The following is a 1,153,433-nucleotide window of genomic DNA, read 5'->3' as shown; positions in this document are numbered from 1 at the left end:
CTCGGGAAATACAGTTGTGTGGACTCTTGGCAACTAACTGTTCACACTGGACTTGGGGTCTGTGAAGACTGGGGGACCCTCCTGTAGCAATGACTGCTGGTGTCTATGATGTTAATGAGGATTGCTAAGGGTATCCATCTCACGTTTTGCCCATAAGAAGAGTACTCTGGCTCTGATCTGATCCCAGTTAGAGAGACAATATGGCAGAGGCAGGATGCCTCACTGCCCTCTTTATTGACTATCCTGAGCTTCTGTGCTCCACAAGCATTTCACTGTTCCCTTGGCACTCTCCAGTACAATTCCTCAGATATTCCAGCCAAAATGTAGTTGTTTAATCATTGTTTTGGCACATTTTGGGGTGCCAAAGGTACCCAAAGCCAGGCAATTTAGTTGTTTATCTTGCTGATGTCACTCCATGGATCACTTTTAAATGAAGAATGTATCTCTTACTTCTGTTTTCAAAAAGACAGTATGGAGTATGTGGTTTATAGTTCTGACATGTCAGAAAGAAAAAAAAAAAGAACAAAATCAAAAATCCAAGAAAACAGGATATATATAAAGACACATATACATAAATATATACTTTTCTATATATTCACACAAATACATAAATTTAAAACTATGAAGTTACAAAGTATAACATGTACAATGGAGCTGAAGTTTATGAGCTGTGGAAAAATAATAAAGGGCTCACAGTTTAGACTGAATGAGTCAAAACTTTTCTAGGGAGGCACTCAGCGATGATCTTGAAATGTGAATTTTCTATTTTGAGAAACTTCCTAAGTATAAATACATGCGCTCTGGTTGTGTGAAATCAAGAGTTTTCCATTATTCATTTTTCTTCAGATAGTTTACACAAGATGAAAAATCATAAAAGTATTTAACTTACTTCTAGGAAAAAACACATATGAAAAACTCTACTTTTTTTTTTTTAATCAGGTCCAAAATAAATCTGTTTCATACTTGGTCATATTTGACAGTAGTGATCTGCATTTTTCGCCTCTGGTCCTTGCTTACATTATGCATAACACTTGTCTTCTACAAGGTTCCATGGAAGTACTTTGGTCAGTCCTCTCAAAAGCATGTTGAGAAGGAACCTCATTCACTTTATGAGGTTGAGATATTGTCTGAAATTATCTTCAGAGAAAGAAAAGTAATATTTTGGATGCATGGGTTCAGTACTCTGTCCAGATTTCAGACTTATCATTCAAAGACAATGGTCTTTTATATCTTGCCAGATTCCTTGAAAAAAATTGGGAGAACCTATCCGGCCTGATCTTTTATTTAGACTGTGGAATCTTATGAGTAGTATACTGAGCATTTTAGACATGTTTCATTATTTGGCATTTCCTCACCCCAGTTGAAAGCTTAATCCAGATATGATATTTATTTCCCTTTTTTGTACCAGCAACAGTATTATATTTGTTTTTGATGCTCAAGGAAAATTTGTTAATTAAGATGGTTCTAATGCTATAGAAAGAGCTGGAAATTTAATGTCTCCAAGGAATGTTATTGTGTTGTATGAACTCACTAGCCAAACTTGAACATCTTACATCCATATTTTGAAAACACTTAAAGCATCTATTAGCTTCTTCTGGATTTTGCTCCTGGAGAACATAAAGAAGAAAACTTTGTCTGTAAATACTATGCAATAATCTTAACTGTATTTATTTCTCTAATGTCTTGGCACCCTGAACATGGAAGTGAGTTTACAACACACTGCACTGTGCTCCCGCAGTGAAGCATGAGTTTGAATCAAACAGAATAGTGGTGATGATTCTTATTTTGGTTCTTCTCACTAGGGTAAGATCTCCTTTAGCTTTAGAATCATGTTTCCTTCATACACCTGCACTTAGGAAACGTTCTCAGTGAATAGCACAAATATAGTGTTCAATAAATGTTGAATGAATGAATTAAATACACTGAAAGAGATTGTGGCCTCAGTTAAAGTCATTATATCTAAAACACATGATTGAATTCCAAATGGCCACACTACTTGGTTGTCAGAATAAAAAAATAATAAATTATCTGCTGATTCCAGACACATTCAATAGAAGAGCATTTAAAAGGAAGCACTGGAGTGTTTAATCTATGAACACAATTTTTGGGTTGTAGAATTATTAACCAAAGATATCATGCATGTTTCTGTTTTCCTAAGTAGAATAATGAAACATATTAAATAAACATATGCCATTTTAATGGCTCAGAACTCAACTACAAATGCTAATTAATATGCTAGAATAGGGATTAGCAGAACATATTTGTAACATGCCAAACGGTAAATAATTTAATTTTTTAGGACCATATGGTCTCTGTCACAATTACTTAACTCTGATGCCATAGCACAAAAGCCAACAGGGTGAAAAGCAACAACAGGGTGAAAAATAGGCATAGCAGTGTTTCAATAAAACTTTATTTACAAAAATAGATGCCAGACCAGATTTGCTCCATAAATTCTCATCTCTGGTTCCATAATATAATAATGATATCATTGTGTATTACTGAGATTCAAAGTAAGCCTTGCACCGCCTCTAAATGTCCAATGCCTGGCTTTCAGCATCTGTGGTCCTAAATTTTCTGTTTACAGCCTTGTTGTTATTTTTGTGCTTACAGCTTACTAGTATTACAAATATATCCATATATTTCTACAAATATATTTATTTCTATGCACAATTTTATGTGAATATTATTAAATACTTATTACAGTAATAATCACAGGTACAAAAATATATTTTAGATTTAAAAATTCAAGTTATATGATTATCAAGAAAATAGCTTACTCCTTTACGCCAGAGCAAAAGGGGTTCCCAGTGCCTCAATAAGTTTAATTTAGGGAAAAGTAGCTCCTATCATACTCAATAACTGCTCCTTTCCACTCAAAATCTAGTTTAGCTATCACAGTGTTCTCACACATAAATCAGAATGACATGACAAAATGGTTAATCTATTTGCCAATAGCCAATCATCAAGCAATGGGTAAATTCAAAAATGGTGATCTCATATGGTCATCAGAGTCAAATTAATGGAAGCATATGATGAATATCATTTATAAAATCACATCAACAATTCTCAATTTAATTATTTACATGATTTTCAACTAAAATAATGCTGGTAAATGTCAGTTTGATCAAACATTTAAAACTAGTTGGTGGATCTCTGTATATATTTACATAACTACATTTCGTATTCATTAAGTACAAATACTTAATTTTATTTTTAAGTTCATTAAAATGAGGGCTGTCTACTTTGATGCATACATTACTTTTATATCGTAGCTATGTTCTAATATGATTTTAAACCTTCCTTTTTTCTAGCATATTTTTGGGTTTATATTGACATAAAGGCATTTAATTTTTAAAATTTCTAGTGAGAATCTTTGGTTTCATGCATGTTATAGATTTGGAGAGATCCCTGCATATTATGTACTGCATTCACTTTCATTTGAATATACTATATTGGCTTAAATAGAAAAAGGACAAAAAAGTATTTGTCTCAGCTAACACAATGATGAATTTACTGATATTCCTTTCTGTCCATTTTCTCAGATTCCAATATGATTGGACAGCATAATTCACAGGGTTTCAGGTTAAATGTTTACAACGCATTTGGATGACAAATCTGGATGGGTATAGGGAAGACCGTCAGGCCTGAACATGGAAACGTATATGGCACATTGAAATGGGCAGTGATTTTGATGCATGTCCACAGTTCACTCCAGCAGCCAGTAGTTCTAGGCAACTGTGTACATTCATACATTTCCATTAAGCCAAATGTTATTCCTGGAACTTCAAAATTAGAGCACTTCACTCTCTGGAAAGATATCCAAAAATGTATCTGATTAAAAACAGCTGCAGCTGCACCCATTGAGCCAGAAAGCTGAACTGGACTCAGGGCAGCCTCTTGTCACAACTCCTGCTGTGGTTATTCATGAGTTAGAAACACAGTCATTTTGGAGACATAGGTAGCAGAGGTGAGTGAAGAAGGGTGCTGACTTTGAAATTTTTCACTGTTGTAACATTTTCTCTCATGATTAGTGCAACACTTACTTTTTTAATTTAGAAAAAGTGTATAGTTCAATAGTGCATAGGTTTCGAGAATTTAGTATTTACAGGTTTCTGCAATTTGTACTATTCCTTTTATCCTTTCCCAACAGCAGTTCCTAACCCTATCATATCATTTAGATAAAGCGTACATTGTGATATTTTACTTTCCTGAAGATACCCACACATAATATAACTTATCTATATATATAATTAAGACAATAATAACAACAAAAATAAAGCTTGCACTGTCATAAAAAATAGGTGGAAAATATTTCATAATATGTACCCTAATATGTAAATTTCAGGCACAACCCTCCAGAAAAATTAAGAAAGGCTTATGCCTATATGTGGAAGTACATAAGTACAACCATATTAAATGTAGAATATTAAGGCTTATTGCATTGGCAACTCAAATATCACAGGCAGCACTAATCTTAGTAAAGTTCTGAACAAAATAACCTAAAAAGCATATCCTAATTTCAGTTAGTAGCTGCATACCTAGACTTATGATGTATTAAACTCAAACAAAATCTTTCTGTAAGTAGAAAATCAGTTAGGTTCTCTGCTGAGATAATTGTAAGTAGTTCGTTTTATTTTACAGTATATAATTTAATGTATTTTAAGTTTATTCTGTGGTTCTAAATGAAGTTCTGACAGGGCATTTAAAATTTTGGTGAGCTGTGGAATACATTTCCTTTGTATAAAACTTTCTGGGCTTTACAAAATATCCCACTTTTTTGCTCCTGCCTCTGACTCCATGGCAGTATATTTTCCAATTATTGCACAAATAATGTGACCAATGTATCACCACTAATTTTCAAAACAACTTTTATGGATGGTACCCTCTACACTAAGAAACACAATATAAGTAGATTTCATAGTGAGTCAACTGGTCTGCTGACAGTCTAAATTAAAATTGAAACCAATTATAAAATAGTTTCCCCAAATAACTGAAAATTTCACCTGAAATGCTTTTCTCACCTTGCTGGAAGTTTTCCTCTCATTCTTTTTTTTTAGGAAAGCTTCTATTCATTCTTTAAGAATAAGTTGAGAAGACACTTCATCTTGTCAGCTTTTCCCAATGCTTTAAACCAGGGCCCGTGCCCTTCATCGAGGTTATCTGAATAGCTTTCACAGTTATCCTATGTACCTTTTAATGAAATAATGGTTTCCAAACCTTTCTCTTCAAATTAGCTGTAGGCAACCCGTGAAGTCAGAAAAGTCTCCATAAGTTAGTGGATGTTTGACTGAAGTCGGGACTAATTGTTATTTAGTTTTCAGAAAGAGTTTAGCCATTTATCAGTATTTTTCCCATTTAACTAAAAGTTTTATTGTTTTTTATTTATTTATTTATTTTACTTTGTTTGGAGCAACTGGTAAGCTGTTACTCCAATTCTTATCGCCTGATACATTCATTAGCGGTCTTCTGACTTTTAAAGTATTAATATATTCTTTGACAAATTGCATGGTTAAGTAAAAAGACAAGTTCAACTTAGAAAGGACCATATATATGGATATTTCTAAATCTGTGTATATACTTTTTGTAAAAATATATGAGAATATACATAAATAATTGATTACATATAACACATATATGAGTGAATATTTTTTCCAGCCCAGCAACTAAAAGTTACTTTGCCTTTTGATACCAGTAAAATTATATATTTATTCATTCTTCACTCTGTTTTAGAAGCTATAAATACAGATAGTGATAAAAAAATGAAAAACCTTACCCTCGTGGATTTTATGTTCTAACAGGATGATGTTCGTGAAAATGTTATTGCATTGCACAATTGTACATAAATGCATTTTTATCATTTTCACTACTCATATTGATCTGATTTAAGAGGAATAGGAATATTTTCTTGGTGTGAGGAAAGGGAAAGCTGAGTGACATGTTAATTGCCTAAATTAAAATAAGTGCTGTAAAATTGTTTTCAAAATGTGGAACTCACATTAATTGTCCTGATCATCTTGCCTATTTGCTTACGATTGCAATACCTCTTATTGAAAAAAATTTCTTTAAATGATTATTAGCCCAGCATTTGTTTGAACATTGGCAAAACACTGATACTTAAGAAGATAATTTTTTCTGAATATATTAAAATTGGGCTTGAATAAACTGTGCATTATAGTTTTAAACCCAGTAGCTGTACTCACCTCCACTATTCCCAACTGGCATTTTATCCATGACCTACAGCTTTCAACTCACAGGCTTAGTTCCTCAAAAAACTGAAACTGCTTATTTCCCTCTTGAATTATACGGAGGAGTCATTTAGAAGAGTCTTTACCAAATGGAGAAAATTGCTGTTGCTTCTACCTATCTAGCTAGCCTCTATTGTTTATCCTTCTTGTTATCACCCCAAGATTTTTGCCAAGGGTCACATTTCTCTTCCACATTAAACCTTTTGGTGTGGGTAGTATTGACTCAACTCACAAGACTGATGAGTAACACATGGCACATTTCTAACCAATCAAAATGCCGGTTTAGGTTCACAGCACAAGCCTGAATACCTAGTTGCAAATATGTGATATTTGATAGAATTACTAGAGAATAGTTAGAGGTTACCAGTAGAAGAAAATTTATCAATGCCCAGATCCAATAAAGGAAAAGGCAGAGTTAGGATCCGGAAAGAGAAATACTGATTAGGAACAATAACGCATGCTCGGCTGCAACTATCCTTGGAGCTCTACATTTCTGGAATTTTGTTACATGTTTCTAGAACTAGCATCATTAGTCATTCACAATACTTGAATCTTTTTATTCCACTATAAATCTTATCTGGCTTAAAAAATGTCTTGTTGTGTCTTGTTGTTACTATAAGACAGAAGAGCAGACAGGAATAAGCATTTGGCCAAGCTTAGGTCACATGTCCACAATGTAGCTGCCAGGAAAAGGAAAAATGAAATGTATTCCTACCACTTTTTTCTGCATGAAAAGGCAGGACTTTCTTACCAATATCTGGGAAACATTTCTAAATAGATGTTTAGTCAAATGCTGGATAGACCAGAGTCCCCTACAAATTATCTGAAACACAACTGTAGATACTTACAAGTCCTACCTAACCTAACATTACACATTTTCTCTTTATCATTGTAAAAAATAATCTTGCAATGATTTTAAAAATTACTGCGAGCCTCTAACTTATACCACAGTTTCAGATTATGTATTAACCATGTTCTCTTTGGAATAATTTTCTTTAGGAATTAAGAGAAAGACTGGGAGAAAAGGCTCAAGAAATCAATAAGAAATAAGTAAGATACCAGTATCTTAGTGCAAGTTTAAAATCATGAGATGGGATCATAGCACTATGCATAACTGTAAAGTGAAATGATTGAACCCCAGTAATTTTTATGGCATATTTCAGAATCATAGATTACTTATGCTTACATAAATTATAAATTATGAAAATGTGTGTATCACATTGTTTTCTGATCTAAATAAAACTTACCACTGCTCTCAGGCAGCTGTAAATATGCCATTACATTTTGTAAGTTTAATTAAATTCAAAATAAGAGCAAAATCACCTGCAGAAGCATCCAATTTAAAACTAGAATGTGTCATTGTTGTGTAAAGAATTTCCTATTTTAAAGGTACTAAACTGACTATACAGCAGCCACTTTATATGACTGCTTGAGCTTCACATTTAGTTAAATTTAAATATTTCATAAAATATAGACATAATTAAAAAGTAAAAAAAAAAATAGATATGGGCCTGGATGTGGTGAAAAGGGAATATTTTTACACTGCTGGTGGGAATTTAAATTTTTAAAACCACTATGAAAAACAGCATGAAGATTTCTTAAAGAACTAAAAGTAGAACTGCCATTCACTCCAGCAATCCCACTACTGGGTATGTACCTGATATGGTTTGGTTCTGTGTCCCCACCCAAATTTCATCTCAAATTGCAATCTCCACCTGTTGAAGGAGATGCTTTCCCCCCATGCTTTTCTCATGATAGTGAGTGAATTCTCATGAGACCTGATGGTTTTATAAAATGTTTCCTGCACTTGCACCCACATTCTGTTTCCTGCCACCATGTAATATGTGCCTGTTTCCTCTTCCAAAATGATTGTAAGTTTCCTGAGTCCTACCCAGCCATGCGGAACTGTGAGTTAATTACATCTCTTTTCTTTATAAATTACCCATTCTTGGGCAGTTCTTTATACAGTGTGAGAATGGACAAATATAGTCCCCAAATGAAAATAAGTCATTTTATGAAAAATACACATGCATATGTATGTTTATAACAACACAATTCACAGTTGCAAAGATGTGAAACTAACCTAGGTGCCCATCAACCAATGAGTGGATAAAGAAAATGGGGTATATATACACCATGGAATAAAAAAGGAACAAAATTATGTCTTTTGCAGCAATTGGGATGGAGCTGGAGGCCATTATTCTAAGTGAAGTAACTCAGGAATTGAAAACCAAATATAGTTTGTTCTCACTTATAAATGGGAGCTAAGCTATGAGGATGTGCACGGACTTTGTGGACTCAAGGGGAAAACTGGGAAGGGGTTGAACGACAAAAGACTACATATTGGGTGTACGCTGCTTGGGTGATGGGTGCACTGAAATCTCAGAAATCACTGCTGAGGAACTTACACACATAATCAAAAACTACCTGTACCCTTAAAACTACTGAAATGAAGACAAACATTTTTTAAATGAGATTTAAAAACTACATATTTTGTAAAAGGGTATATGTCCTTCAAACATGTAAGTTTTCAAGTGATAAGGAAACATGAGTCAATCATAAGATAATGCGTAGTGTATAGTGATTAATATGAAAGTGAAATGAAAATATTTTACATTGTCAATTCTTAGATACACAATTTTTTACTTAAAAATTTCTGAAATCAGGATGCGGCTTACAAAAGATAAAAAGATTTTCCCATATTTTACTCAAATTATGTGTTTATTTTGCTATTGAGTTGTTTGACTCCTTTATATATTCTGGTTATTAATTCCCTGTTAGTTGAATAGTTTGCAAACATTTTTTCCCATTCTATAGGTTGTCTCAACTTTGTTAACTGTTTCTTTAGATGTGCAGAAACATTTTAGCTTGATTTGATCCCATTTGTCCATTTTTGTTTTGCTTGCCTGTGCCTTTAAGGTCTTACCCAAGAAATCTTTGCCCAAACCAATGTCTTAAAATGTCAATGTTCTTATATATTCTGGTTATTAATTCTTCATTAGTTGAATAGTTTGCAAATATCTTCTGCCATTCTGTAGGTTGTTGTAACTATTAATTTTTTCCTTTGTTGTGCAGAAACATTTTAGCTTGATTTAATCCCATTTGTCTATTTTTTGCTTTGGTTGCCTGTGCTTTTGAGGTCCTACTCAAGAAATCTTTGTCCAGGCCAATATCCTGAAGCATTTCCCTAATATTTTCTTCTAGCAGTTACATAGATTAAGTTCTTGCATTTAAGTTTTTAATCCATTTAATATTTAACTAAGATGTTATATGGTGAAAAGGGGGTCTCGTTTCATTCTTCTGCATTACAGAGATCCAGTTTTCCCAACAGCATTTTTTAAAGAGGCTGTTTATTCCTCAGTGTAAATTCTCAGTACTTTAGTCAAAAATGTGCTCATTTTAAGTTTGTGGATTTATTTCTGAGTTCTCTATTCTGTTCCATTGGTCTATTTGTCTGTTTTTATGCTAGTACCATGCTGCAATGATTATTACAGCTTTGCTATTTGAAGTCAAGTAATGGGATGTGTCTAGCTTTTTTCTTTTTGCCTATAATTACTTTGGTTGTTCTGGGTATTTTGTGGTTCTACATACATTTTATAATTGTTTTTTCTATTTATGTGAAGAATGTCATAGGTTAAGGATTGCATTGAATCTGTTGATCACCTTCAGTAGTATGAGCATTTTAACCATATTGATTCTTCCAATCCATAAACATGAGATTTCTTTCCGTTTTCTGTGTATTCTTCAACTTATTTCATCACAGTGTTTCAGAATTTTCATTGTAGACATCTTTCATGAAGAGAAGACCTATCAATGACCAAAAGGTATGCGAAAAAATTCTCAACAAAACTAAACATCAGAGAAATTGAAATCAAAAATACAATGAGATATCATCTGTATTAGTCTGTTCTCACACTGCTATAAAGACATATCTTCTCTACTAAAAGTACAAAAATTAGCCAGGTGTGGTTGTGCGTGTCTGTAATTCCAGATACTCAGGAGGCTGAGGCATAGCTTGAACCTGAGAGGAGAAGGCTGCAGTGAGCCAAGATTGTGCCAATGAACTCCAGCCTGGGTGACAGAGTGAAACTCCATCTCAGGGAGGAAAAAAAAGAAAAAAAAGAAAAAAGAAAAAAGACATACCTGAGACTGGATAATTTCTAAAGAAAGATGTAAGATGTTTAATCACCTAATGGTTCTTCAGGCTATACCAGCTTCTGTTTCTGGGGAAGCCTCAGGAAACTTACAATCATGGCAGACTATGAAGGGGAAGCAAGTACATATTCACATGGATGGCAGGAGAGAGAGAGAGAGAGAGAGCAAAGCAGGAGGTGCTATGCACTTTCAAACAACCAGATCTCATGACAATTTTGTCACAAGATAGCACTAGAGGAAGTCTGCCCCCATGATTCAATCACCTCCCACCAGGTCCTTCTTCCGACACTGGGAATTACAATTCAGTATTAGATTTGGGTGGGGATACAGAGCCAAACCATATGAGATTTGGGTGGGGATACAGAGCCAAACCATATGAGATTTGGGTGGGGATACAGAGCCAAACCATATCATCATAAGAGAAAAGAGACACTCACACACTGTTGGTGGGAATGTAAATTAGTATAGCCACTATGAAAAACAGCATAAAGATCCCTCTAAAAATTAAAAATAGAACTTCCATATGATCCAGCAATCCTACTGATGGATACGTAACCAAAATAAAGAAGTTCAGTATATCAGTAAGCTATCTGCACTTTTATGTTTGTTGCAGCACTATTTACAACAGCAAATATGGAATCAATCTTAGTGAACATCAATGGATAAAGAAAATGTTGTATATATACACATTTTAATGTTATTCAGCCATAAAAGAAGTGACATAATGTCAATGGAGCAACATGGATACAATTGGAAGTCAGTAACTTAAGCAAAATGAGCCAGGCACAGAAAGACAATTATTATCCATTCTCACTCATATGTGGAAGATAAAAACTGATTCTCCTTGAGGCAGAGGGTAGAATGATGGTTATCAGTGGATCAAAGGGGTAGTTTGGAGAAGAGAAAGAAGATGGGTTGGTTACTGGGTATGAAAATACAGTTAGATAGTGGGAAAAAGATCTATCATTTAGTAGCACAATAGGAAGACTATAGTGAATAATAATTTGTTATATATTTCAAAATAATTAAAGAAGTTGATTTGAAATGTACCCAACACAAAGAAATGATAAATATTTGAGGTAATTGATATTTCAATTACCCTAATTTATTCCACATTGTATGCTTGTATTTGGATATCACATATACCCATAAATATGTACAACTATTATGTACCTCTAAAAATTAAAAATAAAAATTATGAAAAGTTTTTATGTATCATTTCTTTTAATTCTGAAAACCTGCAGGTGAGTTAATATCTTAGTTAAAATGCTGATTTTAGGACAAATAATTCACAAAAGGATATACAGAAGATTTTGTTTTGAAAGAACAAATGAGCTAGCTCCTCATAACCAAAATGTGTGTGATGAATAAAAATTTAATAGGTTTTTTATTGCCAGAAGCCTGCAGTTTTCACAAGTCAATGCAAACCTCTATCAGGCAATACAAAACATTATGATGCAAGAAGTAACTTATACCTAGAGCAGTAACTAGGCAAGACAAATTTTCTGGGAAATCATTACGAAAAAAAACAGTTAATTCACCCATGATTATGCTGAGGATATTTTTGCCCTGACATCCCTAATTAAGGCCTGAACACCTGCTACCTTTTCCTTGATATTTTGCTGTGAATCCCAAGACCAATAAAATCATTTCATCTCAGGAACATGACTGAGTGAATACAGTGATTAAAAACAGATCTCACTCTTAACTGCATAGAAAAATTGTCTGAAATTTACGAAAATGATTCTTATTTTTATGCCAAAGATATAAAAATGCATATTTCCAAATTAATTGTATTTTTACCTGAATAAAAATATGTGTGTTTTGCTCTAACAAATGTTATGCTTAAACACTAACAGTCTGTAAACAGGACATATAAAAGACATCAAAGTTAATTAGATGGAATAAGTGAACACCTTGTTATTATTTGTGCATTGATCAAAGCTCGCCAAATATTTACTGTTGTGGACAATTAGTTCTCAATTGATTACTATCTAAACTATCATGTTTACCTCAAGCAGACAATAAAATGCTATTATATATTTAGGAAGCAAGATGGTTTATACAATTTGCTTGGTTTATTTTCCTCCATCAGCATCATTTGAGAATTTTCCATGCAGGGTGGAATGATCAGGGGCATATGAATGGCAGTATCACCGCCCTTATTATTGCAAACCAGGATAAGGTAGACTTGCCTATGGCATAAATATATTACACTGATTATGATATTGTTAGGACAACAATGTTTGTCTTATTACATGAAAGTATACCGATAATAATGGTGGAATCTTTACAAAATGTAAAGGAGATCAAATTTGCCTCTAATGCTATAATCCCATTTGTTTTCTTTTCTCTCCAGTGGTAAGAATTATCCTTGAATTTGATGTACATATTTTTGTACTTTTTAGAAAGCTACTACTACATATATAACAGAATCCATAAACACTGTTATAAACATAATTCTTAATGATTTGAAACTTGATGCAATTAGTTTCATATTGCTATATCAATTGGCCAATTCTTGATTCTGAAATCTTCTTCCTCATATTATCAGTAGAATTTCTCATGGTTGATCATTATATTTACTAGAAATTTTTATTGGCCTTCTAAGACACCTCTCTTTCATACTTTTGGGTATTATAGTTGTGCTTTTTATTTATTTTTTGGAGATCTATTTTTTCCTTTTCATCACTGGCCACTTTTCGTCAGGTTCCATTGCTTCTCAATCTTTTTAGCTTTGGAATGAGCAGTATTCAGTACTCTCAGTACTTGGCCCTTCTTTCTCTTTACTCATTGAATTAGTGTTCTCCAAACTTAACAGGTTTAAAATGAAAGTGTGAGCTGTCTCCTAGGCCTCGGCCACCCACAGCAGTCTTCCTCTTATCAGTAATGTCACACGATCTTTCTGAGTATTCTAGACAAAAGCTCTCATTTTTATAACCCACAACCTATGCCCACATTCTTCAAAAATATAATACTATTGCTTTTATATCATTAATATATCAGGAATCTATTATTGAATCTGCTTTACTTCCTCTATGTTGGATACTATCAATTTGTCATTGGTGCCATGCTTATATGCAAGACCTTGTGATGGGAATTGTAGGTTACTCAGAGATAAGTACACAATAATTGAAGACATCAAGCATAATATGTTCTCTAATTGTTACAGTGCAAAAAATGTACCTTAATTCCATGAGTTTGGATTAAGATTAAATAAAGTAAGGATCAAGAGTTTTTACAGGAGGGAAAACTTCTAACATGAAGCTCATCTGTGAGCAAATCAAAACTATAGAATATATTATGATTTATAGTATAAACTGTTAATCATACTGTAGTTATATAGTCATGGTCTGGAACCTGGGCCTTAAATTTCCCAGCTATTTGACCATGTCAAAGTTAATTCATTTCTCCAGTCTTTGTGTCCTAACCTTTAACATGTTATTAACAACTGAGAAGCTTGAGATAATTAAAGTAAAACACCTAGCTAGCGCTTTGCACATAGCAGGTGATCAATGTATATTAACAGCCATGCTTTGTACATAGTGCTTCTCTTCTCAACCACTTGCTCATATCTATCTGTATTTCATAACTCATAAGCACATCAGCCTCCAATGCCCATTATTTTTCTTCCCTGTATGTTTGTAACTTAAACATGCCCTTCTAGATCCAGTGAAAATTTGCCATATTTCGGGAGATTTTAATTTCCTCCATATCATTACTTTCTTCTCAAGTCCACTTCAACATACTTGATTGCCCTTGTGTCTTAAGCTTCCTGCCATGTTATTTTTCAGTTTTACCTTCTAATTCTTTTACAGACAGTTTTACTCTTCAATGGGAATGTATGTTTCTTAAGGTTAAATTCTATTACTTCATTAGCAGTTTCTTTCTTCAGATACAAAATTCTTAACATATTATAGAAAGCACTTGATAAAAGGCTTGATCAAATATCTATATTCAGAGGCTGAAAGTTTACATTAGGGAATATATAACAAATAAGTTATTATCATTTATATTATGATAACTCTGAAATTACACATTTCTACCAGATCACAGCTACGACATCCTTTCCTTTACTGCCGTGTGCAATCTGGGTAAGTTTAAACTATTTGTATATGCTGATGTCATATGTATAAAAAATGGTTTAATGGGGTATATTAGGCCAAGACAGTACTGATTTGAAACACATTAATTTCTAAGAAAATATAAGGACTGCCATATTTCATTTGTGGCAGAGCAACCTGGATCACATTGGAAGTGAAGAGAGGTAAAATTAATTTCTGTTAGTCGTAACTACTAGTTAAATGATTTTATCTGTTTGTTGAAACCATTATTGAATTTGGTTAGAACTAACAGGTATGTTATGATGAAATGCTTCTAACATCCTACTAAAATAAGTTAAGAGAAAAGGATGGGAAAGTTTGAAGGCAATTTGAAACCCAGGTTAAATAACCTTATCTAGTGACACTTTCCCCTGTTGTCTCCCTCATCTCTTAAGCATACACTTGCTCATGTCTGTCTTCATGTGTTTGTTCCTAATCCTTAAATAGTAAGTATACTGCCAGTTTTGACCCTTTTCTAATTCTTACAATGCTGAATTTAATAATTTTATAATTGAACAATACATGGTTCTGCATGCCATCATGGGAATAGCTGCCATTTAGTGGACATTTGTCATGTAGTACAAGGTTTCTGTTTTGAAAAAAAGTTTTACCACTAGCATTTTTTTCATGCAAATAACTATTTTCATTTTGGAGGAAAAAACTGTGTTGAGAGTACACTTCATATGCCATGGAAGAGACAGTTTCTAACATGATGATGCTAAAGCCTTTCAAGGCAAGGCTACCTCTCTCCATCTCCATTCCAACTTCCAATGGTGTCCAACACAGAAGCATTAAATTCAGTGCTCTGGGTTGTATCTGTGACCTGCATTCCAGAATTTATTTCATCATTCATTTATTTCTCAAATATGGAGTACTTCTGTGAACTATGTATTGAGGATTAAAAGAACTATGAGAAAATTTATTTCACCTCATACCTTACTATCTTTTGGGAAGATATATACCAATACTACAGTACATTTAATTATAATACACAGTCTATCTAAACCTTGAAAAAACACATTGAACCTCCATGCAAAATGGATGTTATATACACAGTATGATTACATGGGGAAAAAAGATGGCAGATAATATTAATAATAAATTGTTAATACTATGTGAAACCTTTATACCACTTCTGATTTTACAACACTTTCTTAAAACACAAACCTCAAGGTAGTCTATTGATAAATAAGAAAATTGAAACCTTATTGGGGAAATGGATTATGGGAAACATCCATAAGTGAATCTACTAACATTTTTCCTTATTTGATAACTAAAATAAAACAAACACAATGAACACATCATATTGACTGAAGAGAATAATTATATATCCTAAATGTGTACAGCTCCAGCGACCATTTGAAGGAGTCTCTTGAGAGACCTGAGACCAGCTACTCCTGAATATCTGACTCACATAATCAGTGAAAGATAATAAGTGATTTATTGCTGTTTAAGGCAAAAAGTTTTAGGATGATTTGTTATTCAGTGGTAGATAAATACCAGAGTTATAAAGATATTCTCCACTGTATACTATGAGTTTTAAAGTATTGTCCCTTATGTCTAAATGTATGACCTGTAACAAATTAATTTCTGTTTATGAGGAAATATAGAGGTTCAAATTCGTTATTAATCACACAAACCTGTAGTTAAAAAGAAAAGTCATTTTCTCCAATGAATTGTCTTGATAATTCTGTTGAAAAATACTTGACCATGTATGTCTGTCAATTTTACACTCTCTTTTCTGTGCACTTGATGTACATGTCTATCCTTACTCTGCCTCACACTGTCTTGACCATAGAAAGTTTAAAAATCTGGTGACATAATTTCTCCAAATTCGTTTTTATTTTTCAAGGTTATTTTGACAGTCAGTTATATATCTTTTGCTTCCTCATACAAATTTAAAAAATAGTGTATCACTTTCTTCAATAACTCAGTGCAATTTTTATAGAGATAATTTTATAAAGATATATTTTTCCATTACTGAATGAATTACATAATTTATGCTAAAGTCCATTAATTATCTGTACACACAATTTATTCTTTCACTACAATTTACTACATACCTATCAGAGTGCCTATCCCACAGTAAGTGTTCCAAATATTTGTGAATAAGCATAGAGAGTCTGCCTAATAATTATTTTATTATAGGATGTTTTCTTTCTAAAGGTTAAGCTTGCAAGTGAGCCTTATGTTGGATATATATTGTCTTTTAGGTATTGTTTTTCACTTGAAGTTTTCCCACTAAATATTGAAGTATTGGCTTATGTTTGTACTTTTTTTAATTCTGGAAAAACATATGCCCCAATATACATCAGTTACATATTATGCACGTTTTACAAACATAATTTATACATTTTCTAAAGATAATATGTACATCCTAGTTAATGAATAACATAATAGAAAACATTTAAGTTAGCCTATCACGTTCTTAAAACTTTAGTACAACATTTTTTAAAATGTGTTTTATGGCACATAAATTCTTCAGGATAATCAGTGAACAGAAGGCTTCATTTTTAAGTGTGAAATTGTTAATATTACATGCTCTATTCTCTTTTGCTTATTTAAGGCTCTAAGATGTTCTGTCGTAAATAAGCCTTTTTATTAGTGTTTAAAACAGGATTTTTCAAACTAATTTGACCATTGAACCTCTTCTAAGAGAACATCTATTAATATAACACAGTAATAATGTTTTTAATAAATCTGTAGATCCAAGGGTGGTTCATGGACCAGGAGCATAAGCACAAGTTGGGAACTTTTGATAAATTCAGACTTGCAGATGCCACCCAGATCTAGTGAATCTGAATCTGCAAATTGGCAAGATTTACGTAGGTTAAATTTTAGAATCACTGCTTTAGTACACAATTTTGAAAATTACTATTTAATATCTTGCTTCCAAATATTTATTATTGGAAATAACTGTTAATTTAACTTTAGTTTCTATAAATATTAAATATTATTATGGGGTAGTTGACATCTAGTCTTTCTGTTTCTGAGTGCTCCAACATATGGGTTCTGCCACAGTAGGATTTAGGTAAACAATGTAGGTAATTACATTTTGGTCTTAAACTGCTTGTTACAGAACATGAGAAAAAAATTAGTTAGCTTCTTTGGTCTCCTAAATCTCCATGAACATATTAAATATTGCTCCTTTGACTTTAAAGTGAAACTTGCATTTTTAATGCCTATATTATTTTTGAGTGGCTTTATTTTCAAATCAAGTGTAAAAGTTTTATAACACTTATACATTTTTTAATTGTCCTTTTCCCCTGCAGAACAGCTAAAACAAAGGGGAAGCTAATGTCACAGCATGACTTTTGGATATGAATCACTAGTAACAACCCCTGAAGGACACCATATGGTTAGAAAAATTTCTTATCAAATGTATTTCATTTTCCTTTACAACTACGTGGTCATAGTACTACTTTCTTTTTCTCCATCTCCATAAAAATATTTCATTTGTTAAAGTAGGATATTGATAATTTTTTTATACTCCAATCTCTGGTAAAGATTCCTTCTTGTGGCAACATTTCTATGTTTGGTCAATGTGCTGTAATTTGAGTCTTATTCTCTGAGTTGAAAATCAGAAACGCATATTCTCAGTTTCCTTGAAGGTGGAGTGGAAGCGTGTGACCCAGTTCTATCAATCAGAGGTACCAGTGTGAGGCTTTTACGTGAGGAAACAATGTGAGAAAGCAGATGTCTCAAGAAATTTATTTTTTCAGTGAGGACAGTATCAAGGACAGCCAGTGTTGGGAGTAGAACAGCAGAGATTTTAGTGTCCAGTGCCCCTTGTCAGCAGTGTGAGCTAATGTGTCCACACACTGTGTATGTGGGGTCTTTGCAGAAACACCACTGGGTTGTAACTAGACTTTTTAAATTTTTTTTTTTGGACTACATAGTCTCAAAGTCCCAATCTTTTTGCCTTTCATTGAGAGATCTTGTGAGCTACCTAATATTTTAAAACAAATTCCTGTCTTAAACTAGTTGCAAATAATTTTCTTGTTTACAAGCAAGAACCCCGACTTACATGATACAAATAGTTTTAATATTATAAAAATCAGTCAATTATCTTTCAAAAAGATGTATGCTATAGAGCTCTTGTCATTCATGAAAGCCTAAAATAATGATAGAGCAGTACGTATTTCAAAAAATGTGTATATGGGTTGATTTATATACACCTGACTAGATTATAGAAACTTTTTAAAGATTGTCTTTCCAACAAGATGATCATGGTATGTAATGGATAAAAATGTATCTGCTAAGGTGCATTATTCCACAAAGCCTTTCTTTTTTATCATTATTCTATTATAACACAGACAGCGATAAAAAGAGACTGGCATAATAAGGAAATCTATAGAGCTTTGTATCTAATAGTTCACTTCAAATTGATGCCTATACAGCAGTTATTTAAGCTATGGCAATTTCAGTGAATTGATGTAATTTAGCACCCATATTGACTGATTGTTTTGAAGGAAAAAAAAAAATCCACTGTCACTGACAAATGACTCTCATGCCTGCTATCATCCTGCAGAACAATTCAAAATATGTATGTGCAATTATGATTCAGCTGGGCAGTGTCCCACTGAGGTAGTGAAATTTTAAGTTTAAAGTTTGAAAACAAATGGGGATTAGTTTAGCCTTGTTATATATGTCTAAGCTTAAGCACAGAGAATTTACAGGATAAAAAATTATTTGATGGCTACAGCCAGATAGACAATTCAAGAAAAGGAAAGACAGCTGTGCTGAGTGTATTCTGTTGGCTCTTTCAGAGCCAACAGTGTTTTTTCTTCTCTACCTTCCCCACTGTGTCCCAGGAGTGTAATATGTATGGTTCCCTCACACTCTGAATTTGAAGCACCTGCAGGAGCCATGAACATGCAGGGAAAGAGAGATACAGATATTTATTTCCCTGGTTCCTTCCACTCGGGGTTTTGTGTTGGTAGAGGATGGGTTCTTCTACTGAAGGCCACAGATCCTCTCAGAGAGTCCCTATCTACAGCCAGTAATTTCTGGAAGGCTCTGGTAACGGCTCCTCCTGATTCCTTCAGGCCTAAGAATGATAGCTACTTCCTACTACTCGTAACCCAAGAGCATTTCACATATCTTGTTAATTATCTTTAACTTTGACTATGCTTGTGCTCATAGGCTTTTCATTACACTCTATACAATCACTTCTTTTGAGCATACATCTGTTTCTTTTCTGGGATTCCATCTTACACATTAATTAACACCGTTAGTGACTTGAGGAAGAGATTTTCAGTATGGATATCTGATACGGGGTTGTTCATGTATTTGACAAATCGATCCATATCCTCTCATCAGGAGAAATAGAGCACTGATATTCTTTGGCATGGGGTGGTATCATGATTATGAGATTATCACTGAGGGTGGCATATGGAAAGTAGTAGAAGTATGGAAAAAATTCCTGAGAGGTGAAGAGTCTGTGGCATTGTGTCATTACAGAGACAATAATTATTAAAAAGCAATTATGGGCCGGGCACGGTGGATCAAGCCTGTAATCCCAGCACTTTGGGAGGCCGAGGTGGGCAGATCACGAGGTCAGGAGATCGAGACCATGGTGAAACCCCGTCTCTACTAAAAATACAAAAAATTAGCCGGGCGTGGTGGCAGGCACCTGTAGTCCCAGCTACTCAGGAGGCTGAGGCAGGAGAATGGCGTGAACCCGGGAGGCAGAGCTTGCAGTGAGCCGAGATTGTGCCACTGCACTGCAGCCTGGGCGACAGAGCGAGACTCCGTCTCAAAAAAAAAAAAAAAAAAAAAAGCAATTATGGCATAAGTTGCTACTTCTGACAACAGTAGAGAGTGTACATAGAGTAAAGGGCAGAGTAAAAGCTTAACTGCTCAAACTTATGGTGAAGAGAAAATGTAGAAAGCCCCTTAGGAGTTTTAATGTTTGAGGATCTTACCTAGGGACTCTATATTTGATACCATGATGCACTCACCTGGGATTTAATGTGTTGTCTTTAGCGTTTGAAGTTGCATTAATATTCCACTCTTATCCCAACAACCAGAGGAATAGGCTTGAATAGAAAAAAAATATTAGACTGCTAAAAACTGAGCTGTAGTATAATCTAGGAGAAGTTGCCCCAGAAGAATGCTATGCTTTTCAATGGGATTTAGTATAGGACTCAAACATATAAACATGATGAAGTCACCACTGCAGTTAAAATGCATGTGTCCAGGAATTTAAAGAATTGAGTGAAAATCTGATGACTGATTTGTACAATAGAAAACTGGCCTTCTTCCACTCTCTACAGTGTCAGCTGGCCCAGGAAAAGTGACCAGATTATAATTCTACTTAATAACTCACTTAAGAAAGCTTTGCATGTTATTCCTATAATATTTGTTTTAGTAAATTTTGAGTTCTTGGTGCTCGATGTAGAAAAGTTTTTTATTGTTGTGGTGGTGGTGGTAACATATGCATAACATAAAATTCACTAATTTAACAATTTAAAACATACAGTTGAGTGGCATTAAATATATTCACATTTTTGTGCAACCATCACTGCCATCTATCTCCTTTTTTTGTTAATTTTCTCAAACTGAAACTCTACTTATTAAACATTAACTCCTCATTCTCCCTTCTCCCCAGCTCCTGGCAACCACCGTTTTATTATCTGCTTCTATGGGTTTGACCTCTCTAGATATTCCATATAAGTGAAATCATACAGTATCTGTCCTTTTGCGTTTGGCTTATTTCACTTAGCATAATGTCTTCAAGGTTTAGCCAGGTTGTAGCATGTATCATAATTTCATTATTTTCTAAGGCTAAATAACATTCCATTACATGTATATATTATATTTTGTTTATCCATTCATCTGTAAATGGGCACTTGGTTTGCTTCCACCTTTTGGCTGTGGTGGTTAGCACTGCTGTGAACATGAATGTCCAAATATATGTTTGAATCCCTAATTTCAATTCTTATGGATATATAGCCAGAGGCAAAATTGGGGAATCCTAGGTAATGCTGTGTGTAATTTTTTGGGGAACCAGCACATTGTTTTTCCACAGCAGCTGCACCATTTTATCTTCCCATCCCACAATTCACAAGGTTAATGTTCCCTGCTAATGCTTTGACGAGGGATCATTGTCATGGTCATAAGGGGCTCCTCAGGAGGCTATGAAAAGAGAAAGAGGAGAGAGAAACTGTAGTGACTGAGTTATTGCTTTAGTCATGTGCAAAAAATTGGGTTGCTGCCAGACAATAGGGGCAGGGTAAGCAATACCCAGAAACAAGCGTATTTACTGAGGTGCTCTTTTGTAATTTCATGTCGAAATTTACTAGCCAATTGAAAAGTATGGTGACCAAATGAAGATGACCACAAAATACAAAAATCTGTGTTATACTTCCAAATAAATATTATATCTATTCAAAGTGATTGAAGTTGGGTCAAGGTAACATGGAACGGATGAATCGTGCAAAGAAGAAACTATCTTATTTATTTAAAATGTATGATGGGATACAGAAATGACAACTAATATAGATGTTGCTTTAATAACTGATTATTTATCACCACCCCTTTATCTACTGTGAAGAACATATGTGTGGATACTGAGGTTTCCCCAGGTGTGGATCCGACTTAACTGACATTACTTGTGAAAACATAATAATGGAATTGTGTGTTTCATTTTGGAGACATTTTACATCTAGACTAAAAATATAAATAGAGATCTTTGGAGGGAGAATGGCTATAATCTTAGGAATATTCTTTTTTTAATTTTTATTTTTAAGTTCTGGGGTACATTTGCAGGATGTGCAGGTTTGTTACATAGGTAAATGTACGTAATGGTTTCTTATTGCATATCCACAGAAAGCTGAACTTTATGCTTCATCATCAGGGCAAGTTGGCCCCTGCTTTGAAAAAATGACTCAGGGGCTCTGAGCTTTGAAATATTTTCCCCAGAATATTCTAAGTCCCCTCTGTCCCACCTCTATTATTTATGGATAATAACCCTCCTATTATTTATTTATTGATAACTATATGCTGGGATACCAAAAAAAAAAAAATGTGCCAGGAATGGCTGGGACCAGTATTGTTCTCCAGACATTCTGTCTTAAACTCCAGACCAGGACTAAAGTGCATATATATGGAATTTCAGGACTCGTACCTATGTGGTTGTCTCTGGTCTCTATGACTGAGTCCTGGTTCCACAGATGCTTCCTGGTGAGAAGATTCCTCCTATTGGTGGGTGCAGCATTGTCTGGAATCACATGATATTGGGCTGCCAGAGTTGTGCTGACTCCTTGACTTGGGGCAATGTTCCCTCATAGTATCAGCCACAGTATTCCATAAAGTTTCTGGGACATAAATAGTCCACTTCTGACCCATGGGCTTGAGCTACATTATGAGGGCCTATGTGTTGGTTCTTGCTTATCTGAGTTCTGAACAGAGTGCTGCCTCTGATCTACAGTACCCAAGGGTGGTAGGAATCCCAATGACCGTTTTCTGCACTGCGCACATGCAATCATTCATACTGGGTCTCAGAGCAATCATCTCACCCCTTTTTCAGGTCCCATGCAGGTAGCAACCAATACTCTAGGAGTGGCGCATCTCTTTCCTTTCAGGGCTTTCAAGGTCATATTCCTGCAACATTAACAGTTAATTAACATTAACCTGTTATTCTCATTATTTCAGCAAACAGGAATGTAGTAGGAGAGCAGGGTGATAATAAGGAGGTCAACAAAAAACATGTGAGCAAAAGAATCTATATCATAATTAAGTTCAAGGGAAGGTACCATGCCTGGACGTGCACATAGGCCAGATTTATGTTTCTGTCCACCCAAACATCTCAGTGGAGTAAAGAATAATAAGGCAGCATTACTGCAAACATGTCTCGCCTCCTGCCACAAGGCAGCTTTTCTCCTATCTCAGAGTTGAACAAATGTACAATCGGGTTTTACACCGAGACATTCAGTTCCCAGGGGCAAGCAGGAGACAATGGCCTTCCTCCATCTCAACTGCAAGAGGCTTTCCTCTTTTACTAATCCACCTCAGCACAGACCCTTTACGGGTGTCAGGCTGGGGGACAGTCAGGTCTTTCTCATACCACGAGGCCATATTTCAGACTATCACATGGGGAGAAACCTTGGACAATACCCCGCTTACAAGGGCAGAGGTCCCTGCTGCTCTCCACAGTGCATTGTGCCCCTGGTTTATTGAGACTAGAGAATGGCCATGACTTTTACCAAGTATACTGCTTGTAAACATTTTGTTAACAAGGCACGTCCTGCACAGCCCTAGATCCCTTAAACCTTGATTTTATACAACACATGTTTTTGTGAGCACCAGGTTGGATCAAAGTGGCTGGGGCAAAGCTACAAATTAACAACATCTCAGCAAAGCAATAGTTTAAAGTACAGGTCTTTTTCAAAATGGAGTCTCTTATGTCTTTCCTTTCTACATAGACACAGTGACAGTCTGATCTCTCTTTCTTTTCCCTACAAATATGATGGTGACTTCCTGATACTGATAGGTCTGGGCATTTTATCATTACTTGTTTAAGTCTGCCCACATCTTTTCATGAAATTCCTTTATTATGTTAAACTGTCTTCTTTCATATGCTCTTTCCTATAGGAATACAAATTGAAAGAATGAAGTACTACTGAAATTTAAAACATTTCAAGCAATTGTAATATCCATCACCTCTACTAGCCTTTGCTAATAATCTCTGTACCTCATCTTCTCTTGACCAAAAATCTTCTACCTTTGCTTATGCTAAATTTATCTGGCCTATGTAGTCCTCACCTTGTAGTTACCTGCTACCTACAGTACTTAGTTGAGTCTCTCAGATGAATTCCTCACTTGATTATAGATTTTATACTATGTTCAATTCATTTCCATCTATGTTCCTAAACCCAGATAAGGTTGAAATCTATGTTGTGAATCATCTTTCTTTGCTTTCCAGATTTCCACATTACAGTTGATGCTATCCTGTGATAATATCTATAACTTGTTACTATCTAAAATTGGAATATTACCCATATTTCTTATATTCAAGAAATCCATACAACCACATAATAATTTTGGCTTTTAATATTTGTGTCCCAGTGCATTGTGATTAATAAATAAATGATTGGGAACTTATTATTTATAAACAATAAATAATAGGAGTGGGACACCAAGACACGTAACATTCTGAGGAAAGAACTTCAAAGCTCAGAGTCCCTGAGGCCTTCTTTTAGATCAGACAGCAACATGCCCAGATGATTATACGTAAAATTCAACTTTCTGAAGATATACAAAAGGAAAAATACAATATCATTAATTAAATATTTGTGTCTCAGCAGATTGTTATTGACAAATAAATAATAGAAGCAGAGATAACAGTATTGCATAAGCTATTTTACTATGTGATTTAACATTTTCGAAGCAAAATTTATCATTTCTGCCACCATCCAACAAAAACAATCAATAACTTATCTTTCATATCTTAATGTCAACACCTTACCTGAATTGTTGAGCATTCTCTGTCTAAATCATCAACAAGTCAGGTTATTTCCGCTGTGAAAATATTTCTTATTCCGATCTCCTATGTCCACCATTACCAATCTCATCCAAGGCCACATCAACTACCACTTAGACTAATAAACTTAGTTTCTAATTAATGTCCTTGGTATTATTCTTGCCCACTCAGGGTATTCTTCACACTAGAGTAAGAGTAGTATATTAAGGGAAAAAAAATCAGATTGTCTTTCTTTCAGATGGAAATAGTCCAAAGTCCCATCAAGATCAGTTGTGAATCAGTAACTGCGTCTTTCTCTAATCTGAAATCATGCAACTTTTCTCTTTGCTCATTTTGGTCTAGCCTTACTAGCCTGAAATCAGTCTTACAATTTTTGAAACAAGACAAACTCATTTATCCCAAAATCCTCAGTCTGAGACACCTGCCTTTAGCCCTTTATGACTCGCTCCTTCATTTCTCACATGTGAGTTTCAAGTAACACCTCAACAGAGTGGCCTTCCCTAACCAAACTGCCTAAACTATGAGCAGTTTCTTCATCAGCAGGATCATTTGTCTGCTTATTTGTTTCTGAGCATTTATTATCTCTGAAAGTTGTATTATTTATTGAACTTTTTATGTTCTGTCTTATCCCCCAACCTCTGTAGTGGAAAGAATAAGATTTTTGGAGTTATAAAAATTTGGGCTATAATCCCAGTTCTGCCACATGTCAACCGTGAATTCTTGCTAAAAGTCTTAAATTTTATGAATTTTTATTCGCTTAAATTCTTCTGGGAATTTAGGAAAGAAAAAGAAAAGCATTTGAGATTTGCTATAAAAAGTGCGTTAACACAGAGTACAAGGTCACTAAAGAGTGACAAATAATGGAGAACTGGGAAATTTTTTTTGCAACCAGGAAAGGATAGAGGAAGAATATTTATGGGCAAAACTAGTGCAAAGAATAAAAATATGGAGATGTAAGAAGATATGCTTTGATTGAGGAGCTGGAAACAGCGTTTGGGGTAATGAAAGATGATAGTTGAGAGTGTAGATCTGGAGCTTTTGCCACTCATAAGAAGCCATCAAAGCACGTCGTAAGACCTTAATAAAGGTTATCATCAGTTATTATGACCAGAATGTGGGAAATAGTTAATTTGGTAGTGGCAGATGAGTCTTTGAACAGGAAATATATTATTTCCATTTTACAGATAAAGAAACTGAAGGTCACAAAGTTATAACTATAATGTAGGCCTTAAATTGATTTAATTTGTAATCTACTGATGGACTTTCACTGTATTTTTAATTTTGCTAAAGTAAAATGAAGCTGCAAAGAATATTCCTGTTTACATAAATTTCTGTATCTAGAAATATATCTTTAGAAAAGATGGCCATAAGTTCAACTATTAGGTAAGGTGGTATGTGCAGTTTTTATTTTGATTTTAACTTAAATTGAATTTAACTTAATTATCCTCCAGGAAGGTCTCATAGACACTTACTGATCCAGAATTTAAAGGGCCTTATCCACTACACTCTAAGTAACACTGGATGTTTTATTTCTCTTTCTAATTATGAGAAATAATATTACATTATCAGATCATATCATTTGTACTTTTTGCTCTTGGAAAATTAATTTTTATTCATTTTGAGAGTTCTTTATATATTTTAATATTATCTTTTTATAAGTTATATTTAAAGTATTTTTCTTGTCTACTCTTTTTAAATTGTGAAATTCTACATAATTCTTACTTGTGCAGAAGTTTAACCTTTTTATTTTTATATGGTCTAATCTATTGATCTTTCATAATTCTCTGTTTTATGTTCTCTTAGGCAGTCAATTCCAACAGTAAGTTTAATTACTTTGTTTTCAAACTATTGCTATATGCTATAACACATATACCAAAAGTACATTAAAAGAAAATTTTATTTAATAAAGAATGAAAGGTATATTTAATTAGATAAAATCTGTCAGAGAAAATTATTGCTCAATAACTTTAAAGGCATTAGATGTCAAGTAATTGATAAACCAGTCACAAGCCTCAGTCTAATATCCAAGTTAAATATCACTGATATCTCCCAATATATCTTCTCTCCAGTTGTGAATGTGGCTTAGTATCCTCCTAAGTCCAGTCCTCTAGGCACCACACCAAGTCAATTAGACAATCATCCGTGTTGATAACTATCTGACCTGGCTGATGTCTACAGCATTTTTAATTCCTAGAAAACCATTATGCCATTAATATGTATTGAAGTTCCCATGTGTATATAACTATTCAGCAAATGTTTAATAGAGATAATTGTGATGGATAATTTATAAATGTATAAATTATAAGGTATTTATATATGGATAATATATACGTGTGTGTCTGTGTTTGTGTATATATGTATATACATGTGTATGTGTGTGTGTATATATATACATATATATGTATATATATACACACATACACATATATATATATATATATATATATGTAATCACAGTTAATATAAGTTTGTGAAGAAATTCTTAAACGATAAGCTTTCCATGATGCCTACAAAGTGGCCAGACCTATGCTAGGCACATTGGGAGAAGTAAAAAATATGCAACGTAATTTCTCTTCTTAAGTATTATCTGAATTTTGGGGACAAAGCAAGAAATCTCATACTGTTTCCACTCTACAGTTCAGGACATGAAAGGTCACGTAAACAATTAAGGTAGAAAGGAGTAATAACTTTATTTCCATTTTTCAAAATAGCATTAGTAATAGCATTAGTGGGGGCCTCCACAACTGCCATCCTATGGACCTTTTCAAAGAAAACATCATAAGATGGTGACCATGTTTTGGCCCAAATAATTTACTCAAATTTCATTTACATCATTATTTGTGGAATCACTTATTTAATACCTGAAATACAGAAATACCATCTGCTTAAACTTTGTCAATTTAGGATTTTGAAGTCTTTCTAATCATGGTATCTTCAATGTCTAGAAAATGTCCACACCTCTCTTAAGCAGATCTGCATATTGATAATGTGGGCTTTGCAAAGTAATATCACTTATGAGTTTCCTAAAAGATTCTAAAATGTTTAGGATCACTCAAACCTGATGGAAGAAAAGTGCTTCTATCTTCTCATTTTTGGGCAGACAACCAAATGTGTTGCTAGGCTGGGTGGTAAATTCAGGGGAATTAATCACTATTGACTGAAACAAAGGTCATGGGTGTTTTAGCTGAATAGCAGGAAAATGATTCTGTAGCATAAAAGCCAAGAACACAGTGCTATCACTCAATAGCATAACAGCTGCAGATGATATCTAAGTTTTAATAGCAGAACCGAAGAATTGGCTAGGTTGGTGAAACTTGCAACTCTTCTAACAACATTTTCCTCTTTGCTGGAATCTGAGACATCTGTGCCCGAGAAAATCACAACTATTTCTTACATATGGATTCACCTTATTTTCAGAGAATATTTTTTTCCAATGCATGTTTAATAGATATACATAAAATAAACATATGAAAACGTGTTGGGCTACACTATAAATACTATTAAAATTGTTCTGCCCTAAATAATTCCAGAAAGTTTTTTCAGTGTTTCTAAATGTATGTTTATCTGTGGTGGGAGACATGGGACTACGTTCTCAGTTAACCATTGCACAAGATACACAATTTTCCCCTTATTCTTTGATTAATATTAGTCTCAACTGGCCTCTTACTTGTGTTGCCAAATAAATACAGAGACAGATAATAACATGATAATGTAAGTGCTTCCCCCCCCCCCAAAGTTTTATTTTCATTTTTTGTTTGTTTTGTTTTGCTTTTAAGAGGCAGAGTCTTTCTTTGTTGCCCAGGCTGGCATACAGTGGCATGATCATAGCTCATTGCATTCTGGAACTCTTGTGCTCAAGCGATCTTCCTGCCTCAGCATCCCAAGTAGCTGGGACTACAGGCATGCTCCTCCATGCCAAACTTTTTTTTTTCATTTATTTTCATTTTTCTTTTTTAGAGATGGGGAGTGTCGCTATATTACCCAGACTGGTTTCGAAATCCTGGCCTGAAGCAATCCTTCCACCTCAGTCTCTTGAGTAGCTGGTATTACAGCCATGAGCCACCATGTTTGGCCAGTTTCTGATTTTTAAAATTTTGATTCACAGTCTTGCTAATGCCAAATAGCCTGATTCATTTTTTCCCCTGGAGGAAGTAATTCATCTTCCACTACTGAACAGGCCAGAGTTAGGAGGTGTTGGTTGCTAATTCTTCCGAGTGTTCCATCTGGAGAAATCTCTTCTTTTTGTTAAAAATGAAAACAAATCACTAAACCATTGGGCCAAGTTTTGGCTTTCAATACTTTATCACTTATTTTCTTTTATGAACTCTATTATAGCCCGTCTTTTGCTAATTACTGCAATATTATCTTATGAAAAATGTGTGTTTATTATTAACCCTAATTGTTTTATGGGTGTCTTCACCAATATTTCTATCTGCCTTGGGAACTATTATGCACAAGATGTGACAATTCAGATGGCATTACGGGATAATGAATCCTCTAGGCTCTGAAATGAGGCTTCATGAGTTTGGACAGAATAAAATCATTTTTCTCTTTACTTTCATACTATGAAGATTAGAGAAAGAAATTTCCTTCCAGACTCAAGTCTCTTTAGTATTATCCAGATGGTATGATCAAGATCATCTCAGAGCCTAATACCTTTCAAATTCATTTTGTTCTCACTCCAAATCATGGTTAGCAGCATGAAATAAGATGATATTTATACGTAAACCTCAAATTCACTTCCTTTGCTAAAGCTTGAGGATACAAGCCAAAAGAAGATACTCTGGTTACTGCTAAAATAAAGAGATGAAAAATCTGCTTCCATATCACCGTCCAGACTTGTTATTTTCCTCCTTCTTCGTCAAAGAGAAATCACAATACATGTTAAGACCTACTGAGTTTCTACCCCAATCAGGAAGCTATTTTTAATCATTCTGGATCCTAGCAGAAGTTATGAGATTTTATAGCTTTGTCTCTGGAAACATACATGTAGACTGAAATCTCAGCTTCTATTACCAGCTATGTGACCTGCGAAGTTACATAATCTGTCTTAGCTCACTTCCTTCACCTGAAGAGTAAGGGTATTTGGAGTCTTTCTGAAAATTCGTTATGAACGTTTTATGTAAAATTACACAAGGCAATGCATGTCCATGCTAAATAAATATTGGCTGTCGACAGCTATCATCATCTTCAAGTTATGTGTATATCACTTATCATCTCTACCAATTTTTTGGCCTCTCTAGTCCTGTTATACATATATTCATGTATAAACTCTTCAAATACTTTGTAAGTTCCTTTACAGCAATGATTAGATTCTTACATTTATTTGTTATATGATCAGAATATAGGAACAGAAAATGTATTAGTTTCCTGTTGCTGATGTAACAAATTACCACAAACTTAGTGGCTTAAAACAACACATTTTTATTTTTCTACAGTATGTGGGGACAGAAGTCCAAAGTGCATCTTGCTGGGCTAAAACTAAGGTGTCAACAGGGTTCTACTTTCTTTAAGGCACTAGGTGAAAATCTGCTTTTTTATCCTTTTCCATGTCTAGAGCTGTATCTCTTGCATTCCTTGCTCCATGATTGGATCATGGGGGCGGACTTCCCCTTTGCGGTTCTCCTGATAGTGAGTGAGTTCTCACAAGATCTGGTTGTTTAAAAGTGTGTAGCACCTCCTCCTTCTCTCTCTTTCTCCTATTCTGGCCACACAAGACATGCCTGCTTCCTCTTCACCTTCCACCATGATTATAAGTTTCCTGAGGCATCCCCAGCCATGCTTCCTGTATAAACTGTGAGTAAATTAAACCTCTTTTCTTTATAAATTAGTCTCAGGTAGTTCTTTATAGAAATGTGAGAACTGACTAATACAGTGGCCCAAAGAAAGCCTATTTCTTTAATCACCCATTAAATATTTATTCATTCAGTACCATCATATTGAACAACTATTATGTGCCTGACATGTAAGAGATATTTTAGACTGAGATATTTTATTGAACAAAATGACATAAATTAGAAAGTTATATCTAGCAACAAAGAAATCATAATAAATATTTAAATTTCATAATATATTAGAGGGTCCTAGTGTTAAAGAAAAAATTAGGGTAGAACATATAAGGGAAAATAATGAATTTAGACCTTAAATATTATAGTTAGGAAAAGTATTTTTGAAAAGATTACATTTAAGAAAACAACTCAAGGACTCGTACTACAAAATTATGCAAATATTCATGTAAAGACTGATTCATGAAGATAGAAGAGCTGATGGCAAAGCCCTAAAATATAGAAGACATGGTCAGACATGCAATAGGAAGGCTATTCCGTGGCTTTTGAAATGTATCTATTTGGTTATTTAACTTTCTCCCCAACCCCATCACATAATTATAGGAAAAGTGCAGGACCTCCTTTCCACCTAGTCCACAAAGACATTAAGGACAAATGGAGTACCTAATGGGGTGTTTTGGCAATTTGTATCAAGAGCCTTAAAATAATTACTAAGAAAGAGGTATGAGTCTACTTATAGAAATCCATGCTAAGGGAGCAAAATGAGATTATTTAAAATTATTGCAGAATTATTACTCCAAATGTTATTTAAATAGTGAAACATTAGAAAAGATAAAATATCCTTTAATGAGGAATGATTAAAAATAAGATATATCCAACAATAGAATATTCCACAGCTATAAAAAATGTGTTTTCAGTGTGCACACATAGATATAACAGAGTGGTATAATAGATATTGGAGACTCCAAAAAGTGGGAGCTAGGAGAGGAGTGAGGGATGAGAAATTATCTATTGTGTGCACTGTACACTATTCAGGTCATGGATACACTAAAAGCCCAGAATTTACCACTAACAATACATCTACGTAACAAACTGCACTTGTTGCCCCCTAAATATAATATTTTTAAGCATGTTTTCAAAGAGGATTTAAAGAAATGGACAAATGGTCATAAACAAATATATCAGTAATTGTATATATAAACAACACTTATATAGATACAAATATAATTAGGCATGTTTATTTGTATATGTTATATATAGTTACGTAAAGATGTGTACATATACATATCTTTACATGTATACATACACATATGTATACATCTCCATACACATGCACGTGAACACACACAAAATTCACACAAACATAATTATCTCTGTCTTCAGAAAATAATAGATATATATTAATATAAAAATAATGTTTTCCAGGCCGGGTGAAGTGGCTCACGCCTGTAATCCCAGCACTTTGGGAGGCCGAGACAGGTGGATCACGAGGTCAGGAGATCGAGACCATCCTGGCTAACACAGTGAAACCCCGGCTCTACTAAACATACAAAAAAATTAGCCGGGTGTGGTGGTGGGCGCCTGTAGTCCCAGCTACTCGGGAGGCTGAGGCAGGAGAATGGCATGGACCCAGGAGGCAGAGCTTACAGTGAACCAAGATTGCGCCACTGCACTCCAGCCTGGGCAACAGAGCGGGACTCCGTCTCAAAAATAAAAAATAAAAAAATTAAAAAAAAATAATGTTTTCCTTGGATAGATAATTGTAGATGGCTTTAGATTTTATACTTCTCTATATTTTCTAAAATGAGTATGAACTACAGTCTAAAGAGAAACAATTTTAAACATACAAGAATCTCATTGTTATAGCAATAGGTCTTTTTTCATTTTTTTTCTGATTTCAAATCTGTTCTGTCATGTAATTAAATCACAGCAAAAAGTATGCTTCATCACAGTGTAACAACTGGTGATCTCCAGGTACAATTCTCAACTGTTTGATGGAAAACATCTCCTTTGATCTCAAAAATATACTTCTAAAGTGATATTAACCTATAAAAAGAATGATGTGTAGATTTTTACTTAGTCTTGTTTAAAGAAGCAATGTTCAAGAAAAATTATTAATGAGAAGTAAAAATATATGTGAGTGTGTTGGGGTTTTATTTACAGAGATGTTAGATGTCAGCATTTCCTGGACTGGCATGTATTGTGCAGGGGAATTTTGATATTTTTATGCTTTAAAATAAGGATAGGAGAAAAAATATGAAATAGAATGAATATGTCTTTAAAATTTAGCAGAAGAACAAACATGAATTTCAAATATACATTTCTATTCTGCCTAAGCTTCATAGATTAATCACTGAAAAAATTCTGCCTTGATCTTTGTTCTTGCATTATGTCTACCTGTATTTAACTTTAGCTAATTGGCATATTGCTGGTGTTAATTTTTACACCAGCATTAAAAGCATTAAGGAGCCAGCCAAATACAGATGGACTTCCACAAAGTGGATAAAAGTTCATTTATTTTTTATCCAAGATTAATGAAGTGAAATAAGGTATTTGTTATATTAGTATATGGATCATCTAAAGTACTGCATGTACCCATAGAAAAGAAAAATGTTTAAGGGTACACATGCACTTCTAAGGTATCAGGAGAGCTGGACTTTAGGTCTTACTGAAAAATTATCTCATTTGTAACCTTGGTAAGCCTCTGCCTCTCCCTGGGCCTTGGTTTCTTTATCTGTTAAGAGGGAGGACAAATACCTATGATTCATTCATTTCCCAAGATATTGTAAGTCTCACACTTAGTCAAGGATTTTTGGATGCCATTCATGTTCTCAGCCACAGGAATGAACTGCCCTCAGAAAACACACCAGACTTACCACCATCAGTACCACCATACTACCACTACTACCACTAGCACCTTTATAAATAACACATGATGGCCAGGCGCGGTGGCTCACAGCTTTAATCCAGCACTTTGGGAGGCCAAGGTGGGCGGATCACGAGGTCAAGAGATCGAGACCATCCTGGCCAACATGGTGAAACCCTGTCTCTATTAAAAACACAAAAAAAATTAGCCGGGCGTGGTGGCAGGCGCCTGTAATCCCAGCTACTTGGGAGGCTGAGGTAGGAGAATCGCTTGAACCTGGGAGGTGGAGGTTGCAGTGAGCCGAGATCGCGCCACTGCACTCCAGCCTGGGCAAAAAAAGCGAAACTCCATCTCTAAATAAATAAATAAATATAAAAACACACATGAAGAGAAGGTGACATTATACTTGAGGGATGCTTTTAATCTCAGAGGTTAAAGTCTTTAGAAGATTTCTACAAGGGGACTGATTTGAACTTTTTCCAAAGATTCAATGCAGTATTTATCCATTGTTTATGTGAAAAAAGTGTAAAGCTCAGAAAAATCAAGGTAGTTTTCAGAGGTAAAGAATTAAGAATGGTGATATTGGGAGTTGGGATTTTAGCTTGGTTCATTCTGTCTGATATTGCCACCCTGAAAGCTTGGATATAAATGTGGATAATTGAGTCCCTATTTTCTTTCTTTCTCTTTTGCCTTCAAAAGATTACCAAAGCAAAAATTTCAGGAAATTTATTTACTAATAGTCATAATTATATTTTTCAATTGTAAATCACTTCCAAAAAAGGTATTGATTTGACAGACGTAGGGATATAAGAAATATCTTGATGGCAAAAAGTGTCCTACACATCATAGGCCTGTAACAGTGAAAGAATTGGATTTTGCAGGGATAGTGATCTTAGCAAGACTGAGAAACACAAGCTGTAGAGAAGATTCCCACTCTTTCAGCACATTCTTTCAGCTCTTACCATGTGCCTTACATTATAAGCAAGAGAAAGGGGGATATTTAATAACAGCACAGTAATATTTACTGTAGACTAATCTAACTCAAGCAAGGCTCCATGCTTAGATGTTTTATTTATCAATTCCTTTACAGTGCCCGATCACTTTAGCCATAACTACTGTGGAATAAATTTGGAAAATTTAAATAAATGGTTTATTATTTCCCTGACAACTAGGGATCTTTTTTTCATCATGCTCATACTATCATCTCTTTCTTTCTCATGTTTATTCTCTTTTGGTTTTGCTTGTTTCTTTATTTACATTTTCTTTTTTTTTTTTTTTTGAGACAGGGTCTCACTCTATCAACCCTGGCTGAAGTGTGGTGGTGTGCTCACGGCTCAGTGCGGCCTGACCTCCTGGGCTCCAGCAATTCTCCCACCTCAGTCTCCTGAGTAACTGGGACTACAGGCATGCAACACCACACCTGTCTATTTTTGTGTAGATAGAGTTTTGTCCTATTGCCCAGGCAGGGGTCAAACTGCTAGGCTCAAGCAATCTGCCCACTTTAGCCTCCCAAAATGCTGGCATTCTAGGCATGAGCCACTGTGCCCAATCAATTTATGTTTTCATGTAAATATTATAACCAATTATACTTTAAAGCTGATATCTATACTATTTGCATTATAGACTTCAGAGAAATTATAGTCTTTCTTTTAAAAATTTCATTTCAAGGAAAATGCCATTTGTTTACTTACATGGCTTTGTTTCAGATGCTTTCAAAAAGTGCTTTTCTTTTTCGTTTTTATTTTTCCTTTTTGCCATTTTAATTCTAGTCAATAAGGAAAGTTAAGAGGAAGAACACCAGATTTTAGGAAAACTCTAAACATGCTCAAGTTTTACCCTCCAACTATCCAAGTTATCTGTCAAATGTCATGTCATTACATCTTAGTGGAGATAACATCTTTGACAATGGAAAGGCCAAACAAAACTGTTTTGCTTTTTTTTTTTTCACTCTTGAAAGTAAAGGACAAATACAAAGAGACTGCCTAATGTACTTTTCTATATAGGGTGATGACTTTAAAGAGGTTAAATAAAAGAGGTCAATTAACATAGAAAAAGAGATCCTAAACACAAATGGAAAAACAATATTCTTGTGTTTGTGTAATCAAGGGATTACATATTTAATAAACCTTGAGGCACCCTGTTTATAATGTGAACACTAGAAAATATTACAATTATAATGCCAATTTCTAGAAGCTGTAGCAAAACAAAAGCACTGAGATCATTTAAGAACTTGTAAATTGGTTTAAACTTTTAAACATCAACTAAATAGTATATAGCAATAATTTTAAAGGCATTTATATATTGTGCCTTGTAATCACATGCCATTTTTGGGGTGCTGTGTTTCTAAGTCTATCATAAAACCAAACATAAAAATGTTTGGTTTCCCTAAGATAGTCATTGATGCATCATCTATTAGTTAAAAGAAGAGAAAATGACTGGAGATAACTTAAGTGTCCAACAATATTGAAATGGCACATCAATGGGAGTTATTATTTCCTTGTCCTTAAATGTATATAATTATGATGAAAACTAAAGATAATGATAGTGGGAAACATTTGACATAAAATGATAATGTAATTTTAAATGTATTCAATGACTATAATAACCTATTTATGTTTGTGCAAATTTTTGCTCAATTTGAAAAATGACATAAATATTAACTATGGCTTTGTTATGGAAATCAAATATAATAATATAAATAAAATGCTCAGAACAGTGTCAGATTCATACGCTATTGCAACTATTGTTGGAAAATAAAATAAGTCAATTTGACTTTTGTAATTATAGTCTTCGTTTTTTAAATTTAATGGCTTCTTCAGAGTACGTTTAGGTGATGTTTAGAAGTCTCTATTCTATCTCCACTAATCAGGTAGCCTGTTTTAGTGAGATTCAATTCTTAGCTTTTATTCTTCTCATAAAAATATTTTTTGATAAGAATGCTTTTATATAATCAGCCATCATAAAACATCTTTTTATAATTCTAATAAAGTTTCAGTTGTTTACCTTGTAAACCCTCCAAAAAGTATTTTGCAGGGAAGTTCACTTAGGCAGATGCAACAATATTTAATGGCAGGTAACGCTTATTTTATGATCCATCAGAATCCTATTTTAATTGCAAGGACACAAGACCAAATCTAAAACCTAGGCCGAGACCATAGCCTGAGGGTACAGGCTACTAATGAGATCTTATGAGATTTTTATTACAGCACAGGTGCCTATAGAATCTTCTTAAATAATCCACATAAACAGAATTTCATACATTTCTCCAATTAAAAATATTTCTAATTGTTTATAGTGATTAGCAAATGTTCTAGTGAAGATCATATGGCCACATTGAGGCATTTTTAGTACACCATACTGGAACAGTGTGTAAGTCATTAGAGAACTTCAAATGTTAACCACCATTAAAGTATAGATTAGAACAGTGGTCCCAAACCCTGTTGGCACCAGTGACTGGTTTCAAGGAAGACAATTTTTCTAGGGACAGAGATGCGAGAATGGTTTTAAGAGGAAACTTTTCTACCTCCGATCATCAGGCATTAGTTAGATTCTCATAAGGAGCACTCAGCCTAGATCCCTCACATGCACAGTTCTCAACAGGGTTTGCCCTCCTATGAGAATTTAATGCCACCATTGATGTAATAGGAGGCGGAGCTCAGGTGGTAACTCTTGCTCACCTGCCTCTCACCTCGTGCTGCGTAGCCTGTACTGGTCATGGCCTGGGGTTCAGAAACCCCTGGATTAAAAGACACATGCACACATGCACACATGCACACCCTCACATGAAAACACCCATGTATTATACTGTTTCTATTAAAGTATTATAAAGAAAATTAGAGATAATTGTGATCATTCTTACTATTCCCAATAAATATTTTACATGCGAATGTACAATAAATGGTTGATTATACAACTAAATCCTAGTTGGGGATGTAGAAAGGTGTTTGACATAAAAGGAAGTAAATAAATTGGTAACTTTTATATAGAGAGAGTGTTAGAGAGAATGCTGTTTAGGTGCTAACTTTCTGCTAAAATTTAGTTTCTTAATATACCACTTAATCTAAAAAAAGGTAAAACAGATGTTTCCTAGAGGAATTTTTCGCTAAAACTCTCCTAAATTTCAGCTTTACATGAAACTGCAGTAACTAATTGGAACTAAAATAGATTGATCAGTATAAATTCATGACGGAGAACCATTTTGGGCTATTTTAGATACAAGATTGCTAAGATACGGTACAAGAGACAACTAGTGTAATGAAAGTAATATAAGAATTGGAAGATCCAAAGGATGGCATAAAATTAGCACTAGAAAAAGTTGGAGAAGATCTGCATGACATCACCTTATATTATTACAATTTAATATAAAACAACCTAAGGTATTCATCTTTATATAAAGTACGTTTCTGTTTATTGCTAATTCTATAGTGTGGGATCAATTATTCTTATAATTATTTCTAGTGTTTTATATAATATTAGGATAATTATCTTTTTCTGTATCAAGAAAAAATAGATATATTTTAGCTCACTCCTCACAGAGCATTGCTACATCACTCTTGTCCTCTTTGACTCTACCCATTATTACACCACCTTTCAAACAAGGATCAGAACAGTAACCCTCAACAGGCTTTTCCAGAGAGATTGATTTCAGTCATTGTGGTTTGTTCTAGAACTGCGCAAAAACTTACCTTCTCCATTCTGCCTCTTTGAGGTCCAGTCACCTCACCTATTATCTGTGGGGTAGGGGGAAAGGAATGGGTACTTTCAGATGTCAGTGTCTATGTGATGCTTCAGATTAAACAAGTTTCTGAGACCCACTCCTCCATTCCCCATCTAACAGTATTCTAGTTTTAGGTTTATTTAAATAAGTTGGGTAAAATGGAGGGATTGGGGGTATTTTTCTCCTTTAAGTACTTAATCTTTCAGTTATTAAAAATCATCAAACATAGGCAACTCTTTATCATGGGAAATAGAAACTTCTGCCTCTCTGAGGATGTTTTTTTTCTCATGTATGACTTCTTCTTTGAAGGAATCTGCTTATTCTTAACGGTAACAATGTAGGGTTGTGTTAAACACATAGGCTTTAGAACTTGGAATTTCTTGAGACCTTGAAAGAGCTAGGACTTCCTTTTTTTCAGTCTTGGATCATCTGTCAATTTGTGATAATAATCATATTTTTGTGGGATTGTCATTAGGATTAAATGAAATGACATGCATGGACTTCTCAGCATATGGATTTTATATTAAAGTTTTACTATAATTTTATTTAACTAAATTAAAAACATGTGTAGTAAACAACTTTAATTTTCCAGGGCATAATTATATGTTAAGAAACATATCTGTCGTTTATTTACTACAGAATCCTTTTATGTAACTGTAGCCTTTAACAGTGATAAAGCTAGGTTAACATCAATGCCATCTTGTATATACAAGATACAGATAAATTCTCTGGTGATATTTAAACCTTAAAGATGTAGTAGTCAAATGTAAAACAATTTATCATTTGGCTTAGCTTATTTTCAGTAGGAAGTACTTACTTATGCAAAACAAAATTAATGAAAAATAAAATTGACTTCGGTAAAAATAAATGATATTACCCAGATTTATGCAGAGAAAAAAAGCTAATTAAATGAATGACTTTCTAAATAACACTTAGCGTCAATAAAATGAAAAGAATCAAAGTAGTAACTTCTATTTCATGTCTATTTTAAATTAACATTAAAATTTTAGGCTGGGTGCAGTGGCTCACGCCTGTAATCCCAGCACTTTGGAAGGCCGAGGCTGGCAGATCACGAGGCCAGGAGATCGAAACACGGTGAAACCCCATCTCTACTAAAGATAACAAAAAATTAGCCAGTCGTGGTGGCACGCGCCTGTAGTCCCAGCTACTGGGGAGGGTGAGGCAGGAGAATTGCTTGAATCCGGGAGATGGAGGTTGCAGTGAGCCAAGATCACGCCACTGCACTCCAGCCTGGGTGACAGAGTGAGACTCCGTCTCAAGAAAAAAAAAAAAAAATTAACTTTAATTTTTATACTTTCAATACAGAGATATTAAAATTCTTTTATTAAAATAAATAGAGAAAGAATATTTCTAGTATCTTTGAATCCTAAATTCAAATAATGATATTGGAATCCTAATTTTAAGTGAAATTATGGAATGCATGCTGTTGCAACTGTTATGGATTGATTTGTTCCCTCCCACCCAAATTAATATGTTAAAGTTCTAACTTCTAGTAATTTAGGATATGAACTTATTTGGAAATAGAATCAGATATAATTAGTTATGATGAGCTCATTCTAGAGTAGGATGGGCTCCTAATCTTATATGAGTAGAGTCCTTACAAAAGGCAGAGTTTGGACACAGATTCTGATACAGGAGAATGCCATGTGAAGATCATAGTTATGATACCGTCATTCAATAAACTATCCGAAGCCAGAAAAGAGCCCTGAAACGCATCTTTCCCTCCTTCAGAGAAAGCACAGCCCTTTTGAAACATTGATCTTGAATTTCTAATCTCTAGAACTGCAAGACAGCAAATTTCTGTTGTTTAATTCACTCAATTTGTGGTCCAGGAATACCTTGGAGCTGTTCAGGGTTCAGTTCCAGATCACTAAAATAAATAAAATATTGCAATAAAAGGAGTCACACAAATGTCTTGGTTTTCCGGTGTATATAAGCATTCTGTTTACACTATACTGTAGTCTATTAAATGTGTGATAGGATTAGGTCTAAAAAACAATATGCATACATACAAAAGTGAGCACACGCTGTTGAAAAAAATGGCACTGACAGGCTTGCTCCATACAAGGTTGCCACAAAACTTTAATTTCTGAAAATTGAAGTATTTGTGAAGTGCAACGAAGCAAAGTGCAAGAAAATGAGGTATGCCTGTACTTTGTAAAGGCAGCCTTAGCAAACAATACAGCATCTCAGTACCTCATTAGCATTCTCACCTCAATACAATTTCATAACTCATAGGATGTTTCTCTGCTTAACAACTCTGAAAAATGTGAAGTTTCACTCATTTTCCATTTCAAATATATTGTGTAGTTATGAAGGTAATAATTTTTGATTCAAACCCCATTTTCTCCTAAGCTAAATGATTCAAAACAGCTTTACAAGGCAAGTATAATGCAAAACAGGATAATCAGAGACAACTGAAGTGATGATTAAAGAGAAGGGGATCAGTCAATGGAGCTCATAGTTTTCTTCCTTGGGAGAGGCAAGTGAATAGTTTGGGATCCACCAGGAACTCACTTCACAGTTTTTTGGAAGCTAAAGTAAAATGGGTAAAATTGACATAAAATATAATGTGTTTGTTTTTCATTTTCTGACCAACAAATATGTTTAACTAAGGTAAACTGGTAAGTAGCAAAGCTAAAATTGGATTGGATCCTGGTCAGGGATTGAGAATACAGCACATGGCTTTATGATCATTATCTTCTCTCATGTGTACTGGCTGGTTTGCAATTTCACAGTCACAGCTCCCTATCATTGTTATACAGCTTTGGTGATTGAGAATTGCAACAACATATATTAGCACTTCTTGTATGCCAAGATCTTAATGCTACTCTATATGGTTATGTAGACTGTTTAGCAGCAACACTAGGAGCCCCATATGCTTCATATTTATCACAAATTTGTGTACATATTTTGCTATTTTTCTGACACACGATAGAAAATACTTTGAGTAGATGAGTCATTTCCATTAAAACAATGCAGATGCATAAACTCAGACCTGCTTTTTGAGTTTACATATATATTTTATACAGCAACCTTTGTTGAAGAAATAAATTCACATTTTTACAGTTGAAGAAATTAAGGCTCAGAAAGACTGCAAGTTACCCAAAGTAATAGAGCTTGCCATTGACTAATTCGGGAACTGAAACTGTCTTACTCTATGTAGTATTGCTATAAAGGAATACCCAAGGGTGGGTAATTTATTAAAAAGAGAGATTTATTTGATGCATGGTTCTGAAGGCTGTACAAGAAGAATGGCACCAGCATCTGCTTCTGGTAGGGTTTCAGGCTGCTTTCACTCATGACCAAAGACAAAGGGGAGCCCGCATATGCAAAGATCACATGATAAGAGAGGAGGCAAAAGAGAGGAGAGGGAGGTGACAGGCTCCTTTTACCAGCTAGCTCTTGTGGCAATTAAAACAAGTGACAACTCTCTCTTCTCCTTCAGAGAGGGCATTAAGCTATTCTTGAGAAATCAACCCCCTTGACCTAACCATCTTCCATTACGTCTCATCTCCAACGCTGAAGAACAAATTTCAACATGAGGTTGGAGGAACAAACATCCAAACTATAACAAGCCCCATTCTACTATTGAAGTATACACACACACACACACACACACACACACACACACTCATGCAATGTGTGTTTGCGTATACATATATATGTTCACTTTTTAATCTTTACCTTTATAGTGAAAAGTTTTGGCCACATACAAAGTAAGCAGAATACTATACTGAATATCCATGAAGCTATCACCTGATTTTATAGCCTTAATCAATCTACCAGTAGTGCTCACTTATATTTGTAACAACATCCCATTCTCCCTACTTGATTATGGTTTAAATGCTATTCTACATTAAGAAGATAAACATAGAGTCATTCATAATTTAGTGTGAATAAATTTCTGTATTTTATTTGGGTTATACCTGGGAGACTATACTAAGGCATTTGGTGCCCTGGGGAATGGAGAGAAGCCCCAGCAATCTTGGCTGGTGGTGCCTGTTACACGGGTGACACAGCACCTCTACAACAGGGCAAATATCTTGCGGGAGACATGAGTTGTTTCATGTAGTTTATTCTGAAGAAGTCATATTCTCAATAGAGATCAATGTGAAAATACATGTTACTTTTATGTGTACAACGTGATTTTACATCCCTGATCTTCAAATGTGGTTCATTCCATAGGGATCCTGATGAAAAGAAACATTATGGCTGTCAAGTAGCTAGAAAGGCCACTTTTATTTTTTAATTCAAGACCAACCTGATGGAAAAAAAATTACTTCAAATGTCTTTTTGTTATGAGTATAGAATTTCCAATGTTCATTTTTGACTGTTACTTCATTTTTGCATTCATAACTATTTTCACATAAAGTCGGCTGTCTCCTGAACAATTGAGAACTCATTATATACCAAGTGCTTCTGTTAACACACTGTGTACATCCAAAAACTAGAAAATGTACCTACTCTGATAAATTATACCCAACTTGTGTACAGATTAAAAATCTGTTTCATAAACTGTTTTACTTGGATAACGAGTATACTCTTCTTGGGATTTCAAGAGTAATACATTTATATATCAGTGGCCATTCTTACATAGTGATAACACTGACAATTTTGTGATAAATCATATTAATGAGACACAGTATATTCCTTAAAATATTATATTTAAACTTATAATTATTTTAATTATAAAATAATACAATATTTATACCATGGATATACATACATTAGCATAACTGAGCCCTGGTAATGATTCAGAAACTACACTCTGTTCTTCAGCTTTTACCTTCTAAACCATAGCTCACACAATGCTTTTGTTTCACATGGCATTTCCTATATTTGCCTTTCTTTGATCCCCTTCCATATTTGCATTATTGTGTCATATATAATGTACATTGGGTGACTCAGAACAGGGTATTGTTTGTAAAAGGAATTGGGGAATTTATGTTATTAAAAGCCATTTATGTCTAGTGTTCCATTATTGGAACGCTAAGCACGTGGGAGTTATTTATATCCTACTGCTCAAGGTCATTGCCAAGGTCTGAGTTTTCAAATTCAAATGTCAGGCATAAATGGGTTAATAAAAAGCGAGTGCCACAAACATATGAAAATGCCCCTCTCCTTAAAGCCTACTTTTCTAATATTAAACTCCTCTCACACTTGCTCAGCCATTCAGGTTATCTTGAGGAATGGGCTATAGACATTCCCTAACGTATGGATATACATCACTTTAAGAGAGCATGCACTTATCAATAACTTGCAGCCCTATGCACCACTGCTACTACTGTGGTTTGTGGTGCTATTTATCCACACACAAGTCCATTAAACTTGATGCCTGGGATAAGAAAAAAGTAAAACTGTATCCCTAGTTGAACATACAATCACCTTAAAAATCTTTTCTCTGGAAATAGAAGTTTAGTAATTTCTTTCCTCATAATAAAATGTTTATTGGTTTTCACAGAGTATTCACCAGAAACACAAATAAATAATTGATAAATGTTGGTACAGGATCTGATAAAAAATAAGATCATTCATGATAAGTGCAGCTATAGGACAAATGGCTCAATTTTGAAGGTTGCTTTCACACATATGTGATTTTTTCTCCCATCAAAGTACAAACTGGAAGATTCCATATCTGTTTTACAGGGGTTCTGAGGGTTTGATTGAGCTCAGCAGTGAAGACAGGATGCATTTAAATAAAGATCTATCAATCAATCCTGTCACCATGGGCTAAGCGTAAAACCTTTCTGATTCACCTGCCAAGTGTTGTTAGGAGGAACTGACTTAGATAACATGTGTCAGCCTTCCAGCACAAAGTTTCAGCTAACATCTTTTGTAGTGCTGGCAGAAGAAACAATGATATTCTTTCTATGATAATGTCACTCCATGGGTACAATCCTGAAAGCTATGACCCTACACCCATGCACACAGATGATTGTATTGCTGGTGGAAAGATAATTCAAGATCCTCAAAAATCCTTAACTGAAACTTTAATAGTGAAAAAGAGATGCAAATATTATGTGTGTTGAGTAGTAGATAAAATCTATCTTCCAAAAAACTAAGTAAATAAAAATAGCAAGAATTAAATAACTCAAAAAGGGAAACACAGATTAAAAGGAGAGAGAAAACATTGCCAAGAGTTTTCCAGTTTCTGGCTTTTCCATAACCCAAAGTCTGTTGTCTTTGGGCTCATAAAGATATTCGGGTGCCTTCTTAATAAGTTTGCTGCCTAGAACATGGTAAGTACATTTTATATATATATATATATATATATATATATATATATATATACACACACATATACATATATATATACATATACATATATATACACATACATATATATATAAAGTATATATATAAAGTATAAAGTATGTATTTTATATATATACATATATATATCAATACAACTACTACCTTGTTTCACAAATGCTTTGTCAAACCATTTGCTGTATAAAATAAAAGCACATAAAACACAAGTATGTAAATATAAAGTTAATAATGTTAATAATTAAAAGAACAATACACTAAGATTTAGCCAGTTTTTGTTAAAAACAAAAGAAGCAATTATTTTAAAAAATCTATTACACATATAAAAATTAATAAAAATATTGTGTACTGAAAGAGAACAAAGCTATGAAAAAGAAAATACTCTTAATGAAAAAGCACTAGGGGTTAAAATAGGAGACAGTATTTCCCATCAGTGCAAATGATTCTAACAATATAAGATTTTCAATGTGGACATTAGCAGAGTTCATTTAAATTCAGAGACTATCACATGTCCATTCACATTCAAGATGGAAAAAAATCTCTGAGGTCAATCACATAGTTCATTCAATAAGCTACTGGAGCTCTATTTTATTTTTAGTATACCTGTTGTCTTTTTAATTGTCGGATACTATAAACCAACACATACAAAATGGTTGTGATAAAACATAATCAGCACATATCAGAGCTCAGAAATGGAAGAACATTTGCTTTTATCCATCAGAATCTTTAAAGCTTGTTGATTAACAAATATACTAGAACTTAAAACGTCTAACACTGTTTCCCTCATTGATGCCCATCTTTAGAGAAAGAAGCAATCCTTTCACCTGGGATTTCAAAAATGATTAGATGTAAATGCACTGTTTTCTAAACAAAGTCCTTTTCAGCAAATTGCATTGAGAAGCAAATGTATGCATATCTCTTGCATTTATAATACTTTCTTTGAAATCTTCAGGAAACCCATTTTATCATTCCTGGAGTATGAAAATCAAAATAAGATCCTTGGCAAATGTTTTCTTTAGTAGTGACTTTCCAAAAATTATCATTATTATTCTCTGTCAAAATAGCTCATCAAAAAATTTCCCCCGAGGAGCTTTCCTTGATTCAGTGAGTTAGGGATAATAAATTGTCCTTCCTTCTTCTGATGAGAGGAAATAAGCATGGATTTTGGAGTCCTCTCAAATCTCAGCTTCTTTGCTTATTTCTGTGTAATGTTGACAGATCACTTTGTGTATTCAGTCATACTCTAAACATTGCTCGAACATCTTTGTAATCTAAGGTTAAAAACCATCTATATATCTTCAGAGATAAATGTCCATTCTGCATTGTTTTATTTGTTTCTAAGAATCAAAGGCTAGAAATCAAAATGACACAGGCAAATAGTGGAGCTTCTCAGAGAATTCTGAGCGCCCTATACACCACATGAATATTGCACAGCTCTCTGTTTCTCATAAGGGACATAAAAGCTAAGAATGCTTGGATAATCTCTGAAGTCCCTTTCTTCAGAGATCTGGGAATTTATTAGAAAACCATGAGTAATAGGTATTTTTTTACTTCTGTTCACAAAAGAATCCCAGATACCTAGAATAGTGCCTAACACACAATTTGTGTTCTATTAATCCTTAAACAAAATACCTTTAGTAAGTGGGGAAAAAAACTAAACTAAAAACTGAAAATCTCTGTTACCAGTTATAAGAAACTATAAGGCTTGTTGTCTGGACTAGAAAATATGCTCAAGGAGTTAAATACTTTCATACAAACACTTAGGTATCTATGTGCCAAAATCAACTGGTAATAAAACCATTGTTTTGTGTGTGTGTGTGTGTTTTCTTTTTCATATAAATTTTAGGAGTACAAGTGCAATTTTGTTACATGGATATATTGTGCAGATGAAATCTGGGCTTTTAGTATAACCATCACCTCTATGTGATGAGAGATAGGCATCCAATTTCATTCTTCTGCATGTGGCAATCCAATTTTCCCAGCACCGATTATTGAAAAGGGTGTTTTTTCCCTAGCCATTGTTTACCTCTAGAGACAGCATCCCCTGCCATGTTTAGTCATCTGTAAGCTTAAGTAATCATTAGTAATGCTTATAAATGTAAGTCTAGATTAACCATTGTTAAGCACAAAAGATAATTATTAATAGTGAATTGATAACAAGCAATATAAACCCAGATACTCTTAATGAAAAGAGATTCAAAAACCTTCTGTGTCTTCAGAAAGAGGTACTATCTCAAGATACATTGTTAGGATAACTGTGGAGAGAACTGCATTGCTTTTCAGATACAATTAGATTAGCCTCCAGTATAAACACTCTTCATATTTGCTCATTTTAAGCTTAGGTAATCATTTGGAAGGTTCTTTAAAAATAATGAATCAAATTTACATAGTAGTTTTAACTTGTTAATAAAATTACAAGTTTTATCCTGTCTTGTTTGCAAACTTATTACCAGAGATGTGGTTTTATTTGATTAAAAAAAATAACTTCCAAAATTCAGTGCAACTACCCTATCAGATAAACTTTTATTTCACTTATGAAAGAAATATTTTCTGGGCATTTCCATGTACAAAATCTGGTCCCAAGATTATAATATATAATACATGAAAATACTCATCTTCTTATTTACTCATGCAAAAGGGTGTGTAGCTAGTGTACCTAAAACAACATGCAGATCATAAAGGTATTTGATAATAGAATGAACCTAAGACAGAAAGAATACTTGTACCCTTCCTACCAGAGGACAGTCAGGCATTCTGCTTTTCAGTTGTTAAAATTACACTGAATTTAGGTTTAAAATAATAATAACTGAGGATTTTCTGAACAAACCAAAATGTGTGAATATAGCATGTAATGATGACGTGCTCTGTTGCAGATATTTGGCACAGCAGATTACGTAAGAACACAGAACATATTTACAATACGGTTCAATAGACTTTTCAGTGATATTCTGCATGAGAAGAGTCCATGGAGGCATCCATTACCCACTTGTGATAATTGATCATTTGAATTGTGGTTACAGCAACTAAATAACTAAATTCTTAATTTTGGGTTCATTTTTAATAGACATTATTTAAGACTTTGTATATTTACAGAAATAATGCAAATATATTTCAGAGTTCCCACATACATCATGTACCAATTTTCCCTATGATTAATATCTTACATTAGTATGGTATATTTGTTACAATTAATGAACTGGTATTGGTATATTGTTATTACCTAATAATATATATACTTGGCTTTACTTATTATCCTTTTTTTATTCTTTATTCATATATACTTGGTTTTACTTAATATCCTTTTTTTATTCCAGATTCCATCCAGGATACATATTACATTTAGTCATTATGTCTCCTTAGGCTACTCTTGATTATGATAGTCTAAGCGATAATTTTATGTGCGATTTGACAGAGTCACAAGGTACCCCAATATTTGGCTTAACAATATTTATGGGTATGTCTGTGAAGGTGTCTCTAGATAACAAAGACAACTGAATTAGTAGGCTTGGTAAAGCAGATTGCCCCCCCACATGAGGGTAGGCCTCATTTAATCTGTTGAGGACTTGAATGCAATAAAATTCTGAGAAAGAAAAAGTTATCTTCCTCTGCTTGATCCTTATATTCTTTCAAGAATACACACTATCAAAATGATTTACCACTGTTGATGTTGACCTTGATCAGCCTAGCTGAGGTAGTTTTTGTCACAATTCTATATGGTAAAGTTACATCATTTTTTCTTTCCATGTTGTACTCTGAAAATAAATCACTCTATGCATCCTGTGTTTAAGGAGGTGAAGATATGCTCAGACTCCCTGAAGATAGAATACTTTTCACAAAAAAAACTCAAGTAAGATTACATTTTTCTAACGGTGATGATATGAGCAGGAAACAGGGAAATACTGAGAAGAGGGCGATTCTCTAGCAAAGACCCCACCCTCAAGCCGGGATATACACGGTCCTAAATGAGAACAGGCATTTCTGTATTCGCTCCCAAAAACTTGCCTTTTAACCCACCACATCCCCTATGTTGCCCATATATAAACCTTGAACCCCAAGCTCCAGGGCCGACCAGTAGACGAGCAGACCAGCAGATGAGCGACGGTGGAATGACACGGCAAAGAAAGAAAGAAGAGGAGGGATGTCTAGACGCCAAGGGGAGCTCAGTTAACTTGGGCGGTCAGACAAGAGTCCGACCACGGGGCAGCCCGACTCCAGAGGAAGACCACCTTCCCACTCCATCCGCTCTTCCCGATCTCCATCATTCTCACTGAGAGCCACAACCACCACTCAATAACACCTTTCACTCATCCTTCGAGCCTTCGCGTGATCCAATTTATTCAGGGCACTGGGCAAGATCTCAGGATACAGAAAGCTGTCACACTGTCCCGCTGCTCTTGCGATAAGGTAGAGGGTCCATTGAGCTGATTAATACACAAGACGTCTGCAGACGGCAAAGCTGAAACAGCTTGGTAACACTGGGGTTGTAGGCACCCACCCCTAGACACTACCGCGTGACCAAAAGCCCTAAGCACTCACCCGGGCCTCTGCACTTGCCCATCTGCATGCTCCCTGTAAGGGTTGGAGCTGTGGGGCCACGAAACAGATGAGTCACACCCCTTTCGCATGTCCTGTGAGGGGAATCAGGGAACTGTCTCGTTTCAGCAATACAATATTTAATGCAGTACGAGTTACATACATACTATACTGTTTTTGCCTTCTATATTAACATTTCTAAAACAAATACTGCTTAGATACTATTTTCCGATACCTTTTAGTAATATCCTTGCATTTTTTTCCACTGCTCTTTGACTTTCAATAATATTGCCAGAAGTGGAAACCCTTTACTAAGATGTCTACATTAAGGTCATAATTTTTTGCATATTTTAAAAAGTTAAACGTAGCAGGTAATAATTTGAAACATACCCAACATCCAAAAGCTTTTGTTGAGATTTCATTTCTTTGATATTTTAGCTATAATAGAGGACAATTAAAGTATCCAAAACTTGGCTATAAAGGTGAAAGATCTTGGTTTCAATGTCTAAATCTGTTGGATGAAAATTTCTAAGCACTATTTCTTTTCTACACATGAAGGATTCTAAGCCTTATTAGTTTGACCACAATTGAATTTTATCTTTGAAAATGAAATGCAGTACTTTCTTTTTAAGAAAATTTAATTGGTAAGATTTAATCATTGCTTTCAGCTGAATAACTGATTTCTGTCTTAGTTTATATAAAACTATCAAAATATAAAAAACGAAAACTTTGAAATTATTTTTAAATCATACAATAGAATAGACATAATACTCAACTTTCCCTTCCCCACTCTAAAGCTTCAAATTATAGTAGAAAAATCATTATTTCTGTTGTTCTATTTTCAATGCGTATTTCTTCCTTATTAATATTCTAGCTAATAACTTTAGTCGGTGTCAAAGAAAGAATCCCTACAAATAAGTTCCAGAAAGCTGAAAGGAGCAGGGGGAAACTAAGAAATATTACAAAGGTTCTAATTTTTGGACATAAGTTTTCAAGATATCTACTAATTAGTGAAGAGTCACAACAAATCTATATTAACTGGCTTGTTACAGATTGCACGGAAAATCATGATAATTTTAATTTGGAATATGAAGCTCTGCTCTTTGTGTCTTCACATATAAAATATCTTCCAGTTTATCAGACAAAACAAGGAATATTTGACTTAGTAGAATTTAGGTTGCCAGATGTGATTCACTCTACTAGGGGAAAATGAAACGATATATCTTTTGAGTTCAGATGTCAATCAATGAAAAAACAATTCCTATAAATAAATTGTTTCTTGTTATTTCTCTTATTTTTCTGCCTGCTTCGGGATGAGACTGTCACAAAGGTATTTTAGAAGAGCTATCTGATACAGGTCCATGTCTAAGATGCACAAGATGATCTGTCAAAAACCAGTTCTCTACCACTGAAGTTTTATGAAAAACGGGAAAATAAATTTCTTTAAAACTCAATGGGGAAAACAAACTTTTGTGTGCTTTAGGTTTTTTGGAAATACATACAAATACCCTGACACCACTGCTCATATACTATTTCCTAGGGCCTTTTAGTAATATTCTTGGATTTTGTTTCACTGTTATGATTTTTATTAATATATAATATATATAATCTCTAGATTACTACTAATAGTGAATACAATATAAAACTATGAAAATAGTTATTATACGATTTTATTTAGGGAATAATGACAAAGAAATATTTACATGTTCAGTACAGACACTTTCTTTTTGAATACTTTTGATTCACAGTTGTTTTAATCCACAGATGCCAAAGACATAGATATGGACAGCCAACTCTGTGTGGGTCTGTGTGTATGTGTGTGCGTGTGTGTGTGTGTGTAGAGAGAGACAGAGAGAGAGGTGGATGTGTGTGTGTATTTTTTAATTTGCCAAACGGGTTATATTTATATCGCCAAATAACCCTAAAGGATATACTATTTTTGATCATTAAGAAAATGAACAAATTTAACATTTGTTATATGTTTGCTATTTCTAAGGTACTCTTCTATGTGTGCTACATTTTTAAATCAAATCTCACAACTACCCTATGAGACAGGTTATTATTTCTAATTTAAATATAAGAAAAGACATGCAAAGGTACACAATAAGCCATGCAAAATCAGAGAGTTTATATTAAACTAGAATTTGACCAAGGCAGACAAACTCCCGATTTGACTCTTTTCATCTTTGTATTGCCTTATTTCACAATATAAAATTAAGTTACACTTGGCCTAAGGCTGCCTTCTTACCTTGACTTCCTACGTAGCAAATTGCAAGCTAACATAGTACGTAAACAAACTGAAACCTAAGAAGTATAAAAAACACCTGAGTTTTAGTAAATCACAAGCAGCCATGTTTCAGCCACTTGCAGGTAGATAGCCAATTCATCACACCAGCCCAAATAAGGAAGATATATAAATCAGATGATTTCTCAACTTTGTTTCTGTCTTTGTTCTATAAAAGTTCACTGACTGCTCACATTGCTAGGCCGGGCCCTGTGAACTTCCTCTGGTTCAGGGTACTCCCCAGTTCATGCATTGTTTTTTACTCAAATAGCCTCTGCTAAATTTGATTTGTCAACAGTTTATTTTTAATAACAAATAGAAAAAAATAAATGATTTACTTTGGACAGTTAGTAATATTTTTGTCACATCATTGTGAGCTGTGAAAGACATGCAGTCTTGAGAATTTGGCACTGCCGCTACATTTACACACTATGATAGAGAGGACTTGAATCACTCTATGGTTTCTGCCTAGGTTATATTATGTTGGGGAATTTAAACATAGGAAATATTTCAGTCAGGATAAAATCAAGATAATTTTAGTAGCAACCAATTTAAGGTATCTGAAACAAACTAGTAATCTCTTGTAAAGATATTCCGTTTTTCATCGAAGGAAGTACAGAAAAGAACTCACGAAAAACAAGAAATTGGAGACTATTAAATTTAAGATTCTTTTTTTCAGCCTTTGCTTCTCTCTAAAAATCAATATCAATTATCTTTCTTTCACTCCTTTGGCCTGCAGTCTTCTGTGACCTATGTGGTAGAAACATGACCCTTCAGAGCTCCTATATTTACATGCACAGTGAGACTGACTCAACTAATCTCTGTCCTAATTCCAGTCTCTTCAAAGAGAGAACATGATTGTCCCAGATTTCATCTAGAGAACATAACTTATCTTAGGAGAGCAAAACATGTAGTTTCTTCCAATGGATAGGAGGCTTCAGACCCAGGAATAGCCTATATTTCAGTTTAAGTCCGAAGGCAGAAAAACAACAACAACAACAACAACGTACCAGATCAAAGACAGTCAGGTAGGAGAAATTTAATCTTATTCAGAGGAGGATCAGCATTTTGTTGTATTCAGCCCAACTGATTGGATGGTGCCCATCTACTCACATTGTGAAGGACAACCTGCTTTACTCGGTCTATTGATTTAAATTTCAAACTCATCCAAAAACACCTACACATAAACACCCAGAGTAATTCTGACAAAACATTTGGGCACCTTGTGGCACAGTCACAGAATAAGTTCTCAGGAAACTTACAATTATGGCAGAAGGGTGAGGGGGAAATAAACATGTCTTCACATAGTGGCAGGAGAGGGGAGAAGAGGACGTGAACACGCTTTTTAAAAAGCGGGATTAGGGGGATGGGTCTAAGCCATTGAAACCACCCCCATGATTCAATCACCTCCAACCAGGCTCCTCCTCCAACAATGAAAATTACAATTTTACATAAGATTTGGGTGGGGACACAGAACCAAACAATATAACTGTTCAATGTCTTTTTGTTTCAACTTGAACAGCTAACTTTATATCTTGTGTAAGAAAGATCTCGTGATGATGAACTTTCCCACTGGTTGTCTGGGAAAGCCTTATCTCTCCTTCTTTATAAAAGGATAATGTTGCTAGCTACAGAAGTTTTGGCTGCCATTTTTCTTTTCTGTCAGTGCTTTGAATATATTACCTCACTCCCGACTGGCAAGGTTTCTGCTGAGAAATCCAATGATAATCCATAGACATTCCCTTTTATATGATTCACTTTCTTCTCTTGATAATTTTTATAATTATTTGTTTTTGACTTTTGAAAATTTAATTATGTTGTATTTCAGTGTGGTTCTCTTTAGATCCAAATTCCTGGAGATTTTTTGGCTTCATAAATCTGAATGTCCATTTTCCTTCTTAGATTTGAAATGTTATTTCAAATTATTTCTTTAAATAAGCTTTCTGCCCTTTTCCCTTGTTTTTTTCTCCTTCTTGGTTTCCCATAAAGCATATATTGTTTTATTTGATGATTCCACTCAGATCCTATAAGCTTTCTTCAGTCTTTTTATTTTTTTCTCTTTATTCCTCTAATTGAATAATTTTAAATGACCTATCTTTGAGTCCATTGATTCTTTCTTCTTGAAGATCTCTATTTCATTTTTCGGTTCAGTAATTGTACTCCTTAGTTCCAGGATTTCTGTTTGATTTCTATTTGGTTAATCATTATTGTTTGTATTTCTCGGTCACACTTCTCATTTTGTTCATGCATCGTTTTCCTGATTTCATTTTGTATCTGTGTTCTTTTGTTCCTCATTAAGCTTTTTTCTAGATGGTTATTTTGAATTCTATAACAATCAGTTTGTGAATCTCCATTTGTTTAACATCAGTTACTGGAGCTTTATTAGGTTTCCTTGGTGGTGTCATGCTTTCTGATTCTTCATGATTCACATGCCTTTGCATTGACATCTGTGCATTTGAATAAGCAGTCATGTTTTCCAGGCTTCACCAACTAGTTTTGCTAAGGAAAGACCTTAATCAGTCAGCCTTATCAGAGATTCTGGGGGTTGACTGGCAGTATCTATGGGTAAGCCTAGTGGAATTATTTGTAGGAATTCCTACTGCAAGTGTGGGCCTACTGCCACGATCTGCGGATGGATAGGTCTGCTGTCAGGGATCCATATGTGGACCAGGCTGCTGGTTCATAGACAGGTAGGGAGAAGGTGAGGCTGGGAGTGTATCTATGGTTGGACAGGGTTGGTTTCAGGGTCTGTGAGTGGGTGGAGCTGCTTCTGGATCCACAGGCAACAGGCCTGCTACAGCTAGTACAGCTGGTTAAGGCTCCTGCTGTGTCTGTGGGAAGGTGGGGGCTCCTGTTGTCTTTTGTTTTGATCAACACAGCAGAATTTGTCTAATCTGTGGAGTGATAAGCAATATGGAATTGAAGTATGCGTTAAATTTGATTTTAACCATCATAGCAGTTGTTCATGGCCAAAATACATTTGGATTTGTTGTACCCATGTAGGCTGTATCCCCATTCTTTTCCAGTTATTACATATTTTAGTGTCATCCTTATGTGTAAGTTTAACAATAACCTTATGTTTTCAATTGTCCCTCTTGCATAACCCTTCAAAGATTTCTTAATACAGTTGAATAATAAACTCTTACACTATTTTTCTTTTCTCTAAGTAATAATTTAGATAAAGATAGGTTGCTTAACAACCTTCTCACTCTCCACCTGTTATCAAATTCCACTGCCACATATTTGAGATTTTTATTACAGTAACATGTCCTTTTTCTGACTAACATATATTTATTGGGTAAAATACTGCATAACAAACTATACAAACTCAGTTACTTAAAGGAACAATAACTTATTCTATGTCACACAGTTGTATAATGGCTGGAGTAACTACCGATACAGGCTAGGTTTGGTTGGGTGACTCTGCTTCTAGCTGCATATTTAGCTATAAGTTTCATTCAGATCTGCTCAGGATGTGTTTATTGTAGGTTTCAGATTGAAGGGTAATGACTATCTGAGAAACAGTTACTTTCTCATGGATATAGTAGAGTTGCAAAAGACAAGCCCAATAGCACAAGCACATTTTAAGTCTCTGCTCACCTCACATCTGTTAATGCTCCATTGACTACAAAACATGCATGATCAACCTAACTGTTAAAACAACCTTTCCAAAGAGGAGGAGAGGGACAGTGAACATTTTGAAAAATAAATGAATATACTAAAATGCCCAAGTCTAGACATGTGGATTTACTCTCGGTGAAAGCAGTGGGAAATTTAATTTCTTTTCTTAACATACCAAAAATCTGTCATTAGCTCTATTCACAGTAATTCTATACTAGATCTCATCAGTACATTTCACAATTTTTTGACCTGCCAACATTAGCTGTATGTTACACAAATGTCAACATTGTCCCCATTAGACGAGAGTTCATTTCAAAGGTTTGAGATTTCATTGTTACATTTTATGTGCTAAGATTTTTAAAGGAAATATGTGAATCGATATTTGTACTTTTTACCTCTTTTCTCTTTATAACATCAAGCTTCCTCTTATCTTATCAAAAATCTTAATCATATCTCTTAGAATCTATGCAATTCTTGTGCCAAGCACATCTTATTTAACTTAGTTTATATTATATAAATTTTTATCATTTTATTTAGTATACTTTATAATTCTGATATGTACATTTTAAGTAAAAAAATAAAAATGTATTGATTGAAAATGATTACTTCAAGATCCTAGCCCCTGCATGTATCAAAATTATGACTGTGGAACAATTATTTCAAGTTTTAACCCTTGTTATATTATCTAAAGTTTCTTATCTGCTTATGTTGACTGTTGCTCTAATACATTCCACATGTAGTAACACTTCAGTTTGGGAAGAATAATTTATTTAAAAAATGCTTTAAGTCCACTGACAAAGTGAATTAAAGATTCAGAAATGGACCTTGAAACTAATAAACCCTTTTATTTAGTGAATCACTATCATGACCAGAATGAGGATATTTAAAGACTATAATTTCACCCAGAGGAACCTAAGATTACCTGAGTATGAAGTTTAAAAAGTGAGGAAGATTCTATTACAAAATCTACAACTGTAAATCTCAATCCATATAATAAAATATAATGTAATGATTTAACACTTACTATATTTTAAAAACATTTATATTTAGGCTGATTTATTAAAGAACTATTTTGATTTTTTTAGAAATAATACCTTGTAAACACTTCTATTTAAATTTACAGTTTATAAAATTGTATATGTATAAAGTTACTTTATGCAGTTTTAACTTGAATTTGGAGAAAAAGGACACTCAATGAATGCTTTCCTTATGAATAATTTCAACCTGTGATTGAAACACTATTGAAGGGCAGGCTTCATGTTTGAATAACTCTCCATGTTGAATCAATCAGCCTAACTCCAATCTTACCTAACACAATGCTCCTAGGCAGAGGGATAAATGAAACTTACAGCTGATTTGCATTTAAAAAATGAGTAGATTATTTACATGTTTATTTGCTTGTCCATCAGTAATGAATCTGTCTATAACACATAAACTCCTTAATCCAATGACAGGATTTCCCAGGGGAATTATTGCGAGTAAATAATTGGGCAATAGATAATACATGCAAAGAAGCATTTTGAAGGTACTAGGAATTACCTAAATGTATGAAGGGTTCAGAGAGCTAAGGATTAGAAGAAGTTGGCTGGAGTTTCACAACTGCAAATTAAGTGTCAGCCAGAAAACAGCACGTCACAGAAGCCCTGTGAGTGAATCTATTAAAAGGATACTACTTTGCACAGACAAGTTAATGGGCCAAACTTGTATTTCTCACACTATGAGCAAAAGAGTAGGCACTGCCTTAGGAGCTAATGTCCTTAACTGCAGGACCTAAAGTAATTGGTTATAATTACAGTAATGATAATGATAGACAGTTGGATGTTTATATCAATGAACTATGTTAAAAAATTTCATGATCCTGATTTAATTCTGCAAGTATTCTTATAAAGAGGATAACTTTATAAATTTTATTTTACATATAAGGAAACTGATATGAAAAGAGATTAAGTACCATCATTAATTTACTCGTACCAAATGGACTTTTCCTTTTCATTGAAATTAAATTATAATTTTCTTTTTAATTTATCTCATTTGCTACTCAAAAGTAACTACTGTAAAGTCTAGAAACTGTAACTCTAAAAAGACATCTAGTATGAAAATTATTAAATTTAGGGGATTTTTAAAATTGTTAAATTTATTAGCATAGCCATTATTTTAAAATATATGTCTAAATTTACACTTAAATGTATTAAAACAAAGATAATACATACTCAGAAATTATAAATTTCCTAATTATATTACTAAGTTTAATATAATCAGTACAATTGAAATAACTTTATTGTATATACAAGGTGAAAATACAGCTCTCTTCCAGTGTACAATGTTCAGTAATATCATATTAGTAGGTTAAAATAGGCCATTGTGAAAATTTACAAATTTATAAAATAGTAAATTGGTAAATGTTACAAGTTAGAGCTTGATTCTATTGATTGTGTCTACTGACAGGAAAAGTATAAAGTGTAAATTAAACTAAAAGTGCACTGCCGCTATTACATAGGGATAACACAAAAACTGAGGAAATAGTCTTCTAGCATTCAATATTTCATGTAATTCAGTAAAACTCATTTGTATCTGTGATGAACAAATAAAGATTTTGCATGTCTTTCTTGTTTCCTTTTCATTTTGTACATTAATACAACTGAAAAGTTCAGTCAATAAATGTCAAAATTATGTTTGTTTTTTAATTATAACCATAGTTTGGTTATAATATAAAAGGGTAGAAAAATTAACAAAGGCATTATGGAAAAATTGATTTGTTATAGGAAATTTAAAACAAATAATATTTTACATTTATTATTATTTGTAAATCATTTCTCTCCACAAAATTTTCCTTTTTGTTGGAAAATTTCTTTCTAAGCCAGACTTTGTTCGACTAACAAAAATGTTCACCAGCCATAAGATGAAATTCTACTGCATCCAAAATCTCAGCAGAAAGAAGACTTGCCTTCCCAATAATCTTAGCCAAAGTCCTAAGATTAATTCTATTGGCCTGGTTTGGGTCAGGATCAATCACTGAAAATGTGATTGCTGCTGTGGAAATGGAGGTCAGATTGGCCAATTCTGGGTTACATTCAGTACCCTCTAGAGTCCAAGTTTGAATTCAGTTTCATCAAAGCCAGAGGGTATTTATTACCATTAAACAAGCCTTGCAAGAGATACTTAAGGGAGCAATAAACACATAAACAACAGAACAATGCCTGCTAGCATAGAAACATGTATACATAATTATACAACCCACAGACCTTATAAAGCAAATACAATCAAGACTACAAAGCAACCAGCTAGCAATACCACACCAGGATTAAAACCTAACATATCAATATTAACCTTTAATGTAAATGTTCTAAACATTTCACTTAAAAGGCACAGAGAGGCAAGTTGGATAAAATAACAAGACCCAACCTTTTGCAATCTTCAGGAGACCCATCTCACATATAACAACACCCATAGGCTCAAGGCAAAGAGAGCAAGAAAATCTATCACACAGACAGAAGACAAAATGGGGTACAGGTGGCTATTCTTATATCAGAGAATGCAGACTTTTAACCAATAACAGCAAAAACATCCAAAGAAGGGCATTATATGATGAAAAAGGGTTCAAGTCAACAAGAAGGCCTTAACTGTCCCAAATATATGTTCAGCCAACACTGGAATACACAAATTCATTATACAAGTACTTCTAGACCTACAAAAAGACTTAGACAGCCACACAATAATAGTGGATGACTTCAATACCCCACTGGCATGATTAGATAGACCACTGAAGAAGAAAACTAACCAAGAAATTCTGGACTGAAATCTGACATTTTACCAGTTGGATGTAATAGATATCTATGGGATAGTTCACCCAACAGCCACAGAATACACATTCCTCTCATTTGCACATAAAGCATACTTTAAGATTGACCACATGCTTGGAAATAAAGCAAGCCTCGATAAATTCAAAACTATAAAAAGTGTATCAAGCATATTTTCAGACCACAGTGGAATTAAATTAGAAATCAATACCACGAGATATCCTTCAAGAGAATATCTCAAAAACATGCAATTATATGGAAACTAATCAATTTATTTCTGAATGACTTTTGGGTAAACAATGAAATTACGGCAGAAATAAAAATATTCTTTGATATAAGAGACAACAAACCAAACCTTGTGGATGAAGCAAAAGGAGTATTAACAAGAAATTTATAGCACCGAACACCTACATCAAGAAGTTAGAAATATCTCAAATTAAAAATTAATATTGTACCTAGAGTAACTAGCAAAACAAGAACAAACTAAACCAAAAGCTAGCAGAAGACAAGAAATAACTACAATCCTCGCAGAACTAAAACAAAATTGAGACCCACAAATCCATAAAAAGGTGAACAAAATGAAAATTTGTTTTTTTCCAAAGGATAAACATGATAGACCACGAGTGAAACTAACATAGAAAAAAAGAGAGATCTAAATATGCATAATCAGAAATGAAAAAGATGACATTACAACTCATCCCATAGGAATACAAAATATACTTAGACGTTACTATGAACACCTGTATGCCAAGAAACTAGAAAATCTAGAGGAAATGGATAAATTCTTGAAAACACACAACCTCCTAAGATTGAATCAGGAAGAAACTGAAATCCTGAAAAGACCAATAATGAATCCCACAATTGAATCAGAATTTAAAAACCTACTAACCGAAGAAAGCCCAGACCAGATAGATTCATAGCTAAATTATACCAGTCGTACAAACGATAGCTTGTACCAATCCTACTGAAACTATTCTGAAATTGAGAACGAGGGTCACCTCCCTAATTCATTCTGCAAAATCAGCATCATTCTGACATTAAAATCTAGTAATGACAAAGTGAAAAAATGAAAACTACTGGCCAATATCCCTGATGAACAAGGATGAAAAACTGCTTAAGAAAATGCGAGCAAACCAGATTTAGGAGCACATCAAGAAGTTAATTCACTATGATCAAGTGAGTTTTATTCCTGGGAGGCAAGTTTTGTTCAATATATACAAATCAATCAATGTAATTCACAATATAAACACAATTAAAAACAAAAATCATATGATCATCTCAATAGATGTAGATAAAGCTTTCAATAATATCCCAAATCCCTTCATGATAAAAACCCTCCACAGATTAAGCATTCAAGGAACATACCTCAAAATAATGAAATCCATCTATGACACACCCGTAACCAACATAGTAGTGAATAGGTAAAAGCTGGAGGATTCCCCTTAAGAACATAAGACAAGGATCCCCATTTTCACCACTCCTATTCAATATAGTACTACAAGTCATACCCAGGTCAATCAGACAAAAGAAATAAGAGGCCTCCAAATAGGAAAATAAGACAAATTATCTCTTTTCACTGATTACATTATTCTCTAGAAAAGAAAAAATAACACTTAAAGATTTTGCCAATAGGCTCCTAGAACTTAAAACAAACTTTAGTAAAGTTTTAGGATACATAATCAATGTACAAACATCAGTAATATTTTTATACACCAATAATATTCAAGCTGAAAGCCAAATCAACAACACAATGCCATTTATACATCATCCACAAAAAATAAAATACCTGGGAACACATCTAACCAAGAAAGTTAAAGATCTCTATAATAACTATAAAACAATGCTGAAAGAAATCATATATGATATAAACAAATAAAAAAAATTCCATACTTATGGGATAGAATAATCAATATTGTTAAAATGGCCATACTGTCCAAAGTAATCTACAGATAATATGCAATTCCCATCAAACTACCAATGTAATTTTTCACAGAATTAGAAAAAAACTATTTAAAATGTATCTAGAACCATGAAAAAGTCTGAATAGCCAAAGCAATCTTAAGCAACAGGAACAAAGCCAGAGGCATCACATTACCCAACTACAAGTTATAATATACGGCTACAGTAAACGAAGCAGCATGGTACTGGTACAAAAACAGACACATAGACCAAGGAAACAGAACAGAGAACCCAGAAATAAAGCTACACACTTACATACATCTGATTTTCAACAAAATTGACAAAAATAATTCAGAAAGTACTCTCTATTCAGTAAATGATATTGTAATAATTGGCTATTCATACGAAGATGAATGAAGCTGGACCCCTATCTCTCATCATACACAAAATTAACTCAAATTAATAAAAGACTTAAATGGACCCACCATCATGTCCCACACCTACAATTTCAGACCCCAACCAGGGACTTGCATTTGAAGTAAGGGGAGCAGTATTCTTGGGGCCAATGGGAAAAGTGTTAAAAAGACTTGTATAGCTAGAAAATGTTTACACAAGCCTCATGATAATCACGAAGAAAAATCTACAGTAGATACATGAAAGATAAAGGGAAAAGATTTAAAAAATCACTACCAAAGTAAATCAAACCACAACAAAGATAGCAAGAGATGGACAAGAAAACTACAAAATAAACAGAAAGTAATTAACAAAATAGCAATAGCAATTTTTTACCTACAAATAATTACTTGAAATGTAATGGAATAAATTCCCCAATTAAATGACATAGGGTGGCTAAATGAAAAACAACAACAACTAAAGAATATACTGTCCACTAGAGACTCAGTTTAGATTTTAAAGACAATCATAGGCTGAAAGTAAAGAATTGGAGAAAGTTATTTGATGCAAATAATGACCAAAACAGACCAGGGGCGAAAAGCTGACTCTAAATCGAAAACTATCATAAAAACAAAGAAGGTCACTGTATAAAGATAAATAGGGTAATTCAACACGAAGACATAGCAATTATAAATATATAAGCACCCAACATAAAAGCATTTAAACATATAAGGCAAGCACTGACACTTCAGAAGAGAAAAGCACACAGCAATACAATAACAACAAGATATTTCAAAGTCTCTCTTCTAAATATGTTTTGTTTCCTACTCCTTTTATTCTTCAGTCAGTGGATATGGAGGCCTACTGGTCAAGCTAGGAACATTTCCACTAAGAAACACAGTGGTGATTCTACCAAATTCTAGGTACAAGCTTTTATAGGGTGGCTCATTTTTTAAAATTGCTTTATGCTCTCTCCAAGCTCATTAAACTTCAGTAATTATTAGTTCCTCTTGTTCCTTTCTATCGAAATGTGGTAACAACTTCTTGATGTTGCCAGACCCTGGGGGCTTCATATTACTTGTTAGATATCTTAGCTGCTGCAAATAACTCTTCATTAAATTCTCTTTGGCTAAAATATTTAAGTGTGCTCTCTATTTTCTATCAGCATTGTGACTGCTGCAGACTATGCATACAACATTCTCCTAAACATCATCTTTCTTTATACTAAGGTTCTTTCCTTTGGCCAAGACTAATAGGATACTATCTACCTGCATTAAAGTTTCCCAGAAAAAGGTAATTTAAATTTTTTATAGATAAAATTTTATTCCAATAATTACTCCCAATTACATGTTTTAATTAAACAGGAATCAAAGTAATATTATTTAAAAACGATAGTTAAGCAGAGATTCTTATGATAATAGATAATAGAACTACTACAGATTAGTGTATCTTATTATTTCTCTGAGGGACTTATTCTTCTCACCATCTTTCCTTATACACTTTTGTTAAACATAAGAAATTTCGAGGGGGAGGAGCCAAGATGGCTGAATAGGAACAGCTGCGGTCTACAGCTCCCAGCGTGAGTGACGCAGAAGACGGGTGATTTCTGCATTTCCATCTGAGGTACCAGGTTCATCTCAATAGGCAGTGCCAGACGGTGGGCGCAGGTCAGTGGGTGTGTGCACCATGCATGAGCCGAAGTAGGGCGAGGCATTGACTCACTGGGGAAGCGCAAGGGGCCAGGAAGTTCCCTTTCCTAGTCAAAGAAAGTGGTGACAGACGGCACCTGGAGAATCGGGTCACACCCACCCGAACACTGCGCTTTTCCGACAGGCTTAAAAAATGGCGCATCAGGACATTATATCCCGCACTTGGCTCGGACGGTCCTACACCCACAGAGTCTTGCTGATTGCTAGCACAGCAGTCTGAGATCAAACTGCAAGGCGGCAGTGAGGCTGGGGGAGGAGCGCCCGCCATTGCCCAGGCTTGCTTAGGTAAACAAAGCAGCCCGGAAGCGTGAACTGGGTGGAGCCCACCACAGCTCAAGGAGGCCTGCCTGCCTCTGTAGGCTCCACCTCTGGGGGAAGAGCACAGACAAACAAAAAGACAGCAGTAACCTATGCAGACTTAAATGTCCCTGTCTGACAGCTTTGAAGAGAGCAGTGGTTCTCCCAGCACGCAGCTGGAGATCTGAGAACGGGCAGACTGCCTCCTCAAGTGGGTCCCTGATGCCTGAACCCCGAGCAGCCTAACTGGGAGGCAACCCCCAGCAGGGGCAGACTGACACCTCACAGGGCCGGGTACTCCAACAGACCTGCAGCTGAGGGTCCTGTCTGTTAGAAGGAAAACTAACAAACAGAAAGGACATCCACACCAAAAACCCATCTGTACATCACCATCATCAAAGACCAAAAGTAGATAAAACCACAAAGATGGGGAAAAAACAGAACAGAAAAACTGGAAACTCTAAAAAGCAGAGCGACTCTCCTCCTTCAAAGAAACACAGTTCCTCACCAGCAACGGAACAAGGCTGGATGGAGAATGACTTTGACGAGCTGAGAGAAGAAGGCTTCAGACGATCAAATTACTCCGAGCTGTGGGAGGACATTCAAACCAAAGGCAAAGAAGTTGAAAACTTTGAAAAACATTTAGAAGAATATATAACTAGAATAACCAATACAGAGAAGTGCTTAAAGGAGCTGATGGAGCTGAAAACCAAGGCTTGAGAACTACATGAAGAATGCAGAAGCCTCAGGAGCCGATGCGATCAACTGGAAGAAAGGGTATCAGCGATGGAAGATGAAATGAATGAAATGAAGTGAGAAGGGAAGTTTAGAGAAAAAAGAAAAAAAAAGAAATGAGCAAAGCCTCCAAGAAATATAGGACTATGTGAAAAGACCAAATCTACGTCTGATCGGTGTATCTGAAAGTGACAGGGAGAATGGAACCAAGCTGGAAAACACTCTGCAGGATATTATCTAGGAGAACTTCCCTAATCTAGCAAGGCAGGCCAACATTCAGATTCAGGAAATACAGAGAACACCACAAAGATACTCCTCGAGAAGAGCAACACCAAGACACATAATTGTCAGATTCACCAAAGTTGAAATGAAGGAAAAAATGTTAAGCGCAGCCAGAGAGAAACGTCGGGTTACCCTCAAAGGGAAGCCCATCAGACCAACAGCAGATCTCTTGGCAGAAACTCTACAAGCCAGAAGAGAGTGGGGGCCAATATTCAATACTCTTAAAGAAAAGAATTTTCAACCCAGAATTTCATATCCAGCCAAACTAAGCTTCACATGTGAAGGAGAAATAAAATACTTTACAGACAAGCAAATGCTGAGAGATTTTGTCACCACCAGGCCTGCACTAAAAGACAACCTGAAGGAAGCGCTAAACATGGAAAGGAACAACCGGTACCAGCCACTGAAAAATCATGCCAAAATGTAAAGACCATCGACACTAGGAAGAAACTGCCTCAACTAACGAGTAAAATAACAAGCTAACATCATAATGACACGATGAAATTCACACATAACAATATTAACTTTATATGTAAATGGGCTAAATGCTCCAATTAAAAGACACAGACTGGCAAATTGGATAAAGAGTCAAGACCTATCAGTGTGCTGTATTCAGGAAACCCATCTCATGTGCAGAGACACACACAGGCTCAAAATAAAAGGATGGAGGAAGATCTACCAAGCAAATAGAAAACAAAAAAATGCAGGGGTTGCAATCCGAGTCTCTGATAAAACAGACTTTAAACAAAGATCAAAAGAGACAAAGAAGGCCATTACTTAATGGTAAAGGGATCAATTCAACAAGAAGAGCTAACTATCCTAAATATATATGCACCCAATACAGGAGCATCCAGATTCATAAAGCAAGTCCTGAGTGACCTACAAAGAGACTTAGACTCCCACACATTAATAATGGGAGACGTTTACAACCCACTGTCAACATTAGACAGATCAACGAGACAGAAAGTCAACAAGGATACCCAGGAATTGAACTCAGCTCTGCACCAAGCAGACCTAATAGACATCTACAGAACTCTCCACCCCAAATCAACAGAATATACATTTTTTTCAGCACCACACCACACCTATTCCAAAATTGACCACATACTTGGAAGTGAAGCTCTCCTCAGCAAATGTAAAAGAACAGAATTTATAACAAACTATCTCTCAGACCACAATGCAATCAACCTAGAACTCAGGATTAAGAATCTCACTCAAAGCCGCTCAACTACATGGAAACTGAACAACCTGCTCCTGAATGACTACTGGGTACATAACGAAATGAAGGCAGAAATAAAGATGTTCTTTGAAACCAACGAGAACAAAGACACAACATACCAGAATCTCTGTGATGCATTCAAAGCGGTGTGTAGAGGGAAATTTATAGCACTAAATGCCCACAAGAGAAAGCAGGAAAGATCCAAAATCAACACCCTAACATAACAATTAAAAGAACTAGAAAAGCAAGAACAAACACATTCAAAAGCTAGCAGAAGGCAAGAAATAACTAAAATCAGAGCAGAACTGAAGGAAATAGAGACACAAAAAACCCTTCAAAAAATTAACAAATCCAGGAGCTGGTTTTTTGAAAGGATCAACAAAACTGATAGACCGCTAGCAAGACTAACAAAGAAAAAAAGAGAGAAGAATCAAATAGATGCAATAAAAAATGATAAAGGGGATATCACCACCGATCCCACAGAAATACCAAATACAATCAGAGAATACTGCAAACACCTCTATGCAAATAAACTAGAAAATCTAGAAGAAATGGATAAATTCCTCGACACGTACACTCTCCCAAGACTAAACTAGAAAGAAGTTGAATCTCTGAATAGGCCAATAACAGGAGCTAAGATTGTGGCAAAAATCAACAGCTTACCAACCAAAAGGGTCCAGGACCAGATGGATTCACAGCCGAATTCTACCAGAGGTACAAGGAGGAACTGGTACCATTCCTCCTGAAACTATTCCAATCAACAGAAGAAGAGTGAATCCTCCCTAACTCATTTTATGAGGCCAGCATCATCCTGATACCAAAGCCGGGCAGAGACACAACCAAAAAAGAGAATTTTAGACCAATATCCTTGATGAACATTGATGCAAAAATCCTCAATAAAATACTGGCAAACCGAATCCAGCAGCACACCAAAAAGCTTATCCACCACGATCAAGTAGGCTTCACACCTGGGATGCAAGGCTGGTTCAATATATGCAAATCAATAAATGTAATCTAGCATATACACAGAACCAAAGACAAAAACCACATGATTATCTCAATAGATGCAGAAAAGGCCTTTGACAAAATTCAACAACCTTCATGCTAAAAACTCTCAATAATTTAGGTATTGATTGGACGTATCTCAAAATAATAAGAGCTATCTATGACAAACCCACAGCCAATATCATACTGAATGGGCAAAAACTGGAAGCATTCCCTTTGAAAACTGGCACAAGACAGGGATGCCCTCTCTTACCACTCCTATTCAACATAGTGTTGGAACTTCTGGCCAGGGCAATTAGGAAGGAGAAGGAAATAAAGTGTATTCAATTAGGAAAAGAGGAAGTCAAATTGTCTCTGTTTGCTGATGACATGATTGTATATCTAGAAAACCCCATTGTCTCAGCCCAAAATCTCCTGAAGCTGATAAGCAACTTCAGCAAAGTCTCAGGATACAAAATCAATGTACAAAAATCACAAGCATTCTTATACACCAACAACAGACAAACAGAGAGCCAAATCATGAGTGAACTCCCATTCACAATTGCTTCAAAGAGAATAAAATACCTTGGAATCCAACTTACAAGGGATGTGCAGGACATCTTCAAGGAGAACTACAAACCACTGCTCCATGAAATAAAAGAGGATACAAACAAATGGAAGAACATTCCATGCTCATGGGTAGGAAGAATCAATATTGTGAAAATGGCCATACTGACCAAGGTAATTTACAGATTCAATGCCATCCCCATCAAGCTACCAATGACTTTCTTCACAGAATTGGAAAAAACTACTTTAAAGTTCATATGGAACCAAAAAAGAGCCTGCATTGCCAAGTCAATCCTAAGCCAAAAGAACAAAGCTGGAGTCATCACACTACCTGACTTCAAACTATACTGCAAGGCTACAGTAACCAGAACAGCATGGTACTGGTACCAAAACAGAGATATAGATCAATGGAACAGAACAGAGCCCTCAGAAGTAACGCCGCATATCTACAACTATCTGATCTTTGACAAACCTGAGAAAAACAAGCAATGGGGAAAGGATTCCCTATTTAATAAATGGTGCTGGGAAAACTGGCTAGCCATATGTAGAAAGCTGAAACTGGATCCCTTCCTTACACCTTATACAAAAATCAATTCAAGATGGATTAAAGACTTAAACGTTAGACCTAAAACCATAAAAACCCTAGAAGAAAACCTAGGCATTACCATTCAGAACATAGGCATGGGCAAGGACTTCATGTCTAAAACACCAAAAGCAATGGCAACAAAAGCCAAAATTGACAAATGGGATCTAATTAAACTAAAGAGCTTCTGCACAGCAAAAGAAACTACCATCAGAGTGAACAGGCAACCTACAAAATGGGAGAACATTTTCCCAACCTACTCATCTGACAAAGGGCTAATATCTATAATCTACGATGAACTCAAACAAATTTACAAGAAAAAAACAAACAACCCCATCAAAAAGTGGGCAAAGGACATGAACAGACACTTCTCAAAAGAAGACATTTATGCAGCCAAAAAACACATGAAGAAATGCTCACCATCACTGGCCATCAGAGAAATGCAAATCAAAACCACAATGAGATATCATCTCACACCAGTTAGAATGGCGATCATTAAGAAGTCAGGAAGCGACAGGTGCTGGAGAGGATGTGGAGAAATAGGAACACTTTTACACTGTTGGTGGGACTGTAAACTAGTTCAACCATTGTGGAAGTCAGTGTGGCGATTCCTTAGGGATCTAGAACTAGAAATACCATTTGACCCAGTCATCCCATTACTGGGTATATACCCAAAGGACTATAAATCATGCTGCTATAAAGACACACGCACACGTATGTTTATTGCAGCATTATTCACAATAGCAAAGACTTGGAACCAACCCAAATGTCCAACAATGATAGACTGGATTAAGAAAATGTGGCACATATACACCATGGAATACTATGCAGCCATAAAAAATGATGAGTTCATGTCCTTTGTAGGGACATGAATGAAATTGGAAATCATTCTCAGTAAACTATCTCAAGAACAAAAAAACAAACACTGCATATTCTCACTCATAAATATAAGTTGAACAATGAGAACACATGGACACAGGAAGGGGAACATCACACTCTGGGGACTGTTGTGGGGTGGGGGGAGGGGGGAGAGATAGCATTGGCAGATATACCTAATGCTAGATGACGAGTTAGTGGGTGCAGCGCACCAGCATGGCACATATATAGTTATGTAACTAACCTGCACATTGTGCACATGTACCCTAAAACTTAAAGTATGATAATAATAAATAAATGTAAAAAATAAAAATAATAAAATAAGAAATTTCATAATCATTTTTTGTGGTTTAGTGAAGAGTAAATTTAGAAGGAATTTTTGAGATTAACCAAGTCTAGTTCCCTCATCTGACCATCTAGGAAACTGAGGAAGGCCAAAATAGAGAAATGACTTGTCCAGGATCCCACAGCTCATGCCAGAAAATCCAGATTGAATCTCTGACTCTCAATGTATCTGTGACATATTAATTCTGGAAAAGACACATTACTTCTTAGATGAAAATTGTACAACTAAAAAGGTACTTATCCCTAATATTTAAAAAATGAATATACATGCAGTTATAATGTACAAAATCTATGTAGAAACTTATAGATATGCAGATATAGATAGAACCAGGGACTAAATGGTCTATTTATCATGTAGGGGAGCCTTTGATTAGAAGATGGGACCTATGAGAAGGAATAACAGTTCTCCCAATCATTTCATTAAATACTTTGTAATACTTCTCCACATCACAGAAACTACAAGTAACCCCTCTCTGACAAGGTCAACAAGTGCTTTCACTCAGTGTTTGAATTAGGTGCAGTATGAAGGAATAAAACAACTGTGAATGGCCGAAAACTTACTAAAATTAATTATTGTTCTGATTAAGATAGAATTGCAGTGGGATTGACCTCCCAGAGATCCTGCCTAGTCTGACTTGAGAGGCTTTTTCAGAGAAAAATAACTTTGACCAATTAGACTAACAGAATCCTTGACATCTGCCATATCAGCAAACTGCCTATGGGCACAAGTATAGGTAAAAACAGACAGAGAGCTTGAAGAAAATGTCAGAGATTGCAGAAAAAGTGACCTGGCAGGAAGCTTGCATTAACGATAGACCGATTTTGATGAAAGCAAGTTGGGTAAGAAAACAAAAACAAAACATGCAAAGCATGTCTTTACATTTTACAACTTTGCTCTATTTATGAAGCAATTATATTTGTTTCTAAAAACAACTTCAGATTGAGACTATCAATTTTGCTACAGTTAAAGGTAAAGCCTGGCACACCTGTAATCCTATCTCCTCAGGAGGCTGAGGTGGGTGGATTGCTTGAGATAGGATTTGGAGGCTGTAGTGAGCTATGATTGTATACCCATTCCAGCCTGGGTGATAGAGTGAGATACCCTCTGTGATGGTTAATATTGAGTGTCAACTTGATTAAATTGAAGGATGCAAAGTATTGTTCCTGAGTGTGTCTGTCAGGGTGTTGCCAAAGGAGATTAACATTTGAGTCAGTGGACTGAGAGAGTCAGACCCACCCTCAGTCTGGGTGGGCACCATTTAATCAGCTGCCAGCATAAAAGCAGGCATGGAAAGAGCAGATGTGCTAACTTTTCTGGCCTCCATCCTTCTTCTGTGTTGGATGCTTCCTGCCCTGGAACATTAGACTGCAAGTTCTTAAGCTCCTGGACTCTTGTACCTACACGATGGTTTGCCAGGGGCTCTTGAGCCTTCGGCGACAGACTGAAGGCTGCACTGTTGGCTTCGTTACTTTTGAGGTTTTGGGACTCAGACTGGCTACCTTGCTCCTCAGCTTGCAGATGACTTATTATGGGACCTTACCTTGTGATCATGTGAGTCAATTATCCTAATAAACTTCTCTTCATATATACATATATTCTATTAGTTTTCTCCCTCTAGAGAACCCTAATACACCCTCTCTAATAATAATCATAATAAAAGGTGAAATAAAGAGTAACTGGTATTAAATTTGACAAATTTGTCTATCACAACAGACTCTATCTCACTTTTACAATGGGTGTTATAAAGGTGATATGAGCCTGGTACAAAAACAGGACAGAAGGGAGCTGCTCAAGAAAGGTATTCAAGGAATGATTACATGAATGGAAGATTAATCACACACACACCACACACTAACATCAAAACACTACCAGTCATAGAGGTATCTTTCTGTAAAGATCCAGAAGAGTCCCCAGGACTTTGGAATTGTCTTACTGACACTCTAAAGTGTATAACTAACTGATGGGATAAAAGATTAATTTGTCATTTTCTCCCTAGTCCTGTCTCTCTCACACTCCTTCCACAATCATATGTCATTATACCAGTTTTACTATCACTGCTTATTTAGTTTCTTTTAGAATGCTGTTGACTAAAGTAGAAGAAGTCAACTTTAGTTTTTGTAGCATGCAGTCATTTCACTTTACTTTCTGATGTGATGTAAGTTTCAACTATTTGCAAACTGACCTGTGACTTCTGATGCAGAAGACATTCGTGCAAGACAGGTGAGCAATCATTTTAGATGTATTGAAAAACACTTTTTTGAAAATCTGTTAGACACGAGAAAAAAACTGAACTTGTCATCTTGTGTATTACTAAGTGCTATAGATTTACCTGCATGTGTGCTTCTTTCAATTGTATTTTTATTTTACAATAAATACTACCACTTTGTGAGATTTTAAAAAGTTATTGAAGAGGAAAGTATAGTAGAAAAATATCCTCTAATAAATATGGCTTTTGAAAGCAGACTTTGAAATAGTGCAAATATTCATTTATACCATACAGTCTACTCTAATTCATCTTTAAACTTTTCCCATAATGCTGTGCAGTTATGACTTTTGACTTGAACTTCACATGCATTTGCTATGCATTAATTAATTTTAAACACTATTTAATAATAAACTATTTGCATTTGAACTCTGTAAGGATCATAAAATGAATGTTTACTGATTAGTGTATGCCACGTTAATATATAAGGCTTAATATACTTTCATATATCTTACATTTATATTTTACAACAAAATATAGGCAAGTACATTCAATAGCAATTTAATCATTATTCTAAGCAATATAGACTCATAGTTGCTTCATTGTAGAAAAAAATTAATAAAATTTAAAATGTGATGAAGAGCATTTCTTCATGTGTCTTTTGGCTGCATAAATGTGTTCTTTTGAGAAGTGTCTGTTCATATCCTTCGCCCACTTTTTGATGGGGTTGTTTTTTCTTATAAATTTGTTTGAGTTCATTATAGATTCTGGATATTAGCCCTTTGTCAGATGAGTAGATTGCAAAAACTCTCTCCCATTCTGTAGGCTGCCTATTCACTCTTATGGTAGTTTCTTTTGCTCATCATCACTGGCCATCAGAGAAATGCAAATCAAAACCACAATGAGATACCATCTCACACCAGTTAGTAGGGTGATCATTAAAAAGTCAGGAAACAACAGGTGCTGGAGAGGATGTGGAGAAATAGGAACACTTTTACACTGTTGGTGGGACTGTAGACTAGTTCAACCACTGTGGAAGTCAGTGTGGCGATTCCTCAGGGATCTAGAACTAGAAATACCATTTGACCCAGCCATCCCATTACCGGGTATATACCCAAAGGATTATAAATCATGCTGCTATAAAGACACATGCACACATATGTTTACTGTGGCACTATTCACAATAGCAAAGACTTGGAACCAACCCAAATGTCCAACAATGATAGACTGGATTAAGAAAATGTGGCACATACACACTATGGAATACTATGCAGCCATAAAAATGATGAGTTCATGTCCTTTGTAGGGACATGGATGAAGCTAGAAACCATCATTCTCAGCAAACTATCGCAAGGACAAAAAACCAAACACTGCATGTTCTCACTCATAGGTGGAAATTGAACAATGAGAACACACGGACACAGGAAGGGGAACATCACACACCGGGGTCTGTCGTGGGGTGGGGGGAGGGGGGAGGGATGGCATTAGGAGATATACCTAATGTTAAATGACGAGTTACTGGGTGCAGCACACCAACATGGCACATGTATACATATCTAACTAACCTGCACGTTGTGTACATGTACCCTAAAACTTAAAGTATAATAAAAAAAATTTTAAATGTAATATGTGATTACAATATACAGATCATAAGTAAACATGCAAAGGATAGATGTCTTCATGTTACATGAATGGACTGCTATGGTTAGAATTAAAATTTCCAGTGACAACTTCTAAAATAAATTGAGATACCTCTGTGCCTCAAACATTTATGAATTAAAGGAAGAGACGTTTTAGGGAACTCCAGTTAGTATTTCAAAGTTAGTTATCATGTAAACATACACCCAAACTGCGTAGGTATCTTATATAAATACACATACACACATGTATACATATATATGTATACAGAGATTAACAAAGTAGATAAAAAGCAAATATACGAATTATATAATGTGGCATTTTAAATAAATATATAATGAAGAATAAGATACTCTAAGTTTCGAACAAATTATTGCTATGAAGTGTCTTTTCTCCACCAGTCAGGTAGATTATTATGTGACACTATTTTTTGTGGGATTATTGCCAATATCCTGGTTACAATTCTTGCTTTACTTTTAAAACTTACTGGATCTGAATCTGTTATTTGTTTTTCCTATTAATACATAATTCAGTTCCTCAACTTCATTATCCATAAAATTCAGAATAATAGTTGTGCCTATATCACAGAGTACCATCATAATTACGTGGGATGATACATGTAAAGTGCTTTCAGTAATAGCTGGCAGATGACTAACAAATCAACATTTGCTTTTTATAGACACACAAATCCAGACTCTTAAAGGCTGAGTATACTATTTACACTATCAAACTATTTAACTATGAAATGTATTTACAAAAAACTGGATGTGCAATATTCAAGGTCCCCTGGGTATGTAGAATTAATTTTAAAAATGAAATGCAGTATATTTACAAATTTGTACATATATAATGGAATGGATGCTGCATGAAGCACTCTACATGTTTATATCCATGGTCTAGACTAGAGAAGCAATGGATTTCCAAAAAGAAATAATTTTATATTTAAGGAATAAAGTAAAATGAGATTAGATATAATCTGAATGTTGAAACTTGGTTAGAAATTAGAAAGTTTAAAAGAAGAAAAATAGACACTTGAGGCAAGAGGACAAACATTACAATGGCATGCATGGCATTTTATTCATTCATTCACTTATTCACCAAATATTTATTGATGATTTTCAATGTAACGGTCATTATTTGAGCATCAAAAATTAAATTTCAATGGAAGAAAGGAGACAGACAAAAACAAACATACACACAAATGTATAATATGTAACATGTTGAAGAATCCTGCAGAGAAACAGGAAGCCAGAAAGTAGCAAATAGAGCAAATAAAGTGTGATGAGGTGGGATATTATTTTGTATTGGGTAGTTAAGTGATCTCACTGAGAGGTAATATTTGACTGGAAGACAGAAGGGAGTGAAAGAGTAACAGCATAACTGGGGAAAGTATATTACAACAAAAAGAAAATATATTTTCAAAATATTTGGTCAAGTATGTGCTTGTTCTGTTTGAGGAAACTCAAGGAGTAAAGTTGCAGAAGTTGACCAAAAGAACTGTATTAAGAGAGGTCAGAAAGACAGTGTTAGGTTAGGCCATTAGGGTTGTGGTATCTATTGAAAAGAATTTGGAAGTGAGTTGAGAAGCAACAGAAATACTTTAATAATAGTCAAATTGTACTTGCATTGTTTATTGACTCTTGGTATCTATTCTTATCCCTTCTAAATTTACCTTTATCGTATAGGCTAGAAGGCTAAAAACTACATTTACCAGATTTCCTTGTATTTAGGGGTCTGGGTTTGAGTTCCACAAGTGAGATGGACTCTCATATTTGGAAAGCAAAAATAAAGCAGTGACCACCTTCCTAAAAATTCTTTCTCTCTTTTTGCCTATTAAAAAGACTGTGGTTTCCCTGATAAATATGCTACTTAATAGTCTATGGAATTGGAGGAAACTAACCTTCACAGATGAAAATATATAAATGATTTTTAATGAGTTTGAAAATTGTGATGAATGTATTATTAGTGGAGTATTGGCTAAAGGTGGCTGATATTATAAAGAGACAAAATAGTTACTTGAATAATTTATTTGTGAACACTTGGAATAAAGTTTCTGCAAAATGCAAACTATAGATGGCATATTTAAAATTACATCACAGAAGCCAATGAGCATTAGAATTGGAGCATGGGATGGATGATGCTATGGATAGTTGTTTCTGGCAGAATTGGAATTATAAAACAATAAAAATAATACAGTTTTCAAAATCATATAGTTACATAGAAATTGAATAACCTGTTCCTGACCAACTTTTGGGTAAATAATAAAATTAAGGCAGAAATCAGGAAGTTCTTTAAAACTAATGAAAGAAAGGATACAATACACGAGAATCTCTGGGACACAGCTAAGGCAGTGTTCAGACGGAAATTTAAAGCACTAACTGCCTACATCAAAAAGGTAGAAAGATCTCAGTTTAACCTAAACAACCTCACATCACAACAAAAAGAACTAGACAACCAAGAGCAAACAAATCCTAAAGCTAGCAGAAGACAAGAAATAACAAAAATCAGAGCTTAATTAAAGGAGATTGAGATATGAAAAGCCATTCAAAAGATCAAAGAATTCAAGAACTGGTTTTTGAAAAAAAAATAATAAAATAGATCACGAGCTAGAATAATAAAGAAGAAAAGAGAAGATTCAAATAACAATCAGAAATGACAAGGGGGATATTATCATTGATCACAAAGAAATACAAATACCCATTAGAGAATATCAGGAACACCTCAATGCACATACACTAGAAAATCTAGAAGAAATGCATAATTCCTGGACAAATGTTCCCTCCCAAGACTAAGCCAGGAAAAATTTGAAACTCTGAGCAGACCAATAATGAGCTCTGAAATTGAGGCAGTAATAAATAGCTTACCAATCAAAAAAAGCCCAGGACTCGGTGGATTGACAGCTGAATTCTGCTAGATGCATAAAGAAGAGCTGGTACTATTCCAACTGAAACTATTCCAAAAGTTTGAGGAGGAGGGATTCTATCCTAACTCATCTATGAGGCCAGCATCATACTGATAACAAAACCTGGTAGAGGTACAAAAACAAACAACAACAACAAAAAAAAAAAAAAAAAAAGGAAAATTCAGGCCATTATCCTTGATGAATATTGATGCAAAAATCCTTAACAAAATACGGGCACACTGAATTCAGCAGCTCATCAAAAAGCTTATCCACCACAATCAAATAGGCATTTTACCTGGGATGTAAGGTTGGTTCAACCTACACAAATTAATAATAAATGCAATTCATTACATAAACAAAACTAAAGACGAAAACCACATAATTATCTCAAAAGGTTCAGAAACAAATTTTGATAAAATCTGACACCCTTTAATATTAAAAACTGTCAGTAAAGCATATATTGAAGGAAAATACCTGAAAATGCCATCTGTGACAAACCCCCAGTCAACACCATATTGAACGGGCAAAAGCTGGAAGCATTTCCCTTGAAAACCAGAACAAGGCAAGGAAGCCCTCTCTCACTACTCCTATTCAACATAGTATTGGAAATCCTGGCCAGGGAAATCAGGCCATAGAAAAAAAGAAAGGGCATCTAAATAGGAAGAGAGGAAGTCACACTATTCCTGTTTGCAAACAATATGATCCTATATCTAGAAATCCCCATAGTCTCAGCCAAAAGCTCCTTAAGTTCTTATCAAGAACTCCAGCAAACTCTGAAGGATACAAAATCAATGTGCAAAAATGACTAATATTACTATACACCAACAACAGTCATTCTCAATATACATTTTATTACCCAATCTGCTCCTGACATTAAATAAAACTCCAAAAATTAAATTCCGGCCCTAAAACCCCACAAAAGGACTTAATTAACCTCACCTTCAAGGTGTACAATAATAGAGTAGAGGCAGCCAAATAGCAACATATTTCTGAGTTGCAATTCCTTGCCTCCAGTGTGAGACAAACCCCAGCCACATCTCCAGCACACAAGAACTTCCAAACGCCTAAACCGCAGTGACCAGGTGTTCCTCCAGGACCGCCTCCCCCAGGAGTTTGCTACAAGTGCCAGAAATCTGGCCACCAGGCCAAGGAATGCCCGCAGCCCAGGATTCCTCCTAAGCCACGTCCCATCTGTGTGGGACGCCCCTGGAAATCGGACTGTTCAACTCACCTGGCAGCCACTCCCAGAGCCCCTGGAACTCTGGCCCAAGGCTCTCTGACTCCTTCCCAGATCTTCTCAGCCTAGCAGCTGAAGACTGACGCTGCCCAATCACCTTGGAAGCCCTGTAGACCATCACGGATGCCGAGCTTTAGGTAACTCTCACAGTGGAGGGTAAGTCCGTCCCCTTCTTAATCAATACGGAGGCTACCCACTCCGTATTACCTTCTTTTCAAGGGCCTGTTTCCCTTGTCTCCATAACTGTTGTGGGTATTGACAGTCAGGCTTCTAAACCTCTTAAAACTCCCCAACTCTGGTGCCAACTTAGACAATACTCTTTTAAGCACTCATTTTTAGTTATCCCCACCTGCCCAGTTCCCTTATTAGGCTGAGACACTTTAACTAAATTATCCGCTTCCCTGACTATTCCTGGACTACAGCTACATCTCATTGACACCCTTCTTCCCAATCCAAAGCCTCCTTTGCGTCCTCCTCTTGTATCCCCCCACCTTAACCCATGAGTATAGGATACCTCTACTCCCTCCTTGGCGACCGATCATGCACCCCTTACCATCTCATTAAAACCTAATCACCCTTACCCCGCTCAATGCCAATATCCCATCCCACAGCATGCTTTAGAATTATTAAAGCCTGTTATCACTTGCCTGCTACAGCATGGCCTTTTAAAGCCTATAAACTCTCCTTACAATTCCCTCATTTTACCTGTCCTAGAACCGGACAAGCCTTACAGGTTAGTTCAGGATCTGTGCCTTATCAACCAAATTGTTCTGCCTATCCACCCCGTGGTGCCAAACCCATATAGTCTCCTATCCTCAATACCTCCCTCCACAACCCATTATTCTGTTCTGGATCTCAAACATGCTTTCTTTACTATTCCTTTGCACCCTTCATCCCAACCTCTCTTCGCTTTCACTTGGACTGACCCTGACACCCATCAGGCTCAGCAAATTACCTGGGCCGTATTCCCGCAAGGCTTCACAGACAGCCCCCATTACTTCAGTCAAGCCCAAATTTCTTCCTCATGTTACCTATCTCAGCGTAATTCTCACAAAAACACACGTGCTCTCCCTGCTGATCCTGTTCAGCTGATCTCTCAAACCCCAACACCTATAAAACAACAACTCCTTTCCTTCCTAGGCATGGTTGGATACTTTTGACTTCAGATACCTGGTTTTGCCATCCTAACAAAACCATTATATAAACTCACAAAAGGAAACCTAGCTGAACCCATAGATCCTAAATCATTTCCCCATTCCTCTTTCTGTTCCTTGAAGACAGCTTTAGAGACTGCCCCCAACCTAGCTCTCCCTAACTCATCCCAACCCTTTTCATTACCCACAGCCGAAGTGCAGGGCTGTGCAGTCGGAATTCTTACACAAGAACCGGGACCGCGCCCTGTAGCCTTTCTATCCAAACAACTTGACCTTACTGTTTTGCCTAGCCCTCAAGTCTGCATGTGGCGGCCGTCGCCACCCTAATACTTTTAGAGGTCCTTAAAATCACAAATTATGCTCAACTCACTCTCTACAGTTCTCATAACTTCCAAAATCTATTTTCTTCCTCACACCTGACACATATACTTTCTGCTCCCCGGCTCCTTCAGCTGTACTCACTCTTTGTTGAGTCTCCCACAATTACCATTGTTCCTGGCCTGAACTTCAATCCGGCCTCCCACATTATTCCTGATACCACACCTGACCCCCATGACTGCATCTCTCTGATCCACCTGACATTCACCTCATTTCCCCATATTTCCTTCTTTCTTGTTCCTCCCCCTGATCACACTTGGTTTATTGATGGCAGTTCCACCAGGCCTAATCGCCGCTCACCAGCAAAGGCAGGCTATGCAATAGTGTCTTCCACATCTGTTATTGAGGCTACTGCTCTGCCCCCCTCCACTACCTCTCAGCAAGCCGAACTAGTTGCCTTAACTCAGGCCCTCACTCTTGCAAAAGGACTACACGTCAATATTTATACTGACTCTAAATATGCCTTCCATATTCTGCACCACCGTGCAGTCATATGGGCTGAAAGAGGTTTCCTCACTACACAAGTGTCCTCCATCATTAATGCCTCTTTAATAAAAACTCTACTCAAGGCCACTTTACTTCCAAAGGAAGCTGGGGTCATTCACCGTAAGGGGCATCAAAAGGCATCAGATCCCATTGCTGTAGGCAACGCTTATGCTGATAAGGTTGCTAGACAAGCAGCTAGCATTCCAACTTGTGTCCCTCAAGGCCAGTTTTTCTCCTTCACATCGGTCACTCCCACCTACTCCCCCGCTGAAACTTCCACCTATCAATCTCTTCCCACACAAGGCAAATGGTTCTTAGACCAAGGAAAATATCTCCTTCCAGCCTCACAGGCCCATTCTATTCTGTTGTCATTTCATAACCTCTTCCATGCAGGTTACAAGCCGCTAGCCCACCTCTTAGAACCTCTCATTTCCTTTCCATCACGGAAATCTATCCTCAAGAAAATCACTTCTCAGTGTTCCATCTGCTATTCTACTACCCCTCAGGGATTATTCAGGCCTCCTCCCTTTCCTATACATCAAGCTCGGGGATTTGTCCCTGCCCAGGACTGGCAAATTGACTTTACTCACATGCCCCGAGTCAGAAAACCAAAATATCTCTTAGTCTGGGTAGACACTTTCACTGGATGGGTAGAGGCCTTTCCTACAGGGTCTGAGAAGGCCATCGCCGTCATTTCTTCCCTTCTGTCAGACATAATTCCTCAGTTTGGCCTTCCCACCCCTATACAGTCTGATAACGGACCAGCCTTTATTAGTCAAATCAGCCAAGCATTTTTTCAGGCTCTTGGTATTCAGTGAAACCTTTATATCCCTTAAAGTCCTCAGTCTTCAGGAGAGGTAGAACGGACTAAAGATCTTTTAAAAACACACCTCACCAAGCTCAACCACCAACTTAAAAAGGACTAGACAATACTTTTACCACTTTCCCTTCTCAGAATTCAGGCCTGTCCTCAGAATGCTACAGGGTACAGCCCATTTAAGATCCTGTATGGATGCTCCTTTTATTAGGCCCAGTCTCATTCCAGACACCAGACCAACTTGGACTGTGTCCCAAAAAACTTGTCATCCCTATCTTTTGTCTAGTCACACTCCTATTCACCATTGTCAACTACTCATACATGCCCTGCTCTTGTTTACACTTCCAGTTTACACTGTTTCTCCAAACCATCACAGCTGATATCTCCTGGTGCTATCCCCAAACTGCCACTCTTAACTCTTAAATAAATAATCTTTGCTGGCAGGACTATGCTGAATCTCCTTAGGCACTCTCTAATTAGATATCCTGGGTCCTCCCAATTCTTAGGCCTTTAATACCTGTTTTTCTCCTTTTCTTATTCCGTTTAGTTTTTCAATTCATACAAAACCATATCCAGGCCATCACCAATAATTCTACACGACAAATGTTTCTTCTATCAACCCCACAATATCACCCCTTACCACAAAATCTTCCTTCAGCTTAATCTCTCCCACTCTAGGCTCCCATGCCACCCCTAATCCCACTCGAAGCATCCCTGAGAAACATCGCCCATTATCTCTCCATACCACCCCCCGAAATTTTCGCCGTCCCAACACTTTACCACTATTTCGTTTTATTTTTCTTATTAATATAAGAAGACAGGAATGTCAGGCCTGTGAGCCCAAGCTAAGCCATCATATCCCCTGTGCCCTGCATGTACACATCCAGATGGCCGGTTCCTGCCTTAACCTTTGACATTCCACCCCAAAAGAAGTGAAAAATGGCCTGTTCCTGCCTTAACTGATGACATTATCTTGTGAAATTCCTTCTCCTGGCTCATCCTGGCTCAAAAGCTCCCCTACTGAGCACCTTGTGACCCCCACTCCTGCCCGCCAGAGAACAACCCCCCCTTTGACTGTAATTTTCCTTTATCTACCAAATCCTATAAAACGGCCCCACCCTTATCTCCCTTTGCTGACTCTCTTTTCGGACTCAGCCCGCCTGCACCCATGTGAAATAAACAGTTTTATTGCTCACACAAAGCCCATTTGGTGGTCTCTTCACACGGACGCAAGTGAATGTTCAGCGATCCAAAGGAGACCCTGCCAAGTACAAGGTTGAGGAGTTAGATTTAAGTTAGCCCAATAATGCAGAAGACTGATTAAAAAAAAAAAAACCTATAGTGACAGCAGAAACATACATTTGAGGACAGAATTAAGAAATGTTGTGAAGATTATCTTGATGAAGCTTAATGATGGCAAATAATGGGGAAAGAAGTGTATGAGGCCAAGGATGAGTATGAAATCCCTTATTAGTGTGAAATAGAAAGTAATCCAAGATTGCAACTGGAGGGTAATTGTTCAATTGTCTCTTCCATAACACTTGAGATTTTTATTCAGCAATTTAATTTTAAATAATTATTTTCCAAGCTTAGGCAAGGGCAGACAATCAAGGAATGCTTAGACAAGTTGTCAAATATGATTTTGTGGAAAAACGTGGCATAGAAGTGACATATGTTTTAGGTTATAATATTCCTATTCATTTAGGAAGAACAATCAGGGTAATAACAGCATCCAAGTATAGATATATGTAGAACAGACTAGAAAATACCAACTCCCTTATTAACAGAACCAATTCTTTCACATTCCAAAGGCCAGTGTTGAGTATCTACAAAGAAAAGATATCAGTTTGCTAACATCTCAGTCTCTACCCACCCTCAAATTTGAACTTCTTCCAAGAAGGATTCTGCTATAATACAACACAGAAGAAATTACATTTCAAGCATGACTTGTAAAATGAATCTCAAAGGGAAATAAAATATAACAAAGCCCCTTTTTAGTTTGATTACAACTAGAAGGTGAAACAAGTGTCAAACATTAACAAATTAAATATTTGATTCTCCTTTGTTATGAAATTAATCATAGGGCAAGGTCAGCCAAATGCCCTTTGTGTTTGTACTAAATCTTTTTAGAGAAACAAGCAGGTAAGGAAGACATTGTCAGATCTCGGGTAAACAGGAAACAGTAATTATGGGTTGATTGCCCCATCAAAGGAAGCAAAATGAAAATAAGTTTATTACATCCAAAGAACAAAATATAGCTTGCACCACAAACTTTAGTTACACACTGTGACTTGCAGGGGTTTCATGCAGATGAGTATCATCTCTTCTGAGTTGGCAGAGTTTCTAGAAATAGTATCTCATTATAAGAAATAGGTCTTGGTTAGGAAACAAACATCCAGATTTATCCCGTCAACAGTTATGTCAATTGTAAATCACATAATGGGTGTGCAGACTGTCATGTGATAATGAGTAGAGAAGCAAAATAGCAAGAGTGGATAATATTTCAGTCATGGAACTCAGCAGAAATTGGAGATTTTGTCCCATTTCTATTACTTACTGCTGTGTGACATTGAGTTTGACCAGGTTTTATGCTGCCACAAACCTTAGATTCTCTAAATATAAATTAGAAATAAAATTCCTAGAAAAATTACATAAAGTAATATATCCTAAAGACTTACCACAGTGGTTAGAGCTTGTAATGAAGAATCAACAAAATGTAGCTGTCAGTGATGATGGAATACCGATTGTAGTTGTTTTGAGGTTTTTTCTTGTTAGAATTCCCTAGACTTATACACATTTATTATAGTCATTTGGCTTCCTGTAGAACTTACAATAAGAAGGAGACAATTTGACTTACAAAATTACTTACAGATTACTTTGCAAAATTACTCAATACACCACTAAAGCAAATAAAATGCAATAAAAATTTGATTTAGAAAATAGTTTTACAAAAATTGTATAAGCTCAAAATTTAATTCTATATGTATATTTTAAAATCCATTATTTATTTTTCTTACATAGCATTGCAATAATCCTTGCATCAAATACAGAATGGATAAATTTTGAATGAAATGACACAGGGTATGGGGATTAAGAAGTACAAGGGAGTGGTTTGATTTAATTAAGGGGTCAGGGAAAGTCTCACTGATGGGGTGACAATTGAGTATACAGACATAAATAAATCGAAGAAAAACCTTCTGGTAGGAGGAACTGCAAGCGCAAATGCTCGAAGGAAAAGCAACTTGAAGCAATCAACAAGGATCAAGAAGGCCAATGTTACTCGAGCCCCATGAGCCAAATAGAGTGATACAATGCCATGTGATGAGTTTAAACTTCAGAATTAGAACACGTAAAAGCAAATAAATTACATGCTTTCATTTTTAATTTTTCTTTAGTTATTATATCCCTATTAAATATTTCAGTTATTATCTTAATACAGAAATATATTACTTCAGAAGAGTACTTTTTGATGTTGAAATTAAAGTCACTTTTAGAATATTTTCTTATGCTTAACATTCACAAAATAGCAACTTTTCTACTGAATTCCTACCTAGCTGTACTTTCTTATCTTCCTTGTAGATGCAGAAGGGCCTGAGGCCAACACTGTGATTTAGTTAATAAATGGTCTGAGTTCAGTTTTTCTGCTATCTTCTGCATTAGCTAGTACACTACGAATTACCATCTTTTAATTTCAATAGGTTTTTGGGAAGCAAGTGGTATTTGGAAATAAGGATAAGTTATTTAGTAGTGATTTCTGAGATTCTGGTGCACCCATCACACGATCCTTGTACACTATACTCAATGTGTACTCTTTTATCCTTCACCCCCACTTCACCCTTCCTCCTGAGTACACAAAGTCCATTGTATAATTCTTATACCTTTGCATCCTCATAGCTTAGCTCCCACTTGTAAGTGAGAAGATAAAATACTTGTTCATTTGGTTTTCATTCCTGAGTTAATTAATTTATTTTTTTAATTTTAATTTTTAAAATTTATAACTAATTTATTTAGAATAATGGTCTCCAACTCCATCCAGGTTGCTGTAAATGACATTATTTCATTTCTTTTTATGGTTGAGTAGTATTCTGTGGTATATTCATATACCATATTTTCTTTATCCACTCATTGATTGATGGGCATTTGGGCTGACCCATATTTTTGCAATTGTGAATTGTGCCACTATAAACATGTGTGTAAATATCTTTTTCATATACTGACTTATTTTCCTCTGGGTAAATACCCAGTAGTAACACTGCTGGATCAAATGGTAGATTTATTTTTAGTTCTTTAAGGAATCGCCATACTGTTTTCCATAGTGGCTGTATGAGTTTACATCCTCACCAGCAGTGTAAAAGTGTTCCCTTTCATCACATCCATGCCAACATCTACCATTTTGGGATTTTTAAATTATGGACATTTTTTTGCAGGAGTATGGTGGTATCACATTATGGTTTTGATTTGCATTTCTCTGATAATTAGTCATATTGATAATTTTTTGTATTTTTTGTTCATTTGTATATCTTATTTTGAGAATTGTCTATTCATGTCCTTAGCCCACTTTTTGATGGAATTATTTGTTTTTTTCTTGTTGACTTCTTTGAGTTCCTTGTAGATTCTGGATTAGTCCTTTGTTGGATACATAGTTTGCAAAGATTTTCTCCCACTCTGTGGGTTGTCTGTTTACTCTGCTGATTATTTCTTTTGCTGTGCAAAAGCTTTTTAGTTTAGTTAAGTTTCATCTATTTCTCTGTTTTTTGTTGCATTTGCTTTCGGGTTCTTGGTCATGAAGTCTTTGCCTAAGCCAATATCTAAAAGGATTTTTCTGACGTTATCATCTAGAATTTTTATGATTTCAGCTCTTCGATTTAAGTCTTTGATCCAGCTTGAGTTGATTTTTGTATAAAGTGACAGATGAGGATACAGTTTCATTCTTCTACATGTGGCTTGCCAATTATCCCAGCACCACTTGGGCAGCTTTTATGCTCAGAATGAAAGAAGAAATAAGCCATTAAGTTACCATGCTGGGGATCCCCAAGATCACCTCCAGATTTGATGATTTACTAGGGGCCCTACAGGATTCAGCATATAGTCTTATTCGTGGTTGATTTATTATAGTGAAAGAATACAAAGCAATATCAGGGAAAGAAAAAGTGCAAGGCAACCAAGCATAATCTTACAAGAGCCGTAAGAGTCCTCCTTCAGTGTCGTCACACAGGATGCACTACTCACTTAATTCCTCCAGCAATGAGTTATGAAAACACAAGATTTTGTGTCTTCTATAATTTCTTTCAGCAGTGTTTTGTAGTTTTTCTTCTAACAGTCTTTCATCTCCTTGTTTACGTGTATTCCCAAATATTTTATTTTTGAGTTGTCTTGTCTACCAATGAAGCTCATTCGAGACTCAGTGCTCAGGATTTATATTCGGGATCCCTTACAAATAACCCTCTGCTTAGCAGGCAGCAAAATTCCAGACTCCTAAAAGGAAAGCAGATATTCAGCAAAAGCCATGTTGTTTTGCATAAACTTTTTAGGCAGACTGAGCCACTCTGATCTGTAAGGACACTGTGGGAATTCTCCTGAAATTTAAGTTTCCAGATGCCAATCAATGGCCAGCCTTTAAAGCAGGCCTAAGGTTAACTGCTGTGCTAATTCTTATGTGTGGTTGTCAATCTGAAAATCTGATGACAACCTGGCAAGATATTTAAAAGTTAGGCCACGAGTGGTGAGAAAAGCAACTGTACTATAACACTGGCTGAAAAACTGCCAGTTTTGCAGGTGATATAACTTCTTTAATAGGTAGCTCTAAGTATCTTGCTTCTGGCTTCTTCAGAGCACATTCGGATAACTAGAGAGAGTTCATATAAAGAGAGAATCAGTACATTGTCCAACCTAAGAGAGTAATACTTACAGAAGTAGCACAGGGTAGTGGCTCTTAAATTTTATAATACTTAGGTTTGGATAAACAGTATTATATAAATGCAAAGTCCTGAGCTCTAGCACCAGAAATACACTTTGGTAACTTCAGGATGTGTCCTAAGGATGTATATTGTTTTTGTAACTCTAATCTCACGTTAGTCTGATTCGGTATGTTGCTAACTCAACACTGGCTTCCTCATTAGGAGTACTGGCTCTACTTTCACATGATCTTGGGCAAATCACTGAAACTCTTGAACGAACATGTTCATAATCTTGTTAAGCTGTACAATTACTTAAAAGTAACAACTACATATGCTTGTTTCAATCTTTATATCATTCTTTTTAGGATGTTATGGCTCCTTTCTTTTTGAAGTTGTATTCAGTATGAATCACTTTATGTTCACCTTTAAGTAGTGATTCTCTTGAGTACTTGCTGGTGATTTGGAGGAGATAAATAAAACTCCAGCACTCATGAATTCTTAAAATGCTAGATATTTTCCGAGTGGCTTGCTGAAGGTCACAAGGCTAATACCTCTGAAAGTGGCAGCGCCATGGCCCGAGCCTAAGGCCTTGCTATTCTAGTTTCAGAGTGATGCCTACCTCACTGTCATGACAGAGAAGTATTGAAGCTAGTGAGAAAGTGGGTTGTTAATTAAATTATTCAACCAATATTTGTTGAACAACTAATTTGTGTCAGAACGCTGTGGACATGGCAATGAACAAAACACAGCTCCTGCTCTTATGGAGCACAATACATTTTAGAGATGAGAGTTTTTGTAAATAAATACACAACTATACATATGTATCTCTGTGTGTGTATACATATGTATATAATGTCAGGTAGGTATTACTATAAAGACAAATAAAGCAAGTTAAGTGTATAAGTTAAGTATATAACAAATGGTGACAGTGGGGTGCAGGAGTTAGTGGTGCTCTTTTGCATAGAGCTATTCTCACAAAATATAAAGTGTTACCTGAGTACAGAGTAGAAAGAGTGAAATAAATAAACATTCAGAGTAAGAAGTTTTAAGAAAGATAGAATATTAAAAGCAAAGGTCCTAAGGCAGAGAATTCCAAGCAAATTCAAGAAACAGAAGAGAGGCCAGTATAAGCAGAAGGAGCCATAAAAAGAATGGAATCAGGCGAGGCCCCAGAAAGGTGGGCAGGTCTAAGAGGGCTTAGTAGGCCAAGGCAAAAATCTTTTGTATTAAAACATTTAATCAATTTCAGTCAAATTCTCAGTGAGATGGGAAGGCACTGGAAGTTTTAACAAGAACAGTATCATGACCTGACTTGGAATTTAAAAGAGTTATTATGGGTACTGGCCCGTAAATACCTTGAAAAGTCAGGATTGTTAAGTGCAGTTTTAACATAGCAGGTTACTTGAGTAGTTCAAGAAGTGTAAAGCTTTTTATTTTAGGAGATTGATGGGATTTCTAAATTCTAAACATTCAAATGAAATTTCATTTTTAAAAATGTTCATTCACATGAGGAAGAAGTCTATTTACATGTGTTCCTTTAAAAAAGGGTGCAGGGATAGACAAAGATTTCAAAGGCTTTATAACCTCAAAGTAGTAACAAAAAAATTAAAAGAAAAGTTAATGCTTTAATTTCCCAAATAAGAAAATAAAATATCAATTCAAAATTCATGAATGGGAGTTGAATTTTTTCTACCATAAAATATAAATTATAGCTATTTTGATTATGGCTTTATTAATATTTTAAATATCCCAGTTATTATTGCATAGAAGTCTTCATAAGAATTTAGAATCTAGGAAAGTCAAGAGATGATCTGAAATATGTACTTTTATATTTGTATATAAACATCAAATTGAACCTGAAACTTCAGAACAGTGCTCACATGCTTACTTAGTTAAAAAATAATCTTTCTTTTTATTGCAATTATGGACTAAGATCTGTCTCATTAAAATTTATATCCCTTAGTTATGAAAAATATATATATTATCATTTTCTCTCCAATATCACTCACTAAGTAGGAAAAAAGTTGTAGAACAGAGCAAAATTTTATAATAATTCTTAAAATACAAGTAATCAAAATTATAGTTTGTATTAGACTTTGTTATTTACAACACAGACAGAAATAAGTGTGTATAAATAATTATGTGATCAAACAAATAAATAAGTGAAGATTCATTTGATGCCACAGGTGTAGGTATTTTACAAGGTTAATCACAATATCTTCAATTCATTCACCTTATGCAATGTGAGTACAACACATAATTATATAAGGTAAATTTTTTGCAAATAATAGTAGGAGTTATGAACATTTACAGAATATTCTTAATGCATGAAAGCTTGTATATTATATATATATTCATAGATGTCTTTTACACATATGTAAATGTGATCATTTTGTGTATAAGGACACATAAAATATGTGCATTTATGTGTAAACAATGATTTATAGTCATAGGTGGATGAATATTACATTCTTGTGCAAAATTTCACATTTATAATTATGTTTCCATTCTCGTGTGTATGCATGTATACATACATGTTACATAACCACATATATAGCAATAGCTAATATTTATTGAAGGTTTACTATGATCCAAGTGTTCTACTCAAATTATCTTGTCTAATATTCAAGTAGATGCCTGCTATAATTACTAAATAGGCATTTTATTATTCTCAATTTAAAAATTACCAAACTGAGACAATATAATGGTTAAATAAGGTGTTTAAGGTTGTGTAGTTGATGAGTAGTTGAGCTGAAAATCCCCAAGAAGTCTGATTCCAATGCCTTTGCTTATAATCATTATGTTTTACCACTTCTGGTGTGTATATGTATCTCCTACATGTTTGGATCTAAGTATGCATGTAAGTCACTATTGGATAAGCTGACTTGAGGAATCTTGCTGAGGAGTTTATTTCAAGATGGCAAATAGAGACCCATGCTCAGGAAGATTTCCAAGGCCCTCTGATAGAAGCTACTACCACACATAGCATCCTTTTGTCCAAAGAAGGTACTTAAGACAACTTTAAAGCAAGGGTATTAGTAAGCTACATTATTTATGCATACTTAGGAAACAACTGGAGATGTTATATGATATGGAATAGAGATAAATAAGAACTCAGTTGGTTACCTAGTTGTAATGGACATTATATAACACACACTAGACCTCAGGTTAAAGCCAGGAGACCTTGGTGGGTTACACCATGAAAGAGGCAGTGTTGTGTTCTTAAAATTATTGAAATACACTGGACTACCATTAACTGAAATTTCAAATAAAGCACACAAACAGGCAAAATTTTAAAGCATTGTTGGTTTTATATAAACAAAGTACTGTGTTTACTATAAGCAGACATTGGTTTCAAATGTATCATCCTTTTTAAAAAATAGATCATATCCAAAAATATCTGAGGTTAATTCCAATCAGAAGAACATTCCCTTTATTGTTATTGGAGGAAAATGAAATATTTTACTTTCCTTAACATTGTATCTAAGTTATTATCTCTATAATAATACACTACAATAATACACTACAGTAATACTCTATAATAATACAATAATTTTTTTAGTAGTCAGATATGTAAGTCATTTGACATATTTCCTTCATTTGCATCCAACTAAAAAATACTTTAGTTATTATCAGGATAATGTGTAAAATTCCTCTAGCTCTGTGTGTGTTTACTAATCTCTTTGAGCATCCAATAAATAGCCGCAAATGTAACTCCCCAACCGCAAGCACATGTGAGGCAGGTTGGGTATCTGAATCAAATGGCAGCTTTGGTAGCTGGGGAAAGCCTGCATTGATATATGAGGCAACAGTAAGTACATTGGGGCTTCAAACACCAATAGGGAGTTATCTAGTGCTTTTTAGAATAATTGTTTATTTAATTTTGGCAGTAGTTTAAACAGAAATAAAACCCCAGTAAACAAACAACATATTTGACACAGGTGTGTACATTTTGATGGATTATAAGGCTAATATGTACATATGGATATATGTATACATACCTGACAGGGATGTACAGATACAGGCACACACATTTGACTAGTGTATGTGCCAACACATATGAATGCACACATTCAAATGCCATAAGTCACAAATGAAAGTAGAAACAGTTACATGCCTATAAGAATGTACACAATGGGACTATAATGAGAAATATACACTCCCAAAAGAAGGCACATGTTAGTATAAATATGTTACAGCTAATTAATGAAATGTCAAAGAATAAATCAAATGCTTTCTAAAGTATGTGAAATTTATTTAGGAACTCAAGCACTGAAAAGCCTTGAAATTTTTCTCCCCCCAAAATGTAATAATCAAAGAGGAATGACAGGCAGTAAGCATAATATTGTGATGTAAAAATATCTGTCCTAAGTCTTCATTCAAAGGAATACTCTGTGTCTCCAAAACAAGAGTTAATAGATTTCTACCATTATTCAGATTTCCCAAAACTACAATAAATTCTTTGTCTCCTTATTCTGTGCATTCAAGTTAATCTGAAAATGCATAATGAACTTCTCAATTTATGATGAGAAGGCTAAATTCTGAGAAGATAAATTTTTTCAATGTTTCTAGAATTTATTGTCATAAACTATTTCACATTCCTAGACATAGCTGTTCTCAAATTTTGTTCATTCAAATAAGACAAAGTAATGAAGCCACACCCTGCACTACAATGTGAAAAACCTAAAAACCAAACAAAAAAGCAAAACAAAAAATACTCTTTCTTTCATAACCTTGCCATCTTTTAAATATTATCTTGGCCAATGTTTTCTAAAGCATCTACATAGTCCTTGTATTATATGACAGATCTCAAATCAAGTTAAATATTTTATCTCATATTAACAAGAGTCTCTAGCAAAATTTATTTCAGGGATTATGAATAAATATTAAGGGATTGCTGATCTATTATCTACTGCTCCATTTATCAAAATTTCTTCTACACTTTTGTCACTGTTTCTCAAAAGGAACATGTCCTCTGGCTCTAGGTATAGAGTCTAGAGAACACTTGTTTATGCTAGAAATGTGACATCCATGTAACATGGGATCTGGGTAACACAGATGTACTGGTGTATAGATGCAGATGGCTGTTCCAATAAAGGACATGAATGGCAGCTTTGGAGAGTTTCTGCCTAAACATTCCTGTAATGTGGGGGACCAAGACTGAAAAAACTCTTTAAAAAGATTATCTGAAATTTATAGAACAGATTCTTGTTATCTTGAATTTACTGCTGCTTTAATGAGGGATAAGAGGAGAACCTAGTCAGAAGTATAACTCCTAGATTCAGTTCTATTTTATCCTATGAGCAGGACCAAACTGCCAAATATATTTCACTAGACTTATGTGTTAAACTGTCCTTGTGTTGCTATGCAGAAGCACGTGAGACTGGGCAATTTATAAAGAAAAGAGGTTTAATTTGGCTCATGGTTTTACAGGTTGTGCAGGCACGGCACCAATATCTGCTTGAGTATACCAAAGATGATTATCTTTGATCAAAACTACATATCACACCCCAATGTGTAAACCGTATAATATATGAGATAAAAGAGAAGACATTGGTATTAAATTTGGTGGAGGAAGAGTTTGGAGAGTCCAGGGCTATATTCTTTACCTCCTTCACCTCCTTGGGTGAGGTAGAATGAGGGGTAGACATAAAACAAACTAAATTCCCTGATTTCCTTTCAAGGACCTGTAGAGTTAAGCATCTCACTTCAATACAGTGAAAAACTGAAATCAGAGACAAATAAGCCTAGAAATATTTGCTCTTAAAGAATCAAGTATTGTTAGGAGCTGACAAGAGATCTTTGGAAGCTAGAAGAAACTGAATCAAGAGATGCGATATTTTACATTTCTCACTTAATCTGGAAACTCTAAGTATTAGCTATAAAACTGGTTCTCCTTCTCTTGCTCTTTGTCTCTAGCTGTGCTATGAAAAATAGATAATAAATGACACTACCTATTAAGTTTTTACATTTTAAAAAGCTATTTAGTAATAGCTTTCCAATACTTCAAGTCACTAAACATTTTGCCATGTCCTTATAGAAAGCTGCTATTACAAATTTTAAGGTCACCTATTGGTTATAGCTTTTATGAATATTTAACATTCTTTCATAAACAAGGTTTTAGCTCACTCTTACAGATTCCTATTTCTTAACCTGAAAGTCATTTTGAGACTGTTTAGGTGGGACATAACCTGCCAGTTACACTATTTTAAATATCTTCACATGCTGTAGTAGATCCATTTTGTAAAACCAAGGATTTGTCCATGCTCTTTGTATTTCTAAAATGTGTCTACTCGTAAAAGATGAATATATAGAAAAACTCACTGCTTCATTTAATCCATTAACTTGAACTCACAAGTTCAAGTTACTGCTGAAACCATCAATCAAGTATTTATTCAAATGCCAATTTCCTTAAATGGCTTCCTGGGAGCCATTTTCAGAATGATCACCAGTGCATTTATTTGATTAGTCTTGGTCATATCAAGACTCCAATTTTTAGTGTTCATTAAAGCCACTTAATGATTTTTTTTAAATATGTTGATGGTCAAAAATTATGAATGTAAGTTTATTGGTTCTATATGAATGTTTGTCTTTCATCAAATGGTCCTTTACTTAAAATTATTTTTTAAACATAGCATGTTATCTTTTTGTATTGGTTTTCTAGAACCCTTACCCCTAGCCAATATTATATTTCACTTATACAAAAGATCATGTTAACCATTTCTAACAAGTCAACAATTTTCATCACTTGGCATAATCTTATGATATATACATAAGAAGATTTTCTATAGAATTCTAAATACTCTAATTGAGACATTTATATAGATTTTTTCTACTAAATATTAGCAGTAATGAATTATTTAGGCAAATAAATTATCTAATGACTTTTCTTAATATTCTATGAGTTTAGTCCAAGATATTAAGAATAGAAATAAAATCCACAATAAACAATACACTCAAACTAGCACAAAATCCAGACCTGAGGAAAGTGAATGTAAATGGTTGATGTAAACCATTTATGGGATGGTTGCAAGTTTAATTCTAGCAATGCTGAAGATCCCCAGCATTTCATAATACTCAAAGTGATTTCAACAGCTGTATTATAGAAGGACTAGAAAACAGAATGAAATCGAAATGGTAACTGTTATATAACATTTGGGTCCAAAACAGACCAATTTATAATTGGCAAGTTATTGAAAAAGCCTATATAGTCTTTATGAAATTATGACTTTGTATATCCATTCCAAGTAGATTGTCATTGAAGCATCATAATTGTTAACTTTTAGGAAAAACTGACAACTTTTTAAAGATACATATATTTTTAAAAATTACATGATTGTACCCCGAGATTATGATCTGAAAGAGTATGAATGAACTAGCAACTGAATGAATTTAACTCAGCTTCTGGTTTTATTATCAATCTACTTATTATTTATTATAGCTTTTTCTCTATTTCTTGTTTTTAAAAGCTGTTCAACTGTTTTCTGTCAGTAAACGTGTGAGATCAAGGATGCATGTGGAATTTCTTTTCAAAATGTTGATAAAAAATAGAAGCGTCAAAATAAATATAATTTAATAAATTTAAGTCTAGATCTCTAACATAATTCAGCAATTAATTTATAGCAACAAATTATAAAAAATAAAAATGTAAAACAAGACAAAATTTTAATACCTAAATCTCATATATTTCTAGTTATGAAAATGCCAAAAATATTGTGTTTAAAAATATAAAATATTTTAGTAACTATTATGAGAAGAATCTAGACAAGCGTTTCAACTCGGATTCATCTAAACAAAAGGATCAGGAATGTTTTACAGAAAAATGATAAAAGGGGATTTTGTCTAACACACGATAGGGATAATTGAAGTTCAGAAATAATGAATTGCTTTTTTAAAATTTTGTGTGTGGGGCGTTCTTAATATTTTCACATTTCTCATCTCTCCAAATCTTCTACTTATCTGTTTTGTTTTTTAAGAAATGTGTGCAAGCTTTGTCTAGTTGTGTATTTTGCCAGGGCAGTGGGCGGGGGGTGTCGCACAGGGGAAAGGCACTTCTCTTGCTCTCGAACTTTTGGGCGCTTCATACAAATAAACGAAGCCAAGTTATAAGCCTAATGCCAAGCACAGTATCTGGAAGATTCCAGGTGCATAAATGTGACTTGCTCTAGCTTTACATCTCCTGCTAGAAAAAGAATCTGCTCTAATGGATCTAGGGAATACGTTCTGACATAATCAAAATTGAAAACAGCTCACGGCAGTGGGGTTGTTTGGGTAGTTTTATTTGTGCTTCATTCAACAGGTCCTGTAAATGTACAAATTGAGAATAGACTAGCAAATTTAAATTGAAGGGATGAAGGGGAACAAAAAGTGCCATCACTTTAATATATATGAAGGCCACAATGGAGAAAGAATCAGAAATCTGAGATACCCACAAGGTCAAATATTCAGAGTGGCTTTTAATCAATATTAAAATACTCAGTTACTACAAACGAGTCAAATTCTACTGGAAATTCCTCCTCCATGATAAGGAAAATATTCTTAATATAAAAGAATTAGAAAAACATTGAATTCTAAATTTGTTTAGACATTAAGATTATTAAAAAATGACAATCATTTCTACGGCTTCAGGTACATCAATAATGGAAACCACAAGTAATTTAAAAAATGGTAATCAATCTATCTAGCAAAAACCTCAATATCCTATAAGATATAACATCAATCCAGCAAACTAAGATACAATATTGTGTTCATTAGGAAATCTCACATTATGTATTAACTTCAGTATTTTTCAAAAAGGTTGACTGCTTTTAGTCTAAAAGCATACCAGATGTTCATTATTTGAACACACATTTTATTATGAACCATATGTAATTCAGAATCTCAATGAAGTTTGAGTTATAGTACTTGATAACTGTCAAATACAACATAGGCAGATATTGTGTGAAAAATTTCCTGAATCTATTCTTTACCCTGAAATCCTTCTGTTGTAGCACATCTCATGAAACCACAATCTTGAAAAAGAAATTTACAGATATGCTGTAGGGTGGGTTCTTTCATTAATGTAATCATAGATGATTATGAGGATAAAATCCTTCGATCTTCCAAACAAACATCTTTTATTGAATATGAATATTAAAGAAAATAATTGATGGTTGTATTTCAGCACCAACCTTGTCTAACATCTCAATCTTACTGTGATAAGGGGTATTACAATTTAAAAATACCTTTGAATTTCCTTTCTCTGTGTTCCTCAAACACTACGGAAACTTAGCAAAATAGTATTCATAAAATGGGTTCTACTCAGGAAGAAAACAAGTGATAAGTCTAATATGATCATAACTTGCTAGTATCATCTCTTAACTATTTCATCAAGTTAAGTAGCTACTATTGAAGCAAACTTTCACTTAGAACGCAAAGGGGATGTCAATTCTCTGTGGAATTTTCTCTCTCTGCCTCACTCACTTTGCAAATATCACCCAGCCTGCCTTTGCGAAAAATAACGAACCCCCAAAAAAGCTCAGAGGATTTTACATGTGAAAATCAAGAAATTGCCCCTTTTCCTACATGATGAAAAAAAGGTAGCATTGTAATAGCTAAAAATAGAACATGGCCCCAGAATTTGCCCCAGAAATTACCCCCAGAAACAACAGCATACAACCCAGGGAAGAAACTTTTGTGCCCACAAGTGACAAAACAGGGTGAGAGTGGAAACCTTAGCATTACCAGAAGGCTAAAATGGCATTGCATATGCTCAGATACTAAATTGTCATTGGAAATAAAGCCCAAAATAGTAGGCTAGATTCCACATACTAAACCTAATCAAGGCAACTGTCTGCAAAAATAGAAGACTTTAGTACTAGAAGTTTCCTAACACAATAACTCACATTTCTGGGATTCCAGAGAAACTTACTCTTAATACCAAAAACCAGGAAAATTTCAATTTGAATAAGAAAAGACAAACAAGTAATGCCAATAATAAGAGGAATCAGAAGTTAAAATTTCCTGACAAAGATTTTAACTGTCATAAAAATGTTTCAAACATCAATTAAAAATCACCTTGAAATAATAAAATTATTAATTCTCAGAGGTTGATTATAAAAAAGTTATAAAGAATATGTCATACAAAAAACAAGATTAAAAATTACATGATCATGTAATATGACAAAATTCAATACACACATGATTATAGTGTATACATATATGTGTGTGAGTATATATATGATATATATAATATATCATATGGGATATATTATTATATGTACTCACATTAGAAAACTAAGCATAGAGAAGAACTTCTTCCACTTGATAAAGAATAGCTGCAAAGAACCCTAGAGCTTACATCATATACAGTTTTGAAAGACAGAATGCTTTGTTCGTTCAATCAGGAACAAGGCAAAAGTGTCCAAGCCTCCATTCCAATTGTCATTCCGTTTTTCAGGTCAACTTTCTCTCTAAAGTTATCTGCTTATTCAAAAATGTACAAACAGTAGACAAAACATAAAGGTAAAACTTATTTGCTTCACCTTCCCATGAATTAAAACAGAAAACAATATTGTAATGAATACATGCAGAGGCACAGGATAGTAGAGTTTTCTAGCCTTAAATATAAGGGAATCGTAAGTGTTCAGGTTATGACTTTCATTTCAAGACTGTAATTTACTTCTCTATCTTAAATATAATGTTACTGTATTTTTCTGTGTCTACAAATTTCAAAACTATGTAATGGATAAAATACAAATTCATTAGGACACTTTCATAAAACTTTACTTCCAGAGAATGCAGGCGTGCCCCCTAGTATTAAAGAAGGTATAGAGAAAGTGGCATACATTCTTAATGTTAATGTCTAAAAAAAAATCTAGATTATCCTGCAATGCAATACACTTCGAACCTTGCACTGAAGAATTTAATACATGATTCCATATATTCAATAATTGGACTAGTTACATAACTAGTTTTCTTAGTAGGTTGCTGGTTTTCTTAGGTTAGTTGATTCATTTTGGACCATAGAAACTATTTTACCACAAGTTTTAATGCATGATTTTCATGGACATGGTGCTATCATGAAGAGGTGTTTCTGAAAATGGAGGACTTCCATTAAGGATGTACATCTGTAAAGAGAACACGAGCTCTGGAAACAGAAAACTGAGGTGTGGTTTAAAAATCCACTTACTTCTTCCTGAATAAATTAAAAACCTGCTTTAAAAAATAAGTTTTAACACTCACCACTGCTATTCAACAGAATACCGCAAGTTCTAGCCAGCACATTAAGCTAAAAAATGAAATAAAATGGTTACTGATTGAACAGGAACAAATAAAAAGTGTACCTATCTGTGGAGGGATAACTGACTGTGTAGAAAGTCTCAATAAATCAACAAAAGCATTCTAGAATTGATAAGTGAGTTCAATAAAGATGTAGGATAAAAGATAAACATACACATATAAGTCATATTCCTAGATAAAAGCACTAAATATATGGTCACCAAGTTATTTATTGTAAAAATATAGTATCATGTATATATTCCAAAAATAATGTACAGTGAAATAACTAGTTGTTGATCTAACAATTACTTGGACTTGTGTGCTGAATACTGCATAATGCTGATGAAAGTATCTAAATAAATAGAAAAATATACAGTGTTATAGAATGGAAGACTCGACATTATAAAGACATGAATTCTCCCTAAATTAGCCTATAGGTTTAATGCAATTTCTGTCAAAATTTCCACAGATATTTTGTAGACATATAAACATTTATTTTAGGGCCAGGTGTAGTCGATCATGCCGGTAATACCACCACTTTGGGAGGTCAAGGCAAAAGAATTGCTTGAAATTAGGATTTTGAGACTAGCTTAGACAATGTAGTGAGACCCTGTCTCTACATTTTTTTTTAAGTTAACTGGGTTTCGGGGAGCATGCCTTTAGTTCCAGCTACTCAGGAGGCCAAGGCAGGAGGATTGCTGGAGCCTAGGAGTTTGAGGCTACAGTGAGCTATGATTTCACCCCTGCGCTCTAGCCTGGGCAACAGAGCAAGATACTGATTCTATTAAAAACAAACAAGAAAAAAGAAACAAACAAAAACCTTACTGTAAAATTCATAGTAAATGAGAGAGGCTCTAGAATATCCAAAATAATTTTCAAACATGAAGTGAGAAGAATAACTTCCTAATGTTAAAGCTAATTACGTGGATAATTAAACTAAGACTGCGTGGACTGCATGCTGCCTGAGACATACGCACAGCTGTGGAACAGAATAAAGAACTCAGATATAGAGCTACACAAATATAATCAATTAATTTGTACTGAAGGAACAAAAATAATTCAATAGAGGGGTGATAGTCTGGTCAATAAACTGTGTTAGAACACAGGCAAAAACAAACGAAAAAATTACCATAAATCTCATACCTTATACTAAAATTAACTCAAAATGGAGCCTAGACTTAACTAGAAAACATAGAACTGTAAAACTTCTACCACAAATAAGGAAAGTAGGAAAAAAATGTTCAGGACCTAGAAGTCGACAGTTCCCAGACTTAAACAAAAACACAACTTACACAAGTTTGATAAATTAAATCACATTGAAAATAAAGTTATGCTTTACAAAAAGACCATATTAAGAAAATTAAAAGACAAATTATAGACTGATAAAATATTTACAAATTATGTATCTGAAAACATTGTGTATCTAGAATATATGAAGAATTCTAGAAATCAACATTAACAGTAAATAATCCAATTAGAAAATGATCAAAAGACATGAACAGGTATTTCCTAGAAAATAATATACAGATACAAATGAACACATGAAAAGATGTTCAATGTATTTAACTATTCAAGAAATGCAACTTAAAACCATAATGAGATGTACTATAAAACCATCTGACTGGCTATAATAAAAAATAATGATGAAACATGTTAATGAGAATGCAGAGAAATGGTCGAAATGTAAAATCATTAATTCAGCTTTGAAATTACTGTGGTATTCCCTTTTAAAACCAAACATAGACTTATGTCCCAGAAATTTTGTTCTTGGATATATTATAAACATAACATGAGAGACCAATGGCCTTGAGAAGCAAAAGAGTTAATGCCTCAAGATTACTTTACTTTAACTGACTCTTTCCCCAAACAAATGCCCACAAGTTCAAGCGTCTGGCTCTTAAAAACTTCTATTATTAAGAAATACTGCGTTGCTCACTAAAAAAAGCCTTTAAGACCCAGTAAAAGAACTAACCTGCTTAGGACATGACAAAGTTGGCGCATGTGCCTGTAAACATTTAGCACAGGTTTAATCCTAAGTCTTTATTTAAAAAATAGTTTCCAGCTATAAGAAAATTTAAAACTCTCATATACGTATATTGCTAGTAATAAGAACTTGCTTGCTGCTTCCCTGTGTATTACCCTTGCTCCTTCAAATGATAAAAGGTTTTGTTGCTACCTTGGTTCATCAGAAAACTTCAGCACAAGTATATTATATGAATCACTATCACTCTGTCTCACAAAGAAACTCAGAAAGTAAAAATAAAAGTGAGAACTTCCACTAATAAGTGAAATTCTCAAAAGAGGGAATAAGGAAGGATACCACCACTTCTCCTGCTGCCCTCCTCCCCCAACCCCTGCCTAGTTTATAAGACAGGAGGAAAGGAAGAAAGAAAAAGTTTAAAAGAAACAGAAGTAAGATAAATAGCCAGACAGCCTGCTGCCACCATCCAGCCCTGGTAGTTACAATAATAATAATAATAATAATAATAATAATAATAATAATAATAATATCAACACCTGACCTAAACTACTTGTGTTATCTGTAAATTCCAGACATTGTATGAAGAAGCATGGCAAAACTTTCTGTTCTGTTAGCTGATGCATGTAGCCCCCAGTCATGTTCCCTGTGCTGGCTCGATCTATCACGACCCTTTCACGTGGACCCGTTAGAGTTGTAAGCCCTTAAAAGGGCCAAGAATTTCTTTTTCAGGGAGCATGACTCTTAAGGTGCAAGTCTGTCGACACTCCTGACCGAATAAAGCCTCTTCCTTTTTTAATCTGGTGTCTGAGGATTTTTCTCTGCAGCTTGTCCTGCTACAATATGTCATAAAAACTAATTTTCATACAGAATCTTATACAAAATGTTTCTAGAAACCTTGTTAATAATAATAGAAACCTGGAAACTACTCAAGTGTTTCAAAAAACAAATAAACAAATGTGATATATTTATACCACAGAATACCACTCTGCAATAAAAAAAGAACAAACTATTGATGCATACAACTAGATGAACAGCAAGGAAGTTAGGCAGAGTGAAAAAATAATCCTAAAGGAAAACGTTGGATGATTCCATCTGTACACTTTTTGAGGAATAAGATAAATAAACAAGGGAGAATGAAATGGTGAGTCCCAGGAATTAGGATTAATGAGGAGGATTGGGTAGATATGGGTATAAAGAGATAGCAAAAGAAAGATTTTGGTGATGGTACCATTAAGTATTTTAAATTTGGTAATCATGGAGAATAAGTTTTCAGTCTTTCATCATTATGTTAGCTGTGGACTATTAATTTATAGCTTTAATTATATTTAGTTTCCTTCTATGTCTAGTTTGTTGAGGCTTATCATTTGTTTTGTTTTCTATAATTAAAAGGTGTTGAATATTGTAAAATAATATACATTAATTGAGACAGTCATGTACTTTTTTGTCCTTCAGTCTGTTGATGTGATGTATTACATTGATTGATTTTTGTATGTTGAACTATCCTGACATTGCAGGACTAAATCCCACTTGGTCATGGTGTATAATCCATTTCATTATTATTATTTTTATTTGTTTATTTTTTGAGACAGAGTCTCCAGCCTGCACTACAGGCTGGAGTGCAGTGGCATGATCTCGGCTCACTGCAACCTCTGCTGCCTGGGTTCAAGTAATTCTTCTGCCTCAGCCTCCCGACTAGCTAGGATTACAGGTGCCTGACACCGTACCAGGCTAATTTTTATATTTTTAGTAGAGATGGGGTTTCACCATCTGGGCCAGGCTGGTCTTGAAATCCTGACCTCATGATCCACCTACCTTGGCCTCTCAAAAGTGCTGGGATTACAGGCATGAGCCACTGCGTCTGGCCTATTATTTTTCAACATAAAAGTTTACCACTATGAATTTCCCTCTTGGTTCTGTTTTTGCTGAATCCCATAAAATTTTGTATGTCGTATTTTTGTTATTTCCTTCAGGATATTTTTTAATTCCACTTGTCATTTGTTCTTGGCCTATTGATTGTCTAAGTATGCATTCTTTAATATATACTTATTTGTGAATTTTAAAATTTTATGTTTTATATATATATGTAATATGTGTGTATGTATATATATATTTTTTTAATTTTTAAAATTTTTGTTTGAAACTGGGCCTCACTCACTCTGTCATCCAGGCTGGAGTCTGGTGGCATGATCATGACTTACTGCAGCCTTGAACTCTTGGGTTCAAGTGATCCTCCTGTCTTAGTCTCCTGAGTAGCAGAGATGACAGGCATGTGCCACAATACTCAGCTACTAAAAAAAAATTGTAGTGATAGGGTCCTACTACATTGCCCAGGCTGGTCTCAAACTCCTGGGCGCATACAATCTTCCTGCTTTGGCCTCCCAAAGTGTTGGGATTACAGGCGTGAGCCACTGTGCTCAGCCTTATTTGTGACTTTTTGACTAAATTTGTTAACAGATGAATAAAACTAGAAAACAATAGCTGAACGTGTTCAACTACTGTTTTCTAGTTTTATTCAACTGTTGTAGGAAAAGATACTTGATATAATCTCAGTATTTTAAAATGTGTTAAGGCAGTGTGCTGCCAACACTTGATCCATTCTGGAGAATGTCACAGGTACACTTGAGAAGAACATGCATCCTACTATCATCTGGGGGAGGTGCACTGTATATGTCTATTAGGGCCAATTGATTAATAGTGTTTTTAAGTTCTGTGTTTCACTATTGATTTTCTATCTGATTATTACATTCATTTTTGAAAGGTTGGCATATAGTCTCCTACTATTATTGTGTTACTGTCTGTTTCTCCTTTCAATTCTGTCAGTGTTTGCTTTATATAATTGAGGACTGATGTCAGGTACATATACACTTATAATGGCTACATCTTCATGGTGATTTGTCTCTTCTATATTCATACAGTATCCTTCCTTGTCTCTTGTGACAGATTTTGACTTATCATCTAATTTTCGAACATAAGCATTGCATCCTCTGCTATCATTGATTAATATTTGCATGAAATATCATTTTAGATCCTTTCACTTTCAGCATTTGTGTCTTTACACTTAAAATGTGTCTCTTTTAGAGAGTGCATAGGTGGATATTATATTTTTATGCATTGAGCCAGTCTATGGCTTTTGATTGGGAAGTTTAAATTATTTAAATTTAATGCAATTACTGCTAAAGAGCCTATTATTATCATTTTGTTAATTGTTATCAGTACATCCTAGCAATTTTTCCCACTTTTACCATTCCTCTGCCTTCTTTTTTGTTATATTAAGTTCTTTTTAATTTTTTTTGCAATGATATGTGTTGGTTCCTTTCTCATTTCCTTTTGTTTAATACTATCTCCCTAATTGACCTAATTGACATTTATAGACAAGTCTGCCTCAAGTAACAGAGTATGCATAGCTTTATGTGTATTTGAAACATTTGTGGAGACAAGTTTATATTCTGAGCAATAAAACATCTCAATAAATTTAAAAGACATGAAATCCTATAATGTCTTCTATAATATTATCCTCTGATGTCATATCACAATGCAAACTAGAAAGAAATCTGCTAAAAAATCTATAAAATCCCAAAATATTTCTAAATTAAATCACACAGTTCTAAATGGTATTAAGAATAATGTATTTAGAAAATATTGTGAACCATGTAAAAAATGTTTAAGTATAAAAATTTGTGGAATGCAGTTGCTTGTCACAGTCTGAATGGTTTTTGATTTTTAGTATTGAATGCTTAAATTAAAAAAAGAAACTAAAATTAATTATCTATGTTTCATCATTAGGAAAGTAGAAAAGTAAAAAAAAAATAGGTAAGCCAAAAATATGTGGAAAATAAGCATAGAGATTAATGAAACAGAAAACAGAAAAAGCCAATAGAATAATAAACATAGAATATAACTAAAATATGGATAAAATCAATAAAACATTACCCAGGTTAATTATAAAAAAGAATGAAAAAGCAGAAAAAATTGCCAACATAATAAATGAAAGATAAAAACTCCCTACAAATTCTACAGATATTAAAGTAAGACAATATTATGAACACCCTTACACCAAGACATTTGACAACTTAGATAATATAAAAATATTCTTTAAAAGACAATAATAAAAATAAAACCTAGATTTCAGGCACAATAAATAACTTGAATAATCCTATATTTATTAAATTTGTAGTAAATTAAACGTATTACAATTTGAATTTATAATAAAAATCCTTACTATATAGAAATATAGAAGTACATATGGTTTCACTATCTTATTCTACCATATGTTTCAGGAATAAATTTTAACAAATCCACACAAAGTTCACAATTTCCATTTGTCTCTATTTAAGGGATTTTATTTTGCAACTACAATTTCATAGTTGTGGCATCATTTACTTTATTTTTTCCTTTACTACTCTAAACATAATATAGTTTCTTGGAAGTCTTTGCCTGCTTAATCATCTGGGCTCACTGAGAATCAATACCTGTTTACTGTATTTTTTTTTTCATTTTCTGAGTATATGTCACAAGTTTTGTTTGTATGCATCATGTATTTTTTTTTGAAAACTGAACATTTATAATGTAGAAACTATGTGTTCTGATTTTCATTACTTAGGATTTTTTGTTTGTATGTTGTATTTTGTTTTCTTTGCTTATTATGTAGTAACTAGACTAGATTCAAACTGAAGACTCATCCACCCTTGCAATGTATAGATGTTGATCTCACCATATTTTACAACTTTTTTTAACATTTACTTATTATGGATACATAATAGTTGTATATATTTGTGGAGTATAAATGATATTTTACTAGAAGCATACAATGTGTAATGATCAAGTTAGGATAACTGAGACATTCATAACTTCAAGCATTTAATACTTCTTTGTGTTAGAACATTCCAATTCCATTGTTTTAGTTATTTTACAATAAATTGTTAACTATAATCTCCCTAGTGTGCTGCTACCTAAAACTGGATCTTATTCCTTTTATCTAACTGTATTTTTTACCCATTAAACAGCCCTCTTTATAATACCCTCCCCCCACCCTTCCCAGCCTCTAGTAAGCATCATTCTTCTATTTCCATGAATTCATTTTTTTTCAGTTCCCACATACGAGTTAGAACAGGTGATATTTGTCTTTCTGGGCCTGGTTTATTTCACTTAACATAATGTCCTCCAGTTGCATTCATGTTATTGCAAATGACAGGGTTTCGTTCCTTTTTATATCTGAATAATAGCCCATTATTTACTGATACCACATTTTCTTTATCAATTCATCTGTTCATGGACACAACTTAATATCATATCTCGGCTATTGTGAATGAATAGTGCCACAGTAAACACTGGAGTAGAGAAATCTCTCGAATGTACTGATTTTCTTTTTCTTGGATATCCAGCAGTGGGTCTGCTTTATCATATGATAATTTTATTTTTAGTTTTTTGAGGAATCTTCATACTGTTCTCCATAGTGGATCTAGTAATTTACATTCCCAAATACAGTTCTTTTTTGTTCTTAATTATTATAGCTTTGTTTCTTCCAATTAACTGTCCCTGTGAGATTGAATGATTAGCATGGAGGCTGAGCTCAAACACTGTAAGTTCATAAGACTATTACCCTATTCCTCTGCAGGATGGTTGGGGGACACACTTAGTGTTCAGTTGTTTCTCAAATTTCTCTTCACTTTCACTTTCATATGGACACTCAGATCTCATCATAAGTTTATTTTCCTAGTAATCAGAAATATAAGGTGAGCTTATCTATCTTTTAAATACTTCTCTCATTTTTCAGAAATTCTCCATTAAGTTTTTGGCTGGTCTTGCTCTTATGGAAATACGACTTCAGGGTAATATTCATTTTCTGTAGGGTTTGCAACTTTTATTTACCATGTCATAGATTTTCATCCTCTAAGCCTCTGCCTCAAATCATGTGCCATTTGGCAAAAAAACTTTCGGGCCAACCACGTAGGTCATGCTCTTTGATAACAGTATGTTCAGAAAAGAGAATATAATACTGTAGGCTGGCTACAGAGTTTTTAAAACTAGTTTTTTTTTTTTTGTTTTTTTTTTTTTGAGACGGAGTCTTGCTCTGTTGCCCAGGCTGGAGTGCAGTGGCATGATCTTGGCTCACGCAAGCTCCGCCTCCCAGGTTCACGCCATTCTCCTGCCTCAGCCTCCCAAGTAGCTGGGACTACAGGCGCCCGCCACCACGCCTGGCTAATTATTTTTTTTTAATTTTAGTAGGGAGGGGGTTTCACTGTGTTAGCCAGGATGGTCTTGATCTCCTCCCTCGTGATCCGCCCGCCTCAGCCTCCAAAAGTGCTGGGATTACAGGCGTGGGCTACCGTGCCCGGTCTGAGATATAGACCAATGGAACAGAACAGAGCCCTCAGAAATAACGCCGCATATCTACAACTACCTGATCTTTGACAAACCTGACAAAAACAACAAATGGGGAAAGGATTCCCTATTTAATAAAGAGTGCTGGGAAAACTGGCTAGCCATATGTAGAAAGCTGAAACGGATCCCTTCCTTACACCTTATACAAAAATTAATTTAAGGTGGATTGAAGACTTAAATGTTAGACCTAAAACCATAAAAACTCTAGAAGAAAACCTAGGCAATACCATTCAGGACATAGGCATGGGCAAGGACTTCTTGACTAAAACACCGAAAGCAATGGCAACAAAAGCCAAAATTGACAAATGGTATCTAATTAAACTAAAGAGCTTCTGCACAGCAAAACAAACTACCATCAGAGTGAACAGGCAACCTACAGAATGGGAGAAAATTTTTGCAATCTACTCATCTGACAAAGGGCTAATATCCAGAATCTACAATGAACTCAAAGAAATCTACAAGAAAAAACAACCCCATCAAAGAGTGGGTGAAGGATATGAACAAACACTTCTCAAAAGAAGACATTTATGCAGCCAAAAGACACATGAAAAAATGCTCATCATCACTGGCCATCAGAGAAATGCAAATCAAAACCACAATGAGATACCATCTCATACCAGTTAGAATGACAATCATTGAAAAGTCAGGAAACAACAGGTGCTGGAGAGGATGTGGAGAAATAGGAACACTTTTACATTGTTGGTGGGACAGTAAACTAGTTCAACCATTGTGGAAGTCAGCGTGGTGATTCCTCAGGGATCTAGAACCAGAAATGCCATTTGACCCAGCCATCCCATTACTGGGTATATACCCAAAGGATTATAAAACATGCTGCTATAAAGACACATGCACATGTGTGTTTATTGTGGCACTATTCACAATACCAAAGACTTGGAACCAAGCCAAATGTCCAACAATGACAGACTGGATTAAGAAAATGTGGCACATATAAAGGACCCCTGTCTGTCCACAAGCCAGAATGCTGGCTGTGAGCCACCAAGATGACACTCAAGTTGATCCCCAGAGAGTAATAGAGCTTTTGCTGTATTATCTGAACAAGATGCCAGACCAAGGAAAGGGGAGGGGAGGTCTAATCAGTGGCAGCTCAGCAGGCTGGGCTATTGAAAAAAAAAATGTAGCACATATACACCATGGAATACTATGCAGCCATAAAAAAGATGAGTTCATGTCCTTCGTAGGGACATGAATGAAGCTGGAAACCGTCATTCTCAGCAAACTATCTCAAGGACAAAAAACCAAACACTGCATGTTCTCTCTCATAGGTGGGAACTGAACAGTGAGAACACATGGACACAGGAAGGGGAACATCACACACCCGGGCCTGTTGTGGGGTGGGGGGATTGGGGACGGATAGCATTAGGAGATACACCGAATGTTAAATGATGAATTAAGGGGTGCAGGACACCAACATGGCACATGTATACATATGTAACAAACCTGCACATTGTGCACATGTACCCTAAAACTTAAAGTATAATAATAAAAAAAAAAAACACAGGAGAACTTGCACTAATTAGAGTTCTCTGAAAAACTTCAATTCCACATATTGGATTCATCACAAAGTAATATTAATTTTATTGTCTAGAAAGCTCATGGTGATAATGATGATGCTGAACTTTGCTTCTGAGCTGATTGTTCTCACATCCATTTTACATTTGGTTAAAAAGTTAAGATTTCTATATCATTTAAAAATTTCCCCAGATAATCATTTGCTTCCTATGGCATTTGGTTTATTAATCAAGCCGACTTAGAAAATGCCAGACAGTACTAATACTTTGAATAATGAAACACATTATTCAGAAAATTTAATATGTGTGCATTGTTTGAAATTGCGTTCTTACAAAAAGCCACAACAAAAATGTTTTAAGTTAATAGTATGTGCAATATCTTGTGCTATAAGTTTTATAATATACATAGTTGTACAAAACATAGTCCCTGCAGTCTTGAACTTATGTTCCACACACACAGAACAAAGGGATTCTACTGCCAAGAGAAATGCTTTGTTTTATCTCAATCTGTAACTACATGCGATTTAAAATGTTTAAGTTGTTAAATATAAGACTGCATCTCCCTCTTTTCTGGCTTCTGAAATTTTAACATGGAGTTAAAGTTAAATTTACTTGTACAAAATTACTTATAAACTTTAATCGTATGACTAGAATGTAAAATACAAATGAGTAATCTATTACAATACCAAACTAATAAAAAGTCTATTATAAACAAAGAATAGAGAATATAAATTCTTGCATTTTTTACATCTTCATCTTTAGCAGTTTTTTATGAATAGGTGCTTTTCCAACTATTCCCTTCACTTGTTTGCCTCCCAGATACCTACTATGATTGTTTGGGACAATTATGTCCTATTTCTTATTAAGAAAACTCTTCTAATAATATTTTATTTTTAATAGCTCCCTCTTTTGCTAAATCTTTACTTCATTTTATCCCCCAAACCAGGGGTATCCAACTTAGATGATGTTTCATAGGGGATATGCAAAGCAAGCTATTATACACAGATAAAGAATATATCCAAGTTGCTATAAATGCTTACTTATAGAAAAGAATAATAAATTAAGCTTGCTGATAATTAGCATATCAATTGATGCTTATTCTCTTTTTCAGCAAGACATATCATGTTTCAAGGATGGTCATGTGAGAGTTCACAAAGTTTGAGACCCTTTGAAATATGCATATTCCCTACTAAAATAATTACGATGAATCTTACCTAGATTAAACAAAGAACGAAATATAAATGTGTCTTAAAATGTTACTCTGATTTTCTGTAATCAATAATTGAAGATAATATTTATAATGGAAGCACAATAACTAAATTACATTGCTAACATGTTTTATCATTACTTTTATGAACTTATCTTCAGTCACCTGTCAAGATAAGAGAGTTGAATTCGAACTGACAAGCAAGCAAAATGACAATTATTAAAATGTGTATATTATGTAATAATTGATGCTATTTGTATCTTTTAAAAGTTATGTTAAAATACATATAATTGTTGTTATTTTTCAGAGATTATTATTATTTTTCAGAGACAAATCTCTGGCCTAGACTGGAGTGCAAAGGCACAATCACAGCTCACTGCAGCCTCAACTTCCTGGGCTCAAGCGGTCCTTCTGTTTCAGCCTGCTGAGTAGCTAGGAGTACAGGCTCATACCACCAAGCCAAGCTGATTTGTTTTTTTTAAAGATGGGGTCTCACTATGTTGCCCAGGCTGGTCTTGAATGCCTGGCCTTAAGTGGTTCTCCCAGCTCAACCTCCCAAAGGGCTAGGGTTACAGGTATGAGTCACTGTGCCTGCCCTCAATATGTATATATATTATATACATGATTTTTTATATATAACATGTACACACATATATATATACCACATTATATATATAAAACATTATATAATAAATGTGTATATGTATATATATGATGTGTGTGTGTGTGTGTGTGTATGTGTGTATATATATATGTATGTATGTATATACTGGTCTGATCTGCCCAAATATTTTTGCTTATTGGCTTTCAACATAATAGTGTATTTATATTGGTTAATATTTACTAAGTGCGTACTACATGCTACAGATGTTTATTTCATTTTCATGAAAAATCTCATTTTAACTTCATCACTGTCTTATAGGGTAAATAATATTGCTTACAGGTTTCAAATGAACTGACTTATAGAAAGACAAAGGGAGGTGGTGATTTGCTGTTGTTTTTCTGTTAGATGCCTCTCTAGGGCATATGCTGAAATAGGTTACACTGCATCCTCTCTGGGGTTTAACCCCAATAAAAAGCTGTTTTTAAGAAAATGAAATGATGACTACATAAGGAACTTTCTCAAGGCCATGGATTTATTACTGGCAAGCTCCAACTCAAGTCTGCCTTCCTCTAAAAATTGTGATCTTTCTAAGATTGAAGATCTTTGTGGCACTGGAGATTAGGTTTCCAAATACTGTAAAACAAAGCCCTGGTCTTTGGATGCTGCTGAGGGGGATCTAAGGGAATTGAACTAGATGTGCACTGATCAAAGAACATAGAAAGTCCTTGTTTTGGGAATGCCTGTTAGAAGTGTGTCTCTCGTGATTCTTCGCAGACCTACCAGTCAAGGACAATAAACTCTTCTTAATGGATATGCTTTGGAATATAAAAATGGGAGAGAGGCAGGAGAAGGAGGAAGAAGGGAGACTGGAAGAGGGTGCGGAGACAGATGAAAAGAGGAACAAATGAAATGTATCAAACAGCTTTTTTCTATTTAAAAAAATAATAATAACAGCATCTTCAGGACCAGCCTGGCCAACATGGCCAAACTCCGTCTCTACTAAAAATACAAAAATTAGCCTGGCGTGGTGGCGGGTTCCTCTAATCCTAGCTATATGGGAGGCTGAGGCAGAAGAATCACTTGAACTGGGGAGGCAGAGGTCACAGTGAGCCGAGATTGTGCCACTGCACTACAATACAGCCTGGGCAACAGAGCAAGACTCTGTCAAAACAAAACAAAACAAAACAAAAGGCACTTTTCTCTCTCTCTCTCTCTCTCTCATAAGTTGTATGTTTGTGTTTCTCCAAAATTTATATGTTGAAACCTCAACACCCAATGGGGTGGTATTAGGAGGTGGTGTCTTTGGGAGGTAATTAGGTAATGTGGGTAGATTTTCATGATGGTATCTGTGTCCTAGTAAAAGCTTGCATCCTCTCTCTAATATGTAAGAATACATTGCAGACAGCTGTCTGCAAACCAGCAAGAGTGCTCTCACCAAACAACAGATTTACCTGGGTCTAGATGTTGGATTCCCTAGCCTCTAGAATGATTAAAAATAATAGTTCATTTACTATTTAAGCTACCTAGTCTATCTAGTCTATGGTATCTTGTAATAGCGGCAGAAGCAGAAACTAAGTTACTATCTCCCTCTCTCCCACTCACATTTAAAAATAATTCATTTAAAAAATCAAGTTGTTTTAAAACTAACACATATCAATCAATCTTGATACAAACATGAATGTTTTGTCACTTTATAAAGAGACACTCCCATATATAAGAACCCTGAGTATCTGTGTAGAGGTGGCTTATATACTTATTCATAATTATCATATTTAAACCAGTATAGTTCTTGAAAACATAGGCTTTACATTCTGCTTCAATTTGAAGCAAAGAGTGTCTTTGCTGAACAAACGAAAATTTCATCTTATGTTCCTTCTTTCACACATTAGATTAAGCAATATATTATAACTTGGAAATAACAGATATAGATGTATTTAGATATAGTGCATGATTGGTAGAGGGACTACTTTTTATATTAAAGGAAGCAAAAAGCAAAAGTGTGAAGTTCGAGAATTGAACAAAAGAGTACTATGAAAGGCTAGGCACAGGTCTTCAAAACATTTATATTATCTTGATGAGTTAAAAATTTATCCTGATTAGAAAAAAAAAGGAAATTCAAATCTTATTACAATGAATGTTATTTTAGTTTTAATTTTTATTTTGCAGTTTTGCAGTTTATTATGCAGTTTGACCAGAAAACCATATACAATTTCAGCTGCTTCCGTATGCAGCTTTCCCATTTAATTATACAGAAGACCTAGGGAGGAGCACAGCTGGGTCTGTAAATTATGAAATGGAATGAGTCACAAATGCATCTTTATTAAAATGATTACACATCCTCTCTCTTACATGCAAATATCCACCAATACCACCAGAATAATCAGTTTATTTCTATTCTTTTTGAAGACAATCTGCCATCTGCCACAATGTGATAATTTAGCAACAAAAGCATGCATGATAACACCAAAACTATATAGATAAGTAAATCTTTCTAATTACTTACCTCTTTGCATGAGAAAGAACCTACAATCCATGATGGAAATGATTGCTATACTGGTGTCTTGCCAAATGATCAGCAAAACTTCATTGTAGTAGGGAAAGAAAAGGCTTTGATCTAGAATTCAGTCCCAAATTTACCAAACACTAGCTGTAAAAATTAGTTTAACTTAATAAACATACAGGTTTTTAAACTTTTGTATTATAAAGGATAGTAAAATTAAGTACTAATAACAAAAACTGAGATTGCCAATGGTAAAATTGGACATTAAAACAAACAAACAAAAAACAAATCCAACTACTAACTTTTACATTCTAACACCCAAAACACAAAAAGTTACAATATCAAAATAAATGAGCATTTTTTAAATAAATATAAATTGAAAAAGTCTCTATTTTGTCCTTGTTTTCTCATTCTTACAGGTTATTTTTCTGTATCTTTAGACTGTTGAAATCATTATCACAAACTATTTGGAGGTTGGTTCTTGAGAACACAAACAACATTTCTTAGTCTCTTTCTTCTTGGTGAAAATGAAGATAATGATGTGTTTGTAACACATCTGAGAAATACAGAGTAGGTACAAAACAAATGTGTGTTAGTTTATAAACCATTTCTTCGGATAACATAATATAGTGAAACGATTGAAAAGTCAGCCCACTGGAGGTTCAAATTCCTTTACCACTTTCGAACTACATCAACATGGCAAAGTTACTTTATTTCACTGATGCTCTGATATTTTTTCTGTACAGCAGATATACCAGTTCCCATTTTAAGATGTTGAAAGTAGATAAAATAAAAATATACAAAAAATTCTAACAAAATATATTGCCCATAGTAGATGCTTAATTAAATTTTCTTTGACCCATTCCACTTCTTTTCCCAGCCTTTCTCCTCTTCAAAATTTCTATATTTTAACATTAAATTTTGAGTCCTATAACAGTGGAAACAACAATATATATATATTTTTAATTTTGCAATTTCTGTTATCAACATGTTGACTAAAACACAACTATCAGATCATCAGAACAGACCATGTAACCTACCATTTGGAAATGTTTTATGATTGTACATGCACATTTTTTTGTTTTCACTGTAAACATTCCATTTGGAAATTACATGTTGAATTAAATTTGTACTAAGAAGGGCATGTACCAAGGAGGCCTGTAACTGAAAATAGCATCTTATTTAAAAACAACAACTACGACAACAACAAAAATACCTTTAAATGGGCTACATCATTTCTTGTGTTTCTGTTTTTTTTTTTTTTTTTTTTTTTACAGTGACTTAATTGTCTGGTATTTAAAAAAGAAGAAAAAAGTAAGTAAAGACAATAGAGGGTTTAGGTTTTGAAGCGATTCATTTCAAGTCCTGTTTGAGTTTGTATGTAAGCCCACTGTCTATGTTATTTTGGTACTATATTGCAAAACAGGCTCATTAAATTAAGCCTTTTAAGTTGTGTTCTGTAATACTCTTAAAAAACACAGCAAAATGAAAACAGATGAATAACTGGGGAACAGAAACTCTGTCAACTAGAAAGACCTATGATAGAACAATGTCTAGGCCCTTTATTCATTTAATTAAGAGAGATGAGGCTAAAAGCTGAAATTAAACATTTATTCCCCATAATATTCTCAAGGGTAAAAATATTGCAATTAAGTTCTAGGTTGCTTATAAACAAATACATTTTGGGACAATTTATCTGTGATATGGCCACCATTTGTTTCACATATGAAACAAATTCATTCACTCAAAATGATGCTTTAGTACAACTTGGCTGTTCAGAAATCTTCAGATATTGGAAGAAAATGGATAGAAACAGAAGTCACGAAAGGAAAATAAGATTCTGAATCAATACAATAAATATGAGGCCATTTGGTGAAGCCAATAATAAGAGTTTAGACTAGAAAATAGTACATGAGGGTCTCCATACTGATTCTCCATTAACTAACCAGGTTACTCCAGGCAAGCTACCCTCCCATTTTTCTCATATCTGCAAACAAATTATTAATTTTTTGAGATATGCATTCCTTCTGAATTTACATATATGTAGTACTATATGATAAATATTATTAACCATCTTGGTAAGAGCTAAAGGGAATACCCGTACAATGATTTATATAGCCTACATTTTCAGATTTCTTATAATCTAAAGCCAAAAAAAATAAATTTTGGGGAGTAGTTAACATTCTCATTCTAAGAAGTTACAGCACTTCTTAGCGGATATAACGGTCTAGATCCACATTTTCATGAGGATCGACTATAATCTTTAAACGTATTGTAAGATATCACTGGAGGAGAACCGCAACGAGTGACAAAAGGAGTGCAAGTGGTTACAGACCGAAGCATTGGAGGAAGAGCACAGTGCAAGGCATATTTGGGCCTTACCATATAATAAAGCACCTATTTCACTAAAATAGTTTATAAATATTCTATCTTTACCCACTTGGCTTTACATACCAAATACATACATACAAGCATAAATTGTGGGTTTGGTTAAAATCACCACAATAAAGCTAACTTTGCAATAAACTGAGAGTATTAGTCCGTTCTCACACTGCTATGAAGAAAAACCGGAGACTGCGTAATTTATAAAGGAAAGAGTCTTGACTCACAGTTTCACATTACTGAGGAGGAGTCAGGAAACTTACAGTCATGGCAGAAGGCAAAGGAGAAGCAAGCAGTTCCCGACAGGGTGGCAGGAAGAAATGAGTGAAAGCAGGGAAAATGCACAATGCTTATAAAACCACCAGATCTCATGAGAACTCACTCACTATCGCGAGAACAGCATGGAGGAAAACATCCCTTTGATCCAATTACCTCCACCTGGTCCCACCCTTGACACATGTGGATTATGGAGATTACAATTGGAGGTGAGATTTGGGTGGGAAAACAGAGCAAAACCCGTATCAGTTATCAAAACCATATCACTATTCTTTTGCTTTCACAATGCATACAAACGACACACTTATACTATACTGTAGTATGTTAAGTGTGTGATAGCATTTTGTCTAAAAATGTATATACCCTAATTTTAAAAGACTTTATTGCTAGGAAATGCTAATGATCATCTGAGCCTTCAGTCAGCAATAATTTTTTGCTAGTGGAGGATTTTGCCTCAATGTTGCTAGCTACAAACTGATCAGAGTGGTGGTTGCTTAAGATTAGGGTGGCTGTGGCAATTTCTTAAAATAAGACAACAGTGAATTGACTCTGCATTGATTCTTCCTTTCATGAAAAATTTATCTGTAGTATGTAATGATGTTTGGTAGCATTTTATCCACAGTAGAACTTTAAAAATTGGGGTCAATCCTCTCAAATCCTGCCAGTGTTTTATAAACTAGAATATTTATGTAATATTCTAAACTGTTTGTTGTTATTTCAACAATGTTCACGGCATTGTCACCAAAAGGAGATTCCATTTCAAGAGACCATTTTCTTTGCTCACCCATAAAATTCAATGCCTTGTCTGTTCAAGTTTTATCTGGAGTGCAGCGATTCAGTCATGTCTTCAGGTTCCGCTTCTCATTCTATTCTTCTTACTATTTCTAACACATATGCATTTCCTCCCTCCGCTGACGTCTTGAACCCCTCAAAGTTACTCATGAATATTGGAATCAATTTCTTCCAAAAACCTGTTATCATTAATATTTTCACCTTCCCCCATGACCCATGAATGTTCTTAATGACATCTAGAATGATACATCGTTTCCAGAAGTGTTAATTACACTTTGCCTGGCTTCATCAGTGGAATCACTATTTATGATGGCTATAGAATTATGAAATACATTCTTAAATAGTAAGACTTGAAGATGAAAATTACTATTTGATTCAGAATGCAAAACAGATGTTGTGTCAGCAGCCAGGAAAAGGACATTAATCTCCTTGTGCATCTTCATCAGAGCTTTTAGGCAATGAAGTACAGGGTCAATAAGCATTAATACTGTGAAAGGGCTCTTTTTTTCTGAGAAGTAGGTCTCCAGGCCGGGCGCAGTGGCTCAAGTCTGTAATCCCAGCACTTTGGGAGGCCGAGGCGGGCGGATCACGAGGTCAGGAGATCGAGACCATCCTGGCTAACATGGTGAAACCCCGTCTCTACCAAAAATACAAAAAAATTAGCCGGGCGTGGTGGCTGACGCCTGTAGTCCCAGCTATTCGGGAGACTGAGGCAGGAGAATGGCGTGAACCCGGGAGGTGGAGTTTGCAGTGAGCCGAGATGGCGCCACTGCACTCCAGCCTGGGCCACAGAGCGAGGCTCCGTCTCAAAGAAAAAAAAAAAAAGAAAAGAAGCAGGTCTCCACAGTGGAGTTAAAATATTCAGTAAACCACGCTGTAAAAAGAAGTACTGTCTTCCAGGCATTGTTATTTCATTTACAGAGCTAAGCAGAATGCACTTAGCACACTGATAAAAAAATATTTAAAAAGAAAGTCATATGATCATTTCAAAAGTTGAAGAAAAATCACTAGTAAGTTGAAGAGAAGAGACTTAACTCCAGGATCGTTGGTCTTAATTATGTGCCTCCAGACAGTTGGAAGAACAATTTATATTAGACAAGATCTGGTATGGGAATGTGTATGCATTGTCCACATTGAACGGTGAGTAATTAATGGTCTAGTACGAAAAACACAATATCCCTTGCAATAAATATTGTTTTAAATATGTCTGAGTAAATTAATAAAAACCTGGGATAAATTGAAATGTTCTTAAAAGGCCCATACTGGCCGGGCATGGTGGCTGATGCCTGTAATCCCAGAACTTTGGGAGGCCGAGGTTGGTGGATCACCTGAGGTCAGGAGTTTGAGACCAGCCTGGCCAATAAGCTAAAACCCCATCTCTACTAAAAATACAAATAATTAGCCAGGCGTGGTGGCGGGTACCTGCAATCCTAGCTACTCTGGAGGCTGAGGCAGGAGAATCCCTTGAACCCAGGAGGCGGAGTTTGCAGTGAGCCGAGATCATGCCATTGCCATTGCACTCCAGCCTGGGCAACAAGAGCCAGACTACAAAAAAAAAAAAAAAAAAAAAAAAAAAGAGAGAGAGAAAAACAAAAGCCCCATAGTGAGATTGAAAACAAAGAACAAAGATAAGGGTGATGGGAAAAAGGTTGCATTAACTGTAACCAAAGTATCTATTACTAACATGATTCTTCCCACCCCATACAGATATAGTTCTTCCTTTTGAATTTTTAAATATTGGAATCTAATATGTTGAGACTTTTTAAAGCATAATGGATTTGGTTAGTAATGAGTTTCTCATATGTACTCGAAGCAAAGAACAAGAGAAAATAGTAATATACAGTGGGAGAACTTTCTTTAAAATCATTGGGTGATTCTAATGTCTAGTAATATATAATGATATTGTGGCCCCTTTCCACACATATCTAAAAGGAAATAAAATCCCACAAAAGTTTAATTAACACTTCTGTGGCTTTTTGAAGTCTTTAGATGAAAGGTACTAACAGAGTATGAAGTATTATAATTAATATCCTAAAATAGACATTTTGATTTGTTTTTCAATAGTTAAGTAGATATTCAAGATTTGCAAGTATATAATACTGCACATCAGGTGGGTTGATTACTATCAGGCATGAAGAGCTAGTTTGACTAAAATTGGTCAATTGACTCAGAATTTATTTACTAATGCCTTTTATAAAAAATTGTGAAAATCTCAAAATATCTTTTTATGCTTAGGGACAAATAAAATGCTATTTAATGAGTCTGTCTCGGCATTCTAATTGATTTATATTGAAATAACAAAAATAAAAGTGAATGAGGAAGGGGTATGCTGGTTGTTTTGAATCAGAGTGTACTCTCCACAAATAAGAAAAAATAAAACAGTGGTTAGAATATAGACATTATTAAATAATTTTTTCAATGATCCTGGATAGTTATGTGAAGGCAATGCTTCATCAGTGTAAAGATTTTGTAAAAGATAATACTTATATTTCAACAAAAACTATTGGAAACTTTTAGTGAGCACTCTACTAGATACTGAAAGGGATACACATATTTAAATGAAACTGCACTATTTTACATTGGAAAAGGAGGATAATTTACAACCTAAAGACTATGGCTATTTTTATCTAACAGTAGCTGTACAAACTTAATGGTATATCATTATATTTTTGCATCATAATTTTAAAATCTCCCCAAAATATAAAACTAATACATGATATATCTCTTTTAAAAAAGAGAACATTAAAAACAAACATTTCTCTATCAAAGAAAGGTCATTGACTTTATTCCTAATATAGACAAAAGGGACATATTTGAGGATTAGTTCATCATTCACAGAATTTGGAGCCAGATAGCTTGTATTTGAATTGGAATTTAAGCTTCAACACTTGGTTCGTTTTGTAATGTTCAGCAAGATACTTTTTCTTCATGCTTTTGTGATCTCGTTTATAAAACATAATAATAGAACATACTTCATGAGTTATTATGAGTATTAAATGGGTTCATTCATGAAAGGTGATTAGAATAGTACTTTTTGCTTTGTAAGTTCCTGGCAAAAGATTATTTTAATTAATAACTAGTTATTATTATTGAGTTTTGAAAATAATAAAAATGTATTTTCTGTGCTCTTCTGAAAATACCCAAGCAGTCAGACAACACTTTAAAGATATTTGAACAACAAAGAGAAATAGTGGGAATGCTCATAAAATAAGAATTCAACTTTAAGACCATATGATTTAGTTCATAAACATCATAAGGAAATGCAGGCTGCATAATGTAAAATTCATGGAGAGTTATGCTCAGGTTGTCACAATAGCATGGTAATAGTTCCTGGGCAATTAAATTTTGTGATTGAGGGGGAGCATTCCCTATGAATATGGATTTCTACTGAAGTTGCTTTGCAAGAGGATGTTTTTTAACATTGATTCACTGTGTTTTGTATATTCCAAGCAAAGAGAACAAAATGACTTGAGGTCCCTAAGCATGAAAGGCATGGACTTATGGTCTGGTATGAATGAGGAAGAGGGTAATTGGGATTGAAATTGGAAAATTACAGGCTAGAAGCATGGCTTTTTGCCAGACTTGATCTGATAGTTGCTGAGGAGCTGCTGGTGGTTTCCAGATTGAGGAATTATGTGTTATAGATTGTGATTTAGAGAGTAGACAGCCAGCAATATGGATAAAGTGACTGGAGTGAAGTAAGAGCCCAGGAGAAAGGAGAGAAGGTCAGATGGAGGTGCCGGCACCAGGCCAAATGATTCATGATCAAGAACTGATCTGAGACTAAAAATTAGAATGGACATGAAAAGTATAAATTCAAGAGACATATTCAATGGTTTGAATAAGTAAATAATTCCTCCTTCAAAGAAGTCCTAATTCTTCTTAATTCTTCCAAGACATACAAAAAAGTCTATAACTGCTTATATCTTATAAAGTGTAGAAAAGAGAATGCTTGATAATTATAAGTTTATGAAACCTGGGTATACATCTTTGTAAATATTATTGCTCTGCCCTCAGCCCCCTACCTGAATTCTGCCCAAACACAGAAGGGGATTTGTCTTCCAATCCTCAAGTGGGGTAAAGGATGAGGGGTAGGCTGTTTCTGGTGGGAAACCCATGAAAATGTGAGGCTTCCCTTTATATTGGCCCTTCCGGTTGTTTTTGTTTGTCTCTCTGTTTTGTTGTTAGTGTTTTTTTTGTTTTGTTTTGTTTTTGACAGAGTCTCACTCATTCTGTCATCCAGGCTGGAGGGCAGTGGCAAAATCTCAGCTCACTGCAACCTCTGCATCTCTGTTCAAGTGAGTCTCCTGCCTCAGCCCCCCAAGTAGTCTTATATGGCAAGACACCAGCCAAAAGTCCTAACATTTTTTTGAAGTGAAGATTTAGAATTCATTGTGCTAGAGTATATTCATACAAAGCATTTATTTATTCTTTACTGTTGCTAAATAATGTCCTAGTAGCCTGGTAATAGCTGAAACACCTTCCCAGTATGTTATTGGAGTGGCAAACCTGTCATTTAGAAGGAACACCCTGGCCAACTGTCAGATCACCTTGGAAATGTTGAAGCCTTCCAGCCCAAGAAATGAAGATGCTGATCTTTATTGTGTATTATGTGTGATAATAATAAATAAGTAGCCTGATATGATTTGTCGTCCTGTTTTGCACATATTTAATGGCCGAGGTGAAACCAGATCTGCAACTTTTAAGGTTTGTAAACACGAGACTTCTATTTTCTGAAACAAATTATTTATTCCCTTTCCTCACCTGTTCTTTTTGCAATGCCAAAATCTTCGCTGACTGTTCACAATGGAGCTAATTTTTTTTGTCTGGTTTTTAGAAACCTAATTGACGGCCCACAGATAATGGACTAAAAAGTGGTGTATGAAATGAAAACTATTGAGCAGGAAACACTCTGCCTTTTGACTGTAACCATATTTGATACATGGTCTCTCTTCAATTTAAGTGTATTATCTTTACATTGTCCTGATAGAGCAAACATTATTTATAACAACAAGGATAAATATTCTCCTTCTGAGCTACTTCTTTTAAGTGTTAAATATCACAAAGCTAGGGCTAAAATATTTAATAAAATCTTCCAAATTTCATAGAGAACAGATGTTTCAAACATAAGTCTGTTACAATGTGTCAGGCTGAAGGGTGTCCCCCCACCAAATCCATATGTTGATGTTCGAACTTCAGTAGCTCAGAAGGTAACTGTATTCGGATACAAGGTCTTTAAAGAGATACTTAAGATTAAGCAGTTATGATGGTAGGCCTTAATCCAATATTACTGTTGTGTTTATGAGAGATGAGGACACAGATACACAGAAAGAAGATCATGTAAGGACAGAAGGATAAGATACAAACCAAGGAGAGTGGCCTCAGAGGACACCAACCTAATTGATACCTTAATCTTGGACTTCTAGCTTCCAGAACTGTGAGAAAATATGATTCTGTGGTTTAAGCCACCCAGTCTGTGATACTCTGCTATAGAAACGAGTAGACTAATACACAGTGCATGGATGCACACAGAGAGCACTTCCTATTTGCCTCTAAAGAGAGGTCTTAGGTTGAGACTGAAAAATAAAATGAGACCATATATTGTTATACCAAAAATGCATCAGATTTTTAGTAGAGATTAATATATCTTATGTTTTTCTAAATGTTAGCCCTAGAAATAAGTTGCAAATAACTGAAATCATATTCACATCGACAGGGCTTAGTTACTGACCTTTTAATTCTGGACATTTTAACTTTTCTTTTTTTAACTCAATTGTTGCTTTGTTTTGTTTTGTTTTGTTTTTGTGAGTGGGAGTCTCACTCTGTCACCCAGGCTGGATTGCAGTGGCACAGTCTTGGCTCACTGCAACCTCTGCCTCCCAGGCTCAAGCGATCCTCCCACTGCAGCCTCCTGGGTAGATGGGACCACAGGCGTGCGCCACCACGCTCAGCTAATTTTTTGTATTTTTGACAGAAATGTGGTTTTGCCATGTTGCCCAGGCTCATCTTGAACTCCTGATCTCAGGAGACCTGCCCACCTCAGTCTCGCAAAGTGCCAGGATTACAGGCATGAGCCACCATGCCCAGCTGATTGTTGCTTTTTTTTTTTGCAGTCGGAAGTAGAGGTAAAATAGACTGGTTTGCTATCTTTGATATTTCTCTCATTCTATTTCACATACATGATACACAGAGGAAAAAATTGGAGGTTTAGATAATTATATATGTAAATATCAATTCTGCCACTTGTTAGTGCATAAACTTTGGAAAGCAGTTTAAATTATATGAGCTTCAGTTTCTTTCACAGCATAATATTCTTTAAGTGTAATATTCATGGTAGGAGCCTATCACTCTCTCAAAGATCAAATAGCTAATCAGAATTATTCATTCTTATTCTGTAGTTTAACAGGCACAGAGTTTAAGTTTGAAATGATGAAAGCATTCTGTAAATGGATGTCGGTAATGCTTGCACAATGAAGTGAATATACTAAATACTACAGAACCGTACACGTAAAAATGGTTAAAATGATAGATTTAGGTTTTGTATATTTGCAATAATAAAATAATGTTTTAAAATTATGTGTAGTAGATACCTTTGTCCTACATAACTCAGACATAAACACTTGCAACTATTTCCATATAATTATTAAGTTCTAAACATCACTGTGCTCTGCTATCTTTAGTGGGTAGAAGAACTGGTAAATGAATATAAAGATGATACTGACTTAGATACCTGGTTGACTACTGTTAATAAAGCAAATACCATTTTGTTTTTTAAAAAGATGCATATACACTAAAGCATATATGCATATATACTCATTTAAACAGTTCTTCCAAAAGTTACCAAAGACCTCCATGTTTTAAATACATCATTGGCCCACCCCTTAATTGTCTGTCAGCAAGCCTCACCTTTGTTACCCACCTTTTCCATGAACCATTTTTCTTGTAGGCTTCTAAGACTGGCTCTTCTGATCTCTTGCTTCTCTGACTCTTCCTCCTCCTCTTGGCCTTAAAATACAGCAAATCCTGAAAGTTCTGCCCTGGGCCATTGCATCCCTCTGATCTATAAGCTTGCTTTCAGAGCTGTCTCATCCACATATAGAATCTCTACTACCCATCTATACACAGAATTCTTACAGATTGATATCTCACCCCCAAGACCTTTTCTCTGTGTCAAAGACCCTCATATTCTATTGCCTTTTCGGCTTCTACTCTTGCTGAGCTCCTTCTCAGGCTTCAGGTCTCTGCTCAGTTGTTACCTCCTCAGTGGTAGCGACTTTAACTACCAAATCTATATAAGTTTCCTCTCATATTCTGTGCCTTAAACTAATTAGCCTTCCCTTCAAATTACATTAGAATATTTAAGATTTCTCTGTTTACTTTGTTCTTAAATTTTTATTAAAAAAGATAGTTACCTTGTCCATATCTACCTTGTAATTATCTCATTATTAACCTGAGTGCCTAGTGTCTAGACTATAGAAGACATTTAGAAAACATTAAGAAAGGCTTTATCAAATGAATGAACAATTTACAGAAATTATTTCCTAATGAGAAACATGCTGGCTTGATAATAATTGCATTATTTTTAAGTAAGAGGTTTTTAAGATAGATAAACTAATAAAGAACATATACCAGAAAAAGAAAAATAAATCTGGCTTGAAAAGATGTTTTCTAGGGTTTCTTTAATATGATACATGATCTAACAAAGTTATATGATGAAATTAAAACTGATAGTTTTAAAATATTTTTATAGAGAAATATTTTGAAATATAAAATTTCGTGGTAACATTTTAGAATCCAACTATATGCAGTCAATTTAAGTAATTACAGAAAAAGTGAGTATTAGAAGCCATTATTTTTCTCTAACTTTTAAAAAATTATTTCTGTATTAAAAATCATATCTCTCTAATCTGCATTCCTTCCCTATTTCCATTCTCTAAACACAAGAAACCTTGGAAATTAAAACAAAGCCTTAGCTGGAACACATTAGTGTGAACTGGCCCAAGTGTTTCTGTTTTTTTTCTGAGCTAGCCTGTGAATATTGATTTTAAATGTTAAGGTTATGTCTGTTTAAATCTTTATTTTAAAATGCATACCCTAGTTGCTTTCAAGGCAGGTGACCAGGATAACACTCTCTGAGAAATATTATATGAACTCACTTTATTTCATGTCGATATGGCTCATTTAAGGACTTGTTGATTTTGGAGTCCACAAATTAAAGGCCCTACTAATTGAAATAACCACAGAACTGAAATTCATCTTTGTCCTATTAAGTAGGATAGTACTGAATTTCAGATAAAAGTTTCATTTAATCTTAGATGCACATAAAGGTAACTCTGAGAACGTTTAAAAATACTGGCAATTGATGCCAAACCCCAAAGAACCTGATTTTTCGGGAATGGTATTGAGCTCAGATATCAAAAGTTTATGCAAGGTTCCCACATGATTCTGAAGTGCACCCAGGGTTGAAAAATAAGAAGTTATATAAACAAAAGCTGAATATGCATATTAAAAGACAATGTTTAATACTAGGAAAGATTATTGGCTTATATATCAATCATATGGTATGTATTTGAACATAATCTTAATGGTATATTTTCTTTAAGTTACTTATAAATTTATATATGTATCAAACAATTACATAACAAGGATCATTAATAGAAAAGGGAATCATATAACTAGACTCGATGATACAAAACAGAAAATGCTTGTATTAGTCCATTTTCATACTGCTATGAAGAAATATCTGAGACTGCATAATTTGTAAAGAAAAGGAGGTTTAAGGGACTCACAGCTCCACATGACTGGGGAGGCCTCACTGTCACAGCAGAAGGTAAAGGAGGAGCAAAGTCACATCTTGCATGGTGGCGGGCAAGAGAGCATGTGCGGGGGAACTGCCCTTTGTAAAACCATCATAACTCATGAGATTTATTCACTATCATGAGAACAGCACAGGAAAAATTCACCCCCATGACTCAGTTACTTCCCAATGGGTCCCTCCTACAACACCTGGGGATTATTGGAGCTATAATTCGAGACGAGATTTGGGTGGGGACACAGCCAACCATATCACTGCTTTTCAACTTTCTCCAAGTTACTATGGAGACTTTAAAAACTGGGTGAGTATTATCTTTCATATTTCTTCTAATCTCTCAATCAATTTGAAATCCTTCTTAGTTCCACTAAAATAATTTTATAAAGTGAACTGTCAAAGAAATGCATTACATGATTTCACTTTTTAAAGCAATAAAAATGCACCTTGCTGTTTACTATTGCATCTGGAAGCTTAGAGTCAGTTTAATAGGCTGGAAATAACAGTTGAGTTGGATTAACATGATTAGACACATAGGGAAGATTGAAAATAAAAAATAATTTTAGGCAGAGTTATACATTCACCTTCAGAGTATTAACTGTGATGCCTATAAAAAACAAAGGGGCATTGAATTTTTTACATGAAAACAGTATAGTCCATACACAATATTTTGAAATGTGTGATGCTAAGTATATTTTGAACCGAAAGTCACATTTATCTTACTTTCTTTTTGTGTTAGCATAAGGATTTCAATCATAATATTGATAGACAGATTGACGTACTTATAGACAGATTGATAGACAGATTGACAAGGCTTATTCTGAAGTAGAAAATATCCCTCTTAGAAAGCTGCCAAATTTCTGTTAAACAACAGCCTAACTTATCTTAATGAAACTCTTCCCTTATCAATCTGTGTTCTCTTAGTTAGATGATCCAGAACCTCACTCACATTCTGCATGCATTGTAATGTTTTTATCTCTAATCAAACTTCGATATTTCTTGTTTTCCATTTTCTCTGAGTCTTTCTGGGAGACAGGAGTTAAATTGATGTGCTTGTAAATGATAATGTTAATCCTAACTATTTTCACATAAAAGATAAAATTTCCACATTTTCATATCTAACAACTTGTTTGCTCTTTTCAAGCAACTGTAAATCTGGCATGATGACAGAATTTTACATAGGAAAAACCACAACTCAGTGTTTTCCCAGGAGTAAATTCTGATTTAGGCAGCAAGGCAGAATATAGTAAGGTAAACAATCTCTTGTGCTCTTCTCTCCCACCCAGCTCCAACAATTAGAAATATTTAGAAATGCTGATCAAATATAACCACAGATATAATTCTAAGCTAAAATGAAAGTGAAATTCTAGGTGAAGAGAAACATAAAGCCACAGGGGAAAAACTCCTGAGTATGGGGACAATTTCGATGGCTCATTAACATCCATTCAGGGATAGAAGTTGTGGCCTTAGGGCTACAGAGGACTGACTTAGTGGCTTAGTTCCTGGGACTAAGTCTCCTGCATAACCAGAGACAGTAAGAGATGATCTCTGTTTAGAGATAGTAAGAGATGATCCCTGTTTATAGCCCTGTTTAATATGTGTGAAGGATAAATATCTTAAAATACCCTCTACTATCTCCTTTTTCTGAATCCCCTCATTTAAACAGCCAGTTTCTCGAGTACTGAAATGATGACACAGGTCTTTCCCAGTCCCTGACAGTATATTTATTTTAAGATGAGGTTGTCTTTTGTTATACTAGGATAACTGTTTAATAAATCTCACATTTTGTGAGTTTTCAAGAAACTAAAAACTGTTGGAGTAGAAGTAGCTATGATTGTCACTAGGCATGTATTAAAAATTGGACAGACATGCTTTTACATATTGATTTTGTATCACTAAGTCGTCTAAGAGCGTAAGCATCTGAAAACACTGGGGTGGAGGGGTAGTAAAACATGGCAAGAAGAGAGATATACTGAAATGGGTAACACAGACACCTTGGTTGTTTTTCATGTTCAGTTTGTTACCTTCGTAAAACATACCCCTAATTATTTGTGTATTTTAATTAATAAACATAGAAATACACATATAACCATTTCTTTATTTTTTCAACCTTATATAACTAGCACATAGCTTTGTTTCTGACACAGAAGTATTCAAAAGATTGTTTTCTCAATAAATGATTTAACACACTATATATGTATGTGTATATATATTATTTCCCTTTATGGCAATGAAAGAAAGTTACAAGCTATTGTACTGTCAGAGAAACATAAAAAGCAATATATCAAATTATTCTTTCTGTGGATATCATCTTGGCTGAACCTTCTCTTTTCTCTCACAGGAGTCCAGAAAGTCACAGATTACTGGGTCAGGAGTGAATGCAGCCAGCTGGCAGGGAGCAGTTTAAACATGTTCTTTACTTTGCATATATCTGTGGTATAATGCGGAGGGAAATGGTTGGTGTAATAAGGGTCAGGCATGGCTTGGACAGAACCAAAGCTTATGCGGCTTTGAACTGCAGATGTTAAATTCTCAGATCAGGCATGGTGCCACCACAGTGGTTACTGTATTTTTGTCCAAGGAACACACGTTCTCTTTATTCAAATTTTGGCTGTACACCAAAACAGATCAAAAAGTATAACAGTCATAAGGAATATTTTGCCTTAATTAATTTATCATATTTCAGCACACATTTTAAGAAGTAATGTATCACCACACTTAGATGCTGAAAACAAATCATGCATTATTCAGTCTAAGCTTACCAGTCAAAAAAGCAGGCTCTGAAAATACATTAAACAATACGGTGTAAGTAAATATTCATTTTATACTGCTTGGTACACTTGTTTTGAATCTACAGGTCACTGTAAACACTGAGGTTCACTAGAATCAAATGCCTCCTGATGATGTAGGCATGCTGTAAACCCTCTACATTTTAATCTATGCTGGATCTTACAGTTTATTCCCTTTCCTTTTGATTTGCCTTCCTCTCCTCACAACCAGTCAACAGATACTTCCAAGCTGCTTTGTTATTAATATTAAAGTAAAATGCAAACTCTTACCAAAAAGATCCTATACAACCAGACGGCAAATACTTCTCTAACATGACTTCTTCCTATTTGTATCTACTGACCATATTCTGACCACATTTTCGTTTTTTTAGACATGTTTCTCTTTCTCAAACATGGCAATTTAAATCACAGCTCTGAGACTCTGTTCCTGCTATCTAGAATACACTTTTTGCAGTAATTCACACAGCTATCATCCAATTAGTATCCATGTCTCAGTCCAAGTCTCACCTTCTTGATGGCATATACCTGATCATTCTTGTTTGCTGCCTTCCAGCCTATATGATACCATCTATCGTATTTCCTCAGTTGATGTCCTTTATAAAACTCAACAATATTATGCATTTTCAAATTTTTTTTGTTTCTTTGTTTTTGTACACCTTCCCTCTCTTTAGTTTGTCATTTATTTTAGGGCAGGTACTGGTTTTGATATGTTACCTCTATTTCTTTCAACAGTGACTAGCAGATGGAAATATTAAATAAATTTTTAAAAAGAAGCAAATTACACCATAGGAAATATACTGATGTTCTTTTAAATGACATGCCAAGAATTATTCTGGAATATTTCAATGTTTTTATAGCATTTTGAGTTAAATAAATTTAAAACCAAGATATAGCATTCTTAAAGAGTACACAACTAAGGAATGTAAAAACATCATGTAATTATAACGGAGAGAGGTGAGTCATGAATTCTTTAAACTATAGTTTTTGCCTTTTGTGATCTGACCACAGCATTTCTTCCTGGCTTTATGGCTGAGGTTTATGGGCCTCGCACATAAATTCCAGAAGCTTCTTTGGACTCAAACATTCACTGTCCTAAAAAAGACCAGAAACTCTTGAAAGGTACAAGGGAACTGTTATCACAGACTCCTCTCACATATAACTTTCTTTAGCTCTGGACTGGCTTAACACTCCTATTCTTTTATTTTACAATATATGCCGATTTTTCTGTGCCCACAGATTCTGTGCCCACAGATTCAAATTTCACAGAGAAATTAGAATCCTAAAAATGTGCCTTCAATATGTATTTAAATCTTACACTATATTTATTCTATAACTTCTCTTTCAAACTTATGTATTTGTGATTTTTCATTGTGTGTGTGTGTATATATATTTACACTTATATGTATAGGTTTCACGAATTTCAAATTATGTATATGGTATCTAGGTAAATAAACAAAAATAAATTTCTGCATTTATTTTCCCACTGGAAGACATTAAATTACTTTCAAATGTTTTTTAATTTCAAACATTGCTATAATTGATATTCTTATGCTGTAGTCCAGACATACATGAAAAAGTGCAAATACTACTTTTTAAAATTTTGTTCTCAAAAGTGATTGTATCAATTTAGAGTGTATGTGCACATCTGTTCCCTAGTTCTAGCATCAAACATTTTCATTTTCTAAGTTTGTTTACTACATTTGCCAAACTTGTCAATTGTTTTTTATTAATATTTTCCATATATTCTGTTGAAGTTGAACATGTTTTTTTTCTTTTTACCTTCCACTTAAGAATGGAATTACTGAACTATGACTATGGCCAGATTCACTAGACACAGCAAATAATTTGTAAAAGTAATTTATCTAGTATCAGTGCACTGACTTTATAGATTAATTGAAGTAGAATCGATATCTTTATAAAATTTAACATCCATCAACATGAATTTACAGATTTCATATTTACTCGGGTCTTGTTTACTACTCCTTCAATACTGTTATGTTATTTATAAATTTTGAAATTATTTAATATTTTTCTCGGTAAATATCACGTATTTTATAATTCCTTTTATTGTTCTCTTGGGTTTAGCAATAACATTTTTAATTTGGTCCTTGCTGCTGTATTTTAATTTCTTTGAATTTTGTTTGATTCTTTTTGAATTTTAGTAATTTAGAATGAAAAAATTGCTTTTCTTTCTTTTAGAAATAAATATAAAATATTTAAAGACATTAGGGTTTTATTAGAGTTTAATTTAATTCATAACTTTAACTTATTTCTGAGAAATATAAGAAAGTAGAAATACTTTAATTTACCTATCCCCTTTTATCTTCTCTATGATGACTGTCTACTTTAACTGTTTAATAAAGTATAGTGTACATGTAAAAAAGAGCATGTCACATAGGTTTGCAGATTGAGGACGGTATTCAAACTGGATACATGTATAACTGACACTATCCACAAACCAGAATTCCCCTTCTTGCTCTTACAAAAATGGTAGTATAAATAGTCACAGAGAAGACCAGAAACATTATAAACAGGATGCCACAGAAAGATTTAAATGACAGTTTAAGGAGTTTGTTATTTAATCAGTAATTATTGAGACACTTTTAGAGTTTTCTAATTTAATCATCACTTTTGACCTGAGAGTGAGGCAAGGAGCTGACAATTCAGAAGCTGTGTTGGAGTGTATGAGAGAGGTGTGTCTTAAGGGCCCAAACTGAGGTCATAGAGCAAATTACAAGAGGAAACATCCAGCAAAGTTATTACAGTGCTGCAATTTACAGGGTTCCACAATTGATATAACGTTAGTGTAAATGAGAGGGCACATGGGTGAGGAAGATGAGCTAGAAAAATCATGATTACAATAAAAAACTGTGGAATCAAGACAATAAGGTGGGCTGAAAATTTAGGATGCAGGTGTTATATTCATGTGCAGGTAACCAGCTTTCAAATAGAAATACATCTGGGATTCAGAAATAAGGTAGGTTGCTAGGTACAGAATTAATAAATGTGTTATAAAAAGCATAGTAGAAGCTATGTGTATGAATGTGGTCACTCAAGTAGAAGGTGCCAAAAAAAAAAAATAAAACAGAATAAAGGAATGTTATGAAATTCACAAGTCATATAAAAAGAGTATGATGAGGAGCCTGTGGATGAGTATATGGAAGCATAAGTGGATTATCAGTGAGATAGCCCAGATGAAAAGGAAAAGAAGAATTTCCACGAGGCAATTGTGTCCACAGTATGAGAAACTATAGAGTATTTCAGAAAAAAAATAAGTGAGAAAATAAGTCATTTAATTTGGTGTCATAAGTTAGACTTCTTTTTTCCCTGCCTTTTCTATCAATAAATTGTGTTTGATCACTTTCTTTCCTTGCCACAGCCCAGAAACAGAGTCAGCCTTTAGTTATAGTTTACTTCCCTCATGTCAACACTGTAAAATGTTTTATAAATTATATATTATAAAAACAAATTATTTTGTTAGGCAACATTTACTTAATTTTGAATGTAGAACAACTATTTTTCTGTGCACTAGAGTTATAATGATAAAAAGACAATTCTCTCACTTTATACTTAAGTTGTTATTACTATTATTATTATTATTCTGAATTTCGAGATTGAATCTTGCTCTGCTACCCAGGCTGGAATGCAGTGGCACGATCTCGGCTCACTGCAACCTCTGCCTTCCGGGTTCAAGTGATTCTTCTACGTCACCCTCCCAAGTAGCTCAAACTCCTGACCTAAGGTGATCCACCTGCCTGGGCTTTTACACTTAAATTGTATGTGGAAAGACACAAAATTACATATAAATATTTAGGGAAAGGCTGAGCACACTGACTCATGCCTGTAATCCCAGCACTTTGGGAAGCTGAGATGGGTGGATCACTTGATGTCAGGATTTTGAGACCAGCCTGGCTACCATGGCGAAACCCCATCTCCACTAAAAATACAAAAATTAACTGGGTGTGGTGGTGGCCACCTGTAGACCCAGCTACTTGGGAGGCCGAAGCAGGAGAATTATTTGAACCTGGGAAGCGGAGGTTGCAGTGAGCTGGGATCACGCCACTGCACTTCAGCCTGGGCAACAGAGTGAGACCCTGTCATAAATAAATAAATAAACAAATAAATATTCAGATATAATTTTAGATAACCTTAAGTGCTGTAAAGGAAATAAAGTTGTAAAAAGACTAGAATGTGGTAGATTTAATTGATGTACTTTTTCATCTTTCTCTGAAACCATCTCTTTCAGAATATATGATTGAAAGTATTTTTATTTTCCATGAAGAGGTGCTGTATATTTTTCCTTCGATTGTTCCTGAATTTGGCCACTAAACTTTTGTTGGCAAGTAAGATATAATCAGAGTAATGTAAGCAAACACTTTTAAATGTGCTTATGCTTAGATTTGTCTATACCACTTCTGCATCATCATAAAAAGACATGCCTGAGGAATAAAGTTGGAGGATACATACTACCCAATTTCAAATGATACTATGAATCTACCATAGATAAGTTAGCATGATATTGATGAAGATATAGACACATAGATCAGTGGAGCAAAATAGCCCAGAAATATATCCACAGATATACACCCAGCTGACCTTTGATAAAGAAGCAAAGACAATCCAAGGAAGAAAGAATAATCTTTTCAACAAATGATGTTCGAACAATTTGGCCATTCATAGTCAAAAAATTGAACCTGGAAACAGACTTTACAGCTTTTGCACAGATTGACTCAAAATAGATCATAGGCCTAAGTAGCAAATGTAAAACTACAAAATATGAAAAAAAACGAAAGAGAAACTGTATGGCCTTGTATTTGATAATGGGTTTTTAGATACAACACTAAAACATAATCCATGAAAGAAAAGCTTAAGTTAGACTTAGTTTTCATAGCTGGCAAATATCAAAGTATGCCCTCAGCCTACAGACAAAATGAACTCCCTGTAGCTAACTGAGGTGATCAAAATTAAAAAAGAAACTGGTGGCCACGGCTGGGTGAGAGACTGATCATGTACTCATGTTGTAGAAATACCATAGGACCTTTTTTTCTACAATCTGGCCAAACTAGTCTTTGTTGTGCAAGCCAAATTAAGCTGTGACCAAAAGCCGCCCCATCACGCGCTCTTTCAAACAGAGATGTTGAAAGAAACATCTTACAGAGACTTCTGGTTTCGCTGTTGGTAACCAACCACTCAGAACTTAGCTAACCCAGCCAATCGGAGTTCAGCTAATGAGAACTCGTCTGTGCAGACCAGTTAGAACTAAGCAAGTTTCAATCTTTCATTGGCATAAAGGAGAACTCCCGCATGGGGAGTATATGGGAACTATGTTTGAATCTCACATTTTCCATTGTACAGCTGAGATTCAACCTTCCTAAAAACTCTTTATATAAAATAAACGTTCCTCTTTTCTCTATTTATAAAAATGCTAATTCCTGAGATGCTGATTTTCTTTATTCTTGAGACAGAGTCTTGCTTTGTCACCCAGGCTGGAGTGCGGTGGCCCCATCTCGGTTCACTGCAACCTCCACCTTCCAGGCTCAAGCAATTCTTTTGCCTCAGCCTCCAGAGTAGGTAGGAATACAGGCAAGCACCACCATGCCCAGATTATTTTTGTATTTTTGGCAGAGATGGGGTTTCACCATGTTGGCCAGGCTGGTCTCGAACTCCTGGCCTCAAGTGATCCACCTGCCTTGGCCTCCCAAAGTGCTGGGATTATAGCTGTGAGCCACCGTGCCCAGCCCCCTCAGATGCTGATTATTTCTTCTGTGTATTCTTGTTTTATATTTTGGGAGACAGCAGAGAGGAGTTGGTGGGAGATGTACTTTGGAAGGAGAAAGCTGGCAGTTAAATATTGACTTTTCTTGCTTACTCGGGTATATATAATTTGGGCAACTCACTAACCTCTCTATAACTCTAAATCCCACTTGTGTAAAATGAGGACAGTGAATTGTTATGAAAATTAAATTAGGAAGCACTTGTGAAACACTTAGTAACTGATACTTAGTAAACATATAAATATTTGAAAAGTGAAAACAAATATGACTTCTAGTTTTCTTTACTTACTGTTAACATATCACAAAAAAATCAAGGTAAGCAATGAGGAATGCTTGTGCCCTGACAGAAATAATAGATTTCAATAGGAATAGCAAATGTGTCCTCAAAGCAATGAAGTCAACAGCTGCCAGGTTTTCATTATTTAAATTGTTCAGTGCCTCAGTGAACTTGGTGTAAATTAGCTAAGAGATCTTGGGACTGGAATATTACAAAAAGATTAAGTCAAGGTGATTTCTGGAATTTAGATAATGCCCACATTGTGATAGATTTGATCCTATTGCTAAAAGAATCATCTACTTGCATTAATTCTTGCATTAAAGTCACGAAAACACATATTAAGAGAACAAAATTTGAAGATGTTAAACCAACAGAAGACTTACGAAGGCCAAGGGATTTTATTAATTAGAGTTGTTATTTTATTTGTTTTCAGTCAAATAAGTAACTTAGAGTTGTTATTTTATTTGTTTTCAGTCAAATAAGTGAACTAAAAATGCAAAATCCTGATGAATTTATAGGATGTTCATAGATTATATCATAAAGCCTACCTGGTTTTATAAATATAATTTCAAAAACAAGACCTTAAATTCATAAATAAATAGGTCTAGAAAAAACACAAACATGAGGTACGACCATGAGGGTGAGGGCACAAAGATGACAGCAGAGGAGAGCAGAAGGTTGCACTGATAACAAGGTCATATTATTGAAAATATATTTGTTAGCTAAGCAATAATTTTAATTGCAACCTTCCTTGCAGCCAAGTCCAAAGTAAAACATTCCCTGCTCTACAAGTCTTATTACCAAAGAATAAAAAGGATACCTAAGATATAAGATGAGTAAAACTATTTCAAGAAATAAATTCTAAAATAAAATTCTCTCAAACCAAGATCATAATTCAATTCAAGAAAATCAATCCTTCTAGGGGTCAATATAATGTAGTCCAAACTCATGGTTCTTTTTAGACCAAAGACAAAGTTATCATATTTTAACAGTTCTACTGCCAAGTCACACACAGTAGGTTGAACAAGCACAAGCTTTCCTCATACCTCAGTGAGAGCAATCTATTTCATTCTTTCTTATCCAGAATAGAGAATGGGAAAACATACAAGCAAAAGGAAGTTCTATAGTTTTTGATATGAGGGACTGGAACATTTTCCTCACCATTGTATCTTAAACAGCTAGCAGTGTCTGACACATAATAGATATTTAATAAATATTTTCATAAAAATAAACCAATGATAAACGTGACTAAAAATTCAATGTTGATTAATATTGGGCTAAACTGAGAGAGGAAGCACAGACTTTGAATAATACCTAAATTCTCCACTAATTCATCTTATAATTAAACAGTGAGAGATTGAGGCGAGTGGTGTGAAGCGATAAAAGCTAAATATCAGGATACTCAATGTTCACCACGATTCCTTATGGCATCTCTCCTGCTTGGAGAGACAACTGGGCACTGTGGCAGGTGAGATCCAGAAGATAAAGTATATCTTACTCTCCAAACATGTAGTTGTAAACAGATCCAGATAATCTTGGTTTACTACAAGCATACTGGCCTCTAGGTTATAATAAGGGAGCATAAGATTTTCCCAAGATTAGATAATTTTGGTGACACATTTATCAGGAGTTTAAGTCAGTAACAGGCTGATTAAAAGACCTTAAGGGGCATAGCAGTAAGGCCAGGACTTGCAACAGGTTTGTAGTTGGCAAAACAGAAGCAAGATCGCCTAATTCTAGGAGAAACCTCCATATGCAAAAGGTTGTTATTTTGACTGTTAATAATACATCACTCCTCATACAGCTTGGGACTAATAACAATGCACACATGTGTTTTAACCTAATAATCAGAATTAGGAAAACCATGTTTTGTGATCTCCAAACTAGTTTGCAATCACCTTAGAAGTAACAAGATTGGTTTGTGGAAGAAAATGTTAGATTACCTCCTTTTTGTTCTCTTTCTCCTGTTCCTCTTCCTTTTCTTTCGTCACTCCCTTCCTTCTCTCTCTCTTTTCTTTCTTTCTTTTTTTCTTTCTTTCTTTCTGTGTTTCTCTTTCTTTCTCTCTCTCTCTCAGTGTCTCTGTGTGTGTGTATATATATGTATGTGTGTGCAATTTATTTTTCTTTACTATTGGGGGACATATAATGTAATATTATAGCAATAACCACAATAAAATACTAATAATACCCCTCAGTATTTGAATATTTACAATATTATAAGAACTTGATATATATTAAATAATTCCATCCTCACAACAGCCATATGAAGTAGATGCTATTACCCACCTCTTCATTTAATATTAACAGTGATACATATTGATAAAATAACTTAACTAAATTCACAAAGCTAGAAAGTGGCTGAAGCTTGATTTAAATCAAGGCAATCTAACTCCAGAGTTGGTGCCTTTGATCACTACAGGATATAGGTACATAGTTAATAATTTAAAATTTATGAACATATTTGGGGATGTATGCTTAACATTTAATAGAATGAGTGATTAAACTGTTGAAAACCATTTGGATTATTAGAGGGATTTGATGTATAAGACTACTCATCTCAGGAAGCTAATGAAGCAAAGAAATAGTGTTATTTCGTTGTTGAAAGAACAAAGCTAGGATTGAGGTGCTATCATATATGACTCAGTTTTTGTATAAGCATTTACTAAGCACATGCATTCTGGTATATATGCTAAGATTAATACTTGATATACATAACACACATGCACAGATCATCTCTACTTACCACTTTATTATTTTTTAAGGAGATGAAAGTCAGTAATTTTTCTTACACACACACACACACACACACACACACACACACACACACATTAAAATCAAAATTTACTTTAACACCCAGATTTCTTGATGCAACACCTGGTCCTGTCAATGGTAATGTATTGTGATTAAGATTTAGAGAATTGATCTTGAATAACATATGTGTAAGGAGCCAATTTAGTTTTAAAATTTTGCAGATACAGCTTAGCATAACATCTGGTTAATGTCCTATTTAAAATGAAATTTATTTTAATAGATTAACATTATATAGGTCTCCTATGGGAAAAACAATAGACAAATTTCCTTTTTCTCAAATGTAATAATTGTACGCAATACAGATTTTTGTAGACGAGATCACTGTTATTAAAGTAGTGTGTGTATATATATGCTACTTTTATGGACACATACTGAATATCTAAAATAATGAATATTTTCTTACTATACTTTTTATTAATTGTTTTTCTTCAAGAGACCATTTTTGTTGTTGTTGTTGTTGTTGTTATGTGTTTGGGGATGAGGAGATTTGCTCTACCTCCTTTTTCAATAACCGACTTTAGGTGAGACTGACCATAGCCTTCTATATAGCAGTTGTCCAGCTTAGTAATTTTTAAATTAGTTGATCTCATCTTCTCTGAGAATTCTCCAATTTTCTCAGTACTTACTTTGTGATTGTGGTTGAGTAATTTGAAATAGCTTGTGTCTGGTTAATTGGGGAAAATAAAGATAACTCTTATGTCTCTCTCACATTTTTTTAACTGGATGGTGGGAGTTTATGGATAGACTTAAGATGGATATATAATATAATATAATATAATATAATATAATATAATATAATATAATATAAAAATGGGTGAATTTCTCTCTGGATAAGATCTGTGATTTTTATGATGTTCTCACAAGAATTGAAGATTAGGAAGAAAAATAAGAATCTTAATGTATTATTTTAGGCCTACATTAAATTTCTCAGAAGTCGTTTTGGTAGTGATTAATATTCTCAAAGTCAGAACTAAGGTGTTACAGAATCTAAAACACTCATTGGGTGACCTCAGTTAACTAATTTGTAAAATAGTTACTTTGAATTAGATTAAAGCTTAAGGATCCTTCTAGTGTGAGTATCTGGATTTATTTCAAGGTAACAAATATTTCCATCTCATTTGCAGAAACAGATAAAATATTCTAATATTTAGATTTATCAAACAATTGTCTATTTTTACTTTCTACAGTAATATATGTTAACAATTTAAACACTAATACCTATTTGAAGATGGTTTATGGCACAGTAGTGTGCAATTCCATTTGTTTTTTTTTTTAATTTATTATTATTATACTTTAAGTTTTAGGGTACATGTGCACAATGTGCAGGTTAGTTACATATGTATACATGTGCCATGCTGGTGCGCTGCACCCACTAACTCACCATCTAGCATTAGGTATATCTCCCAGTGCTATCCCTCCCCCCTCCCCCCACCTAATAACAGTCACCAGAGTGTGATGTTCCCCTTCCTGTGTCCATCTGTTCTCATTGTTCAATTCCCATCTATGAGTGAGAATATGCGGTGTTTGTTTTTTTGTTCTTGAGATAGTTTACTGAGAATGATGGTTTCCAATTTCATCCATGTCCATACAAAGGACATGAACTCATCATTTTTTATGGCCTCATAGAATTCCGTGGTGTATATGTGCCACATTTTCTTAATCCAGTCTATCATTGTTGGACATTTGGGTTGGTTCCAAGTCTTTGCTATTGTGAATAATGCTGCAATCAACATAAGCGTGCATGTGTCTTTATAGCAGCATGATTTATAGTCCTTTGGGTATATACACAGTAATGGGATGGCTGGGTCAAATGGTATTTCTAGTTCTAGATCCCTGAGGAATCGCCACACTGACTTCCACAATGGTTGAACTAGTTTACAGTCCCACCAACAGTGTAAAAGTGTTCCTATTTCTCCACATCGTCTCCAGCACCTGTTGTTTCCTGACTTTTTAATGATTGCCATTCTAACTGGTGTGAGATGGTATCTCATTGTGGTTTTGACTTGCATTTCTCTGATGGCCAGTGATGGTGAGCATTTTTTCCTGTGTTTTTGGCTGCATAAATATCTTCTTTTGAGAAGTGTCTGTTCGTGTCCTTCACCCACTTTTTGATGGGATTGTTTGTTTTTTTCTTGTAAATTTGTTTGAGTTCATTGTAGATTCTTGATATTAGTCCTTTGTCAGATGAGTAGGTTGTGAAAATTTTCTCCCATTTTGTAGGTTGCCTGTTCACTCTGATGGTAGTTTCTTTTGCTGTGCAGAAGCTCTTTAGTTTAATCAGATCCCATTTGTCAATTTTGTCTTTTGCTGCCATTGCTTTTTGTGTTTTAGACATGAAGTCCTTGCCCATGCCTATGTCCTGAATGGTAATGCCTAGGTTTTCTTCTAGGGTTTTTATGGTTTTAGGTCTAACGTTTAAGTCTTTAATCCATCTTGAATTGATTTTTGTATAAGATGTAAGGAAGGGATCCAGTTTCAGCTTTCTACATACGGCTAGCCAGTTTTCCCAGCACCATTTATTTAAATAGGGAATCCTTTCCCCACTGCTTGTTTTTGTCAGGTTTGTCAAAGATCAGATAGTTGTAGATATGTGGCGTTATTTCTGAGGGCTCTGTTCTGTTCTATTGATCTATATCTCTGTTTTGGTACCAGTACCATGCTGTTTTGGTTACTGTAGCCTTGTAGTATAGTTTGAAGTCAGGTAGTGTGATGCCTCCAGCTTTGTTCTTTTGGCTGAGGATTGACTTGGCGATGCGGGCTCTTTTTTGGTTCCATGTGAACTTTAAAGTAGTTTTTTCCAATTCTGTGAAGAAAGTCATTGGTAGCTTGATGGGGATGGCATTGAATCTATAAATTACCTTGGGCAGTATGGCCATTTTCACAATATTGACTCTTCCTACCCATAAGCACGGAATGTTCTTCCATTTGTTTGTATCCTCTTTTATTTCATTGAGCAGTGGTTTGTAGTTCTCCTTGAAGAGGTCCTTCACATCCTTTGTAAATTGGATTCCAAGGTATTTTATTCTCTTTGAAGCAATTATGAATGCGAGTTCACTCATGATTTGGCTCTCTGTTTGTCTGTTGTTGGTGTATAAGAATGCTTGTGATTTTTGTACATTGATTTTGTATCCTGAGACTTTGCTGAAGTTGCTTATCAGCTTCAGGAGATTTTGGGCTAAGACAATGGGGTTTTCTAGATATATAATCATGTCGTCTGCAAACAGGGACAATTTGACTTCCTCTTTTCCGAATTGAATACCCTTTATTTCCTTCTCCTGCCTAATTGCCCTGGCCAGAACTTCCAACACTATGTTGAATAGGAGTGGTGAGAGAGGGCATCCCTGTCTTGTGCCCATTTTCAAAGGGAATGCTTCCAGTTTTTGCCCATTCAGTATGATATTGGCTGTGGGTTTGTCATAGATAGCTCTTATTATTTTGAAATATGTCCCATCAATACCTAATTTATTGAGAGTTTTTAGCATGAAGGGTTGTTGAATTTTGTCAAAGGCCTTTTCTGCATCTATTGAGAGAATCATGTGGTTTTTGTGTTTGGTTCTCTGTATATGCTGGATTACATTTATTGATTTGTGTATATTGAACCAGCCTTGCATCCCAGGGATGAAGCCCACTTGATCATCGTGGATAAGCTTTTTGATGTGCTGCTGGATTCGATTTGCCAGTATTTTATTGAGGATTTTTGCAACAATGTTAATCAAGGATATTGGTCTAAAATTCTCTTTTTTGGTTGTGTCTCTGCCCGGCTTTGGTATCAGGATGATGCTGGCCTCATAAAATGAGTTAGGGAGGATTCCCTCTTTTTCTATTGATTGGAATAGTTTCAGAAGGAATGGTACCAGTTCCTCTTTGTACCTCTGGTAGAATTCGGCTGTGAATCCATCTGGTCCTGGACTCTTTTGTTTGTTAAGCTATTGATTATTGCTACAATTTCAGCTCCTGTTATTGGTCTATTCAGAGATTCAACTTCTTCCTGGTTTAGTCTTGGGAGAGTGTATGTGTCCAGGAATTTATCCATTTCTTCTAGATTTTCTAGTTTATTTGCGTAGAGGTGTTTTTAGTAGTCTCTGATGGTAGTTGGTATTTCTGTGGGATCTGTGGTGATATCCTCTTTATCATTTTTTATTGTGTCTATTTGATTCTTCTCTCTTTTTTTCTTTATTAGTCTTGCTAGCGGTCTATCAATTTTGTTGATCCTCTCAAAAAACCAGCTCCTGGATTCATTAATTTCTTGAAGGGTTTTTTGTGTCTCTATTTCCTTCAGTTCTGCTCTGATTTTAGTTATTTCTTGCCTTCTGCTACCTTTTGAATGTGTTTGCTCTTGCTTTTCTAGTTCTTTTAATTGTGATGTCAGGGTGTCAACTTTGGATCTTTCCTGCTTTCTCTTGTGGTCATTTAGTGCTATAAATTTCCCTCTACACACTGCTTTGAATGCGTCCCAGAGATTCTGGTATATTGTGTCTTTGTTCTCGTTGGTTTCAAAGAACATCTTTATTTCTGCCTTCATTTTGTTATGTACCCAGTAGTCGTTTAGGAGCAGGTTGTTCAGTTTCCATGTAGTTGAGCGGTTTTGAGTGAGATTCTTAATCCCGAATTCTAGTTTGATTGCACTGTGGTCTGAGAGATAGTTTGTTATAATTTCTGTTCTTTTACATTTGCTGAGGAGAGCTTTACTTCCAACTATGTCGTCAATTTTGGAATAGGTGTGGTGTGGTGCTGAAAAAATGTATATTCTGTTGATTTGGGGTGGAGAGTTCTGTAGATGTCTATTAGGTCTGCTTGGTGCAGAGCTGAGTTCAATTCCTGGGTATCCTTGTTGACTTTCTGTCTCGTTGATCTTTCTAATGTTGACAGTGGGGTGTTAAAGTCTCCCATTATTAATGTGTGGGAGTCTAAGTCTCTTTGTAGGTCACTCAGGACTTGCTTTATGAATCTGGGTGCTCCTGTATTGGGTGCATATATATTTAGGATAGTTACCTCTTCTTGTTGAATTGATCCCTTTACCATTAAGTAATGGCCTTCTTTGTCTCTTTTGATCTTTGTTGGTTTAAAGTCTGTGTTATCAGAGACTAGGATTGCAACCCCTGCCTTTCTTTGTTTTCCATTTGCTTGGTAGATCTTCCTCCATCCTTTTATTTTGATCCTATGTGTGTCTCTGCATGTGAGATGGGTTTCCTGAATACAGCACACTGATGGGTCCTGACTCTTTATCCAATTTGCCAGTCTGTGTCTTTTAATTGGAGCATTTAGTCAATTTACATTTAAAGTTAATATTGTTATGTGTGAATTTGATCCTGTCATTATGATATTAGCTGGTTATTTTGCTCGTTAGTTGATGCAGTTTCTTCCTAGTCTCGATGGTCTTTACATTTTGGCATGATTTTGCAGCGGCTGGTACCGGTTGTTCCTTTCCATGTTTAGTGCTTCCTTCAGGAGCTCTTTTAGGGCAGGCCTGGTGGTGACAAAATCTCTCAGCATTTGCTTGTCTCTAAAGTGTTTTATTTCTCCTTCACTTATGAAGCTTAGTTTGGCTGGATATGAAATTCTGGGTTGAAAATTCTTTTCTTTAAGAATGTTGAATATTGGCCCCCACTCTCTTCTGGCTTGTAGAGTTTCTGCCGAAAGATCAGCTGTTAGTCTGATGGGCTTCCTTTTGAGGGTAACCCGACCTTTATCTCTGGCTGCCCTTAACATTTTCTCCTTCATTTCAACTTTGATGAATCTGACAATTATGTGTCTTGGAGTTGCTCTTCTCAAGGAGTATCTTTGTGGTGTTCTCTGTATTTCCTGAATCTGAATGTTGGCCTGCCTTGCTAGATTGGGGAAGCTCTCCTGGATAATATCCTGCAGAGTGTTTTCCAACTTGGTTCCATTCTCCCAGTCACTTTCAGGTACACCAATCAGACGCAGATTTGGTCTTTTCACATAGTCCCATATTTCTTGGAGGCTTTGCTCGTTTCTTTTTATTCTTTTTTCTCTAAACTTCCCTTCTCACTTCATTTCATTCATTTCATTTTCCATCACTGATACCCTTTCTTCCAGTTGATCGCATCGGCTCCTGACACTTCTGCATTCTTCACGTAGTTCTCAAGACTTGGTTTTCAGCTCCATCAGCTCCTTTAAGCACTTCTCTGTATTGGTTATTCTAGTTGTACATTCTTTTAAATTTTTTTCAAAGTTTTCAACTTCTTTGCCTTTGGTTTGAATGTCCTCCTATAGCTCGGAGTAATTTGATCGTCTGAAGCCTTCTTCTCTCAGCTCGTCAAAATCATTCTCCATCCAGTTTTGTTCCTTTGCTGGTGAGGAACTGCATTCCTTTGAAGGAGGAGAGGCGCTCTGCTTTTTAGAGTTTCCAGTTTTTCTGCTCTGTTTTTTCCCCATCTTTGTGGTTTTATCTACTTTTGGTCTTTGATGATGGTGATGTACAGATGGGTTTTTGGTGTGGATGTTCTTTCTGTTTGTTAGTTTTCCTTCTAACAGACAGGACCCTCAGCTGCAGGTCTGTTGGAGTACCCGGCCGTGTGAGGTGTCAGTCTGTCCCTGCTGGGGGGTGCCTCCTTGTTAGGGTGCTCGGGGGTCAGGGGTCAGGGACCCACTTGAGGAGGCAGTCTGCCCGTTCTCAGATCTCCAGCTGCATGCTGGGAGAACCACTGCTCTCTTCAAAGCTGTCAGACAGGGACATTTAAGTCTGCAGAGGTTACTGCTTTCTTTCTGTTTATCTGTGCCCTGCCCCCAGACGTGGAGCCTACAGAGGCAGGCAGGCAGGCCTCCTTGAGCTGTGGTGGGCTCCACCCAGTTGCAGCTTCCCGGCTGCTTTGTTTACCTAAGCAAGCCTGGGCAATGGCGGGTGCCCCTCCCCCAGCCTCACTGCCGCCTTGCAGTTTGATCTCAGACTGCTGTGCTAGCAATCAGCGAGACTCCGTGGGCATAGGACCCTCCGAGCCAGGTGCGGGATATAATCTCGTGGTGCGCCGTTTTTTAAGCCCGTCGGAAAAGCGCAGTGTTCGGGTGGGAGTGACCTGGTTTTCCAGTTGCCCTCTGTCACCCATTTCTTTGACTAGGAAAGGGAACTCCCTGACCCCTTGCGCTTCCCGAGTGAGGCAATGCCTCACCCTGCTTAGGCTCGGGCATGGTGCGTGCATCCACTGACCTGCACCCACTGTCTGGCACTCCCTAGTGAGATGAACCCGGTACCTCAGATGGAAATGCAGAAATCACCCATCTTCTGCGTCGCTCACACTGGGAGCTGTAGACCGGAGCTGTTCCTATTCGGCCATCTTGGCTCCTCCCCCCATTCAAGTAATCGCAATTCCGTTTGTTAACAGTGTTATGATTAATATCCCGATGACTTGTAGATATTTTCAATAAATTATTCAGCATATATATATTCAGCATGTATAAGATAAATATATACACACATACATATGTAATATGTTTATGTATGTGTATATGAAAAATAACCGTCCTAATATATTTATAATTACAAATTATAAAATAGGTACTTTATAAATCTTAGTACCTATGACTTTTTTCCCAAAATTGATATTCATACTGTAGTCTTAGGTTTTGCTTTCATCCAGATGTTTTTGAAAATCTGAAGGAGTTCACTCACCCATTTTGTAAGTTGTTGGAGCATGAAAGTATTATTTCTTATAATTATCAAATCTTCTTGATGTACTTTCTTTGTGGGCTTAGATATTCTGGAGAAGCTGTGAATGTGAGTCAACAAACATGGCAAGTATTTTGTGCCACCTCCTCAAAATTTTGTGTAGGGTGCACAGCATAGTGCCAAATAATTAAAACTTGCAGCAGAAAGCTGATGCTTTAATTTTCATTTTTGCACGAAGTAAATGTTTTAGAACACTTTTATGCCCTTCATTTATTGGGTAATAATCTCCTAAAATATAAAGAGCAACTTAGGTGCTTAAAAGTTTGAAATTATAGTACAAGTTCAAAGGCCAAAAACTCATAGGCAGGAGCTGATGTTACATTCTTTTAATATTATTATTGATTTTAATTGACATAACAATTGTATGTATTTGTGGGGTACACAGAACATTTTCATACATGCAATGTATAAGGTTCAGATCAGAGTAATTAGCATATCAATCATCTCAAACATTTATCATTTATTTGCTGAGGACATTCAATACCCTCTCTTCTCACTATTTGAAAATATATAGTATGGTATATATAAGCACCACAGAACACTGGGATTTTCCTCTCGTTTAGCTGTAATTTTGTATTCTTTAAAAAATATCTCCCTATCCTCCCATTCCCCCACTTCCCAGCCTCTAGTAATCTCTGGTCTCATGTTTACACAATAAGATCAACTTTTTTAGCTTACACATATGAGTGAGAACATGTTGTTTTTAACTTTCTGTTTCTGGCTTATTTCGTTTAACGTAATGTCTTCCAGGATAACTCATGCTCCTGTGAATGACAAGATTTTATTCTTTTTGTGGTTGAGCAGCATTCCATTGTGCATACATAACACATTTTCTTTATTCATTCTTCTGCTGTTGGACACATAGTTTGATTCCATCTATTGGCTATGGTGAATAGTGTTGCAATAAACATGGGGGTTTCTATATTTGGGTGTTTGTCCCCCTAAAACTCGTGTTCAAATTTTATCTCAAGGCTTGAGGTAGGGCCTAATGGGAAGCATTTTGGGGAAGCATAATCTATTCCTTTATGAATACATTAACGCCCTCCCTGGTGACGCTGGGGATGGGATAAGTGAGTTCTTGCTCTACTAGATCCTGTGAGAGCTGGTTGTTAAAAAGGGCCTCCCTCCCCCAACCGCACTATTGCTTCCTCTCTCTCCGTGGGATCTCTGCACTTTCTGGCTCTCCTTTCCTTTCTGCCATGAGTGGAAGCAGTCTGAATCCCTCACCAGAAGCAGATGCTTCCTGGCTTATTTCACCTGCAATGCTTCTTATACTACAGCCAGCAGAACCGTCAGCTAAATCAACCTCTTTTATTTACAAATTACTCAGCCTCACATATTTCTTAATAGCCATACTAAATGAACTAAGAAAGAGGTGCAGATATCTCTTTGATTTTCTTTCCTTTGGATAAATACCCAGTAATGGGATTGCTGGATCGTATGACAAACACATAACGAATATTATCCTGAAGGAGGACAAGCTGAAAAGTTTTCCTGTAAGAACTAAAACAGGACAAGGATGTCCATTCCCACATTCTTATTGAACATAGTACTAGAAGTCCGTGAAAGAGCCATCAGGCAAGAGAAAGAAACTGGAAAGGAGGAAGTAAAATTGTCCCTGTTTGACATGATTTTATTATAATATATACGGAAAAAAACAAAAGACTCTACCAAAAAACTCAGAACTGATAAATGGATTCAGTAAAACTGCAGAATACAAATTTGACATACAAAAATTAGAAGTGTTTCAATACATGAATAACAAACTAGCTGAAAAATATCAAGTAAGCAATCCCACTTACAGTACCTACAAAAAAAATAAAATAAAAATACATTTACCCAAAGATATGAAAGATCTTACAAGGAAAACTATAAAGCACTAATGAAAATATTTTAAGCTATGGTCTTGAAGCAGAATTTCTTCTCTGGTGAAACCTTAGTTTTGCACTTTTTTTTTTTTTTAAACTAATGGGATTTAGTCACACATACGATTAAGAATAATCTTTACTTGAAGTATACATATATGAAAATACCATGTTGTATACTATAACCATTTACATTTTAATTTATCAATTACAAATATAAAAATGAATAAAAAGATAAAATTATTGTAGATATTAACCATATAAACAAAATATCTTTGCCAACAACTAGAATAGTGTTTGGTTGAATAACTGGTACTATCATCTAGCTAAATTACACATAAAAATAACAATCGCACTTGGATTAAGTTTATAGAAGCTTAACAGTAAAGAAAATAAATATGTAGACAGGAAAAAATAATTTATAGCTCATATCCATGATATACTTATTTAAATTAGAAAGTTCCCAGAAGGAAAGTCATTTTCAAAGTTCACACATCTGTATGATCCTTTTGTTCAATATCTCCTTCCCTGTCTTGGTAATTATATTAGGACTTTCCAATAACCCCTGTGGTACCCTTGCCTATAGAGTCATTTATAGTTCTAATGAGTACCTGAATCCTTCACCATATAACCAAAAGTTATAAATGAGCCTGAAAATGTCTGAGGAGTCTATTCACATGGAACATTATTCATAAAACAGAACAAAGGAGCATTGGCATCATAAAAGATAGACATCAGAAACAGTTCACAATCTTCATTCAGAAAAAAAAAAAACTTCTCTAAGAATAATTTATTTCTCTTTGGTATAAATTTTACTGACTTTATAAGAGCAATAACAATTATGTTATCTTAGAAAAATTATCTGAAATTAGAAATAAAGCAAGTGTTTACTGGTCCTGAGTGCAGTGCTGAGCTCATTTTTTTAATTGACTGGTCTATTTTACAACTTTAAAGTGGCATAGGTTAATATATAAATTTTAATCTAACAGAAATACTATGCTAGTTAACTTTGTGCATCAACTTTTAAATCATTAGACTTGGAGTTAAGCACATTGTCTTGTGTAATGTGGATGGGTTTCATCCATTCAGTTGAAGCTTTCAATAGAACACAGACTGATGTTCTCTGTGAAAGAAAACATTTTGTCAGAAGACTGCCATCGTGTTCAAACTGCAATTCTTTCCTAGGTCTTCAGCCTGCCTCCCTACACTGCAGGTTTGGGGTTCACCAAGCCTCCACAATGTGTAAGCCAATTTCTTAAAATGAAGATACACACACACACGCACATTATATATATATATATACACACACGTATATATGTGTGTGTATATATATATATACACACACATATATATGTATATATGTGTATATATATACATATATACGTATATATGTGTGTGTATATATATACATATATATATACTTCCTGTTGGTTCTGTTTCTCTAAAAATTTCTAACTCACAGAGATACCAATTAATTTGGATAATTTTTCCAGTAGAATGAAACCCAAAAGTATAGCTTCATATTTGTAAAAGATCAGATTTGTGTCTGACCTGAAAACTTAATCTAACATTACTTTATTAAATTGTGTATATAATACTTGCAAAAACGTGGATAAATCTTGAACACATTATGTTAAGTGAAATCAGCGATATACAGAAGACTATTATCACATGATTCCATTTACATGATTTGCCAGAAAGGCAGAAGTATAGGGACAGAAGCAAGACCTGTGATTGCCAAAGTTTGGGAGTGATAGAAGTGGACTGACTACAAAGACATGAGGAAATCTAAGGAAATGCATATAAACCCCTGACTTTCCATTTCTGACAATAATATTTTATTAGTTACTATGACAAAATGTTGTACTTTATTATAGTGTTCTAAGGTGGCCACAATAGCTAGTGGAAATGGCCTCACACCCTTGTATACTTTATGATAATTAATTTGAATGCTCTTGGAATATAGTGAAAATTAGCTGACTTAAATGTTTTTAAGGCAAATATCACCAGCTTATAGATATGCAGAATATCATTTGAAACCCTGGGTAAGGACTGGTCTTATAAATATCCCATTTGGCTTGCTAGTGTATTATGACAGGTTACAGTCACCTAACATAACTGTGAAGAAGATATAAATAAAGCACAATGTACTTGTTTGTATATTTCTGTATAATGTAGACGTATGTATATTATGTATTCTGTACAGTGGCCTCCAGTGGATTTATGAAGTTAACAAAGTTTGTCCTTGAGAATTTAACATCTACCTCACACCCATCTGCTTTCTAAGACTGTCTAACCCAACAGGCTCCATTTGTGATTTCTGTAGTTTGGGAATTAAAAAATATGTATTATAATTCATATTGCAATAATTTATTCCTCTCATGAAATAGTAAGTACCTTTAATCAAAATCTTTTCAAGGGCTAAGAAAGCTATTAATTGTCCCAGGCCTGACCTGCTTGAGCCTTTGGGTAGTATGTGGCACTGCTGAAAAACCTCCTCTTTGTCAAAATTGCTTTCTATGGGCAGTTACTGCAGAAAACTTTGTTCGTCATTTATTGTGTTCTACTTATCTGAATGTTTATTTCTTGTTTTTGTTTTGTTTTTCCTATTTATCTGCCTTCTTTTGTGGCTCTTCTTACACTACTCTATAAAAAATCACAAGGATTCTTCAACAGCTGAGGTACTGGATTAACTACAGCTTCTTAGGTCATTTGTATTCACCTCTCTGCCCTTGGCTAGACACCAACTTATTTTAGTGACTTAAATATGTTCCAATTACATGTGCTTCTTAAAACTCACATTTAACTTCTATAAATAGATCAATGAAACAGAATAGAGAGTCTAGAGGTAAATTCACACATAGTTGTACTTTTTTTTTTTTTTTTAAGAGGCTGATCAATAGAAATACACATGGAGAACAAATGGTTCAGTAAGTAGTGCTGGAAAGATTGGATATCAAAATGAAAAAAAGAGTGAGCCTATATGTTTGCATCATGAACAAAAATTAATTCAGAGTGGATTACCAAGCTAAATGTTTAACCTAAAATTATAGTACTTCTAAAAGAATGTATACCAGAAACGATTTATTTTTACCTTGGGAGACACAAAGATTACCTACATATGATAGCAAATGCACAATTCCAAAAGAACAAACTGAAAGAGTATGCATCAGATTAAAAACTTTGGTTCTTCAAAAGACACTGACAACAGAAAGGAAATATAAACCAAAGGTCAGAAAAAAATTACTGCAAAGTAGATACCTAACAAAAGATTTTTATCTAGCATATATACAGAAATCTCAATAGTCAACAGTAAAAATGCAAATAACCTAACTTTTTAAAAAGTGGGCAAATGTTTGGACAGAGAATTCACCAAAGAAGTTATATAAATGGTCAGTAAGCACACACACAACACTGTTCAACCTCATTAGTCATCAGGTAACTATGAATTAAACCACAATTAAATATTACTATATACCTGTCAGAAGGAGTACAATTCAAAAAGATAACCATACTAAGTGCTGATGAGGATATAGAGAAACTGGGAAACTAGTACTCAGATAACAGGAATGTAAAATGGTCCAACCACTTTGGGAAACAGTAATTTCACAACTAGGTATTTACCCAAGTGAAAAAGAAACATATGTCTATACAAAGACGTATAAATTAATGATTATAGAATCTTTCTTTCTTTCTTTCTTTCTTTCTTTCTTTCTTTCTTTCTTTCTTTCTTTCTTTCTTTCTGTCTTTCTCTCTCTCTTTCTCTTTCTCTCTCTCTCTTTCTCCTTCCTTCCTCCCTCCCTCCCTCCCTCCCTCCCTCCCTCCCTTCCTTCCTTCCTTCCTTCCTTCCTTCCTTCCTCCCTCCTTCCCTTTCTTTCATTCTTTCTTTCTTTTGAGCTGGAGTTTCACTCTTGTTGCCCAGTCTGGAGTGCAATAATGTGATCTCTGCTCACTGCAACCTCCGCCTCCAAGGTTTAAGTGATTCTGTTGCCTCAGCCTCCTGAGTAGCTGGGATTACCCACCACCACGCCCACCTAATTTTTGTATTTTTAGTAGAGATAGGGTTTCACCATGTTGGTCATGCTGGTCTCGAACTCCTAACCTCAGGTGATCCACCCACCTCAGCTTCCCAAAATCCTGGGATTACAGGCATGAGCCACCGCACCCAGCTGAAGGTTTGTTTCTAATAGTCCCAAACTGAAAACAACTAAAATGTCCATCAGCTTATTATTATATAAACAAGTTGTGTGATATTCCTGCAAAGGAAGAGTGTTTAGCAATTATTATTGATTCTAAATACATAAATGTATATTCTATATATATATATATATATATATATTCTAAATATATAGACCCTTTAAATATATTTCCTTCAAAGAACATTATACATTCTCCAAAAAAGCCTGACTAAACAAAATCATAAGTCGTAGATTCATCTGTGTGAAGTTCCCTCACAATATATACCATTAATTTCAAATTTATTTACTATTAATTAACTATAGTTGGTAAATATACTTCCTTCATTACATTCATCCTCCTTCATTCAATTTTTCAACAGATCTTTGTTAAAAAGCTATTAAATGGAAAGCATTTTATAAGTTGCCTGCTATTTAAGCAGACAGACTTGGTTTACTCTGTCCTTTTCTTTATTTCTATACAACTTCATTTAGTATAATTCTCTATTTAGCTAGAAAAGAGACACCAAATACAATCCAAAATATGATAAAAGCCCTGATTTTTGGAGTCCCACGTCATGTAGGCTTCTTGAATATTTTTGTATTCACCAATATTCCTATGAATATGTTCTGTGCTTATTAGTACACCAAAATATATTTTTAACATTGCACTTCAAGTCTCAGAAACTTCACATTTATTGGAATTTATTGTCAGAGGAACTACCTTGATCCAAATGGTGTCCCTGTTCTTAGATGGATGATCTGTTTGCTTCAAAAAAAAATTTATTTTCTTCAACAATTTTTGGGACTGATTATGCCATAGTATATTAAAAATTCAACACCAGCCAGGCGCGGTGGCTCACGCCTGTAATCCTAGCACTTTGGGAGGCTGAGGCGGGTGGATCACCTGAGGTCAGGAGTTCGAGACCAGCCTGACCAATATGGAGAACCCCATCTCTACTAAAAATACAAAATTAGCCGGGCATGGTGGTTCATGCCTTCAATCCCAGCTACTCGGGAGGCTGAGGCGGGAGAACCATTTGAACCTGGGAGGCGGAGGTTGCAGCGAGCCGAGATTGTGCCATTGCACTCCAGCCTGGGCAACAAAAGCGAAACTCTGTCTCAAAAAAAAAAAAAAAAAAAAGAGAGAGAGAAGTAAATTCAACACCAAAGATGTTGTGTACCAACCAATCACGAAACAGTTGACTTTTGTATTGAATTTTCACAGCAACGAAGTTAAACTTAGAATATGTCAGGATCACAACTACATTGATTTTTTTATGTGCCTTACTCTAGGTAGTAACCATTTACAATAAAGCCACTTTTGTTTTTTGTTCATTGACTGTGCCCATGCTTCTTCTGCCAAGAAGGCTTTAACCTACAGTGTCACTGCATTCTCCATTCTCAATCAGGAATATTTACTTGGGTAGCTCTCACTCATTCTCCAAATTTCAGCTAAAATTCTATTTTTCCAAAGATATAGTTCTCTTATTATCTTGACATAATTTTGGCATTGGAATTATGTTTCTTATAATTTCTAATGTTTATGTTTTATAATGTTTATCTTTTAATTTTAATGCTATGTTTTTATAATTAGTTGTAAAAACAATTTTTATATTTAAATAAATATGATTATTTATAAAACATAATTTTTATATTTAAAATAATTATTTATGACACAATTTTTATAATTATTTAGACAGATAATTATATTGTTCTTCTGTATTAGTCTGTTTTCATGCTGCTGATAAAGACATACCCAAGACTGGGAAGAAAAAGAGGTTTAATGGACTTAGAGTTCCACATGGATGGGGAGACTTCACAATCATAGTGGAAGGCAAGGAGGAGCAAGTGATGTCCTACATGGATGACAGCTGGCAAAGAGAGCTCGTGCAGGGAAACTCCTTCTTATAAAAATATCAGATCTTGTGAGACTTATTTACTATCATGAGAACTGCACAGGAAAGACCTGTCCCCATGATTCAGTTACCTCCCACTTGGTCCCTCCAACAACGTGTGAGAATTCAAGAAAAGATTTGGGTGGGGAAACAGCCAAACCATATCATCTTCCAAGTATTTTAACTAAGTGTGTTATTAAAATGTAATAGCAAGTTCTGTGAAAACAGTCAACAGCCAAGGACCAATGCTAGCGTTATGCATAAGGAGGGTCAGAAGATTCTCTCTTCAGAGAGTTATTGACAATTTAATTTTCAGATCATGGTTATTTTAGGAGGATTCAAGGGAGTGGGTCAGGATGACTCAAGTAATGTCTATTTATCAACTGCTACAGAAGAAGTTCAATATTTTAAGCACCTCAATGCTATACTGGCACATACAGTTAAATTTCAGTGCTCCTTATCACAGTTTTGGTATGTCTCTTCACCTGTTTTATTGTTTATTGCCCATCTCTCTCACTAGATAATATGCTCCATCACAATATAATCTGCTTTTGTTTTAAAAAACATTAATCCAGTTAGAGATGACTAACGAAAAAGTAAATTACTCTGCTGCTGATGCCAAGTACTCTACTGTTCACACTTCTAGGAAAAAGAATATATGAGATTCTGAATCCTGTTCCAGTCACCCAGAAATATCATTTTCCAATTTGTATTTGAAAAGCATCCGTTTTTATAAGTAGGGACATTCTGCCTAGTTGAGCACTTGGGAGAGCCTGAATCCACTACTTAATAGACTAAAGAATGCTTCTTTTGGAGCCATTATAGCCCATCACCATAATTGACCTGACAGACAATGGCTGCACTTCATTCTGTCAGGCACAGGAATTGACGGTTTATTAATACTAAGAACAACCATGCTGAGGAGCTAGGGAATAAAATACATGACAAAATTTTATAGCTGTCAGGATTACTAAGTGACGAATATTTCCAACAGGCATTTTTATCTAGTTGAATATGATTGAGTGTAATGGTCCTCTATATTTGAGTGAACCCTTTCACCCTTGGAAGCCTGGATGGAGATAACTTTTTGAGTGACTCTGCTAAAGTACAATAGCTACACTAAATGTTTGTTGCAAAAATCCTTTCAATTATTCTTGTTGTTTAACAACAACAACAAAAATCTCTAAGTCAGTAGGTAACTACAATACCAAATATTAAGTTTTCAAATTCCTCATTATTCAAAAAGATATTTTATTTAGATTCTTTTTTCCTCAGTACGTTCTTCTGGTATGTTGCTCAAAGTAAGTTATTGTTTATTCATTGGATTTAAATTTGGAGTCAGATTATATAAGATTTAACAATCAAAATAGAATCCAAAACTCTCTAAAATATCTGGGGCCTCAGAAATGTTGGGCACCTCATTGAGATGGTCAAAGAACTTTTGAATCTATGCTAGTATTCAACATCTTACATGATTAATCATTTATTATATACCCATTTTTTAAAAAGCACATATTGGGTCTTTATCGTATGCAAGTCATATTTCAAGCAGTTTACAAATATCATTATTTTACAACAGCACTACAAAGTAAGTATTCAAATTTTTACTATATTCATGGGGTTAATGGAGGCTAAGTAAGGTATCTAGTAAGTCATAACACAACTATAGCCCAGGTCTTATTGTCCCCCAAATCCATCCTTATTTCTCTCTACTCTCTCATTTCTTTTTATTATTATTGTTATACTTTAAGATCTTGGGGTACATGTGCCGAACGTCCAGGTTTGTTACATAGGTATACACGTACTATGGTGGTTTGCTGCACCCACCAACCTATCACCTACATTAGATATTTCTCCTATGCTATCCCTCCCCTAGCCTCCCACCCCCCGACAAGCCCCACTGTGTGATGTTCCCCTCCCTGTGTCCATGTGTTCACCTTGTTCAAATCCCGCTTCTGAGTGAGAGCATAAGGTGTTTGGTTTTCTGTTCTTGTGATAGTTTGCCGAGAACGATGGTTTCCAACTTCATCCATGTCCCTGCGTAGGATATGAACTCATCCTTTTAATTTCAGGCTCTAACATTACCTGACCTAGGATGCCTGCTCCATTCTATTTAATACTGCTACTTGCCCTTCTCTCCTCTCTTATGGCATCTAGCTATCCTTACATCTTTTTTTTTTCCGCGCTGTCACCCAGACTGGAATGCAGTGGTGCGATTCGGCTCACTGCAAGCTCCGCCTCCCGGGTTCACGCCATTCTCCTGCCTCAGCCTCCTGAGTAGCTGGGACCACAGGCGACCGACACCACGCTTGGCTAATTTTTTGTATTTATTAGTAGAGACGGGCTTCACTGTGCTAGCCAGGATGGTCTCGATCTCCTGACCTCGTGATCCGCCCACCTCGGCCTCCCAAAGTGCTGGGATTACAGGGTGAGCCACTGCGTCCGGCCCTAGCTATCCTTATCTTATTACACTTCCTTTTTTTCTGTAACACTTAACTTTCTAATATATCATAGAAATAAGTTTTGTTTTCATCTGTTTGGTTATGAATCATTGCCTATCCATCCACTTGAATATAAGATAGCTCAAGTAAGAGATCCTGGCTTTTTTATTCACTAACATATCATTAAACCTACAACAGTGTCTAGCACATAAAAGGCACTTTATAAATATTTAGTTGAATGAACTGATATATTTAGTTGATTGTTACACTGTAGCATGCCATAGAAGACAACTGTAAGGTTTGGAAACATTGTCTCAAAAATAGTTGTCAAAACATAAGCAATGAGTTAGTACTAAATAGACATTAAATATAAAAATAATTATAATTATTAAAATGTATGGTTTCATATACTACTAAAATTAGAGTGCTATCAAATTAGTTCATATCTAGTTAACTTATTTTTGAAATGTGTAACTCTTCTCAATTAATTTTCAATATGTATTTGAATTAACAAAATGACTCAAGTACACAAATATCTACCAATTACCTATTTTAATTTGATTAATATACAAATTATGACCATTAAAAATGAACATACATGCTGAAGCCAAGACAGGAGGATCGTTTGAGGACAGGAGTTAGAGACCAGCCTAGACAACATAGCAAGATTCCATCTCTAAAATATATATATATGCATCCTATAGGCCAAGAATTTTCTTTCCATTTTTGGATATGATACACAAACCTGCAGTCACTTCTCATTTTAACTAAAATTGGTATTGGATTAGAGTCAGTACAGTAAGGTTTTAGAATATGTTTAAATTAATAGCATTTTACCTAATTAGAGAGTGGTGGAAGGTTGTTTGATTCTGCAAGAAACTAACTCATTGCTTGTGCTATTGGATCAAAAAAGTTCATTGAAAAAAATTATATCAAGTGCCAAAAGGAATTTTAAATACATATATATTTTTTCAAAAGTGTCCTTCCTAAAAAGTAGAAAATTGGTCAAAACCCCCATAAGAATAATAACAAAAATTGGTCTAATAATTATAAATTCACTTTAAACAATTACATGAATCACTTTCATTTGCCTTTCCAATCATCATTATTGAAATGGATAGAATTAAATGTATTAGAAAAAGGTCCAGGATAAATGTAAGAAGACAATATTTTCTTTATTTATTGAATTTACAAATACCGACACATTTTAAGGAGTATCTATCACAAGATATTCAAGCGTTATGATTTTCAATCTTTGAAACAATTATATGGCAAATATTTTTTATTATAACAATTTTGAACTGGAGGAAAGTGAGCCTTTGCAAGCTCACGTCGTTTGAATGGCCTGAGTCAAATACTGTTATGTGGCAGATCCAGGACTAATAGGCTAATACCAAATCTTTACCTAAATTACAGATCTGGTGTGATGATTAAATAAGATGATAAATACAAAATAACTAACTAAACATTAATTAAATATGCTAAATGAGAATCATTGACTTCTCTTATTTTCACATTTTATATTGTGTTTTGGACTTAGAATATCCCAAATAACTGAAAAAAAAGTTTTTCTCCATTCTTTGTAAGGAAAAAATATGTGTAAACATCAACAATGTCTATTACATAAACGTTACACTTTTATTTTCAACTACAGCTCAGCTTAAACAGTAAGATTTAAAGAAATTTCTGATAAGTGCAGCAAACCACCATGGCACATGTATATCTATGTAACAAACCTGCACATTCAGCACATGTATCCCAGAACGTAAAGTAAAATAAAATAAAACAAAAAAGGGGGAAAAAAACAGAATAACACAAAGCAAAAAATTATAGTAAAATACACATAAAATAAAGTTTACTATCTTAACCATAAAAAAAGAAATTTCAGAGAAGGAAAGTCTACCAACCAAGACTTATTTATTTGAATGAGGGTATATGTACATATGACCAAGTACAAATTTCTTCAGTATATACATTTTAAAAAGGGGGTATGAAATCTGGCTTAAGACCACTAAATTCTGAATTTCACACTACTTAAAGAGACTAATAAATTGAAACACATGTTTTAAGAAATAAATGAACATTATGGATTTAATATACCACATGTATTGATTGGACAAGAAAATACCAAAATGTATAAATTATACCATTATCCTAAAAGTAGATTTTTGGTTTTTTGTTTGTTTTTGTTTCATATCTTTAAATATTTTTTCTTTTGTTTCCTTTTTCATTATTTTTACTGGACAAACAGTAATTGTGTATGTTTATGGGGCAGAATGCGATTTCTTAATCTTAGTATACATTATAGAAAGTTATAATCAAGCTAACACATCGATCCTCTTATTAACATAATTGTTTTTGTAGATCACTAAGACTTCTTTCTCTAATCTAATAAACTTGTATCCTTCGATCTTATAGAAACAGATTTTAAGGAAGAGTAAAGAAACATGAGTAATGGCTCTGGTTCTGTGTCCAGGTATTTGGCCCGAAAGAGATATTTGTTCTCGCTTATGTGAATTCTCACTTATAAAGTGGGAGTAATAATGCCATTCCATTTGTTTGACAGACAATGCTTGTATTTGAGAAACAAGTTAGACTCTGTAAGTATAACACAATTGACAAACCTAAAACATATTCTAACCAAGGTAGGAATTTTTTTAATTAATTAAACTGTTAAAAACATATGATACAGTGAATGGAAACCTAAATTGTGCTTATACAGGGGAACATAATAATATTTTCAGTAATTATAATGAGCTACTGGAAAACACAACAAAACTGATGAATCTCAGAAATATTATACTGAATGAAATAATGTAGGCCCAAAAGACATTATATTTAATGGGCTCATTCATATGAATATTCTAGAACAGGGAACACTAAGCCATGGTGATAGAATCAGAAAAATGGGTGACTCTGGGATGATGGAAATGTTTTATAACCTAGTTGTTTTAGTGTTTATTTGGATTTAGACATTTGTCAAATCTTACAAAGTTGTACTCTCACAATCTGCATTTTTTACATATAAGACATATTTGAATAATTTTTAATTAAATATGTAAGTCACTGAAAAAATAGGGGAAGGGAATATAAATAAAATTAGAAACAAGATATGAACTATAGCAGAACAATTGGTTTTCATGCACTTGAATACTTAAAATTTACTTTTTCAGTGGTTAAAAATGAATTTAATACTAAATATAATTTCCTTCTAGGCTCTGAACACAAACTTGCTCTATATCAAACAAGTTCTTTCAGCTGAGTAGCCCATGGTCTGTTTCTGAACATAGAACTTAAAACACGCATAATTCACAATAAAATTGTCTCTAGCTTATCATGCACTCTGCAAAGCCTGACAGCAATCTCTGTATTCTTTCATGCCTAAGAGACTGACACACAACAAATTGCTCTTTTTGCCCTTGGAATAATCTTGTTCAGTTTAGAGCTGTGATTTTGGTTTCAGTACAAATAGTTCTTTATAATTATATCTCTGTTTATTGGCTTTATTGCTTCCCAACAGACTTCTGAAAGGTCTGCTTGATTTCCTCTGGCATGCTTCATCTGCCACTACTATTATCCTACAGTTAGAGAGGTTACATGCTTTGAAGCTATAGTTGTCAAAAGAGAGTCAAAATGTTTATCCAGCCAGTCTTTTGTTACATTAATTTTATCTTCTGCAGCCCCTACAGCAGTTAGCTTGTTCCTGTATTATGACCTGTAATTCACAACCAGATAATAAGCAAACTTCTTCAAACTGAAATTGTTTTATTGAGCATAAATAATCAAACATTTTAAAAATTTAGTCTGGGTCAATTTCGTAGAGTAGACATTGCAACATCCTAGAAAGTTCATTACTTCACTTCTTTTAGTCATTCTGTACTCATTCATCCATTTCTTTACTAGTTTTGTCAATCATCAATTCAGCTACTTGTCAAGCTTTCCATTAACCCTTCATCTTCCACTTATTTACATAACTCCAATGCATTATCTATGCATCTGTAAAATTGTATATCCCTGTGCTTACTGATTCAGCCATCATCCAGCATTTGTCTAGCCAGTCATCCATCTAACCCATCTATCCACCCACTCAGCCAACATTATTAAGGCTGATTAAGAGTTAGGCATCAATTTATAGCAGACACTTGAGAAAGAAGAGGGAGCGACATTAAGCTTATCTCAGACAAGAGGGTAGAGAAGCTTGATTTCTTTTAGTTATATATATTTTTTAAAAAATAAAATGAATTTCAAATAATTGTTTCAATGTTCATCAGTTCATATCTATTTACTTAAATGAATACTAAAAGCAATGTGGCCACAAGAAAAAAAAAAGGTAATCTGGGAAATTCGAGGAAGATACATAGTTAGGCTCCAAATCAAACGTTTCATTGCAGAATAATCAGAAAATTTGAACGTTAGAATATTTTTTGTATCCTCACATGAATTTTGGTGCACAGCCAGAACTGAGAACCACTGGCTTCAGAAAAATCCTACAATACAGTTTTCATTTAGTAGAATGTTTCCATGGCATACTCATGAAGAACACATAAATATTTTAAGTAGACATTGCAGAATTCAAATCTTATATTTTGCAAAACTAGACAAAAACTTAGTATAAAACAAAATATTCAAAGTGTGAATAATTAAAAATAATATCACACGTGTCAGTGAAGTGAGAAATAGTGCATTTTATAACTGACATCTATCAAAGAAAACAAAAAGCTTAGATTTCTTTATACATTATTCTTCTTATGGTTTTATAAAGAATTCTTCTCCTCTTCTATTGTCTAGGAGGCAATACTATTGAAGATATATTTCTGGATCCTCTTCTCACAACTTCTCATTAGGTAAGGAAGGGAGTTTTTGTGAGTAGGTGGATTGAGAGCCTAAAATCCATTGGCCTTTATCTTTTCATCAGAATTACAGTATTAAATCTCTCTGTTTTTTAGAGATTCCTCTTTATTCCCCTTTTTCCCCAGCCTCCTCTTCTCTGTATAATAAATGAACATTCTTCCCCTCCATAAAACAAGAATAACTGATTGAGAATCAAAAGTCTTCTAGAGGCAATTCTGGAGCCCATTTCTCTGTTCTGGTTTCAAGTTTTCATGAGTATTAGGCTACAGTGTGCTTTGTACCTAGTCTGATAACGGTCTTGGAAACCCATTTCTTGTATGCAGATATGTATTTAGGATGCAAAACAAAAAATGAAGACAGACACACAATACAGGACTTTCATGAACTAACAATTTTACCACTGATAAATCTGGAAAGGAGGCCAGGGAAGGATTTATGGAGAGCTTCTTATGCTATGCTAAAGAGATTGGTCTTAAACCTGTAAGTATTGGGAAGACATGAAGGATTAGAGGGGAAGAAAGGGAATATTTGCATTTTGGATGGATAACTACTCAGTCTACAGTATGGAAGACAAGAAAGAGGAGAAGACCAAAGCAGGGGAACCTGTGTGACAGACTCCTGCAATGATTCAGAAGAGGTGAGAAGGTCTGGAAAAGTAGAGTGGTTATGGGAAAGAAGAATATTTGAAATTAAATATTTATTTTAACTTTGTATCACCATAAATAGACATGCAACTATTATTGAAATATCTGATTCTGGATTCCAGAATTGTGAAAGTATGATCATCTGCTCCATTGCTTTGGAATTTTCCTATTATTAAAACAGCAGGAAGGATCACAGAAAGATGAGGAAGAGATGCATATTGACATCTGAATATGTTTCTAAATCTTTGAAACTGGCAAATGGGAGTCTATACATAGAAATATGCTTCTTGCCAGTGGCATCTGGCAATTCTGCTAAAATATGTTTCCCAGGTTGCAAAGGACTTAAGATTTCACTGAAGAGTTTTAAAAGAAAAATTCTTTCCTTGCTGCTTTTAATATCACTGCTCCCAAGTAAGAAATCTGCATAGATGCAGTTATGGTCAGATAAATCTCATTAAATTTGTTGTATCCATATTAAATTTTGATTAAAGTCAGAAAGCTAGCACCAATGATGATTAGTAAAGTTTAAGATCCTTAGCCTGTCATGCAAAAATCCCCAACATCTGTCAAGTTCTGCCAGGTCACCACTGATAACTTGCAGTATTTGTCAAATCCAAGCTCTCCATTTTCTCTCATGTCTCTGGGCATTTCTTCACGCCATTGACTCTGCCTCAGTTACCACTCCCCAATTCTCACACCTAGATGACCCCTTCTCCTCTTTCTAAACTTACTTTAAGCTTTAATTTTTTATTCAAAATATAATTTATACTCCCCAACAATTTCAACTCCTTTATGCTATTCTCATAAGCTATAATAAGTTTTCCAACTGGGTACTTTTCTCATTTTTATTAAGGTTTTACACATTTTAATATATACATAATCAGCAAATAACCATATCAAGTTTGCTTATGATAGGCCCCCAAAAGAAACCAAATATTATAGCAAAAGCTCCTTATGTATGTAATCAAAATTAGAGCATTTCCGTTTGTTATTCCCAGAAAAAAATGTTAGCAGTTGAAAAGAAAAATGTAACTTTCACACTTCTTTCTCTAGACAAAACTTAAAAGTTGCAGTTAAGTTAAAGAATTGCATTTAGTCCTTGCTCTCAATAACTATTTGTTCTTTAACATAAATAGACCCGCACAAATTTTTAGACAAATATTTCAGTGATAATCTCACTTTTAAAAAGTTTTAAAGAAAAGTTTTTGATAACCTAATGCTTATAGAGAATATGAGCTGAGTCCTCTCATGAATGGCCTTGAAAAACTTTGCCTCTAAAACATTTAAATAAACAAAACAAAAGTTTTATCTCAAATGAAATAAGTGAATTACTCTTTCTTAGCTTATAAGGAGAGCTATATAGCTAAAGGAAAGAAATTAACCTGTGATATAGTTTGACATATCTCAGAGATTAAAAAGTACAAGGTCCAGAGTTAAGAAGGTGCAACATGTATCACGAAAAAGAAAATAGTTTTAGACTTTGAAAAGTGGTCTGAAAATTTGTTGACAAATGACCTTTTTGAAAAATGCATGGAAATTCACTGGGAGTGGAGAAGGTGAATCTCAAATATATAGCTTAATAAATTGTCTTGCAAATGAGTAGAAAAAAATAGTTTTTTAATGTAAATACCCATATACTCTCATTGAGCCTCTCAAATTACATTGAAGTGCATATATTTATCAAACTCTTTATAGACAAGGACATTGATGCCCACCCAGTTTTAGAGATTTGACTATCTCATTTTTTAAATAATCAAATGAGATAAAGTGGGACCCAGATCATCTGACTTCCAAAAGATACCAAGTTACATTTCCCCAAAAGGCAATAATTGACAAAATATTCAGAAGATGATACATAAAATATTTAGAAGAAGATGTTATATTTTTGTAATACATTCAAAATAGAATGCTTGAGAAGATACCATGAAGTTATAAAATAATTTTTCTTCAAGGTTTTTTTTTTTTTCTGTTCTTTTCAATAAGGATCAGACTTAGCCCTTGGGTAGTATGTTGTTATGGTGGCATATGGATTGCTTGGTTGAATGCAGGAAGAGCTGATATCAGAAACTGTTTAACAATATATAAAATACCAATTTTACACATCAACAATGTATCCATGACTACATTTGAATATTTGCAACTTCTGCACATTTTAATACTTATAGTTGTTAATGTGGGTGAAAAAGGTTGATAGAGATATGCAGATCGTAAAGTGGCAGATTACAAAGGAGAGATCATGAAATTTAGAAGAAAAAGAACAAGGCATTGGTAGTTGTATTTTAAGAAGGGCTTTGTCTTTCAAAGGCTGGCAGAGTGACATAAATTCAGGAAATTGACATGATCACCATAACTTTCTTAAGTACACCACCCCTCTATTTCTACCTTTCTCATCTGCCTTTAATTTTATGGTTAGCCATGATGTGATTTCTTTCCTCTACTGAAAACACAAACACTCCTGTGCGTGGAAAGCAGGTACACCATTCATTTAAATTCTCTTTCACAAGGGTGTTAGAGAAATCGAGCATAGACTAAAGAGTAGGTACGTGAAGATGAAAGACAGATGAAAGAAGAGAAACAAACAAACAAAAAACATAGAAGAAAGAATATGGGGAGGGGGAAGGAGGAGAAGAAAAAGATGAAGACTGCAGGGATAATACATGCTCACTTTATTCAGTGACATGAACCTATATTATCTGTGAGTATCTGTAAAATCAGTTTTCACCAGAAAAGACAGAAGAATTTTCCAAAACTCAGAACTAGGTAAGGAGAAAATGGCTTGATTGTGATATAGCATTCTCCAAAACACTGCCATTTACTTACAGGCAAAGGCTATAAATGTACTACTGGGCTCTATATCTTGCGAGTGGCTGAATTATAGGCCCTTTCAGGATCCTTCCAATTTAGAGATTCTGAGTTCATGGAAACTTCTGAGATAAAAAATATATTGAGATATTGGTTCCTCTTTGACTCAGTACTTTTATGACATAAGAAGTCTTTCTTCAAGTAGATCTCTTCTGTCGCATTCTAGGAAAAAAACTACAGGTGTTGGCCAATTGTGCAAGAATTCTAGAAAGTATAATTGCAGATTCTTCTTCTTTCGTGACTTTTAAATTTGCTTTGATAAGGTACATATTTTTTGAAGAGTTTTTTTCTTTACTTTTGAAAAAAATTATGCTCTACTAAAAATTGTTTGTTTTAGTATTTATTTCATTACATTCAGAGGTACACAGCTTCTTGTCCTATTTTACTAGGTTAAAAAATATTCATGTGCCTTAAGAATAGTTATGCAAATAAATGAATTAAATAGAATAATTTCACAAATATGGTTTTAAAATGTATCGTTATGTAACACTTAAAATACTTTCAGACAAAGTATGTTAGTCAGAAGAGAAAAATAACATGTTCTTGTTTTCTGAAATTGCAGTTGGCACCACTAGTAAGGTAAAGCAGATAGAAAGGAAAACTAAAAAAAATTGTTTAATGAGTGAATTTGCTGTATGTTTTTTCACTGCCATTTCTTTTGATTTTGTTGGTAATAATACTCAATATTTAATACACAGATCAGCACTGTAATTTATCTATATTTTCATTCGTTATAAGTGGTTTTCTGTGTTTGTGCTAAGTACCTGGGCCATACTTCCATAATGCTTAAGGATATTTTTAAATGCCACACATACTAAATTACTTGTATCAAAATATCACATGTATGCCATAAATATGTGAAATTATTATGTATTTATGCAGTCGTATTTATTTAAATCTGAAAAAAATCCTCTAAGATAGACTAGACCTTCCTAATGTTGGCCATTTAGTTTGCTTGGGATATTTAAATGATGCTCAACAGTTTAACTTAATTTAATGCTCAAAAGTTTAATTCAATTTAAAGTTAGAATTTATGTCCTAATAGAAAAATATTTTTAAATTGATCTCTGTATTCCCTAGGCTATAAATATGGCACAGGCAATTTTGCCAATCATGTGTTTTCCTCTACAAGACTGGTAACAGCTCCACTGGTGCTGTACATATTTCACTTAAGGATGTTTTCTAACCCTAAACATGAAATGTTAGCGTGTGTGCTCCTTCTCAAAGGAATGCCAGCCATCAGTGGATCAGTGTGTGGAGGGTAATATTGGCAGGGGAAGCCGGCACTGTAGCATTCAACTTGCCTTCACAGGCGCAATGAAACATATTCTATGGTGAACCTAAACTTACATAGCTTTGGCCTGATTAACACCATGAAAGTCCCACTTGTGTTCCAACCTCTAATAGTTCTTCACTTTTGAACCATATTTCCCCAGAATTTTTACAAATAAAACTAATATGATTAACTGCCATTCATAGGCAATGTGAGCAAAGCCTGGTGGAGATGCTTTCCAGGAGATGAAGACTGGATGTAAATATATACAAATATATAGCTACAGCACATGCAATGATACAAAAGTGTTAGGTCTTGAGAACTGACTCATTCATTTTAAAAGGTAAATATAATTCTCCATTGAAAGAAAACATTCTGAGACTGTTTTCTAGCTCAGTGAGCAAGAATGCCATGATCCATTTGCAAGGTCTTTAACAGGTACAAAGGCGGGTAGGACATAAATATATTTATATATATGTATGTATATTTATATTTTATATTTTTATAAATATATTTTATATTTTTACATTTTCAACATGTTTCTCATCACAGATGACACTAGCAATGTCAAGATATGTCGTAACATTTGATTTTCGAAATTTGAATTGGTGATAAAATTTCAATAACATTTCATAGCATAAAAGTCAAAAAAGTACATATTCAAAGAAGACCTTTAACCAAATTTGTACTAACACAATTATCTGTTCCAAATTTCAAACCAATAGAAAGAGTAGGAGCTAAAGAAAAAGGTAGAAACAAAATAAGCACATTTTATTCCCTAGAGATAGCTGTGGAATATTGTTCCTTCCACTGGAGAAAGCTACTTGGAATGGCAGATGGGAGGGTGAGGATCAATCTACAAAGCAATGTTTCTTAACAATCTTGGGGTTACAGATTCTTTAAAATTTGACAAATTACACAGCTCTTCCTACAGGAAATGAAAAGATATACTTGTGATACAGTTGTGAAATTTTATGAACAAAAGTGTCAGTGGAGATTAAAAGATTCCATTGACTCCAGATAAAGAACTTTTGCTTGTGAAACTATTCTGCAGGACAACTAGAAGAATTACTTATTGGTGCTTAAGAGATACGATGTATTCAGTAAATATGTGTGGAATGAATAGGTCAATGAATAGATAAGCTATGAGATTTAGATTGAAACTTTTTGATTTTATATAAATCTCTAAAACACTCTGGAAGTTTTAATCTGTAAAATATGTCAACAGGACAATGCTATCTTAAAATCTTTTGAATAGCTCATTGTTACTATTTCTGATTATTTAGAAAACTAATAAGATTTGTAAAGGAATATTTGTCTGCTTAAAATTTTGGTTGGAATGTATTCTGATGAGAATTTGTTATTCATCTATTCTTTTATGTGGTTAGTGATGAAAAATAACAACTGGCTTTGAGTTTTTAACATGGCACCAAGATACCAAGGGAGGCATTTTGCCATGTCCAAACAAATGTCTTTGATAAATCTGTTTTCTAGCCAGTAAAATATACTCCAAATCCTTACAATAGGTTTTTAAAATAGATAATGTTAACCATAAGTGTGTGTGTGTGTGTGTGTGTGTGTGTGTGAGAGAGAGAGAGAGAGAGAAAGAGACTGAGTGAGAGAAAGAGACAGAGAGACAAAGAGAAAGACAGAGAGGTGGGGATCTGGATAAATGGCATATCTCTTCAACTCCATTTAGACTGTATCACATAAGCGTCATATTTTTACATAAAAAATGGGGTCAGTTACAAATGGACATTATGCATATTTTCCATATTGTCAAATATTTGTTTGCAACACTGTATTTTTTGAAGATATATAGTTTTAACATATTTTCAAAGGTGCAAGTCTGTACTTGAGTTTATACTTTATAAATCCATATATTAAGAAGAAAAGTAGAAATATACATTAGAAAAAATGTGAAATGAAGTTGAAAGACCAAGTTTAGAATAAAACTCTGTCATGGAGCAACCCTATGACTTAGGGAACTCTTTTGACATCTGTGGACTTTGTTTTTCTCTTTTATGAGATAGAGACAAAGCTGCATGCCCTATATGCCTCACAGGATTATTCCAAAACACAATGATAACAGGAAAAGAGAAGTGTTTTTTGTTTTTTTTTTTAAATTATACTTTAAGTTTTAGGGTACATGTGTTTTGACAACCTCAAAGCTTGTTCAAAATACAAGATGTTATATAAGAAAATACTCCCCAAAGACCTTTCAAACCTTTTCTTCAAGGTACTTATCTGTTAGGGCTGAAACTCACTTAACTGGAGACAAAATGAAACTTCTAACAAATGAATAAAATAAAAAATGATTGTGCTCATTAAAAACTAGTGGAATATGTTGATGTTTTAAGTGTAAATTAATTTTTTAAAGATGCACAAAATTTTACATTAAATTACACAAGGGTCTTAAAATCAAGGGACAATCTCTTGGCATCATTTTCTTTTAGAAGGCTCAAAGCATTTGGAAAATAAACTGAAACTGTTGATTTTCTTTCTGAGAAATGTCTGTGGTCATGTCTCCAGTCTTGATAGCAGATAACAATGGAACAGCAATTCAAACAGGCCTGAAATGTCTTCTAAATATTTGGAGAGAATTATCATAGAACCAGCATTGGAAACATGTGCCCCATTGTTGCCTGACACCTACACTCCAAATGATTGTGTCTTGTTCTATCACTATAGACATCAGAATGACAGAATGAACCTTTTAACCCAATGACACAAGTATATGCTATAAGAAAAATTATTAATATGATAACTGTGATTAGAGCTATCAATGTCCAGGACCCTTGCTAAAGACACTTTGAGCAATGGTGTTCCTCCAAGTCAATTAAACTTTGAACAACATGTAATAAGTGAACAACAAGAAAAAAAAATTAAAAATGTGTATTTCTGGGGACTACCAAGAATGTTTTGTGGCCATTAGTAATAATTTAGATACTATGGGCTGTAATATTTACCTACCTGTAAATATTGGTCCAACCACTTTTCTGCTTAATTTATAGGACTTCTGGGTCAGAATCAAGAAAGAAAATATAGAAAACAATTGTTTGAGCAAGCATTAAAAACATTTCTTCAATGGTCTCTTGCCCAGAAATTTCTTGAGAGCAAAGATCTCACTTTACTCACAGTTCTAACTGAAGCATCAGAACAGTTAATGCCACATATTAGAACTTTAAAAATTCTTCCCAAATAAATCTAAGAATAAATTGTTGCAAAACAAATACCATCTAATTCAGATAATATAAGTCACAGTACTTGTAAAACAAACAGTTAAATTATATCCTACACAACTAAACCAAAATATGGATAAGGCATTGAAGCGACCAGAAGGGATAAACTTTGGAACAAGAAAGTGGATCAATAATATTATGTGTGGGCACTGACAAAGAGGTCATGAATATCAGAAGACAGAGCAAAATAGAATGTTAAAAATCTAAAGCAAAGAATAATAAATGATGTGAGAAGCAATTTACAGAACACAGTAATAAAGAGGGTCAAATGATCAGATAGCCAGCAATCAGGGATACTGTGGAACTGTGGAATTACGAATTTAAGGAAAGGAGGAGAAAGCATATAAGGCAGAAAGGAGCAGCGAAGACAGTGATGCACTTTTTTTTCTTTTTTTTTTTTTTTTTGAGACGGAGTCTCACTCTGTTGCCCAGGCTGGAGTGCAGTGGTGTGATCTAGGCTAATTGCAACTTCCACCTCCCGGGTTCAAGCGATACTCCTACCTCAGCCTCCCAAGTAGCTGGAATTACAGGAGCCCACCACCATGCTTAGCTAATTTTAAAAAAAAATTTTAGTAGAGATGGGGTTTCACCATGTTTGCCAGGCTGGTCTCGAAATCTTGACCTCAGGTAATCCACCAGCTTCAGCCTCCTAAAGTTCTGGGATTACAGGAGTGAGCCACTGCACCTGGCGACACCTTTTTATGGTTGCACTGTCATTGCTGTGAATTGTCTCATAAGAGTGAGTAGTAATCAAATAGACTGTGGAATGTATATCCTTATGTTTGAATCCCAGTTCATTTATAATCTACATGAGCCTGGAAGTTTAATTAACCTCTCTGAGCTCAATCTCTCTTGTTTTAAAATTGGTATTAGTAGCTATATCATTATGGTGTTTTAAGGAGTGAACATATTAGTCTACACAACGAATGTACCAATAGGTTTTACACATAGTTATATTATAGATGCTGTCATTTGACTACTATTTTTATTTTTTATTTTTTTAATTTTATTATTATTATACTTTAAGTTTTAGGGTACGTGTGCACAATGTGCAGGTTAGTTACATATGTATACATGTGCCATGCTGGTGTGCTACACCCATTAACTCGTCATTTAGCATTGGGTATATCTCCTAATGCTATCCCTCCCCCGTCCCCCCACCCTACAACAGTCCCCAGAGTGTGATGTTCCCCTTCCTGTGTCCATGTGTTCTCATTGTTCAATTCCCACCTATGAGTGAGAAAATGCGGTGTTTGGTTTTTTGTCCTTGTGATAGTTTACTAAGAATGATGATTTCCGATTTCATCCATGTCCCTACAAAGGACATGAACTCATCATTTTTTATGGCTGCATAGTATTCCATGGTGTATATGTGCCACATTTTCTTAATCCAGTCTATCATTGTTGGACATTTGGGTTGGTTCCAAGTCTTTGCTATTGTGAATAGTGCCACAATAAACATATGTGTGCATGTGTCTTTATAGCAGCATGATTTATAGTCCTTTGGGTATACACCCAGTAATGGGATGGCTGGGTCAAATGGTATTTCTAGTTCTAGATCCCTGAGGAATCGCCACACTGACTTCCACAATGGTTGAACTAGTTTTTAAAGATGTAACTGAATTTGTTCATTTGGGTCCTCAGTCAATGTAGTGCCAAATAGGATTAGATGTACAAGAGATTTTTTAAAGAAAATACTTGTGAAGAGAAAGAAGGAACAGAAGTAGGCACTAAGTGACTTAAGCTGAAGATCAGCTATGATGTTTGTGAAAGAGGGAAGGAAGGTGAATGAAGGAAGAAAGGGAGGGATGGAGGAAGGGAGAGGGAAGAAAGGAGATATGGGTAAAAAAGTCCTATGCCACAGTTACGATAAACTGTTGGACAGGCCAATGAGATTTCTCCAAGAAAAAGTTGCCAGTTAGGAAAGTCTGGTCTTAGGCCAGAAGGACTCATCTTATACTCCTTTTGTGCTCAGACATTGGCTGGAAGCAGCCCAAAGAAAGTGTGACATTAGCAGAATGTCATAGCTGAAGGCTGTCAGTCAGTTTTTCTCCTCACGAAATGTCCTGCTGAGTGTAAATGTGAGAGTGCATTCCTTGGCTTCTACAGTTCATCTCTGGCACTGCACAGATCCATGTATGTTCAGAGAGCTGCTTGTCCATAGTTCCCATGAAACTATCTTCTTCAGAAAAAACTTAAGACATGAGGAAAGAAGATGAATTACAGCACTAGTACTTGATATTAATCTTGGCGCTATGAAAAATAACCTTTATTTCCTTCCTCCATTATCTATTCCAAATAATTCTCAGCATCAGCTATCCCCGTGGCAGAGCTTTCTGGCTTATCTGGTACTATAGAGCAAATTTTCATTCCTAAGTTAACTGAGACTTGCTACTCTTCTCAGGAGGTGACTGCTGCAAGTCTCTTTTCATAGTCACAATGAGCAAGGAAATGCCTAGAGAGGCCCAAATGGATCCCCTTGGTTCTACACATATCTCTGCTTGTCCCCATCATATAAATGTCTTAGCCTGTAATTAGTGTCAACCACCCTTGAGAAGATAGTAACTCTCCTTCTCACCTGATGATCACTGGATGTCACTAATTCAAAGTTCCTTTGTTGCTGCCATACCATGTAGCCCAATGGAAGCTTTACTGTATCCTCTTATAGGAGTGTTCTCCCTTTGGGGGCCAGCACATCTAAATATGTAAACAAAACCACCTCTATAATATGTAGGGTCCATTGCAAGATTGAAATGTGGGGTCCCTTGTTTAAGAAAAATGAGCCATTAAACAAACTAATATATAAAGCATTTTTTTCTCCCACATCCTCTCTCAACATGCTATAAAGGTTGCTTTATTGTGCTTAATTTGCTATTTAATGTGGTTCTACTTATGGAAAAAATAAAACTTAAATAATTAGCATTACCATTCATATTTATTTGGTGCAGTGCCAGTTTCAAACGTAATGTAAGAGCTCATAATTTGTATACAAAATCACTGCAATTACACAATTCCTGTTTTTGTAGCTTGCATATGTATATACAATTTGTTCCCAGAAGAGTGGAAGCACTGCACAAAACCAATTTCACTTTTTATTTCACTTCTTGATACCTGCATGTTCTACCAGAATGTTTTTTCATTTACAAGAAAGAAGCAATAAAAACAGGAGCTATGGTTTGCCTTATCTTTCCTTTGCCTTCTTTTATACTTTTAACTTTAAAGGTTTGATTAATACAGGAAAGTAACACGCATAAGAAAGGATACAACGGGATTCCTTAAGGAGGGGACATGCATGCTTCATTATCCCATAGGCCTTCACTTACCCAACATAAATAAGTTCAACGATATAATCATGAAGAATTTTAAGGCTGGGTGTGGTGGCTCGCGCCTGTAATCCCAGTACTTTGGGGGCTGAGGTGGGCCGATCACAAGGTCAGGAGTTCGAGACCAGCCTGGCCAACATGGTGAAACACCGTCTCCACTAAAAATACAAAAAAATACCTGGGCGTGGTAGTGGGCACCTGTAATCCTAGCTACTAGGGAGGCTGAGGCAGGAGAATTGCTTGAACCCAGGAGGCGGAGGTTGCAGTGAGTTGAGATTGCACAATTCCAGCCCAGGTGACAGTGTGAAACTCCATCTCAAAAAAAAAAATAAATAATAATAATAATAATTTTAAGAGGTTGAAAGCAGAACATTTTATCAAATGTGGGTCCCTTTGCAAATGCACAAGTTCAATGTCCAGGAACTCAACCCTCCCTGCAGAGCTTGGACCACTTGAAGTGGTCCAAGAAAAGAAGAAGTGATACAGAGATTGGAAACTGGCTCAGTCACTGACTGGCAGGGAAGGAGGACCCAGTAAAGTGAGATCTGATGGGCACATCTCCAAGGCTGTTATACTGAGACACAGGAAAGATAAGTCAATTACACGATATTACACAACCTGATGATAAACAAATAAATATTTTCTCAGGAATATTTAACGCTAGTCTTCAGCTCATTTTTGCATATGAATGTAAATAGGCAAATTAGCATATATAAGAAAGTAAGCAGTGAAAGTAAAGAAAATAGGAAGTAGCATTTATAATTTATTTTATTTAGAAGTGATAATTTTAAAACTCTATTGTTATTTTACATTCAAAGAAATTCAGATCAGGAAATTATTATATTGATCCAAAAATTGAAATTTCTATTCAAGAAGTTTCCTGCTGAATATTTATTTGCCATTTTGGGTAAATATTGCTTTCTGGTTTGTTGGTAGTTACAATTAGTGGCCCTGAATGCTTGGACACTGACTCTACTTCCACATTAGTCTTCCCACTCAACTCTTGGAAAGAGATGTGTTTTCTTGACACAGAATTTGGCTTAAGGTTCAGAGGATTCCTGAAAGAGCCCTATCAAGTGTGGATAAAGTCACTGATAGTCATGTGTCCCTACCATCAGGTCTACTGGAAGATATTGTGAGATATGCTGAATAAATTTATAATCGCTTTGGTCAATTCTTCCATTTAGTTCTCTATCCTTGTACAGATAAGCCAAGGGCTTAATCTAATCTTACGAAGAACATATTGAGTCGTAGTTCTTCCTCTACTCAACTCGGTGTGAGATGACTTAAAAGTCATACTAAAGATGCTCTGTGAGATCATTTTCAAAAGCAGAGGATACATGTGATACTCTTGGTCAGATATTCTTGAATACTGCTTTGATAAGTTTTGCTACCTACTGCATGACATATTTGTTCATTAATATAACATGTTTATTAAAAGCCTAGACATTAGTGATATGAGGCTAAGAAATCAGATAAGTTATCTTCCCTCAAGAAACATAATTTGAGCAGCCACTGTTTTCTTCTTTCCCAACAACTATTCCCTTCAGATGAGTAAGCGAAGTTCTTATAATTCAGAGACATATAATCTAGTTCTGGCCAATGAGATACAACAGAAACTCTATAGAGAACATTAGTGAACAGAATCTTCTCCTTGACAAAAGAAAGAAACATAAAAGACATTTGATTTCTCACTTCCTCCCTGCATTTGACAAAACTGTGTAAAGACAGTGCCTAGAGCTGTACTGGGCATATTGCAACAAGGAAGAGGTAAGGCTGAGAACAAATCAATTCACTGACAATGGCATAATGAAAAATAGAAAAAAACAAACAAACAAAAAACCACGAAAGCCTAGATCAAAATGAAAAATGGAACAGGAGGGGAAGAAATCTGTTAGAGTCTCAAGATGTTATGTGTGTTTGCTCACTAAGAGATTAGCATTTGTGAAGAAGGCCAAATAAACATAATTTTATGTATTTATTTATTTGAAACAGAGTCTCACTCTGTTACCCGGGCTGGAGTGCAGTGGCACGATCTCATGACAACCTCCACCTCCTGGGTTCAAGCCATCCTCCCACCTCAGCCTCCCAAGTAGCTGGGACTACAGGCAGGTGCCACCAAGCCCAGATAATTTGTGTATTTTTTGTAGAGGCAAGGTCTTGCCATGTTGCCCAAGCAGGTCTTAAGCTTCTGGGCTCAAGCAATCTACCCAACTCAGCCTCCCAAAGTGTTGGGATTACAGACATGAGCTACCATGACTGTCCTTTATACATATATTTAATACAAATTTCACAGCCAGAAAAGGTTATTGAATACTCATTGATATTACAGGTGAATCATATGAGATAATCACAAAATCCCAATTTTTCTGGGCAATTTTAATTTCAAACATACTGATATAAGAACTTCACTGTTATCTGCATTTAAACTTCAAAGGTCACAGATCCTGATTCTTCACTATAGGGAAATATAAACACTAAATAAAAATAGTTTGCTACAGTCATGTAAAAAATGGTGAGTGAATAAAATAGGAGGCTCTATTGAGGAAGTTCATTCATTATTTGAAATGTTATTATTCGGCAATACTTTGAGGCGTCTTGACTCTCCCATTGATTCTACAATGAGTACACAGTGATGTAATCATATATGATATTAGAAGGTTTTAAACCCTATCACCTAAGTATAGTTTATTGTGTTTGAGGCTTTGTTACAAAGATGCCATAATTCTTAAATCACTGTCCAATGCTGAAAGCAACTCTAATTATCGATGTAAACAGATTTTCAATGATTCACCATTGCATAGTTCTAATATTGAATAGGACATTCTCCAGAGAAATCTCTGTTGTAATCCATCTACATTTCCACATCTATTCAATCAGAAATTTAATTAAGGAGTCTGGGGATCATAAAAGGAAACCACAGCTGAGACTCTTCTGGATGAAATAATTCAACTCCTGCCCAAAGATGCAGGAATTCTTGTTTCTTACAAACTAGTAAATGCTTTCCCTTTCCATAAATAGGACTCCTGTTTTCCTTGATATGTTTAGTAAAAGTGAAGCACCAAAGACAATGCCTAGGAAGACCAAACATCAGCATTGCGTCTCTCTGGTGGATTGCTGGCATTTGAAAGGGAAGCCCCAAATTGGAGGATTTTTACTTCTACTTTAATATCAGCTCTTCCCTTTCTGTCAAAAAAAGAGAACTAAGAGATATGACTCAAAAGTTATTCAATAAAATGAGATTCTAGATCCAGGCTCTCTGTCATTTTGCATTAATTTTATCTCTGGGATAATTCCTGGCTTAAAGGACTATTATATCTGAGTTACCCATGTTAGCACAAGAACAAATACTGTCATCTTTCTTTAACTGTGCAAATTTGATTTTCATCACCTACTTGCTCTATCAATCTGCTGCCCTAGACTCATTGAACCAGGATAGTGGTGCAGAAGAAGAGAATGAATTCCAGTGTTTTCAAACCATCTCTGATATTTTTCTTTCAAGCGTAGAAATGCTCATTAGGAAATGGGAGTTAACAAATATATGTAGGCATATATATGATTCCTCATCTCCCAACCATAACTTGTACACTCAGAAAATTGGATACTGTAATGTCTTAAATGTAAAACAGGCTTACCTAATTATTTTGTGGGCCAATACTTATAAATGATTTTTATATGAAATATGAAAAGTCTAATTTAATGTTTTCCATTGAGTTTGTTAAATGTAAAGTTTATTTTTAAATGCCAATTGAGATATTAAAGTTTAATTGTTAAATTCTAACTATAGAGTCATCTAAAAAAACCTGGCCAGTACTCCTCAAAAATGTCATCACAAATAAGAAAAATTTGAGATACTATTACAGCCAATAGGTGCCTTAGGTTATATGATTTAAAAAAATGTAATAAGGTATCCTGAAGTAGATCCTGGAACAGAAAAGTCATATTTGATAAACATTTTAAAATGTTGAACAAAGTATGGACTTTAGTTAATAATGATGTATCAATATGGATTTATTAACTGTGATTAAAGAATCATACAAATGTAAGGTGTCAATAATAAAGGAAACTAGCTGTGGAGTGTATGAAAACTCTCAGTGCTATTGTCTCAAATTTGTCTAACCAGAAATAATTATAAAATAAAATTTAACAAAACTACAAAAAACTCCCACCCAGACTAGGCAAAAGCGAAGCCAGATTTTTTTGTTGGTGTAAGGTGAAGGGCACTAAAAATGATTTATTTTATTATTTACAACTTCCTTTAATGATGAATTTTACAAAGTAATTCAAAAAATTTGAAAATATCACTCAATGATTCATTCAGAATGGAATACAATACCTGGACTTTTGTTTCAACATTAAATAATGATAGGCAGCTAGATTTCTTGAGCATTGTGTCACATTTAAAACTTTTGGTTCTATTTTTCTGCATTATCCCTCATTGTCACTTGCCAACTGTATATTCAAAGTGTTTCTGCAAAGCATACTCCAGACTAGGTTTTTTCATATTGCTGCTTTTAATCTTCAGTTTGCTGGTGAACAGATCTTATCTCAGCATTTGATAAGGAAAGAGACACAATAAAATAAAAATATCTACATTCTGAATAAAGGCCTGTCTTTTTATAAAATGTGGATTTAAACCCAACCAATATTTTGTCTGTTCCTTTGAGTTTTTCACATTGTTTTCTGTAAAGTTCTTTAGTCATAATCTTCAAACACCAGAGGCATTAATATAGATGGATTTTAAAGGATTTAAATATTTCTAGGTTACTGTGTCTAAATTCAGTTTACTGAATTGCCTGTTAACAGTTACAGACTTTTCCCCTTAAAAATACTATAATAAAGAAGTTATAGCACTTCTTCACAGACTTATTTATTTCAAATAGGGATCCATCTTATCGTTTGAAATTATTTCTTTTTTGTCTTTATCATATTAAAATAACATTTTCTTTCATAAAATAATAGTGATGATAATGACAATACTACTTGCTGATCCTTTTAGTATGCCACCACAGCAAACTTTTAAAAATGACAATATCAGGTCAGTTCAGAGGGATTTATAAATTTTATCTTCTATAAATTATATATTTGGCCTCATTTATTTCCATTACAACAAAAGATTTGGATTATATGTCTTCATAATTTTACCTACTGCACCATATTTAGGAGTTACTAACCATAACTACTTGAATTGATGAATGAAATTTACCTCCAAATTTCTTAGAAGTGAAAGAATAACTTTCTTTCTTCAGGAATATTGAACTCTAAATCTACTCATTAAATAAATCAATGGGTACCTAGAGCAAATGATTCCGTTATAATGAACCTATTGCAGTACATTTTAATATTATGCAGCACTAATATGTAAGGCATGTATGCATTAATAAATAAAAATGCAGAGGTGATAAATACTCCAAGTTTTTAATGAAGGCGACATATAAGTTATTATTAAATCAAGAGTGTAAAAAATACAGGGAAACCCAGATTTTTTTTTCCTAAATGCCATGCTAATTGCAATGTTCTCGCATGAAAGATTGAAGGAGTTGTAAAGGGTTTAATTTTTGTGGAGTGTGATAGCAATCTATAAATAAGTGAATAAATGGAACATAATTTTAAATTAGAAATTTAACTTAGTTTTATATGTATATTTTACATTTCACATCTTGAGGGTGTTATCTGTTAAGAAAGCATAAATTCTTGGTATTTTAAAAATTTTAAGTATTTTATCAGTTCTTGGTAGTAAAACTATCATATCGTCAGAATAAAAACCCCCAAAAAGCTCTTCTCTAAAAACAAAACTGGCAGAATCTAAACAGAATAAGTGAGTTGAGTTTTTACTTTCTAGCCTTAACTGGATGAAAACAATATTGGTGCTATCTATGATCAGAAAATAATTCATGCATTCATTAATTCACTCAGATATTCTACTGGTCCTCACTATAAGCCACATATTGCATTAGGACCTAGATATAGAAATATAAATATTAGGGCCATCTGCACTTACAGATCTTACATGCTAGGGTAGGGTGTGGTACAAACTGGGATAAACAATTTAAGCCATTTAGTTTTAAATGCGTGCATGTGTGTGTGTATACAAAGAAAACATATACACTAATTAAATATTGAATTATAAGTACTGCTCTTATTATTACTTTGTTATATGAGAACATCAAGTTGTATACAAACATAAGGGTTATAATCCTCTTTTCAAAAACCAAAAAAACTATACATAAATGTCTATACATATGTTTATTGGGATACATATAATTTCATTAAAAATGAAGAAAAACATACTAGTTTGTTAAGTATCATAAGATTACATAAGCTTCTGAAAAATAAAATTCTGTCTGTAATTATAATTTGAAATTAGATGTAAAAGATTGAACAAGCATATGTTTAAGGACTAGAATGCCAAATGTGCAAATAAAAATCTCCACTTAATTAATTTAGATGATTATGAGTAATTTTCTTCACATATTTATGTTCTTATTCTAATAGAGCTTAATATAGCAACAGAGTTGCAATATATATATATATATCTACAGATTTCAGAATTAAATTTAAATATTAAAACAACTAAAAACACAATACATATGTCAATGTAAAATGATATTAAAGATGCTGTTGGTAAAACATAAAAAAAGAAATAAATACAGAAGAGGTGAGATTTGAATAGGTATTTTTATTGTTGTTGCTATTTGCATTTTGCACCTTCTCCCCCAGTTAAACTGAAAGCTCACATTGATTTTTCTTTGGGTTTCTAATATGAGAGACAGTGCCCCACTTGTAGTTTGTGCTTAGCAAATACTTGCTGAACAATGAGTCCTATGCTAAGAAAGAACCTGGAAATGTACAGTCTCAGAGTGACAGTGTGTTTTATTACTTCCCTTGACAACAACTGAAAAATATACAACCTCTGCTATCTTAATCTACATACAACTTCTTGAAAATATAAATGAAAACATCTTGTCTTAAATGCAATGAAATGGTATTAAGACATATTCATTTCCCTGACGTGTTGAGCACTCCTAAAAACCCATAGGGGATTGTAAAAATCCATTGCCATGTAATAAATGACCCAGGGAATTGTATTATTTAGGGACATACTCTATGATGGTGGTCACATTTCTTCCATGTTAACTGAACTAGCAGCCTGTTATGTTTAAGAACTATCATTTCCTTCATTTTTTTTCTTTTTTAATTCTTAGGGGTATTCTCAGTGAACAGGAAAAGTCAGGCATTCAAAAAGAGTTATTGGATGAATGAATTAAATACATTATGGAATGGTTGTAACCTCAGCTAGAGGGTCATATATCTCAAATGGCAAATATAGTAAAAAAATTCATATCACTGGCTACTCAAGGTAAAATGTACTAGTTTGTCTCCTTAATACAGATGCATTCAAAGTATTACCATTAAACAGAAATATTAAAAGATTTGTCTACAAATATATTATTTTAGGGATGGAGCTATCAAATGTGTTGTACATATCTCAGTAAACGGAATTTTAATTTTTCTCTTGACATTAAGATCTCTGTTAGAAAAGTGAATTAATGTAGATTATAATGACAATACTTTTGCTCTTCTTTTAAATAACCTTAAATGTATAAAATGCATATAAATCTTTTCATGAAGATTTTTATTTTATTTTATTTTTATGTACAGTTTTGACATCACAAAATATCTTAAAATTGTATATTCAGGAATAATATTTTTTACAATGATTTATTCCAGATAAAATAATTAGTTACATTACTCTCTAAATGAATAATCTTATCTGTTGATGTCAGTGAATAAGGAGTTCCCAGTACCTCACTATGTTTAACTGATATATGAAAGCTGCCTTGATGCAATTCTGATGAGCCGTTAGGGTTCAACACCACTTTATTTATCACAAAATCTTTATTCATAAATTAGGGTTACAAAATTGATTAGATGAATTGTCTACCAGTCACCATTAAGCATCTGCTTAGTTTACTAGCAATTATTCCATTTGGTAACCTTAACAAGCAAAGAAATAGTATTAATTCTGGGTATATCTTCCATAAATATCATGTGGGAAATAGCTATTTCTAGCCAATCATTTGAGTAACATTCATATAAAATTACAAATCATATAATTGGATCTTTTAAATGTCATATTGATTGCCTCTTTATTAAGTTTGCATGTATTATCTGTTCATTGTGTTGTTATTAAATTGCCACCATTTGCTTTGATGACTACGTGTCCTTATTATCACAGCTATATCCCAATATAATTTTTTGGCTCTATACTTTTCTAGTCCACTCTTAAGATCATATTTATGAGTAAATATCAAAACCTTATATTTAAAATTGGCAGTGTGTTTAGTGTGTTTAGTATTCATTTACTTCTTACATTTGGAAGGAATCTTGTATACTACATTGTCCAATCACTGTCATATAAAGAAAATGTAATGAAAATAAAGTTTAAAATAATTACAGTCAAGATCTACTGTTATTTTATTCTACTGGAGAAAACTTTCTGGATATCGAACACTCTAGGTTGACTAACAAATTTGAATTTGCTGTGAAAAATAGTACTTGATGTTATTTATCTCTAGATCCATCTTTTTCCCACTATAACTGCAATCTTCTTGGCAATAGAATCTGCTATCTACTTCTGTCACTGTTATATTATCTTTACCACAGTGCTCTGCCCTGGTGGGGAATAAATAAATAAATAAATAAATAAATAAATAAATAAATAAATCTATGAAACACCATTTACTACAGATGATAATTTTGTGAAAGACACATTTCTTTCTTCATCAAACATTTATTAAGTTCTTCTATGTTCCAGGAAGTGGGGCCATGGAGATAATGGGGAAAATTCTCCTGCAGGAGCTCATGATCCAGTGGAGGAGGCTGACATAAAGATCTTAAGCTCTGAAAGAAGCATAAGATATGTTTAAGTGTCCAACTAGTATATGCTTTAGCTGAGAGTTTGTGTGAAGATATCTGCCAGATTAAACAAATAGACTGAGGAGAGGAGAGAATAAGTGCCCAATTCCTGTAATAAGCTCAGTGTGGATTTACATGAGGGACTGGTGAGAGGGATAAGGGAAGACTGGAGAGGTAGACTACTGGGAGATACACAGGAGAGTCTTTATGCCAGATGAAAGCAAATTTTTGAAAGTATTAAGTGGAAATAACCTCATTATGTACACCTATAAAAGACCAGTACTCTACATTCTGAATTCAGTTATGTATCCAGCATTGCCGTTTTGGAGGGATATAGCAGTTAATTTATGCATAGTGTTTATATAGAGATAATAGAATTATTCTGCTTATGGTTGTTTCCTTTCGAAGAGATTCTAATAGATTGATTGCAAATATGGACCTGAATCTTTCCCTCTGTATCTATGCCCCTTTTAGTGAAATTTGCAAACCATCCTAAGAAGTGGAGTTTATTTCTCCACACTTCAAATTAGAGCTGGCCCTGTGACTCGTGTTGGCCAATAGAAAGCTGCAGAAATAATTGTGTACCAGCTCAAGTCCAGGCTCCAGAGGCCTTGTGCACCTCTACCTTCATTCCTGGACCCCACATCCTTCCCAGTAGCACCACCATCACTAGGAGAACATGTACCAGATAGCATGCTGGATGATGGAACCACATGGAGCAGAGTCAAGTTATCCAAGCTAAAAGCATCTGAGACCAAGTTATCTCTCATTTTCCTGCCAACTAACCACACACTCCTGAATAAGCCCGAGTTCAAGCATGTGTAGCCCAGATAACATCTGTCTTGAAGACGCATAGACTTGTGAGCAAATACAAATGCTTATTGTTGCATGCTCAATATTTTTGTGTTTTTGAGTTTTTGCGCAATGTCGAATGCACATTTTGATAAGGGGTAACATACATAGGCAGTATACAGTATTTTAATACATTATTTTATCTGATGGTCATATGTACTCTGCAAGGCAAATATTTTAACCTGAGTTTTGTAGATGATAAATGTGAGGATTGAACAGTTGATTTTATTTCTCCATTGCCACAAAGATGCTAAGTTGAAAAGCTGAGGTTTAAGTTCTGACTAATTATTGCTAAAGCCCAGGCTCTTCTCCATCAACTATGTCTTTTAAAATTCTCCTTTTTGAGAAAAGATAATAAAGCCAAGTTCTTTAAGTCTACAGTGTAAGTGAAGAAATGACTTGACTCTCAATAAACAAAGCATGTTTATACAATGATTTAATCATAAATGAGTTTTCATTTCCAGAAGACTGCAGTTTTCACCAGATGATTCAGCCCCCTAGGCAGGTAATTAAATAATCATTCTTTAAAAAACATAATTGTTCTTAGAAGGGAAGCTATGAAAAATAGTATGTTGTGAAATCATTAGGAAAGGTTAGTAATTTCATCAGAATTACTGCTATTGGTATTCTCACCGAGAACTACCCAATTACCAAAGATAGTGATCTCTGAGATTCAAAACAGATTTCTCTTCTCTCAACTTAAGGAAAACAACAAAGATTTTTTGCTTTTTTTTCTTATATTATTATTTTCTTTAAAAGTGACAGGGCATCGCTGTGTCACCCAAGTTGGAGTACGGTGGCTTGATCATAGCTCACTGTAGCATCGAATGCCTAGGCTCAAGCAATCCTCCCACCTCAGCCTCTAGAGTACCTAGGAGTACAGACACACATCACCATGCCTATCTTTTTTAAAAAATTTTGTTGAGATGGGGTCTTGCTCTGTTGCTCAAACTCCTGGCCTCAAGCTGTGCTCCTGCCTCAGGCTCTCAATGTGCTATGATTACAGGCATGAGGCACTGCACCTGGCCATTTCTTTTTTAAAAATCAAAATTATAATTTCCTTTTCTTTGGCCCAGAATACAAAAACATGGTACATATTTTCACATTCACAGGAAAAAGAAATGCTAGCTGTGTAAGACATACAATGTGATATTTAAACGATAATCTTACGTTTAATCCTGCCAGTTGGAAAACAGGGTATAGCAAGAAAATAAGATTTAACTTGCTACAGGAATGCATTCACACTTGGTTTCTTATTTTTGCATTAATTGAAGCTTGCCAAATATTTACTGCTGTAAACAACTACATCTTTATTTCTAGTTAAAATATAATGTTATAGGTCAAATTAGCTGTTACAAAAACTAATTCAATGGTTTAGAAGAAGTTTCCTATCATCTTTGTGGTTTATCTTTTATTTCCCAAGAATCATTTAAAAAATTTTATTTTTTTTCCCACCAGCATAGTTTTAAAGCATATTCTGGGGAAATATGTTCCAATCCATAATGTTTATTATTTCAATCCAGAATGTTAAGCCTATGGATAACAGTTTTGCATTTTGTATTTATTGGGGATTTGTTGGGATAGAAGAGTTGTTTGTTCAATTCCATAAATATGACATAATAAAAAGTTATTTCAAGGTGGCAAAAGCGAGTACATGCATATGTTTGTGTATCTGTGTATATTTCTTAACAAATCCTTCATTATTTTCCTCCATGATATACTTTCTCTCTCAACTATAGCTAGACAAAATTCACTTCACATATAGTTTTATTTTCTATTATTTCAATAGCCATATTTTCCCCCAAATCTCGGTATTGTTTTCTATAGGACCTAGTCATATTTTTTTCACTCTAGAAATGTGTCATATTCATTATTCTTCTGTTTTGAATGTTATTACTTCATTTGTGTCTTTGAGCTTCCTAAATATCATTTTGAAATCTTGTTAACTTGGTCCATAAAACTGATTTTCCTTGCAGTAAATCTATGTCTGATTTATTTTAGTTTTTAATATTTATTTATTTTTGAGATGGAGTTTCACTCTTGTCACCAAGGCTGGAGTGCAGTGGCACAACTTCGGCTCACTGCAACCTCCACCTCCCAGATTCAAGCTAGTCTCCTGCCTTAGCCTCCCTAGTACCTAGGATTACAGGCACCTGCCACCATGCCTGGCTAATTTATTTACTGTCATTTTTAAAGTAAGAATATATATATATATATATATATATATATATATATGAAAATGGTTTAAAGTCTTACTTTGTGAGGAAGTTTTAGTTTGATCCCTTAGTTTTCTGTTTGATCCCTTAATTCTTATGTCTCTCTTCCACTATGCTTACTTATACCTGTTGAGTGAGAATGTGTTACAGCAGCTTGATCCTGAGTTTCTATAGTCAAAATACATATCTTACATTAGAGTTTTAGGGCTCTTTTTATGGGAGATAGTGTGACTATCAGATATTCATTCAACAAGATAGTAGCTCATCTCAGATACAAATTAAATGCTGAAAATTTATCAAATGCGTGAGTTGTTACCAGGCATGAAATTTGGGAGTATTGGGGATTATTTTATAAGTAGCAAAGTCTCAACATAGTCTTCATTTTAACCTATGAACTTGGCTCCAGTTGTATGTTGTCTAAGCATTTTTTGTTCTTATAGTTATCCAAATCTGAATTCCAGTCTGCCCCTGATTGTGGTAAAGTTTAGTAAAGAGCAATCTTCTACTTTAAATCTTTCCTGCTTCTGATACAAGAAAATGTTTACTTTTTTAAGCCAAGTATCTTTTTTGTCATATGTGCTTTGTTTTGTTTTTCTTTGTTAATGCAGTATTACATCACCAGGATCATATTGATCTCTAAGAGTATTGAGTCCACTATTAACTTCTGAATATTATTTAATACATGATATACACTTGCAAAATAGTTGTCTTGTTCCTCTTTATAACCTCAGATGTTTTTCTAAATATTTTGAAACAGTCCTATCAAATTATAAAATTTTCTTCCTTTATCAGATCAAAGGTAGTTTTCATTAAATTAAAGTAATTCTAAAATTATGTGGATCAGAAGTTAGTGACCACCCAGTCTGTAGCTTCTCAAGTTTGATTCTTTAGGTATTCTTAGAGAATATAACTTGGTTATTCCAATTAAATATTTAATATTTTAGTTATATTATCATATTAGGTCCTATTTTTAAAAACTCTGACTTTTAATTGTCTAGCATAATAATATCAATTCCATGGGCATCCTTTTCAAAAACACTGACTCTTCTCCAAATTTTATTTTCACATTAGAAGCACTGTATTTGACAAGTGCATAAAATCCAACAGAATTTCTCAACTTTTTTGTGAAAGATAACATCCTGGAAGACGTAAGTGTTAAACAGAGATGAGTAAAACATAACTCTGGTCCTTCATCATCTTATTTCATATAAAGGTTCTAAAATAAGTAGTCCATAAATTATAATACAAGAAAATACTATATACAGGTTTTATTAGTGTCTTAGTAAGATTAATTATTTTAAGGATATTCTCAAGAAAGGTATTCTTACCCCAAAACCTATATTTATATGATTAAAATAAGAATATAGAATACATTGTTGGAATGAGAATGAGTTCTGCAGTTATACATGCCTGACCTGAAAACTTGGCTCTATCATTTACTAGCACGTGATCTGACCATTCAAGCACAGGAGTCCTAATCATTAAAAGGAAAATAATAATAGTACCTGGCCCATAGAATTGATAAGAGTACTGAGATAATGGAAGTAATGCACTTAGAAAGTGTTTTGGAAAAAATAAGGACGTGGTCAATAAGGATCAGCTGACATTAATCATAATTATGAGTATAATTTTCAACAATTTTCTTATTCTGTTTGCATTTCCTCACTTGTAATGACTAGCCTAGAATACCTAATTTTTTTTCCTTCACTGTACATTTTCAAGTTGAACATGACCTTCAAGTTCCAGACCCAAATTCTTCTCCTTTTGAAACTTTTTACAGAACACCCCCATAATTGAACTCTCTTCAATTCCATAGTCATATTTGTTTGCAGTTTGATATTCTGCTTTTTAAAATTTAGTATTCTAAAATTGTTTTAAAAAATCAGAGTCCTTAAGGAAGCTGTATGTTGAATAATGTCAAAAATTATGTTCATCCCAATGCCAGATACATTTTTTTCCTCATAGAATATACTTTTTAAAAAGTATAAATTTAAAAAAAAGTAAAAATTTAAATTTTAGCTTCAGTAGCTTCTCTCATCGTGAGAGACAAGACCACAAGTAAAGCAGCACACTCCAAACAGATATCCAGAAAGAAGGCATTGAGAGTGGACAGAGTGGGAATACAGACGCTGGGTTGAAAGGGGAGGAAGCTGAGAACCCTGCACAGGGATGCTGAACACTAGGACTTTTTCCTGGCCCTAAGCAGCTCCTAGAGAAGAAGTGAGTGAAATAAGCATGGAGTGGGCCACTCTTGTCATGAACCTCCGGGATCCTCACTGTGGGAGAACCCACAACACCCATGGATAACTGAGCTGACAGGCAGAACTCCTCTGAGAGTGGGCAGAGACAGAATGTCAACTTGTATGTAGCCGAGAAGGTTTGGAATGGAAATGGCTGCACTGGAGCACAGCCATAGGCACCCATCCCTCAAAGCTGCCCATTCTCTTTAGGTGGTTCTAGCCTTTGTTGGCTGCTGAATCTGGAGAGAACAGAGCTCTCTTGCCCAGGGGATAGGGCCAGTCTGATCTGAGTGCCAGCCATTAACAGGTTTCAAACCTGGCCACACTCAGGTGCAGTGCAGCCTCAATTTGCCAGCAGCCACTAGCATAGATCTTTCATCAGCAGATCCCGAGTAACCATCAAAGCACTTTTGCAGAGGAACCACTGCCGACATGCACCCCCGACAAGCAAATACCTGCCCACAGCCTTCCCCTTCCGGTGTACACTCACCTGCAGTCTTCCTCTGCCAGCGCACACTAGCCCATAACTTCCCCCCACCACCCAACAAGCACATACACACTAACGGAACCTTTACTACCCCACAGGTGCACACATGAGCAGGGGCCTACTGCCACCACACCAGAGTACTTTTGCTGCAAGTCTCTGTCAGAGTGTTGTTGTCAGCAGACTGGGAACACCTTGGCCCCTTCAGTGCAGTGAATACTTAACCTTGAGAAGCCAGAGAATAAGGCCACAAGCCTGGTCCTGGGATCCCAGGATTAGAGCTTGTAGCCCAGGAGCGCTGAGCTGAGCTGTGCCCCACAGAAAGCATCAAGAAACCAAGCCAATTGATTAAACCCAACTTATGCCAGTATCAAAGAATATAAAAGCAAAAAGCCCCACCTGAAATACAGAAACTTCAAAAATTAAAGAAAAATCACCCACACAGATAAGAAAAAAATAGCAGAATTCTGGAAACTTCTAAAAGTAAGAGTGGCTTTTTGCCTCTAAACAATCATACCAGCCCCCCAGCAATGGTTCTTAACCAGACTAAAATGGCTGAAATTGCAGACATAGAATTTAAAATATGGATGGAAAGAAGGCTCATCAACATACAGGAAAAATTCGAGGAACACAGTAAAACAGACCAAGAGTTGAAAGACAACATAGCGATTTTAAGAAAGAACCAAATTGAACCTCTTGAAGTGAAAAATTTACTACAGGAATTTCAGAATACAACTGGAAAAATTAACAACAAAATAGACCAAGCCAAGAATAGAATCTCAGATCTCAAAGCCGACTCCTTTGAATCAACATGTGCAGACAAATATACATATATATGTTAAAAAAAAAAAAGCAACCAAGAGGTGAACAAAACTTCTGAGAAATATGGGATTATGTAAAGAGAGAAAACGTATGACTCACTGCCCTTCCTGAAAGAGATGGAGAGAGAACAAACAACTTGGAAAATATATTTATGGATATTTTCCATGAAAATTTTCCCAACCTAGCCTGAGAAGTTGACATGCAAATTTAGAAAATTCAGAGAACCCCTTAGGGATACAACAAAGATGACCATCTCCAAGATACATTGTCATCAGATTCTCCAAATTCAATGCAAAAATAAAAATCATTGTGGAAGTCAGTGTGGTGATTCCTCAGGGATCTAGAACTAGAAATACCATTTGACCCAGCCATCCCATTACTGGGTATGTACCCAAAGGATTATAAATCATGCTGCTATAAAGACACATGCACACGTATGTTTATTGCGGCACTATTCACACACAATAGCAAAGACTTGGAACCAACCCAAATGTCCATCAATGATAGACTGGATCAAGAAAATGTGGCACATATATACCATGGAATACTATGCAGCTATAAAAAAGGATGAGTTCATGTCTTTTGTAGGGACATGGATGAAGCTGGAAACCATCATTCTCAGCAAACTATGGCAAGGACAAAAAACCAAACACTGCATGTTCTCACTCATAGGTGGGAATTGAACAATGAGAACACCCAGACACAGGAAGGGGAACATCACACACTAGGGCCTGTTTTAGGATGGTGGGAGGGGGGAGGGATAGCATTTGGAGATATACCTAATGTTAAATGATGAGTTACTGGGTGCAGCACACCAACATGGCACAAGTATACATATGTAACTAACCTGCACATTGTGCACATGTACCCTGAAACTTAAAGTATAATTTAAAAAAAGTCTTAGAAGCAGCTAGAGAAGGGGGAAGTCATGTACAAATGAAACCTCATCAGACTAACAGTAGAACTTTCAGCACAAACCTTACAAGACAGAAGAGATTAGGGGACTATTTTCAGCACCCTTAAAAAAAAGAAATTCCAGCCAAGAATTTCATATGCAGCAAAACTAAGCTTCATAAGCAAAAAAGAAATAACATGTCTTTCAGACAAATGTTAAAGGAATTCGTTACCACCAGACCTGCATTACAAAAGGTCCTTTAGGGAGTCCTAAACGTGGAAATGAAAGAAGGATATCTGCCCATACAAAAACATACTTAGGTATATAGCCCACTGACACTATGAAGTAATTGTACAATCAAGTATACATAACACTCAGGCAACAGCAAAATGACAAGCTCAAGTTCTCACATATCAGTATTAACCTTGAACTTAAGTAGGCTAAATACCCATCTTAAAAGACACAGAGTAGCAGTTTGGGTAAAGAAGCAAGGTCCAACTGTATCCTGTTTTCAAGAGATCTATCTCACATGCAGTGATATGCATAGGTTCAAAATAAAGGGATGGAGAAAGATCTATTAAACATGCAATAAACCTGCATATATATCTCCTTAACATAAAAGTTTAGAAAGAAAAAATAAATTAGCTTAATACCCACAATCAAACCTGAATGTATATGATAGTATAATACATAAGCTGTACACATACCCACTTACAGAAAATTTTCAAAATCCATATTTCTTTCATATCCATATCTATGCCATCATATTCCTTAGTGTTTTACTGAATTTGAGTCTAGTAAAATAAATTAGTCCTTTTTATTAATTGAGTATTTGGTTGAAATACTGAAGTGAAGCAAAATCTCAAAAAAATTTTGTTTGGTTGGAGCAGTGAGGGGCTCCACTGAAGTGAAGCAAAATCTCAAAAAAAAAAAAAAAAAAAAGAGGAAATTGTATTTAAGCCACTTGAAGAAAAATTACAAGCCAAATAGTTTCTTAACATTTAGCATGCTATTGAGTGACAATTAAATTAGTTGTTCCTACACATATATGAATGTAAAAGTTATAGTAGGAAGAAACTCCCATTACTTACCGTTTGCTCAAGGGATAACATGGTTTGAGATGGAAAAATTGAACAATCCTCAGAGAGGACAGGCCTAATTTGAATATTTATTTCATGATCAGGCCAAGTTTATATTGATTGAAGATCTGATTCCTCATTAGAAACAGTTTGGTATAATAAATATCATTCCTTTTTTTTTTTAACAACTGTTATATGTCATTTGTTGTGGAACAATTTTTGGATGTGGCTAACTTGAAAAACGGAACAACTGAGTTGTGTTGTCTTTATTACTGGTTGGATGATTTTAGCTTGATATTTGTTCGAATCATTCTTGAACCTAAGCATAGTTAGCAGAGAGTTTTAACATAAACTGTTTGGAATTTTCTATTAAACAAAATAATTTAAGGAATTTGGATAGGAAAGGTTGAAGGCAGTTTGACATTAAAATCAAGAGGCACCTTAAGTAGCATAACACTTCACTAGTATTCATCAACTAAAGCACAGGCTTGCTCATACCTATATGCGTGACTTTGTTCATGAACTTAAATTAGGTATGCTGTCAGTTTGTCTTTCTTTTTCTAGATCCTATCAAACTGAAAAATAGTATTACAGTAAGTGTACCAAGTGATCAGGCTTGTTGTGAGGGGAACAGCGGTTGCCGATGAGAAACATGTCATGCTATACAAATTTTCTCTTTTGAAAGTCAGTCATAACAATGTAACCTTTCTGCATTTGAACGAGTATTTTACTTTTTCAGGCAACATTAAGTACCTATCCACACCATTATAGAAGATGATCTCTTATATGATGATACTTGAAGCAACCCACTCTCAAGAAAACCTCTCTGCATCTCTACCCTGGCCTCTGAATGCACCAAAAATGTCACCATTAAAGTTTGTTTCAGTTATTCATTTATATCAAGCATTCATTGAGTATTTCATGAACCACATATAAAGAAATAAAGTAAAATACTTGACATGAAAGACCTCATTGTCTAATGGAAAATGGATATAAATGATGCAATACACTAAATTATATTAAATTGTATATATCACTATTTAAACTAGAGCATATTAAGTGAGATAAGCCTGGCACAGAAAGATAAATACAGCATAATCTCACTCATATGTGGAATTTTAAAAAATTGATGTCATAAAGTAGATAGTAGAATAGTGTTTACCAGAGGCCCGGAAGCATAGGTAGGAGGAAGAGAGAGAAAAGGTTGATCAACAGGTTCAAAGCCACAGTTAAATAGGAGGAATAAGTCCTATTGTTTCATTGCATAGTGTGGCGACTTTAGTTAACAATAAGATATATATTTCAGAATAGCTAGAAAAGAGGATTTTGAATGTTTCTTACACAAAGGAATGATAAAAGTTTATGGTAATAGATATGCTAATTACCCTAATTTAATCATCACCCATTGTAAACATGTATTTTAACATCACACTGTATCTGATAAATATAACAATAATTATGTGTGAATTAAAAATAAAATATAACTTAAAAAGCTTATAAAAAAAGCATATTGGACCTTCACATAAAATACATATTTTCTGAGGAAAAATACTGGACAATATTTGGAAGACATAAGTACTTAATGGGTAATAGAATATCATTACATTTAGATCATGATCAGTTTTATAAAGCATGTTTTTCTAAGTCTACTAAGATTTATTGAGATATAAATCATGTGTTTTACAATTTATCATTTCAAAACACAAAATTCAACATTTTTATATTCATGTAGTTGTGTAGCAATAAGGATAAACTAATTTAAAAACATTTTCATAACCCTCTAAAGAAAGCTCACATCCTGAGGACAAGGTAGTAGTCCAGCTGTTTAAAAAAATTTTCGCAACACTTTGGTACTAGTATATCAAAAGAAAGGGATAAATTAACAGATAAAATGTATCATGTATTCAACACACCACAGAAAGATAATGAACAGCTCATGGTAACAGAGAATGGAAATCAAGATATGAAATGTGAAGGCCTCTTTAGTAACCTTTCATCATCCCTCATGGGTGGATGGGAAATGTCCAAGCACAGGATTCAAGTCAGAGAGACTGAACATCAAGGAAATAAAACAGGTGTCTGTTTTGACAAGGTCAGGGACCGGCTTGAAAAAATCCTTAGTTCATAGGGTGGAAACATCTGTGTGGGTGCCTGTGAAGATTTTCATTTCCACGAATCTTTGGAAACTTCTGAATCTAGATATGGAACAACCCTCCCTATTAAGTAGTAGCAACCGTCTTCTCTATGATGGAAGAAAATGTGGAGGTCTGTCTCCCACAAAGCAGTATCTGCTCTCTTCAGGACTTACTTCTCTTCTTCTCTGATTTAGCAGGCCTGTAACTAGGGCTACTCATAGCATAACCTAACAAGACACATGCTAGGCATGATGTCATGGAGGAAAATTGTATAATATTCCTAAGGAGTTGCAAGACCTAACCAGCATGTATAACACTTTACATTCCACCACTACTCAACAGTATAGATCATCATGTATGTACACACAAATCTTCATTATCAGTCAGTCTAGGATGAGTTGTGTTATGCTAATAACAAATGACTCTGTAATCTCAGAATCTAATTGACTTACGTACTTACACTGGTTTCTTTCTCACTCATGCTGCATCCACCTAGGAGGAGCTACTACTCTACTCCCTAAATTCTACTGTGGGACTCAGTCTGATGGAGCAAGCCAAATCTGTGACAACGGTGTCTTCATAGAGAAAACAGAGTCAGTATGCACTGACTCTTGAAGCCTCTTTGTGAAAGGGCACATGTTATTTCTCCTCACATTTCATTGCCAAAGCAAGGCTTACAACCAAGTTTGCCATCAGTAGGGCAAGTAAGTATTTTAGAATAAGCAGGGAACATTTTAAACACTAATACAATCTTCCACATCTAACTATTTATTTTTAATGGCTGAAAAGTATCCCATAGTATGAATATACTCTAATTTATTTAATTATTTTCCTGTTGATGAATATTTCAGTTGTCTCCGGTGTTTCACCATTACAAAATATCAGGGCTGAATGTGTATCAATAGCTACATTACACTTATCAACATATTATTTTTAACATTACCATTTAATAAATACAAAGTATAGATTTTTTTCAGATCTGCCGGTCTTGTGGTCATGCTATGTAGCCTTTTTGTTACATTTTTTATTTTTCATATTTTTGTAAATAGCTTCATTATTTCAAAAATACCTGACAAAAGCTTTTCTAGAATATTCATCATTTCAGTGGTGAGTCAGGGTACAGAGCCACCTTTATCTTTGGTCATTGGAAAATAAACATTTCTATGTGTAGCAAGGGCTATCCTACCATGGAGAAAGGAGGTCTTCCATGCTCTGCCACTGCTGTGCTCCACACCATTTTACGTCTTTTCTCCTTCCAGACCCAGTTTCCACAAGAAATAAATTCTTTATAAGCTTTGTTACTACATTTTGTCTAATAGCTGAGTTCTGATCAACTCTGGGATATCTCCTTTTCTTCCATGTCCATCCTAAATACTAACTCAGAGCTGATGCTTCTTTTTTGAATGGAATAATGTCATTTATTCCAACTCACAGAACAAAATATAAAATCTGTGTAACACGTGTATCAATACAGAGATTAGTTATACATATTTTTAAGCCGACATATTTACTTGTGACTCTGTTTAAATTTGATTAACAATAATTGTCTAAGCAATCTGATGTAATCACAGCTAGCATATAGGATGAAATCACAGTTTACATATTCAAAATTAAACATAATGTTTTATGATCTTTTATAAAGAATACAGTTTTAAAAGTTTTCAATCATTCTCAAGAGTAATGATGCAATAAGAACTGAAAGTTTGTATGCTAGAAAGAGACCTTAAATTGAAGACAATAGTTAGTCCATGATTACTGAGGATGAGGGATTATTAGATGGGTATTCCTTCTGGACATAGGTAGAGGAACTGGTCATATATATGAGTTGAAAAGCTTTTTCTCCTATCATAGGAGAAATAGACAGGTGTATAGGTTTAGATGCTGGCAGGTTTGAAGATTTGATGGAGATCAATTAAAGGTTTTCAGAACGAATGGGCTAAGAATGGTAGAATGTTATGTTTAAGAATTACAGTTCTGACATCAGGCACTGAAAATTCACACTTGGGCTTTAATATGTAGGAATTGTTTGATCCTCAGCAAGGTACATCAACTCATGGTGCATCAATAATTTTTAGCTGTAAAATGAGTATAACAATAGAATGTAGGTCAAACATTAATAACAAAGATTAAATGAAATAATACGGGTAAATTAATTAATACAACCACTGGCATAACTGAAATGTATAGGTTAGCTACAATAATAATATTCATCTATAGAATCAGAGGTGAAGTCAACTGCTATAATTGCTGAGGTGAGCGTTCAGGTGTTTGATCAAGTTGAAAAAGGTTTGAAATTGCTAGTGGTTTTCTGAGAGGGAATAGGTGGTAGTGGGGAAAATCTGTGTCAGTAGGAGAAATATTTTATTACTGACATTGTTTAGACTCGTGAGAGAATACTAATAATAACAAAAGACTGACATTTAGCTGGCTTGATTTTTTATTTAAAATTATCTTTAAACACTGCACCAACTTATGGCCTGCAACTAGAAGAGACTGCCCCCACAATACCGATCCACTCCACTCACTAGAAATAGCCATCATGGGAAGTTAGAGATAAAATAGACAATAGAGCAATATGTTTTTCAGGAAGTGTTTAAAGTTACCTGATTTTTAGTTATAAATTAATAATGAGTCAAACTACCCTCCAAAAATGATCACTTTCCTGATTTGAGGCATTGAAGAATACATAATTGGCTTCCCCTTGAGCAGAGTTTCAGCAGACAAATGAAGATTTAGAAAACTTTGGATCATAAGGAAGATAGTGCAGAATGATGAAACATTGAGTCTAACCCAAATTAAGAAGAAAATATATCAAGATGTGGTTGATATGTAATGAAACAGAAAAAGATATTTGAAAACGATGAGATGGAAAATAGCCACATCCACTTCCTAATTGGTCCGAGAATTGTAGGGAGGTGTCTAGAGCATGTAGTTGCACAGAGCAAAGCCACAAAGCCCCAAAGCCCAAAGAGGGCAGCTTCTCTCAGAATGGAAGTAGGGATTGTCAGACCATAGCACTTCAAGAGTGAGAAAACACCAAGGAAGAGAGGAGATGGGCCATTAATTACCCATAAAGAGAATTAAGCAAATAGGGGCCCAAAGATGGCAAATGTAGTAGTGTATTATGGTGAGTTAAAGTAGGGGGATCCAAAGACACACAGCTACACAATTTCTTCTGCTTCCCACCAAAATGGGATGATCTCATAATTTCAATACCGCAAGGAAAAATAAAGTGTCAAAGTCACAGTACATTAAATCAGTAACATAAATTTTGAAAATATTTTACTATTTCTATGTAAAATAACTCATTTTTATAAATATAGACATTGAAAATACATATAAACAATTTTATAGAGATATTTGCCACTACCAACAAGCTTTAATTTTGTATACACAGTTTCAGAATAAAGGCAAATAATTCTGCTGTGAGTTTTTTTAATCTTCCTCTGCTTCATGTGTATTAAAAGAAAATGCACACACATATATGTATACGTATTGTTTGCAGGGTTCTGATATATCTCTTTTTATTTTATCTTTTGATCAAATAATATGGTGCAAGATTGGCAAGACCATTTGTTTTAATGTGGTTTTTACGTTCAGGATCAAATGCACAGACAGGGGCCACCACTACCAATGAGACTTTTTAGTTCCATAAAAATAATGGACTTAATCAGTAGAGAAGATTGAGAAATAGGACAGACATTGAAGAAGTCAGATATTCCATTTTCATATTTATAGTGGGGAAAAACAGCTGACTTCTTTGCTTGAAAAAAATTGAATAAAATTGCTCATAATCTGATAATGTGTTGTGTGTGGGGGGGTGTATCAACAATTGTTCAGTTGCTCTATAATTTCAGTCTTGGAGTATCATAAAAGAGCATTTCAAGTAATGGAAAAAAATAATCAATTCACTAAAAATGTCTCAACTTAGTTCTTTGGTCAGTGATAAATTAATCTGATAATAGAGTTTCAAGGTCAAAATCATCTTCCTGTCCACATAAACTTATCATTCAGCTCATTTGAATGCCATATCTATCATCAATTTCATTTTAGTGTCCTCTAATTGATTTTATAAAGATATTTTTAAGTATTTTCTCATCTGGAAGTGATATTTATTTGCTTGGTTTTCAAGAATGGCTATATTTTAAACATATAGAATACTTTTTTTAGTTGTTCAGAATGCAGAATTTAAAAAACATAACTAAATGTCTGGCTAACAGAGCACTATATAGTGACTTACATTTTAGGGATGCAGGATTAAGAGTAATATTTTTCCATTCTAAAGGAGGAATTACTTTAATCTTCTTGTTGATGAAACAGAACACAAAGTAAGAGTAAACCCACTGAATTTGGGACCAAAAAAGACCTTTGAAATTTTGACTCTTGCAACTGTTAGCTGTATCATATTTAACAAATTTATCCAACTCTCTGAACTGCAGTGTCCAGCATTGTCCTCTCAAATGGGACAATAATACCTGCCAAAATATGTTTAAACATCAAAGAAATTATTCATCAAAATGAGAAATAAGATCTGATATGTATTTACTGTTTGTTATGGGCCAGGCATTTTGCTAAGCACATCAGATGCATAATATTATTAAATATTCTCAGCAATCTTAGTAAGAAGTTGGTATTATGATCTTAGCTTTACAGAAAAATAAACAAAATCAGGAATGTTGAGTAACTTGACAACACTAAGAAAGCTAGTATATGACAGATCTAAGAGTTAAACTCACATTTATACGATGCAAAACCCTATGCTTTTATGCACTACATTATATGGCGTTTAGAGTTTGTACATGGTAGACCCTCTATAAATATTTTCCAAGATAAAAATATCACTATCTCCACTTATCTTCACTGAAAATTTAAGTGCCATAAAAATATCAAAGAAGCTGGATCTCACAAACCCTGAACAACAGAAGTATATATTAGACCCCAAAAGAAATGTATTAATTCATTTTATCATTCATCCATATATTCAGCAACTTTATTGGAAGCCCATTTCACAATGTGCATTGCTATCAGTGCTAGCCATAGAGAAGTGACCAAGAATGAATGCATTCCTAACCTCTGGGAGCTTACAGCCCAATGAGAAAGATACATATTAAGCATGTGATCAAAATCCAGGTGTAGAACAAAAAAAGTGGGGGGACTACAGGAATAAAATCATAATTGCCCTGTGGAAGAGATGTTTTTAGTCGATATCTAAAAGATGTGTAAGAATCAACTGGTGGATGAAGTAAGTGAATTCCTATAATCATATTAGACATTGGGTGGTAATAGAATGAATGTGACTAGTAAGAGGAGGAAAAGGAGCAGTGGTATATCAAAAAAGATTTGCATATGTCAAAGATATGGATTGTAGAGGAAATGACTCTCTGTATAATATTTTATAATATTTTATGCCAGTGTGGCAGACAGACATCTTTTTATGAGCAATGTTATGTACATCTATTCAAATACGTTGCCATCTTTAAATAAGTTCCTGGGCAATAATTAACACACATTCTAATGAATTAGCTAGGTCACACTGAAAAAAAAAGAATAATCTTTATTAGTTTTCTTAGCGGCAAGCATTGGGAATATATCAGAATTTACTTTTCAATTTACTATTTTTCACAGCTACATCTTGAATTCTACATTTGGTATTGATATACAGTATCCCCCTTATCTGTGGGGGATACATTCCAAGACCCCCAGTGAATGCCTGAAGCCTTTGATAGTGCCTAATCTTTTACACACTATGAATACACCTATGACAAAGTTTAATTTGTAAATTAGACACATTAAAATATTAACAACAATAATTGGTAGTAAAATAGAACAATTATAACAATACAGTGTAATGAAAGGTATGTGAATGTGGTCTCTCTCTGAAGCTATCTTATTATACTGTATGTATTGTTCTTCTGGTGTTGATATGAGATGATAAAATCCCTACATAATGGGATAAAGTGAGGTGAAAAATGTAGGCAATATAATCATATTGGCTACTACTGAACTTGAATGTAAGCACTGCAATATCACAACAGTCAGTCTGAAAAAGGGTGATACAAGTCTCAGACAGAAAGAAGTGGGATGGTGCGAGATTTCATCATGCTCCACTACTCAGAATGACTTGCAATTAAAAACTTATGAATTGTTTGTATCTGGCATTTTTCATTTGCATTTTTTGGACCACAATTAACTGTGGGTAACTGAAACTGCAGAGAGTAAAATTGCAGATAAGGGGAAGACTCCTGTAGTATGTGGAGGTTAGAAAGTTCAGGTGAAAAAAGAGATTTAGGATGCAGAAAGATTAGTGAGGCTATTTGCATGAAGAACAATTTTAAATGTATGGTAAAGCATTATGAACATTAATGTATTTATAAGTAAGTGTCAGTATTATACATTTCCCTTTTCCTTTTGCTTTTCTATATTTCACATGCCCTTTTTTATAAGCATATGTTGAGCTTAATAAAATGGAAACTCCCTAAATAATCAGTTTGGTGTATGTTGGCTTGCATTTCTTGCAATTCATTGAATAAAAATGAAAGCACTGGAAAGTGTGAGGCTAGGAAATAACTATTTTAAACGGACTAATTTAAATATTCAGGTGGTATTTGCTTTTCTGTGCCTAGCTCATTTCACTTAACGCAATAACCTCCAGATTCACCAATGTTGTTGAAAATGACAGAAATCCATTCTTTTTATTGCTAGATAGTATTCCATTCTTTAAATTTACCACATTTCCTTTTTTTCTTTTTAAAAAAGGTATTTTAGATTCAGGAAGAACATGTGAAATTTTGTTACATATATATATTGTAGAATTCTGGAGTTTGGGCTTCTATTGAACTCATCCCTCACATAGTGAACATAGTACCCAACAGACAAGTTATTCAACCCTTTCCTCCTTCCTCCCTCCCCCATTTTGGAGCCCCCAGTGTCTGTTGTTCCCGTCTTTATGCCTGTGTGTATCTATTGTTTAGCTGTCACTTATAGGTGAGAATGTGTGGTTATATACTATGTTTTCTTTATCCATTCATCCAGTGATGGATGCTTTAGTTTGATCTCATATCTTGGCTAATGTGAATAGTGTTGCGATAACTATCAAAGTTATCCCTTTAATATACCAATTTTCTTGCCTTTGGATAAATTCCCAGTAGTGGAGTTGCTGGATATTCTCATTCATGTCCAGAAGCTTAAAAAGTTGTCTCATGTAGGTTAAGAGTAGAACGATAACTACCAGAGTCTGCAAAGAGGTGGGCAGGGGGTATTAAGAGAGATTGGCTAATGGGTACAAACACAGTTAGACTGAGGGAATAAGTCCTAGTGTTCAGTAGCATAGCACAGTGACTATATTAACAATATATTGCATATTTCAAAATAGCTTGAAGAGATTTGAAATGTTCTCAATGCAATTAAATAATAAATATTCTAGATGATGGCTATCTTAAATACTCTTATATGGCCATTACACATTGTATGCAAGTATCAAAACATCACATGTACACCATAAATAAGTGCAATTATTATGTATCTTTTTTTTTTAAATCCAGATGAGGTAATAGGAAATAATGTCTGGTAATAATTATAACCATTATCAACAGCAACGTCATTGCTATCATAGCCAAAACCACAATTTATTGAGCATTTAATTCATACTTAAGACTGTGCTAGTTGCTATATTTTTTACGCCTAATCCATAAACAACAACACTCTAGAATCTATATTATTACTATTTACCTTCCACACATGAGCAATCCCATTTTCAGATAGGTTATACCACTCCTCAAATTATATGACTAATAATTATCTATAATAAGTCTGATCAGTCTGACTCCAAAGGTTGAGGTCACAATTGTTAATTGTTAATCATAATTAATTCCTTGTCATATACCAGGATAGATAGTGAGATATCAGGTGGCACGGGAAGTTCAAGAAGAAGTAATGAATAAGTTTGGTATGGTTGAATAAGTTTTGCTTGGTAATGTCAATACCCCAGGGCTATGATCTAGGGGATTAGGCTTTACAAATTTAGCCCTGAGAAATTAGGCAAGTTCAGTTCCAGTTTGAAAAGTAAGGACAGCAGAAGTCAAGGCCAGAGGCAGACTTTGAAACAGAGATTAAGGAATACTGTTCCAATGAAATGGGACATGCAGAACGAGGCAAATGTTAACAGAAGTGGCAAGACCACTACTGTGTCCCACAGTACTTCTCTGAGAAAAAAGAAAATCATATTACTGTACCAATGATTTTACAACACTAGAAAAATTTATTTCAATATGTAAAATCAAGAACTTTCCTAGTTAAATTCCAGATCTTAGTGGTTAGTAGTTATATAAAAGGTGAAAATATATTATTTAAAGAGTTTGAGGCTGGACATGGTGGCTTATGCCTGTAATCTTAGCACTTTGGGAAGCTGAGGCAGGAGAGTCACTTGAGGCCAGTAGTTTGAGACCAGCCTGGACAACATAGCAAACCCTGTCTCTACAAAAATAAAAACAAAATATTAGTTGGGTATGATGGTATGCTCCTGCAGTGCTAGCTACTCAGGATGTTGTGGCAGGAGGATTGCTTGAGCCGGGAGTTTGGGGCTGCAGTGAGCTATGATCAAGTCACTGCACTCCAGCCTGGGTGACAGAGTGATACCTTGTCTCTAAAATAATAACAGTAATAATAAAATAAAACATTGCTATCAAATACTTATTGCATGGGACCATTTAGACGCTTCATCTTATTTAGTCCACACTACAAGAAAATGAGATGTCTTATTTTCGTTATCTATGAAGATGCAAGCTGTGCAAGCTTAAAGACCTTGCCATATTTCAAATTAAGGCCCCAAAGCCTGCATTGTGTTATACATATTGTTTCTCCATAACCACATGCTTAGCCACATTATTTATTTTCCTAAAAGAGAAAAGGAGGCAAAACTCATGATGGGAGGTTACTTGTCTTTCTACCTATTTTAGAGACATTCAGTGGCTACTCATTGAGGAGCTGGACCATTTAAGACAAAAGCAGAGTAAGCAGCTTTTGATCTTATTCTTACATAATGAATGATGTTTGTTCTTCCAAATTCATATTGGATTTCTCTGTCTCACATTATATATAGAGAAGGATGCTGTGGAAAATACAAGGGATTTGATTGAGATAGACGTGAATTCCAACACCACCATTTATTTGTGATATTAAGTTAGGCAGCTGCCATTGGCAGAGTGTCAAAATCTCTTTAAGATCCTAATTTTAATTATTTTGGATATATATCCAGAAGTAAGATTGCTGGATCATATAGTAATTATATTTTTACTTAATTTTGATATAATTTTCTATAGCAACTGCACCATTTTGTGTTCCCACCAACAGTGTACAAGGGTTCTAATTTTCCACATTCTTGCCAATGCTTGTGAACTTATAAAACAGTATATTGGCATAAAAGCAGACATATACAGTAATGGAAGAAACTGGAGAGCTCAGAAATGAAGTCCCATGTATAAAGTCAACTGATCCTTGACAAGGGTGTCAGAAATGCACAATGGGGAATGAATAATCTGTAACAAATGGGTTTGAGAAAAGTGGACATCCACATGCAAAAGAATGAAATTAAACCTTTATCTTATACCATATACCATACACAAAACCAACTCAACATATAAAGAATTAAATATAAGTCCTGAAGCTGTAAATTGCCAAGACTAAAACATAGGAGAAAAGCTTTCTGTTATTGATCTTGGCAATTATTCCTTGAATATGACACCAAAAGTACATGCAACAAAAAGAAAAATAGACAAATGGGACTACATCAAACTGAAAATCTCTGCAGAGCAAAGGAAATAGAGTGAAAAGGTAGACTAGTGATATGGCTTGGTTCAGTGTCCCCATCCAAATCCCATCTTGTTGCTCCCAAAATTTACACATGTTGAGGGAAGGACCTGGTGGGAGATGACTGAATCATGGCAGCAGGTCTTTCCCATGCCGTTCTTATGATAGTGGAGGAGTCTCATGAGATCTAGTGGTTTTAAAAATGAAAGTTTCTCCACACAAACTCTCTCTTTGCCTGCTGCCATCCACATAAGATGTGACTTTCTCCTCCTTGCCTTCTGCCATGACTGTGAGGCCTCCCCAGCCATGTGGAACTATAAGTCCAATAAACCTCGTTACTTTGTAAATTGCCTACTCTTGGGTATGTCTTTATCAGCAGTTTGAAAATGCACTAATATAGTAAATTTGTACCACAAGAGTGGGGCACCGCTGAAAAGATACCCAATAATGTGGAAGCGACTTTGGAAGTGGGTAACAGGCAGAAGTTGGAACAGTTTGTAGGGCTCAGAAAAAGACAGAAAAACAGGGACAGTTTGGAACTCCCTAGAGACCTGTTGAATGGCTTTAACCAAAATGGTGATAATTATATGGGCAATGATATCCAGGCTGAGGTGGTCTCAGACGGAGGTGAGGAACTTGTTGGGAACTGGAGCAAAGGTGACTCTTGTTATGTTTTAGCAAAGAGACTGGTGGCATTTTGCCCCTGCCCTAGAGATGTGTGGAACTTTGAACTTGAGAGAGATGATTTAGGCTATCTGGTGAAGAAATTTCTAAGCAGCAAAGCATTCTAGAGGTGACTTGGGTGCTGTGAAAGACATTCAGTTTGAAAAGGGAAGGAGAGCATTAAAGTTTGGACAGTTTGCAGTCTGAAAATGAGATAGAAAAGAAAATCCCATTTTCTGAGGAGAAATTCAAGTGTGCTGCAGAAATCTGCACAAGTAACGAGGAGCTGAATGTAAATCCTCAAGATAATGGGGAAAATGTCTCCAGGACATGTCAGAGGTCTTCAGGGCAGTCCCTCCCATTACAGGCCCAGAGGTCTAGGAGGAAAAAGTGGTTTTGTGGGCCTGGCCCAGGGTTCCCCTGCTGTGTGCAGCACAGAGACTTGGTCTCCGCTTCCCACCTGCTCCAGCAGTGGCTGAAAGGGGCCAAGGTACAGCTCGGGCCACGGCTTCAGAGAGTGCAAGCCCCAAGCCTTGGCAGCTTCCATGTGGCCTGCCAGTGCACAGAAGTCAGGAATTGAGGTCTGGGAACCTTCGTCTAGACTTTCGAAGACATATGTAAATGCCTGGATGCCCAGGCAAAAGATTGCTATAGGGGTGGGTTTTTCTTTTTTTTGTTTTGTTTTGTTTTGTGTTCTTGTTTTTGAGGGTTTTTTTTTCATACTTTAAGTTCTAGGGCATATGTGCACAACGTGCAGGTTTGTTACATATGTATACATGTGCCATGTTGGTGTGCTGCACACATTAGCTCGTCATGTACATTAGGTATATCTCCTAATGCTATCGCTCCCCTCTCCCTCCACCCCACAACAGGCCCTGGTGTGTGATGTTCCCCTTCCTGTGTCCATGTATTCTCATTGTTCAATTCCCACCCATGAGTGAGAACACACGGTGTTTGGTTTTTTGTCCTTGCGATAGTCTGCTGAGAATGATGGTTTCCAGCTTCATCCATGTTCCTACAAAGGACAGGAACTCATCTTTTTTTATGGCTGCATAGTATTCCGTGGTGTATACATGTCACATTTTCTTAATCCAGTCCATCATTGATGGACATTTGGGTTGGTTCCAAGTCTTTCCTATTGTGAATAGTGTCACAATAAACATACGTGTGCATATGTCTTTATAGCAGCATGATTTATAATCATTTGGGTATATACGGTATTTATATACCATGGCTGGGTCAAATGGTATTTCTAGTTCTAAATCCTTGAGGAATTGCCACAGTCTTCCACAATGGTTGAACTAGTTTACAGCCCACCAACTGTTTAAAAGTGTTCCTATTTCTCCACATCCTCTCCAGCACCTGTTGTTTCCTGACTTTTTAATGATCACCATTCTAACTGGTGTGAGATGGTATCTCACTGTGGTTTTAATTTGCATTTCTCTGATGGCCAGTGATGATGAGCATTTTTTCATGTGTCTTTTGGCTGCATAAATGTCTTCTTTTGAGAAGTGTCTGTTCATATCCTTCGCTCACTTTTTGATGGGGTTGTTTTTTTCTTGTAAATTTGTTTGAGTTCTTTGTAGATTCTGGATATTAGCCCTTTGTCAGATGAGTAGATTGCAAAAAATTTTTCCATTCTGTAGGTTGCCTGTTCACTCTGATGGTAGTTTCTTTTGCTGTGCAGAAGCTCTTTAGTTTAATTAGATCGTTTGTCAATTTTGGCTTTTGTTGCCATTGCTTTTGGTGTTTTAGACATGAAGGCTTTTGTTGCCATTGCTTTTGGTGTTTTAGACATGAAGTCCTCGCCTATGCCTATGTCCTGAATGGTATTGCCTAGGTTTTCTTCTAGGGTTTTTATGGTTTTAGGTCTAACATGTAAGTCTTTAATCCATCTTGAATTAATATTTGTATAAGGTGTAAGGAAGGGGTCCAGTTTCAGCTTTCTACATATGGCTAGCTAGTTTTCACACCATCTATTAAATAGGGAATCCTTTCCCCATTTCTTGTTTTTGTCAGGTTTGTCAAAGATCAGATGGTTGTAGATGTGTGGTATTATTACTGAGGGCTCTGTTCTGTTCCATTGGTCTATATGTCTGTTTTGGTACCAGTATCATGCTGTTTTGGTTACTGTAGCCTTGCAGTATAGTTTGAAGTCAGGTAGTGTGATGCTACCAGCTTTGTTCTTTTGGCTTAGGATTGACTTGGCAATGTGGGCTTTTTTTCGGTTTTTCATAGATAACCTCTGCTAGGGCAGTGTAGAAGGAAAATGTGGAGTGGGATCACCCACACAGAGTCCCTACTGGGGTACCACCTAGTGGAGCTGTGAGAAGAGGGCTGCCATCCTGCAGACCCCAGAATGGTAGACCCACTGTCAGCTTGCACCATGCAACTGGAAAACCACAGACATTCAATGCAAGCCCATGAGGGTGGCCAGGAGGGAGGCTGTACCCTGCAAAGCCACAGCGGCAGAGCTGCCCAAGACTATGGTAACCCACCTCTTGCATCAGCATGACCTGGATGTGAGACATGGAATCAAAGGAGATCATTTTGGAGCTTTAAGATTTGACTGCCCTGCTGGATTTTGGAATTGCATGGAGCCTGTAGCTCCTTTGTTTTGGCCCATTTCTCCCATTTGGAATGGCTGTATTTACCCAATGCCTGTGTTTTCATTGTATCTAGAGAGTAACTAACTTGCTTTTGATTTTACAGGTTCATAGGTGGAAGGGACTTGCCTTGCCTTGTCTTGGATGTGACTTTGGACTGTGGAATTTTGAGTTCAATCTGAAACTATTTAAGACTTAAAAGGGGCCTGTTGGGAAGGCAAAATTGGTTTTGAAGTGTGAAAATATCAGATATGGAAGGGGCCAGTGGAGGAATGATATAGTTTGGCTCTCCGTCCCCACCCAAATCTCATTTTGCAGCTCCCATAATTCCCACATGTTGTGGGAAGGACCTGATGGGAGATGACTGAATCATGAAGGCGGGTCCTTCCCATGCTGTTCTTGTGATAGTGAATGAGTCTCATGAGATCTGATCATTTCAAATTGAGAGATTCTCATTACAAGCTCTCTCTTTGCCTGCTGCCATCCATGTGAGATGTGACTTGTTCCTCCTTGCCTTCCACCATGATTGTGAGGCTTTCCCAGTCATGTGAACTGTAAGTCCAATAAACCTCTTTCTTTTGTAAATTGCCCAGTCTCAGGTATATCCTTATCAGCAGCATGAAAATGGACTAATACACCTACAGAATGAGAGAAGATATTTGCAAACCGTATACCTACGGGGTTAATATCCAAAATATATATGAAACTCCAACTCAACAGTAAAAATAAAAAAGTTGAAAATCAAGATATAATCCAATTAAAAAATGAATACAGGACTCAAATACATATTTATTAAGAAAAATATGCAAATGCTCAACAGGTATATGAGATTATGCTCAACATCCTTAATTATCAGTGAAATGCAAATAAAAACTACATTAGATATCATTTCATAACCTGTTAGGACAAATTTATTTTTGAGTTTATCTAACTCAGCTGAAATATTTAAAGAGTCATCTGAATATTAAACAATGAGATAATCAAATATTTATTATTCATGATTCAATTCTCCTCTCCTAGTTTCATTGATTTGTTTTTAAGCTAAACCCATCAGCTTGTGTGCATGACAATTTCCAGTATGCCTTTTAGGAGATGCACAAGAAGTGAAATTCTCTTAACACCAAAAACTCTAACACCTTCTTTTGTGGCAGAGTGTATGGACCAGCCTTTCACTTTATGTAAATCTGTTATTGATTCACCATGAAAGAGGAGAGCTTAGTATTTGCTGATTCATAGAAAATATCCCATAGTTTCCCTAGGAAGCCTAGGAGGTCTCATTAGCTTTTCTTTTGGACTGTGGAATGATTTTTCCTCAGGTGGATGGCAAATAAAAGAAAAGGATGCATGTGAATAATGGTGGGTAACAAATTAAGCGAAGGCATTTTAAAAAACTTGAGAGGACAACATTATGCGGGAAAAAATAGTCTGGTAATACTGTCCTCTGTAGTTGAGAGACAGCACTGGAAACTTTTGAGTAAGAAATATGCTTTACTAACAAGTCACCAGTGTTTCCTTCCTTCCCTTCCTTCCCTCTCTTCCGTCCTTCCTTCCTTCATTCTTCCTTCATTCCTTCATTCTTCTTTCTTTCCTAATTAATTAATATTTGTAGAGACTATGTTGCCCTGGCTGATCTCAAACTCCTGGGCTCAAGTGATCCTCTTGCCTGGGCCTTTCAAAGTGCTGGGATTACAGACATGTGCCATTGCACCCAGGCAAGCCACTAGTGATTTTTAGGAAATGTCATAAACCTTCAAGATCATGGAATAATAGGGTTTGGATCTGAGTTCTCATCTAAATCTTATGTTGAATTGTAATTCCCAAGGTTAGAGAGGGGTGATTGGACCAAGGGAGTGGATTTCTCTTCAACAATTTAGTAGCATCATGTTGGTACTGTCCTTGCAGTAGTGAATGAGTTCTTGGGAGAACTGGTTGTTTAATTTAAAGCACTCCCTCATCCTGGTCTCTTCTGTTCCTGCTTTCGCCATGTGATGTGCCTGCTCACACTTCAAGTTCCTTCATGATTATAAGTTTCCTGAGATCTCCCCAGAAACCAAGTAGATTCTGCTATGCTTCCTGAACAGCCTGAAGAACCAAAAGCCAATTAAAACTCTTTTCATTGTGAATTAATGAATCTCAGGTATTTATTTAGAGCAATGCAAGAAAGGACTAATCTAGGGAGTATAAATTCTTATTTTGTCTTTTATGTTTGTGCCTGTGAGGAAACTGAGCCTCAGATGGATCAGAGAGTAATGAATACAGGAGTTATCACTCTTCCTTGTTAAATTAATCAAAAAAATGCCAGTGATAATGACAGATTTCTGTTTTATATGACTCATTCATTGTCCCCTTCTGGTTCTTCAATTCCCTTTCCACAATTTTTTTTTTCTGTTTTTATAATATCATTTATTTACCAGACATGCAAGTAAATCAAGAAATATTTGGCTTGAATTTTAACTTTATCATATGAACCATTGTTTCCTTTCTGTTTAAAATGAAGATAATAACTACCTTACAAGTTTGAATGAATCATAGAAGATAATGGATATAATCATATCTATCATGATTTCTAGTACAATAAAGATACAGCACAAATTTCTTCTTTCTTTTCCTCTTTTCTGTGTTGTAGTCTCTTGCAATTTATAACTTAAGTAACATCAGTTAACCACTTTTAGCAAGAATTTTCTAAATTTCCTTATGAGTATTAAATGGATGCATACTACTTTGAAAAGAGTATGAGGAATTAGTGAACTATCATAATAAATATCATCATGATGATAAATAACTTTTATATTTTGAATTATTTATTTATTTATTTTGCTCAGACCATTCTCCGTAACAAAGCTAACATCTTTTATAAAATAATACGTAAATTTGGTTTTCGGAGCACTACCTCATTTTATCATTTTACCATTCATTCTAGTGGGTATTTCTGCCCTAAAAGTAGATGTCACATGAAAATGAAGAGAAACTTCATCCAAGACATAGACTAGTAACTGACAGAAACAAGAAGTGAAGCCAAGTGGATCTCACTCTTAAACCTATGTGTTTAACCACTGATATTTTTAAAAACCTGATAATGATTATACTACACCTCACAAGGGTGCTGTGAGGATTCTCAATGTTTAAGGTTGGTTATGACTCTTAATAGTCTGAGTTACTCAGTAAAAATTTAATCTTACTGAGTTTCAGGTTCTCAGTTGTAAATTCTAGATGATTTTACATTTGCATATTAGCTTAAACAGGATTATTATAAAGATGAAAGTTATCATATGTCTTTAGAAATTTTAATACCTCTATAGAAGGCAAGCTACTTTTACTCCTGATTGATAACTCTGCATCAATCCTATGTTTAGGAAATTTTACGTTTGCTGCTGAAGCACCACTCTATTCGTAATTGATGATAGGAAGAGAGTTAAAAGAAAATAAAAAAGTCTGTTCGACTGAGACATAACTCTAGTTTTGATTCATGACATTTCAAATAGATCTTGAAGAGTACAGGGGAGAAATTTCATGTAACAATGCAGTGCTTCCCTCAAAGACACACTAGCTATATTTAGAGAGATTAGGAGATAATTAAATGAAAATAGTAGCTACCCTAAAAACAGTATCATGAAAGCTTGTGTAGTCTGTCCACAATGATTTTTGGCCTATTTTTCCTATTAGAATTAAATGCATGGAGAATGTGTAAAGCTCAGCCACATGAAATACAATTAATGTTTGTGTGTACTGCAGTCATCTCTTTGGGGAACACTGTTCATAATCAAAATACATGGATTAAGGTGCCTTTTTTTTCGTTGCTGACTACAGTGAATTCTCATTTTTTAATGCTATAGTGTTGGTTTGATAACAGTATTAGCGAACTATGTTGTTGTTGTTGTTTTTCCCAGACTGTATTAATTCTCATGTTGAACATCTTGCATAATGTGGCTAAAATTCCTCTCTTTAAGAAAGGGTTTTCTATTTCTACGAACATATAAGAGCTGCTAATACTACAACAAGGAGGAAGAAATTTCTCTTCAAATGTCGTTTTGGTAGTATAGAGCTTAATGTAGAGCTTAACATATACTATTTCTAACTGAAATAATCATTCACATGTTAACTCTTTATAATTGAAATTCTCATAATTTTGTATGGATCAATAAATTATTGGTATCATTTTTTCATGCCATCTCATGGTATAATAATATTAGTATGTAAGAATTATAATGTGGTTTATTATTCCTCTGCAGCTTGCAATTCACCTTCAGATGCAGTCAGAATCTCCACAGCACCCTTGTAAATTGTAGTATAATTATTATCATTTATTTTAAAAAACAGAAAATGATCAATTTTAAGTGTAAAGTCACCTAACTATTGCCCCTCAACTAGTTATTATGTGATTACAGAAAATAATAGAGTTTAATGTATGCTGGTAGAGTTTTAGAAGGCTTGGAGGGGGCTGTGTCTATTAATAGATTATAAGAGTAGCAAGCAGAAATTTTTAGATGGGAAAAGAATACATGTGAAAGCCAAAGGTAAGTTGTTGTCTAGAGAATATACCAGTCTAACTGTAACAGAGGATTCTCATAAAGCATAGAGAAATAGTGGTGACATAATGACATTTAATCTTGATTGAATCAGTTGGGAATGCCTGAATACAGATTTTGAGCTTTAGTAATTAGAACAACTAAAAATAGGTAAGGGCTGTGCGACTGGCACTAGAATAGACAATTGATGTAAAAATATCTCATTTAGTCTTTTCAGTATGGGGTAGTTAAAATTATTTGGATTATTATTGACATATCAATTAGTGAGACCATTGGCAACTTGAAAATAGAAATATTACCTATTAAAATTGTGAATTGGTTAAGGAGATCTATAGGCAGAATGCTATTAGCCTACTGTAGAAACATGCAGAAAACTATTTAGTTTGAAAGCATAATTTCCAAAAAAGAGAAATATATGTATGTAAAGATAGATAGAGATAGATAGATGATAAATGTAGATAATGTCAGGACAATCTAAGTAGTTCAGTCAGCAAAAGAAATGTGTGAAAGGCAAAGACCAAATCTGGAGCACTGACAGTAAATTGTGGGCACAGGGTGTGACTATAAAATACTTGTTAATATCTTTTGATAATTTATGTTGTCACTTCTCAGATGTTCTCTTCTAGACAAAAAGTACTTCTATAAATTTCATAGCACAGAATAAATAATGTGGATGCCTCAGATTTGTGGCTGGCTCAAAGCCTTGCCTAATAGACAAATGATACTTTGTTACATAAGAAGTCCACAACATTTTTAAGAGAACTGCCTCAGTTTGGACTAAAATAGTAATACAATTGAAATTCTGCGACCTCAAATTTCCATAGATAAGAAATAGGTTGAGAAAACTACTCAACTGAAAACACAGACCACATCTCATGGACAAAGAAGGATGCCACAGAAAGCGTGGTCCCAAACACAAAAGACAAAATCAAGAGCCACGCAGAACAATAAAATAAGGAACAATTCCCCAAAAGGCTCTAATTAGAGAATACTCACTGCTCCTGGAGTCAGCCTAGTTGGTAATGTATGCCTGACTGGTTTTCAGAATGGTCTCAGATATATGATTGCCCTTTGCCTTACGTTCCTCCTCTAACCTTTTGAAGGGGAGTGCTTAGGGTGGCTACCCTGTTCGTGTTTCAGCATTGCTTGTTATGTCTTTTTCAGATAGATAGCTTGTCATCCCAATTTGCAGGTTTTTAGACTAAGAGCAGAATCAAACCCCATCCACTTTTGGAACTGTAAAGCAGATTACAAGATCTTGGGGTTGAAGCATGATCCCATGATGGGATGAAACTCCCAAGGAAAAGAGTAAGCATATTTTGTAAATGGAGAAAATATATATATATTTTTTTCAGATGGTGAATTTTGGCACACTATTTTTTAGATGTTTCTTAGGATGCATATGCCACTCAACCCATTAAGAGATTATATCATATTCTTGATTAGTCCCAATGCAAGTACCGGGATGTTTCAGTTGAAATTGTTGGATTTATTCACCCCTTCCATTCCTCTCCATGAGGAACCCTAGCTGCTTCTAGTCGGCCATCTTTTCACTCATTTATAAGTGGGATCTAAATGATGAGAACACGTAGAAACATAGAGGGGATTAACACACAGTGGAGCCTTTTGGGAAGGAGGGAGATAATTAGAAAAAAATAACCAATGGGCACTAGGCTTAATAACGGGGTGATGAAATAAACCCCTTGACACAAGTTTACCTATGCAACAAACCTGCACTTGTACCACTGAACATAAAAGTTAAATACATACATACACACACACACACACACACACACACACACACACACACACATATATGTTAGTTCTGTGTCTAACCTTTGAAAGACTTGAACTTTTTGGGTGTATGCTGTTATAACTCAGAGTATATAGAAAGGGTTGAACATGAGTCAATGTAGAGAACTGAAGTTCCCAAGCCAAAAATAAGCACCTGTTGGCAGATATATGATGAGAACTTACCTTGCACTCTCAGCCCTGCTGAATACTGTCACATAATGATTCTGACTGATGTGACTTGGAACAAAAGAACAATCAGCTGAGCTCAGTCAACACATGAGACATAATACATTATTGTTGATCTAAGTCTTTATATTTAGGTTGTTTTCTTATATGACAATAGATAACCAAAATGATTTGTTTAAAAACTCATTTAAATGTAAAAAATACAAACAAATGTATTTTATCTCTCAGACAATAGAGGTTTCCTTTTTGTTTTTTAAATGTCCACTGGTAAAAATCCCTTACCTATCAGACAATAAACAATAATAATACTTTATTTAACTTTACAATTTCTATTAGAAAAATTTCAGTTATGAATATGAAGTATATCTCTGCAAGTACAAATTATCATATCTTTTGGTTCTTTGTCTAATCCTATGCTAGCAATGAATGAAAAGGGTACAAAATTTAGTTTGAGTGGACATAACATTTTAATTTCAGGAATAACTAGCCAATGGCAAATGCAAGTATCCTTTTACTTACGTTCGGAACCTGGTCTTAATCAAACAATAGAGACGTAAGTCCTAACCTCTGTCTCTAACATTAGGTTCTGCTTGTCAGTTTCATAACATTTCCTTAAAGAAGGGCTTATTTTTAATTAAGAAGCTACCATGCTATGTCTTTGATCAATTACAGAGCCATCCCGAGGCTGGCAAATCATAGCAGTCAATTGGATACTGGTGTCTCTTTCATGATCTATACAAATGTTTATTCAATCATTGGTAATATTTTAAATAATGTTTAAGGAGTAATATAATTTTTATTAAAAAACATACTTCTATAAAATGCTAAAGAAAATAATAGTAGTTAATAGTATCATCTTCAAATTCTAGCAAAACAATTGTGGTACAAAAACATACAACATATTAATATATACTACATAGGCTAATGTTTAGCTATGAGTGACAAAAAGAAATAAGTAGGTGTGGCTTTAAAATACTTATTCATCTATCAGGTGCAATTTGGTAGCATCTCAGAGGCTGGAATAGGATTCTACTCAGTCAGAGAGTCGGGTTCTTTCTATTTTTGTTAATCTATTGTACATGGATTCTATTTCTAAATTTACCACATGATCCACTTCCAATATTATGCTCACAATTCACCAGGGGAAAGAACAAAAGACAGAAGAAAAAAAATGTCCTGGCCCTTTGAAGAAATTTCCTAGAGTTTGCAAATGTCAATTACATTTTATATTGTACTGGACATAAGTTAGTCATAGAATCACACCTAAGTGTTGGAATTTGGGATATATAGATCTTATTAATGATATTCATGTTCTTATTACTAAGAAGAAAGGGGAAAATGTATATTTGGAAATAAATATAGATTAATTGAGTGATTATTTTAAATGATTTATTAGTTAATTTGTTTTGAGGATTCTGCTTACATACTACATGGATACTGCCTTTTAAAAAGTTCTGGCATTTTCTTAAATCCAACCAGAGATAAGACACATTCTTCACTATGTAAAATATTTAACTACATGGTTATTATACATTTTAATATAACTATGAGCAAAATAAAATCATTCAATCATTCACATGTAAAAATGAGCCTTTGGTTATTAGGTAGATAGATACATACATACATACATGCATACCTACATACATGATAAATAGAAAGATATTCTCAAGACTCTTGGAAGATGCTCTTCTTGGAGTAAGACTCTGGAATGTGGAAGGAGCACCTTTTGCAGTAGCTCAGGTACAAATCACAAAGGCATAGGAAACTTTATGGACAATAGTGAATGGTCTATTGTTTCCAGAAATTTGGCTTTGAGTAAAAAGATATCTAAGCACAGTGGCATGTAACTTAGCAGAAGGTATTCTCTCCATGCAGAGACCTTTCTCTATGTCAAAAGGTATTTTAGCATTCCACAAACAAAAGTAGTCTAAAATATATTTTAAAGAACATATCCAACTAGCCCTACTAAATGCATTTAATTTAATAGGTTATTTTAGGGTGGTTTCATACTATTCTTCTTGCTTGTTCTAGGAAGAAAAGCTCTCATATTAGTTTTTGTTACCATTTCACACACTTCTACATTTTCTAGTTTTTAAATGAAAAGAAATCCTTCTCCCCCTCCTCTCCTTTCCTTTTCACCAAACCATACATAGTTTCATGGTCCTTACAGAGCTAAAGCCAGCTAGGTGTAGGTTTTTTGACTATGGCAGAATTCTTATGGGAACTGTCTCACAGAATTTTTTGCCTGATTTATTCGTCTATTTGTAGACAAGGTCTTGCTCTGTTGCCCAGGCTGGAGTGCAGTGTCACAGCAGCCTCAAACTCTTGGACTCTATGGATCCTCCCATCTTATCCTCCCAAGTAGCTAGTATTGTAGGCGAGTGCCACCAAGCCGAGCTAATTTATTTTTATTTTTGCTATGGTGGCCAGACAGTTCTTGAACTCCTGGCCTCCAGTGATCCTCCCATCTTGGCTTCCCAAAGCACTGGGATTACAGATGTGAGCCAACTAACTTGGTCATTGCCAGATTTGAAGACCTTGAAGCTTATTTCTTTAGTCCTAATCCATTTTCCTTGCCTTTTTCTATTTCTCACATTATCATAGCATTCTTGAGTTATGTGTGCTTCCTACCTTTCTTTTCCCACTAATGCATGCAGTCTCCAACAGTCATTATTTGAATATCTGATCCATGATATCCCTTAACCTGTGTCCTTAGTACATCCTCATCATGTTTTACAATCTGCAACTGCCAGACAACAATCAACAAGATAAGGCAACCCATTTCTAAATTTGGCTTCTGGCAGAAAATAATAATAATAATAACAAGGCTTGGCATTTGGAAAACCGTTTTCTTTGGAAAACCAAAGTCTAAAACAATTAAGAGTTGCCACCATATAGGATTTTTATCTAGTTAAGTTCTTCAAGTTTTTATTTAGGCAACTCTTCTGATTAATCCTGATATGTGACAAATAATTCCAAACACATAGTGCCTTAAAACATGTGTTTATTATGTCTAGTATTTTGCTTGGGGTAGGGGGTTGGGGAATTCAGGCTGGGCTGTGCTGGATGAGTTTAACTATTACATGGTGTTGATTAAAGTTGCCTGATTGAATTCAGCTGGAAAATGGTGTAGCTGGGAAGATCCTAGGTGGCTGTATTCACACAGTTGTTGCCTTTGCAGGGATGGCCGGAAGACTTGGCTAATCTGTATTTCTTCATCAGAGTGTTTACACATGCTGTTTTCAGGGTAGGCAGACTTCTTAAAGAATAGGTCAGTCCTTCCACAGAGGGCTCATAGAGATGGAAAATTGAAGTTGCCGGTTTTTAAACGTCTGGCCTCTAAACACACAACCCTTCTTCGTCAGCATTTTATTGATAAAAGCAGTTTATAGAATTTACCTAGACTAATGGGAGGAATAATAAAATTCAATTCCCAATAATAAAAGTATCAAAGAATACACAGTATTTCTAATCTAACAAAAAAATTTTATTGGATCCCAAAGTAGTGGGAGCAGCACAGTCATGAAGCTGATTGGTAGAGGGTATTAAAGAAATCATTATTTGCATGAGCTTTGGTGCGGCGGGTGCAGTTAATATTGAATAAAGTTTCCAAGTGTTAAGGGTCATTTTCATTTTCCACAATAACAAGCGTTACAATCCATGCAGTTGTTCTAAATGATGAAGATAGTTGGTCATGTCTAGGGCTTCCCTAAAGCAAAATACTCAAGGAAGTTTAGACCATAGGGTTCTGCTGACCTTGCTAGCATTATCCAATACTGTAAGAATGCTTTGCCTTAGACATTCTAAACTTGTGGAAATCCCACGAACTCACTGACGAAGTGTACTTTCTCACACCTCTATGACTATGCATAACTCTCAACATGTGTCTTCAGCGATATCACGTCAATATTTTTAAATGAAGATTAAAAGTCACTTCCCTTTTTGATTTTCATTCTGGTTTAGTTTTCATTTTCCTGAGCTCCAATATACCATCATAAATACTTACATTACTTTATCATAATATACTGAAATTGATGTTACCGTTTCAGTTTCTTCTATCAAGCTCTAAGTACTATACGCCAACAGAGATTAAGAGTCAATTGATTTCCTTTCTTAGCACAGCACTTACTATGATATAGGTACTCAACGAATGTTTGTTGAATGAATAAGTGATTGGACAAATGAAGTATATTTACTTTTTAAAATATTTTCAACTACTAAATACCTGTTTTCATCTAATCATTTACTGTCTTCTCCCAAACAACAGGTAGCTTGCTCTCAGCTACTTCGTTTTACCTACCCCGGCTTCATGTGCACTCCCATCTCTATACTCTGCTCCCATTTTCACCACACCACCATTTAAAACACAATGCAAATCCCGCTATAAATCCAGGTTCACACAGGAGACACCAGACCTGGTTTCTAGTAACACAACTTCCTCCCTCAGTTTCTCAAGACTAGGAACTATAGTGGCTTCCTACTGTTTATCATTCCTGGATTTTCTCTTCATCTTTGTTTGGCTCCTCAACTATTCCATAACAAATTTTTAAAATTAAATTCTTTATCATTTTAAACACTTAGAGATCATTCAATTATCCTGTTTGCACCCAAATATAGCCTCAAAAATGAGAGAATTTGTTGACATGAGTTGGGGGGGAGTAGCAAAACTTTTGAGGACAGAATTTTTTTTTCTTTGTGATGTACTGTCACGTGAAAATTACATGTTACTTTGAGAGCTAACATGATTCCACATGATAGGCTCGATTCATTTCAATCATATTGGCCACAATCATTACTAGTAATCTGTGGAAAAATGTAAATCTTAGCAAATGGACTTGACTATAATGAATGGACAATGTGGTTATAATTGGATATACATAATCAGTAGAATAGCTTTTTATGTCAGTTTGATATGAAGTTTCAGCTACAGAGCTAGTATTAGCTCATAAATCTAGAAGCTTAGTTTCATTGTGTTAAATGGAACTTAATCACCATAATTTAAATGTTATTTTCTATGTTTATACCTATATTTGACATACCTGGCCCATGTTTAACATACAGTGTATTCATTTTAAAACAAAAAAACTTTATTCATTAGAAATTGGGAAAAAAAGACATTTCTTCTTTAACAAATGTTTGTTACTAAAGAGTCACCTTGCTTCAAAATTTGTAACTGAATTATTCTCAAGTATTGGAAGCTAGAAAATAGAAATGATAGCTTCATGAGAATTTCAACTACCAATAATACCAATAATAATTACCACGTAAAATATTTATTAAAATTCTGTAAGCAGCTAAATCATTTTTTTCAAAGTCAGACTTGTGAAATACAATGGATGGGAATGTATATATAAAATATATACTTCATTAAACTTGTGCTTATTCTGAATATAACATGTTTAATGTCTCTAATTTCCTAGTAATGATTAAAATGTAATTTTTGATTCTACACAACACTTCTATCATGGTCCTCATGTATGTATCTACATACATGCCCAAATAATGACTTTTTGGTCAACAATGGGCCTCATATACCTGAGTCGCCCCATAAAATTATAGTGGAGTTGCAAAATTCCTATTGCCTAGTAACGTTTTTCGATGATCCTGATCCTGTGTAGGCCTAGATTAATGTGTGTGCTGATGTCTTAGTTTTTAATGAAAAGTTTAAAATGTAAACACATAATAATAATAATAAATAGAAAACACAGTAGGCAGCTAAATAAAGAAAATATTTTTGTATAGTTGTAGAATGTGTTTGTATTTTAAGCTAAGTTTTATTATAAAGGGTCAAATAATTAAAATGTTTACAAAACTTAAAAGTTATAGTTAAATAGGGGTAATTTGTTTCTCAAGAAAGAAAAATATTTTAAAATATATTTAGTGTAGCCTAAGTGTATAAGTTTTAATAAATTTACTATAGGGTATAGTAATGCCCTAGGCCTTCACATTCACTCATCACTCACTCACTGACTCACCCAGAGCAACTTCGGGTCCTGCAAGTTCTATTCACAGTAAGTGCTCTATAAAGGTGTACAATTTTTTTTCTTTTATACCCATTTTTTTCTGTACCTTTTCTATGTTTAGATATACACATATTTAACCATTGGGTTACAAACGTCTATAGTATTGAGTACAGAAGATGCCGTACAGGTTTGTACCCTAGGAGCAATAGGCTATACCATAGAGCTTAGGTGTGTGGTAGTCTTACATCTCCGAGATTTTTGGAAGTACACTCTACAGTGTTCATACAATGATTAAATCACCTACTGATACATTTCTCAGAGTGTATCCCTGTTGTTAGGCAACACATGACTGTATATGTATATATGTGTTCATGTTGTTTTTATAAAAGTATATATATATGCATCGATACCTGTGTATATATATTTATACATGTATGGTTTTGAACTTGTTTTTCTAAAAAGTATTTCTCCTTGGAAACTTAAACTTCTTCTAAGATGGCTGACTAGAAGCAGCTAGAGTGTGCTGCTCTCATGGACAGAAGAAAGAGTGGCCAGTAAACACCAGCTCTTCAACTGGAAAATCCGGGTGGACATATCAGGATACATCAAGGAAGCAGTTTGACTCATGGAGAACAGAGAAGAGCAAGATAGAACAACCACCCACCCGGAAGTGGTGCAGAAACAAGAGGCTCCCCACTATGGGGAAATGGTGAGTGAGTGAGAGTCCCCAAGGACCCACACTTCTGCCATGGACCTTTGCAACCCGGAGCCCAGATGATCTCCTGTGACCCCACTCACCCACTGGAGCCTCCAGACTCACACAGAGAGCTAGGGAGTCTGGGCAGAGCCACCACTCAGGCAAATGCAGAGTCCTGGGGGCTTTGTTTCCCTGGGCACCCTGGCACCAGCAGCTGCAGCTCTGTCAGTGGAGGAAGCCAGGCTCCCTTGCATGCCCCCAAGAAAGGGTCTGAATCCACAGGGCTGAGCAGCAGATAGACTGCAGGCCTTGCCTCCATGGCACTGTGGTGAACAAGTCTCACTGGCATAGGACCCTAGCACAGCCACCCCAACCTACCCTGAGCTCTCAGGCTGGGAGCAGCTCTTCACTTTCCTGAGATGGAGCCCAGATGTAGCAGGCTGGTCTGCCATTTTTGCGGCTCTGCAGCCCCAGCTTCTGCTGCCCTCAGGCTCAGGAGGAAGTGCAGCGATTACGGACTAATGCAGGCTTCCAGCATAGAGCAACTGCCTTACAAAAAAAGTGGCCAGACTGTTTTCTACGTGGGTCCCTACCACTGCTAATCCTCCCTGAGCAGGGACTCACCATCTGGGATCCCAACCCCACCTGGAGTCTCAGGTCAGTTTCAGCCCTGCAGTTCCCCGGGTCAGAGCTCACAGAGGGAGCAAGCAGCCCTGACATTTCTGCTGCTCCAAAGCCCCTGCTACCACTTCCCTCAGGCTCAGCAGACTCAGGAGGGAGCAAAGTGATTAAGAACTAATGTGGATCTCTAGCACAGTGCAGCTCCCCTATGAGAAAGAAGTCAGACTATTTCCCACATGGGTCCCTGTCCCTGCTGTTCCTCACTGGGCAGGGCCTCTCGACCTGGGCCCCCAGAACAACCACCCTGCCCCTGTCTGAACACTTTAGTCTGTAGTGACTCTGCCTTTCTCTGGGGAGGAAATTCCAGCAACAACCCACACAGCCCCTCTGCCATTGCAGCTGCCGTGGTACCTCCCTTACTGCCCTAGGTTGGGGAAGAAACAAATGGCCTGGTCACTAAGCTGGCACCTCCAGCACACTGCAACCACCACGTAGAGAGAAGCCAGTCCCTTTTTTTCTGTAAGACCACACCCCACAATCTTCACCAGGCAGAACCCCACCCTGTTGGGACAGCAGAGCAACACGCTCTATCACCAGCTGAGCATTCCCTCTGGTGCACCTCTGTGATTCCCTGCGGAGTGGCTCCCAGAGGCAATGGATAACCCCTCTGCCACTGTCACTGCAGCAATTCTGGGGAAGGAACAAAGAGCCTGAGGGCTTTACTCATGCTTCCAGCAAGCCTCAGTAACCCCATAGTCCCTCTTTCCTTGTGAGCCCCCAGCCATGCCCTCTTCAAGAAGCAGAGCCCTGGCTCAGGCCAGCAGCATAGCTTTCCCATCTGATGGTTGAACATCCTCATTAGTAGTGCTGCATTTCTCTGAGAAGGAGCTCCCAGAGTCAATCAAAAGCCCCTTTGCCCCTGCCACTGCAATGGTACTGCCCTTGATGCACTCAGAGAACTGGGGAAGCAGCAAAGACCATGAGTGCTTTACCCACATCTCTAGCAAGCCACAGCTGCCCTCAGGAGAGGAGGCAATTCTGTCACTAGCACGAGCCCTCTGCCCTGCCCTGCTTGTCACCAGGCGGGGCCCCCTGGCTTGGGCCCACAACGTAGCCAATCACACTGATGGATAGTCGCTCTGCTTTTCTCTGGGGTGGATCCCTAAGAGACAAGGGAAAGGCTCTTGGCCATAGCTACTGCTAAAGTTCCTTCCCTTGCTGTCTCCACACTACGGAGGGAACATAAAACCTGAGCAAGCCCAAGGGCTGCAGTGTGCAGCCTGGGAGTGCCAAGCCAAGATCTGCAGCCAGCTCTTCAGTGAGAGAGGAGCACATGCTTTCAGAGCACTGAGAGAGAGCACAGCTCCTACAGAGGAGCCTGGTGATGAAAAGCCTACCAACTGGCCATTATGCTTAAGCACCATCTACTGGATCATAGCTCAAACTTCCACACCAAAAGTACTTTGCTAATCATAGCCCCCCTTGAAATCAAGGACAATAATTCTGCTACAAATAAAGAACTTGCATGAAGCCATGACCTTCTACAAACATCCAGAAAAGAAATAAACTGACTGTACTCAAATTACCCCACAGTTAAAGGAATATCGGCCCATACAGATGAGAAAGAACTAGTGCAAAACTCTGGCAACTCAAAAAGCCAGAGTGTCTTCTTTCTGCCAAACAATCACACAAGTTCCACAGCAAAGGTTATTAACTAGGTTTAAATGGCTAAAATTACAGACATGGAATTCAGAATATGGGTAGAAACAAAGATCAGCAAAATTCAGGAGAAAGTCAAGACCCAATCCAAGGAATCTAAGGATGACAATAAAATGATACAAGAGATAAAAGGTGAAATGGCCAATTTAAGAATGAACCAAATACATCTGATAGATCTGAAAAACCCACTTCAAGAATGTCATAATACAATTGCAAATACTAACAGCAGAATAGACCAAGCTAAGGAAAGAATCTCAGAGCTCAAAGAATGGTTCTCTAAACTATCTCAGTCAGATAAAAACAAAGAAAAAGGATAAAAAGAATGAATCAAACCTCAGAGAAATATGGGATTATGTAAAGAGACCAAATCAATGACTCACTGGCATTCCAGAAAGAGAGGGAAAGCAAACAAGCAACTTGGAAAACATATTTGAGAATATTGTCCATGAAAATTTCCCCAACATCACTAGAGAGGCCAATATTGAAATTCAGGAAATGTAGAGAACTCCTGCAAGATACTATACAAAACAGCCATCCCCAAGACACATAATCATTGGATTCTCCAAGGTGGACATGAAAGAAGAAATGTTACAGGGAGGTAGAAAGAAGGGACAGGTCACCTCCAAAGGGGAACCCATCAGGCTAACAGCAGACCCTTCAGCAGAGACCCTATAAGCCAGGAGAGATTGGGGGCCTATATTCAGCATTCTTAAAGAAAGAAATTCTAACCCAGAATTTCACATCCAACCAAACTAATCTTCATAAAAAAAAGTAGAAATAAGATCCTTTTCAGACAAGCAAATTCTAAGGGAATTCACCACCACTAGAGCTGCCTTAAAACAGATACTTAAGGGAGTGCTAAATGTGGAACAGAAAGACTAATACCTACCACCACAAATCACACAAGTATAGTGACCATTGACACTATAAAGCAAGCACACAATCAAGTCTCTGTAATAACCAGTTAATAACATGATGACAGGATCAAATCAACACATATTAATGTTAACCTTGAATGTAAATGGGGTAAATGTCCCAACAAAAAGACGCAGACTGGCAAGTTAGATAAAGAAGCAAGACCCAACTAACTTATGCTGTCTTCAAGAGACCCATCTCACATGCAATGACTCCTAATTAATTTAAAGAGATGGATAAAAACAGAAAAAAAAAGAGATTGTTATTCTAATTTCAGACAAAACAGACTTTAAACCAACAACGATCAAAAAAGACAAAGACGGGAATTACATAATGGTAAAGGGTTAAATTCCACAAGAAGACATAACTATCCTAAATATATATGTGCCCAACATAGGAGCACCCAGATTCATAAAGCAAGTTTAGACCTATGAAGAGACTTAGACAACCACACAATAATAGTGGGAGACTTCAACACCCAACTCACAGTATTAGACAGATCAATGAGGCAGAAAACTAACAAACGTATTCAGAACCTGAACTCAACACTTGAACAAATGGGCCTAACGGATGTCTACATAAATCTCCACCCAAAACCAACAGAATATACAGTCTCCTCATCACCTCATAACATATATTCTAAAATTGAACCAAAAATTGGCCATAAAACAGTCCTTTGCAAAGTCAAAAAAAACAAAATCTTAGAAAACACACTCTTGGACCACACTGTAATAAAAATATAAATGAATATTTTTAAAAATCACCAAAATGATACAATTATATGTAAATTAATCAACCAGTATCTGAATAACGTTTTGGTAAATACTGAAATTAAGGCCAAGATCAACAAATTCTTTGAAACTAATGAGAACAAAGATACAGCATACCAGAATGTCTGGGACACAGCTAAGCATTTGATGCTATTTCTATCATACTACCAACGACATTCTTCACAGAATTAGTAAAAAAAAATACTTTAAAATACATATGGAACCAAAAATAAAGAAACAAATGGCCAAGACAATCCTAAGCAAATAGAACAAACCTGAAGATATCATGTTACCTGACTTCAAACTATACTATAAGACTGCAGTAACCAAAACAGCATGTTACTGGGAAAAAAAAAAAAAAAAAGACACTTAGAATGATGGAACAAAATAGAGAGGGCAGAAATGATGCCATACATGCACAACCATCTGACAAATGTCAAGAAAACAAGCAAATCACTGAGGCAAATGGAACAATAACAAGCAATGGGGAAAGGACTCCCTATTCAATAAATGGTACTGGGATAACTGGCTAGCCACAGGCAGAAGATTGAAACTGGAATTCTTCTTTACACCATATAGAAAAATCAAGATGGATTAAAGAGTTAAACGTGGCTGGGCACGGTGGCTCACGCCTGTAATCCCAGCACTTTGGGAGGCTGAGGAGGGTGGATCATGAGGTCAGGAGGTCGAGACCAGCCTGGCCAACATAGTGAAACCCCATCTCTACTAAAAGTACAAAAAAATTAGCCAGGCATGGTGGTGCACGCCTGTAGTCCCAGCTACTCAGGAGGCTGAGGCAGGAGAATTGCTTGAACCCAGGAGGCGGAGGTTGCAGTGAGCCAAGATCAGGTCACTGCACTACAGCCTGTGGGACAGAGCAAGACTCCATCTCCAAAAAAAGAAAAAAGGAAAAAAAGAAAAAAAAGAAAAAAAGAGTTAAACATAAAACATAACACTATAAAAATCCTGGAAAATAATGTAGGATATACCCTTCTGGATATAGGCCCTGGCAAAATTTTAATGGCAAAGATGCAAAAAGCAACTGTGCCAAAAACAAAAATAGATAAGTAGAACCTAAACTAAAGAGCTTCTGCACAGCAAAAACAAAACAAAACACCAGAAACCAAAAATCAACAACTGTCAAAAGAGTAAAACAACAAACTACAGAATGGGAAAAAATATTTGCAAACTATACATCTGACAAAGATCTAATATCCAGAATCTATAAGGAACTTAAACAAATTAACAAACAAAAACCAAACAATCCCATTAAAAAGTGGGCAAAGGACATGAACAGACACTTTTAAAAAGAAGACATACATGCGACCAACAAACATGTGACTGAAAGCTCAATATCACTGATAATTAGAGAAATGCAAATCAAAACCCATAATGATATATCATTTCACACCAGTAAGAATGGCTATTATTTAAAAGTCAAAAAATAACAAATGCTGGTGGCGGGTTAAAAAAAGAGAATGCTTTTACATTGCTGGCACAAATATAAATGAGTTCAGCCCCTGTGGAAAGCAGAATGGTGATTTCGCAAATAATTTAAAACAGAATTATCATTTGACCCAGAGATCTTGTTATTTGGTACATATGCAAAGGAATATAAAACATTCTCCCATAGGTGGAGGTACGCATATATGTTCATTGCAGCACAATTCACAATAGCAAAGACATTAAATCAACCTAAATGCCCATCAATGGTAGACAGCAAAAGAAAATGTGGTACATATACATCTTGGAATTCTATGTTCTATGCAGCCATAAAAAGAATGAGATTATGTTCTTTGCAGTAACATGAAAGGAGCTGGAGTCCGTTATCCTAAGTGAACTAATGCAAGAACAAAAAACTAAATACTCATGTTCTCACCTATAAATGTCAGCTAAACTTTGAGAACACATGAACGCAAAGAAACAAACAACAGATACCAGGCCCTAGTTGAGGGTGGAAAGTGGGAGGAGGAAAAGAATCAAAAAATTTTCTATCAGGTACTGTGCTTATTACCTGTGTGACAAAATAATCTGTATACCAAACCCTTGAGACATGCAATTCACCTATATAACAAGCCTGCACATGTACCCTGAGCCTAAAATAAAAGTTTAAAAAAATGCAAAAACGATGTCACCTTGTAATGAGCTTTTTTAATTGAAAAAATACTTTAACAAAAATTGAAATTTAACAGCTTAATTGATATATTTTGTTCATGACTGTTTGTTCTTTATCAATTTATTAATTTATATAAATACTATTTTATGATTGCACTATTCTTTAATTAACTAATAACTACATTCAGACCTTAACATGTGCCAGAAAATGAGTATGTAAATTTAAAATAGAGAGAGAGAGACACTGATTTTAAGGGGTTCAGAGACAAGGAAACAGATATTTTGTTGGATTTTTTGTTTATTTTATATTTTATATTGTCATATTATCTTAATAACGAACATTTTGGAATCTGCACATCATCCATCATTAAATCATTGTATTAAACTATGCTTGTATTGTTGATGACTTATTAATATTTTATTTCTCTATATTACATATAGATGTGTAATATAAATACAAAATAATTATGTATTGAATGTTTTCCACATGATATACAGTGTATAGTAAAGCTTTAGGTGTATAGTAAAGCTCTACTTTACATAGAGTAGTACACACATATATATGTATATATACATATACTAGCATTATGTAATACTAGTAATATATACTAATACTAGTATATATAGTATTTTTAATTTATTATATTTTAATACAATATTTATGTGAATGCTATTTTTTGTTTAACAATGAATTCTAGAAATAGGATAGCTGGAACAAAAGCTGATCATTTTAGAGCTCATGACATTTGAAAAGGGACTTAAGAGATATGAGCAAGGAGACAATGGAGAGAGCTGGATGAAAAGCACTCTAGGTAGAGGCAATCTCAAAAGCCCTAAAGCATAGGCAGGCCTGCCAAGTTACAAAAATCATGGCTAGCCGATGTGGCAGGGACAGAGCAGTAAGGAAGAAGGATAAAAAGGAATGCAAAATGAGAGGTAGCTGAAGGTAAATCATGTAGTTAGCATTTAAATCACTTTAAGGACTTTGTCTTAATTTTAGAGAGAAGGGACCTTATTAGAAGGTTTCAAGCAGAGGAAGGAAACAATCTCAATTATATTTTAACAGAATTCCTCGGATATTTGGATGACTGTATATTGCGTGGTTAGGGAGTAGCAGAGGAATGAGTTAGTGAGCTAGAAAGCTATTACAATAATTTAAGTAAAAGATGATCATGGCTTGGACACTGGTCAAAGAAAGGTGGAATAATTGTTTGATAGTTCTAGATTCTAGATGTATGTATAAGCAATTGTCAAAACAAATTGTGACAATTGGCAAAGGGATATGAGAGAAAAAGAGGCATCAAGAATGACTCCAAGATTTTTCATATAAATGGGAAAAATGAAATTGTTGTTCACTGTAATCATAAAGAATTCTTGCTCCAAATTTTCCTTATGCTGCCCATGACCAAGAGAGATTTTCTATACTTTAAATCACCAAGTCCAACTTCAAGTTCAAATTAGGAATATTGAAAGTCAACAATCATCTGAGAACTAGTATTTGAGGAAAATGCATGTATAAAACAGATACTTATTTAACTCATCTATTCAGCTGAATTCTTGCAACAGAAGAAATGTAGATTATAAATAAGTCTTTGTAAATGTTTATTCCTTGAGATGTTAATAAGTAACATGCATGAAACAGCAAAAACAGCAGCAGTATTGACAGCATAGGGATTTGGTAGACTATTTGGAATCGCCGATTAAAGAAATATAAACAAAGATATTTACTACAGGACTCTTAAGAGCCTTTAATATATAAATATGCCCTGTGAATTTCCAAGAAAGACACATAATATGTAACATTTCTCAAATGTATTTGATCATAGAATACAATTAAACCTCTTGGAAACACTAAAACTTCTTGGAAATATTTTTGGAGAACAGGTATCAAACAGAAAATTAGAAAAAAATAGGAAATCATGAAAAGTTTGGGATATAAAATGGAACAAAATCAAAAAGATAAATGCATGAACCACCACATCAGCCTTTTTCCTGACTTAGAAATGTATACATAAAAGAAATCTTACAATGTAATAAAATAATCTTTCTTAGTTCTAGTTTAAATGATTCATTATTATTAAAAAGACTAAAATTACATACTATTGCTACTATCCTGTGAAATACTAGATTTTGAAATATATACATTTTAATAACAAATACATACAAAAATAAATAATGAATAAATAAAGAAAAAAGTACATTTTGATAATATTTCCAAGATATAAAACCAGAAGGATTAGCCCTCGATAGAACAGGAATGCAATTTGACCCTCAGTTTGAATTTAATGAATTCAATGAACATACAGCTTCTATGCAGTTAATGTATCTGCATAGAAAATGTTGTTCACACTTTCAAAGAGATGCCCTAAGTTAAAAATTAAGCATCATGTAACGTTGAACAAAAGAGGATTTTCCAAATAAAATCCCAAGTGATGAAACATAAAACAATGTTAAGATGTAGAAGTTAATGTGCCAGGCACTCTATGTAGGATCTTCATTTTCACACTTTCTAGGATTAGTATATGATTGTTATGACAGTTTGATGAATGATGGTGATTATTGTTCTTTTTTTTTTCTTTTTTTTTTGAGGCAGAGTCTCACTCTGTCACCCAGGCTGGAGTGTGGTGGTACGATCTTGGCTCACTGCAACCTCCGCCTCCTGGGTTCAAGTGATTCTCCTGCCTCAGCCTCCTGAGTAGCTGGGACTACAGGTGCACCCCACCACACCCGGCTACTTTTTTGTATGTTTAATAGAGATGGGGTTTCATGTTATTGGCCAGGCTGGTCTCGAACTCCTGACCTTGTGATCCACCCACCTTGGCTTCCCAAAGTGTTGGAATTACAGGCGTGAGCTGCCCCGCCCAGCCGATTATTGTTCTTATAGTAACTGAATTTCTCTTTCTTTGGAGGAAATATACATTGGTGTTTTTCTTGGGACTGCTGTCAGAGTAAAGGGAAAAGGAAGAGGATGGGTGAGGAAAAGAAAAGGAAGAAAATGGAATGGAGAATAAAGTTTTTTCTAGCTATGTTAAACTCAGGCATATAACAGCGGGGATGTTGTTTTTCACATGTGTTTGTATGGTCTTCCTTTGTGTTGCCATAGCACTGGGCTGTTTAGGACCACTGATAGTTTTTACCAACTAATAGAATAATCACATGCATCTCTTTACTTCATTCTCCAGAGGGCTCCCTGATTACAAAGATATTCGAATCCATCTCTGTATCACCAACACCTACCCTGGTACCCCTTAGTCCTAACACTAACCTTATATATTGATTCAAAAACATCAACAAAAGATGTAACCATGTATTATATATCAGGAACTATGACAGGCATTGATGATACAACATTGACCAATATCAGAGGCATGAGAGCCTGTCCTCGTGGCACGTACGGATTGAGGAAAGACTCTAAAGAACCATAAAAAAACCCACATACTACGTATGCAAGAAACGCTACCAAGAAAATTTGTAAAAGGACATCTTTGACAGTCTGCTGTGGTCACATAAGACATCACTAAGAAGTATGCTGTTCCACTATTTAGGCAGTACTTGCCTTCCATTAGTATTTTTAATGTGACAAATTACAGTGATCCCAGACCCAAGCTCTATAATGAGTGATCATGCTGAACCCTAAAGCCTTTTCTCAGAGTACAAGTGAAGAGAGTAAGATCATTTAGGGCAAATTTTTCTCCACGTTGAGTGGTGACTTATAAGAAAGGAAAAGTCAGTGATAAAATTATTACATTTTAGAAATGGTCAATGAAAGGTAGCATAAATGGCAAACAAAGCATTAAAATAATTCTAATTGATTCATATACTTTGAAAACTTCCCAAGGGAGGGAGAAGTCCTCCTGTTACTGTCAGTTCATCTTTACTAGAATCTGCCTAAGGCAGGAGAGACATGTTTTCAAAGATATTTTCTGCCTTTCATATCCTGGGTGATATTCATGACCCAATGCAGTCTTCAAACCAGATGTTTACTCTGGGACTCATCAAATCTCTCTATGAATAATACAGGAGGATTTTGTGACACTAGCTTTGTGAAGTTCTTCAATTTTAGAAACCAGTACTTTAAAAGTTGCTCAAACCCAGATTTCAATTCTCCTGAAATTTCTCTTTTTTTCTATATTGTTTATTACTCCCCTTTTCTTCTGGGGCTGTATTTCTGATATTTGGATCGTATTCACTTTTAAAGCATTTAATAATGTACTTACCAATTATTTACTGAGCATTTACTATATGCTAAGTACTTTTTATGTTTTTGACAGAGTCTCTCTCTGTCACCCAGGTTGGAGTGCAGTGGTACGATCTCTGCTCACTGCAACTTCAACCCCACTGGTTCAAGCAGTTCCCCCACCTCAGCCTCCCAAGTAGCTGGGATTACAGGAGCATGCCACCATGTCCGGCTATTTTTTTTTTTTTTTTTTTTTTGGTACTTTTAGTAAAGACAGGGTTTCACTATGTTGGGCAGACTGCTCTCAAACTCCTGACTTCAAGCAATTCACCTGCCTCAGCCTCCCAAAGTGCTGGGATTACAGGCGTGAGTCACTGCGCCCAACCGCTAAGCATTCTTTTAGGCACTGAAAATACACTTTTGAGAAAAACAGATTATATTCCTGCTCAAATGGAGCTTATATTCTGACAATAAAAAGTTTATGCAGACATCAAATATTAATATTTTTAAGGACTAAGTTACTGTTTATTATTTATAAGTTTTTAAAATTTGAAGTGAAAGCTAAGATGGACACAAGCATAGAAACAGGAAGTAATTTTTAATGGAACAAAGCCAATTTACTTGTGATAGTCTTATACTATCAAAAACTTCAAAAATCTTTTTTTCACATCCCTTATGAAAAAGTGCTGAAGTGACATACTAAAAGAGAAATGCTTGATGTCAACAAAACCCTGTGTCAACAATGCTATCATTAATAATTTAAATTATGTAATTATTTTACATGTAGACATTATATTTATAGAAAGCTTATATTAAGAAATCTTGGCCAGGTGTGATGTCTCACACCTGTAATCTCACCATTTTAGGAGGCTGAGGCAGGAGGATCTCTTGAGGCCAAGAGTTCGAGACCAGCCTGGGTAATGTAGTGAGATCCTGTCTGTACAAAAAAATTAGCTGGACATGGTGGCACACACCTGTAGTCCCAGCTACTCAGGAGGCTGAGGCCAGAGGATCACTTTAGCCCAGGAGTTCAAGGCTGCAATAAATTATGATTGCACCACTGCACTCCAGCCTAGGTTACAAAGCAAGATCCTATGAGTGAGAACATGCAGTGTTTGGTTTTTTGTCCTTGCGATAGTTTGCTGAGAATGATGGTTTCCAGTTTCATCCATGTCCCTACAAAGGACATGAACTTATCATTTTTTATGGCTATGTAGTATTCCATGGTGTATATGTGCCACATTTTCTTAATCCAGTCTATCATTGTTGGACATTTGGGTTGGTGGGAATTGAGCAATGAGAACACTTGGACACAGGAAGGGGAACATCACACACCGGGTCCTGTTGTGGGGTGGGGGGAGCGGGGAGGGATAGCATTAGGAGATATACCTAATGTAAATGATGAGTTAATGGGTGCAGCACACCAACATGGCACATGTATACATATGTAACAAACCTGCACGTTGTGCACATGTACCCTAGAACTTAAAGTATAATAAATATATATATTTATATATATATAAACAAAGCAAGATCCTGTCTCTAGAAAAAAAAAGGTATCTTTACATTTCAAATTGAATATTGTGTAAAGCACAACCTTAAGAGATTATTTCCTGCTCCGTAAGTCATCTTTATTCTGCTCTTAGTACAGCAGGTAATTTTGCAAACAATCTTTTGTTCATCTTTTTGCCAACTACTCTAAAAATATTGCTATCACCTAAAAGAGTATGAAACATTTATTGGGAAACAATCACTATAACTCTCCATAGTATTATCTTATTTCTTTAAAAATGAAAAACAAGTATATTTTCAACATTCAACAGTAGTTAGGTCAGATCTATTGTGCGGGTAGAACAGTTAAATTTGGAAATTTCCTCACTTTCCTGCTTGCTACCTAAAATAATTCTTTTATGCCTCTTTACGCACTTTAACTCTGGCATTTCTACTAAGGAAACATTTTGAGAACAGAATCTTCTGCTTACCCCAACTGTCTCTACTGGATTGCGTGTGGGTTGCCAAAATGTAAAATTAAAACAGAAACTATTTTGGTACTCTTTGAAAGCAATCTGTGAATGACCAAGAGTACAGGAAACCAATGCAATTCTAATATGATACAGAGGATTCACTGGAGAATGGAAAAAAGATCCAGAGTCTAGGGAAAACATCCTGAATTTCAGAAGAGAAATAAGAATAACTCAAAACTTACAGATTACATATTGTGTACCCTTTATGGCCCTGTACCATAAAGATAGCTAACTGAACCACACTCACTCACTACCCCAAAACAACAACAAAACTCTGTAAAGCATATTCTATTTTCAGCATATTCTATTTTCGTTTTTTTAAGGTGCAGAAAGTGAAATCAAAATCAAATAATTTACATGAGGTCACTCAGCAGTGTTTTTGCTGGGCTGAGATTTAAAATAAAGACTTTCTGGCTCCAAGAGGAGCCAGTGGTTTTTACTTTTTTACATTAATGGTATGGATAATAGTAATGTCAATATCTTAAAGTTTAAAGTTAGAATGATTCCTATAGAAAGTTGGCACTGGAAGGTTATAATTACGTTTTGATCATCCTACATATGAAAACATCAAACTGCAAGCACAATATTTTATGCAATACATTTTTGGTTTTGATTTATTGTTTTTTTAAATTTTTAATTGTAACATTAAAGTTTACTGAATAATTGGCATATTGCATGATTCATTTTATATATCCTTAGCCTCTGTCTACACTACTCCTAAGTAAAATTCATGGTTGAGAACATCTTCTGGATGTCTAGTAGTTAGGTAAAATTTTCCTGAACTTCCTTCTATATTCCTCTATAGGCTGAGAAGTAGTCTTATGTAGCTTAATTTCCTTGCTTGGAGGTAACTTTTTTATCGTGTTTCCAAAAGTTTATTTTTCTAGTTGAGCTCTAAGTAACTTAAAAGTAATTTTTCAAGGACATAATTTAATATTAATATTTTGAAAACTGTTCCTGCTTAATTATAGATTTGAATCTTCATTATTATTATTATTGACATTTTATTCTGTAGAGTGGTTTTGTGTTCACAGTAAAATTAAGTGGAAAGTGCAGTATTCCTATATATCCACATCCTTTACACTTGCACAGCTTCCCCCACTAGTGACATCCTTGCATTAGAGTGGTATATTTGTTATAATCTGCAAACCTACATTGACATACAATAACTCAAAGTCTATAATTTACACTAGGATTCACACTAGGTGTTGTACATTCTATGAGTTTTGACAAATGTATAATGACATGTATCTATTAATAGAGTATCACATGGAACAGTTGTTTCATTGACTGTAAAATTCCTCTGTGTTCTGCCTGTTCATCCCTCCCTCTCCTCAAATCTCTGGGAACCACCAATTTTACTGTCTCCATATTTTTGCCTTTTATGAATGTTATATGGTTAGAATTATATAGTATGCATATTTTTCAGATTATTTTCTTTCACTTAGTAACATGCTTTTAAGGTTACTCCTTGTTTTTTAATTGCTTAATAGCTCATGTGCTTTTAGCACTGAATAATATTCCATTCTGTGAATATACTCCAGTTTATTTATTCACAGACTAAAGAGCATCTTGGATGCTTCCAAGTTTGGGCAAATAAGACTAAAGCTGTTATAAACATCTGCGTACAGGTTTTGTGTGGACATATTCTTTCCGATTTATTTGAGTCTGGATCTTTCTTCCATTCTCCAAGGAGCAGATTACCAGATCATATGTTAAGATGATGTTTAATTTTGTAAGATACTGCAAAACTGTCTTCCAAAGTGGTTGTACCATCTTGCATCCTTATCAGTAATAAATGAAGAGTTCCTGTTATCTTATATTTGTACTAGCATTTGGTATTGTTATTGTTATTTTGGCCCTTTTAATTGGTGTTTAGTAATATCTAGTTGTTTTAATTTCCCTAATGACATATGATATTGAGTATCTTTTCATATGCCTTATATTTTAGTTAAACATTTTCCATTAGATATTTCTTCATTTACTCTAGATTTTTATCAAGAATACCAAAAATAAGTAGGTTAGAATTTGACCTACTTTTTTATATTCTAGATGGAATTTACATTCAAATGCACTTTTATCTCTTATACGCTTCCACTACCATGTGCTTGTTTTCCTTTCAATCGTTTATTCCTTTTACTTGTCTGTATCTTTTACGTATTTTACCTCTTCTAACAAGGCTTTCATCTCCAAAGCTTTGAATGTTCTAACACACTTTTCCCAAGGCATCGTTACTTATTTTTCACTTCTTTTTGTTTTTCTTACCATATTCTCTTTTAGAGGAATTAAAGTAAAAATAACTTTAAGATAAACTCAAGTATACATCTTAAGGGTGAAAAATAATTTAAGTGTCTGTATTTGCAAATTACATGATTGCTTATGTACAAAATCCTAAGGCATCTACAAAAAAACTAGTAAATAAGTAAATTTAGTAAGAGCATACAAGGAGAGTGTTCAATAATCTATTGAATTTGTTTTTATTATAAGCAAACTATTAGAAAATGAAATTTTAAAACGTGTAATTATACCATCGAAATGAAATTCAAGGGAGTAAATTTAATAGTTAGTGCACTAATGTAGTAATGTTATCTACATTAACAACTTCAAAATGTTGCTAATGAAAATTAAAGAATACCAAAATAATTGGATTAATGATGCATCCTGCTTATAGATTGGAAGACTCAATATTTTTATACCAAAAATTTGCCTAATAAGCACATAAACACAAACACACATGCACACATACCAATCTCATTTAAAATCACATTGTTATTTTTAGTAGAACTTGACAACCTGGCTCCAAAATTTAAATAGAAATACAAATGAATTAGCTTGAATTTCTGAAGAAATCATGAGAAAGAGACACTCGGAAATTGGAATGCATACTCTCTGATTTTAAGACTATTCTAAAGTTTCAACTATCAAGAAGACATGATCCTCGTATTAGGATGAATAGATGGAGAGATTAAGGAAGAGTACACAGAGCCCAGAAATAAATATACACATAAAAAGCAAATTAATGTTTGAAAACATGCCAAAATAATTAAATACGTATCAAAATATACCATTGAGAAAATAAACATGCAATTTGTAGGCTCAGAAAAAAAATATTCTCAATGTGTGTGAAGATATGTAGTTGCATGTATACACATATATATTTGCATATGTATACATATGTGTAAGAGTGACAGAGAGAAACAAGGAATTGGTATAGACAACATATAAAGAATTTCTCTAACTTAATAAGTGAAATATAACTAATAGAAATATGGTCAAATAATTGAACACTTTATAAAGGAAGATGTATGAATGATGATAAAATTATTAAATGTACTCAACATCAGTAGTCATCAGTGACTTGAAAATTAAAGCTATAATGCCAGTAGTAGAAGGGCTCACATTTAAAATATTGACCACATCAAATTTTAGTCTGCAGGGGAGGTAATAAGAACTCTCTCATGTGGTTGATAGGTGGGCATGTAAAATATTGCAGCCACTAAAAAATTCATGGAAGTTTCTTGGAAAACTAAACACGTAACTTCATATTCACCCATGCTCGGAAGAATACATATGTCTGCCAAAAGAATTCCACAAAAATTTTCACAGAAGCTTTATTCATGATAGCTGACAATTTAAAAAAGTTCAAATATTCATCAACAGAATGCAATACAAAGCAAAACAAAAACGAAGTGTGATATATTTGTAAAATAAATATTACTTACCAATAAAAAAGAACAAACTATTGATACATGAAACAATATTAAGGAAAGTCAAAAACATTACTTCAAGTGAAAGAAATCTTTAGAATATGCTAAATTAATCATTGATTAAAATTGTTATAACAGATGCTAAATCTTGCTGGTCTTGAGAGAGGTAAGAACTCATTGGCAAGGGCCAAAGAAGATACTTTTTCTTGGGGTGATGATGATGTTCAATATTTTGATAGTTATACATGTGTACTCATTTTTCAAAACTGATCAAATAGCATACTTAATATTTGTTCATTTCACTAATTTTACCTCCACCAATAAAAATAAATATATAAGTATATAAAAGTGTTCATTGCTATACAAACTGAAGTGTTTAGAAGTGAGGTATACTGAGGCTATAACTAGGGTTGAAATGCATCCAAAATATGAAGATAGAATAAGTCCATCCACAAATATCACAGATGAATGAATAGAGAAATGGCTAGAAGGATAGTTATATGTTAAATCAAATATAGCAAAGTATTTATTGTAGATTATATGTGGTGTATGCATGGTTCTTTCAAATATCCTCTATGTCTAAAGGTTTTTATTATAAATTTTTATGGAAAACAGGGTGATAAGTATGTTAAAATAAAGGATATAACTCTTTGAAAGCATTCAGTAATCCACACAGTTGGTTTCTAGAAAGTCCTTACAGTATCAGTTTTGATAATGCTGTGAATGTTTTACCCACCAGTATTGATTTGAATCAGTATCTGAAAGGCAAGAAAATTGTCCTTCATGCTAATAATTGTTAATTGTGCTAATAAAGGAGACTATCAGTGTCCCTTTGGGTACAAAAAATTCTAATAAATCTGGTTTTATGAAAATAGAAACACTTGACACATTGTTCTGAATAACAAGGCCCTTCATTTTGCATTTTACAATAATGATGACAAAAATGTCCAAGGACATATGATCTTTCCTATTTAGAGGAAAGACTGTAATATATAACACTTGAAAGTATTTTAGAAATTATCTTTACATAACACTCTTTTTGTTTAAACCTGACTTCCAGGATGGTTTTCTCATTCAAGGGAAATAATTCAGATATTTAGTCTGTATTTTCAGTGGATTATTTATTCTCATCTACAAAGAGAAGATAAAACCAGCTCCATTATACCTTTAGAATTATACAAATATACAATATAAGACTTAGAAAATCTTCAATATTGTCTAGATCATTGCTTGTCACATTCTTTTCTGTGGAACCCTAAATGCGTATAAAGAAGCCTCAGAGTTTGACCGAGGAAACCCAGCCCCCATTACAATTAGAGAAAATTGTCTTTAATCTGTTTTTTTATCTGTTTATTTCAATCTTTAGAAAATAAAGCTATTCTATCTCAACCAATAGTCAACTAAAGAATCCCCAAAGCCCACCTATGACTTATACAAGCCCTTCCCACCTCCCCTTGGATATGTTCTGCCTTTTTGTGCCATATCAATGTATACCTTTCATGTACTGGTTTCTGTCTTTGCCTAGAACTCCTGTCTTCCTAAAATGTATTAAAAGAACTGTAACCCATTTGCCCTGGGCATGCTTTCTCTGGTCCATGGTCATTCACACTTGCTCAGAATAAACCTCTTTGAAATATTTTACAGAGTTTGAATTTTCTGTTAACAATTAGGTTCATTGGGGCCGGACTCGGTGGCTCATACCTGTAATCCCAGTACTTTGGGAGGTTGAGGCAGGAGGATCACCTGAGGTCAGGAGTTTGAGATCAGCCAACATGGCAAAACCCAATCTCTACTAAAAATACAAAAATTAGCTGGGTGTGGTAGTGGGCGCCTGCAATCCCAGCTACTCAGGAGACTGGGGCATGAGAATTGCTTGAACCTGGGAGGTGGAAGTTGCAGTGAGCCAAGATAGTGCCACTGCACTCCAGATTGGGTGACAGAGAGAGACTCTGTCTCAAAATAAATAATTTTTTTAAAAGACACACACAATCAGGTTCATTTATAGCTTCATGGACAGCAGTCAATCTACAGTTCACATAACAAGCAGCTTCAAGAGACAATTACATAGCACAAGGAAGAAAGTAGCAGGTAACTCTTGTCTCTCATGCCTTTCTGAGCCTGATGATGTAGGAGCCCTTTAGAAGGCTCATATTCCTCAGATATAAAGTATACTTTCTTTCTCAAACTAAAGGCATTGCCTACATTTGTCTTGCTAAATAATGTCAGTTTTGTGTTTGTTTGTTTGTTTGCTCAAGGAAGAAAATGTGCCTAAATATAATGGAGAAAACCTAGAGCACTAACTTGCAAGTAATAGTTACTCAGTAAATGTTAGCTGGGCTTGATGGATATATTAGAGTAAAAGTCCTAGGTCACTGCTTTAGAACCAGGAATTAATCAGTGATAGAGACAATTTGGCCCAATAAGAAAAAAATATTATGAAGGGTCCATTCTAGGACATATGCCACATAGACTGCTTTTCTGTCTATAGCTAGGATGGTTGCCAAATCTCGTATTTTAAGCACTGTTCATTAGGATGGATTATTAGCTTTCTAGGACTGCCATTACAAAATACCACAACAAAAACTGTGGTTTAAGCAACAAACATTTCTCATATTACTGTTGTAGAGGCTAGAAGCTCAAGATCAAGGAGTCAGCAGGATTGGTTATTTCTGACGGTTGTGAGGAAGGATCTGTTTTATGCTTCTCCTTTAGCCTATGGTGGTTTGAAGAAAATCTTTGGGATTTCTTGGCTTACAGAAGTATCACCTTGATCTCTACTTTCATCTTCACAGGACTCTGTCCCAATGTGTGTGTGTGTGTGTGTGTGTGTGTGTGTGTGTGTGTGTGTGTGTCTGTACAAATTTCCACTTTTATAAGAGCACTGGTCATATTGGGCAAAGGTTTTGCCTTAATGAGCTCATCTCAACTAATCATACCTGCAACAACCATGTTTCTTAATAAGGTCATATTCTGGGGCTTAGGGCTTCACATGGAATTTTGAGGCCACATTATTCAACCTATAACATATGGACTGAAATATTCAACACAGGACATTCTATATAAAAATTCTCTCTTCATGTACTGTTGCATTTGAAAAACATATCAACTCCCAAGATCACTTTTTTCCTGAGCCTTTGGATTTTCTCAGGTCTCGAAAAAAATGCCTACTTTTTGGATGAGTTTTCTTTTGAGACTTCATTTTTTTTATGATAGCCTTGAGTCTGATCTCTGTGTTTATGAGATAACTTAATGGACACAGTTGATTCCTGAGAAATTCCACATAGGTAAAATGAGAGTGTTTCACTAAGTATAATAAGGAATATTTACTTTCACAAAGTGGGACAAGTTTAATATCAACTCTGCTAAATGGGTGAGCTAAGAAGAATTTTTAAAGTGCTATCACATAATGCATATAGATAAAATTTAACTCACACTATTCACCCAGGCAGCAAAAACATTTTTCTTAACAAATTTAGATTAAAGAATGGAAAGTACATTGAACATTTGTGTTGTACAAACTTTCTTTCTGACATTTGATATCAGTAGGATCATAGTAAAGAACTGAGGGACACCAGACATAAGTGTGTTGCAGATACTCTAGATAATTTCCATTGAATATGGATGTCAGTAGCCCTATACTCAGGAGCTGTTATATGGCCTATCTGTATGCCATCATTCTTTCTTTTTTTTGTATAATATCATGAACCTCAATGGGTCTCTAAAAATAGCTATAATGTATAGGACAACGCTGGTTTAATTGAAGATATGAGCAGTTGCTTTACAATATATCCATTACATCTTTAGCCACAATTTTTAATGACTATATTGGAATTGCTATCCCATTCCTTTTATAATATTAACAGGTGCAATCATAAGAATAAGAATTATAATCATTCTATAAAATTAAGATATTACAATTATTACCATTATATAGATAAGGAAACTTAGGCAGAAAGAATTTATGTCAGTTTCTCGAGTACACATGCTTAGTGAGTGACAAAGCCAGAACTTGAAATCCTCAACCAATTCAGGCTTAACGACTAAATTAAGTCATTTTCTTCCTACACCAAAAGTTAATTCCTTTAATTTCATTTAATTTTGAGATAATAATTCCACTAAAGTATAACTCTTCCTTCATATTTTAACCATGGACAATTAGAGGCACTCATCATTCATTCAACAGAGGATTATTGAACAGGTACTCTGTACCAGCAACTATGCCAAACCTGGAGCTTTATCTGTGAATGAGCCAGACAGAAGATCATCTGTCAGGTAGCTGAATTTGGGCTCAATGGGGATGGGAGCAATAAACAAGAAAATAAACAAAAATAAAATAAACAATAAATAAAGAAATTAGTTTCAGTGCTAAAAAGCAAATAAAAGACAACATGACATAAAATATCATCTGTCAGGTAGCTGAATTTGGGCTAAAAGGGGATGGGAGCAATAAACAAGAAAGTAAACAAAAATAAATAATAAATAAAATAAGCAATAAATAAATTAATTAAATAAGTTTCAGTGCTAAAAAGCAAATAAAAGACAACATGACATAAAATACCAAAGAAAAGGGGCTGCATTTAATATAGTGGCAAAAATGTTCCTGAGAAGGTGATATCTGAGTGGAGACTTTGGTTATAAAACTTGGGTTATGAGAGAAATCTAGAGGACAACTGCTCAGGCAGTAAAAAAAAGACAAAGAAGTAATTTATTTGCCTGGTGTTTGCAACAAATGTTGAAGAATTTTGCAATCCATCCAAATCTTAGGATAAATTTCTGAAGATTTTGTATAATTGAAGACATAGGTTAGTTCTGTTTCTTCTTCAAATGCCATGAGACAGTTCTTAAAAAGGCATAAATGGAAGGTCACAAGCTTGTGGTTCCTCATCAATTAGAATATTAGACTTGCTGGGCTCTAGGACTCCAGAGGCCAAACTCTCCTTGAAAAACAATTAAGATGATTTCTAAAGTAATCAATATAGAATGTGATCTTTCTTATTTAAAATATTTTAGGGTTTTTTTCCTGCTTATAAACTAATGTGTTATCATATATAATTATACAATCTCTCTATAGATATATAAATATATAAAATAATTTTATTTTAGATTAACTTATGTCTGTACTTTCAATCTTCCTTTATAATTTGCATATTTTTAGCATTATTATTTACAGATTTCTTCCTTTTATGGAATATCAGCTTCATAAGTACAGAGATAATTATCTATTTTGTTCAGTGATATAAAGTCAAGAAAAATGCCCTAGAAGCTGCTCCCACACTAGCTCTCCCTAACTCATCCTAACCCTTTTCATTACACATAGGCAAAGTACAGGACTGTGCAGTCAGAATTCTTATGCAAGAGCCGGGACTGCGCCCTGTAGCCTTTCTGTCCAAACAACTTGAACTTACTGTTTTAGCCTAGCCCTCATGTCTATGTGCGGTGACTGCCGCTGCTTTACTACTTTTAGAGGCCCTCAAAATCACAAACGGTGCTCAACTCAGTCTCTATAGTTCTCATAACTTCCTAAATCTATTTTCTTCTTCACACTTGACACATACACTTTCTGCCCCCCGGCTCCTTCAGCTATACTCACCCTTTGTTGAGTCTCCCACAATTACCATTGTTCCTGGCCCAGACTTCAATCTGGCCTCCCACATTATTCCTGATACTACATCTGACTCCCATGACTGTATCTCTCTGATCCACCTGACATTCACTCCTTTTCCCCATATTCCCTTCTTTCCTGTTCCTCACCCTGATCACACTTGTTTTATTGATCTCAGTTCCACCAGGCCTAATTGACACTCACCAGCAAAGGCAGGCTATGCTATAGTATATTCCACATCTATCATTGAGGCTACCACTCTGCCCCCCTCCACTACCTCTCAGCAAGCTGAACTCATTGCCTTAATTCGGGCCCTCACTCTTGCAAAGGGACTACACATCAATATTTATACAGACTGTAAATGTGCCTTCCATATCCCTGCACCACCATGCTGTTATATGGGGAGAAAGAGATTTCCTCACTACGCAAGGGTCCTCCATCATTAATGCCCCTTTAATAAAAACTCTTCTCAAGGCCGCTTTACTTCCAAAGGAAGTTGGAGTCATTCACTGCAAGGGCCATCAAAAGGCATCAGATCCCATCACTCAGGGCAACGCTTATGCTGATAAGGTAGCTAAAAAAAGCAGTTAGCTTTCCAACTTCTGTCCCTCATGGCCATTTTTTCTCCTTCTCATCTGTCACTCCCACCTACTCTCCCACTGAAACTTCCACCTATCAATCTCTTCCCACACAAGGCAAATCATTCTTAGACCAAGGAAAATATCTCCTTCCAGCCTCACAGGCTCATTCTATTCTGTCATCATTTCATAACCTCTTCCATGTAGGTTACAAGCGGCTAGCCTGTCTCTTAGAACATCTCATTCCCTTTCCATCATGGAAACCTGTCCTCAAGGAAATCACTTCTCAGTGTTCCATCTGCTATTCTACTACTCTTCAGGGATTGTTCAGGCCCCCTCCCTTCCCAATACATCAAGCTTGGGGATTTGCTCCTGCCCAGGACTGGCAAATTGACTTTACTCACATGCCCCGAGTCAGGAAACTAAAATACCTCTTGGTCTGGGGTAGCCACTTTCACTGTATGGGTAGAAGCCTTTCCCACAGGGTCTGAGAAGGCCACCGCGGTCATTTCTTCCTTTCTGCCAGATATAATTCCTTAATTTGACCTTCCCACCTCTATACAGTCTGATAATGGGCCAGCCTTTATTAGCCAAATTGCCCAAGCAGTTTCTCAGGCTCTTGGTATTCAGTGGAAACTTCATACCCCTTACCGTCCTCAATCTTCAGGAAGGGTAGACTGGACTAATGGTCTTTTAAAGACACACCTCACCAAGCTCAGCCTCCAACTTAAAAAGGACTGGACAATACTTTTACCACTATCCCTTCTCAGAATTAGAGTTTGTCCTTGAGATGCCACAGGGTACAGTCCATTTGAACTTTTATATGGACGTACTTTCTTGCTCGGCCCCAACCTCATCACAGACACCAGCCCTCTAGGCAACTATCTTCCAGTACTCCAGCAGGCTAGACAGGAAATTTGCCAGGCTGCTAATCTCCTCTTGCCTACTCCAGATTCCCAGCCTTATGAAAACACCCTACTGGATGGTCAGTTCTTAAGAATCTGACCCCTCAAACTCTACAACCTCAGTGGATTAGACCCCACTTAATCATCTATAGCACCCCAATGGCTGTTTGTCTTCAGAACCCCCCCCCCCCCACCCGCCGCCATTATGTTCATTGTTCCAGAGTAAAGCTGTGCCTGTCAGCCAGCCAGCCTGATTTCTCCTCTTCCTCCTGGAAGTTGCAAGTACTCTCTCCTACTTCCCTTAAACTCACTTGCATTCTTAAAGGATAATAGTAACCCTTATAAGCCTAATAGATCCTTTCGTTTTCGTTAGGTTTCTTCTTCCTTACCCTACTGTTTACAACAGGGCTTTATGCAGTCATCCTCACTACTTGGACTGTGCCCCAAATACTTGTCATCCCTACTATCTTCTGTCTAGTCATACTCCTTTTTACCATTCTCATCTACTTATAAATGCCCTGCCCCTGTTTACACTGCTAGTTTACGCTTTTCCTCCAAACCATCATAGCGGATATCTCCTGGTACTATCCCCAATCCGACACTGTTGACTCCTTCTTGGAGTGGATAGATGATCTTTGCTGACAGTGTACCTTCCAATAGTTTCACCCTGATGAAGTCCTATTCTTTACTTTTATACTCACTCTTATTCTCGACCCTCTACCTCTCCCCAGCTATCTCCACCACACTATCAATCTCATGCACTCTCTCCTAGCTGTTTCTAATCCTTCTTTAACAAACAATTGCTGGCTTTGCATTTCTCTTTCCTCCAAAATTGACAAGGCCTCGACTTACTCACTGCTGCGAAAGGAAGACTGTATATTTTTAAATGAAGAGTGTTGTTTTTACCTAAATCAATCTGGCCTGATATATGACAACATAAAAAAACTCAAGGATAGAGCCCAAAAATTTGCCAACCAATCAAATAATTATGCTGAACCCCTTGGGCACTCTCTAATTGGATATCCTGGGTCCTCCCATTCTTAGTCCTTTAATACCTGTTTTTCTCCTTCTCTTATTCAGACATTGTGTCTTCCATTTAGTTTCTCAATTCTTACAAAACCACATCCAGGCCATCACCAATCATTCTATAGGACAAATGCTCCCTCTAACAACCCCACAATATCAATCCCTACCCCAAAGTCTTTCTTTAATCTCTCCCACTGTAGGTTCCCACACTGCCCCTAATCCCGCTCAAAGCAGCCCTGAGAAACATCGTCCATTATCTCTCCATGCCACCCCCCAAAAATTTTTGCTGCCGCAACACACTTCACCACTATTTTGTTTTATTTTTCTTATTATTATAAGAAGACAGGTATGTCAGGCCTCTGAGCCCAAGCTAAGCCATCATTTCCCCTGTGACCTGCAGTATACATCCAGATGACCTGAAGCAACTGAAGATCCACAAAAGAAGTGAAAATAGCCAGTTCCTGCCTTAAGTGATGACATTCCACCATTGTGATTTGTTCCTGCCCCACCCTAACTGATCAATTAACTTTTTGACAATACACCCTCCCCATCCTTGAGAAGGTACTTTGTAATATCCTGCCCCCCCTCCCCGCCCTTAAGAAGGTACTTTGTAATATTCTCCCCCACCCTTAAGAAGATACTTTGTAATATTCTCCCCACCCTTGAGAATGTACTGTGTAAGGTCTACATCCTGCCCACAAAAAATTGCTCCTAACTCCACTGCCTATCCCAAACCTATAAGAACTAATGATAATCCCACCACCCTTTGCTGACTTTCTTTTTGGACTCAGCCCGCTTGCACCCAGGTGATTAAAAAGCTTTATTGCTCACACAAAGCCTGTTTGGTTGTCTCTTCACACAGATGTGCGTGACAGTTCCCATGACACCCTCTCTGGGTTTGATTAATTTGCTGGAGCAGTTCTTAGAACTCAGAGCAGTTGATAGAAGCAGTTCATCTTAACTCAAGTGTTAAGAAACACTTAAACATTTACCCATTTATTTTAAAGGATATTGCAAAGAATACAGATGAAGAGATGCATAGGGCAAGGTGTGGGGGAAGAGACATAGAGCTTCCATGCCCTCCCTGGGTGTACCACCCTCCAGGAATCTCCACGTGTTCAGCTATCTGGAAGCTCACTAAATCCTTCCTCCTGGGTTTTTATGAAAGCTTCGTGACATCAGTATTACTTCTCCCATAGGGTGTGACTCTCTCATGGGAAAATCTTAAGACCCACAATCAGAAAGGAAGGGAAACAAAAGAATCAAAGGAAGGCAGGAGAAAGTCAAGGAGCTTCCCATGAGGCCTAACACATACAACATTATAACAAAAGACTGTATCAAGGGCTGAGGGAGTTATAAGCCACGAATCATGGACAAAAACCAATATATATTATAACACCGCAATGTGCTAAATCATTAACTTTTACTTCAGCTTGGAAACAGAAACTGAAACCTAAAATTCAACCCCTGCCTTTTGGCATATTAATTTCGCTTTCCTATTTTTTGGTTTACAAGGGTGATATCAATAAATATTTTTAATAGAGTTTTCACTATACTTTACCCCCAGAATAAACATTAAACCCAGAAACAAACATTATTATATTTCTAGATACCCTTCAATGACTTATTTTGAAAAGGAAAAAGGATTCTTAATTGAGAATGTATTTTTGAAACTCCTTGCTATATTACAAATTATGCGAAGGTTTATTTACCATGATTGTGGTCAGCCTTATTTTTAGCAAGAAATATTTTAAAATTTAAAATATTTTTATAGAATCTTACTGATTCATCAAGCAAAATAAAAAAGGTATAATTGAGTGTAACCTGATTTATGAACATATATAGGAATATTATTAATAAAAGATTTTGTACATGCTTATCTCAATTGATGGTCAAATCTCAATTTTCCAAAATGACTTGAAAAAGAGCTAGCATATATTGAAGCTTACCTGAGACCAGCCCTAGGAACAGATTTTATAGCAGTTAGATATTTTACATAGATGATTCCAATTAGTCCCCAAAATATCTGGTTAAGAAAGTATAAAAACTTGAATTTTGTAAGAGAAAAGATTGAAAATCAAAGAAAATGAACAAATTACCCATAACTACAAAGTGAGAAATATGGGCTGCAAATCAAGTTGACTCAAAATTACTAATCCCGCAAATCTTTTTGTGCTGTGAGAGGTGAGAAAAGGGCCAGCAGAGATGGAACAGAACTTTGGGTAAATAAAATTTTTGATTAAGTGCATCTCTGACTTTAAATGTTTATTTTTCTATCAACTTAAAATATTTTTAAGCATTTAAAAATTATTTTGTATTTTTAAATTTATTTTGGAGTTGGGGTCTTGCTATGTTGCCCAGGCTAGAGTATAGTGACTATTGACATGCATGTTCACAGAACACTATAGCCTTAAACTCCTGGCCTCAAGCAGTCCTGCCTCAGGCTTCCCAGTAACTGGGACTACAGGTGTGCACCACTGTGACTAGTTTTAAAAATATTTTAGAAATATCTGTGGCTCTGTTTCTGACTCAATAAGGTTCACAAAGTAAATCATTATAATGAATATATTTGTTTGATGGCTGGAAATTTTGCAGAGGCTAAGTGATCATTTGAGATTAGCAACTCTCATGTGTCAGCATGAAAAAACACCACATATACCTTTTTAAAAATTATTCTACTCTGCTTTTATGTTTAAACTACTTTGAGTCAAACAAAGCAACACCCTCTCTTAAAAGACTGCCAGAAACTATCATGAGCAATCTTAATAATTTCAAGCTAAATAGATCTTCTTTATATCAGCTTCTTTGTTCCAATACCACAAGACAAAAAGGTGATGGGTAAAATCATGGTTTTACTGTGTAGTGGCTAAAAGTGTACATTATGGAGCCACATTTTCTGAATTTTCATACTAGATCATTTCTTTAATAGCAACATATTTTAGATAATTTAATATACCTCTCGGTTTTCCTATCTTTAAAATGGAGATAACAATAGTACCCATATCTTCATTTTTTGGTGAGGATTACCTGAATTAGAAAAGACTTAAGTTGGAAACCTACTTGGGTTTATTGACTCAGAAAACGTCTGCCAATTTATTTCTGTAAGTATAGACAAAAGTCTCAAGTTTCTGACTCTGCAGGTCTCCATCTGCAAAATGGGAATGTTTGATGGAATCCTCTTTTAGAGCAGTGAGAAGATTCTCTCTCAAACTAAAAAAAACTTTCAATTGCAATTTATTAAATCTATATGTATATATAAGTACTTATACAAATATATACATATTTATTCATATTTAATAAAAATATCTCCAAGAATTCACTTCTATGTGGTTCTTTAAGAATGTTAAAAAGAGAATGATTTAAACATGAGGTATCTTAGCATTGGAGACAGGCATTCATATCAGAAGGAAACTCACTGTATTGTTCCATTCTCTTGCTTCTAATAAAGACATACCTGAGACTGGGTAGTTTATAAAGGAAAGAGGTTTAATTGACTCACAGTTTAGCATGACTGGTAGGCCTCAGGAAATTTACAGCCATGGCAGAAGGAGAAGCAAACACATCCTTCTTCACACGGCGGTGGCAAGGAGAAATATGCATGCCCAGCAAAGGGGGAAGCCCTTGATAAAACCATCAGATCATGTGAGAACTCACTATCAAAAGAACAGGATGGGGGAAAACAACCCCATGATTCAGTTATCTCTATTATTCCCTCCCATGACACGTGGGGATTATGGAAACTACAATTCAAGATGGTATTTGGGTGGGGACACAACCCAACCATATTTTTCTGCCACTGGCTCCTCCAAAATCTCATGCCCTCACAATTCAAAATGCAATCATGCCCTTCCAACAGTCCCCAAAAGTCTTAACTCATTCTAGCATTAACTCAAAAGTCCAAGTCCAAAGTCTCATTTGAGACAAGGCAAGTCACTTCCACTTATGAGCCTGTAAAATCAAAAGCACATTAGTTACTTCCTAGATACAATGGCAGTACAGGCATTGGGTAAATACATCCATTGCAAATAGAAGAAATTGTCCAAATCAAAGGGGCTACAAGCCTCATGCAAGTCCAAAATCCAGTAGAGCAGTTATTAAACCTTAAAGTTCCAAAATGATCTCCTTCGACTTTATGTCTCACATTCATGTCATGCTGATGCCAGAGGTTGACTCCTACAGCCTTGGGCACTTCCAACCTTGTGGCTTTGCAGGGTACAGCCCCCCTTCCTGGCTGCTTTCACAGGCTGGCACTGTCTGTGGCTTTTACAGGTACAAGGTGCAAGCTGTTGGTGGATCTACCATTCTGGTGTTTGGAGGACAGTGGCCCTCTTCTCACAGATCTACTAGGCAGTGCCCCAGTGGGGACTCTGTGTGGAGGCTCCAACCCCATATTTCCCTTCTGAGTTGCACTAGCAGAGATTCTTCTGGAGGGTTCTACCCCTGCAGCACAACTTTGCCTGGACATCCAGATGTTTCCATACATCCTCTGAAATCTAGGCATAGATTCCCCAACCTCAATTCTTGACTTCTGTGTACCCACAGGCCCAACACCACACGGAAGCTGCAGAGGCTTTGGGCTTGCACCCTTTGAAGAACGGCCTGAGCTGTACCTTGGCCCCTTTTAGCCATGGCTGGAGCAGAAGCAGCTGGGATGCAGAGCACCAAGTCCTGAGGCTGCACAGAGCAAAGGGGGCCCTGGGGTGCTCAGAAAACAAGTTTTCCCTCCTAGCCTCTGGGCCTGTGATGGGAGGGGCTGCCTCGAGGTCTCTGACATGCTCCGGAGACATTTTGTCTATTGTGTTGGTGATTAACATTTGGCTCCTCATTACTTATGCAATTTCTGCAGTGGGCTTAAATTTCTCCCCAGAAAATGGGTTTTTCTTTTCTATCACATTGAAAGCCTGCAAATTTTCTACACTTTAATGCTCTGCTTCCTCTTGGACACTTTGCTGCTTAGAAATTTCTTCCGTCAGATGCCCCAAATCATCTCTTTGAAGTTCAAAGTTCCACAGATCTCTAGGGCAGGGGCAAAATGCCATCAGTCTCTTTGTGTAGCAAGAGCGATGTTTACTCCAATTCCCAAGAAGTACCTCATCTCCATGAGACCACCTCAGCCTGGACTTTATTGTCCATATTACTATCAGCATTTTGGTCAAAGCTATTCGACAAGTCTCTAGGAAGTACCACACTTTCCCAGATCTTTCTGTCTTCTGAGCCCTCCAAGTCTCTAGGAAGTTCCAAGCTTTCCACGTTTTCCTGTTTTCTTCTGAGTCCTACAGATGGTTCCAACCTCTGCCTATTACCCAGTTCCAATGTCGCTTCCACATTTTCAGGTATCTTTACAGCAGCACCCCACTCTTTGTGGTATCAATTTATGATGTTTGTTCTCACCTTGCAAATAAAGACACACCTGAGACTGGGTAATTTAAAAAGGAAAGAGGTTTAATTAACTCACAGTTCAGCTTGGATTGGAGGCATCAGGAAACTTACAATCATGGCAGAAGGGGAAGCAAACACATCCATTGATGAGAATGAACTCTACCAGGAGAACAGGATGGGTGAATCCACCCCCAGGATTCAATTATCTCCACCTGGTCCCTCCCACATCCCATGGAGATTATAGGAACTACAGTTCAAGACGAGATTTGCATTGAGACACAGTCAAACCATATCACTCACTGAGACTGTGAAAACTGACATAATTATCAAATTAACTTCTCTAATAAGAAAAGAAGCTGGTATTTTTATGAATGCTGGGGATGGTGAGACATGCATTTTAAATCATTTTATTTTATATCAGCCAGAATATAAGACCTAGCTAAGTCTGTTTTTGCCTATTCAGGAAAGTCAGTTCTCAAATAAGTATAGCTCAGCATTATTTTTCTCTCTCTATATAAAAAATGAATACTTACTATTAAAAAAACTGGCCGCAATGACCCCCTTGTGAAATATCTGTGCCAGAATAGAAAATTTCATTCCCTAAAGATGTGAATGCAGGCTATCCACTGTGGGAAGTCGCTTGTTGTAGTGCAGCAGATATTATTCAGAAAGTGTCCATGAGCAGGCACATTTGGGGAAAACTGCATCAGGCAAAATTAAATAGATGTCTTTACAGAAAGGCTTATCAGAGCCATGGACAAATGCATGGAAACTTTAATAGTGTGCCCTCCATTTATGGGAATACAAAGCAACTCACAGATGAAATCATACCATAGAAAATGAGTGTTAAAAAATTTCATAAGATATAATTTGGAATTTGCCCAATGTGAATTGAAGTTCTACTTTTGTCTTTTATAACCTTGGGGAAATTACTTATCATTCTAAGCCTCCATTTTCTCATCCATAATAAGAGATATAAATATGTATCTTGCATTTATCATTATTTTTACATCTCTTATGCAAAGAATTAAATAATAAAGGTATTTTTAGCATTCAGAATTGACTTACAGAAGATATTTTATCAACTTTACTAAACACTGCACCTGAATATATACGCTAAGATGAACTTATTTAATTTGACCAAAGTTCTCGCCTCTTACTGTGTTTCTTGACTTTTCTCAGTGTCTGCCTCAAAGCGATTCTTGCCTTTTTCACTACTTCCTTATTACTTCGCTGCAAATGACTCATGAATCCACATCTAGAACTATACCTACTCTCTTGGTCTAACTTCACATTTCTAGCAACCTCCTCAATATTTCTTCCTGGTATGTTTAACTTCTTTAAATCATTTAAACATTTTTATTTGTTCTATATATCACAACCTTCTATATAGTGAGGTTACCTTGAATATATCATAATTCCCTTGATATTTATTTATTCACTTAAAAATATTTTCTGAGAACTGTAAGTTAAAAAAAAAACTACCATAAAGTAAACTCAGTTAAATGGGTTAAAAAGATATGAAACAAATGGCATATCCATGTGAAAGACACAGAAGATGGGAGTGGCTTCAAGATGGCTGACTTGAGGCTTCCGTTCTCCTCTCCTCATCAAAGAAGAACCAAAATAGTAAGAAGAGAATCATGCTTTGAATAGACCATCTAAGGAAAACACTGAAATTCAACAGAGAAGTGACTGGAAACACCTCCAGCAAAAAAAAAAGGGAGAAGTAAGTTAAGTCGCCTGCACAGCCAGTACTGGCCTTAAGCCCAGTTTGGCTCCCTAATGTACAGAAACGGTAAGTGAGTGAAACACGGTGTAGTACAGCCACTATAGACAACACTGTGAAGATTTCTCAAAAAGCGAAAAGTAGAACTATCCCATGATACAGTAACCTCTATACTGGAAATTTATCCAAGGAAAAGTCATCAGTATGTCAAAAAAGATAACCTTCACTTCCATGTTTATTGCAGCACTACTCACAGGAGCAAAGATATGAAACCAACCTAAGTGTCTATCAACAAATGAATGGATGATAAAAATGTAGTATACATACACAGTGTAATACTATCTGGCCAAAATAATAAAATTATATCATTTGCAGCAGCATAGATAAAACTGAAGGGCATTATGTTAAGTGAAATAAGCCAGGCACAGACTGGCAAATATCGCATGTACTCATTTGTAAGAGAACTAGAATAGTTAATCTCATTGAGGAAGAGGGTATAATGATTGATACCAGAGGATAGGAATGAGGTGTGAGGGGCAGATAAAAAGAAGTTGGTTAATAAGTACCAACATACAGTTAAATAGAATAAATATGTTCTAATGTTCTGTAGCCGAGTAGGGTGACTATGATTAACAATTATTATATGTTTCAAAATAGCTAGAAGATAGGGCTTGAAATGTTCCCAGCAAATAGAAAGGATAAATACTTGAGTTGATAGACACTGCAAATACCCTGATTTGATCATTACACAGTCTACGCATGTATCAAAATATCACATGTACCCTATACATATGTACAAATATCATGTCTCAATTAAAAACTAAATATAAATATAAAGTAAAAGGTAAATCACAGCATACTTCTTTAAAAAAAGAATGAAAGGCAGGCACAGCAGAATTGTGAAGACATGGAAAGCACCAAATTGATGTAAACCAATTAAAATCAGTAATAAGTACTTAAATTATTAAAATTAAAAGTCATTAATATTATTTAATAATGTTATTTAATTATAAATATAATATACTAATAAAATGCTATAGATGAATCAGCAGAGTGACTTAACACGGTCTGACCATTAGTTTGAACTACTTCCATTATTTTCCTTCACTAAGATTTTCTACATGCAACAAACAGATAATCATTCAAAATATTTATATCGAATTCTGATCTCATCTAAGTGCAGTGTGAGTCACCCCTTTCAAAAATGAAATTCAGGTATGGTAATGACTTGCAATGACCTTCCATAATTTAAAAAAACTATTTTATTCACCTTTTTATTGCTAACCCATATAAGAATGCCTGGCATAATAAAGGTTCAATAAATCATTCATATGTAGCTTTTAAGGAGGATTATACATTTAGGTTAACATCATAGAATAATTTAAAAGCATTATGATAGCTGTGTTTATTTTGCCTTTATATTGGTCAGAACTTTTGCTGGCAAATGACAGAATTCAAGTTTAAATTGACTTAAAGAAATAAAAATATCACTGGCCCATGTAACTACAAATTTATGGGCTAATTTATTTGAAAGAAGTACTGGTTTAAAGGATTAAAATTATGCACTTAGAATACAATCTCTTTCTCTTGACTACTCTTTTATATGTTGGTTTTATTCTTAGGAAAGCTCTAACTACAAAATAGCAGTGTTTGTCTCTGTTAGTTCTAGCTTTTTACCCTACCATCTTTTTGTTCAGTTAAATGAGAACATTTCCACCTGAATACTTTGAGCAGAACTGCTAGACTTAACTCTGTCTTAATTAAGATCACATGTTAATACTTGAACAAACAACTTTGATTCTATTAGACTAAGCCTAGACTACTATAATTTGGAACATTTTTCTTACATTTTTCTTAAAGATATACCTGGGTGCTTTAATGAGAACAATGATAAATGTTGAGGAGAATTACATGCATCTTTAACTTGCTAGGTAAAGTAAAATTCCTCTGTGTTGCTTGCACTAATATATCACAGTAGTAAATTAATTTGTGAAAATTGTTGAATACATTTTTATGAGTATATTTGGTTAAACAGCCTTATAAAAAATATACATTTTATTTATAGAATTCTTAATTTTCCACAAAAGACAAAAAAACCCTGAAGCTTGTTAAAATTTGAGAATATCTAGAAAATCAGAAATATATAACAACCATATTATAGATTATAAAATATCTGTTCATAAATGCTGTGGAGTAAAATAAAGCACATATTATTGACTCAGTAAGCAAAGACATGTAATCTGCCTCTCTAGATTTTTCTGCGGGAGGAATATGAGTTTATATTAGAGAGTTGACAACTAATGCAGTGTAGACTGAACAGGGAATTGAATTACAGTCACTAAAAGGATTAAATCAGTTCATTATCTCTGATAAGCTGAGATAAGGATATTGGGCTTTAGGTTTAGCAAGTTACATTTATTAAGTATTTATTATGTATCAAGCACCCTGCTCACCCATGTCATGCTCACAACAACTCCGTGTGATAACTATCATCATCAGTCCCACATTACAGCTGAAAATCTATCCGTAAGACAAGTTCAGGAATACATGTCAGATAATATAAAGATAATTACACAGATGAATATGTGTTTCTTCCGTTTGCTTCCAGGATTATGACTAGAGTATCCCTTTACTGCTTCCTTCATTGTACCCTTGAATCAGACATGTTTCCTTGCTTTCAGGAAAACGTGGTGTAAATGTTAAATGGTGGTATAAATATCACTTACATATGGTGTAAATATCAGTAACCTGATTCTCTGCAGAACATTTTGACAGCTTATTTTATTTCCACATTTAAAACTTGCCTAGGACAACATTTAAAGTTGGGAAAAATTTGTATTTGAGGCCAAACTTTTTTTTTTCCTTTTAGAATGTGTTGTACCTGACTTACTAAAATAATAATTTATGTATTCGTCAACCAAGACCTTATCTGTGTTGAACCCAAATAATTAGACTTTTATAGGATTTTTGTTTTGTTTTAAAATTTTTACGTTTTTTTTTTCCTTGTGGGCTGACTTTCCAGCAAAGTAGATCTAAACTATTTTCGAAGCAGTAGCTTTAGGAAATTAAATCATGTTAAAATGATTCACTACTTATGCATAGATGTCAAACAGGTTTCAAATCTGAGTCAAACATAATTGAGACTGCCTGTCTGAATTGCTGTACTGAAATTAAATCCAAGGTCTTGGAGAACCCCAGTGCCATGACTGAAGAGAGATGTCTTCCATAGGAATGTAGGAATCACAAGTGGAACTATAAAATCGAAGATCTGTCATAACTGATTTGTATAGCACATAATGAATCAATACAAGTTTAGAGCTTGTCATACCATATGGAAAAAATAACTTTTTGGTATTAATCCACAGATATATTATCTGCAAATGTGTTTTGTTTTATAATATTTGTCAGTGTAAACTTGTTTTCAATGAAAGAATAGAAAGATGCAGAGATAAGAATTTGACTTTGTTTGGCACTATTACAGAGAAATTCTAGAGTTGATTTTTATCTTAGGAAAATTTTGATTTTTATTTATTGCTTTTAAATAGACTGTATTTTTAGAGCAGTTTTAGATTATTCACACTAAAATTGAGTAGAAGATATAGGTATTTCCCAAATACTCCCTGCCACCACATATGCACAGCTTTGCCAACTATCAACATAGTGGTACCAGAGTGGTACCATTGTTACAATCTATGAAAATACATTTATATATAATTTTCGGCCAATGCCCATAGTTTGCACTAGGATTCACTCTTGGTGGTGTATCTATCATTAAGGTGCCCTAAAAATCTTCTGTGGTTCAAATGTTCCTTTCTCCCTCTTCCTTAACCTCTGGAAAACACTGATCCTTTTAATATCTATAGTTTTGTCAGTAGCTGGAATAATACAGAATATATCCTTTCAAATTGTCTTATTTCACTTAGTAATATGCATTTATGGTCTCTTTTCAACTTATTTGGGTAACAAGTAAGGCATGCTATTGCTGGATCATATGGTCAGGAATATTATTTTTAAAAAAGAACTTTCTCAATCTAAGAATATATCTGATAAAAACAGAGATTGTAACATAATAAAATAAGGCTATTATATAATTTTCAGTAATTTGCTTTTCAGGATATATTAGAGAGTAGTGCACACAGGTTGTTTTCTAGCTTAGATTTCTACTAGCAAAAGAGTATATCCACTTCGCAGATGCAGTAAGTGTACACAGCTGACCTTCATTTGTTTCCTATTCCAGACATTTTAGCAGCCCATAGTCAATAACTGAGTATGATAAAGTAAAATTTCCAACCTCCTTATCTGAAGATGTGGCCAAACCTGTGGTGCAAGTAAAGCTCAAGAATTGCCAATGGGATAAGACACTAGCTGAGGTCCCATATTGCTTAAATCTGCTCCTTGCCCTCTCCTGCTTCCCTCATCCCCTTTCTTTTGACAGTGCCCCTTCATGAAATCCCTTATACTAAAATCACTGACTAAATACCTGCTTCTAAAGAAATTGACCAAACATATGGAAAATTTTTAAAAATTGAATTAATATTAAAGGATGAGCTGGGCATGGTGGCTCACACCTGTAATCCCAGCACTTTGGGAGGCCAAGGTGGGTGGATCACCTGAGATCAGGACTTTGAGACCAGCCTGGCACAAAGGTGAAACCCTGTCTCTACCAAAAATACAAAATTAGCCGGATGTGGGGGCCACATGCGTGTAATCCCAGCTACTTGGGAGGCTGAGGCAGGAGAATGGCTTGAACCTCGGAGGTGGAGGTTGCAGTGAACCAAAATCGCTTCACTGTACTCCAGCCTGGGTAACAAGAGTAAAATACCCCCTTAAACAATAAAAATGAAAATAGAAAATAATAATAATATTTAAGGATACTGTATTTTAAATTAGGCATCGTGGAATTTGGGGGAAATTCACTTAACACAAACAATATATGCCAAGTAGTAAAGATAGTTATGAAACTATAATCTGGAAGCGTTGCAAATGATGGTTTTCAGTGTCATTTTATGAATCAACAAGCATATATACAAAAGGTTAGCAAGAATTATAAAGACTTTTACACATTAAAATGACTCTGGCAAAAAGAGCTTTGGAGAATACTGAAGCAAAAGAGTAAGAAATAGACTTGGATCGAGATAATTGAACTAGGAAACGCTCTGCCTGTAATGATTCAGTGACTCTTATAAAAATTTTATTCTGGCATGAAGACCATTAGTGACCCAGTCCTTTCCCACCTCTTTGGCTTCCGCTTCTGTTACTCTAATTTAAAATAAATAAGCCTCTAAGCCTAGTTCATACAGCCTATGCACTAGGCATAGAGGCTTATTTATTTTATGTACCCTTGACACGCAATCTTCATTTGTGTGTTTCTGTGCCTTATTTGTTACAAACTGCTTCATCCACTGAGAATGCCTCACCATTTTCTCTACAGGAGATAAAAAGATTAAAAATAATGAATAGAACCTCAGGGATCTGTGAGACAATATCAAAAGTTCTCACATATATGTAATTGGAGTGCCAGAAGGAGAGATCAGAGAGACTGGAAAATAATAACATATGTTTGAAGACATCGCAGCTCAAAATTTCCCCAATATGGAGAAAGGTAGATGTTTATACATTCTAAAAGACCAGAAATTATGAGAAGGATAATACATGCCATAGTCAAACTGCTGAAAATAAGACAGTAAGAATATTTTGAAATCCAACCAAGAAAAGATGACATGTTATACAGGGGAAACAAATCCAATGAATGTTCAATGCTTATTAGAAAATATGGATACCAGAAGACTGTGTTCCAATAATGGAATGCTAAGCATAATTATTAAGAAATAAAGACATTGAGTGTGACATAAAAATCTGAGTAAATATAAAATACTATTTTCCATCTTAATTTCTTTAAAAATACATTTGAATTTTGAAGTAAAGCGAAAATTACACTGTAAAATTGTAAGGAATATAATTATTACATATGCTACATATAAAAATTATAACATAACATGGTATGACTGTAACTAGGCCTATATACAGGCAAAGTTCCAAATTTTATATGAAATAATAGAACATTCATTATAAATAAGCTGCAAATATTAATAAAATATATGTTCCCAGAGAAACCAGTAAATAATTCTCCAAAACTTGTAGCTAAATACTCCATGTACAAATTATATTAAATTCTAGAAATTATTTGAATAATCTAAGGTTCAAAAAAAGGACAATTTTAAAGGGTAAAAAAGAAAACCAGTAATAAAATGGTAAATCTTAATCTAATCATATAAATGTAGTTCTTCTGAGAAACAGAACCAAATAGAATATACATGTATTTGCATCTACTTATAGATTTCTATACTTATATAATGATGTTAATAGATAAAGATAAAGTAATTTATTTTAAAATATTGGTCATGCAATTATGGGGGCTGGCAAGTACAAAATCCGTTGGGTAGGCCCATGGGCTGGAAACTGGTAAAAGTTGAGATGCTTTTTTTTTTTTTGACACAGAGTCTCACTCTGTTGCCTAGGCTGGAGTGCAGTGGCACGATCTCGGCTCACTGCAACCTCTGCCTCCCGGGTTCAAGCGATTCTCCTGCCTCAGCCTCCTGAGTAGCTGGGACTACAGATGTGCACCAACACACTGGGCTATTTTTTGTATTTTTAGTAGAGACGGAGTTTCACCGTGTTGGTCAGGCTGGTCTCGAACTCCTCACCTTGTGATCTGCCTGCCTCGACCTCCCAAGAGATGCCATTTTAAGGCAGAATTTCTTCTCAACAAAATTTCAGTTTTTATTCTTAAGGACTTCAACTGATTGAATGAGCCTCACCATAATTTCAACCCTAAACTCTTTCTTAAGTCAAATCATAGTTGGTGTTAAACACATCTAAAAATACCTTCACTGCAACACTTAGATTAGTGTTTAATTAAATAACTGGGTGCCATAACTTAGCCAAATGATTACATAAATTAATCATCACAACTGAGTACAGTAAATATCATTGGACAGAACATTCCACCTAAAGATAGAGTTTGTCAACATAAGTTTAAAAGAAAAGCAAAGGTCAACCTCAATGCTATCTAAAAGATGTGTAATATAACAATAGTAATATTGTCATTTGAAAATATGTGCTTGAAAATGTTTTACAATGCAAAGGTCAATAATCAAATGATAGAGTGGCACATTAATATCAGATAATATAGACTTTGAGAAAAAATATATTACTAAAGAAAAAGATGGCCATTTCTCAAAAATTGAAAAGATCAATTAATCACAGTGACAAAAAAAGCAAAAAACTGCTTGGTCTAATAAAAGAGCTTCAAGAAATATGAAGCAAAAATGTGGAATTCATATGGAGAGAAAATTTACCAATAATAGAATTTTACACTGTTTCACTACAATTGTTAAAATAATCTGATGAAATACTAGTAAAGCCAGCTACCTTGACCTACATGATAATCATACAGCTCTATATTTACCCAGCAACACCAGAGTACATATTATTTTGAAATGTAAACAGTATGTTTACATATACATTATATAGTGGTCCTTAAAAAATATATTAAATGTAAAATCTTTGAAATCACGCAGAGTATATTCTCTCATCTCAAAAGATTTAAATTAAAATTTGCAAACATATGTAGAGAGCCTCCCTGTATTTGATAAACAACAAATTTCAAAATAAATCATGAATCAACTAATTAATTACAAATAAAATTATAGATTTTACACTGAAAACAATGAATATAAAATATATCAAAATCTGTGGAATGCAGTGAAAGCAATGATTTGAGGAAATGTATAGCTTTAAATGCTTGTGTTGGAACAGACAGATACACAATAAACTAAAATTCTGCATTTAGATTTTAAAAACAATATCAAAATATGCCAAATGTAAGCATTAGGAAAAAAATAACAAAGATAAAACAGAAATTAATAAAGTAAAAAACAGTAAAAATATTAGCAAAGTCCAAAAATTGGTACTGTGAAAAAAATCAACAGTATTGATAAACACCTTGCTAGATTAGAGGAGAAGAAATTAAAAAGTGAAAAATAAAACAGACTACTGATATCAAGAGGTATAAAGAGGAATCATCATTACAGATAGTATGGAAAATAAAACAATCATAAGGAAATAATAGTTACAACTTAAAACCAATAAATTTGACAACTTAAATGGAGAAAAATCCTTAAAAAGTACGACTTACTGAATCAGACACAAGATGAAACAGAAAAAATTGTCCTTACATCTATTTAAAATTTGAATCAATTATGAAAACATTCCTATAAAAAAACCTAAAGGTCAGATAGTTTTATTAGGAAATTCTATTAAACAAGAAAGAAACAGAACAAATCTTAAAAAGTATCTTTCTGAAAATATGAGAAGAAAATAGGTTTAGCTATTACTAAAAACATAAATTAAACAAAGTAAGATAAAATTTAAAATTTCCAGTTTCAGCTTTCTACATATGGCTAGCCCTTACACCTTATACAAAAATCAATTCAAGATGGATTAAAGACTTAAATGTTAGGCCTAAAACCATAAAAACCCTAGAAGAAAACCTAGGCATTACCATTCAGGACATAGGCATGGGCAAGGACTTCATGTCTAAAACACCAAAAGCAATGGCAACAAAAGACAAAATTGACAAATGGGATCGAATTAAACTAAAGAGCTTCCGCACAGCAAAAGAAACTACCATCAGAGTGAACAGGCAACCTACAAAATGGGAGAAAATTTTCGCAACCTACTCTTCTGACAAAAGGCTAATATCCAGAATCTACAATGAACTCAAACAAATTTACAAGAAAAATCAAACAACCCCATCAAAAAGTGGGCGAAGGACATGAACAGACACTTCTCAAAAGAAGACATTTATGCAGCCAAAAAACACATGAAAAAATGCTCATCATCACTGGCCATCAGAGAAATGCAAATCAAAACCACAATGAGATACCATCTTACACCAGTTAGAATGGCAATCATTAAAAAGTCAGGAAACAACAGGTGCTGGAGAGGATGTGGAGAAATAGGAACACTTTTACACTGTTGGTGTGACTGTAAACTAGTTCAACCATTGCGGAAGTCAGTGTGGCGATTCCTCAGGGATCTAGAACTGGAAATACCATTTGACCCAGCCATCCCATTACTGGGTATATACCCAAAGGACTATAAATCATGCTGCTATAAAGACACATGCACACGTATGTTTATTGTGGCATTATTCACAATAGCAAAGACTTGGAACCAACCCAAATGTCCAACGATGATAGACTGGATTAAGAAAATGTGGCACATATACACCATGGAATACTATGCAGCCATAAAAAATGATGAGTTCATGTCCTTTGTAGGGACATGGATGAAATTGGAAACCATCATTCTCAGTAAACTATCGCAAGAACAAAAAACCAAACACCGCATATTCTCACTCATAGGTGGGAATTGAACAATGAATCACATGGACACAGGAAGGGGAATATCACACTCTGGGGACTGTTGTGGGGTGTGGGGAGGGGGGAGGGATAGCATTGGGCGATATACCTAATGCTAGATGATGAGTTAGTGGGTGCAGCACACCAGCATGGCACATGTATACATATGTAACTAACCTGCATAATGTGCACATGTACCCTAAAACTTAAAGTATAATAATAATAAAAATAATAATAATCATAAAAAATAAAATAAAATAAAATTACAAAAAAAAATTTTAAAATTTCCCTCATGAACACAGAAACAAAAGGTTGTAAGTATATTAGCAAACTGATTGCACCACTACATAAGAATATTTCATTGCAAAATTTTCTTTATTTCAAGAATGCAAAGTTTCTATAACATTCAGAAATCAATCATGGTGATTCACCATACTAACAGAATTTTTAAAAATCAGATGCTCGATAAATGCAGAAAACATTTTATAATGATCAAAATCTATTTATAATACAAGTTATTTGTCAACTAGATATATAAGAAAATGTTCTTAAACAGATAATGCAAAAATATGACAAGCCTATATCTAGTCATAGTTAATTTTGTTCCACTGTGGGAGTTAAATATTGCAGCCCAGAATTGTTCTAGGAGTTTTCTTTTTTGCAATAAAGCAAAAAAAAAAAAAGATTAAAATATAAAAATCAGGAAGGACAATGCAAAAATATCTAAATTTGCAGATGCCAAAATTAAAATCTTCTGGAATTCACAAAATACTAATAGAGCTTTTGAGTGAATTATTAAGGTGACAGATGTAAGATAAATATACGAAAATAAATAGCAATTTGTACATTAAAACACAAAATTTGGAAAACTAACTTAAAAATATAATACGGTACTTTTAAAACTGTTAACATGGAATAAATTCATCATTACATGCAAGACCTTCACATTGAAAAACACTGCTTAGAAGAAACCAAATAACATGGAAATAGAATGAGAAACATGCCATTTTTTCTGGATTATGAGGTTCACTAGTTTTAATTTATCTATGGATTCAATGCAATCCCAATCACAATCCAAGACTGCTTTTTATAAAAATGGACAACTCTTAAAACAAATATAAAAATTTAAAGGATCTAGAGTATTCAAAGTAATCTTCGTATTTTTATTTTATAATATATTTCATTCTATCACAGTATGAATGATACCTCACAGTTATAAGTCATTAGTTGGCTATGTCTTTATTTGGGAAATGCTTCTTTTCTCTATTAAACTGTAATTCCCAGAGGGAGGGGATCTAGCCTATTTAGCTTCCCCACTGTATCTTCATTGCTGGGACCAGGGTATGACATAATTGTAACCAATAATTTTTTAAATTCATACGTAATGTTGTACATATTTATGGGTTACATATGAGTATTTGTTGCATAAGCATGTGTGTAATGAGCAAGTCAGAGTATTTGAGGTTTCCATCACCTTGAGTGTTTATCATTTCTATGAGTTGGAAACATTTCAAGTCCCCTCTTATAGCTACTTAGAAACATTTAATATATTGTTGCCAACTGTAATCACCCTACTGTGGTCCCAGCCGTTAGATGACACAAGTTCTAATGTTTGTATTTTTTTCAAATTAGCAATTCTCTCTTCATGCCTTCTCCCACTCACCACCTTTCCCAACCTCTGGTATTTTTTATTCTATTTTTTTTATATCTCCATGAGATCAACTTTTTTAGATCCTACCTAGAAGTGAAAACATTGCAATATTTGTTTTTGTGCCTGGCTATTTTCACTTCATATAATGACCTCCAGTTCCATATATGTTGCTCAGAATGGCTTGATTTCAGTTTTTATGGTTAAATAGGATTCCATTGTGTATATATACCACATGTTCTTTGTCTAGTTGTCTGATGATGAACGCTTAAGTTAATTACATATCTTTCCTATTGTGAATAGTGCTGAAACAAACATGCAATGAAGGTAACTATTTGAAATACTGATTCCTTCCTTCCTTCCTCCCTCCCTCTTTCCTTCTCCCTCCCTCTTTCTTTCTCTTTTTTCTTTTCTTTCTCTTTCTTTCTTTCTCTTCTTTCCTTCATTAGTTCTTTCTTCTTTCTTTCTCTCTATCCTTCCTTCCTTCCTTTCTTCTTCCTTTTGTTCTTTCTCTTTCTCTCTTTTTCTTTCTTTCACAAACAACTAGCAATGAGATTGCTAGATTGTATAATAGTTCAATTTTTAGTTTTTGAGGAATCTCCATGCGTTCTCCGTAGTGACTATACTAAGTTACATTACCACCAACAATGTATGAGTATTTCCTTTTCTCTGCATCCATGTCAGTGTCTGTTATTTTTCATCTTTTCAATAATAACCATTGTGATAGAGAAAGATGTTATCTCACTGTGGTTTTGTTTTGTTTTATGATGATTGACTATGTTGAACAGTTTTTCATATACTCGTTATCCTCTTTGTATGTCTGTTTATGATAAATGTCTATTCATGTCCTTTGCCCACTTTTTACTTTTTAATGAGATTTTTAAAAAATTGTTGTTGAGTTTCTTATAAATTATGAATATTAGTTTTATGTTGGATTAGTAGTTGGCAAATATTTTCTTCCCTGCAACAGGTTGTCTCTTCACTCTTTTGGTTTTGTTCTTTGCTGAGCAGATGCTTTTTGGTTTAATACAGTCCCATTTGACATCTTTTTCATATATTCATTAGCCTTTGTATGTCTGTTTCTGAGAAATTTCTATTCATGTCCTTTGCCCATTTTTTTTTACTTTTTAATGAGATTTTTAAAAATTACTGTTGAGTTAATTGAGTTCCTTATAAATTATGAATATTAGTTTTGTATTGGACTAATAGTTTGCAAATATTTTCTTCCATGCAACAGGTTGCATCTTCACTTTTTTGTTGTGGTCTTTGCTGGGCAGACGCTTTTTGGTTTAATACAGTCCCAACTGACATTTTTTCATATACTCGTTAGCCTTTGTATGTCTTCATCTGAGAAATGTCTATTCATGTGCTTTTGGCATCTTGGTCATTAATTCTTTGCTTAGACCAATTTCCTGAAGTGTTTTCCCTATATTTTCTTCTAAAAAATTTTATTGACTCAGGTCTCACGTTTAAGTCCAATCCATCTCTATTAGGCCATTCTCACACTGCTATAAAGAAGTAGCTGAGACTAGGTAATTTATAAAGAAAAGAGGTTCGATTGGCTCACAGTTCTGCAGTTTGTACAGGAAGCATGATGCTGGCATCTACTGGGCTGGTAAGGAGGCCTCAGGAAACTTACAATCATGGTGAAAGCTGAAGGGGGAGGAGGCACATCACATGGCAAGAGCAGGAGCAAGAGGAGGAAGGAAGGTGCCACACACTTCTAAATGACCAGATCTCATGAGAACTCACTCACTTTCATGAGTTCAGTACCAAAGGGATGGTAGTAAACCATTCATGAGAAATCTGCTCCCATGACTTAATAACCTCCCACTAGGCTCCAACTCCAACCCTGGGGACTACAATTCAAGATGAGATTTGTGTAGAGACACAATCATCACTGAAGGGGAAGGAAAAGCAAGCACATTTTTCACATGGTGGAAGGAGAGAGAGAGAGAGCGAGAGGGAAGTACCACATGCTTTCAAACAACCAGATCTCACGAGAACCCACTCTCTATCACGAGAACAGCAAGAGGAAAGTCCTCCCTTATGACTCAATCACCTCCCACAAGGTTCCTCCTCCAAAACATGGGGATTACAATTCAATATGAGATTTGGGTGGGGACACTGAGCTAAACAATATAATCCACTTTTGTTGATTTTGTCAAAGATTAGTTGACTGTAGTTAAGTGGCTTTATTTCTGTGTTCTCTGCTCCACTGATGTATTTGTCTACTATAATACCAGTACCATGCTGTTTTGGTCATGGTATACTTTGAAGTCAGGCAGTGTGATGCCTCCAGCTTTGTTATTTTTGCTTAAGATTGCTTTGGCTATTTTGGCTCTTTTTTAGTTCCATATAAATTTTAGGATTGTTTTTTCTAATTCTGTGTAAAATGACATTGATATTTTGATATCAATTGCATTAAATCTGTAGGTTGCTTTGTTGTGTATGGTCATTTTAACGATATTAGTTTTTGGTTTGTTTTTTGAGAGAAGGTCTCACTCTGTCACTTAGGATAGAGTGCAGTGTCATTATCATGACTCACTGCATCTTTGATCTCCTGGGGTCAAGAGATCCTCTCAACCAACCTCCTGAGTAACTAGGACTACAGGTATGCACCACCACACCTGTCTCATTTTTTAACTTTATTTTTTGTAAAGATGGAATCTCAGTATGTTGCCCAGGCTGGTTGTGAATTTTTGGCTAAAGCAATCCTCCTTCCTTAGCCTCCCAAAGTTTGGTATTACAGGCATGGGCCACTGTGCCCAACATTATAAATTTTTAAATCCATGAGCATAGTAAGTCTTTTCTTTTGTTTGAGCCTCTTCAATTCCTTTCATCAGTACTTTGCAGTTTTCCTTGTAGAGATTTTTCACCTTCTTGGTTAAATTTATTCCTAGGTATTTTATTTTGCTTGTAGATTAATGTAAATTGGATTGCCTTCTTGATTTCTTTATTGGTTAATTCATTGTTGGTATATAGAAATGCAGCTAACTGTTGTATACTGGTTTTGTATCCTACAACTTTACTGAATTTATTAATCGTATCTACGAGTTTTGTGGGGATATTTATAGATTTTCTAGATATAAGATCATATCATCAGCAAATTGGGCTAATGTGACTTCCTATTTTCCAGTTTTCATCCCTTTTTTTTTTTCTCTTGCCTGATTGCTCTGGATGTTCAGTACTTTGTTGAATAGAAGTGGTGAAAGTGGACATCTGTGTCTTGGTTCAATTTTTAGAGGAAAGTCTTCCAGCGTCTTTCCATCAAGTCCATTCAGTATATGTTTTGCTGTCTGTTTGTCATATGGGGCCTTTGTTATGTTAATGTACATTTCTTCTTTGCCTAGTTTGTTGAGAGTTGTTATCTTGAAGAGATGTTGAATTTTATCAAATGCTTTCTCTGCATCTGTTTGTTCTTCACTCTACTGATGTAATGTATCATGTTTATTGATATGTATGTTGATGGAATCCTTGCATATCTGGGATAAATCCTACTTAATCAGGGGATATTACTTTTTTTTCTCTTGTTTTTATTCTTATTATTATACTGTGAGTTCTGGGATACAGGTGCAGAACATGCAGGTTTGTTTGTTACATAGGTATACACTTGTCATGGTGGTTTCCTGCACCCATCAACCCATCATCTACATTAGGTATTTCTCCTAATGCTATCCCTCCCCAGCCTCCCAACCCCTCAACAGGCTCCTGTGTGTGATGTTCCCCTCCCTGTGTCCATGTGTTCTCATGGTTCAACTCCCACTTATGAGTGAGAACATGCGGTGTTTGGTTTACTGTTCCTGTGTTAGCTTGCTGAGAATGATGATTTCCAGCTTCATCCATGTCTCTGCAAAGGACATGAGCTCATCTTTTTTTTATGGCTGCATAGTATTCCATGGTGTATATGTGCCACGTATTCTTTATCCAGTCTAGCATTGATGGGCATTTGGGTTGGTTCCAAGTCTTTGCTGTTGTGAACAGTATTGCAATAAACGTACTTGTCCATGTGTCTTTTTAGTAGAATGATTTATAATCATTTGGGTATATACCCAGTAATGGGATTGCTGGGTCAAATGGTATTTCTGGTTCTAGACCCTTGAGGAATTGTCACACTGTCTTCCACAATGGTTGAACTAGTTTACACTCCCACTAACAATGTAAAGCATTCCTAGTTCTCCACATCCTCTTCAGCATCTGTTTTTTTCTGACTTTTTAATGATCGCCATTCTAATTGGCGTGAGATACTACCTCACTGTGGTTTTGATTTGCATTTGTCTAATGACCAGCTTTCTTTCATATGTTTGTGGCCACATAAATGTCTTCTTTTCAGAAGTGTCTGTTCATATCCTTCACCCAATTTTTGATAGGGTTGTGTTTTTTTCTTGTAAATTTATTTAAGTTCCTTGTAGATTCTGGATATTAGCCCTTTGTCAGATGGATAGATTGCAAAAATCTTCTCCCATTCTGTAGGTTGCCTGTTCACTCTGATGAGTCTCTTTGGCTGTACAGAAGCTCTTTAATTTAATTAGATCCCATTTGTCAATTTTGGCTTTTGTTGCCATTACTTTTGGTGTTTTAGTCATGAAGTCTTTGTCCATGCCTATGTCCTGAATGGTATTGCCTAGGTTTTCTTCTAAGGATTTTATGGTTTTAGGTATTATGTTTAAGTCTTTAACCCATCTTGAGTTGATTTTTGTATAAGGTGTAAGCAAGGGATCCAGTTTCAGTTTTCTGCATTTGGCTATCCAGTTTTCCCAACACCATTTATTAAATAGAGAATCCTTTCCCCATTACTTGTTTTTGTCAGGTTTGTCTAAGATCAGATGGTTGTAGATCTGTGGCATTATTTCTGAGGCCTCTGTTCTGTTCCATTGGTCTATACATCTGTTTTGATACCAGTACCATGCTGTTTTGGTTACCGTAGCCTTGTAGTATAGTTTGCAGTTAGGTAGCGTGATGCCTCCAGCTTTGTTCTTTTTGCTTAGGATTGTCTTGGCTATACAGGTTCTTTTGGTTCCATATGAAATTTAAAGTAGTTTTTTTTCTAATTCTGTGAAGAAAGTCAATGGTAGCTTGATGGGGTAAGCATTGAATCTATATATTACTTTGGGCAGTATGGCCATTTTCATGATATTGCACTAAATACCCACAGGAGAAAGTGGGAAATATCTAAAATCAACACCCCAACATCACAATTAAAAGAACTAGAAAAGCGAGAGCAAACAAATTCAAAAGCTAGCAGAAGACAAGAAATAACTAAGATCAGAGCAGACTGAAGGAGATAGAGACACAAAAAACCCTTCAAAAAATCAATGAATCCAGAAGCTGGTTTTTTGAGAGGATCAACAAAATTGATAGACCACTAGCAAGACTAATAAAGAAGAAAAGAGAGAAGAATCAAAAAGAGACAATAAATTATGATAAAGGGGATATCACCACTGATCTCACAGAAATACAAACTACCATCAGAGAATACTATAAACACCTCTACACAAATCAACTAGAAATTCGAGAAGAAATGGATAAATTCTTGGACATATACACCCGCCCAGACTAAACCAGGAAGAAGTTGAATCCCTGAATAGACCAATAATAAGTTCTGAAATCAAGGCAGTAATTAATAGCCTACCAACCAAAAAAAGCCCAGGACGAGACAGATTCACCAGAGGTACAAAGAGGAGCTGCTACCATACCTTCTGAAACTATTGCAAATATTAGAAAAAGAGTGACTCCCCCTAACTCATTCTATGAGGCCAGCATCATCCTAATACAAAAACCTGGGAGAGACACAACAAAAAAAGAAAATTTCAGACTAGTATCCCTGATGAACATACCTGAGAAAATCCTCAGTAAAAATACTGGCAAATCAAATCCAGCAGCACATCAAAAGGCTTATTCACCACAATCAAGTTGGCTTCATCCCTGAGATGCAAGGCTGGTTCAACATAAGCAAATCAATAACCTTAATCCATCACATAAACAGAACCAATGACAAAAACCACATAATTATCTCAATAGATGCAGAAGAGGCCTTTGATAAAATTCAACACCCCTTCATGCAAAAAACTCTCTATAAACTTGGTACTGATGGAACATATCTTAAAATAAGAAGAGCTATTTTTGACAAACTCACAGCCAATGTCTTACTGAATGGTCAAAAGCTAGAATCATTCCCTTTGAAAACCAGCACAAGACAAGGATGCCCTCTCTCACCACTCCTATTCAACATAGTATTGGATGTTCTGGCCGGAGCAATCAGGAAAGATAAAGAAATAAAGCGTATTCAAATAGGAAGAGAGGAAGTCAAATTGTCTCTGTTTGCAGATGACATGATCATATTTTATTGAGGATTTTTGCATCTATGTTCTTCAGGAATATTTCCTGGTAATTTTTTCTTTGCTGTTGTTGCATCCTTCTCTGCTTTTGGTGTCAGAGTAAAATGGCCTTGCAGAATGAATTACAGAAAATTTTTTACTCTTCAACTTTTTAAAATGCTTTAAGGAGAATTGGCGTTAGTTCTGGGGTCCCAGGGTGGTGTACACTGGCAACAGTGTTAGCAGATTTGAATGTTTTGAAGATTTCAACAGTGAAGCCATTCAGTCCTAAACTTTTATTTCTTGAGAGCCTTTTTTATTGCTCATTATTTGTTACCGGTCTGTTCTATACCTTCTGAATCAATCTTGGTAGAGTGTATGTGTTCAGGAATTTATCCATTTTTTTTTTTAGGTTTGTTAGTTTGTTGGTATAGAGTTGTTCATAATAGTCTCTAATGATCTTTTGTATTTAATGGCTTCTTTTCATTTCTAATATTGTTTATTTGGGATTTCCCTTTTTCTTTGGTTAATGTAGTAAGTGGTTTATTGATTTTGTTTATGTTTTCAAGAAAACCCCAGTTTTTCTTTTGTTAATACTTTACATTATTTTTTGACTTTATTTCATTTAGCTCTGCTGTGATCTTCATTTTTTTTCTTTTAATACTTTGGTATTCTCTTTGTTTTTGCTTTTATACTTTCTTAAAGTCCATGATTAAATTGTTTATTTGAAACCCTTCTACTTTTATGATGTAGGTACTTACTGCTATCACCTTCCCTCTTAGCACTGCTTTTGCTGAATCTCACATATTTTAGTATGCTGCATTTTAATTTTCATTTGTTTCAAAGAATATTTTTATTTTCTTCTTAATTATCATATTGATATGATGCTCATTCAGGAACATGTTGTTTAATTTTCATGTGTTTGTGTATTTTCTGAGTTTTCTCTCGCCATTGGTTTCTAGTTGTATTCCACTGTGGTTGCAAAAGATACTTGATATAATTTATAATTTCTAAAAAATTTGTTGAGACTTCAGTTTTAGCCTTAGATATATACTGAAGAATATTCTATTTGCTTATGAGAAAAAATGTATTTTCTGTAGATATTGAGTTAAATATTCTGTACAAGTCTATTAGGTCCATTGAGTCAAATATGCAGTTTAAATCCAATGTTTTCTTATTAATTTTCTGTCTACATGATTTGCTTAATGCTAACAGTGGGGTGTTGAATACCCTACTATTATTGTATTGAAGCTCACATATTTTTTATTGTAAAGATGAGAATATGCAGCACAATTCTAAACTGCAATATTTAACACCTACAGTGCAACAAAATTCAATATAATATTAGATGTAGGTTTATACATCTGGTTGCTCTGTTGTTGGATACATACATGTTTAGAATTGTTATAACCTCTTGCTGAATTGTTTCTTCTATCATTACAAAATTACCTTCTTTGTCTCTTTTTAGAGTGTTTGACTTAAAGTGTGTTTTGTCCAGTACAAGTATAGCTACTTCTGATCACTATTGGTTTCTATTTGCATGAACTATTGCTTTTCTTTCTTTCACTTTCAGCCTTTATTTGTCCTTACAAGTGAGATGAGTTTACTGTAGGCAGCATATAGTTGAATTATGTAGTTTTATCCATTTGGCCTATTTATATCTTTTAAGTGGAAAGTTTAATTCACTATATTTAAGGTTACTATTAATATATGGGGGTTTACTCCTGTCATTTTATTAATTGATTTCTGCTCTTTTGTATATCCTTTGCTCTTTTCTTTCTCTCTTATTGTGTATCATTTTAGTGTTGTGGTTTACTGTATTGTTAACTTTTGAGTCTTGTCTTTGTGTGTTCCCTCTACCTGTGGTTCTTATCTTTTCAAATGTTTCATCGTGGTAGATCTTGTTCTCTCACTTCTGGACGTAGAACTTTCTTAAGCATTTATTTTAGGGTCAGTCTAGCAGCAATAATTTTTCTCAGCTTTTGTCTGTCTTGGAAAGACTTTATTTACACTTCATTTACAAAAGATAACTTACATGGGTATAGCTGGCAGTGTTTGTTGTTGTTGTTTGTTTCTTTCTTCTAGCACTTTGAATATAACATCCTATTTTCTCCTGGCGTATAAGGTTTCTGCTGATAAATTCTGTTAGTTTGATGGGGATTTCTTTATAAGTGACTAGCCATTTGCTTTTGTCCTTTTTATATTTCTCTCTTTGTCTTTTACCTTTGACATCTTAATTAAAAAGTGTCATGGAAAAGACCTTTTTGCATTGCATTTGCTTGAAAATGTCTGAGCTTCATGTAGCTGAACATCTAAATCTTTTGCTAAACTTCGAAAATTCCTCTATTATTTCATTAAATAGATGGTTTTGAATCATTTTACTTTCTCTCGGCCTTTTGGGACTCAGAAAACTCAAATATTTGGTCACCTTGTCTGTACTATATGTCACATAGGATTTGCTTATTTTTTCCCCCTCATTTTTGTCTGTCTGAATTGTTTCAAAACCCCTGTCTTCAAGTTCTGAGATTATTTCTTGTGCTTGATCTACTCTATAATTGGAGGTTTCACGTATATATTTTTAATTTTATTCAATGACTTGTTTTGTTTCAGAATTTCTCTTTAGTTCTTTATTATTAAATCTCTCCCATTGGTACAGTTGTCATATATATCCTGAATTGTCCTCTTGAATTCTTTGTAGTATTTTTCAGTATTCTCTTGTATCTCACTGATCTTTAAAGTCAATATTTTGAATTATTTTTTCTAGGATTTTATAAATTTCTTTCTGATTGGGATCTACTTCTGAAGAATTTTGTGTTCTGGAGATGACAAATTTGATTTTTCGTGTTTTCTTGTCCTTACATTGATATCTGTGCACCTGTTGTAACAGTTGCTTCTTCCAATTTATGAATTTGATGTTGTAGGGAAAAACTTTTTCCTCAAGTTGAATATATGCAGTTGGTTGATTAGGGCACTTCACTTTGATTGTGTGTGTGTGCAGTAATGTAGTCTCAGTATAATTTCTCCAGCTGTAAACAGCATCCTTGGTGACTGAAATTTCCTTGATGGCTTATGGCATCATCATTAATGAAGGCTGTGGTGAAGTTTTACTGGGAACTGGGACACAAGGTGAGTCAGTAACTGAACTACCGTGGTGGCAGCAGTGGGGTGAATGTGCCTGCCCTTGGGGTCCCAGGGTGGTGTACACTGGCAACAGTGTTAGCAGATTCAGACAGGTTAATTATTGTGCCTCCAGCTGATTCTTGGTAGTACATTGGTGGGCCCTCCAGGTGGCTGAGTTCTCAAGCTTCTGGGCAACAGAAGGGGTTTGGGTTTTGGCAGTAGTAGTGACAGGTAACTCTCTGGGTCCTGAGAGGTGCACATTCATGTTGGTAGTGTCTATGATGGGCTGGGCAAGGTAGTCTCCAGGCCCAGGCCCAAATTGTACATCTAGGTAGGTGCCAGATGTGGTTATAGCAGCAGTGTCAGTTGGCCCAGCCTCAGGTCCCTGAAATGAGTTCTTATATGCCAACTCCAAAGGTATTGCCACATCTTAGCAATCTCCAGCCCTTGGTATCAATTTTCTGTCTTAATCAACTCTTGCACTGCTATAAAGAAATACCTGAGAATGTGTAGCTTGTTAAAAAAAAAAAAAACCACGAGGTTTAGGGCTGGGCACAGTGGCTCACGCCTGTAATCCCAGCATTTTGGGAGGCTGAGGTGGGCGGATCACGAGGTCAAGATTTCGAGATCACCCTGGCCAACATGGTGAAACCCCATCTCTACTGAAAAATACAAAAATTAGCTGGGCGTGGTGGCACAAGCCTGTAGTCCTAGCTACTTGGGAGGCTAAGGCAGGAGAATCGCTTGAACATGGGAGGCAGAGGTTGCAGTGAGCTGAGATCGTGCCACTGAACTCCAACTTGGCGACAGAGCAATACTCTGTCTGTCAAAAAAAAAAAAAAAAAAAGAGAAAAGAGGTTTCGCCCAAAAAATAGTACATCTAGGTAGGTGCCAGATGTGGTTGTAGCAGCAGTGTCAGTTAGCCCAGCCTCAGGTCCCTGAAATGAGTTTTATATGCCAACTCCAAAGGTGTTGCCACATCTTAGCAACCTCCAGTCCTTGGTACCAATTTTCTGTATTAGTCAACTCTTGCACTGCTATAAAGAAACACTTCAGACTGTGTAGCTTGTAAAATAAAGAAGTTTAGTTGGCTTGTGGTTCTGCAAGCCACACAGTAAGCATGATGGCTTATGAGGAGCCTTCAGGAAACTTACAATCATGGCAGAAGGCAAAGGGAGAGTCAGTAGCTGGAGTAGAAGGAAGAATGAAAGGGTGGGTGTCACACACTTTTAAATAACCTGATCTCATGAGACCTCTATCATGAGAAAAACACTGGGGGGATGGTGTTAAACCATTAGAAACAACCCCCATAATCCAATCACCTCCCACCAAGCCCCACCTCCATCATTGAAAGTTACATTCAACATGAGATTTTGGGCGGACACGAATTCAAACTATATCAGCATTGTTGCATTCAGTGGCAGGAACCGTATGCAAGCAAACAAAGAACGTGTGCTTTGCTCATGTTTCAGCCCTGGCATCAGGAGCTCATGTGTGGTTCATGCTTTAGCATTGGCAGTGACAGCTGATACTTCACTTGCCCTCTGGCCCTGGCAGCAGTAGCCTGTATTTTGCTCATACTTCATCCCGGTCAGCAGTAGCTAGCCATGATAGTGTCTGCAATTAAGGCATATCAGTGGGAATCAAGGGAGATGGAGATGCAGGCATTGTTGTAACCCGTGGTGGGGAGCAGTCAGTTGGCGATTGGGCTCTCAAAATGGCAACATGCTATAATTGCTTAGGACTTGGAAATTGTGGGGAACCCAGCATTAGCTCCTTCTCTGGAGCAGAACTGTCATGCCGTCTCTAGGCAACTCTTTATGTTTCAGGGCCCATGAAGGTTGAGGGGATCTCAGGTGCCTCTGATTGCAGGAGTCCACTGTGAAAATGTGGACCACTGGGATTCTCTCACTTAACCTTTCTTCACATTGTGAAATTTCTCAGGCTCTCAGCAGATTCCAGCTATGCAGGCTCCTCACTTCCCTCTCCTTTCTTGATTTTGATATTTCCTGGCACTTCTCTGCTGAATACCAGTGTTCTTTCCTGGATGATTTATTCAAAATGTTCAAAGCAAGCTTGAAAACAGAAATGTTAGAGGGATTGCAGCAGCTAAATATACAAATAACTACAATGCTGCAATAATTAATATGAGGTGAAAAAATAAATGAATTAATGAAACAGAAAAAAGCAAATAAACAGGCATACTTAAATAGTTGTCTTTTTTTTAAATCAAAGCAGTTAAGATATTTCATAAGGAAAGTAAGTCTTTTCAACAAATGTTGCTGGAATAACTGAACATCCCTCCACATAGGAAATTAAACAAACATCAAAAATTTTTGACAGATACTGCATACAATGCACAAAATTATTTAGATGGTTCATGAGTCTAAATATAAAAGATAATTGTATAAAGTTTGTAGTGGAAAACATTGGAAAATATTTTCATGACTAGTAGGTAGGCAAAATATTTGCAAAACATGTATCACAAAGTATTAATATCCAGGATGTATAAAAGTGTCTATAAACTTTTATAATTAAGTCATATAGAGAAAACCCAATACAATGGGCAAAAATTGAACTAACAAATTATAATAAATCTAAATGGTTATTATTCAAATAAAAAAGTATTCAACATTATTAGACATCAGGGATTGCACATTAAATTATCATGTTACGCAATTTTATACCCTATTATGGCCTTTAACAAACTCATAATAACAAATAGTTGAGAGAATATGAAACAACAGCAATTCTTATACATTGCTATTGGAAAGATAAATGTACATAGTTTGAGAATTAGCCTAGTAGTTCATTACAAAACTAAACATACATTTTTCCTATGACCCAGCAAATCCGCTAGCAGGTATTTAATTAACATAAATGAAAATGTATGGTTAAGTGAAAACTTGTACAAAAATGTTGATAGTAGCTTTACTCATAATAGTCACAAAGCAAAAATAATGTTGTCAATCAACAAGAGAATTGATATGTGAACAGTGATATGTATTTACAGTGGAATTTTACTGAGCAATTAAAAGGAGCTCATTATACATGCAACAACAAAAATAAACTTCAAAAATATATGCTAAGTGCAATCACAAACAAAATGTACATATTGTGTATTTGCATTTCCATTAGGTAATACTAATTCATAGCAGAAAAATAATCACACACAAAAAAATGAAAATGGTTAGCCTTACTGACTGAGGATGGAGACTGACTAAGTAGGGACAAGAGAGAACTATTTAGGATGATACAACATTCTTACTTTGATAATAGTTTGAGTTCAGTGTATGTAATTGTCAAACCCTGTCAATAGAAATGTTAATTTCTTCAATCCAACTTAAGTAAATTTGGTCTTAAAAAAAGACTACAAAACATAGTGAATTCTAATTAGTGACGTGTTTCAAGAGAATATACTAATATCTCAATTTTTCTTTCCAATATACTTATATTTGATGGATGCATAAAGAGATGAGATAAATTGTTTACTAAAATGTTAATTATAAATCTAAGTGATGAGTATAATCATAAAATACATGTGGTCACATATATACAATTATAATCGTATATTAACTTCCATATATGTTTGAATGTTTTTAAAAAATGTTGGAAAAAAAAGAATACCAGAGACAGACTGGAAATCAGCCTGTTCCTTTATTGTAAATAATATATTTGTCACTGCATATGTTTCTGAGGACATGTAGTATGGAATGTTGTAAGAGAAAATTAAGAATAAGATAAATAGTATTACCTAAGAAGTGACTTTTTAAATGTACTCTTAAATCAATAAAGAATTCACTTCAATTGAAATATTTTGAATTTAAGTTCCAAAGCCTCACACTTCTATGAGCTGTTTCTAAGGCACTTGAATGGGTCTTAGCAATTATTGACATAGTCATATATTTTTGTAAAATTTTTAAATAGGTGATATAATTGTCTTACTTCAGGCTGTTATAACACATATACCATATACTTGATGGCTTAGACAGCAAGCATTTATTTCTCATAATTTTAGAGGCTAGAAGTCCAAAATAAAACTTATAGCAGATTCAATATTTGGGGAAGGTCTTTCTGGTTTTCTAATGGCTGTCTTCTTACTGTATTTTCACATGGCAGACAGCAGAGAAGAAGCAAGCTCTCTCCTGTCTCGACTTATAATAATATGAATCCCATCAAGAAGCTCCATGATCACAGTCTAATTATCTTCCAAAGGCCCCATCTCCAGATATCATCAAAATGGACTTTAGAGTTGCAACATATGAATTTTGGAAAGACACATTCAGTCCATAGTAATAACTGTTTCAGACAGATGACTCTTTTTACACTGACTGATGTTTTCTGTTAAATGTCTTGTGCATGGTGGTTTAGGAACGAACATTTAATTTGAGTCTGAGAAATAATTATATGGCTAACACTTCTACCCATATATAACTAAGTTATTGATTGCTCCTCCCGTGTATTAATGGTTTCTCAGAACAGCATTGCCAACCATCCACTGTGTCAGGTTATCCACTTTGGGACACAAGGTTGCAGGAAAGAAGGTTTATAGAAAATAAACATCAGTGCCCAATGCTGCAAGGACTAAGATAGTAAAACAAAAACAAAGCAGCTTTCAGAAACCAGGAGGCAGAAGTCAGCTTGCTGAAACTTATTCTTAGTAAGTACAACTCGTTCATAAAAGAAACTTGGTAGAGAATTTCCAACATTAATAACAATCCAATCATTTACACAGCATTTCTAAAAACTAGTCATGTATGTGATAGCTTTCTTATGCATCAACAACAAAATCTAGCAAATATTGGTTCATCATGCCAGAGAAAAATATACTTCTTTTTCTTCTCTCTGAAGAAAAAGCATTAAAAATCAGTGTAACTTATTGAGCATGCATCAGTAATGAAGATAATTAATAAAACATTGTTATTTTCCTAAATGTTTCTATGCTTGTAGTATTTGCCAAGATTTGCCATTGGTAATTTGTAGAGATGTATTTCTTATTCCAAATTAAGATACCTAAATTTATATTAACAGTTGTATTGATATAACACTCTCAAATTTTAAAAGCATCAGTATTTACAAATTCCAGATTAGATCTTGTGCTAAGTCAAATATTTTCCTAGCATTTCATCTGAAATTCTAATAACCTGTTTCTCATGCTGTTACTTACTAGATCCTGTCTGATTTTGAATCCTTCTAATCTAAGTAATTACTGTATTCTAGGATGCATTAAGTAGACATTCAAAAATAGAGAGCCCTGTCTATGATATAACCCAAAGAATATTTAATAAGTGAACATTTTTAAACTTTTCTAAAAAAGGGAACATTAATGTTTCTACATTTTTTTCCTCTTTCAGGTGGCCTCAGGGTAACTGGACAATGCCTGGTTGATGGTGGAGACTAATTTAAGAGTTTGAATAATTATGTTTTGGCATTTCTATATGTTTTCTTGGGAGAGGAAAGCAGCCATTGCTGGCCTTAAATGGCTTAGGCAATGGGAAGGGCTTGTAGCTTTGGTATTTATTGTGTTTAGGGGTTAGGATTGGGTAAGAGTTTCTCTTGCCTACTGCCTGAGTTTACATGGTTTGACCTTCCCTGCTGGTGCCAAGGAAAGCACGTTCAATATTTCTTTTTGGATTTCCTATATATGAGGCAAGAGGAAAAGAATAAAGTGTAGGGTGTGAAACGTGCCATTGATCTAACATCAAAAATGGAGTCACTTTATTGCATCATATTTAGAAGCATTAATCTAAATTGAGGAGGACATTTCCATAGTAAACAGAATAGCACAGAAGTATCATTTCTTTTGTGTTTGTGAAGGGTCATATATAAAAAAAGAAAGAAGGAAAAAAGGGAAAAATTTGGTGAGAGAGTAGAAACAAGATAATGTACATAAACCTGCCGCTTAAAATTTCCAAAGTTAATTCTGAACAACAGCCCACGAGAATATTTCCTTGTTCCTACATATTGACGATCTTATACTTGAGAGTTTTCTATTTTTCTGGAGCCTCCTTTTAAGGACAATTGTGGTTATATTGTTAACACTCAGATAATACAAAATAATCTGCCTATTTTTAGGTCACCTGATTAGAATCTTTAATTCCACCAGCAATTTTAATTTTCCTTTAGTATGTAACATGACATGTTCAGAAGTTTTGAGAATTAGGATGTGAGTATATTTGGGGGATCATTATCTGCCTACCACAAGTGTACATGGAGTGACAGGGTCTGGCCATTATGCTCAAGGTAAGATTCCTGTGGGGCAATTTTTAGGCTAGAGCTTGCCATTAGTATGACTGAAAGTTTCTCTGTGTTGCACAGCACTGTGAGGATTGTTCTTCCTGATCTTTCTTTCTCCCTGACTTCTTTCACTGTCGTCAGATTATCATTGTTGTTTGAAAGCTTTTCCTGTTTATACCGCTTCCTCCTCTATCTTTCACAGGTGTTACCTTTTAATAAATCTCCTGTAAATCTAAATCTGTTTTAGTGTCTCCTTCACGGAGGACTCAGATTGACACAATGAATCTTTGAAAGATATTAAGCCAACGAGAGATAATTCATTGTTTCCAATCTGGAGAAGGATATTAATTATTGGTTTAGGTAATACTTAATAAATTCACTTACTTAAACTTACCAATTAATACACATTTGATAATTCACCACATCACATCAGAAACATGATGAGTGAATACCATTCACATTAAAATATTTGCAAAAACTTAATCAGACTTGATAAAATTGAGAAGTACTAACTGATTGATCATACTGAATAACAAACAGAATCAATTCATATCAATGACACACAATGGTAGAAAAATAAATCTATTTTCTCTAAAATGTCATCCTTATTACTAGAAGCAGTAGGTTAACTATGAGACACATTCTTATAGGCAATAAGACCTGACTAATCTGTTTTGTTTCTTCCACCTTAGATTAAGGAGACTCAAGAAATAGTAATTCAAGCTAAAATAAATTTATGTTCAAGAAACATCGAGGGCTTCTACGAAATAATGGATTTTAAATAAGAAATTTAATTTTATGAAACTCTTAGAATTGGCTAGTCCATGTGAAAATTTCAAGTCATATCCTGTGATAAGATCTGACTGTGATTATTCCGGTTTAAGGAGCAGAGCTGTGGGTCTGCTATCTCTGCCTAACTAGAAAGCCATTTATAGTAAGTGGCACCCTGGATAAGACTCTATTTAAATAGTATGTACGTGCACCTGGGAGTTGAGAAGTGCAAGAACAATGGCTGCACTTGCAGAGCATTTTTCCCTAGTGACTTGCTGCCTTTCCAGTGCGTAGGAGTCTGAACATCATTAATGGAGCAAGGTCAGGTAGGTTATAGATGTCTTTACACACAAAAGTGACTTGGCAATTAAAAAAAAATTAAAGCTCTTGAACTGGTCAGTTCAATTGATGAAATCTTTTATTTTGGACCCCCTAAAAATGTTTTGGCTTAAATTCATCTATTGAAATGCTGTTTTCTTGCCACAGACATATCACACTTTATTTAAAAGTCAGCTTATGACCATGTCTAGAATATAACAACTACGCTATAAAATGTGAAAAAAAAGTATCTATGACAATAAAATTAATGTTTCTCTCAGGTTAAAATAGAGCAATACAAAAAGCCCGCGTAAGAAAATTAGAAATGTTTATGTTGTTAAGAATCTACTGGCATTACTATTTTCATTATTACTTGTACAATTACTGCTATTAACAACTTCAAAGTGCATCAATCAAATTTTAAACAATTAACTAAATGTTCACAATCACCTTCCGGAATCCAAGTTATTTTAATGGTACAAGTAAACCTTTACCTCTATCAATGGTTCATTTCACTAATCTCATTAAATGTTTTTCAGTTTGTTAACTGTGCTTCAGTTCTTATCTCCATGAGCAGAATACCACTAACTGGCTCATGTGAGAGCTAAATAAGTTACAACTCTGGCAGGCAAAGAGCAACTTCTTAATCAAAGATTATTAAGATTTATTGTTATTACTATTGTAGTTGAAGATGAGAAACAGGTGCATATAATTGGAAGGAAATGATTGTTATTATTATTCTGGATCTCTAACAGAGGTATGTGGATTTAAAACAATACTTCAATACTTAGTTTAAAAATTTTAAAATAAGACAAATATTTCTAAATAGCATAAATTATGCTCCAGCTACAGAAATTATCTATTTTTTCTGGGAACTTTCTTTAGAAACTTGTGAAGAGTGGTAATTGAGAGATTTTTATTTTCTTTAATGATTAAGATGTTAAAGGCTATGGAAATATACTCAGGGTGTGATGTATAATTTATTTTATAGCTGCTTATATTTTTAAAACTAAATTTTATATAAGTTTGTATAGTAACATAAAATACCTCTTTTCTGTACACTTATTCAACAATTCTATTCCCAGATATAGAATTTACATGTAATATCCAAGAATATCAAAATCATACTATAACTATCCTATAAAAGAGAATAAATAACTTACTAAACTTAAGCTATGTAGTTTTAATTGAGCTGATTAATTTTTCCTTGTAAACACTTGTCTTCAGAATATGTGAAGGAGCTTTATAGCCATACTATAAAACTATTTTCATTTATCAAAAAGTATTTATACTGATTTCTTTACGTGTGTCTTTGACTTTTCTTTGGGGATTTTTTTTAAATGTTAAAACATGAACCAAGTTTCTCTCTTGCCACAAAACAGAACGTTTAATTAGAACAATTTTTATAAATTAGTAACATTGATTATAGAAATATGCATAAAAGTTACTTGAGAACATAGAGTATGTTAGATATTAAGAAATTATTGGGACGTCCAGTTCAAAAATGTTGGCCAAAAAGGATTCATCACCCACCCTAACGGGAAATCAGAAGCAAACATACCGTGGTGAGATTATCACCAGTCGTGTTGCAGAACTCAAACATGACCATGGGAGAGTTTCCTGACCACACAGAAGTGAAAAATCTCCAAGCAAATGATAAGAAAATTGGACTTTTATATCCACGATGTCCCTGTCCCCAGTATGTGCAGCACCAAGGACCTGGAAAAATTTCCCCTGACTCTTAGTTTCTACACTAAATAAAAAGAGAGATTGAGGTGGACAAGTAACTTCCCCACCATTTTGAGTTCCCTGGCAGCAGACCTATCCTTGTCTTCACTCAAGGGAAGCATTTGGAGTGCCTACAGAGATAAATATCCTTGAGGACATCCAGAGACAAAAGGGAAAGGAAGACCACCATCCCCAGCCCTGGAAACTCTGCTCTAACTTGGTGAAAGGAGATGCCAAAGCAGCACCACACTGTAGAAGGTGTGTTCCACAGGTCCCCTGGCCACAAACCCCTAGCCAGCCCTCCCACACTACTGTGATATCCTCTTTGAGACATCTCCAACTGGGACAGATAACACTCTGATTTTTTTTTTTTTTCTAGAACTGAGGCACAGCTCAGCCTAAAGCATCATCAAATGCCAATGAGGAGGCAGTGATCTTATAGAAAAAAGTAACCAACAGGTAAATAAAAAAGAATCTCCAAGCAAACATTAAAAAAAAGCCAGATAGAGAAGACTAGACTAAATAAATAATGCAAACACTTTCAATGCAAAGACTAGATGTACATTCACAAGAAACAATGCAAACAGAAAACCATGACTTCCTTAAACTGACAAAACTAGAAACAGTAACTGACCCTAACAAGATGGCAATATGTTATTAGCTCCCTGATGAAGAATTCAAAATAACAGTTTTAAGGAAACTCAGTGACCTTGAAGATAACACAGAGAAGCAACTCAGAAATTAATAATCACAGAAATTAATGAATCGATTGAAATAATAAAAACAAACAAACAGGAATCTTGAAATAAATAGATTTGACAAACTGAAAAATGCATTAGAGACAACAGCAGACTGGATAAAGCAGAGGAAATAATTAATGACCTAAAAGACAGGCTATTTGAAAATGTAATCAGAGAAGGAAAAAGAAAAAAGAATGAAAAGAAACAAAGATTATCTATAATATATAAAAAATTACCTCAATAGATGAAATCTAAAAATTATTGTTGTTTAAAAGTGAGTAGAACAAGAGTAAGGAAGAAATATAAAGCTTATTCAAACAAATAACCACAGAAAATAATCAAAAACTCGAGAAAGAGATAAATATGTAGGTACAGGAAGGTCAGAAAACACATGACAGTTTCAACCTCAATAAAACCAACATAAGACGCAATGATCAAACTCTGAAAGGCCAGTGGCAAAGACAGGACCCTAAAAGCAGCAGGGGAAAATAAGCGAATAACATGTAAAGGAGCTCTACTTTATTTGGCAAGAGACTTCTAAATAGAAAATATACAGGTCAGAAGAGAATGGAATAACATTTTTAAAGTACTGAAAGGAAAAAAAATGCCATCCAAGCATGCTGTTTTTAGCAGAGCTATTCTTCAAATATGGAGATAGAAACTATTTCCCAGACCAAAAATTAAAAAAAACAAACTGAGAGAATTCACTAACACCAGCTCTGTCTCATAAGAAATTCTGAGTGAATTTCTTCAATCTGATGAAAAAGAACCACTAGCATGCAAAAACAAAACATATGGTATAAAATCCATTGGTAAAATATACACAGAAAACCCAGAATACTCTAACACTGTAATTGTGGTGTGCAATCCACTCATAATCGTAGTATGAAGTTTAAAAGACAAATCTATGAAAAAAAATACCGACAACAACCCGAGAAGCAATACACAATATAAAAATGTGTAAATTGAGACAACAAAAAGTCAAAACATGGTGGAGGGGATGGAGTTAAATTGTAGAGGTTTCTTTTTCTTTTATTCTATTGTCATTTGTTTATATTTTCTTTGTGATCTAAGAGAAGTTATAATCTATCTCTTTAAAATAACAAGTTATATCTAAAAGATTTTTTGCAAGACTCATCGTAACCCCATACAAAAATATAATAGATTCACTAAAAATAAAAAATGTAATGAAATAAAACATACTACCATAAAAATTACTTAGGCAAATGTAAGACTGAAAAAAAGGAAGAAAGAGAGAAGCTATGAAACATTCAGATAAGTGGCAACAAAACAGCAGTAATGTTTTTCCTCATCAATAATAACACTGAATATAACTGTACTCAATTATTCAATTAAAAGAGATAAAGTGGCTGAAAGGATTAAGAAACAAGACCCAACTATATAGTGCCTATGAGAAGCTGACATCTCCCATAAAGACACACAGAAAAAGGAAGTGAAGGTACAGAAAAAGATATTCCGTATAAATAGAGACCAGAAAAATCAGAAGTAGCTATATTTATATCAGATAAAATAGACTACAAATAAAATACCAAAAATAGAGACGAAGAATGTCACTACATAAAAATAAAGCAGTCAATTTATCATGAGAATATAACAATAATAAATATCTATGCACACAACACTGGAGCTCCCAAGTATATAAAGCAAGCATTAATAGTTAATGGAATAGATAAACCATAATATAATAATAGCATGGATATTTAAAAAAAACTTCCATAAACCTGGAATGAATAATGAAATCAAAGCACGAATAAAAAGTCTTCTATCAAAGAAAAGCCCAGGACACAATGGCTTCACTGCTAAAATCTGCCAAATATTTTTTAAAAACTATTATTAATTCTATTGACATTACTGGAAAAAAATTAAAGAAGAAGAAACACTTTAAAATGCATTCTATGAGGTTAGCATTACCCTGATGCCAAAACCAGATAGTGATGCAACAAAAAAAGAAAACTGCAGATGAATATCAATGATAAATATACATGCAGAAATTCTCAACAAAATAATAGCAAATGAAATTCAATAGCACATTAAAAATATCATTCGCTGTGATCAAGTGTGATTCATTCCAGGAGTATAAGGATTGTTCAACATACACAAATCAATAAACATGACAAATCACATTAACAGGTTTAAGAACAAAAAACATATAATTATTTCAATAGAAGCTGTGAAAACATTGGATAAAATTCAACATCCCTTTGTGACTAAAAAATTTTTTTCGACAAACTAGTGTAATAGAAGGAAATACCTCATAATAATAAAGACCGTATATGACAAAGCCATGGCTAATATCGTACTGAACAGGAAAAAAAAATTTGAAATCCTTTCCTCCAAGATCTGGAACAAGACAATGATGTTCACTTTTATCACACTTCTGCAACATACTACTGGAAGTCCTGGCCAGAACAATTAAGCAAGAGAAAGAAAGGGCATTCAAATTGGAAGGAAAGAAGCCAAATTAGCCCTTTTTGAAAATGACATGATCTTATACCTAGAAAAACTTAAAGACTCCATAAAAAACACACAAACAAATAAAATCTGTCGGCACTGATAAACAAATTTCATTAATTTGAAGAATATAAAAGCAACATACAAAAATCAGTAGCATTTAGATATGTCAACAGTGAACAATTTGAAAAAGGAATCAAGTAAGTAATCTCATATACAGTAGCTATAAAGAATATAAAATGCCTAGGAATCAATTTAACCAAAGAAATGAAAGATGTATATAAGCAAAACTATAAAACACTGATGAGAGAAATTGAAAAGAATACCAAAAAAGAAAATATATTACAGGCTTGTGAATTGAAATAATTAATATTGTTAAAGTGACAATTCTGCCAAATTAAATTTACAGATTCTATGCAATTTCTGTCAAAATATCAATGACAATTTTTGCAGAAGTAGAAAAATAAATTCTAAAATGTATGTGGAACGACAAAAGACTAGATAGCCAAAACAATTCTGAGCAAAAAGAACAAATCTGAACACATCAAACTAAGTGATTTTAAAATATACTACAAAGCTACAGTAACCAAATTACATGGTACTGTCATAAAGACAGACACATACGCCAATGGAAATTAATGGAGAACACAGAAATAAATCCACACAGTTATAGTAAACTCACTTTTGGCACAGGTTCCAAGGATATATAGTGGGGAAAAGATAGCCTCTTCAATAAGTGTTCTTGGGAAAACTGGGTAACCAGTTGCAGAAGAATGAAATTAGACCTCTGTCTCTTACCATAGGCAAAACAATCAAATGAAATTGAATTAAATAAATAAAGACCTGAAACTACAAAATTCCTAGAATACAACATTGGGGAAATAATGTAGGACATTATTCTGGGCAAAGATCTTTTGAGTGTGACTTCAAAACACAAGTAACTAAAGAAAAAATAGACAAATTGGGATTACATCAAGATAAAAAACTTCCACACAACAAAGGAAATAATCAACAAAATTAAGAGACAACATGCAAAATGGGAGAAAATATTTGCAAACTACCAATCTGATTCATCTAGGATTAATAACCAGAATATATAGGGAGCTCAAATACTCAATAGTAATAAAACAGTAATAACAGTAATAATCTTGCCCCCAAGTCCTGAGAGAATTGCTATAATTTAGGGCCATATTAGTAGGGAATGTGGAATACTATGAAGCAACCTGACTAATGTTACCTAGTGCTATTCTCTTCTCAAAATAATCCTACTTGAGACAGATCTGTCACTTACAGAGCACAGTAAAGCATGTTCAAAACAATAAGCAGAGTTTCATATGATATGAATAACTATCCAAGCCACCCTACAGTGAGCCATGCTGCATTTTCACTAATCCATGGACTATGGCTTATGGTCTGACTGTTTAGTAGGTCCAGGGGCAAGCCTCAGACTGGCTATAAATCAAGCCACTCCATTGGGATGAGGCATTTAGATAAAAAATGGTTTCTGCTCCTGATAAGCTTTTTGTTACCCTGTGAATACTTACCAGAAAAAAGCCCCTACACTGATGAAAAGGAACAAAACCAAAGAACAGAACACTCTTGTCAGTAAAATGCAGAAACTGAATTGTTTTCCATCCCAGATCAAGCATATGTGCAACTAATTAATTCCTAGATCAGCAAGAGGAAGTCTCCTAAGGATTCAGACACCACCGAGACTGGGCCTACACACATGATTGCCATTGCCATTAGAAAATGCTGAAACAGGATGAAAAATTGTCTCACCTGTCAGACCTTGGCTAATGCTAAAAATACTGCCTAGGATCTGATACTTCCAGCAAAGAGCCCAGGACATTCTTGGACTACAGATCATGTTTGGTCTATTATTTCCCCCAGGTGTTGCTGTTTACCTGACCCCACCAGATGCAGTTCCATGGGAGACACAAAAAACTGCAGAGCTGAAACCTCTTTATTTCATCTTGCTTATACTCTGGCTTTAAATACATAAAGGTTTGATTGCAAATTTTGATTTTGTTCTTTGTCTTAACTGCCCACTTCGACATCTTGTGGCTCCACTGTTCCCCAGAAAGATGATAAGAATAATTTTCATCAGAAAATGTAGTCCCTGTTAATGTTACTTCTCCTAAAAATAATGCTTTGGGACAATTTGAATCCACATGGCCTCAAGACAGGCTATTCTGAAACAGCTTACATGTAAGATCAGAAACTATGAAACTGCTAGAAGAAAACATCAGAGAAATGCTGCAAGACATTTGTCTGGCAAAACATTTTTTGAATAAGACCTGAAAAACATAGGGAACAAAAGCAAAAATGGAAACGAAATTGCATCAAGCTAAACAGCTTCTGCACAGAAAATCAACAAACTAGAAAAAGAACCTATTGAATGAGAAAAAATATTGCAAACTATTCATCTGACAAGGGATTAATAAGGAATATATAAGGAACTGAAACTACTCAATAGTAAAAAATAAAAGCACAAAAATCTAATTACAATATGTGTAAATAATCTGAAAAGACTTTTCTCAAAAGCAGATATACAAATGGCTACCAGGTATATGAAAGAATCAATGTCACTAAACATCAGAGAAAAGCAAATCATAACCACAATGAGATATGACCTTACCCCAGTTAAAACTGCTTTTATCAAAAAGAATGGAAATAACAAGTGAGAATTTGGAGAAAGGAAAACCTTTGTACTATGGTGGGTTATGTAAATTAGTATAACCACTATGGACAACTGTACGGAGGTTCTTCATAAACCTAAAAACAGAACTACCATATGATTTGGCAATCCAACTGCCTGGTATATACCTAACATAAATTAAATCAGTATATTGAATAGATACCTGCACTTCTATGTTTATTGCAGCACTATTTAAAATAGCCAAAATATGGAGTCAACCTTAGGGTTCATCAATGGATGAATGGATAATGAAAATGGAGTATACAATGGAATATTACTCAGCCTCAAAGTAACAATGAAACCCTGTTATTTGCTGAAACATGTAGAAACTGGATTTCATTAAGTGAAAAAAGCCAAGGGCAGACATGTTCTCACTCTTATGAAGAAGCTAAAAAAGTAGATCTCTTGAAGATAGACAGCATAATAGTGGTTGCCAGAGGCCAGGAAAGGTAGGGGGAAAGAAGAGAAGACAGGTTGATTAATGGGTACAAACATACAGTTTCATAGATGAAATAAAACCTAGTGCTTGATGAAACAATAGGGTAACTGTAGTTAACAATAATATATTGTAAGTATCAAGATAGTTAGAAGATAATAATTTAAATGTTTCTAATTTAAGAACAGGCAAAGATTTAAGGTGTACTATGATGGAGAATGTAAATTACAAATTATGCTGATTTGATCTTTATAATTGTATAATGTTGTTATATACAATTATAATGATTTGATCTCTACAAATTATATAAATGTATCAAATTATCACATGTACCCAACAAATTGTGCATCTATTATTCATCAATACAAATTAAAATAGTAAATTAATGACTTCAGTACAAATTGCAGGCATACCTTGCTTTATTATGCTTCACTTTATTGAGCTTCACTTGTATAGGTACTTTTTACAAATCCACTTGGTTATTCTAACAATATTTCAAATTTTTTATTATTATTATAATACCTGTTATGGTGATCTTTAATTAGTGATCTTTGTTACTATTGTAATTGCTTTAAGGCACCATGAACCATGACTTTATAAGATCGTGAAGTTAATTGGTAGACTAAATTGCATGTGTTCTGTCTGCTCCACCAGCCAGCCATTTCCCTAACTCTCTTCCTCTCCTTGGCCCTTCCTATTCCCTGAGAAACAACAATATTAAAATTAGGTCAGTTTATAATGCTATGATGGCCCCTACTTGTTCAAGTGAAAGAAAGAATTGAATGTCTCTCACTTTATATCAAAAGCTAGAAATAATTAAGTTTAGTAAGGAAGGTGTATCTAAAGCCAAAATAGGCTGAAAGCTAGGCCTCTTACACCAAACATTTAGCCAAGGTGTGAATGTAGAATAAAAAGTTATTGAAGGGAATTAAAAGTGTTACTTCAGTGAACATGCAAATAATCAGAAACCGCTTATTACTAACATGTTGAAAGTTCCAGTGGTTCAAATAGAATATCAAATCATACCCAGCATTACCTTAAGCCAAAGCCTATTCCAGAGCAAGGCCATAATTCTCTTCATTTCTGTGAAGGCTGAGAGAGGTGAATAAGTTGCAAAAGGAAAATTTGAATGTGGCAGAACTTGGTTCATGAGGTTTAAGAAAAGAAGCTGTCTCTATAACATAAAAGTGCAAGGTGAAGTAGCAAGTTCTGATATAGAAGCTACAGTAAGTTACCCAAGAACTCTAGCTAATGGATGGAGGTTGCTGCATGGAACAATAGATATTTAATGTAGACAAAACAGCTTTCTATTGGTAGAAGAGTCCATCTGGGACATGCATTTTGAGAGAAGCAATGTCCATGTCTGGCTTTAAAGCTTCAAAGCTTCAAAGGACAAGGTGACTCTCTTTTTAGGGGCTAAATGCAGCTGGTGACATTAAATTGAAGCCAGTACTCATTTGCCACTCCAAAAAAGTCCATAGCCCTTATGAATTACGCTAAATGTACTCTGTTTGTGCCCTATATATGGAAAATCAAAGCCTGAATGACAGCACCTCTTTTCTAGTATGATTTACTGAATACTTTAGGCCCACTGTGGAGACCTACTGCTCAAAAATATATATTATTTTCAAAATATTACTGTTCATTAACAATGCAACTGGGTACCAAAGAACTCTGATAGAAATGTTCAAGGATATTAATGTTGTTTTTATGCCTGCTAACCCAACATCCATTCTGCAGCCCACGTATCAAGGAGTCATTTTGACTTTCAATTCTTATTATAATACATTCCATAACGCTACAACTACGTTAGATAGTGATTCCTTTGATGGATTTGGGTGAGTCCATTGAAAACCTTGAGAAAAAACATCATCATTCTAGATGCCTTTAAGAACATATTTGATTCATGGGAGTAGGTAAAAATGTTAATATTAACAACAGTTTGAAAGAAAATTGATTTTAAACCTCATGGATGAATTTGAGGGATTCAAGACTTCAGTGGAGGAAGTCACCACAAATGTGGTGGAAATAGCAAGAGAATTAAAATTAGAAGTTGAGCCTGAAGATATAAGCAATAGAATGTCATGACCAAACTTAAACAAATAAGGATGAGCACAAAATGTAGTTTCTTGATATGAACTCTTCCCCTGGTGAAGATGCTGTGAATATTGTTGAAATGAGAACAAATGGTTTAGAATATTACGTAAACTTAGTTGACAAAGCAGCAGCAAGTTTTGAGATGATTGACTCCAATTTTGAAATAAGTTCTACTGTGGGTAAAATGCTATCAGACAGCATCACATGCTACAGCGAATTATTTTTGGGAAATGAAGAGTTAGTGCAGCAAACTTCATTGTTGTCTTATTTTAAGAAATTGCCACAGCCACCCTAAACTTCAGCAACCACCACCAAGATCAGTCTACATCCAGCTACACTGAGGCAAGACCCACCACTAGCAAGATACTTCTAATTTGCTGTAGGGTAAGATGATTACTAATATTTTTTAGCAATAAACAATTTTTAATTATGGCATGTACCTTGTTTTTTTCAGACATAATGCTATTGAACTCTTCATAAACTGGAGTATAGTATAAACATAATTTTTATATAATCTGGAAATATAAAAAAATATGATTCACTTTATTGTGATATTTGCGTTATTGTTGTGGTCTTGAATCATGCCTACCATATCTCTCAGGCATGCACATACTATAAAAAAGATTATCCCAGTGGCTCAAGCCTCATTTTTTTATTTTTATTTTTGAGACAGGGTCTCTTTTACTAAGGCTGGAGTGCAGTGGTGTGATCGTGGCTCACTGCATACTCAACCTCTTGGGCTCAGGCCATCCTCCTACCTCAGTCTCCCAAGTAGCTAGGACTACAGAAGCACATCACCACTAATGGCTAATCATTTTTAGTCTTTGTAGAGATGGGATCTTGGTATGTTACTCAGGCTGGCCTCAAACTCATGAGCTTAAGTAATCTCCTGATTTAGCCTTCCAAAATACTGGAATTACAGGTGTGAGCCACAGTACCTGGCCTTGAGCCACATTCTTTAAGCATACAACCCCATCCCAATGGTACATACAAACCCTATATTCTGAGTTGTTTTTCTCTGCAACTCATTATTTTCTCTACAGTTACCCTAAACTCTTTGTTCTCTTGAACCTGAATCCACTTCATCTCTCAGATAGTAAATCCACATTAAAGCAGGATTGTCTTTCCAAATATTTGTGATCTCTCTTCTGTTTCTATGTACCCAGACAGAGAATGAAGAGTATAGGTTAAGAGTTTTATTTCTGTATGATATTGACTGTGGGTTTGTTATAAATAGCTCTTATTATTTTTAGATACATCCCATCAATACCTAATTTATTGAGAGTTTTTAGCACGAAGGGCTGTTGAATTTTGTCGAAGGCCTTTTCTGCATCTATTGAGATAATCATGTGGTTTTTGTCTTTGGTTCTGTTTATTGATTTGTGTATGTTGAACAGGCCTTGCATCCCAGGGATGAAGCCCACTTGATCATGGTGGATAAGCTTTTTGATATGCTGCTGGATTCGGTTTGCCAGTATATTATTGAGGATTTTTGCATTGATGTTCATCAGGGATATTGGTCTAAAATTCTCTTTTTTTGTTGGGTCTCTACCAGGCTTTGGTATCAGGATGATGCTGGCCTCATAAAATGAGTTAGGGAGGATTCCCTCTTTTTCTATTGATTGCAATAGTTTCAGAAGATATGGTACCAGTTCCTCCTTGTACCTCTGGTAGAAGTCCGCTGTGAATCCATCTGGTCCTGGGCTTTTTTTGCTTGGTAAGCTATTAATTATTGCCTCAATTTCAGAGCCTGTTATTGGTCTATTAAGAGATTCAACTTCCTCCTGGTTTAGTCTTGGGAGGGTGTATGTGTCCAGGAATTTATCCATTTCGTCTAGATATTCTAGTTTATTTGTATAGAGGTGTTTATAGTATTCTCCGATGGTAGTTTGTATTTCTGGGGGATAGGTGGTGATATCCCCTTTATCATTTTTTACTGTGTCTATTTGATTCTTCTCTCCTTTCTTATTTATTAATCTTGCTAGTAGTCTATCAAATTTGTTGATCTTTAAAAAAACCAGCTCCTGGTTTCACTGATGTTATGAAGGTTTTTTTGTGTCTCTACATCAGAATGAACAAGCAACCTACAGAATGGGAGAAAATTTTTGCAATCTACTCATCTGACAAAGAGCTCATATCCAGAATCTGCAAAGAATTCAAACAAATTTACAAGAAAAAAAAAAAAAACCCATCAAAAAGTAGGCAAAGGATATGAACAGACACTTCTCAAAAGAAGACATTTATGCAGCCAAAAGACACATGAAAAAATGCTCATCATCACTGGCCATCAGAGAAATGCAAATCAAAACCACAGTGAGATATCATCTCACACTACTTAGAATGACGATCATTAAAGAGTCAGGAAACAGGAGGAGGCAGCCAAGATGGCCGAATAGGAACAGCTCTAGTCTACAGCTCCCAGCGTGAGCGACGCAGAAGATGAGTGACTTCTGCATTTCCATCTGAGGTAACGGGTTCATCTCACTAGGGAGTGCCAGACAGTGGGTGCAGGACAGTGGGTGCAGCACGCTGTGCATGAGCCAAAGCAGGGTGAGGCATTGCCTCACTGGGGAAGCACAAGAGGTCAGGGAGTTCCCTTTCCTAGTCAAAGAAAGGGGTGACAGATGGCACCTGGAAAATTGGGTCACTCCCACCCAAATACTGCGCTTTTCCGACGGGCTTAAAAAACGGCACACCAGGAGATTATATCCTGCACTTGGCTCGGACGGTCCTACACACACGGAGTCTCGCAGATTGCTAGCACAGCAGTCTGAGATCAAACTGCAAGGCGGAAGTGAGGCTGGGGGAGGGGCACCCACCATTGCCCAGGCTTGCTTAGGTAAACAAAGCAGCCAGGAAGCTTGAACTGGGTGGAGCCCACCACAGCTCAAGGAGGCCTGCCTGCCTCTGTAGGCTCCACCTTTAGGGGCAGGGCACAGAGAAACAAAAAGACAGCAGTAACCTCTGCAGACTTAAATGTCCCTGTCTGACAGCTTTGAAGAGAGCAGTGGTTCTCCCAGCACGCAGCTGGAGATCTGAGAATGGGCAGACTGCCTCCTCAAGTGGGTCCCTGACCCCTGACCCCTGAGCAGCCTAACTGGGAGGCACCCCCCAGTAGGGGCAGACTGACACCTCATGTGGCTGGGTACTCCTCTGAGACAAAACTTCCAGAGGACAGATCAGACAGCAGCATTTGTGGTTCACGAAAATCCGCTGTTCTGCAGCCGCTGCTGCTGATACCCAGGCAAACAGAGTCTGGAGTGGACCTCTAGCAAACTCCAACAGACCTGCAGCTGAGGGTCCTGTCTGTTAGAAAGAAAACTAACAAACACAAAGGACGTCCACACCAAAAACCCATCTGTACATCACCAACACCAAAGACCAAAAGTAGATAAAGCCACAAAGATGGGGAAAAAACAGAGCAGAAAAACTGGAAACTCTAAAAAGCAGAGCACCTCTCCTCCTCCAAGGGAATACAGTTCCTCACCAGCAATGGAATAAAGGTGACGGAGAATGACTTTGACGAGTTGAGAGAAGAAGGCTTCAGATGATCAAAGTACTCTGAGCTATGGGAGGAAATTCAAACCAAAGGCAAAGAAGTTAAAAACTTTGAAAAAAATTTAGACGAATGTATAACTAGAATAACCAACACAGAGAAGTGCTTAAAGGAGCTGATGGAGCTGAAAGCCAAGGCTCAAGAAGAATGCAGAAGGCTCAGGAGCCGATGCGATCAACTGGAAGAAAGGGTATCAGTGATGGAACATGAAATGAATGAAATGAAGCGAGAAGGGAAGTTTAGAGAAAAAAGAATAAAAAGAAATGAGCAAAGCCTCCAAGAAATATGGGACTATGTGAAAAGACCAAATCTGCGTCTGATTGGTGTACCTGAAAGTGACGGGGAGAATGGAACCAAGTTGGAAAACACTCTGTAGGATATTATCCAGGAGAACTTCTCCAGTCTAGCAAGGCAGGCCAACATTCACATTCAGGAAATACAGACAACACCACAAAGATACTCCTAGAGAGAGCAACTCCAAGACACATAATTGTCAGATTCACCGAAGTTGAAATGAAGGAGAAAATGTTAAGGGCAGCCAGAGATAAATGTCGGGTTACCCTCAAAGGGAAGCCCATCAGACTAACAGCTGATCTTTCGGCAGAAACTCTACAAGCCAGAAGAGAGTGGGGGCCGATATTCAACATTCTTAAAGAAAAGAATTTTCAACCCAGAATTTCATATCCAGCCAAACTAAGCTTCATAAGTGAAGGGGAAATAAAATCCTTTACAGACAAGCAAATGCTGAGAGATCCTGTCACCACCAGGCCTGCCCTAAAAGAGCTCCTGAAGGAAGCACTAAACATGGAAAGGAACAACTGGTACCAGCCACTGCAAAATCATGCCAAAATGTAAAGACCATTGAGACTAGGAAGAAACTGCATCAACTAACGAGCAAAATAACCAGCTAACATCATAACGACAGGATCAAATTCACACATAACAATATTAACTTTAAATGTAAATGGACTAAATGCTCCAATTAAAAGACACAGACTGGCAAATTGGATAAAGAGTCAAGACCCATCAGTGTGCTGTATTCAGGAAACCCATCTCACATGCAGAGACACACATAGGATCAAAGTAAAAGGATGGAGGAAGATCTACCAAGCAAATGGAAAACAAAGAAAGGCAGGGGTTGCAATCCTAGTCTCTGATAACACAGACTTCAACCAACAAAGATCAAAAGAGACAAAGAAGGCCATTACTTAATGGTAAAGGGATCAATTCAACAAGAAGAGCTAACTATCCTAAATATATATGCACCCAATACAGGAGCACCCAGATTCATAAAGCAAGTCCTGAGTGACCTACAAAGAGACTTAGACTCCCACACGTTAATAATGGGAGACTTTAACACCCCACTGTCAACATTAGACAGATCAACAAGACAGAAAGTTCACAAGGATACCCAGGAATTGAACTCAGCTCTGCACCAAGCGGACCTACTAGACATCTACAGAACTCTCCACCCCAAATCAACAGAATATACATTTTTTTTCAGCACCACACTACACCTATTCCAAAATTGACCACATAGTTGGAAGTAAAGCACTCCTCAGCAAATGTAAAAAACAGAAATTATAACAAACTGTCTCTCAGACCACAGTGCAATCCAACTAAAACTCAGGATTAAGAAACTCGCTCAAAACTGCTCAACTACATGGAAACCGAACAACCTGCTCCTGAATGACTACTGGGTACATAACGAAATGAAGACAGAAATAAAGATGTTCTTTGAAAGCAACAAGAACAAAGACACAACATACCAGAATCTCTGGGACACATTCAAAGTAGTGTGTAGAGGGAAATGTATAGCACTAAATGCCCACAAGAGAAAGCAGGAAGGATCCAAAATTGACACCCTAACATCACAATTAAAAGAACTGGAAAAGCAAAAGCAAACACATGCAAAAGGTAGCAGAAGGCAAGAAATAACTAAAATCAGAACAGAACTGAAGGAAATAGAGACACAAAAAACCCTTCAAAAAATTTACGAATCCAGGAGCTGGTTTTTTGAAAGGATCAGCAAAATTGATAGACCACTAGCAAGACTAATAAAGAAGAAAAGAGAGAAGAATCTAATAGATGCAATAAAAAAATGATAAAGGGGATATCACCACTGATCCCACAGAAATACAATCTACCATCAGAGAATACTACAAACACCTCTATGCAAATAAACTAGAAAATCTAGAAGAAATGGATAAATTCCTCGACACATACACCCTAACAAGACCAAACCAGGAAGAAGTTGAATCTCTGAATAGACCAATAACAGGATCTGAAATTGTGGCAATAATCAATAGCTTACCAAACAAAAGAGTCCAGGACCAGACGGATTCACAGCCCAATTCTACCAGAGGTACAAGGAGGAACTTGTACCATTCCTTCTGAAACTATTCCAACCAACAGAAAAAGAGGGAATCCTCCCTAACTCATTTTATGAGGCCAGCATCATTCTGATACCAAAGCCTGGCAGAGACACAACAAAAAAAGAGAATTTTAAACCAATATCCTTGATGAACATTGATGCAAAAATCCTCAATAAAATACTGGCAAACTGAATCCAGCAGCACATCAAAAAGCTTATCCACCATGATCAAGTGGGCTTCAACCCTGGGATGCAAGGCTGGTTCAATATATGCAAATCAATAAATGTAATCCAGCATATAAACAGAACCAAAGACAAAAACCACATGATTATCTCAATAGATGCAGAAAAGGCCTTTGACAAAATTCAACAACACTTCATGCTAAAAACTCTCAATAAATTAGGTATTGATGGGACGTATCTCAAAATAATAAGAGCTATCTATGACAAACCCACAGCCAATATCATACTGAATGGGCAAAAACTGGAAGCATTCCCTTTGAAAACTGGCACAAGACAGGGATGCCCTCTCTTACCACTCCTATTCAACATAGTGTTGGAACTTCTGGCCAGGGCAATTAGGAAGGAGAAGGAAATAAAAGATATTCAATTAGGAAAAGAGGAAGTCAATTTGTCCCTATTTGCAGATGACATGATTGCATATCTAGAAAACCCCATTGTCTCAGCCCAAAATCTCCTTAAGCTGATGAGCAACTTCAGCAAAGTCTCAGGATACAAAATTAATGTACAAAAATCACAAGCATTCTTATACACCAATAACAGACAAACAGAGAACCAAATCATGAGTGACCTCCCATTCACAATTGCTTCAAAGAGAATAAAATACCTAGGAATCCAACTTACAAGGGATGTGAAGGACCTCTTCAAGAAGAACTACAAACCACTGCTCAATGAAATAAAAGAGGATACAAAGAAATGGAAGAACATTCCATGCTCATGGGTAGGAAGAATCAATGTCGTGAAAATGGCCATACTGCCCAAGGTAATTTATAGATTCAATGCCATCCCCATCAAGCTACCAATGACTTTCTTCACAGAATTGGAAACAACTACTTTAAAGTTCATATGCAACCAAAAAAGAGCCCGCATCGCCAAGTCAATCCTAAGCCAAAAGAACAAAGCTGGAGGCATCACGCTACCTGACTTCAAACTATACTACAAGGCTACAGTAACCAAAACGGCATAGTACTGGTACCAAAACAGAGATACAGATCAATGGAACAGAACAGAGCCCTCAGAAATAATGCTGCATATCTACAACTATCTGATCTTTGACAAACCTGAGAAAAACAAGCAATGGGGAAAGGATTCCCTATTTAATAAATGGTGCTGGGAAAACTGGCTAGCCATATGTAGAAAGCTGAAACTGGATCCCTTCCTTACACCTTATACAAAAATTAATTCAAGATGGATTAAAGACTTAAATGTTAGACCTAAAACCATAAAAACCCTAGAAGAAAACCTAGGCATTACCATTCAGGACATAGGCATGGGCAAGGACTTCATATCTAAAACACCAAAAACAATGGCAACAAAAGCCAAAATAGACAAATGGGATCTAATTAAACTAAAGAGCTTATGCACAGCAAAAGAAACTACCATCAGAGTGAACAGGCAACCTACAAAATGGGAGAATATTTTTTGCAATCTACTCATCTGACAAAGGGCTAATATCCAGAATCTACAATGAACTCAAACAAATTTACAAGAAAAAAACAAACAACCCCATCAAAAAGTGGGCAAAGGACATGAACAGACACCTCTCAAAAGAAGACATTTATGCAGCCAAAAAACACATGAAAAAACGCTCCCCATCACTGGCCATCAGAGAAATGCAAATCAAAACCACAATGAGATATCATCTCACACCAGTTAGAATGGCAATCATTAAAAAGTCAGGAAACAACTGGTGCTGGAGAGGATGTGCAGAAATAGGAACACTTTTACACTGTTGGTGTGACTGTAAACTAGTTCAACCATTGTGGAAGTCAGTGTGGCGATTCCTCAGGGATTTAGAACTAGAAATGCCATTTGTCCCAGCCATCCCATTACTGGGTATATACGCAAAGGACTATAAATCATGCTGCTATAAAGACACATGCACACATATGTTTATTGCAGCACTATTCGCAATAACAAAGACTTGGAACCAACCCAAAAGTCCAACAATGATAGACTGGATTAAGAAAATGTGGCACATATACACCATGGAATACTATGCAGCCATAAAAAATGATGAGTTCATGTCCTTTGTAGGGACATGGATGAAATTGGAAATCATCATTCTCAGTAAACTATCACAAGAACAAAAAACCAAACTCTGCATGTTCTCACTCATAGGTGGGTATTGAACAATGAGAACAGATGGACACAGGAAGGGGAACATCACACTCTGGGGACTGTTGTGGGGTCAGGGGAGGGGGCAGGGATAGCATTAGGAGATATACGTAATGCTAAATGACGAGTTAATGGGTGCAGCACACCAGCATGGCACATGTATACATATGTAAGTAACCTGCACATTGTGCACCTGTACTCTAAAAGTATAAAAAAATAAAATAAAATAAAATAAATAAAAAAAATAAAAAGAAAGGAAACAACAGGTGCTGGAGAGGATGTGGAGAAATAGGAACACTTTTACACTGTTGGTGGGACTGTAAGCTAGTTCAACCATTGTGGAAGTCAGTGTGGCAATTCCTCAGGGATCTAGAACTAGAAATACCATATGACCCAGCCATCCCATTACTAGGTATGTACACAAAGGAATATAAATCATGCTGCTATAAAGACACATGCACACCTATGTTTATTGTGGCACTACTCACAATAGCAAAGACTTGGAACCAAGCCAAATGTCCAACAATGATAGACTGGATTAAGAAAATGTGGCACATATACACCATGGAATACTATGCGGCCATAAAAAATGATGAGTTCATGTCCTTCGTAGGGACATGGATGAAGCCGGAAACCATCATTCTTAACAAACTATTGCAAAGACTAAAAACCAAACACCGCATGCTCTCACTCATGTGGGAACTGAACAATGAGACCACTTGGATACAGGAAGGGGAACATCACACCCTGGGGCCTGTTGTGGGGTTGGGGGAGTGGGGAGGGATAGCATTAGGAGATATACCTAATGTAAATGACGAGTTAATGGGTGCAGCACAGCAACATGGCACATGTATACATATGTAACAAACCTGCACGTTGTGCACATGTACCCTAGAACTTAAGGTATGATAAAATATATATATATATATATATAAAGAGTTTTATTTCTGGTATCAGAAAGGCATGAGTTTAAATCTTAACAAATTGCAAACCAAAATCATGATGAAGATGATCATGTTCATGATAATGATCATGATGTCAAAAAAAGTAGTAGAAAATCCCACTAAGGGGAAAGGGAAATGTTGAAAAGCAACAATACATGAGATAGCAAGAAGTGATTGAAGTCAACATATTTTAAAATTCTTACGATGTTGTGAAGAAAGGTAGAAATACAGACAAATTTTAGATATTAAATATTACCATTAAAATTTAAGAGTATCACTAATATAAAATTATAATCTATAACTTTCAAAGCATTAATGACATAATAAAAATAACATCTATATGGCTGGGCATGGTGGCTCATGCCTGTAATCCCAGCATTTTGGGCAGCTGAGGAGAGCAGATCACCTGAGGTCAAGAATTTGAGACCAGCCTGTCCAACATGGTGAAACCTCGTTTTTACTAAAAATACAAAAATTAGCCGGGTGTGGTGGCGGTCACCTATAATTCCAGCTACTCAGGAAGCTGAGGCAGGAGAATGGCTGGAACCCGGGAGGCGGCAGAGGTTGCAGTGAGCCAAGACCATGCCATTGCACTCCAGCTTGGGCGACAGAGCAAGATTCTATCTCAATTAAAAAAAAAAATCAGCAGACTGTACATTTAATATTGGTGCACTTTATGTATGTTATGCCTCATTTTTTGTTTCAAATGAAGTAGAAAATGAGAACAGAAATGGTACCAAATAACCAAAGAATCTTGGATTAACTTTTGTGTTTCATCGTTATAACTGTACTTATTTTCACCAATATTTTACTTTATGGATATATGTTCATTCCATACCATCCAGAAGTCAGTCTGGTCAGCCATGCATCTCTTATGTGCACTTGACTTTGCTTCTGGGCTTCCTCTCTTGATAATGGACACTTTTTTTTACACTACTGGGTAAACTCTTCTTTCCAGATTATAATTTTGGATGGTATCTATTTTTCAATTATTATCTAAAATATTGTTTCCCCTTTCATGTTTTCAATTAATATTATGGAGATGTTCAGGGCTGAAATAATTTTACACATCATCTTAAATGAGATCTAATCCTCTTACATTAGAGTCTGTAAAATAAAATCTTGGCTTATATTTTTCCATGAGCTTTAGACATTAGATTCCAGGAGAACTGAAAACTGGAAGACAAATTATCTCAAGTGCTTGCAATGCATGAGAATGTTAACAGAATACTCATTTTTTCAAAATGCCATTTAGTTTGTCTAAGAATACAATGTGTGTCCTTTGTTTCTGAGCCTATATTCTGTTAGGAGTATATTAAGCTTTCTAGACTATTCACTTTTAATGATAAAGGAAACAAAATAAATAAAATTATCTTCTGCAGTCCATTTAGTGTTCTCATCCAGAAGTTTGAACATTACTGTATTATCGTTCTGAAGAAAAAAAAATTGTCCTAGCAAAAGTTTGCAAAGTATCCTAAATAAAGAAAGAGGACTTTGGAAAATCATAACAGAACAAAGAATAAAGACTGCAACTTTGGAACCCTAAAGACATACTGCATAAACAAAGTCCAATTGTCTGCTAACTGTTCTGTTAAACTGAAGTTTAATCTGACTCTTTCCAATTATCTGATCAAAAGATGTTTAACTTTTTAACCTCATTTTGCTTAACAACAAAGTGAGTAATTATAGGACTATGGTGAGGGTCCAATACAAGAACTGGAAAGCACTCAGTGCACTAATTCTTGCAAAAAAAATGGCTTAATAAATAGTAAATAAGCACAACATCACACACAGTATCAATAACAAGAAACAGGACAGAGGATATACAGAAAGGCAGGATACTTATGATTTTGTCTCCCCTGAATTGTTTGCTGAATTACTATTTTATTCAGAACTCAATTATGAATCTCCATCTTTTGTAAAGTTCTCATTAAGTGCACTAGACAGAGACAATCTTTGCTCTGTAAGAACTCATCTCTTCTGTATACTTCCTACGAATTTTGCAGTATATTGATTTTTAAGCATTTTCCATATTGTCCTATACTTATTTATACATGTCTTTGTTTTTACTAATAGATACTAAATTCCAGGAGAATTGAAAACTTTTAAAAATTATGTTTGATCTCTAACACTTTAGCGCATAATGTAATACATATAATGGCCAGAAGGGTAGTGTTTTTTATTTAATCTTCTTATAACTTTATTTGAATTAAAGAGAAAATGTTCTTAAGCAAGATAATTACCAAGAAAATGCCATTGGATCAGACTAGTATATGACTTTGGACCTGGAATATATTAAGAGTCAAATTGGAGTTCCACTCAATTCTACCTGATGTAAAACATCAACAACAACAACAACAACAAACTTAGAACAATTATGGAATCACTGGTTAAAAAAATAAGGATAATGTTAAGTTCGCTTAAGAGATGTGATGTATTTCTCATATACTGTGGCCCATTTGTGCACCGCATACCCCACGTCAACTGAGCCACCTGTATAAGTGTTGGCACTGTACAACCATGCCTTGACCAAGTCGTAAATAATCTTTACCAAGGACACATATTTTTAAAGCCTAGGGCTGCCTTCATTTCAGAAACTTTCATTATCTCTACATCTCAAAATCTTTTTCTTTTATGAACTGTGATCTGCCACATGAATTAAAATTAAAAGTAACATTTGTAAAGCGATTTGCAGTTTGTAGATTTAATGCATACAATTTTGCCCAATTATTTTACTAGATTTTCACTTTGATTGAAATATGTATTATTTATTACCATTGTTCCTATCTAGTAAGAAAGAAAATAAAACACAGACATAATTAAAAATACAAAACAAACAAAAAACAACAACAAAACATCAACAATAACAAAACTTGCCCAACATCACAAAAGTAGTAGTCTTAATTTAAGAGCATACAGTCTTTTAGGGCCAAATTTTATTCTTCTTTTTAAATACCAGTTATTCTCACCTATATTTCCATGGCAACTTTTACATATGGCATAGCAATTAGGATGTTATGTTTTGTCTTATTGTTGAATCATTCTTATGTTGAATGCACATGCATATCTCTAATTTATAAAGAGCATGAGGAAGGGCATATGTTGTTTCTATAACAGTTGGCTGAATTAAAACAGTTGACTTCATTTTATGAGATCATTTTCATGTTCATCATAATTTAGTTTAGGATTCATATGGTAAACCTTTTGAGGTTGTAAGAACAAAGATCATTTACAAGACACAGACTGCAAGGCAATAAAGCTTGGACAAGAAAAAGTTTAAAAATAATTAGATATGAAATCTAGGAACTTATGGCCAAAGGAATAAAAACACTGGGATTGAAATTTAGAAAAGAGAGACCATGGTGTGCTGAAATACTTGAACCCATGAAGATTAAGTTGGATTAAAAGGTGATTATAAAACAATAGAGAAGACATTTTGCTTTGATTCAGGAAAGATGAAAAAAATTGTGTGGATTTTTGGACAGAAAAAAACTGTTTTCTCTGATGATTAATGATCAAAGAAGACACATTATGGGTATTGTCTTATATTAATTATAGAGAAACATAATTGTGGAGATGCCTCAACATCTTCCAGAGAAGTGCGACAATATGATAGAATTGATCAGCACACTTTATATTACTAGGATATCAGGAATTATCATTATTTTTTGTCCACTTATTTTAACTCTTCTATTTTTTCAAAATTTGTTTTCACTATTAGATTCATCTCCATTTGAATCTAAACATATTTAACTTCTTCCCATTATGAAAAATAAAAGCAAAACAAAGCATAAAGCTTTAACATCTTTGCTTGGATGTCACTCAGTGGGCCACAATTTGGAACATACTTCTCTACTTCATATTCCTAAACTTCTTTTCTCCAGTGTTAATTTATTTTAGGTAAACTTTTCCAAAAAACAACCAATTGCCTTAACTAGAAATTTGAACATCATCTGTGTATAATCCCTCTCCCCACAAAACTTTTGAACCCACCAATAACCAAGTGCTCTTTCTTTCATCTGCCAAGTACTTATCAAATCTCTCAGCTTTTATTCCTATTGACTGATTGTATATTTGTACTAGCTTAATAATTTCCTACTTGAAGTACTGATATAATTTAATTGATACAGTTCATTCAGATTTTCTCTCTGCAATCAATTTCCCACATTGCTAGTAGAGTAATATTTTTAAGTGCCTATCTTATTTTTATTTTACCCTACTCTTGTCTCCATGATTTTACCCATTTAATTTTTCTTCACCTGGAATACAAATCTATACTTACTTCTCCCATTTGTTAAGCTAACTTGTATTTGTAAGTCTCATTTTAAATACAATTTCTTCAGAAAACAAACTCTAGGTTCTTGGCCCCGTTAACAATACTCATCAATTCTTTAATCTCTGTTGTTTTGTCAAGACTGTCTAGATAATGCGACAATCAGTATCATAAAATCTCAGTGTCTGTAAAAGCATATTTCTCACCCATATCACATATTCATTGTGGCTTGAGGGGCCTATGGGAGAGCTCTCATTCAGATGACCACTCAAAGACCCAAGGTGATACAGACTATCCCTTTTAAGATGTAAAATCTGTAAAAAAAAAAAAAAAAAGCCCCCTAGATCAACTTGACACAAAAAGGAAGAGCCTGTAGAAACCTTAAAGCTTATCACTGCCTAAGAAGGCATGTGCAACACTTCTTATTTTTTATTTCCTTCCCCAGAGCCAGTCACATAATGGGCCCAACTCCAAAGTACCTAGTCAGTGTAGTCTTCCAAGTGCCAGGATAGGAGAAGAGCTAAATATTATTGAGTACTTGTAATCTATATGTTCCCTGTATTATATTGTAAGCTACACAAAGGAAGGAACTTGGTCTATTTTATTCACTGCTATACCTGGTACAGTGCCTTGTATCATAAGAGGTTAAACCATAAGCACATATTAAATGAATAAAATAATATCATATTTCAGTTGACAGCATTGCTCATTGGTTCCAAGTACCAAACCTATCACTTACTGAGGGATTTTAACCAAATGAACATGTCACCTATGAAACAGAGGTCATATGGTACCTACCCATCAGAATCTTTACAATGATATTGTGCTTAAAAATATCTTAATTTTTATAGGATTATGTGTGTTTGCCATTATTAATATTTTATTTTTAACTGAAACTCAAATTACTAGTCTATATATAAATAAATATTTAAAATATAAACTTATCAAGTAATCATTACACATATTATCATTGCTAGTTGCCATTTTGAAACAATAATTTACATGGAATATTAGAACTAGTGCAAGCTTAACATTCTTATGTACAGATTAGGAGACTACAGCCAAAATAAGTGAACTAGTATCCCAAAGATTACACTACAAGTTAATGGCAATGCCCAAACATATACCTAAATCCCTTCTCTCTTTAATTTTTGTTTAATATAATCTATATGGAAACTCACAAATCTAAACAATTTTAATGCAGATAAATTATTTAAGCAGGCAAGGAAATGCACCAAGAAAAATGATAAAATGTTGATAGAAAATTATAACAATTTAGTCAATAATTCTATGACATAAAAATTGAAATTTATGATCACTTAGAACTCAAATATTCATCCTACCTGGACTTTCACTCAAGAGCATTAAGACTCATGCAATCATCTTGCAAATAAATTTGTGTGTACAATGTTTTAAATAACCTTTCAAAATTCCAGCTCTCCTAAAAAATTGTTTCATCATGTCCTTTGTTTTCTTTATGAAATAGTTTTATTATAGTTGAAACAGGAAAATAGACATCCAGGGTCCCATGACAAACATTCCCTTGCTTTATACAAAACTTAAAATGAAAATGTTATTATCAACTATTGATCTTCATTAATGGTTTTGTATCTTGTACAGAATAAAATGACACTCAATAACTTTCAAGTTTTAGAATAGACAAAGCATACTAATGAAGAGACAGACAGATCAGTGAAAATTGCTTTGATTATTTCATTGGAATGATGATTTATATACTCTATATAATATTCTAATCAATGCTTTTCAAGAGAAGTGGCACCCAATTTGTTTTATTAGGAGCAATTGTATAAAAAGGAAGAATAGATGGCATTTTCATCATCATTTTTATTCTACTTTTATGTTACACCACATGGTCAACCCAGAAATAAGTATGTCTTAAGTATAATCTAGATGCTCAAATTTGTACTTTAGAAATTTATAAAATATTAGATCTGTAATATGACTATATTTTAACAGAAAAAAAAAACTGACTGAACCTAATTTACAGTTATGTCACCAGATTTAATTTGTTAATTTCTTCTCAATCAAAAATCACTTATGATAAATTTTTATGGTAATATCTAAGATTACCACAAAAAATCGGTTTTAAAAAGTAAATAAAATTGAAGAACTGCAGTTTCGCTGAAGATATCTTTAGTTCATTATTTTTTAACATGCAAAGAAATTAAGATTGAAGGCAGATGTTACAAATAAAAATCAACTTTTTTTTTTTTGAGACAGAGTCTTTGTTGCCCAGCCTGGAGTGCAGTGGCATGATCTCAGCTCATGCAACTTCCACCTTCTGAGTTCAAGCAATTCTCCTGCCTCAGCCTCCCAAGTAGCTGGGATTACAGGTGCATGCCACCAGAACCAGCTATTTTTTGTATTTTTAGTAGAGACGGGATTTTACCATGTTGGCCAGGCTGGTCTCAAATTCTTGACCTCAAATGATCTGCCCGCCTCAGCCTCCCAAAGTGCTGGGATTACAGGCATGAACCACTGTGCCCTGCCTGAAAATCAACTTTTAATCTTGGTCTTTTATCAAGGCTCCCTGGGTACATGGTTTGGTAAATTTGATCCAACTGTCATATTACCTTATAATGTAACTTTACAGAAGCCCAGTGAGATAATTTTATAATTTTTATTAATGTGCTTAAAACTTTTTTAAAAACGAAATAAGTGGCAAAATATGCTAATTAAATAAAATCCCCAAGGTAATATTTGCATACTGGTATTATAGGAAGGCAGAAAAGTCCACTAAACATCCCTGAACAAAAAAAAAAATCTGTAAAACAATTTTGGGGAGGAGATTTTCATGAAGAGGAAGTAGTATGTGCCAGAGATGAGGGAAGGACTAAATTTTATATGCATTAGGAGACAAAAGATGGCCAGTGGGACCAAACTCAGAAACAAGTAGAAGTGTCAGGAGGTGAGAACTGACAGGCAAGTGTCACATCATTTACGGTCTTGTAGACTAAAGTAAGAAATAGGATTATATTTTAAGTGCAATTGGAAGCCATTGTAAGGTTTTTAAAATGCCCATGATGGCCGGGCATGGTGGCTCACGCCTGTAATCCCAGCACTTTGGGAGGCCGAGGCGGCCGGATCACGAGGTCAGAAGATCAAGACCATCCTGGCTAACACGGTGAAACCCCATCTCTACTGAAAAATAGAAAAAATTACCCGGACATGGTGGTGGGCGCCTGTAGTCCCAGCTACTCAGGTGGCTGAGGCAGGAGAATGGTGTGAACCCAGGCGGCGGAGCTTGCAGTGAGCCGAGATTGCGCCACTGCACTCCAGTCTGGGCAACAGAGTGAGACTCCGTCTCAAAAAAAAAAAAAAAAAAAAAAATGCCCATGACATGAACAATTTAGATCATTAGACTGCTCTGTGGAAGAAGATTAATTCTAAAAACTTGAATTGTGTTTTTATAAATATTATATATGTAAATTTAACAATTGTATATTTCTATAAACAAACATGATCACACAACAGAAATTTTTGAGATAAAGTGTTAACTAGATCTTACTCCATTCTACTTAAATTACATGTGTTAGTTTTATTAAGGGCCTACCAGAATACCTCTACAGAAGGGGGTCACATATCCTCTACACAACCTGTAGATAACAGAAAGTTGAATGCATTGTTTACATGGAGAACGCCACCTTGGTCTGGCTCCGATCGTGTCTCAGAGGTAGAAAGGTGAGATTTGAATTTATTGAGAATTTGAAGTTTAGTTGAAGGCAGGCCTTTCAATATAAGGGTTTGTGGTGTGAGCTGTGGGGGTGTGCTGTGGGGCAGGGCTATATTTGGACGCATAAGAATAAAGACATAACAATGCCACAACATTCTAGGCAAAGATCAGAAAAAACAAACTTGTAATTGCACAAGTTGAGTTAATTATGTGAGAAGCAGCACACACGACATGAGGAACCATGGGGTTTCTCAATAAGAGGATGTTAGAAATGATTTATTACAGGGTTTGGGCTGGTATTAGGTTATTTGTGGAAGGATTTGAGGAAGAGGAGCTTTGTTCTGGATTGGAGGATTTCAGGTAGTGAGGGTAATTATGCAACTGAGTATTTCAATAATCTTATATAGGAAGAGAGCATAGACTGAAATTAAAATTGTAATTGATAAAGAAATGGCAGCTATTCAGTTTAGCTGAGAGAGGGAAATATATCATCATATCTTGTGGTTTGAATAATGTTCATGTTTTTGTTTCTTTTCAGACATGTTCCAAGTTGGTCTTGTTTTGTCTTAATCTATCGTGGTGACAGAATGGTCTTGTCTGAAAATGATGTTCTGCACAGATGTTTATGTTCAGTAGGAAAACAGCAAGTTCTATCTGATATTACCAGGAGAGATTCTAGATATCAGAGGCTGTTTTTCAATTGCTTAAGACTGATGGAAATATCGAAGTATAGGTTTTAAGGTTTTGGATTCAGAAAAGTCTTATGGCACACACAGTCTGTTAAGGCTCTCTATTGAAGAATTGGTGACTCTTTTGAGAAATCAGCATAATTAGCAATCAAGACACCTGGATAAGAATCTCCAAGAATTGAAAATTATGACAACAAGACAGAAGAATACAAAAATCATCTCAATTAATACACTAAGCTGTAGGAGAAAGGAGTACCTAGTTTTATTTTTAGTGTTCATGATAGATACTTTTGGTTTCTAATGAACAAGCAATACATACAAAATATAGAAGTAAATGCCACTAAATGCAAAGCAAAGGGAGAGTTTGAGTGGAAGCTTAGCCACTTATCCTTTTGAGGTTTGGAGAGGTAAGAATGCCGTTTTTTCTGCAAGTTACAGAGAAATTTAAAATGACCATGGTCAAATGGAATGCCTCCCCTAAGAAAAAACAAAGATACACTAAAGAGGTATATATGAGACATATGTCAAGAGTCTCAGAAGAGTTGTTCAAAGCCAGTTGGAGGCTGTATTATCCATCCCAGAGAATAGCATAATGCAAAATCCCCAGAGGGCATGTGTAGAATTGATAAGTAAGAGGAGTTTCCAAATAATCTAATTAAAGTGCTTTTTGTAAATATGAGAGGAAGGGGAGAGAGAGAAAGAGGAAGAGAGGGAGAGAGAGAGCGAGAGAGAGAGCGAGAGAGAGAGAGCGAGAGAGAGAGTGAGAGACTAAATGTATGTGAATATTGGCCACACAGAACTTACCAGCGTTAGGTCGTAGCACTAAAGTAGTTAGACAGTGCCTTCTTGTCTTATTTTGCTTGTACTCTGCCCACTCCCTACTAACTCTGAAAGAGACAGAAAAACATAAAGTCTAGAAAAGAGAAAGTGAAAGAAACGAGGTGATGGCCTGATGAAGTAACAGTTTATCCCCCATACCCTGCTGCCATCTTTGCAATAGTTCTAAATTGGGAGGTCAATCTTCTGCTAGGCAAAAAGGAACAACTTTAAATTGAATGAAATATTAAAGTGTTAATGATAGATATTTTCTAATATTTAACATCCATGATGAATTGTTAAAATACATGGAAATGACTAGACAAAATAAGGAACTTTCCTGAGGATAAGAGAACAGAGATCTCACAGAGATATGAAGAGTGGTTAGCACAGTAATGAGCAGAATAAATAGGCATTTACTATTCTCTTGTCTATAATCTACTACTTCGAAAAAGACAATGGGACAAGTTAGTGTGTATGTATTTGTTCAAAACCACACTTTAGGAGGACTGGTCAATTATTGTTAACAAGAATATGCATTGAAAGTTGGATTTTTTGTGGGGAAGTAGAGGAAGATTAGCGAGGTAGACAGGAATTAGTATCAATCAAAACTCAACACTCCAGAGGCAACCATAACAAGGTATAAGCCCCGTTTATTTGAAGTCTACATCAAATGGTTTATTAATTAGAAATGGCTGATAGAAATGATTTTTTTTCCACTGGTAAAAATAGTGGTATTTGAAAAATATATATTTACTAAAAATATAGAAAGGCATTTCTGCCTTATATGTACAGGATATAAAAATCTAGGAAAGTCAGATTTTATACTCCTAAGAAAGATTTTCTAAGCTTAGGTTCTATTAAGTAATCTTTCCACTTGCTAATTCAGATGCTACTTGGATGCCTGACTGCAGGTAGGTGACTAATTGATGTTGGAAGCAAGCCCCCCAAAATCTGGCCATAAACTGGCCCCAAAACTGGCCATAAACAAAATATCTGCAGCACTGTAACATGTTCATAATGGCCCTAACGCCCACGCTGGAAGGTAGTGGGTTTGCGGGAATGAGGGCAAGGAACAACTGGCCTGCCCAGGGCAAAAAACTGCTTAAAGTCATTCTTAAGCCACAAACAATAGCATGAGCGATCTATGTCTTAAGAGTGTGTTCCTGCTGCAGTTAACCACCCCAACCTATTCCTTTAATTCGGCCCAACCCTTCGTTTCCTATAAGGGATACTTTTAGTTAATTTTATATCTATAGAAACAATGCTAATTACTGGTTTGCTGTTAATAAATATGTGGGCAAATCTCTGTTCGGGGCTCTCAGCTCTGAAGGCTGTGAGACCCCTGATTTCCCACTTCACACTTCTATATTTCTGGGTGTGTGTCTTTAATTCCTCTAGTGCCACTGGGTTAGGGTCTCCCTAACTGAGCTGGTTTCGGCAAATTGAATCCTGCCTCTAGACTATTATTGCATTTGTTTCTGGTAAATGTTTTACACAAGGTGCTGATGGAATGCATAAAAGGGCAGAGAGGTGGAGCTTCACCAAGTTTACAGAAGAGGAAACATTGTTTTATGCTTCCATTTTTAAACATTTATTCCTGTTTGTTTTGTTTTAATAAATGACTGAATTTGTAGCAGAATTTGGCCATAGATTTGGTTTCAAAATAAACTGGTAGAAGGTTGTGGGGAAAAGACTTATAGTATTTACTTACTTCTAACTGTAGAAAGCTAACAATATTTATTAAATAATCCAATATCTGCACAAGACCAGTTTAAGTTTGTTTGTTTTTACAAAAGAAAAAAACTCTCATTTATTCTACTGGGATGAATTGGTCTTGTTATGAGGCTAGAGAAAAGATCTTTTCAACTTTTGAAACTCAAGAACATTGAACCTGTGTTGTTCCCCCTAGTTAAATTTCCTTGATGGCTGGATTTTCTTTCCAGATTTAAATAAGAGCCAAATTGCTCACTAATACTTAAAGCCCATCACAATTTGGCTCAACTTGTCCCACAAAAAGCACAGTTTAAATATGCATTTTTTTCCTTATACTTTAATTCAATAATTTCCTGTTGAATATATACCATCTGCCAGATTCAGAACTAGTTTTATCAGCAATTGCCCAACCCTTGAAGACCCTGAAAAGCTGATGGCCAGAATTAGCTTCATGGCTATAGGAATAAAGTGCTTTAGGCATTTGGGTGAATGGTTGACTAACTCTGGAGGATTCTGGGACAATTTTTTCCCCAACTTTATCATGCTTCTTTATACATCTCTGAATTCACTCATGCTGTTGCTTTTCTGTCGAATATCCTCCCTCCTGTCTGCTCTAACTTTCTGGCGAAAGTCTTCTCATTTTTAAGGATTTTGTTCAGATGTCTCATCTATAAAATCTTCCTGATACCATTTTTCTCTTCTTCTGGCAGAACTTGCTATTCCATCCAGTGTAGTATCATCACTTTATTCACAAATCTATTATACACAGAGTAAATTACATAGACAATCCATGTGTGCATGGTTGTCCCTGCAAATAGATGGTGAATCCTTTGATATCTAGAAGAATGCCTGGCATGTAAAAGATGGTTTAAGGTTAGTAAAATCCTTGATACATATTTTTAAGAAATTTCAGTTTCTGGCCAACTGCAGTGGCTCACACCTGTAATCCCAGCACTTTGGGAGGCTGAGGTGGGAGGATCATTTAGCTCAGGAGTTCTAGACCAACCATGGCAATCCATATCAAATTTTTTTTTAATAAAAAGACATTTCAGTTTCTGAGTGTTCCCATCAAGACCCAATCAGTGTTACGGCTCTAGTAAATGCTGGTGTAAGCCCATCTCTAGGTGATAATATTGTGTCATTCTATTTTGTGTTCACAGGCTACCTATCAAATGCAATCACTCCACAAATGAATACTAAACACACAAGGAGACACTAGAAGATCAAGTAGAAACAATCTATCTAAATTATTTATCACAACTCTATATAGTGTTCTATTTATCACATCTCTATATAGTGTTCTATTTACCACAACTCTATATAGTGTTCTATTATCACAACTCTAAGTGTTCTATTGATGACTTTTATTTTTATAATAATATTGAATCAAGCCCTAGCCAGTACTGAAAGTCAGTAAATAACAAGACACAACAATATCTATTGTACTCATTTAATGCATGACAAAGCTAAGACCCAGAGAAAATAAGTGATTTTATAATCCTAATTATAAATGTTTGGATTTGAAGTAGAGTGTACCTTTTAGTCTTAAAGTACTTTCTTATTTCTATTGTAGCATCCTATTTCTTATTCTATTGTAGCATTATATTTCTATAGTCGTGGTCTGAATAACTAAATTATTACTCTCATATCCTAATGAGAAGAAAGCATGTTACCACAGTAAACTTTGGAATTCACAAACTTAACTCTCATGATTTCTAATATATTAGACATTTCAGTCTTTTAAATTAATTTCTCAAATTTTTATCTTTAATTTGTGATTTACAGAGGCCTATAGTAAATAGCATGAGTAACAGCTTGCAGTCAAGGCCAGAGTTTATTCCCAATATGGTAGTATGTTCTATTTATTTTTTCTCTATTTATCATTAAACCCAGAATAACAAAAATATTTCTTTTGCAAGAGATGGCCATGTCAGAAAAGATATTGCGCAACTGTTTCAATAAGCAACCAGGCAATATGAAAATTGCTTACAGAATAAGAAAAAAATATATAGTTATAGTTAAAAAGTTAATTTGTGGTATGGATCTATGGTATCACATTAGAGACTTTTGGTGGATTTTTAACACAGGAAAATGTATACAGCTGTGTAAAAACATTCTCTATTTATGATTGTGTGGGTTTAAAAGGCCTTAGACATATAGTTTATGAATGCTAATTAGCTCTTTTTTAATTGCAAAAAGAAAAAAGGCAAAAGCTAAGGATATTCAATAGAGGTTTGCTTCAGAAATTTATTTAAGAAAAAATATTCATGGAAAAAAGTGTAGAGAGAGATAGGCTTTGAGCTTTGTATTCATTTATTAAAATGTTGTCAAATTATTCTTTATATTACAGGAAATGTATAGATCATAATAAGTAATACACACACACACACAGACACACACAAATACATACAAGAGACCTAACTTGTATCCTGTGAGTCCAAAACTTCCTTAACACTGTATACGTCCCTTTTTGAAACACACATCACATGTAGAGCTATTTAGCCTCTTGGTTCAGCAAAGCCAGGAACCACGTGAATATTTATTACTATGAAATCTTCAGGACTTGACACAGTGCAAGCCATAACATAGATGCTCAAAATTTTTTTAATATATTAGAGAGGTACAAATACATATATAAAATAAAATTACAATTTTATGTGATACATGTTATGACAGAGAGATATAGGACTCAATTTAAGTGTCCAACAACAAATAAATAGATAAGAAAAATAGTATTCCATTGTATGTATACAAAAGAGAATATTATTCAGCCATAAAGGAGAAGGCAATCCTGTCATTTGCAAAGGCGTGGATTAACCTGTAGAACATACGTTATGTGAAATCAGCCAGATACAGAAAGACAAATACCACACGATTTTACTCATATATGGAATCCAAAAAGGTTTATCTCAGAGCAGTAGAGGTAGAATATTGGCTACTAGAATCTGGGAATGTTAAGGAAGGGAGAGAAAGTTGAAGAAGTTGATCAACCTACATGTACAAAGTTATGGTTAGCTAGGAGGAATAAGTTCTGGTGTTCTACTGCACAGTAAGGTCACTATGGTTAACGATAATACATTATCTTTTAGGCTTCAAAGTAACCTAAAAGAGAAGGTTTTAAATGTTCTCACTACAGAAAAATGATAAATATTTGAGATAATGGATTTGCTAATTACTGCAATTTGATCATTAAATGGTGTTCACACGTATGGAAACATCACCTTTACCCCCACAAATATGTACAATTATTATGTGTCAATTAAAAAGAAAACTAAAAAATTACAAAATGTCTTACTCTTTATGTAAAGTTTAGTAATAAAGAAAGCTGAATTATTCACAATTTGAACATTATTAAATCTATTAATTCATTAATTCAATCACTTATTTTATTTTAAAAACAATTATTGCTTGATGCACAGTGCTAAGGTATTTGGAAATTTATACAAAAATGCAACATGGGTATAAACAAATAAAATTTTGTCTATTTTATGTGTTTTCAACCACTGAAGAAACTTGTTTTCACTGAGTTAGAGAATGCATGCTAGCTGGAAATCTATATTTATTTATTGTTACTGAAATGTTTCTACAAATGGGTATTAAAGTACATTTGTTTTAGTGATTGCTTCTAAATGCAAATACATGCAATGGGAAATATAAACAGTATCTTTTAAACAACCTATGCTCCACTTAAAGTCAACTTACACATCACAGTTTATCCATTTTTTATTTTCATTTTTGACACGGTGTTGCCTGCAAATTTGGGGGAGCGCTCTCCTTCCCTCGTTTCATTATACTTATAAATTTATGTTGGAAGAGGGGAGCCATCTGTGATTTAAATGTGCTTATGTCCCCAGCAGAATACAAGGCATTAAAAAAAGAAAAAGAAAAATCCTTTATTAGTGCCTCTGAATAAAATTGTCAGGATAATTTATATTCTAAACTTGAAAGAAAATTTTCTAGTTGTTTATTTCCCCTTATCTGCCATTTTCTTTAAACTCAACCTATTTGATCACTTTAACTAACTCACCTTACTATCCAATTCATCAGATTACCTGGATCAGGTGAATTTTCTATGCTTATTAATTCTTATTAATTAAAAATAGCACACATTCTTTTAAAAGCTTTTGTTTCTAAAACATACAATTGTAATGACATACACCTCAGAAATAGTCACCACAATGCTGGCTTATTGTTTCAGAATACTTCATTTTCTCCATTTTTATTTTATCAACTAAAACTAGGTATCTTTGTTTTGTTCTGGCTCTCATTGAAATTTTCTGTCAACTTCTGATGATTTTTACAGACAAAATGTGCTTTCTCTCACATCCCCTCCATCCACCTGTATCACCATCAGAGTTTTACCTTCTATATACAAAGATCGTAGTACCAAATAAACATTCAAGAAAACAAATATTTTCTTCTTTTATATAAGCCTACTTTTACCCCTTAAAGGCTGACACAAAACTATATTAAAATGATACTGTAGGCAAATCTTTTGAATTTCAGTAGTCTCATGGATGGCATATATAGCTTAGATTAATCATTTTCAAGTTTACTTGATTGAAATATTTGTCTGGAGAATACTAAAAAAAAATTCTTTAGCCTCATCGAATAATTATTGAACAAGAAATTTCTGGCTTTGAGTCTGAAGCAACAGCTTGTTTCAACAAATCTCTGTACAATCTTGTCTAGGAAACACTTCATAACATATTCAACGAGTGCCTTTCTGGTATTTCAGATATACTGATAGAAAATTGTGGAGCTTTTATTTGGGTTAGCTCCATAGAATTCATTTTCAAGTTGGAAAGGATCTTAGAGGTAGGTAATCTAAGTTTCTTATTTAATCCTCTTAAATAGGTTTGCTGAAGTTAGCTGACCCTTTTTCATTTCCTCTTGAAAATATTCACAACAGGGTAGTTGTGATGCAAATATAACAAAAACAAACAAACAAACAAAAAAACACTTAAAATTTTTTAAGACTCCGATGAGTTTGGGACTTCAGGAAAAATCAAGGCAGCACCAGTTCCTACCAACCACCATTCCATTTCTTCACTTGAACAGCATTAGTTACAGTCCAGATGGGGGAATTCTTATCTTGGAAGAAGTTCCTAATTGTCATTTGTCTTAGACCAGTGTAAACAAACAAGCCAGTCACAACCTTGCTAAACCTATAAGCTTTTAGAATCCAATATTCTGGCAAGAATATGCCTTGATAGTAGCTCTCAGCCCATAAGACAGAGAGAGAGAGAGAGAGAGAGAGAGAGAGTGTGTGTGTGTGTGTGTGTGTGTGTGTGTGTGTGTGTGTGTGTTTATATATGGCGGGGAAAAACAAACAACAACCTTACATTCCAAAGTTTCATACTGGTTACTGGGTTCATTGCCACTACTTCATGGATGTTTAGTTTACAACTATTTTGTCTGCTCTCTCTGGAAGCCATAGGCAAAGCTTAGTTTATAATTATTGGGGAATAACTGCTGAATTTTTAGCTGTTTTGAGTTGATTGACACCACTGTACAACAACTCATTGTGAAAAAACTAATTTACTATCTTGTGAAAAGTATACATTGAAAATTCTGTTCATACTGCATTTATTGAGTATGATCAAAAGCAATAGATAGTCTTTAATTATGTTAAATTATGACTGCTGTTATTAATTGTCAAAATATCGAGTATATGTTACTTTCATAGTGATATATGCCTTTTGCAATTTCATTTGGTTATTTTATTACAAATGTGTAAGATTTATTAATTTAAGAGATTGTATGTAATATTTCATTATTTCCGTGTTTACATAAATTTTGAAAGATTGCATGATTTCTTTGCAGTAATCTATCATGCGCTGTGGAAGTAGTTTGAAGAACATATTATGAGTTTTCTTAGAATGTAGAATGGTTGTAGCCCATCCAACTTAAAAAAATGATTACATACTTTGCAATCAGAAGTAAACATGGCATGTTTTTCTAATTCCAACTTTAAAAACTAAAGAAAAAACCCTCTTATTCACTTAGTAACAGTTCAAGCCTGTATCTAGCTTAAATACCGGGGTCAGTGGAACTTGTTCTATTTATAAACAGAATAATTAGACACAAATCTAAAATAATTTTTTGACGGACATTTAACTTTAATTATACTGATTTTTTCCTTTTGATCAAAATGACTTTTGATCCTTAATCTTCACATTTGTCATTAGATTATTTGTAGTATATTCAGATTTTTTCTGTACAATTATTGTTCATATATTAAATGACAATTTCTCACAGTTCCATAATCAATCAAGTTTCTTCTCTATTAGAACTCATTTCCTCCAAATTCAATAATCATTTGCTTAGGAAATAGTCGTTTGACCTTATCAAAATACACGGTGCACATAGGTAATGTATATTCTCATAGTACTGAACATAGGCTAATTTTATCAAAACAGTTTACAAAAATTAATCTATGAAAACCAATCCTACACACAATGGATGTTTACAGATTCTAGTTTCAGTGAAACATATTTAAATTAGTTATCTTACTACACATTTCAATAGAACATAATGGAAAAGTTATGTGTATGGATATACCAGTCCCATGAGGCACTCACATTAGCTTCGCAACACATCTCCTGGGTGAGTGCTAATTTTTTTTAACAAACCATGTTAACATTTCTCACACTACATAACTATTATCTTAAAGTAAAAGTGCTCATTCAATAATAGAGGATTACATACTTGGGTGTTTCCGAAAATAAGTCTACTGTGAAGCAATCAGCTGTTAATAAGAAAGTCACAATTCTGTGTCCTGATTTTGTTTTGAATGAAAAGACTTTATGGAATATAATGACAAAAACTGCAGTAGAAGTATCTCTATACTCAGTGGGGCAAAGGCAATTGTGGCCATATTCCAAGAGGATATTTTCAGAGCAAACTCTCAGTTTTATCTGAAGAAAAGCCCTAGAGTACTGAGTCAGCCTCAAGGTTCGTAAGGTTATGGAAAAATATGAATACTGAAGTTCTCAGACTCAAAATTTGCACAAAATTTTTTTAAAAGAAGTATTTGCATTGTGTATTTCAGTGGAGTGAATAAGATAGATGCCATATTAACAAAACCAAACAGTACTGTCATTTGATATTAATGGCTGGATGATGAACTCCTTGCAAAACTGTAAATAGTGCCTAATGGAGATCTTACACTGACCCAGGTGTTATGATGTAAAATAATGGCTTGTCACGGATTTTGTTGACTTCTAGATATTCAGAAAGATTAGAAAAGAAGCACAGCAAAATGAAAATAGTGGACACTCTGGAGTCATTAAAATTTGGGTTTATATTCTGAGTCACAATAAGATGTTACTTGCCTCCCAGAAATTAATTTCCTTTTGTTGGCTCAATTTTGTAAGATGTTACATTGACAAGAATGAGACCACATTTTATGACTATTTTGAAGTTTAAGTGAGATAATATATTTAAATCACCTAACATAGTGTCTAGCTCATGACCGCCCATTCATTCCATCCTTGTATATAATAGGCAATTTGCCAGGCACATCTCTAGGCATAGGTAGGACATTGATTATCAAAGCTAACTTGCTGGCTCCATGGAGTGTTTATACTGGAGGCAAAGATAGACAGCAGAAAAATACATAGTGAAATATATGAGTGATGGACACTTCAAATAAAAGCAAAAGAAATAAAGAGAAAGCACTAAAAGGTAGTGAGGAGATGAGCATTATATATGTTTAGGCAAAAAAGCCTCCAGGAAGAGTCTATGGAAAGAGACTGTGCTGGACAGGTTTGAGGGTCAACAAACCTGGAAAAGACTGGGCAAGGGGAAGACCATATAGAACCACTGCACCTAAAAATTTTAGATTTTTTTTAAAAATAGGTTGTCTAGAAGGGAGTTAAGTATTGAAATCAGATAATTTGATTCATATATTGAACTAATATTATAATTACTGTGTGGAAATAGACTTTAGAGCTAAGAGCAGCAGCAGGAAGAGTAATTAGCTGTCCAATTAGTAGTAGTCAAGGTGAGAGAGAAACATAAATTAGATAGAGTGTTAGCAATGGGTGTGATGAGATGGATTCAATGATGTGATATATTTTGAAACTGTAGTTGATAAATGTGCTAATGCAATCATGATGGGGTGTGAAAGAATTAAAAGGATTAAAGATGACTTTAAAGTTTGCAGCAGCTATCATTTTTGAGTATTTACTGTATGCTAGAATATAAACTCTAAGAGGTAGTTGTAATTATTTTTATCATCCTCATTAGAGAGGTAAGTCTCTAGAGCCAGTGCACTTAAACTCTGTAATACAGTGCCTCAGCAGAACTAACATTACTGCCCAGTAAGTTGATCTTTTAAATATATGACAAAAATAGTGACAAGACATTTTGATTTCATGTGATACTTACATGTGGCAACTTTATAAAACTTAAGGTTTAGAGAAAGGACTATGAATATTCTTAACCATTTAATCTGCTCTCTCCTAAAGGATAATCAGAATGTTTACATGGGTTAAAAAATTAAGTAATATTATAATTATGTATATTTCTTCTAATTGAAAATTTGAGCCAAGATGAAATTGAAGACTTTCTATTGACTATGTCTAATAATTTTAAAATGCAGATGTGATTGTGACTTACTAATTTTGTTTCAAATGACTGATAAGTTATTCTTACTATTAATTAGCCTATGACCTCAGAATTGGTGTTACACACATCTTATCACATACATTAGATTAAAAACATCAGATCATAAGTGCAATTACAAAAAGTACCCATTATCCAACAATGCATTACTATTTCTTTTATTAATTCTTATTAATTCAAATACTTTAAAGTAATTCGATTATTTTTACTTTTAAAAGAATTGATATTCTGAAATAAAAAACTTCTAATAATAAAATATACTATTTATTGTGCACTCACCAAAATCAAGTACAAAATTAAATAACTGGCATACGTTATTCACATATGTCAATTTTTATATCACAACTTCTTCTCCAACAACTCTACAAAATAGACATTGCTTACATTAATTTGCTACAGGAACTATAAAGATTAGAAGGTTAAGTAATAGGTAAATGCCCAAGCTGAGAATCATTTCTCCACTTTCTGGAATTCCAAGGCCCATGCTGTTAACCCATAAGCTCTGACAATTCCCATATCATCCCCTTGGAGGCTGTAAGAAGTTCATGAGTAAGTACAGAACCTGATGGATGTTTCTAATACTTTCATATTACTTGAAATCTAATAGCCTTGTTTCTATACGTATATCTTTTAATATATATGCATAGTATATGCATATAAATGTATACATACACATATATTATTATATTTTAATATACCCAAATTTGATTATCTTGTGAAACTCAGGCTGTTGATGCCTTAGTCAGGATGTTCTAACAATGTGTTAGTATTCTGTGTTACTCTGAGCAAGTACTACAAATTACCTGGAGCCTAGTTGCTCTCATGCACAATATTTCTTCGACTAAAGTGCAGCTCTCTAAATACAGACATAACTTGAAATAGAGAAGAATGTGCTTTTTCAGTTGGTTAATTTCTCAACAGTTTGGCTAGGCCTCAACTTGATTTCCAGTAAATCCAGAGAAAGGCCAGGGAGGTCCTGCAACAATGTCTTGTAAAAAGTAGCCCTGCCATCCCAGGGCCTTTCTCTACACTCTTGGATAATGAGCACTTCATTTCTGTTTCCAGTTCAAGGAATAAGCAATTATGCAGAACTGGCGGCAGGCAAGAATACAGGTTCCTTTGCAGAGCTTTTAACTTGCAAGATCTCTCATGCCACATTAGGTATTTAGAATGCAGTATCTTAAGTCTATCGATTGATCTTCATAATAATCATAAATTTGGAGATTCTGATCCTCACTTAACATATGAGAGAAATGAGTCTCTAAGCAAGGTCTAAATCTTGCCCCCGCCACCCCCTAGGGTGACCTTGAAAGTTCTTTTTTTCTCTAACTCTCAGTTTTCCCATGGATAAAAAGAAAATAACAATATTATCAACCTCGGATTTTTTTTAATGAGGATTACATAATATGACAGATACAAATCTTAAACTGGAATTTCACAAGTGGCAAACTCTCACAAAATGCTAGGTTTTGCTCTTCAGTAAATCACCCTGATGCCACAATGTTAATAAGTCATAAAATTAGATTTTATTTTTTTTCTCTCTTTTATTACTATACTTTAAGTTTTAGGGTACATGTGCACATTGTGCAGGTTAGTTACATATGTATACATGTGCCACACTGGTGCGCTGCACCCACTAACTCGTCATCTAGCATTAGGTATATCTCCCAATGCTATCCCTCCCCCCTCCTCCCACCCCACCACAGTCCCCAGAGTGTGATATTCCCCTTCCTGTGTCCATGTGATCTCATTGTTCAATTCCCACCTATAAGTGAGAATATGCGGTGTTTGGTTTTTTGTTCTTGCGATAGTTTACTGAGAATGATGATTTCCAATTTCATCCATGTCCCTACAAAGGACATGAATTCATCATTTTTTATGGCTGCATAGTATTCCATGGTGTATATGTGCCACATTTTCTTAATCCAGTCTATCCTTGTTGGACATTTGGGTTGGTTCCAAGTCTTTGCTATTGTGAATAGTGCTGCTATAAACATACGTGTGCATGTGTCTTTATAGCAGCATGATTTACAGTCCTTTGGGTATATACCCAGTAATGGGATGGCTAGGTCAAATGGCATTTCTAGTTCTAGATCCCCGAGGAATCGCCACACTGACTTCCACAATGGTTGAACTAGTTAGAGTCCCACCAACAGTGTAAAAGTGTTCCTATTTCTCCACATCCTCTCCAGCACCTGTTGTTTCCTGACTTTTTAATGATTGCCATTCTAACTGGTGTGAGATGGTATCTCATTGTGATTTTGATTTGCATTTCTCTGATGGCCAGTGATGATGAGCATTTTTTCATGTGTTTTTTGGCTGCATAAATGTCTTCTTTTGAGAAGTGTCTCTTCATGTCCTTTGCCCACTTTTTGATGGGGTTGTTTGTTTTTTTCTTGTAAATTTGTTAGAGTTCATTGTAGATTCTGGATATTAGCCCTTTGTCAGATAAGTAGGTTGCAAAAATTTTCTCCCATTTTGTAGGTTGCCTGTTCACTCTGATGGTAGTTTCTTTTGCTGTACAGAAGCTCTTTAGTTTAATTCGATCCCATTTGTCAATTTTGTCTTTTGTTGCCATTGCTTTTGGTGTTTTAGACATGAAGTCCTTGCCCATGCCTATGTCCTGAATGGTATTGCCTAGGTTTTCTTCTAGGGTTTTTATGGTTTTAGGTCTAACGTTTAAGTCTCTAATCCATGTTGAATTGATTTTTGTATAAGGTGTAAGGAAGGGATCCAGTTTCAGCTTTCTACATATGGCTAGCCAGTTTTCCCAGCACCATTTATTAAATAGGGAATCCTTTCCCCATTGCTTGTTTTTCTCAGGTTTGTCAAAGATCAGATAGTTGTAGATATGCGGCATTATTTCTGAGGGCTCTGTTCTGTTCCATTGATCTATATCTCTGTTTTGGTACCAGTACCATGCTGTTTTGGTTACTGTAGCCTTGTAGTATAGTTGGAAGTCAGGTAGCGTGATGCCTCCAGCTTTGTTCTTTTGGCTTAGGATTGATTTGGCGATGCGTGCTGTTTTTTGGTTCCGTATGAACTTTAAAGTAGTTTTTTCCAATTCTGTGAAGAAAGGCATTGGTAGCTTGATGGGGATGGCATTGAATCTATAAATTACCTTGGGCAGTATGGCCATTTTCACAATATTGATTCTTCCTACCCATGAGCATGGAATGTTGTTCCATTTCAAACTATCTCTCAGACCACAGTGCAATCAAACTAGAACTCAGGATTAAGAATCTCACTCAAAACCACTCAACTACATGGAAACTGAACAACCTGCTCCTGAATGACTACTGGGTACATAACAAAATGAAGGCAGAAATAAAGATGTTCTTTGAAACCGACGAGAACAAAGACACAACATACCAGAATCTCTGGGACTCATTCAAAGAAGTGTGTAGAGGGAAATTTATAGCACTAAATGCCCACAAGAGAAAGCAGGAAAGATCCAAAATTGACACCCTAACATCACAATTAAATGAACTAGAAAAGCAAGAGCAAACACATTCAAAAGCTAGTAGAAGGCAAGAAATAACTAAAATCAGAGCAGAACTGAAGGAAATAGAGACACAAAAAACCCTTCAAAAAATTAATGAATCCAGGAGTTGGTTTTTTGAAAGGATCAACAAAATAGATAGACCACTAGCAAGACTAATAAAGAAAAAAAGAGAGAAGAATCAAATAGATGCAATAAAAAATGATAAAGGGGATATCACCTCCGATCCCACAGAAATACAAACTACCATCAGAGAATACTACAAACACCTCTATGCAAATAAACTTGAAAATTTAGAAGAAATGGATAAATTCCTCGACACATACACTCTCCCAAGACTAAACCAGGAAGAAGTTGAATCTCTGAATAGACCAATAACAGGATCTGAAATTGTGGCAATAATCAATAGCTTACCAACCAAAAAGAGTCCAGGACCAGATGGATTCACAGCCGAATTCTACCAGAGGTACAAGGAGGAACTGGTACCCTTCCTTCTGAAACTATTCCAATCAATAGAAAAAGAGGGAATCCTCCCTAACTCATTTTATGAGGCCAGCATCATTCTGATACCAAAGCCTGGCAGAGGCACAACAAAAAAAGAGAATTTTAAACCAATATCCTTGATGAACATTGATGCAAAAATCCTCAATAAAATACTGGCAAAATGAATCCAGCAGCACATCAAAAAGCTTGTCCACCATGATCAAGTGGGCTTCATCCCTGGGATGCAAGGCTGGTTCAATATATGCAAATCAATAAATGTAATCCAGCATATAAACAGAGCCAAAGACAAAAACCACATGATTATCTCAATAGATGCAGAAAAGGCCTTTGACAAAATTCAACAACACTTCATGCTAAAAACTCTCAATAAATTAGGTATTGATGGGACATATTTCAAAATAATAAGAGCTATCTAGGACAAACCCACAGCCAATATCATACTGAATGGGCAAAAACTGGAAGCATTCCCTTTGAAAACTGGCACAAGACAGGGATGCCCTCTCTCACCACACCTATTCAACATAGTGTTGGAAGTTCTGGCCAGGGCAATTAGGCAGGAGAAGGAAATAAAGGGTATTCAATTAGGAAAAGAGGAAGTCAAATTGTCCCTGTTTGCAGACGACATGATTGTATATCTAGAAAACCCCATTGTCTCAGCCCAAAATCTCCTGAAGCTGATAAGCAACTTCAGCAAAGTCTCAGGATACAAAATCAATGTACAAAAATCACAAGCATTCTTATACACCAACAACAGACAAACAGAGAGCCAAATCATAAGTGAACTCGCATTCATAATTGCTTCAAAGAGAATAAAATACCTAGGAATCCAACTTACAAGGGATGTGAAGGACCTCTTCAAGGAGAACTACAAACCACTGCTCAATGAAATAAAATTAGATTTTAAATATAGATCGTCTTATTCTATATCTAAAGCTTATATTCCCTCTATACTAGAGCTGCTTCACAAATAACATGCTTTGTTTACTTTTAGTCTTACAATCATTATTTTATATAGGAGCAATATTTTATTGTTATAGGGATTAAGAGACATTTTACTATGCCTTGACATTGTAAATTGTACTATATTAGGTACTTGCTAGGTCACTGGATGGAGTCAAGCTGCCAAAGTTATATCTTGCTTCTATTCTGGGCAAGTAATGCCACAGTTTAACCTATGTTTAGACTTCCTAATTTACAGAATGGGAACAACGATCTCAAAGCCTTCTTTTCAGAATTAAATGAATTTGTTTGTGTATATGAATCCTTATATGTATATATAATGGATGTATATATATGCATGTATATGTGTTTGTTAAAATATAAAATCCATGCCATGTTTCACATTTGGAATCTAACCTCACTTCCCTGGAAATATAATCTAGGAAAAAAATCAAGTTTTTAATATACATTGTACACTTCCTTTCAGTAATGTGTTTATCCCGTTCTTTTCTTGCTTTGTTTTTGAATATGTTTGGGTAGTGTATGATTGTTGATTTCTTTCAAGACCTTACTAAGAGCTAGGCTTTTTGTTGAACATTAATGAGCTATATAAATAAACATTCCTATGATTGATGAATTATACAAATTCAAAGAATGATGTTAAAATTCAAGAGCACATATCTTTAGTATTTTTTAATAAAACTTTTGACAGTGGTGTTAACTATTTAAACATGGCTGGAATTTCATATTCTAAATAAAATATGCCTTTTGGTGACTTATAAATTTTAGACTAACAGTTTACTGCTTGCTTTCCCATGAATTTTTCTGTGTAATATTATTATTGACATATTGCAGATATATCTATACCAAGGTGTGTAACAAATAATATAAGATAAATTGCTCTTAAATGATTGCTTAGAAACTAAATCTTACACATCTCTACGTTGATCTAGCACTGTTTAACTATGTCAGAGTTGGTTACATATTTATATTACTGTTATTTGTGAATGCTTTTAATTGCTTTCATCTCTACAAATCTACAATAAAGCTCTAAACAATGATTTCAGCTTAAATTGATTAAATCTTCTAATCATGTAGAACTAGGTTGAGTTTGTATCTCATGATTTTTAGTTACAACTATGGACAGTGTTTCCTGGTTAGATTATAAAGCCTTTGGGAGAAGGTGTCAACTCTTGACCTCAAGTGATCCGCTCCCCTTGGCTTCCCAAAGTGTTGGGTTTACAGGTGTGAGCCACCGCACCCAGCCTATACCATATCATTTTGTGTGTGTTTTGCTGTTTGTAAAATCAGGGTGACATTAGTTTCTCAAGTAACCAATATCAAGTTCAAAACAAAACAAGAAGAACAACAATAAAAAAACAGATTTCATTCCTGTGTTATTATTTAGAATATAACCTTTGCAATGAATCCAATCATTTCATCCTGCTTTGGGCTCTCATTTATGGATGTTCTGCCTTGCATGTGTCTGCTAAATTTTCAGGAAGTTTCTGAGAAATTCCTCCAATCTTTACTGCTTACACTTCATTGGCAAGAACTTGATACTTGACCAAACCTATCAGCAAGGGGTGTTGGGAAATGTAGTCTTTATTCTGCTATGCTGTGTTCCCATGCATTAATTTCAGCTTTTATTATTCTTAGAGAAAATACTGAATATTTTTCTACATCTAGTGGTTTTCTCCACAGTAGCATCAATAATAATATTCATAGTAATTGAATAGAATCAGTAATTATAAACACAATTAACTTATACTTGTCATAAATTCATTTTTGTGAAGTCAGAAGCAATTTCTCTTTACTGACTCATTAACACCTTCTCTTCCCTTTCTCACCCTACACTTAAATATTCTTTCTATGCAGCAATAGTCCCAAGAGGAGCAGTGAAGCTAGTGTAGGTTTAGGTTTTTGTATAATTTGACATTGAAGAAAGCTATTTTACTATGTTGAGTTCATTTGCTTAATAAATATGATGACATGTATTATTGTTCAACAAATATTCACTTATTTGCCCTTCCTTTGTGAGTAGAGTTTTACTTCCCCAATTCACTTATGTTGGCTTTGGTCATGTAACATGCTACGGCCAAGAGAATGTTAGAGGAACTGACAGTAACAGGTAACAGGGGCTGGAAATGTGATTAGCTTTGGTGTCCCAATCTGCCATGAGAAGAACATGGCTTAGCTGCTTTTGGCCTGGTCAAGAGCATAAGATACATTGAGAAAATCTGAATTCAACCCACAGCCTGAAAGAGAACCATAGTCTGTCTCAATCACACCTCAACTAATCCAAAGATCCACGAGATAAAAGTAAATGTGTATTGTAAGCCCCTGAGAATTTTATGTTCACTTGTTGTATAGCAAAATACGATGGACACCACTATTAATTTATCTCATTCAATTTAATAAATTTCTTTTTTTCTATTAATACTGTCATTTAACAGACACCAAGCAATTCTATCCTTGGGACACATTTCATCAAAGTCCTCCTATCTGGATGAGATGTTTCTGCTTGGGCTTTTTCTTCTAGATTAATCCATATCAAATTAGGATTTAACTGGCAAGGCTGTAACACACATTGAAATGCTGAAGAACTTTCAATCAAAACGATACCACAAGGCAATTTCAGTAAGATTACTTTTGTCATTTAATGTGCTGAAGATCCAAGAAGGAATATAGCCATATAAATCTTCAAGGAAACTTTACATTTCCTTGATTTAATTGAGGTTAAGACCTAGATTTCTGGTCAGCTGCAAATCTGCAGGGCAGCTTTGCTGTTGGTGAGATGGTATTGGTCTATCCAAAAGTACTTCAACCACTACTTCCATACAAACATATGTGCATATGCCAAATAAAATTTCTGTTACCCTGCTTTGTTTGAAACTAACTGATTTCTTTTCTTCAATCTTTATGTAGTTGATATATGAGCGTAGGTTAGTTAATTCTGAAGAGCTATGAACACAAAATAACTAATAGTACCTCCTTTTAATTTTCCTGTGTTGATATCAATCTTCTTCATGGAATTAAATTACTATAGCATTATTAATAATTGCTTTTTTCTGAAGTTTTTTTCCAATGCCAACGCAAAATAATCCTAGAGACATGGTTGCTTGCAAATTGTGCAGATTGATTTCTAAGTATGAATTAAGCATATATTGATTGCCTATCAATGCATTGGATTTACCTGTAATTTAATGAAACTGAAAGATTTTAAGCTTTATAAAACTGAAAACAACAAACAAAATTGCATCATTTAATCTAGAGTTTGAAAAATACTTCAGAACTATAAACTGCCAATTTTTTTCAGAAATATGTAATTCACTGATTATTTCTTCTTCCTGCAAGGACAGATATTTATTTCAAAACTTGTTTATGTACTTAAAAAATTGCTAAAATCTCATTTTGTCTAATATAATATTTTTCTAATGTTAAATCTTACCTCTGGAACAAACGTTTTACTCCAGGAAGGCAAGTTTTTTTAGTTTCAGGAAAACAACTAAATTTGTTAAACATCAGAGGAAAACTAAGAACATTTTTTTCACCTTTTAAATTCCCACTGCATACTATTTTATCTAAAAATATTTCATAAAATATAAATTAATAAATACCAATTTGGAAACTCTTGATAATTTCATTCCTTATACTTCATAACTCATTACCTCATTTTGTCTACTTTGGTACAATTAAAAGTATGAAGATCTAGCTAAGGCCCAGTGCCTTGCTGGGTTTGAAAGCTGCAAACGAGAACAAGAAAACGTCTCTACTCTCCACTTCTTCACAATGCAAAAAACTGCTTTTAAGTGATGCAAGTTGATTAGTACTTTATTCTACCTAAAGCGTTTGGATTTGCCTCTGACAAGTACTGAATAAAGAAACAATATTGAGCCAGTAATAGTCAAAAGATACGTTTAGCTTTGTTTGTAATAAGCCATTATTTTTAAAGAAAGCTATTATATTCATATATTTTTATCGTATTTTTTCAAAGGATGATTCAAATAAAGTTGGGAGCAAGAAAATTAAAGTGTTTAAGACAGTTAATTCTGAGATTAGACACATGGGAAATTTTCATTTCTTCTTTGAACTAGTTTTTGGTTCCTCAATCTTAAAAACAAAAATTTCAGTGGAAAACATATTATTAAATTGGACATTCAGATAATGGATTATTAACATAGAAACATAAATATAAAAATACCAGTATGAGTAGAAATGATGAGATTTTAAATGAAGGAGGTGCACCTTCATGTAAAGTGTACTTTAAACGTAGGCTGGAGGAGACCTAGCTTACCAGCCCACTTCTGTATTACACAAAAAGGAGGATAAGGAGGAGAGGAAGGAGGAGAAAGAGGCCACAGACACCTTTTATAAATGAATCTTCTTTCTCACAGTGAATTGCAGGTTATTCTTCATGAATGTAGAGATAGTTTTGACTTGAAATTTTTGGGGTTTTTCTTGTTATTGTCAGAAAAAGTACATTATTACAAAGTCTGAATGACACAAGTGTGGTAACTACAAATTATTTTCTAGATTTTTGCAAAGATAATTATAAACTGGTAAACTACCATTCAACCCAGCAATCCTACTACTGGGTGTATACCCAGAGGAAAATAAATTGTTCTACCAAAAACACACATGTACTCATAGGTTCATTGCTGCACTATCTACAAAAGCAAAGACACGGAATCAACCTGGATGTCCATCAACACTGGACTGGATAAAGAAAATGTGGTATATATACACCATGGAATACAATGTAACCATAAAAAAAATCATATCCTTTGCAGCAACATGGATGCAGCTGGAGGTCATTGTCCTAAGCAAATTAATGCAGGAATGGAAAAACAAATACTGCATGCTCTCACTTGTAAGTGGGAGCTACACATTGAGTATACATGGACATAAAGATGAGAACAATAGAGATCAGGGACTACTAGAGGTGAAGAAGGTAAAGAGGAGGTAAGAGTTGAAAAACTACCTATGGGGTACTGTGCTCACTACATGGGTTAACAGGATCATTGGTACTCCAAACCTCAGTGACACACAATTTACCCATGTAAAAAACTGCACATGTACCCCCCCAAAACTAAAATAGTGTTGAAAAAACAAGAAAAGTTGATATTTAGAAAGTTTAAAGCTCAGTGTTGAGAGGAAGCAATCTATTCTTTTAATCCCTGTAAGTACCTATGGCCAGCAGTGGAGAGAGGAGGGTACTTATCAGGAAGCTGAATGCTTGCAGAAATCCTTAGATCTGGGAGTCTCTCACACTCTCCAAACTGACAAATCCCAAGACCAGTAAATGGCTTACTGCTCATCCTGAAAATGAATTTTCTTCAAAATCCTAAGTCACTGTGGTCTTAGAATAAAACTATGGCACCTCAAACATAAAGAGATCTTTCTGAGTGTGTATGGGTGGGGGAACACAATTACACAAGCAATATTTATATGAATTTCTCCAAGTATTACAAGTTAAGAAAGTGCATGGTTTGATACTAGCATTATTTATTTTGACAACATGAATTATTTTTAGTACTGTATTTTACTTATATAATATGCTCATGGAGAACACAGTACATTTTATAAACAGATTTTCCTACTCTTTTGAGCCTCGTAATACCATAAATATTCCCATTTTTAATAATTACTTGACTTATTCCAGTGAAAGTAAACATACTGACTATTACTGACTGGCATTACAGAACCATAGGAAGGGTATTGAGTCACAGCATTTACAGTTGCTGGAAAAAGAAAGTAATCTCAGAAAGAAAAAGAGCTAGAGAGGTTGTCCCAAAATTCTATTTGCCCATATTTCTGGCTTATTCCAGATAAATGCCTCCATAAAAGTGACGTTTGAAGAGATATACATAAAATTGCAAATAACCCATGTGACTATTCAAGGAAACAATATTCCAGTCATATAAATTGCTCAGAAAGAAGAATGGACTCTGCCTAATTTGAATTTCAGAAAGGTTTGTGTGACTATTCAGAAAAGGAGTGGTACAGAGTGAAATCAAGGGACAGATGTGAAATCATTCATTGTGAAGTAGAGTCTTTGGATGACTTTGAACATAATTTAATTTAAATTGTATGCATCTGGGTGAAGTTTAAAATATTTACTAAAAAAGATCAAATGGTGAAGCAGGAAGATTTTTAGGAGTTTATTTCCGTATTCCAGGCCATAAATGAAGGTTTAGTCTGAGGAGGTAATATGGAAAGCAATGATAATTGGTTGTATTCATAAGTTTTGAACTTCTAGTATATGAACACAGTTTGAGAATATGATATAGCAGACTAAGGTGCCTTCAAATCCCAAATCTCCTTTCTCTTTAACACTGATTAATTCTAAAGTTCCATACTGGGAGGTGTTCAACAAAAGTTAATTTATGAATGGTGTTTCTGTTGTAGAAGTAAGTATCCAGAAATCTAAATCCTTGCTTATGTTACTAGTTCTATAACCATCTCCTATGTGGATTGTTTTCTTGATAATCCTAAATTTGAAAAAGAAACAAGTCACAAATGAATCCACTATCGCCAATCTTTTTTTAAATATTATAATTTAATGTACCTTGCATGACTCAGTCTCTTTCAGGAGTATACGTGAAAGTTAAAATACCTAAGTATCAATGTGACACAATCATAAGGATTAAAAAAGCCCACATATTGCTTATTTTAAAATCTATAAAGATACTGCTAGCAAAGTAGTAATTTCTTTATTAAAAACTAAAAATGCCTTTGTATTTACACATTTTATAATTTAATGTAGCACATAGACAAATCCTGTAATTCCTTAAGGTAATTAAAATAATTTTAACCCTGTACATTTCTATGATTTATAATGTATAATTATCTTAAAGATGTAAAGGAATTTAAATAACCTTATTTATTTCCTTATTCCTTATTATTTTGGATAAATCATTTAGAATACATGTAATCATTCCAAAGTGCTTTAACTATTGAAATATTTCCAAATCAGTGAATAAATGTAGTGATAAGATGAACTTTATAGAGTTGTTATAAGTATTAGATATGATAATAAATATAAAGCTTTTAAAACAGTGTGTGGTACAAAATAAGGATTTAATAGATATATTTTAAATATATTAGGTATTTTGCATTTATATAAAATGTCTTTTGTCATTGTGTCAGAATGACCTCACCAACTTTTAAAACTCTTTCCACAGAAGATAGTATAATTTAATGGGAATAATACGACTACAATGTAAAAATCAAAATAATAATAAGTCTTAGGAGTATGATTTCCTTTAGCCTGCTCTATGACCAGCTTTTCCATATCAGAAAAAGGAGGATAATCAACCTGAATTACTTTCCTACCTCCTTAAATTGCTTTAAGGCTTATATGAGTGATCACATAGTAAAGTACGTATGCAAGCTGTTGATTCTGCTTTCATATGTTTCCACTTAAGTTATATACTTTGTTGTGGGAAGTCAGGGACCCTGAACAGAAGGATCGTTTGAAGCCATGGCAGAAGAACATAAATTGTGAAGATTTCATGGATATTTATTTGTTCCCCAAATTAATACTTTTATAATTTCTTACGCCTGTCTTTACTGCAGTCTCTGAACGTAAATTGTGAAGATTTCATGGACACTTACCACTTCCCCAATCAATAATCTTGTGATTTCCTTTGCCTGTCTTTAATCTCTTAATCCCATCATCTTAGTAAGCTGAGGATGAATGTCGCCTTAGGACCCTGTGATGATTGTGTTAACTGCACAAATTGTTTAACCAATATGAAATCTGGGCACCTTGAAAAAAGAACAGGATAACAGCGATGTTCAGGGAACAAGGGAGATAACCTTAAAGTCTGGCTGCCCGTGAGCTGGGCAGAACAGAGACATATTTCTCTTCTTTCAAAAGCAAATAGGAGAAATATCGCTGTATTCTTTTTCTCAGCATGGAACATCCCTGAGAAAGAGAATGCTTTCCCAGGGGGAGCCCTCTGAAATGGCCACTTTGGGAATGTCCGTCTTTTATGGTTGTAGATAAGGGATGAAATAAGCCCCGGTCTCCTGTAGCGCTCCCAGGCTTATTAGGACGAGGAAATTCCTGCCTAATAAATTTTGGTCAGACCAGTTGTCTGTTCTCAAACCGTGTCTCCTGATAAAATGTTATCAATGACAATGCATGCCCCAAACTTCATTAGCAATTTTAATTTCACCCCGGTCCTGTGATCTCGCTCTGCCTCCATTTGCCTTGTGATATTTTATTACCTTGTGAAGCATGTGATCTCTGTGACCCACACCCTATTCGTACACTCCCTCCCCTTTTGAAAATCAGTAATACAAGCTTGCTGGTTTTGCGGCTTGAGGGGCATCATGGAACCTACCGACATGTGATGTCACCCCCGGACACCCAACTTTAAAATTTCTCTCTTTTGGACTCTTTCCCTTTATTTCTCAGACCAGCCAACACTTAGGGAAAATAGAAAAGGACGCACGTGACATATCGGGGGTGGTTTCCCCTGATATTGCTTGCTAATTGGAGTAAACATCTATGGATACTGGAAATTTACTAATTAATAAAAATTAAAGTGCAATGGTAGTAGTTGTTGTTTCTTCTTAGTTCTGGAATTCTAAGGTTTATTACTGAGTTTGTCTATGATAAAAAATCTAGTAATTCAAAACTTCTTATACATATCATATTACTAGAGAACAAGAAAACTTTGGGAATTTAGTGATTCTATGATAACTCTAAGCAATTTAGCCTTTTTACATCTAGAAACCTGAGCTTCTCTCTCCTAAATTCTCTGTACGGCATGGCCTCTGGTTCAATACCTGTATACTTAAAAACTTAAAAACAGCCTATTTAAATATTAAAAATAAATATATTATTTGAATATATTTTGTTTATTATTATTAATGATTATTATTTTAGCAACAATACAAAGAAAAATGAGCTCTTCAAAAATTGCTTACACTATGGGCCCCATATATTTCCTTGTTTGTAGCTTTTGTTCAAATCAACTTTAGTACATAACCCAGAATACTTCATGACAATTATCATAACACAGATTCAAGAAAATGACCAAATTATTTTCTTGGGTGAATTCTTTCTATCAAAACTCATGTTCACAAAAGAGGTTTCTAATATTTGTGCCCATAGTCATCTTGTGAAATTGCATTTTCATAGCAAAGGCTTTCTAGGTCATATAACTTCTGACAAATGATTGCTTTGCTTTCTCCTATCATAAGCCACTGAGGTACTTATGGCACTACGTAACTGATAACATTTGAACACAAGCTTTTGATACTGCTCTGTCTATAGCATAGAAAATATAATATTCATGATTTAGATGAGATTATGACTAAAGAAATTTCACAATATTTTCTTGACATTTTAAGATTCATATTCCTGTAAAACTTAGAACTATGCCAGTAATGATTACTGTTTATCTAAGTAGTAGGAAATGATCTGTTAATAGAAAATCTGATACCTTGCAATTTGAAAGGGGCCTAATAACTGAGTGATAAGAATAGAATGAGTTGATTCCAAAGTTGGGTCCATGAAACCCTGTGAGAGTTTCAATTAGTTTGTTTTGCCTCTGTGATAAATGAATAAACAAATGTACATGTCTTCTGATATTTTTATGGCATATGAAAATATATGCATATACTAACTTTAGTATTTTATGAATTTATTATAAATATATTTCTAGAAAAAAAGCAGATGATTGGGCAATTTTCAACTTCAATGTATGCAATAAATCCTAAAGGCAGAAGTTGAGCCCTGGACTGGATGTCTTCTACTTATCTTTTCAGATAAAGCTTCTACCATTTTCTGCTCTGCTTGGTGCCTAGGGTGGATGCTGACTAGGGTGGATGACTAATCCCTTGCAGGCTTCTCGTTCTGTTTGCTTTGACCCATGGAGAGAAGTGACAGTAGCTAGAACTAAGTGAAAATAACAAGGCCAGTTTATTTATTCCCATAGCCTCCTCCCCTGTTGGATCTCCTTAGGAAGCTGCACTTCTGTGCTCAAAGACTACAATCCTTCTACTCACAGATCTAAATGTCCAGGCAGATAACTGCTTCCTCCTTTACCCATAGGAGCTGTAATGGTATCTACCTCATGCTGATACTGGCCCTGATGCAGTGAATAGCCCTTGTGGTTTCCCTTTCTCCTTCACACACCTTTGAAAATAGTTTTTTTTTTCTTTTATACCAACTCTCTGTGAATTGCCTAATTGGGGTGTGTAATTTATTTTCTGCCATGACTGTGATTGATATAACCCATTTCCAGGTTTTGTTATTTCTTTAAACCCAAACAGAATTCACTGGTTTTTCTTTTTTGAGACACTGCTCTTTTCCCTATATTATCCTGTCTTGATGGATCTCAGTAATAGCTATAGATATCATTCTCAATGATATCTATAGATACCATTCTCAATTATATATATATATATGTGTGTATATATATACACACACACACGAGAGAGAGAGAGAGAGGAAGAGATGATTGTCTCTCTCTCTCTTCAATTAGCAGAGCAGCTGTTAGTGGATTATATAATGTACATTTGCAAATATGATTCCTTACCCAGAAATGTCCTTTTCCTCTCTGTCTGCCAGGAAAACTGCTATTATTCCTCCAAATCTCAGATAATATGAAACCTCTTCCACTATACCTTCCTGAAAGTACTCTTCCATTCCAGGTTCAAATAATTACTCCATCCTTCCTAAGACATATGTTCTTGTTTCTTGTTTTACTTTAATCACTTTGTTATGGTTTATTTATATGTTAATTTATCCAAACTCAGATTGCTCCATGAAAGTAGAAATATGTCTTATTCATTTACCTACTCCAAAAGATTAGTATAGGACTTGATTCAGAGCAAGTGCTCAATAGATGTTTGTTAATCAGATTAGTATAAATGTAATGCCTGATAATTACTTCCATTTCCATCCATGTTGCTGCAAATGACCAAATTTCATTCTTTTTTAGGCTTAATAATATTCCTTTGTGCATATATACCACATTTTCTTTATTCATTCATCTCTTAATGGGCATTTAGTTTTATTCCATATTTTAGATATTGTGATACAGTGCTGCAATATGCATGTGAGTGCAGATGTCTTTTCCATATTGGTGTGTTGTTTTCTTGACATATCTGGAGCTGTCAGGGTATAGAGAGCACTCGCTGTGCTGTCCTGTACTGCTTACCCATGGCCGGCAGTGGAGAAAGTAGGGTACTTATCAGGAAGTTGAGTGTGGTCAGAAATATTGGGATCTGAGATTCCCTCACACTCAGTAAACTGAAAACACCCAAGGCCTGTAAATGGCTTACCGACTATTCTGAAAATGTTTCTTCAGCACCCTATGCCACTATGGTCTTAATATAAAACTATGGCATCTCAAACATAAAGGCATCTTTCTGAGTGTATGTGTTGTAGGGGGTGGGGGTTGGGAGCACAATTATGCAAGCAATACTTTGGTGGGGGGTTTTATTGTTCTTTGCTTTTTACGTGAATTTCTGTAAATATTGCAAGTTTAAAAAGTGCATAGTTTGATACTAGTGTCATTTATTTTAACAAAATAAATTCTTTTTTAGTACCAAATTTTGACAGGCTTTATATATATAATATGCTCATGGAGAACATAGTATGTTATAAAAACAGATTAAACAGATTTTTTTTACTCTTTTGAGCCTCATAATACCATAAATATTTCCATTTTTTAAATAATTACTTGACTAGTTCCAGTGAAAATCAGTACACTGATTATAATTCACTGGCATTACAGAGCCATAGACTGGTTACAAATGCCCAGATTACCTCTTACACAATGAGGTGCATCATTCCCCAGTGACGTCTTTTCTCTCAGTTTACACCCAGGACTAGATATTTTAGTACTAGCTTCTAAAACAGTTAGTACTTCATTTTTGTATTCAGATAATTTAAACTGAAAATGACAGACAGGCTTTCTACAAAATCCTTACCCTAGGGTCATGACCTAGGCATAAGTAGTGCTTTGAAACAACAAAACAAAACAACAACAAAAAACCACCTTCGACATACAAACACATTTTTAGTAAAATACTGTAGTATCTGAAACAGAGACTATTTTCTCAAAGTATATTTCTTATTGTGATATATATGGTTTAAAATATTTTTTTTCTAGCCACAGATAGACAGCAGTAGCAGTCATATTTAAAATGATATTTATTGGCCATGTTTTCATTCTAGAAATACTCACTTATTAGTCCAATCAATTCTGAAGATGCTTATTGAAGATGATTTTAGTAAATAGGATGGGACTTCCAGACTCTGTTTTCTAATACGAAACAACTTTACTTTATAAGTGGAAATACATTTTAATAATTATTTTTTCTTCTATCTCTTACATTTTCTTTTTTGAAAAAGTAGGCAAATTTGCACATAAACACCTGTTGTTATACTCTTCTTTCCAATGCCATCTCTTACTCATATTTCTTATCACCTTAATTTCCCATGAAGATGCAGTTAGGAGTAAGAAATTCTGGTTAATATTCAGAATTTTTTTCAGTAATAATTCTCAGGCTTCAAAGAACAGCTACCTCTTCTATGCTTCAGAACACAAACAAAAAGTATGTATAAATGATCTCAGATTCATCCTCTGCAATATATATTTAAAATTATAAAGAAAAGATGCTTCTCTTTGGTTTAGGAGAAAGGCTACTCATAAAAGACTAAAGCAAAATCCTAGCCTGTGTCTTTCCAGTATTTATTCCTGGCAGTCAAATGATCTTTCTATAGATGATCTCAGACCCATCATAAGCAACATATACTTAAAATTAGAAAGAAAGCATGCTTCTCTTGGGTCTATAAAAAAGGTTTCAGATAAAAGACTAAAATAGACTCAAAGGATGCATAATTTTCCAGTACAGTATTTATTTCTGACAAATAGAATCATTATGCAAAATTATGAAACCTATTATTCCAAAAATTGATGTGCCTAATGAATGTCAAAATTGGAGCAATTAGCATATTGATATTTTTTACAAATTCAACAATTATTTGAATTTTGCCATTAAGTTGATCACATTTGCACCCACATTGGAAGAAATGTGAGATTAAACTCATTATTCAATATTACACTATTTGAAATAAAACACCAATTGTAAATTCAATACAATGTTCCTGATGATAATTTAATCACAGAAATTAATAAATCCATCTATGTTTTACCCTTCATCTTCAGTGTCCACGTTATACAGAAACTCATTTACATGGTATTTCTTCAGGTTTGAGATTTACACAAGCAGTTGTTTTACAAGGTATTTGATTTTAGTTACAAAAGAAATGCAGATGGTGAAACAGATTGCTGTCATATTCTCCCTTGTTTATTTACACTTTTGCTATTGTAACTTCCATCTGAAACTTTCTACCAAGAACTGAGTAGATAATATGAAAATAGTTTGATCACAATGATGTCTTCATCCTCGTGTTATTCTGCTATGTAACATGCATCCCCACCTCCATGCTTTTGTCTCTGCTAAATTTCTCTATCTAGAACATCCTTCCCACATCTTTCACCTCTTCAGCACAAGTATAACCATCATTAGGAACTCCATTGGTGGAGACTTATATTAATCACAGGTCAATAAAACGGTGTATAACTGAATTTAGTATTTGTCTTCTATTTCTCTATCATCTTATCTTTTCAGGAATCAATACTATAACATTTGGTTGAATTATCAAAACTACATTTATTGAGCCCAGCTATTGTATCAATTATTTATTTATTTCATGCTCACTGCTCTTAGCCCCACCTAAGCCCATTAAATGCTGTAAACAAAGACTTGAATAGAACAAATCCTACTGTAAATAAAAATAAAATATGTGAAAGGAATCTAGCAGAGTGGCTGATATATAGTAGATTTAGTAAATGAAATAGTGCATTTATGATAAATGCTTTGTGATGCTCCAAGTTTAATTACAAGTGTCCAGAACTTTTTATAGAAACATCTTGTATTTTATTTGTTGCAGTAATTCAGAAGTGCAACAAATAAATTCAGAGGTAGCTGTGGAGTGATATTTGTCAGCCAATGATACATTATCATTTGAAAGCATGATTAACAGATGTCACTTAATGCCTCTCCTAATCATAATTTCTTTTTTTATTATTATTTTTAATTTTTGTGGGTACATGGAGGTTGCATATATTTATGGAGTACATAATGTGTTTTCACATATCTCCTTCAAGTTACAAACAATCCCATTATACTCTTTAAGTTATTTTAAAATGCACAATCAAGTTATTATTGACTATTGTTACCCTATTGCATCATCAAATAGTAGCTCTTATTCATTTTTTTCTATTTTTTGTACCCATTAACCATCCTCATCTCCCCCCAGCCCCCAGATCAAACAATGGACAAAAGATCTGAATAATCATTTCTCAAAAGAAGTCATAATTTCTTTTGATAACATCAACCCACAGGTCTTGACTCACTTCCCAGCTCATTCATTTAGGTGTGGAAAACTCACCAAATGAGGAGTCAATTGAAACATGGAGCCTGTTGATAAAAAGGAATCTGGATGATGGAGTTAGGTTATTTAGAACAATGAAGCCAAAAATAAAAAGGACAACCTATCTGAGCCATAGACAGTAAAAATATGTAAAAACAAAACCCAAAACACTTAATACGCTGAGAAAGTACTATGAAAAATAATAGCAGTGAGAAGCAGAAAGGAAAGAACTCCCTGTTCATATAAGGTCAAGAAACTAGCTTGAATTCTGATGGCTTTCCAACAGGAAAAAAAAAGTTAACTATATTTTATATTCTATTCCTTAATTCTTATGATATATAATCATTGTCTATAGTAAATATTCTCTTCTTAATTTATGAAAATTTCAATATTTATTTCCCTTGACACCAAAATTTTGAAAAAGCAACCTGAAAAGATAACCGAAATGTTACTTATGTGGACAGATATTAAAGAAGAGATACGCAAAATTAGCATTTCCAGGTAAATTCTTGTTTTTAATCTATTAATTTCAACTAGTTCATAGGTAAAGGTCAGAAAGTAATCACATTATTAAGCATAATGTGCAATTTCAAAAAATATAATGACAATATTTTAAGGTTTACAAGTCGGTGACACTGTTCAAAGCAAGTAAAATCAAAATATTTTATGATTTAGCCTTTATTATGTACTAGGCTCTGTGCCTGAGGAAGAAGACAATTGCCTTCCCTTTTATGATCTCGGCAGGTTACTGGGGCAGGCACAGAGATAATTAACTAAGATGATGCTGTGATTGTACTGATAGAGATGTATGCAGAGTATTAGGGGGTAACAAAGCAGATATGACATTCCACACTTTAAAGAAACAAAACTGTTACTTTTCTCCTACAACAATGAGTAAAAGATGTATTTCAGGAACATCTGTGCTTATAAACTTCAGATAAACGAGAAGCCTGTACTTACTTGTACAGTGTACATCCCTGTTATACACTATCTCTAGCTAAAACCCCCACAAATATTGATTATAATCAGTTTCTTACATTTCATTCTAAATTATTATTTTTTTCAATCCCCTGGCAAGATGACAATACTCGTAAAATCAAATTTTTCTATATTTGGAGATTGCAACACTGCAGCTGAACACATCTGGAAAACAACACTGATGAGCTGCACTTTAAATCTATGATCACTAACCTCAAATGTGCTTTTATGCTGCCCAGTGACCATGCAGTAAGTGCCATTTCTGCCTTCTCTCCTATTCTCCTAGATGACTATTTCTAATTTCTCCTCTTTTCCGAAACTCCCAGAAACAACCCCCATCCATCATTCTCAGCTGATGACCTTTCTCTCTAACTAGTTGAGAAAATCAAAGCATTTTGAAGGTAAACTCTACAAAGTCTAGCCTATTTGCAGTGCACTCTTCCAATTCCAAAATTCCCAATTTCTCTTCCTGATTTGTTTTTAGCCCTGACACGAGTCACCATCTGACACACTAGTTAGATAAAAAAACAAACAAACAAAAAACAAAACAAAAAAAAACACACAAGGATGATTTTAGTCTTGATCACTTTTCTACCTCCTTTGCCTAAAGCAGTTTCAGACTTATGGTAATTGTACCTAAATATAGAATAATTGAGGGAGGTGAGTAGTGCTTTACCAAGTGTGGCCTAAGGATCCTTAAGGGCTAGGTGAGGGCACCATGAACTGAGGAGGCAGCTGAGCAGATCATACTCTGACTTCCAAACTCGCCTCAATCAGAGCAGATCCACAGCTATTAACTTTCCTCTCAAGGTATCTAACTTGAGTGACTCTCCCAGTATAACTTAACGTGGACAGTGTTTCTCAATTTGGAGGTTACAGAAACTTTCCAGATGATCTCAATAAAAAGTGTAGACCTCCCTGACTGCAATTTCCAAGAAAATCTAGTTTAAAAGTGCTCAAGTGGGGCTCATAAAAGTACATTCTAGGAAACTGTGTTTTAGATTTTTTTTCCATCTATAGATTTTGAGAAATACTGTCTTCAAATACTTAAGATGTCAATCTGGATATGGTGGTGTGCACTTGCAATCCCAGCTATATGGGAGGCTCAGGAAGGTGAATCCCTTGAGCTCAGGAGTTTGAAGTTAGTCCGAGCAACATAGAGAGATCTCATCTCCAAATTTAAACAAAACAATAAGCTATTTTCTCTGGTTTCCAACTCCAATATTTCATATATTTATTGAGAGCTACTGTCTTCCCAAGATCAAAAAAGCATGGTCAGGACAATATTATCACCTGTATTGTTGTTTTATTTTCATGTTCTTTTCAAACATTTGCCCCTGTGCTCAGAGTTTAGAATCTTGTCAACATTTGGGGTAAATGCTGAATATTTTAGGTAACTGCAAAGGAAAATAAATGATTGATGACCAAAATGAATGCTTGCAAATAATGAAATTTGCCACCATCCTTGACTCAGCTGGTCAATATACATTGTTTATGGTTCCAAAACATTTTCCTGGACTTCATTTATCAAAAGCAACGAAAAAAGTGAAGACTTTGTGGCAGTCTTAATATCCTGATAGAGTAAAAGCATTTATATCTCCATTTTTATTAGCATTAAGCATATCTCATATCTGCAATATCATATATCACTGGGATATCATCCTTCATAGCTGGACATGCAAACCAGTTTGGGGAACAATAACATGAACAGATTAGAGCATGTGTTGTCTTCAAAAGGCTAAAAAAAAGGGGCAAAATTATCAATAAGTTAACTTCCCTTTGATGCCAAGGTGTACTGGAAAAATTAACCTCTAAATGTAGTGACCTCAAATTCAAATGGATGGTTTGACAAAGGATTGATTACATCTTATATAGGCAGCAATGAAAATGAAAAGTTTTATAGTCATATAAAATGTAAATCCCATTCATTTGTGCATTCACTGAGTCATCATTACTGAAATAGTAAATATCACAGCAAAGTTGACTAAGCTCCAATGGACATGGAGCTAGAATAAATTAAGTCTTCAGAGAAGTTTTTTAAAGAGAAATCACTGGAGGAGAGTGGTAGAGCTTTCTCTCACTTTAACTGTGAGTATATTATTTGTCTCAAGAAAGTTTCAGAGGATGGCTCCAGACAAGGATACAGATTTTGATTGATAAAAGTGTCCAGCTCTATAACAAAGAATAATTTGTAAAAGTTTCAATATATTTCAAAAGACTATGATAAATTTGCAAACCGTAAAAAATAAAAAAACAAAGTTTCATCAGAAGCAGGGAAGAAGGCTTTTAGATACTTCTACTCATCTCTACATAGTATTCAAAAGCTTCCAGCTAATTCTGTGATATCTCCCGAAGTTCAGTGCCCATTTTCATTTATTTTATGCCTGTTTTCACATATCAAATGTTTATTAAACTTTAAATGTATTAGTATGTAAAGCTCACAACAGTAATGTTGGCATCACAGCTTAACAATGTCCTTATGGTAGCTTAGTATCTTTGCTATACATACTGAGCCTATTTTTTTTGTGCATGCCTACTTCTATGTAAGAAAGCCAGTCTTTATTCATGCTACCACAGGCTTCTTATAGTCCTTTTCTTGTGATTTACACACCTGCCTTCATTTTCTCTCTGTTCCCCATCATGCCCTTTACATACACGTGCGTGCACGTGCACACACGCACACACACACTTCTAACTTACATATCCCAAGGGACAGTCACTCTAGAGTCCTCGGGATGATGGTCTCTATGGCTGTCTCAGTGCTATTCCCTACACCACTCCAAATGAGTTTGGAGATGAATCAGAGAACTCTGTCGACTTTTACCCAGACCTTTCAGCTCTTAAAAATTAATAAGACTAAAAAAAGTAATAAGACTAGGCCAGTGTTCCTTTGTCCACAGGCAATACCAAAGTCCCTATGTCAAGGTCAGGGTTCAAGGGGGAGATAGGAAAGAATTGCATTTCTTGGGCTTCTTGGATGCCAGTACATGGTTGACTGTGATCCCCCCATCCCCTGGCACCAGGAAGAGGTGAAAACAGATACTACTCTCCAGTGTTACATCTGAAGCTACCACAACCTGGACTCTTACTGAGACCAGATATGAATTAATTCAACTGGGCCCCTACAAACCCCCATTGTTATGGCCCCTAATACTGAATAAATGACTGCATTGGATGCCTTGCATATGTGCAGTTCTGCTTGCCTTTACCCCCATGTCCTGAGGAAATTGCTTTAATTTAGGGTAATTTTGGTAGGGTATGTAGAGTACCAAGAAGCAATCTGAATAACGGTGTCTAGCGCTACCGTCTACTCAAAGTAATCCAACCTCAGATAGACCCATCCCTTACAGAGCACAGTAAAGATGTTCAACATAATAGGCAGAGCTTCATATGGTATGAATGACTACCCAGGCCATCCAGCAGTGAGCCATATTACATTTTCATTGACTTATGGACTATGGCTAATGGTCTGGTTGTTTAGTTCTTCCAATGGCAAGCCTTGTACTGGCTTATAAACCAAGTCCTCCCCGTCCTGATGGAGATGAGGCACTTAGATAAAAATACGGCTCTGCTTCTGATAAGCTTCTGGTTATGCATGTGAATACTTACCAGAAGGAGAACAAAATTGAAGAACAGAACACTCTTGTCAGCTAAATGTGAAGACTGAATTGTCTTCCATTCCAGATCAAGCATATGTGCAACTAATTAATTCTTAGATTCACAGGATGAATTCTCCTAGAGATTCAGACATTATCTTAGACTGGGCCTACACATGTGGATTGCCATCGCCATTAGAAAACGCTGAAACAGGAAAAAGCGTCTCACCTGCAAGACCCTGACCAGTGCTAAATACACTGCCTAGGACCAGATCCTCCCAGGAAAGAGCCCAGGGCATTCTTGACGTACAGATTATGTTGAGTCCATCATTTCCTCCATGTGTTCCTCTTTACCTGACCTTACCAGATGTCATTCCATGAGAAATATGGAAAACTGTAGAGCTGAGGCCTCTTTTTGCATCTTGCTTATACAGTTACTGTAAACTAATAAAGGTTTAATTGCTACATTTGATTTGATTCATTATTCTAATTGACCACTTTGATATCTTGTTGCTCTGCAGTTCCCTGAAAAGATGCTAATAATAATTTTCAGCAGAAATCTAGTCCCTGTTAAAAATGCAATATGACTTCTAAAAATGAAGTCTTGAGACAGTTTGAATCCACATAGCCCACGCCACCCAGAAATAACGTACATGTAAGACCTGAAACTATAAACTACTAGAAGAAAACATTGGAAAAATGCTTCAGAACATTAATCTGAAAAAGGTTTTTTGAATAAGACCTCAAAAACATAGACAACACAAGCAAAAATAGACAAATGGAATTATATCAAGCTAAAACGCTTCTACACAGCAAAGGAAGAAATCAACAACATAAAGAGACAACCTACTGAATGGGAGAAAATATTCATCTGACAAAGGATTAATAACCAGGATTTATAAGGAACTGAAACAACTCAATAGCCAAAAAAAAAAAAAAAAAAAAGCACAGTAATCTGATTTGAAAATTACAAGTGAACTGAATTGATATTTCTTAAAAGAAGAAGTATTAATGACTGACAGGTATACAAAAGTGCTCAAAATCACTAATTATCAGGAAAATCCTAGTCAAATTTACAATGAAATATCATCTCATCCCAGATTAAATGGCTATTATCAAAAAGACAGAAAATAACAGAAGCTGTGAAGAATTCAGAGAAAGGTGAATGCTAGTACACTGTTGGTAGGAATGTAAATTAATACAGCTATCTTGGAAAACAATATGGTAGTTTCTCAAAAAAAAAAAAAAACTAAAAGTAAAACTATCATGTAATCCAGCAATTTCACTTCTGGGTATGTATTTCAAAAAAAAGAAAAATAATATATCGAAGAGGTATCTGCACTTCCATGTTTATTGCAGCACTACTTACAATAGCTAAAGTATAGAATCAACCTAAGTGTCCATCAGCAGATCCACAAATGTTTTAAAAGTATATATATATACACACACATACAGATATATATATATTATACAGAGAGATACAGAGATATAGATATATCTATCTATATATAAATATAGATATCTCTCTATATATCTATATCTATATATATCTATATATTATATATAGATATATAGAATATTATTCAGCCATAAAAAGAATAAAATCCTGTCATTTGCTGAAACGTGGATGTAACTGGAGAACATCATGTTAAGTAAAATAAGCCAAGCACAGAAAGACAAGTATGCCATCCTCTCACTTTCATGTGAGAGTTAAAAAAAGTGTATCTCATGGAGGTAGTAAGTAAAATGGTGGTTACTAGAGGCTGAATGGGGACAAAGAGAGGTTGGTTAGTGAGTACAAAAATATAGTCAGATGGAAAAAATAATTTTGAATTTTGGATAGCATGGTAAGGAAACTATAAGTACAAAGAATTTATTATATATCTTTAAAAATGTAGATGAGAAAATCTGAAATATTCCCAACAAAAAGAAATGATAAATATATGAGATGAAAAATATCCAAATTACCCTGATTTGATCATTATACATTGTATGCATGTATCAAAATATCACACGTACCCCCATAAATATCTGCAAAAGTTATGTATTGATAAAAATTTAAAAAAAGAAAGAGTTCTAGTTGGGATGATGAAAATGTAAATTTGAGAATACCTTAGAGATTTTTCAAGTCACACGATATGCTGCCCTAGTCCTGCATTTAGCATATCCTTAAATGGAAGAATCAAGGGACTTCAGCTGAATATTAAAAAAAAATCAACAAACAATAAAAAAAAACTTTTTATATGCCAGATCTTATCTATTTCCTGTAATACATATCAGTTTCCTTTGATTTACAATATGCTTGGTCTCAAGAGACAGTAATTGTTTAGTAACAGAGAAACAAAGCATTTGGGGGTAAACAGAGAAGGGGTAAATTAGTTTTGTTTTGGCAGAATGAGATGGCTTCAGTGAAGAACGTAGCATTTGAAGGATAAAGATGGGTTTTTGGAGGTGGAAATACAAGTGAGAATAACACTGTGGCAGGGAATAACAGGAGGGTTATAGGTATTAGAAATACAGTTTGTATCAATGTAGAGGTTTGGTGTTGCTGAAACTTTAAGTACTTGAATAGAATTGATAGATGATAGATCTAGAAAAGTAGACTGTGTTGTTTGTAAAATGTTCAAAATGTTACTTCAGTATGTTAGGGCTTTTTAATAAAGACAGTGTAGAAAAACTAGTACTTTTTGAGGAATACATGGTCTTCAAAAATAGTTATGTTCAGCAGATTAATCTTATGGGGTTGGACTAAAGTAAGGAAATAATTCAGATTAGTTTCAAAGAGAATAAAATACCTAGGAATCTAACTTACAAGGGATGTGAAGGATCTCTTTGAGGAGAATTACAAACCACTGCTCAACAAAATAAAAGAGGACACAAACAAATAGAAGAACATTCTATGCTCATGGATAGGAAGTACAATATTGTGAAAACTGCCATACTGCCCAAGGTAATTTATAGATTCAATGCCATCCCCATCAAGCTACCAATGACTTTATTCACAGAATTGGAAAAAACTACTTCAAAGTTCATATGGAACCAAAAAAGCCCGCATTGCCAAGACAATCCTCAGCCAAAAGAACAAAGTTGGAGGCATTACACTACCTGACTTCAAACTATACTACAAGGCTACAGTAACCAAAACAGAAAGGTACTTGTACCAAAACAGAGATAAAGACCAACAGAACATAATACAGCCCTTGGAAATAATATCACACCCATCTGATTTTTGACAAACCTGAGAAAAACAAGCAATGGGGAAAGGATTCCCTATTTAATAAATTGTGCTGGGAAAATTGGCTAGTCATATGTAGAAAGCTGAAACTGGATCCCTTCCTTACACCTTATACAAAAATTAATTCAAGATGGATTAAAGACTTAACTGTTAGAACTAAAACCATAAAAACCCTAGAAGAAAACCTAGGCAATACCATTCAGGACATAGGCATTGGCAAGGACTTCATGACTAAAACACCAAAAGCAATGGCAATGAAAGCCAAAATTGACAAATGGGATCTAATTAAACTAAAAAGCTTCTGCACAGCAAAAGAAACTACCATCAGAGTGAACAGGCAACCTACAGAATGGGAGAACATTTTTGGAATCTACCCATCTGACAAAGGGCCAATATCCAGAATCTATAAAGAACTTAAACAAATTTACAAGAAAAAATCAAACCCATCAACAAGTGGGCAAAGGATATGAACAGACACTTCTCAAAAGAAGACATTTATGCAGCCAACAGACACATGAAAAAATGCTCACCATCACTGGCCATCAGAGAAATGCAAATCAAAACCACAATGAGATACCATCTCACACCAGTTAGAATGGCAATCATTAAAAAGTCAGGAAACAGCAGGTGCTGGAGAAGATGTGGAGAAATAGGGACGCTTTTACACAGTTGGTGGGACTGTAAACTAGTTCAACCATTGTGGAAGACAGTGTGGCAATTCCTCAAGGATCTAGGACTAGAAATACCATTTGACCTAGCCATCCTATTACTGGGCATATACCCAGAGGATTATAAATCATGCTGCTATAAAGACACATGCACATGTATGTTTATTGTGGCACTATTCACAATAGCAAAGACTTGGAACCAAGCCAAATGTCCAACAATGATAGACTGGATTAAGAAAATGTGGCACATATACACCATGGAATACTATGCAGCCATAAAAAAGATGAGTTCATGTCCTTTGTAGGGACATAGAAGAAGCTGGAAACCATCATTCTGAGCTATCTATCGCCAAGAACAGAAAACCAAACACCACATGTTCTCACTCATAGGTGGGAATTGAACAATGAGAACACTTGGACAGAGGGTGGGGAACATGACACACCAGGGCCTGTCGTGGGGTGGAGGGAGGGAGGAGGGATAGCATTAGGAGATATACCTAATGTTAAATGACGAGTTAATGGGTGCAGCACACCAACATGGCACATGTATACATATGTAACAAACATGCACTTTGTGCACATGTACCCTAGAATTTAAAGTATACTAAAAAAAGAAAATCAGAATCACAAAATCACCCATATCTACAGAATCAATATCTGCATTTTAACAAGATCCCTAGTTTATTAATTTGCACAGTAAAGTTTGAAAAGTACTGCTCAAGAAACCTCATGAGAATTCATATATTTATCTGTCTCTTTGAAGGCCGGCATAAAGAAGGTGCTCAATAAGTATTGATTAAATCAATGAATAAATGAATTTTACCCTTAAAAAAGTCTTTTACACTTTCCTTTAACTGGTTAAGACTGGTTGGACTAGGTCAGAATAGTATAAGTCAAAAGTGTATTCTGCACTACATTTTTTGTAATTTGAGGAAATTTCTTAACATGAAGGATAGACTGTGAGGATAAGAAACTATGACAGGAAATGAGGTAAGTGTATCCAAAAAATGGATTGATCTTGAGTACTGTTGATTTTGATGTGGGACATGTTCTCAGATGGCAAAATGAGAGCAAAATTCTAAAGTACAGCATTTCAAATCAGCCTCATCCTTTCACAGTCATTCCCATATTATTCCTCTGTAAAAAGTTTAAATTTCAAAACTTATAAGCACTTGAGCTGAGAAAGTTATAAAAATATATGTTCAAAAAATAAATTCATGTCGAAAACTCTAAGCTCAAAAGCAGCTAACCTGCAGAAGCAAATTTTGATCTGTGCTTCAGGAGGCATTTATTGTTTTACATGTTCAAAGCTGAACCTAATTATCTTATAAATAACCATGCAAGCAATCGTCAACTTAGGCCATTAGAGTGTTTGAAACTGATCAAACTGAAGTGAAAAAACATACTCATTGGCTTATTTTGCAAAGGTTAAAACTTTCCATTTTTATTTCAATTAGTGAGTTTTCAGTGTTTGTAAAATGTGTTACATCTATCAGTGCTGTTAATTTCGTCATGCTGATGATTTGCATTTAATTTTTATGAAGACTTTGCAAGTTGTGATGTGGATCAGACTAGGTATTATATACTTATTGTTGACTCAGCAATATGAATAAATTGTCTTGTCTCAGAGGTAGGGTCTCCATTTGGGCTGAAAAATAGTCCTATTTGACACTAACACACTGTTACACTAGGGCTTTTAAAAATATTTTACTACAACTAATAAGAAGTGCTATCCTTCACAATTATTGACATATTTATAAAAATTTGTGTAGTGGGGAAAAATAGCTGAAGAATGAATTACTAATGCCAAAAATTTTCAGATGTTATTTGAAACATTTATAATTACATTTTGCTTGGTGTTCATATCATCTAGAATAACAAAATTGCTTTGAAAAGGAATAAAACAGAATAAAGAACAAAAATGTAGGTTTGCACAAAACATTAAAGAAAATACAAAGATAAAAGTAGAACTAACAAAGAAAAGCAAACTATTTTTTTCTAAGTAATAGATGAAAGAGAATCATTGAGAGAGAATTCAATTTTTTGAGAACAGAAATGGCAACCTGTCTGTACTAGGTCAGGATGTTGTAAATTGAAAGTGTAGTCTGCACTACATCTTTTATAGTTTGGAGAGATTCCTTACACAACTGGGTCTTCGGTTTCCTCCTAAGATGAAAAATAAAATCTGTGCCATGAAACTCTTATTTATTTTATCCTATAGGAGTGAAAAGAGGAAACATGTAAAATCAGTATATAAAATTTCAATAAAGTTTTACACTGTTAATTTCAACAACAGAGCTGTGGGAAAATATGGCAAAATAATCTTATAGATCACTTGATTTGTGCTCAGCTTCCTTCAAATTGCTCATGATCTTAACATTTTGACAACATTGAAAAGCATAACTTAAGAGGGGAAATTGTAATTATCATTTATTCCATCTCTGTTATTACACAACATAGAAAATTATGCTCAAATGTATGCAATGGTTGCCCACAGTTGCACAACTAATTGGTATGAAAACTTTAATGGTTGATATTATGTGTCAATTTGACTATGTCTTTGGCAGCACAGATATTTGGTTAAATATTCTGGGTGTTTCTGTGAGGGTGTTTTTGTATAAGTTTAATGTTTAAACTGGTAGATTGGGTAAAGCAGATGGCCCTCCCTAACGTAGTTGAGCCTTACCAAGTAGTCAAAGGCCTAGAATAAAAAAAAAGGAAGTAAGGGGAATTTCTTCTACCCACGGTCTGCAAACTAGGACATACAAATTTTTTCTGCCTTTGGATTCACACAGAAATATTGGTTCTTCCTGAGTTTCCAGACTTCAAATTGGAACTATATCATTGGCTCTCCTTATTATCTCACCTTGCAGATTTTGGGACTTGTCAGTTTCCTTAATTGCATAAATCAATTTTTATAATAAGTATCTCTTTCTTTTTCTTCTCTCTCTCTCTCTCTCCATGCACACACATACACACACATCAATATATATACACAAACATACATACATGTATACATACAGTTAAGCTGAAAAGGTAAACTTATATACACTACAAAAAACTTCCCTCCTTTATTCCATGCTCTGGGACGTCTCTATGTGTCTTAGCTTATTAAAGATTAAAGGCTCTGAAAAATCTGTAAGAATTAAGTCTTTTTGATGAAATTTAAACAAAAATTTTACAAGTCAACTTAACCATTGACTCACTTATTTCTAGAATATTATCACCTTTTAGTAATGTATAAATTAATGTTTTCCTTAACAATAGGAACATGCTCTGAGAAATGTGCCCTCAGGCAATATCATCATTGTGTATACATCATACAGTGTGCTTACACAAACCTAGGTGATATAGCCTACTGTATACCTAGGCTCTAATATGTAGGCTGTTGCTCCTAGGTTACAAACTTATACAACTTATTACTGTACTAAATACTGTAGGCATTTGCAATACATATCGGTAAGTATTTGTGTGTCTAATCACAGAAATAGTAGAGTTAAAAAGAGTATAAAAATATGAAACAGTATATCTGTATAAGGTAGCTCCATTATAATCCTGTGGGATCACCATTGTAGATGTGGTCCTTAATTTAACAAAATGTCATTATGCTGTGCATGACTGTACTATAAATCATACTACTCCATGTGTGTTTTGAGAGACTGCAGCAAACCCATCACCTGGAAGCTAGTTAGAAATGTATGTCTTAGGTTCCATTGCAGGTCTACTCTATCAGAATCTTCATTTTAATAAGATCTCCAGTTGAGAAACATGGCTGATTCACTACATGTCTTCTTAAATACTAACTACTGTTTGTGTTAGCCTTGTTTTTCTTTGCTAAGCACCACCTATTGTGCTAGATGACTTCTGTAGCTTTTAATCTGCCCCCAAGGCTGTAGTCTCTGTATTCTCTTACTTTAGGACGTATAAATGCAAAGAAGGAATTTATACTCAGAATTTAAACTATTTTGTACTCCTCGAGGAAAAAGGAGATGTAGCTTCTTTACTTTTTCAACATACACAATCTCTAAACACATCTAAATACTTCTGTCACTTCAAGCACTGAAATTTTTGTAATCAAATGGCTTGAATATAAAATCTTATTTCTGTAGTTCTTACCTTATCTTCATGGAGTAACAATGTAAAAAGTAGTGTTTTTATTTACTTCATTTATTTAGTGAAGGTGGTAGAGAAGATATTTCACTTCGGGATATAGCATGGCAGAGATGTTCATGCCCAGTGCCTGCTGGGAGCTGCTGCATCTCTACCTTGAGGGGTTGAATAGGGCCTTTTCAGCAATATTTGCATGGTATAATTTGAGAACTTCTCATGGCTGCACCTTGACCTCCCGGAAATATGGTATACTATTTTATATACTCTTTAAAAAGTCTTTTGCTGTTTAAACTAGTGATATGGTTTGACTGTGTCCCCACCCAAATCTCATCTTGAATTGTACCTCCCATAATCCCCGTGTGTCAATAGAGGGACCTGGTGGGAGGTAATTGAATCATGAGGGTAAGTTTTTCCAATGCTGTTCTTTTGACAGAGAATGAGTCTCACGAGATCTGATGGTTTTATAAAGGGCAGTTTGCCTGCACATGCTCTTGCTTGCTGCCATGTAAGATGTGCCTTTGCTCTCCCTCTGCCTTCCACCATGATTGTGAGGCCTCCCCAGCCACATGGAACTGTGAGTCAATTAAACCTCTTTTTATTGATAAAATTCCCAGTCTCGTGTATTTCTTCATAGTAATGTGAAAATAGAATGATACAATTAGTTAGTGTGGGATCTTTTTGTTTGCCAATGTGACACATATTTTTCCTAAATATTTTGAAAGTCAGTTAAAATTTTTCTTTAAGTGACGTATATAAGAGTTTCTATACATTAAAATTTGGATGAGAACAGTGTTAGGCAAACAATAGAAGACATATAGGTAATTATGAATTAATCGATATTATTACTAGATTACAGAAATATTTTATTTTGAGCTGTATCAGCAAAACAGTGGAGAAGAAAGCCCTAAACTTACTTTCTCCCATAAATACACTGATGCAACAACAAATTATGAACAAATTCCCTTTGTGAGAAATCCAGAAAAGGATTGAAAGGAAAAAACCTGCACCCCAGGAAAACACAAAACCAGACTTATTAAAGCCAGTAGAATGACTCAGGACACCTTCTATCCAGAATCCCTGCCATTGACATAGTACCATATAATTGAGAAGAGACTTTTAAGCTCCCAGGTTCCTAAGGGATGGAAAGAGCTGACCCATGTGTCCAGAACCTCAACTCTTCTGCATGAGCTCCCCAGACTGCTGGCTTCTGACTTGTCAGTCTTAGAACAATAACTTGATCAGCACAATAAAATTGCCTTGGAGAGAACAAAGACAATGTTTTGGGTTGGTAGTCACCATAACTACTTCTGACTACTCAGCAGAGGAAATATTTCAGCAACCATCTTCTCCCTTGAAAGACAAAGAGAGTTTCTGCATTTACAAGCCCTCAGCTTTTCTAAGGACCACCCAAAGAACTAATTTCTGTACTGCTTGTCTCAAAGTGCTGATGACACTTGGAATAATCTAATCATTTGGAGGCTAATGAGAACAGGAACACAGACTTTAGCTTACAATTGACAGCCCCTCTGCCCAGACCAATACAGAGTATGCAGATTTAAGAAAAAACAAAAAACCAGGAAAAACTAGCTCCCAGCTTCTCTCTAAAGAGTAAAAGTGATGAATGGAGCATCCATTGGCCCAACTTTTGTAGCAGCCACAGAACTAGCTTCAGTATTACTTTCACTAGTGCAGTGAAAGGATTTGGCACTCTTTAGATATCTAGGTGGGGTGCAAAAAGACAAAGTACATTGGACTAGGATGAAGGGTTGAGAGGCCTATAAAGTCTCTGGCCAAGCTGATTGGTCTTTTCCTTTACAAAACCAGTCTCTAAAGATTGGGAGAGGAGGATGTTTTAGCTAATATTCAAACATCAGCACAGAGAGTAAAGGAAGAAGAAGAAATAGGCAAATATGCTCCAAGCAAAGGAATAAGATAAAGGTTCAGAAACTTATCTTAATGAAATGGATACAATTTATTTATTTGAAAATGATTCAAAATAAACATCATGAAGATGCTCACTAAGGTCTCGGAAACTACATATAAACAGAGTCCGAATTTAATGAAAGAGATAAAAAGTAGTATAAAAGTACCAAAAGAAATGCAACTGAAGATCAAAATAATTCAACTGAAAATTCACTAGAAATGTTCAGCAACAAACTAGCTCAAGTAGAAAAAAAAATCAGTAACTCAAAGATATGTCACTAAAAACAATAAGAGGAGCAAAAATAGAAATAGAGTGAAAAAAAGCTTAAAAGAATTAAAGAACATCATAAAGTAGATCAATCTATGCATAATGGAATTTATAGTAGGAGATAAGAGAAAGGACTAGAAAACATATACAAGGAAATAATAAACAAACATTTTCCAAATCTGGTGGAGGAAATGGAAATCCAGATGCTAGAAGCCTGAAGGGCACAAAATAAAATAAGCCTAAAGGAATCCCCACTGAGACACATTATAATCAAATTGTCAAAAATCAAAGAAAGAGAGATAATTTTGAAACCCATAACAGAAAAACAACTTGCCACATATGAGAAAAGTCTTATTATATTATTAGTGAATTTATAAAAGAAACCTTACAGGCCACAGGGAGTATATTCAAGACGCTGAAAACATATATTTTTTAAAACTGCCAACCAACTTACCAATTATAATATATATAGCAAAACTGTTCTTCAAAAATGAAGAGATAAAGTCTCTTAAAAAATAAAGAATGATTTAAAAGTAATTTTATAAGGCCAGCATTTCCTTGATACTAAAGCCAGGCAAAAATATTCCAAGAAAATAATACTGCAGTTCAATACTCCTCATTAATATAGATGCAAAAATCTTCAGCAAAATACTAGCAAATTGAATCGAACAGCAGATTTTAAGGATTATGTACAATTACCAAGTGTGATTAAATCCTTGGGCCCAAAGGTGGTTCAACTTCTAAAAATCAATCAATGAATGCATTACGCTAGCAGAAAGAAAGTTAAAACTTGTATTATTATCTCAATAGAAGAAGCATTTGACAAAATTTAACAACATTTCATGATAAAAAAAAACTCTCAACAAGCTATGTATAGAAGGAAACTGCTTTAAAAGAAGAGCCATATATAAAAATCTCACAGCTAACATCATAGTGTATGGTGAAAACCTGAATGCTTGTCTTCCAATATTAGGAGTAAAGCAAGGATTCTCACTCTTCCCACCTCTATTAAACGTAACATGGAAGTTTTAGCTAGAGCAGTTAGGCAAGAAAAATAAACAATAAAAGGCAAATTGCAAAAGAAGAAGTAAAGTGCTTGCAGAAGACTTGATCTTACATATAGAAAACACTAAAAACTCCATTAAAAAGCAGATGTAACAAACAAATACAGCACATTTTTAGAGTATCAAATAAACATGCAAAAATCAATTGCATTTCTATACACTAGCAACTATCTGAAAAGGGAATTTAAAAAATCCCATTTACAATAAAGCAAAAAAGAATTCAATACATAGAAATAAATTTAGCTAAGGAGATGAAATACTTGTGCATTGAAAACTACCAAACATTGATGAAGGTGATTAAATAACACAAAAACAAATTAAAAAATCTTTGTTCATAGATTGGAAAGAGTAACATTGTTAAACATGTCCACGTTCCCCAAGGTCATCTACAAATTCCTTGCAATTTCTATAAAAACATTAATGCCTTTTTAAAAAGGAAATAGAAAAACCAATTCTAAACTCATATGCAACCACAAAAAAAAAAAAAAAAACCCAAATAATCAAATCATTCTTGAGAAAGAAGAACAGAGCTGGAGGCATCGGACTTACTAATATAAAAAAAATCTTAAAATCCATAGTGTTTACAACAGTCTAGTACTAGAGTGAGGACATATAGACTAATAGAACAGTATAGAGAGCCATTCATATACTTTCCGTTGTTCTTCTACAAGGATACCAAGAACACACAATAGGAGAAGGAAACTCTTTCCAACAAGTAGTCCTATGAAAACTGGATATCCACATTCAAATGTATGAAACTGAACAGAAAAATAAACTCAAAATGGATCAAAGACTTACACCTTAGACATAAAACTATAAAACTCCTTGAAGAAAAATATGGAAAATGCTTTCTGACATTGTGTTTTAATATAGGAGCTTTAAGATGAAGAACATCCCTTAAATGATTAAGAGCGACACAAGATGGAAATAAAGATTTTATCACTTATAGGTCTTAGAGAGTACATAGCATGCCCGAAGGCCAGACACATGGAGCTCAGGGAGCTCAGGCAGGAAGGAAGCATAGACTTGGGGCACTTGCCTTCATTAAGGTCCATAGGCGTCAGAGGAGCGGTGTGGCAATTGCATGGTTTATAGCAAGAAGGCATAAAATTTGAAACAAAGAACATGAAAAACCTTTACTGCAAGGAGGTTTATCTTCAAATCAGGCTGACCCTATGACTGGGTGTGTGGGTTTGGAGAGAGGGAGCAATCTGCCCTTTACTAGAGGAATTAATACTGGAACTCATTATCTAAGCTAGATAGCCAAACACAAACGACATTGAGGCAATATATTTGCCAGAATTTTCAACCCATATTGGTTTTTTCAATGATTTCATGAACATGATACCAAAGACACAGGCAAAAAAAGCAAAGTATACAAGTGAGACTGCATCAAGCTAAAAAGCTGCTGCATATCAAGAAAAAAATAAAAAGCATGAAGAAGTGACCTACAGAATGGGAAAAAATATTCGCAGAACATATCTGCTTACGGGTTAATTTCTAAAACACGTAAAAAAATTCCTACAACTCTATTGCATACTAACTAATAACCAAATTTTAAAATATGGGTAAAGGAATTAAATAGACTTTTTTTCATAGAAGACGTACAAATGATCAACAGGTATATAAAAATATACTCAACATCAATAATCATGAGAGAAATGCAAATCAAAACTGCAGTGAGAAAGCACTTTACATTGTCAGAATAGCTAATAATTTTTTTTAAAGACAAGTGTTGGCAAAGATTTTGGAACCCTTACACACTGTTGATAGAAATGCAAAATGATGCATCCACTATGAAAAACAATATTGATGATCCTCAAATTACTAAAAATAGAACAATCCTACTTCTTGGGATTTATTTAAAATAATTACAAACAGAATCTCAAACAGATATTAGCATTACTGTGTTCACTTTAGCACTATTTCTATTAACCAATGTATGGAAAGAATCTAAATGTCTGTTAACTGGTAAGTGGATTAAAAAATGTGTGTACACGTACAATGGAAGAGTGTTCAGCCTTTAAAAAGAAGAAATTTTGCAATATGCAGGAGCATGGCTGCACCTTGAGGTCATATGTTAAGTGAAGTAAATCAGTCACAGAAACACAAATACTGTACAAGTCTACCTATATTAGGTATTGAAAATATTCAAATACATAGAATCAAAGACTGGATGGTGTTTGCCAGGGTCTGGATAGAAAAGAAAAATGAGGAGTAGCTATTTAATGAGTGTAGAGTGTCCATCATTAAATACGCGATACAATACTTTATTATACACTTAAAAGTTTGTTAAAGGGTAGATCTTATGAATTCTTACCAAAATTATAATAAATAATGTTTTGAGAATAACATTGACTTTTCCTTCAAAAAATTCCTACAAGGTTATCAAGATCCACAACAAATAAAAAATGTGTTTGGCAAGGTGTCTTAGTCTCCAAATTTTTCCCCATCATGATGCCTTTATATTCTGTAATAGCAAAGTAAAAAGTCTGGCATAATAAGTGACTGAGAGAAATAGCTTTCTCTCTGATGGTATATTTCCAATTTGCTGCCTGGGCAGTAGTTAATACAGCCATGACATTTAGTGAGTTAATGTAATTTAATGCCCAAGTGGCCTATTTGCTTCTCAAGAGATAGAGAGAACAAAATATTTTCCCATTTAAATGACTCTAAAGCTTGCTTATCACCTAGCAAAGCTGTTCGTACAGAGTGCATGTGAAACTTCAGATCAGCAACGCCTTATCCATGTTGAGATACCTCAACTTTAAGTTTCAGAGTTTGAGAACAAATAGGCTTAGTAGGTGTGGGTCTATATCTGAAACTTCAGAACATAAATCCATAGGATGCCACATGGTTGTCAGTATCGCCAGGTGGACAATTGTATGTGCTGGAGGGAAAGATGACTACGCTGAATGCAGGCTGTATGATTTTTTGAATCATTGTCTTTTTTTTCTACTTTTATTTTAGGTTCATAGTGAACATGTGGAGGTTTCCTACATGAGTAAATTGCATGTCTTTGGGGTTTGATGTGCAAATACTTTCCTCACACAGGTAGTGCGCACAGTACCCAGTAGATAGTTTTTTGACTCTCACTCTTCTCTCACCTTCCCCACTCAAGTAGGCCGTGGTGTCCATGTGTACTCAGTGTTCAGCCCCACTTACTAGTAAGAACACGTTTGGTATTTTGTTTTGTGTTCCTATGTTAATTTGCTTAGGTTAATGGCCTCCAGCTGCATCCATGATGCCACGAAGGACATTACTTCAGTTTTTTATGGCTTCATATACTCCAGGGTGTACATGTACCATATTTTCTTTATCGAGTCCAACATTGATGAGTAGGTTGACGCCATGTCTTTGCTATTGTGAATAGTGCTGCGATGAACTTAAAGTGCATGTGGGTTTTTTTTGTCTATTTGCTTGTTTTTGGTAGAATGTTTTATAGTCTTTCAAGCATATGCCCAGTAATGAGATTGCTGGGTTGGATGGTAGTTCTGTTTTTAGCTCTTTCAGAAATCTCCTAACTTCTTTTCCCACAGTAGCTTCACTAATCTGAATCCCCACCCGCAGTGTATAAATGTTCTTTTTTTCCCCACAAACTGGCCAACATCTTTTTTCGTACTTTTTAATAATAGCCATTCTGACTGATGTGAGATGGTATCTCAAGGTGGTTTTGATTTGTATTTCTCTTATGATTACTGATGTTGAGCAATTTTTCATATTCTTGTTGGCCACTTGTATATATTCTTTTGAGAAGGGTCTGTTTATGTCCTTTGACTATTTTTAAATAGGGTTGTTTTTTTCTTGTTGATTTGTCTATGTTCCTTATATATTCTGAATATTAGATCTTTGTCAGAGGCATAGTTTGCAAATATTTTCTCCCATTCTGTAGGTTGTCTGTTTACTCTGTTGACAGTTTCTTTCGCAGTGCAGAATCTTTTTAGTTTAATTAGATGCCACTTGTCCATTTTTGGTTTTGTTGTAATTGCTTTTGGAGGTTTTGCCGTGAAATCTTTGCCAAAGCCTGTGTCCAGAATGGTATTCCTAGGTTTTCTTCTAGGGTTTTTACAGTTTTATGTATTATATTTCAGCCATTAATCCATCTTGAGTTGATTTTTGCATATGGTAAAATGAAGGTGTCCAGATGCAACCTTCTGCATATGGCTAGCCAGTTATCCCAGCACCATGTATTGAATAGAGAATTCTTTTCCCATTGCATTTTATTAATGACTTTGTTGAAGATTATATAATTGTAGGCATGTGGGATTATTTCTGAGCTCTCTGTTTTGTATCTTGGTTTATGTGTCTGCTTTTTTACCAGTACAATGCTGTTTTAGTTACTGTAGCCTTACAGTTTGAAGTCATGCAGTGTGATGCCTCTGGCTTTTTTTTTTTTTAAATAGGATTTGGTTTAGCTATTTGAGCTCTTTTTTGGTTCTATATACATTTTAGAATAGCTTTTTCTAATTTTAAAAATTAAAAATTCCATTGCTTATTTGATAGGATAACAGGGGATCTGTAAATTATTTTGAGCAGTATGGCCATTTTAACATTGATTCTTTGTATTCATGAACATGAAATGTTTTTTCATTTGTTCTTGTTGTCTTTGATTTTTTTCAGGAGTGCTTTCTAATTTTCATTGTAGAGCTTTTTCTCCTCACTATTAGCTGTATTCTTAGGTAGTTTATTTCTTTTTGTGGCTATTACAAATGGAATTGCATTCTTAATTTGGCTCTCAGCTTGGATGTTATTGGCACTACTGGCTTTTGTACATTGAATTTGTATCCTGAAATTTTACTAAAATTTTTAAAAAATCAATTCCAGGAGACTTTGAGGAGAGACTATGGGATTTTCTAGTTATAGAATCATATTGCATGCCATAAGAGATAGTTTGACTTCCTCTCTTCCTATTTGGTTACCTTTATTTATTTCTCTTGCCTGATTGCTCTGGCTACAACTTCCACAGTACTATGTTGAATACGAGTGGTAAGAGTGAGCATCCTTATCTTCTTCCTGTTCTCAAGTCTCCTGATTAATCTCTCTTCTATTATTTTCTTGGATGTACAACTATTTTTTGATAGGAGGATCCTAATTGACATAGTAGTTGGCTCTGGGAGGTAATCTAAATAATAAATTTTAAAAATAGAAACCTGGGGTTGGGTTGATCATATTATTGATGAGGTCATTTGTATCTTTCCTACTAGATGAATTGAGTCCCTGATAAACCACAATTTGTGGTGGCACTATGATTACACACATTTTCCCTGGGCATGGATAAAAAAGTGGTGTGAGTAGAGGTCAAGGATCTGGGAAATGAGGAAATGGACATTAAGAGAAAAGTAGCATTGGGTGTGGCTTCTATTAAAAAAATAGAAAATGTGCACAACACAGAAGATAAATAAAATATTTACTATCCAACTCAAGACACAAGAGGAAAATAAAAACTTCTGTATAGGAGGTTTTTAAAAGTCTCCTATTTTCTACAGGTACAGAGAAGATATATCTTGGTAGTCCAAAGGCCTTAATATAAAGGTGTTAGGATTGCAGAACCAATTAAGTGCTCACAATTTATAGTTATCTTATAAAAATACAGTAAAGGTGAGGAAAGAGTTGGCTACTGAGAAATAAAATGGGGCTTTGAGAAATACATGGCTGAAAATATGGCTTCCAAAACCCACATATTTTATTAACAGAGACATATTTCTGTTCATCTCTCATTACCACGAAATCCTTAAGGAGGTCTATATCTTGCACGGCTCAGACCAGAAATGGAAGAAGTTGTCTAAGAAGACCAAATTATTCAATAGAATAGGGCATTGACTTAAATATGTAGACAATATATGGCATAGCCTCTCCTGTGGCTACAAACACATATGCACAACTGAAGAAGTGGATGTAGGAGTAGCCATTGCCACTATTCACTTAAGAAATGTTGCTACTTGTTCTCATAAGATGAGCTACTTGAGTTTAGGAGACTCACTACTCTAGAGATAAATCCTTCCACTACAAAAGATAGTCTTGGTCATGTGACATTTCTCATACATGCTGCTAACCCAAGTTACAGAAAAGGCAGCCATTCTACTGGCCTGAGTGATTGGTATTGGCTGCAAAATAGAAAATAAAATCCTTTTAGACTAAAAAGACTATCTAGAAACCAGAAGATCTAGTGGGTGTTTTTTTTTCTGAGTGTGTGTTACTGCCTTGTATCTACGGCTTCCTACCATCTAAAATGCCAGTGAAAGCAATATTTCTCATATTCCTAAACAAGTTTAAACAGATATTTTAAATGTATGTATACAAACTCATTAAAATTGATTAAACATGCATGTATAAAATTACTTAAAACCTATGAAGTATGTAAGATAAATTTTTAAAAGTAAAACCTGTTAGCCCAACCAAAGAAAAGCAAAAAATAAAAATTGCGTTTTTTCCCTATTCTAAGTGTGAATCTATTCTTCACACTATAGTAACAGCAATGCTTTAACAACTAAAATCATATTATGGCATATTCCAGCTCACTCTGTCTGAAATTCCTCCAAGACCAGGTATGATCAGATGACAGCCTCTTACTCTGACTTCATATCCTATCACTTTTCCTCTTTCACCTTCTGGTCCAGCCACACTTTTCTTCTTGCAATTTCTTGAATATCTCCAGCTCATTCCCAATACAGGAGCTTAGTCTAAATGACCTTTCCCAGTTCTTTGCATGACATGTTCTTTAACCTAATTTACGTAATGTTTAAATGTCAATTGTGAAACATATGACTTAACTATTTAAATTATAAGCACTATCTTCATCATACTCTCTCCTATATTGCTGACTTATTTACTTTATAGTATCTATCACTCTGAAGTATTACAGTTATTTATGTGTTCTCTTTTTTATTTCTTACCTTCCTCATCAAAATCTAAGCTCTGTGAAATCAAGAAATTTTTCATGTTGACTTCTGTATCTCCGACAGCTAAACCTGGCAATTAGTGTTATTGTTTTCTTGATAGGCATTTGAAAACTTTAAGACTTTTCTCAGTTATGCATTTCTTTGGTCAAAGCATTAAATCTTCTCTGAACCTACATTCTTCTTGAAATTGAGAAAAACTATCTTCTTTTGATATCTATGTTGATACACTGACAGGGAATGAATAATAAACGTTTCACTTTATGTTTCTCAGCTATCTCAATGCCACTCATAAATACGCTGCCTTTTAATTAAACTATAACATTCAAAGATGTAGACTATTTATCCAATTTACTTCTCTTAGTAAGCAGGATTATTTTCACCATGGGTACCCAGGTATTAGGTGCTGGTGCTCCTTAGGGCAAGTGCTATTGTTATAAAGTTTTTAATTACTGTTAAAATTGAGAGTGAACATTGTTGAAAATAGAGTTATTCTGTTCTCCCCAGTCCATCTCAAATCTGTAAATTTATAAATGTATAATCTGAATTAAATAAATTTGTTAGGAAACAACATTTTATGATTCACAGAGAACAGTTAATATTCTATTGTTTTGGGTATTTGGTGATTAAAAAAATTAGCAATGAGAATCAAGGCTAAAACAACTGCATACTTAATCACCTGCTGAGACAAATTACAATCTTATCTTAGGTAACAATGATAATGATTGCATTAGTATAGCCAAGTAAATAGAATTGATTAGAATATGCGGTAAAGTCAAACTTATTTTGTGATATATGCAATTTGTAATCAGTGAAAACTGAAATTATATTTGATTATAGTTAAGAAAGGAGTTAGATATTTTGAAAAGGGCAAGAAATACTTTTAAGTTTATAAATCAGAGCTTGAATCCTGGTAGCCTCATTTTCTAACCATGATAGTGGTTAGGAGGGACACTGAAGGTTATCTGAGATAATATTGCAAGAGAGTTGAGCATAAATTTTGACACAATAAATAGTAAAGTATGAGGCCTTTTAAAAAGGGAAATGCTATTTTTAGATTATTTGACATTGGTGATGATTAATCTTCCCAGAATCTGCATGTAAAATATTGTTTAAAATAATGGCAGTGGAAATTTTCCCTTTCTAGTTTTCTTACTAGAAATGTTTTATGGTAACCTTATCATCAGGAAAAGACAAACACATAGAAAAAAAAGACAAAGACAAAGATAGCCTTTTGTATATGTCATAAATGCTTGGCTTCAGAGTAATTGCTTTAAGATAGGCTTATTGTGCCTGTGAGTTAAAACCTAAGCTATTACACATGGTCCTAAGGAAAATCATGATATTTGCTATGATGGTTAATTATGTGTGTCAAGTTGACTGGGCCACACTGTACCCAGACAATTGGCCAAACATTACTCTGGGTGTTTTCATGAGGGTGTTTTGGATGAGATTAATATCGAAATCTGTAGACTGAGCAAAGCAGATTGACCTCTGTGTTAGGCTGTTCTTGCAGTGCTATAACGAAATACCTAAGATTAAGTAATTTGTAATTCGTAAAGAAAAGAGATTTAATTGGCTCATGGTTCTGCAGGCTGTACAGGAAGCATGGCATTGTCATCTGCTTGGCTTCTGCTGAGGGCCTCAGGAGGCTTACAATCACAGCAAAATATTAAGGGGATGCAGGCATCTCACATGGCAAGAGCAGGAGCAAGAGATAGGGGAGGTGCCACACTTTACAATAACCTGATCTTATGAGAACTCACTCACTATCATTAGGACAGCACCAATCTGTGAGGAATCCACCCTCATGACCCAAATATCTCCCACCAGGCCCCATCTCCAACACTGGGGATTGCATTTTAACATGAGAGTTGGATGAGGACAAATATCCAAACTATATAACCCTCTCTAATGTGGATGGGCCTCATCTGATCAGTTGAAGGTCTGAATAGAACATAAGGGTTGACCTTACCCTGAATAAGAAAATTCTTCCTGCCTGATGGTATTTGGCTGGGACATTGGCATTTTCCTACCATCGAACGCAAACTGAAGCAATGACTCTTCCTGGGTCTTGTGCTTCCAAGATCTTTCGACTGAAACAGCACCAACAGCTCTCATAGTTCTTAGGTCTTTGGATGCAAACTGGAGCTAAATTACCAGCTCTGCTTGGTCTCCAGCTTGCTGACTAACACTGCAGATTTTGAGACTTGCCAACCTCCACGATCATGTGAACCAATTCCTTATAATCAGTCGTTTTTAATATATATGTATGTATGGTAAATACATTTGCCTACTTAGAAAATGAAATAATTGACACTTTGGCTTTCTAAGACTTGAGATCATCCTCATTGTTTTGCAATTAATAATAGCTGTAATAAGCCTACTGAAGATGTCTATCATGTATGTCTAATGTACAAGTTGACATACATGATTTCCTTCAATTTCCATGATAATTTTATTAGAAGGTTGTTAACTACCTGCATGGTAAAAATTAGGGGGCTGTTCAATAACCAGTGTTAGGGTATTGTGTCAGTAAGAAGGTGGATCCATATTTAGTCTGTCTTATTTGAGAAAAAAAAAATGTTTTTAGTACGCTATGCTTTTTTTCATGCTTTCTTGATTCTTAATAGTAATTTAGATGCAATCACAACTAATTAATCCATTTGTCTTTGGAATGAGGCCTTGTCAATTCTCTTTGCATGCTCCTGTGCACTTCTAGGAACACAGGTATTTCTCTCTAACCACATAGATCCAAGCAAGGAATTGACCATTCATTGCCTTCAGAAATACAAATATAATTGATTTGTCCTGTTCTATTACTTTTTTTTTTTTTTTTTTTGAGATGGAGTCTTGCTTTCGGCTCACTGGAACCTCAGCCGCCTCCCAAGTTCAAGCGATTCTCCTGCCTCAGCCTCCCGAGTAGCTGGGATTACAGGCACATGCCACCACACCCAGCTAATTTTTTGTATTTTTAGTAGAGATGGGGTTTCACCATGTTAGCTAGGATGGCCTCCATCTCCTGACCTCGTGATCTGCCTGCTTCTGCCTCCCAAAGTGCTAGGTTTATAGGCCTGAGCCACTGTGTTCTGCCCACTCTTTATTTTTTAATCTGAAACTTCTCTCCTATGTGACATAATATTCTTTGCCATAAAAATTTATTCAGTTGAGATCTATTTTCTATATTTTTTGTATTTTATGTCATGTGTTCTCATATTGAGTGCCACCCACAACAATTTTGATTTTAATACCATCAAAGAAAGTTAAGTCATGATTCTTTAAGATTTCTTCAATTATTCCTTGTCAAGTCAGGATGATAAGTCACTGTCAATGCTTTCAGTTGTAAAAATCAAGAGTATTATACTTTAGTTCAAGCAAAATTGAATTTTTTTCTGCCCTTTGTTTTATAAATGCCATTTTCAATTTTAAGAATACCCTGCAGCAAACATAAATCAGTGTTTTCCCCTTTTGAATAGTTTTCTTTCTTTTTTAATTTTTATTTCACCATTTTATTTACATTGAAAAAACAACCCTCTCTGAGACACTGTTTTGCCATAGAATACACTTATCATGAAATGAAATAATCATCTCTGATGTTTATGGTTTTAAAAGCAGTTTTACAAAATTTTTACTTACAATTCTTTCATACTCATTTATACATTCAGTAAACATTTATTGGGAACATAAGAAGTCTTTCCTTAAGTATCTCAAGCTAGTAGGAAAGACAAAGAGGTGAAAAGGGTAATTAAGAATCTAGTGTGATGAGTGCTATTAACCCTGAGACTGTAGTGGCCCATATGTGTGGTTTCTTACCCAGTTAAGAGTGGGACAAATGTAAGACAATTCATGGGAGATATTACATCTGAATTGAAACTTGAAATGTGCCCATGCAGTACCTAAAGACAGATTCAGGGATAAATCCATTGGTAAAGTCATGGCGACAAGAAGATATTCAGACTAGAAGGGTAATTAAAAATACAGCTTCTATAGCTGGAAAGCACAGGTACATAAGCATTCAGTGGCTTCTTTGGAGTTGTACAACCTTGCCCCAGTTATTTACCTCTCTATAATGCAGTCCTCTCATCTATAAAATGGACACAATAATAGTATGCACTCCCGAGGATTTCTATAAGTATTTAATGTATCAGTATATGGAAAATAGAAATGGCCTGGCACATAGTAAGGGCTCAGTAATGGTCATTATTATGTCTGGAGTAAGAGGATGTGTACAGTAGTTGAAAACATGAGGCTCCAAACAGTACAGATGTTGTCCCCTTTGCACACATAAATTTGAGACTTAAAAAGTGATTTCTAATATTAGACAAACTTTTTCTTTTTAAATTATTTATTATTTATTTCAGTTAAATTTTGGATTTCTATTTTGTTCAAATGTAACAAAATAAACTTATTTTGAAACATAATTTTCTAATAGATAACTACTAGCCAAGTAGTACTATCATTGCAAAGAGTCACTTACAAATGCAATGCATGTCATCTTTCTAAAACTGTTTGGCAATGAAATCCAGAGCTGTTCAGCTTTGGCTCAGCTCACTCACTCTAGCAGTTATAGGCTCCTTTACACAGTTTTGAGCATTATTAAAAATGTTATGCTAGCTGAACACTCCAGAAATCGTACCACTTACATATGAGAATTTCCAAGTAAAAGTCTTCATAGACAGGACTCAACTTCATAATAAACACACTTCCATTTAAAAATGAATGCTTCCCTCCACGTGGGATTTCAATACAACCTAGAAATGCTCCCCTTTGTTTTAGGTTTGTCACTAGTAGAAGATCACTTTTAAATTAGAATAGTTATCATTTTATGCTTTACAAATTTATCTAATCTTGCTCTGTTTCCCATACATAACATAATTTAATTTGGTGATAAATTTTTGACTCTCAAAATACTTGAAATCAAACTGAATACATTTAAATATTAGAGCATCAGTTTCTTAAATCAATGTAAATCTGTGGAAAAAAACATTAATGCTAGGTTTTCAAGAATGTCTCAAAATTACTAGACTGGTGCTAGCCATAATGAAGACTATGAATTAAAAATACAATTAGTTATTGTTCTTCAGTATAATGTAGAGGGTTTTCAAGTCTTCTTCTTTTGTGGTAGCTCTAAAATTTTTCATTCTATAGTTCAGAGAGAAATGAATGAATGTAGTTCAGAGAGAAATCAATAAATGTGAATACTCAATGCTGAAATGCCTAACAAACTAATCTATCAGCAAAGTTGCACAAGAGGGAAATCACATGTGGGCACAAGGCAGCTATCCCAATTAGTCTCTACAAATGCACTGTTATGTCAGTCCCATCTAAGATGACTCTATCTCAGAGTGCATCAACGCATGCTGGAAATGCTTGGGATTGAATCTCTCAGTTACAACTGCATTTATATTACTATTTGTTTAATTATTTATGTAATGTCCATGTATTTTAACTAGACATGTCCATGTATTTAAGACATGTCCATGTATTTAACCTCATGGAGTTAGCATGAGGTCAGCAGTCAGATTTATCTACTCATATGTTTAATAGGTGCCTGACTCATAATAGGATTACAATAAGCATTTTTGTGAGGACAAATAGATGAATGGATGAATGACTTCACTCAGCCACTCTTCAACAGTTCTCAATCCCCTCTTCTTCAAGGTATAAGAACATATTCATCATCTGAGTTTTTTTGCTCAGCTTCCCTTATGTCTTTCAAAGTACCCTGCAAAATCAACTATCTACAAATTCTACCATTTGCTTCCATTTACCTCAACTTTTCTTTTTGTTCTCTGTGCATCTTTTCTTACTATTCTTGCTAAAGATTCCTAAATTATATGAGAGACAGGTAAAATAACTGGAACATAATGTATTCCAGAATGTATTATAAAGATAAATATTTCAGAAGGGTTTTCTGTTATTTCACAAGATAAGTATGCTATGGTTTGGAAAATTTCCTGACAGTTGTAGATGAAGGCTGCAGCCCAAGAGATGGGCTTTGGATCATAATAATCCTTATCTACCACTGAAAATTCATTCATTAAGTTTGGATCCTTTAATACTGTTGTAAGTACAAAGTGTATACATCACCTCACCTTGAAAGGCAAACCAAATGAATTGCTAGGCATTTGGTGAACCCACATGAATTCTTCATTGTTCATTGAAAACAAAGGGCACAGATGTTTTAAGTGCACGCACAGAATGGGATTTTAGAACATAAAAATGAAAGAGACAGAGCCATTATTCAAAAACACTATTGTCCCAGGTAATACCAAAGCTAAAGAGTGCCTCTGAAAAACACGAGTAGTTGGCTGGGGTAGGTAATGGTCACTGTTTCTCTCTCAGGTTTTTTCTTTTATGCTAGAAGCTGAAACATCTAGCCCTGTCAAAGATGTCATCAATGCTTCTATGAATAAATTCATACTCTTTAGAGGGAAATGAATACAATTCATTTATATATATATTCATATATATGTATTCATATATATGAATATATATATTCACATATATATTCATATATACATTCACATATATATTCATATATATACATATATATTCATATATATTCACATATATATTCATATATATACATATATATTCATATATATTCACATATATATTCATATATATTCACATATATATTCATATATACATACATATTCACATATATTCACATACATATTCACATATATACATACATATTCACATATATTCACATATATTCACATATATATTCACATATATACATATATATTCACATATATACATATATATTCACATATATACATATATATTCACATATATATTCACATATATATTCACATATATATTCACATATATATTCACATATATATATATATATATTCACATATATATTTATATATATATTCACATATATATTTATATATATATTCACATATATATTTACATATATATTCACATATATATTTACATATATATTCACATATATATTTACATATATATTCACATATATATTTACATATATATTCACATATATATTTACATATATATTCACATATATATTTACATATATATTCACATATATATTTACATATATATTCACATATATATTTACATATATATTCACATATATATTTACATATATATTCACATATATATTTACATATATATTCACATATATATTTACATATATATTCACATATATATTTACATATATATTCACATATATATTTACATATATATTCACATATATATTTACATATATATTCACATATATATTTACATATATATTCACATATATATTTACATATATATTCACATATATATTTACATATATATTCACATATATATTTACATATATATTCACATATATATTTACATATATATTCACATATATATTTACATATATATTCACATATATATTTACATATATATTCACATATATATTTACATATATATTCACATATATATTTACATATATATTCACATATATATTTACATATATATTCACATATATATTTACATATATATTCACATATATATTTACATATATATTCACATATATATTTACATATATATTCACATATATATTTACATATATATTCACATATATATTTACATATATATTCACATATATATTTACATATATATTCACATATATATTTACATATATATTCACATATATATTTACATATATATTCACATATATATTTACATATATATTCACATATATATTTACATATATATTCACATATATATTTACATATATATTCACATATATATTTACATATATATTCACATATATATTTACATATATATTCACATATATATTTACATATATATTCACATATATATTTACATATATATTCACATATATATTTACATATATATTCACATATATATTTACATATATATTCACATATATATTTACATATATATTCACATATATATTTATATATATATTCACATATATATTTATATATATATTCACATATATATTTATATATATATTCACATATATATTTATATATATATTCACATATATATTTATATATATATTCACATATATATTTATATATATATTCACATATATATTTATATATATATTCACATATATATTTATATATATATTCACATATATATTTATATATATATTCACATATATATTTATATATATATTCACATATATATTTATATATATATTCACATATATATTTATATATATATTCACATATATATTTATATATATATTCACATATATATATGAAGCACCTAAATATATTTAAAATAGGCAATTTCTGTGCTTGAAAATGAGAAAAAATATGCCAAAACTTACAAGACATAAAGTTGCCTTTTGTTCTCACTCTACATTAAGATCATGCTTAGTCTTAGGATTTATGTAGCTACTTATGTCAGAAGACAGTTTATTATTTTTCTTTGAATGATTTCATGCAAGTTTTGCCACAATATTAGAATTTTTTTTTCAACACAAGGCTTCTGTGGCTAATGCTAGACAACCAGCCTCATATTTTTTCTTCTTTTCCTGAACTAGACAGGGCAATCCATCCTCAATGAAGGCGCATACTTGGGTTGGAAGTTAATGGGTTTTGGTTTTCTGAGATATTTATCTGGGCAACTGCTTTCATTTTATTATTAGTGTAAAACAAATTATGGGAGTATTGGATGGCATGTTTGTTGTTACCTCTACACTTTCAGAAGCTTTTTCTTAGTTCATTTCTTGGTATTAATTATATTACTATTTACAGACAAACCATTGCATCATTTGTTAAGCTGACACATTTTTCTAAATTTCTCTAGCAATATTTCTGTCATTTTTGGGTATGGTTTTACCATGGGAATGGAAATGCAACTGGCTTGACAGAATGACCAATATTTTGGGCCATAACACACAGCCTAATGCGAACATTTCTTTTTACTTTTATACAGTGAGACACAGAGAAAGAGAAGGAAAGAAAGAAAGGAAAGAGGAGGGAAGGGGATGGGAGGGGAAGGGATGGAAGGGGAGGGAAGAAGAAAGGAGGGAAGGGAAGGGAAGGGGAGGGAAGGGGAGGGGAGGGGAGGGGAGGGAAGGGAAGAGAAGGGAAGGGAAGGAAAATTTTTCTTTAGATCCTTTAAATTCTCCTGAGGCTTTTTTTGATAATATGAATGGCATTAGCTTGAGCAGTCCACTATTGTTTAAAATGTATTCTGTCCTAATTCCATTCCTTATGATTAACGACACTAAATACTGAAAGAGATATTTAGAATCAAACCTTCAAACTAGTTCTTGGCTAATTTCTGAATGTAACGGCCAAGAAAAATTCATGAAGTAAAAGTTTTGAGTGAGATGAGGGAGTTTGCTGTATGAGTATTCAAGAGCAGGCTTTACAGGCAGAGTAAAGCACCTGGAAGGACGCTGCTCATGCCTCATATGTTCAAAGAAAATCAAAGAATATTATACCACTGGAGGACAATAAAAGAAGAGCAAAATTTTGGAGCGATCAGCAATATAAAGTCTTATCGACCACTGAAATGGCATTGACAATGCATCTATTCCATTCTCTGAGCATTTAAAGTCCTTGTTGACCACATCTCTTAATTTAAGTGGTAGGTCTAATGATTTTCCTCCACCCATCCTATCTCAAAGGTGAGAAGAAGGACACATAGGTGACTCAATAATGATGCAGATTTTAGGTGATACAAGTTATCTCCTACTTGTAGTTCATCCACTTGTCTCTCCTGTGGCTAATACACTGGGGTTACGTGGCTGAATTAGTCTGCTCTCATACTGCTACGAAGAAATACCTAAGACTGGGTAATTTGTGAAGAAAATAGGTTATTTGACTCACAGTTCCACATGGCTGGGGGGCCTTAGGACATTTACAATCATGCCAGAAGGCACTTCTTCAAGGGGCGGCAGGAGAGAGAATGAGTGCCAGCAGGGAAAATGTGAGATGCTTATAAAACTATCTAATTTCTGAGGGCTCTGTTCTGTTCCATTGATCTATATCTCTGTTTTGGTACCAGTACCATGCTGTTTTGGTTACTGTAGCCTTGTAGTATAGTTTGAAGTCAGGTAGTGTGATGCCTCCAGCTTTGTTCTTTTGGCTTAGGATTGCCTTGGCGATGCAGGCTCTTTTTTGGTTCCATATGAACTTTAAAGTAGTTTTTTCCAATTCTGTGAAGAAAGTCATTGGTAGCTTGATGGGGATGGCATTGAATCTGTAAATTACCTTGGGCAGTATGGCCATTTTCACGATATTGATTCTTCTTACCCATGAGCATGGAATGTTCGTCCATTTGTTTGTATCCTCTTTCATTTCCTTGATCAGTGGTTTGTAGTTCTCCTTGAAGAGTTCCTTCACGTCCCTTGTAAGTTGGATTCCTAGGTATTTTATTCTCTTTGAAGCAATTGTGAATGGGAGTTCACTCAGGATTTGGCTCTCTGTTTGTCTGTTGTTGGTGTATAAGAATGCTTGTGATTTTTGTACATTGATTTTGTATCCTGAGACTTTGCTGAAGTTGCTTATCAACTTAAGGAGATTTTGGGCTGAGACAATGGGGTTTTCTAGATATACAATCATATATCTACAACTATCGGATCTTTGACAAACCTGAGAAAAACAAGCAATGGGGAAAGGATTCCCTATTTAATAAATGGTGCTGGGAAAACTGGCTAGCCATATGTAGAAAGCTGAAACTGGATCCCTTCCTTACACCTTATACAAAAATTAATTCAAGATGGATTAAAGACTTACATGTTAGACCTAAAACCATAAAAACCCTAGAAGAAAACCTAGGCATTACCATTCAGGACATAGGCATGGGCAAGGACTTCATGTCCAAAACACCAAAAGCAATGGCAACAAAAGACAAAATTGACAAATGGGATCTAATTAAACTAAAGAGCTTCTGCACAGCAAAAGAAACTACCATCAGAGTGAACAGGCAACCTACAAAATGGGAGAACATTTTCGCAACCTACTCATCTGACAAAGGGCTAATATCCAGAATCTACAATCAACTCTAACAAATTTACAAGAAAAAAACAAACAACCCCATCAACAAGTGGGCAAAGGACATGAACAGACATTTCTCAAAAGAAGACATTTATGCAGCCAAAAAACACATGAAAAAATGCTCACCATCACTGGCCATCAGAGAAATGCAAATCAAAACCACAATGAGTTATCATCTCACACCAGTTAGAATGGCAATCATTAAAAAGTCAGGAAACAACAGGTGCTGGAGAGGATGTGGAGAAATAGGGACACTTTTACACTGTTGGTGGGACTGTAAACTAGTTCAACCATTGTGGAAGTCAGTGTGGCGATTCCTCAGGGATCTAGAACTAGAAATGCCATTTGACCCAGCCATCCCATTACTGGGTATATACCCAAAGGACTATAAATCATGCTGCTGTAAAGACACATGCACACGTATGTTTATTGCGGCATTATTTACAATAGCAAAGACTTGGAACTAACCTAACTGTCCAACAATGATAGACTGGATTAAGAAAATGTGGCACATATACACCATGGAATACTATGCAGCCATAAAAAATGATGAGTTCATGTCCTCTGTAGGGACATGGATGAAATTGGAAATCATCATTCTCAGTAAATTATCATAAGAACAAAAAACCAAACACCGCATATTCTCACTCATAGGTGGGAATTGAACAATGAGATCACATGGACACAGGAAGGGGAATATCACACTCTGTGAACTGTGGTGGGGTGGGGGAGCGGGGAGGGATAGTATTGGGAGATATACCTAATGCTAGATAATGAGTTAGTGAGTGCAGCGCACCAGCATGGCACATGTATACATATGTAACTAACCTGCACAATGTGCACATGTACCTTAAAACTTAAAGTATAATAAAAACAACAACAACAACAACAACAAAAACTATCTAATTTCATGAGAACTCACTATCAGGAGAACAGCATACGGGCAACCACCCCCAGGATTCATTTACCTCCACACAGTCCCACCCTTGACACATGGGGATTATTACAATCCAAAGTGATATTTGGGTGGGGACACAGAGCCAAACCATATCAGTGGCTGTACTTAAAAAGAATAATTTTTCAGTAGTAATTACATGTATTTTCGTGATCAAAATGAAACAATTATTAGATTGTCTTGTGACATTTGCTCAGATGAAAGGAGTAATAAATAAATAGAAGTGAAAATAATGAGACAAAGGAAACTCAGAGCAAACCTTCAATTAGAGTGGGTGTTTCTTCATTTCAGGAACAGAGATCTTCCAATACATTAAGCATCTGCCTTCCTAATTTTGACCCTAATGTCCTGTCTCTGAATTCAGTGGTCTTTCAGTGATTTATCACATAATGATTTCTTAAAATCAGTATGTGTTGGATGCTATCTTAGGCACTGGCACTATAAAAAATGAATCAGACATAATCTCAAAAAAAACTCACGTTTACTCACGTGTAAGTGCACATTGTAGCAACATTGGGACAATGACATTTTTAATCTTTTTCTATAGCTGCTCTCATTCTATTTTCTGAATTTGATAAAGAAAAAGCATGTTGTTATTGTTTTGTTCCAAGATGGCAGATAAGAGGCTTTTAGCATGCCTCAGCCACTTGGAAATAGCAAGATGGTGCACAGAGATCAACTCTGTGGGGTTTAATTCAAGAAGGAAAATAGGAGTCTACCAAAATTGTGAAGGATATTCCAGATTCCAGGGAGGAAAACATGAGCAAACAGCCCCTGTGACAGTATTTGGTTGATAAAAGTGAGTGAAGCCCCAGTACATAAGAGCACAAGGATTCTGCTCATAAAAATTTGAACGTAGTGGCACTACAAAAGGATTACACTAGCTCTCCAGCAAAGGTCTCTAACAAAAATGGAAACTCAGAGATGACAGATAAGGGATTCAAAGCATGGATTGTAAGGAAGCTCCACAGGATCCAACACAAGGTTGAAAATCAACACAAAGAAACTTCCAAAGTAATCCGGAAAATGAAGAGATAAACATCTTATTTTTCTCTGATTTATTCTCTTTTTTCATTTCAATACGTTTTGGAGTACAGGTGATTTTTGGTTACATGGATGTGTTCTTTAGTAGTGATTTCTGAGATTTTGGTGTATCCATAACTAAACATATTCTTGGACTATAATGGAATAAATAGGAATTAATACCAATAAGATATCTCAAAATTACACAAATACATGAAGATTAAACAACTTGACCTGAATGACTTTGGGGTAGACAACAAAATTAAGGTAGAAATAAAAAAATCTTTGACACAAAAGAAAACAGAAACACAACATACCAAAATCTAAAAGAGGCAGCAAAAGCAGTCTTATGAGAAAAGTTTATAGCACTAAATGCCTACCTCAAAACTTTAGAATGATCTCAGACTAATGGGAAACTAAATTAACTACGGGAACTAAAAAAACAAGAACAAACTAACCCCAAAGCTAGCAGAAGAAAAAAAATAATAACAAACATCATAGCAGAACTGGATTTTGAATAAAATTTCCATGGAGGTGACAGTAAGGGAAAATGGCAAGTAGGAGGTAAGACTAACTACAGCTCCCACTTGGACAAACAGAATAGTGCGTGGAGACCCACATCATGAACTTTTGCTCCAAAAAATTCTGCAGGAACATACCAGGAAAGCTGAGAAAATCCACAGACCCTTTGAAGGAGGTGTATTACCACAACCTTTGTGGGACAGCCAAGGAACTGTGAGTCAGCTAGCTTTCTTGGCTCAGAAGCTTATAGCCTGGGGCACATTCTCAGCCCTGCTCACCTGCTGCCTGAGAATAAACTTGGTGATATTGTGGGGTCATGGTGGAAGGGAGACCAGACTTTTGGGCTATGGAATGCATGAGAGCAGGGTGATACCTGTGGCTGCTGGCTTTCCACCACTTCCCTGGTGATCTGTGTGACACAGAAGAGGCAGCCATAATCTCCGTGGAAACATAATTCCGTTGGCCTGGGAACAAAACCCCATACCACACAGCAGCTCCAACAAGCCCCACCCAAGGTGAGTCTGAGCTCAGACACACCTAACCCTGCCCCCAACTGATGGTCTTTCTCTGTCTACCCTGGTAGCTGAAGACAGACGACATAATTTCAGGAGGTCTGTAGCCCCACCCACCATCTGATTGTCTGGAGATCAAACCTCAGTTCCTTAGAATGGAAACCAAGGCCCTTAGTAACAGCTCCATTCAGCCTGTCTGTCTCTTACACTGTGACTTAAGTTAGTCTAAATTCCATAAATACACTATCATCAATTTGTTTCCAATAGCATTTACTGACTACCTACGATATGCCCCTGTGTTTAATTATAGAAAGACAAAACAAATAAGATAATACCCCTGCTTTCAATGAACTACAACCTAATGGAAATGGAGTTGTTAGGGAGTAGTAAAGATGGTCGTAGAAACATAAGCACACAATATCAAAATATCACATGTGGAAAGCCTGGATAAATATTTGTATATTTTACCAGCTCAGAGTAGACAAATGGTGTTAGTCCTACCTAGAGCCATAGAAAAGGCACGGTTTAATTGACAACACCTGGTCTGAATCTTTGACAGTTATTAGATTAAGTATATGATATGAACAAAGGCATGGAAGTATGGGATGTTTCCATATTCTTTAATATTTCGGTATTTTTGAAAGAATTGCTTCAATTTCCTGGGGAGTCTCTGAAAATCTACTTATATTTCCAAATGCAGGTCAAATATTCCTCCTTCTGTGATATCTGAACTCAAAATAAACAAATAATAGAACATTAACCAAATAGAATGCCTTACTTGGAGGTTTATTGCTTATTAGAATAAGAAATCTAGAATATATAAAGGAAAAGTCAGGCCTATATAACTATTAAAATTTTACATATTCATTTGGCAAAAAACAAATATAGTAAATAGATAAATAATAAGCCTGGAAAAATTTATATTCTTATTGATAGAAAAAGGGTTATTTGCAATGATACAAAAAGAACACCAATATTAAGAAGAGAAAACAGATGGCTCAATTGAAAAGTGGGAAAAGAATATGGGAAGATTATTCAAAGAAAAGTTCAACATCCAAAAGCCACATTAAAAGTAGATGGGAATATGACAGTTAAAATGAAAACAGGTAAAATACTTTATTAATTCTGGTAAAATCAAAAGAACCTTAAATTGTGATTACTGTTAGAGATGGAGATAAAATAATACTCTCATACATTATAGAAATATTTGAAAATATAACAGCTAATAATAATTTAAAAAAACAGAAAATAAGCCAAAATAGAATAATTTTAGTTTAGGTCAGAGGCTGTTAAAATTTGATTAGCTGAAAAGAGAAATAATTCAAACCTTATTTTTAAATATACAATTTGATGTATATCTCATGTATCTGGTCCCTTTAAACTTTAAATATAAATGTGATAGAAAATTTAATTCTGGCTATTATGAAATATGTAGATAAGAAAAAACGTGATATATAAATCAACTAGTAAAGAACATTCTGAAATATGAAAAATAACAATATAATAATGCTATCATCAGAATTTCAAAGAACGCATATGCTAGGTTTTCTTCCATATTGTGGACATCAAATAGACGTATATTTAAAGAAATATTCATTCACATATGCAAATATACACACACACAAACACACATACACACACTCTTTAACTAAAAAAAAGCAAGCTGTATCAGATTAAAAATATATGAAATACAATCAGATAAATTTTAATTATGTGACTGCCGTAATTTTGAGAAACAAAAAAATTGGAGAAATAGCAGAACTAATAATTGATGTTCTATTGTTGTGACCGTGTGCATTTTCAGAAGGAAGCGATTTTTCTAGGGAATACTATTATAAAAAATAGGTAAATATAATACTGTTTTTTATGGTAATTTGTATTTGTTTTTCAATTATCTTTACACTTCTGGTCATAAACTAGACTACAAACAGGTACTCTTAATAAACATGTGATAACAATCAGATTGGTGACTTTTCAAGCAAATGCTTGAGAAGTCACATAAGTGTAAAAATAGAGTTATAAATAGCCCTTAGTTCTGAAAAATATAATGTGGATGTGGATACCCCAGAAAGGACCACTGTATAAAATAGGTAATACTGGAAAGTCTTCAGTCAAGCACTGGACTTTTACTCAAGCCGCAACCCAAATATCAAGACAATTTTTTTTTTTTAGCTTTGGATATAAGGGGAAGTTAGCTTATGCTACTCTTCTGGTTGATTTCATTGTGTACAATATTTCTTCAAATATTTTTCAGCGTTGCATTTTCAATGAACCACTAGTTTAATACTGGCTTTGTGAAAAAAAGGAATAATTGTACATCACATAAATGTATTGATTAGATGATATCTTGACTTTCAAAAATTATAATATAAGAACATGTATTTCTTTAATAGAATAATTCCCTTTTGAGCAAGTTAAGCATAGCAACCATATGGGAAATTCAATTATGAACGTAGGGAAACTAAACCTCATTTCCCGTAAGTGCCTTATCTAGATGGTTCTGAGATGCACATTTGTTAAGTTCAGCTCTACATGTCCTGCTGTAATAGCTATTTGAGCAGATGACGTTGCTCCATACATTTATTGTTACCTTTAAATTGTCATTTTTATGAGTAATTACTGCGTTCCAGATATATTGTTCTAGGTGTGGTGATGCAGTAATGGACAAAACTGATAAACATACTCTGATGAAGATTTGATTCTAGTAGTGAGAAACATAATAGACATGTAGACTAACTTTCAATGGTAACAAGTGCCACTGAATATACGCAAATATAACTGTGAATTAATGGAGGGTTTCTGAAAGGAGATGGAGAAAATGTAGGCTCTATCAGATGACCAGAGCTCCAGGAAGACTTCTACATGCCCTAATACAGTCTTGAGCTAAGATATAGAACACAGAGAAGTCATCCATGTGAAAACCTAGAAGAAGAAGATCAGTACTGATAAGAGCAAATAGGGAAAAATTCACTGAGATGAGAGAGTGTTGGGCATGTTTGAATAAAAAGATAAAAGGTCAGTGTGACTTGGCTCTGGGGACAGGATGATATAATTTCTCACTGTACAAAATGTATAAAAATATTTTTTGAAGAACACATTTTTATATAATCAAGAGATAATCATTGGTAGCATTTTGACATGTTAACTTTCAGCTTCTGCCTTGGTATCTTATTTGTTAGAGATTTAGGGAGTCCAAGTGTCATTTTTTACATGGACATATTACATAGTGCTAAAGACTGGGTGTTTGGTATAGCCAACATCTGAATAGTGCACAGTGTAGCCATTAAGTAATTCCTCATCCCTCACCCTTCTCCCCTGCTTCCACTCTTCTGAGTTTCCACTTTCTATTATTCCATTCTCTATGACCATGTGTACCTGTTTTTTAGTTCCAACTTATAAAATTAAACATGTAGTGTTTTTGTTTTTGAGTTATTACACTTAAGATAATGGCCTCCAGTATTATCCACATTGCTACAAAATACATATTTTTAATGGCTGAATAGTGTTCTATTGTATATATCTACCACATTTTTAAATCTAATTATCTTTTAATGGACACAGATTCCATATCTTTGCTGTTGTGAATAGTGCTATTAGTGGGATTGCTGGATTGAATAGTAGTTCTACTTTAGTTATTTGAGAAATCTCTATACTGTTTTCCATAGAGGTTGTAATAATGCATATTCCCACCAATAGTGTGTAAGTGTTTTCTCTGCATTCTCGCCCACATCTGTTATTTGTTGAATTTTTAATATTAGCCATTCTGAGTGACATAAGATGGTATCTCATTATCACACTGTGGCTTCAATCTGCATTTCTCTGATGATTTATGATGTTGAGATTTCTTTTCACATGTTTAATGGCCATTTATTTGTCTTCTTTTGTAAAATGTCTGTTCATGTCCTTTGCCCACTTTTTAATAGGGTTATTTATTTTTTGTTGTTGAGTTGTTTGAAATCCTTGTAGTTCCTGGTATTATTCCTTTGTTGGATGCAGTTTGCAAATATTTTCTCCCATTCTACATATATGTGTTCACTCTGTTGTTTATTTTTTTGGCTGTGAAGAAGAATTTTAGTTTAAGTCCCATTTGTCTATTTTTGTTCTTGTTTCATTTGTTTTTGAGATCTTATTAATAAATTCTTTGCTTAGGGCATTCAGAATCATTTTTTTCTAGGTTTTCCTCTAGTATTTTTACAGTTTCAGGTCCTATATTTAAGTCTTTAATCAATCTTGAGTTCATTTTCATGTGTGGTAAGAGATAGGAGTCCAGTTTTATTCTGCATCTGGCTATCCAATATTTCAGCAGCATTTATTGAGTAAGATGTCTTTCCTCAGTGTATGTTTTTGTTGACTTTGTCAAAGATTCGTTGGCTGTAGATATATGGTTTTATCTTTGTGTTCTCTATTGTGTTCCCTTATAAAACTGAATGCCTTTAATAGCACCCAAGTCACATCTTGAATGCTTTGCTGCTTAGAAATTTCTTCCACCAGATACCCTAAATCAATTCTCTAAAGCTCAAAGTTTCACAAATATCTAGGGCGGGAACAAAGTGCCACCAGTCTCTTTGCTAAACCATAACAAGGGTTATTTTTGCTCCTGCTCCCAACAAATTCCTCATCTCCATCTGAGACCACCTCAGCCTGGACCTCATTGTTCATATCACTATCAGCATTTTCATCAAAGCCATGCAACAAGTATCTAGAAAGTTCCAAACTTTCCCACATTTTTCTGTCTTCTTATGAGCCCTCCAAACTGTTCCAGTCTCTGCCTGTTACCCGTCTCCAAAGTTGCTTCCACATTTTCTGGTATCCTTTCAGCAACACCCCACTCCTGGTACCAATGTACTGTGTTAGTCCAGTTTAACTCTGCTGATAAAGACATACCCAAGACTGAGCAATTTATAAAAGAAAGAGGTTTAATGGACTTACAGTTCCACATGGCTGAGAGGCCTCATAATCATGGTGGAAGGCAAGGAGGAGCAAGGCATATCTTATAGGCAGGAGGCAAAGAAAGAGCTTTGCAGGGAAACTCCTATTTTTAAAACCATCAGATCTTGTGAGACTCATTTAGTATTACAAGAACAGTGCAGGAAAGACCCACACCCATAATTCAGTCACCTCCTATTGGGTTCCTCCCATGACACATGGGAATTGTGGGAGTCACAATTCAAATGAGATTTGAGTGGGGGCACAGGCAAACCGTATCACATAGTCTGTAATATAATCACATGGAAACATGGCAAGGATGAATAGAAAGTGTGTGGTTCTGTAAGTGAGCATGTGGCCATGCCAAAGAAAGTTGAAGTTTTGTTAATAACATTCTAATTATCAATATATCTTTTATATATAAACACATACATCTGTATAAATGTGTGAATATCTGTGCATATGTATGTATTTACATTTTTCTATCCATCTATTCATCTACCTATGCCTATCTGTACATTCATTCATTACAAGGAGAGTGTATATACTATGTCATATATATTTATACTAAATATATAAAACATAATATTTCAATAAGCATTTTTTATGAGTTTTATATTAGTGCTTTGACAAAGTAGCACAAATGTAATGGCTTAAAATAATGTAAGTTTATTATAGAAAATTTATTGAAATCAGAAATCTAAAATGAGTCTTACAGAATTCAAATTAAGGTGTCAGCAGGGCTGCATTGCTTCTGGAGCCTTCTGAGGAAAATCTATTTTCTTGCCATTTCTAGGTTTAGAGGGCATCTGCATTACTCTGCTTATAGCCCCATCTTACATTTTCAAAACTAGCAATGTACCACTGTTAACTTTCTCTCTCTCTGTCTCTCTCTGACCTCTGCTTCTGTAATCATATCTCAACTGACTCTGACCCTCCTGCCTCTGTCTTATATGAACACTTGTGATTATATTGAACTTATCCAGATAACTCAGGTAATACATGTCTACATTATGTTTAGAATTGTGCATTTTATTCTGATAGTAATAGAAATCCATTATGGTATTTAAGCTAATTACTTTCAAAATATGTACTTTTTATTAATATATCTCTGCACGCCGCATTTAAATGTAGTTTACCACTTTGACAATGTGTCTATCGTGATAACTTGAAGTTCTATACATAGAGAGGATAATTCTCCTATAAATTTATCCTTAAAAAGCAACACATACGCAATTTTAAAAAATATTATTGACATTTATATGAATCCGTCTTCCTTCAGATGTTAATTTTAATCATGAAATTTAGGACAAATAAAAATGTATGACAACAAAAAGTTCTTAATAATATGATACATTAAAATGCCTAATTATACCACCATTACAGGTATTTTTCGAGAATAAAGTATGTGGGGTTGATATGTGCAGCAAACCACCATGACACATGTTTACTTAAGTAACAAACCTACCTGTCCTGCACATGTATCCTGGAACTTACAATAATAGAAATTTTTTAAAAAACTAAATAAATAGAGATCTGGAAAATTTCATGAATCAGAATTACAAAAGAAAATCAGATTGCAATACTAAACATGTTTGTGTGTGAATTCATATTCTGAGTACATTTATGTTGGGGCATATACATATAAACTTATATATGCCTTTCTCTCTCTCTCAAAAAAAATGTATAGGAGATATGTACATATATCTCATTCTCTCCTTGCATTGTGTTTAGCGATATTTGACCTCCAGTGGACTAGCCTACTGTTAAGATTGTTTCCAGAATTTGTTAGAATCATTAACTAACCTTCCAAATGTAGGTATAATCGCATAGTCAAAGTAAATTGAACATTAAGGCAATCATCCAGAAAACACAGACAAATGATAAGAGCAGATGAAATATTTCGGACACTAAATGTTGATTACCTGAAGTACCTCATTCTGTAACTAGCAATTTTAGAATTGACTGACAAGAAGTAATTTTGAGAGTACCCATGTATCCTTGGAAAATCAGAATAACTGAGTTTGGGCCTCACTTACTTGGTATCTGTGGAAAATCTTTTCCCTCCCTGGCCCTCCATCTTTTTATCTGTGTAGTAAGAGGTTGCATCTGCTGTTTTTCGTACTTTTCTAAAATACTATGAGCCTCACACTAAGGAAAGGACTTTTTGATACTACAGTACATATCCACAGAGAGCAACTGTCCTCAGAATATACACCACCTCCACCACTACCACTATTTAAAGCAACTTAAATTCAAGGAAACAAAACACTACATTACAGGAGCTACTTTTCTCCCAGGAATCAAGCTTTATTCCCTAAAATATTTCTAACAGAGAACTCATTTTTATCCTCCTATTGATGGCACACAGTATTTTATGCAAGTTTTACATATGGGGAATAATGAGACCCAGAAATATTAAGCCACTTGTAAGAATCCACACCAACTGGGAGATGGTCAAGTTGAGATTTGAAGTTGGTTCTTCATGACTACAATAGACTGAAAGTTTAGATCATCTGGAAGGATAACTGAGTTCTTATGACATCCATCTCCACTCAACCTTGAAAATCATCACAAGCAAAAGGTGTCAGGACACACACTTATTAATACTCAGAACTATTTTTTCCAACTATACAAAAATGTATTAACAGTGCCGATTTGCCAGGCCAGGTGACAGAAGAAACACCTTCATCCATATTAGCTAGAAGACAAAAATTTCCTGCATAGGTGTAGATAGTTCCAAAGTATTAAGTACCATGAGTTGGCCTCAATGCAGGACTTTACAGGGGGTGTTGAATCAACCAAACTAGGAAACATAACCAGGGGGACATAACTCGCCCACTCCTTCAGAATATTTATTCTGCATTTGCCTTCTATTATATTGTCTTCTACTTAATTCAAGAGAAAGAGGGCATTTAATTTTAGCCAAATAAAAATTATACTGCACACTAGTCAACTCTTAGGCATTCCTAATCCAGTTATGTTATTTATTAATTCTCACACAAGTATTAGTCATTTTTGCTCTCATGATCTAGAAAAACAAGGAGAAATTATAAATGGATGGCTTATAATAACAGCTCAATGTCTCTCTTGATCGTTCTTATAGCATAATTCCATAATTCTGCTCCTTTTTTATGTCTCATCCTTATTTTCTTCTCTCTTAATTCATGTTTTCCTGTAAACCGTGCAATCAATTACACTCTAAAGCCAAATTCTGTATTACTTATATTATGAAGTTCAGGAGAATTATATTCTGTCTATTTAAAAGGAATGTTTCAAGGGAATCATTGCATGTTTATCCTTGACTTTTAAATGTTCATTTATCATACTTTTTTTCTTTAATTTTATTTTGCCTGCTAGTCATTTCAAATTTAGTCAATAAGACAGATTGAGGAAATGAGCATCTGCCATTATTGAAGCTCTAAACAAAGTTTAAATAATTTTGTTCTGCAACTGTCCCCATCGTTTATCAAATATCACTCACTGTGACATGATATGCCATTTATCCTAATGACTGTAACAGTGTTACAAGTAGAAATGCCAAACAATTTTTTTTTCTCTTTTAGCTTTGAATTAAATGCATAACTACCAAAAAAAGACAATGCCTAAATGTAACCTTTCACATTTGGTATGGCAATTTTAAAACTTAAATGAATGCAAAGAAGCAATTACAAAAAACAAAATGTAGATACACGTTAAGAACTGTTCACTCTTGGGAATGATCAAAGAAATGTTTATTAAAATAACCTTGAGGTTCTATTTTTGCACTAGGAAAATTTTAGGAAAAAATATCAATGTATGCATTACTAACAAAGTTTCAGTAAAATTGAATTATAAATTCAGTTGACTCATAAGTTATCATTTGAAACTGGTATAAACTTTTGAAAGTAGTAAAGTAAAAAGTCACTGTACTTTAGTCATAAAGACATACATGTGTAAATACATTGTGATCCAACCCCAGAAATTTATTGTGGATTTTAACTCAACAGACACAACATGCTATGTTGTAAGAAGATACTAATTAATGAATCATCTATTACTAAAAATAAAAAACACATAAGACTGGATATAACTGAAAGGCAAAATTATGTTGAAGAGTTATATTAATATCATTAACATTTACATAGCTATTAAATGTATATTTATGATTAAAATGAAGTATGGATAAGGGAAGATTTTGCAGTTACATAAAATAATAAAATATGATTATATTTCTATAATTATTATATGTTCATACATACAGGTTTTCTCAAAGCAAATACCTAGTGGGAACCTAAGAAAGTTTAAGGAGTTATTGATAAAAAAGTTTTTGTTCAGGCTGGACATGTTGGCTCACGCCTGTAATCCTAGCACTTTGGGAGGCCAAGGCTGGCAGATCACCTGAGGTCAGGAGTTCGAGACCAGCCTGAGCATCATGGTGAAACCCTGTCTCTACTAAAAATACAAAAAAAAAAAAAAAATAGCTGGGTGTGGTGGCACATGCCTGTAGTCCCAGCTACTCGGGAGGCTGAGGCAGGAGAATCATTTGAACCCGGGAGGCAGAGGTTGCAGTGAGCCAAGATCAAGCCACTGCACTCCAGCCTGGGTGACAGAGAATTTGGTAAGGAAGTTGGGGAAGGACTGTGTTCCTCATCTATATTTTCACTCCTAAATATGAGTGATGGCCTTAATTCCTAAAACTCTTGAGCCCAACTCAAAACTATTTAAGAATTCAGCAGGTGGCTTAAATGAAACTTTTGCATATTTTAATTTTTCTCCATCTCTCCCCATTAGGGTAACCAATAATCTCAATTGGCCTGAAAATTTTCTCCTTTAAGCATTGAAAATCCCAAATATCAGAAACATTCAGTCCCAGATAAATCAGAATAAATAGGCCCCTCTATTTTTATTTTTTTTTAATCTTGTTGGAATTCCACCTCTTCCTTTGTTTTGCAAGATTCCCTAACCCTTCCTAAACAGTAATCAATCTCCATCTGCAAATATCTTTGTCTCAGTCTTTTCCCATGTATTACTATTAAAGCAGAGGTAGGGTTTGTCTCATGCTGTATTTGTGGACCCCTGGGATCGGAGTAGAGTGCTAGTGGAGCTGGTAGAGTTTGAATAATAAGAGTCACATTTTGGGGAAAAAAAAAATTATACAGGGCCCTTAACTTTAGCTGTATCTGTTTTGTTCCATTGATTGTCTAAAACAAAATAGCACCTATATCACAAGCATTTATTATTTCCTAAAATGTTTCCTGATCACCCACAAGCATATAGGAGAAAATAAGATTTTCTTATTCAAGAAATTTTTATTTTATTTTTGCTAAATTCATGTATTGGCCTTCTAAGAAAGCACCCTAGCCCTGTCTCTGCTGATTTGTTTCACAAACCTTTCATTCATTTGCAAATAGAGATAAGTCAAACTTGATATTCTAAGGCCAAGGCTAGCTGAATGATTCTTTTAAAACCTCTAATCATAAAACTGCATCATTTCACCTTTGTAGACAATCTTAACTACTTGAATTAGCTGAATATCTTAGGATAAATAAATGTTTCAAACATCATCAATATGAATTCCTTGCTAATCAGGTATACAGCACCCTTAAACTAATTTCAAGACTAAATATTTTCTCTTTCTCCTCCCTTCCTCCCTTCCTTCCTTCCTGCTTGCCTTTTCTTTTTTCCCTTCCTTCCCTCCTTCTCCTCTTTCTTCCCTCCCTCCCTTTCTTCCTCTCCTTTTCCTTTCCTTTCCCTTTTCCTTTCCTTTCCCCCTTCCTTTCCTTTCCCCTTTCCTTTGTTTTTCTTCTTTCTTGGCTGCCTGCCTTCCTTCCTTCTTTCCTCCCTCCCTCTCTTTCTCCTTTCCTCCATCTCTTCCTCCCTCCTTCCCTCTTTGTTCCTTCCTTCCTCCCTCCCTCCCTCTTCTTTCCTTCTTTCTTTCCTTCTTTCTTTCCTTCCTCCCTCCCTCCCTCTTCTTTCCTTCTTTCTTTCCTTCCTTCTTTCCTTCCTTCTTTCCTTCCTTCTTTCCTTCCTTCCTTCCTTCTTTCCTTCCTTCTTTCCTTCCTTCCTTTCTTCCTTCCTTCTTTCTTTCCTTCCTTCCTTCTTTCTTTCCTTCCTTCCTTCCTTCTTTCCTTCCTTCTTTCCTTCCTTCCTTTTTTCCTTCCTTCTTTCTTTCCTTCCTTCCTTGTTTCTTTCTTTCCTTCTTTCCTTCCTTCCTTTTTTCCTTCTTTCTTTCCTTCCTTCCTTCTTTCTTTCCTTCCTTCTTTCTTTTCTTCCTTCCATCTTTCCGTCCTTCCTTCCTTTCTTTCTCTCTTCCTTTCGTCACATCTAAAACTTCACCTGACACTTCATGATATATATGAATCAGAGTAGGGGTTAAGAGAAGAGATATGGGAAAGAGTGATTTATGCTATCAATGAAGTCACATAGACGTAATAAATTACCTGTCCTTCTAAAAGCCAACCTTTCAAAGATCAGAAATTCACCATGCTTTCCTGAGCCACTCAGATTACATTTCATGAATAAACTATATTTCATGTGGTTCATGAAAATAGGAATTCTGCACTTTAAGAGAACATACACTTATAACTCTCAGCCCTATATATCAATTCTATTATGATATGCTCTGATGCCATTTGTCTATATAAAATACCATGAAACATAATGTACAAATAAGAAAAAGTAAACTGAATCCCTTCTAGAAAACAGAATCATTTTCCTCTTCCTCTTTGAAATAGAAGTTTTAAATTTTCTGCCCCAGTCATTAATTTTTTATTGGTTTTCTTAAAATGTTCACCATCATTACAAAGAAATAACTGAAAACACAAATATAGGTTCTTATTAATAAGATGTGAATCACTCCTGTAAATTCATCTATTTGATGAATGGCTCACCTTGCAGGAAATGTATACCTATAAATTATGTTTAGTTTTCTCTTCTTTCTTTCTTGTAGCCAATTCAATACCTAAATGAAATATTCCTATCGGCTCATATTTTGGGGAAATAAAAATAAAGAACTCCTCCTCAAAATATGCTTTTTTTTTTTTTTTTAAAGAGACTGAATATCACTCTGTTACCCAGCCTGGAGTGCAGTGGTGCCATCATAGTTCACTGTAGTTTCAAACTTTTGGGATTAAGGAATCCTCCTTCCTCACCAGCCTTCTGAGTAGGTGCTCAGCTATTTTTATTTTTTATTTGTAGAGACAGGGTCTCACTGTGTTGCTCAGGCTGGTTTCAGACTATTGAACTTAAGTGATCCTCCTGCCTTAGCATCCCACAGTGCTGGGATTACAGGCATGAGCCACCACATTCAGCTCAAATATCCTTTTTACATTATATATATATATATACACACACACATACACACACATATATGTATATGGTATATATGTATATATATATATATACCATATATGTGTGTATATATGTATATATATATGTATGTATATATATATGGTATGTATGTATATACATATATATGTATGTATATATACATGGTATATTTGTGTATACATATATTACATATATATATATGGTGGAGATGAGAGGAGAACTAGAATCCATGGAAAATAACTGAGATTGTAATTGTCTCTGATTGTGATTAGCTTCCAATAGCAATGACTGCTGTTTTTCTTGGGTTTTTCTAATCTAGTCCCAGTTCTTCTTTTTCCCACTTCTAATCTGCAAATATACAGGAAAAGTGGTCCTAGAAAATGTAGTTTTAGCATACGAAGATATATAACACCACTGAGACATTTGTTTATTAGAAATTTATGATGGATAAAATCAATACTATCAATAAAGTCAGAAAAAAAATCAATGAGTTGTGGTTAATCATTTCTGGCCTATGTTGTGGACTAACTCTGGAAATGCTTTTCACGCAAGGAATTTCTTTATTCATAAATAGTGGAGGAAACTGGAAAGAGATCTAGTTATATATTGAACATCAGAGTATATGAGTAACTATGTTAGAAGATTTACACATATTTTCATTTGTAAACATTCCAAAACACGTGGAATTAGTTATTATTATTACAATTTTAAATATGTGGACACTGAGGCTTACAGTAATCTATGTATTTTGTTTCACTTTCATGTACAGAAATTGGTGTTATATGCATAATTGCAATGTTAGTAAACACAAGACTTAAACATTTGAAATTTATACCACTAGTTGTCTAAAACCATCTAGCCCCAAAATACAATAATAGCAATAAAAATTGTTGTAACCATAGCCCATTATGTAATTTAATGACCTTTTATAGAGCCATCATATCATTAAGCCCTAGGGGCTGCTGGCTCTTATCTTCTGACAAAATTATACTCAAATTACGGAGTTAGACACATCTAAATTTGTGACCTGTTTCTAGCATACACAACTGTATGACTTTGGGCAATTTTCTTTAACCTCTTGAAAGCTCTATTTGTTTTACTATAAAACAGAGAATATCAGAATACCTAACACACAAGTTTGCTCTGAGAATTCAATGAGAACATAATGACCTGACTATGTTTAGTAAATATTAAAATATTAAACTAATAAATTCCAACTTTTATAATTATAAAGAGAAAAATTAATGTATGTACAAAAATATATGCATCTATAAAATGAAATATAAATATATAATATGATGTGGTGTTATACATATAAATTATATATATATATATATATATATATATATATATATACATTTTCTTTAACCTTGACTTGAAAATGGATAAGGAATAAAATTAACGCTGGATGTAGTCATCACACGGGTCTAGTTTTTGGAGATAACAACCCCTTTATCCTCTGTACACTGAATTGTTTTCTAGTTTATCCATCTTACTGAGTATGTCCTTTTATAAATTTCCTCAAACTCTTATTGGGAAGATTCAGTTTAAATTTTTAGTAAGAATGCATTTCATATGATATTATTATATCTTAGATCATTTGTAACTTCCAGTGAGTTTGAAATATTACTCTGAAATCAAAACACTAGCTGCCTCCATATCTCTCTAAACCACATAAATTCTGATGAATTACTCTGCGTAGAGCCAAGACCAATTTACTGAATATTACTTAGCTGCTTTTAATCATACTTCAACTTGCTTTCTAAATATGATCTTCGCAGCTTAGGCATATCAAAATTCATGCAATACTGTCAAGAGCTTCTCTTTGAGAAAGTTCAACTAAACCCATAAGAGATCCTTGATGATCTACTAGTGGTGATGAGAATTGCTTTTCATTAAAGTTAATATTAGACAATATCTAGCAAGATTTGCAAGATTGACTTCATTCCCTATCATAAAAAGAAATTTTTGCCTAATGTTTTCTAGTAAGTTGTGTAAAGCGGCTTTTTGTCTTTTAATGATGCAGCGTGATGGAAAAACCTAGAAATCAAATTTTATGACTGAGCTCCACAAAACCATTATACCTAATAGAATACTGATAGCAGCAAGTAGAAATATGGAGAAACAGTTAGGAATATTCCCAGGATACCTGAAAAGTTAAGTAGCATTACATTTAAATTTCAGCAAAACACACAGGCAATTCTCTTAAGAGTTGCTGTCACCTAATTTCAAGTTGTTCCTAGCCAAGGAAATAAAAATGCTACCATATGACATGTAATAAGAAGCTCTTGGGAAAAGAAGTCAAAAGAGCACCAAATGACTCTTTTCAAATGACTCTGTTCAAAAGAATAGTCAAATCTATGTTCAATTCTGTTACTTTTGCATTTTGGAAATTATTCTATTTGATTCCTATGTATTTACTGTTGTCACTGACTGATATCAACCAGAATGTATACTTTCCTATAATAACCACAAATGCCATCACGTCAAAGAAAGTGTGGTTTTTGTATTTTATTGAGGAATTTAGATACTGCTGTGATAGGTATAATTTTGTAATTAATAAGTCATATGTAGCATTACAGATACAAATAATATAAAATCAACATTTTATATTCTGCTATTCCTGCAGATATTCTTACTCCTAACAATGCTTTTTTTTATTTTTCTCTTTCTCTCTGTTTCCCATTTTTCTAGCTATGTTTGTGAGTCTTAACTTTTATTGAATGACTCATAGAATATAGTCATCTAATCAACAATCTCTTTTATTCTTACCTTGCCTTTGATAATATATGCTTACATTACTGTATTAATGTTAATTTTACTATGAATAAATTACTTAACACAATCTCACAAAAAAGATTGCAAAATTTAAAGGTGGAAAAATGTTATCTAGTACCTAAAAAGGTAAAAATCGTAAGACTTGACATACAGTAAAAAATTATAAGACGTAAAAGAATCAGAAAAACATGAGGCATAATGAGTAAAAAATAAGTCAATAGAACCAAGGACATGATAAATCATAGATTTAATAGAAAATAATACTGGAACAAGTGATATAATCAATATATTCAAGAAGGTAGAAAAAAGCGTAAGTGTGACAAAGAGAAATATAAAATTTGCTATATTTTTGAATGCTATGCTCTGAATGTTTGTTCCCCCAAAATTCATAAGTTGAAGCCTTAATTCCAAATGTGACCAAGTTAGGAGGTGGCATCTTTCAGACGTGATTCAGTCATGGAGGCAGAGCCCTCATGAATGGAATTAGGACCCTTTTAAAAGAGGCCCAAGCCCCTCTCTTCTACAATGGGAGAGCACAGCTAGAAGGAGCCAATTATAAATAAGAAAATAAATCTTCACCAGACACTACATTTGTCAGCTTCTTAACCTTGGACTTCCCAACTTCCAGAACCATGAGAAATAAATTTTTGTTGTTTATAAAGCACTCAGTTTGTGGTATTTTGTTATAGAAGCCCAAATGAACTAAGACAGAAAGTGAAAAACAAAACAAAACAAAAAACTCCAATTGAAGTATTATAGGCAAAAAATAGAATGCATGTGTTAAACAAATTTGTGGAATACTCAAAATGACAACAGATTAGATATACTGTAGAATAAAATATCTTTAATGAACTTTATGAAACAGCAACAAGTGATATAAAGAGCCATAAGATTAAAAAACAAACAAACAATATTGTCTTAAGTTATAGGATAATTTTAAGCAACCTAATAAACATGGAATTTGAATCTTCAAAATAGGGAAGAGAGATAGGAGACAGAAAAAAAAACATTTAAAAAGTATTGGTTGAAAATTTTTCAAACTTGATAAAACTATAAATTCACAGATTATATAAGCTAAAATAACCTACCATGTTCATAAAAATGATAAAAACTATATCTAAGAACAACTTAGTTAAATAAATTGAAGCCAGTCATGCTTTAAAAATATCTTTAAAACAGCTACAATGAATGATTTATTATGTGCAGAGAAACAAAGATAATAATGACAGATTTATTGAAGAAAATACATGCCAAAAAGGAATGGATTAATATCATTAAATTGCTCAAAGAGTCAACTTAGACTTTTAACCAAAGGAAATTTTATTTCAAACCCAATGATTCAATTAATGGGTTTTTCAGACATGCAAAAGATTTAAAAAAAATCATCACCAGAACTAGACTTTAAAAAATAATATAGTCTTTTAGGCAGAAGGGAATTTATACAAGATAGAAACTTGGATCTATGTAAATAAATGAAGAGTACTGGAAATTGTTATTTCAGTAAATGTAATTCTTGTACTATTTAAGTCTCTTTAACAGACAATCATTAGAGGCAAAAATAATAATAATACAGTGTGAGGTTTATTAAGACATACAGAATTCGAAAATATAACAACGATAATAAAAACTAGCAGAAGAAAATGACTATCCTTGTACTCTACGTGAAATGGTTTAATATTATAGAATAAAAACTATGATGAAGATTTTCATTAGAAACGCTAAGGTAAACATTAGCAAAACAAAGGAATATAGCTAGTAGGCTAATAAAGAAGATAAAATATAAGAATGCTCAAATATTCAAAATAAAGCAAAAAAAAATTGAACAAACCAGAAATGGGACAAATAGAAAACAAGAAAATACATTTAAACCAGGCTTTATACATAATTGAATTAAATGTAACTATTCTATATCCCCAACTAAAAATCATAAATTGAGAGCTTATTTAAAAAACAAAATCTAATGATATGTTGCAGATAAGAAACCTGATTAAAAGAGAAAGTAAGGATTTAAAAATAAAATGATGGGAAATAGCATACCATGCCAACACTAAGCAAAAAAGCTAGAGTAATTATATCAATATCAGAAGAAGTAGATGGCAGAGGAAGGAATTATACCAAGGTCAAAGAGAGTTGTTACACATTACTAAAGACTTTGATAGTTCAAGGACACAGCATTTCTACATAACGGAGCTTTACAAAACATGAATAAAAAACTTAAAAAAGTGAAAAACTTATGGAACTAAATCAAAGAATAGACAATTATAAGACTAGACAATAGAATTTTCTGTCTTTCAATACTTTCAAGAAGTACTGAGCTTAAAAAACTTAAGTAAAAAACTGACAGAGCTGAAAAACCTGCAGAATGAAAAACAAATAGATAATTTTAAGAATAGACAATAGAATACTTGTAAGTATTCTGTTAATAGTTTTGAGAGATTTCAGTGCTTCTACAAATTGATAAAAAGGTAGACAGCGAATCAAAATGGATATAAAATATTGAAAAATCTGTCAACAATGTGATATAATTGACATTTATAGAACACCACCCTCAAAATGGGAGAATACTCATTTTTATCAAGTTAACATAAACTTTTAATAAGATAGACAATATTCTGGACCACAAAATAAGTAAAATAAATTTAAACCGATTTGACTAATGCAAAGTATATTTTGTGACCATGATAAAATTAAATTAAAAAAGTAATAGAAATGTATTTGAAAAATACCAACACATTGTAACTAAGCAATACACTTCTAATAAACCATGGAGTAATAGAAGGAGAATATTTGGAATTATTTTACAATAAATGGAAATTTTAAAAAATACATATAAAATTTGTTTGATTCAGCAAAATAATGAAAATGGAAAAATTTAAGGCATTCAATAACTATTACCTGTATTATAAAAGAAGAAATTTATCGACTTAATAACCTAAGCTTCTTTATTAAGAAACCAGAAGAATAGCAGTTGAAATCCAAAGCTACTAGAATAAAATAACTGATAAAGATGAGGTAAGAAAGCAATAAAATAGAAGACAGTAATAGAAGACACTTTATGACAGCAAAAGCTTTTTCTTTGAAAAATTAATAAAATGTATTATTCTCTATCCACCAGACTCATCAGAGAAAAAAAAGTTAGAAAAGAAAAAATTCCAATATCAAGATGGAGAGAGAGGACTAGAAGGATCTACAGTGAGTCTTCTTTCTCCATCTTGTGAGGAGATGTATATATACTAAGTAAATTACTTATGTATGCTAATTTATTCAATCGTTGGATAATTTATCTAATTTATTAGATAAATTGTGTCCAACAATTGTATCCAACAATTAGATAAATTCTTTAGTAGACATATATAATGACCAAATTAGGTCTATCCCTGGATGGAAAGATTGTTTTAACACAAAAACATAACCAAAATAATTTATTTCATTAACTAACAAAAAATTTTTAAAAACCTGCATGATTGCCTCAGTATATACAGAAAAGGAATTTGACAAATTTAACATCTGTTGTTCATAAAAATTACCAGAAAATAAGGAATAGATGAGAATATCATGAGGCTTGTACAGGGCATATAGTTAAAAACTCTACAACTTACATCAAACTAAATAGTGAAAAACTAAATGCTTTTTCCCTTAAGATTAGAAGGTAAAAATGTCTGCCATAACCTTGCAACTTATTTTCACATTGTAGTGCGTTTTCTAGTTATTATTATAAGGCAAATACAAGAAATAAAAGTTCTACAAATTGGAAATAAAGAGGTAACATGCTTTATTCCTGAGGTTTTGGTCATCTTTGTAAAAAATGTGATAAAGTCTACAAAACTCAAAATATCACGAGGTTACCAAGTTTGACTTATACAAGGCAAATATATAAATGTTAATTGCAAGTATATAACAATTAAATAAATATATAACATATAACATTCAACATAACAGAACTACAAGTTTTAAAAAGGAGACTAAAAATTAGCATGCGTAGTATGAGAATTTTCTTGGAAAAGCACGTTTAGATCTTATATGTATAGAATGTTTTTTTAAATTTATTTTTATAATTATTATTTTTTATTATACTTTTAAGTTTTAGGGAACATGTGCACATCATGCAGGTTTGTTACATATGTATACATGTGCTATGTTGGTGTGCTGCACCCAGTAACTCGTCATTTAGCATTAGGTATATCTCCTAATGCTATCCCTCCCCACTCCCCCGACCCCACAACAGGCCCCAGTGTGTGCTGTTCCCCTTCCTGTGTCCATGTGTTCTCACTGTTCAATTCCCACCTATGAGTGAGAACATGCGGTGTTTGTTTTTTTGTCCTTGCTATAGTTTGCTGAGAATGATGGTTTCCAGCTTCATCCATGACCCTACAAAGGACATGAACTCATCCTTCTTTATGGCTGCATAGTATTCCATGGTGTATATGTGCCACATTTTCTTAATCCAGTCTATCATTGATGGACATTTGGCTTGGTTCCAAGTCTTTGCTATTGTGAATAGTGCCACAATAAACATACGTGTGCATGCGTCTTTATAGCAGTATGTTTTATAATCCTTTGGGTATATACCCAGCAATGGGATGGCTGGGTCAAATGGTATTTCTAGTTCCAGATCCCTGAGGAAAAGCCACACCGACTTTCACGTGGTTGAACAAGTTTACAGTCCCACCAACAGTGTAAAAGTGTTCCTATTTCTCCACATCCTCTCCAGCACCTGTTGTTTCCTGACTTTTTAATGATTGCCATTCTAACTGGTGTGAGATGATAACTCATTGTGGTTTTGATTTGCATTTCTCTGATGGCCGGTGATGGTGAGCATTTTTTCATGTGTCTTTTGGCTGCATAAATGTCTTCTTTTGAGAAGTGTCTGTTCATATCATTTGCCCACTTGTTGATGGGGTTGTTTGTTTTTTTCTTGTAAATTTGTTTGAGTTCATTGTAGATTCTGGATATTAGCCCTTTGTCAGATGAGTAGGTTGCAAAAATTTTCTCCCATTCTGTAGGTTGCCTGTTCACTCTGATGGTAGTTTCTTTTGCTGTGCAGAAGCTCTTTAGTTTAATTAGATCCCATTTGTCTATTTTGGCTTTTGTTGCCATTGCTTTTGGTGTTTTACACATGAAGTCCTTGCCCATGCCTATGTCCTGAATGGTATTGCCCAGGTTTTCTTCTAGGGTTTTTATGGTTTTAGGTCTAACATTTAAGTCTTTAATCCATATTGAATTGATTGTTGTATAAGGTGTAAGGAAGGGATCCAGTTTCAGCTTTCTACGTATGGCTAGCCAGTTTTCCCAGCACCATTTATTAAATAGGGAATCCTTTCTCCATTGCTTGTTTTTGTCAGGTTTGTCAAAGATCAGATAGTTGCAGATATGCAGCATTATTTCTGAGGGCTCTGTTCTGTTCCATTGGTCTATATCTCTGTTTTGGTACCAGTACCATGCTGTTTTGGTTACTGAAGCCTTGCAGTATAGTTTGAAGTCAGGTAGTGTGATGCCTCCAGCTTTGTTCTTTTTGCTTATGATTGACTTGTCAATGCAGGCTGTTTTTTGGTTCCATATGAACTTTAAAGTAGTTTTTTCCAATTCTGTGAAGAAAGTCATTGGTAGCTTGATGGGGATGGCATTGAATCTATAAATTACCTTGGGCAGTATGGCCATTTTCACGATATTGATTCCTCCTACCCATGAGCATGGAATGTTCTTCCATTTGTTTGTATCCTCTTTTATTTCATTGAGCAGTGGTTTGTAGTTCTCCTTGAAGAGTTCCTTCACGTCCCTTGTAAGTTGGATTCCTAGGTATTTTATTCTCTTTGAAGCAATTGTGCATGGGAGTTCACTCATGATTTGGCTTTCTGTTTGTCTGTTATTGGTGTATAAGAATGCTTGTGATTTTTGCACATTGATTTTGTATTCTGAGACTTTGCTGAAGTTGCCTATGTATAGAATGTTATACATCACAATGACTTCTGGGTGAGATGAGTTATAAGCACTTTAAAAAGTATTTTGTTCTTTATGGTTTCTCATCAATAAATGTATAATTTTTGTAGTAACAAAAAAGAAATATTTAAATTTAACATTTTATTGCATTTGTATAACAGTAAATTTTTATTGCATTTTTATAACAGTAATGAAACATCCAGAAATCTTAATTTTAATAACGTCTAAGTATAGTTCTTCCAAATGTGAAATACTTTGAAATATATGTGACAATAAGTGTATGTTTTCTGTAAATGGTAATCTATAGAACATTCCCAGAAAACATTTTTTAAAACTAAATAATATGTTCTTATATCAGGTGACTATATGTTGTTAATATGTCAATTTTCTCAAATTTATTCATAGTTCAAGTCCCTGCAGATTATGTTTTAGTAATTTTTCAGTCAATTATAAAATTTATGCTGAAGTTCTAAAGACCTAAAATAAAACAATCTTTAGAAAAGAAGACATGTAGGGTTTACATTACCTGTTTGCAAAATTTTTGATAAAGCAAATAGTGATAGCATTTCTGATATAAGAATTTTAACAATCTTTGCACCTGTGGTATAGAGACTGAATTCTGAGCAGCCAAAGAGGACTTCAGCATTATGTGAAAGAGGAATCCAGGCCAGACAAAACCAGAATCTTTTTCTTGATAACACTGTAAAATGGAGATTTAGAGACCTACTGAATAGATTTTACACACACACACACACACACATATTGATGTATAGAATATACACCACTACCCATAACTTTTAATCCACTTGAATACTTCCCGAAAGATCACACATGACCTAAATTATGGTTAAATTGAAATAAACTTCTAATTTTAAGTTGAAAACTAACTGTGATAGAGTCAGTTTCCTAGCACTGGCTGAATCTAAGCATGAACTGTCTCTTGGAAACTGGACTGCTCATGTGTGTTTTGGAAGAAAGTAGGCTGGGCTACATTCTATAGTGCAAATATCTGGTACATAATAGGCATTCAATAAATACTATCTATGAAAACCATATTTAGAGCTCAATGTTAAGAACTTTTTGTAAACATGTGACTTGCATATTTGCAGTTTATTCTCTACAATCCACCTGTAACTCTCTAGGCTCCTAATTTTGTACTTTACATGTGTATTTGTCTTTTTTACTGAATATATTTCTTTTAAATAGCCTCAGGCCGGGCGCGGTGGCTCATGCCTGTAATCCCAGCACTTTGGGAGAGCAAGGGAGGATCACCTGAGGTTGGGAGTTCAAGACCAGCCTGACCAACATGAAGAAACCCATTCTCTACCAAAAATACAAAGTTAGCCAGGCGTGGTGGCACATGCCTGTAATTCAAGCTTCTCGGGAGGCTGAGGCAAGAGAATCCTTTGAGCCCAGGAGGCAGAGGTTATGGTGAGCAGAGATCCTACCATTGCACTCAAGCATGGGCAACAAGAGCAAAACTCCATCTAAAAAAAAAAAAAGTCTCAAATTCTTTAGGATATGAAATAAAAGTATGCAAAATACACACACATACACTAAAAATATAGTTAGCCAATAGCCTGATATTACATTTTTTGATTATTTTTTAAAATTCTAAGAATCTTAGACTACCATGTAGAAACCCAGAAATAAATGTAAACATGAAAAAATGGGTCTTAATGGAAGGAGACAAGAGTACCATCCCCAAACTCATTACACATTCACTCCAAGAAGATGAGGTTTCCATTTAAACTAACGAAAAAGTAGATCTAAACAAAATAAAGATGGGAACAACCTTGGAGGCTAAATTATTACAGCCTCCACTTAAGGCCACAGTGAACAATATAACATCAAAAGTCAGACAAATTATTGTTTGTCAGAAATGTATTTAGCTACAAGTAACAACATATCTAAGTAACAGCTGCTTAAACAAATGTAGATGCATTTTTCTCATTAGGAATATTTGCCATTGTTTATTCGAATGTCGTATGGTGTCAGAAGAAATACAGCCTGCAACTTTATTTTTTCCCCGCCATCCTTAGTGAACTGGCATTTGTCTTCCTTTTATCCTTTAATAGTCACAAGATGGCTGCTGAATCTCCAGATTTTCACATGAGGGTTACAGGTACCAGCGATGGCTCTTCCCTTTTATCAGGAAAACAAAACTTTTCAAGACTGCAACCCACTCTTACTAACAGATTTCCAGTTAGATATCATTGTTCAGAACTTAGTCACATGGCCAACCCTAAATCAAGAAACATAGTTGTTGAGATTGGATTTAACAATCCTTTTCCATTACATAGGGAGGCCACAAGAAAGGGAAATGTATTTTGTGCAGGATCCCAACAGTGTAGACCATAATGATACTTATTCTACAGAGTAACTGTGACAATTACATGAGAATGTGTGTCATTATCTGTCAAAAACCCAGTGTTATTTGATTATTAGTGCCATGATATCAGTTATGGCTGCTTATCAACTTAATCTATTATATTATATTGAAGGTAGGCGCTACATTTAATTCGTATATTCATATCGAATACCTCTCATTATTTTGGACAATAAAAATGTAACCAATATTTTGGCAATTGTAGCTTTTACACACAAGCCTTTTCTGTTTTTCTTTTCTTTATTTTTTTTCAGTCTTCTAACTTGTATGACCTCAACTATATATCAATCATTAACATTCATTGTAAACTTCATAATTAGACTGTAAGTTTTCTAAGCCTTAGCACTGTGGTTATTCTGGCCTCAATTAACTCTTCAAATTACTAGTATTCTGGCTATCTCTTAATAAATAAACAAACATAAATTTAATAAGCCAAAAGAGTTGGTCAAGCATGTCAAAAAATCTGGCAACATTTATCCTTGACATCCTTAAGGAAATGATCAATTTGCTGAACTATATTCCCCAACTTTACATCTGCTTTATATTTTTCTTGATGTATCCAAACAAAGTCTTTAGCTTCTTTATGGCCTAATAAAGAGCCCGCCTGACTTCTTAAGCTTTTTTCTTTTTTTTAAATGGGTTATTTCTATGCACTTTCTCTGATCATTTAAAAAAAAACATTTTTTTAATGTGCCACAGAGGGTAAGTAATTAATTACAAGGAACTTGACATCTTTTTGGATATCAGCAGGTAACTAAGAGCTACAACCTCTTTAGTATTTCTAACAAAGAATAAATCAAGGTAAAGGATATTATCAAAGTTACAACCTTTCTGCAATCAAATGCAGAAAATAAAAGGGCTTTGTGAAGAGACAGAACTGGAAAAATAGGTCAAGTTACAATATAACCATACATAATAGAGCCCTTTCAAGAATTCTGAAAGCCTTATCCATTGCATCAATGCCTACAGAGACCTTTATTTCTCATCAGAAAATTAGTAAAAATGGTTAGAAAAGGCCCTTTCATTTTTGATCTGTAAACTCTATTAATATGTTAACAATAAGCACATACATATTTCTTCATTGGTTGTCTGGCAGAGAGTAGGCACTCAATAAAAATTATTAAATGTATTAGTAAAATTTAAATGTGAAAATGTCTAACTAAAATCTGATAAACAAAACCCTACTACTGGAGGATTAAGTGACTATTTTTCCATGCTTTGGATTATGAACACCCAGACAATATTTCAAAGGCTTTCGACACCTTTACATGTAAACTTTTCCATTTCTGGGAATTCTGACAAACATATTTGGTGATACTACTTTATTTATATCCAGAGAACACACCCTATTTATTTTTTCTACTCTAAGCTTAGATAATCACCAATAAACATTATAAACCTATAAAAGACTCTGGTACAAACAAAAGACAATAAATGCTAACTAGTTAACTGACCGCAAATAAAAAGGCAGAAACTGAATCCAAAGAGGCTCAAAATCTTGTCTTACCAAGGTGATCTTCAGGTCTATCAATTCAGAATAAGTATTTAGGAAAGCACATGGGATTTTAGATAATGACTGGATTAGAGCTTATCACTGTAGAGATTGAACCTCAAACTCCAGCTTCTTCATGAAATGCTTAGAAAGCATTTCCCATCCCATTTGATCTTGCTAGAATTTTTTCTCATCAGATAATTGAAGAGTTTAATCAACCTGTTTTTAACATCATTTAGTCCCATGATATCTGATCTATCAAAAATAAAGAAAACAAAAAAGTTAAAAACTAAGAAGGAAACTTCTAGGAGGCTGTTACTTTTATTCTTCCTCAAAGAGGTCCAACAGTTTTAGCAACACTTTTTCTCCCTAAGCTTCACTAAGGTATGCTATACAATTGCAATTGTACGTATTTATGGTGTACAGCATGATATTTTGATATATTTGATGATATTTTGATACATGGCAAAATAATCAAATGAAAGCAATATATCAATCACCTCATATACTTATCATTTGTTTGTGGTAAGAAAATTTAAGGTCTAATGACATCAATTTTCAAGTAGTATGAAAATCGTGGTACAGTTTTTTTCTCACTGACTGCTACCGTGTCGTAATTAGATGAGTAATGGTTAGAAAGTTATACACAATGAATATATCCAACATAAGCAATTTGAGTCCTGGAAAGAGGGGAAAGTGATTATGAAGATGAAAAACATTGCAAGAAATATTTGTCAAAAACTTTCAGAATCTGATATAAGACAGGAATCCACAAAATAAAGAAACCTAATGCAAATTGTAAACAAAAATAAATCCACATTAAAACACAACACTATGATATATTAATGAGCATAAGGACAAAGAAAAAAATGTCAAAAGTAGTGATAAAATAAGTGGATAATACATTTATAAGAGCAATGAGTAGAGTTACAGATGACTTTACAACGTAATCGGTTGAGTCCAATAGATAATGCCATGATACTTTTAAAGTGCTTAAAAAACAAAACTGCTAGCCTAGAATTTAACATTTAATGAAAATGTACACCAAGAACAAAATACAGTTTTAGAAATGTTAAAACAAAAATAGAGGTTTTGCAACCAGCAAACCTGCACCAAGGGAACTACTAAAGGATATTTCTCCAGCAGAGGGTTGTAATTTCAAAGGAAATTTCAGAGATACAGAAAATAATATAACATCAATGAAAGGCTAAATATATGGGAAAATCTAAATGACTATTGACTATATATAATATAAATAGTAATATCTACTAGGGTTTAAATACTATAGATATAAATTACATGAAAAATAGCATAGATGTTAGAAAGTAGGTAAAAATATTTTTCTTGTGCAGGAAGAAGAGAATAATATCACTCAACATTAGAGTTTCATAAGATAAAGATACAAGTTTGAACCTTTGTGTAACTACCAGACAAAATAGTAAATAAGTACTTAACTTTGAAAGAAATACAGTGAAAATGTATTATGTCCTTTAAGTGGTCCATCAAAAAAGATGGAAAAAGGTATATCAGTAATTAAATTTAGTTGTCACCTAAATGTTCCAATTACAAATAAAGAATGTTAAATGCATAAAAAATGCTATATTGATTAAAAGGGACACAGCTGGTTGAAATATAAGGATGGAGAAATGCCGAAATGGAAATAAAAAAATAATATAGCAGGTAGGCACAGTGGCATATACCTGTAATCCCAGCGTTTTGGTAGGCCGAACCAGATGGACCACACCAGCTTTGCCAACATGCTGAAACCCCGTCTCTACTAAAAATACAAAAATTAACTGGGCATGGTGGTGCGTGCCTATCATCCCCGCTACCTGCAAAGCTGAGGCAGGAGAATTGAACCTGGGAGGCAGAGGTTGCAGTGAGCCAAGATCATGTCACTGCACTTCAACCTAGGTGACAGACAGTCTCTAATAATTATATAGCATGCAAATATGCACACACACACACACACACACACACACAATTTAATAGAGGATAAAATAGACCTTTGTATAAAAATCATTACTAGAAATAGATTATTTTACAATGTTTATAATGTTTAATTTCCCAGGAAAAGATAGCAATTCAAAATGAGTATCCCTAAATTTGTATATATAAATGGATGTAAAGTGGCAGATTTTTATATTCAGGAGAAAAGGATGCTAAGTCAGATCTGTATGCCATCCCTATACTTCTACAAATAATGCTTTTCTGGCTGTGCATCTAACTTTTGTCTATTTGTTTCTTGTCTGAGTAATAGGGACAATAAACATAATCTATTCAGGATCCCACAGTGATTAAACACAACATGTGAAAGCATCTAACACTACATACAATACAGAATAAAAATAAATATTTCACAGTATAAAATAGATTTTAAAAACTAGAGACATAAGTGGTATTTTTGATGGTAGATACTGGAGGAGGAAAGCATTTGTTAGGACTCTGGTTAGGACAGAATGCTGGAAGCTGGGCTGTTGTCTTGCCTTTGCCATTGACCTGCCTGGTTGGAATACAATGCTGCACTGGGTCAGCACATCTGCTCAAGAAGTCTCAGGCTTCCCAACTGTAAAGTAGTGCTAAAATGTGTGAATCATTACCTTTTATTAATGCCTCTTTCCTGCTATCTGCAACTGAAGATGTTATAAAGATAAAGTGAGGCCATCCCAGAATACAAAGATATGTTTTGTTTTTCCTTAGGAGAATACATTATTTTCTGTGATGTCAGCCCATGATTCCCCAGGCTGGCCTGTATGTGAGGCTGGCCTTATATTTCCACCATATTGTGGAAATTCCATAATCGGCTCTTTGAAAATTAACTGTTTTTCCTCTGGAGCTGGAATAACGTTCTACTGACAGATAATTTTTTTTACTACTAAAATTGACTTTTTGAGTTGATTTTATTTGTTTCTCTATAATAAAGGGAGAAGATAGCCGCCTGTCAGGACCCCTATCACTAGATAATTTTTATTATTTTTGAAAGTCTGGATTTACTTCACTCAATGTTATGTATTTTTGGGTTATATTTAAGTATTTTCTTAGGACAATGCTACTTACAAGATTTCTAAAAACTTCTTGAATTTAAACATAGCTTTTTACATTCAAATATCAGTGAAGCACACCTCTTTTGAAAGAATAGAAGATGGTCAGAATAATTGGAAAATATGTATCTATAACCTTCAGTAGTTTCCTTGTTTTTTTTATTGAATATCATTACAGTGCTGCATCACTGAAATTAATTCTAGCATTCTTTGCACTTTAATTAAAAATGCTATTCATATTAGTATACGGTGACTATTACTTTCTACTGGAAAATAGTGGACTGAACAAAGAAATTCTAATCCTTATGCAAATTCTAATCTTTGCATAAAAATACATTTATACTTATTTTAATAATTTAAATGAAGACTGTAAGATTATTTAAATCTTAAAAACAATAATGCTAAACAACTAATGCATCTGTGTGCATGTGATCTTTTGTGAGATTATTCTTCAAAGTCAGTTACATCTGGAGCAGTCAAAGCTGAATAATTACTAAGTCCAGGAAGCTACAGGGTATGAAAGTAACTGCCAAACCCTCAGACATCTTGAAATAGCTTCAATAACATAATGAATATAATTTACATTCTGTAACTTATTAATAAAATTACCAAGAAATTAGCCTCTGGTATTCTCAAATATATGAAGCAAATTCAATTTTGGCATTATAAGCCAGAAAATGCTTTCAAAATGCTTCCTGGCTACATCAAAAAACATCTTTTTCTTATTTGTGAAAAAAATATTGTGTATCCCCACAGATAAAATAATATAAATAAAACCATATGGTAAACATCTCTACTGGAAGTTTCTGAAGGAGGTTTATTCACCGTTTTTCTTACACTTCCCTCAGCTCATGAACATTTTATCCTCAATTCTATATCTGCACAGTGTTAATAAAAATGTTATTAATTTATTGGAACACACATAGAACAAATGTTCAATTGTTTAAATTATTATCTGTCATCTCTGAAGCAGTTAGATATTTAAGATCATGAAAAAATATACTTCCTGCATATATGGCAGTAAATCAAACTTATTTTAATCACACACAGTTTGGCAATTGAGTAAAAATTATGTATTCCTTCTTGTAAATATATGTGCTTCCTATTCTTGGAAAAAATTAACATGCAATAAACACAGGTAAATCACCACAACATAAATCTATACACCACTTACCTGAAATAGGTTAGAATTCCCTGGCCTTCTAAGATCCAACCATGATCTCAAATTTAATAACCTTTTATATAAAGAGACATCTATTTGTTTCTTTTAGCAGAAGGCTAGTCATCCAATTTATCCAAAAGAGGTAGCATACTATTCTATGTTGTTTTTTCCAGAATGTAACCATGAGTTGGAGATTGGCTATAGGATGCTATTAGACACTGAATCCAGAAACAGTGTGAAAACAGGATCAAACAAGAAGAAGTTGAGTTTTGAAACAGACTAAACTAAGCCTTCAAAAACCACGAAGGGATTTCTGGAGTGAATATTGCCTGTTAGAGTTGTCCTGAGACAGGCTGAAATGGCAAGGCTTTACACCCCTGCCTCTCTAAATCGCTGTCTGCAAGCTCCCCTGAGAAGTACATGGCATTGAGGGAAGTGATTATCTCCTGAATAGAATGACCCTGGGGAGCACACACTTATATACTGTCTGCATACTTATCTCTCCACCCTTGGACAGCAACTACTTTCTTGAACATGGATATGGTCAGCATAAGAAAGTCTACTCAAATCCACTTTTCTCTATATATTTGAATATCTGACCCTCTAGGGTTTTTGGTCCTCTTCCTGAGAGAAAACATGAAAATGAAAGGTTATAAAAAGGTGACTAGAGTTTTTCTCAGTGCTTCAATTGACACACAGATTTCCCTCTTGTATTCTTCATTTCAGATGCCCCTTTGTCAGCAAACACCTTTTGAAGTTCTTTATCCCCAAGGTATTTAAAGCCCTGTCTACCATACACTTCTCAAGCTGGCATGATTGTACCTCTTCATTTACAGTCATGAATGAATAGAAAGGTATAAAGAGACAGCAATGGGAATCATTTGAGTCTCATACATGCATTCCTTTTTGCCCCTACTATGAAATTGCAGCCCTGCTTCCTTCTGATTATTAAAATCTATTACCTTTACTAAGCAGTAGTTTCTTGTCTTGCTTGCTAATCCATTGATGCAAAATGTCCAACCAGGAGCCATAGATTATAATCCAGATTAACACATAGCCTCTAGCAAAATCTTTCTTTGATTAGGGAATGGCATTTCTAGTATTACACAACCAGAGTTGCAGGGATGGGAGTACAATGATCCCAAACGGTTCACAGGAAATTATGGAGTGTGGGGCATTACTACAAACACCTGGTGGTTCCAGAATCCATATATTTTCTGAACTGGGGAGACAGCACCCTATATCTTTCCTTCAATGTGTATATGCATCCTATGCAGTGTCAACCCATCCTTAAAAAGTACTGCCTCTGATATGGTGGTTGAGCTTTGACTTAACAGGTTGTTACAATGTTTTATCAGGTCAAGTGGTTTTGGTTGACATGTGATGTGACCAACAAATCTCATGATCATGATCATGGGCTGTCTCACAGACCCCCTTTGCTGTAAAATGCCTCCTTGGTCTGGAGCAATATTATATCAGATCTCATGCTAGTGGATCAAAGACTAAATAAATCTTCAGATAGTGGTGCTACCTAGAAGCCCATGAGAAAGAAAGTTATAGTCATATATCGAATATGTGTCTATTCCTGAGAAAAAAAAAACTCTGGATTTATGAGAACTATTAAGAGACCCATATAATCAACTTGACACTAAGTGGCTGATTAGTCATATCAAAGAGAAGTTCTATATCAAAGGCTCAGCACTGGTGTCTACTAGCCAGCAGTTTTTAGACATGTGGAAGCAGCAGTAACTAAATTAGACTTGATAATGGGAATTCATGCTTTTAGGCTCATGTATCTCTTCAATCTCCACCATTTTGGTCAGTTGGTTCAGTTTCCTATTATGCTATTACTGGAGTGGCCATGGGCACTGTGGCTGATACCACCAGGACAGATCATTCTATCTATTTGGGTATTTAGTGCCTCTATCACAGCAGATGCTCTGTTATGGGCATTCATATAGGATACAAAGAGTTTTATACTTTGTGCCCAAGCCCATATATCTATCTGTATGCCTATTTCCTTAACCTACTTATTTATAATCTTCAAATATTTTTGTTTAGCCCTCTGACTAGCCAAGAAGTCATTTTCCATGAATATGAGTGAGCATATATTCTAAATTTGGGTAAGCTTCTCTTTTCACACAAGGTTGAAAGACACATGCAATGTTTGAACTTCTGCCCAATGGAAAGAATTTTCCTTTCCACTGTCTTTCAAGGTCACCTTTAGTGTGGATATGTGTTTTTCAGTTTGCACTCATGTATGGAATTGACTTATCTATAAAATCAGTTCAGGCTTATTTCCACCAGGGGGATGCTTGAGATTACCTATAAGTTGTAAGTATAGATTGAGGAATGAACATTGGTAGGAGTGGTAAGTCCCATGGGGGTCCGGGTTACCTGCTCATATAGTTTGCTGAAACCCTCTGGTCATGTGTGTGCACACAATCTCAGGTATAATGCCTCCTTTTTACAATAGTTAGTAGCTCAGCCACAAAAGTTTATGAGTGGTTCTGGCCAAATAGCCATTTGGTGTTTCAGGAGTTAAGTCTCTGCCAGCACTTTATAGCATAACAGGAACTGTTTTGCCAAAAAAAAAAAAAAAAAAAAAAAAAAAAAAAAGTATTATTCTTCTCACTCCAGATGGCATGGCTTTGTCTAGAACCGCACGGGTCAGCATTATAATTTTCTCATGGGCACTTACCACAAACTCCACATGGAATATATTGAATCATATGTCATATGCCAGCTTGTATGGCATAACATTTAGGACTACTTGCATCACAGTCTGGAACTACTGAATATTATTTTATTTTTCCAGGCCACACCCAAAGTTGGAAGCCTTTTATTTCACCCAGTATAGGGGCCAGAGTAATATCCAAATATGTGGAATATATTTTCCACAAAACCTAAAAAACTCTAACAAGCATTGTGCTTTCTTCTTTGTAGTAAAAGGTGTAAAATACTAAAATACAAATAACACAAAAATGTCTGTCATTTATATGGGATGTTCTGACATGCCTTTGACCTTTTGGGGCTCTTAAATATATCAGTATGGTTCTCTCCTACACACTTCAGTACTTGAGTCATAACAAGACCTTCAGCTTGTTAGCTATATCTTGCTCATCAGGCCAGATTAACATAATATTATCAATGCAATAAGTATACGTGTTATTTTTCAGAATACCCACACTGTTTAGACTTTTTCAAAGTATACTACAAAGGAAGGTAGGAGAGTTATCATGGCCAAGAGGGAAAATACTTTTGTCTTTTCTATGAAAGCGCACACTCATTCTGTTCCTCATTATTGATTAGGGTAGAAAATGATGAGTTTGCCATATTAATGGCCACATCATATATACTTGAAGTCACAGTAATCTGTCCTAGCCATGTTATTATAAGGCTGCTGCAATCAAAGCTGCTATTTGGGTGAACTTGAAGTGATCTGCATTCATCTTTTAGTAGTACTCTGTTTTCTATAGAAGCAGACTCAGGAATTAAGTGGGGACCGCCATAGTTATATATTTAAGAGTAATACCAACTCTGTCATGCTCTGAGAGAGAAAATATTGCATTTGATTTGTTATCTTGGTTAGAGGAAGTAGTTTCAGAGCCTTTTATTTGCCCTTCCCTGCTATGATAGGTCTTTTCCAAAAGAAAAAGAGAGCAATGTTTGAGTTGCACCACCTACCAAATATGTCAAAACCAATTGTACATTTACGGATGACCAAATATGTCAAAACCAATTGTACATTTATGGATGAGGAAAATGGCCAATAGGTGGGTTTACAAACCAAGTAAACCCTTTACAAAGCATACCTTGTCTAGGATTCCATTTATTATGTGAATCTCACATGACTCCACTTTCAGAGAGATATCATGTTGACACTTTGAGTTTCTGAGTTTCAAATGCAACTCAGTCCTCACGTCCAAGATTACTTACAATGTCTAACTATTCCCTCTTCCCCTTTGTGCAATTAGCAGATAAATTATCCTAAATTCCTTAGAGAAATAACTGAGGAATTCATTATAATGTATACTTAGTCTAACAAGTTTCTATCTCCTGGGGACATAGACATATTTCCATCATTGATCTTGGGTCCAATACTTACTCAGGATTGAGCTGGTTATTTAGACCCAAGATCCAATGACTACATTAAGATCATTCTTATTGAGTTAACTACTATCAAGCTATTGGTTATTAATACTTGATTATTTTTTTACTGGCACAATAAGATGAATACACTTAATACTACCAATCTATTTTCCCCTCAGGATGCTGTGTCCATTATATTTCTCTGTAATTCTCTGTGGTCCACGACCTCCTGACTCACACTCTCACCTTCCTGGGAATTGTAATAATTGTATTCACCTGAAGTGTGTGATTAAGTGATGCCCCCTGCCCCCTGTTGAGAGGAAGCTTGATTCTATTACTTCCATTGCTCTCAGTGAGCCAGATTATCTAAGACTTTTGTAGGCTAAAAATTAGTCTACCCATTAGTCTTGACCTACAGAAGAGAAACATCACTGAATTCCTAGTGATGCTTGTGCCTTCTCACCAACATATTAAATGGTTTTGGTAAATAATGTATAACCTACGACTCGTCATGGAATACAACATCTATTAGTTCTTCCAGAACATGCATAGTATATTTATTCTAATATAAGTAACTCCATTAGCTTTCCGCTCCACTAATGGATATTCCAAAATTTCATCGTTTCTCAGTATAAGTCACTTGTTCCATTCTAGAAGTGATCCTAATAATAGATTCATACCATTTTCTAGGTTTCTTGCCAGAGTCTAGGGAATCTTGGGACAGTGCAACCAAATCAATAATCTTCCTATCTAATGTTATGTTCCAACTCCCTTGATCAAGCATTTTGATAATATATTATCATGTGTATTACACTGGCTTTTTTGAGGTACAAATTTTAACTTTCCTATCAGAACCAGCCCACTCCATGCCAGGGCCTAATGCTACATAACATTATTTATTGACCTGACTTGTGACCAGGAATGGAGAGGGTATGGGTTCAGTTATTTATTTGGGGAAGAAAAGCTTCTGTATTGTTAACTAACAAGGAAAATGTGCTGGCTTTCACTAGAGAAGAATGAAGACTTTTGTAGGCTAAAAACTCAAGGAGTCAAAATTTTCAGGGCTATTCTCTATATCTCTATGTCATATTCAATAGCCTAGCATTTCCCCAAGAGGGACATAAGCTTGGAATATTAAAGCTGACTTTGTTGGGCATTTAATTTTATTTCATGTTTATTTTTTCAGAATACAAATTCCTGTGTTTGATTTTTGGCCTTCTCTACTTTTTCTCTGCAGGAGATTAGGTTTCTTCATATGCAGCTAAATGATGCTCTTTTTTACACCTGGCTTTCAATTGCCTGTTTATTGCCCTCATATGTTTCATATCTTCTGTAGAGCATCATTGGTGCTTGGCAGTAGCCACTTAATCAGTTAATTTATTGCTATTTTTGTTTATATAACTCTTCAATGCCTGAAGTATTACATTTACTTGTGCATTTTCTCCTACTGGGATAATTTCAATTCATCACCACATTATTTTAACAATTTGACTTCAACTTTGAACTACCTACCACCAGGGGTATGTTCCTTAATGCCATGCTAGTGGTGAATGATTCTACTCTCAAATTTCATCTTGAACTACTTCCTGTACCAACTCTTTTAGGTTTAGAAAGGAGGAGTAGTGTAAGTTATCTATTAGGGACCAATACTTGAGAACGAAATTAAGATAAAATCAAAAAATGGCCAGGCATCTTTAACATCACATCTTGATTACCAAACGTGGGCTGCCTTGAGAAGAGCATTGCCTTGGCTAGAGTGGCCCTCTACAAATGAGAACAGTTTTCAAAATACTGATAGCTAATCTTCCCTGCAGGCAGATATGAGCAGGACATTTCTGTATCTTCCCAGCTCATAGAAATTTGTTTAAGTGGAAGCATTTTAAAAACAAAAAATACATATTTACTTTTACTAAAATGATTAAAAAATTTGGAGATGTGTCTAGTTTAATATCTTATTAAATAGTGCTAACTTTTGTTAAAAATAAAATAACTTGGTCAAACCTTGAGCAGAATGTGTTGCAGATATAATTATGAAAGAAAAAATCTGTCTTTCTTGCCATGACCTTTGAGCTCTGGTATTGATGGGAGGAAATATGTACTAAAAAGGAAATCAAATAAACGAACAGTTAACATACATTTTGATAATTATAAATGCTGTATACAAACTAGAGGAATTTGAAATGTCTTTGAAAGGGTTTAGTAGATCAAATGGTCAAGAAATGTGTTATTTTAGATGAGAAAGTGTTAGCCATGCAAAATTAGAGCAGAGGCTATTCCAGAAGGAAAAAAAAAAAAAAAAACAGGAACAGAGGAACTGAGGTGGGATAAGTCTGGAGGCATTTTAGTACCAGAAAGTGAGCAATGTGATAGAATACAGTGACCCTGGGAGTACATAACTCAAAATGAGGCTACAGATGGAGGCAGCTGCCAGATCATAGAAAGTGTCACATAACATAAATGTCTACTGTCTTAAAAATCTGAGCTAGGTAACTCAAAACAATGAATCCTTTAGCAGTGGGAGTAGTACAAAACGAAGCTAAGAGACTATAAAAAGGTGTATATATAGAGAGAGCTGGTAACCACAGGAAGGTGAATGTGTAAACATCATTGAGAATAAAACATACCGTGAAAGAGAAGGCATGTAATATAAGGGGGTGATGGCTTCAGCAGTGAGTCCTTAAATCTACTCTGTGCCCTGAAATAACAGTGGTGCCAATTCTGGTTATATGCATTTTTATCGGATAAATATTGGCTTTCCTGATGTAATGTAAATGAATATGTAGACATGTACAGATCTAGTCCAGGTGGGAAAACTTCAACATTTAGAAGGCCAGTGCAGTAGGGGGTCAGGAAAAAAAATAAAACTTGATAATACAGATACAAATAAAACTGGGAGAATGTGTATTATCATGAGATGAAAGAGGAAGAAAAGTTAAACTTTAAATAAAAAGTAAAATTATAAATATTTAAGGCATTCCAACAAGATGTGGAAAAAAGACTACAATCATCCAGGGATGGCTTCTGCAGAAGAAGAGATAAAAATGTGATGAAAAATATTAAAGGAGGTGATTTATACCATAGACAGAAAGCTAAACAGCTTTGGATTTTAATTAGCAAGAAGGGATCACAGATTATTAAAATTTGGTGACAAGAATTTTTAAATATGCATCCTAAAATTAATTTGTTGTCTAGTATATGAACCAAGTCAGTGGAAGAGAGAGTTTTAAGTATTTAATGGTCATGAACTCTGTGCTAGGCAATTTGTACAGCATAGGGGTTAAGAGCACAGAATATAAAACCAGACATCCCGTCTTCAAAGCCTAAATCTCTGAATTAGCCACTGTGTGATCCCGGGCATTTTAAATATTCTCTCAATTTCCTTACTATAAACTGGAGATAAGAGTAATGCTTACCCAAAGTAAGAGGCTTCCCACCATGGAATCATGCAATCTTGGCTGCAGGAAAACTACTTGACCCTCCCAACCTCTGAAACTGAAATAGAAAGCTGCGAGGAGATGGTGGGACAGAACTTCCCCAGGGAGGGAGCTTGTAATGGGCCGTACATCCATTCTGAGACCAGACCAAAGCAGGTAAAGCAAAACATCATTTTCAAACCTAACCATTAGCAAACTACATGCTGTCCTGGGATCCAGTGGCACTGGGATAGGGGCAATATGAAAAGTTGTGCTGTCAATTGTTGAGATAGAAGAACAAGTTTGGAATGAGCTAGGAGCATTCTGTAGCCAGGGCTACGAAGCAAGAGAGGCAGGGGCAACACTGGCCAGTGCCAGGAAGCAAGTGCTGCTGGGATTTGAGATGAGGATGTGAGTTGCTGCTGGGACTTGGTTTTGAGCTGGGCGGAGGCTCCTGTAGCCTGATTGGATGTAGAAGTTAAGTGCAGGCTACGATCACCAGACCAGAGGCTGAAATATAAAGAAAAAATATGTTCCCCACCCATATCTCAGTCTGTGGCAAAGGTGAATGGTCCCACCTTCTCCAGTAATAGGGCTTCTTCATGGCTGCTACTGCCCTCACCTGAGCCCTCTGCTGGGGCCTGAGAATCACCCATCTCCTGTCCACTGGGGCTGGAACCTACTCTTATCATTCGGGTGCCTGAGGCCTAGTCCACCCAGAGTGGCTTCGCCCTTCCCTCCAAAACAGAGCACATAGCCTGGGGTCCTGGGAATTGCCCAACCAAATCCATAATCATAGGCACATAAGCACTCCTCTGAGGGGCCTGAGGTTAAACCTAAACACTTGGCTGCTGCACCTCAGCTGGCAACTACTTGTAAGTAGCAACTGCAGGCCTAAACACATTCCCACCCAGCTCATAGCAGTCATTGCAAATATCAATATACAACATTTGAAACCTATAGAATCATCCCACCACTGCTACTGCCATCACCCATGCCACACTGGGTGCAGAAGGGCATGAGAACCCACTGGCCCAGTAGATCTACCACTTTCACTACAAGCATCCAAGAAAGCCACCAGGAGGCCAAAGAATCAGCCGACTACTAACAGCCAATACCAGTGCCAGTGTATATCGTCCTGTGGTACAAAGATAGGCATACACAGCTGACCTCTGCCACAGCTGAGGCGTGAAGACTGGCCTACCTGACATCCCCATCCCCAGCACAACTTTAAAACAGCCTCCACTGTTAACCAGACCCTAGCACACTGAGAAATTCATAGAGACCACTAATGCTATTTACAGCCAATAAAATGATACAGAGATTACACTATTGCACACACACAGAATCAGAGTCAAGTACCCCACCTAACCATCAGCACAGATAAATCTTCAAAGAAAAGTCTTCTTTTGAGAAGTATCTGATCATGTTCTTTGCCCACTTTTTGATGAGGTTGTTTTTGTTTTTTTCATATAAATTTGTTTAAGTTCCTTGTAAATTCTGGATATTAGACCAAACACTGCGTGTTCTCATGCATAAGTGGGAGGTGAACAATGAGAACACATAAACATAGGGAGGGAAACAACACACACTGGAGCCTGTCGGGCGGTAAGGGGAGGGAGAGCATCAGTACAAATAGCTAATGCGTGTGGGGCTTGATACTTCGGTAACTGGTTGATAGGTGAAGCAAACCACCATGGCACATCATGTTTACCTATGTAACAAACCTGCACATTCTTAAAAAAAAAAAAAAGAGAGAGAGAGAGAGAAAAAGAATGAAAAAGAAAAAGTCTTTCCCTATGAGGGAAAATTCAAAAATAAAAAGAAATGACTATTACATCAGATGTGAAGATATCAATGTGAAGGAGGAGAAAACATTAAGAAGCAGAAAATTATGACACTTTCGAAGAAATAAAATAATTCTCCAGCAATAGATCTTAAACAAAAACACATTTTCAAAATTCAGGATAAAGAGTTCAAAATATTTATTTTTAAAAACTCGGTGACATACAAGATAATTATGAGGAAAAATACAGAAAAATAGAAAATTAACTTAGGATATGACTGAGAAATCTAATAAAAAGACAGGTAGTTTAAAAAACAACCAGAGGACAAGGTGTGGTGGCTCACACCTGTAATCCCAGCACTTTGGGAGATGAAGGCAGGCAGATCACTTGAGCTCATGAGTTCGAGACCAGCCTGGCCTACATGGTGAAAACCCTCTCTACTAAAAATATAAAAATTAGCTGGGTGTGATGGTGCACACCTGTAATCTCAGCTAATCGGGGAGTTGAGACATGAGAATCTCTTGAACCTGTGAGGTAGAGGGTGTAGTGAGCTGAGATGGTGCCTCTGCACTCCAGCCTGCACGACAGAGCAAGACTGTCAAAAGAAAAAAAAAAAAAGAAAAGAGATTCTGATGAAATAACTCCAAGAACAGTTTTTATATTTTATTTTCACATTGAAAATCAGTTGGATTTGCGTCAGCCTCAAAAAGTATGTTTATGTAAAATTTAATGAGTACTGGCAGTGAGTTGTACTTTTTTTTTCTAAATGGGAACAGGCTTAAAATCTTCAACGATAGGCTGGATTAGATAGAAAAACAAATCTCAGAACTTGAAGACAGGTATTCTGAAATAATTCATTCAGATAAAAATAAAGAGGCCTGGCGCGATGGCTCACGTCTGTAATCCCAGCACTTTGGGAGGCCGAGGGGTGCGGATCACCTGAGATCAGGAGTTCAAGACCAGCCTGGCCAACGTGGTGAAACCTCATCTCTACTAAAAAGACAAAAATTAGCCAGTTATGGCGGCAGGTGCCTGTACTCCTAGCTACTCAGGAAGCTGAGGCAGGAAATCTGGAGGTGGAGGTTTCAGTAAGCCAAGGTTGCACCCTGGCACTCCAGCCTGGGCAACAAGAGTGAAACTCCTTCTAAAAAAAAAAAAAAGAAAGAAAGAAAAAGAAAGAAATAAAAAAGAATAAGCAAAACCTTTGTGACATTTGAGATAACATAAAGTGACCAAATTTATCAATTATTGGTATCCTCAAGGAAATGGAAACAAAGAAGTGATTAGAAAACCTATTCAGTGAAATAATAGATGAGAACTTCCCAAGTCTAGCAAGAGATTTAGACATTCATACACAGAAGGCTCAACGACCCCAAGATAGATACAATGCAAAAATGTCTTCTGCAGAGCACATTATAGTAAGATTGTGTAAAGTCAAAGATAAACAGCGAATCCTAAAAAGATTGTGTAAAGTCAAAGATAAAGAGCGAATCCTAAAATCAACAAAAGAAAGGTGCCTAATTACCTATAAAAGAAATCTTATCAGTCTAACAGCAAATTTCTCAGCAGAAACCTCACAGTCCATAAGAGAATGGGATAATATATTCAAAGTCCTAAAATAAAGGAACCATCCCCAATGTATACTATATCCAACGAAATTCTTCTCATAAACGAAGAAAAAATAAAATAATTCCCAGATGATGAAATGTTGAGGGAATTCATTACCACTAGACTGGCCCTAAAAGAAATGTTCGAGAGAGTCCTAAACTTAGCAGCAAAAAGATGACATTTATCATCATGAAAACAAGTGAACAAACTACACTACAAAAGCAATCGCACAAATGAGGAATAGAAGCTACTCAAATGATACCACTACAGGAATACACCAAACCACAATCATGAAACATTAGAAAAAAAGGATGGGAATAAAGAATACACAAAACAAACAAAACAATTAATAATATAACAGAAACAAAGTCTTACATATCAATAATAATCTTGAATGTAAACAAATTAAATTATGGACTTAAAAGATATGGAATGGCAAAATGGATTAAAAAAATGCTCCAACTATATGCTACTTACAAACAAAACAAAACAAAACAAAACAAAAAACCCTCACTTTACCAGTGAAGATACATATAGAGTGAAAGAAAGGGATGGAAAAAGATATTGCATGAAAATGGAAACCAAAAGTGAGCAGGAGTAGCTATGCTTGTATTAGATATACAGATTTTAACTTAAGAATAGCAAAAAAGTAGTCATTATGTAATGATATTGAAATCAACTAGTGGAGTATTTCACCATCCCATTTTCAGCCTTAGACAGATCATATAGTCTGTAAATTAATAAAAAAATTGGATATAAACTGGACTTTAGATTAAATGGATCTAAGAAACATTATGAAACATTCTATCTAAAAACCATACGCATTCATACATATGCTAGTCCATATTATAGCCCATATGCCTAATACATTGGCTATCCTGGAGAATGTTTCATGTTCTGATTTAAAGAATGTATATGAACATGAAACATTCTCCAGCATAGCCCATATGTTTGGCCACCAAACAACTCTAAGAGGATTTTTTAAAATTAAAATTTAATCAAGTATCTTCTCAGTCTATAAAAAAAGAAAACTAAAAATTAATACTAGTAAAAACTTTGGAAACCATATATATATGATTTATATATATATAGTTATATATATGTTTTTATATATATATATATCATACAACATGCTCCTGAATGGCCATTGTGTCAATGAAAAAACTGATATGAAAATAAAAAAATTATTTGAAACAAATGACAATGAAAACACAACATACAAAAACATGTAGGATAAAGCAAAAACAGTGCTAAGAGGGATGTTTATAGGAATAAATGCTTACACAAAAAGGGGAAAGTTTAGAAATTAACAATCCAACAAAATGTCTCAAAAGACTAGAAAAGCAAGAGCAAACTTATCACAAAATTAACAAAAGAAATAGTAAAGATCTGAGCATAGATATATAAAATATAAAGTAAATTCAAGACAAAAGATTAATAAAATAAAAAGCTGGTTTTTCAAAAAGATTAAACAAACTGATAAAGCACTCACTAGACTTAGCAAGCCAATGAGATCCGAATAAAATCCAAAATGAAAAACGAGACATTACAACTGATACCTCAGAAATGCAAAAGATTATGAGAGACTATTATTAACAATTATACAACTGGAAAATCTAGAAGACATGGATCCATTCCTGGAACCATACAACTTACCAAGATTAGATGAAGAATAAATAGAAAATATGAAAAAAACCAGTAATGACTAGTGAGTTGAAAGAACAATAAAAAGTCTCACAACAAAGAAAAGCCTAGGACCAGATGAATTCACAAATTATATCAAAAATACAACTAAGAATTAATAACAAGCCTCCTGAAACTATTTTCAAAAATAAAAGAGAAGGGAATTCTCCCTAACTTATTTGACAAAGTCAGCATTATCCTAGATACCAACCCAGATAAGGACATAACAAAAATGAAAATTACAGGCCAATATCCCTGATCAACAGAAACGCAAAAATCCTAAACAAACTATTAGCAAAGCAAATCAAATGGCACATCAGAAGATAATACATAATGATCAGGTAGGATTTGTACCATGGACTCAAGAAGAGTTCAACATATACAATCAATAATATGATATATCACATAAACAGAATAAAGAAAAAATATTATTATCTCAATAGATGCAGAAAAACCATTTGATACAATTCAGGCTCATGAAATAGAAAGAATGACATAATAAAAAGGACAATGTTGTTCAAAACAATCTAAGGATTCAATTTAATCTTTATCAAAATACCAATGTCATTTTTCACAGAATTAGATAAACCTATTCTAAAATTCATAGGGAACCAAAAAAGATCTTGAATGGCCAAATAAATCCTGAGCAAAAGAACAAAGCTGCTTAATTGTTTGAGGGTTTTTAATATCAACAGATGTTGAAATTTATCAAAAGGCTTTTCTGCATCTATCAAGATAATTATGTGTTGTTTTTAATTCTGTTTATATAATAATCACATTTATTGATTTGTATAAGTAGAAACAACCTTGCATTCCAGGGATAAAGCCAACGTGATTATGGTGGATGAGTTTTTTTAAGGGCATTGAAGGAACATACTTCAAAATAATAAGATACATCTATGAAAAACTCACAGCTAACATCATACAGAATGGGCAAAAGCTAGAAGCATTCCTCTTGAAAAATGGAACAAGATGAGGATGCCTTCTATCACCACTCCTATTCAACACAGTACTAGAAGTCCTGGCCAGAGCAATCAGACAAGAGAAAGAAATAAAAGGCATCCAAATTGGAAGAGAGAAAGTCAAACTCTCCTTGTTTGCATATGACATTATCCTATATTTAGAACACCCCATAGTCTGCCTAAAATCTCCTTGATCTGATAAATGGCTAGAGAAAAGTTTCATTAAACAAAATAAAAATATAAAAATCAGCAGCATTCCTATACACCAACAATGTCTAAGCTCAAAGCCAAATCAGGAACACAATGCCATTGACAATTTCCACAAAAAGTAAAAAAGTATCTGGGAATATAGCTAACCAATGAGGTAAAATATCTCTACAAGGAGAATTAAAAACACTGCTCAAGGAAATCAGAGATGACAAAAATGGATGGAAAGTTATACCACACTCATGGATAGGAAGAATTAATATTGTTAAAACAAAGCTGGAGGCATCACATTATCTGACTGCAAATTATATTACAAGGATACAGTAACCAAAACAGCATGTTAATGGTACACAAACAGACACATAGATCTATGGAACAGAATAGAGAGCCCAGAAATCTGGGATAACTGGCTGGCTATATGCAGAAGATTGAAGCTGGACTCCTTCCTTGCAACATATACAAAAGTCAACTCAAGATGTATTAATGACTGAAATGTAAGTAATAAAACTATAAAAAATGCTGCAAGAAAACCTAGGAAATACCATTCTGGACACAGGACTTGGTAAAGGTTTTATGACAAAGATGCCAAAAGTAAGTGTAACAAAAACAAAAATTAAGAAGTAGAATTCATTTAAACTAAAGAGCTTCTGCACTGCAAAAAAAAAACCAAAAAAAAACAACAAAAAAACTATCATCAGAGGACACAAACAAATGGAAGAAGATTCCATGCTCATGGGTAGGAAGAATCAATATCATGAAAATGGCCATACTGCCCAAGGTAATTCATAGATTCAATGCCATCCTCATCAAGCTACCAGTGACTTTCTTCACAGAATTGGAAAAAACTACTTTAAAGTTCATATGGAACCAAAAAAGAGCCTGCACGGACAAGTCAATCATAAGCAAAAAGAACAAAGCTGGAGGCATCACACTACCTGACTTCAAACTATACTACAAGGCTACAGTAACCAAAACAGCATGGTACTGGTACAAAAATAGAGATATAGACCAATGGAACAGAACAGAGCCCTCAGAAATAATGCCACATGTCTACAACCATCTGATCTTTGACAAACCAGACAAAAACAAGCAATGGGGAAAGAATTCCCTATTTAATAAGTGGTGCTGGAAAACTGGCTAGCCATATGTAGAAAGCTGAAACTGGATCCCTTCCTAACACCGTATACAACAATTAATTCAATATGTATTAAAGACTTAAATGTTAGACCTAAAACCATTAAAAACCCTAGAAGTAAACATAGGTAGTACCATTCAGGACATAGGCATGGGCAAGGACTTCATGTCTAAAACACCAAAAGCAATGGCAACAAAAGCCAAAATAGACAAATGGGATCTAATTAAACTAAAGAGCTTCTGCACAGCAAAAGAAACTACCATCAGAGTGAACAGGCAACCTACAGAATGGGAGAAAATTTTCGCAATCTACTCATCTGACAAAGGGCTAATATCCAGAATCTACAATGAACTCAAACAAATTTACAAGAAAAAAACAACCCCATCAACAAGTGGGCAAAGGATATGAACAGACACTTCTCAAAAGAAGACATTTATGCAGCCAACAGACACATGAAAAAATGCTCATCATCATTGGCCATCAGAGAAATGCAAATCAAAACCACAATGAGATACCATCTCACACCAGTTAGAATGGCGATCATTAAAAAGTCAGGAAACGACAGGTACTGGAGAGGATGTGGAGAAATAGGAACACTTTTACACTGTTGGTGGGACTGTGAACTAGTTCAACCATTGTGGAAGTCAATGTGGCAATTCCTCAGGGATCTAGAACTAGAAATACCATTTGACCCATTTGACCCAGCCATCCCATTACTGGGTATACACCCAAAGAATTATAAATCATGCTGCTATAAAGACACATGCACATGTGTGTTTATTGCAGCACTATTCACAATAGCAAAGACTTGGAACCAAGCCAAATGTCCAACAATGATAGACTGGATTAAGAAAATGTGGCACATATACACCATGGAATACTATGCGGCCATAAAAAATGATGAGTTCATGTCCTTTGTAGGGACATGGATGAAGCTGGAAACCATCACTCTCAGCAAAGTATTGCAAGGACAAAAAACCAAACACCACATGTTCTCACTCATAGGTGGGAATTGAACAATGAGAACACGTGGACACAGGAAGGGGAACATCACACACCGGGGCCTGTTGTGGGGTGGTGGGAGTGGAAGGGATAGCATTTGGAGATATACCTAATGTTAAATGACGAGTTACTGGGTGCAGCACACCAACATGGCACATGTGTACATATGTAACTAACCTGCACGTTGTGCACATGTACCCTAAAACTTAAAGTATAATAAAAAACCAAAAACAGAGGAATCATATATCCTGCAGAATAGAAGAAAATGTTTGCAAACTATGCATCTGACAGAGATCTAATATCCAGAATCTACAAGGAGCTTAAACAAATTTACAAGCAAAGAACAATCTTATTTAAAAAAAGGGCAAAACCCATGAACAAACACTTTAAAAAAACACATATATGTGGCCAACAAGTATATGAAAAATATTTTACATCACTAATCATTAGAGAAATGCAAATCAAAACCACAATTAGGTACAATTTCACACTGGTCAGAATGGCTATTATTATTAAAAAGTCAAAAATAACAGATGCTGGTGAGGTTACACAGAAAAGGGAATGCTTATACATTGTTGGTGTGAGTATAAATTAGTTCAACCATTATGGAAAGCAGTATGACAGTTCCTCAAATAGCTATAAGCATTACAACTCAGCAATCCCATCACTGACTATATACCCAGAAGAATATAAATTACCATAACGATACATGCACATGAATATTCATTGTAGCACTATTCACAATAACAAGACATGAAATCATCCTAAATGCCCTTCAATGATAGACTGGATTTTAAAAAATGGTACCTCTACACCATGGAGTACTACACAGCCATAAAAAAGAGCTAGATCATGTCCTTTGCAGCAACATGAATGGAGCTGGAGGCCATTACAAGCAAACACAAGAACACAAGGACAAACACAAGCAAACACAAAAACACAAGAACACAAGAACACAATGGAGGCCATTACAAGCAAACACAAGAACAGAAAGCCAAACGTTACATGTTCTCACTTATGAATGGTAGCTAAACAATGACAACATATGCACACAAAGAGGAGAACAAGAGACATCAGGGCATACTTGAGGATGGAGGGTGGAAGGAGCAGAGATTTTTAAAAAATACCTATTAGATATTGTGCTTATGTGCTTATTACCTGAGTGACAAAATAATATGTACACCAAACCTACATGGTATGCAGTTTACCTATATAACAGCCCTGCACATGTATCCCTGAACTTCAAATAAAATTATAATAAAAATAGAAGTAAGAAAATAAAAATAAATTACACACACATAAAAAAGAACAAAGCTGGAGGCATCACATTACCTGACTTCAAAACATAATGCAAGACTATCGTTACCATAACAGAATGGCATGGGTGCAAAAATAGAAACATAGACTGATAGAACAGAATACAGAACCAAAAAATAAAGCCACAGCCAAATGATCTTCTACAAAGCTGACAAGAACTTACTTTAGAAAATGAACTCCTTCTTTAATAAATGGTGCCAGGAAAATTGGATAGCCATATGCAGCAGAATGAGACTGAAACCCTGTCACTTGACTGAAACTCTGTCACTCACCATATATAAAAATCAACCCCAAATGGATTAAATACTTAAATGTAGGACTTAAAATTTAAAATACTGGAAGAAAACCTAGGGAAGTCTCTCTTGGATATTGATATGGGCAATTAACTTATGACTAAAACTTCAAAAGACAGGTAACAAAAACAAAAACAGACAAATGGGACTGAAACTGAAAAGCTACTGTAGACCAAAGAAATAATCAACAGTAAACAGAAAACCTGTTGAATGGGAGAACATAACTGCAAACTATATATGCAACAGGGGACTAATATCCAGAATATATAAGGAGCTCAAACAACTCAACAGGATTAAAAAAATAAAGATCCCATTAAAAAGTGGCCAAGGGACATGAATAGACATTTCTCAAAAGATGACATACAACAGCCACCAGGTATATAAAAAATGTTCAACATCAGCAATCATAAGAGACATGCAAATGAAAACCACAGAGATATCATTTTCCTCCATCAGAATGACTTTAGTTAAAGAGACCAAAAGTAACAGATGTTGATTATAATGCAGAGAAAGGGAACTTACACACACTGTTGTTGGGAAAGTAGGGTATTACAGCCACTAGAGAAAACAGTATGGAGATTTCTCAAAAAACAAAACATAGAATTACTAACAGATCCAGGAGCCCAACACTAGGTATCTTCCCCAAGGAAAAGAAATCAACATATCACAGGGATACCTTCACTTGCGTGTTTGTTGCAGCACTATTCACAAGAGCAAAGATATGAAATCAGCCTAAGTGTTCATCAATGAATAAATAGATTAAAAAATGTAGTATATATACACAGTGGAATACTAGTCTGCCGTAAAATAGTGGAATAATTTCACTTGCGGCAACATGGATGGAACTGAAGCCCACTATCTTAAGTGAAATAATTCAGGCATAAAAAAATAAATATTGAATGTTCTCACTTGTATGTGGGAGCCAAATATTTTGAACATGTGGAGGTAGAGAATGGAAACAGATAACAGAGACTTGGAAGGATGAGTCTTGGGGAGAGGGCAGGATAAAGATAAGTGGATTAAAGGGCACAAACACACAGAAAGATAGAAAAAAATGAGTTTAATGTTTGATAGCTGTGATGGTTGGTACTGAGTATCAACTTGATTGGATTGAAGGGTGCAAAGTATCGATCCTGGGCGTGTCTGTAAGGGTGTTGTCAAAGGAGATTAACATTTGGGTCAGTGGACTGGAAAAGCAGACCTACCCTTAATCTGGGTGGGCACAATCGAATCAGCTGCCAGTGCAGCCAGAATAAAAAGCAGGCAGAAGAATGTGAAAAGATTAGACTGGTTTAGCCTCCCAGCCTACATCTTTCTCCCATGCGGGATGCTTCCTGTGCTCAAACATTTGACTCCATGTCCTTCAGCTTTGACACTTGGACTGGCTTTCTTGCTCCTCAGCTTTTGGGACCTTGTGATTGTGTCAGTTAATACTTCTCAATAAACTTAACATAGATATACTATTATTTCTGTCCCTCTAGAGAACCCTGACTAACACAATAGCAGTGTAGGATAACTATACTTAACAAAAATATATTGTACCTCATGATGGACATCCTAAATCTCCTTACTTAGTATGTGCTATATACATGTTACAAAAATTTTCTCGTATCCAATAAATTTGTACAAATAAAAAGCAAGTAATACTCATCCCATAGAGGTATTGTGAGATTTAAATGTGCTCCCTAAACACTTCACAGTTGATATAATTTCTACATTATATAATCTTCACAGTAAGTATATGAAATGAGGAATATAATATTGTTGGCATTATACTGATGAAGGAAAAAAGGCTCAGGAAAGTGACTTTTGAAAGGTGTATTACTGGCTTATCATAGAGCAAATATTTAAATCTAAGTCTTATAAAACTTAAGTCTCTCAAGTCTGTCTTGCAGTCTAAGGGAGAAGGACAGGAATTTCTGCAAGCCATACTAATACAGTATGCAATATCATTGATATTCACACATTCACATATTTTTTCATATGAGGAAAGCTATGAAGAAATACTTAAAAAAAGCAGTTCCAAAGATAACAAAACCAAAATTTCCAAGCAATTGCTATGTGCACAGCTGTATTAGAGTCTTCATGAAGATAATGCAAGCCGATAAGAACAATGTGGTTCACACTGATTCAAAGTCAAAGCAAAACTTGGATGGAGAGGAAAATTGTTCTAATAACATTGCTGTGATTTTACTGCAATCTATAGTTTGTCTCACAGTCCTTCAAATTTAGAAATAAAATATTTCTATCACTTTACGAGTATTTTGGTGGAGGCAGAATTGCTCAGGCCTGTAATCCCAGATCTTTGAGATGCTGAGATGGGAGGATCACTTGAGGCCAGGAGTTTAAGACCAGCCTGGACAACATAGCAAAACCCGGTCTCTACAAAAAGTTGAAACAAGTAAAATTAACCATGGCTGGTGTTGTACCTGTAATCCTAGCTACTCAAGAGGCTGAGGTGGGAGAATCACTTGAGCCCAGAAGTTTGACACTGCAATGAGCGATAATTATGCCACTGCACTCCAGCCTGGCGACAGAGTGAGAGCCTGTCTTTGAATGAATAAATCAATGAATGAATAGGATTGGTTCTGGCTTTCAGAGTCAACTGCACTTGACCAAGGCCTGGAAACACATGAAAAGTATCCTAATTCTCAAGGAGTATTTCTCTAAGACAGTAAGTATATTTTAGTATGCAAAACTGTTGCTTCAGAGTTAAACAAAAATAAGTGAGAGAAAATGCTGGTGTTATATTATCTTCCAGCAATTCCCATTTTTTAAGAAAAAGAAATTACTGTCAAGCGTTACTGAAAATTTGCATAACTAGATAGAATGCTTACATTTTTGTCTTTATATTTTATGTACCAAAGAGTTTTCAGAAAACCTCTCTTATTTTGAGAGTTGCTGAGCCATAAGAAATAGAGAAATCCTTGCTTTGTTTGGGTTTCAACCTCAGACAATAAAGAACTTGTAGGAAACTCTGTGTTGACTCTGGGTCTCAGTGCCCTCGTTTCCAAGCAAGAGGGACCATGCATGCAGACTGCCTCTCTGAAAGGACAGTTTGAAGATCACTTAAGAATAATTTCCTTTATTAATTCAACGAGATATGAAACCTAAATTATCATTAATAAATAGCAGAGGAGATGCCACTTTAGTGAAAAGGGAAGTCAAAGCAAAAACAAAAAAGCTTACTGCAGTAATTTTTCTTTCACAAAAGGTTAATGATTTTTTTGCTAAATGTAAAAACCACTTAAACAATTCTAATATGATTTAAAAATTAAGAACCTGGCATTCAAATCTTTCTAAGAGACTGGCTATTACCGGCCGGGCAACAAAAAAAAATGTGGCAGACATTGACATACATTTATGCTTCATCAATTATTATTAAAATCAAACACACATACACAAATACATACATTATATTTTTACCACGGCCACAGAAAGTAAAGAGTTATTCAAGCCTAAACATTTGAATGTTAAGAGCATTGTGTATGAGGAGAAATACTTATAAGGGACTGAAATCTGCCAAATACTAGGCAACACTTGTGGTACTTAAAATCTTTTACTTCATTTTTCATATATAGAAATGCAATAAGTTCTGTGGCGAGAGACTCAAAATCAGACTCTTTCCTTTAGCACGATATTATTTGAATTTCTGGTGGATATAAACCGTAATTTAACATACCACATTGGAAAAAGCATATTTTAATCTGAAATGTCTGTCAACTGTTTTTAGATCTTAACTAAATAATAATTTCCTAGAGGGACCACATTTCTAACAGTGGCCAGAAAAAAAAAATCATTAGGTATATAAATATCATATCAAAATTTTTGAAGACTTGTTTTAGATTGCATATAAATAATTATTTTTAGCATTTTCTTTAAATTAAATAGATTTCATAATATGAACATATTTTTTCAAACTACTTTCCTATTTTATCAGTTCTCTTATTTGAAAAATATTTTTAAAACACAAATGACATGTTTAAATCCTTATTTAAAGAACTGCTTGGCCAGGCGCGGTGGCTCACACCTGGAATCCCAGCATTTTGGGAGGCCGAGGCAGGCAGATTACGAGGTCAGGAGATCAAGACCATCCAGGCTAACATGATGAAACTCGTTTCTACTAAAAACACAAAAAATTAGCCAGGTGTGGTGGCACGTGCCTGTAGTCCCAGCTATTCGGGAGGCTGAGGCAGGGGAATCTCTTGAACCAGGAGGCAGAGGTTGCAGTGAGCCGAGATCGTGCCACTGCACTCCAGCCTGGGCAACAGAGCAAGACTCTGTCTCAAAAAACAAACAAAAAAAACCAACAAAAAAAATAAAACTGCTTATAGATGTGGAGCAAGATGGCAAAAATAGAAGGCCCCACTGATCATCTCTTCACCACTCATAAAAACCCACAAATTTAACAACAATCTACAAAGAAGAAACACCTCCATGAGAAACAAAAATCAGGTGAACCCTCATAGTATCTGGTTTTAACAAAGTGTCACTGAAAGAGGAAATGAAAAGATTAAAAACACTAGTCTTTAACTGGCTACTAAGCCCATGGAGTACCCATTCTTTTATTCCTTTACTTTCTTAATAAACTTGCTTTCACTTTAAAAAAAAAAATAGTGTTTAATTGCCAATGCCATCCCCCAGTCACCCCCATCATGGTGTGAAGAGCATCTGTGTGCTGGGGGAAGGAGAACATAGCAATTATGAGACATTGAACTCAATGCTGTCCTGTTAGCAGGAAAAAAATAAAAACAAACAAACAAACAAAAAACAAACAGAACAAACTCACATGAGGCTCACCCAAAGAAGGAGCATTTAAACCAGCTACAGCCAAAGGCGAATTGCAGAAACCAGAAGTATGAACTTGAGTTCCTGCAAACCTCCCTACCAAGGGCCAATCTGCTTTGGGTCTGGGTCTCTAAGTAAACTTCAAAGACAATCTAGGCCATAAGGACTGCAAATCTTAGTGGAGTCCACGGTTGAATGGGGCCGAGAAAAAATATACTGGAAGGAGGTGGGGAGTGGGGTGCATGTGACTCACTGAGACATCAGCTGGGGAAGCTAAGAAAGTGCTGGCATCACCCCTCTCCTAACCCCAGGTGGCACAGATTGTGGCTCCAAAAGAGACACCTTCTTTCTGCTTGAAGAGAGGAAAGGGAAGAGTATGGAGGACTTTGTATTGCATCTTGGATATGAGCTCAGCCACAGGAGGATAGGGTACTGGTCAGAGTTGTGAGGCCTTATTCCAGACTGTAGCTCCCAGGCAACATTCCTAGACATACTCTGGGACAGAAGAGAACCCACTGCCTTCAATGCCTTCAAAGAAAAGACCCACTCTCCTAGCAGCTTTCATTACCTACTACCTGAAGAACGCTTGAGACCTGAATAACCCAAACTGATACCTGAGTACTATGTTGAGGGCCTTGTGTAAGCCTATGTAACTTGTTGGCTCAAGTGTGACTCCACACATTAACAGTATGGTGGCTATGGGGTAAAATTCCTTCTGCTTGAGAAAAGCAGAGGGAAAAGTAAAGGGGACATTGTCTTGTCTTCACTTTGGGTACTTTAGGTTGTCCACAGGGTGGGGTAGAGCACCAAGCGGGCCCTTGGAGTCATTGGTTTTGGGACTTGAGTCTTGCGTAGAAACTCTAGACTTGCCTACCACATTGAGGGGTGAGATTTAGGCTAGGCAGCATTCATCACAAGCTGACTTAACAGACCTTGGGCCATGAAAGAAGATCAGTGGTAGTCTGTCAGAATTCCATGTGGGCCTGTGGTGGTGGTGGTTATGGAGTGAGGCTCCTCTGCCTTTGGGAAATGGAGGAAAGATTGAGAAGGACTCCATCTTGTGATTTAAATGCTAGTTCAGCTGCAGTACAACAAAACATCAGGGGTAATTTTAAGGATTTTTACTCTAGTCCCTAGTTCCTGGATGGCACTTCAGGACCCATGCAGGGGTGAGGGATCTCATCACCCTGAAGTGAAGGAAACAGCCTGGCTAGATTTGCCAGCTGCTGATTCTAGAGCCCAGGGAGCTTGAGTGAACATAGGCAGTAGCCAGGGAATGGTTATAGCAGGCCTTGGGCAAGACCCAGGGCTGTGCTGGCTTCAGGCCTGACCCAATGCTGTCATAGTGGTGGTGGTCACAGGAATGCTTGTGTCACTCCACCCCCAGATTTAGGTGACTCATAACAGAGAGAGAGACTGTTTTGAGGGGATAAAGTAAGAGAAGAGAGTAAGAGTCTCCACTCGGTAATCCAGAGAATTCAGCTCGATTTTGTCCAAGACCATCAAGGAGATACCTCTAAGAGTCTGCAAGAACTGCAGCATTACTGAGCTTTCTAAAGCAGATACAGCTTAGATAACAACCCCCAAATCCTTTCAAATATCTGGAAAGCCTTCCCAAGAAGAACAGGTACAAACAAGCTCAGAAAATAAAGACTACCATAAATACTAAAATATTCAATGCCCAGACACCAAAGAACATCAAGTAGCATCAGCACCATCCAGGAAAACATGACCTCACCAAATGAACTAAATAAGAAACAAGGGATAAATCCTGCAGAAACAGTTATGTATCCTTCCAGACAGAGAACTCAAAATAGCTGTGTTGAGGAAACACACACAGAAAATTAAGATAACACAGAGAAGAAAATCACAATTATATCAGATAAATTTGACAAAGAAATTGAAATGAAAAGTATCAAACAGGCATACTGGAGCTGAAAAAATGCAATTGGCAAATTGAAGAATGCATCAGAGTCCTTTAACAGAATTAATAAAGCAGAAGAAAGAATTAGTGGACTTGGACACAGGCTATTAGAAAATATACAGCTAAAGGAGACAAAACATAAAAGAATAGAAAACAATGAAGCACACCGGTAGGATCTAGAAAATAGCCTCCAAAAGACAAATCTGAGTTGTTGGCCTTAAAGAGGAGGTAGAGAAAAAGTTGAGGTAGAAATTTTATTCGAAAAGATGATAATGGATAACTTTCTAAACTTAGTGAAAGCTATCAATAACCAAGTACAAGAAGGTTACAGAACACCAAGCAGAGTTAACCTGGAGAAGACTACTTCAAGGCATTTAATAATAAAACTCTCAAAGGTCAAGAATAAAGAAAAGATTCTAAAAGCGGCAAGAGAAAAGAAACAAATAACATACAATGGAGCTTCAATACATCTGGCAGCAGACTTTTCAGTGGAAACCTTACAGGCCAGGAGACAGTGGTATGACATACTTAAGATGCCGAAGGAAAAAACTTTTACCCTAGAATAGCATATCTGGACAAAATATCCTTCAAACATGGAGAAAAAAAGACTTTACCAGACAAACAAAAGCTGAGGGATTTCATAAACACCAGACCTGTCCTACAAGATATGCTAAAAGAGAGTACTTCAGTGAGAAAGAAAAGATGTTAATGAGCAATAAGTAATCACACCAAAGGTACAAAACTCACTGGTAATAGTAAGTACACAGAAAAACACAGAATATTATAATACTATAACTGTAGTGTGTAAACTACTCTTATCCTAAGTAAAAAGAGTAATCAATGGACCATCAAAAATAGTAACTACAACAACTTTACAAGATATACGCAATACAATAATACATAAATAGAAACAACAAGAAGTAAAAAAGTGAGAGGGTGAAGTTAAGGTGTACAATTTTCTTAGTTTTGTTTTTGTTTATTTGTTTATGCAGTGTTAAGTTTTTATTGGGTGAAAATAATGGGTTATTTTGCAAATAATAGTACTTGCAAGCCTCATGGTAACTTCAAACCAAAAAACATACACTTTATAAACAAAAATTTAAAAAGCAAGTAACTAAATTATATCACAGGGTAAAATTACCTTCACTATGGGAAGATAGGAAAAAAAAAAGAGGAGAACACCACAAAACAACAAGAAAACAAGTAACAAAATGGCAGGAGTAAGTCCTTACTTATTAATAACAACATTGAATGTAAGTGGACTAAACTCTCCAATCAAAAGACAGAGTGGCTAAACAAATAAACAAAAGAAGACCCATTGATCTGTCACCTGCAAGAAACACCCTTCACTTCTAAAACACACAGAGACTAAAAATAAAGGGATGGAAAAAGATACTTCATGACACTGGAAACAAACAAACAAACAAAAGCAAGAGTCACTATACTTAGACAAAAGACAAAGACTATAAGACGAGATAAAGAAGGTCACTATATAATGATAAAGGGGTCAATTTAGCAAGAAAATATAACAATTTTATATACAAAACGTTAAAAATCAGGAAAAATTAAAATAATTCCATTTGCAATAGCCACACATAAAATTAAATAACTATGAATAAACCAAAGAAGTGGAAGATCTCTATAATAAAATTATAAAACACTGATGAAAAAATTAAAGAGGACACCAAATAACGTAAACATACTCTATGGGCGTGGATAGGAAGAATCAATATTGTTAAAATGTTCATATTACCCAAAGAAATCTACAGATACAATTTAATCCGTAAATACATTCCAATGACATTCTTTACAAAAATAGTAAACAAAATCCTAAAATTTATATGGAACCACAGAAAACACAGAATAGTCAAAGATATCCTAAGCAAGAAGAACAGAACTAGAGGAATCACATTACCTGACTTCAAATTATACTTCAGAGCTACAGTAACCAAAACAATATGGTACTGGCATAAAAACAGATACAATGCAACAGAATAGAGAACCCGGAAACAAATCTACATACCTATACTAAACTCATTTTCAACAAAGGTGCCAGAAACATATGCTTGGAAAATAAGTCTCTTCAATAAATGGTGCTGGGAAAATGGGATATTCATATGCAGAAGAATGACGAAACTAGACCCCTATCTCTCACCATATACAAAAATCAAATCAAAATTTATTAGAGACTTTAATCTAAGACCTCAGGCTGTGAAGCCACTACAAGAAAACATTGGGAAAAATCTCCAGGACATTGGTCTGGGCAAAAGTTTCTTGAGCAATACTCTACAAGCACAGGCAACCAAAGAAAAAATGGGCAAATGGGATTTCATCAAGTTAAAAAGCTTCTGCACAGCCAAGGAAAACAATCAATGAAGTGAAGAGGCAACCCACATGATGGGAGGAAATATGTGCAAGCTAAACATGTAACAAGGGATTAATAACCAGAATATATAAGGACCTTAAACCACTCTATAAGAAAAAAATTAATAATCCGATTAAAATGGACTAAAGGTTTGAATAGACATTTCTCAAAAGAAGACATACAAATGGCAAAAAGGCATATCAAAAGGTACCCAACATCGCTGATCATCACAGAAATCAGGCAAATCAAAACTATAATGAGATACCATCACATACCAGTTAAAATGGCTTATATCCAAAAGACAAGCAAAATAGAACCCTCATGCCCTGTTGGGGGGAAGGTTAATTCTTACAAACACTATGGAGAACAGTTTGGTAGTCCCTCTAAAAACTAAAAATATAGCTACCATATGATCCAGCAATTCCACAGCAGGGTATATACACAAAAGAAAGAAAATCAGTATAGTGAAAAAAATATCTGTACTCTCCTACTTTTTGCAGCACTGTTTACAATAGCTGAGATTTGGAAGCAATGTAAGTGTCCATAAACAGATAAATGAATTTAAAAAATGTGGTACATATACACAAGGGAATACTATTCAGATTAAAAAAAAAAAAACAATGAGATGCTGTTATTTGAAACAACATTCATGGAACTGGAGATCATTAGGTTAAGTGAAATAAGCCAGGCACAGAAAGACAAGCATCACATGCTCTTACTTATTTGTGGGATCTAAATATCAAAATAATTGAACTCATGAGAATAGAGAGTAGAAGAATGGTTATCAGAGGCTGGGAAGTGTAGTAGGGGGATTCGGGGGAGGTGAGAATGGTTAATGGATACAAAAAAATAGAATGACTAAGACATGCTACTTGATTGCACAACAGTGACTACAGTCAATAATAACTTAATTGTACACTTTAAAATAACTAAAATTGTGCTGTACAACATCATTCAGGACATAGGCACAGGCAAAGATTTTATAATGAACTCAACGAAAGCAATTGCAACAAAAGCAAAAATTGACAAATGGGATCCAATTAAACTAAAGAGCTTTTGCACAGCAAAAGAAACTATCATCAGAGCCAACAGAAAACCTACAATGGGAGAAAATTTTTGCAATCTATCCATCTGACAAAGGTCTAATATTTAGAGTGTACAAGGAACTTAAACAAATTTACAAGAAAAAAACAACCCCAATAAATAGTGGGCTAAAAACATGAACAGATACTTCTCAAAAGAAGACACTCATGCAGCCAATAAATATATGAAAACAAGTTCAACGCACTGATCATTACAGAAATGCAAATAAAAACTACAGTGAGATACCATATCATGCCAGTCAGAATGGCAATTATTAAAAAGTCAGGAAACAACTGATGCTGGGGAGGTTATGAAGAAAAGGAACACTTTTACACTGTTGGTGGGAATGTAAATCAGTTCAACCACTGTGGAAGATAGAGTGGCAATTCTTCAAATATCTAGAAGCAGAAATACCATTTGGCCCAGGAATCTCGCTACTTGGTATACACTCAAAGGATTATAAATCATTCTATTATAAAAATACATGCACACATAAGCTCATTGTAGCACCATTTACAATAGCAAAGATGTGGAATCAATGCAAATTCTCATCAATGATAGAATGCCCATCAATGATAAAGAAAATGTGACATATATACTCATGAAATACTATGCAGTCGTGAAAAGCAATAAGATCATGTTTTTTTTTTTTTTGCAGTGACGTGAATGGAGCTGGACGCCAGTATCCTCAGCAAACTAATGCAGGAGCAGAACACCAAACAATGCATTCAGTCACATGTAAGTGCAAACTGAGCAGTGAGAAGATATGGCCACAGCTGTGGGTAACAACACACATTGGGTCCTGTTGGGGAGGTTTGGGGTAGAGAGAGCATCAGGTACAACAGCTAATGCATGCTGGGCTTCATACTGAGGTGATGGGTTGATCTGTGCAGCAAACCACCATAGCACACGTTTACCTATGTAACAAACCTGCACATCCTGCACATGTACCCTGGAACTTAAAATAAAAGTTGAAGAATAAAAAGTGATAACTAAAAGAGTTTAATTGGATTGTTTGTAACAGAAAGAATAAATAATTGAGGGAATGGATACCCAGTTCTTCATGATGTGATTATTTGACATTCCATGCTTATTTCAAAATATCTCAGGTATCCCACAAATCTATATACCTACTATGAACCCACAAGAATTTAAAATTTAAAAAATAAGAGAATAAGAACTGCTTATATATTATTTTTCTGTTCTTCAGAAAACTGATAAAATTAATTGCTATCTTTATTTCTTGAATAGACATTGCTCTCTTTGCATCTACAGTGAATCATTCCTAAAACATTTTGCAAACCCAGACATCCTCTAAAAAATGCAAAACATTCTACTAGACTGTTAGCCAAATTGATATCACTCTGGATATAACATTTTAAATTTTACTAACATTACATGTGGCTATGTATACCAATTTATCTAATTTATATGACTTCCTTAAAAATGAGTTATTATTATCCAAATCAAGCGGTATCTATTTTTTTCTCCCCTGATTTTGTTGTATAATGGATGACAGTGAGTTACATTTCTTTGGTTTGATGATTAACACTTAGTGGTTTAAAGATGCCCCTCATTTAATATACCACAGAGGATTTTATTAAATGTCACCAGGACAAGTAGTAGGGCAGTTAATAGGAAAAGTCATTTATCGTAGAGAACCCTTTCAAAACATAGATAAATAAACATAGACACAGTTATCTATTTTATATATATAGATACATAGGGATATATTTTAGTGATCTACAGAAGATATATGTATCTATAGATATATAACATTTTAACTTTTAATACACACAGGTGCATTTATTTTACACTTATTTGGTTTGATTTAGACAAAAGATATTTCAAGTAAGTGTACTAATTGATATTTTATATCACAATAAATATACCTTTGAGTTCTTAAATGAATGAATAATTTAACATATTAAGAAAAAATCTGCCTGTACAACAGAAAAGCACAACATTACTAATCATCAGCGAAATGCAACTCAAAACTACAGTGAGTTATCTCTTATCCCAGTTAGAATGGCTATTATCACAAAGACAAACAATAATAAATGTTGGTAAGGATGTGGCAAAAAGGAAACTCTTATACGCTGTCAGTGAGAATGTAAATTAGTACAGCCATTATGAAAAATAGTATGAAGGTTTCTCAGAGAACTAAAGATAGAACTACTATATGATCCAGCAATCCTACTACTAGGCATTTATCTAAAGGAGAGAAAACCAGTTTATCAGAGGGATATCTGCTCCCCCATCTTTATTATAGCACTAGTCTCAATAGCCAAGATATGGAATCAAACTAAATGTTCATCAATGAATATACGGATTTTTTAAACTGTGGTCTATATACACGATAAAATACTATTTAGACCACAATAATATAATTCTATCATTTGTAGAAACATGAATGAAACTGGAAGTCATGGTAAGCGAAATAAGCCAGGCACAGATAGAAAAATGTTGCATGTTCTCACTCATATGTGTCAGACAAAAATGTTGACATTATGGGGGTAGAAAGCAGAATGGTGGTTGTTTGAGGGTTTAAAGGATTTGGGATGGGATAGGCATGGAGAGAAGCTGGTTAATGGGTACGAACATACAGTTAGAAGGAAGAAATAAGTTCTAGTATTTGATAACCGATTATGGTGAATATAGTTCACAGTGATTTATTTTATATTTCAAAATAGCTAGAAGATTTAAAATGATCCAAACACAAACAGTATTTAAGATGATGAATATTATAAATACCCCAATTTGATAATTGCACAGTGTATAATTGTATCAAAATATTACATATATGCTATAAATATGTATACATATTATGGATTTGTACAAAAATCCACACAGAATCTATACAAAATCAAGTAAAATAATAAGTCAAATAATAAAACAAAATAGTCATATTTCTACAGAAATAAATGTATACTTTCATGATTTTAAAATTATAAAATTGTCTTTTTTACAACTCAACAAAATTATTTTAGCATCTTATTTTTTCGTATTATAGTAGAATTTTCTTTTCACAATAAAATTTTCACAAAAATATTATATTTACATTAATTACATAATTACAATAAAAAAAACAAGTAGCATACGCATTTTTGAAAACAACCAACCTAGTCCATTGGTGCAAAAGTGCAGGGATAGAGTAGCCCTGCTAGCATTAGTGGCTCAGTGACCATAATCACTAGGTAACTAGCTTTATATATATAAAGAACTAATTAACTAAAATAATTAATATTTAAATGAATACTAATGTGGAGTGAAGTTGAATAAGTGTTTCTATTATAAAAATGACACCAGTAAGATGACAGAACAAGATGCCTGATACCCTCCACTCCCAATAGAGACACAAACTCAACATTAATACAAGGCCAATTTTCTTTATACAAAATCCAGAAGCCAGTTAAGAAGCTTATGTACCTCAGGTGAACGTAAAATCAGCAACATCAGGCTGGGTGTGGTGGCTCATGCCTGTAAGTCTAGCACTTTGGGAGACCAAGGCAGGCAGATTGCTTGAGCCCAGGAGTTCAAGATCAGCCTGGGCAACATGGCAAAAACCCATCTCTACAAAGAAAAAAAAAAGCAAAAAAAAAAAAAAAAAATAGCTGAGCATGGTGGTGTGTGCCTGCAGTCCCAGCTACTTGGGAGGCTGAGGTGGGAGGATCACCTGAGCTTGGGGATGTCCAGGCTACAGGCAGCCGAGATCACACCACTGCATTCCAGGCTGAATGACAAAGTGAGACCCTGTCTCAAAAAGCAAGCAAACGAACAAAAAAATTAGCAACATCAAAGCCTGTAAAAAATGTGTGATAATCACTTATCATAGTCCCTCCCTCCAACTAAGTGTATCGCAATTAGAGGAAAATTCCTAGCCCATGCCTTTTTCCCAGGAAGGAAAAGAGAAGACTAACATATATTTCCAACATTAAGACTTTTTGAAGCATTTCCCAATAAAATGATTTTTGTCTTGCCTGAATCTAAGCATTAACAGTAAGGGTATCAGGTTGATGGCCACTGAGAACAAAGGCCACAGTGTGGAGCACTCACTTTCCATAGTCCTTCTCCCTGGCTCAGCATGAAACAAGTAGGAGATAACCCCCAACTCCTAACTTCTTCCTGGGAAAGGAAAGGGTTGGTCAAATAATATTCAACATGGGTACCGAGGTTACACAATAGGTAATAGATAGTTTCTTCAACAAATAATGTTGGGATAACTAGATATTCACATGCAAAGGAATATAATTAGACCTATGTCTTATACCATGCACAAAAATAAACTCAAAATGAATTAAAGACTTTAATGAAAGACCTGCCTGATTTGAAAAAGAACTTGAAGAAATATTTCTCTAAAATAAGACATACAAATTGCCAACATGTATATAAAATATTCTTGAAACACTAATCATTAGCAAAATGCAAATCAAAACTGCAATGAAATATCGCCTTGCATCTGTTAAGATGAACATTATTTAAAAAAAATATTTCTCCATTGCAATTAGGCCCAGGCACTATGGGTCAACAGCACCTCACCAACAGAGATGGTGCCAGAAGAGGCCCTCAAAAATAATAAGTGGCCATCAGAGTTAACATCCAGGTCTGTTCTACCAGTGGGAGGCTGACATACTGTGGGTAGGCACCTGAAAGGGCAAATTCCAGATGAGACTTCGAATTTGTAATTAAACAATGGGTTCTTCTTTCCCATTGCACAGGCAAAGCCAATTCACTGAGACCGTGGTGTTGCAGTAAAGAAAGAACTTAATTGCTGCAAGGCCATTCCACGTGGGAGATTGAGTTTTCCTGCAAATCAGTCTCCTCCCAACTTTGTAAATATTAAAATGTTAGTGACGTATTATAAAATAAAAATGTTATGTTAATATAATATATACATGGTAGAAATACGATGCTTAATCCTGATTTTATAACACATACTAGAGTTTTGCCTCTCATAATACATACAGAAATAATCATACATATATTAGTTTCGGGTACATATCCTTTCATTTCTCCTGGAAGGTTTTGTCCTCCTCAAGCTCCCTCTTCAACTGGAAGAGTTTAGCTTTTATTATATTATCTGATAGAATTTCAAGTAAGGTTCACGTAAGATTACCTTTAAAGAAGAAAACTTATTTTTATATTTTTGAATGATGGAAACTTACTGTATTCTGGTCTTTTTTTTTTTTTTTAACAGATGAGTGATATAAAGTCCAGAGAGGCTTAGAACTCATTCAAAGTCCCTTAGTTGACAAATTGAGGTTGAACCTCAACTCAGAATCTTCAACTTTTCAAATGTTTTCTATATATGTGATTTCACTTTTTCTGTTGAAACAAAGTTGAACAAAACATTTGGAAAAGTATTTATTGTGACTGTGACCCTAATGTGTAACAGGGGTTATAAGAGGCAGTCAGAATGATAAGTGAGATCTGTACCCGGTCCTCAAAAAGTTCCTACCAACATAGTCCAATGGAATTTTCTTAGTGTTTCCAAACACATGTGATATGCAAAATTACTTACAACACAATATGAAATATTTATCCATATAGTTTCTGAAATATATATAAAGTGATCTCAGAATAAATAATCATTTCTTCCATAAAAGAAATATTCATGGAATTCTTTGAAAAAGAAAGGTGACATTTGAGTAGTACACAGATATTTAACAGGAAGATTAGGGAAGAAGGCCATTCTGTGCAAAAGAAACATAAATATATGAAGGTGAAGAAAGCTCATAACACAGTGGTGAGAATACACACAGGGTACAAGAAGTGGCTGAAGATCAGGTTAGTTAGGTAAGCTGGGAACAAACTGTGATAGGAGGAGCATGCCACTGTGAAGATGTTGAACATTCTTCTGTAAGGTAATAGCATTGTTTGCTTGTTAGTTTTCTTGTGTTTTACTCTGATAAGGATCAACTTATGGAAATAAAGATGCAGGACTTTAGAGAAGCTCCAGTGCAAATAGCTGCTATAACTAAAGATTAATCTTGAGCAACTTGAGCTTAGTTTTCAGAGTAACATAGAAGTAATGCAGATTGCTGGGCACTATTAGTAAATTCAGTGCTTTAGGATTTATGCCCACAACTGTTGATTTCTTCTTAGAACCCCAGGTGTTTTCCGTGGATATAGAAGTCTGAGATTCTCTGTTTAGAGGAGTGGTTTTCAAATATCACTATGCCTAAGGATTGTCTGGAAGATATTGGATGACCTCATTCACAAAGAGTGTGATTCTGTACATCTGAAGGGATGCTGGTAACTTGACTTTCTAGCAAATTTCTTGATGCTGATGCTGCTTGTCCCTGAGTTATTCACTCCCTGTCAATACACAACAGATTGGTGCCAGGTTTAAATTTTGTATATGTATCACAATGATGAAAGATAGACCTCCCTAAAAGAAATATAGGACAGAAACAAAATGACCAGGTCTATCAATTTTGTTTTACTATACCATCTAACAAAGAAGAATCTGCAAATAAACTGTCCATTTGTTTAAAAATGAAAAAAGAAAATAGAAAAAAAAAACAGAATTTCTGTCAAGAAAAGACAGAAAGCTTTTTCTCAATAAGGATGAAAATGCAATAATTGGCAGGAATATTTGCTCAAGTAAAACTAGTACCTGACAATGACCTTTAAATTTACAAATTTTCATCACCTTTGAGTTACCTCCTTTCGATCTTCTCTCCCACTACCACACTTATCCTCATTAGCCATGATACTCATAATATTTTTTTCTTCTTTTGATACTTCAGTGATGGGAAAGATAAATATTCCGAATATCTGGCATAGATGAGAAAATATGAAAATCTCTAACACAATACAAAAATGTACTGTATTTTGATCAGAAACAAAGAAAATATTATCAACAATTTTGGCTTACTATGTAAAGAGAAGTTTGACACTGCAGTGGTTAACTCTCGTTTCTTGTGCTTAGAAGCTCCCAAATACACAAAACACCTTTATAAATATAAATACATTCACACAAATGAATTTTCAGACATCCCCATTGCAAGTAATAAATACAATGGTTATATGTTTTGCTTTAACAGTCTCCTCCCTCCCTCCTTTCCCTTCTCATCATGCCCTTCCCTCCTTCTCTCCCTCCCCTCTATCCCTCTCCCCCTCCTTCCCTCCTTCCTTCCTTCTTTTCCTGCTTTCTTTTTCCCTCCTTTCTTCCTTCCCTCCCTCACCTCTCTCCATCCCTCCTTCCTTCCTTCTTTTCCTTTCTTTTTTTCCTCCTTTCTTCTTTCCCTCCTTTCTTCCTTCCCTCCTTTCTTCCTTCCCTCCCAACTTCTTCCTCCCTCCCTCCCTTTTTCTTTCTTTCCTTCCTTCATTCCTTTATTCCTGTTAATAACAGGTTTATAAATAAATATATCTATGCTTATTTATAAACCTGTTATTAATATCTATCTACTTTTTGGATGCATTATTGTACCAAAATTTTTTCTTATACGTGTTCACTTTTTACTAAATTTTCTAAGATAACATTGGTGTCCTGGAGATGAACACTGGCAGTATTACTAAAATAATAAGTATTGAACACTCTAGATGGGTATAACCTCTAGCTATTTCTAAGGGAGGGGTTCACTTTCATTAACTGTCATTTTAGTCTGGAGTTAGCAGAGAAAAAATGCACACAGCCATCACTTTTGCATGATACACAGGGGATTGTTTAAATGCAAGACACCCGAGAAAAGTTTTTTTTCCTTCTCTCTAATGTAGTTTCTAGATCTACATTCCCATATAAATTAACTATCTGCCCCCACTTTTTTCTTCTTTTGGTTCGTTTTAGCACATGACAGGCAATCTGTTCAGATAAATACCATTGACTATATAGGGAAAGCTAGTGAGCAGAAGTCCTGTCAAAAGCTGTTACATTCATGTCTGCAGATTTTTCCAAGGCTCATTAGTCCTCCAGGTAAGAGCTAGCACTATTTCTCATCACCTTCTAATCATTAACATATGAGCAAAAACAATCAATTCAGATATGACTTCTAGTAAACAGAGAAAGAAGACAAAATCTAACAAATCATTTATATAAGTTAGAAAAACTCTAACAATTGTTATAACTATTGGCAGTGGTGCTATTAAAAAGAAATAAGAAAAAAGAGATTACGAGCTTTGTTTAATAATCTTCAAAAATTTGTTCCATTGGGAATTGTGGACTGAAGAAAAATGTGTTCTAAGTCATATAAGCAGCTATAGTCAGGGTTTACCTGGGATTGGGAACTTCACACATACATACAACCTACAAAGTAAGTGTTGTTTTTCTCAATCTATAAATGAGCAAACAAAAACTGTAAGTGCTGTTTTTCTCAGTCCATAAACGAGCTCAGATGGGTTTAAAGACAAAACAGGTAACACATTCATTCAGCCGGCAAACATTTTTGACTGCCTGTACAGTGCCATGCAGCAGTCTAAATTATGGGAATAATATGTGAATAAAACACACTAGCATGCATTTGACGGTATGGGGGTGGTGGTGCGGGGCATGAAATAAATGAAGAAAGTAAATAAAGTTTAATAAAGTTTAGTATTTAGATGAAGTTAAGAGATTTGAATAAATACATAAATAATAAGAAAATTGAGTTGGTAAGCATCTGGGTGGTCAGGGCAGCCGTTATTTATAAGATACCTTTTGAGTAAGGAGGATTTGAGGGAAAGTTAGAAAAATAGAAGATAAAGTTAAAAGGTAATGAGGTCAGCTCATGTAGTGTTTTGGGCCTTTATAATGCTTTATATCTCAGTTAAATAAGTGAGGTGATTGGAATGCAAAGTTGTTTGTTCGTTTGTTTGTTTTAAGTAAATTCAGGGGTCACCAGCCTGCCGCATATGGTGTTGGGGGCTGAGCCGCGTGCAGGCCCTTTACTCTGACCTGGACAACACGCCCATCGATACCACCTGGGCAAGCCAGAGAGGCGTGTGGAAGATGATAAACCTCCTACAATCAAAATACTATTAAAAGGAAGAGGCTAACATCATCTGTGAGAAAGTTCAAGTTAAACTCAGCAAGGAATGGTTCATCCTTACAATACATGCATTACTGATCTAAGGACTTCACATTGGGAAAAAGCAATCCAGGAAACAAAAGATGGTGCAGCCAGTAGAAAATTGGCTGAAGAATGCTACTTCCTTTGGAAATCTACACAATAACAGCACATGACACTAGCAGAAGATGTCAAAGCCATGTTCACTGAACTTTGAAAGGAGGTCCGCCTACTTCTATTAACGAATGGGGACAGACAGATCCAGAGGGAGAAGACTGAGGCTTGTGGCTGTCAGTCCTATTTCGACGCTGTTGTAGGTGGAGAGCAGAGAGAGGAGAAGCCAGCACCATCCATGTTTTATTACTGCTGCAATCCTCTCAGAGTACAACCTGGAGATTGAAAGCAGGACTGAAAGCAACAGTCTGAGTTGATAAAAATGGAATAGTGCCACTGAATTCCCACCCAGTTCCATGTTATATAGTTTCTTCTGTGCTAGAGTTACCTGCTCTCTTACAAAGTATAGACCAACAGTATCTCCGCTTAAAGCACATAAAAGGGCATGATTATGAATGTTAGAGTCAATTTGCAGAGTTTGAACTAAGAAAAGTTAAGGCACTCCACTTACTATGGTCCAATTCTAAGAAAAATTTTATTTATGATTTAATGACCAATATTTTGAAGGTTTTCCCAACCTGATTGCTTTCAAGTTGTAACAACCAACCATTGACTGGTATTTATATCTGAAAATTCAGATTACATTAATACAAGTCAGTAGTATATTCCAGAAAATTTGAAGAAATATATTATTTGTTAGTCTGTGAATGGAGTTTTTACAAATTATTTATTAATCTTTTAGTATCTTGGCTCCATCATACCAAGCAGGATCGCTTACACATGGATGCACAAATGTAAGGTTTATCTTCTGGCTTAAAAATAGATATTTATTAAAAATCAATTTTTCTAAAACACAGATTTATCAGAGCAACTGAATCTGGTTAACAAGAAATAAATACTAAGTCACATGCCAATCAAGAAATTTCATGGTGAAATTATTTTGCATATTTTAAAAACAGAAACCATATTTTTTGCCTTAAAAATGTAAATTTATATCCAACAAACATACACATACACAAAATGACATAAGAAAGTGAATCAGAATCTTTTCTTTTTTTTTTTTTTTGAGATGGAATCTTGCTTTGTCACCCAGGCTGGAGTGCAGTGGCACAATCTCAGCTCACTGCAACCTCCGCCTCCCAGGTTCAAGTGATTCTCTCGCCTCAACCTCCTGAGTAACTGGGATTGCAGGCAGTACCCATGATGCCCAGCTAATTATTTTTGTACTTTTTGTAAAGATGGGGTTTCACCATGTTGGCCAGGCTGGTCTTGAGTTCCTGACCTCAGGTGATCCACCAGCCTCGGCCTTCCAAAGTGCTGGGATTACAGGCTTGAGCCACCGCGCCCGGCCCAGAATCTTAATGCCTTAGATGTGCATGATGATAGTGGAGAATTCCATCTATTCTCAAAAGACATTATATCAAATAAATAATATATAACATAAAAATTATTATTTAAATTGAGATGAAATTCTCTAATATGGTAAGTTTATAGGGAAATTGCTTCAGATATGAAAAAAATGTGTGTAGTAATGCATGTTCAACTCTTTAGAGTTATGTTTTGGGCATCCAAGAATTGATTTGACATACATACATTGAGTAAAAAGAGGAAAAAATAGAGACATGGCTCGGACAATTACAGACTCAGTATGAGTCCCCCACTTCATGTTATGTCCCCACTCTCTCAAGTATGGTAAATGCAATCTTTAGGCAGAATTAATAGAGAAAATGTGTACAGAATGTGAGAGACAACAAGGCCACTCAATTCTGCTTTCATTACTGGAATACTGCATTTCAAATTGAGAAATTGAGAAATTACACCTGATTCCCAATCATCAGGATGGAGTTCAGATAGCACATCCAACATAGGAGAATAATTACTGTATAAATTGAGGACTGACTAAAGGAATTGGAGGAAGAGAAGAGTAAGAATGTAGAACAAGTTTTGAAGTATGTAATAGACTACTCTGAAAAACGAATACAACTCACCTTGATTGGCCCTAGGACAAGAATTTGGTCTAATTGGATGCAAGAAGCAGATTTTTCGCTTCTTATGAGGAAGATCATAAACACTGAAGTTATCCCATATAAGGTAGGTTACCCTCATTAATTACCCAGAAACTGAAGATGTTGGACCTGGATTAGCATTTAGGGGAGATGTTGTTAGGACAGAATTTTCAGACTCCAATATGTACATGCATCACCTGAAGATCTTGTTTAAATGAAGATTCTGAAAACTTATGTGAGTAGGTCGTATCATTTTACTTTTTTTTTTTTGAGATGGATCTTGTTCTGTTGCACAGGCTGGAGCGCAGTGGCATGATCTCGCCTTACTGCAACCTCTGCCTGCTGGGTTCAAGCGATTCTCCTGCCTCAGCCTCCTGAGCAACTGGGATTACAGGTGCATGCCACCAAGTCTGGTTATTTATTTATTTATTTATTTATTTATTTATTTATTTATTTATTTGTATTTTTAGTAGAGACGGGGTTTCACCATGTTAGCCAGGCTGGTTCTGAACTCCTGACCTCAAGTGATTTACCCATCTCGGCCTCCCAAAGTGCTAGGATTACAGGCGTGTGCCACCATGCTCAGCCAATTTTACACTTTTAACAAGCTCCTAGATGATGTCCATGCTGCTGGTTCATTGTCCAAAGTTAGAATAGCAAGTTTGTAGAGCTATTCAATATACTTATTTGTATCTTGAATTAAGAAATATAAATTTTCTTTCAGCCCTGATACTGTATTGTCTAATGTAGGTCTAATATTGTCTAATAGCATCTGAGCATGCTATAAATAAAGCTCCTGTATGATTAAGGATTATCTCTCTTCCTTCTCACCCTGATTTTAAAATGAAAATAGAAAAAGAGTAGCTTTTAATGAGTCAGCCAGTGAAAATGAATTATCTTGTTTAAAGAGGAGGAAATCTCCATCTCAGTATGTATTAGCACACATCCTACATAATTTCTGCCTTTTATATTGAGGTTTATGACTCCCAAAAAAGGTTAATATAAACCTCTTCCTAGTCATGTAGCAGTATTCTTTTATTTTCCATTAGTCCCTATTAAATTCCTTAATATTGTTGGAAGTGAAACCATTTACCAACATATTTGCATCAGAGACATGCTGAATTTTCATATGGATTACAGAAAATTTCATGTGACAGCTGAAAGGTTAAAATTTTTTTAACACCCAATGTCTTTCACTGAGATTTTTATTTTTTACTTTTATGATCCAACTATAATAAGGACCAATTAAAGCTTCAAACGCTTGGCTATAGATGGCAGCTGACTTGCATAAATCTTCAGGAAAAAATTTCTGGGCATAATATCTCCCTTTAAACATGGAAAATTTTAAACATTATTTAGTTTGATCATAATTACATATTTGAGTTCCCTCAAGAAAATTAATGTTTGTTCTTTCCTCAATATGATTGATTTTAGTTGTTTATTTTACCTTTATAGAAGGAACATCAAGGAATAAAAAACAAACACTTAAAATAGTTTTCTAAACCTGACAGAGAGTAGACATAACAACCAATTATTTTTTATTTCTCAGTACTAAGGCTTCAAATAATACTTATTTGAAGCCATTAAGTATAATAATACTTAATGGAAAAGATTTTATTTCTATAGTGTAATTTTTGACTGTTGGTGCTAGTATAAAAGTTGACAATTCCAGTTAACTTCAAAGAAAAAATCTCTACCATTATTTCCAGAAAGTTAAAGGGAGAAAAATAATCTAAGAAAGATTTTAATTCTGACAGAAGTTTTCAGCATGTCTACTAATTAATAAGAGCAAAAAAGAGAAAGTACATTAATTGGCTTCCTTTCAACTACATACAAATCATGATAAATTGAAGCAAGGAATTAAGCTTTAGGCTCTCTGCTCTGATTAATGAAAATCATTTTCCTACTTTTGATATGATAAAAGGGATATTTGACTTGGGAGAATGTAAGTGACAGACTTGACTAACCCTGTTGGGAGAAGATAAAACCATATTTCCTATAGGTTCAGATGTCAATCAGTGAAAATAGAATCTTAGTAAATAAATAGTGTTGCATAATCTCATCTATTTATTTGCGTGCTTTAGAAGGATACTGCCATAAAACCACTTTAGGTCATCAATCAGGGACCAGGCCTGTGAATCAGAAGCACACAATAGTCATCCTCATTTTATTATCATCCTCATTTTACATGTAAGAGAAATAAGAACCAAAGAGTAGTTGTCTAAGGTTTCATATGTCATAAGGAGGAATTAGGATGTGGACCAAACCCATCTGTCTCTAGAATGGGCTGTTTTAGCTACTAGGTTACTTTGACTTACTGACATGGAATATTTTAACCCTGCTTTTTTTTTGGTATTTAACATTTATCACCCATCTTCATGAAGCCATAATACACAGGCAATCCTGGGAAACAGATATTGTTGTCCAACCCACTAGAAAATAAATAAATTGATGAATTATTTCCTGGTTACTTCCTAGGTTGTATTGCTATCTGGAGCAATTCAAATATGGGTCCAATATTAGGACATTTTTAATGTAAATAAATTCAAACTAGGCTTAAGCACATCAGGGGAGTTATTTGAGAAACAAACAAATAAAAACAACAAAAAGGGAGATTTGCATGAAGTCATAGCAGAAATAAACCTCAAAAAAGTGAAGTTAGAGAGTAAGTGATGAAAAATATTTCTTTTTCTCTGGACATTGCAACTCACAGCAAATCAGTTTTAGACCTGTTTTTCTCATACTCAGGCTAGATTGATTTACTTTGCTATTCTGGCCCACAGGACAAATCACGATGTCTAACAGCTCTCGAGTTTTCAATTCACAGGGAAAATGACACATCCTCTCTTGGCCCTAATTGCAATCACCCAGAAGAGAGACTGCCATTGGCCTAACTTGACTAAGGGTACATATCTAATCCAATAAGCTATAGTAAAAGAGAGTTTAAGGGAAAATATGGCTATAGGAGGTGATATCGATAATCATGAGTTTGTAAAGTATTTTCAGACTAGTGGTATTAGTTTATTAGAAGGTGCCATTAGGGTGCCATAATTCTTCAACACAGAGACTGTGTATTGTCTCCCTCATCATAGCAGGGAGCAGACAGCTGTGGCATATCAATGATCTTAAAGAAAAACCTGACCTGCTGTTTTTAACACTGCACTCTCATGATCCTTCTTCAAATTCTATCACTACCATTAATTACTCATCCAAACTCTGGGACAGATATTGTTTCTGATACATTGTTGCTAATCTGAGAAGTATGTAATAAAATTGGGAAGTGTGCTGTATTTTACCAATGTCAGCTTGGTTAAGTTTGGAATTGTATGTTCCAGAATAACTTCCCTGTATGTTCCCATTTTGGAGTTGACCAAAATAGAAGCTACCATAAGATGTGGACGATATGGATAAAGCAGTGGTCATTAATCTCAGGTTTTCACTACCAGATGTCATGACAGTCAGATGCAAAGGGCTCTCACCAGGTCCTAGCCTATCCTTTCACTTCTGTGCTCGTGTCCAGCTCATCTACCCATTTTTTGGCCTTGCTGATGAACAATGGCCCCAATTCCACAATCAGATATTTGCATGCAGATCCACAGAGATGGAGTTAGCCAAAGTCAACAGCTTCTCATACACCTATTCAAAGTCCGCCCTACCCAGTCCCATTTCAGTAGCTGAATGAGCTTAGCTCATTAGATTTCCTGGGAAGTTCTGTCAATCCAAGCCTGTGCTTAAGGAGATCAGGTTAGTTACTCTTTTTCTGAATCTCCAACTTCTCCTCCCAGAGCTCTTTAAACAATTCTGTAAAAACTAATTCTTATAAATAAATGTGTCATTATGTAACACTCACAGTGACCCTGTGATCCTGGTTCCCTGACTGGAGTCTGACTAAAACAGTTATTATTATAGCAAAAGAAGTGGTCCCCAGAAAATAGAACTTTAATTATTGGAATCTGGAATTGGCTTCTTGATTTAACTAGATTCAAAGACATAATGGATTCTAAGCATGCTGGATCAGGATTAAGAAAATCTTAGCTCAAACTAATGTTGTTGATATAATTGCACTCATAAGTGTCTGATTTCAGTGTCTTTGCTCAAGTAGCTGGGTGACCTATAGCGGTTTGCTTGGTTGGCTGCTCAAACACAGAAAAAAATATAATTGATGACAAACGAAGTTGTGATGCCAGAACTTTCTTACTAAACCTGTATATCTGTGCTTTTCAATGTGATGGTATTGGATACATGTGGTTATTTTAATTAATACAAATTAAGTTAAATTCATTTGTTTATTGTATTAGCCATATTATAAGGACTTACAAGTCTTTTCTAAGTAGTGGTCACCACAGTAAATAACGTAGATATAAAATAACTCCATCATTGCAAGAAGTTTTTGGACAGTCCATTTTATAGGAAAGTATCCACAGGCATATTGAGATTGAGAGCCTGAGGTGGATTGATATGGTTTGATTTTGTATCCCCCCCAAATCTCACCTTGAATTGTAATTCCCGTAACCCCACGTGTCAAAGGAGGGACAAGTTGGAGGTAATTGAATCATGGGGTGGTTTCCCCCATGCTGTTCCTGTGAAAATGAGTGAGTCTCAGGAGATCTAATGGTTTCATAAGAGTCTGGCATTTCCCCTGCTTGCGCTTTCCATTTTGCTGCCCTGCTTCTCCTTTGCCTTCCACCATGATTGTAAGTTTCCTGAAGCCTCCCCAGCAATGCAGAACTGTGAGTCAATTAAACCTCTTTCTTTTATAAATCACCCAGTCTTGGGTATTTCTTTATAGCAGCATGAGAATGGATTAATACATGAATATATTAGGAAACATCTGCTTACTCAACCCCTAACTTTGTGTCTTGGAGGAGGACAATCTTTTCACTGAAGATTTAAAGCATACAGTGGTAAGTGGAGCACTAGCATTCCTAAAGAACTCCGCAATAGCTGTTCTTTACAGGCCAGGAGTGACAGTAGAATTGCTTGTCATCAAATGAATTCCTGGAATTGGAGGAGGAAGGTGGCTTGCATTTAACTGCCAAATACAAATTTTGTAATGGTTACTGTAACTGGCAGCATAGAACTACAGAGATTTTTGATTCTGGCTAATTTATTATGGTGCCCTTGGGACTGAAATCAGTGGTCAGTCTATTAATTATTTTTAACTTGGAAACTCATGGTCTAGTGAACACAAGTCTTATCTTAATGGCCAGAGTAGAGACTTCTGGCCCCTTGATTATTTTCCAGGCTTGAATCAGTTTACATAGTCATACCCTTACTAAAAAAGGGAGGATGAGTCCCTTGAAAAAAGTACAGGGAAATCCTGTCAAAAATATATTTTATAGATCTTCCTTCTAGTTTTTCTCCAGTGAATCTTCATTATATAGTAGAGTTATTTTGAGTTGGTAAAGGGAAAATAACCAGACTTTCAGAGATTCTTTTACATATTGACCTGAACTAACACTAATTCCTGAAAATAAAATTGCCACTGTGGTCCAACCTCAGTGCAGGGTGTAATGAGAGTCAAGTAATTAATGGAGTTGCCTCAGGTCCATCTCACAGTGGGAACAGTGAAACTCCAAACCCTTGGTATAATTATTTTCTCAATTCTTACATGTATAGTTGAAAGAGACAAACTCAGCAACTGGCAGAAACCCCACACTGGTTATCTGACAGCAAAATATAAAACTGTATGTCAACAAAGGACATGTTTTCCTAGAAAGACTATGAGATTAGTTCCACAATCACAAACTTGAATTATGTAGGGTTAGTGATTTCAATCACACCCCAATTCCACTTGCTTATTTTCTTGTGCCAAAGATAAATGGATCTTAGAGAAAGTGGGTTATTGTAAACTTAATCCTGTGGTAACTTCAATTTCAACTGCTGCTCCAGATGTAATTTCTTTGATGGAGCAAATGAGCACATACCTTGGCACCTGATATTCAGGTATTGATCTGGGAATGTGTTGTTTCTTTTCTGCATTTTAGTAAGGACACCAGAAACAGTTTGCATGTAGCTGGCACATCCAGTAATACAGCTTCATTTTCTTACCACAGAGCTGTATCAACTACATCATAATCTATCCCACAGGGAAATTGATCCCTTTTCCATTCCTCATATTATATGTATTCATTAGATTGATCGTTTCATATATATTGGAGCTGATAAACAGAAGTAATAACTAGCCTAGATATATTGATAAGACATGTGTACCGAAGGGTGGAAAATAAATACAGAGAAAATTAATGGTTTTCCACATTGATAAAATTTCTTTAAAAATGCCTGTATATATATATATAATATATAAATATTATACATATATTTTATAGCTATAACATCTAAGGTGAAAAATAGCACCATGCTTAGTGAACCTGTTTGGATCTGAAGGACTGTATACCCTTTATGGACATGCTATTCAAGCCCATTTACCAACAAACCCAAAAGATTGTCACATTTAAGCAGGGCTCAAAGCAAGAAAATTCTTAGTAATAGGTCTTGGCTTCTGGGTAAGTTATTCCAGTACATGAATCATATTGACCCAGGAGGCAATAATGGCTTTTGAAGGGTCTATGATTAATAGGGGTGTTGTGTGGAGCCTTTTCCAGGGCTATATTGAGTAATAACAGCACAGGATTTTGGAGAAACTCTACATCATTCTTTACAGCTAACTATTCTATGGAGCAGCAGTTTCTGGCTTATTTGGACTTAGACAAAAATGGAAGGCTTTCCATGGTCTATTAAGGTATCATGTGACTTCAGATGTCTAATCAGGTGACATCTGATCTATCAAGATGTTAGGTTGCACAACACCCAGCAATACTTGATCTAATGAAAGTGTTATAAATGAGATCATGCTTGATCAGGTCCAACATACATTAGCCACTGGCTGCATTTCTATGGTTACCATTCCTGCTGTATCATATATCCTCTTTGCACTTGATGCCTATAACACCTATGTCTCTCATCTGTTTTAAACTGTAGCTACTGCTGGTCTAATCTAGGTTGTCAATCATATCTAAATGATAACTGTGAAGAGAACTTATAGAAACCTTGTGAGAGCATTATGAAGGAAGCACAAGGTACACACCCTGTTTATTCAACAGACTTAATTATAAATTAAGCATATGAAGAATATACAAATTAACCCACATTCCTTTACACTGAATGATTGTTTCACAATAGTCAATATATATCCTTGTTGTTCCACTTGTGGCAAAATACAGAAATACAGTAGTCTTTTTTTCTTGTAGTATATATGTCACTCATCCTCCCCTCGAATTTTGCAGGTCTATATTTTCTTTTGTAATATGGGTTAGATCCTTATACTGTGGAACTGAGTACACACACACATGCACATGACACTAAATGTCCAAAACATAATCAAGTTTGAAATACAAAATATGACAGATTACAACACATGACATTAAATAAGTCGTTTAACAAAGCTATTATTATATTCATTCAGTGAAAATATAACACCTAATATTTTTGTTCAAGATGGCGAACCCACAAAAATAAGCACTGTGCACCATCTCGTAGATGAAATTTCTGTTAACTCAGCAGATTGTACTTTCATTCCCCACGTTTTGAACAACGGTTCAGGATATCGACTGAGAAGTAGCCTTTGTCCTGGATTTTACTTCCAATCTCTCTCATCCAAATGTAAACTCACAGGCCCAGTTTTCTAGAGTTCTGTGCAGTTATAAATGGAATCAATATGATAAAAGTAAATGGTATAAAGGAAATGGCTCAAGCATTTCTTTCATGGAAATCATGGCTAGGTCAGTAAGATATTGGATATAGTCCAAACACTGAGAACTCCAAACTCATGCTATAAAGTGAATCAATGCAGGTATAGGTGTGATTACAATTTGAGACTCAAGATTTTGAGATCAGTGTTTGAAGTATGGCCACGGTATCAGAGAAGGTCAAAGTCAGGAAACTAAAGGAAGGGGAAGAATTTAGAAATCATATGAATCACCAAATGCATAAATTGTCATTCAGATAAATATGGAAAGCTCAAATTAGGTGGAAGATTTTAAAAATTTATGCTTCCAGTGATATCAGAATGCCTGAGATTATTACCTACCTCTTTGTATCTAATATTTTCTCATGAAAAGTTAACTAATTTCATCAAACCATCAAAACATGAAGTCTGATGCTATTCGTATTATCAACACTGTACAAACAAAGTTATTAAGGCTTAGAGAGTTCATCTAACTTATAAAGACCACAAACCTAATAAGCCTTGGAACCTAGATTCAAATGCAAAAATACCAGCTTCATTGCACTTAACCACTCCGAAATTTCATGTTTCGCTACATTTTAGTGGTTACTAGGTATGTCAAGTAATTTTTTTTGTTTCTACTAGGCATTACATGGCTGATATAAGGTCCCTGGAAGATGAAAAAAGTAATAAATGATGTAAAGTAGAAAACTTAGGGGCAAATGAGGGAGATGGATGGGATGGGAGTTCTCCTAAAATCCAACTACAAATTACAGTCATAGTTTATAGAACATATTATTGACCCAGTTTCTTAGGAGAAATTTTATGATACAATATATACATAACCTCCATACAGATCTGGGTTGAAGTCTTATATATCTTCCAATGCTTTGATATCAGGGACAACTAATAATTTTCACATTCTAGTAAAATAAACACAACCTAACAACTCTTGAAAATTATTTTCTTTCATTTTCAAGCTGAGAACAAAACCACCTACCTTGCTTAATTACAATATATATGAAATGTTTCATAAATTTGATTCTTGGAATTAATGATAATTCATTTTCTATTTTGCAAGAATGTTTTCATTGAGACAATTACATAAACAAAGCTAATAAAAAGAGTCTCCATATGAGCTCATATTTTTGTTAACATTCAAAAAAGATGCTGATACAGACATCAAAAGGAAAATACAAAAAGCTGTTACAAATCTCTCTAAATTCCACTGTTGGGAAGTAAATGGGCTAGTGGATGAAGAACTTTATTCTTGAGCATCAGTTTCAACTGCAGTGAAACGAGGTAATAATCACTTTGACTCTGGCAGTCCTGGGAAGATTATCGACTCAAATCCTCTATTCACACAGATGAGGACATTGAATCCCAGCAAGCTTGAAAGAATTGACCAGTGTCTCACAGCTAGTCAGTAACAGAGGCAGGATTTGAATGACAATTCCATAATGTATGTGATATGATTTTTCCTCTAAATGCTCAGAGCATATAAAGATGAAGTAAAAGCTATAATTTAAAAAGTGGAGAACTAACAAAAAATACTCTAAAAACATAAAGCAAGAACAAAACAAAAACCAGGCTTCTTTGTAATATAGGAGTATTTCAAGTGTGGAATTACCTACATAATCCCTTTAGGGATTCATTTGTTTCATGGTGCCACAGCTTAATTAAGGTAATTTTTATCCGTAAATATATTTCTTATGTGACCAATACTCCATCCTGATTAATAGCAACAACAATGATAATAATGGAGCTATCCTTAGAACATAAGCCAAATTCTCAGAAAATGATTGGGGGATGAAATAATGAAATAGAACCATTTTTACTTTGAAATGTAAATAGTGTGAATGCCTCAGATTTTAAATATATTTTTATTCATTTGATTGTTTTTCTAGCATTCAGTTATCTTAGATGAACCAGATACCGCCTGATTAAAATATTTCGTAGATGTGAACCCTTTTGGTAGCATAAACCATTTGTGACTGCCACGACATTTGCCATTAGCACTTACAAGTAGAGTTGACCATATTATTTCTTACTTTAGAATCCCCTAATAAATAAAGCAGAAATTCCAGGCCTGCTCATTCATTTTTACCTACCGTGCTTAAAAATCTTAGAATGTATCTATGTTACATATTTCCTAAAGATGCATATGCTGAAAAATTAAAGTCCTTTTACCACTTTCTGACAGCATTAAAAAGTTCTCTAATATGTTTTCAGATGCACTGTCATTGATTGCCACAATAACCCTGTGCAATAAGGAGTATTGACATTTTACAAAAGGAGACTCTGTCACCCAAAGAATTTAAGTAAGTAACTTATCCAAAGGCAGTAAATGGTAGAGACGGTTCGTAAATCAACTCTGATTCCAAATTCAGTATTCTTTTCTCTGTATGACACTACCTCTATGTTGGATTGCAAATTGTAAATTTAAACACTATCTAAAAAATGTAAATGTAAGTTATATTTCTTTCATGATTGAGTCAGAAAATTGAAACCAAAATCTTAAATGCCTAGTTTTATTTTATTTCAATCACCATTTGAAGGTTCAAGGACCTACGATTTATTTGGGCACAGAAATGCTTATTCAAAATCATTTTCAACTTGATGAAAGCAATAATAAATTTAGAATACATTAGATGGACTATTGAAAAATATAAAGAGATACAAAAACGGTATCTGATGTGTTAAGGACTACATTACAATGTGTTTTGCTAATTGTGTAATTGCAGATTCACTTACAAAATACATATTTTCCATATATTATCTGAAGTGTCTATTAACATTTTTTTAAAGAATAAATAATCTCTATGTGCCATTCATTAAAATCAAAATCCACAGAATTTCATTTTTATTCAGTTATTATTATTTTTCTCTAAGCAAGTTCTTTAAACCAATATAATCACCAGCAATTTTATGGGGGAAAAACAGGAATTGTGGAGCAACCAGCAAATTATCTGAAGGATTTTGTGCTATTTGAATTTGTAACAAGAGTCTGGAGGGACCCAAAGATGCTTGAACAAGCCATCTCAAGGCCTTCCGGGAACAATTTAAGATGTCATTCAGCCCCATTTTTCTTAGTCAAGGTAGCCCCCACGGGTTTCAACAAAAGAAAGACTATTGAGGAGAGATCCCCTTCTTTACAGATAAAAGGGAAAACCTCCTTTTACCAAATATATGCCCGCATATTATCTTCCTTTACACCCTCCCAAGAAAAGTCACAAATCACAACTCACACACACATGCACGCTCACGCACACACACACACACACAGAGCTTCATTTCCAGTAGAATGCTTTTAAGAAGAGCGTGTTTACCTTCACTATACAAAGATCCATCTGCAGGGTCAATAAAAAACACACTTTATTTTGAGGTCCTTGGACTATACTCAGTTTATGCAGTAGTTGGATATTTCCATTGGCTTTGTCCTTGCACCTCAAAATTCTGGCATGGAAAATATGAATACATTAACACTTTTTCCAGTTAATTATATTTTTACCTCTGCAAAGCATAATTAAGACAGCAAACTAAACTGGCCATAGCTAGTACCAGTAATTACTCTGTTTAAGTAAGAAATTAGGCAAGGAAAGAAAAACAAACACAGGCGATTCAAACACCCGTATAACCAGAAACTGTCAACGATGCTTCACTATAAGGAATCTGTGTTATTTCGTGTTGAGAGGCGTTCCCTACATAGTGCTAAGAACAAGGTGTTTCATAAAATAATATTACTAGTCATCATTCATTCTAATGTTCTTTCCCACTCCTGTTTGACTCAGAATGTATGAAAAATGTTTTGCATAATTTACTCTGAATCCTTGAATTCAAAACCTTTTCTTCAATATTACATCTTTTTTTTTTTTTGAGACGGAGTCTCGCTCTTTCACCCAGGCTGGAGTGTAGTGGCGCGATCTCGGCTCACTGCAAGCTCCGCCTCCTGGGTTCACGCCATTCTCCTGCCTCAGCCTCCCGAGTAGCTGGGACTACAGGCGCCCGCCACCACGCCCGGCTAATTTTTTGTATTTTTAGTAGAGACGGGGTTGTACCGTGTTAGCCAGGATGGTCTCGATCTCCTGACCTCGTGATCCGCCTGCCTCGGCCTCCCAAAGGGCTGGGATCACAGGCGTGAGCCACCGCACCCGGCCTCAATATTACTTCTTAAAATTAGAACCAACATGCCTACCTGTCAATGAGAGGAGAAGCAGAATTTAGCATGAAAGATGAAGCAATTACAGGAGATCTGGACTCAACCCATGATAGTTTACAACAAAGTTGTGATAGTGAATTTAACTCAGGGATTGAGTTGGTATAGGAATAGGCACAAAGGAATACAAAAGCCGCACATCACTTACTTTTATGTTAAAAGCTTAGTAAAAAGTAGAACTTTACTTGATTGTTCACAGTTTTTTTAACAAGAGGAATTCAAGTTTATTAATGTGTTTGTTTATTTTAATTACTTGTTAGTTGCCATCTAAAAGTTGATTATTTTCTCTTCCTGCCCTTCAATAGAATTATAATTGGATTTTTCTCAAGCATTTCAACCTATTATTCTAGATGCCTCAAATAATGTTTAGCCTCACATATCTCATAAGTAAATAAATACCATAATTTAAAACATTGTTTGCTAAAAAGACATGCTTATGACAAGGAAAAGCATCAGGGACTTAACTTCTACTCTGCTAATTATCTAGGTCTGAGGGTAGCAGAATAACATCGTAAGTAACAGGAAGATCACTTGAAAAATTGATATTAAGGTGATGGTAATGAGTATGGAGGAAATGTGGACAAATACAAGATCTATTTTGTAGGTATTTTGAGACTGTTTGTAGGTATTTATTTTGAGACTGTTCCACTGGCTTTTCCCAGTTACAGACTGGCAATGTTCTTCCAATGTTTATATTATTTCTACTTTAGGAATGTCTATAAGAGAAAGAAGCTAAAATGATTTGTAACTCCTCAAATAAAACAATGTATGTGATCTTAATGTCACTGTCACACTTCTACCTGTATTACTAGGAGATCCTGTCTCTACAGGGCATATAATTTATTGAACTGCAAACAGGTTCACAAAGTCTATACTGACCGTTTGTCTGTTTCTGAAACTCACAAAGTTTCTCTCCACCTCACATTTTCCTCTTGCCTGGAACACTGTCTTCTTCTCTTTTCATATATTAACTATTTATCTTACAGCTTTCAGCTTAATTTTTTTTTACAAGATAAGCTTTCTTTCATCATGCAGAAGAGTATTTTGGCTATAAATTCTAAGGTACAAGAAAAAACTATACAAATATTGTACTTTAGTTGGAAATTTGTTTATCACAGAGATATTGATCTTCAATTCTAAAACTAATATATGTTTATTCTAGGATTGAGCAAATTAAATATCATCAATAATAAAAGCCATATTTCTCACTATTGGAGAAGAGCTACAGATAGGAAAAGCAGAAGGTTAGTAAACTGTATAGTGTTAAATTTAAATTGGAGGTATCAGTATGAACACATGGTTTAAAATACACATACACATGCTGATATAGAAAAATATATATATTTGTGTCTGTCTATCACACGTATGTTCTTTCCTCCTCTCTTCTGCGAGAGATTCAAAGTAAAGACAGACACCGGTATCAATGAGCAAGCACAGTTAAGACATAGATACTGTTTTCTAAATATCAGTCACGAAAAAAAAAATACTTTTTAAACAGATGATTTCCTTAAAGAAATTGTTGACTGCAAGACCTGAGAAGGAAAATTAAAAGATTATCCTAGAAGCTCTCCTAGAAGTAGAAATGTAAAAACATGCTTTAAAAAAAAAAAAAAAGATATCAAAGGAGCATGTTAGCCAATGGGGAAGAGATCCAAATGCCTATCTGGAATAAACTGAGAAATAAAATTCACGTTAACCATAAGAACAAATTATGAAATATAAAAAATAAATATCTATAAGTCCAGAATGATATAAATAAATAAATGAATAATAAATAAATGTGAGAGAAAAGTTAGTTTTTCATAGAATTCTAATAAAAGTAGGTGAAATGATCAATACAGAAATTCACAATTTAAAAAATACCTCTTTGAAAGATAGAAAAAAAATTGTAATATACAGGATAACCACATATTCTTCAAGTATATTCTCATAAAATACTTTTTGATCATAAATGGAAAATTTTTAAGTTTACAATTCAAAATCCTAGAGGCCATAAACTCAACCAAGTAATTGAAGGTGGTTTCCTCTGTAATGAGATATATCAGCACTGTGTATCTCCAGATAAGATGCACTAAGAAGGCCTCACAATATATTTTGTGACATTTTTGCCAAATACACATTTCAACATGAATGACTACCAGAAAAACTCAAACTGAGAGGCATTCTAAGACATGTTAGACCAGCATTTTTCAAAAGTTTCAAGGTTATGATAGATTTAAAAAAATTACAAACTTTCCTAGATGGGAGGAAGCTAAAGAGGCAAATAACTATACTTAAGGTGTGGGATCCTGAATAAAATCCTGGACCAGAAAAATGACATTAGCGGGACAACTAGTAAAATTTGAATGAGGCCTGTAGATGTGTTAATAGTATTGTGTCAACATCAGTTATCTCCTTTTGATAATTATTCTATGCTTATGTAAGATGTAATATTTAAACTATTTTTTGCACCTTTTTTGTAAGTTTGAATTATTTTAAAATAAAAAAATGTCATTTTGTGGTCTTTGCAGTTTTTAGATGCAAACAATAGTTAACCTTATAGAAACGAAATCATAATACACAGTGATAAGTTACGAATTCAAACGTTAATTTGATAGATACATGCATGTGAGTATATTTATAGGTAAAGAAAGATAAAGGCAAAGTAGTACCGATGCACAATATTTACATAAAATAGAAAAGCAAAGTATATTTACAGAAAGGGTTTGAATTTATAATGCATTTTGTATATTAAATTATTATTTGTCTGTCTAAAAATCATTAGCTTATATATCACAGTAGTGCAAACTTTTGTTGTCATCTCTATCTCTTTTTAGCTAAGATCACCTCAAAATGTAACCTTAAAAGTAGTTATATAGATTTACATCAAATTATTTCTTCCTGTTTAAGGCAGTTGCCAGGGATAATGTCATTTTTTTATATTCGTTACAAAGTTAGAATAAAATATACTAAGGATCAAGAAAGCCAAACTGGAAATATATTGCTTATTTCAAGAATTCTACCACTAATATATTTATCAGACATATATTGATTAATTTAGATAACAAAAGGCGCCATTTTCTCAAACTTTTGATTGAGTTTGAATAGAAAAAATGCTAATAGAAAAAATGCTATTTTGCAAGCAATCAAAATCTCTGCTCAATTTTAGATTTGCAAAATACAAATATTGTGCTAGTGATATAATTTTTAATGGTGTGTTATATTTGAGAACTATAAGAGCACTGGGCCAACAGATTTTCCTTGATAAGATTTTCATATTCTTCTAGAACAATTGATGTGTTGTAAATTTTATTTAGGATGAATTACTTGACACCCACAATGGTTTCCTAAGGAATAATAAAATTAATTTAAAAATACTAGTATGCCCAACATCCCCTCATGATTAAAAACTCTCAACAGACTGTTTGTTAAAGGAACACACCTCAAAATAGGTAAGAGCCATATGTGACAAACCCAAAACCAACATTTTATTGAATGGGCAAAAAGCTCAAACCATTCCCCTTGAGAACTAGGACAATACAAGTGTGCCCACTCTCACGACTCCTATTCAACACAGTACGGGAATTCATAGCTAGAGCAATCAGGGAAGGGAAAAAAATAAAAGGCCTCCAAATAGGAAAAAAAAAAAAAAAGTCAAACTATCTCTCTTTGCTGACAATATGATTCTTTACCTAAAACTTCCTGGAGACTCTGCCAAAAGGCTCCTAGAATTGAAAAACAACTTTAGTAAAGTTTCAGGGTACAAAATCAATGTACAAAAATTAGTACCACTTCTATATACCAACAATGTCCAGGCAGAGAGTAAAATCAAGAACATGATTACACTTACAGTAGCCCCCCAAAAAATGAAGTAGCTAGGAATACAGCTAACCAAGTAGGAGAAAGATCTCTACAATAAAAACTATGAAACACTGCTGATAGAAATCAGATATGACACAAATAAATTGAAAAACACTCAATGCTCCTGTATCAAAAGAATCGGCATTATAAAAATGGCCATATTGCCCAAGCAATTTACAGATTCCATATTATTTTTATCAAACTACTAATAGCATTTATCATAGAATTAGGAAAAAATGATTATAAAATTCATATGGAACCAAAAAAAGAGCCAAACCAACCAAAGCAATCCTAAGCAAAAAGAGCAAAGCTGGAGGCAGCTCAAACTATACTATAAAGCCACAGCAATCAATACAGCTTGGTACTGGTCCAACAGCAAATATATAGACTAATGGAATAGAATAGAAGATTTGGAAATAAAGCCACACCTACAAACCTCTGATCTCTGACAAGGCCAACTCAAAGAAACAATGGGGAAGGGACTCCCGATTCAATAAATTATGCTGGGATTACTGGCTAGCCGTATTCAGAAGATTGAAGTTGGACCACTATTTTTCACCATATACAAAAATTAACTCAAAATGGATTAGAGATTAAATGTAACACCTCAAACTTCAAAAGTCCTGGAAGACAACCTATGAAATACTCTTCTCGACATCAGCCTCGGAAAAGAATGTTTGGCTAAGTCTCCAAAAGCAACAAAAAATAGACAAGTGGGACCTATTTAAACTAAAGAGCTTCTTCCCAACCAAAGAAACTATCAACTGAGTAAAAAGTATTTTCTTCTTTAATGTTTATACCAGTATTTTGGGAGAAATATAAAATGGGAGAAGATATTCAAACTATGCATCTGTCAAAGGCCTAATTTCCAGAATCTGTAGACAGGTTAAACACAGCAAAATGTGAAAAACATATAATCCCATTAAAAAAAAATGGGAAAAGGACATGAACAGACACTTTTCAAGAGAAGATATGCAAGTGTTCAACAAACATGAAAAAATATTCAGCGTTACTCACCATCAGAGAAATGCAAATCAAAACCGCAATGAGATATCATCTCACACCTCTCAGAATGACGATTACTAAAACGTCAGAAAACAGCAGATGCTGGTGAGGCTGTGGAGAAAAGGGAATGCCGATACACTGTTGGTAGAAATGTAAATTAGTCCGGCCACTATATAAAGCAGTCTGGAGATTCTGCAAAGGACTTAAAAATAGAGCTACCATTTGATACAACCATACCATTAGTGGTTATATATCCCAAAGGAAATAAATCATTCTACCAAAAAGACACACACACTTGCATGTTCATCACAGCACTATTCACAATAGCAAAGACATGGAATCAACCCCAGGTGTCCATCAGTGGTAGATTGGTTAAAGAAAATGTAGCATATATATACCATGAAATATTATGCAGGCATAAAAATAATGAAATCATGTTCTGTGGAAACAGTAGACACTGTGGACTATTAGAGGGTGAAGGGAGAGGAAGGTGGGTGAAGAATCTACCTATCAGGTACTATGCTTACTAACTTGGTGCTGGGATCCATATTCCAAACCTTAGTATCACGCAATACTCCTATGTAACAAATCTGCACATGTTACCTCCTGTATCTAAAATAAAAGTTAAAATAAAAAAAACTAGTATAAACATTGAATTAGAAAATAATTTCTACTCCAAAGGGAGGCTGAATATGATCTTTATAAGGAAAAATTTTTATGCCAAGTGCAAAAATTCTAACCTCAAGATATGTTCTAATAAGAATGAATTATTTAGCCAAAGGGTTAGCTACTTGTTACTAGCAATAAATTAAACTGTCTTAATAGTCATAGCATTTTAGACGTGAAAGGAACCTTGTATGTCATCTCAACCACTTTGAATTTACAGAAAAGAAACACACTCAGAAAGGTTTACTAACATACCTAGCTGGACATTAGAAATGTTGGCTTGTCATATCACGCAAAATAATATTTCTATTATAATAATGCTTTTCAAAGATTTTCATTGTGTCTTTTCCTTGTCCAAATTTCATAAGTCAATAGATACTCTCTTTGTCCAGCTTGGTTTAGAACTCATTTTACATCTTCAGAATAACTGATATAAAAGTGGAGATTTTATTTTAGAAACAGCAAGTGTTAAATATGGTGTTTTTGATTATGCAAATTTGAAATGGTCTAAGGCTGAGAGAGACAAATTCCTTTTGTTCATAAAGGAGAACAGTGAAGTTAACTGTCAGCACTGACCTCTTTTTCAATAATCTAATATTTAAAGCATTCTGTGCTATTATGGGAGATACAATTGTAAGGTTTTGGTTGCTACTCTTTGCCTAAACTGACAAAAATATTTTAATTTCTCAATATTAAAACACATATTTTTAAGGATTTATTTTTGTGCCAAAAATGTGCTAATTGGTAGAGGTATAATAGAGAGCAATTTAAACAGAGTGTCTGCCCGCTTAGAGTGTAAAGTCTAGTAGGGATCATAAAATAACAAAATAATTGGTTACAGTGTAATTTAATTTATACTCTGGTACACAAAATATATTGTATTGTGATAGTACATAGGATGGGAACTGAAATTAGTTCACCCTTGCTAAAATAATACTGCATAACAAACCACCACAAAACCCTGTGCCTTAATTTATATTTCTGTCTATGATGGAACAATTGATATTAGACTTTTAAAAATTGTATTTTAGTATTATTTTCACTTTTAATAGAGGCAGGGTCTCACCTTGTTGCCTGAAGGCAAATGTTAATAGCCTGGTCTTGAACTCTTGGGTTCAAGAGATCCTCCTGCCTTGGCTTCCCAAAATGCTAGGATTACAGGCATGAGTTACGGTGCTCAGCCGGCAACAGTTGATACTGAGGTAGCCCTCCCATTATAAGTGCCCACAAAACTGTATAAAATATGAGAAATGAGACAAAGATTTTAATAAATTGGACAATAATACCAAGCCCTTAAAAGGTCCAAGGAGAACTATAATTTGCATGGTGAATCTTCCCAAGATAGAGGGCCTTGGATAACAATCTAGGCTCCTAGCAATGTATCTTAACAAAACTTAAAACCAAGTATACACAAGCTCAAGGAGACCAGCCAGTAAATGAACTGCATATCATCACAAAACTAACCCTCTTCAGAAGAAAAAAAAAATCTAGAGTTTCTCCAATATAAATAAACAAGGTCCTGTGCACAATTTCAAAACATCAATTATGAAGAAATATCAAATGCAGAACATATACTCCTATCTTAAACAATTGAAATAAACAGGCAAAATAGAGAAAATGTCCATTGTTTAGGCATTAGACAACAGAAAGTATTGAATGAAATTAAATTATGTGATATTATTACTGTCTTTCTGAATGTAGGCATTTTATTATTCAGTGGGAGGTACATTAGTTTGGCAGTCTTGCTGAAGTAAGGTGACAAACATTAACATTCAAGGGCACTAGAATTTGTAGAGAAAAATACTAGAGAGGAGGAAGCTTCAGGGAGAAATAACTCCAAATATTTTCATGATATCTCTTGAGTTTTAGCTGAATTACACATTATACACTTACAGATTAAGATTACACAAGGCCAATCAAATATCAACTACCGGGTTCCTCCAAAATGAGCAATTCTTAGAATATACAAGGCTAGAAGATGTTCACATCTCATGGAGCTGAAGTGGTGGTCCAAACCCCAGAATGGTCACATCCTGATTATAGGGCTCAACTAGTTCACATCCTTTAAAGCATACCGTAAATATGCTCAAGAATGCAACTAAATACATGAAGATACAAAGAAGAGAAGTGTAATATGCAAAAAGGAAACAAATATAAAAAGAAATTATTTTAAAAATGCATGTTTTTATTCACTGGATGTTCTTACCAATGAATAGAACTCTGCAGAACAAAGGATTAGTGAATTCAAAGATTAAAAAATAAAAAAAGCATTTATCAGGTAATATTAGGCCCTATAAAACGTATGTAACTGGAGTCACAGTAGGATATGACTGAGAGCAAGAATAACAAAAAAACTGAAAAAATAACATTCATTTACTTTTTTTCAAATTTGATAAAAACCGTACAATCGCAAATCTAAAAATATTCAATAAAATTGAAGCAGGGTGATATTGACTCTGTGTCCCCATCCAAATTGCATATTAAATTGTAAACCCCATTGTTGGAGGAGGGTCTGGTGGGAGGTGACTGAATCAGAGCAGTGGACTTCCCCCTTTCTGTTCTCATGATACTGAGTCAGTTATCATGAGATCTGTTTTTTTAAAAGTGTGTAGCACTTTCCCCTTACCTGTTCCACCATATGAAGATGTGCCAGTTTCCCCTTCACCTTCCACCATGATTTTAAGTTTCCTGAGGCTTTACCAGCCATGATTCCTGTACAGCCTGCATAACTGAGTCAATTAAACTGTTTTTTTCTTTATAAATTATCCAGTCTCAGGTAGTTATTTATAGCAATGCAAGCAATACAGAAAATAGTACTGGGAGAGGAGTATTGGTATAAACATACCTAAAAATATGGAAGCACCTTTGGAACTGGGTAATGGGCAGAGGTAGGAATGGTTTGGAGGGTTCAGAAGAAGACAGCAAGATGAAGGAAAGTTTGAGACTTCCTAGAGACTTGTTAAATTGTTGTAATTAAAATGTTGATAGTGATAAGGACAATGAAGCCCAGGCTGAGGTGGTCTCAGATGGAGAAGAGGAACTTATTGGGAACTGGAGTAAAGGTCACTGTTGCTATGCTTTAGCAAAGAGACTGGTGGCATGGTGCCTGTCCTGTAGGATCTGTGGAACTTTGAACTTGAGAGTGATAATTTAGAGTACCTGATGGAAGAAATTTCTATGCAGCAAAGCAGTCAAGAAATTACCTGGATGCTTCTAACAGCATGTGGTCATATGCATGAGCAAAGATATGCTCTGAAACTGGAACTTAAATTAAAAGAGAAGCAGGGCATAAAAGGGTGGAAAATTTGCAGCCTGGTCATGGAAGAAAAGAAAAACTCATTTTCAGAGGAGTAATTCATGCCAGCTGTAAAAATGTGCAAAAGTGCAGAGAAGGCAAATGTTAATAGCCAAGTGGGGAAAATGCCTCAAAGCCATTTCAGAGACCTTCAAGGCAGCCCCTCTCACCACAGGCCCAATGGCCTAAGAGGAAAAAAATTTTTTTTTTTTTTTTTTTTTTGCCAGACGCAGGGTCCTGCTGTCCTGTGAAACCTCAGGACACAGCTCCCTGTGTCCCTGCTGTTCGAGCTCCAGCCATGACTAAAAGGGCCCTAAATTCATATCAGGCTGCTGCCTGAGAAGGTGCAAGCCAGAAGTCTGGGCAGCTTTCATGTGGGGTTAAGCCTGTGGGTGTGTAGAGGGCAAGAATTGAGGCTTGGAAGACTCCACCTAGCTTTTAGAGGATGTAAGGAAATGCCTAGATGTCCAGGCAGCAGTCTTCTGCAGGGATAGAGCCCTCATGGAAAATCTCTGCTAGGGCAGTGTGGACAGCCAATGTGGGGTTGGAGCCTCCACACAGAGTTCCCACTGGGGCACTTCATAGTGGAGCTTTGAGAGGAGCGCCACCATTCTCCAGACCCCAGAATGATATGTCCATCAATAGCTTGCACTATGTACCTGGAAAAGCCACAAGCACTTAATGTCAGTCGGTGTAAGCAGACAAGGGAGCTATACCCTACAGAGCCGTGGGGGCAGAGGTGCTCAAGGCCTTGAGGGCCCACCCTTTGAATCAGTGTGGCCCGAATGTGAAACATGGAGTCAAAGGAGATTATTTTGGAGTTTTAAGATTTAATGACTGCCCTGCTGGGTTTTATACTTGTGTGGTGTCTGTAGCCCTTCTGTTTTTGCTGAGTTTTGCCTTGTAAAATTGGTGTATTTACCCAATTCCTGTACCCCATGGTATCTTGGAAGTAACTAAGTTGTTTTTGACTTTATAGGCTCACAGGTAGGAGAAACTTGCCTTGTCTCAGATGAGAATGATCTTCGGACTTTGGAGTTAATGCTGGAATGAGTTAAGACTTTGGGGGACTGTTGGGAAGGCATGGTTGTGTTTCAAAATGTGAAAAGGACATGGGATTTGGGAGGGTCCAGGGACAGAATAACATGGTTTGTCTCTGTGTCCTCCCACAAATTACATGTCATACTGTAATCCCAAATGTTGGAGAAGGGACCCGGTGGGTGGTGATTGGATCATGGAAGTAAACTTCTCCCTTGCTGTTCTTATGATAGTGAGTAGTTTCTCACAATATCTGGTTGTTTAAAAGTGTGTAGCACTTCGCCCTTCACAGTCTATCTCCTGCTGTGCAAGGTAAAGATGTGCCTGATTCCCCTTTGCCTTCTACCATGATTATAAGTTCCCTGAGGCTTCCCTAGCCATGATTCCTATGCAGCCTGTGGAACTGTAAGTCAATTAAACCAATTTTCTTTATAAATTAGCCAGCCTCAGGTAGTTATTTACAGCAACGCAAGAACAGACTAATACATATGGTAAGCACAAAGAACCATACCAAGGCAGTTCATATGCAATTTGATAGAATCCAATCATAAAAAGAACACCATAAGATCAAAAATATAAATTATGTTCAAGGGGACAAATGTAAGAATTATTGCTCACATATGTAAAGCAATGCAAGGGGAAATGAAACAAAATTTCTTTAGATTGCTTAAAGAAAAAAATGTCAGTATGGAATTTTTCTCCAATTAAAAATATCATTCACGAATAAAATCGAAAAAATACTAATTCAAACACTGCTGAGGGAATGTTGCTATTAGATTTGCACATTAACAGATATTAAAGGAATAATCTCAGACTGAAAAATATAAATCAGTTGGAACCATTGATGTATGTAAAGGAATTAAGAAATTTAATACTGCAAATAAAAAAACATGTAACAATATAAATATATATTTTCTTTCATTAAAAAAGTATTCAAAATATAATGCAACCATTTCAAATTAATATAAAAATATTTGAGAATTTATGTCATACCGAATTTAGAAGTTTGATAAATCTTACTCAATGGATGAAAAGATAAAATAAATTAACTACATTATTAGGTTCTTACATCATATATTAAATGGTGTAATGTAGTTTAAAAGTAGACTGTGGTAAGATAAAGGTGGATGTTTTATTTAAATCCTAGAGCAATAGCTGGAAAATAGCATAAAATTTATAGCTAATAAGATAATAGCGAAGGTAGAAGAAAGATAAAAATTCTCAATTGATGCAATTAATTCAAAATTAGAAAAATGGGGAAAAAAGAACAAATGAGATGAATTTAAAAAACAAATAAAAGGACTAAGATTGAAGCAAAATCTTATCAATATTTATAGTACCTCTAAATTTTCTAAACATAAGATATGTTTCTGTGCTGCTATAATGGAATACCTAAGACTGGACAATTTAAAGATAACAGAAATGTATTTCTCGCAGTTCTGATGCCTGAGAAGTACAAAGTCAAGGTGCCAGCAGATACAGTTGTCTAGTGAGGGCAGCAATCTGCTTCCTACATGGTGCCTTGATGCTGCATCCTCTGGGAGGAGGAGCACTGTTTCCTCACATTGAAGAAGGCGGTAGAGCAAAAGAGATTATCTTCTTCAGTTAAGTGTTTTTCAAAGCACACCTAATCCCATTCACGACGGAGTCCTTATGGCTTGATCACTTCTTAAAGGCCTCACTTCTTAATACTACCATATTGTCAACACCTGAATTTTGGAAAGGACACACTAAAAACCTTAGCAACCTGTAACAACAAACTGAATAAAAATGTAGCACAACTATATGTTGTCTAAAAGAGAGGCACTTGAATATAAATTCAAAGCAAGAGTAAAAAGAAAAACTATATGTATTATACAAATAATTCTCATGAGAAAGTTTTAGTGTCTATATAAATATCAAAATTAAAATTAAAATTTATGCTCAAAGGCAGTATCAAGAAAATGAAAAGATAACCTACAGAATGGGAGAAAATATTGTAAAATGTATGACAGAGCACTTTTGTTCAGAATATATAAAGAATATTTACAACTGAATACTGAAAAGAGAACCCAATTTTTAAACAATGGGCCAAGAATCTAAACATACATTTCTCAAAGAAGATATAAAATGAAAAAAAAAAAACCAACAACACACAGACACACATGAGAAAAGTTGCTTAACATCATTAGTATGGATAGAAATACAGCTCACACCTCAATGAGATACCACTTCACACTCACTAGAGTGAGTGAGTGATAGTAAAACAAAACTAAACAGATTGATAATGATATGGGCTGTTAGAACCGTTGATCACTGCTGGTGGGAATTCAAAATGCTAGACAGGTTGGAGAAGAGTCTCTCAGGTCCTCAAGCATGATAGAGCTATCATATGACCCAGCAATTCTACTCCTATATACATAGCCAAGGGAAAAGAAAACATTCTTTCACTATCACTTACACATAAATGTTAAAACTGCATGATACATAAGAACCAAAGAAAGAAACAAATGACATGTCCATCAGCTGATTAATGGATAAATAAAATGTAGTATGGGCCCATACAATAGAATATTATTTGGCCATAAAAAGGAATGAAGTATGGATGCATTCTACAACATGGACAATCCTTGAAAATGTTAAGTCAAAGAAAACCAATCACAAAAGATTACATACTGTATGATTACCTTTATATAAAATATCTTCAATAGGAAAATCTAAGGAGACAGAAAATAGGTGTTTGCTTGGAGCTGAAGTACGAGATGGGGGTGAAGGGGAAATGCTAATAGTTAAAGGAAATAAAGTTCTTTGTTTTGTTTTTTAAGGTGATTAAATGTTTTAAAATTGATGATGATGTTACTGCTACATTTATCTAGGAATATACCAAAAACCATTGAATTACACAGTTTAAATGGTGAATTGCATGTTATGTGAATTATATCTTGGTGAATCTGTTAAAAACACAAAATTTGACATTAGAAATTACTTCAGAAATGCAAACATATACAACTGAACAATAAGAAGCACAACAATACTTTTCCTATTAGATCGTGAGAGTAAAATGAATTATAGTTCAACCATACATATTATCCGCTATCTATTAATAGTAGATTATTAATTTTTATAAAGATATTTAATATCAACCTTATATCAATTATAATATTGAAAGCAAGGTATCATTTATACATTGAATAAAATATGATAGATTATAACTAGAAAAGAGAGTAAGCACATTAAAACTATATCTAGTAAAGAAAGTACCAACAAACAAAAATAACAGAAAAATGACTTTTATATCAACCCTTCTCACCAGTATTTTAAAGGTTTTAAATAATGCAACAAAAAATAGAATAAAAAATTTATATAACTATTGGAAATGAGATATTGAGGTATAGAATGTATGTTTGCCCTAACTAGTCAAGAAAAACAATTGCAAAACTATGAAGTTATGAATGCAAAGTAAATATCTCAAATAACTATATCCAAAACATAAAAGGAAAATGCCTCAATTCAAAAAAACAAAATTATAAAACGTCTATGAAAACAGTTGATAAAATTTGAAAGATCTATATAGAAATATGTCAGTTATATTCTTATTACAGAATGGGAATACTTTAGATTTTATTATTTATTTTCTTTATTTTTTGAGATGGAGCTTTGCCATTTGCCAAGGCTGGTCTGAAACTCCTGCTCTCAAGAGATCCTCCTGCCTTGGCCTCCAAAAGCACTGGGATTACAGGTGTGAGCCACCGTGCCTGGCCTGTTTATTTTTATTTTTAAAATTAACTTATTATTTTAGAGATAGGTTCTCACTCTGTTGCCCAGGCTGGAGTACATAGCTCACTGTAGCACCCGGGCTCAAGTGATTGTTCTGCCTCAGCTTCCCCAGTAGCTAGGACTACAGGCAAGCTCCAATATGCCCAATAATTTTTTTTTTTTTTTTTGGTAGAGAGGATGTATCACTATGTTGGCCAGGCTGGTCTAGAACTCCTGGCCTTAAGAAATCCTCCTTCCTGAGCCTCCCAAAGAGCTGAGATTACAGGCAGGAGTCAGCACACCCCACCTATGTTTTACATACATCAGTACATTCCAATTAAAACTATGTGTGAAATGTAGTTGAGTATCCTAATTCTTATAATTAGTTTTCTTAAGTTTTATTATTACTTTACATAAGTTGTTTCTATACTTTACATGGATGAGCATATTTAAAGATTACAAGAATCAAGAATCAAACTAAATGGCAAATTATATACTCAATGTTCAACAAGAAAGTCTTTAAATCAAAGAAGGAATGTATTTTCAAACTCTTCATGGCAAAAAATGAAAAAAATCACTGAATTATATTACTCATATAGGAGGAAGTATACAAGCAAGAAGCCCAATAAAATTATTCTTAGCTATTATAATTTACATATATAAATTCAAACAATCTAATATTTTTCATGAAATTATCAGTAGTTTTACTGACTCACATCCTGTTGGGATAACAGGAAAGAAAATACATAAAAATATATGGGAAATATAAATCAGTGCAAACTTATTAGTAGATAATTTGGTAAAATCTTTCAAAATTTTGAAAATATGTATGCTATGATTTGAAATCTCATTTCTAGAAATCTGTACAAAACAAATGAGTAGGCAAGATATGTGTATCGTAAAGTGTATCAGCATTTCAATTTTAGACAAAAAAAGGAAATTAGAAGCAATCTAAAGCAGGAGTGTCCAATCTTTTGTCTTCCCTGGGCCATATTGGAAGAAGAATTGTCTCGGGCTACACACAAAATACACTAATGCTAATGATAGCTGATGAGCGAAAAAGAAAAAAAAAATCACAAAAATCTCAATGTTTTAAGGAAGTTTACAAATTTGTGTTGGGCTGCATTCAAAGCAGTCCTGGGCTGTGGGTTGGACAAGCTTGATACAAAGTTCATAACAGGTAAACTTTACAATGGCATATTCATCAATCACTAAAGAAAAATAAGTACTAACCTGGATAATTTCAAATATTTTTAAAACAAATATCAGACCTAAAGCATAAATACATTTTTAAAATACACCTCTGTATGAATGTATAAAATTTATCACACAATCATTGGGTTTCAAACTATATACATATAATTACACACGCACACAGGCTCACTCTTGCTGGCACACACAAACGCTATGTTGTCGAAACAACTTATTTAGAGATTGCAGATTAGAAAGAATGCATGATTGACTAAATTCTACCTGGCAAATCTAATAAACATATTTTACTTATTTTTTCTCACAATATTTTGTAAAAATATATATAATATTTAACATAGTTTTTATTGAATGCTCATTTGTTAACAAAAATTTATCTTACCCACTAATTTGCACTCCTTAGAGTGCATAATATTCAGTTATGTGAAATATTCACTATTTCCTGTTGAATTTAACCCTCACAAATTTACACATGTATTCTATCACTTTAGCAGCTGAAGTCATGTGAGTTGTTGAAGCCTGTAAAACTTGAGTGTTACAATAACTACACTATTTTTTCCACATATCACAGGCTACAGCAAAGCACGACCTCAGGAGGCTTTTACTTTTCCACCTCCATCAGGTTTCTTGCCAGTTTATCCTAATTAAAACGATTTAATCAAATGTAGTAAATTTATTCTGTAAAAGATAGACAAAATAATTCTCCTAAACAGATCCGTGTCCCTGAGAACATCCCTCCTATAAAGAGATTATGGAACTCACAATGATCCAAGTACTTCATAACAAAAATGTTTTTAATGGACATTATAAAACTTAACCACACCTTGCATTATACAGATTTTGGTTGCATCCAGCTTTTGTATAAGAATAATTAATGTCACTTTCCTATCACAATTAGATTTTTGTTGGCATAGGTTAAACATTCTTAATATTTTATCACTCATTGTCAAAGCAAAGAAAGCATAAAGCTACACAAAGAGTAGAATTGTTTTGTTCCTGATATATATTATCTATCTCTGAAAGCTTTAACTTATCACTCAGATTGTGATTTAATTAATATTGGCTAATATTGGCAGAGATATTACCAATTGAATCCCTAACTCATCCATTTAATTGTAGCAAGTTCATGTTATGAAAAACAGTAGGAAAAAGTGTTTTCTTATTTACATAAAAGTGGATAGAGCCAAGAAAAACTGTAACAAGTTCTAAGTGTCTACTTTGACAGCCAGGATTAAAAGTAGGTGCTCATATTTGTTTTCCACTAATATACTTTAAAGGGAAAAATCCAAACATACCACACACATGCACACAAACTAATTTGAGTCCTTTAAAGAAATATCCTCCCAAAATTACTCTGCTCCCTTCTTTTGAACGTCTTGTGGAAGCGACATTTTTAAAAATGCACTAGAGTAGTGGAACAGAATTAGAAGTGGATCTGTGCAAGAGGTGAGGAAACTAAGATGTGTTTTCAGTGGTACTGCTGAGAAATATGCCTCTGCATTCATTTAAATCTGTTAAGAAATTTGGTGGTAAATGTTTTTAGTTGTATTTGTTGTCATAGAAAGTGTATGTTGTCCTCTAATCTTGGCAAATGTTTCCATTTTCTAGTACAGAATATGTATTTGTATGTGTATCATAAAGAAATATGTATTATATATTTGCTATGTGTTATATTATACACACACACACACACACACACACACACACACTCTCTCTCTCTCTCTATATATATATATAAAGACAGGGAGAGAAACTGCCTTTCAAAGGTCCTACCTCTAAACACCATGAAGTTGGGGATTAGATTTCAACATATGAATTTTGGAGGGACATAAACATTCAGTCCATAGCCATAACTGAGATGTACTTACAGTAGAAAGTATATTATTGTGATCAGAATTAATTTTAAGATCAACAACTACGATTATAAAGATATATTTCACATTTTAAGCAAATGTAGCAAAATCGTATTCACAAATCAATTTTTTCAATCTTTTAAAATTATTTTCCAAATTGGCCTCTAAGAGATATGGGCACTGGCCAGGCATGGTGGCTCATACTTGTAATATCAGTATTTTGGGAGGCTGAGGAAGGAGGATCTCTTGAGGCCAGGAGTTCAAGACCAGAGTGGTCAACACAGGGAAACCCCATCTCAGCAACAAATATAAAATATTAGAATATTAGCTAAGTGTGGTGGTGTACGCCTATAGTCCTAGCTACTTTGGAGGCTGAGGTAGGAAGAGCTCCGGAATTTGAGGTTATGGTGAGCTATGATCACACTATTGCACTCCAGCATGGATGACAACAGTGAGACCCTGTTTCAGAAAAAAAAAATATATATATATATATATATATATGTACATATGTATGTATATGGGCACTGTATTCATTAACTCATAGTAATTCATATTTCCCTATTTTATATTTTATTCAGCTTAATCATTTAACTTAATATAGTTGTATCTGGATGACTTCTATTGTTTAAAAATATTCAACATGAACCAGTACACTTCTCAAAAAGTTTTATTGTTGATTTTATATAAAGAACATATACGTGTATACATTATAATATATATCTACATTTTTAAAATAAAGAATGAAAGGTGTTGACAGTTTTTACTACTGCCTGGATTAAGTTTCACTATAATCTACCACTTAGTTTATTACAATAGCCTTCTCAAAAGACCAAATAGATAAGTAGGACCAGATCCAACTTTAAAGCTTCTGCACATTGAAGAAAATAACAGAATCAAAAGGCAATCAAAGTAATGATTTTAAATGTAGTTATATATGCAACTCTTTGCTCAAAAACATCTACAGTTTTCTATTTCATTCAGAATAAAAGACCAAAAGTCGTAATAAACAGCCTATCTGGCCATGCATTATTGTACTCATCATAACCTTGGACTCTTATCTTTAGGGCTCTCCAACTCACTCATTCTACTGTATCAGATTCCACCCTCATACTTCCTATCTGCACTTCCAACTTCAGTTTCCACATACTGCTTACCACTCTTTGAGCTGCTATTTTTCTTATGACTTGTTGACTGTGCATTCCTCCCTAATTCTTAACATTCACCAAAGATTGTAAACTCCATGAAACCACTGAGATCAAAAGATTGTGACTGTTATTTCCATAAGTGTATAGACAGAAGTGTTTTGTATCACTTGAATCTATCAAGTGTTAGGTAGATCTTGAATGAATCAATGGAAGGTATGTGAATAAATTAACATTTTAAAGTATTTCTGTTACGCTTCAGTATGCTGAATAATACACTTATTTTGGCTATATTACATATTGCTATTTGAAATAAGTTAATGGAAAAAGATGAATTAGGTTAACTTGGAATTTAAGTTTTTAAATAAATAACAATTTATAAGGGCAAGTAATAATATCATTTTGTACTATTCTAACCACTTTAGACCTCTGATACATACGCATCTTTATGAGATAGGAATCAGCTGCCTGTTTAATTTAAAAACGGTCTTTGACCAGTGATCCTTGGTGAAGCCTACATTTAACATGAGGAAAAATATTTTTAAATTGAATTAATAATTAGTATCTTAAAAGTTATCATGGTATTAAAATATGGTAGAATGTGCTGGTACTCCGTGTTGTGTAATAATACACTTTTTAAAGACATTGCCATTAAAATTGTGATTTCTTCTACACATTCCTGGTGTTTTATAATTAAGGTACTCACCTGATTCTGTAGCTTGATTTCTATGGGTCCTAGAAACAAGATGTTACATTAGGATTTCATTAGGTGCCAAAACAACTACTTATAAGATGTTCTAAGTTCTGGTTCTGTACCAGTTAAAGAGAAACCCTTGTGAAAAGTGTCTGCTGTCTTCCAGAGACTAAACTGTAATTTACTGATATTTCTTTTACCTAGTTCACAACAATTAAAATGTAAATCACACAGAGCATGGTCCTCTCCCTCCTCCATGACATGCAGGATGTAGCCTATCCTAGGTCACAAGCCAAGATGAACTTCTTATTTTATACTGAATTATTAATGCAGAACAAAACAGATACCATTATTTGTATTGCTAAGCACAACATATAAGTTCACTCAAGCCAGTTGGCCAAACTTAAAGGCTATAATTATTCTTAAACCACATCCTATAAGTAACAATGAGAGATTTTGATGAACAACTGAACCACTAATAAAATCCTTCACAGCACTCAAATCTACTGTTTCTGTGACAACTAACCAATCATTCAAAATCTGAAGATTAAGAGGTTTTCTTCTTTTTCATGCATAAATTAGATTTGAAGTTAATAGCCTCTGTTTTCAGAGAAATGAACCAATCTACACATGGGATGAGGCTTGGAAACCTCCTCAGACATATTTCAGAAAAAAAACTTCTGTACAGTTATTGGAAATGGGAAATACTTTTCCACAATTACAGAACTTCTTTGAACCCAGTGTATTATTCTGTTTTCATGCTGCTATGAAGAAATAACTGAAACTGGGTAATTTATAAAGGAAAGAGGATTAAATGACTCACAGTTCCGCAGGGCTGGGAAAGCCTCAGGAAACTTACAATCATAGTGGAAAAGGAAGCAAACACATCCATCTTCACATGGTGACAGAAGAGAGAAGAATGAGAGCTGATTGAGGGAGGAAGGCCCTTATAAAACCATCAGATCTCATGAGAACTCACTCCTATCAGCAGAAAACCATTAGGGTAATCTAGCTCCTGATTCAATTATCTCCCACCAGGTCCCTCCCACAACACCTGGGGATTATGGGCAGTACAATTCAAGATTGAGATTTTGGTGAGGACGTGGCCAAACCAGATCACCCAGTTTCTGTGACTTTAGAATGAATAACTTAAGGCTTAAATGAGATATACTACAGAACTGCAGATAGAATTATAATTCATATCAAAGTGAAAAAATAACATTAGGTATGTGATATGATTTGGATTTGTGTCCCATGCGAATATCATGTTGAGTTGGAGGAGGGGCCTGGTGGGAGGTAATTGGATCATGGGGGTGGGATACTCCCTTGCTGTTCTCAGGACATCTGATAGTTTAAAAGTGTATGGCGCTTCCCTGCTCACTCACTCTCTCTCCTGTTGCCCATAAAAGAGGTTCTTGCTTCCCCTTCACATTCCATCATGATTGTAAGTTTCCTGTAGGCCTTCCAGTCATGATTTCTGTTAAGCCAGTGGAACTGTGAGTCAATTAAACCTCTTATTTTTATAAATTACCCAGTGTCAGGTAGTTCTTTTTTTTTTTTTTTTTTTGTATTTACCTAAAACTTTATACACTCAAATTGGCACCAAAACCTGCCCCCTCCCGGGACCCCATCTAGAATGCCCTGGAAGAGCTGGAGGTGGCTGATGGATGTGTGACCACCCTCAGCACCCTGGGCCTCAAGCCTGCCAGGCTGTGCCAGGCTGTGCACCAGTGGCCCCCTGACCCTGACCCTAGCCCAGCTGATACCTGCTGCTCCGTCCCCCAGCCACAGGGCAGGTAACCAGTTGGTAGCCAGCCTGGCTGTGCCCAGTAGCGGTCCGAGCCCTGGGGACACCTGAGGTTGAGAGTGGCCCCCATCTGTGGCCACACTGCTGACTGCACACACAGAGTGGCGTGAGCACTCTCATTGCTGCTGTTGAGTTCAGCTTTTACCAGCCTCAATCCGGAGGCTCCATCCCAATACAGAGGCCGGGGTCTTGGCAGAGGCCCAGCTGGGGCTGGGCCCTGGGTTTCGAGGTAGTTCTTTACAGCAGCATGAGAACAGATTAATATAGTATGTCAAAGACAAAAACAAACAAAAAAACCCTAAGGGAATTGACTTTACTATGGCTATTGCAACAGGGTGAGGATCCAATGTCCAAAACAGAGTGTTCCTGGGGGTGGTTTTGCCTTATCCTTTTATAGAAATGAGTGTACAAGTTAAAGGAAGAGTGATTTGCAGGGGAAATTTCAGTCAGTCACTAAAGAGAAAACTTTTATTGCTGGTTCAGCTGGTTCAGCTGGCTCTATTTGTCAGATCAGGCAAAAGGAGAGAGGGCTATATTTTGCCTTGTCACAGGTGGAGTCATTTGTGAATCTTATGAGAGTCATGAGAAAGTGTGTCCACCTATTATACAAATCATCTGGAGAGCTATTTCCTGAAACACACAATGGTGGGGGATTTCATAACTATCATTTTTCAGAAGAATAGGGTTCAGGTAATGTTCAATATTGTCAGGTACACAGTGCCCTTATTTCCATTATATGTAAAATTTGGAAAATAATGCACCCCTGTCGTGGAGATGTTATGATTGCACTGTGCCAAGTACACAGATAGCATTTTATATTACTTATTCATTATTATCATTGGGGCTATTTTTATGTCATTACTTTAGGAAATTAGCTGCTGAGCTAGCACCTCTTTTTCCTTCTGTTTGCTGATAGGGCAAGACATAAACTCTTCGCTTATTTTGCCTGTGTGGGCTGGGTAGTGTCTTTCTGATAGATTCACTCACAGAGCTTCTGTGACATGCAGTTGCCTGGTTGATGCTGACCTACCAAATATGAGGCACTAGACAGTTGCCAAAAATCTATAGTTCTCTGAGTACCCAAAGCTACTGAGTATAAGGGAGTATCTACCCAGAACTTCATTTTATTGATCTGTGGCCTAGAAATTTATCCACATTTATTTCCCTAGGTGATCTGGTCTATGAATTTGAAGTGTGTATGTTATGAGAAATCCTGACTATGTAGAGTCAAGGAAATACATTAATAAGTAAATGAGGCTCACTTTATAAGTATAAATCATTATGATTCTGTTTGCCTGCACCCTATTTGTCTATGGTTGTCCAATCCAGAAGTAACACTTTCTTTATACACGCCTATGAAATTCAGGCTGAAATTACTCCGAAGAACAATTTTCTTTTAATGACTTTCTTCCCAAATAATATTCATCTTTAAAACTTCAGTTTAAAAATGGATAATGTAATGTCACACACGTACCATTTTCTTAGCTGCAATTTTCAAAAGAATGAGTTCCTTAAAAATAATTCTCAGAAAAAGTGACTATAATTTGCAACAAATTAGCTTAGGCATAGTTTTAAAAATACAGTGTTTAATCGTTACCTGCCTTTTTATTGGCTCACATGTGAAATGACATTTATAGCATCTCCCACTTATTAGACCTTCAGTTTCAGGAAATTCAGGCTACTCTTTGGGGAATTATCATGAGTAAAGACCCTCATTCTAACATAACCCTTAATCACAACATAGAACGTGTATCAGCCCCATGATTCCATACTAAATCATCAAATCACTTTCCAAGTAGAATTTATGTATTTATTTAAAGTTTTTCTTAAGATATAAAATTTTATTATACACATGAATTGGAAGAACAGCAGTCAATAATACATACACGTTTAAACTTTGAGTTGCATTAAAACTAAACTGAAAATTGGAATAGGATGTTCTGCGTTCAAGTTACTGTCCTGTCATTTACAGGTATTGTGACATTGGACAAGTTAGTTACTCTCTATGCATTTCAAATATTTTTAAGGATATTCATGTCAGAATATAATATGTACAAATCATATAAATAATAAAACATAATGATAATGTGAATAGTATCAATGATGCTTGACCCATAAGTGTTGCTGCATAATAAATTTACCTTTCCATGGTGTCAGTAGTCATATAATACATATTAATTCACTCTTTCATCCAACATATAATTAATGAATGACTATTACATACCAAACAGTTCCCTTGCCTTCACTGGGTGAATTTATAAAAATATGCTTAAAAAAGAATTATTTCTATAAGCAGCTAATAAAATGTCACATATTTTTACATACTCTTAAAATTCTTAAGCTACTCTTGGGAATAAATATAAGAAAGGGAATTGTGTATTATAAAGACAATATAGAAGACAGGACAGATATATTGGATATGTAGAGAGCTAAAAGGAAGTTGAAACAAAAACACTTTGGAATTCAAAGGAAGTTTGAGTTGACTATCAGAATGTTAGAGGGTGTAATAAATCTACATTTGTCTAAGAGAAGGCTAATTTCATCAGGTTATAGCATTTTTGTAAGCACTAGTGAGCTCTGGCATGACGTTGCCATGCAGTGAGGTTAGGTTTATGTCCCTCTGTGTTTTGGAAGGAAATAGGATTTCTAGCTGCTGCTTTTGAACAGGGAGAGAAGCTAATTTATTTGGTCATGGATACTGTGGTAGCCACAACTATGGATTTATAAATGAATCTGGAGAAAATTGATATTTTTATTATATTGAGATTTACCATTGAACAGAGTATGTTTCTCTGTGTACTTCAATGCTGTTTACTTTCTTTCATTGACATTACATTTTTCAGCATATAAATCCTATACATACTTTCTTAGATTTTTGCCCAATTTATTTTGGTTTCATTGGAAATGTTTTTTTAAACATTGTATTTCCATTTACATATACAAAAATAAAATTAACTTTTCTGTGTTGACATTGTATTCTATAATTTTCACTTATTATTAGGAGATTTTTGTTGTTGTTGTTTCATTTGGTTAGAATTGCCTACATAGACACTCATAATATCTGTAAATAGAGACACTATTTTTTTCTTTCTAATCTGCTTAACTTTGTTGTTGTTGTTGTTACTTTGTTTAATTTGACTGGTGAAGATTTCCAGTATAATGTTAAATGAGAGTGGTAAATGTGGACATTCTTCTCTTGCTACCAAATTTAGAATAAACAATTCATTTCCTAATTATTGTGATGTTCATTGTAGCATTTTGTAGATGACATTTATCTATAAAATAATAATTTCCTTGTATTCCTACTTGCTGAGAGTTTTATCATAAATAGATATTGTATTTTGTAAAATGCCTCTTATGTATCAATTGATATAATTTTTTTTTTTTTTTTTTTTTTTTGAGACGGAGTCTTGCTCTGTCGCCCAGGCTGGAGTGCAGTGGCGTGATCTTGGCTCACTGCAAGCTCCGCCTCCCAGGTTCACGCCATTCTCCTGCCTCAGCCTCCCGAGTAGCTGGGACTACAGGCACCCGCTACCATGCCCGGCTAATTTTTTTTTGTATTTTTAGTAGAGACGGGGTTTCACCGTGTTAGCCAGGATGGTCTCGATCTCCTGACCTCGTGATCCACCCGCCTCGGCCTCCCAAAGTGCTGGGATTACAGGCGTGAGCCACCGTGCCCGGCCTCTTTTTTTTTTTTCTTTTTAGACTTTAGTATACAAGATTAAATTGACTGCTTTTCTTATAGTCAATCATCACTGTATATCTGAGGAAAACTCCTTTTGAACATAGTATATTCTTGTCTGTATATATTGTTACATTTTATTTGTTTACATATTTTAGGGGGGTTTGGTTATACTTTGGGACATTTGTTTGTAGTTGTCTTTTTTGTATTGTTTTCATCTTGTTTTTGAATTAGTGTTGTAATGCCCTCATAAAATGACTTGGAAAATGGTTCTGCCCCTTTTCTGAAATTGTGCAGAATTGACGTTATTTACTCTTAAATATTTGTACCTGATATGCAGCTATTGAGCCAGAAGCCAGATCGTGTATGGCATTGTGAACCTCGGTGAGAAGTTTAGAGACTAAGTGATGGAAAAGTTGAGAAGAAGGAGTGAAATATTCTGATTTGCATTTCATTCCCTTAGTTCCTATCTCCTTATCACAAATTTAAGGTATTATCTTGACTTAGAGACTACTCAGAAAAAATAAAAGTAAATGCTTGAATTCTTGCTGCTTGTTGAGGGATGCAAAATAGTAGCTTCACTGAATCAGGCCAACTTTACTCTCTGATCTTTGAAAGCATGTAAGGGCCTGAGGCTAACACTATAATATAATCGAGATATGGGTAATTTCAGGTTCCTTAATGACCTACTCAGGAGCAAACTCATTGAAAATTGTTACTTTATAACCTCTTTTAAAATCATTGATAATAACAAATTTGTTACTTCACATCATTTATTGGACGATGGTGGAGGCAAAGTTCTAGCTCCAATAGTTTCTAGCTCCTTTATCCCTCTTTTCGTGATTATAGCCATAGATTTGTTTCTCTACTAAAAGATGTATGAAGGTTCCAGTCACATCGAAAATCTATCACCAAACTCGAAAGCCTCTTATCCTGATAGGCAGGGAGATAAAATTACAATTCAAAAGAAATGGAACAATGTCATAAAAATAATGAAACCAATAGCTTCCAAAAGAGGCTATTAGGTTTGGTACAAAAGTAATTGTGTTTTTTGCCACTACTTTTAATGGAAATTAAAATTATGGAGATCCTATTACCATCCGTCTGCATGACAGTCAATTACATAATTCTTGTTAGAATAATTATTAGTACTATCAGCCATCAGTTACCATGCTCATTATATTAATACATCCAGTGGAGAGGGAAAACAAAGGCATTACCTTGCCAATTTGGTGAGAAATTCTGGTCTGGCATGCTGATTGCTGTATAAGAAGTAGCCAGAAATGGGGAAAAAAGCAACTTTGCTTCACAACAGGCTGAAAAGCTTCAGTATTTGGGAGGTGGTAGAAAAATCTGTCATAATAACTCATGTGTACTATAATGAAAAACATTGGAACAGGAAAAATTTGCCTCACAAGGTAGATTTTATATAAGAGAAAAATTGGACAGCTATAGATGTTAATAGTAGTTATGTAAGCAGTAAGTCAGGCATACTTCAGTGCTTTTAAACCTAGTTTGTGTAGGTTCATCTTAATTCTTACAAAAAGTAGACTCCTTCGATACAATATGAGAAAAACTGTTTTAGTGATTCTAGGGCATGGCGCAGGAACTCTCTTTTTGTTATCCTAACCCTGCTAAGATAAGGTTCAGGGTATACATTGAAAACTAGATGAGTAAGGCTACACTGTCTTCCAAATTTGTATCTCAGTTCTGGTATCATGTACCTTGGATAAGTCACCTAAAGTATTGGGGTGATTGCATTCTTAATCTGGTAAACCAATCTACTGTAAAAACAAATTTATTTTGCTAAAAGTTGCCATATCATTATATATGATATAATGCCACGAAGTAATTTTAAACAAAGTAACGGGAGAGTGGTGGGGATATGGTACCATTTTAAGTAGAGTAATCAAGAATAATCCTTCTTATGCAGTGACATTTCAGTAGAGAACAGAGAAGGGTAAGCTGCATAAATAGTTAAAGAAACAGCATCCCAGTCAGAGATCAAGTACTAAGACCCTGATATAAGAGCTTTTCAGCAAATATAAGGTACAGCAAGGAGGCCAGTGTAATTAGAGGAAAATAAACCTTTGGCAGAGTGGCGGGAAATGAGGCCAAGAGAGGGAGGCCAAGCACAGTAGGGCCTGGTAGGCCATGATGAGGATTTCATTCTTTTAAGTACAGTTCTCAGTGAGATTAGAAACAATTTGATAATTTTAAACAGTGGATTGTCATGATGTAACCTTTTTTGTTTTTTTTTAAGAATCAGTATGGACATTATGTGGTGAATAGACTGCGGGGGCAAAGGTGTCACAGAATGACAATTGAGCAGACTATTAGGGTAGTTCAAAAGTGTAAAAACCTTGTATTTAAAAAGTATATTGGTTACATAAATCTCAAACTTTCTAGGAGCTTTCAGTTCCACAAAGACCTTATCTCATTTACACTCTCAAAAAAGAATTTCAGGGCATATCAGGAAGGAGTCTTTTTTCACACACTTTTCTTTAATAAAAGAAAAAATGGGAAAGAGGAAGGGCATAAAGAGGTCCACGAAGCTTTGAAGTAAGGATGAAGAAAGATTGAAAGGGAAAATTGATGCTTCTATTTCCCTATTGAGAATCAAAATCTAATTTCAAAAAGTAATGAATGTGTGTAAAATTATTTCCACCATAAAATCTGAAATGAGGCTTGGTTTTCATTAACGTTTTATTGGTGTTTTAAAGGTCCCTGTAAAACTAGTACTAGACCAATACATGTTTAAAACTTGGAAAGCAAAAAAAAAAACTAGAATAAATTTTTTTCTATTCAATAAAAATATCATTGAATCTTATAACTTTTTATTTATATATCTACTCAATTTCTAGAATGAACTGTTGCAAATCACTTTAGATTATAGCCTATACCACATCTTACTAAAATTATATCGTTGCAAATAAGAATGAATCAATTTGTCATTTTTCCGCAGATGTTATTTATTATCACTTTAGATAAGGAAACAAAATCTAGAAAATAATTTATGCCAGAAGGTAAAGGAAATGAAAGCATTCTTATAAAATCTTGGGAAAGAAATAAACAGAATTCTGCTCTCCTAATTAGAATTTGTGACTCACAACAGGAGACAAAAATTAGATGTTTTTAGAAGAAAAAAAAAGTGTGACAATATTGAGCACGTAAATGGAGAGTCACTTCATACTACTACTCAGGGCTTTTACAAGGATGATCATCATATCTTAGCTCATTAATCTTAAGAAATATGAGTTCAACATAAGGGTAACTAGATAACTCCAGTCTTTTTCTTTAGATAATAAACAATATAGTTTATTTAGAAATAAGACACATCTCCTGCTCACTACATATAGACACCTCCAACACACACCTACCCACCCACCTACCCACCCACCCACACACACACACACACACACACACACAGATTGAACACATATCCAATTCCAAATGAATGATCATTTTCTTATTAGGTATTTGCAAATGCATTTCTATATGTGTAAATACCCTTAAAATAGAAATAACTATCATTTATTAAATGTTTAATGTGTGTCTTATTCATATAATCTCATTTAATATTTAAATGAAATGGTTATTATTATCTTGAACTGTGCTATCTTATTATTCCCAATCTACTGATGGAAGCACTGAAACACACAGAGATTAGCTAATTGAGGACACAAACATGAAAAACTGATTAAAAAATGTAATGCTAACAGTCTACCTCCAAAGCATCTGCTTATAAACATATTTTACCACTTCTATGGGCAGTTATGTGTACACTCCTCAAGGTTCAGACATATGTATGAAGTGAAGTAACCTTTAGAAAATCTGGCCTAAAATAGTGTATTTCAAGACACAAAATTGGGAGCCAAGTCAGGAAGTCTTCTGAGTGTTTCATTTAAAAGTCTACCACGACAATGCCCACTCTAGCCTTTGGCCCAAGTAAAGTACATGCATCAACCTTTAGAAAAAATGACTTGTGAGTTTGCATTGTTTACTCATATTTCATGGAATAGTAGGAGATATTAAATCCTATGATGTGTTGGAAAACAATAATTATGTACCAGGTCACCTGGTAAAGTTGGAGTTGATAGAAACTGGATAATTTGAATCAAACAGACATATCTAACTTCAGTTTATCTGGGAAAATAAAATTACATAAAGCACATCATATCTTAATTAAAAGCCCATTAACCTTAGTAATTCTACCATGGATTAATTAGTATTTTATTCTGTACATTATAAACATGGAATTTATTAAGTAATTAACCCAAATTTCAAATAAAACACAGAGAGCAAAGTAACATAATTTTATTATTTATAAAGAAAATAAGAGAAAACCTTAGCAATGTATTTCCTCATAAACAGACACTGACTTTCAAAAGTATATTGATTTCAGGGTAAGCTAGGCCTAGAAACTTCTACAGCAAATACCTGTCATTAGAACATTCTCATCAGTTAAGATAAATGAAATACCTCTCTTTCCTGGACCTTATGATTACATTCTTTTTTCTCTATCAGAATACCTTTGTTCCAGTACAGTCACAGTGGATATTATCTAGTATAAATACTTGCAACATTTTCCTCAAATAAAAAATGTTTTGGTAACAATGAAGATAATCTACAAAATCCATTTGAGGTTCCATTCATGCAGAACCATGCCAAAAGGAATCCCCTGCCTTAGTGCATCCAGCAAATAGTTCCAAATACCACTGTCTGGTCTAGGTCTAAGTGTAAATGGATGAGAAAACATAAAGAGGTACATGAGCCAAGCCTGTGTACTTGACAACTGAGGATGGCTACCCTATCAAATAACTGAAGTGGTATGCTAATTTGGTGTGTTCACTTGCACAGCATGAATTAGCAGTGTGCTCACTGCAACGGTATTGGACTCTCACTTAACTATAAATACGCAGTTATCTACTATGCTCTTAGAATTCCTATGTTAAAATACTATGAAACATGTAAATGGAATCAGGGTATAAAAAGGTGTTCAACTGATACATGTGTCATGTATGTATAATGTAAGTATGTTTTGATGAATATTGATGAACATCATGAAGGCATGTACATCCATGTGGAGAGATGTGAACATATGAGGTTATTCATATGCTAAATTTACCCATCCACAAATTAGAATGTGCACAGATGCCAGAGAGCACAAATGTGTATGGAATCCCTATAATAATGCCTACAATAGGCATATGCAAACAAGAATATGCACAAGCACATACAATGCACATATTTGTCCATAGGAACATACATGAAAAATTATTAGGTTTCAGTTAACAGATGCCATGTCAATCGGTAAAACAAATGCATCATAGGAATATCTAAAACTTATTTGGAGACTCAAAAACCAAAAAGCCTTTAGGGGCAAACTCCCCAAATGAAGTGATAATAAAAGAGGAAATGACAGACTGTTTTTTAATGTTATAGAGAAAGATCTCTCCTAATTCCTCATTCAAAAACCAGTCTATGTATTCATCGTGGAAAAAATGAGGGTATCTCAGGGTTTATACTGCCCCAAACCTCAACCACCCTCTTATTCCCTTACTCATATTAAGTTGAATACTTACAAACAGCCTGCTTTTCCTCCAAGGAGAATAAAACGTGAGAAGGCGTATTCTCTTTCAAGGGTACTAGAGTTAATTATGTCAACTTGATAATCTAATTTACTTTTTGGACACACCTAGCTGATCTCAAGTTCTGATGATTTGAAGAACATTTATCATCTATCTCACACTTTTTCAAACTTGTAGTTATTAATTGGGCTAATATTCATTAAAGTACCTCCATGGTCAATGAGTAATGACTGGAAACGCATCTAGTAAATAATTCATTTTTATTTATGACCCATCTACTTCAGCAAGATCTGTTTCAGGGATTAAAACGAGGAATTTAAAATTTCCTCTTCATTATTTATTCCTCTCCGCAACCCCTTACCCATACTGTTACTACTTATCCTACACTTTCTCAGAATCACCCAGACTTGTCATTCTTAGTGGCTTTTACGTGCAGAGTGTCAGCATCACATTTCACTCATGACCCACCACAGCGGGCCTTCTCTTGTTCTCATCCTTGATAGAGATGTGGCGCAGGAAAGCATGCTCATTCTGCAGTTAACAAATATCTAATTGTGGGAATTCAAGTTTGCACTTTCAAATATTGTTAGCTAGTATCTAATACCAGAAAATGTCCTTTTTGAAGGTTTGAACATCCATACAAATATATTTTTATTAATCTTAGCTTAATATCATTTTCTCATCAAGCCTTTGCACAGCTAAGACATTCAGATACTCCTGCCTCTACCCCACGGTATGCTATAAAGAGAACCCACATTTGTTATTTGTCTCAGGAATGCATTTATCTGTATGCTTCCTTCATTAATCATTGTCTCTCTTTTTTTTCAGTGTTTTTCTGAGTTCTATTTTCTTATTTTTTATTTCATACATATATATACATACATATATATATATATATATATATATATATATATATATTGAAACCATGATTTTTTTTTAAACTTTAAGTTCCATCAGGGCAGGGCCCCGGCCTTTGCAGGAGAGGCTGCATGTTGAAGTTGTTAAGTGCATGGATTCCAGTAACTCATTTCCAGGTCCATATCTCACCTCTTCCTCTTACTAGCTGTATGATTTAGGGGTAATTTAATTACTACTTCTCTATCTTAATTTCCTAAACCATGAAATAATGATAACTGTAATATCTATTTCAACGAATCCTGAGAATATTTAATAAATTTTTTTAAAATCACCTAAAAGAATGAATGGTGTAACTGAAACATTTTGGTATTCATAACTATAACTTTTGCTTACATTTGGATCCTCTAACAAGTAGAATGCCAGGCACAAATCAGAATCTCAAAGAATATTTATTGAATGATTGAATGGCTGACTGCATGAAAAAATGGGAAGGAGGGATCATAGAGATCCTCTTGATCTGTGACTTTCAAATCACTTTAGACTTGGACTCCCTTTCTCCAATAAAAGTATATGCAGATTATATAAGCCCTACAAATAAATTATGTAAAATAATAAATATTTTAGTTGAAGGGATTACAGAATCCAGAGTCCTGGGCCGGGCGTGTTGGCTCACGCCTGTAATCCCAGCACTTTGGGAGGCTGAGACGGGCGGATCATGAGTTCAGGAGATTGAGACCATCCTGGTTAACATGATGAAACCCCGTCTCTATTAAAAATACAAAAAAATTAGCCGGGCTTGGTGGTGGGCCCTGTAGACCCAGCTACTCGGTTGGCTGAGGCAGGAGAATGGCATGAACCCGGGAGGCGGAGCTTGCAGTGAACGGAGATAGCGCCACTGCACTCCAGCCTGGGCGACAGAGCGAGACTCCGTCTCAAAAAACAAACAAACAAACAAACAAACAAACAAAAAGAATCCAGAGCCTATCCTCTTGATATTCATTTACCTCTCGGTAGCCCTAGAGTTATTTTTACTAAAGGGCTAGGTCTCTTCAGAATGTAGAAGAAAATCTCTGTTTTAAGCCAACTGCTTAAGACCCAATAGATTAGGAAACGAATGCTAAGTGACCTGTGCATGTCCAAGTGTGTGTCAGAAGTGGGTGTCAATTAAAGACTCATAAAGTCCACGTGAAATATTTCTATTGCATTGACCTACATTTCAAAATTTACCCAGGAGTGCCTTATCTACTCTGCTTAGAAAATCCCAGCCACAGGCCTATTGTTAAAGCTTTTAGAAAAAGAAAAAGAAAAAGTAAAAAAAAAAAGATAGTCTAAGAACAAAACAACAAACAAAACAAAATGCTTAGTTTCGGTTCTTATGGTTCTCTGTTCTCATGCCAATACATGTTCCCTTGCTGCTCCCCTGCTTGTTCCCTTGCTGCTTCGGCATCTAAGTTAATTTATTCAACAAATGTTTGAGCATCTTGTATGAGGCAGCTAGCTCCAAGCACTTGAGATTAATTTGTGAGGTGATGGATATGTTAATTAGCTTGATATAATCATTCCGCTACATGTGTGTTCATATATAGAGATACATCACATTGTACCTATTACACATCACAATAATTCATAAATTAAAAATAAAAATTCAAATTAAAAAAAAGACAAAATCCCTGTGACCATGGAACTCTATTTTTTTTTAAAGAAAGCACCTGCAAAATAAAAGATTTTGGGGTCATTGGCAAAGAAAGATTAAAGAAAATTTCAAGATGCTATTTAAGAAAAGTTCTTAGATCCTGATACACAGAAGCAAGTACCATTTTTAATGTTCATATCTGCTTTTTCAATTAGTTTATGTAAGATAATATACATTGTATTCTTGTAACAATCTTTATTGAACAAAAATAGGCCATCTTTCAGCATCTTTTATTCTTCATCATTCGACTGTTATTATATAACACAATCCAAATGAACACATAGTTTGGGGAAATTTAGGACTATACACACGACTAAGAAAATGTCTCTTAAGTAAACAGTATGTGTTTTCTTCACTGTCTAGGTATGGCCAGTTCAACCTACTCTATGGTACTCTACGGTGTCAATAATTATTTCAGTCTCTGCTGCAATTAGTGCTAATTACAATACCTGAGCTATAAAAATAAAAGATTTCATTATAGCAAAGTTCACAAATATCGTTTTAGTTCAGTTATCCACATTGTTCATCTAAAATAGTACATTTTCTTTACATATAACTGTCTTAGACTTGTAATTGAGGATATTTGATGAAACAGATCTGTATCTGAAACAGCACTATGATGCTAAACATTTGCATAAGGAATGAAAAAAAGCAACCTAGTTTTTTCAATATTCAGATATTTGAGATTACACAGAAAACCGCATCCAGATGAATGACTGAATTATTCACTTTTCTTCTGAGCATTTTGGCATTGGATAGATGCCATGTAAAATGCATGTAAGTTTAATGCATTTTAGGAACGGGTTCAGTTTACATATTTAACGCACATTAAAAAAACACAAAGCCAAAAGAAATTTCTAATTTAGAAACATATACATCAAATACATAGCATTGATTGCTATTTTAAAATAACTATAGAGAAATACAATTGTTGGTTCTGGTTGTACCTCTATTAAAACAAGTTACTCCATTGGAAAATATCTTTTTTCTTAATAAGAATCAATTCCATGTTTTCCAAAATGTAAATAATCTTTCACTGCTTATCCTTACAGGTACATAATAGAATTATCCTATCTATAGTCAACATTTAGGTTGATATTTTATTCTATATGAGGGTGGTTGGGATTTAAGTGTTAATTCCTTTAAAACAACGTCTGTTTATTTAGTTGTTAATTAAAATATGTGAGAAATGGCCCCTGTCTCGTAGACAAATTCACAAATGTAAAAGGAACATTTTAAACTTATCTGATTCTATTTTAAAGCAAATAAAAATTGAGATAAATAAAATGCATTCATTAAGGTACAGTCATAGAACTTACTGAAAGAGAGTCTCTAACTTAGTTATTAAATATATTTTTAAATGTCTCCCGCCACAAGTTTATTATTTTTTTTAAACAAAGATGCAATGAATATAACACAGTAAACTTTGCTAGATGTATAATGCCATATATATTTAAAGGAAAAAAATACATTGGCCAGGCACGGTGGCTCACACCTGTAATCCCAGCATTTTGGGAGGAGGCTGAGGCAGGTGGATCGCCTGAGGTCAGGAGTTCGAGACCAGCCTGGCCAACATGGTGAAACCCCGTCTCTATTAAAAATATAAAAATTAGCCGGGCATGGTGGCAGGTACCTGTAATCCCAGCTACTTGGGAGGCGGAGGCAGGAGAATCACTTGAACCTGGGAAGCAGAGTTGCAGTGAGCCAAGATCGCTCCATTGCACTCCAGCCTGGGCAACAAGAGTGAGATTTCATCTCAAAAAAAAAAATCATATGGATCCAAAGCCCACTTGACCAAGCCAGGAATTAATAAAAGGAATTTAGAATATACAGAACATAAACAACTTTAAAATGAAGATTGATAAAAACATGATTAATATAAACCTGAGTTCTTACCTTTCAACATGTTATCTCTCATAACAATTTCAGAAAATAACAGCCTGATTCTTCTTTTTTTTCATTCCAAAGATGCTTCAAAACATGCTGTGCTAGATTACATGGTGAATAACTTTCCATAGGACCCACAAGGCCTGCAAGGGAAGTTGGGCCCCAGGGTGGAGGTGGGTGACTGAACATAAATTAAAACTAAATGATCTGCTTCCCTGTCAGGAACCTATAGAGATGGTTAGGGCCACTGAGAACAGTGGGAGAATTACAAGGAACAGGACTTGGGAGACTAGCAGTATTCTAGTTTGTATGATTATTTTTAGAAATATGAAGGAGTCAGAAGAAACCTCAGACCTTGATCTTTTATTTTATCTTAGTCACTTCATCTGAAAGCTCTATGGATCATCCATAAAGCTAATTATTTTTTTCCTTGGGTAGCCGGTTTTATGAAAAATATGAATGCTCCTTGACTTACAATAGGATTACATACAGATAAAGAAATCAAAGTTTGAAAACATTCTAAGTCTAAAATGCATTTAAGATACCTAAATGGAAAATCATAGCCCACCCTAACTTAAACCTGCTTAAACGTGCTCAGAACATATACCTCACCCTACAGTTGGGCAAATTGTCTAACACGAACCCTATTTTATAATAAAGTGTTGAATATTTCATGGACCATGTATCACTAGCCCTCCAAAAAATAACAAAATTCAAAATTCAAAGCATGTAGAAATTATGAAGCTTTCACAGAATCATCAAAAAACCATTAAGTTGAACCATTGTGGTTGGGACCTGCCTGTGCTAATGAATAACACTGAACTATTCTGAAAATAGAAGTGCTACATAAATATGTCATAATATTACTCTTACAGCTAATGATATTTTCCAATTCTCCAAATCTTTAAATTTCTTTAAATATGCCATTTTGATCAGAGATATATCATTAAATCTCAGAATCTAAGTTCATTTATTGATTATAGATTTCCTTTAATATATTTTTATTGACTATCTCCTAGGATACACTGATCCAAATGTATATATTGTGGTTTGACAGATCCATCCTGCAAAACCAATGGTTTAATATGCTTTCTACGGTTGCAAAAAGGTTCTAAACAAAAGAAATGACTTTTCAGTCCAGACAACTTAACTGTAGTCATTAACTGAGTCTGCAACTTTGAATGCCCTATGAAACCTATTAATCAGATAATTATTCAAGGGTCAATTCCTCTTGCTTGTGAGCTATGTTCCAATTATTCATGAGTGCATTTATTTGATTAGTGATATTCCTATAGAAAATCAGAACTCTTATGGATTAACACTGCCATTGATTTGTTTGAATAACACATTGGTTTTCAAAAAATATGCATCTGGGTTTATTGAATCAACATGGCTATTGTACTTTCATCAGACCCCTGTGTTGTAATATATATTACCTGCTTTCATATTTGTATTTTAGAACTCACTCTTCATTCCCTATTCCACTACCCAACTTCATACCAAAAATCCTGCCAAGTATTTCAGAAAACTTGGTTATTAACTTGGATTAATTCCAGTAGACATACATAGGAGATGTGTCTATAGAATGCCAAAATATTTAATTGTGTCAGAAATTTAGTCATCCATCCAAATATTTTGTCCATATGATGCCAAACATACTTAATGAATTATGTTAGTTGACAAAATTCTTGACAGAATTGTCTTAGCATTATTTAGACAAAATAATTGTTATTAGTTGAAAATAATACCAATAGCAATAAACACCATCAAAGAAACAATGTATTTAGGTTGGCACAAATTCCAACCTTGAGCAAAACGACTTCAGTTGGCTCATGTGGACAAAACCCTTACTGATATGGTTGTAATTTGGATTCTAAGAATGCTGAGAACCCACAATATTTTATTATCCTCCAGTTGATTTTGACAACTCTATCATAGAAGTACTAGATATCCAAATGAACCGGGAGAATTACATGTTAGATAGCATTTGAGTTAAACCAGACCAATTTACATGGGGCAATTTACTGTTGACAACAAAATATTTCTGACTGTGGATATTCAATACAATGAGGTTATTGCTTAAGGATCATAATTGGTCTGGAATCTTTGAAAATGTGTAGGCTACTTTATAAAGTTACATAAAATTGTGAAAAAGCTGCATGCTTTAGAAACAGTATTTCCATCAAGCTTGTGGTCTAAAAAGAATATGAAGACAATAGCAAATGGACGTTTTTAACACAGTTTCTTAGTATTTACAGTATTTTTTCTTCTCTAGCTGCCATCCCTTCAAAGCTGGTCAATGGTTTTTCTGGGGCTTTTTTCACCTCACATTCAGAGCAAGGAGGCATCTGCAATTTCTGTTAAACAATACAGAAAAGACAATTCGAAGAATCAAAATAAACACATTTTAAGGTAAAAATTGAAAAGTCTAACAGAATAAGAATGGAAATTCATAGATCTCACCAAATATCTTAGAGGAAATGAACACACGACAGAAATGAAACAAATGTGAAGATGTTAATTATATTTCATAAAAGTACATAACAATATTTTGCCTAAAAACAGCAAAACATTTCAAAAACTATTTTGAAAAAACTTTGCCCAAGCCATTCAATTCTGTTTAATCTAATTCAAAGTTTGAAAATAAGTTAAATCTAACTCCACGTTTTAGTATTAAGTGAAATAAATATTAAGGATGTCAATGATACAATATTTTTGGTCAAGTATAATACAGTACAAATAAAAATTCAGAATTAAGCTCTTGACTTGTGTTTATTTTATTTGTTCTTGTAAGCAACATGTACTTCTTTTCACCTCCTCTGCTTCCTCAAATCCTCTTTAGTCTCCTTTGTACAAAAAGAAATATATGCCTGTTTGATCATCCCTGTTTATTTTTGTTTTGTTTCCTGGTCTGTGAGAGGGAGGGTGCAAGTGAGGGAGAACTCTCCTCACCCTTGACCTTCTGAGGGCCTCATCCAGTCAAGCCAAAAGCTTAGTAGAAAGCAGAGCAGCCTTGGAAAAGCCCAGGGGCACCATGGCTTTATATATAGTACTAGCAGGTACAATATCCTGCCCCAGCTAGAGCAAGAGAGAAGAGTGTTAAATACCATGGATCTGGTCGGGCGCGGTGCCTCACGCCTGTAATCCCAGCACTTTGGGAGGCTGAGGCAGGAGGATCACAGGGTCAGGAAATTGAGACCATCCTGGCTAACACAGTGAAACCCCGTCTCTACTAAAAATACAAAAAATTTGGGCGTGGTGGTGGGCGCCTGTAGTCCCAGCTACTCGGGAGGCTGAGGCAGGAGAATGGTGTGAGCCCTGGAGGTGGAGTTTGCAGTGAGCCGAGATTGCGCCACTGCGCTCCAGCCTGGGAGATAGAGCAAGACTCTGTCTCAAAAAAAAGAAAATAAATAAATAAATAATAATAATAATAAAAATAAATAAATAAATACAATGGATCCAATAAGTGCTTTTTGACATAAACAAAATAAAACAAACACATACCTGTGTGATAGGCTCGGTTTCTGCAGTGGCATTACTTGGGGGACCTTCTTTGTGCTTCATTGAACACGTTCTGCCCTCCTACAAAAGTAGCAATTAAAAATACATCAATGAAGTTAAATAAAGAAAGTGGAGGGGGCAGTCAAAAACACTCTCTTGAATTCTTCCTGTTGAGAAGATTCTATCACTTTGATCCATACTGAAAAGGCAAAACTAGGGACAAAAATCATCACCACAGCAGTGGGATTTCAAGGAGAGAGCAAACATTCCTGACTGGTTTGGGGATCACAATGGTGCTTATGGCAGTCAGCAACTACAAAGAAGTACAATTCCAATGGAAAATTATTTTCCTGTAAAACATTTAAAAAGAAGTAAAAGATTATAAAACTACTATATCTACAATGCATCCAGACTCTGTGATTTATATATGTCAATTATCAGAGTGCCTGCAGGAACATCAATATCACAAGCTAGGAAGCAATGTAAGTAATATGACCACCAATCTGTCTTGCATAAAATCCTCAGTATCTTTTTTAAAAGATAATCTTTCTGGAACTAAGATCCCAGTCATTTTACTGGCCAGAATATCTGACCTTACTTATTAGCTTCACCAGTTTAAAGGAAGATGAAGTGTCAGCAATGGAAAAAAAAAATTAATTAAAAAAAAAAAAAAAAGGATTCCACTTGGGCTTCACTTCCATTTTAACCAGGGTTAAAATATTCAATCCTCCCTCCCTCCCTCCTTCCCTCCCTCCTTCCCTCCCTCCTTCCCTCCCTGCCTTCCTTCCCTCTTTTTCCCCTTCCTCCCTTCCTTCATTCCTTCCTCAGTTCCCTCTTCTTTCCCTTCCTCCCTCCCTTCCTCCTTCCCTCCTTCCCTCCTCTCTTCCTTCCTCCCTTTCTTTTACTTACTGATACTTTTCCTCCTTCCTCTCTTCCTTTCTTCTTTATTATATACATAGTTTTAAATTAACAGCAACATATGTAGTGTAAGAATCTGCATTTGTGTGTGCGTTTGTTATATTTCTCATAATATTTTCCACGTGCAAGGCAGAGCCTAAGAGTTTAATAATTTGTGAACATTAGGCCAGGTGAAATGGCTCACACTTGTAATCGCAGCACTTTGCAAGGCTGAGGTGGGTGGATTGCTTAAGCCCAGGAGTTTGAGACCAGCCTGGGCAACATGGTGAAATATTCTCTTTACAAAAACAAAAACAAGAACAAAAACAAAAGCAGCTGGGTGTGGTGGCACATGCCTGTGGTCCCAGCTACCTGGGAGGCTGAAGTGGGAAGATCACCTTCTGAAGTGCCCGGGAGGTTGAGGCTGCAAAGAGCTGTGATCATGCCACTGCACTCCAACCTAGGCTACAGAGTGAGATCCTGTCTCAAAAAAGAACATATATAATTATTATATTTGTATATAATTATATATAAAATTCATGACCACTGACCCACTGACATCAAAAAAATAAGTTTATTTCCAAGCGATGAATCAGGGGATAGAGAACTAAGTTGACTTTAAACTCTAAAAATTCTGAGTGGAAGATAAATAAAAAGATTTATAGGAGATTAAATCTACTCTAATTCAGATTTTAAAGGTTATTTTTTATGCTCCCTCTATTCTCACACTATATTGCTCTTAAATGAACACAAACCATGTATCTGTACGTTTCTCTGCCCATGTGTGTGCTACCCCACTTCTTTCACTGCAGGCCCCTGAAAACCAGCTACTCATTTCTGCAATATTTTATCTTTTCTACTACTAGACAGACTCAGTCATCCTTCCCTGCTCTAAAGGTAATGCTTATAACAACTTTAACACTTACCATTGTTTTTATATGTGTAATCATGCCTGCCTCCCCAATATATTGTGAATAACCTTAAGACAGGAGCAACATTTATCTCCACTAGATAGCAGCTAGATGCCTACCAAAAAGTGGTCGATATATAATCTCTAAATAAGTAATAAATACTTTTAAAATATTGGCCATGAAATAGTTCAATACTTTAGAATTTTCATAAATGCCTGCTTTCTTTGTATGGCCACATTTAGGCACATTTTATACACAATTGGTTCTTCTAAATAAGCCTACAGTATACAGAAAAAGAGAGATTGTCACTGTAAGACTAAAAATCAATAGCTGAATTCTTAACTACCTAATTCTAAATACTTTTTAAGTATTCTGAATACTAATACTATGTATTCCTTTATATACATAGAGGAATCTTCTACACTGCCTAAGGAAAAATTTCTTGTTATATGATTTATAATTGAAACCTCACTGGAAATATTATAATCACTCTGTTCTGCTCTAATAAACCAACTGGCTGCTGTTTTTAGTATTCTTGCATTTACCCTTCAAAAAATTAACTAATTGTAAGAAATCAAGCTCAAAAACTGTTGTTCATACAGAAAGTAATTTGCATAGCGTAGGATTTCCCAAAATGCACTTGGTAAGAATGGAGTTCATGTCATTTAAGTTTAGGGAAAAAATGATTTCAACATTAAACAGTTGTATTTATTGTAGTTCTTCTCAGAAATCTTATACAACATCTTAAAGTTTTGATCTTGAATGATCTGATCACATAATCACAGGAGGTGACTGCTAAAAAAACACACCAGGGTGATAATTCTGTCCTATAAATATGGGATTTGCATTTTTAATCGGCATGCTAGCAATTCAAATTACCTATGAAATTTGATATTCACTTCATAATGCACAATATGTTATAAATCTCTAAGAAGGAGATATAATGTACGTATTTCTTGAATATCTTTGACCTAAAATTCTTTATGTGTAAAGCTTCACTTGAGGTCATTGTCATGAGGAAAACACTATGGGATCTGCTATGCAATATATTTCATTAATGCTACCACAACCAACTATTCGAGATAAGCCTTTGATCATCTGAATAATGAAAACTTACTACATTTCAACATTAAAGAAAATGTTTTATGGCTAGAAGGCAGCTGTAGCTTTTTCTGATACTTTTATCTTACAATGAATAGCATCTTTAAATTTACTCTTTCTGTGCTTCACAAGCATTGTGGAAATTTCGTAAGATGGTTCATAAAATTGTTAGTGAGTCTCAGAGAGGCACCAGAGATAAGGCCACATTACTATACTGAATAGGTTTTCTGCTTTAATAAAGCCTTTTACTAAACTTATAGCCTTTGCTGAAATAGAGCTCAATTTGATGAGGCACAAAGGGTGGGTTTCTAATAGAGTTCCCTCACTCTGTTGCAAACAGGACACAGACTATCAAAAATTCCAGAGAACTGTTGTGAAGGAAGGCAAGACAAATTTGACCCATTTCCAATGTTGTAGTATAAAAGTGGTTTTGACTATTGGTTAAAAGTGCTTTGGAGTGAAATAGACTTTGCTTTATGTTTTAGCTCTGATACTTATCCATTGATGACCTTGATCAAGTTATTTTTTGCTGGGCTTTGGGTTCTTTGGCTGTAAAATGGGTCTGCTTCTTTATGGAATTAATTTAAGGGTAAAATTAGAAAACATAAACAGGTATTCAGCATAGATTAACAAATAGTGATTGTTCCTTTTTTTCTTTCTCCTCCTTTGATTATTGTTATTACTAACATTAATGGTTACAAAGCAATACTTATGATCAGTTGACACTGACATTATTTTATGTCACAGAATCAACAGTGATGCAATTACCAAACATAGAAAAATAAGAGGAGAGGTAGAGAGAAGAGAAGGAAAGGAAATGAAGAAGGTGCTGAGTAGAGGGGCTGCAAAAACGTTTCTTACTAATGCTCCTTTTTTAACAATAAAGCTAAAATATAACAAAAATTTTAGGTGGGAAATTAAAGAAAGAAAAAAATAAAATTAAAAAGAGAAATAAGCTTTCCTGTATTAGGCTAACTTGTCCCAGAGGCAGCAATGGGCACAGCCCAGACCCAGGGAACGTCTTGATAATACTATCTAAGAAGCCAGGACACAAAGGAATGTGTTCCGGAGACTCTCCCAGCACTTCCTCCACACAGGGAGAAGAAAACCAAAGTTTCCTTTGTTTTATAATATGAGTTTATAGATTCTTGTTCTCTGTAACTAGTAACTTCAAGTATTCTGTTTTATCTAAAAAGTACAATGAAGGTCATAAGAAGCCTGAGTGGGCCTGAACTACAGCTGTCTAGGCACCATAGTGAAGGTTAGAAGATAAAGCAGTGCAAGGCTCTTTAAAGCAAAATCTAGATAACAGACATCTGGATTGCTTGGCAATGGTCATGTGTAATCCTTAGTTATGAACCTGTCACAATTTAATTAATTGTTCTGCCTCTGTACCCTTGCTTTTGAGCCACTGTAACTGTAAGCTTGCTTCAAGCCAGCCCACCCCCTTTTTAAAGTGTGTATAAAAGTCAAGTGCTGTCTTTGTTCTGAGCCCAGTGTTTGTATGTTAAGTCTGCTGGGTGTGAGTGCACTCAATAAAGATCCTGCCATACCCCAAGGTCTCTCTGGTCCTCCTGATTCTGCAACAAATTGTCTATATTCATGTTTTGCTTTGGAAAGAAAAGATACTTGAGAAAATATAGGTTTCAAGATGACACCAAATTGTGTTTATATATTTAAAGATTTATCCAATAAAACTTGGGTTTGGGGTTATAATGGTAATCACTGAATATAGAATTAAACCAATGGGCTTACTTCTAGGGAAGCTCCCTTGGAAACAACATAATTTAATTCTTAAAGAAAACCTCTTCATTTAAAAAAGCTACACTACATTACAGGGTAAGAGGTGGGGTCACTGAGAGAAAACTGCAACTATAGCTAAGATCTAAAGAGAGTAACCAATGTTATCTAAAGAGTAAATATAATTTTATCAAAAACTATTGCAGTAACTTTTGCTTCCACAAATGTATTTTTATTTTTCCCTTTTTGGCCACACAAATGAAATCTAGACAATCTAATAAATTACCTTTGTTATCCTTAAATTGCCTCAACACTAAGAGCCAAATTGAGCTTCAAAAATAGTTCTATACTTTAATCATTCATTCCACAAACATTTACTGAGTTTCTATTATGAGCCAGGCACTGACTGAAAATAGAACAATAAAAAAAGTCAAGGACTTTGATGTCATGGAGGTTATATTCTAGTGGAGAAAGCATAAATACATAAACAAGAACATATTAAAAAGAGTATCAGAGAGATTTAAGTGTAATGATGGAAAGTGCCTGCTGGTCACATCCAGTGGCAACCTCTGTAAGATGATAGCACAGGCTTTGAGATCAGGCATATCTATGTTCAAGTCCCAGTTCTTTCACCCACTAATTATCTATCAGGGGAAGTTCTGCAATATCCTTGGGCTTTAATTTCATCAACTGAAAATAAGGATATTAATATCCATCACAGACAATTTCTATACATTTTAAAACATAAAATCAATATGCTTAGTGTATTTGCGTGACATAGTTTAGATGCCCAAGAATCATTTGTTCAATTATTTCAGGTGCGTAAAACCAGTTACATTTTTTTCTTTCCATTGCTTTAACTTTATATGCTTTTTCATCATGTGTGATTTTTTTATTTTTTTATTTTTTTATCATTTTTTAAATTTTTTATTTCTTTTTTACTATATTTTAAGTTTTAGGGTACATGTGCAAAACATGCAGGTTTGTTACATATGTATACATGTGCCATGTTGGTGTGCTGCACCCGTTAACTCGTCATTTACGTTAGGTATATCTCCTAATACTATCTCTCCCCCCACCCCATGACAGGCCTTGGTGTGTGATGTTCCCCACCCTGTGTAAGTTTAATAATTTGCCTTCCTGAAAAGCAGATTTCCACCCCAAAGAGAAAAACTAGATTACTTCAAATAGAAAGCAATTTGTAGAAAGACTTTTCAAATGTAGGTGCTTCATTGATAAGTTTATGATCAATGAAGCACTTACATTTAAATGTAAACTACATTTAAATATAAACTTTATATTTAAACTTGATCAACAAAGCACCTACATTTATTTTTGTTTATTTTTTTAATTTTATTATTATTATACTTTAAGTTTTAGGGTACATGTGCACAATGTACAGGTTTGTTACATATGTATACATGTGCCATGTTGGTGTGCTGCACCCATTAACTCGTCATTTAGCATCATGTGTGATTTAACATGTAAAATAGACATATAAATATATGTGAAATAAATTACAGATGGTAATTCTGTTTCAACTTAATTGCTGTTTATATATTTATTATAGATTAGAACTGTGTTAAGTGATATCAAGATACAAATAGGTATGTTTCATAAAACACATTGATCATACGTCAGTAGATTTATAATTTACAAAATTGCATGACATGGTCATTGTTAATTGTGCTGAAAGTGTAAGATATACACATATACTTTACACGAATGGTTTCATGTCAGTTTACATGAATAGGGCTCTGTTTTTCATCAGTGGAATTTTTGGACCCTGCCACAAGAAAAAACTTCAAGGTCATGGCTAAAAGTGATTCAAAGAAGGGAAGCTTTCCAAGATGTGAACTGAAGGGCAATAGGAAAGTTTGAAGGGCAATAGGAAAGTTTTTTCTTATTTTGTCAGGCAGTTTATAATTTTAGCCTTCAGTCACACACACACACACACACACACACACACCCCATACACAGTCATTCACAATGCCATTTTATGAAACTTATATATGAACTTATCATGTATCTGAAACATATGATCTTTAAATGTTTTAATCTATGGAAAAACAATTATTTTACAATACATATTCTAAAAATTTCAAATGCTAGTTAGGGACTTAACTGGGATATTTTGACAGGCAGGATTCTAAGATGCTCCCCATGTTTCTCACCCACTGGTGTGCAAACCTTATATAACACCCTCCTCTTGATAGGTTCTCACAGGCAGACCCTATGAATGTGATGAAATATAACTCCTATGATCATGTGGTTGGTTGGCTTTGAGTTAATAGAAATGGAGATTATCTAGATGGGCCTGGTTTGTCAGTTGAACCTGACAAGATAATAAATATCTTATCTTTGCTTTGCCTTTGCTTTGATTATTAAAATGTAGTCTATTTACTGGCTCCACATTTTTTGAATGTGGACCCTAGAAAATTTGTAAATAAATACCCTTCTGGGGGATGGTTAATATTTAAATAATTTTGTGAACATAATATATAGATAAATTTAGGTGAAAGGATAAGTGAATCTTTTCCCCATTTGTCTTTCTCCTTAAATTCTTTTTGCTATGTATACTGCTGGCTCTTTCATTTCTTAAAATTCTGTGTTTCTCAGTGCTCTTACCTTAAGGTTTTATTTTCTAATCTCTTTAGTCCTCACTCAGCTCACTCCCTAAATGAGTAGACTCCCATTTGGATGTTTGCGTAGGTATGCAAACACATATTATGGGGATGACAGAAAGAAAATAATAGAACTGTTAATGCTCATGTATTTATTTAAATAAATAAGAAGTAAGCAATTAACACAAGATTTGACACCACTAAACTCACTCAGATGGCCACATGTCAAGAAACATACTTGATGTTTCACATAAGAGTCCCTAACAACAAATTAAAAAAAAAATAAGAAATTCCTGCAAAAAATTATAAATTGAAGAAAAAATTTATAGTATAATCAAATAAAGAACTAATGTTTTATTTCATTCCAAGTATAATTGTTTGCCAGCTATATGATATAATAAGTGAATAAGTTGATAAAATGAATTGAAACTACTGAATATTGAAATATAGACATGTATACCCTGTCACTTTTTATTTTCCTTTTGTTAATTTTTTTCAGAATATATATTTTCTGCTATTTTATGTATATATTAGTTTATACACCCACACACATACGGTGTATTACTCACTGGGAAAACATGCTCAAGTGATCAAAACTGTTATTATTTCCAGGTGTGTATGTGTAGCTGGGGTTTGAAAATTGAAAATAAAGAAATGTTAATTTATGAATTAGTACACTATAACTTACCAGGTATCTGTTATGTACCAGATGCTGAAATTGATTTGATGTATATTTCATGTGATTTAATTCTCATATCAATACTCAGATATTTTTATCTTTTTTACAAATGAAGACAACAAGATCAACAGATCTACATAACATCCTCAAGGTCATAAAGTTATTGCTGTTGCAACTGAGGCAAAGTCTCTTGCTGCAAATTTGGGATCATTCAAAGATTTATATTTTCTTTCTTCCATTTTATTATTTAACTATGTAATATTTTAGATTTTGATAGCACCTCACATGTTGCAGTCTCAGGTAACAACACAATTTGTGACAAAACCAAAAAACGTTTCTCATAATATTAATGCTCTTGCAATATTCTACCAAGATCCCTAAGTAAATGGTTGGTACACATTTGGGCCTGATGAATCAGTGAGCTGTATTATCCAGAAAAGAAGAAAAATATCACTCATGGCTAATTAGGGCAATCGATTTCTTCATGAAGGATGAACTGAGGCTTGAGCGATGAATAAAGTTTTTTGAGATAGAGTCATGAGGACAAAAAAGCAGAAGTAAACATTCTGTAAGTGAGGGGGATGCATCAAAGGTAGCAGTTGTGAGGTAAGCTGAGATGGGAAATACTGAGATGATTAGAGTAGGTACAGTTCAAGAACTCTGAGGTAGCTCAAGCAGTGATGTTTATACTGAATCTGGCAGTTATTAAGTGACAATTACATTGTAAATATCCTGCAGTAACATGTCTATGTTTCTAAGAAGTCAATGCGTTCTCTGTGTTGGAATCTAAAGAGATTTATGAACAGCACTCTACAGCGATCATTACATACAATACTTGTTCAAACATGTCATCAGTATGACTCTTCCTCCAGCGAAAGATTTGTAATCTATATGATTTTTATAAGCATCCCTCTCTCACTTCCAGAGCTTGTCAAGGCAGCACCATTTTTCTTCTCTCATATGGCTGACAAGAAGTGGAAACTTGGCAACATTTGTTAGAAGTTAGGTTTTAATACTCAAATATTTGGAGTTAGAGTTCCAAAGATTATTTCATGACTCTATTACTAAATTAAATTATAAAACTGAAAGAAAAATACATAAAAGTACCTTTTTATTTTATTTTTTAATCATACTTTAACTTCTGGGATACATGTACAGAATGTCCAGGTTTGTTACATAGGTATACACGTGCGTGCCATTGTGGTTTGCTACACCCATAAAGTTATCATCTACATTAAGTATTTCTCCTAATTCTATCCCTTCCCTAGACCCCAGCCCCCAACAGGCCCCCAGTGTGTGATGTTCCCCTCCCTGTATCCATGTGTTCTCATTGTTCAACTTCCACTTATGAGTGAGAACATGTGGTGTTTGACTTTCTGTCCTTGTGATAGTTTGCTGAGAATGATGGTTTCCAGCTTCATCTATGTTCCTGCAAAGGACATGAACTCATCCTTTTTTATGGCTGCATAGTATTCCATGGTGCATATGTGCCACATTTTCTTTATCTAGTCTCTCATTGATGGGCATTTGGATTGGTTCCAAGACTTTGCTCTTGTGAACAGTGCTGCAATAAACATATGTGTGCATGTGTCTTTATAGCAGAATGATTTATAATCCTTTGGGTACATAGTAATGGGACTGCTGGGTCAAATGATATTTCTAGTTCAAATCCTTGAGGAGTCTCCACACTGTCTTTCACAATGATTGAACCAATTTACACTCCCACCAACAGTGTAAAACTTTTCCTATTTCTCCATATCCTCTCCAGCCTGTTGTTTCCTGACTTTTTAATGATTGCCATTCTAACTGGCATGAGGTGGTATCTCACTGTGGTTTTGATTTGCATTTCTCTAATGACCAATGATCACGAGCATTTTTCACATGTTTCTTGGCCACATAAATGTCTTCTTGGATGAAAAACTCAAATGTAAGACCTAAAACCATAAAAACCCTAGAAGAAAACCAAGGCCATACCATTCAGGACTTAGGCATGGCCAAAGACTTCATGACTAAAACACCAAAAACAATGACAACAAAAGCCAAAATTGACAAATGGGACCTAATTAAAATAAAGAGCTTCTGCACAGCAAAATAAACTATCATTAGAGTGAGCAGGCAACCTATAGAATGGGAGAAAATTTTTGCAATCTATTCGTCTGACAAAGGGCTAATATCCAGAATCTAAAAAGAACTTAAACAAAGTTACAGAAAAAAACAACTTCATCAAAAAGTGGCCAAAGGATACGAACAAACACTTCTCTAAAGTTCCTTTTTAAAATGACTCAGTCTCTCTGTGCCTAAAACCTACACTACATGTAATCAGAGTATAATTAACTTCCCATTCCAAAAATTTAATTTTATTACTTTAATGATAATGAATCTCAACCCAAGGGATAATAAGCCTTCAGAATTTTCCCTTTACATGTACTCACCACAGACAACAACAAGGACAATACCTTTTGTAGTTTTAATTGCCATATGTAGGTTCAATGTCTCAACTCAGAGGATTTTGAGGATTATGCTATGTCAGCTTTGAAAATGAAACTTGCAGATGATAGAAACAGACAACCTTTTTGTGGGTAAGCTGTAAACAATTTTTCATGAAAACAATTCAGCACGTTATAGTCTTCCTTTCTCTTTCAGAGATAATGGCATTTACCCCTTTATTTCATCTCTGGATTGCTGAATTAAACTTTTAACTCTCTCTAACCTCACCTTTCTCCAACCCAAACAGATCAGCCTCCAGAAATGTCTTCCTAAAATGGATTTTGTCATGCTAACTCACTGCATAAAAATCAATCTAAACAAAACAAGAAAAAATATCTCCCCCACACAAATATGTGATTTCCCATTGCCTGTAGAATAAAGCATGAATTTAGCTAAATAACACTTAAGATCATTCATCATATGGCTACACTTAGAGCCCCTTAGCGAATGTCATTGCCACAGGTTTTTACTTATTCTTCAAACTTGATGAGCAAGTAGACAAATTTAAATCTTTGTTCAGGCTTGTTTATCCCCCAAATGATCACAAAACATTATTTTGTAAACTCCCACGTATCATTTAATAAGCAGTTCAAGTTATAAATCTCCAAAGATCATAAATCTTGTGTTGAAAAGCTCTATGCCATCATTTTATACTACCAACTCTCATGCCTCCCTTTCCACTGAGACCATCACTGGACAATGCCAGAGTGAATGAAAATTTGCCTCATCTTCAAATAGCCTTTTGGTAATGCATAACTAATAGGAAGAGTTGGGAGATTTTTTCAGTCACAAAATAGAAGAAATAAAATCCCCCCAGAAGACTAAATGTTGTATAACACTCTGAACTAGCTTCCCTAGAAATCCTCCTTCCAACAAATGCTCATTTGGAAATCTGGAAGGTTTTTATGGTTAGTATAAAAAAGCAGATTCTGCCAAATTTTCATTGTTGTTCCTCTTACTATTTGTGTGCTAAGCATGATAAGTGCAGAGGCAGACAGAGAAGATGGATGAAATAAGAAGGTTGGAGACTGTTTTGTTAAACAAATAAGATGTGTCATAGAACGTAGTCATCAGATTAACTTTGATGAATCACAGTGAAGGTGTATGAGTAAGCATGAAAATAATGAATCTCTGCTGTCACCTTCTCTGACTCATAGATTATCTTTTGACTATGACTGTTAAATACATACACAAACACAACAAAGTTTTGTCACACTGATATATTCTTTGCCTCATTCCTCTACCTGGAGTAATTATTGAAATTTCATTCTTTTAATTCTTCCTGGCAAAACCTGAAATGGAATTGTGACTCTTGGAAACAGATAAAAAGTGCTGTTCACATAAGAGATTTCATGACAAAGAATAAGGTTAAACCCCGTGGGTGACGGAATCTATGTTTAGTCAATGTTTAAATTCTTAAATTTACTAGCTTTGTGGCCTTGGATTACTCAATTTTCCTCAATCTCAATTTTCATATTTTTAAAATGAGGAACAAGTTTGCTCTTCAATATTTGTAAGGAATAAATAAGGACATATATTTAATGCACTTATCTGAGTGACACTCAACCCACTGTGTTCTGTATTATATATTGTAGCAGCAATGATAATGATGAACATAAGGATTAATGTTATAGGCAATTATGACAGCAGCAGGCAATGTTAATAAGGTTCATTCACTTGGCCCTTAATAAAGATGTACCAGGTGATGACTGTGTGCCAGGTGCTTTGTGGGACCCAGGTACATGGTAGAGAACAACCCAGAGACAATGCATGACCAAAATCATCATTGACTACAAGAACATTTGGCTCTTTCAAGCAGCTTTCCCATAGTTTAAGATGCATATTTTGGTCTCAAATATTTAAGAAAGAATTCACTAAGTGAATTGTGTTTTGTAGGAAGTCAGAACATGTTTCTCTTTTTTACTATGCCTTTCAATGTTATCTCCAAACAAAGCACTGATTTAGAGATTGGTCTGAGTAGTTGGTTATGATTATGGTTTTAAATGCTAACATATTAAACCTCAATATCTAGAGATTTTGAGATTTTTATCTTTCAGATAAACATTAGAAATTCGCGAAGTCACAAATGTCAACAAATGGAGAATTACGACATACTATCAAATGTTTCAAGGGCCATCATGCAGGGAGAAGGGCTAGGCATATTCTGTTCCTTGAGTGACATGCCTACGATAAGAGAGAGAGCAGATTGGGACAATGGAAAGAACAACATGTCTTAAATTGAGAGACAGTCCAAAATAAAATGAACTGGAAATGTTGATATTAAGCCAAAACAGCCACAATCTTAGGCTATTTTCATGAAATGGATGGGTTCGGTCACCTCTGAGACCTACACCAAATTTGAAATTCCATGAGATTTTATGAAATAGAGTAGGTATGCCAATTTAGTTTTCAAGTTTCACAAGTGAAGTATATCTTCTAATGCTTGACAATAACGCTTTATTTTTTTAAGTCTACATGAGAAGTTGTTGAAAATTTGAATAGTTAAAAAAAGAAGTTTACATGCTGCTCATATTTTTTAAGAGTCATCATTAACACATAAAGAGATAATGAAATTAATCACACAGGAAATTTATATTTAACAAGCAATTATAAAGCAGTAGATACATAATTTAATATACACCATCTATTTAAATGTCAACATAATTCTGTAGACTGCATAATATTAATGGTGTTTGAAATATGAATGCCAATATAGATATTATCAGAAAATAATAATTGTATAATATGTTTCTTTTTCACCAAGGAAATCAGTACAGGTGGAATGATAAGAAACAATAAAATAAACTATATGGTATGTGAATTGAAAATGTATAACCTAGTGGAAAGAATATGTGCTTTGTAAACAAGGAGACATGGGAATATATTCAGGCTACATTTCCTTCATGTTTAAAATGTATAAAGTTGAAGTAATAATGTTTATCTTACAAGATATTTGAAGATAAATTGAGTCCCTAGGCTAGAGAAGTGCAGGATCTGCATTCAGAAAGTTTAATATTGAGTCTGGTTTTTTCACCTGTTCTTTGTCTGACTGTCCAATTCTTCATGTTTACCATTTATTTAATAGGGAAACGGAATTGTATTCATGGAATTTTTGTGGAGTTAAATAAAGACAAAGAACCTGGAATAAAGCTCCTGATACACATTACATGTTCAATAAATCATATGTATTTTTATCATTGCGGACCACTCTCTGAAATTATATATTTAACAAATGGTGGTTGTTTAATGATTAATGTGGTCCATTCAGTTTTGGAAGAAATGTGGTTCTACATTAACTTACTCAGATGCATTTGCATTAATGCAATGCCATCCACATGACACTGAATAAAATGGTATGATCAAATTACACAAAATATAAATAAGAATTAAAATGATAAACTATTTTTCTTATAAAACATATCAATAAACAAAAACTATACATTTACTGTTGGCTATAACATGCTGAAGCAGACTCCTCTCTCTTCTCTTTCCCTTTCTCTCTTTTACAATGCTGGTGTGAAGATATATTCACACAGATATTTTGGAAAATATTGTATTAAGATGGATAAATGGCTTTAAATATTTTCACAATTGAGTGTACAGACATCCCTCAATATCAGCTGGAGATTTCTTCCATCATCCCACACAGATACCAAAATCCATGGATGCTCAAGTCCCTTAAATAAAATGATGTTATATTTATATATAATCTACACATGCTCTCCCATATACTTTAAATCATCTCTAGATTAATTATGGCACCTAATATAATAGGAATGTGATGTAAATAGTTGTTACACTATATTTTATTTGTTTTATTTTCTGTTGTATGTTTTCCCAAATATTTTTGATCCATGGTTGGTTAAATCCACAGATGTAAAACCCAGGGATAGAGAAGGCCAATTTTATTTTAATTTGGGATATTTTTTCTCTGAAAAAAAAAATTACAAAATTTAAAACAAAACTAAATGAACAAACAAAAAAAGAAAAGAAACTGGGCACTAAGAAGTATTCATTATGGTGATTTGTATAACAGAAATAAAACAAGATATTGGTCAAACAAAAATATGCTGATTAACTAAATAATGATAAAATAAAATATTTTGTGGTCATTAAGACAACGTTTTTAGAATGTTTATTAATATAAAAATGCTTAATCTGGTAGCACATAATATGAAATTATACAGATAATATTACACTAATACAAAGCAAGAAATTTATATAAAACTGACAAAAATAAAATATATTAAACTCGGTATTGTCAAATGTCTTAGCACAATGATAAAGTTGGAGACGGAAAGACATACAACTTTATTGGTGTGCTTTGACATTTTGCTGGTTTCCTTTCCTTTCTTTTTCTTTTCTTTTTTTTTTTTTTTGACAGGGTCTTGCTCTGTCACATAGGCTGGAGTGCACTGGCATGATGATAGCTCACTGTAGCCTCAACCTCCCTGGCTCCAGTGATCCTCCCACCTCAGCCCTTCAAGTATCTGGGAGTACAGGCAAATACCACCACATGCAGATATATATATTTTTTTATTCTTTATAGAGGCAGAGTTTCAACATGTTTCCCAGGCTGGTCTCAAACTCCTGTACTCAAGTGATCTGCATACCTAGGCCTCCCAGAGTGCTGGGATTACAGTTACAAGCCACCATGCCTGGCCCTGGAGGTTGGTTTCAAAATAACAAATAAAGCCTACCTATCTGTTTGGCCATTGTTGTAACTATCTATTTCTGTCTTTATCATTTCTATGTCCATTATTTCTACCTCTCTCTCTCTCCCTTCCTCCTCCTCTCCTTCTTCCCCTTCCCTTTTTCCCTTCCTTTCTCCTGTCTCCCTCCTTTTTCTTCTTCTCCCTTCCCTCTGTTTTTCGTTTTTTTGTTTTTCCTTTCTTCTTTTTCCCTTTTCTTGAGGGGTATGACTGATATGTCACTTTCCAATGATATATTTCCATCTATATAATAACTGCTTATCTGTGTACAGCTGGCATATAGGGCAATATACAGGTTCATAAAAATATAACATTTAAATTTGAAAAGTGCCTAAAAACTTAAGGTCTTCATTCCATATCAATTTCAAACTCAAATTCTTTTTCTTGAACTAAAGCAAAAGTTCAGATATCATTTCTTTTTATGCATGTATAATTAAAGAATACAATTTTACTTGGGAAAGAGTGGATAGAGATGTAATAAGTTGTAGTGAATGATGGATTAATTATTCAAAAGAATCATTTTATGTCTAAAAAAAGAAAAAATATCAAATATTAGTCTGGAGAATTATTTAAAACAATACAAAGAGTAGTACAAGTCTTCAAAATACCTTCATCATCTCAATTAAGTAAAATTCAACCTAATTAGTAAAGTACCCAAGATCTGCAAATTCAAGTAATAAAATATGCAAATTAATCAGGAAAGCATGCACAAATTCAACTGCTTCACTATGCGGTTCACCCATTCAATTATACAGGAGACCTAGGGAGAAACACAGCTGGGTCTGTAAATTATAAAGTGGGATAAGCCACAAATACATCTATTAAAATGATTAAACACTGCCTCTCAGATACACATATTCACCAACACCTCTAGAATAACCTGTTTGTTTCTGTGATTTCTGGCAATAAACTGCCAACTGACACAATATTATCATATGACCACAAAAGCAATCATGGTAACAACAAAAGCATGTAGCTGAGACAAACCTTGGTAATTACATAATCTCTCTGTGTGCAAAAGAACACACAATCACAGCGTAGTGCAGGAGACTCTAATCCTGTGATGTCTCTAGTCGTTATTGGGAGTCCCACAGTAAGGCAGGAAGAATAAGCTTCGGAGTCATGTACAAATGAATTTGAGTCCCAACTCTATTTCCTACTATTTGTGATAATGTGGGTAAGTTCATGAACATTGAAGCTCCTGGACTTTGATATCTTATTGGAAAATAAAATTGGACCCCCACTAGCAATGAAATTGCCAATGTTAAATTTTGACATTGGAGAATATAAATCAACAAAAAATAGATTACTATATTTCAGCAATATTTCAGATAAAAATTTTAATTTGAAAAATAGACAAATGATTCAATGACAACATAAATTATCCTGAGACAGAGGGAGGGAGAAATAGAAAAAAGAAGAGGAAGAAACAAGAAGAGGAATGGGAAAAAGAGCAGGATGAGGATAAGACAGAAGATAAAAGATTAATGGAAAATCCACTAATATGTTGTTATATGGCTTTTTATTCTATATCACTTTTCTTTTTATTTATACTGTTGAAAACTTAATCACAGAACAGCATTTGCCTATGGCAAAGTGGGAAATAACAATTTAACCTCATTTTATCACATTTGTTAAATGATGATAATGATATTTACCTTCAAAATGTTTATACCACAGTGAAATGAGATAATAAAGGTAATCACAGCAATGTGAATAAAGAGATAGTCCATCTTAGGTTAGAATTTTGCTGCTATCTGAATACTTATGTCCCCCCAAAATTTATACGTTGAAATCCTAACTCACAAGGTAATGGGATAAGGCGTTGGAGCCCTTGGGAGGTGATTAGGTCATGAGGGTAGAGCCTCATGAATGGTACTAGTGCCCTTATAAAAGAGGCTTCAGAGACATCATCTTACCTCTTCTGCCATGTGAAATTACAGTGAGAAGATGGCTTTCCCTAAGCAAGTGGGCCTCACTGAACACCAAATCTTGTCAGTGCCTTGAACGAGGATTCCCTAGCCTCTAGAACCGTGAAAAATAAATTTTCTATTATTTATAAACCACCCAGTCTATGGTGTTTTGTTATAGCAACTCTAATGAATGAAGACAAATTCTTTTTACCTTCATTCGTTGTATGAACTTGGAAGGTTAGTTCAACTTACTGAGGTTCTGATTCTTTATCTGTAAGCTAGACAAAATAATACCCGCCTCAATCAGATGCTGGAAGAGTTGCTTACATTTTTTAAAAACATATAAAGGTTCCTAATGGAATATCTTGCATATATTAGGTGCTCAATTTGGTTCTATCTTTCATCTCCCTTTTTCAGTTTTCCCTTCCTTCAGTCAAAATTTCTCTATATTGCCAATAAGTTTGATTCCTATCATAATAGAAGCACTGATATTCACTTTAAGTTTACACTTCTGTGGTCAACATATTAATTCTGATCATTACAAAATCTTGACATTGCCAAAGAATTTATTGCTGGAGTTTTTCCCCTCAGTTCTTTGTTTCTTTTCCTCTCCTCCTTTTGTGTTTATGATTTAACAGGGAAAGAAAATAGTCTCAGTAATCAAGCATTCATCCTGCCTTGAGTAACTTTTACCTTGAAGGATGCCTTTTATTCTTTTTTCCCCCTCAAGGAGGAAACATCAGATCAATCAGCCCATCTAATCTAACTAAGGCATTCAAATGCTTCAGAAGGTTTTCATTATGATACATGCATGTGTTTGACTTCAGTGCAGATATCCCATTTGGAAATTATTTATGGAAATAAAGTAGTATATTTAGAATGATTTTTTCAAAAGGGCATGATGACTGAATTTATAATCACTGAAATGATTACAAAAAGATAATGTCCTCTTTAGCTTTTTGTTTATTTTTAATTGTACTCTATTCCTGCTCTCAGAAATAGAGAATAAAACTTTAAGAATTAAAGCAGATGGAATAACTTTTCAGAAATTCGTTGTCAAATTTTCATTTACTTTGTATCGCTGATCTTGCCAATTGCTAAGACTTTGTTATTGTTATTAAACGCTTCTTTATACTTCACTAAAGAGATTAGTCATGTCTCTTATGATCTTACTCTAAAAGATAAAATTAACTCAGAATAATTAATGCAAATACACAACTGGTAAATCTGAAATTCTACCAACAAAAACTATTTATGACAAATACAAAAATCCAGTTCATTCTGCATATTTAAATAAGAGATGGGACAAGCTATAGGCTAAAAACAAGCAAAATTTTTATAATATTACAAAAGAGAAAAAAAGTAAAATTGAGTACCATGCTACTTAGAAACACCAATACTTTTTGACTGAATTTTTCTGTGATGCCAATTTATGTAGGAAATTGATTTTTCACATGTATTACAGAACAATGTTTTAGTGCTGGTTTAATATTTATAAGTTAAGAAACTGAAAAGCAAGAAGTCAAAAGATTGAGAATGTAACATTAAATCAAGACAATGACTCCAAATTCAGTTGATGGAGCCAACGGCAGGAGTGGTCGAGGGGAAGGGAGGAAAGTTCTGACATCAATGTCCCCCAAGCAGGTGCCTCTGGGCAAGTCACCTTCCCTCTCTGAACCCTAATTTACAATACAAATATTTTTATAGCCTTTGCCCTCAAATCACTTATTATCTAATTCAAAATGAGAACCTTATACAAATAATCAAAATACAAGGTGTACTGTGATAACAGACAAAATACATTCATCCAGCAAGGACAATGGAAACCCAGAGAAGGAAGTCCTTATGTGTCTCATAGGTAAATGGGAGGGGTAAAATAATTATTTATCAGATTATGCTTTGTGTTTGCACGTTATTGTTTGGCCAATGATTTTTATAATATATATTAACACGGTTACTGGGTTATTTTCATTTACCATATTAATAGATTAACCATTTTTCTTAAGCTTTCCATACTATTTATGGAAATAAATCAAATTAGGTTAACATGTTTGGATGGTTAAGGTGTCATAGAAAAGTAAACATGGAGATTTATATGAATAAAATATAACATTTTTCCAAAGACCATTGGAATCTACCTATCATTCCTACACTATTTGGAGGGATTCCTGCTTCTTCTTGAAAAAAATACCACAGTAGGACAATAAAAAACGCTTCTAATGAAGCCAACCTCTTCAGATGGTCTGATGGAATGTAGCCCAGAATGACAATGCTGTGTGGTCTCTCAGTCCAATTACAGCAGGGTATGACTTGCCTAGAAAATTATGTTAACCAAGCATTGGATCTAACAACAACTCATCCAAACCATCAAATGCCACAAAATGCATGTTGGATATAATAGCAAACTAGATTTCTTATATCTCAGCCAAAATTGTCTTAACATGAAAAAGCTGGCATAATTTTCTACTTGCAGCTCTAGAATTTATTTTCTGCACATTTTCTCTTCTCATTTCCCTAGGCAATATTTTTCTGTTGAATAGACTCCCTTTGGTAAGGGACTTGCAAGCAGATGTAATGGCAGGAAATTGAGCTAGTGCTCCCGGTGCTAAACATAAGCCATCCTTGTTTTTCATTGCCTCAGCACAGTAAGAAAAATTAAATGTTTGCTACTTATAGGAGTCAGAAACATTGCAAAACACATTTACATTGAATATTAACTCAATTCCTAAATGAAAATTAAAATACAACGTTCAATGTCTTTAATTCTTGATACGCTATTAAACAATATGAGGCACATTTGCAAGCTGCAGGAAAATGGGATGGAGTAGACACATCCTTTGCTTTCTCAATGTGACTCCAATATTATCATTTAAACAACGCAGCTTTTAGAGTAACTTGTACATACCCCAAACTGATAGTCGAATATGCTGCTAAGAATTTAGTGATCCATTTCAAGTTTCTTAAGTCTTCTTTAAAAAGGAACAAGGAATCTGAGGGCCATTTTCTAAGTGACCTTGCCTGGTTTACATAGGGCATACCATAGGCAGGAAGTGGAACAAAGCAACAAAGATATCTAAAAATAAGCATGTTTTATAATTCCAAGTTTGATTCTTAGGCCACAGAATATTTTGAGACTTTGAGTATTAAAACTTCAGAGCTGCTTCTTAAAAGGAGCTAATAAGGATATCTATGATATGGTTGAATGTGACACATTTAATATCTATATATTTATATAATAATCATAATAAACCTGCAATAAATGAACAACAAAATTTCTCAAAGTGCAGTGGCACGATCTCAGCTGACTGCAACCTCTGCCTCCCAGGTTCAAGTGATTGCCCTGCCTCAGCCTCCTGAGTAGCTGGGATTACAGGCGCCTGCCACCATGCCCAGCTAATTTTTCATATTTTTAGTAGAGACGGGGTTTCACCATATTAGCCAGGATGGTCTCAATCTCCTGAACTCGTGATCCGCCCGCCTTGGCCTCCCAAAGCCCCGGGATTACAGGCATGAGCCATGGCGCCCAGCAATTTCTCAAAGTGTTTAACACGAAATATTGACAGAAGAAAATCTACGTGGGATTATTACAATAATACACATTCCTGGGCTCTTTACCTGACCGACGGATTAATAATACATGGGAATGGATCTTGAGCATAAGCAGTTTTACCAGTTGACTTGGTGATTCTTAGTATGCTAAAATTTGAAAAATCTTCATCTACCTTATATTGATAAAGGGATCTGAATACAAAGTCCCTTCCCAGAGCGACAATGTTAGGAAACAGCAAAGTCAATATACACATCTAGGTTTTATGTAGTTCCCATGCTTTTTCTTCTACGTTACTCAGTCTCAGGTATGACCAACAGGAATCAAAATGCATAATCTTTCTTATCTATTTACTGAGAGACTGCATGGGGTCCTATCAGCTGTCAGGGTGGTGAGGTTGCTGATAATTATAGAATCCTGAAATTGAAAGAGATGCTAACATGATCAGTCTATCCTCCAAACGAATGCCTCAGTTCCTGACTATATTCCAGAATGGCTGTTTTTCATTATTCTATTATATATTATAGTACTTCCGCCAACTGCTAATTCTAGTTTCAGATACTTTTCATTAAGGGTTCATTTTTATATTTGACTAAAATATTATTCTTCCTTTAGCTGTTTCTACTAGCTGCAACTGGTTCTGCTGTGTAAAGTAGCACTGAATAAGGCTACTCACTATAAATACATTACAAATACAATTACAGTATTTAAGGTTGCTTTGCTCATATTTTAAGTTTTTTCATTTGATAAATTAATTAAAGTATATAATTCAAAATACTTATTGAGGTTTTTTGTGAGAGGCATAGCTTTAATAAGGGAATGGAAAGTAGTAATTATTGAGAGCTTGCTGTGCTAGTCATATGCTAACTGTTAAGCTGGGCTATCTCACTGGATCCTTTGGATGAGTTATATTAAGCAACAGATATTTATCTCTCTTTTTCAGAGGAGAAAAAACAGTCTTAAAAGGGTTAAATATTCATGATTACATAGCTGGAAACTGGCTGAAACATAAATTAACACAAACCTTCAATTCTAACTTTTTTCTTCAGGCTTCTACCTCAAGCATTAGAAAATACTTTCCATTCGTCATTGTTGAGCCTCAGAGTGTTATTTCTAAAATGAGGCAGAATTTATCGGTCTAGACTGATACGCGAAATTAGATAAGAGATTTGTCTCCTTTATTCTGGATGTAGCATCATAACTGTTTAAAATCAACATTGCAACTACCTATAGGTGGTGTGCAAATCTCATCACAGTTTTACTCAGAGCTCACAGTCACTTAAAACTCCTCAATCTGATAGATCAATATACAAAAATTACTTGCATTTATATATATAGCAATTAACAATCTGGAAATGCAATTAAAATACTACATTTGCAATACTATGAAAAAGAGAAAAGTACTTAAGAAAAATAAAGACAAAAGAAATGCAAGACTTGTACCCTGAAAAACTATCAAACATTGCTGAAAGAAATTTTAAAAGATTAAAGTAGGCCAGGCACAGTGGCTTACGCCTGTAATCCCAGCACTCTGGGAGGCTGAGGCGGGTGGATCACAAGGTCAAGAGATCGAGATCATCCTGGCCAGCATGGTGAAAGCCCGTCTCTACTAAAAATACAAAAATTAGCTGGTCATGGTGGCAGGCACCTGTAGTCCCAGCTACTCAGGAGGCTGAGGCAGGAGAATCGCTTGAACCCAGGAGGCAGAGGTTGCAGTGAGCCTAGATCGCTCCAGGGCACTCCAGCCTGGTAACACAGCGAGACTCCGCCCCGAAAAAAAAAAAAAAAGAAAAGAAAAAAAGATTTAAGAAAATGGAGAGACATTCCATGTTTATGGATTGCAAAAAAAACAGTATTATTAAGATAATATTTTGGTCTTATTATTTGCAAAGAAATGTAAGGGACTCAGAATAGCCAATACAATCTTGAAAAGGAACAACAAAGTCACAGTACTTTAAATTGTAGACTTCAAAACTTATTGTAAAGCTACAGTAACCAAGGATACCTGCATAAAAACATCTCATGTTTTTATCTCATCCCATAAATATATACACCTACTATGGTAACCACTAAAATTAAAATTAAAAACCAAAACAAGAAAATATGGTATTAGCATAAGGATAAATCAATTAAAAAATTGAAAGATGAGAAATGAACTCATGTTTGTGTCAGTTATTTTTTGACAAAGATACTAAAGAAGTTCAATTAAAAAAAGATATTCTTTAAAAATGTGTTATAAAGACTAGGACAACTGAATAACAACATGCAAATAATAAATGCAAAACCTTACCTAACACCATCCACAAACACACACAAAAAATTGAAGAATATTGATCTAAATGTAAGAAATAAAAGCACACACATTATATGAGAAACCATAAGAAAAAAAATCAGTGTGCTTAAACAGGTAAATAATTCTTTAGATATATCAAAAGCATGAAGAATAAAATGATGAGTTGAACTTTATTGAAAATAAAAGCTTGTGTGTTTCAGAAGACACAAATTAAGACTTCAGGTTCTGCTCTGACACATAAAGGTCTTGGAAGTCTCCACTTCCACTTTCACAACAAGCAAAAAGCTGAACAGACTGATAATCAATAATTTTTCTTAGATGTATCAAAGAATTAATGTTACAGAAAAACTACCACCCAAAAACTGGTGAGACCGTGAATACAGAGAACACAGACAAGCTACCTAAGTGAAAGCTGCTGGAGCCAGTAGTTGATGGGAATATTTATGTAATATCTTTAATAAATTTCTGGAGGCCGAATATGGACCACCATGAAATATAAAAACTCCAAGAGGCTTAGTTTAAGGTAAGGTGAGCCCTCATTACTGAGAATTTTACCTTTCTGAGAACCATGAGGTTTTAATGGTGAAGATGGGAGAATAGAGAAGCACCACTTATGTTTGTTCAAAGGGGGAAAGAATGTACCAATTTTTCAATATAAGCATAAACTTATCATCAAACCCAGCAATTCTACATATTGGTGTCTACTCAACAGAGATTAAAACATTGCCATACAAAGTGGTTTATGCAAATGTTCATAGCATCATTTTTTCATAATAGCTACAAATTAAAAATAATCCAAAAGACATCAACTGGTGAATGGATAAAGAAATGTGGTACACCACACAATAAAATGGTTTTCAGCAATAAAAAGGTACAAACAAATACAAAAAGAAACCATGTTTGTGGTTGCCTGAGGCTTAGTGTGGGGATGGGGACTCATTGTATTAAAAAAAAAAAAAAAAAAAAAGGCATGTGGGATCATATTAGGGAGATGAAAATGTTCTGAAGCTGGATTACAGTCCTGGACTCAGCAAATGTGATGAATGATTGAAACATACACTTATATGGGTGAATTTTTATGGTATGTAAGTTATATCTCAATAAAGCTTTTTTAAAATTATATATTTCAAAAATAATTAGCTTCATTGTGCCTTTCACCCATTCTAATTATTAACAGAGTACCAATCTCTTCTGTTCAGAAGTAAATAGAAAAAAGTTAACCAAAAATATCTCCTACTCTAGTTTTCCTTCTTGATAATGATGATGTAATTATTTTAGCCAATAAAACATACATTTGGGGCTCACGTTACACTTCATCTTTATACCTACATCTTCATTTGATCACAGAATCCTGGGGCTCTCTCTTTGAAACAGACTTTTCATTGTTTGTTCCCAATTGTTTCTGTGATTGCCTAGATTCAGGTTCCTATTTAATCTCTCTTTAATTATTTTTAAAATTTGCTGATTCAGTGGTTTTTGGATTTCTGAATTTATTACAACTGAAAATCAAGTTAAAACAAGAAATAGGAATAAAGTTACTATCAATTTTATTAAGGACATTAAAAACAAAGTAAAACTACATTATATCCTACCTTTTGTCCTTGTATAAAACTAAATAGCATTCATTCAATATCTGATTAAAGGAAAGTCATATAAAGGCATAGGTTAAGATTCTAAAACACACCCCAAAATAGACAAAATATAAAGGTAGAAATGTGATAAAGAATTTTATTTTGTGATTTAAAAAAATGAAATTAAGTTCTGCCTTCTTATTCAGTTTGGACACTCAATAAAGCAACCCAAATTGGAGCTTAAGTCTCTAGACTGGTAGAGTCAGTATTTTGATATTGCTACATTAAAATGGAAGCAATACATTTCACAATATTTAATGAAAATCAGAATATTATGGCTAAATTTATACAAGGCAAAAAAGTCTCTCTAGTTTTATTTATTAAAAATTTCCAGATGAATTGCTCAGAATCTGACTTTCTAAAAGCTCCCCAGAGGGTTCTTATGAATGGGAAATCTATTATTAGTGAAAAATGACCTACATATTTGAATTATCTGGAGGAATCAAAAAATTAACACAACTAATGTCTAGACTTTACCTGCTGAGGTACTGAGGTAATTTTTCTGCAATGGGTTGTGGGCATCAGTATTTTGTAAGTACTCTTCGGTTGACACTATTCTGGAGACAGAACTAAGAAGTACTGGTCTAGAACTTGAAAACTGATGTTCATGCATGTCCCACTAATTCCTATTACTCGCACCTGGTTTATGTCACTCATTGTATTACTTTCTTCATTATTATCTATAATTGAATCTGCAGGCTCTGAATACTGAGCGCTCTATGTACTAAAAGGTGTAGCTTCTTAGGAGTAGAGACTCCAATACAAAAGTCTAGAGGACAGAAGTCAGGTTAGTGAAATAACATTCATATTTGTTCTGGTGGAGGCAGCTTTTTGAAGAGCCCCAGGTCCAGATTGAGACCAGAACAAGATAGTATCTGCTTCTGGAACTTACTGAGGACAGAAGAGTTATCCCTGACAAAGGAGAACAACACAAGTAGAAGAGAGAAACAAATAACATATGAATAAATCAATTTATGATTTGAAAGAGGCTTCAATAAGAAAAGTAGACCAGAATATTGCTTTGAGGAATCCTAGCAAACCACACATAAATTTTCTATTTTGCTTCCAATGAGAACATGTTTTTATGTAGTTTCAAAAATATACATCAAAAAATAAAAACACCACCCTTAAAATTAACACCATGGTCTTATCACTCGATTGAATACAAACATTTGAAAACCTGAACTAGCTCCCTTGTTCAAATTAAATTTCTTAGCTTGGGAATCCAGGGCCCCTCACTCTCTAGACTTCAATGATTGTTGTAAGCACATATCCCACCATTTTGTGTACTATGTTTTTTAGCCATACTGCTGTGATATTTTCCTGCCTCTGCAAATTTGCTCACTGTCAAAGACCTACCCATGCTTCAAACTACAGTAAAAATCTTCCTTCCTGCCCAAAGCCTTTTTGACTCTCTCCTCCTTTGGAAGTAAATTTCAAGCATTTTATTTATACTTCTTATTAATTTTATGTTCTAAATTGTATAGTTTGCATACATGTTTAAATAAACAAAGAGTTGAAGGCAAAACTTCTGAGTAATTCACTTTTCTTTTCTTTCTTTCTTTCTTTTTTTTTTTTTTTTTTGAGACAGACTTTCGCTCTGTTGCCCAGGCTGGAGTGCAGTGGCGCGATCTCGGCTCACTGTAAGGTCTGCCTCCCGGGTTCACGCCATTCTCCTGCCTCAGCCTCCCGAGTAGCTGGGAGAGTAATTCATTTTTCTAAATCCACTTTGGCAGCCAGAAGAGAAAAAAGAGAACACTTGTTTAACTTACTTTTCTATTCCTCCTTATCATCATTATATATTTTTAGCTGCAGCCTGATTTCTTTCAAGCATAGTTTCATCAGACACTTTTCAAGTTGGATTAAAGCCTAATTTTGAATCTATCCAACACAATTGTTGTCATTTGCTGTTCTCAAATCTAAATGTAATAAATCCATTAGCTCAATTTTGCCAAAGTTCAAAAAAATAAAATTCCATTGCACTTTTAATGAGTGAAAAGACTCATTGAACAAATTCCATATTTCCTATCATTTGAAGGAAATGAATCTCCCTTCCTCTACCATGATGTCTCTGTATACTGAGTGTATTTGCTTTACAGGAGAAGTACATCCTATAAGGTTTTTTGTTGGCTTTTGTTTTTTACGTTTTAACAGCTTTCTTTCATGTAGCTGTGGGAATGAGCACCTTGCTTAGCCTGTGGTCCTCCACTTACCTCTCTAAAAACTCATATTCACAGTTGTCCTAAGAATCTAGTTGCAATGCTTAATGGAGCACTTACCTGATTCACAACAAAAGAACATTTACGGCCAGGCGCAGTGGCTCATGCCTGTTATCCCAGCCCTTTGGGAGGCCGAGGTGGGCGGATCACGAGGTCAGGAGATCAAGACCATCCTGGTTAACACGGTGAAACCCCGTCTCTACCAAAAATACAAAAAATTAGCTGAGCGCGGTGGCGGGCGCCTATAGTCCCAGCTACTCGGGAGGCTGAGGCAGGAGAATGGCGTGAACCCGGGAGGTGGCGGAGCTTGCAGTGAGCCGAGATTGTGCCACTGCACTCCAGCCTGGGCGACAGAGCAAGACTCTGTCTCAAAAAAAAAAAAAAAAAAAAAAAGAACATAAAGAACATTTACTTTCTTATATTTAAAAGTACAATCCTTAGATAGTAGATATTACATATAAATAGTTTCATGGTGGCATGAATTAGAATTGCTAAAATGCTTGTGCTTTGTTCTCCTGTCTAATACTGTAAAAAGCATCTTAAGTTTTTCTTACATCTTGAGAGTCACAGGCAGTGGTACTTGGATTTCCTTCCTTTGTTGACTCAACTTGAGAGCTCTCATTGTTTCCAGAAGCACTTTGTTGAGGCTTAAAAGAGACGAAGAGAGATAGAAAGAAAGAAATCACTAAATACAAGAGAAATAGTTTGAACAAATAGATCCAAATCGTTATTGTAACACGATATAATATTATAGCAACATTACAATCAAAATAAAACAAGAAAATGGAAATTTGTATATATCAGAGACCATAAAATATACCTTGAAAAATTCTTAACTTTGAAATTAAATAAATTATATTTAATTTTGCATTAGTGATGTCCATTGGGATAATTTTCTTACTGAAAATATTTATTTCTTCCATGGTAAGATTTTATTTTAAGGATTCTAGTCCCTCACAAAGTATATATCCTGTCCTTTCTTTTTATTTTAACCCCCAGTATATAGAGAAATAATACGTGAATAAGAAAATAACTGATTTTCTCAATAGAAAGAAAATGATTTGTAACACTTCATAATATACATAGTGGATTATATTAACTCCAATGTATATACTAACTAATCAAACTCTGCTTTATATTTCCAGAAACCCTAAATATTATTCTAGAGTTCATCTCTCTAGAAACACAATTGAAAATAAAAGGAGAGAATAAAAGAAAAGAAAAGAAAAGAAAAAGCTGTTTCCTAGTTCTGGTCAGAGAAGGGTATGCCCTAATTGTTGTATAGAAATACCACTATAGGTAGGTTTAAGATTATCCATTCAAATGTGTATGTGTTTCTTGGGAAGAGCAAATTTGAATATTGGTGTTTCACTCAGCTCCTCAATCCCTGAGGGTACTGTTTTAGGGCACACAAAATAAACTAGTAAATGCTAATTTGCCTGAGTGTGAGACTTTGATCACACTGCTTCACAGGAGAGGAAGAAATTAGGTTTCTATCCATTAGCGGTCGAGGAAAACTAAGACACGGTCTGGAGAGAGTACTTAAATCTCACCCAGGTTTTTTTACCTGCACTACTTTCTACACAGCACTCTCCTGGTTTTTCACAGGCAAGTACGTTCTTTAGCAGGAGAACATTTTTACAAAAACAATATCTTTATAAAACTAAACTCCAAGAATAGTTAATAAAGCTGATAGAATATTAAATGTAAAAAAGAACATGAATAAAGCAACTAGAATATTAGAAAAACAATAGAAAATAAAGTAACTGAGTTCACTAAAACTGATCCTATATAAAGTCACCCAAATGTTGGGCTCTGGGTATAATAAATAAATAAATAAATAAATAAATAAATAGTAAATACATTCTTCTTAATTTATACCTAAAGAAATTTAACTTCACTGGGTGAAATCCAGAAGGCATTTATTGTTTTCCACCTCCCATACTCCCTTTTTCTTTCCTGTCTTTCTTTTGTTTAGGAATCCTATGTCTGACCTCCCCTCTAACTTCTCTAGGATTAAAAAATAATTAAACAGGAAAACAAAAGTTATTCTTTCTAATCCTATTAAATTTATTCAATAAATTTGGAGTTGCCCTTTAAATCAAGCCAATGAACAAGCCAGTGTTCTGTTTTAGATGTCTTTGGTAAATACAAAGATGACAAAGGTAGCATTTGGGTCTTCATAGCGTTCACCTACTCTGATTGTTATTCACATAAGTAACTCTAATATAAAGCTTATTAAGTGCAGGGAGGCAGAACAGACTTGTGTATATTTTAAAAGAATCATGGTCAATTCCATTTGGGGTAATAAGAAAAGTTCTAGTGAAGAGGGTTATTTTTGAAGTGGGTTGCTGAATAACTATGGCAAGAATGAGGGAGGCCATCCAGGTGAAGGAAAACTAAGCAAAGAAACCGAAGAATGAGACTCAGTTGTTGGCTTGTTGGTCTATAGGGTAGAAGGAGCAATAAGCATGATTTAAATTACTGAAAAGTAGAGAGGAGATCCCAAAATTGAGCTACAAATTTTATACTTAATTCAGCAGCCAAAGGGGGGCTGGGTGCGGTGCCTCAGGCCTGTATTTCCAGCACATTGGGAGACAGAGGCTGGAGGATCTCTTGACGTCAGGAGTGCAAGACCAGCCTGGATAACATCATCAGTCTCCTGTCTCTACAAAATTTTTAATGTGGTAGTTTACACCTATAATCCTAGCTAATGAGGAGGCTGAGGCTGGAAGATGGCTTGAGTCCAGAAATTCTAGGCTGCAGTGAGCTGTGATTGTGTCACTGCACTCTTGCCCGGCATAGGGTCTAACTTAAACAAAAATACCCAAAGTAGGGTCCCTTGGATATTTCAAATCAGAGGTATGATATGGCTAGAGCCCCTGTCAGCATGATATGGCAACAGCACATAGGCAAAAATGAAACAGAAGAAAATGAGAGTGGGAAACTAATACAGAAGCAATTAAAACGACCAGGTATATGGCAACAACAGCTGAACTGAGATGTCAAATCCTGGTGATGGAAGAGATTGAATAGTAATTGTATGTGTTGAACAAGGGTTAGAATCTATGCCATTTGAAGGATTCTATGTAATATAGAATTCTGAAACATAGAAACTGAAGAAAAGGTATGTTTTTAGCAAGAAGGGCAATTTTATATTCCTAATCGAGAGTTTAAAGCACTTGCAACTCCTAATAGGTAAGTCTTATTGGATACCACTGTTAAAAACAATACCATTCTTAACAAGAGTCAAAACAGCTATTTATTCTAGCTAAGATCTACTGAACATCCACCACCTGTCTTCCCATAACCACAAACTTGCAGATGCTTTGAGGAAACAGGTTAAAAAGAACAAGAGTAATAAATAAACAGTAATACTGGAAGTCTCCCCTGGCAGTCACAGCCAGAACCACAGCTGCAAAATCATGAAGAATGGATTGAATCACACTAACAGGCAAGGGACAATTTCAATGTATTTTGTTTCTAAACAATCAGATGACAGAATAAATAGTCCCAAAATTTCCTTGCAAATTTATTTTCACATATAGTGGCATTAAAGGAAATTAAAAAATAAAACACATCCATTATTCTAGAAAATCTACTTTTATTTCTGTTACCCTCCCAGTCTTTGTTAATATCCACATAAATGAACATCTTAAACAGTCACAATTATTGTCTCCATGCCATTTTTATTCTGCTTTTACATATAACATGAAATGATGCTATATATGGTTTATATCTATACTTTACAGGTCTAAAAGATTATAAGATTTTAAAAAATGTATATTGTAGTTGATTTTTTAAATATTCAATTTTGAGTTTTATAGATAATATTTTGGTGAACATTAACCTTCTTGGTACCAGTCTGCATAACTCATATCATTCTAATCACTGATCCAAACATCAGGCTATTATAGGCTTGGGGCTCCTTAAAGGAAGATAGCGTGTGTTATTCATTGTTTCATCTTGGAAGCTAGTACATATTTTTCATTCACAATTTTTTGTTTCCTTCTCTTTCCTTTTCATCATTTATTTATGATTTTTTTAGGATTAAGAGAAGGTAAAATTAGGGTCAGTACTGAAGCAAGGGTAGTGGACATGTTTATTGCTGGAGAAATCTTTCTAAAATGTAGCAATTTAAATTGTATTTCCCAATATGAATAAACAAATATTTATTATGCATCCGCTCTACAACAGTATTATGTTTAGAACTGAATCAAATATTTGAAACATATCTATATCTCAAAGAGCTCCCATTTGCTCCTCAGTAGCTGCTCATCTTTCCTTCTACCTTCCTAATAATCATTGACTCATTTTTTTTTTTGGAGGATTACTTTTCTCTCATGGTATGGTATATCCCAAGCATTGTTTTGTGCATTTAATTTCCTGACCAGTTCAAGATATGGGCACATACATAATCCAAGTTAGGTCATTAGAAGCCTTGGAACTTAGCTGACCAGATTCAAGACAGGCTACCAATGGTTAGATATGTTAATTTCAGCAGCGTGTCTTGTACGAGTTGTTTCTACAATGAAACCATTTTTGTGATTCATGTGTCCCAATCTAATGAAGCAAAGTTTATTTCTGCCTGTGCCCAGGCTTGTTTCTCCCATCTTCTTGCTAATACTATGAGTTATAATGGTCAACCAAGAAATCTCCTTTACTAAAATTGGTAAAGATCAGTATTTTTTGCATGTAACCACAGAGGCCTGGATGATACAGGGAATCAAGTCAACAAAGTGAAACTGACAAAACAAGTTCTGAGATAGTGTTTCACCATAAAAATTACCAGAAGGAAAACATCAACCAGTTATGAAAGCTCAAAAGAGTAATAACAGGCTCAGCAGTGATGGAAATTTGATTTTAGCATAGATATTCAGTAAATTCCTAAAAATAAAACTATGTAGCAGATGGATCCTTTTCATGCTCACTTAATTATGTTTTCTCATGCAAATATTGTGCATTTATTAAAATGTGCCCAGATTTTGAAAGTAAGGCTGAGGCAAAGAATATATTGAAAATAAATTAATTATCATCTATCCATAATTTATTCTTGTAGGACTTTGACATTTTAGATGGAAGATAAAAGGGGCTTCATTCACTATTAAGTTCACACAGAGCAAGGAGAAAGGAATGACAGTGTAACTTTCTTTTTTTTTTTCAGTTATTCTTTACGTCCTATTCTGTGAATTAATGAAAGGCTGTCCTTGTGCTCATCTATCAGAAAACTGGATTGTCTGGTTTACTACTGTTTTTGTATCAATACTAATGCTATCCCACTTAATTTTGCTTTAAATCATGTACATACATTAATTACTTTCATTTTTTTCTTTTATTATTATTCTACTTTAAGTTTTAGGGCACATGTGCACAACGTGCAGGTTTGTTACATATGTATACATGTGCCATGTTGGTGTGCTGCACCCATTAACTCGTCATTTAGCATTAGGTATATCTCCTAATGCTACCCCTCCCCCCTCCCCCCTCCCCCCACCCCACAACAGTCCCCAGAGTGTGATGTTCCCCTTCCTGTGTCCATGTGTTCTCATTGTTCAATTCCCACCTATGAGTGAGAACATGTGGTGTTTGGTTTTTTGTCCTTGCGATAGTTTGCTGAGAATGATGATTTCCAGTTTCATCCATGTCCGTGGTGTATATGTGCCACATTTTCTTAATCCAGTCTATCCTTGTTGGACATTTAGGTTGGTTCCAAGTCTTTGCTATTGTGAATAGTGCCGCTATAAACATACGTGCGCATGTGTCTTTATAGCAGCATGTTTTATAATCCTTTGGGTATATACCCAGTAATGGGATGGCTGGGTCAAATGCTATTTCTAGTTCTAGATACCTGAGGAATCGCCACACTGACTTCCACAATGGTTGAACTAGTTTACAGTCCCACCATTAATTACTTTTAACAATAGGAAGAAAATATACATTTCTTCACGAGTGTGAGCACAAAAGTATAAAAGTTAAGTTTTTAAATACAAACACATAATATTTAATTAATGAACTGCTTGCTTTCAAAAATAATAAATGTCATCCTTCATACATGCCTTTGCCATCAGTGAGATGGTTCCTTGTGGAAAGAAGCCTTATTGAAACTGATTAATTAACACCAGAATGATAACTGAATTTAGGGAAAGATGATGTATGTTGGAGTGAAAGCAATGTGGATTTCAATTCTGGATCAGTATTTAAATAAAATGGGCATCAGACTATATATATATATATATATATATATACACACACACACACACACACATATACACATACACACACACATATGTGTGTGTATATATATATAGAGAGAGACACTATATCTATAGTATATATACAGCCTCAGACTACATATATATCTGATATATATAGACTATATATATCTCAGATATATATAGACTATATATATATCAGATATATATAGACTATATATATATCTGATATATATATAGACTATATATATATAGACTATATATATATCAGATATATATATAGTCTATATATCAGATACATATAGACTATATATCAGATATATATGGACTATATATATATCAGATATATATGGACTATATATATATCAGATATATATGGACTATATATATATCAGATATATATGGACTATATATATATCAGATATATGTAGAGTACATATATATATAGTCTGAGACCCATTTTATAAAAACGAACAATCAAATGAACAGCAACAAAAGCAAAAAGCACACTGCAATTTATGTACTTTTTACATAATGTGACAGATATATATACACACTATATATATTATATATAGTCTGATAAATATTATATATGTATATATTGTCTGATATATATAATATATATATATCAAGGATTATGAAATATAATCATGAGCTAGGAAAATGAGTCTCTAGTACATTATAAATTACTAGAAGATGGAGTCATTTAATCAAGGATATATATATATCATATATCCTGGATACATATATCCTTGCAGAGCCTCTTTTCTTTGCAGCTCTGTCACATGATGTAAAAAGTACCTAAATCGCAGTGTGCTTTTTGCTTTTGTTGTTGTTGTCATTTGTTTGTTTGGTTTTAGGAAGGGAGAAATTGAATATGAAGTAGCGTCTGGCATCTGTTACACAGCTATCGCTTGAAGATGTATGATTTACTTGATTCTTACTCTAGGGAGGTGTGGATTAAAAAAAGATTGACCACTGTACTGGGCTAAATGGTAGAATGTGGAGGTCCCCAAAAGATATGTCAATGTTCTACTTTATATGACAAAGGATTTGATGATATTAAGGCTATTCAGATGAGTAGATTGCCCTGTGTATTAGTCAGCTTGGTCTACAACAGAAAAATCAGAGTGAGTGGCTTAAAACAACAGAAATCTATTTTCTCCCAGTTCTGAAAGCTAGAAATCCCAAATCGAGGTCCAGCAGGATCAGTTTCTTATGAAGACTCTCCTCCGAGCTTGCAGATGGCCATCTTAGAACTATCCCCACAGCACAAAGGAAACAAGTTCTCCGGTTTACTTTCTTACAATAACACTAATTCTACCAGATCATGCTCCCACCATTATAACTTCATTTAACATGAATTACTTTCACAAAGGCCCTATACCGTGGTGGTTATAGCTTCAACATATTACTTTTGGGAGAACAGATTTCACTCCATAGGATCCTGGATTATTATGTTAGTCCTAAATGCTATCACAAGTGTCTTTATAAGATAGAAGAAGAGGGAGATTTCACACAGACACATGGAATAGAAGGCAAGGTGGTAATGGGGGCAGATATAGACAGCCACAAGCCCAGGTATCCCCAGACAACTACCAGAAGCTGTGAGAGGCATAGAATGGATTCTCTCCTAGAAAACCTAGGGGAAGTATAGTCCTGGCAGATTTCAGATTTCCAGCCTTTAGATTTGTGAGAGAAAATATTTATGTTGTTTTAAGTCAGCAAGTTTGTGGTATTTGTTACAACAGCAATAGGAAACAAAAACAACCACTTCTTCCAGTAATTTAGAATGTACTAGAGACTCATTTTCCTAGCTCTTGATTATATTTCATATTCCTATGCAAGGCAAAATAATTTAATATTCCCTCATCAAAATATCCAAAGTTTCTCTTAGCTTTTCTGATAGAAAGTTTGAAGCCTACATCTTTTAAATGGTACTAAAAATTCATGTTAAACATTATGAAAACTTCAATTAAATTAACTGTTTTGTAAATGGATGGAATAAAAATTCCCAAGAGGATAATTATAAAATCAAGAATTCCAGAATAAATGAAATATATTAGTCTTTTTCTTGTGCCATTAAAAAAATAGCATGCATATTACATAAATGATCTTTTTTCTAATTTAACTTGATTTTTTCCATAGTCTGTGCATATTTTTAATATATAACATGAGGAAATTTTAAAAAATTGATATATGAAGTTTTTTCCTTGCAGTGCAAATATACTGAAGTGGTGGTCCCCAACCATTTGGCACCAGGGACTGGTTTTGTGGAAGACAATTTTTCCATGAATGGGGAGATGATGATTTCAGGATGAAACTGTTCCACCTCATAGCATCAGACATTAGATTTTCATAAAGAGCACATAACCCAGATCCCTCGCACACACAGTTCACAATAGGGGTTCCCCTCCTATGAGAATCTAATGCTGCCACTGATCTGACAGGAGGCAGAGCTCAGGTGGTAATGCTTGCTCACCTGCTGCTCACCTCTTGCTGTGTGGCCGGCTTCCTAACAGGCCACGGAAGAGTACTGGTCCATGGCTGGGGACCCCTGTGCTGAAGAATACTCAAGGAGAGTAAAAGTGGCTGACATAGAAAAATCCCTTTGATCCTGGACCCACAAGGGTCTTCAAAGTGATAATAAATTGTGTGTGTGTGTGTATAAAATAATACATATTACACACATAAGATACTTATCACCTTATATACATATATAATTAATTCATATATTTCAGCTGATTGGTAAGCACTTTAAATGCAACATTTTATTTAATTGTCTTAAGACGGAATGAGATGGATTTTATTTCTGACCAAGATGAAGTAACAATAATCACATTTACAGTAATACCCCTTATATATGGTTTCACTTTCTATGATTTCATTTACCTGAGGTCAACCAAGATTTGAAAATATTAAGATATTTTGAGAGAGAGAGAGAAAGAAAGAGAAAGACCACATTCACTTAGTTTTTATTATAGTATATTGTTTTAATTGTTCTATTTTATTATTAATTATTGTTGTTAATATCTTACTGTGCCTAATTTATAAGTTAAACTTCATCATAAGTATGTATAGAAAAAATACAGCATATAGAGGATTCAATACTATCCAGTTTCAGGCATCCAGTCAAGGTCTTGGAAAATATCCCCTGCAGATAAGGAAAGACTACTGTTCTGTGCCACTTGAAACCATGAAAAAAATGAACAAAATATAAACAATGGTATTAAGAAAACTGACAACAGGTAATGAGGGACAGTGGTTCCAGAGAGAAAGGACACAAATGAAGGGCACATAGCCTGTAGCCACTAGATGCCAGAATGAGGGCAGTCAAAAGCTAAAACAGTGAGAAATGATGGGTACCAAAGATCAATTTTGGTAGCGATACAATTCTTCCAAAGTCCACACATGCAGTGGACTCTCCAGGAATCAAACCAGGGGCTATAGTAAGGATCATGCAGATGAATGAAATGATTGGAATAGTCATTTTGTTTAACTGACTTCATTTAATTTCCTAGAGTCCTGACAAAAATGAGATCATCAACTTCTTTAAAGGCAAAGACAATGCCCCTTTCATCTCTACAACTCATCACATTGAGCATTAAGGCTGACAAAAAGAAGATGCTTAAAACATCACAGAACTCTTGGGATATTGCAACTGAAATCTATGAGACAGATATTATTAGCTCTATATTCTGGGTGAAAAAACAGACTGATAGGTCCACTGAGGAGAATCAAATAGCGTTTGGATTATACAGCTAATTATTTAACCCATGCTGTCAGATTCCGATCTATTTGTTCTTTGACTTCCACCTTAATAGGTATTGTGATTTTCTACTTGTGTGAAAGTGGTTGACAGAATTTGTTACTGTTCACCTTGAGTTCCCTCTTGAAATCAGATTTATGTAATGATTTCCCCAGGGGTATTCTGTGCTATTGGCAAAAAAAAAAAAAAAAAAAATCGGAAAGAAAGAAAAGTGGCTCTCTACAGAGAACTATGCATATACAGTATAGTTTGCTAACATGTACTTTAATTTTATTAAAGCTTGCTTTATGGCCAAGCAAGTCATTGCTTTGAGAAAATAAAACACACATTTAATGGGCATGAAAATCAAGTTCTGTTTGGAGCATGCAAATGCTCATATGCATTTATTGAATTAAGTTTGCCAAATATATTATTTTATTCTTCTATGATTTACTAATTTTGGTCTTCTAGAAATTTCTGTTGGTTTTATATATTTATAGGTTGTTAATAGATAAAGTCATATAGAGGGGGTGTGAGTGTGGTCCACCCATGATCCTCCCAAAATTATGCCTTCTTTGACTTTAATTCATGCATATAAAATGAGAAAAAGTGTGATCAGAGAAAGTGTCTGTAGTGATATCTAAAAACAATTTTTCAAAAAAGATGACCTACAGAGTTTGAAAAAAAAATTTTAAAGGACAATACTTGTCCTTGCTCTACCTGCCTCTCTCTTCTCAGGGAATAGAGACTTGCTACAATAAAAAATTTTAAAAATTACAAAATAAAAACTAAAGTGTTCCAACTCTGAATGGTGCTTGAGGAAGATACGAGGGAAGGGACTGGGGGACTACTCATCTCACTTTGGACCTCTAGGATCTTAGTTGCAGGAGTCTCCATACCCCCAGGGACATGTGAGCTGGCAGGGGGATCTCCCCAGGTATTAGACAGAGATGGAGCTGCAGCACACATGGATTTGGGGACCTTTGAGTATGGGTCAGCTCCGGCAGAGTTGGGCCATAAGTGCCCTCCCACCAGAGCTCCTATCTCCCTCTAAGAGGCTTTAGCCCTAGCTAACTGCCATGGATAAAACACTGCCTGATTCCCTGCAGGACTGGGGCCCATCAGTCCTACAGGCCTACCTGCCTACCAGTACCACCTAGGGCCTCTGCCTGGCTACCCCACAGGTGCATGTACACAGTGTAGCCTCAAGTGCACAGCCTGGGTCCTTTGCTCCACCAGAGTGCATTTTGGCAGCCTGAAAGCCTTTTGCATCCCCCAGTGTACCCAAAACCCAACCCCAAGGATCCAGAGAAGGGAGCTGCAAACAGGTCCTAGAATCCCAGGGCTGTGGCCACTAGCTCAGGTCCAATCCCCAAGGGAGCCCCAACACCTGAAAGATCTAACAACAACAATAACGGAAATTGCAAGTACATTTCCAGTGACCAGAGGTATCTTTCTCAAACCCCAAGACCAAGGAGCGGACCTGGTGAAGGGGTCACCTCTCTCCTATTTACACCACAGAAAACAGCTGCGAATGTGAGGATATGCAAAGACGCTGTGCGGCTAAGAGTGTATCAACCACCCATTGCTCTCAAGTATCCTCTATTGGATTACAGTCCAAATATAGCACCAAAAAACACTTTACTAATTCTACCCCCTGCAAAACCAAGAGCAAGAATTCAGCAACAAAGACTGTACAGAGCCTTAGCCCTATGAAAGCTTCCAGAAATAAAGCCAACTGACTATATTCAATGTACACCACAGTTAAAGCAATGCTAGCCCTTCCAGATGAGAAATAGTCAGTGCAAGAACTCTGGAAATTCAAAAAGCCAGTGTCCCCTTACCTACAAATGAGCTCACTAGCTCCACAGCAATGGTTCTTAATCAGTCTGAATTGTCTGAAATGATAGACGGGAATTCAGAATCTGGATGGCAAGGAAGTTCAATGAGATCCAGGAGAAAGTTGAAACTCAGTTCAAGAAAGCCAACCAATTCAGTACAAAGATTTAAGAATAGAAAGATGAAACTGCCATTTTTAGAAAGACCCAAACTGAGCTTCTTGAGCTGAAAGAAAATTGTGTGATTTTGTGATATGTGTGATTTTGACTCTTTCATCCTGTTGTTGCTGGTTGTTATGTAGACTTGATTTCATAGTTGTTTTACAGTGCCTACGGGCCATGAGCTTAAGTATATTTTTGTGGTAGCAGGTATGCCTGGTACAGGAATTTCATAATACAACTGTAAGTATTAACAATAGAATAGACCAAGCTGAGGAAAGAATCTCAAAGCTCTACTAATGGTTCTTCAAATAAATTATGTCAGACAGAAAAATTTTTTAAAGAATTTAAAAAATGGATAATACCTCTGAGAAATATGGGATTATATAAAGGGACAAAATCTATGACTCATTGGCATTCCTGGGAGAGGAGAGATAAAAAGCCACTTGGACAATATGTTTAATAATATTAATATAAAAATAATAAAATAGAAATCAATACTAAGAATATCTCTCTCAATACATGAAAATTTCTCTAATTTTGCTAGAGAGGTTGACATACATATCCAAGTAATATAGAGAACCTCAGCCAGAGACCATACAAGTGGACTATCCCCAAGTCATGTAGTTATCAGATTTCACCAAGATGAAGGCAAAAGAAAAAATCTTAAAGACAGCTAGAGAGAAGGGGCAGGTAACCTACAGAGGAAACTCCATTAGGCTAGCAGCAGACCTCTCAGCAGAAACTTCACAAGCCAGAAGAGACTGGTGGCCTACACTCAGCATTCATGAAGAAAAAAAAAATCCAACAAGAATTTCATATCCTACCAAAATAAGCTTAATAGGTAAAGGAGAAATAAAATCTTTCTCAGAGAAGCATGTGATAGGAAATATGTTTTAACCAGACTGGCCTTATCAGAGGTCTTTAAGGGAGTGCTAAACATAGATTTAAAAAAACTACACCTGCCACCACAAAAACACACTTAAGCTCACGGCCCCCTGGCACTACAAAGCAACTACACAATCAAATCTACATGACAACCAGCTAACAACACAATGACAGAATCAAAAATCACACATATCAGTATTAACCTTGAATGTAAATGGGCTAAACATTTGATTTAAAAGATACAGAGTGTCAGGCTAGATAAAAAGACAAGACCCAATCATTTGTTGTCTTCAGGAGACCCATTTCATGTGTAACAACACTCACAAGCTCAAAATCAAAGGGTGGAATAAGAGCTACCAAGCGAATGGGAAACAAAAAAGAGCAGAAATAGCTATTCTTATATCACATAAAACAGACTTTAAACCAATTAATAATTAACAAGGACAATTAAGTGCATTACATAATGCTAAAGGATACAATCCAACAAGAAGCCTTAACTATCCTAAATATATGCACACCCAACACTGAAGCACCCAGATTTAGAAAAGAAATACTTCTTGGCCTAAAGAAAGATGTGGACAAAACACAATAATCATGAGAGACTTCAACACTCCATTAACAGAATTAGACAGATCATCGAGGCAGAAAGCTAAAAAAGAGATTCTAGTCTAAAACTTGATGCTTGTCTAATTAGACCTAATAGACATCTACGCAATACTCCACTCATCAACCATAGGATATACATCCTCATGTGAATACAGAACACATTCTAAGAGAGACAACATGTTCAATAATAAAGCAAGCCTCGAAATTTTTTTTAAAAATGAAATTATACCAAGCACACTCCTGGACCCCAGTGCAATAAAATAGAAATCAATACCAAGAATATCTCTCTCAATGCATGAAAATTAAACAATGTACTCCTGATTAACACCTGAGGGAATACTGACATTAGGGCAGGAAAAAAAAAGCATATTTGAAATTAATGAAAATTGGGACACAACTTGCTCAGATCTCTGGGATGCAGACAAAGTAGTGTTGAGGAAAGTTTAATCTTAAGTGCCTCCATCAAGATGTTAGAAGAATCTCAAATTAGCAATCTAACTTTGCACCTAAAGGAATTACAAAAAAAGAGAACAAACTAACCCCAAAGCTAGCAGAATAAAAGAAATAACTAAAACTAGAGAAGAACTGAATGAAATTCAAATGCAACAATCCATATAAGAGCTCAATGAAACCAAGAGTTGGTTCTTCCAAAAAATGAATATGATTGGTAGACGACTAGTTAGACTAACAAAGAAAAAGAAAGAGAAGATTGCAATAAGCACAATCAGAAATGTCAAAGGAGATATTACAACTCATCCCACAGAAATATAAAACATCCTCAAAGACTATGAAAAGCTCTATACACACAAATTAGAAAATATAGAAGAAATTGATAAATTTCTATAAGCATGAAATTTCCCAATAATTTAATCAGAAAGATATTGAAACTCTAAATGAATAGCCAATATCAACTTATAAAATTGAATCAGCAATAAAGAATCTATCAGGCAAAAAAGTCCCAGATCAGATGTATTCACAGCTGAATTTTAGCAGACATACAAAGAAGAATGGATACCACTCTTACTGAAACTATTCCAAAAAGCTGGGGAGGAAGGCCTCCATCCTAATTCATCCTATGAAGCCAACATCCATCTGATATCAAAATCTGGCAAAGACACAATGACAACAAAAAATTTAGGCCAATATCCCTCATGAACATAGATGTAAAAAGACTCAACAAAATATTAGCAAACTGAGTGCAGCAGCAGATAAAAAAGTAAATATACCATCATCAAGTAGGTTTTATTCCTAGGATGCAAGGCTGGTTCAACATACATAAATCAATAAATGTGACTCACCAGTACGTTTTTTCCTTCATATTTTAGTATTCTTGACATGAAGATATAAAATTGATGTATATTTTACTGTTAATACCCATCCTCCCAGAAATGTCCTTAGATGTTGATAGTTTGATAAGAATGTTTAATCTGTACATTGTTTTGGGCATAATGGTCAATTTTTGATATTGATTCTTCTAAACAACGAGCATGGAAGGTTTTTCAATTTATTTGTGTCATACCTGATTTTTTTTCATCAGTGTTTTGAAGTTCTTCTTGTAGAGATACTTCACCTCCTTGGTTAGCTGTATTCCTTGGTATTTCATTTTTCTTTCTGGCTTTTGTAAGTGGGATTGTATTCTTGATTTTACTCTCAGCCTGGACATTGTTGATGTGTAGAAATGCTACTGGTTTTCGTACATTGATTTTGTATCCTGAAACTGCTGAAGTTGTTTATCAGTTATAAAAGCCTTTTGGGAGTTTTTTTAATGATTTTCTAAGTAAAGAATCATATTATCAGCAAAAAAAAAAATAGTTTGACATCTTCTCTTTCTATTTGGATATCTTTCATTTCTTCCTCTTGCCTGATTGCTCTGACTGGGGCTTCCAGTACTATATTGCATATGAGTGGTGAGAATGAGCATCCTTGCGTTGTTCCAGTTTTCAGGGGCAATGGCTCAAGCTTTTTGATTTTCAGTATGATGTTGTTTTGGATTTGTCAAGGATGGCTCTTATTATTTTAAGGTATCTTCCTTTGATGTCTAAATTGTCAAGGGTTTTTATGACAAAAGAATGTTGGATTCTATCAGAAGCTTTTTCTGTATCTATTGAGATGATCATATGGTTTCTGCTTTTAATTCTGTTTATATAGTGAGCCCACACAGCCAAAGCAATCCTAACCAAAAAGAACAAGACTGGAGGTAGCACACTACCTGACCTGAAACTATATTACAAAGGCACAGTAGTCAAACAGCTTAGTACTAGCACAAAAACAGACATGTAGACCAATTAAATGGAATAGAAGGCTCAGAAATAAAGTCGGACACCTATAACCATTTCATCTTCGACAAGGCCAACACAAACTTTCAATGGGGGAAGAACTCCCAATTCAATAAGTGGAGCTGGGATAACTGGCTAACCATATGTAGAAGATTGAAGCTGGACCCCTACCTTTCACAATATACAAAAATTCACAATATACAAAATGGATCAAATATTTAAATGTAAGAACTCAAACTAAAAATCCAGGAAGACAACTTGGAAAATACTCTTCTTGACATTGGCCTTGGAAAATAAATTTTGGCTAAGTCCCAAAAAGCAATTGCAACAACAACAAAAAAGACAAGTGAGATATAATTTAACTAAAGAGCTTCTGCATAGAGAAAGAAACTATCAACAGAACAGACAACCTACAGAATGGAAGAAGATATTTGTAAACTATGCATCTAACAAAGGCCTAATATCCAGAATCTCTAGGGAAATTAAATCAACAGGCAAAAAACAAATAACCCTGTTAAAAATGGGAAAAGGACATGAACATACACTTTTCAAAAGAAGATATGCAAGTAGCCAACAAACATATGAAAAAAATGCTCAGCATCATTAATCATCAGAGAAATGCAAATCAAAACTACAAAATTATTTCACACACCAATTAGAATGGCTATTATTAAAAAGTCAAAAAACAAGAGATGGTGGTGAGGCTGTGAAGAAAAGGGAATGCTTATACACTGTTAGTGGGAATGTAAATTAGTCCAGCTGCTGTGGAAAGGAGTCTGGAGGGTTCTCAAAGAACTTACAATATAGCCACCATTTGACCCAGCAATCCCATTACTGGGGATAGATCCTAAAGGAAGATAAATCATTCTACCAAAAAGACACAGGTACTCCTATGTTCATTGCGGCACCATTCACAATAGCAAAGATTGGAATCGAGCCAGGTGCCTGTTTTCCAATGGTGGATTGGATCAAGAAAATGTGTACATGAACACCATGTACACCACACTGCTATAAAAAAAGAAATAAAATTATGTCCTTTGTAGCAACATGGGTGGAGTTGGAGGCCATAATTCTAAGTGAATTAACACAGGAACAGAAAACCAAATACTGCTTGTTTTCACTTACAAGTAGGAGCTAACCACTGAGCACACATGGACATACTTATGGAAGTTATAGACACTGTGGATACTGGAAGTTGGAAGGAATGTGAGAAGGTTGTTTTCAAAAACTACCTATTGGGTACTGTGCTGACTACCCAGGTGACAGGATCACTACCCCAAGCCTCAGCATCACACAATATTCCCATGTAACAAACGTACACATGAACATCATGTATCTAAAATAAAAGTTGACTTTTTTAATCCTTTGATTCTAACATGTTTATTTTTATGCATTCGATACAAATATTTAAAAAACCTAAATGCTCACTAACTGTACAAGAAAATCCATGCTTTCCTTAGCATACTGGGCACATAGCTGGACTGTGAATAAATATTTCTAAAAAGAAAATCAGGTTAATATACAGTTTTCAAAGCTGAATTAATATCTTCCTATTTCTGTGTTCCTTATTCTGCTAAAGTTCTTCTTATATGTTTCTGGAGAAAACACATGCACCATTTGTCCTTAGTTACTGCTCTATTCTCCACCCTTATGGTATTTCAGGACTAATGGCTGTAACCTGAAGTAGCTCAAATGTTCCCGGCGTTTTGTTTCTTTCCAACTCTCCATCTTCAGAATGTTTGCCAAAGTTAGATGATTGTTAAGAGGGAAAAGCAAACCTTCTTATGGGATTCTGTATAATAGAGTTATTTCTAAATTAGAGCCAACAAATAATTCCCTAAAAGTTGAATAGCTGTCTTGATTCTTAACAAAATCTTGGATTTTTCTCAAACTTTTCTTTGATCTAACTTCAGGATAAATAGTGGTATATAGTAAGATAAGCACCATCACAATTATCAGCAATGAATGTATTGTATAAGGCCCCCTTGCAACAAACTATGGGAATTCATATTTCCTGAATAAACCCTACAGCATCCTTTCTGTGCTTTTATTCAATTTGATATTTCTCTACCAATTTGCTTTCTTTCCTGACTATAATCATGAATTTTATCAATGCTATTTGCCCAGAGCAATCACCTTTCCCTTCACAAGCACTTCCTGAAGGTTAAGGCAGGTATGAGAGCTTCTCCATGATTCTAAGGGCATGAAAATAAAATAAAATAAAATAAAATAAAATAAAATAAAATAAAATAAAAGACTCAACAACATCTACTGACATTTCTGGGTGAGGGAGTATCAGAGTAAAAGGAGTATCAGAGTATTAGAGCAAAATTATATCTTCATGTCAATAATACTAAAATATGAAGAAATAAGGGTGTATTAGAATCCCCATTTTTGCAGGAAAAAGAAATTGAAACTCATAGTGATTAAGTCACTAGTCCAAAATCATGGTGTTGCTAAATTTGGTGTCATACCAGCGTTATTAGTTTCCTACTGCTGCTGCAACAACTTATAACACAACTGTGAAAACACACAGGTGGTTTAAAACAACACAAATTCATTATCCTAAAGTTCTGTTGGTTGGACATCTTACATGAATCTCAATGGGCTAAAATCAAGGTGGCCCAGAAACTATGTGTGTTTCTGGAGGCGCTAGGGAGGAATACACTCCCTGGCCTTTCCAGCTGTTAGAGCCTAGTCACATCCTTTGGCTTATGGCTTCTTTCCTCAATTTGCAGACCCAGCATCACTGTAACTCTCTATGCTGTCCATAGTCACGATGCCCTCCTTTGGCCTTCCCTGTCCAATTTTAAGGTCCCTTGTCATTACTTTGGGTCCATTCAGAAAATCTAGGGTATTATTTCTACTTTAAAATCAGCTGATTGGCAATTTTAGTTGTTCTTTGTCATATAACCTAACAAAATCCACCATATATTTGTAAATTTAAAAATATACTTACATATAACTTATACATCCAAGAGGAAATAATAAGGGATTTTAAAAATACGTAAACTGAATTTCTAATAGCAATGGTATATGTTAAATGTCAGGAATGTAGCTAAGGTAACCCTTTGTAGGAAGATGTATAATTTCTAAATGCTTATATCAGAGAAAAACAAAAGGCAAAAGAAATTTAAAAGCTGGGAAAATAACTCAAATAAATTAGAAAATGCCAATAGTAAAGAGAGGAAGACAAATTGTGGGAATAGAAAACAAAATTAGAATGAAAAGTATAAACAGAAAAAATTAACAATTTGAAAACAATATAATACACATCTTTCAAGCAATATTGATAGGCACAAATAAGCTATTTGGAATGAGAAATCTGGCATAAAATGTTTGCAGCTGAAGTTTAAAAAACGTAAAGACAATACCACAGAAACTTCAAATCCATTGGAAAACACATAAGCAATTGAGAAATTTCAAGAAAAATATAATTTTGCAACATTTACTGAAGAAATAGTGGAAACCTATTTATCAAAAGGTATCAAAAATACAGTAGGCTGGGCATGGTGGCTCACGCCTGTAATACCAGCACTTCGGGATGCCGAGGCAGGTGGATCACAAGGTCACGAGTTCGACAGCAGCCTGGTCAATATGGTGACACCCCATTTCTACTAAAAACATAAAAATTAGCCAGGTGTGGTGGCGTGTGCCTGTAGTCCCAGCTACTCCGGAGGCTGAGGCCAAAGAATTGCTTGAACTCAGGAGGTGGAGGTTGCACGAGCTGAGATCACACCACTGCACTCCAGCCTGGGTAACAGAGTGAGACTCTGTCTCAAAAAAAAAAAAAAAAAAAAAAAAAATATATATATATATATATATATATATAGTAACACGCATATACACAAACACACACTACACAGACAAATTGTGAGTAGCTCTTTGCAAATCAAAAGATTAGAATTTGTAAATAATACTTATAAAGCAATAGGTAAATGAAAAAATTTAAATAAGAAAATGGTAAATACATAGTCATATCTCAAAATAAGAAAAACAAATTATGTATTAAATTAGGAAATGATGGTTTTATCTCTTATGTAATTAAGAAAATGCAGTTTAAGACCCAGTGAGCTACAATGCTATAGCAGATCAGCAAAATTTAAGGCTTAAAGTAACAAGTATTGGTGACTACATGGAATGGAATAAGAGTGGTTATCCACAATATTTATATAAATAAATTTTAAATAACTATTTTTGGAAAAAAAATTGTCAATATTCTTTAATGTTGATAGACACATGGCCTTTGATCTTACAACTCACTTCTAGTTCTATATTCTAGGCTATCTTTGTAGAGATATGAAACAGAATGGTTTTAGCTGCATTGCTAATAAGAGCAAAAGCTGAATTATCCTTTCTGTCAATAGGAGAATAGAGAAATAAATTACAGTATTATCTCATACTTTAATTTGTTAATGAGAATTAATTGAACTACAACTACCAGTAACAAAGATATCCTTGAAATAAATATTTAGTGAAAAATGTGAGTTCCAAAAATTAGAGAATATTATTGATTCTATAAAATTCAGAATAATCAATACTAGCCATATTTCTTAAAGACAAATGTATATGGGAGAAAATGCACACAAATATGCAAACACACAAAGGTTGGGAATGATAAACACGAAATTTAGGACAAGCATTTTGCATGAATACCCATCTAATGTCAGTAATCTTGATAATGCCCCAAATCATGTGGTTATGTTGGTTGGTAAATCTATGTGTGCTTGTTTTATTATTATGTTATGTACACACCTTACATAAAAACAAAAAATAATTAATTACTTGGTAGTTACAAAATATATCTATTGACATGGCAATTGTTTATACTTCTATAAAATAAAATGTATCACAAAACAACATATACAATAGCGTCCTGTAAAAATGTGTATATGTAAAGCAAATTTTATGAGAGAAAAAATAAAATGTAAGGTACTTTTTTCCTTCTTGAAATAATTATACTTTTTTTTTTTTGAGACAGAGTCTCTCTCTGTCATCCAGGCTGGAGGGCAGTGGCTAAATCTTGGCTCACTGCAACCTCCGTCTCCCGGGTTCAAATGATTCTCCTGCCTCAGCCTCCCAAGTAGCTGGGATTACAGGTGCCCACCACCATGCAAGGCAAATTTTTGTAATTTTAGTAGAGATGGGGTTTCACCATGTTGGCCAGGCTGGGCTTGAGCTACTGATCTCAAGTAATCTGCCTGCCTTGCCTTCCAAAATGCTGGGATTACGGGTGTGAGCCACCGCACCCAGCCGATTATACATTCTTTATTTCTTTTTTTAAGTGTTCATATTTGAAGTATTGTTTTTTATTTCTTCTAAATTTATTTTTAAAAATTGTGTGGGTACCTAGTATATGTACATATTTATGGAGTACATGAGATGTTTTGATTCAGGCATGCAATGTGAACTAAGCACATCATGGAGAATACGGTTCCCATCTCCTCAAGCATTTATCCTTCGAGTAACAAACAATCCTCTTACACCCTTTAAGTTATTTAAAAATGTTAAGTTATTATTGAGTATAGTCACCCTCTTGTGCTATCAAATAGTAGGTCTTATTTGTTCTTTCTATTTTCTTTTTGTAGCCATTAACCATCTCCTCCTACCCCCCAGGTCCCCACTACCCTTCCCAGCCTCTGGTAGCCATTTTTCTACTCTCTATGTCCATGAGTTCAATTGTTTGATTTTTAGATCCCATAAATATGTGAGAACATGTGATGTTTGTCTTTCCATGCCTGGCTTATTTCACTTAATGATCTTTTAAGTTCTTTGTTGCCTTTTGTTTAGCTTTTGCCTGATATAGTATAGTTTGTTTCCAAATAAGCAAAATGATTTAAAAAATATAAAATACTGTGTGTAATAACAAGATTAATTATAGTCAAGAAAAATTTTAGGAATATGACAGAGGAACTGAGGCTAGAAACTAGACCCTAGGACTATCTTATGGATGAACTGGATTTTCAAATGAAACAGATCAAACAATATAAAATGGAGAGAAAGTAAAAAAAAATCATGCAAATTAAAAATGGTACATAATTCTACTCTACTGAAATAAAAAATGGTACACAATTTTACTTTCTAATTAAAAATAGTACATAGAGTTCAATTGTTTTAATTTTTAGCTCCCAGAAATAAATGAGAACGTGCAAAGATGGTCTTTCTGTGCTCAGTTTATTTCACTTAACATAATGTTCTTCAGTTCTATGTTGTTACAGACGAAAAAATCTCATTCTTTTTTATGGCTGAATGATCCTTCATTATTATATACACCACATTTTCTTCACCCATTTGTCTGTTGATGGACACTCAGAATGATGGTTCCCATAAGCTGGGAAGGGTAATGGACATGGGGAGTGGGGATGAGAAATGGGTATAAAAATATAGTTAAATATAACGAATAAGAGCTAGTATTTGATAGCACAACAGGGTGATTACAGTCGACAATAATTTATTGCACATTTAAAAATAAATGAAAGACTATAACTGGAATGTTTATTAACACAAAGAAAGGATAAATGCTTGAAATGATGAATACTCCATTTACCCTGATGTGACTATTACGTATTGTATGGTTGTATCAAAATGTCTCTATAACCTATGAGTATACACACCTACTAGTACCCTCAAATTAAAAATTAATTAAAAATAAATCAACAGTTAAAATTGGGATATGAATATTCTCCACGTAGCAAGTTCCAGTAGAGGGAAAGTATATTATATCAAATACTAGTTGATAGATTTGAACTCCGAACTGAGGAACTTAGATTTTATCCACTAGCCAATGGAAAACATTGATGGCATTTAAATCTAAACACTTTTTTTTTTTTTTTTTGAGACGGAATTTCGTTCTTTCGCCCAGGCTGGAGTGCAGTGGCGTGATCTCGGCTCACTGCAACCTCTGTCTCCCGGGTTCAAGCAATTCTCTGGATCAGCCTCCCGAGTCACTGGGATTACAGGCACCCACCACCACACCTGGCTAATTTTTTTATTTTTAGTAGAGACGGGGTTTCACCATCTTGGCCAGGCTGATCTTGAACTCCTGACTTCGTGATCCACCTGCTTTGGCCTCCCAAAGTGCTGGGATTACAGGCATGAGCCACTGTGCCCGACCTAAATGCTAATTTTTAACATTACAACAGCTGTAGAAATAATAACTTATAGAGTTCATACTGGTAACTTCAGCAATTGCCAGATGATTCAGTTAAAATTTTATATAGACTAAAATTAAAAACTATGAAGGCAGAGAAAAGAACAATGAAGAACTTTATGGGTGCTTCTAAACTTAATTTTTAACTAACATAAAGTTGATAATAAAATATAAATAATGTAAATGATGACACATATTATTATTCAAGAGGAGAATTATTCTAAATTAATCATGAGAAATAGAATATTAGCACTCCCAAAGTGATTTGAAGATAAATATCACTGTACTAAGCTGTATTATGAATTATCCCATTATTAAATGTGCATATTAATATTTCAAAATAACATAAATCCTTGCTTACATTAGAGGAGCTAATTTAGCAATGATTTATTTTCTTTTGCTAATAATTTCTGAGAAATGATCAGTAAATATATTGCTTGTATACAATGGTATTGTTAAAAAATTTAAGATCCTGTAATAATTCAGGAACCCATTTGATATTATGTTTGTGGATGGTTGTGATCTGTATGCATAGGTGATTATTTGCAAGTGGAAGAACACAGGCAAATGTTTAATTAAAATCTGGGACAGTGAATCTAATTTAGGAGAGGGTCAAGATTTTACTGGTTTAAAAAGGTGAAACAGTACAACAAATCCTCTGAATTACTTTTTCTTCTTTTCTCGGGGATAGAGTGGATAGCAATGACAGTTGTTATATACAGAACTCTTGTCATGTGTCAGAAAAATATAAGTTCACTGTGTACACAGTATCATAGCAACCAATCATGCTACCTTTTAAAAATGAGGAAACTATAACCCAGAGTTTAAGAAATTTGTCCAAATTTAACAAAGCAAGTAAATAATAGAGGCCACACAAATAATCACCCCTTAATTAGTCAATGCTAATACTGGACATTTGTAAAAATTAATTAGAAAAAAATAATCACATTTTAAGGCAATAAGCTTAAGTTCTTTTAACCTACATTTCTTACACTCTACTTTCCAAACACAGCATCTCTGAAGCATATTAGAAAGAATAGTATTCACAATCTAATAATTTATCTCTAGAGGATAGGTTGTAAATACCAAATGTTAAGCATTCAATTTTCATATACATTCCAAAATTTTCTGTTATAACTTCAAATGATTGCTTCTCATCTTATTTTATTTTATTTTCATATTTTTTATTATACTTTAAGGTCTAGGGTACATGTGCACAACATGCAGGTTTGTTACATATGTATACATGTGCCACGTTGGTGTGCTGCACCCATTAACTCATTATGTACATTAGGTATATCTCCTAATGCTATCCCTCCCCCATCCCCCTACCCCATGACAGGCTCCAGTGTGTCATGTTCCAGACCCTGTGTCCAAGTGTTCTCATTCTTCAATTCCCACCTATGAGTGAGAACATGCAGTGTTTGGTTTTCCATCCTTGCAATAGTTTGGTCAGAATGATGGCTTCCAGCTTCATCCCTGTCCCTACAAAGGACATGAACTCATTCTTTTTTATGGCTGCATAGAATTCCATGGTGTATATGTGCCACATTTTCTTAATCCAGTCTATCACTGATGGACATTTGGGTTGGTTCGAAGTCTTTGCTATTGTGAATAGTGACACCATAAACATACGTGTGCATGTGTCTTTATAGCAGCATGATTTATAATCCTTTGGGTATACGCCCAGTAATGGGATGGCTGGGTCAAATGCTATTTCAAGTTCTAGATCCCTGAGGAATCGCCACACTGTCTTCCACAATGGTTGAACTAGTTTACAGTGCCATCAACAGTGTAAAAGTGTTCCTAGTTCTCCACATCCTCCCCAGCACCTGTTGTTTCCTGACTTTTTAATGATCGCCATTCTAACTGGTGTGAGATAGTATCTCATTGTGGTTTTGATTTGCATTTCTCTGATGACCAGTGATGAGCATTTTTTCATGTGTCTGTTGGGTGAATAAATTTCTTCTTTTGAGAAATGTCTGTTCATATCCTTTGCCCAATTGTTGATGGGGTTGTTTGATTTTTTTCTTGTAAATTTGTTTAAATTCTTTATAGATTCTGTGTGTTAGCCCTTTGTCAGATGGGTAGATTGTAAGAATTTTCTCCCATTCTGTAGGTTGCTTGTCACTCTGATGGTAGTTTCTTTTGCTGTGCAGAAGCTCTTTAGTTTAATTAGATCCCATTTGTCTATTTTGGCTTTTGTTGCCATTGCTTTTGGTGTTTTAGACATGAAGCCCTTGCCTATGCCTATGTCCTGAATGGTATTGCCTAGGTTTTCTTCTAGGGTTTTTTATGGTTTTAGGTCTAACATTTAAGTCTTTAATCCATCTTGAATTAATTTTTGTATAAGGTATAAGGAAGGGATCCAATTTCACCTTTCTACATATGGCTAGGCAATTTACCCAGCACCATTTACTAAATAGGGAATCCTTTCCCCATTGCTTGTTTTTCTCAGGTTTGTCAAAGATCAGATGGTTGTAGATGTGTGGTATTATTTCTGAGGGCTCTGTTCTGTTCCATTGGTCTATATCTCTGTTTTGGTACCAGTACCATGCTGTTTTGGTTACTGTAGCCTTGTAGTATAGTTTGAAATCAGGTAGCGTGATGCCTCCAGCTTTGTTCTTTTGGCTTAGGATTGACTTGGTGATGCGGGCTTTTTTTGGTTCCATATGAACTTTAAAGTAGTTTTTTCCAATTCTGTGAAGAAAGTCATTGGTAGCTTGATGGGGATGGCATTAAATCTATAAATTACCTTGGGCAGTATGGCCATTTTCACGATATTGATTCTTCCTATCCAGGAGCATGGAATGTTCTTCCATTTGTTTGTGTCCTCTTATTTCGTTAAGCAGTGGTTTGTAGTTCTCCTTGAAGAGGTCCTTCACATCCTTTGTAAGTTGGATTTCTAGGTATTTTATTCTCTTTGAAGCAATTGTGAATGGGAATTCACTCATGATTTGGCTCTCTGTTTGTCTGTTATTGGTGTATAGGAATGCTTGTGATTTTTGCACATTGATTTTGTATCCTGAGACTTTGCTGAAGTTGCTTATCAGCTTCAGGGAATTTTGGGCTGAGACGATGGGGTTTTCTAAATATACAATCATGTCATCTGCAAACAGGGACAATTTGACTTCCTCTTTTCCTAATTGAATACACTTTATTTCTTTCTCTTGCCTGATTGCCCTGGCCAGAACTTCCAACACTATGTTGAATAGGAGTGGTGAGAAAGGGCATCCCTGTCTTGTGCCAGTTTTCAAAGAGAATGCAGATCAATGAGACAGAAAGTTAACAAGTATATCCAGGAACTGAACTCAGCTCTGCACCAAGCAGACCTAATAGACATCTACAGAACTCTCCACCCCAAATCAACAGAGTATACATTCTTCTCAGCACCACATCGCACTTACTCCAAAACCGACCACATAGTTGGAAGTAAAGCACCCTTCAGCAGATGTAAAAGAACAGAAATTATAACAAACTGTCTCTCAGACTACAGTGCAATCAAACTAGAACTCAGGATTAAGAAACTCACTCAAAACCACTCAACTACATGGAAACTGAACAACCTGCTCCTGAATGACTACTGGGTACATAACGAAATGAAGACAGAAATAAAGATATTCTTTGAAACCAATGAGAAAAAAGACACAACATAGCAGAATCTCTGGGACACATTTAAAGCAGTGTGTAGAGGGAAATGTATAGCACTAAATGCCCACAAAAGAAAGTAGGAAAGATCTAAAATTGACACCCTAACATCACAATTAAAATAACTAGAGAAGCAAGAGCAAACACATTCAAAAGCTAGCAGAAGGCAAGAAATAACTAAGATCAGAGCAGAACTCAAGGAGATAGAGACATAAAAAACCCTTCAAAAAATCAAGGAATTCAGGAGCTGATTTTTTGAAAATTGATATACCGCTAGCAAGATTAATAAAGAAGAAAAGAGAGAGGAGCCAAATAGATGCAATAAAAAATGATAAAGGGGATATCAACACTGATCCCACAGAAACACAAACTACCATCAGAGAATACTATAAACACCTCTACACAAATAGACTAGAAAATCTAGAAGAAATGGTTAAATTCCTGGACACATACACCCTCCCAAGACTAAACCAGGAAGAAATTGAATCCCTGAATAGACCAATAACAGACTGTGAAATTGAGGCTATTAATTATTGCCAAAAAAAAGTCCGGGATTAGATGGATTCACAGCCGAATTCTACCAGAGGTACAAAGAGGAGCTGGTACCATTCCTTCTGAAACTATTCCAATCAATAGAAAAAGAGGGAATCCTCTCTAACTCATTTTATGAGGCCACCATCATTCTGATACCAAAGCCTGGCAGAGACACAACAAAAAAAAGAGAATTTTAGACCAATTTCCCTGATGAACATCAAGCAAAAATCCTCAATAAAATGCTGGCAAACCGAATCCAGCAGCATATCAAAAAGCTTATCCACCATAATCAAGTGGGCTTCATCCCTGGGATGCAAGGCTGGTTCAACATATGCAAATCAATAAACATAATCCATCATATAAACAGAACCAAAGACAAAAATCACATGATTATCTCAATAGACGCAGAAAAGGCCTTCAACAAAATTCAACAGCCTTTCATGCCAGAAACTCTCAATAAACTAGGTATTGATGGGGCGTCTCTCAAAATAATGAGAGCTATTTATGACAAACCCATAGCCATTATCATATTGAATGGGCCTCTCATCTTATTTTAATAGAAATATAGAGAATCTGTAAGCCTCTGTCCATTACTATTGATTTAGGAACACAGATTTCCTAGATAACTTTTATCTTCCCACAATCTAAACTTGATTGTATAATTTTCTAATAATAATAGTCTTTAAAATGAGATTTCTTAAACTGATGTTCATTGATACTAAATTAGATTTTTTGGGGGAAGAGAGCCCATTGCTTTTATAACATTATTAGTCTGCAAAATCCCAAATGATGAAGGACAACTGATATAAATTGCATTCCCTATTTAAGTATTTCCACAACCCTAATGCCTTATACATACCCTTCCATTTCAGGCTAGTAATAAATGTTTCATTTACTTGTTTATTTTTTCACAAACTACTTATTGGGTAAGTATGATATGGCCAGAACGTGGCATGTGACAAAACAGACATGGTCCATGTGTTCATGAAATACCCAGTCTGGTGGATGAACTACATGTAAAAGAGGTACTTTCATAAAGCTTTATTTAGATACAGTTTGAATAATTATAATGAAAGAAAATTTTACAATACTTTGAGGACACAGCATATTAATACAGTTAGCTGACCCATCTGGGGTCAAGTTTCCCCCAAGCAAAGGCATTAAAAATGAGACCTAATAGATGAGCATTGGTTCCCCAGATAAAGAGTCCAGGGAGAGCGTTCCAGGATGAAAGAGTGCAACAGGTACTGGACTGAGGAGGGAAAAACATTTCTAACCTTAATGAACCAAAAGAAGGCGATATGCCTGGAGAAGGATGAAGAGTGGTGAAAAATACAGTTGGAGTGGAAGACATGAGTGTCTCATTAATGCCTGCTTAATCATCTCTCCTCACTTTGAAGTTTAGTCCTACCCGAGTCATTCACATTAGAGAGTAGTAGCTTCATATCTGATCTCCATGGGCTCCAACTCCACCATTCTTCTTTGTCACTGCCCTTCACAGACTCTCTATATTCCCCTATATTGCATTCTTCAAATGCTGAGAACAACATAATAAAAGAAACAACTAAAGCTGATCATGATACTCTTCCTATCCCGGCTCCCTTCCACAGTCAGTTAACACAAAAATTCCTGGGTCTTGGAACAGAAGCTCTTTCAAAACTTTCTCTTTAATCTCTCTTTCTATCCCTGCCCAGTAGCTCAACTATTCTTCTCACCATTAATACCTCAAACACACACTAATCATGATCTCAAGCACCTACTGTCCCTATGTCTTTGTCTATGTTTCCCTGTGTGCATTTTTCTATCTCTTCTCCTCCCTCTCATTCTTTCTCACCTGCATGTGTACACACACACACACACACACTCACACACACACACACAACCTGTGTGCACATGCATAGACAATAATTTTGTGTCCTGCACTACTTATAACAGTTTCTTCCTGATCTTGTTTTTTTGTGCATGGCTATTTCTTCTACTTCCCAAAACATCCTTTTTTTCTGACAAATTCCCAATTATCCTTGAAAACACCATTTGAATATAACTTGTATTAATAAGTCTCTCATAGAATGCTTGCCCATCAAGATTTTCTTCATCTTTTGTGCTTTCATAGATTTTGTCATGGTTATCATTTATTTTTATTGGTTTAGTTATATTTTCCCTACTATAATAAAACCTCTTTAACAGTCAGAAACTATTTAGCTGCAAGTTATATAAGCCCCAACTAAGAAGAGCTTGAACAGAAAGGGTTTATCATCTTACATATAAAATCTTAATGTAGAAGAGTTCTAGAGTTGTTTAATTTTGCAATTCAGTAATGTCACCAGAATCCAGGAACTTTTCATCTTTCTGTTCTGCTGTACTCAGAATGCCCCCTCATAATCATAAAATGTTTGTAGCATTTCTAATCTAATAACATTCCAAATTATTCTCTTGGATATACATTATCATGTGCCTATTAAAACTTTTATCTATCATGGCAGAATACAATCAATAGAATAATTTTAAAAGTTATTAAATTAGACCACAAGTAAAATTATTTATTAGAGGGTCCTAATTCGTTAAAGAAATGTAAAAGGCATCAAAAAAATCTAATAATTCAAATTACTCTTAAGAGATAATTTTGTGCTAGAGTAGCAGGAAAGAAAATAGTGTTTTCAGGTGATTAAATGTAGAATCAAAACTGAACAGAATCAATTTATTGCTATATACAACGACACCAATAATATAACTCTGCAAAAATGACAACAGAAAGATGTGACTAGTGAAACATAAGAGGATGCATAGTGCTGCAAGAATGAGTGATTCCTCAAATTAAAAAGAATGGAGCTTTGCCCTAAAATCTTCATTCAGATGCAGTCCATGCTGAAATAAGCTACAAGTGCAGCTTCACAAAATAGGCTAGGGTGTAGCTGGCTTTTCTGGAAGACAATAGGGTAAATGAGGAGATGAATTATCACAATTTATTAGTAAATCACAAATGGAAGATGGTCTTTCTTACACATTTCTTATTTAAAAAAAGAGGTCTAGCAAATGATATTAGTAGCACTAGACAAAATAGTATATGTGGTACTAGACCATAATTTTCCCCAAAGTCAAATCATCCTTTTTTTCCTATTGCTCCTTTCTGTGACCATCAGAAGGTTACAGTAGAGGTTACTGTGGAGTTATTCTCATTTTTATATGTTAAACTGATAAACTTTAGAAAATATGTTAAATTTTCAAGATTCTAGAACCTTGATCATGTGTTTGCTGCAGTACACAGATGGTTGTTAAAGTGGAACCTATAAATTCTCTCAAATTATTATGAGGCTTTAAATATTATACCAAAACACAACCCAGGATTTGAAAATCTGGAGTCATTTTTAAGAAGATAAAGTATATGACACTAGATCAAAACAATATGCCAATATGTGAAAATCTGGAGTCATTTTTAAGAAGATAAAGTATGTGACACTAGATCAAAACAATATGCGATCCTACTCACATTCCTGCCTCTGACAGTAGCCTCAAGAAACCTCAGAAGTCAGGCTCCCATAACGGCAGCTTAAATAGTGTGCATGACAAAATCTTAAGCTCAATAACATATTAGATAATCATTCATTCAGCAAACAATAATCCATCATCTATTCTGTTAGTGAAAGTTCTATATTAAATGCTATTGAGTGGAATGGATCAATGAGGAAGAAAGGAGGACATAAAGATGAAGAAACATATTTTCTTTGCAGACTTTATTGTTTTGGTGGAGTATAAGACAGATGTTTAAATCAACCAAACCGTGCTCATTTAAATAAAAATAATGATAATTAAAAATTCATAAATAAGGAGATAAATTGTTTATGGTATGTATCTATAAGACAATGGTATATGAAATAGTTCAAATCAAATTTACAATTAATTTTAATGAAATGCATTATATCATTCACAAAAAGTTAAACTGTGTCACCTTTTGTGAGCAACTTATTATTTCTATGATTCTGTTTACTCTCATGTAAAATGAAGATAAATCTATGTTAGATGATGTATGACATTCTATATGATAGATTCATGTGATAGAATTCTATATGATAGATTCTGTTTACTGTCATGTATAATGAAGATAAATTCTATATGATACTATAAGGTGGGACACATGTCAAAATTGTCAAAAGTCATGGAATATACAACACCAAGAGCAAACGCTAATGTGAAATATAGACTTCAATGACCATAGTGATGTGTCAAGGTAGTTCATTGAGTGCAACAAATGTGCCACTCTGGCGTAAGATGTTGATAATGTGGGAGGCTGCATGTTGGGAGGAGGGTAGCAAAATTTTGGGAACTCTCTTTACTTTCTGCTCAATTTTGCTGTGAGTCTAAAACTGTTCTAAAAAATAAAGTCATTTAAAGGGAAGATAAGGCTGGACTTATTGGCTTACTTCTGTAATCCCAGCACTTTGGGCGACCGAGGCAGGTGGATCACTTGAGGCCAGGAGTTCAAGACAAGCCTGGCCAACATGGCAAAACCCCACCTCTACTAAAAATACAAAACTTAGCCAGGCATGGTGGCATGCACCTGTAATCCCAGCTACTTGAGAGGCTGAGGCATGAGAATCACTTGAACCCAGGAGCTAGAGATTACAGTGAGCTGAGATCATGGCCCTGCACTCCAGCCTGGGCAACAGAGTGAGAGTGTCTTAAAAAAAGAAAAAAAGGAAAAAGGAATTAATAATGATAGTATTATATTATAGCTCAAAGACTAAAAGTAACTATAAGTCCGTGCTAATATGCATTGAATAAATGAATGGAGGAGAATAAATGATTGAATAAATAAATGGAGAAGAGATAAATATTCCTTATGAGAGAATTCTAAATAATGCATGCTGACACTCCATCTTTCAGAAAGTGGAGTTTAAATTCCTTTCCCTTGAGTGTAGGCTGAACTTAGTGATTCTGTTCCAAAGAATAAAGTTTGGAAAGGAGGAAGTCCCAGCCAGAACAATCAGCCAAGAGAAAGAAATAGAGGGCATCCAAATTGGAAAAGAGGAAGTCAAACTCTCTGTTTGTCAATGCCATGGTTGCATACCTAGAATATCCTAAAGATGCCTCCAAAAGACTCCTAGATTTGATCAATGAATTCAGAGATGTCTCAAGTATCAATGCACACAAATCAGTAGCAATGCCACATACCAACAACCACCAAGCTGAACATCAAATCAAGAAGTCAAGAACTCAATCCCTTTTAAAACAGCTGCAAAAAAAAAAAAAAAAAAAAAAAAAAAAAAAAAACCCTACCTAGGGATATACTTAACCAAGAAGGTACAAAATCTCTAGAAGGAGAACTACAAAACAACTCTGAAAGAAATTATAGATGACACAAGCAAATGGAAACACATTCCATCCTCATGGATTTGAAGAATCATTATCATGAAGATAACCATACTTTCCAAAACAATTTACAGATGCAGTGCAATTCCTATCAATTTACCACATCATTTTTCACACAATTAGGAAAAACAATCCTAAAATTCACATGGAACAAAAATAGAGCCAGAATAGCCAAAGCAATACTAAGCAAAACACATAACAACAACAACAACAACAATAAGCAAACTTGGAGGTAACACAATACCTGACTTGAAATTATGCAATAAGGCTATAGTCACCAAAACAGCCTGGTGCTGGTATAAAAGATACATAAACGAAAGAAACAGAATAGAAAACCCAGAAATAGAGACAAATATGTAAAACAAACTAATCTTCGACAAAGCATATGAAAACAAACTGGGGAAACAACACCCCATTCGATAAATGGTGCAAAGAAAACTAGATAGCCACATGTAGAAGAATGAAACTGGCTCCCTATCTCTCACCAAATACAAAGTTCAACTCAAGATAAATTAAAGACTTAAACGTAAAACCATAAAAACACTAAAAGAAAATCTAGGAAAAACTCTTCTGGACATTGTAGTCAAAGAATTTATGACTAAGTCCCCAAAGCGAAAGCAACAAAAACAAAAATAAATAAGTGGGATATAGGTAAACTAAAAAAGCTTGTTCATAGAAAAATAAATCATCATCAGAGTAAACATAAAACCCAGAGTGGGAGAAATATTTGCAAACTATGCCTCTGTCATAGGACTAATATCCAGAATCTACAAGGAACTTAAACAAATCAGCAAGAAAAAACAAATAATCCCATTGAAAAGTGGGCAAGTGGCATGAATAGATACTTCACAAAATAAGATATACAAATGGCCAACAAACATATGCAAAAATCCTCAACATCACTAATCATTAGGGAAATGCAAATTAAAACCACAATGAGATACCACCTTACCACAGCCATAATGCCCATTACTAAAAAGTAAAAAAAAATGATGTCGGCAAGGAAGTGATGAAAAGGGGATGCTTATACATTGCTGGTGAGAATGAAAATTAATATAACCTCTATGAGAAACGTGTGAAGATTTCTCAAAAAACTAAAAGTAGATCTACCATTCGATCCAGTAATCTCACTACCGTGTATCTATCCACAGGAAAAAAAGTCATCATATGAAAAAGACACATGCATATGTATGTTTATAGCAGCACAATTTACAATTCCAAAGCTATGAAACCAAACTAAGTGAACATCAACTGATAAGTGGATAAAGAAAATGTGGTACACACACACACACACACATATGTAACACGTGTGTTTGTATATATATACACATACTGCACCATATATAGGTACACCCACACCATGATATGTATGTGTGTATATATATACATATATATGTATATATACCATGGAATACTATGCAGCCTTAAAAAGAATGGAATAATATATTTTGCAGCAACTTGGGTGTAACTGGAGGTCATTACTCTAAATGAAGTAACCCAGGAATGGAAAATAAAATACCTTAGGTTATCAATTGTAGCTGAGAGCTAATCTATGAGTACACAAAGGCATAGAGACTGGTACAATGGGCATTACAGACTCAGAAGGGGGAAGGTTGGAAGAAGGGTGAGGGATAAATAATTATATGTTGGGTAAAATATATACTACTTGGATGGCAGGTGCATTAAAATTTCACACTTGATGGCCAGGCATGGTGGCTCACGCCTGTAATCCCAGCACTTTTGGAGGCCGAAGTGGGCGGATCATGAGGTCAGGAGATCGAGACCATCCTGGCTAACACCATGAAACCCCGTCTCTACTAAAAATGCAAAAAATTAGCTAGGCGTGGTGGCGAGCTCCTGTAGTCCCAGCTACTCAGGAGGCTGAGGCAGGAGAATGGCATGAACCCGGGAGGCGGAGCTTGCAGTGAGCCGAGATTGCACCACTGCACTCCAGCCTGGGTGACAGAGAGAGACTCCATCTCAAAAAAATAAATAAATAAGTAAAAAATACAAAAAAAAAAAAAAAAGAAATTCACACTTCACTACTATACAATTCATTAATGTAACCAAAACCCACTGATACCCCTAAAGCTACTGAAGTAAATACATAGTAAATGAAAAATAATTGGACAAGAGTCATAGTAACTTTGTGAATAAATTTTCAGTAGACACTATTTTAACCAAGAGATGAGGTTTAACAGCTCCATTTAGGAATACATGTAGATACCATGTATTCCTGGTGGGATGTTGGCAAATGTACCACACCTCTGTCGTGTTATTTACAAAAATCTGTAACTCCAGTCCAAGCATGAAAACCCATTTGACAGATCTGTATTGGGAATGCTCTATAAAATATCTCACTACTACCCCTCAAATGTATCACGCCATGAAAAACAAGGAAAAACTGAAAAACTGTCAAAGACCAGAGGAGACTAAGGACACAGGATGACTTAACACAATGTGGAATCCTGGGTTAGATCCTAAAATAGGAAAAGGATATTAGTAAGAAAAACTGATGAAACCCAAATAAGGTCTGTAGTTTGGTAATAGTATTGTACAAATGCTAACTTCTCTGTTTTGATATATGTAGCATGATTATATAAGATGTTAATTAACATTAGGGGAAGCTTAGTGAATGTTACACAGGAATTCTCTGTACTATCGTAACATTTTGTAAGTGTAGAAGTATTCCAAACTAAACGTTTATTTTTAAAACAGGATAATAATGTTTCTTTCTTTTAGTGTTTTGTGAGAATTTATATGGATATAGCATGACTAAATAAATCTCAACTACTCAATATAATATTAATAACATTTTATAAAATTATACATGACAAAAATATTTTATAATAAATACAATGCATATCTACAACTATCTGATCTTTGACAAACCTGACAAAAACAAGAAATGGGGAAAGGATTCCCTATTTAATAAAGGGTGCTGGGAAAACTGGCTAGCCATATGTAGAAAGCTGAAACTGGATCCCTTCCTTACACCTTATACAAAAATTAATTCAAGATGGAGTAAAGACTTAAATGTTAGACTTAAAACCATAAAAACCCTAGAAGAAAATCTAGGCAATACCATTCAGGACATAGGCATGGGCAAGGACTTCATGTCTAAAACACCAAAAGCAATGGCAACAAAAGCCAAAATTGACAAATGGGATCTAATCAAACTAAAGAGCTTCTGCACAGCAAAAGAAACTACCATCAGAGTGAACAGGTAACCTACAGAATGGGAGAAAATTTTTGCAACCTACTCATCTGACAAAGGGCTAATATTCAGAATCTACAATGAACTCTAACAAATTTACAAGAAAAAGACAAACAGCCCCATCAACAAGTGGGCAAAGGATATGAACAGAGACTACTCAAAAGAAGACATTTATGCAGCCAACAGACACATGAAAAAATGCTCATCATCACTGGCCATCAGAGAAATGCAAATCAAAACCACAATGAGATACCATCTCACACCAGTTAGAAGGGTGATCATTAAAAAGTCAGGAAACAGCAGGTGCTGGAGAGGATGTGGAGAAATAGGGACACTTTTACACTGTTGGTAGGACTGTGAACTAGTTCAACCATTGTGGAAGACAGTGTGGTGATTCCTCCGGGATCTAGAACTAGAAATAGCATTTGACTCAGCCATCCCATTACTGGGTATATACCCAAAGGATTATAAAACATGCTGCTATAAAGACACACGCACACGTATGTTTATTGTGGCACTATTCACAATAGCAAAGACTTGGAACCAACCCAAATGTCCAACAATGACAGACTGGATTAAGAAAATGTGGCACATATACACCATGGAATTCTATGCAGCCATAAAAAATGATGAGTTCATGTCCTTTGTAGGGACATGGATGAAGCTGGAAATCATCATTCTCAGCAAACTATTGCAGGGACAAAAAAACCAATACCACATGTTCTCACTCATAGGTGGGAATTGAGCAATGAGAACACATGGACATAGGAAGGGGAACATCACACACCGGGGCCTGTCATGGGGTGGGGGGATGGGGGAGGGATAGCATTAGGAGATATACCTAATGTTAAATGATGAGCTAACGGGTGCAGCACACCAATATGTCACATGTATACATATGTAACAAACCTGCACAATGTGCACATGTACCCTAAAACTTAAAGTATAATAAAAAAGAATAATAAATAAATAAATACAATTAATGTAATTTTTTAAATGTTGAAATTAAAAATTATATCATTGGGTGACCTTATGTCTATAAGCATGAAAATATGACAAAGGATTAATACTGTATCCATGTTAAAATAATAGTTTATCTCAGAGACATTAACAAATAGCTAAAAGTGAAAAAAGAAACAAGGAAATAAGCCATAGTTATATTAAATATATTTTCACGCATTTCAAGAGATCAAACATTTTATCTATTTTGTACCAATAAACTAGTAAGCATATGGGTAAGCTAGTGTAGGCCTGCTTTTTAAACTAATTAATTAATTTTCATACGTAAAAATTTATAAAGGTACATGTGAAATTTAAATAATATATAGTGATCTGGTCAGGGTATCTAGGGTGTTCCTCACCCAACTACACTACATTTTTGTATAACTACAGTCACTCTACTCTGCTGTTAAACATTCAATTCATTTTTTCTACGTTAAGTGTATGTTTGTACCCATTAACCCTCTCCTCTTCATCCTCCTCCCCTCCCCCTACTCACCCTTCACATTCTGTTTATCTGTCCACGCTCTACTTCCCTGTCATCGAAGTTTTAGCTCTCACATATAAGTGAGAACATGCAATATTTGACTTTTAGTCCCTGGCTTATTTCACTTAAGATAATGACAACCGGTTTCATCCATGTTGCTGAAAATGATATTATTTCATTTTTGTTTATACCTGTGGAGTATTCCATTTGGGTATACATAGTACATTTTTTTGATCCACTCATCCATTGATGGACACTTAGGTTGATTGCATATATTTGCTATTGTGAAGAGTGCTGCATAAATATCTGAGTACAGGTATCCATTTGATATATCTCTTTCTTTTCCTTTGGGTTGATACCCAGCAGTGGGATGACTATATTGAGGGGTAGTTCTAGTTTTAGTTTTTTGAGAAATTTCCTTAGTGTCTTCATAGTGGATGCACGAGTTCACATTCCCACCAACAATATATGAATTTCCTTTTCTCTGCATCCTCACCAGCGTCTATTAGTTATTTTTTGTCTTTTTCATAATAGTCATTCTGACTGGGACAAGATGATATCTCCCTGAAGTTCATATTTGCAGTTGTCTGATCAACTGCATTTTTTTCATAATGCAGTAGAAATAAAAGCTTAATAAGACTAAGGGCATGCTTCTGACTGCCTCAGTAGTGGTGTCATCACATTTAGGACTTTAATGGGTTTTGAGAACTTCAGCAGCATCAGCAGAAGGGCAAAGAAGGAAGTAAAAATGCATCAGGGAGATAGGAACGCCTTTCTAGTTCTAAAGAATAGATGTAGACGGAAGTCCAATATTTACAATGTCTAATGGGTTTGGCAAGTTTAGCCATGCTTGGGAAACAGTGTGGGGAGTTTGGGAGAAAAAGATTTAAGTCAGGGAGATGAAAGTTAGTTTTACAGGCAGCAGTTAATAATAAAAGCATCTTGATTATTTATACTACCTGGTTATTCACGTCAGAGACTCATAAAGATGTAGAGAGTAAGAGGTTATTATATTTTGCCTAAGTGAGAGACCTGGGAAAGTGTCACTCAGTGTTTATTAAATGCTCAGCAAAGCAGATTACCCTTCAAGGCAGCTAATTAGAATGACCTAATTCTAATAATAATAGGAAGCACATTGCTAACCAACAAAAATAAGTGTATGTGTTTTCCTAAAAATGAACCATTTTGTTAGAAAAGGGTAGGGAATGCTGCCTTTTGTGTCTATACACAAGCCTTCAGAAAACTTTCCTGTTATTAACCATCCCCATTTTGTATTTTAATCAAGGTCTAGATAATTTTGGTAAGGTTATTAAAATACATACATTAAATTTTAAAATAAAAACATATATATTCTCTCTCTAGAAAAGAGAACTTGAAATATTCCCAACAGATATAAATAATAAATCTACAAGGTGATAGATGCCCCAAATACCCTGACTTGATCACTACACAATCTATGTTTGCAACAAAATGTCACATGTGCCTCATAAATATGTAAAATATTATGCATCAATAAAAAAATTTAAACAAAATTGAAAACTGTTTGGTGTGTCTTAAATTACTTAAATATAGTCATTGTACCACCATCCATAAAAAGGCACTCAGAATTTCATGAATTTTATGTCTTGTTTTAATATAAAAATTAGAATATTTTACATACCCTATAGAAAACTAAATGGCCTGAACCTTAGGTTCGCTTTCCTATTCACTGTAGTCTAGTCTTAGAGCAGATAACTAACAAGAGTAGGAGGATGGATTAAAGCAAAGTTGTCCCTATTATGGGCACTGAAATTCACAGCATATACATGACTAGTGATGAAATATGAGTAGAGCATAAAAACGTTCTTGTGTCTAATGCAAAAGTTCAAAGCCATGCTGTCACTATAATGAATATGTTTACTCAACATGATAGAATAAGTTTATGGATATAAAGAGAGATACAGATGCTCATGTACATATTATAATTTGTCTACTGTGAAGCCATTCCTTTTCTCAGATCATTCCTTCATTAACTTAGTAATTGGTTTGTTCATTGAGCATTCACTGATAGTCACAATATATTGTGCTAAAAATTAAGGAAACTAAAATAAAAAATATATGCCCCATGCCCTCGAGGGTTGCTGTTCAGAATTAACCCATTAACTATGATGTGCCCATTTGATGACATCAATATTGGATTCCCAGAAACATCAGTGACTCTAATTTTAGCCTCTAATGGAAAGATAGGCTCAACTGATATTCACTTATCTATCTACTTATAAGAAGCTCCTATTAATTGGGAGTACTTGTGACTTTGCTGGATGTGTATTATTTCATTCAATCCTTCCTACCGCTTTGCAGTGTTGTTATTATTATATTATTATTATTATTTGGATGGTATCTCACTCTGTCACCCAGGCTGGAGTGCAATGGTGCGATCTCGGCTCACTGCAACCTCCCCTTCCCAAGTTCAAGTGATTCTCCCACCTCAGCCACTGGAGTAGCTGGGACTACATGTGTGCCCCACCATGCCTGGCTAATTTTTGTATTTTTAGTAGAGATGGGGTTTCGCCATATTGGCAAGGCAGGTCTTGAACTACTGGTCTCAAGTGATCCGCCTCCCTCAGCCTCCCAAAGCGCTGTGATTACATGTGTGAGCCACCACTCCCGGCCTTATTGTTATTGTTATTACTGAGATGGACTCTTGCTCTGTCATCCAGGTTGAAGTGCATTGGTGTGATCTTGGCTCTCTGTAACCTCTGCCTCCCTGGTTCAAGTGACTCTCTTGTTTCAGCATCCTGAGTAGCTAGGATGACAGGTGAATCCCCTTGGCCAATTTTGTAGTTTTTAGTAGAGACAGGGTTTCGCCATATTGGCCAGGCTGGTCTCAAACTCCTGACCTCAAGTGATCCGCCTGCCTCAGCCTCCCAAAGTGCTGGGATTACAGTCATGAGCCACCGTGCCAGGGCAGTAATGTTATTAATACACTTATTTTAGAGAGCATAGATTCTTAAATATGTTAAAATAATTGCCAATGATTTTATCACTAGGAAATAGCAGCATATGCTTGAATTTAAGGTTACTTGAATAGAAATCATTCGTCTTAACTATGCTAGACTGCCTGATAGTTTTAAAGAACAGTATAAGCTAGGAAATTCTGGAATGGTACCACATGGGGATTGACAAAGAGGAATGTTAACAAACTAATGTACTTTAAAAATCATAATTTACTGTATTTTTAATATTGTTCCAATAACATTTGAGGAAGAAATTTAAAAAATATTTTTTAAGCCAAGGTAGACTAAAATATCCTTAATTGGCTCAAAGTGAAAGTAAAGATGAAGGGGAAAGGAAAAGTCATGTGTGAGGATGAAGAAACAAGGAGTAGTACTAACTACTGAGTTAGTAGGCCAATTTATCAGAGACTGAGACACTAAGATCATGTTATTTTTATTGCGTGAAGATAAAACATTCATTTTCTTTCCATGAATTCTTAAATACTTGACCCTTAAATGTAGAGAATGTGTTAAAATCACAATGCCTTTGGTTAGTCATAGACATTTCAGATAATCTCAAAATGAGGTAAAAGGAAAAATAGAAAGTTTTTAAAAAATAATATTCGAGTGTCTCAAATCTCTAGTGAGTTATAATGACATGGTGATCCCTTCTTATACATATTTAAAAGAAAATAAAACGCCATAAAGATTAGTTGATACTTGTATGTTTTCTTTAGTTACTAGATAAAAGTTACTATGAAATTATGAAGTACTAACACTAATATTCCAATAAATACATACTTTAATTTATTACACATTGATTAGATATTTCAGAGCATATTACCACAATATATATATGCAATGCAAATAATTATTTATGGACATAACTCATAGCCAAGAGTCATACAAACTATAATTTAATTTTAGAGAATTTCAAAAATGACAACATTTTTGCTGAAGTTTAAGTAAAAGATCATTTAAAGTACATATCTCACTTTCTTTCTGGTTTATATGTAATCACAAACAAATGAATTATGATGAGCTATAAGGATACTTTAACATAGCAATGTCCTCTCTTCCTCCCTCCTCAAAATTGTTGGAATGTACACAGTCCTAAAATGGTATTTGGACAAATTATTCTGGACTTTCACATTAAGGCAAAGACTGAAAAGTTTTTACCTTTTTGTATGTTAGTGTTTATGATAGTGCTAAGAGGCAGATAAATTCCTAAGCAGACAAGGGAGTGGTCCCCAGTGAAATCCCACCTTCAAGCCAAAGACAATTTAAAGCCTGAGAAGTTGAGCAGCCAGTTCCAGGAAGAGCCTACTACCAGAGTGAGAACGTCCTTGATGCCTTGTAGCCAATTGAATGGTATTTTTCCCAGGCCCACCCATGGGTCAATCAGCACACACTTCCCCTTTCTGAATCCATATATACCCTGGACTCAGTCACACATTGGGCCTCCTGCTTCTGGGACCCCTCTCATAAGAGGGCTTCGCCTCTCATGGTGGTGAGTTTTCTCTCACTCAATAAACTTCTTCTACACTGCCTTACTTACTCTCATGTCCACATAACCTCATTCTTCTTTGTCCCAGGACAGGAACTTGGAGCCTGAGGAAAAGCAGCTGGGAAAAGACCTGTAACATTGTAATCCTCCCTCCCACTTGCTGAGCAACAGGGAATAAAAAGCTGCTGGGGTATCACATGCCCCAGTTCACCAAGCTGCAAATGGAGGAACCAAATGAGCCATGATAGGCCCTTATTCGCTGCACTGCAGGTGGTGGGAACAAACAAACTGTAACACAAACAAGCTGGAACACGCCCCCTCAATTCCCCCTGCCATCTCATTCGCTGCACTGTGGGTGGTGGGCTCAGGCCTTGGGACTGCCCAAGCAAAAGCAGTAACACACCTTGGGCCTCCATGGTTGCTGCCATCTCTCAGATTTGGGGTTCCACCACTTTTCCCTCGTCTACCCACCATTGACCAACATGAAAACCACCCACAGCACACCTGGCTCAGCCACGGGCTGAACACAGAGTCCCTGTGGACATGCAGAATCCAGGCCAGTAGCATGAGCTGAGTGCAGCCCAATAGGCCGAGTGGGCAGAGCAAGCCCAGTAGTCAACCCAGAACTGAGCCAAGCCCAGGTAAGGGCATGACTGGTCACAGAGATTTCCATCTTGCAAAGTGGCACCGAAAGGCTCCTGTGTCATTTCTATTTAAATGAACGTTTATTAAATTATTATAGATTTGAAGACCTTTGTTAATTATACAGCATCAATGGATATTCAAAAGGAACTGTTTCTGTTCACAAGCAATTATTAGGGCATATTAGTTACAACATAAATTATAGTAATTTCTGACCAATTTTAGTTGTACTAACTTACAGTACTTTTTAAATATTTCATACCAAAATTTTAATAACCATAATATTTTATATATTCATGATTAAGTCCACACCTTGCAGTAGATACATATGTATATAACAGTAAACATTGTCCTTCCTCCTAATTAAACAATGTGGGTATATTTGAGGATTAGTTTATGATAACAGTAAACACCAACTCTGAAACCAGATTACAGATTCACATCCTGGATTCACCATTTAATAGTTTTGTTTTGTTTTGTTTTGTTTTCTTGAGATGGAGTCTTGCTTTGTTACCCAGGCTGGAGTACAGTGGTGTGAGCTCGGCCCACTGCAACCTTTACCTCCCAGGTTCAAGTGATTCTCCTACCTCAGCCTCCTGAGTAGCTGGGATTACAGGCACATGCCACCATGCCCAGCTTATTTTTGTATTTTTAGGAGAGATGGGGTTTCACCATGTTAGCCAGGCTGGTCTTGAACTCCTGACCTCAAGTAATTTGCCCACCTCAGCCTACCAAAGTGCTAGGATTACAGGTGTGAGCCACCACATCTGGCAAATTTAATAGTTTTACAACTTTTATAGGATTTCAGGTTATTTGTTGTTTGGGTTGTTTCTATAATTTGTACAATAACAATAATAGTGAGAGGTGAACCCGGCTGGGCTTCTGGGTAGGGTGGGGACTTGGAGAACTTTTCTGTCTAGCTAAAGGATTGTAAATGCACCAATCAGTGCTCTGTGTCTAGCTAAAGGTTTGTAAACACACCAATCAGCACTCTGTAAAAATGCACCAATCAGTGCTCTATGTCTAGCTAAAGGTTTGTAAATGCACCAATAAGCACTCTGTAAAAACAGACCAATCAGCACTCCGTAAAATAGACCAATCAGCACTCTGTAAAATGGACCAACCAGCAGGATGTGGCTGGGCCAAATAAGGGAATAAAAGCTGGCCAACCAAGCCAGCAGCAGCAACCCGCTTGGGTCCCCTTCCACGCTGTGGAAGCTTTGTTCTTTCAGTCTTCACAATAAATCTTGCTGCTGCTCACTCTTTGGGTCTGCACTACCTTTATGAGCTGTAACCCTCACCACAAGGGTCTGTGGCTTCATTCTTGAAGTTAGCGAGACCAAGAATCCACCAGAAGGAACCAATCCCAGACATATTTTGGTGACCCAGATGGGACTATCGACTATCGCCAAGCGGTGAGTGCCATTGGACTCCTTTCGCTTGCTATTCTGTCCTATGTTTCCTTAGAATTCGGGGGCTAAATACAGGGCACCTGTCGGCCAGTTAAAAGTGACTAGTGTGGCTGCCGGACTAAAGACACGGGTGTCAGGCTTTCTGGGAAAGGGCTAACAACCCCCAAATCTTCGGAGTTGTGAGCATTGGTTTGCCTGGAACCAGCTTCCACTTTTCCCGTACTTCTAGGCTGAGCCAAGGGCTGACAGAGAGGAAAGCCGTTCAGCTCCAGGGTCCTGACAGAAAGTTGGTTGATCCTGTGGCCATGAGCAGAACTATCAAAGTCATGTCGCCCAAGCGAGACTTGCCCATCTATCCTATCTATCCTGACCCTTGGCTCCTGGGTCCTAATGCCTGTCAGACAAACTTCCTCTCACCTCTCTTCTCCAAGGCTAGTCCCACTTCTAAAAACCACTCTCTGGTGCTTTTCTCCTGTAAGAATGATTTCTAGTATAAACTTCAGGACTCTGTTACCTTCCTTAGGCACCCAGGCTCACCAATCAGAAAGACATAATTTTTGCCCAAAGCACCATCATAGGGGGGACTATCTGGAATTTTAGGATCCACTCTCAGACAAGCAGGGGATATGGGGAGCCTCAGAAATTGTATCCTTCCTATTCATATAAGTAAGGACATAAGGCATCAATCTTCCAACTCTGGAGATCCCTCCCCTCACTCAGGGTATGGCCCTCCACTTCATTTTTGGGGCATAACATCTTTATAGGACAGGGGTAAAGTCCCGATACTAACAGGAGAATGCTTAGGACTCTAACAAGTTCTCGAGAATGCATCGGTAAGGGCCACTAAATCCGATTTTTCTTGGTTCTCTTTGTGGTCTAAGAGGACAGGGTACAGGTTTTCGAGAATGCGTTGGTAAGGGCCACTAAATCCAACCTTCCTCAGTCCTCTTTGTGGTCTAGGAGGAAAACTAGTGTTTCTGCTGCTGCGTCGGTGGGCACAACTATTCTGCTCAGCAGGGTCCAGGGACCATTGCGGGTTCTTGGGCAGGCGGAAACAAACAAACCAAAACCATGGGCAGTTTTGTCTTTCAGATGGGAAACAGGCATCAACAGGTGCACCCTTGAAATGCATCCTAAGTCATTGGGACCAATTTGACCTGCAAACCCTGAAAAAGAGATGGCTCATTTTTTTCTGCACCATGGCCTGGCCCCAATATTCTCTCTTTGATGGGGAAAAAAGGTGACCTGAGGGAAATATAAATTACAAAACTATCCTGCAGCTTGACCTTTTCTGTAAGAGGGAAGGCAAATGGAGTGAGATACCTTATGTCCAAGCTTTCTTTTAATTGAAGGTGAATCCACAACTATGCAAAGCTTGCAATTTACATCTCACAGGAGGACCTTTCAGCTTACCCCCATATCCTAGCCTCTCTATATGTCCCCCTCCGATTAATGATAAGCCTCCTCTAATCTCCCCCACCCAGAAGGGAACAAGCATAGAAATCTCCAAAGGACCACAAAATCCACCGGGCTATCAGTTATGTCCCCTTCAAGCTGTAGGGGGTGGGGAATTTGGTCCAACCCGGGTACATGTCCCCTTCTCCCTCTCTGACTTAAAGCAGATCAAGGCAGACCTGGGGAAGTTTTCAGATGATCCTGATAGGTATGTAGATGTCCTACAGAGTCTAGGGCAAACCTTCGATCTCACTTGGAGAGATGTCATGCTCTTGTTAGATCAAACCCTGGCCTTTAATGAAAAGAATGAGGCTTTGGCTGCAGCCTGAGAGTTTGGAGATACCTGGTAGCTTAGTCAAGTAAATGACAGAATGACAGCTGAAGAAAGGGACAAAGTCCCTACTGGTTAGCACACCATCCTCAGTATGGATCCCTACTGGGACCTCAACTCAGATCTTGGGGACTGGAGTTGTAAACTTCTGTTGACCTGTGTTCTAGAAGGACTAAGGAGAATTAGGAAAAAGCCCATGAATTATTCAATGATATCCACCATAACTCAGGGAAAGGAAGAAAATCCTTCCACTTTCCTCGACTGGCTACGGGAGGCCTAAGAAAATATACTCCCCTATCACCCTAATCACTCGAGGGTCAATTGATTCTAAAAGATAAGTTTATTACTCAATCAGCTGCAGATATCAGCAGAAAGCTCCAAAAGCAAGCCCTGGGCCCTGAACAAAATCTGGAGGCATTATTAAACCTGGCAACCTCAGTGTTCTATAATATGGACCAAGAGGAACAGACCCAAAAGGAAAAGCGAGATCAGAGAAAGGCCGCAGCCTTTGTCATGGCCCTCACGCAAACAAACCTTGGTGGTTCAGAGGACAGAAAATGGAGCAGGCCAATCATCTGGTAGGGCTTGTTAGCAGTACTGTTTACAAGGACACTTTAAAAAAGATTGTCCAGTGAGAAACAAGCTGCCCCCTCGTCCATGTCCGCTATGCTGAGGCAATCACTGGAAGGTGCACTGCCCCAGAGGACAAAGGTTCTCTGGGTCAGAAGCCCCCAACCAGATGATCCAACAACTGGACTCAGGGTGTCCAGGGCAAGCGCCAGCTCATGTCATCACCCTCACTGAGCCCCGGGTATGTTTAACCATTGAGGGCCAGGAAATTCACTTCCTCCTGGACAGTGGTATGGCCTTCTCAGTACTAATCTCCTGTCCTGGACAACTGTCTTCAAGGTCCGTTACCATCTGAGGAATCCTGGGACAGCCTGTAAACAGGTATTTCTCCCACCTCCTCAGTTTTAATTGGGAGACTTTGCTCTTTTCACATGCCTTTCTTGTTATGCCTGAAAGTCCCACACCTTTATTAGGGAGGGATATATTAGCCAAAGCAGGAGTTATTATCTACATGAATATGGGGAACAAGTTACCCATCTGTTGTCCCCTACTTGAGGAAGGAGTCAACCCTGAAGTCTGGGCATTGGAAAGACAATTTGGAAGGGCAAAAAATGTCTGCCCAGTCAAAATCAGGCTAAAAGATCCCACCACTTTTCCTTATCATAGGCAATATCCCTTAAGGCCTGAAGCTTATAAAGGATTACAGGATATTGTTAAACGTTTAGGAGCTCAAGGTTTAGTAAGGAAATGCAACAGTCCCTGCAACACCCCAATTCTAGGAGTACAAAAACTGAATGGTCAGTGAAGACTAGTGCAAGATGTTAGACTCATCAATGAGGCAGTAATTCCTCTATATCCAGTTATACCCAACCCCTATACCCTGCTCTCTCAAATACCAGAGGAAGCAGAATGGTTCACGGTTCTGGACCTCAAGGATGCCTTCTTCTGTATTCCCTTGCACTCTGACTCCCCAGTTTCTCTTTGCCTTTGAGGATCCCACAGACCACACATCCCAACTTACGTGGACCATCTTGCCCCAAGGGTTTAGGGATAGCCCTCATGTTTGGTCAGGCACTGGCCCAAGATCTAGGCCTCTTCTCAAGTCCAGGCACTCTGGTCCTTCAGTATGTGGATGATTTACTTTTGGCTACCAGTTCGGAAGCCTCATGCCAGCAGGCTATTCTAGATCTCTTGAACTTTCTAGCTAATCAAGGGTACAAGGTGTCTAGGTCGAAGGTCCAGCTTTGCCTACAGCAGGTCAAATATCTAGGCCTAATTTTAGCCAGAGGAACCAGGACCCTCCGTAAGGAATGAATACAGCCTATACTGGCTTATCCTCACCCTAAGACATTAAAACATTTGCAGGGGTTTCTTGGAATCACTGGCTTTCGCTGACTATGGATCCCTGTATACAGCAAGACAGCCAGGCCTCTGTATACTCTAATCAAGGAGACCCAGAGGGCAAATATTCATCTAGTAGAATGGGAACCAGGGTCAGAAATAGCCTTCAAAATCTTAAAGAAGGCCCTAGTATAAGCTCCAGGTTTAAGCCTTCCCACAGGACAAAACTTCTCTTTATACATCACAGAGAGAGCAGGGATAGCTCTTGGAGTCCTTACTCATACTCGTGGGACAACTCCACAACCAGTGACATACCTAAGTAAGGAAATTGATGTAGTAGCAAAAGTCTGGCCTCACTGTTTACATGTAGTTGCGGTGGTGGCCATCTTAGTGTCAGAGGCTACCAAAATAATACAAGGAAAGGATCTCACTGTCTGGACTACTCATGATGTAAATGGCATACTAGGTGCCAAAGGAAGTTTATGGATATCAGACAACTGCCTACTTAGATACCAGGTGCTATTCCTTGAGGGACCAGTGCTTCAAATACATATGTGAATGGCCCTCGACCCTGCCACTTTTCTCCCAGAGGATGGGGAACCAATTGAGCATGACTGTCAACAAATTATCGTTCAGACTTATGCTGCCCAAGATGAGCTCTTGGAAGTCCCCTTAGCTAATCCTGACCTTAACCTATATAACGATGGAAGTTCATTTGTGGAGAATGGGATACAAAGGGCAGGTTATGCCATAGTTAGTGATGTAACCATACTTGAAAGTAAGCCTCTTCCCCAAGGGACCAGAACCCAGTTAGCAGAACTAGTGGAATTTACCCAAGTCTTAGAATTGGGAAAGGGGAAAAGAATAAATGTGTATACAGATAGAAAGTATGCTTATCTAATCCTTCATGTCCATGCTGCAATATGGAAAGAAAGGGAGTTCCTAACCTCTGGGGGAAGCCCCATTAAATACCACAGGGAAATCATGGAGTTATTGCACTCAGTGCAAAAACCCAAGGAGGTGGCAGTCTTACACTGCCAAAGCCATCAAAAAGGGAAAGGAGAAGGGAGAACAGCAGTACAAGCAGCTGGCAGAGGCAGCAGAAAGGAAAGAGAGAAAGAGACAGGAAGTCAGAGAGAGAGAAGAAGAAACAGAGAAAGATAGGAAGTCAAAGAGAAGGAGACAGAGAGGAAGAGATAGAGAGACAAAGTCGAAGAGAGACAGAGGAAGAGACTCACAGAAAGTCAAAGAAGGAAAGAGAGAAAGAGATAGACAAACATGAAGTCAAAGAGAGAGAAAGAGAGATATAAGCAGTAAAGAAAAAACAGTGTACCCTATTGCTTTAAAAGCCAGGATAAATTTAAAACCTGTAATTGATAATTGAAGGTCTTCTCTGTAACCCTATAACATTCCAATACCACCTTGTTCTCAGTGTAAACAAGGGCATAGCCTGAAAACACTGAGGTCACTGACAACCCATAGCTTTCCTATAAATAATCCTTAACCCAGCAGGTTTCCTAACAGGGGATCTAAATCTCAATTAATTACCATACAAAGGTCCGACAAATCTAGGAGGAACTCCCTTCAGGACAGGACTAGATGGTTCCTCTGGGGCGATTAAGGAAAAAAGACGCAATGGGTATTCAGTAAATGATAAGGAAACTCTCCTAAAGCAGAGTTAGGAAAATTGCCTAATAATTGGTCTGCTCAAATGTGTGAGCTGTTTGCACTCAGCCAAACCTTAAAGTACTTACAGAATCAGGAAGGAGCCATCTATACCAATTCTCAGTTAATATGGACTGAATGAGGTCTTATTAATAGCAAAGAATAATTGAAATCCCAAACTTACAAGGTTTTCAACAAAAGTAGACTTTGCTAAAAGTTAACAGTGTAAACATATATTATCCTAACTTCTAATCTTATGGAAATCAGAACCTACCAGTGCCCCTCAAATCTCAAGTCCATCAGCGCAGGGCCACACAATACCTCTACTTATAGGGTTAGAAATGCCCACTGCTACAGGAACCGGAATAGCCAGTTTATCTGCTTCATTATCCTACTACCACACACTCTCAAAAGATTTCTCAGACTGTTTGCAAGAAATAACAAAATCTATTCAGTAAGGATAGTAACTACAATCCCAAATAGACTCTTTAGCAGCAGTGACTCTCCAAAACCGCGGAGGCCTAGACCTCCTCACTGCTGAGAAAGGAGGACTTTGCACCTTCCTAGGGGAAGACTGTTGCTTTAACACTAACCAGTCAGGGATACTAAGAGATGCCACCCGGTGTTTACAGGAAAAGGCTTCTGAAATCAGGCAACACCTTTCAAACTCTTATACCAACCTCTGGAGTTGGGCAACGTGGCTTCTCCCCTTTCTAAGTACCGTGGCAGCTATTTTGCTGTTACACACCTTTGGGCCCTGTATTTTTAACCTGCTTGTCAAATTTGTTTCCTCTAGAATTGAGGGCATCAGGCTACAGGTGGTCTTACAAATGGAACCCCAAATGAGCTCAACTAACAACTACTACCGAGGAACCCTGGACCAATCCTCTGGCCCTTTCCCTGGCCTAAAGAGTTCCCCTCTGGAGGACACTACAACTGCAGGGACCCTTCTTTGCCCCTATCCAGCAGGAAGTAGCTAGAGCGGTCATCAGCCAAATTCCCAACAGCAGTTGGGGGTGTCCTGTTTAGAGGGAGGATTGAGAGGTGAAGCCGGCTTGGGATTCTGGGTCAGGTGGGGACTTGGAGAATTTTTCTGTCTAGCTAAAGGATTGTAAATGCACCAATCATCACTCTGTGTCTAGCTAAAGGTTTGTAAACACACCAATCAGCACTCTGTAAAAACGGACCAATCAGCACTTTGTGCCTAGCTAAAGGTTTGTAACCGCACCAATCAGCACTCAGTACAAATGGACCAATCAGCACTCTGTAAAATGGACCAATCAGCACTCTGTAAAATGGATCAATCAGTGCTCTGTAAAATGGACCAATCAGCAGGATGTGGGCTGGGCCAAATAAGGGAATAAAAGCTGGCCACTAGAGACAGCAGCAACAACACGCTCTGGTCCCCTTCCACACTGTGGAAGCTTTGTTTTTTCGCTCTTCACAATAAATCTTGCTGCTGCTCACTCTTTGGGTCCACACTACCTTTATGAGCTGTAATACTCAACACGAGGGTCTTCAGCTTCATTCTTGAAGTCAGTGAGACCAAGAACCCACCAGAAGGAACCAATTCTGGACACAATAAGACTTAATTAACAAGGTTGTGAGTTTAAAACAATTTATTTGTGAGAAGTGCTTAGAAATATATATAACATTGCATGTGTCACTTAAAATGTAGCCACTATTTTGGGCAGAGAGGCTCACACCTGTAATCTCAGCACTTTGGGAGGCTGAGGTGGGCGGATCACGAGGTCAAGGGAATAAGACCATCCTGGTCAACATGGTAAAACTCTACTAAAAGGAGTGTTACCACTCCTCCTCATCTTCTCTTCCTCCTCCTCTTCTTCTTCTCCTTCTTCTCTTTCTCTCTTCTTCTTCTTTTTCTCCTTTTCCTCTTTCTCCTTCTCCTCCTTCTTCCTCCTCCTCCTCCTTCTTCTTTCTCCTTCTTCCTCCTCCTCTCCGTCCTCCTCCTCCTTCTTCTTTCTCCTTCTTCCTCCTCCTCTCCGTCCTCCTCCTCCTTCTTCTTTCTCCTTCCTCCTCCTCCTCCCCCTCTTCCTGCTCCTCCTCATTCCTCCTCTTCCTCCTCCTTCTTCTTTTTCCTCTTCTTCTTCCCCTTCTTCTTCCCTTCTCTCACTGAAATATCTGTATCTGCCCATGGTTTACTATACATCTGGAAATTATCATTTCTGCTGGTTTTTAGAAGTATAATTGAAGGTCAATAAAGAACTAAATGTAATTAGTCATAATTAGAGTTGGAGGCTATATAAAGTGAAAATTCTTAGGCATGAGACATTCAAATTTTGAACATCATTAAATGAAATGTAACATTGAAATTTTGAACATCATTAAATGAAATGTGATAAGGGCTCAATGACCATGTGTTGCATTAGATCATTATATACGATGAGGCAGTTAAGAGATTAAAGTCATTTGTTGAACTAGGAATAACCTGAAGGAAAATGGTGGTGATGACTTCTAAGAGACAGCAAATTTCACACAAAAAATAGTTTCAAAATTTTAAACTATTTTAAAATAGTTTTAAAATTTTAAACTATTTTAAAATAGTCTTAAAATTTATGAAGTAACTGTTTTTAGTTATCGACTGCATGCATGACAGTATTGTGATCCCTGAGAGAAAGAAAACAAAAACAAAAAAAAATGAAAGGTGAGTCTTTTATCATCAAGATTTTATGCCTGGAGGCAATTCTTTGGCTGAAAGTCCAGGTTTGAATACCTGAAAGAGAGCCCAGAAATCCTATTAAGTTGGGTATAGGTAGACAGGATTTCAAAAAAGCTGAACTACTAACTCTTGTGAAATATTTCTGGAAAGTAGAGGAATAAGCAGAAAGATTTCTAAAAATCTGATTTTTATTTCACTAAGTTTTTCCTGAATATCATGTTGTGTAGAAATACGTGGAACTCCACAAGACGAGAAAAACCCCATGGTCTCACCCAAAATCTCCTTAAGGTGATAAGCAACTTCAGCAAAGTCTCAGGATACAAAATCAATGTACAAAAATCACAAGCATTCTTATACAACAATAACAGACAAACAGAGAACCAAATCATGAGTGAACTCCCATTCACAATTGCTTCAAAGAGAATAAAATACCTAAGAATCCAACTTACAAGGGACGTGAAGGACCTCTTCAAGGAGAACTACAAACCACTGCTCAATGAAATAAAAGAGGATACAAACAAATGGGAGAACATTCCATGCTCATGGGTAGGAAGAATCGATATCGTGAAAATGGCCATACTGCCCAAGGTAATTTACAGATTCAATGCCATCCCCATCAACTTACCAATGGCTTTCTTCACAGAATTGGAAAAAACTACCTTAAAGTTCATATGGAACCAAAACAGAGCCCGCATCGCCAAGTCAATACTAAGCAAAGAGAGCAAAGCTGGAGGCATCACAATACCTGACTTCAAACTATATTGCAAGGCTACAGTAACCCAAAACAGCATGGTACTGGTACCAAAACAGAGATATAGATCAATGGAACAGAACAGAGCCCTCAGAAATAATGCTGCATATCTACAACTGTCCGATCTTTGACAAATCTGAGAAAAACAAGCAATGGGGAAAAGATTCCCTATTTAATAAATGGTGCTGGGAAAATTGCCTAGCCATATGTAGAAAGCTGAAACTGGATCCCTTCCTTACACCTTATACAAAAATTAATTCAAGATGGATTAAAGACTTAAACGTCAGACCTAAAACCGTAAAAACCCTAGAAGAAAACCCAGGCAGTACCATTCAGGACATAGGCATGGGCAAGGACTTCATGTCTAAAACACCAAAAGCAATGGCAACAAAAGCCAAAATTGACAAATGGGATCTAATTAAACTAAAGAGCTTCTGCACAGCAAAAGAAACTACCATCAGAGTGAACAGGCAACCTACAAAATGGGAGAATATTTTCGCAACCTACTCATCTGACAAAGGGCTAATATCTAGAATCTACAATGAACTCAAACAAATTTACAAGAAAAAAACAAACAACCCCATCAAAAAGTGGGCAAACGACATGAACAGACACTTCTCAAAAGAAGACATTTATGCAGCCAAAAAACACATGAAAAAATGCTCACCATCACTGGCCATCAGAGAAATGCAAATCAAAACCACAATGGGATACCATCTCACACCAGTTAGAATGGCAATCATTAAAAAGTCAGGAAACAACAGGTGCTGGAGAGGATGTGGAGAAATAGGAACACTTTTACACTGTTGGTGGGACTGTAAACTAGTTCAACCATTGTGGAAGTCAGTGTGGCGATTCCTCAGGGATCTAGAACTAGAAATACCATTTGACCCAGCCATCCCATTACTGGGTATATACCCAAAGGACTATAAATCATGCTGCTATAAAGACACATGCACACGTATGTTTATTGTGGCACTATTCACAATAGCAAAGACTTGGAACCAACCCAAATGTCCAACAATGATAGACAGGATTAAGAAAATGTGGCACATATACACCATGGAATACTATGCAGCCATAAAAAATGATGAGTTCATGTCCTTTGTAGGGACATGGATGAAATTGTCAGTAAACTATCGCAAGAACAAAAAACCAAACACCGCAAATTCTCACTCATAGGTGGGAATTGAACAATGAGAACACATGGACACAGGTAGGGGAACATCACACTCTGGAGACTGTTGTGGGGTGGGGGGAGGGGGAGGGGTAGCATTAGGAGATATACCTAATGCTAAATGACGAGTTAATGGGTGCAGCACACCAGCATGGCACATGTATACATATGCAACTAACCTTCACATTCTGCACATGTACCCTAAAACTTAAAGTATAATAATAATAAAATAAAATAAAAAAAGAAAAAAGAAAAATAATATCTGAATAATTGTAAGGTGCGAATTTTTAGAAATTGCACAGGGTGGGAAGACTATTACAATGGAAAATCCTAGTTCTAATCTGTGGCATTTTGTGGAAACCCCAGAAGGTTCATAATTTAATAGAATGTAAGAATTATTCATGAAGTGAAGGCTACATTAGATCCATTCTAGAAAATTTAAAAACATGCCTTGAGAGTTGAATCTGTTTTACAAGTAGTTAATTGAAGAGAGAGAGAGAAAGACAGAGGAAGTATGAACAGGGAGAGAGAGATAAACATATTATTTATTTAATAGAAAACAATGAAATCCAAGTTTAAATAAAATAATGACCAGTCAAAAAACATGAAACATGTCAAGAAGAAGAAAAATATGATTGATAACCAGGAGAAAAGTCACTCAATAAAAAATGACCTGACAAAAACTCAGATACACAATTTGTAGTTAAATATATTATAATAGATAATATTTTTATAATCAATATGCAGAGGAAACCAATAACAAACAGAAAATAAAATATATAAAAAATAATTAGAACCTATAGATAGAAGAATATAACATTAAAAATAAAAATGAATTATACAAAAATTTTTACTGGATTTTTAAATAATAAGTAATGTAGAAAAAAAAGATTGGGTCATGTAGCACTAACACTGAATTTAGAATGACTTTTTTCTCCCTTATCAGAGTTGGAATTGACTTTCTAGAAAATTCTGGAAACAAGTAAAAAGCATGTGAAAACCAAACCATTGACCTTTCAATTATGAATTGAATTTAGAGCATGCTGATAACCATTGAAAAAAGAAAACAAAATTTAAAGCATTTGGAGATAAAATACATATTAAATATAAGGCAAAAAAGAAAAGATAATCACATAATTTATTATCTGAGCTATGCCAGCTAGAAGGCAATGGGGTGACATTTTTAATCTACTAAATTTAAAAATCTGTCAACCTAGCTTACTAAATTCAGAAAAAAAAACTTTAAAAAGCAAAATGAAATAATTTCAAGTAGAAAAAATGAGTTAACATGGCAAGTTAAATTTATACTGATGAAAGATGAGTCCAAAAATGATAAATATAAGTCCCTTTAAAAGAGCACTTTTTCTCAATTTCATATGCATAAATATATGTTATTAGCTTTTTATTTTTATTTTTTGGGGACAAGGTCTTGCTCTGTCACCCAGTCTGGAGTGTAGTGGTGCAATCTGTGCTCACTGCAATCTCTGCCCCCCTTGCTGAAGCCATCCTTCTCCCTCAGCCTCCCAAGTAGCTGGGACTACAGGCGTGTACCACCACGCCCAGCTAATTTCTGTATTTTGTGTAGAGATGGGATTGAGCCGTGTTGCCCAGGCTGGTCTCATACTCTTGAGCTCAAGGACAAGGCTCACCTGCCTCGGCCTCTGAAAGTGTTGGGATTACAGGTGTGAGCCATCACATCCAGCCTGTAATTCATTTTTAAAAGCAAAACCTATATCAATGTCTTTAGTGGTTATAACAGTTATACAGTTGAAATGTATGACAATGAAAAATGAAAATAAAACGTTTTATGGTACTCTCATTTGTGTAATGCATAACAGTATAATATAATTTCAAAGTAGATTGTGCTAAGTCAAAGGTGCTTATTGGGAAATCCTAGAATGACACCTAGAATATAGAATGTTACATACAGGACTGACAATGGCAGTGTAGATGAAATGAAAAGCAATATATTCAATTTATTAAAAATGTGGTAAGAATTGTATTTTATACACTAGCAAGGACATTTTAAAGATTAAATTACCACCCTCAAAACATAGAATATTCAAAGATTTAATATAGTTAAGATGATAATAGTCCCTAAGTTATCTAAAGATTCAATGCCATCCCTTTAAAATCTGAGCTTTATTTGTTTTTCTAGAAATTGAGAAGGTAATTCTCAAACTTACTTGAAAAATGCAATGACCAAGAATAGCCAAAGCAAACTTTAAATACAAAGAACTAAGCTGGAGGAATCCACTTCCTCATTTTAAAATACACTACAAATCTACCATAGTCACTGCAAACACTGTCAGATAGATAGGCATATAGATTAATGGAACTGAATTGAGAGTCCAGTCCCTTGCATCATGATCAACTGTATTTAGACAGGCCATCACGCCAATTCAGTGAAATAAAACAACTCTTTTCAACAAATGGTGTTTAAACAACAAGATGCCACATGCAGACAAATGAAGTTTGATCACTACCAAATACAACATATAGAAGTGAACTCAAATTAAATCATATGCCTAGATGTAAGAGTTAAAATTAAGTCTCTGAATAGAAAAATAGGAGATAATCTATGACCTCACACTAGGCAAAGTCTTATTAAACATAGCAATATCACAAGTGCCAGAAAAAAAAAAAAAAGGGCCAGGTGCAGTGGCTCAAGCCTGTCAATCCCAGCACTTTGGGAGGCTGAGGCAGGCAGATTATGACATCAGCAGTTCGAGACCAGACTGACTAACATGGTGAAACCCCATCTTTACTAAAAATACAAAAATTAGTCAGGCGTGTTGGCACGTGCCTATAATCCCAGCTACTCAGGAGGCTGAGGCAGGAGAATTGCTTGAACCCCGGAGGCGGAGGCTGCAGTGAGCCAAGATTGCGCCACTGCGCTCCAGCCTGGGCAACAGAGTGAGACTCTATTCCCCTACACCCCCCCCCCAAAAAAAAGAAATGGAAAAATATATTGGACTTCATCAAATTTAAAAACTTGTGTCTTCTGTGATGCAAATCAAATCTTCAATAAAGTGAAAATATAACCCCCAGAATGGAAGAAAATATTTGCACAAAGACACAGCTTAAAAATAAAATATAATAATTTGAAAAGGATGTAGTATTATTGATGTAAAAACTGGTGTGGCTATCGTAAAATTAGGCAAAATAGATATCAGGACAATAAACATTAAAAGGCACAAAAAAGGCATCGCATAATGGTAAAGGGTGAATTCATTAAGAATACATAATATTTCTAACTGTGTATATGATTAATCATACAGTTTTATCTACCCAATAATAACTGGGAGATACAGAAGCAAATGACAGTATGCTTTACTAAAAGATAAAACAATACTGGCAATAACTATGATTTCCCTAATATATTTCCCAAGAGGCAGAATACCTAGAGGAAAGATGTAAATAACCCAAATAATGACATTGATAGGGTTTTGGTATTGACTGCTTTTACATTATGACATTTTAACCTTCTCTTTTTTATGTAATAGTTGTTAATTTCCTTATAATTGAAAACAAAGTAAAACAGATTTACTGGGATTGATTTTCTCCCGTTATATATCACCTAAGTTTTCAGGCCAGATGAGTCAATGTAGTGGGGCATAGAGACAAGAACTGTAGTTTTCCAGACAGATAATGGTAATACCAAATTCTAACTTTACAAGTTACCATGTTTCTAATTTTTAGCAAGAGTCTAATTTCCCTGAAAATTCAGATAATTTATATATCAATAGAATATTGAATTCAATTTGTTGTAAACATAAATAAAATATTGTTGTGAAGCAGAGAATTTTCTTTGAAACTTAAAAAGTAATTGTATATTTTGAATCTTTTCACTTCAGGTAATTTTCACATTCAAATAATGAAAAGATTTCTGGATAAAGGAACAAGAAGCTCCAGAATTGTGAACTGGCATTATGTATACTTAAATTAAATATGCTTAAATTTGTGCTTTACTTCACATAAAATGTAATAACACAGATATACAATAAATTCAATAGGGAAGTCATCAAATAGATTGTACAACTTGTATGTCACAATGTATTGGAAGCAATATTATACATCAAAATAAATTATAAATGCAGATGTCAGGGAAAATAAATAAATATTTGTATTTCAGTCAGAAAATTTTTAGGCATTGGGAGCAATGCCTCCTGGAAGTAACTCTGACATGTCCTTTTAAATAATTCATTTATTCATTCAACAAATATTAATTGAATAGTTTCTGTATATCACATTGTTTTGAAAGTTTGGTATATATTAGTGAGCAAAAGAAACTTAGTTGCCTATTTTCATGGAGCTTATGCTTCAGGTAATTCAATTAATCTAATTCCATTAAAACATCCAGCAGCCAATACCACCTTATAGTATTTTATCATATTTATAGTCCTAAGAAAATCATGGTAAAATGGTTCACCCATCCCCCATCACACATAGACACAGACACATACACACACAATTATCTTTTCCAAAATACAGTACAATAAATGTTTGCCTACTGTTTACTGGACTAGTTCACCAATTCTAGTAGTTCAATTTAAGTATTCAATCCCACTAAGTGTGATTTTCTTACAGCCTGTTTTTGGAGTATTGGTGATGCAATGGAAACTTGCCAATGTATGTATTTATGAGGAGCTCACAGGCTAGCCAGGAAATTTAGGGCAGAGTCTCAAAGTTAATTTTTTCACAAATGCCATATAAATACACATATAAATGCTGAACCACAATAGATAAGAGCTTTTGCACCACAAAAGGAACAGTCAGCAGAGTATACAGACAACTCACAAAGTGGGAGATAATCTTCACAATCTATAAATCTGACAAAGGACTAATATCCAGAATCTACAATGAATTCAAACAAATTAGGAAGGAAAAAACAAAGAATCCCATCAAAAAGTGGGCTAAGAACATAAATAGACAATTCTCAAAAGAAAATATACAAATGGCCAACAAATATGAAAAAATGCTCAACATCACTAAAGATCAGGGAAATGCGAATCAAAACCACAATGCAATACCTCCTTACTTCTGCAAGAATGGCCATAATCATAAAATCAAAAAATAATAGATGTTTGTGTGGTTGCAGTGAACAGGGAACACTACTACACTGCTGGCAGGAATGTAAACTAGTACAACCACTATGGAAAATAGTGTGGAAATTCCTTAAATAACTAAAAGTATAACTATCACTTGATCCAGCAATTCCATTATTGGCTACCTACACAGCGGAAAAAAGTCATTAAATGAAAAAGATAGTTACACATGCATATTTATAGAAGAACAATTTGCATTTGCAAACTGTGGAACTAACCCAAATTCCCATCAATCAACAAGTGGATAAAGAAACTGTGAGAGATATATGTATATATATGATGGAATATATATATATACACACACACATATATATATACACACACATATATATATAAACACACACATATATATGATGGAATACTACTCAGCCATAAAAAGGAATAAATTAATGGCATTCGCAGCAACCTGGATGAGAACTGAGACTATTATTCTAAGTGAAGTAACTCAGGAATGGAAAACCAAACATCGTACGTTCTCACTCATAAGTGGGAGTTAAATTATGAGGATGCAAAGGCATATGAATGATACAAAGGACTTTGGGGACTCAGGTGGAAAGGTAGGAAGCAGGTAAAGGATAAAAGACTACAAATAGGGTGCAGTGTATACTGCTCTGTTGATGGGTGCACCAACATCTCACAAATCACTGCTAAAGAACTTACTCATGTAACCAAACACCACCTGTTCCCCAATAACCTATGGAAATAAAAAATTAAAAAAGGAAAAATAAATAAAAATAAATGCTTAAACACAATAGAAACTCAAGAAAGTAGTCAAAAAGAGTTGACATTTGAGATGAACCCATGAAAGGGGAGTAGAAGTTCACCAGCATTATGAGTGATGGTTCGGTGAGGGTTAAAAATATATATAGAATAAAAAGGCTAGAATTATGTAAGGATTTGAAAAATATATATTCTTGACTTTTATTTAGATTCTTTATATTTCTAACTCGAATGAGTCTTTTAAAATCTTGAACTCTCAGGTTGTCTAATAAGATCACCAAATATGTGCCAACTCTATTTACTGTCTTTCAGCTTCTATGTTCTCACCAGTTGCTGTTTTAATGGAAGTTTTGTAATTTTTCCTTAGGATTAACCAAGGAATCCCATATAAATGGTTTTCCAGTCTTCATCTTTGCATTTACCTTTCAATTCATCATTTTGCAGTATATACAAATAGTAAATATTTGAACCATAAGTTACCAATGGTTAGTCATATATTTTCCCCATCAGTAAGACAAGATTATGTTCAAAATCTAAAGATTTGTCCTTGACTCAAATTAACCTTTGCTGAAAAACAAAATGGAGTAGTTAAATTTAAATTTTACATATAAAATTCATAAAACATATATAAAAATTATAAAGGTATACGTATATATAAATTGTAAAATACATGTTTGTATGTGTGTGTGCATGTTTAAACAGCTGGAAAACTTCAGGATAACCCATTCAATAGTCTTTTGAGTCATGCTAGATATAAGCAACCTGAACTACCTCGAAAAAGGTAGCAAAATTTGAGTGCATTCCTTTAGGTTTAGGGGAGATGAACAATCTGTAATTTCACTAGCATTGTCAGATAATTACAAACTTGCCCAGATTGTAAGGAAGGGGGCATAGACCCCATATATTGATGGACGAATATCAGAGAATATGTGGCAATATTTTAAATGATCCCACCTAAAAGTAGGATTAAATGGAGACAGATGACAATTGCAATTTAGGTGCCCAGTGATTAGGAACCGATAGAAAAATAATGAATCAATTTAGTTTGTATATTTACAAAACTATTATGACTTGTTGAGTGGCGTTGACTAAAATGCTGATAGTGATGTGAACAATAAAATCCAGGGTGAGGTAGTCTCAGATGGGGATGAGAAACTTGTTGGGAAGTGGAGTAAAGGTCACTCTTGCTATACAAAGAGACTGGTGGCATTTTGCCCCTGTCCTAGATTGCTGTGGAAATTTGAACTTGAGAGAGGTGATTTGGGGTATCTGGTGGAAAAAATTTCTAAGCAGCAAAGCATTCAAGAGATGACAGAGCATAAAAGTTTGAAAAATTTGCAGCCTAACAATCAATGCAATAGAAAAGAAAATCTCATTTTCTGGGGAGAAACTCAAGCCAGCTGTAGAAATTTGCATAAATAACAAAGGATCAAATGTTAATCACCAAGACAATAAGGAAAATGTCTCCAGGGCATGTCAGAGACTTTCATGGCAGGCCCTCCCATCACTGGCTTGGAGGTCTAGGAGGGAAAAATGGTTCTGTGGGCCAGGCCCAGTGCCCCCTGCTCTATGAACCCTCTGAACATGGTGTCCTGCCTCCCAGCTGTTTTAGCTCCAGCTGTGGCTAAAAGGGGCCAACATACATCTCAGGTCATTGCCTCAGATGGTGAAGCCCCAAACTTTGGTGGCTTCCATGTGGTGTTAGGCCTGTGGGTAAACAGAAGTCAGGAATTGAGTTTTGGGAACCTCCACCTAGATTTCAGGGGGTATTTGGAAATGCCTCAATGTCCAGGCAGAAGTTTGTTGCAGGGGAGGGCCCTCATGGAGAACCTCTGCCAGTGCGGTGTGGAAGGAAAATGTGGGTTGGATCTGTCATGCACGTCCATGTGAAGAGACCACCAAACAGGCTTTGTGTGAGCAACAAGGCTGTTTATTTCACCTGGGTGCAGGCAGGCTGAATCCGAAAAGAGAATCAGCAAAGGGTGGTGGGATTATCATTAGTTCTTATAGGTTTGAGGATAGGCGGTGGAATTAGAAGCAATGTTTTGCGGACAGGGGGTGGATCTCACAAAGTACATTCTCAAGGGTGGAGAGAATTACAAAGAATCTTTTTAAGGGTGGGGGAGATTACAAAGAACCTTCTTAAGGGTGGGGGAGATTACAAAGTACATTGATCAGTTAGGGTGGTGCAGAAACAAATCACAATGGTGGAATGTCATCACATAAGGCTATCTTCACTTCTTTTGTGAGTGTGAAACTGTGAGTCAATTAAACCTCTTTTCTTTATAAATTACCAAGTCTCAAGTATGTCTTTATTAGCAGCATGAGAACAGACTAATACACAGAGACTGTTACAATATATTTCTAAGCAATTTTAATTAAGACTGTCACACTTTCTCTCTGTCTGCCTCATTATCTACTATAATTTTTTACTGATATAAAGATGTCAAAGTACATGCACCCCAGGGCAAAAGATAGTTATGTGAGATAAAAACTACGGGAAGAGAAGTCTATGTTCACATAAAAATATGAACATTCAGCAGAATTCTTTGCAGTCATTCATATGCCTCACATTTGAAAAAAATACATTAAATTAAATGTATTTTTAATAAAATAGAAAATATTTCAGAATTTTATTAAAAGATAATATATTTTTTCATATATGTACATAGATAAAATTATTGAAAGGATTATATATATATATATATATATATATATATGATGGATTACATAGGATTTGTAACATTTTCTTCCCTTTTTTTTCCGCATGTCTTAACACAATGTAAGACCTGATAAATATTGAAAAAAGGGAAGAAAAGTGAAACTGAGGAAGGAATGGAGAAAAGAAGAACACAATTCTAAAGCCTAACAATTATTCTTCCTTTTTATAAAGAACTGAAAGCCTGCATTTTCCAGAGGACCAAACTCTTTACATTTTGAAAACATCAGAGTAACTAGGTTGAGTATCACCAGAGATAGTTGTGTATATATCACATATAATTAGCAATACTAGTATAGAAAAAAATAACAAACCTGATTTTAGAACTACCAGACCTTAGTTTAAATCTTGTTTTCTATTAGTTGGATGACATAAGTCAAATATCTTAACCTTACATTGTTTAGCTTAATGACTTGAACAAACGGGCCAGCGTATTCTCTTTGAATACAACCCAAATGCTGGACATCTAGAAATTTGACAAGCTCAGTTTCACCGTATCCCAGTCGTTCATATAATTCATTTTGCTTTGCTCCTGACTGAAAGATATAGGAAAAAAATGTCAGCATCAGGATGGCTTTCACAGAGTCCATATTTGTCTGTTCTATCTCCACATAGGAAGCAAGCTATACTGTCTGCAGTTAATGCTACACCTTTGAATTGATATCATGAGTGTCAGCGTTTTGCTATTTTGTAAGTCTCCCATAACATTAGCTTCTTTAGCTATTAAACAAAATAAATAATGAAGATATCCTAAATTTTAAAGACATTATATTTCCCTGAGATGTAGAAGCCATAGTTTAGCAAGAAACTGACAGTCTTTAGGAATGTGAGATTTGTTCCAGCATAATGAGAAAAATACAGTCCACCAACATGGAACCTCTCAGATTTCCCACTGCGGGGAGCATAATTGACTGAAAGCCCCATTTGCTAAACTGTGAGTTCCCCCGCATGCGATGCAACAGGGCTAGTAAGGCAGCCCATTCCCATAAAATATGGGGACTCATCTGATGGATGACTTTTATACAATGACTTCCCATTGACATTTGCCAAAGTTGTTTTTCTTTTCTTTTCTTTTCTTTTCTTTTTTCTTTTTTTTTTAACTGCACAGGAATCTAAGCCTTTTTATATCTAGATCCTCTTTCTTCCCTCACTGCTCCAGAATGATCAGATCTGCACTGGGGCCTGATGGCTCTTCCGGCCTCCTATGGCTGCCTCCCTATTTTCTCTCACAGGCATTTTTCCAAATAAACCTCTTGCAAATATAATTCTGTTTTGTGTCTTCTTGGAGGACACAACACAATACAAAAAGCCTAGAAGATAACCTTCTAAAACTCCGATATCCAGCTTCTTGAATGTAAAAAAGATATTATCCTTACAGATAGTCACAGTAACTAAAAGAAATATAGCACGTATATCCCTAAGCAATGCTTTGTATACTCAAACTACTTAATACATAGTTATTAAATGTATGATTCAGGAAAAACATATTCAAGTTTAAGGTCATACTGATGCTTATCAGGGCTGTTAAGAGAATCTTATAATAAAATGCATAATCGTGTCTTCTTTAACACTATTTCATAAAGGACCACAATACATAGTCATATTTTATATAGTTAATTAAATTACTCTTTGCATATAGTCACGGGTATTTTACATCCATAGATTCTTCTAACATTCAGTAACATGTCTCATAATAAAGTAACAAGAACATTGGCTGTGATGCCTTTAGAAAGTTGTGAGGAAACATGATTTTATCTCTGAACTACAACTTCTTTTGCAGAAACCTAGGGAATAGAGTTTGATTAGGGATATCTAGACATAGACTCTCTTGTTTCCCATTGAAAAAAAATGTTACCTTCTAATGCTATTCATGTTCTTTCTTCCAGAATGGTATTATAAGCTTTGAATATTAAAAGGAGGTTGAAGAGGAAACATTGGCTTTAACACATACTGTGAGATCTCACCTCCCTCATGCATCCTTTCACATGGAGGATAGTTCATGGGATGTTGGAGATAACTAAATGGTTAGCGATTGATGGACAGCAGATGGAAAAACAGAACTGTTTAAAATTGATCACCTCTGTATTATATGAGAAATCTCTTCTAGAAGCAGAGAAGTAGAGAGATAGGGCAAGCTTACTTCTTAGAGTCCTTTCTCATTTCTAAAATAAGGATCTTACTCATGTTCAACCTTGGCTGTAAATTAGAATCATCTGTGATTTTTGAATAATCTCCAAAACTAGCCTAAACTCCTGCTAAATTGTATCAGAACCAGGAGTATTGACACCCAGGTGTGAGCATTTTTGAAGCCCATAATAATTTGAAGATGCAGCCTAGGCTCAGAACCTTGGCTTATGATGATTCCAGGTGCACTGTTTTGAGGTTTCTTAAAAAACTACTTTGTAACAGATTTTTGGCAGAAAAGAGGAAAAGAAAAATGTACCTTGATCTATCTAAACTTCCAGGCACCAAGAAAAATGCAGTTTTCACTTGCATGTCTTTAAGCTCCTAAAGAGAGCCACATTCGTTCCAGGGCCTCCTGCCTTGGAATGACTTTGGCATTTACAACACATTTAAACAAAAATTAACAAATCATCCTTTTCCAATTAAGTAGATACCACAGTTGTGACCTTCAATAATATAAACTGCAACTAAGGCAGTGAGTTGAAAAGAAAAAGAAAAGAAACAGTAATAGCCTGGGATGGCGTGACATATAGGTTTTCATAGCACAGTTTCATTGCTGTTTATCTGCATTGCTTATCTGAATTGTTTTTCATTTCTGGTGTCTTTAAACATTCTCCTTTCTTTATGACATGTACTATTATGATCCCTGACACTAAATGGATTGTAAGGATTCTGCTATACTTTTATGATAAAAAACTGAAGTTACACTTATTTGAATTAATGTATTCTAACACTTGAAAAATAATACAGTGTAAATAGTGTAGCTTTATTCAAAGTTAAAGTAACATCCCACTAAAAATTTTCTTCAGGTGTTTTCATGTTATCCTGGCTTTAAGAGATCCTAATACTTGTTTCACGTATTTATTGACTGCTTTATGTGTGTCAGGCACCACAACATATGCTAATGTTTTATGTGAATTTTTGTATTTGATCTCCTCAACAACTTTCTAAGGTTGGTGCTGTAATTATCTCCATTTAATAGACATGAAAGATGAGTCTTAGAAAAGTTAAGTAATTTGATCAAGGTATTAAAATTAAAAAATAGCAGAAAAGAGATTTTTACTTTGACTAACGAATCCTACCTCTTAAACGTTCTATTATGCAAATATAAACACCAAACATATTACTGTGTATTAATTCATATCTTTTAAACTAAAAGTGGTAGGATTCTTGGTGATATGTTTTCTGTTCTTTCTTTTATATTTATTTTTTCCAAATTCTATAAAGCATATATTTTATAAAAAATGAATATAATTAAATATTGCAATAGATATACAAAGTGAGTTTTTTCAGAATGCTATTAATTACACAAGCCTTTTTGTTTATTAATTTGCCTTTTCTGAGCACTACTATGCATCTAGCTCTACCACATAGCAGTAGAAAAAATGTTAGTCACTTTTTTTTGTATATTATCTATAATGCCAAGTAATCCTATCTTAAATGTTACACACACACACACACACACACACACACACACACAGAGAGGCATGCTATTCACTAGCTCTGTGGGTTAGGAGGACCCTGATTTATAGTGTTAGTCAATTTCTACAGTATAAATGTTACCAATTTCAATCTGCTAACATGATGTCATTGAACACAAATTGCAAAGAGATACACAGTAGTATACTATTATATAGTATTTCCACTATACAGATTCAAAATATACAATATCCTGAACAGCACAGATTATGGCACTATATAGTAGCTTTGGTATTTACCACATTGCCATTGGTAGAATTTATTTAATTGTTAAGTATATATAATATAATATTTAATAATGCCTGTATTTAACACTTGAATAGTAGAAATTCTGTAAATTTAACAGTCAACTTTTGCAAGCATGTATTAGCCAGCTCCAAGAGACCACTGGAGTATTTACCATTCTGAATAAACACAGTGACATGCATGCTCTATTTTTTGCAATAGCAAAATAGACATAGAAAAGTCATGGCTCTCAGCTTAAATATACATTAGAGAGTATCTCAGCAAAATAATGGGAATAAATTCACTTTTGTCATAAACATTCCATCTGTTAGCTTACACACAAAACCATACTCATGTTACTTCTCATGTCTAGTGTCTTTGCAGACGTCATCTCTTTTCATTCCATACTGTCTCTTCAGGTAATTTTATTTATTTCCAATATTTAACCCTATTCATTGTGATGATATCTAATCTAATATCCTTATTCAGATGTCTTCCCTCAGTTCCAGATTTAAATACATAATCATCTACTGGATACGGGCACTTGGTTTTATGACAGAAACCCAAAACGTAGCAGGTTAAAAACAAACCAGTTTGGCTTCCCTTTTAAACCCTCCTCTTTCCCTTTACATCATAGTGAATGAATGCAAGGACTTTTATTCTTGATTTCCTGCCTTCATGCTTCCCATTTAGTCACTAGGTCATGACAATTATTATGACTCAATAACATTTCGAATACTATTTTCAGTGTTGGTGATATAAAGTAGGTCACCATCCTCTCCTACATAGGTCAGAAGATTGTCACATGGTTTATTTGTTTCTACTTTAGTTTGGGACTTGGGGTCGTTTTACACAAAATGCAGATCGGATCCCCTGGTTTCTACCTTGACTTTTTATATATTCGAAAGAATATTATTTTCTACATAACAAATATATAATATCATAACAAAGACATAAAAGATACGTCATCTCCTGTGTGTTTGTATCCAGGTATCTAGAAAACAAACAAGGAAACAAACAGAAGATGACCTGACTACTAAGAACAAATCCTGCAGTTTTCTTGTTGTCTCTTGCAGAAAATTAGGCTGCAATCTCCAAAAGTTGAGGGCTGTGTCACTTGAAATTTGCTGTCTTAGTTACTAGCAGAGTACTGGTACATAGAAGAAAAACAATGTAGTTGAATACAAAACACTAAACAATAATGTATAATTTTCTAAATTCCAAATAAGTAAAATTTATAAGAATTTATAAGAAAATTTATAAGAAGAAGGGCATACAACAAGTGTCATTTCAAATTTAAAAGAAAATTTATAAGAAGAAGAAGGGCATACCATAAGTATTTCAAATGAATTTTCTAGAAACATCATTCTGGACACTAAATAACATTAAACAGATCAATGAGCTAAGCACAGACATCTCTCTGAAGAAGGAAGACATATGCAGAGGTAACATTCAAGGGATGACCAAGGGCCAAGAGTAGTAAACACTCAGCTGTCAAAGCAAGCACTGAGGAAAGAAAAAATAATTCTAACTGGGAGGGTAAGAAATAATTCACTCAGAGAGAAACCAGCATCTCGATTTTACAAAGGGTAATGATGAAAGGGTATCTGAGGGACTTCGTTGAAGACTCTCAGCAGAAACTTAAGCTATAGTTCTAACAGTGAATGTAACAGGTATGCACCATAATAAAAACAATAAATTTAAATGGTGGGGGTACTAATATATTAATTATTTTTAACCTTTTTCTAGTAAACCCTTGCAATTTTGTACTCCTCCCTTTGTGAACTTGTGGCTTTTAAAATTCACAATTATATATTTTATATATATATATATAATATATAATTTACATATAGAAACACAGACAATAATATAATATAGTTAAATACATTGTTTTGAATAATTTTTAAAAGAGAAACATTAATATTACATAAGGATCTCATACAGACTAAATCTTTGTAGTTCATAAGTTGACTAGTTAGACATAAAAACAGTATATCAGAAGATTTACTTCATTCTATTATTTCTGACTCTCCATCCTGAAAATAGCATTTCCCTAATCTACCCACTTTAATTCAAAAATAGGAAATCTCAGAAATAAGCAGTAAGAAAGCCAGATGTAACACATCATTAGGTATTTGCATTAGTGGTTCTTAAGTTTTTCTGCACTCAACCCTTGAGATTTGCATTTAGAAGTCAGGCTGGTATCCATAGCACTCACTTTAATAACAAGTGATGCTCAGACAAGTGATCAGAGAACTAGATCTTTCCAACATACTGCCCAAAACAAAACTCCCTTCCCCAAAGATTATTTCTGGCTCTCAGGATTTATTTCAATGTATGTAGGGCCTACAAATTGAAGTTTTTGAAGATTGAAACAAAAGCACCATTAAATGTTCTTTGTTTTGTCTAAAGTAGGTTGGTGGAGGGAATTTGGAGGAAGATTTGCTCAAATGAGTTGTCGTTAAACTTGAACGCACCTTAAAATCCCCTGGGACTTTGAAAAATTACTGATAACTGGAGTCTAACTCAAAAAAAAATCTAATTTAATAGGTCTGGGGAAAAAACCCCAGGAGTAAGGCTTTTTTTTTTTTTAATGTAAATACACCTAAGCACACTTTTAAAAATATTTACACTAAGATTCTAATGTGCAGCCAGTGTTGAGAGTTGTGGACTTAAGAAAAAAAAAAATGATTTACCTTTCTGAAGATACTTGTGCCCCAGAAGAAAATATTCCCCATATCAAACCTGTGATGTTTATTTCAATGTAATACAAGCTATTCCCTTTTAACTTATTCCAACATTATTAGTTTTTGTTTTGTGTTAAACAATTAGATGATTCTGCCTAAGAATCAGCTAGGCTCTCTAAGAAAGAAAAGCTCCCTTCCAACATTCTTCTAGTGACTATGGAGATTTTACAAGCTGGGTTACTACCTTCCATTTTCCTTCTAATCTTTCAGTGGATTTGTTATCATACTTGAATCCACTCTGGTGATTATATATACTGGGCTTTAAAGACAACGCATTACTTGCTGTTACTTTACAAAGCGCAAATAAAAGATAGGTACCTTGCTTTTGGCCGCTGCATCTGGAAGCTTAGAGACAATATTCCTGGGTGGGAGTAACATCCGAGTTGGATTTGACGTGATTAAACTCAAAGGGGGAGGAGGCTGATCACGGAAAACAGATGTCAAGCAGAGCTGCACAGTCTCTTTCATTGCTTTCATCTGTGACTCCTACAAAAAAAGAGGCATTAACATATTTACATTTAGCTATGCTCATCAATTACCTGCTTGCATTCTCCCTTTCCTCTTAGCCTATACTCCCCACAAAAATACATATCACTTTTCAAATGTAATTGCCTAATTTATAAATTTCATTATGACATACTTTTATATCCACACTCAGTCTGTTTCTAGGAGCTAATGCATTTCATGATATATTTTGAACACTGAAATACAAAGATATGTCTTATTACTTTCTCTTGAACTGACATGATTTCCACCATGATAGTTTGCAGGAAAGGAAATATACTCTAGGTTACTCTGATGTAGAAAATATCCTTTTTTGAAAGTTACCATCTTTATTTAACTTTTATTTTAGGTTTGGGGACACGTATGAAGGTTTGTTAAATAGGAAAATTTGTGTCATGAGGGTGTGTTGTACAGATTATTTCATCTCCCAGGTCTTCAGCCCAGTACCCAGCAGTTATCCTTTCTACTCCTCTCTACTCTTCTCCCTTCTCCCATCCTCCACCCTCAAGTAGACCCCAGCATCCGTTGTTTCCTTCTTTGTCTTCCTAAGTTCTCATCATTTAGCTCCCTTGTGGGAGTGGTGGGTATTTACTTTTCTGTACCTGCATTAGTTTTCTAAGGATAATAGCCTCCAGCTCCATCCACGTTCCTGCAAAAGACATGATCTCATTCTTTTTTATGGCTGGATACTATTCCATGGTGTATATGTGTCACATATTGTTTATCCAATCTGTCATTGAAGGGCATTTAGGTTGATTCTATGTCTTTGTTATTGTGAATAGTGCTGCAATGATCACTCACATGCATGTGTCTTTATGGAAGAAAAATGTATATTCCTCTTGGTGTATACCCAGTAACGGGATGGCTGGGTCAAATGATAGTTCTGCTTTTACCTCTTTGAGGAATCACCATACTGCTTTCCACAATGGCTGAACTAATTTAAACTCCCACTAACTACATAAGTCTCCCCTTTTCTCTGCAACCTCACAACCATCTGTTATTTTTTAACTTTTTAATAACAGCCATTCTGACTGGTGTGAGATAGTATCTCATTGTGATTTTGATTTGCGTTTCTCTAATAATTAGTGATATTGAGCTTTTTTCTTATGCTTGTTGGCCACATGTGTGTCTTCTTTTGAAAAGTGTCTGTTCATGTCCTTTGCCTATTTTTTAATGAGGTTGTTTGTTTTTCTCTTAAAAATTTAAATTCCTTGTATATGCTGGATATTAGATCTTTGTCAGATGCATACTTTGCAAATATTTCCACCTATTCTATAGGTTGTCTGTTTACTCTGTTGATGAAACTTGCCATCTTTCTTTCTGCATCAACTTTCTGTATTTAGAATCGTTGCCATAGCAATGTAGATTCTTGTGTTTCTCGGATTAGCCTATATCTCTACTCGATTTCCCCACATAATGGTAAAAACAAATTTGTCTCTGATAAAACTCTCATTTCCTCTGGGCCTTGTTAGGTAACAGCGTCAGGGGCGTTTGAACCAGAGCAACTCCATCTTGAATAGGGGCTGGGCTTAGACCTACTGGGCTGCATTCCCAGGTTAGGCATTCAAAGTCACAGGGTGAGATAAGAGGTCAACACAAGATATAGGTCATAAAGACCTTGCTGATAAAACAGATTACAGTCAAGAAACCAGCCAAAACCCCCAAAACCTAGATGGCAATGAGGGTGACCACTGGTCATCCTCACTGCTCATTATATACTAATTACAATGCATTAGCATGCTAAAAGACACCCCCACCAGTACCATGACATTTAAAAATGCTATGACAAGGTCACAAAGTTACCCTATATGGTCTAAAAATGGGAGAAACCCTCAGGTCCGAATTGCCCACCCCTTACCTAATGCCCATTAAGTTCCTCTAACTTAACAGAGCCTATTACTCCTACTACTCGGGTTTGGCTTGACTCAGTTCCATGAGCAAAACCCAGAGGATGATTTTACACCACGATGGCATTACATTTTTATTTATACTGTTAGGTGTCATTTGTTTTCAACTGCAGGCTACTGTTTACTTTGAAGTTTGCTAAAACAAGCTGTCACCTAATGAAATATGATGTAAACCATGTACAGCCAGTCTTGTTTTTGCTCTGTCTTTCCGCTCCCTGCAGCACACCACTTTTCCTACTTGTTTTAAAATGTGATAGTAAAATGCAAGTTCCTTAATGAAAATGCCCTGTTTATCACAATATCCTTTGTGCATAGACCCTCAAGCATCCCACACTCATTTCCATATTAGAGCCTTTACAAATGCTGCTTCCTCTGCTTGTAGAACCCTTCTTCCAAATACCCATATAGAAACTGCCACTTAAAATGTATGTCTCAGCTCACAAACTATTTTCATGCAAACAGCCCCTATCACCCTTTCCAGGAATGCTTCTTTCCTAAAGTTGTTATTATATTTTCTACTTTTATATCTTATTTAGTCCTTACCATCATTTCAAATTATCTTGTTGTTTTTATGTTTAATGTTCACTTTTAACAAACTTTTTTGAAGGCTGGTATCCTTTCTGTGGCATCATCAGTTTCTAACACAACACACGCTTGTTATATAAAAAATTAAGCAAACCCTCCAGAGAATATAGGTTAGCGTTTTGTTACAAGAGAAAATAATGAAATATTTATCATTTTATCTTGTATATTAGACAAGAAATTATTTCATATATTAAAAAATACTACCATTTACACTGTGTAATATGAAAAGTTTATAAGAAAGTATTTCTCATATGTGATCTTAAGATGGTGGAAAATTTAGGAGGTAGATTTTTTTGGTGTGTGTTAGTACTTTTCTCAGAGAAAATGCATTTTGTCTGGGGACAACAAGATATACCTTGCAAAGACAACTGTGCCCCTAATATCTAAACTCTACATAAATGAAACTTTACAAGATGTTTTTCATGTTACCTTAACTCTTTTAAATGAAGACACCAAGTCCTGAACTGCCAGCTTTGGAAAGACCCTGAGAGACTGTGAGGCCAAACACTTTCTCCCTAACTTTATTTCTGCCAGGAAATCAGCTCAGAGAGCCCGGGAAAGTCATTCAATATTTTGAGACCTCTGCTCCAGTGATATTCAGGTCCCATGTATGTGGGATGACTAGAATGTTTATTCATTTAGGTCAGGTCTTTATTTTTAATTAAGAAGTATTTATTATATTCCTGCTATGTGCCAGACACTGTGTGGTTGCAAAAAGATTTCTCATTCTGTATTACTCAGTCATTGGAGTCTGTGTAGGTCACCTACCCTACCTATGTCATCTGTAATATGGATGTCATAATGTATGCTTTCCCGGGTGTGAGGGACAGACACTATACAAACATTTTTAGTGTAAAAGTTTGAGAGATTTTTCTTAGCATAAAGCTTCTTTTATATTCCAGTAGCTGAGGCCAACTATATATAATTCATAAGACACTGCCAAGTAAATAATTGATGGGAAACTCAAGGCTGATTCTTAGCTCTTGATATTATTATTGTTTATACTGAGATACTAAACTGAGACTTCTTTCATTAAATATGTCATAAGAATCAAGTTGAAGTGTTAAGAATTTTTCATAATATGTATGAAGTACTTTAAGGTTATTTGAATTCCAGATATTATATTCTTGGGAACTAGATACTCGAATAGTATTTTAAAAGCCTCATATAAAGATGATGGAGAGAGGGGAAAATCTATTTCATTAAACTGTAGTTTTTATCCATTTTGAAGTCAACTAGCATTTCTATCTAACTTTATGGCTACAGTTTATGAACCTCATATGTATCTTACATGAGATTTGTTAAAATCAGCCTCCAGTAATATGAAAGGCATTTATAGTTACTAAAAGGCGTGACAAGATCTGAAGGTTAAAGAGGGAATTGTTATCACAGAGAAGCAGTCTGTGATCTCATTCAGTAACAATAATAACTTCTAAGCTTATTTAATGAATGTTTTCCAGGCATTGTACTTAGTACTGTAATTTTTGGCTATGTGTAATTTTCTCATCACCATTATAAATAAAGTTTATTGTTATTTCCAGTGAGACATAAAGATTTTGAGGAATTTGAACATGGTCATTCAGTCAAAGAGTCATGATTTGAACACAAGTAGACTATCTCTGGAGACCATTATTTAACCACTACAACATCAGCCTCTCATCCTGAAATTTAGGGACATAATGACAGGGGTTGGGAGGTGGAATTGGGAGGAGAAGAGCATTGAATGGGTAAGAATATGTACAACTAAAGATGGAGGAACAACTCTACACTAACCCTGAGCTCTGTGACTCAGGCCAAATTCCAGTTGCAAAATAAAGTGTTTTGTGACTATACCGTGCCCTATGACCCACAGGTACTTAGAAAATACATATCCATTCTCTGTGCTTCTGTTGCCTCATGTCTCAGTATACAATTATTCCCTAATTGTTAGTGCTAAACAAAATTGTGAGAGATATGGGACCCAAGACCTTGTCTCATATGTTTTCTATTTTCCCTTGTACCTAGCATAGGATGGCCACAAAAAAGGCATTTCAAAGCTATTTAGTCATTGACTGACTAAAAGGATTATGTGAAGTCAAATCGGGAGAACATTTAATATAACGAAGAATATTCCAAGAGCCAGAGAGGGTAACAACTCAGAGAACACCAGGCTGCTTCAGAATCATGGGAGTCTAATGATTTTCTAGGATTTAAACCATATTGCAGCGACTGTACAGGAATGGCAGAGGAAGGACTAAAACAAAGGTGGCCTACTTGAGCTTTAGAATTATATATGCCTCTGATTCTCTGATTCCATCAATGTTATAATGAGTTATATACATTTTTTAAAAGTAATAATTGGCATAAGTTGGATATGGTTAGAGATTAGCTTAAATTGGTATAAATTTGTTTTATATAAATTTTTTTAAAATCTTATAATGCTGGGATCTTAATAAGACAAATTATACTTGACCTAATTCACAAAATAGGGGGCAAGCTCCCCTCTATTTTATACTAAAATAACTATGGTACAAACTGATGGTTAGAAGGTAAGCTCCTTTCCTTACAAAATTGCAAAATGTATACAGTGTACTATTGCAAAATAAATGAATTATTGCAAAATAAGTTTATAATTGCAATCATCTTACTTGCTTAATTTTCTCAAATAAATGGTTACTAAGCTGTGACCACAAAAATAGAAAGCCCTTGACATCAGAGTATTTTCTTTAATTAAAAAAAAATTAAAAACAATCGAAGCAGATAGCAACACAATAAATATCAAGTAAATTTCTATTTGAATTGTGTTAAAAGCAAAATTTTGATAATAAAATACATATATACTTGTTACATATATCATTTTCTATAATGTTAAACATAGTATACATATACATACATATTATGGGCATATGTGCAACATACATATATTTATTACCTATATCTAATGTATGTATACATACATATGTAAAGCATATATGTAATGGAAGTTTACATGTATACATATATAATGCATGTATGAAATGGATAAAATGTACATATATGTGGTGTATGAATTAAAGATTGCTTGTATGTGTACAATTATTGGAGGATAAAATATTTATGGCACAGTAGAAGTGCTCTTTGTAAACATCCCTGGTGTTATTTTACTGTTTTTCCCCAAACGCAATTGTATCCATGAATTTTATGTGACTGTATCTTTCTATATATACGTCAAATTTCTACATACACGTTATCTTTTTACATTGTATGTAATTTTTAAAAACGTGTTTTGTGTATTTAAACAGCTGTTAAATATTATACATATAATTCTGCTTTTCTCACTGAACATTATATGTTGTAGGTATATCAATATTGATAAAACACATTTATGTATATTTGTTAATATTATATTTTAATTACTATTTCCAAATTTGAGTATAGAAAATATATAAAATTAGGTGCATTAATTATCTTACAGTAAACAGTTAAATTACTTCCATTCATTATTTATATAAGCATTGCTATATTCAGTGTTCTTGTGCATGTTTCTAAGTAAATATAGATAAGTATAAATTATAAGATACATGCATTCAAAAACTGGTTATAACAATTTGATGCCAATAATTACTTCCTTTTGCTTCATAACTCATTCACCCAGAGTTAATATATAGTGCCTTAGTTGATGCTTTAAAGCATGTTTATTCATGGTATTATGGAATAAATATACCAGTGAGGTGAAAAATGGAGCCATGAACTCACAAAGACTGAACCTTCAGTCAGTTTACTGCAGCAGCAAAAACAAAGAAATAGTTGGATTCCAAAGAAGATATCAAACCTTCCTGAATTCTGTAACTATCTTATATACACAGCATCTGGAAACACATTAATAAATCAAGAAAAGCAATGAGCATACTTTAACTTTTTTTTTTTTTTTGCTAAAACTACAGTTGTAATGGTTCATGAATGTAGACTTACCCTGTCAAGAGCTGCTTTCTCTAGTTCATTTTTGGCTACAGCTAATTTTTGTTCCAGATCAGTAAGCTGCTGCGCCTGTAAAATAAGAGATAAATCTTCTAGATAAATTCTGCAATTTCCCTCTGTATTTCAAGCATCTGTCATATATTGCCAAAGGATTGTAAAAAGAGAGAAAAGAACAAAAAAAGAGTGTCCTGTAAGATTCATTTAGAATTCAGTTTAAAAATACTACATATCATGATAATTTGATGTGCAGAATATTTAATATGCAGAAAATGGTAGTTCTGGATGAATATGCACTAAATGCTTCACTAGACCAAAACATCTAATTTCAAGTACCCAACTCAAGTTCCTAGGAATACTTGTGATTTAGATCCATCACTTATATTTCTAGTTGGTATAGACTGAATTTTATGCCCCCAAAATTTATACGTTGAAGGCCTAACTCATTATTGTCACTGTATTTGGAGACAGAGCACTTTGGGGGTAATTAAAATTAAATGAAGTCACAAGAGTGAGGCCCTAATTCCATAGGACACATGTTCATGTAAGGAGAGGAAAAAAACAACAGAGATATTTATTTGTGTTCACAGGTGGATAGGCCAAGTGAGGGCAGACAGAGAAGGCACTGTCTACAAGCCAGGAAGAGCCTTCGCCAGAAACTAAATATATGGACATCTTACTCTGGGGCTTCTAGCATCCAGAACTGAGAGAGAATAGATTTTTATTTTTATGCTAGTCGATGGTATTTTGTTATGGCAGCCCAAGCAGACAAATGTACTAATATGTACTCTATTTTTGTTGTTGTGTTTTAATCCCATACACTTCTCTATCCTACCATACCTCTATACCATTACAAGTACCATTATTGCGCTATTAGAATAAAAAAGCAGTACCTTCAGATTTGGAATTTATATATTCAAATCCCGCCTCCACCGCTTCCCAGCTATGTGATATTGGGCAAAGCCCTTGACCTTTCTAAACTAGAGATGGCAATACTTATTCTACACCATAATAGCCAGGTTCAAATTAGGAATGTGAAGAGTTGGAAGTTCCATTATCTGTATACATATAGCATTTGCACCCCTTTGCTTTATTCCATTATTGTTCCATTTATCCATTCATCCTTCGATTAATCTCTGTGTTCTTCACTATGCCAGGCACTGTGCTGGGCCATGAGAATTGCCAAGATTACTTAAAACAACAACCACAACAACAACAGCAACAACAAATACTTTCTCTAAATAATCTACAAACTTATATTCTTAAATTGTTTACATCTTCCAGTTGATTGTGGTATCTGCTGAGAGCAAGAATAATAAAAAATGCATTTAATTTTCTATAGGAAAGCTGCCATTTTATTAGGTGTCAACATTCATTCAATAATTTTATAATTCAGCAAATATTACTCATCTTTTAATATAAATCAAAAACCATTCTCTGAACTAATTGTAGAAAAATGAAGAAAAAGAAATCCTTCTCTTTAAAAAGAAAGAGACAGAATATACATATATAAAATCAGATAGTGACAGTTGCTATCAAGAAAGTGAAGCTAGAAAACGGAATAGAGCATGTGGGAGGTTATATTAATCAACATATTAATATTTTAAATATTTACAATAAACCCAGCTTACAGTCAAACTGCTGGTGGATAAGCAAGCTGGTGGATCTCTAGAGTCATACTTCAGCCCAGCCAAGATCACTGACCCCCAGGCAACTCACATATGCACATTTTCCCTATTTATTCATTGATTCAAAAATCATATGTTTTACCATAATAAATAATGCACAACATTATTTTCTCCTTCTCAATCTTTCTTTCCTACCATTTGCCCCTTGTTCAATATGCTTTGGATATACTGGCCTTATTTTACCTCAAAAATGCTAAGTTTATCTATATTGTAAGGTCTTAAAAATTCCAAGCATGATTTTCTTATCGTTTAGATATCTGGTAAAATTTATTTAATCACAACAGTATTCCTGATAAGCCATATCTATATGGGTTAATTAGCTTCTCTTGTGAAACAGAAACCCAAATTCAGAGGCTGAAAGAAACAAGAATTTATAAATTATATTTAAATCACATGTATTTCATTTTATTGGTAGAAACATTATCTGTCATAAATACATAGAACTATTTATGCAAAAATTCCCTTTTTAATGTGTGTAAGAAAATGCTAGTTTCAGCATCATGACAGAATCAAATTCACATATAACAATATTAATCTTAAATGTAAATGGGCTAAATGCCCCAATTAAAAGAAACACAATGGCAACGTTGATAAAGAGTCAAGACCCATCCATATGCTGTCTTCAAGAGACCCATCTCATGTGCAAAGACACACATAGGTTCAAAATAAATGGATGGAGGAAAATTTACCAAGCAGATGAAAAACACAAAAAAGCAGAGGTTGCAATCCTAGTTTCTGACAAAACAGACATTAAACCAACAAAGACCAAAAAAGATAAAGAAGGGCATTACATAATGGTAAAAGTTTCAATTCCACAAGAAGAGCTAACTATTCTAAATATATATGCACCCAATACAGGAGCACCCAGGTTATTAAAGTAGTTCTTAAGAGACCTACAAAGAGACTTATACTCCCACACAATAATAGTGGGAGACATTAACACCCCACTGACAACATTAGACATATCATCAAGACAGAAAATTAACAAAGATAATTAGGAACTGAACTCAGCTCTGGATCAAGCAGAGCTGATAGATATCTACAGAACTCTCCACTAAAAAAACAACAGAATATACATTGTTCTCATTGCTGTATGGCACTTACTCTAAAATTGATCACATAAGTGGAAGTAAAACACTCCTCAGTAAATGCAAAATAACTAAAAATCATAACAAACAATCTCCCAGACCACAGCACAATCAAATCAGAACTCAAGACCAAGAAATTCATTCAAAACCACAAAACTACATAGAAATTGTACAACCTGCTGCTCAATGACTTCTGGCTAAATAATGAAATTAAGACAAAAATGAAGAAGTGATTTAAAACTAATGAGAACAATGAGACAATGTACCAAAATCTCTGGGATGCAGCTATAGCAATGTTAAGAAGGAAATTTATAGCACCAAAAGCCCACATCAAAAAAACTAGAAGAATCTCAGATTAACAACCTAACAACACAACTTAAAGAACTAGAGGACCAAGAGCAAACAAACCCCAAAGCTAGCAAAAGACAAGAAATAACAAGATCAGAGCTGAACTGAAGGAGCTAGAGACACAAAATAACCTTCAAAAAATCAATGAACCCAGGAGCTGTTTGTTTGAAAAGAAAAAAACTAATAAATATATAGAATACTAGCTAGACTAATAAAGAAGAAAAGAGAGAAGACACAATAGAAATGGGATCATGGAGATACCATTACTGACTTCCACAGGATACAAAAAAATCAGAGAATACTATAAACACCTCTATGCACATAGACTAGAAAATTAAGAAGAAATGAATAAGTTCCTGGAAACAAACACCCTCCCAAGACTGAACCAGGAAGAAACTGAATCCATAAATAGTCCAATAATGAGTTCTAAAATTGAGGCAGTAAGAAATAGCCTACCAACCAAAAATTAAAAAAAAAACAAAAACCAAAAACCCAGGACCAGACGGATTTACAGGTGAATTCTACCAGAGGTACAAAGAAGAGCTGGTACTCTTTCTACTAAAACTATCACAAACAGTTGAAAAGGAAGGACTCCTCCCCAGTGCATTTTATGAGGTCAGCATCATTCTGACACCAAAACCTGGCAGACATACAACAAAAAAAGAAAACTTCAGACAAATATCCCTGATGAACATCAATGAAAAAACCCTCAATAAAATACTGGCAAAACGAATCCAGCAGCACATCAAAAAGGTTATCCACCACAATCAAGTTGGCTTTACACCCAGGATCCAAGGCTGGTTCAACATACACAAATCAGTAAATGTAAAGTCATCACATAAACAGAACTAAAGAAAAAAAACCCACATGATTATCTCAATAGACACAGAAAAAGGCCTTTGATATAACTCAGCATCCCTTCATGTTCAATAAATTAGGTATTGAAGGAACATACTCAAAAATAAGAAGGACAACATTGTTGTCTTTCACTTTAGAGAGACAGCAAAACAAAGATGGTAGGAGATGAACACTGGAGTTCACATTGAAATTGGAGTACTAGTTTTTACCCCTTATTAATTTTTACTACTTAAATATTTAATCTCCCCATGCTTCAGTTTCCTCTTCTTTAAAGATGAATAATAGTACTTAACTTATAGGCTTGTTGGGAGAATTAAATTAGTCAATATCTGTAAAATACTTAGAGTAGTACCAGTTCAATAGTAATATATGACTATATGATAAGTAATATAGTTTATATTACTTGTCATAAATTCATCATAAAGGCAATCAATAACAATTCAGGAAGCTTGTATCAGGGCAGGAAGAATAAATTCCAACAAAAATAGCAAATTTGCCTTTGAAAGTTTTATTGTCATTCATGCCCAAGTGTTTTTTTTTGTTTTTTTTTTTGTTGTTTTTTTTGTTTTTTTCGGAGTCTCACTGTGCTGTCACCCAGGCTGGAGTGCAGTGGCATGATCCCGGCTCACTGCAACTCCACCTCCTGGGTTCAAGTTATTCTTGTGTCTCAGCCTCTTAAGTAGTTGGCATTATAGGTGCATGCCACCACACCCAGCTAATTTTTGTATTGTTTTAGTAAAAACAGGATCTTGCCATGGTGGCCATGCTGGTCTCGATCTTCTGACATCAGATGATCTGCCTGCCTCAGCCTCCCAAAGAGCTGGGATTACAAGCATGAGCCACTGCACCTGGCCATGCCCAGGGTTTTAATGATTTACCTTTTTTTACCTGGTAAAAATCCAGCCAAGAGATCTTGGGAAACCAGAGTTGACAAAAAGAATAAGAAAAAGTAATAAAAGGACTTGCAGATACCATCCCATGTTGTAATACTTTGATTCCAGTTTGGAAAGGACTAGGTACTGGATTAAATCATACAGAGTAGCCATAATTTTTTTTTATAATTTTTTTTAATTTAAACTTTTATTTTAGATACAGGGCGTACATGTGCAGATTTGTTACATGCGGATATTGCATGATGCTGAGGTTTGCAATATAGATCCCATCACGCTAATAGCGACTATCCTACCCAGTAGGTAGTTTTTCAACCTAACCTCCCTCCACCCTCTAGTACGGTGGTCCCCAGCCCCTGTGCCACAGACTGGTACTGCTCTGTGGTTTGTTAGGAACTGGGCAGCACAGCAGGAGGTAAGCAGCTGGCAAGTGAGCGAAGCTGAACTCCACCTCCTGCCAGGTCAGCAGCAGCATTAGATTTTCATAGGGGCATGAACCCTATTGTGAACTACGCATGTAAGGGATCTAGGCTGCACGCTCTTTATGAGAATCTAATGACAAATGTAATGCACTTGAATAATCATGAAACCCCTCCCCGACCCCATCTCAGGTACGTGGAAAAATGGTCTTCCATGAAACTGGTCACTGGTGCCACAAAGGTTGAGGATAATTGCTCTAGTAGACAACAGTGTCCATTGTTCCCATATTTATGTCTATGTGCACTCCATGCTTCTCTCCTACTTATAAGTGAGAATATGTAGCATTTAGTTTTCTGTTCCTGTATTAATGTGCTTAGGATTATGGCCTCCATCTTCATCCATGTTGCTGCAAAGGACATAATTTCGTTCTTTATATGGCTGCTTACTATTCCGTGGTGTATATGTACCACTTTCTTAATGTAAATTCTTAATACACTTTATTAACAATTACGAAAATGTAGAACTTCAAATTTTTACAGACCATAAAAAGCTGGAGCTTGGTTTTGTTTCTGGCTCACTCTAAGTGTAGTGCTCCAAGGAGGTGTTACTTGTTATTTTTTCTCAGAATGGACCTTAAGTAGAGCTAGATTCTAAAGGATAGCACCAGTAGCGTGTTCTGTGCACAAACTCTGTTTTCTTCTAGGAAACATGAAGGTATAACTGTGTTGGCTGAAGCAGAAAAGAAAAAGGATGTGAGGCTAGATGATTACATTTTGTTGAAATTTCAGTGAATAATTTTATAAAATTTTGGCAACTAGCTAAATTTGCGAAGTTCTGACTCATCAGTCATATGTTAGATTTGTAATTCAATGATTCTGAAATAACCCTTTGATACAATTTTTAAAAATTCTTACTTCACCCCATTCCTTCTAGGTAAAACTATCCAGTTGTCTTTATTTTAATTTCTCTGATAAATTTCACTGAGGTTTATAGAATATAAAACTATACCTTACTTTCCTCTGAAAAGGATGTGAGACAATTTCACATTAAAAGTAATAAAATCTTAAAGACATATCAGGTTTATGGAAAAAATATATGATAATATGCTGCATGAATGTGATATAAAGGTAGGGTAGGGGATGCAACAGCAGAAAAAAAGCAATGATAGTGGAGCCTTAAAACTTATTTGTCTTGGCTGAGCTGAAAATTTTGTTCCAAGACCTCCGGTGGCTGCTTGTAAAAAGTAATGCTGTTGGCTCCAAAATTCTCATTATCAAAGATAGTAAACCTACCAGAGACACAGGAGATGCAGGAGTTTTCCAAGTAGTAGTTTCTAAAATAAAATTCTAACAGATTTTATAATTCAGCTCAGTAAGCCATTTTTAAGGCTCTAAGAACATAAAGTACAAATGCATGGTTCATCTTAATTCCTAAGATAACTCCTAGAATTCCTCAAGAAAGAGAAAGTGTATGCGTGTGTGTGTGCGCGCGCATGTGTGTGTTCCCACCAAAACTCAGAAAACCAGATGAACAAGTCTTGAGATGGACCGGCGTCCTAAAATGTGAGTAATAACTCCACTCTTTCTCATCCATTCTGCCTCACATTCTTTTGTAGCCATACATGCTAGGTGAGATCTCAAGGCTCAGTTGCAAAGATGGAGACGTAATTTCTTAAAGCAATCACTCCATCTCAACTCTTAACTCTCTAGTTAAATAATTGAAAATTGATTTAGCCACTTAAATGACTTTATGCAGAAACTAGAAGATATTTACTGATGTTTTCTGGAATAAAAGCTGTCTCTCTTCTTCATCTAAGGGAAGATACAGTATATTATTTCTCTTTGCAGAGTAATATGAAGATGTTTAGGCCTAAACTCAAATATACATTATTGCTGGGATAAAAGAGAACAGCATGAGGCTATACTGTCCTATAGAATAAAATAAAACATAAAAAATAAGAAATAAATATACAGCAGGCTTTGGTGACATGAAAAACTCATTCAAACCATGCCTGAAATCAATGAACCCTGCATTTTCAGTTAATGTAAAGAAATTTTTTTTCTTAAATTCTAGTTAGATATTTATATTTCTTGATATTTAAAGAAGGATTAGGCTATTATCCTTAGCAAACTAACACAGGAACAGAAAACCAAATACTGCAGGTTCTCACTTATAAGTGGGAGCTAAATGATAAGAACTTAGGAACACAAAGAAGGAAACAACAGACACTAGAGTCTACTTGAGTGGGGAGGAGGAGTAGAAAGGAGGGAGAGAAGCAGAAAAGATAACTATTGCGTACTGGGATTAATACCTGGGTGAGAAAATAATATGTACAACAAACCACCAGGACAAGGGTTTACCTATGCAACATACCTTCACATGTACTCTCAAACCTAAAATATAACTTAAAAAAAGGATTCAAATTATCTGCTTCTAGACATGACAGAGATGACAGGGTAATCAATATTGGACTAGCCCTCCTCCTATAAACAACTGTGAACCAATTGTGCCAGGCTATGAACCTTGAAATATAGGAAACTGACTAGGTAAGCCCCATGACTGCACCAGCTTTCTGCCTGATGGCAATTTCTTAACCAAGGTGCGAAGAGCAATGGCCCAAGATGATCACTGTAGTTGCACTGAGCTATTGACGCGGAAAGCAGAGTTTAGAACAGATTAAATGGCTACAATATGCCGGACAGGGCATCAGAGAAATATGAAGTGAGCAGGGGTGGGGCTCCCAAAAATCAGCTTGGGTAACAGGAGTGTTCCTGTACATCCTTGGCTGAGAGTTGGTCTACACATACCAGCGTAATAAATTATACAAGGGCAATAATAGAACAAATTCTACATGGCTGAGAGGAGAAGAGAAAAACTCAAGGTTAAGCACCGTAGAAGGATAGTAGAGCTCCAGAGACACCCATAAACTGTTAACACCACAGGCAATCAAAACAGCAGTCTTTAGATTAATAGCTAAGCACTAAAGAGTTGTTGGCAAACTACAGCCCACAGTCAAAATCTTGCTTACTGACTGATTTTGTATGCAAATTTTATTAAAACACAACCACCTTTATTTGTTTAAGTATAGTCTACTTGCTTTTGTGATACAATGGTGGAATTCAGTAGTTAACCATATGGTCTGCTCAGACTAAAATATTTACTGTGTGTTCACTTACAGCAAATGTTTTTTGATCCCTGCCCTAGAATAAGGCCTATTTCAAACCTACCTTAAAAAAATCTAAATCAAACCTAGACAGAACTTGGGAGGGGTGGGGACACATCTTTGGAGGTTTAGCTCAATAAAATAAGAGGAGCTTGGGTACTACCTTGAACTTTTTAAGTACTGGCAATAGGCAAAGAATAAAACAAACCGTACACAAATCAAGTTGATTACCAGTATTTTAACAGCATTCTAGAACAACAATTAAAAATATTCAAGAGATAAAATCCAGAGTCTCTGTAATATATCAACCACAATCTCCATCGCAACATAAAATCTCACCAGTTATTAATATATGTATATATGATTCAAAGTCACACACAAGACTAGATGATGATAGCCAATATCTAGATAGTCTATATGTCGAATATAGCAGAAAAACACTTTAAGGCAGTTATTATAAATAGGATTAGGAACTTATCGGTAATGTGTTCTTGACAAAAGAGGAAATCTTAACATAAAAGTTGCACAATGTTATTTTTAAAAGCAAATGAAAATTCTAAAAAGAAAAATGAAATTGGATGCACATTAAAAAATGAAGATGGCAGAAAAAGGGCCAGTAAATATGACGTGATACTAATAGAAATGATTCATTCTGAAGAACAGTGAAGAGAAAAAAAGTTTGAAGAAACATGAACAGGGCCTCAAAAATGCTTAGAATAATATTAAACACTTCAACATATGTACACTAGAATACTAGAAAGAAAAGAGCATGAAAAAAAGAGAAAAAATGCATTCAGAATTGTTAGGAAAAAATTTAATGAAGAATGTTAAAAACACTTGTGTTGAAAATTACAAAACATTACTAAGACTAATAACAAAAATTTTAAATAAACAGAAAGATATACAATGTCTATGAATTAAAATATTTTTGCTGTTGAACAAGAGATTTAATATTCTTATGATGTCTGGTCTTCCTAAATTAATGAATGTACAGATAAAATACAAACAGACAGTAATTCCCACAGGATTACTTTGGTAAATTTGACAAGCTATTTTTAAAATGTGTCTCCAACATCTTTAGAAAAGCACTAGCTGTAGGACTAATACCATCTGATTTTAAGACTAACTCTAAAGCTATATTAATGGCAGTGTGTTGTTGGCATAAGCATAGACATATATGACAATGGATCAGGACAGAATCTGGAAATTGACCCAAATATATAGTCAGTTGAAAACATACATAGTTATTTGATTGTTGAGAAAGACAAACTGTAATTCAATGCATTAAAAATACTAAGTTTAATAAATAGTGAGAAAGCAATTGGAGATTTTATCATATATTATATATATAAAATATATATATTAGACATACTTTACACATGCACACACATTATATATGTATATATCCATTATATAATGCATAAATATATATTTTTACATTATATAATGGATATATCAACTGATATAATGAATATATTATATCCACTATATATATAAAATATATAGTGTAAAATATATATTTTGCACATGCACACACATTATATTTGTATATAATATAATATGCATATAAAATATATATTTCACAATGTATAAAATATGTTATATATCTTATATATAATATATCATCCATTATATATATAAACATAATGCGTGTGTGCATGTATAAAATCAACCTTGATCTTTTCCTCACACTATTCACAAACAAAAATTAGAAATGAATTATAGACCTAAATGTAAAAGCTCAAACATAAACCTTCTAGAATAAAATTACTGTGACTTTGAGATAGACAAATATTTCTTAAATAGACAAAAACCCCAAACATTAGAAAAATGTAAACATAATTTTATTACATATAAAATGTTGTTCTTCAATAGACACTACAGAGAGAATGAAAAGCCAAGTCATAAACAAGAGAAAATGTACATCAGTGAAAGGACTCGAATCCAAAACATACAAATGAAACTTACAGCTCAACAATAAGAAGACAACCATTAAGAAAAGTTAAATAGACTTAGGTAGTAAATAAATTAAAAATACAAACAACCACATTTTTAAAAAATTGGTCAAATCATTGAATAAATGAAAAGTGGTTTATTTATATGTAAAATGGTTATATTCAAAATACAAAAATGCTCATGAGAATATGTTCAATGTAATTATTTATCAGATAAAGCAAGTAAAACTACAATAAAAAACCACTTCCCCTAGAAGACTTAAGTGTACTATCTTATCTTTAAGAATATCTAAAAATTACTCCAGGAGAGATTAATGATCCATGAGTCACAGTTATTGCATTATCTTTGCCACTTACTGTTTGATCTCAGATTCCCTGTGTGCAAAGTAAGAATTTTTGAGTAGCTGATTTTTAAATGTTCCCTCTATCTAAAGGAATTTATTATTCCTTGGGTGCTTTCTATAGTAATAGACACATCTAGTCAATGTACCAGAGTAGACAAAACAACATGTGATTTTATTTCCTAATATTTATTTTTTAAATGAGCCATTTAATATTCTACATATATTTCATATTGTTCCTTCTTTAAACTCTCTTCCTAAACCTCTCTTCAAAACAGTAGGTGTTAATTAAAAAATTTATATGTAAAATTATCATACTAGTTTATTAATCATTTTAATGACTAGACAGACACTTTCTAAATTTTGTTAACCTATAACTTTTCCTCAAAATTGCTTTCAAAGTTTATAATCTCATGTTTTATATTTCACCCAGAGAATGTTTCAAAAACAAGTAATTTATTCAGCCTTTTTGTGAGTTATTAAAGCACAAACACATTGATTTCAATGGCTATCAAATTTTGTTGATATTCTTTCTTGGTAGACAGAGATATTCCAGAGAAGCTTTGAATATGAATCAAGGCCCTTGGCAGAGAGAGTTTTCTGTGGAGAAAACTAAAGAAATGGAGATTTCAGCAGAAAACTATCTCTTTAAAATTTACTTTTAGGCCAGGTGAATTTCATCAAACATTTAGTATGCAATTCATAAACTTGAATTACATGTCCAGAATTGATAACAAAGAAAAATGGTGAAAATCATGCAGAGAGGAAGAATGACAATTTTCACATGTCCACTGTTTATTATTAGAAATTAGATGATTGCTCTTTGAAAATTATTTGGCTTAGACGTCTTCCTATATAGGCTGTTGTTCCTTATATTAATCTTGGGAATCTTAATGGGACTTCTCAGCTACTTTATTGATACTCTACATAGCTTTTAAATCTTAATTAATAGGTACTTGACTCTGAACTACACATCTAGAAATTGTACTTTCTGAAAATGTCTGAAACTTTTACTTACTCTATCATTAAAAATAAAATGTTTGTCTTCATGAAAATGAATATCAGGCATTTCCTTTTATACCATGCATTGAGAACAAGAAATTTCTGTGATATATATGAACCTGGATTGACTATCTAGGTAAATAAATACAGTAAAAAAAAAAAATGCTTTGAGATATAATCTAGAAGCATCTAATATTTCTTTACTATAGAATTTACTGATTTCAAAAGGACAAAATTCTATCAAAAGTTACTATTAATCCATTTTGCCTTTGTCTACTTGAAGTGTTCTAGGAGGTAGTAATTACTAGGAGGAATAGCCCCATAGTATAATATACCCTGTAGTTATTAATTTTAAAGAGATTTCAAAGAAGTGAAGATTATCTGATTGTTCCTTACTTAGGCAGATATTATCAGCTCAATATACATATGCATCTTTTAAAATCCTGGATGAAATGTGGTCCTGTAAACTACATAGGTAGTTTGCTGATCAATTATGAAAATTAATACTACCTTAACTAATGTTGGGCTGGGCATAAAGTGAAAAAACTTGCTGTTTCTATATTACTATATTTACGGTTATCCCACATACATCCTGTTATCTAATAATGCTTTTAACTTGACTTTTATTCTCATATTCTCTGCCTCTTTTTCTGAGATTATACAAAATAATCACCACCATTATGTAATTACCAGCATGTAGCAGGTAAATGTGCCAGTTACCATGAATTAACATCTAAATATTCTCATTAATCCTAAGAGATAAGTAATTATCCTCATCTGACAGTTAACAAACATTGGCAGGAATGTGGTGAAAAGGGAATCCTGGCACACTGTTGGTGGTAGAGTAAATTAGTACAGCCATTGAAGAAAACCGTATGGAGGTTTCTCAAAACACTGAAAATAGAATTCCTGTGTGACCCAGCAATCCTGCTTCTGGGCATTTATCCAAGAGATTTGAAATCAGTATGTCAAACAGATATCTGCATTCCCATGTTTATTGCAGCAATATTTACAATAGTCAATTTAAGAAATCAACCTGGGGGGGAGGAGCCAAGATGGCCGAATAGGAACAGCTCCGGTCTACAGCTCCCAGCATGAGCAACACAGAAGACGGGTGATTTCTGCATTTCCATCTGAGGTACCGGGTTCATCTCACTAGGGAGTGCCAGACAGTGGGCACAGGTCAGTGGATGCAGCACACCCTGTGCGAGCCTAAGCAGGGCAACGCATTGCCTCACTCGGGAAGTGCAAGGGGTCAGGGAGCTCCCTTTCCTAGTCAAAGAAAGGGGTGACAGACGGCACCTGGAAAATCGGGTCACTCCCACCCGAATACTGCGCCTTTCCGACAGGCTTAAAAAACAGCACACCGGAGATTATATCCCGCACATGGCTCAGAGGGTCCTATGCCCACGGAGTCTCACTGGTTGCTAGCACAGCAGTCTGAGATCAAACTGCAAGGTGGCAATGAGGCTGGGGGAGGGGTGCCCGCCATTGCCCAGGCTTGCTTAGGTAAACAAAGCAGCCTGGAAGCTCGAACTGGGTGGAGCCCACCACAGCTCAAGGAGGCCTGCCTGCCTCTCTGTAGGCTCCACCTCTGGGGGCAGGGCACAGACAAACAAAAAGACAGCAGTAACCTCTGCAGACTTAAATGTCCCTGTGTGACAGCTTTGAAGAGAGCAGTGGTTCTCCCAGCACGCAGCTGGAGATCTGAGAACAGGCAGACTGCCTCCTCAAGTGGGTCCCTGACCCCTGACCCCTGAGCAGCCTAACTGGGAGGCACCCCCCAGTAGGGGCAGACTGACACTTCACACAGCCGGGTACTCCTCTGAGACAAAACTTCCAGAGGAATGATCAGACAGCAGCATTCACGGTTCACGAAAAACCGCTGTTCTGCAAACACCGCTGCTGATACCCAGGCAAACAGGGTCTGGCGTGGACCTCTAGCAAACTCCAGCAGACCTGCAGCTGATGGTCCTGTCTGTTAGAAGGAAAACTAACAAACAGAAAGGACATCCACACCAAAAACCCATCTGTACATCACCATCATCAAAGACCAAAAGTAGATACAACCACAAAGATGGGGAAAAAATAGAGCAGAAAAACTGGAAACTCTAAAAAGCAGAGCACCTCTCCTCCTCCAAAGGAACGCAGTTCCTCACCAGCAATGGAACAAAGCGGAATGGAGAATGACTTTGACGAGTTGAGAGAAGAAGGCTTCAGACGATCAAACTATGAGCTACAGGAGAAATTCAAACCAAAAGCAAAGAAGTTAAAAACTTTGAAAAAAATTTACACGAATGTACAACTAGAATAATCAATACAGAGAAGTGCTTAAAGGAGCTGATGGAGCTGAAAGCTAAGGCTCAAGAACTACGTGAAGAATGCAGAAGCCTCAGGAGCCGATGCCATCAACTGGAAGAAAGAGTATCAGCGATGGAAGATGAAATGAATGAAGTGAAGCGAGAAGGGAAGTTTAGAGAAAAAAGAATAAAAAGAAACAAACAAAGCCTCCAAGAAATATGGGACTATGTGAAAAGACCAAATCTACATCTGATTGGTGTACCTGAAAGTGACGGGGAGAATGGAACCAAGTTGGAAAACACTCTGTAGGATATTATCCAGGAGAACTTCCCCAATCTAGCAAGGCAGGCCAACATTCAGATTCAGGAAATACAGAGAACGCCACAGAGATACTCCTCGAGAAGAGCAACTCCAAGACACATAATTGTCAGATTCACCAAAGTTGAAATGAAGGAAAAAATGTTAAGGGAAGCCAGAGAGAAAGGTCAGGTTACCCACAAAGGGAAGCCCATCAGACTAACAGCAGATCTCTCGGCAGAAACTCTACAAGCCAGAAGAGAGTGGGGGCCGATATTCAACATTCTTAAAGAAAAGAATTTTCAACCCAGAATTTCATATCCAGCTAAACTAAGCTTCATAAGTGAAGGAGAAATAAATTACTTTACAAACAAGCAAATGCTGAGAGATTTTGTCACCACCAGGCCTGCCCTAAAAGAGCTCCTGAAGGAAGCACTAAACATGGAAAGGAACAACCGGTACCAGCCGCTGCAAAATCATGCCAAAATGTAAAGACCATCGAGACTAGGAAGAAACTGCATCAACTAACGAGCAAAATAACCAGCTAACATCATAATGACAGGATCAAATTCACACATAACAATATTAACTTTAAATGTAAATGGACTAAATGCTCCAATTAAAAGACAAAGACTGGCAAATTGGATAAAGACTCAAGACCCATCAATGAGCTGTATTCAGGAAACCCATGTCACATGCAGAGACACACACAGACTCAAAATAAAAGGATGGAGGAAGATCTACCAAGCAAATGGAAAACAAAGAAAGGCAGGGGTTGCAATCCTAGTCTCTGATAAAACAGACTTTAAACCAACAAAGATCAAAAGAGACAAAGAAGGCCATTACATAATGGTAAAGGGATCAATTCAACAAGAAGAGCTAACTATTCTAAATATATATGCACCCAATACGGGAGCACCCAGATTCATAAAGCAAGTCCTGAGTGACCTACAAAGAGACTTAGACTCCCACACATCAATAATGGGAGACTTTAACACCCCACTGTCAACATTAGACAGATCAACAAGACAGAAAGTTCACAAGGATATCCAGGAATTGAACTCAGCTCTGCACCAAGTGGACCTAATTGACATCTACAGAACTCTCCACCCCAAATCAACAGAATATACATTTTTTTCAGCACCACATCACACCTATTCCAAAATTGACCACATAGTTGGAAGTAATGCTCTCCTCAGCAAATGTAAAAGAACAGACATTATAACAAACTATCTCTCAGACCACAGTGCAATCAAACTAGAACTCAGGATTAAGAAACTCACTCAAAACCGCTCAACTACATGGAAACTAAACAACCTGCTCCTGAATGACTACTGGGTACATAACGAAATGAAGGCAGAAATAAAGATGTTCTTTGAAACCAAGGAGAACAAAGACACAACATACCACAATCTCTGGGACACATTCAAAGCAGTGTGTAGAGGGAAAATTATAGCACTAAATGCCCACAAGAGAAAGCAGGAAATATCCAAAATTGACACCCTGACATCACAATTAAAAGAACTAGAAAAGCAAGAGCAAACACATTCAAAAGCTGGCAGAAGGCAAGAAATAACTAAAATCAGAGCAGAACTGAAGGAAATAGAGACACAAAAAACCCTTCAAAAAATTAATGAATCCAGGAACCGGTTTTTTGAAAGGATCAACAAAATTGATAGACCGCTAGCAAGACTAATAAAGAAAAAAAGAGAGAAGAATCAAATAGATGCAATAAAAAATGATAAAGGGGATATCACCACCGATCCCACAGAAATACAAACTACCATCAGAGATTACTACAAACACCTCTACGCAAATAAACTAGAAAATCTAGAAGAAATGGATAAATTCCTCAACACATACACTCTCCCAAGACTAAACCAGGAAGAAGTTGAATCTCTGAATAGAACAATAATAGGAGCTGAAATTGAGGCAATAATCAATAGCTTACCAACCAAAAAGAGTCCAGGACCAGATGGATTCATAGCCGAATTCTACCAGAGGTACAAGGAGGAACTGGTACCATTCCTTCTGAAACTATTCCAATCAATAGAAAAAGAGGGAATCCTCCCTAACTCATTTTATGAGGCCAGCATCATCCTGATACCAAAGCCGGGCAGAGACACAACCAAAAAAGAGAATTTTAGAACAATATCCTTGATGAACATTGATGCAAAAATCCTCAATAAAATACTGGCAAACCGAATCCAGCAGCACATCAAAAAGCTTATCCACCATGATCAAGTGGGCTTCATCCCTGGGATGCAAGGCTGGTTCAATATACACAAATCAATAAATGTAATCCTGCATATAAACAGAACCAAAGACAAAAACCACATGATTATCTCAATAGATGCAGAAAAGGCCTTTGACAAATTTCAACAACCCTTCATGCTAAAAACTCTCCATAAATTAGGTATTGATGGGACGCATCCCAAAATAATAAGAGCTATTTATGACAAACCCACAGCCAATATCATACTGAAGGGGCAAAAACTGGAAGCATTCCCTTTGAAAACTGGCACAAGACAGGGATGCCCTCTCTCACCACTCCTATTCAACATAGTGTTGGAAGTTCTGGCCAGGGCAATTAGGCAGGAGAAGGAAATAAAGGGTATTCAATTAGGAAAAGAGGAAGTCAAATTGTCCCTGTTTGCAGTCTACATGATTGTATATCTAGAAAACCCCGTTGTCTCAGCCCAAAATCTCCTTAAGTTGATAAGCAACTTCACAAAGTCTCAGGATACAAAATCAATGTACAAAAATCACAAGCATTCTTATACACCAATAACAGACAAACAGCCAAATCATGAGTGAACTCCCATTCACAATTGCTTCAAAGAGAATAAAATACCTAGGAATCCAACTTACAAGGGATGTGAAGGACCTCTTCAAGGAGAACTACAAACCACTGCTCCATGAAATAAAAGAGGATACAAAGAAATGGAAGAACATTCCATGCTCATGGGTAGGAAGAATCAATATCATGAAAATGGCCATACTGCCCAAGGTAATTTATAGATTCAATGCCATCCCCATCAAGCTACCAATGCCTTTCTTCACAGAATTGGAAAAAACTACTTTAAAGTTCATATGGAACCAAAAAAGAGCCTGCATCGCCAAGTCAATCCTAAGCAAAAAGAACAAAGCTGGAGGCATCACAATACCTGACTTCAAACTATACTACAAGGCTTCAGTAACCAAAACAGCATGGTACTGGTACCAAAACAGAGATATAGATCAATGGAACAGAACAGAGCCCTCAGAAATAATGCCTCATATCTACAACTATCTCATCTTTGACAAACCTGACAAAAACAAGCAATGGGGAAAGGATTCCCTATTTAATAAATGGTGCTGGGAAAACAGGCTAGCCATATGTAGAAAGCTGAAACTGGATGCCTTCCTTACGACCTTACACAAAAATCAATTCAAGATGGATTAAAGACTTAAACGTTAGGCCTAAAACCATAAAAACCCTAGAAGAAAACCAAGGCATTACCATTCAGGACATAGGCATGGGCAAGGACTTCATGTCTAAAACACCAAAAGCAATGGCAACAAAAGCCAAAATTGACAAATGGGATCTAATTAAACTAAAGAGTTTCTGCACAGCAAAAGAAGCTACCATCAGAGTGAACAGGCAACCCACAAAATGGGAGAAAATTTTTGCAACCTACTCATCTGACAAAGGGCTAATATCCAGAATCTACAATGAACTCCAACAAATTTACAAGAAAAAAACAAACAACCCCATCAAAAAGTAGGCGAAGGACATGAACAGACACTTCTCAAAAGAAGACATTTATGCAGCCAAAAAACACATGAAAAAATGCTCACCATCACTGGCCATCAGAGAAATGCAAATCAAAACCACAATGAGTCTTATCTCACACCAGTTAGAATGGCAATCATTAAAAAGTCAGGAAACAACAGGTGCTGGAGAGGATGTGGAGAAATAGGAACACTTTTACACTGTTGGTGGGACTGTAAACTAGTTCAACCATTGTGGAAGTCAGTGTGGCGATTCCTCAGGGATCTAGAACTAGAAATACCATTTGACCCAGCCATCCCATTACTGGGTATATACCCAAAGGACTATAAATCATGCTGCTATAACGACACATGCACACATATGTTTATTGTGGCACTATTCACAATAGCAAAGACTTGGAACCAACTCAAATGTCCAACAACGATAGACTGGATTAAGAAAATGTGGCACATATACACCATGGAATACTATGCAGCCATAAAAAATGATGAGTTCATGTCCTTTGTGGGGACATGGATGAAATTAGAAATCATCATTCTCAGTAAACTATCTCAAGAACGAAAAACCAAACATCGCATATTCTCACTCATAGGTGGGAACTGAACAATGAGAACACATTGACAGAGGAAGGGGAACATCACACTCTGGGGACTGTTGTGGGGTGGGGGAGGGGAGGGATAGCATTGGGAGATATACCTAATGCTAGATGACGAGTTAGTGGGTGCAGCGCACCAGCATGGCACATGTATACATATGTAACTAACCTGCACATTGTGCACATGTACCCTAAAACTTAAAGTATATTAATAAAAAAAAAAAGAAATCAACCTGTGTTCACCATCAAAGTAAATGTGTTATATATAAACAAGGAAATATTATTCTTCCTTTGAAAAGAAATAAATTTTGTCATTTGTAACAACATGGATGGAATTGAAGAGCATTATGCTAAGTGAAATAAGCTGGGTAAGAAAGCCAAGTACCACATGTTCTCACTTATATGTAGTCTCTGAAACAAACTCAAAGCAGAGAGCTGGACCGTGGTAAATAGAGGCTGGGAAGCATCGAGGGGATGGAAAGATGAAGTCAAAGGGTACAAAGCCTCAATTAGAAGGAATATGATTTTTTTTCTTGAAGGTCTGTTGCACAATATGATGAATATAGTAAATATTATGATACATATCAAATTTGCTAAGAGTAATTTCAAATGTTCTCACTATAAAAAATGATAAATATTTAGAGAAATTGACATGTCAACTAACCTGATTTAATTATTCTACATTGCATTCATAAATACCAACATGACTTTGTATCTCATACATATATACAAGTATAATTTGCCAATTTGCAATTTAAAAAAGAATTAGGATCAAAGAGAATAAGCGAAAGATAACAGCTAGGTTTTGGTACCGCATTTATCTGACTCCAAACTTACTATACCGGGCTACTTTCACTCCAACAGTTTAAAAGCCAAGTTGAACAAGACAGCAAGACAGGCCCTTAGTATACCTACAAATTAAACAACTTCAGTCCATGGCACACTTTTAACATCTTTACATTGTCTCTCATTGTAATGCTACCCTACCCCAAGGAACAATTATTTTTATGACTTCTGTGGAATATTACTTTAGCAAAAATGTTGGTGTTTGTATTGTAATTTTTTCTTTATTCCATGAATTGGAAAGCACTTTAAACTAGAGATTCTTCAAATATGGAAAAACCACAGTCCTCACTGCCCTGGAAATTTGTGTAGCATGTGAAATAGCTGATCATCAACTCTTCTGGTAATTTTCCCATTAAGATTTCTCTACCAAATCCCACTTTCTTTCATTTTTCACCCCTGTTCATCTTTTTCTCACTACTTCCCAGCCTTCTCTTATTGTTCTTCCTTCTTGTTTTCTACCCAAACATAAGAAATCACCAAAATCTTTATTTCCTGTTACACCTATGACTTATTTATCAGTGCTATCTGCAGGTTTTCCGTGAACAGAACTCCATTATGTTTTATTTTTTGAAAAACATTTTCACTCAGCACATGTTTCTGATTCCTCCAAAACAGCATGTATAAAATTGAAGTCAGGACCTTCTCTCACTCTTTATATTACTGCCAATAGCAGATTATATTAGTTTCCTATGGCTGCTGTAACAAATCATCAAGCTTAGTGGCTTAAAACATCGAAAACGTATTGCCTAAAAATTCTAGAAATAAGAAATCCAAAATATGTCTTACTGGGCCAAAGTCAAGGTGTCAGCAATTCTGGTTCCTTCTGCAGGTTCCAGGGAAAAATCAATTCCTTGCCTTTCCCAGCTTACAGTGGCTGCCTGCATTCCTTGCTTGTGGCCATGTTATCCCACCTCTGCTTGCACTGACCCAATCACATATTCACACATTCTAGGAACTAGAATGTGGACAGCTCTCAGGGGTCATTCTTGTATGTCCCACACACATGATCTCTGTTCTAATGTCAAAAGTAGTTTTATGCTCATGTCCATTCAGTCATAAATTCCATTTGTTTCTTCTTTGCTGTTTTTAAGACTAATAAAGTTAGGTCTCTGTTTCCACCCTTGACTAGATTGCTGCAACTATCTCATTGAGTTTTGTGCATTTTCTCTCTCTCGCTCTCTCTCCTTTCCCCTTCACGAAGTCATTCTGCATGATCCAACATATTTGTTTTTCATGAAACTTTATTTTAACCCATTTCCTCTTGACAAAACAACTTTAGTGATTTCTTATTGTCTTTACAATAAAACACAAACTCCCTTATCTTCAGTTTGAGATTTTAAATAGTTTGTCACAATATTATATTTAGAGGTCATTAAGTTTGTTTGTCTACACAATGCACACCACCCAAGGTACGCCAGTAATAATGTTGCCTTATATCCCTGGTCATGAAATTAGTTTAGAATGCACCCACGTTCTTTGTTCAAATCCCCCTGAACAAGCCGACGAGAGGTGAATTATTCCAGGAGGATTGTGTAAAGTCACATCACAAGTGTGTGTTGGTACTTTGGAATTTATATATTATCAGGGTTAATTATTTAAGACTATAAATTATTTTTATTTCTTTATTATATTTTTCATTACATGTAATTTTTATTACATCTTTCTCCTCTCTCAATCTTTTGAAAGGCATTTACTGCAGGCCTAATATATCCCAGCCATTTTATAAATTTTATACTCCTCTAAAATAAAAGACATCCTTCTCTCTCTTTTTCCTTTCCTCCCTCTCTTGGATCCTTGTTTCCTTCTTTCCTTCTCTCACACCTTCATTTACCAGATATTTTTAACACTCAGTATAAGGTCAGTTACAAATACAACACAACATAAAGCAACATCCCTATCTTTATGAAACTTATAGACAAAAAATCTTCAAATTTTTTTTGTATTCCTCACTAAAACTATCAATATGTCTTTCAAATAGTGAGGCAACAAAATTATACGGGCGTTCCATTTGGGAAGTCTCAGAACTCCGTCTTTATGGGTGTAAGTACTAGTGTTTTGCTAGGCTGCCAGGGAGATATTTCTACCCACGTGTACAGTATAATTTCTCTTTGGCCTTCTTTATAGTTCATTGAATGAGACATATTCTTACACACCTCACCATCTTCACATGTACCTGACCCTTCTTCCTAAAGTTGTGGAAAATTATTTGGTACCCTTTTCTTTCTGGTCCGTTCCTACTCATTCCTCAGATCCTAGTTGAAATGCTAATTCCCACAGAAATTCATTTTGCACTACGAATATAATTTTAGCGTCTATGTTATATTATCTTGTAGAATATCATATTTTTCTTCCTAGTACTTTCACACATTGTGATATTCAAAATATAATATGATTGGTATGGTGTGGATGTACACCAATAGAATGTTACTCTTCCCTGAACGCTGGAGCAGGGTCCTGTTAGTTTCCTGCATTGGCAGGTTTCAAGCAGTTAAGCAGTCTCCATGCAGCAGCATGGTGGAGGCTCCTAAGCTGACTTGACACAGTCTCATAGATTCAGCCAGAAAGGAGGCAATGAGTCCAAACATATTTGGACAGTTTATTACTCACAATGATTGTATAAGGAAGATCAGAATGGTGTTGGCAACCCACACCCCCAGTCTCTGGATGACATCAGACCAGGGGTGCCAGATGACAGACAACACAAGTGGTAGGTCTCTCTGCCATTATGGATCAAACTCTAAATTACAGCCAAACAATTTTAGTCTATAGCTGTACCCAAAGAAGGGGAAGAGGTGCACTGTGGAAAGTGTCATGCTCCACTGGCACAAGAGACAGATAAAATATTGCTTCATGGCAACCTCCTGTGAGATAGGGAGGTAGAAGAAAAACAGTTTTGTAACATCTTATAACAAAATACCTGTCCTCCTTTTTTTTCCCTGGAGGAACACAGAACACTGTACAAAGACTTGTGTTAAACTATAGGTTACCCTTGCTATTGTCCTATGTGGAGTCTTGCAAGGTTATCAGAGTGTTATGGCAAAGCCATTGTGCTGTAACAAGTGTTTGCCATTTATTACTGAGTGGCAGGGAAAAGTGAAGGGTTCCAGAAGATGGGCCAGGAAGAAAAAAAAAAGATGATTATTTACCAGTTGGTACAGTAGTGCTTTAATAGTTGAACCATTTATTTATATGGTTATATTAATACATAATGTTTAACTTCCATCTGTACTTATTATAGTTGTCATTTATCCGTTTACCTGTCTGTTTAATATCTCATTCTCTCACTAGACAATAGGGATTTGCATCTGTTTTGCTAATCATTGAATAAATAATTACCAGAATAGTGCCAGGTATATAATGGATTCTAAATCAGTATTGGATGAACAAATTAGCAAGTGAATGAGTTTGATGTAGGTGCCACATACTGTACAAAGAAAACAGGATTCTTATATTCTTCCAAAGCACTTTAAGTTTTTGTTTCTGTATTTGTACTGAAAAGTCTCTGTATTTACAAGTGCTCTATATCTACTTAAATGTTTTGAGGTTTCAAGTCCTCTCTTTTAAGTCCAAGAAGTGTTCCTTTAGGAGCTTTTTCAGTCCATCCTCTAAATCTCCTTTTTCTGACAGTTAATTGACATGGCAGACAATGGCTGCATTTCCATCCAACAGGCACAGAAATTGGTGGTTTATTAACTTTAATGACAAGTGTGCTGAGGAGACAGTGGATACAATCCAGCTTAAAATTTTGTAGATGTCGGGATTAAGTCAGTGGAAATATTTCCCACAGGTATTTTTTTTTCCTGTGTGAATCTGCTTGAATATCATGGTCCCCTAGGGCTATTTGTGCCAATCTTTCTGCCATTTGAAGGCTAGATTAAGCCAATTGTTTAGTTTTGCCACTGCCAAAGTACAGCAGCTGCACTAGATGCTTATTCCAAAAATCATTTCAAAAATTGTTTTCTACTAAGTGAATTTTGTTGAAAGCAGCAGATAGTGAAACATCTACATATCAGCTTGTTAATTCTACTACTCTAAATATGTATTTTTTCTTAAATTTATTTTAATGCATTTTAGTAGAGATTTTGAATGCATTTCTGTAGTCTATTTCTCAACAGACTTTTTTTATTATTTTCACTTGAATTCATAAGTGGAGCTGAATGTCACAGAATTTGGCAAATTTGCTTACAGGAGAAAGAAAAACTCTAGGAAACATTGAAGCCCTAGAAATGTGAGGCCCACAGAGATGGGCCAAAGAGCTCTTCAACCCATGACAATATCTCACCTCTTATGTAACTGTACATAACATGAGGTACGTTTCTTAGCACATTCTATTTTTAACATGCTTTAAATAACAATTAGTGTTACACAGCAAGTTCTGATCAATTTATATAAGTCAAACAGTAGGACAAAAAGTATTATTTTCCTTACTTTTTAGGTGTGCAAACAAAAGTCTGCCAAGTCAAAGAAACATATATAAAGGTAACTAAAGGAAATAAAAATAAAACTCAGGTACTGATGATTTCAAGACCACATTTTGGAATCTCTCACTTCTCAAACTCCTCACCTCTTTCAATTATTGGCTCCTGTTGCTCATTTAAAGAGGTCCATTCTAGACTCTTAGCACTGTAAACTGCCTTACTTCCCACCTGGAAATCTCAATTCCCCATTCCTTTCTACCTTTTCTTTGTCCTATAACATTTAAATTTCTAATATACTACATATATTATTATTCTATTTATTGAATATTGCTTATCCCATTCACTTCAATATAAATTCTACCAAAGTAGGGAACTTTTGTTTACTAATAAATTATATAGGTGTCTGCAAAAACACGTGCCAACATTATATTCTCTAAAAATGTTGATTGAATGCATCATTTTTATATTATAATATGATTTAGAAACACTTTTAAATGTGATCAAGATACATAGATGGTGGAAAAATAACGATGGCGATGATAACAACAATAATTTATATTACAATTAAAGAAAGATGTCCTTTTTTAATAATAAGGCTGCTTCCACATTATTTAATATTTGTTCATCTTATTATCAAATCTATGATTCTCCTCAACCTCAGTTGCCAGTAAATACATCTGTTGAATTGTTAGCAAAATAATGACTTGTATTCAAATCAATTCAGGTTGATTCCAAAAATATGTATCAATTATCTACCATGTGCCAGTCAATACTGCAAATTGTGATAGTGATAATGATTCATAAAATAGAGACCTCATCCTCCAAGAATGTATGCTGCATTGGAGAATATAATGAACTAATCATTATTTCCCATTGTAAATAGAATATGTGCTATGATCAAGGATGGTGTAAAGTTTTTGTAAGGGTTTTCAACTTTGACATACTTTTATTACATTTAGAATGGCAAGAAGGATGTAGATTTTCTTCCTCTGCAACAAAAAACTACCTCCCAAATTGTACAACTGGAAGGGAAAGGCTAATTGAAAACCTACTGATCTCTAGTAGCATAAATCTTTATATATATATGTTTAAATATATTTTACTTGAGCTAATTAGGATAATAACTAAAGCCACGAGTGAGGATAAAATATAATTGGCTCCTAAGCACAAACGTGGAACAATCACATAAACTTTGTTAATTCATTTACACAATCGTAAATGCTTATAATTAATTAAATTCTTATAATTAGGGGTATTAGAAAAATAATTGTAAAATATAACTTAAAAGCATTGTTCTTTTTCTATTTATTGGCTTTAAGCTAATGGACAAGGCCCTTATTTTCTCAAATCTTCAGTTTTTCAACTGCAACAAAATAGGAATAATACTTATCATATGCCAAGAATTGTGCTGACATTTGATGGTATTATCTGCAGTAATAAATAATATTTTTATAATCATTTAACAAGGAGGGCAAGAGAAACTTGAAAAGGCTAAAAAGCCTGTGTGGCCCAATGTTGCTTTAATAGTATTTGGCAGTTGGTACCCATACACCCGATACCCAGCATTCACTAATTAAGTCTATTCTCGCAAATCTACATAAGATAATGTACATTTTATTCCTGGTTATTATGTTGTTCAGGGCTTCATTGCCTCCCAAATGAGAGTAAACTGAAATGAGACATGAAACTTTTATCTTCCCTCTCTTATTGAAGGAAGACAAAAACGAACATAAAATGTTGAAAGACAAATTGGGGGTTTCTGCTGAGATATTTTATGAAGCTATCACTATAACACAAAAAGAGACTAAAAAACTTCCTTATCAATGTCTTGATTAATGGATTTTTCATGTGACAGATGTATCATCATCTTAGAAACCTTAGAAAGATAATTAACCTAATTCCTCACTGAGATTTCCTTCTCAAAAAAAAGTACTAAAATATTTCACTATGTCAAAGGGTTGTTCTCAAGCTTAAATGAGGCAATAAATGCAAAAGAATAAAAACAAAAGCAAAAAAACCTGATGCTTTTTTTCTTTGGGGTAATTATCGGAGAGTTTGAGCTATAACTTTGGTTTCAGCAAAAAATGGTCTTTATAATGCAATTCATTAGCTGTATTGCTTCTCTAAAGACAAAAAGAACTGCTAAATTTCTGTTGGTCTGTCTCATATGTCACTAGCTTATCCTTACGGTTAGAAAGGTTGCATGCCTTATAATTGTATCTGTCAAAATAGAGATCAAATATTTATTTCACCTGGCTTGGAGCTGTCACTTTGATTTTTCTACCTAGCCCCCACAGGGCTTAGTGGACATTCCTATGATCTAATTATGAAGCATTCACAACTGGATAATTAATAAATTAAATCTCTTCTAAGCTACACATTTTTTACTGAACATAGGAAATCATTTTTGGGGGTTAATTTGGTAGATGAAACATTGCAAGAAGGTGTTAACATTTAGTTTTCCTCTTTCTTGTATGTCTTTTATTCCTTCATCCATCCATTCATTTATTTGTCTCACCATTCATCAATCTAGCTCCTAGTCAACCCATCCATTCATCATTGATCTGTCTACTCACTACCCTATATTCTATTATCCATACATTGCTCCACTTACTTACTCATACATCTATCTACTTATCTAACTTTCCACCCATTCATCTCTCCCTCCATATACCCATCCATCATGGGTATCCACCCATTCCTGCCCCTCCTAGTAATTTGGCCAAATAGCTTAAAGACTCCATCTCAAAAAAAAAAAGAAAGAAAGAAAGAAAAAGTGGGGGGGGGGGGAACATTTGACTTACAAAGAAGAGTTACATTAAGCTTATCTCAGGCAAGAAAGAAGAAAAGCCAATTTCTCCTTTGTCAGAGAATTCAAAAAAGTTCGCAAACTAATTTCAAAGAGTTCTGATCGTTTTTCACCTGCGTGTTCTACACATTTAAATCATTAATCCTTATATCAATGTCATTGTGTATGAAAATATCCACTCTCCAACTCGAACCTTCTGAGGCAGAATCTCAAGTGACTTAGCCTGGCTTCAGTGTTTCGAAATATCCATATATAAAATTTCATTCAAATCCAGTATTATGAACCGCTGCCTCTGAGGAAGCACGCAGTATAGTTTGTATTGAAGATAATGTTTACTCTGACATGACTCAATAGAACACACACATGTTCACTTACGCATAGCAAAGAATACACACTCCATATATTCTAAGAAGAAAAGAAACATCAACATCAGTATACTCAAAATGTTTTATAAATTTTCTTGCTTAAATTACTTGCTTAAATTAAACTAATACAACCAATGGTGTTAGTGAAGAGAATAAAAATATAATTTGAAATTATGTTTGTCATAGAAATCATTTAGGTCTAAATCATTTAGATCATAGATAGATAGATAGATAGATAGATAGATAGATAGATAGATAATCTAGATAACAGATAGATAGATAGGAAGAAAGAAAGAAATAGAGGATGTAGGTAGACATCATCCAATCCATTGAGCCCTAAACAGAACAAAGAGTGGAAAAGAGGAATTTACCCTTTTTGCATCTTGCCTGCCTTCTGAGCTAAAACATATGTCTTTTCCTGCCATTTCACTGGGATTTATACCACTGGCTCTCCTAGTTTTCAGATGCTTGGATTCACATTGGAAATACAGCACTGAGTTTTGAGGTTTTGTTTTTCTTTTAGTTTTAATTATTTTCATTTTTGTGGGTACATAGTAGGTGTATATATTTATGGGGTGGAATTACACCACTGGCTTTTATGTAAACATATATTTTCTATTGGCTCTGTTTATATGGTTCTGCTGATCTATCTAAGTATATCTAGATAGATAGATGGATAGATAGATAGATAGATAGATAGATAGATAGATAGATAGATAGAGTTGCAAGAGGAAGCTGCTACTTCATTCTCCAAGAGTCAACAATGTGGAAGAAATACTTCTGGATCTTCTTATCCCTGTTTTTCATTCAGAGAAGAGGAAATTTTATAAGCGGTGGGTTCACAAGGTTCTAAAAACCCATGAGTTATACTGTCTATATTCAGCAGGATTAAGAAGTGTTTCTTGTTGTCATATCATATACTTTAAAACAACAACAACGATAACTTTAGCCTGTGAATAGTATGCTTTAGGGAATTTAGGGCCCAGGGCTTGCCTTTAAGAAACAATTCTGGTGCTAACCCTGCCCTGCTCTTCAGACTCTATACATATTTAAGATACAGATGGCATTGTAGCAGGGTATATAAATTACCTTTGAGAAAGCCCCATGGTGGATATTGCAAATAAATAATTTAAAAGTTATTATAAATATGTTCAAAATACTAAAGAAAACAATATTTAAGTAATTAAATGAAGGTATGATGACAATGTCTTAGCAAGCAGAGAACAGCAATAAAGAAGTTGTCATTACTGAAAAGGACAATATGAAAATTTTGGAGTTAAAAGTACAATAAACAAATGAAAAAAAAATCACTCATGATGCTCAACGCTATATTTGACCTGGAGGAAAAAATAATAAGGAAAATTAATAATAGATGAATAGAGATAATACAATTGAGGAAACAGAGAAAAAAGAATTAAGAAAAATAAGCAATGCCTCAAATGTGGGACACCATTAAGCACACTAACTTATGAATTATGGAATACCAAAAGAAAGGAACAGAAAATATTTTAAGAAATAATAGTTGAAAAATTCACACATATCCAACACGATCAACAATCTTCACATAAGAGAAACGCAAAGAATTGATGCTCAGACATATCACAGTCAAAGTGTTGAAAGGCAATCATTAAAAGAACATTTGGAAAGCAGCGAGAGGAAAACAACTTAGCATGGACAAGAGACCACACCAAGACTAACAACAGCTGTTTTCTCATGATAAACAATGGAGAGCAGAAGTAGTGTGTTAAAATATTCAAAGTATTGAAGGATAAAACAGATGTCACCCAACGATTTTATATCCAGCAAATTTTTCAAAAATCAAGGCCAAAGAAAAGGTATTCCCAGATGAACAAACACTGAGAATTTGTTGTGAGCAGGTCTGCCTGCTCTATTTTAGTGTTTCACAAGAAACACTAAAATAATTTATTTAGACTAAACCAAGTGATGAAAGACAATAATTCAAATACACTTGGGGGGAAAAAAGAGCACCAGTGAAAGTAATAAAATAAGTAATATATAAAAGATTATATAGTTAACACTTGAACAACATTGGTTTGAACTTCACAGGTCCACTTCTATGTGGATATTTTTCTAATGTAAGCTATTCAGTGTGTCTGCCTCTACTGCCTCCCTTTCTACCTCTTCCTCCTCTTCCATCTCTGCCTCTCGGAGACAGAAATACCAACTGCTCCTCATCCTCCACCTCCTCATAGTATTCAGTGTGAAGAGGACAAGGAGAAAGACCTTTGTGATGATCCACTTCCACTTAGTGAATAAGGGTAAATATATTTTCTCTTCCCTATGACTTTCTTAATAATATGCTAATTTTTCAAAATTACTTTATTAGAAAAATACAGTCTTTAATACATGTAATATACAAAATATATGGAAATTGACTGTTTATATTATTGGTAAGGCTTTCAGTCAATAGTAGGTTATTACTAGTAACTACTTGGGGAGTCAAAAGTTATATGCGGATTTTTGGCCATCCATGGGGTTGGTGCCCCTAACTTCCACATTGTTCAAGGGTTAACTGTAGTTGTATATCTCTCCTGCTGGCTGCTTTAAAAATAACTGCATCAAATTATACATGAATATGTATGCATATATGAATATATAGATATATATGTAACTGTGATATATAGAAATCTAATATATTTGACAATAATAGCACACAGAAGACATAGAAAAATAGCTAAATTGGAGTAACAAAATGACAATAATTTGTAATTTGAATTCACAGGAAGAAATAAGGAGAAGCAGAAATTGTAAATGAGGTCAATACAGCACATTCTAAAATTATGCACTTACTCTACATTCTCTCAGCTTCATTAGAAGACAAAAGATAACATACGTGGTCATGATATGTAAAAAATATTAGAAAAAAAAGAAGGGTTGGGGCAAAGGAGCTATATAGGTATAAGATTTCTATTCTTCACTAGAAATAAATTAATACAAATCTGAAGTAGAATCTAATAATTTAAGAAGTATATTATAAGCCTTAGAGGAAGCATTAAGAACACAGCTCAAAACATATAATTAAAAGGAATTAAAAATTTTATATTAGAAAGCATCACATTATACAAAAAAGACAGTAAAATAGCATCAGGGGAACAAAATAGTCATGAGACATATCAGAAACAAAAAGAAAAATGACACACAAATCTAATTATATTAATAATTGCATCAAATATGAATGGGCTAAACAATCAGGAAGCAGCAGTTATCAGACTGAATAAAACAAAAACCAAATATATTGTCTTGGCACTATTTATATCTAAAAAGTAGAGGCAAGCTAATGTCCATATTCTAACAAACGGATGAACAAGATGTGTACATCCACCCAATGGAATATTATATGACATTTAAACAAAATGAAGTATTAATATATAACATGAATGAACTTTGAAAATATTACCCTAAGTGAGAGAAGCTAGTCACAAAATACCAATATTGTATGTTTCTACTTATATATGAAAAGTCCAAAATATGAAAATCATCAGGGACAAAAATTAGACTATCTTTTCCCTGGGTCTAGGGAAAAAGGGGAACAGGCAGTGACTGCTAATGAATATGAACATCTTTTTGTGATAAAGACAATTTTCTAAAATTGAATTCTAGTGATGGCTGCACAAGCCTGTGAATATAATTAAAACATACAATTGTACATTTTAAATGGATTGATTTTATATTTTATAAAGTATATCTCAATAAAGCTTTTTTAAAAATCGTAAGAACTAGCAATGTGAAGAGCACTTGTAAAGACATGGGAGGAAAAAACACAAATATTAGGAAACAACAGATATAAGAAATGGAAAACCATGAGAAATGTAACACCTCTATTATCCAACGTTCAGTGCTGATAAGACTGAAGATATAGATAGAGGTTGTTCATAGAGAGCCTTAAAAGCTATACTAAGGAGGCTGAAACTATTTCTATAAACACTGGAAAGATGACAAGATGATAAAGAAAGATAAAGGTAGGACTGGAAAAAAAAACAGGCAAATTTGAAATTTAAACAGACAACCCTTCTTTTGATAGTGTGGAATACAGCTTGGAGGAGAAGACTGAATTCGGGGAGCCCTGTCATAATTCAGAAGAGGTGAAGAGAGCCTGAGTTAACACAATGAATGTAAGAATGTAGAAAATATTTAGAAGAAAAATGTTACAATCACTTTTCTGTGTGGTTATAAATAAATGGGCATTCCTGTTGGAAACATCTCTCTGTATCTTATTGTGGGCTTCTGAGTTCCAGAATAAGTAAGATCACCTACTTTATTTTTTTCAGGTTTTGCCATTATGAAAACAGCAGGGAGGAGCAGAGAAAGATGCGGAAAGGATGCATTTTGACATCCAACTATATTGCTAATCTCTGGAACTGGCAAATAGAAGTCTATTCAGGGAAATGTGCTTCTTGCCAGTGGCATCTGGCAAGTAATGATGAAATGTGGTTTTCAGCTTGCAAAGAACTTACAATTTCACCGCACAGATTTAAAGAGAATTGGCACTCACTACTCTACCTCAATGTATTCAAACTCAAAACTATGCATAAATGTACGTATGAGCATATAATGTGCATTGAAGATAAATCTATTCATAATAATCTTTAATTAAATTCACCACAGCTTTTAAAAAATAGCACAGTTTAAAGCCTTTATCCTGCAACAGAAGGCATTCTAATACTTGACTTAGGCATGTCTTTCAGCTCTGACTCCAGGTCTCAGCTTTTGCCAGGTCACCACTAGCTCCTTTCACTATTTATCAAACTGAAACTCCCTATGCTCTCTCATGCCTTGAGTTGTTTGACCATGTTACTCCATCTGCTCCCAAAGAACCTTCCCCAATCCTTGCAACTGCATTGCTACTTCTCCTTCCAATCTTGAGTTCAAATCTCAACTTCTCTTCAAAATATTTCTTAAGTAACCCAACAATAACACCATGTCCCCAAACACCTCCAAAAGTGGTATTAGGTTTTCCATTTTTTCTGCTCTGTACTGGATATCAATTCTCACACATATTTCCAGTCTCTCTTTCTCTCTGCATATTTTATGTTTTATGTGTAACTATATATTTGTGCATACAAAAATTATATGCATATGTTTAGAATTTTCATTTAATTGAAAGTTTTATAATGTATTGTTTGGGAGCACGGGGTCCTAGAGTCAGAATGCCTTAACCTCTCAGAGCCATGGTTACCTCATCTGAATATTGAGGTTGGTAATATTACAACTGACCTTAAAGTGGTGGTTCCCAAAATTGTTGCATATTAAGTTAACCGAGGAGCTTCAAAAAATATTTATGCCTTTGACCCCTTCTCAGACATTTTTATCTAATGGTCTGGGGTGTTGCCTGGGCTTCAAAAATTTTTAAAGATCTTCAGATGATTCTAAAATGCAGACAAATACAGATACCATTGCCTTAAAGTTATTGTGAGTATTAAAGGTGATCATGTGTGTGTGAGTTAGTTGCACATTGCCTGGCTATGTACATTTAAAATAATACTTGACATTATTATATGTGGACTTCTTGAAAGCAGAAACCATATCATACCTTACTTATATTTTGGCCACAGCACACAAGTGAGACACTTAATAGACTGTGGCACTTGATGATTTTTTTTTTTTTTTTTTGAGATGGAGTATCCCTCTGTCGCCCAGGCTGGAGTGCAGTGGCCCAATCTCGGCTCACTACAACCTCTGCTTCCTGGGTTCAAGCGATTCTCATGCCTCAGCCTCCCAAGTAGCTGGGATTACTGGCATGCACCACGACACCCAACTAATTTTTATATTTTTAGCAGAGACGAGGTTTCACCATGTTGGCCAGGCTGGTCTCGAGCTCCTGACCTCAAGTGATCTGTCCACCTTGGCCTCCCAAAGTGCTGGGATTACAGGCATGAGCCACCATGCCCAGCCATGAATATTTTATTGACAAAATAAGTTAGAATAAGTTATTATTAGATGGACTTCCCCCAGAATAGCAGCTTATAGTCCTATAGGAAAAGGTGACTGACACTCAAATAACCGCAGTAGAACCCAGCATGGGACACTTCACTCAGAGTGCTATGGCAGTACAGAGGAGAATTAATTGGGCAAATACAGTTTTTTCCTAATTGAACCAAAGAGCTAATGAAGAAAACGAAAGGGAGAGAGAGAGGAAAAAAATAAAAAACAGACAGTAAAAAGGGCTTACATTTATAAAGCATTTGCTTCTCTGCTAGGTTTGCACAAAACTATGAATTACCCCAGTCTAACAGATGAAGAAGCTGAAACCCTGAAGTTGAAAAATTTGCTCAAAAATTACTCTATTCAGCGGCAAACCCAGAATTAATTTCTGATTTTTTTACATGTCATATTCAGAGTGCTTAAATAATGTCCTGAACTGCAAGAACAAAGAATTACCATACAAATCCAATCAAAGGAGCTTTATATGGACTTCTCATGCAGAAATCCATGAAATAAGTGGCATAAGAAGTTGTACACAGTTCAGGGTATTTTACTATACCATCAGTTGTTCTTCTCAGCTCAATTATTACTATGTTAAAAATAAATTATGATGTAACTGACCTCATTAAATAATAAGAAAAATCTGAAACCATCAACTCACATTTTATATAAAACGTAAATTCAGATAAATCATAGATGTAAACACAATAGCCAACACATATGAAACATCCAAAAGAAAACACAAGGACAAACTTTATGACCTTGTATTAGAAGAAGACCTTTAAATAGACACAGAAAGTTCTAACATCAAACAAACAGGTATCATTTTGACTTTATCAAAAATAAAAGTTTTTTTTCCCCTTTGAAAGCTACGTTTAAGAAAATGAAAAGCCAAGCCACACATTGGCAAAAAAAGTTTGTCAAATATATATCTGGTAAAGAACTATTATTTAGAATACATGAAGGATGATTATAACTTAGTTATTAGAAAACAAAAAAATCCAATATAAAAATAAAACACATTTTCTCATTAAGGAGCAAAACACGTGAACAGCCACTTCAACAAAGAGGATATACAAATGAAAACTAGGCACATGAAAAGTATTCAACAACATCATTCTCAGGGAAATGTAGGTTATAACCATACGCTCGTCACTACTCATGCACTAGAAAGACTGAAACTCAGGACTGACCAAACCAAGTATTGCCAGGAAAGCAGGACATGTGGATTTTTCATACATTGGTGGTGGAAATGCAATGGTACATTTGATTAGAGGATAACTGGCAATGTCTTATACAATTTAAAAAATAACATATGCCCTAACTATTCTACTCCTAATTTTTCCCCAGAACAAAATAAAATTTTGTGTTTATATAAAGACCTCTGTGTGAGCCCTCATAGCAGCAGTATTTATAATAGTCCCAAACCTAAAGCAAGAAAATGCCAATCAGTTAGCTAACAGGGAAACAAACTGTGCTGTATCTATTTATGACATGAAATTAGCATTAAAAAGGCAAAAATGACTGACATATCAAACAACATATATGAACTCAAGCATATTATGCTAAGTGTTTTTATTTCGTGATGTTCTAGAAGAGGCAAAACAATAGTAAAAGAAAGCAGGGCATGGAGAGGGAATTGACTGCAAATTGTTCCATGGTCAGTTTTTTTTTTAAATGATGGCACAGTTATATATCTTGATTGTGGTGACAGTAACACACTATTTATATATATTAATCAAAACTCAATAAATTGTCCAACTGAAATGATGGATTTTATTGAACATAAATTATACTTAAATATAGCTGACAATAAATACATTAAATTTTTAAATACATTAAATTTAAATACATTGAATTTTTTCTTTCTGATGGGGATTCAGAGCATGTGAGGTGTTAGACTATGAAAACATAAGAGTACAAATGATGGTGCTTTGGAGAGTGGGATACCACCCAAACTACTCAAAGTTTCTACCTATCTACATTAGACTATAAATGCCCTGCAGAAAGTGTTGTTATATTTGAATTGTTTCCTGACATATGAACTGCATCCAACACAGTGTCGGACACGCTGAAGTTGCTTCATCTGTTGAATTCATCTGTTGAATGAATTAATTTCTGCTTGACACAGCTGATAAACTCTAACTTGTAGACTAATTTTGCTTTTTTATATTTGCGTATTTAAAGTTTGTGATTTATATATTTTTCTCTAAATGGACACATTAAAGAGGTGAAACATAAATAAATAATGATGACATGATATATTTTATAAAACTTTCAACAAAACTCTACTAATGTTTTGGAAAAACATACTTAGTATTAAAAATAAGTAAAACCTAACTATGATATGAGTTAAAGTTTGTTACAGTTACGAAGCATAAAGCATTGATAGCCAAAACCTTTAGATGCCATAGCACCTTCATCCACACTTTCCAGATAATGAGGGGACTCATGATGGCTATGCCCAGTGGGTTACCCCGAGAATTCTATTTACGCCTCTTCTATCTAAACACAACAGTAAATCTCAATCCTATTTCCAGCTTGCCTAAGAGCAAAATGAAAAAGAGGGAAAAATATTTTATTTTTCTATTTCTGTCTGCATATACTAAACATGCAAAACAAAACAAAACAAAAGTGAAAGAGAAGTTGAAGGCAACTACATTTGCTGAGGGCCTATTAGGTTGTAGATTCACATACCTTATCTCTACACACACCACTTCTGTAGAGTAGTGATGATTTCTATTTTGCAATTGGGAAAATAGCTCAGAGGTTATGCAACTCACTCAAAAATAGGAAAAGCTTAGATTGAATTCAAGATTCTATCAGAACCCAAAAGAATTGGTTAGCAATATTAAGATCAAAAGAAAGTAAAATTGTCTCTTTTGTTTGAACAATAATAGCTAATATTATTGTGCACTTAATATGTGCCAGAAGCTATTATAAGTTGATAATTTATTTGTATTAACTCATTAATTCGCAAAATGACTGTATAACATAGAAGCTATCATTAATTTCATCTTACAGATGAGAAAAAAAGAGAAACATAAGGTTTACTTACCTTGCTCAAATTAATACTGTTATTGACCAAGTATTAAACACAGCAGGCTTGGATACAGAATCTCTGCTTTTAAATGCTACACCTTCCTGCCTTTTATATGGGTTGAGGATAAAGAGAATGAGCCCACTTGTGAATAAAATACAGGCTTAATGAGTGTCTAAAATATTGAAGACCCATCAAAGTGCTCCTATTTTTTTTTCCTTACTACCCTGAATATGTGAGTATACTTTTCCTTTCACAGCCAAGTAGTTAACTTTAAATCAGAAAAGTTTTACACTCCATTAAGCAGCAATATAGTTTCCATTCTCATTAAATTGCTTATTTAAGAGAAATATGAAAGTAGTAGATTTCAATGTGTGTGTTTTTTGTGGTGGCTCTGTTTTCTGGGTAAAATATTTCTATATAATTATCCTCCAATCCTTTCTCCTTTTTTTCTATATTCACCGTACAGTCAAAAGACACTTTAGGTGGTAACCAGTAAAAGAAAAAAAAAAAAAATAGAGCCAGAACCAGTGGACCTGCTGATCAGTCAGAAGCACCTCCATGATGCCAAGTTGTCACTGGCCAGCCCTCATTGGCTGCAAGGATAAGTCATGCCCAGGAACCACAGGAAGAGAAGTGAAAATCTGAGAAGAAAGGTGATGTCCATACTTACAAGCTAACAGGAGCTTGAACATTTTTTCCTACCAACACAAAGAAGCACTATATATATAAAATTACAGACATTTTTTTCCAAACCTTGTTAATATCACCATCATTGACTCGCATGATTTGACATCAGCCTATCTCCCCAATCTCTTATCTTGCCTGTCTCCATATATACCACATATTTCAGCAAGTTTCTATGACAATTTACTAAATAGTGATTCGTGTCCAAATGGCAGTCCATTTTGTTAGACGATTTTCTTAATGAATACTGCATTCCTCACTTAATCACTGGATTTTTTCTTCCTTTTGTTCTTCCTTCCTTCCTATGAATATTTAGTAAATACCTACCAAACATTGGTGCAATGCCTTCAAGGTCTAATACAAGTCAGTCTTCCATAAAGCTAGTAGGAAGGTACTAATAGGTTTACTGAACTTTGATTCTCCCCTCAGTGATCCCTTCCCCCGAGAGTGGTAGAAATACTTGTAAAACTCTTACCATGTTGTATTAAAACTGATTGCAAACTAGACCCTCTCCCCCTTACTAGACTGAGGATCTGAAAATTTGTCATGCAAGTTTGTTTTTCCTGCACCTACCAGAAAATGTCAACTGTGTTGAGTGAACAAAAAAAGTTAAACAAGTACGAGTGCACTTTTTTAGAAGTCCATACACTTCTATATTTCTATTGGAAATACTAGGAAGCTAGTGAAATGACTAAAAGAGAACCGAGATAATTTGATTTCCAAATGCTGGTTCTTCCTACCACACCAGTGTCTACAGAATTTTAAAATAAAAAAAAAAGAGAGAGAGAGAAAAAAAAATCCTTTCAAATCTGATTAATCAGATTGCCAGGCCTTCCAATTTAAAGTGTGGCTAGACCATTAGACTCAGCACCTTGCTGGGGCTTGTTCGAAGTGTAGAATCTCAAGCCCTCTCCGAGACCTACTAAATCAGCATTTTCTTTCAACAAGATATACAGGTGCTTTCCTACACGTGTTCAAATTGTCAAACACCAACAAAGCATCTTCATTCCATGTAGCTAAAGCTAAGTATTGTTATTAAAACAGCCAGAATTGAACGGGCAACCCATAAGACTGTGTTTGATTGCTACCGTACTCCTGCAGACTACCATTAAAATCCAAGCCACAAGCAAATAAAAGGGTTCAAATAAGTGAAAATATTAATATGGTATCATCATTTTCCTCAATCCATCTAAATTAAAAACAAATTTAATACATGAAGAAGGAGGAAGTGGTGCAACATTGAGTTAACATAGTTTCTGCTCAATTAGAAAAAAAAATCCACAGAGCTATGTTCAATATTATTTTAGTAGATTTTACATATTTTAATGAATAAATTTTCAGTATATCAGCATATCAAATTTGCCCAAGATAGAACAAAGTATAAAACCAAATTATTATAGCAAAGGTGTCTGATGCATCTAAGATTAAAGAATTTCTGACTATTATTCCCACAAATGATATATATGTTAAAGGCAGTTGAAAAGGAAAATGTACTCTTTCAGATCTCTGTTTCCAGACAAATGGTCAACTGCAATTGGGCTAAAAAAAAATCATATTTAGCTGTTGGTGTTTGCATTTATTTCTTTTCTTTAATTAAAAAATAGATTTAAAAACTTTATTAGAAAAAATATGTATCCCAATAATTCATTTTTGAAAATAATACTATGCCTTTAGTACTTGATTTCCACAAAAATACTAAAACTTAGAACCTGTGTTTTCTCAAGAATGTTATTTGGGTTTTTTTTCTTCTTACTAATAAATAAATTAAACAAATACATTTGTCTAAAATAAAAAAGATAAACTGATTCTCCCCTGGCTTCAAAGGTGGCTAGATATCTTGAAGAAGGAGAAAAGGTGGGCAATGTAGTTTTACATATGCCAGACAATGGAAAGTATGAGGTCCTGAGTTAAGAACATATGACGTATTTTTTTTCTTTCTTTTTTTTTTTTTTTGAGAGGGAATCTCGCTCTGTCGCCCAGGCTGGAGTGCAGTGGCACGATCTCGGCTCACTGCCAGCTCCACCTCCCGGGTTCACAACATTTTCCTGCCTCAGCCTCCCATGTGTCTGGAACTACGGGCGCCCGCCACCACGCCCAGCTAATTTTTTGTATTTTTAGTAGAGACGGGGTTTCGCCGTGTTAGCCAGGATGGTCTTGATCTCCTGACCTCGTGATCCGCCCACCTCGGCCTCCCAAAGTGCTGGGATTACAGGCGTGAGCCACCGCGCCCGGCCACATATGACGTATTTCTTGAATGAGACTAAGACCAATAATTGTTTAGACTCTAAAAAAGTAAGCTGGTAATTTCTTGTGAAATAAATTTCCCCGAGGAAAAAATTAAACAATTCATTGATAATTCAGCATGTCTAAAATATTTTGTACAATGTATTTGCATATACAATCTCATTTGATCCTGCTACATAACTTGGAAGTGTGTGTTTTTTTCATCTCATTCATATTTTACTGACAGGAGCTGATATCCAACAAGTAAAGTGACTTTACTCAAGCTTAGTTTCTAGGTAAGTGAAAGACTTAATAAAGAAATTAGATCCCCTCTTTTCGACTATATTTTATTTTTACCACATCAAGCTACATCTACTAAGCAAGAAGGAATGAACAAAATATTCAGTAGACAATGCTTCTGTTTAATATAAATAATAACTTTAATATGTCAGTTTATCAAAGTTGTAAAATAGTTTTTCTTAGAATTGCTTTTCTTTGTCCCTTGAAGCATGTAATGCAGTCCTAGACCCCAAGATAAGTGCTTCTTATTTTTACTCGTGTGTGTGTGTGTGTGTGTGTGTGTGTGTGTTTCTCATTGCAGGAGGCACTGATTGAACAAAAGGATTTACCAAAAATACGAAAGCAGTTTTCACACATGATATAATATATATACCATATAGGTATTTGCAACCTTAATGAAGTTTTACACATCTATTTGTGGAGGAGTAGTAGCAATGACTGAAGCAGGGTGGGAAGATGATACGCTAGTTATGAGCTTGAAAAGAGTTGAGATTATGAAATTGGAATGAAAAATTAAAAATATGTGTTGGTTATTGTGAATTTTGGCCTCTGACTAAACTGCACGAGTTCAGAGTACTGAAATGATTTCATTGCCCACTCAAATCCTGCACCACACAGATAGAAACAAAGACTATAGAAAAAGTGAATGCAAGAGGACCATGGGGAAAAACACACATTACTTTATAGACAGAGGGCTGGCATCTCTGTGGCAAGCAGGTAGGTATATAAAACAGCTATGATCAGGAGTGAGAGGGGCTTCTCCAACAGTCATTATTGTATAAGGAAAAAAAATTGCCTTACTCTTTTGTGAATCTTAAACACTGGATATTTACCATCAGAGGCAATGTTTTTGAGGAGATACGCCTCTATTGAGTAAGAGACTGAAATTGCAGCTATTTGCCGGCCTTCCATTGTGAAGGTTCTAAGTCCCTGAAACTTTATATAATAAATTAATCTGACTTATTCCTCAAATGGGATTTGTTATGTCCAAATGACAACGGTAGGGTCTAAGGTACCATAAATCTTTTCTTTAAAAAATATGTACAAGTATAATGATTTAATTGGTAGTGTTGTCACTAGTAAAAGACTCCCAGTTTATACCACTTAGGGGTTCAGCCCTTGCTTCCATGAGCTCTACAATTTTTTTCATAAACTATAAAATTTGTGAACTTTTTAAAAAATTGTTCTGAACTGTGTCTATTGTAGCAACTTTCTATTCAATATCATAAAAGGCAAATGTCTTCTTCTCTTTTATTAGGTTAACAAAAACCCTAGCAACTCACTAACAGTAATGAAATAAAGTGAAATAAATCAAATAAATTCACAAATATGCTTTTGAAATGTCTCCATTCGTGACAAAAAGGGAACATCTAAACATGTTGCCCAAAGAAGAAGTATTCAAAGGAGAATAATAATTTGCTCTTGTCTTCTGAAATTATATTGGCATCACCATTAGGATAAAAGATATAAAAAGGCACTTTTAAAAATTATAAAATTTTATAACTTGGTAACCATTTTACCATTCTTTCCAAATTTTACCATTAATTCATGATTTAAAAAAAAACGTTATGACAGGTTACATAACAAAACATTTAATATTCTATACATCAGGACTTGTAAGTACATTAGTGAATTACTATTTTTTTCACTAATGTTTCTTTTTTATTTTACTTTCATAATGAAATTTTTTTAGAAGAACAATACTACCATAACTGTTGTATATTTTAATAGAGAATGAGAGCTACTTGAAGATGCAGTAAATCCCTGAGAAGTAATTCCAGGGCACTCAAATGCAATTTTACAAAAATCCATAATTTTTAATCCATAATTTTAGAACGTAAAATGTCATCTGATCAGAATCATGTGTTGTACTTTCTTTGTGCTCAGAAGAAACAAATGTCTCAAACTGAAAAAGTAATTTTTAAACAGGTACTTAATAACAAAGCATTTAGTATTTAAAGAAACCAGTTCACTGAAATACAAGTAGTCCAGGCAATTTCACAAAGGGAATGATTTTCCCCAAAGGACTCATGATTGTATCACTGTTCTATATTTACTTTAAGCAAGGAAATATGCAGATCAACTCTACTTAGCATAAAGTTAAGGGCCCCTCTCACTGTGAGGACAGCTTGCTAAGCCAAGACATACATACACAACGTATACAATGTGATGCACAAGAAAAGAATATGTAAAGAAGGTCAGCAATTCATTGCTCATCACACCCTCTCAGAAGCAAGGAGAAATGTTCTAGAATTACTCTTTGTTTTGATTTTCTGCACAAGCATCCTGACTTGTGCCTTATTCTCATACATTATTTAGCTTACATGTACTGCTCTACAAAGCTTTTTTTCAAAAATAACAAATAGTATTCACTGCCATAGTAAGACAATAGTAAACAAATCCTGGTAGAGAAGCTCTCTGGAGGCTGAACACTGGCCACAGGCTAAATATTTAAAAGCTCATTCAGAAGGCAAATAGGTTGTATCTTGAGTACCAACTCTGACAGACTTTTAGGAGCTACTTCAAATATGAGAATGAGAAAGAGTTTGAGGCTAGATACAAACAATGGAGAAGAGCATCATATAACCTATTAGCAAGGTCTGAAATAGGCACAGCGTGTCAGATTGGGGACACACAAATATATTCATAATTTTAAATGTATTTACAAGTCCTGACATATAACATTTTAAATGTTTTGTTTTCTTATGTAATATGTCACAACATTTTTTTTTCAAATCCTGATTTAATGGTAAAATTTGGTGAGAATGGAAAAATGTAAAATAAGAAAGGTAAAATTTAAGTATGTTATTAAAGTTATAAAAATATTTTCTTAAAATTAGTAATAAACCATAAGCCTGGCAGTTATGGAACACATTCAGTTTTCAAATAAACGAACACAGTAAGAACGGGAAATAATAGAAACTTGGAACAAGTGTGTTTTATGCCCAAAGATAGCCAGAGAAACCTCCTTTTATCAATACCTAAATGTGTTTAGAATGACAGAAGGTAACGGGAAATCTGTAAAGCAATGGTTTCTAAATTGTTAAACTTTGGATGTATGTGTCAGGCCTCCGAGCCCAAGCTAAGCCATCATATCCCTTGTGACCTGCAAGTGTATATATCCAGATGGCCTGAAGCAACTGAAGATCCAGAAAAGAAGTGAAAATAGCCAGTTCCTGCTTTAACTGATGACATTCCACCATTGTGATTTGTTCCTGCCCCACCCTAACTGATCAGTTGACTTTGTGACAATACACCCTCCCCGCCCTTGCGATAATGTACTTTGTGATATTCCCCCACCCTTGAGAATGTACTTTGTACGATACACCCTCCCCATCCTTGAGAAGGTACATTGTAATATCCTCCCCCCAACCCCTGCCTTTAAGAAGGTACTTTGTTATATTCTCCCCACCCTTGAAAATGTATTTTGTAAGATCCACCCCCTGCCCACAAAAAATTGCTCCTAACTCCACCGCCTATCCCAAACCTATAAGAACTAATGATAATCCCACCACCCTTTGATGACTCTCTTTTCAGACTCAACCCACCTGCACCCAGGTAATTAAAAAGATTTATTGCTCACACAAAGCCTGTTTGGTGGTCTCTTCACACAGATGCGCATGACAGTATGCAAGCCATTTAAATCGTATCTGAAACATTTTACAAACTCTTCTCAAAAAAAGGCCTTATGTAAATCTATAATCATTATGAACAAATTCTGCAGAATTAATATCTTCCTGAAATGCATCCAATGACTCTGAAGCCCTTACTAAAGCATGAAGGCATCATGGTCAAATAGAAAAAAACAATTTTCTCAGTGCCTGATAGATAATACATGCACAATAAATACTTTTGAACAAATGAATAAACCTGGTCAGGCGACTTATATTGAAGTTTTGTAGTCATAAATAAGTTACTTTAAAACTCTGAGCTTAGTTTCTTTACCCAAATTCTCTTTAAAATTTCAATACTTTGAGATTCCAGCGAGAATGGTGGATAGGAGGCAGGACTAACTTGCAGCTCCCACTCAGACGAACAGAGCTACATATGGAGACTCACATCATGAAAATTTCCTCCACAAACTACCACAGGAACTAACAGGAAAGCAAAGAGAATCCCCAGATACTTTGAAGGAAGCAGATCACTCCTGCAGGCTCCAAGAGACAGTCAAAAAACTCTGAGCACCGAAAGTGTGAAAGTGTGAAAGGGGGATTGTGCACCCCTGAGCACACATCCTCACTGGGGAAGCTGAACGTCCAGATCATGGGAGAATGATTTGACCTTATCTGGAGCTGAGACAAATTTAGTGAGCTGAGTGAAATATAGGGGTAGGGGAAGCAGCAGGAAGAGCCCTGTGGGCACATTCAGTCCCAGGGAAGCCATTTCTGACATGGTCTCACAGGGGTCCTTGGGGAAGGCTGACAGAGGAATTGGGAAAAGACCACAGGGCGAAGGAAACGTCCAGCTGTACTTTGTAACAATTCTGACTGAATGCAGAGTTTCCTGGACAGAACCCGAGAGAGAGGCAAACAGAAGGTGCAGCCACTACACAGAAGCTGCGGCAGGCAGGGAGGCGTGAAACCTGAAAACCCGATTGCCTTTTCAGTGGGGAGGCCAGTAGCCTGGGGCAAGTTCTCAGTCCTGCTTACCTGCTGCCTGGATATAAATTTGATGATGTTGAGGGGGCATGGTGGGAGTGAGAGCAGCCTTTTGAGCTGTGTGCGAGCTGGGTGAGGCTGGTTTCACCGCCAACTTTTCCCCACTTCCCTGGCAGCCTGCATGACAGCATACGCAGCTATAATTCTTCTGGGATCATAATTCAATTGGCCTGAGAACCACACCCCTATCCCTCATAGAAGCTGCAGCAAGAATCACCCAAGAAGAGCCAGAGCTCAAACAGGCCTAAACCTGCCCCCGACCTGAAGGTCTTTCTCTACCCCCTGCGGTAGCCAAAGACAAAGTACATAATCTCGTGGGAGCACTATGGCCCCACCCACTGCCTGAGACACCCGAATGTTCTCCAGGAGACCCTAGAGCAAGCTTGTATCCTCCATGTACTACTGCAGCTGATGCTCTCTTGAATGTGCCATCTCCTGGCTGGCTGCCAACCAACATAAAACCAGTGTAATAAACAAAACTATAACCAAGAACCCTCACAGAATCCACTTCTCTTCACTGCTACCTCCATTGGAGAAGGTGCTGCTATCCATGGCTGAGAGACCTGAAGATGGATCACATCACAGGACTCTTTACAGACACTTCCCAGCAGCAGACAGGAGCCCAATAGCTCTGGTGGGTGGCTAGACCAGAAGAGAAATAACAATCACTGCAGTTCAGCTCTCAGGAAGCCACATCCCTATGGGAAGAGGTGAACACCACATTAATGGAGAACCCCATGGGATAAAATCATCTGAACAGTAACCCCTGAACCCCAGATCTTCCCTCTGATATAGTATAACCAAATGAAAGAAAAAACAAAAACAAACCAAAAAAAAACAGGAAAACAATTCCAGTGATATGACAAAACAAGGTTCTGTAACACCCTCAAAAGACCACACTAGTTCACCAGCAATGGATCTCAACCAAGACAAAAATCTCTGAATTGCCAGAAAAACAATTCAGAAGGTCAATTGTTAAGCTACTCAAGGAAGTACCAGAGAGGTGAATACCAACTTAAAGAAATTTAAAACAAACAAACAAACAAAAGTCTAAGGATATGGACAAAGAAATCTCCAGAGAAAAAGACAGCACAAATATAAACAACCATGGCTTCTGGAAGTGAAGGACACACTTAGAGAAATGCAAAAGACACTAGAAAGTCTCAGGAATATGGGTCCTCTGTATGCTGAACGCCAGTCCCCTGGGCCTATTTTTCTTTCTCTATACTTTGTCTGTCTCTTTCTTTTCCAAGTCTCTCATTCTACCTAACGAGAAACGCCCACAGGTGTGGAGGGGCAACCCATCCCTTCAGGAATAGAATCAAACAACAAGAAGAAAGAACTTCGGAGCTCAAAGTAAAGGCTTTTGAATTAACCCAATCCAACAAAGATAAATAAAAAAGAATTTTTTATTTTATTTTATTTTATTTTATTTTGAGACAGAGTCTCATTCTGTCATCAGACTGGAGTGCAGTGGCGTGATCTCGGCTCACTGCAACCTCTGCCTCCTGTGTTCAAGCGATTCTCATGCTTCAGCCTCCCGAGTAGCTGGGATTACAGGCATGCGCCACCATGCCCAGCCAATTTTTGTAGTTTTAGTAGAGACAGGTTTCACCATGTTGGCCAGGATGGTCTCAATCTTCTGACCTCGTGATCCACCCACCTTGGCTTCCCAAAGTGCTGGGATTACAGGCGTGAGCCACTGTGCCCAGCCATGAATTTTTAAAAAATGAACAAAGCTTCCAAGAAGTTTGGGATTATATTAAATGACCAAACCTAAGAATAATTAGTGTTCCTGAGGAAGAAAAGAAATCTATAAGTTTAGAAAACATATTTAAGGCAATAATTGAGGAAAATTTCCCCAACCTTACTAGAGATCTAGATATCCAAATACAAGAACCTCAAAGAACACCTGGGAAACTCATTGCAAAAAGATTATCACCTAGGCACATAGTCATCAGGTTATCTAAAGTCGAGATGAAGGAAAGTATTTCAGGAGCTATGAGGCAAAAGCATCAGGTAACCTAGAAAAGAAAACCTATCAGATTAACAACAGATTTCTTAGCAGAAACCCTACAGCCTAGGAGGGATTGGGGTTCCTATCTTTAGCCTCCTTAAACAAAACAATTATCAGCCAAGAATTTTGTATCCAGTGAAACTAAGCTTCATAAATAAAGATGAATCTTTTTCAGACAAACAATACAGAGCGATTTTGCCAATGCTAAGCCAGCGCTATGAGAATTGCTAAAAGAAGCTCCAAACCTTGAAACAAATATTCAAAATACATCAAAATAGAATCTCCTTAAAGCATAAATTTCACAGGACTCATAAAACAATAACACAATGAAAAAAAACGTATTCAGGCAACAAACAGCATGATGACTAGAATAGTACCGCACATCTCAATAGTAACATTGAATATGAATGGCCTAAATGCTTCACTTAAAAGGCATAGAATGGCAGAATGCACAAACATTCACCAACCAAGTATCTACTATCTTCAAGAGACTCGCCCAACACAAAAAGACTCAAATAAACTTAAGGTAAGGGGGTGGAATAAGGTATTTCATGCAAATGAACACCAAAAGTGAACAACAGTAGCTATTCTTACACCAGACAAAACAAACTTTAAAGTAGCAGCAATGAAAAAAGTCAAAGACAGACATTATCTCATGATAACAGGACTTGCCCTACAGGGAAATGTCACAATTCTAAATATATATGCACCTAACATTGGAGCTCCCAAATTTATAAGACGATAACTACTGATAAGTACTATACCTCAGAAATGATATAGACAGCACCACAATAATAGTAGAACAATTCAGTACCCCACTGACAGCACTAGACAGGTCATCAGGAGAGAAAGTCAACAAATAACAAATGGACTTAAACTATACCCTAGAACAAATGGACTCAACAGATATTTACAGAACATTGTACCAAACCATTGCAGAATATATACTCTATTCATCGGCACATGGAACATTCTCCAAGATAGACCATATGACGGGCCACAAAACAAGTGTCAGTCAATTTAAGAAAATCAAAATTATGTCAAGTACTCTCTCAGAAAACAGTGGAATGAAATTGGAATTCAACTCCAGAAGGAACCCTCAACACCATACAATTGCAAGGAAATTAAATAACCTGCTCCTCAATGATCACTGGGTAAACATTGATATCAAGATGGAAATTTAAAAATTCTTTGAACTGAATGATAATAGTGATATAACCAACAAAAACCTCTGGGATACAGCAAAGGCAGTAATAAGAGGAAAGTTCATAACATTAAATGCCTACATAAAAAAGTTTGAAAAAGCACAAATAGACAATCTAAGGTCACACCTCAAGGAACTAGAGAAACAAGAACAAATCAAACTTGAACCCAGCAGAAGAAAAGAAATAACAAAGAACAAAACAGATTTAAATGAAATTAAAACAAACAATACAAAAGATAAATAAAACAAAAAGCTGATTTTTTGAGAAGATAAATAAAATTGATAGACCATTAGCAAGGTTAACCAAGAAGAGAGACAATCCAAATAAGCTTAATAAGAAATGAAAGGGGATATATTATAACTGATACCACAGAAATACAAAAGATCATTCATTCAAGCCTACTATGAACACCTTTACATGCATAAACTAGAAAACCTAGAGGAAATATTTAAATTCCTGGAAATATACAACCTTCTGAGATTAAACTGGGAAAAAATAAAACTCTGAAGAGACCAATAACAAGCAGTGAAACGGAAATTGTAATAAAATATTGCAAACAACACAACAAAATCCAGGATCAGACAGATTCACAGCTGAATTCTATAAGACATTCAAAGAAGAATTGGTACCAATCTTATTTGCACTATTCCAAAATGTTAAGAAAGAGGAAATCCACTCTAAATCATTCTATGAATCCAGTATCACAGTAATACCAAAACCAGAAAAGGACATAAAATTTTAAAAACTACACACCAAAATCCTTGATGAACACAGATGCAAAAATCCTTAACAAAATACTAGCTAACCAAATCCAACAGTATTTCAAAAAGATAATCCACCATGACAAACTGGGTTTCATACCAGGGATGCAGGGATGGTTTAACATATGCAAGTTAATAAATGTGATACATTACACAGGAAGAATTTTTCTAAAAAATTACATGATCACCTTAATAGACACAGAAAAAAACATTTGACAAAATCCAGCCTCCCTTTATGATCATAACCCTAAGCTAAATCAGCATAGAAGGAACATACCTTAATGTAATAAAAGCCATCTATGACGACAAACACAGTACTAAACAAGGAGAAGTTGAAAGCATTCCTCCTGAGAACTGGAACAAAACGAGGGTGTCTACTTTCCCCATTTCTATTGAACATAGTACTGGAGGTTCTAGCCAGGGCAATCAGACAAGAGAAAGAAATAAAGGGCATCCAAATTGGTAAAGAGGAAGTCAAACTGCTGCTGTTTTCTGATGATATGATTTTATAAAAAACCCTAAGGACTCCTCCAAAAAGCTCCTAGAACTGATAATTAAATTCAGCAAAGTTTCAGGATACAAAATAAATGTACACAAATCAGTAGCTCTGCCATACATCAACAGTGATCAAACTGATAAATCAAGAACTCAACTTTTTTTTTACAATAGCTGCAAGAAAAATAAAATACTTAGGAATATACCTAACCAAGGAGGTGAAAGGTCTCTACAAGGAAAACTACAAAGCAGTGCTGAAAGAAATCACAGACAAAACAAACAAATGAAAAGACATCCCATGCTCATGGATGGGTAGAATCAATATTGTGAAAATGACCATACCGCCCAAAGCCACTTACAAATTCAGCGTACTTTCCATCAAAATGCCACCATCATTCTTCACAAAAGTAGAAAAAAAAATTCTAAAATTTATATGGAACCACAAGAAGCCCACATAGCCAAAGCCAGACTAAGCAAAAAGAACAAATCTGGAGGCACCACATTACCTGACTTCAAACTATACTCTAAGGCCATAGTCACCAAAACAACATGATACTGGTATAAAAATAGTTATATAGACCAATGCAACAGAATATAAAACTAAGAAATAAAGCCAAATACTTACAGTCAACTGATCTTCGACAAAGCAAACAAAACATAAAGTGGGGAAAGGACACCCTAATATACAAATAAGCCACATAATAGAAGAATGAAACTGGATACTCCTCTCACCGTATACAAAAATCAACTCAAGATGGATCAAATAGTTAAATCTAAGACCTGAAGCCATAAAAATTCTAGGGGATAACATTGGAAAAACCCTTCTAGACACTGGCTTAGGCAAAGTCTTCATGACCAAGAAACCAAAAGCAAATGCAACAAAAACAAAGATAAATAGATGGAACTTAATTCAAATAAAAAGCTTCAGCACAGCAAAAGAAACAATCAGCAAATAGATAACCCAAAGAGTAGGAAAATATCTTCACAATCTATATTTTTGTATTTTTGACAAAGGATTAATATCCAGAATCTATGAGGAACTCAAACAAATCAACAAGAAAAAAGAAAAAAAAAAAGATCCCATCAAAATTTGGCTAAGAACATGAATAGAAAATTCTCAAAAGGAGATACACAAAAGGCCAACAAACATATAAGAAAATACTCAATATTTCTAAAAATCAGACAAATACAAATTAAAACCATAATGTGATACTGTGATACTACCTTATTCCTGCAAGAATGGTCATAATCAAAAAATTAAAAAAAAATATTTGTTGGTGTGAATGTGGTGAAAAGGGAACACTTTTTACACTGCTGGTGGGAATTTGAACTACTACAACCACTATGAGAAACAGTGTGGGGATTCCTTAAAGGAACTAAATGTAGATCTACCATTTGATCCAGCAATCCCACCCCTGGGCATCTAACCACAGGAAAAGAAGTCATTATGCAAAAAAGATACTTGCACACACGTTTATAGCAGCAACACACACACACACACACATATATATATACACACATATATATACATATGTATACACATATATATACATAAATATACACACATATATATACACACATATATATACACATATATATATATACACATATATATCACATTGCCTTTATGCACTTATTGATTTATGGGCCTTTGGGATAGTTCCATATGTGTGTATACACACACAAACACACACCATGGGATACTCATCAGCCATAAAAAGGAACAAAATAATAGCATTTGCAGCAACCTGGATGGATTTGGAGACCATCATTCCAAGTGAAGTAACTCAGGAATGGAATCCAAACATCGTATATTCTCACTCATAAGTGGGAGCTAAGCTAGGAGGATGCAAATGCATAAGAATAATACAATGGACTTTGGGGACTCAAAAGAAAAAGTGCGAGGGACGTGAGGGATACATGACTACACGTTGGGTACAGTGTACTCTGCTTGGGTGATGGGTGCACCAAAATCTCAGAAATCACCACTAACAAACTAATTCATGTAAGCAAACACCACCTGATCCTCAAAATCCTATTGAAATAAAAAAAATTAAATAAAAAAAATAATTAAAATAATTTTAAAAATAAATTTCGATACTTTTAGTCATTCTATTTGAAGAATTCCCACATTTTGGAGAAAAAAATTCATGTTTATTAGAATTTCACTTGTCATTGTTTCTGATAAGAAATGTGTGATCTTTTAAAACCTGCATCTCCTCTCCATTAGCTAGTGAATAATGAAAAAAATAAGTGAGGCTAGTAGGCTTTTGTGCTTTAAGCATACAAGGAATAAGGCTACAAAGTTGGGTTGATTTTGACAAGCCAATTTACTTTCTCTTGTTTCTTATGCACAGAATTTACTTCTAAGCTGTTGGTTCTTTTAAACTGGTAGAGTATAGGAGCCAAAAATAAAACTCTAAGCCCCCTGACCAATTGAATGGACTTTCCTTTTGGCCAAGGGCATTCCTAAATTAACCTGAAAAATTAGTTCAGGCCAAGATGAGAAGGTGGGGATCAGACATGCCTCATTATCCTCTCTTCCTGTTGAAATCCAGGCACAGCTGTCCAGCATTTACCACTAAAATAGAAACCTTAAGACTGGCAAAGCAGACTCTTTGTAGCAATAAGAGATACCAACATGATAAATAGTAGGCCCTGAAATAAATTAAAATATTTTACCACAAAATATATTTCTTTGACATATTTTGAAATGGCCATGCAAAGCTGTCTATTGTGGGAAAAAAATCTATATTCTGTAAAGAATCCTTTTCCCTTTCCAGATTTTTTTTTTCTGAGCCAGGAGAGAATTAACTAAGAGTTTGGCACCATAAGTTTGATAGACTTTTACAATCTATTCTCTCTGAATCCTGCTACATAGAGGCTTCATCTGCATATTAAGAAATTTAGTATCCACAACCCCTTATCTTAACATTGACACTGACTTCTGTTGATTCCAGGTCTTTAGATAAACTCTTTTAACCAATTGCCAATCAGGAAATCTTTAAATCCACCTATCATCTCCCTAGCCTAAGCTTCAAGTTGTTCCACCTTTCTGAACTGAACCAATGAACATCTTACATGTATGTATTATATCTCCCTAAAATGTATAAAACCAAGCTGTAGCTCAACCACCTTGAGCACACATTCTCAGGATTTTCTAAGGCTGTGTCACAGGTATGTCCTTAACCTTGGCAAAATAAACTTCTAAATTAATTGAAACCAGTCTCATATACTTTTTGATTTACAGGTGGATTTTGCCAAGTTGAGTAAACGTCCAGGAAAAAGGATCATAAAATCACAGGAACATCTGTGATCTGTGCTTCTTCCAAACAGCATTTGGGAGATTTCAACATTCTACGGGCAGGAACGGGCAGTAAAGAGGAAAGTAAAAAGGGGAGAGTAAATAAAAGGGGCAAGCGGGCTGGGTGCGGTGGCTCATGCCTGTAATCCCAGCACTTTGGGAGGCGGAGGCGGGCAGATCACCTGAGGTCAGGAGACCGAGACCATCCTTGCCAACATGGCGAAACCCCATCTCTACTAAAAATACAAAAATTAGCTGGGCGTGGTGGCACGTGCCTGTAGTCCCAGCTACTTGGGAGGCTGAGGCAGGAGAATCACTTGAACGCGGGAGGCAGAGGTTGCAGTGAGCCGAGATCATGCCACTGCACTCCAGCCTGGCGACAAAATGAGACTCCGTCTCAATTCAAAAAAAAAAAAAAAAAAAAAAGCCGGGGAGTGGGGGCGAGGTGTGGGGGGCAAGCAGTTGCATTATTTTGAGGCTTTGATCAGCCCTCACTGAATCCATATTTTAAACGAAGAAAGAGAGGGTAGAATAACAGTCAACGAGGTATTCATCTCCTTCTTAGTGAATCTGCATTTTTACTTAAGATAAAGTAAACACAGAGTAGAGGAAGCAGCAAAATATGAATTCATCTCAAGTGAGCTGAGAAATGACTCCTAGTCCTATTTTTGTCCCTTACCTGTGAAAATAAGCTATTCATTTACATTGTCAGGGTGACTTTCAACCATTTTAGGATAAAGACCTTAGGGCCCACAAGGAATTATCTTGTGAGCACATTGAGAGGGAGCACCCTGGGGAAGTTTGTAGCCTGTCTTTTTTTCTCGTCTGTGCCAGGCTGGAATGCAGTGGTGCGATCTTGGCTCACTGCAACCTCTGCCTCCGGATTCAAGTGATACTCCTGCCTCAGCCTCCCAAGTAGTTGTGACTACAGGCATGTGCCACCAAGCCCGGCTAATTTTTGTATTTTTAATAGAGACGATGTTTCACCGTGTTGACCAGAATGGTCTCAATCTCCTGACCTCAGGTGATCCCCCCACCTCGGCCTCCCAAAGTGCCAGGATTACAGGCGTGAGCCACCGCGCCCGGCCGAATCCTGTCTTTGTAGCTATGGCTTCAAGACAAAATGGGAGGCAGTTTGGAGAGACTCAGTTTTCAAGTTTGACTTTTTCCTTTGGCAAATTGAGTTTGGGGACCGAAGATTTTGATTTTTCTTTCACAGATCTTTGAGTATATTAGAAGAAATGACTTCTAAAAGATATAATCTATAAATCACCTTAAAATACAAAGTAGAAATTAATCTAGGAAAAATACGATATCTTGGAATCAAAATATTTCGATTAAGATATAACTGTGCCGGCCGGGCGCGGTGGCTCACGCCGGTCATCTCAGAACTTTGGGAGGCCGAAGCAGGCGGATCATGAGGTCAGGAGATCGAGACCATCCTGGCTAAAACCTTGAAACCCCGTCTCTACCAAAAATACAAAAAATTAGCTAGGCGTGGTGGCGGGCGCCTGTAATCCCAGCTACGCAGGAGGCTGAGGCAGGAGAATGGCATGAACCCGGGAGGCGGAGCTTTCAGTAAGCCGAGATCCTGCCACTGCACTCCAGCCTGGGCAATGGAGCGAGACTCCCTCTTAAAAAAAAAAAAAAAAAGATATAACTGTGCCACTTGCTAGTCCCATAATTTCAGAAAACTCTTATAACTTCTCCAGGTCTTGGTTTTCTAATCCATAAGATAACAATATTATCTTCCCTGTCTGACTCATATAATTATTTTGACGCACAAATGAATGTGATTTGACAAGCTTACCGCTTCTGGAATCATGTAAGAAAATAACATTGTTAACCCCTCACACCTCATTTGTAAGTTGCCTGCATTTTGGCACCAAACCTCATTTAACTGGAAATAAATTCACACTTGTTATAAGTAAATGGCACTGAAAAGCATTTTGCTCATTAAAAATTAGTTTAACATGTGGATGACATAAGTTTAAATTAATGAGACAGATGCACAAAAATTAAATTACTCAACAGTTTAAAAATTAAGGAGAAACTACTTTACAAAATTCCCTTATAGATATCTGGAATCATCAGGAAATAATCTGACACTCTGTTACACATATATGGAAATTCAGGTTGCAATGCGCTCTCTTCAAGAGCAGATGACAATAGAGGTACCAAGTTAAATACCTCTAGATTTAGAGAAAATAACAGTGATGACACATGCCACTGTGGTGTCTGAATTTCAGCAGGAATGAGTGCATCTAGTCTATCACCACACATTCCAGAACAATTAAGACAGCATTTTGATCCAATGATATAAACATATGCTATAGGGATAGTTATCAAAGGACTAAGTATAAAACCCTGCAAATGTACTTAATTCACGATGCCCCAACAGGTCAGCTCTACTTAAAAAAAAATAATTAATATCCATGGCGATAGCTTCACTCTGCTAGTAAAAATGCTTTACAGGTAAACATGTTAGTGGCCACAAATGTCAAATTACTCTAGACTTCAATTCTTTCATTGTGAAAGAGATCACATAAATTTTCCTGTCTCATAGGGGTTGTGGTGAGGGTCAAATGAAGTGACACATTACAGACCTGCGTAAAGTAAAAACGCTAAATATATACGGTACTCCTTTGGTTACACAGGGAATTGATTCCAGGAACTCCATGGACACCAAAATCTGTAGACGTTCAAATCTCATATTTAAAATGACATATTATATGCATTTAATATATGCACATCTTCCTGTATATGTTTTAATGCCTAGATTGCATGTAATACTAATATAGGAGTTATTAAGAAATAATTTTTAGGGAGAAAGTAAGGGTAAAGGTTCTCAGCGGAAATTTTCCTGTAATAAAAAGTAACCCCCAAACCATTTCTTTTCTAACAAAAAGGCAGCTTTAAAAGCCAGGCTGGCAAGCTGTAATATGCAAATACCGGCGATTAGAAAGTAGGTCCACCTAACATGGACATCATGGCAATTCCCGCCATCTTCTCCTTGTCACCACCTGTGCCAAGTGTAATGGCCACCTCCAGATAACGCCAGGTGTTCAGAACATCATGGCGACCCTCATTTGCATATTAAAGGACTAAGGTGGGACGGCCAGGTTTCTGGAAGCTACATAAATGACACACCTGGTCAAACCAATCCCCTGGGCCCTGTGCAAACAAAACACCGCCTCCTCCATCATCCCAATATAAGCAACCACTTTTCTGCCGCACATGTGGTTCCTCTTTGTTCCGAGCCCCCCTCCCTCTGTCTCTGTATGGGGGAGCTGTTTTCTTCTTTCTTTCTTCTTTCTTGCCTATTAAACTTTTCATTCCTAAAACCACTCCACCTGTGTCCCTGTCGTTAATCCTATCAGTTGGAGACCAAGAACCGTGGTGTTCCTCCAGTCATCAAAGCCATATCAATACCTAATACAATGTAAGTGCTATGTAAATATTGTATTTCTACTGTATTATTTGTAATGGATATATTATTTTTATGTGTTTTTAAAAATATTTTCTTTTTTATTTGTATACATTTAAGGGGTGTAAGTGCAATTTTGTTACATGAATATATTACATTGTGGTGATGTCTGGGCTTTCAGTGTATCCATCACTCAAATAATGTACATGATACACATTAAATAATTTCTCATCTTCCAGTCCCTTCCTTCCCCACAACCCTTCTGAGTATTCATTATCCATCATTCCATACTCTAAGTCCATGTGTACACATTATTTAGATTCCATTTTTAAGTGAGAACATGCAGGTTTTTTTTTTTTTTATTTCTGTGTCTGGGTTGTTTCACTTAATTAAGATAATGGCCTCCAGTTTCACCTGTATTGCTGCAAAAGACATGATTTTATTTTTTATAGTTGAATAGCATTCCATATGTGTACATATGCCACATTTCTTTATCATTATCTGTTGATGAATATTACAATTGATTCTGTATATTTCCTACTGTGAATAGTACTGTGATAAACCTGTGAGTGCAGATAAGTTTGATTTAATTATTTCTTTTTTGGGGAGTAGATACCAAATAGTGAGATTGCTGAATTAAATTTTGTTCAAATATTTTTGATTCACAGTTGTATGGATATAGAAACTACCAATACACAGGACCAAATGTATCACCATAGTATATTTTTAATAACTGGACTACCAATTCCCTGAAGCAGTAATTTAACTAAGCCACCATTTTATTTCAAACACTGAATGACACATGGTATTTTAAAATTGTTTTTATTCAATAAACAACAAACACAATCACAAAACTATCAAAATGTCTGCATTATGTATCTCAACAGAGAAGTTGACAGATTGAATTTTTTGTGACTTGGAAGTATTGTAAACATTGTTTTTAATTTACCCCTACCTCCCCAAAAAAGTAAGCAAAGAAAATCAAGTGACTTAAATCCTTAAACTATCCAATAATAAAATTTATAATCAAAATAATCATTTTATTTTATAATCTCTGAAAGCAACACAACTTGTCATGGTTGTGTAGCACTTATTCATTCATAAAATTTCTTAGCTAACCAATTATTTATATTTGTTTCTTTAATAAAACATCCAGTACAAAATAATTCCTAAATTCAACATTTTTCTTGTTATTATTGTACTGATGTGAGAGTAAACTATTACATTTCTTTTGAAAATCACCTGCACTAGGTAGCAATAATTAATATTTTAAAATAATTTTCATGAACTACATGATAGTTAGATACATGTTTCATAAAAACTATAACTCAAGTTAAAAATAAGAAAGTATTTTTCATCATAATGTAAATTTAAATCATTATATATATATATGTGTGCATGTATAAACATACCTACACATAAGTGAAAGGTTAAGTAACCTTTGGTATATCTATATAAAATTAAAAGCTATCCTTGCATATTTAAATTACAAATTATGAATATATATAAAGTATACACATAAAGTATATATATAAAGAATATATAGATTATGAATATATATTCTGAATATATATTATATATAACTATATATAATACATATTATATATAACTATATATAATACATATTATATATAACTATATATTATATATAACTATATATAATACATATTATATATAACTATATATTATATATAACTATATATAATACATAACTATATATAATATATATTATATATATAATATATAGTTATATATAATATATATTATGAATATATATATATATTATGAATATATATTATGAATATATATTATATATAACTGTATATATTATATATTATGAATATATATTATATATAACTGTATATAATATATATTATGAATATATATTATATATAACTGTATATAATATATATTATGAATATATATTATATATAACTGTATATAATATATATTATGAATATATATTATATATAACTGTATATAATATATATTAAGAATATATATTGTATATAACTGTATATAATATATATTATGAATATATATAAAGAACATATATATATATATAGATGTATTACAATGGAAATATATGTGTATATATATCAATCACCAGGCAGATATAATTCATACAAAGGAAACTAGACAGATATATAAAATATGTCAAAACATTGTTTGCATTTGTTCTGGTGACGGGATTTTAAGTTTGGCTTTATATTTTTTGACACTTTTTTGAAATTTTTCTTCAATGATAAGTAATATTTAGGATTATTTTTTAAAAAAGAAGTACATTTGTCAAATCTAAAAAAAGCATGATTTTGGCTGTGGGTTTGTCATAAACAGCTCTTATTATTTTGAGATACGTCCCATCAATACCTAATTTATTGAGAGTTTTTAGCATGAAGGGCTGTTGAATTTTGTCAAAGGCGTTTTCTGCATCTATTGAGATAATCATGTGCAAACCCACAGCCAATATCATACTGAATTGGCAAAAACCGGAAGTATTCCCTTTGAAAACTGGCACAAGACAGGGATGGCCTCTCTCACCACTCCTATTCAACATAGTGTTGGAAGTTCTGGCCAGCGCAATCAGGCAGGAGAAAGAAATAAAGGGTATTCAACTAGGAAAAGAGGAAATCAAATTATCCCTCTTTGCAGATGACATGATTGTGTATCTAGAAAACCCCATCATCTCAGCGCAAAATCTCCTTAAGCTGATAAGCAACTTCAGCAAAGTCTCAGGATGTAAAATCAATGTCCAAAAATCACAAGCATTCTTATACACCAATAACAGACAAACAGAGAGCCAAATCATGAGTGAACTCCCATTCACAGTTGCTTCAAAGAGAATACAATACCTAGGAATCCAACTTACAAGGGATGTGAAGGACCTCTTCAAGGAGAATTACAAACCACTGCTCAACGAAATAAAAGAGGACACAAACAAATGGAAGAACATTCCATGCTCATGGGTAGGAAGAATCAATATCATGAAAATGGCCATACTGCCCAAGGTAATTTATAGATTCAATGCCATCCCCAGTAAGCTACCAATGACTTTCTTCACAGAATTGGAAAAAACTACTTTAAAGTTCATACGGAACCTAAAAAGGGCCCGCATCACCAAGTCAATCCTAAGCCAAAAGAACAAAGCTGGAGGAATTACGCTACCTGACTTCAAGTTATACTACAAGGCTACAGTAACCAAAACAGCATGGTACTGGTACCAAAACAGAGATATAGACCAATGGAACAGAACAGAGCCCTCAGAAATAATACCACACATCTACAACCATCTGATATTTGACAAATCTGACAAAAACAAGGAATGGGGAAAAGATTCCCTATTTAATAAATGGTGCTGGGAAAATTGCCTAGCCATATGTAAAAAGCTAAAATTGGATCCCTTCCTTACACCTTATACAAAAATTAATTGAAGATGGATTAAAGACTTACATGTTAGACCTAAAACCATAAAAACCCTAGAAGAAAACCTGGGCAATACCATTCAGGACATAGGCATGGGCAAGGACTTCATGTCTAAAACACCAAAAGCAATGGCAACAAAAGCCAAAATTGACAAATGGGATCTAATCAAACTAAAAAGCTTCTGCACAGCAAAAGAAACTACCATCAAAGTGAACAGGCAACCTACAGAATGGGAGAAAATTTTTGCAATCTACTCATCTGTCAAAGGGCTAATATTCAGAATCTACAAAGAACTCAAACAAATTTACAAGAAAAAAACAAACAACTCCATCAAAATTGGGCAAAGGATATGAACAGACACTTCTCAAAAGAAGTCACTTACACAGCCAACAGACACATGAAAAAATGCTCATCATCACTGGCCATCAGAGAAATGCAAATCAAAACCACGAGATACCATCTCACACCAGTTAGAATGGCAATCATTAAAAAGTCAGGAAACAACAGGTGCTGGAGAGGATGTGGAGAAATAGGAACACTTTAACACTGTTGGTGGGACTGTAAACTAGTTCAACCACTGTGGAAGACAGTGTGGCCATTCCTCAATGATCTAGAACTAGAAATACCATTTGACCCAGCCATCCCATTACTGGGTATATACCCAAAGGATCATAAATCATGCTGCTATAAAGACACATGCACACGTATGTTTATGGTGTCACTATTCACAATAGCAAAGTCTTGGAACCAACCCAAATGTCCAACAATGATGGACTGGATTAAGAAAATGTGGCACATATACACCATGGAATACTATGCAGCCATATAAAAGGATGAGTTCATGTCCTTTGTAGGGACATGGATGAAGCTGGAAACTATCATTCTCAGCAAACTATCTCAAGGACAAAAAACAAACACCACACGTTCTCACTCATAGGTAGGAACTGAACAGTGAGAACATGTGGCCACAGGAAGGGGAACATCACACACCACAGCCTGTTGCGGGGTGGCAGGAGGGGGGAGGGATAGCATTTGGAAATATACCTAATGTAAATGACGAGTTAATGGGTGCAGCACACCAACAAGGCACATGTATACATATGTAACAAACCTGCACATTGTGAACATGTACCCTAGAACTTAAAGTATAATTTAAAAGAAAATAAAAAAATAAAAAATAAAAAGAGCACTAAAATGGAGATTAGGTATTCTAGAGAATATATCAGCTCTAAATGGAATCAAGGATGATATAAAGTAACTCAAGTCTCTGGGCAACTAACAGTCAGTTAGGCCTCACCTCTATCTTTAGTGAAGGATTTGTACTTCAGCTAAAAGCCTCTTGCAAGCTAAAGGCAGCTCTCAAGCATTAATAAGGCCACCTAATTCATCATTATGCCTTGCAAGTGCCAGCATGTGTCATTATTTTTAGGATGAAATGTAAATGCTTTGACAGCAAGCATTACTTCTTCAAAGTCTACATTTACTAAAAAAAATAAATAAATAAAAAAAATAAAATAAATAAATAAAAAAAAGTAAAATAAAATAAAATCTATTCAAAATTGAACATATCCTAAGGGGAAAGTATGTGAAATAGAATCTACTACTCATCTCAGGGTTCACCAGTTTGTCGACTCATTTTCAAAGGTGCATGGCTGAATGTCTGTGGTAATAGATACTTTTGTGCTATTAGGTTGGTGCAAGAGTAATTGTGGTTTTTACCATTTTTTTTTAATGGCAAGAACCTCAATTACTCTTGCACCAACCTAATAGTTGAGTTTCTACTGTCTACTTCCTTGACATCTCTATCTATCTATCTGTCTATCTATCTATCTATCTATCTATCTATCTATCTATCTATCTATCTATCATCAACATATGTTTATTCAAGACTTAAACTGCGCACTGCTGATATATTAGTAGGTAAATGAGATAAGTGTGCTGCCATCAGGATGAGTGAATGAATACATTACAGCAGGAACCTTTGGCTGCCTCCCACAGCAACTCCCTTTCTATTACTTATCTGTAAAAGAAACAGTCTTTCACAATAGAATCCAAAATTGCTAAAAATGCTAAGGTTTTACCTTTGCATGGATGCATAATCTAGTTTGGAGAATCTTCTCGAAAAACTCTCCTCTTTCATAAAAAATAATGACCTTGAAGGACAAATGCCTCCTTTTTCTGCTTTGATTGTGTACATAGTTTGATGAAGACACAATATGTATATCTTTAGTGACCATCATGATTCTATGAGGAATCAAGGTTTAGAATAAGTCAGTAAGTTGAGGGTTGTTATATGGAGTGATGTAGAGGACAATGAAAAACAAACCTGAGGTTTGTTGACACTGTTGAGCTATGAAATAAATCATACCATTGTCATGCTTCTGGCCCTTTTGTTATTTGAGTTAATAAAAGTCCTATAGTAGAACAGTTTTTGTGGGTATTGTATACATTAAAGGAATTCTAATTCATGCAACTTCATAGTCCCTTTGTATTCAGGTCTCCTGATTTCATAAAATGTAAAATAACATGAAATAACAAGGTTTACATACAATATATCTCATATTTTAAGTCATAAAAATTTTCAACAAGTCCTGATCTTGATAATATCTGAAAGTTGATGCATTACTAATCTATATTCAACTGGCATATTACATACAAGTAAAACACTGAATATTACTGAACTGTCTCATTGTCTTCTAACATTTCTTTCTAAAATTCTGATTTGAAAAATAAATTTAAAAGATTCAAAAGTCCTTGTATGATCTACCTTTGCGTAAGTCTCTCAGCTTAATATCTGCAGCTCATGAACTCTGGGGAACCAGGATTTGTTTTATACACTCCTAACCTGCTGGAATGAGGCATGCTTTTGATTAAGAATGAATGTAGGAAATAATACTTCCACTTATCTCCATTAATTAAGTTGTCAAGAAAAAGAAAGAATTTCTAATGCAGTCAAATGCAACTCCAATTCATGAGAAATTCCAGAAAATAAATTTAACCTAAATAATGTTTTTGATATTTTAGGTATTGGGCTAGCAAGTTTCAGGAAAAAGAGAGAAAAGAGACTCACCTTAAATAATAAATCCTTCTTCCCATAACGAAGCTCCTTCAGCTGGGCTTGGATTTTTTTTGACTGTAAGGCAAAAACATGGATAAGTTGTGTAACTCATTTATATTTTCAAACTTGAAGATTAAAATACTTTCAGACTTCACAGGAATACATTTTGCAGCCAAGCAAAGCACAGTCCAACTAGTTTAGAAGTAAAGCAGAAACCCTTAGCTCTGCTTTGAGAGTCAGACCTCTGGACATCCTAGGCAGAAAGAGAAAAACCGAAGCTTGTTTAAAATATGTTATTTAAAGAAAGTCGATTATTGTTCTTCCTCCAATCCACAACTAAACACACCCAGGCATGGCCAACAATCTAATTTTGGACGCTAATTTTATATCTGTACATATGCATGCCTCATTTTTTTACTACTTATTTTCAATTACTTTTTTTTAATTAAATTGGAATAAATTTGAATTTGACATATGTCCGGGTAAAAGCAAATGTGATCGGAAGCAAGAAAAGCTGCTACAATACAATACTAACATGCTGAGCTGAATGTTGTTTGCATTTTAGAGCAATACACTTTTTAAGAGGGCCATCACTAATAGGAAAATACTTAAAAAGAAAATCTTTCTCAGCAGTTTGCTTTGACTACCACATTTAATTACGGTCTCTTAAGTCACAGAGTTATGATGATGTATTTTGAATTTTTCAGGACAGTCCCAATTACTACCATTAAATATAAGGACTTCAGATTATTGTATTTCTGTACCTAAAATTATAGGCACTGATTCTTTACTCAGGCAAAAAACAAACAAACAGAAAAAGAAAACCACTACCACCAATAACCAATAACAACACACACACACACACACACACACACACACACACACAGAGACAAATAAATAGATTAGCATGATCACATGAACGAAAAATTGATACTTAAAATGTATTTGAGTGGAATTATAAATTAGTATCATCACTTGGGGAAACTGACAGTTTCTGATAAAATTAAACATATGTACATTGCATTACACTGCAATATGTCCTAGGTAATTACCCAAGAAGAATTATAACATATACAAAAATGCTTATGACATCTTTATTCATAATAGCCAAAAGCTAGATAAAGCATATATGTTTAATAAGAAATGAAGAGATAAATTGTAGTATATCCATGACATGGAGTACTAGACTACTGCTGAGCAATGACAAAGGAATGAAGTACTGAATTATAGAACAACATGGACAAATTTCAAAAGCATTATACCATGTGAAAGAATCCAGTAACTAGAAGCTATATTTTGTACAATTCCATTTGGAAAACATTCTAAAAGGCAAACAAATAGGGACAGAAATCAGTTTAGTAGTTGACATGGGCTGACGGTGGGGGTGAAGATTCAGTGTAATATAGCAAGAAGACATTTTGGAGGGTAATGAAAAAATTCTATGTTTTGAATCTATACATTGGTCAAATCCATCAGACTGTACACTTAAACTAGATAAATCTCAATAAAATTAAATTTTATCTCAATGAAATTAAATTTTAAAAGCAGCTGGCTACAGTAGGTAATAAACCCATGATCCTTATGTCACTATTACATGCTAGTAAACTGTGTTGATATACAAGCCCTTTTTTAATAAAGAATGTCTGCCTATATGGTAGAAATATAATTTTCCAAGCTTACAATGCATGTATATATTTTCCACTGAGCCAACTGCAAGTTTATTGTGATTCAGCTTTCTATAATATTCAGAATTTTTTTTTCTTGAGATGGAGTCTTGCTCTGTTGCCCAGGCTGGAGTGCAGTGGCGCATTCTCAGCTCACTGCAACCTCCGCCTCCTTGGTTCAAGCAATTCTCCTGCCTCAGCCTCCTGAGTTGCTGGGACTACAGGTGCACACCAGCATACCAGACTAATTTTTTTGTATTTTAGTAGAGACAGGGTTTCACTGCGTTGTCCAGGCTTGTCTCGAACTCCTGAGCTCAGGCAATCTGCCCACCTTAGCATCCCAAAGTGCTCGGATTACAGACGTAAGCCACCATGCCCAGCCCCAGAATATTTCTAATTATGCAATGTACTCAATTTGTGAAGTGGGAGCTGTGTTATAATGGCACAATAATTTTTCAATCACTGTTCAATGCTATAAGTATGATTGATTCAAGTGGAAACTTGAATTTGTTGTCAATGATGCACCACTACAAGGTTCTAATATTGGAAACACAGTTTTTTCACAGATATTTCTATTATAAGTCACCTGCATTTCATGATCCATTGAATCAGGAAGTTAACAAGAAAGAACAAAAAGAAAACAAAATGAAATAAAATTAAAAAAAAGAAAAGGAGACAGGAAGAGAAGGAGAGGGAAAGGGGGAGGTAAAGAGCAAGTGGGAGAGAGGAAAAGAAGGAAAGAGGAGGAAAGAGAGGAAGGAAGAGAGAAAAAGGAAGGAAAGGAAAGGAAACGAAAGGAAAAGAAAGGAAACGAAAGGAAGGGTAAGTTAAGAGTGAAATATGTTAATAATTCTGTATCACTTAACTCTGTACAAAGCAGCAGCAAGAATTTATGGTTTCTCACAGGGTAATTGATTTGTTTTCATTTCCATAGAAAGTCACCTTTCTTTTGATATGGATACTGAAGGTGAAATGTGTGATGCATAAGAAGAACAAAAAGACATGATTGAGTGTACCTAGTTGCCAATGGCTTTTATGAATGAGAACTCACATTGAACCCTCAGTACCTTGACTTTATTCTTCTACTTCAGAATCACATTTATTACATCACTGTCTGTCCTCACACAGCTTCCCAAGTGACTCAAAATAATATTTCAAATACAGCATCTATGTCTTATTATGTTAATTTACTCTCTGTATTAGTCTGTTCTCACACTGCTATAAGGAAATACCTGAGACTGTGTAATTTATAAAGGAAAGAAGCTTAATTGACTCCGAATTCTGCATGGCTGGGGAGGCCTCAGGACACTTATAATCATGGTGGAAGGCACCTCTTCACAGGGTGGCAGAAGACAGAGTGAGTGCCAGCAGGGGAAATGCCAGATGCTTAAAAAACTATTGGATCTCCTGAGAACTCACTCACTATCAAGCGAACAGCATGGGAGAAACTGCCTCCAAAATTCAATTACCTCCCACCAGGTCCCTCCTATGAAATGTGGAGATTATGGGATTACAAATCAAGGTGAGATTTGGGTAAAAACAAAAAGCCAAACCACATCATTCTGTTCCAGCCCCTCCCAAATCTCATGTCCTCACATTTCAAAACAGTCCTTCCAACAGTCCCGCAAAGTCTTAACTCATTCCAGCTTTAACCCAAAAGTCCAAGTCCAACATCTCATCTGAGAACACAATTCCCTTCTTCCTATGAGCCTGTAAAATAAAAGCAAGTTAGTTACTTCCCAGATACAATGGGGGTACAGGCATTGGGTAAATATACCCATTCCAAATGAAGAAATTGGCCAAAACAAAGGGGCCACAGGCTCCATGCAATGCTGAAAGCCAATAGCGCAGTCATTAAACCTTAAAGTTCCAAAATTATCTCCTTTGACTCCATGTCTCACATCCAGGTCATGCTGATATACGAGGTGGACTTGCATAGCCTTGTGCAGCTGCACCCTGTGGATTTGCAAGGTACAGCCCCCCTCCTGGCTGCTTTCATGGGCTAGCATTGAGTGCCCATGCCTTTTCCAGGTGCACGGTGCAAGTTGTCAGTGGATCTACCATTCTGGAGTCTGGAGGACGGTGGCTCTCTTTTCTCACAGCTCCACTAGGCAGTGATGCGGTGGTGACTCTGTGTGGAGCTCCAAACCCACATTTCCCTTCTGCACTTCCCTAGAAGAGGTTATCCATGTTGCTTCCGTCCCTGCAGGAAATTTCTGCCTGGACATCCAGGCATTTCCATACATCCTCTGAAATGTAGGTGGAGGTTCCCAAACCTCAATTCTTGACTTCTGTGCGCCCACAGGCTCAATACCACATGGAAGGCACCAAGGCTTGGCGCTTGCACCCTCTGAATTAATGGTCTGAGCTGTACCGTGGCCCCTTTTAGCCACAGCTGGAGCTGAAGCAGATGGGATGCAGGGCATCATGTCCAGAGGCTGTACAGAGCAGGGAGGCCCTGGACCCAGCCCATGACACCATTTTTCCCTCTTAGACCTCTGGGCATATGATGGGAAGGGCTGCCATGAAGGTTTCCTCGTCCCTTGGAGACATTTTCCACATTGTCTTGGTGATTAACATTGGACTCCTCATTACTTATGCAAATTTCTGCCTCTGGCTTGAATTGCTCTCCAGAAAATGTTTTCTTTCTTTCTTTTTTTTTTATTGCATTGTCAGTATGCAAATTTTCCAAACTTTCATGCTCCACTTCCTCTTGAACACTTTGCTGCTTAGGAATTTCTTCCACCAGATACCTTAAATTATCTCTCACAAGTTCAAAGTTCCACAGAACTCTAGGGCAGGGGCAAAATGCTGACAGTCTCTTTGCTACAGCATAGCAAGAATCACCTTTGTTCCAGTTCTCAACAAGTTCTTCATCTCCATCTGAGACCACTTCAGCCTGGACTTCATTGTCCATATCATTATCAGCATTTTGGTCAAACCATTTGTCAAGTCTCTAGGAAGTTCCAAACCACCCCACATCTTCTTGTTTTTTTCTGAGCTCTCCAAAGTGTTCCAACCTCTGCCTATTAGCCAGTTCCAAAGTCGCTTCCACATTTTCAGGTATCATTACAGCAGCACCCCACTCCCTGTGGTGCCAATTTACTGTATTAGTCTGATCTCACACTGCTATAAAGAAATACCTGAGACTGTGCAATTTACAAAGGAAAGAGTTTAATTGACTCACAATTCCACATGGCTGGGGAGGCCCTCTGAGATAATTCTGCTTTACATGGTTATCATTATTTTGTGCTGCTGATTTTAGAAAACAATAATTTATTATATGTCTCACAATTTCAAATGCACAGTTGATTGGCATTTTCTCCCTGCTTTTCCAATCTGCTGTCCAGGACTCGTTTACAACCAGGTTTCTCAGGAAAATAGACTTTCTTCTTTTGTTTTGTTTTTTTTTCCCTCAAAATAATGTTGATGAATATCAATGGAGAGTGGGAGATTACTACCACATATGGTGTACATGAATTGCCAAACTGCATGTCAATTCTTCCACATAATTGATGCTCTATCTTTCAAGTGTCAGAATGGTTGCCTTTTAACAATTTGAGGTGTTCATTTTTAAAACATAATTAAAGTGCATATTCTGAATGTACAGAATATCATTTAAAATTTTCCACATAACTTGGAATTATTATCAAAACATCAATTATTCAATGATTCATTCAGGAACTACAATAAAATCTTCTGCATTTGATGGCCTTGAATGACTAGATTTTTTGAGCTTTGCTATCATTATATATATATATATATATATATATATATATATATTTTAAAAATGTTTTAGGGGTTTTCCTCACAGTTACTCATCTCTTTGTTTCTAGCACTCTTGTAATTTTCAGTTAAAAGCAAAATCCTGGCTGGGTGCGGTGGCTCATGCCTGTAATCCCAGCACTTTGGGAGGCCGAGGCAGGTAGATCACGAGGTCAGGAGATCAAGACCATCCTGGCTAACACAGTGAAACCCCGTCTCTACTAAAAATACAAAAAATTAGCTGGGTGTGGTGGCGGGCTAATAGTCCAATAGTCCCAGCTACTCAGGAGGCTGACGCAGAAGAATAGCATGAACGTGGGAGGCGGAGCTTGCAGTGAGCCTAGATCGTGCCACTGCACTCCAGCCTGGGCAACAGAGGGAGACTCAGTCTCAAAAAAAAAAACAAAAACAAAAAAAACAAACAACAAAAAAGCAACTTCCTGTCTGAGGATTTAAGGAAAGATAATGCAAAGAATAAATGCATTCTGAGTGGGTACATCTCTTTTTTATAATATATATTAATTTAAAACCCAGCTAACACTTAGATTGTTTTATTTAACTTGTTAGCAACATTTTGAAAAGCTAAAATCATCAAAAGGATAACCTTCAAACAATTAGTGATTTTAAATACAGTTCCAGATGTTGGTGACTGTGAGTCATAAAGTTTTCATAAGAAGATTTCACGGAAAAATTAAAGTTGCTAATATTGATAACATTGTCTATGTAAAAAGACAAGGAAGATGAAAAAGTAGGCAGCCATGATAGGATATTTTAGCTCAGCTTTTTTATCCCATTCAGGTTATCTTCCCTTTCCTTCCTGCTGGAAGAGGACAGTGGCAGAAAAAGATATTTTTGAATCAATGGTCATGCCATAATTTAAAGACATAATTAAAGACAATAGAGCTGTTTTAGAAACTCTTCGCCTTACTTCTAGACAACTCTGAGACAAAGGGTAAACTTGTTTTAACTTGTGTAAGCAACTTTTCTCACTGCAGCTAAACTTCCTTCCTTCCCTCTACTTCTTAGGTATAAGACATTCATCATGATATGAAGCCACTCATGACTGTCCCTTATCATTCATAAGCTATTTCTTGAATATATTTCTCACACATTTAATATATCTTAGTGTGTGCTTCTTGGAGGATGCAGCTAAAACAGTGACTCTTGTCTCCTCTCCTTGAGTCATAAACAATCACTTATCATGACAGTATCATTCCTATTTCATTGATACTACTAAGGCTTCTATGAGCTACATTTTCACATTACAGAGTCATAAGAATAGATTTGGAGATGAGAAATATAGAAAAATGATTATTTTAGTTAAATCTATGTTAAGCAGAATGACATTTCCCCCTGAGAAATATATGAGACAATTTTACTACACAGCAAATAGAACCAATGAATGTATTGATTTTGTATGGTTTATGGACAACCCTGGAATCTTCACTCTGACAGTCACTTGCCACTGCAAAACTTTGTAGACATCACATAGAAAGTACAAGAGAGGGGGAAAAAAAGGAAAATTTTATGGACTCCCAGTAATTTGCTATTAAGGAAGTTCTGATAGTCCAGATAAGGAAGAAATCCAGAAAAAAAAAATCTACAAAGGTGACCATTACCTGCCTTTGTTATTTTTTTTTTTCCTTTTGGCTATTGCAATGTTAAAACACAAAGATACCGAAAGGTTTAAAATATATTATATTTTTCTATTTAAAAATTGGCATTTGTATTAGGAGGAAAAAGAGTTACCAGACGTCTGAGTTGAACAAAAATCTGACAACAATACTGTTTTTATCTGGTTAAAGCTAGAAGAAGCAAAAATTTACTCACCTCTTCTGCGTGAATGCCACAGAGCTTGTTTCCTGACAAGAGTTTGTTTTTCAAGCTTTTATTCTGAGGAAGAAAACATAGTTTTATTGCAAAGAAGAGACAAAATATTAAGAATTTCTTCAACTATGTCAACATTATTGCTTTATGTTCTGTTCAAAAGTTAGACCTTCATGATGTAAAATGTAATGGATTGGTGTAAAACTGAATCAAATCTGTAAAGTAAAAGATTGTTTTTTATTCAATTAAAATTTGGCATATTAGCATTAACACATTCATTTAAAAAGGTAATTTCTAGTTTTATTCTATTGTGGGGAGAAAAGATAATTGATATAATTTCGTTTTTGAAAAAAAAATTAATTTAATTTTTTGTGTGTGTGTTTGTGTCCTAAAATACAGTCTATACTGGAGAACTTTCCATGTGTATGCTATAGCTGTTGGGCAAAATGTTCTGTCAATGTCCATGAGGCCCATTTGGTCTGGAGCGCAGTTTAACTCTGATATTTCTTTTTTATTTATTTATTTATTTTGAGCGAAGTCTCACTTCGTTGTCCTCGCTGGAGTGCAATGGTATGATCTCAGCTCCCTGCAACCTCCGCCTCCCAGGTTGAAGCTATTCTCCTGCCTCAGCCTCTCAGGTAGCTGGGATTACAGATGTGCACCACCATGCCTGGCTAATTTTTTTTGTATTTTAAGTAGAGATGAGGTTTCACCATGTTAGCCAGGCTGGTCTTGAACTCTGACCTCAGGTGATCGGCCTGCCTCGGCCTCCCAAATTGCTGGGATTACAGGTATCAGCCACCGCACCTGGCCTTACTCTGATGTTTCTTTGTTCATTTTTTGTTTGGATAACATGTCTAGTTCTGAAAGTGGGGTATTAAAGTACCCTACTATTCTTACATCACAACAAATATCTCCATTTAGATCTGTTATTATATATATACATATAAAGGTGCTCCAGTGTAGGATGCATATGTAATTGCAATTGTTATATTCTCCTACTGTAATGACCCTGTTATCATTATACAATGGACTTATTTGTCATTTTTTAAATATTTTTTACTGAAAGTCTAATTTTTCTGATGTAAGCATAGCTACTTCTAATCTGTTTTGGTTTCCATTTGCATGGAATATCTTTTTCCATCCCTTCACTTTCAGTCTATGCATGTCTTTATAGGTGAAATAAGTTTCTTATAAGCAGCATATATTTGAGTCTTTTTTTAGTCCATTTAACCACTTTATATACTTTAATTAGATAATTTAGTTTATTTATAGTCAAGGTTATTATTGATAGGTAAGGATTTACTACTTCTGCACAGCAGAAGAAAACAATACGGTGAAGAGACAAGCTGAAGGATGGGAGAACGTATTTGCAAACTACTCAGCTGACAAAGGTTGCTATCTAGAACAAACCAAGAACACAAATCAAAAGCAAAAAGCAAATAATATGATTCATCAAAAATTGGCAAAATAGGTCGGGCGTGGTGGCTGATACCTGTAATCCCAGCACTTTGGGAGGCCGAGGCAGGTGGATCACCAGGTCGGGAGATCAAGACCATCCTGGCTAACACAGTGAAACCCCGTCTCTATTAAAAATACAAAAAAATTAGCCGGGTGTGGTGGTGGGTGCCTGCAGTCTCAGCTACTCGGGAGGCTGAGGCAGGAGAATGGTGTGAACCCAGGAGGCAGAGCTTGCAGTGAGCTGAGATCACGGCACTGCACTCCAGCCTGGGTGGCAGAGCAAGACTCTGTCTAAAAAAAAAAAAAATGGCAAACTATCTGAATAAACATTTCTCAAAGGAAGACAAACAAATGCCAATAGATATACTAAAAATGTTAAACATTACTAATCGTCAGGAAAATGCAATGAAATATTACCACACTCAGGTTAGGATGGTTATTATCAAAAGGCAAAAAATAACAAGTACTGATGAGGATGTGGAGAAAGGGGAACTCTTATGCACAGTTGCTGGGAATGTAAATTAGTACAGCCATTATGGAAAACAGTATGGAAGTGTCTCAAAAAATTAAAAATTGATTACTATGTAATCCAGCAACCCCGTTACTGGATATATATCAAAAATAAATGAAATCAGTATGTTGAACTCCTTGATTCTCAGAAGCCATTTCTTCTTCCAGGCCTGAGAGGTATACTCTTTCTGAATGAGTATACACAGATCTGTTACCCTTTAAATATCTCATAATTGACCTAGTTCAAAGGCAAATGTTTGTCCCTTTGACACTTATTAACCATCTGAGTCCAACCCCCCGTGGCTATTTAATTATATCTGGCTTATTGCACTCAGGCTTTTCTATCTTTTACTGCAATATCTGAAGTACATAGACTGTCTTTAGATGGGCAGGCTAAAGGAGAGCAGATAACCAAAACACCCAGGATTCAGACATCATACTGACTCTAGAGGAGTGGACAGTGTCCTGGTACAAGTACATATTATATGTGATGACTTCAAGGAGGGCCAATTGGATAAGCACCAGGAGCAAAATGAACATTTAATGCAGAGTGAATGAACAGATACATCAAATTTAAGAGTTCCCCACTTAGAATTCCAAGCTAATTTTGAACAGGGTTTTTTATTTTGTTTTCCTATCATGGAGTGAGGGGGTACAGTTGTCCCAGTCTGAAAGAATACTTGGTTTTTTTCTCTTTAGCTAAAATTTGGAAATCTAAAAAGCTCAGTTCGAATTTCAGTACCATGAAATGTTTTACACAAATGGGAGGAAGTTATTCTGATTTGTTCAAGTAATGTATTTTTGCAAATATTTGCACTGATCATACAAGGAACAATATTAGGGTTCTTTTTTTAAAGAGAATCAGATATACATTAATTCCACATTTGAAGAGATGTGTATCCGCAATAAAGGGATGTACACTGATATGTTCTGGCTCTGCAACGTTGCTCAGGTTGTAGCAAAATAAAACTCTTCAAAATGGAGACAAAATAGGGGATGTACATTTGATAGGAGTATTTATGTCCTGCCAAAACCACTCACACCTAAGAAACATTATTAGAATTAAGAAATAACTATGAATTAATAAATGGCGTATTTAAAAGTTGGTGTCTGTAGTACATACTATTTAAAATTTGCATCTCCACTTAAAGCTATTTTTTCTTTCTTCTGTTCATTTATGTATCTATGTTTGTATTCATTTATTTTTGTTATTATTATTTGTTCACTTATTAATGCTGCTAACACTAAGGGGAAATTTTGAAAGTTGATCTGAATGATATAAATTATAGCAAATACTAACTTTTATCCTTCAAAAATGATATTATTTTATATTTTTTCTGAGGAGGAAACATAGATGATAATTAATATACACAACAAAAGACTAATTTTTAGCATACTATGTATTTCATTGACCTGTTTTCTCTGCTTCTCACACTGATTTCTCAGAATAGATTATTCCTTAATTACTTGCAGTAGGCTTTTCAATGATCAGGATTTGTCTGTCAAGTTTATAGAGTAGCAAGCAGTGCTAAACATTCCACACCATTAGTGAAGCTAGAGTTTTGATAAAGATGTTCCATAGAACCATTTAACTTTCTTTAATAATATTTACACTCCACTCCCCCAAGAAAGATTAATGCTACGATAATATGAGTGGAACAATATTAAAAAAGATTTATTTTCTCCGGACTTCTCAGAGTCTTTATTAGAATATTGTGCTTCATGGACACAAAGAGGGGAACAACAGACACTGGGGTCTACCTGAGTGTTGAGGGTGGGAGGAGGGAGAGGATCAGAAAAGATAACTATTGGGTACAAGGCTTAGTACCTGGGTGCCAAAATAATCTGTACAACAAACCTCTATGACATGAGTTTACCAGTTTATTTTTATAAAAATCCTGCACATGTACCCCTGAACATGTACTCGTGAACCTAATTACTATTATTAGATGTTTTAATAATAAAATTGTGTTTAATGTAAATGATTTTCCTAAATTTGATTGACAATAAAGCACTTTGGACTAAATAACTTTTCTCATTACTAGAATTTGATAAATAAACCTGCAAATATTAACCTATGTTTGATTTATTAAGGGAGACCAAAATATTACACTACTATATTTTACTGAAGTTCTGTTTATCATGTTTACTTGTAAAATGATAAGAAAGATTTGATTCAGGACTTTTGAAACAAATGTCAAAGCTATTGAAATAAGAGAGAGAGATGGGACTCAACTCTAAATATAGCAAAAATATAGCAAAGACAGCTGGGGATTTATAGCCAATGAGCAGAATTATGGAGGTCAATGGATAGAAAATTACTAATGGGAGCTATCATGGGTAGAGGGATTCTTGCTAAACCTGCCTAATAGAATCCTTTCTGAAAGCCACTTGATCAGGTTTAGATATCAAGGGTGAGGGGAGTCTCCCTAAACTGACTTAGCTACAACTGGACTAGGCAAGTCTAAGACAAGACCTGAGGAAAAGGCCCATTTGAAGAGCGAACTCAGAGGAGTCTGTCTAAAGTTTGGTCAAGAAGTTTTTGGGAATAGTGCTTTCTGTGCCCTAAGAAATGTTTGCCTACTTCAAAGTCATGAAGAATTTTTTCTCAAATAGTTTTCTTAAAGTTTTACAGTTTTGGTGTATACTCTTTTGTATAATCCTCTTCAAGTTACCTTTTTTTTTTTTTAATGAAGTGAGGTAAGGGTCAAAGTTCACTTTTAGTTTTCATTGCAAACATCCAGTTACTTATGCACCAATTGTTGAAGAAATGCTCCTTTGTACATTGAAATATCTAAGTGCCTTTGTCAAAAATCAATTGAGAAAATAACTCCTTTGGCCAATATGAAGCATCTGGCCTCAGACAAGCCCTCTTGCCATAAACAACTAGATAACTAGACAGAATATAATAAAACAAATGTTTAAGACAGTAGACAGCCACTACTGCCAGACTGTCGTACTAAAGAGAGGAGAAATAGGCAAGAAATCCCTGCAGTTGCTCTTTTTTGTTTGTTTTTGTTTTGTTTTGTTTTTATCTGGAGGCAATTTATGAAGTACCATACGGAAGAAAAACCCAAGCAGACCACAGAAGTTTTGATTAGTTGAGAAAAAAAGAGTTTAACATTAGAGAAAAGTGATCAGGTATAATTTATGTTACAAAACAGCAGAGGCTTCAAAGCTGTTAAAGGGAAAATCTTAGACAAATTAAATTTAACAGTTTGAGCAAAGAATGATTTGCAAATCAGGCAGCCCCTTAACCAGACTAAGTTCAGAGACACTCCATTGCAGCTATGCGATCAAAGATTTATGGACAGAAAAAGCAAAATGACATACAGAAAATGAAAGTGAGGTACAAAAACAGCTCCTTTGGTTACAGCTCGGTGTTTGCTGTGTTTGAACACGGTTTTAACAGTCGACTTCTCTTGACTGGCAAAAACTCAGTGGCTGGCACAAGTGTAGGATACAGTCTGCTTAACATATCAGCTAGGTTACACTTCACTATGTATAGAGAAACCTTTAGGCCAAACTTAAAATGTGTAAGGAGGCAACTTTGGGCTGAACTTAATTTAAGAATGCAATGCAGAAAAAGAGTACACAGGATTTTCAGGGATGTTCCCTTATGTCTTTAGATGAATGGAAATCTGCATATACATAAACAAACATGCTGCAAGGTCAGCTAAAGAACCACCAGAAAAGAACTGCAAGGTGAAAAATTACTAGAGCTCACCTAGACATTCAATTTCCAACAAGCCAGAATGGAAAGACTTAACCACTAAGATATTTAATAAAAACCCTAGAAAGGCCTGTCTTACAAGCAAGGCCAAAACAGTCCTGTAAAGTCTCATTTAGACCAACCTTATAAAGCTTAAAAACAAAACTCAAAATAACCAAGCTAAACAATTATCTACTAGAATGTAATACTCTTAGAAGATAACAAAATCCTGGTGCCCAATAATGTAATATCTACAATTCAGCATTCATTCGAAATCATTAAACACAAGAATCAGGAAAATGAGAGCCTTAAGACAAAGGAGGACGAAATCAGTCAATAGACATAGCTATCATTGGCAAAGATGGTGAAGTTCATTTAGAAATAACATTAAATATATACAACAAAAGAGACTTTCATTTTCAGCATTGACATATAAAGAACTTGAAAGTCATTAGATTTCCAATTTCTACATCTTCTCTGAATTTTCTCTTTGTTCTATCTATTAGCTTGAAAGGAGTATTAAAATATCCCAAAGTCATTGTGGGTTTGTCTATTCCTTTAAGTCTGTCAGATATTGCTTCATGAAATTTGAAGCTCTTTTAGGTGCTTACAAATTTAAGAATTGTTATGTCTTTTAGAATAAAGGATTGCCCCTTTTAACATTATAATATGCCTCTCTTTCTCTCTGGTAATTTATTTTGTCATGGCTAATTTATCTGATGTGAGACACACTAAAGCCTTTTCTCTTGCAGTTTGCATAGCATATATTTTCATATTTTACTTTCATCTTTCTTGAGACTTTGTATATAAAGTGCATTTTTAAATAATTGTCAAGTATAATTTGATTGTATATTTTTATATAGTCTGGCGATATCTTTCTCTCAATTAAAGTATTTACATGTAATTTAATATAATCAATATATAGTCAGATTTTGTTTACAATCTCAGTTTGTTTTTTTTTACCTTCTTGTTTTTCTAGAGTCTATTTAGTATATTTAGAAGTCTATTTAGAAGTGATATTGTACCACTTCAAATGTAGGAAGTGGTACAATATCAACTCAAATATCCTACATTTGAAACAAAAGATCACACTCTGCCATACATAATTACTAAATCACACGCTATAAGATATATAATAAATCTGAAGATGAGCGAACCATTATAAAATAATAAAAGACATAATTTGGCGTAAATGAATCAAAAAAGGCATCCCTGATGAGGTCATTACACACGATATATAAATGCAAGTGAATAAGTTTAGAAATTTCTAAATTTTTCAATCATCCAATGTATGAAAATTTGATAGTTTATTACATCACTGTATCTAGTTTAGATAAAGTGAAAGAAAATTGCCAATATGCGTATGTTATTTTCAGAGAAAAATAAGTTAGTAAAACTACCAATATCTTAAACATGTAGAAAAGAATCTTTTGTTTGTTTGTTTGTATTCTGTCTCAGGAAATGATGTGATGTCTCTTAACTCAGAGTTTAACATCGGTCCCATCTAATAGAAAACTGTACTATTCTGCCTTCATTTGCCACCTACTCTTTCCAGAATTCCAGTCCATTTCCAGGTACCTCACAAGGGTTTTTGGCATTCACCCCAAAAACGCTAGCAAATAAAAATTTGTAGTACTCATATGAGACTAGAAATGTATTTTGAAAAGCTTACTTTTTACACAAGAATTTGTCACGTTTTATATGTATATGCGCACCACTCTGACCCATCCTGGTTTTAAACTCTTTTTTTTTTTTTTCCTGAGACGGAGTCTTACTCTGTCGCTCAGGCTGGATTACAGTGGCATGATCTGGGCTCACTGCAAGCTCTGCTTCCCAAGTTCATGCCATTCTCCTGCCTCAGGCTCCCGCATAGCGGGACTACAGGCGCCCACCACCACACCCAGCTAAGTTTTTGTATTTTTAGTAGAGACGGGGTTTCACCGTGTTAGTCAGGATGGTCTTGATCTCCTGACCTTGTGATCTGCCCACCTCGGCCTCCCAAAGTGCTAGAATTATAGGCATGAGCCACCGCGCCCGGCCTTAAACTCATTTTTTAAAGATGATGTTACTGCTATTTGGCCAGATTACCTGAAAACAGATACAAGGATCTGACATACTTACCTGATTTTGTTTTTATAATTGTCACTCATAAACTGGATGTCTTAGATATGCTTGACTCTTCCAATTTATGTAAGTTCTTACGTTTCTCTTCATGGACATTTTCTCACAGATATACCAAATATAAAAGTGTATGAATAGGAGTTGTACAATTTTGAAAATACATTCCAGTTTTTTTCTTCTCAACAGCAGAATCTCCTAGATCCATTCAACTATATGTTACTAGGCATCTGTTAAAACTGAACATATTTATATATAAATGCATATCATAGAGTGTTATACAAATTTCAACTGCCAATGTATTTTTTTCTGAATTGCAAATTTCACTATGTTATTCTCTTCCAGAAAGGGTAGGAATCCATGTTAAAGGCAAGGCAAAAGGAAGGGGACAAAGATGAAAATCTCCTTGAGAATCCATAAGTAAATCAATTGAGCAAGCAAAAAATAAATAACCCCATTAAAAAAAGGACAAAAACAAACTATTTTCCAAACAAGTCATACAAGCAACCAACAATCATATTGTGTCCGAAATTGGTGGGTTCTTGGTCTCACTGACTTCAAGAAGGAAGCCACAGTCGCTCACGGTTGAGTGTTACAATTCTTAAAGATGGTGTGTCCGGAGTTTGTTACTTCTGATGTTCGGACGTGGTCAGTTTCTTTCTTCTGGTGGGTTCCTGGTCTCCCTGGCTTCAGGAGTGAAGCTGTAGACCTTCGCGGTGAGTGTTACAGCTCTTAAGGCAGCGCCTCGAGAGTTGTTTGTTCCTCCCGTCCAGAGTTGTTCATTCCTCCCGGTGGGTTCATGGTCTCGCTGGCCTCAGGAGTTAAGCTGTGGACCTTCGCAATGAGCGTTACAGCTCATAAAAACAACGCAGACCCAAAGAACAAGCAGAGCAAGATTTATTGCAAAGAGCAAAACAACAAAGCTGGCACAGAAACAGGTTGCTGCTACTGGCCCCTGCAGCCTGCTTTTATTCCCTTTTCTGACCCCACCTGCATCCTGCTGATTGGCCCATTTTACAGAGAGCTGATTGGCCCATTTTACGGAGTGCTGATTGGTCTGTTTTGACAGGGTGCTGATTGGTGTGTTTACAATCCCTGAGCTAGACACAGAGTGCTGATTGGTGTATTTACAATCCTCTAGCCAGAGGTAAAAGTTCTCCAAGTCCCCACCAGGTTAACTAGACACAGAGCACTGATTGGTGTGTTTACAAATCTTGAGCTAGACACAGGGTGTTGACTGGTGTGTTTACACACCTTAAGCTAGACAAAGAGTATTGATTGGTGCATTTACAAACCTTGAGCTAGACACAGAGTGCTGATTGGTGTATTTACAATCCTTTAGCTAGACATAAAATTTCTCCAAGTCCCCACCAGATTAGCTAGATACAGAGTGCTGATTGGTGCATTTACAAACCTTCAGCTAGACACAGAGTGCTGATTGGTGCATATACAATCCTCCAGCTAGCCATAAAAGTTCTCCAAGTTCCCACCCAACTCAAGAGCCCAGCTGGCTTCCCCTAGTGGATCCCGTGCCGGGGCCACCAGCGGAGCTGTCCGCCAGTCCCGTAGGGTGCACCCGCACTCGTCAACCCTTGGGCAGTCCATGGGACCAGGCACCGGGGAGCAGAGGGCAGCGCCTGTCAGGGAGGCTGGGGCCATGCGGTATCCCATGGGGGGAGGCGGGGTGAGGAGGCTGGGGCATGGGGGGCTGCAGGTCCTGAGCCCTGCCCCCTGGGGCAGTGGCTGAGGCCTGGCGAGAATTCGAGCGCAGCGTGGGTGGGCCGGTGGTGCTGGGGACCCGGCGCCCCCTCTGCAGCTGCTGGCCCGGGTGCTAAGCCCCTCACTGCCTGGAGCTGGCATCGCCGGCCGGCTGGCTGCTACAAATGCGGGGCCCACTGAGGCCCCGCCCACCCAGAACTCGCAGTGGCCCGCAAGTGCCCAGCACAGCCTCGGTTCTGGTGGCGCCTCTCCCTCCACACCTCCCTGCAAGCAGAGGGAGCTGGCTCCGGCCTCGGCCAGCCCACAGAGGGGCCCCCACAGTGCAGTGGCGGACTGAAGGGCTCCTCGAGCATGGTCAGAGTGGACGCCTAGGATGAGGAGGCACCCAAGGCCAGCCAGGGCTGCTAGCACGTTGTCATCTCTCAATATGGAGAAAATGTTCAACATCACTAATCTTCAGAGAAATGCAAATCAAAATCACAATGAGCTCTCATTTCACACCAGTCAGAATTGCTGTAGTTAAATAGTCAAAAAACAACAGATGCTGATAAGGGTGTGGAGAAAAGGGAACACTTATACAGTATTGGTGGGAACGTAAATTGGTGAAGCCACCGTGGAAAGCAGTTTGAAGATTTCTCAAAGAACTTAAAAGAGAACTACCATTCAACTCAGCAATCCGATTACTGGCCAAAGATCCAAAAAAAAAAAACCAAATATTTCTACCAAAAGACACATGCACTCACATGTTCATTGCCCCACATTAGCAAAGACATGGCATCATCTTAGGTGCCCAACAATGGTGGATTGAATAGAAAAAATGTGGTACATATACACCATGGAATACTATGCAGCCCTAAAAAGAAGGAAGTCTTGTCCTTTGCAGCAAAATAGATGCAACTGGATATTGTTATCCTAAACAAACACAGGAACAGAAAATCAAATACCACATATTCTCACTTATAAATGGGAGCTAAATATTGGTTACTCATGGATATACAGATGGCAACAATGGAAGATGAGGACTACAAGAGTGGGGAGTGAGGGAGGCAGGCAAGGGTTTAAAGACTCTTAGGTACGATACTCAGTACCTGGGTGATAGCATTCATGCTCCAAACCTCAGAATCATGAGGTATATACAGGAAACACACCTACACATGCACCCCCTGAATCTAAAAGATGAAAAAAGGATAAATTAAAAAAAAAAAAATAGTTCTGTTTGTTTTTCTTGCAGTTTTTTTTATATATATATACTCATTCCTTAAGTTTTTATCCTCTTGTTCTTCCTCTAGCTTGGCTCCCACTTGCTGGGTTCTTCCAAGAGCGAATTTTCTAGCCTACTCTAAGGTTCACTGTAACTCAACCTACTTAGCACATTTGTTTCAGGGTAAACTTCCTAAACTTCCTAAAATATGGTGAGAATCTTATGCCACCCCACTGAAAATCTGTCATGGAGTTTTATAAATTACAAACAGACTGACTTTCAAGGGATTAAAAATTTGAGAATCTCTCACCAGTCTTATGTCTTGCCTATATAAAAAATTTGCTGTAACCAAGTTAGATTGGTTATTTTTTCCTAAGTCCCAGGAACTTGACTTGAACTAGCCATTATCCTAGTTTGTGTTTTCTCATCCTCATTTTCTATGTGTCTAATAACTATTTTGATTGTAGTGACTGTTTGCTTCTGAAAGTTTTTTGTGATCTCCCTATTTATTCTAATAGGCATCCCGTTCTCAATTGCCCCCAGTTAACCTATCATACATAAAGTCTAGAGGGTATAATTTGTTTTAAATGGAAAGATTCATTCTTTAGAAAGCTCCAAAGTGCTTTCCACAGTGGCTAAATGGAACAGGAAACCAAATGACACATGTTGTCGTGTATAAGAGGGAGTTAAACGTTGAATACGCATAGACATAAAGATAAGGACAATAGATATCAGGGACTATTAGATAGGGGAGGGAGGGAGTTAGACATGGGCTGAAAAAAAAAAAAACTACTGGGTACTATGCTCACCTTCAGCATCACACAATATACCCATATAACACATCTGTACAAGTACCCTTTAATCTATAATAAAAGTTGAAATTATCTGGCCGGGCACGGTGGCTCATGCCTGTAATCCCAACACTTTGGGAGGCCAAGGCGAGTGAATCACTTGCGGTCAGGAATTCGATACCAGGCTGACTAACATGTTGAAATCCCATCTCTACTAAAAATACAAAAAATTAGCCGGGCGTGGTGGCAGGCACCTGTAATCCCAGCTACTCGGGAGGCTGAGGAAGGAGAATTGCTTGAACCCGGGAGGCGGAGGTTGTAGTGAGTCAAGACCATGTCATTGCACTCCAGCCTGGGCAACAAGAATGAAACTCCATCACACACACAAAAAAATGAATTACTTTAGAAAAGATTCATTAAAAAGATTTATTTATTCATGCATATTCTATTCACTCATAGATATTCATTGACTTATCTGTGCTAGACTCAGTGTTAGATCTTGAGAATACAAATATAAAACAGGAGTTATCTGCTTTCAAAGAACTCACCTTCTGAGTTAGAGTGGGCTACAGATATGAAAATAAACAATTGAAACACAGAATGTACAATCAAAATTATATAGCTACCAAAAATCTCTACTAATTGTAAAGCAGGTTTACGATTAGTCTCCTGGATGGATGCTCATATTAAATTGTACTTAGAGGAAAACAATTTGCAGGGAAATGTCTAAAACTATGATCAAAATTTTAAAAAGTAACAATCTGTGTGTATGTGTGTGTGTGTGTGTGTGTATTTGTGCATGTGTTTGTGTGTCAGCACGAAATTGGATGGAAATGAAAAAAGTATATGCCAGGCCTTTAAAGAAGTATTGTAATATTAACTGAAAATATGGAAAATAAAATGCTTTCCATATTCTGAGTCTAAATGTGTAAAGTTTAAATGTGTACATTTAAAACTAGGAGACAAGGTAAGCAGATAAAAACCTTCATGCTATTAGGTGATATATTATGTGTAATCTTCTCCAAGGATCTCTGTTGTTATTTTAATAAAATTTAATATCCCTAAAGAGTTTTCTATGCAAAATAGCATAATAAAAGTGGTATTATGGGGTGTGAATGTGTGTGTGTATGTGTGCATGTGTATAGAAATACTCTACAGAATTTCTGAGCACTGAGTTTTGCTACTTTTGTTTTTTTCTGTGTGTTTTGATTTTTTTTTTGCTGTTTATATTCCGTTCCTTCTTCTTCATCTAAACAAAAAATCGAATCTGTCTGATTTTTCTGTGTGTCCAGTGCTGAAAACATTATTCAACTTGTAGTTATTATTTAGTGAATGTGAATGAATAGCATTCATGAACGAATAAATGAATAAATGCCTGATAATGAGTATTATGTTACTGCTGAGGATTAAGCTGGCAATCCATTGTCTCTGTGACATTATTGTGACCTATTGCTTCATTTGACAAAAGCTGAACATCTTAGACATGTATCTTTAAAAATATTTTTTCTACCCCTTGGTCTACATTGTGCTTCTTGGAAACAAAAAGGAAAAACAATTATAAATATGTGACAAAGTTAGGTGATGTACATTTTCCTAATGTTTTGGGACTCTTGAAAACCAGTGGAAAGTTTACAAACATCATTCTGTTCAGTATTTGCAAAACATCATTTAGTGTCAAGGAATTCTGTGATATTTCATATTTCTCCTTTACTCATTAACCTGTCATCTCTTTGAAGTTTAAAAACTATTATTCTTATGTTGTTATACATTCAGAAATGTCCTCAATTAACAACATAAGATAGATGTTCAAAAACGTTAGTTAAAATAATGAATTTAATAGCCCTTGAAAAGATTGTGACATCAGTCTGTAGCTCTTATGTATAAAATAAATGAAATATACACATTACTTGTTTCTCAAGATACATCTAGTAGTTGACTACCTAATTCAGCTTCATTCAAGAGATTAGCACTTGACTAGAAATAGCATAGGGCTTAACTATAAACAGAATATTAATGGAGAATAGAAATATTAACAAATAGTTATATATACGCTTTATTGAAGAGAAATAGGCTTTTAATATATTTTAACTTTTTCTGGATGGTATAAATGTTGAATTATAAATTTTAATTTTTATAATAAGTGCTAATTGAGACATCACTGGGTATAATTGAGAGTTGTAAGAACTTTTACTCCTCCTGTAAATGGCCCTAAAATGCTTTATATTTTTTCTATATGTGATTTTAGAAATTTCTGTTAGCATATTCATATAAATATGTACATATGTATTTTCTTATTTGCACAAATTTTCATTGTGCATTATTAAACATGTGACTCTTATCATCTATGAAATAATATATCTCAGGATAAAGATGAATAAATCCAGATTGTGTGACTATCTCAAAAAACCAGTTCATTTTTTGATGCCAGTAGGTAGAGTTACTAACACATTAGGAATTCATGTATGAGAACTTTTGATGATCCTCTTTAATGCTCCCCCACCTCCTTAACTTCAGCTTTCACAGCTGCAAAATTCTTATTCATAAATCAAGCCTACAAGATTGATTATAGTCAATGACTGCTAGTCAGTCATCCCAAGCAAATAACTAGTTTTAAATGGTGATTCCACTTGTTTAAGAGATTGCATCTGCATAGCTGAATACTGCTAGAATATCTGAAAACATCTATATTCTAGATTTTTTAAAGGTTCTGCTAGAATTTGCATGAATCATGTTATTATTGTCATGTGCTTCTGTTTGTCATGTAATTAAGTTTGATAAACAGAATAATTATTTTGATGACTACATATAATTGGTTTGTTATCACCTCTGTATTAACAGAATTTGAGACTCTCTATTTTTCTCCCTGAGTATATGCTTGGTGACATTTTTATAATATATTTGCTCATTTATTAATTCACAATTACATGTTACAGATTATACACTTCTTAGAGGGAAATTCGTATATCATGTAATCTAATCTTCATCTGAATATACGGATTTCCATGGGGGTGGGGGAGAACAACTATTTCTTCATTATAGCAAATAAAATTTCACTTGAATTCCCTTTTGTTTATTCTGTCCAATTCTAAGGTGTTAAAGCAGAGAAATGAACATCACTTAAAGCATTTATGATATACTTGTACAATGCACCTGGATGAGCACAGGAAAGACTGTCACTCCACAACATAGATATCTTTGTGGCCATCCATAGATGGGCAGTGATTATAATGTGTGTCCATAATTTATTCTGGCAGTTCGTAATTCTGGGCAACAGTGTAAAGAAATGTTTCCGTAAAGCTAAATGTCATTGCCAGAGTTTAAAAATCAGAACATTTCAGTATTTTGAAATGCATCCAGAATTTGGGGATAATTAATTACAAGTGGCCTCAGCTGAGCCAACTGTGGGGCACAGGGGAGACTGTCCTCAAAGACCATACTGAGATTCTTCTCAGATGGCATGTGCTTCAAAAACATGGTGGCACAGGACACTGAAAAGGGAATTCTGATCCTCAAACAATTTACCAATTTAACCTTTTCACTTATGATTAATGATCATTCTTCTTTATTTCTGAAACAATTATCATTTGACATTACTTAGGCATTGAAACAGATCACATAGTTTATCTGAGAATAGATTTTACTTAGAAAAAGAAGACCTGAATATGGAGAGAAAAATTTGGAACCTGGTAATGTTGTTTGCATCACCTCCTCACCTTGATAAAGCCTTGTCTTAGTACTAGTATATCCTGGATTTTTTAGTTACATGCCTCCAGTACATGCTTGATGTCATGCTTAAATATTTTTGCCTCCCACCCACGTTACATAATCACATAGTTTTGTCACTTTCTTATGGTTAAGAACAGCAAGGAAGAACATTCGAGTAACCAAATTTATATTCTAGGCTAATGCCATATTTTACCAGGGTGAGTGAGAAAACATCCATCCCCTTTTGGCTTCTGTAAGTGGAAGGTAGACCCTGCATACCACCTATTTAGGGAATACCTCTCAATTGGATGGTGTATTAGTGTGTTTTCATAATGCTATAAAGAACTGTCTCAGACTGGGTAATTTATAAAGGAAAGAGTTTTAACTGACTCACAGTTCAGCATGGCTGGGGAGGCCTCAGGAAACTTACAATCATGGCTGAAGATGAAGGGGAAGCAAGGCACCTTCTTCACAAGGAGGCAGGAAGGAGCGGTGCCGAGAGAAGTGGGAAGAGCCCCTTACAAAACCATCAGATCTCCTGAGAACTTACCGTCATGAGAACAACATGGGGGAAACCATCCCCCATGATTCAGTTACCTCCACCTGGTCTCTCCCTTGACACATGGAGATTATGGGGACTACAATTCAAGATGAGATTTGTGGGGGGACACAAAGCCTAACAATATCAAATGGTGTTCAGGTGTTGGTTAGCTTAAAAACAAATATTCCTACAACTTCTTGGGAACTCAGCATGCGTATGTGTCAGATCTGCCTAAAAATGTCGTGTAATATTTCCCACTGCGTGTGTGATAAAACCTGAATTTAAGCCAGAGGATGACAAAATATTTAATATAATTATATCCTCAATATCGTTTTGATTTTTGACTGGAAACTTAAAATATCATATTTGCAATATGGCTTACACATTAGCTCAAATCCAAAAAAAAACTTTTGGCTGTAAAACCAAAATGATCATAAATGCAGCATACTTTCACAATCTTACTCTATATTAATTGGAATATAAGCATACCCAATAATGACAAAATCATGCATAAATGAATTTATTGGAAGGACTTTGTACAGAATGAAGAGAAAGCCTATGAATAAGGCTCAGAAAACAGGCAAGAACCAAGTAGGGGGAGGCATCTGCAGTCATAAGACAGGAATACAGTTCTTGTGACAACTGAATGAAGGCTATAAATCACTGTGCTTAATTAGAAAGTGGAATGATAAGGCCTCAATGAATTTTCAAGGTGAAAGTAATGATCTGGGACCATTTAAAATGTCCAAATATAATAAATTATGTAAATGTGTTTAACTACATTTTGTAGACTTAAATAAAATAAACCATTGTGGCCAGGCAGCTGAAAACATGCATTAATTTGTCCAAAGTGCAATTAAATTTAAACCAAGAGAAAATCACCTGCAGCAGTACCCAAAATAAAACCAGAGATCGCTGCATCTCACAGTGGAAAGCATCTACTATTTTAGAACTTCCTAAAACTGACTGTGCACCACTTTATATGACTGCTTGAGGTCCACATTTCAGTTTAAATGTGTTTTTCAAATGACTAGAAAATACATTTGCCCTTTTAAATATGTCATTTTACAATGGGAAATCTTATATCCTGTACTAAAGAGAGCAATAGGAGTTAGAAGGTAGCGAATTCTTATAATTTGATGTTGCCTCTGCATCCATTTTGAATACAAGTTTAACTTTCTCATATCAGAACTAGGGCTCAGTTACCTTTGGCACAATTTCCAGTGTATACAACACCCAAATGGTTCAAGTCAGTGGCCAGAGATAATAACTTACAGGCACCATTTTGCCTAGCAGACTGGGCTGCCTGCTTTTCTGATACTTCCTTTAAAGAAATCATTCATTGCCAACAAACTTAAAATAACCCACACCTTATTCGCTTACGTATACATTAGTACCTGTTGCCACGTGCTTGTATATATATTAGTGCCAGTTGCCATGTGCTTGCTGTCTCTCTGTCTGACCTTTCATTTCTGTCTTGACCTAGAAACAGAAGATTGTCCTTCAGATTCATTGCACATCCCTGCCAAGGATATGTAAGTAGAAAACCTTTTGAATTGTTTATGCTTTGGTGGTGTGTTATATTTGTGCCTTCCATCTGAAAACAAAACAAAACAAAACAAAATAAAAAAAAAAAAAACCTAGGGGCTTCTCAGGCTGGGTTTTCCCCAGGATGCCAGGAAAACACAAGGTCCATAGCGTTTCCAGCAGCACAGTGAAAGAGGTCAGGCAGGCATAAACAGGTCAGACAAGAGCCAACAGGGCACCTGCTAGTATAACCAGCTCCCATGGGAGGAAACCCCTGGTCACAGATCAGGCAAATAGGCATTAGGACATTCACCAGGTAAAAGAAGTTTTCTGTTAAAGAGACACAAATGCCCACGTTCAGCACCCCTTCATTTTCCATTAGTGACCTAATCATCTCTCAAAGTTAGAAAACTAATCACCAGTGTGATGGTATCAGCAGGCAGGGAACTTTGAGAGATGAACACAAACTTTCAGGTTATAGCATCCCTTATTAAAGAAATCTTAGGAAAATGGATGGCATTCTAGACTAGATCTAAACCATGTGTGTTTATTTCAGCAATTCTTAGATGCACAATTTTTCACTTTTTAATGTTTCAGGAATCAGGATGTGGTCTCCAGAATTACGTATACTTTCTTTAGTATTTATGGCTTCTTCCCCTTAAGAAGTTTAATAAATCAGACTAAAGCATTTTAAAATTGATATCTCCTTACAATTTAAAGAATGTTCTTCTTATAAAATAAAAGGCAAAAAGGTAAAACAATGGAAATAAATTTTTCTCCCAGCTAGAAAGGATTGGCAGTAGAGAAACTAGGGGAAAAATGAGAAACACATATATGGCATTAGTATATTTTCTTAGCTACATGGAAATAAAAAGTAGACTTCCAACATGGAAGGAGCTTAAATTATTTATAGAATTGTTTTGAGTTAATAATAGAGAAAAAGACCAAACTGAATAAGCCACCTAGGCTACATTCAGAGCTTTTGACAACTGAAATACCTTTGGTCAAAGACTAAAATATATTATCTTTAAAATTAGAAAAACATAATATGCAAGTCATGAGAAAGATAATTAGTTGAAACCAAATATTTTTACTAAAAAGTATTTTTCAAATCATTCCTTTGTTTAAATAAATTATGGTTTTAATATATGTACAGATTAATTTCTACTTTAATAGTCATATTTTTACAGAAAGATATAGAATTGAACGCACATGAATAATAATTTAATTCTATAAATATTAACTAAAGCCACCACCAGACAGCCATGGCATTATCCTACCGGTGGCAGATGTCCCAGTTGAGTGTAGACCTTGCCAATTTAAATTTTAAATTGGTTGCAGATGTAACAGAAGTTTTACAGCTGCTCAAATATTTGTTGAAGTTATCTCAGATAGGGAAGAGAATATGAACTTGGTTCTCTTGTATAGGAAATTTTAAGCATGCTTTATGAGGTTTCTATTCTTCACTCAGAATCAAATCAGCTCAAATATCTAGTGTTAGTTCCTTATCTCCCATAGACACTCAGCATCCACGTGTGTGAAAAAATGGAACACGTTTAGATAATCTCTTAGACTACTTGCAGCTTCACGACTATTGCACCACCATTTAGGGGCATGAGAAAGATGAGATGATGACTTTTCCTGATGTCAGGTAATATAAAATTGCAACACATTCCAATACACTGAGTAAACTGATTAGATATTCTCTGTGTGTTAATTAGCCTCATCTCACCCATACAATATCACTTTCCAAATAGTAGGCATATAATACAGCACAGTGGCTGGCTTCTTGGATCAGGATGACTAGACTTGGGTATGATTTCCTATAATCTCTATGACTTTCAACACATTTTGTAACATCTTGAGCCCTTGTTTTCTCTTTCGTAAAATGAGGAAAATATCATGACCAACTTCAAGGGGTGGTTGTATTAAATAAGTAAAGCGTGTATATCAGAAGCTGGCACAATGTAAGCACTCAATACATTTTAGCTCTTATCATTACAATAAAATTGACTTCATTTTGTAAAAATAAAGAAGAGTCATCTTTTTTCATGATTAGGACAACTTTCCAAGAAGGTTGAGGGCTTTGACATCACAATTTATAAGGCATTATTATTTTAGTAGACTGCAGGCAAGTTTCCAGTTAATGAGTCCTCTAATTTATCTTATAGATAAAGAAGAGTTTATCATAAAAGTAATTTCACATGATGATACGTCTCTCTGTCTGATTTGCTCTTTCTCTAAAACAGGCACTTCTCTTCGAAACAGAACCTGCTTCTTCTGTTATTAATAATTCCCCTCCCTTATCAGAGAGTTCTAATTCTGATAGGTTAAAAATGTAGCTAAAGATACAGAATAGCAATCACCCTAAAATCAATTTTGTGAGAAAAATACTCATATTCCTGTCAACATTTATAAAGACTTTCTATGTTCTGGGAATGGGGCAAAAACAACCCATTTCTTCAAGGAGTTCACAATCTATGAAGGAGCCTGACAGTAACACTACAAGTCTCTGGAGAGGCACCTATTCAGGAAGTGACACTCAGCTGTCTTTAGATGTGTAAAGGAGTTGGGCAAATAATAGGAAATGGCAAGAGGGGGAAAAGTTTGTACTAGTTCTAGTAGTTCTAGTTCTTGTAGTTCTACAGGATATTCAGTGAAATCATGCATAAGAGACTGATGAACGACGAGAGATTAAACTCAAAAGGTGCATTGAGGCCAGCCATATAGGACCATAAGACGTGTTATGTAATTCACATGAATTTTGAAAAGTTCACTCCAATATAGGGTAAGTGAGTTTAGTTTTAGGCTGTATTTTATAGGGAGAAAAAATGACTAGGTGTCGAATGTATGTCTCTGTTTCAACTAGCATTTACGGAGTGTTTACTTTGTGCCAGGTATTCTACAGTATGCTTTATATAAGAATTCATTAAATCCTCCGTGCAGTACCATAAGGTAAATTTCTTAATCAGCTCCATTTTAGAAATGACAGACTTGTAGCTTCCTTTATTTAATCTGTCTATGGTCAAAATGTACATACACTTAAAATTTGGCTTTGAGTGTCTAATCCCAGATACATGTAACTTTCAACAGCCAGTCCAATCCCACCAGGAAAGAAAGTAATTTATGGTTTATAAAATAGCTTTTTCCTTAGAGTTCCAACTGTACAGAATAAATTTGCTATAAAACCATTAGGAAAGATCAGTTAATTCACCTGTAATTACTCCTAAAGATATTCTCACCCCGATCTTCCCAGTTAAGGCTTGAACACCTGCCACCCTCTCTTTGCAATTCTACTGGGAATTCCAGCATCAGTAAAGCCACTTCATTCTAGAAACACAGTTGAGGGACTAGAGTAACTAAGAGCAGACCTCCCACTTTTTTCCACTTCATGACAGAACCGAATTCTACTTACGGAGTTTTACCAATATGTGTGTTAACACTCTTTAGGCACAGGATATAAAGAGTTCTACATATTTCCAAATTCAACTATAAGTTCTACAGGTACATAAGACATAGCAAACTGTCGTTTAAGACAAATGCTATTAACTTTAAGAACTGTTTCATTCAATGTTTGCTAGTCAGTAAATAAAACATACCTAATGACTGAAGGACATAAATGCTTGCTTACAAGAATAAATTTAGACCTAACTTATTGTTTATGAATGAATTGAAACTTGCCAAATATTGACTGTAGTGAGAAATGTCTTCTTAAATTATTGCTAATGAAAATTTCATACTGCAGTTCAAGCCAAACAATAAAGTTTAGCTGCTATAAATTTCAAAGAAAGATGATTTATTTAATACTTGGGGGTTATTTTTTATCCCAGCATCATTAGAAAATTCCCATGGAGTGGCAGTAAGAAGAATATGCTCATCATTTGCTTTTTTGTTCCAAGTGCAGGTAAGTTATCCCTGCTGATAGTCAGTTTGAGTTGATTGGGGCATTGGTAGAATAAACATTTTGTTTTACTGTTATCATAAATCTGACTCCACTAATAAGGGGCATGTCTTGTCATAGTGAAAAGAGAACAAATTTGCTTCCTACGCTCTTAGCGTACCTTTAGTATGAGATTCTGCACATGTATGTATCCATTAAAAAATGTACTTTAAAAAAAGGTTTGCTAACTTTGAATAATGACCCCATTGTTAAATCCATGGGAAATCCTTGGTTCTTGTCTTTGTTGTCTTATCATCAGCATTTGACACAGTTGATCATCCTTGAGATATTTTCCCACTGGTCTTAGAAGACATATTTTCTCTTTCTTCTCTTTTCTTTTTTTCTCTTTTCTTTTCTTTTCTTTTCCTTCCTTCCTTCCTTCCTTCCTTCCTTCCTTCCTTCCTTCCTTCCTTCCTCCTTCTTTCTTTCTTTCTTCCTTTCTTTCTCTCTTTCTTTCTTTCGTTCTTTCTTTTTCTTTTTCTTTCCTTCTTTTTCTTTATTTTCTTTCTTCCTTTTATCTTTGTTTCTCTCTCTCTCCCTTCTCATTCCCTCCCTCTCTTCCTCCCTTCCTCCCTTCTTCCCTTCCTTCCTTTCTTCCTTTCTTCATTCCTCCCGTGCACTAAAAAGCAATGAGTTACCTAGTGATCAGAAGACATGGATGGATTATTAATGCATATTACTAACTGAAAGAAGCCCATATGAAAGGGTACATGCTTATTATAATCGAACTGTACAACATTTTGAAAAAAGCGAAACTTACCAAAGGTTAAGAGGGAGGAAGGAATAGACATAGCAAGGAATTTTATGTTAGTGAAACTACTCTGTATAATACTACAATGATGGATACATGTCATTATACATTAATCTAAACACACAGGATGTACAGAATGTAGAATACCAAGAGCATATCCTAATGTAAACTATGGTTTGGGGGTGATAACGACGTTTCAATGTCGGTTTATTGATTGTAATACATGTACCTCTCTGGTGTGGGATGTTGAGTGAAGAAGATGTGAGTGTGTGAGAGAAAGGAGCATATCAGAACTCCATACTTGATTTTTCTGTGAACCTAAAACTTCTCCAAAATTCTTTTAAAAAGATTACTAAAAATAAATATACAAACCTTGTGAACTTTAAAAAATTCTCATCTCAAAATCTACAGAACAATAGACAATATATTAACTATTTAAAGTATGTTGGACCTCTCATGTAAAATATGTATTCATTGAGAAGTGATATCACTATGACTGAATACAGAGGTGGTATTAATAAAAATATTTTTACAAAATAATAATAAAACTGCCTTTAATTACATGAAGTGACCTCATACCAATGAGAGCTATCTGAAAGCTCCTAAAAGAGCAGATTCATAGCTAAGAATTTAAGATCTAATTAAATAATGAATTGAGTAACAGATAACAAATAAAGCCATGAATATTCATTTTGTCGTTTGTTATAATAAAACAAACACATTAAATAAATAGGTTATTAGAAATGATTTTATATGCACATATTTTTACAAGTATACATATTTTTAAAAAGTAAAATTTATACAATTGTATTTTTCTTTTTTGGTCTTTATAAAAATTTTATAAAATCTATTCACAGCAATTTTAATATTACGCTTGTAAAAATATTTCGTTTTACTGAAAATATCATGACTATTAAAAAACACTTTATTCCATTTGAATTTGTATTTCTGTTGAAATTTTTGATGGTTATTTTCATTATATGATCCAACATTTGGACTTCTACTCCTAACATTGTGTTCCCAGCCAGAAATGGTGAGTAAATGTTACTTTTCTCTGAATATTTGAGTAATCAGAATACTTTCAACTTCCTCTGATTATTCAAGTGGCTCATTTACATCTCAGGTAGACAAAGTCACGAGCCTTAACTTTGAGCATAAAGATCTCATGCAAAGGTATACCTCTATTGTCCCTCCTTAGACATGACTCATCCATCCTTGCAGATGCAGACAAATACTCAGACCTAACTTTATCTCTATTTCATTATCAAACTTCTCTTGCCAAGACGAATGTTCTGTCTCTCTCTCTTTTTTTTTTGGCAATTACTCAGTCTCTCCTTTTTATTAAAATATCTTTATCAAGCATGACTCTTACTTTCCTTCAGCTAAACCAAAGGCATCTCAGTTGAGTCAAAAATAACATAATTTCACTTTAAATGCACTGGCTTGTTAAAACTTGAAATAACCTCATAAGTTATGATTACTACAAATAATTAAATTCATATACCACAGACAGATTAAGTGAATCTCTTAAGCTTACACGGCAACCAAAAAACAAAGCCAAATTTCAAACCCTGTTCTTGACCTAGTTCAGATCTTCTGTCTTCAAAGCCCAGGTTCATACAAATTGAATTCTTGTCTTCTTCCCAAAATTGCATGTGTGCAGCAATTATTGCCATGCTATGAGTCTACAAAGTGCTTTCCATAGTACAGATACATTTGAAAGGACATATTACTGCCTGCAATAGTGCCAGAGAGAAGAAGAAGAAAACAAAATAAATAAATAAGTAAATTTGAAGCAGCTAATAGGTGTCTAGCATTGGGTAAAACATCCGAGTTCCAAAACACAAACACACACATACACACACACATACACATACACACACACACACACACATTCTTCACCATCTAGAAATTTATAATCTAACACGTGTAGAGAATTGGAGACACCCTACAGCCTTAAGAGATCTCAACCCACAGCAAGTTTGCTAATCTAATAAATTCTACAGAGACTTTCTTCCTGTAAGCCAGTGAATCTCAAAATGTGTTCTCCGGGCCAATAGCATGAGTATCACCTCAGTACTCAGAAATGCAAGTTCTAGAAAAGGGACAGAGCAAGATAGCCAAACAGGATGCTCCACCAACCGTCCCCCTAACAAAGACACCAGTTTAGCAACTCTCTACACAAAAATTCACTTTCTTACCAAAAATCAAGTGAGCATTCACAGTACCTAGTTTTAACTTCATATCACTGAAAGGGGTACTGAAGAAGTATGAAAAACAGTGTTGAATTACCAATGCCACCCCTCTCCCATGCCCTGGCAGCAGCCTCATGGCGTGGAGAGAGTCTGTAAATTTGGGAGAGGGAGAGCGCAGCAATTGTGAGACAATGCACTGAACTCAGTGTCACAGCAGAAAGCAACACTGGGCTGAACTCAGCAGATGTTTACCCATGGGGGGAATATTAAACCAGTCCTAGCCAGAGGGGAATCACCTATGCCTGCAGTCCAACCTTGAGTTTTGGCAGGCATCACCACCATGGGCTAAAGTGCTTTGGGGCTCTAAATAAATTGGAAAGCAAGTCTAGGGCACAAGGACTACAACTGCTAGGCAAGCCCTATTGCTGAGCTGGGCTCAGAGACGGTGGACATGGGGAGCATGTGACATACTGAGACACCAGCTGGGGTAGCTGTGAAAGTGCTTGTGCCATTCCTCTCTCAACCACAGGCTGCACAGTTCAGGAGCTGAAAAGAGACCCTTCCTTCTATATGAGGAGAGGAGAGGGTAGATCAAAGAGAACTTTGTCTTGCAACTTGGATACAAGCTCAGCCACAGAATAGCGCACCAGTAAAAATTGTGAGGATCCCTTTCCAGCCCCATCAAAAAGCAGGCAAAGGATATGAACAGACACTTCTCAAAAGAAAACATATTAATGGCCAACAAACATATGGAAAAAAAGCTCAACATCACTTATCATTAGAGAAATGCGAATCAAAACCAGAAAGAGATACCATCTCATGCCAGTCAGAATGGCAATTATTAAAAAGTCAGGAAACAGTAGATGCTGGTGAGGCTGTGGAGAAATAGGAACGCTTTTACATGGCTGGTGGGAATGTAAATTAGTTCAACTATTGTGGAATTCAATGTGGTGATTCCTCAAGGATCCAGAACCAGAAATACCATTTGGCACAGCAATCCCATTATTGAGTATATAGCAAAATGAATATAAGTCATTCTACTATAAAGACATATGTACATGCATATTTATTGCAGCACTGTTTACAATAGCAAAGTCATGGAACCAACTAAAATGCCAAACAATGATAGACTGGATAAAGAAAATGTGGTACATATACACCATGGAATACTACACAGCAATAAAAATAAATGAGATCAGCCGGACAGGGTGCCTCACGCCTGTAATCCCAGTACTTTGGGAGGCCTAGGCGGGCAGATCAAGAGGTCAGGAGATCAAGACCATCCTCGCTAACACGGTGAAACACTGTCTCTACTAAAAATACAAAAAATTAGCCACGCATGGTGGTGGGAGCCTGTAGTCCCAGCTAATGGCGTGAACCCAGGAGGCGGAGCTTGCAGTGAGCTGAGATTGCGCCACTGTACTCCAGTCTGGGTGAGAGAGTGAGACTCCATCTCAAAAATAAATAAATAAATAAAAATATAAATAAATAAATTAGATCATGTCTTTTGCAGGGACATGGATGAAGCTGGAAGCTATCATCCTCAGCAACTACCACAGGAACAGAAAACCAAACACCACACATTCTCACTCAAAATTGGGAGTTGAACAATGAGAACACATGGACAGATGGAGGGGAACAGCATACACCAGGGCCTGTTAGGGTGTGGGGGGCAAAAGGAGGGAACATAGAGGACGGGTCAATAAGTGCAGCAAAGCACCATGGCACAGGTATACCTATGTAAAAAACCTGTACTTTCTGCACATGTGTCCCGGAACTGAAACTAAAATAAAAATAAAAAATAAAATAAAATAAAAAATAAAAGGTTTAATAACAGAGAACTTCTCAAACTTAGGGAAAGATATTAATATCTAAGTACAAGAAGGTTATAGAACACTAAGTAAAGTTAATCCGAAGAAGACTATCACAATGTATTTAATAGTCAAACTCCCAAAGGTCCAGGAAAACAAAAGGATCCTAAAAGCAGCAAGAGAAAAGAAGCAAATAACATACAAAGGTGCTCCAATACACTTGGTGGCAGATTTTTCAGGGTAAACCTTACAGGATAGGAGAGAGTGGTATGACATACTTAAAGAGCTGAGAGAACACAACTTTTTACCCTAGAAAATATACCCAGTGAAAAATATCTTTCAAATATGAAGGGGAAATAAAGACTTTCCCAGACAAATAAAAGCTGAGGGATTTCATCAACACCAGACCTGTCCTACAAGAAATGCTAAAGAGAGTTCTTCAATCTGAAAGAAAAGGGCATTAATGTACAATAATTACCTGAAGGTACAAAACTTACTGGTAATTGTAAGTTCACCAAAAAAAAAAAAAAAACACACACACACACAGAATATTATAACACTGTAACTATCATGTGTAAGTTACTCTTACCAAGTAGGAAGACTAAAAGATAAATTACAACCTAAGTGTCCATCAACAGATGAAGAGATAACGAAAATGTGGTATATATACACAATGGAGTACTGTTTAGCCATAAAAAATATGAGATCCTGTTATTTGCAGCAACATGGATGGTACCGGAAGTCACTATATTAAGTAAAATAAGCCAGGCACTGAAAGACAAATATCACGTGTTCTCATCTATTTGTGAGGACTAAAAATTAAAACAATTGAACTCATGGAGATTGACAGTAGAAGGATGCTTACCACAGCCTGAGAAGAGTAGTTGGGGTGTGGGAGTGATGTGAGAGGGAGGTGGGGATGGTTAATGAGTACAAAAATATAGTTAGAAAAACTGAATAAGACTTAGTATTTGATAGCGCAACAGGGTGACAATAATCAATAATAAATTAATTGTACATTTTAAAACAACTAAGAGTATAATTGGTTTGTTTGTAACACAAAGGATAAATGTTTGAGGAGGTGGATACCCCATTTTCCATGATGTGATTACTTTACATTGCATGCCTCTGTTAAAACATCTCATGTACCCCACAAATATATATACTTACAATGTACCCATAAAAATTTAAAACATAAAATTAAAAAATACATATTTTTAAAAGAGTCTTAAAGCTTAGAGTTGGAGGTTGATTTTTTTCTTATCCAACTTTCTCTACATACCTTAGGATATAGTAAGATCTATATCAGAGAGTTAATGACTTACTCTCATGAATAATGATTTATAAAATATTCACTAGTAGTATAAATAAATACAAGACTGTTTACTTGAAAAGTTGCAGGAATTTTTATCAGACAATTTTCATGCATATTTATCACTTGTACTTCTCCTAAAAATCTTATGAAAGAGATAACACAATGATCATTTTGCAAGTGCGATAGCTAGGGCTCTGCACTTCACATTATAGTATTACATATTTCTAATCCTGGATATTTATTTGATGCTTTTATTAGTTACAATAAATTGGATTTAGCTATGTGAGATAGAAACCCCAAATAGCAGAGTGTTACACTAAAAAGGAATTTCTTTATTTTTCTGAATTTCTGACATAAAGTCAGGTGTTGTGACTCTGTTACTTGAAGTTGTTAAGAACCAGACCCCTTCTCATTTGATGCGTTGCTACCTCTATGATGTTGTCCGTTCCTGTTTGGTCCATGATACCCTCATCTCTATGTCTGTGTTCTACCATCAGGGAAGCATAAAAGAAAAAGAGGAGTGTACTTCAAGGAGAACTACAAACCACTTCTCAATGAAATAAAAGAGGATACAAACAAATGGAAGAACATTCCATGCTCATGGGTAGGAAGAATCAATATCATGAAAATGGCCATACTGCCCAAGGTAATTTATAGACTCAATGCCATTCCCATCAAGCTACCAATGACTTTCTTCACAGAAATTGAAAAAAACTACTTTAAAGTTCATATGGAACCACAAAAGAGCCCGCATCACCAAGTCAATCCTAAGCCAAAAGAACAAAGCTGGAGGCATCACACTACCTGACTTCAAACTATACTACAAGGCTACAGTAACCAAAACAGCATGGTACTGGTACCAAAACAGAGATATAGATCAATGGAACAGAACAGAGCCCTCAGAAATAATGCCTCATATCTACAACTATCTGATCTTTGACAAACCTGAGAAAAACAAGCAATGGGGAAAGGATTCCCTATTTAATAAAGGGTGCTGGGAAAACTGGCTAGCCATATGTAGAAAGATGAAAACTGGATCCCTTCCTTACACCTTATACAAAAATTAATTCAAGATGGATTAAAGACTTAAGCCTTAGACCTAAAACCATAAAAACCCTAGAAGAAAACCAAGGCATTACCATTCAGGACATAGGCATGGGCAAGGACTTCACGTCTAAAACACCAAAAGCAATGGCAACAAAAGCCAAAATTGACAAATGGGATCTAATTAAATAAAGAGCTTCTGCACAGTGAAAGAAACTACCATCAGAGTGAACAGACAACCTACAGAATGGGAGAAAATTTTCGCAAGCTACTCATCTGACAAAGGGCTAATCTCCAGAATCTACAAAGAACTCAAACAAATTTACAAGAAAAAAACAAACAACCCCATCAAAAAGTGGGCAAACGACATGAACAGACACTTCTCAAAAGAAGACATTTATGCAGCCAAAAAACACATGAAAAAATGCTCACCATCACTGGCCATCAGAGAAATGCAAATCAAAACCACAATGAGATACCACCTCACACCAGTTAAAATGGCAATCATGAGAAAGTAAGGAAACAACAGGTGCCGGAGAGGATGTGGAGAAATAGGAACACTTTTACACTGTTGGTGGGACTTTAAACTATTTGAACCATTGTGGGAGTCAGTGTGGCGATTCCTCAGGGATCTAGAACTAGAAATACCATTTGACCCAGCCATCCCATTACTGGGTATATACCCAAAGGACTATAAATCATGCTGCTGTAAAGACACATGCACACGTATGTTTATTGCAGCACTATTCACAATAGCAAAGACTTGGAACCAACCCAAATGTCCAACAATGATAGACTGGATTAAGAAAATGTGGCACATATACACCATGGAATACTATGCAGCCATAAAAAATGATGAGTTCATGTCCTTTGTAGGGACATGGATGAAATTGGAAATCATCATTCTCAGTAAACTATCGCAAGAACAAAAAACCAAACACCACATATTCTCACTCATAGGTGGGAATTGAACAATGAGAACACATGGACACAGGAAGGGGAACATCACACTCTGGGGACTGTGGTGGGGTGAGGAGAGGGGGGAGGGATAGCATTAGCAGATATACCTAATGCTAAACGACGAGTTAATGGGTGCGGCACACCAGCATGGCACATGTATACATATGTAACTAACCTGCACATTGTGCACATGTACCCTAAAACTTAAAGTATAATAATAATAAAATAAAAAAAGAGGAGTGTAAATACTTTTCCTTAATGGATACAAATTGAAAGGGGCTAGCGTCTCCTCTGTTTATATACCAGTAGCCAGAACTTAGGAACATGGCCCCAGCAAGCTTCAAAGGATGCTGGGAAATATTTATCACGGATGATAATTTGCTCAGACGAAAGTAAAATATCTTTTTAGAATAGAGAGAAGAGCTATTTTGGGAAAAAACTATCAGTCTTTGCCACAGTTCATCACTCTTTTCTCATCCCAATTGAGGAACTGGATCTTAACTCTTAAAATAGAAAATGAAAAGGGGTAAATAACACATTTTCAGTAATAACGTTAATTAGCAGAATGCATGAGAAGCATCTTTTTCAGCAGCTAACATTAGTTCAAAAAGTGCCCCACACTCCATGAGTCTGCAAGGAGTCAGTTAAGGACTCTTGTGTTGTTTCCAAGGCTCTTATCCATGTGATGAGAAAGTACTTGTATCACAGATGAAGGACTTAGTCAATATTTCTTACACTGGGGCTATTAGGGATATGGCTGTGCTGCAGTCAAGTACAGGCAGAGGTAAACATCTGGTGCAGCATGGCACAGTGGGATTGGAGTGCAGGCATACAGTCCCGTGCATTATATAATCAGTTATGTAACCATGTTATGAGTGGGCTCATCACCTGACTCTGAGCCACTATTGCCTGTGAGGTCCATAAATGTATCACCGACACTGTGAGAGGTGGCATATAATAAAGCCTTGTTTCACCTGCCTACAGCCCCCTGAGTGTTCTTTCAACTGCCCGCCACCCATCTACCAACTCCCCTTGGACCCCAGCTCAGGTTGGAACCCGACAGGGGCCCTCGAATCACCTTCCCAGGAAGCAACTAGGGTACTTGTTAATAAAACAGAATCTTGGTCCCAGGCCATATTGGGCAGATGAGAATCTCTAGCCATGTGGCCCCAAAACCTTCATTTTAGCATTGTTCCCAGGTGAGTCTTACGCACACACAAGCTTTAAAACCACTGTAAAGCTGGAAGAATAAATGGAGAGAAATTAATTATCTCACAGTCTATCTTACTGTATCTCTTCCCATTAATAGTTATTCTACAGTATCTGCAGGATGGTTGATCTTTTTTTTCTATGGTTGCTAATCCCTGTCAGGTTTTAGAGCTCAAGAGGAAGATCTACAGAATCATTAAAACCAGTTAAGTTTCACAGTTACTATTTTATACAATTTTCTTAGCAGCCCTGCAAGAAAGCTAGCAAGATGTAGCTTTTCTATTTAACAAACAAGTTAACTAAACTGACACTTAGAGAAGTCAAGGGACTTGTTGAATGTCACACAGCTTTTCAAAGGCAGAGATAAAATGTAGATCATTATCTAAACCCAGGCCCTGGGCTCTTTCTCATCTTCTTGTAATTGTCTCCCAAATAATAAGGAGTGTGAGAGCATGGCCTCAAGTATTCAGTTTAAGCTTGGCCATCTCTGACCCATGAGGATGTTTATTTTGACACATCTCTCCTCAGTGCCTGCAATTTATCAGAGAAGGTTCACTAAGCTATTTTTAATGAATCAAATAATACCTGAAGTCAAAGGGTTACCTGAAGGAAAAAGGGAGGAAAGTCACACTTAGCGAATGGCTGCTCCAAACACTGAGCAAGGCTTTTCATATAATGCCAATGCAACAATTCACACAGACTCCAAAGACCAACATTTTTGTCACCCTACCATTCTGACTTATGCTGGGCTTATTATGTATAAATGATCTGTGACCCTGAATGTACTTTCTTCTAATTATTTCAAAAATTTGAAAACTATTTACTACATAAGGAATTCATGATAGAGGTAGGATTTTGAAGTTACTAAATACCATTTCACTTTCAAAATTCTGCAAGACTTACAACTTGCTCAATTCTTGTGACCACATTTGATTCTTCTTGTGTTGCCTGCTGTGATCTGTGCTTTTAGACTAGCACTGGGGTTTGAAAGCATTAGAGTCTGTGAATGAATTGTTATCACATCTGTCTTAATTGCATTTCCAGCTGCTCCTGCGGTGTGCACCTGTACATTGCTGATTAGACAAGAACAAGAGAAAATTTACAGTCAAAATCAAGGCGTTTTCAATTTTTATTTGATAGAGTGTTACAGAGGGAAAAATGTAAAACATAATTCACAAGATGTATGTTCTAGTCTAAAGTCTCCCATTTACAAGCTGTCACCATGGGCATATCTGTACTGTGACATTTCTAAGCCTTGGTTTCTCCATCTGTAATGTATGCTTCTTGACTATGTTGCTGTGGGAATAAGAGGAAACAAAGAATGTGCAAATGCTTTGTAAATAAAAAAAGCAAAATTTTGCACATGCCATATAGTCATATGTCACTGATACTGGAATTTAAACTAAAACCCACAGGGTGTAGGATTTTCCTAAAATATTAGATTTATTGTTTGATTAAAAAAAATCCATATGTGCTTCTACTCCTTCCATATGCCTAAATTGCTCTCCATTTTGTTGAGTTTAAAATGGTGGATGAAAACACACAGGAAGAGAGGACTATTGAAGAAGTAATAGGTAATTAACATTTTAAATATGCTCTTTAATCTTCCAAAATATTTTAATCTCCTTGAATGGTTTAATAGTTGCACTACTGAGCTGCTACAGCCAGGGCAGGGAACAAAGCTTTTAGATTAGGTAATACAGCTGAGACGGCAGCAAATAGAGCAAGCAAATACAGCGTGAAATCATTCCAGATGGATATAAGTACCCATAATTAGTAGCAAACATTGTGCAGAGCATATTAGAAGAACAAACCTCCTTCAGCACAATACTGAATTAGACTAGCACTGGTATATAAGGTGAATTTGCAGTAATTGTAAGTAAAGGCTGAGAAAAATTCACTGATAAGAATAACTACTCTAATATAAGAAATTGATAGCCCAGTGTAGAGAGATATTGAGAAGGATGGTGTCTGACACATACAAGGAAATAAGAACCTGGACAATATACATAACATGCAGGGAGAAGTCAGAGGATGGGGATAGCAGGTGGTGTGGGGATGAAAATAGAGGGGAATGAGAGACAAGTAAAGGAAGATAACCATATACAACCAGAGTCAAATGGAACTAATAGTTTACATTAGTTCCTTAGCAAGGTTAGATTACAATTGGAAAGGTAATCTTATGCAGACCTCACTGTATACTATTATAGTTTGGGGAAATTATTTCCTAACATAACTGCATAGCATGTTGTACATATAGCTCACTCCAAATGTGGGTCAGTCATTCTTAGAGAAATGTTTTTACCTTGATTTTATCAAATTTGGTATTAAGTATTTTCTCCAGATGCTAGTAAACATTTTTTTTTACTGTAGTTTATAGGGAATACTGGCTCTATGAAAGATTCATAGAAATAACATCACAAACAATTCTGTGATTAAATACATTTGGGGAATCTTGCTCTTTGCTGAAGGATATCTCAGAATCTGACTTAAAGACAGCCTGATGAGTCTTCAGAGGTAGACCAGAAGTTGCATAACTTATAATAGAACTCAGGGTCCCTGGAAAAGCTTTTTTCACAATTAAATCAAGACTGAAGTGGCCAGGGGGGATGCATTCAAGTTTACAGCAAAATGTACAGAAGAGTGATTTCTGGAATCAGGTAAACATGATAACTGGCTGATGGTAGCAAGTTGGTAGGAGAGATTACAAAATTATAAAAACTAGGATTGGAAAACCAGATGAAAGAAAACTATGTTAGTGGTTTAAGGTCATTAATTAACCATTTCCATAAAGGAAATTGTGATGGTTGATAACTTCATTAGTGATAAAAGTAATTCAAATTCAAAGAGATATAAATTTATATCAAATTCATTTTTAAAAATTTAAGTAAATATACAGGAAAAGTTATGGAATATTGAAAGAAATTTTGTAAACATTACTAAAAAAATTGTAAATCTGGATAAACATTTTGGAAAATAACTTTACAATATATTTGAAATATTTGAATATTTTAAATTGCATTCAGGTACTTCAGAGTTACCACTTCTTAAGAATGGACCTAAATATAATGTAGAAAGTGAGAATTACAGGAAAAAGGTTTCAAATATTTTATATTAGTATAAAATATGTAAGCAAAAAAATGTTCTACCAAAAAAATGGTTAACTGAATATACAGAAATTCATCCAATGGACATTTTATATCCCCATTTTTCTCCTTACATTTAGCTTATGATCAGGGACATCAGTAGAGAACAACAGCTACTGGAATTCTTACAACAAAATGATCAGGATGAAGATCATAATAGAATGAATCTTGTGTTTTCAATAAAATTTTTAGCTGAGAGAAACCCCCTTAAGGCTTTTGTATAAGTAATAGTCTGTGGCAGAAATAAAAATAGACCAAATTTCTTCAGTAATTTTCAAGCTAGCAGCATCAAAAGCCCAGAGACTTTAGGATACTGTCGGAGGATTTATTGCAAGTTTCTTTACTCAAGTCCTTACTCTAAAACCTGGGAATTACACATTTAAGAGACAGATTTCTTAGTCACAAGTAATAGAAATAATGCTCTCAGTATCACAAGGAAGTGTGTATGTGTGTGTGTGTGTGTAGGAACTGGTGTGCTCATAGATTTCAATAGATACAGAATGACTGGAGAACTATGATTGGAAAACAGGTAGGACTCATGGAAACTCAGGAGGCTGGGCAGAGAAACAATACCTAGGATTACACTGAGGCTGCTATTAATGGGTTCTCCAAAACATTTCCTAAGCATTCAGAATTCTGGCAAAAATTGTATGATTGAGAGGCTTAGGCAATGTGGTTGTGCAAGAGGTGAAAGAGCAGAAATATTGGGATTCTCAGCTTTCCTTAATAACCTCATGAACTCACCGCGATAGCTCAAACTTTTCCTTTACAGTTTCATTATCTTTCTCAGCCTTTACAGAATTGAAGAGTTAGGGCCTTGATTTAGAGCAGGCTTTTGCTTAAGGGAATGTTTTGGCAGTTAGATCTTCTATACAGACCACTAAAAATTTCCCCCTATCAGCAATAAGGCTGTTTCACTTTCTTATCATTCATGCTGTAGTAGCACTTTTAGTTTTCTGTAAGAGCTTTGCCTTTACATTCACAACTTGGCTACCTATTTAATGCAAGAAGTCTAGCTCTTAGCCTATCTCAGCTTTTGTCTTCATTTTCCCACTAAGCGTAATCATTCCTAGCTTTTGATTTAAAGTAAGAGACTTGCGACTCTGTCTTTCATTGTAGGGTATTACTATAACTGGCCTAATTTCAATATTGTTGTGTCTCTGGTAATAGGGACCCCTGATGAGAGGGAGCGAGATGGGGCAATGGCCATCACAGACAACATTATTTATTGTTTGCCATCTTCTCTGTGTACAATTCATGGCTCCCCAAAACATTTACAATAATATCATCAAAGTTCACTAAGCACAGATCAGTATGACAGATATAACAATAATGGACCCTGTAATCCCAGCTACTCGGGAGGCTGAGGCAGGAGAATCACTTGAACCCCGAAGGCAGAGGTTACAATGAGCTGAATTCATGCCACTGCACTCCAGCCTCGGCGACAGAGCAAGACTCCATCTAAATAATGATAATAATAATAATAATGATGGAAAAGTTTGAAATAATATGAGAATTCCCAGAATGTGACACAGGGATATAAAGTGAGCAAATGCTGTTGGAAAAGTGGTGCTAAAAGACTTACCAGACAAGGTTTCCACAAACCTTCAATTTCTTAAAAATGCAGTATCTGTGAAGCTCATTGAAGCTAAGTGCAATAAAACGAGGCTATATCTGTACTCTTCTGCTTCAAACACTCTGTCTAATTTATTTGTTCCTGTTCAGCATCAATACCACTTTTCTTTCTGTGATCTAAAATGTCCTCTCACTTGCTTTGATGGTATGTATCAAGCAGAGTGTTTTTAATTGTGTATCTGCTCAAGTCATCCCACTGGCTCTCAAAACTCCTGAAGGAAGACCTTGTCACAGAGTGCAAAATCTCTCCCTTCTTTGAGGCTGGTAAGTTCCAAAAATGCCTGGCAAAGATGCAAAAGATACATAGAAAAAATACATTCATTACAATGAGAATATTCTTGGAAGTCTACTTGTTCTCTCTCTACAATTCTATTTTGTTGCTCTTCCATACTACTGGTTACATATAGGAAGAAGCTTTGATTAGGAAGTCCTGATTTTTAATACCTGATTGTCTTTGATATGGATTATGTAAATGTGCTTGGGATGAGTCCTTATATAGCAAGAGCTGGAGGCAGAGAGGTATAAATGTGGCTTGGAACTCCCTGTAGCAAGTAGTACTAAAGCATAAAATCCTTTTGGGGGAGATTTTTAATTTATGTTAAAATTGCTACATGTGGCCCAAAGCAGGTACTTATGATGTCACAACATCTTTAGTATTCCACTATAGATTATTTTGTTTTGTTAAATTATGAGGATGGTGTCAGGGAGAAAATATAATTTCTTCTTAGCCCTCATAAGTTTGTAGTTTGGACAGACTCCTGCAACAAAAGACAGATTAACAAGAGAAAAGCAAGCAAGTTTATTAACACATGTAGTGCACATCACACAGGAGAAAATTTAATGATGGATAACTCAAAAGTAGTGACTTAGAACTCAGGCTTATATAGCATCTTTAACAAAGAACAATATTATTTTAGAGAGGTGACAAGAATATGGAATGCAGTCTTATGCTTCCAGAGTCAGAAAACTGTAGGAAGATAAATACACAGGAATGAACTAATGAGGTGAGGTTTGTTTGTAGATTTCTTTTGTGCCATATCCGAGCTAAGAGTTGTCTCCAGTAAGGAAGAATTTATCTCTCTGTCTTTACACAGAAAGGAAGGAGAGGATAGAAACAGCCCTTCCTCTACTGCTTCTTAATTGTCTTCACCTTAGCAATATTTACATCAACAAGCCATATTCTGAGGTGAAAAATGCTGGTTTTCTTCAGTGGTCTGAGAGGTGTAGGAGGGGTACAATAAGAAATGCTTTGTTCAAGAGATGTCTGAACAAGGTCTAATGAGAGCTGTGAAGATGCTGGCCATGGATCAGAACAAGAAAACTTACATTCTATATATGTATTTCTCAAAATACAACACCTTTAAAAAATCATCCAAGGTTTTTAACACTGATATTCAACCAAATGTTTACATCAGTACTGATAAGTTGTAATATTAGGAAATATTGGACCAAATTTACATTTTAAAAAGAACTCTTAAGTTGATTCATTGGCACCATAGTTCGACAACTACTGATATAGGTCAGTAGAGAAACAAATGATGCCTTTCCTCCCTCTAAGTGTAAGTGTGAAAACATCTTCTGAGTATGAAAACATCAAATTGCCAGGAACTTTCTACTGTGAACTTGTCCCAAGTTCCTTGACAAGCAAACACAAGGAGAATTAGAAACAGTGAGACCCTGTTTCACAGGACGTCTGAAAATAACAAAAGCATGTGTAAGTCTCCATGAGAGTTAAACAGTCCAGCCAAAGGAACTCCAAGGAGCTTGCAGCCTGAAGCCACACCTAAAATAAACATCAATGGCAAGGGTAGGTCAACTGCAGCAGTTTCTGAACAAGAAAACCAGAGGCAGAGCGTGATCAATAACAAAATGACTGGAAGAAACAGAAGGGAGAGAAACACAGCCAGAGAAGCAACTTCAGAGGCAAAATAGACACTAAACCCAATGCCTTTTTGAAATGTTGCGAAAGGAACAACATGGCAAAATTTAAGAATAACTATTAACCCAGACCGTCATGCAGGTAAAAATTATGTCTTGTATATCCCTGGGGGGCTCCAAACCTAAAATCCTACTCTGGAGTCTTGTCTTACCGTAAGATGAGAATGCAAGGAGTTACTCTGGGATCATAAAAGGAATCCTTCCTCTTTCCTCTGGTGGAAGTGCACCCTTTTATTAATTTATCTCTTGAAGAAAAAGAAGAAAGACTCTGGTCCATAATTTATACTCTATCACTTGATTGGGTTGCCTGCTAATGCTTCAAAAGGCTTTTTGAAGTCAAGTTGAATTACTCAGCTTTTATCAGTGTCCTGCTTTCCTGGGAAACGGCTTTTAAGACTGGAATGGATGCCATTAGCAGCCGCTGCTTACCTCCACATGGCCTCAGTCTTATCTCCAGACTCATTTCCCACCGAACTCCTGTTACGGTGGCTCTCTCATTTTCTGATTAATCTGAATATTTCTCAAGCCTGATGATTACATTTTTTCCACTTCCTCCCATTCTACACTTCTGCACTAATTAAAATCCTACCACATCTGCAAAATCTAGCACAAATGTCACAATTTCTATGAAGTCTTTCTGAATTTTCAAAGTCCCAAACAACTTTCTTAAGTTTATCATGTTACCTACTATGTTGGCAGACAAATATGCTATATATGTTAAAGAGGGATAGAAGTTTTTTTGTGTGTTCTGTTCCTCTCTGCATGTAGCATAGTGCTTTGCACGTTGCAATATTTGATCACCTTTTTCTACCACATTTCCTTTTTCAAATGGGATTGCTATTTTACAAAAAAAAGTGTTGTTTTATGTATGTTACTAAATGTGTCAGTACATTTGCAGATGTCATTTTGTTTCTGAAAGAAACTTGAGCAGTTTCCCCTTAGAAAATCTTATTGCAGGCTGGTTGTCATGGCCAATAGCATATTGAGATAGTCACTGTGGATTTCAACAAGAAATATGTCCAGTTTTCCTCCCTGATGGGATAGTTATACAGAAAATTATGCCCATGAGATTATTCAGTCTTTTTCTGTCAGCCATACTCATAGATACTATGTTGAACTCTTTAGTTATCATTTTATAAAGATATTAGTGGAGATAAGTGGACTAAGGAATGTTCATGAAGATTTGTAAAGAAGAATATTAAAGACAATTAAAAAGAAATTAAATATATACGTGCGTGTGTGTATGTGTGTGTATCCATATATATATATATATATATATATGAAATGCAGGCCGGGAGACTCACGCCTGTAATCTCAGCACTTTGGGAGGCTGAGGTGAACGGATCACTCGAGGTCAAGAGTTCGAGACCAACCTGGCAAATATGGTGAAACCCCTCTCTACTAAAAATACAAAAATTAGCTGGGCATGGTGGTGCACATCTGTAGTCCTAGCTACTCCAGAGGCTGAGGCAGGAGAACTGCTTGAACCTGGGAGGGAGAGGTTGCAGTGAGCCAAGATCACACCACTGCACTCCAGCCTGGGCAACAGAGTGAGACTCCATCTCAAAAAAATAAATAAATAAATTATATATATATACACACACACACACACACACAGACATGCATATATATACACACACACACATATATATATACACAAACATACATATATATATATATATACACAAACATATAACATATACACACAACACACACACAAATGTATTTGGTGAAGACATTTAAGGGGAATGCTGTCAAATAACCATCTGAGGGATAAATGAGAGAGGGAGTGAGACAGACACTAGCAGCAGGAGCTGACCTTGGTAATCCCATAATGTTAACCCATGCCACTCCTGCCTATAGCCTGTGCTGGATAGGCAAGCCAGGGATTTTTAAAAGGACTGAAAAGAAGCAGCAAAAAACTGGGCCTCTTTAAATTTCAATCTTAAGAAATAATTTACTAAATCTTTGCCATAGGCAAATTAACCAGGACAATGATTTATCTGTACAAGACTACTTGAACCTCTCAACAAATATTTAGATTATCCTACTTGTACATAAGAAAACTGAGGCAGTAGTATTAACAAAAACAAAAATAGTGGTTAACATTTACTAAGCACTTTCCAAATTCTACGAATTATGCTAAGCATGAAACATCAGTTTTCAGCTGACATTACCTGAGAGGCAATAAGCCACATTTTTGAAGCCACAAAAGTAGTACATGGCACAGCTGTTATTCAAACTCAACTTGTTCTGACTCTGAAAATTGACTTTTCCTCTCATGCTATAAACTAACCTTAGTGTGACATTTGCCTCAGCAGTCATCATGACCATGTCTACCAGCATCAATACTTCACAGTAATAAACGTAGAATAAGAGGAAGTAGACAAGACAGGGGTGCAAAGTTCTGTATTCAAGTTCTTGTTCTACCAATATGCAATTGTGAGATGCTGAATAAACCTACAATTATGAGAACATCAACTTTTTAAATAAAGGAGAGTAAATATTTGTTGTTTATGGATCCCGTATTCAACTCCCTTTCTTGTGGAAGCAGCTCCAATTTTAGATTGTGGCATCACATCTTCATGACTCTTAGTTCTCCCTACCTTGAGGAGTGGGACTTATGAAGCAGCATAAACCAATTCACATAACACATTGCCATGGATAGAATCATAGATTTATGAGCAAACTCATCATTAGTGTGAATCTCCAGACTTTATTCATAATGGCCTTTGTTCTTTTTCACTAACATGGAATGTAAAAGAATCACCTAATGTATCTGACCAAACAACTTGCCACCATGCGGACACAGCCTGTCTGAGAATGGAGTCACCACACAGAAAGCCAGGCCCAGCAATAGAAAGAGAGAAACAAGTTCAAATGTGATCATTGAGCTATATGCCTAGATTAACTTAAAAACAAATCTATTGCCTGAAGTTGATTATCACAGCCTTTATTTATTTATTTCTGAGTCTGTTTGAACGTTTTGCCACAATTATAAACACTATAAATCTATAATTATGAAGGCACAAAAAATCCCTTATTTCTCTTTGAGCTCAAAATTCTATAATGCCTTTGTCATTGATTATTAATTCAGCTTTTCATTAAATATTGTTCCATGTCAATAATCCTCCTTGATGAAGACATTATAGAGTCTACTTCATAGATACTTCAAACATGTGTATCAGGCTTAGTGTAATAACCAACACATAAGTACACTATAATTACACTTATTATTAGTAGCACTATTAACATTATTGGGGAACAAACATTTGAAAATTATTAGTTTTCATAATTACAGTATAGAGAAATTAAAGTGAAATCATTATTTTGTGATACACCATTATTTCTTACTTCAGCACCCTCTAAGTTACCCATTGTACAATAATTTTTATTATTTTTTCCACTAAAATATACTTTAAAAATTCAGAAAATAATCCTGTTATAATTACAATTTGTTCAATTGTCTTAAAAGAATATTTAACAATTCAGATGTGAGGTATCATTATGAATCTCAATTATGATATCTTAGATAAATAATCTTCAGTGCACTCAGTCTTTTATGTGCAAAAAGGACTAGCAATATCAGGCTGCTGAGGTTGAGTGAAGAATGAACATGAATGTTTTTCTTCAGTTTTTCTGGGGACGTGTTTTTATAACAGCTTTATTTAGATGCAATTTATATAATATGAAGTTTAACCATTTAAAGAGTACAATTCAGCAGGTTTTAGTATATTTTCAGTTAAATGATTTTCATCATTATTTACTTTTAGAATTGTTCTATCACCCCTTCCCCCCAAAAAAATCTCTGTATTCATTATCAGTCATTTCCTATTCCCCCTTCCCCCCAGTATTTGGAAACTTCAAATATACTTTTTGTCTGTATGCACTTGCCTACTCTGGAGATTTCACATGAATGGAGTAATGAAAAATATGGTCTTATATGAATGGATTCTTTCACTTGGATCATGTTTTGAAGGTTCATCCATATTGTAGCATGTCTACTTTTTTTCTTTTTAATTGTTTAATAGTATTTCATTTTATGGACAAACAACATTTTGCTTGCCTATTTATCAGCTGATGGACATTTGGTTTGCTTCCACTTTTAGGCTATTTTGAAAAATGCCACCATGAAGATTCATGTACATGTTTTGGTATGAAAATGGGTTTTGATTTCTTTTGCATACATATTTAGGAATAGAGTTGTTGGGCCTTATGGTCATTCTATATTTAACATTTTGAGGAACAGATGAACTATTCTCCAAATCAGCCTCACCAGTTTAAATTTCCATCAGCAATAAATGAACGTTCCTATTTCCTCACATCCTTACCTATAGCTAGTGTTGTTTGTCTTTCTAATCTCAGCTCTCCCTGTGAGTGTAAAGTGGTTTCTCAACGTGGTTTCAATCTGCATTTCTCTATTGAAAATTACATTAGCACCTTTCCTTGTGCTTATTAATTGTTTTCTTAAAAAAAATCTTATTTTAAGAAATCTTTATTTATTGCCCATTGCTATTTTGGTTATTTGTATTTTTGAATTGGAAGATTTCTTTATATATTCTGAATTCAAGTTCTTTATTAGATACAATTTGAAATAGGTTATTCCATTCGGCAGGTTGTCTTCCTACTTTATGTTTCCTTTAAAGATAAAATGATTTAATTCTGATGAAGTCCAGTTTATTTTTCTCTTTATTTCTTAAATTTTCCTCCATCCCATAATTTTGAGCCTATGTGTGTCTTTGCATTAAAGATGGGTCTCCTGAATACAGCACACCGATGGATCTTGACTCTTTATCCAGTTTGCCAGTCTGTGTCTTTTAACTGGGACTTTTAGCCCATTTATATTTAAGGCTAGTATTGTTATGTATAAATTTGATCCTTTCATCATAATGCTGCACACTAGTTGATGCACTTTCTTCATAGTGTCATTGGTCTTTGTATTTTGGTGTGTTTTTGCAGTGGCTGATACCAGTTTTTTCTTTCCATATTAAGTGCTTCCTTCAGGAGCTCTTGCAGGGCATGCCTGGTGGTAATGAAATACCTCAGCACTTGCTTGTCTGGGTAGGATTTTATTTCTCCTTTGCTTATGAAGCTTATTTTGGCTGGATATAAAATCCTGGGTTGAAAATTCTTTTCTTTAAGAATGTTGAATTTTGGTCCCCAATCTCTTCTGGTTTGTGGAGTTTCTGCTGAAAGGTCTGCTGTTAGTCTGATGGGCTTCCCTTTATAGGTGATGTGGCCTTTGTCTCTGGCTGACCTCACAGCTTTTCCTTCATTTTGACCTTGGAGAATCTGATGATTATGTGTAGCAGATCAGTCAGAGTGGTGGGAGAAACTATAGGGAAAAGAGCAGGCCTTCTGAAAGGTCAGAAGCCTCTGCATAGCTTTGGGGGAGAATAAGCTGAAGGCAGCTGTTCTCTGACCCTGAGGCAGAGGGCAAGGAGTAGATACAAGGAAGTGTAGGGGAATTTATCATAAACAGGTTTGTTTACTTATGTTGACCAGAAGCTGACCTTTGATCATGGGTCCTGTTCCCTGTGGCACCAAACTATGTGAGAACCTCCAACAGGGGTTGTCAGACAGCCTATACAGGAGCGATTCTACTGTGACTGCTCCCTGAAAGGGGAAACAATAATGTTAATTACCTGCAAACTGTGTTTGCTCCAGGCTTGTGGCATTATGTCTGTACTGAATAAAAGCAAGCAGCTCCAGCTGTTTGGGACTGCTCATTCTTCAGCCACTAGTGGCGGGCAGTCCCCTAGCTGCTCTTATACTGCATACCTGTGTCTGAGTACTCCTTTCATCTGTTGCTCAGCCTGGGTGTGTGGGACGGACCCGGCAATTATGTGTCTTGGGGTTGGTCATTTTGTGGAGTATCTTAATGGTGTTCTCTGTATTTTCTGAATTGGCATGTTGACCTGTCTTGCTAGGTTGGAGAAGTTCTCCTGAATAATATCCTGAAGTGTGTTTCCTAGCTTGTTTGCATTCTTACATTTCCTTACATTCTTACATCCTTACATTTCCTAGCTTGTTTACATTCTCCCCATATTTTTCTGGTACTCTGATCAATTGTAGGTTTGGTCCTTTTATGAAGTACCATATTTCTTGAAGGCTTTGTTCATTCCTTTTCATTCTTTTTTCCCTATTCTTGTCTGCATGTCTTATTTCAGCAAGGTGGTCTTCAAACTCTGATATCCTTTCTTCCACTTGGTTGATTTGTCTGTTGATACTTGTATATGCTTCACGAAGTTCTCATGCTGTGTTTTTCAGATCCATCAGGTCATTTACATTCCTCTCTAGTTATTCTAGTTAGCAGTTCTTCAAATCTTTTATCAAAGTTCTTAGCTTCTTTGCATTGGGTTAGAACATGCTCCTTTAGCTCAGCATAGTTTTTTGTTACCATCTTCTGAAGCCTACTTCTGTTAATTCATCCATCTGATCCTCCATCCAGTTCTGCACCCTTGATGGCAAAATGTTGTGATCATTTGGAGGAGAAAAGGCACTCTGGCCTTTTGAGTTTTCAGCAGTTTTTAAATTGATTCTGTCTTATATTTGTGAGTTTGTCCAGCTTGGGTCTTTGAGGCTGCTGACCCTTGGATAGGGTTTTTGGGGGGGGCCTTTTGTTGTCGTTGATGCAGTTGTTGTTGTTTTCTGCCTGTTTGTCTTTCTTTCAATAGTCAGGTCCTTCTTTTGTATAGGCTGCTGCAATTTGCTGGGGGTTCACTTTGGGCCCTATTCATCTGATTCACTCCAGTGCCTAGAGAGGTCACTAAAAGAGGCTGGAGAATAGCAAAGATGGGTGTCTGCTCCTTCTTTTGGGGCCTCTGATCTTGAGGCACCATCCTGTTGCCAGTAGGATCGCTCCTGTATAGGGTGCCTGACAACCCCTGTTGGAGGGTCTCACATAGTTTGGTGCCACAGGGAACAGGACCCATTTAATGAAGCACTTTGTCCTTTGGTGGGGGGGCTGTGCTTCACTGGGGGGGAAAACCCACTCATCTGGGCTGCCCAGATTCCTCAGAACTACCAGTAGAATAGGCTAAGTCTGCTGGTTTGCAGAGGCTGCAGCCACCCTTCCCACTAGGGGCTCAGACTTAGGGAGATCAGATTCTGTCCCTGAGCCTCTGCCTAGAGTTACTTGAGTTCCTGCAGGGAAGCCCCACCCAGTGAGGAAGGATGGGACAGGGTCTGACTTGATGAGCACTCTGACCACAGATGACGGATGACAGCCAGTGTGTTGGACTGTGGGGACAAGTCTTGGGACTAGGCCTTTATGCCTCCCTGGCTCCAGCAGGGGAAAAGTGTAGCCTGGAGCTATAGAGATGGGTGCTGCCCTTCCCCTGCACGGGGAGTTAGGCAGTTGTGAGTCCTAGCACCGGTTGCTACCCCTCCCCCAGGAGCTTAAATGACTTAGGCAGCAGGTGGCTGCAGCTATTTCTTGTCGCCCCTCCCTCTGGGAGTTGAGTAGGCTAAAGCAGTTTCCTGCTGAGAGGCTGTAAGACAGCGTGTTCTGGGGTTGGGACACTAGGCCCCAGGGGCTTGGTTTCACAAGTGGGATCTTCCGATCCATGGGTTGCACAGTTCGGTGGAAAAAGCACAGTTTCCCCTGCTGGATAGTGGGCTCACTCATCGCCTCCTTTGGCTGGGGGAAGGGGGTTCCCCTGTCCCTTGCCGCTCGCAGGTGGGCTGCCGCACCACACTGCTCTTCCTTCTCTCCGTGGGTCATGCCAGCCTTCTAGTCCATTTTGATGACAGAATCTGGATACCTTGATTGCTGGTGAAGGACTCACACACTTGTTATGGTTTTTTCGATGGAAGCCTCCGAGCACCATGCTTCTAGTTGCCATTTCGGTCCCACCCCTCCAGTTTGTCTATTTCTCTTTTGTCAACTGTGCTTTTAGTGATGTAACTAAGAAACCGTTGACTCAATAAAAATCACAAATATTTACTCCATTTTTAAAATTGTATAGTTTAAGGTCTTACATTTACATCTGTGATTCATTTTGACTTAATATTTGTATATGGTTTAAACTGGGAGAAATGGGGTGGTTCTTTTCAGTGTAGGATGAATGACAAATTTGGGCTTCATAAATAATGATGAGCTACTACAATAAATCGGGAAAAGCTCAATTTCTTACTCTTTCAATATTATTTTACGCTTAATGAACTTATTAAAATTTAAATTGTAATTTGAATTAATAAAATAAGATGACTTAATATAAGTCATACGTGACAATATAACTGTTGTTGTACTATACTATTCTTCTATTGTCACATAACTTATATTAAGTCATCTTCTTCTATTAATTTCTCTTTTGTTATGAGTGCCTCAGCCATGAACCTAATAATGGGTGAGTAAACAAATCTTTCCTGCCCCATACTGGCTAATTTGTGGGCTTGGAGTGGAGGTAGATACAATATATCAATAATGATAACAAACTGCAGAAATGTGATTGAGTTCAGCTGTTATGATTGATTAAATGTGTTCTATCTCTGAAGAACACTGGATTTCAAAATGGAGGTGGGATAAACTAAAGAATAATCCCCAAATATAAATATGCAGATTTTGGCAGAGCCTATATTGCAAGATTTTGTTTATTTCTTGTATTTGTTGTTGCTGCTGTTGGTTGTTTGCACCCTTTCTTCAAATAGTGCCAGCTCAGCACCACTGAAACTACACCTTGTCCTGCTTTGCATATAAACCTTCTTCTTTACTAAAGAACTACATTGTTCACAGACTTATCATTCAGAAGGCAGTGGTTTATATTTTATATTTTATAACTTTTTATGCATTATTAAGTTTCTTTGCATTTGGCAATAGCTCTTTTATTGTCCCAAATGCTCCTGCTGAGAGACTCAACGCCCGTAGAAATACAGAGAAACGTAACATTATTTTACATTCCTTTTTCTCTAGGTGTGATGTTAGCAGCTGCTTAGAAACTTTCTCCCCCAGTGAGAAAGAAGAACAACTGTGTCCAAGTAAGTTACTTGGGTTGCCTTGGAAACCACTGTGCTGTCAGAATACAATAGTTTTATCTTTAAAGATAAATGGCATCTCTCAATATAGTGGCTATAATTTATCAGGAAAAAAGAAGAAAAACAGAAAAATAACTATGTTTTCCATTCTGTAATGAGAACAAGGCTTAGATCACAAAATTCAGTTTCAGGAAGTCAAGAAAAAGATGCTTTATTAAGGAAAAGCTGTTAAAAGTATGCTCAACAATTACCCCTGAAGAATGAGTCCTCAGAGGATTGGCTGAAACTACTTTAGACACAGCATATGTGAAAGTTTGTGCTTTTCCCCCCCCCCCCGGGGACAATTCTAGTCATTGGATGCCAAAGACACCCTAGTAAGTGTGATGATAGCTGTGAGAGTCCTCATCCCAGATTAAAAAATAAAAAAAAGAAAGAAACTGCACAAAAGAATGTGCATATAATTATAGGGGCTGAAAAAATCACTTGAATTCCATGTGTGAATTCTGGATTCAAAATACATGAACTGGGTGCACCCCAATGAAGATAACTGTAATATTACTGCATCTAAGCAAGGTTACATGGAAACCAGTTAAGTATACTGAAAACCTTAGCTTAAAAAATGTCATACTTATAGTGGAGGGGTAGGAATCGGGGGTGGAGGTGGCTGGAAGCATGCTAAAATGGCTTTAAAAGATAAAAAACCTGCTAAATGGAATTAAAGTAAGTTCACCCTCTGACTGCAGATCAAGATGGTAAATAACCATGGCTCACTTTTTCAAGTGTTCACACTGTACCAGGTACTACTCTAAGTGTTTTACATATATTAGCACTGATTTAACATTCACAGCAATCCTAAAAATAAAAAAAAAGACCTATTTTGGATATGCACCTGAAAAAGGGCTTTGCTAGGATTCCAAGCAACATAATTTGGGTTAAAGAGACTAAAATATTGTGGCACTGTGAATTTATACAGAATTAAATTAAATAGCAAATTAATGTTACTTGTTTATATAAAAATATTTATTAAATGTCTATAATGTATCATATACTATACTCAGTACTTGACATAATTTTGTGAAAAACATATATATTATATATATATATGTGTGTGTGTGTATATGTGTGTGTGTATATATATATATATCCCCATGAATCTTATATTCTTGTGGGTAGGGGAGTGGGGATACATGAACTGTAAACTATTAAGGAATATGAAAAATAATGTGCAATCTTGTTACCTCCAATGAAGAAAACAAACAAATTACAGTGGTAACTAATTATGGTTTCAAAATGGGAATCTGCTTAGAATGGATGGTCCTTTTAATTATTCGTATAAACGTAAGAGGTACAAGAGCAGTTTGTTATGTGGATATATTGCATAGTGGTGAGGTCTAGCTTTTGTGTAACCATCACCTGAATAATGAATGTTGTAACCACTAAGTAATTTCTCATCCCTCAACCCCTTCTCACCCTCCCACCCTTCTGAGTCTCTACGGATGTTCCACACTCTGTGTCCATGTATATACTTTATTTAGCTCCCACTTATAAGTGAGAACATGCAGTATTTGACTTTTTATTTCTGACTTATTTCAGGTAAGATAATGGCCTCTAGTTCCATTAATGTTGCTGCAAAAGACATAATTTTGTTATATTTGTGGTTTAAGATAAGACATTCAGTTATGTATTCCATTGTGTGTACATAACACACTTTCTTTATCCAATTATCCATGGTGGACACTTCTATTGACCCATATCTTTGCTATTGTGAATAGTACTGCGATAAACATATAAGTACAAGTATCTTTTGATATAATGATTTATTCCCTTTGGGAAGATATCCAACAGTTGTGTAGCTGGATCGAATGATAATTCTATTTTTAGTTCTTTGCAAAATATTTTAAGTTTTCTATAGAGGGTATACTAATTTACATTCTCAATAAAAGTGTATAAGCATTGTCTTTTCTCTACATCCCTGCCAATAACTTTTATTGACTTTTTAATAATAGCCATTCTGACTGGCATGAGATGGTATCTCATTTTGGTTTTAATTCACATTTCTTGATGTTTAGTAATGTTGAACTTTTTTTCATATGCTTTTTCCATTTGTATGTCTTCTTTGAAAAACGTCTGTTCATATTATTTGCTGCCTTTTAAATGGGGTGGTTTCTTGTTGTTAAGTTCCTTGTAAATTCTAGATATTAGTCCTTGTTAGATGCATAGTTTGCAAATATTTTCTTTCATTCTGCAGGTGTGTGTCACTGTTTATTTTTTCTTTTGCTGTGCAGAAGCTTTTAGTAAAATTAACTTCCATTTGTCTATTTTTGTTTTACTTACTTGTGCTTTTAAGGTCTTAGTCATGAATTATTTGCCTACACTGATGTCCAAAAGAGTTTTCCTGGATTTCTTTCCTAGGATTTTACTAGTTACAAGTTTTATATTTAAGTCTTTAATCTATCTTGAGTCAATTTTTATATATGGTAAGATACATAGTTTCATTTTTCTGCATATGACAACCCAATTTTTCCCAGCACCATTTATTGAAAAGGTTGTCCTTTCTGCTGTGTATGCTCTAATTGACTTTGTCAAAGATTAGTTTGCTGCAGATATGTACCTTTATTTCTGAGTTTTCCCTTCTCCATTGTTCTATTTTTACACCAGTACCATGCTGTTTTAATTACTATAGCCTGTGTTATAATTTGAGATCAGGTAATACGATGCCTTCCACTTTGTTCTTCTTGTTTAGGATTGCTTTGGTTGTTCCAACTCTTCTTTTTGGTTCCATATAAATGTTAAAACAGTATTTTCTAATTCTGTGAAGGATGATCTTGGTAGTTTGATAAAAATATTATTGAATTTGTAAACTGCTTTGGACACTATTGCCATTTTAACAATTTGATTCTTCCTGTCCATGAGGTTGAAATACTTTTCCATTAGTTTGCATAATCTACAATTTCTCTCATTAGTTTTAGTAGTTTCCTTACAGAGATATTTCACCCTCTGGGTTAAACATATGCCTAGATATTTTTTGTAGGTATTATAAATGGAATTGGTTTCTTGAGTTGTTTCTCAGCTTGTTTGTTATTGGTGTATAGAAATGTTACTGATTTTTATAGGTTTATTTTGTATCCTGAAATTTTACTGAATTCATTGATCACATCTAGGAGTCTTTTGGAAGAGTCTCTAGAGTTTTCTAGGTCTAATTTCACAGCAAACAGAGATAATTTGACTTCCTCTTTTCTAATTTAGATCCTTTATATTTCTTTCTCTTGTCTGATTGCTCTGGCTAGGACTTTCAGTAGTATGTTGAATAAAAGTGGCGAGAACGGAAGATCGCCAAATAGGAACAGCTCCGGTCTATAGCTCCAAGCAAGATTAACACAGGAGGTGGGTGATTTCTCCATTTCCAACTGAGGTACCCAGCTCATCTCACTGGGACTGGTTAGACAGTGGGTGTGGCTCATGCAGGGCAAGCCAAAGCAGGGTGGAGCATCACCTCACCTGGGAAGTGAAAAGGGTCGAGAAACTCCCACCCCTAGCCAAGGGAAGCTGTGAGGGATTGTGCCATGAGGAACAGTGCATTCCAGCCCAGATATTATGTTTTTCCCATGGGCTTTGCAACCTGCAGACCCAGAGATTCCCTCGGGTGCCTACACCACCAGGGCACTGGGTTTCAAGCACAAAATGGGGCAGCTGTTTGGGCAGATGCCAAGCTAGCTGCAGGAGTTTTTTTTTTTTTTTTTCATATCCCAGTGATGCCTGGAATGCCAGCGAGACAGAAGCGTTCACTGCCCTGGAAAGGGTGCTGAAGCCAGAGAGCCAAGTGGCCTAGCTCAGCGGATCCCACCCCCATGGAGCCCAGCAAGCTAAGATCCACTGGCTTGAAATTCTCACTGCCAGCACAACAGTCTGAAGACAACCTGGTATGCTCAAGCTTGATGGAAGGGGCGTCCACCATTACTGAGGCTTGAGTAGATGGTTTTCCCCTCATAGTGTAAACAAAGCTGCTGGGAAGTTTGAACTGGGTGGAGCCCACCATAGCTCAGCAAAGCTGCTGTAGCCAGACTGCCTCTCTACATTCCTCCTCTCTGGGCAGGGCATCACTGAAAGAAAGGCAGCAGCCTCAGTCAGGTACTTATAGATAAAACTTCCATCTCCCTGGGACAGAGCACCTGGGTGAAGGGACAGCTGTGGGCGCAGCTTCAACAGACTTAAATATTCCTGCCTGTTGGCTCTGAAGAGAGCAGCAGATCTCTCAGCACAGTGCTCTAGCTCTGCTAAGGGACAGACTGCCTCCTCAAATGGGTCCCTGACACCCATGACTCCTGAGTGGGAGACATCTCCCAGCAGGGGTCAACAGACACCTCATACAGGAGAGCTCTGGCTGGCATCTGGCAGGCAGTCCTCTGAGACAAAGTTTCCAGAGGGAGGAACAGGCAGCAATCTTTGCTGTTCTACAGCCTCCGCTGGTGATATCCAGGCAAAAAGGCTCTGGAGTGTGCCTCCAGCAAACTCCAACAGACCTGTAGCTGAGGGGCCTGTTAGAAGGAAAACTAACAAACAGAAAGGAATAGCATCAACATCAACAAAAAGGATGTCCACACCAAAACCCCATCTGTAGGTCACCAACATCAAAGACCAAAGGTAGATATATCCATGAGGATGAGGAAAAAACAGAGCAAAACGTCTGAAAATTCCAAAAGCCAGAAAGCCTCTTCTCCTCCAAAGGATCACAACTCCTTGCCAGCATGGGAACAAAACTGGATGCAGAATGAGTTTGACAAATTGAAAGAAGTAGTCTTCAGAAGGTGGATAATAACAAACTCCTCCAAGCTAAAGGAGCATGTTCTAACCCAATGCAAGGAAGCTAAGCACCTTAAAAAAAGTTTAGAAGAATTGCTAACTAGAGTAACCAATTTATAGAAGAAAATAAATAACCTGATGGAGCTGAAAAACACAGCACAAGAACTTCATGAAGCATACACAAGTATCAATAGCTGAATCGATCAAGCAGAAGAAAAGATATCAGAGATTGAAGATCAACTTAATGAAGAATTTTATATCCAGCAAAACTAAGCTTCATAAGTGAAGGAGAAACTAAATCCTTTACAGACAAGCAAATGCTGAGAGATTTTGTCACCACCAGGCCCATGTTACAAGAGCTCCTGAAGGAAGCACTAAATATGGAAAGGAAAAACTGGTACCAGCCACTGCAGAAACATATCAAATTGTAAAGACCATCAACGCTATGAAGAAACTGTATCAACTAATGGGCAAAATAATCAGCTAGCATCATAATGACAGGATAAAATTCACACATAACAATATCAACCTTAAATGTAAATGGGATAAATGCCCCAATTAAAAGACACAGACTGCCAAATTGGATAAAGAGTCAAGACCAATCGGTGTGCTGTATTCAGGAGATCCATCTCACATGCAAAGACACACATAGGTTCAAAATAAAGGGATGGAGGAATATTTACCAAGCAAATGGAAAGAAAAAAAAAAAGTAGGGGTTTGTAATTCTAATATCTGATAAAACAGACTTTAAACCAATAAAGACCAAAAAAGACAAAGAAGGGCATTACATAATGGTAAAGGGATCAATGCAACAAGAGGAGATAACTATCCTAAATATATATGCACCCAATACAGGAGCACCCAAATTCATAAAGCAAGTTCTTAGAGGCCTACAAAAAGACTTAGACTCCCACACAATAATAGACAGATCAACGAAACAGAAAATTAACAAAGATACTCAGGACTTGAACGCAGCTCAATTTTGTAGATATCTATAAAATTCTCCACCCCAACTCAACAGAATATACATTCTTCTCAGCACCACATCACTTATTCTAAAACTGACCACATAATTGGAAGTAAAGCACTCCTCAGCAAATGCAAAATAAGGGAAATCATAACAAACAGTCTCTCAGACCACAGTGCAATAAAATTAGAACTCAGGATTAAGAAACTCACTCAAAACTGCACAAGTACATGGAAACTGAACAACCTGCACCTGAATGACTACTGGGTAAATAATGAAATTAAGGCAGAAATAAATAAGTTATTTGAAACCAATGAGAACAAAGACACAATGTACCAGAATCTCTGGGACACAGCTAAAGCAGTGTTTAGAGGGAAATTTATATCACTAAATGCCCACAGGAGAAAGCGAGAAAGGGCTAAAATTGACACCCTAACATCACAATGAAAAGAACTAAAGAAGCAAGGGCAAACAAACTCAAAAGCTAGCAGAAGACAAGAAATAACTAAGAGCAGAACTGAAGGAGATAGTGACATGAAAAATCTTTAAAAAAATCAGTGGATCCAGAAGCTGGTTTTGAAAAGATTAACAAAATAGACATACTGCTAGCCAGACTAATAAGAAAAGAGAAGAATCAAATAGACACAATAAAAAATGATAAAGGAGATACCACCACTGATCCCACAGAAATATAAACTACCATCAGAGAATACTGTAAACCCCTCTATGCAAATAAGCTAGAAAATCTAAAAGAAATGGATACATTCCTGGACACTTAACACCCTCCCAAGACGAAATGAGGAAGAAGTCAAATCCCTGAATAGACCAATAAGAAGTTCTGAAATTGAGGCTGTAATTAATAGCCTACCAACCAAAAAAAGCCCAGGAAGAGATGGATTCACAGCCAAATTCTATCAGAGGTACAAAGAGGAGCTGGTACCACTTTTTTCTGAAACTATTCCACACAATAGAAAAAGAGGGACTACTCCCTAAATCATTTTATGAGGCCAGCATCATCCTGGTACCAAAACCTATCAGAGTTACAACAACGACAAAAGAAAAACAAAGAAAATTTCAGGCCAATATCCTTGATGAACATTAATGTGAAAATCCTCAATAAAATACTGGCAAACTGAATCCAGCAGCACATCAAAAAGCTTATCCACTACGATCAAGTCGGCTTCATCCCTGGGATGCAAGGCTGGTTTAATATACACAAATCAATAAACATAATCCATCACATAAACAGAACCAATGACAGAAACCATATGATTATCTCAATAGATGCAGAAAGGGCCTTCAACAAAATTCAATGCTAAAAACTCTCAATAAACTAGGTATTGATTGAATGTATCTCAAAATAATAAGAGCTGTTTATCACAAACCCACAGCCAATACCATAATGAATGGGCAAAAGCTGGAATCATCCCCTTTGAAAATGGCCACAAGACAAGGATGCCCTCTCTCACCACTTCTATTCAACAGAATATTGGAAGTTCTGGCCAGGGCAATTAGGCAAGAGACAGAAACAAAGGATATTCAAATAGGAGGAGAGGAAGTCAAATTGTCTCTGTTTACAGATGACATGATTGTATATTTAGAAAACCCCATTATCTCAGTCCAAAATGTCCTTAAGTTGATAAGCAACTTCAGCAAAGTCTAAGGATAAAAAGTCAATGTGCAAAAATCACAAGCGTTTCTATACACCAATAATAGAGAGCCAAATCATGAGTGAACTCCCATTCGCAATTACTACAAAGAGATTAAAACACCTAGGAATACAACTTACAAGGGATGTGAAGAACCACTTCCAGAAGAACTACAAACCACTGCTCAAGGAAATCAGAGAGGACACAAACAAATGGAAAAATATTCCATGCTCATGGATAGGAAGAATCAATATCGTGAAAATGGACATATGGCCCAAAGTAATTTATAGATTCAATGCTATCTCCATCAAGCTACCATTGACTTTCTTCACAGAATTAGAAAAAACTACTTTAAATTTCATATGGAATAGAAAAGAGCCCATATCACCAAGACAATCCTAAGCAAAAAGAACAAAGCTGGAGGCATCACACTACCTGACTTCTAACTGTACTACAAGCCTACAGTAACCAAAACAGCATGGTACTGGGACCAAAACAGGTATATAGACCAATGGAACAGAACAGAGGCCTCAGAAATAACACAAATCTACAACTGTCTGATCTTTGACAAACCTGACAAAACCAAGCAATGGGGAATGGATTCCCTACTTAATGAATGGTGCTGGAAAAACTGGCTAGCCATATGCAGAAAACTGAAACTGGGCCCCTTCCTTACACCTTATACAAAAATTAACTCAAAATGGAATAAACACTTAAACATAAGACCTAAAACCATAAAACTCCTACGAGAAAACCTAGGCAATACCATTCAGGACATAGGCATGGGCAATGACTTCATGAATTAAACACCAAAAGCAATGGCAGCAAAAGCCAAAATTGACAAATGGGATCTAATTAAACTAAAGAGCTTCTGCACAGCAAAAGAAACTATCATCGAAGTGAACAGGCAACCTACAGAATGGGAGGAAAATTTTGCAATCTATCCATCTAACAATGGGCCAATATCCAGAATCTACAAAGAACTTAAACAAATTTATAAGAAAAAAACAACCCCATCAAAAAGTGGGTGAAGGATATAAACAGACACTTTTCAAAAGAAGACACTTATGCAGCCAACAAATGCATGAAAAAAAAGCTCAGCATCACTGGTCATTAGAGAAATGCAAATGAAAACCACAGTGAGATACCATCTCATGCCAGTTAAAATGGCAGTCATTAAAATGTCAGGAAACAACAAATGCTAGAGAGGATGTGGAGAAATAGGATCGCTTTTATACTGTTGGTGGGAGTGTAAATTAGTTCAAACATTGTGGAAGACAGCATGGTGATTCCTCAAGGATCTAGAACAAGAAATACCATTTTACCCAGCAATCCCAATTATAGGTACATACCCAAAGGATGATAAATCATTCTACTATAAAGAAACATGCACACGTATGTTTATTGCAGCACTGCTCACAATAGCAGACTTGGAACCAACCCAAATGCCTATGAATGATAGACTATGAAGCAAATGTGGCACATATACACCATGGAATACTATGCAGCCATACAAACAATGAGTTCATGTCCTTTTCAGGGACATGGATTAAGCTGGAAACCATCATTCTCAGCAAACTAACACAAGAACAGAAAACCAAACACCACATGTTTTCACTCATAAATGAGAGTTGAACAATGAGAATACGTGGACACAGGGAGGGGAACATCACACACCGGGGCCTGTTGATAGGTGGAGGGCTAGGGGAGGGATAGCATTAGGAGAAATACCTAATGTAATTGACAGGTTGATGGGTGCAGCAAACCACCATGGTAGGTGTATACCTATGTAACAAAGCTGTATGTTCTGCACATATATACCAGAACTTAAAGTATAATAATAAAAAAGATACATCAAATGAGTATCCTGTCACAGAAACTAATTTTTAATAATATTTTTAAATGAAAAAATGCTAAGTAGCAAAAAAAAGTGCGGTGAGAATTGGCATCATTTTCTTGTTCGTGTTTGTAGAGAGATGGCTTTATACCTTCCCCACTTAGGTTGTGGGTTTTGCTGTGGGTTTGTCATATATGGCCTTAATTATTTTGAGGTATGCTCTTTCTGTGCCTAGTTTTTGAGGTATGCTCCTACGCTCCTATATTAAATGCTTTTTCTGCACTTATTGAGATGATATTATGGTTTTTGTGTTTATTTCTTATAATTGTACTTTTCTGATTTCTCCTTGCCGAGTTTTGTGGTCAGTTATGCTAGTCTCATAAAAAGAATTGAAATGTTTCCGCTTTCATTCATTCCCTTTCCATTGTCAGGGCTACAATGATGGCAAACTCTAACAGGCAACTGTAGGCTATAGGCCAAAGATGGAGCAGTAAGGCTCGATACCAAGAAGGCAGAGGACAAAGATGCAGAGGCTGTGATGGGGCAAAAATGCAGCAAAGCAAAAGAGAAACAGCATAACTAGACTAAGAAGGCAGCAGGGTCAAAGACAAGAAAGGCAGTAGGGCTCAAGGGTAGTAGCAAACTGGCAGCTAAGAATGTATAGGGGCAAGAAGGCAGGAGTGGAAGGGTGGGAGCTGAAGATAATGAGACAAGAGCAGAGGTAATGAGGTGGCTATCCTGCACAGATAACTGGTCAAGCATAAGCAAATTGAGCAAACAAATAAATGTAGTGAAGATAAAGGGATATAAAATTTTTACTGTTAAGGATGGGATCTATAAATGTGAAAAGTGAAATCACTAGAAATATCTCTAAGGAGTTGGATTAGATCTGTAGGTTTCAGTGTGAAAGCGTTATGTTTTAATATAGATAGATAAATGGATAAATAAATGGTATATAACTGTAGCAGTAATAACATATCTATCATATCATATCATATCAATCATATATTAGTCCTGTTTGCTGAGAAGGTCTAGAGCTGATGACACCCAGTAGCAATGAGCACTCTGAAACCCAAGATACTCTCTCCTACTAAAATTACCGACTTCAGACTGAGTCAGATAAAAGTCAAAGTGATCTTAAATGATTCTGTGTACCAGAAATTAAGGGAGTATTCTAAATACAATAGCAACAAGAACAAATAAGCCAGCTTAAATGAGTTCCCACTTACCATAACTGAGATAGCGTAAGTTTTGAAATTAATGGTGATAGTAACAAATAAAAATATTTGATTAAATATAAATCCACTAGGTAACATATAAATAAATGAGGAAGGTAAAGCCCATTTTATAATACAGTGCCAACTAATCTGTAGACAAAGTGTGATTAAAACAGAAAATCAATATTTGGCAAAAATTGTGGAGGTAGCGGGATCAGACAATATTCATCAATGAATGCTAAGGTTGGTGGACTGGGATATTTGTTTCCCCCCTCCACCCTGTATTTCTCAATTACAAAGATGAATAGTAAGTTTTTAATGGAGAAGGTAGGCACATACCAATATGAACAGGCAACAATGGTAAAGACCACGAGTGTTGAGAAAAATCTACATAATGTGCCTCCAGTAAAGAACACAGCATTATTTCTGTGTTTTTCTGCCCTAGAAGGCATGGCCTGAGAACGGACATGATAAAACATTAGACAGATTCAGATGAAGAGGACTACCTCTAGAATGAAATGTCTGTATACTGTAAATCTACGAAGATCATAAAAGATTGAAAAAACTGAGGAATCACTCAATACTGAAGAAAACTAAAGAGACATGCCAACTATATGCAATGCGTGATCTTAGACTGGATCCTGAAGCAGAAAGGAAAAAAATATATATATTATTGGAATAAACAGTGAACTGTAAATGGGACCTACGAATTAAATGAATATATACAATGCTGATTTCATGATTTGGATGATTATTGTAGCTATGCATCCCAGTTTTAAAGAAATTCACAGGAATATTTAGAAAATAGCATATTATACCTGTAATGTGTTTTCAAGTAACTGAGAAAAAGAAGTAATAATATTAATAATTAGAAATGTATCTATATATGTGTGTATACATGTATGTATGCATATATATGGAGAGAATGTTGTACACGTACTATATATGAGTGTATATATACATATATGTACATATGTGTATATATGTATGTATACATATATGTATGTGTATATACGTATATATGCATATATATGTGTTTATATATGTATATATGGAGAGTGTATTAAATACATATACATGTATACACACACACATAGAGGGAGACAGAGAGAAAGAAAAAGAGAGAGACTAATGTGATGAACTGTTAAATAACTGCGGATTATTGTAGCTGCAATAGAAATAAAAGGTTATTTGTCTGCCCTTGATAATGTAGTAATTGTTTCATTGTTTTTCTGTTCTCTCATAGACTTTGGGTATGCGTGATGTATTCCCAGAAGCCATGAAAGCCTGGGATTTTCCTTGTAAGGTTTCAGTTACAGATTCATTCTCTTTAATAGATACTAGACTTTAAAATATTTTATTTCATTTCTTTTTCTTTGTTTCTATCAGTTTTGGTCAGCTGTCTTTTGAGAAATTGTTCTATTTTATTTTAAAAGGTGAACGTATTGGCATACTTTTTTTCAAAATATTTTATTTAGTGAGGTCTTTTTCATTATTGTTCTTGGGAATTTAAGTTCTTCAATTTTTCTATTACTCGTTTTCAAAATTTTTTAGTTCTCTGTTTCTTATTTTCTTCTTTTATTTGGCGGATTTGACTTGCTGTATATGTTTAGCTTCTGACGATGGAAACAGATTATCAATATTCATGAAGGGCTATACATTTTCCTCTAAGCTTAATTTTAGCTGAATCTTATATTTGATTTTTTTTCTTGTTGGCTTTTGTAAACTGAGTTTTTATGATCATCATATGATCAACAAAATTATAGTGATTTTTTTTTCTTTCGTATCCTTGAATTCATGTTTCTCTCTGTTCTGGTTAAGCCCTTCAGTTGACTCTTAAATAGAAGTGGTTATAACAGGGATCCTTGCCTGCGTCGAATGGATGCATCTAATAACTTACCATAAAAATATAATGTCTATTGAAAACTTTTAATAAATATATTATAGCATGTTAAGTAAATTCCTATCTAGTTCTATTGTGTTAATAGCTTTATTTTCCCTCTTTGTATTAGTCTGTTTCCAGACTGCTGATAAAAACATACCTGAGACTGGGAAGAAAAAGAGGCTTCATAGACTTATGGTTCCACATGGCTGGGGAGGCCTCACAATCATGGTGAAAGGCAAGGAAGAGCAGGTCATGTCTTACATGAATGGCGGCAGACAGAGAGAGAGCTTGTTCAGGAAAACTCCTGTTTTTTAAAACCATCAGATTTCATGCAACTCATTCACCATCACAAGAAGAGTGTAGGAAAGACCCACCCCCATAATTCAATCATGTCCCACTAAGTTCCTTCCTTGACACATGGGAATTGTGGGAGTTACAATTCAATATGAAATTTGGGTGGGGACACAGCCAAACCATATCATTCTGCCTCTGGCCCCTCCCAAACCTCATGTCCTCATATTTCAAAGCCAATCATGTGTTCCCAACAGTCCCCCAAAGTCTTAGCTCATTTCAGCATTAACTGAAAAGTCTACAGTCCAAAGTCTCATCTGAGACAAAGCAATTCCCTTTCACATATGAGCCAGTAAAATCAAAAGCAGATTAGTTACTTCCACGATACAATAGGATAAATTGTCCAAGACAAAGAGGCTATATAGGTCTCATGTAAATCTGAAATCCAGCAGGGAAGTCAAATCTTAAAGCTCCAAAATGATCTCCTTTGACTTCATGTCTCATATCCAGATCATGCTGATGCAAGGGATGGGTTCCCATGGTCTTAGGCAGCTCCACACCTCTGCTTCACAGGGTACAGCCTCCTCCTGGCTGCCTTCACCGGCTGGCATTGAGTGTCTGCTGCTTTTCCAGATGCATGGTGCAAGCTGTCAGTGGATCTACCAATCTGAGGTCTGGAGGATGGTGGCCCTCCTCTCAAAGCTCCACTAGGTGGTGCTGCAATAGGGACTTTGTGTGGGGGCTGTGGCCCCACATTCCCCTTCCTCACTGCCCTAGCAGAGGTTCTCCATGAGGGCCCCATCCCTGCAGCAAACTTCCACCTGGGCATACAGACATTTCCATACATCTGAAATGTAGACAGAGGTTCCCAAACCCCAATTCTTAACTTTTGTGCACTTGCAGGTTCAACACCATATGGAAGCTGCCAAGACTTGGGGCTTGTACCCTCTGAAGCCATGGCACGAGTTCTATGTTGGCCTCTTTCAGCCACGACTGGAGTGGCTGGGACACAGGACACTAAGTCCCTAGGCTGCACACAGCACAGGGACCCTGGGCCGGGCGCACAAAACCATGTTTGTCTCCTAAGCCTCCAGGCCTGTGATGGGATGGGCTGCTGTTAAGACCTGTGACATGCCCTGGAGACATTTTTCTCATTGTCTTGGGGATTAACATTTGGCTGCCTGTTACTTATACAAATTTCTGTGGGAAGCTTGAATTTCTCCTAAGAAAATGGAATTTTCTTTTCTATTGTATTGTCAGGGTGCAAATATTCTGAACTTTTACACTCTGCTTACTTTATGAAACTGATGCCATTAACAGCATCCAAGTCATCCCTTGAATGCTTTGCTGCTTACAAATTTCCTCTGCCAGATACCCTAAATCATCTCTCTCAAGTTCTAAGTTCTACAAATCTCTAGGGTGGGGGCAAAATGCTGCCAGTCTCTTTGTTAAAACATAACAAGAGCCACCTTTGCTCCAGTTCCCAACAAGTTCCTCATCTGCATCTGAGACCACCTCAGCCTGGATTTCATTGTCCATATCATTATCTGTATTATTGGGCAAAGCCATTCAACAAGTCTATATGGAGTTTCAAACTTTCCCACATTTTTCCACCTTCCTCTGAGCCCTCCAAACTGTTCCAACCTTTGCCTGTTACCCAGTTCCAAAGTCACTTCCACATCTCTGGGTATCTTTTTAGCAATGCCCCACTCTACTGGTACCAATCTACTGTATTAGTTCGTTTTCACACTGCTAATAAAGACATACCTGAGATTGGGAAGAAAAAGGGACTTACAGTTTCACATGGCTGGGGAGGCCTCACAATCGTGGAGGACATAATGAGGAGCAAGTCACATCTTACATGGATGGTGGCAGGCAAAGAGAGAGACAGCTTGTACAGAGAAACTCTCTTTTTTTAAAACCATCAAATCTCTTGAGACTCATTCGCTATCATGAGAACAGTACAGGAAACACCCGCCCCCATAATTCAATCACCTCTCACCAGGCACCTCCCATGATGTGTGGGAATTGTGTGAGTTACAATTCAAGATGAGATTTGGGTGGGGACACAGCCAAACCATATCACTCTTCTTTATTGTCCATAGATGTATAAGCTAGCAAATGTTATTCTTCATCTTGTTTTAAGATTGTGTGTCTATACATTTTTAATATGCCGCTGTGGTTAATATTATTTTATTTCAACATGCTTGATAGATGTTGCTTATAATCCATTATAACTTTAAAATGTTGCTAGATTTTGCTCACATTATTTTGTTTACAATTTTTACAACATTAATGGGAAAGATTGGCCTATCATTTTCACTTCTATTACTGTCATATTTTTCATATTAACTTCAGGCTAAAATTGTTGCACCAAAAAATCACCCAATATTTATTTTCTGAAGAATTGTATAAAATTAAGAAAATTTGTTATAATAAGTTTTGGTAAAACATACGTCTAAAATCAAATGGCCCTATTTTGTTTTGTTTTTTTATCTTTGGGAACATTCTAACTAATAACTCTGTTTCTTTAATGGCTCTGTTAAATCACCATATTATTTAGTCAGTTTTGGTAATTATATGAATATATATGTTTGTATAAATTGTAAGATATATTGTCATACAGTTTTCTCATAGTATTCTCTTATTTTTTATTTTAAATATATTTTGGCATTTGCACTTACATCCTCTTTTTCATTAATAATGCTACTTATTTTAGTCGTTTTTCTTTTGTTCAGTAGCTTCAGAATATATTTTATTAGGCTTTTAAATTTATTGATGCTTATACTCCTTGCTTTCTGTTTCAACAATTTATTTTTTTCTCTATTACTTCTTTGCTTAGGTTTAATTTGCTTTTCTTCCCTAACTTTTGAATTCAGATCTTTGGATCATTAATAATTTAGCTATTCTTTTTAATATAACAATGTAAATTTACTTTTCCACTGAATTGTTATTATAACTACATTATATATAATAAGATTACATATAATCTTAAAGCAGTATTTTCATTATAGTTAAGTTTAGGTAATTACAATTTTTATTATTATTTCTTCCCTGACCAAAGAGTAATTTAGAAGTATTTGCGTCTAAGCCAAAAGAAAAAGAAATATTATTGATTTCTAGCTTAAGGGTCAGAGAACATTGTCAGCATGCTATCAATTTTATTTTGTAGTTTAAAAGAGGGTGTATTGTATAATTGTTGAGTACAGAGGTCAACATTTGCTTGCTGAATTAACCTTGTTGGTTGTACAATTAATATAGTGTACATTGCTAAAGACTTTTTTCCCTGACTGACCTATTAAATACCTAGATTCATGCAATGCCTTTCAAGCTCCAATAGCTGTTTTGCTTCATAAATCTCAAAACTATTTTCTTAATTCATATATGTGTAGAACTATTACATCATCTTGGGAGGTAATATATTTAATTTACTATACAAATTATTTAATAAATTATATATTATGTATTATATAACATATTCCTTATAATATAGAACATATTTAAATTATGAACTAATAATATAAATATAATTGAAAATTTTAATATTAAATAATGCCCCTCTGTGTTAATAATTTTTGTCTTAAATATTATATTGTCTAATATTAATATATTGCCACAACTTTTAAAAATAAGTGTCAGTATATCTATTTTTTTATATTTTTACTTTCAATATCTTTGCATATTTATATATTTCTATTTTAAAGCTTAACAATACCTTAGATAATTAAAATGGATGTTTTGGTCTATTTACACTCATTGTGAGGTATGTGAGTTTCCTCATACTATGCTAATATTTATGTGCTACAAAATCTTAGGGGAGACATTTTTATTATCATCATTATAACATTTGTTGTAATCCAGAGACACTGCAGAGGCAGAAAAAATATCTCATCTGTCCCTTTGCTCATTGTCTGTCTATACTTGCACCGTGAGTACAGACCCTTTTGGCAGGGAGTTAAATTTAGCAACTCTAACCTGCTAGGGCCCAAGGCCTAGAATATCTATGTGCCAGTTAATCTTGTATGTGGCATTTGTTCCTAGGATATTTTTGTTTACTTAATAATTTTATTTCGGTTATTCGTTTGCCCTTTGGAATCGATTTTCTTTCTTGAGAAATTAGAAGGCATTTAAAGTTATATGTGTATAATTTCCAAAAATTTAAATGTATTGAGACAGAAAAATTTTATTGCATATATAATTTGTCACTCAGCAGGAAGTAGAATTCTACCTGCTACCACTTTACCTTTTTTGAATTCTTACCTACCATATCTGCTCCATACAAAGACCCTTACCACCTGACCTAGTTTGGGCTGGTGTAACAAAAATACCATAGACGAGGTGGCATAAGCAACAAACATTTATTTCTCAATTTTCTCGAGGCTGAAAAGTCCAAGATCAGAGTCCTCACAGATCACTGTCTAGAAGGAACCCATCTTTTTGCTTGTAGGCAGCCACCTTCTAGCTCTATCCTAACATGGCAGAGAAAGCAAAAGAGCTTTTTAGTCTCTTTTTCTTCTTATAAGGGCACTAATTCCACCATGGAAGCTTCACCCTCACTACTCCACCTAGACATTAGGGCTTTAACATATGAATTTTGGGGGGCAGAAACATATAGTCTATAACACTACTCCAAAGTCATTTCATTACTGCATACTACGTGGTTAACAATGAGAACATACAATAGCATATTAAATTCAACGATTAATTTTAAATAAATAATCCATACACTTCTATTTAATTCAACAATCATATTCAGGTTATATAATACCTCTTATAAAGTTGGAGAAATGTTGAGCCTTTTTGCTAGCACTGAACATTTTGGATGGTAAATTTGTGGCTCTTCTTAGATAGAATGATGCTGACAACTCAATGCATTAAAAGAACATCAAATGAGGCTTGACCTAAATATCTAGTGCCCTAAATATGGAGACATGCTTTCTGTATTGCCATTTATGTAATACTTCGGTAACCTTGGAAAATTACCTAACCCTATCGGCTTAACTTTACCCATTTGAATCACTTGTGGATCTTAAAAAATAATTCCTAAGCCCCCATCTCCAGATATTCCAATTCACTTTTTCAGTAGAACTATGGATCAGCATCTCTAGGGCAGAGGGCTCAGTATACATATATTTTACAAGCTTCATAGATTATTCTTTTGTCAGACAGGACTGAAAACCACAGATTTAAGAAACTTATTTAGTGCTTTCCCATCTACGAAAGAGGACCATAAGCATGGTTTATTAAGATTTTTTTAAAATCCTTGCAGATGTTTGATAATCTGAACAAAGATCAAAATAAGAGATTATCTGATGTCAAAAAACCATCTGGTACATGTCAAATGTTTCCTATATAAGGCTATGCCTCTTTCTAGTGTATTTCTGTTGCAGAACCTACTGACATTTGTCTTAGACTGGGATAAATGTTACTATGTTTTAAGCCTAAGCGTGGAAGGTATAGACATAAGAAGAAAGGGTTGAGAAGAATAAGAAAGAAAGGTATTAACTGAGTTTAAAATAATCAGTAAGCATACAGTCTACAGATCCTGAGCTCTTAGACCTTGATGCTTAAAAATAAGATTGCCATTTAAATACAGAGAATTTTCCCCCACAAGGTGCTGTTAAATGAAATTTAAAAAATTTTGTATTATTTACCAATTAATTGGTATTATTAAAGGGGTGCAGCAAACCACTTTTCCTTTTCATGGCAAAATATGCCAGGGCTAGATGGCATGATATTTGAGAGAATAATCAATACAGAAATGTTAGGGTATTACTTATGTGCAGGAATATTCTAATTGCATTACCAGACTGCATACCAATGTCAAGAGTGAGAGTTAAGCTTTGTTTCCATTTATATTCTAACTCACTATCATTTCGATTATTTCCTCTGGATTATGAAAGAGCAGACAAGAATAAACTGAGACAGCTATAATTTAACTTTGACAAATGCACCCCGAGAGTGTTCTGTATCTTAACTATTTTGCTATTTTCATGGTTATCTATATTCTTTGAAAGGAAATGTGTTTTAACAGTAAGATGCCCATGAAGAGATAAGTCATCAGGCTTTCTTCAGGAACATTTGCAATGATCATTTAGCAGTGACAAAGGATTCCATAAAGATAAAAGGCTAGGGATTTTTCTCCTCATCAATATTGAATTGTATTAAAGTACTAAATTCAGTAGCACATGCAATTTTGAATATTAATATGTGATAAATTGACTTGATTATATTTAGCACTATTTTTATGCTATCTCAGTCACTACAATCTAGAAGTTTTAACCTCTATAAAAAATAGATTGTTTTCTAACAAAAATGATTTAAAAAATAGAACAACAAGATTTAACCATTGGCATGGACCTAGTTCTAAAACTAGTACACTATCAGTGAAATCAGACTAATGATTGAATATCAGGCTTGCAATAAAGGAGAGTTTTCCATGGGTAGGGAAATACACATATGGGGTTCCTGGAGAATCATTTCTAGACTAATTGGGGTCAACTTTTTAAAAAATTATTTGAAAGAATATGTAAAAAACATGAAAGACTATTACAGGTAGAACTCAGATATTGTAATTTTGGGAAAAATGCTCATGAGTATACAACCTACAACTTTATTTCCTCATACATAAATTTGAATTGATAATTATAACCATTTCATATGGCTGTTATTAGAATAAAATACCAAGTATAAAGTGCCTAGAATGTAAATGGTAACAGTTAGTGGCAGCAACGGTGATAAGGTTGTGAAAGGAAAGTGTTTCTTAACTTGGGAATGAAACGTGAGCTTCATAGAGAATTCAAAATGCCTGAATTAAGACTTCAAAATGCCTGAGTATGTATAAAAAACATTTCTTTACATACATATTTTTTCAAGGAGAGAGTCCAAATCTTTCATCATGCTCAAAGTGCCAGTGGTCCCAAAATATTAAAAATTCCCTGATATGCTATCTCATGATACTATATGAATGCAACTGAAAATAGAAAATAAATACATACTTACACTGCTTAATTTCATAACTTGGGGAAAATCTTCTTCAAAAACATCTGAAGGCCAAATAAAACTTAAAATTATTAGACACAAAAGTGAACTTAAATGCTCTTAGCTTGTTCCCTAAGGGCAATAGTCAAATGCTACGTTATCACTCCCACGGCGTACAATATATGAAGTTTTTGCAAGAAAAACATTAATAATCGATATATGCAGAGAGAAAAGTGCAATGTAAACAATTCTGTGTTTAGAGTCAGACGACCTTTTCCATGTACCAGCTAATCTATAATCATGGACAAGTGACTTATTTGAGGCTAAATGTATCTTTAGAAAACAAAATTAAGATAAACTGAGACACATCTCCTTCACAAGGTTGTTAAGTATACAGAAAGAGAATGTATATGAATATTTTATTAAAAGACTAGATGCCATAAAACATAAATTATTGCTATGACTATTAATGGCAAAATATACCCATTTATTTACAGTAAAGCCAGTAGTGTGTAATATTTCCTTGATTTGTGGGTATCAGATAAATGTAATTTTATCTTGGCTGTACTACATATCAGCAATGTGATATTGGGAAAATTACTTAAACTTTCTTCTAAGCCTTAGTTGGACCACATATTAAATGAGAAAAAATAGTAACATATAACAAATAGAGTTGTAGAATATGAAGGGCTAACAACAGTGCCTGATACGTACATGTTTAATACACATTACCTGTTATTAGATTGTCCTTATAGAGAATAATCATGCAACCATTTGTGAAATCTAGTTTCTTTATCTGAGAGAAGTCAGGTTTCTATTCACAAGAGTATTGTGAAGATCCAACTCATTCACAGTGATAACTAGCAAGTACAATACTAAGATGGGGGACAGTAAAAGGAATTATAGTATATTGATCATGTAGAACTACAAATTCCAAAATGATTCCACACTCTAAGTCTTTTAGCCTTAAAGCAACCCCAAATATATATCCATTTTACAGAGAAGGACACCGTAATGATGACAATTGAAACAACTTTACAAATTGAAGCTTCATAATTCTGTCTTTCTGTCCTCAAAGCCTGATTCTATCCAATGTGAAAGAAACTACTGTATGTTTTCCAGGTCGATTGTTTTTCCTGAATTAGATATTACTCTTCCACAAGTCATTTTAAAAATGCAGAACAGTTGTCATTCTGATACATTTCATCTATAGCCATAAACACTGTCTCATAAAATTGTAGTGTTATCCTTATTCTGAATCTTTTTAGTTAAAGATCGCAGCATTCTGCAGCTTCTTGAGGGCTCAGACAATCAGTGAAAAAAAAAAAAAAATTGAAGGTTCATATTGGGTTCTATCTGCTCAGAGGCTTTGGACAACATCCTATTCATCATGAGTAACTACCTCTCGTCCAAGTAAGCCTTGAAATCTGTTTTGTGTTCTTAGATATCAATCTCTTATTTAACACAGTTTAACAAGTCAATGAATTGGAATTTTATATGTTTATTCCTGTAAAAGGAAAGTATAAAAAATATTGAATATGGCACATAATTACCATATATATTCTAATATATGTCAGAAATGTCAGAGAACTGGGGAAAGGGGGTAGGACACAGAGGAAATTACATGGGATGAACATTGAAGGACATAAATTCTACCAACCATTCTTGAACAGTTCCAAGGTTGTCAATAGATTGAAAATGTAGTTATTAAAAACAACCCTGATTTTCCAACTAGTGAAATTAAAATATATCAAATTTGGTAGAAATAAAGGAGGTTGAGGCTGGTTATATCAATTCAGCATATGAATATTGGAGGAGACACATTTAGTTTATAACAATCAATAAGGGGATAAATCAAAATCATGTGCCATTTGATAGCAGTGAGAAAACCACAGAATGATCTCTCTGGTATTTATCTCAAAGCTGCATAACTTGAACCTTATCAAGAAGATACATCACAATAGCCAAAGATAGGAGATACGACACAAGGGAACTGATTTGTAATCTTCAAAAGTATCAAGGTTATGAAGCCACACACACACAAGGGCTTAGAATGATTGAGGGAGACTAAATAATCTTGACAACCGAAAGCAAAAAATACCATATAGGATAGTTTTTTTATACCATATAGGGAAAAAAAAAATCCAACTTTCAATAAAATGTAACACTTTAGTAATTATAAAACAGGTGGCACTTTTAAGAACTATAAATGAGCATTATTAATATAAATAATGAGCTTTCCTTCTTTATGGGATAATAACCCAGACATTTTCCTATGTTTCTCACCACAAGGAAAATGCTAAGGTAGAACACAATAGCTGTCTCCACCTTCCTGTGTTTGGGGAAGGAAGTGAGCTGGGTCAATTTATACCTAAATTCAACCTTTTCCTCTGAATACATTAAATGCTTACATGAGGAGGAGGCAATGAGCTTGCAGGTTTTTCTGTTTGTTTGCACAATGGAATCAAGTGTGTGTGTGTGTGTATGTGTGTGTGATGGCAGGCGTGGGGGACGTGATGTGTGTAAAACTATGGGTGTCTGAGCTCCACTACACTGAAATTCCGATTCGATTAATCTGAGTGGAGCTCAAGAATGAGCACGTTTTAATAAAATTTGACCTGATAATTCTGATTGACAGCCAAGGTTGAGAACCTACCTCTGGGTTACAGCTAAAGATCTCTCCTTGGGTATGTCCAACTTGTAAACCTGACTGTGAGTCTCAGCCTGAGGGGAATTCTTACAATGTTGCAAAGCCCCAAGAGAGAAAATGCATGAATATTTTTCTCAACAAACCATAACACTCATGAGAAACCAATTTATTTCTCAGCAAAATTAATAGTGGTGATGTTTTGATTTTAGCAATCCCAGTTGTTTTGGTGAATATTATCTTTCAGAGTTCTACAATTACTAAGTGTTTCCCAGTTCTCCAATTTGAAAAATTGTTACAGAGATACAAATCAGTTTACAGCAGAGTTCAGTTATTACCATTCTAGTCAGTAGGTCTTTTATTGTTTTTCTATTTTAAGTAACTATAATTTGTTTCAGAGTATTCTATGCCATTGCATTCATTCATCTCTTGCTGACTATGGTTGTAAATACAAAATCAAAGTAGATTTTTACAGAATGTCATTCAGGAAACCCCTTCATCAACTGCTCAATTTTACATCATTTTAAAGTCAGGGAAGCCCAAAGAGGTTAGGTGATTCGTCCAAAAGTACCCATAAAGTTTGTCAGACTAAATATGAAATTGAAATCCAGACCTCTGGCCTCTAAGTTATGTAATAAATCATACTCATTATACAGGGGACTAAAGTAAAAAGTATCCATTTTATCTATCTGTCCATTTATTTATTATTTATTTAGAATAAAAATATGAAATAAAAGATATATTTCATTAAATGTTGTCTTCATTCAGCTCTGACATTAATGTTATTGTGAACATTTTGAAAACTTCTCTTTTAGAACTTACAGTAAGGCATTTTTAAAGACACAAAGATATTCTAATTTTTTTATTTCTAACTACATTTATATGTCTGTATATATAAAATTTTGTTAAAGTATGTCTCAAACTTTAGTTACTAAGGATACTAGTGATTTTTGCATGATTTGTAATTTTTACATATTTTTTAAGTTATATTTCATTGTTTCAAAATGACAAAAGAATGCATCATTAACAAGATATTATAGAAAACTACATTCTGGTATGTAATAATATATTTTATGTTTATAAAGCAACTTTTTTTGAAATAAAACACATCCACTTGGAAAAATAAAACCTGTTATAGTTATAATAATATCTATTTTATTACCTTAAAACCATATCAGTCCCCTGTAAGCGGGCAAGATTATTATTTTATTGTATTTCTTTCTTTCTTGATGATCAGGGCTGTTACAGGAGATAATGTAATCATTTAATAAATATAGACCAAGTCAAGTGATAACATCAAAATTTTCCAGTATGAAATCTCTTCTCATATTTTGTTCTATTCATTTTTCAAGGTCCATTTTCTCAGTAATGGATTTCATTATTTTACAGATAGATTTGACTTCTCTTTTCTTCCATTATAGCAAGTATCCTGCTTTATTATATCCAATTCTATAGAAGTAAAAGTTTTGGGGGATAGGTACTTTCATATTTTACTCTTGAATTCATTTATTAATTCTACACATATTTATTTTGTATCTAATATAAATCTCCACTATTCTAGGTACTAGAGATATATCAATAAGTATATTGACATGGTCCTCATGGAGACTATCTTCCACTGGAGATCTCTTGGTCTCTTCCTTGAATCCTACAGATCAGCATCACAAAATACACAAACATTTGTATGAGAGATTTATTTATTACAAATAGTCCTTTAGCAGACAGGAAAAAAAGAAAACAGAAACTGTCTCTTTTACTTTGGCCTTTCCAACGTTTTTAAAGATTTTCTCTTCTCACTACTGCTGGTGTGCTTTGCTTTCTTTGTTTAAAAGATAACATTTTAAGTCTACATAAATTAAACACTTTCTGATATTCACTAAATGGCATGCTACAACGTTCATAGCAATCAAGTTTGTGTTTGACCCCTATTCTTAAGCTCTTCATTATCTGTAATTTTAAGAGACAGTAACTTTGTAAGTTTCTGGAATAGTTAAGATCATTCATAATATATTTCATACATTTTCTTTTCTTTCTTTTTTAAAGATTATTTGTACTATACTGCCTGTACCTTCTTTCAAAGCTCCTTTAAAAGCATCTCATTCTGTTTTTCTAAAGAGAGCTTCTGCTTCCAAAATGTTAATGTCACTTAAGACCCTAATCATTTTCAAGAAGAAGTCCTACAGAAGTGACTACATACTGATTATATGAATTGCCTGTATCTCTCTGTGTAAAACTTCCCTGGACAAAGTGTATAGCTGAATATCTCTGCCCTTTGGCATAAAGAGCTCAAATCATGAGCTAGATATTGTGCTCCAGTGGAACAAGAGATATGAACAAGACGTTTTTCTTGAAAAGTTTCTACTGCTAGAGATGATAAATAAACAAGGTCAACATAATACGATAACTGCTAGATAGTTGTTTGTGTTTTTCATTTGAGAGATGGTACACCTTAATCATTAGGAACAATGATCTAGAAACAGAACTCTTGAGTTTGACTCTTAGCGTTGCTTCTTCTTCTTTTTATTTTATTTTATTTTATTTTTATTTTTGAGAGGGAGTCTCACTCTGTCTCCCAGACTGGAGTGCAGTGGCGGGATCTCGGCTTATTGCAAGCTCCACCTCCCGGGTTCACGCCATTCTCCCGCCTCAGCCTCCCAAGTAGCTGGGACTATAGGCGCCCACCAACACGCCCGGCTAATTTTTTGTATTTTTAGTAGAGACGGGGTTTCACCAGGTTAGCCAGGATGGTCTCGATCTCCTGACCTCATGATCTGCCCGCCTCGGCCTCCCAAAGTGCTGGGATTACAGGCATGAGCCACCACGCCTGGCCAGCCTTGCTTCTTACAAGCAGCAAGATTCTAAAAAAATCACTAAATTCCACTTTTTTGTCTCTAAAATTGGGGTAATAATAGTACCTATTTTAAAGACTTATTGTATTAAGTAATTTAATATATCTAAATATCTCATAATAATATCTGACATTTAATAGGCTTTCTATCCATATTAGCTATTGCCATTCATTAAATATTTTCTGTGTGTCTTTTGTGTGTCACTCAAGGTGCCCCGTTTTGGAGACAGACCAATGAGGCCTACTTGGCTTTTGGCCTTCAGGCAAGTTGGCATTATAAGCAAATAAACAGCCACTTACAACCTGATTCTCCTAATATTTTATATTAGGAGAATCATATGGACAATACGATTTTATATTAGGAGAATCATACGGACAATAAAGATACAAAAGAAGGAAACTTAGCTCAAAAATGGGGAAGAAATTTGGCTACCAAGAAATTTATGAGAAAGAAGTGACAACTGACATGAGACCTGAAAGATGAACCAAAGTGCTTTAAATGTGAAATATAATTTGAAAGTTTATTGATGGTAGTTTTGATACAGATACTAGTTCTGATAGTTTAGATAGTAGTTCAGAAACTAAAGTGATTATGAAGGCTTTAAGCGTTTTTTTTTTCTCTGACAAAATTTGTATTTCAATTATTTAAGTAGTGTCAATAATCCTTGACAAATCAGATTTTCTTCTCTTGTGTTTAAGTTTTTAACTATTTCACTAAGTCTTTAAATCTACTTCACATTAAACATCACTGTTACCCTATCTCTCATGGATCGACCAACACAGACAGCAGGGAGTACTATGATGAAAAATACGTAAAACTAGATACAAGTTTCTTTTATCCACAATCATGTTTTGCAAGAAGGCATTGTCAGCTGTTAACTCTGGACTTATCAAATCACAGTCACTTACAAATCAGGAAATAATCTTTTCAAAGTCAACTTTCCAGCCAAGTAACACACATACTCTCTAGAACCTCACAGCATACTCAAGTTTCTCTCTGGAAAATTTAAAAAGACAACAATCTAACATTTTCCTTCCATTTTATTTATGCAATTTATCAACAGTTTATCTTGATAGATACCCATTTATTCCAACACCCTTATCACAGCAATGCAGCAATGGCTATAGCCAATCAATGTTAAGATTCCAGCTTTAACCCTCTTTGTGCAACAGAGTAACCATATATGTATATATGGGTATATACATATATAATCACATGTATTTCTCCCACAATCTTTGAGCACTTGTTACATATCACTACAAGTTGAGCAATTTCAAAATACTAAATTTCAAAATTAAAGTTCTGTGTTTGTGTGTTTGCAGAAAGCTGTGCTTCCTCTTCTTTGTGTGTGTGGGCTGGGGAGGAGGTGTACATGCACGCACACTTTCCTACTCTGGAGTTTTTCATTTACTTCTCTTCTGACTTCATTTTGTAATGACCCCTGCCCACACCCAGAACTCTTTATTTTTGGTTAAGGTCTTGCTAAGGATTCTCTCTTCCCTTCATCTGTCTTACTTCAGTCCCCTCTCTCCTTTGTCATTCCTTCATTTCATTTTTGTTTGTTCTCTGAAGCGGGTTATTCAGGCTTATCTGCTTCCTCCTGTTTATCTTTTCAGAGGGAATAAAATAGTTGGCAGCAGAGCTTTTCTTCTTTCAGCAGTTGGCTAGTTTTTCCTGAAGGAAACTAACAGGGTTTCATCATGCCAATGCCTGCATTTGAAAAAGGCACAGGAGGACATGTCAACATCCTTGTCCTCCCTCTTTGATTTTAAGCTGGAACCCAGGGTTACTCCCTGGTCTCTCTCCTACCTGCAGAGGTCTCAGAGTTCCATTTCTCTCCTGCCTGTGGTTCTTTAGAAATCCTAAGTTAAAACTGCACACAGCCAACTAAGAAGAAGCTAAAAGCAAATTCACTTTTCTTTGTGACCCTCTTGACCTTGATGCCTGTCTACAGTTTTTCCAGCCCAGCTTGAAGATCTCTGAGAAGCTGCCAGTCCTCCACCTCCAGCTTGCAGAACATAAGACTGGGACAGCACTGAGACATCACAGTTTCGAATTTTGCCTTGTTATTCACGCAGGTTATGACACATCATTCAGAAGTTGATTTAAAAAAATATCCACTGAACAATATGGGTAATATTAGTAGATATGTTTTTTTTTTTTTTTTCTGCCACAGGGATGGTAGCTGTGCAAGGTATCTGTAGTGGAGGAGATCAGTAACTGGGATATCTGTGATTTTTCTCAATCACTAATCAGAATCTTATTACACTTTTTTAATTCTAAATCTCTCTGCACAGGAATTTTTGCATGTTCAATGCGTAGTAAACATAGTGAATTTTTACAAATGCAATTTAAAACAGATTTAAACTATCTAAAGTAGGCTCTAAGTTGCTTGTATCTTTGAACATTAATGAAATCAGTCATTCCAGTAATATTTATGTGTTATGACCCAAATACCCTATCATTGTGAGAGATTAAAGGGAAATGTGACCTCACAGAAAAGCCAAAGTGAAAAAGTGACTATTTAGATTCTGGCCTTTTGGTAAGTTTTATCCTTTGACGTCTTCAAAAGAAGTCACCAGAATATTGCTCACTTACCTATCTTTCATTGTTTTTTCTATATTTTTCTTCTTTAATTCTTGTGTGTGTGTGTGTGTGTCTGTGTCTGTGTGTGTGTGTGTCTGTGTGTTTCTCCTAAAGTTTGTGGAGCTGGGATAAAATCTGTAAGTTGCAGACCTACAGCCAACTCTAAATGTCATTCAGCTTGGTCTAGTCTAATGCATGTATTTCTGCGGAAATTTTCTGTTGTCTAGAGTGACATTCATTTCCATCCCTCTCTGGTTGTGCCTTATGATCATGGGTTATCCACAGTGAAGCCTGGGCTTCTAAAGACAGTCACTAAGAGTTGTTCACGGGCCAGTGTTCTCAAACATTAATATGGTTAAGAACCACTGGAATGTTTTTATAAATGCAGAGCCCCAGGTCCCATCCTCAGAGATTACTGATTCGAAGACAGATTTGATAATAGACCACAGGCCCTTGCCTGGTCTGGTTTCCACCTACCCCTTCAGCCTCAACTTCCATCATGCCCCCACACCCCTTCTATTTTAGTCATATTGTCCTGCTATAATTATTTTCACCTAAAATGTTCCCTCAAGTTTCAAGACCTTTGAATGTACTGTTCCTTAAGAATAGCACGGTTTGCTATTATTTAGTTAACATCTGATTTCACTGCAAGATTGCAGTGACCTTTCAGGTAGAAATTTTGCCCTCCTCATTGTGTCATCAGTGTTCCATAAATGTTGGTAATAAATTAATAATAAAAAATATTTCTTAAGATTCCTTAGTGATCTTTTTGTAGTTTATCTACAAATAAAACTTTGAAAAGATATTGTAAGTTATCTTGGGCCTGAAGAAAGAAGAAATATGCCTTGTTCCTAGGGATAACCCCTGAATTCTGACCCACTCTGGTTTGACAAGTAACTGTAACTCCTAGCAAAGTTACATCCATTGTTAATTAAATGCTACAAATCCAAGGTCCCTCAACTGAATATGCCATACTGCATAGATTTAAAATTGGCCATTCAATCTTATACATAATTGGTTTTAGAAAGTAACAAAACCCACACCATGTATTTCTTTTGCATAGCTGTATCCTTATTGGAAATTTGTATCTGTCTTATTTTTTAAATTGAAAACCCAATGCCATTATAATTTTATTGAGAAGGATTCTACGAGATGTTGATAGTTTTTTTATGTCCAGATGTTTTTAATTGTTCTGTGTTGCATATTATGAACTCCTCATTTAAACACCAGCATGACAAATCTTGGTGGTTTAGGACTGAGAATACTGCAGCTTTCTGTAGTTCTACTTTAAATCATGCTGTATTCTTCTGCCTTTAATTTTAAAATAAACAAGGTAAACATCTCAGAAAAGGTTTCTAATATACTGCCTTAGAATGATTTTTACTGTTCAATTATTCAAGAGTTGGGTCTATTCACTGCAGTATATCTTCGGTGAAACTCTAGACCTTTCCATTTGTGGGCAGGGAAGTGCTTAGAGTGAATCAAAATAGCGAATATTGCAGTGGAAAATTGGTTTGTCTTGCTTTATTATTCAAGTTGCTGCTGATATACCAGGCATCTGGTGAGGGTGCTGTTAACACTGTTTTGGAAGGGCAGTGAAATTAGGAAAAAAAAAAAAAAAGTTTAATACTCTCTAAGAAGAAAAGCTTTCTAGTGTTCTGTGAATTTACAACTCTGAGGAAGGCTCGACATAGTGTGTGTCTTCTGTATGACATTTGATAAAATAGGAGTAGTGTAATCTCCCAATTCACTGACAGTCAATTTGGTTTCCTTTTCTTTTAAGCCACCCCTGAGTCTCAGAGACACAACTACCATATCACAGTCAAGATCTATAAGACAATAATTACAGAACATCAGTTTAGTAACACAAGCAAGATGTAATGAAAGATCCAAACGTCCTAAACTATTCCCTAAAATTAACTTTTATTATAATTTTTTTTTTTTTTTTTTTGAGATGGAGTCTCGCTCTGTCACCCACGCTGGGGTGCAGTGGCGCGATCTCGGCTCACTGCAAGCTCCGTCTCCCGGGTTCACGCCATTCTCCTGCCTCAGCCTCCCGAGTAGCTGGGACTACAGGCACCCGCCACCGCGCCCAGCTAATTTTTTGTATTTTTAGTAGAGACAGGGTTTCACCGTGGTCTCGATCTCCTGACCTCGTGATCCGCACGCCTCGGCCTCCCAAAGTTCTGGGATTACAGGTGTGAGCCATCGCGCTTGGCCAACTTTTATTATAATTTTTAAAAATTCACTTTACTAATAGTGGAGTTGCAAACTATTTTTCTAGTCAATAAGGAAAATGGAATCTATTTGAAAATATGTAGCAGCCTTCCAAAATATTGATCCCATTCAAGAGGGAGAAAAATCAGGGGGTGATGAGGGAAGCTTGTGGGATTTCTGTGAAATAAGTAAATAAAAAACTATCATATTTTAAAATTCATGAGCATGGAAAAAGTCCTCACCCAAGACAAATTTATAGTTCTTCTTAAATATTCTCCTTATTTTTTGAACAAAATAAAAGTCTACCTTCTTTCACCTTGAGACCCTACTCATACTTTATTTGCAATAGTTTTGACTAATGTTATTTCAAGACAAAGAACAGTGTCAAATCTAGTGTGTTTATAAAAAGATCATTGTGTACAAAGACACTGAAGACCAAATTAAATGCAGTTTTCTGAGAGACCAGGTGGGGAAAGCAGGAGGAGAGAGGATCAGAAGAGGGGAAAATGGGGAAGGGAGGAAAATGGAGTACAAAGTGATTGGGTTTTCAATTTGAGAGAGTTGATACCAATATTGGGATAATCTTGGGAAAGTTATATTGTAAAAATAAAAGTTTTCTTACTAAATCGTTTCATTTAATTAAGAATATAGTAAGAATGTACACTCTCTCACACCCTTTTTAACAGACAGTTCATGGAAACATAATTTTCTTAAAACCTGAGTATTTACATTAGAATTAAATAGACTGAAAAACTAGATGTCACCTTAGACTAAATATCTTGGATAAAATTAATAAACATAAACATTCTGCCTTGAAGTGGGTGTGTTTACACAGTGTACACACATTTGTGTACACAAATGTAGATCTACATATATGTTTGTGTTTATGTTTTCCAAGCATCAGATCTAACATTGTTTCACTAGATAAAGCTCATGTGAAATATAGAGCCTATAGTTTCATTAACAAATGGATAATATATAGTAAGCAAAAACTTTATTTGGCATAAAAATGTAAAATGGATTGTAATTTATTTTGTCAAAATTTTAGTTAATAATTGATAGTGATTTATTATTCAATAACATGGTACCACGCATGAACACAAAATGAGATTTTTGAAAGCACATAACTCACACATTAAAATATCAGAAAAAGCATATTTTTAATTTCTAAGAAACAGATGATTATATAAAATAAATATGTGTAGGGCTTTATGGGGGGAATTTGTAATTTATTCAATTTTTTAATATTATAAGACTTTCGATTTGGAAGCAAATTCTACAACCATGTGAACAAGTTCACATAATGAAACTAAGATCAGTGTAATTTTGTGACTTACTTCTTAGCTCACTGTTTATTAAGATAGAATAAAAACCATAACTAAAATCTTTCTAGTTGTCTTGACGGTTCCTTCTCAAATATTACATGTTTTCCCTAACAGAAATACCTCCAAGGTTTTCCTATCACAGTAAATGGTACCACTCACTTTTTTTTTTTTTTGAGATGGAGTTTTGCTCTTCTTACTCAGGCAGGAGTGTAATGGTGTAATCTTGGCTCACGGCAACTTCCACCTCCCGGGTTCAAGCTATTCTCCTGCCTCAGCCTCCCGAGTAGCTGGGATTACAGGCATGTGCCACCATGCCCGGCTAATTTTTTTGTATATTTAGAAGAGATGAGATTTCTCCATGTTGGTCAGGCTGGTCTCAAACTCCCGACCTCAGGTGATCCGCCTGCCTCGGCCTCCCAAAGTGCTGGGATTACAGGCATGAGCCACCACACCCAGCCCAGGTACCACTCTTTTTTTTTAGACAGTGTCTCGCTCTGTCGCCCAGGCTGGAGTGCAGTGGCATGATCTTGGCTCACTGCAACCTCCACCTCCTGGGTTCACGCCATTCTCCTGCCTCTGCCTCCCTAATAGCTGGGACTACAGGCACCTTCCACCACACCTGGCTAATTTTTTGTATTTTTAGTAGAGACGGGGTTTCACCATGTTAGCCAGGATGGTCTCGATCTCCTGACTTTGTGATCCACCCGTCTCAGCCTCCCAAAGTGCTCGGATTACAGGTGTGAGCCGCCATGCCCGGCCATACCACTCATTTTCTAAGCCTACAAACTTAGTGAAAATCATTAATTTATTTTATATATCCCTTCAATATCCGCATTATAACTATGGATTCGATCTCAATAATATTGTCAGTTTTCTTCATCTTCACTATTGTTGGCATAGCCTAAGGCACAGTCTTTCTCACCTGGAATATTGCTGAAGTCACCAACTTGGACCTATTGCTTCCCCTACTGCCCCTCCATAATCCATTCTTCACAAATGAATAGAATCGTTTTGTTAATGTAAATCTGATTATAATACAGGCCTGCTTACAATTCTTGAATATTTTGTATTACACTCAATATAAGTCAAAATTTATTTCTATGGCCTCCAAGGTCATCTATGGACCAAATCTGTCTTTTTTTTTTTTTTTTCTGAATTCATTTGTTTCCTATTCCCTTTTTGTCCACTACTCTTCAGTCACAAAGACATTCCTAAAACACACCAAGACTTGAAACCTCAGTGCCTTTGGACTTGCTTTTAATTCTTCCTGAAACTCATTCCACAAATTTCAATATGTTTACCTATTTTTCATTATTTGGGATTCAGCTAAAATGTTGCTGCATTTTAGAGAAACCTGCTACAACAGCTGGTCCCACTGACTATTGTGTATCACATAACCTTACCGTATTAGCTTCATTGTATTTATCAACACCTGAAATTCTTGTTATAATATAAGCCCCATGAGAACAGAGATATTGTCTGGCTAGTTCTTCATTGTATTTCCAGCTCCATAATAGTTCCTGATATGTACTGGAAATACATACAAATATTTGCTGAATATATGAATGATTATTACTACATTTGTGCAACAAATGAGTAATATTTAATTTCAAGTTTTCTTCACTTATAGAAAAAATGAAGAAAATGAATTTTGTGGTGTAAATTTTAAAGCTTGCATATATAGGCAAATGATAATTAAGAATGTCATATTAACCACCATTAATGCTACTGAAAACATCATTCACCTAAATATAGGAATTTATTTTTTAAATCATGTTACAGAATTATATCTCAAAATGAATGAAAAACAATATTGAGAAATACTACCCTAGATGGAAATCCAAACACTAGGTAAACAAGTCAGGGAGGCAGAAATGCTGAGACCCTGGACAAAAAATTCATCCACAAATAAACATCATTAAGGAAGCGAAGGGAGCACTGGATTCCTGCAATTTAGGACACTAAAAGAACAATAACCATCACAAAGAATGGGGAAATGTGTAATGACATTATTATAAAAAAATCTAAAAGCTAACACTCTTAAAATGAATGTCATTTAAAGAGGGACTTTCACCTAATGTGCACACACCATGAACACACACCCACACCCACACTCTAGTGATGAGAATACGTCACAAAAGGATATATACAAAATATGCAAAGAGGGAAATCTAAGAGTGGTTCACCTATGTATGGGATGTCTGGTGCTCAGAAGGCTAAAAGTAGCAACAAAAACTTCTTAGGATCCATTCAGCTCAGGATGGAAGAGAAAATGACAGTCAGTGATAAATATTAGCAGATCACAGAAATGAAAAATAAAATTGGAAAGACCATCATTTGACTTTAGACTTCTGTAGTAGGGGAAATAATCTTTCAGTAGAGAAATATTGTCCACTGAAGATTCACTCTATGCTACACTGCACAAAGCATCTGTACTTGCTTTTATATTTAATTGTCATGACAATTTCACAAAGAACATATCCTAACCCAATTTTTCAAAGGCCAAAAAAAAAAAAATCCTGCATAATATTAAGTAAACTGTCAATAGTAACACAACGAAATCACCATTATACCAGGTTATGAACAGAAGTTAGTTTTACTACAGAATTCATATTCTATTTTTCTATTATTAATAAATCAGAAGCTTTTAAATATATATATATATTTCTGGCATATAATGTCATTGTCATCCAGTGAAAAAGGTTTGGAAGGACTGCAGTTTACTATACCTTTTATACCTCAACTACAGTTCCCATCATTTTCTTGACTGTTTTTCAATTATACATTCAAAGTATCTGAAAATATGTTATTTTTTTAAACCTTTCATCATGCTTTTTGAAATGTGCAAGAAGAAAGTCTGCATTGAAGGTAATTTTACCCCCAAGGAGGCCAGTAACTGATAGAAGACAGAAATCAGCTAGTTCCACATAAAAACTACTCAAAGTTATGTTTACTAACATGAATCTTACTTAACAGCATGAGGCAAGATCTAGGGTCAAGATGGGTTAGAGAATAATGTGATAAGAAGGTAATATAAAGCTCAGTATCAGCTGAAACTACAATGAAGTTGGTAAAATAGTTAATAGATATATATCTTAAATTAATAAGGTGTTAATGTTTAGAACTCAAAATGCTATTGACTAACTGATTTGAAGATAGCATCTGGAGAACGGAATGTACTTGCTCATTTATACACGCATCCATTCATTCTACAAGTAGTAATTGAATATGCACTGTGTTCTAGGCACTACTTTAATGTTGAAGAATGTGTATATTTGTGGGTACAACATATCAGAAAAATGCTAATTAATAGGACAATTAAACTAGCTAAACATTTGGTATATAGCCCCTTATCGAACAAGAAGACAGCTACATAAAGCAAACTATATGCTGTGTTATGTTTGCTTTTTAAATTTTACTAATTTTAAGACTACATATTCTTAAAATATGAGACAGTGATTTCGATAAATCATTTTTCCTAATAACACTCTTGAAAAAGACATTCCAAAATATTCTACACTCCAATTTGTTGCTTTTCAGATCCACTGATTATCTGCAATGTGAAACATGATTCTGACCGTTCATATATGTTGCCCAGGCTCAGATCATCCACTGATGTCACCACTGACTGTTGAACATCAAAAAAGTCTCTCTATCATAGAATAGACTACAGCATCTGAAGAAGAGACTTGTCTAAGTGACTTCCAAGTCTTCTTCTTACACTATGCCTTCCACATCATCAGCCTGGCTCATCTTAATACACATCCTATGGTCTTGGATTGTGACATAACACCGTAACACCCAAATCCAAAGATTTGAGCAATCTCTGAATCATATTTGCCCCCATTTTTCCATATTTCCTTTTCCAGTGAGTCATTAAAGTAATCTTGGACATGAATTTCAAGTCCTTATATTTTCCCCTAATCCTACTGTCAGTTATCTACATTTATTATTTTTCAGATCTCATCACTAGTTTCTGTTCCCCTTAATCCATCTTCACGTGAGTATCAAATTACCCTTTCTAAAACAAATCTAAACAAGGGCATCCTTTATGCTGAACTGTCTGGTGGATTTACACAAACTCTGGCTCAAAATTAACTCCGTGTCCTCATTTCTTATTTCTTTCCTGAGACTCCTTGAACCGGTGTCTTTCCCCACCATACACATCCACACAAATACATCCTCATTGCTTCCTTAAAAGTGACATGGATTTTCACTTGCCCATAGTGTCAAACATGCTCTTCTCTGTTGTTTCCTTTCAGGCTCTGAATAATGAGCTCCTGTGAGTGCCTATGACGTGGCACCAGTGCCACCTCCCTGATGAAATGTTATCTAAAGTCCACAGATTAAATGCTCGTTTGTCACTGTATGCGTTCACCTATTATAACAATTTCCACACTTTATTTCAAAGATTTTTTCTTTTGTCTTACTAGGCTAAAAATTCCTTGAGAGTACATACAGACTGTTATTTTTCTTGTGTATATCACTCAGTAAATGTCAAAGAGTGAATTAGATTCACTGTCACTCTCAACTGCCATGACTCCTTCATATAGCTTTCCTCTCCAATGAATAAAATGCATGAATAATTGAAATTTAATGCCTAAAACATAAAGTAAGGAATTGTCACTTTCATTTTCTGTGCCTAGTGTCTTTCGCTCATAAAATGAAGAGCCTCATTGTGGTAAAAATTATTACTATAGAAACATTTAAATGTACACAACTGTAAAACTTAACTTTCCAATGTATACTATTGCTTCCTAAAAAATAACTAGCCTATTATAAGTTATTGTGAGAAAAAAATTCTTTGATCAATGTGTAAATGGGAAATCCAGTCTTCAGGCAGGTGATACAAATTTGATTAACCAATGGAATCACACTATGTACCATAAATGTTTTATGGTCTGTAAAATATAAAACATGAAAACTAATTCAAATTGTGAATTGATAAAGCAGTAAAAAATATATTTCAAAAAACAGAAAAGTTTTAAACTTCAGGCATAATTATAAATGTATATTCCTATAGAGATTTCTGGGCATATACGTCAACAGAAATGTCTAAATCACTAAGTCATCCAAATATCCCAGGAATATAATGTGGATATTTGAGGCTACAAGTAGCTGTTCACTCAAAGGTCTACTACTAGTGTTTTTTCTCATATGGAAATTAAGTCCTATCATTCTCTTGCTTACAATTCCTCAAAATCTTCCCATCAACAAAAACACAAATGAAAATCCCTTAGGTATTACGGAGGGCTTTTCAAAAGCTGGTTCCTACCACTTGTCTAAAATCATTTCCTGGCAAGCTATACCTCACTCTACCACAGCTTGCAATTTTCCAAACATGCTGTGCTAGATGACTTTCTTTCACTTCCCATTATATTTGCCTCCCTTCCCTTTTCTTCTCAGTAACAAGCAAACGTTTTCTCAGAGTCACCAACTCCATGAAGTCCTGATATTCCCAGGCACCCAGATTGTGTCTTCCCTGTATATCTATTATACTTTTAAACAAAATATCATTAACCATAAGATTAATAGTATTTCAAGTTTATTAAAACTCATTTTCATGGATCCTGTTTAATGTATTCAAAAAATATTGAGCTCCTTCTACGAACATTGTAGTTAAAATAATTAGCAGAACAGATATGGCTTTTGTTCTGTGCAAACTTACAGACAATTGGATAAGATGGACATTATGTAAATAATAACAATAAAATGTATGATTAGGAGTTAAAAATATATAAGAATATATTGCAGAGGATCAAGCCAAGTAAGGGGTCATGAAAGCTTCTCTGTGAAAGTGATGTTTAAGTTGAACCTGTATAGATAAGCAGAAGAAATGTCCTTTGCATAACACAGAACATGATATATAATAATCTCACGGTAAATATTTGTTGAATAAACAAATAAATGACAAAGTAAAACTTCCCATAATTTTTCACATAATTTCTGCAAACTTCTGACTTTTTTAAAGAAATGGAAAGTTTAAAGCCTCCTATTTTTGCTTGTAAAGATTGATACGCATGCTTTCAACATAGATAATTTATTAGAATTGCAGCCCCGCTGTGCTTCACATTCCACCTCTAGGACACTGCTTATTAATGTCAGAAGAGTAAGTGACATGTCAAGTTTCCAGGACCATGCCAATTTCTAAAAACCCATTTGTTAGCTATGGTACAGAAACAAAATATGCCCAGCAGTTTTCAACTGGGCTAATAAATTTAATTAAACATTCTCATAAAAGCAAAGAAAACTTTTCTATTTAAACTTTCTTACAGAGGAAACCACGTTTGTTGTCTTGCTTCTTGATGGAAGAAACTTAAACATTATCTACCTAAAAGACGGATCATCCATCTTGTCATCCATCTGCAAAGATATTTTTTGAAAACATTTCCACTGACAGGTTACTTTATTTTGCCAATCCATTAAAAGTTGTTTTAAAAAAAATCAAGTTGCTGCAACTCAAAGAGCTTGGAGAATTTTCTAGCCTAGTATCTAAATATTGTATTTGATTATAAGATGCCCCATGCTTGCTATATTTCTAAAGAACTAATTCATAAGCATATGTAATCTTCCAGTAGCAATAAAAATCTAATAAATTTTATTATCTACATATTTGCAAAAATCGGCTGGAAGATATGTTCATAATACATGAAAATATTACACAGTGTATGACAGGCTACCCCTGGGAAAGAGAAAAATAACTGGTACAAGAAATTGTGATGCACTTAGTAATACCATTTCCTGAACAATTATTTTTACTGCATTTCACTGTGCAATTGGACATGACTGTCGTGTCTTGTCTTTACTGAGGACAAATCTGCATCTTGAACCATAGATTAGAAAAAAATACCAATCCCTCATTTCATTCATCTACTTCGAGGAAAGTAAATTCTCACTATCAGAGAATTTGGAAAATTAATTTTGTTTTTCAAGAACTTGTATTCGTCATTTTTGTAGATTATTTGGAAAATATGCGGGCGTTGAAGACAAACAGATCTGTTGAAATTTGGATTTCAGATTCCAACTCTCTCATTCATCAGTTGTATAATTTTCATTGGGCTCTTGTACCTCTCTGAGACTGCTCCTCATTTGTAAATTAGGGATGTTATACACCTTTATATAAGATACTTATCCAACTCAACCATGAGCCAACTAGAAATATGATATACTTTTTGTATAAGTTTCAAGAGTATTATACAAATTGGAGTTTTTGCATAAATCTCTCTAGCACCGGGACTGAAATATCTTAGTTATTATTACACTTTGATGCATCTCTAGACACATACTTGTTGTTATTAATAACTTGTTGTTATTAATGATAGCATTCATTTATTGCTCATAATAAAGCAGGTGCAATTGATATATTATTATTTCCAATTTACAGATGATGAAAATGATCCTCAGAGGAGCATCGTTAATAATCAAATTACCAAAGAATGATGCCTACTCTGAATCCAGATGTCTGACTTCACAGGACAAAACCACTGCATTTACTGTTCTCAAATTATTTGTTTTAAGAATTTACGCTTCTAAATTTAATCCCTGAGGGTAATGGGTTATGTCTTAAAATACGTAATGGAACATTAAAAAAATGAATTCTTTCTTGCTTGGTTTCGGCCAAAATGTAAATAAACTGAATATCAAATACTAAAAAAAGTCTCAAATATACCACCCAGAAAAAGAATGTGAAAATCACTCCAAAAACTGAGTTACCTATATGTCTTATACGTCACTTGTCATCAGCAAAGTGGAAACAATAATAATACCTCCCTCAGTGGCTGTCATGAGAATTAAGTGAGATAACTAATGTTTGTAAAACACTTAACATGGTGCTTATCATGAGAATTAAGTGAAATAACTAATGTTTGTAAAACACTTAACATGGTGCTTATCAGATTACTGAATGACAAAGAAAATCCTGAATCCAGATATCTGACCTTATGGCATCAATTAAAATAAAGATTTGGCTGGGTCAAGGTTATATATTAATATATTAGTATATATAATTGGTATTATTAAATGAGATCAAAATATTTTTCCAACATTTCAATTCCATAAGTGCCACTAAATTTCACTTGAGCTCTTATCTTGGATAAGCATGACTATATTTTTTCACATCCTAATTGTGCTTTAAGGAGCTTAAAAACACTTTTTAACCACCTAATTTATCATGCATTGCTATAATCTAAACTTTTACTGTTGAGGTGACACTATCAGAGAGATACAGAATATTAAAGCTGAAAAAAAAAGGTTTTAGAAATAAGATGGTCCAGTCACCATATTACAGAGGAAAAAAAGCCTCACAGAGGAAAATGACTTGTTCAGATCATTCTAACTACCACGTGGGGTGTGCTTACTGCAGGCCAGGCATGGGACTAGGAGATTCACAAAATTATTTTTTATCATTATAAAAGCTAAATATAATGTCTTTCTTATACAAAGAAAACTAAGGTTTATAAAGTTTACATGAGTCACCAATCGTGCAAAAATAGCAGGGTGATAAAAGAAGATAAGAGATGAAAGAGATGCACTAATACAAACCAAACCCACTCCTGAATCAAGACTTCAGCATTCCCACCTAGCACATGCTCCATTGCACTTCCTTCAGTGATTAAACAGTTTAAGTACATCTGAACTTCATCCTATGGCTCTGATTATTGCTCATTCTGGGATGGAGACTGAGATCAGTACTCTCTTTTATAAGGGACATTTTGACAAGCTACTTTAATGACACTCAGAGCATTTTATACTTGAAAACCCACGATGAAGAGATATGTCAGCTTTCCAAGGAAGTTGATTCTCTGAGCAAAGTGGAGGCTGAGAGGTCTGGAGGCTGAAAACAAACCCAACCCATCTGTTCTTACTTAAAGAGAGATACTACTGCTTTAAGCGGCTAAAGGCTGGGCAGGAAAAAGCAAGTATCTTCTAGAATCAGTCTACTTTCAACTCTTACTTATATGACACCAGTGGCTCAGAGAGTTATATTAGTAAGATAAATTGTTTTTATTGGTAACTTCTTAAAATTCCTCACTAAAGACGAGTATTAGGTATCAAAACATCCAATTCCATAGCCACTTTTCAAAATGCCTAAAGCTAAACTCCTTAAACTTTTGATTATCATCTGAGATATACTTCGTAATTTCTTTCCATATGCATCAAAGTCAATATGAAAACATTTTTAGAAACAGTAAGATCAATATTGCATATAAGAATTAACATAGATGATTCATTCACAGTACCGTTATTTAAATTTGTAATAAATTTGCATTTTGCAATTACATTACAAAAATAATGATATAGATTCATTTATAGGAAAATTTGCGTATGGGGGTTTAATTATGAAGAATTGAACACCTTTCTACTTTAAATTAAAACCTACATTTTAACAACACAGATTCAGTTTCCCATTCTCAATCTAGCAAATCAATATAGTATAGGACATTCTACTTAATAATAATATAATAATCAATTTTGCTTTTTTTTTTTTTTTTTTTTGAGACGGAGTCTCACTCTGTCGCCCAAGCTGGAGTGCACTGGTGTGATCTCAGCTCACTGCAAGCTCCACCTCCCGGGTTCATGTCATTCTCCTGCCTCAGCCTCCCGAGTAGCTGGGACTACAGGCGCACACCGCCACGCCTGGCTAATTTTTTGTATTTTTAGTAGAGATGGGGTTTCACCATGTTAGCTAGGATGGTCTCGATCTCCTGACCTCGTGATCCACCCGCCTTGGCCTCCCAAAGTGCTGGGATTACAGGCTTGAGCCACCGCTCCCGGCACATACTGATTCTTTACTAACACTGAGAAACTTCAAATGCACTAGGATTTAAATATCTTCTTGTGAGCATACTAAGCTGTAACTACCATAAGTCATCTGGAACTTTAGCTGTGTGGGTCAATAAAGAAACCATTTGCAAGAAAGGAAGGACTTTCTCTAGAAGTAAAACTTAAAGAAAAAGAGCTGTTCTCCATAGAAAATTCATTTCACAGCACAAGGAAAGAAAGCATTTACATATATCAGAAGGAAGACTCTTTCATAAAGCCCTCAAGGACCACATACATAGTCTCTAGGAATAAAGATGAAGACTTCTCTTTTATCTCTCTTTTTTTTTTAGTGGTAGAAACCACTTGATCTCACTTGACATTCACCCCTTCAATACATATCCATGAAGTACTTCTTATGTTCTAGGATCTACACAGGAAAAACAAGGATGAAGAAATAATTTTTCACAGTCCAGTGAACAAGGCAGATACATAAACAATTTCTACTATGTGTCAGAATTATTCTCTACAATGGAAAAGATAGGGCAAAGGAGGAAGTTATTAATTCGCCTGAAGATAAGAAGAGAAAGATGGTGGGAAAGTTTCTACAGAAAATAAATAAGCAAGTTTTAACTTACACAATGTTGAATTGGAAATGGGCAAATATAATAATAGCTAACACTACCAATTGCTCACTGTGTACAAGGCACTGTGCCAAGTGCTTTACAAACATTAATAATCTCACTTAATTCTCATGACAGCCACTGAAGAAGGTGTTGTTATTATTTCCGGTTTGCACATGACAAACTGAGGCACAGGGAAGTTCTGAACTTTGCTCATCATCATGTACTGGAAGGTTAGGATTTGAACATAAGTTTGTGGGATCATTGACCACTATTCTATCCTGCCTCCCAGGTGAAGAAGGGAGGGGCATCTCAGAGAATAAACATTCAAAAGCTAGAGGTGCATCACCACATTGAGTAATTTAGCATGTCTGGAGCAAAGGCTCTGATACAGTTTGGATATTTGTCCTCACCCAAATCTCCTATTGAAATGTAATCTCCAATTTTGGAGGTGCGACCTGGTGGGAGATGTTTGGATCATGGGGATGGATCCCTCATGAATGGCTTGGGCTATACCCTTGTTGACAAGTGAGCTCTTGCTCTGAGTTCACACAAGATCTGGAAGTTTCAAAGTGTGTGGCACCACCCCCGACTCTCTTTTTCTCTCTCTCTGTCTCTCTCTCTCTTGCTCCATTCTTGCCATGTGATGTGCCTGCTCCCCCTTTGCCTTCTGTCATGACTGGAAGCTTCTTGAGGCCTCCGCAGAAGTAGATGCCATTATGCTTTCTGTACAGATTGCAGAACCATGAGCCAATTAAACTTATTTCTTTATAAATTACCTCATCTCAGGTAGTTCTTTACAGCAATGCAACAACAGCCTAATACAGGCTCTATTTAGGAAGTGGCAGGAATATAACTGAAGAGAATAGAGAACTACCAGACAAGAAGGAATTTGTATTGTGTGCATACTGAGGAAAGAATGGGGAATTATAAGACTCTTGTTCAGGAGATCAGATGGGAGATGATCACCTAATTAAACATGAGAGAATGGTGTCAGTCTGAAATAAAACAGTATCAATGTGGACAAAAGTAATTATCAAGATTCTTAAGAGGAAGAGTGGATAAAATTTAGAGAAAGACTGAATGTGGTGAGTAAAGAGGGAAAAGACTAGAGTGACCCCTATGTATATGGCATGAGTGGCATGGTATTAAGTGCACCACAAACCAGGGCAAAAATGAAAGTTGTTTTCCAAGGAGCCAGATCTCCAGGTTTGCTGTACTTAAGAATTCCATGTGCATCTTTAAGATATGAATATGCCTAGTGAGCCTGTATGAAAGCATCATCTATTTACTAGAATTTTCTGTGACAGTGGCTGCCACTTTCCTTAATTCCTTGGTTAAGCAACAATATATCATTTGGTTCTCTTTTGCAGTCCAAAAAATAAAACAAACAAACAAAAAACACAGAGCAAAACCCACATAATGTCTCCCTTCATACCTAATCCTTGGAAACTCACAGGAAGAATCTATTTTTGTCTTTTTCTGAGACATTTAAATAGCTTCATTTATGTTATCTTACCACTATTTACATTATGGCATGTGCTAAGGAATAATCTAGCCCTATTTTTAACGGGCAAAGAGAGGTTAAGTGGCTTTTCTGGGGAATCTGGAAATAAAAGCTCAGTCTAGAATCAGTTCTTTATGTGTACAGCAACTGGCAAATTGTTATTGATATTTCAGGTGGCTTGAGTTGTTAGAATATGTATTTACTAGTAAACAATGAGCTGAGAAGCAGAAGGGGAATTGAAGAAGTTTTCTTTTTTTAACAAGACAGGCCCATGTATCTCTTAATTCACTGTTAGCTTTTCAACTGACCTGTGTTCTCAGTAAATAAGGATCTCAAGGTGATATTGAACATCATTGAGGTATTCATAGAAATATGGATGAAAATGTTGTGTAAAATGTTATGTTTACATCAAATATCATTCTGCAATGCATCCTTATAACATAAAAAATACATATTTTATACATTTCTACCATCAAATGCCATAGGGAAACGGTCTAATATACATTATTTTTTATATCCAGGTGAGAAACTCTGATGAAACACAACAGCCCATATTGTCGATGAAATAATTCTTCAATCATAGGGTGAGATGGCAAATGATCACTTTCTCTTCCTTCAACCACCTTTTTTGTTTGTTTGTTTTACATAGTTTCTCAGGTTCCCATACTCACTTGAATTTCTTCCCACCCTCTGGCTATTCCTTCTCAGTTTCCTCGGCCCCATTCGCTGACCTTTGAAAACTAGCGTAGCCCTTGGATTTCTTCTCTGTTTTATCTATACTTACTTCCTACAGATAATCTTATCTAATATAATCTAGGAAGGACATGATGCCTTATCTAATCTAGGCAGGACAAGATAGTTTGGGCTAGAGTGAAATGGCTTGGAAGGCTGCATACTGAACACATTTTAAAGGTAGAGCAGTATAATTTCCAGAAAGATAGAATGTGGGATGTGCCTCAGAGAACCATCAAGATTGAAAAAACGACCTATTAGATACTATGTTTATTACCTCAGCGACAAAATAATCTATACAGCAAACCTCTGCAACACATAATTTATCTGTGTAACAAACCTGCACATGTACTCCTGAAACTAAAATAAAAGTAAAAATAAAGGATTACTCCATGATTTTTGGCTGAACAAGAAGGAGGATAAAGTTGACATTAACTATGTCAGATAAGACAGCGACTAGCAAATCTGTGCTAGAAGCAATATCAGAAATTCAGCTTGGATATGTTACATTTCAGAGGCTATTAAGGGTGGGGATTAGTGTATTCATGTTGAATTTAAAAAGCAAAACCAGTAAAAGTGATATGGAATATGGAATGTATTGTGTGGATTAAGCCTTTCAGGATTCTGAGGGCTAGTGGAGAAATCTATGGAAGTCTATCACTTCTAAATTTGGTGGCTAGCCTCAAAACACAGTAGGGCAGAAGGGCTGTCAGTCAGTAAGAAAAACTGGAAGCAAAACAGAGTGAAGCAAGGATAAGATAGAATCTTCAATAACAACCTGAAGTCTATGAAAACAAACTGGAACACAGGTGGACAAACTGAGGCCCAAGTTTATTTCTTATTTTCTGTAACCTCAACAGTGAGTGTGACCTGCAGAAGACACTGATACTACTTGTCATGAACTCCCAGTTGAGGACTCAGAGAAGTTAAAGAGAAGACCTAATGGGAGCTGTAGGAGCTACAATCTTGCTACTGACCCATCTCCACAGGATAAAGGCAAATCAGTGACACTGAGCATACACGGTAACAGCAACACTTGGTACCTCTTCGGAGTATAATGAGACTGTTTTTCTACAGATGGTTTCATAGCTTATCCTTTACTTCCTTTATGACCTAATTTATTCTTTTGAGGAATTCCCAGATTATCTTTTAAAATTATAACTCTGTTCTTGACAGTAACTCCTTGTTCCCTGCTTTATTTTTGTCCATACCACCTTTTATCTTACAACACACTATACACCTATCTTACTTGTGTATCTTAACTTCTATCTCACCCACGAGGAAGTAAGCTTTATAAGAGCAGGTACATTAACTGTGTTGTTTCACATGATAGACAATAACATTTGTCGGACTGAATGGACAAATTCTAGTTTTTCAATTAAATTAAATGGCCTAATATTTTAAATTTTATTAACCAGGTTATGTGGAATACCCTCCAGAAAGAGTGGCTATTATCTTTATACAGAACCTTGACAACACGTGTTTATTTCTTCAATTAGGTTGAGCCATATGTAATTGTTAATCTTTTATTCTTTCTAACTTACAAAAATGGCAATATTCTATGGCTCAACTTATATGCTAAATATGACAGGAAAAATGCACAGTAATCTGGGTAAATATATGTATAAAATTTACCTGTGCGTGCATATATATGTATATGTGTGTGTGCGTATTGATTTCATTTCTTCTTTGATTTCCTCAGGTTTACAACTATAGTTCCCAATTCTGAAATCTACAAACTAAATGGATACCAGTAACTTCAGTAAAACAAACAAAAAGAAGGCTGTTAACTACCTGGAACACAACTACTTATAAACATAACCGCTCCTCTGCAGTTACATGCAGGTTGAATGCTTTACTCAGTCCTTCAGTGGGGAAAACACACCTCTGGACTTCACTATGCTTTTGCAGCATTATGATAAGATAGTTACTTAATAGCTATATTTCCCTATTATATAACTATATGAAGAAAATTCTAGGTAATGTGCCAAGTATTTTTCAGTAGTGAATAAAGTTTTCATTTATACCTTTGTATCATCATAATTCATTTATATAGTCGTCTCCTAAGCAAATCTAACCACTTCATAATGTAACACACACACACACACACGTACACACACACACACACACACAAATGCATAAGGAAAAAAATCTATTTTATCCCTTATTACAGGTGAAAATAAAGAAAAAATGTTATTTAAAAACATTTTTTTAAATTAGGGTTTAAAAACTCCCTCATTTTCAGAAAGTTAATTCTCACACACTTTTCTTCCATTATTCACCCCTTCCCTATATACCTTAAGGCTTGGCTACGCCAGTCTTATGAAGCCTATTTCCCCATAAAATTAAAGTATGTTCACACTAAGGCAAAGTGAGACTTGCACTTATAGGAGGTATGATGAAAGAGGAAACATATCCTTGGAACTTGGGGCGGCAGATTTAGGTGAGATGCTGAAATGGGAATAGAATGGCATGCTGAAAGGGTGTGCAGTAAAAAGGAAACTAACTCACTGATCATCTGTGACATGTCAACAAGTTTGTTTCTGCAGGGATTCTGCAAAATCAGGCTATCCCTTCCCACTCCACATGTGAATAACTTGAGATTAATAAAATTACTCAAGCTAATAGACATTTTATTTATTATTTATTCATTTGTTAATTTATACTATTTGTTTTGGCAAAGTGATATGAAACATTTTTAGAATCATACATTTAATCAATTATACAGCTCACTTTGGAATACAGATCTCTTTTGTTACATATTATACATTTCCACATTGCCAGGTGAGCCATGCCATAAGTTCTTAATATGAAAATATGACAGTGACCACATATGAATAGCATATTAACAATCTGTGTTTTCCAAATGAACTGACTTCACCTATCTTCCAAAAGAAAATTAAATAACTATAAGTTATTTAAATGTTTAACTCTAAGCCAGAGTAATTCTAAATTGATATAAACTATTGGTTTTTATATTTTAATAGTATTTGATGAATTGATTATGTTATAGCTATTGTCATTTTATTTAATGAGTTACCTAATCTTGAAACGCACACATAGAATTTAAACTAAAAATATTTTTCCTAATTTTAGAGTTGATAGCTGGGATTTGTTACATGTGACTCCAGTACACCAGGGGTTAAGGACTATAGATATTTAATTACATGTTGAGTAGTGCAGAAGGTGGAGACCAACTTGTACAGTAAGCACAATTAAATTTCACAATTAGCCCATGGGCCAGATAGGTTTATTCTTGCAATGTGCAATATAAAATAATTTTATATAAGAACTTAAATAAATCAAAGTATAAAAATTTAACTTTGATTCTTATAGTTTATACTGGAGAATATAACATTGGGCTTTGGAATATAAAGTTGGAAAAACTGTTTCTTCGATTCTAGAGATTGGCAGAGAAAAGATTAAATTTTCTCAGCCTCATTGTATCAGACAACATCTACAGGAAAGGTTGTGTAAGTATTGGAATTTGCCAACCTTCAGAATCGAGTTCATTGCAAATCCAGTCAGAAGCTTAAATAAATAAAAGAAAACATGTTAGTGACCTTCACAAAAGCATGAGTTAAACTTTATTAGAATTTACACTGTCTAAAACCCAAAATATTCTTGGAAGTCATTGGGCTTAAGGACATGATGCTAGCACCTATGTTGTTATCATCCGCTAAAATTAATTATTTAAATTAACAAGTAACTCAGCAATTTAAAATTGGAAGTAATCTTGTAAGTGATACATGATTGTTCTTATTTCTATTACTATTATTTGCATTTTATTTCCATTGTGATCACTGTTTCACAATTCCCATCAATTTGACAATGCAGAATGTAAGTCTCCTACAGAATCACACCCCAAAATAATTAAGAAATGACTTGGATTCTATTTGATAGTGATGCTTTTAATTCTCTTCTGATCTTAGTTCTATCACAGCACAGAGCACAATACCCCCAAAATATGTCACTATGGCAACTGAGAAAGCCAAAGAGCAAGATGGTCGCCCTGACCTTCCTCCACTTTTTCATGGGAAGCATGGCCATAAAAAAATTCTCTGACCTCGCTTGCCTGAAAAGCAGGTCATAAGACACTCATTCTAGAGGAGTTCTTTCTCTTACTTGGGAAGAATGAATGCTACACAGAGAGGCCAACATGAATCTGAATGAAAATGGGACTTGCTGAATCTCTCCACACACTCCCAATTCATTACTGTAAGCCACATTCTTTTTTGTCCAATCACATTTCTACACAACTATTCATTCTTTGTGGAACCTGAGCACAAAAATACAGCTTTCCCTGGGTCTTTATTTCTGTAGCCTCCTGTGCTATGTATAACTTTGTTAAATAATTTGTTTAACCTGACTTTTTTTTTTTTTTCTTTTGAGATGGAGTCTTACTCTGTCGCTCAGGCTGGAGTGCAATGGTGTGATCTCAGCTCACTGCAACCTCCGCCTCCGGATTCAAGTGATTCTCCTGCCTCAGCCTCCCAAGTAGCTGCGATTACAGGCACTCACCACTACGCCTGGCTAATTTGTATTTTTAGTAGAGACAGTGTTTCACCATGTTAGTCAGGCTGGTTTCAGAAATCCTGACCTCAGGTGATCTGCCCACCTCCCACCTTGGCCTCCCAAAATGCTGGGATTACAGGCATGAGCTACTGCACCCGGCCTTAAACTGTCTTTTAAAAATCAGCCATGATCCTTACAATGGGTAAGGAAGAGATATTACTTTTTCCTTCCTTTGTAATGACCTATAACCAGAGGGTGCCATGGTCTAAAGTATCTAGACCGTATCTCTCCTTTTTTTTTTTTTTTTTTTTTTTTTTGGTGGATTTTCTTTGAGGGATAGTAAATAAATTCGTTTGCCCACTGATGTGATTAATAAAAATGTTAATGAACTAGCCCTTTCTACTTCATTTTCTAATTTTTTGATGTTTTTTTTGTCAACCACTATCCTCCAACCAACTTATATGTGATTCCATAGAAATTGGTAAAAGGAGATTATTTTATCAGAGTTACCCTTCTGAGGAGAGAACTAAGGCTTTTAATAGTTAAAGATTGTCTGAGGTAAACTCTTCTGTGTTCCAAAGTCTTGTTTCAGGAAACAAAAAGAATAAAAGCTATTGGGAGAATTGATAGAAATAACAGGAGAACTTTATCAACAGGATTGTAAATAACTGGGAACTACCTATTTGAGTCCACATTGCCTTACCTCATTTCGCATACAAATTCCAAGTTTACCTTCCCAATCTCCTTTTTCTTTACAGTGAGAATTTTATTTTTATAAATAAATTACTACCTACATGAACTTAATGCTCCTCCCTTGTAAAAATAAGCAATTGGATTTTATTAGTGAATCCCACATACAGCACTGATCCTATACAATGTCTCAGTAACTTAAGGGTTGACGGTGAGTATAGTTTACAAAAAATGTGCACAATGTTGGGGATGCACTAATAAACAAACTCTGGCAATAGTGGAGGCTGATTAGTAACATATACCAAATTCCGTGATGTAAATATTACTACAGTGCCCAATTTCAAGCTACCATCAACTTAACAACTGATTCACAAAATTCCCGAATATTTAACAATTAACATTTACCAAGTGGTAAGCTCCAGCTTCAGAGCATCACTGTATGTTCCTACCCTGAAGCTACACATTTACCAATGATAAAATAAGAAAAGTCCTGCAGTGTAACCTGGCTTTTTATCCCCAAGATTTTTGACCATGAAATACTTTTTATAGACTAACATCAATATAATGTACTTTTATAAGTAATATTCCTGGTCTCTTCATATCTTCCAATGCTAGTATTTCAAAGCAAGTCAGGCCAACATCTAGCTCCTGCATTTCTTTGCAACAGGCTTTCTGCCAAGACACACTTTTCTTGCTCATGTTGCAGGACAGAAATGTGGAATTAAAACCCCTGCAATAAGCCTCCAGCCAATATTTAAGAGAAGTCTTACAATGTCATCCAAAAATTTCTGTAGGATGATTAACCTACATCATCCTCAACTGGCTGCCTTCCCTTTCTCGTCTTACTTCTCCATTACTCTGCTGCCATGCATTCCTTTTCCCAAACTACTTAGTTTTGAATTTTTGTCTCAGGGGAAATCCAACCTAAAACAAACAGTTGAGAAAACGATGGGCTAGAAAATCTCAATGGCCACTCAGGGTTCTAATTTTCAAAGATTAAAATACTTCCAGGGATTATTTCTGACATTTTCAGGCTGAAAAATTCCAGTACCATTTATGATGCTTAGCTTATGTAAGTCAACAAGCAGATTTCTGCTGAACAAATCTGTAGGGCAAATCCAAGAGAATGTTGACAAAGGAAAGAGTATGAAGTAAAAGAAGATGCTTCTGGCCAGGTGCAATGGCTGAGGCAGGCAGATCACTTGATGTCAGGAGTTTGGGACCAGCCTGGCCAACCTGGTGAAACCCTGTGACATGGTTTGGCTGTGTCCCCACCCAAATCTCATATTGAGTTGTAACTCCCATAGTTCCCATTTGTTGTGGGAGGAACCTTGTGGGAGGTAATTGAATCATGGGGCTGGGTCTTTCCTGTGCTATTCTCATGATGGTCAATAAGTCTCACCAGATCTGATGACTTTAAAAATCGGAGTTTGCCTGCACAAGCTCTCTCTTTGCCTGCCGCCATCTATGTAAGATGTGACTTGCTCCTCCTTGCCTTCTGCCATGATTGTGAGGCCTCTCCAGTCATGTGGAAGTGTTAGTTGATTAAACCACTTTTTCTTCCCGGTATTGGGTATGTCTTTATCAGAAGCAGGAAAAGTCTAATACATCCTGTCTCTACTAAAAATACAAAAAAAAAAAAAAAGAAAGTTAGCTGGGTGTGGTGGCACATGCCTCTAGTCCCAGCTACTCAGGAAGGTAAAACAAGAGAATTGATTGAACCTTGGAGGCAGAGGTTGCAGTGAGCCAAGATTGCACCATTGTACTCCAGCCTGGGCAACAAAGTGAGACTCCATCTCAAAAATAAATAAATAGATAAAGAAGGTTCTTCTCATAAGATTCAGAACATGCTACACCAAAATATGTCACCTTGGCATCTGAAGAGAAAGCAGAAGGAAGAGGGTCCCTCTGACCTTCACCCCTTCTCCCCTGAAGCAGGCTATAAAAGAATTTTCTGACCTTTCTCTAAAACAGTTCATGAGATTCATTTCAGAAGTATCCCTCCTATACCTGGAGGAAATGAACATCTTTATTCTCTAAGATACAGAGATGCTAAGATGAATCTGAAAAACAGGCCTAAGTTTACCCCAGTTTGTTACCATTAGATCATCCTTATTTGTCTTCCAATCATACTTCTGCAGGGCTGTCCAAACAAGTAAACAAACCTCTCTTTTTCTTTGGTTCTTCGTTTATGAAGGCTCCTGTGTCAGTAATTATTAAATGAATTGGTGTGTTTTTCTCTTGTTAATATGTCTTTTATTATAGGGGTAGCTGCCATGAACTTTGGGATGGGTTAGGAAAAGATGATACGTTTTCTCCCCTAAAATTTCTGTAATATTCCTACCTTTGGTGGAGTAACTAGAAACATAGGCTTTATCTGAACTTCCTAGATGGCTACTGCCTTCTCAATTTGCCAATACTTGGCCTGTCTTTTTGTCTTAGTGATTTTGTGATATAATAAGAAAAATGTATTTGGTCTTTGTGCCTCATTCCTGGCACAGAGCATCTAAGAGATAAATTAGTGTGAAAATTGAAATAAATTGTAGACATTTAGTGTCCACAGAAAATTAAGGAATTGCTAGTGGAAAACCCATATATTTGGTTTCAGAAGTGTTAGGAGCAAAGTAACAGTTATTCCTAGTTTGTTTTTTTTTTTTTTTTCCTTTATGGCACTTGCTTGTTTGTACTTCAATGTCTCACTGCTTTATTCTAATCTCTTATGTTTCCAGTTTGATCAATATCTAAGAAAAACTCACTTACCGTAAGTCCTTCCAATTCACCTTCAACATTAGGCAGAAATACTTTTATATAAATCGAATTATTGTGCCACTTATTGATAAGTTACCATACACTATGCTAGTCTTCCATCTATATTGTTTAATTTAGTGCATATAAAAAACAGTTTGGGATCACACCACATTTGTCTTTTCATAACTGGCTTATTTAACTTAGCATAATGTTCTCAAAGTTCATCATGTCGTAGCATATGTCAGAATTTATTTTCTTTTTAAGGCTGAATAATATTCCATTGTATGATACACCACATTTTGTTTATCTATTCATCTGTCGACGGACACTTGGGTTGTTTTCCCATTTTAGCTGCTGTGAATGACGCTGCTATAAATGTTGGTGTATGAATATCTTTTTGAGACTCTGCTTGCAGAAAATTTGGATCATTTGGAAATTCTACTTTTAGAATATTTTCCACAGCAGCTGTACCACTTTAGAGTGTGCAAGGATTCCAATCTCTCCACATCCTGGCTAACACTTGTTATTTTATGTGTTTTCTGTTGTTGTTTTTTGTTTTTTGGTAATAGCCATCCTAAGGGATGGCTAAGGCGTATGAAGTAGTATCTCATAATAGTTTTGATTTGCATTCCCATAATGATAAGCATCTTCTCACCAGCTACTTAGCCATTATATGTCTTATTTGGGGAAATATCAATTCATGTCTTTTGCCCATTTTTGAATCAGATTTTGGTTGTTGTTGAGTTTTAGAGAGTTCTTTATATTCTAGGTATTAATCCCTTGTCAAACATAATTTGCAAATATTTTCTCCCATTCTGTGGGTTACTTTTTTACTCTGATGATACTGTCTTATATGAGATATGTCTTAGTCTGTTTTTGATGCTATAACAAATACCACAGACTGGGTAATTTATAAATGACAGAAAGTTATTTCTCACAGTTCTAAAAGCTGGGAAGTCTAAGGTAAAGGAACCAGGAGATTCAGTGTCTGGTAGAAGAAGGAAAAAGGATGAGGATGCTCTCTTCAACCTTTTATATAAGATAATTAATCCCATTAATGAAGGAGGAGTACTCATGACTTGATCACTGTCCAAAAAGCCCCAACTCTTAAAACTATCATACTGGGTATTAATTTTCAACATGTGAATTTTACAGAGACTCACACATTCAAACCATAGCAAGGTACATAAACCAGTCAAAATCATAGAGACAAATAAAAGAGTGGTTGTTGCCAGGGCCCTGGGGGAGATGGGGAATGGGGAGTAACTGTTCAATAGGCATAGAGTTTCAGTTTTACAAGATGTAAGAAATGATGAAAATGAATGGTTGTGATGGGTTCACAATATTATGAATATATTTAATATTTATGAACTGTGCAATTAAAAATGGTATACAAGGTAAATTTTATCTTATGTGTACTTCAGCAAATTTTTTAAATTAAAAAAAAAACAGTGGCAGTGATATCTGTTAAAACAGACCGTAGAAACCCAACATAAATGTGTCTATACAGTCACCAAAACTCATGTAGTAGAATGTTCTTCATGGCAGTATCTTTCATAGTCCCAAACTGGAAGCTACCCAAATACCTATCAACAGAGGAATGGGTAAATATAGTATACACACAGGATAAAACACTATGCAGCAATGAGAACAAGCAAACTATATCACAGCTAACCATATGGCTGGATCACACAAATATAAATGCTGAGTGAAAAGAGCCAGATATAATAGACTGCATATTGTATGAGTCTAATTAAATAAAATTCAAAACAGGCAAAATGAACCTATTCTGTTAGAAGTAAAGATAGTGGTCATCTTTGGTGGGTAATGACTGAAGGGATGATTAGGGAGACTTCTGATTTTGGTAATGTAGTAATGTTTGGAATACATGCACATTACATGAGCGTCCTCAGTTTCAGAAAATCATTAAACATATGTACACATATGTACTCTTTGTGCATATATATATTATTCAAAAAATTTTAGTTTAAAAAACAATTTGGGATATTAAACCTATTTGCAAATGAGAGAACAAGCTCGTAACTGTTTAGTAATTTTTCAAAATTGGGACAGCTATTAAGTGGTAGAGCCAGGTATGTCCCTAAAATCTAGGATGCTGTCATTAGATTATACTATTCCTTATATTAAGAAAAAACAATAAATAAATTTAGGAAAGTTTTGCCTACATCCCCTACTAGACTATTATTGTCTAAATGATAATACTATTGGAATATTATTGTCTAAATCCTTAAAAATTTCTTTTAATAAACATTCAAGGTAGCATTTTCCGAATCTCCTTAGTGAAGCAATATGGAGTTGTGATAAGAATTTTCCTAGATCTCTTTTTCATTAACTGTGTTTCCTTGGATCAATACTAAGCCTTATTTATAAAATAATAATCACAATAAAGTAGTGGTAATGTCATGTATTTCATAATATTATAGTATTCATATAAATAAATATTTTTCAAATGGTTAACACGATTTCCTCCAAACACAATACATCACCAAAACCTGGAAATTATTATTATTAGTGAACATGTGACCACTGGAAAACCGGAATAAAATGTGTCTTTAATGGAGCATTCAGAAAGCTTTGAGAATGAATTGAGGGTTGGGGTTGCAGAGGCAGGCAGATCGATTCCTGGAAAAGGGAGATGATATTCCCTCACCGACAATGATTTTAAAATTTACCCCGGCTGAGAATATTTGTAGAAATTCTTTTATCAGCACGTCTTTAAAGTGATGGGTTATATGTTGATTCAGCAGGATCCACATTCCTTTATGATACCTGAACCCTTAGAGAAAATTGTTTTAAAAATTATGGTCATCTTAGCAAATTTCCACTTTTGAGCCAAGCACAATTAAGAATGAAACAAAAACAGGCTTCATGATGTAACATGAAATGGAAGAAGTTTAGGGAGGTTAATCTACTCGGAATTTTTGCTACAAATTACAATAGTTTGTTCTGGTGTCAAATACAAATAGAATTCATAACAGCTTTTGGACATATATTTGCCACAAAAGTGTATAAATAAAATAGGTTACAATGAAACAAAAAAATGCCATTTGCAGGGTTTTAGAAAAAATTATAGGGAAAGCAAATGTGAAGGAGGAGTTCGTTTATTTTTCTTATGTTTTCTTAACTTTCAACCTGGGCTTATAGTAAAATTTACATGATTTTTCTAGTGTGTTTTAAATAAAGTTCCAGAGAAAAAATTTTGTCCAGCGTTGCTCAGTCTCCCATTAGACACAACAAATTAGAGATGCATGAGGAAGATAAGTGAGGATATGACCTGGAAAGCAAATCCACTTTCGCCCTCCCTGAGTTTTTTGGTTTTTTTTTGTTTTTTTGTTTGTTTGTTTGTTTGTTTTTGAGTTAAATGATAGGCATGTAAATGTAATGTGGGAGGTTGACCTGGCATTCACTATATCTCTGAACATGCTTATATAGGGAATTCAGTAACCTCTGCTCAGACTGTTGTCCTGCATCTAATCTGTTTTGCAATTCCTGATAGTGACAATGTCATATACCCAGGTGGGTTTGTTGACTCTATCAAGCTGCAAGTGAATGCTAAGCTACATCACAGACACCACAGTCCTACACAATGTGACAGACAATCTAGCATGGCAAGGCAGGAGGAGGGGGCCACGGAGTCTTTCATGAGAATTTCCCAACTAAGTATCACCAAGAATTCTGCAAGAGAAAAAGCTTATCCGTTATCACCTTCAGATATTCACTTCCATGTATGGAGCGTGTGTAGGATAAGGAAAATGAAATATTCTCTCTTGCCAGCATCCAACCTTAAAAAAACAAGGGTGGGGGCGGGTGGATAGCAAATTATGGGGAGGAAGACAAAGGACCGAGAGAGCTGCTGAAATGTTCTAAAATGTAATTAAAGAGATCAAATCTACACTTTGCCTTGCTTTACTTCCAATGATGTTTAGGATTGTTTCGTCCTTTAGCTAAAAGAATTAAGCACTTTTATTAAAATTATCATTTATTGCAGCAATCAATCAGGAAGATATGTTCAATGCCTAAACTTATGGGAACATTAATTGTGATTAATTCTTTCTGATAGAAAACATACTACTACTACTAAAATATTACTTTTGTATTCTAATAGTAATTTCTACTGCCTGGAATTAAATCATTTCCCCATATTTGATTTAATATCTACAACATTACTAGGAGATAGCTATAATTATTTATCACCTTTTTTGGATGAGGAAACTGAGGCTCAAGATGCTAGGTGAGTTTACTATAGTTATGAATTTGGTGTTTAGCAGACCTAATACTTGAACTCACTTTTGCTGGTCCTGGTTTGCATTTTTCATTTTTTTTTTTTTTTTTTTTTTTTGAGACGGAGTCTCGCTCTGTCGCCCAGGCTGGAGTGCAGTGGCGCGATCTCGGCTCACTGCAAGCTCCGCCTCCCAAGTTCGATTCTCCTGTCTCAGCCTCTGAGTAGCTGGGATTACAGGCGCCTGCCACCACGCCTGGCTAATTTTTGTATTTTTAGTAGGGACGGGGTTTCACCATGTTGGCCAGGCTGGTCTTGAACTCCTGACCTCGTGATCCCCCCGCACTGGCCTCTCAAAGTGCTAGAATTACTGGCGTGAGCCACCACACCTGGCCCCTTTGAATTTAATAGCTGTGGAAGTTGTACTGGTTTCTCCCTCCTATGTGTTACTCAGTTTTCTCTCTATATTAAGGTAATACTTTCCTACCTGTGGGAATCCTTTGATAACTGAATGAGCGCATGTCTATTCATCAGCACATAATGAATAATATGCTAGAACATCAAAAGTTTTATTTAGCATTACTCATTTTCAGATGATGACAATGATGATGGAGGAGCAGAAAGAGAAAATGACAGTGAGACACAGTGCTTCTAGTATAACACAGCTTTATCTACAGTGAGTGAAGCTTCCACTACCGTAATAAAACCGAGCTGGTAAATTTTGTGTGCCTCAAAAACTCCTTTTCTCTTAGTAGCAATGTTGAACACATAGTAAGGAAGCTCACCCAGCCAAAATAAATCTAACTATGCGGTGAACTCCTTGCACTGGTGGCACTTCTTTAGCCACAACTGTCCACTGTACACAGCATTGTTTCTACAGGAAATATACCTTGAGTCCACTCCAAAAGCCAGACCTGCAGCTGCTCCTTTCCCTTATGTCAACTCTCTCACAGGCTCTAGGGAATCCCTTCTCCTCTCTTAATGGCAAGCAGGGGGAAGCAGGAAGTTGAGCACGCAAGATAGACAGTCCTAGTCTCCCACAGCCTATACGCCCATTCTGCAGAGATAATTCTGCACTCTGCATCTGATATCTCTAGACTAAATGTCCCTTGTGTGCTCTGATTTGGTATTGCACACAGGCAGATGGGAACTTAGGGGACTCCTTCCCCTTGTGGCGCAAATATATTGTTAGTTTTTCAAATTAAACTAACATAAAAGGACTGCAGTGGCACACGCCTGTAATCCCAAAGACTTGGGAGGCTGAGGTGGGAGGATGGCCTGAGGCCAGGAATTAGAGACCACGCTGAGCAACATAGTGTGCCTCTATCTCTAAAAGCAATAAAACATTAGCTTGGCATGGTGGTGTGTGCTTCTAGTCCCAACTACTTGGGAATGAGGTGGAAGAATCAAGGCTGTAGTGAGCTATGATCTTGCCACTGAACTCCAACCCGGGCAAAAGAGTGAGATCCCATCTTCCAATAGATAAATACATAAATAATAATAAAAAAAGAAATATAAGATGCCCCTAGCTTCAAAGAAAGAAGCTAATTATATTTCAAATTTTAAATAAATAAATAAACAAGCAAACAAACAAAACATACTATTTGTGTATTTTACAGAGCATCAGAGCCAAAAAAGGACTTCTTTTTAATAACACAAAACAAAAGAAAATTAAAACCAAACTCGATTATTATATATTTGGAAAATTTGTCCTGTTCTCAGCTCCTTTTACTTTGTATTTTTCTTAGTATCATGTCAGACATAGGCTCTAATTATTTTCTCTCACAAATAGTGAAGGTTTTTAAATGTCTTGAAAACAGTAAATGAGGAAAAAATTGCAACTTGGTAAAGTGTACTCAACTTTTGTCCATAACCCACATTAGCATCTTGCCAGCAGATTTATAAAAGAACTTTGTCAATAAATAGAACTCCTAAACTATGTCAGCTGTTTCATAGATTTTTCTGGCATGAATCCTAAAAGTTGTTGTTATCTTAGCAATAGGAAATTGAGATGCTAGTGACAAAATATCTTTCCCCTAAGTTATCCTGTATGAATAGATGGGGAGCATCTCTATTGTAGACTGGCAGGTTTATCACCAGGAGGCAAGTTTTCTGTGGTTTGAATCCGGCTTTGATACTCATTTGCTCTCCGACCTTGTACACGATTTTTAAAGTCCTTGAGTTACAGTTTCTTCACATGTGAAATGGGAGGGATAATTATGTCCCTTGCAAAATTGTTTCTAGGATAAAAGGAGATTATTGACATAAAAGCAAATTCATACAGTGTTTGCCAAACATTAGGTATTCAAGAAAAGGTTATTGCCTTCATCATCTTCCTGGCATCACATCAATTGTGGTTTTCAGAATTTCTACGACCCTTGGATAATCAAACCTAATTATAAATCCTGAGTCAAATGACTCTTATTGCAGGATATCATGTGTTTGACTATTCAGAATGCTTCATTATTACATATCGTAATGTGATAGTGATAAGGGCTAACAGTTATTCAGTTCTTATTATCTTATGTGTTTGATACATATTAATTCATTTAATTCTGGCCACATCCCTACAGATTTAGTACTCTTACTTTCTCCCTGTTATTCATGCAGGATTGAGGCTGGCAGTATTTGAATTACTTGCACAAGGTCACACGGCTAGGGAATGATGAGCCGAAATTTGAACATAGATGTTCTGACTGGAAAGCCTGAACCCCTGTCCACCATGCTTTGTTGTCTCCAAACCTCCCCCTCCTTCCTTCATGTAAGGATGGTTCACTATGCAAAATAAAACATGAATATGCAGAGAGTTTCCGCTGTTAATAAGGAGGATTTATTTTATCTGTGTATCTATATAATCCATTAACCTAAGCTTTGCTAGATTTGTACTTCAAAACCAAAAAAAACTTGTGTAGTATCTAAATCATGTCAAGTGTGAAGCAATACTTCACTTAAAAACTTATTATATGATCTGCATTTTTATTTTTTAAAGATGTTTCGTCCAATTAGACCACAAGAATATTGAATCTGACCAGAGTTCACCAGCAGTCTTATCACAAGCCAGCCCTGGTATAAACCTTCTGAACCTCTTCTCTCACTTTACTTTTTTTTTTTTTCTGTTTGGCTCTTTTTTTCCTCTATCCTTTGCTCTGGCACACGCACACACACACACAGATTATTATTACAATACAAAATTATAGTTGTAGTTTATATGACTTTTTTATGAGCAACCTATATAAATTGAAAAAGGCAATTACAAGTTGTTTGTGGTTAATAATAATGTTATGCCTCTTGCCAACAAAACCAAGAACACACTATAATTGGAAGAGCGGCAGAGAATAGAGGAAAGTAGAACATGCTAAACATAGAAAACTCTAATCGGGTTATTCAAAAAGACTAACCCATGTGATTTCAGAAGAATAGAACTTGCTCTGCATATGCCATTTGCTTAAGGTCGTGAAAGCCCCAGAGCAATTTTACCCCTAAAACGTATACCCCTGCTTGTTCAGAAGGTTATTCACCAAATTGTGCTTCAGATAAATTCTGGCTGGGTCCAAAATTCAAATTTGCACTCAAAAAACAAAGTTGTTTGTTTATTTATTTATTATTAATTTATGCTACATTTGAGAACACTCAAAATAAGTTTATACAGTATCTAAAGGTAAAACTGTCATCTGTGGAAGGGAATGGATCACCTGAGAAGTTCTTGGACAGTAGAGTAGGGAGTTTGGTTCATACACTTGGAGTCACTGAAACAAGATCACAGTTACTACACACCAGTGCTCTCTATAGACAGACAGGATTAGGCAGGCAAGTGCATATCTTAGTGAGGTGCATAACACTGAAGTACTTGGAGACAAGAGATTGATAGCAAGTCATATCATCTTACTATAGACTAGGGTTCTGTGTTTTCCTTTAGCTCTCTGATCTCAAGACTAAACCCAAATTACATAAGCACACTGTAAAAACAGAGGAGAGGAACTGTGGGAACTGACATGCTGACAAAGCAACAGAGGAGAACCTGGTAAAAAGCTCAGGTTTGGGAGTTACATCTGGTTTAGTTGTGAGATTTGTACTAACTTCCATAAATTCTCAGGGCCTTTGTTTCTTAATCATGAAATGAGCCCAGTACCTTAATTTCTGCATGGATATTAGGAGAATCGTATGTAATAAAAGTCTTGAAAATACTCTGTAAAATGCATTCCCTTCACAGTTGTTCATTATTATTGCTATTTTCCTTTTCTTCTTATTTCTTATACTGTTTTAATGCTGTAGGAATCAGATACAGTCAGTGAATAATTAGTGAACTTTCTGAACATAAAGATAAATATTGCAATGCTGACCATTTGCCAATTTTTCTCTAGGTGGAGTAAAAAGTAAACAAACAAAAAGGAAAAAAGAGTGTTTCTGAAGATCTAAAATCATTGATACATAATAAGAATAATGACAAATTGTTCAAAATAAAAAACGTCATTAATAAGAATCTTTTAATCAATAAACCATGTATATTGTCCATATGATTACTACGTTAGTGGCTATGAAACAAACGTAAATAATTATGAGCCATCTTATCAGTAAAGTCAAACATTTTGGAAAGTGAAATGGGTTAAGAAGTTAAGGAACTATGTTTGAATTCTACTTTGCAAGTGAGTTTTAACAGTATTTAACTTCCATCTGCCCTCTATCTTTAACACAAATAAATAACCAAATTAAGATGTTATTCATGGCCAGATGATCTCAAATTCACTTACACATGAAATCCTATAATTCTTAAAATTAACTGCCTTGTTAACAAGGTTATTTTGAATGTCATATTTATTCTTCTATTTGATTGATGATATGGTATCTTATATCTTTTATTTACAAGTACATTTTTAATACCACACTTCATTTCAGTCTTGAAAGAAACTTATGAGAAAATAAATTAGAAAATATTATTTGTATTATACGTAAAAGAAAGGCAAAATTGACACACTCAGCAAAAGAACACCTTTCATTTGTCCAATTATGGCACACAAAATCATTTTAATCAATAACCAATTTATACAGTGATAGCCTGTCTCATTCTAAAGTGTCAGATATCAAAATATATAAAACATTTAGCTTATGTGTTTTAATAAGTTAATATTTCCCATGGCTTAGGAGTCTGAGGTTGGGGTTTTAATTTTCCTTTTGTTTGCTATATCTCTTGATTCCCCTTCAAGGAATGGCAATCACAGCCATTCTGAAAATACACACTATTGGACACCATCAGAATTAGGAGTAAAGATTAGCAGAGACTGCACGCATTCATTCTCCACTATTGGAATACAAACTTTAAACAGTAAGAAACTCATCTCTGTACATAAACAGTAGTATGCCATGTGCAAAGTACGTAGAGTATGTAGAATATCTCAGTAGAATATGTGGAGTATTACATTGTGCAATGAACCCCTGGATTTTTGTTTTCTGCTTGGTCAAGGTTTAATGGCACTTCCTTCTAAAATCTGTATAAGTTAGATAAGGAGATCTGACAAGGCTAACAAGGCCAGGCTCATTAGTTAGATCCTTAATGTTCTATTTAGGATCAGTTGGAGAATTTTACATTTTAAAGGCATTATATTTATCTACCTGTTACTTGAAATGAGAAACACAAGGTCAGGTTAGGGAAAATAGATCCTTGTATCTTCTCAGACTCAATATTAGAAAGATTACTTTTCTGACTTTCTATTAATAATTGGTTAGTCCGAATATAATAATTGGTTAGTCAGAATATAAAAGATAAAGAAAAATGTATATAAATATAACTATTTTGTGAGTAGGTTTGAAAAAGATAAAACCACTCAAGACAGCTAACAAAAGCATGTTAAAGCAGCTGCTGTTGCCTAAGAGCTGTTTAATAGGTGAGACTGAGGGAATGATGCAAAAAAAGACTTATACGTAATTACTAGTCTCTTACAGACAAAGACATTGACCAAGACTGCCTTAATATTTCCCTCATGACTAACAAGCCGCCTATCTTTTGTTTCAGCAGAGTTGAAATCAACTGTGTTCTGTCCTCTCTCCCTTATCATGGTAGTCTCAGATAAATAGCAGTTTAATTTTGTCAGGTGCAATTTTTCTTTTGCAAGATTTAGTCAGACTTTTCTTTATTCTTTTACAGCTGAGCATCAAGAGGATCCATAAAAGTCTTTTCACTGCAAACCCATCTGTGAGCAGAGTACATCCACAGATGTTTGCAGGTGGTAACATTAACAGAGTGTGTTTATTTGTGAAGGAAAGACCCATAGAGTGCAGATTCAGGCCCATGGGATTACCCAGAATTGTTTAGAAATAAGTCACAACAAAAATTGTACATCAAATAAACATATCATTTATGATGCATCTACAAAGCTGAATAGTGCCATATTTTAAGGCTGAACTTTGACACAAGGAAAGGTTGAAATAACAAGAGTTAGTTCATCAGCAATCATACAGGGAAATTCCAGAAAAGGTAACCTGACCTGTTCCAGCATGGAAATTAGATGAATACGGGACACTAAACTCTCTACTAAACATCTAAGTAAAGTACTATGAAGAAACAAATCCACAGTTAATAATTTGCTCAGCTAAAATTAAAATGCAGATCTAACAGAAATTCACCAGTTATGGCAAAGAGAGACAATGAATCTGGAAAATAAATCAGCCTTCCAGGAAGCTAGAAGATCTTTTGGTGAGAAAATGGGGGAAAAGGAATAAAAAGTACAAGTCATAGAAATTGCCTCAAGGGAAGCTTTCCATTCCAGCTCGTGTACATCTTTGGCTGAATCAGGAACAAATCCCAATCCCGACACCAAGTTCATGCAGGGAGAACCAGGGTGTGGATTGAGTTGGAACAACAACAGTAGAGCTTTCATTGGGAATGGGAGGGAAGAAATTCAGGGCATAAGAAAAATTCACAAAAGAAGATTTTTGCTTAGTGGTATATCTGGATTTTAAATCCCAATGAACCTTGCCTCAAATCCAGTCTCTCCTTTTTACTACTTGGGTAAAATTAGGCATACGAACTTCAATGAACTTCATTACAGTTTCCTGTAGGTCAGAGATTATAACATTGCCATACTAAGTTCTTATAAAGATATGTGGTAATGTACACAAAAAAAAAAACTAACACAGCACTCCACATAGAGTACGTGTCCAATAAATGGTACAAAACAGTTTCATCATATTACATAAAGTTGTATTTCTTTGTTTGTTTGTTTGTTTGTTTGTTTGTTTTTGAGATGGAGTCTCGCTCTGTCACCAGGCTGGAGTGCAGTGGTGCGATCTTGGCTCATTGCAATCTCTGCCTCCCAGGTTCAAGAGATTCCCCTGCCTCAGCCTCCCAAGTAGCTGGGACTACAGGTGTGCACCACCATGCCCAGCTAATCTTTTTGTATTTTAGTAGAGACAAGGTTTCACCATGTTGGCAGGATGGTCTCAATTTCCTGACCTCGTGACCCGCCTGCCTCCACCTCCCAAAGTGCTGGAATTACAGACATGAACCACCGTGCCTGGCCATAAAGTTATATTTCTTTGAAAATAGAAATGCAAGATAGGTAGGTCACAAGAGCTAAATGCATTTTTTTATACATGGAAGAAATGATTGGATAATTTTAAAATGAAGAATTCCATTTCAAAGCTCTCAAAGTTTAAAAAGAAAAGGAAGAAAGAAGCTGCTATTTGGATTGAATGGAAAAAAAAAAAGACTCACACTAAGAAAGGGGCCTGAGCAAATGGAGAAAACTCTTGACATTTACAGTATCAGAGTCTGCTCACTGTTTTTACTGCTTTCACTGTTTGAAATTTGGACCACAGAAAGAAAGTTCTAAGCTTCTGTTCAAATGTTTCTGATAATTGCAAAACTCTGTAGATAGCAGGTCTACAATTTGGAAAGATCAAAACGTTGCTTCTTAAATAATCTCTTTCTGTCCTATAAAAGAAAATAACTGGTAAGTTATTTATTCAAAATAATCAAAGAACTAATTTAGCCTTTTTTGATAGCCAATAAAAAATTTAGTTTATAATTATATTAATTATACAACATGTTGAAGCGATGAAAATAAAATATACAAGATGCTTTACATGCAAGTAGTGATATTCAAAAAAAGAAAAAAGCTTTTAAACTCTCATAAACCTTAAATAGAAGTTGTACAGATTGAAACAAAACATTTAATATTGTTAACATATATTTATCAGCTAGTCCTACAAATTATCATGTACATGTACTAAATCCACTTCACTCCATCAGAGCTCCACTCAGAATGTTCTCCTATTCCATAAAAGGTATAACTTTAAAGCTAAATTTATAATGGGAAAAATTGTTGAAAATACGATATTCAAATACATAGCTCAGATTTATCTGACTTCGAATAAGATTTGCTCATTCAACTAATATTAACGATAATGAAAATGGTAGATAGCACATAAAATCATCAAGATAGCTTGTATCTGTAATATTTTTTTATTTCTTTTGCAACATTAAGAAGAATTTCAAATGTGGGGTATGAGAAAAAGAAAGGTGTCAACAATTATTACGAAGTGTTTTTTCTCAATAACTTCCACATATGAGATAATCAGAGACACTGAAGTTGGATGTCGTTAATTTGAGATATCATTTAAACATACAGGTAGATATATTGAGTAAGCATTTGCACATACATATCTGGAGTGGTCTGAGCAGAATATACACATAGGAAAAGTATACATTGGTCAATGACACTCATAAACTTAAGACGAAAAGGATCACTTTTACAGTATGCATAAATGGAAAAGTGAGACGTTTGAAGACTGAGGTCTGGAACACTTGAACAATAGATAGCTAAAAATTTAAGAAATATCTAACAAAGACAATGAATAAAAGCATTGGCTGCGTGTGATGGCTCACGTCTGTAATCCCAGCATTTTGGAAGGCCGAGGCAGGTGGATCACCTGAGGTCAGGAGTACGAGACTAACCTAGCCAACACGGCGAAACCCCGACTCTACTAAAAATACAAAAATTAGCTGGGCATGGTGGTACATGCCTGTAATCCCAGCTACTCAGGAGGCTGAGGCAGGAGAATCGCTTGAACCCCAGAGGCAGATGTCGCAGTGAGCTGAGATTGTGCCACTGCACTCCAGGCTGGATGACAGAGCAATAATCTGTCTCAGAAAATAAATAAATAAATAAATAAATAAATAAATAAATAAATAAATAAATAAAGATAAAGAATGAAAGGAGAATGATCAGTGAGATAGACAGGAAAATACCCTAGAAATATGGAGTTATGAAAGACAAGTAAAGCAAGCGTTTAAAAAATATGAGCATAATCAACTGTTCCAAATACTGCTAATAATTTAACATGAAACCTGGGAACTATCATTTTGACTTGGCAGTAGGCAGTTACTGATCTTAAACAGAAAAAATGTCTTTTTTTCAAATTCACATTCAATGCAGATATGAATTTGGAGAATAAAAAATATACTGTATTTCAAAGCATTTTACTGTAAAAAGGAACACAAAAAAAGGCAGTAGCTGTGTGCAATGTAGGCCAGAGTGCTGATATTTCAAAGATGAGTGACACAACAGCATATATTTATGAAAGAGAGAGTGAAATTTATGATACATGAGAGAAGGAATGGTTATTAGATATTCCTGCATCTGAGTGGAGTATAAATTCAAAGCACAAGTGGAAAGACTAACTTCAGGTAAGAGCATGGATAACTCATTCAGCATAAGTTGAGAAAGCAGAGTAAATGGGTAGTGCTATGGTTGAAATGTTTATATCCCCTTTAAATTTATATGTTGAAATTCTAACCCCACAATGTCATGATATTAGAAAGTGAAGCCTTTGAAAGATGATTAGATCCTGAGGATAGAGCCCTCATGAATGGGAATAGTGAGCTTATACAAGAAGCCCAAGGAAGCTCATTTGCTTATTCCACCATGTGGGGACACAGCAAGAGGTGTCATCTTTGAGCCAGAAAGTGAGTCCTCATCAGACCTCACTGCTGGCATCTTGATCTTGGACTTCCCAGCTTCCAGAACTGTGAGAAATCAATTTCTGTTGTTCATAAGCCACCCATTTTATAACATTTTGTTATGGCAGCCTGAATAGACTAAGACAGGTAGCAATGCTGATAGATTGGTAGATGTGGCTAGAAGCATGTGAAAAATTACTTCGTATGATTTAATCAGGACTCCATCAGGAAACAGATGAAGCAATCAAAATAATACCAACTTGAGCAAATTTAATTGAAAAACTATTTGCTAACATGTAGGGAGTAAAGAGAAACCATAAGAGGTAATCCAGTAGCTTGGATTACTTAAGTAATGAAGGGAATAGGCATGAATTCAAGAGAAGAAAGTTATACAAAGAGACACACCTTGAGAGAAGCTATGAACTGTGGCTGAAAATCCTGGCATCCCTAGTTGACCATATATAGAGGATAAACATATATCAACCTCACTACCAGCCCTCTTCCATCTGCTGCCAAAGATCAGCATTTAGGAAACTCAAATGAAAGCCAAATGACGAAAGAACAAATTGTTGTCCATAGAGCGTACTAATTCCTGGGCACACAGCAGAGTAATAATGGGTGAAATGTACACCACCAAGGGTCCGTGAACACTATGCAGCATGGAAGACTTCTGTTTTTTTGATGAAATAAAAAGCAGGGTTTAATGGATAGGTTTATGCATCAATTTGGCTGGCCACAGTGCCCAGATGTTTGATCAAACATTATTCTGGATGTTCCTATGAGGGCATTTTTTGATGAGATTTGCGTTTGAATTGGTGGCTTGTAAGTAAAGAGATTGCCCTTCATAATGCGGGTGGGCCTTGTCCAAGCACTCAAAGGCCTGAATAGAACAAAAGACAGACTTTCCTGGAGCAAGAGCAAGAGCAAGAGGGAATTCAGCAGCAGATGGACTTCAGAACTGAACTGCAATATTAGCTTTTCTCTGGGTCTCCAGCTTGCCTGCTTGCCATATAGATGATGGAATTGTCAGCCTCCATAATCAAGGAAGCAATTATTGAAAATAAATAGTATTTATATATATGTTATGAATATCATAATATATTTATATGAATATATATTTCCAGTTGTTTTGGCTTCTCTGGATAATTCTGATTAATACACAGGAATATCAACTGATAGTGTGGCTTTAGAAGGCAAGGCAGAATTTTCAGTTTGAGGACAAAGAAGAAGGTATTAAATAGGCATCTGGGCTGGGCACGGTGGCTCACGCCTGTAATCCCAACATTTTGGGAGGCTGAGGCGGGTGGATCACAAGGTCAGGAGTTCAAGACCAGCCAGGCCAATATGGTGAAACCCCGTCTCTACTAAAAATACAAAAATTAGCTGGGTATGGTGGTGCATACTTGTAGTCCCAGCTACTCACGAGGCTGAGGCAGGAGAGTCACTTGAACCTGGGAGGCAGAGGTTGCAGTGAACCGAGATTGTGCCACTGCACTCCAGCCTGGGCAACCGAGTGAGACTCAGTTGCAGAAAAAAAAAAACAAAAAGAAATAGGCATCTGTTACAGTGAAAGAATTAAGGTACTGTTAAATTTACAGAATTTCAGGATTGCTTAGAAGTAGTAAGGGCCCACTTAAGATTATTAATCATGAATTTCAATAGAGATGGGTCAGCACGTTTATCTGAGTTTCACAAGCCAATGATGTTTTACAAAAAAGTTTATGGGGACAATACCCCAAAGAAACTAGCAGTTTTCAAATGGAAAACTTGCTTTAAGAAAGGATAAGACAGCAAGGCTCGGTGACACACACCTGTAGTCCCAGTGACTCAAGATGCTGAGGCAGGATTCCTTGAACCCAGAAATTCAAGACTAGCATAGGTCAACATTGTGTAACTAATTTCAAAAAAGAAATAATAATTATGTGTATTGCATTGATGACCTAGATTTGTGAATTACAAGAACAACTATTATATATGAACCTGATGCTTCTGTTGGTTTTTAATATACCACAAAGAAAATTAATGTGAGAGAATAAAAAATCTTGCATAGAAAATAAATAGAGGTGAGTGTTGGAGGTAGAATCATGAAAGTTGTGACTAAATGAAAACAAACATAGCAGAAATAGAAATTGAGTTTAACTCCACAGTCAATCACTGCCTCTGCTGATTGCTTTACTAGGTATAAATGAAAACAATCACCTGACAATAGGAAACATTTTTGTCCAGTTTACTATTAATTACCAATGATAATAATAATTATCGTCATTATAGCTAACATTAATGAGATTCTAACATTGTGCCAGTGACTATTCTGACCTCTTAGTTTTCACAATAAATCTTTGTAGTAGATTTTATGATTATGTCTTTGCTATAGCTGAAGGAAATAAGAATATGCTGCCCCAAATTTTTGAACTTATAAAATCAGTCTACAATCAGCTCAATCTTTTGTAACATCATTAGCTTGAGTCATGGCACAACACAACTGATACTTCAATGTTCAGCTTCAGGCTCTGGATGATTTGAAACATTTAAATAAGCTTATTTTAAATTAAAGAAGTTAATTGTCCAGTGTTTCAGAAGGGTACCCAAATGTAGCTGTTGAAATAATAAGGTCTTTTTAAATCATTTCAGGAGATCAAGGAGCAGGGAACAGAGATTTTGTCACTTGACTAAACAGAAACATTCAATTACCTCAAACACTCATTCCTCAATTGAATTGATAACTGGGCCTGAATTGGGCAAGAAAAGTTGTCAATCCTGCTGTTTTAGTGGCAGTTATTATTTTTCAAGTGTAGAATACCTACTAAAGAATGCACAGATAGCATCACTCTATTTACTGATACAGTACTTTCTTATTGAAAATTTGGCTTCCTATAAAAATACCTGAAAGAAAACATAGGCAATTGTTTAATTCATTCCTGCATAAAGATAGTCTTTCTAATCATTGAAGCAAAGGTGGGAAAATAAAACAACACAAAACAATGGCATACATATATATAAATACATAATATACATATTTATATATAAATACATAATATACATATTTATATATAAATACATAATATACATATTTATATATATAAATACATAATATACATATTTATATATAAATACATAATATACATATTTACATATAAATACATATACATATTTAGATATTATAGATCTATATGGTATATAATATATAAATGCATATATTATAATTTATTAATATTATATAATATAATGCAAATATATATTTTATATATTATATAATTATATACACATGTTTATATATTATATATTTGTATATATACAAATATACACATATTTTATTCTTCACATTAGGGGAAGGTGTTACAAATAGGCAGTCGTTAATATGATATTTATGCAGAATTTTTGGTACCATGAAAAATTGCATATGTATACTAAGTGGAAAGAAAAACATCCCATATTATTTATATAGAAGGGCCAGGAATGTATTTATTACATATGCCCATGAATTCTGACTACATTTTTCCCATGGTAAAATAATAAAACATACTACTTTCTATGTTCCTGTATTTTATAATTTTTATATCAAACATGCATGCATGCAATTACGATGGGAAATTAAGTTAGCCTAAAAATATAAAATTATAAAATATATAATATGCTTCTTGGTTTTAGGTTTCCCTGAGACATGTATTTTACAACGCCTTCATAACTTTGAGGGATTTGTGAGAGCCTAAATTAAAAATACAGTCATATACCAGGTGCCAGCCGATGAAAAATGTGCCCACCAGCAAAGATGAGTTAATACATTGATGTACTCGGTGCCCCAACTCTGGGTACCACTTGAAGGGTCAAATGTAAAGCTTGTAAGTCCAAACTCAAATAATTACATTTGGTGACTGCTTGTAGGAAGTCAGATCTATAGTTACTGCTAGTTATAACTGGTGCCAGTTTGGAACAAAGTATTTTTAGGGAGAAACAGAGCAATTTCCCAGAGTCAGCATAGCCTCTTGAAGCCTGGAACTTTTCATCTGTGAAAGGAGAAGTGTGGGCTAAATGCTGTCTGACATCTCTTCTGTCTCTAACAGTTTATATAATAGCACATATGTAGCATCCTAGCCATAATTGTACTGTTTGATATAACGATTTATCTTAACTGAGTTTTTTGTTCTCCTTCATTTTAATCATATTATAATAACATGTTATTATTGGAATTGACTACTAGGGTCATCTTGTCAAGCTCATTAAACTTCCTAATGAAATGTCATACTCTTCTATAAATATGTTATTAATATTCCCAAGTAAGTATCAATGTCTTTACAGGTCACAGGCTATTTAAATGACTCAGTTAAACATTTCCAAGCAAGGTCCATGCTTTATTTAATAATTCACATTTTGACACTTGCAATCGAAGATGGCATACCTTTTTAACACACCATTAATCATAAATCCACCTGCTATTTTGTATTTAAGCCTTAGATTGTTAGTTTCTTCTTTCGTCCTCTCCTTTTTCCTCTGAAGAACTTAGAGTGTAGTAATTCCTTAGTGTAGTAGATAAGACAGCCTCATTAGTTAGAAACTAGCCAGCAATCTGGTGAAAGCCACAATATAGATATGTGTACTAAATGTGATGGGAGCAGATGATAAAGTCAATCAGTTTATGCAGGAGAGGTCTGAAAAGGCATCAGAGAAGAGATATCTTTCAAAGAGGAATGAGCATAAATGGTGTAACTACAGGGAAGAAGGTATGTGTGAGGTATGGATCCACAGAAATGTGAATGGGGCTTCACACTTCCACAGATCTGTGGAATTAATATTGGGATCAAGTTTAATCAGTTTCCCAAAAGGCTAATCCCAAGTGAATTCTAATATCTGGATACTTATTTATGCAAATGCATGTATTTACATGTACAGCATGTGATTAGGCATAGAATATATATGCATAAATGTATATCATACACATTATATGTCTAATCATATACAATATATGTTCCCATCAATAATAATACATTAGAAAATAGAAGTGACACAAAATTAAACTTTCATGCAGATTCTACCTTGCTATAGTTAGCAGCATGTAGGGCAAGAAGTATTCTTTTCATATTGTCACCAATTCACTATTGCCTTGTTTTACTGGAGGACTCACTCTTTGAGTGAACATGAATTGGACTCCATAACATTTGGGAAAGACACTTCCCTTGCAAAACAAACAAAAATGAAAACAAAAAACAGATTGGAAATTCTGAGTAATTATTGCTAGACAATGAATACATCTTGTTTTTGAAAAGAAATAGGTAAGTGATTTACCTTTTTGTGACAGAATCAATAAGCAACTTCCAAAGGATGGAAGAAAAGAGTATTTACAAAAATCTTCTAATAGAACCAACACCGTTAAATAAACAGACTGATGACAATATACCCTTATAATTTATTGGGTATTGTCACCATTTTTTTAAAAAAAAACATTTTTTAATGATTCTTAATTGTAAAATAAGTGTTGGTAGTATTTTTCAACATTAATGGTAGTAAAAAATAAAAAGATCTAAGCTTATTAGCTATATATAAAGAAAACAAAGTAGAATAAAAACAAGATAAATTTTATTTTCATTTAAGGGATTTAACTCTTAAAATGTTTGCCTCTGACATTACTGAAAAAAGGAAGTTCTATATCTGTTTACATAACAGTTATGCTATATTCTGTTAATTCACAAGAAATTGAACATGAAGTGATGCATCAATAGTCCAAACTCCGTGCCTAGGGGTGTATTTAATGAAGCCACACAAGAAAGGCCTAGGAGCTGCACAAATGGCACTAGTTTCAATTGAAATTCTTAGTAATTCAGGAGGTCTACTTTCTACCCAAATAGGTGTCATCTTTCATTTCCCAACAACAACAACAGCAACAAAGGTAGACCTTGAGAACTCAGATTAGGTATTTGTTTGGGTACTCAGTAAGAACTTACTATGTATCATGCACTACTGTTTAAAACTTGGAATAAACAGAACCAATAAGTACTCCTTCCCCTCCTCAACAGAGAAATGCATTGCAGTGTGATAACTTTTGAGTTACAAGAAGGGTAGTGCACTGCTGGAGCAAACAGAAGGGTCAGTTCTCTAGCTCTGACAAGGAGTTTTCAGTTGCTACAAGAACAAATCAGAGTCCTCCACAAAAGCTGAAGGTTGCAGATTCATGTTTGAAATAAAATAATTTAAAATGCATACCAGAGTAATCATTTTGATATAAAAACTTGTTCCTCTAATTTGGAAAATGTTAGAACCTTACTTGGAAGAAACAGTATTAATTGATAACTGAGATTAAAAAAAACCTTTTATCTCTTAAAAATCAAAATAGGTTTAATTTTTAAATTATGATTAGCAAATACATTTACCAGGTAAGCTTGAGTTGTGAGCAAATTTATAAAATTGTGTTGTCTTGGTTAGGAAAAAAAAATGAAGTGTAATTATATCGAAAGCCCCTAGTAGCAGTTTTCCACTCTGTCAGCAAAGGCATAATCTTATCTAGAAAAGAAGAAATGCATGGAAATATGAGAGCTGTAACATCCAACTTAACAAAATGCTTTATAAAGAATACAAAGAGAAGTTTATTTTCTTGCAGCTCTGACAAGAATAGTGAACTTAGACAATGGACATGTGCTTGTGATAGTTACAAAGATTAAAAGAGGCAGTTATTTATGTGGTTGATGTCACATTTATTTCAAAGTCTATAGTCATGAGGGTTGAGAACAGTAGGTAATCAAAAAAGCACCTGAAAAGGAGAGGAAAATTTGAGTGCCTCATTCATTCCCTAGTCTCTTCTGGCTCTTTGCAAGTAAGCAACTTGGAAAGCCCCTAAGATTTCATTTTCTTTATCTCTTCCTTCCATTTCGTTTCAGAATGTGTTCTGACTGATTTACTGAATTGTGCAAAGATAACTGAAATTATGTATATAAAAGGCTTGTCATTAAGAAGTGAAATTACACAGGTAACATTCTAGGACAAGAATGGCAGAGGCAGAGCTTTTATTTCCTTTTTGATGAGCTATTTTTATTGTAAAAATACATCAAGCTAGCAATTAGTCAACATGTACTTGCTGAGTACCTACTATTTGACAGGCACTGGGTTCCTCAAGGGTAGTGATGGTGGTGATAGAAAAGGAAAAATAGGAAAAGGAGGAGGAAGAGGAAGAGGAGAAAGTGAGAAAATATTAAAGCAAGACAGTTGTATAGCAGGGGACCAGGAGCTTACGTGTTAAGAGCAGTGCTTACCAATCTGGATTTTTTTTTCAGATGCTCTATTTTCTGTGGTTATAAAACTAAATCTCTGTTATACCATGACCATTGGTTGCTTTGCAATCCATCATTGAGTCCTGGCAGCACCTCCAAATTTAGTACTAGAGAAATTATCTCCTGCTCGTAGTACAGAGTTTGAGCACACCATTTAATCAGTGGTTCTGCTCTTCCCTGTCTAATAAATGTGCATGAGGCCCAATATAGACTGTGCAGTATCTTCACAGCTGCACTCTGACCATACTTCTAATGCTACAAAGGTTACTCTTGAAAACTTCCTTCACCAGCACTTTAAAGTTACTCAGTCAACAGATTGCCAGGCTTTTCTGTGAACTCTTCAGTTTTATAATAAAATCTCTTTCACCTAAATTTAGGGAATGCAGATTGCCAACCTCAAGTCACACCTGATTCTGAATCTCTAAACAGCTATTAGAAATCTACATATTAAAGAAGTTCTCTGAATGACTGTTAGCAGCCAGTCAGCACCTGCCCATTCAGCAGCATTTGACAAGCACTTACTTAGAGTCTTCTTATCCAAACCGTGGCATATGCATTGGTTTTATTGGCATCACTTGGGAACTTGTTAGACTCTCAGGCCTCATCCTTCATCAGAATATTCATTTTTTATAAGAACCCCAGGTGCTTCTCATACATATTAAGGTTTCAAAATCATGGGGGAAGACATCTAATTTTTTTAATGTATTGGGTAAGGAAGATATTATAAGTCAATGTGAAATGCTAAATTTAAATCATGTGGTTTTTAGAGGCAGAAGGGTTCTTAATGTATATTAAAAAAATTCCTTTCTATAAAATAGCAGCTCGTTTGCAATTTCTTAATATCAGTTTTTGATTTCTAATATTACCATGATGTGTTATGAGGTCTATTTTTTAAAGAAAATGGAAAATGGTAATGGAAGTGAAAGTTTCTCTTACCTGTGGCTATAAAAAATCATGAAACACAGGTCTTCATGACTGATGGAGAAAATTACTCCATCTAGTGTTGCCTTCTGCAACTTTCAGATATAAGGTAGGAAAGGACCTAATATTGTTTTGAGGGGCCAATTACTGCAGAGTCAACATATTTCAACAATGGTAAATAGTGCAGTAAGAAATATCTCTGAGGTTAAACCAAAACTATGATTATATTATCATATATCATATTGTCAATCTATTTTGATGATATCAACATGAAATTATTTATAGGAGAGAGGAGGAGGAAAAAGGGGACAAAAGGTGAAATGTTTCCGTTGATGGTTGAAATTACATTTGAAAGAGGTAGAAAGTAAACCACCATGGCACACGTATACCTATGTAACAAACCTGCATGTTCTGCGCATGTACCCTAGAACTTAAAGTATAATGAAATACAAATAAGAGGTAGTCAGTTTAAGTCTTCAATTAGGCTTAATGCAAAGTGATAAAGATTGAACATAGTAACTTGAATCCACTTTACAAGATTTGGTTAAAAGGAGAGAATATTAGCTCTTGTGTTAGACAGTCTGGCGTCACACTCCACCTGTGTGATTGACTATATGACTTTTATTTCTCTTTCCCTCTATTTCTTCACATAAAAACTGTGAATGAGGATGCTGAAAAGGGATTTTTGGCAAGGCCTAGCTAGCTCACATTTAAGTTGGTGCCTTTAGTAGTGTTCTTAAAAACAACTTTTTAAAAGATTAAAGACTGTGCAAAACCAATATTATATGATGAAGATGTGATATAAACCACAGAATCACAGATAATGACTGATTAAATTCTGCACACCTGAAGACATTCCATTAAAAATGAACAGACAAACAAGACACTTGTTCAAATTGAGTGACATAATGCATGTAAAACTCTTGGTAATATGGAGTCTGGCCCTGTCTGGTATCACAGAGTAAATACTGGTAAACTGTTGTTATTACAATCATCATCATCATCAACCATCATTATCGCCTTCATCATGATTGGCATATTGTTGTTATACATCCCAGGGCTGGCAAATTTCCTGCTTAATAGTTTTTGTGTGAAGTAAATGAATAAGATGCCTGGCTCCTTGTATACATTATACAACTATCATATAAGTTTATTACATGTTTAAGAGGTCTTTTCCACACAAAGCAAAGGTGGAAAACAAGGCGTGGAAGATCGAATTGATTTTATTTCCTCTCTGCTTAATATGGTGCTCAGGACTCAGAAGTAGTGTGATAAATAATGGTTGAAGATAAAACACATGGGTACTTTACAATCATCTATAAATTCTATCCAATGGTCAAAGGGGAATGCTTGCCAGAGTTTCAGTTCAGTTTCAGAATTAATACTGGAAATGGAATCCACCATCATAAAACACACTTAAGTAATTAATATTAATGATAACCTGAGTACCTGCCCTACTTCTTCCCCACCTGTGTTAGTTTCCTAATTAAATTACCACAAATTGAGTGATGCAAAACAACAGAAATTTATTATTTAATAATTTTGAAAGCCAAATGTCAGAAGTAACCAGCCCAGAATCAGGAGCAAGCTGTGTTGAGCTCCCTCCAGAGGCCCTACGGGAGAATATGTCCCTTGCCTCTTCCACTTTCTCATGGCTGTTGTAATTCCTTGGATTTCGGCCCACATTCACATCCCTCCCATTATCAAAGTCAGCATCTTCAAATTTCTCTCACCCTGTCTTCATATCAATTCCTCCCCTATGTGTGTGTGTCAAATCTCTCTCTGCCTTTCTCTTATAAAGACAGTTGTGATTACATTTAGGGTCTACTGAAATTATCCAGGATAATCTCATCACCTCAAGATCCCTAACTGTATCACATATACAAATATATTTTTGCCTTATAAGTTTGCATGGACATGTTTCAGGAATTAGGACATGATTTCTCTGGGCTACTTTTCAGCCTACTACATGTATTTTCCATGTAAGAGCTGATTAAAGAATATGCCACAAGTAATATTTAGCCTGTGGCCAGCCATTAATTAACAGTTCACGTTTATTATGAAAAACAAGGAGTGGCACAATGATAGTTATTCTTGTAATTATTATCTCATTTTACCCTCCCAACTGTGGTGGTCAGTATCGATGTTTCTATTTCAATGATGGCATTTAAGTATCTCAAATGTTAAGTGTGACACGTATGATGAAAAGCTGGTATACATACACAGATTTTTGCAAACTATGTCAACTTTCTTACTACCCATGACATTTACTTTTTGTCTTCTAAGCACTGGCATTTTCTTATGTCTGAGGGAGAAAATAGTTGATAACTGCTTAAGTGATTGCTTCAAGAATATTTCCAACACTTTGTGAATGTGCATACTTGCTAGAAATAACGCAGAAAATAATGTTTTATTTTTAAAAAATCAACTTCTTTTAAAGTTAACATAGTTAACGTAAGTATAGGTGCAATGATGAAACTTTCTTAAAATAATCTTGGTTTATTGTTCATGGTGTATTTGTCTATGGCATGTACTAGAGAATAGCATACTTTGACATTTAAAAATACACACACACACATTTCTGAAATGCTCAGAAAATCTCTAGGCAAATCCAAACACATTTTAGAGTCACCTGTTTGAAATACTAATGACCACTCAGTTGGAATTTACATTGAGTTTAGTACCCAGGTATTACTGATGTTATCAGTTGGTGTGCTATTGTTTCTACAGACTAAGAATTTATAGTTTTTGAATTGTGAAGCTGAAATTAAAAAATCACGGGGATCATTTTATGCAAACCTCTTATTTTACCAGTGATATTCACAAAAGTTTTGACTTTTCCCAGATGATGCAGCAAATAAGTCTTAAATGCTAGCAAAAAATCTTCTCTTCATTCTCAAGTTTCTTTTCTCATCTTTCCTTCCTTTCTTCCTTTTTATGTTCCTTCATTTAGTTTCTTTCTTCTTTATTGGTTGTTTGTTTCTTACATGCTTTTATCCTTTCTTTCTGTGCAGCATGTCACAGTAACCAGGAGTAAGTATCTTGCCTTTCAGCCCCTTATGTAAAAATCTAAGAATTCAAGTTTTAGCTGGTTCTAATCAATATGAGATTTTCTAATTTCTATGATTTTTAAGGTTATTATAAATTTTATAAATTTTATTTGTTTGTTTGTTTATTCATTTTTGAGAAAGGATCTTGCTCTGTTGCCTAGGCTGGAATGCAGTGGTATGACCACAACTCATTGTGGTCTCATTCTCTTAGGTTCAAGAGATCCCTTCACCTCAGCCTCTGAATAGCTAGGACTACAGGCATGCATCACGATGCCCGGCTGATTTTTTTATTTTTTATTTTTTTATTTTTTGCAGAGACGAGGTCTCACTATGTTGCCCAAGCTGGTCTCAAATTGTCGGACTCAAGCATTCCTCTCACCTCAGCCTCCAAAACTGCTGGGATTCCAGGCATGAGCCACTGTGCCCAGCTTATTATACGTTTGATTTAGAAAAAACTTCTCACCATTTTGAGAACTCTCATTTCTATGAGTTATGGATAGTGGTCCATTTTATGATACTTATAGAAATATAACCTATTCAATGAATATTTATCATTCACTCAACAAATATTTATCAAGTGCCTACTATATTACATAAAACATGGAGAAAATATAATATTAAAAAAAGACTTTTTTCTTGTAACTTTAAGAAAATAATGCTTGTATAGTGTATTATATACTTTAAAATGTATTAACGGGAGATATTTCATGTTGTATACTCATCACCACACAAAAAAAAAAATAAAAACCACAGAAGAGAAGAATGAAAATGAGCAAGTAAATCAATGAATTATGTACTATAATATCAAAGACTAGTAACTGCTGTAAAGAAAATAAAATGAAGTGTCCAATTTTTCTATGACACATGGCTTTTAGAATAAGACTATAAGTTGTACAAAAATTGTATAAATTTTATATAGAAGTTAAACAAAAGTATAACTTTTATACTTGAGATTAGTACAAATATGTTTACTATTTTGTCATTGAAACAGTTACCAATTTTGATACATTAGATTTTCATTACGAATCCACTAGGATAATATATGCATATCTGATTTTTATAGTTTTGATAGTAAGTCTTAAGTATATTATTTGAATTTGTTTCTTCTCTGTCCATCATGAAAGCAGCATTCTTTCTATTTTTCCAACTTGTTTAAATGGATCCCCCCCATGAATTTACTTTTCTCACACCTCTAACAAGTTGTAGCTCCTTACACTTCCCAAATCCAGTCTCTATACTTAAGTAAAGACTACTTACAGGCCGGGCGCGGTGGCTCAAGCCTGTAATTCCAGCACTTTGGGAGGCCAAGGCGGGCGGATCACAAGGTCAGGAGATCAAGACCATCCTGGCACACGGTGAAACCCCGAATCTACTAAAAATACAAAAAAATTAGCCAGGCGTGGTGGTGGCGCCTGTAGTCCCAGCTACTCAGGAGGCTGAGGCAGGAGAATGGCATGAACCCGGGAGGCTGAGCTTGCAGTGAGCCGAGATCACACCACTGCACTCCAGCCCGGGTGACAGAGCAAAACTCTTGTCTTAAAAAAAAAAAAAAAAAACTACTTACATTGTCACCAAGGGGATGGAACCCTTGTCCTGTTGGGAATGAAGGCTGTATAGGCACCATCAGTTCCAGTCATAATGCTGGATACATGAGGCACAAAGGTGGGTGTCAAGTACATACAATGAAATGATGAATCTCTGAGGATTGGAAACAAAGCAGTTCTTCCATTTCCTTCCAGGTACAGAAATGGAGATGATCATTTACCTACCATCATATGACTAGAGCTTCTTTAGTGCCATTTTATGGAGTATCTGAATGTAGTAAGTAAATATAAAAGATGAAGAGTGAAGATCCTCAATATGTTTGGAGCAATGGTAGAATTATAGCCAAGGGGACATTGCTAACAAATATTTGGCAATGTGAATACATCACATATGACTTGGGACCAGCAATGATTACATTATTACTGCATTCTATGATTTGAAGGATATTAAGAAAATGATCGAGGATGGCAGGGAGTAGTAAAAGTATTTGATAGTTTTCTGGATATATTTACTTATCAGTCCAGGTACTCTTCTATAATGAACTCTTCTTTCCCGTGGGAAATCTGTGTTTTGAGTAGGGTAAATTTCATCCAACATAAGAGCAGAAATGTGACTCAGGCTTAGCAATTAAACTGCCCATTTCCCTGACCATGGTGGTTGACTCAGGAATGTGATCAGTTCAGTATCTTCTCTGGGATTTTTCCGTTAGTCCAATTTGAAAAGGTTTTCTCCATAGGCTATTGTTTCTAATTAAAATATGAATTGCACAGTTGTTAGTCTTCTTGTCTGACATGTGGAAAGAAATTCTTTAAGAGATGAAATGAGACTGTCTAACAGTGAGAATTAGAGTCCTGTCTTACCTTTGCATTTTTATTGATAAGTTTAACATGGTTCTAAGTTATGAAGTTGTTGATTGGCTGATTTTTAGAACTTAAGAAGCTTTTGATTGGTTGGTTGATTTTTAGAACCATTGTTAAGCAAATATTTATCTGTACATAACACTGCTTATTGATGAACTAATTTTACCTCAGAACCCAATAACAATAATGGAGGATGATGATAGCTTCCGTTTGGTGACAGCTTAACATGTACTAAATGTCTAACATGCATAGTTTTCTCTTGTACTAAATTAACCACATTTTGAGGTACATAAAATAATATTTACCAAAGGCATAAGAGTAAAGAGCTAAACTTTCTCCTTTACTTGAAGCATGTTCAGGGAACACTAGCTATATCTCTATTAGAGAACAGAAAAAGTGACCCAGATGCAACCAGGGTATAAGGAGCATGGTTTCAACTGAGTCACGTCTAAGATTGTATGCAATGGTGTTATCTTAGCCAATATTCTGCTGCAGGAAATTAATGAGTGAAATTAATTGATAAAAGCAGCAAATAAAATGAAAATTAAAGTAGGCTGCAAACTTCCATAAGACAGCCATCCTGCCTTACCTCTGGAATACTAAGTAAAAAGTCTACAACACCCTTGAGAAGTAGAAAGCTGGCTGATGTATCAGCTAAAAGAACTTTTCAGATTTATGTTTCTTTATACTATGCTTTGGCTGTAACAATTGGATTGGCTGTCCCAATGTCTTTTTATAACAGATACTTACAGCATTGATTTGGGAACCGCAAATATTTTCTTTGCAAGTAAGCTGGCCTGAAATTGGATTCCACTACAATGCATTATCAAAATGAACTTTATGCACATTAATAAACAAGTAACAATTTCTTCACCTACAAGAGGACTTGTGAGGTATCAACATTTTCATGTTTACTTTCTTTGTAGTGAGCAAATAGTCATAAATTCAAATTATATTATACTTTTCAAAAGCTACTCCTTAGATGTAGCCTTCAGTAGACATTACACTTTTCTGGGTTATTGTCGTCATCTTCCCCCTTTCCAGGTTATATTGTAAAACGCTCATTTCAATGATTTTTACTGTAGTTTTGAGCAATTTTAGTAATTATTATTGTATTTTATATTATATGGCAAATATGTCACCTGTTATGTAATATTCCTAGAGTAGGTAGGTAGCCAGAAATGAGCAGGCAAGGGATCCCTCTGGGAAAAGAAGTTCTAGAGATGCCGTATTAGTCACGATTCTCTAGAGGGACAGAACTAAAAGAATATACATATATATTCTTTATATATATTCTACATATATATAGAATATATTCTATATATATTCTACATATATATAGAATATATTCTATATATATTCTACATATATATAGAATATATTCTATATATATTCTACATATATATAGAATATATTCTATATATATTCTACATATATATAGAATATATTCTATATATATTCTACATATATATAGAATATATTCTATATATATTCTACATATATATAGAATATATTCTATATATATTCTACATATATATAGAATATATTCTATATATATTCTACATATATAGAATATATTGTATATATATTCTACATATATAGAATATATTGTATATATATTCTACATATATAGAATATATTGTATATATATTCTACATATATATAGAATATATTCTATATATATTCTACATATATATTCTCTCTACAGATATATAAAGAATATATTCTTTATATATATATTCTCTCTACAGATATATAAAGAATATATTCTTTATATATATATTCTCCCTACAGATATATAAAGAATATATTCTTTATATATATGTGTGTGTGTATATATATATGTATATATATATATATATATATATATAGAGAGAGAGAGAGAGAGAGAGAAGTTTACTAAGTATTAACTCATTAACTCACACAATCACAGGGCCCCATAATAGGCCATCTGCAGGCTGAGGAGCAAAGAGTCCGAGTTCCAGAGCTGAAGAATTTGAAGTCTAATGTTCGAGGGCAGGAAGCATCCAGCACAGGAGAAAGATGTAGGTTGAGAGGCTAGGCCAGTCTCTCTTTTCACATTTTTCTACCTGCTTATATTCTGGCTGTACTGGCAGCTGATTAGATTGTGCCCACCCAGATTAAGGATGGGTCTGCCTTTCCCAGCCCACTGACTCAAATGTTAACCTCCTTTGGCAACAACCTCACAGACACACCCAGGATCAATACTTTGTATCCTTCAATCCAATCTAGTTGACACTCAGTATTAACCATCACAGAGGCTGCCCACTGACAGAAAAAAGGACAATGGCTACATTGGCTACATGTGGCTTTGTGGTTAGGGTCCTCGGGCACTGAAGGGGGCTTAACAGTCCCTAGTGGGAGATAACCATGCTAGAGATTTTCCCTTGTGGCAAGCATGTGCACTCCTCCAAAATTCACTGGAAAGTAGCCTTTTGCTGATCATAATAGTAAAGAACATACTCCTAGGTGGAGATTTTAAATGCTACTGAGACATGAGACATGTGTAATAGCATGTACAACCACAGAACATGTGCACCCTAAGGGACCTCCCAAGCCATGAATAATTCACACCCCTTTGTGAATAATTATGTAAGATTCCCATAATAAGTCTCCCAACACTGGCTGCTGATGGCTCATTCTTTTGAACAGCCCACTCTGTCTCATCCTTCAGAGTTACTACCTCTAAGTAAACACTGTTATGACTATGTTTCCAGCTAGACCAGCCTGGGGCTATTTTCCACACCTCTCTAGGAATGTACTTTATCTTCTTCCAATAAACTCTGCTACTTAACGTTTGCTGTTCATCTCTTGGCTGAATTCTTCCTTCCAAGTTAGACAAGAACCAAGGAGATCTGTACTTCTCAGTAACAGTATTAAATGTTCTTTACATTTCTCATGGTTAGCGATTGTTTTACTTAATTTGATTTTAATAATACTTGTATGCCTCTGGAATCTAGCACAATGTTGGGACAATATTGGAATTAAGTAATATATTCCAGAAATAAATATACAGATAAATATTACATATGCATTTAAATAAGCAATTTTAGGATACTTCCATTGATAGATTTATACCTAATAAAATGCTTTCTCCTAGCCTTTCAAAAAAAAAAAACTACACTGTTTATGAGGAATATACAAAATGCCACAGATGGTGGAGCGGTTTAATAGTATCACCCCAAAATTCATGTCTACCTAGAACTTCAGAATATGAACTTATTTGGAAATAAGTTCTTTTCACATGAAATTGTTAAAACAAGGTCATACTGGATTAGAGTGGGTTCAAAATCTAATAAATGATGTCGTTATAAGAAGAGGAGAAGACACACAAAGACATAGAGGCACATGAATAAGAGGCACATAGAGGCATACGAATACTGAAGCAGAGGTTGGAGTGATACCACTACAAGCCAAAGAGTGACATGGATTGCCAGGAGACACTAGAAGCCAGGAAGAGGCCCTGTTGACATTGTGGATCCAGACTTGTAGCCTCCAGAATTGAGAGACAGGAAATTCCTGTTGTTTTAGGACACATACTTTTTTATACTTTTTAACAGTAGCCTTAGAACCTTATATGGATAGTTTATAGGGAGCTTCACATGCTGGATACGAAATTAACCAGAACAATCAGTTGACCAACATTTCACAGAAATCATCACTTAAGATAGGCAAATAACCAGCAATAAAGTGAAAAAAAAGAAAGTTATAATTAAGTATCTTAAAAACCTCTTGGGTGTGTCCTGGACTCAGTAAATATTCGACTCAAACTCCTACACCTATTCATCTGTAGGCAGGCATAAGAATTCATTTTCAGAATAGTGACCCTGAAGCACTCTATCATGTTAATATCCCATCATCTTCACTTCAGTGTGTTTATTGAGGCAAGAAGGTAGAATAATTTATTTTAGAAAGATTTACAGCCACAAGAGTTGAACCAAAGTGAGTTTTCTTCTTAAAATTTAGAGTTTTCCCTAGATCATTGGTTATTGACCTTTATTGTTCTTTTTATTTTAGTCAAGGACTTCTTCTGAGAATCTAGGCCCTCTTCCTTGAAAAACACAACACATATACTGTTTTTCTGTATCATTTCAGGATGGCCAGTGATTCTCAGATATCAGTCTTTGTATATTGTGGGGTCTTTAAGCGTTCCTATGAAGGAATATTGCTAATTAGGAATTGTATTGTCCTCTTCTCATGCTGCTAATAAAGACATAACTGAGACTGGGTAATTTATAAAGGAAAGAGGCTTAATTGACTCACAGTTCCACATGGCTGGGGAGGTCTGACAATCATGGAGGTAGGTGAACGAGGAGCAAAGTCATGTCTTACACGGTGTCAGGTCAGGCAAGAAGAGCTTGTGCAGGGTAACTCTAATTTATAAAACCATCAGATCTCATGAGACTTATTCACTACTGGGAGAACAGTACGGGGAAAACTGACCCCATGATTCAATTACCTCCACCTGGCCCCCACCCTTTGACACATGGGGATTATTACAAATTAAGGTGAGGTTTGTGTAGGGACACAGCCAAACCATATCAGTAATTAAGCTTTTATCTCCAAATTTGGAGGTAGTGTCTTTTTCTTAATTCATGTAATTCATTAGTACTAGTAAGAACAGACTTGAATATGGTCTTAATATATTCTCAATATATGCAAAGTCCTGGCCCTGTGTTGTCTTTGTGAAAAATGTGAACTATGATGTGCTATGGAAGGTAGGTTTCTAACTTCAAGGCATTTGCATCATGTTAAGAAAATAATTCTGAGAAATGCAAAGTTAAAAATCACATGAATAGATACGATGCCATGTATATACATAAGACACTATAACATACATGCACACACTATTGAGTACTCCATCATTGGTACTCACAACTTGTTTCTCACTTATTCAATAGCCTTCAGTGATGACCTACTGTCTACTAAAGCTGGTTATCATGGACTATAACTCTTTATTAAGAAAGGTTGCCTTTAATACACAGGTTACTAATTTATGAGGACTAGGTTCTGCAATGTGAAAGCTTTCTATAGTATCAAATCTATATTTCCCATGAAAAATTAAAGCAGACAAATAAAAATAAACAAAATCTGAAAATTCATTGTGGCTCTAGGTCAGATATGACTTAGGCTTTACTATTCAGACCTTATCTGTGCAATATGTGGATACAGGAATTTGTTACTTGAGAAAATAGGCTAAATGCTATCCATCCTCTGTTGCAGAAGGCCCAGGGTGTGTGGTGCTGGAGCCTGCAGTGGCAGGGCAGCAGGCAGGCTGGCAACTTCCTGATTCAGGCGGAGGTAGTGCTTTCTCAAGACAGCCAAATCAGTGGTGTGGTTGTAGAGTTTTTTCTAAGGTACAACCTATAAGCTGTATTTTTAGCTCTTCAAATGATTTTGTAAGATATCTATAGGAATTAGTAAATTCCTTTCTTAAAAGAACAAATTTTGCCATAACCAAGAATAGTAACTGCTTTATTGCCCCTAAAAATCATGTTTTATTCATCATATTCCTGGATATGTGTCAATGGCTATTTGGAACTACTTGGGAATCCGATATTGGCCAGTGACTTGAATTGTGCAAGATTTTTCTCTCAGGCACTTAGAGCAATGACATTAAAACAAAATATAAAAGGACATTAAATCAGTTGATAACAGGAGCTGAAGAAGACATATTAATAAGCCAGAATTGTAGTAAACTATATGGTCCATATAACAAACAGATGAGAAAGGTAACTGAGAGACTTGAAAGAAAGGAAAATAGAGACATGAAATAATAAAAGGAAAAGGATGCCACTGAGATAGAGTAGCTGGGTTAATTTCTGATTTCCACCACTGAGCAGAATCAAACCCACTCTTATGATTACTGACCTAATTTAAACTAATTAAAGATATTTGTCCTGGTGCCTGATTTGTCTAATAATTCCTAGACTTATATATTATCCCACTCATTTCCAAGCGTTTCTTATATCTCAGACCGTTACAGACAAACTGATTTTATCCTAGAAGTAAAATAATTAAAATTCAAGAAAATTGCAAATGATAGTACAGAAAGGGTGTTTTGAAAGTGAAAGAATACATTCTGAACTTTGAGAATTTAGTGTCCTGGTGCAGTGGCTCATGCCTGTAATCCCAGCACTTTGGGAGCCTGAGGTGGGCAGATCACTTGAGGTCAGGAGTTCGAGACCAGCCTGGCCAATATGGCAAAACCTCATCTCTACTGAAAATACAAAAATTTAGCTGCGGGTGCTGGTGCATGTCTATAGTCCTAGCTACTCAGGAGGCTGAGGCAAGAGAATTGCTTGAACCCGGGAGGCGGAGGTTGCAGTGAGCCCTGATGGTGCCACTGCACTCCAGCCTGGGTGACAGAGCGAGACTCTGTCTCAAAACAAAACAAACAAAAAAGAGAATTTAGTGTGATTCCCTATTTCATCCTTACCTTGAGCTATCGAATGAGTCTCAGGAAACAAATCAATTATAATCCAAAAAAAAAAAAAAAAAACATAGACCACCATAGAAGAAAATAAGGAAAAAATATCTGCCCCACCTCTTCCATCTTTCCCTTCTCTTCCATGTCTATCTACTGACTAATTCAAGACAGAATGTGTTTTTCATTATTTTATCAGAAACGAGTTTAAATTTCTTAAGTTATTTTTGCTTTATTAGGTTTTAATCGACACATAATTGTACATATTTATCAGCTGCAATGTGATGTTCAATACACATATAGATTGTGTAATTATCAAGTCAGAGTAATCAGCATATCTATCACCTCAAAGAGTTGTTATTTCCTTGTGGTGAGAACATTCAAAATCCTCTTTTCTAACTATTTTGAAATACATAATACACTGTTGGTGACTACAGTGATCCTACTGTGCAATAAGACGCAGAACTTATTTCTCCTACCTAACTTTAACTTTGTACCTGTTGACAAAACTTCTTCCATCTCTTTCTACTCCCTGCTTTCTCCAGCTTCTGATAACCACTATTCTCTCTACTTCTTTGAGATCAACTTTTGTAGATTTCTCATATGAGTGACATCATGCAGTATTTGTCCTTCTGTGCTTGGCTAATTTCACTTAACACAATGTCCTCTAGGTTCATCCATGTTTGCACAAATGACCGGATTTCATTCTTTTTAATAGCTGAATAGTATTTCATTGTTTATATATACCACATTTTTATCCATTCATCTATAAACACATTGATTCCATATCTTAGCTATTGTGATAGTGCTGCAATAAACATGAGTGTGCAGACATCTCTTCAACATATTAATTTCATTTCCTTCGGATATATAACAAGTAGTTATATTATTGGATCATATGGTAGTTCTATTTTTAGTTTTTGAGAAACTTTCATATTGTTGTTCATAATGGCTGTACTCACTGAAGTCCCACCCCTAGTGTATAACAGTTCTTTCTCCACATCCTTGCCAGCATTCCTTACTTCTCTTTTTGATACCAGCCATTTTAACTGAAGTGAGTTGATATTTTATCATAGCTTCGATTGGCATTTTCCTGATGATTAGTGATGTTGAGAGTATTTTTTTATTTACCTGTTGGGCATTTGTAAATCTTCTTCTGATGAATGTCTATGCAGATATTTTGTCCATTTTATCAGATTATTTGCTACTTAATTGCTTGAGTTTCTTACATATTTTAAATATTAACCCCTTGAACATAGACTGTTTAAATACTAGTGTTCATGAAGTATTTCCAACTATGTAATTCTTTCAAAAGCCCTGAACATTATCCAACTAACAACTTTATTTTAAAATTTTGGCAGGGTGCGGTGGCTTATGCCTGTAATCCCAGCACTTTGGGAGGCCAAGGCGGGTGGATCACCTGAGGTCAGGAATTCAAGACCAGCCTGGCCAACATGACAAAACCCTGTCTCCACTAAAAATATAATGCCTGTAGTCCCAGATACTTGGGAGGCTGAGGCAGGAGAATCGTTTGAACCCAGGAGGTGGAGGTTGCAGTGAGCTGAGATCGCACCACTGCGCTCCAGCCAGGGCGACAGAGTGAGACCCTGTATCAAAAAAGGAAAAAAACATAATTTCAACTAATTAAAGATGCTTGTCCCAGTTCCTGATTTGCCTAATATTTCCTAGACTTATATATTATCCTACTCATTTTTGAGCCTGTCTTATATCTCAGACCATTAAAGACAAATTGATTTTATCTAGGAGTAAAATAAATAAAATTCAAAAAAAAAATGAAATGATACTATAGAAAAGGTGTTTTGAAAGTGAAAGTCAGAATAAATTCTGACCTTTGAAGCATGCGAGATTGACTACATGATGAGGCAGTTGCCATATGTATGGAAGTTAGAGAAGGGAGGTTGAATTTTTCATTTGTTTCCTTGTTTTGATTTATTTTCTGGTGCAAAACTGTATACTTTTTGCAACCAAACAATATTCAAACACAAAATGCAAAATAAACATTGAAGGCACAAGGATGTGTTAAAGTAAATTAAAATGGAGATGAGCCCTGAAGAATCCTTGACCAGACAAAGCCAGTTAGGCTTTGTAAGTGACGTTATCGTTGCTTGATTTGCAAACATATGAAAAACTTAATGTGGGCCATTGTAAATAAATGCCTATATTAAAGAAAAACAGAACTTGAGCTTAAACACACAGAAGAAACAAACTTGTAATTTTATAACTAGAGATTTTCCAGTGGGATAGACCAAATACAGCAACTGTCTAACTGTAACCAAACAAATATTTTCTTTGCTTCACTTCTATTTTAGTCACATAAAAACCTTCCACTGTATTTCCTTAGTGAAGCTCCTGAACCATTTCTAGTTCAGAACAGCCCAATTTATGCATTGTTGTTTGCTCAAATAAACTCTTCAAAAATGGTATTATATCTCAGTTAATCTTTTTAACAGAAGGATTACACAAGAGAGATCAGAACTAGAGACTTAGATTACAAAGTTACTGGAAAACTGGTGATATATGAATTATGAGTCCAATTTTGCATATAGGAAATCTTATATTCTACAAATTACACACTAAAAATATAAATTTTGGAGGGAAAATGGGATTGGGGAAGACCACTTACTATGTAACATTGTTACCAGAACATAAAAAATAAAAAAAATAACAAACTGGGTGTAGAGGTTCACACCTGTAATTCCAGCACTTTGGGAGGCTGATGTGGGTGTGGGTGGATCACACCTGAGGTCAGGAGTTACAGACCAGCCTGGCCAACACGGTGATACCCCATCTCTACTAAAAATATAGAAATTAGCTGGGTTTGGTGGCACATGCCTGTAGTCCCAGCTACTCAGGAGGCTGAGCCAGGGGTATCACTTGAACCCGGGAGGTGGAGGTTGCAGTGAGCTGAGATCGTGCCACTGCCCTGTAGCCTGGGCAACAAAGTGAGACTAAGAAAAACAGTAAAGAAACTAATAAAAGTGTAAATACAATTTTTTTTTAGCATTTATCTCAAACATCATAGTCATTTGATTCTTTGAAGCTTTATATTCAGGATTTAGTGTTCTTCCTTTGGGATGTAGATCTTTGAGGGAATTAACTTCTAACAAAGCACACTATCATCAAAATTAAAATTTGATGCAGATTTTTCTTAAATCTCTTGTTTCAATGCGGGGGAAAAGTCTTAACAGAAACTTCTGTATTCACATCTTACCCAGCAAAAAGCATAAGAGTTTTAATGCAATAAGTATCACTACAACCACTAAAAGGAAGCCCTTTCATACATTTTCAATCTTTTTCTTATGTCTTTGTATTGATAACAATTTCTTTAAAATTTGAAAAGTCTTTTGCCTGAAAGCTTCAAAACTCAACATATTGGAAAGAAAAACAAAATGATTTTAAAAGCTTTGCTGACATTATTTCACCCCTTGTTAATTGTTAATATGATTATTTGATGCAAGGAAATACACATTGTTGCAGAATAGATTTGACTTGAATATTTCATAAAAAAACAATATAAAGAGAAAAGCAGACGGCCCAAAACTGAAACTTAGAGACCACATCAATCACAATAGAGCTTTTGTTAAGTCATAACAGTACAATTCAGAGGTTAAAAGTGGTGCCCATGAGAAGATATAGGTAACTGGAAATAGATGAAATAAAGGTGCTTGAAATACACTGATTGGCAGGGCATGGTGGTTTACTCCTGTAATCCCAGCATTTTAGGAGGCTGAGGTGAGTGGATTTCTTGAGCCCAAGAATGCAAGACCCACCTGGGCAACATAGAGAAACCCCTTCTCTACAAAAAATGCAAAAATTGGCCGGGTGCGGTAGCTCACGCCTGTAATCCCAGCACTTTGGGAGGCCTAGGCAGGCGGATCACCAGGTCAGGAGATGGAGACCATCCTGGCTAACACAGTGAAACCCTGTCTTTACTAAAAATACAAAAAATTAGCCAGGCGTGGTGGCGGGCATCTGTAGTCCTAGCTACTCAGAGGCTGAGACCAGAGAATGGTGTGAACCTGGGAGGCGGAGCTTACAGTGAGCCGAGATCAAGCCACTGCACTCCAGCCTGGACAACAGAGCGAGACTCCGTCTCAAAAAAAAGAAAAAAAAAAAGGAAAAAATTATTGTGTTGCTGTCTATCTCATTTCTTAACATATGTGGTCAATAAATGTGGTACATCACATAACCAGAATTAAAAACAAAACCCATACTGTTATCTCAATAGATGCAGAAAAAGCATTTGATAAAATCCAGGATCCCTTTATGATAAAAACCCTCAACAAAATAGGCATAGGAGGGACTTAGCCTTCATCTTTTGGGACTTCCCTAATTCCCTCATTCAAAAGTAACCACTTAGTGGATTTCAAACTTCTTCCAGAAATTTATTTGTATCTGTTTTATCTCCCTCACCATTGTATTTTGTTTAATCAATTTACCTGTTTTTTTCTTATGCCTGAACTGAAAATCTTCCATAAAGTGCCCATATAACTTCACTGTACAGTGTATACACCAGTTATTTCATTAAATAAATCTGCCTTAATCTCTACATGTGTACTGATTATTTACTAAAAATTAAATAATTTGATATAAAGGAGTAAAATTGAAAACATTTAATTGCTAATATATGTTCACCATTAGGTTTTGTAAAAAGACCAAAGCTTTTTTGGTTATCAATTTTCATTTCATAAGTTCTTAATAGCATTAAAGTGAATAGTAGCAAATTTAATTATAAAACTCATATTTAGCAGATCTTATTTCTGTAGGGTTGTCTTTCTTTCTGAATTATTCTAGTCTATGTAGTTATCAAAGTGCAATTTCACTATAAAAATAACCTCCCAAGACAAAGTATTTTGTTACTTGTTATTAATAATTCATAGTTTTGCATTTATTTATTTATTTGGTAGAGATGGAATCTCATTATGTTGCTTAGGCTGACTTGGAACTCTTGGCCTTAAGCAACCCTGCTGCCTTGGCCTCCCAAAGCACTGGGATTACAGGCACGAGCCAGCCTGGTAGGTTTTTGTTGTTCTTCTAATTTTATTTTTTTTAATTTATTTTTAATAGAGACAGGGTCTTGCTCTGTCACCCAGGCTGAAATGCAGTGACATGATCACTGTTCACTGCAACCACGACCTCTCAGGCTCAAGCAATCCTCCTGCCTTGGCCTCGTAAGGAGCTGGGACTACAAGTGAGCCACCTCTCCCAGCAAATTTTTATTTCTTTTTTTTAGAGATGAGATTTTACCATGTTGTCCAGACTGGTCTCAAACTCCTGGGCTCAAGCGATCCTCCCACCTCAGCCTCCCTAAGTGCTGGGATTATAGTTGTGAGCCACTGGGCCCAGCCTAGTGGTTTTTTGAAAGAACTTGCTCCTTAGTTGAATTCTAGATTTTAAGAAGTTATCTAAGATTAAAAGTGAACTGATGCTACTTATATAAAGATAAAAATAAAGTTGAAATTCTCTTATAATCATACAACTGGGTTCATATTGCTGATTGTGTGTGTACGCGCCCACGCACGTGTGCATGTGCATATATAAATGTACTCCCTATCCTATTTTAAAACTGACTTTAATCTCGTTTAAAATGTTTTCCTTGTTTTAAATCGTATGTGAGCATTTTTTGATTTGAGTAAGCTGGCTTTCTCACTGAGCCCTAAATGACTCCAACAAAATAAATATTATCCATTATACCCAGTATTCTGATAACTCTGGTCTGTTGATATTTTCCATCATAATCAGGATTCAAAATAAAACATAATTAGTGAGATTGATCAAGGAAGACTTATCGTGAATTAGTCATAGCTCAATCTTCTTAATTAATTGCATTTAATAAAAAGGAAATGAAAAGGTAGAAATAGGTAATGGAGAAATTATAAAAAATTAAAGTAGTTGTATAACAAGATAAAGAATCAAAAGAGAATAATGTATGCAGTATTTAATAGGATGCTTACATTTTAAAGGCTATCATGAAAATGATTATAACTTATGTTTAAATTTACATTATTTTGAGATTATCGTTAAACATATTTTTCATTTTAGATTGGCCCTTTCTAGCACGCAGCCAATTTCTAGCTAACTTTCTTCTTCAGTGCCTGTAATGTCATTTATTAAACAAATAAGTAAACTTATTAAATGAAAATTGATTTTTAATATCATCCTAAGCAAAATACAATTAGAAAAAAAATGAACTAGAGAAGTTTGGACTAATGAAATTATCAAATATATATAAATGTAAGGATTATCTACTTTTTGAAATTCTTAACCTTACAATTTCTCTACATTAGTTTATAACTGAAAATTAAATATGCATGTGTTTAATACTCCAAACTAGTGGCAAATTTATATGTGCATTTATGTATATTATTTGATTTATATAAAATGTATCTAAGATGAAATAAATCTTACCTCATTCTGGAGGTCTCGGATCATTTTGCTCTTTCTTTCAACTTCAGTCTTTAAAAAATTAATCTGAAAATGAATAGACTATTATGTAGATACATTCCAGACTCATTACCATGGCTTTCATTATTTTTTTCATTATTTTGAGAAATAATAAATTATGTATTAACAAATATTGAAAAAGAACAAATAATTACACTGTTCCTTAATCAAAACCTTCATTAATAAATTCATACATACATTCATTGATTATATTAAAATATCTTTTTTCATTTAACAAACTATTTATTATTATTTTTTTTAATTGAGAAACCCTACACTTTATGACTGTGATTCTCTTACCTGGATAAACTTCATTTCCTTTTAAAAATGTGGTTCTTTAAAAAAAGAAAAAATACATTCTAGAGTTGAACCTAGGAATCTCTATTTCTAAAACACTCCAGGTAATTATGACCTGTTGCCAAGTGTGAGAGCAATTACATAATAATATCCCTTACCTCAAAACTATGGGACATTAAGAATAGTCTACCGAAGACACCATGATGTTTCATTCTGAACAAGATATCAACAGGATCTGTCACCTTATGCCACTTATTGGAACCTTATTTCCTAAAAATACCATTACCTGCCCGAGTGCTTTGTAAAAAAATGGTAGTATAGTAAGTGGGCAAGACTTTTTATAGAATTTATAATCTTTATAATCCCTGAGAGTACACTAGTCACTGAGACTTTATAGTCACTGAGGGTTCCCTATAATAAGAAAATAACTATGACAGTGGATGAAACATTTAATTTATCCAATTTTCAATTTTCTTGTAGTCACATTTTTAATAAAGTAGTGACACAAGGTAAATTTAATTTTTATAATACACTTATTTCAATATATTCAAAATATTATTTGGACATGGATTACTCATGACATAATTTACATTCTTTTTGTGTTATATGCCTTTAGATTCCAATGTGTGTTTTACACTTACAGTACATCTCAGTTTGGATTAGTCATATTTCTAATGCTCAATAGCCTCATGCATTGAACAATGTATTCTTAGAAGTTTCCTGAAATGAAAAAAGAGACTCATGATCCAGGTGATCTCTGAAGATAGACTGAGGCATTGGGTTGGAAATTAAATTTAGGAAGAAGGTTAATTTTTACCATATACACAACTTTAAAAAATATTTAGTTCTGAAACATTTCAAAGATGAAGAAAAGGACAAAAAGTAATACGTGAAATGCCTGTGGGCTAACCCTACACATTAACCAGATGTGAATGTTTTATCCAGTTTTCTTCAGACCCTTTTATAAATAATATATTATTATTTATCATTATTTATTATTAAAGCTTCAGCTAACTTCTATTCCTTTATTCCCCCGCACCCCTTAGGTAACCACTATACTGAACTTACAGATTTGTCTCATGCATATTTTTATACATTTTATTTATTGTGTATGCTCTTTTGAAAAATAAATACTATTACTTTATGTTAAAGTTTGCCTAAATTATGAGAAAATCAACTTTATGAGATTTATTTGTATTTATTTTATGTAATACCAGTTAATTTATTGTAGCTAGTGAATTTGTTATGGTAGTAACCACAGTTGAAAGTAAACAATTAATAAATTAATCAAGGTGAAGAATGAGGCACTGTAACTGACATATCCCTAAATACAGTGGTTTAAATGAGATAGATTTTTCTCTCATAGAGCAGCATATAGGTGTCTGCAGCCTGGAGCCCAGAGGTGAGTGGCCCACAGCCTGGATACAGCTCTGGCATTAGCAATCATCCTTTGAATGATTTTTCCCATTATCATCATTTCCCAGTTACTGGATGATGTGTCTTGGGTCTGTGTTCCCACACTAATCTTATGTTGAAATGTAATCCTTAATCCTTAACGCTGGAGCTAGGACCTGGTGGCAGGTGATTGGATCATAGGGGTGGTCTCTAATGGTTTAGCACCATCCTACTGCTGTTTTTATAATAGAGTTATTACGAGATATGATTGTTTAAAAGTATGTAGCATCTCTCCCCCTTCTCTCTCTTCCTCCTGTTCTGCCCATGTGAAGCTGCCTACTCCAGCTTTGCCTTCTGCCATGAGTAAAATCTCCCTGAGACCTCCCCAGCTATGCTTCCTGTATAGCCTGTGGAACCGTGAGCCAATTAAAGCTTTTTTGTTTATAAATTACCCAGTCTCAGGTATTTCTTTATAACAATGCAAGAACAGAATAATACACAGGATATGGAAAGTCCAGGGTAAGGAATAAGTATAACTAAATAATTCTGACTCTAAAATAAAATCTGGGCTGTTCGATTTTCCTTGGGAGATTTGAACTGGGAACCTCTAGAGAAAACTGGCTAGCTCTCAGCTGAGATAGGTTAAGGATGTCATAAGGTATTATTAAGGCTGTGTTAAATCAAGTGTTGCATAAGTAATATGCAGAGGAAGTCAGTTGTTACAGAAATAGAAACAGTCAACGGAAAGCCAGCTGAGCCTTTTATCTAGAGGACTATAAGAATGAAAATCCAGGGATTCCTCTTTCTGACATCTTCAAGAACTGCAATAGTTCCAGTACCACCTAACAGCCTCATCACATCTGACTCCTGGGCTTGGCTTCCCATAAAGTCCATCAGAAGTTTTACAACACCTGTTGACACTTTTTTCTTTCAGGCCTGTATAAGTTTCCAGGTGTTACCATTTCCTCAGTTGTTACAGAAAACCCAAACCAAACACTTTTTATGGCAAAAAAAATAATACAGAAAGAGAAGCTTGAGAATTAACATGTCTAGTGTTTTAGCCATATTAATTTTCAAAGTAATCTTGAATTCTGAAACAAGATTACTTGTTTCAAAAGTAACAAGTACAGTACAGAATTTTGACAGTAACGCCAAAACACTAGTCCTCATTGTCCATTAGGTAGATAGTTCAAGTTGATAGAAAAACCAAGGTATCACCACTGTAACCCAAAAGTAAAATTCTAAGTCCTCCTAATCAACTGAATGGACTCCTCCACTCAGCCAACGACATTCCAAAGTTAACCTGAAACACAAGTTCAGGCCATGACGGGAATTTAACATTAAAACGGAGACCTTAAGATAATCTATTTGCTCTAAAGCCAGCTACCTGGAGGCTTTATCTGCATAATAAAACCCTGGTCTCCATAACACAACCACTTATCTTAACCCAGACACTCCCTACTATTGCTTCTACCTCTTAGATAACCAATTGCCAATCAGAATATCTTTGCCAATTGCCTATCACAAAATCTTTGAAATCAACTATGATCTGGAAGCTGGACATTCTGCCACCCTACTGGCTCCCCACCACTTCAAGTTGTCCTGCCTCTCTGGACCAAACCAATGTACATCTTACATGTATTCACTGATGTCTTCTGTCTCCCAAAAACATATAATACCAAGCTGTAGCCCGACCGCCAGGGGCACTTGTTCTCAGACCCTCCTGAGGCTTTGTCACTGACATGTCCTTAACCTTGGTGAAATAAGCTTTGAAATTGATTGAGATCTGTCTCAGATACTTTTTGATTTACACCAAGTAGAACTTAACCCCATTCAAAATTAAACATGTATGCAGAGTAACAGTGCATCCCCCAAAAAACAGCTTTTACATTCTTTTCTACACAAGCATTTTATTAGCTCCAGAAAATTTTGCTTTGTACAGATTTGTCTTTAGTTATGTCACCAACTACTTAAAGCCATATTACTTATATTAATAACCTGTTCTTTCACTGGTACCATTATTTCCCCCAAATCCCCATATATGGGTACTGAACACATTGTTCATACTTAACAATTAACTTTAATTAAAGTATAATGAAAATACATTACCATGTCAAGACTATAATTATTAAATGTTAAACAAGGACAGAAAAACTTGAGAATGCAATACTTAAATATTCAAGACATAAAATATATTTTAAACATTAAGGACGTATTAGCATTTTAGGCCATGGATTTAGAATCCCAACAGATTTTTAACACCCATGAAAGAATAAGTATTCTCATTGATAATTATACAATAATTATCAGAAACAGAAAATACACTGTATTTACCCTGAATAAGATTGAAAGAACATAACAATTCTTTATTTTTAATGAGATTCAAAGCTTGAAGCTAAAACTCTTGCTTTGGACTAATTATGTCTCAGGACAAGTTAAGCCATAAAAATTAACAAGAGTAGGGAAATGCATTCAATAATCATTAAAATCTTTAATTATCCTGGTCACACCTGAGAGCTCATTCTTCACTGCTGTCTGTTAGGGTTTTCCATTAGGGTCACAGGTTTGAAATATTTACCATTTCATTATTTGCTTAGGAATAAACATAAATATTTGTATTTCCATAAAGAGTATTTTTAAACAGAATTAGATCAAGAAAGATACACTGTTTTTTTAATTTATTTTTTCAGATATACATCTTTTTTCATATTTTTTTAAATTCAATGAGGAAGATCATCTTTTTTCAATCAATGAAAAAATGATAAATAAATCAATGTTTCATAGCATTTTACTATAGACTTACCAAATATTGTGAGCATTTGCACCATATGTGCATAAACAAACAATCTCTTATCTTGACAGAAAAAAATCTATAGTAATTTGATGTTTAATCAAGGACAATACATAAGATTATCTGCTCTTAAATCTAAAATAGCACAATATTTCTCTAATCAAATCCAAAATTTGCCCCAATTTGAGAGAGAGCATCAGTGATCTTAATCTCCCTTACTTATCCAAACTTCAATTACAACTATAGTCTTCCTTTCAGTGAAAATAATTAGTGGATGATTTATACAATAAAAAAGTTATAAATATGTGTTAATTTAATCCTTATTTAACCTAGAATCTTCAAATAGGGAGAAAAACTACAAAGGATTTTATTTGAATCTTAACCAAAATTTTAAGCGTTGACCCCAGTGATATTAATCTTTCCCTAGATTCCACCATCAACCAGATGCACATTATAAAATAAAATATTCATGATATACACACAAGCACATGTATACGCACACACACACACACAAACACACAAGTCATTCCCACATTAGTTAAAGATTCTGTCATCTCTTTATGGTTTCTGAGTTAGAACATATCACTCTTTCAATTCAAAACATAGAACACATTTTCCTGAAGAGATAAGACATGTTTGCCTTCATTGATCATGATGTGTATTTTGTTAATATACTCTTAGATTTGTTTATTCAGAATTTTTACATCTACATTCATTAATGAAATATGCCTATAAGTTTATTTAGTCATATTGTTATGAATTGATTTGCAATAATAAATGCATATGCTCACATAACGAGATGAGAGTTATTTATTTTCCACAAAATACTTGCATTTATTAGGAATTAATTGGTCATCGAAAATTAGGTAAAAGTCATCATTAAAATCCTTCTTCAGAATTTGGGGAAATAGATGTCTTTTAGTACAATAAAATTCCAAATGCATTGGTCTACTCAAGTATTATATTTCTTATTGCAGAAATTTTGGAATTTTATATTAATATGACCTAGGACTTTAGTTTACAATTTAAAATTAATTAGTTGACAGTTGCTGATCATACTTTAAATTGTGAATATGGCCTTTTTCTCTTTTTTATTTGACATTTGACATTTTAACATTTGAGTCTTTTATTTTTATTCAATTTTTATCATAACCTTTTTTCCTTAGCATAATCTTTTCAAAGAACTAAGGATTTAGGGGATTTTTGTTTCTTTCACAGTTTATTGTTTTTTGTCTAGTCTTTATAATTCTCTTTCCTTAGTACATTGAGTTTGAGCTTCTGCTTTTTAACCAACTTCTTGAATTAATGTCATCTATCTTTCATTTACCTGAAAATGTATTTAAAGCTATTAATTATCCAGTAAGCATTACTTTGACGTGTATGATTTTCATTATTATTAAGTGCCAAGTATGACAATGTGTTTGATCATTTCTCACTAATCCAATGGTTATTAGAACATATTTTTAAACAAGAAATTATTTGACCTCTTATAAAAATTATTTTTACTTTTATTAAAATAGAGTTTAATAACATATGTGCTACTAATATTTTTGAATTTATAGAACTTCATTTATGTTTCAATACGTATTTTATTTGTATATCATTTCTGTGAATCTACTGGGTGTGGTAAAGAAATATAGGCAGTTTGTTGGTGATTTCTTACTATATACTAATAGTTTAAAACTATCAATTGTAGAGCTTCATGATATACACACAAACACATGTTCTCAGGCCCTCCTGAGCTAAGCACGCAGATGTTCCTGGTGGGTCACATACCCAGGGATGGCATGGAAGCCCCATGCCCCTTCCCCTATAACTTATCTATCTCTTCGTATACTTTTTAATTGCCTTTATAATAAACTAGTAAATGTAGATGTTTCCTCGAGTTCTGTAAGGCACTCCAGAAAACGAATCAAAACAAAGCAGGTGGTTATGGGAACCTCAGCTTGAAGCTGGTGGGTCAGAAGTTCTATAGGCCATGACTTGAGACTGGTGTCTGAGCAGGTGAAGCAATCTTAGTGACTGAGCCTTCAACCTGTGGGATCTGACACTATCTCCAGCTAGGTAGTGTCAGAATTAAATTGGAGGAGACTCAGCTGGTGTCTGCTACTTCTTAGTGGAACAAATCCCCATACATTTGGTCACAGAAGTCTTCTGTGTTAATTGTTGTGGTATGGGAGCAGAAGAAAAACATGGTTTGACAGTTTTTCCCAAAACAATTGGTGTCAAGGGAATGAGATTTGCTAGCACTGCTTAGGCTCAGGGAAACACAGTTCGGAAAGAGAAATAATAAAAGAGCAGGGGGTGAAGAACCTTTGATTCCTGGGTGGCCACATGGTCCCCCATGGTATAGAGCTGCAGTTAGGCTGCATTTGGTTACTCAAGGTAAAAGCTATCAGTGGAATTTAGATATGGATGCACAGTGAAATGCAAACTGTTGATGACAAAAGCCAAACTTCATAAAATATTTGAAAAGATTTATTTGAAGACAATTGTGAGGACAATCGTTCTTGACACAGTCTCAGGAGATCCTGAGAACATGTGTGTAAGGTGGTTAGGTTACAGCTTGCTTTTATACATTTTAGGAAGACATATGGAATTAATCAATGTATCAATACATGTGAGGTACACATTGGTTCGGTCTGAAAATGTAAGATATCTCAAAGGTGGGAGAAGATGTGGCTTTCAGGTCATAGGTAATTGATTAAAACAGTTAAGCTTTGCCTACAGTTGAAGCTAGCAGAAAGAAATGCTTGGGGTTAACATAAGGGGGGTGGTGAAAGCCAAGGTTCTTATTATATAGATGAAGCCGCCACAGAAGCTGACTCTACAGAGAATAGATGGCAAACCTCTCTTATCAGGCCTTAAAATGTGCCAGGCTCGCAGTTAATCTCTTCAGGATTGGAGGGCTTGGAAGGGGAAAGATTGAGTTACATTAATAAAGACTCTTTACAGATAAAAAGAGCCATTTCAAAATATGGTAAGAAAACATATTTTGATGTAAAATAATTTGATTTCCTTCTTTATTTGTCATGCGATGTTACACTAAAGTCAGGTTGGAATGTTGCTTCTTAATTGCTACAAAGAGTCTGTTTTGTCAGTCTTAAGATCTCAGTTTTAATGTTAATGTTAGTCAGTTGTGTCTAAAATCCAAAAGAAAGAGTGTAATGAGGCATGTCTGTCATCCCCTTCCTGAACTAGTTTTTCAGGTTTCTTTGGAATCCCGTTGGCTGAGAGGGGAGTCCATTCAATCCATCCGGAGGCTTAGAATTTCATTTTTGGTTTATGAAACTAATAAGAGAAAAGCAACATGTTCAAATCCTTGGTTATTTTTATCTATAATAGCTAAAATAGAATTTAAATAGAGTGCTGACTCAGGCCTTTAGGGTAAACCAAGCTCAGATGTGAGTCTGTCTGAGCTCAGGCCACTAGCCTCAAAGCCACCCGCAAAGGGGAAAATTATGTCAGGAAAACAGAAAGCACTTCTAAGACCTTTGGTCACCAAAAAGGTGGTCAGTGTGGGAGAAGGGCAAAAACAAGTAACTACTAAAACTTAGTATAATGCTAAGTGCAAAGAAATTGTTCACTTTGTACATTGGTATTATCAGCTCTCTAAGGTACCTTTACTAAAATGGATAGTGAAAGTAAATAATTTGCGCCTAATGTGTGTGTGTGTGTGTGTGTGTGTGTGTGTGTTTTAGACAGAGTTTTGCTCTTGTCACCCAGACTAGAGTGCAGTGGCATGATCTTGGCTCACTGCAACCTCCGCCTCCCAGGTTCAAGTGATTCTTCTGCCTCAGTCTCCCGAGTAGCTGGGATTACAAGCCCCGCCACTATGCCCAGCTAAATTTTGTATTTTTAGTAGAGACGGGGTTTCACCATGTTGGTCGGGCTGGTCTTGAACTCCTGACCTCAGGCGATCCACCCACCTCGCCCCCGCAAAATGCTGGGATTACAGATGTGAGCCACCAAGCCCAGCCAGTGTCTTTGGTTTTAAATGATGCAGAGTAGAAGAACATGTTTGCATTGATGCAGGACCTACAGCTCACTACTGAGTAATTGCAGATGTGTATATATCATAGGAATTTATTCCTGAAGAAATGGCCAGTCTGGTGGGGTGGATGAAAGCCACTGTAAAGTTCTGAAGTGGGACTGTCTGACTCCACCTATAAATGTCAAGTGGAGCACCCCAGATGAAGCAGTTGATATGCTTCATATGCAAGCCAAATGGGATTGCTTTTATGATGTCAGGGACATTTACTGGCTAAATATGCCCGTTACTCAGGTTATGGTAAGTGCTGTGGTTAGGGGAGCCCCATTTTCATGAACACCTCATGTAACCCTGTTGATACAAAACAGAGACAAAACAGAAGCCTTCTCAAATTCGTTGTCTCAACTTCTCCTCATGGGTCACTACAGATGCTAATAAAACATCAGGTAAATTAACCAGAGAACAGTGAAGGGTAGTGAGGAGAGTGAAAGAACTCATCCCAGAAAGGTGAAAAATTTTAAATAATTAACAAATAAGATGAATAAAGAAAACACTGGCAGAGCATGATGGCTCACAACTGTAATCCTAGTACTTTGGCTGGCCAAGGTAGAAGGATTGCTTGAGGCCAGGACTTCAAGACCAGTCTGGGCAACATAGTGAAACCTCATCTCTACAAAAAATTAAGAAAAACAAACAAACAAAAAAACACTGATGAGGTGAAACTACCAAGAAAAAGAGAAGAGAGAGTCATGGGATTCATCTCACGAGGTGGAAATCTTTAGATGGTTATTAAAATATTAAATGAATAAAATGGAAATTAATGGGGTTAAAACAAAAGTCTAAATACAACACTGTCAAAGGCTGAGTAGATCAAAGGGAGACTTGGCTGGTCCCCCAATACTTAAGGGCCCCAAAGCAGTTTGCTCTATTTTCCCCAGTCTGAATAAATTTAAAAAGTCAGAATATTTTAAAAGATTACAATGAGAAACCCATCCCTGGCATTGCCTGGGGTAATGGCTATACTGATTAATGAAGATAAAGATTGACAGAAAGGCCAGGGTCCCTTGGCTTAATCCCTGGCTGAGGGCCCAAAGTCTTTCGCACAAGAGAGGGTAAAATAGTCTGCAAGAGAAGAAGAGAAGTTCCTGGGACAAGAACTTAAAAATGTAAAAATGGATAGGATTATAAAAGTTGATATATTTGAACACACCCAATGTGAAGCAGTTTGGTCACTTTTATCTGATTGTATTATGTAAATGAGCATTGTATCTGATTGGGAAATTAATCTACCTAGTACTGTAAAACAGAAGGCATGTACATCTGCCCCTCAAGCAATTTTAATAACTCATACTAAATAGGACTCTAATCTTTCCCTGCCTTTCTGTTTGTGGATCATAAAACTCTCATTCTAAAGAGAATCTTGCCCTATACCCTGGGGGACATAAAGCTGAAGTAATGAAGCTTCCATAAAAACCTAGGACTGGGTTCCTACATGGATGAACACTAGAAATTACTGGAGGGTGGCATGTCCAGGGAGCGCATGGAAGCTCCTTGCCCCTTCCCCTATTTCTCGCCTTAGTCATCTCTTCCTCTGTATCCTGCATTATCTCTTTTATAACAAACTGGTGGATGTAAAATAAAATAAAATTATCAATTGTATTTTTAAGATATTCTATGTATCTGCTTATGTTCATGTTCTATTACATATAGCTTGATGAATACTGAAGCTACATTGTTAGGTATATACTTATTTATAATGGTTTTACTTTATTTTATTTTGTTTGAGAGTATATAGTGTCTTCCCTTATTATATCTGTTTCTTAAATTCTATGTGGCAGACATTAATGTTGTTGCCAATTCTTTTCTTTATATTCTTTTGCCTGTATTTTCCTATCTTGCTTATGTTACATATGCAATATTTTCAATTTTTAAACTTAGAACATTTGTATATATTTTCCTATTCTTTTAATTTTAGTTATTCTGTCTCATTTTAAAAATTAAATTATTAAATTTAACCCATTTTAATTTCTCATGATTTCTAATACATTGGAACTTTGGCCATCTTGAATTTTTTGCCTTTTTTCCTTTCTATTATATGAATTAATTTAATTTTTTCCATCTTATTTTTTTTAACGGAGTAAATCAAATTTTTCTGCATGTGAGTTTCAATATTACACATTCTAATTTTGTTCTCACCATAATTGCTTCTAAGTTAAAACACAGAAAATTTATAATAGTCTTGGTTATTTCCTATATGTCCCCTTGTTGCACTGCCTCACCCCCATCATATTTTCTCCTCTTCGGCTCTGTTTCCTAAAGAAAAAACTAAATTTGCCAAGGTATTTGTTCACTATTAATCCTCATATCACTTTCAGTCTGCTGTTTATTCTGTTTTTGAGTACAGTATTTCTTCCAAAAGGATTTTCAAAATGGAGCTTTCTCTGGCAACCCTTCCATGCTTTATGTGCTTTAACATTTGAATGCCAGTTTATATGTATAGAACAATGTAGAAGCAGTGTACTAAAACATTGCTTTATTGTCTTCTTAAACTCATTAACAATCTTAAGAAGTCTGATATCTATCTGATTATTGCCCTTTTGTGGGTGATCTATTCTTTCCCTTGGAAAATTTTGTAATTGTATCTTTTATTTTGATATTTTAAAATTTCACGATGGCACAATAAAGTTTCTATTTACTTATATGTGTGCTTTTATTTCGTGACTCAGATACTTGGCAATTTTACTCTGATTCTCCATAGCTTTTAATGCATATTTTACATTTTCTATCTCAGTATTTTGTCATTCCCTGATGCTTTCTATAAATTTGTCATTATTACTATTTTCTTTCTTATACTTACACCATTTAGTGTATTCTTTATTTTACCTATTAACTACTGGCTATTGTCTACAGTTAACATTATCAAGTAGTTTTTTATGATTTTTTGTTTTGTTTTTCTACATGTTATTACTGTATAGGTTAACTCCTTGGGTATATTTAACATGCTTAACTAAATTGTTAGTTTATCTACTCCAGTAATTCTGCTTCAGAATGCGTATGTAGTCCAATGTGTAGTGTTTCTTTTTAGTAGCTCTGTACTCAAATATCTTGTCATTTTAGCCCTTATCTGATTTTTTTTTTTGAATTTTCAATTGCTCTGTGTGGCTATGGGTACAGGAAAAGGGCCATTGATGGCTGCTGTCCCGGGGAGAAAATGAAAAACCCAGGATAGAAAACTTTGAAAGCATAGAATGCTCTTAGGGGATCTAAGGGAGATGGGGTGGGTACTATGACTCCACCCTTCCTCACTCTCATTACTTCTCATTCTAGCAAGGCTTTTGTACTGCACTGATGTTACCTTGATGACAAGAGAGGCCTGAGCTGTTGCCATTGATTTCTAAGGGGAAGGGACAGAAGGTGATACTCTCAAGGAAGAGTGCAGAAAAGGAGAGCAGAATCTATAGATGACCTTCAGCCTACTCTTGCATGCCTCCTACTGCGGCCCCCTGACTCAGCTAATCACAACGACCTCTTCCAGAGACATATAGATTCATTTCTGTGAGTCATCTTTCTTTCCAGGAATCACTCATTATTTCGTTTGTTGGGTTTTTCGCATGCTTCTTTTTTAATACTTCAGTTCATATTTTCCTTTAACTGCTATCATTTTTTAGAGTTGATTTTGGGGGAATGAGTTAGCAATGGCATCAGTTTCTCATCTTGGTAGTAACTATATAAATATGCATTTAATGAATGATTCTGATGATGATGAGTCAAAAAAGAAAATGGTTTATTCCATATTTTCTAGTTCTTAGTGAGGATTAGTAAGTATTCTTGGAATGAATGATAAGCTGTAAGTTTCTGGTAAAATCACAGCATTGGACATGGCCACTTTCCATATATTTTGATTATAAAAGTGTAGAAAGTCAAGAATATCATTTTAAAATAGATTAGAGGATTAGAGTAGAAAGTATGAATATATATCATGCACATGATTAGTATATGTCACTTATCTTTTTCTTGGTTGACAGTATATGGAAACATTAATATATTTATATATGTATGTGTATATTGTACTGGATGTGATTAAAATGCATTTCTACAATAATGGTTCTAGTAGGCATGGAAGACTTAAGTAGAGAGAAGAGAAAGTTGGGGGATATTTTTAACTTCTACTCATAAAAAAAGTTGCCAAACTTAATATACAGTTTATTTAAATACCCTTCTTGAGGAATGACTCCAAAGTGAGCCTATTTAATATTTTGTCTTCATATTGGTTTTTGAATACATTATTATAAGTTACCAACTGGTAGAATATTTGAGTAATTATAATGATGATTCTATTTTCTTAATTTGTTTAACATCAGCTGTGTTTTATAATATGAAGATATACTATGGTCAAAAAACCTTGCTTTTACAACAGATTTTAAAAATTGTGTTCATTCTTCTTTCTTTCCCCTATTGGAAGATATAAAGAGGCAAGTATAATGCAAATGATGCAGTATTCATAGGGATGCCTGTGTTACTGCAACATATACAAAGGTCCTCCTAGGAAGACACTAAGTCTGTGGAAGTCAAGATGGAGACCCGAGAGATCTCTGTGGAGTCTTTAAGAAAAGTCTCATTAAATGCCCCAGTATTAAGTAAAAGAGTGGGCATTCATCTGGGTAAGAAAGGGATAACAATCTATTTTCTAGTTCTGATGTTCACTTCCCCAGGTTCTGAATAACATCCAGAGTATTCTGACAAGTCAGATAAAGTTTTTATCAGCCTCTTGGTCTAGAAGATTCCAAGTAGATAATTCTTTTAAGGGACTGTATTAGGGTTCTCCAGAGGGACAGAACTAACAGGATACATGTATATATGAAAGGGAGTTTATTAGGGAGAATTGGCTTACAGGATCACAAGGCCAAGTCCCATGATAGGCCATCTGCAAGCTGGGGAAGAGAGAAGCAGTAGCGGCTCAGTCGGAATCCAAAAGCCTCAAAAGCTGGGAAGCTGACAGTGCAGCCTTCAGTCTGTGGCTGATGGCCTGAGAGCCCCTGGCAAACCACTGGTATAAGTCCAAGAATCCAAAGGCCAAAGAACCTGGAGTCTGATGTCCAAGGGCAGGAGAAATGGGAGGAGGCATCCAGCCCAGGAGGAGGTGAAAGTTAGAAGACTCAAGGGTCTGTCTATTCCTATTCTAAAAATAATGTTGAAATCACTTATCAGTCTATATCTGTATATGTAGGTATCTGTAAACCAGCTTATCCTACCTTCTTCTGCCTGCTTTGGTCCAGCTGTGCTGACAGCTCATAGGATAGTGCTGCCTACATTGAGGGTAGGTCTTTCTCCCCCAGTCCACAGACTAAAATGGCAGTCTCCTCTGGCAACACCCTCACAGACACACCCAGAAACAATACTTAAACCAGCTATCTACGTATCCTTCAATCCAATCAAGTTGACACCTAATATTAGCCATCACAGGGGCATATAACCAAATAACAAGAAGAGGCTCCTAGTGGAAAAACAAGGCTTTTAACTTTAAAGCTGTTTAAATGTACTCACTTCTGCTCTTCATTCTCCATTCTCTCATCTCCTTTTTTATCTTCTTATGGCAAAGACCAAAGACCACCAAAGTGGTCTCTTCTGATTTGCACTTTGTGCCAGCCCAGGTCCGATTCCCTTTGAAGTTGGTTACTTGGAAATTTTGGCCTCTACTGTAAGCTGTTTCTAAAGTAATACATACATTTTCTAACTACATCCTTAGAAGGGGGTATGGTTATGTACATTTGTTAACTTCAAGAAAGGAGTGAGATGTGCCCTCTGGTATTACTTTATATCAACTATCTATATCAAGATTTCCATTTCTAATTGAAGGGTTACAAATTATATGCAATTTTTAAAATGTTTTAATTTTCTAAAAAGTATAATGGATAAAGAAGACTCTTTTGCTGAAATATATTATTATTCTTTTCCTCTCTCATTTTCCTCATGTAAAATCATACACAAATATTCCCTTACATGTGTGTATGTGTGTATATTTATAGATACCTACATATATACATATATACTGATAAGTGATTTTTAAATTATTTTTAGAAGTCAGCTGGGTGCAGTGGCTCATGCCTATAATCACAGCACATTGGGAAGCCAAGGGGGGCAGGTCACGAGGTCAAGAGATCAAGACCATCCTGGCCAACATGGTGAAACCCCGTCTCTTCTGAAAACACAAAATTAGCTGGGTGTGGTGGCACGCGCCAGTAGTCCCAGTTACTAGGGAGGCTGAGGCAGGAGAATCGTTTGAACCTGGGCAGTGGAGGTTGCAGGGAGCTGAGATCGTACCACTGCACTCCAGCCTGACCACAGAGCAAGACTCTGTCTCAAAAAAAAAAAAAAAAAAAAAAAAAAAGGAAGTTAACAAGAATAGACACACCCTCTAAAGGAAGCAAACTGCTCCTGCAGAACCCAGGAGACACCCCAAATACTGTGAGTACCTAAACTGTGGAATTGGGAAAGGGAGACCCTCGGCTCCTGAACACACACCCTGACTGGGGAAACTGAAGGAGCAGTTTGCAGGAAAGGTTTCCAACCTTACCTGGAACTGAGTCAATTTAGAGAGCTGAGCAAAATATAGGGGTAGAGGAAGCAGTGGGAAAGGCCCTGGGAGCTCACTGCATCCCCAAGCAGGCCATTCCTGCCTGGCATCACAGAGAAGCTTCAGGACGGGTGTCGGGGGAAACACCACAGGAAGTAGGAAGTCTCCAGTTGAACTCTGTAATAATTAGAATTGGATAAGAAGCCTCCTGGCCAGAACTGGGGGAAGGGTGCAAATCTGGCTTGCAGACTCCACAGGAAGGGGAAGAACAAAGCCCTTTTCTTTCAAAGCTGGAAGGTGGGTAGCCTGGGGTAAGTTCTTAAGCTTTGCTCGCCTACCACCTGGAAATAGACTTAGGACTGTTAGAGGGGACACGGTGGGAGTGAGACCAGCCCTTCAGATTGCGTGGAAGCTGGGCGAGGCCTGTGACTACTGGCTTTTCTCCACTTCCCCGACAACCTGCATGACTCAGCAGAGGTAGCCATAATCCTCCTAGGTACACAACTCCAGTGACCTGGGAACCTCATCCCCATCCCCCACAGCAGCCACAGCAAGACCCACACAAGGAGAGTCTGAGCTCAGACATGCCTAGCCCTGCAGCAACCTGATGGTCCTTCCCTATCCACCCTGGTAGCCTGGTAGCGTAAGACAAAGGGCATATACTCTTGGGAGTTTTAGGGCCCTGCTCACCGTTGGTTTGTCTCCATACTACCACAGCTGATGCTCTCTGGAAAGGGCCTCGTCCTGGCAGGAGGCCAACCATTACAAACAAAGAACATGAAACCACCAGAGCTAAGAACCCTCACAGAATGCATTTCACCCCCAACTGCCACCTCCACCAGAACAGGTGCTGGTATCCACAGCTGAGAGACCCATAGATGGCTCACGACATAGGACTCTGTGAAGTCAGCCCCCAGTACCGGCCCAGAGCTAGGTAGACTTGCTGGGTGGCTAGACCCAGAAGAGAGATCACAATCACTGCAGCTAGGCTCACAGGAATGAACATCCATAGGAAAACGTGAAGAGTACCACATCAAGGGAATACCCCATGGGACAAAAGAATCTGAACAATAGCTTTCAGCCCTGGACCTTCTCAATGACAGAGCCTAACAAATGAGAAGGAACCAGAAGACCAACACTGGTAATATGACAAAGCAAGGCTCTTTAACACCCCCAAAAAATCACACTAGCTCACCAGCAATGGATCCAAGAAGACATCTCTGATTTACCTGAAAAAGAATTCAGGCGGTTAGTTATTAAGCTAATCAGGGAGGCACCAGAGAAAGGCAAAGACCAATGCAAGGAAATTCAAAGAGTGATACAAGAAGTGAAGGGAGAAATATTCAAGGAAATAGATAGCACAAAGAAAAAACAATCAAAACTTCAGGAAACATTGGACATACTTATAGAAATGCAAATGCTCTGGAAAGTCTCACAATAGAATTGAACCCGTAGAAGAAAGAAATCCAGAGTTCAAAGACAAGGTCTTCCAATTAACTCAATCCAACAAAGACAAAGAAAAAAAAGAATAAGAAAATATGAACCAAGCCTCCAAGAAGTCTGGGATTATGTTGAACAACCAAACCTAAGAAAAATCAGTGTTCCTGTGAAAGAAGATAAATCTAAAAGTTTGGAAAACCTATTCGGGGGAATAATTGAGGAAAACTTCCACAGCCTTGCTAGAGAACTAGACATTCAAATACAAGAAGCACAAAGAACACATGGGAAATTCATCACAAAAAGATCATCGACTACACACATTGTCATCAGGTTATCTAAAGTTAAGATGAAGGAAGGAATCTTAAGAACTGTGAGACAAAAGCACCAGGAAACCTATAAAGGAAAACCTATTACTTTAACAGCAGATTTCTCAGCAGAAACCCTACAAGCTAGAAGGATTGGGGCCCTATCTTCAGCCTTCTCAAACGAAACAACTGCCAGCTAAGAATTTTGTATCCAGTGAAACTAAGCATCATATATGAAGGAAAGATACAGTATTTTCTGGACAAACAAATGCTGAGTGAATTTGCCACTACCAAGCCACCACTACAAGAACTGCTAAAAGGAATGCTAAATCTTGAAACAAATCCTGGAAACACATCAAAACAGAACCTCTTTAAAGCATAAATCACACAGGACCTATAAAACAGAAATACAATTTAAAAAGCAAAAACTTAAAACAAAAAACACCAAGTACATAATAGCACAACGATTGAAATGGTACCTCACATCTCAGTACGAACATTGATGGTAAATGGCCTAAATGCTCCACTTAAAAGATACCGAACTGCAGAATGGATAAGAACTGACCGGGCGCAGTAGCTCATGCCTGTAATCCCAGCATTTTGGGAAGCCGAAGCGGGTGGATCACCTGAGGTCAGGAGTTCAAGACTATCCTGGCCAACATGGCGAAACCCCGTCTCTGCTAAAAATACAAAAATTAGCCGGGTGTGGTGACTTGTGCCTGTAATCCTAGCTACTCGGGAGGCTGAGATAGGAAAATCGCTTGAACGCAGGAGGTGGAGGTTGCAGTGAGCCAAGATTGTGCCACTGCACTTCAGTCTGGGTGACAGAGCAAGACTCCATCTCAAAACAAAACAAAACAAAACAAAACAAATCAAACAACAACAACAAAAAGCTTGCCAACCAACTGACAATCTGCTGCCTTCAGGAGACTCACCTAAAACATAAGAACTCATATAAACTTAAAGTAAAGTGGTAGAAAGGGCAATTCATGCAAATGGACACGAAAAGCAAGCAGGGGTAGCTATTCTTATATCAGACAAACTTTAAAGCAACAGTGGTTAAAAGAGACAAAGTGGGACATTATATAATGGTAAAAGGCCTTGTCCAACAAGAAAATATCACAATCCTAAACATATATACACCTAACACTGGAGTTCCTAAATTTATAAAATAATTACTGATAGACCTAACAAACGAGATAAACAGCAACACAATAATAGTGGGGGACTTCAATACTCCACTGTCAGTACTAGAAAGGTCAAGACAGAACGTCAACAAAGAAACAATGAATTTAAACTATACCTTGGAACAAATGGACTTAACAGATATATACAGAACATTTCATCCAACAACCCCAGAATATACATTCTATTCAACAGCGCATGCAACTTTCTCCAAGATAGACCATACGATAGGTCATAAAACAAGTCGCAATAAGTTTAAACAAATTGAAATTATATCAAACACTCTCTCAGACCACAGTGGAAAAAAACTGGAAATCAACTCCAAAAGAAACCTTCAAAACCATGCAAATACATGGAAATTAAATAACCTGCTCCTGAATGAGCACTGGGTCAAAAATGAAATCAAGATGGAAATTTAAAAAATCTTCAAACTGAACGACAATAATGACACAACCTATCAAAACCTCTGGGATACGGGAAAGGTGGTGCTATGAGGAAAGTTCATAGCCCTAAATGCCTACATCAGAAAGACTGAAAGAGCACAAACTGACACTCTAAGGTCACACCTCAAGAGAAACTAGAGAAACAAGAACAAACCAAACCCAAACCCAGAAGAAAAAAGGAAATAACCAAGATCAGAGCAGGACTAAGTGAAACTGAAACAAAAAACAACCACTACAAAAGATAAATAAAACAAAAAAAACAAAAAGCTGGTTCTTAGAAAAGATAAATAAAATTGATAGAATATTAGCACAATTAACCAACAAAAGAAGAGAGAAAATCCAAACAACCTCACTAAGAAATGAAACAGGAGATATTACAACTGACACCACTGAAATACAAAAGATCACTCAAGGCTACTATGCACACCTTTATGCACATAAACTAGGAAATCTAGCAGAGATGGATAAATTCCTGGAAAAATACCACCCTCCTAGCTTAAATCAGGAAGAACTAGAAACCCCAAACAGACCAATAACAAACAGCAAGATTGAAATGGTAATTAAAAAATTACTAACAAAAAAGTCTAGGACCAGATGGATTCACAGCAGAATTCCACCAGATATTCAAAGAAGAATTGGTAACAATCCTTTTGGCACTATGCCACAAGATAGAAAAAGAGGGAACCCTCCCTAATTTATTCTATGAAGCCAGCATCACCCTAATACCAAAACCGGGAAAGGACATAGCCAAAAAGAAAACTACAGACCAATATCCTTCATGAACATAGACACTAAAATCCTTAACAAAATACGAACTAACCGAATCCAACATATCAAAAAGATAATCTACCATGATCAAGTGGGTTTTATACCAGGGATGCAGGGATAGTATAACATACACAAGTCAATACATGGGATACACCACATAAACAGAATTAAAAACAAAAATCCCATGACCATCTCAACAGATGATTCATTCTCTGTTGAATGCTCATCAGAACAAGCATTCTCCAAAACCCAGCATCCCTTTATGATTAAAACCTTCAGCAAAATCAGCATACAAGGGACATACCTCAATGTAATAAAAGGCATCTATGACAAACCCACAGCCGACATAATACTAAATGGGGAAAAGTTGAAAGCATTCCCTCTGAGAACTGGAACAAGACAAGGATGGTTCACTTTTACCACTCGTCTTCAACATAGTGTTGGAAGTCCTATCCAGAGCAATCAGAAAAGAGAAAGAAATAAATGGCATCCAAATTGGTAAAGAGGAAGTCAAACTGTCATTGTTTGCTGATGATATTATCATTTACCTTGAAAACCCTAAAGACTCCTCTGAAAAGCTCCCAGAACTGATAAAAGAATTCAGTAAAGTTTCCGGATAGAAGATTACTGTACACAAATCTGTAGCTCTTCTCTACACCAACAGCGACCAAGTGGAGAATCAAATCAAGGATTCAACCCCTTTTATAATAGCTGCAATAAAAGTAAAATACTTAGGAATATACCTAACCAAGGAGGCAAAAGACTTCTACAAGGAAACTACAAAACACTGCTGAAAGAAATCACAGATGACACAAACAAATGGAAACATATCTCCTGCTCATGGATGGGTAGAATCAATATTGTGAAAACGGCCATACTGCCCAAAGCAATCTATAAATTCAACACAATCCCCATTAAAATACCACCATCATTCTTCTCAGAATTAGAAAAAACAATTCTAAAATTTATATGGAAACAAAAAAGAGCCCTCATAGCCAAAGCAAGACTGAGCAAAAAGAACAAATCTGGAGGTTTTGCACTACCTGATTTCAAACTATAAGCCCGTAGTCACAAAAACAGCATAGTATTGGTATACAAATAGGCATATAGACCAATGGAAATCATAGTGAACCCAGAAATAAACCCTAATACTTAACAGCCAACTGATCTTTGACAAAGCAAACAAAAATATAAAGTGGGGAAAGGACACCCTTTTCAACAAATGGTGCTGGGATAATTGGCTAGCCACATATAGGAGAATGAAACAATCTTCATCTCTCACCTTATACAAAAATCAACTCAAGATAGATTAAGGACCTATATCTAAGACCTGAAACTATAAAAATTCTAGTGGATAACATTGGAAAAACCGTTCTTGACATTGGCTTAGGCAAGGCTCTCATGACAAAGAACCAAAAAGCAAACGCAATAAAAACAAAGATAAATAGTTGGAACTTAATTAGACTAAAGAGCTTTTGCACATCAAAAGGAACAGTCAGCAGAGTATACAGACAACACACAGATTGGAAGAAAACCTTCATAATCTATACATCTGACAAAGGACTAATATCCAGAATCTACAACAAACTCAAACAAATCAGTTAAAAAGAATCCCATCAAAAAGTGGGCTAAGGACATGAATAGATAATTCTCAAAAGAAGATATACAAATTGCAAATAAACATATGAAAAAATGCTCAATATCATTAATGATCAGGGAAATGCAAATCAAAATCAAAATGCAATACCACCTTACTCCTGCAAGAATGGCCATAATCAAAAAATTGATAAACTGTAGATGTTGGCATAAATGCAGTGATCAGGGAACACTTTCGCACTGCTGGTGGGAATGTAAGCTAGTACAGCCACTGTGGAAAACAGTGTGGTGATTCCTTAAATAAGTAAAAGTAGAACTACCATTTGATCCATCAATCCCACTACTGGGTATCTATCCAGAGGAAAATTAGTCATTATATGAAAAAGATACTTGTACACTTATGTTTATAGTGCACAATTCGCAACTGCAAAATTGTGGAACCAACCCAAATGCCCATCAATCAACAAATGGATAAAGAAATGGTGATATATATATATATATATATATATACCATATATAATTATATTTATTTTTTATGTATTTATATATATAATATATAATTATATTTATACATTAAAATATATAATTATATTTATATATTAAATATATAATTATATTTAATATATAAATATATAAATGTATATATTTATATATATATTTATAAATATATATAAATATATATCTATAATTATAATTAACCATAATATATATATTAACCATATATATATAATGGAATACAACTCAGCCACAAAAAGGAATGAATTAACAGCATTTGCAGTGACCTGGATGAGATTGGAGACTATTATTCTAAGTGAAGTAACTCAGGAATGGAAAACGAAACATTGTATGTTCTCACTGATATGTGGGAGCTAAGCTATGAGGACGCAAAGGTATAAGAATGATACAATGGACTTTGGGGACTTGGGGGAAAGTGTGACTGGGGGACAAGGGATAAAAGACTACAAATAGGGTGCAGTGTATACTACTTGGCTGATGGATGCACCAAAATCTCACAAATCACCACTAAAGAATTTCCTCATGTAACCAAATACCACCTGTACCCTAATGACCTGTGGAAAATAAAAAAAGAAATTAACAGGAACACCAAATAAAAAAGAAATAGTCTGCATTTAAGAAAATGCAAGCCTTTGGTGAAAAATCTCACCATCTAGTAGTTTTTAATAACATAAAAATATCACTGTGTTGCCCCTGATCACTGATAGACAGGTAATATGTCTGATTCCCATACAGACACCATTTGTAAGTCTCTGAGAACCTGAGGTCACTCTCAAACATTTCAATGCCAGCTTTTAAGAAGAGCCATTGAAAATCTATGCAGCAGTATGCAGAAATTGCAAAACAAAATTATTTTGAATAGTAATGTAAATAGAGTTGAGGAAATAGAACATCCTAAAGTATGAACAATTGAATATATTATTTTAAGAGTCCTTTTATTAGGTATGCATTCTGTCATCCCTGATAATTCTTAGCACAATATTATCATATAACAAAGGTTTTAAATGGTTAGGAAGAAAAAATACTAATAATGATGATGATTATGTGATACAATTTAGAAGCTGCTTATAATTGATTACATCTTCTGCTCAACAGTGCGTGCAACATCTCATATAACCACCAAATAACCTGTTACATTAGTACCATTGACATACTTCTTACAATGAAAAAGCCTCAGAGAAATCAAATGACTTGCTTATATTCATTCAGCTAACTGATGAAGATGAAATTAAAATGGGAAGTGCAGAAGGAAGGGGAATGACTTTAGTTTAATGTCTACTATCAACTACATGCCAGATATAATTTTAGAGAGATTATGTACATTAATTTAATGTGAATAACCCCTTAAATGTGATAATGAGGAAACTTGCAGAAGTTAAAAAGCTTGATCAAGTCTGGTAATGAGCTAGTAAATTTACAGAATTAGTACATGGCCTACTAGAAATTTAAATCCCAAACACTCTTACTCTGAAGCACATATTAAGTTATGAGTTTCTTTAGGAAGTTTCTGGTTTAGTGAAGAATTTTGGGGGAAAAGAGAAAGCTTCCCTCAAGATCCAGTGTTCAGCCATAAGGAAGGCACTGCCAGCACGCTGAGATGAAGGCAAAGGTGACTCAGTCTACATCATTTGTCCATGACATTTGTCATACTTGGATATTCTAACTTTGGTTTGTGCTCTTTCAAAAGTTATAACTCTCTTCTTTTTGGATCTCAGACAGTTTGCATAATCTACTGGAATAATTATGAGTTCATGCCTTAGCTTATAGCTGTGCAAATGCAAGCTAGAAACACGTTATTTGAATTACTCTTTTTCAGTAAAGAAACAAACAATGTAGTTTTATTATGAGAACCAGAGAAAATAGTCTGTGTGAGCACTTCTGTTCTGCTCTACCATTGTTTGTCATTAGGCTATGAAGAAACTCAGATTAAATATGATTAGTCACGGCAGAAATGTGATTGCAATTAGGACCATTCAGTAAGCTAGGTCCGGTGTTGGGAGGAGGGATCGACAAGCTGATACTAAAAATATGTCTATTCTTTTATGTAACATTTGCTATCCAGTGAGCCAGACTTTAGGCCACATTTCAGGTGAGCAGTGAGAGTTGCCGTGGCATAGCAATGAACCAACATGCCCGTCCTAACAGGTGAACAGAACAGATAACAGTGAATCCTTACATGAAACAGTTCTGTACTTTGAAAAGTCAACCATCATTGTTGGAAAGGCTGTTCCTGAAATCAGCTGTTGCAGATGACAGACTGGACTGAGTTTCAGAAGCAAAACTCCACATTTTAATCAAGGTTGTTAAAGGAAGTTTTGTAAAAGAAAGGCAGGCTGACTGTGTTTAGAGAGCCTAGGATTCCAGGTAATTGACCTAAATGAGATTTAGGCTTCACCACGGTTTTAGCTTCTGTAAATTTGATGCTTTAACATTGGTTCTTCATGGATGTGCTGGATCAGCCTTGCTCTGAACAACCCAATCATATGCTTGAGCCACCCTGCCTTAGTTCTGGACTCTGTCATTGCTGCTCCAACGTCTCGGAGGGGAGAAGTCCTCCTCCCAGAGACACACGTTTCAAATACAAACAACCAATCGAAAAACAACACTCCTAACTGCCCCCCTTTTATTATCTCAGGCCACTGTGGAGTTGCCCTAATCGCCTTAGGGACAGGTTATAAGTCAGGACAGCTGCTATGCCCCAGAGCCAACCGAAAATCACTCAAACCGGCCAATCCCAAGCCCATTTATCCAATCCCAAGCCCACTTATCCTGCCTCACTTGTTCATTGCCTCAGAAACCACAATAAAGCCTCTTACCCACAGTTTCCTCCTCTCCCTCTGCCTCATGAACAGCCTGGGTGCCTCCCCGTGTGGCCCCTCTGTGGTGTGCAGCTAGAACTGTGAGAAATAAGCTATGTTTTCAGTGGGAGTCTTTCCTGATCTGTTGACCTTACCATACCTCATATGTTCAATTAACACACTATATTTTGAAACAGACTCAGATCTTGAAAACAAGATATAAGGTCCAATCCCTATACATGGTGTGTAAGGTGGCTTTGGGGAATACAGTAGAAACCTAGTTTTCAGCATGGCTCTCAGAAACACCATCCCTCCTGCCTGTGGTAAATATTCGTAGTAAGAGCTGAAACGGTGGGGTCAAGGGAACATCATTTCGGGTGAGAAAGTTTGTTTCATAGTTTATTTCTCAAAATTCTTGCTGTCAGGAGAGGAGTTTGATTCATCAACTTTGGGGTGCATTAGAATAACCCGTGGGATGGATTAAATAGATTCCATGGCCCTGCTCCTGAGAGATCCTTATTCAGTGGATGTGGGGTGCGACTTAACTATCACTTAGCTTAATTTACTTCACAGTCAATGACATCCCACAATGTGAGAGCCACTGATGAAGCCCTGACACCAGAACTCTTGTCCCACTCTGTCCTTTAGTTTCTCATTCTTAAAAGTAGGCTGGGAATTAGATGACCCCCTAATAATGAAATAAAACATTAACCTTTTCCAGGAATGAAAGCTGACCAAGTACTATTCTGTTCACATTGACTGATGCTTCTTTCATTGTCTTTTCACTTTTATTTTTTATAGGTGTGTTTGTTCCATAGTGATTTTGGAAAAAGAAAGTAACAATGTCCCAGCCCAAAAGCAAAGGGCACAAAGAAGAAACACACTTACAGTAGCCTGGTGTTTTTCTGCTTTCTCTGATGTCTCCTTAAGCTGATTTTGCAGGGCCTCCTGAAGAGACTTCATTTCTTCTCTATTTTAGTAGAAAACAGAGCATAAGTGAGAAAATAATACAATTCCATTATTTCCTATGTACATTATAAAAGGAAGGAGCTTTGCTGTATACATTTAGGACATAGACAACTAGAATTGCATAAAGCCACAGTTAAGCATACAGGATGTGTCTAAAGATTCTGGTAATAAAAGGCTTTTTCTCCCATGCAAATACTAACAGCAAGTTGATTTTTTTTTTAAATAACCTTACTATTATGCTTTATAAAAATCCCACGTTTGAATCATCTGTGAGCCACATGATGTGTTAAATCAAAGCAATATATAATTCAAGTTGAAAAGATAATTTCACTAACAGCATACTGGGGTATGAACATGCTGGTTAGAAAAAGTCACCATAGACTTGCTGATAGGATAAAATTACTCTTCCCTTCTGATGCTCTTAATTAATTAATTCTAAAGCATTGTGCTTTATACATCCTTTGTAAGGCCTGACATCTTTTGTAAAAACAGGGAAAAGAAACTTATTTTAACTTAAGGCCTGTCTCATTTAATGAAGATAATTCAAAAATGCATGCCTATGCATATATACTCATTGTGTCTCAAGCTCAGTAGTACATAAGGATCCTGTCTCCCTTTTTAAAAAGAGTGATATTTCCCTAAATTTACATTTCTCTTAAGGATTTAGGACTTATTTATTTATTTATAACACATCATGTTATCTTTCTGTGCCTTGATTTTTTTTTTTTTTTTTTTTTTTTTTTACTCAAGCTATCACCTCAAATAGATCAGATATTAGATAAAGGCTAGTGTACTTGTTTGTGTTTGTATGTGTGGCAATTCCTGGCTACAGAAATTCTCTCAAAGCAATAGCAACAACAAAATAGAAACCTATTTGAGTCTTACCAGCACCTAAACTAATTTAAAACTTCCAATCTAATGCCAAAAGATTAGCTCTGGATATCTGAGCAAGTGACACACCCTCTCATACTCAATTTCTTCATCCAAAAAAAGGGCACAATGGTAGAACTAACTTATAGGTTTGTGCTCATATTAAGATGACAGAATGTAAGCAAAGCACTTAACACAATGCCTATAAAAGAATTACTTAACAAATGTTAGGTCATGGCAATAACCACTGACATCTCTCCACACCCTTATGTTCATTCTCTGACCATGATGTTCTACACAACCATAAGCTGCTCTTTCACCCAGCAGGACTTAATGGGGCTGCCAGATTAATTAGCCTTGAGACTGATGTCCCAGTCCCAATTTCAAGAATGAGAAAGTCTGTCTGTTTTTTGTAATCATTTTGGACTTTGGTTGACAAATCAAAATATAGTGAGAACAAGTTATAGAATAATTACAGTCACTTTGGTTTTTAAATGATTTATGCCTTCTTGGGTGATGCTTTTAATGTGCTTGAAGTGGATTCTAAGTGACAGCTTCCATCACTGTCTCAAACTGGTTTCATTTAGCAGACTTTCTTCATATATGGACATATAAAATCTGGGCTTCCATTATTATTTCTGATATTTTCCATAGAGTGTTTGTAGTATAATATAATATATACCTACATATATTGTAGGCTTACAATGTGCAAGACACTTTTGTACACCCCACACCAAACTATGACATCATGTTATGATAGATAACAAATGCATAGAGGGGTAGTGCAATTGTGTTTTAGTGTCTATATGCTCAAACGATAAAGAGTTACTACACTATCTCTACTGAGAAGGAAGGAAGGAAGGAAGGAAGGAACGAAGGAAGGAAGGAAGGACCTACATGTTATCCCAAACACTCAAGTCTTCAACAAGCACTGAGTGAAACACAATAAAATTATATTTCCTACTGAAAATAAACTTATAATTAAAATGACAAAATAATAAATTTTTAAGCAATTTTAATTTAAAATTGTCATTTTTATTTTTAAAAGATGGTCATAAAAACACTTAAAAATTAAATAATAAAGTATGTTTTATTAAAATAACAATGAGTATGTATGAATATTTTTACAAATATATATAGATAGATAGATAATGTATGTGTGGGCGTAGGTATCTATCTATATATTTCTTCCAAAAAAATCCCCCATTCTGACATCTAGAGGCAATCTAGGGAACAGGACAAAAAACAAATTGTAAAATCTGGAAAAGGTAGAGAATTCTGAATATTTTCCTGCCAAAGAACACTATCAGGCAGAAAGGTAAAGTAGACTTTTTGTCTTCTATATCTCTTCATCTCTTCTTCTGCCTTCCTTCTAGGCTTATGTCTTCACACGCTCACTGCTCTAGTGCTTTAGCTAGCTATAGATTTCCGCTTCAAAGACTTGCTAAGTTATCCTCCTATAGAGATGATTCCTGACTTGCCTCTGCACCACTTCCCGATACCAACTGAGATTTGCCCAATCTATATCTGCTATTCTAGGGCTCTGTTTGGTACTAAACTGAAACTTTAATTCTAAAAAATTCCTGGCTCGAGTGACACCTGTGATAGATAGCTCAAATATTGAAATATTTTAGCATAACATTTTGTGTTACAAAGAATTTTAAAGGGCCATTATTTCACACCTCTTTCATCCCAAATTATAGCTATAAAAACACCCTCACCTTAATCACTCTACAGAAAGGCATTTCTTTCTAGTGACTATCAGCTTATATTTTAATAACATCACAGATCAAGAACTTGCCACAATTCCAGGCTTTTTTTTAGTTTTCGAGAACATTATTGTAAAGTGCTTTAGTATACTGAGTCCAAAACTGCCTTCCGGGAATCTACCAACCAACCACCTTAAAGAATAAAAGGTTTTATTCTCTTTTGCTCAAGGACATTTTCAAATTTTCAGACATTTCGGGGTCCTGTCCTATTCCTTATTCTCCTTGTTGTGGTTATATATTCTCAGTCCTGGCATGGTATGGTTTAAAATCTCTCCATTCACCTGGGGACTCTCCTATGAATATTATCAAGGCTGTGTAAATATTCCTGAAACGTGATACTCAAGCCAAGACGACTCTCATTTTCTCACTCTTTCTCTCACATAAGTGCACACACGCAAACACACCCCTTTCTCTGTTTGTCTTGCTAGAAAGACACTCTGCTTTCTCTCCACATAGTTGTATGTGGCCACAGCATAGCCCCTGAATTTACTTACAGCCTAGCTCCAGCTACACAGAAAGACTTATTAGTTGCCTCTACGTTACAGTTCCAGAGGGAGACACTAATTGATTGGTTTTTGTTTTGGTGGCCACCTCTGTATCATCAGCTATGACCAGTGGTTTCAGAGTCACATAAAAGAAGCCTGGCTTCTAGGGATCACTAGTCCAGATGAAGCCAGATGACAAGGATCTGAGGACAAACAGAAAACAAGGTAATAATTGAGAGCCGGGGATGTGACCAAATGGCAATGGCAAGCACATTGCACTCTTTCAAACTCGGAGAAGATGTTTAAATTTGCAATAAATTAGTATTTTTGATAACCAAAGGTGATATTTTTTCTCTTTTAATGTTTACTAATAAGTCAGATTTTGAAATGAGATACACAGTCTCTTTTACCATAATATACACACAATTTTTATATTTCTCTTTTTAAGTAAACAGCAAAAAACGAATGCATCACATCTTATATCCTTTTGAGAAGTTACCTTTTATTATAATTTATTGAGTCTTCCATTCTAACTTTGATTGTGTATATAATACAAGCTATGCATTTTAAACAAGTTTTTAATTTTAGATAAAACTATGAATTAGTAAGACCAAAATATTCTCCATTTTACCCTCTCTTTGAAAGACTTGTTCTATCATCTGGTAGTTTATATACTTTACCACATGTACATTTGATGATTAAAATACTTAAACACCTATTCACATTTTTTTTCCTGATTTTTGTGTTGTTTTTGGTGTCATGTGAATCAGACTTAGATATTTTAAGAAAATATCAACAAACTAAGAGAATAGGTTTTCATTCACATCATGCATAAGCCTGTCTCCTCATCCGTGTCCCTCCTGTGGTAAGGAAAGGCTGACTTTATTTTCTTTTACTCCATTGTCTTAACTCTTGAGATCTCCCTGTCCTTGTCTCTAAGTGGTGTTTTCTCACCCTGGTCTACATTTTTCTTTCTGCCCTGAATGGGTTTGACAGAGTAATTTCCCTAAAAGCCAGGAAATAACACAATATTTCCGCTAAAAGATTTCTTTAATTATATTATTTCTTATGGAGCTACCTAAAAGGGATTCCCTATTTATTATCACTGAAATCCAGTATATGCCATCTTTTAGCCATTTTTATTTTTGTCTTCACATACAGATTTATTTTCTAATCTTCTCAAACTCACTATGTCTTCCTCAGTCTCTCACTGGGTGCTGCACATGCATTGTGCAGAAATCAATTTTTATTTTTCTATTTTTGTTTATTCTCCATTCCTAACCTGAGATACTCTATAAAAATAAAGTAATCATCTTCAGCATCTCTTGGTCTCTTTTCATGGTTTTTTTAAAATTTTTTTTTAAAAGATAGAGTTTATTATTAACTATAGTCATCATGTACTAACTTCATCTAACTTATTCCTCTTTACCAACTGAAATTTAATATTCTTTAGCCAACATCTCACCACCAACACTCTCCCCAGCTACCTCTGACCCTGGTAATCACCACTCTAATCTCCAGTTCTTTTATATCAACTTTTTTAGATTCCAAATAAGAGTGAGATTAGGTGGTATTTGTCTTTCTATGCCTGGCTTATTTACCTTAACATAATGTCCTCCAGGTTCATCCATGTTGTCACAAATGACAAGATTTTCTATTTTCCGACTGAATAATGTTCTACTACTTCTATTCAAAATGTTGCTTATGTCCTCTATCACTACTTCACAGAGCCACAAATACTGGTGTAATATTGAGCATGATTTATTTCAAACCAATGAAATCATTAAAATAATATTGTTTCGGAAACATGTTCGGATTGCTTTTTTCAAGTTTTTCTTAGTATTAGACTTTGAAGAGAATTTCACATTAAAGAAATAATAAACATGTCACTATAAATAATAATAAGAGCCCGTGTAAAACAATTGATTTTATATTTTTTAATAGATATCATTGGCTCAATCCAAATGCATGTCAATAACAGAGTTTTGAATTAAGAACCAAGGTCAACGGAGGACATATAGGCTGATGAGAAGAGACTTAGAATCTACTCCACATGCTATCTTGTGTGTAAACTTTGAAACAGTTTTTTGCATTGTGATCAGTGAGCCAAACTGGAAAGGTGGGGCTGTAGGGTAAGACAGAGCAGATTTTAAATCTAAATTCCAATTAACGTGATTCGCAGCAATTCCACTAAGCACTCTGAGCAACAATTTGCCATCTACAAAATGGGAATAATAGCCACTTAACAAGGTAGTTGTGAAGATGAAACAAGAAAATATATACAAATCTACTAGAAGAGCTGCTAGTAAGTGTATAGCAGATGTAAAGTTGTTTCTATATTAAAATACTTGTTTTTCTTTTTTTGGCTTGGAAAAGCAATTTAAAAATCGCATGGCTTTTTATAATTTACACAAGTGTATTTCATAATATGCTTCCCTCAAAAATAAGCAAACCGATACTAATAATATTGTACTGATTCTACTTGTATTGTTAATAAGATAATTCCATTCTTTACCACCATATCATTATTACCATGATCAAGTTTTGATTGTATTAAACATAGTCCATTTAGGTCAATATTATCAAATCTGTCTATTGATGGTCAGACTTACCAGGGTCCATCTTACTAACTGAGGAAAGTATTATAGCTCCCTAACATTCAAATTGTTATTTGCAGACAAAAAGCATCAGCACCACCAACACCAAAGAGCTTCTTAGAAATGTGAAATCTCAAGCCCACCCCAGTTGTGTAAGAATCTGCATTTGAACAAGATTCCCAAGTGAATCGCATGCACAGTTAAGTATAAGTGAAAAGATAAATAGGTTCATATATTTAGAATCAATAAATTCTGTGAAGTTTCTGAATGTTGCTTGACACTATGGCAGAAATAACTAAGAAAAAAAGAAAAGTCTTACCTTTGTTTCTGTCCTAATTCCAGAAGTTTCTGAACATCAGTTTTGGCAGACTGCTCATCGTTTTTTAAGGACTGATAAGAAAAGTGGAAAAATGAAGTTTTATTCAGGTGAGAAATTGAGGCTCACTTTAACTTTGGTTCTAGAGTACTAGATAGGACTGCACATATGCCCTGGAACAAGAATTAAAAATGAGTCCATGATGGTCCTCACAGCTCCAAGGATGTAAACAGAAATTTATGACACCAACTACACAGTGGCTGAAAGGAATTGAGCAGTCTTGGCTTTTAGAGGTTTGATGGAGGAGAAACTACTCTCCAAATATCTAGGTCTCTTTAAAAGTGAATATAAAACATATCTTCTATTCATTCTTTGAAGTTTTACTGTGTTCTCTGCAGGCAAGTTAGACCAGGTCTGGCACAGCTTCTACAAATATTAGGGAATATAGCAAACCTCCCTGCATAAGTCAGGAAATAACACAATTCAAGATTAAAATAGTCAAAGGGCATGCACCTGTTAGGTTTTGTTGATTTCTTATTTATGAGTAATACATTAAGACACACACAAAAAAACAAGGCCACGTAAAATTGTAACTGGTCTCTATAGACAGAATATTAACAATAAATTATGTATACTACTTCCGTCCTTAGTGTTTATATACTCTGGCAAATTAAGAATTCAGGGACTATGAATTACAGCAGAAAAGTCTCCTGAGCTTTTTCTTGCAAGAGAATCTATCCTATTAAGCATTCTCTAATAACTTTCTTATTTATATTCAATAAACTAATTAATAGGGTAACCGGTCATTCTTGGCATGAAAAGTCGAAACTAAGAGGCAAGAATATTGTTTGCAAAAGAATAGTTGTGACTGGTAGGGAACTGACAACAGCAAAAAGGGCAAACACTTGTTTACTTAATATTTATTTAACAAATATCTATTATGAATCATGCAAAGACCTACGCAAAGTCATGGTACCTGTCTTCACACATTTTTTAATCTAATGTTGAAAATCAACAATTTTGATGTAGTATGATAAGTATTATAACAGGGATGAAGTGGGATGAACTTTACAAGACAAACCTCTTCCCTACTATAACCGGCTGAGGTTATCATTGGGAAACAACCAATAAACAAGCTTATTTATATGAAACAGTAGCTTCACATAAATACAAGGAAAGCAAAAAGAATTAAAATGTACAAAATTAATCATTCACAGGTGTTAAAGTTCAAAGTGTATCATGGTCTTATGACCTGGCACAAGTCACAAAATCAGCCTTGCACAATGGCAGCCAAAAAAATAAGCAAAAGGCATTTTAAGAACTGCAGTTATGTTTAGTGGTAGGATTGTTATCCTTTCAGCAAATGTAGCTCCATAAAATGGTATATTGGTATCAAGAAACTTTCTAGACTGTAATGAGATGTCTTGACTTTGGCTACTGGCATAGAAAGCCTGAGTATTCTGGGAATATTGTAAATACTGATCACATCTGGGCCTTTCACGATACACTTTCAATATTCTCAATGTGTCGAGTGTTCTATGCCTCTGAGAAGGTACAGGTTTTTTGTATTCTTCCCAGTCTTATTCACTTGGTGAATTTTCACTTAACCACAAACTCAGGCATTGGCTTCACCAGAAATCAATCTGTACTTCTTTTCACCCTTGTGAGTTTTCCCTAATGCTCTGTGCGTGCTTCCATCATAAGACAATGATTCCTGCGCTGTTATCATTCTGCTACCATCTCTGTGTCCTACTGGGATGTGTATAATTTTTTTTTTTTGCTCTCGTTTCTATCTTCTCCATATGTAACACATCTTCTGGAAGAAGAGCTTAGATATTGACTTTAAATACCAGCTCTGTCCCTTAACTATCCGCGCGCTCTTAGTTTATTAACTTTTCTCTAATTCTGTTTTCTCACCTATGAAACGTGACTAATAGACTTCATGTGAAAATTAAATACAAATTGTAGAAAGAGTATCTAGCACTGGACCTTGACCATGTTCAATAAGCCTCAGTGGCTACTAATACCACCACCACCACCACCACCACTACCACCATCATCATCATCATCATTATCATTATTATCATCTTAGTGGGACTAGAAAGCTAAGGAGAAGAGTGTGGACAGAAGCGACTCCACATGGTTTAAAAACATGGTTCAGTTCAGTAACTAATAGTCTCTGGAGCCAGACTGTCTACATGTAAACTCTGGCTTCTTTTGTAACATTCAAAAATAACATATCTTTCCTAAACATTATCTCTCATGTGTAACAAGGGATGTCACAATAGGATCTACCTCATAGATACATTACAAGAATTAAACCATGTAATACATACAAAGCTTTTAGCATACAGGAGATAATAAATACAATGTTTATGTCAAATATTGCAATATATTATCAAATATTTATGAAACTATTTTTACCCTATGTAGAATTTTTTAAAGATTTCAGTATGTTAAGATGTTTTTTACAGATGCCACTTGCCTTTTAAGGCATTTACCTATTTCAGTAATGTGGTTTACTAAAGAATCTTAAGAATTATCCCGTGGGGAATTTAAAATTATCTTCTAGGAGTCATTCCTATATTTATTTAACTCTTGATCATAATTACTTTGTCATTTTATAATACGAAAAACACAGGGGTCAAACTGATCTTAGAAGCTTGAGGAATTGATGGCTCTGCCAAGAACACAATTTTCCTATTTCTGTATTTGTTAAACACAGATTCCTAGACTATATTTCAAATGACATTTCTGTTTAAGGCACATATAATAGTAAGTAATAACTACCATGGTCAAGCCCAGAAACACATTAAAAACTATTTAAAAATGCATGTCAATCCACTCAGAAAATCAGATGACTGCTCCTCTTTTACTGCTCGGAAAATGAGTTTTCATCTCACCTGAAGATTGACTTTAATTCCATCAAGTTCTCTTGATGTCTTTGTCAGCTGACGAAGAATGGTGCTTCGCTCCTTAAAGACTTCTTTCAGCTGCTTTTCTAGCTCTTCATAGTCCTGTCTAACACAGAAAGAATAGGCATGAGAGCCCCCCAAATGGTTCCATTTGGCATCAGTCATAATCACTAACACTCACAGTTTCAGTGAAATCTAGAGAAGTTAAAACCTCAGTTACTAAGATGGTTTTGTTGTCATGATTTCATATAAAACGGGAAAATTGAAAACCCCATTTTATAACAAAAGTTTCATTTCCCAGTGAGGACTAGCTATGCTCCAGATATCTATGACATAGACATAGACATCTATCTATGTCTTCCCTGCTGCATGTAAGAAATGCCTTTCATCTTCTTCCATAATTGGGAGGCCCCCCCAGCCACGTGGAATCCACTAAACCTCTTTTTCTTTATAAATTACCCAGTCTCGGGTATGCCTTTATCAGCAGCATGAAACGGACTCATACAGACACTAAAGAAAATAAATGTTGAATTTTTCAAAAAGTGAATAAATATCAGAAGGTTTGGAGTTCTAACTGGGAAGCAGGAGATTTGCTGCTGAAATGTGAAATGCCTATTCATTTCAGAAGACTGTTAAGTGATGATTAGGAATTTGGGCATTATTTTGAGAACAAATGAAAGCAAATGAGATGTTTTAGGCAGTAAATGACAAGATCAGATTTATGTTTTGGAAAATTGTCCCTGGCTGAAAACTCAGGAGTGAATGGGAGGAGGGAAAAAAACAGGAAAACAGGTGACTGTTAAGAAAGTTACCATTGCAATAGTCCAGACAAAAGATTACGCTGGCCTAACTAGAGCAGAAGCAGGGGAGGCAGGGAAACTTGGATTGATTTCAGCAAAACATACAAAATGGAATTAATAGTATACTGTATCTGTATGTGTAACTGTGTGTGTGTGTGCTTGTGTTTAATTCTTTTCCCTGCATGTTGTGGAATAAGGGTAGAAGGGAGCTATTTACTAATGGTGCCAGGTTGCTGGCTTAGGCAATTTTTGAACACAGCCCTTCACTGAGAGGGAAGTCAGGAAGAACAGTGTTTTTAGTGAAAGATGGGTCGACAAGTTCAATTATAAAATTGTGGGAAAACGGCTCAAATTCTCTCCGCTTTAGTTGAGAATCTGTAAAATGTAACAGTTAACTTACCCACATTTTCATGTGTTAAATAGGGTAATTTGTGTAAAGCATTGAACCCATGATAGGTAATTAATTGAAAATATGTACACATATAATTTCGATTACTATGAAATATGATGAATTTATAGTCATTCTGCAGAAATATAAAGGAACTAGATCTCCTAATGGCCTTAGTGATGATTAATACGTTCATCTCATCTAGAATAGACTTCTATTATAATTTTTTTCTTTTTCTCATTTGCTAAATATAGGTCTCTAGCACTCTTCACATTCTTCTCATTAAAAGGAAATCGGAATGGCCCATTGCTAAGAACCACAATATTCTCGCTGGCCTTGTGAATTTCACTGATGAACAGTAATCAACCAGTAATCAGACAATTATTAATGCCCCAAATTTCCATTCAGTCTCACTGGCAAAGTTAAATAATAAACAGCAAGGCATGTTTTTATTTTCTTCCAATTTTTTAACCTTACTTTATGCCCCAATTTGTTTCTCCTGAACAATAAACACATCTCCAAAATCATCTTAAATGACTATAATTCATAATAGTAGATTATATATATTGACAGGTTATTATATATGCTGTCATATTATACATAGGGTTAATAATAGTGCTTTCGTCATGAATTTGTTCTGAAGAGTAAATGAAATGACGTGCATAACACATCCGTACCTATTTTATAGGCACGGAAATTGAGTCACAAGAGTAGTAAATAACTTCTAAGGACATGCTATTAAGAAAGTGGTGTATCAGTCAGTCTCCAAAGCCTAATATCTTAACCACAATTTTGAAAGAATATACTGATTTGGCTATGAGTTTATCAGTTAAATGTTCACTGCGTCCTTCAAGAACTTACTGTATATTACTTCTTTCTTCTCTATTACGCAAATAAATGTTGACTTTATTTACTATATTTACTTTTAATTAAATTATAAATAACACTTCCATTTTATAATATATAACATCATTTCATTTCATCTTCATATTTGATTTTCAAATAATATTATGAGGAAAACAGAACCAATTTAAATCTCTCTATTTTCTGGTAAATACATTGAGAACCATGAAGAGGACACAAATTATCAGGAAAATGTTGGCAGAATTGTTAATTAACAATACTACTTTAGATTCAAACATTTAAGGTCCTTATGTAAGAGGAAATCAAATTACACTGCAGAAGTAACCATAAGGAAAGTATTGGCTAACATTTTATTGGGTTTTCTTCCATTTACAAATGAGTGTATGTTCATCTTCTAATAATTTTCTCTTGCTTACATGAAAAGTAAATATGACCCTCCTAAACTCAGGTTCTGTAACTGGCTTCATATGTCTTAGAGCACTTTCCATGTCTATATATGTTCCTATCCATTTTGGTTGAACTTGAATATATTTTTACCACTGATAATTTATGGTGTTTCCAATTTTTTCTTTCTCTCTTAAAAATTAATAAAGTGTATATATGTGGGCACAAAAGAATTCCCAGAGTACTTCTGTGATATAAGTTTCTAAAAGTGTAAATATTTCACTAAAAGTCAACATGTTAATTTTTTTTGTTGTGGGGGGAGCAGGGTGGGAGGTCTGGCTTCAGTGCCCATACCTTGCACTTTTTTTTTAATTTTTAATTTTTGTGGGTATTTAGTAGGTACATGTATTTATGGGGTACATGAGATATTTTGTGTTAGTTTCAATATGTGCTGGTAAATTGCCTATCAGCTATTCTAGCCTATAATTTTCTTAGTATATTCTGATGTTCTTCACACCTTCACCTAAACCAGACATTGTCTTATCTCCCTTCTTAAAAGAAAATTTGCTAATGGCATGAGTGAAAAATGACACCCTCTTTCTGATGTAATTTGTATTTACTTTATTAGAGATTGATTATATTTTCATAATATTACCACTTGTATTTCTTTCTCTGTGAATTATCTGTTTACATCTTTTGCCCATTTAAATTTTGAGTTAGTTACTTATTAGTTTTCTAGGGCTTCCATAACAAAGTAACTACGACTGGGTAGCTCAAACAATAGATATTTTGTCTCACAATTCTGGATGCTAGAAATCCAAAATCAAGTTGTTGGTAGGGCTGTTTCCTGTGAGGGCTGTGAGAGAAGGATCTGTCTTAGGCCTCTCTCATCAGCTTGCAAATGGCTGTCTTCTCCTTATGTCTCTTCACAGCATCTTCCTTCCCGGTGTATCTCTGTGTCTAAATTCCCCCTTTACATAAGAACACTAGTCATATTGGTTTAGAGTCTGCCCTAAAGACCTTATTTTAACTTTATTACCTCTGCAAAAACTATCTCCAAATGAAGTTACATCTAATGTACCAGAGATAAGGATTTCAACACATAAATTTGGGGGTACATATTTCAACCTATTACATTTACCTAATTTATTTGGAAGATTCTTGTCCACTATGGGTTTTAATTCATTGTCATTATATGGATTTTTTTTCATACCTCTTATTGGTATTTATATTTACCCCTCTCCAATTTCTTTTAAATAATTTGTTTAGATAAATCCTTTTTCTTTATGGCATCTGGACTACTCTTAGGTTTCTCCAACCCATGTTATTTAAAAGTTTATGTACACTTATAAAAATGTATCCATTTTTAATTTTTACTAAACTACCCAATTGATTTTTGAATCTACATATAAACATATATACAAATATATATGTATAGTAGGAAGGGGGACTATAACTTAAATATGGATAGCCAGTTGTCCTAACACGATTGGATACAATACTTCCCCTGATGATTTTAATATGGCACTTTTTGATGTAACAAATTATTTTTTCTAAATGTTTTTAAATTCTGTATTCAGATTCATTTGCTGTCTTCATGACATATCATGATTTAATTATTAAAACTGTGTACAACATTTTGATACTTCTCAGATTCATCCCCCCTATTGTTTTTGTTCACAGTTTCATTGGCAAATGTTCTCTTTTGTTTCTTCTGAATGAATTTTAGAATAAGCATGTCAATTTTCTGTAAATTCCTGCAGGGAATTTAATTGAAATTGCATTTGCATTATAATTATATTTAGGGAAATAGATAACAATCACACATCTTTCCATCCAGAAATATACTCTCATTTATTATGCCAGTATGTTTTTATAATATGGGAATTCTTTACATTTACTCATTTTTTATTAGACTTATTGCTACTATTGTGGATGGGTTTCTCCATTTAACTGTCTAAATAGATATTGCTTGTCATGTTTAAAGTTACTGTCTGTAAGTTGATTTTGTTTCCAGATACCTCATTGAACATCTTTATTAGTTGTCATAGTTATCCAGTTTATTCTGTTGACTTTTTAAAGTGGTAGCAATAACTTCTTTGAATTTACCAGTCATATCTTTTTATAATAGCTATAATTTTATTTCTTTTTGTTTACTAATCATGTTGCCTAAGACATTCAAAACAATGTCGAATAGAGGAGGTGATGGAATACCTTCTGTCTTGTCCTTGACTTCATTTAATTGATTGATTGATTTTTTGAGACAGGGTCTGTCTCTGCCACCCAGGCTGGAGTACAGTGGCATGATTTCGGCTCACTGCAACCTCTGCTTCTTGGCTCAAACCATCCTCCCACCTCAGCCTCCCAGTTAGCTGGGATGATAGACACACGCCACTACCACCAGCTAATTTTTTTCTATTCTTAGTAGAGATGGGGTTTTGCCATGTTACCCAGGCTGATCTCTAACTCCTGAGCTCAATCGATCTGCCCTCCTCAGCCTCCCAAAATGCTGGGATTATAGGTGTGAACCATGACCCCTGGCTTGTCTTTGACTTTAAAATAAAAAGTTATGCTTCATCACTGAGTACCATATTTGTAATTTTCAAGTGATACTATCTTTCTTAGTCCATTGTCTTCAAATAGAAACTGTATTAAGATACAGCATTCATGTAGAAAAACAAAAATCCCAAGGACACACTTGAAGTATTGCAAACTAAACACCTCGGAAATTTAAGAGATAGAAAACTAACCTTCGGAGCTTTTCTTTGACGGCACCCATTCATTACCTTTACCCTCCTCCCAACATATAGCCAATATTCAGACTTCTGTGACTTAAAATTATTTGCTTATGTTTGAAATTAATACACATATAAATCATATACATCAAATGTCATTTGTTTGATTCATTTAATATGATATCAAGTTTGTAAAAATTTTTCATATTTTACCCAAATTGTAATTTTTATTTATTACTTTTTATTTTTCATTTTTCAGAGATAGGGTCTTGCTGTCTCACACAGGCTGGAGTGCAATGGTGTAATCATAGCTCACTGCAGCCTCGAACTCCTGATCACAAGCCATCCTCCCACCTCAACCTCCCGAGTAGCTGGAACTACAGGCACACATCACCACACTCAGGGCTAAGATTTTAAAATTTTGTAGAGATGGGGGTCTCATGATGTTTCCCAGCAGGGTCTTGAACTCTGGGCTTCAAATAATTCTCCTGCCTCAGCCTCCCAAAGTGCTGGGATTATAGGCATGGGCCGCCGTGTCCAGCCAGTTTATTAATTTTTAATACTGCATAGTGTAGTGGTGAATAACTGTACAGCAATTTTTTCTAGTGTTGATAGACACTTGTGACTTTTTCCAGTTTTTGAATATTATGAGTAATGCTGCAATGAATATTTCATATGCTTTGTGGTTAACATATAAACACATTTATGCTGGGTATATATCTAAGAATGGAATTGCTGCATCATAAAGCATGCATATGTTCTACTTTAGCAAATAACAGCCAAAAAATTTTTCAAATTAGTTGCAGGGTAGGAGAGGTAGAGAATTCCAGTTGCTTCATATTCTTATCCACACTGGTATCATTAGTACTTGTTTTTAATTCAGTAACTCTAGTAGTGGTGTAATAGTGTCTCATTTTAGCTATAATTTGAATTTCCCTGGTTGGTGACTCATAAAGGGAGGATGTTACTAAAGGTGATTTTTATATATCCTTTATAAAATGCCCACTCATGACTTTTGCCCTTTTTCCATTAGTTTGCCCATTGCTTGTTATTGATTTGTGGGAGGTATTTATACATTCCACACATGAGCCCTTTTATGATTAAATGTATTAAAATAATTTCCTATTCTGCTGCTTGAATTTTGAATCTCTCTCTCTCTTTTTATTTTTAATATGAGGTCTCACTGTGTTGCCCAGGTTGTAGTGCAGTGGCATGATATCGGCTCACTGCAACCTCCATATCCTGAGTTCAAGCAATTCTCCTGCCTCAGCCTCCCAAGTAGCTGAGATTACAGGCATGCACCCCCATGCCCAGCTAATTTTTGTGTTTACAGTAGAGATGGGTTTCACCATATTGGCCAGGCTGGTCTCGAACTTCTGACCTCAAATGATCCTCCTGCCTTGGTCTCCCAAAGTGCTGGGATTACAAGCATGAACCACTGTGCCTGGCCCTTAATTTTCAATCTCTTAATGGTATCTTTTAATGAAGAGTTGTTGATAATATTAATATTGATATGGTTTGGCTGTGTCCCCTCCCAAATCTCATCTTGAATTGTAACTCCCATGATTCCTACATGTTGTGGGAGGAACCTGGTGGGATGTGGTTGGATTATGGGGGCATGTTTTTCCCATGCTGTTCTCATGAGAGTGAATGAGTCTCATGAGATCTGATGGATCTCTTTCTTTGCCTGCTGCCATCCATGTAAGATGTGACTTGCTCCCCCTTGCCTTACACAATGATTGTGAGGACTTCCCATCCAGTGGAACTGTAAGTTCACTAAACCCTTTTTCCTGTATAAATTACCCAGTCTCAGGTATGTCTTTATCAGCAGCATGAAAACAGACTGATACAAATACAGACCAAATTAACATTTATATCAGGATTTGTCCTTTTTAGACCTAGTTTAGGAAATGTAAGCTGGCTTACTATGTTTTCTGGATGCCTATGTATTACGTAATTAGTTAATTTACTTATTTCACTTTTCACATTTTAGACCTGCAAAAAACCTGGAATTGTATTTTTCTGTATTGCACGGGAACATATAATTAAATCCCAATATTTTGCAGTGCCATTTTTTATAAATAAATTTTTTTCAATAAAAAGATGTCTGTTTCTATATTATTTAATCCATCAAATTGAAATATTTGTTTAACATTTTGTTAGTGTCACTGTTTCTTATTTATTAAAGCTTTATAAAAGTATATAGATACCCAACAGTCTAAAAATTTAAATTTTGTTATTTTCTTCAAGATTGTCTTACCTATTCACGGTCAAATGCATTTCCATATACATTTTAGAATTGGTTTGTCAATTTCAACAAGAATAAAACCTTGTTTGGGTTTTGGGTGACTATATTGACATTTTAAAAATGTTGAGTTTTCTGCTCCATAAACATTTCATATACTACAATTTATTTAGAGATCGTAACATTTTATCTTAATAATATTGTGTAGTTTTCAGTGCACGATCCTTTTGTGAATAACTTACATTTGTGCATCACTTATATTTAGAATCTTTTGAATTTTCTATATACATAATCATACTTTCTGCAAGAATGATAGTTTTTCTTTTATATCCTAATTTATTATCAAGAATTAAAAACCTATTCTACAGTGCTCAACAGAATTGATACTATAAACATCTTTGTCTTATTCCAGATTGCAGGAGAAAGAGCTTTCAATATTTCACCCCAAATATGGTATTTCCTATTGAATTTTTGTAGTAAATATTCTTCTTCTTTTTCTTTTACATTATCAGACGTAAAATGTTCCTTTTCTAGTTTCTTAATCATTTAATCATGAATAAAATTTGAATGTTATAAAATGTTGCTTGCTTCATTATGGCAGGTGTTATTATTTGCTAACAATTCCTTTCTCCCTTCTCACATTTACTATGCTGCAAATATAAGCAGAATAGAAATCCCTATGTCGTTCATTTGGTCATGTGACACTCCAAAGGCACACTAGTGGACATGGCTTATCAGCGACATTAAACGTCGTTTATGTTATTTTTTTTTAGCTTCTTGTTCTCCTGCTATTGGCCATGTGAAAAAATAACCGTAGGTAACTGCTTCAACTCAGGCTTCTTCAGTAACAAAATAAAGAGAACAGGTCTGGCTCACGCTTGTAATCCCAGCACTTTGGGAGGCCGAGGCGGGCGGATCATGAGGTCAGGAGATCGAGACCACGGTGAAACCCTGTCTCTACTAAAAATACAAAAAATTAGCCGGACGTGGTGGCGGGCGCCTGTAGTCCCAGCTACTCGGAGAGGCTGAGGCAGGAGAATGGCGTGAACCCGGGAGGCAGAGCTTGCGGTAAGCCGAGATCGCGCCACTGCGCTCCAGCCTGGGTGACAGAGACTCTGTCTCAAAACAAAACAAAACAAAACAAAAAAAAGAACAGGTCTGAATTTGATCCATACTCTGAAGCAGAAATACTTGCAGTAAGCTCCCAACATGAGCTTGAAAAATAAGTGCTTGTTTTTGTAAGTCATTAGGCTTTGGAGTAATTTGTAATGTAGTATCAGCATAGCAAAAATTTGTCTAATAAATGCATTGGTTCAAGTGATCACATACATTTTTCATTTATACTATTAATGTACTTCATTGCATTGATCCATCTCACATGTATGATTAATGATTACATTAAATTAATCTCACACTATCAAAATAATTCCATGTATACTTCTGCTAGATTCAGTTTCCTAATATTTTGCTTATAATTTTTACATTTATTTTCATAGAAAAAATCATTTGTAAATGTCTCTCTCATATTCTTGTAAAGCTTGGTATCTAAGTTTTGCTTATCTCATGAAACAAATTGGATAGTATTTTTTTTCTATTATCTGAAAGAATTTGTGTGAGACTGGTAACCTTTCTTCCTTGAATGAGGAGAATTCAGAACTAAAATAATATGGCCTGCAAATCCTTTGTGGGAAATCATTTAGTTAGTCAATGTTTTAATAGATACGTAAATACTCAAATATTCTAATTGTTCCCATTTCAATGCCAATAAATTACATAATATTTAATAATGTGTCTATTTTATTATCATTTATTTACTTAATGATTCTGTGTGTTAGTCTGAGCTTAGCTGGGCCATTCACTTGGTTGGGCTTATTCTTGTATTTGCGATCTTTTGTTCATCAGCCAATGACTCTACTTCTATGGTTGAATTGCTGTGAGTTTATCAGTGAAAGCAACTGGATCCTGCTTTATCAGCAAACTAGCCTAGAGCAGATCATCTACCAGTTGGTCAGGGATCTAAGAGAATTAGCAGAGGTCAGGGAGTATTTTTCAGGTTTAGGCTGAGATTTAGAATAACATCCTGTCAATCAAAGAGTATCAGTTACAAAGCAAGTCACAAGTTCAGGCCAGATTCAAGAGTCAGGTAAATATACTTCACTTCTTGATGGGAAAAGCTTCAAAGTCATAAAGTAAGTGTATATGGATATAAGGAGAATAGTTACGGGCATATTTGCAAACAATGTACTACATAGTGCCAAATGCTGCGTTAACTTCTCTATATTTTATTTCTCAGAGATTGGCCAGTTGAGTACTTGTTACATTGTGCATTGATAGTTCTCCAGTGTCTTAAAAGGAATTATTATTTTGAATTTTGTCAATTTTTTCTGTTGACTTCAGCAGGAAGATTGGTCAGCAGTAAGACTGACAAGTTTGTTCAATTTCACTAAAGATGGATATTTTGGGGCCATGATTTAACTAATTATTTTCTCTATTTCTGAAAGATAAACGTTTGCTCAATCGAATCCCATCTCTTCTCCAATTCTAATTATTTGAACATTTTTATTTGACTCTACCCAATCTTACTATCCTAGTTCAGGTTCTCACTATTTGAATGTTTATATAATAACATTATATGAATTTTCTTTTTTTTTGCTTTTCTAATCCATTTAATTCAAATTATACTTTTTAACTTAAAATTCTAACTGGATCAACTTACAGTTCAAAATATCAGTAGCCCCTTCGGCCATGTCAAGGTCAAGGCCATCTGCCCTGGGGCTTGAATCTGTCTCCTTCATTTTCCTTTGTTCAGCTTTCCTCTATTTCCTCTTATATACCCTGTGCTCAGTTAATTAATTATCAAAGAGAATTTCTTGAAAATATTTAAATGTGTTTTGTCTATTTTAATTCCCGTGAATAAACTAGATCTAAGATTAAAATGAATTCCCTGAGGAATCATTTGTTTAAATTCTTCCTAGTATTTAAGAACTTCCCACACACTGTTGTACACTGTATAGCCTTAACACTTGATTTTACAGCACAAAATCTCCAAATACATCAAGTCAGTCTCTTCAATCCTTAGTCTTCTGTCAAGGTTTTCTGTATTCTCCATCTCTCTTTAGTATTATAATATTTCATTATTTATGTATGTGTTTCACCACAAAATTGAATGCTTTGACTGAAGAAATGTTGTTTGATACTAGCACACTGTTTTGTACTTATAATGTTGAACTGTATCTGAGCCCTGTGCTTCCAGAAATCACCAATGGTTAAGAAATTCCCCAAACCTTTCGTCTCCAAAAATGCGATACTGCAAAATACTGTCCTTGCCATACAAGCTAGATAAGACTCATGGATGACATCCTTATTTACCTGTTATGATGTCACTCACAGACACTCCAAATTCCCACTCTTTGTCTCATAATGATTAGCTAAACTTGTGCTTCACTGATTAATCTGCACAAAAGACTGCTAGCTTCATTTGACCAGAGTGGTCGAGCTTTTTGGTCTAGCTTCTCGCCTTCTCTCAGGCCTGTGAACTCCGTCTCACCTTGGGTTTCAACAAGCATTAAGTATTGGAATATGGAACAGCACCTTAACAACCACTCTGAGATTAGCTTTTACACCATTAATTAATTGTCTTGTGGTGTCGAAACATTTGCTGTTCAATTGTTCGGCCACACAACCCGCTCACTCTTTTCCCCACAGCCAGTTTTTGATAGTCCTGTTTCCTTTCTCTCTATAAAAGAAAGCCTTTGCTCTACGATGCTTAAAGACTGTATGGTTGAAGTGTTCTTTCTACTGCAATAGCTTTTGAATAAATAATTTTCTTACTTAAGACTACATTATGACAGATTGGATACCGAAAGTGTGGTACAAAAACACTGTAGAATACTATGCGGTCATAAAAAAGAATGAGATCATATCTTTTATGGGAACTTGGATGGAGCTGGAGGCTATTATCCTTAGAAAACTAACACAGGAACAGAAAACCAAATATCACATGCTCTCGTTTATAAGTAGGAGGTAAATGATGAGAACTCACGAACACAAAGAAGGGAAAACAGACACTTGGGTCTAATGGAGGGTGAAGGGAGGGAGGAGGGAGAGGAATAGAAGAGATAACTATTGGGGGCCGGGCGCGGTGGCTCACGCCTGTAACCCCAGCACTTTCGGAGGCTGAGGCAGGTGGATCACGAGGTCAGGAGATCGAGACCATCGTGGGTAACAGGGTGAAACCCTGTCTCTACTAAAAAAAAAAAAAATACAAAAAAATTAGCCGGGCGTGGTGGCAGGCACCTGTAGTCCCAGCTACTGGGAAGGGTGAGGCAGGAGAATGGCGTGAACTCGGGGATCGGAGCTTGCAGTGAGCCGAGATGGCGCCACTGCACTCCACCTGGGCGACAAGGCGATACTCCGTCTCAAAAAAAAAAAAAAAAAAAAAAAAAAGATAACTGTTGGGTTCTAATACCTGGGTAATGAAATAATCTGTACAACAAACCCCCATGGCATGAGTTCACCTATGTAACAAACCTCCACATGTACTGCTGAACCTAAAAGAAAAGTTTTTTAAAATAAGAAAAAAAATTAAGACTACATTGTTTTTATTTGATAGCACATTGTGAGATGCTTAATAAATGTAGGTTAGCTGAATAAATTTTAACTACTAACATTTGCTTGAATGGTTACATCAGCCTAGAATTCCTTTACCTACTCTGTTTATCAATCTAGTTAGAGAAAGTACTTCATTTCACTTCTTCCATGAAATCTCCTCCTAGAACTATAAAGTTCATGCCTCTTCTTAATATGCATGTCATATATTCGCTACACTTCTTTATTTTATAATTAATCATTAGTTTTATTTTTTAAAAATGATTGCACAACAGCCTTTATAGAATAATGAGTTTTTGAAAGCATGTACTTCTTCACTTTTTCTAGTAATCATTATTATTTTATATTTAAAAAAATTTTTTTGAGATGTAGTCTCACTCTGTCACCCAGGCTGGAGTGCAGTGGCGCAATGTCGGCTCACTGCAAACTCCGCCTCCTGAGTTCAAGAGATTCTCCTGCCTCAGTCTCCCAAGTAGCTGGGATTACAGTTGCCCGCCATCATGCCCAGAACATTTTTGTATTTTTAATACAGATAGGTTTTCACCATGTTGGCCAGTTGGTCTCAAACTCTTGACCTCAGGTGATCCGTCCGCCTGGGACTCTCAAAGTGCTGGGATTATAGACTTGAGCCACCGCCCCCAGCTTCTAGTGGTTACTATTTAATTTGATGTTTATACTTTCCTTGTTTGGACTGGCAGAAGTGTTGAAAAACAGGCTCCTGTACCCTGTGACTTGTCCTCCTCATTCTTGGAACCCTTCCTGACTCTTTTCGCTCCTTTGATGTCTGTCCTGCCGTAATTTATATTTCTAACTGTTTATTTTAAATGCAGATACAATAGACTCACTTATCATGGAATAGTCTTTCAGCGTTTCAATTTCATTTGAATTGTTTTTGTTTTTTGTCTTTAATGAAAAGATCCTCCAAGAGTATGTTGAACGCCTTCTTTGGATAGAAATTTCATAAAATTCAAAGCTCTGGAGTAGTGCCATGACATCTCAAGATTTGGTTTTCCCAAAGAAATAGAATAACAACAATAATAATTGTAGAAACACAAACTTCCATTCAGCCTATCTTCAACATTTCTGCCTACTTTTAAATAATTATTTATTATAGCAAGCATAAATATAGCTTCATTTTATTTTTTATTTTTAAACAATATCTAATATTATATACTAGCATATATCAGACATGTGGTAGACATTTTACAATGTCATTTAATTCTCATAATTATTCAGAAATATAGGTGCAGTGGACATTCTACAAGCAAGAAAGTAGGTTCATAAGTTAGTAAATGACAGATAAGACAGATAGTAAATGATGAAAATAGTCTTCAACCCTAGATATCATTGATGAAAAAATACTAGATTATGCAGTCCCTCTCTAAATAATGAAGTAGTATATATTTTATTGGATCCTTCTACATGGAGGACTCTTTGAAAAAATATATACAAACATTAACAATGAATTATCCCTAATCAACTGGCTCCAAATTTTATTTCTGTAATATAGAACAAAGATTGAAATGAGGATAATACATGACAAAATGTGATAACAGTAAGACATTAGAAGAAATCACCATCAAGTTAAACAGTCACAGAAAATTTCATGGAAGAAAATATCTTTGTGTTGGGCCTTGAATGACGCATAGGATGATTAAATATCGCAAAGGGGAAAGAAGTCTAAGCACAGGTGACAATATAAGTAATGACAATGTAGGTGTGAAAGCGTTGTGTTCATGCAAATTATAAATCAGCAAGCAATATACTCTAAGTTGCATATAGGATACTCCCTGAGCTCATTTAAGTAAGGTAGAATCTGGAGAAGTTGGTGAGGTTCAAATTATCAAAACTCTTGAAGGACATGGTCAGAAATTTGAATTACTTTCTATAGAATATGGATTTCTCTATGAATTGCTCTTCACCGACCAAGATATATTTAGAAATATGCATGCACACACACACACACACACACACACACACGCACACACGGTTGTTCCTTGAATTGGATACCATAATCTGCAGATGCTCAAGTGCCTTATATAAAATGACTAGTATTTGCATATAATTTTTGCATATGTCTGTTTTTCAAACATTTACTTTTATTGATTACACATCATTTTTCATTGTTCACTCTGTCCACGTACGCCCAGATATACCAGCATCGTCAGCAGAGGTAAGTAAATGTCAGTTACCTAAGCAACTCCTCAGGTCCTGCTTGTGTCTCTCAGATGTTTAGAAGATAGGAGATATTCTGTTTCTCAAAAGGCTGATGGGCTGAGAGTCTTTAGTTAAAGTGTGCAGAGGGGTCTGTAGACTCTCTAGGCTCTTCTGACAGTGTAAACTGTTGATGCTATGGCAAGGGCACAGCTTTCTGTGTCAGTCTCTCTGGTGGAGTTCTAAACTTCATCAGGGCTGTGCACAGAAGGTGACGCCTCCAAGGGCGCTCCATCTCTAGTAGTCAGGCTATCAAGTTTCTCAGGCGGTCCCTTAGGTTGCATGTTTTTCTCTTAATGTTTGAATAATTGAATCATTTTGGCAGAAAATTGGAGGATTCATGAGCATGTCAAAATTCTGCTGCAAATATTTTAGATAAACTCCGTGCATATACTTCTGCTGTTGTAGATGAACGTATGGGTTAGGGGTTGGGGGGTGCATGCAGCCCATGCTGATGAAGATTTTTACTATCATTTATCTGAAAGCACTTCAGAAAACAAAGGTTTCTATTTCTAATTATGGGCAGAATAAACAGTTTAATATTACTCTGTACCAAATCTTTGTTCTTGGCATACACTTTCCCACCAACCCCAAGCAGATCAATTGATTCAGATGTCTGGAGGTGTATTTTGTTATGTGGCTATGAGGAGGCAATGCAACTCAAAAATTATATATTTCTTCAAATAGAAGGAAAAGCATATTTTCTTTTTGTTTTCCTTTTTTTATTTTACTTTATTTACTTGAAAATCTGGGATACAGAACATGCAGGTTTGCTACATAGGTATACGTGTGCCATGGTGGTTTGCTGCACCTATCAACTCATCACTGAGGTTTTAAGCCCCACATGCATTAGGTATTTGTCCTAATGCTCTCCCTCTTCTTGCCTCCTACCCCCTAACATATGTCTTATATACTTTAAATCATCATTATAATATAAAATACAATGTGTAAATGCTATGTAAGTAGTTTTTATACTGTATTGACTTTTGTATTATTTTTATGGTTGTAATTTTTTTCTTCTTTTTTTTAAAAAAGACAGATTTGGCCAGGCACGGTGGCTCATGCCTGTAATCCCAGCACTTTGGGAGGCTGAGGTGGGCAGATCACCTGAGGTCAGGAGTTCAAGACCAGCCTAGCCAACATGGTGAAACCCTGTCTCTACAAAAAAAAAAAAAAAAAAAAAAAAAAAAAATGGCCAGGCATGGTACTGCACGCCTATAATTCCAGCTACTCAGGAGGCTGAGGAAGGAGAATCGCTTGAACCCAAGAGACGGAGGTTGCAGTAGGCAGAGATCATGCTACTGCACTCCAACCTGGGTGATAGAGCAAGACTCCATCTCAGAAAAAAAAAAAAAAAAAAGACAGATTCTCACTCTGTCATCCAGGATAGTGTCGTGGTGTAGCTCGAAATCCTGGCCTCAGGTGATCTTGCCACCTTGGCCTCCCAAAGTGCTGGGATTGCAGGGTGAGCCACCGTGTCTGGCCTGTATTAACTTTTATTTTCTATTTTTTGCCATATTTCTGATCTTTGGATGGTTGGACCCATAGATATGAAGGACTCACTATATAAGCACATTTTCAATCCAAATAAACATCTAAAAGAAAGATTTAAATTGTTCTCCCCCCAGTTGACAAAGGCATTCCAAGGTATAGATTCCTATTAATTCACAATCAAGGTGACTGAATAAGAGTGACTTCTATTCGGTTTGGCTAGGGTATTAAAATGATGACACAGGTAGTTTTTTCCTGGGAAACATTTTCAATACCTGCCCACAAGAAAATCATAAAACTATAAAAATTTCTGTGACTTGGAACAAAGCCATAAATAATTTTGTTAAGTGACTTCTATGCTATCTGAAGTCACTCTTGTTCAGACACATTTCTTTGTATCAGAGCCAACACTCAATGTGACCACCGGGATATTTGTATATTTTTCTTTCAAGGTTTGCTAATGCAAACTAAGAGAATCTCCCAGAGACATTGTAGATGTGTGGCAGAATTAGTTGTGTCCCTCACTAAAGATGTCTAGAAAAGTCTCTTCTGGGGAAGTAAGGTCTCTCACATACGTACAGTCAAAGATTGTGGCATTAGAGGACTTTTGACAAGATGGTTTCAAGTTAAAAATATATAACTCTTCCCCTACCAGTCCCATACCTAGAAATCTATCTGTAGAAGTTCTAGCCCTTAATACAATAAGTTTAAAGCAGCATTAATCATAGATAAAAATATTTGGAAAGAAAATAAGAGGTCTGAATAAATTATGTTGAATACATTGACAAAGACTGTCTTCTCGGCCAAATTTTAGTCAGGCTCTTCTAAGCCCCTTTCTCAATTATGCCCCAAATATGGTAATCCGTCCATGGCCTGCATTGCCTAGTCATAAAAAAAATCTTGCTAAGTCATTAACCAAAACCTCCACCCTCAATATTTGATCATGCCCCATATCTGATCAAATTTCTTATCCCCCACATCACCCAGGACATATCTAAGTGCCCTGGTAGGTTAGCCAGAATCCCTTTTAACCCTGATGCTTTCTCCTAGTAATTTTGTATCACAGATCTTCATCCTGTTCCTTAGCTGCAAATCCTCACTTGATGATGATGTGTTGGGAATTAATCTCAGTACTTTTTTTTTTTTTTTTTAGGCAGGATCTCACTCTGTCACTCAGGCTGAAGTGCAGTGGAGTGATATAGCCTCGACTTTCTGGGCTCAAGTTGTCCTCATGCCTTAGCCTACTGAGTATGTGAGTAGCTGAGACCACAGGTGCATGCCACCATGCCTGGCTAATTTTTTGTAGAGATGGGGTCTCACCATGTTGCCCAAGCTGGTCTTGAACTCCTGAGCTCAAGCGATCTGCCTGCCTCAATCTCCCAAAGTGCTGGGATTACAGGTGTGAGCAACTGAGTCCAGCCAAATTAAGCACAGTTTATAACAAGGTCTCTTTCCTCCTATTTCAATAGTTCCGGAATACTATTTGTCTTTACCTTTTTAACTGCTATTCTGCTTTGATTTTCTTTGACAACATGCTATGGTATACTAAGGTTAAATAATACATCAATCAGAGTACACCACATGACTTGGAGGAATTTCTGTGTGGCACTTTTGAGAGAGAAGAAAAAGAATCAAAAGTTTGATGCATTTATAAAAACTAGTCATAATGAATAAGGTTCTATGAGTATATACATATGTGTTTGTGCATGTTTATGCCTATATAGAATTATGTTAGTAAGGGGAGAAATTTGAAAGAGAATGATTTAACAGAGGGCAGAGAAGGGCTGCAAATAGAGGGAATTTATGAGAGGGAAAGGCAAAAAATTAGGGAAAAAACTATGTTGTCTTTATATAAAATTATGTGTTGTATGTGTGATGGTGTGTGTATAAAGAAATCAAATCACAAATTTTAAATAGTAACTAAAAAGGGAATTTCTAGATTTTTAAAAGTAAACACGCTCAAGCAGAGATATGTTGAGCAAGACAACTCCATCCGCATAATCATCTTTCACAGCCAGGCAGTCACTGCATGACTCCCCTGATGTCTATACCTAAAAAAGAAAATATTTATTTATTTATTTATTTATTTATTTATTTATTTATTTATTTATTTATTTTGAGATGGAGTCTCGCTCTGTCGCCCAGGCTGGAGTGCAGTGACACAATCTCGGCTCACTGCAAGCTCCGCCTCCCGGGTTCACGCCATTCTCCTGCCTCAGCCTCCCCAGCAGCTGGGACTGCAGGCACACGCCGCCACACCCGGCTAATTTTTTGTATTTTTAGTAGAGACGGGGTTTCACCGTGTTAGCCAGGATGGTCTCGATCTCCTGACCTTGTGATCCGCCCGCCTTGGCCTCCCAGAGTGCTGGGATTACAGGCGTCAGCCACTGCGCCAGGCCCAGAAAATCCTTATTAAAGCAATGCTTTCTGTATTAAACATGGAATTGGAATTCTGGCTTGCCCTTGAAGGATATGGAGCTATTTTATTGCCAGTTGCCCCTTTAGATGCTAGCATTTCTTCTTCATTAAAGCTGATTAAGCACATCAGTGTTTTCTTTTTTCCCCCTCCCTACCTCCCTCCCTTCTTTCCTTCCTCCTCTCCCCTCCCTCCCTCCTTTCCTTCCTCCCTTCATTCCTTCCATCCTTCCTTCCTTCTTTCCTTCCTTTCTCTTTGTCTCTTATTTCTTCTCGCCAGCTTTTGAGCTATGCTTGAATATCAGAAATGACTAAAACATTGTGCCTGACTTCATAAAGTTTTTCATTTAAAGTATGATAGAAACAAATACATAATTGCAAAAAAATGTGATAAATTTACACTGAAGACATGTATTAAGTTCACTGGTTACAAGATGGGGGTTTTGATATATAATACTCTTAATGGATAATTCAAGTAGTAGAAATTTGTTGTGATTAAAGAAATTCATGCCAGGGAAATTGTGGCTAGGCTGCTTTCAGAAAGCAGTAGAAAAATTCAGAAGAGCTTGCTATTGTATTGGCACAGAATGTGAGACCATTAATCACAAAGAAAAATAGCCCTGTCAATATACGATCAATGTGTTAGGGTTTTTATTAACTTCATGTACCTATACAGAAACCCATTTCACTAGGAGTACAAGAATCCATGGCTTTGCATTCTGTTTGATGTGTGAAATGAATCTTCTGCTTGGTGACTGATAGGAGCAATATTGATTTTGCAAGCCTTTTATGCTGAGTGGTTTCAGATTCTGCCATTCTGCGAACTGTATCTAGCCACAGAAAAACTCTAAAAGAAGGGGGAAAAGCTCTAAGACCTACATGATATCTCTCATTCTACAGAGGGCAACTCCAGAGGCACCTTTAGAATAATAAAATCACCGCCTCTCATTTATGTTAATTTTTTTCCTTTGAGGATATCACCATGGTTCAGAAATTCCACCCCACTGATTTTCACTTTCACTACTGAAGACACTGACAAGCCTTTATTAAAATGTTAAGCGGGTCTGGTTCCAGTGAATGATAATTATAGTTAAGTTGAGGGCAAATAAAAAGGATCTCATCAGAGGAGCACATTTCTATAACTTTCCAAAGTAGGAGCATATAACAGGAGGATTGAATCCTGGTTCATATTTATTTAAATTTCTCATGTTCTAAGGATCTGATAAACAGCTGAGAAAGGCAGACACCAAAGTAACTTTTTCATCCATGAGCTCCTGTCTACAAACTCACTGCTGGTGAACAGAAAGAACCACCTGATTGTATTATCCCTGCAATTCCTGGTTTCTCTTTTTTGATTGCTTTTGAGGCCCCAATACAAAAACGATGACACTGGCAGAAAGAATAAAGGTGCAATGGAAGGCTGTATACATACCTCTTTATCAGTAGAGTTATGTGCTATCTCAGATTATTATTATTTATTGAGATCCCATTAGCAAATAAAGTTTATATCCAAAAAGAGTTCTTCTAATTATTCCTGGAAAATTTGAAATGGAATTCCTCAATCATAGCCTTAAACAATAATTTTGCACTAAATAGGCATATGATAACTACAAAATGTAAATACAATTGCCAGAAATTGTATTTGCCCTTTCTCTTTAGCTTCTCCTTGACAATTTCCTTCCATATACTCTGTAGTTCTATCAAATCCATATATTTTAAAAATACCTTTTATTCCATTTCCTGAATACTCTGTACTCTTTTATAACCCCATGTCTTTGTATACACTCTCCTTGAGAATGATGTGTAGGCCCAATTTAAATAAACATATTCTCTTTATATTTTTCTATAATATTCTGAATATAGTTGGTAACCTAATCATTAGCCTTATTCTTCTCCCTTACTGGTAGAAACTGTACACATTACTATTTGAAAATGCCGCATATATAATTTCTCAGCTTCAAGTCCTGTGATAAATCCAGACCATAAAAGATAGGAAGTCTCCCACATGTTCATGAATGTTTTATTCTCTATCACAAATAGAGATAAAGACGGAAATATTTTGCTGAACTGAAAATCCTCTTCTTTGCTTAACTCTTTCTACTTCTAGATGTGACAATCATTTCAGAAACATGACACACCAGTCCCTAAGATAGGTGATAGCTTGATGGAGCTGGGTAATTTAAAGTGTGAAAACAGCTTTGGTAATTAATGATAGAGCTGGGCTGTGGACCAGCTCTAAAAGCTCCAACATGCAGACTTTTTGTTATGTGATCTTATACAGGGTTTTTAATTTTAATTCTCTGTCAGGCTTTTAGGTAATTACATCTGAACTCATCCTAATTATTGCAAAGAACATCCTCTAGAGCAGCGTCATTCATCATGTGTTCTGAGTTCCAGCAGTATCATCATTGTCTGGCAACTTGGCAGAAATATGAATTCTTGAATCATACTTTGGGCTTCTGAATAAGAATCTCTTGTGGGGGTGAAGAACCAAGAAATCCGGGTTTTCATAAGCATTTCAGGTGATTCTTATAGGCCTACAAGAAGTGGGTCTGTGAGAGCGTGTTTTACCTTGGCGCTATACTCTCTGTGCCTAGTATAACCCCAGCACACAGGGTCTGCCAGCATAAGTTGAATTGAACCAAAACTGAAGAATCTGCTTTTCGGGGCAACATTGGCAATGATGATATACGAGAGGCATTTGTTAAAAATGTGGGGAGAAAAGACTATAAAAATTTTGATAAATGAGGTTATTTAATCAATCCAGATGACTCTAATGGTTGATTTTGTGTGTTGATTTGACTGGGCTAAGGGATGCCCAGACAGCTGATAAAACATTATCATTGAGTGTGACTATGAGGTTTTTTTGTGGAAGAGATTAGTATTTGAATCAGCAGGCTGAGGAAAGAATATTCACCCTGTTGGATATGAGTTCCAAATTTCTTTTCAAAGAATTAATATGTCAGTATGTTCAATTTTTTGCCTTCTACTTTTAACTTCCTCCTAAAGCAACTTTTTCGATCACCTGCTCCACCCTACATTCCAATCACCTGCTCCGCCCTCATTCCAATTACCTGCTACCTGCTCTGCCCTGACTCCCTCCAAAGCACTCACCCTGTCATTCTCTTTAAATTAGCCAATCGGAATTAGTTTAGCCTGTGTGGTCTAACCCTAGCCAATGGGGGAATGACACTGCAGCAGGGGCCACGTGCGTCAGAGATAAGAACCCCTTCCCCTTCCTTGTCCAAGTTTGTACTCATCATTATTCCATCTTTAAGGGTGCACCCTTCTACATAGAAGTACCTTGCCTTGCTGAGAATTAAAAAGAAAATTTTATATTCAAGTGCTATTTCTTTTGCGGTACCGAAACTTTATATATAACAACCCTTACCAATGTTGGTGAGTATCATCAAATTCAGAGGGCTAATAAAACAAAAAGGCATAAAGGCAAATTCACTCTCTTTTTTTGAGCTGAGAGACCCACCTTCTCCTGCCCTTGGACTCTGGTACTTCTGGTTGTCTTGCCTTTGGACTCAGACTAAATTACACCACTGGATTTCTTGATTCTCCAGCTTGTACATGGCAGATTGTGAGACTTCTCAGACACCAGAACCATGCGAGCCAATTCTCATCATATCTAAGAGTTCTAGTATCTCTGGAGTACATTAATACTGCCTATTTTTTTTTTAGTTGTCCATCTAACAACATTTGACAACTGTTAAGCTTTTCTGTGTTTTTCACATGATATCTTTAAGACTGGTAGTCTTCATGGTGCATTTGGCCTAAAATATTATAAAGACACACACATGAACACACACGCACACACACGCACACACAGAATGAGAGAGAGAGAGAGAGAGAGAGAGTGAGCTCTGGCTTTACAGAATAGATTTGAATATAAGCTTTGGATGTTAGTAGCTCTGTGACTTAGGCTGCATAATTAACATCTTAGAGGCTCATTTTTATGTTTGAAATTTAGAGATATTTCTAAATTTCAAATATAAAAATCAAAGGACTGTTGTACATACTTTAGTAAAATGGGACAAGGAAGAAGAATGAGTAAATAGTTAATATACTTTTTTCTGCTCTCTTTTCTTCATCTCTCTTTATCCTTTCTTTTCTTTTTTTTTATTTTTAGCAAATGCTTTGATTAACTATTTGGATGTGTAAAGATGAACCACAGACCACAGTGCTATAGAAACAAATGGTGCTTTAATCGATTTACTTATTTCCAGAAATCAAGAAGGAGAAGAGAGAGGTTCCCTGAAGGAGTTATTATGGTGGAGATGAGAGAAAAGGGAATAAAAAATAAAGAGATCTGAGGAGGGAAATATATTACTCAGCAAATGGTGAAAAACCAGATATTAATGAAAAGAAACTTGGAACATGGGAAATATCTACCAGTAGATTAAGACTGAAACGTTCAAAAATAAGGCTGGCTCCTAAAGTATTACATTTTAAACGAGATTTCAATTTGCACCTTCACGTCCCACCCACCCTCATCATTATCCATCAATTCTGACAGCCATTTTGTGGTAGTTTAGGCTGCACTTTAATCTGGGCTCTCTACACAGGAGATATTAGACAACTGAGAGAAGGCCACACAGGAAGAGAATGGAAACAAGGGCAGAATGCAGAATTTGGTTGGAAAAAGGAATTTTAACATTATTAGCCGAGATGGAATACGGGTGCTACTAACAGGAAATAGACACTGGATTTGCTTCTTCCCAGGGGGTGAGATAGAGACTAAAAAGTTTTAAAAAATACAAGTGAAAGACAAGATGAGAGGTTTTGTCACCTCCCACATAGCTGGCATTTCTATTATAACAACATAAGTAACGAGCTCCTGGCATTCAATAAACGTTATGCAGTTTTATCATTTTTATCCACCCCACACCTAGCCAATATATGAGAAAAAATGGTAATTATCATCTTCATTATTATCTTCTTCTTAAAAGCACATTATAAAACGGAGGCATCAGCTTCGAGGTAATTTTATGCACCTTAGAATATGACTATTCCTTCCTTGATATGGGAAAGAAGTATCAAGTAGAAGTCACTGCACAGCTCACAGTGAAAATTTTTTCATTGCCCTCATAGGTAGTCTCACCCTGGGCGTTACAAACCCTAGTTTAAGCTGTCACTCAATGCTTTCTAAATAGGCAGGGAGAAGCTTCAGACACACCTTTTTTTTTTTTTTTTTCTTTTTTAGCACTATGAGCACATATTTTCCATTGCTGGAATTTTGAGTAGCCGGTTTGTCATATTTTCAATTTGCATGTCATTTTTATTTGAAATATGGGAATGTGTATCACAGATTATGAGTGATGTTTACATAGATTAAATTAATAGCCAATCTTGAAAATGTAAAATGTCACTTTTTAGCAGTCCAGGCACTGTAGGAAATGTTTATTAATCAAGGTGAATTGTAGTGGCTGTGGGCAGCATTCCAACTAGCAGAGGTCAGTTGCAATATGGTAATTGCAGTTGTTCAGCTTCTGTCCCCAACTTTCTGTTCTGAAGCCTGGGAAATTCACATGTCATCTTCTGTCACCAAATTGCTACTTCAAATAGTGGTTTTCAACAGGCACAGCTGCTTCCTTTATTATCAATGTGCACCAATAAATGTACAAAGGAAAGTCTAATTTCAGCAGCATTGAAAGCAAATCCCCCATTCTCACATCTTAGAACACTATATACTGTTCCGGAATTTCATAAATCTTATTACTTGACTGTTAATCTTAAAACCTGGATTGATTTTGTTTTCTACCAAATAATAATGTTAGAGAAAAAATTAAAGGCAAATAAAAGGTGATTTTGAAACGTTTCCCTACACATCCTCTTACTTTCTCCTTCTACTTTTCTCTTTTCACTTCTCTTTCATGATTTCTTTTTAAAGAGGCAAGAACAACCTTTTAGAAATAAAAAATATAAAAAGAACAAATGTAGTTGTAGGAAGACAGGTTTTAAAAAACTTTACCATCTTTGGTATTGGAGCTCAAGTGAAGACTTTCTTACTAAATCAACTGTTTTTCAAGAAAAAAAAGAATGAAAAAAAAATACCCCAAAAGAGTCTTGGATGTATACTGAGAGCTTTTACTTTCAAGATTTATTGTTCAAGTAAATGTGTGTATGTGTGTGTGTTCATATTTGTAGACAGACATGGCTGCTCATTCTAAAGATGTATGAGCCCAGTGCATTTGTGGTAATCCAATAATGTAAGCAATAAATCTGCCTGAAGGTTTTATTTCAAGTTTAATGTATTTGGAGAGAGCCTGGGACTATAGATAAGTCATATCTGTACTATGAGTGCTACTTTAGAGTCAGCTTTAACTTTTTGTTTTCAGAAAGTTTACAGAATTAGATGATCCTTATGTCTCTCTATTCAACACAAAATTTGATAACAATTTTGCAAATATAGCATTTTGAAATGTTAGTATATGTATGAATTTGAACTTATGGTTCTGTAACAACAGTTGTAATATCACGGAGCACTTATTTAAGTTCTCTCTTATATATATATTCTTGCATATATATGTATATACATGAGAGAATTTTGAAATATTCTTGACTCTAAGGTAATGTCAGTGCAAACTAATTAATGCCATGGCACATATACACACAAAAATATGTTGAAGCATGTTACTCCTCCATAATCCTGTTTTTTTTCTGATTCAGTATATTTAAGAACCTTGTGCAGATACACATGGAAATTATAATTTGGATAATGCTTTAACACATAAGAGAAAAAGTAGCTAAGGAAAGAAATATTTTTAATTTGTAGAAAAGAGAAAATTGTTCAATATTGCATTGATTATTAAGCTAATTTTTAGCAAAATATAGTTATAAATATAAGTTTAACTCTGTACTTGTCCAAAAATGACCATTTCATGTTTGCTTCCTATGTTGTCCCTTTCCCCTCCAAAGACGCTAAAGCAGAGAAATATCCCTGATAATCTAATGTTCCCGTGTTAACGTATGATAGAGAGAGAGAGAATGAATATGTACATGTGTGTTGCTGGTGGATTAGACAAACACTTATCTAGATTAAGACTTGTTTTTATTTTATTAAGTTTTATTTTGGTTCTAATATGTCAGTTGGTTTAGAAAATCAAATCATTCTTTTTTCTATAATTCAAATTACACAAGCATACCTTACATCTATGTGGTTATTCCCAAGAGATTTAGCTTTATAGTTAGACACATTAAAAACTAAAATAGTTTGTGAATAATTCTGTTTTTTTTGTTTGTTTTTTTGTTTGTTTGTTTCTTTTTTGTTTTTTGAGATGGAGTCTCACTCTGGCCCAGGCTGGAGTGCAAAGGCATGATCTCGGCTCACTGCAACCTCCATCTCCCAGGTTCAAGCGATTCTCCTGCCTCAGCCTCCCAAGTAGGTGGGATTACAGGCACATACCACAAAACTTAACTAGTTTTTTTTTTTTTTTTGTATTTTTAGTAGAGACAGAGTGTCACCATGTTGGCCAGGCTGGTCTCGAACTCCTGACCTCAGGTGATCCACCTGCCTCGGCATCCCAAAGTGCTGGGATTACAGGCATGAGCCAGTGTGCTTGGCCATGTGAATCATTCTTTACTCAAGCATAATGAAGCCTGAAAACTCCCAGACTGTGTCTATTTTAGTAGTATTTTTCATCATTGTTCTGAATGAAATCTAAAATCAGGCTATTCAGGCTTGACGTTTCCCTTCCAAACTCCACATCACTTTCTCTCTGATTCTGTATTAAACTGCTACGTCCCTGAAATAAACTTCAGAAGTAAGAATCTACCCAGACCACCCATAATATATGCACAGACTTTTAAGATGTACTTTGCAACCATTGGTTGTTTTGCTTGGATACTCCCAGGTTAATTGGATACTCTACAAGCTTATTAACTGATACAGAGGCCAGTAGGAGGAATCTTCCTAGGAATGTGATAAAAAGAAATGATGAACAGTAAGATAATGGCTTAAGGATTGAGTAAATGAAAATAATGTATTTTGTCTTTTCACTGCCACAATTCTTTGACTTTATAGCAAGGTATCATTCTTCACATTCATAACTTTTTCCATCTTTCAGTCTCCTCTGTCTTAACTTGCCTCCTTGCCCAACACAGATTCCATGTTTTAGTTTTACCATTATAATTATTTGTGAAGAAAGGATATATATGTACATGCTTTTAACATCCCTCTTAAGTTTTCCCCATTCAACTAGCAAAATCCATCTAGCTGAACAGGCATTACCTTCTCTTTGATTGCACTCAAGCAACATAGCAAAATTGGTGATACTGATATAAACCGATTGGTTCTTCACATTTTAAATCTGAAATGACAACACTCACATAGAAGATCCACACTGCTTGGCCACTGATATGATTTGAATGGTTGTCCCTTCCAAATATCTTGTTAAAATGTAATCCCCATGTTGGAGGTGGGGCACGATGGGAGGTATTACTTTGAAGGAGCACTATCCCCTTGGTGATAAGTGAGGCCTCACTCATTTAGTTCCTTCAAAATTTGGTTGTTTCAAAGAGTCTGGGGCCTCCCCCTTCTGTCTCTGGTTCCCGCTCTCACCATATGACAATGTCTGCTCCTGCTTTGCTTCTGCCATGATTGTAAGCTCACTGAGGCCTCAGCAGAAGATGAGCAGATGCCTGTGCCCTGTTTCCTCTGCAGCCTGAAGAACCATGAGCTAATTAGACCTCTTTTCTTTTCCTTTCCTTTTCCTTTCCTTTCTTTTTATTTCTTCTTTCATAATTGAGATTTTATTGGTTATGTCGAGGATCAGTCCACAGACATTTCACTTTGTATACAATTCTTAACACATATAGCAAAAGTCTAAAAAGCCATGTATTGTAATTATTTTTTAAAGTTATTCCAGTGATTTTCCTGGTTAAAATTTGGAGTCAAACTTTACTTAAGAGACTATCAAGTTCCAGCATCTTCACATGTTGATAAGCTGTTACATAACTACCAACAATTCACAATTGAATAGTATATACACTACATACTCAGATTTTCAGTATTTCACAGCACGTTGACAATGTTATTAGGAAAACACAACTACCAACACCAAAGATGTTACAGAGTGTGCACGAGTCTGACTGGGAGAGCCATGGTCAAGGAGTGGTTTTCTTTAGGAAACAATTCAACTGAAAAACAACATGGGAATAGAAATAATTTAAAATGTTCAAGACATTAAATGCAGAACTGTGACTCCATGTTGCCATTTAGTATACTTTGTATTACAGGATATAAAAACTAATCTCTTCTTCTGGAATGTTAAGGTGACACCTAAGATGGTCAAAGCCTCCCATAATTCAATATTCCACAGTATTTTCTGGTTGTACCAAAAAATAAACAATTGACAAATAATTTCACCTCTTAAAAAATCACTTAAAGAATGGGATGAGGTAGGATTCCCTCCTTCCTAAAAACGAGAGCTACTAACAAACTTGCGTTTATAAAATAGTTGATAAAAATCTTCTTCTGGACTGTACAAGAAGGAATACAGGAACCACTGTTGAGACACTATGTATAATATTAATCAGATTTGGTTTCTTTGTCTCGGGCTTCATCAGACGCTGGGTTCTCCATGGTTTTACTCTCTTCGTTTTCTGCAGGTAAATCTTTTTTAGTTTCTTAGCCATTTTTGCCTATTTTCCCTTTGCTCTTCCCCTTTTCTCCTTTACACTCTTTTGTCTGAAGATTTATCCTTTCCTGCTGCCTTTTTGGCTTCATTTCCACTTTTGCAGGAGTAGATTAAGCTGACAATCATGAAGATCTCCTCTTGAGTTATTTCTTTACTGCCCTTTCAGCTGAACTGACCTTCCTCTTGGGCATCTGGGCAGCAGGGATGGTGACTGGCGGATGCCTGCCTGCCTGTCACAGCACACTAAGAGCCTTTGCTAAGCTGGACTGCCTGGTCTCTGCTGCTCCTTTTGCCAACCAAGCTCCTGAGATCCACGGAGGGGTGATAACCAGGTGGAACAGGATTTAACCTCTGTTCTTTATAAATTACCCAGCCTTTGGTATTTCTTTATAGCAACACAAAAACAGACTAATACAGCCATACTACCACATTTTCCTTTTAAGTATTATTCACTGGGTTGACTGGTAAATCGGATTGTTTCTCTTCTTTTTCCCCACAAACCTAACTCTTGCTTTACTCACACCAAGTTGAAGAGCTCATTGAGGAAATTAAAGATATGAAGAAAATTCCTCATTTTCCTCAAGTCAAATCTACAATCCTTACATTCATCATATATATATATCTTCTAATTTTTATTATAAAGATATTTTCTTACTCCTGTCAAAGTTAGTGCCTCCACTGATTATAATGGCAGAATGAACCCCAACCAAATGATTGCACAGTCATTTCCCCAGCTCCCATTCTTTCATAAAACCATTTTAATATTGTATCAATATCCAATAGTCCAATAAAATTGCTCCATTCAGCTTCACAAAAAACAAAATTACGGTACATTATCAATATATTTAGCACCAATTTTAAGTTTGGGGGATATAGCATTTAAAAAAAAACACAATTTCTGCTTTCCTGGGTCACATATTCTTATGGCAGCAGAACATTTTATAAATAACTCCATAAAATACATATGTTAGATTTTGCTAAGTGCTAGAAAGAGAAAGGCGTAGGAAGTGTCAGTATTGAGTGTGGTTGATTTGAAATTAAGTGGTCTAGGAAAGTATCACTAAGATGCTAATGCTTGAACTATGACCTTAAAAGTTCAGGAAAATAAGCCGGGCGTGGTGGCTTATGCCTGTAATCCCAGCACTTTGGGAGGCTAAGGCAGGTAGATCACCTGAGGTCAGGTGTTTGAGACCAGACTGGCCAACATGGTGAAACCGTGTCTCTACTAAAAATACAAAATAATCTGCCAGGAATGGTGGTGTGTGCCTGTAATATCAGCTACTGGGGAGGCTGAGGCAAGAGACTTGCTTGAATCTGGGAGGCAGAATTTGCAGTGAACAGAGATTGCACCACTGCACTCCAGCCTAGGCCACAGAGTGGAAGTCCATCTCAAAAAAACAAAAAAGGTTGAGGAAAATAGGCATAGAGTAATCTGAAAAAGAGTTTTCTTGGGAGAGGGAGTGACAAGTACAAATTTGAAAAGTAAAATTGTTCCTGGCTCTATCTTCCCTCACTGACAGGTCCTACGCTCTTCTGTTGTTGGCTCTTACTCCAAACAGACTCTGTATATTATAATTCCTTTGTGTTCAAAACTCTTCATTTCAACTATGCTTTGTCTCTTAGTGGCATCATACATTCCTATGAAATATCATCTCTATTCTATTAACTCCCAAATTATATATTTATCTATGAGATATATATATATAAATTATATGTATAAATATATATAGCACCTAAATATATTATGATGTGTGCATGTGTGTGTTTGTGTGTGTATATATATATATATATAGCCAAGGCTATTGTTCTTAGCTCCATGTCTATATATCCATCTACCGTCACATTTCCATCTATATCTTAGGCTTACCATGTCCCCCCAAAAACTTCTGTGTGCTTTCCTTGTTTATCTCATCAGTAAAACAACCTTCCTAGTTCTCAAACAAGATACTCATATCTGATATATTCATTTTTCTACCTTTATTATTCAATGCATCTGTAATGTCTGTCAATTTTAATTCCAAAATGTATTTCAAATATGAAGGAACTTCAAAAAGTTCATGAAAAATATGAATTATGAAAAAAACTATGCAGGGAATTCAAAAGTTTTTGCACCAAAAATTTGTTGACCTCAGTTTGAAAAGGTCCCCTATCAAAGCAACATGAATTCTAGTAAAATTGAAGCAAGAACAAACATAAAATTTATGGCGAAGTGTGGGTGGAAGAAAGGTTAAATCACTGATGCTTTATAGAAATCTTATGGGGACAAAGCTTCAAAGAAATCAGTAGTTTGCAAATGAATAGAGAGAGTTATTGTTTCGTGTGTGTGTGTGTGTGTGTGTGTGTTTCTGTGGTTTGTTTTAATTTATTTATTTTCAGACAGTGTCTTTCTCTGCCACCCAGGATAGAGTGCAATGGGGCAATCACTGCTCATTGCAGCCTGACCTCCCAGGCTCAATCGATCCTCTCATCTCAGCCTCTAAAATAACTGGGACTACAGGTGTGCACCACCACAATCAGCTAATTTTTATATTTTTTTTGTAGAGACTGGGTCTCCAGTTGTTGCCCAGGCTGGTCTCAAAGTCCTGAGCTCAAGTAATTCACCTGCCTCAGCCTTCCAAAGTGAGAGGATTACAAGTGTGAGCCTGGCCTGGATAACTGGTTTTAAGAAGGGATGAGATGATGTTGAGGATGAAGCTGGCAGCAGCAGAAAACTGCATCAAGTTGCTAGAAGAAAAAAATTCTCTATTTGTGTCCTAATTGAAGAGAATCAACAATTATACAGCAGAAACACTAGCCAACACTAGCTTATACACTTCTGACTAAAAATTTAAAGTTGAGCAAATTTTTACACAATGGATGCCAAAATCATTGCAGACAAGAGCCAAGCTTTCAATGAATATTTTAAACAAGAGAGATTAAAATCTTGAAGCCTTTTTTGAAGAACTATAAAAGGAGATAAAATATGGCTTTGCCAGTATGATTCTGAAGACAAAGCACAATAATATCAATGGCTACCAAAAGGTTGAAGTGTTCAAGTCAAAGCAAAAGTGCATCAGTTAGGAACAAAGGTCCTAGCAACACTTTTCTGGGATGCTCAAAGTATTTCATTTAATTAATAATGTAAAAATACTGCATTAATATGGATAAAATTTCAGCACCCTCATTTTTGGAGGGTCGGCTAAATTTCTGGTTTTATCAGTTACAAAAGTGGTTTTACAGCCCAGTGGTTCTTCTTGCCTACTGCACAGTTAAGCCAATACACTGAGACAGCAGTGTTGCAGAAAAGAAAGAGTTTAATTATCACAAGACAGCCAAGTGGAAGGACAGGAGATATTTCTCAAATCCACCTCCATCCCTAGCCTTGGAGGCTAGGATTTTTTAAGGACAATTTGGCATGAAGGGGTCTAGGGAATGAGTGTTCCTGATTGGTTGGAGATTAAATCATAGGAACATCAGAACGGTCTTTGTGCATTGAGTCAGCTTCTGGGTGGGGGTCACAGGACCAGCTGAGTCAGTTCCTTAGTATGAGTCACGGATCCAAGTGGTGTCATTCAGTTTATCAGAATGCAAAAGTCTGAAAAATATCTCAAGACCAATCTTAGGCTTTATAATGGTGATGTTATCTGTAGGAAAAACCAGAGAAGTTGCAAGTCTTATGATCTCCATCTACATGACTCTGCAGCAGTAAGACAACTAAGAAACAATGGCTGGTTATTGCTTAACTGCATTAGCAGAATTCAGACTCCTCTCAGATTTCTAATCTTGTCATCTGTGGTTAGTTTTACCAAGGCAGTTTTGGTTCCCAAATGAAGAGGGAGGTAGTTTTGGAAAGGAGCTATTATCGCCCTTGCTTTAAGATTAAACTACAAACTAAATTTCTTCCATGGTTAGCTTGGCCTAGGCCTAAAAATGGGCAAAGGTAGTTAGCTTGTGAGGTTAGAGGCAAGATAGAGTCTGCTGTGTCAGATTTTTTACACTATAATAATTTTTGCAAAGGAACTTTCAGTGTCTTGAACTTCTTGGAGCATATGTTAAAAAATGAAGTTTATACTTCTTATTTTTATCTTGTCATTCCATTTTTCTACAAACTTTTTAAAGCTCCCTCATATACATAGATCTCTTAACTTGCCTATTTACACTCTAATTCACCTTGGATAAAGCCATAACCTCCTAACTGGCTTTTCTGTTTACAATAATGACACTCCCCTTCAATCAATTTTTCACAAGTAGCCTGGTTAATTTCTTTCAGCAATGTTAATTGTTAACTTGTTTCCTTTTGTTAGTTTAATAGTATATGATGGCATCACAATCCATGGAAAACAAAATCCAAAGTCTTTTCCTTGATCTTAACAGACCTTAATCATTTAGACCTTGCCTAATTTCATATTTAATCCATATATTTCTCCTAGTTTATGTAACTCTAGCCATGCTAATCTTTACCAAACCCAAGGTAACAGGTTTTTCTTTTATTCAAGTTCTTTACTGTTGTTTATGTATCTGGAAATGATTTTCTTCATCCATGCATAGCTAGTTCTCTCATATATTTTAGATAACAGTATGGGAATTATCTCATCAAAGAGATCATCTACAACTTACCCAATCTAATGTTTTTTTTCTTAAGATTCTGTTAATGTTGTTTATAAAAATTCTTATAATCTAAACTTTATTTTTTAGTTTTCTGTATTCAGATTGTTCAAAAAACATATCAAACCTGATTTGTTTTTTCATTGTCACATTTCATATCTTCCCAACTGAATTCCAAAGTTATACCTTTTTTTCTTTTTGTCATTTTATTCCAATCCCCTACCAGAGTCAAGAGTTCATAGCAGATGCACAGTAATTTTTGTTAACTATATAATAGAAAAAATGGATGAGTATGTTATTATGAAGTAATGAGAAATAAAATTATATGTGAGAGGAATGAAAGATACAATTTTTGAAAGCACCGGAGTTTGATTATATATAGGTAATTGTGGCAACTCCCAACATTATGCTTGTTCACATTCTATTGTAAAGACAATTGAATTAACATTGTATGATAAGCTATAAAGGAGAAAAATAACAAATAAGCATAAATCTTTGTTTAATGAGTTTACAGTAACCCTTTCTGTTTGTCTGGTGACTCAATAACTTCAGAGACACATCCTTGTCAGAAGATTTTTTGGCAAATTCTAACCACATCTGGTTGAAATAGGTAAAATTATTTAGTCTTGTCCTTCCCCAAATGGCCAATCTGGTTTTCTTTAAGCACCATATCTGGCAAGACATTAAATACCAAGACCACTGTCCCCATGGCTTTCCTTTAACACAAACTAAAGTATGAAATCCTAAGCCTTGTGTGCAAGGTCTATTACTGTCCTTCCCAGATATAAGCTCTTCACAGTTCTAGAAGAAGTTTCTGTTTCTGTTGAACCCACACATATACCGATCCCAAGTGATCTCTACTTCTGAACATATATTATATTCCAATATATCCTTCTATCTTAAATGCCCTATTTTCCCATTCTTTCCCCACCTCAAAGGCTTTTTTTTTTAGAAAAGTATATGCATATTTTAAATTTTCACTCGAATGCTATCTCATCCCAAAGAAATTTGGCTCTCCTCTGAACCTGTCAAAATCACTCATCTTATTATGTATTTTAGCATTTAAAAATCATACATCATTGTATTCTTGTTGAAAATAACTCATACAATGTATACATTCGCTTTCACATTTACTTTCCCTCCTTTCCCAAAAGGTAATTAACTATTATTAATTTGGACCACATTTTTAGAAAGCATAAAGTTGAAAGGAAGATACTCCCATCTCTTCATATAATTAAGAAAATGAGTAAAAAATTTACAGTGAGATAGATAGATAAGTTCTCGTGTACTATAGTGTAGTAAGGTGACTATAGTCAACAGTATTATAGTGTGTATTTCAGAATAATTAGAAGAGATAATTCTAAATGTTCTCACTACAAAGAAATAACCAATTGTTGAGGTAAATGATATGCTAAGTACCATAATTTTATCATTACACAATGTATACATGTATCAAAACATCACACTGTACCTCATATATATGTGTAATTATTATATGTCAATTAGGAACAAAATTTAAAGATCACATTTTACTAATTCTAAAACTTGCTTTAGTCACTTACCCACATGTCTTTGGTATTATTTCATGTGAGAATATATAAATGTTCCACATTTATTTAAATCTTGCATAATATTCCCTAGAATTGATATAACAATGGCTTGTACTGATAGACATTTAAAATGTATCCATATATTTTTTATTGCTAGGCAATGTTGAAATAGAGAAAACTTTTTGGACATAGTACTTCTTTTTTTAATTTTGGGATACACGTGCTGAACATGCAGGTTTGTTACATAGGTATACATGTACCATGGTGGTTTGCTGCACTTATCACCCTGTCATCTATGTTTCAAGCCCCGTATGCATTAGGTATTTGTCCTAATGCTCTCCCTCCCCTTGCCCCCTACACAGCCCCCACTGATAGGCCCCAGTGTGTGATGTTCCCCTCCCTGTGTCCATGTATTCTCATTGTTCAACTCCCACGATGAGTGAGAACATGCGGTGTTTGGTTTTCTGTTCCTGTGTTAGTTTGCTGAGGATAATGGTTTCCAGCTTCATCCATGTCCCTGAAAAGGACACGAAGTCTTTCTTTTTTATGGCTGCATAGTATTCCATGGTGTATAGATGCCACCTTTTCTTTATTCAGTTTATCACTGATGGGCATTGGGGTTGGTTCTAAGTCTTTGCTATTGTGAACAGTGCTGCAATAAACATATGTGTGCATGTGTCTTTATAGCAGAATGATTTATAATCTTTTGGGTATATACCCAGTAATGGGATTGCTGGGTCAAATGGTATTTCTGGTTCTAGATCCTTGAGGAATCACCACACTGTCTTCCAAGTACTTCTATTAATTCGATAAGTATTTGCTAAAGTGAGTTCTAGACACCTGAGATAAATCATTAAAAACAATAAACACAAAAGACTGACATTACAGTGTTGAGTAAGGTAGTCAAGGTGAGTCTCTTTGAGACAGTAAGATTTAAGCAAAGGCCAAAGGAGGTGAAGAAGTTAGCTGAACAGATAGATATATGGGGAAATAACATTCTAAACTAAGAAAACAAAATAAATCCTTGAACTGGAACTACACATAATGTATTGGAAGAATATCAAAGAGATCTACATGGGCCAAGCAGTGAGCAACAGGCAAGTAGGAGGAGAAAATGTCAGAAGGTTTAAGAAGCTTAGAGCTTTTAGAATATTTAAAAACTGTTGCCTTTTACTTAGAGTGAAATATAAAGTTTTGAAAAGAAACAGAAATAATTGAGATTGCCTTATTTTATGGCCACTTAATTTTTTTCCAAATTGCTCTCTGATTTTGCATTTTATATGTCCACCAATGATATGTATGAAAGCATCTCTTTTTCCTCATCCTAAATATATTTGGGTTATTATTAATCCTTTTAATTTTTTTCTTTTTTTTTCTTCAAATCTGTTTGCTCTACACTGCCTTTTTCTGGAAACTGGAGAGGGTAGGCATGATTTTGTACAATTATTGGTCATTGTTATATCTTCTCCATCTGTACACCTCTTTCATATTTTTACTATTTAGCTTTTAAATGTATTCATATATCAACTCCCATTTTATAGGCATAATGTACAGTGATTGTGTCTTTTGTCTCTGCTTTACTTTGATGAGTTCTATACTCCACTAAAGTCTAAGCTGCTTCTACGCAGTACAGAAAAAAATTAGTCTTTGTTCAAAGGATTAATAAATGAAGTGCATAGTTTCTTTTATGAAAAACAAAGATCTCTAGTTTTCCTTGTTTTATTGTTGAGTTTCAAACTTTCTTTGTGTGAAAATAAAACTTCCTGTTTGTGTCTTTTTAATAAACATAGATTTAATTTCCTTTTATTTGTAGCAACAATCATTTATTTTAATTAAGATAAAATATATGGAAAACAGTAACTCAATCTCTTAAACCATATATTGATTCTTCTGAAGTAATCATCTTTAAAACACTCTATCCTATCATTTATGAAGGTTTATTTCTTAGATAGTCCTGTGAAAAAGATCAGCTGCCTCTGTGATCTATTATGTTAAATTTCACAGAAAATATTGCCATTCTAGAGGCATAGTTGTACAATAAATCACCCAATGCTGTATAAAAACCACACTTAAAAAAAAACAAAACAAAAAGATATTATTGAACAAGAATAAATAATGCAGGAATACAGAAGAATGAAGAAAACTGGAAGAAAAATCAAACTGTAAAAATCAAACAATATACTAAATAAGAGAAAGCCAAGACTGTGAATTCTTAATCAGTTATTTCAATGGTACCTGGTATGGTAGCAAAAATATATTTTTGCTCACTTAGTGAAGAACATATAATCTAGGCTCATTTTGTAAAATCTAGGGAGAAACATAAAAAAAACACTTGTCAGTCAAAAATGAGGTAATGTCAAAGAAAAAAATGAAATAGCAGCTGTGAAAATCAAATAGACTCCCATATGCAGTTATTTGAAGGGAAAATGCCATGTGTTTTTATCCTTAAATGTATTTTCTTTGTTTTATGAATTTTAAGGTAATAATTTAATATTCTCCTAAATTAGGAATTAAGAGTAACAATTTAATTTGTGTCAACTTCTACTTAATTATGTATAGTGTAAGAAAAAAATCATTTTTTTTTCTCAATATATAGCCAAATGGCACAATATGTGGCTGAAAAAACTTGTTGACTTTTTAGCTATGTACTTTTATGATGAAGAAACTGGGCTGAATGTAAAATAATGCCACTAAATATGTTGCAGAGATATCACATTTATTTCAATTTTTTGGTACTACACTTAATGTTACAGTGTAACAAAAAAGTGTCCGCTTTTTTTTTTTTTTTTTTTTTTTTTTACAGTGAACAGAAAACTCATATTTTGGCTACTTTTCTTTCTTTGAAAACTTGGGTTTGAAAAGCTTAATCTCATGCTAAAAAGACCATACATTCTCGGACTGGCCTTTACTACTTTCCTTGTTTTTACTTGTATCACCTGCTTGTGTCTTATTTGTTTTGACAGCACTTATTAGTAAGTTGCAGGAAGGTAGAACCTGATACGGCCATTTTTCAGCACTTTTTGCTTCTGCATAGGATGAGTTGGGGCCATTTGAGTAACCTGTGAAGCTCTGTAACAACAATTACTTCTTCACAACAAAACTCTTTTGATCTCTGTAAAATATTAGATTGCTTTAGAATTCCACCATCCCTGAAGAAGCTGATGCATAAGTGGGTGATAGTGAATATCAGGAAATAAGAATAGAAAAAAAACATAAAATGCCATGTAAGCATGAATATAACCTATTCAGAAATAATCTATATGAGTTCATTTTATCTGTGAAGTTTAGAAAACGTATAATATTTTAGTTACTTTTCCTATATAAAAATAATTGTATAATTAGTGAAGTAAGAATATTCCTATTCTGTCATGAATCTACTAAATGAATCTTTGAACTCTTTATTCTTGTGAATGCGGGCCTTATGAATCATGACCCCAAGTCACAAAAAATACATGAGTAAAAGAGTCCCATTTGGTAGCTCACAGGTTGCCACCCATTGAGTTAACATCAAAGAGTGTTCAGGGCCAGACATCACACATATAAATATTTTTCCAAAGGTATATATATTCCAAGTACCCAAATAACAACTTGTTAAGTCTCCTTCCACCAGTCCATCTTTCTAATACAGTGGTACTCTGCTCCTTTTTCTTATTTGTTCATAACATTGTTCTCATAAAAAAAATCTTATTCCACAAAATCCTGAAATATTCCAAATTCTAGGCTTTATATACCTGAAGGAGACACTTACTTTACCTTCCTATCTGTATATTTTAGGAGCAAGTCCAGATTTGGTGGGTCTTGAAATACAGGGGTTACTTTGAAAAAAAAAAAAAACAGAATATGAGGGAAAAATGGGTGTTTATTTGAAAGAGAAAAAAATGATTCACAAGTTTTACAAAACTAACCACAAGCATTTTCAAATTTATAGAAGTAGATACTATTTTATTAGTAAATTACCTAATATACCACTATTTTTGCTATTAATATTAGCTTAGAGATGAATATGTAAATTTTTTTAAAGGAACACTAACTTTGTGAGGTAATTTCTCTGCATTGTAGGTAACTTCTCTACAATTTTGACTGAGATTTCCAGATATCTTCAGGATAAAATGTATCAAGTACTGAACAACATGATCTGAAACAATGGACTGCTTAGAACATGTGGCAATACACATGTTGTTTGTTGTATTGTTACAGATTTTTTGCTGTAAAAAAACATAGAAATTCTGATAAATTCTATTTCCTGACACTCCCATTGAAAAAAGTTTAAGAAAATCTATGTTTATAATTATGAAAACTGCATTATTTTTAAACAGAAAATAATATCTATGCTGTTGTTGTTGTTGTTGTTAAACAGAAAACAACATCTAGACATTGATGAAAACTGAATTATCTTCTTAAAATTTGTGCTCTTGAATGAAGCAGTTTACAAATTACATTTTCTGGTTCTGTATCTTTCAAAAATTATTTCTCTCCCACTACGAGAAATTTTGGCTGTTCAGCATCTAGAACATGTTCAGTTCCTGGTTAGTCTACTAGCCTTGTACCTTCCAATCATAACCCCAGAAGCTGGTAGAGTTGGTGATAGGAGTATACTATTCTCGCTACAGTTGGTAGAGAGTAACATAATTGACTGTGAGCTGTATACACATACTCCGTTATATAGCCTCAACTCAACTTCTTCTTTTAGACGGATCACCAAAATTCTATTGCAAAATAATATTAGACACAAAAGGAAGCAACTTTGAAGGATATCAGAGCGGAAATAAATTGTAATCTTAACCAAATGAAGTTTAAATATTTTACTTTTGCAAATATTACAAAAATCCAAGAACATGTGAACATATAGGATACTTCTCAGGACCGTAAAATAAGTTTGTGCAACAGGAGGATCCAGAGTTTAGGTCTCATTAATTTCCCTGGAAATTACCTTCTATGAGCTTTTGTAAAAGTGAAATTAAACCAAAATCTAGAAACAAAACTGCTTTAAACAAACAAATAAACCCTGGTATGCAGAGTCTATTCATTAAAAGCCTTCTTACCTTGAAGACTTGTAGCAAGGCCTTGGAAAAGAGACTTTTTATTTTTTTTCCAAAAGCTTGAGGTATCTGACATTTTAATTAAAAATAATAATGTGATTATTAATTGAATGTAATATGATGCACTGCAAAATTAAAATCTTATAAAAATTTAACATAGTTACTATAATGAGGGGAATCCTATATCACAGAGATAAGATAATTGATTTCTCATCTAATCTATTCCTCCCATTAGGCCAGTGTCTTAGCATCCCTGCTAAAAATAGAGAAATACATGTATAAGAAAATAGCTAAACACCTTTTCCAGACATTCTTAGATATTCTCTAAGAATCCTCACTACCCTTATTTTTACAGTTTATAAAATTCTGGAAAGAAAATTAGTAAAGGGGTTGAGAAGTAAGAATTTGTCTACATAGGATACAGAGAGAAATATTTAAAAAATCAGGTAGCAATGGAAAGCATTATGAAAAAGGAGTGAATGCTTAAGAAAGAACAATTTGGGGTCAGGAACATAACTCAGTTCTAAATTGTCAAAGATAAAATAATGTATATCTATAGGTATATAACATGGGGGAAATTAAAAATAAAGTTAGATAAAGGTCTGTCTGTTAAAGTAGGTAGCAATTCAGACATGAGCAAGACAAGAGAGTCCTCCCCCACCCCACCCAGTCTCAGGAATGTCAGGCCACTATCAAGTGATGGTCAAGCAGTTGTTAAACTGGCTCTCTAAAATAGAAATTGGTCACAGCTGGTGCCAGGAGAAAACAGTCTCCCAATAGATAGAAAGCACCTGGAGCTGGCGATCAGCCGCTTCCCAATAAGCACTCAGGAGCTGGTTGAGCAGGCTCAAGCATACGCACTAAGAGACAAAATAACAGAATTTAATGGGTATAGGACCCTTCTCTGAGAATGCTCAATTGGTAAGAGAAAAGTCCTTCAAGTAAGGATGCATACAACTTCAGTAAATACACTGTGCATGCTGTCCCTTCCAAATGCTTGCAGGCCACTGCACATGTGGACAGCCTGCTCCAAGGGAAGAATTAGGGGGGGAAAAATGCAAACCTTGGAACCATGCCAATGGATAAAAAATCCCCAGTTCAAGGGTTGGACAGGGCTTGGATCTCTCAAGTCACACACTTGGCTTTCTTACAAGTGTACTTTACTTCCTTTCATTTCTCCTCTAAAACATTTTAATAAACTTTCACTCCTGCCCTAAAACTTGCCTCGGTCTCTCCCTCTGCCTTATACCCCTTGGCTGAATTCTTCCCTCCAAGGAGACAAGAATTGAGTTGCTACAGACTCGTACAGATTCACCACGGGTAGTATGTTGACTACAGTGAGACAATACAGGCAGGGAGGGCTGAGATCTTTAACTAGATCTTCTAGCTGGGAGATGGGTTAGATTTGAGAATGGGATAGCAGAGCCTACCTCAGGTTGTATAAATGGCTACAAAGTGTGGTACCCAAGAGGTGTGATGACACATGAGAGATAAACTCACAGTAATATAAATGATATTAGGGCTCTCTTATGTGACTACAGATTTCTCAATAAATAAACAAAACAGGAAACCAGGTACTAATTATATGCAGTGATCTACCAGACCATTGAGTCAGTAGTGGTAAAAGTGTCAGCAAGTGGTAGGTTCCAGTTTCTGAGCCTGAAATAAGATTTTAAGAGATCCATCAAAAAGTGAATAAAAAAGTCATAACCTGGGAGTTGGATAGTAGCCTGCTTATCATGATATTTATGACAGAGATCTACTTGTCAAAATCAATTATAATGCAAAGACAAAAATCTCAAATGTCTACTTGAACTCCAATTATCAGACTTTCAGGAGAGGCACAGAATAAATAACAGAATGCTATTCTTGACCTTCTCACGGTAGTTCCCCAGTGCTTCCAAAACAGTCTTCCCGAGGGTAAATCCTGACCATACAATTCTCTAGCTACATAGTATTGGGCAAGTGCTTAATGTCTCTGTATTTGTTTCTTTTATTAGTAAGATGATGATCACAATGGTAACTGGGTTCTTGTTAGGACTAAATGAGATTATGTATATAAAGCATTAAGACAGTGTAAGACAGTATGTGACACTTTGTAAACATCACTGAATGCTTGTTTTTGTTGTTTCTCTTTCAGAATGTTTCTCTTGTTATTATCATTATAAACTTAACTTCCTGAAAAACAGAATATACCTGACCTTGACCAGTGACTAGCCCAAGGGGAGAATGACATTGTTTGGCAGAGACAGAGAGAGAGAGAGAAAGAGAGACAGAGAGAGAGAAAGAGAGACTTAGTGAAGCCAGGCTCCAAGCAGAAACTTGTCTCCAGGCAGGAAACTAAGGGGGTGCTGTGCCCAGGAAGAGAGCTTAGAGAAGTGAGGCTTGGGTAAGCTCTTCTTTTGAAAAAATATGTTAATGCCTACCAGCTTTTTAGTGATTTCTTATCTCAAGCACTAATCTAATTGATTCAAATATATTTAGATCTTCAGACCAGCTCTGGGGAAAAGGCATTTAGATGTTACCGAGTCTCAGTTATGCCTGAGCATGAGTGGAGGAAGTCAGTGATGCCAGGAAATAGAGTGGGGAAATCAAGACTAAACTGGCACAATTACTCCAGGTAGGGGTGCCAAGTTTGCAAATAAGTTCTGCCTTTTGTAACATTTGAACTTAAGAAAGATATCATGATCACAGTTAAACTCCACCAGTTCAAACTCTGTCTCCGCTTCTTAACGGCTCTGTGACCTAGGACAAGTTATACAACCTCTCTAAACCTTAGTGTGTAAAATGGACCTGATAAAGTTACCATTCTCACAGGTTTATTACAAGGATTAAATTCATTTAATCCTCATATTTAAAACAGGATCAAGCACATAGTAAATTCTGGGTAATTCTACCTCATACATTGTTTCTCAAGAATGATTTTTGCCTATGACAATGATTTCCCTACTTTTGAAATTCAAAGACTGATAAAATTCCCGAAAAGTATATTTAGTCATCAGTGTAAGTTTCAAAATTTTTTTATTTTGTCACACAAGGGCATTTAAAAATCAATGATCATTTTATACATATGTCATTTTATAAATAAGGACATTTTAAATCAAAATGTTAGGGACCTAAAACTACAGTAAGAACAGATATCTCTACATAAAGATTTTTGTTTAAAACAGACCAAATTTAGCTGCATGGACAACTCTGTAGTGTAATGTTTTTCTTCTCTTTCCTAATAATATCTCAGACACTTAAAATCTTAATCATAATTCATTTTATGTGGCACAACACTGCTGGTCGCCTTGGGGCACCAGTGACCAAGTTGTCTTTGGGTGACCAGTGGTCAAAAGATTGCTAAAATTATGCTGGGAAGTTTCAAATATAAATTTTCAATGTTAACAAGCAACTCTCGGGGAAGCAGCATGAGCAGGGTCAAACCTTTAACATAAAATGTTGAAGGGCAGTCATGAGGTGAGAAAGTTAAAGCATAGGTAAGTTAATAAGAATTATATAGTATTCACCTAAAAGTGGCTGAATTTTGGAAATCACTGTTATCATTAGCACTGGACAATTTGTACTGCCAACAGAAATAGATGCAAGCATGAGAGAAAACAAACTCCTAAGAATTAGTAGGTATTCCCTTTATAAATAACAGATGTGAATCTATTTAGGCAGGCTGCAGAGAAGAGATTGAATGGTGTGGCAAATGCAGATGAATTTTGAACAGATATACTTACACATTTAGAATAAAAACACAGTAAGAGAGTGATCTTAAAAGATGCATTTGCTGGGATGTTTAAGTGTACGAATGGGGGACAGGGTCTTCTGAGGACATATTTAAGGTGGCTTTTTTATTGTATTCTATTACTGGCATGGAAGTATCCCAAAGATAGCTATGAATTGCTTATGTCATGGCACTGCCTTGTGAGCAATATGCTCCAAGCACTAGTTGTCACTACAGTGACTTGGAGAATATGACCTAGAGAAGAAAATGTTAGAAACTGCCACAGTCCACTACAAATGATAAAGTAAGCAACTTAGCCAATTTTTTTTTGCAGAGTTCACTTTTTCCTTCAAATTCTATCAAAATCATGACTACAAATGCCTTATAAGATATCCATTCACAGTATTTTACTGCATACTGAAAATATAGCTTAAGGTAGAATTTCCCCATCTCAGTAATTGCCAGCATGTTTGGCTTACTTAGTCCTTCAAGAAAGAAGAGTGAAATGATTTTGTAAATTTGGGAGGAGTGATTACAACACTACATAAGAGTGTCAATATACTCCTCATTTCTAGTTCAACTAAATATAGGATAATCTAATAATGCTTTGATGCTTCTTCAAAAATATCTGGGAGTAGGTAAGGAAGGACATTAGGTGGCCAAGACTCACAATTAAATTTCTTAGGAAACAATTTATTTATTCATTCAACAAGCATGTATTATCTCTACCATAAATAACATAAACAATTGTTGTTGTAGCACTAATGACACATTAGTGAACACAGCATAATCTCTGTCCTGAAATATTTCTTAGTTTATGATATTTCATGGGAAAACCATGACAAGAAGTCATTTATCATGATCAGTGAAATTATTGAGGCATCACCCAGATGCTACAGGCGTGGAATGAGTAGATTCCCAAATAGGCTTTGTTGGGTGGGCAGTTACGGAGATTTCTAGGAGGAGAATGTTTGATATTAGTAACAGTGTGGGAGAGGAGTAAATGTTCACCTTGTCATAGCCAGAAGACATAGCACATGCAGAGGAACAGTGGGAAGAACATGTGGTATCTGCAGGTTTGTAGGGTCATGCTAACATTTCAGTGTGCTGTGTGAGGAGGGTGTATGTGGGGTAGAGGTAAGAGATGAGAAGAGATAATAATTAGGCAGGTGCAAGATCATGAAGAGCTAAGGACTTTAACGTTGGTTTTTAGTTGCAGGTAGTCACTTGCCATGCCCCTAGAATTCATCTCAGCATCAATCTGTAATGTGCAAAGTGCTTTTCAAAAGAAAAACAGATAAATTTGGTTTTCTCAATGGCAGCTTTGGTAAGAAAGTTGGCTTTGGAAGTTATGTAAGGTTAAGTTAAGGATGGGCCCTAGAAACTGTGACAAGAGGCCAGGATCCTACGAGAAAAGGCAGCCAATTAGTGACCCAACAATTAGACAACTCTCTCCCATAGAGAAAACTTGGATAGATATGGAAAACACACACACACACACACACAGAGCAAAATACAGTAAGTGGTGACACTTTAAGAGAAGCACATAAGCATCCAAAATGAGGGAAAACACTCCCAGCTACTGAAATCCAGGAAGGCTGCATGGAGGTAACTTTTAAGAATAACTATTGCTTTATGTTAGCCCTGATACAGGATCTGATATGAATCATTTGAGTGGTGATCCCATAAATTCCTAGTTGGGGAGCTGGGAAGTGAGACAGGAAGAAAAACGAAACCAATTAAGTTGACTTAAGGAGAAGATTGACATTGTGAGCAGATGGAGAGCAAGACAGCTGGAGACCTCCACTGGCTGGCAAAGCAGGCACTTCAGAGTTGTCCTCCCATAAGGGCAAGAAAACCAGGATACTTTTCCCTCCAATTTCTATCCGTTATTGATTGAGCACCGTTCCTTTGGTTCCTATGGCTTCAGCTCCCTGAAGCTTACAGCACACCATCAGCGTGCATTTGAATCATGAGTGCTCAGGGCACAGAAGAAACATTATCTGCCACAGCCACAAAAATTGGATTAGTCCTAAGGAACCAGAGGCAGAAATCTGTAGGACAGAAGGAACACTACAAGCAAATGCACATCCATGAAAGAGCTTGGGAGAAACCAGGGAAATATGTAAATTAGTTGATGTGAAGGCTAAAGGAAGTAAAGGGAAGTTCGGATGAAATAGGATTGAAAAATGATCATCTAGAGGCCTAGGTTACAAAGTTTATCTTTTTTCCTATGGGCAATTAGGATCAAAAGATAGTTTTGAGCAGTACAGTGATGCAAACAAATTAAATATTCATAAAGCTCAGACTGATGATCAGGTGATGAATTTAATACAAGGAAAAGGGGTCTGATTGGGAGGCCTATTAGAAGGCAATTGAAAACATTATAAAGAGAAGTTTTGAAGATTGGACCTGAGATTGAAGCAGTAGAAATTGAGGGGAGGAGAACAAAGGAGAGGTATTATACAGGTATATTTCACAAGGTTTGACTAATATTTTGATATAGAACATATATCAGGCAAAATAAATTATTGCTATGTGAGTCTGTCCCCCGAGATCAAGAGGTCAGTATGGGATCTTACATACTTACTGGAGGTAACAGTAAAGGGATGGTGGGTTCTGTTTTGGTTTTCTGTGTTTGCAATACCAGTTGAACCTTCAGACAAACAGCATGAACTGAGATTTATCATAATAGACCTATTAAAGGAAGTTAGATGAGTCAGCTTAGGGGCAGTGGTAAGTGCAAGAGGCACTCCTGCTGAGTAGGTGATGTGTAGGTGCCATTGAAGAGAAATATAAATTATGTCCATGAGGTCAAATAAACCAAATCTCCTTAGTTAAAGGCAAATGTCTCTAATGAATGAATTGATGGATTAATGAGTATCATGATTACATATGCTATGTAAAGTATGGTATGGAAGCTATCATCTAATTTTGAAGACTGATGTAAAAAGAGAAGAAAAATAAATTATGCAAATTTAAGAATCTATATTAATGACCTCTTAAAATTATTACCACTAAAAGTGAGTAGAAATGAATGTTGAAATATAAAGTGAAATTAGATGAACATGTTTTCAGTAAATTGTCAGATTATCAGAGGAGTTTCAGGAAATCAACACTCCTAAATAAACAAGCCCCCTAACTCAGTCAAGCTGATCTTCTGTACTACCTACTGATGTGTGACAAGAATCGTGTCATTAATTCAACTCCAAAATAATCCTTTAAGTACTTACAGTCTTTAATTTAGTCTTTGCTCAAGAAGTTTAGAAATGACTAAAAAATGTAGTGAAATGAAGCAGCATAAGGTTCAACACTTCTCTTTGTCTAGCCTTCCGGCCTGTCTTCCAATAAGTGAAGACAATTCTGTAAACATTGGTTACAAAACCAAAAAAGGAAAACTGAAAAGCTTGGAAAGATCTTTAATCTGCCATCTCCTGAGTAGGTAAGAGCTGATATGATGTTCAATGAGAGCACATATTTGGCTTTCCCACAATCACTAACATTCTCTTTTTTTTCTTTGAGACAGCCTCACTCTGTTGCCCAAGCTGATCTCGGCTCACTGCAACCTCTGCCTCCTGAGTTCAAGTGATTCTCCTGCCTCAGCCTCCCGAGTAGCAGGGACTAGAGGCACACGCCATCACGCCCAGCTAATTTTTGTATTTTCAGTAGAGACGGGGTTTCACCATGTTGGCCAGGATGGTCTCAATCTCTTGATCTCGTGATCCACCTGCCTTGGCCTCCCAACGTGCTGGGATTACAGGCATGAGTCACTGCACCTGACCACTAGCATTCTTATTCTTAGTTCTTAGTCATCAACACCTTCCTTAATATGGATTTAAAATATATGTGTTTGTGTGTATATATATGTGTATGTATATATATATATACACACATACACACATATATATACACACACACATATATATATATATAAATTCAGTAGGGTTCAGTGTGTATGTGTATATATATACACATAACTATATATATATATATTTTTGCTCCTTTTTTTTTTTTTCCAAGGTGGAGTCTTGCTCTGTAACCCAGGCTGGAGTGCAGTGGCACGATCTCAGCTCACTGCAACCTTTGCCTCCCAGGTCCAAGCCATTCTCCTGCCTCAGCCTCCCGAGTAGCTAGGATTACAGACACTTGCCACCATAGCCGGCTGATTTTCGCATTTTTAGTAGAGACACTGTTTCAGCATGTTGCCCAGGCTGGTCTCACACTCCTGTCCTCAAATGATTTGCCCACCTAGGTCTCCCAAAGTGCTGGGATTACAGGTGTGAGCCATGGCACCCAGCCTTGCTCTGCTCTTTTAACATATAATGTATTAGTTGCACAGTCTTTACCACATTTACAGTAAAAGTTGATGAAGGTGGAATATCTTAGAACTATTTTCAATCGTCATTAACTCAAGACTGTTTTTCAGATGTGCTGAGATAGACACCTTTGCTTATTCTGAGATAAACTTCTTAAAATGTTATGTAGATAAGGAAAATCAATGGAAATAATTTGTGATAGTATAAGAACTCTTCTTTCTGGCTAAAGAAAACCCACAAATGTTTCTGCATGCATGTAGATGTTTTGCATTTTAACCAAAGTACCTGTTAGCTTGGGGTGATTTTTTTTATTTCAAAAATGCACTTTATTCCTGGAAAAATGCCATAAAATCTAATTAAATTAGATTTGTGATGCTTGCTGAACTAATGTAAATAGTGTATAGTACAAAATAAATTGAATTTTGAAGACAGAAAAGTGAAGTTTATAACATTTCATATTAATGTAAGCATTGAAAATATCCAGTCTATTAATTCAAGATGTGTTAAAAATGAAGCTAATTATCCTTAGTGTAAACTAGATAGCTCATTTCTTTATGATGAAGGAAAGACATTGATAAATCCAAAATACATTTAAGACTACAATTAGAACGATATGTTAGATAATTTACCAATATGTTATACTGAAAATCTAATATCTATTTTGTTCCTACCACTGTCTCCTATGCATGAGGAAAGAAAGGTAAGGACATTATAAATAGAAACTATAGGAGCCATAAGGGTGAGAATTCCTGAGATTTGAAAAGCTCAAAAGAAAGATCTCCTCTTACACTTATAACTTGAGTAATTATTAACCTCCTAAGTCTTTCTTAGAATGTCTCTATGAATGAATGTCTGAGAAGGCTCCCAAGATCACAGAACGTTAGAAACATGGTCTTAGAGAAATAAGGAAATTAAAGACTCATAAAGAGTGTTCAAGTTCAGCTCCTTTATTTTTCATGACAGTTGTTGTTACAGCAGTCCAAAGTTTGAGAAGCATTTTTACAAGTGGAAAACATATGGACTTTGAAGTCAGGTAGATTATCCATTGACCTTGAGCAAGTTAATTGCATTTAGATTCTGAGCCTTGATTCCTATATGTATAAAATGAATATAATAATATATTTCGTAAGGAATTTGTTAGTAGTATTTCGGATCAGGTGTATGAATTTTCTGGCCAGTCATTATAATTGTGTTGAACATAAAAGACTGTTATTACTGGCCCCACACCAAAATTTTTCCAGCTAATTATCTCCAATCACAATGAAGAAATCTAACTCATCAATTCTGCAGACAGAAAATAGAGGAACTGAAGATCTTTCTCTCATTCCTTGTATGACATTGAGACACCTACCTTCAGTGCATTGATCATTTCTTTCCACTTGTAGGAAATGAAGTGGTTAAAGGAACACTGGGACACTGAGAAGTCTGGGTTGGATTAGACAAAGCCTTCCCACTGAGGAAGCACATTCAGGGTACTGTTAATCGTGCTTTGTGGAGAGGACCTTGGGCAATCTTTTATAAAAATGTAAAACCCTTCTGACATGTTTGCCATCTAAGCAAGTCTAGTGCTGCTACAGAAGCAGCACAGGGAAGCTGGGAGCAACTTTAGAAAGTGTGAAAGTAATGAGCCTTGCTCCTTTTCTGCCAGAAGGACATTAGCAACTCTGTGCCTTTCTTTTTGCATGCCTGAAGGGGACAATTTACACTGGCCACTATTCTCTTTTTATTTTCTTTTATAGTTTTTATTTTTTCTTTCCCTTAGCTTTTGTCCTTTTCTCCTTGCTCCTCCACTACCAGTCAAGCGGTATGAATTGATCACCTACTGTTTGTAAATGCCAATGTCTACAAAGAATGGGGATGTTAATTTCCCTTTTCTCCTGTCAGCATCTTCTGGGAGAAGGCAGGGTATCCAAGGAATAGCACTTCATCGCTCAGCACAGTGAGCAGCAATCCATTCATTCAATAGTTATCCAGTGAGTGTATATTATGAGTATGTAACAGCAAATAAGGCAGACACAATTCCTATAGCTAGGAATTTATATTCTGGTGGCAGATACAACTGAACTAAGGATTGAAGTCTTAGTAGGTAAGGATTATGGTGAGTAATTACAGGTCCCAACAGGAACACATTGGAGAGAAACCTATATTTCGCACTTTTCCTACAAGTCCCATGATTTTCTTAAAGGTAGGGGACAAATTCTAACTATTGTATCACTTGAAAAGGAATGAGAATGATAATATTGGAAAAGTTAAATATTAATCTTACCATATCTTTTAAAAATAAAGGATTTTTAAAATAGTTAATTTAAAAAATCTTAAAATGGAAGCAATAGAAAGTAAAGTGTAACTCCAAAAAGGAAAACATTGCTGTGGTTTTATTCAACAATTTGTACCTAGCTTAGCGTCTGTCATACAGTAAGATCTAGTTAATATTCTTTAAATAAACAATAAACAAAATAAAAATAATTAAGAAAATATACTGAAATTTTTACATTTTCATATCTCAGTTCTATGGTGTTTTGTGAAATGTAACTTCTCTACATTATTATTGTTTTTATCACTTGAAGTAACCATGTGTTGAATACCTAACATGTCATGAAAAATTTTAACACATTATGAGAAAGGTATGCTCTAATATATGAGTAAATAAAGCAATAAAGATCAGAGCTGAGATATGAGCTCTTATCTGTTTGACACTGATGAGGCTCACTGTATTCCAATCACATAAGGTTTCTTTAAGGAACTGCCTGAATTCTTTCTACACATATTTTACTTTATGACCCAGCGAAAATAAACCTGCTTAGCAGTGGCCGTCTCCATATAAGCTTACTGACAATGTTATTATAATCAGAAGTTAGAAATGAAAAATACCTCTCACAACTCATTTACTAGCTAGAGGACATAACACTTAGTCTAAATGCCGAGGATTGTTCTCTTGCGGTGCAGGCTTGGATGCCTGGACGCAGCACTATATCTTATTTTGCAGAAAATAACCTTTCAAGGAAGAATAAATGCTTCTCAATGATTATATGAACTCTCTTACAAATAAATTCACCTCTCATTTGTCAAGCTTAAATTAACATTGGGCGACGTGCTGTGCTTTCCAGAGGGACTGAAAGTCATGCCTTTGAGAAAACCTTGTTCTCTTCTGATATATTCCAAAGTTAATAGGCATGTATTAAAGTGAGAATCTACCTAAGGACCTGCTTTAATGTCAGATACCTGGGATATTTTTCTTAAAAGTAAATTATGTCTAAAATTGAAGGCTGCTATTGAGTAGCTTAGAAGTAGTTGGGAACATAAAACACAAGACACAATCTCAGTTTTTTTTTCTTTTAATCTTTTTTCCTTCTTTTCACAGGTTTTTAATTCAGAGTGTCTAATTAAATATTTGATTTAGGACACTTATAACAAGCACACTGGGAATACAGCAAAAGGGAGAGACTAAGGAAATGCTATACAAGGATGTGGAAATTCTGCTGGGGTTTGTGGCCCATCCTTGCATAGCAGAAAGGTTTGGATTCAAATTCCCAGGGTTGATTTATCATCACCTAATGGTGTAAATTAGATATGAATTCTTTTATTCATTCCTTTCATTCATTCATCCACAGATAATACAAAAACGTATTGAATGGTTACTATGGGCCATTGATTGTCCTGGACGCTGGATACATTTTAGTGATTAAAATACCCAGTATGATCCTTGCCTTTATGGAGTTAGCAATGGTCAAATAAAAAAAGTCAAAAACAACAAAAAATAATACACATAGCTACATAGTAATCACCCCCCCCCCCTTTCTCCTTTCCTCCCTTTTCTCTTTCTTTCTTTCTTTTTTTGGACGGAGTCTCACTCTGTCGCCCAGTCTGGAGTGCAGTGGCACTATCTTGGCTCACTGCAAGCTCCACCTCCCAGGTTCACGCCATTCTCTTGCCTCAGCCTCCCGAGTAGCTGGGACTACAGGCGCCCGCCACCATGCCCGGCTAATTTTTTGTATTTTTAGTAGAGACGGGGTTTCATCATGGTATCCATCTCCTGACCTCGTGATCGGCCCGCCTCGGCCTCCCAAAGTGCTGGGATTACAGGCGCGAGCCACCACACCCCACCCTCTCTCTGTCTTTCTCTATTTCTCTCTTTAGAGACAAAGATATACAAACATATGTATGAATGCATGTAACATATACATGTTCATATATATTTACAAATTGTGATAAATAATCTAAAGAAAATGAACAAAGAACAATGAGAAAAAGATAGATATAGACAGACCTACCTAGAATGGTCAGGAAAGACGTTGCAGAAAAGTGACATAAGGAATCTTAAAGAATATAAAAATGCCTAATTTGCAAAGAGCAGGGGCTTTGGAATTCCTGATAGAGAAGAATATGTGAAAAGCTCTGAGATCAGAACAATCTTGAGTGTTCAAGGACATTAAAAGATCGACCATACCTACACGAAGAGAAGTAGCACAGGATGAGTTGGAAGGTCAGACAAGAACAGGGTCATGCAGGGCTTTATAAACACAGGAAAATTATTGGTACTTTATTATTGTTTCATAATTATTCTGTTATTATAAGGGGAAAAATGTTAATGTAGAGAGATATTTATGATTTCAAAGATTTTGATGGATGATAAGTGAAGAATAGTTCCGAGAAAATAGAGTGGAAACATGAGGGTGGCTGTTACAATAGTGTCGGGCAGCTACAGGTGGAGATTTTCATAACAATTGTCAAAGTGGAAATAGACAAAAAATGATACATATATTTGATATATACATTAGGAGGCAGAAAAGGTAAAGCTACACATTTTATTAGTCCCTTGCTTATATTCACCATGAAATTTTTAAATGTTATTATTTAGAATTTTTTGTGGAGTTATAAGTTCTGTAAAAGCTATGAGAGGCTTGGCCGGGCATGGTGGCTCACGCCTGTAATTCCAGAACTTTGGGAGGCCTAGGAGGGCTGATCACCTGAGTTCAGGAGTTCGAAACCAGCCTAACCAACATGGAGAAACCCCGTCTATACTAAAAATATAAAAACATTAGCCAGACATGATGGTGAGTGACTGTAGTCTCAGCTACTTGGGAGGCTGAGGCAGGAGATTCACTTGTACCTGGGAGGAGGAGGCTGTGGTGAGCCAAGATCACACCACTGCACTCCAGCCTGGGTGACAGAGCAAGACTCTGTCTCAAAAACAAACAAAAACAAAAATAAATTATGAGAGGCTTAATCAAGGATATTAGTATCTCACATACCACTAAGAAAAGTTTAGTGCAATTTCTGCATTAAGTAAAAATTATCTGATCCTATTTGTAACAGCCAGTTTTATTCACTTTTTTCTCACTTTTCTCATTTTAATTTATGTTACAATCTCTGGATTGCTACACTTTAATGATAGTGTTAAACAGCTTTTATTGGAGGCATTTGGATTATACTCTAACTAATGCTTTGAGATTTGGAGAAGAAATTTGTAAAAATACCTGCTGAAGGAGGGTATCTTCAATTAACCGTGTATACATTATTTATTTGATTTTTCCGAAGCTACATCAATGGAGTCATTTGGGCTTTATAGAAAGAATTTCAGCCTATAAAAATTACCTGTCTTTTAAAGCTCTTTCATGATCTAATATTATTTCATGGATTTCTAATCTTCTCTTTCAATTATGCCACATAAGATAAGGAAGAGTAGAATCTGCCATTAGCATTGTGTTGATTTTTCTATGCTTTAAGAAATGTGAGGCTGGGCATGGTGGCTCACTCCTGTAATCATAGCACTTTGGGAGGCTGAGGTGGGCGGATCACTTGAGGTTAGGAGTTCGAGACTAGCCTGACCAACATGGTGAAACTCTGTCTCTACTAAAAATACAAAAATTAGCCAGGTGTTGTGGCACACACCTGTAATCCCAGATGCTCAGGAAGCTGAGGCATGAGAATCACTTCAACCCGGGAGGGAGAGGTTGCAGTGAGCCGAGATCGCACCACTGTACTCCAGCCTGGGCAACAGAGAGAGACTCTGTCTCAAAATAAATAAATAAATAAATAAATAAATAAATAAATAAATAAATAAATAAATAAAAATAAAAAAATAAGAAATATGAAAAATAATTAGGAGATTTGTAGGGCAGAAATATTGATAGTAATAATAAGGACCAATCAGGTTTTTCTTGAATGTATCATTCAAATAGTGAAATTGTTTTTTCTTATTGTACCACTGATGTTCACTAGAGAGTATTAATACAGCAATTTTTATTCAAATGTAGAGCTTACTTTATTCAAATGTACAGCAAATTTTATTCAAATATAGAGGTTGAGTAAAGAAATAATATTCCATTTTTAACCATGACAGTTCTATTTTGAAAGTACTCTATGGAAGCTAATTTTCTGCTGAGCAGTTCTGCACTTACAAACACTGCATAATGTGAAAACTCTAAAATTTAACAAATAAGCAAAAATTTGACCATCTAATTTGTACCAATAACCCAACATCATCTATGTTCTCTGAAATTTCCATAAAAATTCTCAAGGAAATTGAGATTTTTCTGTTCCCTTAATAGCAAACAGATTTTTAAAGCATCCTACTGCAAAGTTCAGCAATGCCAAATGTGTTTGATTCTGTATGTCTGTTAGGAAAATAGGATCTAATTTTCCCCTAGATGTTGGTCCATGGCTTAAAATTAGTGTTCAAACAACCCAATTCCACTTCAAGGGGTTCATTGATTTATCTCATACCTGAACCACATTCTAATTTTCTAAACTTCAACGTCACATCTACTGTAAAGATAGGACTGTATCACAATTTCTAACTTTAAGGAGGCAGGTTTCAAAAGATTGGCTAACTGCCTAGAAACTAGTTTAAAAGTACAGTCAGGCCACGATATATGTGCTACACAAACAACATTTCTAGGTAAAAACTGAGTTCAGATTTTTAAGTTAAAATTGCAATATTATAGTTTCCTTGCACATTGGGAAAAAGGGAAGACTATCTAAACTTTCTGAAATTCCTCTTATCCAACCCCATCTGTGGGGAAAAGGCATAAGAGGAAATGCCATTTCATATTACATATGGAATTGTTAAATGCGCAGGGAGCAGGCAGGAGAGGAAGAAAAGGGGAAGAAGGAGAAACAAAGATGCAGATAGGAAATCTCACAGATTTTTTTTTCTTCTCTGTGTCCATGGGCAGTAGCATTTTGTTGTTTAGGAATACAGGGGAATAAAGTTTGGGACAAAGGTTGCATATAAGCATGCGACCTTCTTTAAATATGAACTAAATAAGATAATAGAGGGGAAGAAATGTCACCGTCCATATCTTAAATTAGTGGGAAAACAAAGATCATAGCAATCACCATGACTTCCCATTTACTTTAGAGTTTTTTCCTTCGCCTTATTTTTGTGTCATTGGTTGTTGTTATTCTCCTGGTGATTCCCAGTAAAGTGACCAAATGAAAAGGTGGGACACTTGTCTGGAAAAGCTTCATAGAAGGAGAAAATCAAGTTACTGTATTTCATCCTGTAACCAGAACATAAAAGTATCCAAAGGATGAAAGAGATGTCGGGGCTAGCAGAAGGTCACAGGCTGTCTCTCCTGAAAGTGGCAAAGGGAAATAAAAGTGGAACCAGAGAGCCTGGACACATGACAGGCATTTGAACTGAGAAAAGGTCAAGTAGATTTCAAGAGGCCCATGGTAAAATGAGTCTACTAATTCCCACTCTACAGTTATTATAAAGATTAAAAATATGTAGAAAACAATGTCCAGGACAGTAACCAATACATAGTAAGTTAATGATAAATGGCAGTTCTCATCCCTAAATTACCTTATAAACTGTGGCTGTATAAAAAATAGTTTCATTAATTGAAAGATGATTAGCAATGTTAAATACTTCAGAATTCAAAAGACAGAGCCATTCAAGGGATTTATCAATTTGAAGTTCAATGGCAATGTTGATGAGAAATGTCAGTACTAACATAGTCATAGAAACCAAATTTAGATGGTTTAGGAAGTGAATATGTGTTAAGAAAGTGAGAACAATAAAATAATCCTAGATTTCAAGAACCTTTGCTTTAAAAAGAAAGAGCTAATGCCTTGTCCTCAACTGTGGGCAATTTTGCCTTACAGGGGACATTTGGTAATGTCTAAATCATTTTTGATGCAGCTGACCATGTGTACATGTCATATCTGTTAAACATCCAACAATGCACTGGACAGGCTCCCCCAACAAATAATTATCTGGCCCAATGTCAATATTGCTGGATTTGGAAACCCTGAGCTAAAACATTCAAGACAGGGTTTCTCAATTTCAGGAAGAAAAGAAAACGGAGGTGTCTTCTAAATTACAAATACAGAAGAGAGAAAGTTTAGCTGAAGAAACAAATCAAAGTATAAATCTCTTAACACCCATGACCACCCCTGCACCCTGCAAGGACCATCTAGGGCCCTTCTAGAACCAGAGGTAAGGACTAAAGCTGGTGTAGAGAAGGGACATGGACTGGTTTCTGAAGCCACATTGGACTTCATGAAATCAAAAATAGGATATATAGTCATGTACCACATGACATTTTGGTCAACAAGAGACCAGATATAACCAGATATATGACAGTGCTTCCATAATATTATAATACTGTATTTCTACTCTACCTTTTCTATGCTTATATTCACAAATACTTATCATCATGTTACAATTGCCTAAAGCAGTGGTCCCCAACCTTTTTGGCACCAGGGATTGGTTTCATGGAAGACAATTTTTCCATGGATGGAGGAAAGGTGGGGGTGGTGTTATGTTGGGAGGATGGTTTTGGTATTAAACTGTATCACCTTAGATCAGCAGGTGTGAGATTCTTATAGGGAGCACACAACTTAGATCCCTTGCATGTGCCATTCACAATAAGGTTCAGGCTCTTATGAGAATCTAATGCCACGGCTGATTTGACGGGAGACAGAGCTCAGGCAATAATTCTCACTCGCCCACTGCTCACCTCCTGCTTTGCAGCCTGGTTCCTAACAGGCCACGGATTGGTACTGGTCTGCGGTCCAGGGACTGGGGACCCCTGACGTAAACTATTCAATAAAGCGATGTGCTGTACAGGTTTGTAGCCTAGGAGGCATAGGATATACCATATAGCTTAGGTGTGTAGTTGACTATACCTTCTAGGTATGTGTAAGTACAGTCTATGATTTTTGCACAAGGACGAAATCCCATGACAATGCATTTCTCAGAATATATCCTTGTAGCTAAAGATACATGACCATATTTCAATGAACACAGAAAGCAAAGACAGTAGTTTTTTATTTTTAATGGTATCTAGTGGGGTTTTCAATGGAATCTTGGAGAATGCGCTTCATCTTAAGGAGACTTATCTCAAAAATGTTTTCTGAGTTGTTGAATTTATACAATTAAATACAATGAATTAAATATAATAGCATATGTTAATGTATACAGTAATTTTGTAATAAATATAAATTATCTTGTCCAAAGGTGAAAGTTAATTTATTGTGGCTTTCCCAAAATAATAGCAAATAAACTAAATACACAAAAATTACAATTTTAAGTATCTTTTGATGTTTAGTACCATATTGTACTCAGGGAGACTAATTTTACAATACTGGTCAATTTGTAACTACTCCCAAAGAAACTAAATGTTTCAGTAGAAAATCTACTTCAGTAAGCAAGCAAAATTTGAGATCATAGCACAATTCCAAATATATAATAATATAAGTATTTCCTAGCACTGTGTAAGTGGGTTCAATACTTGTATAGAACTAAATTGTACAGCATGTAATAAATCAAACACTATGAGAGACATCTCTCAGTTACAAATGCAGCTGTTCTGGAATGTATTTTGCCAAAAAGCCCATTCCCTCACTACATTTATTGTCAGTCGATTAATAAGCTCTATGCATGGCAAATTGAGTGGTTTTTTTTCCTACTGAGAGCAAGCAAAAAGAAAAAGAAAAAGGAAGTAAATGTCCTTGAATATTACTTTGAAAACTAAATTAAAATATTTATCCCATACTCATTTAGCCTATTGATTACATGGGCTACCTTTATGTTTTACAGTCATTAGTAAGGCCATACTGTTTTGGAAGATTTAGTACACGTTCCAACTAGGTTCGTGTAATGTTCAAGGAATGAGACTCTTCATAGATTCTCTTGCATAAAAATGCCATCTCTCTTGTGTGTCTGTTAAAGTTATCCCACTTTGAATAAGACATTCATGAGGGAACATCAGAGTCTACTTGTAAGCAGTATCAAATATCTGAAATATTTGTGAAAGTGTGTGTGTGTGTGTGAGACAGAGAGAAAAATAATTAGGTGAAAGATTATTTGGCCAAGAAAGAGAGAGAAATCCTTCAGACTTTAACACCTAGCATTTTGTTATAGCTGTTTGAATAACAACTATTTTAAAATCAAGTTTTCATTAGCAAATATGGTCAAGGCAGTGTTACTTAGAAGAACAAAATTTAGATGTTAATATATCAATAAAATGGCAGCTATGATAATTAAAAAGTTGTGGGAGGGGAATATTTTCAGTTCAAGGAGAAAAACTTCAGATAAAATTTACAAAAAAATGCTAAAACTGCTGTAAATAAGTAAAACAATAATAAGATCTATAGGAAGAAAAAATATCTACACAGATATAGAAGAGTTCTTAATGTAAGCAAATACCAATTTTTTCTTGGAATGAGGCCCAAAAATATGTCATTTCTATCAAACCTAAATTAATAATATAAATTGAATTGACATTAATTACCATTTGATAATTCAAAAATTACCAAAATTTTTGAAAATAATTCAAAAAATTGTTCTAATGCTCATTAGGATAAAAATATACACAATACCCAGGACATCTTTGAGAAAGAATAATAATGAGAGAGAATTAGCTTTAAAAGAAAATGAAAATGCATTATGAAACTACATTCATTCACATTATTATCGGATTAATTACAGATAGATAGCTACATAGAAACTAACTAAAAATCAGTAGGAGAAATTTGGATTATTTTGTCAGGAATTCTAGAAAAGGTTTCTCTTTTTGAGAAAAATATAAATCTGAATACCAACTTTACATAAACTAAAATGAATACTTAATTGATTTTTCTGATGAAATAAAAGAAAATATAAAATTTTGGGAATTAAAAAATAACATATAAGTTAATAGTGTTTCTTGTAAATTAATTAAAAACTCTGGAAGTCAAAACTGATTAGAAATTTATCAATATAGATATTTAAAAATCTGTCCCAAGATAAATATGTGTGTGTCTGTGTGTTTTCAAAAAAACAGCCTATTAGAAAGTACTCCAAGGCAGCAATTTGGCAGGTGATATAAATGCAACTAAAAGAATTGCCATTTGATGTGATAAATAAGACAGGTTCAAAACTCACATTCTGAAGTCAACCGGGCCTAAGTTTACATACTTATATAACTAATCTTTAATATTTAACTATTTGAAGCTTTATTTCATCCATAAAATGGGAATGACAACATTCTAGGGTTAACTTGTAGTGGCTGTGACTGTTATTATGACCATAATCATCCTTACACAAGAAAAGATAAAATAATTGCCATTTAAAAAAATACTTAATGCTAATGAGAATGAAGTGACTTATCCGTGGTCACAGAGCTGTCAATACCAGAGCTGCAACTTGAGTCTTGTTTTCACTCCAAGTTCAGGTGTTGCTTCTATGAACACTATATTTTTAAGTAGAAAATAAGACTATATTAAGCAGCTTATCTAAGGAGCATTAACTAGACTACATTGTACTCCTTCAGTGTAAACTTATTACATTGTTTTTACCTGAAGTTATTCATCGGAAATATATTGCCATAGTGAAATATGTTTTAGTTTTTTTTAATTCAGAATGTAGCCAGATAAACATACAATTTATTGTCATCTCTAGATGCCTAGAGTCCTACCATTAGCTATTTGAAGTGACATGTTCATAGCCAAAGATAGTTAAAGGAAATTTGATCATAAAGTAATCAATAGAAATTATATTTCTCCTCTCTTTGCTTCAGGACAGGATTTTTTAAGATTCATGACCTAAGCCAAAAGAATGCACCTTCGAAAAGTCTAGAAAGAGACCAGGTGCCTATTTTGCATCACAGTACAAAAGCACAATTCCTCAAATACTGCACGTGAACATCCTATCAAGAAAACCAATGAGGTTTAGCTACTGAAAGTTTCTATAAATTGTGCCTGCTTTAAATAATCCAAACAATGTGCTCTCTTCTCCTCCACAAATCTAAATATGTTTAAATATCTGAGACTGACCATTTTCACAGCCCAGAACACAAAGAAGAAAAAAAAAATAGAAAAGATTCATTGGCAGTTTCCTCTAATGGTTTAAAACAATTGTAGCATTAATTGTAATCCCCAAAGGTTAGTTCTATAAAAATGCACAACTAATTTAAAAGCAAATCATTAATACCAATTAGGAAAGCATTCGGCAGGCCCAGACAGAATTTATTTTTTATTCCAGGAATAAGATAGAAAAGTACTGGGTGATAAAGTATGCTTGAGTAACACTGAATACAACTAGGCACAAGAATAATAAATAATTAATTTGGAAGACAAAAAATAATTCATTTGTAGTAAGGAACAAACTGCTCATTTCACTTCTGGATAAACCTGGGAGCACACACATTGCTTTTGCTAATTTTCTAATTTTACTGATAAGAAAGTTAAAGTAAAAAGAACATTTTTCCAATGTCACAAAGGTAGTTACTGTCAGAGCTGGGTCTTTAACTTGGTTCTTTTGATTTCCTTTTTTGGTGTTGCACCTTGCTGCCTGCCTAGTAACAGGTTAGTAAGATTTTATTTCACTAGGTGCTTAAACCCAAACTTTCTGGTTGAAGGAAAAAGCCTCTTAATGAAAAATTTAGAAATTCTACTGCAAGTTTGACATTTTCTGCAACATTTTCAAACCTATGTTTGGAAAATGGTACGTAATAAACATTTAAATGTCCAGGAAAATCTAGTACTTACTCAGATTTTACTTGGGTAAAGCCACACTTTGATCCTTGCCTCCATTTTCTTCTAATCTACTTTTTGTATATTTCATTTCTTATGAGAGAAGTTGAGTTTCAGAATTAAACTATTTATAAATAATAGAAAGCGAGAGAGGTGCAGTGTAACAGACATTTTTTTATCTATTCCCCTTCTAGGAAAAAAGCATGTTCCTTTGTTTAGGGAAGTCACTCTTGTGTGACTCTTTGCCATGTGGAAAGCTGATCATTTGGAGGATTTCATACTTTTGGCCACAATGATTCATTCAGTGATGGATACATGGTCCCAATTTTCTCAGTGTCCCAAAGTTTTTCAAGTGATAGTGGAGTAAAATGGTATTCTCTTTACAAGGGTTGATAGTTTCTGAATATAAGTTTCTAGACCTTTCAGCATGTCATTTGTCTCCACAGAGAGAAAGCCACTTTGAGAATAAAACTATATGGGAAACTATCATACATAAAGAAACATGTATCAAATTCCAAGGACATTCTTTGACCTCCTGCATCTAGCCATGCCTGAAATCCAGACATTTACCCTGGAATCTTCAATGGAATTCGTAAATTCCCTTTATGCTTCAGTGTTGGAGATTAGTTTGTTTTATTTCCAAACAAAGATTCCAGATAAGTACCAGCATGTGAAACCAGATTAAAGAAGCAAGAAAACCACACTTTTTCTGTAATAATTCAATCAAACTTTCACATGCACTATGCAATCACTTTCACTTTGCACTATGCAATAATGCAATCAAACTTGCACTGTGAACTTTTGAGGACAAGATTTTCTTTCCAGTCTGCTATAGTCTTTATTACAGCACTTACCATCCTGTGGATGATATTAGTTATTGCCAGTTTTACTGCTTTATAGTTCTCATTTCTATAAAAGTGAATTAATAAACTCCAAGAGGAAAATATCTATCATGTGAATTACCCTCATTCTTTCAATTTTTGCATTAGATAATTTATTTCTCTGAAAGGAGTCAGAAGACTTAAGTTTTGGGGGACTTGCTTTGCTGAGGGGTCAATTCTGCAAAGGCAATGCAAATAGAAGCATTCTCCAAGCCCTTGCTGAATTCCAAGAGTCCATAAAATTCTGTTTACCCAGATGGTATATTTTATATTTTTGACTAAGCCTATTTATCACTTGCTATATTTGCTCATGTCTTTGGGTTTTTGGGAGTTAAATGTTCTTAGAAATCTGAATTCCAAGTCAGAAATCTCAGGAATAAACATCAGCTCTTTGAATGTACAAACTCTGCTTTCTCCTCACTCAGCTCCCCATTACACAGAGTGCATAGCTTAATCCCTTTAACATATTTGCATTCAAATTGCATGTTTAAATCTATACATTTAAGAACATGTGGTGGACACTGTAGCTCATGCCTGTAATCCCAGCAGTTTGGGAGGCTGACGACGGCAGATCACGAGGTCAGGAGTTCGAGACCAGCCTGACCAACATGGTGAAACTCTGTCTCTACTACAAATACAAAAAAAATTAGCCAAGCATGGTGGCACATGTCTGTAGTCTCAGCTACTCAAGAAACTGAGGCAGGAGAATCGCTTCAATCCGGGAGGTGGAGGTTGCAATGATCCGAGATCGTGCCACTGCACCCCAGCCTGGGTGACACAGTGAGACTCCGTCTCAAAAAAAAAAAAAAAAAAAAAAAAAAGAAAATGTATATTTGGGCTGTTGAAGTACTGTGTATTTTGAATATAAGACGAAAAGTCAGGAGGTTTTCATGGGCAATATTAGTAATGCTTAATATGTATATATCACTGTACTGTTATTAAGGAATGTTTCTCTAAGTTATATTTTCACAAACTATTTCATATGAAAACTGATGATGGGGCGAAAGGGTTAGGTGACATACACAATGCAAAAGAATAAGAGAATAACGGAGAGAGACGAGAAAAATAAAAACAGAATTATAAGTCAGTTGATATATTCTGTCCACCATGCTTTGCTTCTTTTCCAGATTTTTAAGCAAGATGCTGGTTTTTCTTTAATTTTGGGTTTTGGGCTAAAACAATCCTTCATCCCCTGTTTAGTAATAACACTAAAAATCATCTTAACTTCCAAACATCGAAGATAAAAACTTCTTTTAATAATGAACTCTCTTTCTGTGGGTACTGCCCTTCCCATGATTAAACTCTGAATCTATCTCTGGAGGAACCTCTCTTCCAGGTGAGAAAAAAGATCCAATTATATAACTTTGTCTTAATTTCACAGCTTTTATAGATAATGCTAGAAAATGAAATCGTCTGAGAATAGCTCCTGCATTCATTTTGACTTCACATTTGAATCTCATGAGCTATTTTCAATGGAGGTCTTATCTATTTGTTTCTTTCCATCTTTTCCAATGATTAAATGTTTCTTTAGAAACTTTCACTTCTCTAATATAAATGATATAGTATAATTTTCTCCTCAACGGTTGTCTGTATTTTTCAGGCAATTTTCATTTTTTTTTCCTTATAAAATCAATGACTAAAAGCTGGTGAGAAAGGAGTTAACTACAGGCACCCATATATTTCTTCTGTGCTCTGTCACTAGTTAAGAGGATTTTCCTTCCCTGCAGATCCCCATCTCTATCTGTAGTTCTCAACCTTTGATAGTTCCCATTGATTGACTTTCCTTATTGATAATATATTGCCCCAGCTCCTGAGTTCAGCTTCTACCTCATTTTCTAAGCAGACCTTCCCCCATTTCTACCTCCTCCTGTTTGTGAAGTGTGGAGACTTCATACTTGCTCTGAATGTAAGTTAGTAAAATTCTTCTGGAAAATAATTTTTTGAGTTTCAAATGTTTGATGAATGATCAGACTACCTGCATCAGTAAAATTACACTCAGAGATCTGTCTAAAAATAACTTGAAAAATTATGTATAATGATAATTACATACATGAAGTAGTAAAAAAAAATGGAAGCAAACGAGCTAACAAATGATAAGACTATAATGAATTACTATTGTATTAGTTCACTTTCACACTGCTATAAAGAAATACCTGAGATTAGGTAATTTATAAAGGAAAGAGGTTTAATTGACTCACAGTCCCACGTGGTGTCAGGGGCAGTGGTACTCAGCAAATTTACAATCATGGCAGAAGGCGAAGCAATCATGTCCTTCTTCACAAGGTGGCAGGAGAGAGAAGAATGAGAGCCAAGCAAAGAGGGAAGCCTTGTGTAAAACCATCCGAGTGCATGACAAATTTTTTACTATCATGAGAATAGCATGGGGGGAAATGCCCCCATGATTCAATTACCAGGTCCCTCCCATGACATTTGGGGATTATAAGAACTACAATTCAAATGAGATTTGGATGGGGACATAGCCAAAGTATATTATTCTGCCCCTGACCCCTCCCAAATCTCATGTCCTCACATTTCAAAACACAATTCTGTCCTTCCAACAGTCTCCAAAAGTCTTAACTCATTCCAGCATTAACTCAAAAGTCCAAGTCCAAAGTTTCGTCTGAGACAAGGCAATCCTACAGACCTATGAGCCTATAAAATCAAAAGCAAGTTAGTTACTTTCTAGGTACGATGGAGTACAGGCAATGGGTAAATACACCCATTCCAAATTGGAGAAATTGGCCAAAACAAAGGGGTTTACAGGCTCCATGCAAGTCCAAAATCCAATCAGGCAGTCATTAAACCTTAAAGTTCCAAAATGATCTCCTTTGACTCCATGTTTCACATCCAGATCATGCTGATGCAAGAAGTGGGCTCTCTGTCTTGAGCAGCTCTGCCCAGGGTACAGCCATGCTCCTGGCTACTTTCTCATGCTGACGTTGAGTGTCTTTGACTTTTCCAGGTACATGGTGCAAGCTATCAGTGGATGTACCATTCTGGGGTCTGGAGGATGGTGGACCTCTTTTCATAACTCCACCAGGCAGTGCCCCCATGGGGACTCTGTGTGAAGTTCCAACCCCATATTTCCCTTCTTCACTGCCCTAGTAGAGGTTCTCCTTGAGGGCTCTGCCCCTGCAGCAAACTCCTGCCTGGACATCCAGGCATTTCCATACATCCTCTGAAATCTAGGTGGAGGTTCCCGAACCTCAATTTTGTACTTCTGTGCACCCACAGGCCCAACACCACATATAAGTGCCAAGGCTTAGGGCTTTTATCATCTGAAGCAATGATGTAAGCTGTATGTTGGCCCCTGTTTGCATGGCTGGAACTGAAAGTAGTTGGGATTCACGGCACCATGTCCAGAGGCTGCGCAGAGCAGGGGTCCCTGGGACCAGCCCAGGAAACCATTTTGCCCTCCTAGGCCTTAGACCTGTGATGGAGTGGGGGAGGAGGGTGCTGCCATGAAGGTCTCTGACATGCCCTGGAGACATTTTTCCCCCTTGTCATGGTGATTAACACTTGGCTCCTCAAATTTCTCCAACTGGCTTGAATTTCTCCCCAGAAAATGGGTTTTTGTTCTTTATCTCATTGTCAGGCTGCAAATTTTCCAAACTTGTATACTCTGTTTCCTCTTGAATGCTTTGCTGCTTAGAAATTTCTTACACGTGATACCCTAAATCGTCTTTCAAATTCAAAGTTCTAAAGATCTCTAGGGCAGGGGCAAAGTGCTGCCAGTCTCTTTGCTAAAGCCATTTAACAAGTCTCTGGGAAGTTCCAAACTTTCCCACATCTTCCTGTCTTCTGAGCCCTCCAAGTCCTTAGGAAGTTCCAAACTTTCCCACATTTTCCTGTGTTCTGAGTTCTCCAAGCTCTTCCAATCTCTGTCTGTTACCCAATTCCAAAATCGCTTCCACATTTTTTCAGTATCCTTATAGCAACACCGTGCTACCTGGTACCAATTTACTGTATTACTTCATTTTTATGTTGCAATGAAGACATACCCAAGACTGGGTAATTTATAAAGAAAAGAGGTTTAATATCCTCACAGTTCCACATGGCTGGGGAAGCCTTCAGGAACTTACAATCATGGTGGTAAAGAAAACAAACATGTCCTTCTTCACAAGGCATCAGGAAAGACAAGAATGAGAGCCGAGTGAAGGGGAAAGCCTCATGTAAAACCATCAGATCTCTTAAGAACTTACTATCACGAGAATAGCATAGGAGAAACTGCCCCCATGATTCAATTACCTCCCACTGGGTCCCTCCCAGGACGCATGGGGATTATGGGAACTACAATTTAATTTGAGATTTGGATGGGGACACGGCTAAATCATATTCACTACATAGCTGCTCAGAGAAATGAGAATTAGATATTACAAAGATTTGAAAGATAAAAGATTTTTAAAAATTGTAAAATGCATTTACTATGGGAAAAAATATAATCTTGAGAAGAAAGTCACAATACACAATTATTGTATTAGTCATTCTCACACTGCTATAAAGAAATTTCTCGGACTGGGTAATTTATGAAGAAAAAAGGTTTAATTGACTCATAGTTCCACAGGCTATACAGGAAGCATGGTTGGGATGCCTCAGGAAACTTGCAGTCATGGTGGAAGGCAAAAGGGAAGCAAACATGTCTTATGATGATGGAGCAGGAGAAAGAGAGAACAAAGGGGAAGTGCCACAAACTTTTAAACCATCAGATCTCACGAGCACTCACTCACTATCACAAGAACATCAAAGGGAAAATTTGCCCCCATGATCTAATCCCCTCCCACCAGAGCCCTCCTCCAATTTAACATGAGATTTTGGCAGGGACACAAATCCAAACCATATCCATTACCTATAAAATATAATTACTAATATCATAAATATATGCATAGGTAGATGGCTAGATAAAATACATCAAAATGTTAAAAGTGATTATCTTTGGAATGCAAAACTAAAAATTTATTATTCATATTATTATTATTTATTTAGTTTAGATGATTTTTCCCTTTCCTATTTTTCTAAACAAATGAATCATTTTAATGAATTTTTTGTATTTATTTAAAGGATTAACTGTCTCACACTTGTATCTTAATGTGGATTTAGAATTTCAGATAAAAATAATTTTTTCTTGCCACTGCATGTACTTCAGCATTATCTTCTGCCAACGATTACCATTTTGACAAATAATTTTAATTAAATATTTTTTCCTGAAGCCACTTTGTTTTTATTTTCCCAGAAGTGTTTAAGATTTTGTATAATTTTATTTTTCAGAAATGTTTCCTGTTATCTACAAATGTGTCGTAATCATCATCTTGCTTAGCTGCGTATGAATTCTTAATTTATGAAGATTAAGGCTTTTATTCATTATTGGAAATTTTAAAAACATTATTTTTGGAATATTTTATGTCCTCATTATCTGTTTTTCTCTGTTTTTCTTTAGAAAACTTTATAGAATGATGTTTTGATTTCAATATCCATCACTTATCTCAAACATTTTTCATTTTTGTTAATGGGAGAGATATTAGTCTGGACATTATTTTGTACATTATATTATATTTTAATTCCTTTAGCTATTTAGAAATTTTTATATAGTCTATTTATTTTGAAATCTATACATTTAAGTGTAGGCCTTTTAATATTTCTTTACATATTTTTCAAAGAATTATTTAAGAAATTTTCATGGCCTACAATTGTTGATTTTTTTTTTCACAGAAAACGGTTTTGTTTTATGGATGTGATGTTTTCTCATGCCTCTGAAGCTAAGAATAGTGCTTGTTTTAAAGTCTCTTATTTGCTTACTAACTCCTTGTTTAAGTGTTTATATTTTGATTTATCATGTTGATGCTTCTCATATATTGTTCTAATTTTTATTTTCATTTCCCAGAAATTGTTGGTGATGGTTGGTTTTCTGCTTGCTTTAGGATTTGAAATTCCCTCTTTGCCTGTCGGTGGCATTGTCTCACTTTACTATCAAATGCATCTGGTGATTGTGGAAAGTCTGCCTAAGTTACTGTGGAGAATTAAAAAGCAGGTACTCCATAAATTAAGGTTTTCTCTTAGAAATAGGCTGCCTACCCTCTCCTTTGTGGTATATGTCTACTTCAGGCATTACTCTTTCTCTCAAGATCATTAATATTATTTTTTAATTTATTAACCAACTTCAAAGAAAAGCCAACAGAAAAGTATAATGAATCTGCAAATGTCCTCTACCTAGGTTCACAAATAGTTACTATTCCACCATATGCATAAAAGCTTTATTTTAAAATGTTATGGCTAAATCCCAAATCATAGAGAAATCTGAACCTATATTTCATCAGCCAAGAAACAGAATATCTAGAATACTTTGGATTTCAATACAAACAAAAACTGAGCTCAGTGGTCCTAGAAACACTCAAATCCTATGTACTGAAAACTACAGCTGTGCTGACAAGTAGACAAGAATGGAGCAGAAGGGTTCATGCTGACTGTGCAGCCCCAGCTGTGCAAGTGCAACGTCTGATCCAAGCATCTGTCTGCAGCCCGTTGAACAGATCCCACAGAATCTCATAAAGACGATAATTGTTTTAAAAAGGCAGCAGGTGCTGAGTGCGTTTCTAAGTTGGCACAATCCTCACCAAGTTTTGCTCTACCTTGTATGCCAACATTGGATTCTTTTTCCAATTAGCAATCACATAGCAATGAGGCAGAATAGCTCAAGTTGCATTTCTCCTGGTATTTAACATTTTATTATTGAATGTATTAATAGATAGAAAAGAACACTTCTGAAGAAATAAGGTAAAAATACATGTTGTATTTTTAGAGTATGAGAGCATGAAGTTTCAAAAAAAATGTAAAAAAACAATGTCAAATATTTCTGGTTTAAAACCCACCTACATATATGAATTGGTAGCTAAAGTCAATGTTATCTGTAAAGGTCATATACTACTTTCATAATGATATGGCTTCAATTCTTTTGAGAGAGTAAAATTACTGAGCAATGTACGGCTCTCTTCCATGCAGAAAATACATTTCTCCAAGGAACAAGAATATAGATTTTAAGTGTCAAGATTTCTGATAAAACTATGACCCACATCTCCCAAACATATGAATTTGCAATTTAAGTCATTATATAAGCAGTATTATTTCATATCTTTTATCATAAGAAGCCCATTGTTTTATGAAAGTGGTCTAAGTAAAAAAAAAATAAGGTTTGGAAAAATCACCTAATTGTTTCACTATTGCATCCAGCAGGTTAAAAAAACATACTAACTAAAAGGTAACTCTGCTTAATTGAATGTTTTGGGGTAACTGAGGATTACGGTGAATGCATTTTCTGACAGTTTGCACAAAGTCTTTCTAAAAATATTTCATGCACATTTTTACTCAGGAAGAACATTTATGATCAGGGGTTCTTCACTTTAATCCAGACCCTCTCCCCAAGCAATCCATGCGTAGAATTTAAGATATCAGTGAATTCAGTTGGAGAAAAATTATATCATTATTTTTATTAATCTATAACTAAACTTGGTATTTTTTCATCAAAAATGCTACAAACAAGTCATTGTAAAAGTTCTTGTGACTTCATTACAAATAGAAAAACAGATATTTTCACATCACATTATAGTTGTAGCAGATAATCTAGAAATGTAGCTTACGCTCCTCAGCACATTAAAATCATGAAAGTTGTCAGCCCCACTATTTTATTTCTTTTGCTACATAACACATTTACTACAAACTTATTGGTTTAAAACTACATGGGTCAGATGGAGTGGCACGCTTTTACTGGGTCCTATGTTTACAAGATTGCCTTCAAACCAGGTTCCTCTGGATCCTCTTCCAAGTTCATATGGTATTGGCACGATTCACCTTCTTGCAGTTGTAGAATGCATGGTCGCTTCCTTCTTTAAGGCTGGCAGGAGAGTGTCTCTGCTGCTTCCACTCTCTGAACTTTAGATCCTCTTTCAAAGGGTTTGTTTGATTAGACCCGGTCCACCTAGGATCTTTTTGGTTACTCATAGTGAACTGATTATGGACCTAATTACAACTGCAAAACTCCCTCTCACCTTTGCCATCTACTCTAATCTAATCTAATCTAATCTAATCTAACCTAACCTAATCTAATCTAACATAATCTAATCACACCACAGGAATGACATTCATCATATTTCATAGATTCTGCTCATATTCAAGGAGAACAGGTTTATATCAGGGGGCAGGACTCTTGGGACCATGTTATAATCCTTCCTACCATATTATATGCAATACACTAATAAAGAAGCACATATATTACAACATCACGATTTTAAAAATATTTTAATAATTTTATTTCAATAAATCAATTTTTTTCATCTTATGCATATTTTATGTATTTAAAAATATATTGTGAGTTCCATAGGCTTGAACGGGCTGCCAAAATTATGTTTAGAATATGAAAAGATTTAAATCCTAGTTCTTTTTTTTTTTTTAATTATACTTAAAGTTTTAGGGTATATGTGCACAACGTGCAGGTTTGTTACATATGTATACATGTGCCATGTTGGTGTGCTGCACCCATTAACTCGTCATTTAGCATTAGGTATATCTCCTAATGCTGTCCTTCCCCCCTCCCCCCACCCCACAGCAGACCCTGGTGTGTGATGTTCCCTTTCTGTGTCCATGTGTTCTCATTGTTCAATTCCCACCTATGAGTGCGAACATGCGGTGTTTGCTTTTTTGTCCTTGAGACAGTTTTCTGAGAATGATGGTTTCCAGCTTCATCCATGTCCCTGCAAAGGACATGAACTCACCATTTTTTATGGCTGCATAGTATTCCATGGTGTATATGTGCCACATTTTCTTAATCCAGTCTATCATTGTTGGACATTTGGGTTGGTTCCAAGTCTTTGCTATTGTGAATAGTGCCACAATAAACATACGTTTGTATGTGTCTTTATAGCAGCATGATTTATAATCCTTTGGGTATATATCCAGTAAGGGGATGGCTGGGTCAAATGGTATTTCTAGTTCTAGATCCCTGAGGAATGGCCACACTGACTTCCACAATGGTTGAACTAGTTTACAGTCCCACCAACAGTGTAAAAGTGTTCCTATTTCTCCACATCCTCTCCAGCACCTGTTGTTTCCTGACTTTTTAATGATTGCCATTCTAACTGGTGTGAGATGGTATCTCATTGTGGTTTTGATTTGCATTTCTCTGATGGCCAGTGATGATGAGCATTTTTTCATGTGTCTGTTGGCTGCATAAATGTCTTTTTTTGAGAAGTGTCTGTTCATATCCTTCACTGACTTTTTGATGGGGTTGTTTTTTTCTTGTAAATTTGTTTGAGTTCATTATAGATTCTGGATATTAGCCCTTTGTCAGATGAGTAGGTTGCAAAAATTTTCTCCCATTCTGTAGGTTGCCTGTTCACTCTGATGGTAGTTTCTTTTGCTGTGCAGAAGCTCTTTATTTAATTAGATCCCATTTGTCAATTTTGGCTTTTGTTGCCATTGCTTTTGGTGTTTTAGACATGAAGTCCTTGCCCATGCCTATGTCCTGAATGGTATTGCCTAGGTTTTCTTCTAGGGTTTTTATGGTTTTAGGTCTAACATGTAAGTCTTTAATCCATCTTGAATTAATTTTTGTATCAGGTGTAAGGAAGGGATCCAGTTTCAGCTTTCTCCATATGGCTAGGCAATTTTCCCAGCACCATTTATTAAATAGGGAATCCTTTCCCCATGTCTTGTTTTTGTCAGGTTTGTCAAAGATGAGATAGTTGTAGATAGGCAGCATTATTTCTGAGGGCTGTGTTCTGTTCCATTGGTCTATATCTCTGTTTTGGTACCAGTACCATGCTGGTTTGGTTACTGTAGCCTTGTAGCATAGTTTGAAGTCAGGTAGCGTGATGCCTCAGCTTTGTTCTTTTGGCTTAGGATTGACTTGGCAATGTGAGCTCTTTTTTGCTTCCATATGAACTTTACAGTAGTTATTTCCAATGCTGTGAAGAAAGTCATTTGTAGCTTGATGGAGATGGCATTGAATCTATAAATTACCTTGGGCAGTATGGCCATTTTCACAATATTGATTCTTCCTACCCATGAGCATGGAATGGTCTTCCATTTGTTTGTGTCCTCTTTTATTTCATTGAGCAGTGGTTTGTAGTTCTCCTTGAAGAGGTCCTTCACATCCCTTGTAAGTTGGATTCCTAGGTATTTTATTCTCTTTGAAGCAATTGTGAATGGGAGTTCACTCATGATTTGGTCTCTGTTTGTTAATGGTGTATAAGAATGCTTGTGATTTTTGCACATTGATTTTGTATCCCGAGACTTTGCTGAAGTTGCCTATCAGGTTAAGGAGATTTTGCGCTCAGACGATGGGGTTTTCTAGATATACAATTCATGTCATCTGCAAACAGGGACAATTTGACTTCCTCTTTTCCTAATTGAATAACCTTTATTTCCTTCTCCTGCCTGATTGCCCTGGCCAGAAGTTCCAACATTATGTTGAATAGGAGTGGTGAGAGAGGGCATCCCTGTCTTGTGCCAGTTTTCAAAGGGAATGCTTCCAGTTTTTGCCCATTCAGTATGATATTGGCTGTGAGTTTGTCATAGATAGCTCTTATTATTTTGAGATATGTCCCATCAATACCTAATTTATTGAGAGTTTTTAGCATGAAGGTTTGTTGGATCCTAGTTCTAAAAGTACACCATTTATTCAGTTTCTCAGTGCAAATTTAACACTCATTTGGCCTCTACTTTTTCTAATAATCCACATTTCATATATCAGTTTGTCCTGTCAGCTCTCCCTTCAAAATATGTCTTAAATTCAAGCACTGCTATAACTTCTAACATCTATTCCAAATCATGCCTCCATTATCTCTCAACATGACTATTACAATAGCCTTCTAAGTAGGTTTCTTGCTTTTATTCTTGTTTTTTTCTCCACATATTAATATCTTTCTAAATAATGTAAATCAAGTCAGTTTCCAAGATATCATATCTGAGGAGCAAAGACTTTTATTATCAGAATATTATCACCATCCTGCCCCCCCAGCTCTTAGTTTCCACGCCTTAATCCTCAGACTCTGTGAATAGTTACATGGCAAAAGGGACTTTACAAATGCAATAAAGTTACAGACATTAAGATAAAGAGATTAGCCTGAATTATCCAGGTGAGCTCAATCTAATCATATGAGCATTTACTGGCAGAAAACTTTCTCCGGCTGAGGAGAGATGAGGGGGATACGCAGAGGAGGAAACCAGAGGGGCTCGGAGCGCAAAGAGGACTTAGGACTTGGCCTGCTGTTGCTGGCTTTAAAGTTGGAGAAAAGGAGCCTTAAGCTGAGGAATACAGGTGCCGTTTAAAATGGCACTCAGCCAACTTCCATCAAGGAAACAAGGACCACAGTTCTACAACAGCATAAGACTTAAATATACCTAAACCCTGAAGGAGCTCGGAAGAAGATTCTTTCCCAGAGCCTCCTGGAAGGAATGAGGCCCTGCCGACACCTTGATTTTAGCTCAGTGACACATGTGCCAGACTCCTCACCTACACAACTGTAAGAAAACAAATTTGTGTTCTTTTAAGACACTAAGTTTGTGGTAATTTGTTACAGAAGCAATAGAAAACCGATACAATAATCCATACGGGCTTAGGTAACCAAGCCCCTATCTACCTATCTAAACTGATTACCAACTCATTTATTCCTCACTTACTCTGCTTAGCCACATGGGTCTTTTTTCCTCTTAAGAATATAAATTTGTGATCATTTATTACATAGCACTAGAAAATTGATAGAATGCAGATACTTGTTTTGACATTATCTAGTAGCCAATAAATACTTGACAATGTATTTGTCCTAGACAGTTAAGACACTCCTAAGCAGCATTGAGAATCTGATATTAATAGATTTAACTTCATTTTGAGTTACCTATTTCAGTTTCAGGAATGATAGAAACTTTTAAACAATTATATTAAGTTCTTAGATATTTGCCTTCATCCCTCAGAGAAATGAATAACGACTTCGAAGTCCGACAGAACTTTGTTCAAATCGCAGTTTTGTAACAGTAGGCAAACGCTTTAATATTCCAGAGTGTCACTAACCTCATTTGTAAAACAAGGATAATCTTTAATGAAGGAAGTAGTTAGGGAAAAACAGAGCTATCATACTCGTATCTCACTTACCAAATGCCCAACATCTAAGAGGCACTCACAGAGTGTTAGTTTTTCTGTCCTTATCCCAGAGATTGGTAAGAAACATAGTAAAGGATTGTAAAAAGTCACAGGATGAAAATATCACTTAGATACAGCAAACTCCAGTGGACAAGCAGGCTGGTCACTAAATTCCAAACACTGACAATTTCCTCCCGCTTTTCAGACCACGCATTTGTTTTCTTTTCAGATGTCCTGTGTAATCTATAAACTCAGCAAGGTATTAATCCACTCTGCACGCATTTCTTTATGTTCTGAACTGTCCAATATTTTACCTATGTTACCAATTTTCATGTTATTACCTTTTATACTGCCCTCTTAAGTACCTACAATCTAAAGAGATTATGATCTCTAGCCTCTGAATGTTCAAAATCACCATGCGATCAATCCCTCAATTGCAGTTTATTTCCCAAATGATCCAAAATATTCACTGCACCTCTAGTTATTAAAAAAAAAAAAAAACCTCTATTTTTAAAAAGCTGAAATCTTGATATCACTACATTAGGATATAAACAGCTGTTTCTAAACCTTCTGGGTTTTATGGTGCTTGAAGTAATAAAATCGTGTATAATTCTAATTCTAATCATTTTCATATCTTTAACAAATTGCCAATTTTTGTCTTAACTTGTAACAAAAGTCTCTGTTGGCACAAATAAGTCCAAAGTCTTAATTACACCAGTGTAAAATAGAAACAAAGATGTTTCAATGAAAGCATCTTTTCTTTTGCATGGTTAATTGCCACTTCACAATAAAACAACTGATGTCCAAATGAATCATAAACCTTATTTTTTTCTGCAACACACTATGCTTTCAATGCAATAAGATTATGTACGGCCTAGATTTTTAAAATTTATTTTTTTTTGGCTCATTTTATGTTTATTATAGGAACTTAGTCTAAGTATCCAAACAAAATGAGAAAAAAAATAGGGTAAATGCCAAGGAACATCTTTTTTTTTTGGAAAAAAATCTTTCCACTAAATTCTCAACTCATATAACATTCAAAAAGTTACAAAAAAAAAGTAGGCCGGGCGCGGTGGCTCATGCCTGTAATCCCAGCACTTTTGGAGGCCGAAGCGGGTGGATCACCTAAGGCCAGAAGCTCAAGACCAGCCTGGCCAAGATGGTGAAACCCTGCCTCTACTAAAAATACAAAAATTAGCCAGGCCTCGTGGTGCACGCCTGTAATCCCAGCTACTCAGGGGTGGGTGGGGTGGGGGTGGGAGTGCTGAGGCAGGAGAATTGCTTGAATTCAGGAGGCGGAGGTTGCAGTGAGCAGAGATCGCGCCACAGTGCTCCAGCCAGGGAAATAGAGGCTGAGGCAGGAGAAACTCTTGAGCCCAGGGCTGGAAGTTGCAGTGAGCAGAGAGCGTGCCACTGCATTCGAGTTTGGGCAGGGAGTGAGACCCTGTCTGAAAAACAAAATGAACAAACAAACAAAACAAAAGAAAAAAGAAAAAAAAGTTTGTTTAATAAGTTAAATCATCACTTCTAGGAAATTACTAAGGGTGAGGACAAAGTTTCAGCTGACAGAATATTTAACAGAACATTTTATAGTAGTGCAAAATATGAAATTATTTATGTAAATAAAATATTAGGGATATTTTATTGAATATTAAGTAGACACTGAAAGGAATTCTCTTAAGTTCTTACCAACTGGCTTATGTATCTATATATTGTCATCCTTCCAGTTACGATGTGTGAATTGTCTGGCTTCTGTCTTGGCGCTGACCTCTTTGTATGTATATCTTTCTACATTTTGCTCAACGACACGTAATTACTAAGTAATAGAGATAAGATTATATCCAGAAATTATTATAATTGTTTAAAAGTCTTTATTCAAACTCCAATTAACAGTTAAATTTCTATAGTCCAATAACATTTTTCCTACTTTTTTAGACTTACATAATTTGCACTTTTATCCACACTGCTCTTTTGAAATAAATTTTGTTAAAGTTGCTAGTGACCTCTTGACTACTAAAACCAATGGTCACTTTTCAGTTCATATCTTACCATAACACATGGGCAGTATCCTACACATTTGTAGACTCTCTTCTTGAATCTCTTCGCTTGCCTTCTGGGAATGGATCACTTTTGTGCCTCTTTCTGTCTCAGTGTGCTTTCCTTTTGAACCTCTATTGTATTTTCTTCTCACATCCTCAACCCCAGCGGTAGGTGCAGTAGGAATGCCCCAGGTATCAGCTAGAGGAATTCACCCCTATTCTGTTCACTCTTATGCTCTAGACTATCTCAACTAATCTCATGAGCTATAAATGCCATAGGTAAGCTAAAGATGCACAAATTAGTATAAATAGGGTCTCTTCGCTGAATTCGGACTTGTATAGGGAAGTGCCTACTTAACACTGGGATGTACTATAGACATACAAAACATTCATATCCAAAATCAAATCCCTGAATGTTCTGCCTTCCCCAAACCTGCCTGCTTTTCCCTCAACAGTCCTGTTTTTGGGGGTATAACAAAAACTTCTTTTAACTACCCAGACCAAAAAAGAAATCTTATGGTTTCCTGTGACTTATCTGTCTCACTCCCAACATTCAATTCGGTAAAAAATAGTATTAAAGCCACTTAAAAAATACATCCAGAACATGATGACAGATATCCCCTGCTACCACCACGGACCAAGCCAACATCATCTATTCTTGCCTGTCATATTGCTCTAGCCTCCTAACTGGCCTCTGTGCTCCTTCACTTGTCCCACTGAGAGTCTATTCTCAGATAAGTGCTTACCATCTTAGAATAAAAACCAACTCCTTATTTGTCACTAAGGCCCCACATATTTTGTTCCCCACCACTACTACTACCATTCTGACTTAGCACCTTAATTCTAACCTTTGACACAATTCTAAATTTTCCACATTAAACATGTATTTCTATTGTAGCAAAAATAATCCAATAAAGGTTACTTAAATTTTTGATATTTTTGCTCTTTTCCGACCAACTAGCTTGAACCCTATTACTTATTAAAGTTTCTGATATTAGATTATTTGCTACCTATCAAATAATGTGGCAGGCATAAAAACTGTCAAAATGCATACAGCATCATTCAAAACATAAATATTTACTACGATTTATTATATAGGAATAAATGTGAAGGTATTGTTGACATCTGAATTGTTTTTCATGAAAAATTAATCACTTCAACTCTTTCTTATGAGATTATTATAAATCTCTTAGTTTAGGTATCAATTGACCTTCATCTAGAATACTGAATATTATTCTAGCATTATTTCCCACTAAAGTAAATGTTTTTTCATTTGTCTTTCACTTTGCATGAGGACATATACATAGTTTCTTAAATATTATCTATAGATTTTCACATTTAATCTTTTCTCACTGTTTTCCTGCAAATGAAATATTATTTCTCTCTACATATATGTGAACTTAAGCATTCTTCATAGTCCATCTAAGATTGAGACTTCTCTACTGAATTCTCCAATTTTGAATAACCTTTCTTCTTATGACCCCTTTGTTAAAATTGATAAGTATTTTAACACGTATCTTCTTAAATTATAGCGATGTGTAGTCATAGCTCCCACAAAATAATGAGATGTTTTAAAGGAATCTCTATGACAGAAGGTGTAATGCAAAGAGCTTGAACTTTGGTTTCAAAAAACACTTCAGTTCAAATCTCTTCTTTGCAGGTAAAGTACTCTATTAGCTTTCTCCAGAAGAATGGAACCAACAGGAGATACACATACGCACACACACACAAACACATATACACACATGCACAACATGTGTACACACATATACAACATGTGTGCACACATATATCTATATATACACTCATACACACACATACATACAAACACACAGAGAGATAGAGAGAAAGAGAGAAGAGAAAAATATTAAAGAACTGGCCGAGGGAATTGCAAAGGCTTTGTACATCCAAAATTCACAAGGTAGACTGTAGGCTGAAGACATAGGGAAGAGTTCTCATTCAAGTCCAAAGGCAGTCTGCTGGCAGAATTTCCTCTTCCTCAGGAGACCTCAGTCTTTTTCTATTAAAGCCTTCAACTGATTGGAGGAGGCCTACCCACATTATGGAGAATAATCTGCTTTATTGAAAGTCTACTGATTTAAATGTTTATCTCAACTAAAAATATCTTTACAGAAACATAGAAAAATGTTTGACCAAATATCTGGCCTAGTCAAGTTGATATTTAAAATTAATCTTCACAAATACTATATGACTTTGGTTACCAGCTAATTAAAATTTTTAATTTTCTGCTTCTTCAAACCTTATTTTCCCTTGTTACTGGGAATATTTGAATATGTAGCATATGCAAATTATCCGGCTCAGTAATAGAACAGGCACTCAACAAAAATCACCTGCCCCTTCTCCCTTTAGGCACATGGAATTGAATATAACTAATAAGTATTGTTTTGGTTTCTGTGTGTGTGTATTTGTAGTTGTGTCCATATGTGTTTAAGCTCTTTGCTAAATGTTCATCTCTGTGCTGGGCACTTTAGCAGAAGATAAAATTCCTACTGTCAATTAGCTAATGAACTCTCAAGGAATGAACTAATATGCTGCATATAGAAAGCAATCTATAAAAAGATGCCAGGTTGAACATAATTGCCTATTATTCAAGAGTATAGTTTATGGTCCCATTGGTTAGTATCAGCTGAGTAATGTTACTGAAGTACAGTTTACAAAATAAATGAAGCAAAATCCACCTGGGCTTATAAACTTGGAATTGTTGGAAAGCAGAACAGGAAAGGAAAATATTAGTACAAAGGAAAAAGCTGAAGCCAAAGCCTGAAGGTGTAATGGCCCTGGTGTATGACAAAAAGAAGCAGGGGAAGGCACTAACAGTTATTAAGTACCTGTAGAAACTGTGCTGGGAACTTCACAAGTTATTTTTATTTTTGTAAGAAACGAAGAAATTGAGACTTACAAAAGTTCAGAAATCTGCCTAAGGTAATGTATTTAAGAACTCCATGAACAACTTATGATGCATATTAATGCAAAAGTTTCCAGAACTCCAGCTTACAAAGAAACAAGCTCTCACTTTAGCAGCCTCCTCAAGAACAGAAATATGAGTCAAAAATATCAGGTTATTTTACTTCAATAGTTAAACACAAATTTTGTTAGATTGAAATCTCACGGGATTATGTAGGAATTTCAGCCATTTACAAAGAAATTTTGAGTATTTCTTAAACCACTAAGAGATAATTGGTTAGTGTTCATTATCATTCTGGGATGCATTGCCTCTGGCCTCCTGAATCTGGATTCTGCCACAGCTGGATTCTGCCATTTCAATTTTGTACCACAGAAGATCTCCCTCCAATTACTGTTATGATGGCTCTTCGGAATCTTTTAAAATGTAAACAAAATAGTTGCCCACTTTACTTTGATCAGTTGTCTGTTATTAGTATGTGTGTGTGTCTGTGTGTGTGTGCATGTATGTTGGTGTAGCGCTAAGACACCCAAAATTATAAGAAATGTAATTTGATGCTTTAGAAAATCATTAGAATTTTGCTAGTTTTTGATGGGATATGGTCCTAGAGGAGGATTTTAGGTAATTTAAATAAAATAACAATATAGATATTTTTGGATCACCAGATATTTTTGACTCACATTTCTGTTCATAAGGAATCTGTCTGGGATGGCTAAAAATCTGTGTACAGCATGTATCTGTATATGGAAACATTACCACATCTACACCACTACAATTTGGGGAATAGCAAAGGATTTTGAATGGATGGAATTTCGCATTGTTTCAAGAAGGCCTTAATAGCTTGAAACAGATATAGGATGATCAGCAGAAGTAAGAAAACATCAAAATGTTATCTGTGTGTGTGTGTGTGTGTGTGTGTGTGTGTCTCTGCGTGTATGTGTGTGTCTGTGTCTGTGTGTATATAAAGCTTAGAGGTGACTTTAATAATTCATTAACTCTACAAATCTCTAAAAATAAATGAACTTAATTCTGAAGAAGGACAGACAGTGGCCCAAGCTTTCAGCAAGCCAGAAATTAATAATAATCATATTATCCCATCTTGAAAAATCATCAGCAACTTGAGATTATATGTGAGGATGGCCTTTTTCCTATGATAGAAATGGTCTCTTATTGGAATTGCAGTCCCACCACTTGGCCCCCAGAAATTAAACTCCTGACTCAGGTTATAACACCATTCGCTATTACTGAAGGCACAGTACCAAAAGGGAATTGATGGAAATTACCTAAAGCAAAAATATATTAGTGACTCTTTGAACACCAGAAAAGCTCAGACTTCAATGTCATTAATGCTCCTAAATAGTGCTTCAGTAAGAACTTCGTTAGAAAGAGAAAATGACTTAAAATTCACACTGGGGGGTCCTACACATCTGACCAATTTAAATTACAAATGTAAAACTCAAGTGGACTTCATTGATTAAAAGCCTCCCTCACTCCCTAACCATTCAGGAGGCTTGTGCAGACTGAAAATATGTTCCAAGTTTGAATGAGCAGCATAAATAAAAATCACCCTCTTCAAGGGAAATAGTTTAACAAAGAAGGTGAAAGAGTTACTTCTTTGGGATCCCTGGAAAACCATTACCCACTTAGTCAGGTTCTTCAACATTTATGGGACAAATTCTACTGAGGAGCCTCCCTCTGGCCATCCACCAACACCACTATTTCTCAATAGGGAGGGTAAGGCCCAAAAAATGGAAGTCTATTGCCTTTACTTTTTTAAAAAGGCAAAGTATTAAATTGTGCATGTTTTCTCCATGTTTTGTCTTTCCCTAATTTAAGCAGAAGTTTAGGCTTTATGTTTGTTTTTCGTAGGGAAGATTAGTTACAGGACAGGAAGCACATGCACTAGAATACCCTTATTGGAAAAAGGAAATCCCAATAGGGACTGAAAATTAATTCCTTACTGGCTTGATAGAAAATATTTAGAGGGGTCCATTAAAGAAAATATTAGGTTAGTTCCAAAGTAATTGCGGGTTTTGCCATTGCTTTTAATAGCAAAAACTGCAATTACTTTTGCACCAATCTAATAAATTGTGGAATATTTCCTGCTCATCTGAGTTTGTAGAGTACAAGGATTTAGTAACATAGCCATTTAAATGTATGCATATACCCCTTATCATTTCCTTTCTAGTATCCACACAGTTCTCAGGATTATTACTCCATTCTGATTCACAGCCTCCACTGTGGACTCCTACTCTTGAATCTGACTACTTTGCCATGGTTCATTCATGTGCAGTGGCTTATGGTTCCACTTGTACTTTGGCTTCTAGAAGAAATCCTCCAACTCAGATTAAGCCTATAAATCAGAATGTATGTGTTAAATAGCTCATGTATCAGTTTCACAAAATGTTAAATATGTTTACACAAATTATTGGATGGGTAGTAGGAAAAGAGGCCATTGGCTAGACACACCCGAGCAGCTGAATTTTGCAATAAATTCCCTAAATATGTAGTATATATTAGAGACAGTAGACAGGGGTAAGAGATAGGTTAGGGGAAAGGAGAGTAAGAACTAGAAGTCTGAGAAACTAGAAACAATTTGCAGTCAAGGTAGACAGAAGAAATGAGATACTTATAATTACCAGGTTGTATGCATGGATACCTACATGAATAGATGTGCTGATAGTAGAAATTTAAGAGCCAGGCAGGTGTCTAAGTTTATAAAGATAAGGCAAGACAAGCTTTAGGAATGTCGAAATAAAGATAATATGCATTTAAACAGCATTTTTTTGCATCAGTGGTGAACATGAATCTAACATTTAGAGATCAAAATTTTACAGAATTAAAGTCATGCTAGAGGAAAACAGGGCTAGCACAGCAGGTGAAGAAAGAAAGTTCAAAGGTAAGAATCCAGTGAGTAATGATAGAAAAGAGTACAGGTGGCTTGGTAAAATCATTAGTTTCATCCAGGCACCTTATTGCATTAAAATAATTGGTGGTAGGAATGGTAGGTACTGTATAGCTCTTGAATACCAAGGTATTCAAAAAGAGAGAGGGTGATATTAAAATATAGTTATTTGATAATATGCTATAATAAAAACAAAAGAATAAAATAATCGAAGCAGGTAAAAATTTTAAAAAATCGAGTATTTCAGAAATGAGGGGCAATCTTGATAAAGGCTGTCAACCTTGAGATAAACTAAACAAATCAGAAAAGAAGCAGATCAATAATTCTATTTGAGAAAGTTAGCTAAGGGTATAAACCATATACCCAAAGTGGTGTTGATTTGTTTCTCTATGTGTGAGTGATTTCCAATCAGTAAAATGTTTTGTATATCATTACATTTCACTTTATTTCATCAAGTTGAACAGACTATTTCTCATGAAAGAAAATAATTTCCAGAACTTCTTTGGGATTTTAATTTATTGTCTAGATAAACACTTTTTGAAAAACCAGTGCTATTCATCTTTGTGGTTTGTATTCAGCATGCAGTTTCTTTTCTTTTTCTTTTTTGTTTTTGTTGGTATTTATTTAAATACTGACTGCATTCACAGTCTTGATAATTTTCTTTCTGTATAAATTTTATTAATACATTCTGTACCAATTTAAAAAAACAGCAATGATTGAAGGTAGAAAAATACAGAAAGGTGTTTTGAATTAAGTAGGTGCTAAATTAATTGAATAATGTAAGAGGATGGAGGGAAACTTCTCAGACTGAAGAAACAGCTTCAAATGCTATGTGATGAGGACAAGCTTGACATATTTGAGAAACTGAAGTAAAGTCACAATGAGTGTGTGGAAAGAGTGGAACAAAATAAGATACTGCACAAAAGAGAAACATCCAAATAAAGACTCATGCAAATCCCAACTTCTTAATAAATAATACTTCTACTGGAGCTGAATTTAAAATTCAAGGTCTCCAAGTAATGAAAAGTCAACAGTGCTTCTTCCTCATGTGTAATTCAATATTAAAACAATAAATTATATATTATAACATTAGTGTATGCAAGTCTAATAAAATACTTTCATTTCCCATGATGACTGGCATGCACTAAAAGTAGCTCATCTGACACTCATTCCTTCACACTTCTTTTCTGCTGACACAGATCAGTGACATGAGAAGCATGTTATCCAGTGAAATATTTGCATTTCAAGTGACCTTGCAGTTTGGAGAAACTACTGGACACAGTTATGGCCAATGAGACATCAGCAACAGTCTTTTGGGGAGTTGTGGGAAATAATTTGCTTTCTTGATTAAAGAGGAATGAATGAAAATCATTGATACCTGACAAACTCAACCAGTCTTTCTTCCTTGAATATGGATATGGAGGTTCCAGCAGAAGCAGTCATCTTGCAATCAAGAGACTATTAATTAGGAAAGCAGGGCTGTAAATTCCAATAAGGTAAAGCATTAAGATAGGAAACTCTGAGTCTCTGATAGTGTCACTAAGTACTAAACCAATGGCAATAATAGTATTTCTCCTGACTTCTTGTTTAGGTAAGTAAACTAAACCATACGTGTTAAACTCTGTTGTCTGGAATTTCTTTGATATTAAATTTAAAACTCTCTTATATTTTGAACAATAATATAACTGTTATAAGCATTTGTAGAAAATAATTTGGTTTTTTGAAAATCAGATATCTAATATCAGTATTACTTTCTCATTTTTACACGCACACTGTGCTTCTGCCCAGTGTACATAAACACAGAAAGCAACATTCATTGAGTTCTTATGAGAAGTCAGGCTAAGCCCTTAAATCTGGTCAAATAATCACGTTAGCAACACTTTGAAACTGATGTTATCAACATTCAAATTTTATAAAGAATCTGAAATTCAGAACTGTAACCAACCTAAGACCACACAACTTATGAGAGGCAGAGTGAGGTTTGAACAGAGGTTTGCCATCCTCCAGGACCCCTATTTCTATCATTGTTCAGAAGACTTCAGTTCCTAAAATGAATGACCTATTTGATTCCACAAGGATTAATGAAACAAGCTAATGAGATTTTATGTACATTTTATTTTAAGGATACACACACACACACACACACATACACTTAATATATATGTCCAAGTTAAGTATTTTAGTTTACTTTTTGTAGCTGTCTACATAATAATTACTCACTCAGGATGTAACTGTAACACCATAATAACAAGCCAGATATTACTGCAATTGAAACTGAAAATGGACAAGTAAGATATATATTTAATTTTCTGTGAAAGCTATTTTAAGAGAAAAATTACTGGCAGATTGTTAACAGCAAACTAGCAGGTACTCTGCTAATTAGATAAATTGGACACAGCATGCCTCTGTTTGTTTTGGAACCAAAATTTGTAGAAACATTTGAACATGAGGATGACAGCTGTCAAGTGCTCTTCTTGAGTTAGAGGTTTCCCCATTGCTATGGCATAATTCTAGTGTCTTTTATATTCAAGAAACTGATGACAATCTATATTTTAAAGGAACATGAGTGGCTATAAGACTGCATGTTCAATACCATATAATTCAATACCATATAATTATGCAAAGCTCTAATTTGATAGAAAAGGGCCTTCAAACAAATGAGTTAGTTAGACTACAATATGTTCAACATAAAACTCTCTTTCTCTCCCTCTTTCTCTTTTTTTCTTTGTCTTCAATGGAAAGGGAGGTGGGGATTGTTAAAGACCTGACTGTATTGTCTGTGGTCTCTCTCTTTAAAAACATATTTCCTTTCTTTCTCAAATTTGCAATAGGCAAAACAGTCTGATAGTAAACTGATAATTCAAGTCATTATTAGACACAATGCCAGAAGGCTGCACAATAACTAATATTTTACTTAAACAGGATTGGAATGTAAAAGAAACATTTAAATTAAGTTAGACAAAAGGACATAAAGAAAAATACAAAAAGGGCATTGGAATCAGGATCTATAAAGTGATTTACATTAGTCACTGCTGAAACTTCAGCCTAGTAAATATAAATACATGCTGTACTTTTTTCCCACTTGTTTTTTATCTGAAACGCTTGGCCAAAAATTATGGCCTTCACTTTTGTGGTTCTCTTTGTACTTAGTTCTAGCAAAATTCCATTCAAATAACACACAAATAAAATTAAGAACCCCAGACAAACTAATTTTAAAAATAAAGAAATGTATATGCTAACACAGTTAAGAAGTCTGTTGCCTTCATTTCTGATTGAGTTTCCTGTGATCTGCAACTTGTTGACTTAGCTGCCTCCAACACTGGCATCAGTGTTGATGTTGCCTACCCACCCCTGCTTGAGTCCTCCATTTGATTGCACTTTCATTTGCTTTGTGATCTACATGGAGGGTAAACATGTGCATAAAACAAATGATCCACAGCAAATAACCTTGTTATCATTTTAGGCATCTATTCTAGCTACAGTTGGGTAGCTGTGAAAAAAAAAAGAGAGGTTGGAAAGGAGGAGAGTGTGTGCATCATTCTACTTGATGCAGCATGAACAGGAGGAAAGCAGATGAGGATGTCCTCTTCATTGTGCACTTGTAAACGGCATCAGAGTGGGCTGTACTGATTTCTAGGGAAAGCAGACTTTGAAGAACTCTCCCTCATGCTGTTCTTGTAGGCCATTACTGAAAGCTCCAACACAGCAGTGTGCATGCAGATCCAGCTGCCAGCAATTGACATTATAGGAAACATAAGAAAGAGTCAAGCATCCTTTCCATCCAAACAGGATAATGAGAGTGCTGGCTAAAGAGTGTGAATTTCTAGAAGTGTGGTAGACTAACTGTAGCACGTTCAATGGAAAACAGCAGAGAGAAAAATTAGTCTCCTTAATACTCAGTCCTAGGATGGGGATTATTCAACCTACAGAAGCAATTAATAGTCATGGAGGATAAATGTGAAAACTTCCTGAATATTTGGAAGCGGTATCATGTGAAAGACAGAATATAATTTGTTCTGTGTGGCTCTCAAGTTTAGGCTGACCTGGCATCAATTGTATCAACATCATTACATTACGAATAAAGGAAGAATACTCTATTAATTAGAATTATCCCAGGATGAAATGCATAGTCATGCAGTCATGGAAAACAGAGAATTTCCCAACACTGGAAGCCTTTATGAAGAAACTCTTATAAAGATAGTGTACAAACTATTTCATATTTGGTGTATCTTTTTTTTCAATAGATAGTGACTAATTTGTGCATTAAATATGAATTAAAGATGATGCAACTAACCCACCATCTCCTGCTAGCCTTACAAAGCAAGTGCTTGGGGTTGTTCAGGATAATTTAACACAACTTATTATTGATTAATCACTGTAATTCAAATTCAGTTACATGATGCGTAGGCCTTATGTAGTTGGCATGAAGCAGGAAGAAGTTCTAAAGGGGAAACAAAATCTGTACTGCGCATTAGCAAGGAAATTAACATTTCCCTAACAGTAGTTACATGGGGTAAGTAGCCTTATTTTGTGATCTTCTGGAAAGAATTGACTCCTAGTTCTTGTTCTACAAATAATTCTTATTTTATTTTGCTTTCTCCAGTCTCAATCAGCCATGAAATCATCCTGGTTTGACTTTTGAAGTACTTCTTAATTCTTCCACTCCTTAATCTCTTCTCTACCCCCCAATCCTCCAGACAGATGCACCACCACGCCCAGCTAGTTTTTTTTTTTTTTTTTTGTACTTTTAGTACAGACGGGGTTTCACCATGTTGGCCAGGCTGGTCTTGAACTCCTGACCTCAAGTGATCTGCCTCCCTCTGCCTCCTAAAGTGCTGGGATTACAAGTATGAGCCACCACACCCAGCCTTAATCTCGTCTTAATCTCTATTTTCAGCTCTGGTAATTGAGGCTCTCATCACGTTTTGCCTAGATTTTAGCCATCACAGTTTTTTCTACCTCTTGAAAGAGACCCTCTTCTTCACTCTACTTTATTCAGGCTCCTCTACATCCTTTCTCAAATAGGCTCTCTCTTTAGGTCTTATCTTCCAGGGCAACAATCCTGCTAATTCAGTTTAGCAACAATCTCCCACTCAGATCATCCTGACCTGCCTCCAGCAAGAATCTTGTCAAGTTGATTTATCCAGAATCCTCCCTTACCCCTGATATTTCCTCTTAGTAATTTTCCATTCAATAACTTCCACCCTGCTACTTGGCAAAAAAAATCCCACTTTCTCTTACATGAAGAGTTGAGCCCAGTCTGTCTCCCCTATTGCAAAATTTCATTGCAGTAGTCCCTATAATAAAGTCTTCCTTACACTCTCTTTAAGAAATGGCAGAATAATTTTTCTTTGACACTCCCCACTGTGTCAACCAAATAAACTATTTAAATTCAAATCTGTGCATATTATGCTTTCACATAAAATTATTTAAGTTTCCCCACTTCCCATGATGGTTTCTAAACCTTTCTAGATGTAAAATGAGTTATTCAAATAAAAATGTATTGGGAAGTTTAGCGGGTTGGAGGAGGACTGAACATGTAGAACAAAGGATAATTTTGGGGGACAGGATATTAAGTATGATACTACAATGGTATACACACGATACAATGAATTTGTCAAAACTCATAGAGTTTTACAGTGTAAAGAGTTAACCTTAATATAGACAACTTTCGAAAAAAAAAAAAATCAGCAGATCCCAGGACGAAATGCAGAATGTGACAAAACAGTCTAATTGTTGTGTAACTCTGCTAAAGATGAACGTTTATTAGCTAAAAATCCTATGTCTTAAAATATTAACTTCTGGCTGGGCGAGGTGGCTCACACCTGTAATCCCAGTACTTTTGGAGGCCAAGGCTGGTGGATCATGAGGTCAAGAGATCGAGACCATCCTGACCAACATAGTGAAACCTCGTCTCTACTAAAAATACAAAAATTAGCTAGGTGTGATGGCACGCACCTGTAGTCCCAGCTACTCAGGAAGCTGAGGCAGGAGAATCGTTTGAGGGAGGCGGAGGTTACAGTGAGCCAAAATCGTGCCACTGCACTCCAGCCTGGTGACCGATTGAGACTCGATCTCAAAAAATAATAATAATAAACTTCTATTTGATTATAAAACTACTGAATAATTTGAGAACTATTTGATTTTGACATTTTGAAATGTGTTATCCCAGATAACAATTGCAATTTTTTGCCAATTTATTTATTCACTGCAATTTGTATGTATCTTCAAGAAAACCCAGATTTTCAAAGATAAATCGTTGTGAATGATACTACTTATGGCATTTGTAAGCTAGAAGCAGCAAGATGGCCTTTAATTAGACTAATCCAGAAGTATGAAAAATATGTCTTTTTATATGTCAATGTTGCTTTACTAGTTTTCTCTAATTAGTAAATATTCAATTTGAAGGGAGATGAAGAATGAATTCTTCAATCAATTTAGATGAGGTACCTTTCTAAATGTATCTTATCACCTTTAGATGTTCAACAGTAATATTTTAAAAATCGCAGATACTACATTTCTTGTCTTTTTCATAAATTAACACACAATTTTAAAAGTCAAATTGTTCGTTGAGACTACACATTATTTTAATGCCCTTAAGGGATTGTGTGTCCCTATGCAAAGATGGTAACGTTGCAAATTAAGGTCATTCAGATTGTTAAAAATATCAACTGCAAGTTGTTGATATCATATTATACTTTAGAATTATTTAAGTAGGGATTTTTTTCACTAAGAAAAACATGGTGATATTAGAAAAAAAATCTAATTAGAAAACGTTGGCAGGGTAAGGTGGCTCATGTCTGTAATCTTAGCACTGTGGGAGGCTGAGGTGGGAGGATCTCTTGAGGCCAGAAGTTTGAGACTAACCTGGGCAAAACAATAAGATCCTCATCTCCACAAAAAATAAAAAAATTGGCTGGGCATGGTGGCACATACCTGTACTCCTAGCTACTTGGGAGGCTGAGGCAAGTGAAATATATATCTATATCTATATAGATATAGATATACACATACATACATATATATATTAAAACTTTGTAGTACCACCCTTCCTTAGGACAAGCAGTACACTTTCATATAAAAAAGGAAATTCTGTAAACTATGTTTCATTTTGCTAGAAATAAATTTAGGAAAGTCAGCAATTTAAAAACAGTAAAATTCACAATGTGCTATTATTTAATAGTTTATTACTGTCATCTTCATAACTCCTAATGCTTATCTACACAACATCCTATGAATCCTCAAGCAAATTCCAATAAGAATTTTAATATGAGCTGGCAATCCTACCATTTTCTAACATGCTTTTACATCATTGATACAAATAACACGATATTTTTCACGGTTTAGTTTATGTGCCAAACATTTATCTAAATAAATACAAGTATTTTATCTTTTGTATACATGCCATGTTTTTATAGACAGAAAAAAGTCATGTAAATCCTGATTTAACCAGATAAATCTCACAAAAATATATAAGTGCTCAAACCAAACCATCAGATTTGTCAGACGCACAACCGCATCTATTTAATGTTTGCTCATTGTCTTTCTCTTGGGACAGAGGTCCTTATATAAATTCACAGCTTCCCACAATTAGCCATCTGGTTGGTACCAGTCATCTCTTGTACTGTATAATATTGCATATTTATTTGTTTACATAGTTAGTAACGACCAAGATGCCCTTAACTTTCCGCCCAGCTTGACTAAACATACACAGGAGTCTTTTTGACTCCTTTTAGAACATTTACTTTCGAAAAACACCAGTTGTAAATTCTTTCTTTAGCTCTTTGAGGTTTACACTTACAACCCAGAGTTGTTTTTCTCAAGGACTTGGGAATCATCTCTTTGAAATACAGATGTCAAAAAGATAACTTTCTTATGCCTCTTCTCTATGGGAGGGTAGGAGCCTGTCTTCAATAAGCAACATTAGCAAAAACAATGGATAACTTTTTAATGAGACATTTAACATAATGTCAGAACAAAAAGCAGACCTATTGCTTTAAATAAAGTCTTCACAGAGCTGGAACTGAACTCTTGTGCTCCCTGATTGCATTGAGGTGTAAAAGAAAGGACACACAGGGTAGTGAGGAGAGGAAGATAGAGAGGATTCAAGAAAGTGGAACTGCAGTGACAGAGAATGTCCACATATTACAGTAGAGGAAAGAGATGGTTTGTGCAGAACTACTCATATAAAACAAAACATTAAGGCCGGGCACAGTGGCTCACGCCTGTAATCCCAGCACTTTGGGAGGCTGAGGTGGGTGGGTCAGACGAGGTTGTGAGTTGGAGACCAGCCTGACCAACATGGCGAAACCCTGTCTCTACTAAAAATACAAAATTAGCCAGGTGTGGTGGCGGGCACCTGTAATTCCATCTACTCAGGAGGCTGAGGCAGGAGAATTGCTTCAACCCAGGAGGTGGAGGTTGCAGTGAGCTGAGATCTCACCACTGCACTCCAGCCTGGGCAACAAGAGTGAAACTCCGTCTCAAAACAAACAAACAAAACAAAATATAAACAGACAAGTAAAGGGTAAATAAAATATAAGCGGAAACATAAAATGGAGAGAATTACATATCTATGAGCTGAAAAAAATTGAAGCTGGAAAATATACAACACAATAGAAGAATATAATGTATTACCAAATGTTGCTATAAAAATTTAATGAGAAAATCACTATGACCCATCATAGAAACGCAGAGGTAAAAACAGGAAAGAAATGTGAAAATGCAGAATGCAAAATTAAGAAAACAAATAGAGAAACAAAATGATTCTACTTTAGTGAAAAATATATATTAACTAAAATAAGCAACTAGTGACATGATTGAAAATTAATTTATTGCTATAGAGAAAAAGTTTCATATTTCAATAAATGAAGAAATGTCCAAAAAGACTGAAGATTTGTAGAGAAGGTAAGAGTCTAGAGCTTTCAGTATAACAGGTCTTTGACAAGTTTTTGAAAATTTTCTCTCTTTTTCCTTGTGGCATTTGGTGTGTTTAGATTTTTAAAATCTTTTTTTAACTGTTAAAAATATTTTTTTCTGGGATAATTATCTGTTTTTCATAAATTTATTAGAATTAATTGTCTTTTCTTTGTTAATATTTATTTGATTCAGTATCTGTGATTCATTTTCCATTCTCATCCCTAATACTATATTGAGATTTGTTTTATTGATTAGGTTAGTTAATGTATCAATTTTATTTTTTAGACAATCAGTTCCTATTTTTAAATTATTTTTAATTATTTCTACTTTATATCTCATTAATTTCCACTTTCATTATCATAAATTGTTTGTTTCTTTTCACAATATGCCCTAATTTCTTAACAAAATGCATAATTTAAAAAAAATTCCAAGTTAATCCTTCTTCTAAGGCTATAAATTATCAACTAAGCCCTGCTTTAGCCATGTAGTAAATACTGTATACTTTGAATTTTTATTTTTTTCTAGCTTGCAATTACAGCTTGGATGATTTTGTCCAACAACTTTTTCCCTATATAGTTTTTAGAATACTTTCTTAATTAAAGTGTCCTAGAATTTGGATTTTTGTATTTTGATTTTTTAAAAAACTATATTTTTAGTCAATATATAATGTTATTCTTCTGTAGCTAGAAATTTAATTTTTATTAAATTTCTAGTATAATTTCTATTTGGGGAAATTAATTTTTTGTAGCTAAATGTATAATCGATTTTATAACTATTTTATTGACAATTTTAAAGAAAGTCTATATTTGATTGTAGGTTCCAGAAGTTAACACATTACATATTAGAGATCTATCTTTTAAAATGTTACTTTCATGTTTTGTCATGGGCTAAGTTAAATAAAATGATTTTATATCAGGGAACCAGCCCCCAACATTTCAACATAGGTTCTTTTCTATTTTCCCTAAGTGTTGGCCAGTCTGAAAAATACAGAGAAAGAGTACAAAGAGAGAAATTTTACAGCTGGGACTCCGGGGGTGTCATCCCATATTGGTAGGACCATGATGGCGACCCTGAGCTGCAAAACCAGTAAGTTTTTATTAGGGATTTTAGAAGGGGAGGGGATGTACGAACAGGGAGTAGGTCGCAGGGATCACATGCTTCAAAGGGCAATAAAAGATCACAAGGCAAAAGGTAAAATTAGAATTATTGATGAGGGTCTGTGTCCTGCTGTGCACTCATTGTCTTGATAAACATCTTCAGGAAACAGGGTGCAAGAGCAGAGAACCGGTCTGACTAGAATTCACCAGGCTGGAATTTCCCAATCCTAGTAAGCCTAAGGGCACTGCAGGAGACCAGGGCATATTTCAGTCCTTATCTCAATCACATAAGACAGACACCCCTAGAGCGGCCGTTCATAGACCGCCCCCCAGGAATGCATTCCTTCCCCAGGGTTATTCCTTGATGGGAAAAGAATTCAGCAATATCTCTCCTACTTGCTTTCTGCAAGAAGAAAAATATGGCTGTATTCTGCCCGACCCCACAGGCAGTCAGATCTTATGGTTATCTTTCCTTGTTCTCTGAAAATCGCTGTTATTCTGTTCTTTTTCAGGGTGCACTGATTTCATATTGTTCAAATACACGTTTTACCAACAATTTGTACAGTTAACTCAATCATCACACAGTCCTGAGGTGACATATATCCTCAGCTTACAAAGATGATGGGATTAAGAGATTAAAGACAGGCATAAGAAATTATAAAAGTATTAATTTTGGGAACTGATAAATGTCCATGAAATCTTCACAATTTATGTTCTTCTTCCTCGGCTCCAGCCGGTCTCTCTGTTCGGGGTCCCTGACTTCCCACAACAATTTTATAATGCTTTTATATTTCTAACACTCTGCTCATCCTCTATAATTTTTATTTTATAGATTTTTAAGATTTTGAATTTTATACCAAAAGATTATATATTAATGTAACATCAAGATTTTCCCTTTTTAAACTATTAATCAATATTTTTAGCTTTCTATTTTATCACCTTAACACTGATAGTTTTTAATATATATTCTATAATATTTATATTTAAAATTCAATTGAAGCATCTTTTTTTATAAGCAAAAATTGGCTTATATCATTTTTATTTGTTGGAATTTCATGTCTGTTTGCCCTCTGTTCTTTCATATTACCTCATGTAAAAAATTTTATTTTTAATCTTGCTTTATTTTCTATATTTTCTTATGTCTCTGGTTATGTGTGTGTGAGCTGAGCTCTGACGAATTATTTGAAGGGCGATAGGAAAGAAGTGTAGAGACCATTTTAATAGTTTTTAAAGTATGCCAGGCAAGTGAAGATTGTGGGCTGGATTCATGTTACTTGTGGACAATGTTAGTTGTGCCAATGTAGAAAATATGATATGCATTTACGTGTGTAAATCAACTAAGGACGAATAACATCCTGTGGTGGTCATTGTTTGAAGTACTTAACATATATTATCACATTTTATACTCCCACAATGATATGAGCTAATATTTGCCCCCACTTTATCAATGGGAAAAACTGATGTGCAGAGAAATCACTCACTTTATAACAGAGTGCTCTGGATTTGAGCCCAAGCAGTCTAGGTTCAAAATCCACCCTCTTAACCCCTGTATTATAAGTAAGCATGCTATCTGTGCCTTAGCTCCAGGTTGATTATATTTAATTACTTATTGTTTTGAATAGGGAATGTTTTTACCAGTGTAGGTATTTGTTGAAAAGTAGTATTGATAGAGAACTGATAAATATGCTGTGGCTGAAACTGTCTCCAAATGGGGATGATGATATGCCTCAGAATGCCATCGTACCATAAATGAGGCAGATAATGATCAGTGTTCTCTTACAGTGTGTAGTTCCATTGGACAAATAAAAAAATCTTCCTGGTTCCCAGACAAACCCCACTTATTTTAGGTTATTTATTTTTTACAGGTAACTGAGTCAATTTATTTTTTCTCAACTGACAATAATCAGAAGTTCCAGAGTAGATTGCCACCCAGTGTGATTTCTTCAAGCCACCACACTGACAATATGTAAGGATAGCATGTCTCTGCAGTACTTTTCCCCAGTTCCACTTTTGCTGTTATTCCGCAGAGTCACTTTGTGCTTAGACCAGCTTGCAAAGTCTACCTGCACCGCAGGCCTTGTATTTCAAGTAAAGTACTGCTGTGGGGCCTCTTAAGGCATTGAGATCCACTTTTAGTCAACGCTGTCTGTGGGCCTCAAATGTTCTCCCCAGCACTCTGCGTTGATTTGTTTCAAGTTTCACAGGGTCTGACAGCTTCTTTTCTCTCCAAATTTCATTAAAGATGAGGTTTTAAAATATATAACTTTGTTTTCAGTTGTTTTATAGAAGACAGTGAGATAGAAATACCTGTATTCTGACATCTTTAACGAAGTTATCATTAGTTTAATTTAATTTAAATTGATTACTTAAGGAGAAACAGCATACTTTGCATAGAAATGTATTGAAAATGACATTTGACTGTCTTTAGTTTGGTGACAAAATATATTTTAATGTAGATTGAAATGTGTTTATTTCTTATGACTTGTGAATACACACACACTCTCTTTTCTGATTTGAGGTTTAAAATCTTACATGTTGCTTATAACATATTGTTCAAAAATCAATTTTTAATGCCAATTATTTTTATCATTTTAATGTCAAGATAAGATCAAGTGTTTGCATTTTTTTGGTAATGCTCCTATACAAATTATAAATAGTGTCATATTTCTTTTTATTTACAAAAATAAAAAGTGAAATTGGTAGAATTATTTCATTATCTTTTAGAATTTTTTTATTTGTATTTATTTAAAGGGTACAAGTGCAGTTTTGTTACATGGGTATGTTGACCAGTGGTGAAATCTGGACTTTTGGTGTAACCATCTCATTAATATTGTACATTTTACCCATTAAATAATGTCTCATCCCTCACCCCCATCCCACGCTTCCTGGTAAAAGGTAACAAGGATCTCTTTAGGTTATGTTTAATGTTATTATTATGACTAACAGAGATCAAATGAGAGACTGATTTATTTTGAGCTGAGTAACAAGTGTGTTCATCTCATCTCTAGTACAGATCATCCATGCTTACTAAGTTCATACTGAGAAGCCTGTATCTGTTCCAAGTCACAGAAAATAAATAAAGCAATTATTCTATTTGATGTTGTGTTTTTAAAAAATAATAACAAAATCCAGTACCACCTTTAATTTTGTGAACTCCAGCCCTTCCACCTTGCACCTGCAAACTCAAATGCCTTGACCAGGCTCATAATGCAAACGAGTAAACAGAATCAGCTGCAAAACAAACAGCTCTATTGTCAGTTTATTGCTCATTTACTTCTTTTTTTTTTGAAGTTATAAATCCAGAAAAAATTTACTTTAAAAAAGCAGTAATGCAAAACACTAGGAGAACTTGAAGATGATACTTAGTTACAGTATTGGGGAAAAAATAGGGAATGAGGTCTTGAAAAACCAGAAAGAAAATGCTTGATCTTTCTGTGTTATCGATAGCTGGCATATCTTGGCTTATCTTCTGATATGTAATTTTTAGCCACTACCTCAATGAAAATAAACTATGTGGACCAATTCTGTGATAGCCAAACAAAGACAATCTAGATGGGAGCTACCAGTTTAGGACCTCTACCAGAATGTTTGTATCTGATTATGGTATACATTACCACCCTTGTAATATGGAATAGTACTTCCAGGGTATCTGTGCCACATTTTGAAAATCATGCTGTTTTTATTGCCATGTTTCATCAATATTTTGCCTTTAAGTTCTTAGATTTATTTTTTCTAAGTCATACATGAACTCATATAATTCTCAAAAAAACTCATTTACATATAAGATGACTGAAGGAGAGGGTTAAGTAATTGGCTCAAGCTCATACTTCTAGTAGGTTTGATTGCTATAGAAAACCCAATAATTCTGTCTTCAGAGTCTGAGCTCTTCATTTATTTGCTTTAATAGTTAAACAGGTTTAGACTTTATTGTCCTTTAATAGACAGACTATATATATATATATATACACACACACACACGTGTGTTAGACTAAAAAAATACATTTTAATTTTTTTTTCAAATTTGAAGGATGTCAAAAGTGATGATTCCAAAGCATAAGAATGTAATTAATGTATATCTTTTATAGAAAGTTAATGGTTCATTTTGTGAGCAGAAAATAAATTCATGCAGTTGCTATATAATCCTATAAATATAAGCAGCCACCTCTTGAGATATTAATTCATTCATTTTGAGATAGAAAACATCATACTTAAATATATAAAAGGTCAACATTAACAATGTATATTTTCTCTATAAAACTTTTTATAAAAGTAAATTGTGATTATTTTAAACATATTTTATTCTGAATTATATTACTTGCCTAAAATTTTGAGCTTATACCTTCAAGAATTTCTTTGCAATGATAAAATATACTAAAATACAACTGAGAAGAACACATCATTTTTTCCACTGCTTTTTCTTCTCAATTATTGTAAACTTTTAAAGATTCTGATTGATTTTCATGGAGTGGCTAGGTAACTTACATGAAAAGGTGACCTTTTAGAAAATTATTTTAAAATGTTTCAATGGCCTAACTTGTGTGTATCTTTTGCTAAGAACAAAGCGGCAGCTAAAGTCAACTTTATATATTTGGATTTCGTTCAAAATAACCTATATATCCTCATTTTATTTTTAAATACTTGAAAGCATTGTGGCAGATCTGTTTGTTTCATTGTTTTTGGATGGAATGTTTTTATGTGTCCTCTACTCCTGAGTGCCTTTGAATGTGAGTGCAAGATAAGTGTAAATAAATGTGGAAAAAATGCCACATACATATGAAGGTAATTTTACATATGGTCATCATCAAGGGAACAAGAAAATCTCCCAGACTAGAAAAGGCAATTCACGTCAAAACAAGATAATCTTTTACTTCTGTTGCTCAGATTTCCTTCCTATATCCTATCATTCTTCAAGGCCCCATCTTTCCTTAACAAACAGGAACTCAACATGTTTTACTCCTTTGAGATCCATTGGTTGCAGTACATATCATTTCTTAATACATTACTTGGTTAAAGGAGTTTGAAATGGTGTTCTCTAAAACAAGATTGGGTGAGTACTAATATCCCCATAATGCCTGCAAGATGCATATATCTGACAACTTCAGGCTATCTCATCAGCTTGGTTTATATTCTGTGTGATATTTTGCATTTCCTTATATGTTGGAACAACCCAGTCTCCTCTTGAGATTAAGTTCAGTCCACTGTAATTGTTTATGTTTTTCACATAGGCTAGGGAGGACTTGAGATTTTGGAGCACGTCTATTTTAAATGTTTGTTGGGGATGCTGTTAGGATTGCCCTGATGAGCAGACAGGAATTTTCATGTGCTGATTAATGGACATTTACATAAGAAAAATTCTGTGGTTGCTACGTGGGATTCCTAAGGCCATACATTAAAAAGCATACTTGTAATACCTGTGCTGATAATAGAACTCACTTCTTGCAGTGCACCGATTGTAATGATATGGGGGAAGCTAGTTAAAAATTAATAAGCTTTTCATCTATATGCAAACTTTATTAGACTTCTGTTCAATTTTCTAGGTGACATTTGCTTTATATTATTTCAAATTATCTGTGTAAAAAAATACATACTGGATCAGAAAACAGCAAGCTCTTTCACAATGCTATCAAATGCCGAGGTTTTATGTCCCTCATTACACCCAAATATATGAATAAATATTCCATTTTGAGTTATACAATGGCGTCCTGATACCCACACAAGTTCCTTTAGTTTTGTGGAAAAATTCAGCAGTGAAATGCCTATCTTTCAGGTGTTTAGTGAGTTGGTAAGTATTAACATATTCTCAAATGTGAAATGACGTTACACAGTTATTCTGAAAACTAATATAAAATCCTAAATACCTATAAATGCCCCCACTTCCATAGTAAAAAGCAAAAGCCTATCCATATTACATTTTTATTGTGGGTCACTTCCAATGCCAGAAATAGGCAGCAGCAGCAGGCTGTTTGATCAGGTTTGGTAATTGGTACATTATATTCATATTCCCTCTTTCCTGTATTAATTTGCATTCTCCAAAACCTGAACAGACCACTAATGACTAGAAGGATTGAATCAGTAATAAAATATCTCTCAAAAAAGAAAAGCCAGGACTAGATAGATTCACAGCTGCATTCTACAAAACATACAAAGAAGAACTAATTCCAAGCATCGTAAAGCTCCCAAAAATCAAGAAAAAGAAAATTATCTCTAGCTTATTCCACGAGGCTAGTATCACCCTGAGACCCAACCAGACAAGGACACACACGCACAACTACAGACCGATATCCCTGATAAACACGGGTGTGAAAATCCTCAATAAAATACTAGCAAACTGAAATAATATCACATCAAAAATGTAATATTACAATGAACGGATACAAGGATATTTCAACATATGTAAATCAATAAATGTTATGTATCACATAAACAGGATTAAGGATAAAAACTATCTGATCTCTCTGTAGACACAGAAAAAGCATTTGATAAAATTCAGCACCATGTCATGATAAGAAAAGAAAAAAAAACAATTAAAAAAACACCTGAACCTACTCGGCATTGAAGGAAAGTACCGCAAAATGATAATGGCCATATACAACAAACCTATAGCCAACATCACAGTAAATGGAGAAAAGCTGAAAACACTTTTTCTAAGATCTAGAACAAGACAAGAATGCCCACTTTCACCACTCATTTTCAACATAGTACTGGAAATCCTAGCCACAACAATCAGGAAAGAGAAAAAATAAAGCTTCCAAATCAGAAGAGAAAGTCAAATTATCAGTGTTTCCTGATGATGTGACATCATATTTAGAAAAACCTAAAGAGGGCACCAGAAAACATTTAATAAATGAATTTGATAAAATTGCAGGATATAAAATCAATGTACAAAAATCAGTAGTACTTCTATACACCAATAATGATCTAGCTGAGAATGAAATCAAGAAGGCAATTCCATTTACAATAGCTACAAAAAGATACCTAGGCATATATTTAACCAAGTAGAGGAAAGATCTCTGCAAAAAGAAACTTATAAAACACTAATGAAACAAAATTTTAGGTGACACCAACAAATGAAAAACACCCTATGCTCATTGATCAGAAGAAATAATCTTATTAAAATAATCACACTACTCAAAGCAATCTACAGTTTCAATGCAACCTCTATCAAAATAACAACATCATCTTCATGGAATTTTTAAAAATCTTAAAGTTAGTATGGAACAAAAAAATAGTCTGAATAGCCAAAGCCATTATAAGTAAAAAGAACAAAGCTGGAGGCATCATATTACCTGACTTCAAATTATGTTACAAGCCTATAGTAACCTAAACAGTATGGTACTGGCATTAACATAGACACATAGATTAATAAAACAGAATATAGCACCCAGAAATAAAGCAATTTATTTAAAGCCAACTAATCTTTGACAAGGTCCACAAGAACATACATTGTTGAAAAGACACCCTTTGTAATAAATGGTGCTAGGAAAATTGAAACACTTTAGACCCTTGTTTCTCACCATAAAGAAAAATCAGTTTAAAATGAATTAAGGACAAATGGAAGTCTTGAAACTATAAAAGTCCAAGAAGAAAACATAGGAACAACTTTTCTGGACCTTGGCCTAGGCAAAGAATTAAGGACTAGACCCGAAAAGCACAAACAACAAAAACAAAAATAGATAAGTGGGACTTAATTCAACTAAAAAGCTTCTGTACAGGAAATGAATAATTAATGGTGTGAACAGACAACTTACAGGATGCAAGAAAATATTTACAATCTATACCCAACAAGGAACTAATATATGGAATATATAAGAAACTTCAACGACTCAGTAAAAACAAAAAAAGTAATCCCATTAAACAGTGGGCAAAAAAAAAAAAAAATAGACATTTTTCAAAAGAAGACATACAAATGGCCAACAGGTATATGAAAACATACTTAACATCACTAATCATCAGAGAAATGCAAATTAAAATCACAATGATACATCATCTTACCCAACTTAGAAAGATTATTATTAAAAAGACAAAAGATAACAGATGTTAGTGAGGATGTGAAGAAAAGGGAACACTTATATGCTATTTTGGGAAAATAAATTAATACAACTTCTATGACAAACAGTATGAAGATTGCTCAAGGAACTAAAAATAGACCTACCATTCAATCCAGCAATCCCACTACTGGGTATCTATCAAAGGAAAATAAATCATTTTATCAAAACGACACTTGCACTTTTATGTTTATTGTGGCACTCTTCACAATAGCAAAGATATGGAATCAATCTAAGTGTTCATCAATGGATGATTAGATAAAGAAAATATATACACCATATATATATACACACCATATATATACACCATATATATATACCATATGTATACATCATATATATACACCATATATATACACCATATATATACACCATATATATACCATATATATATACACACACACCATATATGGTATATACCATATATATACATACCATATATACACACCATATACAGTGTGTGTATATATACATATATATATATACACACCATATATATACACCCCGTATATGGTGTATATATATACACCATATATATATACACACACACCATATATGGTATATATACATATGTGTGTATATATATATGGTGTGTATGTGTGTGTGTGTGTGTGTGTATATATATATATATGCATGCAATGGAATACTGTTTAGCCATAAAAAAGAAAAATGTATTTTACAGCAATATAAATGGTGCTGGAGGCCAGAATTATAAGTGAAACAATTCAGACACAGAAAGACAAATATGGCATGATCTCATTCATAATTTGGAGCTAAATAATGTGTACATATGAACGTAGAGTATGTAATAATAGACAACAGAAACTCAGAAGTGTAACAGAGTGGTGGAGTGGGTAATAACAAATATTTAATGGGTACAATGTATGTTATTTGGATGATGGATACCCTTAAAGCTCTGACTTGACCACTACAAATCTATGTATGTAACAAAATTGCACTTGTATCCCATAAATGTATAGAAATAAAAATAACTAATTTGTATTATCAGCTGATAAGATAAATTTATCGTAGAAAGTTTGCATTAACTACCTTGTTTATTACATTGCTTTTTTATATATAATATACCATATATTATGCACATTATATAGATATAATCTTTTACATTAATTCTGCTACATGCATATCTATATGTGTATACGTATGTATTCACACACACAGATTCTCTTATCTCGATTCACCTGTATAAAAGACCAAGCAGGCCGGGCACGAGGCCTCATGCCTGTAATCCCAGCATTTTGGGAGGGCAAAATGAGTGGATCACTTGAGATCAGGAGTTCCAGATCAGCCTGGCCAACACGGTGAAATCCTGACTCTACTAAAAATACAATAATTAGCTAGGCGTGGTGTCGTGTGGCTTTAATCCCAGCTACTCAGGACGCTGAGGCAAGAGAATCCCCTGAACCTGGGAGGCGGAGATTGCAGTGAGCCTAGATGGCACCACTGCACTCCAGCCTGGGAGAGAGCGAGACTCCATCTCAAAAAAAAAAATAAATAAATAAAATAAAGGACCAAGCAGTATGAGGCAATTACTTAGAAAATGCTTTTGAAACTAATAAATCAGGACTCAACTGCACCTAACTCGGGAAAATAAAAAAAGTATCTTAAGGATTAAAGCTGTGATCTCATTTGAAGTCTTAGATCTGTGAGTGGGCCTCTATAAATAACAGAGAAGGAACCAATTCTCATTTCCATGGCAATCCATAGTACATTGTTACATTTTTGCAATGTTTTGAACAAAGCAGAACAGCATAATGATCAAAGACCAGCATGTTTTTTAATGATAAACATCAGCTACAGGCATAGATAGACATGTATCCCAGGTGTGTGTGTGTGTGTGTGTGTGTGTGTGTGTGTGTGTGTGTGTGTGTATGCAAGTGTGTGAGTCATAATTTTACAAGAATTATCTGTGTTCCAAAATTTAAAAGCATGCATCTTAAAACAGTGTGCCATGCAACCCTGCTCCTTCCAGAGAATATTTTACTTTATAACTGCTTCATCATGGATGAATTGTCACCAGCTCAACATGGAGCCAAAGACTGAAAATGCCCCAGACAGTAAATATTTCAGGGTCTAATTTGTTTGACTAGCTCTGATTATGATTAGCCTATTTAAAATATGTGATAATAATTAGTAAATGTCAGTTAAATATATGCACACATTGAAGGGAGGGGTGTCATTGTCTGTATTACATTTGGAGAAGAGTAAGCTGGAGGGAATGCTCTGAATAGTGACAAGAAACACTGCCTGTCATCCAATGGGTGTCATATGTGGCATTACCTTGTAAGGCTACCTTATTCTAAAGTCTGTCTCTCAGGCCTGCAGCTTCAAACACTGGAATTGTCAGTACTTCAGAGAGGTTCCATTTTGCAGGGAAAATTCAAGTTGAGAATCCTTTCAGAGGTGGGTTTTGCAAACAGAACACTAGTTATTCACATACTGCAAGTGAGTATCTGGATTTCATGTTCCGCCTCTACATGGTAAAGCAAATTGCTATCTGAATGTTCTTGGCCTTCCTGGGATCACAGAAAGAAAGTCGGTTATAATAGTTAAATACCTGATTTCTTTAAAAAATGAATTTGGATCTCCATTTTTGGTATACCAATAGACTTGCCACTCCGGGGAGACAAGCTAGTACTAAAGAAAAAGCCTTGTGCCCCACAACAGTGCCTGAATGAGCACTGACATTTCTGGCCATCAATAAGCTTTCTTTTTATAGCTGAAAAACCTTCTCCTTTTTCTGGGCACATTTTCCCAATGTTCAATTATCTGATTATGGTCAAATCTTGTTGACTTAGGATATATTTAACAAACCTTTGCCTATGTCTGCTTTGAGGTATTAAATATTAATTCCAAAGTGTATTTCCCATAAAGAAACATCTTACATATTTTTGTACTATAGTAGCATCTCCCTGTATTATCTGTGTACTCACATCTTGTATTAGAAGAGTTTTAAACAGGCTGATTTATTATTGTCTTTCTACTCAATCAAAAGTGTTTATTAACTTTTTCTCTTTGTTTTAGTTTAATAACATAAGGACCAAAAGCATCCCAAAGCATACAGACTTGCCCTGTCGATTAGAGTTGGCAGATCCCTAATATAATGAAAGCCAGAACATGTCACTTCAAATGTCACATGGAGTAGTATGGTACTTTCTGTAGTATTTTGTGACATACCATTTTGGACTATGAAGCAAGACTTGATTTTTTTCAGCCATTATAAAGTGAAGCAGATTCTCAATTTCATGATGTCTATTAATTAGTTTAATGTTGATCAGGTTCAGAAAAAAATACTATCTTCTCAATATTGATTTTAAGTCATTTTGATACTAGCCTTCATTGTTATGTTAGCCCACAGAGTTGATTCACAATAGTAGTTTCCTTACAAACAATTGGCTGAAGTTCAGTAACAGTTAGATAGAGATTATCAAATTGGCTATGTCATTTACAAAGTCTGTGTGTTTCATTGATTTCTGGTCTCCCATCTCATCCTTACAACTGACTGAAAGGCTACCTTGTCATTGATGAAAGTCAACCAGCAGAAAAGGCAATAGGAACTATTGATGGACTATCTAGAGGAGGAAAATGTAATTGTGATTCATTGTGAAATTATACTTGGGAGTGTATTTTAAGACTTCACAGTTAAGCAGTTTAATTTATTTTCTCCTGATTGTAAGCAGGTGTTTTAAAGCCTGCTGCTTGCTAAGGATGCTGCAATGATAGTTTCTGCATTTTTGTTTTGCAGGTGATAGGATGGCACAATTGAGACAATATAGGCTCTTCCCTGATACTCCTTGCCTTGGCTGAAACCTGATTCTCCCCCAGGACCATTTTCATTCCCAGCTTTTCTCACTGGAAGAAGACAGTTGAGATGGCTGCCATTTGTTGATGAATCATCAGTATTCACTTCTCTGTTTGGCATTTCATGGAAATTGACTCATTTATCAGGAAAATAACCCTCCGAGGTTGACACTTTATACTAGAAAACACAGAGACTCAGAAAACCTTAAGCAAATTATTTAAGGTTAAAAAGTTAGTAAGTGGCAGCCCTTATATTACAAATCTCTAGTTGGTAACTATTTATGTTCCTACTCCCCATACACTCTAAGACCAATGGACTAGAAACATTGATTTTTTCCAAGATGTTTTCTGGAAACATGCTGGACTCCTGTTGGTCACATTTCCACTGTCCTGTACAAATATATTCTTTGAATATCATGCCATTCAGCTAATCTACTCTATTTCTTTATCAATGCCTTTTGTGGGTCTAGTTATTCCCCTGCTTCAATTGAAGGCTGTGATTCTGGTTTCTGGAGTTGGAAAACTTTGATTTTTTTTTTTTTAGATAATACAGTCATTTTTCAAACTAATATTTCTTAAACTTTTCCTCAAGGACTTTCTTCTTCACCTCAGCAAACAGAGAATGCATTTGAACTTTGTAATTTCCTGACAACATTACATTTATTAAATATGTTCTAAATTTATTTTTCAGCTTTATTGGAGGTATAATTGAAAATAAGTAGAATTATATTTGAGGTGTACAAATTGATTTTTTATATGTATACATAGTAATAAATCACCACAATGAAGCTAATTAACATATTTTTCACCTTATATAGTTAGCATTTTCTTTATTTCTCTTCTCTGCTTTTTTTTTCCTTCCTTCCTTCCTTCCTTTCCTTTCCTTTTCCTTCCTTTCCTTTTTTTTTTGAAATGAGAAGACATAAAATATCTCCTCTTGTCGAATTTCAAGTATACAATACATACTGAAACTATGGTAATTATTCTGTGCATTAGCTCTTCAGAATTTATTCATTTTGTATATGTGACATTTTGTGCCCTTTGACCAACATAATCTCATTTCCCCTTCCCCAACCCACCCCTGGAAATCACTATTCTACTCTATTTTCACAAGTTTAATTATTTTAATTTTCATGTATAAGTGAGGTTATGCAGTATTTGCCTTTCTGCGTCTGGCTTAATTCACTTAGCATTACGTCATCCAGTTTCATCCATGTCAATGTCATTGGGAATGACAGGATTTCCTTCTGTGCTCACCATGCATACCAATTGCTCCCTCTGTCTCACTCCTTCTTCATATTTATTCTTTTTCTCCTATCCTCCTATTCTTGATCTTTTCATTTTACTATGGTCTATCATCTTATCAATTTTACTTCTCAAATACAGCCTAATAATAACAATAATAAAAATAAACACAATTATAATAATACTATCCTTTTTGAAAAGCTAGGTACGAGGTACTTCATAAAGCACTTTATATTATCACATATGGAGCTCAGAGAGAAGTTAGCCATCCATGACTACACAGCCAATAACATAATAGGATAAAAGTGCAGGTATGCCTTTCCTATTCCAAAAGTCCAAACATCTTTCTTTAACTATACATTTACACCTCCATAACTTAGAACCATATAATCCACACCTATAATAACCTCTCGCCATTACCAAGAGCTTTCTTATCTCCCTATCCTTCCTCATTCCTTACAATGATTGCAGGGAAATAATTATGGAAAGCTCAGTTCTTATATATATGACTTTATATATGTTTTATACTTTGACTTTCAATTTAATATGCTCTTGAAATAATAGACATAAACAAATGTTTAACCAGCTATTTTTGACTAAGAGTTTTATTTCATTTTATTGTAATAATTGACTTATTTTTCTCACTCTGCCTCTAAAACAGGAGTTCTGAGGACAAAAAAAAAATCATTATTATTTTTATTACCAGCACCAAATACACACAGGACACTCGTGACTATTGTTCACTATTAGTTAATGAATAGACACATATCATATATTAATGAATGATTACTGATCATGTTATTAAGTCTGAAATTCTGGCACTGTGATGAGTATTTTTCTTATACTAGCTGAGTGAACCTGGAAAATTCATCTTATTTATCTGATTCTGTTTTCCTCTCTGTAAATTAAAAATAATATCAGCCTATTCCTATTCTTAAGATTAATGATATTTAAAAGATATTCATAAGATGAAATCAAGTCATGATTATGAACATACTATATGAACAATAAATATTTCTAAGATGATCAGCAGCTAATTTTAGATGAATTTGTCTCTATCATCATATAGAGGCAAAAGCATATGGATGAATGTAAGACAGCAAATGTTTAACAAGTAGTTATTGAACATTAAATAGTGTTTCAAAATTTTCTTTAATTTTTGAGATGGGGTCTCACTCTGTCGCCCAGGCTGGAGTGCAGTGGCGTGATCTCAGCTCACTGCAACCTCCACCTCCCGGGTTCAAGCGATTCTCCTGCCTCAGCCTCCCGAGTAGCAGGGCCTACAGGCACCAGCCACCACTCCTGGCTAATTTTTTGTATTTTTAGTAGAGAAGGGGTTTCACCATGTTGGCCAGGCTGGTCTCCAACTCCTGACCTTAGGTAATCTGCCTGCCTTGGCCTCCCAAAATGCTGGGATTACAAACGTGAGCCACTGTGCCTGGCATGTTTGGCAATTTTCTAAGTGATGGGGACATAGCTGTGATAAAACATTTCCAGCTCACAAGGAGTGGACCATCTACACAAAGTAGATCCTTGTGTTCTTTTCACAAAAGCCTGCAAAATTCCATTCAACTTCTAAATGAATCTGTGTCATATCAAAAAAATGACAAAAAGAAAACTTAAAAAAGATAACATACTTTTACTATGAGTAGGTAAGCATACTGACATTCTTCCTCAAGTAATTCTGATTTTATTATTTTAAGCCAGCACTGGCTTAAGACTTTTGCAATCCTCTTTAAGTCTTGTAAATTTTTTTTTCCTTTTCCCATGAGTTTTTATGAGTACAGCCTATTCTGAGAATGTGGTGGAACTTTTCATTAATAAAAGGAACACATTTATGTTGTTTTGGGGGGAGTTCAGTAAATGCCTGCTTCTCTCTCTCAATCTCTCTGTGTGTATGTGTGTGTGTGTGTGTGTGTGTGTATGTGTCCTTTTCTCTCTCTCTCTCTTTAAAGCACATTTACAGTATGAAGCCTGAACATTCTTTCCTCCATACCATCGGGGTGGAATGGAAATTGATGAAATGTAACATTTGCATCACCAAAACTTTGCAAAACAGTTTTGCTTCTATTTTCTTCTAAAGTGCAATGCTGATTTTAAAACAGTTCCACATATATTTAGAAAGTAAAAAAGACAGTTTGCCTAAAAATTATTTGAGGACAGAGATGGGCAGTTTTGTAAAGTGAAAGGTGTGTGTGGAGAGGATAACAACTATTTTCTCAAAAACTTGGTCAAGTAAATTATTTATATTTCCAAACTCCGTCTTCAAAATAATCCTAGGAAGTGGGATGTATTATTATTCCTAGTTTTAATTACCAGATGAGTAAATGGAGGCTCAGCTGGATAAAATTAATTATCCAAAGTTAAACTGTTAATAAGCACTTTAGTCAGATTTTAAACTGAGAACTAAGTTTAGTTATTTTTTAACTTAGAGATAAAACCCTGAGATTATCATTGTGATAAGACCCTGTTGTTTCCCAGCCTAAAAATCTACCTGAATAAAGTTTGTGAGGAGGCCTGGTGCGGTGTCTCAGGCCTTTAAATCCCGCACTTTGGGAAGCCACGGCCAAGGCAAGCAGACTGCTTGAGCTCTGAAATACGAGATCAGCCTAGGAAACATGGTGATTGCAAGGACAAAAACCAAACACCGCATGTTCCCACTCATAGGTGGGAACTGAACAATGAGAACACATGGACACAGGAAGGGGAACAGCACACACTGGGGCCTGTCGTTGGGTGGGGGGAGGGTGGAGGGCTAGCATTAGGAGATATACCAAATGTAAATGACGAGTTAATGGGTACAGCACACCAACATGGCACATGTATACATATGTAACAAACCTGCACATTGTGCACATGTACCCTAAAACTTAAAGTATAATAATAATAAAATTTAAAAAAAAGAAATACAAAAATTATCTGGGCCTGGTGGCACATGCCTGTAGTCCCAGCTGCTTGGGATGCTGAGGTGGAAGGATAGCTTGAGCCCAGGAAGCAGAGGCTGCAGTGAGCTGAGACTGTGCCTCTGGGTGACAGAGTGACACCGTGTATTTTTTTTTTTTAAAGATGTATGTGGAAAGGAGTGTTTTGCAGTGTTCACAAGAAACTGTATGTAAAGAGAAAAAGAAGAGAAATTATAAAAAATAAGAAAAGGAGACTACAAGGCATACCAGAATGAATTCACATGTATTTTTCTTTTTGCAAACTTAAGCAAGACTGAGGCAGTTAAGAAGAAGAGTTTTGAAGACAATGTTCTATTAAGAGGAAGAGAAAGCAGATACCACATCATTCTATTTGTAATTCTTCTATGAGAATAATGAGAGTCATAAAATGCTTGAAATAGCAAAACCTTAAGGAAAAATATAATATAGATACAGAAAATAGCTAAAGTGAAGACAGAATCATAAAGCTTTCACAAGTAAGAATCTCAGGCTTTTCAATTAATGACAGAGAGAATTTAGGAATTCAGTGACATTTGAATTTGATGGCTAGGTCCACAAGAGAATCTTTGTCGCTAGTGTTCTCATGGGATGAGCTCTTCAATGGAAAGAACCAAGTCAGAGATTAATAGGACCTGCTCAGTGAGTCATTAAAATTCACTGACTTCATAAAAAAAATAGATTTACCTGTCTCCACAAATGCAATGTGATATTGCTGCAAGCATAGGGATTTAAAGTCAAACAGACTCCAGTTCAACTACAGGCAGTATTTGTATGTGACCTTAGCAGGTTAGTGTCTTTTTCTGAATCTCAAACCTTTTGTCTTCTAAAAACAAGGAATTAACCAAGATAAAATGTTAAGAGTCAAACACAGAAACTGTTATAAATTAAACTTCAATGCACTAATTTTGCTTATGCATTCATTTGTGACACTGTGTGATAAGCTCGAGACATTTTCTACTCTAAGGATGATAAAATTTAGAGGGAGAACAAAGCACCAGTATCAGATTAGTAGCTACCTTAGCATGGGAGCAGGCTCATGGAAGCTTCTCATGACATATGTGTTAACCCATGGGAGTTTTAAGGGGAAGAGCTTCAGGGAAGGGGTAAAAGTGCCCAGGGAGGATCAACATGTAGAAGGCTATTTTCAACTGGTAAGGACATTTTTTAACATTTAGGAGCAAGCATGATAATCTTGTACGTTCTCACTGAACATTAAATCTGGATTTATGTGAACTGACTGGTAAATCAAGTCATGACTTAATTGCTTTGACTTACATTGTAGCAATTCAACATCACCACTCCCACTGTGAGTGTATGTGTATGAGAGTGTGTGCATACGTCCATTTTGGAACATGTACTTATAGGTGTTTCTCACAGGACTTGCTTTGCAGCTGTCCACAGATAGGTCAAATGTTCAAACAGTGTATGTTACCTGACAAAATTAAATGCACAAGAATTTAGTGACTTTGACATTTAGGATTTGAATTTAGGATTTTGACATTTTCCAAGTACTTTTGCAGTATTTGATCTACAGAACAACATTAAAAAGTAAGCAGTGTAGGAAGCTAATAACTTACTAATTATCTTCAGGTGATTTTCCTCAGGTGCAAATATTACCACTGAGCAAAAATGAGCAGGTATGAGAATTGCCTCTTCTTTAAATATTAGAAAATTCAGAAGTAGAAAGATATAATACCTTGACAAAACTTAAAATGAGTCTCAATACCCTGTACTGAAAAAAAAAGTTTATTTGAACATAACATTTTAAAATAAAAGATCTTTCATTTGTTGAGTTAAAGATTCTTATTGCAATTTTTATGGCAAAAATCTGTAAAATATTATTCCCTAACAGTGGGAAAGTACACAAATAATGGAATGAAATTCTCATCTTAAAAATTTTATTTCAGTTGACTGTTTTCTGTGGAATTACAGATAATTAGATTTTGGCTTTAGACTCACTGACTAAAATATATCTATTTAATTAAGCTTGAAACCGGAATCCACAAAGTACGTCTGGCATTAGAGAAAACAATGGCAAGCCTTCCAAATGAGAAACAGAGAAGAATAGAAATAGAAATAATGCTTATGTTAGCATGATGCACAGATCCAAAATGCTTAAACAATTTTTAAGAATTACTACCTATTTTGAATGTACAGTTGGCCTTCCTTATCTGCAGGTTCTATACCCATGGATCCAACTAGAAGAGGATTAAAAAAATACCTTTTAAAAAATTGCACCTGTACTGAACACGTATAGACTTTTTTTCTTATCATTATTCCCTAAACAATGCAGTATAACAAATATTTACACTGTATTAGGTATTATGTAATCTAGGGATGATTTAAAGTATACAAGATCACATACATAGATATATGCAAATATTACATGATTTTATATCAGGGACTTGAGCATCCTCTGATATTGGTTTCTGTGGAAGGTATTGGAACCAATCACACATAAATACTGAGGGATAACTGTACTAACTATAATTTTTATACTACTACTTTTTCCTATAATGTGGTCTAAAAAGCTCTAGCATTCTTTTCATGAGATTAAATGTCAGGAAGCCCAAATAACTGAGTTATTAAAAAAAAATGTGCCAGTGTCTTTCAAGTATAAGGCACTGGGATAGGTATTTTAAGGATAAGAAAATTCTGGTCTCCTTTCTAAAGGAGTTGGGAGTCTAGTACAGCAGATGCTACAAATGTATGTAAAAGAAATCTGATTTAAAATGCTAAGTTGACCTCTGGCAGGGTGACATACACCCATAATCCCAGTATTTTGGGAGGCTGAGGCAGGAGGATTGCATGAAGCCAGGAGTTTGAGACCAGCTTGGGCAACATAGCAAGATACTGTCTCTACAACAAATAAAGAAAAATAATTAGCCAGGCATGGCGGTGCACATCTGTAGTCTCAGCTACTCAGGAAGCTGAGGCAGGGGGATAGCCTGAGCCCAGGAGTTTGAGGTTACAGTGAGCTACGATCATGCCATTGCACTGCAACTTGGGTAAAAAAGCAAGACCTATCTCAAATAAATAAATAAATAAATAAATAAATAAATAAAGCTAAGTGGTTAGAATTACAAAAATAAATACATAAGAATTTTTCATTAATATAATGAAAACTTCTAGCTGAAGCATGATGGCAAGTTTCACAGAGAAATTTTCATTTTATAAATGAAAAATTGCATAAATAACCCAAGGATGCTCAATAATCAGTGGTATAAAATTAGGTGTATTCCATTTCCAAAACATTGGAATAGATGTCCTTGTCCCTGTTTCTCCCAGTAAATACAACTAAAAGCCCTGGCCATTATATATAAAACAAACACAAAACTCTGAAAGGTGAAGGGAGGAAAGCAGACCGACTGATGAATCTAGAACTTAAGGAAGTAAATGCTGCGTAATTGTTTAAGCTTTCTTTTTGTCTCATGTATCTCAGACTTGGAATTGAAGAAGATACAACTTAGAAACTTGTAATATATAGACAAGTAGAAGCTCCAACAGAAGCATGTTGTCTCTTATCAAAGGATTAGAAACAAGAGGAAAGCCTAGCAATGCCAAAAACATAGGCAACGACCTCTCTACTCTAGTCAAGCACAGCAAATAAAAAATGGTGGCTCCACTCCAACTCATGCCAACAAAGGCCCAGTAGGCAGTCTGACCTCCACTCTCATGAGGCACCCTAGACTGGAAATATGGTAATATAAGAGAAGGCTAAGTAGGGAGTTGGGACTTTCACCCCTATGGGAGCTGATAACGTCTCCTCAAGGTGTTAGTGAAGACCTTCTGGGGAGCCTGGACTTACATCATATCCAGCAGTAATGAAACATTTCTCCTATTCTTGGCTGTGTTGCTTCCACATGTGACCTAGTGGAGATTCGGGACTTTCATCACTGCCCAGAGGTTAAAAGGCTACATTCCCCCACCCCCTGAGTGGTATCAGTGTAGGCCACATTGGTAGTGAAAACCCTCACACATGCCCAGCAATAATGAGGAGTTCCCTTTTTTCCACAGGGTGTCAGTGGAGGTCTGCTGGGAAACTGGTACCTCTTCCACTATCTGGCAGTAGTAATAAGGCATTTTCTCTTACCCTGCCAGAGTAGTATCAGAGGAAGGTAGTTAAAACAGATGGTTTAAATAAGACAAGAGTTTCACAACATAATACCCCAAATATCCAGGATCCAGGTGTTTTATTTAATTAATTAATTTATTATTGTTATTATTATTATTATTAGTTTTGGAGGCAGAGTCTTACTCTGTCACCTAGGCTGGAGTGTAGTGGTGCAATCTCTGCTCACTGCACTGCAACCTCCGCCTCCCAGGTTCAAGAGATTACCCTGCCTCAGCCTCCCAAGTAGCTGGGACTACAGGTGCCCGCCACTATGCCCAGCTAATTTTTTGTATTTTAATAGAGATGAGGTTTCACTGTGTTGCCCAGGCTGGGCTCAAACTCCTGAGCTCAGGCAATCTGCCCGCCTTGGCTTCCCAAAGTGCTAGGATTACAGGCGTGAGCCATGGCCCCCGGCCCAACTATCCAAGTTTTAATACCAAATCGCTATCGTACTAAGAATCACTGAAATCTCAACTGAATCAAAAAGAGAATTAATGCCAACATGAAGATAACAGATGTTAGAAATATCTCACAAAGATTTTAAAGAAGTCATCACTAAAATGCTTCAATGAATAATGATGAACACACTCCAAACAAATGAAAAGAGAGGAGGTAACCACAAATTAGGTGAAAAATATGGCAAAATTGGATTTTTATAACTAAAGATACAGAAAAAAACAAAGTTAAAAACTCAACAAATAGGCTCATGCAGAATAGAAAGTACAGAAGGAAAAAAATCAGTGAACATGAAGATTGATAGAAATTATCCAATCTAAACAACATAAAGAAAATAGAATGAAAAAATAGCATAGCCTCACCATGAACATCAGGAACACCTGAGCATATGATGAAACATCTACTACCTCTGTTTTAACAAGCGATAGAATTAGTACACAGAAAATTTACAAGAATATAAAATAGTTCATGCCGTCAACCAACAAGAACTAATCAATATTTATATGACATTTTACCTAACAAAAGCAGAATACATTCTTTTCAAGTGCCCATGGAATATATACCAAGATTTACCATGCTGTGTGCCATAAAACAAACCTCAACCAAAGATTGCAGTTCTCTCCAAATTGATATACAGATTTAACAAAATTCCTAACAAAATCTTAGGAACATTTTTATAGATGTAGACCTGCATATGGAAAGGCAGGAGATGTAAACCAGAACAAATGATACTGAAAATAAGAATAAGGTCAGAGGTTTCAGTCTACCAGATTTCCAGACTTAATATACAGCTATGTAATAAATAATGTGTGGTATTAGTGGAAGTACAGACACATCGATCTGTGCAACACCATAGACAACTCAGAAACAGACACAAACAAATATGTCCAACTGCATTTTGACAAAGGTGAAAATGAATTTCTATGGTGGAAAGGTAGTCTTTTCAAGAAATGGTGTTGAGGGAATTGAACATCCATGGTCAAAACATTAACATACACACACACACACACACACACACACACACACACACATACACACACACACCCCAAATACCACACACACACAATACCACCAAACAACAAAAAAACATTAAAAATTGTTGACTTAAAGCCCATACTTCACTCAAAAATTAACTCACAATGGGTCACAGCGTTAAGTGTAACATGTAAAACAATACAGCTTCTGGGATAAACAAACAAAAACATAGGGGAAAAGGTGGGGTGAAATCTTCTGGATCTATGGCTACGCAGAGAATGGGCATCAAAACTACTATCCATAAAAGAAAAAAATGGTACGTTCTCTTTCATAAATATTGAAAATTTTGCCTCTGTGAAAGACCCTGTTAAAGGGGTGAAGAGGGGTGAAAATTATATACTGGTATATAAGGGTGAAACTATATACTGGTATAAAATATTTGCCAACCACATATGCCACAAAGGACTTGTACCAAGAGTATATAAAGAGCTCTCAAAACACCACAATAAAAGAAAAAAAAAAAAGCAACCAAACTAGGAAATGCACAGAAGAAAGACCCAAAAAGACACTTCACTAGTGAAGATATACAGATGGCAGTTAAGCACATGACAAAATGTTCATCATTATCCATCAGGGAAATGCGAATTCAAAGCATAATGAGATATCACTATACATCAGAATGGCTGAAATATTATATATATAATATATATATGAGACATATATAAATCCAAAATGGCAAAGATGTGCAGAAGCTGGGTCACAAATACATTGTTGATGGAAAGGTAAAATATTACAACTGCTCTGGAAACTGTTTGAAAATTCTGCTGAACTAAACATGCTACTACTGTACAACCAACAATTACATATTCCTGGGCATCTATCCCAAATAAGTGAAAACTTATGTTCACATAGAAACTTGTTCAGAAATATTCATAGCATTTGTATTGGTAATCACTCCAAAACTGGGTAAGAAAACATATATCTTTCAACAGATGAATGGTTAAACAAACTGGTACATCCAAATTCTCAGCAATAAAAAGAAAAAGCTATGATTCAAGCAACAATTTGGATGCGTCTCCAGAGAATTACACTGGATAAAATAAAAGGTCAAATTCAAAAGCTTACATACTATATTATTGTATTTATAAAGCATTATTTAAAAGACCAAAATGTAGGCATTGAGGAGAGATTAGAGGTTGCCAGGGATCAAGAACTGGCATTCATAGGTAAGGTAAGTGGTACGGCTATAAAAAAGCAAAAAGGATCACTGTGATGATGAAACTGTTCTGTATCTTGATGGTCTCAGTGTTAACATCCTTGTGATACTATAGTTTTATGAAATGTCATTATTAGAGAAACTGGGTGAAGGTACATGGAATTTCTCTGTATTACTTCTGCATATATGTATATTTACAATTACCTCAAAATTAAAAATAAGATTTAATTAAATAACTAAATCCATAAAATATGTTTTAAAATCAATAACAAAATTACCCGTGATTTCAAAATTGAAATTTCAACCTTTTTTCTTAATGACAGGCTGTAAACTTTAATTCTTGAACCTGGAAGAGGTTTAACATATAAATCTCTAGTTAGATTATATTCCATTAACACTGTTCTGGATGCTTGTGATAGAAATATGCATGAGGCAGATAAAGTCTATGACGTTGAGATAGAAATTATAAAGAAGTAATCAAATTAACAAGGTGATTTTAAATAATAATGTGTACAAAGGTAAAGAAAGCAAAAGATAGTAATGGACAGGAACAGGAAGATAATCTACTTTAAGGTGGGTCAGGTAATGGCTTCCTGAAAACACAGAAGATTGAGCTATGTGTCCCTTCTCGAGGAAAAGTTTTCCCAAGAGAGGGAAAATGCAGTACAAAGATCTAAATCAGGAATAATTTTTATGCATTTGAACATAGAAAGGTCACTGTGGCTGTAATAGAGAGAACACAGAAGAAATTGGTAAAAAGCAACATCTGAGTGATAAGCCGTACTGAATATGCAGAGCCCTATTTTCCAGACGTAGAAATGTACATTTTACTACTAGTGATAATAAAAGGCTTTTCAAATTCTTTTTAGGGGGTTAAATGAAATGATATAAATTGAATATTTCAAAATGTGTGAAGATTATACGTGGCTCAAGAGTGAAAGTAGGAGCATCAGTTAAAGTAACACAGAAGTTCAGAAAAAGATGGTTATAGTTTGAATCATAGTAGGAGAGAGAGCAGAGATGCAAAGAGGTTGATTAACAATATGTTTTCTAGAATAGAGAAGACTTACCAAAAATGGAATGGGCTGGATGGTAGGAAGAATGAGGATTCAAATATAATTCCTTCTTTTTTGTTTTTAGACAGCTGTATAGTAGCTATTTTTAAAGAAAGAGGTTTTAAAGGTAGAATCCATTCAAAAATCTATTCACCAAGCATCTATTATGATTTATTAAGTCAATCATATGACAAGTGCTATGGTACTGGACAATGAATGAGTTTAGAGTAGCAAGAGAAACAAGCTCATAAACACAGCTGATGGAAACCTACCACAAATGTAAATAGAACACACACCAAAGAGTTGGCAGTTAACTGTGCCTAGTAGATTAGGATCACCTCTAAATTCACTGATAAAATGTTTTCATTGGATATTTAAGATGCACAGATATTTCGCATATGCAGAGAGGGCATTTTTGAAAGATTTAATATACAGCTAGTTATTCTGGCAGAATAAGAAATATTTTCTGAATGATAGTCCAGTGACTGAGCATTATCCTCTTTTAATGTCTCTTTCATTCCTTCCTTTTTAAAAAATAATAACTTCATGTTATCTCTCAAAATTTTAAGTCACTAGTACTTATTGTTCATCATCACATTTTCTATATTTGGATTTTTTTTCAAGGAAATGTAGATTCAGCTAATTCTAGTCTTTTGTTGCTTCCTCCCACATACCTTTCCAATTCAACATGCCCAGGTCTTATTTCTTCCAGAAGAATCTGAACTAGGACTTATTAATTACAAAATTTTCCTACATTCCAAGCTGAAATTAAAAAAAAGTTAAATGTAGTGACTTTTAAAATTTAACTACATATGCTCATTATTTTGTTTTACCCTATGTCATTTTTTATTTTATGGTTTTAAACTTACCTATGATAGTTTTAAATAGATTAGGAAAAGAAAGAGAGAAAGAAGTGTGTTTGTGCATGAGAGTGTGTGTGTGCACCCATGCACATCCACACACACCTGCATTCACAAGTACAATCTGTGTATGTTTTAACATCCTTTCCTGGTCAAATATAAAAGCATCACCTCTATGTCAGATAGAATTCACCCCTTTACCAAGTATCTGAAATTTCATTTGTTCTTAGAGTCTGTAGAACAGGAAAACACTACCAGCAATGCAAGTAGATTCACTATCCAGTAGCTGTTTTGGTGTTGAGATACAGGAAAGGGTCTCCAGGTAACTAAAAAGGAAGTTAGAGAGGGAGAAATAGCTACTGAAGAAGATCTTCTCTCTAAATGTTTATTGTGAAGTTCTACATAAGAGTTGGCATGGACATTTGTTTCCTGTGGATTCTTCACAAAGATGCTGTAACTGCTTGTTTGCTAAACATTTGTTAGTACCACTAGGGTTGCCTAAGAGCAGGAAGCAAAGAGCAAGTGAAAGAACTTCAAAAGTGGGTAGATGTCTATTGGAGAAAGGAAAAGATGCACCTCCCTGAAGAAAATTAAAGAAATATGTCCAATGGACACTTTATCTATCTTTACAAGAATATGACTTAAAACGTCTCTTATAATCTATCTGCACAGAGAAAATTAAACACAATTAATCATGTAAAGAAAATGGATTAGATTATGAACAATGTTATTATCCACTTTATACCCAGCAGAAAACATATGAATCAAATGTTCATCTATTTATATTCTGCTAATCATCTATCATCTTTAAAAGTAGGGTGAGGCTAGCGCTATTCACAAAATTGTAAGAGTGTGTGAGCAAAGTTGAGATCTAAATCCAAACCATACTTCAGAAAGAAAAAACTGGTACTTGATAGCTTACTTTCAATATAAACATAATTTTAATAGAAACTAAAGGTAAATCACATTTAATGGGAGCATATCATGGCAAAATGAGTCTTCATTCCAAAGAGTATCAATTTATAAAGTCATGATTTGGTCTAATTTTTCAAATAAAGAAATCTTTAGTCAACTCTAGAATTTTGTTTTATTCCTCTACCACAAATATTTAAAATGCAACGTTTTCAAAACTAAAATTAACTTCCATCAAACCTGTTCCCCCACTGCATTTTCTATCTCTGATAATGACCCCATCACTAATTTGTCCAAGTGTAAAACTATGTAATCCACATTAATTCCTCTTTCTTTCCCTTTAACCCTGTGCCATCCAAATGATCATTACATCTATCAATTCTATGCTAAATTTAATTAGGTTTTAATATATTTTTCTAGCTTCATAACTACTCACTATTTCAACCCCCTTCCTTCCTTAGAATTTCATAATTTTCTCCTAATTGGTCTCTCTTGCTCACATTTTTTCAGTACATGATCTTTTGAAAACATAAATCCTAAAATGCTTCTTCCTGAAGTCATCAATGACATGTTTTTCAAAGTTTAAACTTCTTGGCATAACACATATTGTCTGACTCAAGACTACATTTATATTATCTCCTGTGATTATTTTAATATTCCAACCAGTTCCTAGATATGTCATGCTCCTGTGAGAGTCAGTTTATATAAATTACAGTTATGTCTCTTTGTATCCCTTTTCTTATTTGTACAATGGTGATACATGAGGTAGTTATATCTTGGCTTGGTGTGAGGAGTGAAAGAGTTAATATCTGGCACTTAATAATATGCAGAACATGTGTTGAAAGGGGGCTCAGTAAACGCCAGGGATGATGATGATGATGATGATGAATGATTATGATGAAGAAAACCATCTCCATAGTCTCGTAAGTTCCATTTTTACTTTCCAGTAACTGCCTCCCTTTCTACCCTAGTTCCATAATTGCCAAACTCTGACTCAATGTATCTTTTCACACAATCTAACAAGCCCTGTCTGAGATCACCTGTATCTATTAGAGTGTATATCACATTGCAACATGAATATTTATGCTTTTATTAGTGTGCAAAATATATCTTATATAGCTGTATGTATGTATATATAATGGGGTAAATGGTACTTATCTCAGTTAATTTTATGAAGATCAAATGAATTAGATATATACATTCCTTTGAATAATGGAATGTAGAAGCATTTTTGTTATTATTTTGCTCCCTTAAGCTTTGAGTCGCTTGAGGGCGAATATAGGCATCATTACAGTCTTAGTAGCTAGCACAACCTCGGCACAAAGTAAAAGTTGAATATTTTTGAATGAATAATATAAACATTTTAACTTCACAAGATTTATAAATGTAATATAAATAAAAGTCACTTATATGTTACTTCGGATAGCCAAAACAAAACAAAACAAAACAAACAAAAAAAATAAAAAAAAACAAAGCTATGTCATGTAAGGTACATTATAACAATTTAAGACCTAAAACATATCATGTAGGTATAACTCTGGTTTAATCATATTAAAAAGGAGTCTTAAATCCCTAAAATATCATTAAAAGTTATTCTTCCTGGCCCAGGCTGGAGTGCAATGGTGCAACTTCGACTCACTGCAACCTTCGCCTCCTGGGTTCAAATGATTCTTGTGCCTCAGTCTCTTGAGTAGCTGGGACTACAGGCACGTGCCCCCATGCCCAGCTCATTTTGTGTTTTCAGTAGAGACAGGGTTTCACCATGTTGGCCGGGCTGGTCTGGAACTCCTGGCCTCAAGTGTACTGCCTGCCTCACCCTCCCAAAGTGCTGGGATTATAGACCTGAGCCACCGTGGCATGCCCACGAGTTCTTGAAAACTATGAAAATAGAAAAGTTTACTCTTTAAGTGGAACCACTCATAGAGCATAATTAGAACCACTGGATTCTGTGGGGTGTTATTTTCTTGAATATTCTCTTTGAGCCACCATAAACAAGGATCTTGTAGGGTCAAAATGCATCATTGGATGGCTTCATTCACTTGTTCATTCAATCATTCATCAAATGTTTACTTATTCAGCAATGTTTTCTAATCACAGTTCCTTAACGGAAAATGTCTTTGTTAAACCTGACATTTGGGCCCTCTCAAAAGGCAGTTTCTGCTGCCTACAGTTTTTTTCTGTGTAAGTTACCCTTTTCTGTTTCTTTGCATGTGTCATAATGTTTTGTTCAGTCCTAGATGTTTAAAATAATTTTTCTAGCAACTTTGGATACTGATTTTCCCCCACAACCTCCAGAACTGATGAATGTCACTATTTGTGTCTCTATTCATTTAGCAACTTTGCTGGACTATTCTAGCAAAGTCTATTTTTCCCCATCACATTCCTCTTTGAACGCCATTCTTCAGTCAGTGCAGACTTGGGTATTTACACAGTTACGTTGGAATGGCAAGTGAGTTTATTTGAGTGATTGTTTCTTTGACTGTCTCTTGATCTTTCTGTTAAATTGTCTGTCTCAGTTGTTGCTACTCCCAGGTGTTAGCCTTGGCTAATTGCCAGCTGATTGCATCATATATTTTTAGTTCCCTGGGGCATAAATTGCTCTACAGTCTGATCCAATGAAATCTGGGCCCCTTTAAAGGGATAATCTTTAATGCCAGTCTTTTTGGTTTGCTGTGACCTCCAGCAGGCTCTTTGCCATGCATTTTCCTTAGTTCTCTGATGAATTTCTAGCTGGCTTAAAATTTAACTTGCTGCTCAAATTATGCTACCATCTTTTTTTTTTTTTTTTTTTTTTTTTTTTTTTTTTTTTTTGAGCTGGAGTCTTGCTCTATCGTCCAGGCTGGAGTGCAGTGGCTTGATCTCAGCTCATTGTAACCTCCGCCCACAGGGTTAAAGTGATTCTTGTGCCTCAGCCTTCCGAGTAGCTGGGATTACAGGCACATGCCACCACATCCCACTAATTGTTTGTATTTTTAGTAGAGACAGGGTTTTTTCACTATGTTGGCCAGGCTGGTCTTGAACTCCTGACCTCAGGTGATCCATCTGCCTCAGCCTCCCAAAGTGCTGGGATTACAGAAGTGAGCCACCGCCCCAGCCTTTTATTAATTGCCACAATTTATGTTTCCTAGAGCACTCAGTTGTAGCCTTCGTCCTACACTATTTCAAATAAAAGCAGCTGCTTCTTCTACAATTGTGGAGAGTTTCAGAGTTCTTTGCTTTCACAATCTGTCAACTAGGCAAACACACTACACCACTGCTACAGAGCTAGGATTGGGGTTCATCTCTCAAAATGACTCCTTCTTTAGAAGTAGGCAGTAGGCTGGTAAGGTAGCACTATTTTTTTTAAAGCTTGCTTGTATCATACAATTCTGCCTTATGCATTAAGTGAGGCTATGGTGGTCAGTGCCTCGGTAGTCTACTAAGCCTATCACAAATGGGATAGTTTCCAACCTACAAGTCCAGGCTGGGTAGAATGTTAGGGAGCCCTCCTAGATGATGTTATCTGGATGTTACGTTACCATTTCAGAAGTCATCTCCACTTTGTATTTTTAATAATCTCCTCTATCACCTATGAAAGGCTTCCATCTATGGCAGCAAATACCACTAGATATCTAAACCCAAAGTATTTGGTTGGAGAACTCCTGTATATATATATTTGAAAAATGAAAATCTGAAAGAAGTTTGACCACTTTCCATCCTCAGAATTTTTGCTATTCTATAATCTAATTATTTGGAAGATAACTGTATCATACTGAAATACTTTTTAAAAAAATTTAAGTCTATAGTTTGTATTAGTTTTATCATTATAATATTTGTTGATCACGGTTCACAAAAGTATGCAAAAAATCAATTTGTATGTGTGTGCATATGTATAAACTGAACATTCTCAATTCAGGTTATTTCCCCTTGACTAAACTTACAATCACGACTCTTCCTTGGAGAAGCAGTTCATGCCCTAACTCTAAAAATCTTAACTTTTTCTTCTTACTTCTGTCTTTCAAAATGTATTCACAGGATTGTTTACATTTAAAGAGAGTTTGTTATTGTTTTAGTTCCTGTCATTGATCTTTACCAGAAGAAATAAAAGTCTACCCAAAATAATTTTCTAAACCATTACAATTCATGGTTCGTTAAATTATTACTTTAAACATAACAGAAATCAAAAGTTTTATTAAAACCACTATTTCTATGCCATATAATTGTATAGTGTCTGATGACCTTCTGTGTCTGCCTTGCAGAATTATACTCACTCTGTGTTAAATTGGTAGTCAATGCTGTGAATTCTCAAAGTGGGTGTTGCAGTTGGGTTGGAAGGTGAATACGGGACAGAGATTATTAAACTTTTTCTTTGCTGGCTGTACCTTAATACCTCTATTAAATAAAATAGAGGCCGGGCGCAGTGGCTCACGCCTGTAATCCCAGCACTTCAGGAGGCCGAGGTGGGCGGATCATGAGGTCAGGAGATCGAGACCTTCCTGGCTAACACGGTGAAACCCCGTCTCTACTAAAAATACAAAAAATTAACTGGGCGTGGTGGCAGGCATCTGTAGTCCCAGCTACTCGGGAGGCTGAGGCAGGAGAATGGCATAAACCCAGGAGGCGGAGCTTGCAGTGAGCCTAGATCACTCCACTGCACTCGGGTGACAGAGCGAGACTCCGTCTCAAAAATAAAAACTAAAATAAAAAATGAAAAAAAAAATAAAATAGAGATAGATGTACCAACAGATGTACCACAGTGAATTAAGTAGATATATTTTAACTAAAAGAGAAATTTGAAAAAAAAACAGAATCAACGCTATGAAAAAGTCCATACTACCCCAACAGATCCAATGCGATCCTTATCAGGCTCCAACAGTATTTTTCACACACGCACAAAAATCCTAAACTTTGTATGGAATCACAACATACCTGAGCCCTTAAAGCAATTTTTAACAAGAATAACAAAGTTGAAGGCACTATACTTTCTGATTTCAAGTTATATTTAAATGTGATAGAAATCAAAACAGTATCACACTGGCATAAAAGCAGACAATGGAATATAAAACAAAGTCCAGAGTAAAGCCATGCATATATGTTTAATTTTTGACAAAGGTGCCAGGACTACATAATGGATAAAAGATAGTCTCTTCGATAAATGATGCTGGAAAAACTACATCCACATGCAAAAAAAAAAAAAAAAAAAGAGACATAATATCCCCATCTTATACCACACACAAAATCATCTGAAAATGGATTAAAGGTTCAAACATAAGACATGGAGCTATAAAATAATTAGAAGAAAACATAGGAGAAAAGCTATTTAACATTGTTTTTGGCAATGTTTTTTTGGATTTGACATCAAAAGTCTAGGCGAGAAAATAAAAAATAAATGATTGGAAGTACATGAAACTAAAATGTTTATGTACAGTAAAGGAAACATTCAACAAAATAAAATGGAAGCCTATAGAATACAAAAAAATAATTTAACTGATAAGGGATTAACATCCAAAATATATAAGGAAGTCATACAATTCAGGAGCAAAACAACTACAAAACCAAGTAAAGAATGATTAAAGGACCTGAACTCAAATTTTTTGTAGGAAAACATACAAATGGCCAATAGATATATAAAAATCTACTCAATATCAGTCATCATTAGGGAAAAGGAAAACAAAACGTCAATGAGATATTACCTCACATCCCTTAGGTTATTAATAAAAAGTCAAAATATAATGAGTTTTGGCAAGTATGTGGAGAAAAAAGAACCTTTACATTGTTGATAGAAGTGTAAACTGCTATAACCAATACGAAAAACAGTATGAAGTTTCCTCAAAAATTTAAAATACAACGATTATATGATGTAGCATCTCCACTTCTGGGCATACATACAAAGGAAATAAAATCACTAACTCAGAGAAATATCAGAGATATCCTCACCCCCATGTTCACTGCAGCACTATTCTAATAGCCAAGATATGAAAACACCTAAGCATCTTTGGAAAGATGGATGAAAAAAGAATTGTCACTCATATAATAGTGAGTGTCTGTGTTTGTATAGACACACACACCTATAAGTTCCTCAACTTACAATGGGGATAAACCCATCTTAAACTGAAAATAATCCAAGACAAAAATTCACTTTTACAAAACTTCATAGCTTAGCATAGCCTACTTTAAATGTGCTCAGAACACTTACATTATCCTACAGCTGGGCAAGATCATTTAATCAAAAGCCTGTTTTATAGTAATATATAATAATACTATATTGAAGTATAGTTTCTACTGAATGTGCATTGCTTTTGCAGTATCATAAAGCCCAAAAATTGTAAGTTGAACCACTATAAGTTAGAGATCATCTTTATGTGTGTGTGTATGTGTGTCTACCCACATGCACATACACATAAATGTGTGGTGTATATATATGTATACATATGCATATATACGTATCAATATATACAAGTATACCTATATGTACACAGTAGAGTATTATTCAGCTATAAAAAATATGAAGATTCTGTCATTTGTGACAATATAAATGCAACTGGAAGACATTATGCTAAGTGGAATAAGTCAGACATATAAAGACTAATACAGCATGACCTCACTTAATATGTAATCTAAAACACTTGAATTAACAGAAAAAGAGAATAGAAAGGTGGTTATCAGGGGTCAAGGGTGAAAAAAATGGGGATATGCTGGTCAAAGGGCGCACAATTGAAGTTATAAGACAAATAAGTTCTGGAGACCTAACATATTGCATGATAATAAAAATGTAATGTACACTTGAAATTTCCTAAGAGAGTATATCTTAAGTATACAAATGTTTTAATTATCTTGATTGTGGATATCATTTTACAATGAATTCAAAATTCAAAATTTCACTTTAAATACCTTGAATATACACAGTTGTATTTTGTCAATTTTACTTCAATAAAGTTGAAAAATACCGTAAGAAAATTATCAATGTCCATTCAATAAAATAACTATTTTTTATTTTATGCCATAATTCTTAAGAGAAATAAAAAACATAAGAAAATAAAATATTGAGATATCTTCATTTTATTATATAACTTTATTGTCACATTTTTTAAAAAGGAAACAAATTTGAGGGGTTTTGTTTTGTTTTTAAAGAGCTCAGATTCAAGGCATTATAATACCCCAAATGACATAGCCTCAAAAGTTTTATGCAATAAAGTTAATATTTTCAGAATTTTTTATCATTCTTTTATTTGTATTTAATTTCTTGAGTTTAATTAGAGGACATGTTTACTTTTAAAAAGGAGCTCTTTATGTAAAATGGCTCAGATTAATATCTACATCAGAAATCTCTAAAACTCAGCATGGTCCTAAAACACTGATGCCACTCTCTGTGAAATGTAATTTCAAAGTCACCATTAATAATCAGAACTCACTGGGAAACTTTTACAAAGAAGAGACCTACTTTCTTCTTTGCACCAATGACAAATTTATAGGCTGGTTTCGGGGATGATTAATAATTATTATTATTATTACACATATGATGTTATCTATATCCAGCTGTGTTTGGAAGGTCTTGATCTTTCTAGCTTGATCATGATGGAATTTCTATAAACAAGCCACTCCCCACAAAAGAGATAACTATGAATTTTTAAAAATCTCATAAAATAGTTCTTTTGCGTATTAGACATAGCACACCAACTGGGTGCTGCTTCCACCAAATCATAGTGGGTATTTGGAGAATATTTATCTAAATATTAGTGCTTGGAATTCTTGAAGAAAAAAGTCAAACAAGTGAACATTCTCATGACTGATAATCTGAGAAAAATGTAAGGTTACTCCTTGTTTGCTTCATTTCATTACTTTGAGATAACTAAAAGACTGTAAAGTTAAATACACTGGACAAAGTCAAACAAATGGTAAATGACAGAGCTAAAATTGGAACCCAGGCAGTCAGTGTCAGAGACCATACTGCTGTCCCTATGCTTTTACTCTATGCCACCGTTTTTTATCTGGTGTCTCCACTTTCTCAATAGAATAACATGTAATTTATATTTTATATTTTCCATAGAAGAAAAAATTGCATACTAGGAAAGAAAGCTAAACGGTGTTTTAATATTATTATTAACTTATTTTTGTTTCATTATATCTTGAAGCTCTCAACTCAGGAGTAGAAAGAATGACTCTGCATTGCTTAACCTTGTATTATTAGCACATATCACAACTTGGATCATATTATATCTTCAAGAAATATCCGTTGAATGAATAAATTTATCCATCACATAGTAATGTGCTTGCAGGATTATATGCAGTGGGCAATGAAGGATAAAAATATGAATCAAATAATTTATGCTTTCTACTCACATTTTAGTAAAAAAGCAGACTACACTGTTAAGATATGGCAGAAAATACAAAATAACACAGAATATAGTATGCTGGGGGTGGTCAGAGTGATAGTTCTAATTTTATTTGATCCTAAAGGAGGGAAACCTAAACTAACATTCAATTATTGCATTGTAATTTACACAGAATTTTGCAAATACAGATCTAAATTTATGCCCACAATTGAATGTGCTGTAGATAATATCTTTTGAATCTTACGCTAAAATTTTTAAAACTCAGGCCTGAAGAGGTTATATAATATAGTAATGTGGATAATATCACAATAATAAAAATAAATGACAATAACAGGATATGACTTTTTTTAGGTGATTATAAACCGTGTATTCCTGTATCTTTTTCTTTTACTGCCTCACAAGAAGGTTTTATACAAATCATGTAAGCTGGACAAGAACACAAATTCTTTACTTAGTTAATTGAAGCAATACTTATCCACATGTTCTGCTAATAAATTATTTTGTAAATTAGATCACACCTTCATTTTATTAGGCTAATGTAGTGTAGACACAGAACAACAATGCATATTTACATACAGGATTGTATACTTATATTTATATGTATCTAGATACTTGAATTTTTCCCTTTTATATCTGTACCATTCTGTAAAATATTTTTTTTTGGAAAAGTATGGTTATGAGAAAAATGGTGTTCTATATTTTCAGAAACATAAAATTTCTCCTGAATTTACTGTTGTCATTTCTGTGTCAAATTTCTGGTTCTCACTTGGATGATATTCAAATATTTCAAAAGAACATTAACATCTGGAAGGCTTACATAAAGATTCCTTTGACCTGGAAGTTAATGAATTAAACCTTCTCCTAGAAAATTGTCTTCTCTTCAAAAAATGAGTCAAGCTGAGCCTTTTTGGGTCACTCAGAAATAAGTTTTGAAATAATACATTGTGGAGTCAGATGCAACGGCAGGATGGAAAATCTTACTCTTGAAAGCTTGATAGCCTCTCCACTTCATCCTCATCTTGGGGTTTCACATTAATTCTCAGGACCTTGTTTTTTCCTAAAAGAAGCTACCTGTCATACCATTTGAAACCAAATATACTGCTTGTTATAGACTGTTGGGACCTGAATGTGCCATAGCCATATAGAAGCTATACAAAAATAGATAATAACTACATTCTACTTTAGAAATTTGGAAATCACAGTAACGTGTACATTATGAAACTTAGATATTCTGCCAATGTTAAAGATTTTAATATAAACATTTACATTGTTCTACCCTAGATAGTTATTCTGCCATACAATAGTAATTTTCGTTCTTTGTGAAATAACAGTAATAGACTTCCACCTTCCCTTAATCTCACTTTACTTCTTCCCTCCAGGAATAAAGAAAAAAGTTATCAAATGGGAAGCCATATTGGTGAGCAAGCTTGAAAACAGAGGAAATGAAAAAGAACCTGATTGTGCCCATACATCCAAGGCGCTTTTCAGTTTGCCGTTTTCAATAATAATATAATAATAATAGAAATGAGTTGATATTTGCATTTTCTGCTTATATTTTTTACTTGATTCTAGGTTAGGGGAATGAAATTGTCACTCTCAAAATTCAACACATGATATCTGAAATAAAGCATTTGTGAGACAAAAATCCCCTTTCAAAATTCTGAGTCTAAATCTTCTAATAGGAAAATGCTCACTTAGCATTTTAATTTATTCAGATTAGGTCCAATTTTAACTTTATTAAAGATCACATGTGCCCATAGTGCATTTATTTATTTTCCCCATATTTATAGGGATGTATGTGTGTGTATATATATATATATATATACACACACACACGCACACACTTTAAAAGAAATTTATACATATATATGTATACATATGTGTATATATATGTGTGTGTATATATGTGTGTGTGTATATATGTATGTACACATATATGTGTGTTTGCGTATATATTTATATATATATATATACCTGTTTATTTGTGATAAACTATATCTAAACAGTCTTGTATTGCTGTCATGGATAAGAATTAATATACGTGGTTAAGTCAGAAATTCTAAGAGATTCTGAGGTGTTGTGTCTTGGTTGCTGGTAAATGCTAGCAGTAAATGGAATTTATTTAATTTTTTCTCATATTATCCATTGAAAAAATTTAAAATTTAAAATAGTGTTTCCGTAAAATATATTGGGCAGAGAAAATTCAAATTAATTTGGATAGGCTACCCGATAAAATAATACATGACTTTTCTTATTCAACTTCATTAGAAATGTATTTGTTTAAATCAACTCAAAATGTGGATTTAATCTATTAAGAAAGCTGGTAAAGTAAAAAGAAACCAATACAGAGAATCAGAACTATCATCTTTATTCTATCTTTACATAGTTATATGCATTAGTTTGCTAATTCTGCCTAAAAAAATTGTTAACTCCACCAATTTAGTGGCTTAAAACAACAGACATTTGTTATCTACAATTCTATAGATCAGAAATTGAGTACCACACAGCTGACATTTCTGTATAGGGCCTCAAAATATAAACAATAAGAAATTAATAAGAGTAGTTTGAGAAGGATATATTTCCAAATTCATTTCATTTGTGGGTAGAATTTGGTGTCTCAAGTTTGTAGAACTGAGATCTCCATGTCTTTGATATTTGTACCCCTCCATCTTCAAGTCAGCAATGACATATTCACTTTTTCTCACACTTTAAGTCTTTCTGACTTCCCTTTATGTCTTCACCTAAGGAAAAGGTCTGCTTTTCATCTAACAGAAAGGTTTATTTGATTAGATTGGGTTCAATCACATCATCTAAATAGTATCTTTCTTTTAAACTGAACCGATTAGTACTCTTAATTACATTTGTGAAGTCTGTTTTGCTATTTTCAGGTAACATATTCATATGAGTAACACCATGGTGAAAATCCTGCCAACGACATTGTATAACCACAGTAATTTTACTTTTTGTTTTTGTTTTTTATTGAGTCTAGCTTGTCTACCTTCTTTTTAAACAGCTATAATAGGTAATGCAAATGCATACCATGAGCACATCCTTCTCTTTGTTCCTGAGCTTACATTTATACTACCTTTCCTTAGGCCTGGCTAAAGCACTAGGCCTTTAAGACACATAATCTTACTTAATATTAAAAATGGTAGGAAGCAATCACGATCTTTATGAACAGAGGTGAGCTAAGTTTTAGTTAGAGTTTGATAATTTGCTGAAAAATACAAAGCTTCAAAGTGAAATTACTAGAATTTGAACTAGGGTGTCTCTGAGTTCCGAGCTTTCCTCTCTATGCAATAACCAGAAACGGCAGCGAAACTTTTTTAACCTGTAAATTTCCATGTCCCCTCTGTTAGTTTCCTATTGCTCCATAATAAAGTACCACAAATTCGGTGGCTTAAAACAGAAATGTATTCTCTCAAAGTTCTGGAGGCTAGAAATCTGAAATCAAGCTCTCTCTCCTAACTTGTGGTGGTGGCCAGCATTCCTTGGTGTTTCTCATCTTGCAGCTGCATAATCCTGATCTCGGCCTATGCTGCAACAGGGCTTTCTTCCTTCTGTGTGTCTGTGACTTCACATGATGTTACCCCATTGTGCGTGTGTGTGTGTGTGTGTGTGTGTGCGTGTTGTAATCTACATTATATATCCTCTCATTTAATAAAGACACCAGTCATTGGATTAAGAGCCCGCTTTACTTCAGTAGGACCCATCTTAATTTACATGAAGACCCTAATTTCAAGTAAGGTCACATTCACAGGTACCAGGTGTTAGGAATTCAACATATCTTTTATGGGGAATATTTTATAGCTGCTGTTTTTAATAATATGAGTTTACTTGAAAACAAAGAAGAGCACTGAAATGTGTTCCCCATCAACAAAATGTAACCCATGCTTATGTGTGAAAATGAGATGCAAAGAACTTTGAGTCGTGAAAAATTGCAATGTTACACAAGCCATATGAATGAGGAAAATCTTGTTTTTTTAATGTACTTTTCAAATTTAGTAGTTTCACCAAAATAGTAGGAATATATTGACAAATATCTCAGTATATCTCAGCTATTTGATGAGACTCTCAGATGTTTCTGTATTTTAAAGGCAACACAGAAAAAACTGTGAAATATGGTAACTGAGGAGAAAGAAAAGACAATAAACAAAATAACAACCAAAATACTACAGACGTGAATAAGGTCAATTGATCATTAGTTGCTTAGTTTGGACAGATGTGATTGATTATCTATGCTTGCTATATTTGAATTGAGGAAGATACTGTGGCAGAACAATGACTAGGAAATAGGTGGAGATGTGGAGGATACATACAAGGGTTGTCAATTGCAAATAAAGTAAGAATTTTATGACAATTGAACTGGCCCAAATGTGAAGGAATTCTACTTGAGCATGAGTGGAGAGTAAACTTTCAAGAATGATGGTCAGATGATCTCGGGGCAGTGATGGTATGGTGGGAATTCACTTATAAATTGAATCAGAACTGGGATGATGATACAGTTCACACTTGAGGATCTATAACATCTATAACAAATCATCTTCCTGGTTTGACTCTAGAAAAGTAGTTTCTCTTTAGAATCTCTTTTTCAGCATCTTTTCTTAAACCCAAGTGCCTCAAGACCTAAAGCATGACTATCTTCATGTCTTCATCACTTTGTTGATGAAGAAAACTTTTTCTAGCTCCAAGGGAGGTTCAGCATTTGACAGTTAAACACACAGTACATAATCCAATTAGTACAGCACCAAGGAAATTTTGCCCTCTGTTATCTACCTACATTACTGACTTAGAAAAAGGTTCCCACATGTACTGAATGGTTTAGAGAATGAAAACAACAACAACAACAAAACATTTGGCCATTTGAATAGACCCAGAGATTTCACCATAATTACTACACCAACCTCTCATTTGTCCCTGACTTTCTGGTGTCAGCAGGCTTGCAGTGTTGGCAACAAGCCTATCTTTGGAATTGTTTTTCTGGAAGCAAAGACGTCCCATTGTGCTGTCAACAGCTGCAGCCTTTCCATTTGCCATAAAGATTTGCTTTAGATAGACACAAAACTAGACTGATTCCTGGCTATTGCAAGCCTCTATTTTTGAAGATGGCATAATAATATGCCTTGGAGTCATCTTTATTAATAATATCTCTTTTCTCGGGATATGATTAGCTTATTTTCAGGGACCATATGAAAGCATCATTTTTGTTTTTTCTGAACACAGTGAGATATAGATATTTGCACATTAGTCCCTCCTCATCTTCACTTGCACCTAACCTGCTGATGCACTTATATTTTTTAATCATCTAATTTTGCTTAAAAATCTAAATCATGCAGCAGCTTCTATAGAAGCCCTCTATCACATCTTCTGCCTTTTCTTCCCCTACTTTTAGGAAACTCTCCTATATTTAGGGAGTTTCAACAGATAAAAGTTTCTGACAAAATAAGGCTCTTATTTTTCTTTATATTCTTATTGTACAGAAGCTTGTACAAAAAAACATTTTGATTGCTTATATTTTACTAATGAGTCTTATTTATGTAATTGTCTCTCACTTCTTGGGGGAAATAACTCTCATTTTGCTTTTCTCATTCCCAGGGGATGGTCCAACAATTCTGTCATCTACAGGGCACAATCCAACAATTTTGTTATCTACAGGGCACAAAGCAGGTGCTTGATAAATCTCTCTCTTTTTTTTTTTTTTTTTTTTTGAGACAGAGTCTCACTATGTCACCCAGGCTGCTGGAGTGCAATGGCACAATCTCTGCTCACCGCAACCTCTGCCTCCCAGGTTCAAGCGATTCTCCTGCCTCAGCCTCTCTAGCAGCTGGGATTACAGATGCCTGCCATCACACCCGGCTAATTTTTGTATCTTTAGTAGAGACTGGGTTCACCATGTTGACAAGGCTGGTCTTGAACTCCTGACCTCAAGTGTTCCACCCACCTTGGCCTCCAAAAATGCTAGGATTACAGGCATATAAGCCATGGTGGCTGGTGATGAGTATCTTCTACATGACTAAAGAATAAGTGAGTATAACTCCTTACACTCTACACTGATTTCTAATGTGATACCATATAAGACCAATGGGAGACAGGTGCAAGAGTTTAACAAAAATAACACTGCAAGAAAAATGCACTTTTATTGCTTTATTTATCATAGGATCTAACCATGAACTACAAGGGCAATCCTATCACGTATCTAGAGTCTGACGCTTAGCTAATTTTTGTCACAAAAAGTAGTTATTATCTTCTGGAAGCATATCATGTCTTATTCTTTTCAAAAATCTGATTATATTTGTATGCACAACTTTATCTGCACTCAACAATCTTTAAAACCACAGCACGCAACATACTTTGGGAAACACTGAACCTTTGAATGTATAGGCCGTACGCTGACTACGAGTTTCGATTAGAGAAAATTAAAGTGTGTTTTATCCCATATGGAACTATCCCATAGGGAAGACTTACTGTATATCAATAGAGTGCATTACTGTGCAGGAGATTCCTGTATGCATTGAATAATAAAGTCAAATGCACATATGAACAGTTTACTGGATAAACTGTTAAGACAAATGCTAATAATTAAAATTTTAAAAAGGTAGATTTATGTATCTATCTATACACATGCTTATACATAGAGTATACCTATTTAATATTTTTACACTTCACTTTATGTCTGCCCTTAATTACTCCTTGGTAATGCACAAGTGTTGTTTTTGACTCTAACCATTTTATCTTTCTAATAGCACTCATAATGGCACTCTTTTATTGAAATTACTACTTCATCCCTAAAACAAGCTATAAACCATAGTCTCATTTCTCCTTAATCACAGCATAGCATGATCACATAGACCAACTGGACATAACCTCTTCATATTTTGACACTTTAGCTGAAAAACAGAGATTTAAAAATTGCTGGAGTTCCACTTATTCAGAAAAGGTGGACCTTAAATTTTTGCAGCATATCGTAGCAATCAATAGCAGATCATTCCTGTAACTGTACATAGTTTTGGTTCCTACACTCCACTCCTTGGAGATCACCTGGTTCTTGATGATTCCTGAGCCAAGAACTGTAGTATTTTTAGACTCTCTGAGGCACTAAAATCCTACCAAAAATTTCTATTTTTGATTAACACAGAATTAGAACCTATTGCTTACAGCCACTGTCTTTATGGATTCCTGACTAAATATCTAGATGTCATTTTAGGCACTCTGTTATAAGGCACCAGTCTACTTTAACCAAACTCCATTAACTTGCTAATAAACCACTTGGTCTCAGTAATAAACGGTATATTTGCCTATATAGTCACTGTATTCTATTATCATTGATTACACTGCTGCTGTTCCCTAAACTGGAAATACCCTCCTTAGATCCTATTATTGCATAAAAGTCCTACAAATCTCTCATTAAGTTTAGTTCAAATGAAACACCCTCTATGAATTTTACCTATCTTCAGCAGCATTAATCTTTTCTTAATTTACCCACAAAACTTGAAAGCTGATTTTACATCTTATTCTTTCTTATCTATGAGTATTTGTAGAAACATAGGAAATAGTTTTAAAAGTACTATATTGTTTGATATAGAGAGGAAAAGCAAAGTGCAAGATAGGTGGGAGGTTACTGAATTGATGCTTCAAGAAATATAAAGCTGGTGCCTTGGGATTATATTCCTGTGTGTTGTAACATTTGAAGCTGCAACGGATAAAAGGGAGATATTTCCCAGTATCCCATAAGGTTCTACTACTGCAGTTTAAAAATTCTCCATGAAATGGATAAAACTGAGTCACTTTGGCATGTAGAGGAGGAGGTATGAGTAACACTTCCATATGCACATGGAACTTGCTGTCTTAGATAAACTGAGATAAATATGTTACTAAAAATTTCTCAACATTCTTAACAATCAAACTTATCAAATTGACTCCATGTCTCAGTCTGGAGCCAGGGTGCCCCAGGAGCAGAGCCTTGTCCTATGTTGAATGTAAGCTTCTTGAAAGCAAAAGCGATAAATATTGACTGGCTTAAATTTCAGTGTCAGTCTCACTTGCCATCTCTTCATTGAATAGGCAAAGCAGTAAGCTGTTTTACAGTCCTGCATCATCTCTACAGAAGTCTCTGGAATGTTCTGATCCTAGCTTCATTTATTTATAAATAGCTATGATCTTGCTTTTGTAACTGGCTATGGGGAGGCATAAACTCATTTCCTAAAATGCAATATTTGAACATTGAAGTTAAATATCTCAATGATGAATAACCTCTAATGTAAAAAAGTTGACAGTTGCACTTTGGTTTTGATGTTCACATACCGTCCAGCAGAACCTGGACTGCATCCAGCCCTGATTTCTCATAGAACGCTTTGCCCCTGAAGAGAATGAATTTGAGTTACTACTGACCTGAGACTAATGTAAACCGCTAACCTAGAAAAGCTTCATGTCCCAATACCAATTAGTTCCCCAGTGTCTGTGCTCCTTTGCTCCTTCTTGGAACACCTGACATTTTAAAGCAATTAGAGGGTATCTGGATCTGTAAAATATACTTAATGTTGATACTCAACAGAGCTGAACTTCTGTGCTTCGGCCCATGTAATAAAAACCATCAGAGCTGCTTGCAAACTGTGACCTACACTTTTTTTTTTTTTTTTCAGAATCTAATAGAGTTGGACTTATATATTGACAAAGATTAAAATTGCCTCTGTGTAAGAATTTGAGAAGCACAGCAATTCCCAGGCCTGAAAAATATCTTCTAAGGATCTGTAAGAGTGGTCAATGAGCATGGTGGCTTACGCCTGTCATCCCAGCACTTTGGGAGGCCGAGATGGGCGGATCACAAGGTCAGGAGTTCGAGACCAGCCTGAACAATATGGTGAAACCCCGCCTCTACTAAAAATACAAAAAAATTAGCCGGGCATGGTGGCACATGCCTGTAATCCCAGCTACACAGGAGGCTGAGACAGGAAAATTGCTTGAACCAGGGAGGCAGAGGTTGCAGTGAGCCAAGATCACACCAGTGCACTCCAGCCTGAGCGACAGAGCAAGACTCCGCCTCAAAAAAAAAAAAAAAAAAAAAAAGTGTCCCAAACCGCTATATTGAATGCCAATTTTCTATGTTAAAATATCAAGGCCAATGTTTCCATATGAATATTTACTTAGGAGACATTAACACATGATATAATTGTGAATCATTGACAACTAAATATTTTGTTTATAGAATTTGGCCTTGGACTTATTACAGTTCATTTGGAAAAATAACCTCCAAGGTATGTTAAGTAAGAGAGAAAAAGGCTGTTTATCTACAGGGATGACATGTCTCATTGGGTCATCAAAGTATCGATCCCTGAATAACTTGAGAGTATGCTTCTTCACAGGGCATCAAAAGAGTGAAACAAAATTCTGAAACAAAAATGGTGGCTCCCTGTTAGTCTAATTTTTATTGATTCCTGTAGTTGTAGATGCATAGATAGTACACTGCCTGAGTTTCTTAAGAGCACTATTAGTTATTGTCCTTCCAAATACTACCTATGATTCTGTCAAAACACTGCCCAAGATCTGAAGTCATTAACAGATTCCAGAATGCTCAGCATTGATCTTGGAATAACAAATATGGATTTTATCTAGGATATTTTCCCTTTAGATTTCTCTCTGTCTTGATTGAAATTTTTCACTTTCGACCACATAAATTAGGTAGTAATCCTTCACAAATCAAGTAAAATGTATTTTTTTAATCCAAGTAAGAAATGATACTGCATTTAGGATAAATATATTTTTGTTTCTTTATTTTTTAGCACTTATCCAGTGCTTACTAAGTGCAAGGCACTCTGGCAGGTATATACAACAGCAATGTAATGCTATTTAAATCCTGCCCTCCGGAAGATTATGTAATACATGGTTTGGCAGGCTGTGTCTTCCAAAGGTGGCCACAACAATATCTCTCATTCCAATTACTCTCCTGAAATGTGACCTTGTCACTCCCTCAAGGTGGACTTTAGTTCTCCTCTTGAGTTGAAGCTGGCCTTAGGAATTTGTTTGACTAATAAAATACAGCAGAAGAGATGTCATGTCATATCTAAATTTAGGTAATAAAAAGCCTTGGAGCTTCTGTAAGAGCCTATTGGAACATCCTCACTGTGGGTACTGTTCTAATGAACTTAAACTCTAAGCTGTGGGAAGCCTAAGCTGCAGTGGGTGACTAACCAGCAAATCATGTCCCAAACTGTGAGGGTTGCCAGGACATGTGATTTTGAGTGCTAAATCTGAGATGTTCTGGGCAAGCCAAGACAAATCGGTCTCCCCAAAGGCAAAGCCAATTGTAGTACTGTGGACACCAGGCTTAGCTGAGTTCTCAGCCAACTGACAGCTATGTGAGTAAGCTCGAGCTCTCTTGAACAGCCTTCAGTGGACATCTGATAGAAATCTCGTGAGAGGCCTTAGAGAAGTACTATGCAGCTTAATCATCAAGATTAATATTAATAATAAATTATTGTTGGGAAAGTTTGCCACTCAGCTAAAGACAACAGGAATAATGATATACAATGACAAAAATTAGTGATCAAAATTTACATTTATAATGTAAGACATTTACAATATAAGATAGAGAGTAATGAAATGCTATATCAAAGACGGAAATACAGTGCTAGGGAGTTCAGAGCAGAGGAAAGTTGATTTTTACTTATAGGCCAAAAATGGACTGTCTAAGCTTTTGAGAGAAGTAGCACCTCCTCAAGGCCTAATGTGTGGAAATTGAGAACAGACAAAGAATGTAAAGTATTGCAGGTACAGTGTATGGGGAAAGAAAGAATAGAGGTGTCAAAATAAACAAGAACATGGTAGGAATAAGGGAGTTGCAAAATAAGTCTGTAAATTAATTTGAGAATCATACAGTGAAAGACCTCGAATGCCCTTATTTAGAAAGCAATTGGGAGGCAGGCAAGTTTTAGAAAGTTTAATCTAACAACAGTGTATACTGTGGATGGGAACCAAGAGAGAAGCAGAAAGTCTTACTGGCAGAGCATCGCCACCATCTCCCTGACACTGAGTGTGAGCTGTCCTTTAGAACTCTGCACAGGCCTGCTGTCCCAAAGAGAATTCCATATCTATTCTATCTTTTCCATTACATTTTGAAACTAAGAAAACTAGCCTATTAAAGCAGTTGCATATTTAACATTGTTTAAGTCTTACAGGATAAAAGTGGAAGTTTATTTGAGGAATAAACTAAACCATTTTGTGTCCCTTCAGGGGGACATTAAGGAATGGTTATTGTTTGACTTACGTGCATCACCAATAGATGTCTGTAATGGATTCTGTTCTTACAGTTATAGAGCATTCTACTTAAAGACTGGCCTTTGTTCTTTGTAATTTTAGTTTTCATTGCCTATCCCTGTGATTATATGGCTCTGACTTTTAAATAAAATATTTTACTATCTCTCCTAACATTAGGTAATACCTTCATTGCCAATAAATTTATGTCATTTCAATCAAGAGCGTGATACTCAGACATTCAGACAAGCTTTTTTTTTTTCTTTTCTCCAACACACATCCATTACATCAGTAGGATCACATAAGCTGTGCTGCATAATGGATCTCACATTAGGGTTCAGCATTCAGAAGACTATTCAGGGAAAATAAATAAGGCTGAGGAAAGTCTTCCAGTTATATATTAGGTCATTCATAATGTAAACAACTATACTGAGACAATGAGAACTGAGGAAAATGTAACTAGAAAAATATCATGTAATAGGCAACTTCCCTTAATCAGCATGCCACATGCTTTTGCTCATATCATTTTTATTCTATCTTTTAAATAAACAATTACATAAAGTATTACAAATACTTTAATGCTGACAGTACTCCTGCTACCAGGTTGCTGAAAAAATCAAAATCTCAAATCCAATGTGAAATGTTCCTCAAATTCTAATTACCAAGATTCATGAAAAGAGTAGCTCTAATTGAATGAAACATCAAGAAAATTATAGCATGGCATATTAGGAATGCCTGTTGTCAGGCAGATAAATCTAAAGATCCTGGAACAATATCCCGGTTAAGGTAGTTAGTGTTTGCTTAGAGTAAAACCAATACAACTCACAGTGAAAAGTGCTGTCATCTGAAAGGCACCCACACACAGAATGTGCCCTGGTGGGTTTTTCCATTTCCTACCAACACCCTTACTGCACAGTTCCTTTTCCCCAATGGCTCTTTGTTAATCTGCACAAAATATAACAGGTCTGTTACAGGAAAGTCATCCTTGGCTGAGATGGACTGTAATAAAACCTGGCTGGCATTTGTTTTTAATTAAAGGACAATATACCTTGGACAATAATTGCTCCAAACATTTTCAGTGAATATCTTAGAAATGCATATTTTAAGAATTTATTATTACTTTTTATTTTATTGAATGCCATAAGTCTCTTTCTCAGAGCACAGCCTGCCTTGTGGAGGTGACTGCATTCAACTTCATAGAATGGTGTTCAGATGTTATCTATTATTATCACAATTTTTCAGATGGCAAAACAGTAATTCTGCTAGGTTACATGACTTGCTCAAGGTCGTAAAATTGATCTGAAACTGTGACCAGGCTCTAGGTTTTAAAGTTTTCACATTTATTCTGCTTCAAGAAGCAAATTAACAGGCAAAGTCAGACTTTGAGCAAAGTTGACTCTAAAGGCCATTCTTACTGCAGTTTTCTGCTACCACAACATATTTGTATTTGCCTGCCCAAAGGAATGCAGAGAAAAAGCAATTATAACTATGATATCATAACTTCAGAAGTTAGAGAAGTAGAAAGTAATTGAATCCACCGTTATCCAAAACTATGAATACATAATCCTTGACTTCAGAAAGGCATCAGCGGTGGGATATGAGAAGAGCTTGAGCTTTGGTCTTGGGTGGACCAGAGTCTCACTGTAATCTCAACCTCCTGGGCTCAAGTGCTCTCCCACCCAAGGGCATGGCTCTGCCCTTCAACTGGTGTGTGATCTTCCTGATGAACTTGCTTTTTACCCACTTGGATGTTTCCAAATGAAAATATTGCAACACGGACAATTATGAAGAAAGAACTAAGGATATTGTTTTTGTGTTTTAAAAACATTTTATTATTACTATTTTTTAAGGGATTGGGGCTTGCTCTGTCACCCACACTGTAGTGCAGTGGCACAATTATAGCTCACTGTAACCTCAACCTCCTGGGCTCAAGCGATCTCCCTCCTCAGCCTCCAAAGCACTGGGAGTACAGGTGTGAGCCACCTTGCTCGGCCAGGATTTTGTAAATCTATTTGCTAGCGCAAATAGCATCAGTGTTCAGAAAATAGTTACGTTTAATATTTCTTACATGTCAGATCTGTACATAAATCAAAGGAGGGATGTTACTACAAAACTCCACATGTGCAAACCATGATGAAAATAAGGGAAGGTAAGGACAAGATATTCATGGGGGGGGAAAAAACACATATATCCTGAGATTGATTTTAGAAGGTGTGGAAATGATTAATGCACTTCCTATTCTGGATTTGCTACCTTTTTGAAGTGCTGCCTTATAATAGCTACATTTAGTATTAAGGCAACAAACTTAATTTTTTAACACCGTGGATATCCTTTAAGTGGCATTTTATAAAGCAAAAGAGGACAAATCTTTACAGATTAGTAAAAAAATTATTAGTCATTATACTTTATCTGTTTCTCTAAAAGTGATAATAGTGTCATTATTATAAAGTTCAATTAAGACCACTAATAAAAATGAGCAATCCCATTTCTAATTGAGGATATGCAACAAAATTGCTAGCAGAGAGGCTTTTGAATGTTCCCACTGCAGAGAAATGATAAATGCATCAGGTAATAGATTAACTAACTACCCTGATTAGATTATTATACAACACAGATATGCACAAAGACATCAAATTGTACTCCGTAAATATGTACAACTGCAATGTGTAAATTTAAAAGGTAAATAATTTAAAAACACTATACTTGATAGGCATTATTTATATTTTCATATTAAGAATGACAAGTCACAATTTAGAAACTGCGACAGTTACGCACCTTTAAGTGTTGATTCAAAGGTGTGAGGAGATGATTCTACTGTAATAATATTATATAAAACATTCACATGTCTTGAAGAAAGGTTGAATACCAAGTACACATGCCAGAAGTGTTAAGTTTTTATACTTGTGAATCAAAAGAGAAAATAGAACAATTTTAAAGGCACATACATTACACAAAAAATAGTCCATATATTGAAACCATAACTATAATATCAAACTTAGGATAAAGGACTCAACTATTTTTTTCAAACCCCAATTACTTCGGTTGTGAACATAGCTGCTGTCACTTCATGCCTAAGATTCAGTGTTAGAATTGAAAATGTTCCGTTTGGGATCAGATGAGCTGAAAAGGTCCTTGTTCAACATCCAATTATAAGCCAAATTGAAGAAAATGAAATGAGGCAACAGGTCAAGGTCAGAATCAGAAGAGAGAATTTCTCCGTTACATATGATTTCAAGCAGTGGCCTGACTTCTTTAATGCTAACCTATAATTATGTATCTACTGCACATGGTTTGAAGAAAATTAAAAGAATTCCTTAAAAAAACTGTAAGCTAAGCACCAGTTTGAGAGTAAGTTAGAATCTTTTCAATTCCTTTGAGTGTATTCTATGCTCCATTCAGTTTATACAATGCCTGCTAGAATCTGCCTTAGCAATAAACTAAGATATTAGAAGTCTGATATCAGAAATAATTTGCACTTAAATTGCAAGTTAATAAATCACAGATAATGAAGTCATGGAGCCACAGGAACTTTAAAGAATATCTAGTTCAACCCTCTTTCAGTGAGGAGGAAATTAAGGGTGTTAAATTTCTAAAGCACTTTTCTACACATCATATCATTTATTCTCACAGCCACTTTGTGAGGTAGGAACAAGGTAACTAGGGAAACCACCCAGAAGAGGTATTTTGTGATAGGTCACTGGAGGGAGCGGAAGACCTGGCACGACTGAGATCTCAAAAACAGGAACAGAAAATGCAGGTGTCTTTGGTGATCCATTAGAGATCTAGGGATGATTAGAAAGCTAGAGAACATTCCCAGAAAGCAGCCAGAGGGGATGTCCAATAGCTATGACACTGTGAACTCTGAGATTGCTGGGGGTATAAATTCATTCACACGAAGTGGAAGAGCAGAATGAGATGGATAAATTACCAAACTGATAATCGACGTCCAGGTTAGCCTGGAAATACACCCCACCAGCAAGAAGAGAAACAGAGTTGTTTGCTACTTGAACCTTAGCTGAGACCCAAGGTGGCTATGAAACAGTCATTACATGCATTTTGAAGCAAGAATAACATGGAATATGAAGTGAGGATCTTCTTTTTTTAAAAAATTATTGAGATTTTAGGAAAGTTATTTAATCTCTCTAGGCCTCAGTTTTTCATCTATAAGAGTAGTCCCCTCACAGAATGGTGAAACTTCAATAAGAAAAGTAAAATTGTTATTAAGGAGGGCCTAGACTCCAATAAATGCTCAACACAAAGAAGCTATTATTCATATTAGTATTACTATTATTATTTTAAAATATAATCTTTTTTTGAAAAAAATTATTCCTTTATTTGTTTGTTTCTAAATGAGCCTAAGCTTGGAATTTAGAGATGGGTAATAGGCTGAATTATTTCCCTGATGGCTTAAATGTTTTATCCAAGGTCATTAGAGACAGACAAGGAAGTCAGGTTCTTTCTTCCAAACGTATACTTTTGCCTTTATCTACATTTCTTTGCAATCATTTTTTACTTAAAAAAAATCCATTGCTCTTGACACTTTCAAAGGGCTAGTTAAATGAAGACACAAGTGACCACTCAGCCCATGCATTGTGGTCAATCGCAGTTTCAGAGAAACTGTCATTGCCCATGGCGAGATTTATAATTCACTGACAAGCAGGAGGCTCTCATTTACTTCTTTAATTCCTGACTTTCTGTTCTGTGTAAACTGCACGATCTATGAGTCAAGGATGACTCAGAAAACTAAGGGATAAATTTTGAGTCATCTAATAAGGTGATTTTTCTTCCTTCAAGGTAAAGTAAGTGACTAGAATAAAAATATAATTAAAGACAAGAAAGAACAAAGATGTAAATAGATTTATTAAAAAATACCAAAATAGTAAAATGGCTAAAAAATAAAATAAAAAGATATCTTCTATCTTCCCATATTCAAGTTTTCTGTGTTTCTCTACATATCAGACCTTGAACTAATAGGGGTGGTCAGGGGTGAACATCTCTACTGGATGATCTCTCCCCATTTTCTAAAAGGAAAATAAAATGAATCTATAATGTCCAGCATCCATGGAACATTTTGAAACCTACCCCCTCTGACACATCTGTATAATATGCCTTGTTTTTTTCCCTCTCACCACAGCTGTTCGCCTTAAACACATATATTTCATTTACTTTTTTTAAAAAAACTGTCTAGACTGAAAAACTCTTAAAGTCAGAGATTGTGTCATAGTTGTTTCTATGTCTCCAATATTAATCCCAGTGCTAAGCACCTACTAGGCACTCAAAAAATAGTTATTGAATATGTAGTCATCACAAGATGTTTTGAGTTATCAAAACAACTCTAAAAAATTTCCAGTAACCTTCATATTGTATTTCACAGCTAGCTTCATGAAACTGAAGGAGACTATCACCACCAGTGCTAGGATTTATAGGTGGAAAAGCCCATGGCATAGGCTGATCACAAACTTTCTCTAAAAATCAGAAGGCTAAGAAGAAAATTTTCCATCCAGACATTGTGCTTATGCTCTCTCAGGCTCCTTGACCCCTCCCCCATCTCTCACCTTGGAAGAGTGATTGTTCCTAGCAAAAATAATAAAAATAATTCCAGATAGGGAATTCTGAATTGAGATATTTGGGTGAAACCATCACTGTATTCTCCTTTGTACAATCCCAAATTAATACCTCCCACTGAATCTCTCTCCAAGGCTTCCTGGGTCCTTTTACTGGGAAAATATTTTGTGTATACTGTTAATGACAAGGCTATGATAAAATACATTTGAGCCTGAGTAGAGATCCTATGTACATCTATGTTTATGCTAATTGGATTACAAGGTACAAATTAAAGAATTAGACTGTATATTTGTTGCCCATTTAGCCAATTTTCTGCAAGGAAAGTAGTCATAATAAAAATTGTTTGTGTTACATCAGAGGAAAATCTCCCTAGCAATTTTTTAAAAAATTATTTGGGACAGTTAATAAAACTCTGTTCTTATTTCTATTTATACTACCTAACTAAGAGTAGAAACTTTTGATAGACAAACCTAACATACAATTTGCCTTTAAATTAACATAATGAGTTATATAATGAAGAATCTGTTCTGGCATTAATAATATTCTAGAAAATAAATATAAAAATCATAGGCCCCAAAAACATTTTTGTAATTTAGTCTTTCTATGTAGATAATACAGAATTGGGTTTCCTAGTGAGGATTAATTATTGTCTGTAAATTTCATGCATTTGAATTTTAACACTAAAGGCATCTTGCTTGTACCATTCGGTTTTCCATCTAATTCAAAATGGAGTACCTAAACTTAATAATCCAAAACAACGTCACTTGTATTTTATTAAGCATGGGAAAATCAAGATTCAAGATTTTATTAAAATGTATGACTTTTTAACGGTCATTACTTCTTTGAAATTTAGGTAACAAAAACTAAGATAATAAGTTGATTGGGAGGTGATCTGAATGCATCTGAAAAAGAGTCTTTGTTATTTCTGAGAAAATTATATATTTTTCTTAGAATTTATTTAGAAAATTAAACTCTTCAGGTGTCTTAGTAGAAAGAAAATATGTATGTGAATTTTCTAAAAATAAAAAATACAACTCTAAAAAACACAACAAAATGAAAAACTAAACAGAAGCATAATGGCTTCAAGAGCAGATAGCAAAGGTGAGAAAGGTGGGGTAATGTGATATGTAATTTTATGTTTGAAGTTGAATAGGAAAAATTTAGATTCTTTGTTTCTACAGACTATGATTGAACATACCTGCTTCTGTTGACTTGCTATTCTATTTAAAGTACAGAGAACTGCTTTGAAATTTTGCCTCCTTTCTCACATCAATTCTCTGTGGTTTGGCCTCTCTTTTACATCTCCACAAATGGTAATCGAAAAAGAAAAGCGATTGGAGCTAATACTGTTGGATTGAGAGGCATATTGTAAAAAATGAAAGGAAAATTTAATATACGTGGAAAAGGTATAGATCAATACAAAAAATGCATTTATAAATTCCTTGTGGTTCATTTCTCTGCCCCTGAACAAGACTAATTATAAATTGGCTAAATTTTATCTTCATTAACTATCTAACATGCAGTGTTAGAATCATCATTCTGAAATCATATTACATTGGTTTAATTTCTTGTAAGAATAAGACAGAACTTTAAATAAAATAGGCATAGGTTTGCCTGAAAGCGGCTCATTCAGAGTTTTGTTCTCCCCTTACCTGTATGTCACTGCTATGTTCATCAGTCTCTTAAGAGACAAGGTCTCTTAAGAAATGTTTTTTCTTCAGCAGACCCAGGGAACACAAAAGAACAGAAGTGGTTGTTGTTGTTCTTGTTGTGGGTTGGTTTGTTTTTTTAACATTCTAAATTTTAAAGTGGAAAAATATATATCATTTATTTAAAACAGAGTGTGATAAGTAAAACAGCATATGAAGTGCAAACATGAGAGTAAATTAAAAAAAAGCTAAGCTGGAAAAATATTTTCTGTTGGTTTAAGCAATTCAGTGAAACATAAAAGTGATGACTCACAAAAGTAAAAGATATAAAATTCACTTCAGACTTGACACTGGCTACTGATTTACAAGCAAGTCTCAGTTCTGAATTCTGGCTGATGGCAGCTGGACAGGTCCAGTCAAATACAGTTTCATTGGATGTATGCTTGAGAACTTTTTCATTAAAAACAATGGTGAGGTCCTCTTACTGTGTTTAAAAACATGCAAGTCAATTAAATAAACACCGAATAGAAGACGAGGCAGGGAAAGAGGCGCATATTTTCTCCATTTTTCAGTAAATTTACCTATGTTTATGCTGTCCTTGTAATTTTTTGGCATTGAGGATACCCAGAGAGAACATCTAAGTGTTCCATGTAGGTGCTGAAGACAGAAAATAGGAGTCATCAACCTCCACACCCAGGCCCTATCACTTCCTGGGCTGTGAGAAAATAATTCCTTATTGATAAAAAGGAATGATAGCATCTACTTCACAGAGCTTTCAGAAGAATGAAGTTAGATTATGTAGGTGGAAGGCACACAAGTGCTTAGCTCATTTTAGTTTTCTGTTAGTGGTAGCTATTGTTCTATCTGGAACTCTGAATGTGGTTGTGAGGTTACTGGCCAGTTAGGATCAAGTATTTATGTACTTTCTTGGTCTTCTCAATCATAGTTTGGAATTCTCTAAATTTTCCTTAAAAGTTGTACTTGTTTTAAAGCCATTTTCACCTTTGTGTAATTGCAGGCTGGAGGGTAGGTGCCATGGATACTAATGTCACCACCAACCTTGTCATCAAGGAGCTCCCATACACACACATGCCAGAGCACAGTAAATTACCAATATAAAGATAATTTCATTTAGTAACTTATCTTAGGAGATCTAAACAACTGGGAAAAACCCAATACTGCAACAAAACTTTACTGAGGGCTCTCTGATTGTGAGGTATGAAGTCATTTATCTATATTTAACCACTTTGGGAATCAATAGATCAGATCTATAATTACAGAATGGAAAGTATCCAGCTGTTTACTTCTTTGGTGAACAGAAATAAATGGTTGACAATTTCAGCACAAGAACTGGTAATTAAATAAAAAGAACAACTTTCAAACATCACAAATACTGGAGGATAATTAGAAGTTATGCCGGAATTTAGGCTACTAAGTGATTGACGAGGAGTGGAGGTGGGGTTGAAGAGAAGACCACAGAAGACATGAGGTTTATGCGTGGTGGTAGAAAAGATACAAAGAAGCTGGCAGGCTTCATTTGGTCTGTCCGTACAAGTCCAGAGGTTGGTATCTCGATAAGGCTACTGCAATGATGGCAGGACTTTTGTTTTTTCGCTAACTCATCTTTAATTGTTAGTGTCTAGAATATGATAGGCATTCTCTCTATACAGATATATATTTGAATTAATGAAATAATAAAATAACAAAATTAAAAACAATTTAAAAGCAAAGTAGGTCAGGCGCGGTGGCTCACGCCTGTAATCCCAGCACTTTGGGAGGCCGAGACCAGCGGATCACAAGGTCAGGAGATCGAGACCATCCTGGCTAACACGGTGAAACCCCGTCTCTACCAAAAAAAAAATACAAAAAATTAGCTGGTCCTGGTGGCAGGCTCCTGTAGTCCCAGCTACTCGGGAGGATGAGGAAGGAGAATGGTGTGAACCCGGAAGGCAGAGTTTGCAGTGAGCCGAGATCGCCCCACTGAGCTCCAGCCTGGGCGACAGAGCGAGACTCCATCTCAAAAAAAAAAAAAAAAAAAAAAGTAAGGTATACATCGACTTCCCCTGGTTACTTCACTTAAAATTACAATCTGCTTTATTTTTCTTCTAAACAAGACTGAATATGAGAAAGATGAAAAGTGTCTACTTTCCCTTATGAGGGAAACAAAATTTAGAATTAGGGTTTAGGTGTGTTGGGCATGGGGTGCCAAATAGTCTGGTTATTTGGAATATTAAAAGTTATGTTATGACAACAAATGATAGCATTTACTTACTGATAGTTTCCTCACACAACCCAGCGACCTCCCAGTGTCCCTGCTCTTAACCAATATGCTACACTGTCTCTTAAAGTTGACCTTCTTTTCAGAATCCAGATCCCTGTGTAAAAAGAACAGAGCCCATTGGCCTAGCAGAGAATAAAGGGACAGAGTGTAAGTCGGTTGCTGGCAAACTGGTTAAGAAATCACATTGTATGCTGGCTTGTTTGAACACTAAAATAAGTTAAAATAGACGCAGGAGAATGAATGTATATATGAAAATATATATAAACATAATATTCATGTATATTACATATAATGATATGTGATATTATGTGTACATATGTACATGTTAGAATGATTATATGTAAATCATTACAAAAACTATACATAATTTATTACTAAAAATCTGTGAAAGACCAAGAAAAGGGCTGAATGATAATGAAGAGTTGACTACAAAAAAATCCATGAAAGCACCTTGTTAACATCTAGTCTAAGAAATGACTGCATATCGTTTGCTGCATAGAATTTGTCCTATTCTCTCTTCTAGACCCTTGTTCCAAATGTAAATCCACTTGGAGTATCTACCCTAGTTGTGTATATTCCTTTTTATTCTCTCACTGTAAAAGACATAATTAGGCTGATTTTCATACTTATAACTCTTCATACAAGATGAGACACATGTTCAAAACATTTTTAAATTCCCAATTACCAATGTAGTCAAAAAAAAACAAAAACAAAAACAAAACTGCTGGAACCAGGCACACATTTCTTCTAGACCTACGTGATGAGTGATAGTTGCACATTTCATAGAAAAAACATAATTCTAACTGTATACTCTGCTGCTGGGTACCACTTATAAGGTTTTAGATGAGGGCAGGGGGAAATATTTATTGAGCTCCTATTATATGAAAAAACTTGAGATATATTCTTAAAAGTTATTTCATTTTTACTTTACATAAATACAAAGTTGAGAAAGTAGAAGATATTTTGGTTAGTCTAATTCATTTTTGAAAATCTTACGTTTAAATTTTATAGTAAAATGTGCGACATACATCCTATGTACTGTGGCTTTAATAGGTTTTTATTTCTATTCATCTATTTATTTCTATTCATCTCTCTATTTATTTCTATTAATCTCTCAGATGTCTCCCTCAGCAAAAAAAAAAAAAAAAAAAAAAAATCAGCAAGGGATTACAGAGAGCCACACTCCTTTTAAAAAATGTGAGAACTGTCTGTCTCAGACACACCTGGAAAAGATTCTTGCAAAAAGAATATTTTTATTACATACAAATAAACTGTAACCAGATTATGTTAGATAACCACATAATTCTCACTATTGTAGTTAGAAGAAATCAGAACTTGCTTATTCTTTATGAACCATTTCACTAACATTAGGTGGTAGAAGAGCACAAAGTTTGTATCGTCCAAAATGAAATGATTCAAAATAGAGTCATGGCTTCAGCACAGAAGGAAGCATGTCCAGCGTGGTTTAGAGGGGGTGTCGGTGCTTAGGAGGACCAATGTGGGCTTTGGAGTCAAGCTGAACAAAGCCCAAGTATTTGCTCCATCAGTGACCTGATGACTATCAGGGAACGTGAATCAATTCTCTGAGCCTCTGTTTCCTCTTAATGAGATGATTCGATAGCACATAACTGCTAACTTTGTTGTGAGAGTTAAATAAGAAATGTGCATTAAGCATATAAATAAAATCAAGTATACAATAAATCCTCAATGAAGGTTAGCACATTTATATTTATATTTATATTTATATTTATATTTATATTTATATTTATATTTTAGACAGAGTCTCACTCTGTCACCCAGGCTGGAGTGCAGTGGCATGTCTTTGGCTCATTGATGCCTCCACCTCCCGAGTTCAAGCGATCCTCCCACCTGAGCCTCCTGAGTATCTGCGATTGCAGGAGAGCGCCACCACACCTGGGTAATTTTTGTATTTTTAGTCCAGATGGGATTTCGCCATGTTGGACAGCCTGATCTCAAACTCCTGGCCTCAAGTGATCCTCCTGCCTCGGCCTCCCAAGGTGCTGGGATTACAGGCGTAAGCCACCGCACCCGGCCCTCAAATATTTGCATATTCCCATTGACGTTAGATTATTAGTATACCTGTTACCATTTAAATGAAATGTAGAGTTTTGGAGATGCACAAACTAGGATCACTGTTTTTGTTTACTTTGTTGTTGTTTGTTTGTTCTTTTTATGAAAGAATTGTATTCAATAAGAAGTGGGGAGAATTTTTTTTTTTTTTGGCCAGTGAAAGGGTATACATCCAAGGATTGAGAAATTCTTTCTTTACTTTTGAAGAAATATAATGGTGCTAGGCTTTCTATATACAGGGATCTAACTTGCTAGAACTTTAGATTATGCTGTACAAGACTGAGGTGGACTACAACTGCCTCAGAGCTTTGAGAAATATGTATAACTGGATTCTATGAGATTGTTCAACAAATGCAATCTAGGAAAACATCCCAAATCATTATAACAAAATAGTTTTTTTCTTATACTTGGTTCATAATACATATGGCAATAAAATGAATAATAGAGATAAAACTATTTTTATAGTGGAAGAAATTCTGTTTGTAATGCTAGAACAAAATTTTCTGCTAAATTAAAAAAAGAGCTTTCCTTATTAATGACATATAGTATATTGATGAATGCCTTTTGGTAATGAACACTTTTCTATTCATAAACATGGAATAAAATTTATAATGTGGTATGGAAGTCAAATTAGAGAGGCTCATTAAGTCTGCAGAATGAACATTAAGTATTGAATAATTCATCAGCTGTTTAACACATTTGCAAAAAAATGCAAATTATTACTGAGCTCATTTTAATTTTTTTTTTGTTTTGTGAAAGGATTATACTTTTTTCAATGTGAGACTCCAAAAGTTTAATTGCAAAGTGATTAACATGGAGCTTTTGCTAATTAAATCAGCAGAAGATTTAGGTTGACGCTATGCTAGGTGCTCAAATTAAGGGACTGCCCCATTGTATTAAATACAGTGCATTTATCACAGGTAAACTCTCAGCCTATTTATTTGTTAGGACAGCAACAGAGAAGGAAAAGGAAACTTTCCAGTATTGTAGGCAACTGATACACAGCTGTTTTATTTCTAATTGCCTGATCTACAACTTTTGAAACAATTAGAAAGGATTTAAACAATGATGTCCTTAAACAGCACCAGAATGTAATAAAATCTAAAGTTCCTTTTCAGTAAGTTAACTGGTCTCCCAGAACTGAATTAAAAAAAGACTTGCAGATGTGCGCCTAAACATCTGTGGATTACATTGTAACATCATTAAACATCAGGGAACTAGGGATATCTTAATCCTATTAAACAGAAAATAACAACTAGAATATCCTGTACTACTTTTAAGAATCATAAAAAAACCTGTATATTTAAATAGTCTTTAACCAATTCATTTTACTAAATCTGTTAACTAATTCATTCACACTTATTTTATCCCTGTTTCATACTGACCACTAAGGTAAATTCCATGAACATAGTATAATTACCATAGTTCTTGCTTAGATATATTTTGCAGCAAATATTTTCAGCAGTTTCTGGGATAAAGACAGTCTTTATCAGGTTAAAAGACTACTGCCTAGTATAAAATATGTCGTCAGTTAGTATTGGACATGAAGAATTATAATGTATGATTTGATAATTTTTTAAGGTTTTCAATGTATATATCTTCGTATTCTGTGTAAATTACCAACTCATTTCCAGATGACACTTAACTACTGCTCAATATACCTAATCAATGTATTATATGAACCAATTGACTTTCAGACATGGATTAAGAACTACAATTCATATGATCATGATCACAGAATTATTTTATTTCTACTATAAATCTGTAGTCAAGTAAATTGGTTTATAGAATAGGTATTTGTAGAGCAAAGAATCAAAAGTTGAAACCATAAGCAATTTGAGTAGTTACAACAATTTTGTCCTTTGCAATTGTGCAGAGGTGGGCTTCTATGCTCTATAAAAATAGAAGAATGGAAATCATCAGAAATAAAAATTGCTATAGTAGTATTTAACATTATCCAAAACCTGAAGTCAACTGTCTCATATCTATAGTGTATATATCTCCTAGTCTTGAAGTTTCAAAATAGGTTCTATTTATAATAAATTGCAATTCACTCAAGAAAAATTAATAACTTTTTAAAACTAATTGTTTAAATTAATTGCAAATACATTGTGGGTTTTAGTTATAAAGGAAAATAAAAATCAAGTAAGAAATTAAAATATTCCTATATGCTCTGTGTGCCAACACATTTATATGTATTTTCAAGATTTTTCTAATTCCTACTGATTTAATGAATATGCATCTTTTTCAAACTTATGTAATCAAACATTTAATATAGCATTAATAAAGCACTCTATGGTATTAATTATATTTAAGGTTTTAAATGGTGCTGTATACCAAGAAAATGAAAATTTTTTCTATAAAGATTACGATTTCTGGATTAGAAATCAGACAAATCAAGTTTCCTTCTTTTTTAAATAATGTCAACTTTTATTTTAGATTCAGGGGTATATGTGCAGGTTTGTTACCTGGGTATATTGCATGATGCTGAGGTTTGAGGTGTGATTGATCCAGTCACCAAAGTACTGAGCATAGTACCCAATAGTTAGTTTTTAAAACTTTGTCCCCCTCCCTCCTTCTGCCTTCTAGTAGTCTATTGTTTCTGTCTCTATGTCAGTGAGTACCCGATATTTAGCTTCCACTTATAAGTGAGAACATACAGTATTTGGTTTTCTGTTTCTGCATTAATTTTTTTAGGATAAGGCCTCCAGCTGCATCCATGTTGCTGCAAAGGAAAACTTGGATGATTTTCTTTCTTTTTCATGGGTGTGTTTCTTTTCCATTTTTTTTTTTTTAATCCAGCCCACCATCACTGGGCTTCTAGGGTGACTCCATATCTTTGCTATTGTGGATGATGCTGCAATAAACATATGCATGCATGTGGAATTAGACAAACCAAGTTTCAAATCCTACCTTTGCCTCTTAATTACTATGGATAAGATTTCTGGTTACCTGAATAATATACTTTCACATTTTTCTTTATCATAAAGTATTATGATACTGTTGCTAATAGCAAATTATGAAAACAAAAAGTATATTATGAACCACATGAAATATTTCTGGACAGTAAGACGTAAAAGGAAGTTATTGCCTAGGATTTCTGAGAAAGCTTCTTAAAATTAAGAAGAAGCTCCTTAATTTTAAGAAGTTTCTTACTCCTCAAGAAATAAGTAATTTTAAAAAGCTTCCTAAAATTAAAAACTAAGCTGAAAAAGTTTTTTAAAATTAAGGAGTAAAATAACAGTATTTATGTTTGAGTTTTTCCATTTTCTTTCTCCTAGTCTAGAAAGAAAACATTGTATGAAAGATTTTATTGTGAGCATAAAAGCACATGCTGAGCAATGGCTGAGCTCTTAGAAACAAAGAAGTACAGAACGCTGATGGCATCATGAAGCCATCATCGTGGGCCTGAAATGACTTTCTCCAGACTTTTCATCATTTGAGCAAAATAAAACCCCATTTGTTAAAGCCATCAATTTTTAAGTTTCTTACTTGTAACTGCAATTTCTGATACGCTAACTGTATAATCACAGCATGACCATGATTTAAAATACCTCTGAATTTCAGTTCCATTATCTATAAAGTAGGTGTAATAGCAATCGTTAGTACATAAATCTGGGGTGGGGGTAAATTAGAATAAACATGTATATACATATAAGTAAATTACTTATTATAATGCCTGTCACAGAATTTACATTTATTTCTTCTTATGTGTTACTTAAAAGTGAGGGTCTTTTTTTTTCTTTCTTTTTCCTCTTTTTATTTTACATCTGACAGAACAAAGTAAACATTCAGATACTTCGTAATTTAATTCAAAGATAGCATTAATCCTGTATTGTTGCATGTTTCTTCTATTTTTGACTCTAGTAATACAACTAATCATGAAATACAGAATTTACAAGGCATGTTATGCCTCTAGCATATTGGGAGTAACACAGAATGCATTTGCTTGAGAGGAGTGTTTTTTCTAGAAATTGCTCTGATTCCGCAGCCTTGAAAAACCCCAAATTAACATATCTGTTCATTTTAAAATATATAAAATAATGTTTGCCTTTAAATAAGGTATACTACAGTTTTCATGAAGTCATAATTTTAAAAAAATATGAGTAATATAAGAATTCGTACTTACAAATGAATAACACTTTAATTTGTATAAAACTCTGAAAAAGAGCAGAAGTGTTATCATTTTAGGCACCAGCTGATTTTTTTTCAGATAAACAATTAATTATACTATTCACCATAGTACAATTGTTAACGATTTCAAGAGGCAAATTTAAGTAAAAATGACTTAAGCAAATAAATAGCAAAAGCATGGATGCTTTAAATGTTCTGTGAAAAGATAAAGCATCTATTCATTGCCTATAGGGTGTTTTTCTTTAACCAGTCCCATCAATTTCTTCTGATTGAACATATGATTCTTTTAAAAAATTACTATATTTATTTCAATTATATTTATAAGTAGCCATGGAAGTTAAAAATAAGTTTATTGCAATACTCATATCTAATATGTCAAACAATTTCATATCTATAACAAGTAATTTGGTGGTTAAGTGCATTTACCACTTTTTCCTTTTATATCAACTGTTCTATCCATTCCTCTATTTTTACATATACACTGTAAAAATTATCTGCAATTCATTATAAAAGAAAATTACTATCCTTGGTCTATTTGGACAACTACTTTTTAATTTTCACTTTGTCAATTAGCTCCAAAAGTAGAATGTTTGGCATTGGCAATTAGGCACTGTCTGTACGCGTGTTTTTTTCTTTAACAAATCTTTATGAAAATCTCAAATTTGTTGATTACTCATTCCCTACCTCTCCTCACTATATGTTAACTTTTGTAATATCAAGTAAACATTTTAGATTATAGAAAAAAATTGACCTGTGTCAAATATGGCTTGATAAGTTAGTATTTTTTCCTTTTTTTTTTTTTTTTTTTTTTTGAGATGGAGTCTCGCCCTGTCGCCCAGGCTGGAGTGCAATGGCATGATCTCGGTTCACTGCAACCTTCACCTCCTGGGTTCAAGTGATTCTCCTGCCTCAGCCTCCTGAATAGCTGGGGTTACAGGCACATGCCATCATGCCTGGCTAATGTTTTTGTATCTTTAGTAGAGATGGGTTTTCACCATGTTGGCCAGGTTGCTCTCGAACTCCTGACCTCATGATCCACTTGCCTCTGCATCCCAAAGTGCTGGGATTACAGGCATGAGCCACCGTGCCAGGTGTCCATTTTTTAAATTAGAAAAATGCAATAGATGAATTAAACTCCTTTTAGGTTAAGTATAGGAGTATAGGTTCCTTTACTTCATTCATTGATTCAATTTGTTACATACATATGTAACAAATTACATATATGACATTGTGCTAAAATAAAGATGAAGATTTTCAATTATTTGAATGCAGGCTATCTGTCCAAATGAACTTTAAATCTCCAACTTCCAGAGTATTACAGGGAAAGAGAAAAACGTCACAGAGAAAAAAATGGAGGAAAATAGAAGGAAATAAAAAGGGAAGCAGCACTGCAGAGACGAGAGAAAGGCAAAAATGGTGGGAAGCAAAGATGTGGTTGTTGTATCGTGATTAGAAGCATGGAATATGGTTAAAAGAAACCTGATCTGGAATGCAGCCTCTCATATTAAAAAACTACATGATCTTTTTATCTCAGTGTCTCATTTTCTCATGTGTATGAGTAATAACAGAATGTGCCTCATTGAAAACTTCAGGGATTAAATAGTTTATCAAGCTAAAGTGCTTAATATAGTGTTTGAAAAAGAAAAAAACACATAGCAATTGCTAATATTTAGCAGAATATATCATAGGAATCATGAATCATAGGAATCATGAATCATTCTAAATCTATGCTGATAACATGAATAAATACATCAAGACCAAGCCAGTGAAATATGGCAGTGATGTCACATTAAGTGAGCTTATTGTTATAAATGCCAGATAATTTCACCTAAAATATGTAGATCAAATAATGTTCTCTAACATGGGAAGCAACCAGGCAAATATAGGAAAAGAAACAATAACTGACCAAAGATATCTAGAAGGAAACACATAGAGTCTTCATGGACAATAGGAAAAGCAGAATTAGAAAGGACTAAGAAAACACCCTGAAAATTTACTCTTCCTTCTTTTCTTCTGTCCTTTTTCTTTCTTTCTTTTTAAATATAGCCATCCTTTAATAAAATCTTGTTTCCTATTTGGTCAACTGAATTTTAAAATGACTTGAAATTTGAAATGGTCAAAGCTTAAAAAGGTAAGAGAGAATAATGGAAAGAAAAGTTTATGAGGAAATGACAGAAATGTTTCAAGTTGTTTTACTGTGCAAAGAGTAATCTATAAAGTAGTGACCAAGACAACCTCAACTCTCCCCTCAAATTGACTAAACATTACATCAGTTTCTTTCTGACTATATTCACTTGATCTCCCCTTAAGAGGATTACTTTACAAACTTGCAATTTTAAATTAGTTCTCTTCCCTTTTAAGATATAAATTTTCTATCAGTATCTAGTCAACGTTACAACTCAGCAAAGTCTTTACCAAATAATTGGAAGCCAGCGTTTTGAAATGCAATGATCTAGAAAGACAAAATCCCCAACTCTCAGTCTCTGTGAGAGGATAGGATAACTTTAACAAACATATATTATCTAACTACATTGACCAATCTCCCTGCTAACATTCTCCAGCACTTTTTCACTTACTCACCCCAGTGCTCAAGAAATGCCTGTCTTTTGTTTTAGAGGGAGTTCAGTTCAATCTCTCCTCCATTGCAGTAGTTTTAAATAAAGTCTCCCTTGCATGTTTAACTTGAATAGTGCAATTTTTCTTTGCATTATTAGCATTATTGATTTTCCTGGATAGCAAAGTGTTTGTTTAGTTTCTAAGTCACATACATACTCACACAAATATACTAACAAACACACAAATACATACACACCAGAGAGAGAGAGAGAGAGATGAAAGAAAGAAGAAAAGAAGGAAGGAAGGAGGGAGGGAGGGAGGAAAGGAAGAAAGCAAGGGAGGGAGGGAGGGAAAAGAAAAAGAAAGAAAAAGAAAGAGAAAGAAAGAAAGAAAGAAAGAAAAAGAAAGAAAAAGAAAGAAAGAAAGAAAGAAAGAAAGGAAGGAAGGAAGGAAGGAAGGAAGGAAGGAAGGAAGGAAAAGAAAGAAAGAAAAAGAAAATTGAAAGAAGGAAGAAGGAAGGAAAGAAAGAGAAAGGAAAGGAAGAAGGAAGGGATTAAACAAAGGAGGGAGGAAGGAAAGAAAGGAGAGAGAAGCAAAAGAGAGAAGGAAAGAAAAATAAAAGACCTCAAGCACAAATTAAAACACAGCATTAGGAGATATACCTAATGCTAAATGACGAGTTAATGGGTGCAGCACACCAACATGGCACATGTATACATATGTAACAAACCTGCATGTTGTGCACATGTACCCTAAAACTTAAAGTATAATAATAAAATTTAAAAAATAAAAAAATAAAACAAGAATTCAGTTACATTTTTTAAAAAAGATTCTCTTGTGTAATAAAAGACTGAAACAGGTAATCTGTGTGCTTTTTAAAGTTTCTAGGCCTGGTGAATATGTTTCCTTGGGAACATTCATAAGGAAGCAAAAATTATTTTGTCTTAGATGGTTTATACCATGTGTCTTTTATTTTATGCTGAATTATTTGATGAAAATTCTCAACACTTTCAAATTCCTAATCCTAACAGAGCACACTAATGGGGCACTGAGTATGTAAAGTACCAGAATTTAACTACTCTAAATATGGAGGAAACCTAGAATTCCTATTAGTATAATAATACGCAACTGCCAGATAATAATAATAGCTGCTGAGGACCATTTGCAGTATTCTTTCTATAGTAAGTGCTTTAAATGCATTTTTAAAAGGTAATCCTCATGAAAACTTTGGGAAGCCCTGATTATTATTGACATTTTAAAACTTTAAACAAAAGTTTAGAAATGGGCAAAGAGCTAGTAATTTGCAAAGCTGGAATGAAAATCCAGGTGACAGTGATGTACAAGCTCTGAGTTAATATACTGGCTTTGCAATCCTTGTAAGAACCACAAAGAAGCATATTTGAGACTCTTAGGTGCTGGAGGAGTGTGAAAGAATGAGCATTTACAAAATATGAGGTGTTGATTTGAATGCTCTTTTATTCCTACATACCAATGCTTGTTACTCTGGTATCTTCCTGCTTTAAATACCATACTTGAAAAAAACAATTTCTCTTTTATTTACAATAATTTCCTTCATTTATCTGTTTATTTTTTACCCACCTATCATGGTCTCATGCTGTTTTCTGCTTACATATCAGCTGGAAGTCAAATAAAGAATATTACAGGCTTTCATTTGGAATTAACTACTTATAAAAATTGTACGTGATATCTAAGCTTGAATTTCTCAAGATCAGTTGCATCTCTGGGACTGAATCGCTCAGAATCCAGAATGAAAAAACAGATTTTTCTTCTTTACTCAGAAAAATAAAATAAAATTTTCTGCACAGTACAAGTTTCAGAAAAACAGAATATTTCGTCTTTACATAATGTAAAATTATTGTGCGGATGAGCAATTAGACCTTTTTAAGAACTACCCAGTCTAAATTGTGAATGATTAGGCACTGAGGATATTATAATCCAAAATCCCTGATGCAGAGAGACATCAAGCTGTCTCACAGTCTCCAGGCTTCACCCCTCAGTTTTGTTTCCAGCTTTTGTATGCCACTATCCTTGCACAGAGTAGTTTTACATATGTGGTGATAAACTGTGAAAAGAAAATTGGCTGTCCATGGTTTGTGCATTGTCACATTAGAAATAGAATTCTCCCTTTCCATTCTACTTTGAGTAGTACTATATTTACACAAAGAATAATGAACTCCATAATTAGACATGGCAAAAACAAACTCTAATGAGTCTTTGGAGTAAAATGTCTTCTGTGTTCAAAAAAAAGTATATAAACTGAATTGCTTGGGACCTGTATTACTATCACGGTTTATATAATATGATTGAAATAGTAAGAAGGTTGGTAAAGTCTAAACTAACAAATTGAATCTGTAGATTATATCTTAAATAAATTAATAAGGATAAAATAAATTTTTAGTGTTCTAAAAACTGAAATAATTCAGTTTATTTAAAATAGTTGGAATTTGACAATAAATCTTACTATATGCTTATTCTAAGCAGAGTAAGCATGATGGCCTGACATCATCACTTCACTATTTATTGGGCTTCCATCCCATATATCTGCTCTTGGTTGTGGTTTTTTATTTCATCCAATGATTATTTTATGCTCCACAAACACATAAATCTCAAGAATCCACAGTGAAAATGTACATAATTTTTCCTGCTTATTAGCATAAAATTATAAGACAATCTTGCACAATTTCACAGAGAAATATGGAAAGAGTAACACAAATAGAGGATGTAGAAGTACATTATCTTACTAGGAAAGTTTGGGGTTATGTAATATTATAGTAATCACAAGCTATAATTTCCCTATATAAGTAAATAGGTGGATAAAGCCAACCTAAACCTGGTAAAAATCAGCAGATACAAATAGATTTAGCAGTCGTTACTTCTCAAGAAATTAAAAAGAGAATTTTAAACTTCAAAAATCACAGAGTTAAAACAAATACATTTCTAAGGCAATTTTAGATATTCTTAAGCGATTAAGTCATTTGACCATGTTGCTTTTTCCACACACCAAATTACCTATTAATTTCTTTATTGATTTACATCAGTGACACTTAATAACTGGATTAAGGGATTTTACTCTTCTTTTTGAACTCAAATGACATATGAGAATTGTTAATAATACAACCCTCAAGGCATCCACTAACTCTAATTTGGAAATGGCATTTGAGTTAAATTTAGTCGCTATGAGAAACACAAGATTTAGGCAGGGAAAATATAAAGATACTAATATTTATATGTACATCCTTTTCCTAGGACATTGTGGGAGGGTAAAATGTATTCACCAGAGGAAAACCTGAAAGAGCTGTCTGGACAAGGAGCACAAGGACACATTCTAATTTGCTTTTAGCAACATCTTCCACAGCCAGGAAAGCAAAAACTAAAGGAGGTCACTTTCTTATACCTAATAAATGACAGCCTCTTAGAGCTGGAACGTTCTTAAGAGACATTCCATTTTTCTTTTGATCAAGTGCTTTCATCTCCTCTGCATCACCAGCAACACTGCCTTTCTGGATTTGTTCTCAATATCCCTATAGCTGGAGAAATCGCTGCTTCTTGTGGCAACCCATCTGATCTTCAGGCAGCTTAAGTTGCAAGATTATTTTTATGGAATAGTAGTCTATTTTTCTATAACATTCATCTTCCATCCACATAGTATTGCTGTCTTAGGATATTTCATTGAATAACTTCTATTACTTTCACGTTAACTTTTTCAATATTTGAACATAGGTATTTGCTTTCCATATTACCCTTCATTTCTCTGCTAGCTGTATGATTTCAGATAAATCATTTCCTCTCTGGCCTTAAGTTTTCTAATTTATGAAAAGAAAAGTTTAAAAGCATTTATTCATAGAATGTTTTATATATGAAAAGTAGGTGGAAAATTTAGAACTCCACCTCTTGGCTTCCCCATTAGCTCTCTTAGACACATAACATCTATGGAAGTTAAAGCTCCATAGAAAAGAGACTGCAAATCATAAGAATATGTGGATGCTGCATATTCTTCCATCTGTAAGTTTCTGTACCATTTCTTAAAGTGAAATATCTATTTATTAAAGCCGTTGCTGAAGATGACTAATTCTGCTCACTCTCTTCTGGACATGCCCCAGTGTGTTGAAATGGAGGATTAGTCTTCAATAAATTTCCCAATTTGAAAAATCAGTCAACTTCAAAATTGAAATCAAGATGTACAAGCTATTTTACCATAAAGGCTATTTTGCTACTTTTGTTACAGGAAATAAATAAATAAACCTATGATAAATGGTTAATGCCTTAATAATATAGTAAACACTACATGTTCAATTTCCTGAGCCATGACTGATGCAAATATCAGGCTCATCAAAAAATTTATTTTTGCATATAAAAGATGACTTTTAAGAAAAGCACTTTCCCCCTCAAATCTCAGAAAATTATATGAAATATCAACACATCTCTTTCTAGATCCTTCATTGTTACTGAATGAACCATGTACCATCACCGTCTTCTCGTCTATGATTCAATAAGAAAAGTATATACATGGAATTTTGCCCTAGTTTGTTTTTCCTTAGCTGATATGTTTCAAAATATCTGAATAAAGAGTAATTTGGATACAAAAAAGGTTATGTTCATCTTATTGTTAAGAAGTGTAGTAGTCTTCTGATAGAGTTGTATCAGGGTGGTAATTTTAGTTATGCTTTAGTAACTTGTCAGTATGTAAATGATGTGAAAAAATTTTGAAACACTGAGTGAAAATTTGTGCATAATATCATATTTTTGGATAGGGTAAAACATGAATTTTGATGTCTTCCAAAGCCATAAAATAATTACTTATAAATATTTTAAATTTTTTTAAAAAGTGATTATTTATACTGACTCCCCATACTATTCCATTTTTCTTTTTCCAAGTGAAGTAGTTATGTCAGCAGTTTAGGTGCTCATTCAGCATCTATTGTTTGTTTATAAGCTACATTCTAATATTTTTTCAGCATATGTATGCAATTAATAGTTTGGATATAGAATGTGAAATTAGAAAAAGAAAATAAGTAAATATGTCTATGATCAGCATTACAAACAACTATTTTCTTCTGCTACATTTTATACAATATGCTATTTTGCATATTTTCCTATTTTCATTGGCATGTAGAGAAGTGAGTTATCTGATGAAAGAGAATTGTATATAAGTTTGCTATTCAACATGTGGTGTCAGAGTAGCAGCATCAACATTATCTAGTGACTTCCTGAAAACACAGGATCTCAGGCTCCTTCCTAGACCTACTGAATAGAAGTCTACATTTTAAAAGGTATTTGTGTGATTTATATCAACAATAACATTTCAGAAATAACCATTAGATTATTTATCAATATAAAAAGGATTTAATATATCATTTTTATTTTGAGTTCCTGCTTGAAAATACTATATGCTGAATTAATTTTTGCTTTTGTATTTTGTTTTGTATAACAGCGTATTTATATAGATAGATTAAATGTAGATGTAGATACAAATGCAGATTTCCTTTTTGCATTTAACCTTAATCATGCTTTAACAGGCTCCCTTAAAGAAAGCAAAAGGTTGAATATTTTAACCCAAAGGTCTTTTAATATGACATTTAACTGTTTTATTTTTATTACAATAGTTAATGCTTTTCTGTCATTTTGTTTATTGATTTTAGAAATTTTAACTTCTGTTTTGTTTTGTCTTTTTAAAACCTCCACTGTTATGCATTTTATATCTGATTTTATTTATTTTTCCCTTAAGGTTTACACATTTCTTTTAATTCTAATTATGGCTGTCATTAAATTTAAAAGAAAACATATGTATTACTATTTCTCTTAGGTCAAAATTTCAAAGAAGCAACGGCTATTTACCATCTCCATCAAATAAAGAAAATTAACAACTTTAAAGTCATCCTACCCCTCCAGCTGAATTTATATAGGTTTAAGTTTTGGACACAGAAAATATTATAAATCTTTCTTTTTAATAATTTAAGAAACATTTGCATAATAACTTAGAATAAAACCTATTTGTAAATGCTTGAGTAATACTTTTCGTCCTGGTGAAATAATTATAATAATTTTCCTATTCTTATTTTATGCTTATTTTCTTTTGCCCATTAGAGCATATTTCTAAACTGTAAAGTTCTCCCTTCAATTCTGTCAATTTTTACCTCATAAATTTTAGGGCTCTGTTTTTAGGTGCATACATATTTTTCATTGTTATATCTGCCTAACAGATTAATTTTTTATCATTATTAAATATTCTTCATCTCATGTTACAGTGATTCTCCTAAACAAGTCTATTTTGTCTCATGTTAATATAATAATCTAGTCCTTTTTTTTTTTTTTTTCTGAGACAGATTCTCACTCTGTCAGCCTAGTGCAGTGGCACAGTCTTGACTTACTGCAAGCTTTGCCTCCTGGGTTCAAGCAATTCTCACGTCTCAGCCTCTCGAGTAGCTGGGATTATAGGCATGCACCGTCACACTCAGCTAATTTTTGTGTTTTTAGTAGAGACGGGGTTTCGCCATCTTGGCCAGGCTGGTCTCGAACTCCTAATACTTTTTTGCAATTGCAATTTGCAACATATTCCATCTTTTTAATTCCAAACTATTCGCTTTTTGGAATCTAAAATGTCTACTGTAGACAGCATATAGTTGAATTTTTCAAAATCCAGTCCAACAATCTGTGCCTTTTGATTAGATTGTTTAGATGTTTTATTTTATGCAATTTTATTAAGTTGGTGAGAAGAAAGAAGAAAATATGTAAATATTCAGTCTTTTATATTTACCTTCTTACCAGTGTTCTTTCGTGTTTGTGTGGATTATAATTCCTGTATTGTATCACTTCCTTTCATGCTGAGGAACTTCCTTTAGGATCTCTTTTTCAGGCAGATCTGCTAGCAACACATTTTCTCAGTTTTTGTTTATATAAAGTCTCATTTATTTTATCTTCATTTTGGAAATGAAGCTTTGTTGAACGTAAGATTCTTATTTGAGAGTACTATTTTTTTTCATTCAACAGTTTGAAAGTCTTTTCATACTGCTTCCTGGCCACCATTGCTTCTGATAAGAAGTCTTCTTCTGTTAATCTTATTGGGGTTACTTATACATGATGAGTCATTTTTCTCTCTCTGTTTCAATTTCTCTTTAACTTTGGCTTTCAATATTTTGACTATGGTGTATCTGGCTTTGGATCTATTTGAGTTTATCCTACTTGAAATTCATTGAGCTTAGTAAATGTATATACTAATGGTTACATCACATTTGGGAGGTTTCTATTAATTATTAAAAAAATCTGTTCATTTATTTTACTTTTTGGCACTTTCATCATGTGCATGTTGGTGTACTTACTGATGCTCCAAATTTCATTAAGCCTCTGTTTATTTTTCTCTATGCTTTTTTCTTCTCTATTATTAAGATTGCATTATCTCTGTTTATATTTAACTTTTACTTTACTGATTTTTTTTCAAATCTACTCTTTAGCCTCTAATCAATTTTATTTCATTTAGGTAATTGCACCTTTCAACTACAAAGTTGCCATTTGTCTTAAAAATTAAATTTTTGGCTGGACATAGTGGCTCACGCCTGTTATCCCAGCACTTTGGGAGACCAAGGCTCTCTTGACCAGATCACAAGGTCAAGAGATCAAGAACATCCTGGCCAACATGTTGAAATCCTGTCTCTACTAAAAAATATATATATATATATATTCATTTATATATACATTATATATATAAATATGTATATACATTACATATAAATACGTATATATGTTAGATATATAAATATGTATATACACATTATAAATATGTATATATACCTTATATATAAATGTGTATATATGCATTATATATATAAATAAGGATATATATATATACACACACACACATTACCTAGTGAATTCCTGAAAACACAGGATCTCAGGCTAAAGCCCAGCTAATTTGTGTGTGTGTGTGTGTGTGTGTGTGTGTATATACATCTATACATACATACATATATATACACACATACATATACATGTGTATACATATATACACACATACATATACATGTGTATACATATATACACACATACATATATATGTGTATACACACACACACACACATACACACAGATTAGCTGGGCATGGTGGCATGTGCCTGTAGTCCCAGCTACTAGGGAGGCTGAGGCAGGAAAGTCATTTGAACCTGGGAGGTGGAGGTTGTGGTAAGCCGTATCACGCCACTGCACTTCAGCCTGGCGACAGAGTGAGACTCCGTCTCAAAAAAAAAAATAAATAAATAAATAAATAAATAAATAATAATAAATAATGTTTTAATCTTTATCGCTAGTCATTAGTTAATGAATTATGGTCATCATACTATTCTTTAATTTTTTAATACAGTTACTTTTGGTTATATTAACGTATTTCTAATAGCTTTTCATGAAGTCTTTGTCTTCTATGCACAATATTTAGGCCCCTTGAAAAACAGTTTCTGTTGCCTGCTTTATTTTCATGTGCATGGGTCGCATTTTTTCTATATGTACATGCCTTGTAATTTTTTTATTATTGTTGCTAAAAACTGGATATTTTCTATCGTTTACATTACAATTATTTTGTATTATATTTCTGGATACTGATAGTTGAATTCTACTATTAATACAATTTTTAAAATATTATTGAACAATTTCACTAGCTATAGAATTATTGTTTTAAAAACTCTTTACCATAAAAACCATAATTTACAAATATTCTGTATTTTAATGTTACAAAGAAACCACCTAATATTAGATTGTTGCTTTTCAGTTATAAGAAGACAAACTGTTCACTTTTTTGTTTACTTTTGGTTTGTGGTAAGGCACTTTTTAGTATTATCTTGCTGTTGGCATTTTCTTTTCTATGTATTTGTAATCTTGTGTATTCTTGATATTAAAACTTCTTCTAGCTATATTATCAGTTTGGTCATTTAAAAATATTAGGTGACAACCAGTGAAACCTTTGGAATCACAGCTTTAACTCAGTAAAGCTAGATTTTATTACATATGTGATAATGCTTTCTATTTCCTTTATTTTAATGCCCCTATCAAGAATAAATGGTCATAACAGATGCTTTTTTGGTATTGAACACGAGTGTTCCTTCTAGCCCACCATAAATTTTCTCAGATTAGACTGTTTTGTCCCTGACAGGCAAATATTTACCTTCACGTCCCTTATATGCTCATAGGATGTTGAGTAGAATTTTCTCATTTGCACTCACTGTCTGCAAGGTGTGTTTTGGTTCTCTTTTGGGTCTTACTAAATATAAAGGACAATTCAAAAATAGTTCCTGTCTTGAGGCCATTTCTTCTATTTAATGCATCTGCTTTTCTGGGGGCCAGTATATACAGCAAGCCTTCTTTACAGCCAGTCCGAGACACAAAGTTCAGAGGGTGACTACATCCAGCCTTCCTCATGTTCAACTGCCTGGTACATCAGTGACAATCCCAATTTTTTGGTAGGAGTGGAATTCCTTCTCATTTAAAGAACTGATCTTACCAATTCACTAAGGATAGAGCACACTACAAACAAAAATAGTATTTTGTGGATACAATGTCCCCATTAATTACTCCATGCCTGTGTCTATCCCCAAATCTGGGATCACTAAAGTAGATGGTTTTAATACAGTTTTTCCAGGGTTCTTTAAGGGATCCATTCCTTTTTGGATTACTAGACCTAATTTATCTCAAACATATACTTTTTCAAACTTGTAAGAATCAACTAACAAGGTTTATCTGTGGTAACAAAAATTTTAAAGTGACTCTTATTTACTCAGTCTCAGAGGATATTATTAGCTGACTAGATCAAATGTTATTTTTTAAAAAAACTGTGAGAGACTTTCTGCTGATTTCAAATATAATTGTTGATCTGCTTGTTACCTAAAAGCAAAGCTCTTGTTTCCCTCAAACACTTTATCAACAGTAGCTTCTAGATAAATGAGACTGACCAGCTATGGAAAATTGTCCCAATTTCACTTGGGTTTCTGGCTTGGGGCATGCAAATGTGCTGTTCTTTTTGATGGCTTACACACAACTATAGTGAAAGGTTCTATATCAAAATATGCCTGAAAATATCACCTTGAAAAATGAATAATCTGTATGCTCCATTAAGATTATTTTTGCATTATCTTAATAGTTCAAGAGGAATAATGTTATTTTTGTGATAGTAATTTGTCTTATTTCTATAAGCCTGAATTAAAATTTCAGTTATATTAAAAACAAATTTTACTTTATTAGTGATATATTTTGAGCTAACATCCTAAAACCAGATCACCAGAGGTCATGCAATACTGGTTTTACTCTTTAAAAGAGATAGAAGAAAAATTTTCAGAACTAGGATATTTGTATTTTAAAGCCTTTACAGGGCATGCAAGGAGTTCACAGCTAGAATACAAAGGTTGGTTTCTATTTGAATACATGTGTTTGAGAAGGAAGATTATGTATTCAAACAACATGAAGCCCACACACTTTAAAATCTTGCAGTAAAATCGTAGGAGTGTCAAGCAGGTAATGGGGCAGTTCAGTGAACTAAGACACAAGTAAACTGAAATATTTCTTGGATATAACTGTAACTCTGACCTTGGGCAGCTAACTTACTTTTCCTAGGCTTTAATTTTAACTTCTAAGAAAAAAGTGGAGTTGACTTGAGACTAAGATATATTTCATTTAATTATTACTCTGCTTCAAAAATCCCTCTAATTACAGTGTAGTTATAAAACACATAATTAATAAAATGATAAAAATAAAATAAAATGAAGAGCAAAATTATATAGCAGGAGAGATTTGTCTTAATTACTATACTAGTTTTTTTAAATGTTTCTATGTTCACATACTATATTTTTTTCCTCATCTTCTCCCACTTTCCTATGCTAAGAAAGATGAATTAGTTTCTCTAAAATTGAGGTTGAGATAAAATAACAACCAGGATTCCATGTTAACATATGACTGTGTCGACAATCAAAAGGATAGAAGTGACTACAAGATAAAGAAAGCATGATGTAACTAAACTATACGAAATTCGACAGAATCGTACTTATTATATCCAATAACATAGTAATTTTATTCTTAATTTACAACAGAAGAAATGAAAACATACTAAGATGTAAGATTTATGAAAGCAAGGTCTCTTAAGTTTGCTTTTGTATTGAATTTTCAATTTAAAAACCCTTGCAAATAGTAATAATCAATTAATATTTATTTAATAAATTGATTTTACATGAAAATTCTCAATGTCATAAAACATAAGCCAACATTTTGTCCTTTTTCATGGAAAGAAACTGCTTGGTTCTTAATATAAAGCATGTTTTATAAATTGTGTTTTGGTGGTCCCTATACATTCTTCACTTGCTATTCTGACTTCCTAATGATTCCCAGTTTCAAATAGAGGAAATTGTCAGACCCATTCTTGTTCGTAGCTTCCGAATGCCTTGTCCTCTGCATGGGTGAAGCTAGTTAATTTGCATATGTAGTTTCATCACATTTCACTTTTCCAAACACAAGTGTTTTATTCAAAGCTGATTCGTCAGCTACAGTCAATATGTCAGCCTTCTTCTTTTCAAGCCATTTTGCAAGTAGTTTGCAGAAATGCAAGAAGCCTAGTTGCTTATCTACTTCCTAGGCCCTACAATCGTACCCTTTCATCATTGCTTATCTCATTCATGACCCAGTTATTAATTATAACCTTTCTTTTTTTTTTTTTTTTTTTTTTTTTTGAGAGATGGAGTCTCACTCTGTCACCCAGGCTGGAGTGCAGTGGCGTGATCTCGGCTCACTGTAAGCTTCGCCTCCCAGGTTCACGCCATTCTCCTGCCTCAGCCTCCGAAGTAGCTAGGACTACAGGCGCCCACCACGACGCCCAGGTAATTTTTTTTTTTTTTTTTTTTTGTATTTTTTCAGTAGAGACGGGGTTTCACCATGTTAGCCAGGATGGTCTCGTTCTCCTGACCTTGTGATCTGCTCGCCTCAGCCTCCCAAATTGCTGGGATTACAGACATGAGCCACCACGCCCGGCCTATAACCTTTTTTTATTGCCCCTATTTAATGGGTCCTTGCTCTGATAGACTTACATCTATCTCGAAATTCTCTTATACCTGGGTTTCTTTTCTTTTTTTTTTTCCTTAGGACTCATTTTTGGGAACAGAATCTACTATTGAAATAAAAATTAGAGTGAACTATATCCCTTGGGGTGCCTTTCTTATCAAACAAGTAACACTTTCATTCAGAAATTATCATTAAGTTACAGTCTAGAATCTTGACCCATAGGACAAGATGTTATAGTTTCAATTCTCCGTTCTTTACCACATTTTATATTGTGGTATAAGGGAAGCCCTGCCAACTTACATATATAAGGGCAATGTCTTTTTGCGTTTCAAAAGGCTTACAAGAAAATATTTATTTTCCATATTTTTAATTTTTTCTGGTACCCACTCTGTTACTCTGTGTTTTTAAACCTTTTTCCATTATTCAGTGTCAAAAACTAACGTAGATACCTCACATAAAATCCTCATCGCCTAACGTTCCCTCACATCTCCACTCATCATTTTTGAGCATTTTTTGAGCGTTGTCCCACTTACATTGCTTTCCAGCCACACATAATTCAAATTGTTTCGTATAAAAAACATCTACTTTCTTGCATCTTTCTAGGCTGCCTTTCCTATCTGTCTTCATTTGGCAAATTTTATGCATCTTCCAAAACAAAATTAAGACTTCTTTAAGTGCTTTTTTCTGCATCTAGTGCTTTCCTTAGCGTAATTCTTTATTATTATTATTATTATTATTATTATTATTATTATACTTTAAGTTCTGGGGTGCATGTGCAGAACGTGCTGGTTTGTTACATAGGTATACATGTGCCATGGTGGTTTGCTGCACCCATCAACCCATGATCTACATTAGGTATTTCTCCTAATGCTATCCCTCCCCTATCCCGCCACCCTCCGACAGGCCCCAGTGTGTGATGTTCCTCTCCCTGTGTCCATGTATTCTTGTTGTTCAACTACCACTTATGAGTGAGAACATGAGAACATGCAGTGTTTGGTTTTCTGTCCTGGTGTTAGTTTGCTGAGAATGATGGTTTCCAGCTTTATCCATGTCCCTGCAAAGGACATGTACTCGTAATTCTTAAGAACAGTGAAAAGGAGCAGAGTTTGAATTCTAGTTCTTGTACTGAGATGCTAGGCTTCATTTTCCTTATATGTGAAATGAGATTCTAATACCAATTTCATAAAAATTTTATAAAATAAGTAATAAAATATTTCTCATAAGTTATTAGAACACTGTGGACAACAAAGTAAACTTGTCAACCTGTGGCTGTAATACAGTTTTTAAAATATCTTTGATACGATACCTGCAATTATTATTGTCAATTAACATGACATATTAAAATGACCTAATTAAATGTCTGTTTTCCCAATAATGTTATAAGCTTTTCAAGACAGGGAATGTGTGCTATCCATCTGAATATCTCCAGAGTCTAGCACAGTACCTGAAATATATAATAGGCTTTCAATAAAAGGTTTTAGAATTTTTCAACATTGTTTGTCAAATTTGAAGTGAGTGTATTTCCTTTAGAGCTGTGCAGTTTATTTTTTCCTTTGGAAAAGTGTCTCTACTCCAGATAGTTCTAATAAGCTCATATCCCAAGTCTACACTCTTCCTCTTTTCTGTGATTCAGGGAATACTCTTACCAGTTTTAGATGTGCCCAAGCTGGCATTCTGGACTCCATTCCTATGCTATCCTCAAGAACCAATTAATCTGCAAACTATGTCTTAATTGGTCTTGATCTCTCCAGCTTAACTACAGTTATCTTAGTTCAGGGCATCATCAGTTTTTCAACAGGACTGTTGTAATACTCCCTTAAATTAGTATTTTTCAGCTGTGGCTATGTTTGAGAAGCGCATAGGAGAGCTTTTAATTATACCTGTTCCAGAATCCTGCATCAAATTATTTTAAAGAGAACTCTATACCAAACGATTTAAAAGAGTCTTTGGGGATGGGGCAAAGAACTCTATTTTTCAAGCTACCTATGTGTTCTTTACTGCACCTAGAGTTGAATCTGACTTGTCATGCTGCCTGTTTTTCTTGTGTCTCAGGTTTTCTTTACACAACCATAGTGAGTTTTTTATAATGTAAAGCTCACCTTGTCACCCTCTTTATTCTTTTAATGGGGTTCTTTGCTCTCAGAATAAATCATGATATGTCACATATTTAATTGTTTAGCCCCAGCTTAACCCTTCACATCAAGCGTCATTTGTATTTGCTTTATACAATATGTTTTAAAAGTAGAATCATAATCAGAAATTTTGCTTATTTTATTGGATCATTTCTCTGGACCTCCATGCAACCTTTTCATCTATTGTAACTCAACACAGAAACTGTTTCTTGACTAACTGCTGTACCATCCTTCACTATGGCCCATCATCCCATACCACGTTAAGAGCTTCTCTTATGTAGTCCGGCAGGACTGTCTGCATAGCCTTAATCATACAACTCATCACACTGGGGTGCATGTGCAGAACGTGCAGGTTTGTTACATAGGCATACACATGCCATGGCGGTTTGCTGCACTCATCAACCCATGATCTACATTTGGTATTTCTCTTAATGCTATCCCTCCCCTATCCTGCCACCCCCCGACAGGCCCCAGTGTGTGATTTATCTACCTCCCTGAAGAGTCAGCCTAAAGGGTCTACCCTCCCTAAAAAAACACCAGTCTTGGAGACAACTACTGTGTTTCATTCTTCACTGTTTCCCAAGCATTATGTAGTGACTTACAAGGTAAAATCCAAATGTTTATCCCTTCCTATAAGTTTAGAGATACAACATTGCTCACACTAAATTCAACTATCATCTAACACACTGTAACTCTGATTTTTTATTTATTCTGCTCTAAGGAGAAAATTTTGACCTTCCATATTCATTTTTCAGAAAAGTCACAAGATAATTGCATAGTTTCTGTCACTTATTTAAACCTATTTTATGTACTTTAGGTTATCACAGCAGCTTGTCATAAAAAATTTAATCACTTGTAGGTAACTTGGCATGGAAAAGATGTGAGAATATATTCTGATTATGCTTCCTGTCTACCTATAGCGTCTGCTTATAAACTCGCTCTCTTTATTGGTAGTCATAAAAGGGAGAATATTTATGAGCAAGGTTAATGCTTTGAAAACTCCCTAGATCTACAGTTGTCTTTTAGCCACTGAAGTGGGTAGAAGGTCCAGTCTGATAACTAAATTTATGATAACCATCTTCACTTCACTTTCTATTGTGAATGAACATTATTTTTACCAGTTAGGTTTTAGTTTGAGGTGATTTTTTCCTTCTCTCTCTTTTGTTTTTAATGTTTCCAGGACTTTACAATTTAACACAAAATTTTTTACAAATCTACTTGTTGTTTCTTATTTTTTATTTCTATTTAGAAAAATATTTTTTCAAAGAAGTTCTGATTAAAGTGTTGTAATGCATTTCAATTCCATACATTATAATGTGAATAGTGGTCAAATGTAATCTACAGGAGTTTCCTAATATATGCTCAGCCAGTTATTTATATGCTATAGTTGAATTGCTTGTTCTGAAGTCTACTTTTACCACCATGTTCCTTCCAAAATTTATTCCAGATAGAAACCGTCTCAGTCCATTTCTGCTGCTAAAAAATATCAGAGCCTGGGTAATTTATAAACAACCAAAATTTATTTCTTACACTCTGGGGGTTGGAAATTCCAAGATCAAGCCATCATCAGATTCAATGTCTAGTGAGGGCTGTTCAATGATCCAACGGGGTGTCTGCTCTTACATGGCAAAAGGACAAAAGTGACAAACACTGTCCTCATGTGGCAGAAGAATCAAAGAGCAAAAAAGAACAAAGCTGCTTCCTCAACTACTTTTGTAAAGACTAATGACATCCAGCAGTTCTCTGCTCTCATGACTTAATCACTTCCTAAAGGGCCCACCTCCTAGTACTATTGAACTAGAGATAAAGTTTCAACAAGAATTTTGGAAGAAACAAAATTTTCAAATCCTACCAGTGACTAATTTTCTAATTTGCAAGATTGTCTTGACATTTTTGCCTGTGTTTCAGGATATCAGTAAGCATGTCAAATTTAGTACTATCTACAAATGTGATGAACACAATTTTTTTTCCACAAATGTTTAAAAACTGTTTGAGTCAGAGTTCTCCAGAGAGACAGAACCAATAGGCTATATATAGAGATATATGAAAAAAAAAAGATTTATTAGGAGAATTGGCTCACTTTATTATGAAGTCTGAAAAAATCCCACCTGTAGACTGTCTGCAGGCTGGAGAACCAGGAAAGCCAGTAGTGTGGCTCAGCTCAGGTTCAAAGGCCTCAGAACCAAGCAAGTTGACAGTGTTAGGCTCAGTCTAAAGCTGAAATCCCTAGAATCCTGGGGGCCACTGGTGTGAGCCCCAGAGTCTAAAAGCTGGTGAACCTGGAATTTTGACATCCAAGAGCAGGAGAAGGATGGTCCTGTTCCAGAAGAGAGAGCAAGAATTCACCCTTCCTCTGCTTTTTTGTTCTCTTGACTCCCAGCTGTTTGAATGTTGCCTATCCATATTGAGGGCAGATTTTCCCCCACTAAGTTTACCAACTCACACACCAATCTCCTCTGCAAACACCCTCACAGACACACATGGGGCAGCTTTATTATTTGAATGAAATGCCAAATCCCCTGGGTTTTCCTTTCAGCAGAAGAGAAACGGGCTCAGCACATACTGAAGAACCAAGCATAATAGTGTTTTATTAGCTATCTGAATATCCCTAATCCCATAAAGTTGACATTCAGATTCACCCATTGCACTATCTAAATATGCAGTACAAACTACCATGAAAAATGCAACAGATTTATTTGAAAATTTATTTATAAATATTAGATGTAACTTAGACATAGACATGATAATTTGATATATCCCCTAATGGAATAAAATAAAGTGACAACATTGTTTTCTTCTCAGGTTTTGATTTTGACTTTTTCTGATCAAGATTTGGAATTTTATTATGTCTTTGTGAGTATTTAATACAAAATGACTCTTTCCCTTGCATTTGCATTACTTACTTATAGTTTGTCCACTCATTTATGCCTTCTATTTGCTTCTATTTGACTGAAATTCATAAGATATGTCTATTCAGTCAAATTCTAAGTATAATCATAACCAAGAAACTGCTTTACATATGGCAATAATTTTACTCGAAACCATAATCATCCTGCTCCTATGTCACTGGTCTTAAATAGGATATATTTACATTCTATTAATTCACATTTTGGCAAGATGCTGACATCTCTATTACATATTAACTCTTCTATTCATTGATTCAATAATGTATATTATTATTTATTTTTAGCAACGATAATGCTGAATTCGGGAGGCAAGAGAGATAGGACTCAGGTTGTCACAGCACCTGCAGTGTGAAGGCAAATAAAGACAAGTCATCAGCTATAACACAATGGAGTCAATGTGCTATTGTGGAAATTCAGGATAGTATGGAAATACCTGGAAGCTTCATTAGATACGACATGAGAGAAGGCTTTCTGAGAGAAGTGGTAGCTAGAATAAGACATGGAAAGAGAGGAAATTAATTAATAATGGTGGAGTGCATGGCCTGGATGAAATACTGAACATTGCAGGGTGACAGATTAACCAATCGAAAAGCCCAGAGGCCAAAATGATAGTGGAAGATTTAGGGAAGTGAAATTAGTACCATATGGCCAAAGAGCCTATGTGTGTGTCATGTATGCTTGAGTGTTTCTGGGTAAGTTAGTGTTGAGGGTGCAAGAAAGAAAGAGGCAAAAAATAGGGTTGGAGAAAAACCCTTCTGGGCTTTGGAAAATATGTATAGGACAGAGATCATCATGGCCTAAATATTATTGAAGAAATCTGATAATTGCCACTATGCTATTAGTTTTCCAGGCAAAAAAATTAGCTGTTGTCTACTCAAGGAAGAACATTTGATGAGAATATTATATACTCTTCTACCTTTCTGGAAGGACCTCTCATGCTCTGCCTTACTCTACACATTCCTTGATTTCTTTTTGTCACATATACCACACCCTTCATGAAGTCTTTCTTTTCATCATTAAGTAAATACAGTTTCTCCTTTTTCTAAATCTCTATAATGTTACTTTTCTTTGATATAATATGTCAGAATCTTCCTTGACATACAGATATTTGTAAATCTAGATTCTCTCACTGGACCAGATCTTTGAGGGAAACTATTAGATAATAATTTTAGCATCCTTTATGACACAGTTTCACTAAGTTGTTAAATATAAGAGTATTATACGCCACACTGGAAAATTAAGAAAGTGAATGGCATGGTTCTTCACAAAACTTTCAACATAATAACAACATATATACAATGAAGCATTATTTCCCCAATTTTCAATCCTGTGTGAGATGGCAAGGGTGGAAGTATATCCACAAAACTTTTAGTATTTAGCTGATGCCACTGAAACTACAATTTAGGTGTTTTTCAGTTGAAAAAGCATCATCAGTCACTCATGTAGAGACTAAAAAACATTATATAAACTGGTAGGTGAATCACCCATAAAAGCAGGATCAAAAGGGGGTAATGGAAGCTAATTTCAGATAGCATTTTTTTTTTTTTGAGACAGAATCTTGCTCTGTTGCCCACACTGGAGTGCAGTGGCACGATCATGGCTCACTAAAGCCTTGACCTCCTGTGCTCAAGCAGTCCTCCCAGTTAGCCTCCTGAGTAGCTGGGACTACAGGCACACACCATTATGCCCAGCTAATTTTTTTATTCTTTATTTGTAGAGACAGGGTCTCACTATGTGGCCCAAGCTGGTCTTGAACTGCTGTACTCAAGCGATCCTCCCACCTGGCCTCCCAACATGCTGGGATTACAGGCATAAGCCACCATGCCCAGCCTTGGATAACATTTATTTCTTAGAACAATGATTGAAGCCAGTTATTTGAACGAATATCTTTGGACTCAGTACATTTATTTCATGCAATGTCTCTGAGTTTGATCCTTCTGTGTAATTAGGTGCTAAGAACTAAACTAGTCCATGACAGTTAGTGGAGGTACCAGAGAGAGGCTGAGTCCAGTTCTCTAAAACTTCTGCTTATTACTTCATCTGCAATGTGAACACAGCGTATTTGTATAATAAAGATGGCTGATAGGTGTTGCAGAAATTTGCTAGAGATTTTTCCGTCATGCAGTTGTAAGTTTGTTCTAAAAGCACAGAAACAACAAGCATATTTATTGAGGATTTACTCCGTGATAACCCTTTAAGTGTTTTATGTCATCATTTTTTCATACAAAAGCTCTGAGTTATGTATCTTTACTATTCCACTTCTGCAGATGAGGAAAATCCACTTCTACATACTATCTTCTAACACTTATGGCTTTCTTCCATATCGCTTCTAAATCTTCCATATTCTAGGCTAAACATGCTCAGCTTTTTCATCAAATATTTCTCGAAATAAGCTGTTTAAAATTGCCTCGTGGTCTTGACTGGGCTCGGTTTTGGGTTATCAGCCTTACAAACAAGCAATCAGATCTACCCAGTGCATCAATGATAGTTTGGCCAGGCAAGTAGGAGCTTTATTTCCTTTGACATGAATGCAGTACTTCATGTCTTCATGCCTCAAGACACCATAGTAGCTTTTTGGGAAACCAAATTGTACTGATATCTTACTGCATTTATGACTAAGATTATAAGGATGGTTCCCCTAATCTTCCACTTGAAACGTTGCATCTTCCCAATTTTCTAATTGGGCTACTGTTTACACCATCATTACAGGACTTGAATGAAATAAACTTTAGGGATAACTTTAGAATTGACCCATTTTCAATATAGTCTGTTGTATACTTTCTAGATTTTTAATCTGGTAGTCCTTACCAAAAAAAAAAAAAAAAAAAATTAAATAACCAAGGATAAGTCTCCTGCCTTATACCACACAAACACCTACGTTTTAGTGGGGTTTCATATAATTAATCAATAATGATCATTCACTCATGAAACATTTTAACAAAAGTGCTGAGAATTTTCTCAGTAGATAGAAAGGACATCTAGAGATTACGCATTATTTTCAAAGGATTTTACAACAAGCTGCATTGAAAGTGGCAAAAAATTAATTTTCTTATAATTATGTTATAAAATCTAAATTGAAGTTTTAAAATTATTTGTGCAACTCATAGTATATTTCAGAAAATCATGTTAAATATTAGCATGTATAAATATGAAAACTAATTTTATTACTTTCATGATAAATACATTTAATAAAATTACACATTTTATTCTGAATATATAAGACAATAGTCTCTTTAGTTCATCAATGTGCCCTACAGGTTTAAAATCATATCATACATGTATTCTTAGAACAAGGAGGGAAGAAAGCAGCTCCTTAGAAAATCGGAATGTGTCTACCTAGGAGATTTCAGTTTTCTGAAGTTGCAATTTTCAAATTATGCTTTTCACATCTTCTCTCTTAGCACCGTAGACGGGATATGGGAGCTAAAACTCAGCCATCAGCTTTTCAGCTTCACATTTACAAAGAAAAGCAAATATCAAACTCCCAGTCTTCAGCGCAGCAGAGAGAAAATGTGCCAGGAGGAAAATCCGTTTCCCAGCCCTCACGAAGGCTGCACAAAGGCATTCTTTCGCGGAACTTTAGAGAGAAATACTTTCAAAGTCTTTTTAGCCCCAAGAGAGCTCAAGGAAACTCATGAAAATGGCAGTTTTAGCCATCTTTTCTCACAAATAGTGAAGTTGCCTCTAAAAAGATTTTCCTGCCCATGTAAAGCATGTATGAAAATAAAATTTTAATTACAAAAATATAAAGGAGAAACACCTGCCAAAGATGATGTGGGCACAGATACGTGCCATAGCTTGGCTCAAGAGTGAGCTTTCTCTCCTCTATCTCTAGTCTATAACAAAACTCACTCGAAGGGAAAATTGAACCCCTAAGAAGGAAGAGAGAACGGTCCTATTTTAAACATCAGCTTATCATTTGAGAAATGGCTTTATATGGATTCTTGCTCATAGGTCCTGTGGCTATGATTTATCTAATTTGCCAATGTGTATTATATATATACCCTTCTATTCTAGATATAAATTTCTAATTGATTTTAAACATTCAAAATAGCTTTTTCCATTCTATCAGCTGTCAAATACTCATAATTGCTTTAGCCTTTTTTTCAGCTTTTCTTAAAGAAATATTTTACGCCCTTACATTACAAAATATTCCTCTACATTTACTTTTTACCCTTAGTTTTTAATCCATGTAGGTTCTAAATTATTACACTGTATTAGAAAGGAATTCGGTGTTATTTATCTTCATATAAGCTACTTTCTCTAACAAACTTAAAAATAATATCACTTTCACATTGTTTTTGGCCCCTTCTTTCTTGTGTTTTGAATTATTCAACAGGCACAGAAATGTGTGTGTATATATACACATATATACATATAATTATATATACAGATATACTGTCTAAATTCTCTGTTATTTCCCATTGACTCAATTGTCTTTGCAAAAATAACGTAACAGTTATTATTGTGACCTCAAGGTCTACAGTATGTGTATGTCTTAACGTCTGGTAAGGCACATTTCTTTAATATAGTTAGATATTTTAATTACGTATTTTTCTTTTATATATAATTTAAAATATTTTCCTTCATTTCCATATTTATTTATAATTTAAAATAAAGTATTAATTTTCAAAATCCAATGAAATTTTTATTGGTTATTTCATATAATTTATAGATTATTAATCTGTCATATTATCTAACAGCATATATATCATTTATAGTCCTTGTCAGGATTTAAATGTTTACCCAGAGGGCTTTGTTTTCTTGTTTGTTTTATTTGATTATTTCCTAGATATCATGGCTTATGTTGCCATTGAGAGCTGTTTATTATTTCTATTGCATTTTATGTTTGCTGTTATGGAGAACTGCTCTTACACCCAGCTGATCTTGTATCTATCAACTTTGCTGAATACAGTTAGTAGTTCTTATAGTTTATTGTTTCAGAATTTGTAGGTAGATGATCTTTTCAGCTGCAAATAATGACAGCTTTACTTATTCTCTTAAAGTACTGAAAGTCTAGATAATATTGTTTATTTACAGCTTTGACTGTATCTTCTAAAACTATATAAAGCAGTAGCCATCATGGTGGGCTTATATATTTGCTTATTTAATGTTTGTTATAATGTTTTGACAAAATTTTACCAAGTTAAGGAAGTGTTCCCCTATTCTTAATTTTGTGAGAATTTTTATCATTAAAACATTTTTGAAATGTATCAAATTATGTTTCTGCAGATGACATATACTTACATGACAAAATAACTTCACTTATCTAGGTTAAACACTAATTTGATTGTGATAATTTCACAGTTTTTGTAAGTTTAGCTAACATAGTGTTTAAGATACTGAATCTACATTTGGAAGAAAATAGGACAGTTTTTCTTTCTTCATGTCTCTATATCATGTTTTGTCCACCATATCACACTAGCCTTATAAATTAAAATGATTAGTTTTTGTGTTTTTTCTATTCTCTGGAGGGGCTTATATCAGAATTACTTTTGTACAGTATTATAGAATTTATGTGTAGAGCCAGTTGGGCCTGTTGCCTGAGTTTTGTTTATGTTGTAGTTGTTCTGTTTGTGTGTGTGTGTGTGTGTGTGTGTGTGTGTGTTTAATGGGTATGGGGAGGTGACATATGTGATTCCTATTTTAAAAATTATAGATGTATTTATTCAAGACTTTTATTTCTCCTTGAGCTAATTCTAGTATTGCATGTTTTTGCAGGAACTTAGCAATTTTAAAAAATAGCCTATTTTGTTGTTACTATTACCTACTTTATTCTTCCATACCTTTATTATATTTTAGGTTTGTTTCTTTGATTTTCCTATATATTTCCAATTATGAATTACTATGACTGTCAAATTTTGATATATTTTGCTTTTGTTGCTTTTGTCATTTGGGTTTTTAAAAAGATTTTTGAAATACATTTCACACACCATCATATTCACTCGTTTAAAGTATAATGGTATTACTTAGCATAATCAGAATTGCACAATCATTACCATAATCTAATTATATAAAATTTTCAACACCACTAAAAGAAACCCTGTACCCTTAAACAGTAATTCACCATTCTCCTTCCCCCACTCAAGCCCCTGCTGCTGAACAAATCATCATTTTATATTTTTATGGAATTGGCTATTGTAGATATTTTCAAAAATGAATAATACAATATATTGTCTTCTATTACTGGCTTCTTTCACTTAGCATAATGTGTTCAAGGTTCATCCATGTTGTAACATATATCAGTACTTTATTCTTTAAATTAACAAATAATATTTTGTAGTATGTATATATTACATTTGGTCATTTAGTTTTAAAATTTCAAATTTTTATGACTTTTATTTTATCTAAAAGTTATTTAACATATGTTATAGTTTCCAAACACAGGCTTAAAAAACTATTTTCTTAGGAATAAATGTATACTCATATGTAATATTTTAGTGTACATGAAGTTATTTTTCCCCTCTTCTAAATGTATACATTTTATTGACCTTCAAATTTAGATACAAGCATACCTGTTATTCTGTAATTAAAGTATAAAAAACATACATTTTGTGTGTGTGTGTTTGTTTTTGAGACAGGATCTTGCTCTCTTGCCCAGGATGGAGTGCAGTGGCCCCATCTATCATAGCTCACTGCAGCCTTGAACTCCTGGGCTCAAGTGATTCTCCCACCTCGGCCTCCCAAAATGCTGGGATTACAGGTATAAGCCACTGTTCCTGGACAAGTATTATGCATTTTTGGAGGAGAGTTAAACCATTTGGAAGGTCAATGTTCCTTTCAATTGCAAACATTTAGACAACAAGAAAAAGAATGTTACATGGAGAATAAGGTACATTCATTCCTGTTCCAAAAGACAAAAATAGATCCATTGAGGAAGGACATCTACAGTGGTGACCTGTTTTAACCCATTAGAAAGATTCAAGTTGCTAATATCTGGAAGTTTTCAATGATGGAATATATTTCCTGCCTCTATAAGTGACTGGGCTGACTGGCCATCTGGTATACATTCAAATACTTCAAAAAACAGGTAGAAATTTGAACTCTAAGATATTTAATTACTCTTCCAGTTGTAGAATATAATATTTTGTTAAGCAGTTCTAACAACCAATCCAGCTAATAGAATAAGTCTTTCTTTTATAATTGTATTAGTCATACTTGAAATAATGTGTGTAATTGATTTCTTACATAAACCATGATACAATGTTAAAAGACAAAATTAAACTTCAAAATTATTCTTTAAATTATGCCTTAGTTTTATGTTTTTAATACATAAATGTGGTAGGTTCTATTTTAAAATATTTCTAACACACTGACATTTATAGCAATTAGTATCAGAAGAGCTAGCACATTTGAGTCATTATAGTGAGATTGACATGTTACTGCACACAACAGTAAAACAGATTCATAAATGTTCTCAAATCCCAAGCCACGTAAAGATTTCACATAATTGTAGGAATACTTCTAAGAATAGTCACTCAGGACATATTTTTAGAATTCCATTTCAGAAGAGGGTGGTGGGTTTTCTCCTGTTTATATGTACTAACAAGGTTTTTTCTAGCCTAGGACATGATGGCCGTGTCTTATTCCTCCATTCTAAAGAGCAGTAATTTTATTTCTTTATGTTTTACTGAATCTTCCAATTCATGTCCATAAATGACCATAGAAAGCAACATGAACATTTTGGTGGTTTTATTTAACGTTAGGGGTATTTAAGTTGATACAATTTGTCTCATTCAAATTATCTATAGTCATTCACAACAAAATGACATTTTAGCCAATAACAGATGGAATATACGATGGTAGTCTCATAAGATTACAATGGAGCTGAATAATTCCTATTGTCTAGTGAAAATGTAGCCTTTGTAACTTCATGGTGTAACACATTACTTACATGTTTGTGGTGATGCTGGTGTAAACACACCTACTTGCTTCCGCTTGTGTAAAAGTATTGCACGTAGAGTTATGTATAGTACATAACACTTGATAATAAACGACTATGCTACTAGTTTATGTATTTGCTGTATTATACTTATTAGTGTTATTTTATATTGTACTCCGTAGACTTATTTTTAAAAAAGAGTTAAGAGTAAAACGACCTCAGGCAGGCCCTTCAGTAGGTATTCCAGAAGAAGGCATTGTTATCATAGGAGAGGACAGCTCCGTGTGTGCTGATGCCCATGGAGACCTTCCAGTAGGACAAGACGTAAAGATGCATGACAGTGATATTGATAATCCTCACCCAGTGAGGGCCTAGGCCAATATTGTGTTAGTATCTTTGTATTTAATTTAAAAATTTAAAATGTAAATAATACATAATAAACTTAAAAACAGGAAAAGTTAATAAAATAAGGGATATAAAAAATTTCTGTACAGCTGTACAGTATACTTGCATTTTAAACTAAATTTTATAACAAAAGAATCAAAAAATTAAAATTAAAAGTGTATAGAGTAAAAAAAGTTACAGTAAGCCAGGGTTAATTTCTTATTGAAGAACAAATTTTGTAATAAATTTAACATAGGGTAAGTATACAGTATTTGTAAAGTCTATAGCAGTATACATTAATGTTTTAGGTCTTTAAAATGGAGAAGAAAAGTATTTACCATGAAATATATACAATAAATTAACCAATTAGCAAACATCTACTTCTAGAATATGAAATACTTCCCACATCATTTGATATTTAATTTTGGGCATTTTCCATGTTTCTAAATTTTACGAAATTTTAACAGACATTTTAGTATATTTTAAAAACTTCTCCCTTCATGTTATTTTCTTATTTTTATTTTATCTATTTCTTTGCAACTTTTATTTTTGGTTCAGGGGATAGCTGGGCAAGTTCGTTATATGAATAAATTGTGTGTCACTGGAGTTTGGCACTGGATAATTTTGTCACCCAGATAATAAGCATAGTACCTGACAGGTAGTTTTTCAATTCTCATCATCCTCACACTCTCCACCCTCAAGTAGTGACTGGTGTCTATTGTTCCCTTCTTTGTGCTCCTGTGTACTCAATGTTTAGCTCCCACTTATAAGTGAGAACAGGTGTTATTTGGTTTTCTCTTCCTGCATTAATTCTCTTCATCCATTAATTCCAGCACCATCCATGTTGCTGCAAAGGTCATGATCTCATTTTTTGTTGCTGGCTGCATAGTATTCCATGGTATGTATGTACCACATTTTCTTTATCCAGCCCACCTTTGATAGGCACTTAGGTTTACTCCATGTATTTGTTATTATGAACAGTGCTGCAATGAACATATGCATGTCTGTGTCTTTATGGTAGAATGATTTATACTCCTCTGGGGATATATTCAGTAATGAAATTGCTGGGTCAAATGGTAGTTCTATTTTAAGTTCCTTGTGAAATCTCCAGGCTGCTTTTCACAGTGGCTGAACTAATTTACATTTCCACCAGCAGTGTATATGCATTCCCTTTTCTCTGCAACCTTGCCAGCATGTATTATTTTTTGACCTTTTAATAATTGTCCTTCTGACTTGTATGAGATGATATCTCATTGTGGTATTAATTTGCAATTCTCCAGTGATTAGTGGTGTTGACAATCTTTTAATATGCTTATTGGCCACATAGATGTCTTCCACTGAGAAGTGTCTGTCCATTTTTTAATGACGTAGTTTCTTTTTCTGGCTTATTGATTTAAGTTACTTTCGATTCTGAATATTAGACCTTTATCAGATGCATAGTTTGCAAATATTTACTCCCACTTTGTAGGATGTCAGTTTACTCTGTTGATAGTTTATTTTGCTGTGCAGTGGTCTTTAATTAGGCCTCACTTGTAAATGTTTGCTTTTGTTGCAATTGCTTTTGAAATTGTCATGAAGGTTTTACCAGGGTCTATGTCCAGAATGATATTTCCTATGTTTTCTTCTAGGGCTTTTATTAGTTTTAGGTTTTACATTTAAGTCTTTAATTCACCTTAAGTAGATTTTTGTATTACATATGGTAAAAGGAAGGGGTCCTATTTCAATCTTTTGCGTATGACTAACTAGTTATCTCATCATTTATTGAATAAATAGTCCTTTACCCACTGCTTGTTATTGTTGGCTTTGTCAAAGATCAGTTGGTTGCAGGTGTGAAGCTTTACTTTTGGGTTCTCTAACCTGTTCCGTTGGTCTATGTGTCTGTTTTTGCACCAGTACCTGCTGATTTAGTTACTGCTGCCTTGTAGTACAGTTTGAAGTCAAGTAGTGTAATGCCTCCAGCTTGTTCTTTTTGTTTAGGATTGCTTTGGAAATTTGGACTCTTTTTTAGTTCCACGTGAATTTTAGGATAGTTTTTTTTTTCTAATTCTGTAAAGAATGTTTTTGGACAGAAATATAAATAACCATCAGAGAATCTTATGAACACCTTTATGAACACACAGTAGGGAATCTAGAATAAACTGATAAATTCCTGGGCACATACATCCTCTGAAGCCTGAACAAGAAAGAAAGAAACTGAAGAATCCCTGAACAGACCAATGATGAGCTCTGGAATTGAATCAGCAATAAATAGCCTACCAACCACTACCACCACCACCACCACCACCAACAACAACACCAACAACAACAACAACACACAAACAAAACAAAACAAAACAAAACAAAAAACAGGACCAGACAGATTCACAGCTGAATTGTATACCAGATGTACATAGAAGAGCTGGTACCATTCCTACTGAAACTATTTTAAAAAATTGAGGAGGAAGGACACCTCCCTAACTCATCCTATGAGGCCAGCATCATTCTGATACAAAAACCTGGCAAAGACACAACAATAAAAGAAAACTTCTGGCCAATATCTTTGATGAACATTGATGCAAAAATCCTCAACAAAGTACTGGCAAACTGAATCCAGCAACATATCGAAAGCTTATTCACCACAGTAAAGTAGGCTTTATCCCTGGGATGCAAAGTTGGTTCAACATAAGCAAATCAATAAATGTGATTCACACCACATAAACAGCATTAAAAACAATACCCACATGATCATGTTAATAGGTGCAAAAAAAGCTTTTGATAAAATTCATTTTTTATGTTAAAAACCCTCAAGAAACTAGTCATCAAAGGAACACATTTCAAAATAATAGGAGCCATTTATGGCAAACCCGCAGTCATCCTCATACTAAACAGGGAGGAGCTGGAAGCATGTCCCTTGAAAAGTGGCAAGGGACAGGGATTCCTTCTCTCACCATTCTTATTCAACATTGTCTTGGAAGTTTTGGCCAGAGCAATCAGGCAGGATAAAGAAATAAAGGGCATCCAAATAGGAAGAGAAGAAGTCAAACTATCCTTATTTGTAGACAATATAATCCTGTATCGAAGAAACCCCATAGTCTTGGGCCAAAAGTTCCTTAAGCTGATAAACAACTTCAAAAAAGTATCAACATACAAAATTAATGTACAAAAATCATAACATTCCTATACACCAACAACAGGCAAGCCAAGAGCCAAATCATGAATGCAGTCCCATTTCATAATTGCCAAAAAAGCATAAAATACCTTGATATACAGCTAACAAGGGATGTGAAAAATCTCTACAAGGAGACCTGCAAAGCACTGCTCAAAGAAATCAGAAATAACACAAACAAATAAAAAAGCTATGCTCATGAATAGGAAGAATCAATATTGTTAATATGACCATACTGCCTAAAGCAATTTACAAATTCACTGCTATTCCTATCAAACTACCAATGACATTCTTCATAGAATTAGAAATAACTATTTTAAAATTCATAAGAAACCAAACAAGAGCCCTAATAACAAAGGCAATCCTAAGCAAAAACGACAAAGCTGGAGGCATCACACTACCCAGCTTCAAACTGTATTATGGTGCTACGGCAACCAAAACAGCATGGTACTGGTACAAAAACAGACACGCAGACCAATGGAACAGAATAGAGAACCCAGAAATAAGACTGCACACCTATCTGATCTTTTACAAAGCTGTCAAAGAAAAAAAAAAAAGCAAGCAACAAGGAAAGGACTCCCCATTCAGCAAATCATTCTGGGATTGCTGGCTAGCCATATGCAGAAGATTGAAGCTGGACCCCTTTTTTACACCACATAGTATACAAGAATCAACTCAAGATAGATTAAACATTTAAATGTAAAACTAAAAACCACAAAAACCCTGGAAGACAACCTAGGCAATACCATTCTGGAAATAAAAAGGAGCAAAGAATTCATGATGAAGTCTTCAAAAGTAATTGCAACAAAAGCAAAAATTGACAAATGATGTCTAATTAAACAGCTTCTGCACAGCAAAAGAAACTATCAAGAGAGTAAACAGACAACCTACAAAATGTGAGAAAATATTTGCAAAGCATGCATCTGGCAAAGACCTAATCTAGTATCCAACTTCTATTAAGAACTTAAATCAGCAAGAAAAAAAAAAATAAAGAGTGGGCAAAGGACATGAACAGACATTTTTCAAAAGAAGACATACATGTGTCCAAAAGTCACATTAAAAAGTTCAGCATCACTGATCATCAGAGAAATGCATATCAAAACCACAATGAGATATCATCTCACACGAGTCAGAATGACTACTATTAAAAAGTCCAAAAATTACAGGTGCTGTTGGGTTTGCAGAGAAAAAGGGATGCGTATACACTGTTAGTGGGAGTACAAATTAGTTCAGCCATTGTGGAAAACAGGGTGATGATTCCTTAAAGACCTAAAAAACAGAACTACCATTTGACCTAGCAATCCCATTACTGGGTATATATCCAAAGGAATATGAATTGTTCTACCATAAAGACACAAGCAGGCAAATAGTGCTTATTACAGCACTCTTCACAATAGTAAAGACATGGAATTAACCTTAATGCTTATCAGAGGTAGACGAAATAAAGGAAATATGGTATGTATACACCATTGAATACTACATAGTCATAAAAAATGAGATCATGTCCTTTGCATGGACATGGATGGAACTGGAGGCCATTTTCCTTAGCAAATTAACATAACAGAAAACCAAATTCCACATATTCTTACTTATACTAGGGAGCTAAATGATGAGAACTCATGGACACATAGTAGGGTACAACAGATGCTGGGACCTATTGGAAGGTGAAGTGTGGGAGAAGAGAGTGTGGATCAGGAAAAATAACTAATGGGCACTAGGCTTAATTATATCGGAGTGATGAAATAATCTGTACAACATACCCCCATGACACAAGTTTACCTATATAACAAACCTGCACATGTACCTCTGAACTTAGCATAAAAGGTTTATTTTTATTTAGAATGTTAGCCTACCACTACTAGGCTGAAATCAGGATGACGCAAACTGGACCTCCGGACAGGCAATTACTGAAGATGATCATCGGAACAAGACACACAGACCTGTACACTCCTGCATCACCCCCAGTTGTTTCTCACACCAAGTTTTCCTTCATAGATCCCTTCCCTCAGCACCGAAAGTTGGAATGATATTTTAAAGACATGAGCCCAGCCATATCTCAACTGCTACCAGTTGAATAAGGCTGCTTTTTTTCCATCACACCTCACTTCTTGGGTTTTCAGGCTCTGAGCGGCAAGCAGCCAGACTTGAGCCAGTTACACAATGACCGAACTGCTTAATGATGTCTCAGGACATATCTTCATCTTTATGTGAAACTCTTTAACAATACCTAAATATAGCTATCCAGAAATATTGCAGTCCCTTGATCCATCTTTTTTTTTTTTTTTTTTTTTTTTTGAGACAGAGTCTCACTCTGTCACCCAGGCTGGAGTGCAATGGTGCAATCTCAGCTCACTGCAAACTTCCACCTCCTTAGTTCAAGAGATTCTCCTGCCTCAGCCTCCTGAGTAGCTGGGATTACAGTCACGCACCACCGTGCCTGGCTAATTTCTGTATTTTTAGTAGAGACGGAATTTCACTATGTTGGCCAGGCTGGCCTTGAATTCCTGACCTCAGGTGATCTGCCCGCCCTGGCCTCCCAAAGTGCTGGGCATTGATTCCATTTGTCTCTATTTCCTCGCTCATAGCAATACAAACTATCTGTATGTCTCAAGGCCATATTTCAAATGGAATGTTGAGAAGCCCTGCATCTCTTGGGAAGCCACCATGAAGTTTTGGGATAATGCACATAGTCTGAGATAGCTTTTTTCAGAGACATGCTCACATAGACACAATCATACCAATCTGAGAATAAAATAAAATTGCATTCAGTTTGAAAAATGGCACAGTATTCTTTCAAGGGACCTACATTCTACAGTTGTTCTCCCATAGAAATATCACAAGGTTGCTAAGTTATCTGGAGTAAGTCAAGGTATACCTTTCGCAGATGTATTATTTATATTTTAAATAAACCAAACACGTTTTCTGGTTCTTAAAGTATCAGTTTTCTTATATACAAATTGAAACCACCTACTATAATTATCTGTCCTACAATTAAACGTATGCACACCTGAAAATAAATAAACCAAATCTCCCCGAATATTTAATATAGTATTTTCCCCAAAGTGTTATGAACACACCGGTAATAAAGATTCCTTCTTTTATTTATTTTAATTTACTTGTAGTAAACCTTGGTGTTTCACATGTCCTCATTTCACCTTCAATTCCATTCTAAATTTTTCTAGTTTTTTTTTTTCTGTGTGTGTGTGCTGTTCTTTTTGTTCATTATTTCAAAGAAAACAAACCCCATAATACTTTGGAAACCACAGCTACAGATTTATTTTCTGAAGTGTCACTGATACATAAATGTAGTCTTTTGTGTTGATTGTCACCAAAAAAGTGACACAGTCATTCAAAAGCATAAAAGAACATCTATTTTTTTTGAATAAAAGTGATTATCATTTATTGTTAAACTAGCAAACTAGCATACTGCCAAAATCTTCTGTATAATTATGGCTAGCACTCAAATAAAGACTTTTTCCCCAGTTTTCACCCGTATTATTTTGTTTCATTGATTATGAAAATTAAAGATCTACCCCACTGTCCCTGCCCCAATACACTCCTCATAATAGGAAGAAGTAGCTTTTTTTTTCACACACTGGAAAATTCCCCAAATTGATTTAACATTCAGTAATAACTAAGTTGAGTATATGTTATATAAAAAAATAAGAATTCCTGAAGACATACTTTCCCTTTTTCTTGTGTCTTAAGGGCTGATCTTGTCTAAAGCATCAGGTGTGGGTATGACCTCATGACTTCTGAAATCCAGCAGTGACTGTCATACATGTTCTATTCTCTGATGTACGCTGGGCTCCTCCATGATTCTGAAATGTAACTCAGAACCTTTCTCTTCTACCAAAGAGAACACGTGGTTTGTGTATGGGGGGGTGGTGGTGAGGATAGTAATACTGTAGTTCCTTTGCTGTATCTCATCTTTAATTTTCTCTGTCCTCACTCTTTCACTTATTAATTTATGTTCAGGTTATCTCTAGCTTCCTAGCAGACTCTCTTTCCAATATGCATCACTGTTAGGGAAACATTTTTTGGCATGGACATCTGACTTATTTATGACGCTAAGTTCAATAAGAATTCATCTTTTTGGTATACCATTAATTCTGTGAAAACATAAATCCATTCTGTCTCAGAAATATGTGATTATAAATAACAGAACTTCCTATTACGGCAACAAACTAACAGGTGTTTTTTTCTTATATAAATAGAAGAAGTTATGCCGAGGGTGGTAAAGTTGCTTAATTTTAGAATTTTTGGAATTTTAGGCTGTACTTATCTTCATGCTTTGTCTTTCTGAAAGCTTAGGTTCTTATCATTATTCTTGTCAGTGTACTATCAGTAATCACTTGACATCTGAGATTACGTGGCATAAGGCAGCATTTGAATAATAAAAGTTTTGTTTTTAGTCTTAATATTCTTCCCCCAATCTGCATCCAAAGCATAGTTTCCATGTCTTCAGTAGTCAACATAATCAATTGTTTTGTGGACAAATATACAGGCATGTGGAAATCTCAAGCTGAGAATTCAACAAAACATCCATACACATTAAACCTAAAGGTTAGACTGAAAATGAAGACGGTAAAAGGTGAGAAAGTGACTACTTCTTTTTCTCAGCCCCAAGGATGTTCTCACAGTGGATCTAAATTAAGTTTATAAATAGAATATAGGATGCCAACAGTCACCAGGTTAACTGTCAGGGACACAGTGCCAAATTATGTTTAAGATGTACTTACTTAATATTTTTCCTTCAAGCAGCCAGCAATGATACGATATCTAATCCTTTGGGCTGAAGAAGCTGTAGGCGAATGCCATCACCTCACTCCTTTTTTTTTTTTTTTTTTTTTCCTTGAGATGAAGTCTCTCTCTTGTCCCCCAGGCTGGAGTGCAATGGTGCGATCTTGGCTCACTGCAACTTCTGTCTCCCAGGTTCAAGCAATTCTCCTGCCTCAGCCTCCCAAGTAGCTGGGATTACAGGCGCCCACCACCACGCCCGGCTAATTTTTGTATTTTTAGTAGAGAAGGGGTTTCACCATATTGGCCAGGCTGGCCTGGAACTCCTGGCCTCAGGTGATCCACCTGCCTTGGCCTCCCAAACTGCTGGGATTACAGAGGTGAACCACCATGCCCAGCCGGCCATCACCTCATTTCTCAAAGTGTCATGTTTACATCTTTGAAATAGCTAAGCAATTATTTAAATTATGTTTTGTCTATCTTGTTTCAATTTTTTTTTGTTTTGTGTTATTTAGGGATATGATTCTATTAAAAGTCTGTCATAACTGCATCCATTATCCATAACAATTATTCCATAAGTATCAGCATATAAAAGATGCTGCTGGTGGCTGAATAATTTTAATCTGCAAGTACATCCTCCCCCATGTTCCATCTTTCCAGAGTTAACTTAGTACCAAGGTAAAAATTATTTTAGGATTCTTCTAAAGGACAGTTGGCATGCTATATTAGTCTGCTCAAGCTAACATAATAAAATACCACACACTGAGTGGTTCAAACAACAGAAATTTATTTTCTCACACTTCTGGATGCTGGGTGGTCCAGGATCAAGCTGCAGGCTGCTTTGGTTCCAGGTGAGAGGGCACTTCCTGGCTTGTAGGTGTCTTAGTCTTGATTCTTGCTGCATCCACACATGACAGAGAGAGAGAGAGCAAGCGATCTCTCCAAAGTCTATTCTTATTAGGGTATTCATCCTATCATGAGGGATCCCCTCTAATGACCTTATCTAACCGTAATTGCCTCCCAAAGGCCCCATCTCCAAATACCATCATATTGGAGGGATAGAGTTTCAATAAGTAAATTCGGGAGAGACATAACAAACATTCAATCTATAACACTTCACTCCCCTACTTGTGGGCTTCTAACGTATTTGAAGAGTCGTAATTGCAAAGAGAGACATGGTTTAATTAGTTTTGTGCCTTGATATGCTTTTATGTTTCCTTTAAAAGTATGAAAATCCAAAATGGTGTATTTTTCCCCACAATGCAAGTTTCATATGGCAATATTAATAAAACTTTCAGATTTATGGTAGGTTTCTATTAAATTTTTCATACACATCACCCTAACTTGGGAAATGTTAAAGAATTCATGTAATGAGTATATATATACATATGTTGTCTTTGTACACACATGTATACATACATATCATACTAATGGTGATGAAGATGAGACAATGAAAGAAAATGACAGAAGCTAGTATTTATTGATTCATTTAATATGTGTCAGATACAGCTGTAAACATATTTATATGAATGAACCTGAACTGAGCAATTTTCAGAAGCTAGTTTCTAAATGTTTAGGCATTTAGCTGGTGACTAAGGTAATAATTTCTCCCACAAAATGGTGGCTTAAGTAACAGCTAAAAGGCATTGTAGGTTAATAAATGTATTGACTTGCTTCCTATATATAGGTACTTTTGTCACTATTGATTACTTGTTTTTCCCTTTATGTCCATAGATAGTTTAAATAATATTCAACGAGTTTCTGAGTGTGATGCAGGAATATTTACTTCCTGGCATATTTTCATCAAAATTGGTAAGAGGAGGAGGAGAGCATTTATAAAAGTATAGCGTATGCTTGATATGATACTGCTTAAACTATCTGATCCTCCTGCCTCACACGTCTGTACTTAGAGAAGATCAGATAGGATGCGGATTTTAGTTATTATAATTAGCATTACCATATAATTTATTATCAAAACTAAAATAATTTTGAGAGTGAAGTGGAGAGTTATTCATAATTATAACAGATAGCACACATATATTCAAATTATCTGTGGCAACGAGGACTTATTAGCACCATTAAAGCTTTATTCTATTATCACAAATAATTGGAATAAAAGACTTACAGGTAGATATGAATAATCAATTCTAGAACAACAAAGACTTGTGTTCTAACAAGAGAAGAACACTTTTTGTTCCAGATCCAATGTTTTAAAATCATACAAAAGCAGATATGTGCAAATTTTAAAAATAAATATATAGAACATATGACATAAAAAGTGAACTATTTCGTCCTCACAAAACCAATATTATACTGAGGTAAGTGCCATTAACAGACTATGGCATATACTTCTGGATATTGTGGGTAAGTGCGTGTCTATATGTCTACTGTATACATTAATTTTTTAATGAAAAATTATATATAATCTTCAAATTGTTTTCTTTCTTTAATATGTGTCATGGACACCATCTAGGTGAGAACCTTTAGAGTTACTGATTTTGTGAAATTGTTATGTCCTTTGAATGTGAAGAACACAATGTATTTAATCAATTTCCACTAATAAATATTTAATCTATTTCTTTTCATTTGCTAAAAGTGCTGTGAAATATTTTACTTACGTGATTCTGCTTTCTCACAATTAATTTTTCAAAATAAATTATCAGAAATGGACTTTTTTTTGGAAGTTATATATATATATATACACACACACATATATAAAAAACACATAAATACACATATATATGTGTGTATTTTGTAGAATAGTTTTGTAGAAATTTTGTAGAATAGTTCATTTTAGCCTAATAACTTTATTAAAATAAAATATACATACCAAAAAGTAACATATTTAAGGTGTACAATTTAGTATATTAATATTTAGAAAACTTTTATCACCCCAGGAAGAAAGTATGTGCCCAATAGCAGTCACTCTCACTTATGCTTTTTATGTCCTAAGAAACCAGTACCTAATCCAAGGTCATGAAGATTTATTTCCTTGTTTTCTTCTTATAATTTTATAGTTTTATCACTTATATTTATGCCTATTAACATTTGGAGCTAATTTTTAATATAGTATGATGTAGTCCAAATCCATTCTTTTACAGGTGTATATCTAGTAGTTCATTATTACTATTTTAATTTTCTCATCTTAACAGTTGAAAAATTATGACCTTATTCCTTTCATTTGGGCAATACAGATTGAATAAGTTTATGTATACATTTATAAATTTGATTTCAGCTTTAATATCTTCGTCTATGAATTGCCTATTCACATCTTTCGGTGTGTGCATGTGTGTTTGTGTAATGTTTGAGCTCATGGAGGAAATGTACTAGTTCCTTCTCTTCAAAGAAGTGGCCCTATAAATACCTCATTGATTATAAGTAATTAGTCTTAAGAAAAACAAGCAACACAAATAGCTCAATACTGTGTCTCTGCCAGCTAACAAAGCTTAGCCTATTTATTTTTTTTATGAAAGCAAGACGGTAAAATATAGCATATGTACATAAAAAGGTAAAACATTTGTTTAAGAATAAAGCTCTATTTTTTGGTAGTTTTTGTCATAGCAAATATCCAGATTCTTGCATTAAAATGTCATGATAATTAATATATGCAAAAGGTATCCGTAAAAAATTGTAAAAGTCTTTTCACTTTAGTTTCACAGACTAGACTGAAACTAATTTTTAAAATTACCTTTACAAAATTTAACACACGTTTTGCTTCAGAAGTGGTAAAAAGCTATAAAAAAGGGGGCCTCTATTAGTAGTCCCTGTTCTATAGTTCTACAAAATAAAAGAAGCTTTGATTTGAATACATATGTGTTTTATTTAAATATAGCACATACATTTTAGTATAGAAATCTTGAATTCAGTTCATTATATAGTTTCAAGATTGTTTAGAAAACACTGCAAGAATTTCTAAACGTTCTTATGTGATTCGAGAGTTTTATTGTATTTAGATCAGTAGGCTTGTGTATGTCAACATATTAACTTGTTTGAAGAAGCTCAGTACAAAGTTATCAGTTTTATTCTCAAATACAGGCATACTTCATTTTATTTCATTTTGATTTATTGCACTTCACAAGCGTTGCATTTTTTAAAAATTGAAAGTTTGTAGCAATTATGCATCAAGCAAGCCTATCAGTGCCATTTTACCAACAGTATATGCTCACTTCTGTTTGTGTCACACTTTGGTTAATTCTCACAATATTTCAAACTTATTCATGATTATTATATCCATTATAGTGATCTGTAGTCAGTGGTCTTTGATGTTACTATTGTAATTATTTTGGGTGCCGCAAACCACACCATGGAAAACTGAATGCAAAATTAACTAACAAATGTGGGTTTCTGACTGCTCGACCAACTAGCTGTTCCCTTGTCTTTCTCCCCCTCCTTGGGCCTTCCTCTTCCTCAGAAGCAGTAATATTGGAATTAGACTAATTAGTAACCCAACAAAGGCATCTAAATATTCAAATGAAAAGAAGTGTCCCATGTATCTCACTTTAAATCAAAACTTAAAAATAAGCAAGCTTAGTAAGAAAGGCATGTCAAAAGCCTACTTAGACTGAAAGGATACTTGTGTCAAAGAGATAGCAAAGTTGTGAATGCAAAAGAAATGTTTTTGAAGGAAATTAAAAGTGCTACTCCAGTGAATACACAAATGATAAGAAAGTGAAAAAAACCTTATTGCTGATATGGAGAAAGTTTTAATGATCTGGATAGAAGATCAAACCAGCCACAATGTTCTATTAAATCAAAATCTAATCCATAGCAAGGCCCTCACTCTCTTCAATACTATGAAGGCTGAGAGAGGTGCTGAAGCTTCAGAGGAAAGCTAGCAGAGTTTGGTTCATAACATTTAAGGAAAGAAGCCATCTCCATATCATAAAAGTGCAAGGTGAAGCAGCAAGTGCTGATTGAGAAGGTGCAGGAAGTTATCCAGAAGATCTAAGCAAGACCATTGATGAATGTGGCTACACTAAACAATAGATTTTTAATACAGATTCTTCTGTTAGAAAAAATGCTACTTAGGACTTTCATAGCTAGAGAAGAGAAATCAATGCTTGGTTTCAAAGCTTCAAAAGGCTGGCTGACTCTCCTGTTAGACACTAAAGCAGCTAGTGACTTTAAGTTGAAGCCAGCGTTCACTGACCATTTCAAAAATCTCATGGCCCTTAAGAGATATGCTAAATCTACTCTGCCAGCATGTTAAAAATACAAAAATAAAGCCCAAATTACAGCACATCGGTTTACAGAATGGTTTCCTGAATATATTAAGACTTGTGTGGAGAACTACTGTTCAGAACAAAAGATTTCTTGCAAAATATTACTGCCTGGTCACCCAAGAACTCTGATGGAGATGTACAAGGAGATTAACGTTGCTTTTATGTCTGCTAACACGTTCATTCTATAGCCCAGGGATCAAGGAGTAATTTTGACTTTTGAGTCTTATTATTTAATAAAAACATTTTAAAAGACTATAATTGCCATAGACAGTGATTCCTCTGATAGACATGAGCAAAGGAAATTTTAAACCTCGAAAGGATTCACCATTCTGGATGCCATTAAGAACATTTGTAAGTCACAGTGGGGAGGTGAAATTATCAGGAATCCTGTAAACTACAAAATTTACAGGAGTTTGGGAGAAGTTTATTCCAACCCTCATGGATGTCTTTGGGGAATTCAAGACTTTAATGGAGGAAGGTGTGTCAGAGGTGGTGGAGATTGCAAGAAAACTAAAATTAGAAGTGGAATCTAAAGATGCAACTGAATTTCCACCTTTATGATAAAATTTGAATGAATGAATGAAGAGTTGCTTCTGATACATGAGCAAAGCAAGTCATTTCTTGAGATGGAATCTACTCCTGGTAAAGATATTATCAATACTGCTGAGACGATGCCAAAGGATTTAGAATATTACATAAACTTGGTTGATAAAGAAGTGGCAGGGTTTGAGATAGTTAACTCCAATTTTGAAAGAGGCTTTACTATGGGTATAATGCTATAAAATAGTACTTCATGTTAAAGAGAAGTCTTTTGTTACAGCAATGGTAAATTACAAAACAAACTTTATTGTTGTTTTATTTTAAGAAATTGCCACAGCTACCCCAACCTTTAGCAACCACCGCCCTGATGAGTCAACAGCCATCAACATTGAGGCGAAACTTTCCACTAGCAAAACAGGATTTAGGAATTGCTGAAATCTAGATGATCACTACTACCTTTTTTTTTTAAGCAATGAAGTATTTTTTAATTAACCCTAGACATTTTAGACATAATGATATTGCACACTTAATAGACTATAGTAGAGCGTTAATATAACTTCTATATGTACTGGGAAAGCAAAACGTTCATGTGCTTTACTTGATGTCAATATTCATTTTATTGAAGTGGTCTGGAGCCCAACCCACAATATCTCCAAGACAGGCCTCTATGTTTATGGTGGAAAATCTCTAAATGGGCTCCTAGAAATTCAAGTTTTAAAAGTTTCAACCAAGGACCTGCATTGCCAAGGACCACAAAATAGTCACATTATCGTTATAAATATTTTATTAAGGACATTATGCATAGCAACATTCAAAACAACTAAAGAAGGTCTTATATGACAATTGTTTTTCTAACTAAATGCTGTAGAAAATTCTCTTCCTCTTCAGAAATATTGTGTTTCTCCTTTTGATAAGTCTGCTAAGGAATTTATAGGTGGAATCTATTTTTACTACATGCAAGAAAGTTTAGAAACATATTCAATATTAAATTATCTTCTTACTGAAGACTATTTACTTTATCCTTTTAAATGTGTTTACTCTCTCTATATAAATATGCTTTCTATATATTTACATACATCTCTCTATATATATGCTTTCTATATATTTACATACCTACAAAATAGCTTATGCTCTATCTTTCTAGACAGAGAAATGTATGTGTAATCTTTCTATATGTAGAACTCTTTCTGTATGTAGAGAAATGTATATGTCATCTTCTATATGTAAATATATAGAATGAGCTTGTTGCTCTCTCTGTATATGGAAATATACATGTATTTATGTGCTCTCTATGTATGTGTATAGATGCATATATATCTCTCTTTATATGCATGTATATGTATACATATTTTGTTTTTTAATCTCAGAAGTGTTCAAGAAAGTGGTGGAATAATAGGAACATATCTATTCTAAACATCAACTTGATGAAACAACTTAAAACTCCAACAATCGCCTGGCATTAAGACACTGAAAAGATTTGGAGACCAGGATTCAACAAATTGTAAATACAAAGGGAAACAATTTATTTATCAGTTCCACAGAGCTTATTTATTTAGACTTAGAGAAGGTTTATTGCTGTATTTTATCTGAATAAGTGCCTATTTTTAAAGGAGCCTAAGGAGTGATTACTGTCCCTGTGGCTTTCACAACACAGTGCAGCAGAAAGATACCGGGGTCGTGTTGGAGAGATAGAGAAGGGAGCACAGATATGTTAAGTGACTGGGTTATACATCTATTATTTAATATACCCTAATATTCAGCAGAGAAGATATTATGCTGGATTTTTTATATGTGCACATGGAGAAGGAGACAAATAATTTGAAATAAACTGTCCCAAATACCTGGTAAGTGGCAGCACAAGAACTCGCACAAAAGCAAATTATTACTGTTTTACAAAGTATTAAAAGAGGCTGTTGCAAAGGCCCCTAAGAGAATAAAGGAGGGAAAAGATAAATAGGATATATAACAGAAGTAGCAAGGATAAGTTTTATTTTTGCATGCTTTATATCAGGAGAACAAAATATTTTCAATTCCAAGCATATTCTTTTGAAAGTACATCAGAAGAAAAATTTAAGAAAGCAGTTTGAAAGACAAATAAAATGATTTAGGACGTTGGAGGTTGCATGTTTAAGTGAAACCAAGGAAAAGACAACCATGCAAGTATTATTTTGGTAAATAAATAAATGAATATGAAAATATCAATTTCACGGCAACATAAAGGGAGTTGAATGGGTAGGATATAACTCTTTAGTACAAAGTTAAAAAAGATCCGATACTTTTAGAATGGCTGATCAATGCCTGAGAAGACAAAAGAAAAATATGTGGAACTTCCCACACACAGAATTGAATCAAGCTTCTTAAAAGACAATTAACAACCTGGCAAGGCCAGAGGGAAAGATCTTGCTTTTGGTGTTTGTGAGGGAGGGGGTATCCAATGGAAATTCACAGACAGGAGAAAATCATTGAGTATACATATTCTACACATACAGGCAATATGAACTCTGGAATTTAAAATGGAAAGCTCTGATTATACAACACTGTCTTTTCTGTCTGGTGATGTTAGTATTTTTCAAGTTAGATACAAAGAACAAATTGACTGTAGAAGATGTAGCCCTCAGGAAATCTAATTTTATTAAGAAAGTAAAATGTCAGCATAATTAAGATTGTATTAAGATTTATGTTTATCAAAATTTGTCTGATGTTATTTCTTGATGAAAGGTTTTATTATACAATTTACCTGATAATATAATTATAGTTAAAAATTCAAAGGCATGACTAAATAATCTGAAGTATTTATATAATTAGGAAACCTTAATATTTTAACTTCTAGAACAGAGTCAGGTCCTCTATTATTCATCTTGAAACTATAGGAGATTAGTTATTACATTTGAACTGCCTGTTAGGCTAGCACCACCCCACCTTAATTGCCTTCTAAACAATTTATACTATATTACAGAAAATTACTATGTAAGCAAAGAAGTTACAATAAAACATTAAGTACAGCAATAGAAGTATATACTAGTTGTAGTGACTTTTTTTTGTGTTTTGATGAAGGATGGAAGTGGGAGAGAAAAAGTGTTCATGGTGCATATAATTGAGATGGTTCTTAGGATCATAGCATCTCACTGGCAGTTATTTATTTCTTCAGAACTTATCTTGATGAAAACCTAAGAGCTGTGGTGGAACTCTTACAACTTAAAGAATAAGTGACAAATGTCAACTAATTCTAATGTTTAGACTTTAATTTAAATAAATCAATAGTCATATTTCTCAAAGAACTTAAATACAGATTGTATATTACATTATATAAATGAATTATTCTTATTTTTTTTAAATTTGTAATTGCAATATGCTTTGTTTGAAGTTCTAAAGTGTTAATGAATAGAATCATAGTATGTCTAGTAATTGGTATAAAATATTCCAGTGGAGAAGAAGGGGTGGTACACAAGTAATGGCGGAAAAATTTTTAAAAAGTGGCAAAATATTGATAATGATTAAAGTGAATGTGGTTATAATGAAGTTAATTTTATTAATTTCTTTCCTGCTCTGATTGTTTGATAGTGTTCATAATCAATATTAAAAACAGAATCCTTCATTTCACAAAATTTCAGCAGCTTGGATTACGGTGGTAGCAGTTGGAATTAAGAGAACTATATGTATTGGAGTGATTTGGGGAAGTTAGGTTAAAGAGATTTACTTACGGATTAAATATAAGGGTGAGGATGAGGCAAAGAGAGTTACCAAGGACAACTTCTAAGTTTTTGTCTTAAGCTAATGTGTATATGTCACTTTAATTTACTGAAATGGCCGCATATTTTGGCCATGATAATTTTGAAATTTCTCTTGGGCATCCAAGTTGAGATGTTAAGAATTTGTGGTATGTTAAACAAAATGAGCCAGCATAGAAAGATAAATACTACATGTTCTCACTCATATGTGAAAGCTAAAAAAGTTCTACTCACAGAAGTAGAGAGTAGGATGGTGGTTACTAGAAGGTTGAAAAGTAGGGGAAAGGGAGGTTAGCCAGAGGTGGGCTAATAGATACACAAGTACAGCTGAATAGGAGAAATGCATTCTCATTTTCTATAGCACTTTAGGGTGACTACGATAAACAACAATTTATTATATACTTTCAAAACTAGGAGAATGAATTTTGAATGTTGTCAACACAAAGAAATGATAAATGTTTGAGATGATATATTTGCTAATTATCTTAATTTGATATTTACACATTACATTCATATATTGAAATATCACACTGTACTCAAATATGTAGAATTTTTATATGGCAATTAAAATTATTATAATTAAACATCTTAAAAATTAAAATAAAAGTGACATACTTTTGACCAACTATAAAATTCGACTTCAATTACCAGAATATGCATTGTTTAGTCTTCATTACCAGGTTCTCTTATTTTAAAATTGTGAATGTTGCCCTTCATTTTAAGGACAGAGAAGCAAGGGTAATGTGAAACACACTGCATTATGAAGTTGCTTTTTTATGGTAATATTGAAGTTAATTCCACTGGCAAAATAAATAATAATAATAATAATAATAATAAAAGAGGCTAAAGTAATAAGCCATCTGTGGCTAAGGGAAAGGTTCAGGTAAAATTAAATTTGGAAATAATTAGAACACAGATGTTATAGGGAGCCATGTAATTGGATTCATTGGATTAATTCAACTAAGAAAAATGATGAGACATTGAAAGACCAAAAGGAAAACGAGGAACCAGCAATGAAACAAGAGAAGCCAGCCATTTAGGTACAAAACCAGGAGAGTGTGGAGTCATGAAAGTCAACCCTAAACCCCACCAAAAAAAAAAAAAAAAAAAAAGTAAGAAAAAGGAATCAAATAGGTTAACTACTGCTGAGATACATGTCAATATGAAGATCAAAAAATGAAAATAAAAAGGCAAAATGTAAACAACTGACAAACTTGAAAACAGAAAGTTGTGTATAATGAAAGTGAGACAAGCCATACTGGAGTTGGTAGAAAAGAGAGATACAGTTTATAAGATCAAATGCAGATTCTTGTTTTTAACAATAATTTTTAGTGCTGTAAAATGGTGACAGTAGCTACACAGAATGTGAGATCAAAGCAGGGTGTTTATGTTTACTATAGAAAATATAACATTTATATTTCATATATGTATATGTATGTGTGTGTATACATATATATGTGTGTGGGCATATGTATATATGATGATCAGTCTGGAGTTTAGCATATTTCTGATAATTTAATTAAAAATCAAATATAGACTTAACAACTATTACAGATGTCGAGCAGAAAAATTGTCAAGTCAAATATGCTAATACTGAAGTTATGCATTTAACTTTCCCTGAATCCCCAAATTAATGAGAATAGTATAAATCTCCTCAGGGAATTCATAATCATGTACATTGCATTTAAAATTTTTGGATATTTTAATGTTAGGATCGGAGTGCTTTTGATTGAATTAAATAAAGGTACTAGTATGTAAATTTGCAACCAGAAAATGGAAAGGAAAGACACAAATATTAAAGAAGGTTAATACCCAAGTTTTATAGGACATTTCCACCAAAGCTTCCACAATAACTAAAGTCTAACCTAAAAATGAAGTGTTTATTTTCTTTTCAGGGCAAACTTTAAAACCTCAGATTTGTCTTCTCTGCTCTGAATACTTTGGGGATTGTTAATCATAAAATAGAGATATCTATTAGCCTATATAACCTATTAGATCAAATATTGTTAATTATTAAAATGAAGATAAAATTTCCAAAATTTTAAAATGTTTGATAGATTTTGTTTATACAGTTTTTGACAGGATATCTATATTTAATGACTGACATCTAATTTTGTATTATAGGCTAACTTAATTAAACAATCATATTCTTTTCCTCTATTAAATGGGGGGAAATTTCACTACTTGTGGAGAAATGCTAGAGTGTCACCAGTGACCTTAAACAAAATATTTTTATTTACTTATAATTTAATATTAGGTATTTAAATGTCTTATTCTTATTGATTCCTAACCCTGATCATGGACATATTAGCATTTGTTTGAAGAAAGCAATTTATTATCAGAAATAATGATGAATGCTAAATATTTGTATTTATACTCTAATGTGATTCCTTCTCAGAAATCCCCTACTTACAGATTTTTTTTCTCTATAGCATACACTTTCAGGAGGACCAGATTAGTACTCATGATTAGTACTTATGTTTTCCCCTTGGAAAGCTAATATCTCATGGGTTTGTTGCTACATGGTTGATCTCATGAGTGAAATACCCAGATGAAGACAATATATACATGGATATATGTATTTATTCATTAATTTTCATTATTTAATAGCTACAATGCACCTGTTACTATGCCAGGTTTTTTTGTATAAAGACAAAATGATCAAAACAGACATAGATCCTGTCTTATGCAACTTACTGTCCAGTAGAGGGTGGGGGAAAGCATATCAATAAACAAATACACACTTATAAACTGGAATAAGTTCTATGATGTGGAGGATGACTATGTTATTTTTAAAGGACAGCAAGTGCCTGATTTGCATTGCGAGTTTGAAGGGGTGAGACAGAGGATAGGTTTTGCGCTAAATCTAAGAAGTCTGGTTAGGATGTTTTGAAGCTTAATTTGGATTTAACCCAGCATTCTACCATCTGATCACCTACTATGTATATAATACTAAACCCAATAAAGAGAATATTAGTAATATGAGATAACACTTCTATCTTTCAGGATTTTATACTGATAGCAATTATGAATTGTTTAATGATTTTAAGCAGCTAGAGAAGCATAACCAGAAAAGCCTTGTAAGATAGTTTGTCAGCATTTAGGGGCTTGAATAAGTGGGTGATGTCCTCAACACATTTTAGTTCGTCTCTGTAGAAAGCAGAATCTCCAAGTTGCTTTGTTATGGCCACTCCATAGAAAATGATCAGAGGGTAAAGGCAAATGAATTTGAATATTTTGGTGAGGACTAATGAAGAGTGAGCATGTCCTCAGACAAGTCACTGGCACATGTATACATATGTAACAAACCTGTACGTTGTGCACATGTACCCTAAAACTTAAAGTATAATAATAATAAAATAATAAAAAGAAAGAGATGCTTCTCCTGGTGAGAATCACCATTTTAAAAAGTATGTGCCATCAGCATTTACAACACCACTTTCTAAAATATAATCCAAATAATCCTGCTCCCCTGAGATGTTCTTTGGTGACTAATTTGGTAATTTCTGTAAATTTATCCACTCTTTAGAGGTTTTTGTACATGAGTATATCCAAGATTATAGAAATTCCTGCAGTAAGGAAACTTGTTTAACTTTTTTTTTTAAAACCAGTGCTTCTCTCAAGAGGACCATTTTGTTTGTTGATTGCCTATTAATGTCTACTGAAACTAGTAACCCTTGAAACATGCTGAGAAATCTGCTTTTGACTATAAAGAATTATTTACTTCCTTTTATATTTTCAATTATCCATGAAATTTTATAAAAGGGAACTCTTATACTTCATCAAAAAAATGTCTACATCTACTATGAATAGAGGATTGAACCATATTCTCAATAATAGTCACTTAGAAAGACCTCTGCAAAGACATCTAACCAGGAACGGATGTCCAGCCCTGTGAATTTGCAGTTTCCTCCTTGTTAGGATGCTGATGTCTATGGTCACAAAACCAAATGCTTTAGTACTACCAATTATAAATCGCATTCTATTCAGCTCCATTTGTATCCTGAGCTTTGGGTCTGAAAGATTTTTAGGACTCTTCTCTGGAAAATTTTTAAGCTTTAAAGGAGAGTAAAGCATTTGCAAGAAAATGAGACGATAGCCCAGAAGCTGACTGTTGAGTGACCCAATTTATAAGAAAGAACATGCTCAGTGTAAAGTTTGATTTTCTCAAGGCTGGATTAAGTGGGGTTTGTGTGTGGGAGGCAGGGTTGGAACTAAAGAATAAAGAAACTGAAAGAACACAAAGAAATTTCTAGAAGATGCCAACAAATAAACTGTGTGTGTGTGTGAGTGTGTGTGTGTGAGAGAGAGATTCTTACTTAACAATACTAAAAGGAGATTCTCACACTTTAGTTAGCATTAACCTACTATGGCCTGAAATATTTAAAAACATATCCAGATGTACAACTACTTGTCAGAGAGAAAGTGATTGTATGTCTTTACTCTTTACTCTTAGAACTGCAATATTTTAATAAATAAAATTACTTTTGAACTATCTATAACAAACAAAATCAGTGCCATTTTGACTTCCCTTATAGAAATTCATTACAATCTGTATATTTATGGAGATAATCAGAAAAGTTCCCACTATTATCTGTTCTTTTTCATCAAAGTATATCAACATATGTGCCTCTTTTTAGAAGATAAACCATATTGAGAGAGGAACAAAAAAGAAATATCTTCAAAATATATTGCTAAAAGCCTATCTGAATGGCAATTACGCTAGTTCTTCCCAATGCCAAAGAAAAGAAACTTGGCTAAGAGAATCCCAAATGTTTATGAGTTATAATGGAGGGTCACCACTGACTCATCGTTTGGATTGGAATAAAGATAATAAAAAGCATCAAAATTGGATTCCTCACAGAGTTTAACAATGGGCAAAAATCTCTGGGATTACCTCTTTTCTTCAAGCAAGCTAGGATAGTTCATGTTTAAGACCCCTTAGAGTGCCACCTTCAAACAGAGAGTATGAACTCTTTAAGTATTTTCTGAATATTGCTGCTTTGTGCTGAGAACAATGGGACAGAGTAAACTCTAGACTAGTCCAATTCCATTGTGGAAATGAAACTTCTGTATCAATAGGACCAAAAAAAAAGATCAAAGAAAGGTCTAGCACAGAAAAAATGAAAAGTATACTTAATTTTGACAGGTTCTTAAATAGAAATAAAACTCAGGTTAATCGTGAGCATTTAATATATTATAGTAACTGTCAAGCACTAGCACATATTACAATAATCTGGCTGAATGCTCTTTAAGCATCAGATGTTTTAACAACGTCCCATGGAACATAGTTAAATGAAAAGAAACGTAATTTTGTGATCATAGATCCAGACTAAATAAACATTGATAATTATAATTGATATCTCAGTTGCCTTTCCACATTACACTGCATTATAAAAAAAAGAGTAGAGAGTAGGATTAAAATTGTATCCCAAATCCAAAGTTTAATCCTGTACTTTAATCATTAACTGTGCCAAAATCATAACATTTGGTCAATGAATCACAACTGAATAAAATTTGAATGAATTAGGTTTTAGTTAGATAGGCTTTGTCAGTACCAGAAGTAATATGCGCTCTTGAGATTTTTTTTTTTTGCCCCCTAGTGTCATCAGTTATATAAATGATTAATTGGTGCTAATTGATTTATTAACTTTGGGGCCCTGCAGATAGTGGAGCACTTCACAGCAGAATGATTGCTTTAGAAAACAGAAAGAGAAACAGATAAACTTAGTAACAGATGGATATTTATCTTAAAAAGTCATTCATACCCTGCAGAAAGAAAGAATGAATGAACAAAGAAAGCAAATTTTAAGTAAAAAATATTGAAATTACCTCAGTATTTGGTAATGTATGCTATTTTGGTCTGGTGTCTTCACTAAAATCATGGATTATAAGAAGAATATTCTATAGATGTATCACAAAAGCAAAATTAAAGAGTAAGACTGTCTTTCATAGTTTCAAAGCACCTCCCTTACATGCTTGTATTCCACCACTTCCTTCCTGTTTAAATCCAAGTTTTTACTTTATACATATTCAACTAATGTATGTCACAAAAAAAGATAACATAAATAGGATTTCCTAAAGGCCCTTCTTAAATACATATCTTATGCTCAGGAGGACTGTGTGTGTGTATATCTGTGTATATATATATAGAACATATTAGAGAATTTGCAGATGAAAATCTTATTCTAATTGTGTGAAAATCATAAAAAAGCAGTATATTAAAAATCTATTGTTATAACCTTTCCCTGGTTTCACTAACATCAACCTAAATTCCAATTTCTCTGCATCACATTAAAGGAACTTTAATCTGATCCTACCTAGGACAACATACATATTCTTTATGTTACAACAATTTAACTTAACTTTGCTCCCAGACATGAAAGCCAATATTTTCACAAACTGATTCCTCTCCCTGGAAGTTAGCTCAGAGTTAAAGTCATGCCTGCAAAAAAACATGATAACAAAACAATTATGAAATTAGAGTTATCAAGTAAGCCTGCTACATACCTTCTAGGATTATGTGAAGCAGGCAATTTCTCTACCTTTGTAAACAAAATGTGGCATCATTTTCATATGTGCCTAACATTCTTCCTCATGAAGCATTTAACCAATTAGCACTATTTTAAAAAATAAATATAGGGAAAAATATGTATATGGAAAATGAGTGTTTCAGATAGAGCAGGAAATAGTAAGAAATGATAAATAAAGCAAAATGCTCAATATTGGTGAAGAAAAATATTCAACAGGCAGAGCCGGCCCTGAGAGAGGAAAATATCTGAAAAATTGGAGAATCATAGTCCTGAACATCGATGAAAGAGAAATCCATTAATGGCAAATATGTTTGTTCACTTTCTTTAATGTTTCTCTAATTATTTTCCCAGTTCCCTCCCTGCATTTCCTACTCCTAGCCTGTCTTAGGTAGTGATTGTGAGAGAGAGGTTGACCAAGTCCCACTGTTCTGTCATTTTATCTGTAGTATATTCCCCTTAAGCCTCATTCATAACTTAACAGAGAGAAAGTGGAAGTAGTAATGATTGGGATTTTGGTCCTGTAAATTGATTTGGAATGAATTTAGATGAGATGACATTCAAGGACAGAACATTCAAATATGCCTCAGTGTCCTAGCACACTACTCTCATTTTTAAAAATTGCTATTCAATATCTCATAATTAAGTAAATCACTTCACCTTGTTAGAACTGTACTATTGGTTGCTTCTGCCACAGACCTGTGTCAAGGGATCTAAAAGAGTTAATTGACTAAATTATAAACAACGGTGCTCTTGCTTAGTAAAAATTTCTATGGTTTTCAAAAGACTTCAGGGAAAGGTTTGTCATTACCTAAACTTCCTCTAAGAAATGTGAGCTCTGAATTAGAAGAAAAATAACTTTTTCAACTAGATGCCTCAGAGTCAATAAAATGGAATCTTTGTAAAGAAGAGCATTTATCTATAAACGAAAGCTCTTGTAGCCAGCATGTTTTACCAAAACTTGCGTTCTCATGAGGATAGGTCATTCCTACAATTAGACCATTCATTTTTACCTTAGTCACATTTTACCACCTTCAGATGACCAGTGCAAGAGACTAGCAGTTGATTATGTCTTGAATTACAATGTGTAGGCAATAAAAACTGTTTTATTAAAAAATATTTTAATACATTATTTTCTGTAATGAAATATAACATTTAACATCTTTGTCATCTAATAGAAAATGATAAAACTGGCCAGCTCAATTTCTGAAACACTTCCAGTATCCATAAAAATTAATTTGAGGACTAGACTCTTATTCCATATCAAGCATCCTTTCAACATCTTTGTTTAAGATAAATTAAATTCAGACTCATTCAGGAGATAAATGAATGGGAAGATCAATTCAACTTTTCACTGCCCTTAGGCCTCACCTGACCTCAGGTTTTTCAAAGAGGCTGGACACAGAAAGAATATATTAAGAAATCCTTATTTTTTCTTTACTTAAATATAAAACTAACATTTCACTTTTATCTAAGGTTTCATTGCCCCACTGCCTCTAAGGCCTAAGATTAAAGATATTTTGTTGGGATCAAAATTAATATATTACAATATAATGATGCAGGCTTGTAATAAAAGCCAAAATCATTGAGTCTTTACCTATCCAGAGAGATTAGGTAAGACCTCAATTAAAATAAGATTGTTATCTCCTATGGCTCATTTACCTTTGATTACTGTTACCAGGATCTTGATTTAGAGCTAAATAGTCAATCTAAATGTACTACCTGACAAAATGAGAACCATTACCAATGTATATATTTATCTAATATATATACAATAGATTCTTACTTGTGAATTAAGAAAATCAACGAAGTATTCTTTTTTTTGTGAAAAAAAGAAGCTTGATATTTTAAGTGAATTAGCATGGATTAGTTTATTCACTAAACATAATTAAAACTCACTATACACAATCTCTGGTATATAAAGAATTTACCAAAAATGTTAAAGGTATAATTGAGTAGAGGATTTTTCTTTGCATTTTTTTACATTTTCTACATTGTCTATAAATATTTTTCTTTTAACATTAAACCTTAAATAAAAATAAGCTACTTCTTTGTGCCCCAAATTTGAGCAGACTGGGCAAAATTAAGCATCGTATATAAAGACAAAGAATGTGAAGAACATTTAGATTTCTTATACTGAAAAGCAATTAAATGGCAGGATATAATAAAAGCACATTCCAGAAGAATTCTCACTGTAGAACCAGATGCTGACAGAAAGCAAGTCAGGGAGGTTTATCTTGGGATAACTTGTCAAGGATTATTTTTTGAGACCATGAGATAAAATAATCATTGAAACAACAAATGTGAATTCATGGAGAGAAATTTAAGAGAAGATTTTCACATTAATATTACCATATGGGTTAGTGAACGAGGTAAGGCACAGAAATTTGGGGTAGTTTGTGTTAGAACAGTATTTTTCTGAAGGTAGATATTGGAAGTAGGAAGATTAAACATTTTAAAGGGTCTTTACTGACTACTTCAAATCGTAATTATAGAATATATTTACTATGTAAATCTTTTTTATTCATAGTCATTCTGAGTATCATCAATACCCCAAATCGGATTTAAAATAACAAGTTTCTTATTGTCAAAAAGACGATTGTATATTTAATTTCACACCCTTTACGAGTGGATTATATAAAAGCCAATATAGAGTGCTTTAGGATTGGTAATAAGATTTAAAGGTCACCTCAAATGCAGAAAACCTGACAATTTATCAAACTACATACTGATTCAGCACATGGCCTGAGCTTTTGACAATGAGCTATGCAGGATACTAAGAAGCCTAAGACTCACACCCTGTCCTCAAAGGACTTTCAGACTAACTGAGAAGCCTCTATTGGTTCATACATGCAAGACTTGCTTACGGATGCACTTAGACTCCAAAGTGATATTCATATCTTTGCATTGCATAATTAGATGAATGAAACAGATTTTGCTTCTTTCAGGAAAATATGCCCAAAAAAGCAAAAAACAAAAAGAAAAAAAAAGCAATCTAAGACAGAAACTTAAAAAAGAGGTGGTTTTTAGAATTAGTTTCAGAAATTATGTGACTATTTATGCCAAATGCCTGTCTTCTGACACAAGGTGCTAAATATTGTTATGAATTTAAAGAAAAAGACACAAAGAAGATAAGTCCTACTGTGAAAGCATCAGGGACAACAAGTTGGTTCTATATCTTTCTACCATAGCACTTTATTTAAGTTTCTTTCCATATGTTCTCTCTCAGTATATCCTCCTACGAAAGGTAGCCATTTTTATTTGTAGAGAATCTCGTGGTCAGTTATTGCCAAACGTTAAGCTATTCAAAACAGGTTTCCCTATAGTTTCTAATTCTTTCCACTGATTCGAAATATATATACATATATATATTTCCAGGATTTCACTTGGTGATGGTTACAAATCAGTGGTCAAAGAAAAAAATGCATGCTCGCTATGAAACGTTTCTAACATCATTCCTCCATAAACATGTTTTATGACTTAGAAGTCTTAACTTCTATGTCATAAACATTGCTGGTATTCAATGAATATGACCTTTTTTCAAAACAGGAAATCTGAATGGAAAAAGAAACGCACCATCTGTTTTGAATTGCAAAGGAGCTGCCCGTTCACTGTGATCTGCTTCACTGGATCTAGTTCTGAACTTCTAATCCTAAATGTATTTCCTCTTAATTAAGCTAAATGTGGTAACTTCTATGAAAGTTGTCTCATTACCCTGTGAAAAGTAAGGTGGGCAATGACATATTGACTCATGAAGTAGGTATACTGTAAGTCTACAAAGCTTGTAACCAAGTTTTTCTTCCTTACCTTGAAATGCTAGGCCTTTAAAATTTTTCTCCCTAAGAAACGTTGCCTTAGGGACTGAGTCCTGCTTCTTTTAATTCCTCTGGGGTCATCAGATACAATTATATTACTCTAAAACAATCTGTTCCCCCACCCCACCTTTTTTTTTTTTTTTTTTTTTGAGATGGAGTCTCGCTCTGTCACACAGGCTGAAGTGCAATGGCATGATCTCAGCTCACTGCAATCTCCACCTTCCAGGCTCAAGCAATTCTCCTGCTTCAGTCTCCTGAGCAGCTGGGATTACAGCCCATGCCACCACGCCTGGCTAACTTTTGCATTTCTAGTAGAGACAGGGTTTTACCATGTTGGCTAAGCTGGTCCCAAACTTCTGACCTCAGGTGATCCGCCCACCTTGGCCTCCCAAAGTGCTGGGATTACAGGCGTGAGCCACCACGCCCAGCCACACAATCTGTTTTCCTAAAAGATTACACCAAATGGCAACACCCATTCACAGAAATATTAAAGTATGGAAACACATATCTAGGGAACTAAAAACATGCATTGTCCTATTTCCCTCTGGAGCTAATGATGGTGCAGACTGAGGCATCATATCCACTCTTTTGACTTGTCTGCAACCCTGGAAAACCCTTGGTTGAGTTTTTGGTGGTCGGCCTAAGGATGATCTTTGCTATTCCCCACGCAATGGGAGTCCTCTCTTGGGACTGGTAATTAGTAAACCTGCTTTGCACTGACAAAAAATAAGTTTCTACTGTTTCACTGCTATGGCAATTATCTATCTAAATGTACCATTAAGGTTTCCTAAGCCTAGTCTGGCTCTGGTATTGGTTCCTGTATAAGTAGCATTTATGCTGGCCTATGCTTCATTGTACTTCTCCTGCCCCCAAAAAGGATAATTAACATACTAACACAAACATGTGAATGAAAGACAAGACCACGTTTTACAATTTCCTTTCCCTTGCTAAAGTTTAATCAAGCAACTTATTGAAATTTAAATTTACATGAGAAGATTCTTCTGTACAAATGCAATAATTATACAACCTTTTCATTATATGTGTGCTTTCTCCAGACAGAAAAACAGAAATCACATCTGGTTTCTGTGGAAGGGGTTCCTTCAAAATGGTGTCCAGATGCAACTACAGACATAAGTATTTATTCCAGTCATTTTTTAAATCCTTCCCTTTTTCTCCTGTTGATAACAGTTCCATTTCCAAATATTGCTTTTCGGTCATACACTAGTGCGTTTTAGAGTAGATATTAACCTTTTTTGTAAAATGTGTTTTATTCAATTCTGTTGGTAATAATTCCATTGCATCTTCTTGACAGCTGTCTTTCTACCTGATTTCCCCTTTTAAGAGTACACAGGTCAATCTTCAAAATTCTTCCATTCAAAATTCTCCAAAACTAAAGATCTTGTGGATTTTATGCTTTATTATGCCATTTTAAAAATCACATAGCTATGTAGCTTCTGAAATCAGACAAAAACCCAAGGCAACTAATGAAATAAAAGAAATCAGATTATGAAAATAAATCATTTATAATAGTAACTCATACCAATATTTGCTGATGTTGTTATATTGAGTTACTAGAGAGGAACGAAGGTACTGTGCTGTCAACAAGTATCTTCATGTCTAAAGATTGTCTGAACTAAAATTATGAAAATTATGTGCAATCACAAATTAATCATGAACCAAAATTATTTTGAAAAAAGCCTTTTTTAAAAAAGATGCATATTATCATTAGAATGCAACTATATTGACATGGCAATAATTTACTAAAATCTGAAGTGCAATTTTTCACATCAAAATAGTAAATAAATGAAATTCCAAATTAACCAAGAAATGAAAAGACAGCAAATTCCAGTACATATGTAGAACTGCCTCACTGAAGCTGTATCCTGGATGAAAGGCGAAACTCTTTCCCAAGGACTTTTCACTAAGATAATTTTGGAGGAAGACATAGTAGGTCTGCTCTTCTAATGTGTTCACCACACAATTTCATTTCTGGAGATCTCATACTTATTTTCTTCAATTGTTTAATTGACTTCAGCACAAAATATTATAAACATAACTAAACAATAAAATCTCAAGGAATGAATCTTACATTCAAAACTTTGTCTTTCTCCCTAAAACTACATCCGATTTCCTAGACAGTTCCAGATGGCCTACTGTATTCTCCATTCAAGTACAGGAGCCTCCAAAGCTCAAGACTCATTCTAGATAAAGTTGGGTTGAGGGGTACTGTTAACAGTCCTTATATACAATCCTAATGGTCTGAAGTCAAAGTAGAAAATAAGGTTTGAAGTCAAAATATAAAGAGGATGGTATGACTGTGAGAGCAAACTGAGTAATGAAACTGTAAACGTGAAAGAGCCAATCCCTCAACATTAATCCTGAGTGGATAACAGTGTCTAAGTTTAAAATAGAGCCCAAAGGCCATTTTCTACCTAGAGCTTAAACATGTACTCAGTTCCAGAAAATCCACACGTCTACCTAACTTGGGACTTTCATAGCTGACTGTCCTTGTTCATGTCACCTGAACCAACGAATAGAGTATGATCTGCATCAAAATAATCAGAACTCAGCTATGTGAATCAATCAGCACTAAGCAAGTTTGAATCCTTCATTTGTATAAATAGACTTGATTGGGAACTTGAATAGAAACTTTCTCTATAAAAGCTGAACCCTCTCTTTGCTCTCTGGAATGCCCCTTTGTTTTATGCAGTCTTCCCAGTTTGCAAACTGTTCACTGGAATAAAGTTTCTTTCCTCCAAATTCTTTTTCAGAGAATTTTTGGTCACAAAGCCATGTTCTGTTTATTGACTAACTTTGAACTAGGCACAAACAGTGAAAAGATCAAGAAGAAAACAACCCTAATAAATGTGCATAAAAACCCACTATCATCTTCTGATATTTCAGTTATCATCTTAACATTCTAAAAACTATTTATGGACTAAGGACACTCAGTAACTATACTCTTTAATAATTTTTAACAGTTTCTCTTCCATTCGTTTTAAGAAGGAGGAAGAAATTTCTCATTTAACACTTACAGAAAGGATAAAACACCCTCAAATAGCTCATTATCTTGTTAGCCCAGACTGTAAATATACAATGTTACAAGGGGAAAATAGGCATATCAGACTTTAAAAAAAAAATCAAAGATCTTTAACAAACATGGCTAAAGTTATAAGAACCTAGATGTTAGATTCATGCAGCGCTGAGCTTAAATTCTGATTTTACCATTGACTCATGGATTAGATGAATCAAGTCTCTTAACTTAGCTAAGCTTTAAATAAGTTAAATTATCTCATTTATATAAATTATCTAACTTAAATGAGGTCATACCTAACACGTAAGAATTAATTTTTTATTTGTTTGAATTCAACGTTATCTTATTCATTAATAACAGCTGATTAATTATAGGCCTTTTATCCCCTCCCTCTAAAAAATAATTTCTCCTACATTTCCATTTCATTTTCCACATGAATAGAAACTTAATGGATAGTGTTAGATAAGCATCCAATATTTCAAAAATAATCCCTGGAATATGTCATTTTAAAAACCAAATGATGAAAAAATGTATTATTTTATGGGAGGAAAATTGTTGTCTCAGTGATTAAAAGACAGGAATTTTCTATAATTAAAAAGAGCCTGTTATACACCATAAACATGAGAAACACAAAAGGATATTTCTTTCTTCAGACACAATATAAAAATAACCATGGGAAGCAAAATGATGTCATTTTTCAATAAGTCAAGATTAAACTCTCATTTAACACTTCAGACTATCTGATAAATTCAACCTTCTAAAATGGATTTTTAAGAAAGCAAACTATGGATTATTGGCTCCACAATTTACAATAATCAGTGACGTGACTGATGCCCTCACTGAAGTGATTAATGTTTTTGGAGTCATTATTTAGATATGTGAAAAAATAAATAGAACATTTTCTAAATATAAAAAATTTACATAAAATTTAATATGTACCAACAATTTTTTTTTTTTTTTTTTGGACGGAGTCTGGCTCTGTCGCCCAGGCTGCAGTGCAGTGGCGGGATCTGGGCTCACTGCAAGCGCCGCCTCCCAGGTTCACGCCATTCTCCTGCCTCAGCCTCCCGAGTAGCTGGGACTACAGGAACCCGCCACCACGCCCGGCTAATCTTTTTGTATTTTTAGTAGAGACGGGGTTTCACTGTGTTAGCCAGGATGGTCTCGATCTCCTGACCTCGGGATCCGCCCACCTTGGCCTCCCAAAGTGCTGGGATTACAGGCGTGAACCATCGTGCCCGTCCTGTACCTACAATATTTTTAACCTTTAGCAATAGTTTTTTGGACAGGTGATACAAGATTATCTTATTCATGTTTCAATTAAGATTTCAAATAAGATTTCATGCATATGTTTCAACTTAGAACACAAAAAATACGATAAAGAAAAATCTTTGTATTTTGTATTAGGAAAGGTTCAAAGACAAAAATAACAGATGGTAATAAGAAATTTTCAAACCTGGAAATAAAGCCACATAGAGAGCTTGGCACATAGATTATATCACAGAGTTTATTTCTTGAGTATATAAAAATAAGTAACTCACAATCTAAGCTGTTGAAACTAAATTTTATAGCCTTAAGGGAATGTGATTATGGGACATAAGTCACATAAACAGGCAGCTGTTACCTAGGCAGCTGTAACCTAGAAAGCTGTAATTTTTGTTTCTCTAATTATAGATTTGCCTTCTTCCTTACCTACATTGTTTTGTAAAATATTACAAATGACTAAACAGCACCAGGAAAGACATCTTCCCTCTTCAGGGTTAATCTTCATTTTAGATTAACTTCTCTCTTACCTTTCTCACACAAAAACTTCATGCTGTCATATTGTCTTAAGATGGAATGTTAAATATACACTTTTAAATTGTAAAGAAAACCAGCCACACAAAAAAGAAAACAAACTTTAACCAATTAAAATGTTGTTACTCATTAATCAGCCTTGTGTAGAAAAATGTTGTAATCCTGTTATATGTCTTTGTTCTCTTCCTATGTAAGCACAACTTTAACTTTTAGCTTTGGAGCACTTATCCCATTTCTCTGGAGTCCCTGTAACCTGGGCGGCTATTCCCAGATTTTTACTTGAATAAACTCATTAAAACTGGATTCTAATTATTTCAATTATTTCAGATTGACAAGTGGTCATAGAATTTCATATTCATGTAAGACCTATCCAAATTCCATACAAATAATTTTAGGTTTTACATTCATTTCCACAAATTAACAGTAAAGAAAAGTAGCATATATTAATCAAGTATAAGTGTCATGTCTTTAAAATCTGTTAATCTGTTAATCTTCAAAACAGGACTTCGAGATTGATTATTTTCCCAATTAAACTGAAAAAAAAATCTACTATAAGAAATTTTCAACAGCCCATCCAAAATCACGTAACTAGTCATGTGGAAGACTGGGATTCAAATCCAGGTGGATCAGCCTCTGTCTCAGGTCAGTTTTCACAGAAGCAGAGCAATCAGGGCCTCCTTTGGAAAGTTGATTTATCAGGGATAAATAAGAACTTTCATAAGAAAGAAAAAAAACATGATAGGACAAAAAAGTTCAGCAAGGAAGTGGTCCCAGCAGAAGAATAGCCTTACCCAGTCTCTAGGGGAGCTCTGGAGCACAGGTTGTACCACAGAGGTAAACCCACCCTGACACACAGAGCCTGCTGTATTTACATACATATTAGTCAGTGCTTGTTCACTACTGGAGAGCCTATGATTAGTTCTGTCATTATTATTATTTTATTTTAGCACCTTTCACATTGCTATTCTCTTCCTGGAATTTGTTTTCCCAAGCAAAAATTTTTGGCTAAAAAGTTCCGTCTATGTTTTGAAACCCATAGGAAAGTCATTACTTCTGTGACAACTTACACAGCTATTCCCAGAGCTGGGAAACTTTACTCTTTGCACTTGTTGTCTCCCTCTCCTTCTACGAAGGATATATTTTTTTAATGCATCTGGGCTCCCAAGCACTTAACATTATTTCCTGGCATATTCCCTGATAGATATGAAGTTCTTTGTGAATATTAATTGAATTAATTTATATATCCTTAATGGCTATAAACCAACCAATTGACAAGTTATCACTCTTGCTGGTTGTAAAAAGTGTCATTTACAGATGGGGTCTTTCAGCTCAGTAGACTAAACTTCTGTAGGAAGAGAGTAAGTTACAGAGAATGTGTAGTCTCCCTAGAATACCACTTTTCTCCTCTTACCTCACACATGCTAGGCACCGTATACGGTTTTATAATCTGCCTCAGGAAAAAATAAAAATAACATTCGAGATGATTGTGTAACTCCTACAACAGAGGACTTGGTTAATTTCCAAGAAGTTATTATGAACTTTCCGGTTCTAAACTCTGCCCTGAAATCGGGGAAATGGTAAATAATAGACCTTCTAGCGTCCTTCACTTGCAAGCATTAAGAGCTCAAATCATCAGAGGTTTCAATGACGATTGTTCACCACACCCTTTGGTCTTACTAACAATAATTCATTTACTCTCCTCTTTAGGATCTCTGACCTAAAGTCATGTAAAAAGTCTCCTACCCTAAAGAGCTTGATCCTGTACCAACCAGCAGTTGTGTGAATTTAGCTTTCCCTGAGCCAGGCCACTTTTACAGAACAGCCCTCACCTCGAGGACTAAGTCTTACTATATTTCTTTCTTCAACACCAGTGGGGAGAATTCTTTTAACAATTGCCCTGATAAATAGATTCATGTAATCTTACTGCTGTGTTGTCATAACCTTCTTTTCTCACACTTGGGAATATCAAAAGAAAAAAACTAATAAATTAAGAAAATTATGTTAATAAAGTTTATTTACATAAACAAAGAACATCCATTCAGTTGGTTCTGTATGACGATGGTACCCTGCAATTCCCCACGAAGTGAAATTTATAATCATTCCATTGACAAGTGGGCTTGATAGAAGGAGAGGCATGATCTTATCATGTGTTTTCCCTTAATACTACAATATACCTTCCTCATTCTGTGCTGTAATGCCTCAGGGCTACTCTCCTTCTCAGCTGCTCTGAGATGTGGATACAGTTTATTTGTTCAGGGTCACTGAATTGTAAAGCAAATTACTTATTCTGAAACCATTCTTATGCTAGAATGCTCTCAGTTTCACCATGGATGAGGAACCAAAGACTGATCATCACCATCTATTTCTTTCTCTCTTTTTCTCTACCACTTTGTCTTGAAATTTTTAATTGCCAGAAAAGAAAACACACACACACACAACCAACTAGTTACTCTCTGCATTCAGTGGAGGATTTCTCTCCCACCAATCAAGACTCCTCTTCCACAGCCCCTTGCTGAATGGCAGGGATATGCCACATGCATCTGTTTATGGGCACTGTTTAGGGGCACCACTCATCTTTAAAACATTTTATTTTCCAGAGGTCTGCTTGTATCCCCAGCCAGATCAGCTTCTTATTATAGAACATAGCCAGGGAATCCTAACTATGCTTGCAGAATGAGCTACACTTGGACACTTCAAAACATTAAATCAGTTCCATCCTTACGTGGTCCTCCAATTAGCATTCTGTTTGGCAACTCTTATTTTCCCAGCCTGTCAACTTTTCATCACTTCTTTGAGATAAACACTGTCTACATTCAGACTCTGAAAGGTCAAAGAGAGACAAAAGGTGGTGATCTTCCAGAAGAGTAATGTATTCATTTCTATCAGCATTTAGTGATTGCTTGGTATTAATGGAATTCATTGACTGATTTTCCATGGCACACCCCAGGCTTTAGAATCAGAGTATAGTGCCCAAAGCATGGCCCTGCAACTTACTGTAGCTATAAGTAATGACAGTCAGAAAGTAGACACAGGAAAAACCATATGAGTCATGTATTATATAGATCCTAAGAATACTCAAAAAGAATATTTACCCTTCTAATTATTTAAAGAGACAGTCAAAACAGCAACACAATTTTAAAGTGGCTATTGATATTTTAATGTTTTTATAATATCTGAAAATAGTTTAAGACATAGTCATTATCCCAGGATAAATCTCATCTATATCGTTCTCTTGCTATGCTGATTGTAAAAATGAAATAAAACCTTACCAACGACTGCTAAAGGATGAAGGCTAACCATCATATGACTCTGTAGCTTTTCTTTCAAATATAGATGTTTTTAGCTAAGATATGATCAAGTCTTTTGTGAATCCAAAAACAGGCAAGGGGGACTTAATTTTTAGCTATTTTGCATGTCAGCAAATACAATTTTAATTATTTTATTTTTAGGAGAAATTTGTGATATTAGCTTGTTTCCATGATTTGAAAGAAAACATGATTTGAAAACATCAATACCATCTATTTTCTTAAAATAATAGTAATTAAAAAACAGAGACTGAAAGGAAAACTATCTCATATAGAAAAAAATCATTTGCTGGGTGCGGTGGCTCACGCCTGTGATCCCAACACTTTGGGAGGCCGAGGCGGGTGGATCACCTGAGGTCAGGAGTTCAAGACCAGCCTGGGCAATATGGTGAAACCCAGTCTCTAATAAAAGTACAACAGCAACAAAATTAGCTGGGCATGGCAGCATGTGCCTGTAGTCCCAGCTACTCAGGGGCTGAGGCAGGAGAATTGCTTGTACCCAGGAGGCGGAGGTTGCAGTGAGCTGAGATCGTGCCACTGCACTCCAGCCTGGGCAACAGAGTGAGACTCCGTCTCCAAAAAAAAAAAAAAAAAGAAAAAAATAACCATTAAATTCAGGAATTAAAAGACCTATTTCAACAAGCCAAGCTATATTTAGTATACAAAAAGTAATGTTGAACTTTGTATTAAGTGTTAGAGATCAAATAACAATGTAAAATCATTCCTTTAAAATTTAAATTTGTGTTAAGAATGATTTAGATATTTGAAATAAAAAGCACCATAATTATTCATTTGTAATTTTTCTGAAAAACTTTATATACTTAGGTAACTTCATGATTATGATGAAGTTCTCTCAATTTTTATGAAAGACTGATGCTTCTTCAGCAATAAAATATGTAACGTATTATTCTATTTGCTTTTTTCCCATGTCTTACTTGTACTATTAAATATTTGTATCACTTTGATAAGTTATTTGGCATCTATGAGCCTCAATTTATAAAAAATGAAGGTTTGGAGTAGATATTAAAGACTCACTGAGATCTGAAATGTTAGAATTCTAAGATGGTTCTTAAGGTTTATACTACCAATATTCTACCACCACCGCTATTTGTTTTTTCAGCCTGTGACCAGCACCACATTCTTCGGCAACTTCACTTTTTCCTTTGCCTCCAGCACCATCTTGGTTTCACTTCTTCCCCTGTTCAGCCTAATATACATCATCTGTTAATCACTCTGTTATCATAATCATGGCATCCCTCTCCCAGTTGGACAAAAGTATACAGAGAAATTCCTTCAACTTTCTTTATTCACTATCCCCCTGACAGATATTTTCTTCTAAGGAAGAGAATTTTGGAAAATGCTAGTCTCTGATAATATAAGATCCAAACATAAATATATGTGGATACTAGTGCATATTATCACAGTGTAATTCTGAGGTTAGCCTAAATAAGAGACACTTCACTAAGACTTAGCATAATTCACTTACATTTTTAAAAATCATCTACATCATATTATTTAAGTGTTCTCTTTCCACTCATCAGAAAAAGTTCAAGAAAGAACAACAAAGCAAAGGTATGAATTAATAATTTAGTAAATATTTAAGCACATAGTTAAGTACTTCATATGTCTAAACCATAATATAAATCATAAAATACATATGAACTTTGCCTTTAAAGTAGTCACCTCCAGAAAGCACGCCCCAAGTTCAACGTTTAACCATTTACTGATATTATTTTATCATTGGTAAATATCTAGTCACATAAAGATTATTACTTATAAATACTCCTATTTTAGTGCTATTCCCTAGTTCTGTCCCTATCTGTCCCTATCTCCTAGCAAATATCCAACTGATGTAAACTTTTACCATCCCTGTAAGCTGAAATAGTGATTCTAATCCAAAAAACTTGCCATTGTATTTTTTTGTTTATTTTTTAGTTAATTAAAAAAATTCTAGTGACAGACATCAGCTTTCACATCACCATAAATTGTCATGTATAACAAAATGATATTTCTTGTCACCAACATCAGAAAGGACTTTGAAGGAAACCTGTTACACATCATTTCACATAAGTTGTGGTTTCCAAATATCTGTGAATGACATTAAATAAGGGCTTACTATACACAAAAAAGACAACTTCCTTTGGAGCAACTGAATCAATTTACATAGCAGAGAATTACATAAACAGTCAGAAGGGAAGCCACAGACAGTATGACAGAGCTTCCAATATATTCTTACCTGAATATACGGCAGAGGTAAGAAGGCTACAAGTCTCAGGCTCCATTTTATATGGGACTAGCTACTCTACTAAGACTAGCAAATGGGGAGTATTCATAAAAGGAAAGCAGTGTGTCCTTCCTCCATGCCGCTATTTAGAAGGATGATTTGAACTCTCGTGGCCACCTTGGATCACGAGGGCAAAGACCTCAACAGAGCAACAAGCTGGAAGGAGCTGGGGTCATTACTGACATGGATAACTTATCCACTTGGCACAGCAGCACAGAGTCAATGGCCAATGGTCCACAATACTTTTTTGGCCCACAAATATTTTAAATTTCTTTTAAAATTAGAATTTTTAAAAATGAATTTTTAGCTTGAAGTAGATAAGTAATATTAATATTTTAATCTTTATATGAACATAGTCACAAAACAATATGTTATATAATATAGATGTGGTATATGTATATATATTTAACAGAGTAAGGGTTGATGAAGTTTAAAGTAACTGAAGCCCATGAAAGTTAGAATGCAGCTGTTTGCCCACTTGCTGGCCATGGAGAACCAGCCAGCCCTGGATTTCCTACCTGTTATATAACTTATGTGTGAGAGAAATAAATTTATATCTTGTTCATTGTAATTGGGATTTTCTGACGCATTCCAAAAAACCTGAATCTCAACTGATTAAGGTGGCAAGGGTTGCAGGCAGGTACTTACAGGAACTTATGAAATGTACCCAAGACGATATAGAACCAAAGCCAATATGGCAAAACATGCCAAACATTGCATAGGCACCATCTTCTTTAGTCCTGCCAGGCTGGTACCTGTGGCTTCATCTTCCAAATATAAAAATGGGTAGCATCACAATTTAAATCCTCAGTGCACTCTGCTCTTCCGATTTCTTTCTTTAAGACATAAGAGCTAGCCATTCGGTAACTCTGCCTCCTTTGCACCCCAACTTTCACGGTTCCAAAGCAACTTTGGTGTTGTGAATGGGGAATTCAGAGCGCTGGGTTTAAGCTACCTGGCTGCCATTACTAAAATTCTCTCCATCTATAAAATGAGGTTATTACGAATTGCTACATAAGATGTTGTGAGGAGTTATGAGCATGTATAACAATTAAAATTAAAACACTATAAAAATGCCAGGTATTATGTCTCCCTCACACATTGCCCACTACCTGTCAAAGCTGTCTTTGAGAATTCACTTAATGTTATGTCACTCAAGTAAAAGAATATATAGGGGAAAAGTATACATTATTAAATTTGCAAGTCTATGCTCCTTCAAGAGAAAGGTAGATATAGAGGAAACACTGTAGTGATTACTGGAATCAAGCTAATGATAGTGTGTTACCAAATAAGCCTGGTTTCAAGGATAAGTATTCAGAAAAATGCAAGGTATCTATGAGTAATATATTTAAAATATTTATTAAAATATGCATATAATATATACTACAGAATATATTTATATATTCTGTGTATATAACTTATATGTTATATATAACCGTATTTTTAAGGATAAGTATTCAGAAAAATGAAAGATATCTATGAGTAATATATTTATTAAAATATGCATATAATATATACTACATAATACATATACACATTATATATTACATATATAATCTATATGCTACATGATATATGCTATGCCATATATAATATATACCATATGTATACTATATATATCATCTAGTACATATTATATACTTTTTTTAGATACAAATTTCGAGGCAAATGTATCAGTCTATGAATGAGTTAATTCTAGAACAGTTATGACTGTACTATACTTCACAGTGCCATCTTCTGATTACCAGTGGAAGAACAGTTCCAGCCATACGACTTTCTAAGAAAAATCTGGCTGTTATTATCATATGGCAAGGCTCTCAAGACGGACCAAATGTGAATGTTGAGTTTGTTGCTTTTCACATCTCTAAAACCAAAGGTGATCCTATTTCCTACATGGAAAGTCTTGAGGGTCAGCATGCAAACAGCGGGCAAGAACCTACCATGCACTGAACCCTCACTCATCGCACACGTCGCGTGTGTATGACACAAGTTCTTTGTCCCATCAGTCTACATGTAGTCCCAACAGCTCCTTAGTTTCTGAGTTACTTCCCAAATGTCTGGCCATCAAAAATTTTATTGCTAACTTTTATTGTCTCAGGATTCTGACCTTGAATTAGAATCCTGAGTCTTATGTCTATTAAATCATGGGCTCAAGTCTCATCTCTACCCCTTTTTAATTTTGTGACCTTAGATATGTTAACTTCTGTAATCCTTAATGTCTCATTTTGTAAAGCAAACACTTCATAAGGCTCTGAAAAGCATTAAAGTAACCTTAGACAAATTTGTAGTACAGTTCTCACACATAGAAAACAAGCAGTAACCTTTAGCTACTGTTATAAATTATTTTTAAAAATTAAATTATGTGTCTGAGGAATTGAGACAGCTACCTGGAATTACATAAGTAGAAGATACCAAGCTATAATTAGAACACAGGTCAGCCTGATTCTACGCATTTGTTCCTAAGCCCCACAATTAACACTTGGAAGACATCTGGAGTCAGGCAGTAGAAAACCATAGTTCACTGGTATTTTTTAAAAAACAGCCTCCACACATAAAGATATTACCATGCTAATATATGATTATTTTTCTTTTACCACAAAAACAAAATAAATATTTTAGTTAGAACTTTAAAGAAAGGATCTTCTGTCACCTTTAATTGTGAGCTTACCTGAGAACAAGTAACATTTTGCCTTCCTTCTTTAACTGTATATAAAATTTTGGCTACTTATTTATTTGCGGAAGGGCATGCAACTAGAACCTACAAATGAAGCCAACACAAAAATTTAAGGCCATTCCAGAGCTTCACTTTACATCCTAGGAGGCACTTTAGTACAGTGATTAAGAATGTATGTTCTAGTGCCACCTGGCCTTTGAATTTAGACTCCACTGCTTACTAGTTATAATGTTGGCCAAGTAAACTAATCTCATGTGCCTTAGTTTCTACATCTATAAAATTAGGGCAACATCAGTAATCACCTCAAGGTTTATTGTAAAGATTAACCTGGTTGATGGTATTATATAATTGCTAAGTACTATTCATTTATATTATTATAGATAGTATATTATTATTTATATTTTCTTTTGAGTTTCCTTTTTCACTCTAGGAGAATTAACTAATGACACAGAGGTTAGGCACTAGGGCAATATGACTGGCATAGTTGCACATTCTATTTAATTCACACATTTCTTAGAAAAAAAATGTTTAACATCATGCAAAACCAACCACCATTTAAGGGGAATAGGGAGAAGATGATCAAAACTTTAATTTTTACCACGTAAATATTACTTCTCCTCATTTTGAAAGTTCAGATTTCCTGCCCCAAGTAGCCTAGAACAAGCATTTATATGGCTTCATGTGTAGGTCTTGGTTTTTTTGCCTCTTTATTATATAACTTGCAGTGATGAAAGCTAGGGAGGGAGAGAAAGTTAAGTGTGAATTCTTTGTAGTTTATCTCAGACATTTCACCTTTTGTCTCATATTTTCTAAATACACTATGCCCCCTGATAAATCCATGTAAATATTTTACACAATTTATTTGAGCATTTTCTCAGCCCTTTAAAGAAAGGTATGTGAGGCGGATAATTATTTTCATTTAAATTGACTGATAAAAGCAGCCTGGAGCACAATGAGGTCCTCATTTACTAAATGTATTTATACACATGTGGAAAGGTGTGATTTTTGCCAAAACACCAACATCTTCCCATTCTCCTGACTTCAGCTACAATTTGCATGTTGAGTAAATGGTAAAGAGATGAAAGTATACTAGAGTTTATAGTTCTGAAATACTAGAGCTGTGGTTTCTAAGCTCTCATATACATAGGACGTTCCATATTAAAGTGAAAATTCAACGTCTAGGGTAGGAACTGAAACCTGTATTTTTAAGGACCATCACAGGTAATTATCATTCAATTAGAATGAGGAGCATACTTGGAGAAATTAAATTGAGAACATGTATTACCTGACAAACTTTTGTATTTATAATAAAGGCTTTATTTGGCTGGTTTTCAAACTAATGAATATTTTAGCTGATTTATTTTAAGAATATTTTTAATGTACTCTGTCTCACCTATTGAAAACATGCAGTCCTTTGCCAGTATGGTTTAGCTTCTGCTTTCTTATTTGTAGTACTGATTATTACTTTTCTTCACTGTACATTTATACAGAGACTAGATTCTATATAGGCAGCCCAATAGTTTCATTCATAAAGCCATTCTTAGAATAATGACCTAGGATCTGACCAATTTTTAGCTGGGGGAATATGGGATAGTCACTTACTGAGTGCAAAACTTAGGTGTCCCTAGTGATGAATCATATATGAATATAATGTGTTGTCATAGGTAAGGATTAAGTGACAAAGAGTAAGTAGCTAGCACTTCTAGACACACGATTAGTCCTCAGAAATCTTGGTCTAACCTGTAGGTTATCAGTCTATAAAATGGCCAACTGAAACAAAGACATATAGAGAACACACAAAAGGGATTTGATATACTTCAATATCTTTCTAAACTGTCATGTCAGAAAAAGAAAAAATTGCCCCTCACTTTTTTGTGTGAACTTACACGCAGAAGGAGCTAAAATTTTTCTCTGTGGCATCTGAAGGAAAAAGCTACAACAATATAAAGCTTCTTCAGCCCATATCTGTGTCTTCCTGTTACTCCAATTTTTCATGCATTTTCTTGTTTCTTTTACAATTCAGAGACTTTCCCACCTTTTCCTGCCCAATGCTTAGTTTACTTCAAAAGTCAGCAAGAAATGACCGCAAGCATTAGAAAAGAGAAAATTATATATAAAGAAAAAACTAGTGATCGGTGCTTTCCCTTCCACTCTTATAGTCTCTTTCCAAGCACGCTACATTCCAATAGCTCAAGTGTGCTAAGTTTCTCCTTTCCTTCTACCATCCTAGTCCCTCTTCTGGACCATTCTCTGCAGGTCATGACCAAACTTATCCCATTGTAGGATTACTTAATTTTAGAAGTCCAGGACCTTCAACTTGTCAATTGTCTTGTTAATGTTATGCTGTCCTTGTTTTATGATTTACACATTTAGTCCTGCCACCTGTAGGTAATCTTGAACAATGAATCCTCTTTAAAATAATTAATATGGAAATATAATTGTAACAATTATTTTATACCTATATTTAATATTTAACCATATTATAGCAACATAATTTGGAGCTTCAGGCACCAGATAGAAACGAGGTCAGGTAATACTGACTTTATTTTTTTTTTTCTCTTAAAAGCCTTATAGGTGTTTAAATTAGTGTTCCCAACTGGAATTGGTTAAGATAATAGAGCATTGGCTTCCACATTGGCCCCAAATTATCTGCATGTTCTTGAAGGAAAAATACCATTTTATTTGGTTTTTTAGTTTGTAATAAAGGAGGTTAGGCATGAGCTCCACCAACTCTTCATCAACAATTCTAACTTGCCTATGCCACATGAGCTTTTCTCAATGATCTCTTTTGCTGAAATGCATGTACAATCTGGTAGGGTAAAATTTTAATTAGATAATGTAAGACTGTCGATATAGTGAGCTGTATTTCTCTGTGCTGGATGCTATTCTTTATACATTAGCTTATTCAATCCTCTTGACATATCTATGAGAGAGGCACTGTTAAATATGGCTAAGAGATGTTCATTGACATTTCTAAATTCATATAACAAGTAAGTCTGATTCAGAGTCTCCGTCTGAGCTCAGATTCTTTTGGATTTAACCCCATGCAACACGACAAACACCTCTTGTCATCTCCATTCCTCCCCTACACTCCCCAACTCCATTTATCAGCACTCATGGAATAAGTGATTCTAGATGGTAACAGTATGTTTTGAATCAGAATCTGAAGGTCAGAAACCATCATAACCCTCTGGAGGACAGGCAGGAGGAAGTCAGAAGAAGTCACATCCTCCACAGGGGACATGAGATGAATGTCCCAGAATCTGATTTAGCCCTTACCAATACCTTAGCTCTGAAAACTAGTTTGGAAGACAGCGAGTCACTGCACACTTTCAGTCTTACTCGTTTTCAAGCAAGAAAGGAAAAAATAAAAAGAGGAACCTGAAGATGAGATGCCAAATGCTTGTGACCTTCAGTTATTAAATTATCGGTGAGAATTAGAAATTAGAGTAAAGCATTTTCTCTGCAGGTACTCTCTAAAATGCATTCTGTCACAGAAATGGGTAATGTTTCACATCTTCATGAAAGCCATTCATTGGGTTAGTTCCCCGCTTGCCCTGGCCCCAGGAGAATCTTACTAGAAAATAAATTATAATTTTATAATTTTGGCTGTACTAGTCTAGAACTATGAAATTAATTTAAGGACTTCATTTATTTTGAATTTTAAAAAAATTATTAAATTACATGTTGATTGCTTGAGGTGTTCTATATAAAATAAACATATTAAATCATCATATCTATGTATAGTAATAATGAACACATCTTAGCATATTCTGAGGGACTACAAGGCACAGCTATGTGCCCTGAGACACACTTAAATACATTTTATTTAATTTTAATGGCCCTAAATATTAGATATTATTATTTTACTTTTTACAGGGGGGAAAATTAAGTTTCAGAATGGTTAAAGAACATATGCAAAGGCAAAGAGCTTATAACATGTGCAGGTGGAATATTCTACAACCATCTGAACCTAAAAATGTTATATATCTATAACTACATCATCACACAAACTGTGACGACAGTGTAGAGAAATGTAAACCAAAGAAAATGTAATGTAACCTTATATTAAAGCCAGGTATGAACATATTTAAGAACACATCTTTGCAAGATAGTTAGCATGCTGCCCACTGAGAAATACCACCATTTCAGCACAGATTTATCAAGTGAGATTTATATCAGCAAATGTCTGAGAACTATAGTTACAGGAAATACTTTCAATGGAAAGATCTCAAAGGCACCAAAAATATCACCTTACAATAGAACTAAAAGGTCAGCAGGAACCATTATAGATGTATCTTATGGGAGGTAAATGGTGTGCAATGATGAGAACTCATTAATGACTCTGCTTTGAGTTTTGAAAATGACCGAGAATCTTATTTAGGCCAGCTCATTCTTCAAAAATCTACTAAACACAGGATGTTCAACTTCTTATTACTGTAATTCCCTTTGTCTTACGGCCTGTTGTTCTATGATGATTACATGTGGTGCAATAATTTGTTTTTAAGTTATTTTATACTCCGTAATAACTAGAATAGTTCTGGATTCTTCATAGGTACTAACTAGTCACATGTTGCTTAATTACAGAATAGCTATGTCATAGTGAACATTCACATAACAGAACAGAATGAATATAGTGGAAAGTTCTGGGTTCTAGTTTGTTTCCCTTTACGACCTTGGGCAAGTCTCAGTCACCCTGGGTTTCAGTTTTCTCACCTCTAAATTGTAGGGCTTTGGACTAGAACGCATTCTTGTGTTCACAGTATGTTTCCCAATCGTAGGCTTTTTAAAGTACACTTAAAGAGATTAAAACACTGGAAAGCAACACCAAACAATTCAGACGTAATTGCAATGCAATCACTACCTATGGTATAATTATGTCTCCTAGGGTTTATGAAAGAATCCTCAGAGAACACTGTTTACTTGGGTGACCTTCACCTTCTGTCTTCGTACTCATGAAGCAAAGTTCTTAGACGTCTTAGTAAATATTTGCACTTTCTCTGATGCAAGCTTGACATGATCTGTACCTTTCATCTGCTCTTAGCGGTAAATTGCACTGTTTTCTATGATCCACTCAGTTCATAGATGTCATTGTCAACACATTCACATTCACACAGTAATCTATAGCAAAATAAAGAGAAATATATTTTTCATATAATAGTAAGAATGTTATTACATAACTGTGAAAAGTTTATGATAATGTATGTGCAAACTAGTTGATGGTCAACAACCACTAAAGCTATCTTAAAACTGACTTAGTATAAGATCCCTTTCATATGGTCATTTTCAAAACTATAATGGTTGTGCTGCCTCTATATCAGTGATTCTTAATTTGTTCTCTGTAGTAAAAAAAATGTCAATACTATCTTTTATTCCTTTAATTTTTCTAAATATTTGTACCTTTTAAATGTTGCTGGTAAATGATGAAATCAATGAAGAAGTAGAAAATAAAGTCATAAAAACTTTCAAGTCTACCCTACCTATTTAGTTTGAAAACTTCCACTTTTATTCCTTGACACTTGTACTCACAGCTTTGAGTTCATATCAAAATTTATAGCAATTACATTTTAATTAGGTATACAAACAAATATTCACTTTTATGCTAAATCTCATTCTAAGTCATTAAGTTAAATATTCCAGATTTTCATGGTGTTCACCAAAGTGTACAGCACCATCAAAAACACTTTGGAGGGGCTGGGCACGGTGGCTCATGCCTGTAATCCCAGCACTTTGGCAGGTCGAGGCGGGTGGATCATGAGGTCATGGGTTCAAGACCAGTCTGGCCAAGACGGTGAAGCCCCATCTTTACTAAAAATACAAAAAAAATCAGCCGGGCATGGTGGCAGGCACCTGTAATCTCAGCTACTCAGGAGGCTGAGGCAGAGAATTGCTTAAACCCAGGAGGCAGAGATTGCAGGGAGCCGAGATGGCGCCACTGCACTTCAGCCTGGCAACAGAGCAAGACTCCATCTCAAAAACAAACAAACAAACAAACAAACAAAACACTTTGGGAAAAAACTAGCCTAATAACCAAATAACCCCCGTTATACCTCTGACTTCCTCTCTTCTCTACCAATCATTCTTTTCTTTTGGATGATGACTATGCTTCTTGTTAATTTCATGTCACCTAATTGATTTGTAACTATATTTTTTCTTTTTTCTGCTATGGACAAATCAATCACAAAGATTTCATAAAAATAATATTAATAATACCATAATAACAGTATAGGCTAACCTGTGTTGAGTACTTAGGGAATATGCTAAACTGTTTCCACGGATGAACTCATTCAGTCCTTACAATTGAAGGCTGTTACCTTCTCAAGTAGGTGTTATGGGAAGGTCTGTGTTCTACATCAGAAAACTGGATAGAGAGGATAAGAAGTTTACCTAATAACATATAGTAAGTGTGGCAGGATATTGAGGTTAATCACAAAATATTTTTCTTCTCAATATCCTTGGAAAGTAGAAGTTGCCCCAGATACCACTTAATTGGCATTATTAACTCTTTGCTTCATTCACACTTAGAAATTTGTGTAAAATTTTGTTATTTACCCAATTTTGTTTTATATATCATTATTTGTATATATGACTAGATTATGGATATACATAACTAATCTATTGTTTTATTGCCCTGATGGCTCATGTAATAACTGACTGATAGCAAGCACATTCTTAATGCATGATAATGAAACATCAAAGACATGTCTACAGGGATGAAGACAAGTTCAGAGAGTCTTTTTGGATTTCTCAGAAAAGGAACCACAGTTTTAAACAGTACCTGTTTAATCAGGTTACTTAAATGATTTAGCACCATTTGTAAAAGGGATTTTAGCAAATCTTCTAGAAGTCACTGAGAAACAGCCGCACACATAGTTTCCTATAACACACACCAGAAAACATTATTTCATTAGAACCACGCATTCCTCATTGGTTTCAGTGATCTTTGCTTCTTAGTTAGAAGGTCAAGTTCTTCCTTTCAATTACATGGAGTTTGGTTAAGGACAACTGTACAGACAAATCAAATATTTGAGATGTCCCTATCATTAATCACAGAGAAAATTTAATCCACAAAGATAATCACCAGATAAGTCATTTTAAAAACTGCTATTGGAAATAGGTGACTAAGGTGCAAAACTGCAATGTGAGAAGTCAAAATATTTGTGTGTTAATATCTTCTTAAGAAAGCCATGCCTCTATCTCATTTACATGGAAGGTACAATTTTTATCACAAATAAAGGAACGTAGGTAGCATCCTGTAAAATGTCATATATGGCAGACACTGTGCACAGGACTTAGGAAGCAAACCCATGTTGCCTCAAAATATATCAGGAGAGTTAAGGTGAGACTGCTTCTTGCATCAAATTTATTTGGGTAAAAATATTTGTTGTGTGTTCTCATTGTGTTTATTGTGATTCTTGTCCTTTATTCTACAAATCAAGTTGATCTTGAGGTTAGTTTAATTCACGGAACAAATAGCCCGGGGCATCTTCAATATATAGTATCATCTAAAAATAGATTCCAAAATAAACATGTAGTGTGACTGCTGATCAGACGGTCCAGGAGAGACCTCTAAGGTGACTCCTGTTGGGAGGACTATAACCGACCATCTGCTCAAAGTTCTTGATTCATGGAAAACCACCAGAAGTCAATAGACCTTCACTCCTCCCCTGCCATGTCTCTCTCCTTATTAAGTCATTTAAAAGTTAACAATCCAAAGGCATGAAGAGTATAACCACAGCGTAAAGGAACAGAGGTTCAGCAGAATAAAGCAGGAGCCTTCTCCAGCACTCCATGGGTCCCTTTTCACCAAGAACTTCTAAAGAATTTTTCACCCTACCATTACTTTCAATACCTATACTGCTTCTTTCTGAAGTGAATTACTGCCTACCTTGGAATAGCAATTTAATACTATACAACAAGGCTATCTTAAAAGTATAGTCATTCTACTCCAAAGCTATTAAACCAACATGTTTGCTTTCTTTGATCACATTTATTTGTGTACAGTTTAAATGAGTTTCTGTATTAGTTACATTATTCATATCATTAACTTGATTTTTTTGGTAATTTATATGCATTTTCTAAGCAGGAGAGACTATATGCCAGGAAATTAAACAGCTCTTTTTGTTTGTTTTTTAAAACTCTATGGGGTTTACCAGTAAAACAGAGAAAAATGCTTGGCTTTTGTGTAAATTGAACGTTTAGCTTTCTTTCAGGACAAATACATTAACTCTGATTGGAGGCCATTGATGCCCGCTGTGATTAAATTATGGGATTTTGTGCTTCAGCATCTAAAGTTGCTTCAGAAAAGGTGAGAAGGAGGAACAAGCAAAAAGAGAAAGCTATTCAAAAATGTCTATTTAAAAGGCAGGATTGTTTTCTATTCAAAAATTTCTGTTTAAAAGACAGGATAGTCGCTGTGGGCTAGATACCATTAGACCTGTTCACAACAGAGTCAAAAGACTACCTTTTCACCTGCAGCATTTGTTTCACTGAACAGATTACTTTAAAATACAACTGAACTTCAGACCTATTGGAAATAAAATAGCAAAGTATTAAGGCAATGCACTCAGAGAAATATATAATGAAACAACAAATATATATATTTGCATTAAGAGTCTCCGCTCTGCATTCCCTACACTTTGGAAAGAGTTTGACAATAAAAGACAGGTGAGATTACCCAAAGGCTATAGGAAAAACTAGCAATTACCACCACCTGCTAATGCATCCAGCGTGATCTAAACATGTGAAATGCCATTTGCTTCACATACAGGACTACTGACTAAGAAACTAAGTTAACAGAAGTCTTTGGCCAGAAAACCCACTATCACAGGTGGCCATGGCTGAGCTACTCAGCTTTTCCCAGCAGGACAATAAGCTCATCCCTACTAACACAACTGTCCTTTCAAAGCTGCTCAGTTTAGGTTCTAATCTGCACATTAACCATGTGCCTATAAGAACTGTTAAATATTATACACAGAATGGCCTTCTGTTAGAGATCTTTAAAATATATTCTCTTCTTTGCAAAATGACACTGATAGTACCGCATTCCTTTTCATATTTGTTCAATATCATAAGGTATTCTGGGTATCCAGTAAAATGAATTCCTACAGAGTAATCACATTAATAAGATACACTACTTATTATAAACATTTCAGTTTTTTCAAGCCCAGCATTCTCTTCTGGTAAAATTTAATAACCATAGTTTTCACATACCACAAGCATTGCAGAAGTTTCAAAGCTAAAGTGAACTAGATGATTATTCCAGTTTTTGTTGTAATAAGTGTGTTAACTATTTTTAAAGAAATTTACCCCTATCAAAATCAACACTTTCATGAAAGGAAAAGATAATGGCTTTTTGACCCTGTATTAGATATCGAACATTAAAACTTTGGAAGCTAGAGACTATAGAGCTTTTTCATTCAATTTAATTTTAGTATCCTTAAAAAGCAAATGTACTTTTGGAACTCTAGAGATGTTCACAGTCTAAAATCACTGTGGGCTGGATTTCTATTGTTTAAATATTTGCTATTATTTATGCATGTGTTGACTGGCATCTACTTAAGTGTCCAAAGTTAGAAAATTTCCTTTCTCTAGAAGACTAAATCACAACATAATAGTGAATGGCAAGAATTTAAAGAATAACTGTGATGCATAATTTGTATTGAACGGTTGAGAGCTAACCACAAATATTAAAATGGGCTCTGTATTTAGAGCAACTAATTATAATACTGGGAAGCAAACTGGTTTTCTTTAAAACCATCTGCACTTTATGAGCTAAAGTGACAAGCAACCCTTACAGAAAATGAAGAATCAAACTTACATTTCATTTTAATCTGGGAAAGTCACCTGGGCTTTGTTTGCAAGGAAAGACTAAATTTATCAATTATTGAGGGTAAATGAAATAGTCTCTACACTAAAAGGAAAGTTTGGTTACACAGGCCTGAAAGAAGGTGTGTGGATTAGGAACGGAATCAAGAATTTTACAGCCTTGATTTGTAAGAGAGAGTAAGTTTTCTTCATCCTTTTCCATTTCAGAATTAGAAAACCCTATATCCCTACTTTATTTGCCATCAGATGCACAATCAAATAATGTTTCTATTCATGTAGACTTGAAAGGATCTTCATCCTGTGTGGGTTATTTTATTTTATAGCAGCCAAGGGAAAGAGGTTGCTGCCAATATGATGCTAAGGGCATGCAGAATAAAGACAGTCCTGGGCAACTAAACAGTCCACCTTTGTGCTGCGCTTGTGGAAGAAAAAAGCAAACCCATCACAACTTTGGGACTTGATCAACAGTGGGGAGTCACAAAACTCTTCTCAATCTCTGCATTTTAAATCTCCACCAAAAATAGCTCCTCTGTAATGGGGCTTAAAGCCCCATCCATGGCCAGTGATGGAGTACAGTACTTAATTGTTTCTGACTAGGGTCTGTGCATCAGCACTCTGAGAGTGTCTTCTAACTTTTAATCGCCTTCTGTGCTCTTTAATTAGACCTGTTCACAAGACAGTCAAAAGAAAACGCCTATCACTAAGCTTATCCAAGACGTTGAAACAGGCCATTTCAGGAGCCCAGGAACTTTTGTACAAGTCTTAGCATCTTCCAGGATTAATCTGTTTTCTCTGGTTTCCTCTTCCTTAAATCAGGCACCCTTGGGGGAAGGGAGAAGCTCTATGGTTATTAAGACAACTCCAAGGTAAAGACACTGCCTGGTGGCAATTCCCTCCTTGCCTATTTCCGTTCTTTATTTTGTTCTTTTACCGCGTGTTACCTTTTGGCTACTAATAGGACCGGAGGGTAAAATGTCTTTTCTCTCCTTCGGAAGAGAAAGCTTTTGATCCCTCACTGAGAGCAATCCTAAGACTTTCTCCAGGGGGCTGGGATAACTAGGAAAGGGCTCTGCTCTCTCAGAAGGATTTCAGAGCCCAAACCATACAGCGTCCCTCTTGCTTAGGCGGGAGATGCAAACAGCTGAAGTGCCTTGGCCCCCACTGGTGACCCACAGTAGGACCAACCTCGCCCCGGCAGCGCCCCTGGCCTCAGGTCACTCACGCTCCTGGACTCACCTGGTGCTGAGGACCAGCGCGGGCAGGAGAGGCAGCAGGTAGTGCGCTGGGCTGAATTTCATGCTGCTGCCTGCCGGGGTCCTCCTTCCCTCGCTGCCTTCTCTCTCTCTCTTCGGGATCCTGTCGCTCCTTGGTGCCCGGCTCTGTCCCCAGCCAGTGATGAGCGCTCTTCGGAGGCGGAAAGGCGGAGACGGGCACACGGACGGACGCCTGGGGAAGGCAGGCGCTGGGAGCGAGGAGTATCTTCAGGAGTGATGTCACCGGCGAGGCGAGCCCTGCCGGGGATTGTTCGGCGCCGCCGCTCGCGCTGGAGGCGGCGCGGGGAGAGGGAGGGGGCGCCTCGCGATCGCCCCGTGCGCTTCGGTCGCCGGGCTGCGCTCTGGCCAGTCGGGTGAGCACTGGCCAGGGGCGGATCATTTATTCCCGCTGCTCCCCGGGATGGCGCGGGGCGGGGCACGGAGAGTAGAAACCTAATCTGCCAATAATTGAACTTGCGTACTCGGCAGGAAATGAGACCCAATTCACTGGGAGAGACTTCCAGACGCCTAGGGTCCTAGGCAGGTGTATCTCGCCTGCTTAAACCGTGTTTGGAAGAACTTCGCTCTGGAGAGAGTGTTTAGAAGATTGTTCTAATTAGAACTGCATAATGATTTGCCTGAAACAGATGGAAGGAAGCGGGAGTAAGCAGCGTCCAGAAATGCAACCTCAGCCCGTCATGGCATTGCAAGCTTCTTAACCCGTGAATGTTGACTGCAAAGAACCAAAGAACGTTTCGGGACCGTTAAGACATCTGCTGCTCTGGGTTTTGAAGATTTCTGATCTTCCTCTGATTTCAGTCGTCTGTACCAGCACCTGCTAATGGGGTTGGACCTGGTGGCTCAAGTTCACACACCTGAAGAAGTCCTTTTCCTCAGGTGAAACTCATCAAGGAGACCTAGCGGACAAAAACCATTAAAATGTTAACAGTAATCAGCTCGGAATGATGGTACTGGAAGGTAGAGGTTTTGTAGGTCATTTGGTTTTCTATATTTTCAAATGTTCTATCATAAACATCCAATATTTAATAGGCTCTATTTAGAAAATTTAATTAGAAAAATTAAATAGCACAATTATAATCCAAAACACCATTTTGCAAAAGCAATTCTGAGAAACAGAACTACTATCTCTGCTACTGAGGTATTCAATTCTAGGATATTTATAAGATGATATTGCATGTGTGTGTGTGTGTGTGTGTGTGTGTGTGTGAGTGAGTGAGAGAGAGAGAGAGAGAGAGAGAGAGAATGAGAATTCCATCTGGATATTATCCTGGTTATATAACTGTGTATAAAGCACTTCTTCATACAGTATTTAATTTAACCTTCACAAGAGCCATCCTAGTAAAAATAGACGTTAATATCACTATTATAGATATGAGCAGACTGAATATCATCAAAATCTGACTATGCATATTAAAAAAAGAACTGGTTCTACTAAGTCCTAAGAAAAATTCAACTGTTGCCTCAAACATGACACCTAGCACTCCTAGCCCAGTGTTTGACACAAAGTTGTGTTCAGTAAAGGGTGAGGTGCACCAAAGTCCCAAAAGATAATGGACAGCTGTGTCCAGGAATTCCTGTCTAGAGGTTTCAGTTCATGTTCCAATTATTTCGGGGGCAAGCTCTTTACAGAAAAATTTAGATGATACATCCTCTTCAATCTCATTTTCGAAGACATTTGTAGGAAAAATGCATTTGCTGTAAAGCTTTATTTTAAAGAGGATGCAAATCTAAAAGGTTAACCATCTAATTTACTATTTTTTTTAAATGGGATTGAAGGTAAAGACATGCATGTAAAACAGATTTGCTTCAAAATCTTGAGCTGCTGAACTAGATGAGTAATAAGTTTTGAAAAGTGAATATTAGCCCCTTGGGCAATAATAATAAGATCCACAAGACTATCGATCTTGTATATGCCTAATAAGTAGGCATATACAAATAAACTAACATGTGAATTGCATATCATTTAAAAGAAAAAAAAATGACACCACACTTTTCTAAAACAGAACTCTGATTCCAAGTAAAATATAAACTCTAGTTTGCTCCTGCCAGGGTTTTCTAACAATAGATTCCCTGCTCACTTTGAAGGAGATTACTTGAGTTGTATACTCAACAAAGACATAACGCTACTTGGCGATTTTTTTAAATGTGTGCACCAGGAAATAACACTCATATTTGTAGAACACATTTTTTATATAAGAACTTTGCATCCATTATCTTACGTCCTAATCATAGAAACCAAATGTGGTAGTTATTTCTATTATTTTTCTCTTTTCCAGTTAAGGTGACAGTTTCATAGTAGTTAAGTAACTTGCTCAAGGTCACTCAGAGACTTATATAGTGGCGATGGCATTCAAATTCAGTCTGCATTACTTCAAAATGTATGCTTATTTGAGAGAAAAACATTATACACATGTAAGAAAAAACTTTCCCCAACCTAAGTTTTTTTACTTTCAACTAGACATATAACATAAAACAACAATCAAATTATCTAATATCAATGAATAAAAAAATCAGAATGAACTTTCTTTACACTGTATCTATATTGGATATCTATAAAGAACCACAAAGTTTGTTGGCCTTTGTGCATTTACTGCAAGCCAAAAAGAAAAAAAAAAATCTCTCCAAAAGACATCTAACTTGGAAGGGCATGAGAGCAACATGGTAGGGAAGTACATCTTGAAAGGTGTAAGTAAGATTCTGGAAACTCCCACAGATGTAGAGAATTGAAGTACTATTTTGAATTCAAGTACAGATGTGTCTCTCAGCAGAAGTCTTTTCTTCTAGGAAAATTACAAAACCAGGAATCTCCATCACCCATGACATTCTGTCCACATTGTCACATAAAAACTTAAATTCAGAATAAATTTTGTGGCTTTGGAGAATTGGTAAATGAATTTTAAAGATACATTAGTACAGATAGCAATTCACTTATCTTAAACTACTTATCCTATGCTGAGTCCTAACACTGGATCAGCAAGCATTGTTTGTGGTAACTGTACCCAAGTCTGATAAAGAACATCAAGAAAACCCAAGGAGTTGTGCTGAGTCTCTATGAAGTGCTAGGATTAGGAGATATAGAAGCTGTTTTAAAAACAGCTTTATTGAGATTTAATTCAGGTACTAAGAACTTCACCATTTTAAAGTGTGTAATTTAGTGCTTTTATACACATCCACAAGATTATGAAATCATCATCGTTATATAATTCCAGAACATTTTCATCATGCCCAGAAGAAATCCTGTACCTACGAGTAATCACTCACTGGTCCCCACTTTATCCCTTCTCCTGAACCCCCGCAGACACCAATCTAATTTCTCTCTTTATGGATTGACCCAAATTTTGACATTTCATATAAATTAAATCATACTGTATCTGGTTTCATATGGCAACTCTCTTTCACATTCATGTTTTAAAGTTCATCTGTATTATAGCATATATCATTACTTAATTTCTTTTTATTGCTGAATAATATTCCATTGTAAGGGTATACCACATTTTGTGTATCCATTCATCAGTTAATGGATATTATGGTTGTTTTCATACTTTCGCTATTATGAAAAACTCTGCTATGATCATTCACATAAAAGTTTCTGTGTGAACATCTGGTTTCAGTTCTCTTGGATATATACCTAGAAGTGGAATTCCTGGATCATATGGTAACTCTACATTTAACATTTTGAGAAACTGCCAAACTCTTGTTCAAGATAGCTGCACCATTTTACATTTTCATTTGTAATATATGAAGGTATCGATTTCTTTACAACCTTAAACTTGTTAGTTGCAATTATTTATCTATCATTTTATTATTATAACCATCTTAGCTGATGTGAAGTCTTATTTTTTATAGGCATTTATCTGATAATCACGATCAACATATTTTCATGTGGATACTAGCTATTCATACACATTTTTGAAGATACATTTATTAAATTATTTTTTCAATTAATTTTTGAGTTTTATTTTTGCCTAGTAAGAGTTCTGTCTATATAATGGGTACAAATCCCCCTTAGATATGTGATTTGCAAATGTTTCCTAATCCAAGGATTGTCTTTTCACTTTCCTGTTGGTGTCATTTGCACCACAAATATTTTTAATTTTGATAAAGTTCAATTCACCTACTTTGAATTTTATGATTATACTCCTGAGGTTGTATCTAAGACAGCTTTGCCTCACACTAGGTTATGAATATGTATGCCTTTGTTTTCTTCTAAGATTTTTATTGTTTTAGATCTTAAAGATAGGTCTGTGATCCAACTTTTGTGTATTTGTGAAGGAGGGGCTCAGCTCCATTGTTTGCATGTGGGTATCAAGTTCTCCTAGCAATATTTGTTAGAAAGGTTATGTTTCCACAATTTAATGGCCCTCTTATTTCATTCCTCACACAGTAATACATTTTTTTCTTATTTCTGTTCTCTTTTCTGCCCTCATATTCTAAACTCTTATGTCCCCTAGTGTTTCATCCTTGATCCTCCTCTTTTAAAATTCTATATTTTCTTCCCAAGTTGAACTTATTATTTTTTATGGTTTTTACAATCTTCATTATGGTATGGATCTTAAAATTTACCCCAGCCTAGACTTCCTCACTGAGACTTTACCTGGGTTCTATATGAATACCTCAAAGTCAAATTCAATCACATTGAACACTTAATCACTATTCCTCTGTCTGACCCTTCTTCGGTATATCTCCTTATACTTCCATCAACTCAGTCACCCAAGTTTAAACCTGAGAGTTGTCTATTACTTTTACCTCCACCTTCTCCCACATATAGTCAATCACCAAGCCCTAGAGATTTCACTTCCTAAGTATTTATTTATAACAATTGTCCCACCTCTATATGACACCTGTCATCTGGGCTTTAATTAGAGGTAACCATCTCTTGATTCGGAGTGTACTTTTTACTTTAAGATGGATTTTCCTCAAAACTATTCCCCTTGTATAATCTATCTAAACTGCAAATATCATTATAATCTTAAATCTCCTAGAAAATTACTCTCAAATAAGAAAACCAATACATGCCTCCTTTTTTTCTCTGTTTAACTTTCATGTTGCACTGTAAATACATTAATGGAAGTTTCCCTTAATGAGACTTTAGAATTTTTCATGTTATTCCTTCTTTATGAAGTGTTGTCTTAGTGTACTCAGATATTTACTTTAATCATTTAAAACTCATCAAGGACATCACTTCTTTCTAGAATGATTTCTTGAGTCCATCTGCCACCGCAAACTTGGTGAGATCTTTCTTTTCTGAATTTCATGACCTGTGGTAGATTGCCTTGAGTTGCACTGATAATATTATATTGTAAATAAATTTTTATGTTTTCCACCACACTATAAATATTTCTTACTTTTCTTTGCACTAAAGATAGTAAGGGTAGTATATAAAATTATACTCTTATTTATATATTTCCTAGGATAATTATTAATTTTATTCAGATACCTGTAGATCTGGGCATTAAAGAATAAGAACAGAAAAAATGACAATTTACATGGTTTACTAAAAATTTGTTTCCTTTTTTCATATTCACTGTTTGCTCATTGCTAGTTTAAACTATTTACAAGGAAGTTTCTTCTCATAAGGCCAATTATTCATTATTTAAAAGCCAGCTGCCTCCTAAAAGAAAAAAAAGAAATATAGGCTAATAGTAGTAACTGTGCTTCATACAAAAATAGAAAACGTTAAACACAATATCTTCCAGGTTTTTAAATTTTCTATTTTTTATTAATACATAATAGCTGTACATATTTATGGGATAAATGTCGTATTTTGATATAAGCATGTAATGTGTAATAATCAAATCAGGATGATTAGGATATCCATCACCTCAAACATTTATCATTTCTTTGTGTTGGGGAGATTCCAGATCTTCTCTTCCAGCTATTTTGAAACATGAAATAAATTATTGTTAACTATAGTTTCTCTATTGTACTGTTGAATAGTTTAACTTATCCCTTCCATTTAACTGTATTTTTACATACGTTAATCAACCCCTTTTCCATTCATATCTTCCCAAAGAAGGAATGTCTGCAACTCCATTTTACTGCTGCACTGTTCACAATAGCCAAGATATGGAATCAAACTAAAGGTCAATCAAAAGATGAATGCATAAAATAAATGTGGTACACATTCAGCAATAAAAATGAATACAATCTTTTCATTTTCTGTAACATAGATGAAACTGGAGAACACTATGTTAAGTAAAATAAGCCAGGCACAGAAGGACAAATATAACATGTTCTTACTCATATATGAAATCTAAAAATGTGATCTCATGGAGGTAGCTAATAACAGGGCAATCACTAATTGTTTTGAGTTCAGCCATCTCCATTGAATGACTTTGACCCATTAAATTCCCTACCACCTTCTTTGTAAGTAATGCTGCTGGTTTGCACGATGGTTAGAAGTTTATGTAAGAGCTCTGGAATGGGAATTTTTTGGGAAGAAATATGGGCTAAAGGATCTCTTTTTTTAAATACATATTGCTGGGGAAAGAGTTCCATGTTCTTTCTTTGCTAACATCACCATGTGTCAGGTATTCTGGGACTGGGTCTATTCACTCGGAAAAATAAAGAGACAAACATAGTAATATCTGTATGGATTTGCCGTATTCTTCACATTTCATATAAATTGTCCTTTTTATCCAGAGGCAGGAGATACATCGTAAATCTGCTTTCACAGAACAATCATACTGGGAATCCACCAGAGTATTGAAATTTCGGTGAATCCTTTTATACCTGTGTTATCCAGCCTTTCTTTTTCCATTTTTAGTATTTTCACATTTTCCAGTATATTTACAAAGGAATCTGACCTGTCCAACTGATTCATTCACTGGATCAGTTAAATGCCACCTAACTTCTAAAATTAATAACATCTCTTTTTTTTCTGGGATTAAGTGTAGGCTTCCCTTTGCCACATATGTTTGTCTGTATCTCAGTGAATCTCTCGGCACAAAAATTTAAGACCCAATTTAGTCCTTCTTCTATAATTATTTATCATTATAGGACTACAACTAAACCAAAATGTTAAGTGCATAGCTTCTTCTTGCTCACTATACCTGACATTATACATACGATTTTCAAAGACCAACTCTTATCCACCATTATATTCAGCTCCAAATATAATTAATAATGCAATTTCTCTTTCTGAGCATGAATAAAAAACAGTTAGTGCCAGATTTGCCTCTTTCTATAAACGAAAATTTTGAAAAAAAATGGTGACTGTTTTAAAAAATTGGGGAATAAAAATAACAAGGTCATGGGGAAAAAAAAAGAAAAAAAGCTCATGCTCATACCAGCTTTCTAAAGAGGACCATTATTGACTACCACGGTACTAGAAGGTAAAGTCCAAAGCAAACAATAGTCTTCCTGAGCTGAGGAGGCAGAAGTCTGAAGTTTGAACTGCTAGAGTGCCCAGGATTTGTGGGAAAAGGTAACAGAGAAGAAGAAACTTTCCAGAAACCCCACAAACACATGCACGGGGGTTCACTATGAGTCTCTGGCTGAAGACTGCACTGTACAAACAGAGAGAAAGACACTGAAAGGCTTAGTTTGGTCAACCTGTGGTTGCAGTGAGGCTGAGAGTAGAGTAGCGGTACCAGAGTTTTTCCACTACTATGAAATACTGTAATTCTCCTTTAGCCAGAGTACAGTAGCCTCAAGAACACTTTGCAAACACCTCAAACATTTGGCTGAGACTAAAAAGAGATAACGCAGACTTTTAGAATAAGAGCTATGCTTTAGTGTAACAGCTGTATCTTAGAACTAAGCTCACAAATGATATAGACTTACCATAAAACGATTTATTTTTAAAGTCTGACAACACAAAAAAAGTTTCAGTGTTTTAACTGCCTACAGAAAAGAATTCAACATTCATTAAAAGATAGTGGTATATTCAAATCTCCAGAGCGTAGCCAGCACAATGTCAAGTATGCAGTCAAAGTATTAGACACATGAAGTATGGATTGTACTCATAATCAACAAAAAAACAGTTAATGACAATAGAACCCAAAGGAACATGGAGTTTTAAATTAGCAGACAAAGACCATTGAGAAATTAAAACTAGAAAAAAAGAAACAAATGAAAATTCTAGAACTGGAGAGTACAATATATGAAATTAAAAATGCACAGCTTGAATACTGAAAAATGAGTACTGAAGAATGGAGTTAAAGACACACAAATGTAACTAATCCTATCTTAAGGAAAAAGAAAATAATTGAGGAATATATGGATAGGGATTTAATCAACTATGATATCAATTTGTCTAATAAGCACGTGTCTGAATTTCCAGGGGGATAAGAAGAAAAGATTAGGACTTACAAATTATACAAAGAAACATTGACAAAAACACCAAATATGCTTAAAACACATAAATTTTCATTTTCAAGAAGTTCCACCAAACTTAAGCAGGAATGAGCACAACAGATTCAAAGTTAAACATATCACAATCAAACTGCTGAAAATACAAGATAAAGTGAAAATCTTTTTTTTTTTAATTTAAGTTTTAGGGTACATGTGCACAATGTGCAGTTTAGTTACGTATGTATACATGTGCCACGTTGGTGTGCTGCACCCCTTAACTCGTCATTTAACATATTAATGCTATCCCTCCCCCCTCCCCCCACCCCACAACAGGTCCTGGTATGTGATGTTCTCCTTCCTGCGTCCATGTGTTCTCATTGTTCAATTCCCACCTATGAGTGAGAACATGTGGTGTTCGGTTTTTTGTCCTTGCGATAGTTTGCTGAGAATGATGATTTCTAGCTTCATCCATGTCCTTACAAAGGACATGAACTCATCATTTTTTATGGCTGCATAGTATTCCATGGTGTATATGTGCCTCATTTTCTTAATCCAGTCTATCATTTTCCGACATTTGGGTTGGTTCCAAGTCTTTGCTATTGTGAATAGTGCTGCAATAAACATACGTGTGCATGTGTCTTTATAGCAGCATGATTTATAATCCTTTGGGTATATATCCAGTAATGGGATTGCTGGGTCAAATGGTATTTCTAGTTCAAGATCCCTGAGGAATTGCCACACTGAGTTCCACAATGGTTGAACTAGTTTACAGTCCCACCAACAGTGTAAAAGTGTTCCTATTTCTCCACATCCTTTCCAGCACCTGTTGTTTCCTGACATTTTAATGATTGCCATTCTAACTGGTGTGAGATGGTATCTCATTGTGGTTTTGATTTGCGTTTCTCTGATGGCCAGTGATGATGAGCATTTTTTCATGTGTCTGTTGGCTGCATAAATGTCTTCTTTTGAGAAGTGTCTGTTCATATCCTTTGCCCAGTTTTTGACGGGGCTGTTTTTTTCTGTAAATTTGTTTGAGTTCATTGTAGATTCTGGATATTAGCCCTTTGTCAGATAACTAGATTGCAAAAATTTTCTCCCATTCTGTAGGTTGCCTGTTCACTCTGATGGTAGTTTCTCTTTCTGTGGAGAAGCTCTTTAGTTTAATTAGATCCCATTTGTCAATTTTGGCTTTTGTTGCCATTGCTTTTGGTGTTTTAGACAGGAAGTCCTTACCCATGCCTATGTCCTGAATGGTATTGCCTAGGTTTTCTTCTTGTTTTAGGTCTAACATTTAAGTCTTTAATCCACCTTGAATTTATTTTTGTATAAGGTGTAAGGAAGGGATCCAGTTTCAGCTTTCTACATATGGCTAGTCAGTTTTCCCAGCACTCCAGTTTCAGCTTTCTACATATGGCTAGTCAGTTTTCCCAGCACCATTTATTAAATAGGGAATCCTTTCCCCATTTCTTGTTTTTGTCAGGTTTGTCAAAGATCAGATGGTTGTAGATGTGTGGTATTATTTCTGAGGGCTCTGTTCTGTTCCATTGGTCTATATCTCTGTTTTGGTACCAGTACCATGATGTTTTGGTTACTGTAGCCTTGTAGTATAGTTTGAAGTCAGGTAGCGTGATGCCTCCAGCTTTGTTCTTTTGGCTTAGGATTGACTTGGCAACGTGGGCTATTTTTTGGTTCCATACGAACTTTAAAGTAGTTTTTTCCAATTCTGTGAAAAAAGTCATTGGTAGCTTGATGGGGATGGCATTGAATCTATAAATTACCTTGGGCAGTATGGCCATTTTCACAATATCGATTCTTCCTATCCATGAGCATAGAATGTTCTTCCATTTGTTTGTATCCTTTTATTTCATTGAGCAGTGGTTTGTAGTTCTCCTTGAAGAGGTCCTTCACATCCCTTGTAAGTTGGATTCCTAGGTATTTCATTCTCTTTGAAGTAATTGTGAATGGGAGTTCACCCATGATTTGGCTCTCTGTTTGTCTGTTATTGGTGTATAAGAATGCTTGTGATTTTTGCACATTGATTTTGTATCCTGAGACTTTGCTGAAATTGTCTATCAGCATTCCCTTTGAAAACTGGCACAAGACAGGGATGCCCTCTCTCACCACTCCTATTCAACATAGTGTTGGAAGTTCTGGCCAGGGCAATCAGGCAGGAGAAGGAAATAAAGGGTATTCAATTAGGAAAAGAGGAAGTCAAATTGTCCCTCTTTGCAGATAACATGATTGTATTTCTAGAAAACCCCATCATCTCAGTGAAAATCTTAAATAAGTATATTATATACAAGGGACTTTCAATTTTCATGGCAACTACATTCTCAACAGAAACAATGAAGTACAAAAGAAAAGAAAATAGAATCTTTAAAGTAATGTGAAACTGTTTTTCCAGAAGTTTATATTGATCGAAAATATTCTCCAAGAACAGGATAAAATAAAGATATTTTCCAATAAATAAAACCTGAAAGAATTTATTAACAGCAAATTTGCCCTGGCACAGATGATAGTTAATGTTCAGGCTGAAGGTGAGTGATACATGACAATGCAAATTTCTAGAATAAAATAAGGAGTTCAAAAAGTAGTATATATTGGCCATCTTTTTCCTTTTTTTATAGACAAAAAAGAAACATTATATTATTGGTATTAAATATGTAGAACTAATATAGGACAGCAGTATCACAAAGAATAGAGATGAAATGAATTACACTTGAAAGAATCTTTGTTCTGTTACAGTTGTAAAACATGAACCTTAGGCAGAATATGAAAAATGTGAATGTATAATATACTCACTAGAGTAAACACTAAAACAAATTGCAAAAACATACAGCAAATATTCCAAAGTAGAGGGGAAAAAAAGAACAACAACAACAACAACAAAAAAAAACATTGATCCAAAATGAGAAAAGAGGAACAGCAGAGCAACAGAATAAAGAAAATAGAAGATGAATGGTAAAATAGTAGATATAAATGAACCCATATCAATAATCAAATTAAATGAATATAAAGAGTGTCAATTAAAAATGAGAGACTGTCAGATTAGATAAATATGCAACTAAAGTCTATCTACACGAGATATATTTTACACATGAAAACAAGCAAGGCAGCTTTCCATAAGAAAGATTGAACGGACAAATTACAAGTGGAAAAAAGATTTCATGACACAATGTTACTTGTGATAAAAAGGGACATTTCATAATGATAAAAATGTTAAATTATCAGAAAACCATACAATCTTAACTGTCTATATACTTAAAAACAAAATTTTAAAAGAAAATCCTCAGAGAATTCAATGAAAAGGAAATCAGTATATTGAAGAGATATCTGCACTCCTATGTTTGTTTCAGCACTGTTTACAGAAGCTAAGATTTGGAAGCCAACTAAGTGTCCATCAACAGACGACTGGATAAAGAAAATGTGGTAGATATACATAATAGAGTTACACTCAGCCATAGAAAAAATATCGAGGCATTTGCAACAGCATGTATGGAACTGGAGATCATTGTGTTAAGTGAAATAAGCCAGCCAGAAAGACAAGCACTGCACGTTCTCACTTATTTGTTGTATCCAAAAATCAAAACAATTAAACTCATGGAAATACAGAGTAGAATGATGGTTATCAGAGACTGGGTAGGGTAGTGGGAAGGTTGGTGGGGAAAGGTGAGAATGGTTAATGGGTGAAAAAAGAAAATGCAGAAAGAATGAATAAGACCTACTATCTGACAGAACAACAAGGTGACTACAGTCAATAATAATTGTACATTTTTAAATAACTTAAAGAGAGTAATTAGATTGTTTGTAACTCAAAGGACAAATGCTTGAGGGGATGGATACCTCATTCTCCATGATGTGCTTATTTCACATTGCAGGCCTGTATCAAGACATCTCATGTACCCCATAAATATATACACCTACTATATACCCACAAAAATTCAAAATACATAATAAATAAACTATTTGGGACCATTAAAATAACAAAAACAAATGCAGTTGTAGATGGATATTTCAAAATGCTATTTTCATAATTAACATATAATTATACAAAATACAGTTAGAATATGGAATATTTGAAAAATACTATTAACTAATCTGATATAATTAACATTTATAGACTAACTCACCCAAAATTCAGTAAACACATGTTTCTAGGTGTAAGTGGAACATTAACAACAGAAAAAATGTTTATAATATAACTCTCTATGCATTTAAAAAAATTGCAACTTCCAAAATAGTTACTCTGTCCCAAGCAGAATTATATTAAAAACTTAATGTCTAAATTTCCTGATAATTTAAATAACCAATGAATCAAAGAAGAAATCATAACAAAATTGGAAAAGATTTCTAATTGGATGATAATGACAATATAATAGGTAAATAACAATGATACAATTAGAGTGATTATTAAAAGATAAATGCTTGTATTAGAAAGAATAGATATTTAAAAAGAGTTATCTAATATTTATCATAAGAACCTGGAAAACAAGAGCAAAATGGACTGAAAGTAATTGCAGGAAAGGAAATAATAAGAGTAAGAGCAAAAATCAATGACATAGAAAATAGAATCAAAGAAAGAAAATAAACACAGCCAAAAATGACTCTTTGGAAAATTTAATAATATCAATAAATCCGTAGCAAGTTTAAGGATACAAAATAGAAAATACGTAATACCAATGTCATGAATAATAGACAGTGATATAGATCTCACAGATATTAAATACATGGTAGGGGTATATTACACTAATATATTTGACAACTTGGATTAAATGGAATAATTCATGAAAAAATAAAAATAAAGCTTACCAAAAATCACCCAAGAGGAACTAGAAAATGCATATAGTCCTATCAAAGTAATTTAATTAATAATTCAGATAATTTCATTGATTTTCTTTCTTTTTAGACACAAGGTCTTGTTCTGTCTTTCATCAATCACTGATGATAAAAGGATTCCAGTGAAGTTATAATTAATGTAAACAGGAAATTACAAAATAATTGTATATTTACTATGAAAGGGTAAGTGAAAGATACTATTCCACTTTTGGATTTAAGGAACCTTCTTGGCGAAAGTAACACATGTATACATCAAATAACACAAGAGGGCGTTTACTAGGCTAAACAGACTGTCAGCATTGATTCATGGACAAAATAGAGCCCTGGTTCTAGAAACAAACTGCTTCTGTTTGAATAGCACATTTCCTCTCATTAGTTCCAAGACTTCGGGAAGTAACCCGATTTTCTGGAAAATAATAATACCTATACTATTTAATTACTAGGAGGATTAAATATTGTTTTGGTGGTCCATTCTATGACTATTTTCAAGTTCACTGATTTGCCGGGACTCACAGACCTCCACAGGAAATTATGTATTCATGGCTAAGATTTATCACAGCAAAGAACAAAAAGTAATAGCCACAGGAAAAAGATATTTATTGATGAAAGTTAAAACGGGTAAGGTGAAGGCTTTCAATTCCTTGCCTCTCCAGAGTCTCATAAGACCCACTTTCTCTCTAGTAGAGAACTACAAAATACGAGTGAGAAATCTCTGCCTATTGAAGTGCAGAGTCTCAAGGGTTAAGGCTTTTATGGTAGACTGGTCATATAGGCACTTTTTCATTATGCAGTCAGCCATGATTACTGAAACTCAGGATCTTAGCATAGATGCCAGATGTACATCATAAGTCTTGCTAAGCACTCCTGACAAGCAGGTACATCAGGTCCTATTGTTACCCAGGCATACAATATAACATCATCAATCACCAACATAAAGAAAATTTGAGGACCACATTCACAGGCATCAACCAAGTGTATATCATGATTCTAGTTTGCCCTCGAAGCAGGCAAGGATTGAGTAACCATAAATGCTGTTTATTCTTCTTCCATCTTAAGACCTTAAACACTAACATGATTCTCTAAAAAATAATAGTACCTGTATCATAGAATTACCATGAGGATTAAATTTCTTCACACAAGAGGACATAGGAAGTGCTCAATAAATATCAGATGTCATAATAATGCAATGATTTTGTCTTTATTATACTATTATAATTCAGAAACTACAAAGACTTTATGTTCTAAAGTGAAGAATACTGCAGTAGTGGTTAGAAGGACATGTTTAAGTGGGTGATAGGATGTGAGAAATAAGACTGGCAAGGTAGGAAGAATCAGTATCATAAATGCTTTGATTGTCATAAATTAAACTTGTCTAACTTAAAATTTTTGCAGTGAAAAAACTTCACACAGCATTTTCCCCATTCTCTCTGTCTGTTATCAATTTTATTAAAATTGACTATTTTGGATGATTTTGGGGAAAAATATAGTAGTGAAAAACCCAAAGCACTGAAATTGTATGCTATTTTATCTTCGCATTGCTAGGAAGTTCCCAATTTCTCATTTCCCACTTGTCTCAGTCTTTCTTGTTTCTTTTCCATGAGACCCTTTTAGCCGTGCACTTTACCATTGTTTATGGTATTTTTTTCCAAAAAGCTAGACCAAGAAATTTAACAGTTCTCAGTCATATTGGCTAAATATGACATCTCATCAAATCAGATAGACAATAGGCCTCATTATATACTACTGAAATCAAATATGAAATTTCATATTAAAACCTCACTGGTAGGGTACAGTGACATGTGTCCCAGCTACTCTGGAGGTAAAGATGGGGAGGATTACTTGAGGCAAGGAGTTTGAGGCTGCAGTGAGCTATGATTGCTATTTTGACTAGCCACTGCACTCCAGCCTGGGCAACATAAGGACACTTCATCTCAAAACAAAAATTAAAAAACAAAAATTCTGAACTGAACATGATTTTGAGTAGAGTTAATGACCATCAAATATTTGTTGCTCCAATACTTTTTCTGAGTAGGAAATAAGTGACTGTAGATATTACATTCATTAAATAAAGTATACAATATATACAGTGTACAATACATATATGTTTATATGTAAATTCATATGTAAAGACAAACATAAATCCGTATGTGAAGACACATATATATGTATATATATGTGTCTCTATATATGTCTATATATTTATATATATGTTTGTATTATATACTCATATGTAAATCTTGGAATCATTTTCATTCTTAGTGGACATTTGCTGTTTTGCCTGGCTGCTCTACCTCCATTTTCCTACTGCTGTAAATTCACATTGATTTTCCTTTGGAGAAACACCTCTGTCTTTTCTCAGTTTTGGTATAAATTGGGCTGGTACTAAGTCCCAGTTTGAGAAGTGGGTATGCACCTCAAGGCTGCTAACTAGCATATTCTTTACTCTAGTCACAATATTGGCTTAAGGATGGGCTATAATGAGTACAAAGAGACCATGTATATAAATTTATAACAGACCATCCTATTTCAAACATCAGTTTGTCTTTCCAGACTACAATTTAACATTGATTTTACTTTATTTTTCTGCCTTCTGTGACATTCAGAAGTAATGGTTATTGTCAATTTCATTGTGGTTCCCCTCCACTGTTAGCAAATGGTTTGACACATCTTTTATGGAAGATCTTGTTTACATTCACTTTCAACAGCTCTTAAAATTTATTTCCAATACTGGCTCCCTAAACTTTCACTTATGTTTTCTTGCTTTTTAAGGTTAGAAAAATTGAGATTTCTATGCTATGCATTGCCTCATTGGAATTATCTGAGGCACATTTTCCTTCGCTGTATTTTAGCACTTCAGCTTCTGAAGGTGAAGGTAACTTATAAAATCCACGTAACATTTAAGGCTGTATTTGGTTCAGGTCTCTTTTTTTTTCATTTAATCATTTATCTTAAGCTCACATCCACTGTACTTCATTCTCTTGTTGTCTATGGAAATCAGGCTGCCCACTAAACAGCTACATGGATTTATGCTGAGATCTCAGCCTTTCACTGCAAAATCAATCAGATTCAAATGGAGAATGTACCTTTTTGAAAGGAACTGATTGCGTAAGTTTTTGGTTACAGTTGTATAAAAATGTAATTGGATAATAAAACTTGGTCATTGCAGCACTCTGAAACTCTCAAAGCATGTAGGAAATAAAAACAAGTAGTACTATTATAGTGAATAAAAAAATGAAGCACAGGGACGTAGGTGACATCCAAGGTCACCCTGGATGCTGATAAGCTATCTGGAACTTTTGATACAGGACATATAATACCAGTTTATTATTCTAATTTTTATTATCGTCCCCCAGTTATTTGTAATTGAGAACTAGCTCTGCTAGGCATTTTGTTAGGTAAGGTGAAGAATCCAGGGATTGATAAGATGTAGCATCTCACATGCTAGATGGAGCCTAGAATCTCTTGCTAGTTTTCTTCCTTTGCTAATTTTAATGTGTATTGAGTACCACTTAAAAAAACAGATGAAAAATAGAGTTGCCTAATTAGTTGAAAGATATCTCATCCTCTATTTCAATTTGAGAAATAGCACATTCTTTTAAGCAATGGATTTCAGAAACTTCTGATAATGACAGGAAAAAATCCTTTTTGCAAAGTGACATTGAAAGTTCTTAATGCAGGATAAGGGGTGGCTAAATAATTTGAATTTACGTTATTTGCTCAAACAGGCTAAGATAATTTCAGTTTTATATAGGATAGAAACAGTAGGAAAGGAGAAATGGCTATTTACTGTTCATAAGCCCTCTTCCAGAATTATATCTCAGGCATGAAAGGTGATCTCGTAGTTTTAGACAACATGAAGTATGCACGAAGTCACTGATTTAATAGAGTATCACTTTTTTGTTTTAAATTGATTGAAGATCTTCATTTTACATTTTTTAGATAGAAAATACTATGTCTTAAGGTGGCACAACTAGAACTATCTCTTTGAGTTAGACAGGTATAAAAATAAACTGCATTCAGTGTGTCAGGAAGTATATACAATTCTCTATATTTAATGTTGCAGTTAATTTCCTGTATTCTGTCCAACAACCAATTTGAAGATGAGGATACATCTGTTAAGTTTCAGAGAAATTAAGGTATTTGTCAAATTTTACTCATCTTGGGAATAGGAACTTGAGAGTAGGGAGGCAACATACTTTGGTGATTGAGTGCAAGTCACACTTGTGTAGTCATGGGCAAATATTCTCAAATTTAACAATTACAAAATGAGGACAATATTGATATTCACCTCTTAAAGTTTCAACAGCTGAATGGGAGGATACATGTAATGCTCCAAGTGTAGTTCCTGATACAGGGTACATGCCTAATGAATGTTATTGATGGTAATGGATGCTACTGTGCTTTGCTAAGAACTCTTCATCAAGGTCCACATATTCACCATCTCTGCTGGAAATATCAGTTGCCATTGTCTAACGATGATTTCTTTCAGGGGAACTCTCCTCTACTGCAGAGAACTGCCTTGTGCAAAGTTATTCCCAATTCTAGGGGTTGTCTTGTTCTTAATGAGAGGCTCATGTGCAGATACAAAGGCTCAACCTTCTTACTTAATTGGAAAACTCTGAAGGGCCACCTCTTAACAACAAAGCCCACCAAAATGACCTGCTGAGGCTTCAGCTACAGCTGCATTGCAGATCACCTTCTCTTCCTGTCCAATCTGTCTTCCTCAATTCTTTCAGATATATCTCCTGAGAGCTCTTTCCAATAAACCTATATGCAACATTTTCTCTCAGGGTCTGATTTCAGGAATTCTAAGACACTGATAATGATGATAATAGTGATGTGTGTGTGATGTGGTGATGAAACACACTCTAAAGTTACCTCCACTAATTCCTATCAGGGACCCCAGGTCACACAGCATGGGGATTAAATGCATAGTATTGGAAAATACAGGCTGCCTGTAATTGCAGCAAACTACTTGAGTCACAGTTTCCTGATCTGTAGAATGGGGATACTATTAGTTCCTAATATCTGAAGGTTTTTTGCCTTACTTTTGTAAATAAAGATATATGAATTTTAAAAATACCTGTGTTAAATACTAAATTAAGCTAGTAATCATTATTCAAAGTCTCAGTACATTTACTTGAAAGATGAGAATAATTACACTACCTTCTAGACTTCTGGGAGATCAAATGATGCAATATAAATGACCAAATTGTGACTAACTACAGCACAATTATAAAGCATTTTTCCTGTTATTACTGTATCACACAGAGAGGTGCCAAACTAGGACCTAACTTTTTGTCTTAGGACCTGTTTAAATGAGAGTACAACTCTGGTTCAAGGACAGTAATTGAGAAGGGATCTTGTCTGATTTAAAATCATACAGCAAGAGAACTGAAAATAAATTAACTCATATCTTTGTGTGTGTGTGTGTGTGTGTGTGTGTGTGTGTGTGTGTATGATCTATGATGGTCTGGGTCTGCGACCTTACATAAGTCACCTAATACTGCTGAGCTTCAATTATTTGCCATCTACTGCAGTCCCAGATTGTATGATAAAGAGGTGCTGAGACAGTGATATAACATTTGTGGAACTCTTTGAGAGTCTTTGATAAAAGATGTCACGTGAACAAAAGGCATGATCTCACTGTTATTTATTTAAGGAAAAATAGTATAAGGTGACTGTTCAGTCAAAACACCTAACTTTGGAAAATAAAATCAAGGTATTATATTAATTTTCTTGACTTTTCTGTATAGTCAGGTAACACTATCCCTACCCCTTTCTAAAAGCTCACAGAGCAGTTTTGACTAAGCACCCATGTAAGCTGCAAGTACAGAAAGAGAAACTATAATGATCATAAAGACTTTGTATTTGTAGCTTATTTTATAGTTTAAATGTAAACATAGAGTTATAGCTAAAAGCTCACAATCTGGTGCCAAGTGCTATCAAACTCTGGCTCTAAAATATGTTAGCCGTGTAACCTTGAGTAAATTACTCACCCCTTTCTCTTTGCCTTTGTTTCTTTATTGGTAAAATAGGAACAATAATATCATAAACTTTATAAAGTGGTGGGGGTTAAATAAAATAATTAAAACTCTTGTACATATAAAAATTACTCACTATAGATTAGCCATTCTTATTACATGTAGCCTCATGGGGTCTGAAAGTTGACAAAGGTCAAACAGCCTTGGACAAATAGCATAATATTTTCAAGACAGAAGAGGGTTGCACAATACAGCAACAGAGTTAAGATTCAGTATTATGAAAGGAAATATCAGTTTCTCTCATGAAGAGCCTGCCCGAATGATTTCTAGAAGTCATAGTCAAAGCAGGGACTCACGATTTAAATACAACTAATAAAATCAGATGGTTAGGGCACAGTTACGGCTTAGATCTACTGGTCCTTCTCTGTCACCTGAAGCAGTATTTAATGTACCTCATATAATTATGTAAACCTCTGCCAAAAGTTGACTTAAAGATACCACTTAGTTTCTCACAAAACTAGGCATTTTTCAAGACAAGATCCATACTCTTTCTGATCTATAACAGCTATCTCTTTCAAAGGAAACAAATAAATTCCACACAGAAAATTGTACTAGAAAACTATGGTGATGCCAGAAGCAAATGAAAACTACTGCCTAAATCCTTCAGCAATTAAATTCTGTTTCTAGGGAAAGTAATCCTAGTGAGCAATTATCCTAAGCCTTAGCATTAATCTAATTTATCTTAAATCACTCATATATATATATATATATGATATTAACACTGAAATACACTAAAAAAGCAAAGATTGCTTGAGTCTATTTATACAGCATTTTCCCTAAGAGCTAACATAATGGCACTGCTAGTTCAGTTCTCCATAGTACATACGTGAGAACAGCATACTATACTACATAGGAATTCATTAGATGCCTTCAGTGATTGAAAAATCTAAGGGAACCAACATGTCCTTACCCAGTAGGGTGTTAGACACAGATGTCATTCTAGATCCTTAGTGACAGTTTTTCAATAAACTCTTTATTTCTGGCTTTACTTCAGTATCACTTGACTAATTATTTTTCTTTAGGGCTTAAGCCTCCTGAACTCAAAGTTTGGATTTATATGAGGTACATGCTAAGTTACTGTAGCAAAATGACCACCAAATACAAACGTTGAGATGGAAGTTAGGGTGCAACAGATTGATTAAAAAGTATGTTCAGAATTAAAATTATGAAAGGAAAGGGAGAGAGCATGGTTCAGCAGGGGGAGAAGTAGAGCTGTGATGCAGTTTAATGGAACCCTGTGGGGAGTTCTGAAGATACTGATATGGTTTGGATGTTTTGTCTCCTCCAAATCTCATGTTGAAATATGACCTCTGGTGCTGGGAGTGTACCTACTGGGAGGTGTTTGGATCATGGGGGTGGATCCCTCATGAATGACTTGGTACGAAAGTGAGTAAATTCTCACTCTGTGAGTTCACACTAGATCCGCTGTTTTTCTCTGTTTTGTTTGTTTGTTTGTTTGTTTTTGTTTTGAGACAGAGTTTCCCTCTGGATTGCAGTGGTGTGATCCCAGCTCACCACAACCTCTGCCTCCTGGGTTCAGGCAATTCTCCTGCCTCAGCCCCCCGAGTAGCTGGGATTACAGGCATGTACCACCACACCAAGCTAATTTTTGTACTTTTAGTAGAGAGGGGTTTCACCATGTTGGCTAGATTGGTCTCAAACTCCTGACCTCAGGTGGTCTGACTGCTTTGGCCTCCTAAAATGCTGGGATTACAGGCATAAGCCACCTGCCTGGCCCAGATCTGGTTGTTTAAAAGAGCCTGACACTTCCTCCCTTGCTCTCTTACTCCCTCTTACAATGTGACATCCCAGCTTCCCTTCACCTTCTGCCATGATTGTAAGCTTCCTGAGGCCCTCACCAGAAGCAGATGCTGGCAGTATGTTTCATGTACAACCTGCATAACTGTGAGCCAAATAAACCTCTTTTTTTAATTTTAACAAATTACCCACCCTCAGGTATTTCTTTATAACAATGCAAACTAACATAGAAAATTGGTACTAAGGGGTGAAGTGTTGCTATAAAGATATTTGAAAATATGGGAGCAGCTTTGGACCTAGGTAACAGTCAGATGTTGAAAGAGCTTGGGGGTCTCAGAAGATGACATTGAAAGATAAGAGAAAGTTTGGAAATTCTTAGAGACTTGTAAAGTGGTTGTGACCAAAATACTGATTGAAATATGAATAGTGAAGGACAGGCTGATGAAATCTTAGATGGAAATGATGAATTTATTCAGAACTAGAGTAAATGTCATCCTTATTATGCCCTAGCAAAGAGTTTGGCTGCATTGTGTCCATATCCCAGCACTTTGTGGAACAGTGAACTGAAGAATTATTACTTAGAGTATATGTAGGAGGAAATTTCTAAGCAGCAACCCATTCAAGATATGGCATGGCTGCTTCTAACAACAGTTATGATCAAATGTGGGCAAAAATAAATGACTTAAAGTTGGAACTTATATAAACAAGAAAAGCAGAGTGTAAATATCTGAAAAATTTGCAGCCTGGACATGTGGTAGTTCTCTTTCTAGAACTTCTGGAAGTTTTCTTTCTAGAAAAAAACATTTTCAGGAGATAAATTCAAGAGGGCTGTGGAGTAATCACTTGCTAGAGAGATTTGTGTGACTAAAAGGAGTCAAGTGCTAACATCCAAGACAATGGGAATAATGCTTCGAAATAATTTCAGAAGTTTTCAGAACAGCACTTCCCAACACATGCCCAGAGGCATAGGAGGAAGAAATGGTTTGATGAACAGGCCTCGGGCCTTACTGCCCTACACAGCATCAAGACACTGCTCCCTGCATCCCTGCTGCTTCAACTCTAACCATGGCTCAAAGGGCCATGGGTACAGCCTGGGCTACTGCTCTTGAGGGTACAAGCCATAAGCTTTGGTGACTTCCATGTGCTGTTAAGTCTGCAGATGTGCAGAAAACAAGAGTAAAGGAGGTTCTTGGCAGCTTCCACCTAGATTTAAGTGGATGTTTCAGAAAGCCTGGGCACCCAGGCAGAAACCTGCTACAAGGGTGGCTCCCCTGTGGTGAGATGCTCCTAGGACAGTACCAAGAGGAAATGTGTAATTGGAGCCTCCACACAGAGTCCCCACAGGGCACTGCCTAGTGGAGTTGTGGGAATGGGGCCATTGCCCTCCAGATTTGAGAATAGGACACAGCTTGTACTCTGCATCTGGAAAAGCTGCAGGCACTCAACTTCAACCTGTGAGAGTAGCTATGGTGGATATACCCTATAAAGCCACAGTGCAGAGCTGCCCAATGCCTTGGAAGCTCACCCCTTGCCCCAGTGTGCCCTGGATATGGGACATGGAGTCAAGATTATTTTGGAGCTTTAAAATTTAATGACTTCCCTCCTGGGCTTCGGACTTGCATGAGGTCTGTTGACTCTTTCTTTTGGCTGATTTCTCTATTTGGAAAAGGAATGTATACCCAGTGCCTCTACCACCACTATATCTTGGAAGTAAATAGATTGCTTTGATTTCACAGGCTCATGGGTGGAAGAAAATTGCCTTGAATGTCAGATGAGACTTTGGACTTTAGACTTTTGAGTGATGCTGGAATGAGTTAAGACTTTTGGGAAATATTAGGATGGGATAATTGTATCCTGAAATGTGAGAAAAGTGTGAGATTTGGGCGGGGGGCAAGGATGAAATAATATGGTTTGGATGTTTTCTCTCCTCCAAATCTCATGTTGAAATTTGACTTCAGTGTTGGAGGTGGACCTAGTAGGAGGTGTTTTTGTCATGGGGGCTAATTCCTTTTGAATGGCTTTGTGCTATCCTGTGATGATAAGTGAGTTCTTACTCTATGAATTCACATGAGTTCTAGTTGTTTAAAAGGGCCTGCCACCTCCTCTCTTGCCGTCTTACTCCCTCTCTCACCATGTGACACACTGGCTCCCCTTCAGCTTCTACCATGATTGTAAGTTTCCTAGGACCCTCACTAGAAGCAGATGCTGTCACTATGCTTTGTGTACAGTTTGCAGAACAATGAGCCAAATAACCCTTTTTTGTTTATAAATTACCAAGCCTCAGGTACTTCTTTATACCAATACAAACAGACGAACACAGATAGTATGAATCTTCATAGGTTTTCAGGGTTTTTTCCAATATTGAGTTAGGAGGGTCCTTTATACTCTACCTATCAATCAGTCTTTGCATGCAGGACACATAGGATAGGGAACTTGACGTTAGCCAAGGTAGCAGCTTACTTCAGAACTAGAAGCAATCCCCAAGGGGGTTGACAACTTAGAGTTGTCAGCCAGCAGCGCTCCAAATAGCTGTCATGACCCATCTTCATTCTGAAAGGTGGATCTTGGCAACATTTTACATCAGTTACTGTGTTTTATATTGTACTTCCAAGATGGAGTCTTTGAAATTTTTATATTCAATTCTAAATGCTATTTCATCTGTGGTTTTAGTTTTTGAATCTACTTGTTCTTTCAAACTCTAGCTCAGTAATTACTTGCCTTTCCCTTCCTCATTCTATCCCCTATACTGTTTTATCATATTATCACCTACATGTCCTCAGCCTGAAATATACACTTGGAGTTCAGTCTGACACCTTGTATGATTTAAACTGCTAATCTTGTCCTCCTTTATAGCCTCATGACCTGTCCTCTCAGGATGAAATCTCTCTCAGGTGTACAGAACTACCTGTGGATCATGAAACACAACATGTGTACTCACACTTTTCTGTCTTCACATATTCCGGTTTCTCTGACCGACCACTGCTCTTTTTTGCAGCCTAATTAAATCTCATATATTTGTTAAGATTAAGCTCATGTATTACAGAATCCATTAAGCCTTTACTGATGAATGCACCCTTTATTCCTGCCTCCTTATTATTTTGTATATATATTTTTATTGTTTATATTAGACTGTATAATAATTGCTAGTTCACTTATTTGATCCCTCCTCCAGACTGTGAGCTCTTTCTCTCTGTTTCAAACATATATCACGACATCTGGCTCCAAAGAGACTTTTAACCACACAATGAATACATGTTAAATGAATGTTTAAGTATATCTGTCAAAATACTGCAAACTGAAAGAGAACAAAGAGGAGGCAGTCTTTCTATGATAAGCTTCATTTAACTAGATGTAAGTGCTCAGTCAAGAAATGAATCTTCAGCAGTATTGATAAAAATGGTAATGACTTGAAGATTTCCTGGTTCCTACCAGTTATAAAATGCAACAGTTCATTAATTTTATATATTGGTACAGTTACAGAGGAAAACCATTGGAAAACTGGAAAAAAGCCCTGTTCCTCCAAATTTCTATTTTTAATTTTAGTTTGATTTTTCTCTGAATTGCAACTCTAAAACTGGCCTATAATTTAAAACACCAGTGAGTATGGGATGCTTGTAGTTCAAGAACTAGCAGTGCCTTTTTCTGATCCTCATTATTTTTGTGTGTTTATTTTATGTATGTAGGTCAGCATAAACTCTAACATCTAGATATTTTCTGTAATAGTCTTGATAAACTATAACTGCAATACAAATATATATCATGCTTTCCCTTAAAACATATACCTTTCGTATATATATCATGCTTTCCCTTAAAACATATACCTTTAGATCATACTTTGCTCTATTCACTGTCCTCAATGCTAGAATGTTGTCAATGAACAAGACATATCTATGTTCCAGGAAACTCAATGAAAGAATCTGACAAGTGAAAGTAAACAAATATATATGTCATATATATTTACCTCATGTATAAAATAATTGATAGTGAGAAAAAATGAAGTATGGCAAGGAGCATTGGACTGAAGGAACTAATGTACAACTTCATATTTATTGATCACATACAAAATATACCAAGTAATCTAGGTAATAACTATTGGATTAAATTTTACCAAAAAATATAAATTTTTAAAATATTTTTCTCATATGATCTTTGAAATTCATAAATGTTAAGAAACTGTCTAATCACACAGGAAGTTACTGGTGGAGATTGCAGTAAATACTAGATATTCCTAGGCCAAAACCCAAGACCATTGCAAAAACAACAACAACAAAACCCTTTCACTTCTCCAGTTCGGCTTCTACATGAATTTTTAGTCCATTTTATTATTCCCTATAAGTACAACTCAGGGGCTCCAATAGCACTAATCAACTGAAACCAAGAGTGTAGATGTAAAGGAAGAGAGATAGAAAACTTTTCAAGAGCAGCGATAAAGCCAGTGTCTAGACAATAGGAAGGCTTCTACAACAAAGTAAAAAATATGTCTTATGTTTCCACAAGACTTTAGTAGGGCAGCAGGAAATCAAAGAGAGAAATGAAAATAAATAAGTTTAAAAGAAGAACAACATAGCATCAGCTTTTCATTTACATTTTAAAAGTCTTTATTTCCAGGAAAAGTGAACAAATGTTTTGGACCTGTTCTAGGAAACACATGCTCATAAACCAAGTTCTTTAAAAAAATAGTATATATGTATAAGGCAAAAAGATAACACTCAAATGTTGTAGTGGTTTTATGAAAGCTAACAGCAAAACACTAAACATTACCTAAACCTGCCTGTAACTGCTTTGCATTTATATAACACTCACTGTATTTGAAAAACATATTTTTACCATCACTGAAGTATGCCATCCTTGCAAACCTTCTCATTTTACAAATGAATATTATCATACAAAGAAGCTTACTGAATTTTAGATGAAGAAGAGACTTAAAGCTTTTATTCAACTCAATGTTCCTATTTTATGGATAAGACAAGTGGGTTTCTGAGTGGACAGCTGATTCGCTCAAGGTCACAGAACTATTCATTGGCAGAAATTCACCTAATAGCAGTGCCTTTTTATCACTAGTCTAGTGCTTTTGTAGCTGCCACTACCATTAGACAAATGCAATACAGACATTAAACATCTGTTGGATTCCAGACTCACAAAAGTCTGGCAAATAAGATGACCTCTAAAAAAAAAATGTTACATGAATCAGTTTTGATCTTTCTTTCTCGTCTCCATATCTTCTTCTTAGTTCCCTCTCTGGCTTCAGAAGGGGACAGCTTATATATTGGAATACTTGGACCTGCATCCTTAAATCCTCTTCCTCATAGTTAACTGAAATGGGGTGGACCCCACCCAAATATATTGTTCATATTGGTTATTCTAAATTTTAACACAGAGAGATATTTTATGTTAGACATGGCTGAATGAGAATGATTGACCAGGATGGGCCACTTATATTTGGTGCCTGGCAAATAGAGCAATAGATATAACTATGGGGAAGGTTAAAAATTTAGCAGAAACCATAATCCCAGCATGTTGGGAGGCTGAAGCAGGAGGCAGAAGGACTGACTGAGGACAGGAGTTTGGGACCAGCCTGTCAACATAGCAAGACCCTGTCTCAAAAAACAAAAACAGAAAACTAGGCAGAGACATTGAAGCATATTCACAAGTGAATAGTTTATCCAGACAGAAAAGAAAAATGAAAACAGCAGACTTGTAGAATGCCACAGACCAAATGTACCTAACAGATGTACAGAAAATTTCTTTCAACAGCAGCAGACTCACATTTTTCTCAAGTGCACACAGAACATTCTTCAGAATAAATCACATGTTGGGCCACAAAACAAGTATTAACAAATTTAAGAAAATAGAAATCATCTCAAGTATCTTTTCTGACCATAATGGTATAAAACTAGAAATCAAGAACAAGAGGAAGACTGGGAAATTTCCAATTGTGTGGAAATTAAATAGCACACTCTTGAAAAACCTATGGTTAAAAGTTTAAATAGAAAATGAAAAATGTATTTTGAGGCAAACAAACACAACATGCCAAAATTTATGAAATGTAGCGAAGGCTGTTCTAGGAGGGAAGTTTATAGCAATGAATGCTACATTAAAATAAAAAAGAAGAAAAAAACAAAAATCTCAAATAAACAACCTAAAATCACATCTCAAGGAACAAAGAAAAGAGAAACAAATTAACCCCAAAGTCAGCAGAATAAAGAAAGTAATGAAGATCAGAAATAAATGAACTAGAAATTAGAAAGATAATATAAAATATAAATGGAAAATATAAAAACAACTCAAAGCTGTTTTTATAAAAATATAATCAAAATGGACAGACAGACCTTTACCTAGACTAATCATGAATAAAAAAGAGAGCATTCAAATAAATAAAATGGGAAAAGAGACATTACAACTAATCCTATGGAAATACAAAAGCTCATTCAAGAATACTATAAAAATTATATGCCAACAAATATTATAATATAAAAGAAATGTATAGAGTCCTAGAAACATACAACTTGAAAGATTACATTGTGAAGAAATAGAAAATCTATACAGACCAATAATCTGTAAGAAGATTGAATCAGTAATTAAAATCCTCCAAACAACTAAAGCTGGGTAAATTTTACCAAGCATTTAAAGAATAATTTACACCAATCTTTTTCAAACTATTCAAAAAATTAAAGAGAAAGAAAAGGTTTAAATTCATTTTATGTAACCAGAATTATTCTAAAACCAAAGTCAGATAAGAACACTGTAAGCAAAGGAAATTACAGGCTGCTATCTCTGATGAACATCAATGCAAAAATTCTCAACAAAATACTAGCAAACCAAATTCAACAGCACATGAAATAATCATTTTCCATGATCAACTAGGATTTATCCTTGGGATGCAAAAATGTTTCAACACATGCAAATCAATAAATAAGATACACAACACAACATTAACAGAATGAAAGATTTAAATAATATGATCATTTCAATGGATCCAGAAAAGCATTTAATAAAATTCAAACGTTTTCCTGATAAAAATTCTTAACAAATTACATATAGCATGATTGTATTTCAATATAATAAAAATTATATTTGAAAAGTCCACAGCTGATATCACACTCAACAGTGAAAAGCTGCGACCTTTTACTCAAAGTTCAAGAACAAAACTAGAGTCTCCACTCTCACCATTTCTACTCTCTCTATATAGGATTGGAAGTCCTAGCCTGAGCAATTAGACAAGGAAAGAATAAGAAAAGGCATCCAAATTGGAAAGGAAGAATTTAAATTGGCTCTGTTTGCAGATAACATAATCTTGTCTATGGAAAACCCTAAAGACTACACCAAAAAACTGTTAGAATAAAAAAAAAAAAAAGATTCAGTAAGCTTGCAGGATACAAAATCAGTATACAGAACTCAGTTTTGTTTCTATTTACTGACAACAAACTTTCCAAAAAATGAATTAAGAAAGCAATCTAATTCACAATAACAAAAGAATAAAAAATTGGGCATACAGATAGCCAATAAGGTGAAAGATCTGTACACTGAAAGCTGTCAAAAATTGATGAAAAAAGATAAAGAAGAGACATAAATGGAAAGATATCCCATGTTCATAGATTGGAAAATTAATATTGTTAAAATGTCCATATAACACAGAGCAATTCATGGAATCAGTGCAATCCCTATTAAAGTTCCAATAATGGTTTCTACAGAAATAATTTTAAAAATAATAAAAGTTGAATTAAACACAATATCTAAAGTAATCTTAAGAAAGAAAAACAAAGCTAGAGATATTACACTTTCTAATTTCAAAGTATGTTACAAAGTTACAGTAATCAAAACCGTATTGTATTTGCACAAAAATGATACACATTCAATGGAACTGAGTAGAGAGCTAAGAAATATATACACACATATATGGTCAACTAATCTTTCACAAGGGCACAAACAGTACACACAAGAAAAGGATAATCTTCTCAATAAATGGTGCTGGGGAAACTGAATATCCACATGCACAAGAATAAAATTGAATCCTTGTCTAATATTATATACAATAATTAACTTCAAAGACTTAAATATAAGGTCTGAAAACATAAAAACTCCTAACAGAAAAAAAGAGAAAAACACCTTGATATTGGTCTTGGCAATATTTTTTTGGATATAACAACAAAAGTACAAGCAACAAAAGCAAAAATATACAAGTGATACTGCATCAAACTAAAAAACAAACAAACAAACAAACAAACAAACTTCTGCACAGCAAATAAACAAAATAAACATTAAACCAAATAACTCAATTAAAAAGTGCTCCAAAGGCCTGAAAATATATTTTTCCAAAGAAAATATTAAAATGGCCAACAGGTACGTGAAAAGGGCTTAACATCACAAATCATCAGGGAAATGGAAATTAAAACCACAAGGAGATATCACCTCACAATAGTTACAATAGCTATTACCAAAAGAAAATAGATTGTACATTGCACATTAAACATGATGTATAAACCTTTATACATTGATGTACAAACCTTTGTACATTTAAAAGGTGTTAGTAAAGGCATGGAGAAATGGAATCTTTGTACAATGTTAGTGGAAATGTAAATTGATACAAGCATGATGGAAAATAGTATGGAAGTTCCTCAAAAATTAAAAATGGAACAACCATGCAACCCAGCAATCTCATTTCCAGGTATACATCTAAAGAAAATGAAGTAAGTATCTTGAAGACATATCTGTACTCTCATGTTTATTGCAGCATTATTCACAATAGACAATATATGGAAACACCTAGCTGTCCAAGCGTTAAAGAAAATATGGTGAAGTGGTATATTTGTGTGTGTGTGTGTGCGCACAAAAGAATATGATTCAGTGATTAAAAAAGGAAGTCTTGCCTTTTGTGACAGTGTAAATGAATGTGGAGGACATTATGCTAAGAGAAATAAGCCAAACACAGAAAGGCAAATACTCTGCATGAAATAGAAATACTATTTAATTAGGAGAATCTGGTTGTGATGCACAGAGCATTGTCTGCTAGCTCATTACCTTAAATCCGACTTCCATGACACAAGACTAAGAATCCAAACTTATTTGTAGATGGAATATTTAAAAGTCAAACTCATAAAAGCAGAGAGTAGAATGGTGGTTACCAGAGGCTGGGATAATGGAAATGAGGAGGTGTAGGTTAAAAGGTGCAAGCATTAGTTACATGATAAGTTCTAGAGATCTAATGTACAGCATGGTGACTTTAGTTAACAGTATTGTATTGTTTGCTTGACATTTGATAAGTGAGATTTTAAGTGTCTTCACCACACACAGACTCACACACAAACACACATGCACAACCAAATAGCAACTGCGAATGGTGATGGTGTGTTAATTAACTTGATTATGGTAGTCATTATACAATGTATATGTATATCACATTGTCACATTGCGCACTTAGAATATATACAATTTTTATTTGTCAATTATACCTCAATACCTGGGAGGACTAATGAAACAGAGATAATATTTAATTAGCAGAATCTGATTGTGATGCACAGAGCATTGTCTGCTAGTTCATTACCTTAAATCCAACTTCCATGACACAAGACTAAGAATCCAATAAATCACTGGGAAGTTGGAGAATGGTTGAGTCTTATTAATGGCAATCAAAAGAAGTCAGGCATCAGAAAACACAGTAAATAATTATACTGTAAGAATTGGTATGTTGAGATAGTTTTAGGTAAAATACATTCATCTACCTGACCCAGCAGTGTCTAGTCACAGAATATTATGTGGAAACAATCTAAACTGTACCATGTTTGGATGAAATCAAATTTGTTTACTTTGTACACATACACAAAGCTATAAAGGTGATGAAATAGCATTTTTGGATACTTCAATCTATTGTGTAAATAATTAATTAGTATGGGTGTAATTGTACTTAGCCTTTATTTTTTCCTAATTTTTTTTTCTATGCAATGACTATTTTTAAGTGTAGTCTGAACGCATGAGAATCTTTAGTTCTAACAAGTTTAAAAAACAGGTAAAGAAAATTGTTCATAAAAAAATGCACATTCCATAGATTATCCCTCAATTCTGCTTCTACCACAAACCACACATTCTCCTCTTCCTCCTTGAGCAATAAAATATTTATACCCCATTATACTGCATCTTCTTTACAACTGTCCATATTGTTAAAGTAATATTATTCCTTATATAAACTGGTTTTCATTGTGTGTTTGTTATATTATTCTATTTACAAAAGAAGTGTTCGAATTTCTTAGGCTGAGATGTAATGCATCCTATTTCTTGTCAAACTTACTGAAAATAATTTTTCCATTCATTGGAATTTTAATTACAGGCATAGGTTTCAGCAGCAACTGAGAAGGCCTGGAGGAAGAGGCATTAACATGAGGCAAAGAAGGAGCTTTTTGTTTGTTTCTAGGTGAAAGTAATTGTCTAAACAACTGGAGTGAAACAAATGATTGTGAACCCCGGAGAAAAGTTCTGCCTATAGATCCTGAGTTGGAAGACAAAAGTATCAGCTGTAGATTTTAATAATCAAATATATAGGCTTAAGCTATATTCCTGCTTTGCCACTCTTGATTTTTTTTCTTCACATCTGACTAATAGAACTTGGAAATATGCTAGATAAATATTTTCAAATCCTTATTTTCTTCTTCATACTCCTCTACTTAAAAATCTTCAGTAGCTTCCTATGGCTTTACCAGACATGTAAAAACTTCTATAAACCAATCTGAGCCACTTTTCTAGTCATGCCTTTTACTCTTAGTATAGTTTCTCTGCCAAATCAGATAGATTTTGCCTTCTTCAAAAAGCATACCTTGTTATTTTCACCAACATATATTTGCTTATGTTCTTCTCCCTGCTCACCTCTCCTTCGTCCACTTATCACTTTAAATTCTACTTCTCCTTCAAAGCCCATTTCAAATTTCTCCTTTCTATTATAACATAATCTCTGCTGCCTTTGACTCTTTAATATATAGCTTAAGAATAAGCTATATATTAAATATATAAGCTAATATATAGCTTAAGAATAAGCTATATATTAGGAGCTTATTTTGTCTGCCTTTTCTTGTTAGTTCTTTTGACTTATGTTTCTAGTTTGAAGCCCTGATTTAATAGTTTGAAGCCCTGATTTAAATCTTTTATTAAATTTTCTATATCACTCAGCACAGTGTCTTCCACAAACTAAATGATTAATAACATACTGACTAATTGTAAAATTTAAAATAAGTATTAATGAAGAGTCTAGATGTGGAGGTCGGGTTCCTACATTTTTGTTATTTAATATGTCCCATTTTTAGCAGAAGATTCAAAAGATTGAAAAGCCTTACTACATCTAGAATTGTTGCTAACACACAGTCAGTGCTTAATTAATATTTGTCAAATGAATGAATGGATGAAAAAGTAAAGTAATTATCGTCAGAACACTTCTGATTTTTTTATGCCTCTGCTTAAAAACATCATTTGCACTAGGCAGTATTCCCAGTGTATGGAAGTGCCTGCTCTAGATTAAGAAAAATGTAAATCATACAAAGTTTACAGTAAGAAAGGTAAGAATACCGAGAAGAAATTAACATACCAACAAGTCAAATTCAGCGAAGTAAAGAAGTAGAGCTTTGAAAACAAGAGTTTGGGTAGAATTTGGATTAACTGACAATTAAGATGAGGAATTCCCATGCTGAGTTATTCATTTGATAGATGTAAACCTAAACATAAGCACAAAGGAGTTGCCATTTATGGTAACCATTGGACACTCTTACTGCAGTGAATAGTTTGTGTTCAGAAAGAGTAGAAGTTTGGAAGGCACAATGAATATGTACATTGTGTGTGTTTGTGTGTGTGTAACATAAAAAACCGTGTAACATTTATATTAAAAAGATAAATTCCAAACAAAAATCCTCAAGTGTAAATCTGCCAGGATATTCTGAAATTCCTTCCAAGCGCTCCTGTGTTTTTCTGGGTGTAGCCTAATGCACTCAGCCAACTCATTTGTTGGAGATGATGTTTCCAAGTTTTGACATAGTCCAAGAGAATCTTATGGGAGAAGATGGTACCTCCCCACTCTAGAATGCCTTGATTATTAGCCTCTCTGACAGGAGTTCCTAGATAAGAAAGAAACAAATGGCTTCAGAATTCTTCTCTAGGAAACTCATTTTCCTTGTTAGCTCATTTGAAGCCACAGATGAGCTATGATCTTGACCCCATCACATTATTTTTGAAGTCGAAATATGCATTGGAAAGCAACAAGGCTAAAACCCTCTGACCAAATACCATTTGCCATTTTTAAGTAAATGTGGGGTTCTTGTTAAAGATGATTTCAGGGGTGAAGGTGCAAGAAAAGCCTATGGCTAGAATAAAAGTGTGAATAATTCCGTGCCTACACATATCATAGTAGGCCATCTGTCCCCTTTGGGAAACAGACTATGATTGCAAAATCTCCAAGTTTCTATTATAACATTTATTACAACCTAGTTTGCAGTAATTTTATTTGGCCTGCAGAAACAGTACTATGGGCAGTTGTGCCTCACCATCAGTAAAATCTTAATGAGCACAAAATTGATCTCATCAATTTACTGTCACTACTCAGCTCACTATATCCAAAAGCTGCTCTTTAAAAATGTTCTGTCCTGGGAGGACCAATCATGATGCCTGTTTTGCTTGCAGTTTTGTCAGAGGAAAACTGCCAGGCCATATCCCTAGGAGAGGGAAGAGCATATACACATCTTTTGCCGGCTTACCTCTTAAGAGCAAACATAACAGCTTGGACCAGTGTAGGACATTTAACACAGTGATGACCAGGCTATTATAAAATGTAGCCAGAATGTACTATTTGCCTCCCAATATCTGTTATGTTTCTTCCTTAGTAAAATAAATAAATAAATAAATAAATAAATAAACCTCAATTTTTAATTAGGAACCTTGCTACCCCACTAAATGATTACATTGCTTTTGCAGCTTCGCATCACTACTGAGTTCTGGCTAACAAAAAGAAGAAACAAAAACTCACAAAACTTCTAAATGTTGCTTTTTCATTTCTTCCTTCTGACACCTGGAATTTAAACACAATAGCTGAAGTATTAGAACCATGATATGACCCTGGGAAAAGAAGCCACACTGAGAAGTGCCGCTTCCTTAGAACATCTTCTAGACTGTTTTACCCCCAATGTCTTTAACAGGAAATAAATAAGTTTCTACCTCAAGTCTTCATTTTTTGAGACTCTACTATTCTCAGTCTAAAATTATTCTAACAAGTATTATTGGCTAGTTGCCTGGGAGGCAGAAGTGACAGCAAAGATGGTGAAGTACAAATGATTCCCTCATTGTCTGATGTAATTTTGGGCTGAGGATCATTGGCTTGCAGTGGCAACTGTAATGAAAGCTGCACCAAGACATGCAGTAACATAATGTCCGCGTCATGTTAAATCAGAGTCCTAAAATGAATATCAACAACCTCCTGACGCATCAGGTCAAGATATTTTGACCTCTTGCACAGCATTGGATCATGAATGTTCCAGTTTTGGTAAAACCTGAAAGTATAAACATCCCTGGAGTCTCGTTAGATGTTAGCTCCTGGGCCGGACAAGGTGGCATGTAGTCCCAGCATGTTGGGAGGCTGAGGAGGGAGGATCATGTGAGGCCAGGAGTTTAAGAGTAGCCTGGGCAACATGGGAAGACTCTGCCTCTAAAAAAAATAAAAATAGAAATAAAAAACAAGTTAGCTGGGCAGTAGAATCACTTGAGCCCAGGAGTTTGAGCTTCTTGTGAGCTGTGATAGCACCACTGCACTTCAGCCTGATCAAAAAAGATTTGTTAGATTGCAAACTTTCTTACTACCGGGTATATTATCATCATAAACCTTCACTTGCAGGAGCAAATCTAAGAACAGCAAGTTCTTTACACATATTGTTTTCTTTTCATGGCTTTTTTAGGGTGCTCATGAATGCACCTAGTTACTCTGCCTTCTCCATATAATCATTTGTCAAGACTGAAGACTCTAACGTCATAGTATTTCCAGAACATATCCCTTTTTTCCACTTGTGTTGAGATAAACTCTATTCAGATACTCACTTTCTGCTGCCTAAACACTTGACATTGACTCTTCCTAATACCTTATCCCTCCACATCAATGTCAAGGTCATGCTGATACATGACATGGAAAGAAATTATTTAGGCAGATAATGAGGGCAAAAGAGTCCTCCGCAGAACTTCCCTTCTGACAAAAAAGCAGCCCAAGAAAACATCTCTTTTCTAACAAAGAGCAGCCTGAGAGATTGAGCAGCAAACATAGATAAGGAAGTTGGAAGCTTGCACGGGGAGATCCTGGCAGCTGCACCAATAGAAAAGGGCTACCTGGGGGCCAGGCATGTCCACCATGAGGGATTCTCATTCCTTTATTTTTTGTTAGCATGTGTACAGTAAGAAAGAAATAAGCAACATGGAGTAGCTACCTGCCTTCATAATAAAAGATTGAGGTGGGGACTGACAGAGATTTGTGCCCTATGCAGATGGCACTTCTGGTCCTAACCAGTTTTTTGCACCCTGTGTAGATCAGACATTGCCTCCCCACTAGCTCATCTACAAAAACCCCTGCATTTCACCTCAGATCAGCAACCCATTTTTCTGGGACCTCTCTCTGTAGTAGAGAGCTATTCTCTTTCTTTCACCTATTAATTCTCTGCATCCCTTTGTGCATCTGCATACTTGATCTCCATAGCCGTGAGACAAAGAACCTTGTGTGTCACCCCAGACAACAAAATCTTTATGGGCCTAGAAAATGCTGCATTATTCCCGCTTGGTTTAGTCTTGTTTATTCTATAGAAGTGACTCTGTACTTTTTTAATGTTGAGCTACTCCATCTCCAAACTAACAAAAAGCCAAAGATGTTCCTCAACACTTCCTGAAAAATTATACCCAAAAGCTTCAGTCTCCCATTCACCATAGCCTGACTTTACACTAGTCATCGTGTTCACCTGCTCTAGACCTATAGTCAACAATGCCTCATTTTGGAGCCTCTCCTATGTCTCTGTCTTTGCTTGTGTTTATCCCACTGCCAAGAATGTCCTCTATTGTCCCATGAACCCTGTACTTTTGCTAAAACCACAACCATTGTTTTGAACTGAATATTTGTGTCACCCCCAAATTCACATGCCGAAGCTCTTACACACAATGTGATAGTATTTGGAAGTGCATCTTTTGAAAGGAAACTAGATTTAGATTAGATCATGAAGACAAGACACTCAAAATGGGTTTGATACCCTTATTAGAGGAAAAAGAGCAATCTCTTTCTTTCTCTCTCTTTCTCCATGCACACACACAGAGGAAAGGCCATGTGAGGATACAATGAGAAATTGGCAGTCTACAATTCTAAAAAAAAGTCCTTACCCGAACCTAATCTTGGACTTCCAGCCTCCAGAATTGTGAGAAAATAAATGTCTGTAGTTTAAACCACCCAGTATATAGTATTTTGCTACAACAGCTCAAACAGACTGAAACAGTCATTTTTCAAGTGTCACATCAGATATCTCCTAAACGGAGGCTTCGCGCTTCCTCCTCAAACTTCCCACCAGATGTGAGCTTACTCAGATATGAAATCTGGTAGTTTCTTATTTGTAACACTTGGTATAACAGCATGTAATCCCAGTTTACTATATGAGTTTTTTCTTGTGGAAGACTAGGCCTGGGTTATATGGTTTGGATCTGTGTCCCCACCAGATCTCATGTCAAATTGTAATACCCAGTGTTGGAGGTGGGACTTGGTGGGAGGCGATTGGATCATGGGGGTGGAGTTCTCATGAATGGCTTAGCACCATCCCCCTTTGTTACTATATAGTAAGTGAGTTCTCATAAGATCTGGTTGTTTAAAAAGAGAAGTACCTCCCTGCTCTCTCTCTTCCTCCTGTTCTGGCCATGTAAGATGTGCCTGCCTCGCTTTCCACCATGACTGTAAGTTTCCTGAGGCTTCCGAAGGAGCAGAAGCAGCTATGCTTCCTGTATAGCCTGCAGAACTGTGAGTCAATTAAATCTCTTTTCTTTATAAATTACCCAGTCTTAGCTATTTCTTTATAGCAGTGTGAGAACAAATATTATTTGCAAATTTAATATGTGTTCAACTGAATTGAGTGTGTTTCTATTGACTTTGTTAAAATTATTTCCCTGGAAGGAGGTGGCAAAACCATACTGCTTAGTTTCGAATCAACTGGACTAACTTCATTATTATATCTTATATAGCCAAGCAAAATACAAAGTTTGTAAAGAATGCATCTTTTAAAGCTCAACATGTATGAATAAAAATTATAGTTTGGGTGAAGAAGGAATATATAGATTCAGTTATTTAAATTGCATGGTGGCTTAAATTTTATGGATAAATTCAGCTCCTTATTCTTGATCAATATTTAAGATCAACTAGACTCATTTCCTATCCTTTGCTGATTCTTCGATTTTTTTTTTTTTTCTAAAAGGCAATTAGCGAATTTCAGAATACTGGAATAAAAGAGAAACAAAAGAACAAGTGACCCACCTATTAACTCCTAAATCTCTCTTTGTTGAGAATGAAAATTAAGAATGGGCAGAAAAGGGGAGACAGAATACAGCACTTTGATTAATAAAACAGATTTCACAGTTGGATCTGAGTTCAGACCCTGATTGTGCTGCTTGCTGAATATGGAACTGGACAAGTCACCAAATCTCTTTCAAACCCCTAGATTCTCTGTAAATGAACTGACTAGCACTCTCTACTGGTGTCTGTGGGATTAGGGGAGACAACGAATATAGAGAACTCATTTTCTGATATGGTCACACAGTTGCTGTTCTATAAGTTATTTTTGGATCAGTTATATCTGCTTGTTAACTTAATTACTTAAAATAAACGAGATCTATGACATGTAATTTTGTTAGGATTAAAATTTTAAGTGCCCCTCAATTTTATTTCTAGATAAGGGCATTTTTTCTAATCCTTTTTCAAATATTCTGGCAATCCTACTATACCCTCCAGTATAAGTGATTTTCATAAGGAAATCAAATCACAGTAAACAAAGTATAGAGAGCCAATGAAGTTATGTTCCATAAATGTTTTGCCCTATGTTTTGTGTTATTCTTTTTACCTCTCAGATTTTATTTTCTGAATGTTTTCAGGGCAGTAATACTATCACTATTGCTTTTAGTAAGTTAGTCATGTAGCTGTAAGTGTTAAGGAGATGTTAAAAACTGAGAAAAACAATAAAAAGAAGCACAGATAATTTTCTAAACAGGCTTTAAAAGCACCTCTGGTCAATTAACTTTCTTATTTTAAGAAACAACTTAGGTTCATATTAACTAAGAATCTTATCTTACATAGGACTTCCAGGATCTTGGTATCTATATTCTTCCCAAATGTATTGTCAGAAGAGCAATTTCTCATCTTCCAGAGCCATCACACTTGCAGGAATAAGCACCCTTTCTTGCAACTTTCAAAAGGCACCTTTAACCTCTCTTCTCTGAATGAAGTAAATAATGATAAAAATCTAAATGTCAAAGTTTCTTCAAAAAATATCTGGTGCAGCTATTTAAAATTATGAGTTAGCAACCTTTTTGTGTAAATATTTTATAGCTCTAAAGGATCTACACTATTACTGCACTCTTAAGTGAACAACAAATACTATTGTCAGACTGAATGAACAGCAATCTTCTTCCACTGCTTTTAAGTAATGGATAACTTTTAATATACTGTTTTCTGTTAGCCATTCCCAGAGGTGGTCCAGGTTTATAAGTATATTCTGAATAGAGAGTCAAAGTTGTGGGAAAAATATACTAAAATATTCTCCTTCTAGTACTCCACCTATAACTCTGCTACTCTTCTGTTGTCAGTACAAAGTAAGAGACAAGAGAGAGCCAGAAGAAAGATAAGGGGCCACTCTCTTCAGCTCACATGGGAGAATATAGCCACACTCAGTTCTAAATAGTACTTATTATGCAAGGAGATCATAACAATCTTTTTACATTTTTTAAATCCCTCTATATAAATCTTTACTCTCATCCTGTTTACATACCCCTGTCTTTTATTTAAATCTCTCAGGGAGTGGACTTCAAATGGCCCAGCTTGAGTTAGATGTTTACTCATCATTAGACAAACAGTATCTGGCAGCAAAGGTGTGACTGTAGAGGGACACCTTTGTCAACAGTCCTCAAGGGGCAAGGGAAGATAGTCAAAACTAATAAGATCTCCACAACCATAAACTCAGGGGCTGTGGTGTAACCATTAGTTTTCAAAACCCTATACATATACATAATTTGAAGTACCATTCACATATCCTGAAAAAATTGGTAAAATATACTTTTTTTCGTACTTCTCTAACTACAACTAAAAATTGTAGAGATTACATATAAAACAAATATAAGAAGGATCTGAAAAGTGGAGAGAATAAGGCAAACTAAATAAGGACCTGGAGACCCAAGGAACAATGGGCTGGCGAGTGCACTGGGTTTTCTTTTTGCCAGTTTATTCTACACTTGGAGCAGGAGAGGTTGGTAACACACAAATGCCAATAACCACAGGGGGAAGAAGCCTAACAAGACTAGGAAGGGGCAGCCTCACAAGAGAAAAAAGTGTTAGACTTTGCTAATATTAAGATGAACAGTCAGGAAGAAAACTGATCCTCAGAGGAGTCACACTGAGGACTATCTCTCCATACATATATATAATAATTTTCTTAAATATTTTCTATATATACATTTTGAAACATGAAAAGTGATATAATTTTGTTTCAACTGTCAAATATAAATTAGAAAACACAAGAGGAGAAGGGAGTTTTTTTATTCATATTATTGTTTAGCATGTTTTGTTTTGTTTTTCTAAGATTTCAAGATCTATTCTTTTTTGTTTCCTTTATATTTAAAGAACTTATTTTAGTCATTGCACCAGCAAAGGAAATTTTCATTTTTCTTCCTTTCAGAATGTCCTTATTTCCTCTTTGATTCTGAAGGACATTTTCTCTAGATACAAGTTTCTGGGTTCGCATTGATATTATTTCAGCCCTTGAAAAATATTGTTCTACTTCTTTCAGGTCGCTATAACTTCTCATGAGAAATTCATTGTCATTTAAATTGTTTTTTCCTTTTAAGTAAAGTGTTTCTCTTTTGTGGATTTCTGGATTTTTTTCTTGTTTTCCTATGTTTTAAATTATATATACATATAGGTACTTGAGAACTGATGGTTGCACCACAGCACCCGAGTTCAGATCTAAACTACAAAACTAAAATTTACAAAACAGAAATCAAACAAATCAAAGAAGATACAAGTAAATAGAAAGATACATTGTGTTCAGGAACTAGAAGACACAATCAAGTGAAGACATAAATTATTTACAAACTAACACCCAAGTTTAACACAATGGCTATTAGAATCTCAGCAACCTTTCTATAGATATAGACAAAATTATTATAAAATTTAATTTAAAAAGCAAAGAAACTAGAAGAACTAAAAAGTTTTTGAAAGACAACAACAAAGGGCGGATTGGGTCTAACTGATGTCAAAATTCATTATACAGCAATAGTAATAAAGACTGTGTGCTGTTGGTGAAGAGTTACATGTATAGCTCGAAAAAGCAGAATGGATTAAACAGACATAGATACATACAAATATGCCCAACTTATTTTTGACAAAATTAAATAATTATTGAAAAGATACACTTTTCAGCAAATGATGCCAGTGTAATTAGGCATTTATTGACACAAAATAAACCTTGTCAAAGTCTCAAAACTCACACAAAAATTAACTAAAAATTGATGATGGACTTCAATATAAAACATAATCTATGGAACTTTTTGAAAAAAACAGGAAATCTTTAGGATTTAAGATTAAGCCAAGAGCTCTTAGACTTGAAATCAATAACATCATATATACAAGGAAAAAAATGGCTAAGTTGACTTTGTAAAAATTTTGTTTCAAGTTTTGTTTTATGAAATTTTTGTTAAGAAGATGAAAAGACAAGATGCCGACTGCAAGAAAATATTTGCAGACCAAGTACCACAACAAACTAGTATCTAATATATTTAAAGGACTCTCAAAACTCAACAATAAAAAAAAAATCAATTAGAAAATTGACCAAAGACAGGAAAAAATCTTTGTCCCCTAGAATATATGGATAGCAAATAAGCACATAAAAATGCTCAACATTATTGGCTATTACAGAAATGCAAATGAAAACATAATGAAATATTGCTACATACATATCAGAATTGTTGAAATTTTTAAGTACAAAAATCTAATCCTAGCAGGATATATTTACTTGTATTTGTAATTTTACTTTAAGGCTAGTCAGATGAAGCAGTGCGAGTGGAAAAAACAAAGAAGTCTGTAACTGGTTGTGATCAGTTAGTTGTAAACACCACTGCACTTGGACCATCCCTTAGCAGGATCGAAAGAATATGAATCACTCATGAACTGCTGGTGAAAATGTGAAATGGTATAGCGAGTCTAGAAAACAGTTGGCATATTGTTAAAAAAACTCAATGTTCAACTACTGTATGGCCCAGAAGTTGCATTTATTCTAGACATTTATTCCAAATAAATGAAGACTTAGGTTCACATAAAAACTTGTGCACAAACTTTTAAGAAAGGGTTTTCTTCTTAATAGACTTAACTCGCAACAACCCAGACATTTTTCAAGAGATAAATATTTAAGCTGTGGAAGATCTACACCATGGAATACTACTCAGTACAAAAAACAAAACAAAACAAAACAAAACAAAAAAACAACCACAACAACAACAAACTATTCATACACACAATATCTTGAATATATCTTGAATAAACCCACAAAAAAGTACACAGTGAAAAAAGCAAATTGCAAAAGGTTGTATGATTCCATTTATATAACATTATTGAAATGACAAGATTATCAAAATGGAGAACAGATTTATGGTTGCCAAGGGCTTTTCAGGGGTCACAGGTGGGAGGAAAATGAGTGTGGCTATCAAAGAGCAACGTGAGGGATTTTTCTGGGGATGGAAATGTTCTGAATCTTCACTGTATTCATACCAATATTTTAGTCTTTATATTGTACTTTTTCATGTTGTAGTTTCTCAAGAAGTGGCCTTTTGGAAGAAACTAGGATAATGATGTACACACAATTTCATTGTATTAGTTATTAAAATTTCATGTGAATCTACAGTAATCTCAAAATAAAAATTTTAACTAAAAACATATACCATGTAAAAGTACTACAAACAACATAAATAAGAAAGTTATCAAATAAATGAAATAGAAATGTAAAGAATGAATTTATTACCAATTTTGGACAGACCTTCTGTCCTTTAGTGATCCACAGAAAGGGGAAATAAAATCTTGAAGAATAAGTCACTTTAAAACAAAAAGCAGGGGTGAAATGCATTCCAGGTAAAGGGACACAACTGGCTAACACATGGAAACAGTGATGTGCTTGGCATGTGGGGTGAGGTATTCGGTCACTGCGCAGCAATGACTGGCTGGAAGAATACCTCATAAAATCAAATCATCCAACCTAGAGTATGCACCTTATTTTTCTGCCATGGTTTACCAAATTCGGTCATAAAATTTTGTGTGAAGTATCAATTGCTTTCCAAAGTCTCATCATTCATCCAATAAGAACTTCAGCATCTCATTCAGCTTCCAGAATATTCTCAAAATCCCAAATCTTCTCTGAAGGTCTCATTCAGTAACACTTCATCATGACATGTGATCTTAAACCTTTCACCTTAAGAATCTCATTAACTAGGCCGGATGCAGTGTGCTCACACCTGTAATCCCAGCTTTTTGGGAGGCTGAGGCGGACGGATCACCCGAGATCAGGAGTTCGAGACCAGCCTGGCCAACATGGCAAAACCTTATCTTTACAAAAAACATAAAAATTAGCCAGGTGTGGTGGCACACGTCTGTAGTCCCTGCTACTGAGGAGGCTGAGGCAGGAGAATTGCTTGAACCCGGGAGGAGGAGGTTGCAGGGAGCCAAGATCACATAACTGCACTCTAGCCTGGGTGACAAGAGCAAGAGCAAGACTCTATCTCAAAAAGAAAAAAAAAAGGAATGTCATAGGCTAGAAGTATTAGTTCCTGGAAGTTTCAGCGGGTGTAATTGGATCTTCTTTCTGACAAAAAGTCTTAACTTCTCCCATCCCACTTCACTCCAAGTACTGTTCAACTAATCTGTCTCTAAACCTCCCCTTATTGTGGCAGCTGGGATTTTTTTTTTAATGAAAAGCGTTTTTGTTTTTTTTTTTTCTTTTAGCCTAAGTAAAGAATAATTATTCAAAGTTACATGAATACAAATATAAAAAGAAACATATTAAGAATCTACCATGTGAATAGAAACATTGAGAGGGATGAAGGGCTTGATTGTACTCAAAAACCTACTAACACATCTCACTTTGAGGAGACAGATTTTCCTGAGTCCAGCAGAAGTAGCAACAGTTGACTTTCTTTAAGATATACTTACTGCTAGTTACTTTTATTCTTCACCCAGTAGCTATCATCCTGATAACCACTGGCTTATGCAACATAAGTAATTTATCTAATAACATTAAATTTTGTTATCAATTGCAAATATAATCAGATAATACTTAGTTATATGACATTAGGATGCTTTTTTTAGTTTGTTTTTTCCAGGCAATAGGTGAGTTATTGTTAATTTTTGAAATGTTGCAATTTTTAAAAAATTAGCCTAATAATCCCTTATTTCTAAATATTAAATATAACCTCTCAGAGTTTTATCATTTATAGTGTTTCATTTCTCCTCCAAACAAGTTTTACCAGAAAGGAATTAGTCATCACCTTTGGCAGGTGATAAATGGGGAACTGAGCTAGAAAGAGGATTCCTTAATCTCTAAGGTCTAACAGCCGATGTCAGAATTTGGCAGAAGACTACAGTCTTATGAAGAAGATAGGGGAGGAAACAGGCATTTACTGACTATCTACCATAAGTCAGGCACTATGGTAAATAGTAGAAACAAATTTTATCTCATTTTACCAAAACAAAAGCCCAGGGGGCTAGTGTTGTTATCCATGCTTAGCTCATACATAAAGAATTTGTGACTCAGAGGGACAAATCAGTTTACCGGAGGACATTTTTCTGATTTATTTATTTTTTGTATTACACTTTAAGTTCTAAGGTACATGTGCACAACATGAAGGTTTGTTACATATGTATACATGTGCCATGTTAGTGTGCTGTACCCATTAACCCGTCATTTACATTAGGCATATCTCCTAACACTTTCCCTCTCCCCTTCCCCCACCCCACAACACGCCCCGTTGTGTGATGTTCCCCTTCCTGTGTCCATGTGTTCTCATTGTTCAATTCGCACCTATGAATGAGAACATGCAGTGTTTGGTTTTTTGTTCTTGCGACAATTTGCTGAGAATGATGGTTTCCAGCTTCATCCATGTCCTTACAAAGGACATGAAGTCGTCCTTTTTTATGGCTGCATAGTATTCCATGGTGTATATGTGCCACATTTTCTTAATCCAGTCTATCATTGTTGGACATTTGGGTTGGTTCCAAGTCTTTGCTATTGTGAATAATGCCGCAATAAACATACGTGTGCGTGTGCCTTTATAGCAGCATGATTTATAATCCTTTGGGTATATATCCAGTAATGGGATGGCTGGGTCAAATGGTATTTCTAGTTCAAGATCCTTCAGGAATCGCCACACTGACATCCACAATGGTTGAACTAGGTAGCGGTCCCACCAACAGTGTAAAAGTGTTCATATTTCTCCACATCCTCTCCAGCACCTGTTGTTTCCTGACTTTGTAATGATCGCCATTCTAACTGGTGTGAGATGGTATCTCATTGTGGTTTTGATTTGCATTTCTCTGATGGCCAGTGATGATGAGCATTATTTCATGTGTCTGTTGGCTGCATAAATGTCTTCTTTTGAGAACTGTCTATTCATATCCTTTGCCCAATTTTTGATGGGGTTGTTTGTTTTTTTCTTGTAAATTTGTTTGAGTTCATTGTAGATTCTGAATATGAGGCCTTTGTCAGATGAGTAGGTTGCAAAAATTTTCTCTCATTCTGTAGGTTGCCTGTTCACTCTGATGGTAGTTTCTTTTGCTGTGAAGAAGCTCTTTAGTTTAATTAGATCCCATTTGTCGATTTTGGCTTTTGTTGCCATTGCTTTTGGTGTTTTAGACATGAAGTCCTTGCCCATGCTTATGTCCTGAATGGTATTGCCTAAGTTTTCTTCTAGGGTTTTTATGGTTTTAGGTCTAACATGTAAGTCTCTAATCCATCTTGAATTAATTTTTGTATAAGATGTAAGGAAGGGATCCAGTTTCAGCTTTCTATATATGGCTAGCCAGTTTTCCCAGCACCATATATTAAATAGGGAATCCTTTCCTCATTGCTTGTTTTTGTCAGGTTTGTCAAAGATCAGATGGTTGTCAATGTGTGGTATTATTTCTGAGGGCTCTGTTCTGTTCCATTGGTCTATATCTCTGTTTTGGTACCAATACCATGCTGTTTTGGTTACTGTGGCCTTGTGGTATAGTTTGAAGTCAGGTAGCATGATGCCTCCAGCTTTCTTCTTTTGGCTTAAGATTCTCTTGGCAATGCAGGCTCTTTTTTGTTCCATATGAACTTTAAAGTAGTTTTTTTCCAATTCTGTGAAGAAAGTCATTGGTAGCTTGATGGAGATGGCATTGAATCTATAAATTACCTTGGACAGTATGGCCATTTTCACAAAATTGATTCTTCCTATCCATGAGCATGGAATGTTCTTCCATTTGTTTGTCTTCTCTTTTATTTCATTGAGCAGTGGTTTGTAGTTCTCCTTGAAGAGGTCCTTCACATCCATTATAAGTGTGTAGAAGGAAATTTATAGCATTAAATGCCCACAAGAGAAAGCAGAAAAGATCTAAAATTGACACCCTAACATCACAATTAAAAGAACTAGAGAAGCAAGAACAAACACACTCAAAAGCTAGCAGAAGGCAAGAAATAACTAAAGTCAGAGAAGAACTGAAGGAGATAGAGATACAACAAATCCTTCAAAAAATCAATGAATCCTGGAGCTGGTTTTTTGAAAAGATAAACAAAATTGATTGACCACTAGCAAGACTAATAAAGCAGAAAAGAGAGAAGAATCAAATAGACACAATAAAAAATGATAAAGAGGATATCACCACTGATCCCACAGAAATACAAACTACCATCAGAGAATACTATAAACACCTCTACACAAATAAACTAGAAAATCTAGAAGAAATGGATAAATTCCTGGACACATACACCCTCCCAAGACTAAACCAGGAAGAAGTTGAATCCTTGAATAGACCAATAACAGGCTCTGAAATTGAGGCAATAATTAATAGACTACCAACCAAAAAAAGTCCAGGACCAGATGGATTCATAGCCGAATTCTACCAGAGGTACAAAGAGGAGATGGTACCATTCCTTCTGAAACTATTCCAATCAATAGAAAAAGAGGAAATCCTCCCTACCTCATTTTATGAGGCCAGCATCATCCTGATACCAAAGCCTAGCAGAGACACAACAAAAAGAGAATTTTAGACCAATATCCCTGATGAACATCGATGCAAAAATCCTCAATAGAATACTGGCAAACCGAATCCAGCAGCACATCAAAAAGCTTATCCACCATGATCAAGTGGGCTTCATCCCTGGGATGCAAGCCTGGTTCAACATACACAAATCAATAAATGTAATCCAGCATATAAACATAACAAAGACAAAAGCCACATGACTATCTCAATAGATTCAGAAAAGGCCTTTGACAAAATTCAACAGCCCTTCATGCTAAAAACTCTCAGTAAATTAGGTATTGATGGGACGTATCTCAAAATAATAAGAGCTATTTATGACAAACCCACAGCCAATATCATACTGAATGGACAAAAACTGGAAGCATTCCCTTTGAAAACTGGCACAAGACAGGGATGCCCTCTCTCACCACTCCTATTCAACATAATGTTGGAAGTTCTGGCCAGGGCAGCCAGGCAGGAGAAAGAAATAAAGGGTATTCAATTAGGGAAAGAGGAAGTCAAATTGTCCTGTTTGCAGATGATATGATTGTATGTTTAGAAAACCCCATTGTCTCAGCCCAAAATCTCCTTAATCTGATAAGCAACTTCAGCAAAGTCTCAGGATACAAAATTAATGTGCAAAAATCACAAGCATTCTTATACACCAATAACAGACAAAGAGAGAGCCAAATCATGAGTGAACTCCCATTCACAATTGCTCCAGAGGACATTTTTCTACCATGAGAGCTGGAATTTAAATTTACACTTTCTGACTACCAGTTCCAAAAACTTGTATTGTTCCCACTGCTAACTGTAAAGAATGGCAATATAATCTAATATATGTTGAATATTTGATATGTGTCAAGCATTGCTTTAAGAGTTTTTTTTTGGCTAATATTTTATTGTTTGTTTTTTTGCAGAAAAATCTTTGCCCTCCTTAAGATAATAAAAAACATATGCCTTCATTCCAATCAGAATACTTCTCCAACATTTTTTTTAAATTTTATTTTGTATTGGAGCTGACCGAAAAAAACCTTTTCCCTCTCTGATCATGCAGCTATCTACATCTGGGATTAGGCAGCCAGCTCTCTTACATAATGGAGAATTCTGTCTGATAGAACTAAGACAACATTCAGAGAAAACAGATTTAAAAGAGGAATTTTTTATTTAAAATTCCTGTTTCAAAGACTCCTACCATCCCACATCCAGATTTACTGCTGCTCTTCAAACTGCGGTTTTTACATATTCACTAATTGTAAGGCTTCTTACTTGTTTTCTATGTTTTTACAGTTGCTTTATTCTTTTACTTAAATATACCTTTACTGAATGAAGACAACTTTGTACACATTGCTTCATTCAGTCCTAGAATCAACCATGTTAGATCATTCATTCATCCATTCAATATTATTGGTCTTATACAACATATACTGTCCTACTTGTTGAAGCTACAACAGTGAACAAATCGAACCAAGTGTCCTGCCTTCATCCTTATTATAAGGTGAAGCAATTGAACACAAATAATTTAAATGCCTTACATAAGGTTTCAGCATTAGTAAATGGCAAAGGAAAAAACTAAAACAAAGTTGACGCGAAGTTCATATTTCAAATTCTCATTATTTGAGAATCATGTTAATGAGAGCCTGTTTGTCCCTTTCATTTGCTCTCTTGGAAGATCCAGGAAATTGAATTTAAGTATTAAGTTTTATTTATGATTGCTTAAGAGATGAATATTACATGGCTTCAGGAAATGTCTAGAGTCAGGAAATTATTTCTTATCAATCGAATGTTTCTTTTGTTTAGTCAACTTAGAATTTGCTAAGTTTACTAAGATGGATAGAATTAAGAGAAAAATTGATCCTCAGAGGAGTCACACCAAGGACACTTTCCATATAAAACCTAACATCTTGTTAAAGGAATTCCTACTCACAGAGTGATATATGTCTAAGAAATCCTATTTCAGAAACTTTCTTTTTCTAGAATTTAGAAACTCATGAATCTAGTGAAATGGTTAAAAGCCTTGCTGAGAAATCAAACAGTTTTGCAGTCAAACTTCTGGATCTTTCATGAATTTATTTAATAAAAAGTAATTTATACAAGAACTATTTTGAATATTTTTCATCCCTGCCATTTTATAATAAAAGCCAGGTTAAAATCTCAAACCAGTCTGCCATTCTACCACTGTGCGCCCTACATTCCCACCATCTGGATCTCAGCTGTCGTCTGAATGCTTCTTGTGCTCATGTGTCTCCACATCCTTGCTCATATTTCTCTGCCTAGAGACTTACCCTTTCTGTCTATATTTTCCTTTGTTCCATTTCACACATCCCTCTTGCCACTACCTGCTCACATTTTTAACTAAAGAACTTATTTTCATTATTCAAGGCCTAGCTCAAAGTTTGTCTCTACTAAGCATTTTCTCTCATTTTCCTCTCTTTTCTCAATTTACATAAAACGTTCCCTCCTCTCATTATTGTTCCATTCACATGTTTATTCTACTGCATTGTGCCACCAATAGTCTTTTTCTATTATGTTTTTGTTTCTAATTTGAGCTCTGTGAAAAACAGAGCTAGATTATTTTCCATATTTTTTCTTCCAGTGCCTAATTTAGTGCTTAGTTAATATTAAAAATCAGATAATTATTAATGAGTTAAAGTTGTTTTGCTAAATAGTAACAGAAATAATGTTTTATTAGCAGAAAGATAACAACTAAAAAGATGGATTGATAGATACCTGAAATTCATGGATTTATATAAGTGGAAATATTATATTAATAGCTTTAACCAGAATTTCTCTTTGGGAATGAGGAAAGTTTGTTTAAGAAGACAACTTCAAGTGTTTTGTGGGTACAAGATGGGATAAGAAGGCTTGAGTCAGTCAGCATCAGAAAGCATGAAGCCAGTGAAAGAACAAGGTGCATCACCAAAGGTAATATAATTAACAAAACAGAGATCAGGAGAAAGGTATTCTTGAAAACAATGAACAGATAGTATTGGTTGTGAGAATCACTACCAGTGGGGTGGCTGAAAGCGTATTATGCATTGGTAGTACCTAGCAATCCAGTTGAAAGGTAGTGCACGTCTGCACTGTAAATCTCTTTTCAGAGACTTCCATTTCTAGAAGTAAATGATTGCTCTGTACTATCTTTTAAAACACAATTCTAAAAATTCTGTTTAATGTAAAGTAAACAGATCTCTAAGTTTATACTTTTGTTTTCAAAAAAGTAAAGAAAATTCCCAGTGGGTAAAATGTGAAAAATAGGCTAAAACATAGAGCAAAAAATGCACTGGGTGGCCTAAATCCATGTGGCAGTCTTAGTGATCAAACAGCTTCAGTTTTACTGGTTAAGCCATGTGGATAGAATAAATCATAGCCTTATAGTTACACAAAGGAAATTTGGAACTGACATTTCCTCATATAGCCTCCTCCTTGAAGGTCTCAATGAAAAGGGTGAACTAATAAAATACTCGCACCTCTATAGAGGAAGAAAAAGATAGATTGTCTGTGCCCTGAGGCTGAGTAGGAAAAAAAAAGTTTCCCCTAAGAAATATTTTTAAATACCTCCCCTAATTAGTCATCAAAGTTTAATTTATATTCTGTGTAAATTCTGTAAAAATTGCTGGGGTGGATTTAAAATAGGCCCTAAAATATTGGATATGGCTTCTTTTTAGAAGCTGAAGTTAATTCTCTTCATTTGCTTGTGGGCTAGGCTTAGTGACTCATTCATAATGAATAGGATATATCAGAAGTGCAATGCGTGCCTTTTGAGGCTAGGTCACAAAATTCATTTCAGCTTCTTTCTTGTTCTCTCTCTTCTTAGTCATTCATCATGGGGGAATCTCCTGCTATGTTGTGAGGACACATCAAACAGTCATGTGGAAAGGTCCATGTGAAGACAAACTGAAGTATCCTGCCAACAGCTAGCAAGGATTCCAGGTCTACTCCTTATAGCCATTTGAGGGAAGCAAATCATCCAGCCCCACTAAGGCCTTTGGAAGACTACATCTTTGACCAATGGCTTATCCATAACCTCATGAGAGATCCTGAGCCAGAACCACCTAGCTAAGGGGCTCCTAAATTTATGACACACAACAAAGAAACAAACCTCAACATTTATAAATGTTATAATAATAAATTATAATAAATTTTTTGCTTAGAATTGCTAAGATTGATGATAATTTGATACAGAGCAAAATATAAAAAATGCAATCTTATACAAATAATTTAATCGCAAATCTAAGACCAGATTGATAGTAACACTTTGAATTCTGACAGAAGCCAGTCCACACCCTGTGTGGAAAGACAAATCCTCAGATAAGACCTTATATTTACAAAATTCTCACAGTGAAAGCTCAGATGAACACTATATTCGCCCATTTTCCCATTTCTATAAAAAACTGCCGGAGATTGGGTAATTTATAAAGAAAAGGAGTTTAATTGATTGACAGCTCCACATAGCTGGAGAGGCCTCAGAAATCTTACAATCATGGCAGAAGGCAAAGGGGAAGCAAGGCATGTCTTACCTGGCAGCAGGAGACAGAGAGAGTGAGGTGGGAAGTGCCACACTTTAACACCATCAGATCTCATGAGAACTTACTCACTATTACAAGAACAGCAAGGGGGAAATCTGCTCCCACAATCCAATCACCTCCCATCAGGCCTCTCCTAAGACACATGGGGATTATAATTTAAAATGGGATTTGAGTGGGCACACAGTGCCAAATCATATCATCCTCCCCCTTACCCTTCTCAAATCTCATGTCATTTGCACATTTCAAAATTAATCATGTCTTCCCCACAGTGTCCCAAAGTATTAACTCATTCTAGCATTAACTTAAAAAGTCCAACTCCAAAGTCTCATCTGATACAAGACAAGCTCCTTCCATCCATGAAACCTGTAAAATCAAAAAACAAGTTAGTTTCTTCCAAAATACAATGGGAGTACAGGCAGTGGGTAAATATTCCCATTCCAAATGGAAGAAATTGGCCAAAACAAAAAGGCTACAGAAACCATGCAAGTCTGAAACCCAACAAGGCAGTTATTAAATCTTAAAGCTCCAAATTAATCTCATTTGACTCCATGTCTCACATCCAGGGAAAGCTGATGCAAGGGGTAACCTCCCACGACCTTGGGCAGCCCTACCACTGTGGCTCTGCAGGGTACAGCCCCTGTGGCTTCTTTCACAGGCTGATGTTGAGTGATTGTGGCTTTTCCAGGTGCATGGTGCAAGCTGTCAGTGGATCTACCATTCTAGAGTTGGGAGGATGCTGGCCCTCTTCTCACACCTCCACTAGGCAGTGTCCCAGTAGGGACTTTGTATGGGTGCTCCAATACCATGTTTTTCCCGTGCTCTGCCCTAATAGAGGTTCTCCATAAGGGCTCCATCCCTGCAGCAGAGTTCTGTCTGGACATCCAGGCATTTCCATACATCTCTGAAATCTAGGCAGAGGTTCCCAAACTCCTGCCTTCTGTGCACCTGAAGGCTCAACACCTCATGGAAGCCACCAAGGCTTGGGGCTTGCATTCTATGAAGCAATGGTCTGAGCTGTACCTTGGCCCCTTTTAGCCATGGCTAGAGTTGGAGAACTGGGACACAGGGTGCCATGTCCCAAGGCTGCACAGAGTAGCAGGGTCCTGGGCACAGCCCAGGAAACCACTTTTCCCTCCTAGGTCTCTGGGTCTGTTATGGGAGAGGTTGCTGTGAAGATCTCTGAAATGCCCTAGAGTCATTTTCCCCCATTGCCATGAATATTAACATTTGGCTCCTCTTTACTTATATAAATTTCTGTTACCAGCTTTAATTTCTCCATAGAAAATGGGGTTTTCTTTTCTACCACATGGTCAGGCTGCAAATTTTCCAAACCTTTATGCTCCGCTTCCCTTTTAAACATAAATTCCAATTTCAGATCATTTCTTTCAAATGCATATGGCTGTACACTGTTAGGAGCAGCCAGGCAATATCTTGAATGCTTTGCTGCTTAGAAATTTCTTCCACAAGATACCCTAAATCATCTCTGTCAAGTTAAAACTTCCACAGATCCTAAGAGGAGGTACACAATGTCACCAGTCTTGGCCAAAGCATAGCAACAGTGACCTTTGCTCCAGTTTCCAATAAGTTCCTCATCTCCATCTGAGACTCTATCAGCCTGGACTTCATTGTCAAAACCATTCAACAAGTCTCTAGGAAGTTCCAAACTTTCCCATATCTTCCTGTCTTCTTCTGATCCCTACAAACTGTTCCAACCTCTGTCCGTTACCCAGTTCCAAAGTTGCTTTCACATTTTCAGGTATCTTTATAGCAGTGCCATACTCCCAGCACCAATATTATGTATTAGTTCATTCTCACACTGCTATAAAGAACTACCTAAGACTGGGTGATTTATGAAGAAAATAAGTTTAAATGATTCAAAGTTCTGCATGACTGGGGAGGCCTCAGGAAACTTATACAATCATGGTGAAAGCAAATGGTAAGCAAGGCACATCTTATACGGTGGCAAGAGAGACAGAGAGTGAAGCAGGAAGTGGTACACTTTAAAACCATCAGATTTTGTAAGAATTCACTCACTATCATGAGCACAAGCAAGGGGGAAATCCACCCCCATGATCCAATCACTTCCTACCAGGCCCCTCCTCCGACACATGGGGATTACAATTCCCGATGGGATTCGGGTGGGGACACAGAGACAAACCATAACAAACACAAACTCACAAAGCAAATTTTAAAAACAATCAGCCTTCAGGAGTAACAAATAATAAGGTGTGGAAGACTTAAATAATACCACTATTTGCAAAGCAGAAAATATATAGAAATTCATATCCAAAATATAGAGTATATATTCTTCTCAAGCACATAAGAAATATTTTTCAACAATGAACCAAATATTAGGTCAAAAACAAACTTCAGAAGAATTCACACAAGTTGTATTATAAAGATCTTGTTTTTAAGCATGATTCAATTATGTTTGAATGCAATAATATCATACAAAAAACACCCCATATATTTTTGAAATTATAAGCACAGTTCTAAATATTGTGAGTTGAAAAAATTATTCACAATAGATATTCAAATATATATTAAAATATTAACATTTCAGTTAATTCAAATACTCAATTTTAATACTTTGAGATACATGGATGGTGATTATAGCTAAATTGTATATATAAATATTTATATTTGAAACAAAGAAAAGCTATATATTAGCAAACCAAAATTCTAAGTTAAGTAATTAAAACAATAAACCCAACAAATTGTAGAAGAAATAAAATAAAGATAAATTTTACTAAAAATTAATGATAGGCCTGCTGCAGTGGCTCACACCTGTAATCCCAGCACTTTGGGAAACCAAGGCAGGTGGATCACGAGGTCAGGAGATTAAGACCATCCTGGCCAACATGGTGAAACCCCATCTCTACTAAAAATACAAAAATTAGCTGGGTGTGGTGGCACGTGCCTGTAATCCCAGCTGCTCAGGAGGCTGAGACAGTGAGACAGGAGTATTGCTTGAACCAGGGAGTTGGAGGTTGCAGTGAGCCAAGATCACACCACTACACTCCAGCCTGATGACAGAGCGAGACTCCACCTCAAAAAAAAAAAATTAATAATAATCAAAATGGGTTTATTGAAGTAATAAAAATATATTTAGCATTAGAAACTCTAGATTAAGGAAGAAAAATCACATGCTCTTTTAAATATATTTACATAAATAATTGAATAAAATCCAACATGCCATATCCACTTTCACACAGAATGGAGAGCAGACAACTAGAAAAGCCAGATAAAATACTAAACTCTTCTGTTTAACGAATCAGAGAGCTGTTGAATGTCTAAGTTTAAATACTAAGAGCTAGAGTCTAGAGAGAGTTGTACCACAGAAATCAACTGATCATCTGAACTCACTTTTCCCCTGGAAGCATCACTTAGGCATAAGGCAAATGTCATAACTGGGCAGATGTAGATACTAACTTTTGCGAAAATATACAGCAATCTTTACTCTTATAGAGAGCTGATGGATGAGTAAGTTGGTGCAACCATTTGGAAAAATTATTTGGCAATATTTACTGAAGCTGAGCATATGCATACTTTATGTTTCAACATTTTCATTCTTAGGACTATATTGATTATTTGGGCATGGTGGCATTCATCTGTACTCCTGGCTACTTGGGAGGCTGAGGCAGCAGAATCACTTGAGTCCAGGAGGTTGAGGCTAAAGTGAGCCATGATCACACCATTGCACTACAGGCTGGGTTACAAGATCAAGACTCTATCTCAAAACCAAAGAAAAAAAAGAAAAAAGAAATGTGTCCAATGTAAGTGTACACATGTTCTCAACAATACAAGTACATGAATATTCAGAGAAATACTATTCATGATATACAAAATCAGAAAATCACAAACATCCATCAGCACTAGAATGAATAAATTTATAGTATTTAAAACACTGAATATTATTTATCAATGAAATTAGAATAATTACAACTACACATAACAACATGGCTATCATAAATATATTCTGAGCACTAGATATCTAAAACAAAAGAGTACATCTGGCATGTTCCTATTTATATATTATATATTAATTAATTATATATTTAATATATTATTAAATATATTTAATAGTAATATTTATATAATAAAGTAAACATTTACTATATTATTAACATTTATATAAAGATTAAAAACAGGCATTATTGGTTTATGATTTTAGAAAATTACAATAGTCATCTTGTATTTTATAGGAGGGAAAGGAAAGATAAAGTGACTGAAAGAGAGTACAAGGGGTTCTTTTGTGGGTATTATTAAATGTTCTGTTTCTTGATCTAGGTGATGATTGCATGAATGTGGTTACATGCATTTTGTTATTCAATAAAAAATTAGTAAAATACATACTTAAAAACTTTAAATCAACTCAGACTAATAATAAATACCTTTAGGAAAAGGAAACTACCTTAACTTGATAAGAATTACCTTAAAAAATGCAAACTACAGAGTCAAAACTTTCACTTTTAGATCAGGAACAAAAAGAGAAAGCCCAATATCACCTGTTCAATACAACAATGAATCAAAGATGTAACCAAGGTCAGTAATACAAGAAAAGAGACAAAATATCTAAAGATTGGAAAACAAGTAAAACTGTATGTGAAGAAGCTATGATAGCATAGCATAAGAAAATCTATAGAAAAGTGATTAGATTTCATTATTGAGTTCTTAAAGTTTCTATGTGTGAAATTAACATACAGATCAACTACATACTTTATATTAGTAAAAACCAAAAAAAAGAAATATAAAATGTATTGTTTATAATAACAATGAAAAATAATGCAATCCTTAGAAATAAATTTAACATATGGGTGAATATTTTGGAGAAATATATAAATATTAATCAGAGGCATTACAGAAGATGCAATTATTGTCTTCCTAGGAACTATTTTCCTAGTTCTTGGGGACAGTTTAGAAGAAAATCAAGGTGAGTCACTTTGGTTTGTCAATATTGAAATTTATTCTAAAGCTACGTGAATTGAAAAATTACCATCTCTGAGACGGAGAAATCAATACAACAGGGAGTTCTTAAAAATACTCTTGTAGATACGGGTATACTATATGATATGGCTAGCATTATATACTGTAGAGAAATAATACCTATCAAAGGAAAACAAATACAGTTATTAAAATTTAATAGTTTGAGAAAATCAGTGATAAAAATAATGTAACTCTTATATTTACTATCCACAAATAACAATTCCAGATGGATTAACAACCAATTAACATGGATAAAATGTATTAAGATAATTAAACTAAGAAAATTATTTAAGAAAAGAGCAGACTACAAAAACATACATCATATAATAGTTCATCTGGAAAAAAGATAAATATATAAAGTAATTATATATAACACATTCAGATGAATACACATATAGCAAACTAATAAAGACAAGGTATGGGTAAGAAAGGTATGGGAAAGAAAAGTATGTCATTGTTGAGGAGGGGTGCTGAATTATTCTTGTAATATTTTATGTACATATACATACACACAAGTGGATTTCAAGGAAAATTGGAATGAAAACAAGTAAAATAAATATTTTAAATAAAATAAAAACAATTTTCAACATAATCTCCATAAGATCAAGACACATTTGTAAGTGATGATAACAGCCATTTAGTCTGGCCCTAAAGAGCTGAGGGCCCTGGGAATTTAAACATGTTAATACTATATTTTTTACATGACTAACTGAAGAGAAATGGAAGCCCTTTAAAGACTTTTTTAAGATTAGGAAATGAAAAGGAGTCAGAGCCAAATCAGAACTTAAGGCAGAAGCTTAATGATTTCCCATCAAAAATCTCTCCAAATTGCCTCTGTTTGATGAGAGATTAATGAGTAGGAACATTGTTGTACTGGAGAAAGACTAAAACTTTCCTGGATGTTTTTCTGCTAAAGCTTTTGCTTTCTCAAAAACTCTCATAAACAGATGTTATTGTTCTTTGGCCCTCCAGAAAATCAATAAGCACAATACCTTGAGCATTCTCCCAAAACTGTTGCCATTACCATTGTTCTTGACTCATCTGCTCTTGCTTTTACTGGATTATTTCCATATCTTGGTAGCCATTGCTTTGACTGTGCTTTGTCTTCAGGATCATACTGTTAGAGTCATGTTCTATCTCCTATTACATTATTTGAAGAAGTACTTCAGGAGCTTGATCCCACTCATTGAAATTTGCCACTGAAACTTCCCTTGTCTGAAACTGATTTGTGCCATTAGTCATTGGTCCTCTACAATTAGGGCATAAACAAGATTTTTTTGTCCTTGAAAACTGATGTGGATGATCTGATGCTATGGGCTTCATCTTCGACATGGTCTTCTCCCTTCTTAAAATGAGTTATTCATTTGTAAACTGCTGATTTAATTGGGCCATTATCCTTATACCCTTTTTGTAAAGCATCAGTGATTTCACCATTCTTCCATCCAAGCTTCACCATGAATTTTATGTATGCTCTTGCTTCTATTTTAAAGGATTTGTGTGAGAAACACAAACATGTGATATGGTTTTGCTGTGTGTCCCCACCCAAATCTCATCTTGAAGTGTACCTCCCACAATTCCCATGTGTTGTGGGAGGAACGTGGTGGGAGATAATTGAATCATGAGGGCAGTTTCCCCCATACTGTTTTCCTGGTAGTGGATTAATCTCATGAGATCTGATGTTTTTATAAGGGATTTCTACTTTCAGATCTCTCTGATTCTCTCTTGTCCACTGCTATGTAAGATGTGCCTTTCACCTTGTACCATGATTGTGAGTAAGCACAATGCCTTGAGCATTCTCCCAAAACTGTTGCCATTACCTTTGTTCTTGACTCATCTGCTCTTGCTTTTACTGGATTATTTCCATCTCTTGGTAGCCATTGCTTTGACTGTGCTTTGTCTTCAGGATCATACTGTTAGGGTCATGTTCTATCTCCTATTACATTATTTGAAGAAGTACCTCAGGAGCTTGATCCTGAAGCTCCTGTGTGGAACTGTGAGTCTATTAAACCTCATTTTCTTTATAAATTACCCAGTCTCAGGTATGTCTTTATCAGCAGTGTGAAAACGGACTAATACACTCCGATAAAGTCTCTTTTCAAACTAATGTCTAATCCTTCTTAGTGCCTCAAACTAGACCCTCTTCAGATAGAGCAAATTAGTGTGAGTTTATATCGAAGTAAAAAAAAAATAAAATTCACGCAGTTTTTTCATAAGGCACATATTCCATGAACTTGTTGAAGACCCCTTGTATTGATTTTTGCATGCAGTTTTTGCATGCAGTTTCTTGTTTGTAACAAGGGCAGTTTCCCACAGCCCTTGTTGCAGTCTTTTGTTACAATGTTAAGGTACTTCAGACCTGAGAAGCAGACCTCAGAAAATAAAATGTTTCTCTCTGACCTTCTCCTGCCTGCCTTTTACCAGTTCCTTTTTGTCCTCAAGGCAGGACTCTTTTTATACCTTTCTGTCTTGGAGCTGGTCATAAGCAAATTCCCTGACTGTCTGACTGTATGTCATAAGACTTCCATTGCAGAAGAAGTTCTGTCCCAAACCCTGGAGAATGATACGCTATACCAAGTGGCAAAGAAGTATCTGAACAGACAGGCCTTGCCGGGTTTCCCCCATTCAATCTATTAGTATTACATCATACCCTTTTTGTCCAGTCACATTTCTATATGGCTGTCAATCATACCTCAGTAATAAAACCTTCATATTCGCCCAAAAGGACAGGGTGGGGAGAGCTTCCAGATAGCTGAACATGTCTGTGAAGGCTCCTGGAGGGCAGCACACCCAGGGAGGATACAGAAACTCCCCACTATTTTCCATATCCAGTCCCATATATCTCTTTATGTATATCCTTTGCAATAAACTAGAAAACATAAGTACGTGTTTCCCTGAGTTCCGTGATCTACTCTTGCAAATTAATCAAACCTGAACAGGGGTTCATGTGATTCTAGTTTTATATCCAGTAGGTCAGAAGCACATATAAACCAACTTGGGACTTGGAATTGGAATCAGAAGTGAGAGACGGTCTTGTAGGACAGAGCCCTCAGCCTGTGGGATATGATACTGGCATCTCCAGGTAGATAGTGTCAGCATTGAATTGAAGGATACCTAGCTGCTGTGTTCACTGCAGAATTGATTGCTTGCTTTTTGATGAGGAGAAACCTTTACATATTTGGTTCCAGAAGTCTTCTGTGTTTATTGCTGTTGAGTGAGGAGAGAGAAAAAAGCACTTTTTGAGTATGATTTTTCCACTCAGATTCCTAACTGCTTAGTCTCTCTTCACTAAATGTAGAAACTAGATTATTATTGGACATATATTTTGAAAGACTCATAAATTTAGGAAGAATATATATTTTAACATGCTTATAGAACTTATTATTTGAATTATTCTAATCAATTATTTGATGATACTAAAATGTGAATATTATGATAAAAAGTTTTATCCCTTAACAGCTTTTTTTTAGTGTTCTCCCTAACATTGTTGATTGTATTCTCAATAATTATTTTTATTTTTTCTTGCAAAAAAATACCCAATTTTTCCTCAAGGAACTCAGGAATAAATCCTGTTAATGTTAAGCTAACCAAAAGATTCTGACTCATCACTGTAGGTACAGACTAAAAAGGAGCATATGATAGAATTCTAGCCAATGAAAAGTGAGAGGATTTTTTAAGAATTGATGATTAATAGACTCAATTTGCTGGCATATATTGTTATTTTTGTAAGAAGTACCTGAAAATATAGTTCCAATTTTGCAACCTTGAGGACAGTGTAAAGCAAATGACAAAATAGTACATTGGAAATAAGCAGTTTTAAATAGTTTATTGAGCTGCTCAGTTAAGCAACCATGAAATGACACTGCCTAGAAAATTCTGTTTAAATAATAAAATGTCCTTATTAATAAGCTATTTTAGCATGTTTTCTATTACTTGCAATCAACAGCATCATACATGATACAGTATCACAGTAAATATAATATACTAGATGGGGATTAAATAGCCTTAATATTCCCATCAGATTGATTCAACTTTAGACAGCATTCTTTCTGACTATAGGCTCCAGATATTTAGGTTTTTAGAGAATTGAATTGGTTGTTGTTGTTTGAGACAGAGTCTCACTCCGTCACCCAGGCTGGATTACATATTAGATACGATATAGACTATCAAAGTTAAGTAAAATAATTTTCTGCTCTCAAAAAAACTTGTGGCATAATGAAGGTAGAACAAAAAGGGTTAAGGCAAGCACATATATAACAATAAGAAAAGTGAATCTATTTTAGATCCTGAAGGTTAGATAACAATGGGTTATGGGGATACAGAGCAAGGAAAGATTATATCCTTAGAGCTAGGAAAAATTTCCTTTAAAAGGACGTTTGAAAGCAATGGTGAAAGGGACATGGTGAGCTCTAGGTATACGGAACTGCATGGCACAGTTACAGAGGGAATTCAAAGGCCTGCACTGCAGCATCAGAAAACAGGATGCAGCAAAACATGGCAGGCTTGTAGAGTCTCAGTTGTTTGACAACGGGCAAGTGCCTTTCTATCTCTCAGCCTCATTTTCTATTTCTGTAAAGCGAAGGGTTTGGATTCAATGATTATCAAGATATCTCTCTGTTCAATAGAAATTACATAAATTGATGCTATTTTCATAGCTTAATCAAGAAACTCTGAGCCAGTATTAACACTTGCTTTTACTTATGTAAACGGTTATTTACAAACATATATTAATCAAATCTTTTAAAAGGAGGACAAATTTGAATGTTTGTTTTTCTTTCCCCCCTGTAATATAATAGCAAAGTGGCACCACATTTGGTTTCATGGCTCAGTGGATCTGAATACACTGACATTTTCACTCATTCTGGACTAGCCAATTCTGTTAAAAGCCACTGAAGTGGTCTCCCTTGGTACTGAAATCGGAGCCAAATGGTTCCTTTCACTTGTGACATTCGAAAAAAAAATCTTTGTGCTAATGGAAAAGGGGAAAAAGAAAATATTATTATAATTCCTACTTATCCCACTTATTAAAATAAAAATAATGTCATTTTCAGTGCAGGAGGTCCTAGGAGAAATTTATGAGGACTCATTTTCAGTGGTGCTTTCTTGTTTGGGTATGCTACTGTAATTTCACTGGCTGAGTAATAATGGGTGCAATTAACCAGTTTGGGTATTAAGTACTTGACCCCTAAATTGAGCCTGTAAACAGCCCTTGAAATTTGGCATCTGAAAACAACTGCAAACAGAAAAATGTTCTCATAAAGACAACATTTTATGCCCAAACTATTTTGAAACTTAGCTTTTAAAATCAAACTAAGTAAATCTGACTGGCACTGGTATAGCACTTTTCTTTTTAAAAAATTCCCACACTAGCAATGCATTCATTAATGATCTCTGGAATTGTTACATAATTAATCCACTGTTTAACCACACATTAAGTCCATTTAAATTCCAAAAGAAGGCCAATGTTTGCTTTTTATATCTTACTAAATTCACTGTCTAGGGAAAATAATTTGAGGATCAAAGAATAAATAAACTATGACACGTCACATTAAATATAAATTTGTATCTATTAACTTTGCACAAATATAGTGTCATGCTCTGGAATGAGTCTTGAGAAAAAGGTATTCAAATATGAAGCTTAATTATATCTGATGTATTCTCGCTATCGTTTTGACTGGTCTTGGTGTGCATAGGTAATATTCATGATGGAACTGTCAGAAAAGAGAACATTTTTCGCAGCTGATGTTTGATTTTGAATGCAGCTAAGCACCCTGTTTTCTTACATGTGGGAAAAAGCTCAATAATGCCAATGCAACCGTGGTGTACTCAGAAGAATATCTGCTATGGTGGTCAAAAAGTGCACGGTCTTTAAGTGTTATCATTGTAAACCCTTTGGAGCCTCATATTATTATCTGAAGAAAGTTGAATAAAAATTAAAAGAACAAATAATTTATAGCCCTCTGGTTATCACACTATAATAGTTATCAACAGTGCAAGTACAGGCATTTTAAAATTATTATTTAAGAGTTTTTTTGTGGCAATTCCTGAAACTTTCTTGTTTTGGTCTAGTGTAAAATATTTTGAAAGCTCTGTGAGAGCTTTACTGGGTTAAAGCTATTGCTATGTCAATGCACCTCTATCAAAGAGAAGGCTAACTTAAGACAGGGAACAAAGTGTTACATGAAGGATAACATCAGTCATTCCTGCTGTCAGTCATCTGCAGAAAGGGCTTTTTTCCTCATATATTAACAAAATTTAGGACTCAAGTTTAGGACTCAAAACAAATTTAGGACTCAAAACAAAAAAGAACGGAGGTAAAGAATACACTCCATGCGGGTGCTTGTTGCTCCTCTTGAGCCCTGGTGAAATGGAAAAAGGTCAGTAACCAAAGCAAACTGGGGAGGGATTATAAACGTTATCTTTCTATATTAAGAGGAGTATGCCTTCCCTGCACTTTGGGAGGCCAAGGTGGGCAGATCACCTGAGGTCAGAAATTCAAGACCAGCCTGGCCAACATGGCAAAACCCCATCTCTACTAAAAATACAAAAATTAACTGGGCTTGGTGGCAGCCGCCTGTAGTCCCAGCTACTACTCGGGAGGCTGAGGCAGGAGAATTGCCTGAACCCGGGAAGCGGAGGTTGAAGTGAGCTGAGATCTCACCACTTCACTCCAGCCTGGGCGACAGAGCAAGACTCCATCTCAAAAACAAAACAACCAAGAAGAAGAAGAAAAAAAAAGTAAAAAAAAGAATATGCTTACTTGTGATGTTGTGTTCTTTGATATCTTGTAGATATTTCTGACAGACTGAGGCTACCCCAGTTGTGTCATATATCTCCCAAAGACCAATAAATTTTTGGGAAAAAAATCGAAAGAGTACACCAAGGAAAATATGCTTAGGGGGTCAAAGTTAATGCCACGAGTATATTTGCAATGCCAAAATCTTCTTCATTTTTTCTGTAAAAAACTATGAGATTGTAGGTTTATTTGTTAAAGCCATTATACTCTATTTCTAATTGGGAACTCATTTCTGTAATTCAAACATCTTTTTTAAAAATCATGAATACAATGAATTGGCTGCTTAGATAATTCTAAACTTTTACTTTCAACATCATTAAAACTTTTGTGACGTCACACTACAAGTAGAATTCTATAGATAAAAATTAGAGGTGAGGTCTATGAATCCTAACTTATACATTTCAGAAAAAAGCCACAAACAATTTTAAGTCAAATTCTATGACATATTCAAGAAACAAATAATTCATATTATATATTCCAAAAAATGTAAAAGAGAGAACATTCCGAAAAGTATTTTAGGAAATGATTAGAATATTGATATCAAAACCATAAAAGCAAACTATGATAAAGAGACATTATAGAAAATATTTTGATAATAATTACAAAAATTCTAAATAAAATATCCAAGAAATAACTCTCACTATATCAATATATGCATATGTGTTCTGTATATATGAAGACATACACACACAAAAAGACTTTGATAAATACTTTTTAGGGACTCTGATAGGGAGAGAAACTGGCATTCTCAAACTTCCTAGGAGTATAAATTGGAGCAATCTTATGGAGGACAGTTTGTCAATATATATCATTATTCCAAATGCATCACCCTTTCAATAAGCATTTTTATCTCTTTTCCAATAAAGACTTATACATGTGTTAATTACATGAAATAAACAAAAAATAAATAAAGCAAGATTATTTATGATAATAAAATATTTAAATAAGCTATACATTCTTCAGCAAAAATCATGGTCAAGTAAATTGTAATACAGCAATCTAATGGAATTCTGAAGAACTAGTAAAATGAATAAGTTAATTTAGATTTACCAATATTTCAAAAATCTCAATATATATTGTTTGCTAAAAGGCAAAATGCATTATTAGGTACAGTATGCAATTGTGCAAATGAATGTACAGTTACATATATTTAAAAATGTATAGATTATTTCTGAAAATAAAATTATTAATTTTTTACCTCGAGAAGAGAACTGCGTGGTTAGAGAAGGGAGATAGACTATTAATCGTGCCTTTATATTTTCTGTATTTCTAATGCTTTGTCATGCAGGGTTTTGCAGACTCTGGAAAGACAGCCCCTCCCAAGGCTAGCTAATTCCTAGAGCCAGTAAATAACTTTCCTGTGAGCCCACCTATCATATGCAAACCAACCAATCCAGAGCCTATACCCCAACTACCTACTTTATCTTAGGGGCTTTTATACTCTTGGCCACTATTCCCCTACCCTAAGTAGCCCAAGGTTAAGTACTAGACAACTCGGGGCAATTTTTATTCACAAAAGTCCCCTGAAATTATTCAAACTAGCCTATCCTAAACCTGCTTACCCCATCTCCTTACCCCGGAAATCACAATAAAGGCTCTTGCCTATGCATTACTCCTGTTCCCTCTGCCTCTTGACCTACCTTGGAGTTTCCCTGTGTGACTTTCTCTGGTGTGGTGTGCCCTCTCCTCTTGAGAACTGTGAGAAACAAACTAGACTTTTAATATCAGTCCTCTCCTGTTCTGTAGACTCACCATAACTGAATAATAATAAAACAAACCTTGTAAAACAGAATCAGAGGAAAACTTATTTTCTATGGCTTGTCTTTAATCAGTTTTATGGCTATTTTACTCTTTGTAAATATTATCTATTTAAAATAAATACATTATAAAAGAAGAAGCTAAATGCCATGATATAATCTCAGTAATTTCTGACATATACTAATAGAAGCCAAAATCTCAAAATAAATATGGTTACTGAAAAGCGAAGAACATAATATGTTCTGGAAAAATCCAGAATAAATTGTTGAACTATATGTTATTACATATTCAAGAAGCAAATATGTCACTGTCAATAGCAATACAAGAGAACTTTGCGGTGGAAAAATACAAAATATGAGTAGAGAAAATAAAAGATCGGAACAAATGGAAAGATATACAATGTTCATATGTGTGATAACTTAATGTGGCAAAGAAACTGACTTTCCCCAAATTCATCAATAATTCAATGCAATTCTAATTAAAAATTTTACCTAGTTGCTTCTAGAATTCATAGAAACGTTTAAAAGACCAAAAAGCCACACCAGTTTTAATGAAGATTTAAAAAAAAGACTCAGCCCTTAACATTAAGAATAATTATAAAACTAGAAGAATTAAAAGGGTATGAGGGTAGGCACAAAGACAGTAATTTAATGATGAAACTGAAGAGGGAGCCTAGAAAAAGCCTGGTATATAAGGAATCTTGTATAGGAAAGTGGTAGCCTTACAAATCAGCAGAAGATAATGCACTTTAATAAACAGTGCTAGTAAAATTATTAGTCAATAGAAAACATGACAGAAAATTACATCTCTACCACACATCATTCATAAATAAATCCCAGAAATTATATAAGGTAAACATAATAAACAAAACTTCTAAACTTTTACAAGAAAATGTTTTCAAAAATTTTTATCATATTGGGATGGCACAAAAAATGTAAAGAAAAATAATAATAAAATTCTGGCTTAATAGGCTCCATTTTCACCCATCTCCTTGGACAACTTTCTTCAGGACTTCAGGACTCAAAAGAGGACAATCATTGTAGTAGACAACCTTGATTCAATGCCAAAATCTCTTCTGATTTTTATAAAACTTCCACAAGGGAGGAAGACAGGACAAAATGTTCCTCATTTTATAAGTGAATCACTGAGACATAAAAAGAAGACTGGTATTTGTCCAAGGTCATACATGGCTGAAAATGAATGACTTGAATAATTCAATGATTTTAATTCTTGTAAATGAAACTCATATTAAAAAATATAAAACATGTCAACCTCTATACATTCTGGTATTGTAAAGTACTACACTTATTATCTAGTCTTCCAAGATTTGTTTGCTGTCATTTTAAAGCATGTACTTTTTTCAAAAATCATTATTTTGCTTCTGAAATCAGCATCATGTAGATTTGGAATAAAATGTTAGTGTTGCAACTTCTCTGAACATCAAATAGTATTTTCAAATTTGTGTTAGCACCAGCAGATGATGCATTGTAACAACATTGGTAAGAACTATATCGCCACATGGGAAACCTTCAAAGCATAATTAGATCGAAATTTTTAAATAATATGAATGAGACTAAGATTCTGCCTGGACTTACTGGAATTATAAACTGTCTTCTATGTTTCTGTACTTTCCCCCTGTTGAACAGAAAATGCAGTCAAAGCTATCACAAATATTTCTCATTAAAGAATATGATGACTGAAGCTTTTATAATGGTTTAAAAGAACAGACTTGCCTTCTTATATTGATTTTTCTTGTAAATAAAACGCAGCGCTCAGTACAGGAGTGGTTCAATCACAAATACCCTTCAGCCAGTTGGCTAAGTGCTTTGAAAAGCATTTATATACCAAATCGTCCAATCAGAATTAATCTTTCCATACCAAATGTTTCAATTATTATGAATTAGAGTATTTATATTTAAAAATCTAGTTTACAGATTACATTGAGTTCTTTGAGGGAGGAGGTTTTTTGCTACCACTTTTCAAATCGCCCATTACTGTCTATAGCCTTGATGCATAATAGAAGTTCAAAAAGCATGAAATTTTTATGTGCTAAGGAAACGTAGCTTGCGGTATAGATATTCCAAGATCTTTTTTTCTTTTTGTCTTTTTCTTAAAAATTTTCTGAATTTTTAGCAAAAAGATACTTTGTTATTTGTATTTATTAATGTAACATTAAAATTTTAACAACTACTTGTATAAGCACCCAGGATATTCCAGGGCCTGTGTTACAAAATTATTTATAGATGCTAAATAATTTTCCTGCCAAAGTTATCATGCAGGTATGATTTTTTTTTTAATTTTTAGGTGAGAAAACAGAAATGCAGGTAGGTTAAGTAGTACATTTCCCTAGTTCACATAGCTAGCAAGAGTTAGTGCTGAGATGCAAACCTTTTCTTTATAATTTAATTTGACAATCATCATGCTAAATAGAAGAATTCTCAGTTATACAGTTGTTTGCTGATATTTTTAACACTTTTATTTTTTAAAAAGCCAAAATGCTGGATTTTTAAGTTACGAGCTGCTATATACTTGCTATCTTAAGTTTCATACATCATTTTTTCTTGGATGCTTCTTTTTTTTTTTTTTTTTTTTTGAAATGCAGTCTCTCTGTCGCTCAGGATGGAGTGCAATGGTGCCATCTCTGCTCACTGCAACCTCCGCCTCCTGGGCTCAAGCAATTCTCCTCAGCTGCTGCATCAGTCACCCGAGTAGCTGGGATTATAGGCGCCTGCCACCATGGCCGGCTAATTTTTGTATTTTTAATAGAGTCTGGGATTCACCTTGCTGGACAGGCTGGTTTCAAACTCCTGACCTCAAATGATCCGCCAGCCTCGGCCTCCCAGAGTATTTTTTTCTTGGACTCTCAAAGCATGTTTTATTTTTTTCTATCCAGTGGTTCAAGTATCTCAGACATCATCACAGGAAAAAAAAAAAAAAAAACTTTCATATTTGTTAATTAATCAGGCTTCCTGAACTGCCCGTTCTCATCAAGTTTATTCTCAAAGCCGTTGGTAATCGGCGCTGTTGTGAAATTAAAGTTAGAATTCTAATTATGAGAAATGAACATCAGCTTGCTTTTTAATTATTGTATATTCAGTGCACTATTATTTGGTTGGTTGGTTGGTTTAAGGAAAACGTATCTGAATAAGCAAACTAATAAACTGCCTATTCATTCTGAAATATCATGATTTATATGCAGTATAACTTTTCTTTTTGAAATTGATTTTGTAGCGGAAGAAAAATCTTTTTTTCAATCCTCATATGTTCTAAGTTGTAACAGACCCCTGAAACAAAAGACAGATCAACAAAAGAAAAACAAATAGAAGTTTATTAACGTGTTTCTTTCATGCATAAATGGAAAACAGGAAATGAGTAGTTCTCAAAAAGGTGGCTTTGAATTCCAGTTTATATAGTAACAAAGAAAAGTACATTTTTAGAAAAGTGACAAGACCAAGGAAATGGACTTTAAGTCTCTAGGGGCAGCAAGTTGTGGGAAGGTAAATAAATGGCAGGTAAATAAATGGCAGATAAATGGGAGTTAGTAAAGATTGTTAACATAGATTGCTCTGGTACCATTCCCCAGGCCAATAAGGGTCTAAGGGTTGTCTTCAGTGGTTAACCTTTGTTCTCCCTGGTAGAGAGTGAAGGCAGAGTACTTTCTGTCCTTGTAAAACTATGTACAAAAGCCAGAGGTTTTCTGCATCTGTTGCTTCTTCTAAATTGCCTTTAGCTCAACTTCATATTTTGAGGTGGTACATTGTGCTCTCTCACAATTCTAAAAGAGCAGATAAATTAAGATATATACTTTTTAAAAGATGAGATTAAAGAAATACTTGCTAAAGATTGATTAAATCTCTATATATGTATATGGATATACACAGATACAAAACTAAAATATGTTGTATATAACAAATCTATATAACTTATGTATTTATAACTGAAATATATATAACTCATTTGTATTTATGTATATTAACTCATATAATTTATATATGTTAACTCATATATATGTGTGTATATATATGTATACACACATACACACACACAGAGTGTATGTGGAAGTAAATCTTACTTCATCTATTTTTAGTAGTATAGTAGTCAAAGATTATTTAAACTGGTAAAAAATATAAATGACCATTGCAATAATGATTTGCCTGTGATCTGAGATAACCTTTTTTTTTTCTAGGATTTTATTTTTGCACTTTGCAACTTTTAGTTGAGATCTAGATTTAGAATTTAAAGAAAAGTTAGCTAGAAGAACAAAGAAAGAGTCAATAAAAATACTTAATAAGTGGACTAATTTTATACAAGTTTCAATACTTTTTTAAAAAAACAACAACCTATTTGTTCTTGATGTGTTTGCCCAGAACTATTTATTTCTAAACAACAACAACAAAAAAATACAGAGCTTGCCATAAATTTTTTGAATTTTTGGTGCATCAAGTACTTAAGTAGAAAATCCCTAAAAATTAATTTGATATTTTGTTCTGTTTTATAGCATTTGGCTTTCAAGTACTAAGATTTAAAAGTTTTGTCATTAAAAAGTAAAATCCGTTGAATGAAAATGTTTCAATTTTAACAAAATTTGAGGCTGTGTTATAGTGCAAATTATTTTTTAAATGATATCGATACTTAAAACATTTGATACTTAAAAAAATACTTTCAAAAATTGTATGGCGTGTGTCTGTAATTTCTGTAATTCAAGAATTATAGGAGTTAATTCTTGAGCTGAGACAAAGGATGACTTGAGCCCAGGAGTTTGAAGCCAGCGCCTAGGCATCATAGCAAGCCCTATCCCTTAAAAAAAGAAAAAAAGAAAAAAAGTACTTTTTAGTTGGCCAAGGACTTTTGCATATATTAACTCTTCCAATTCTCATAGCAACTCTATATGGAAGTTAATATGTTCGCATTAAAGATGAGGAAATAGAAGTTGAGTAGTGAGTTTTGCCCAAAATGTTACTCACTGGCAAGCCTAGAATTGTCTTTAATTTATAATTAATAATTTATTCATCTAACAAAAAAATTTGCCTAACACCTACTACATGCGCTTTGGACATGGTAAACAATTAGTTGTCAATTCATCTACCTGTCTTCTTTTTGTAGCAAACATAAGTGGTGGCGCTGAACCTATCCCTAGCTCCAGTAATTGCGTGGATTGGCCTTTCCAATCAGCAAAAGCCCTTCTCCCTTTTGATTGTTCATGCTTTAGGGAAGGGCTTCTAACTCTGGCTCCAGTCAATCAACTGCCACAGTGACTGACTTAAGAGTTGTCACCTACGTTGTTCAATGAGGGTTGGAGTTAGGAATTTTCATTTAATGTTTAAGAAAGAGATTCTTGCAATTTCTCAGAATATGAACAGAGAACAACGTCCTGCCCCAGCTGATGTGAGCCGTCAATGGAAGCAAATGGGAGAAAGCTGAAAATGAAGAAAGCAGAGCAGTAGAAAGAATGAAACTGGGTTCTTGGATGTCACCAGTTCTGGATCATACTGATGCTGTGGTAATCATACTTCTAAATATGCAAGTCACATGAACTAGTTAGTTCCCTCCACTATTTAAGCCTCTTTCGGTTGCGTTTTCTTTTACTCACAACTTAAAGACACAGTTAAATTCTAATATTATGTTACCTTCTCTGCTTAAAAAATTTGCTTTCCCTTGTATACAAAGACAAGAAAAACATTGTCTAATTTATAGTCAGAAGGTATTTAATTTATAAAAATGGAGTGTTTTCTATGGTTTTATTGACTTTATTTAACCATGTATCTTGTTACGGATTTTTTTCTTCAGACTCTGCATTGCAAGACATGCTAAGCAGCAGTTTTTCTCCAATAAGATTGTTGCAGATGGTGACGACATTCCCAAGTACACCTTGTGCTGTGATTAAGGAACAGAGATATGCAAGACTTCAGTTCCTGCCAATCACTCTCATAGATCACAGCTGAAAATACCTTTGTCCCAAGGCAGTTGTCAGCCTGAAAATTATCACCCAAAGCAGAGGACAGTAGTTTGGATTAATGACAAAATGATTGATCGAGGCTAGTGAAATGTATACTTGGTCATATTTAAAAGAAAATGCACGAATAAACTTTACTCGGCTGGACAAAATGTAAGTGAAGCAGACAGCTGAGGCCATAACCCATCACAAACAGGTTAAAGATAAACAAATAAAAACAGAAGGGACTTGTGTTTCGAATGGAGCTCTTGGACCTATCAACATAACCTTGGGACCAGAAAATTTCAGAATGTCAGACTACAGGAGAGAAATTTGGATCTTTAAAATTGAAATGTAATAAGCTTTCAATAATCAAGTAAACAGATGTCAAATCTAAGCAGTGATGCACATATGAGTCAGAATGCAATCTGCATATAGGAGAAGCATAATAACTTGAAAAGGCAAGGTTTGAGAAACTTTGGAAGATATATATGTAAGCCCTAGATAACTTTATCATTTAAGAAAGACTTGAATCTCATCCTTCCCAGTTTGTTTCTTATGGCCAATTCTAATACATGGAACCATAATTTCAGTATCTGATACCCAGGTCTATTCATTCTCCTCCTCTGTCATTCTTTACCTAGAGTAGGCATTCCCACTTTGCCCCTTAAGTTTTAGACTGTGATTGCAATGGATCAGGTAAGGAAAGAAGTGATTGAGTGAATGTGGGTTGCAGTATCATGTTATTACCTCCAAAGATACCTACATAGTATTTTTTTCAGTTAAAAAAATTGCATGAAGTATAATTTACTTTTTTTTAGTGTATAGTTTTTTCTTTGTTTAGAAAAAAAAACACCTATTGGTATCCAAAAACAACCAAAAAGATATTTCATCACCTTCCAAAAACAACCTCTAATGCTACCCCTTTTTAGTCAACTACTCCCCTCCACATCTAACCAAGCAGCCGCTGATTATTTTCTGTTTTTTGATTCTGCCTCTCCACAATTTCATTTTTTTCTCCAAAATTTCATATAAATGAAAGCATATAGCATGCATCCCACTGAATTTGGCTTATTTTACTTAGCAAAATATGGTTGAGATCCACCTATGCCATTGCATACATCAATGGTTTATTCTTTTTGATTGCTATGTAATATATCAAACAGTTCAAATGTATTTTATTTTATTGATATACCTCATTTTGTTTATTCCCTAGTGAGTGACATTTGGCTTATTTCCAGTTTGGGGTCATTTTGAATAGAATATCTATACACATATAAAGTTTCATGTCCATGTTTTTGGGTGAACATAACTTTTCAATTCTATTAAGTAAATACCTCTAAATAGGATTGCTTGGAAGTGTGGTAAGCATATGGTTAACTGCATAAGAAACTACCAAACTGTTTTTCAGGATACCTGTATGATTTTTTAATTCCCTGCATCAACATACATATCCTTGTCAACACTTGTTTATCCAGTTTTTTTCTTTTGTTTTGTTTTATTAACCACTCTATTAGGTATGTAGTGATATATATTCATATGCTTATTTGCTATCTGTATGGTCATATAGTCAAATTTTTGGCTCATTTTTACTAGATTGTTTGTCTTCTTGTTGAGCTTTGTGGGTTCCTTATATATTCTGGATACAAATATCTGTTGAGATTTTTGACTTGCCAATATTTCCCAAAGTCTGGTACATGTCTTTGTCTTTCACTTTTCTTAACGGTGTCTCTTAAAAATTAGAAGATTTTGATTTTGATAAAGTTCAATTTATCAACTTTTTTTTAATTTAGTGGATTTTGTTGTTTTATCTAAGAACTTTTTGCCTAAGTCAAGGTCACAAAGATTTTTTCTATGTATTCTCCCAGGTGTTTTTTAGTTTTTCATTGTTCACTTATGTCTATGATCTATTTTGAGTTAATATTTCATTATAAGGTACAATATTTACGTTGGGGTTAATTGTTTTTTGAATAAACATATTCAAATGTTTCAACATCATTTAATTGTTGAAAAAATTGTCCTTTATCCATTGAACTGCCTTTGCATCTTTATCAAAAATTAATTAAATCTATTGTGTTCTTCTATTTGTAGATTCTATAGTGTGTTCCATTTATCTTCCAAATTAGTTTTTTGTTTTATTCTTTTCGAAGTTGTCTATTGTGACTTTATGGCTCTTCCACAGGGAGTTTTGAATTAGGTTGTTAATGTCTACTTAACATATATACATATAACATAACTTACATATAATTTTCTTATGGGAATTTGGTTAGATACTATGAATTTGGCTATTTCTCCATCCAAGTCTATGAATTTTTCTCATCGATTTTGAATCACTGCTGTTAGATGCATTCATATTTAAGATCATAATGTCCTCTGTGAATTGTCTGTTTCATTGTTGTATTATGGCCTTCTTTAGTCCTTGTAATATTTCTTCTTTTGAAGCTTATTTTGTCTGTTGTTAATATAGACACTCCAGCTTTCCTCTGGTTAGTAATTGCATGGTATATCATTTTCCTATTCTCTTGCTTTTGATTCATTTATCACTTTTTATTCCTCATGATAACCACAAAGCAAACAATCTACAAGGGATACACAAATGTTAAATAAAAAGGAACCAAAGCAGCAGTATGGAAAATAACAAAATCACAAAGATCAAAAAGAGGAAGAAAGGAATGAAGGATACAAACAAAAAACAGAAATAATTAACAGAATGGCGTTAGTCAATCCTTATATATCAATAGTTACTTGAATGTAAATTAATTACATTAGTTACATAAAAAAATAGGGTGGCTGAATGAAATAAGAAAATACAAAATCCAATTCCACGTTGCCTATAAGACCTTCTGATATTATTTTCCTTTGTTTGAATAAGTACCTTTAGTATTTCTTTTACAACAGGTCTGGCGATGAAGAATTCTTTTACTTTCCATTCATCAAAAAAAATTTTTTAGCTTAATTTCTGAAGTATATTTTTGTTACATATAGAGTTCTGAATTAAAAGTTATATTCTTTAAGTACTTTAAAGATGACATAACACCGTCTTCTGCATCCAACCATCTCTGGTGAGAAATTAACAGTCATTTCAATCATTGCTTTACTACATGTAATATGTTATTTTCCCTAAATATTTATATGATTTGTTTTCTTTTCCTTTCTTTTTTGTTTTCAGTAGTTTATTATGATGTAGCTAGGAATTTTTTTTGTGCATTTATCCTATTTGAGACACCCTGAGCTTCTGGAATTCCTAAGTTTATAGGAATTTACAGATTTGGGGAAATTTTTGTTTCTACTTCAAACATTTTTTCTGCATTAATCTCTTTATTCTCTCCATCTGGGATATAGCCATACCACAAATACCAGACCTGTTGATAATGTCTCACTTATCCCCGAGGCTGTCTGTACACATTCTTTTCAATCTTTGCTGTTTTCTCTTTATAAGACTGAATAATTTTTATTTATCTATATTTTATTTCATTCTTACTTTTTGATCTTTATTCTGCTATTGAGTACCTGCAGTGATTTTTCCCCCAGATATTGTAATTTTATTACTTTTACAGTTACATTTGGTTATTTCTTATTTTTCACTTTTTAACACTTCTATATTTTCACTCATTTAAAGTGTGTTTACTATCTTACTATATTTAATAATAATAATGTTTGAATTAAAATAACAATAAATACTTATTTTTAAGTTATTTTATTATTTTTACATCATAATAGCTGTTTTAAAATTTGGCCTAATAATCTTATCATTCAGATCGTCTAAGGATATTGATATGTTTATTTCCTATTCCTTAGATAATTGGTCACATTGTTTAAATGTCTATTAATTTTTAATTTGGTCTTAGATGCTGTCATGAGACACTGAGTGTTTGAAGTATGCTAATATTTTTGGAATATGCTATGTTTTCTTCTTTGTTTTGCTTGTTCAGCAGGTAACAAAACAGCACATATATGACTCAGGATTTACTTTGACTCATGGGAAATGTTTTGCATTGACAAGTCCTGGATTACTTGCTATGCTGCTCAGGGTCTCTCTGTCCCCTACCCCCGATATAACTAAGGGTAAGCCAAGTTTTTGTGCTGGCTGATACTCAGAACTGAGGGTTTCTTTATTCAGTCTTTTTTCTATTAGAATTTCTCCCACAACCTCCAGCTTTACAGAACTCCTTTTCCTGTCCACTGCTGAGAAAAGCAAGGTTTGTCTTAGAGACTTCACTGCCCACACAGCTGCGCGACTATGAAATTTGGGCCTGCCTTCAGAAAAAGACAGTAAGAAAAGAGGAAGAAAAAATAACCACTGTATCCACTCATGCCTGAGTTCTTTTTTTAAAGTCTTAATCCCTTTAAAATGATTCAAGAGCACTGGATCTTGACTGGGGTTCTGCTCACACCCAAAACTTCCCAATCTCTACCTCTTACATTCTAACACATCATTGGGCTGGTTACTGGTTGTTTTACTAAAATTCAGTGAGGACATCTTTTGATTCATCTTAAAACACAAATATATCTGAGAAATGTAAATTTAAGCTCTTGAATTTATTCACACTTTAGGGTGCAGAGGACTCTGAAGAAAATTGTTGCAGAATGGCAAGACAGTAGTGCAGATAAAAAAAACTGCCTAAATTATCATTTTGCCTTAATTGAAACACATATTCAATCTGCGTAGACGTAGAGTACTCAGATACACAGCAATTTCAAGTAGGGTACAGACAAGTTCATAGACAATGATCTAGAATGAACTATATTAATAATTCTATAAAGGTCTTTCTAGGGACAGACAGTGCAGTAGCTCCTTTCTTATCAGTGGTTTTGTTTTCTGTGGTTTCAGTTACCTAAAGTCAACTATGATTTAAAAATATTAAATGGAAAATTTCAGATACAGACAATTCATAAGTTGTAAGTTGTATGTTATTCTGAGTAACATGATGAACTCTCACAGTGTCCAATCTGTTCTGCTGGCAATGTAATCACCCCTTGGTTCAGCCTATCCACACTGTAGATGCTACCTGCCTGTTAGTCATTTAGGAGACCTCTTGGTTAGCAGGTTGACAAATCACAAGAAGAAAGGTGAGTAAACTACAATAAGATATTTTGAAATAAAGAGAGGAAGAACACAATCATACAACTTTTTGAGAGAGAGAGGGAATCCATGTTCACCTAACTTTTGTTACAGCATATTGGCACAATTGTTCTGGTTTATTATTAATTTGTATTAATTTCTTGCTGTGTCTAATTTATAAATTAACCTTTATCATAGGTATGTATGCATTGGAGAAGAAATAGTAAATATAAGGTTTGGTATCAACTGGAGATCTTAGAATTTCTTTGAAAACATTTGAATACAAATACCTGAAGATCAAATAAAAGCCATATTTGCTTCCCGTAAGGTGAATTAATAAAAGAAGGAAATATCACATTATGATGTTTGCCAAAACTTTCTTTTAGTAACAGACAAGCTGGTAATACAATTAAAAATTAAAATGTGTAGAATTATGACTGCCTATACATGTTTGAGCATTTGTTGGCTTATGAAAGAAATGTCATTAAAATGAGTTTATTTGTGAGAGTTTCACTGAGCAACTAAAACATAAAATTTCAATATAATCAAAATTTTGAATAATAAAAAATAGACCCAAATGTCTTCTATAACATTGGCTTATGTTTGAACACTGTTCATATTTTGGTTAAAATAATAAATGAGTTAATTTTATTTAGTATTTTCTGTGTTTTGTTACTGATTTGATAAAGTATCCCAAAGTTGAGATATTTTATGTGTGTTATCCTTTCCCTTCAGGCTTTTGTTGTAAATGCTTCTCAACCATAAAAAAATTAGAAGTTTATATATAAAAAATTTAAGACTAAATAAAGTATAATCTTTGTTTTCTACTTTTAATATCAGTGTTTGATATGCTAAAATAATTTTTATCTGATTGCTTTAATGACTTGTTTTGGGCAAAACATTATGCTGGACTGTATAATTAACCTCCCCACCCCAACAGAATGTCCATGTTTTGACCCCAAATCCTTTCACTATACTAATTTATATGGCAAATTGGAGTTTGCAGATCTGATTAAGTTGAAGACCTTGGCATGGGGGATTCTACTGAGGGAATTAATGTAATCATAAGAGTCTTTTTAAGAGAAAACAGGAGGGTCAAAGTCAAAAAAGGACAGGAGATGATAGAAGCAGGGGTCATAGTCAGAGAGAGAGTCAAAAAGAGAATGGAAGTTGCTACATGTCTGCCTTGTAGTGGGCAGGGAATGTAGGCAACCTCTAGGAGCTGCAATGGTATGGAAGCAGATTCTTTCTCAAATTCATTGAAAAGGAGGGTGGCTCTCCTGATAATTTAATTTTAGCTCAATGAGATTGATTTTGACTTCTGGCCTTCAGAGCTCTAAAATATGAAACCTTACATTGTTTTCAGCAATAAGAAACTAACAGAGTCATCCTGATGTAAATTTGCCAAATTATTATTACAAAATTTATTGTTATTTTGTTGAATACAACAGCAGGCTTTATTTTTCTTCTTATATTCAACAAATAGTCCCAAATAGATATTAACTTTAAAACACTCTAAGAATAAGAAGTGTTAAGATTTATATAATATTTAAAAACTAACGCAGTGGATAGTCATGATGAACTTAGTGAGTAAATGAATGAGTCATGTCGTAGCATTACACTGTGGCCCCCAAATTCTTTGAGATTGCTCTTATTGTGAGATAGGTCTATATCTTCTCCCCTAGTACCTTGGCTGTATGATTACTTGATCAATAGAATATGATAAAACTGATTCTAGGGCAGTTTCTGGGCAAAGGTCTTATGAAACTGGTAGTTTCTCTTTCCTGTATTTGGGGACAATCTCTCTTGGAACTTGTCTACAATACTATGAGAAATCCAATCTAGGGAGATACTTAAATGGAAAGAAATCAACACTCAGCACCAATTTACCAGTCGTGCAAGTAAGTGATCTTAGAACCAGATCTTCTAGGCTAGTTGGGCCACCCCAAATAATACAGCATAGAGCACTGATAAACTATGTCCATTGAATCCAGCTCAAAACTAAGACTCATAAGCAAAACACAAATGATGGTTTATGAAGCCACTACATTTGAGGTAGGTTTTGAATGCAGCAATAGTTAACTAAAATAAATAATCCATACTCCAATCTGAATCTCTATATTATAAACGTTTGGGGTCTTTGAAGAGTTTCTATTTTCAACAAAACATGCTTAAATGACTAGATTATGAATCGTTACAAAAATATGTCTTGGAAAAATACCATTACTTTTTTAATAACTTAAACACAAAAATATTTCATGACTTTTGGAAGTAATCAGAAGCCAGTATTTAGAAAATGGTGTCACAGCATGTCACAGCATGTGTTAGTTACTTCTAGGAAAGGAAAAGTGCAGTCTGGGAACAAAAATGCATATCCCATCTGCCACACAGCTCAATAAATACCAAACCAAATATGTCGCTCTGTATTATCATAATAAAATATATTCTGATAATATTTCCAGGGTAATATGTAAATAATCAATTCCGTAAACTTGTTATTGCTTTCTACTATCAGTCACAGTCATTGATGTCTCTCAGTTGTCTCCAAAAAATAAGCCCTTCAGACCTATTATATGATGGGATATAAAAGCCATGAACTTAGGATTCTTTTCTCTGTTCTGTTAATGAATGCCCAGTGTTATTACATTGTACACAAGGGAGTCCAAGTTCCTCTGCCCACTCCACACCGTGTCCAACCCTTGCACCTTTAGTCACTGGAGAGGTAACTGTCACAAGACAAATACCACTTTAAAGTGGTAAATAATGTTTTGTATTATGTGAGAAATACACTTCCCATATGTATTTCAAAACATTAAAAGTAGTTACAATTTTTTGTTTAAAATGTTATGAAATAAATATAAAATCATAATGATTATGGGATTTTGATATCTCACGACAACACTCTTTCTAAGCTTACTACAGCCATATATCTTTAATTCTGTGGTAAATCTCCCATCTTAAATAGCTGTCCTATTTCTCCATGAATCCTGAAAGTACCCTAGAAATTCTGTAAGTTTGGAACTTCAAAAATACCTCTTACACTTTTTATTTTACTCAGAATCAGAATAAAATAAAAATAATCTGATATCTCATTATCACCTCTTATTTTGGCATAAGAGATAAATTATTTCTGAAATCAGTAGCTTCAGGCCATTGCATACAGAAGGCCTTTCTTTCAGTGAAAATTGTCTGAATTTAAAATAAAGAATTAAAAAGTGATCCAACATTTAGCACTTAGTTGGCATCTCATATAAAGTTTAAATCATACTCAGATTGATGATATTTTGGTGACCATCATAACACTTATGTTACAAATAATCATATCAACTCTATTACCTCATGTAGGAACATATAATTTTAGAAATATACAAATTTAAGTTTATTTTTTTCTATAACATTGCACCTATAATCGACAGAAAATCAAGAGAATACAGAACTTTACTATGCTGTTGTATAAAATCTGTATAAAAAATGTTATCAAATCTCAGGTTTCTTAATAATAGGCAGATCTCTCAGGACTAACATAAATTGAAATGCTCTAATTATGTGTGCCTTTAGAATTCCCTTAGTCCTTGACTATAAAATTGTCAAAGTGTCAAGACAATCATCTTCCCTAGATGTGGACAGTAAGCGGTTACCCTTTCTCATCTCTTTTCCTTCAAATACCAGGTTCTTGATAGTAACTCCATCCCACTTTGTTTTTGCCACTTTGAGTCATGTTGATACATTCAATGCCTAATGCCAGCACTTTCTTCTCTCAGTAGAGAAGAAATCAGTTGTTGATATGCTGGTGTAGATTCCTGCATATGGTACAGTCCTGCCCACATTTGGCATTCGAAATCACTCTTGATGAGCCGTTCTCATCCAATGTTCCTGAAGCAGAACAACCTTGCCAAGGAAACTATGTCTGTAATGACATCGTTTTGGAATAGACTCTTCCAGCATCAAAATCACTCCTTCTGATAGCCACCAAGATGGCCATAAATAATCCTTGTCTCCTAGTGTGTTAATCAATTCTCACACTGTTTGAGACTGGGTAATTTATAAAGAAAAGAGATTTAATTGACTCACAGTTCCACATAGCTGAGGAGGGAGGCCTCAGGAAACTCACAATCATGGCAGAAGGCAAAGAGGAAGCAACGACCTCTTCACATGGCAGCAGGAGAGAGACGTGCAAGCAGGGGAAATACTAGATGCTCATAAAACCATCAGATCTGGTGAAAACTCACTCAGTATCATGAGAACAGCATGGGGGAAACCACCCTCATGGTCCAGTTGAGAGGTGACAGTGTGCTGGCAGTCCTCACAGCCCTCGCTCGCTCTGGGCACCTCCTCTGCCTGGGCTCCCACTTTGGCGGCACTTGAGGAACCCTTCAGCCCACCGCTGCACTGTGGGAGCCCCTTTCTGGGCTGGCCAAGGCCGGAGCCCACTCCCTCAGCTTGCAGGGAGGTGTGGAGGGAGAGGTGCGAGCGGGAACCGGGGCTGCGCTGCAGCGCTTGCGGGCCAGCTGGAGTTCCGGGTGGGCGTGGGCTTGGCGGGCCCTGCACTCGCAGCCGGCCCGCCCTGCCGGGCCCAGGGAATGAGGGGCTTAGCACCCGGGCCAGCGGCTGTGGAGGGTGTACTGGGTCCCCCAGCAGTGCCAACCTGCCGGTGCTGCACTCGATTTCTCGCCGGGCCTTAGCTGCCTTCCCCTGGGGCAGGGCTCCGGACCTGCAGCCCGCCATGCCTGAGCCTCCCACCCCCTCCGTAGTCTCCTGTGCAGCCCGAGCCTCCTCAATGAGTGCCACCCCCTGCTCCACGGTGCCCAGGCCCATCAACCATCCAAGGGCTGGGGAGTGCGGGCACAGGGGTGGGACTGGCAGGCAGCTCCATCTGCAGCCCCAGTGTGGGATCCACTGGGTGAAGCCCCCTGTACTCCTGAGTCTGGCGGGGAGGTGGAGAAACTTTGTGTCTAGCTCAGGGATTGTAAATACACCAATCGGCACTCTGTATCTAGCTCAAGGTTTGTAAACACACCAATCAGCACCCTGTGTCTAGCTCAGGGATTGTAAATACACCAATGGACACTCTGAATCTAGCTACTCTGGTGGGGCCTTGGAGAACCTTTGTGTCCACACTCTGCATCTAGCTAATCTGGTGGGGAGGTGGAGAACTTTTGTGTCTAGCTCAGGGATTGTAAACGCACCAATCAGCGCCCTGTCAAAATAGACCACTGGGCTCTACCAATCAGCAGGATGTAGGTGGGGCCAGATAAGAGAATAAAAGCAGACTGCCTGAGGCAGCAGTGGCAACCCGCTGGGGCCGTTTCCACACTGTGGAAGGTTTGTTCTTTCGCTCTTTGCAATAAATCTTGCTACTGCTCACTCTTCGGGTCCACACTGCTTTTATGAGCTGTAACACTCACCTCCAAGGTCTGCAGCTTCACTCCTGTAGCCAGCGAGACCACGAGCCCACCAGGAGGAATGGACAACTCCAGACACGCCGCCTTAAGAGCTGTTAACACTCAGTGCGAAGGTCTGCAGCTTCACTCCTGAGCCATCAAGACCAGGAACCCACCAGAAGGAAGAAACTCTGAACACATCCGAACATCAGAAGGAACAGATTCCAGACGCGCCACCTTAAGAGCTGTAACACTGACCGCGAGGCCCCGCGGCTTCATTCTTGAAGTCAGTGAGACCAAGAACCCACCAATTCCGGACACACAATCACTTCCGTGCCTCTACACATAGAGATTACAGGTCCCTCCCTTGACACATAGAGATTACAATTTGAGATGAGATTTGGGTGAGGGCTCAGAGTTGAACCATATCACCTAGTATTCAGACTCTCCAACATTAAATCAAAAGCAGCATGTGTTACCATTATAATATAGCAGAAATGATGCTGTGTGACTTCCGAGGCCATAAATCAAATAGCACTTTCTGTCTTTGTCATTTGGACAGCTTGTTTTGGGAGAAGCTAGCTACTCTTCCATGCTCTTCCATGAAGACACTTAGCAGCCCTTAAAAGATGATCAAATGGAGAGGAACTGAGAGTCAAGAAGTCTCAAGACAAATATTAAATTAAGCGTGTAACTGTTCAACGGATGTCGGACAGTCTTAAAGCATCCCTCTTAATAAATAAAAGAAGGGGAGAGAATTACAAGGTAAAAAGGCAAGGAAAAAAGTAAAAACAAAATCACTTAGTTTTGTGTAAAGAAAAAAATCATGAGTCCATAATAAGAACTCTGGGAACCCACTTAGACAAAACACACTCTTCGGTCCCAAATTTTCTTTAAGCAAGAAAGAGAAGCTGAGAAGATTGCACTGCTTCTCAGGAATAGTTTCGTGTTTTTTTTTTTTTTTTTTTTTTTTTTTTTTTTTTTTTTGTATGTCTACTTTATAGGTGGGCAAGGTAGAGAAAGGTGATAGGAAAAACTCTCACAAATAGTAGTAAAAGATCATGGAGGGAAATGAACAAAGAGATTGTAGAAAGCAGAATCAGAAGCTAGTCATCAATTTTACTCACCACAAGAGTAGAAAAGCCTGGCAAATGTCTTTTGAGTAACCTGATTTTCCGTCTGTGCTACAGTCCATGTATCAAGTCAATCACTGATAAATATGGGACTTGGATTTCAGTTGTGAGATATTTTATGTTAAACATAAGTAGTATTGTTCAAAGAAATTACTGCAAACTCAAATTGTCTTAAGAATGATTGCATTTAAGAATATTGGTATTTCAATTAATGTAACCACTAATTGCTTTGAAATTCTGGCAGACTGGCGAAATACATGTTTAAACAATCAATATATTTAAAAATTTAAAGTTTATTTAGTATGTCTAAAGTAATAGCAAGTCAGGATATAGTTTCTCTCATGGTTATGGTAAATCTTGAATAATTAGTCTAGAATAATTCAGTCAGGAGAAAGTTAGTTTAGCAGATCTGCCTTAATTCAAGCCACATTTTTAATTTGAAGATCATTGGGGGTAGGAATAAAAAGGTTGAAAAATAATAATTTCACATTTTACAATTTTTTTTGTCATTTCCTTTTTAAATGTATCAAAAGTGCAATCCTTTAGTTTCACTTTTTCTTCAAAAATAAGCAGAGGTCATGTTTCCCCAAAGCTGTTTTCTCTTTATCTTTAATTTTAAAAGTTGATTTTTAAAGATATCTTTAAAGTCCTTTACCCTCAGCGTTCATAAGTGATCAACTGGACTTTCCTTTGGAATCTGGAATTGAGTAAGTGCATCATACAGATGAGTTGTAAAAATGGTTATCTTAATGTGTCCATTCACATACAATTCCTCGCGTTTGATTCAAAGACTTTTTCAGAGAGCTTGCCTAATGTTAGCAGATGATCTCATTTTCTGACCATGGTTTGTAATAAAAAGATAAGAGATTTAATATTTTGTAAAATCAACAAATGCCATGATTTTAAATATTTTATACCATATAAAACTCTCTCTGTAATTCAAGGGATCTTAGGTATTGATTCCTGCTTATAGAGGTAGAAACTAAGGCCCAAACAAATTAAATGAGTTGCCCTAGGTTACATAAGAATTATATTCCCACTGCTTAAACTTAAAACCTTTGCTCTGTTGCCTATTTCATGCTGTTCCTCTCAATATAAACTTTGATACACAGAAAGATTAATCTGTCAAAGCTATGTGCAATGGCTTCTGATAAGAGAAAAGACTAAGTTCAGAGCAGACCATTGGAGTGCCCTGATGCCTTATCATTTAACAGTGGGATTTGTCCATCTACAGGCCTATAGACTGTAGGGTGGACAGGAGTGTCTTTCTTAGATATTGCAGTGCACTCTTGATGTGGGAAACAATAAAATATAATTAAATTTCTATTGTCATGCATTTAACTGTGTATTATTATATCTTTGGATATGACGCCCAGAACTTTGTACTACCAGAACTGATTACCTTCTGGAAACTGTTCCCAAAATAGACTGAGGATCGTGTCCATGCTCCTAGTCTACATTGCACAATATTGACATACAATTGGTGTATCCACTGAAGGCATTGTTACTACTAAAGTCTGCAGATATTTGCAATAGCAACTTCTTTCTGGATCTTTTTGCAACACCTTTCTAGTCTCTTGTCTAAAGGGGCTTAGACACAGTGCTTTGACCTTCATACTGATAATTTTCACTATAGTTTCCTGCAAGGGTTGAGACACTTCACAAGCAATGTTTAAGTCAAGTTTGTTCTTTTTTATTTTATTTTTCCCCGAAAGTTTTTTTTTTAAGAGAAAATGTGTTATGTAAGAAAAATTGGGATTACAAATAAAAGCTAAAAGTAGAGTGGCTAATTTGAGAAACTGAAAAGCTGAACTACTTTAATTTTTCTGGACTTTTTAATCTTGGATTGATAAAATGTGGCTTGCCATGAAGTGAGGGATTATAACTTTGTTTGAGTTTGCTGCAAATAAAACAGGTATACGCCATTACTAAAAAAAAAAAAAAGAAAAAAACAGTAATGGGTAGTATAAAGCATTCTTTTCCTGTGATTTAGAGGTACAGAGTACAATGCAGTAAAGGCTATTGCTAAGCAAAGAAAAGTAACAAATATGTAACAATTACTTTAGTGGTTGTTTATCCAATTCCAGAGAGTTGCTTGATATACTTTGTAAAAATTTTCATGGATAGTGAAAATTATCTTCCACCTAATTTTTGCAAATGTGTGGATAATTCAATTTATCATTGTATTTTTGGTGCCCACTTACAGATTACAAAATCTCACTGAGTTAGTACTTTATTGAATGGCAGACATGGGACACACTGTGATCATATTAAAATATTTGATCCAAAAGCTCTCCAATGTTTACAACTTAGCTGTCTAAACTGATGCTGGCTCCATTTTCTCCCACATAGATTGACAAAATAGAGTCATCTGTCACAAAGAACATTAAAAACATTTCTGCCAAGCCGAGGACTAAAAGAATGATCATGATCTGTCTTTCAGATGGGTGATATTCAGTGTCTTGACGTTCATAAGGCAGATGCCACAAGTGACTGCTTTTTCCATAGGCCAAAACGAAAGTTTCTTTTCTCACACTATTAACTAAATGGAAAAGAATCACGTAGAAGTGTTGGCTTTAGTAATGAGCATAAACCTGTTCACAAACCAGACTAGAGGGACATTACCTGATATAGCACTTGTTCATCTGGTATTACTGATGAGTGTCTTAAGATCAAGGGCCATAAATATATTTTATTCATCACTCTTTCCCTTGTTTCTAGTGTCGTGGCTAGCATGTAGAAGGTGTTCATTTAAAAAAAGTAGTATGTGGAAACTAATGAAAAATAAAGATTATTATTTTAATGAAACTTTAAAATAAATTTAATAGAAAAGTCTTCATGTGGAATAGAAGACCAATATGAGATTTGATTTGCTGGAAGTCAAGCAAGGCCAAGTAGGTCTAATAGCATGTACCAAGGAATGAAGGTCTGAAATAATAGTGAATTGTGTCACTACATGCAGTGGAACATGGCTGACGCATAACATGTGAGTTGTAGATGGCCAGAACATGACTTTAGACAGGTGATAGGAATTTGTTTTTTGAAAGGCTTCCTATATCACCTTAAGGAGTTTTCATTTATGTCTGTATGCTGTTGAGTAGGCATTGAACAACTATAATCAGGAGAGTGACAGGATCAAATGTTGTGTGAAGAAAAGCATGTTTATAGTTAAGGATGGGCAAAGAGTAGCTACTGCCCCTAGCCTCAAACGCCAAACACCATTTACCTGAAGTATGTGGACAGCATAATCAAACCAATTTTATCTCTCCAGTGAAATATATGGATAGAAATGGAGTTACATAAATTTATAATTTGCCTGAAGTTCCAAATTGTTCCAAATTTCTTTGGAACTTTATCTAGAGTGCTTTATCAATTCACAATTTTATACCACTTTTCATAGTTTAAATGTAAATTTAAGCCATAAAATTGTAGGGCATATAGTATGTTTCTGTTCATTGATTTGATTAATTTAACCTTCATGGAGATAGATAGCTTTTCTTCATATATTTATCACAAAGATTTTGAAAACAAATCTTGTTTTGGATATAATCATACAGTAAGCACTTACTTTTTATTAAGCAACAAGATACATACAAAAGTAAAGTTTTATTGGTAAACATAGATATTTCTGTGGTGAAAACATTTCCCAAAATAAAATATCTCTTCTGGCTGCCAATATAAAACAAGACGAAGATGGTATGTTAAGAAAATTAAATCATTTACTCTTTGATGTTTGTGATAGCTGTTAAGTTAAAATTCATTTCACATTTAATTCCTTGAAAACAATGTGTTGTTGAAAGAATTACAGCATCATTGTGTTAAAATCTAATTCACTCCTGTGACATTTCTTGTCTGATACATACAAGTCTATCTTCTAAGTATTACAGTTACAATGAGAAAAAAACACATTGTATCATTTAAAAAGGCAAAAGAAAAATAGACTACAATTATAATAAACTTGATAACTTTTGTAATAGACAAATGCACAGATTGCCGCAAGAATACTTAGTTTAGAAAAAGTCCCTTCAATGAGGAAACATCTATGCCAAGCTTGCGGCATGAATAGGAGATCATTAGACAGGCCTAAGCAAGCAGAATGGCAATGAAGTTAAGGAGATATAAAAATGAATGACATGTTAAGGGAGGCACAAACTGTGTGTGTTTGTGTATGTGTGCCCATGCACATGTATGCTTGGGTGAGGGTTGGGGGGCTAATTATAAAGTATCACAAGAAACCATCAAAAGAAGGAACTGAAAAGTTACGTTGGAGCCAGGTTGTGAAGGGTCTTGGGTGCCTTGCTTCAGGTCAATTCTAGAAATACTAATTTAATACTCATGAGAGAAATAAAGGACAGGATTTGAGTTGATTTTGATAATGGATATTTTTTATATGTGGGGCAATGGGAGGGAATAGAAGTACAGATAGTGTCTAGGTCACGCCCAAATTGTTGGCAACATTGTAATTCAGGACCTCAGGTATTATATTTACAGAGCAGATGAGATAGGTTAATAAGACAGACCTTAGCGATAAGTGAGGCCAGACTAACTTTCTCCAGATTCCTTAGTCCATTCTACTGGAAAATTGTTATTGAAGTTGAACAAGGAGATTCAAATGGAAAACTCCAAGCCTAGAAAACTGATATGGGCAGCTAGACTTAAGTTACGCTTTGTAACTAAATGAAAAATATGCAAACCAGCAAATCAGAGTGGAATAAATTTTGGTCAGTCTTTCAAATAGTGTCATGGATAAATGACTGCACAAAATTAGACAGGAACAATACAATTTTTGAAGAGTTATTAAAATGCACAGTGCAAGTACTTTGTTAATATGGACTGTTTGGTGATTCTTATAATTCCACGTGGGACAGAAAAAACAAATCTTTTGTATTTATTAATTAACATTCCCTCTGATATGTGGTCCTTGTAACTGTACATAGTTCATGGTGTTATAAAAATACACAGTATTTGCTCAATAAATATTTGTGAAATAAAAGAATACATGACAGAATGAGTCTAGTGGCCCAGATGTTTTCTGCAAACTGTAGTAAATTCTAAACGTTCTGAAGTGTACAGTTTTTTAATGCAACTTACAATTATGTTAGCCACTTTAATAACTACATTATCCTTTCAGTTATATTAAGCTTGTAATTAATTAGAGCACAACATTAATGACTATAAAATTTCTGTTTAAGGTGATACTTCCCAATCACTGATCAGCTCCAATCCTAAGTGTTCAAGAATTATAGCACTGAAAGTGTCAACTGAGAGACTGGTGTCTTCGCTGTGTTTCCAGCACTGTCTAATCTGGGCTACAAACTCATAGATTTCAAAGAGGTCATAAGTTCCCTGCTTGCCAAGAATAAAATTCACCTAAATGATGTGACTGTACCTTCAACATAAAAGCTAGAAGCTAGTAGCAGTTCTCTCACAGCTGGAGGCCTGGGTTTGTTACAGTCAGACAAGACTTTGCAATAATTGGGGAATTCGATGCCATGGTGTGTACAACCTGATGACTTTGATATAAGAGGTTATGAAATGTAGTAGAAATAACATGTAAGCGTGGGCTGCTGAAAACCTGGGTTTGCTTTTATCCTGGTTCTGCCACTTACCAGATTATCATTAGATATTCACTTGTTCATTCATTCACCAAATATTTCCTGAAGGCCAACTAAGTGCCAAGCACCACTCTATTCTCCAGACATGCAGCAATAAACAAAACTGACATACTCTCTGCCTTAAAGGAGCTTAGATTCTTGTGTAAAAACAGTAATGGGCAGTTTAAAAAATAATTTCAGAAAATAATTTTGAATATAAATGATAATGTGGTAGACATTGATGCATGTGGTAGACGGAAGCAATATATAGAAAATTGGGCAGGCAGTATATGAGGCAATATGACGCAACTGCACATAAAATGTGTGTCTTTGAGTAAAGGCAGATTTCTTCTGAGATAATATCTGAATGATGTGAAGTCAGCTGTATGAACTAAATAAACTGATTGTGTTTCTTTCCCTGTAAATTTGGAATAATAATACCTACTCTGTGAACTAGTTCTATGGATTAGAAAAAAATAGCATGTGGGAGGTGAGCATTGTGGATTGACACATATTAGGACCTTAAAAAATGCAGGTGGTAAGGTATTGTTTGTAATAGTGGTTGATAATAGCAATAATATTAATCATATTTTTAAATGTTAGCTCTTAAAAATGGTATTTGTTACTTGGAGAAGTAACTCAGGGAGAAGTTTATTTGGAATCTTTTCTCATAATTGCTAACCTCTTTTTTAGAGTTTCTCTGCATGTTTGGAACCTCACAAACACTTTCTGGTCTCAGATGAAGCTTGTTTGTTTTATTGTTTTCACACCCTGTGCTAATCTAATCAGCTACAGATGTGATGACTTTGTCCTGGCACATTCTGCGTTATCCTGGCTCTGAAGAGAATTCATGTTACAGAACCACACTTATTAGTGAAGCCTAGATTATTAGTCCCTCGAACCATTTACTGACCTCTTAATAGCAAGCTTTAAATACAGAGTATCTCCATTTTTATCTGCAGTTCATTCTGTTTGTTGTCTATACCATAATTTTTAGGCTCAAAGGGTACTGTAGGGCAATATAAATGGCCCATCCTTGCGATTACATGAATGCCCAATAAAAAAGAAAAATAAAGGGACATTATAGACACTCCAAGTGGAAATTGCAAAGTAAAGTATAGTGCAGTAGGTCCAAATGCATGTTTGCCTTGCACAGTGCACTTAATAATAATATTAGGTTGGTGCAAATGTAACTACGGTTTCAGGTTATGAATTTTAAATCATCATAAATAGACTCAAATATTTATTAATGAAAATAAAAATCATTACAATCATCGCATTTTTGCCAACAAGAAATGTTTGTTCATTCCTGTAGCGTAAAAATCCTTGCTTCGGGACTCGACAAACTCTTGGAAAGCATTCTCTGCATCCATTGGTTGTGGAAGCGTTTTCTCTGCAAAAAAAAAAAAAAAAAAAAAAAAGTTGCAGAGATGCTTGAAGTAGTAGTAGGTTGGTAAGAGGTCAGGTGAATACGGCAATGAGGAAAAACTTCATAGCCCAATTTGTTCAAGTTTTGAAGCACTGGTTGTGCGATGTGCGGTCGGGCACTGTGGTGGAGAATGGGGCCCTTTCTGTTGACCAGTGCCGGCTGCAGGCATTGCAGATTTCGGTGCATCTCACGGATGTGCTGAGCACACTTCTCAGATGTAATGGTTTTGCTGGAATTCAGAAAGCTGCAGTGGATGAGACCAGCAGCTGACCACCAAAAAGTGACCACATTTTTTGGTGTGATTTTGGCTTTGGGAAGTGCTTTGGAGCTTCTTGTGGGTCCAATCGCTGTGCTGGCTGTCGCTGGTTGTTGTATAGAATCCACTTTAAGTCACACAATACAATCTGATAGAGGAATGGTTTGTTGTTGTTGCATAGAATAGGAGAAGGTGACACTTCAAAAGGACGATGTTTTGGATTTTCTCTCAGCTTATGAGCCACCCACTTATTAAGCATTTTCACCTTACCAATTTGCTTCAAATGCTGAATGACCATAGAATGGTCGACGTTGAGTTCCGAGGATCAACTTCGATGATTGCTCTTCATTGTGAAACAGGAAAAGTTCCTTTATCCCCCTCACAGCTCATGCAGTGGGGGTGTGGCTTGCTTCTTAGGTACCCTGCTGCTAAAACCTCTAGTGGGAGCATGCAGACAGGCAGGTTGTGGTTGTGGGCTCCAACTCCAGGACAGTGTCTAGGGGTGAATGTTTACAGCCCCAGAGGGCGTTTGTTACAGTGTGCTCTTTTACTTTTGCTGTCTGTAGGCAGCTTGTATTCATCAGTTCAATTAGACCCTCTCCTTTATAGCAAGGACAAAGGGTTTTCTGTATCCCTGGTTCTTCCCCTAGTGTACTGGAAAACCTGGATAACACGTGGGCTTGGAGAATGAGTGTGAAGTTTTATTGAATGGTGGAAGGAGCTCTCAGGAGATGGATGAAGAGCCAGAGGGGGATGAAGAGGGAAGACGGTTTTTCCCTGGAGTTGGGCCATTCAGTGGCCGGGCTCTTCTCTGACGGTCCTGGCCTGTTCCCCTCAGGCGTCCACATCATTCCGCTGGCGGATGGCCTGCTGGTGTCTGCTGGGGCCTGTCAGTGTGCTCTTCCACTCCTCCATTCCTCTCAATGTCCAGCCGCCTGTATGCTCTTCTGCCGGTGTGTTCCTCTCGACGTCCAGCCACTTGTGTCTGTGCCCTCTAGGGTCTTGAGGTTTTTACAGGCACAGGATGGAGGCATGCAGTGCCAGGGTGGTCTTGGAAAACGCAACATTTGGGCACGATAACAGGAGCACCTGTCCTCACTTAGGTCTCTGGGCACAGGCCCGAGGGTGGAGCCTTATCAGGGACCCCAGATTTTTCTACCCAGCACTTACTTCCCTGTCCCCCTCCCATATCCGTTGGTCCTTGTCAACTTCCAGTGGCCAGCCACTATGCTCCTCATCTTCAAGGCTCTCATCTCCTTTGCAAAACTTCTTGAATCACCATTGCACTGTATGTTCATTAGCACTTTCTGAGTCAAATGTGTTGTTGATGTTGCGAGTTGACTCTGATGCTTTACGACCCATTTTGAACTTGAATAAGAAAATCACTTCAATTTGCTTTTTGTCTAATATCATTTCCATAGTCTAAAATAAACATAAAATAAACAGCAAGTAAAAAGTAATTCCCAAAAACATAAAGCTAGAAATACCCATTAAAATGAATAACATAACCACATTTATTTAAGAATGCATTCCAATATCAAATGGCAAATTTCAACAATGCATAAACCATAGTTAGTCTGAACCAACCTCACACAATG

General features: G+C 35.1%; 1 protein-coding gene and 1 pseudogene across 4 annotated transcripts; one reads left to right on the top strand and one right to left on the bottom strand.

The window, feature by feature from the left end:
• Positions 1 to 426,856: 426,856 nt before the first annotated feature.
• LOC109028705 (N-acylneuraminate-9-phosphatase-like) lies at positions 426,857 to 435,753 on the top strand (annotated as a pseudogene).
• Positions 435,754 to 481,561: 45,808 nt separating this feature from the next.
• LUZP2 (leucine zipper protein 2) lies at positions 481,562 to 1,065,060 on the bottom strand. Of its 4 annotated transcripts, none has more exons than XM_019035931.4 (12): positions 1,062,529 to 1,065,060; positions 830,970 to 831,083; positions 828,070 to 828,140; positions 821,949 to 822,030; positions 796,926 to 796,988; positions 658,195 to 658,257; positions 650,948 to 651,010; positions 589,233 to 589,307; positions 582,625 to 582,792; positions 514,044 to 514,136; positions 486,739 to 486,816; positions 481,562 to 485,591 (listed from the first exon to the last, which is right to left on the bottom strand). In XM_019035931.4, the coding sequence occupies exons 1-12, from the start codon at positions 1,062,943 to 1,062,945 to the stop codon at positions 485,487 to 485,489; spliced, it is 1,392 nt and encodes a 463-aa protein (XP_018891476.3). In that variant the 5' UTR covers positions 1,062,946 to 1,065,060; the 3' UTR covers positions 481,562 to 485,486. The 4 variants fall into 4 exon arrangements, with proteins under 4 accessions (XP_018891476.3, XP_018891475.2, XP_063567121.1 ...); XM_019035930.4 differs by having other exon boundaries at positions 830,970 to 831,087; positions 1,062,529 to 1,062,985; XM_063711051.1 differs by lacking the exon at positions 514,044 to 514,136.
• Positions 1,065,061 to 1,153,433: the final 88,373 nt, after the last annotated feature.

Source organism: Gorilla gorilla, chromosome 9 (genome assembly GCF_029281585.2).
Source record: "Gorilla gorilla gorilla isolate KB3781 chromosome 9, NHGRI_mGorGor1-v2.1_pri, whole genome shotgun sequence".
Lineage (NCBI taxonomy): Eukaryota > Metazoa > Chordata > Mammalia > Primates > Hominidae > Gorilla > Gorilla gorilla.
This window is presented reverse-complemented; position numbering and strand designations above follow the sequence as displayed.

What these genes read in the sequence shown, in the direction of transcription:
- LUZP2 (XM_019035931.4), bottom strand. Translation starts at nt 1,062,945, where the DNA reads ATGATCCGCCCCTGGCCAGTGCTCACCCGACTGGCCAGAGCGCAGCCC. An exon ending in AGAAAGCAGCTCTTGACAGG is followed by an intron (nt 582,793 to 589,232) that starts GTAAGTCTACAT and finishes CTTTTTTTGTAG; the next exon opens with GAGTCACAGATGAAAGCAAT. An exon ending in AAACCGAGCCTATCACACAG is followed by an intron (nt 485,592 to 486,738) that starts GTATGTGTTTGT and finishes ATTGTTTAACAG; the next exon opens with AAATTGCAGATGCCTCCTTG.